A 979,755-nucleotide genomic window follows, 5' to 3' on the forward strand; every position below is an offset into this window, starting at 1 on the left:
GGTGCTATCCATAGCAATCATGGGGCCAAAGGCACATCAATAGGAGATGGAATTCTCAGACATTGTTTCTTTCTCAGCTGTCATATCCAAGCAGCTGTCAGGTCAAGCCTACCCAATGATAGGTCCTACAGCCATCCAACTTGCATTTCTACTCTCTATTTTTCAGTTAAAAAAGTATGTTGAAACTATTGGGGGCTTTGTTGACACTCTGCTAAGGGCACAAATCCTATCAAGTCTATTATTAATTGTTTGACCTTTAGCAAGTCATTTAACCTTCCTGAGTCTTGATTGTCTTATCTGTTAAAGGGGGAACTGAATGCCTAAGACATGTTATTTCCAATAAGTGTTGTAGTAAATATTGAATGAAAGCAGCATTACAAGTTTCCAGTGCTGTTGATACCTACTAAGGGCTCACAAACATCCATTGGATATTGATGAAGAAGTGAATGGAGACTTCCAGTTAAATATGGTAGAACTGACATGTATGTTTACTTTTACTCCTTCCCAAAACCACACTAAAAGGGTAATACATGGATAAAAATAAGTGTAAACTTACAAGGACTCAGAGCAAAAGCAGCAGAACCTTGACCTGTATGATCTGTAAATGCAAAGAAAACAAAAAAGAAAGTGTCATGTGACACCTTTGTATCAGTTGTCAACTTGCAAAACAGACCACCTCCATGCTTAATGGCTTAAGCCATTAAATCATTTTATTTGCTTACAGTTGTGCCGGTGAGTGGCTTGGGCTGGACTTGAGTAGGTGGGTCTTCTGCTGTTGTTAACTGAGCTCAGTCAGTCATTTGCAGTCAGCCGGTCACTGGTATGACTGAGGCTGGGCTCAGTTTGGCTTCTTGCTCCATGTGATCTTGCGCCATGCAGGAGGCTAGCCTTTGCTTCTTCACTTGGTAGTCTCAGGGTTCCTAGCAGCCAGAGAATAACACCCAGTGCACAAACCTCTGCTTGCCTCACGTTTGCTAATATCCCATTGGCAAGTCACAGATTCAGTGGTCAAGCCCAGATCCAGTGTGTCAGGGAGCTGCACATGGTGACGGATGGCTTGATTCACGGGAAGCATCACGGCAACAACCTGCCGCAACCTCTGGAGCACGTCTGCCATCTTCCCTGGTTAAAACCATCCCATCTCTGTTGCCTTGTTTTGACAGAGATGCGGTGCTGTTGGAGTCAAACATAGATCAGAAGAGATAAAAACAGGTGGGTGAGATTGACTTGGCAGGCCAGAGAAAATGGAAACAAAAGCCTGAATCCAGGGATACCGAGAAGGAAACTGCTTCAAGCTGTCAATCCCTAGAGATTCAGAAATTGAAGGCACATCTGAAATTCAGAGGGCAGGTGGGATTGCAAATCTGTGTAAGAGGCACTATCTTGACCCTTTGTGATCTTTGTCTCTGCTCCACACAATCAAGTGAATACCCTTCCAGATACCGGAGTTGAGGTGTCCTACTGAAAGGCAAATATGGATTCTTATGTTGGGATACCAGCCACTGCAGAAAGTGGGGCACCACCCTGAAAATGGGGATTATCCATTTTCAGGACAGCAAAAGAACAATGAGAAAATTAGATGATTCCACAAGTGATTGATAGGAATTCCAGAGAGAAAATAAAGAACTGAAGAAGTTATCAAAGTTTTCAATAAGTTCTAATAAAATTTCCCAGGACTTAAGGAAATGAATTTCCAGATTGAAAAGACTCACTGAGTACTTTCAAGAGTGAATCAAAAAAGAAACAAAGAATAGTTATGAAGGTCCTAAGTAATGGCAATCAGACAACACAAAGGAATAAAAGGCATCCAGATTGGCAAGGAAGAAGTTAAACTGTCACTATTTGCAGATGACATGATACTGTACATAAAAAACCCTAAAGAACCCACTCCAAAATTACTAGATCTAATATCTGAATTCAGCGAAGTTGCAGAATACAAAATTAATACAAAGAAATCTGTTGCATTCCTATACACTAACGATGAACTAGCAGAAAGAGAAAGCAGGAAAACAATTCCATTCACAATTGCATCAAGAAGAATAAAATACCTAGGAATAAACCTAACCAAGCAAGTGAAAGACCTATACCCTAAAAACTACAAGACACTCATGAAATAAATTAAAGAAGATACCAATAAACAGAAATACATTGGTGTTTATGGATAAGAAGAATTAATATTGTCAAAATGTCCATCCTGCCTAAAGCAATCTACAGATTCAAGTGAATCCCTATCAAAATACTAAAGGCATTCTTCAATGAACTAGAGAAAATAGTTGTAAACTTCATGTGGAACCACAAAAAACCCTGAATAGCCAAAGCAATCCTGAGAAGGAAGAATAAAGTGGGGGGATCTTGCTTCCCAGCTTCAAGCTCTACTACAAAGCCACAGTTATTAAGACAATTTGGTACTGGCACAAGAACAGACCCATAGACCAATGGAAGAGACTAGAGAGCCCAGATATAAACACAAGAATATATGGTCAATTAATATATGATAAAGGAGCCATGGACATACAGTGGGGAAATGACAGCCTCTTCAGCAACTGGTGTTGGCAAAATTGGACAGCTACATGTAAGAGAATGAAACTGGATTATTGTCTATCCCCATACACAAAAGTAAACTCGAAATGGATCGAAGACCTGAATGTAAGTCATGAAACATAAAACTCTTAGAAAACAACATAGGCAAAAATCTCTTGAATATAAACATGACCAATATTTTCCTGAACGTGCCTCCTTGGGCAAGGGAGACAAAAGCAAAAATGAACAAATGGGACTATATCAAGCAAGAAAGCTTCTGTACAGCAAAGGACACCATCAAGAGAATAAAAAGGCATCCTACAGTATGGGAGAATATATTTGTAAACAACATATCCAACAAGGGGTTAACATCCAAAATGTATGAAGAACTCATACGCCTCAACACCCAAAAAGCAAATAATCCTATTAAAAAATGGGTGGAGGGCAAGGATGTGGAGAAAGGGGAACCCTCCTACACTGCTGGTGGGAATGTAAATTAGTTCAACCATTGTGGAAAGCAGTATGGAGGTTCCTCAAAAAACTAAAAATAGAAATAGCATTTGACGCAGGAATTCCACTCCTAGGAATTTACCCTAAGAATGCAGGAGCTCAGTTTGAAAAAGACATATGCACCCCTATGTTTATCGCAGCACTATTTACAATAGCCAAGAAATGGAAGCAACCTAAGTGTCCATCAGTAGATGATTGGATAAAGAAGATGTGGTGCATATACACAATGGAATATTATTCAGCCATAAGAAGAAAACAAATCCTACCATTTGCAACAACATGCATGGAGCTAGAGGGTATTATGCTCAATGAAATAAGCCAGGCAGAGAAGGACACATACCAAATGATTTCCCTCATTTGTGGAGTATAACAACAAGACAAAACTGAAGGAACAAAATAGCAGCAGACTCACAGACTCTGAAAAGGGACTAATGGTTACCAAAGAGGAGGGGTGGGGGAAGGCAGGTGGGAGTGAGGGAGAGGGGGATTGAAAAGTATCATGATCGGTGCACATGGTGTTTGTGTGGGGTCACGGGGAAGATGGTGTAGCTCAGAGAAGACAAATAGGGACTCTGTGGCATCTTACTACACTAATGGACAGTGACTGTAATGAGGTATGGGGGGGACTAGATAATAAGGGTGAATGTAATAGCACATTCAGATTCTTTCAGCAAAACATGGAATCTGTTTCTGTACCCCTTGATTCTGGGCTAGGTTTGTGACTTGTTCGGCCAATAAGACATGACCAAAGTCACAGTAAGCCACCTCTCATCCTGGCTTTGAGAGATCGTGGTATGTCCTTACTATCTCTTGGATCTTTGTCTCCACCATGCCATCCAGTCTAACCTGGAGATCATGGAGCATGCTGTCCTATAGCCAGCTACCCGCCCCACCAACAAACAGAGCTGCAATTAACTGCAGACGCCTGAGGGAGTCCAGCTGAGACCAAGAGCCCCAGCCCAGATTGTCAGCCTGCAGAAGTGTGAGGTAAATAAATGATTGCTCTTTTTAACCACTGAATTTTAGAGCACTTTGTTATGCAGAAATAGCTAACTTATACACAGGCTTAGGGAGCAACAAGTCCACTCTGGAGCAGGAAGATGAAAGACTAAAGACTATTGGACGTATTCAAGGAAAAAGTGGTAAAAGTAGGCAAGCTAGAGTGTTTGAATATATTGAAAGGATATTTACATTTCTAGTGGAGAATTAAGTAATGATTTACTTATAGATTCACAGAAAACTAAGCAATCTATTATCAAAAATGTTGTACAAGGAAGAAAATGTAATCATAATGTTCTGTATCTCTCATCTATGAATAATATTCACACAGCTGTAATAAAGCAAATGCTGAATATTGTTGTAACCAAAAAATGTGATATAATGATATTGAGAGGCTCAGAGGAAGGGAATCATGGGCATGTGTGATAGAAGGTGAAGAGGTGAAAAGGGAGAAATCTAGATCCTATCTTCCATAGTTAGAAGTCAAGTAATTCTTCTGTTAAAGGCATGGAGATAAATATCACTTATCATAGATGCCTCCATGGAGTAGCAACGTTAATGGGATGGATTGGGGAAGGGTTTTGTTTTCTTATTGTAAACTTTGTGAAACTATTTGATGTGTGTGTGTGTATAACAGACAAATAAAATAGAAATTCACTCAAATCAATAACTTTATGGATTTCCTTCTTTAGTAGTTGCCAACTCATTATCATGACCTTGAATCCCAAGGCTTGGTTTCAGCATTCCTGTCTTTTCATGGTGCTGTTTTTGCTAGTGGAAATGCAGATAATATTCATCAGTAGCTCTCACCATGCTGTTCAGGCCCCTGCTCCCAAATCCAATCATTGTCTTCGCTTCTATCTGCTACATCTGGTAGATTTGATCTCCCTCAAGCTCTCCGTCACTGTGCCTCTACAAGGGCTGGGACACCATCTCTCACCTGGACTCAGCGTCTTCCCAGCCCATTCCCTGCCTCTTATCTTTGTTGTTGCCCTCAAATATTCTTCACTGAACTTCCAGCATGATCTTCCTAAACAACCCATCTGACCATGTCTTTGTCTAAAACTCTTTATTGATTCCCCTTTGTCTACAGGGCCTCAGGTTGGCAGCCTGGCCCTTCAGGCTCTGAGCTGTCACCTTGCTCGTCGTCTGTCAAGCTTGTCCCCAGCCATTCTGAGCTTCCCATATCTTTTTTTTTTTTGTCATTTTCTGGTTTTCTGCCAAGTTTTTACCCATGGGATTCCTTCTGGCAGACCCTACTAAAAACTCATTCTTTCTTTTCTTTTCTGTCTGCAGAATCCTGGAAATCCCTTGGTCTCAGGGAATGTGAGCCCTAGCTCTGGTCCAAAAGTGGGGATATAACCCACTTTGGCTAATTATTTGTAAGAGGTCACTATGTAAAATCTGGAAATATTTTTCCCTTCCTGCTAAGTGGAAGGTATACAAGCCAAACTCTCCCCTGGCTTTCTTCCCCAGAGATGGCTGGGAAACCTGAGCTTCCGTAGACCAGTAGGAGAAAGGAAAGGGTGCTGCCTGGAACCCAGACATCCTACAGCCTCTGCACCAGTACTAGAAACCACTTACCACCAGGCATTTTGTAATGTAGAAAAATAACCCCTTCTTTGTTATGCCTGAGGGAGCCCAGGATGTTGTTGGAGTTGTTGAAGCTGGAAGTGTTTATGCTGGATATACTTGGCCTTTCCAGGCTTGATCCTACTTGTTCTTCAAGACTCAATAAAGTCACTACATATGCCACGTAGACCACGTTAAAGAACTTCATCCCCCAACCCTGTACACCTAGAGCTTCTTGAATTGTAGCATAATGGCTAAATACACCAGCTCTGAAGGCAGACTCTCTAGGTTCAGAGCCCAGCTCGATTATGTACTAGTTGGTAACCTTGGACAATTTATCCTCTCTGTGCTTCAGTTTTCTCATCTATTAAGTGGAGATAAGACTATTACTCACCTTATATAATTATCATAGGGATTAAATGGGTTAATGTATGTAATACACATTGTACTTAAATCATTCAATTAATGTTTGCTGTTATTAACACAAGCTTCATCATACTCTATCATAATAGTCCTCCTATCTGATAATAGTCATTAACTGTGAAGTTAATGAAGGCAGAGATGCATCTGTCTAGTTTATTGCATTCCCAGAGATACCTGGCCTAGAGATACTGTCCAGTAAATGTTTACTGAATAAACAAACATATATCACACAATGTGAACGTTAAGCCACATCAAGCATTAAGTCAATTGGAAAGGCTTTTTTCTATTGACGTCAGTGAAGAGAGTTAAAAATTAGCAACTTTATAAGTTCTCCAAGGCTATTTCAGGAAAGATTCCCATTTTTGGCTTAAAGGACAGAATACCCACATGCTCTTAAGTCCTCCCGCTAGTGAGCTTCACTCAATCAAGAAAAAGCATAAGATCAGCTAAAACATTCAACAGTCAGTGCTGGGCCAATTGTCTAAGCATTTTGCCCTGGCCATGTCCAAATCTGTCCTTCCAAAGATGGAGTCCGTAATCAAGGATAGGATTTGGGATATAACAATGAATGAAAGTGGATGGATTCCAGGTAGCCATTCCTCCAGTAACTTCCTTGATTCATTTTGATTTATGCTTTTTCTTACCACTCACTTAGGATAACTCCCACTCTCTGGGCTTCCAACTCATCATTCTTATCCCTCACTTGGGCTGGAACCTCCTGACAAAGTTACTCTTTATAGTGTGTGTGTGTGTGTGTGTGTGTGTGTGTGTGTGTGTGTGTGTGTGCGCACGCACCCATGCATATGTGTGAAAAAGGAAGGGAAATCTAGCTCAAGAATGATTGCATACAGCTATTTTATGGTGAGTGTGCAGTTTTATTCCCTCATGTCTGTCGACAGGTAAGACAGAGAAAATATTCCCTGGGTCTTCAGAAATCTACCATCGATCTTCATGATAATTTATTTTCTTATCTCTTTCTTTTCCCTTCACCTTGAGCAATTATGGCATCTTTCTTTGCAGAAGCTTAGTAATTGAAAACTGGCTTACAAATCTGGTAACTTTTTCTTCTCTAAAGGTTTTTTCCCCATCACACATAGAGCTCAGGGAAAAAGAAAAGAAAGAAAAATGTTCTTTAGTGAGATCAAGAAGGATAAAAATGGAATTGATTTAATATTCCCACTTACTACTTTTCAGGAAGAACTTGAAAAGGAGCACAAAAATCTGATCCTTTGGATAACAGCAGGGCTGAAGCCACATGAGAGATTTTCCTTTAAAAATATATCTTAGACAGATTTGTAGCTTCTGCATGCATCAAACTTTAAATCACCTTTGCAAGAGGGTGTCAGTTCCAGAGATCACTCCATTGCAAGGAGAAATAAAAACAATAATAATAATATTAGCAACAGCCCCCATGTATGAAGGGTTGTGCTAAGTACTTCACATCACTCCCAGCATATCCGTGAGGCAGCCCTATTATTATCTCATTTCCAGAAAATAAAACTAAAACTTAGAGAAGTTAAAAATACCTTGTCTGAGGTCATAGAGTTAGTAAAAGGAGCTGAGATCCCAAACTAGATCTGACTCCAAAGCCCACACTCAACCAGTGCAAGAGCTCACATAACATGCATGACTAGCATGGGAACGTTATCTAGACCCATTGCAAAACTGCCTCTGGTTTTCTCAGAGCTTCTTCCATCCGGGTGCTTATGATTTGAGAAGCCCAATTTTGGTCAAAGAGGTAAACACAGCATGGAGGCAGGGGTAGCAAACTACATCTGACGTAGAAATATTTTTAAAGGCCATGTAATTAGGTAGTTATTTTTGATTTGCAACAAAAACAAAAATCTCTTCCTTCTTTTCATTTTTCTTCCTTTTAGAATGGGAAAGTCTGTAACTGCTTGTCCTACCATTGTATTTTTGGAAGCAGATAACTTGTTTTCTAATTTCATAGGTTCCCAGATGAAGAGGAATTTTGCTCTAGGAAAGATCACACAGAGTTTCAACCATACTTGATGTAGATTGTTTAGATGATGCTATTTGGGACTTCTGAGCTGATGATATTTAGGTAAGTGTGGACTTGAGGTACTCCTTAAATGGGTTAAAAATTTGGGGGTTTGGGGATGGGTGAATGTATTTTGTATGCAGGACAGACATGAATCTTTGGGGACCACAGAGTAGATAACAGTAGGCTGAAAGATGCTGCCCCCAAAAAGGATATCCATGTCCTAATCCCTGGAACCTATGAATGTTAAAGGCAGGAAAAAAGGAGTCTTAACAGATGTGATTAAATTAAGATTGTGAGATGGAGTGAGATTATCCTGGATTATTCAGAGGAGCCTAAATGTAATCACATGTATATACTTATGAAAGGTTAGCAGAGTGAGATTTTTCACACACAGAGAAAGTGATATGAAGACGGAAGCACAGACTGAGTGATGTGGCCCTGAGCCAAGGAATGCTGGCAGCCACTAGAAGCTGGAAGAGGCAAGGAATAGATTCTCCCCTAGAGCCTTTGGAGACAGCACAGCCCTATGAACACCTTGAATTTAGCCAAGCAATACTGATTTCAGTCTTCTGGCATTCAGAACCATGATAGAATAGATTTCTGTTGTTTTAAGCCACCAAATTTAAATTTCTATTGTCTTAAACCACCAAATGTTGCTGTAATTTGTAACAGCAGCTGTCCACTTCTACGAGCCAGAATCTGTGTTAGCTTCTGGTGGCTGCTGGAGTTATTGCAAAAATTCAATGATGTCATACATGGAAGGCCCTTACGACAGTGCTTTAAAACAATGTTTTGTTTTTGTTATTATTATCACTACTATTATGGGCATTGAAATGTTTTCAGGAAATAGAACTTTGCAGGTCTCATTTAGAGGATCCATGGATGTTCTGGGGTAAGCTATGAATTCCCAGAATTTGGTATAATTTGGTTTGTATGTTTTCTTCTAGGAGTTTTTTGATTTCATGGTCTTACATTCCAGTTTCTAATCCATCTTGAGTTTGTTTTTGTGTATGGTGTAAGATAGTGATCCAGTTTCATGCTTTTGCATGTAGCTGTCCAAGTTTCCCCATACTATTTACTAAAGAGATTGTCCTTTCCCCTATTGTATATTCTTACCTTCTTTGTTGTAAATTAATTGACTATTTATATGCATGGGTATAGTCCAGTGCTTTCTTTTCTGTTCTATTGATCTATGTATCTGTTTTTATACCAATATCATACTGTCTTGATTACTATAGCTTTGTAATACAGTTTGAAATCAGAAAGCACAGGGCCTTCAGGTTTGTTCTACTTTCTCAAGATTTGCTTTGTCTCTTTAGGATCTTCTATGATTTTATACAAGTACTAGGGTTATTCATTCTATTTCCATAAAAAACGCCATTGGAATTTTGATAGGGACCACATTGAATCTGTAGATTGCTTTGGGTAGTATGGATATTTTAATGATACTAATTCTTCTAATCCATGAGCACATGATCTCTTTCCATTTATTTGTGTCTTCTTCAATTTCTGTCACCAGTGGCTTACAGTTTTCAGTGTACGGGTTTTTGACCTCCTTGGTTAAATTTATTACTAAGTATTTGATTCTTTTTGATACCATTGTAAATGGCATTGTTTTCATAATTTCTCTTTCTGATAGTAGAAATGCAACAGATTTTGTATATTAATTTTGTATCCTTCAACTTTGTTGAATTCATTTATTAGTTCTAATAGTTTTTAGTGAAGTCTTTAAGGTTTTCTATACATATCATGTCCTTTGTATGTAGGAACAGTTTTACCTCATTTTATAGATGATAATAATAACAGCTGCCAGCTTGTTTAGCATTACTATGTGTAAATTAAGATTTTGTGAGATTAAATAAGCTTTTGTGAGATTAAGCAATCTAAACCAAAGTAACATGGCTAGTAATAAGAATTGTAATTCAAACCCTGAGACCTGTGACTCCAAAGTTGGTTCTCTTTTTAACATAGCTTCCTTTCTGATGCCTGGAATTTGACTAATAAAACTTTTTTCTTTGGGCAACAACACCACTGGAGGTTTCATCTCTTCATATTCCCAGACCCCTTGTAATCAAGGGCCATTTAGTACAAAAAAAATTTTTTAATATATTGACTGATATGTTTTATATATTTTTATAACATACATATTCATGTATAATGTGTTCGCTATATATTGAAGTGTTTATTAAATATTACTAAGTAAAAAATAAAGGTATAAAACATACGAGGTTATCCCAGTTTAGAAGGAAAAATGCATAAATAGATATAATCTGGAAGGATATTTATCAAAACATTCAGTGGTTATAACCCTGTAATAGTATTAAAGTTTGGAAGTGAATCTCTTATTCTTATTCTTATTCTTTTGTCTGTTCATCTTCCCTCCTGCACTTATTCTGATAACTGTAATTTACTACTCCACACTTTCTTTGGAAAGTTGCTTCCCCTTCTCCATATGGTTTTGAGGGGGCTTCCCTTCACAGCATTCTGCCCCACTGTGCTTAAGAGATGGACACGTGGCCAAGCCTGGATTAATCAAGGTGCTGTGTGATTGGTCTAAGGAATGGGAAACAACCTAAAGCCGAGCATAGCAGCAGCTGCTGATGCCCCAGCCTGCATTGCTGTGTCCCATCTCTTAGTCTTCTTGCATCTGGGTTGGACTGTTTCTAGCAGGCTGACAGCTTCCCACCTTGAGCATATGTCTCTCTGTTTCTTTCAGACCTTTTTCCAGAGCTATGGAAACTTGCTCAGCTCAAGGGCAGAGTACCCACAAGAGCTGGGAATTAACACCCTCGATCCTGCTAGCTTCTCTGTCCCCTAGTCGGGAAATTCTGACATGTTCCACATGGTGCCTCAGAGGAGCCCAAAGCGGGACTAACTCCAAGTGTACACAGGGGGACCTCACTCATTAACACTCTGTTAACTCTTCTTCCATTCCTGTGTCATTTTCTTTGCTCCCTTTGCTGGGACCCACTCCCAAATAATCCACCTGCACAGAAGGCCTTGCCTCAGGGTCTGGCCCAGTAGAGTCCTTTACCAAAACTTCCCAAATGTTTATTTTCCTCTTTTTTGCTTCTATTTTTCTATAATGTAATGCCCCCCCTCCAAAAAAAATCTTAATGCCAAAAACTGATAGAATTCAGTTCTAAAGGAAAAAAACCAAAACACTGGAAATGTCTTTGACAGTGTGACTGTGTTGGGGCACAGTCCACCTTTTTCTCTTAGTATCAGTGAAACCAGGCCTTCATGAAACAATGGAATCATTGAACCGTGAGTCGTCATAGGCAATCACACTCCCCAAATGCTCCCACCATGGTGAACGACAGAGGGCCTTCCCTTTGTCAGCAACACCAATCACCCAGACTCTTAAAATGGTTTGAATGTAGCTTCCCATTTGGCCCCAAAGCTGCTCCCAAGTTAATGATTTGGAAAAACATGTCACCATCCATATAATCTGCAGAAAACAGAGAGAGCCCTGAATGAGGCACTGCAGAGGAAACGTTCTCAAATCCTGCACATTTCAACAATGTTTGCATTATTTCTTGTAACTGTTTAATTAATTCCTGGGTAAACAGATGGGCTTATTTGTTTGGTCCTAATAGTTGTAAAATTTGAATATTATGCATCCTGACAATTACAAATATTTGTATTTGACAAGTAATATTCTTTCCATTTGAAAAATTCCTTTATGCTAAGGAGAAAACTGGTTTAGTGTTCATGGAAACATAATATGGCTTTTTGTTCCCATGGTTTTTCATAGCCAGAGGTATTCACAGATTGCTGGGCATCCTTGGAAAAAGGAACAGAAACAGACTGCAGGGCACAGCTACCCCCTCCTCAGAGCCTGGGTACATCTTCATGTACATACAGCTCCATGTCTGTGTCTGGAGGCAGACATCAAAAACACTGCTCCAGGTAAGTTGGATCCAATCCTCAAAAATGTACAGTTTCTTTAAATGGTAATTCCATACTTAGGAACCTACACTAAGTATCCAAATTAGAGAGGTGAGCCAAACTAAGTATAGATACATAATGCAATACTATGAATAATAAATACCAGAAACAACCCCAAAGTAAAATAATCATTTATTAAATTTTGCTGTATTCATACTATTAAAATCTGTACAGCAATTAAATGTGATTATGTAGATTTCCTGGCAATGGGGCAGAGTCATAGCAACAATGTAAGTGAAAAAAGGCAGATTACAAAAACTATGAGCAGCATGGTCTCAATTTTATAAAAACAAAAACTATGTCTTTGTACGCATGAAAGTCTAGAAGGCCTTATAGCAAAATATTAATAGGATATATTGCTAAGTGGTAGGAATATGTACTTTTACATTCTTTGGGCTTTTCCAAATTTTCTGTAATGAACATGCACTCATTCAAAAATACTGAGTGCCTACTATATGTCAGTACAAATAGAAATACAGAGGCTTTCAAATAAATCAAGCTCTTTTACCTTTGAGGGGTTCACAGTTTAGAACAGCACTGCCCAACAGTTTTCTTCAGTAATGGAAATGTTCTCTGCACTGACCAATGCTAGTAACTATGGGCACTAGGAATGTAGTTGGTATGACTGAAGAATGGAATCTTTTGTTGAATTTTAATTAATTTAAATGTAAGTTGCCACATGTACCTCATGGCATGTGTAGAAGAAAGGACATAGGAAATAATTACAATGCTCAAAGTGCTAGAGAAGCACAGAAAATGGAGATATTAAGTCTGTTCATGAAAAGCCTCTGAGAGGAGATCCATTTTGGCCAATGAATCTAAAAGGATAGTTAGGAATTCACTCTGAAGGGACAAGCATTTCAGGCAAAGGATACTGCAGCTACATGGCTGGACCTGACATTTTTAAGAAAGACAAACAAAAAGCCAAACCAAACCAATGCTCTCACAGTACATTTCTAAATGGTTAAAAAGAGAGAGAAGGTACCAGACAATACTTATGTCCCATCAAGAAAGATGAGGAAAAAACTTGGCCAACAAATGCAGTAATATAAAGGTCTAGGGAAAGGACTCATTTAGTTACATCTCTGGAGGAATAGTGTCACACTTCAGGTAGTAACTGTTAGACCCACAAAAAAGGATCTCAAGATAATAGGAGCTTGGTTTTTGTGCCAAACACTGTGGTAGAAGCTTCATACAGTTTATCTCACTTAATCACCACAGAAATCTCATTTTACTGAAAGGAAAGCAAGGCTCAGAGGATAAATAACTGTTCAAGAACACATAGCTAGTAAGTAGTTGAACTTGGATTCAAAATCTTAACTACTAACTTATTTTAGAGCCCTATTTTCATTATGCCATGTTACCCCACCCAGGAAGATGTTCACACTGAAAATAGAAATACTCTGAAGTAGAATGTAGACCCTGAGAGATTATGTTAAAAGATTTCATGGATCATTTCTCTGAGCTCTAATGGTGATATCCCAAGAGACAACTACCATCATGATTAATTAACTCTGGGTTGTCTGTCAAAGATAGTAGACTGAGCTGGCCATTGTTTGAGATGGTCTCATCTTGTATTGAATGCTTCATATTATCAGAGCCAACAGTGCCAAATTCGCACCAATGTCCGTGGCTCCCAAGGCCCAATTTACAAGGGTACCACCTAGTGACAAAATCATAAGGTCCTGAAACTTATCTATGTTATGTGACAGTCCTACTGATGTAAAGGGTCTTGAATTTTCAAGGTCCCACTTACTAGACCATTGTTCTCACCATCATTTCTCTCTGAACCTTGTTCAGATTTGACTCAATAGCCATGGCTTAACTCCATTAACTGCTTGTACAGTGAGGCTTCCCAACATCTGTTCTGCTCTACTTGTGGAATTCCTGCTAGGTTTGCATGACATTGAACTCAATTTTTTTTTTCTAACAGCATTAACTAGGACAGCAACAGAAGGCTAGGGAAAAAAGGAACATACAAGAAAAAAAAGAATTTTTTTCACTAACGTGATTGACATAAAATATCAATTTTCTTGCACTCCATATATTAGAAGTCTCTTATTTCCAATAATGAATATATTTGAGAACAGACCTCTCTTATTTTGTGGTTTGGGAAATTTGAGTAGATGAATAAATACAGAAGACTTAGACTTGGGAAGAAGATTACTAAGTAGTTAAACCAAATATATATGACTAGTAAAGCAGGAATGATAAGAAGAGGGAGCAGAGGAAAGAAGTGACTATGTTGTTTACCAGAAAACCATCAATGTAGTCATGGAAAAATTAGAAATCAGAAATTTTCAGTTTAGTATAATTTTAGTTTATTTTCTAGTTTAATATACATTACACAGGTAGAGTGATAGTATAGAGTATCATCATATTTTCCAAGACTATGTCCTCTAAAGGTCTTGTTTAGAGTCTGTTTCTACCCCAGCAGAGCTAGGAGACAGAAATGCCAGGACCTCAGGAAGGAGGGTTAGCCAAATACTGGAAGCTTTGCTCCTTAATTAATTGAATTCATTTTTCTGAGCTCTATGCCTCAGAGAAAATAAAATAGATGTAGGCTGAATACTTCCTAATGAAAGTAGCTTATTTGATGAATATCCTCATTAATTAAAGTAGCAGGTTCTGGTGCTGAATTTTTTCCTAAAAATTGTTTATTCACATTTGCATAAATTTATAAATATAACAATTGCAACCATTTTTTTAAAGTGTAGTCCTTTACCTCTCTTTTCCTTTTTGCTTCCCTCTTCCCTTCCTGCTCCTCTCTGCTTCACTCACATAGTGCCCATTTTGCCTACCAGTAATCCTAGGTGCTACGTAGTGTCCCTGCCTCCACATTTTATTCCATCTCCCTCTCAAACACATACACACAAAGTGGGATCATATTATACATATTTTGATGCATTTGGCTTTTCTCACTCAATGTCTCATGAAAATGTGTCTAAGCTAACTATGTGGCTCTTAGTCATTCTTATTAACAGCTACAAATCATCCCATTCTTTTGATACAGTATTGATCTCATGTGGATATTTTTCCCCTAGATGTCCATTTATCAACTATGCGTTAATAAACATTCCTGCACTGTGTTGTGGTTTCTTTGGGACACAGTCTTAAGAATGGGATTGCTGGATCACAGGGTAGCATAGTTCTTTTTCTTTCTCTCTTCTTTTTAAAGAACAAATGCTGCTAGACTTTGTTTCTATATGCAAGTGACCTTGAGTACTCACTTTTCCTCCCTGGATCTCTGTGTTTTCACTCATAAAGCAGGCATGTGGGACTGTAGACGACCTTGAATGTCCTCTGCAGCTTGTTTTAACATTTCTGTTTCTGCGGCCGCTCCCACTGCCCTGAGTTTTGCTGCAGTGAAATGAGAATCATCAGTACTGCTGACTCAGTAACAAGCATCCTTCCTGTCTGAGTCTTGGGATTTTGCACCTACATTTTGCACAGACTAGTTACTTAGCTGAACCATTCATTTCCAAGTATGGACTCTTCTGAAAAGCTATGGTGAGAAAGTCTGGCCTTTATTAGTTTGTGTCTCCCTGATATCTGAGGTCCAGAGGAAAACTGGACAGTGAAACTAATTACAAAGCTCTGAGCTTCTCACTTATGTTGCAACTTCACCTGAATCCAAACAAAAGGTGCCTTATGACACTCTCACAGCAGTCTTTGAGCACTTTTTCAGGATTCTCCCCATTTTCTTTTAATGAAGATAAATACTTGATTATTATGTGACTAAACCATTTTGAATGAGGAGGGAAAATGATTATCTACTTTGTAAGCCTTTGTTTTCTGTGCATGTAAACCTATATTAAATCTTCTAGGCCAGAGAGAAAGACCTGTTTTATTTGCTAAATCTGAGGGGCTTCAAACAGATGATTCTTCCAGACTGAATAATAACAATCACTTATTGAAAGTATACCAGGCAGACAGCCTCAGTTTGCACACTTCACATGCACACTCTCATTTAATCCTTAAGCTGACCATCATTATCCTCATTTTGCAGATTGAGAATTTCTCCCAAGGTCACAGAGCTAGGAGGTAGTGTAGTCCGTCTGCAGAGCAAATCTTCTTAGCACAGAACAACACTGCAGTGGAACTAGGCATTAGAAGAAAATTGGTACAAAAATACTGCATGGCTTCTTGACTCTCTTGTCAATGTCACCTGAAATGCAGCCATGACCTATAGAAGTTTTAGGTGTTTATGGCTCCCATATCAAAATCACCTGAAGACCAACACAGGTGGCTCACATTATACTCTGTGTGGTGGGGTGGGTTGGAGTCAAGCCGACCTGGACTCAAATCCTGGCTTTGCCTGCTGCCTAGAGGACATGGAACAGAGGAGGCAGGTAGCACAAGCGCCCAGTTAACACCAGAGCAGGTGCTTGTAAAAACGCCATTTCCACTCCCTCCTGTCTCCTTCCTTAGTGCTGAAGAGGCCAGCATCTTGAATGAGCAATGCCATCCCCCTGGCCCTCTCCCACCAGGGTTCCAATTTGTCCCCTTGTTTTGGCAACAAACACGGGTATCGGGGCTGCCAAGGGATGGCCTCTTCCTCATTAGACTGCTCCCCGTACTGCTGGATGGACACGGGTTTTCCGAAAGAGCTATTTATTTGCTTATCTGCAAGGGGGGCAGTGATCGAGGGCAAAATCAATTACTATTTTTCATCTTTGACAAAGTAATTAAGGCCATAGTGACTGTCTAATTCCGACCGAATGGCTGCGCCGTGATGGATACGGATTTACGGCCGCTTTGGCTGTGGCGCGCTTGGCCGATTATCACTCCAACCAGGCGGCTGCGGAGGGCGGGGGGCTGAGGCCCGTGACTGCAGGACTAGCGCCTTTTATTCTTTTTCAATGCTGCGGCTCTGTCCTCCATGCTCCCCGGGCGCGGACACATGGGCGTACGCACCGCGATCTGCCCCTGACCTCCTACCCCCGGCAGGCACGCTCTTTCCCGCCCTTGCATCCCTGCCCTGGTGCCCTCCGCTCTGCTACCGCGTTATTATCAGAACGACCCCTTTAGGCCTCCTCGCTCCAGACACCCTCCCCCATTCTCCACGCGGCCCCTCCTTTCTCGATTCTTGCGGCTGGAAGTGGGGGGATGTGGGGTGCCAAAGCAGCGCCTCCGTCAACCCCTCCACACAACCTCCCCCGCGCTTCCAGGGCCTGACGCGTGACGGGTCCCAAGCGGGAACCCAAATGCGCACTTGGCCCGGGCTGGCTCGCAAGCCAAATGTCAGGCGGGGTGGCTGAGCTGGAGGGCGGGGCGTCACTCGTACCCAGGGCCGCAGCTTGGGGCAGTGGAAAGACGCGCAGTACTCCACGTCTCTGCGCCTTCTTTTCGCCTCCCGCGGCAGCCCCGGACGTCAGTGCGCCGCGGAAGGGCAGTGCACCCATGTTCTCTCCCCTCGCACGAGGCATTTTGTAGAGGTGGCTCAAATGCAAATTGAAGAAAGGCCAGGCCTTTGAAGTCGTGACTCTCTGGTGGAAGTAGGCTCAGGGCCGGCAGACGGAGGGCCTACCCAGACCTAGAGGTGCCCCTCTGTGGCGCGGAAGTCGGGGCTGCCAGGCCTGCCCGTGCAGTGCAGTTCTCGCATTCTGGTTTAGCTCTTTGGAAGCTGGGGTCTGTTTCGGAAAAAGCGCCCGGTAAGTCTCTCGACTTCCCGGCAACTCCAAGAGTCCAGGGTGTCTCCCAGCTCCCACCAAGGCCACAGCACGCGCCCCTACGGAATTCCCAGCCCCGCCTGCTCTCCTGAGCCTCCTTCTTACAGAGCCCAGCACAGTCCCATCTCTATGTCTTTTACCCCTGCCCTTTGCCCCCGCCCGTAACTCACCTGGTTTCCCTCGGAGCGGCCCCCGGGGAGAGCGAGACTATCCCCAGCGACCCTGTGAGAGGGGTTGGGAGATTTTCCGGCTTTAGAAAGCGACTTTCTGAGCCCCAGTTCCCAGCTTTAAAACTGGGGGTTTCACAAAGGTTGTTGTCAATGCCAAATGGGATAATTCGTGGGAACACCTTGCAGATTGGTTCAGTACTGAGCTTAATAAATGTTGATTCAAAACTACAATAAAAAGCGACCTGAAACCCGCAAGGCGTCTCAAAGGTAAGGTCTCTACAGGGAAACTATTCTCCTTCCCTAACAGTGCAGACCACAAGTCCCAGCTCGCTGCCCTCCGAGGGGCCAGGCTGGCAAGCCAGTGAGCAGAGGTATCTGAGCGCTCTCGAGCAGTTCGGAAGGAGTTGCAAGGGGACTCCGCAGTGCCCCGGGCGCCCACCGCAATCTGTCGCGGCCGCGGCATTGTCCTCCCGCCGCGTGGGGACTGCCCAGCTGAGTGCGACGGCGCCGACCCCGAGGCGGTGGACCGGGCTGCGGGCAGCAGGGAAGGGACAAAGTGCTTTCCGTGACTCCCCATCCCTGAGGCAGGGGTTCCCCAACTAGGCCGGCCAGGAAGGAGAGAGGGGAAACATTTTTCTACGAATCCCTTTCTAGTATCTAAACTAAACCTTCTTTGTAAAGGTATCTCCCCTTTCTTATGATTATAGTCATTGCTTTGTACGAACAGGAAAATCCATTTATTTATCACCATGGCCATCTTAAACCCCCACCGCAGTACGGTAGAAGGTCCTCTTGTGGCTTCCTGGATGGCCAGCCCCGCCGCCTGGTGGTTGGGGATCCTTGTTTAGAGGGGGTCTAAGACCTCGCACTTTCGACTCAGGCCTGGCTGACCTTTTCATTTCTCCAAAATATTTGCATAGGATCTTTAAAAATACAGTAAAAATAGTCATAATTTTACTGAAAACATTCTCTTAATTGAGTTAATAGAGATAAAAAATAGTAAGGCAAATACTAGACCTCAATTTTTAAGCAAAACCCAGTATCTCTCTAACACTGGTGTCTGGATGGGTAGAACTGTGAGAATCTGAAGTCCGCACACACGTAACTGGGTATGCCCGTTTAAATGTAGGAGCCGTGTGCACCAGCCATAGCAGGCTGCGGCGCTATGTGCAGACCCTCGATCGCTTTCGGGATAATATTGTGGATTCCGTTGCCTGCGGATTCGGAGAAGCAGCTACGGGATTTAGTGGAAGAGAAAGACAGAAACACGAGAGTGATTTAACTCCTTACCCCACCCCCACGCCGGCAGCCCAGTGAGCTCTGTTGGCGGCTGCGCCTCGCCTTGGGTGCAGTGGGACGTGTCCCTCCCATGTTTCCTTTAATGAGGAGGAGGCAAACTTCTGTCATCCCCTCCCGCCGGCTTCGGTTTAGTAATCAGACCCACATGAGTCACGCCGAGCACGCAGTCCCCTCCCGCCCGAATGACAACTGGGCAGCGTACTCTCGGCTGTTGTCTCTTTAAAACTCGAATCCAAGGGGGTAATTATTTATCAAACTTGTATTATCAAAAAAATGTCAAACGAAGGGCACCTTGCTTTGCACTGACGCAAAACCAGCCTTTCCCAAGGAGATATAGAAAGTGCCTCTCGTGCTGGAGCCAAACCCAGTCTTGTCAGTAGCTGGTTTCATTCTCTACCCTTTCAATCTGTTACCGGTATCAGACATGGTGAGTGTTTGGCTTTTGTTCTTTTAAGAGGAGAGGAAGCTGCAGGGGTAGGAAGGGCAGATTCGTTTTGGATACCTCTTTTGGAAATGCCCCTCGCATTTTGGAAGAGGAAAGGAGGAGGCTCTCTCAGCGGTAGGTATTTGTTCTTGTGACCATCACCTGAAATCAGAAAACGGTTTTCCGAAGCTGTTGAGCCGTGTGTTTGGTACTAACAGCGCGATTCTGGGTACTGTCCTTGGTGCTGAAAGCCAGATGCCGGTACTGAGGTGGGTCGCTTCGGGTCCTAGAGGCTATTGAGATAAGCATGCTTGCTGGAGCCAAGGTACTTAGTTTTGATGGAAATTAAGTTCTGATCTGTGCATAACTCAAAGGTTAGACGAGAGGTGTGCGGTTGGGGTGCAAGTAATACGATTATTTTTTTACAGTATATTAGTAATTATTGGTGCTAATACTTAGGAAGCCCTGAAAGATAGCAGGAGGGAAGAAAGCGGACTGAAAGTCTTCCGCTGTCAGTTCTTCTCATTTCTATCTCAATTGGAGTAAGAAAATGAAGATTAGCCGTGAGTTTTGGTCCCCAAGCAAGTGTAGGTAGAGGCATGAAGGATATAGACTCCTGTGAATAGTTATTCCTGGGAGGGAGGAGAACCAAAAAACTTTGCACTTTCTTTTACATATGTGGGAATCTGGAAGTCAAGGTGGGCTGTGTAAGATAACAAACCTGGTTGCCATCTTGTTTTAAGTCTGGTTTATTGTTGTTTTGGTTGTGATCCTTACATTTTCCTTTACTACCTGGCTGGAGGGGACGGGATTTGGAGCCCTGGGGTTCCCACAACGGATTTTGCCTGAAATGCTGGCAGGTGCCAGGGAATCAGCTTTGTGGCCACAGCTTGTCTATATCTTAAATATATATAAAGGCAATGTGCATTGTTGAATGACAAAGGAAATGAGGCGGAAAATTAAAGAATCTTTCTACAGTGGTGAAGGGGACCCTACAGCCGTGCTGTGAAATCCAAAGAGGGTGGGGAGCTCATGGCTGTAGGGCTATTTCCACCTTTCTCTTCTCCCCCCTCCAAAAAACATTTCTGCCTCTTAGTTCTCCCTCTATCAGGGAGGAGAATATTAGCTTCTTTATGTCATCTGGTTATTGACGGACAAATTGAGAAATACTGATTGCAGTTTTTCTTGATGAAGGAAAAAAAATCCAGATTCCAAATTGTTTCCTAGATACTGTCTGGACCTGAGCTGTGAAGTCTTTATATGTACACACAGGTATTTTTAAAGCTACAGTTTACTTTTTTTTTCTTTCTTGCACGAACTTCACATTGTATTTGCAGGATTGCGGTACTCCCAAGGAAATGAATAAGCAACCAACCAACAGCCTGGGGGCAGCGGCTGCGCCGGGCTACCACGATGGCCCGTGCGCACCCAGGACGAGCCCGGAGCAGGAGCTTCCAGCGGCCGCTGCCGCGCCGACGCCGCGTGTGCCCAGGTCCGCCTCCACGGGCGCCCAAACATTCCATTCCCCGGACGCGCGAGCCTGTGAGGCCGAGGGGCCGGGACTGGGGGCTTGCAAACTCGGTAGCTCGCGGGCGCCGGAGGCCTCGGTGGCTCTGCGGGACTTGAGCGAGGCGCATGGCCCTCAGGCGGCCCCTCCTTCGGGGAGCTCCGGGCCCGGCAATGCGCTGCATTGTAAGATTCCGGCCCTGCGTGGCCCGGAGGGGGATGCGAACGTGAGTGTGGGGAAAAGCACCCTGGAGCGGAATAATACCCCAGCCGTGGGCTGGGTGAATATGAGCCAGAGCACCGTGGTGCTGGGCACCGATGGAATCACATCCGTGCGCCCGGGCAGCGTGGCCACCGCTGCCACCCAGGTAAGCAGATAGCGCTCGGCTCTCGCCGCCTTCTCCCCAGGCGTGCGAGGTGAGCCGGGCCTTGGCGGGTGCACGTGTGCTGATGGGGAGACCGGTTTGCAGTGCCAGGTAATGGATGCTGAAGGCAGCTTTGGGGCTTCGTAAGCTCGCGCCGCACTGGGGTTGCCAGTTCAGGGCGTGAGGGCTGTAGTGACCCTACCAGAGGGATCACCACCTTAGGAGCTGCAGCAGTCTGTCCCATCCCAGCCCCAGTGACAGGAGGAATCAGGGTGCAGACTCATTTGAACAGGTGAGACAGAAAGAGTCCGACCCCTTCATGCAGGCACTACTCCTCCTCTTGCCTATGACAGCGAATTTTCTTAAAAAATTTTCCTTTTAATTAAAAAAACACAACAAAACAGAAAACCCTGGGGAGGGGGTGGGAGGATAATAATTTAAATCCTTATAACCTTTTCATTGCCAGTACTATACTTCAGGGCTTCTCCAAACCCAGTGTACCTAATTTTGTCATCATAATTTTGTATTTTTTTTTCTTAAAGAGTATCTCTCTCAATGGTATACACTTCAGGCCCCATAAATGTGGATTCATCCCTGCATTTATACTTAATGCCCAACCAGAGGCATGCAAGCCCACAGAGCAAATCCCAATATCCTAGGATGGGGTTAAGGCTACTCTTACTGGTGGGCCCCTCTCTCGTATATGCTTTTGTCTTCTTCCATTTCCCTCCAGGCTCTCCCTCTGCTCTGATCTCTTCTTTCCTCTGTCCAGTTTCACCTACTTCAGCTCTGTCTTCCCCATTGCCTGCCTTCTGCTATCTTCACTCCTCCTTTGGGCTTAATGGCTAGGCATGTGTCCAGCGGTGGGCACCTGAACCAGAACAAACGCCTGTGTAAGATTTCAGGTTTATACAGCTCTTCCATTTTTTTTGTACACACACACACACACACACACACACACACACACACACACACACACACACACACACACACACACACACACACACACACACACACACACACACACACACTGTCACCCTTATCAGCAGGCCCACACAACAAGAGCTCAGCTATTAGAAAAATGAACACTTAGGCTTTCCATGCACCCTTGTTTTGGATGTTTACTTCTGGACTGTTTGTGCACATTAACTGCCTCTGACAGGGTGTGCCCAGCAGCGTGACCCTAGGTAGAGGCAGAAAATCTGTTTCACATGTCTTACCTAACCTCCGCACTGCGGCAAAAGCAGCTGGAACTCCCACCCTTCTGAGCCCTGGAAGAACTGGAGGGTGGGGATGAGGATGCGGAGGTATGCATGGGGGAAGATTGTAGGGGGATATTAAAGATATTCAATATAGATCAAGCCCTCTATTTGCCTATTTCCAGCTCTGCCCATCTTTCTGTTCTTGCCTTTCTGATATCTACCTTGGCCTTCCTTCTCTCTTCTCAAGACATCTCTTTCAGATAGCTGCTGCTTCATTCTTCATGGCCTTGGAACAGTATGGGACATACCAGATTGCTAGAATAGGAGGTGGAAGGTGATTGGGAAAGTGGAAGCTATGCAGTGGGTCCCTGGAAGCTTTGTGTGGTGTCCAAGTGTCCTGAACATTTTCAGAGTTCATTTGAGGTAGCTTCACACCTGCCTTTTTTGCTTAGTAGTGAGGCACTCCAGCTCCAGGTACGGCTCCAAGAGAGCATTGTAGTCTGAGCTTGGAGAGGTGAGCCCCAAAGGTCCATAGACTGTTGGAGCTGGAAGATGCCTGAGGGGACAATTATTGTAAGCCCTTCATTTTATAGAAGGGCATACAGGCTCAGAGAGAGCAAGCAGCTTGCCTGGGGTTATCCAGCTGTTCAGTGGTCAAGTGTAGACCAGAACTCCAGGTTTTAACATCCATATCACCTCTGTTCTGCCTCCTTTTTCACCCTCATTTCTCCCTCCTGTCTATCTTCCTCACCCCAATGCTGAAAGGTGGCCCCCTTATAAATTAGCCCACCAAGCAGGTTCTGCCTGCAGGCTTTGGCAGAGAAAGTGAAGCAGGGGTGCTGGCTGGCTTCGGGCACTGCAGCTGTCTTTTCTCGCCTTAGCAGACTCCAGAGGGACAAAGGGCTGAGGAAGGGGTGATTGAGGGTTTTGGGAGGGAGGGGTTGGTTAGGGGCCTGCTTGCTGGGGACTATCGGCATGATATTGGGGGCCTGCTTGCCAAATGAACTCTTGGTCAGTGGTTGGGGATGGAGGGACCTGCTTGCAATCGTCCTACAGGTTCAAAGTTTGGGGAAAGCTGCTTGCTGGTGTGTGCCCTCACTGCAGGCTTGGAGGGTCCAGAGGTCTGTTTAAGATGGATTTTCAGATCAGAATTGGGAGCCTGCTTGCTGAAAGACTCTCAGTTTGGGGTTGAGGGGTGAGAGCCCTGCTTGTAGATGCATCCTATCTTCAGAATTGGGGTTCTGCTTGCCAATGCATCCTCGGTTGAAAAGCGGGGGCCTGCTTGCTGGGAAGCACCCTCAGCGGGGGGAGGGGTGGCATGGTGCCTGCTTTCAAGGGACCCGGGCTATTATCCAACAATGTGCTTTTCCGCCCCCCAGGAGGACGAGCAAGGGGATGAGAATAAGGCCCGAGGGAACTGGTCCAGCAAACTGGACTTCATCCTGTCCATGGTGGGGTATGCAGTGGGGCTGGGCAATGTCTGGAGGTTTCCCTACCTGGCCTTCCAGAACGGGGGAGGTATGGCTTTTCCAGTCTTTTGGCCTGCGGCGCGGCGGGGTGGGCATTTGCGGGGCTGGGGTTACCCAGAGTCCAGGGCCAGAAGGGGAGGTTCAGGATAGCCTCCTCACACTCCAGCTAAATTGTAGGGAACAGTGCCAAGCCAGAGGGCAGGGGCTACTGTAACTGGTTGGCAGTAGATCCAGGGGCTTTTATCTGGAGATGTTGGTTGGGGAAGAGGCAGGCCCTCATGATCGCCCACTGGTTCAGCCTGAGAGGTCAGGTCCCAGGCCAAGTGGGCACTGACTGCAGAGGAGTTCAGACTCTAGCTGACAAGTGTTCAGTGAGTGGTTTCGCTCCTCCCCGCTAAATGACAGTAGCTATGTGGTCCTTGGCACTGATTTAAGGATGTTTTAAGATTAAAACCAAAATTGGAGCCTACATGGGACGTTTTGGGAAAGGACATTTGGGTTGTAAGGAATGCAGGCTGTGACTCAGGAGGTGTGAGTACAGAAGGGCTGGGATCTGTGCTCTGGAAAACCTCTCAGAAGTATCCACACGCATTAATCGTTTTACACACTGGCAGGGCATTTTGACGAGCAAAATCGCTTAGCAAAAACGGGTTTCCTTTCATTTGTTCTAACTGGGTGGAAGAAGCTGCTTTTGAAGGAAACCCATTTCTGAAATGGTGAGGACGCCAGTTAGGCATGCACCAGCTTCCAGAATTCTAGGATCCGTTTCACCTCTTCGGAGCCCACTGAGGAGGGAGCCCACACAGTCAAGGCCCCCTCTGCTTGCCCTCCTGACGTTGAAGCTCCTTAGAGCCTCCCCGTTGGCTAAACTGACAAATCGCCTTCTGGGAATAGAAATTTGCACGTAGGACTCCGTTCCACAGCTTTTCAACTGAGCAAAGAGACCAGAAAGGCGCCCCCGCCCGCATCAGGTTAGGCAGCTTTTTTGTTTTGTTTTGTTTTGTTTTCTCGTGGGTGGGCTTCAGGCGGAATTTGGTGCATCCCGGACGACGGTCAGGTGCTGCACCACGGGACAAGTAAAACGGAAAAAAATATGTTAATGTCCCCTCCCCCAACTCCATATTAGGACATGTTGACAAGTACTTATTAGGACCGCAGGGCTTTTGCAATCAGGGGTGCCCTGGAAGGAGAAGAACGTTTGTTGGCCACACAGAGGCATCCCAGCTGGGTTTTCTCTCGGTCTTCCGCAGGGAATCCCCAAACCAGGGAGCAGAAAGGGGGCCGGAGGTGTGTCCTGGGGCCACCAATGACAGGAAAGGGTGGGCACCCAGGATCCGGGTTGGGTGGGAGGCCCAGTCAGGGAAGTTGGGCAAGCCAGAGTTGCCGGTGCTTTGCTCGCCGGAGATCTGCAAAGTGCGAGGCTGGGCGCGTGGCCGGGTTCCCGGAGCTGCGCGCCCAACAGGCGCGCGGAGGGCGAGGGAGACTTTCCGCACTGCGGCTTCGGCGCCGCAGGGCTCAGCGCGGAGTGCAGAGCTCGCCCCGTCCTTCCAGGAGCAGAAGAGAATTACGTAAACCACGTCTCTTTCGGAAACCCTGTCTGGAGAGGATAGAGCAGGACCTTCCGTGTTACTCCCCAGCTGCCCTTGGCTTCCGCCGGGCCTTCCTCATCTGCAGAGGCCCCGGCAGGAAAGGCCCTTCCGCGGGACAGGAAGTTGACAAGGGCGAGCAGGAAGGGCAGATCAGCGTCCCCTATGTTGAGCAGTGTCTGGGCTCTGGCATCTCTGGTCTCTGAGTTGGCTTTGACCCATGCAATTGCGCTTCCGGGTCCAAATCTTTTAAAAGCCCGGGGCTGTTCCCCAAGACCCTCCCCTAAAACTTCAAAGAATCCCTGAGGGGAAAATAACCCAAAAACTGTCAGCCGGGTCTGTACAGGCTTACCAGTTACTATAGCCCTAGGCCAGGGCTTCTGGGGAGGAAAGAGAAGGGTCAACAACCTCGGGTGGGGGGGGGCCTCACGATATAGATAAGACACCCCCATCAATATTGTCAGGTGCTGCCCAGTGCCCGGGAAAGGTACTGTAGTACAGCAGAGAAGGGAGACTTCTTAGAGGACCACGCATTTGAGTTGACCTTGAAGGATGGAAGGGACTTTTTATGTGGAGAAGGAAGTTGGGGAGTGTGTTCTGGCTGCTGTGTGGGAGAGGTCTGTTCTCGCCACCTGCGTGGCAGAGCAGGCGCAGCCCTGGCTGGCAGAACGAGTGCAGATAACTCGGCTTTTTGTAGAGAAGGGCTCCTGGAGTCTTGCTGTGTAGATGGTAGGTCCTTGGAGGTGGATGTGCTTAGGAGATGTTGACTCCAATCATGAGTCAAAGGCATGGCTTTGTTGAATTCTGGGGATGGCTTAATCTGGGGACATGGAAGTACTATAGTAAGAAAAAGAAAACAATAAAACCCAGCCAGCACCACCCAGCAATCCACCTGGTGGGGAACCGAGTACAGGAGTGTGTACAGGGCTCCCATGCACTTAGCCAAGGGCTCTTAAATGTCCCTGGGTGCCTGGGATTGAGCTGGAATATCAAAAGCCTCTGTGGAAGGAAAGGGACCCAGCTCCCACCTCAGACAGTAAAGGTGGGTCTGAGCCTGGCCTTGGCCTCCTGGGTCTCTCACTTCCCACTCTCTCTTTCTAAGGTGCTTTCCTCATCCCTTACCTGATGATGCTGGCGCTGGCTGGGTTGCCCATCTTCTTTCTAGAAGTGTCACTGGGCCAGTTTGCCAGCCAGGGGCCCGTGTCTGTGTGGAAGGCCATCCCAGCCCTGCAAGGTGAGTCCACCCTGCCTTCTAGCCTCCTCAGCCCCACCTCTCTCCCTGGCACCACTTGCCCCAGGAAGGGAGACCTGTTCTGTGATTGGTGGAACTCACTCCTTCCTTCTCTATTTGATAAATTCCACCTCTGGGGCCCTCTTAAGAATGGCCCCAAATCACCTCTGGCATTGCCCCGTTCCTGGCAGAATGCCTCAGTGTCCCTGGAAGATACTGAGTCCACTCTGCTATTAGCTTATCCATCTGTCAAAAAGACCTAGGCCCTCACCTTGTGCCCAACTGTGAGAAAGTACAGGCTTTGGGATGGAATGAATCCCTGGAAATTTTGTTTCCACAGGCTGTGGCATCGCAATGCTGATCATCTCCGTCCTAATAGCCATATACTACAATGTGATTATCTGCTACACACTTTTCTACCTGTTTGCCTCCTTTGTGTCTGTGCTGCCCTGGGGCTCCTGCAACAACCCTTGGAACACACCAGAATGCAAAGATAAAACCAAACTCTTACTAGGTAAGTTTGGATATACCAACATTAGATGAACTATTCATACAATTAATAAAGACTAATTGAGCATATATTATGTTTGCCAGGACCTGTGCTAGGTGCTGGGGGCCACAGATGCTAAAACAAACAACCAAATATACTTAATTCTAACATATAAGGAGCTCATGGCTTAGAGGAGGGGTAATCAAATTTTTGTTTGCTCATGAATAACTGGTGTGTTTGCTAAAAATGCACATTTATAGGCCCACCAGGTAGTCTTATTTATTAGATTTGGGTGGGGTCAAGGAATTGGCATTGCATTTTATCAAGGTCTCCAGGTGACTCATGTGCATGTTCTAATTTGAAAAGCAGTGAGGCCCTAGAGTCTAGGAGAGTTGATGTATGTGATTCTGGGTCCACACTTCACAAAATACTGCTCAGTGCCTGAGGTAAATATGAGAAGAGACCCTTAAGCTGAAGCCTTCTGATAGAAATGTGCATAATGTAGTCCCTTGAAGTGGCGACAGATTACATCTGTCAGGGAAGTCAGGGAATGTTCCTGGAGGGCATTTCAGATCTGAAATTGATGGGCCTTGAGAACTTGAGGGAAGCTGTCTGCTTATTGGGTCACAGGCAAGGGAATGAATGTGAGGAGCAGGGCAGATCTGTCAGCAAGGCTTTCCAGTCTGTAAAACATCTCAGCTCCTGACAGTACATGTATCTGGGAAAGATAACTTCTCTCTGGATCTGAGCTTTCCTCATTGGAAAAAATAGAAATATAACAGTATTCTTCATCATACTTACATCATGGGATTGCTGTAAGGAGAAAAGAAATGAAGGATATGATAGCAACTGGAAAAAGAAAACTCTACAAATAGAAAGGACTAGTATCAGTTACCTTTGAAGGCTCTGGTCGTTTTAATGGGCACCAATAAGCAAGCAGTGTCTTCTTTCCCTGGCAGATCTGTTATTCCCCTTAAACTGGATCTGTGCTGAGGTCAGAACCCTGTGATCTCTGTAGAACTGGCCCTTAGAGTCGTCACTCCTCCACCAGATGAGCTCTTTTGCCTTTTCAACGGGCAGTTGCAGCAGTAGGATGTTATTTAACCCTTTAAGCATGTTAAGAGGGAAAGATGAATTCTTCCCTCCCACACCCCCAGAGAGAGGCACATACCTAAAGGCAGTAATTCACACTGGAGCATTTTTATGCACGTGTACATGTTCCTACACACCATGACCAACCACCCCTCCCAGTCCCGAGAGGCTTTGAATAAGAAGAGCTAAAACTAGAGATACATGCCCATTACTTTCAAATCCTGTGCCCCTGCAAGTGCTTAGGAATGGAGGGGCAGGAGTGGAGGTTCCCAGGTGCGTGGCTCAGTGGTGCTGTGACCAAGAGTGCCTCTTAGAATCCCTGGGCCTCAGTGTCCTTACTGTTCCCATCTCCATGTTGATGGATTCTTAGGTGAGGGCAGTGGTTCTACATGTTAGAATCTCCAGGGGAATTAACAAATCAAAACAGCACTTAGGGGCCACCCCAGACTAATTAAACTGACCAACTGGGGATGGAACCTAAGAACCATTATTTTTAAGGTCCCCCAGGTGCACCCAAGTAGGAACCACTAGGTTAGAGTTTGCCCCCACCCCTTACTTTGGCTGCCCTTGACCACTTGTGGAATGGAGCGCCCCATCATCTTTGCCCTGCAGACCCTGCCAGCCCAGTGGTCACCTCTGCAAAACTGAGAGAATCCTACTCAGTGGGTTCACGGATTCACAACCAGCATTCTGCTGCCAGAGTGGTGTTCTGCAAATGGCTGCTATGTCAGGCAAAGTGCGTGCTCCAGGATGTGGGGTCTGGAATGGAGAAATACCCCAAGGTCATCCCAGAGCCCTGCTTGTCCTTTCTGGATTGTGCCTGAGAGGGAAATTACTTTTCAAGGGAGTGCCTCCAGCAGAGGGCTGTTGCCTTGCTTCAGCTTCTCTGGGGGGTTTCCCTAGGGAACCATGTGGATCATGGCGCTCAGTGTCCTGTATCTGTCCTCCAAATGGGATTGTAGTTTAGAGACACAGGTCTCCTCCGCTAACAACATCCACTAATATTTGTACAGCCCCTTAACACTTAATAGCTATCATCACTCACTACACACCATGTTAAACCCTTTTAGTCATATTACCAATGTGAAGATGGACAGCAAGCCAACATATAGCTTCTATTATTATTTCCATTTTACCATGTGAAAAGACTGGAGCTCAAGGTCATATAGCTAAGCTCTGTGGTAGGCCTGGGATTTGAACTCTAGTTAGCCTGCCTCCTGTGATCAGGGTCCTAACCACCATGCTAAATGCTCCCCAACCCACAAAGGAGCTCCATAAGTGATGTCTCTGCTATTCCTCATAGGGGCCCTGTGAGTTCCAAAGGGCAGGTGACATCATCACTATTTTACAAGTGAGAAAATGGACGGGAAGGCTCAGAGAGTGGAAGTACCAGGCTGTAAGTCACACATAGAACTAGCAATGGGATTTGGGTGTCAAGACTCCTGATTCTCTGCTTCTCCAGAGTTTCTGGAGAGTTCTTAGTGCAGCAGGTTCTACTCCATTAGCTATGGCATAGTGATGCCAGGCTAGGTGTTCCCTAACTGTTTATAGCTGAAATTCTATGAGGTAAAAGGAAAGTTTGTCTGAACAGTAGTTTGATTTAGGAATCACCCTTAAGGGGGAAATGAGAGACACGGGTAAGGACCATACATGACTGCTCATTGCACCCATATTTTAGATCTTGGAAAATACTAAAAACACCAAGACAAGTGACAAAAGTTCCAATAATTGTGAATAATTCCATGTTTTAAATATGTTGTAGTGCATCTATGGGATGAAGTGTTCTATTTATTAAAAATGAACATTGTTAAAACAGGGGTGCTCCTCACTGTATGTTAAATGTAAAAGCAGGATACAGATTTATAGTATACTTTTATTTTTACTAACAACAGGTACATGAATAGAAAATACATAGGAAGGTGAAACACAAAATGTTACTGGCAGATTTGGGGCCATTCTTTCTTTTCTATATTTTCTATCATGGACATATTTATTTTGTGGTCAGAGTATATGTATGTGTGTATTTTTTCTTAAGTCAGCTGAGCACGTTGACTAGGTGAGGCATGTGGATCAGGTGTGCCTGGTTTTGTGGAGTTTCCAGTCTGGCTCACTATAACCCAGGGCACATTAAAGGCAGAATAAAGACTTTATACAGCTAAGCTTCTACTTGATTGGTACAAACCATTAAAAAAAACTGGGCAAGCTCTTAACAGAGAGAAACAATAGACATTTTCCACTCTGATTATTCCCGGGGAGCATTTGGATAGACTGGGCAGATCTTACCTTGTTCTTAGCTAGTGGTTTATTTACATTTGTTTGTTTGTTTGTTAAAGTCAGGTGTCCATCCCACTCTTTTCTGGGCAGCCGCTATCCTCTGTGTCACCTGCACATGATGGTGTTCCATGCCAGGGCCACGTTTCACCTTACAGAAGGTGGTCCTTTGGGGTCCTGGGGTGACTCACAAAAGGTGATAGTAGTCAGACTTGCAGAGGCATGGACGGTTTTATAGCCCTGCTGCTCTAATGGGCAAGTCGGGAGTCCAGACTAGATGTCCTAGGCTTTCTCCCAAATGACCATGCTGAGAGAGGCTTGATTAGGAAATGGAAAAACTCTTCCCCTAGTACTGTGTCACACAGATAACCTTCCAGGCTCACCACCTCCCTCACAACCCCATAACCCCTCTACCCTGGGATAACTGGTCCAGAAGAGAGGGGATAAATCACCTGCCATCAGGGCCTTCAGTCATAGTGGGGAGCTGTTTATTCCATGGCCCTCTTGGCATTCCTAGGGACATACTGCCCAGGAGCCCTACCTCACCGTGGAGACGTCAGGACCCTGTGCCACTGCAGCCGCAGAGAACAGCCCTGGTCTGCCTGTGGGCAGGTGCTGGGTTTGTGGCCCATTGCTAAGGTGTGGGTTTAAGAGAGACTGCCTTCCTTTGAGGGGACCAGCCCTCCAGGTATCTGTAATGGAGAACAGTTAATCTGTGCCCTGCCGAGTGAGACCAGCGACTGCTCTGTGAAATTAGGAGCCAGCTGGGTCACTTAAAACGGGAACAATGTAAATACCATTTCTATTTCTGGAAGGGTTTAATTTTCATTAGAACTTTAATTAAATGATCCCTTTTCTCTCTAGCCTTTCGTGTCCTTTCACTTATTAATAATTGCCCCAGTAAAGAGAATCCTATTTGAGCAGCTTCCAATTTAGCAGGATCATTATCGCTGTTCTTTGTTCAGGGTTGCTGGGCCGCAGCGCTCAGTTGACACGGCCCATCAGTCCTCCGCGGGCCAGCCGTCGGCGCTGTGCGCTGGGAAGCACGCCTCTGCCTCCCAGTGGTGGGAAGGGATATTGCAGGAGGCTTGGGCTGCAAGGAGCTCTGCTGCAGTGCTGCAGCAACGGGATGACTTTGTCGTGTTCCAGGGAGCAGTGAGCCGGAGACATCCAGAGATGCTCTCTAGGGAAGCTGCCCGCTTTCTTCACAGTGGTAGTTTGGGAAGCAAGCGATTTGGCAACAGCCCGCGTGTTAGCGATCTCTTGAGTCTTAGGGAATGGACGTACTTTCTGGCAGGAGGGCAAGAAATAACGTGTGCTTTCTTACAGAAAAGTGATATGGATAGTGCTTTAATTGTCTCCATTCAGGTTGCTGCTGGGAGCAACAAATGCTAGCTCAGTAAATATTTGGTACTTATTAGGTTGGAAACCCCCTGAAACATTCTGTTATTTCATCAAAGGAAAGAAGATAATAGTGGATAAGAAGATATTTTGAGGCCTCTAAAAGCAGTGGTTCTCAACCCTGGGAGGTTTTGCAGGAGACATTTGGCAATGTTAATAGACAATGTTTACAGACACAGCTGGGGAGTGGATGCTCCTGGAGTCCAGTGGGCAGAGGCCAGGGATGCTGAAAAATGCCTTGCAATGCACAGGAGCCTCCCCAAACAGAGACTTATTTGGTCCCCTAAATTAGTAGTACCACTGTTACTAGTACCACCTCATCTGAAGAACTAATCAGAGGGAATTGTTGTTTTAACTTTTATCCAGTATTATGAGGTATTCTGGGGGACATGTGGGGGCAGTAGGTAATTCATGGCTGGCAAGTGGGGTTGTGGGAGGTGATGTTGAGAAGTAGAGATGCTCAGCCCATACAAAGTGATGGCCGAGTTATGGCTAAAATGTATGGAGTCTAAATGTGTGCTAGGCATTGTATGAAAAGTTTTCATTCACAGCTGCATTTGATTTGGTTCTCACAACAACCTTCTGAACTAGATACAACTATTTTCCAAAAACGGAGGCTTGGACAGATACAGGACCAGTGGGGCTCCTAAACCCATAGTTGTGACTGCTTTGATATTCCACAGAGGGTGTGAAGTGGGAGTCCATGCATGGGATCTCGATTGCATGTGCTTTTGGGTTTTGGGAGGTCTTTTTTTATTTTTTTTGATCCACGATATTTCAAAACAATTTGACCTTATATCCAACATTTTAAAATGGAAACATTTTACATAAATATCCAGGTTTTCTGCATGTTTTACCAGAATACCTTGAAAAGCATGACATGGATTAACTGGACTGCTTTCTAGTCTGCCAGCACCCTCACCTCTCCTTATTACCCTCCATTTTGTGCCATTCTCCCTTGTATCACCACCTGCTTCTGAAGGTGTTTGAGTCTATGATCCCTGCTCTCTACTTCTCAGTAGGGTACTTCGGAGCATGGCCTCCAAAAAGAGTGCCTGTTGGCCTTTCGGTTTTCCATGTGGCCATGGTCAGCAACTGCCTTCTCCTGTGTCTGAGTTCCTTTATCTGTAATGTAGAGACAATAACAGTACTTCCTCCTTAGGAGTGATGTGAGGCTAAGTTAGTTAGTTCTTACAAAGCACTTAAAACAGTTTAAGTGCTTGTTGTTGTTATTGTCAGTTTTTGGTCCTCTATAAAATAGTACCCTTTGGGATAAAATAGTATCCTGGTGGACTCTTGATTTAAAATAGCTTTCAAGGGATCAGTATTCATAAACCTGTCTGAGAGACATTATAATCTGTTATAATAATAGAATGATTTCAGAAAAGATTCAGCTTCTTCATTTTTAAAAAATGAGTATAATATGCATCTTCCAGGTTTTATGAGGATTTCATGAGATAATAATAGTCAAAATGTCCAGCACAGTGCCTGACATACTAAGATGCACATGGTTAGTTCCCTTGCCCCATGACAGCCTAAGTCAGGCATTCTCAACTGTGGCATTAGTGACATTCTTGGACCAGATAATTCTCTTTTGTGAGGGCTGTCCTGGGCATTATAAGGTATTTGCCAGCATCCCTGACCTCTACCCACAAGGTGTCAGGAGCACCCTGTTCCCCTGATATGACAACTAAAAATGTCTCCAGACATTGTCAAGTGTCCCTTGGGGACAAGATCATCCCTAGTTGAGTACCTCTGTGGCATGTTCACTGCCTCTGCTATGTGAGTGCATGGAAAGCCCATGTTACATGTGTCTGGAGTACCTACTCTATGCCAACCATTGTACCAGGCAGTGGGTGCAAGGTAAACTTCTTAGCAAGCCTTCTGGGGCGGCTAGTCCATCAGAAGGTATGCTTAAGTCTGATTAAATTCATTTCTGCAAACCATTTGTTTTCTGAGGAGTCATAGGATCTGGGTTGGAATCCTGATTCTCTTCTTTGTGTTTTTAGTAGAGTTACTTAACTTCTTTGAGCCTTTTTCCTCATTTTAAAAATGGAGGTCATAGTACCTACAGCATGGGGTATTGTGAGCATTAGAGATAACACATGCAAAGGGCTTAGCACAGCTCCCGCCACATCGAGAGTGCTCCAGAAACGAGAGCCACGGTTATCAGTACAAGGCATGCCGTGGGAACTGGGGCATCCAGGACAAATGAAACCTAAGTCTGTGATTCATCTACATGTAGCTTCATTCAGCGAATACTTTTCCAAAGTTACTCTCTAATACTTGGCAGATAATTTTTGGGTTTCATTTTTAAATTGCTAGAGAGAGATGTGTGTATTTTCTGTAGAGATTTCACCGTGTTTCCATTCATCTTCTTCTAAACAGATTCTTGTGTCATCAGTGACCATCCCAAAATACAAATCAAGAACTCGACTTTCTGCGTGACAGCCTATCCCAACTTGACAATGGTTAACTTCACCAGCCAGGCCAATAAGACATTTGTCAGTGGGAGTGAAGAGTATTTCAAGTAAGATATATTTTTGTAACTTTCTAAGGGAAGCCCAGTGAATTAATGAATACCCAACTTGTAGACTGCGGGTGTGGGTGGCCTGAGAGCTGGGTTGCCTGCCTTGGACCCTCCTTACCTAACCGAGTGATTAGGGAGGATTGCAAAACCTTTATCCAGTGTGGTCTAAGCAGACCTTCACTTCCCTAGGTAGTGATAGTGTTTTTCCTTCTACACTTGAGAAAGGAAGAGAGACAAGAAGTCAGAAAACAAGTCATGGTCAATGATTTAGTTTAAAGGCAAATTAATTCTTAAAAAAAATTTTTTTTTAAACAATTTGCCTTCGTTTTGTACTTTCTACATTCATTTTGCCAGACATTGAGGATCATGTTTTAGGGATACTGGGAAATCCTCAGCACCATAGAAGATTTGATGAAGTTCATAGAATTACTTATTAAGGGAGGCAAATACAGTGAGAGTTCAACAGAGGGTAAATAATATTCCCTAGTTAAGCCGTGAGTAGGGGGTTATGAATTTAAATGTGCTCAGATACTTGGTAAGGAAGTTTGCCTGCCTGCCAGCCAAATGAGTGAAGTACAGACAAGTAGACAAGAGAGAATGAGGGGGACTGTGGCAAACAAAAGAGGACATCTGCCACATGGAAGGGATGCTGCTTATGCTCAGCTCCGACTCATCACTGTTCTGTGGGAATGTGGGCCAGTGCTGCTAGAGCTTCCATTTTATAAAAGAAGCTGGAAATAAAATCCACATTTTTATGTGTCTCTCCCATTTAAATGTCAGAAAACCAATTCAAATGAAACACTGGGGCAACATAAAATGCATGTATCAGTAGTCCCCTGGTTTATAGTCTTTATTTAGATGACAAGAAGTGGCCACTAATAGCCCCATTAGTTATTCCAATTGCTGTTACTTCCTGTGCCAGATCTTCTCTTGTGAACGGCCTCCGAGGGTACATGCTTATCCCTGTAGAACGGAAGGAGGAGTTAGGCTGAATGATGAAAGAATCCCTTTTGGCAGAAATATAGGAGCAGTGAAGGTGGGCCTTGGTTTACCCTGCACCCTGAGAAACTGCATGAGACCTGGAAGTTAGCTGAGCTGTCACGTTATCCATGTGGTTAGGTATATTGTAAAATGATTTGTAAGTCACTCTGGAACCAGTCTTAGTTTCCAATAGGAAATGTTACTAGGAGCTTGCTGGGACCCCCTGAGGTCCCTTATTAAAGCATGGAGCAGTTGAGGTGGCCGAGGTGCTGTGGAGTTGTTGACTAAATGGTTTGTCCATTTGGGGAGTGGAGAAACTGGGGGGAATGTTCTGTCTTTGCTTGGGGAATGTGGTCCCTTAAGTTTGGGAGCCCAAGTCATTTCCACCCTTGGTCACTCCCAATCACCTCTATCCCAGGTTGCTCCAGGGATTGAGACCGAAAGTGGCTGTGTCATCACAGAGCTTGGCCATCCCCGTTCCAAAACATGTGGCCGTGTGCTGCAAAATGGCCTCCCAAGTAGTCACTTGCTAGCTGGCTGGAGGGCAGTGTTGCTCTAGACCAGGAGCAGTGCTGCAACCTTCACACTTGCCTTACCAGGTCAGAATGTTCTGGGCTGTCATTTCTGCAGTCCTGTACAGTCCAGATTCTGGCTGGCCTTTTGTTCAGGTCACAGGAAAACACCAACCTACAAACACAGCACTTTCATCCAGGATGCGTGACTTGATCGTTGCAGAGTTGAAGGGATCGTCCGTGTCTGTTACCGTGCCTCACTGTCCCTGTGATTGCCTGCTGGCGGTGGGAGTGAGCCTGCTTGCTGCAATGAGTCAGGCTCCAAGCTACTGCCAGGGATGTGGGGGTCGCCAGGCAGGCCATGACTTCTCCTCTGTATGCACAGGTTGCCGGCAGCTGCTGCAGATGACCAGCAGCCCCCTTCTGTTTGCAGCCAGTTGTCTGTCTTTGAGCGTGCTCCTTCATAAGGCCCAGCCAGTCTGGCTTCTACATTTCAGTCAGCCTCCTGCCCGATGCAACCTGAACTAATATGCAGAGCAACATTTTTAGTCATTTAGCATACTGACTCTGTACTGAGTTTCTAAATTTAAAATTATACAAATACTACAGGAACACATCTTCATAAACAGAACAATACAAAAATCATCCTTGACCATGTAGAGCTTCCATTAGTGCTGTGTCTCTGTAGAAAGACATCAACCTCGGGAGTGCCTGTTGGGGGTTGTACCAGGACCCCCAGAGCTGTTGGGGATTAGTTGCGCTTCTCCTGGGGCGGCTCCAGGTGACAGGGGAGCTGACAGGTTGTACAGAACCTGCCCAGGGCCATGAGCGGCTTCCCAGCGCATAGGAGGAATAGGATAAATCCAGCAGGGCCCTCTACAGACAGCTGTGAGTGGAACCTGGGTAAGTGAGTCCTTCTCTGGTCCCTGATGGAGGGCGTGAGGAGGGCTGGGGCTCATTCAAGGCTCCTGGCTCTGCTGGAAGGTTAAAGTCTGCAGGCTGTCACCTCCTCCTACCCCCCGTTCTCCTCTCTCCTTTCAACTCTTAGGTACTTTGTGTTGAAGATTTCTGCAGGGATTGAATATCCTGGGGAGATCAGGTGGCCACTAGCCTTCTGCCTCTTCCTGGCTTGGGTAATTGTGTATGCGTCCCTGGCAAAAGGAATCAAGACTTCAGGAAAAGTAAGAACGTGTATTTATCTAAAGGAAAGCTCTGGGACCCCCAGGGGTGGCTGTATGAAACAGCAAAAGGGCCCTGGGAAGAGGGTTGGGAGATGTGGGTATAGTTCTGACTCTGGCCCTGAGGAGCTGTGGGGCACTGGGCAGGTGGCCTCACTCCTGTCTGTGAAACTGGACAATAGCACCTTTTTTTCAGGGCTGTTTTAAGAACTAAATGAGATAAATGTGCACGGAGCTCCTGATGGATGGTAGGGGTGCTGTAATTCGTTTCCTTCTTTCGGGTTGGGGGCTGCCCCTTCAGTCACCCCTCTGATACTGTCAGTCACTCTCCTAAATTCTAGAATCAGTGCTGCTGGCTTGTCACCTCTTGGTCTGGCTTCCAGGTCAGTTATTGCTCCAGCCAAGAAGCTGGAAAAAGGTAAAAACTATGAAGTGGGTGCCTTCCCCTCACTTCCGACCACCGTGTGCTCAGCCTTTCCTGCCCTTTTTCCAGCTCCCAGCCCAGCATTCTGCCAGCACAAAAGGGCAGCAGTCTTATCAGTGGGATCTTGGTTGACTGACTACATGGCCACTCTTGCTGAGCAGTTGGGAGGCTGGGGATGCTGGAATGCCCTGGGGGGTGAAGGAATTCCCAGCCCACACTCCCCTCCAGGATGCAGAAGGCAAGGGGTCCAGGAGGCCTCGGGACACTGGACGTTGCCAGATGTGTCACAACATTTCCCTCATCTTCCTGCTGCTTTAGAAAAACCTTCTTAAATGGTTAACCAGTCACTTTGATGACAACCAATAGTATTCAGTCATCCTAAGAGTCATTTTTATGTTTCAGGATAAAAACTAAAATGTCTTTAAGGCCCAAGGAATGAAAATGTGGTTGTGTGCTTTGAGACCACAGGTTGTGAAGTTGGACTGGGCCAGTTCCCCAGCCGGGGCTTACTGTGGCTACATATGGACAATGGACTTGGAAGGATCAGCCCTCAGGGGTGCACCGGTCTGTGCCACCTCCCACCTGCCAGGACTGTGTTATCCCCCAGCCAGGCACCTAAACCTGGCAGCCTTTAGAAACAGACCCATCTCTTTCTCCCTTGACACATGGACATGCTCATGGGTGCCTTTTGCTAAAACTCCATCTGGTGCCCTCCACATAATCTGGTGCCACAGGGACTTGAATGATAGATTCTGGCAGGTTCGTCAGGGTTACTCAAGGCAGGTGGTGCACCATGTATCGCATAAAGTTGGGGGAGAACCAGACTTGGGGTGAGAAGGCCTAGGTTCCAGTCGCCCAGGACTTCTCACAGTGTTTGTGATATAAGGTCATCTCCACTTGGGCTATGAAAACTGGCTGAGCTTCTGATTTGTTCTTAGTTTGTATTTGTTTTTCTGCCAATCAGTCGAAAGCAAATTTCCTCTATCTTAGCTATTTCAGAAATCCTGTTTCCTCATTTCTAAAATAAAGGCATTTGGACTGGGTGCTGTCAAAGCCCTTATAGCTCTAACCTTTTTCTGCCTGAGTGAATCGGGTGAGCTTAAAGAGGGCACTTTTCCTTTCTGGCCTCAGTTTCCCCTTTTGTAAAATGAGAGCAGGGATCAGGTGATCTCCTGAGGAGCCTGCTGTCTCTGAATGAACATTAGGAGGCTGGATCAATTATTTCTAAGGCATCAGGAAGATGGGGAAATGCTGACCTCCCTTACAATGCCTCCCCACGTGTCCTGAGCATCCCTGGACTCCTTGCCTTTTCTGGCTTGGGCCCCAGCCACCTGACCACTTAGCAAGAATGGCCAAGTATTTGCTTAAACAAAATCACACTGGCAGAACCGTCACTTAGAGCTAGAAATGGAGAGAGGGCAACCTCAACTGTGATGGAGTCACCAGGTAGGTCTCTAGCAGGATAGACTAGGAGGTGTGACTGGCTGTGGAACAGGTGATAAGGAAGAGGGTGAGAACAGTGGTGATGTCAGTGACACGAGGAAGGATGCCCTGAGGGCTCTAGAGTCACACCAATCTGGGTGAAGATCCTGGCTTTATCACTTCCTTGTCATGTAACTCTGGACCAGCGTTTATCTCTGGAACCTCAGTTTCCTCATCTGTTAACTGGGGATAATAGTACATACCACACAGGACTGTTACAAGAATTAAGGAAGATAATGCACATATAATAGCTGGCATATGGTCAGTTCTTAGCTAATATCAGCTTTTTCATTTTTGTGATTGTGAATGACTGTTGTATTGGGTGGGGATTGTGCCATTCCAACGTTTTGAAAGTAGTGCCTGTGGTGGGGAAATGGGAAGAAGGGACTTCGCTGTGCCAGGCCCTGTGCTTAGCACTTCACGTACATTAGTTCATTCAATCCACACAACAGTCTGCTAGGTAAGGACATCTATTCCCATTTTATCAAGAAAGTGACTCTGCAAAGTACAGTGAATTGCCTGAGATTGCACAGCTTTCAAGGGGCAGCTTGAACCCAGCTCTGTTTCCCTTTAAAGCCTAGACTCTTTATTCTATATGACATCCTTTCCCCAGGAGGGGCTATTAGCAATTGATGGAAGTGTGGAATTGTGGAGTCGTCATTTGTACTAGCGGGGATACAAGTCCTTCCTCCTCTGCCACCCTATGAATCAGGACCCTAGCAGTGCTTCCTCATCTCTGCCATCTTTTGCTGTTATTGCCAGCTGGGCAAGCTGCAGGGTGCATCTGAGCCTCATTTTCCACACCTGCAAATTCAAGGGTTAGAATAAATATTCTCTAAGATCCTTTTTAGCTTTATTAGCCTGTGTTTTTTTTTTTAGGGTGATGTTATAGCTAGTTCTTTTTATTGATTTAGAATTTAATATTTGGTGCTAGATTTTATGGGCTTTCTAGAACAGGACTTTTTGAGAAGCCCTAAGCAGATAAGCCTCTCTTTTAGATAAGCTAACTTACCATTCTGCTTCATTGAGAAAGATTGCCAACTAAAGATAAATGATCAATTTTTAAAAATAAAGAATGCCACCAGAAATAATGGATCACAATTTATTATCCTGCCCTGGGGTGTGCAGACATTAATCATAGAGCATTATTTAGAAGTTAAGGTGAATGCACTGCTGAAGTTCCTCATTAGGACAGGCTCCTTTGTGATTGAAATGCCATGAAGGCTATCATTTCTAAGTAACAGAGATGTCCCTTTTCCCCTGCAGCAAAATAAGCTCAACCTGCAGCAAAATAAGCTCAATTCTTGTTCAGGGCTCTAGGACACAAGAATGGCCTGTTGCTTCTTATGAGACCTCAGTCTCCCTTTAGGCAGCCAGAATTCCAGAGGCAGAGGCAACCAGCAGGCCACCTGAAGGTCAAATGCAGCCCATCTGACCTCGGGGGGCCACTGCCTGAGAGTTCTAGCAACAGCACAAAGCTAACCTAATTAGCTAGCACAAGCTGGTGGGACTTTACCTTACCACCTGTTCAGGACTCCTGCTGTGAGGAGGCCACCTCCAGGTTTCAGGCCCGCAGGCTCAGATCAACCAGTCATTGTCACTCCTACCAAGTATAATTCATTACTGTTCAGGTTCAGCTCCTCTGACGGTAGGTACAGGTACCTCTGAAACAGGTGCATTCTGAAATCCGCCTGACACAATGGAGCTAGCTGTTCAAGAAGCCTCCATGTACCCCGATGCACATTTGAGACATCCCCAGGACTTATAAACCCAACGTTGGGCCCCATCAGTTCACCACAGTCACCACCTACAAAGTGAGGGATCATCCCACATACCAGGGACCAGACTTGGGTGAGGCAAGCCAGGACCTAGGGTGTGAAATTTAAGGTGGCACTCACTCCTAGGTTCCTGCAAGTGCGGAGCCAGCCCCTGAGTGGGTGCCTCCTTAAATTTTGCACCCTCAGTGCCTCACTTGCTTTTCCCCAGTCCCAGCCCTGCCTCACACATTTCTGATCATGTGGTCCATAGAGTGGCATTAATGGAAAGAACCTAGGCTTTGGAGTCAGAAGTTCTGCTTCCAGTTTGGATCTTGGCTCCAGCTGACTGATCTTGAGTGAGGTGCTTAACCTGAGCCTCAGCTTCCTCCTCTGCAGAGTGGGACTAATAATAGCTGATACGTAGAGGGAATTCCAGAAATGGTCATGTCTGAATAGTCCCCCAGTAGTCAAATAGGAATAGTTGTCTCAGCCAGTTACACGGGTGCCCCCTGGGGTTTTCTTCCTGCAGGCTCTGGCTATGTAGGTCATCTCTCCCCTACCTGCTTCCATCCTCACTTCCCAGCAGCCCCACTGTGGTCAGGAGGTGAAAGGACGTTTCTTACTTGTCATCCTGCACCTACTGCCTTGGTGGGTGGGGAGCGCAAACTGGCCAGGGACATTGCCTGCCCTTGTAGCATTTCCTGTTCCCAGCCCCATCTGACAGCTGCAAGGACAGCCTGGGCCACCTTGAGATGGCAGATGCCTTTGCATTTCATAATGTCTGTGTGTAGAAAGGCTTTGCTTAACAGGAAGGAGAGAAGCAGCTTTGAAGGGTTGCCTGTCCCCACAGTCCCTTGTAATTCACCCTCCTCAGGGCAAGGAGGCAGGGCGCGGGGGGCAGGAAAGAGGCCCCTGGTTAGTGGAGGTAGCAGGGCAGAGGGAAGGAGACCACCCCATCCCCAGTCTGTTGCAAGAAAGGCTTTGGCCTTGACAAGTAACTGGGTTTAGAGGAATAAATAACTCATCATCCTTTCTTAGCCTGCAACCTGTCCCTTTTCAGCTGATGACAACACCACCCTACCATTTACTGAGGCCAAAAGCTTTGGGGTCATCCTTGACTCCTCTCTCTCTCATCCCACATTGTATCGGCCTGGAAATTCTCTTGGCTCTTCCTGCAAAATCCATCCAGTGTCTGACCATCTCTCCCCACTCCACTGAACCACCGAGGCTGGAGGCCTCACTGTGCCTTGCCTGTATTGCAGCCACGGCCTCCCAACTGCTGTCCCTGCTTCTCCTGCCCCTATGCAGTGTACTTACGACATAGCAAGCATGTCGGGTTAGAATGTCAGTTCCTGCTGTTCTTCTGCCGGGATCCCTGCGGAGCCCCCACTCTCACCAGGGTAAAGGCCTCACCAGGCTCTGGGTGACCTCTTCCTACTGTCACCCCACCTTCCTGACCTCCTCTTCTACCTGTGCTCCCCACAACCATGCTGGTCTCCTTGCTTTTCCTAGAAGTCAGGCACTCTCGCCTCTTGGGGCCTTTACTCCAGCTGGTTCCCCGGGCCTAGAACATTCTCCCAGATATCCCTTAGCTCATTCACTTCCTTCAAGTCCTGGCCAGCTTCTCAGTGTGGCCATTTTCCCAGTCACCTTCCCAGCACGGCCCACACGCCTCCACTCTGCCCTACTGTTTCTTTTTTCCAGTGCACACATCACCATCCATCTGCTACACACAATGCTGTTAGGATTACTACTGGTTGTCTATCTCCCCAGCTAGAATGTGCACTATTTGAAGGCAGGGGTCTTTGTCATGTTTACTGGTAGACTCCACAAGCTTAATGAAAGGATCCCAAAAGTTATATTTTTATTTCAGCCCTTTCCCTCAACGCATCCCCTACAAGTCCTGAATCAGTCCTCACCCTCTGAAATCCGACTGCCTGCCAATCACTGCCATTCTGAAGCCTGCTTGCCAGGCCCCGGAGTCTGTGCAGCCAATGTGTGTCAGGGCCTCTGTCTCCTTGGCAGAAGGTAGGTATTCCCAGTGCCCCAGGATGGAAGACTGCAGGGGGGAAGTGCAGCTCTGAACCAGGAGTGCTAACCTGGCTGGCTGTATATTCCACCCCACAGGTCAGAGAACATTCAGTGGGCTGCAGTTGGAGCTTAGCCTCATCCTTCAAGTGTGTTTTAATGCACTTTTGGGATGCAACCAGCTTGTCAGCTGAAGGTTGTCACTGTCACTAAATTAGGACTGGTGAGTCCTTGGCAAGACTAAAGTGGCACATGTGTTTTCAGAGCCTCCAGACCTATGCCACTTCATGTGGATTGACCCCTTCTCCTCTTCCAACAGCCCTGTGAGGAATATGCTGGTGTTATCATCACTTTGTTGGTGTGGATACTAGACTCAGAGAGGTTAAGTCACTTGCCAAGGTGGCCCCACTTCTATATGATGGCTATCAGATTTGAATTCAGGACCATGGGACTATAGAGCTCACAGTATGCTCTTCTCTCCACCTACCAAATCCCAATCCCTCATACTTCCTTTACCCCAAGGTTTGATTGTCAAGGAAGGAAAGTACCTCCTACCCATCCCTATTCAGCCATGGTCCCCAAGTTCTCCTGATGTTACTTCCCAAATATTTCTTGACTCTGGTTCCTCTCTCTTGCCCAGAATCCAGGAGCATCTTTCGGCTGGTATTCCAGGCCTCCCATGCCGTGGTGTCCTCTCTTGTCTCCAGTGCCCCCCCACCCTGCCCCCACCAATCGCTCTTAGGCTCAACTGTAGGCTGTCCTAATGGCGAGGGATTAGAGCTTTGCTCTCACACCCCTGCCCTGACAGCTTTCTTTTTTCACTTCCCACCTTGCCTCACCTCCATTAAGTTGCCCTTGGCCTCTAAGATACAGCTCATGTGTCATCTCTATGAATCTTTCAGTGACCCCAAGCTGAGCACGGCACCCCCTCACACTGTCCTGTGTGTGATTGTTCAGGCACTGCCTCTGGGTGTCCCAGGTGATGATCCCTTCATCATCATGCACAATGCCTGGCACAGTGCCCAGTTCACTGGAGCCCTGGGCAAATGCTTACTGAACTTAACTGTACTTAATAACCACCTGTTATAAATCAGGCACTATGCTAGAGCCTCAATAAACCCACACAATTATTTTTGTAAGAAAGGTGCTATGGTCCCCAGTTTACAGATGTGGAAACAGAGATTCACGGAGCTTAACTGCTTGTTCAAGGTCTCACTGCTACTCAGTGCTGGGGCTGTGATTTTATTGGAATTTAAATGTGTGTATTTCTAAGATCATGGTCTTTCCTTCTTACCGGCTGCCTCACTTAGGGTGTCTACATAAACAAGGATGGAATCCTTAAGCTAAAATAATTCATCTCTAGTGGTGGAATTATGGGCCTCAAGCAGAGGGTGCAGTGGGGGTTGGGGATGAGATGAGCACATAACCCTTCTCCCTCGGTGGCTCCTCAGAGAGGTGTCCCATCAGCCGTGGGTGGAGTGAGATCTCCCCTGGCTTTCCAAACCACAGGCTGGCTTGCCCAACAGCACTGGGAGTCCCTCAGAGGCTTTATTCCTGGCTCTCTCTGATTGATCTTTGGTCCCAGTGTCTTCCCTGTGTCCCCAGCCCTGGCAAAGTTTGGGGAAACTATGCTGATGTCATCGCCACCGGGAGCCCGGGTCCAGGCGGAAGCCCACATGGCCTCCGGGGCGCTCCTTTGGCACAGGCATGTCGTGCAGGTCTGCTCATTCCAGTCCCTCTGTCCGATACTTTTTCCAGGTGGTGTACTTCACGGCCACATTCCCCTACGTCGTGCTCGTGATCCTCCTCATCCGAGGAGTCACCCTGCCTGGAGCTGGTGCTGGGATTTGGTACTTCATCACTCCTAAGTGGGAGAAACTCACAGACGCCACGGTGGGCCTATGCTCTCATTCACACCATAACTCTGGGGGCGGTGTCCTCTGGGGATGGGTCTTGCCTTGGGACGCTGTTTGCCAGAAAGAGTGAGACCTCCTCTCACAGGGCTTCTCAGTGTTCACTTTTACAAGGTTCTAGTAATCCTGGAGTGTTACACACTCAGAAAATCTTTAATGAGAAGTGGGCAGCTGGGGGTTTTCAGATTCCCAGAATAGTTGACCTACATGTGGGGCTTCAGGAGAAGCCAAAATGAAGAATGAAATCCCCTTAATAGCTTTGGGCCACCTCATACCACTTATCTGTTACTAATTATAGTGCCTTGGAAATGGAGTTTTGCTGGTTGGAAAATAACAGTGCTTAGGCAAACCACAAGCAATTATATTTTAAAAGGCTCAGATGCAATTGAATACTTCTGGGACACCCACACAAGGCCACCATATACTTGCATTTTCTCTTTGCGTATTTGTTACAGGCACATCTTACTCTAAAATTCCCTATCAAAAGCTTCCAAATGAGGGGGCAATTGTTCAATAAGAAGTGAATTTTCTCATCTTAAAGCAATATGCACTTTTTCAAAGCAGTTAAGAACATGTGACTCAGATCGAGTATGTTTGCACATAAAGGAAAACCTCCAGATAATGGCAGCTTAAATAAAATAAAAGTTTATTCCATTCTCATGCACTAAAGCAGCCCAGTGGTAGATAGTCAAGCACTGGTTGGGTGATTCCATAGTGTCCCAGGCTCCTCTCTTTCTGTTCCACCATCCTCAGTGAATAACTCCGGATAGCTGCCAGAGCTCCAGCCATTGTATTAACCTTCCAGGTAGCACAAAGAGGTGAGGAAAGGGGTAGAGACAGGCACACTCCATCTCTTTGAAAGACGGGAAACCCCAGAAGTCCCATGTCACAATTGATTTTTCACTTCTTCGGCCAGAAACGAAATCATATGCTTTTTCTCTCCTTGCTGCACCTCCCTTTGATGCTGGGAGATGGTCCTTTAGCTGGACAAATGGCTGCTTTTACATAAAATCACAGCTTTGTCACTAAGGAGTATGGGAGAATGCATGTTGGTGTAGGCACAGACTTTGCCAGTACACACTTGAACTTTTTCTTTGTACATTTAACAACTGGATTTAATTTATAAAAATAATGGGCTAGCCATCATACAAATCATATACATTTCTAGCTCAAACTCTTGAGTGGCCTCTGGAACTTTATAAGGACAATTAAGAGAAATCACCAAGAGAACCAGGGGGCATTATCAAAGTTCAGGAAGGATTGGTACTACAAAATCCACTCTGTTGTGACTCAGAGGTTGCTTTACTAAGATGAGGGGTTATAGACTTACAGATTTTTAATAGCAGTTGTAATCTATAGGAATGTCAGTTTAAAAAGATTTTAATTTTATATCCATGAATATACTTCGCTGTTTCAAATTGTATTTTGAGAGTATATGCAGCTAAAGAGAGGGCTCTCCCTTCTGTTTAATTTTACATGGTAGGAAATGTAAGCATGAAATGTGTGTGTGGTTTAGAATTCCTCTCCTTTGATTAGAGAGGAGTTAAAAACCCCCAGGTAATTTACTGCCTTTTTGCCTTCCAGCCCAAAGGATGTATGTTTCTCACTTAGAGTTAATGCCAGAGTCACCTTGTCCTGAGTACCTTTCCCCTGGGGGATGATGTGACACTGGGCCTGGGCAGCTCTCCCCCCTCAGGGCAGCTTCCTTCAGTGACCTTCAGTCTTCTCCCCTTTGCTTCCCAGGTGTGGAAAGATGCTGCCACTCAGATTTTCTTCTCTTTATCTGCTGCATGGGGAGGCCTGATCACTCTCTCTTCTTACAACAAATTCCACAACAACTGTTACAGGTATGTGGAGGCACTTAAAGTCCCAGAGATAGCCAGTGCATTGAAATAGAGTCTGAAGACAGACAGTGGACTGAGCCCTAGACACCTGAGGTCACATCCTCACACTTCACCTGAAGTTAGAGCCAGGGAGCTGCCTCTGGCATAGGTGCAAACCCCTGCTAAGGGCTAGCTGCTGGCTTCGGTGGCCTGGGCCCCAGCTTGCACAGCTGACTCTGACAGTGGTGGGGGCTCTGTGGCTCTTTATGGCATGGAATTGAGCCTCTCTGAAGGTTGCTGTGCTGTGTCCTGGGATAGTCATTTGTGAGCCACCTAGTCCCTTGATACAGTCATATGTATGGTCACTGATGAAGGGTGGTCATTCAGTCACTCCACAGGTATTTTTCTAGAAACCTCTAAAAGAAAGGCAGCTTGGTGCAGTGGAAAGAACATCTGGGTGATATCTGTGTTAACTAATGGATGTGCTAATTAATGGATATGGTGGGAATCCTTTCACAGTGTATACATACAGCAAATCATCATGCCCTGCCCTTTAAACATATTAGTTTTATTTGTCAGTTATACCTCAATGAAACTGAAAAAAAAAACAAACCCTCCCAGATCTAATAATTGGAATGTCTGGAGGTGGGGCAGGCTCGGGAATCTAATATCCAGACAGGATCCTCAGGAGATTCTAAAGCTTGGTGACACTGAGAACATTTGGATAGTCTGGTGTTAGGTCAGGGGCTCTGAGACCCTGAAGCCCTCCACCTGGGAGAAGCTGGCAGCAACTAGAGCTGGTGACATCTGAAAGCTAAACATGCCTGGGATAAGCAGTAAGAAATACAGCCAGTTCCCTCGACGGATTAAAACAAAAAGAAGGAGGGCCTTGTGTTGAGATGGCCTTGCATTTCAATTATGACTTCACCATTTACTAGAACCCCAAGATGCTGGGAAACATACTTCACTTCTCTGAGCCTCTTTATTTTTCTTCATGTACAAATGCAGATTATGATATTTAAAAATATTTTTTTATTAAGGTATTATTGATATACACTCTTGTGAAGGTTTCACATGAAAAAACAATCTGGTTACTACATTTACCCATATTATCAAGTCTCCACCCATACCCCAATGCAGTCACTGTCCATCAGTGTAGTAAGATGCCACAGATTCACTATGTGCCTTCTCTGTGCTACACTGTTTTCCCCATGACCCCTCACCTTATGTGTACTAAACTTAATACCCCTCAATCCCCTTCTCCCTCCCTCCCCACATACCCTCTCCCACCCTTCCCCTTTGGTAACCACTAGTCCCTTCTTGGAGTCTGTGAGTCTGCTGCTGTTTTGTTCCTTCAGTTTTGCTTCGTTGTTATACTCCACAAATGAGGGAAATCATTTGGCATTTGTCTTTCTCTGCCTGGCTTATTTCACTGAGCATAGTATTCTCTAGCTCCATCCATATTGTTGCAAATGGTAGGATTTGTTTCTTTCTTATGGCTGAATAGTATTCCATTGTGTATATGTACCACATCTTCTTTATCCATTCTTCTACTGATGGACACTTAGGTTGCTTCCATATATTGGCTATTGTAAATAGTGCTGCGATAAACATCAGGGTGCATGTCTTTTTTAATCTGAGAAGTTGTATTCTTTGGGTAAATTCCAAGGAGTGGGATTCCTGGGTCAAATGGTATTTCTATTTTGAGTTTTTTGAGGAACCTCCATATTGCTTTCCACAATGGGTGAACTAGCTTGCATTCCCACCAGGGGTGTAGGAGGGTTCCCCTTTCTCCACATCCTCACCAGCATTTGTTGTTCTTAGTCTTTTCGATGCTGGCCATCCTAACTGGTGTGAGGTGATATCTCATTGTGGTTTTCATTTGCATTTCCCTGATTAGTGATGTGGAGCATCTTTTCATGTGTCTGTTGGCCATCTGAGTTTCTTCTTTGGGGAAGTGTCTGTTCATATCCTCCACCCATTTTTTTAATTGGGTTATTTGCTTTTTGGGTGTTGAGGTGTGTAAGTTCTTTATATATTTTGGATGTTAGCCCCTTGTTGTATATGTTATTTACAAATATATTCTCCCATACTGTAGGATGCCTTTTTGTTCTGTAGATGGTGTCCTTTGCTGTACAGAAGCTTTTTAGTCTGATGTAGTCCCATGTGTTCATTTTTGCTTTTGTTTCCCTTGCTCAAGGGGATGCGTTCAGGAAGAAGTTGCTTATGTTTATATTCAGGAGATTTTTGCCTATGTTGTCTTCTAAGACTTTTATGGTATCATGACTTACATTTAGGTCTTTGATCCATTTTAAGTTTACTTTTGTGTATGGGGTTAAACAATAATCCAGTTTCATTCTCTTGCATGTAGCTGTCCAGTTTTGCCAACACCAGCTGTTGAAGAGGCTGTGATTTCCCCATTGTATGTCCATGGCTCCTTTATTGTATATTAATTGACCATATATGGTTGGGTTTATATCTGGGCTCTCTAGTCTGTTCCATTGGTCTATGGGTCTGTTCTTGCCAGTACCAAACAAATTATCTTGATTACTGTGGCGTTGTAGTAGAGTTTGAAGTTGAGGAGCATAATCCCCCCCACTTTATTCTTCTTTCTTAGTATTGCTTTGGCTATTTGAAGTCTTTTTTTGGTTCCATATGAATTTTAGAATGATTTTCTCTAGTTCATTGAAGAATGCTGTTGGTATTTTGATAGGAACTGCATTGAATCTGTAGATTGCTTTAGGCAGGATGGCCATTTAACAAAACTAATTCTTCCTATCCATGAGCATGGGATGTGTTTCCATTTATTGGTATCTTCTTTAATTTGTCTCATGAGTGTCTTGTAGTTTTCAAAGTATAGGTCTTTCACTTTCTTGGTTAGGTTTATTCCTAGGTATTTTATTCTTTTTGATGGTATTATGAATGGAATTGTTTTTCTGATTTCTCCCTCTGCTAGTTCATTGCTAGTGTATAGTAATGCAACAGATTTCTGTGTATTAAGATTATGATATTTTGTTGTGAGGTAAGAGACGATGTGTGCAAAGTTCTCAGAGCAATATTTAGCACATAGTAGATGTTCAATAAGTGGCAACTGTTGTTATTATTATTTTTATTATAAATGTATGAGATTTTTGTGAACCAAGAGGAAAAGATTATAGTTCAGTTGTGGCTTCAGATGGCTGGCATGGCCTCATAGAGGAGAGATCTATATTGGGCCACATTTCAGGTGCAGGAAAGGAGGGAGCATATTTCAGGTAACAGAACAGCTAGAGGTGGGAATGAGCAGGAATGTGAAGGAGATGTGGAGCAGTTCCAGGTCAGGGGGATTGGAGTAGAAGGTGTGTGCACGTGGGGATTGAAAGGAGATGGGTCCCTAGAATCAACTGAGGCCAGATCAGAGAGAGTCTCTGTTGTGGTTGGCTGGGGCTGCCATAACAAATACTGCCCAGTAGGTGGCCTAAATAACACAAGTTAATTTTCTCATAGTTCTGGAGGCTAGAATTCCAAGATCAAGGTGTTGATGGGGTTTGATACCTTCTGAGGCTCTCTCCTTGGCTTTAGATGTCTCTGTGTGTGTGTCTTCTTGTAAAGTCACCAGGCATATTGGATTAGGGCCCTAATGACTTCCTTTTAATTTAATTACGTGTTTGAAGCTCTTATGTCCAAATACGGTCACATTCTGAAGAACTGGGGGTTAGGACTTCAACATATAAATTTTGGGGGTACACAAGTCAGCGCATGATGGCTGGGCTGCCAGGCTAAGGTGTCTGACCTTTTTTGGTCATAGCTGCTCATTGGATTAGGACCTGAGAATCAGTCTGAATAGCATGAAAGGGGTAAGCATTGCTCTGTGCTTCCTTAGAAATGAGTCTGGGTGGTATGGCAGAAAGAACACAGGGCTGAGAGGCAGGAAGTTTGGATTCAAATCCTGACCAACCGTTAATTAGCCCATTACCTTCCCCTGGGCCTCAGTTTCTTCATCAGTAGCTAAGGGGCCGGACAGGGCTGGCTGTTTACTGAGCCCTTGCCCTGACCAGGCTCTGCGCTGTGCAGGCATCAGCTGGCTCTGTCCCCACAGGGACCTGTGAGGGAAGTGGGGTCCATCCTCGCCATCAACTAAAATTAGAATGGAAAGAAAGTGATTTGTTCAAGGTCATGCCTCCAACAAATGGGAGAAGCAGAATTTGTATTTGTCCCTGAAGCTCCCTCTGGCTGTGACTTCTCCGAGTCTAGGATAGCTGGACCTGGCAGGCTGGGAACCGCAGCCGTGGAGCCAGCAGAGGGCGCTGGGGTGCAGGCAGAGCCTGGTCTCTTCCCCGCCTGCCCCCTTGCCCTTCTGGGCCTGTGCCCCAACCCCAGGCTGTCCTCACACCTTAGTGGCATGTCATGGCCCCTTCGCTTCTATCATACATGGGTCCCATCCTGCAGTCCCCAAAAGGCCCCATTCCCTCAATTTCTGCTCTGATGGACAGACTTACCGCTGCTGCTACCATGAGGGAAGATGTGGAGCCAGAGCTTTGATCCAGAGGCCTGGAACAGGCAGTTAGGGGAGATCTTTTTGGGGCTTTTCAAACCAGCCCAAGAGAGTCTGTGGTCAGGATGGGTGGTTCCCTTCCTATAGAAAACAAGGCAAGCACCTAGTGACTATGTTTAGAAATGGACATGTACAGACATGCACATGTGCACAGACACACCGATGTGTCCTACTCACAAAGCATACCTAACAGCAACCTCTCATCCCCTCCTCCCAGGGACACTCTGATTGTGACCTGCACCAACAGTGCCACGAGCATCTTTGCTGGCTTTGTCATCTTCTCAGTGATCGGCTTCATGGCCAACGAACGCAAGGTCAACATTGAGAACGTAGCAGACCAAGGTACAGTGCAGTTGTCACCCTGCTCTTGCAGGACAGGTTCCAGGCTCACCTTACGAGCTCCTAATTTACACTGTGATTGGGAAGTTGGCCTTCTGGCTGGGGCAGGATGGAAGGTGGGGCAGCCCAGGTGCCCCGTTGTGGGGGGACCAAGATAAACTCTAGTGGGAAGCTCCTGCAGGACCGGAGCTGGCCCGTCCCTAAGCAGAGGGGTTGCTATACATGTCGCTTTCGTGCTTCCCTTTCCTCTCCTTTGTTTCTTTTTTCTGTCTCATTTCAGCTCCAGCCTCAGTAAGTAAGGTGTGTATCTGTTGCACCTGTTAGGTATGGGTTATAGCCTGCTGCGAGATGGCATGCTTTGCAGAGGGCTCTGTAGAGAACGAGTTCTAATGCCTACTAAGAGCTCTGACTTCAGAGCAGTCTTTCCTGATGAAGCACCTTCCTGGTTGTGAGGTCAGATGTGCACTCAGGGCCTTCTGCTTAGTTAGCAATGCAGACCTGCGGTTTTTTTTTTTCCCCAGTGGATGGAAAGGTTGGGTGATAGTGGTGGGAGGGGTGTAGAATAAACGTTTACTCTTTACCTGAGTAATCTCTATGTTAATGTTTAGCGTTTGTATGGTACTTTCAAGTTTACAGAGCTTTCATTTTTATCTCACTTAATCCATATTTCTGGCACAGCATTTTATAGTGTTTAATATTTTTATTTAACACTTTATTTCCACCCACCCTTATTCTACAAAGAATTTGAGCATTGAAAGTTTTGATGATTAAGGAATTTCATTGGGACTATAGCCTATCAGATATCTATGGGATGCTTTGGTGCGGGGACATGTTTGGGGCTGTGGGGACAGGACTGTGACCCTGGACAATCCAGAGTATATCCCTTTGAGTAGCTTCCCTGTGCACTTACCTTCAAGGAGCTCACTGCAGTTCTCAGATAATGGCTCAGGTGCAAGCATGCGAGAGAACCAAGCCCTAGAAATGTCACCTTCTCGGTGGGCTGCCGGCTGTCTTCTGGCTCCCCGAGGATAATTAATTACTGCTCCTGCGATGCTGATGGTGCACCGTGAACCCCCAAGAGTTAAGCACCAGCATGTTCCAGGGGGTTAATTATCACTCCATGGAGAGAGCATGCTAACCCCCAGGGGTTTTGTTTCTGCAGCAGTGGGCTAATTTAGAGGGTCCCTGGAGCAGAGCAAATGCGCCTTCCTCCTTCAGAATTTTCAACTCCTTAGGGAGGAGAGGGGATGGAGAAGAGAGAGAAGGCTCTGTCCTTAGGGGTGCATATGCCACCCCTTGCTGTCTTCATTTCCTCCCAGAAGAGTGGCTGGAACAGGGAGGTCCTGCCCCACTTCCTAGCAGATTTGAGGTGTTTTGTTATTTCTGTGATGTTACAAAGCTCACTGTGAGCCCCGTTGCCAGAGAGAGCCATTCCTGAAACAGGGATCACACCCGTTAACTCTTCTGAGTGCTTGCCTGCCCCAGGAAAGGGATTTGGGAACACATGTCGCTAAAACCCAAATAGAGTTTGGTTTTTTCTTTACATAAAAGCATCAGACAATTGCCCATGTTTCCCTTCAAACTTCCCCTTCCAGGTATTTTTCACTTCCTCTGATTTTAACAGGGAGAAGAGCACTTTTAAGAGGTTCCTACATGTCCTGGTAATACTTGGTAACTTCTCACTGTCACTAGCACAAGGACTGCGGGCTTCATTTCCCATGGGTGGGGGGGCAGTGGCCCATGAGGCCTTTTCCCAGACCCCCCTTTGCCCAGCTTTCCCTGCGCACCTGAATTTGCATATTTTAATATGCAGCTTGCAGGCTTGTCTGATTTCCCCTGGTATCGTGGAGGCTCTGCAGAAGTCAGGACCAAGGTTTGGGGTCAGGCCTGCATTAAATGCCAGCCCCACCCCTTCCTAGCTGGCACCACTGGCATATAGACTTTCAGTACATTTTTGCTGACCCCAAATTAGTAACTACATTTTGGTCTTTAGTCCAAAACAGGTTTTCTTTAATGGCCTAACACTATTCTCTTTTGTTTAGTGTTTTTTTCTAAGGGAGGTATTTTTGGTTAAAGTCATTACCTCAAATCTCAACCACATCAGGGTTTTGGGGGGGCCTGTTCTTCTCAGGTATCTGCTCCAGAAAAAGTACTTCCCAGGAAGTCAGCCTTTTAGGGTTGCCTCCCGCCATCTTCATTACTGCCTGTAGAGCAGTAACTTGTGGTCAGAATCCACCCCAAAGCCCTAGCACAGTGCTCATCTGACACCGAACAGGTGGGGGCAGACCAGGGAAGACAAGCACAGACGAGTGTGGTGCCCTTAGCCTTCCCAGGCTGAGGTGGCGACTCTGGTGACCAACACTAGGAGGTGCTGCCTCGGTTCCCTCACATCCAACCATCTGTCTGTCACCAGGATGCCAACCCCTCCTTCGAAGGCAAAGGAGTTCAGGAGGTATGTCCTCTGAGAGCTTATCCATTCGTAATAAGTTTAGAGCAGAGGGGCCACTCCTGCTGTGGCAATCTAGGATAAATGAGGCTGTCACTGTAGGTCTTTGGGGGCTCTGTGCAGGTTGCTGGCATGCAGATCCCTTTGATTCCTTCTTATGGGAAATATAATAATGGCCTTTGCTTGCTGAGTTCTCACTATGCCCAGGTATTGTTCTGAGCCCTTTGTTTGTATTGACATATTTAAGCTTCTCACAGAAGCTCTATGACAGTGGGTACTATTATCTCTATTGTATGGATAAGGAAACAGATTTATGCAGAGAGAACAAGGCTCACCAAGGCTCCCTCAGCTAGTAAGAGGCAGAGCCAATTTTCTAGTTCGTTGGGGAATGGAGCCTGCACTCCAGCCACAGGGAACACTGCCTCCCCGCGGGAGATGAGAGAAGCAAGCCTCAGCCTCTGTCCTACCGGACATGTGGACCCTATCTGGGGAAAACTCCCTGTGGCTCAGACAGTCCATCTCTCCAGAAAAAGAAAAAATCTAAACTTTACAAAATAATATAAAAAGGTATTTTAAACATCTACTTCCCAGCCAGCTTGGATCAATAGTTTGTTGAAAATAATGCCTTCACCTGTGTACTTTAGGGAGGCAGCTGAAATTGAAGCAGGCTGAGTATTTTGAAATCATATCCCCCCTGGAAAAAATCAGCAAAGCCCAAAGGACCAAATCCTGTGGCAGCCATTAGCCGAGGGTTTCCCGCTGTGGCCATTTCAAGACCTTCTTGTCCACCTTACGGGCCCCACTGTTGCCAGAGCACTGAACCAGCCCCTCCGTGTTCTGCATTTGAGACCTATTTTGAACTGTAGTTTTAGTACAAACTTTTCTTTTATGGTGCACACAGAGAGCCTTCAGAGGCTGGGTCTGCTGTCTGCTCAAGAATGCATAAAACAGGGGTATCTGAGGCATTCAAGGCTTTATATTTTAAATACCCCAAGGCCCTTGGCAACATTAGGAACTAACAACCTGATAAATTCCAGCTTAAACGAGCGAGCGCTGTTATGCTTGAGTTATAAAAACTCCAGGTGCTGCAGTATCTGCTGTGGACTATGTCCCCATTCACTTGTCTCTGCCCTTCATCACTTAGTTTTCTCCTTACAAGGAAATGAACAACTTCCAGGTCTTTGGCCATCTTGGGTCACAGTAATATTTCCAGTGAGGTCATGAGGCAAGTAGGAACAGCTGGTAGGACTTCGTGGTAGCAGAGAAAACGCTAGCTCAGACATCCTTCACCAGGACCATGGGCAGTATTCATGAGAAAACCTGAATCAGAACTACTCATTTCCAAGGTCATTGTCCAGGCATAATAAAGGCTAATATTCTCTGAGTGCTATTGAGGCACTGGTTTCTCATGAACACCCTGTGAGGTACTACTGTTATCCCCATTTTACAAATGGGCAAAGTTAAGGCTTATAGAAATTAAATAACGTGTTGAGGATTGCACAGCTGGTAAGTCATAGGGTCCGGATTAGGACCCAGATCTGTCTAATCATTACAGCACAAAGTCTCTTAACCCTTACACTCTGCTTCACTGCTCCATCTCCCCCAACCAATCACCTGTGGACTGATGTTTGTAACCCCATTTTTACGAAGCCTTTGTTAGGCAAGGTCCTAAAGCATTGGATAGATTCATGTCCTGGGCAAATGGCTTCTCCTGGAGGAATGAATAGGGGGAAGGGAGGTGACGGAGGTGTTGTCATTGTGAGCACCTTCTGACCTGTCGAGCAACCTCGGCACTGCTGACATGTGGGTCAGGTGCTTTGTGTGGGGACAGTCCGTGCATGGTGGGACATTCAGCAGAATCCCTGACCTCTGCCCACTAGGCGTCAGTAATCACACCATCCACCCCTGTTGTAAGAATCAGAAATGTGTCCAGAAGTTGCCAAATGTCCCCGGGGGCCAAATCCCCCTTGGCTGAGAGGCGCTGTTCTAGAGGGTGGTTAGTACATTCGTTTCTTTGCATGGGACACCTCCTGGCCTTGGAGTCTGAGTCTCTGCTTTGAAACTATTTTTGAGCCTCTCCTCTGAGTTTCCTGAAGTGGGAACCTAATTCCCTCCCCTTCAGGACCAAGTCCTTCTCTTCAAAGAGCTTGAGGTCTAACTGGGGAAATGGAAGGAGATGAATAAACAAACAACAGCCAGTGGAAGCAGCATATAATCAGAAACATATGAGGATCTCTGGAGTAAGGGCCCTGTGGGGCTTCCAGGAAGAATGGGCCTGGGGCTGGGCCTGTCTGCGATCATCTGCCTTGTTCTTCCAGGGCCAGGCATCGCGTTTGTGGTTTATCCTGAAGCCTTAACCAGGCTGCCCCTCTCTCCGTTCTGGGCCATCATCTTCTTCCTGATGCTCCTCACTCTTGGCCTTGACACTATGGTGAGTCCCTTCCCTTTCAATCCCTGCCCCAAGCTCCTTCTGAAGACCCCCTCTCTGTGTGCGCATTCTGCCTGCAGTGGGGGGTGGGCTTAGCAGTACGTAGGCATTTCCCTGAGTGATGTGGGGACAGGGAGGTACCTGTGCAGGGCTCACAATAATAGCCTTGTATTTGTGGGTGACTCATGATAGTGCAAAGAAGCACTCCCCACCCCCACCCCCATTCTCCATAATAGACTGTGTACTTTCTGCTTTGGTGTTATTTTGCCAACATAAATTCAAGGGGGCTGGATAAGGGAGAATAATACGAAGTCAATTTTAGGGAAATTGCTGTGTGGGGCTGAGACTCCCACAAATCATGCTGACAGGTGCTCGGAGTTTAATATTGGGTGCAAACAGGGTTTTTCCTCAAGTAGAAGATCAGATTCAAGGTAAACTAGAGGAGAGGAATTTACATCTCATGAATACCCAGTGAAGCTTCAAATGTCCTGATGGCTGAGCAGGAGTGCAGTGTCTGGTGGCTGGCGATACAGTGGCTGGAAACCCTGCTTGGATTTTCCTCGCTGGCCTTGTGGGTTGGACCCCAACAAGGCCTTTTAGGACAAGAGAATGCAGTTCTGCAGACCAGACCCCATACAGACACCACCTCCCCGCCGGAGCTCCCTGGGCTGGGTGGTTTGTCTCAGATGCCCCTTTTCTGGCACCTTTGCAGTTTGCCACCATCGAGACCATAGTGACCTCCATCTCGGATGAGTTCCCCAAGTACCTGCGCACGCACAAGCCGGTCTTCACCCTGGGCTGCTGCATCTGCTTCTTCATTATGGGCTTTCCTATGATCACTCAGGTCAGCCGCCTGCTGGGCATAGGCCTGGGGTGGGGGTGGGGGAGGGGGCCTGGTCTCTGTCTGTCCCTTTACCCTGAGAGCCCTCAGATCCCATAGCCAGAGCCAGGTCACAGCCATTTCTGCACAGATGGTGTTGGTTCTTTAGGGGTTCTTAACAGAGAGGGAAATATGTCACCTTGGCTGCTACTACTCATTCTAGCATCTTTGTAATTGAGATGTAGCCCTCTTGAGCCAACAAGGCAGGTGTGTCCTACTTTGGGGAAATAGAATACGTGAGAATCCAAACATACTGACCACAGAGATTCCCCGCTGACACTTGCCAAGCAGGAGAGTTTATAGCCACTTGAGTTCCTTCTAGTCCCGAGTGTTTTGGTAAATTGGCTGTTAACTCACTCAGTATATATATTACTTTTGCCCTCTCTGTGACCTTGAGCAAGTCATCACTTTGGGCCTTAGTTTCTCCATCTGTGAAATGATGGATTGGAATAAGGTGGTCTCTGAGCCTCATCTATTGGAGAGAAGCTTAAAGAGTGAGGTAAAGATGCAGAGGGATATGTGAGAAATGACTTAAAGGTCACATGAAGGTCAGCCAAATGTAGATATATGGCAGGAATGATTATTGCTTAAAGCAAAAATGAAGCAGTGTGGCTGCTCACATATACATCTTCAGGTGCTGACCTTTGCCTTTTAAGATTAAGATGTTAGATCACTTTTCTGTGCTTATTGTATTGATAGGCCAAGTCTCTCATGGGCCTGCTTGCTGACATGGTAAGGCCCCAGCTTGCATACCAGACCAGGCCTAGGTTCCTGCTGTCTTGGGGAGGGGAGATCCTCTGACTCCTGGGTGCCCTGCTTCTCTTCAGGATGGAAGGACTGACTGTTAGAAGTAGACAAAGGGCCTAGGTCCACACCCACTGATGGCTCTTTCTCTTTCCTCCTAGGGTGGAATTTACATGTTTCAGCTTGTGGACACGTATGCTGCCTCCTACGCCCTTGTCATCATTGCCATTTTTGAGCTCGTGGGGATCTCCTATGTGTATGGTAAGGTAGAATTTAGTGTGCGTAGTGGGTTGTACCCTGGGCAAGTGGGCTTTCCATATTTAATAAGACAATATAACAGCTTAACTGCAACTATTTAGGAAACATAGGGAACTGTATCTTTATTTCTGAACTTGCCTCAGGACCACTGTGATCCAAATTTACTAGAGAAACAAAAGTGGCTGATGGTGAAACTCAGAAATCTTTGTGTCAGAAACTTCTAGGACCATGGGTTGGGTATGGCCTGGTGTGTGACCAGTTAAGGACAATGGCCACATGAAGGAGAAGGCTATTTTGCAGGTATAAAATTATTTCCTGGTCTTGGTGGCTGCAGTCCCCATGTGGCTTGAGGCGGGGTGTAGCTCCACAGCCGGTCCCCAGGTACTGCAATGAGAAGAGACCTCCACACTCACAGATCCTTAGGGAATTTTATTAACATTATGGGAGCCGGGGATGCAAGATCTCAAGCACAGCTTTTCCTGGGAATGAACTTCCAATTTTCTTATAGTTTAGCCCTTCCTACCATCACCACAGTGACCTGCATCCCATAATCAGTGCGGCCATTATCAAGAACAATAGGAATGGTCAGTCAACAGATGCCATCTTGCCCTTTGTGTGGAGGTGTTTGTGTTTGACAGTCTCAGCGGGGGATCTGGGCCTCTGTGTGCACTGCCAGTCAGCACCAGAATGCCCTTCTGGGTTCAAGACTAGTGACTTCTTTGTGCCTAGAAGCGTGCTCAGACCTGTTCATAGACTAAGACCTCCCTAATATAGATATGGCCTATGTAGCAAATTCCAGGAAGGTGAAAAGTGCTAGTTTAGACTATCTAACAGTATTTCAAAACAAAAAAGAGCAATCTGCTGCAAGCTAAAAGCAAATGCAGGCTATCACTTGGGATGCAGGATATGTGTGAAGGACAGAGGTCCAGAGGAAGAGGGGTCAGGACAGACGGCTCTGCAGTGTTTCACCTTTTAAGCTGGGGGCCCAGCAGAGCTCACCCTACCTGCCAGCTATCCTTTTATGAGCATCTTGCTTGTAGTGTAATTGTTAGCCTCCCACCCAACAGGTGCTCAACAGCTTCTTTTTCCTGAAAAACTCATTAAAGTGGAGGTGGCAGGGGTGGGATCAAGATGTAAAACAGAATTTTCTGGTGTAAATCTTGGGTCTCCCAGAAACAGGAAGATCCCAAAGTTATTTTTGAGTGTGGGTAGAAGGGGGATTTGTCTCAGACTGGCGATCACATCCCCACTGCAGGGAGAGTTCAGTCTGTGGGCAGAGAAGCGGGCAGACATGCCAGCTGTCCTGATGAGATCAGAGGCCAAGCTGCCAGCACTTGGGGCTGATGAGACCGCCTGGAGCCTGCAGCAATGCTGCACTTCAAGGCCTGCTGCCTGAGTTCGAGTGAGGCCTCAGAGAGCTTTCTACTGAGCAGAGAGTGGCAGGACCCCAGTGCCTGCCACAGTGAATCTTGATTTTCTGCCCAGATACTGTTGGGAAAGGAAAGGACTCGGCTCAGTGCCACAGGAAAGTCAGATATAGTGATACAAGAGACCAAAGTCAAGAAAGCAAAGTAAGCTTTAATACACTGTGCATAGAGTAGCAGAGCGGGCCTGCCTAAGATAAGACAGGCAGGCGTGGATGCTCATTCTGAGGCTTCTTTTTTGTGGTTTTGGCAGGGCAGAGAGGTCCTTGATTGACAGCTGTCAGCCCTTTAGGCTTATTCTGATTGGTGAAATGGGGACAGGGGCTGTGCTGTGCCTGTGCCTCTGATGTTTCTCATCTGGGGGTCCCTGGACATATCCTGAGTCAATCTTGGACCCTGTGGCTTCATCTGACTAACTCTCTGAGTCATTTCTGGCTTTCTGGTTCTGTTTGATCAACTCCCTGAGTCATCTTTGGGGGGCCCTCTCTCCTTTCCATCTCACTCATTTGTCTTCCTGCCTAACCATACCAAAGGCTTTGCTGTGGAGAGGCAAGGGGAGGCTTCCAAACCTGCCGTCTTTTGGAAACTCACCCCCTCGTGGGTCCACAGGCAAGCTGAAGTAGCCACGGTCTGTTGGCAAAGTCAGGAAAGCACGGGCCCAGTGCAGGTAGTATTTCATTGATTTCTTCCATTCTATGCTGTCACTTTAACTGCCACAAAAGGCACATTAGCACAGTCCTTTCCTATAAAATGAGGCTGTTTGGTGTAGTTTACCAGCATCATTAAAATAGAAACCTTTAACATTTTTATTTTTAGGAGTTAAAAAGCTTCCTTCCCCATCCCCAGCATAAATCTGGTAGTAGAGGTTTGGTTCTGGAAAAATAAACCCCGAGTGCTCCAGTCCTCGGACTGTTCTGATTTTCCTAGGGACCACCCAGGAAATCACCTGGTCCCTAAGGGCTGGTGCTGGGCCAGCCTCCGGAGCCAGGTTGACTCTGTGCTGAGCTCAGGTTGAACTTGACTCCTGCAGTGTTGAATGTGGGTGTGAACCTCCAACTTGCACCTGGGTGGAATTTTAAGAAATGAAACTTGAGAACGAGTATTTGACATAAGCTAACGTAATCGTCAAGAGGTGAAAGGAGAAGCCTACACAGCTTTGTAACTTATACCCCAGAGGACAGTGCACTCTTTATGGAGCTGATGAAGCCCCAGACTGCTCCATGGTTAGTTTTAGGCGGTTGAACATGAACTGTGAAGAATGAAAATGAATCTGACCGATTTGATGCATTCCTGCCCTGGCTGCAGAATTTTAAAAATGAGTGGGTGGCAGCGATTTGTGTTTTCTTCTTTGTTCTCATGGTCTGCAGACTGTAACTTCTAGAGGGTGTCATTCAAACATTTAAAATATGGTGGGTATAAGTTTCAAGTTTTCTCTTTAGCTTGAAATAGCTGATTCAGGTTCTCAAGTTAACATTCCTCAAAGGCCAATATCTGTTGCTGATGGATCCAGGTTGAGAAGTGGAATTCCTAAGTTTGGTGTAGGAACAATTTTCTTAACAGACTTGTACCTTAGAGTCACTGCGTCTTCCTGGAAGTCTATCCAACTCTAACTGTATTTCAAAACAAAAAAAGAGATAACAACCTGCTGTAAGCTAAAAGTGAATGCAAGGTGTCCCTTGGAAAGCAGGACACGTGTGCAGGACAGATAGATGCCCAGAGGAAGAGGGGTCAGGACAGAGCACTCTGCAGTGCTTCACCCTTTAAGCTGGAGCAAGCAGAGCTCACCCTACCCACCAGCTAGCCTTCTGGCTGGGGTCCCATGTAACTGCACTGCCACAAGGCCTCCTGCCTGTGATCTGCTTGGCTCTACTTTTCATATTTTCCCTAAATCACAATACGTTAACTGTCTTGCTCTGTTTTCCACTGTAGCTACTTGTTTCACATCCAACCCTGCAGTCTGTCTTTCTCTACTTCCTCAGGAGGGACATTAGATTCTTGCCAGGCCATGCCTTTACATGATGGAGTATGTCATTCTTCAGTTCGTGCTGCTCATCCTGCAGATGGAACTCTTCAAAGTTATTTTTAAATATAAAACATAAAACAGAGGAAACAGTCTCTCCAGAACTCTGCAAATTCAAGCTTAATTTTGCTTCTTGTGATCCCCTTTCCTGGACTCCATTTTCACTTATATTCTTGGTTGAAATGTCTCTGTCTGCCTCTCATTCAGGGTGTAGGGTCCCCCAGCTCCACTGCTGGGGCTCAGTGAACATTAAGAATGACAAGCTTCAGTCCAGTAATAACTCACATGGGTAAATATGTGTGAGTAAATGTATTACATGCTGACTGCAGGCCCCTCATGCTCCTAGGAAGGTGGGGAAGGTAGGGGTGGTTTCCTGGACTTGTGCACCTTGCCAACTTGCTGCCAGGGGGAGCAAACCCACCTGACGCTTAACACTGAGAAGGTCATGCTAAGCTGAGCGTTCCCCGGCTGGGAGCACCTGTGCTGCCCACAGATCAAGGAGGGCCTTGAGTAGCCAGGCAAAGTTGGAGAAGATGGCATCTCAGAGACAAAGGAATATAGAAGAAAATGAAGACTGAGATGGAGTGACTGTTAAGTTTGTTGCCAATACAAGTGGGGCAAATTTGAGTGAACACGTAGGGTTTTGACTCTGAGGGTTGGGGCTTTCACATTAACTGTAAAAGAATAATTTGAGGTATATGCAGGACTGGAGACACAATTGATAGGACTTAGTGCAAAATGAAAATGTGGAGCCCCTCATGAACGAAGCGTTAAGAATTTCAGGATGGCCACAGGAGAACATTCTCCTGGGGCAGGGGGTAGTGGGCCTGTGCCCTTCTGAGCACAGGGCTCAGCACAGGTGCACAGCTGTAGCTCACATGCTGGGAGGCCAGCCCTGGCCATGCAGGAGGGAGAGCAGACCAAGGGCAAGGTATGGTGTATAAACACAAAAGCCATACAGCTGCCTGGACAGAAGTTACTGGTTGGTTGAAGTAAGTCCTTGACTTTCAGTTCAGGCCCCAAATTTCTGAGCCCCAAATCTTGTTTGTTGAGTCTAGAGTAGTTGCCATGAGTTCACCACCTTTTTTTTTTTCCCCTTGCTCTTTTTCTGCTAATTCACTGACAGGCAGTTGCTCAGATTCCTTTTGAAGATTACCTTACTCCTCCAGGCTCAAGGTCAGGAAGCAGGCTAGTCTCCATTTGCACACGCTGCAGGCTCCCTGAGCAATTCCTTTATCAAGAATTAGGCCTTGAAGGCAAGAGGGATTTGGCTCAGTGGAAAGGACAGAGCAGGCAGAGGAAGCCTATAAACAATGGCCTGAGGGGAAGGTAGCTGTCAACTCAGGAAGGAACTCAGTTGGGACCTTGGGGATGAGGCAAGACATGACAGGGCTGTGACTGGGCGGGAGCTGGGGCTGCAGAGGATGGAGGGACTGCAGAGCCTGACTCAGGAATGAAGCAGAGGCATAAGGATGCCTGGCGAAGCCAGGTGCCCCGGGTCTGCATCTGCAGGGCCAGCCCACAAGTTGGTAGAAAATGCAGAGTAATCACAGGACCTGCAGCCTGCAGAAGGCAGAGGCCAGGTGGCCAGCGCCCCCGTGTGAGTTCCAGTGTGGGAGATGATGTCCAGGGATGGAGCGGCTCTGGAATCCATGCCTTCTCCCTCTCAGTCCCAGGACCACTCCTTTGCATCAAATTGCACCTTGCTGAAACTGAGTACCTGTCATCCCCCTTCTGCAACTCTGGGTCTAGCCTTTTATCCCCTCTGGGGAGGCTTTGAGCTCTTTTATGCTATCCCCCACCTCCTGTATGAAGCCATCTATATGTCTTCCTTGGGTCTAACCTTGAGGCCTGTCATCAGCTTCCCAGTCAAGCTGCATATACTGTCATCTCTTGAGGATGGTTAATGAGAGGAATAATCTAGTAACAGGATTAATAATGATAACAGAAACTTCTGGAATAATTTTTTAAAGAATGGAGGCCTGCTTTCAGTGTCCTATGAGTGTGTGTTTGAGGGCTTCAGCTTTGAATTCTATTCCTTTGAATCTCTTCCCTCAATTATATTTAGAGGGTTTAATGTCCAGAGGCTACTTGTTTGAAAGCATTTGATAACACTAAAGGAAGCATACACATAAATCCACAGATGTATAGGCCAACTGCCCCGAGCATGCAGTTCTTGCCGGTGGACAGAAGGAAGCAACCTGGAGGGTCCTCACGTCATCAACTGACCTTTCCAGAATGACCCCGAGAACTCGAGAAGCAAGTCCCCCGAGTAAACCAGCAAAGGCTCAGAAAGAGGAATGCCCTCCTGCGGTCACACCAGGAGTCAGGGGCACAACAAGGGCTCAGCTCTGGGTCCTAACCCCTGCTCCAGTCCCCTTCCACTGTACCACATTTGTGTTGGCCCTGCTCAGGGTTACCTTAACACAGAGCAGGAAGCTCTGATGCAAACAGACAAATTTTAGAGTGAGTTGAGAAAAGAGAGGGTTGCCTTTGGTGAATAGCTGACACTGTTCCCAGCACAGGCTGCTCTATAGCAAATGTAAGGCTTAGCTGTTTTTCATGATGGCTGTTGTCAGCAGGACCTGGAGATTCACTGTCATATGCACTGGCTGATCCTCGGGGTCTGGGCTGGGCATGAAGCAGAAGCAAATGCCAGGAGCTCAGGGCCACGAAAGGTTTCAGAATCCATTAGTTTGGTGGTGGTGGCTAGAGTGGACTTTTGGGGTGAACTTTAAATTTGAAGTATAACATTCATACAGGAAGGAGCACATACCTGAGTGTACAGCTCAATGAATTGTTATCCCAAGGTAACCAGCATCCAGATCAAGATATAGAACATTATCAGGGTCATTTATTTTTAAAGGGCTGAGATGAACTCTTCTGTTCCCTGAAGGAATACACTTTCTGCTTTCCATCCCAGCAAGAGATTGTCCTTTTGCGTTACATTCTTCTTCCCCACTACCATGTAGCATAGAGCAGGCATAGAGGAAACAAGGCCAGGAAGGGTAAGTCTGGGCTGAGGTTGGGGTGGAGGGCATGGGTCAGGTGAAGGCAGCTGGTTAGGCAGTGGACAGGGAGGTAAAAGAGGGCAAGTGGGGGCTGGAAGAGGAGCCCTAGAGAGTGAATTCCCCTGTTTCTCATGGGGCTGAAGGCAGAGGCCCCAGGTATCCAAGGGAGCTGGGCTGGGAGAGCCCAGGAATGGAGGAGTAAGTGGCCCAGGTCTCAGACAAGAAGGTGGGAGGTTGTGCAGTGGATTATTCTCAATCGGAGGAGGCACTGGGGACAGGGGAGCTTGCCCTGAAGAAGCCTGTGTCTCTTGACCTGCAGGACACTCATTTTTCACATAATGATCCAGGGAATGAAGGAATGAGGAGACGGAAACCCAGTCTGTCGGGTCACTGGTCACATTGGCTGACTGAAGGAGCTTGAACTTGGGACCTTTCCTGCCCCTTCAGCCTAGCCATCCCACAGTTCTGAGAGCGCCATGCTTCTGATAAGCTCCAGAAACAAAGCAAGAAACTGTCCCATTCTAAAACACCCCTCAGTGGCTTTTCTTTTTAAGGCATGGTTTAAAAACTTTCATACACCAGGAGCGCATGGGGGCAGTGGTTACCTGTGGCCATGGGAGTAACTCTCTCCTCTGCTCATTACTTCAGTGAAGTTGGCCAGTGACCAAGAAGACAATAATCCTTTGAGTCCCAGCAAAGCAGGCTATGGCCACTTGGGATTTACACTGGTTTTTCACTGTTGTTGTCACCTCACACAGAGCAAAAATAAATTGGCTCATGGAACAGTGTCCTTGGAAGGGTGGGGGACCAAAACCAATGTACAGTGACTCTCATTTTAAATCCCAAGGCTTTCATAATCCACTGTGCTTATTGATCACCATCTTAATTGGTTTTGCCTGAGTCGCTGCTAAGCCCATAAGGCCATCTCCAAAAAACAGCTGCACAGGTGAAGGTGCCAGGCCATGGCAGTGCTGCGACGCTGCGGCCAGGCTGGAACTGAGCTTTTTAGATGTCACCATGGGATGACACTTTTGAACTTCACTGCATAGAGTATTTAATATCTACTTAAATGTTCAATTTGCCCTAATCTTTCCAGGAGTGAGTCATTTGTCTGATGGTTTCTTGCATAATAGGGGTCACGTTGACACGAGGCTGGGGTCATCCCCTAGCCAACGGCGCTTGAGTGGAGGGTCCCCCGCCTCATCCCCTGCCACTGCACCTCACGCACTGCCTCCACTTGTCTGTTTGCAGGCTTGCAGAGATTCTGTGAAGATATAGAGATGATGATTGGATTCCAGCCAAACATTTTCTGGAAAGTCTGCTGGGCATTTGTAACCCCAACCATTTTAACTGTAAGGATTGCATGCACTATCATGTAGATAGGATCTGGCATGTGTATGTGGTACTTTATGTCTGAACAAGGCATGTGCCTGCATCTAAGCTTGGGAAGCTGATGGGATGGCCTTTATTCTTGTTTCTCAGATGAGGAAATAGGTTCAGAAGGGTGAAGTGCCTCAGATGCTTAGCTGTGACTCATGCACAGTTCGGAGCACCCTTATGGAACACCTCCCGTTATATCAGTCCATCTCACATACTGACAGCAGATAACAATCACTATTCCACATACTAACCGTGGGCCAGGCTCTCTTCAAAGTGCTTTATGTGTGTCGCCTCATCTCTCCCTCACAGCAGCTCTGTGGGGTCGGCGTTATCATCATCTGCATCTTATAGATGAGGAAACTGATGCTGTCTTGCCAATGGGTTTCAGCCCCTGGCAAGTTCACTATGGATTCAGTGTGACCAAAGAAATGACAGTAGAATGTTCTTGGGGTGAAAGGGTCATATCCAACTTTATTTCCACGGTGGCAGGTCAATCACTAGAATCCCATCCAGTCAGAGCAAGTTTGCATGCAGCAGGCTGGTCTCTGCCTCTGGGCCTCTCTGCCTGCACAGTCATCATCTGGGCCTCTGTCCTTGGCACTGCCACCACTCCAGCCTCTGCTCTGTTCTCCTGTAGCCTTGCAGCCGTGCCACCGTGTCACCCAGAGCACTGGGCGGAGCTCTTTATATACAGTCAATAGCAACGTATTGCCCACACGTGTGCAGTGAGCTAGCCAACCAGAGCCAGGCAAGAATCCGGGCCACAGGAACCTTCATCTTATCCACAGATGCCCAGAGCTTATATGACTTCCCTAACATTGTACCTCATGCTAACCTCATCATTAGCAACAGCCTGCGTTCAAACCCAGGCAGTTTAGCTCCAGAACTCTTATTTAACTTAACCACTACTCAGCACAGACGCTCTACAGCTAATATAGAGTAAAGCAGACTTTTAGTGTTCATTTTTATTGCTTTTGAGATCTTGTCATCCTCAAGTGTGATGATGACGTTTTGAGATCATCTGACATTCATCTTAAAGATCAGAGCCCTTCATGTGTCAGTAAGTCTGCGTAAGAACTTACATGCACATCCAGGCACCTCCTTTATTGTGCCATAGGCTGCAGGTTTAGCCTTGATTCACTCTCTGAGCCCAGTAATTGATGGAGACCTTGCCATTCCCTCTCCTCCCCTCGGGTTTGCAGCGGGTGTCATCGCCCCAAGGCTGCAGGAAGCCGGCTGTAGTTCCAGATGAACCCAGCAGGTGGCACTAGAAACCAGATTAAGACACTTATTTTACTACCCAGTACCAGCTTCTGTAAAGGGAAACAAGACAGGGTGGAAGTAAAATTGTAAAGAAAATCTATGTTCTCCCCCTCCCCCTCCTTTTTTTTCCTACTGTCACAGAGTGAATTTTAATCAAAGCACCTCAATGTCTTTCTGAAAACACAGAAGTTGAGAGAGAAAAAACATTCAGCATTTATCTCCCTCTATGCTGACATGGACATCAGAACAAGGCCCACATTTATACTCACATTTTAGAGGCCATAATTGGTCTGAGAAGTCACACCAGATTCAGGGTATGAGAGCTGAAAAGGATTAAGATAGACTTTTCAGTCTTTTGAATTCAGAACTGAAATGTATATGAAGAACTCAGATTTACCTAATTAGTGCCTGATGTTCTTTGTCTCTACTGAGCTGTGCCAATCTCCTGGTCACTACTACACATGATTTATTCTTGGGTGAAATCAAAGTTAGAGTCTGTTCTAGATTCTGCCTACCTTTCCCTCCTGTATGGGAAGAGATTAAACTTCAGAGAATTTTATTATATTCTACAGAAGCATACCACATCATCCTAATAATTGGCCCTACTATTGGTGGAGGTCTCTTAAGAGGCAGGCACTTTATGCACAATGTCTCCAGAGCTTCCGACCACTCTGGTTGGTGGGTGATTCTCTCCCCATTTTGCAGTGTGTGGACGGATGCTTGGAGAGGCTAAGGAGCTTGCAGGTAGTAGAGCTAAGAACTAAGTCCAGAGCTGTCTAGGCCTCAAGCCCACACTCTTAAAAAAATTTCTAAATACCCAGTGCTTTCATCTCCCAGTGGAGTTTGGCTAGCTTTGAATTCAAACAATCCCAATCATCTTTATGAGCAGAATGTCTTAAAGGGGCTTATGAATTTAAAATTCTAGGGACTCACTGTGGGTTTTAAAAAACTATGCTGTGCTCTACTTGATTTCCATTATAAAACTCACCTCAGAAACCTGTAGAGAGGTCCCAGAAAATATCCAGAACCAGATTCCTTTTCTGTGTTTGGGAGCTAGGATCAAGTACAGGTAACCAATTCCATCACCCTCATTAACTAGTCTGTTTCCAGGGCCTGCATCAGCAAAAGGTCAGGGCGACCTGACTCAGTGGCTAATTTATCAACTCTCATGACCAGGCTCATCTGAGGGCAGGGTTTTATCAAAGCTGACACAGTAAATTTATGGCAAGAAGAAGTCTGCAGAGATAACTTTGATATAATATTTGTGCAACTCAAAATGGATGTAAAGGACCAAGCCTAACACTTACTTTTTTTGCCATTTGCCCTTCTGTAAAATGGATATTTGTAGTATGCCGGAAGGAGCTAAGATTATGGGCTTAAATTACTTGGAAACCCCTGAAATAAAATTGATCATTTTTATATGTGCCTTTGTGAATTTATAGAGCTATAAATATTCTCCATGCAATTATTATATACATAGTCAGGTCACATTACTGAGTTATGTGCACACATAAGCAGATGTATTGCTATTTATATAGTAAATGAAATGGAGCAACTTACTATAATTACATTAGGCCACACTTCCAATAGACTGGTTAATAAAGCTTATCACTCTAGGGGCAAATGTTTAAAAAGGGGCCTAGAGGAAGGCATCTCTTTCCATAGGAGCAGTTTTTTACACAGTTGTCTTCAGGCTCATGTTGTGTTTAATCAATATATTGAATTATTGTTGCATTGAAATAATCACTTCCCCCAGCAGCCTGGGCTTTGCAGCAATAATATCAATATGCCTTACATCTGTGTTGGGCTTCATGCTTTTCCAAAACACTTCCATATATTGTCTTTCCTGACATAATTCCCTCCAACAATTTGTGGGCAATTATTTTACTGCTTACAGTAGAGGAAGAGAGGTGAGAGAAGGAAGGACTTAACGTTGTTATAATTAGGGATGTTATGTCAGGCTGATGCTGCACAGGCAGGAGGAATTCAGGGAAGAACACAGTGTTCTCAGGGAATGCCCCCCCAAAGGCTCGGCAAGAGCAGTTAGGGCCCCTGCTCTTCCTCAGCGCCTCTGCTCGCCCGCCTGTGTGTTCCCTCGCTCCTTTAGAGCTGCACCAGCCCGTCTGCAGAGGCTTCTCACTGCTGTTGGCAGCCAGTGATGGCAGATGATGGCAGGAAACAAATCATGTCCTCTCTTAAATTGATGGGGGGCTCTTGCATAAACACCAGGCTATTGTACCCAGAAAACCCTTATGTTTTATACACAGTGTGAAATACATCCGTCTTAGAGCAAAGCAGTCTGAGACATAAAGGTCCCTCAGCCAATTAGTGATGGATCCAAGATTAGCCTGCCTGTCTCGGGGCTCGGGCCCACTGTCTGGTGATGAGGCCGGTTCACCTCACGTCAGTTGAGAGTGGGCTGTACATCCAGCCTCTTTGTTCCACAGCTTATTATAGGACTAAGCTTCTGGCTGAGTTTCTGCTTGGGGGCTACTCCAGGTCTTGCTTAGCCCACTTGAGAGGCAGCTCTGGATGTGGGCCATTCCCTAATCAAGGAGAAGCCTACATAGATTCAATTCATTTTTTAAAAATTAAAGTATATGAAGTCAATGTATTTCTTTCTTATAACAGAAGCCAGATTATCCATTATAGAAAGTACAGACAACCTCTTAAAAGCCCTCACTGCATCTCCAAACTCCGCCCACCAGTCACCTTGGTGTAGGTCCTTTAAACTTGTCTTCTCAGCCCATGTGTGGTATATAAGTGCATATGCAATGCTGGTACCTAAGGCCTGGCAAATGCAGGGTCTGCAGCTAAGGGTGCGTCATCCTCATCTCTTTGAAATTCACTTTATACATTTGCAGAATGATCTTTTTCAGGGTCCTTATGGGTATAAGGTGAGATAATGTGCGTGAGAGCATCAGACTCATAGCAGAGGTTCAGTAGTTCAGTACATGGCTGTTGAATGAATGATATATTTCACATCACCACCCTAACATGTGTTTCTTTTCTTCCTAGTTTATCCTTTGCTTCAGCTTTTACCAGTGGGAGCCCATGACCTATGGCTCTTACCGCTACCCTAACTGGTCCATGGTACTTGGATGGCTGATGCTCGCCTGTTCTGTTATCTGGATCCCAATTATGTTTGTGATAAAAATGCATCTGGCCCCTGGCAGATTTATTGAGGTAATTCTATCAGCTCTGTTCCCCTGCCATCCTCTCCCGTGAGAGAAGCTCTGAGAACTCCGTACATTAAACAACAACAGATTTAGTAACTTATTCTAGAGGGAGACTTGGTGATTAGGTGATTACAGTTGCCACTGTTTCTATTAAACCCATTTTTATTATGTATTTTTCCTCTAATGGAGGGGCTTAGCCAAACCACAGGCCAAGCTGTTATGCTTTTCCTCAGTGTGGTGACATCTCTGGGGAAGAAGTGATCAGACTGTCTCCTATTTCCTGAAGTTTCCCCCTCCACCCCCCACATGCACAGTTTAAATTCCAGTGTTTGGTTTTTAATCACACACCAGATTCCCTTTTCCTAATGTTCCTCTCTGTCCATGCCTCCTCCCTCCAAGTCTCTATTACCATGAAATTTTAAATCACTCCCCCTTTCTATTGTATTGCTGTATTAGGGATGACTGAGGGGTCCAAGCTTATTAAAATGTCACCACCCCCATAGAATGTCACGAAAGGTCCAGAGCATGGCTGGTATGAGGTGAGACTTGTTTTTCTTGGTCAGTTAATCCCTTGCTGGACCTATTTCTGATTTCTAATGCCAAAAAAAGAAAAAAACCCACCGTCACTCTAGATGGGAAGAGACTGTCTCTTGTTGAGCCACCAGTGAAGTGTGGCAGGCTTCTGTTAATTATGAGAAGTCACTTGCTGAGATGTGCTAGAATAGATCAGCATTGCCTCTATCTTGAAGACCCAGAGGTCTGACATTTTGGACCTAACCAGTGCTACTGAGGATTTGGCCCACATACCAGCAGATCAGAACCATCTGGAGGCTTGTTGGAAAGGCAGAATATGGTCAGGTTCCAGCTTGGTGCCAGTGAACCAGAATCCTGCAGCAGTGTGGCCCTGGGGTCTATAGTTTAACAAGCACCCCAGGTGACTCTGATGCCTAGACCAAAGGGAGAGACACCTGCCCGGAGAGGGCGGTGAAGAACAGCTGAATGGGCTTTGCTCTTGGTCATTCATACTGAACAGAGGTCTCTGGAGCCTCCGGTGGAGGCTTTGGAGGGGCCAAGCAGAACAGGAGTAAAGCGTGTGAGTAGGTGCATAACACGGACATCCATGTAACGGGAAGGTAGGCTTTGTTTCCGCTGAACTAAAGATGAAGCCCGAGTAGACAAAGGGAGATGTAGGACTCTCCTTCCTCCAGCACTGTTCCGGTTTTCATCTGCAGGAGGTTCTGTCCATTTTTTCTTGAGGTAAATGACTATGGCCCCTCTGATCCCTGGGGATGGCTCTCTCGTGCCCCAAGTGAACCTGCCACCAACTGACCCTGATGCCTCATTCCCTCTGAACAGAAGCTGCTTTAGCCTCTGTTACTTTTGTCTTAGGCCTAAATTCTCTAAACTGATGCATTGGCTATATAAATTTATTATGGTTAATGTGGGACCCAAAGGTTGGAAACTGATGATTAAGGGGAGATTAAACTAACAGCTATAAGAAGCAGCTTCACTTTAATAGGTAATAAACATATAATTGTTCTCCCTTATGTAGTCAGAAATATATTTTCTTTCCTGTTTCTAGAAAATGTTGCAGTCAAATTATGTTTTCTGTAAGAAGTTCAGTTGAAAGATTAGAGACATTCCCATTATTTTTAGCTTGCCTGCAAACTCCTCACACTGCTGAAACAAGGCAGAAACATATATTTTTGTCAACAGATAATTAAAATCTTTGCTCACTCTTGGCAATGTATCTTTGGGGTTGAGTTTTTTTTTGTTCCCAGCCATTTATATACTTTTGGGAAATATGCTAAACAAAATCCAATTATTTTGATGTAACAGCTCACTGTTGAGACTACAGAACAAAAGTAAATGAGCACACGTCCTCTGCAGACTGCATTTGGCCATGGAGAGAGAAGCTGGTAGATTCTCTTCATTTGGAGGGAAGAAATGTATAATTAAAATCCGGGCCCTTTGTCCTCTGTTAATCTTGTGCAAAGCAAACCCTGAGCAATCGTGATAGTGGTTGCAGGGTAAGGTAAATAATTTTAAGTGAACCAAACTAAGTCTTCTCTTTAACGTCCCTGGCCTAGTTAGTTAATGGGGCTGCTCCTTCTAACTGCTTCCCCTGGTGGGGGACCTCGTGGCTCAAGGGGTTGCTGGCATATGTGGTTGTAGGCCATTTGGGAGTGGGTGGTGCCTCGGGGAGGAAGGTGCATTGCTTCTGTGACCCTGTGTGTCTTTGGCTTCTTTGCAGAGGCTGAAGTTGGTGTGCTCACCACAGCCGGACTGGGGCCCATTCTTAGCTCAGCACCGTGGGGAGCGTTACAAGAACATGGTTGACCCCTTGGGAACCTCCTCCCTGGGACTCAAACTGCCAGTGAAGGATTTGGAACTGGGTACCCAGTGCTAGTCTGATGGCGTGGGATTGCCCAGACTTGATCCTGTTTTTCCTGTCTCCCCCTAATGTTCTCTCCCCTGCTTTCTTCCCATTTTTCTTCTTTGTTCTCCCCACATCTTGGTTCATATCCATGCATGAGAGTGGTTATATGGAAAAGTAAGACATAGTGTTGCATGCCGTAGTGAAGAGCTAGACAGACCGCTTGAGGGGCGGTGTGCCTGTGTCCATGGTGTCAGTTCCCAGCAGGGTTGATGCCTTGAGCAAGTGCTTCACCCCGCAGGAGCACTCTGCAGGGAGTCATGGGTAAGAATGTGACTTGGTCTGTAGAGAAGTACCCACTGTGTCCTCCGTGGAGCCAGGGAGACATATACAGGATGGCAGAGTTCTGAGACTGTTAATTTGGGCTCATCAGTGTATAGAGCTGAGCCGAGCAATGTAGTGATTTCATTCAGACACAGAAAGTTCAAGACAGGGTACATTTGGAGGGGCCGCAGTGGTCAGAAAGTGTTTCAGAGTAAGACAAGGCCAGTGGATTCGGACCCTGGAGCAGTTAAGTTCATCTTTCCATTCATGACTGTGGATCTGTTTCCTTCATTTGGACCAACTGTGTCAAGTGTGCCACGGACTCAGATATTTTCCTCTGTACACTTCGATTCTCAGTGAAGAGTCAGTTCTCTCACTTCAGTTGTCTTTTTTTTTGCTTTGAACAACATCTTTGTCAGTTCTTTTTGGCATTTGCTTCACCTCTGCCCAAGGAGCCATCACAGAGTTTGTACTTAATTTTGTATGTTCACAGTAGAGCTCCCTTCTAGTTTCTAAGTGATGTTTAGCTTTGTGATTCAACGTCATCATCCGGCTTTCTTCTCTTCTCAACGTCTTTCTGTAAGTTGTAGATATCTTGTCTTTCAACCTCTGGGAAAACAAGAATTACCCTGGTTCTGTCTATATACTATATTTATAAGATACAAACTCTTTAAAGACAGATAACTTCCCAATTTTTACTCTTAATTTTTTCATTTACAGTAAATACCAATTGTGGCCATTAAAGAAATGGAGAGTTTAATAGAAAGCAACCATAATATTTACTATGCTGGTAGTACATTTTAGGTCGCTGTTTTTACAGAAATTTCCGATAAAGACAGCTTAGGTAAGTAGCAAGTGAGCCAATTAAGACTATAGCTTTTAAAAGTACATTTAGCCAATTCAATTTTAAGAGTTCCCAATTCACAATACTCATAACTGCACTCTAATGAGAGCAAATCATATGTCTGCAAAGATTGGCAAAGCCGTAACCTTTATTATCTCCTTGTATCCTGAACATACATATATGAAACTTTAAAGATGTGATACGTGTTCATGTAGTGTGTACTTGTAGTGGTGTTTTCTGTCCTTATAAATATCTTATGAATCACTGTAGAGATAGTGAGTTTAGAATAGTGTTAGTCTGTTTTTTTTCTCTTACAGTAATAGTATCTAAGCCTAAATTGTTTCCTTTAGGGGAGACCATTTCAATCATTTCCTTATTTGTCTTCACATTTCAGGGTCTCAGGCAAAGTTTTCAGTTCAAATCTTGTATATTGATGTGACATTTTTATCTTGTTCATCAGCAGTGGAACCCAACAACAGACCTTAATGTAACATTAAAAAATAATATGACTTCATTTGTTAAAAAAGTCTTAACTCATTTTCCTGAGCACTCCCTTTTCTAGGGCAAATTTCATTGTTATTTGCCAACACTGTCATGAACTTCTGGTTTTCAGGAACTGCCTTTGGAAACTTTTAGAAAAGGAAACAAAGATGGGTTTGAATTTTAGGTTTTCATCTCTATGTCTGCAGCGTATGTTTGTTCTTCCCCCTCCTTGTTCTCCTTTTCTATCTCCCAAAGCTAGAACTTACTAGAACTGTCACAGAGACTAAATCCTGCATTTCCCCTAGACTTAGCCTTAGGAAGACTGAGCTGTGGCCTCACATGTCCCAGTGTTTCCCATAGTGACCTGTGTGTCACTAACACTGGTCCTGAAAGCCGTATTGCTGAGAAGCCCCCATGACCAGCAGATTTCACATAGTGGTACCAAAACTTAGCCTCTTCAGTTGAGAACTAGTGGAATGGGAGAGGCAGAGAGGAATCATTTAGGTTTGGAATTATCTGTAGCCTTTCCAATTTGAAAGCTGAAGAAAATAGCTGAAATCAATTAGCATTCTCTCATGGGACTGGCATGTCTGTGTCATGACGAATGGATTTTGGCTTGCCTCTCTTGCCTCTTGGCTAAAACTCGAGTCTGATGCTGCATGCCAACCCAGTTTCTGCTAATTATTACTGTTGTGATTAAAAGAAGGGAGAGAATCCACGGCTGCGGCCAAGTTTGTTTTGTGCAAACCGAAAGTTAACTAGCGACATTGGGGACCTTCTCACCAGCCACGTTCTGCAGTGTGTAAAGAAGTTGGTGGGCAGCTACATTTGTGTTAATTAGGATTTGTCCAAGTTAAGGCAACTTAGTAGCTGTTCCCTGAATAGCTGTGGTGTTCTTCCCCTTCCTACAGTTTCCAAGTTTTATGTGAAATTTGCTTCCAGGTGAAAGGGTCCAAACTTAACTGGAAAAAACGGTTATCTTGTGAACTTAGTTTTGCCCATTTCTAGAGCCATGTTCAACTGTGAGGCTTCATATGCGCTCAGTGTCTAAGCTGATTCCAGTTATCATGCATCAACCTTTGCTGTACCTTCCGTAGACTTGGCTGGGATGCCAAGAGCTGAGATGCATATGACTGGAAGAATGTTTCCATGCTATTAAAATGCATGATCAATTGGAAGGAAGAAAAAAAAGAAGGAATAAAAATAAGATGAACAGCATTGTCATAAACTGCCACTTGAGAGTTCCCCATCAACTGAGGAACAAACTGTGTTGCCAGAGACTTTATTGGTTCACTATGCAGAACAGTGGGGTATTTTCCACTCATGAGGTTATTTCCTAACACCAATAAATGCCAGAAACCCATTCAGAGAAAAAAAAAGCCATATGTTAAAAACAGTAACCCTATAATATCCTTAAGGAGAAAAAAAATGTATATTTCTTAACCATTGGTGGTGTGGCTTCTTATGCAAAGTTGTCTTGCATATTAGTAACTTTTAAATCTCTTTAGGGCTGTGTGTCATGTAAAAATGTGTCTAACCTGGTCTTTTTTGGCTCATTTCTTTCCTTTATGTTTAGGTACTGCATGAAATCTGTGGTCAGTTCAAAATCTCGAGGACCTCAATGTCTTTGAAATTCCCAATGTGTTTTTAATATGTAAAAAATGCCATCAACCTGCATTTCAGTGAGCTGCACTTTAAAGAATTTAACACAATGACCTTTAAACAGATAAGACTTGGGTTGTCTTTATGCTAATATTGCACTGGAGTTGAGTTTCCCTTTAAGTTCTTCCTCTGTTATGTACGGGCGCCTCAGTGCTTCCTGACCACCTTCACCTGTCAGCAAGGCTTTCCCATGCCTCAGCTAAGATTTTTCTTTCCCCTTTGTTCCCTTGCTCGTCGGTCATCATCCTCTTCCCAGAGACTTGCACAATAACTATTGCTTGCTGTACGTGTGATGACGAGATCAGACCGATGCTTGTCCCTCCTGGGTTTGGGTTTGTGACACACTGCTTGGAGGCAGTGACTCTAGTGAAGGCGCGCTGTGTGGCAGGCTGTCTTGTGGGGACAAAGGCCAAGGCCAGCGAATGAGCATTTCCTCTGTTTTATGCTGGATATTTGGCGGAAAACTTCCCGGCGAGGAGCAAAGCTTTGGGTAATTTAATCTTGATAATAATTTCTCTGCAAGTGGCCCTAGGATTTGTAAAAGTGAAGCTTCCTATCTTTCTCTTATTTTGCTCTGACTGTACAGAAAGGCCAAGTAATTTTGAATTGTGGTCTCTGCTTGGGTCACCTCCAAGCAGCCTGCAGCCAAAGAGGAAAGTGTTTTCAGATTGGGCATTCATCACCTCTGAAAAGCAAGCAGTGGTTTGATTTGCCTGCCATGGATTAAATACATCTTCAGGTAACCATTTGCCTTAAAGGTGTATTTTATTGTTAGGGTGATACTTAGTAATTGATAGGAACTGTTTTTCATTTTTGGGGGTCATTTTTTGCACTTTATTATGGACCTATCATGGATAGGTTTATTCTCAAATTGCATACTTGGCTAATGTCCTAAATGCAGGCATCTTATGTGGTACTGTTGCCTGTGAATAAAGATATGTTCCCTAATCAGGTCCTTATATTTTTTCATTAACTGTACATGAAGAAAATATATTATGTTACAAATGATACATCATATATATATATATCTTAGAGAGTACATATTGTATACTGTGCATTACTCATTTAAAAAGTCATTATTCTTGAGGCCCTACCTCAAATTTTGTATTTATGTGTACAAATGCAATTTATTGTATTATATATTTGCCTATTATATACTGATATAAATTAGAGTCTATCCTAAGAGTGTATGAGTTCACAAAACCCTAAATAAATGTCAGTGTTTAAAACATGATGACTACAGTATTGTGTGTACTACAAACCCATTATACCACATTCTTTTTTAATAAATGGCCTTCAGGTATCCCCAGGATTGATCTATTTTATTGGGTGAAACCTGGAACAGAAGTGGAAAACTGCCCTCCTGGGAAAAACGAGATACTGCACTGCTACAGAAACAAGTATCAATTAAGCTGTTATATTCTTAATCATCAGAATATACAATTATTTGCTGAATTATTAATTATCTCTCATAGGGAAGGAGAGAGAAGGAGGGAGAGAATCTGAGTGAATCTGAACAGAGGGTCTGAGCAAGTTAAAAATCCTTGGTTGTGTTTTAGCAATCATTTTGTCAATCTTCGACTCAACTTTATTTCAATTCAGCAAACATTTATGTAGCTCCTGCATTGAGTTAGACCCCAGGCAAAACTGAATAAAATATAAAACAGTCCCAAATCTGAGGGATTGTAGAGCTTAGTAGAAAAACTACCCATATTAAATGAACACACAAACAAATCAATAAATGACATCCCTTCCCTTTTAAGCTGGTGTAGTGCCCTTGCTCCCTCCCAGAGATGGGTTCTGGGCTCCAGCATGGTGTGGAGAGACTGGGACTGTCCTTTCTAATCAGGTCATCCCAGAAGCTGGGCTCTGTCCTCCTCGAATGAACATAACACATTCATGTCCTGCCTACATCTTTAGCTTCCATGTTGGCAGGCTGTTGGGATGAGCTGGGCCAGCCTGTGGGAAAAGAAATGCCCTCACCAACTGATGCTGAAACGACATGTGAAGAGCATACATGTCCATCCTGTGGTAATTGGACTTACACATTCAGGCATGTCCATAATACTGTGCTTCACAGACAGATGGAGCAGCAAATATCAAACTCAGCATAAGACCTTATCTTGAAAAAGCAAGAAGAGCGTTCTGTGGGATCAGAGTTTGATTTCCTTCCTGAGATCCCTTTGCTCAGCTGTGTTTGCTTTTAACTTTTTATTTTGAAAATTCTCAAGCATACCTAAGAGTAGAGAGTGTAGAATAATGAAGTCCCACATCAGCATTCCTCAGTTCCAACGATTATCAACTCACATCCAAGCTTCCCTCGTGTATCCCTCTCCCCACTCGGAACTGAAACATTTTTGTTTCTTTGAAGTATTTTTGAAGTAGATCCCCCAAACCATGGAATTTTACTTGAAATGCTCTTTTGTGTTTTTATACCCTTTTTAGATGTCTTTCCCTGAGGGGGTACAATGACAAAATGTAGGAAGTTTACAGGACCAATGGACTCTGGGCCGTTAAAGACGGACACAAACATGGGTCTGGAAGGAGTTGAGGTGGCGTTTGCCCTCCAGACTCTCCGGGCTTCCTCTGTTCCATCTTTTATTTTGTTTTCATTTGGCGACTATTCCTCCTGCTGGACTTTGCAGCTCTTTTCTTAACTGAACTGACTCCTGCTGCCTTTGATTGTTCTCGGCTTCTGCTCATGTGTTCTTCCTCCTTCTACCCAGATGTCCTGGAACCAGAGATTCAGAATCTCACAGTTATATAGACGTCAAAGGTCATTTATTCCACATCTCTGACACACAAATTATTCTGTTTTGTGGAAACTGGATTTGCAAAGACATGCATGTGGGATGGGTATGTGCTGTCTAAAAGATTCACCAGAGGGCCCTTTACAACAGAAAATCCTCCAGTGCCTTGAAAATTGCTCAACTTTATAAAAACTGGCTTTACTTTTCTGATTTATTCTACTGTGTAAAGCAGAGAGACCACACGTGCAGTTTGGGCCACTCCTTTTTTGACTTTTAGTATAATTTGTAATTTATGAGAATTTTGATATTGCAAGTCATCTAATGCAGCATCATGACCATTCTTGAAAGCTTTTCCAGACCCTTGTAGGGTTAAGAGAAAATAATAACTGGAATATAGTATGGATCCACACTGACCCAGAATCACATTTTCATCATTCTTGGATTCATTCACTCATTAATTTTATACTATCCTCAGTGTCTTAATTACTTGTATGTTGCCAGTACCTAACAGTTTGTGACCCACAGTAGATACTCAAAAATGCATTTTTAATTGAATTAGCAAATATTATACATTGCTCTGTACAAGGAGCAGAACTCAGTGGTATAATGTACAATAAAAACATGAGTAAGCCTAGGTCTCTCCCTCTGTTACTCATGGTGAGTGGGGCTTTAAGATAGGTGCACACATTATCATAAAACACAGTAGCAAGTACCAAGGGCCTTAACAGGTTGTAGGACAACCTATAGAGGGGGTCAGAGGAAGACATTGTTTCTGGCTGAGCAGATTAGGCAGGACTTCATGAGGTAAGGACATGAGAAGGATTTTGACCGTGGATGAGCTTTGGATGTGGATGAGAGCAATTGATGGCATGGGGATAAGATATACAGACCACTTTAAGAAAGAGTGATGATGAAATTGGGAAGTATAGTATATGCTGAGGGAAGTGAGAATCCAGGCTGAAAATGCAGTTTCAGACTTGGCAGTCAAGTGCCCTCAATGCCAACATCAAGAGTTCAGGTGCTCTCTGATGGACCACAGTGAGGCCACGGAAGGTTGCTGAAGAGTGGAGAGATATTTCCCAGTGGAGGCAGCTAGGATGCCAGAGGGAAAGCACTGTCCTAGGGTCAAGTGCCAGCTCTTTTCCTTATAAACACAGTCTCATTTTTAGAGACTCATTTGTGAAACTGGAGCAATGATACCCATCCCACATAGTTGCTGTGAGGATTAAGTTAAAATTTGTACATGAAAATTTAACAACACAGATGAATTTTGGATATTTACTGTTAGAGTTGGATCAGGGCATTTGGAATACTGACCTGGTCACAGCAGCAAGGGTGGATTGGAGCAGGGACAGTCTTGAAGCAAGAACACTGGTTTGATTGTGCAAGAAACCAGCCTTTTCAAAATGTTAAATGTGAACTGCAGGGCACTGGGTCATCAATCTAGAAGTTTAGGGATCCTTTAACAGGTAATGTCTTTTTTGATTCATGTGACTGGGGCCACCAGGGGTTATATTTAAAATATTGAGCCATCAGCATGGAGATGACACCAGCCCATGAGAGCAGCCATGGCGGTGAGCCTGGAGCATGGTCCTGGAGAATCCTGCCCTGTCAGGTGTGGCCATGTTAGTGTCTGTATCTCGGCAAAGTTTCGGAGTCCAGGGGAAGTGCTGGGTCAGGTGGGGCCAGGCAGTGGAGCTCAGTGGTCTCAGGCCAGCCTGGACAGTGTTATCCCACTACTTGTTTCCTCCTGTCTTCTTCTCTCAGGAAAGTGGAGGCAGAGGGCTTCCGTGGTTATTTATGAATGATACTCATTTGCGTAATTTACCTCCAGACTGGTGGTGGGGCGAGATGTGCAGAGAGAGCTTTGGGCCCTACTTTCTCAGGTTGCATGAATTTGATCTTTCTTGGCTGAGGTTCAGAAAACCATATTTAAAAAAAAAAATCACTCTGTCCCATCTGCTCAAAAGTGGGGAGTATTGCTAAGCACAGGCCAGTGACTATGCAATACCTCTGTTTTCTCTCCTTCTTGTGAGTGTTTATACCTCTACACACCCTGTGTCTTGAGGTGAGGGTAAGAATTACAATGAATATTGTAGGCCAGTTATTGGTGTTTTGCTAAGTTCATATCATATGAGGAAGTGTGGTGGGGACTGAATCTCTCTGAATTTCTGTCCTTCCCTTCCTTAGTAACAACTCTGATTTTAGCTAGGCTTGTTGTTTCTCTGCCAAAATGTGACATTTCCCAGTTCCCTTGTAGCCAGGTGTTGTAGACTGACTACTGGCTATACTTCTTCGCTCCAACCTGAATCACATCTGATCTATGTCCTCATCACTGGCAGATCGTACTTCTTGCCCCTTGACTTTAATGGCATGTGAGCAGAAGTGACAGTGTATACCAGTTTTGAATCTAGACCTTAGGAGATCTGGCCTGTTTCCACCTGCTCATCTGTGCCACTTTGTGCCATGAGAACATGTCTCGGCTGGCCCACTGGTCCAGGAAAGATGAAAGATGTGGGGCAGAGTCACTAAGCTGGCACACGCATCTGCCGTGAGAAGCTGAATCAGCTCACCGCTGTAGCTGGAAGCTGAAGTGCCTGGCTGAGGCCAGCCTGGGTCAGCTGAATCCTAGTCAGCCTGCAGATATGTGAGAATACCTGCGTCGTGTTATATGCCACTGAAATGTGTGGTTGTTATGCAGTCTAGATACATAGGGAGTGGCCATGTGACTAGGTTCTGCCCACGCATAAGGGAAGTGTCCTATGATACTCCTAGACATGCTCTCCTCCTCCTCTTCATTCTCTTCCACATTTGCTCTCTGGAATGTGGGTATAATGACTGGAGTGCCAGCCGCCATGGAACCACAAGGACGAGAACTGCATTCCAGGAATGGTGGAGCAGGAATCTGGAAGGACTCTGGTTCCCTGAAGACTTCACAGAGCTACCAAATTAAACCTGGGCCCTCCAACTCTAGAATTCTTTTACCAGAGAGAATATTAAACATCACTTATTCAAGTTATTATTATTTGGGAGTTTTCCTGTTCTATGAGGCCAGAAAGATTCCTTATTGATAAAGATAATAAATTGAACAGGGATGACTATGAGACCAGGGGAACCACTGGGAAATGTGGGAGAGTTTAATGTTACTTTTCTGGCAAGGAGAATTTTTGCAGCTGTTAACTCCGGAAGGTAGTCTGGAAATACCAGAAATGACCATTTCTTTCTTATGTAGGTGGGTAGAGCCAGTCTTATGAACTGATGTGATAGGTTGTTGCCTAAGTAACTAGAGAAGGCTCTCCCTGTTCAAAAATCTCTCTCCCACTATACCAACCCATGGCCTGAAATTCTTTTCAGTAGATGTTCATTGCTTAGGCTCAACAGGCCATCTCATGGAGGAAACTTCCATCTTTCCTAACTGTGTTAAGTATAAAAAGATGCCTTCCTCCTAATTTTCCTGCAGAGTGGTAGTAACAGTGTTGAGCACATGGGACCCCTACTAAGAACAAAGAATTGTCTTATGGCCTGGAAAAGAAGACAGGCTGAGTGCTTGGTAGTCAGCCCAGGGACACTGAATGATCGGAGGAGGGAAGTGGAACGTTGATGGGGGTGATCATCTCTTCTGCACACTTTTGGTTTCCATGGTGAGTGATTATCTTAAACACCCCTGGCCTTGTATTCCACTCCTACTCTTCCGTCCCTTATGGAGGAGGGGCACAGTCATTCGCCCTTGTTTCTCATTAAGTTCTCTTTCACTTTCCTTACTTTGTCTACATCAGGGGAGCAGACAGCTGTGCCAAGGTCCAGCCTAGAAGGAAGGCAGGTGGCCTGTCCATTTTGCCTTTTACAGTAGGCTGTGTTCTTCCAACATTGTCTCCACATTCATAAAAATGATATTTGGCCTCTTGAAAACTCTTTTATTTCTCAGTTGGTCAGAACTCATACAGGAAAAGGGCTGCTATTTATTAGTCTCTCATAAGACCTCAACAAAGAGAATGAATACAGGCTTTATTCCATTGCAGAATCCACCGATTCTGCCACCATACAGCCTGGGGTTGAAGCTTGGTTCAACCACATATTTGCCAAAGAGCTCAGTTTCCATATCTTTGAAAGATGTATAATAATCCAATCTACCTAATTGGGTTGTCTTGAGGAATAAATCTGTGAAAAGTACTTGAAACAGTAGCTGACACATATATCCACATAATAAATGGAGCCATTATCATGGTCAGGGTGGAGGCAAAGCTTACCTCTAGGGCTTGTAGTGCATCTGCTCCTCATCTAATGGAAGGACAACATAGGCTTACACAACACTTAACAAAACCTGGATATATACACCCCTTGGTTCTCATCATCATAAACTCAAAACTCATCCAAGGTTACTGGTGTCATGGATTAGAAGGGTTTCATCCAAAGAATTATGGGATTTATGTATATGTCTATCTAAAGGTTTTTCTGTATGTCTTCCTACAGATATATGCCTAGCTTTGTTCTAAAAACAGTTTGAAGCTGAAGCACAATAATTAACTTAGCAAAATATTGGTCCCTCTAATATTTATGTATTGAAGTTGGAGTAATTGGAGTAGAGAGCACATTTTTTCATACAGAATTCATATAATAATATTGAATCAGGGGCACATGTATAGATAAATTCCTCCAACCCCTCTTTATGATTGCATGTATGTTTCAGGAAATGAAAATCCCCAGCAGGTCAGGACCGCATAGTTCCAGAGAGCATAGGGGCTACACTGAGTTTGTGAAGGAAACTTGGAGGGTTTTGCCTTTTCCTAGGCTCTGCCAGCAAACTGGAACTTGTATTAGTTTTCTAGGGCAGCGGAACAAAGCACCACAAACTAGAAGGCTTCAAACAACATTTAGTCTCTTGCAGTTCTGTAGGTGAGAAGCCTGAAATCCAGGCATTGGCAGGACTGTCCTCCCTCCTAAGCCCTAGGGGAGGATCCTTGCCTGCCTCTTCCAGCTTCTGGAGGCTCCGGGTAGTCCCTGGTTTGGAAGTGCGGCACTTCACTGTCTGTCTCCATGGTCACATGGCATTCTCCCTGGGTATCTCTGTCTTCTCCTGGTATTATTCTCTTCTTCTAAAGCTGTATTGAATTAGGGCCCATGCTGATGACCTCAGTCACATCTGCAAAGACCCAATTCCAAATAAGGTCACATTCATAGGTACTAGGGACATAAGCCACAAGAGCACTATCCTCTCATTTTTCCCAGCTTTACAAGGAAACTTATCATATGTCCATAATTGTGAAGGTAGCTGAAAGGCTGTTTGGACAATGGAGAGTGGCTTTGGGAGGGGGACTGGAGGGTAGGAAATGACATGAAGAGTTTCTCAGCCTTCGATCTACCTCTAGCTTATTGATTGAGTTTGGACACTAAAATGAGTCCTTCTTGCTCATCTTTTGTGAAACCTGCTGCCCCACCTAGAGTGAGAAATGGAACACCACCTCTAGGTTCAGAGGGACAAGGCAGTCTGTGGCCTTGGTGACAGCCAGTGGGAAGTGTCAGTTCTCCAAGCTGCTCGCCGAGAGAACATCCATTGATTCACTCAACGAACACTTATTAAGCCCCTGAAATGTGCCAGGCACTGTTCTAGGTGGAAATAGAGTGGAGGATAAGAAAGACAAAAATCCTACTCTTGTGTATCTTGCCTTATACTAGGGGAGACAGAATAGATAAGTCACCAACTAAGTAATCATTTAAAGTAATAATAAGCACTATAAAATATAAAGCAGAGGAAGAGTGAGGGGGTGAAGTGAGAGCTTCTTTAGGCAGGTTCTCCCCCAGAAACTGTCATTTGAGCAGAGATTTAGGTCATGTAAAAAGTGAGCCATGCAAAGATTTATGAAAAGAACATTCCAGGTCGAGGAGCAGCAAGTGCAAAGACCACAAGGAGGGTATGAACTTGGAATGTCTGAGGAATAGCAAGAAAGCCTCTCTGGAGGGAGCAAGGGGCAGAGTGGGGAGAGGGAGCTGGAAAGGTGAGCAGACACTCGGTAAGATGTTTGGATTCCTTCAAAATATGATGGGAAAGTGCAGGGGGATTTTGAGCAAGGGAAAATGATCTGATACATGTTTTAAAAAGCAACTATGACTGCTGGAGGGCGACTGAGTTGTCAGGGGCAAAAGAGGAGGCAGAGAGAACGGTTTAGACTGCATGGCAGAAGACCAGGAAGGAGACATTGATGGATTGGAGGAAGATGGGGGTAGTGAGGGGTGAAGTGGTTGATTTGGGATTTTTCTTTAAGTGGTACTGACAGGGCTTGATGGCTTGAATGTGGGGGCATGGAGAAGGCAAGTCAAGGATGGCCTCAGGTTATTTGGTTGGGGTGCCTGGGGAAGGCTGGTGTTGTCTCCTTGGAAGGCAGCAGGAAGCAGGTTTGGGAGGAGGGGAAAATCCAAAGTCCTCATTTGGCCGAATTATAATTTTTTTTTCATGATCATGAAAAGTTTTTTTGAAAAACAGCTTTATTGAGGTGCAATTCCTGTGCTATACAATTCACCCACTTAAAAGTGTATGGTTCAATGGCTTTTAGTGTATTGTAGATATCTGTGAGAGTTCTGCATCCGTCACCACAATAAACTTTATAGAAAATTTTTATTACCCCCAAAATAAACCTTGTGCTGCTTAGCTGTTACCTGCCAATCCTTCCTTTCCTTCCCCCCAGCCCTGGGCTACCACTGCTCTACTTTCTGTCCCTGTAGACTTGCCCATTTTGTATATTTTATATAAATGGACTCATATGATATGTGGTCCTTTGTGACTGGCTTCTTCCATCCAGTATAATGTTTCCAGTGTTCATCTGTGTTGTAGTATGCATGAGTACTTCATTTCTCTGTATTATTGAATAATATCCAAGTATATTTATTTATCCATTCACCATATAAATAAATTTGGGCTGTTTCTCCTTTTTTTGTCTATTATGAACATTTGTGTACAACTTCAAGTGTGGACATATGCTTTCATTTATCTTGTGTATGTACCTAGGAGTAGAATTGCTGGATCATATGATATCTTTATGTTTAACTGTTTGAAGAGCCATTTTACATTCCCACCAGCAGTGTACAAGGATTCAAATTTCTCCACTTCCCTGTCAACATTTATTAATTATCTGTCTTTTTGATTTTAGCTATCCTAGTAGGTGTGAAGTGATAGCTCATCGTAGTTTGATCTGCATTTCCTAGATGGCTAATGATGTTAAGTGTATTTCCATGCATTTACTGGTTGTTTGCCCATTTTTAATTGGGTTATTTGACTTTTACTATTGAGGTATAATAGTTTAATAGATATAAATCTCAATCAGATATATGAGTTGCCAATTATTTTCTCCATTCTGTGGGTTGTATTTTCACTTCTTATGGTGTCATTTGAAGCACAAGTGTTTCCAGTTTTGATGATGTGGTCATATTACATTTAAGATGCCTAATAGTTGGTTATGTAAGCCTGGGGTTCAAAGAAGAGACAGGCTGGGGATACATAGTTGAGAATCGTCCATGTATAGACAGCACTGAAAGCCCTGAGGCTGGTTAAGAGCACAGGTAAGCGTGGCTGGAAGAGAAGAAGGCTGAGGTCTGAGGCTCACCAACATTTAGGCATCAGGAAGGAGAGGCAGAGGGGTGATCAAAGGAAGATCTTGGTTCCTGGAGAAGCCGCGGAGGAAGGCCGTTCAGAAGGACAGGGAAGACTTGGGATATGGCACCGGCCTAGCCAAGTCTCATCACTTCCTCCACTGAGCACAGGTCCCATGGAAATACCACAGTGTCAAGCACATACACAGCCATGTGGTCCCTTCGTTGCCACTACAGAAATTTGCTGGGCCTATTCTGTGAAGGTTACCTTAGCCTAACAGGTCTGCACACTCCAAGTCCCCACTCAAGAAATGCACTTATAGGAGATTGAAGTAGTTAGTTATCTAGGAAGATTTATGACCTTGTTGAGATTAACTCTTGTTACTGTTAATGGATGTGATGTTGCAGAGCTTTGACAGAACATATGTCTTGCTTTATTTTTTAATGGAACACTAAAAGCTTCAGCCCACAGGACCAACTCATTACACAGCAACTTTAAAATAGAGAGCTCTAAAGGCCTCACCCAGGTCTCCTTTTCTTTTTTTGGGGGGTCACTGTGACTTCTAGGGATTCGGGGGTTTCTGAGAGCAAGAAAAGGGCTTTTGAAACAACAGTTCACAGCCACTCGAGGCTGCTCCAGAGAAAAGATGGGTAGGGTTCTCACAACACACTTAACTCATGGGTGTCCTTGTTCACAGGCCAAGCCAGGAATCCTGTTTTCCACAAGATTTGTGATTTTAATGTTAGCTTTAGGTGTTACATGTTATAGCCAGAAGGAAAAAGTCCCGACTCTGTAATGAAAATGCATCAGCAAGGCAGACAGATGCCCTCTGGGCTTGAGTTGAATCCCAGAAAATTTGGAAAATCAGTTTAGCCTTGACATCAGTTTACCTCTAATCTTTCTACTCAGCTTCTGGAGTGCACATCAGCCTTCCTGGTCCCCTCCTTCTACCTCAGCTGCCAGGAGCTCAAAGTTACCTGCTTGTTCACTTCCTTTTCCTATCTGCAGAGGGACCACAATGTAAAAGGCCAAGTGGGACAGTGGCTTGCATACAGAAAAATAGGGCAGAGGTCAGAAGAGCATGAAGATAAAATCTTCTCTCTTTATGAGCTGTGCTACTTTGGTGGGCTTCCGTGGGGCTAGGGGGCTGTAGTTGTGCAGGGATGAGGAATATGGGAAGTGAGAGGGGGTACAAGAAGGAAGAAGCACAGATCTTTATTAGTGAAGAGTGGGAATTGGTTCCCAGGAAACGAGGGAGGGCTGTTTGGAGAAGTTTCCTTTTCCTCCTCTAGGATCCAGGCCATATCAAAGGGGTGGGGTGGGCTCAGAGAGAAGGGCCTAGGGTAAGCAAGCTGGGGAGCTCTAAATCATGTGGGGCTCACATGGTATAAATCAGTGGTGCTGTCATCTCAGATTTCATGACTCTGCCTCCTAGTTATAAATAACATTCCTGGATAGCAGGGTGACAAACCTGGAAGATCTTTATAGGGAAGGCCTGGGTCAGGAAGGCAGTCACATGGATTGGGGAGGACTTTCCTCTGGCCCGAAAACAAAGCCCAGCTTTTCTCTTCAGGGAAAGGTGTTCTGGTGGAGGGAGGGTCCCAAAGAAACTGCTGGAGAAACCAAAATGTGACTATGAAAGGAGAGTAGGGCTTCTGAAAAAGCATCCAGAAAGTCACCAAGAAAAAAAATGATTAGAAATTTCCCCTATGTGGCAGCATTTGCCCTGCAGAACCGGAAGATTTGCAAATAGACGCCCTAAACCCCCACTGTAGCTCGCTTCAGCTTAGAGACCCTTCTTCTGTACCCCTTGCCTTAGCACCCTCTCCATGCACCCCAAAGCGTGTACCCAGTCAGAGGGGCCCACCGGAGCCAGGTGTTGAGCCAGGTGTTGAGCCAGGACTTAGCAATCATTCCCCCGAGCTCCCTACTCGCTCCTCCCCACCTAGTTGCCAGAGCAAATCCCGAGTAATTGTTTTCCGGGGAAGGGCTGGGCGCGCTCCGTGGCGCCGCCTCGGTCCCGGTTCCCCCAGGAAAAAAGCCCGCCCGTGAGAGCTCCGCGGTTCTTGCTCTCGGCCGGGATGAACTGTGGCAACTTCGGCAGCCCCCTCCACGACACCGAGGCGGCGACGGCGACAGTGGCCTGGCTAGCTCGGCGAGGCTGGAGCGCGTGAAGCCGAGCGGGCGCCTTGCGCCTCCCGCTTCTCCCTTTCGGCCGCGGGTCCCGGGACTCCAGCTCCCGTGCTCCGGTAGTAGCGGCTGCCGCCCAGGTCCTTGCAGCTCCGCGGGCGAAACAGAAGAACCAGACCCGATTGCCGAGCGCAACCTGCTGGAGTGGCCGAGCCCGGCGCTCCCGCCCCAGCTCCGAGGACGCGAGCCGGGAGCCGCAGCCGCCCGCGGTGGGGGGCGGGTTGGGGGCGGGGCGGCCGGGCCGCCTTCCCGGGCGCGATCCCCGAGCGCAGCACCCGGCGCTGCTGAGCCACCCCCTCCGCCGCCCGCCTGCAAGTTTGGCCGCTCTGAGCCCGGCGCTCCTGGACATCGAGGCGCATTTGTTTCCTCTTGGCTTTCGTGCGCCCCGTTTGGTGGGGACCCTCGGGAGCGATGCCGAAGGATGTGATTTTAGTTGTGTGGTTGTGTGTGTGCACCGCCAGGACAGGTAAGCACGGCTGGGGCGGTCGGAGGGATCCAGGGAAAACGGGGAGCCCGGTCTCTGTGCTCAGTGCCTACACCCGGCGTTGGGAGACCAAGAGCCGAGCTCCGCGCTGGTGCGGGGAAGGGCGGTGCAACGTGGATGGGTCCCTCGAATTTCTCTGCCCTGCTCCAGGTGAAAGGGTGAGGAGTGGAACTCAGGCTGGAAGATGCCCCAGATGGGGGGCCCCTTCCCCGGGGACACGGCCTCGCGGACACTGGAGTGAGGGGCACGGCCGAGGCCGGCCCACCCTCCTGCTGCTAGTAACCGGCTTCCGGGTCGAACCCACAGCAGGGCGGGCCCGCGAGCCCCACATCCCCGAACTTGGAAGGCGTGGTGGAAGCCGCTCTCCCTGCGCCCCGCCGGGCGGGGAAGGGTTAGCCGCGGGAGTCGCACCCGCAGCGAGAGCGCTTCCGGCCAGCGGGCGCGGCCGGGCCCCGGAGGGCACGGCGCGGGGTGAGGGCTGCGGGCGGTCCCCGGGATTCCGCGGGCTCTTTTCGTCCCCTCAGGACTCTCTCCGCAGGGGGAACTCCAGGAGTATTCTCCCCTCCCTCCCGCAGCCCCCTGCGGCTGGGCGAACAGTTATTCAGGGGAATGGGAACGGTGGAGACAATCCCGGGAGATTTTCCCCAGCGCCCGACCAGTTTTCCTTTGCTGTAATTGCAGTTTGGGGGCTGTGGAAAGAGGCCGAGGATAATTGGCGTGCTTTTCTGAAGTCCCCACCTCGCTCTGCTTCCAGAGATGCAGTTGTGAGGACTCAAAGCGCACCTCCGTCCCTCAGCTTCCGCTCGCCCCGAGTCCCCACGTCCCTGGGGTTTGGAGACCCGCTCTCAGCCCCCTTCTCCTAGGGGCTGGTAGGTGCGGGAAGGTGGGGATGGGTGGGGCGGAGTAGGAAATGGGCAAAAATACGGCTCTGCGAAGGGGGCTGGGGGTGGGAGTGCCGCGAGTTTTTATTCCTATGCTAGCCACCCTCGGCACGCGCCGCCAACTTCGCACCCCAGAAGTGCGGAGCAGTCATTCCCTTCCCCTTTTTTTTCGTCGTTTACCACTCTGTTTTCTTCTCTGGAGGCATAGCCTCCTTCCCAGGCTAGGCAGCAAGTTTATCCGGAGAGGGCTGGGCGGGGGGCTGGGCCTTCGCTCAAAAGTTCCCTCCGCTTGCGCCCCAGGCACCCCCTTTGGCAGTTAGTCCTCCCGAGGATACCTGAGTTGGGAGTCTCGGAGCTTGCTGTTGGCCCATCGCATTTCGCCAGGACTGAGAGGGCAGCAGCTTTCCCTTTGCTTAATGCAAGAGCGACGGGTGTGGACTACTTTAGGGACTAGGGGGATCCCCATCCGCCTCCTGTCTTCATCCGAGCTTCCCAGGCTTCGGAAGCACCAAGGCTCAGTCCAGCTTAGAACACTAGCTTCTTGAGTTCAGGCCTAGAGGGGTGGATTAGTCTTTTGAAAGCAAGAACACAGTAAAAGAAACGCGCCCCCTGAAGATAGGGACGGGCGAGGCTAGCGCAGAATATGGGCTACCAGCCCAGCGCAGAGAATCTGGTGCTGGTGGGCATCTTACCGAGGAACAGAAGACAGAGAAACTAGATGGGAGAGGCGCAGCCCATCGGTCATTACACATCCTCAAGTGCACATCACTACCGAATATACCTAAATCCTTTGTTCTCTTTGCTTCTTTGAAAAGTCGGCAAAAGTACCTCCATCCGGGAGTGGACTGAATCTACAGGGCACATTGCTTGTCATCTTTAAGAACTCGGTCTTTTCCCCTTCTCCACACCAAGACTCTTTAAATCTTGTGAGAATTCTGTTGTAGGAAGATTCTTTCATGTATGTATTGATTCAACAAGCAGTTGAGTGACTTGCTGGTTGCCAGGATTGCTTATGCAAAGAGGAAACAATTTGGTCTTTGATTTCCAAGAACTCAGAGCTTGGCTGAGGACTTAGAAACTGGAAAACCATTTTTATTCTATATTCTACATCTTGATTGGGAGTAGGTGGGGTGGGATTATTATAAGGAGTTCATGTTAAGGAAATACAGAGGAGGAGCCATAGGAATGAATCCTGGGGAGGGATGGTTGGTGGTCAGGGAAGGCTTTAATCAGGAGGTGACATTTGAGAGTTGTGTCTTGAAGGCTTTGTAGGGACTTCTCCAGGTGGACAAAGTAGGGAAAGCATTCCAGGCAGAGGGCACAGGCTGTCTTAAGGCAGCGAAGTGTGGAAGGGAGAGCTCCACGGGTTGTGGCAGTTGCTTAGGGAGCTTACCTTTACTGTGCCACTTGGCACTACTTGAACATCAGAGGCTACATAATTTCTTCTACAAAAATTATCAGAAGAATCAGAGAGACAGCAGGGAATTATATCTCAATTCTTGTATTTACAATTTCTTGTAGCTCCCAGGGGCACGGTCAGCAGCTTTCTGGGGGCAGTCTCTTTGATTTTGCCAAAGAAATCTTTCCTGAATCACACATCCATCCTCTTAGGTGGCAGGGGCTGGCACGTGATTAGTTTTATCAGGATCCAAACAGCTGCTTGGAAAGTTTATTTGTCAAGTGGGACAATTGTTGTCTGGGTTGTTAAGAGTCCAAGATGGAATGAGCATGTGGTTCATTTAGTGAGCTGCTCAGATATCACCGCCTTTTAATGGAAATGAATAGATGATATCAGGCACGTTTTAATTAAAGCAGCACTGCAGTGCAGTAGTAGTTACATATGAAAAGATCTGATGATAGGTGTCACAGGAAGCTGCTTCAGAGAACTTGTTTTAGAGGATGAAGTGGAGTCAACATAGGAGGTGCTGTTCTCCAGTTCTTGTTACTTCTGGGTGAAATACAATTCTGGGCTTTCCAGTTATATTACTAATATTGAAAATTTAGAAGGCTGCAATAATAACAGTAATAACATATTATATCCATGGGTTTTCTCCAATGACTTGGAAGTGTGAATAACAGAAAACTCAATGATTACTTCCCCATGGCTTTCCAGCTTGTTTAGGTCACCAGGGCAGGGATGGAGGGAGCCCCTGGGGTCAGGTGAATGTCTTTTGCTACCACCTGCTGGAAAGGAGAGCTTTCCTATTAGAAGCACCTCCCAGGCTGTCCATTATCTATGAATTGAATAAGAGAGCTGTGAACAGAGCCCCCAGCCTCCAGGGATCATGAGCAATATTGACTGATTTGGCACAGACATACAGCATAATCTTTAAGGCTATTGCTTTTGTAGGAGTCCAGGAGACCAAATCTTATCAAGTGGTTGTGAAATCCTTCTGTTAAATGAGGTCTTGGAGCATTTCTCCAGTGTCATATTCCTTTGCATGGACAAGGGGAAGACAGCTGCCATCATGGACAATGAGCTGGATTAGTTTTGAAGTGAGCTGGACCCAGGAGGATTTGCTGGGGAGCTAAGACCTGGGACCCTGATGGTAGACTGAGTGGGCTTTGCACCCAGGCAGGACTGAGGAGTGGCTAGCAGCAGCAGGTGTCCTGGTAGATTAGGATGGAGGTTCTGAATCCCAGAGCCAGGCCTGAAGTGCCTTTGTGACATTGACATACTGCCTTTCAGGTCTTAAAAAATATTCCTTCCCCAGAAGCTTTTTATCCTGCTTAATTCCAGCTTTAGCCATTTGTTGAGCAGTTATGGCCAAAGTAGAAAACTTTAATAGAGTTCCTTGGAAAGGGTAGGAGCTCCATGCTTGGACAAGAAGCAGAAACATCCAAATAAAAGTATTATTTTTATGGAGCCAACTCTCATACTACGTAGAGTTCAGAAGAGGCCATGGAAGTGCTCTTTTATTAATAGATTTTTTGATTCCCTAGGGAGTGTACAAAGTTCTGTCTTTTACACATCCTGTTATTAGCATGAACCACTGTCATCCAGAAGGGGACCAATTAAAGGGAGAGAAAAAAAAACTACCTGAAAGCTAATTGATTTCTCTTATTCTGCTTTTATGGGATGTTTTCATAACCGCACCAGTAGTCATCATAAAGCCCGGGAAGCCCCTTCACTGTGGGTTATAAGAGGGAGGAGTTAATATAGATTTGATATATAGATTTCACAAAGCACTGTCAAGAGTGAGAAACCCTCTGTGTTAGTTGGTCATGTGGCGGGGTTTGGAGGAAGGGGGCCACCTGTACTTTTGCAATTCTAGTTGAGTTGCAGATCAGAGAGCTGGGATGTTCTGGAGGGCTGGTCTTATGCAGAGACACAGCAAATGCCAGCTGGGTACCATTTATGGGCTAAGAGTGCTCATTGAAACCTCATGAAGCTGGGAGGCAGGTGTTCCCATCCCCGTTTTACAGATGAGGGAACTGAGGCTCAGGGAAGTGAAGTGATTTTTCCAAGGGCACAGAATTATTGGGGACAGAGAAAGGACTGGCTCTTAGTTTAGTGTTGTCACCATGATACTTCCTGGAATGAGAGTACTGTGTTCTCATTTGGGGATTGGGGGCCAAGGGCACCATTGGGGTGTTCTGCCAGTTCTACAGAATCTGTTTGGATGTCTTTTAGGCTTGTCCAGTTGCAGGGCTCCTAGGGTGGGAGGTACGGGGTCTGAACAATGGCTGCCACAGTGCGTCTCTAGGCCCTGTGTTGATCGACAACTGCCAGAATTATATTACATAAGGAACTTACCCAGTGGCTTACAACAATGTTTACTTTGGTTCACATGTTGGTATGTTGGCTTGGTGTTGGCTCCTTTAGTTTTGGCTGGGCATGGTCCAAATTCCAGCAGGGTGTCTGTTCCACATGTCTCAGTGTCCTTGAACCAGTGGACTAGCAGGGCCATGTTCTTCTCGTTGTGATGCAGATGTACAAGAGAACACGCCCCACCACACAAGCACACTTCAGCCTCTGCTTGTGTAACTTCACTAATATCCCATAATGCAAACCAATTACATGGCCAGGCTCAAAGTCCAGGGATAGGGAGGTTACTCCCAATCTAGTGGAGGGAACTGCAGAACTCCCCAGCAGAGGGCGTGGATATGTAAGGGACAACGATTTGAAGCCAACAATTCAGTCAAACACAGTTCCTTTAGAAAGTGTCCTTGGCCCAAATGCCATCCTGTCCTCCTATGGTATCCCCAGATATGCATATTGCATATTGGGGTTGTAGTACCCACAGCAGTGATCACACATTCACTCATCCGTCAATTAACTCAGCTCTAAATTCAGGGCCTGCCATACCTTAGGCTCTGGGTAAGACACTGGCACAGAGATGCTTCCTTCCTCTTGTGTCTAGCTTCCCAAATTCCTAGCCAGAGAAAGACCAGTTTGGAGGTCCTCTGAGATCACTCTTGATATAATTTCTGCCATATAGGTGTAGAACACTATAGATCAAACTGAAATATTAGTTCCTCTCTGGCCTTTTCAAGGTGATCACAGAACTGCTGGTATCTGAGCTCACTTGAAGAAAAACATCGCCCAGTCTCAACCAGAGGCTTATGATGCTGTGACTTGGGCCAATGGATGCCTATTAGCTCAGTGCTTCTTTGCACAGAGTAGGCACTCGATCCATCTTTGTGAAATGAGTCTGTGTGAAGGATGAACAATGTTGGGCAGGTAGGATAGAAACATAAGGGAGATCATGAAATAAATCAGAATGTATCCCAGTCCTCCTCTCCTTAAACACACACCTGCAAGCCCTCCAGTGACATCGTGTTGCAATTAGAATAATATCCATCTCCTTCTTGTGGTTCACAAGGTGATGCTTACTTTTAGGCCTCATTTTCCACCACTCTCCCTTTGGCCACTCTGTTCCAGCCACACTATTCCTTGAACACACCAAGTTTATTTCTGGTTTGCATTTGCTGTTTTCTAAACCTGGAAAGCTTTCCCTCCAGATTTTCCATTGTTGACTCCTAATCTTTCAAGTTTTAGCTCAGAGGAACCTTCCCTGACCATCTTTTCTAAAGCCCCCACCCACATTGCTTTCTACCCCATATTCTGTGTTCTATTTTCTGCATAGCATTTATTGCCATCTCAAATTATATTACTGATTTGTATATTTATATTTTGGTTACTCCCTTCCCCAGGAATGGGTATCCAATGAGGACATAATCTGTGCCTAGCAATGTGTCTGTTACATAGTAAGCACTCAGTAATGCCTGTTGAAAAAGTACTGAATGAATGAATGAATGCAGAATGAATGGAAGGAAGAATTGTCTTTGGGTAAACTGGTCTCATTACTGGCTGCATTTGGAAAGGGAACACTTCAGAGAACAAGAGGAAGCCTGACAAAAACTGAGAAGGCAGTTATATGCACCGTGTCTTTAATTAACCCTTTACTTTGGCCATGATGGACTTTGGCCCCCAGCGTCTTCCCTGACCCACCTTCTGTTGACAAGAGCCTAGGTCACTGCAGCAGTTCCTGTTCCTCACAGGAGGAAAGTAAGGACAGGGCAGATTTCCTTTCCCAAATCTGCAGGGCAAGAGGTGAGGTGGGAGGACAGATAAGGCTGTAATAGTTCATGATGTCCTGATGAAGGTTCACTCAGTCTCCCTGGGACAAATTGGATGCAAGCTTTCCAAATTGTGCCTCAGCAAATGCATTACCGTCAGACAGAGTTGACAGCTGTTACTGATTAAAACATTTCCAACTGTGCAATCAGAATTGCACTATTGAGATGCTAAGTGTGGATAGACATAGTCTTTATGAATGGCTTAAACACAGTCCCTTAGAGTGATCTCTAGCCTTATTAATATATATAATTGGAAGTCACTTTGCAGTCATGAGTGGATCTTTCTACAAAACACCCACCTGGGTGAGAGAGCCTTAGAAATTTGTCTTTCTCAGACAAGGCAATAGAGAGCTCAGGGCCATGTTGCTTTGTGCTAAGGTTCTGCAGCTGAGTCGTCAGGGTATCTAACTTCTCATTCAGGAATGCCCTTGGATGGCAATGTACATCTGTCCTTCTGGGGATTCTCTGTTTTGGCTATCCTCTGCCACCTTTCTCCAGCAGGGAAAGGATCCCTCTCCATTGCCTTCTTCTTGTGCCTCTTAATAAGGAGCGCTCTTCACCACTGGTAGTGGTGGTGTCAGATTTTGCTTCTGCATCACGGTGTAAACCAGGTAGACTAGGGCCACAATCCTGCATCCATAGTCCCCAAATCCGAGAAAGATCGGGTTCTTCATAACTCACCTGACAGCAAAATCTACCCTAACTGAACTTGGTGGCAAAACTTGATCTCAATTGATATGAAGTTATTTATAGTCTCTCTTTAGCCAATTAGAGGAAAATGTTATACATTTTGCTCCAGAAATACTATATTTGATTTTGGGGTACCATTTGGATGTGGTTGAAGGTGTCACATTAAATGTAGTACATAGACATATACACGATGGAATATTATTCAGCCAAAAGAAGAAAACAAATCCTACCATTTGCAGCAACATGGATGGAGCTAGAGGGTATTATGCTCAGTGAAATAAGCCAGGCGGAGAAAGACAAGTACCACATGATTTCCCTCATTTGTGGAGTATAAGAACAAAGCAAAACTGAAGGAACAAAACAGCAACAGATTCACAGACTCTAGGAAGGGACTACGGTTAACAAAGGGGAAGGGTGGGTGACAGTGTGTGGGGGAGGGAGGGAGAAGGGGATTGAGGATTATTAGGGTTAGTACACATGGTGTGTGTGGGATCACGGGGAAGACAGTGTAGCACAGAGAAGACAAGTAGTGACTCTAGCATCTTACTACACTGATGGAGACTGACTTCAGTAGGGTATTGGGGAGACCTGATAATATGGGTGAATGTAGTAACCATAATGTTTTCCATGTGAAACCATCATAAGAGTGTATATCAATGATACCTTAATAAAAAAAAAGTGTACTATATAGGCCATATTACCTTTCTAATGTATGATACATTCTGAATGTGAAATTTTTTGGCCCTGAGAGTTTTGTATAAGGGATTATCAATCTGTAATGAGTGGGGAGTTGGGGGGAAGGAACGGACAAAGAAACTACAGTATTTTTGGTGATGGAGCAAAGAGCCACCTTCTTTGAGCCCCCACGCACTCCCCACTGGCTTCCTTATATTCCCTGCCACTCTTAACCGCTGTAATTTCTGCTCCATATTGCTGCTAGCAGTCAACAGTTTAAGCCAAGCCAACTCTGTTCATTTTCAGTGCTGGGCTTTGGCATGGATCCTGACCTTCAGATGGATATTATCACTGAGCTTGACCTTGTGAATACCACCCTCGGAGTTACTCAGGTGTCTGGACTGCACAATGCCAGCAAAGCATTTTTGTTTCAAGGTAAGGTCCCCCTTCCTCTGCATGGGGGCAGGGCTTGGGGAGGAGGGTCTGTCTGGGGAGTGTTCACCTGCCATTATTTGTCAGAGGGTCATATCTGCTATTTTTCTTGTGTTACTGTCACAAGGAATGTTCAGAAATATCAAGGATGTTCAGATATTTGGAGGGTGTTCGGAGGGTGCGAGAGGGGGCACTAGAGGGCATGGTGGTGAAATATTTGGTCTGGCACTGAAATATTTCCCAGGGATTTTGGTGGAATGAAATGGCAAAGTCCTTGAAAGCCACTGGCCAGCTGTATAATTTTTACAGGATATTTCTTCAACTATTGCCTGTATCTTTACCTATACCTGCGCCTGTTCTCTTATCATCTGATGGGTAGACACCTCTTACGTCTTTCACCTGATGGGTAGACTGTGATCACAGAGGATGTTTTATGGCTGCGTTCTCTTAGAGGGGCGCAGCTTACTTGTTTGCGCCCACTCTAAACTTCACTACAATTTATTAAATCTTCAACCAGCGTTCATGAAGGCAGTATAGTGCTCCTTAAAAGCATGGGCTCCAGAACATGAGTGCTTGGGGTCAAATTCCTACCCTGCTTTGAGACTTCAGGCAGTTGCTTAGCCTGCGTCTGCCTGTGTCCTCATCTAAAATAATAGTACCTCCCTCATGGGGTCTTTACAAGGATTAGAGGAGCTCATTCACTGAAGTGGTTAGAACAGTGCCTGATACATAGTAAGTCCCCAGTAAGTACTAGTTAGTGTTATGAAACTCCTACTATGTACCAGGCAATGTTCTGAGAGTAGGGTTACCAGTAAGAGTGAATGAGATAGGTTGCAGCTTCTGCTCTAAAATACACTGAGGGAAACAGTCATGACACAAAGATTATCAAATTATATTTGCTATACTTAAAATGAAGGGGATATAGAAGCTGCCAAATAAGCATAGTATAAGGAGATCATCTGATTTAACTGGGGTGGAGAGATGATGCTGGTCAGGGAAAGGCTACCCTAAAAAAGTGATGTGTCAGCAGAGATTTGAAAAATGAATGGAAAACCTGGCGTAGGTAGGGGTACAGTTCAGAGCATTCTGGGCAGAAGAAATAGAGTGTATGAAGTTCTTAAGGCAGTAACCAGCAGAAGGATGTCTAGCATGGCTGAAGGGGGGTGGGTAAATGGGAAGAAAGGCCGGGGATACGTTATGTTGGACCCTGTAGACAGAATGGGTTTGGATGTACCGATGACTTATGGTTAATGTCTATCCTGCTGTGTGAGAGGTCATGCACTTGCTGACTACTGTAAATATTACCCCAGCCTGTAGTCACCTTAGTGGTTTTGTAATATCGTAGTCAGGCAGCCTGCATGTTCCTTTATGAAGTGCCTGGGAAGGGTTCTTTTAACCCAGCCTTTTTTTTTTTTTTTTTTAACTCAGCCTTTTATAAAGATAGCAAAAGGATTATTTTAGAATGATCCACATTATGGGATGCAATTTACATATTTACTGGGCAGATAACTTAAGCCTTGTTAATAGTATGTAACAAATCTACATATATATGTAATAATATATATCATGACTATGGACATGTTAACTTCCACTTTACCTAAGGAGTTGGTGAAGTATGTAAGCTGGGTATGGGTCAGAGAATACAGACTGGATTACTTTCTCTTTGCATTGTGCAAGTTCTGCCCAGTTACCGTTGAGAAGCCATGCCATTCTTGATCTGAGCACCATGGCTGAGATCTTGTCAACAGAGTTGCTCTGGAAGCCTGGCTCAGCAGAGAGCTTCACGAAGGCAGATGTCATGCCTATCTAGATACCCTACATCTCTAGGACAAAGTATTGTCCTTGGCACAAAGTAAGTGATAGATAAATATTTTGAATTGAATTAAAATCTCCTCAGTTGTGCTCCCTGAGAGGCTTATTGCCTGCTTTACTCACTGTTCACTCAGTTATTCCACAAATGTGGGCTTTCTGGGCTAGAACTCTGCTAACTTGGGTGTTCTTTGCTTTGGAAAGTACCTCTGGGATATCTGGTGGACTCTAGCATTGGGGAGGGGTTGTCAACTGTTTTGGTGGGAAGAATAACTTCATTATGGGAGTTTGATTGGGGAGGGCTTTGTTTTATAAGGACCCTGATGGTTACATTTGGCTTACCTGGATAATACAGGATAATCTCTCCACCTCATGATCTGTAATTTAATTATATCCCAATGTCCCTCTTGCCATGTAAGGTACCATATTCACAGGCTCTTGCAAGTAGGACATGGACATCTTTAGAGAGATATTATTCTGCTTACCACAGAGGCTGCACTTTGGCCCCTAAAGATTCATCTCTGTCCCACATGCAAAATATACTCGACATGTCTCAATATCTCCAAAAGTCTCAACCCATTAGAGCCTCAGCGTGGAGTCTAAAATCTTATCTAATATCATTAGTTGAAACATTATTTCATTATCTAAATAATCTTAATCAGTTAAGCTTGAGACTCTTATGTGTGTTATTGTACAGTTTGGGGCAACATTCCTTGCGCTCTCTGGATCTGTGATACTAGAGAACAAATAGTCTAATATATGATAGTGGGACAGGTATAGGATGCTGGTCAGAGACATTCTTGTTCATAAGGGAAGAAATGGAAAGAAGATAGGGGTTACTGGTCCCAAGAAAGTTTGAAATCCAGCAGGCAAACTCCACTGGGTTTCAAGGCCTGGGAATAATTGTCTGTGGTCTTTGATTCTGCTTTCTGGACCCGTTTCTCATTCCTTTGAGTCATTCTTCCTTTGTCACCGACAGTAGCATGTGTTTATAGTTGAGCAGTTTCATCAGTTTGTTTCCGGCCTGTGGAGTTTTTGTAGTCTGTTAGCATACTTTCTGTCCCCTTCAGTCTAAGTAGGTGGTGTTTCTGCTGATATAACTTTCTTAAGAAATTTAAGGGTTTCCTGTCCATTATGCAAGAGGTTCTCTCTCAGATAATCCCATTTCTATTCCTGACTTCTGCAGAGATGGCTGAGAGGATCTATGAGTCACACACCTGATCTCACAGAGCCCTCTGTGTGATTGAATATTCTGACCTTTTGATTCTTCATAGACACTAACAAAAGGATGTTCAGCCACACCCTTGGCTTTCTCTCCAGAGCAGATTTTCCTGACAGTGAATCTCCTAGTTTTTCCCTGGTTTTTGCTTCATAGCTCATCCCTCAGTCTCTCTCTTTCCTCTCACATTTTGTGGTAAGCAGCAAGGAGAAATCAGGCTGCACCTTCGATACTTTTCTTAGACAAATTACCTCAACTAAATGTCAAAGATCGTGTTTTACAAGTTTTGCTTTTCATGTGACTACAGGACACAATTCAGCTAAGCTTTCTGCCGCTGTGTAATGAGGATCCTGTGTTTTCTAGTTTCCAGTGAGATGTTCCTCATTTCTTTTATAGTGCTCACCAGCAGTATTTAAACAAGCATGTTGAACAGGTTAACCCCCATACTTCTACTAACAATCTGCTCACAATGATTTATGTATTCTCTAATATAGTAGAGGTTTTCTCCACAGTGATTCTTTACTTCATTCTGAGTCCTCTCTAGCAGAGTCCTTAATATCCAAATTTTTACTAACACTAGGTTCAAGGCAACCTAGGCTTTTTTTATCCAGCTCCTTAATAGTTTTTCAGCCTCTGATCATTACTCAATGCCAACATCACTCCAACATTTTAAGTTATTTGCTACAACAGCACCCCACTTCCAAATACCAAAATCTGTATTAGTTTCTATTGCTGCTGTAACAGCAATAGAAATAAAATAAAATAAAACAAACTTACTATCTTAGAGTTATGGAGGTCAGAAATCCAAAATGCACTTTAGGGAGCTAAAATCAATGTTGGCAGACATGTGTTTCTTCTGGAGCCACTGCAGGATAATCAGTTTATTGCCTTTTCCTGCTTCCAGAAGTTGCTATACTCCTTGGCTTGTGATTATGTCACTCCGTCCTCTGCTTCTGTTGTCACATTTCCTTCTGTCCCTCTGCTTCTGTCCCCCTACTGTCTTCTCATACACTGACTCTTCTTCCTCTTTTTTTCTCCCTTATAAGAACCCTTGTATTTATATTGGCTCACCCAGATGATCCAGGATAATCTCATCTCAAGATCCATGACTTAATCACATCCACAAAATCTCTTTTACCATGTAAGGTAACATATTTACAGTTTCTTGGGATTAAGATGTGGACATTTTTTTTCTGTGGGGGCAGGGACATAATTGTGTCTAGCACAGGATGGCTACTCACTATTGGGCAGAAATATGAATGTTTCCAGTATACTCCAAATATGTCCTCCTTTCTGATGCAACACTGTCCAATGGAAATATAATGTGAGCCATGTCTTTAATTTCACTTTTCATAGTAGTTGTGTTAAACATGTAAAAAGAAGCAGGTAAAATTAATTTTAATTATACATTTTATTGAACTCAATATACAAAATTATTATTTCAACATATAGTCAATACCAAACGTTATTAATAAGACATTTTACAAAGTCTTCAAAAATCTAGTTTATATTTTATACTGAAAAATGTAGTGATTTGGACACTAAGTTTTCATCTGAAATGATTCATCTGTATTTAGATTTCATGAAACTGAAAGTTGAAAAAGTAGATTTGCCAAGTTATGCCATATATATATTTATTTATTTCCACTTTATTATTATTATTTTTTATTGAGGTATTATTTATATACACTCTTATGAAGGTTTCACATGAAAAAACATTGTGGTTACTACATTCACCCATGTTATCAAGTCCCCCCCAAATCCCATTGCAGTCACTGCCCAACAGTACAGTAATATGCCATAGAGTCACTATTTGCCTTCTCTGTGCTACACTGTCTCCCCCATGATTCCCCCACACCATATGTGTCAATCATAATACCCCTCAGTCCCCTTCTCCCTCTCTCCCCACCTGCCCTCCCCCACCCCTCCCTTTTGGTAACTGCTAGTCCCTTCTTGGAGTCTGTGAGCTGCTGCTGTTTTGTTCCTTCAGTTTTGCTTCATTGTGACACTCCACAAAGGAGGGAAATCATTTGATACTTACCTTTCTCTGCCTAGCTTATTTCACTGAACATAATATCCTCCATCTCCATCTGTGTTGTTGCAAATGGTAGGATTTGTTTCTTTCTTTTGGCTGAATAATATTCCATTGTGTATATGTACCACATCTTCTTTATCCAGTCATCTACTGATGGACACCTACGTTGCTTCCATTTCTTGGCTATTATAAATAGTGCTGCAATAAACATAGGGGTGCATATGTCTTTTTGAATGTGAGAAATTATATTCTTTGGGTAAATTCCTAGAAGTGGAATTTCTGGGTCAAGTGGTATTTCTATTTTTAGTTTTTTGAGGAACCTCCATATTGCTTTCTACAATGGTGAACTAGCTTACATTCCCACCAGCAGTGTAGGAGGAGTCCCTGGTATCCCATACGTATTTAAATAAGGTTCAGATTTTAAAAATGAAACAGCTTTATTGAGGTATAATCAACATAATAAACTGTGCATATTCACAGTGTATATTTGATAACTTCTGACATATGAGTGCTCCTGTGAACCATCACCATGATGAGGATAATGAGCATACCGGTCACCCCAAAGCTTCCTCTTTCCCTGTTTTATACCCTCCTTCCTGTACCTCTCAGCAATTATCTCCAAGCAACTACTGACCTGCTTTCTGTCACTGTAGAGGAGTTTGCATTTTTTAGAATTTTGTATAGAGTCATACTCTCTCTCTTTCTCTTTTTTGGTGTGGCTTCTTTCACTGGTCATAGTTATTTTGAGATTTATACATGTTGTAGTATATAAAGTACTTTTCTTACAGGCTGTATATTGTTGGGTCTTACCTTTTCTACTTTAGTTTTTAAACCAATAAACTAATATGTATTTTTATTGAGTTATTTAGACTATTTACATTTAATGTGATAATTGGCATGGTTATATTTACATTTTTTTTGCTATTAGTTTTCTACCTGTCCCATTTATTCTTTGTTATGTTTTTTTCACTTTTTGGCTTGTCTTGGATTAATTGAAGTATTTTTTTAAATGAAATTATCACAATCTACTTTCAAGTGATAATGTACAACTTTATATATCAGAACATTTCAATAGTTTCTTTCTTTCCTTCTGACCAGTGTTGTGTGGTCACACAGTTTATTTACATTTGCTTATGTTATAATAAATCCCATGCTACATTGTTTTTATTTTACTTGGTAATTTGTCTTTTGAACAGATTTAGATTAAGAAAATAAGTCACATATTTTACCCATATAGTTACCATTTACTGTGTCTTCAGTCCCTTGTGTAGACTCACTGTTTCCATCTGGTATTATTTGCATCCTGCCTGAAGGACTTCCTTTAAAATTTCTTATAGTGCAAGTCTGCTGGTATGAATTCTTCCAGATTTTGTATGTCTTTATTTTGTTTTCATCTTCATTTTTGAAAGAAATTTTTGCTGGATACAGAATACTGAGTTGACAGGTCTTTTTTTCTTTCAGTACTTTAAAGATGTTATCCACTTATCCACTATCTTTTCATTTGCAGTGTTTCTGGTGAGAAATCTGTTGACATATTCTTTGTTTCTCTGTGAGTCATATAACTTGTTTTTTCTTTCTTTTAAGACTTTCTTTTTTGCACTGATTTTTAACAATTTCATTATGATGTACATTGCTATGGCTTTCTTCATGTTTCTTCTGTGTGGGCTTTATTTGGCTTCATAATATTTGACAAAAAAATTGCCAGTAATTGTCAAATTTTTTTTCTGTCCCTGTGTCTCTTCCTTAGGGACTCTGATTATATCTATATTAGGGTGCTTCAAGTTGTTCCACAGTTCACTAATACGCTCTTCATTTAACAAATAGTGGTTCTCTTTTCTCTTTGTATATAACTTTTGATAGTTTCTATTGCTCTTCAAGGTGACTAAAACTTTTTTCTGTATTGTTTGCTGTTGGTATCACCTCTGATATTTTAAGATCTTATATATTATACTTTCATCTCTGTAAATTCAGTTTTGACCCTTTTAAAAATCTTCCATGTTTCCATATAACTCTTTGGATAGATGGAACACAGTTGTAATAGTTGTTTTAATGTCCTTGACAGCTAATTCTAATATTTGTATCAGTGCTAGGTCAGTTCTGGTTGAATAATTTTTCTCCTCAATAATACTTCTTATGAGTGCTTGGTAATTTTTGATTGCATACTGGATATTGTAAATTTTACCTTATTTGGTGCTAGATATTTTTTTATTCTTGTTAATATTCTTGAGTTTTGGTTAGGACAGTTATTGGGAAGGAATATACTTCTAAGATTTGTTAGATGGCCCATAGAAATACAAGTGCTATTAACTAGAATAGAGCTTATTATTTCCCATCACTGAGGCAAGATCTTCTGTGTACTCCACCCAGTTCCCAAAGTATAATGAGATTTTCCAGTTTAACTGATGGGAGTATGTACTATTCTTGGTCCTGTGTGTAAGCTGTGTACTTCTACTTTCTGGGTGGTTTTCTCACATGTGTGCACTGATTAATACTCCACTGAGTACTAATCTTGAGAGAAATCTATAGTTTTCTCTGTGTGCTGTTGTCTCCTCTCGTGTATACAGGCATTCCTCAGAGATATTGTGGGTTCAGTTCCAGACCACCATAATAGAGTGATATTACAATAAAGCAAGTCAAATGAATTTTTTTTTCTCAGTGCACATAAAATTTATGCACATAAAAATGCTGTACTGTAGTGTATTAAGTATGTTGTAACTTTGTCTTAAAAAACCTTAACTAAAAAAATACTTCATTACAAAAAAATGCTAACCATCATATATACTTTCAGTGAGTCATACTCTTTTTGCTGGTGGAGGGTCTTGTCTTGATGTCTTGATGTTGATGGCTGCTGACTGATCAGGATGGCGGTTGCTGAGGGTTGGGCTGGCTGCGGCCATTTCCTAAAATAAGACAACAATGAATTTCTGTGTCGATTGATTCTACCTCCCACAAAAGATTTCTCTATAGCATGCGGTGCTGTTTCATAGCATTTTACCCACAGGAAAAGTTCAAAATTGGGGTCAGTTCTCTGAAATCCTGCTATTGCTTTATCAATTAACTTTATGTGGTATTCTAAGACCTTTGTTGTCATTTCAACAGTTTTCACAGCATCTTCACCAGAAGTGGATTCCATCTCAAGAAACCATTTTCTTTGCTTATCCGTAAGAAACAACTCCTCATCTGTTAAGAGTTTTATCATGAAATTTCAGCAGTTCAGTCACATCTTCAGGCTCCACTTCTAATTATAGTTCTCTTGCAGTGTCTATCACATCTGCAGTTACTTCCTTCACTAAAGCCTTGAACCCCTCAAAGTCATCTATGAGGTTTGGAATCAGTTTCTTCTAAATTCCTGTTAGTGTTGATATTTTGACCTCTTCCTGTGAATCATGAATGTCCTTAGTGGCATCTAGAGTGGTGAATACTTTCCAGAGGTTTTCAATTTACTTTGCCCAGATCCATCCAAGTAATCACTAACATTATAAAATGTATTTCTTCAATAATAAGACTTGAAAGTTGAAATTGCTACTTGATCCTTCAGCTGCAGAATAGATGTGTTAGGAGGCAGAAGACAACACGAATCTCAATGTCCATCTCCATCAGAGCTCTTGGGTGACCAGGTGCATTGTCAGTGAGCAGTGGTATTTTGAAAGGAGTCTTCTTTTCCAAGCAGTAGTTCTCAACAGTGGGCATAAAATATTCAGTAAACCATGTTACAAATATATGTGCTGTTAGCCAGGCTTTGCTGTTCTACTTATAGGGCACAGGCAGAGTAGATTTTGCAGAATTCTTAAGGGCTTTAGGATTTTTGGAATGGTAAATGAGCACTGGCTTTAACTTACAATCACCAGATGCATTAGCCCCTAACAAGGGAATTAGCCTGTCATTTGAAGCTTTGAAGTCAGGCATTGACTTCTCTTCTCTAGCAATGAAAGTCCTAGATCGCCTCTTCCAATAGGAGGCTGTTTCATCTATATTGAAAATTTGTTGTATATAGTAGCCACCTTCATTAATGATCTTAGCTGGATCTTCTGGATAACTTGCTGTAGCTTCTGCTCAGTATTTGCTGCTTCCCTTTGTACTTTGATATTTGGAGATAGCTTTTTTTCCTTAAACCTTATGAACCGACCTCTGCTACTTTCAGACTTTTCTTCCGCAGCTTCCTTACCTCTCTTAGTGTTCAGAGAATTGAAAAGAATTAGGGCCTTGCTCTGGGTTAGATTTTGGCTTTAGGGGATATTTTGGTTGATTTGATCTATCCAGATCACTACAACTTTCTCCATAGCAGCAATAAAGCTTTTTTGCTTTCTAATCATTCGTGTGTTCACTGGAGCAGCACTTTTAACTTCCTCGAATAACCTTTCCTCTGCATTCACAACTTGCATAACTATTTTGATGCAAGAGACCTCGCTTTTGGTCTGTCTTGTCTTTTGCCATGCCTTCCTCATTAAACTTCATCATTTCTAGCTTTTGATTTAAAATAAGAGACATGGAGCTCTTCCTTTCACTTGAACAATTGCACAAGTCCCTGTGGGGTTATTGACTGGCCTAATTTTGATACTGTTGTATCTCAGGGAATAGGGAGGCCTAAGGAGAGGGGGGAGAGATGGGGAAATGGCTGGTTAGTAGGGCGGTTAGAACACATACAACATTTAAGTTGAGCTTGCTGTCTTAGATGGGTGCATTTCATGGCACCCCAAAACAATTACAATACTAACACTAAAGATCACTGATTACAGATCACCGTAATAAATCTGATAATAATGGAAAGGTTTGAAATATTGTGAGGATTACCAAAATGTGACACAGAGACACAAGGTGAGCTGTTGGAAAAATGGCAGGATAGATTTGCTCGACACAGGGTTGCTATAAACCTCCCATTTCTAAAATACACATTATCTGTGAAGCTCAGTAAAGTGAAGTGCAAATAACAAGGTGTGTCTGTACTGTCCTGTGACATCTAGAGGTCTGTATAGACTCTCAGCTTCCTCACGTCAACTTAGGGAGACTGCTGGGCTCTGCCAGTTTCTCCTCCCGATGTCGCAGCCTGGGAACCCTCTCAGAGCGGCAAGCTTGGGTAATCATAGGGCTTATCTCTATTGTTTTCCATACCTTCAAGGATCACTATCCTTCATGGACTGATACCCAGTGTCTTGAAAACTGCTGTTCCATTGAATATCCATCTTAAATTTAAATTAAGATGAATCCAAATTACATAAAATTTTAAATTCATTTCTTCAGCCATCCTTGCTATATAGTTCAAGAGCTCAGCTGCCATCTGTGGTTAGAGGTTACCATATTGGACAGCACAGGTCTAGAGAGGCTCAGAGATTATACTCTTTTACTACAGCCCAGTTAATATGGGCAGGCTACAAAATCCTCTCTTTCAATGTTAATAACCCTAGCAACTAGCAAGCTACTTAGGTTCTCTACCTCAAACTACTTCCATTTCCTCATTGATAAGATGGCTAATAATAGTACTTACTCTATTTGCTGGTAGTGAAAATGAAATAAATTGATAAAGTTTAAAGTGCTACAACTATATTTGGTACATGGTGAGCTCTCATTAAATGTGAGTCCATACATTTTTAGGTAATAGGATACAACTTTGGCCTTCTTTTCCTGTGTGTATCACCTGTCTTGAGTGTTATTAATGTAGATTGGGATAGTGGGAAGAGCAAAGAATGGTGGAGGGTGAGCTAAAGTTAGGGCTCAGCACTCTATATAAATTTATTTCATTCTCACTACAACCACACAAGGTAAGTTGTTGGCCCATTTTATGAATGAGTAAATGAAAGTACCTTGAGGGAGGACTTACGGTGCCAGTGGATTTCTCTTGATGTCTTCCAGCATCAGTTTCCTCATCCAGAAATGGGAAGACTATACAGACTGATTGTAAAGCTTAAATGGCAGTGTCTGAGAAGGCAGGTTGGAAAGTATAAAGCATAAAAAACAAATTCATTATTCTCTCCTTCATTTATTTTTATTTCTTCTCATACTTTACCATACCATCCTGAGTCCAGCTCTGAGTTGATGTATATTAAGGGAGTGAAAACCTTCACTTCACTAGCCTATCCACTAGTATTGATAGCTAGCTATTAATAGTATTGATAAATTTAAGTAGAATGCTCACTTAACTAGAGACACTCCTATAATACCAATTCCAAAGCCTGAGGGTTTATTTTGGGGCTAGCCAGGTTTGTAAGGTTTTCTTTCTCAATGCTGTCCTTGTGTGGCACAGAGAATTGAGTAAGTAAGATTTTTATTCTCTTCTTGCATGGAACAATTATATTTTATTAGAGATTGGAGATGGGGGTAGAGAGAATGAATGGCTCTGTGTAAGACTGGCATAGATCTTCTCTAAGCTGAAAAAAATCCTAAATACCAGCATTACAGTTTAAAACATCATTTTAGAATGGCTCTGCTTTGCATTGAATGGCACTCAGAGAAGATCTGAGGGTTTGGAGCTGTATTTCTCCCTGACTAACAGTGCCTCAGTGTTAAGTAGTTGGGAGGATGTGTCTGTCCATTGGTGTTTCACTTATAAAAGTGAATTAGAATATGCATGAGTGCAAATTCTTTAATGTATTGCCTTTTCTTTTTCCTGCCAGGAAAGTGCTACCTTTCAGGAGTTCTATTTTAGAAGATTTTCTAAAGAAAAGGATAGTATCTTTCTTGTAGTTTGTTTTATGTGACAAGATAGAGCAGAGGCTAATGTGGGATACTTCCAGAAGAAGACTGAGGCTTTTAGCATCTATTTGAATTTTAGGTTTTATGCTAGATGTCATGAAGGTACTGATGAATAAAGCAAAGATCTTGACCTCAAAGAGATTACAGTCTGTGCAAACACATTGTGCCCTCAGACACTCTGATGTAGAAGAGAAGAGAACTGGCTCGCAGTGGAGTGTGGACAGAGTCCTGGGTGTGTTTATGAGAGAAATTTCTTCTCACTGGATGACCTGGGGAAGGCTCCTTGGTGAAGGTGGCACCTGAGCCAGACCTTGAACAATGGACAGGGATTAAATACGTAGTTTGTGTTTCATAGGAGCACTGACCATGTGCAATCATTTTCACAAAATGGAGCCAAAGCTCTTAATGCTTAGAAAATTTGAGTAAGATGGAGTTACCCAAAGGGTTTGTTTAATGCTGATCCTCCAGATTTCCTGCTACCCACTATTGCCCAAGTTTGAATTGTTTTTTCTGTTGATTGGATGTGCCTAGTCGCTAATTACCTCCGGGAGCATTTACCAGTCAACCTCAGTTTGAGTAGAGTGATTTAGTATAACTTTGCATTTAATCAATTAGTGGAGTGATTCAATTCACATACCAGCATCTCCCAAATAGAGGTATTTTTGCTCTTGCCAAAATAAAACTCAAGCAAGCTGTGGGAGTGGAGTGAGTTTTCAAGTCCCTCTCTGGGTCAAACTAACACCTGCACTGGCATAATCTGGAAAATCATTAAATGGCTGTGTGACTAAATGTATATCATAGAGCAAATAAACTCTGTATTTATTTCCCATACCTGCACACTTCTAACATGTGCACTAAAATCTGTTTTCTGTCATGCTCCTCCTATCAAATAGTACATTAAGGAAAGCAGAGATGGAGAGAGACATAGAGAAGAATGTAAAAATATAAGAACTCTTTTAGAAACTATTAGGTACATGAGCCAATTCCAACAAATTGAACATGGACAAATTACTTAACCTCCTGGAATTTGTTTCCTTTCCAGATAATTGAGCAATAATGATACAGATACAATATACTTTGAGGAATTAATTTAGATTATATGAATTCATTGTAAGTGATAAAAAGAAATTAAAATGTTTATTAATATTATTATTAAGAGTATTTATTCAGAAGGTATAATTTTTCCCCATTAAATAAATATTTAATGAGTACCTACTATGTACCGGGCACTCTTGCAAGCAAAAGGAATTTAGCATTGAACAAATTAGGCAAAGCCCAGTTCTTAAGGGGAAAAAGACAATAAGCAAATATGTAACTATAAAGTACATTTGGATGACTTTAAACAATTCATGTATTTAAATTCAGGAAAATATTTGTTTCTTTTTCTCTCAAGGAGTATACATTTGCAACTACCTACTATACTTCATTCCTAGTGAGGATGGATAACTGTTGTCTGAACTGGATTTTTTTAAAAAGAAGGATTATCTCAACTCCTAAAATATATTTACCTTTTAATCTTCCCACTAAGACTCCTGTAATATGTACTATTTTCATATCCATTATACAGATGAAGAAACTTGGGAATCAGAAAGTTCCAGTAACTCACATTATCTATAATGACAGACATAGTATTTGAACTCAGGAATCTGTATCTGTAGAGTCTGTGGCATAGCCCCATTCTACCTCCTGGTCATTTTCCCCTAATTTGTAGGAGTGGGAATGAATAAATAAATACAGTGTGATAAAGATATGGCTTCTCTTAAGAGAAACCAAAGGACATCTGCCAAAAGACCTTTGGCAGGTATTTTCAATCAACTCAGGCAGATGGTAGCCTTGTCAGTTGATGAATTCCATTTAATAGAATTTTATGATTCACTTCAAGGGGTCTGCGGAATAACTGCAGGTGACTCCCTGGTAATCTGTCTGACTAAAGAGAACATGCAAGAAAATAAAAACCAGAGAGCTACACATTAATATATATCCATTTAAAATGCTGTCTTTGTGGCCGTTTGTCCAGGATTTTCTTGAGAGAGCGTTGTGGGAGAATTAGATCTGCATTGACTGCAGTGCTCTTTGATGAATGCTATGATTCTTAATTGGGATTTATTTCAACCTACTGGGACTAAATTCCTTTCTGTGGGAACATATCTCCAAAATTAAAATGTAAATCAGTGGAAAAAATATGATTTTATATGCAAATATTTTATTTAAATATAACTTTTTGTGGTAGCAACCAGTGCATGGAGTGGAGATATACTGATAAACTAGGCCAGCTCAGTCCTCATGCTTAACATTTTACTAAAAAATAAGGTATACAAACTGCCTTGCAGCATGGGTTTGCAAAGTAGAGATGGGACCATGTGCCTGGGGAACCAGGCTCTAAACTGGCTCTTCTTGCTGTTGACTTCTGGCTATATTTAACTACTCTGGGTCTCATGTCTTTAAAGTCAAAGAATAGTTTGCAAAACGAAAGAAAAATACAGATAAGCGAGAAGGATGACACAGGCAACAATGCTGTAGCTGTCCTCTGGAATCAGCAAATGTTAACATTTTGTCGTATTTGCTTCAAGAGAGCCTTAAAAAACTAGGGAGTAAGTCGAAGTCCTTATGTTCCCAACCTAGTTCCTTTCTCTGCCTCCCTAAGGGCTATCACTGTGTGGTTGATGAGTATTCAGTACATGTGTACACACACACTTATATATTACCACATTTATACATTTATGGGTGTCTATTTATGAGACATATAACAGAAAAGGAATATATGGAAGTTCCTTAAAAAATGGAAAATAGAAATTCTGTACAACCCAGTAACTCCCCTTCTAGGAATTTACCTGAAGAAAACAAAATCTCTGATTTGAGAAGATATATGCTCCCCTATGTTTATTGCTGCATTGTTTATAATAGCCAACTTACAGAAGTAATCAAAGTGTCCATCAGTAGCTGAATGGATAAAGAAGATGTGATACATATACACAGTGGAATATTATTCAGCCATTAGAAGAAAGACATCCTGATGTTTGCAACATGGACGGATCTAGATGGTATTATACTAAGTGAAATAAGCCAGGTGGAGAAAGACAAATACTATATGATTTCACTTACATATAGAATCTAAAAGCAAAACAGCAGTAGACTCAGAGACACTATGACATGACTGGTGGTTACCATGGGGATGGGTTGAGGTGGGTGAGGGGATAAAAAGGCACACAAATCTCATTCATGATGCAAGTTGATCACAGGGATGGAAGTGCAGCATGGAGAATATAGTCGGTGGTTCTGTAACATCTTTCTATGTTGACAGACAGTAATACTAGTTGATGTGAGGATGTAATTATGTATATGGTTGTCGAATCACTGTGTTGTATACTTGAAACTAATATAATATTGTATATCAACTATACTTCAATAAAAAAAATACACACAAAAAAGAAAATCTACACCAACCAGAATGATATATTTTCTAAGGGAACATGTCTAAGTATGTGAAAGCATTAAAAAGAACTGGAAGGAAACTTAAATTGAAGAGGGTGGGAAGGGTTAGGATTCAAGGTAGTGGTAAAAGGGATTTTAGCTTTATCTGTAATATGCTAATTTTTAGAAAAGAGAATGTAATCACATATAACCTTTTAATTTTTTAATTTGATTAATTAATAAAGTTAAAAAAGTGAAAGAGGGCATATATGTATGATACTAAATGTACAGCCCTTGGAGCCAGACAATTTAGATTCAAATCCCAGCTCTGACTCTTACTAGCTGTGTAACCTTATATCTTTAACCTTCTTTGCCTCATTTTTCCCATGTGTGATAAGGAAATAGTAAAGCATCTATTTTATAGGATTGTTGTCTGGATTAAGTGAATTGATTCATATGATGTATTAGAACATTATTGGGCATATAGTAAACATTCAGTGAAAGCTCTTGCTTTGTGAGTTAAAAAATTACATAAATGGTATGAGACAGTATGGATCTTTCTGAAACTTACCATTTCACTCACCATTATCCTTTTGAGGACACATAGATCTAGCTTATTAGTGTGAACTGCTGCACAACACCACATTGTATTTAACCATTTGCCTATTGATGGAAATTTGGCTTGTTTCAGATTTCTGACAAGCAGTGAATACCTGAATGTACATCTTTAAGCATGCCTCCTTACCCATGGTCCTTCAATTCTTAAAATATATACCTCACCATAGAGAGGATTCTTTAGGGGATTCTTTCATGTCCAACAGTCCAGTCTTGCACTTGGTCACTTCCAATGATGGAGATAACGCTGTATCATGAGGCAGCTCATATTACTTCTGGACGTTTCTGTTAGAAAGACTTTAAAGGAAGATGGATTTTGGTTTAACACAGTGCCCTTCCACCGGCCCCACCTAAATCACTCCATTCGCACTGGCTACCTTTTGGTTCCTTGGACACCCCCAAGGATTTCCCTGACCCATGCCGCCATTCCTGCTTGCCTTTTTCTGGGAAGACCTCCTTATTCCTGCACTTTCTGTATCTGACTTCTACTCTCAAGTGTTACTTTCTCAAGGAGGCATACTTTTACCATCTTACTTTGAGGGTCCCTTGTTTTGTTATCACTCACCACTTCCTGGTGTTTAGTCCTTTGGAGTTCTTGTAAGTTGAATTTACATAATTCTTTTTGGTTCCCTTAAGTGTTTTGTCCCCTTGTAGAATGTAGTTCCCTCCAAGACTCCACCTGTCTTATTTTCCGTCATGTCTCAGTATGCAGCACAGTGCCTGGAACTTAGAGTCGGCACTCACGGAAGATTCTTTCAGGTACTTGTGAGGCACTTGGGACCATGGCATTAAGTCTGTGTCTCCTTCCCATGAGACATCCTCTCAGAATTTGCAGACAGCTTTTAAGGTATTCTACCCTTCCTTTCTGCAGGCTAAACATTTCTGGTTGCTTCAGCAGTTCCAGATGGGGCATCTTTTTGGATTCCCCCATCATTGTCTCTCATTTGAATACCTGGCCATTTGTCTAAGTCCCCAGGGACGTGTGATGCCTTGAATGAACATGGTGTTTCCAGTGTAGTCTGACCAGTACACGGCAGAGCATCCCCTTCTTTGTCGAGTTCATGTGTTTCTGTTTATATGCTTCTGGGCTGACCTGTCACAGAATTAGTTCATAATAAACTTACTATGGGCCAACACCCCACAGAGGTTTGCTTATTTTTTGTTGTTTTCACTTACTACTGCTAAGCTCTGACTTCTCCCTTTATGATCTTAAGCAGCTGGTTTTTGGGATTCATGTTTATGTCCTTATGTTCATTAATATTAGATTTCATTACTGTCTATAAAGGGAGAGGATTGGATTAAATTGCCTAGGTCACTTAAAGATGCCCTCTTAAAGATGGAATTGGTTATCCTAGGACAGCACTGTCCAGGAGAACTTTCTGTGATAATGGAAATGCTGTATATTGATACTGTTCAGTACTGGAGCTGTAAGCCACACGTGGCTGTTGAGCACTTGAATTGTGGTTAGTGTAACTGAGAAACTGAGCTTTAAATTTTACTTAATTGTAGGCCTTTAAAATTTAAGTAGCCACATGTGGCTAGTAACTACTGTATTGGACACTGTATTTCTAGAGAAAAAGCTTCAGAATTTTAAAAGATGAGATGGTATGTATAACACACAGAGAGAAACCAATATGGGGATAGAATGGTCTGTTCAGGCTCAGGATTCATTTATTTAGTGTTCTTTTATTAATTTAATAGATTTTTTTCTTTTTTCACTGTATCAGCAATATGCTAGGAAGAGTACTGGGTGCTAGAGACACAGCTGTGAGGAAGACAGTCATGGTCTCTGCTCTCAGGGACTTCCTGTCTGCAGTGGTCCTCATGGTTTCATATCAGAATCATTTGGGGAACTTTAAAAAAATCTGATGCTGAGGACTCCCTGTAAGAGATTATGATTTATCTGATCTACTGTGAGGCCCATATTAGACTTTGACAGTCTTCCATGGGTGACCCTAATTGGTAGTCAGGGTTAAGAAGAGCCTCTGGTCTTGGGGAAAGTACCTTCCTGATAAATAGCTGGAGAGAGTCATGTTCACAGTTCCACTTTGTTGGGGAGGTTTCGGGCAAATTCCAAAGTCTAACACTTGCTACCCTGATGTGACTCAATCCTCCCTTCCCAAGTAGGCATGTTTAACTGCCTGAAACATGATGATCAATGAAATCAATTCCATTGTCTTATTTGTTGTGCAATGGTGTCAAACCTGCAAACATATTCTCAAGATAAGCTATGAACTCTATTTCCTTGGAAAATGTATTCTTAGTCTTTAAGACTGATGCTTTTTTCATTTTAGTCTTGACCAATTATTCAGATTTTAGACCTTGAGACCAGAACTCAGCCTCAGTGGGATGAGAAGACTGAGGAACCAAATGTTTTTGAGGTGAAAGGATTATTGGCTTGGAGCCTTCAAGGAGGAGGAAGTTTATGAATGTGTCACTCACTACAGGCTGGATTTTACTGTGACTAGTAACCACAAGGGCTGGTTTCTCTCTACATGATCAACATCTGGGACTCCTGGAACAGGTTGACAGAACATCCTTTCAGTAGAGCCTTGCTGGGGAAAAGAGGGTATGCCAAACCATTAGTTGGTTTTTAAAGCTTCTGCCTAGAAGTGTATCACTTTGACTCAAAGCATGTTCCATGACCAAGCAAGGAAGTGGCCTTCCCCGGGGAAAGGCGGCAAATACTTGTAAATGCTCATAGAGTTCATTATAGTCTTCCCTTCTCATTGCACATGTTGGTTCAGTCCCCTTGTGGCTCACAAAACACTCTTCTCCCTTTCTCTAGAGAAACTGTACAAAAATCCTATCCAGTTATGACAACAGAATCAAAGCCTAGGATCCTCTGATGGGTTTTTAATCAGATACTCATTTGGTTCCTCTTGCTTTAGATGCCCTTGAATTCAGAAGGCACATTATCTATTTCCCATATACACACTACACAGTGTTAGAACAGGGCTAGAATAACTTCAACGAATACTTCTCTTTGGAAAGGGGAAAATGGGAGATACACAGTTATGGCCATTTTGGGATGTTATGGGAGAGATGTTATAAGGCCCCTTGCCTCAGGGACGGGCATAGTCTTTTGCTCCTTGGAAGTGGATCTCTAGTGCATCGTTTTCCATGGCTCTTGGTTTCACTCTCTTGGGAGCCCCTCCTCTTCCATCATCCTCTTTGGTGGCCAAAAAACTCTGTTAGTCCTCTTCTTCCCCATAGAAGTTGGGGGCCCAAGGGCTGTTCTGTTTCCTCAACAGTCACAGTCTCTTTTAGTCTAAGGAAGTGAGGCTCTTTGGCTATAAAACAAGAATAAAACGTAGTCATCTTTTTCATCAATTTAATTCCAGTCAGCTATATGTACCAAGAGCCAGTCACAGCTCATTTTGATCACACTGAATGCATCAGGTTTTCATGAAGAGCCAGGCCTTTAGCCATTTTGTCTAATGAAAAGGATTCACTGGCACGACCTTGATGTGTTCAGGTGTTTTAACGGTGGGTGGAGGGTCCAAACCCTTGATTTGATCCTTGTCTCAAGGCTGGGTTTTGAGTGGCCTGCTCAAAGTATTTCTCAGTTTTATCTTTTATTGTTCTTCCAACCAAGTCTTGGAATTTCTGACTCTCCTTCATTTTTATCTACTAATTCTTGGCTGATTCTTTTCTTTTCCATCTTGGGTTAGTTTGCCAGGGTCACCCTCACAAAGTGCCACACAGTCTCCCAGTTATGAGTCTGGAAATCCAAACTTAAGGTGTTGGCAGGGTTAGTTTCTTTGAGGGTGGTCAGGGAATGATTGTCCAGTCCCCTCTCATTGGCTTATAGATGACGTTTTTCTCTCTATGCTTCTTTGTATCATTTTCCTTCTATGTACTTCTGTGTCCAAATTTCTTATTGTGAGGATGCCATATTGGATTAGGGCCTACCCTAAAGACTTGTATTCACTTGTTACCTCTATAAAGACTCTACCTCCCAACATAGTCATATTTTGAGGTCCTGGGAGTTTGAGTCCTCAGAATTAGGACTTAAACATATGAATTTTGGAGGGGACACAATTCAATGCCTAAAACATCTCTTTCCTCTAGTCCTTGTCAAATGCAGCCAATAATACTCAAGACACATACTAACTTTCTGTTTATCAAGCTCATCAGGTACATTTTTCTTTTCCGGTTTATTTCAGATGGCAGTTTTACCGAATGTTTCATCACAGTATAATATGAATAAGCAAATTTCCAACCTGCAATAATACTTCCTGCCTACTGCCAGAAGCCAGTGCTGCACATTTTTAGTTCATTTGTTCTTGTATTTTTATGGTAGCACCACAATTCTTGTACCAATTTATGTGTAGACAGGAAGGCTATGTGTGGTTGCAATAAATAGCATTCAAAGCTTAGTGTTTTACTGTGTCAAGAGTTTATTTCTTGCTCATGCCGCATGTCCATCATGAGTTAGTGACCTCTCTGCTTCGCTTTCCCCTCTCTCTGAGACCTAGTATGACCTCCATCGGTGGCCTGGCCATTGCTGGGGCAAAGGAAAAACAAGAGTGGTGAACCATTCACTGGCTCTCAAAGCTACTGCTTGGACGGACGTGATATGTGTCACTCCTGCCCCAGTTTCATTGATTAAAGCAAGTCATGTACCCAAGCTCTAAATTAAAGGAGATAGAGATTATGGTTCTCCAGCCAGGACAGCAAATATTTCTGATCATGGTTACAGTTGAGCACAATAGACTGTTTTGATATTTCTATAAAAGTTCAGAGATAGTGGACAGTTTCACACCTTGGGCCTAGGCAGCTGGGAAGATTAGAGAAGGGGTGAAGATTTGGCTTTGGTGCTGAGATTTAACTGGAGTTGGCACCAGAAGAGGCCGTCTTTCATCAGAGATTCAACAGGTTAACATGTTGAAATAATCCTTGGGGTGGGTATTGTAAGCTTTGTATTCCAGAACTTCAAGTTTCAGCTCTGCCGCTCAGTAGGTATGTGACTTTTGTCAAGATACTTGACCTCTCGGAGTCTTTCTCTCAAAGGCGATAGTATCATCCATTTCACAGAAGTGTTTTGAGTATTTCATCTCTCTCATGTAGGAAGTGTGTAACTTTGGACAGGGTTCTTATATATACCTCAGTGTTCTCATCTGTAAAACAGAGAGAATAGTATGAATTTGTAGAGTTGTTAAAAGGATTTAATGTAAAACATTTAAGCCAAATCCTGGCTTGTAGAAAATGCTCAATAAATGCTAATTGTTGTTGTAGTTGCAGTTAGCTGAGGGGATACACAATGCCAGCTAACACAGTGAGTGCACAGTAGGTGTGAGATGATCACTTCCTGCACTAACATTTTACTGAACTGCGCAAGGCTAAGACACTGGAGTTGGGGAAATGGGGATTGAAGCAGAGAAGGAGGAAGAACAAATATAAGAGTTCGTTACCAAGCAGGTCACAGTTTCTGACGAGCTGACTGCTCAGTCTTTCAGGATGCGTTCATAGAGGTCGGAGAGTCACTACTTTCCTACACAGTCCATGTGCTAAGGGGAGAGGGAGAATTTACCTTTTGACTTCCAACTCCCATGGGTCCAGATGCCCTGCATGAAGCATCTATGTCCCCAGACTTCTGGACTGCCTGTGCATGAATGCCATATGAGTCCTGAGATATCACCTGCCTCAGTGGCATCAAGGAGTCCCCAGAGTATGAGACGAAGGTAGGTGGCATGATGTGAGGTGAGGGACTGTTGGAGCTTATGTGCGAGCAGCAGGACTAGCTGGGAGAGTGCCGAGGCAGGCTGTGCATCTGCAGTGTATTGGTGGCAGCAGCCATGTGGCTGTGTCACCGTGGGGATCATGTCCATGGCTTCTAGGGTACTCTCTGGCCTGAATGCAAAGCATGTGCATGAATCTAGGGCATTCTACAAACACATTCACCTCCTTAGCCCTGTTTTCTAACTTTACAAGTGAAGAAACTGATACCCAGGATGGGAATGGTTTCATTTAGGGCAATATAACTTATTAGTTGCAGAAAAACAATTAGAATTCAGGTACTAATGAAGAGTTAGCTTTGAGGGTTCCTGATCTCTAGATCTCTGGTTCAGTTCTAGCTCATCTTTATCCGCCCGCCCATCCATCCATCCATCCATCCATCCATCCATCCATCCATCCATCCATCCATCCATCCATCATCCCTGTGCTTAGCTGAAAGCTCCCTTCTATCTGGTGCCAGGCTAGGCTGAGCACTTCTCACGAGAGAATGAGGCACTAGGAGAGGAGAGGAGAACTGGGTGGCCTCTCTCCCTTGACTGTATGCCTTCCTCTACCGTGGCCATTGGGAGGACAAGCTGTCCGTGGAGCCAAGCCAACAGGGAGGAAATTGGATGTGCACAGGACACTTGATAGGTGGAGTGACTGAGGTTTTCTGGGCCAAGGGTAAAGGAAAATAGCAGTTTCATCTCTGGCTTGAGCTCCAGCGTATTGGCAGCAGCTCTGAAATGCAAGGAGAAGATAGGTTTTCAGGGAGGACACCTGGCTCCTCTGAATCCCCTAAGCCCTCGGACATAGGCTCCCCGTGGAACCAAGTTATCAAAGAGACCTGGTGGCTCTCTGACTCAAGGCACCGTGGACCCACTGTGAATTACAGGCAGGTCCACATTATGATTCCTATCATTTAGCAAATAAACTGGAGTTGGAAGATAAGCAAATACGGGAAAGATTATAATAATATACCATTAATTTTAATAGTATTCATTGGGCTTGGCTAGGAAGGACCTGTTGTGTCTCAGCAACCTTAACTTAGTGTCCATGGAGGCTGAATGAGCCCATGGACCCCCCTGAAATTGCATGCACATCTCTTCCTGGGGAACAGGCCCATGGGCTTGCATCGTATTCCCAAAGTGGTGTGCAGTCTCTCACGAATGTAAGCACTCTATTGCATTTCATCCTTAATGCAGCCCCAGTTTCCAGATGAGAAAACCAAGAGCCAAAGAGATTAAGAGGCAGAATCAGTACCTGAACCCAGACCTCTTTGACCTCAAACCCTGTGCTTGACCCTCTTTGCCACAGTGTACTCCCACAGCCTGAGTAAGGGAAAATGAGGCAAGCAGTGGCTGATCCATTCCCTCAGCTCTGTTTTGTGCCCTGAAATGGTGTGTGTCTGTTGATTTGCACAGAAGGCAGGTGCCTCAGGAGCCACACCTAAACCTGGGGCTCCTTCAGCCTGGAGAGCAGCAGTCTGAGGGCTGTGCGCCTCCTGTCTGGTGCCTAAACGTGCCTGACAAGGGGCGATGGGCAGCTGCTGCTGTCTCACACAGGCAAGGCCTGTTTGTGGCTGCACAAGGAGGTAGTGTGTATCTAGAGAGGAATTTCCTGATTTCAAAGTGAGTAACTGAAGGAGGGGTTAAATCTCCTCAGCAGTCAGAGTTGGATCTGTCTTCAATAGTTTTGTCTAAAATCAGGGGAATCAGGGAATGGCTACATAAATCCTTGAAGGCTTCCTTTGGTGAGTTTTTTGAAATGCATTTTTATTCTTCTGATGTCCAAGGGTCAATGGTGAGTTAATTGGTATGTCCAGGCCTGCCTTCTCTCATATCCTCAAGCTTCAACCCCAGCAAGGACATTGGACACCCACACCATTTAACTGTGCTGTTTACCTTGAGAAATGCAGTTCTGCAGATGCCCGAAGAGGTCTGTACCTCCATGAGGCACCTGGGGCTCTAGATATGTTGTAAGTTCCTTTACAGCTGGGCACGCTGCAAGGCTTTAACGGGTTTCAAACACTTTGGAGGTGACCCGTGGTGTTCTGTTGCATGAATTGAGACTGCGCAGGGAAATCATTCTGTTGGGTCTGCTGGGCTGATGTTTGTGGCTGAATGGAAGAGGAGGAGGGAGTTGGCCCCTAGGAAGCTCATGGTCAGAATAAGCTTTTAGCAGTAGAGAACGGTGGCTATGTCAGATTAGAAGGGGAATTGCCATCAGTGTGCACGTGGGAGGTGCCGAGTGGCTTGTGTGTGAGTGCATCCCCAGGCTTTGTACGTGTGGATGTGGGCATAGGGCTGCATGTCGGGGCGTGCCTGGGTGTAGGGCTCTGAGTGCACAGTAATTCAGACTGAGGTTTGAATTCCAGACTCAACATTGACAATTGAGGTGGGTTGCCATGCACAGGCCTTGCCTGTGTGAGATGGTGGCAGCTGCCCACCGCCCCTTGTCAGGCACGTTTAGGCACCGGACAGGAGGGGCACAGCCCTCAGACTGCTGCTCTCCAGGCTGAAGGAGCCCCAGGCTTAGGTGTAGCTCCTGAGGCACCTGCCTTCTGTCACCTTAGTTCATCTGTGACCTAGGGAAATCCAGAAATAAATGAAATAACATCAACCAGCTTGCCTGATACCCACTTGGTATCCAAGCAGTGTTAGCTCCTCCTTCCCTCTTCCTCCAGTTTTCTCATCTTTCAAATAACGATAATCTTAACCACCTCACAGAGTCACTGGAAGGAACAGAATAAAAGCCATGCATGAAAAATGCCAAGTACACGCTTGCTATTGCTACATGTCGAGTAAATGGCAGCTGCTGGTGCTCCGTGTGAAGGGAGTAGGTGTGTGCATGCATATGTGGCAACAGTGTGTACAGGCGCCTGTACACACACTGGTTTGGCCCCAGCTACTTTAGCAGACCCTCTTTGACCAGGGGCTTTTCCTCATGCAGAATCACTGGTGTGCTGTCCAGATGTCCTTTTCCAGAGAAGCATTCCTCTGAGGGTCCCCACTGGGACCCAGAGGACTTGCCCTGATTCCCTGTTGGAATTGTTCAGGTCTTTGAACTGTCTTTTTGAGGCTTTTCCTCACCAGCCAACATTTTCCAAGCTCTTTCCCTGCGTGGTTGGTGGAGGGAAGAGGTGACCTGGAAGCACGAGTGATCTGATTTACATGGGACCTCCCTGCTAGCACCTGAGACCTAGATAACTGGTTTACTCTTTCCTCCTGTTTCCCTTTGATGTATCTTATAGTGGAGTGGAGTGGCAGCCATGGAGTGGAAGGAACTGAGCCTGGCTCCTGAACAGAGTGTCATGCATCTCATGGGTGCGCTATGCAGGCAGCTTTGAGTGAGTGTATCGATAAGGCATGGCTCCCCACAGGCTGGTGGGCCTCAGTTGCCCCTTTCCTATGTCCTTATCCTTATTTGCATTAATAGTTTGGTGTTTTCCTATAGTTTTGGTGCTAAGGTCTCTACCAGAAGAATCTGGTTGGGGAGGCCATACAGGTATCTGGGAAAAGATAGGAGCCATATGGGGCATTAATGGTATTCTTGATTGACTCCCAGGGAGTGAGTGCTGTCGGAGGTGTGAGGATTCAGAGAGGATTTGGAGCTAGTGGGATCTGGGAGGACTCACAGTAGGAGTAGCAGAATGAGTCCAGTTTGTTTGAGGCTGAGATGTGGAGGATGTAAATGGTGCAGGGCGAATGGTATGAGCAATGGTGCAGAGGGAACGTGATCAAGGGACAGTGTAGAGGGTGGTTTTGCTTAGATAAAGAGTTCATGTGGGAGTGTGTGGCAGAGAAACCTAAAAAGGCAGGTTGAGGCTTTGCTGTGAAAAGCTTTGCATGCCATCCTTAGCAGCTTATTGTGGGGAAAACATGGGCTTTGGTATTCTTGTACCTGGGTTCATTCATTAATTCTTTCTGTAAGATGCTGATGTGCCAGGATCTATTCCAAGTCTGAGAATGCAGTGGGGAGCATGAAGGCCAGCCCCTACCCTTGCAGAACTTAGATTCTAGTGGATTAAAGCCCTAGCTTTCTTATTTACTACCTGGGTAAACATTAGCCAGTTACTTAAACTTCCTAGGTCTTGGTTCATCTGTAACCTAGGGATATCCATAAGTAAATGAAATAACATAAATCAGCTTGCCTGATACCCACTTGGTACCCAAGCAGCGTTAGCTCCTCCTTCCCTCATCCTCCTTGCCATTCCCCTTTCTGCACCATCTTTCATAGGTTGTGGGGGCCATTTGCTCTGTGTATGCCTGCTGCTCTTAGAATGGTGCTGTACCATCTCAACTGCCCTGGGACTGCCAGTTAGAATTTAATAATCTCTGTAGGCACTTGGCTTCATGCATGTGCCTCCCAGAGGTGACTGTAAATTGGCGTAGGTCAAGGCAGTAGAATCAGCAGTAGAATCAACTTTCCAGTGCCTTGGGAGTTTCTCCAGGAGGACTGCAAATTCAGAGCATGGTCTGAGCTTGAGCCAGACCATGCCTAGAGAGAACTAGATTAGCAGGAGTGCAGGCCAGGATGGACAGGAATAGGTGGAGACAGGAAGCAGAGCCAGAGAAGGGGAAAATGGGAGATAAGAAGAGATAAAGAGCCCCAGGTTCAGGGGGAGACTCTACTGGGTATAGGTGGACTGCATGCTGAAGTTCATTTTTAATTCCTCTAAGTAGTTGTTGAGTGCCTGCCTCATGCTTGCCATTATCCAGCTGCTGAAGCTATGGCAGTGAAGAAGAGAACAAATTCCCTGCCTGCATGGAGCTTGTATAGAATCAGAAGAGACAGATAATCAATGCACGAACAAGAAATTACAGGACAGTTTTGAATAGAGAGGAGGGCCATTCATTCATTTATTTATTCATTCAACAAAATTTTGAGTGTCTTACTATTTCTAGATATTACTTTAGGTGCTGGCAATGCAGCAAGAATGGGGGCAGTGTTTGTTCTCATAGACTTTGTATTCTAGGGGACACACAGTCAATTAACCAGTAGACATATAAATATGTAGTAAGGCTCAGCTAGTGATAAGTGAAAAAGAAGAAGAAAACAGTATAGGTGATGGGGGTACTTTTTAGATCAAGTGCTTAGAAAAGGCCTCAAGAAGGAGGTGATTTTAGAGCAGAGACCTGCCAGCATGGTTGGAAGAAGCCATGTCATCACCTGGGGGAAGAGCATTCTGGGTAGATGGAACTGGGGGTGCAAAGGCTCTAAGCTTGGTGAGTGTGAGGAGCATCTAGAAAAAAGTGTTTTACAGGGTTTTGTTTTAAAGAGGGACAGTGAGACAGGATAGCAGCTGGAAGGTGACTTGGGGTCCAGGGAGGTTTTTGTTTTTTTTTTTAAAGTAGAAAATATTATAACATATCTGAAAGTATGTGGGAATAATGCAATAGAGACAATGAAGACTGATGCAGGAGAGATGGGGCCTAAAAGCAGAAGGGAGGTCCTTGAGGAGGTGATGGGGGCTGGAATCCCATGCTTGGCAGGGGGACTGTTCGTAGGAGCAGGGTGGGAAGGCAGGGGGTAATGAATACAGGGACAGTGGATGCAGAGGATAATGAGTACAAGGCCATGAGGTTGGTAAACTTAAAGATGTAAAGATGAAGAAGTTTTCCTTATTTACTCAGTGAAATAAGAAGTGAAGTCATCAACTGAAGGCAAGGGGAGGTGATAGAGGTTTGGAGGGAGAAGAAGATGTGACACAGAAGAAAAGACAATGGGGTGATGTGATGTGGTAGAGCATGCTTCCTCACGTGCCCTCGATGCCCTCACGGTGGGCAGGGACAGGGCAGGGAGGGCTCAGAGCTCCCCTCACAGGCTGTGCTGATCCTGCCAGGAGCCCCAGGAATGCCCTGGCTGAGGAGGGCCATCTAATGAGACAGACGGATGGCACAGACAGATTCCAAGCTGCCCCAGTCAGGAGCAGAGTTGGGCACTGGGCCTGGAGGTGAAGCTGAGCCCCTCATCATGGTTTGGGATGTTCTTTAAATTCTAGAACCATCTTGATTTTCTCCTTTTCCCAGAGAGGACAGCAGTCTACTTGGTCCATGGGGTTTCTCAGGCTTTCACCCCACTGATTTTGTTCAAAATGTGGCATTAGTTTATGTACTTCATAGAACATTCTGTATTTATTTTAAAAATTGTACCTTATTTATGCTGTAACAAAGGAAATAATCCTAACATTTATGAAGCAAAAGTTAATTTCTAGACCTTTTTCTCCTTTTCCTACACCCCCATCCCCAGCCCTACCTAGTTTTCTTCCCTAGTATTATTTTTTTATTTTCTTATTCTTATTTTCATTAACACTCCCATTGCCCACCAACCACCACTGGCTCACCCAGGCTCCTGTTTGAGTCCTGGCCCTCTAGCTTACTATATTGACTCTGATATTGGTCTCTATTGAAAGAGACCAGAGCTCCCTGGATGTAGCTAATTACAAAATTTGGGGTGGGAGCATCAAGATGGCCCTGGAGCATCTGCTCAGATCTACCTGGGTTACTGCAAAAAGTGGCCAACTCAAACTGAAAGGGCTCTATTTGGCCAACTGGGCCATTTCCTTATAGAAAAGCAACAATGTTTGCCATCAGTTGAAATACATTATTTCTAGAAACCCCTGAATACATAATAATGCTCAAAGGAATATGACCCTGAGTTTTTTAACTTCTTTGTGCCTTAGTTTTCCCATCTGTAGTAAACAATAGTAGTATTCACCTCACAGGACTGTTGTAAAGATTAAGGAATACAATTCCTGAGAGGGATTAGCAAGCAGTTGGTGTACAGTATTCAGTAAGTGTCAGCCATAATCCACATTATTATGCATATTATTTCCATGGAATGCGCTACAAGATGCTATAACTATTCCAAGAAATCAGAGGGAGGAAAATAAAATATTTCCTGATTGCTACTATTACCTAGGCACTGTGCATGGCTTGGCTGGAACCACCAGGAATTATGGTTTCTATTTATATGTGAATTTCTTTGATGTTGTTCTTCCATAAAGGCTCCATGCATTTAGGTTCTTTGTGGTGCTTAACTGCTGTATCTTAGTGATTGGGATAGTATCTGTTAAATGAATAAAGTAATGAAAAGCACTCAATTGAGTAGCAGGGAGAGTTTATACAAACCATACACAGTGTGAGAAAATGTAACATAGAGGACTGTAAGACTATAGTAAATATATCTACTGGGGGTTGGAGGTGTGTGTGTGTGTGTGTGTGTGTGTGCATGCACATACATGTGCACATGTGTTTGTTTTCTGGGAAAGCATCTCAGAAGAGGATGGATACTCTGAGGCTTGGCGGATGGGGACTTTTCATCAGGTTAAGAAGCAGGCAGGAGACATTCTGGGCAGAGATGCTCGTGTGTGGCAGGGAACTGGTGCACCAAAGTGCTCAGTGCTGGCAGGCGGAATGAATGAGTGGAGAGGCACTCTGGCACTGTCAGGTTCCTGGGTTTGCTGGGGCCTGGGGAGTGCAGATCATGGGCAATCACTGATGGTTTTAAGCAGGAGCACTTCTGCTTAGACACAGGGTCCTGGGAGAGAATGGTCTCAGCTGCTGTGGAATAAAAATCTGGGTCACCCTGCTGCTTGTCATCTTAGAAATTTTGATGTTGTCAAAGAGGCTGTTTCTTTTTTCCTTCCTTCTTCTCTGGTAAATTAAATAATAGCCTGGGCTCTGAACCTAGACCTGGATTCAAATCCCAGCTAGGCCATAACTAACTCCATGACCTTGGATCATGTCTTCCCCATTCCTCTTCCTTGGGGTATGAATTACACTGAAGTCTTCTGTGGGGAAGAACTCTGTAAACCAGTTAAAAGCTGAAGCATTGCAAGGGGTGGGGCTTACTCATTTATTCCCCAGAGGTGCTGTATGCTTGGTTTTTAAACCCAGGAAGTACAGCAGATACCCTTGCTTAAAAGTGTATCCCTTGGAAGTGTGGTTTCTGTTGGAAGAGCAACTCATTGAGAGGTCAGAACCTGTGGCAGAGGTGCAGCGAGGGCTTTTTTATCACTTAGAGCTGTGCTGCCCCATACAGCAGCCACAAGCCATATGCAGCTATTTAAGTTAAATTAAATTAAATGAAAAATAAAATTAAGAATCCAGCTCCTCTGTTGCACTGGCCATATTCCAAGTGCTCAGTCATCACACTGTATTGGCTACCATATTGGAGGGTACAGATGTCATTGTAGAAAGCTCTGTTGAATGCCCTGCCAGTGAAGGGACTGGGAGGGAGGCCACGCATCGGCAGAAAGCACTGGGGTGATCGTGGTGGCTTGGCAGCACCTCCCAGGGGCCCCTGACAGTGCCTAGTGAAGCCTGCCCAGGAGAGGGCCCTCGGGTAAGAGTGAACTCATGCAACATCAATGTCACTCTGTCCTCCAGGCTGTATTTGGCGAAGGGCAGGACATAGGCCACGTTGTCAGGTTGCTTCTTGGAAGCCAAATGCTCACCATAAATGAATGCCATCTCTTGGCTTCCTGCCACGCTTTGGCTTTGTAGCTCTTTAAAAGCCCCCAGCAGACAATAACCCAGCCACTTGTCCACCTGTATTTACAGGTAGAGCGAGGGGCTGCAGCATGGTGAAAGCACTTTCCCATTTCTGTCAATCTCGTGACAGTGCCTTCCCAGAATCCTTGGAAGGTGAAATGACAGGGGGCCCCTTGCTCAGCTGCTGTGCACGGCCATTTGGGTTCGATTCAGCTGGATGATCACCAGTCATGTTAATGGACAACCCCCCCCTCCCTCACCCTGCCACTCCCTGGGCACAGAGACAGGAAGGGACCGCTCCTCACTGCCTGCACAGCTCCCAGGAGGGAGTGCCTGATACACAGCGAGGGGTGGGGTGAGAAAGGCTGTTGAGAAATGGTAGTGGTCTGGAGGGACGGTCTGTTAATGACTCACCCAGGGATAGACAGCAAGACAAAGAAACACTAAGCCTGAAATACATTACCCTCAAGCACTACCTTATACGAGCAGGGAGATTGAGGGGGAGAACTATTTATTTCCCCAACAAATATTTATTATCCAGCTACATTTGCCACATACTGTTGTAGGGGCCTAAGCTACAGCAGTCACAGACAGTGAGCCCTGTCCTTGTGGAATTTATGTTGCAGCGAGGAAAGAAGAGCCCACATGTACTGAGTCCTGACTGTATGCCAGACACTTTGCTCGTCCACTCACTCCTTGTAACAACCCTGGCGAGATGCACACTTATTGCCCCGTTTTTCAGAAGTTATGTAACTTCTCCAAGATCACTGAACTTGGGAGTGGTGGAGCTGGTCTTGGCAGCCTGGCTTCCTGTTCCACACTCTGAATTGTACTCTGAGCTTTACTGCCTCTCTGCAAAGGGAGAAGGTGTTCCTGGGTGAAGAGAGACTGAGCAGTCGCTGCCGTCTTTGGGGGCAGGAATCCCATGTGTAGGACAGGTGGCTCTGTATGTAGCCCTTTATTTCCCTGGTCCGCTTCTCAGTCATTTTCCAAACCTGCAGAATCCTGAAGCTTTCCTTGCCGTGTGATTCCATTTAGGGCACAGCAGCTTCCATGGCTGCCCAGGTCCTGGAATTCCTTAGATCTAGGACTCCTTCCTTCCCTGGCCCCGGTGATGGGGAAGCCCCTTCACAGATTCCCGCTGCTGCTGGTCCCCAGTGCACTGCTAAGCCAATGTTGCCTTTCCTCAGCATTTGATTTCTGCAGGTTTAAGTAACTTTTCTGTGTTGATATGGCAGGATTATTCTTTTTCTAGCACCTCTTTGCCTGCAGAAAGGGAATCTGCATCTACTTTTTCTAATGCTTTCTTTTCAGTTCTCTCTGGTGGTCCTGTTCCTCTTTCTGCAGGTTTAACTATATTGGAATGGCTCCAGCCTGCTTCTTGAGTTCCTTCCCCACTCCTTTTAGGACTAACACCACTGTTTACTGATACTGAGTTTTTCCCTCTCTTTCCTACTCTTCCTGTTTTGACTTTAAGGCCACAATCAATTTTTCAGCTGTTCCCATCCTTCCTGGTTTTCTGACATTCAAAGTCCAGCTAGTAGCTTTCTGTGCACCCGTTAGTCCCTGAAGTCTTCATTCCCCTGCTGGTGCTTGTCCCTCTGCCTTGACAGAAGTCTGATTTCTTAGAGTCAGGGTTCCAGATACAGACCTTTTACTTTTCTTTCATGGAAAGTGGCCTTGCACCACCATCCATAGGCTTTTTCTCTGTTTAAATTCAAGAACATGTCACATTGCATCCCCTGCCAGAGGGTTTCCATTCCTTTCTGACTGTTCATAGATGGTGCCACCATCCCATCATGACTGACTTGATCCCCAGGTCTCTGAAGTCCACAAGCATTATCGAGACTTATTTAATATCCTCAATTAGGAAAAAAAAAGGGGCGGAGACAACTTGGAATCCTTCCTGTCATTCTCTCTCACCCTTATAAGACTGCAGGTTGACTTGATCAGCTGATCTGGTCTGAGCTCAGCTGGGAGCTTCTACTTCAAGCTGAAAATACATTTGGGCTTGGCTCTTCGCAGTAGTTTGAACTGAAGTCTGCTCCGTATGTGATCGTTCTAGAGCCCAGTAGGAAGGGACAGCAACATGCTCTTTTCATGGTAAGGCAGACGCCCAAGAGAGCAAGCCTGTTGTACAGGCACATTTAAGCCTTTGCTTTGCACATCGGCTTATATGCACGGGTGGCCTATCTTCCCATCAGGGGGCCGGGAGGAGATTCTGCCTGTAGTAGGAGGACAGGGATGTGTTTGCTGAGTGACAGCCCAGGCCATGATACACTCCAACCTTGTTCCTGCCTCAGAACCTTGCTCCTCCCTCTGCATGGAGTGCAGTTCACCTACATCTTCACAAGCCTGTCTCTCATTATTCACTTCTTAACTGACATGTTATCTCCTCAGAGAGGCTTTTGAAGGCCCTTGGTCTTGCCAAGTAACCTTATCACTCTTTACCACATTATCCTGTTTTATCTTTCCTGGCTCACTTTATTGAGACCTGACGTTACCTTACTCTCTTGTTTCGTTTGTATGTGTACTGTTGTGTAATCCTCTGATGAAATGCCCATTGTTTGCAGGATAGGACCTTGCTTTGTTCACAGACTTCCAGTGCCTGGAGCAGAACATATCACATAATAGGTGCTCAATAAATATTTGTTGTTTGACCAGCCATCCTGTTTTTATATGCCTTAGAGCCTAGCTATTAAAAATTATAGGCCTCAAACACCTTGGATCCAAATATGTATTTGGATTAGGGTTAGTCACATGGCCCACTACAATCCAAGCTGATAATCATGGAGCTTAATTAACACTGATTTATAAGCAGTCATAATAGCAGTTGAGATCCAAGGCCCAATGAAGACAGCACTAATGATGTTGATACCAATGTATTCTTCCTGAAAATTATGGGCCTTCTGATCATCTGTACTTGGTTTTACACAGTAGGAGTTTTGAATGTTGACAAGTATTTGAGTCCTTAATAATGTAGAAACACATTAATTTTAGTTGACTGGTAACAAATTACAGTGACTTACTTAGTTGGTTACTGGTAAATAACCCTTAGCTATCTAAGAAAATAAGTCTTTGAAATGTCATCTACTCAAGAAGTTAATAAAAGGAACTTGATGTTGGAGTCAGGTTTGAGACCTATGAAGAGAATGCCTATAGTCTATGACTGGGCAGTGGGCCATGTTTGAAGAATTACTGATCTGGAGCAATGGCACAAGGACATTGAGATTTGAAGTAGGGAAATGATTTGTTCAAGGATACACATATACTAATGGCTAATTATGAACTTTTATCCTGGTCATCTGACTATTTCACCTCTGTGCAAAGTGAAAGTATCTTCACAAGGCAGAAGAATTTCTTATCTGTCTAAAGCCTATTCACTCTGTTTAACTTACAATGAGCTGGTGAGGTTGGCAAGGGCAGATATTATCCTATTTAAAAGGTGAGGAAACAGACACGATGGGCCATTCAGTGTCATAGTTCCACGAGAATACACATAACCCGGATTGAGGAAGTCTTCTCTGGTCATGTGGACTATGACCATAGGTAGAGGGGATCTCTTGGTAGTGTCAGTTGGCAGAGAGTGAACACAGGGTCTTTAGGATCTTTAATTTTACTCCTTACAGTGGTCTATAGACTGAAATTATTTGGGAGTCACTAGACTAAGGTCTGTATGCTTTTCAATAATTTTAAGTTATACTAATGAACAGATGTTATTTGGAGTCAGACTTAAGTTCAAATCCAGCTCTTCACTGAGTAGATCGTGGTTTTGGGCAAGTAACTTAACAACTCTGACCTCAAACTCCTCATCTGTGAAGTGGTGATATTAATACCTGCCCCTTACCTCCTCTTCAGGTATAGTAAGGAATCAAAGCCTGTGGCACATGGTGGGCACTCAATAAATAGTGATTGTTACTAGTTCAGGTACTATTGAGCACTCTCCTTTTCTGCTTCAATCATATTTGCCTAGTGGAATTTTCTGATAAAGTATATTAAAGGCGAAATTTTAACTATATGATGCATCTTAGATAATTTTCTTGACCCATTCATTGGTTGTTTATTTCTCTGTGCTGGTTTTGGTAAGTGGAAAGCCAGGATGTATAAGACATAGAGCTTCCAGGGTGGTTTGTTCCTGGTTGTACACCATTTTCGCTGCAGGCTGAAAAGAACCTGGAAAGGACTTTGGCCTATAGCTTGACTTAAGCCAACACAACACTCTCCATTTTGCCTGATTAAAGCCCTTTTCTTTGTCCTCTGAAGGAGACGTCTTCAGTGATGACTCCTGTGTTCACTGATTGTTGGTCTGCTTCCTTTTGGTTCAGAGATGTTTCTTGTTCACAATTACATGGTCAACTTCCTACTTATAAAACATTTGAAATAGAGAATAATGATTTTGTGGAACAATTGAATATTGTCTCAGAATGATGGGTAGGGCTGCTTAGGAGGGCAACTGAATGTATGTATACGGTAGGAAAATATTAAGCAGTGTATGTGGGAAATGTATCTGCTTTAAGGTGCTGTGTATAGAAAGCTATAATTATGTGGTCATGCATGTTTGGGAGTATTTTGTATAGTATGTTTTATTTATAGTAGAAGTAGAATGTGTTGAATCTTTTGAAATAAGCACATGGACATTGGTTGATTGATCCAGCAAGAATAACATGTCTTTACTAGCAAGATACTAGGAAGTCTAGGCATGACAAAAAGGAGTTGTTTACTTTAGCATCCTTTCATTTAAAAGAAACAAAAGGGCTTGAGATGGAATTTGGAAGGCATCTGCGCAGAGGCCAATGCCTGAAAATTTTCTTGGGTCTCTCCCCATTATGTACTTGTGGAAAGAATCAGACCTCATAATTCTTGAGTTTATTCTGTCATCCATCTATCTGTCTGTCCGTCCATCCATCCATCCATCCATCCATCCATCCATCCATCCATCCATCCATCCATCCATCCATCCATCCATCTTTTATTTGACATGTTTATTGAGGTCCTGTTTATGCTCAAGAAATTGTTATAAGTATTTTTCTCCCAGTCTCTGGCTTATCTACAAATACTCTTGCTGATTTTTCATGAGCAGAAATTTAAAATTTTGAGCAAGTGTTTTGTGTCTTGTCTAAGAAATCTTTGGCTACTCTAAGTCATGAAAAAGTTGTATCTTCTAGAAACTTTATGGCTATAGCATTTTATCTTTAGGTCTGTGCTACATCTTGAATTAAGTTTTGCATATGCTGTGAGATAAAAGTTGAGGTTCATTTTTTTAAATACAGATACCTAGATGTTCTGGTACTAGTAAAAAAAAAAGAGTTTCATTTTTCTATTTCATTGTCTTGGTGACTTTGTCAAAGATCATTTGACTACATATATGTGGTTTCATATGGAGAGTATCTTTACTCTCCATTATGTTCCACTCATTTATAGCTTTAGTCTTAATGCTAATACCACACTCTTGATTACTGTAGCTTTATAGTAAGTCTTGAAATAAGAGAGTGTAATAATTCCGACTTTTTCTTTTTTTCGTGATTGCTTGGTTATTCTAGATCTTTTCCATTTTATTGTACATTTTAGCATCAGCTTTTCAATTTCTTTAAGAAATGCTACTGGGATTTTGATATGCGTTGTATTAAATCTATGTATCATTCTGGGATAATACACATTTTCCAAATACTGAGTTTTCCATGAAACAATCCATGAACATTATGTATCTCAGCATCAATTTAGGTTTCTTAATATTTCTCAGCATTATTTTGCCGTTTTTAGGGTAGAAGGATTGTACATCTTTCACTGGATTTATTTTTTGATGTTTGATTTTTTTAATGCTATTTTAAATGTAATACCATTTGACTTTTAATTGTTTGTTACCATTTTATAGAATTACAATTGACTTATATATATATTGATCATTTATGTTGAGACCCTACTAGATCCACTTATTTGTTCTGGTAGTATTTTTTTTCTTTCATATTATTCTATAAGGTTTTCTTTATTTACAATGGTGTCATCTGTTAATAATGGCAGCTTTACTTATTCCTTTCCAATCTTTATCTTTGATTTCTTTTCTTGCCTTATTGCATTGATTAGGACTTTTAGTACAATGCTGAATGTAAGTGGTGCTGAACATTATTGTCTCAATTAGAGGGAAAGCTTTCAGTGTTTTACCATTAAGTATGTTGTTACTTGTAACTTTTTTCCAGTAACCTATATCAGAGTGAGGAGGTTGTCATCTATTCCTAGTTTGCTAAGATATATATTTTTTATTGAGGAATAATTGACATGTAACAGTGTATTAGTTTCAGATGTACAACATAATGATTCGATATTTGTATATACTGCTAAATGATCACCACCACAAGTCTAGTAACATTTGTCACCATACCTAGTCACAAGAAATTTTTTTCTTGTTATGTCAACTTTTACGATTTACTCACTGAGAAATTCCCCATCCCATCATCATGAATGGTTGTTGTATTTTTGTCAAGTGCTTTTTCTGTATCTATTGAGATGATCTGGTGTCAATTATAGTTTTAGACAGCTTTGGGAACAGCCATTTCAACAGCAAGAAATGTGGGAAAGCAAAAACTTAAGAGAGTCTTTTGTACAGATGGCAAATAAAAAGCGACTTTTAGAATTCTCTTTATTAAATAAAGTTATAATTGGTGAGAGCACAAAATTATTCTTTACACAAATTATTGCCCTTGAAATAGAAAATTCCAGAGATATATCTCATGGACCAGAAATTACGGTGGTTTTAAGATCTTGTCATTAACTATGTTTGGGAGAAGTAGAAGAAAAAGGTGGAAATGGGCACCATACTTGGAAAAGAAGGTATGAGATCAACAGACGACAGACACTTTCCCCCATTGGGTTTTAATCTTTCCCTCTAGAAGAATGATCTTAATATGGAGCAGTGTGGAGCAAACAGGAATAAGCGGAAATTAAGGCCCAATTTCGTTATAAAATGGAAAAAGACCCTTGAAGTGCTTTAAACCAGTTCTAACCCTTAGGCTCAGGTGAATCTTATCCAGAGAAGTAGGGTGGATCTAGTTTTGATTATCCAACCTATGTCCTGTAACCTTAGGGCATCATGGAGAATGAGGGAGGTGCTGAAGGGTTGGAAAATATCCTCATTATTGTTTTTTTTAATAGAGAAATTGTGTGGATTCCAGAAGGCATAGTCTAGTGATCTTGGTATCTCTTCATGAAAAAATTCTAGATTTCTTTTTTAATTAAACATTTGGGAACATTAAAAGAGAAATTGTTGACTCCCCTCGGGCTGGTTCAAGAATATGCTCAAATGTTGCTTTTCTCCAATGACTTCTTAAGACCCTGAAAGGCAGAATCAGTTCAGTTCAGTCTGTGCTCCTACACTATACTTAACCCTAATCCTGACCAATTTCTTGTAATTTATGTCCTTAGCTGTCTGTCTCTTTCACTAAACTACCTCTTAAAAGACCAGAGACAATTTTATTCTCTGTTGTATCCTTGAGTTTAGCACAGTACCTGGAACGGTGAAGACCCACAATAAATGTGTGATAAGTGAAATAATAGGACTTGGCAAACTCACATTTTTAAAAGAATCTTACAAACCAGCCAAAACTTATTTGCTTGCATTAGATAAACAGTTAATTCAAAATGGCTTAAATAAAAAAAGAGAGATTTAATTGGCTCATGTAACCAAAGTTAGGAATAGAAGTGGCTTGAGTCCTGTTGGATTACAGTGCTCCTATGATGTCACCATGACTCAGTCTCACTTTTCTCTCCATCTCTTAGCTCTGCTTTGGTTTGGGCTGGCTGTATTTAGGCAGGCTACCTCTGGGGGAGCAAGGTGGTCCCTAGGATCCCAGGTTTATATCATATTCTCTCCAGGACCTTAGTGGAAAGATGCCTCTATTTTTGCCAATAAGTAAAACAAACATTTTGGGATTGTGTCTTATTGGACTTTCCTGGATCATATATGCATCCCTAAGCCAACTGCTGTGGTTCGGAAGAATGGATGACGCTGACGGCCAGGCCTGGGTCACCTGTTCACCCACAGAGTTGCAGGGTGGAGTCAACACCTGAATCATATAGACAAAAAGTGGGTGAAAACCATTGTGTAGTTACTAAGAAAGGAGAAGTAGATGATAAGCAGGAAAAAAATCCAAGGACCTCTAGGTTCTTGACCTATTCATCCATTGTTACCTTGCAGAGAGGTATACTTTGATTTCAGTGGGGCCTTTAGCACAGTTTCTCAGGATGTTCTTTGGCAAGATGGTTAAATGTGAGCTTGTTGGTAATATGGTTAGGTGGATTCATAGCTGGTTGAGCAAACATATCCTAAAAGTGTTGATTTTTTAATTGATGTTGACCTGAAGGATGGTCCCCAAGGCCTTGCTGTCTGATTTTGTACATAATCTTTCTGGGCTGGCATTTTTCATCAGCAACTTGGATAGAGATATAAGTGTGCTTTAGGTCAATAGCTCCTGGAATTTTGGGTTTCACAATCTGGTAAAGTTGCCAAAAAAAATTTAGGAAATGATGCAGGGTTTTTAACTTGTTATTTTTTTGCCAAGTAAGAATGCAGATATGGTAACTATTATCTATTCATTTCACCAATATTTTACTAAGAAAAGATATTTTAATATCAAAAAAGGGAAGAAGGACATGATCTCATCAAAAAAGGCCCTTCCTAAGAAAAGATAATAGACAGCATTATACTGATATTAAAAGAAAATAATGTAATGGATATAGCACAAACAATTGCAACATAAAAATTCAATTTTCAAAATTACAATGAATCTGATTTCTGTAATTTTCCCTCTATACATTTGTCATTTTGGAGATATGTATTTGACAGCACATGGAGCTTTAATGTCAGCCTGTGGACTTGAGTGTTTTTTTAGCCTTCGTGGAAAGTTCAGAGTCATATAGCACTGTTGACAAAAATAGAAGAATGACACTTTCAATACTTTTTCCCTCAAGTCTGATATTTTGCATTACGTCAAGAGAGGTTAGGAAACAACCTCCTCATTCCCAAGCCACATATATGCTCATTGCTGGCTTGACACATCTCGGTCATTCCTGCTGTCTTATTTTTCCACCACGGCAGGCAAGAAAGTGTGGTGTCTGGTTGTGAGGTGTGTGGAAGGATGGTGGAGGACACAGGAGGGAGGGTGGGGGATGCTCTCACTTGGAGGGCAGCTCCTACCTGGGGGGTTCAGACAAAGGCCCAGATCATCTTGAGTGATGCAGGCAGGAAGGCCTCTGAGAGATATGCTGCAAACTGACAAAAATCTCCACCTCCTGTCCTCACCCCAACCCCCAGTCGAGAGCCAGTTTGAAGTCCCCTTTTTGGGAGCTGCTCTTGGAGGTGATGAACTGCTTCCCTGGATGGCAGAATCCAGCTTCTCAGGATCTCTGTAGGCTGGAATTGGGAACCCAAACTGACAAGATGGAATTTCACAGGGATTAATTTGAAGTGCTTCCCAGGAGTTCAGAGCCCCAGCTACACAAGAACAAACTTGTCTTGAATGCAGTTCATGTGAAAAAGGCCTGGAGTTTTTAACTGACTCGAGTTAAGTATGAGCCAGAGGAACCTATGCCATCAGTCTTGGGCCACCTTAATAGGCAGGTCATGTCCAGCTCTTAGGAGATAACACTTGTGCTAGAGCAGGGTTATTTTGGACCAGATAATTTTTTGGTGGCAGGGGACTTCTTGTGTTCTGTGCATTAACAGCATCTCTGGCTTCCACTCACTCTAGCCTCCCAGGATGACAACTAGATGATCTCCAGACATTGCCAAATACCCCTACAGGGGAGGGGCAAAGGCCCCCTTTATAAACCATTGCATTGGACTCCATTCTGCATATGCCATGTGTGCAGCTGTATTCAGTTCTGGGATCTCCATGGCATGAGGAAAAGTCACAAACTGGATTATGTCCAGAGTTGCAGGAAGGACCAGGGTGCGGTGTATTAGAGCCATGCCAACAGAATGTTGGGGAATGTTGAGAATGGAAAGTTTAGACTCAGACGAGCAAGGATGCAGGCGTGGTGCCGGTAGAGCTGTGTGCTGGGGAAGGGTTGCCCAGCTCTAAATCCTTCCCTCTTCTCCTTTCTCTTTTTCTGCTGTAAGCTTTTTGTCTCTGCAACTCTTCCCTGTCATCCTTTCCCCTTCTTTCTCTCTTCTCTGCTTCAATTTCCATCAACTTTTAATTTTTTTATTGTGATAAAATACCTATGACATAAAAATTGCCATTGTAACCATTGTTAAATGTACACTTAAGTGGCATTAATTATATTCACAGTGTTGTGCGGCCATTACCACGGTCTACTTCCAACATTTTTCAGAATCCACGCAGTTTTATCTACCTGCCCCATCACTGGGCATAGAGAGATCTCTCCTGGCTGCCGTGCTGTAGTTCCCAGCCTTGGATAAAGCCCACATCCATGCTCAGCAGGGACAGTGACACTCGGCTGCATATAGCTCTTCAGATTCCTGCCAGCCAGTCTCAGCTGGGCTCTGACTGTGTCCCCTCAGTGCTCGTATGTTCCAAATGCCTTTCCACCCTGCACTCGCCAGCAGCTGTTCCCAACCATTCCATTTCTCTTATTTGGCCCCATTCCTTCATCCTCCTATTCCACCATCTTTATTTCTTGCCTTTATTTCACTACAAATTGAGTTTATCTAAACTGACTTTCTTAAACTCATTTCCCTCCAGAATTTCTATCATCACGTGCCTTCTCCTCCTTTAGGCTTGGTCTCTGAAGGCCAAGTGCTCTTCTTTCCTCCTGAAGCTGGCTGTTCCACCTGAGACTGTGGCCTTATCTCTTGCTTCTAGAACCTGGTGTGAGAGCCGTGCCTCCTCTTTCTCGAAAATTTGGTGTGCTCCTTCTGTTTTCTCTTAATGTGCTGTCTTAGCTCAGGCTGTCATCACAAAATACCATAGACTGGATGACTTAAACAACAGAAATTTCTCACAGTTCTGGAGGCTGGGAAGTCCAAGACTGGATGACTTAAACAACAGAAATTTCTCACAGTTCTGGAGGCTGGGAAGTCCAAGATCAGGGTGCCAGTAGGGTTAGGTTCTTGTGAGATCCCCCTTCTTGGCTTGTCCTCACACAGCAGAGAGAGAACGAGAGAAGGACAGAAAGAGAGAGGGAGATTGAGTTTTGAAGAGTCCCTATGGCCACTAATCCCACCACGAGGACCCTCATCCTCGTGACCTCAGCTAAACCGAATCACCTCCCAAAGGTCCCATCTCCAGTCACCATCACACTGGGGGTTAGGGCTTCAACACAGGAGTTTTCAAGGCCACAATGCAGTCCATAACACATGCCCATCTCTTTCTTTCCTAAAACTCAAAACAACCCCCCCTGACTTCCCCTTATATCATTGTTAGTCTCCCTCTTCTCTGGTCCATACACCAAGCTGTGGGTGGCATTGTCCTGAGACAGGACCCGTCATGGCATCTTCCTATTCAGAATGTGGCCTGAAGAATCTAAACTCCTTAGCATGACATTTGAGATCTTCCATGAGTCTGGCTCCAACTCATTTTTCTGTTCTTAACTCCCATGCCATATCTTTCCTGATTCTAAGCTCTGGCCATCCTACTGCTGATGTCTGAGTGGGTGTTGCACTTTAATGATGCCAGTCTTTGCTCTTGGTGTCAAGTTAGCTTGAGCTGTCCTTGTCTGCATCTCAGCCTTTTTAACTTCTTACATCTGTACCACATCTGTTCTTGACCTACCTGGGTCACCTCAGATAGGATTAACTGGGTTCTTTCTCATGCATGATGTATAATATTCCTTAAATTTTACTTAATCCCCTCTTTATTCTGCCTTATTTTCCACTTTGTTCATCTCTCTGCTTCTGTGTTAGGGTGTAGACTTCCAGGGGCAGAGACGTTATTCCTGTTCTGTTCTTTCCCAGGGCTTTGCACACTTAAGAACCTACAGTGCACCAACTACTTGACAAGCTCAAGGTTTTAGATTTATTCTGTGGAGAAGGAGAGGGCAAAATTGGACCAACCAGCTGAAAGTTCTTTATTTTTTGTGATTGTGATTTAACCTCAAAGTTAAATCTAAGAAGAGACATTTTGAATTAGAGCTGATCAACAATGGAGTGAGTTTATCAGGAGGTAGTGAGTGTCTGTCCCTGAGAATGTTCAAACAAAAGCCAGGAAATAATCTCTCAGAGATATTAAGGAGAGAATTCCTGAATTAGTGGGAGGTTGGGTTAGCGGTTTCTAAGACAGGGTTTGCCTCTTGGCACTACTGATATTTCTGGATGATTCTGTGTTATGGGGGACTGTCCTGTGTATTACATGATGTTTAGCAGTGTCCTTGCCCTCTACTCTGGAGATGCCAGTAGCACCTCCTAGTTGTAACAATTGAAAATATCTCTAGGCAATACCGAAATTCACCTGGGGGCACAATCACCCCAGTGGAGGATCACGGTTTCAGGGTCTCTTGTATTGGTAAGAATCTGTGAATATAGTACTTTGTTTTTCTACAGTCTCAGTAACAAATATCTCAAAATTGGTGGAAATTGTCTAGGTCGGGAGAATGAAAGGGGTGGATAGGGAAGGAACTGATCTTTATTGAGCCTGCCATACACCATGACAATCTGTGAGGTGGGGAGTTTTATGCCCATTTTACAGATGAGGAACTTGGGGCTCAGAAAACTCATGCAACTGGTAAGTAGCATAGCTGGGTCTCAAATGTGGGCTGCTTGAAAAATTCTGTCTTCTACTCCCCCCCCCGCCCTTGCTTTCTCATTGCCTTGAGATGCAACTCTTGCTTTAACCAGCCTCCACTTATGAGTTTTACAATCAAAATTTGACAGTGTTTCACTATTTGCTTCTTTGAATTTTCCACTTCAGCTCAGCACTCTCTGTAGAGCTTCCATCTGACCTAGAGCCTTAGATATTCAGAGCATCTGTACTCCTAATAGAGGAAGCCTGCACTGTTATGCCTTGGCACCTGGACACTCCTATTTAATGTTACTACTTAATGTTAATGTGTCCTGTTTAATGGATTTCCCCATCCCCAACTTTATATATTGAGATATAATTGATATGTAACATTGTGTCAGTTTAAGGTGTACAATATTATGATTTTATATATATATATATATGTTGTGAAATGATTACCACAATAAGTTTGGTTAATACCCATCACCTCAATAAGTACCTATTTTTGTGTGTGGTTGAAAACACTTAAGATCTTTCTTAGCAACTTCCAAGTATATAATACAATATTGTTAACTATATTCATCATGCTGTGCATTCAATCCCCAGAATTTATTCATCCCATAACTGGAATTTTATGTCCTTTAACCAATGTCTATACATTTCCCCCTTCCCCCACCCCCTGGTAGCTACCATTCTGTTTTGTTTCTATGAGTTCAGTTTTTTTAGATTCTATATATGTGATGTCATACCGTATTTGTCTTTTTCTAAGTTAGCATAATGCCCTTGAGGTCTATCCATGTTGTCTGTCACAAATGCTAGGAATTCCTTCTTTTTCATGACTGAGTAATATTTTCATATATATAAAAACATATTTCATATTTCATATATATATGTGTGTGTGTATATATGTGTGTGTGTGTGTATATATATATCCCTTTGAGATCTTCACTTCATTTCCTTTAAATATATGCTCAGAAGTGGGATAACTGAATCATATGTTCTATTTTTAATTTTTTGAGGAACCTTGATAATGTTTTTCATAGTGATTCATGACAAAAGTTACAGAACACCTAGTGGCTCTATGGGGTGAGGAGGGAGCGTACTACTAGTATCTGGGCCTCCACTTAGCCAGCCACCATGTCCTCTCACACTACTGAAGAGGAGATTCAACACTTGAGAAATGCCAACATATTCTGTACCATCAGTGGAAGGTTTAGGCTGGAGTGCATGTAGTGTGATGTTCTCGGGTGGGTTTGACTCCTCCTTTTGGTTGACTTGATTAGGGTGTCCAGTTTAATTCTGTGTTGCTCAGGCTGTGCCTAGGACATCATTGATGATCTGTGCTTAGAGTTGTGATTAGAAAGTGCCAGAAACATTTGGGTCTTCCTTGAAGTGGCACTGATGTAGATTAGCCTCATGTCCCCAGTCACGAGTCCCTAGACTTTCCTCTGGGAAAAGCAGATCTAAAGAGTGTTGTACTTTTTCTGGTCCTTTAGGCCTGGACAGGAGAAGAAGGCAAGTGGATGTGGAGGGTAATGCACAGCTGATGAGGAGAGAGGGCGTGACCGATGAGAGCCCATCCTGGTACGAGTCAGCTCCCAGATCTGTCAGACAAGACCTTGAGATTTGCCACTTGAGATCCTTTGACTTGAAAACAAGATTTCTCATTTATAGTGGTATATATGTGGCTTATTTGGGAATATTTTTAGCCTTCTTTGTTTCTTTCTGCCACTAATCCTGAAGTTTGGTGTCTAATGCCCGTGACAGTGTCTTTTAAAGATTTAAATGCCGCTGCATATTCACTGGACTCATTTGGCTTCTTTGAAAATTGGGTCTGAAGGAAGGAAGGCTCAGCCCAGCACCTCCAAATGCTCAACCACTCAGAGTCCCAAATGCTATTGTGTATTATACTGTGGGAATAAAAATTAGTTCTTTTTCATGAGTGTTCAAGCCACTGCTTTATTTGTCTGCCAGAGATTCAGACTCCTCTTGCTGTGTGAACTGTGCATGCCTAGAACACAAGTGTGTGTGACAGGGGATGAAAGGGTGGTAGAAAAATTTTTTTTTTTATCTGCACCCAACCACCTTTGCGTGGCCTGGTGCCTTGAAGTATCAGTAGGTGGTGAGGTGCAGTTTAATGCAACATGACGGTAGATAAGACATGACTAAAACCCCTCAGAAACATGGCCTCTGTGGAGCAGCCATACACCTGGGCCTTGGGCTGGTTCTAATGGGTAGAAGGGTCATGGTTCAAGACTATCTGGTATCTTGGAGAATCTGGAATACCTGGGTGAAGTTAAAAAAAATGTGGACTTACAATTTCCCAAAATACACATCTGCAGAATAAACACAAGAAAACATATGCTTGAGCTTTTGCATTCTGGTTTCCTGATGCTACCAGGGTTCATTTTCTTGAGGAATGTTAGAGATGTTTTGTAGTCTCAGCTTAATCATAAATTTGTTTGTCAAGTTCCACAGGCAAACCCACACTTCAGGAAGTTCGGCAAACTGCTCCTCCAAGAGGTATCAATCTCAGTCCTTCCAGTTCTAGGCAAGCAATGACTTTAAAAAGTCTTTTTGCACTTACATATTTTGAAACAAACTCCGGATAAAAAACTTGTGTTTGGAAGGAAACTTGGAGGCTGGCTGGTTTTATATGTGTGCCAGAACAAGATGTTCATAGATTTGCTTTAGAAAAACGAAACCTCAGAACTTGAAGTCTGACATCCCTGGGGCTCTATGATAAATGCTGATGGTTTTGCAGCACCACACATTCCCTTCCCTTCCTTTTCGCATTTATTTTTTTGAAAGACATACCAGAGCCTGAACTTTGAAGGGACCTGGCAGCCTTTGTTGGGGAGAGGAAACTTCTCTAAAGATAACTTTGTGAGCGCTTTAAATACCTTGCCAGGTGGGCGTAGTCACGTGAATGATTTTTAAGATGTTGCTTACTTTGTGCAGGAGTTTGTGGTTCTGATTGGGTCTTTTTGAGTCAATTGTTTGATATGTTGTTTCAAGCCAGTTTCACAGTGAGCAGAGAGCCCTTTGGTATTTTGATTTGTTCCCCAATTGTTTAGAAATGTGCCTCATTAGAAGACAAAATCAACATGGTTTCAGGTGCTACGCAGAAGGCAGGAATTGTAGGGGACCAGGGAAATGGGAGAACGCATGTGGGCTTCCTTTGAGATAAAAGCCATCCCAGAAACAAAGGCTGCCGGAATACAAAAGCTCTTTGTACACTGAGCACGTCTGCTGTTACAGATGAACCCTCTCCAATGGCTGCTATCAAACTTGTCATATTTTATTCATGAGTTGTGGTGTGCCTGGATGAAATAAGAAAAGCAAAGCTCCAAATCATAATTATGGCTTAAAAAAGATAAAATAGTTATTATTGTGACATTTTTGAAGAACTCTCAAATCTCTCCAGTAATTCATTTGAAAAAGTTGCATGAAACGGCTGGGTGCGTGGCACCTATTTCTGCTGGTTGGGGCTCCTGGGCTCAGTTACACCCAGACCCACACTGACACACGCTGTGCATATAGTGAATAAGAGCATAATTAAGGAGAGGGCTACATGAGTAGTTACACAGAAATAGAAACGCTGACAGGCATCTTTGCATTTATTCATGTTCACATTACAACTCTGTGGTTGATCAAAATATTGCATTCTTGTTTTTTAATTTTTATCATTTTTTAAAGAACATGGGGTCTGGATTGTTTGGTACACCTGGTATGGGGAGATTTGGGGGCACAGTGGCAGGAGAAGCCTCCCTTTAAAAGTATGCCTAAATCCTATAGATTTTGGGGGACAGCAGCAAATAATTTAAGAAAGAAGCCGTTGGTTTACATCATGAATTTAAAAAAGCAGGCTGAAGCACTTTTATAAAATGATATATCAACTTTGCTGGAAATAATTAAAAAAAAAAAAGGCTAACTGCTGTTCCGCAAGCTTCCTCTGCTGACTTAGGGTTTAGTTGCTCCTCATTTATTAACGAATTTATCCAGAGATGCCTCTCAACCCACACCATCTCTATGCTCATGGCCTCCCTCATCTCTGTTCCAAACTGTTTATGAATTCAGTACAAAGTATTTACTTAGTCAGGATTTATTTTCCTCATACTTGTTCTATCTACCTGTTCATACTGCTCGCTGCTCGAGGAAGCTGGTGAGAGGAAGTCCTCCCCAGGTAGTCTTTGCTGTGCCCAACTCCCATGGCGTCATCCCACCCTTGCGCTCAGACATGGAAGAAAGTGACAGTGACACATTCTAAACTGTTCATGTAGATGATTGCATGCATTTGCCACTGAGGTTTGGTGATATAAGTACCATTGTTACATTAGTCACCATTTAATGGAGGAGAAACTGAGTTTCAGAGAGATTTAAGGACCTGTCACTCAGATACTAAGTGTCAAGACACATGGAGGATCCTGGGTCTTCTGATCCCAAATTGCACTTCAGTACAGGGCATTGTTTTCCTACCTTTTCCATATACAGAAAAATGGCTATATTTGTACATTACACTGGGGAAAAGAGCAGAGGCTGTTTTCGCCAGAAGGACCCCACTGAGCCATACCGAGAGCCGACAGTATCCAAGCCCTGTTACCAGGGCCTCAGCAGCTGCAGAGAAGCACCAGGTGAGCTGGGAAGAATGGAGAGGGTTTGTGGGGGCCTGTGTGGGCTATTAGCACAAGCTAGAGAGGTATGGGGTAGGGGGTGTCACAATCCCAGATACTCGGAGGTCCAGGTAACAGCGGAGCAAGGGAATGTAGCCATGGTGACATCGTGCAGTTGCCGCTTTCCTTAATGTCAGCAGTCGCTGCATTGTCTATGGGAATGTGGGCCCTCTGTGGCCAGGTTATCTGATTTCTTATAGATTTGGCTTTTTATATGAAATCTCCCAGTTTTTATACTGTACTCCAGTGATTCTAAGACACACACATTTATTCAGATTTTCATTATTATGTAATATATGGTCTTATAATCAATCGTGTCCCAAAGTTCAAGTTAGCAGCCTTTTTCCTGTTCTTGGACTTGATAAAATCTGTGTTGGTTTGGGAGGGTGGTGGGTAGCACCGGGGACTAAACCAACATGCTGGCGCTCCCTCGGGCCTGAGGTTGGTCAGTTTTTCATTTTTGACCTGGAGCCAGGATACCATGTAGGACCCAGTTCTCAGCCTTGGCTATTTGTCACAACGATTTGGGAGACCTAAACAAATAAATCCTGATGCCGGCTCCACCCCAGACTTTTTTCCTGAGTCTCTGTAGGTGAGACACCTTGAGGAGACCCCTACTGACTTAGACATTTGTGAGCTGCACGTGTCCTTGACAAAGACACAGGGGTGGGGGATTGGTATTCAGGGCTGGGCAGGGCTTCCCCAGGAATTTGCTTTTAGTAACATATTTCATGTATCGGCCAGCCACAGCATCTTTTTTCATTTAGACAGAAGATCTCACCATCATTAGAAAGCTGTCCAGCCCACTAGTGTGTGCTGGGGCCAGGGCAAGGTTGGGAGATCAAATTCTTGGACTCCTGCTTTGCATCTCTCTTTTTTCAGCATGTGAATTTGAGATCCTGTCTGTCTTAAATCTTTGAGAGACTTTCTGTAGAAAAACTATTTCTTCTTTTTTGAGCCTTTATCTTTAAAGGTGCCTCTAAAGCTTATTTGCATATTGATCAATCAGCAAGCATTCATTGAGAGTCTGCAGTGCTCCTGTGGGCCAACCTTTGTGCCGGGTCCTGATTGTACAAAAATTTGACAGATGCCCTACCCTTGAAGGGCCCTTGGTCTGGGTGCAGGGAAGAGACAGCCAGCAAGATATGGTATTCATTCAACAAATATTGACTGTACAGCCATGTGACAGGCACGGTACTGGCTGTTAGAGCTGTACCAAAGGTAAAGTCTCTGTCTCCATGAAGCCTGTGTTCCAGCAGAGGTGAGAAATTGCAGCATGAATTAGTAACTTTTATAGTAATATCTACTACGAAGGAAATAAAATTGCAGTATAGAGGAGAGGATTGACTTTAGGTAGGATTATTGGGGGAGGCTTCCCTGCAGAGGTGATACTTGAGCTGATGCCTGAATGCAGAAGGCGCAGCCATGCAAAGATAATATTATTAATGATTGCTTACATTATTAATGATGAACACTTTTAATGTGCTGGTGTGGGGAAAATGAAAGTTCCCACTGCCAGGAGCCTCACTTGACCTTAAACTACTTGATGATGTAATTGGCCTACTGCTAGGCTAATGCTCCCACACCCATAGGCAAAAAGCTATTATTGATTGAGTCATTATATAAAGGGTTCTAGGCAAAGTGCTCTAGGCAAAGACGGAGACAGAGGTGGATTATGGGCCTGCAGGCTGCTGGATGCAGATTTGATTCTAGTGTTCAACCTACCACTGTGAGAATAAAGCCAGGTATAAATGCTTTCACCCCAAGAAAGTTCTGTTGTCAGTTCTCAGTCTCACCTATTCCATAGTGAACTTGCCTGAGGCCTCAGGCAAGACAGCTAGGCACTGTTCTATATTCTTTATATTCATTAACTCATTTAATCCTTATAATATTCCTGCATGGGAGTTAGGTATTGTGAGCCCTGTTTTTACAGAAAGGTAAATGGAGGCATGGGAAGGTTAGATCAGTTAGCCAGGGTGTGGATAAAATGAGAGTTCCTGTGGCCAGGATTCTCACCTGGCTGTGGTTGACTAGCTCACTGCACACCTGTGGGCAATACATGGCTGTTGACTCTATAAAAAGAGCTTTGCCTAGTGCTCTGCGCACAACATGGTGGCAGGGCTGCAAGGCTGCAGGAGAGCAGAGCAGAGCAGAGGCTGGAGTGGTGGCAGCACCGAGGACAGAGGCCCAGAGGACGGCCGTGCAGGATGGCTGTGCAGAGAAGCCCAGAGGACAGCTGTGCGGACAGAGGGGCCCAGAGGCAGGGACTGGCTTGCTGCATGCAGACTCGCTCTGAGTGAATGGGGTTTTAGTGACTGACCTGCCACTGTGAGAATAAAGTTGGGTATAACCGTTTCACCCCAAGAACTGTCATTTTCTTTGGTCACACTGAATCCATAGCGAACTTGCCCAGGGCTGAAACCCATTGGCAAGACACAAGGTTATAGGTCCAGAAAGTGGCATAGCTGAGAATTGAACACAGGCTCTTTTGCTCTAGAGCCCACATTCTTGGAATGACTGTTAAAGGCTCTTGGATCAAACAAGTTAAAGGGGCCCAGGGATGGTCAGTGTGGATGGAAGTATCAGAGGAGATCAGAGAACGTGCCCAGGTAAAAGCTTGGTCTTTATTTCAGCCCATTTCAGCACCAACTCATATGGGTCTCTCAGACCACGGTAAGGAGCTAGAGTTTTATTTAAGTTTCACTGGGCAGTGTGGTAGGCTGTGTGATGACCCCCTTCTTCCCTATTTATGTCCTTATCTGCAGAGCCTGTGAATATATGAGTTTGCATCATAAAAGCAAGTTTGCAGAGGTGATTAAGTTAAGGATCTTCAGCTGGGGAGATGATCCTGGATTATCCAGGTGGGCCCAGTGTAATCCTGGGGTTTATAAGAGGGAAGCAGGAGGGCCAGAGAGAGGCGATATGAAGATGGAAGCAGAGGGGGGATGCTATGCTGCCGATTTTGATACTGTAGGAATGGGACAGGAGCCCAGGTAAACCTGGACAAGGTGAGGTAAATGGATTCTCTGCTGGAGCTTCTGGTGGGTTGACATCCTGCCTACACCCCAGGTCTGGTCCAGGGAAATCCATTTCAGACTTCTGACCTCCAGAACTGTGATATAATAAATTCATGTTGTTTTAAGCCACTAAATTTGCAGTGATTTGTTTTAGCAGTGGTAGGAAGTGAATACAGCCTATTTGAGGGTTTAAAGTTAGGGGTTGAAGTGACTGATAGGATGTCATTTAAGTTTGGAAAAGATCTCCTTTGATTGTGATTGATATGTGGGAGAAGTTCTGAAAGAGGAAAAGCTGGCGCTGAGGGGGCCAGAAGAAGAATGCGGTGCCAAAATGACAGAGTCCCTCAAAAAGGAGAGTGGAGACAGCTTGGGAGGCTGCCAAGAGGCTAGTTAGGCAGAGGATGGAGAACTAGCCATTGTGTTTGGCCAGATACAGGATGGAAGATCTGTCAGAGGCATGGTTCTAGTTAGTGCAGCTAAGATTACTGGCTGGATGTCTCTCTCCAGACTCTGTCTTATCACCATGGTACAGAGCCTGCCCTGGAGAACATGCTTCACAAATATGTGCTTTTTGGGTAAGTGAGTTTTGGAGTGGAAAGGGAAAATCACCCTTAGCTGGGGCTCTAGAGATTTGTGCAGTTGGGGGAATTGAGGTTGGGTCTTGAGAGATGGGCAGGATTTGGATAGGCCTGGAGAAGGCGGCTGGCATTCCAGGTGGGAGGGTTTGAGATTACGTGCCCAGAGAGGCCCTCTCCTGTGCCCAGCATTGCTCCAGGCACCTCCCATTCCCTGCATTCGCAGCCACCTGGGGCTCGAGAGAGCTTGCATGGGGATAAACTAATAACCACTCTTGGAGGGAGCAGTTTAGGGAGTCAAGAATACCTGCTGGCCAAGGCAGACCGTACCCAGGTGCAAGGACTCCTTGGAAACCTCCCAGACACCCTGTAAGATTAATTATTGTGAAGACACTATTTAATACACTAAACCAGTAATTTACTGAAAACTGTTGTTACTGTAGGACATGCAAGAGTCAAACTATTTGCAGCAATGATAAAAGACCAATTTTCTCTCAAATCAACATCTCCGTTTTTAAAAAAAGTCTTCATTAAATGGGCATTGTAATTATAGCTCTTGGTGGTAGATCTTGTTTGGAAGGGTGGTAGTAGAACATTGGTGGAAAAGGGTCTGATAGCCAGATAGCAACTGGCTTTGAATTCAGGAGGAAGTAGTGTTTCCAATGATTCACTTTAAGGGTAATGCTAATGTTTAATATAATCAGAATGAAATCTCTAAAGAGAGCAGCTTTCATAAAAGCCCATCAAGTCTGTAAGAAACCATACCCACATCCCCCTTTCTGGACACATGCATGCATTTCTTGGAGCTTCTGTTGAAGGCCTGGAGTTTCACATGTGCAGAAAACTTGACTGCCTCCTGCCTCCCGCTGCACCCCCAGCACTGGGTTGAAAGGCCAATAATTGCATGGTTTCCCCAGGAACTTAAAAGCACAGATACCCTGTGGTCAACACAGGCAGCTAAATAGCAAGGGAGACCTCCCCAGCAGTGACTCTGAAACTCATTAGCTAACCAGGCAGGTAATCAGATTAATGCATGTGATCCAGCAAGCTGAAGTGCTTTCTTAGGATGGTTGAAATAAAGGAGCTGAAAAGCATTACACTGAGGAGTTCCAAACTGTTCTCTCTATCAGAAAGGTTCAAGATGTTTGTAGTAATAGACCAAGCGACCCTTGTCCAGGTGCCATGGCCAGCAATTATGGGCCCTGACAAGTCGCTACCAGGCTGGGGTGGTGCTGAGCAGCAAGGGTGCCTTATTCACCACTTAGTTCCTGCTGGTGTTCCTGGGACCAGTGCTGCTTTATGATGTCTCTCCGTTGTGGAAAATACTTCATTTTCCCCCTCCTTCTTATGGCATAGAGAGATGCTTCCACCTTTCTAGGCAAACCAAGGGACTAGGCTTGCCCTAACTTAATAGTGAGGACCCCCTCTAGCTGCCCCCTTTCTCCTTCAGCTACCTGGAGAGAACGAAATTGTGCTTTTGAAGCTTGCCAAGCGCTCTGCCTCTCCCCAGGTGCGACTTCTGTAATGCAGAGCCCCCACCCACTCCTAGTATTGAGTCATGCTCATCCCCTCTGACTGCTAAAAGCAGATTTACCTTCCACCCTCCCCTCATTCCCTACTTCTCGTTCGTTCCTTCACTTCCATCTGAGGTAATGCTGCCTTGTGGGTCCCTGAGTGCCAAATTTGTACAGTTTCTGGGGTGAAATATTGTTGAGGCCACTGAAGTCATTTCTCATGGAGCATCTTGACAGTTTGCTAATTAATATGATTGTGGTCATTGTAGCCTGTGTTGAAGTTGGACCAGTTTCCCAGGGGTGGAAAGTCAGACATTAATCCACTAACCCCCAACTAAATTACTTGCTTGTGAGAGAGGAGACAATTTCATCAGGAGTATTTTCCTGTGGTTTGGCTTCTAGCTTCGTGGGCTGCACATTCTTTTTAAGAGAGCTTTCTAGCCTGATGATAGGGGAGCCCGGATTCCATAGAAAAGTTATGTGATTAAGATATCCCAGGCTAAACACTTGCTTGCAGCTGTTTGCATATCACCAAGAGGGGAAGCCAGTGCTATTTTGAAGCTGGGCAAAGAAATAGCCAGCGCTGTTCTCTACTAGACTGAATTCAAGCTTACCCAGACGAGTTTTGCTTTCTGCTTCTCTATGCCACAACTGTCTTCTTGCCCAGAGAGCCACGGGAGCTTACCTTTAAAACATTAGCTGTTCACCCTAGTAATTGCTCCATCATCTAATTTAATGAAAACCCATTAAACCGAAACAATAATTAAAATGAGACATCATCTCTGTAGGAGGTTTGCATATTAAAATCACTGTGCATTTCAATGCAGGCAGATTTTTATTCTTGAAAAACAGCGTTTGAAGCAACATGTAAGAATGATTTATAATGAATAATCATAAATTCGCTTGGCAGTTGAACGTGATGCTCTACTGTTTACTATTGAATTTGAGTAGATATAGCAAGGTCAAGGCTAGTACAGCATTTAAAATGTCTCTTTTCTGCCTGAGACTTAGGACTGTGTACAAAAGGGAACTAATTATAATTAGGTCACCCCTCTGCTCCAAACTTTTAAAGCAGGCTAGAGATTGTACTCAATATATGCAGGAGTTTAGGGTCTCAGAGGAAGGGTGCCCCTTAGGTAGGGGAGACCTGGCATTGGAATAGAGTGGGGAAGGTTAATGGTTCTCTTGTCTGGAGATTAGGGAAGTTGGGCAGAAATACGAAGAGCTGCGGAAATGGAGTTTGAGATATATCTCTACTACTTGCTGGGGGTGGGATCTTGGGTAAGTTACTTATCTTCTATGAGCTGGAGATTCCTTATCTTTCAAGTGAGGCTGTTACTGCCTTTCCAAGAGGTTATTGTGAATATGAAGTGTGATCATGTATGAACACAGTGGCAAATGTTAAAGCTCAGACTTCAGTGTGTAGATTTCTGGGCTGCTATCGCAGATCTTAGGCATGTCCTAAAGAAAGGCTGGGCGAGGGAAACAACCTGGAGCACAGGCTGTGCAGTAGGTGTGTTCCATGTATTCTTACTCCTTACTGTACCCTGCAAAGTGGATAGTATTACCACTGTGTTAGAGAAGATGCAGCTTGAGCATGAAGGAAGATGGCTAACTCAGCCAAGGTTTCACAGAGGCTACACAGTAGAACTGGCATTCAAACACCAGCTGGACAGAGACAGATGAATGGGCCTGAAAGGCAGTGGTGCATCGTGGTTGACCCTAGTTCTGAGTTTGAATTCTAGTTATACTATTTGGTAGGAAGCTTCTTAACCTTGTATCTCATCTTTAAGTTGGAGATAGCAATACTGACCTCACTAGGTAGTTGTAAGTACTGAATTAAGTAGTATATTTAAAATACTTAGCATGACATCTAGCGTATAGCAAAAATTACATGTTTGGATGTTGGCTAGCTGGGCTCAGATTGGAGTGGCTGGGACTAGGACTAGGACCAACTTTTAAGAAAAGTTAGAACTAGCTACTAACTGTGCCTCCAAACATGGCCGGCAACCTCTGCTTACCTGTTACCTTCCTTCTGGGCCACAGCCAGAATAGGCTGTAATACCAAGTCTCCCACAGAGTGGTAGTTGCTGACATGGCTTGGTACCTCCTTGCCCTCCAGGACCCAGGGCCTGCCTCAGGTGTGTGTACAAGAACAACTGTCATGTGCTTCCTATGTGGTGCATACTGTTTTGAGAGCTTAATGTGTACTATTTGACTTAATGTCCATCTATCCCCATGGGTAGATGCAGTTTTACTCCCATTTTACAGATGAAAAAATGGAGGCACACAGAGGTTAACTTGTCCAAGGTCACACATCTGATAAATGAAAAAGCTAGAATCTGAACCAAACAGTCAGGATCCAGGGCTCATGTCTTCTGTAAGTTTCTGGAGAGCATTCTGCATCAGGAACAATGTTTTTTATTTTTATTTTTATTTTTTTTGAGAGGGCATCTCTCATATTTATTGATCAAATGGTTGTTAACAACAATAAAATTCTGTATAGGGGGGTCAATGCTCAATGCACAGTCATTAATCCATCTCAAGCCTAGTTCTCTTCAGTCTCCAATCTTCTGAAGCATAATGAACAAGTTCTTACATGGTGAACGAATTCTTACATAGTGAATAAGTTCTTACATGGTGAACAGTACAAGGGCAGTCATCACAGAAACTTTTGGTTTTGATCACGCATTATGAACTATAAACAACCAGGTCAAATATGAATATTCGTTTGATTTTTATACTTGATTTATATGTGGATCCCACATTTCTCCCTTTATTATTATTTTTATTTTTAATAAACTGCTGAAGTGGTAGGTAGATGCAAGGTAAAGGTAGAAAACATAGTTTAGTGTTGTAAGAGAGCAATTGTAGATGATCAGGTGTGTGCCTGTAGACTATGTGCTAATCCGAGCTAGACAAGGGCAATAAAACATCCATGGATGCAGAAGCTTTCTCTCAACACGGGGGGGGGGGGTGAGGTTCTAAGCTTCACCACTGTTGTTCCCCAATTTCTCACCTGATGGCCCCCCTGCAACTGTGCCTGTCTTAGGTTGTTCCTCCCTTGAGGAATCTTACCCGTCTCTGGCTAACCAGTCATCTTCCAGGGCCATACAGGGAAATAGGAACAATGTTTTTGCTTGTACTTGAAAACCTTATGTGCATTCAACTTTCTACTTCAGCTTCATTTTGTTTTTTTCTTATAAAAATTCTCAGAGAAGATTTGGAAAATTTGGATATGTGGAAAGGATAAAATTTTCTCATGATAGCTCCCAATTGCTAATATTTTGATTGACAGCCAATCCTATCTTTTGCTATGCATCACTAAATCTCATATGTACTTGATATAATACTATAAATGCAGTTGTGTGTTTGACATTATTGCGTAGGCATTTCCTATGTTCTGATACCTTTCATATTATCCTACTTAATTTTCCACTGGAGGTATATAGTTCAATTAGCCATTCCCTACTTTTGGGTAGCTTTTTTGCTATACAATGTAGTCTTCATCCCACCCCTCCAATTTTATTCAGATGTAACTGACATAACATCATGTTAGTTTAAGGTATACAACATAATGACTTGATATGTGTATATATTACAAAATGTTTACTATAATAAGTCTAATACCCATCACATTGCTAAAAAATTTTTTCTTGTAAGGAGAGCTTTGAGGGTCTATTCTTAGCAACTTTCAGATATACAATACAGTATTAACTGTAGTTACCATGCTGTACATTACATCCCCAGAACATATTTATCTTGCAAATAGAAGTCTGTACCTTATGCAGTAGTCTTCATCCTGTTAACATCTTTTCATCAGTTGTCTTTTCTGTTCTGTCCTGATTCAGGTTGAGCTGGCACCCATGCTTTACCTCTTTATTCTCAGGCTCCAACTGAGAAGGGGGTGGGAGAGTGAGGATTTCGTGGGGAGAATTGATCACTGGTGGGCTGCAGTGCCAGTGTGTGGAGGTGCAGCCTAAAGAGAAGGAGTGGTCACAGTTTGCTAATTTCTTAGTGACAAGGGGATGCATTGATCTTCCTTGCTGGTATTTTTTTTTTTTTTTTTTTTTTTTTATATGCAAACTATGTTTATTGCTGCATTATATACAACAGGTGAGATATGGAAGCGACCTAAGTGTCAGATGAAGGGATAAAGAAGATGTGGTATATATACACAATGGAATATTACGCAGCCATAAAAAGAATGAAAGTTTACCATTTGCAACAACATGGATGGACCTAGAAGGTATCATGCTAAGATAGAAAGACAAATGCCATATGACTTCACTTCTATGTGGTACCTAAAAAACAAGCAAACAAACAAAAACCTCAGACACAGACTCATAAATAGAGAATGTACTGGTGGTTGCCAAAGGAGAGGGAATGGTGAGGGTGGGGGGCATTGGGTGAACTAAGTGAAGGGGAGTAAGAGGTACAAACTTCCAATTATAAAATAAATAAGTCACAGGGATGAAAGTACAGCATAGGTAATATAGTCAACAATATTGAAATAACTTTCTATGGTGACAGATGGTCACTACATTTTTTGTGGTGAGCATTTTGAAATGTATATAAAGGTTGAATCACTATGTTATACCTTGAAAGTATTATAATATTATGTAAGCTAGACTTTAATAAAATGTTTTTTTTTTTTTTTTTTTTTTTTTTTTTTTTTGAGAGGGCATCTCTCATATTTATTGATCAAATGGTTGTTAACAACAATAAAATTCAGTATAGGGGGGTCAATGCTCAATGTACAATCATTAATCCATCTCAAGCCTAATTCTCGTCAGTCTCCAATCTTCTGAAGCATAACGAACAAGTTCTTACATGGTGAACGAATTCTTACAGAGTGAATAAATTCTTACATGGTGAACAGTACAAGGGCAGTCATCACAGAAACTTTCGGTTTTGATCATGCAATATGACCTATAAACCATCAGGTCAAATATGAATATTCATTTGATTTTTGTACTTGATTTATATGTTGATCCCACATTTCTCCTATTATTATTATTATTTTTATTTTTAATAAAATGCTGAAGTGGTAGGTAGATGCAAGATAAAGGTAGAAAACATAGTTTAGTGCTGTAAGAAGGCAAATGTAGATGATCAGATGATCAGGTGTGTGCCTATGGACTAAGTATTAATCCAGGCTAGACAAGGGCAGCAAGACATCCACGGATGCAGAAGATTTCTCTCAAAGCAGGGGGGGTGAGGTTCTGAGCCTCACCTCTGTTGATCCCCAAATTCTCACCTGATGGCCCCCCTGCGACTGTGCCTGTCTTAGGTTGTTCCTCCCTTGAGGAATCTTACCCGTCTCTGGCTAACCAGTCATCTTCCGGGGCCATACAGGGAAATGTAAAGTTGGTAAGTGAGAGAGAAGCCATATTGTTTGCAAAGGTTAGCTTTTTACTTCTTTGCAGATTTATGCCCTGTGGCTTCTATGCCCAGCACTTGTCTCGAGGTATCTTTACCACCTGGAGGAATTATGATACTCGGTAAATTCGATATGAGGCACGAATTCTATTTAAAGTTTGTAATTAGGAAGGAAGAAGAAAAGCTATAGATGTAGCATATGAAGGAAACTTGGGAGGATTGATTATTTCTTTGACATATCTTCTTGTATAGTACCTTAAGTATGTATAGGTTTTAAACTACTAACTAATTTGCACACACATATTGACATAATAGGAATACGGTGACATAAACAAAGCAAATCTATAATTACCAGCCATCTCCAGTGAAGCCAAGAAAACCATTTAGGCACCCTAGGCATTTGTGAAGATTTATCTATGATATGATGGATATTTTCCAACTGTACTTGAACCATCAGACAAATTAAAGCAGCCCATTTCTGGGATCTGTTCACATCCCATATGTTCTTTTAACCATAGATAGTCTATAGTCATGAGATTTTGGGGTGCTACAACTTGCACCCCTCCCAACTCCTGGTTGAGTTCCAACAGTACAGATCCAGTCAAATTCGTTGTCTCACTGTATGCACATGCCAGCCTAGACATCTCCCTCCTCCTTCTTATGGCAAGTCCAGGAGATGGTGGGCTGGATGCAGCCACAACCGCAGCATCGTCTGGATCCCTGTGGAGGCTTTTTGATGATCATCCCCCGGCACGAGTCCTCCAGAGAGTGCTGATGCCGGAAGCTCCTCCTCATATCGTATCTTAGTTCATTTTCTGGGTATCCAAGCTAGGCCTTGATCTTCTGCGTAGAAACAAACAGACCCTTTGCCCACACTTTGACATGCCCTCTATACCACTGTGCAGAACTCATTGGAGGTCAGCACACAGTAACTGCTTTTTTTTTTTTTTTTAATTAAGAGAAAGGAATATTATCAGAAAAGAGTACCTCCATAGCTGATCATCTGACACCCTTTAAGTGATCAACATTAAGGATATTTAAAGCATGCGTTGATCTTTGATTTACCAATAGTTTTATCCTGTTAAGGAGTAATCCCCCTTTTCTTTCTTTCTTTCTTTTTTTTTTTTTTAAATTTTTAATCTACACTTACCTGAAGAATACTATGTTTACTATGCTCTCCCCTATATCAGGTCCCCCCTAACAACCACATTACGGTTACTGTCCATCAGCTTAGCAAAATGTTGTAGAGTCACTACCTGTCCTCTCTGTGTTGTGCAGCCCACCCTCCCCTTTCTCCCTCCCCCCCATGCATGCTAATCTTAATACCCCCCTTCTTCTTCCCCCCCCTTATCCCTCCCTGCCCACCCATCCTCCCCAGTTCCTTTCCCTTTGGTACCTGTTAGTCCATTTTTGGGTTCTGTAATTCTGCTGCTGTTTTGTTCCTTCAGTTTTTCCTTTGTTCCTATACTCCTCAGATGAGTGAAATCATTTGGTATTTCTCTTTCTCCGCTTGGCTTATTTCACTGAGCATAATACTCTCCAGCTCCATCCATGTTGCTGCAAATGGTTGGATTTTTCCACTTCTTATGGCTGAGTAGTATTCCATTGTGTATATGTACCACATCTTCTTTATCCATTCATCTACAGATGGACATTTAGGTTGCTTCCAATTCTTGGCTATTGTAAATAGTGCTGCGATAAACATAGGAGTGCATCTGTCTTTCTCAAACTTGATTGCTGCGTTCTTAGGGTAAATTCCTAGGAGTGGAATTCCTGGGTCAAATGGTAGGTCTGTTTTGAGCATTTTGATGCACCTCCATACTGCTTTCCACAATGGTTGAACTAATTTACATTCCCACCAGCAGTGTAGGAGGGTTCCCCTTTCTCCACAGCCTCGCCAACATTTGTTGTTCTTTGTCTTTTGGATGGCAGCTATCCTTACTGGTGTGAGGTGATACCTCATTGTAGTTTTAATTTGCATTTCTCTGATAATTAGCGATGTGGAGCATCTTTTCATGTGTCTCTTGGCCATCTGTATTTCTTCTTTGGAGAACTGTCTGTTCAGTTCCTCTGCCCATTTTTTAATTGGGTTATTTGTTTTTTGTTTGTTGAGGCGTGTGAGCTCTTTATATATTCTGGACGTCAAGCCTTTATCAGATCTGTCATTTTCAAATATATTCTCCCATACTGTAGGGTTCCTTTTTGTTCTATTGATGGTGTCTTTCGCTGTACAGAAGCTTTTCAGCTTAATGTAGTCCCACTTGCTCATTTTTGCTGTTGTTTTCCTTGCCCGGGGAGATATGTTCAAGAAGAGATCACTCATGTTTATGTCTAAGAGGTTTTTGCCTATGTTTTTTTCCAAGAGTTTAATGGTTTCATGACTTACATTCAGGTCTTTGATCCATTTTGAGTTTACCTTTGTATATGGGGTTAGACAATGGTCCAGTTTCATTCTCCTACATGTAGCTGTCCAGTTTTGCCAGCACCATCTGTTGAAGAGACTGTCATTTTGCCATTGTATGTCCATGGCTCCTTTATCAAATATTAATTGACCATATATGTTTGGGTTAATTTCTGGGGTCTCTAATCTGTTCCACTGGTCTGTGGCTCTGTTCTTGTGCCAGTACCAAATTGTCTTGATTACTATGGCTTTGTAGTAGAGCTTGAAGTTGGGGAGTGAGATCCCCCCTACTTTATTCTTCTTTTTCAGGATTGCTTTGGCTATTCGGGGTCTTTGGTGTTTCCATATGAATTTTTGAATTATTTGTTCCAATTCATTGAAGAATGTTGCTGGTAATTTGAGAGGGATTGCATCAAATTTGTATATTGCTTTCGGCAGGATGGCCATTTTGACGATATTAATTCTTCCTAGCCATGAGCATGGGATGAGTTTCCATTTATTAGTGTCCCCTTTAATTTCTCTTAAGAGTGACTTGTAGTTTTCAGAGTATAAGTCTTTCACTTCCTTGGTTAGGTTTATTCCTAGGTATTTTATTCTTTTTGATGCAATGGTGAATGGAATTGTTTTCCTGATTTCTCTTTCTATTGATTCGTTGTTAGTGTATAGGAAAGCTACAGATTTCTGTGTGTTGATTTTGTATCCTGCAACTTTGCTGTATTCCGATATCAGTTCTAGTAGTTTTGGAGTGGAGTCTTTAGGGTTTTTTATGTACAGTATCATATCATCTGCAAATAGTGACAGTTTAACTTCTTCTTTACCAATCTGGATTCCTTGTATTTCTTTGTTTTGTCTGATTGCCGTGGCTAGGACCTCCAGTACTATGTTAAATAACAGTGGGGAGAGTGGGCATCCCTGTCTGGTTCCCGATCTCAGTGGAAATGCTTTCAGCTTCTCGCTGTTCAGTATAATGCTGGCTGTGGGTTTATCATATATGGCCTTTATTATGTTGAGGTACTTGCCCTCTATTCCCATTTTGCTGAGAGTTTTTAGCATGAATGGATGTTGAATTTTGTCAAATGCTTTTTCAGCATCTATGGAGATGATCATGTGGTTTTTGTCTTTCTTTTTGTTGATGTGGTGGATGATGTTGATGGATTTTCGAATGTTGTACCATCCTTGCATCCCTGGGATGAACCCCACTTGGTCATGGTGTATGATCCTTTTGATATACTGTTGAATTCTGTTTGCTAATATTTTATTGAGTATTTTTGCATCTACGTTCATCAGGGATATTGGTCTGTAATTTTCTTTTTTGGTGGGGTCTTTGCCTGGTTTTGGTATTAGGGTGATGTTGGCTTCATAGAATGAGTTTGGGAGTATTCCCTCTTCTTCTATTTTGTGGAACACTTTAAGGAGAATGGGTATTATGTCTTCTCTGTGTGTCTGATAAAATTCCGAGGTAAATCCGTCCGGCCCCGGGGTTTTGTTCTTGGGTAGTTTTTTGATTACTGTTTCAATTTCTTTGCTTGTAATTGGTTTGTTTAACTTTTGTGTTTCTTCCTTGGTCAGTCTTGGGAGGTTGTATTTTTCTAGGAAGTTGTCCATTTCTTCTAGGTTTTCCAGCTTGTTGGCATATAGGTTTTCATAGTAGTCTTTAATAATTCTTTGTATTTCTGTGGAGTCTGTCGTGATTTTTCCATTCTCATTTCTGATTATGTTGATTTGTGTTGACTCTCTTTTTCTCTTAATAAGTTGGGCTAGAGGCTTATCTATTTTGTTTATTTTCTCAAAGAACCAGCTCTTGGTTTCGTTGATTTTTGCTATTGTTTTATTCTTCTCAATTTTGTTTATTTCTTCTCTGATCTTTATTATGTCCCTCCTTCTGCTGACTTTAGGCCTCATTTGTTCTTCTTTTTCCAGTTTTAATAATTGTGATGTTAGACTATTCATTTGGGATTGTTCTTCCTTCTTCAAGTGTGCCTGGATTGCTATATACTTTCCTCTTAAGACTGCTTTCGCTGCATCCCACAGAAGTTGGGGCTTAGTGTTGTTGTTGTCATTTGTTTCTATATATTCCTTGATCTCTATTTTGATTTGTTCATTGATCCATTGATTATTTAGTAGCATGTTGTTAAGCCTCCATGTGTTTGTGAGCCTTTTTGTTTTCTTTGTAGAATTTATTTCTACTTTCATACCTTTGTGGTCTGAAAAATTGGTTGGTAGAATTTCAATATTGTGGAATTTACTGAGGCTCTTTTTGTGAGCTAGTATGTGGTCTATTCTGGAGAATGTTCCATGTGCACTTGAGAAGAATGTATATCCTGTTGCTTTTGGATGTAGAGTTCTATAGATGTCTATTAGGTCCATCTGTTCTAGTGTGTTGTTCAGTGCCTGTGTGTCTTTACTTATTTTCTGCCCGGTGGATCTATCCTTTGGGGTGAGTGGTGTGTTGAAGTCTCCTACAATGAATGCATTGCAGTCTATTTCCCTCTTTAGTTCTGTTAGTATTTGCTTCACATATGCTGGTGCTCCTGTATTGGGTGCATATATATTTAGAATGGTTATATCCTCTTGTTGGACTGAGCCCTTTATCATTATGTAGTGGCCTTCTTTATCTCTTGTTACTTTCTTTGTTTTGAAGTCTATTTTGTCTGATATTAGTACTGCAACCCCTGCTTTCTTCTCACTGTTGTTTGCCTGAAATATGTTTTTCCATCCCTTGACTTTTAGTCTATGCTTATCTTTGGGTTTAAGGTGAGTTTCTTGTAAGCAGCATATAGATGGGTCTTGCTTTTTTATCCATTCTATTACTCTATGTCTTTTGATTGGTGCATTAAGTCCATTTACATTTAGGGTGACTATTGAGAGATATGTACTTATTGCCATTGCAGGCTTTAGATTCGTGGTTACCAAAGGTTCAAGGTTAGCTTCTTTAGTATCTTACTGCCTAACTTAGCTCGCTTATTGAGCTGTTATATACACTGTCTGGAGAGTCTTTTCTTCTCTCCCTTCTTATTCCTCCTCCTCCCTTCTTCATATGTTGTGTGTTTTGTTCTGTGCTCTTTTTAGGGGTGCTCCCATCTAGAGCAGTCCCTGTAGGATGCCCTGTAGAGGTGGTTTGTGGGAAGCAAATTCCCTCAGCTTTTGCTTGTCTGGGAATTGTTTGATCCCACCATCATATTTAAATGATAGTTGTGCTGGATACAGTATCCTTGGTTCAAGGCCCTTCTGTTTCATTGCATTAAGTATATCATGCCATTCTCTTCTGGCCTGTAGGGTTTCTGTTGAGAAGTCTGATGTTAGCCTGATTGGTTTTCCTTTATAGGTGACCTTTTTCTCTCTAGCTGCCTTTAAAACTCTTTCCTTGTCCTTGATCCTTGCCATTTTAATTATTATGTGTCTTGGTGTTGTCCTCCTTGGATCCTTTCTGTTGGGGGTTCTGTATAATTCCATGGTCTGTTCGATTATTTCCTCCCCCAGTTTGGGGAAGTTTTCAGCAATTATTTCTTCAAAGACACTTTCTATCCCTTTTCCTCTTTCTTCCTCTTCTGGTATCCCTATAATACGAATGTTTTTCCTTTTGTATTGGTCACATATTTCTCTTAGTGTTGTTTCATTCCTGGAGATCCTTTTATCTCTCTCTATGTCAGCTTCTATACGTTCCTGTTCTCTGGCTTCTATTCCTTCAATGGCCTCTTGCATCTTATCCATTCTGCTTATAAATCCTTCCAGGGATTGTTTCACTTCTGTGATCTCTTTCCTGACATCTGTGATCTCCTTCCGGACTTCATCCCACTGCTCTTGCATTTTTCTCTGCATCTCATCCCACTGCTCTTGCATTTTTCTCTGCATCTCATCCCATTGCTCTTGCATTTTTTTCTGCATCTCTGTCAGCATGTTCATGATTTTTATTTTGAATTCTTTTTCAGGAGGACTAGTTAGGTCTGTCTCCTTCTCAGGTGTTGTCTCTGTGATCTTTGTCTGCCTGTAGTTTTGCCTTTTCATGGTGATAGAGATAGTCTGCAGAGCTGGTACAAGTGACCGCTGGAAGAGCTTCCCTTCTTGTTGGTTTGTAGCCTTTTCCTGGGAGAATAGCGACCTCTAGTGGCTTGTGCTGGGCAGCTGTGCGCAGACAGGGCTTCTGCTTCCTGCCCAGTTGCTTTGGGGTTTATCTCCACTGTTGCTGTGGGCTTGGCCTGGCTGGGGCTGTTCCTCCAAAATGGTGGAGCCCCGTTAGAGGGGGAGCAGCCAGGAGACTATTTATCTCCGTAAGGGGCCTCTGTGCTCCCTGCTGCCCAGGGGATTAGAGTGCCCAGAGATCCCCAGATTCCCTGCTTCTGGTCTAAGTGACCTGTCCTGCCCCTTTAAGATTTCCAAAAAGCACTCTCCAAACCAAAACAACAACAGCAACAATGAGAGAGGGAACAGAAAGGAAAAAAAAAGAAAAAACACGCGATTTTTTTTTTTTTTCCTCAGGTGCCGGTCCCAGGCACCCGCGCACTGGTCCTGCTGCCCTGTCTCCCTAGCACCAGGGTCCCTGTCCTTTCAAGGCTTCCAAAAAGCACCCACCCACCGGTCCCGCAGGGAAGGAACGCTCAATATTCTTGGTCCTCAGGCACTGGTCCCACGCACCCGCTCACCAGTCCCGCCGCCCTGCCTCCCTAGCACCGGGGTCCCTGTCCCTTCAAGGCTTCCAAAAAGCACTTGGCAAAAAGAGAGAAAAAAAAGGGGAAAAACGCGCGATTTCTTCCGTCCTCAGGTGCTGGTCTCAGGCACCCACCCACCGGTCCCACAGGGAAAAATGCGGGATATTCTTTGTCCTCAGGTGCCGGTCCCAGGCACCCGCTCACCAGTCCCGCCGCCCTGCCTCCCTAGCACCGGGGTCCCTGTCCCTTTTAGGCTTCCAAAAAGCACTCGCAGAAAAGAGAAAAAAAAAAGGGGAAAAACGCGCGATTTCCTCTGTCCTCAAGTGCCGGTCTCAGGCACCCGCCCACCGGTCCCACAGGGAAAAACGGGGGATATTCTTTGTCCTCAGGCGCCGGTCCCAGCCACCCGCTCACCAGTCCCGCCACCGTGCCTCCCTAGCACTGGGGTCCCCGTCCCTTCAAGGCTTCCAAAAAGCGCTTGCCAAAAAGAGAAAAAAAAAAAAGGGGAAAAACGCGCGACCTCCTCCGTCCTCAGGCACCGGTCTCAGGCACCCGCCCCCAGGTCTCGCAGGGAGAAACGCGGGATATTCTTTGTCCTCCGGCGCCGTTCCCAGGCACCTCCTCACCGGTCCCGCCACCCTGCCTCCCCAGCAACGGGGGCCCGTCCCTCTAAGGCTTCCAAAAAGCGCTTGCCAAAAAAAAAAACTGCTCCGGTTTCTCTCCACCCGCCGGGAGCCGGGGGGAGGGGCGCTCGGGTCCCGCCGGGCTGGGGCTTGTATCTTACCCCCTTCACAAGGCGCTGGGTTCTTGCAGGTGTGGATGTGGTCTGGATGTTGTCCTGTGTCCTGTGGTCTCTATTTTAGGAAGATTTTTCTTTGTTATATTTTCATAGCTCTATGTGTTTTTGGGAGGAGATTTCCACTGCTCTACTCACGCCGCCATCTTGGCTCCCGCCTCCCCTTGCTGGTATTTTTAAATGTTTAGGAGATGTGCTCAGCTACCTTACTGTGCTTATCTAATTAATAAAATTATGAAGGAACTGGAATTTCTTTTGATTGAGTCACATAGTAATTACAGAAAATTGATTAATACCATGTGTCACAGGATTCCTTAAGTTTAGTCCTCTAATGAAAGAGTTGGGAATGCTTAGCTGGCTTTATTCCTTAGGCAGCTCATTATTTTAATGTATTTTTTTCCCAGCAGATTGGGGTTATAGTTGAGTGTCTGGTAAATCTCCTTTGTTGTGTTCCAGACTTTGTGGTCAAGATGTGTTACTTAATAATGCAACAAATATTTGCTGCGGCTCTATCACGTGCCTGGCACAACAGAGTGGGGTATGAATTGGAACTACACTAGATTTACAGCCTGGTGGGTGTGATAACCGTTGATGAATGATTATACAATGAAATGATTACACACACAAAACATGGTTGTGATCAGTACAAGGAAGACAAAACTCAGGGAACCTGAGCCGGCCTACGTGGCAGAGAAAGCTGGCCTGAAGGAGTAACTGAAGCTGGGACCCAGTGACGAAAGAGGAGGGGTTGCTGCAGATGGCGGTGCATGATGGTGTCAAGGAACGTGGCCCTGGGAAGAAGAAGGAGGCCTGTGTGGCTGGAGTGCAGGAGTGAGGAGGGTGGGAGAGAGGAAAGACATGAGGATGAAAATGTAAGCGGGAGTCCTCAGCAAATACCATAGGGTGTCATGATTTGACACAGCTAGGGCAAGACTCAACTTTATTTCCATTTACTTGCCGAAGGCATAAAACTGCTGTGCCTTGGTTTCTTCCCCAAGGGATATCCACATTCATAGGGGTTATGCAAATAGATCATTGGTAGTTGGTTCCTGGGCATATATGAAATGTCAAGCACTGGGTGTATGATGGTGATCTGTCCCTTTTTCACGTGGACCAAGCAGCAAGATCACACATATTGGCAACTAGCAGGTGTAGTACACTGAAGAGGGTAGCTTGTGGAACCAGCCAGCCAGGTTGGAATCTTGGCACCATGGCTTTCTAGCTCAGTGTCTTTTAGAAAATAACTTAAATTCTGTAAGCCTTAGTTTTCTCATCTATAAAATAAGAGAAGGAATAATGACTACTTGTAAAAAATTTAATTAATTTATTTTTATTAAGGTATCATTGATATACAGTCTTATGCTCAGGTTTCACATGAGCAACACTGGTTACTACATTCCCCCCTATTATCAAGTCCCCACCACATACCCCATTACAGTCACTGTCCATCAGCATAGTAAGTTGCTATAGAGTCACTACTTGGAACAATGATGACTTTTAAGGTTATTGTAAGTAGGACAGTGTGTGCAAAGCAGTGAGCCCTGACCTTGGCACCATAATAAACTGTAAACACGCTTGCTTTTTATTCTTCTGGTATCTGGAGCTGATGGAGTTTTACAACAAATTCTTATGAATTTGTTGGTACACAGAAATTGTTTACATATTAAGTGGGAGTCTCCTGGTGTTGCCACTTCTTCCTTCTTGTAATTTCTGCTTCTTTGAAAGTGGTGTGGATATGGAACATCTGACTTTCTCAAGAAGGGCTACAGGACCAATCAGTGGGACACTGTTCTCCCTCCCCATTGCAGGAATTACTCACTGGATGGTAGGCGGTTCTGAGCTGTCAAATTTTCTCTGCACTCAAAAGTGAAAAGCCTACTGCCATTCCAAATTAGCAAATGTTGCTTTACCTTTGGGGCCAATCTTAACCTACATGGGACTCAAGCTGGAAGGATGTATTACGTCTGTATCAGGACTCCACCGCATGCTGAGGTTCTTGGTGTAAACATGCTGTAATTACTGAGATGTTTCCTGAATTCTCCATCAATCAAGGCTGAGGCATTTTGCCCTGGTGTTTGTCTTGTCATGTTCTGCTGCTGTTTTTGTTCTCTCGACTCTTGGGTTGGTGGAGAGTTCCCTCCAATATTAGGTTGAATAGATGCTTTCCTGCTGGACTTTTTGATACACAGTTGCAAAGGAAGAAAAATGCCAGGGTAATGGGAAACACAGGTGTTCACATCCACACGGCAGTCCCTCAGCAAATGCCCTCCTTTCCCCTCCCCTGCCTGGTAAATTCATCTTTTGATGCTTTATTCATCTTTTTTGATCGGCCTCAGTGATACATTCTGCACTGTCATTCCCAGCCTCCGTGGGCCTTTCCTCCTTTGTGCATTGCTCCACTCTGCCTGATGTCACTACGTAGCTGTCTTCCTTGTGCATCTATCCTTGAAGGCAGAAACTGTACTTTTGTTCTTGTTTCCCTGATGCCCAGCACAGTGCCTGGCACAAATGAAACACAGGGATGTTTGTTGGCAATGAAAATCATCATCCTCCTCATCCTGTAAGTCAGGGAAGAGGGAAATAAAATTGCTCCTGAATTAGAGAAGAGTGTGAATTTCATTTAATTTCTTCTCCACTCTCTTCCCTTCAACCAACACTTTTAAACTGATGCTTAATCACCACATTAGCATTTTTAGTCTTTCTTTAAAAATGACTAGGGAGAGCCCTTTCATCCTAGGAAAGAAAAAGCACTTAACCCTTGCTGAGTCAGTACTTCTTACGTAATCTCTGAGTATTTGAATGACATTCTTTCAGTGTAAGTGGTTGTTGTGTGGCAGGTGACCGTCATACAATGGTAGCCTCCAAGTATACTCCCAGAGGTCACAGAACACCTCACAGAAAGTCCAAATTCAGATGCTTGCATCATGTGGCCTATTACATAAAACTATTCAGGAGGAAGCTGGGGAAAGAGATGGAGTAGAACAGAGTGCAGGCGTGGTAGGGATGGATGGGCCACCACACCGGATTCCTGCATGATGCATCGTTCATACACTCAGTCTCAGCCCGATCAGCTTCCTCAATGATGCTCTGCTTGCATGGACTGGAGCTGAGATTAGAAAACAGGAGTTCAGCAGATGGGTGATGCCTGGAGCCAATATGCTCCCTGTGTGGGAGAGACCAGCCAATTTAATGAGTAGTGACAGATTTTATTAGCATTTCTCAGGGAGAATGCATGTGGGGCTGGAATGGGAATGGAATGGGTGTCGACGATAGTTGTCACATTTAAGCATGACATAGCTGTCATTCTGAAGGCGGTATGATATGTATATTATGACTGGGTTGTTCTACCCCCTTCTTATAAGTAACTCTAATCCTTTTTATTTATGTTCAGCATACTATGTTCAACTTATTTGATTTATGTTTAACGTGTTTCACAGGTTTCCAACTTGCTATCTACACTTAACACTTCCTATGAGCATTATCCATCCCCCTTGCTTCTCTTCTCTCCAGCAGAATTGGATATTCTCAAATAATACAGCAAACATTATAGTAGTTGCATATGGAAGTATAATATTCACTAAAGGTTCTCATTAACTGGTTTTCATTGGTGGTTCTTTTAAGTTCCAGAAAAAGTAGGCTACTGCAAAGGGGGTGACATGTCACTGTTTTCAGTAATTGACAACTTGATGTTGCTTTGGAAAATCAGGGGAGGAAAAATTGTAGAATAGGTGCTCTGCAGATGAAAGACACCCTCAGTATCCTCTTTTGGTGGGCAGCTAGGAGCAGGGTAAAGTAAACAGAAATAAACTGTCTAGGAGAGAACTTGAAGCTCATGGAGTTCCATTCTCCCAATTTTCAAATGTGGCATGTGAGGCTCAGAGAGGTAGTGTCTTATCTAAGGCCACGTGGCTAGTTACCTGCAAAACTCAGTAGTAGTCTGTCTCTTGAAATCTCCAGTGTTCTTGCCTCTATGTTATAAGAAGAGAGATTACTTTCTTGAGTTCTTTTAGTAGCTGAATTATGGTAAACATTTCACTTGAAAGAATGTTTCTGAAAATGAGACTGCACATAATGTGTCAATGGATCAAAATAGATCTTTTTACATTTCACTCCAGTGAGTGCTGATGGGGTCTTTACTTCTATGTGCCAATCATTTACAAAGAGAAATGAGAAAGGTTGGCAAAAGAAATGTTCAGTTTTCCAATGATGCTCATGTGAAACCTTTATAACAGTGTATATCAATGATACCTTGAGAAAAAAAACAGAAATGTTCAGTTTTCTCAGAGGGTTGAGTGAGCAGAAGTGTGGTTGGATTGAATTAGACTGTTAGATGAGTTGTCCGATAAACAGGAGAGGCTTGGAATTAGCATGGAACATTATTTTGATTTGATAGCCACTGACACTTGAAGTACTCATTTATCTCCTTTTTCAAATGGTATCATTCCATTTTCTGGATGTAATACTTGCGGTTACTTGAAGTAATAATATAAATAATAAAAAATAAATGGAAAATTATAAGTTTTTATTGCATAGCTATTTGGCCTCCACTATGCCAGGCTCTGAGAACTACAACAATGAATAATAGATATCCTGCCCTCATGTAAATTAGAGTCTAGTGGAGAAAGAAAGGGAATAAAGTAAGAAATATGAAACAAGATTATGATAGGTGATACAAGGAAATAAAACTGGTTACAATAACATATTATGATAAGCGGTGTGGAGAAAGTAACCAGAGTGGTGTATGAGACATTAAGCTTTGGCGGGAGTGCCCAGGAGGTTGCTTTTGATGGGCAGGCTGAGGGTGGAGGAGCCAGTCCTTTGAAGAGCGGGAGTTGAGTGCTGTGGGCAGCAGGAAGAATACAAAGACTCTGAGGCAGGAGTGGGCTTGGGGTGCTCTGGCAACCAAATGGGTAAAAGTGGGAGAGGGCAGAAAAGTAAGAGTCAGTTTGTGGGTGACCTTGTGCGCCATAGTAAAGAGCTGGAATTTATCCTGGGAACACTGGGAAGCCATTGGAGGGCTTTAAGCAAGAGACTGAAATGATTCTAACTTAGGCTTTCAAGAAGAGAACTCTGGCTCCATGCGGAGAATGGACAACAGAAGATGTTACGGAAACAGGGAGACCTTTGGAAGCCAGTGGAGGTGCCTGAGGGAGAGAGGATAGCAGCTTAGATGAGAGTTTTAAGAGTGGAGTTGCAGGAAAGGGACAGATCCCTGACATGGAGTCCTTGTGTTTTTGCTGTTGAGTTGGATATGGGGGATAGAAGGAAGGGGAAAATAAAGGACAACTTTTTCAGTTTTTTTGGCTTGAGAAACTAGGTAGTTCCATTTATTAGGCCTGGAAACTCTAGGAGAAAATGGATAGTTGGAGGAGAAAATAAGAGCTCTGATATGGGCATATACAACTTGAAATGCCTACTAGACAGTCATACAGAGATATTAAGGATATTGAATATACATTGCTTAAGGGAGAGGTTGGGATTGTGGATATAAATTTGAGGATCATTGGCCATGGGGTTGGATGATACTTGGGGAGAATTGAGAGGTGAGGATACCCACAGTGATATTCGTATCTGATTCCCCCAGCAGGCATTGCTGATTTGATCATGGGCCTCTTTTCCTTGGGCCCAAGCTTCAGAGCCATCTATGAAGGCACTAGCAATCAGTTGATTCCTAATTGATGAGAAAAGGAAATGGCAAAAAGGAAAGAAACATAAAAATTAATCATGAAAGCCAATGAAAATGTTAGCAAACATTTCCTAATGAGCTACAGTTTGTAAAAATGATTTGTTTATCCATTCAACAGGTCTTGAATATCATCCTGAAATGTCTTCAGCTGGGGTTTTGTAGAAGGTGTAGAAACATTCCCTTAGTGACTGTCTCTTATCTCAGCTTTCGGTAACAGTTTACAGCATATCACTTCATAGTAAAGGAGTGATGGCCTTTCTTTGGCTAGAAAAGCAAACATCCTCCTGGTAGGTGTTTTGTTGGCAGGTGCTCTGCCCAAAAGGCTGCGTCCTTGGGAGGGGACCAGCCTTGTGTCCTGCCATCTGGTGGTCGAGACTCCTGCAGCTGGAAGACTGGTGTTCTTTCTGTACTGCCCACTTGAAACAGCAATTCATAGGATGCAGAAGGCTGGGGGTCCTGAGAAATCACCTAGTCTGCTCCCTCATTTTGCATATGAGAACATTGAGCCCAAGGTCAAGAAACTCAAGATTTTTTTCTTGTTAGAAGCTGTGCTTTAAGATGAGGTTCTTTGAGGTCCGTATGCAAGTCCGTGATGTTGCTTGACTAACATAGCCTTTGAAGTTCTGTGTTTTGCAAAGATTCCTAAAAAGCCTTGTACAGGATCTAATAATCAAGTGATTATTAGACAGAGAATGTGGGTGGGGCATGAAGAAGCCACCAAACGTGCCTTTGGTGTTCATTTGTTGTTGCCCGAATAGGTTTCTCTACCTCTACTTCCTTAGTGCCCACCTTGGGAGCTGAGAAGTGTAGTGTAAGATGAGAGAACACCCAGTGTATCACAGTAAGGATGAGTCTGAGTATAAAATGATGGATGTCTCCTTATGTGAATGTTGCAGAAAGATTCCTGTCTGGGAGCAGTAGTAGGTGGACTCACACACCTGTAGGTCTGCTGAATTTGCCTCAGCTTTAATAAATATTTCATGAGGGAAGTTATCCACTGTTAACAGGAAAATTCCAGGCACACTTAGAGATCATGCCTTGTATTCTTTAAGCAAAAGCAGAATTGTCTGGTATTATTAGTGCTAGTAAATCTCTGCTGGGCACAAGGCAAAGACAGGTTTCCTACATGCATTGTAGAGAGAAAGAAATCAAGTCCATGGGAAAAGTGAAATTAGAGCCTGCTGAGCAGCATTTGGATCCTACTAGACTCAGGATTCTCTGAATTTCCGATCCCATTTATGACTGCTTCTCACCTTATTTATAGCATCTTAATCTGTACTGGGCCAAATTGCTCAGTGTCCCATCAAAACTCCTGTCAGAAAAATCACTGGCTGGCCAATTGTAAACTTGTCAAAGTGACAAGTGGTCATGGTGACAGAGATAGCATTTCCGGGTTTTGCACTGAATGAATGCAGCTAGATGGCTCCTGAAAAGGAAAACTATTGGTGGGAGGGGGGAATGAAAAATGCCACCTGGAGCCTTTGGACATGGTAGTTTAAACTGCATCTCTTCTCTCCTCTTCTTCTCATGTTCCCTTTTTCCTCCTACATTTTTTCTCTTTCCTTCTCCTTGTTCTCGCCTCTTTCTCCCCTCTGGTTTCTCCTGCTCTTCCCTCCTGACTCCTAGATACAGAAAGAGAGATCTATGCAGCCCCTCATGTGAGTGAGAAATTAATTCAGCTGTTCCGGAATAAGAGTGAATTCACCTTTTTGGCTACTGTACGGCAGAAGTCATCGACTTCAGGAGTGATACTGTCCATTCGAGAACTGGAACACAGGTAAGAAAGCTCTTTGTACTTTTGAAAATCTACTTAGAATTAATCGACTGTACAAAATGCCTTGGGATTTAGAGGTTGTAGCTCCAAGAAAACATTCAGCTAGATGAGATCTTGTTGCTGTTAATCACACTAATGAATTTACTTTGCGTTAAGAATTTACTTTGTACAAAGTGGGTATGTTTATTCCCCAAGGATCACTCGTTAGTGTCTTTCTTACCTATCTTCTGGTAGTCTTAGCTCATAGAAAACCACATTCATCCATCATATTTAGGGCATCAAACAAGGTAATTAGTTTAAAAACTGAAGGTTATTTTGTGTTTATTTTATTCAGGAAATATGTTAGACACTGGGAATGTTAAGGTGAATAGCATAGTATTTTTATAAAAGGTCACATAATTTAGTGCAGCATATGGACAAATATATTATAAACGAAATATCAGAAATGTGTGTTTAGGGGAAAAAGCAATAGTGGTCACTTCTAAGGGATGTGGTAGAGGCTTCAGAAAGGATGATGATTGTATAAAGAAAAAGTAAGTATTTGACAAACTAAACGGATGGGAAGAAGAGCATTCGAGAACGAGGTTGGTGTGATTTTGGTAAGTACAGGTTAGTAGGTAAGTGGTACGCATACAAAGTGTGCAGGCAAGAGGCTAAGGAGTTCAGGAGGGCAGGGAAGGATGGTGGTAAGAGGTAGTGGAAGCCACATTATGTCAAAGTTTTGATGTCACTTAGACTGAAAGTCTCCATATGTAATGGGAGAAAGTTTGGACTAAAGTCCCCATAGATAATGGGGAGCCATACAAGGGTGATCACCCTGTTGAGGGGTAATGATTGTTAGGTAACCTAAGACAAAGGTATAAGCTCCTTTGGGGGAGGTACTGGTGAGCTGTAGTGAGGGGAGAGCTCAAAGACTTCATCCACCATCCTTCATTCCCCGACACCTCCACAGGCCCTTTGAAGTGTGCCATACTGGGAGCCTGCTCCCAGGCCAAACGCTCCTGGACAAGACTCTTTCTGAGGAGGATGGGGGTATGTTTCAGGCTGCTGTCAGTGCAGTATCTCTGGGATGTTGGCCCACCTAGAATGACCTGATTACAGTTCGTGGGACTCAGGAGCACAGACCCCACCAGGCTTTAGAGCTAGCAATCAGAAGGCATCCTCTGGGCAATGGCCACAAAAACCAGGGCACCAACACATGTTGAAAGTCCCTTATGGGGGATACTGGTGCTCAGGATCACAGTGGCAGCAGTGTGTGAAGATAGTCCTTGCCAGTCGGAGTGCAGCAAAGGGGGAGCATAAAGGTAGTGTGGGGGAGAGGAGGAGGGGCTGGTGCCTCTTGCCTGGAGCAAAGCGGAGGGAAAGCAGGAAGGTGGTGCTCACCTGTTTCCACCCTGGAGAATGTTCCAGCAGGCTCCTAAATGGGGCTGTCCTAAATTGCCCTCAGGGCAATGCTTTATTATAAGGAAATGAGCTGCTTTTACTTAATCTGGGCACCAAGGCTGCCCCTTGAACTGGGCCCTGAGGCAGTTGCATCCTCTCAAGCCCTCCAAGAACTGCTTGTCAGATCATTACAGCCTCGTGGGTCTCAGCCCTGTTGGTTTTCAAAGCTAGGAGTTTTGGGGGACGGTAGGTTTGGGCACAGGCAAGCAGCTGAGCTGGTGGCTAAGAATTAGCCCCAGGGAGCTGGGAAGTGGGGCTACACACGAACCAAGGTTCCAGGTGTCCTAAACATGCTCTGTTGTCCCACGGGACTTCACTTTACAAAACACACAGTCAGAAGTGAAACTGTGAACTGTCAAGGTGGGGCCTGCAGAGTATTAAGTCCCAAGCGTGGAGCCCTTCTGTGGGCAAGGCCTTGTGCAGCTCTATGTGTTGCACGCTCATGAAGCCAGCCCTGCCTTGACCTTGTGGCAGATATGGTGGGTGCCCCCCCTCCCCCAGATCTTTTTGGCAGGTTCCATGTGTCCTGTGCCCAGCCTCTGTGGACTTTGCTTCTGAAGGCTGGTACCTAACAACTTTCCTCAGAGCACTGCCCCTCAGCCTCTGTAGCCACTGTACCCTCCTCCTCCGCTGAGATCAGACGTGCCAGGGAGTTCACATCCTCCCCGGGCAACTGACTGACAGTGGGATGTGGGGAACTTGGTTCCCTCCCTTTGAGGCCAGACAGGCTCTGAGACTTTCCTCCTCCTTCAGAGAAGCCAGGGAGCAAGCGGAAGCTGGGACTTTCCTGTTCTGCTCCCTCCCTCTCCATCTTTCTTGGGACTACCTGCTGAGGAAATGACTTTCTCACAAATTCTCATGTCAGGGTCTGCTTCTGGGAGAACCAGAGTCCAGATAAATCTTCACTTTACTGCTTTTAGTGTGCCAGCCTAAGTAAAGAGGTAAACTGAGGCAATAAACTTAAGGTGTTGGGACATTACGTGGGTGGCTAGAGTGACCCCATATAGAGGTGACTCTTGAATGGGCAGAATTCTGGCCTGTAAGGGAAGGGAAAGGGGGTATTAAGAAGAACAGTGTGGGCAGTCAGAAGGGAGAAATGTAGGGAAATGCCAGTTTTTTGTTTGTTTTCGTTTTTTTAAATGGGAATCAGTGCAGAGACCAGACCAGTTTGGCTGGAATAGAGAGCCTTTCCATGCACCTTTTTGGTGAGGTGAGGATCAACACTTCTGTCCCTCTGGTTCGGTTTGATCTTAGCTCACAGGGGTATAATGGACCATGATCCTTCCGTGGGGATGTTGCCAGCATATTACTGGTTGTTTATGGGTCAACCCAGAGAAAACAAGGTGATATATGTGTTGGTGAGCAGGCATGGTTACCATCCAAGCATTCTGCAGGCTGGGAGAAAGCACAGGTCCTCGTTGCCAGAGGGTGGAGGTGTAAGCCAGTTTCAGCTTCACATACGTGGGATGTATGTCCTTCCCCCATAGTATGGCCCTCGCACCTTGTGAGATTGGTGTGAGGGCCAAACTAATGTCTGTGAGTAGAATGTAGAGGATCTTCAATACTTTTCATTGGAAACAGAGGATAACTTCCCAAAGCAGGTGGGAAGCCAGTGAAAAGGCATCAAGCCTGATGAAGGCAGAAGTCCTAGTTGTAGCTTTTCTAAATATCCACTATTTTTTTTTCCAGATGATTATTTTTTATTGTAGGGCAGCCAACACACAGCACCACATTAGCCTCAGGTGCACAACACAGCGACCGAACACCCACATACATGATAATTCCAGGCACCAGCCATCACCACACCAAGTTGTCACAATATCTTGACCATATTCCTTATGCTATACACCACATCCCGGTCACCTACCCACTTTACAATTGGAAGTGTGTACTTTATTTATTTATTATTTTTTTCTTTATTATTTCCCCCCCTCCCTTTTTTTCCCCTTCCTCCCCTTGCGAGGGCATCTCTCCTATTTTTTTGATCAAATGGTTGTTAACAACGATAAAATTCTGTACAGGGGACTCAATGCTCAATGTATAATCATTAATTCACCCCAAGCCTAATTTTCGTCAGTCTCCAATCTTCTGAAGCATAACAAACAAGTTCTTACATGGGGAACAAATTCTTACATAGTGAATAAGTTACCTGGTGAATAGTACAAGGGCAGTCATCACAGAAACTTTTGGTTTTGATCATGCACTATGAACTATAAACAGATCAAATATGAATATTCGTTTGATTTTTATACTTGATTTATATGTGGATACCACATTTCTCTCTTTATTATTATTATTTTTAATAAAATGCTGAAGTGGTAAGTAGATGCAAGATAAAGGTAGAAAACATAGTTTAGTGTTGTAAGAGAGCAAATGTAGATGATCAGGTGTGTGCCTGTAGACTATGTGTTAATCCAGGCTAGACAAGGGCAATAAAACATCCATGGATGCAGCAGATTTCTCTCAGAACAGGGGGTGGGGAGGTTCTAAGCTTCACCTCTGTTGATCCCCAATTCCTCACCTGATGGCCCCCCTGTGACTGTGCCTGTCTTAGGTTGTTCCTCCCTTGAGGAATCTTACCCGTCTCTGGCTAAACAGTCATCTTCTGGGGCCATACAGGGAAATGTAAAGTTGGTAAGTGAGAGAGAAGCCTTATTGTTTGAAAAGGTTAGTTTTTTACTTCTTTGCATATTTATGCCCTGTGGTTTCTATGCCCAGCATTTGTCTTGAGGTATCTTTACCACTTGGAAGAATTGTGATACACGTTAAATTCGATATGAGGCACGAATTCTATTTCAGGGTTGTAATTAGGAAGGAAGAAGAAAAGCTATAGAAGTAGCAGGCAGAAGAAAACACGGGAAGATTGATTATTTCTTTGACATATCTTCTTGTATAGTAACTTCAGCATGTATAGGTTTTAAACTACTAATTAAATTGCACACACACATTAACATAATAGGAATACCGTTACATAACCAAAGCATACCTATAATTACCAGCCATCTCCAGTGAAACCAAGAAAACCTTGATCCTTAAGGCATTTGTGAAAACTTATCTATGATATGGTGGATATTGTCCAACTGAACTTGAACAGTCTGAGAGAAATCAGACAAATTAAAACAACCCATTCCTGTGGACTGTTCAGATCCCATATGTTCTTTTAACAGTAAATAGTCTGTAGTTGTAAGATTTTGGAGTGCTACAATTTGCACTTCTCCTAATTCTTGGTTGAGTTCCAACAGTGTAGATCCAGTCAAATTTGTTGTTTTACTGTATGCACAGGCCAGCTTAGATATCTCCTTCTTCATTCCCATGGCAAGTCCGGGAACTGGTGGGATGAGTGCATCTACACTTGTAGCAGCACGTGGATCTTTGTTGGGGTTTTTTGATGATCATCTTCTGGCATGAGTCTTCCAGAGAGTGCTGATGTTGGAAGTTCTTTTTCATATCGTATCTTAGATCATTTTCGGGGTAGCCAAATTAGGCTTTGATCCTCTGTATAAGCACAAACAAACCCTTTGCCTACACTTTTATATGCCCTTTATACCATTGTGTAGATCTCATTGGAGGTCACCACACAGGAACTGCTTTTTTTTTGTGTGTGTGTGTGTGTTTTTTGTTTGTTTGTTTGTTATCATTAATCTACACTTACATGATGAATATTATGTTTACTAGGCTCTCCCCTATACCAGGTTCCCCCTATGAACCCCTTTACAGTCACTGTCCATCAGCATAGCAAAGTGTTGTAGAGTCACTACTTGTCCTCTCTGTGTTGTACAGCCCTCCCCTTTCTCCCACCCCCCCATGCATGCTAATCTTAATACCCCCCTTCTTCTAACCCCCCCCTTATCCCTCCCTACCCACCCATCCTCCCCAGTCCCTTTCCCTTTGGTATCTGTTAGTCCATTCTTGATTTCTGTGATTCTGCTGCTGTTTTGTTCCTTCAGTTTTTCCTTTGTTCTTATACTCCACAGATGAGTGAAATCATTTGGTATTTCTCTTTCTGCGCTTGGCTTATTTTGCTGAGCATAATACCCTCCAGGTCCATCCATGTTGCTGCAAATGGTAGGATTTGCCCTTTTCTTATGGCTGAGTAGTATTCCATTGTGTATATGTACCACATCTTCTTTATCCATTCATCTATCGATGGACATTTAGGTTGCTTCCAATTCTTGGCTATTGTAAATAGTGCTGAGATAAACATAGGGGTGCATCTGTCTTTCTCAAACTTGATTGCTGCATTCTTAGGGTAAATTCCTAGGAGTGGGATTACTGGGTCAAATGGTAAGTCTGTTTTGAGGATTTTGATATACCTCCATACTGCTTTCCACAATGGTTGAACTAATTTACATTCCCACCAGCAGTGTAGGAGGGTTCCCCTTTCTCCACAGCCTCGCCAACATTTGTTGTTGTTTGTCTTTTGGATGGCAGCCATCCTTACTGGTCTGAGATGATACCTCATTGTAGTTTTAATTTGCATTTATTTGATTATTAGCGATGTGGAGCGTCTTTTCATGTGTCTCCTGGCCATCTGTATTTCTTTTTTAGAGAACTGTCTGTTCAGTTCCTCTGCCCATTTTTTAATTGGGTTATTTGTTTTTTGTTTGTTGAGGCTTGTGAGCTCTTTATATATTCTAGACGTCAAGCCTTTATCGGATCTGTCATTTTCAAATATATTCTCCCATACTGTACTGTTACTTTTTGTTCTATCGATGGTGTCTTTTGCTGTACAGAAGCTTTTCAGCTTAATATAGTCCCACTTGTTCATTTTTGCTGTTGTTTTCCTTGCCCGGGGAGATATGTTCAAGAAGAGGCCACTCATGTTTATGTCTAAGAGGTTTTTGCCTGTTTTTTTCCAAGAGTTTAATGGTTTCATGACTTACATTCAGGTCTTTGATCCATTTTGAGTTTACTTTTGTATATGGGGTTAGGCAATGGTCCAGTTTCATTCTCCTACATGTAGCTGTCCAGTTTTGCCAGTACCGTCTGTGGAAGAGACTGTCATTTCGCCATTGTATGTCCATGGCTCTTTTATCAAATATTAATTGACCATATATGTTTGGGTTAATGTCTGGATTCTCTAGTCTGTTCCATTGGTCTGTGGCTCTCTTCTTGTGCCAGTACCAAATTGTCTTGATTACTATGGCTTTATAGTAGAGCTTGAAGTTGGGGAGTGAGATCCCCCTACTTTATTCTTCTTTCTCAGGATTGCTTTGGCTATTCAGGGTCTTTGATGTTTCCATATGAATTTTTGAATTATTTGTTCCAGTTCATTGAAGAATGTTGCTGGTAGTTTCATAGGGATTGCATCAAATCTGTATATTGCTTTGGGCAGGGTGGCCATTTTGACGATATTAATTCTTCCTAGCCATGAGCATGGGATGAGTTTCCATCTGTTAGTGTCCCCATTTAATTTCTCTTAAGAGTGACTTGTAGTTTTCAGAGTATAAGTCTTTCACTTATTTGGTTAGGTTTATTCCTAGCTATTTTATTCTTTTTGATGCAATTGTGAATGGAGTTGTGTTCCTGATTTCTCTTTCTGTTGGTTCATTGTTAGTGTATAGGAAAGCCACAGATTTCTGTGTGTTGATTTTGTATCCTGCAACTTTGCTGTATTCCGATATCAGTTCTAGTAGTTTTGGGGTGGAGTCTTTAGGGTTTTTTATGTATAGTATCATGTCATCTGCAAATAGTGACAGTTTAGCTTCTTCTTTACCAATCTGGATTCCTTGTATTTCTTTGTTTTGTCTAATTGCCGTGGCTAGGACCTCCAGTACTATGTTAAATAACAGTGGGGAGAGTGGGCATTCCTGTCTAGTTCCCAATCTCAGAGGAAAAGCTTTCAGCTTCTTGCTGTTCAATATAATGTTGGCTGTGGGTTTATGATATATGGCCTTTATTATGTTGAGGTACTTGCCCTCTATTCCCATTTTGCTGAGTTTTTATCATGAATGGATGTTGAATTTTGTCAAATGCTTTTTCAGTATCTATGGAGATGATCATGTGATTTTTGTCTTTCTTTTTGTTGATGTGGTGGATGATGTTGATGGACTTTCGAATGTTGTATCATCCTTGCATCCCTGGGATGAATCCCACTTGGTCATGGTGTACGATCCTTTTGATGTATTTTTGAATTTGGTTTGCTAATATTTTGTTGAGTATTTTTGCATCTACGTTCATCAGGGATATTGGTCTGTAGTTTTCTTTTTTGGTGGGGTCTTTGCCTGGTTTTGGTATTTGGGTGATGTTAGCTTCACAGAATGAGTTTGGGCGTATCCCCTCCTCTTCTATTTTTTGGAAAACTTTAAAGACAAAGGGTATTATGTCTTCCCTGTATGTCTAATAAAATTCTGAGGTGACTCCATCTGGCCCGGGGGTTTTGTCTTTGGTAGTTTTTTGATTACCGCTTCAATTTCTTTGTTGGTAATTGGTCAGTTTAGATTTTCTGTTTCTTTCTGGGTCAGTCTTGGAAGGTTGTATTTTTCTAGGAAGTTGTCCATTTCTCCTAGGTTTCACAGCTTGTTAGCATATAGGTTTTCATAGTACTCTCTAATAATTCTTTGTATTTCTGTGGGGTCTGTCGTGATTTTTCCTTTCTCGTTTCTGATACTGTTGATTTGTGTTGACTCTCTTTTCCTCTTGATAAGTCTGGCTAGAGGCTCATCTATTTCGTTTATTTTCTCGAAGACCCAGCTCTTGGTTTCATTGATTTTTGCTATTGTTTTATTCTTCTCAATTTTATTTATTTCTTCTCTGATCTTTATTATGTCCCTCCTTCTGCTGACCTTAGGCCTCATTTGTTCTTCTTTTTCCAATTTCAATAATTGTGACGTTAGACCATTTATGTGGGATTGTTCTTCCTTTTTTAAATATGCCTGGATTGCTATATACTTTCCTCTTAAGACTGCTTTTGCTGTGTCCCACAGTAGTTGGGGCTTAGTGTTGTTGCTGTCTTTTGTTTCCATATATTGCTGGATCTCCATTTTGATTTGGTCATTGATCTATTGATTATTTAGGAGCGTGTTGTTAAGCGTCCATGTTTTTGTGAGCCTTTTTGCTTTCTTTGTACTATTTATTTCTAGTTTTATGCCTTTGTGGTCTGAAAAGTTGGTTGGTAGGATTTCAATCTTTTGGTATTTACTGAGGCTCTTTTTGTGGCCTAGTATGTGGTCTACTCTGGAGAATGTTCCATGTGCACTTGAGAAGAATGTGTATCCTGTTGCTTTTGGATGTAGAGTTCTGTAGATGTCTATTAGATCCATTTGTTCTAGTGTGTTGTTCAGTGCCTCTGTGTCCTTACTTATTTTCTGCCCAGTGGATCTACCCTTTGGGGTGTGTGGTGTGTTGCAGTCTCCTAAAAGGTCTATTTTCCCCTTTAGTTCTGTTAGTATTTGTTTCACATATGCTGGTGCTCCTGTGTTGGGTGCATATATATTTAGAATGGTTAGGTTCTCTTGTTGGACTGAGCCCTTTATCATTATGTAGTGTCCTTCTTTATCTCTGGTTACTTTCTTTGTTTTGAAGTCTATCTTGTCTGATATTAGTACTGCAACCTCTGCTTTCTTCTCACTGTTGTTTGCCTGAAATATGTTTTTCCATCCCTTGACTTTTAGTCTATGCTTATCTTTGGGTTTAAGGTGAGTTTCTTGTAAGCAGCATATAGATGGGTCTTGCTTTTTTATCCATTCTATTACTCTATGTCTTTTGATTGGTGCATTAAGTCCATTTACATTTAGGGTGACTATTGACAGATATGTACTTATTGCCATTGCAGGCTTTAGATTCGTGGTTACCAAAGGTTCAAGGTTAGCTTCTTTAGTATCTTACTGCCTAACTTAGCTCACTTATTGAGCTGTTATATACACTGTCTGGAGATTCTTTTCTTCTCTCCCTTCTTATTCCTCCTCCTCCATTCTTCATATGTTGTGTGTTTTGTTCTGTTCTCTTTTTAGGGGTGCTCCCATCTAGAGCAGTCCCTGTAGGATGCCCTGTAGAGGTGGTTTGTGGGAAGCAAATTCCCTCAGCTTTTGCTTGTCTGGGAATTGTTTGATCCCACCATCATATTTAAATGATAGTCGTGCTGGATACAGTATCCTTGGTTCAAGGCCCTTCTGTTTCATTGCATTAAGTATATCATGCCATTCTCTTCTGGCCTGTAGGGTTTCTGTTGAGAAGTCTGATGATAGCCTGATTGGTTTTCCTTTATAGGTGACCTTTTTCTCTCTAGCTGCCTTTAAAACTCTTTCCTTGTCCTTGATCCTTGCCATTTTAATTATTATGTGTCTTGGTGTTGTCCTCCTTGGATCCTTTCTGTTGGGGGTTCTGTATAATTCCATGGTCTGTTCGATTATTTCCTCCCCCAGTTTGGGGAAGTTTTCAGCAATTATTTCTTCAAAGACACTTTCTATCCCTTTTCCTCTTTCTTCCTCTTCTGGTATCCCTATAATACGAATGTTTTTCCTTTTGTATTGGTCACATATTTCTCTTAGAGTTGTTTCATTCCTGAAGATCCTTTTATCTCTCTCTATGTCAGCTTCTATACGTTCCTGTTCTCTGGCTTCTATTCCTTCAATGGCCTCTTGCATCTTATCCATTCTGCTTATAAATCCTTCCAGGGATTGTTTCACTTCTGTGATCTCTTTCCTGACATCTGTGATCTCCTTCCGGACTTCATCCCACTGCTCTTGCATTTTTCTCTGCATCTCATCCCATTGCTCTTGCATTTTTTTCTGCATCTCTGTCAACATGTTCATGATTTTTATTTTGAATTCTTTTTCAGGAGGACTAGTTAGGTCTGTCTCCTTCTCAGGTGTTGTCTCTGTGATCTTTGTCTGCCTGTAGTTTTGCCTTTTCATGGTGATAGAGATAGTTTGCAGAGCTGGTACAAGTGACCGCTGGAAGAGCTTCCCTTCTTGTTGGTTTGTAGCCTTTTCCTGGGAGAATAGCGACCTGTAGTGGCTTGTGCTGGGCAGCTGTGCGCAGACAGGGCTTCTGCTTCCTGCCCAGTTGCTTTGGGGTTTATCTCCGCTGTTGCTGTGGGCTTGGCCTGGCTGGGGCTGTTCCTCCAAAATGGTGGAGCCCCGTTGGACGGGGAGCAGCCAGGAGACTATTTATCTCCGTAAGGGGCCTCTGTGCTCCCTGCTGCCCAGGGGGTTATAGTGCCCAGAGATCCCCAGATTCCCTGCCTCTGGTCTAAGTGACCTGTCCTGCCCCTTTAAGACTTCCAAAAAGCACTCTCCAAACCAAAACAACAACAGCAACAAAAAGGAAAAAACAAGTGATTTTTTTTTTTTTTTTTTTTTTTTGTCCTCACGTGCCGGTCCCAGGCACCCGCTCACTGGTCCTGCTGCCCTGTCTCCCTAGCACCAGGGTCCCTGTCCTTTCAAGGCTTCCAAAAAGCACCCACCCACCGGTCCCGCAGGGAAGGAACGCTCGATATTCTTTGTCCTCAGGCACTGGTCCCAGGCACCCGCTCACCAGTCCCGCCGCCCTGCCTCCCTAGCACCGGGGTCCCTGTCCCTTCAAGGCTTCCAAAAAGCACTCGCCAAAAAGAGAGAAAAAAAGGGGAAAAACGCGCGATTTCTTCCGTCCTCAGGTGCCGTTCTCAGGCACCCACCCACCGGTCCCACAGGGAAAAACGCGGGATATTCTTTGTCCTCAGGTGCCGGTCCCAGGCACCTGCTCACCAGTCCCGCCGCCCTGCCTCCCTAGCACCGGGGTCCCTGTCCCTTTTAGGCTTCCAAAAAGCACTCGCAGAAAAGAGAAAAAAAAAGGGGAAAGACGCGCGATTTCCTCTGTCCTCAAGTGCCGGTCTCAGGCACCCGCCCACCGGTCCCGCAGGGAAAAACGTGGGATATTCTTTGTCCTCAGGCGCCGGTCCCAGGCACCCGCTCACCAGTCCCGCCACCCTGCCTCCCTAGCACTGGGGTCCCCGTCCCTTCAAGGCTTCCAAAAAGCGCTCGCCAAAAAGAGAAAAAAAAAAAAAAAAAAAAAAAGGGAAAAAATGCGCGACCTCCTCCGTCCTCAGGCACCGGTCTCAGGCACCCGCCCGCCGGTCCCGCAGGGAGAAACGCGGGGTGTTCTTTGTCCTCCAGCGCTGTTCCCAGGCACCTGCTCACCGGTCCCGCCACCCTACCTCCCAGCAACGGGGGCCCGTCCCTCTAAGGCTTCCAAAAAGCGCTCGCCAAAAAAAAAAAAAACCGCTCCGGTTTCTCTCCACCCGCTGGGAGCCGGGGGGAGGGGCGCTCGGGTCCCGCCGGGCCGGGGCTTGTATCTTACCCCCTTCGCAAGGCGCTGGTTCCTTGCAGGTGTGGATGTGGTCTGGATGTTGTCCTGTGTCCTGTGGTCTCTATTTTAGGAAGATTTTTCTTTGTTATATTTTCATAGCTCTATGTGTTTTTGGGAGGAGATTTCCACTACTCTACTCACACCGCCATCCTGGCTCCGCCCCCCCACTAATTATTTTGTACATATTTGCCTAATTTGGACATCTCATGTAAATGGATCCTATGATGTGTGGTCCTTTGTGATTGGGTCCTTTAATTTACAGTAATGTTTCCATAGTGCTTTCATGTTGATAGTGTGTGCATAGTTAATTTCTTTTTATTAGAGAATAATATTACTTGCTTGGATATATCACATCTTATTTGTCCACCCGTTGATGGACATTTGGGTTGTTTCAACTTTTTGGCTATTATGAATACTATCAATTTTCATGTAAAAACTTTTGTGTGGACATGTATGTTTAATCTCTTAGGTATATAACCAGGACTAGAATTGCTGGATCAGGTTACAGTAACTCTAAGTGCTGGGAAAAGAGTCAGGAAATTCCATGAAGTTGCAGTCCTATTTTATGTTCCCACCAGCAGTACATGAAGGTTCCAGTTTTCCAATTTCTTCATATCCTTTTTACCAGTAGTTATCTATCTCTTTTGATTATAGCCATCCTAGTACACGTGAAGTGGTATCTCATTGCAGTTTCGAGTTGCATTTCCCTGATGGCCAGCAAAGGCAAGTATCTTTTCATGTGGTTATTGGCGGCTTATATATCTTCTTTGGAGAAATGTCTACTCAGATTGTTGGCCCATTTTTAATGTGTTACTTGTCTTTTTATGATTTTAAATAGTCTTCATAGGTTCAAGTCCTGTGTCAAATACATGATTTACAAAATTTTTTCCCACTTTTGTGGATTGTCTTCATGTCATGATGTTCTTTGAAGCACAGAAGTTTAAAAATTTGTCCAGTTTACTTTTTCTTGTACTTTTGTTGTTATAGCTAAGAAAACATTGCCTAATCTGAGGCTATGAAGATTTACTCCTGTGATGTCTTTATAAAGTTTCACAGATTTAGCTCTCATTTTAGATTTTTGTTATTTTTTTGAGGTAACTTATATGTGGTGTGAGGTAGGGGTCCAACTTCTTTTTTTTTTTTTTATTTGCCTGTGAATAGCCAGTTGTCCCAGCACCATATGTTGAAGACTTTTTTTTCCTTCAATGAATTGTCCTGGTACCCTTGTGGAAGATCAGTTGACCAGAAAAGTGAAGATTTGTTTCTTGACTAGCAATTCTATTCATTGATCTGTATATCCTTATATCATCATTGTTTTGATTATTGTGGCTTTTTATTAAGTTTTGAAATTGAGAAGTGTGGACCTTCCTATTCTGTTCTTTTTAAAGATTTTTTGACTATTGCAGTCCTCTTAAATTTCTGTATGAGTTTTAAGACCAGCTTTTAATTGCTGCAAAGCTGTGAGCTGGATGTTCAAAGAGATTGCATTGAATCTGTAGATCATTTTAAGAAGTATAGCCATTTTAACAATGTTAAATCACCTGATCCATGGACATAGAATGTCTTTCTGTTTAGGCCTTTAATTTCTTAGAACAGTCTTTTGTGGTTTCAGAGTTAAGTTTTAAAAGGCTTTTGTTAAGTTTATTCTCTCTTAAAAAAAGTGATTTTAGATGCCACTGTAAATGAAATTTCACTTGCTCATTGCTACTTTATAGAAATGAAATTGATGTTTGCATATTGATTTTGTATCCTGTAGCCTTGTTGATCTCACTCACTAATTCCAATAGTTTTTTAGTGGATTTCTTAGGATTTTTATAAGATCATGTAGTCTACAGATAGTCATGTCTGTCATCTGTCTCTTATCTGGATACCTTTTTGTTTCATTTTCTTGTCTAGCTGCCAGTAGTAGAACTTCTAGTACAATGTTGAATAGATGTAATTAAAACAGTTTTGTTCCTCATCTTGAGGAAAATTTTCAATTTTTCACCAGTGAAGTATGATGTTAGCTGTGGGTTTCTCAGATGCTCTTAACCAGGTTGAAGTTCCCTTCCATTCCTAGTTTGCTTTTGTCATAAAGGGTGTAGGGTGTTTGAATTTTTTGAAGAGCTATTTCTGTATCTATGGAGATAATCATGTAGTATGTATCCTGTCCTCTGTTGATGTGGTGGGGTTATTATACGAATTGAATTTTGGATGTTATACCAGGCTTACATTCCTGGGATAAATCCCACATAGTCATGTTATATAATCCTTTTTATACATTCCTGGATTTAATATGGTAGTATGTTGTTGAATTTTTCTGTCAGTATTCATAAGATATATTGGTCTGTAGTTTTGTTTCTCTTCATGCCCTTGTCTGATTTTGCAGACTTTTACCAGATTTTCAAACTATGTGAGTTATGTGAAAGCTTTCTTTTTCTTCTTTTAAAGCTAACATTTGCTGACTGTGTGCCATTTGCTAGGCTTTACATTTTTTTTAAGATTCCCCTGATTTAAGTGTACACTTTTATAATTTGAAATATTCTGTCAAATTCTAATATTTATACCAGCTATTCCTTTTTCTTATGATATTGGCTAGACTCTCCTAACAGTGGTGAATAATAAAAGTTCTCATTAAATCAGGTAGAAAACACAATCCTGTTCCTAATATTTCTTATGCTTAATATAATGTCTGGTAGTTTCTAGTATATATAATCATTGTGTAAAGGAAATTTAGTCTTATTCTTGATTTACTGAAAGAACAAAAAATCATGAATAGCTTTTATTTTATTAAATGCCTCCTCAGGGTACCTTTTGAGATAAATGTGCATTTTCTCTTTAATCTTTTGACACAGTTTAATATTATGGACTCTCTTTTTTTCTTTGATTTTTTTTATTAAGGTATCATTGATACACATTCCTATGAAGGTTTCACAAGAAAAACAATGTGGTTGCTCCTTCACCCATATTATCGAGTAACCCCATGCCCCCTCGCAGTCACTGTCCATCAGTGTAGTAAGATGCCACAGAGTCACTACTTATCTTCTCTCTGCTACACAGTCTTCCCCTTGACCCCTCCACTGATGCACCATGTGAACTAATCATATTACCCCTCAATTTCCCACCCCTCCCTTTTGGTAACTTCTAGTCCCTTCCTGGAGTCTGTGAGTCTGCTGCTGTTTTGTTCCTTCAGTTTTGCTTTGTTGTTATTCTCCACAAATTAGGGAAATCATGTGGTATTTGTCTTTCTCCGCCTGACTTATTTCACTGAGAATAATACCCTCTAGCTCCATCCATGTTGTTACAAATGGTAGGATTTGTTTCTTTCTTATGGCTGAATAGTATTCTATTGTGTATATGTACCACATCTTCTTTATCCATTCATCTATTGATGAATGCTTAGATTGCTTCCATATCTTGGCTACTGTAAATAATGCTGCAGTAAACATAGGGATGCATATGTCTTTTTGAATCTGAGATCTTTCTTTCTTTGGGTAAATTCCTAGGAGTGGAATTCCTGGGTCAAATGGTATTTCTATTTTTAGTTTTTTGAGGAACCTCCATATTGCTTTCCACAATGGTTGAACCAGCTTACATTCCCACCAGCAGTGTAGGAGGGTTCCCCTTTCTCCACATCCCCACTAGCATTTGTTGTTCTTAGTCTTTTCGATGCTGGCCATCCTTACTGGTGTGAGGTGATAGCTCATTGTGGTCTTAATTTGCATTTCCCTGATGATTAGTGATGTGGAGCATCTTTTCATGTGTCTGTTGGCTATCTGAAATTTTTCTTTGGAGAATTATCCCTTCATATCCTCTGCCCATTTTTAAATCAGGTTATTTGCTTTTTGGGTGTTGAGGTGTGTGAGTTCTCTATATATTTTGATTGTTAACCCTTTGTCAGACATTGTCATTTACAAATATATTCTCCCATACTGTAGGATGCCTTTTTGTTCCATTGATGGTGTCCTTTGCTGTACAGAAACTTTTTAGTTTGATGTAGTCCTATGTGTTCATTTTTGCTTTTGTTTCCCTTGCTCAAGGAGATGTGTTCAGGAAGAAGTTGCTCATGTTTATATTCAGGAGATTTTTCCCTAAATGTAAATGGACTGGATGCACCAATCAAAAGACATAGAGTTACTGAATAGATTAAAAAAAAACAAGACCCATCTATATGCTGCCTGCAAGAGTCTCACTTTAAACCCCAAGACATACACAGACTAAAAGTGAAGGGATGGAAAAAGACATTTCATGCAACTAATAGGGAGAAAAAAGCAGGAGTTGCAGTACTTGTATCAGACAAAATGGACTTCAAAACAGTCACAACAGACAAAGAAGGACATTACATAATGATTAAGGGGTCAATCCAACAAGAAGATATAACCATTATAAATATCTATGCACCTATCCTTAAAGTTTTCCAAAGAGTACAGGAAGAGGGAATACTTCCAAACTCATTCTATGAGGCCGGCATCACTGTAATACCAAAACCAGGCAAAGACACCACAAACAGAGAAAACTACAGACCAATATCCCTGATGAATGTAGATGCAAAAATACTCAACAAAATATTAGGAAACTGAATTCAAAAATACATCAAGAGGATCATCCATCATGATCAAGTAGGATTTGTGCCAGGGATGCAAGGATGGTACAACATTCGAAAATCCATCAACATCATCCACCACATCAACAAAAAGAAGGACAAAACCTATATGATCATCTCCATAGATGCTGAAAAAGCATTTGACAAAATTAAACATCCATTCATGATAAAAACTCTCAACAAAATGGATATAGAGGGCAAGTACCTCAACATAATAAAGACCATATATGACAAACCCACAGCCAACATTATACTTAACAGCAAGAAGCTGAAAGCTTTTCCTTTAAGATTGGGAACAAGACAAGGATGCCCACTCTCCTCACTTCTATTAAATATAGTACTTGAGGTCCTAGCCAAAGCAATCAGACAACGCAAAGAAATAAAAGGCATCCAGATTGGCAAGGAAGAAATTAAACTGTCCCTGTTTGCAGATGACATGATATTGTACATAAAAAACCCTAAACAATCCACTCCAAAACTACTAGATCTAATATCTGAATTCAGCAAAGTTGCAGGATACAAAATTAATACACAGAAATTTGTTGCATTCCTATACACTAACAATGAACTAGCAGAAAGAGAAATCAGGAAAGCAATTCCACTCACAGTTGCATCAAAAAGAATAAAATACCTAGGAATAAACCTAACCAAGGAAGTGAAAGACCTATACTCTGAAAAGTATAAGACACTCATGAGAGAAATTAAAGAAGATACCAATAAATGGGAACACATCTCGTGCTCATGGATAGGAAGAATTAATATTGTCAAGATGGCCATCCTGCCTAAAGCAATCCACAGGTTGAATGCAATTCCTATCAAAATACCAACAGCATTCTTCAACGAACTAGAGCAAATCATTCTAAAATTCATATGGAACCACAAAGACCTTGAATAGCCAAGGCAATCCAGAGAAGGAAGAATAAAGCTGGGGGGATTACATTCCCCAACTTCAAACTCTACTACATAGCCACAGTAATCAAGACAATTTGGTAGTGGCACAAAAACAGAACCATAGACCAATGGAACAGACTAGAGAGCCCAACCTTATATGGTCAATTAATACATGATAAAGGAGCCATGGATATGGGGAAATGACAGCTTCTTTAACAACTGGTGTTGGCAAAATTGGACAGCTACATGCAAGAGAATGAAACTGGATTATTGTCTAACCCCCATACAAAAGTAAACTCAAAATGGATTAAAGACTTGAATATAAGTCATGAAACCATAAAACTCTTAGAAAAAAACATAGGCAAAAATCTCCTGAATATAAACATGAGCAACTTCTTCCTGAACACATCTCCTTGAGCAAGGGAAACAAAAGCAAAAATGAACACATGGGACTACATCAAACTAAAAAGTTTCTGTACAGCAAAGGACACCATCAACGGAACAAAAAGGCATCCTACAGTATGGGAGAATATATTTGTAAATGACATATCCGACAAGGGGTTAACAATCAAAATATATAGAGAACTCACATGCCTCAACACCCAAAAAGCAAATAACCTGATTTAAAAATGGGCAGAGGATATGAAGAGACAGTTCTCCAAAGAAGAACTTCAGAGGGGCCAACAGACACATGAAAAGATGCTCCACATCACTAATCATCAGGGAAATGCAAATTAAGACCACAATGAGATATCACCTCACACCAGTAAGGATGGCCAGCATCGAAAAGACTAAGAACAACAAATACTGGTGAGGATGTAGAGCACCTCCATTGTGCTCTTCAACAATTGGATCTCTGACAGGAATTTGTTCCTGAGTTCTTGAATGTTTTTCCATACCTCAATGGCCATGTTAATGATATTCATTTTGAAATCCCTTTCAGGAAGATTCATGAGGTCGATTTCATTTGAACCTTTCTCAGGTGTGGTAATTATAATTTTACTTTGAACCAGGTTTCTTTGGCATTTCATATTTGTATATGGTGTCCTCTAGTGCCCAGAAGCTCTACTCTTTGGAGCTGCTCAGCCCCTGAAGCAAAGTCGGCGGTCGCAGGGGAGCAGTATTGGTGCCTTGGGGGAGGAAACAGATGTTTTCTCCTTCATAGCTGCTATGCTTGCCTCCACTGCCAGAACCAGTGGGCTGTGCACACAGGTATAAGCCTCTATGCTTTGTGTTTGTAGTTGCTGTAGATGGAGCTTCCCTCTGGCTGGCCTAACACCAGGGTAGGTTTTGCTGGTTGGTGAGCCAGGTGGGGCTGGCCGAGAGGAAGGCGCAGTAGGCTGCATATCACAGAGGGGGTCCTTCAAGCTGTGTAGCCATCCAGGAAGATGGAGTGCCTGAAGATTGTGAAAGTTCCCAACCTGCTGGGTAGAGTGCACCTGGACAATTTTGTCTACCTGTCCTTTCTCCTGAGCAGTATGCTCTATGCAATCCTTGCCCCTTTAGCAGCCCTCATGCTGTTAAGAAGTCCTTCAGACTGTCTGCCTTTCTTTTGTCCCAGAGCAGCCGGATATGGATCCCTGCTTTCCAAAGCAGCTGGAATCTCAGTCTCTCCAGGTATTCTGCCTGTCTTAGCTTTCCAACCCCCTAATCAGGAGAGTACCTTGAAATGTAGGTTTGTGCCCCCAGAGCCGACCTCCGGAGTTAGATATTCAGCAGTCTCAGGTCTCCACTCCCTCCCTGCTCTGTTTCTCTTCTTCGTGGTGAGCTGGATTGGGGGAAGGGCATGGGTCAAGCTGGGCCAGGCTTTGGTACATTACCCTGTTCTGTGAGATTTATTCTTTTCTCCAGGTGTATGCAGTTTGTTGCAGCCCTCTTTACTGTTCCTCTTTCAGGATTGCTCATATTAATTATATTTTCGTATTATATGTGGTTTTAGGAGGAAACCTCTGTCTCGCCTCTCATGCCCTCATCTTCAATCCTCTGTCCTCCACTTAAAAATTTCTGATGGAATTAGCCTGAAAATAATATGGGCTGATAATTTGGAGAGGCTGTGAAATCATTTATTACTGAATTTTCCATCATTTTCCATCTTGTATGGTATTTAACTTAGAGTTCTTTTGATCAATTTACATTTTGTCAAAATTGTATTTCATTAAGCACTCTTTTTTTGGCGCAGTTGGACATTGTATTAACAACTTTTATATTTATAGTTATGTCCTAATTTATGTGAAATATGTGTGTTTTTCTTGGCCAGCCTTAAGGGATTGTGTAATTTATTAACCTTTTTAATGAAATAGTTCTTAGTTTTTTTGATCAAATCTGTTTTTCATTTTAAAAAAGGTGAAAGATTTATGGGATCTGAAGAGAAACCAGAGCATGTTTTTCATTTTAAATTCATTGATTTCTGACTTTTGTTTTTAGTAGCTTATCGGCTATTTAGTTCCTCTTTTCAGTAATTTTACTAGTAGGCACTAAAGGCTTTATATTTTCTTATGAGTATTGCTTTGAATACAGCCCATTGATATGCTATATAGTGTTTTCATTTTCTTTACTTTTCTATAGTTCTTAATTTCAGTTTGACATCCTCTTTGACTTAAATTAGGAGTGTTTAAAAAAATTTAAGGTTATTAACAAAATCCTAAGTCAACTGTTAAGTATCTTTTAATTTGGGGCATAAAATGTGAGCTATAAGATTTGTCTATTTTGGAGAATGCTGAATTTTTCTGGTGGCCTTGTAGATATTCAAGTTTAGGGGCACACATATTAAAGGATGGGTCATTTTTGCTTATCTAACTTTATATGTAACACCTTTCAATTGTGTCATACAACTTGTACTTTCTTCTTGAACTGTCATATTCTGAGAAAGGTAGACTAATAGTTCCTACTGTGATTAGAATTTTTGTTTTATCTCTTTGGATAGATTTAAGGGCCAGGCCTGGAAATGTCAGGCATTACTTGTACCACATATCATTGACCAATACCAGGAAACTGGGTCTAGCAGTGCCATGGATGACAGAAGATGGATATTAGAATAACTAGCAGTCTGTCTTGATTTTATTTTTTGGGATTTTTCTTATTTAGTCTGTGCCTAAATATGTGAAAGTAGCATAGGTAAGAGACTGCATCACATAGGGTTTTTTTCCCTCAAGTTCTTTTGGGGTACATAGTATACACTCACTAAATAAAAACTAAATGTATAGGTGATTCATTTTTTCTACCTCTGCTTAGGGCTGCTCAGACATGTCATGGCTAGCTTCAAAGGTTCACATGGAACATACTGTCCCAGGCATAGACACTGGCCTGGATGTAGTACACATGGAGGCTGCCCAGGACAGAGGAGAGGGCAAAGGCTTTGGTATCTGGAGACTGAAATGAATGATAAGTTGTGATTTTTGTGAGGATTAAAGGGATTTGTAAAATACCCAGCGTGGTTCTTGGTACATAACAGGAACCTACTAAAAGCCATGCTGATGATGTCGAGGTATAATTTTCCGAGGGAAACTGGGATGCTGAGGAGTGGCCAGGTAAGCAAACAGTAACTTCTCTAGTTCCATGGTTAGTGGAAAAGGAAGTCTGTTACCCTGGCCTTTGGGTAGTGGTTCATTTCCAGTCAAAAGCCACCTTTGCTGATGAAGCACAATGGAGGAGCAGCATTCTGGATCTGCACACACTCTAGCCGTTGTGTATGCCATGTGAAGTAGTAATCATCCTTTGGCTTTTTCCAAAGCTGTCAGCCAGAAAATCTATATTTACTGTTTTTGGAAATCACTGTTGCCAGTTTCTAGTAGGTTTCTGGCTACTCTCAGGTGAAGCCATTATTGAATTAATGGCAGAAGAGTTCGTCCAATGGCCAAGTTCCCTTTTAGTCAAAGGCAGGCAACTCTCTCACCTGGTGGGGAACTCAGCAGCCAGAGGTGGATCACTTGGGAGGCAGTGATTCCTTAAACCAGGACAGAACTTCTTGGTACAGCAGTATCTGGAAAATCCCTAGATAACAGAGCCAGTTGAGTTCCGAGGAATATCGTAAGTGAGTAGATAAAATGAAGTGGAAAACTTAAAGAGACTATTGAAACATACCTGGGGGTAGCAATTGAAAGACTTTCTTATATAATGGAATGGACACTGTGTTATTCTAATTTATATTTCTAATCTGATTTTTTTATAGTACCAATAGAGCACATTGGAAGAGCAACAAAGATGAATCTGTCTTGCTGAACTATCTTAATAGCATTGCAGATTTAATGTTTATTTTTCTTGATTCAAGTGTGTTAATCTAGAGCTTTGTTAAAATGGAAAGCTTAATTAACGTAGATTAAATCTAATTGAACGTTCTGCCAGTATACGCAGCTCTATAAGATATAATGGTAAATCTTGTTTTTCAATTTTATTCCTAAATTATAGATAAAATTAAATCTAAGCATAATTAGGTAAGAAGCTGAAAGCTAGGAGTATAAGAAATCTTTGTGTGGAACACTTTTATGAGGAGATGAAGAAGACATTTTTGGCCTCCTAAGAGGGCATCTCTTTTTTTTCCTATATAAAGAAACCCCATAAAATCCTGTATTTCAGAAGATACCCTTCAGTTTTCTTAGTTCTTGTGGTAGACATGGCTTTCCACTTTGATGCCACATAGGCCTGGGCTCAATTCCTGGCTCTATCAATTATTGGATTTACTATGAGCTTCTGCTCTCATTTTCTCAGTGTCCTCTCTTGTAAAGTGAAGGTACAGGTTACTGTGCATGGAGTTAGTGGGAGGATTTAACAGGAGCACTTCAGTGAGTGGTTCCTTACACATCGCATATCAAGGCACTCAACAAATGTCATTTCTCTTCTTCTAATGGCCTTTTGTGTTTGCTAATTCGTCCCTAAATTCTGAAGGGAAAAAGGTAGGTATTGGGACCCTCTCACTATTCGGAGTAGAAGTTAGGTTTTCACATCAACAGATTATTGCAGATAATCCAAAATAATGGACTGTCCTAATAGAATGCATACTGTAATTTCTAAGCAGGCTTACCTTCATAATTATGGATGAGTCAAGCTACTACTTATTTTGCATTTTCAGATAATTTATTGAGGAATATCAGAATGGAGGGTAGGAGGTAGAGGCAGAATTTCCAGAAGAGTATTTTATGGTCTAGTGAAGCTAGTACATGAACACTTTCACTTAGGGCAACTAAATATATTTACAGAGACTGGACCTTTTATGTAACCTTAAGTTTAATTCTTTCCTGAAAGAGAATATAAGGCTTCTATTAAAAAAGTATATGTCTTCAGTTAGATAGCTCCCTGCCTCCCCAAATGTAAGCAGAGTTCAAATTGGAATCTTGCCTTTAGGCACATCTATCCATGCTGCTTTTGAAATGAACAAACAGGTCTCCACATGACAAACAAGTGGAAAGGCTTTAGGTTTAGAACCATGGTCTGATTAAACTGTAGGCTCCTATAGCAACATTCATGAAATATTAGCAAAAACCTACCAAATATCAGGTGGTAATAGGTGCTGGGCTACACTTGTGAGGCATATGGTGATGGAGAGAGTGGACTTCAGAGCAGCACAGTGTATGGTTAGTGCTTCGACAGGAGGAATACCAGGAGTTCAGAACAGGGTGTTTTCCCAAATGAAGTTGGAAAGTCTTCCACTGAGAATTATGTTTACCAGGGAAAAGAAGGTAAGTAGAAGTCAGCAAGGAGATGATGAATGGGAGAGGATTCTGGATACAGCTGGAGCGAAGGGGTAAGAGAATGAGAGGGATGTGGTGCATTAAACAATAAAAAATTGAGTGGGGCGAGCTTAGGGAAGAAGGGGCAAGTGTGGCAAGAAATGAACCTGGAGAGTCAGCCAAAAGGCTAGATCGTGAATGAACTTGATGAACAAGGCACAGGCGTTTGGTTTTTATTCTGGAGGGGATGGAAGTGCAGGTGTGCAATGATTAGATCAGTATTTCAGCAAGATCACCTTGGCTGCTTAGTGGAGAATGGCATGTAGGGGGCAAAACTGGGAGCAGGAGGCCGGTTAGGTGGCTGCTGCAGCTGTGCAGAGTCTAGACTTCAGCTAAGAGGATGAGTCCTGGCCTAGGGCAGATAATGGTGGTGCAGATGGAGAGAAGTTGATGAATAGATAATGAGGAAGTCTAGTGAACTGGTTATAGTTCCTTGTGGGATGTTGTGGGGCAGAGAGAGGAAGGTAGAGGTCATACCCGGCATTCTGGCTCAGGCTGCTGGGACTTCTGAGCCCTGAGCAGGCAGTGCAGGCTGGTGCATGTCTCTCTTAATTTTTGTGTTGCACATGTCACATAGCATAAGTCCTTGAGTTTACTTTGTGTTTTAGTTGAACAAATTAACAGAAATATAGAAAAGCTGGAAAAGGTGACTCATGAGAAATACTTTCTGGAAAACAGGATCACTTACTTCTGGATGGAGAAGTCTTTTTGAAGGAAAAGCTAAAAGCTGAAAATGCATCATCTAGAGATGCTTCCAAGTGTTAGGAGACACCGAGAATCGGCGTTTCCATCATTTTTATCTTCACACCTAGCAGAGTGTAGACCGAGATTCAAGTGAAAGTTTGAAGACTACAGTGTGTAATTTTCAGAAAAAATGAAAATGTTCCCATGTCAAGAAAATGAGGTTTTTCAGAAACATGCTAATTAAATGAAATTTAAATTTTCATTGGAAGAAATGAAGCTGTTCAGATGACTTTTAACCTTCACTGAAGACAGGAAGTATAGCAATAGAGTATAACGTTTCGGGCAAATTGTTCATGCTTGTATATATGCATATTAGCCTTTGGATTTGCCTAGTGTTTGAGAAATGGAAAAACAGCAAATGTACCCATTAACCTTTACTTTTTTAAGGAAAAAAGTCAGAATTTCATTAGTGTTTATGCATAAAATCTTGAGTTCAATGGAATTCTCCTAGAGAATTTAAAACACTGTCTCCTTTGACTTCCTTTGGAATTAGTTGTGAAACACTTGCATGCCTAGGTATTCAGTCATTTGATTCTGTAGAGAGAAATGTGGACAGAGGAGCCTTGCCACTGATGAAAAATAGATTTAACCCCTGGACTTGCTGAGTTTTGAGAGGAAGGCACTCCAGATTGTAAAGCTATGATGAGGGTGGTACAATGGCAGGGTTGCTGGGGTGGGAGTCAGAAGACATGGGCTCTGTTAGTGAATACCCAGGAGACTCTGGGTCGGCCCCTTCCTATACCTCAGTTTACTTATTTGTTGAACTAGAATTCTTTTATTGTTCACCAGATACTATGTTAGACACTAATCTGTGGTCAGGAGTCTTGGGGGACTCTGCAGTGTTGAAGAGGACATGCAAGGAGCCTGGGCTCAGGGAGCTTGTCCTCTAGTGCCTGGGTCAGATGGTAAATATGGCCAAAATTAAACCTAATGTGGAAGAAGAAGAAAAAAAGGGAAGAGAGAGAGGTCAGTGGAGAAGAGAGCTGGAAGGATTTTTGAAGGTGGGTCACTTAAGCTAAACACAAGAGGCAGCTGTGAGAAAATCAGATGAGTGGCCTGGCTAGAAGAGGCAGGAAGTATGGTGGTCCTGCAGCAGGATCCAGCCTGGTGCACACCTGGATGTACTGAGGGCTGGTGCATATGGAGCTTTGTAGTAAATTGAGGGTGAGGAGAGGGAGTAGCTCCAGGTGAGATGCGCTAACAGTAAGAGCTGCCCTGACAATTTTACAGTGAGAGAGAGAAAGCTTCCTAAGTGACAGTGTGATATTTACACAGGCCATATCATCTCAGGTCCAAAATGACTTACTGGGTACCAGGTGTTTGCAGAGACGGTTTACCTGTCCACGAGAATGGTTCCTCAAAAATCAGTTTCACAATTTGGGAAACTGCATCAATTGCATAGTATTTTTGTTGAACAAAAGGACTCAGTTATTGTTTAAATCCTCCCCTTTAATTGTGTTGGTTGCCAATAATCATAGCCTGGTACGAGTGAACTGACAGTTCACCCTTTGAAGCATTATCAGTTCATTTGGAGGCAGCCAGAATGAGGTTCTGGCCTCATTCTGTAATAGCATTTCCTGAGAGTCTCAGCCCCAAGAACATGATAGTGACCCAGGGGTGAAATACGTGGCGTGTGAGAGGCGGGTGCTGTGAGAAGGTCCCTGCGGCTGGAGTGCAGCCTACAGGGCAGGAACAGCTGAGACCTGGGGCCCTGGCATTGGTAAGCTCCTGGTGCAGGGTGGCCTTGCATACCTTTTTCTTATAGGATGGAGGTCATAACTGCAGGCCTATCATTGGCTTGCAGAAGTGCTTTAGTTGTCTCACATTGTGATGGCCCCTATATCATTTTATCACTAAAACTTAAAAAAATCATGGACACTTAAAAAGTTGGGTGGATTGGCCTTAAATTCCAGTTTCCCAGCTTTTCATGAAAAATGAGATATTGGTTCTTCAGATGGCCACAGTCCCTAGCTCTCCCAGTTCTCCCTGTCTCTGTGAGGCTGTGTGTTCATTGCTGATTTTTTGTAGAGTCAGGAGAAAAGATGACTAAAGAAACTCAGAAGACTACTTGTTTCAAGAAAATGACTTCATGCTCTCAGCCCACTTCAGTCATGTGAAATGCCTGCTGTCCCCTGTAGCCACTGGAGTTTGTGACTTCCCTCTATAGAAGTTGAATTGCTGGGGAAGTGTTTTAAGAAGCAGGAGGGTGAGATGCTGACAGCTGATTGAGAGTTCTTAGGTGGCTGTGACAGGATGTGTTTGCCATGCTGGCATTTTTGCTGCTAATGAAAGGAGTAGGCCAATTTGGGAGTCATGATTTGAAACAGGTGTTCTTCACATGGAAATACAAGGGTAAAGAGGCAGAACTAGCTACAACCTCAGAGGATTTCACATATCACACCTCCCAAACAAGGTTTATTTCTAAATCTGTGTGAGATTGTTTTCCACAAATCATCTCAAGGACATTTCCCTTTCCTGTGGCCTTGGTGGTCACATTTTCTAAAGTCAGAGTTTGGGAACACACAGACTGATCAGGAATTTCTGGCTGACTTCTGGGGTAAGTTTCAGTTTGGAAAATAAGGTTCCTGAAATCATGGAATGCTGGGGCCGCGGTGTTCGTGGCTAACAGGGAATGAACTATCCTGGAACACTGGAATAGATGTGTTATAAATTTGGGCTGCAGAATCATCACTGGTTTAGCAGAACTGGCTCTGAAGAAACAGTAGATATGCATGATGATAAAGAGGACAGTGAAAAGAGTCATTTGTTTACTTTCATTTCGTCCTGATTTGATTCTGTGTACTTGGCTCTCAGCTTTGGGGATATGGGATAATTGATCTCTTTCTGGGTAGTGTAGTTTTGGTGTCTTGAGTTTATCTTAATTCAAGCCTAGAAGATGTAGGAATGCTCTGTAGCTGTTTATAGCATTCAAAACATGATTATGCACAAAAAAACAAATGAATTCATTTTGTGCTTTTTGACTTTAGCATTATTCACAGACAAATCTTGGGCTGGAAACTGTTGGTCTGCTGCTCTTAAATGGTAAAGCTTTCAGACTGAATTTACACTTCTCTTGAGACATAGTGAAAAGGGAGGTAAAATTGATCACTACCTAGAATGTGCCAAATATTTGACCTTCATTGTCTCATTTTGTCCCCATCACCACCAAGATAAGTATTGTTTTTCCATCTTTGAGGTCAGAGAACTGATGTTCAGAGAGGTTGAGTAATTTCTCCAAGGTTCTGCAGATGGAAAATGGCAGAGGCAGAGCACAAAGCCAAGTCTGAGAATTTGAAGTAAGACCCAGAAGGATGCTTTAAGATTTTGACCAATGTGTTATCTTTCAACGTCATTTCTCATTTCTTACCTCTGGTCTTCCTTCATGTGAGTAATTATAGTTTGGTTGAGTTGGTCATGCTGAGATTGATGGAGTTCTGGACTGACTCAGGGCACACAGTACAGATCAGTGTGGGAGTTCCCCCAAATAGGTTTCAAGGACCGCTGGCCCTGCAAGATGGTCTTGTAAAACAAGAATTATGAGACTAAATAAACTTGAGAAACATGACACACTCTTTCTTGGAGAACCACAATAAATATTAGCATATTAAAGGCAGTTTAAAATCATGTAATAAGGTATTAGGCACTATATTAAGCACCTCAATGCATCCTTGATTTTAATCTTTACAAAATGATGAAGTAGGTTCTATTACCATCCCCACCTCATGGATAAGGAAACAAGCATAGATTGTTGGCTGCTTTGTCTAAGGTCACCCAGCTAGTAAAATGATGGAGCTGGGAGTCATACCCAGGAGTCTGACTCCTCAGCACATTTTCTTAACCAGTTGTATTGTATTGGTTCCTTAAACTTGTTGATTGTAGCAATTCCCAAATTTATTTTTATTATGTAGTGCTTTGGGGAATATTATTTAATGTCATGTTGTTGAACTAGCATTCTAGCTAACACTGGGAAACACTGCATATACAGCACTGCTTTAAGGCCACCCTGGGCTGTTGATGCAGAAGGAAGCAGTTTGGCAACCTTGGAGCATTTTGGAGCCCTGGACATAGTAGATACGTGAATGTGTTGGGGAATGGGCAGGAAGAGGCCAAGGGAGGCTTGATGGGGTTGAACCCAGTTAGTGTCTCCTCAGCCACTGGTGCTTGCACTGGTTCGCAATGGGATGCCTGCTGGAAAAAGCTGCTGTTCACATGCTCTGCAGGTGTCCATACTCAGCCAGACTTCAGCTGTGCACTGAGGCAAGGGCCTGGGGTGCTGTCCATCTGTCAAGGTTCGGAGGCAGGAAGAAGGGCTAGACAACTGCAGTGTTGGTTTATAAATTCAGAAGAGATTTTTTAGGTTGTTGAAAAGTTTCAGAGGAGGGTAGGATACATTACTCCTGAGCTGTCCAGGCAATGAAAAGTGAAGCACATGGGTTTTATTCATGTCAAGTTTCCCTCCTTTAAGCTAGTGTGGAACCCAGAAGTGAGTGGATTGGCTGGTAAAATTCACTTTAAACTAGAAGAAAGCTATGAGAATTTATAGGAGTCTTTTCCTACTTCGCTTAGCAAAGGCTCTGAAATATGGTAAGTTCAACAACTCCTAGGGTTCAAAATAACTTCATTTTTCATCTTTTGGAGTCCCTGGGGGCAGTCTGAGAGTTATTTACTATGGCCGTATGGCACCTCAGAGATGAAGAGGTAATCCACCTGATACTGAGCTCTTTCTAGGAAAACTGTTTAGAACGATCTGCAGTGGGTGTTATTGGAGGGAATGATGAAGTTCTCAATCCAGACTGTGGTAGCAATGGAACTTGAACCCTATGACAGTATTGAATGCTGTTTTGCTGGCCCAAGAATTTTGAGCAACCTCTTTCAGTAGGGACTCTTAGTGCTCTATTGTTTTTGGAAGACTAGAAAAATTGCTTATTTCTGTGCATGGAGAACAGTGATGTATCTGAATAAAGGCTGATGTAGCCACAGGTCGATCCTTTCCTGAGAAAGAGGAGTAGAATACGGCCAGTGCTGTGTGCCTGTGTCTGTGCATGGTGAGTTCAGTGGCTTCTATTCTGCTTTTCCCCTTGTCTGAAGAGTTTAAACATCTTTTATAAACCAGATGTTGTGTCAGTTGTTAGGCAGACTGAGGTATCCCTCCAGGGAGACAGATCCATCTGTAGCACGCAGGACGAGTTTCATAAGGGGTGGGCCTGTCATGTTGCTCATTTGCTCAGCGCCCTTCTGCTGCCTCCCCACTGATTCAGAATAAAATCCAAAGGGTCTGCCATGGCTACACTGTTTGTGGTCTGGGCCCTGCCTCCCCTCTGATCTCATCTTCTGCTCTTCCTGTACTATCACTCAGCTCAGCCACGATGGCCTCCCTGATGTTTCACAAATGTGGCCAGTTCCCTCTTGCCTCTGTCTCAAAGCTTCTGCAAGTCACTCCCTTGCCTAAGAACACCCTTCTCCTGCAGGATTCACTCTTCACTTCATTCAGTGTGCTTTCATGTGTTCACACCTATTAGAGAAGCCTTCCCTGACATTCCTATCTTGCCTCTGCCCATGCCTGTCACTCTTCTTTGTTTTGTAACTGTCATCTTGCACAACCTATCCGCCCCCCAACACATCAGATAGGCAAGTGCAGAAACTTCAGGTATGTTTTCTGCAATATCCTGAGCCCCTTGAATGATGCCTGGGCACCTCATATGCCCAGCCTATATACTATTGAATGAATACATGAGGAAAAAAAATCCTGTCTCAACACAGAAGGAAGCCACGAACTTTTTTAGGGAATGTCAAGAAAGTCTTTATAGAGAAGGTGGCATTTAGCTTGAAACTTGAAGCATGAGCAAGAATTTGCTGGGTGGAGCAAGTGGGGGTTGGGGAAGTAGGTGGAGGGAGGAGAGGATGATGAGTATTTTTGAGCATGACAACCAGAGCAGAGGCGTGGTGCGTTATTCCTTCCCTGCCTCCTCTGGCCGCCTCTGCCATCCAAACTGGTAGGACTATTATTTCTGGGAGTTTACCACTGAGCGTCTTGCCCTCAGGCTCCCACACTACAGTAAGACGCGTCAAGTGCCTGATTGAGCTTAAGTGTGATTATGATGAGTGTGGGGAAGGGGTGGGTATTTCCTTCTTCTGCGTTGAGTATTATTAGCTTATAACCAGCTTCTTGTGTGAAGTACACAGGGGTTTCATGTGCTGGCAGAGGGACTGTAAAACATCTTGAATTGATTGTAGGGTAATAATTTCCATCTCCAAAAGGACTTGTTATGATTGTAAATGTCCTCCTGTTTTCATACATTTAAAACTCAGGATGAAGTTAGATCTCCAGTTGGGGCTTTTCTCACTCTGACACTTAGAATTTTAATTGAGCCTTGGTAGCTAGATCTTTAAAATGAGATAATGTTCAAACAGTGTAATTAAATTTTTAAAAAGGGCAGCCATAACTTACCTACCAAGAGTCTCAGCCTGGATTCCATAGTGATTCGCACGTTACCTGATCTGAACATCAGGGCTGCTCTCTTGCTCATTTGCATGTTGCTGGGGAAGGTGTGCTTAGTAGATGGGCTAAGCCATCAGAAAGCTCTTAAATATCCTCCAAGCCAGTAACTGGGCATCTCTTTCTAGATTCCCCCTGGGTAGGCAGTAACAATAGGTCCAGTTCTTTTCTATTTTCTTCTTAAAAAAATAAATGAACCTGCTTTATTGAGGCACAATTGACATACAGAGAGCTATACATATAGAATCCATGCAACTTGAATTTGGACATAAGTATACACCCATGAAACCATCACCACAGTCTATGCCATGAACATATCCATCACCTCCACAAGTTTCCACCTGCCTTTTTATTATTATTGTGATAGCACTAAACATAAGGTCCATCCTCTTAGCAAATTTAAGTGTACTGTACGGTACTGTTAATTATAGGTGCTATGCTGACCAACTCTCTTCTAAGAGGCTTGTGCCAAGGATATCAAAGTGCTTAATTGGGCCACGGTGGTTAGTCCCTTCATAGTGGGTCTGTGGGTGACCCCGAGTCAGAGCTGAGAGAGCAGAGCCAAGTCAAGCTAGGAACAGATGGGGGCATGTGGTGAGCTGGCAGTTGAGCCAGAGTGGAGGTCTGGGAACCTGTACAATTTGGGTTATTAGGCAGAATTGGAAGCCAGGCAGGAAGACACCAGTGGGGCATGCAGAAGTTGAAGAGGCCAAGGTCAAGGGAATGGCTTGGTGAACTGGTATAGTTGGGACTTGGGGAGCACTTGGGCAGTGGACACTAAGCCTCACAGCAAAAAAAAAAAAAAGTATAGCAGACGTAAGCCATTAACAACAAGGTAGTTTCATCTCCTATCCTCAGGCCCTAGCAGCGTGTAACATGGCATGTAAATGCCTAATATATACCGCTTGAATTAATAAATTCCCCTCCTGTGATAAGAAGCCTTTTTTGCTAGGTCAAGAGTCACCCTTAGGATTTGTCTGCCTAATACCTGCATATAAGGACAGTGAAACACCTCAAGAGCTGTTAAAGGGTTCATTGTTGAAAATCTACATCTGGCAGATCTTGATGTGTCAGGAGTAGTAACCATCTTCACAGTCCTTCCTGTAGATGATACTGGAGCTGAGTCTTTAAGAGTGGGTACGAGTTGCCAAGTATCCAGGAGTGGTCATTCCAGGCAGAGGGAATAGTAGTTATAAATGCAGGGCAGGAAAGTTAAGTCTGGAGATGAAACTGGAAGGTTGGGTGGTGGTCAGATCGTTAGCATTCTTGTATGCCTGGCTTTGCTTGAAGAGCTTGGGCTGGTAAAAATACAGGCTGAATAAATGAGCTTTGCATGCAGGCCATGGGGAGAAGAGAGGCTTGAAAAAGGTTCCATTTGCATTGAGGGGACTGATCCCTGGAGGTGCATCTAAGATGTCTGACCTGGAAAGCTGGACAGAACAGCTTTGCCCCAGAGACCTGAGCCCTATGAAAACAGTAGAGGCTTGTTGTACTAGTGGGAGAAACCCATGGGCGTGTGGGGCAAGTGACAGCAGAGAATGTTGGAAGGGTCCTAAGGAAGGATTAAGGCCTTTTCTGCACTCTGCCTCTCCATCCCCAGGGACTTCAGGCCACAGAACATATGGCTGAATATTTTAATTATGTAAGGAGCTTTTAAAATACTGATTTTTAGGACTTGTTAGTAATCTTATCAATCTGAATCCCTGGTAAGTTTGTCCAGGAATCTGTTTTAAATAAGTATCCAGGTGATTCCAGTGCAAGCATTCTGTGGACAAGTGTATGGGAAGTGTGTGTGTGCTCATAAGGCATTTCTAGCTCTGCCTATGCCCTCCCTCAAAAAGACCAGAGAGAGGACCCAGGGTTGGAAGGCAAGCCAAGGCTCAGGGGGTATCTGCAGAAATCTCCCTGTACCTGCCATGAGGGACTAGGATACAGGTTTGGCTGCTGAAACAAAGACCAAAATAAAAGTGTTCTAAGTAAGATGACAGTTTAATTCTCATGCAGCAGTTTGAATGCAGGCCATCCAGGATTGTGACAGCTACACAAGGCCTGGAGACTAGGCTCTTTGGTCTTGTGGCTGTGCTATCTCTGGGGTGTCACCCCCCGCCATAGTGCAGGATGGTTTATTCCCCCACTCATGCATGAGGAGGAAGTGGGGAGTGTGTTGCTCGCATCCTAATGTCCAGAACTTGAGCACATGGCCATACCCAGTTACAAGGAAGGTGGGGCATGTGGCCTTGATTCTGGGTGGCCATGTGCACCATTAAGATTCTATTAGTAAAGAAAGGAGGGGAGAGTGGGCAAAGGAGACAGCTGGCATTCTCTGCCTCAAAGTCTTCCAGATCTTTGCTGAGAGAGCCCTTGGCTCCTCTTGGGGCATGTGAGTATGAATTCCTGGGGAATTAATTTTTATTGCACAATTCTGGGTGAGGAGCTGGTCGGTGGATTGACACCTCTCCAGGAAAATCATCCAAAATACTGGCTGTTGAAGCTGGCTTCTCTGGAAGTCTGTACAAAAAAACCCTTCCAAACAAGATAGAGCTTTGGCTGGAGCCCATCTAAGCATTTGGCGGATACAGTTTAAATTTGATTGTGCTCTGTGAACATAACCTTTGCATAGAAGAGAGGGACAGAGTGGGGTGGGGGTCTCTGGAGAGAATGTCTGTGGCTGAGTGAAGACTGAGGCAACGATCCCTTGCTGAGTGTTTTCTTTGTGCATTAAATGCTTCCCATATGGGGTACTATGTTGTCATCCAGAAGATCAGAATTTCAGAGATGGCTTTATTGCTTACTGGTGGTTGGTTTAACTATTATAACTCTGAGAGACTTAATGCTGGAATTGCCCTGTAACAGTGTGGGTTACGAGGTAGAAGCTCAGCGAGAAGGAACTATGGTTTGAATTTGAGTCTCAGTGTCCTTATCCACAAGGTGGAAATTCTAATTGTGCCTGTCAAGATGTGAACATGAATGTATAATTCCCAATTCCAAGGATCCCCTTGTATTGTTCTATGATCTGAAGAACCTAGGTGACCAGTGTCAAAGTTGTATTCATTCTTGTGATGATTTAAATTCAAATGAGACATCTATAAAACTCCACAGACAGTGACAGTACATAACCTGCGTTGTCAAATGAAGCAGTAAGAAGCTTTCTCTATAGCTTAGAGAGATTCTTGAGGCTCATCATGGGCTGTTTTCTCACTGACAGTTTTAGCTAGGGATGGACTGTGTTTATTTGTTGCTCCTACAATAGACTAATGCAGGTATTTCCCACAAGGCATCTCTCCCGTGAAGCTACTCTTCTAGTGAAGACTGAGAGACCCAAGCTCCATCTACCTGGTCATCTTCTTCAACATGTGGTTCTGAAAACCATGCCTACATCCAGAAGGATTGCACGTGAAAGGTTTAGGGCCAGTCTAGGAAGCAGCCATGTCAATTACTTCTGTTTTTATTCCACTGGCTAGAAGCATCTGGCCATATGTAACAGCAAGGAAATGAGTCTGACTCAGTGCCAAGAAGAAAGTGCATAGGTTTGGTGACAAGCTAGAAATCTGTATGCAGAGTTGACTTGTACCATGTTCCTGAGAGTAGTGAGGTTGTAAAAGAGAAACTTTGGGTAAATGTACTGTTGTGATGGGCACAGTACGTTAAGAACATGGAAGTGCCCAAGGGAGCTTTGCTAACCGCTCTTCCTTCATGCCACACAGTGCCAACAGTCTTGGCATCTCTTTGCTGGTGCCAGAAGCTTCATGTCCTCCACAATGTTCTAGATGGAGTGTCATGGAGTAGAAGAACACCATTAGTGTTAATAAACCTGGGTCCAAACCTTGGATCCACAATTTACTAGCTATATCATCTTGGTTAGGTCGTACCTTTGAACTTTAACTTCTCTATCTGTGGCAAGCTAAGTATAATAATGCTTCCTTATGGACTTATTCTGAGGATTTGAGACAATATCTGACACATAGCAGGTACTCAGTAGTTGGTGGTGGTGGTTCTATACCTAATGTGTTTTCTGTTCAGCCCAAGGACATGGGTTAAAATTATTGTCTTTGTCTTATATATTCTAGTCTTGGAATATCTATTAACATCAGTCAGGTTAGAAATCTGGTCTGTATGTCTAACTTGCAAACACTAGAGATCCATAAAGAACAGATAATGATAAAAGTTTGTCATTTTCTTAGTGACTGATGAGCCATCAGCCTAGCTCTTCTCCAGGGTTTAGAATAGAGGCTTTCCTTCTGCCTGTTCAGTTCTTGCTCAGAATGGCTGGAGACGAGGGCTGGATGGAGCTATTTTGGGGTTCCTCCTGCCCAGTAGTTGGTGATCTGCTCTCTCTGCTCTCAGGCCTTCCCTATTCTCAGATACCTACCCAATCTCATGTAGGATGGGAGAACCCTTAATATCTTTTGCTCAGTCTCTTTCTCATAATTCTTTTCCCCAGAAAGTCTTTTCCAGTCAGGTTTAGTGTCTCATTTTCTAGCTGTTCTTAAGGTTTCGCTTTTCTGCACCTCCATGACAGGTAGAAGGTGGATTTCACAGTTGGAACCAGGGTGTTGAGAGCTTCCCTTGATTTATTGTAAGGATGATCTGGTGCCTTGGGGAGACAAAGGTAAGCCCAAAGTCTTGTTGAGTAAAAGCAGATTCAGGAGAGACTGTCTGGAGGTTCTATCCTTTCCTTTGTCCCTAGTACAAAAAATGCCAGACTTTTCCATGGAGATGTCAATCACTGGTATGGTCTCCTTGGTCAGCCTCCTGGGGGAGCAAACAGTAACTTATTTCCTAACTTTTTCTTTTGAAATACTTTTAGATTAAGGGAAGTTGCAAAAATGGTACAGAAAGTTCTTGTATCTCTGCCAACTAGCTTTTTCTGTTAACACCTTACATAACCATGGAAAAATTACCAAACCAGAAAATTGACATTGCTGCAGGACTGTTAACCAAATTGCATGCCTTGTTTGAATTTTACCAGTTTTTCTGCTATTATCCTTTTTCCTATTTCAGGATCCTGTCTAACATCCCACATTGCAGTTAGTTACTTTTTCTCTTTGATCTCCAATATGGGACAATTCCTCAGACTTTCCTTTTCTTTCAAGACTTGGACACTTGAAGAATACTGGCCAGTCATTTTGTAAAAGGATCCTCAATTTTAGTTCCTGACATTTCTCAAAATCAACTTAAACATTTTTTGGCAAGAAAACTAGAGAAATGATGTTTTCTCCAAGCATTCTGTCAAGGGGTTCTTAGTGACGATATGTATGTCTTTTTCCTGGTGTTAACATTGATCACTTGGTTAAAGGGGAGCCTGATAGTTTTAAAGTTTCTATTTTTCCTTCTTTAACTGAAGGAAACACTAATTTATAAAAGCCTTTTCCATGCCTCAAATGAAGAAGTGCTTTTGAGTCACTGGAATGAGAAGGTGTTCTGTATAGGCCTGTTTGTGGAAGAAGGAATAGGGTCATGAGCCACATCTCAGTAATACCTAGTCTTGACCCCATTGTTGTCTCCAACTTTATTTACCTCACTCATTGAAGGATTCTTTGGTTTTAGTAGGCCAGCAGAATTTCTTCTTGCATTTCATTCTAAAGGCTTCTGCTAAAGGACATTCTTAGCATGAAGAAAGTTTTTCTAGACCTCCTGGTGTGCTAGGAAGGGAGGATCTCTCTTCTTAATGCATTTCCAAGGGAGGCTAAGATATATTTTATGTGATTGTAAAATTCCTTATCTGGAAAGTGATTACTCTGTCTTTTGAAGAGACTTGACTTTTGAAGCTTTCTTCATATTTGAAACAATTGCCCAGCAAACTCTGGTTCTTTTAGTTTCTGACTCCAAGAACATGAGTTAAGTAAGGATGCAAGCAAAGAGAGACTTACATCTAATGCCAGAGGAGAGTACCTCCTCAATACCTCCTGATATCCTGGAATTTTCACCTCCAGTCCAACCTGTACATCTTATCAGCCATCCCCGCCTTGTAAGACTTTGCTCCAGGTCATGAGCCTGCAGACAAGCAGCAACACCATCATCTGGGGCTTATTAGAAATGTGGTGTCAGGACCTGCATTGTAACCGGTAAGTCCTGCGGACCTTTAAGTCTGTGGAACAAACTTGAAAGACAGCCCTTTCACAGTGGCTCTGCCTCCCAGATGCCTGGGTGGTCTGAGCTGTCCAGTATTAAACAAAGGCAACTTCAGGGAGATGGTAGGCAGCAAGCTTTCTCAGCCCTTCACAGGCTTGATGGAAATGGGGACTCTAATGGGAATTCTGGCAGCATGGTAAAAATTGATTTGATTTTGAAGCCCACTAATTCTTTTGGAAGGTGGGAGGGATTCTGTTCATACTGGCTTCCTGAAATCCAGTGTTAGAGGCAGCCCTGAAGCCTGGAGCCGCCTCACCTATCTACTGAACTGCCGGATATTGGGCTTAGGTGCTCCAAGTTTGCCCAAAATGAATTATTCTAAAATAAATTTACCTAATAACGCATTTACTTAATGATAATTTCCCCTAATAGTACCACTGACATAAAATTCATGTTTGTAAAATTCCTAACAATTCATATGTGATAGGAAAGTAAATTGGTTTTAGTTAAACTTGGTTTCAGTTAAAGCTGCTTTAGGCATACTATTGCTTACCTATACTAGCCCTAGGTAAATTGTTTTTTAGATGAACTGACCTGATACAGGTGTCCTCTTTTGAGGAGGGGACAGGGCATTTGCTGTATAATGCTGACCATGGAAATGTCATTTTTTCCACTAGCAGGGAGACTAGCTAAGGAGGAGGTTTCATAATGGCAAGTGAGCTGGGTGGGAAATTGGTGCATTTGCCTTCTTTCTGGCTCCTTCAGAGGTTTACCATATAGCCCATTGCCTGTTGGGTGTCTTATATACAATATTGCCTCAGGCCCAGCTAAGCTCATCTTCTAGGCTCATTCCTAGGCATGGTTATTCTCAGTAACCTACATGTTCATGAGAGATCCATTATAATGTCCAAATTCAGCCTGTGCTTATCTGGGTGGCCTTATCCAGTGTGACTTAAACTGATCTGTCTTTATCATAGAACTATGTTCCTTTCCTTCTGATACTTATCTGTTCCTAATTTTACATCTATTAGTGAGATTATCTTGTTAACAGTTGTCTCTCCCACTAGACTGTAAGTGCGATGAACACATGGGCCTTGTCTTTTTTTGCTCATCTTTGTTTCAGAGCTCAGCATAGAGCCAAGCATATAGTAGAGATTTAATGATTATTTTTGGCATAAATGAAAGAATAAATTAATGAACTCTGGTTTTTATTAGCAATAATATATCACATATGGCTCTCCTCACAACTTAATGTGATACATCAAACTGCTCTGACATTGAAGTTGAGAATCACTGTTACTGAAAAGTTCCTTGTCAGGTGATTCAGTAAAAGCAACATTTAAATAATAATAGTAATAATAATAGTTGACATTTATTAAGTTCTTACTGAGCTCTTATTCAGCAGTCTAGTTATAAGTCCCTCACATAAAATATACCTTACTATATTTTATTGATTGTTCAAGTCTCCCAAACCAAAGTAGTCAGGGATCACTAACTAGATCATGCTTGCTAAGGCGGTCACTCTCAGCTTCCAGTCCTGGGAGCCATCAGCACCATGGACAGAGGGCGGTTCTGCTCAGAGACTGTTGAGTGTCAGTTTCCAGCCCCGAGTGGTTGGCTTCTCCCAGTTAACACTGTTCATGATGTCAGACTTTCCAGTAACTTTTATGGCAGTTGCAGTTATGGCACAGGTGAGTTTGTGTTGATTCTCATGATTCTTTTATCTGGGTTAGTCTGGCATAAGCATCATTGTCCTAGCTTTGTCTTCAGTCAAGTCACTTCTCTGTGACTCAGTTTCTTCATCTAAGTGAAACATGATGATAGTTCCTCATTCATAGGCTTGTTCCAAGAATTCACCAAAATATTATATATAAAGTATTTATCAAGCTGGCAAGTGGTACGAACTTGATAAATATTGGCAATTATGAATATTACCATTATTTGAGTGGTACTTTTACTAAATCACCTCCTTGATGAGGAACTTTTATTTTCTACAACAGATATTCTCAACTTCAATGTCAAAGCTGTTTGATATATCACAATCATCTGTGAGATATGCCATATATAATTTATTGCTGTTAATAAAAACCAGAGATTTATTAATGTATTTATTTATTCCTAAAATATTTATTGTCTCCATGCTAGACTGTCTACTAGGCTCTGTAGATGCAATGATGAACAGAAACATTGGTCTCTGCTCATTGAGCTTGTAATCCAGTGGGAAAGACAGATGTTACCAAAATAATGAGAAAAATACATAAGTAGGAAATGGACATGAGTACCGTGAAGGACAGGCACATAGTCCCATGAAAAGTCCTGTGTGGTGTTGCGGAGTGCATATCAGTGAAGCCTTCTTGGGGAAGTAACATTGAAGGTGATGTGAAGGAGGAGGAATAGGTGTTAACTAGGTAAAGAATGGGAGTAAGAGTATTCCAGATAGCAGGGGCAGGATGTGCAATTATGTTGTGGTGGGAGGCAGTGTGGTATGTTTAAAGACTTGAAAAGAAGATTGGTGTGCAGAAATGCACAAACTGATGCTGGAAAGACAGGCGGGGCCAGAGCATGTGGTTTTTTGAAGGCCATGTTTGAGGATTCTAGTCTTTAGCTCAGTAGCAATGAGAAGTCATGGATGGATTTTCAGCTTGAGGTTAGGGTTTGGTCAGAAAGGATTAATAGTATGATTGGGATCTGTTTGTAAAAGATGACTTTGGCTTTAGGGTGCAATAGAAGGGACCATAGTGGATTCAAGGACCCCAGTTGGGATGCAATGCAGTTTTTAGGAAGAGATGATGACTTAAGTAAGAATGGCCACAGGGGAGGAGGTGAGGGGTGGATGGATGCAGGTAGACACCTAGGAAGAGGAGTGGTAGGACTTCCCAGTGGGCTGCACACGAGGTTCGGGAGAGGGAAAGGTGTCAAAGATAACGCGTAGGCTTCTGGCCAGCTTTCATTGTGACATAGCCTACAATGGATGAGGACCAGGTTTTAAGGGAACATCAAGACTTAAGTCATGAGCTCACTGAATTCGAAAAATCCAGGTGGAGCTGTTGAGTAGACATTTGGCTATGCAAAAGTATTCAGCTCAGAAAACAGGTCTAGACCAGAGGCATAAATTTGTTACTCATTTATGTTAAAATGTGCTCTAATGTATTAGAGTGGAATCAGGATACGTTTGAGCCACTGATTTGTGTACTTTCTAATAGGGAGAAAGAGTGGAGGGAGTTACAGATAATGTAGGAGAAATGCTGACATCTTTGGGAGTGCTTCATGCCTGGGAACTTTACCTATTTGTCATAGCAGAAAATGATTTGAGAACCACTAGGGTATAGGACAAGGGCCGAACGTCAGAGATTGGTCCTGTGACTCACCCCAATTCACCCTTTTGGTTGTTTCCTAACTCCTCTGCTCTCCTCTTTGTGCACATCCTCAGTGTCATCCACGCCTGTCCTTTCTCTGTTGCCTGAAAGTACCAGACAACTGACTCCCTCCAGGTCCTTGAGTGTCCCTTCCCGAAGCACCTTTCTCATCCCCCTCCCTCCAATCTAAATAGTTTCTCTAAACTTACTTCCTTTTTGAAACTTCCCTGGATTACCATTCACTGACGGATTTTTTTTACCCCCATTCTTTAAAAGTCAGGTGTGTATTGTCTATTATTCGACAAATTTTTGTTTTACCTCAACAAGTGGAATGTAAATTCCTTGAAGGGAGGGGAGGTATGTGTATCAAAGGTCTTCGTATTACTCAGTACTTGATACTTAAGATCTAGGGCATCCCTTGCATGTGATTTTCAGTCTTCTTTTCACAGTATGTAAGCCTGCATTTGAGAAAAAAAATGGGCCTTTAACTAGTTGTAGTGCTATAAAGAAGTCAGTGATTTTAATTTTGAGTGAAAGGATATCAAATAAAATTGAAAACTGTAAGAATAAAGAAGAAGTGATGTGCAAAAAAAACCTCTTGCTACATTAAGTGAAAAGGGAAAAGTATGGAACAGTGAGGATAGTCTACTCCTATTTATGTTAGAAAGATGGAAAAATAAATTTACTTTTGTGTCAAAAACCTGTGTCAAAAGAAAGGATAGTCATTTATCAAATGATGCTGAAGAAATTGGATGGCCTTGTGTTAAAAAAAAGAAAAACTTTGACAAAGACCTTATATCTCTCACAAAAATAAACTAAAAATGGATCATAAATCTTAATACAAAATGCAAAGTTATAAAATTTCTAGAATTAGATAATCTACATCATTTTAGGTTTGGTGATGAATTTTTATATATAATTTTTACTATCAAAATATTAGAATTGTTTTTTATATCAAGTGTATGATCCCTGAAAAAAATTGTTAAGTTGGATTTTACTAAAACAAAATCCTTATGCTCTGCAAAAGACACTATTAAAAGAATGAGAAACAAGTTACAGACTGGGAGAAACATTTGCAAGACACACATCTGTTAAGGGATATTTGTGTCTAAAATATACAAAGGACTCTCAAAAACTCAATAATAAAGAAACAAACAACCCAATTAATAAAAGATATCAATGGACACATCACTAAAGAAGATAGATAAATGACAAGCATGTAAAAAGATGTTCAGTATTGTTTGTCATTAGAGAAATGCAAATTAAGTATGAAATGCCATTATATACTGATTATAATGGCTAAAATAAAAAATGGAAATGCTATTTGCTGGTGAGGATGTATAGCAATACGAACTCTTATTCATTGCTTGTGGAGATGTAAAGTACAGCCCTTGTAGAAGACAGTTTGATAATATCTTAAAAAGCTAAATGTCTTGATATGCAATCCAGCAATCACATTCCTAGGTATTTTACCCAGCTGATTTGAAAACTTTTTTCACACAAATATTATTAAGCTGCTTTATGCATAGTCACCTAAAACAAGAGGCAACCAAAATATCCTTCAGTAGTAGGTGAATGGATAATCTGTGGCACATCTATAAAATGGGACACTATTCAATAATAAAAACAAAAGGAATAAACTATTAAGCCATGAAAAATATGAATGACTCTTACATGCATGTTACTGGGTAAAGGAACCCATTTGAAAGGCTACATACTCTGTTTCCATTTATATGACATTCTGGAAAAGGCAGAACCATGGAGGTGTTGGGGGAGGGTCAAACGGATGGAGAAAAGAGGATTTTTTTTTTCCGGCAGAAATATTGTGTGTGATACTCTTAATGATGGATACATGACCAAAACCCATTGGTCAAAACCCATAGAAATTTATGGTAAAAAGAGTGAACCTTAATGTACACATACTTAAAAAAAATCATTCAGGAGATCGGGGAATCCCAGTATGGAATACAGTGTGGCTAAGCACTCCAACTGTATTACAAATGTGTGAAACAATCTCAATAAAAAGGTTGGAGGAAAAGTTGCCGAGCTGAGTAATTTTGGAAATAGGTGGTGTCTATAAGACTAAAGGCAAAGGGAACTTTACAGGCACTTTATTCCTGTTGGTGAAATCATTTCCATGAGGTATGGGGTTAACAATTCTAATACAACAATATGTGCATACTAAAAGTGAATATGTAAATGAATGGTGACTTGTTACAGATAAATATGGGGAAAAAGCTAGAATGATTTATGTGGTAATACATTAGAATTTAAGTCTTCAGTATGAACTAATGTTTAGCCTAATTTAGATACAGATAAATACCTACAGAAATTTTTATAAATGTGTATATATATACCTGGTTATTATACTTTGCTCTAGAAGAAGAGGGCCTAGAAGAACAATGCCCAGTAGCCCTGAGCTTTTATAGTGTTTAGATGCTGGTTTCTAATACCATTCTCCAGTAGAAACAACCAAGTCTCCTTGGAGGAATGGACAGTTAGGACTGGGTCAGGAAATATGTGAGACAAGCCTTGAGCATCTTGTAGTACCAGGAAGTGCACAGAGTCGCACCAAAAAAACTATAGATGAGAATATGTCAAAGGGACATGGTGGCCAACCGAAGAAACATCTCACAATGGCCAGAGGCAGAACGGTTTGAACAACAGAGTAAGCTAATATTGGGTGGTGACTCAAAGCATAAAATGATAACCCATGAGTTCATACCGTGTCTAAATAAATGTTTGAATAAGTGGAGAGGACAGACAAATCTCCCATGTAGAAGAATCCAAATAATTTACATAGACACTCCACTCTCTCCAAGGTGGAGCATAACTCCCCACTCCCTGAGTGTGGATTGCAGTAGGGACTTCCTTCCAAAGAGGAAGGTATGGAGAGGGAGAAGTGGCTTTACAATGGGGACACCTGACAGACACCTCCTCAGCCAGGAAGGCTGATACCAAGAGTGAGTAAGTCATGTGGATACTATGTCTCCTTGATAGGATAAGAATTATAGATTACCTCTGTAGCCTTCCTTCCAAAAATGCACAACCCAAGTCTAAGCATGAGGAAAACAGACAAATCCCACTGGGAGAAATTGTACAAAATGTCTCATCAGTACTTCCCAAAATTTCCAAGGTCATAAGAAATTAGGCAAGTGTGAACTGTCAGAGCTGAGAGAAGTCTAAAGAGATATAACCATTGAATCTAATATATTCTGGGTGGGATTGTGGAACAGAAAAAGGATATTAGGTAAAAAGTAAGGTGATCTGACTAAAAAGTGTCGACTTTAGTTAATAATACCATATTAATATTGGTACATTAATTGCAATAAATGAACCAAATGAATGTAAGATGTTAATGGGACACTGTGGAGCGTATGAGAACTCTGTACTGCCCTTGCACTTGTTTTCTGAAGATCTAAACTATTCTTAAAAAGTTGATTAAAAAAGAAAAATTTGGAAGGTTACAGAAGAAATAAAACACTAGTTGCCTATGAGAGATGTTGAGTGTGGGAAGAATGGAGTATAAGAAGAGAGGGAACTTTCCACTGACTACCTTAGAGAGAGATTTTGAACTACAGAAGTAAAATATTCAAGTTAAAAACTTTATAGACCTATAAAGTCCTATGTATTTATAAGATTTTTAAAAATCTATTTTGTGTTTGGGAACTGTAATATTCCTTCTCTTTAAATGTTCGATAAAACTTAGAAGTAGTGAAAGTGCTTTGTATCTTTGGGCTGTAACTACAACTACTACTGTTGTTATTTTGGTTCCTATGTCCTAAATCTTGATAGTTAGAACATCTTAATTTTGAATTTCTTTAGATCTGGAGTTGCACTTCAGGCTTAAGATAAGATGCAGTTGTGTGATTCCAAACTCCAAGCCTTGGGCTTGTTTGCTTAAATATTTATATTCAGCTGCATGTGAGGCCTTGGCAGAGACTAATGGTTTGTTTTCCCCTTTGTCTTAGTAAACTAGCTCATTGGTTGCTTTTATTTTACATTTCTTCTTCCAACTAAAAAAAAAACAACAACAAAACCTTTCTGTCTTAACTTTCTGAAGTTCCATGTCTTTTCTTTCCTAGCTCTCAGCATCTGGGAAAGTTAGAAGCCAACCTTCACTTCAGTAAGATCAGCATGGCTACTCCCATGCTTTTGAAGACTGTAATACAACTGTTTTGCATAGGTGCAAAGAACCTTATTTTTACATTTAATTTAACAGTGAATGTTTTATTTTCAGTAACAGAGGCAGTTTGTAATTGCTGTTACCATTGTTCTCTTGCTAGATGTTTACTGAGAGGATTAAGTACAGAAGTAATATACAAGTTTACAACTGCAAATAGAAGTACTAGGTCAAGTCTAAACAAGGGAAAGGAGAAGGCAGAGAAGCATCTTTCTGAGAAAAGGTGGGATATGTACCCTTTTCAGCAGCATCACACATCTGTGAGGCTGTTTATTTCCTACATTTATGCAGAAGAAATACGGAAATGAAATTGCTAGTGGACACTAAGCACTTTGTAAGGTGATTTACAAATGCTATGACATTTTTTTCTTTGAAAGAAGTCTGTGGTTTTACTTTCTGCTGGAAGAAAAGGAAGCTTAGGGAAATGGTGTGTCTTGTCCACATTCATGCAGGGATTAGCCAGCCAGTCAGGGCAAGGATTGAACATAATCTGGCTGAACTCTGAAGCCCCTTTTACAGTAGGCACATTTTTTTCTGGATATTTAATGCTCTTTCTGCTGCTCTGTATTGCTCTGAATAAAGGAAACATACGTTGGTAGTAATGGAAGTTTGTCCAGGAAAACTAGACTTTGCTTTAACTTAATCAAACACCCCTGTAGACTGGAAGAGAACCTGGAGCCCACAGAAGATGTTTGGTGTATAAAAGGACTACTGAGGTGGCCACTTCCATTTCAATAAATGTGAAGTTTGGAGCAAAATATTAGGACTTGATATAAGAAAAATAACAGATTAGTGAGCAAGATACCAATTTATTCTTTTGGTGTCCTTTCTTTAAATAACTACTGAAAACCATGCATTTTAAAAGATGTGATAATTTATTAATAGTGTTTAAGTTGCATTTTTAAGGCAGAGTTCCATTTTTGATGTTGGAAGAAATTCTGTTGCAAGTATAACCAGAACTTGAGATTTGATTATCTGACCAATGACCCCAGGTATCTAATTAGGGATATACCCATGTTGTACTTTCAAGTTTTAAGTGGTAAAAACCTGTGTACCTGAAGTCAGAGTGTTCCAGTTTCTACTGATGTGTAGCAAAAATTTCCTAAACTTACTATGCCTGCAGATTCCGTGGGTCAGGGATTTGGACAGAGTCCAGTGGGATGGCTTGTCTCGATCCCGCAGGGTTTGTGGCTGCGACTGGGAAGAGTGGAGAGCTGGGGAACCCATCTGGAGGTGCTTTCGCTTCTGTGTAGTGTTTATGCTGGGGGCTGGCTGGGATCCCAGCTGGAGCTGCAGACCACAGTGCCTCTATGCAGCCTCTCCAGTGTGGTCAGGGTTTGCTGACAGCATGGTGGCCTCAGGATGATCAGACTTCTTACACTTAGGGATTCAAGTTCAAGTGTTCCAACCAACAAGATAGAAACTGCACCTGTTTTGTGACCTACCCTTAGACATCACCAAGCATTAATTTTGCCCTTAAATCACTGACAAGCTCACCCAGGTCAACGGGAGGGGACATAGATCCCACCTTTCAATTGAAGGTCAAGATCACATTGTAGAACGTGTGAGATAGCAGATACTATCCTGGATGTTTTTGAAAAATAGCATTTGCCAAGCAAAATATTAGGCCATGCTTTGCAGGTTGTCTGTCAGCACAGGACAGGAGATGACTATATTCATGCCTCCTGCCATTTCTTTCTATTTATAGTCTAGCAACAGTTTTGTGTCCATGGTTACTCCTCCGTGCTTTGCCTTACCTGAGTTTCATGTTCCTGTACCTCTTTACTGAGTCAAGGTAGTCTAATAACCTCTAAGTCTCTCTAGATTTTCACCTGTGAAGGTTTATTTTTGTTTAGTCCTGATTCAGTGTTGGTCTGTGTGAGGAATGGGGTCTCTGCTCCATGTAGTCATTGAAGGACCCAGGCTTATTCCATCTAAAAACACCACCACCCGCTGAGTCCTCAGAATCCTCTGCTGGACCCTCTGTAATGGACATGGATGAGGCACTCTCTCTCTTAACTGCCTCTTCTTGTCGTACATCACTACTGCGCATGTTTTGTTGGTGGCAGCTAGTCAGATGGTCCCTCCTCGATTCAAGGGGACTGGGAAGTGTAGTTGGCATGTGAATATTAGCCATGTCTGCTACATATGCCAGCTCCTCTGTGCTTTTTTGCAGCCTTCTGAGGAACCTGGAACCAACGCATTGCTAGAAAAGCCAAAGGTAGAATGAACTAACTGACCCACCAATTACTCAGTTTTTATAAAACATTACCAGTTTGCCAAATAGTATGTGAATTATGAAAGTTTTTCAGTTGAGTGTTTTCAGACAGTTTTTGGCAGTGGTCTCTTTTACCCAAATGAAACCTTATGGGGAACTCCAGTTTATATGGCAGATGAGGGAGAAGCTTCTCTGGTATCCTATCCATACCCTCTGCCATAGACACTAAGGACCTTCTAAGGAATCATATTAGATCTGAGGGTGAGATCTAACCACCTTACTGAACAGACAGGAGAAATGGAAGTAGGGGGAGGCAGGGACATATTTGCCAGTGATTTCATGGTTTGTAGCAGCTTTAGGGTGGAAATAAGTCTCAGGATCCTTGGGCCAGTGTTCTCTGCACTACTTATTTAAAAATTGTGGCAAGGCCTTTTTTCAGTACACATAGTCTTTGAGAACCCCTGGCCTGAGGTAGGAGACCATACACCTTCTTTGCATTTTTTTTGGTGGCTTCTCTTCATTATCCCAGGAGAAGGAAAAGGGCTTTTTTAAAATACATGAACAGGTATAGCATTTCTTTTCATGGTGATAGTATTCTTAGGCATGAGGAATGGGGACTGGCACTTGAGTCTGCAGAGAGATGCCTTTGCTGCATAGGGCACCATGGGGACCAGGGCTGGGGGCCACCTGAGTTTGCCTGAACACTCTTGCCCTCTGACCCTCATATGGTCATGTCACTGTACTTGGGGAAGAGCCCAGTGTGGTGGAAAGAAGATGAGTCCTGGGATGAAGCAGATGTGAACATGAATCTTAGGAGTTATGTGACATTGGGCAAGGAACCTCATCAATTTGTGCCTCAGTTTTCACACCATTTATGATTGTTGGCAGGATCAGAGAGAAGAGATATAAAACATTTTACGTGATAGAAAACAATGGGAAGTTACCACTGGGAGCATCCACTTTGGTGTCTGCCACTCCTGGGTTCAAGTCATAGTTCTGCCACCTGGCCTCTAATGAGCTTCAAATCTTAAATTTCTTTAATCATCTCCAGAATGTATCCCTTGGTGTAAGTTTTTTTTTTTCATTGGAAAATGATGACCATTTTAATGAGAATAACTTGATCCCAATTTATGTATGTTATTTGAAATTGTTACTCTAGATTTTTATTTCTCAGTAAAATATGGAATTCAGATAAGTCTTAGGAAATTTGATTTCAGTTCATGGTAACTCTGATCATTCTTAATAGTTGAGAGTGGGCTTTGGAGAATTATGCTGATTTTTGGATAAGGACCTCCTAGCACTTAAGCAGGGGCTTAATCTTAAAAAATTTAGCCATGTCAGTACAGGGTGAGGGAGATTCACCTTCATGGCGTTCTTCATGGAAGTGCACTTGTAGTGTTGGATGGCGGGGAGGCGAGAATCTGGGTCAGCATAACTTGTAGCTGTGCACAGCCCAGAGAAAGTGTCTTTATTCCCGGATGCTGTGTTAAAGTGGGAAATTGATCCATTTTACCATATACCTAGAGCATGGAGACAGTTCTAGCAAGAGGAGTAAGGCAGAATCCTTGTCCAGGGAACTCAGTCCTGGTGGGGGTAGGAATACGACAGAAGATGCTGATGATGCTTGATCTGAAAAAGAGAAAACTTAGATGTGCAATACCATTGCAGTTTTCAAATATTTGCAGGATGAACAGACCTTTCTGGAAGCCAAGATAGTTCATTAGCACACGTGGCTGAGGTTCAAGGTTAAGGGGAAAAATGCTGCTCACAAAATCTAGCTGGTGATTTCATCACTCAGGCAGTTGCTGCCCCAAAGCCCTGGAGGCCTGAGGAGAGAGAGGACTGCTCTGGGGTTGACAGCTCACTAGATCCTTCCTCACAATCACGTCTAGTGCCCTTCCTCCCCAGGCCAGCACCGCAGGGCTCTCCCTCACTTGCTCGTAGCATCAAACTTCTGCTTCCCTCACAGTGACCAGCTGGCCAGGAAGTACAGCAACACCTGGTGTACTCTACCACAGTGCTACTTAAACTTTAATATGCACATGAATCATCTAGGGGCCTTATTAAAATGCACACTCTGATTCCTGGAGGTCTTAGTTGAAGCCTCATAATCTGAATTTCTACAGGTGGTCATGGCCTGCGGATCACATTTTGAATAATGAGGCTCTGATACAAATAATGAGTCTTCTCCCTGGGTTATAGCCAAAGGCCATCAGGCCAAAAGACTCCTCCTCCAAGTTGCTCTCAGGACCAAGCCTCACTTCTCTATTAGAAGAGGGTTGCTGGTTGCAAATGTGGCCTTATTCCTCTCCCAGCACTCAAGAAAAAATCTTCTCCAGATATAACCTAAGTCATCCAGCATCCTTGTCCTCCCCAGGGCCACTTCAGCAGTTACCCAATGTATTATTATTATTATTATTATTATTTTTTCTGAGAGGGCATCTCTCATATTTATTGATCAAATGGTTGTTAACAACAATAAAATTCTGTATAGGGGAGTCAATGCTCAATGCACAATCATTAATCCATCTCAAGCCTAATTCTTGTCAGTCTCCAATCTTCTGAAGCATAGCAAACAAGTTCTTACATAGTGAACAAATTTTTACATAGTGAATAAGTTCTTACATGGTGAACAGTACAAGGGCAGTCATCACAGAAACTTTTGGTTTTGATCATGCATTATGAACTATAAACAATCAGGTCAAATATGAATGTTGGTTCAATTTTTATACTTGATTTATATGTGGATCCCACATTTCTCCTTTTATTATTATTATTATTTTTATTTTTAATAAACTGCTGAAGTGGTAGGTAGATGCAAGATAAAGGTAGAAAACATAGTTTAGTGTTGTAAGAGAGCAATTGTAGATGATCAGGTGTGTGCCTGTAGACTATGTGTTAATCCAAGCTATACCAAGGGCATTAAAACATCCACAGATGCAGAATATTTCTCTCAAAACAGGGGGAGGGTGAGGTTCTAAACCTCACCACTGTTGATCCCCAATTTCTCACCTGATGGCCCCACTGCGACTGTGCCTGTCTTAGGTTGTTCCTCCCTTGAGGAATCTTACCCGTCTCTGGCTAACCAGTCATCTTCCGGGGCCATACAGGGAGATGTAAAGTTGGTAAGTGAGAGAGAAGCCATATTGTTTGAAAAGGTTAGCTTTTTACTTCTTTGCAGATTTATGCTCTGTGGCTTCTATGCCCAGCACATGTCTCTAGGTATCTTTACCACCTGTAGGAATTGTGATACTCGGTAAATTCGATATGAGGCATGAATTCTATTTAAGGGTTGTAATTAGGAAGGAAGAAGAAAAGCTATAGAGGTAGCAGATGGAAGAAAACATTGGAAGATTGATTATTTCTTTGACATATCTTCTTGTAGAGTAACTTAAGCATGTATAGGTTTTAAACTACTAATTAAATTGTGCACACACGTTAACATAATAGGAACACAGTTACATAACCAAAGCAGATGTATAATTACCAGCCATCTCCAGTGAAGCCAAGAAAACCAGTTAGGCACCCTAGGCATTTGTGAAAATTTGTCTATGATATGATGGATATTGTCCAACTGTACTTGAACAGTCTGAGAGAAATCAGACAAATTAAAACAACTCATTCCTGGGAACTGTTCACATCCCGTATATTCTTTTAACAGTAGATAGTCTGTAGTCGTAAGATTTTGGGGCGCTACAACTTGCACTTCTCCTAATTCTTGGTTGAGTTCCACCAGTATAGATCCAGTCAAATTTGTTGTTTTACAGGCCAGCTTAGATATCTCCTTCTTCATTCCAATGGCAACTCCAGGAACCGGTGGGATGGATGCAGTTACAACTGCAGCATCGCCTGGATCTTTGTTGAGGTTTTTTGATGATCATCTTCTGGTATGACTCTTCCAGAGAGTGCTGATGTTGGAAGTTCTTCTTCATATCGTATCTTAGTTCATTTTCTGGGTAGCCAAATTAGACTTTGATCCTCTGTATAAACACAAACAGACCCTTTGCCCACACTTTGATATGCCCTTTATACCATTGTGTAGAACTCATTGGAGGTCACCACACAGGAACTGCTTTTTTTTAAGAGAAAGGAATATTATCAGAAAAGTGTACCTCCATAGCTGATCATCTGACATCCTTTAAATGATCAAAATTAAGGATATTTAAAGCATGCATTAATCGTTGATTTACAGTTAGTTTTATCCTATCAAGGAGTAATCTCCCTTTTCTTTCTTTCTTTTTTTTTAAATCTTTAATCTACACTTACATGAAGAATATTATGTTTACTAGGCTCTCCCCTATACTAGGTCCCACTATAAACCACTTTACAGTCACTGTCCATCAGCATAGCAAAATGTTGTAGAATCACTACTTGTCCTCTCTGTGTTGTACAGCCCTCCCCTTTCTTCCTCCCCGCCCTATGCATGCTAATATTAATACCCCCAATCTTCTTCCCCCCCCTTATCCCTCCCTACCTACCCATCCTCCCAAGTCCCTTTCCCTTTGGTACCTGTTAGTCCATTTTTGGGTTCTGTAATTCCGCTGCTGTTTTGTTCCTTCAGTTTTTCCTTTGTTCTTATACTCCACAGATGAGTGAAATCATTTGGTATTTCTCTTTCTCCGCTTGGCTTATTTCACTGAGCATAATACCCTCCAGCTCCATCCATGTTGCTGCAAATGGTAGGATTTGCCCTCTTCTTATGGCTGAGCAGTATTCCACTGTGTATATGTACCACATCTTCTTTGTATCCATTCATCTACCGATGGACATTTAGGTTGCTTCCAATTCTTGGCTATTGTAAATAGTGCTGAGATAAACATAGGGGTGCATCTGTCTTTCTCAAACTTGATTGCTGCCTTCTTAGGGTAAATTCCTAGGAGTGGGATTTCTGGGTCAAATGGTAGGTCTGTTTTGAGCATTTTGATGTACCTCCATACTGCTTTCCACAATGGTTGGACTAATTTACATTCCCACCAGCAGTGTAGGAGGGTTCCCCTTTCTCCACAGCCTCGCCAACATTTGTTGTTGTTTGTCTTTTGGATGGCAGCCATCCTTACTGGTGTGAGGTGATATCTCATTGTAGTTTTAATTTGCATTTCTCTGATAATTAGCGATGTGGAGCATCTTTTCATGTGTCTGTTGGCCGTCTGTATTTCTTTTTTGGAGAACTGTTCAGTTCCTCTGCCCATTTTTTTATTGGATTATTTGTTTTTTGTTTGTTGAGGCGTGTGAGCTCTTTATATATTCTGGACGTCAAGCCTTTATCGGATCTGTCATTTTCAAATATATTCTCCCATACTGTAGGGTTCCTTTTTGTTCTATGGATGGTGTCTTTTGCTCTACAGAAGCTTTTCAGCTTAATATAGTTCCACTTGTTCATTTTTGCTGTTTTTTTCCTTGCCCGGGGATATATGTTCAAGAAGAGGTCACTCATGTTTATATCTAAAAGGTTTTTGCCTATGTTTTTTTCTAAGAATTTTATGGTTTCATGACTTACATTCAGGTCTTTGATCCATTTTGAATTTACTTTTGTGTATGGGGTTAGACAATGGTCCAGTTTCATTCTCCTACATGTAGCTGTCCAGTTTTGCCAGCACCATCTGTTGAAGAGACTGTCATTTCGCCATTGTATGTCCATGGCTCCTTTATCAAATATTAATTGACCATATATGTTTGGGTTAATGTCTGGAGTCTCTAATCTGTTCCACTTGTCTGTGGCTCTGTTCTTGTGCCAGTACCAAATTGTCTTGATTACTATGGCTTTGTAGTAGAGCTTGAAGTTGGGGAGTGAGATCCTCCCTACTTTATTCTTCTTTCTCAGGATTGCTTTGGCTATTCGGGGTCCTTGGTGTTTCCATATGAATTTTTGAATTATTTGTTCCAGTTCATTGAAGAATGTTGCTGGTAATTTGATAGGGATTGCATCAAATCTGTATATTGCTTTGGGCAGGATGGTCATTTTGATGATATTAATTCTTCCTAGCCATGAGAATGGGATGAGTTTCCATTTGTTAGTGTCCCCTTTAATTTCTCTTAAGAGTGATTTGTAGTTTTCAGGGTATAGATAGGTCTTTAACTTTTTTGGTTAGGTTTATTCCTAGGTATTTTATTCTTTTTGATGCAATTGTGAATGGAATTGTTTTCCTGATTTCTCTTTCTATTGGTTCATTGTTAGTATATAGGAAAGCCACAGATTTCTGGGTGTTAATTTTGTATCCTGCAACTTTGCTGTATTCCAGTATCAGTTCTAGTAGTTTTGGAGTGGAGTCTTTAGGGTTTTTTATGTACAATATCATATCATCTGCAAATAGTGACAGTTTAACTTCTTCTTTACCAATCTGGATTCCTTGTATTTCTTTGTTTTGTCTGATTGCTGTGGCTAGGACCTCTAGTACTATGTTAGATAACAATGGGGAAAGTGGGCATCCCTGTCTAGTTCCCAATCTCAGAGGAAATGCTTTCAGCTTCTCGCTGTTCAGTATAATGTTGGCTGTGGGTTTATCGTATATGGCCTTTATTATGTTAAGGTACTTGCCCTCTATTCCCATTTTGCTGAGAGTTTTTATCATGAATGGATGTTGAATTTTGTCAAATGCTTTTTCAGCATCTATGGAGATGATCATGTGGTTTTTGTCTTTCTTTTTGTTGATGTGGTGGATGGTGTTGATGGATTTTCAAATGTTGTACCATCCTTGCATCCCTGGGATGAATCCCACTTGGTCATGGTGTATGATCCTTTTGATATGCTGTTGAATTCTGTTTGCTAATATTTTATTGAGTATTTTTACATCTACATTCATCAGGGATATTGGTCTGTAATTTTCTTTTTCTGTGGGGTCTTTGCCTGGTTTTGGTATTAGGGTGATGTTGGCTTCATAGAATGAGTTTGGGAGTATTCCCTCGTCTTCTATTTTTTGGAACACTTTAAGGAGAATGGGTATTATGTCTTCTCTGTGTGTCTGATAAAATTCCGAGGTAAATCCATCCGGCCCCGGGGGTTTGTTTTTGGGTAGTTTTTTGATTACCGTTTCAATTTCTTTGCTCATAATTGGTTTGTTTAACTTTTGTGTTTCTTCCTTGGTCAGTCTTGGGAGGTTGTATTTTTCTAGGAAGTTGTCCATTTCTTCTAGGTTTTCCAGCTTGTTGACATATAGGTTTTCATAGTAGTCTTTAATTATTCTTTGTATTTCTGTGGAGTCTGTCATGATTTTTCCATTCTCATTTCTGATTCTGTTGATTTGTGTTGATTCTCTTTTTCTCTTAATAAGTTTGGCTAGAGGCTTATCTATTTTGTTTATTTTCTCAAAGAACCAGCTGTTGGTTTCGTTGATTTTTGCCAATGTTTTATTCTTCTCAATTTATTTATTTCTTCTTTGACCTTTATTATGTCCCTCCTTCTGCTGACTTTAGGCTTCATTTGTGCTTCTTTTTCCAGTTTCGATAATTGTGATGTTAGACTATTCATTTGGGATTGTTCTTCCTTCTTCAAGTGTGCCTGGATTGCTATATACTTTCCTCTTAAGACTGCTTTCGCTGCGTCCCACAGAAGTTGGTTTTTTGTGTTGTTGTCATCTGTTTCTATATATTCCTTGATCTCTCTTTTGATTTGTTCATTGATCCATTGATTATTTAAAAGCATGTTGTTAAGCCTCCATGTGTTTGTGAGCCTTTTTGTTTTCTTTGTAGAATTTATTTCTAGTTTTATACCTTTGTGGTCTGAAAAATTGGTTTGTAGAATTTCAATATTTTGGAATTTACTGAGGCTCTTTTTGTGAGGTAGTATGTGGTCTATTCTGGAGAATATTCCATGTGCACTTGAGAAGAATATATATCCTGTTGCTTTTGGATGTAGGGTTCTATAGATGTCTATTAGGTCCATCTGTTCTAGTGTGTTGTTCAGTGCCTCCGTGTCCTACTTATTTTCTGCCTGGTGGATCTATCCTTTGGGGTGAGTGGTGTGTTGAAGTCTCCTAAAATGAATGCATTGCAGTCTATTTCCCCCTTTAGTTCTGTTAGTATTTGTTTCAAATATGCTGGTGCTCCTGTACCCAACGTATTTTTAAAAAATATCACCTTAATTTTCACCCACATTGAAATAGAGTACTTTTTGAACATGGGCATTATGCTGTCAGAAACTTTATCCTAAAACACAGGTACCTATTTTCCTAACAATAGGGCAGACTTTTTTTCTCCGAGCTGTGTATCTGTGAATACCCAGAACTCACTTACTTCACTGCTTCATGAAGTGGTCTTTCAGAGATGTGCTTATAATACATGGAGCCCTTGCTCGATGAAGCCATAACTGGGCATGATGAAATCTGCTTAAATGTTTCTGCCTTCCTTTTAATTTTTTTAAATGATTCTATCAAGTGATCACTGTGAAAATGTCTAATTGTCATTGATTGCAGTCCCTTGAGCATCACATCTCTTTCTGCTACAGTAGCTTGTTGGTCAAAATAAAGTAATTGGGAGATTTCTCATGTATTAATTTTGGTTAGATATTATAAACTCATGCTGCTTTTCTATACAGGAGTAGTAAGGTCTTGGGCAAGATACTTAAGATCTTTGTTCATATGTGAACTAATCTGTAAAATAGGGATAAAAATACTTTCTTTGAAGAAATTAAGTCAGATTATGTTGATGACAGCCCTTGGCCCGTTCTCGGCCCATGGCAGGCAGTCCTGCATTGACGGCTTCCCTCGCCTCCCATTTGTTTCCCATAGGCCAGTTGCTAGCTTTTTTGTGGAAGGGACACACATTTTATTTCCTCTTCCACTAGTCTGAAAGCATCTTGAGAATATGATCTGTATTTTAAATCCTTTTTTAGCCTTTTGCTGTGTGCTCAGTAACAGTAAATTCAATAAAGTAATGAAGGACCAGATAATCTCTAAGGTCTTCTTGATTTTTTAAGTTCTCTGTTTGATTCTTCTAGCTTAGAAGAAATTTAGACAATTCCCTTACAATGAGTGTCTTCTCTGTTAAGGTATTTCCCCCTTTGCAGTCTTATAAAATATGTCTTATATTTATTATTGCTAATAAGAATGCATCTGGTCTCAGGAGCTGGTGTCAATAGTTTAAGTAACCTCTTTAGTTTATTACCTTGGGCCTGATTCTTTTATTGCAAATAAGGTAGGTCAGAGGCTGGTCTTGACTCTGCATCCCCTGCATTGCTCTCCTGGGAAGATCCCTGTGAAAGATGAGCAAGAAATGCATAACTGTTTTCTGACATACGATCTGGGAGTCATTAATAGAGGCTGAGTTTCATGATATATTCATATCAGTCCTCACAAAAGATGCATTTTGTGTTTTAGATTAACTATGATCTGGCTAGTAGGCTCAGGCCAACTCAGCAGATTAGAGGAGAAGCAATAGGTCTTTCCAAATCAGGGACTGAACCTGGTTACCTGTCTAGGCAAGCAGTGTGTTCTTGGTATGAATAAATTGCTTGGAGACAGTACCATTTGAGGCCATGTTTCCCCCTGTGTCATTGCCCCTCTGAGATGGGCGGCACACTGGTAGAAAGTGCATAGGTTGTCAGATTTAGACCCTGTGTTGAATCCTGGTTAGGGTATGTTACTACATCCAGAATCTGTTTCTTATATTTAAAGCCTTGATAATATCAGTCTAGTAGGTTTTTGTGCATGATAAGTTACAGAGTATATGTTAAATGCCTCATGCAATGCCTGGTGATGAGATTAGATCCAGTGTTGATGACACACTTCAGAAGAGAAGCATAGGAGACTGAAGAGGTCTGCCACCCATCCACAATAGTATCAGCTCTGGTGTGTATCTGAAGAGTGTCCCAGAGTTGCCTGCTGCCTCTTATGACTAATATGCAGACTGCAGGGGTGGTGCTGAGGTTCACATAAATATGGAAAACTTGGTAACAATCTGTAGAAAGAAAAACCTCAATTATATGTTTCATTCCATGATCATTTGAAATACTGGTCCATTTGTAAGTAGCTTCAACCTTTCCTCCCCTGCTCATTATCTGGGAATTGTCATCCACTTAAAGCTTTTGTCCAAGGGGTTATTTAAAAAAAAAAAAAAACGTCTTGCTAGTTTCTCCAGCTGACAATTTATTTCAATCCCTAATATCCAACATGACTTCCATTTTCCTTTAATTCTTGAAAAAGTTAAAATGACAATAATAAAAATCATAAGTCCATTTTATGTGAATAGCCATTTTTAGACAATAGAAGGTTCTGAACTGTGCTTGTATTTAAGAGAGACTATGCCAAGCTTTGCTAATTAGCTTGTGGTCTGTTACCTCTTGGTGGCTCCATCTCCATTTCAGAGACTCAGGGTGTCACCAGTAAGGTTCTCAAGCAACAGGTGAATTGGATTCATTATGGGTCAGTTGATTTGGGGTTATAGATCTTTGTGTCATGTTTAGCTTATTCTAGATTTTGAAAAATGTCATAGGTATTGAGGATTGATGATGGTGGTGAAATCCAGAGGTAAAATAAAGGAAATATTTGTTACCTTTACATACAGCTATTTTGAACTGGAGAGCAGTGGTCTGAGGGATGAAATCCGATATCACTACATACATAATGGAAAGCCCAGGACGGAGGCTCTCCCGTACCGGATGGCAGACGGGCAGTGGCACAAGGTCGCGCTGTCAGTTAGTGCCTCTCATCTCCTGCTCCATGTTGACTGCAACAGGTATGTCTTTTATCCTTTGTGATTCTGCCCTTGAAATCAGGCAATGGGAAGGGGAAAAATATCAAACCCCTCCAAGCCTTGCTGGGAAACAAAAATCAAGGGACCCTAACTGTAATTTAAACCTATCGAATGGGCCATTAGACATGCTGAAATGACCAACTGTAATACGCTAAGAAAACAGTTCATTAAGGTGAAACAGTATCCTGTGATTAGGAACAAATGTACAAAAGGTTGATTACAGATTGGGGAATATTAAGTGCACCTTGGTGTACTCCAGGCTCCAGATGAAATTCAATGGAGCTGTGATCACAGTTAACTGTGATATATTGTTGTTGAGTTCATTCCACTTGGAAGTGAATGAGCCAGTCTACCTTAGAATGAATCTGAGGAGCCTGTGTCACTGAAGCAACTAATTCTATTTCACTTCATCAGGCACAGCTTTGCTTAAGTATCTTTCCAAATGGAGGCCTCTTAGAGTGGCTGTTCTTTGAATCTTTTGGAGTTGATGCCACCCAATTTCTGCAAAGGAATGAGCCTTCCAACTTGTCACAGGAAATCAAGACTATTTGTGAGATATAGGGAGTTTCACAGGAGGTTGAGGGCAGGGGTAGGAAGGAGATGCTGTTGCCCATGTCTGCCTTTACTGCCAGCTGAAGAAAAAGACTGTTGGTCTCCACTGAGTCATTTGTAGCTGGATAGCTGGATAATGGTGGTTAAGGAGAATGTTGTGATCTCTCTAGAACCTGCTGAAAATCCTGATGGACAGTGATGTGAGTCCTATATAGAGAAATTTTTGTATTGCAAGCAGTCCCCATGAATTGTTGATTCTCATTAATGATACTACCAAAGTTAAGATGACCAATCCACCTCAGGACTTGCTTGCTTGAGCCCAAGACAAAGAGCAGACATGTTGGGAGCAGCTTCCCTTCTGGAACCCACCAGAAGGAGGAATAACCCAAGGTCAGTCAGCTCCAGGCTACATTTCTGATGGGTGGATACTTGAATGTGTTTGCCACTCTGGCTCAGCAGTCTCTTTTAGGAGAGATCTGGAAGGGCAGAGAATAGAAACTATGGTCAGGCTTTAGAGAAGTTCTGCTATCTTGACATGAGTCTTGGTTCATTTTGATGTCATCTATTTAAGATGCTTTCTGGACTTCAGAAGAATTGTGGCTTCAACCAGATATGTATGCATGGACAACATTTCCAGAGAAGCCACTGGCTCGTTTTTACCCTGTAGTCCTGGGCAGCCTGGATAAAGCCAGCCCTCAGCTGCTGTTGCTCTTTCCACCTTTAAGAGCTTGTTGACTCCTTCAGTCTCTAGCACGAAGTGGCCCGTCAGGTAGCGCTCCTGTTCTCCCTGCCCCCACCACGCAGATGCTGCCCAAATGGGAGAGAGGGAAAGGACCCTGCATGTCCTCCTATGCCACAGGCCAAAAAGAGGCCTCAGAGCCCTAGTTCACTAATTCCCAACTTTAAAGTCCCAGAGACACTGCTATACAATTTTTTACTTACTTCTTTTAAAAGTTTTGTCTTCTGTTTTCCAGTACTTTTCTCTCTAGAGAAGTTGAAATAGAGGAGAGGCTATGTCTCTGTTAATCTAAGGTTTCATGCCCTCAAATTCTCTAGCCCCTATAAATTATTTTCTTCTTCTAGTACTCAGTCATTTGTTAGCTGTGTGAATTTGGGCAAGTTAATTTCTTTTCATTTCAGTTTGTGAATTTGTAAGCTGGGAATAATACTAATATATATTCATAGTTGGGAATGTTGAATGCGATGGTCCACATAAAGGAGTTAGGGTGGTGCTTGGCCTTTGGCACTCAATACATATTTGTTGTTCTGCACATCTGTGGTGCCTCTTTGTCTCCACATTTTCATTCACTGTATGTTCTTCACTACTGTAATCTCTCTACCAGGAGAGTGGGGAGAGGATTGGAGGGCTGAACATCACAATATTTTTTAGGGTTAGTTCCATTGGTTAAAGAATGAACTGAATGGATTCTAAATAGTCCTTCCCTTCTCTTGAAGTTTCTCATACTTCTGTTCATGGTATACATGTCCCTTAGGATCCTGGAGGAAAAACAAAATTGTTAATGATTCATGGATCCAGACACAAATGAGTTTTGTAAGATAGGTCAGGGGAAACAAAGGCCTGGAATGACTGTGCCAAAAGAGAGGTAAATTTTGACTTAGGTGAAATAAGAAATGTCTAAAACATAGTTCCCAAACCTGATTACACATAAGAACTACTGGGGAACTTACTCTTTAAGCTATGCATTTTGTAACACTATGAAGTTCTTTTTGATTCCTTTTAACCTTAGAGTTATATTATCTTATTTTTCTCACCCTGTCATCCACTAGAGTTCAGCTGGTTGGATGACAAATGCAGATTTGATAACATTGATTAAGTAGTGATTATGCTAGGCACAGTGCTAAGTACTTTACAAAGATTAATTCATCCCGCACTCATGCTGTTGTTTTCTCATTTAAAAGTAACAGAACTGAGGTTATATTATATCTGCATTCCTGCTAAAAAGTGACAGTGCTAGGATTGGGACCCAAGTCTGACTCATGAGAGTCCACTCTGCCTACTAGGCTGCTCAGGGACAGTGGTCTTGGAACATGAGGGACATTGACAGTGGTCTTGGAACATGAGGGAAGGCAAGAACCTGATTCTGTGTGAGCAATTTGCTCTTTCTAGTATTTTCCTCCCACATGTCTTACATTGCTGATCTTTGAAGTTGTTTAATAAGATGTAGAATCTTATTAACTGAACTCATTGCATTGGCAGGGGGAAAGGGACCTACATTTATTAGCATCTACTACAAGCCATGTAAAGTGCTAGACATATTACTTAGCATAGCCATATGGGGACACTTTCATTTGATCTCTTTTACATATTTGGAATTAGAAAGGCTCAGAGAAGAAAAGTAACTCCATCTCAGTCACATTATGTGTGACTTCCTACCCCTCCATGCCACCTCTGTAAAGTGCTCATGACATGTACTTCCCAGGACAAAGTCAACTGCACCAGGCACTCCTCCCTGGGGTGAGATGCTATAGGAAATTCCATATAGTCATTTGAAACCAAGAAGAGAAGAATGTACAGGCAGTTCCATTGCTCTGAGGATCTGTGGTGTGGTGGGATTTTCCACCTTTTTGAGGTTAGAATTGAGAAATGGCCTCTTCAGACTTAATCACACAATCGCCACAAGAAAAGTGACTGCTCTTTCCGTCTGTAGTTGAACACTTCCTGCTTGCTGCAGAGACTTACACTTCCTGCTTCTGCTTTTCTAGCTGGGGCTAGGGAGAAGCTCCCAAAATGTGGGGAGCAGATTATGTTAAACTAGAAACAAAACAAATTGGGTGGCCAGCATGATTATCTCCGTTACCTTGGGTTTTTCTCAAGCTGCCTTGATATTAAGAATTGCCAACAAAGCCTAGTATGAAGCCTGAACTAAACTTCCTGAGATTCTTCCATTCCATTCTCAGCTCACCCTGCAGCCTGTCTCTATTACCCAAAGCCCAGAATCCACTGACATCTTGGATTCTGTGCGTAACTGCTCCTTCTCATTCACCACAAAAGGGATTTTCTTTTTATTTGGTAACTTTTAATTTCAGTCAGCTCATCAAATTAATGTATTAAACACTCTCTGCCGGACTATGTAGGTTACAAAGAAATAAGAGTCTTTTTGCCATCAGGAAGTTCATGGCTTATTCTGTCATTTTAAATTCTAAAGCCACTAGGGGCCCTGACAGTGAGTGGCCCTAGAACCTGGGTATGAGAGCAAGCATGGACGCAGATTGCAGACCTGCAAGCAGGCTGATTTGACAACTCATATGGAGCAGTGGAGAGAACTGAAAATAGTCACTGCCAGCATTTTGGTTTTGAAGTGACAGTGTAGTTGAGCTTCTCAACAGCTAAGGGACTGACTCAGAATTGTTAACCATTCAAATGACATATTCATCCAGCCTTTGATCAGCACATTTTGCAGTATGCAGGTGTCCCCACTCTAAGCTAACGTCCTCTTGTCTCACTGCTAGAAAAATTTATCTCTTACATAGTCACAGTGCCACAGAACTCTGAATTCTCATTTGTTCAAGCTTGTACAAGTGTGCATGCCACACACACTTCTGCAGCCTGACAGATGGGGAGTTACCTCAGTGATTATAGTCTAGAAAATAAACATATTTAGACTTTTAACACATACTGTTTATTCATTGCAGAGCATATTAAATTTTTGATATAACTGATCTTGAAGAACATGCAGAATCAGAAAAAAAATGAACTTACTATAAATCACTGAACACACTGGTAATTCAAGATTTCTGTCTAATATTTCAAAGTAACTTTGAGATATGAGCATCTGTTTATACCTCCAGAGTTTTCATAATGAAATGTGATATGGTGTCTCCCGTTCAAAGAGCTCTTAATGTATTTACAAACATCTTACTAAACTTCACATTCCTTAAGGTAGTTAAGACACATGTTTGTGATGTTCTACATTAATTTTATGCAAATATTTATGGTACAGTAAGGAGCAGAGAATTTAAGAGATGACTCTCAAAGGCCACAGCTTCTAAGAGAGTCAAGCCAAGATTCACAATCTTGTTTCCTCAATTGATTATTCACTTCACAAATAGGCGCACATGTGCACAACTCATCAAAGTTAATTCAAATAAAATTGAGAAGCCAGTATATGTCTCATGTACAACTAACCCAGCAGCTCTAGATCCTCTGTCCAGGAAGAGATGACAAGCAGTGAACATAGGACATAGCCATGTGTAAATTTAAGTAATTTAAGTAACAGCACAAGGCAACAGTGTAAGATGTTGTAAGGCAGTACATGCTGGATTGCTAGATTTTTGGTAGAGACAGTCAGGTCTGGTAGATCACAGGTGGAAGGGCCTCTCTATTGTGGAATAGTCTCTCAATTTCTTACCATCCCAGCTGAAAATGTATAACAATTTCTGCAGCTTTACAGTTTTGCCAGTGTGATTTGATTCTGTGCAAGTCACATGAGAATCAGGCTTGGAATGAAGTTCATCTTGTAAGCATTACAAAGCCAATCATAGTGCCTGTGTGAGAAGAGTGTGTAGGGGTAATTCATATCAAGTTGGCAGTGAGGGAAGGGGAGAGCCTGCAAGGAGCAACAGAGAAGGAGGTATGAGGCATGCAGGAGGAAAGGAAGAGCTGTTTTGACAAGGCTCTGTGGTTTAACCTGGGCTGAAATGAATGCTGGACCTTTGTCTTGGTTTTACATTTATAAAATGTGATTTACATGCTATGCTGCAAGAGTGAAAACAGGTAATATGCCTGCAATTCTGTGAAGTCTTAATTTCTTTAATTCTCCTTTCATTCATTCATATGCCAAGAAGTGTGCTTGCATCCGTAAGGCAGTAGTAGTAACTCTTCTACCATATGGTTGTAGGAAAGTATGCAAGAGAGTATGTGCATAGCACTTCAAAAATGTCAAGCTACTATATAAACATAAAGCATCATGAAGTATGATAGACATGTATCAAAACAGTGGCTTATATCCCAGGGTCAGAACCTCAAGTGTAATGTGGATCCATGATGCAGTGTGGGAGTTGAGGTCATTCAGGTCCCTGTAATTATTCTGACAGTCAAATTCTAGGTAAGTTTCCCCAATAGTGAGCCTTTTAATTCCATGTTTGGTAATGCAACACAATGGTACATGGTTTTTGCATGCGTCTTTAAAAGTATGTAATTGCAGAGTCTTTAAAAACATGCAGTTGAGGCTGAGTGGGGAAGGAAACAGCCCTGCCAGTGTGATAAAATCGTCTATTGATCCTGGCAGAGCCTTGAGAATGTGGCACGGCCTCTTCCCTTTTTAATCCTGTGAGAGAGGAGGTTCAGATACTTACTTTCCCCTCCCCAATTTATGAGCAAAAATGATCACAGCTTTCATGAAGGGTTGTAAAGCCAGGTGAAGTACTGAGTGAGGAAACTCATTTGTTATAATTTCCTGGATCTCCAAAATAAAATATATATACCATTTGTTTCTCTACTTTGAAAATGTGGCTTATTTTGAATAACGGTTTTCTGAACTGAAAATTTGAGTTGAGAGTGTTAAATTTGACTGTGGGAAAGTAATTTACTCTTTCTAGGCCTTAGCTCTTCTAGCCTTTTTGGCGGGGAGGAGGGGAGGGCCTTCAGGACCCTGGAGAGCAACTCTGCTCGCCACCTCCAGAGGGACACTTCTGTAGTAGACCAGCAGGGGGTTTGCGATTATCTGAATCTATGTGTGGGTTGACAGTACAGCATGCTGCTGGTAAGCAAAGACAACCCAGATGCCCAATCCTTTTTTTTCCCTCTTGTATCCCTCCTTGCTGGAGTAGATGCCGAATATGTATTTTTGGATGCTAAAGGGGTGTTGGCTATTCTCTCCACCTCATGCTCTTTCTTTCAGAGTGTTCTGCTCCACACATGACAGTGGGACAGCCTTTTTGAGGGTGCAGGCTGCCTTGGCCCAGGAGGACTTGGTAGCTTGGTGACCTACAAGAAAGATCAGTGTACTGTAGCCAGTGGGTGATGGATAGTGGTGCTGCTGAAAAACAACATGTCCTCTGAATACTGAAGGAAAAAAAGCCTTTGATGCTTCCAAGCTGTAGAGACTTACATAATGGAGAGAAGGGATCTGAAGATCTAGATGGCCAATGTAATACATTTAATGTTGTAGATTCTTTGGTAAAGTAGAGAGTAGCTGCTTAATTGTTAAGGCAGCCTAGGCTTTATTATGCTGGGTGTTGCATTCTGACTGAGCCCCTCACACTTCTACTCATGCTGTGCGCCCTGTGGCTTATTCATTCCAACCTCATTAGGTGGATTCTCACTTTGCTCTATCTTCTAATGACATCGGTAGCAGACCTATTTCTAATTTAGTCTTTTAAAGAACATTTATCTTTTCCTCTTGTTCCCTTATGTGTTTAAACATGCCTTTGGTTAAGTGTGGCCTCAATGGCAGAAGTAGGTGGTAAAAGGATTAATTGAAGTGGATGATGAGAGAGTGGCCTGTATTTCCCCACACCAGCCTGCACTTCTGGGCTTTCAAAGTTGCAAATGTAAAGGACTAAAAAAAAATACAATAGAACCTTTCCTTTATCTAGTGGTTTGTTGGCGGTGAGAAGCCATGAGTAGATTAACAAGAAGGCATTTTACTGCAGACATGGGGCCCAAGATTTATTAGAATAGAAAAATTAGACTTCATTTCCAACTCATGGTGATTTCATCTATAGCCTTTAGACACATCTTGAGTTGTTATATTGCATGGACATGGGTCTGTACCAGATAAATAGAAGAGGAAATAGGCTGCAAGAGAAATAAATGTTTTCTTGTAGGAAAAAATATCAATGCTTACATCTTTATTGTTATAATTTTACTCTGCTCTTTTGATGGATATGCATTGTTATTTTTTAGAAAGAAAAGGAAGGAGAGAAAATAAAAAGTCAAACCAGAACAACAAATAGAATGGAACCCTATTTTAAAAAAGATACAATTATATATTAGTTGTCTGTGTTCCTTTTATGCTTCACTCATTGGAAAAGAGCATTGGGGAATAAAAAATGTATGAGCTGTGAGGACTTTTTAATTGAACAAATAGTAATTCCAAATACTACATTAGTTTTCTAGTTAGACCAGGGGTTCTGATGCTGTCATTGAAAAGAACTGATTTTTTACATTACTATAAAGAAATTCATCTCTCTCTGAAAACTAATTAAAGTAATGTTATAAATAATAGCAGCCAGAGTAGTTGGACGTGCAGAAACAGATTTATAGCTGTACCTATTTGGCCGTTCTTCTTTCACGGGGTATGGTGGGTGTGGGGTGAGGATGAGGTGGCTTAGAAGGACAAGAAGGCTGTGCCTTTTCTTTCCTCTAACCCCAAATTCAGTTGCCTTTGTCCCGTAGCTCATCCTTCTTACCTTCATGTGAGCGTTCCTCCCAGCAGGCATTGCAGAGCCACTAAGCCAGCTGGTTAAGGTGCTTGGGTCCTTACCTGAGGGTTTTCCTGGGCAGTTAGAGTGGAAATAATTTCCTTTCTTACAGGGCCTGGGTGATGCTGGCTTTGACTCTTCCCCAGGAATGTCATGCTGTATCTCCCCTCATTGGGGTCAATCAGTGTGAGGGTATCACTTTCCTAACAGGAAATTTCACATATAGCAACTTAATAGGTTTGGGGTTGGGGCCATCAGCAGGCATCTTTAGGGCACCTGGATGCCTGTGTTCCCTGGAATGGAATTTATTTCCACTGGGGGTAAACAGTGCTAGCCTGTGAGTCGTTCTGCTGTGTCCTCAGTGCACATTTGACACGCTCAGTCACTCAGTGCACTTTTGCCAATACCTGCTTTCCAGGTTTGATGCTATTCTTGAAGCACAAGAAAGGAAGCAGCTGGGGAATATGGTTCACATTTCTTGACATTTTATCCTTGAAGGCCCAGCACCAGGTTGATGGAAGCTCAGACTTTCTGCTCAGTCGTTACCGAGTTGAAGATTAATGTTTTGTATTTCTTTAGAGGTGATTCATATAGTCACTCGGTCCTGACTGTGGTCCTCTGAGGTTGGGTGGACTTTTGAAGTGCTGAGAATAGAAGGGACTCATCCAGGGGTACACAGTCAGCGGCAGGTCAGAGCCAGAGTGCGGAGGTCTCCTTCCTTATTTCTTCTTTGGGAAGGTCTCTGCCAGTCTCTCCTCCTCTTGTCCTCCACCTCATCGTTTTTCTTCATCTTTTAAAAAAATTTTTTTATATTGGTATCATTAATCTACAATTACATGAAGAACATTATGTTTACTAGGCTGTCCCCTTCACCAAGTACCCCCCACATACCCCTTCGCAGTCACTGTTCATCAGCATAGTAAGATGCTGTAAAATCACTGTTTTTCTTCATCTTTTTAACACTCCATGTGACAACATAGTAACATTTCTGAGTTCTTGCAGAAGTACAAGGAATCCCATTTCCAAACTGAAGAAAACTAAGGCCAAGTTCCATGTAATACTTTCTAACCTTGGGAAGGCTGCTTACCTAATAGGGCCACTTCCCTGGTGTACCCAAATCTACCTTGTTAGAAATTCCTACCACTGCTGGTCTTGAGACTCTGGAAGGCTTCTGTGATACTGCTTTTGGATTTAAAGACCCTGCCTCCTCCCTGGAATCTGGAGTGTTGATGGGTTCATGGCTTCAGAACCACAGAGGTAATATTGGGTCAGGTCTTCGAATGGCTCCTCCTCCTCCTATGATTTGTATGCTTTGCTTGTGCCCCTGTGCTGATGTGTAATGGCCAGGGGCCTAATCTTAAATCATGACTGACTGCAAATGAGCCATTCAGCCACTTCTTAAAATGTGAAATGGATATATTGCACTAGTCTCCTGTGTTACATGGGGTGGTTTTACACTGTTCCAGTATAAATTTGGATATTTATGATTTCAAGGGGATAAACTCACTGTGTTCTTTTAAGGTGACTCTGCAATCACAAGGTCTCATTTAAAACCGGTAGTGAAATAAAGGATTGGGTGGTGGGGACCCCCATGAAGGAGGGCATTTGTCCTTACTGCTTCTTTTATTGGTATCTAATTAGATATGTACTAGAGCCTGCAGGAGCTAATAAGAGAGCAAAGCATAGGAAGTAGGTGTGCATGGTGAATTCTGCATAATTTTCACAGACTGCAATGTCTCATAGACATTAGGGTGAAACATAAGGACTTCACACTGCAAATTTGATCACCACATTCCCTTCCCACCCAACCACACATGTGAGTACATTTAATGACTTCCTATGAGTTTGAGGGTAAATGTTACCATCCTTAATATAGCTTACAAAAATTTTGCATGGTCCAGCCTACTTCAGTTTCCTACTTCAGTTTCCTCTTGCACTAGTTTTCCTGTTCCTCTGACCTCAAGTTCTTTTACTTAAGTGTATTATGTTAATTTAAGCCACAGGCTCTTTGTACATGCCATTTGTAGAATATCTAGTTCATTTCTACTTATCTTCAACTTTCAGAACAAAAAAGTCTCCTGTGTTTTATACTTCCACTGTAAAATAGTTTTTCTAGGGTAGTTCTGATCATGTGATTAATTTCTGCCTTTCCCAGGACTTATAAGCACCCTGAGAGCTCACCATCATATCACACATGCATGTCATAAAGCTGCCACATAATGGGTAGCCAACAAATACTTGTGACGAATGGAATGACAAAATGGCAGAGTTCTGATCTATAGGTCTGTATTTGTGGCTTCTGACCTGTCATCCTACCCTTCTAGATGGTTCTGTAAGTTACATCTCCTTGTTTCTTGCCTCAAACTCCTCTTCTGTGCAAAATAGGCATCATTTCTACCCAGTCCACTTGGATAGGGTTATTATGAGGATCAAATAAGAATCTGCATGGGAATGTGTGTTGTAAATTTCAATGTAATTTGTAAATATCAGGCACGTGGGAAGGTGAAGATGAAGTAATCCTTGTTTTTCTGCTTTGAACTTTGGAGGATTATTCTTTTCTTGAGGAAGACAGTTAATCTATAAAAGGCTTTGGTGATTTCCTGGTCTGATTCACACCACAAGGTGAACGGTACCCCCGCTCTCAAGTTGAATTTACATGTGTCTTGTGTCTGAGGGAGCTCGGGCAGGCGTGAAGGAGCGGAGGTAATTTACAGATAGGGTAAGAACATAAACCTCTCACAGGCATGTGCCCCCTCTGCTGGAGAGCAAACACAGTTGGGTACACATGTTTTGCCTGTGCAATAGACATATCCCCATCATACAGTTCCATGGGTCTGCTTCTTAAAACTGCATTTGAGGCCCACAGTACCTTACTCATCAAGCCCATTACAGTAAGTCCTTCAGGCAGGGTTTCATGAGTGTCCAGTGCTATTTTGGCATAGCCTTATTGTGAAGCTTAATGGATGTGTTTTTCTTTAGTTTTCTAAATAATAAAAAGTGATTGCCTGATTCACAAAAGTAAAAATGTACAAGAAACTATAAGGACGAAAATTTTGGGGAACAGTATAAAACTTGGGATGAAAACTTTTTCAGTATAGGCTTTATAGCTTCATATGATGGAGTATCTAATAAATTTATTATGCATTCCCCATGTAAATTACATAATATGTAATAAAAGTACTGAATAATATAAAAAAATTTAAAAAGTGCATGCAATTTAGAACCATATGCTACCTATCACCCTGCCCTAAGTCCATTGTGTGGAAGTTATCATTAACAGGTTTATTTCTAGTCTCTAGATGTTCTTTGCATATGCACATTTTTTAAAATAATGAAAGCACTATACATATTCCCTACTTTGCTTTTACATTTAATAGAATAAAGCCTGCCACTCCATTGGTGTACAGCAGGAACACACTCAGGTGGAATGAGGGATGCTTTATTCTTGTAGGACAGTCTGGACAGCTCTGTGCCTTTAGTGTGTGGAGCAGTATTCACCTGCAGGCCTCTAGCCACCTGCTTTGGGCTGTAATCCATGCCTCTAGCCTGTCACACCGACTATAGAAACAGGGCAGGGAGCCAAGACCCCCTGCCCTTGGATCAGCATGTCCTGTCTCCACTGTGTAGACAGGTGAGACCATGACAATGAGGGTCAGGTTCTCTGAGTGTGGGCATATGCTAGATCTTATTTTGTGTGGCTGAAGTGGAGCTGGCACTGTCCAGGGCCAGCATCAGGTGGACACAATGAGAGAAAGTGTAATGTAGTGGTTAGGAGCACAAGCATTTGGATCTGGACAGGCTGGGTTTCAATTCACACTCTGCTACTATCTGTGTGACACTTGGCAAGTTATTTAATTTTTTTTTCTTTTAGATAAGGATAATAATAATGTCTCCCTCATTGGATTACTAAAATAAATGTGATAGTGTATGTGTGTTAGACACTCCTGGTTGTAAAAACAGTGGCTTAAACTGCAAGGATATATATATAATGTTCACTTAAAAAAGTTTAGATAAGGCAGACTTGGGATGAGTTGCTGCTCAGACATGTCACCTGGGCTCAGTGCATTTTTCTGCTGCCATTCTTGGCAGTGTCTCTAGATGCTTTTCCCTGGCAAAAGGAATTGTCATAAATCAGTCCTCATTCCATGGTGCTGCACTTTGCTTCCTCAACAAACTGAGATACTTTGGGAAAGAAGGGGGAATAACTAGGGTAGGCTGTCAGTAGTGTCGCTGCAGCATATCGATAGTATGCCCTGTGCGAGCTAAGTGTTCACCGTACCTCCATCATGCTGCTGAGGCTGAACTTGATAATGATGATCTTTCTACCACATCTGAGCAGGGCAGAAGTGAACAGAAGGACAAACCCAAGGAGGCGAGGCAATCCCAGGATCTGGTTAATCAGTCATTTGGGTATGTAGCTCTTCCTGCCATTAGGGATTCTTCAAGCCATGGTCAGAGGAAAGAAGGGAGTGGGTCCGAGAGGCCAGACAGGTTCCTGCCTCTAGAGCCCAGCAGCCCTGTTGGCAGGGGCAGCTTGTTAGGCCTTCCCTTTGGGGAACTCTGCTGTCTGCCTGCTGCTGCCCACATGGGTCCTTAAAACATAGCTACCCTTCCACAGACCGTGTCACGGAAGGCCCCCGAAGCCAGGGCCCACTGCAGCTTTACCAGGCCTGCTTTCCCACTCACTCTCACCTTCTCATACGCATGCCCTTGCTGCCTTCGCTCTGGATGTCGGCCCCTTACCCGATCAGCTTGGCCCCTTTGAATTCCTTCTGTTCAGTGACCTCAGAGCTTCCCGGCTCCCCTACCAGCGGGCTCCAGAGCACCCCCACTGGGAGGACTGCCCCTTCCTGCCCTCCGGGTTTGCTCATTCCCTCATGTTGACTCCTTGCCATACCTTGATCTTTTAATTTTCCTACCCAAACTGTAAGTTGAATCCCCAGCTTGTTGGGGCTGCTGTTACCTCCCTGGAGTTACAGCCATGCAGCAATGGAATGGCATCAGCAGATGCCTTTAGGGCTTCACTTGGAGGAAGTCTGAAATCTAGATTTCAGTGGAGAAAAATGAGTACAATCTTTACAGTATTTGTGAAGCTGTTTAACATTTAAATTATGTGACTGAGCCTTGCCCTAAAGCTCATCCTTTTTAAGTGCCACGTGAAAAAGGTGACTTGATATTTGCAAGTTGAGCAATCATTGGGATTAACTAGAATGTCACCTTCAAGAGGGAGTATGCCTGGGTATTGGCTCCAGTCGTCCCTCAAGGTGGATAACAGTGGGATGATGGAAGAATCCTTGGAGTCTGGACTGGGTATCTTCCATTCCCTTCTCCAGAATATTCTCTCCCCTCTGTTCTCCATTCTGCTGTATCCTCATCCACCGACCTGCATGGACGGCATCTGGGGGCTCCTTTGTCATCTAGATTCCTTTTCAGTTTGTCAATAGGAAGAACAGGCAGGAAATAAGCCAGGCGGGGAAAGACAAGTACCAACTGACTTCACTCATTTGTGGAGTGTAACAACAAAGCAAAACTGAAGGAACAGAACAGCAGCAGACTCACAGACTCCGAAAAGGGACTAGTGGTTACCAAAGGGAAGTGGGTGGGGAGGGAGAAGGGGAATAAGGGGCACTATAATTCACAATCACAATATAGGTAGGTCACAGGGAAGGCAGTTCAGCACGGAGAAGACAACTAATGACTCTACAGCATCTTACTACACTGATGGACTGCAATGGGGCGGGGGGGTGGGGATGAGGACTTGATAATATGTGTAAATGTTGAATCCACAATGCTGTACATGTGAAACCTTCGTAAGGTTACATATCAATGATACTTAATAGGAATAAATGGCAGGAGGTCAGAGGCAGGGAGGAGTGGGCATCTATTCCCTGCCTTTCTCTGGGGGCCCACCTCTGGGGGGCTGGCTGTGCCTGTCATTGAGAAGCCACAGCCCTCTTCAGGGGCCCTTTTGGATTCCCTGCCTTTTCACGCCCAGGAAGGAAAGAGCTCCCCTACCTCCTTTTTACAAACTCTGTGGTAGGGTACCATCCCTTGCCACTTACCTGCTTCCGACTCAGATTTATGTAAATCATTCCTTTAATTTATTACTGCTTTTCAAATTACCCATTCTCAGAATACTGACTGTTTCCCACTAGGACTCTGACTCTTACAGTTTCCAAGTCAGAAGCCAAGGATCACTTTCTGCTGTTAGCACTTTCAGGCTGTGTGTCCTTGAGCAAGTTTCTTAACCTTTTGAAGTCCTGGTTTCTTATCAGTAAAAGTGGGCGGTGATAATCCCTTTGTCTGTCTAACCCACCAGGAAGAAAGAGTATGAAAATGTCGGGTTAACCATGACATGCTGTGCACAGGGGGGGGTTAGCATCACTGTGATGTGCCAGGAGCTGGAGGTGGGAACTGGGGAAAGCAGGCTTTGAGGATGGAGCACGTAGGTCTCCAGAGGGCTGTGCACCTTTACCGGTTTGTCCAGCACCGCTGAGAACCATATCAGATAAGGGGGTGGTACCTGACAGATGACCCTTCAAAGACCTGCCTGCAGGGCCTCCTCTTCCGCTTACCTCGGCCCACAGGTCCACCTCCTGTGGAATACAGATGAGATCCCCTCCAATTACAGACAAATTATTTAGTGATGACATTAGCCTCTGCTAAGGTGGACTCTCTGATAAAGCCTTTGGAAAGCATAATTATGTGGTCAGATAGGAAGAAATTGTCAAAAAAGGTGTGAGATACATTAAACGAGAAGGCTGATCCCTTGGCTTTTGTTATTTTGCTATACAGAGTGCTGTATTGGCAAGAATAGATCCATTATTTGTGTCTGTGATAATGTGACAGTGGTTGCTAAAAAGAAATGGCAGTGGTGTTTATATTGGAAACTGCTCTGGAAGGCCTTGTGCCTGAGCTTTGAGAGGCACGTGGTGCCAACTCTAGTTGATCAGTCTTTATCAGGTCAATCATTATCCTTTTATTGCCTCTAAAGGACTATCACTGTGAAATTATCTTGATCATTTGCCTGTTTACAATTAGTGGTGTGTCTCATTCTCCCTGATCTGTACCTGATTTCACCTGCTGTAAAGAGTATTAGCAACTTGAATTTGTCTCCTTTTAATGCTGTGCTCCCAGCATCTCACCAAGTGCCTGACATGCAGGGGATTCTTGTTTGACCATTTGTTGAATTATCAAGTGAATTAACAAATGAGGAGAGGGATACTTTGCTTAAATGGCTGTGTTAGGCATGAGAGAGAATTCTGCACTTTTAAAGAACTGACATCTAATATTTTTTTCACAGCATTGGAGAGATGGGCATAAACTCACAATTCTAAGACAAAGTGCTCAAGGCCCTAACAGAAGCAAAGATACAGGTCAACTGTTAGAGGATTTAAGAATCAACTTCTGGTGGAAATGAGAAGGGTAGAATGAAGTGGTTTGTGAATAAGACTTTAGATTAGAGCCAGATTGCTGTGCTCAGACCCAGATGCTCCATTTCCCAGTAGTTTCCCTTTGCCATTCTCTTCTCATTTGTTAAAAAAAGAAAAAAATTGACCCTACATCTGATGTAAGGTAATATATAAATGTATATAGACTTAAGCATAGCACATAATAATTAAGGAATATTTACTGATTATTACCAGTAGGAATAGTAGGAGAAAGAGGAGGGAAATGTTATGAAATAAAAATGAGTGAATTCTAATTAGCAGATGAGAAGACCTGGATTCCAGCTTTTGTTCTGCTGCTCAAATTTGCAACCTTTGGCAAGAACTTCCCTTTTCTGGGCATCATGCAAAGTGAGGGATTTGAACTTGGTGGTCTCTGCATGCCCTCAAGCAATGATTACATGCTTAGAACTGAGCTTGAAGGATACACAGTATTTGTGGATTAGGAAGTAGAGTGTACATATGGGGGATAACTTTCTTTCTGATTTTCATTTTCACTGCTCATAACCTTAAGGTTATTTAATAGAAAAGAATATCAAATCTCTTGTACCGCCTTTACCCAGCACGCACACAGCTTTGTGTACAGAGGAGGTCCTCAAATATCCCTTGGAAGGTGGGAATATAAATATTATTTATTCCTTTCCTACTTTTTCTTTTTTATCAGGCATCTACTGTGTGTTGGGAGTTTACATATAGCATCTTCTTTGACCTTCAGAACAACCCTGTGAAATGTGGGAGCTGGTGTTTTTAAGTCCTCTTCATTTCCATTTTGACCATGAGGAGGTAGGATCCATGGGGATTAACCTCTTTGGGTCCTAGAAATAGAATGTGGGTCAGAGGGGGAATTGAAACCTAGGCAGGGAGGACTCCAAAGCTGCGATACTCTCCTGCTTTGTGAGGTGATTATACCATATCTTCTCTTCTTTCCTCACACCCTGGACAATTAGTCTTCTCTCTTGGGCTTAGTTGATAAACTTCCTGCCTCGCCCTGAAAATAGAAACAATCAAAGGAGGCCCTGATTGGCCCGCATCACTACCTCCACTGGTCTGCCTGCTCTTGCACGGCTGACACAGCGTGTCCTCCCACTGTGTATACTCTCCAGGCTTCTGTTCAGCACCATTTCCCTCCCTGGTGCAGGACATCACTTCAGCCATCTTCCCTCTCTTCTGCAACATCAGCTTTCCCCTCAGTGGGACTGTCTGTCTCAAGCAGCATAAATATGTTCTATAAACTCATAATTCGTAAGTAAAAAGCTTTCCCAAATCCTGTATCCATCTCTGGCTGCTGCTCCCATTTCTCTGATTCTCTTTACAGTAAAAATCCCCAGAAGAGCTAGTAGACATCTGTCTTCACTTCCTCCCCTAACATTTTTCTCATTAATCTAATCTAGTCAGGTTTTGGTCCCTACTATTCTACCAAGGAAACTCTTATTAAAGTCACCAAACACCTCCTCACTGCCAATTCTGAGGGGTGATTCTCCCACTTCATCTTACTCAACCCAACAGCTGCACTCAGCCTAACTGTCTGTTCCATCCTTGAAAATTCTTCACCTGGTTATTGCACCACCAGAAACTTGGAGTAATCTTTTACTCCTTACTTTTTTTTATACTCTACAGTTTATCAACAAAATTGTGTGGATTTTCTCTTCATAGTATATCTAGAATCAGATTATTTTTCATCAACTCTACAACCACCAGTCTGCTCCAACCACTGTCATCTCTCCTCTGTATTGATGCAATAGTCTGCAACAGGTTTCCCTGATTCCACCTTTGCAATGCCCCTATTTCCAGTCTATTCTCAACTCATCTACCAGAGGAATACATTTAATTAGATCATGACAATCCTCTACTCAAAACTCTCTAAAGCTCCTCCCATCTCAAAGTAAAAGACTGAACAGTAGCATGGCCTGAAAGTCTAAGGTGACTGACCTCCCTGCTGCTTCTCCATCTTCATCCCTGACACCTCTCTGCCCTGTTTCCTTGCTGCAGCCACACGTGAGTCCTTGATGTCACTTTAGCATTCTACACACACTCAGGCCTGAGGGCCTTTTCCTTTGCTGTTTGCTCTGCCAGAAATACTTTTTCTTGATATATTGTCTTGACTTGCTGCCTCCCTTCCTTAAAGTATTCAAATGCTGTCTCATCATTCTAAAGTAGAAATTCTCCCACCACATTGTTCCCCATCCCCTTAACTCTGTTTCGTTTTCTTCTTTGCATTTACCACTTCTTAGTATTTATTGCTTATTATGTGTTTGTACCTGCTCCTCTCCCTACCTTCCCCCGTGATGGTAGGGATGTATCTTTAGGACTTGGTATGGTGCCTAGCCCACATTAGACAGTCAACAGATACCTGTGGAAGGAAACAATGACTGTACTATGTTGCTTCCTTTGTATTTTATGCCACTGATTGTTGAGACCTTGGATTATATATGTAGTTGGCACAGAAACAAAACAAAGTGAAGCAGAGGCCCTGGTTTTCTGATCCACCCAATGGTAGCCAGTGGAGTCACTTGTGCAGACAGGCTCGCAGGGCCAGAGGGATCTGTGGGAGCATGTTTGGTGATAGGTACGTAACAGATACCTGCTGGCCTGTTTTGTCTGTTCCTTGTTTGGGACCTGCCTAATGATGTGGAGTTGGGCGGATGTAGCAGTGGGAGGGAGTGGAGGGTACAGTTAAAGAATACTAAGAGCTGCTATCTTTTGAGCAGCTACTACATGCCAGGTCCCAGGATTTACAAGTATTTTATTTCAATATCGCATAAAACCTAGGAGTCATCTATCACTTCTTCATTTTAGAGATTATAGGACTGTGCCAAACTCCCAGCTCAGAAGAATTAGAGCTCGACATTCTGGAACTGAAATCTCATTGGTGGGAGGAAAAGGTGAGGCATAAGAAGGTACCCCCAGGGCTCTCTTCGGAACTTAGGGTCTAACACACAGCCACCTGTCCAGAATATTTAGATTCACATATTCACTAGGTTTTTCAAAAAAACATCTGTCAAGTCCTTTTTTTTTTGGAGCCAGCATAATGCTGCAGGGGATATAGAATTAAATATATGTTATATCATCTAAGGAGCTTAGGATCTTATTTGGAGCATACAGCTACACATGGAGTGGTACATTGTAATACATGATAATATCTGAGGTCAGTGCTGAATGGTATATCATCTGCATTTTAAATACTGTTACAATTCCTAAGATGAGAACTTCTGCTACTCATTAGTTCTGCATTTAGTGTGTTAGGTCCCATACTAACTTCTGGAGACAAAGATGATGATGGTAAGAATATTAAATATGCTAAGCACTGTTTTAATTGTTTTAAATGTGTTTTCTCTTAGTTCTCACAAGAACCATATAAAGTAAGTAGTTGTTATCTACATTGTGTTGGGTGAAAAAAGTAGAAAACAATGGTGAAATAATTTACGTGTTCAAGGTTATATCACCGAGTCATGTTAAAAATTCAGTTAAAATAATTAAGAGTAAAGACCAAACCACCTATACTGAAGAAAAGGCCCAAGTTCTTAAGGATGTAGTTGTAAGACAGGCAAGTAAGTGATTCCTATACTAGTGTGACTAGTACTCCCATAGTGTGTGGTAATGGATGCTGTAGAGAACAGAGGTGATGCTCTTAATCTAGCTTGGGTGGGGGGTGGTCATGGGGAGAATGTAGGAAAGCTCATATCTTAATTGTTCAAGAAAAATGGTAATTGCCTAAATCTAAATCTCTTCATATTCTTTTCCCAAACACTTATAAACCAAGAAGGAAAACAAAAGTGTACTCGTAATGTCAGCATAGCTGGAGGTAGAGAGTAATGTAAACTTCAATATATGTAAGAACAAAACTTTACAAAATGAACATAAAATAGCAGAGACATGTATACAAACCTATTAAAAATGAGAAAACATTTCAGCTGGTACAGATTCTTTTAAAAAACCCTGTGAAGTAAAAAAACAAACAAAAAAGCTATAGTCCTATGTTTCCAATCTGAATAAAATATCCTTTAACAAACCTTTAAGGATGTAAAAGCCTATTTTTAACCAGAAATTCAGAAACTCAGAGTAGAAGTATACAAAAACCCCCAAGATATGTAAAATATGAGTTGACTGAATTCAGGAAAGAAACAACAGAAAGTGTCATTTTAGAAATGAATAAACTACAAAAACTCCAAAGGAGAAAAGTTCAACTGAAAAAATTACAAGGGGCATAAAGGAAAGTATTAAAATAACAAAGAAAATGAATATGAAATAGAAATAACCAGAAAGAAAATGGTCAATAAAGAAGATGGTTAAAGATGATGTAACATACTATATATATGTGTGTGTGTGTGTGTGTGTGTGTGTGTGTGTGTGAACTCCCTGAAGAAGAAAAACTGAAATAATTTAATAGGACTAATATTTTAAATTAAATTACAATTCAAGATAAGCAATCTTGAAAAAGAAGTAATTTGGGAGACTCATGATTCTTGATTTCAAAAGTTATCACAAAACTATAATCAAAACAGTGTGGTATGAGCATAGGATAGACAATATGGACCAATGATGATGAATAGAGAACCCTGAAGTAAACCCCCTCATTTATGGTCAGTCGATTTTCAAAAAGGGTTATCAGTGCCATTCAATGGGGCAAGGTCAGTTTTCAACCACTGGGCAAAGGATTGAAATATATGTTTCTCCAAAAAAGATACACAAATGTCTAATCACTGTAAAAAGTGAATATCCACCTGCAAAAGAAAGAATTTGGACCCTTAATCTTTCACCACATAAAAAAATTAACTCAAAGTGGATTAAGGACCTAATGTAAGAGCTAAAACTGACACTCCCAGAAGAGAACATAAGGAAAAATCTTCTTGATACTGGATTTGATGATGATTTGTTGGATATGACACTGAAAGCACAGGCAATTAAAAAAATAGATAAATTGAAGATTTAGAACTTGTGTGTCAAGTGATGCTATCCAGGAGAGTAAAAAACAGCCCACAGAATGGTATAAAACACGTGCAAATCAGGTATCTGGTAAGGCATTAATATCCAGACAAAGAACTACAACTCCACAACAACAACCCAATTAAAAAATGGGCAAAGGGTTTAAATATATATTTCTTCAAAAAAGATACACAAATGGCTAATCACATGAAAAGATGCTCAACGTCCTTCATCATTAGGAAGGTGAAAATCGAAATCACAATGAGATGCCGCTTCCTACCCAATAGGATGATCTAAAAGGAAACAATGTTGGTGAGGATAAGAAGAAATTGGAACCCTGGTACTTTGCTTGTGGGAATGTAAAATGATGCAGCTGCTATGGAACACAGTTGGGTGGTTCCTCAAAAAGCTACACATAAATTACCATATGACCCAGCCATTTCATTTGCAGGTATATACCCAGAGGAATTGAAAGTAGAAACTTGAACATGTATTTCCACCTATGTTTTCACTGCAGCATTTTTCGCAGTAAGCAGAAACAACTCAAGTGTCCATCAGTAGATGAATGGATAAACAAAATGTGGTATATAATGCAGTGCAATATTGTTCAGCTATTGAAAGGAATGCAATTCTGATACAAAATACAACATGGAAGAGTCTTACAAGTTATGCTAAGTGAAGCCGGATACAAAGGGACAAATTTTACATGATTCTACTTATATGAAATATGTAGAATAGTCAAATTCAGAGACTGAAAATAGATTAGAGGTTAGCAGGGGCTGAGGGATGGAAGAATGAGAGTCTGTGCTTAATGGTTGCAGTGTTTGGGATGATGGAAAAGTTTTGGAAATGGTGCACAATACTGTGAATGTAATTGCCAATGAACTGGATACACTTAAAAGTAGTTAAGATGGTGATTTTAGTTTATTTTGCCACAACTTACAGAAGTTAATAATGTAGTATAGCAAAAACCATTGATGTATATACTTTAAGTGGACAAATGGTATTTGAATTATATTTCAGTAAACTGTTGAATTATAATGCAAGACAACAAAGCCCAAATCTACATATTGAGTGGGCCCATCATGCATCTTGGAAAACTGACCTGTAAAGTCAACTCTGAGACATACATAGTAAAACTATTAAATTACAAATAAATAAAAAAAATTCTGCCGACACCAAGGCATAAAAGACCATATTGCTTACAAAGGAAAGAAATTTAAGTTGGCATCAGAATTTTGACAACATACAAAACAAGATGAAAATTGCATTTTCAACAACACTCAAGAGAAGATAGTAAGAGAAAAGCTTCCCTGTTTGACAGCTGAGTTGAATACTGGTGTATGACATAGTCTGACAAGTGCTAGGATGGTGTTTTGAACCAAGTGACCAGAATGTACAAAGGATGGAAGCAAGGGACTGCATGAAACTTCAGGGACTTGCCAATATGACTGGAGTCTCTGGATAGTGAAGTGGAGATACTCCTAAGGCCTTAGATCTCATTAAATCATTTATTTGTTCACTTAATATTTCTTGAGCATAAATATTAAGTGCCTGGCAATGCCTAGTCAGTTATGTGTTACTGAGAGAGTTGTTTATGAGGTCTATCTGGAAAGATAAGGAGGTTAAGAGAGTAGGGGAATGTATATACAAATCTTCATTTATGCACGGAAATATACCATAGAGTGTACTTGGGTACCATTTCAGTTATTCCACACATGTTCTTTCAATTGAAAATTTGTCAACCTTTCTATCAACCTAGTATTGGAAGTACAGGTGGGAAATTAATCCATTTAAGAAGCAGAGGGAGCCATGCCAGTTCATTCATTGGGTAATCATTATGTAGTTGTAGGTAGCTGTGTCCAGGAACTGATCAGACTGACACAAGTACAAAAATAGTTGAAAACCACTATTTTTGAGCATAGATTCTGTGGCTGGCACTAGTCTAGGTATTGAGGATTCCATAGCAAGTAAGTGTTAGTTTCTGCTTTGTCCACAAATTCATAAATTGCTGATTACATTGCATGATGTAAGTGAGGTAGGCACCAAGGTGTGGTGAGAAGATCAGAACTTTAATCTGCCTTCACATGCACTGGTGAGTGGGCATCCCAAGACTTTATTTGAGTGTAGAATTGAGTATCAGTGTATCTTCACATTTTCATGTTGGTTAAAACACTTAGGTCGTAAGTAGCAGAAATCAACTTGAATAACCTAATCAAAAAGGCAAGATTATAAAAAGATTATAAAATGGATTATCTCATGGGCTGAACATAAGGAAAGGGATATTACTGGGTCATGAGAGCATCTGGAAAACGAACACTCATTCAGTTGGCTCCATACCACTTTACTTTTACTTATGCCGTTTCACATCGGTATTGGGCAACAATTTCCAAAGCAATTACTGTATAGTATCTCACTGAGCCTAAAAGTAGAAATTAGAGGAGGCATCATTTTCTTTATTTAAAACGTGAGGAAATAATTCCAGGAAGATGGAGTGATTTGTGCAAGGCCACATCCCAAGTTGAGAGGTTAAACCCGGAATTGAGAATACAGGCCTTCTGATCCGTGGATCTATTCTTTCCCCATTAGTCTTCCTGAAAATCTTCTCTTACTGGTAAGCAAATGTTCACCCTTGTAATTCTCTCACCTCCTTATTTTTCTTCTATCAGTCAATTTGCTTTTGGAATTAAAGGAGTCACCTGCACGTTTTTAATAATAGGCTTATTTGAGACATCTCTGAAAATTGTCTTGAATTTGTACCCTGTAATCTGAACATGAAGGGACCACCAGGAAAGGGAATAATTAAAGAGAAAAGCAGATCTCAGTTGTCCCAGTGGTTTATTATCATCCATGAAATGCCTTATCAGAAATGGGCTATTATAGTTTAAATGATCAGACAGAGTTTGAAAAGGATTTAAACTTCATCAGAGACTTACTGAGCTTGGAGTTGGGACCTCATTGTTTTCCAAACTCCAATTTTTCCTCCACAATGAACAGTAACTTTTTGATTAAGCAGCTGGCAGTTACTATTGAATGCCTCACATTTAATAACAAAAGTCTTCCTTCAGAACAGGAAATTTTATCTAAATTGCTTTGCTCTTCTTTGGTGATTGTGAACTTCTAAAGTCTGACAGAACTGATAGCATGAAAAAAATGAAAATTTTCTCGGGAAGGTGATGATTACTTTTTAAAAGAAAGAGCCCCAAACTAAATGAATAATTCAGTATACTTGCTACAAAGCAGAAGTCAAGACACACAAGTTATCCTCTCTGTAAACATTATTAAAAAACAATCAAGTTTGTATTGACACATTTATATTGGGAAGAATATAGATAGCAGCTGAGAGAAAGCATGAAAGCACCACTTGGGAGATAAGACCTTCACTAGTTTTGTTCTTAATAGGAGCAGCTACTGTCATTCAGCTAGTGCTGCGTGCCAAGCATGGGCTAAGTCCTTTGCATATCGATTAGTACCCCAACCTCAATCCTTCCTGCTCTCCTGCTGGTATTTCTCTTTGGCTGAAACCAACTGGAACCAAAAGAGGGTGAAACCTGTCAGTCTCCTTGGGCACAAAGGAGGACAGAGTGTGTATCTTGAAAGGGAAATGGGGATATCTAGCTCACCTTAGTTTGTATTTCTTCATAACACTTGTCACTACTTGAAATTATGAAGTTGTTTATTATTGTTCACCTACACCATAATGCAGGTTCTGGGAGGCCTGAGATGTATTCTCAAAATAAATTTGTAAGTGCCTACCTTTCCATGCAGCCATGATCCATCCGACTGTTAATAGGGCATGATAAAAATTAAATCTTTTTTTCAGATTCTCTTTTATTGAAGTATAGTTGATACACAGTTTATATTAGTTTCAGGTGTAAAGCATAGTGATTCCATATTTATATACATAATGCTCACCATGTTAGGTATAGTTATCATCTGTCACCTTATGAAGCTATTACAATATTATTGACTATGTTCCCTATGCTGTACTTTTCATCCTTGACCGACTTACTTCACAATTGGAATTTGTACCTCTTTATCTCCTTCACCTGTTTCACCCATCCCCTATCTCTGTCTCCTCTAGCAACTTCCAGTTTGTTCTCTGTATTCTTTATGTGCACCACAAAAATGTAGGATGTTGGAGTTGTTCTTTTCTTTGTAGCTCCTTCTAGTTTGTTTTTATTCAAGTAGAAAAACTTCTAGAAAAGGCTCTAGAGGAGGCTACTCACCCTGTGCCTCTCACTCTGCCTGGAGATTTCCTAAGAAGAATCTCATCTCCAGTCATAGGCTAGCTTGTCTGTAGTGGAGCAGCTGAGGCATGAGCTCCCAGTCAGGCCTCACTGCTGCTTGAGGGCAGAAAATGCCAAATAAGGCCTCTTCAGAGATTGCTTTCTCTGATTTTTTGAAGTCTGATTTTTTATGAAGATCCTAGGAATCTGTATTTTTGAAAAACTTACTGGACTATGTAACATCTAGACAAGTTTGGAAACTGCCAATGAACCTTATTGGTGCTTTCCAACGTCCTGAAAAAGTAAAGGGATCCATGTCTGAATCTTGGGGGTGTCAATGTTTTGGCTGGTGGTGGTCTGTGGGGGTACCAGGACTTCATGGAGAGAGAGAGAAAAATATTCCTGTTGTCCCTTACCATAGCTTCTAGATCCTGATATAGTTCACATAGATTGTTTGGAAAATGGTCAATCATCAGGCCTTTGGGGAGACATCCATTTGCTCTCTGAAGCTTTAAAATGTTACATGAGGGTGTCACATACACTGTGTATGACAGATGGCTTTTGGATGTTTATTAATATAACAAGTAACAGATGGAGGTTAGATTAGAAGACCTTTAATGTCTTTTCTGACCCTGAGAGTCCTGGTTACCAATGTGTGCTTTATTTGAGCAACAGGCTTTTGACTTATCATAACATTTAAATCTTTGTCTAGAGGCAAAATGAAACACAGTTACACTAAATTATCACCCATGCTTGGGTATCAGCAGATATTTTGGAGGCAGCTAGCCTGGGGTATAATTGAACATTTTGTCCGGTGTACTTTGTCTTAACTCCTGAAAAAAATGCGGCCAATGACTATGGCTTCAATGTACTATCAGTGGCAACAGATAGGGAATGATTTAGGAGGCTCTTACTCTCTCTTTTTTCCTATCAGATTGCTACCCTTATGCTCCTCTTTTATAGAAAATGTAAAGTTGACACTGGGTACTGTTTTCCAACCAGCTGGGCTAAGTGGCTTAGATGAGATTTCTGGTATTCTTTTCTGAAAATACTTCAAATTAAAGTATCTTTTAGATGATTCTCTGAAGGTAAGAGCATTGATCTTACCCAATAACATAATAACGTTCCACTTTAAAAAAACCCTTTTAGAATTTACAGTGTAATTTTATTTCAATTATATATTTTATGTTCATTGAAAACTGGTGCAACAGTATTGTTATTAAAATTTTGAGGAAACTGAAGGCCCACAGAGGTTCAGTACCTTGCTCCAGGTCATAAAGCATAAACAATAAAGTTAAGACACAGGCTTTCTAATTCTAGTCCAATGATCTTTCTGACTCTAGTCCAACTGTATCTCACACTGTTTATGTAACCCACTAGTTGAATATTTCTCTTTTTAAGAGAAGAATCAATAGAGGATTATAAGATAGTATGGCATGGTAGAAATTTGCATCTGATTTGAATTTAGGCCTTACTGTTTATGGAATGTTAGTAGGCGAGTCCCTTAACATCTGTGAACATCATTCAATTGAGTATAGTAACTTCTGCCTTTAAGCATTATTTCAGGGATTATAAAATATGTGAAGTTCTGACATATAGTAGGTACTCAGAGGCAGCTCTTATAACAGTGTCTTTCTGAGTTTAAGGTTTAGTGTCCTTGCCAAGTGGTCTTGCATCTTCTGCTGGGGCACCCCTCAGAGACTGGAAGTTCACTATCTCCCAAGGTTGTACCTTCACTCTATGTTTTCTGATTGGTAGAAGATTCTTCCTATTTTGAGCTGAAAATGCCTCCTTGTCGCTTACACTTGTTGGCATGCCTTTTACCCCTTTATGCTACAGAGAACAAGTCTAATCCCTCTTCCACGTGACAGTACTCCAAATTCTTGAAGCCTTTATCATGTTATCCCTTAATCTTTACTTCCTCAGACTGAACAACCTCTGTTCCTTCAACAATTCATCATTTGATGTGGCCCACAGGGCCCTCCCAATCTTGCTTGTTTTTTCCTTAAAGTGTGTCTATCATCTGAGAAGTTCCTACAACTAAAGAGGATTGTCTCTGGGTGAGAATGAGGTAGTTATCATTTCATGGTACAGTTTAAGATCACAACTTCATTTTTGACAGCCTTATCTTAGGTCACTGTTGTCCAAAACAACTCAGTATTCTCCCCCCTGCCTTCCCACTACATATTTCTGTTAAACCTTAGATCTCACATTCTGTCTTTGATAGGCAAAGTCCCTAAGCATGGGACCTTTCATTTGTCCATGTTAAATTTCATCTTACTTGATTTGGCCCTAATTCCTGCCTATTAATATCTCTCTTAATCTTAATGGTATTATCCTAAATCTGATATGATTGAAACAATCAAATTGACTTCATATTTTCCTGAAGATTCAATAAGCACATCTATTATACTGCCAGATAATGGGAAAAAAGTGCTAAATAGGACAGACTTAGATGAGCCATTTGATTCTGATCCACCATCAGCAGCATCTTCGGGGGATAACTGAATCATGAACTTCAGGGCCGAGAGTAAGGGCTGGTAAGTAGTGGGAAAGAGATGCTAGGGGCACAAAATATGGCTAAGGGAAAATACCCTTGGTATAACCCCAATGAAGAGAAAAAGGGGATAGTAAAATTTAGCTGGTAGACAACAAAAACCATAGACATGACAAGTGTTTCTAAGTGGACAAAACAAGTCACATGAAGACTTGATCTTTTCTGGGAGGACCTCCCCTTTCTCTGGTGGGTCACACCCTTCTCTGGCAAAGATCTCTCCAGCCATATTTACTAATCTCATTTGAACACTGCTGTGTTTGCATTTATCACAACAAAGGCATCTCCTTCCAGATTTCAACATTGCCTCTTTCATTTGCATCTGTATTTACTCTGCAGCCAGCTACTACAGAACAGTTTGGAAACCTGCTGAGCCCTGCTACCATCCTCCCTCCTGAGCCCTGGGTGGATTTAGCTTGAAATTCAGTTCTGACATGTTGGGGGCATACTGTATTCACCCCTATAATCCATCTTCCCATTACAGTCTGTTTTCTCCTGTACAACACCGGAGGTGCATTTTAAAAATCTTGTCATTTGTTGAGCGTCATCTGGTTTTGTTAAACAGATGGGTAGGAGGAGACTGCACAGTTCCTCTTTGGGGCATGCCTTTCATGTCCTTCTGGTACAAACCCTGTGTGATGTGTATTCCATGTTAGTAATTAACAGCCAGGCAACCTGACATAGAAATTCAACAAGTAGCTCATCAATGCACACATTTGGCAAATGTTGCTGTCACGGTGAGTAAGCTTTAAGGAAGTATTTTGTAGATTGCTGTGACCAGTGAAGTGAATGTCCAACTGTTGTCAGTGCCAAAAATAATGCCCATGCACCACAGATGTCTTTTGTTTTTCCTATTTGCCATATGAAGCTGAGGTGAGAAAGATTGAGGTGACACACCACCATGTTAGTGAGGGGAAATAGGGTGTGAGTTTCCTTGTGTCAGTATAGGGAGCATTCTCCAAGGAGCACCTTGATATTCACTAGCGCTAACGAAAAGGCAGTCAGAATGAGGCTGTTTAGCAAAGAAAGGTCATTGCAACTTTCCTCTTCAGGGAGAATGTGAATACTTTCCTTCAGTTCTAGCCGAAGTCCAAGATAAACTCTTCATTTAGCATGTCATTTGGGCTTCATATTATCTTATTGAACAGTGTATAATACATGTCAATTCACACACTTTATGCTGGAAGTTCATTCTTTATGTAATTGGGAAAGGTACCATGGAGTCTCTTCAGAGGTCTTCCTTCATCCAGGTAAATAGAAATTCAATATTCCTTCATAAGTAGTGTTGTTGAACCACTGCATTGCTGAGCGGGGAGCTCTGAGGGTTTTATCTGTTAACAGAAAATTGAGTTTTTCATAGAATATTGACTGTTCTTTTAAGCAGACAGGACACTTGCTAGGCAGGGCGTTCTGAACCAAAGTCATGAATAAAGAGGTTGTCCTTGTGAAGAAAATTCCTAATGTGAGCCCTTGATTTGGTGACTGGCTTTCACAAGGAATCTGTCAGTTACTCTTTACATTGTTCTTTCCTCTCAAGCAGTTTTTATGTTTGACTGGATGGTTAATTTTGCATGGTATTATATTAGAAATGAGATACTGACATTTTAAAATACCTATAGATACTAATGGCATGCAAAATTCCCATAATTCTCCCAATACAGCTTAACAGGCAGCACTTCCTTTGAGTATGAGTCCTAGAAACGTGATTAAGGAGGAATTGGGTTTTCTTTACCTAAAAGAAAGGGTAGATTTTAGATGCTTGTAGCGTATAAATACACTATTTGTGTCAGATAGCCAATGGGAATGTGATAAATTTGGGCTGATTACAATGCAGTCAAGTTAAGCAGTAAATCATGCACTTATCAAAAGGACTAAGGACTATGCTTGATCTAATTAATTTCAAGGTGTTGACTATTTCTCTTGCCCTTCCTGAAACACATCTCTCTGGCTTTCCTATTAGTTGTCTGCCTGACAGATTAAAACTTGCTATCCCTATCTTTTTTCTGGTTGAAAAATAGAGGGGTTCTTCTTGTTTTTTCTTCTGAGCTTCTTGTGTGAATCTCATGAGCTGGAGATGGTGTAGGAAGAGACACCAAATAGGTCATTACCTTTCATTCATTTTCATTGACTGCATTTTCTTTGGGATGATCTGCATAGAAGTGTCAAGTTTGACTGTGTGATTTCTCAGTCTGTGTTAGGCACTCTGGCAAATTGCTCATCATAAAGTCTTTGCTGAAGGACTTCAGGGCTTGTATAACACTCGGTAGCTGTCTCATGTAGAAGATAGTATCAGGGAGCATTCACTCATTTATTCAATAAATATATGAAGTGGGTACCTACTTTGATGAGGCACTGTTCTAGCTTTTAGCGATACTCACATGAAAAGGATGCAAGGTCCGTGCTTTCAAGATGCTTCTGGTAAGAAGAGGCAGTTAGCAAAAAGCCTAGGTAATTTTGGAAAGTCATTTGCTTTGATAAGGGTAAAACAAGCTAGGTGAAGCATGGTTTGGAGGCACTTTATAGAGGAATGTCAGGGAAGGTCTCTGTTCAGGAGACAACTGAGTAGGAATAGGGGTGTTATGGTGGGGGTTTTATTTCCTCCACACTCAGCAGATAATCAGTGGTTCTAGCAGTCAGGAAGTACAGGCATGCCTTGAGGATGAACGTGCTGGGCTCAGGGGCAGCAGGAAAGACCAATTCTTTCATTCTTGGCAGGGAGGCCCAGGAAAGAAGGCCATTCGGGACCAGAATTGTAAAGACTATAGTGGGTGGTCCAAGGTAGAGGGTCACATGCTGAAGCCCTGGAGAGTGTGTCCAAATGGGTCCTCCAACTGGGGAGGCTCTCAGACATCAGTAAAGAACCAACCTAGGGGACAGTCAGGATGTATAAAAAGTAATACATTAAAGGTGTGTAAGAGCAGTCTGCAGTAAGAACTTAGAGTGAGGGTCCCTGTTCACTGCTGACATTTCGATGTTCCCAGACACCTTTTCTATGGATTGACTAAATCCAGTTAAGGTCCTAGATGGATCAGGAAAGCCTAGTACTGGACTGGGTGAAGGTGTGAGGAATAGCGTCTTGTCATATCATACTTTACTCACATGAAAGCGATGTATTGTGTATTGTTGGTGATTGTGTCCAAACACATAGTCTAATAAATTATAAAATATTTCTTCTACCTCTTTTTCCGGAGCCTGTCTCCAGTCTTATGTGTTTGTGATGAACTTTCAACAAAAGTCAAACTTTTGTAAATGTCAAAGAAGTATATATTTTGGAAGGTTGTGAAAGATATTTAGATGTTCGCTTAGGATTTTGTGTAGCTTTACATAGAAAAGTTTGTGACTGATGGCTTGAAAGATTTTAAAGAAGTTAATGAATAACATTTTCAAACTGAAGTAATACTGTACTGGAATTGTAGGATGTCATAAAAATATACTTTGTTCGAAATTCTGTTGTTAATCCAAGGTTTAGTATCTTAATAGGTTGTCAATTTGCTCCATAGCTAGTCAGGTTAAACAGCAGCAGAAATTAATGCTGTTAGTTTTTTTTTTCTTTCTAGTTACATATTCTCTAGTTCCAGCTTTTAAATTTGTAGAAGGTGAAAAGAAACTTAGGGTTTAAGTCTCTGAAGTCAGTGAAAACTTATGACAAAATAGCCCCTATGTTCTTGCATTTAATATTGAAATCTCACACCCTAAAATATTTGCCTTGTGACAGTGATGTCATTCCTTTAAACTGTATCCTGCAGCACAAGCAAGCATCTAAGATACTGATAACATCATCTCATTGGGTTCATTTGGCAGGAGATGCAGCTGGTGGGCTGGGCTGGGTCTGGTGATGTGTAGCCTGCATTCTCAGGCACCTGTGAGTTTTACCGAATGGCAGCACCTACTATGTGCCAAAGGGTTTAAATCTACTTCATTGAAGCCTCACCACAGTCCATACCATCAGCATTAATATTCCAAATTTTTTTCCCTGATTTTTAAATGAACAAGCCGAGGTACAGAGAAGGTAAATAACTTGAGGCCAGACAGTATAATGCAGAACTGAAATAGGAACTCAAATCTATTTTATTCCAAACTCATGTTATCTTCGCTATACCACTTTATCTCTGGTACTTCTTGGCTTTGGGAGCATGAATATACAACAGTCATTTTTCGATTTCAGTGGGGTACATCTGTTAGGGGTACAGCTGCAGAAAACCCTGTGTATTTCAGTGGGTTAACAGAATTTTCTTATGTAGCTTCCAGTTGGGTGTGTCTGGCTGGCAGGTGGCCTTACACAGCATCATTTAGGGTCCAGGATCCTCCATCACATGGTTCTGTCTACCTCTTAGTTTGGGGGAGATTTCTGGGGGCACTGGGGCAGGCCTACAAGTTGTGCACATCCTTTACACTCAAGTTCCATAGCCACAGCTGTGAGGGAGCCTGGAAATGCACTGTAACTGCGAGCCCACGAGGAAAAGAAAGTAGGTTTCCAGACAGCTTAACAGTTTTGGCTGCATGCTTTAGCACATGAACTTGTTTCCCCTTTTCCTTTCCCATCAATAAATCAAGTTAGAAATTTTAATTTGAGTGAATAGCACAGATTCCAGGGTTGCAAATTTCTGCGCTGCCATTCACAAGCTTCTTGACCACAGATGAGTTACTTAACCTTCCTGAGCCAAGAACTACTACCTGATGGTGGTCTCATGGAAATTAAGTGGATTAATATATGAAAGTTGTGGTATAGGGCTGTGTTCCAAGCCTGGCACACACTAAGTGCTGTACAAGTGCTGGCTGTTAGATCTACCTGTTGGCTCCACTTGATTTTTCAAAACTCAAGGTAGCTCTAGTGTTGCTTTCTTTGGAAAGTGCTCTCTGACTATGACAGACAGAATTCTGTTGTCTTTCTTCTCTGCTTCCATAGATCATTTGCACTTATTGCACTGAATTATAAGGTAATTATAAGGTGTGTGCATGCAAATTATCTGCTGGCTCAGGCCTTTGACCTGAGGGCAAGGACTTGGCCATATTAATTTTCCTTGTGTGTGTGCCCACACCAGCAGAGTGTTACACACATCACAGGCAATCAGTATCTGTTGATGTGAAAGAAACCTCATTAACCTGAATATTAGGGTATCGGATCCATTTCTGGACCACACTCAAAATTAAGGAGTTCACTGTGTTAGCTTTGACTTCTCATTTCACTTGACATGGGCTTCACTAGATTTAGGTAACGGATCACTGCTACAGCTGCCTCGTTGCCTGAGCCATTTCACCCGAGCTGCATTTAAGGGGCTCCAGTCCTTTTGTGAAGGTACTAATTATATTTATTTGTCCCACACATGGGTGACATAACCCTTCCTGTCCAGGCATACAAATAGGGATGTGAAAATTCTATTTCTTAGTTTGATAAATTTGCAGCATTAGTCTGTACAGTACTCTTATTTCATTAGTGTGTTCATTCACCCACTAGGGCACTTTTTCCCCCACTTTGTCATTTCCATTACCTTAGAAAACACTATGATACTTTGTTGTCTTTACATTTGTATGTATCCTTTGGCTAATAGGTATAAAGTTGTTTTGGATGTGTGTACTTTTAGTTTACGTGTATTATAGGCCCCTTTTTTAAATTCTATTTTTAAAACTTTTTATTTAAAAATAATTTTAATCCTGCAGAAAAGTTTGAAGAATGGTACAAAAATAGTCATATACTCTTTGCCCAGATTCTGCTTTCTCTCTCTAAATAATGTGTGTGTTTTTATATATATATATGTACTTAGGTATATGCGCACATTGTTATTCTGAGCCCTTTGAGAGTAAGTTGATGACAACGTGACCCTCTACCCCAAATACTTCAGTGCATATTTCCTACGAACAAGATTTACTTAAATATACATCACCCAATTATCAAAATCAGGAAATTGAACATCAGTATACTACTATTATATGATCTATAGTTCCTATTCAAATTTCACCAATTTTCCTACTAATGTCCTGTATGGGTTTTTCTTTTTTACTGCTCCAAAATCTGATCCAGGATCCTGTCTTGAATTTAGTTTTTATGTCCCTTCGTTATCTTTTAATCAGCAACTGTTCCTCAGTCTTTATTTTTCATGACATTGACATTTGAAAGCTCATAAGGAGTTATTTGGTGGAATGTCCCTCAAACGGAGTCTGATTTTTCTCATGATTCGATTTCCTCTGTGTGGGTTTTAATTTTTACTTTTTATTGTTGTCTTTTTTTTTGTGCTCTCCATCCTGTTTTCTCTGTATCCAGTCAGTTCGTGATTCTGCCTTCTGCATGAAATTCTTTAGTGAGGGCTGCCTCCTGGAGTGAGTTGGCAGGGCTACCAGGAAGGCAGTAGGCGGCAGGCTTCCCTTGGCATCTGGAGGGGATCCTGATGGGGACTGTGTGACGCTGGAAGTGATGCCCCTTTGAGTCATTGCCCTGCTTTAGCTGACATTAGGCCTCAGATGTTTGTTTCCTCAATTATTTCTAAGGCATGAGGAACTATTATGTTTGTGGGAAGATAAGGCAGGATAGGGGTTTGTCTTTTTTATTGTTCCTTCATTCATGTACTTAAAAAACATTGAATAAGGGTCTACTCTGCTCATTGGAGCTCACCTTGTAGCGTATTGAAAACCAAAAAGAAAGCATTTGAATTGAAAGTGTTTCTCACGCTGACAGATGCAAATGCTTTCAAATGAAGGTTAAGATAGTTTGACAACATTTTGATTTATTAGTACACCAACATTATAGAAAATTATGCTTCTGCCTCCTCACCTAAATACAGTGATTTCTGTTTTTCTCTGGCCTTCTGAAATTCAGCAACATTGAACATAATTTTTGCAATGTTATCTCTGTAGTTCATAAATAATTTTGCATTCCACTTTCCTCCAGAGAGAATTATTTTGTATTTACTTTCCAATATTTCATGACTTGCATATTTATCACTCTTAATGACTGTAGTAAATTCTATCAGGCTGATCTACTATAACTTACACATTTCTCTTTTGTTGTAAATTTGGCTTGTTTCTAGTTTTTCACTAATATTAGAAAAAACTGAAAGAATATAGCAGCTTCTTGTGTTAAAGCAGTTTTGGCAGATTGTTTCATCTAAAATGGTTCATTCTAACATGTAAAAAGGTTACATTCCTGTGCAGAAGACACAGGCTGTCTATTTGGGGGGAACTTTTTTCTGTTTTGAGCCTCCATTTCTAATGGAAAATAATTAGTAGGAAGGACATGATCTATTTAGAACTTTCTCTGTTCAAAACCTTGCATGTATTGTCAGGAAAGAACATCTTTCTGGTGGGGAATAGGAGAGTCATGGACGATGCCGCTGAAATAGAAGCTGCGGCATGACAGCTCCCAGCTGCAACATCTCACACTCATTCACTTGCCTTGATGTAACTGGACGGTCTTTCAGTTTGTTCCTTCTGAGAGCTGCTGGGGGAACCACCTCACCCTCTGGCAAGAGGCAGTCAGCCGCATCCCAGCAGAGAGGACCGACTGGATGCTAGACTCTGCTGCTGACCTGGGGATGACTCCTCCTGCAGCTGCTCTGAGCAAGGACTGGGGAATGCAGGGGAAGGGCAGGGCTGTCAGGTGGTGGAATTGAACAGTGGGTCCCCATATGTCACGCCACCCAGAATCCTCTGAGCATCTAAGGGCAAGTTCAGTTGTTAGGCCAGCTCCTCCTTCCACTTCTGAGCACTAGGTGGTGGGACGTTCCTGGCAGGGGTGAGGGGGAAGTCAGAGATCAGCTGGTGGTAGCAGGGACTATTTCTAAAGGGAGCACAAAGCAACATTTGTGACTGACTGGGGGCTCAGTAGGGCAGGACAGTCAAGACAATCCAATTGTTCAGTAGGTTCTCTAGGTACCTTCAAAGATCTTGCGGTGTTTCTACTTCTGTATTAGCTATTTGTCTTCATATATCATATGAAGATTTTCTCCATGTTTAGAATTTTATCTTTACTCCACGAGGGTAGAACTTGGTTTATTGCTTAATCTCCTGTTGCCTGTGTGGGGCTTAGAGCATAAAAAGTGCTCAAAAATATTTGTTCATTGGATGATTTCATTTACTTGATATTGTAAGCCAATCATGTAGGCAGCTGTTCTTCAGTTGTTTAAAGGGCTATAGGAGGTTACCATAGAAATGACTAACAGCTAATAAGCCAAAGCTGGAGAGTGGTAGTAAGGAGGAGAGTGCATGGGCTCTGCAGCCAGGCAGATGGGATGCTCAGCTTCACTGCTTGTTGCCTGTCTTCACTTGGTCGACCATCCACATTCTCTGAACCTCAGCTTTCTCACCTGTAACATGGGTGAAGCCACTTTACTCGTAGAGTAAGTGTAAAGTGTAGAAAATTTACCCTTTTCTTCCTTCCCCTGCAAAAAGAGCAAAGAGGCAGAGCCAGGAGGAGCCCAGAAAATGTATCCAAGGGTTGTCAAGAAACGAATCTCTATTCATATCACTCACCACCTAAAACATGCCACATATTGCCTCCGTCTCTCCATACTAGGAGCTAATGCCACAACTGCTTCAAACAACATGTGTGCCTGTTGATTCTGTGCGAGCCTTTTTATTAGTAACTGTTCTTTTCTCCTACAGGATTTATGAACGTGTGATAGACCCTCCTGAGACCAACCTTCCCCTAGGAAGCAATTTGTGGCTTGGTCAGCGCAACCAAAAGCACGGCTTATTCAAAGTGAGCACTACTTCCTACTTTTGCCACATGCTTTTTTATGTGTTTGACTGGAATTAAATTGTTTAATTGTCTAAAAAATTCTATGAACTAGGTGCTTTGAAACTACTAGAGAGTTAAGTGACTTGCCCAAGGTCACATGGTACACTCCCAGGTATAGATGATGTAGAAGGTAAATGACCCTTTAAATGTTTCATATTTACCTAATTCTAGGAAAATTAAGACAATTTTCAAATTGGTTTCCATTCTGAGTCTATTAATTCAGTTAACATAAGGGTAGATGTCTACACACACAGTAGACAATGAATCTCAGCTTCTTTGAGCTTCAGTTTTCTTGACTATGAACAGGATAATAACCACATTATTACATTCCATACAAATGGGATACAGCAATAACATGAGTTGAAAAAGTTAAAAACATCATGAAATTTTAAGATAGTCTTACTCTTCAATAGAATGGCAGAATTTTGCTTCTGGCAATATGGTAGACTAGGTATTCTTTAAATCCTCCTCTTTGAAAGTGTCTAAGTGCTGGGTAAAACAGAACAAAATCTTTTAAGATTCATCATTGTACTTAAAAGAAGGGAGATCCTTAGAGGTCAAATATGTGGAGGGAAGTGAAAACCAGAGGGATATTTGCCAACACCAGGAACTTAGAGATTTAAATTTATTCCAGCTTTATTGAGATATATTTGACATATAACATTGTGTCAGTTTAAGGTGTACAATGGTTTGATATGATACATTTGTATATTGCAAATGATTACTACCATAGAGTGAGATAACACTTGCATCACCTCATATAATTTCCATTTGTTTTTTGTTAGAACATTTAAAATCTATTCTTAGCCAATATCAAGCATATAATATGGTATTATTAACTATAATCACCATGCTGTACATTAGATTCCCAGAACTTATCAGTATGATAACTGGAAGTTTGTATTCTTTGACTAACATCTCCCAATTTCCCCTTATCCCAAACTTCTGGCAACCAACATTCTATATTCTGCCTCCATGAGTTTGGCATTTTTAGATTCTACACAAAAATGATATCATGCAGTATTTGTCTCTGCCTTACTTCTCATAACGGCCTTGAGGTCCATCCATGTTGTTGCAAATGGCAGGACTACTTTTCTCATGGCCGAATAAGATTCTGTTGTTTGTACATGCCACATCTTTATTCATCTGTTGACAGACATTTAAGTTGCTTCCATATCTTGGCTATTATAAATAATGATACAATGAACTTGGGGGTAAAGGTATCTCTTTGATGTAATGATTTTGAATATACAGTTGACCCTTCAACACAGGTTTCAACTGTGTAGGTCCACTTACACGTGGATGTTTTTCAATATAACACTACTATTAGCTGTATTTTCTCTTCCTTATGATTTTCTTAATGACATTTTCTTTTCTGTAGCTTGCTTTGTTTTAAGACTACAGTGTATGATACATATAACATAAAAAGTATGTTAATTGTTATCAGTGAGTCATCCAGTCAATAGTAGGCAAATAGTGGGTAAGTTTTTGGGGAGTCAAAAGTTATAAATGGATTTTCAACTGTGCAAGTTGTCAGTGCACTTAACCCCTTGTTGTTCTAGGGCCAGATGCATACCCAGCATAACAGTGAATCCACCCACATGTGGAATTACTGGATCACATGTAGTTTTACTCTTAATTTTTTGAGGAACCTCCATACTGCTTTCCATAGTGGAATCACTAAGTTACATTCCTACCAATAACGCACAAGGGTTGGGTTTGCTCCACATCCTGGCCAATACTTGTTACCTCTGAATTTTTGATGATAGCTATTTTAATAGAGGCATGAAGTCATACCATTGTGGTTTTGATTTGTGTTTACCTTATGGCTAGGGATGTTGAGCACCCTTTTATGTACCTAATGGCCATTTGCATGTTGTCTTTGGAAAAATGTTTATTCAGTTCATCTGCCTATTTTTAAATTATATATTTTTTTCTTTTTTCTATTGCATTGTGAGTTCTTTATATATTTTGGATATTAACCCTTAACAGCCAGATTTTTGACTTGTAAATAGTTTCTTGCATTCTATAATGTGCCTTTTCATTTAGCTGATCAATTCTTTTGCTGTGAAGAAGCTTTTTAGTTTGCAGACTCACTTGCTAATTTTCCTTTTGTTGCTTGTGGTTTTGGTGTTATATCTAAAAATTGTCATCAAGACCAATGTCAAGGAGCTTTTTTCCCTCTGTTTTCTTCTAGGAATTTTATGGTTCCAGGTCTTGTGTTTAAGTTTTAATCCATTTTAAGTTAATTTTTCTGAGTGGTAAGATAGGGCTCCAACCTCATTCTTCTGAATGTGGTTATCCAGATTTCCCGCCATTTGTTGAAGAGACTGTTCTTTCCCTGTGGAATATTCCTGGATCCCTTGTCAAATACTTGTTGACTGTATATGCAAGTGTTGATTGCTAGGGTTTTGATTCTATTCCATTGGTTTGTCTGTTTTCATGTTAGTATCACACTGTTTTGAGTACTCTAGCATTGTAGGTTAGTTTGAAATAGAAGTGTGATGCTTCCCACTTCTGTCTTCTCAGGGTAGCTTTGGCTACTTGCGGTCTTCTGTGGTTCCATGCAAATTTCAGGAGCACTTTTATCTATTTCAGTGAAAAGTGCCTTTCAAATTTTGATAGGGTTGCTCCGAATATCTAAATGGTTTATAGAATGGATATTATTGTGATGTTGATTTTTCTAATCCATGAACATGAGATATCTTTGTGTTTGTCCTCTTCAACTTTTTCATCAAAGTCTTAATTCTCAGTGTACAAATGTTTCACCACCTTGGCTAAATTCATTTCTAAGTATTTTATTTTTTGTTATACTATTGTGAATTGGATTGTTTTCTTTATTTTTATTTCTTTGTCAGATAGCTTGTTTTTAGTGTATAAAAATGCAGCTGATGTTTATATATTGATTTTTTATCCTGCAGCTTTGCTGACTTTGTTGATTAATTCTAAGAGTTTTTGGGTGGACAGTTAGGATTTTCTAGATGTAAGACCATATGATCTGCAAACAAAGACAGTTTTATTTCTTCCTTTCAATTTGGATGCCTTTTATTTCTTTTTCTTGGTGGATTGCTCTGACTAGGACTTCAAGTACTGTGTTGAATAGGAGTAGTGACAGTGGGCGCTCTTGTCTTGATCTTAGAGGAAAGCTTTTAACCTTTCACTATTGAGTCTGATGTTAACTGTGAGCTTGTCATATATGCTTTTACCATGTTGAAGTATGTTCTGTTTGTGCCCAATTTGTTGAATGTTTTTGTCATGAAAAGATGTTGTATTTTGTCAGATGAATTTTTTGCATCTATTTAGATGGTCATATGATTTTTGCCTTTCATTTTATAATGTGGTATATCACATCTGTAGATTTGCATGTGTTAAACCACCCTTGCATCCAGGGATAAATCCTGGTTGATCATTCTGTATGATCCTTCAATGTGCTCTTGAATTCAGTTTGCTCATATTTTTGTTGAAATTTTTTTCATCTATATTCATCAGGGTTATTGACCTGTATTTCTCGTAGTGTTCTTATATGGCTTTGGTATCAGGATAAATACTTGCCTTATAAAATTTGGGAGTGTTCCTTTACAGTTTTGGAAGAGTTTGAGAAAAATTGGTATTAATTCTTTAAATGTTTGGTAGAATTTGCCAGTGAAACCATCTAGTTCTGAATTTTTCTTTCCTTTTCCTTTAAAAAAATTATGGTATAATTTATGTATAATAAAATTCACCCCTTCAAATGTAAAATTCTGTGAATGTTGGAAAATCTTTACAGTTATGTAATCACCATAGTCAAGATAAACGATCATTCTCTAACTTCCAAAAATTCCCCTGTGCTGCTTTTTATGTCTCTTGCATTCATCCTGAACCTCTAGCAGCTACTGAGCTCTTGTCTGGCCCTATAGTCTTGCCTTTCCCAGAACGTTATATACATGGAACCATTTATATATGTATGTATGTTGAGATTGACTGATGTTGTTGTGTGTATCAGTGATTCATTCTTTTGTATTGTTGAGTAGTATTCCAATTCTTTAGTATGAATATACCACAATTTGATTATCTATTATTCAGTTCATGGACATTTAGGTTGTTTTTAGTTTTGGGCATTTATGAATAAAGTCACTTGGAACATTGGCATATAGATTTTTGTATGAATAGAAGTTTTCATTTCATTTGGGTTAATATGTAAGAATTGGATTGTGGGCATATAATTAAGGTTATGTTTAACCTTTTAAGAAAATGCCACTGTATTTTCCAAAGTGGCTATTGTATTTTGCATTCCCACTAGCAATGTATATATGTCTCAGTTAGAGTCTTACATTTCAACAGTCTTTGTGAGATGTTGAGGAATGGCTTAGATCTCATGAAAGATTGTGAGTTGGGGCAGGAACTTCTGAAATAAGGCTTTGACACAGAAGGCTACACCTGTAGTGAAAGGGTAGGCAGAAATAGTCTACTATTTACCAAAGGTAAGTAACTGAGTAACTAGACTTTCTCTACCCCATTCTTATATAGGAAAAAAATTTACAGGCTTGAAGCTTTGATTTACTTTATCATGAACCTTAAGAAACCATCTTAAAGTGGTCCTACATTGGGCACCTTGGGATTCCTGATGAAGAAAATACAAATTTTCTTTGGGGAATGTTGCCTTCAATACAGACCTCACAGGATTTCCATAGATTAAATTCATGCAAATATGATTTTTTAAGTCATCATGAGTGAAAATTGGAAGCAACAAAGTTCTGAATTAGCCCTCACAGGGCTGCAGAAATTATAATTTTAAGATAAAGAATAAAGAAATCCCTATGTTTAGAATGTTGAAGGAAACAAAATAACAAATCAAAGAAAATGTGTGACTAGAGAGTATAAATATAGCCAGGGAGAATTGTACAAAAAAAGAACTTGTAGAAATGAAAAATAGTCACTGAAGTGAAACTCAGTGAACCCATGAAACAGTTGATTAGATGCAAGTGGGGAGAATATTCGTTAAGTGGAAAATAGTGTCAAAGTATCTATCATAATTGTAGTGTAAAGATAGAGGAGAATGGGAAAAAGAGGTTCAAATGTAGAGAAAAAACATATATGTTAAAGTTATATGTTTTATAAATGTGTTTAGCTTGTGTCTACATACACATATATTTGAAAATTCCAGAAGGCAATAGAAGAAAGAAGTTATGGGTCCTATTAGAATAGCAATGGCTTAGAGTTTTCTAAAATCAATAAATGACATCAGTTCTCATTACAGGAAACACAATGAAATCAAAGCATATGTTAGCTATTGCTGTCTAACAAGTCACTTACAAAACTTAGAAGCGTAAACCTTAGCCATTTTTATCTCAGTCACAATACTTTGGGTTAATTGGATGACTTTTCTCATCTGGCCGGGCTATGCTGTTACCTGCTGGGCTCTCCTGTGTGTCTGTGGTCCTTGGGCAGATCAGCAGGTGATAGGATGATGTAAGATGGCCTCTTCACACCTATGGTAGTAGGCTGGCTGTTGACCGTATACCTCAGTTTTCCTCCCTATAGTCCCTCACCCTTTGGAGGCCTAGTTTAGGCTTATCCACATGGCAGTCTTGAGAGTCCAAGTGTAAGAAGAGAGCAAACCCTAGTGTACTGGTGCTTTTCAAGGCTGTGTTTGTTTAATCACATTTACTAATATTTGTTACCCAGAGCAAGTCATATGATCAAATCCAGAGTCAAGGAGTGAAGGAATAGATTCCATTCCTTGAAGAACTATTCTGTACTATCACATTCAAGGATATGGATGTAATGAGGGGAATAATTTTTGACCATTTTAATAATCTTTTAAACAAATCATGATAAATGAAAGACAGCTACTCCTAGAGGTCTTAGCAGAATAGCAGAACACCAAAGACAGAGAAGATCTTAAAAGTAGCCAGTGAGAAAAGGCAAATTTTCAACAAAAGAATAACATAGATTGAACAGCTAGCTTTTAAACAGTAGAAAAACAGAAGTCAGAGGATAATAGAAAAATGTTTTCAAAGTTTTGAGAAAATAACTCCCAAATGTAATAGCATACACCCAGCTTAATTATCATTTGAGAATGAGTATGAAATAATTTATAGACAAAACTCTATTTATGACCAATAGATCTTGGTTAAAGAAACTTTCCAGAAGAAATGCATAAAATTCAAGAACTGACAAACAAGTTAACTGTTGAGAGTATGCACACACACCAAAATTATTATTGTTTGATTAAAAAACAATGCCTAATTTTGAGGGAAAAAACTCCTAAGAATGGACAGTGAAAAATGGTAATGATGGTGATCTTATTTAAAGGGTTCTAAGGCCTTGCTTTGGCCAGAAAATGAATAGGGAGAAATTATTTGTAGACTTTAAGTTTGCATGTTAAAAATTTAAACCAACCCCAAAATAATAGAAAGTGTTTAACTCCCAATTTTATGAGAGAGGGGATTTCTTACAAAGTTCTATCAACCCAAAATAAGGCAACAAAAGGAAAAAATGTTCAGTGTAAGATAGTGAATATTGTGAACTGGAATTATATCTACTATCAAAGTGATATATACTTAGTGGTTAACAGAGTTTTACATTGGATCCATAAAACTCAAAACCAAAAATGAGGACTAATAAATGCTCATAGTGAAGTGGTGACCTTAAAAGAAAAGAGAAATAGGCCAAACTAAATGTGAGAAAGCTTGTAGAAGCTCTCGCATAATCAAACTTCAAGGCCTTCAAATTTACCACAATGATAAATAATTCTAAAGATGCATACACCTAATATATAACCTGAAAATACACATTGAGGCATTACAGAATACTGGAGAAGTATGGTCTTCTCACCACAGGGTATTTGTCAACTGAACAACTTAATCTTAACCTCTATTTCATGCTGTTTGCAAGATCAGTTCTAGGGGATTATAGGTCTAAATCTGAAAGGTAAAACAGTAAAGTTTAAAAAGACAGCACAGAAAAATATCTTTATGACTTTGATGTAGGAAAAACATTTTTCAAATAAGACATAAAAGTAATAATCACAAAGAAAATGGTTGTTATACTGGAATATATTAACATTTGGAACTTGTTTTCAAAATACATGACTAAGGGTAAAAGGGGCATGCCATGAAATAGGAGCAGCTGTGCAAAGTAGTTATAGTCCACAAAGGCAGAAAAGGCAGAAATTTAATGAGTATCCAACTTAAGATGTTAGAAAATAAAATCAGAATAAATCCGAAGGAACTCAGAGGCATGAAAAAATAAGCATGTAAGAACAGCAGTTCATAAAATAATGAGTAGAATATAACAGCAAGGGAAAAGCCAAAAGTTGGTCATTGAAAAGACAAGTTTGGAACTTTGAGCAAGAAAAAACCAGAGAAAGCATAAAAAACAGTAATAAAAATACATAAAATCATTGCAAAAATTTAAATAGTAGTAATTAACAATTTTATGCCAATAAAATGGAAAATTAGAGAAAAACAGACAATTTCCAAAAATATGTAAATTATAAAAATGTATTTAAGAAATGAAAAATCCAGGAAGTCTTAAAGTCAAAGTGTCATACAGAACTCATGATTTGGTCTATTGTTTCACTTAGCTTTTGAAGCATAGCAAACCAACTCAAAGCTTAATGGCTTGAAACAGCAATCATTTATTAAGCTCAATATTTTGTGAGTTGGCAACTTGGGCTGGGCTTATCTGAACGGTTTTTCTATTCTGTGGGGGGTTAAGCAGGCTTAAAAACAATACCTCATGCATCTATGATCAGCTGCTAGGTTTTCTGGGAGTTGCCTACTAGGTTGGCCTCAGCTGGGGTGGCTCATCTCTGCTTCATGTGATCTCTCATTTTCTAGCTTTCCAGCCCAACTTCTTTATATCATAACTGATCAGGGTTTCTAGAGCCATAGCAGAAGTGTGCACAGCCTTTTGAAGACTATGCTTGACACTTGCACATTGTTATTTTTGCTGTGTTATACTGGCCAAAGCATATTATAAGGCTAGATTCAAGGGTGTGGTAAATGGACTCCACCTCTTGATGTGATAACAAATTATCATTCGTAGGTAGCAATCCAGCAAGGAGCAAAGGATTGTAATCATTGTTGCAATCTGCTATATCTCTCCACCAAATAACCACTGAGTTCAGACAGTTTTACAGGGGAGTTCTAGCACACCCACGGAAAAAACTCCCATCTTATATGAGCTGACAGAATAGAATGCAGAGGCTGGAAAGAGACTCTTCCACTATATGTGAAAACTTGGAGCTTTGATACTTAATGGAATGGGCATTCCTGATCAGTGGGGAAAGAGTGTATTCACCAATAAATGGTCAGAAAATTCGGTTACTTAAATATTTCATATATATTGATGTAATTGATTTTTGTGTATAGTGTCAGGAAAAACTTCAAATATGTATTTGGACACCATACACTAAAAATCAACTTCATTTAGAATTGAATTAAATACCTAAATGTGAAAGCAAACTTTTGAAAGTTTTAGTAGACCACATAGGAGCATATCCATGATTTCAGGGTAGAGAAGAATTCAAGATTATAAATTGTAAGAATTCGACAAAATTCAACATCCATTCATGATAAAAACTCTCAACAAAATGTGTATAGACAGCAAGTACCTCCACATAATAAAGGCCATATATGACAAACCCACAGCCAACATTATACTTAACAGTGAGAAACTGAAAGCTTTGCTTTTAAGATCAGAAACAAGACAAGGACTGCCATTCTTCCCACTTCAACTCAACATTGTACTGGAGGTCCTAGCCATGGCAATAAGACAACACAAAGAAATAAAAGGCATCCAGATTAGCAAGGAAGAAGTTAAACTGTCCCTGTTTGCAGATGACATGACATTGTACATAAAAATCTCTGAAGACTCCACTCTAAAACTACTAGATCTAATATTTGAATTCAGCAAAATTGCAGGATACAAAATTAATACACAGAAATCTGTGGCATTCCTATACACTGACAATGAACTAGCAGAGAGAGAAATCAGGAAAACAATTCCATTCACAGTTGCATCAAAAAGAATAAAATACCTAGGACCTAGGACTAAGCCTAACCAAGGAAGTGAAAGACCTATACTCTGAAAACTATAAGACACTCATGAGAGAAATTAAAGAAGATACCAATAAATGGAAACACATCCCATGGTCATGGATAGGAAGAATTAATATTGTCAAAATGGCCATCCTGCCTAAAGTAATCCACAGATTCAGTGCAATTCCTATCAAAATACCAACAGCATTCTATAACAAACTAGAGAAAATCATTCTAAAATTCATATGGAACCACAAAAGACCCCAAATAGCCAAAGTAATCCTGAGAAGGAAGAATAAAGCTGGGGGAATTATGCTCCCTGACTTCAAGCTCTACTACAAAGCCACAGTAATCAAGACAACTTGGTTCTGGCACAAGAACAGACCCATAGACCAATGGAACAGACTAGAGAGCCCTGATATAAACCTGACCATATATGGTCAATTAATATATGATAAAGGAGCCATGGACATACAATGGAGAATTGACAGCATCTTCAACAGCTGGTGTTGGCAAAACTGGACAGCTACATGCAAGAGAATGAAACTGGATTATTGTTTAACCCCATACACAAAAGTAAACTCGAAAATGGATCAGAGACCTGAATGTAAGACATGAAACCATAAAACTCTTAGAAGACAACATAGGCAAAAATCTTATGAATATAAGCATGAGCAACTTCTTCCTGAATGCATCTCCTTGAGCAAGGGAAACAAAAGCAAAAATTAACTCATGGGACCACATCAAACTAAAAAGTTTCTGTACAGCAAAGGACACCATCAACAGAACAAAAAGGCATCCTACAGTATGGGAGAATATATTTGTAAATGCCTTATCCAACAAGGGGTTAACATCCAAAATATATAAAGAACTCACACTCCTCAACACCCAAAAAGCAAATAACCCGATTAACAAATGTGTAGAGGATATGAAGAGACAGTTCTCCAAAGAAGAAATTCAGATGACCAACAGACACATGAAAGGATGTTCCACATCACTAATCATCAAGGAAATGCAAATTAAAACCACAGTGAGATACCACCTCACACCAGTAAGGAGGGCCAGCATCTCAAAGACTAAGAACAACAAATGCTGGCGAGGATGTGGAATAAGGGGAACCCTCCTACACTGCTGGTGGGAATGTAAGCTAGTTCAACCATTGTGGAAAGCAATATGGAGTTTCCTCAAAAAACTAAAAATAGAAATACCATGTCACCCAGGAATCCCAAAGAATACAACTTCTCAGATTCAAAGAGACATATGCACCCCTATGTTTATCTCAGCACTTTTAAAAATAGCCAAGATATGGAAGCAACCTAAGTGTCCATCAGTCGGTGAATAGATAAAGAAGAGGTGGTACATATACACAATGGAATTCTATTCAGCCATAAGAAAGAAATAAATCCTACCATTTGTAACAACATGGATGGAGCTGGAGGACATTATGCTCAGTGAAATAAGCTAGGCAGAGAAAGACAAGTGCCAAGTGATTTCCCTCATTTGTGGAGTCTAATAATGAAGCAAAACTGAAGGAACAAAATAGTAGCAGACTCAGAGACTCCAAGCATGAACTAGTGGTTACCAAAGGGGAGGGGTGTGTGGGTGGGGAGGGAGGGAGAAGGGGATTAAAGGGTATTATGTTTAGTACACATGGTGTGGGGGATCACGGGGAAAACAGTGTAGCACAGAGAAGACAAATAGTGAATCTGGGGCATCTTACTACACTGATGGACTGTGACTGCACTGGGGTCTGGGTGGGGACTTGATAATATGGGTAAATGTAGTAACTACATTGTTTTCTCATGTGCAAGCTTCGTAAGAGTGCATATCAATAATACCTTAATAAAAAAAAATTTAACGCCATTGAAGAAAATATTGATGAATGGATTTTATTTTATATTTTGAGTCCATCAAAAATATTGACAACTAGATCAGCAAAGAAATAGTATTCATTTAAGAAATGCTGTGGATAATAGATTCTCATAACTCAAGAAGAAATCAGGTAAAATACATGAAAGGGCAGTTCCCCAAAGTGGGGACATGAATAGCTGTTGAATGTATTGAAAGGAATTAAATTTCAATGGTTATCTTGGAGAGGCAAATTAAAATCATTATGAGAGATACCATTTATTACCCATTAGCCTGGAAAAAATGAAAAAAAAAATCTGACAATATTAAGCATAGGAGAAGCAGTTGAGCCATTGTGAAACTTGAATTAGTAGAATCACTAAAGAAAACAATTAGGAGTTTTTTAATAAAATTAAAGGTGTCTGTACCTATGACACAAGAACCCAATTTCTATGCACATTGAAGAAATTCTTGGTCATGCCTCCAAGGAGATATGCACAATCATTATCATAGGAGCATTTCCTGTTTTAATTTCAGAAACTTGGGGAAAAAGTAATTTTCTATCAATAGAAGACTGCTTAAAAAATTGTAGTGAAATTATACAAGTAAGCATTAAAAACATTGAAATTGAATACAAATTGATGAATTGCAAATGTAACGAGTGAAAAAGCAAGTGGCAGGAGAGAAAAAACAGTATTAAATATTTCTTGTTTAAAAATGCAAAACAATCCAATAAATTGCTTATTTGTATATGCACATATGTACAAAGATAACTATGGGAATGATAAGTGCTGAATTGTGATTAGTTCTGAGACAAAGGAATGGAAATTTTCTAAACGATGGGCACCCAAAAAATTTCAACTATAGTAAGAATATTTTATTTCTTAAGCTGGGTGTTGCATTCAAAACTCTTTTCTATATTTTGCTTACAACCCTTTGTAAACCATAAATATTCAAAATCATGTAATAATTTTTCAGGGTGATAATTTATATATGTGTTAGTATGTGTATATATACACTTATACTCATATAGGCATAACACATACATGATTTTTCCATGCTCTCTGATTTACCATATTTCCAAGAATCAGAAATTTGGCCAGGTGTCTCAATTCCAAACTGACTAATATAATGCTGTTTTTTGTTTTATAGCTCATTATTTCCTGGTAAAGCTGTACTTTTCTTGGGGGCTTTAGGTGTGTTGTGAAGGGCAGTAACTGGTTTCCAACTCTGGAAAGACAGCAAAATCACATGGGAAAACTTCACAGATCAAATTCCTGTGCACACCTTGACTACTTGTTGAAAATTTGAACTGTAGGGTTTAGGAATTTGTATGTTTTTAAAGAACCTTGTTGATTTTGATCAAGTAGGTTTGAAGGCTCAAATTTGAGCGTACGGACGTAGGTGATACATGTTGATGGTCTAGAATAGAGTTTTGTCTTGGCCTCTAGAAGGATCCCACAAAATATAAGGTGTGTAATAATTAGCTTCTGCTTTTGCGACTTTTTAGATTAGCGATTCTCCTACTTTTGAGTGCATCCAAATCTCCTGAAGGGCTTGTTAAAGCACAGCTAGCTGGATGTCTGCAAAGTGGTGGAATAGGCTCCTCTGAGCTTCTGTCCCTCCACAGAAACATTAAAAGCAAGCAGAAACTGTACAAACTTTTGTCAGAACTTTGGAGAACATTCTAAGGTTTGTAGCAGCCAAGTGAATTCTGAATCTAAAAAGCAACATCAAAATAGTAGGAAAGCTTTGTGGCACTTTTCCTTGACCTTGATGCTGAGCAATCACAGTTCAGTGGCAGTCTGAAGATGTCAGTACATGTTCCCAGTGTGGGACAGTAGTTCTTCGTTATGGAGGAAGCAGTGCAAACATTATCTGCAAGTTATTTTGTACTTCTGTTCCATCTGGGACTACCTGAGGGACAGATGAAAGGCATTTGTATCTATTTTGCCTAACTCAGAACTCTTCTAGGCATTCTCTGAAAATATTGCAAAGCTACCAAATGACCTGCCGCTACCTGTGGCAAAAGATTACAGTTGACACATAATAGACTACTCAAAGCTATGAGGAAAGCTGGGGAGAGAGATTCTTTGAGCAATTAGGACATTCAAAAGCATCTGTGCATAGAAAACTACGTGCATGTCCAGAGCAAGAAACATGTTCAGAAAAGACCCCAAAATACCCCAGACTTTCACTTTGGGCTGATGTCCAGGATCAGTGCAAGCATGGCTAAGTGTTGATGGAAGGCTGAAGCATATATATCTTTCTTCCTCCTCATCTCCCTCTTCTCTTGGCATTCAAGGAAATCTCTGTCTAAGCACTGTCTGAACACAAGCTCAGGAAGAGATTTCAGTGATGAGACACAACAAATGCAGTTTCTGCAAAAATAGTTGGGAAAGTCATTAAACAAATGGACTACTGGAGCATTCAACAATAAAACAAAAACCCAGGGAACCCTAGGGAAGGGAGAGAATCTGATTTCTAGAGTCATTACAATATTCAAATGGCCAGTGTTCAAATAAAATCATAAGACAAAACAAACAGGAAGATACTGCCATTCAAAGGAAACAAAATAAACAGAAGCCATCTCACACTTCAGACTTACTAGATAAGACTTGAAAGATTGTGTTAAATGTGCTCAAAGAGCCACAGGAAAATACCAACAACTAAAGGAAGCCAGGAAGATAATAAATAAATGAGAATATCAATAAAGAGATGGAAATTATAAAAAGGAACCAAACAGATATTCTGTATCCAAGAAGTACAACTGAAATGAAAAATCTAGAGTTCTGCAGCAGAGTTGAGCAGGCTGAAGAAACAATTTTTAAACTTGAAGATAAGACAACTGAAACGAACCAGTCTGAGGAGCAGAAGGAAAAGTGAATGAAGTCGCAGTTCAAGGCACATGGATACAAGAAGGGAAATTAGTTTGAAATTATTTTGCCACGTATTTTCTCACTGAAGCTTTTCTGTTTCCTCCTCAGTCTTACTACAGTTTGGAAGTACAGGTGGGGCTGGCTTCATGGGCAGCTGACCAGTGCAGGACTTCAGGGTGTTGTGCTTATGCACCTGGATTGGCTTAGTGTTCTGCTGTCATCTTCTAGTTTTCAATAATTTTTGAACAAGTGACTGCAAATTTTGCAACTGGTCCTGTGTATAATTTACATGGTGTTTACTATTTATTACTGGTTACTCTCCATAGATTTCAAGCTTTACCAGGGTCAGAACTGTGTCTGTTTTATTCCGCAAGTGCTTAGAATAGTACCAGATACATAGTTGGCAGACATTATACACTTAAAATGAATGAATGCACAAGCTATGAATCTGTCTTATAAGGGGGCAAAGATCTGTCAAAAAGGTAATGTAGATTATGTAAGAATATATATTAAAACACATAGCACACAGTAGGTTTCCAACATGTATCCTTTCCCTTTCTTAGGTATTTAATGCTACCTATGTGCTTAGCACTATACTGTGGAAACCTAGGCACTTGTCCTGCGTTTTTGGGATTTTTATTTCAGCTGGGAGTTTGTGATTAAGAGAGAGAACAGTCCTTTTCAGTCTTGCTTGATGAGTGTAAAATTCTCTGTAGATGTTAGGAGCTTATGGTTAAGAGCTCAAAAACCTGAAACAGCACCAAGGCTGTTCATAGAATTGGACAATCATCTTGCTGCAGAGGGATGTGGAGGAGAGTATCAATGATTATTGAATGCTTTCTATGTTTTAGACCTTGTGTAGCCCTACATCTGTTATCTTGGCTAATTAGGTTTCACCTACATAGAATCCCAGTGAGGTGGCTGTTAATATCCCTACTATATAGATCAGGCAGTTGGGCTCTGAGATTAAGCAATTTGCTAGTTTCATATAGTTTCTAAGTAATGGAAATGAGATTTAAGCTTAGGCCTTTTTTTACCTTGAAGCCTTCATTCATTCAATAAATATTTTTTAGGGACTTGCTTACCATGTACTAGTCTTTGTTAGCAGGTGGACACATTTCATTTAACCACTCCATGTTCCATGGAGGAGACATCTTGTTTCCATTTTCCATGGCTCCAACCCAAAGGAACAGGTGGTTCCAGTGAGAAGCGCCAGAAGCATGGTAATTCCACACAGCCTCTCCCTGGGGAGCATGTGATTTTCCTTGTTCCTCAGGAGGAGTAGCCTCATTGGATGGCTCGTATGGAGGGAACTTATCAAAATTAATCTCTCTCTTAGAATCCTGTATGTTAGCTATTACTTCTGGTATTCTTTGGTGAGGCAAGATGGCTGGGGTAGGGGAAATACGTCAGTGTCTCTACAGAAATTATCAATTCAGTGCTGCAAAAATCCCTGTAAGGAGGCAGCCACTTCTCAGGTCAGAGTCGGTACATTTTCAGGCTTTCAATATGTATCCTGTAGAAGCCGCTTCACGGGTCCAGGAACCACGCCTGCCTTATTAGTGCTCCAGATCTAAAAATGCTTATGATGTGTTTTCAGGGTAAAATAACCTCATTTTCTTTTTAAAATATTAACATATTACTTCATAGACAAAGTAAATGCAAAAGCTCCTCACTCATCAAACCTAAATTCCAGGCGCTGGTGCATCTTATGCACAATGAAATCAAGGATGGTTGAACAGAGGATGGGATCACTTGCTTGGCACCTGCCACATACGCCTCCAGCATTATGTGATTCCTATCAGAGACACACAGCACCATCTGGGGATTTCTTTACTTCAAAGTGTCATCCATTTGAGAAAATTGCTGGCCAGTAGTGATAGGCTTACCTGAATCTTCTGATTGTTAGAGATTTTCATTATCAAGTTGGTTGACTACCACTCAATTTTCCTTTGATGCATTTTGAACTGGTCATGCTGTTACTAAGAACTAAACAAGCCTACGTGGATCACAGTGAGTTACAGGATGCTTCATTGGTTGAGTTATTCTGACAGAATTTCCATCCCAAACCTTTTCACAGAGGCCAGGGTGTGTTCTCTCTGATTGTCTGGTGAATTTGGGTTTGAAACCTTTTCCTTACCTGGACATCACTGTCTTCTTAACAGCTGAACTGTCACTAGGAAGTGAAATTGATTATAATTTTTGTAATGCCACAGCTGTTGTTTTCTCCCTCAGCTGGTTCCCATAATTCAACAGATGGTAAACATATGTTTATAGGCACATAGAAAAAGAAGTTGTATCAGATTCCTCCCATTTCTAATTTTTGTTTTCTCTTTCATGCAGAAAGTCAGTCACAGAATTGGGGAATTTTATACATTTGTAGATTAATATTTCTGTGCATAAAGATTTTGGAAACAGCAGGACCGCTAATGATATGCTAATTAGCTGACAGTTTTTATTGATTGTAATGAAAGTTGACAAGTGTCTTTTCTTGGCTTTTTGCAAACTGGAATATTCTATTAACTGTCTTCAGGGCAGAAATACATAATTGGTTGCATTTTGAAAATCCTCCTTATGAGTTTCCCACGTCTTACTTTTTGTGAGCCTGTTGCCAAAGCTTGGGTCCTTGCCAGTTTATAAACAGAACACGTCTTCATCCATATATTTACATGCCTGGCATGAATCTTCCCACCCCCTCTTTCCCTTAAAAAGCGATTTGTTTCAGTGTTTTAGCATACCAAAAAAAATTTTTTTTCTCCAATGTAAACAGAGATCTGCAGGGAAATAAGAGCTTTAAAAAAGAATTAGCATTTGTCTGGTGGCAAAGTGGCTTTCATTTGTATCAGAAAGCTCTGAGTGGCAAAGGGCTTGGCTAATCTTAGATATTCCATACATAAGAGGGCCCTAATGGCATAATTTTTCTTTTTTCTTTTTCTGCATCTTCCTTTATTTCTTACTGTGAAATGAGAAATGCTCTCAGAACAGTGGAGATCATGGGCATTAGTTCCCCAAACAAAAACCCATAAAGTACAACCTCCCTGGTGTCAGTTTATTTTTCAATGCCTGCAAGCTGAGTGCAGGAGGTAGAGGATGGCAACAGGTGGACGTAATAAAGGGAAGAAAATACCCATTTTTCTCCTTCTCATTTGTACTCATAGTAAAAGTGGATTAATTTGGGCTCTTCACCTTAGGGATTTATTCAGAGCCTTAAATCAGCTGAGGTTTAGCAGTGCACTTACAGTGAGGAAGCAGATGGTTTTCCAAATGAATAGGGTAAATAAGATTGCAAGGGGGGATAATTAGGCTACCTAAAAGGACCTGTTTTCCAGCACTGAAAAACTGTGTTAGCCAACTGTTAACATCTAATGCAAATAATTTGTTATGTATGATTGATTAGTATCTGTCCATTAAAACTATTAAGATAGAACCTTGTTTTGATAACAGGGCCGTCTTACAGCAGCAACTCCTTAGCTCTTGTAACTATGAGACTTTCTCAAAGGAGATATTTTTCACTTACACCATATTGTAGCAGCCTGGCACTGGTTTTGGAGTTAGGAGACCTGTAGTTTATGACCTGGGATTAGGTGTCCTTTAGGAAAGCTATTGACAGTATTTAAAGCCTTAGGTTTTTTCATAGGTCAAATTGATGCCAGGGTTCTTGTTTGCAGAGTGGAAGAATGAACTTCATGAACAAACAAAGCAGAAGATTTACAGAGAGTTTTATTCAGGGTGAAAGAAAGTTTTATTCAGAACAGAAAAAGAGGAAGGATGGAAATCGTCACAGGCTGCCGCTTGGGGTCTCAGTGTCTAGGGTTTCGTGCTTGCTGCAGTGGGAGTTTCCTATAGATTCAGACAGAATGCTAATTATATTTTAACCTATCTCTGTGAAGGTTTCCTGGATGCCCTATTGTAAACTAATGGTCCTACATGACTATGAGCAATGAGCTGTTCTATGTCACTGGGTCCAGGTGGGGAATATGTTGTTACATTGTTTCAGTCTCAAGCACCCTGTTTTTTGTTTTTTGTTTTTTGTTTTTTTTTACATTCCTGAAGCCTCAGTAAGACTTTGTCCTTTTCCAAGGCCCACACCGTACTCTAACTGGGCAGGGGTTATGCTCTGCTGCCTTCCTATCTCAAAATGACTGGATGATCTGGCTTGAGATCAGTAGTCATCATTAGGCATATCTAAATCGCCTCAGAATCTTTTGCAAAATATACATGGCTGTCTGCTCCCAACTGCCTCTAAATTCTGATATATGCCCCTAATTAAAACACTAATACGATCTTCTGACAGCCCTGAAAATTTTGTTGTTCAACATTGTATAATTCATAGTTTTCAGGAATTTGATGCTTCTATACTAGTTATTGTGCCTAGTATGTGAAATACACTACATAGGAACTTCACGTGATTCTGAGATAGAAATGACTTTTGCCTCCATGGTGTTATAATATAGTAATTCTGTTGGTTGCCATTCAGTTCCAGTTACTGAGATTTTACTTTATTCATGTGTAGGATTTGGATGCCATTTTCAACATACTGAGCTAAGCCTTTTTTCTCCAAAAGAAACAACTTGATTGACTGTGTAGAGCAGGGTTTTTCAAAGTGGGGCCCTTCAACCTTTCATTAGAATCATTTAGGACAGCTTTTAAAAATAAAGATTCTTGGGCCCACTCCAACCCTACTGAAACAGAATCTGGGGGTTGACCCACTGATCTGAATGTTAAACAAGTACTCAAGGTGATTCTTAAGAAACTGAAAGCTTTAGAAACACTGTTATGGTTAATTATATAAAATACAGCATAGGTCTGAAAAATTAGGTCCGTTGAGGTCAGCTAATATATGCCTAGCTGGAGTTAACATTTTTCTGAGTATAGATATCTTTCAAGTTAAATGTGGAGAAACAATAGAATTCTAGTTTTTTATTCCTCGTTCATCTCCTGTGGGAGAAGTTGCAGTGCTTGAAGGCACATTTTATCTATGGAAATCCTCATAGATGATTTTTCTGAGAGAAATAAGGCTGATTGAGCTTCTTTGTAGTTTGTAGTCTTATACTTTACAAAACTCCTTCTCGTAGTTTTCATGCTTAGCAAATGCTTCTTTTATTGACAGATATCCAGGCACTAAGTAGTCCAATCAGTGGTTCAATGCAAGACTTTTTGGTTATTGTTCTGGGGAGGATGCTGGGGTATATCTATACATGTGTGTATTTACATGCACCCACACATATGCTCAGACTTCTCTGGGTTACAACTGATATTTGTAGAATATATTTCCACCCTTCTTTTAATCCAGCATGGAACTACATCTGTTCAAATAAATTAACATTCTTGATTTGTTAAGAACAAATTTTGATGCCAGTTTATCGACTGATCCCCATGATCTTTCCGCAGGAAAAAATTACCCAGTGCTTTGAGTTTTTGTGTTAAGAGGTGACAGCTTCTCAATAGCCAGTCTTTCTGTTTTGTTCAAGTCAACATCATTGACCTTCACACAATTATCTGTGTAACATGTGTGTCATATATTAAAAGTGGAAAGGCACATGTGAGGGCGAGGTTGGAGGCACATAGAAGAAAGGTATAGGAGAGGCAATTTATAATTTTTAAAGTTATGAAAATCAGCCACTTTCAAAATAGAGGGAAATGCAAAACTGATGTTAACTGTATTTTGTTATAACATGAGTGGGTGGGATATCTTTTTCAGATGGATTTCCTGTTCATTTTTGAGAAGATAATTAACACTGTGACAAGTGTATTCTAGGTTTCTCACTGCCCTTTTCAAGGTTGGTAAAAATAAGAAGGATTTAGAGTCTTCTGATGCACAGGTAATATATGGACCTGATGCTTTCCTGGTACATATGCTTCCACCACTTCCATACTTCCTAGGGAGACCAACTGTCCCTGTTTTCCTGGGAGTGTCTCTGCTATAGCACTGAAGGTCCCATGTCCTGGGAAATCCCTAAACCCTGGGCAAACCTAGATAGTCACCTTTAATTAATTCATATTCAACTTATTCTAATCAGACAGATGTTTTCTAATGTGATATTCAGTTCCATATGTATGATAGTCTGTTCTCTGATGGAAATCTATAGCTTTCTCCCTTATCTTTTGTTTTTTCAACTTGAGAGGTAGTGAAATTAGATCTAAATTTTGATCATTTCAGTTTAGAGCCTGTCTCATTGATACAGAACTTGAGTGCTGGAAGGATGGATCTTCAGCATTTGCACCCAGCACTTTTTATTTTCCAGTTGAAGCAATTGAAGCTAGAGAAGGTGATTGACTTATTGCCTAAGTTTACCCAGTAATCTAGAGATGAATCCAGAACTTAAACCCCAGAACCCTGACTTCCCATCCCATGATTTTTCAAATTTCTCAAATGTGCTTGAAAGGTGCCCTAGGATCCCAAAGGGGTAAATTTGCCTTGAGAAACTGAGCAGCTTCATTCTAGGAAGAAGCTGATTGACTTAGATTGTGCTCCAGTAATTGCTCCCTGAAATTCCTCTGAAGGAGACTATGAATTCATATTGAAGAACAGTGGCAGGGACTACCTCCCCATGGGGAGGCTGTCTCTTCTCATAATCACGAACACTACATCATTCTTGAAGAGGAAGAGGTTAGTAAAAGTATCTAGTTTTAAGGAAAAAGTCCTATGGTCTCATTTCTGTTATTTCCAATTAATATTTTATCTTGAAATAATAAGCAGGAATCAGCATTTGTTGATTACCTTCTGCTACTTAGAAGATGGGCACATAAATGTTAAAAGTTACTCCCTCTGTAAGACTTCCAGCACTGTCTTAAGCCTATATTTTATTTATAGATTAAGCTCAATATTCTGAGCCAGCTTCCACATCTTCCATCTGTCCCATAATATCTCTTCTATCACATCAGGAAAAGGAAAACCTCTAAAAACAGAATCTTGATATTCAACTTGAAAAAACAAAAAGCCGTGTTATATTTTTATTGAGAGATGGTAGTCCTGCTGACTTTTTAAAATTAGGGCTGTTTTTCCAGATTAAGTTGCAAAATTTTTACTCACAGTGAGATGTTGAACAAATCTTAAGACATACCAACAAACACTTAGCGTTACTCAATTAGCTGAGAACAAAGATTGTTAGGGACTTTTCCCCATGTCTGATTTTATTTCCTTGACTAAATCAGTAAAACATTTTAGTCTATTATATTTCTGTTTCTTTATCCCACTTAGAAAAATATCCTGTAAACCAACAATACTTAATGTTTTGAGATGACTAGGGCATTGAGAAGAATTTTTATTGTATCAGTACCTTTTAGTCCCATAGTTTAAGAACAGTTACTGATGGTTCTTTAGTTCTATGATGTCATCAGCATCAACCAATTACTATATAACTACCAATAACTAATTACAGTATTGTGTTTTCAAGATGAATGCTCATTTCAAGATTTCCAGAACAGGATGGTTTGAAGTAGTTCAGTGTGGACTAAGGCCTACTCACCTTTTGAGTAAGGATATCAGTCTTATTAAAAAATAATTGCTCTGTGAAGATGCTTCTGGATCATTTCAGCCTTTAGCTGTTGAATCACCTCCAGACACTGTATCTTTGCTGCTCAAACACCGTATCTTTGCTGCTCAAACACCATGGAATAGAGACAGCAGTGTGCTGTAGCTGGTTCATACTGGCTTGCAGGGGCCAAATGTTGATATATTTTCCCAAGTCCATATTCAGTGATGTCACATGGGTAGCTTGAAATTGGTCATGCTAGGAGTATTTACACAATGGAAATCAACAAACACTACAAATCTGGGGCACTCTTGTGCTTTGTCTGAATTCCTGACCCACAGCACCCATAAGCTTAATAATAAAATAGGTGTTTTAAGCCACTTAAAAAAAAATAAAGAATTGCCCTGCATAGAGCATGTGACTGCAGAGGGACCATTTGAATTAGTAACTGTAATCTTGATCATCACTTCTCTCTTTTGTTATTAAGGGAATCATCCAAGATGGGAAAATTATCTTTATGCCAAATGGATACATAACACAGTGTCCGAATCTGAATCGCAGTAAGTAGCAACTTACAGCATTTCTGAATTTTTAGTATTATATAACTTGTTGATAATATATACTAGAGAAACATGTCAGGAAGGATACACACAAACTAATTACAGTAACTTCTGAGGTGGTGGGGATAGTGAGAGAACTTATCTACACTACAGACTCTGAGTCTTTGAATTTTTAAAAAGCTTATGCATTATTTATAGAATTAGACTTTGAAGGTAAGAGAAAGATTACATTAGCAGTTTCAGTTCTGTACATTGATACAGAAAGATATGCTTAATATTACATATAAAAAACCCATTCTTTAAACTTGTTGACTTAGATGTGAGTTAACTTTTTCCATCTTCTGTGATAATTCACATTTTTTTCAGTCACTTCAATAAAAACAAGGGCTTAATTTTAAGTCAGAAATGTCATTCTGCCTTTCTTTTCAGTTAACAATCCTTTTTTCCTGTTCTTTTCTTTTCAAATATTTAGTAAAAGGAAAGGGTCTAGGCCTGAAATCCACTGTGATTTCACTCCAATTTCAAAGTAATACTTAACCAGAAAAGCAAAAGCCCTTCTACATAGCCAAACAACTACTGTGTTAAAAATTTCTTTTTTACATTAGCACTGTATCAACATTTATTTTATACTTTCTTTATTGAGCTTGCCCAACTTGCAGTGATTTCTTAAGCCTGGTGCAAGGAATAATGGATTTACAAGAACTTTTGGCCAAGATGACTGCAAAAGTAGGTATCTAAATTTCACTTGTGATGTTTCATTTCTTTCTCCATCCTATCTGAAATTTAGAGTGATATGCTATAATGGAAACATTTTTAGCCTTGGCATCTGCAATATGTTACTATAAAAATGGTTTATTCTTACTTGAAGTAGGACTACCTATAGTAAACATAACCATTTGCGTCTTTGATAGTATTGGGCTGTACCAAAATGTTTGTTTGAAAAATGGAAGAAAGAGACAATATGTCTCATTGTGGATTCCCTGGGAGTGAAAAAGGAATTTGCCCATTAGCTATTAAACTAGTGACATTGTGAGATGATAAATGGTCACAGCCACTGCTTCTTATAAGCTAATGCATTTTGGATGTAAGAATAATTGCCAGTAATCAGAAAGGGCAAAATAGCTATTGTTAGGGACAGATTACTGCCACAGGAAGGCATTATGCCGCATTTTCAATATACGATTCATTTCAGGACTGTCCTGAGCTACATAGTAAGGAAGGCAATGTTTGCCTTTCACCACCTTCAGTTTTATAATTCTGCCTCTTTTCCTCCTGTCATCCACTTATCAGGCATCTTTTGAGGCTGTGCCGTTTGCCAGGTACTGTCAGGCACAAAGGAGGTGACGGTGAACGGAACATGATTTCTACCTCAGAGGTATTCATGTTGAGTGGCAGAGCCAAAAATGTAAACAATTAGAGGCTTTAATATATATTCATCAAGTCTATATTCTTAATGAAAAGCCCTGAGCCTTGTGGAGAAAGGCATTGAATAAATAGAAAATGGCTAATGCTGTTATGACACCAGTCCATCGTGGACATGAGTTCCAGCCTAGGGCGAAGACAAAATTAGGTTGGACCTAAGAGACATTATACTCAGTGAAAGGAAGAATTTTAATAACAGTGAAAATGACACATTAATCCTATTCCACCTGCAGCTGACTGCTCCCTGCCATCCACTATGGCACATGGGGAAAAATTCGTGAGTAGGTGTTTGGGAGACAGGACTGTATTTTGGACCCATACCTTGTGCCGCTGAAGATAATGTTTCTATTTCAAATGTAATTTTTGGCTAAGTTCCTTTATGGAAAGGAGAGACAGAACACTTTGGTAAAACTGAGACTCTGAGAGCTGAAGCATTAGTTTTTCACTTCAGAGTACAGTGGAAATGTGAAAGGCAATTATTTGCCTTCTCAGCTTGTGGCATACAGAGGCTTTTATTTTATATCGTCTGGAGCAGCTTGATCTCCATAGTGTTAATTATATTTTAGCTTGCTACTAAATTTTTGGAACAAGAAACATGTCATTCAGTCCAGGTGACTGCAGTTCCCAGCTTTGAGGATGCCCTTTTTTTCCTCATTCTTCCTATTGCAGGGAATGTCATTTTTCTCTTTTTAGCCATACATTATCTAGGAGCCACACTGAGCTCTGCCCTCAAAACATTATTATGTAAAAAAGGCATTTGTGAGGCAGAAGATATCTAATTGTGGGCAATTGCGAGCAGAAAATGGTTTAACCCACCTTCTAAACCCCTCCTCTGGCACTTTGGAAGATTTACAAGTCTGTTTCTTCCAAACTGTGCATTGAATTATAATTAGAAAACTGACTTCTTCCATTTTCTCCACACAATTTTGGAATCTGTGGTAATCCAGAAGAGGAGAGTCACAAGTTTTTTTCTGTAAAGGGCCAGCTAGTAAATTTTTGGCCCTATAGGCCAAGAAGCAAAATTGAGACTATTATATATATAGTTATTTAAATAAAATCATTGGCAAATATAATCATCAAAAAATGTAAAAATCATTCTTAGCCCACAGGCTATACAGAAATAAGTGGTGGGCTGGGTTCAATCCATGGGCATTAATTTGTCAACCCCCTATCTAGAAGAAGCTGGAAAGTCACTCAGAGGAGACAATATTTATTGAGTGTTTACTCAATAAAATTAAAAATGCCTAATAAAAGTTAAATGCTTAATGTTAAATAAAAGTTAAAAGGCTTAAACTTTTCATGTTCCCCACTGTTTTCATCCTCACAACAATCCTGTAGCTAGTGTGATTTATGAGCCCATTTCCCAGATGAGAAGACTGAGTTCCAGGAAAGTTGTATTTTTCCCATGAGAGTGGATGGCACAGCTGGGACGCAAACTCAGATTCGGAAAGTGGAATCCTGACTGAAAAAGTTTATAGTTGAAGGAGAGGATTAGAAAGAGACACAAAAGATACGAAGAAGGAATGACTGGAGAGAGGGAGGTGGGTGCTAGCAGCACGTGACTGGAGATAGCAGTGAGAAGGAACAAATGCAAGGAGAGGAACAGAGGAAGGTATGTGCAGAGGTACCTGCTGGGAGTAAAACAGGAGCATAGAGCTTGCAGCGGCTCTTGGAGGGGGGAGGGCAGGGCAAGATAGAGGCTCTTAAGTCTCCCTTTGGTTGTAGTTGGTTGGTTTTCCTTGGGAATATGTGAGATGAAGGCCTAGGTTCACACGGTGTGCAATTCTGCCAGGACCATACAGGGCCCCCTTATATAAAGTGTTTTCAGATCATAGAGACTGCTCAGAATCAGACTGCAAACCTAGAAGAGACCAGGTGAATTCTTGGCAAAGAATTCTCTAAGAATTTTCAAGAAAGGCATTTCTCTCTAGCCAGTCCTGAGGTCTGAACAGGAAAGTCATCTTTCTGTGCCTTGTGCAAGCCTTGTGTCATTCTTGCTCACTCATAAAATGAGGGTGCAGGGCCTTGGGACCCTGTCTTCATGTAGGAGTTTCCTTTCAGACACTCCATCTCAGGCAGACCCTGTTCTCTAACTCCTGTTCCCTGCATCCTGTGTGGCCATCAAGGTGGGAGCTTGAGGATTCATTGAGCTTTTTTCCAGCTGTAGTGTCCCCATATGTAAATGTGACAATTATTCTTGTTTTTATAAAGATCCCACGAGACCCAGCAAGTGAGATCAGAAGGTCTGGTTTGGTGCATGGCACACACGGGCATTCAATAAACTGTAGCTGTTTGTTAATTATACAGTGTTAAACCTATGAGAAAATAAGCCGCTATGGGAGGAGGACCCAGTGGTGTGGTGCCACCATGCCTGGCAGAGGCTTGAGCTGCTCTCAGGGCCCTGGTCTAGAGCTAGGTGTCAGGAGATCTTGGGAAGTAGCAGAAAATCCCCACACCTGCCTCACAGTAGAAGTCGCGGAATCCTGCCAGAGAGCAAGTCCAATGCCCAAGCTGGCAAGGAGCTGGTAGCCAAAATCAGATCAAATCAAGCAGTTACAGACACCAGAGCAGCCCCAGGGTCTGCTTAAGAGGGTTTGCTGTTCCTTTTCTCCTTTCAGAGTAGGGGCTGATCCAGAGTGACTATGTATGCCCTTGCTTGATACAGAACAAATCATGGGAGCAGCTTGTGTGTACCTTCAGGTGACAGGACAGAGGTCAAGGCACATAAGAGCCCTCTTGAGAAATTCTGGCAAAACCATACTTTTTCAAGGCGGAGTAGATGTAGGGAAGTGGCCCCATCTCCTTCCTTAAGGAGCTGAACCTCTGGCTTACTCCGGAAGTTCTCGTAGGTAGTCTTGACTTGCTGAGGACCACCCACTGGTTGGAGCAGGTACACTGTTGTAGCGTCAGGCTCTGTCGCGCTCTTGCATCCCACCTGTGCTGTAATCGTGTTCTGCTTTCAAGCTCAGGAAGAAGAGATGCTGGAGACTGGGAATTTCTTGATGACTACTGTTTAAATCTTTGATAAATTTCTTTATGCAAATTAGGCAGCACTTGGCGTGGCATTTCAGCTTGTACCATATTTAATTTTGAGACTTTCATTGTTTCAAGAAGCTCCATAGTGATTTTTCAATTAAGCTTAAAGGTTTAACACAATAAAATATTTTTTTCCCCTTCCACACAGCAAATGCCAAAAAGTATTTCAAAGAGCAAGAAAGGCAATCTACCACACAACTAATGTACTCAGATCCATTCATTGACCTCTTACTGTGAAAAAGGCCGCTGCTGTCTATCTTTGAATGTGTAGTTAAGAATAAGTGATTTGGTCCATGGTTGCTTAGATAAATGCATGAAAAAGGTAAGACAGAATTGAGATGTAGATTTAACACTGCATCTATTTTGGATTTTTGGGCATTTTATTGGAGAAAATGGCAGGTAGTGTAGAATAGCTTTTGAAAATGAATTTGTATAAATTCAGCATGGTGATACCAATGACAGAAAATGTAATTCATTTTTTTGATGCAGAGTTGTTTTTCTCCTGTATTGGTGCTACAGGATTTAGCAGGGGAAAAAGTAAGGCAAAATTACTTATTAAGTGCCTTTGAAAAATTAGCTTTTTGCCTTAAAATATCTCTTTGTCTTTGTGTCTGTCTGATGCACTGTTCTTGTCACAGAGATTAGGGCTTTTCAATGTTGTCAGAAAAGGCTAAATATATTAAAAAATAGAAACAAAGTCCAGAAGGGAAACATCAGCCCTGAGAATGGCTTCCATTGTATTAAAACATAGGCTTCCCTTGGAATTGAGTTTTGTAGGTGAGCATAGCTCAGCTTTGGTGGACAGGACTGGAAATTGACAATATTGCCTGGAGGCAAGTTCTTGGGTTTCCAGGAAACTTGGACAGACATGAATTGCCTCTTGGACCATTTAGTCTTTAAGAAGTTCCTTTCTTGACTATTACAGATACTCGAGTTGCTCCAGATTTTCAGTGAGACAGGCATATTTCTTTTCACAAACAGATATCCCATTCTGAGCCATTGTTAGGAGGAATGCAGATCTAGTTCACTTCTTTCTTTTTCACTCCAAGGCCTTCCATCAGTCACTACCTGTTGAAACTATTGGGACTATAAAAATGAAATAAAAGTAGTGTGTGATAAATCACCACCTGTTTTTATTACCTTTTACCTATATATGGTTTTAGTCACATGACCTCACCAAACTCTTGGAGAAGTGTATTTTATCTGTGTTCCATAAAGAATCCCAAAGAACTTGATTACCATAAATTCTAGAAATTCTGTGGTTAGGCTAGAGATTGAAATGTAAACTGAAGTTTTGAAGATCATGCCTATTATAAAAATTATAGGAAGGTCATATTTTAGGTACAGTCAGCTCTTGTTTCTTTGGGGGCTTGTTTGGGATCCCATTTTATCTTTTCCCTGCCCATTGGTAAAAGGTAGACAAGGAACAAGTTTTGTTGAGAGATTTCAAAAGCTTGGAGGAAAAGGGTGAAAGGGATGACAGAAATCAATTCTACATGGATTGGAATTCCGTAAGGATTCCATTACCAGATAGTAGTGCTGTTATGAGCAATTGAGAGGAGCATGTGTGGAATGGAACCACAGTTAATGTAGAAGGATGGTAGGAGTTGTCATAACCCAGGTGCAACCATTATATCCAAAATGTGAGCCTGAAATAGCTTCAGTCAGATCAAAGGTTGATTTGATTTCCTCTGTGGGAACAATACCCAAAGCTTGGAGGTGTAAGTATGATTGAGGAGGAAAAGAAACTATTTGATGACTTTTTAGAAAGTGGTTCTTATTTTTCAATTAAGGCAGTCTCCATGTAAGAAAAAGGAAAGAAAGGTAATATTGCTATTTGTTTGAATTAACTTTAGTGTGGATAGGAAGAGATCATACCAGCCAGCATTCAGTGTTTTTGCTCTATGTTTTTGAAGGCAAATGAGTATGCTGTGTGGAAGGTGGTCAGAGAACCCTGTCACCAGGGGCTATTAAATGAACTTGTGGGTGCTGAATGTGGTCAAGAGTGGGTGTGAGGCCAGGATAACTGCAACTGGATGAAGAGAGATTAGATTGACTCCAGGGTGGGTTACAAGGCAAAGTTAGTAGGAAAAAGGTGAGAGATTTCACAGCTGAAACGAACAGATGTTTCAGACAGGCAGAGCTAACGGAAAAAAGTAGTTTTCCGTGGAAGATAATGAGTGTCCCATCTCTGTAGATGTGCAGAGGCTGGATAGTGACTTGATGGGATTACCTGGGAGGACATTGGAGATTCTGGGATTAATGTTATCAGTTGGATGACCTGATGACCTACAAAAGTTTTTTTTTTTTTAACAAAATCCTGGACCCACTTGAGAGTTTGGTTGCCTATCCTGACCTTTGTCTGAACACCGAAGTGGATTCCTGGGCATTCTGTTGGGGGCAGCTTGAACTGGGGAAAAATTGGATACTCCTATGACTTTCCCATTTTCTGGCCACAGTTCCCCAGAACTTTTCATAAGAGAGCAAACAGTGACTTCCCAGCTTGTAAAACATGATACCGTGCTTAGTGTGTGAAGAACAGAGTGGATGGTGGGAGATAAATGCAAGTGCATTGGCGTTCCTGATTAGGTCTCCTGTAAGCATTTTAATGAGTCCTTGAGAATATATTCATTATGAGTGTTTCCATGAGAGCTTGAGCTGAAAGCATACGTGTTTATGAACACCCGCAAGGTCCCTGAGATAGTTTAATGTCTCATTTGGCACTCATTAGACCATGGGAATCAATATGTCTTTAATTTAGAATGATTCCACCTTGTATAAAAAAATTTTTTTTTTCAAAAAACAGATGTGGCTTAGAATCAGTGAGCTTCTCTGAATTTTCTCCTCTTATTTTTCTTCTTAATGCTATTAGCTTTGTTAGGACAATGCAGTTGAATTACAGAAATTAAACCTAGTGACTCTTGTTTGCAGCTAAATTATGCCGAGACAAGACTTAGTCAATTGGAAAACTGTCATTGTGAGAAGACCTGTCAAATGAGTGGTCTGCTCTATAGGGACCAAGACTCCTGGGTAGACGGCGATCACTGCAGGAACTGCACATGCAAAGTAAGCCTTTTTGTAAAAAAAGATGTTAAAGGGGCAGTTTCACTAAGTATTGTATATTCTGTTTCTTTATTATGTAATGCTTACTCGAAGAAGTATTGGTTTTTTGCTGAATGCATACTTAACAATTGGAGCAATTGTGAAGGGAAGCTGGAAAAGTTTGATTTCACATTAAACTACTTAGAAATTAAAATTTACTTTCCCTTGACAACACACTTTAATATGATCTGATGTCATTAAGAAGCTTACTGTTTAGAGTTGGGAAGATAGTATCAGAGGGAGGAAGTATCAGAGGGAGGAAGAGACGCCTTTGATTTTCAAATAACTGAATAGTTAGTTTCATTCACAATGTTTCTCTGCTATCATAGATTTTAAAGGGCGGTTTAATTAGATACCTTATAAAATATAATGAAAATATCTAGAAACTATCATCTGTTTTAGAGATTTGCAAGACCCTCAACTTTCAAGGTTGCCATCATTTGTATATTCCATCTGTTTCAGAGAATTACAGGAGACCCCCAAATTAGTATGTTAGCCCTGTTCAGTTGAAATTATTTGATAAATATCTAAAGAATGACATTGTTTGGGAAAATACAAAATGGATCGTTAGAGCCTCAACATGATTGACAGGGTCTGTAAAAGGTGTTATTTATGTTCTTGTAAAAATAGGCTTTTTGTTTTCTGCCTAATCTACTTATCCCACATAGGCAGGTGGATTGAAGCCAGTGATGTATATCAGAAAAGTAATTGAGGTGGCATGGGTTCATTCAGGCTGGAGAAATACTTTATTTGTGGTCCTGGAGTGGACTGGGAATTCCTTACATTGCTTCCATTTCCCTGATGAGGTTTCTGGGATGAGAGGTGAGGTTCGTCCAGAAAGGAAACTTTCAAAGGGCACTTCTGTGATTCCTTTCCCTGTCCTTCCTTCCTTCTGCAGAGTGGCACTGTGCAGTGTCGAAGGATGACTTGTCCTCCCCTCAGTTGCTCCCCAGACTCCCTTCCTGTGCATATTGCTGGCCAGTGCTGTAAGGTCTGCCGACGTAAGTACCAACTAAGGGTCAGAGTGGCCCTCTGTGCTTTGAGATTTGTTTTTTCTCCTTACTTTTTAGGCTCCAACTTATTAAAATTGATGAAATGAAGCCCTAACAGTTGATATAATAATAAATGTATGTTAAGAGCTGCTGTTTAATTATCTGTGGTGTGCAAACACTTCATGTAGGCTATTTAAAAAAAATCCTTGTATCATTCCTCATGCTATTACTCTCATTCTATGTAGAAGCAATCAGGTTCACAGGGATTAAGTCACTTATCCAGGGTCAAATAACTGGTAATGGGTGGCATTGATCTGTAAAATGATAACTTCAAAGCTTTGTGTGCTTTGGTCCCTCTTATTCAGAGTGATCAAATATAAGGCCAAGTTCTGTGTTCTGGCTTTCTGAAGTCTTGGCCAGAATTCCTGTTACTAAAAGGACTTCCTTAGTAATTTTGGGATGAACTTTAGTTAAAAACTGCAATAATTTCCTTGAAAGTTGGCTTGTCCAAGTTATATAATGATTTAAAAATCCTTTCCCTATGTATTGCAAAGGACACTATTTCAAGTGAAATTGTGAAATGAACATTGAGTCAAAAGGTAAGAGTAAAAGCTGTTGTTTGGAACACCTAGTATGTGCCAGTTCCTGTGGTGAGTGCTTAATTTTATTGAATCCTCACTGCAATCTTTTAGGTGGGGATTATTATTTATTTCTGTTTTTGATTGATGTATAGTTGACCTACAATATTATATTAGTTTCAGGTGCAAAGTATAATCATTTAGTAACCACCAGTTTTTTTTTTCTGTATTTTAGTCTGCTTCTGTTTTTGTTGGCTTTTTTCTTTCTCTGACTTATTTCACTTAGCATAATACCCTCTAAGTCCATTCATGTTATCCCTAATGGCAAGATTTCTTCCTTTTTTATGGCTCAGTAATATTCTATTCTGTATATATACCACATTTTCTTCATCCATCTGTAGATGGATACTTCTGTTGCTTCCATATTTTAGCTATTGTAAATAATGCTGCAATAAACATAGGGATGCATGTATCTTTTTGAATTAATGTTTCTTCTGTTAGGGTAAATATCCCTAAATAGAATCACTGGGTCATATGTTATTTCTATTTTAAATTATTATGGACCTTTCATACTGTTTTCCATCATGGCTGCAATATTTTACCTTCCTACCAATAGTGCATGAAGATTCATTTTTCTCCACATCCTTGCCAACTTTTGCTACTTCTTGTCTTTTTGATACTAGCCATTCTGACTGGTGGTAATGGGATATCTCATCGTGGATTTGATGCACATTTCTCTGGTGATTAGAGAGAGCTGTTGTGTATCTTTTCATGTTTTTCAAAGAAAACATCTAGGTGTTTTCTTTGGAAAAAATGTCAGGTCCTTCTACTAACTTGGGGCTTTGTTCTATTTCTAGTTCCTTTAAGTGTCAGGGTAGATTGTTTGAGATTTCTTGTTTCTTGATATGGTCTTGTATCACTATAAACTTCCCTGTTAGAACTGCTTTTACTATGTCCAAAGATTTTGAACCATTATATTTCCTTTTTATTTGCCTTCAAGTTTTTTCTTTTAATTCCTCTTTGATTTCTTCATTGAACCATTGGTTTTTAATAACATGTTGTTTAGCCTCCACACATTTATGGTTTTTCCAGTTTTTTTTTCTTGTAATTGACTTCTGTTCATATCATTGTAGGTGGAAAAATGTGCTTATGAAATTTCTATCTTCTTAAATTTGTTGAGACTTCTTTTGTAGTCTAACATGTGATCTATGCTAGAGAATATTCCATGTGTACTTGTAAAGAAGGTGTTTTTGAATGGATTTTTTTGTATATATCTGTTAAGTCATCTGGTCTAATGTGTCAAAGCCACAGTTTCCTTACTTATTTTCTGTCTGGATGATCTATGCATTGATGTCAGTAGCATCCTTAAGTCCCCTACTATTATTATACTGCTGTGCTTCTCCTTTTATGTCTGTTAATGTTTGCTTTATATATTTAAATGTTCCTATGTTGGGTGCTTAAATATTACAAGTATTATCCTCTTGTTGGATGGATCCGTTTATCATTAAGCAATGTTTTCTTTGTCTCTTGTTATAGTCTTTGTTTTAAAGTCTATTTTGTCTGATACAAGTATGCTGTCACAGATTTTTTTTCACTTCCATTTGCGTGGTCTTTTTCTATCCCTTTACTTTCAGTTTTTGTGTGTCTTTATATCTGAAGTGAGTCTCAGCATAGAGATGAGTCTTGTTTGTTTTTTAATCATTCAGTCACCCTATGTCTTTTGATTGGAGCATATAGTCCATTTAAATTTAAAGTACTTATTGATAGGTATATACTTCTGTTTTGTTAATTGTTTTCTATTTGTTTTTGTAGTTAATTTATTTGTTCCTTTCTTCTCTTGCACTCTTCCTTCATGATGGCCTTCTTTAGTATTACAGTGAGATTCCTTTCTCTTTATTTTTTGTGTATCCATTATAGGTAGTTTGTGGTCACCATGAAGTTTATGTATAACGTCCTATGTATATAGCAGCCTGTGTTGCTTGTTGTGTAAGTTTGGACACATTCTAAAAGCACTCCATTTTTACTTCCCCCTCTGTTTTGTGTGTATGATGTCATATTTTACATCTTCCTATTTTGTATTTTATAGCTGTAACTAATTTTACTACTTTTCTCTTTTAACCTCCACACCAGCTTTATAAGGGATTAACTTCCTATCTTTACTAAATGTTTGCTTTACTAGTGAAATTTCCTTTCATAATTTTCTTCTCGTTATGGGCTTTGCTTGCCCATTAAAGAAGTCAGGTGGGGATCATTATCCCTGTTTTACAGGATGCTTAGGGATGTTAATTTACCAACATGGTGAGGCTGGTAAGTGAAAGAGGTGAAATATAAAACTACTTCTGTCTGACTACAAAGCCTGTAGTCTTTTCTATAGAAAAGGAGAGTCTAGAAGTGCGGCAGTCTAAGAATAATTTTCAAAATCATTTTTGTTCCCCCAAACCACCACCATTACTATGTCTTCAAAACACAGTGGTCTAGCTTTTTGCCATCATGTCACCTAATATGACAGAGAAAGTGGATTAGTTGGTCTAGTCAGACCAGCCTACACATTTCTTGCACTCTTTCAAGAAGAATTTGGGAATATTCCTTCTTTTATGGTTGGCACTATACAGCCATCATTCTGGAGGGCATACTTGAAGTTCATCTAAAAAGGGAAACTTCGTTTCTGTTCTAATTACTTTTGGAAGTCAAGTCTGGCAATACAGATAAGCTCAGGTGCCTAGATGTTAAGAATATATTTTAATCCCATGATGGAAAGGTAGTGTTCAGTAGGTACCGATAATTTTTTCTAATTTTTATATTCTTCATAACAGAAGGGGAAGAGGTTGAAAAACTATTGGCAATTTGTTTAAAAAATTAGATTTTTATTCCATTCTTTTGAGTTCCCTGGACAGCTCTGTGAATGCTCTAAGAAGTTGTTTGGACATGGAAGAGCAGATGATTCCATCAGTTGTTTGTGTTTAAACCTTTTGATTTTCTAATTATAAAATCCGTGTGTTTGTTGTATAGCATTTTAAATCACAAAGAAGAGTAAAGGTAATTGAAAAATCTCCCTAATACCACCACTTAGAAACAGCCACTTCTGCAATTTTAGTTGACTTTGTTTTTTAAAAATTTCTACTTTGTGTACGGTTGAGATCTTATTGTGCAGATGAACTTTATCCTACTTTTTTGGCTCACCATTATCACTTAAGTGTATTCTTATGTTTTAAAATCCTCTTTATAACCCCATTTTAATAAGCTTCATAGTGTTCCATTATTTGGTTATTACATAATTTATTTAACCAGTTTTCACTATTATAAATTACTCTCCAATAACATGTCTCATGTAGAAAACACGTTTTTGTATTTATATTCTCAGAATTCTGCAGAGTAAAGGAGTGGGCCAAAGACTGACATTTTCAAGGCCCTTGATATATATTATAAAATCATTCTCTCACTAGGAGTGTGTGAGGTTGTCATTTTTCTTTATTCCAATTCATTTGAGAGTTGTAAGTTTAAAAAAAATATTTTAGAAAGTTACCCAGTTTTAACAAGATGCTGACACCCAGGCTAACTAAAATGTGGGTATGCTTTTTGTCTTGTATGGAATTCATAGCAATTTAGATAGGGAGTATTTATTTTTTCAACTCTGATTGGTAGTTTGAAATGTTTGTAGCTTAAGAAAATGGTAATTCAAATAAATTAGGGTTTTTAGCAGAATATTTATTAGCAATTACCAAGTGCTGGTGCCTGGAATAGTGATAAATAAGCCCCTTCAATTTTGGGGGGCTCACTTTCAAATTAGATATGTGATTTACAGGGTCCAGAATGGTAAGTGCAATCACATTGGGCATGGGGATGGGGCATAATTAGAAGACAGATGAATGGCTTGTGGGAGGGTGTTCGGGAGAGTTGGGGATGTGGATGGCGGGCCCTGGCTGAATTGAAGCCAAGCTAAATGTTTCTAGCCCCCTCGAAGATGACTGTTGTTGGGTTGAGCAGTGGGATGGTGGGCAGGAGAATGAGGACTGATGAAGCAGAGTTCCAACACTAGTTGGTAGAATTTCTAGAAGTTTCAAGTATCTTCACATCAGAAAAAGGATAGAGAATATTTATGTAGGTTGTCTCTTTCAGGTAAGAGTACCTAAGCTACCTTCTGGGCTTGGGTAGAGCAGTGTTCTGGGGACTCTGAGAAGAGGTATGGATCTGGCTTAGGCAAAAGGAGCCAATACATCAGAGCAAATTGTTTTGTCTGCTAGGTGTTCGTGCCCCCGTCACGGCCTCAGGATCTGCAGCGCTTGCAGATGAGGGCATCCACTTGGAAATAGGAAGGACTTGGTTTAAGTGTTTGTGTATCAGTTCATGGCCTGAAAAAAGCAGTTTGTCCTTCTGTTTTGATCAAGAGGCCCAGACCCTAAGAACAAGATAGATTTCATGGCAGACGGTCAGGACCTGATACCAAGGCGTTCTTCTGTTTTGGAGGCATCAGGGAAAATTCAGGAGAGCCTTTTGCGTTCCTAGCTGTAGGCATGGCAGTTCCGGGAGGTGGTGTGGGAGTGTCATTCCTCAAGCATTTCTTGGGTGCTTGTTCTATTATAATCACCTGTTGAACTTCTTAAGCTAGAGGTTCTCAGGGCCCCACTCTGACCTGATAAATTAGAATTTCCAGAGAGTGGTGTAGTGGAATCTGTAGTTTTTTGGTAGACGAATTTGAGAAATATCAGAGATGAGAGAGAGGGAGGAGGATGGAGAGGGAATCTTCAGCTATGCAAAACAGCATTTGCAAAGAAAAAGATGTGGTAGAAGGAGAGGGAGATAGTCTGTTTGATAACCAATGGTTCCTGTAGGTGATAAGGTAAAGTAAGAAATAAAGTAAGAGAAGTAAAGTAAGAAGTTAAGGTAAGAAATAAAGCTGCAAAGGTGGTCTGGGGATGGGTGATGCTAATCATGTTCCATTGAATTCATTCAGTCATCCTTACTTAGGTTCTTCTCTCAGCATTCTCAGCAGTGTTGACAGTATAACAGCAAGCAGGCCCATATGGATCATGCAGTTCTGTGGAAGGCACTGTGTAAAGCCCTTTTATGTGTATTAATTCATTTAATTCTTTGAACAACTCAAAGTCATAGACCTACTATTCTCATTTTACAGATGAGGAAGTGGAGCATGGAGGGTAGTAGTAGTAACTTGTCCAAGGTCTTGACTTTGATGGAGCCAAAATGAAACCCAGATAGTCTGGCTATGGAACTGACACTCTTAACCTATCTCCCTAGCCTCTGCTGTCCATGGTGATGAATGCACCACCTTGTTACAACACAGAGCATTGTGTAATGTGTGCATGATGCAAGAAGTAGAACACAGAAGGGAGTGACTAACTCTGTTAGAAACTTGTGTGTGCATATATTAGAAAAACTTCATAGTGGAATAGCTAAGTAGGGTGTTGATGAATGAATAGGAGGTTACCAAGTGGACAGAGTGGGTAAGAACACACCTGCCAAAGGGAATTTCATTTGCAAAAATCACAAGTAAACACAGTATTGGTTTTGGTATTCAAAAGCAAGATTTTAAAGTAACATGAAATAATCAAGGAAGGGCTTTTACAAAGTCCATTTCATCAAGAGAAGAGACAGGGTGGCTGAGTATGGAATGCAGACATATTCCAGGTGAAGGTGATAAGGTCCATAGGCAGGCATTGCCTGGGAAGATGAAAAGGAAGGGATGGATGTGACAGCCAAAGACCTGGTATATGAGTAGGAACTCTAAGAAATTTTTTTTTTTTTTTTTTTTTTTTGCACAAGGCAGATGAATCAGAGACAGAGCTTCTGTATGGGAGAAGTTGCCAGGTTTGAACAAGAGCCGGTGGGAGACTCACAGTATGATTAACAGAAATAAGGCAGGTGGTAGAAGTAGTTCGGGGGAGTGATACATTCTGTTTGCTGTATGTGGTTTGCAGATGCCTGAGGGACAACCAGCTTGATGTGGGCGTCTTGCTCAGAGAGGTGGTATCTGAAGCCAGGTCTGTGAATCAGCTTTTCGAGGGAGGATAGATCCTTGGGGGTTCAGCCTTTCTGATCTGCCACTCTCCTTTAAAGTGTAATACAGGATGCTGATTTTGATATTCTAAGCCTCTGAGTGCCAAGAGATGGCTGGAATGTGTACACAGATACCTAAATAAAGACAGAGCAGCCTCATATCCACATCTGACAGGGGTGCCAATTCAGACCTGATGAGTGTTTATTCAGTGTGTACCCAGATGGCAAAAGTGTCCAGTCATTGCATGAGAGCAATCAAGTCCGAATTTTAAAGGGCCTGATGTCTGTGGGTGCAAGAAGATACAACTGCATAACTATTTCTCTAAATCCCCAGTCTGTTTGTTTCTGACATCATGAAGTGTATGTTGACATCCGGTTTCAATGTCATGGTCTGACACTGTGAAATATTCTAATGTGCATGTCCCCAAGTGTGATGTGAAGGGCTTCAGGTATCCATTTACATCTCTACTCATACTGAAAGCTGCTGGACTGGAGTCCCAGATGTCCTTGCCAAAGGCACCAGGGCCTGACTCACTTTATGCCTGAATTTCCTCAGACATCAAAAATAAGCCTGTTGGCTGTAGATCCAGAGGTTGGATGATGTGGACTGATCTTAGGTGTGTGGAGGGCAGTGGAAGGATGGAGGGGCACTGTTAGAGAAGTGGGGTGAGAATGAGAAAGCAGGGGGAATTCTGTTGACCTCCAATGGTGACCCCGAAAGCTGACCTAAGATAATTTAGTTGATTGTTGCTGTTGTGATCACACACGCATCCTGCATGAGTGCCAGAGCTGCCAATGGCCGAGGCACGCAGCCTCACATTGAAATCATTTGCAGCCCCGAATGCACCCTGCTGTGTAAGGGCATAAAGTTCAGTGGTCATTTAATTTTTATACCAGACGGATGGGTTTGAGGGATGGATGTGTGCCTGTCATGTGTGGTGAGAATGTAAATAGTAAGACATTCCTATCTCAGGAGGAATTCTGGGATGAGTCTCTGAGAGGGAGAGCAAGCTGGCGAATGTCTTAGGTCAGGGTAGCAAGTGTGCACTGTGTGGGCGGCAAGGGGCAAAATGAGGAAGAAAAGTCTTTGCTTCCCAGCCTGGACCAAGAAGCAGGTGCAGATGGCAGATCTGACAGGAGTGCATTTAGCAGATCTGTCACTCTGGAGCAAGCCATCTCGCCAATGTGGCAGCAGCTGCGTTTGGGAGTGAGAGAGTTTATTAGACAGGAATTCAGGCCCTTGGAGATGTGATCTCCCTGTGCAAGTAAATTGGGGAATCCATGTTTATCATTAGGACCAATGAGTCAGATCAACTAATTTATCAAGAAAATTGAGGCATAAAAGATGAGAAGGGATAATGTTTTTTTCAATGAAGGGAAGAACAGGCTGATCTAGAAAATTGTACTGATTCTTTACTTTTGTCATTGCTGTTTTTGTTTTAAAACCCTTGCTATATGTTTTTAATGTTTGGAATTATATCAAATAGCAGAACTCTTACCTGGAAATTAAGAAATTTGAGTGGGTTTTGCTATTGACTGAAGGCACATTAATCTTAAAATTACTTACTACTAACAATCAGCCCAGAGAGACACTGAGCTTGGGGCTGGAGATAAAAATGTGAATAGACGTAGTCCCTACCCTCATGGAGGGGTTCTGTAAGGGTACAGTTAGCAGGGGAGATGTGTAATGAAATGGGCAGTTGAGATAAAATGTGGTAGGTGTTGTGTTATGATTAGGTTCATAGTACAATGGGAGCCCAGAGTGAAGGCAGTTGACCAGTGGTTGATTTTAAGAAGTCAGGCCTAAGTTGAAACTGATGGGTGTATAGGACGGGCGGTTGCCAGGAGAAGGTGGAAAAGGCTCAGTGTATCTGGAGAAGAGGACAGTGTATGCGAATGACAGAAGCAGGAGAGAAACACGGCTAGTGTGTGTGGAGGCGTGGATGTTTGAGTGGGTGAGTGAAGGCATGGGAATGGATGAGCTATGAAGCTTGAGAGAGAAGGAGGAGCCACATGAGTGACCTTGTGTGCTGAATTAAGGAATTTGGACCATATTTTTGTTTGGACCTGTATGTTGAGGGCATTAGGAACCCATAATGGTTTTAAAGCAGGGCCTCATATCTGCACTTAAAATATGTCTGCCTGTTGTATGGAGAAGGACTGGATAAGACTGAAACCAGAACGTGGAGGAAATTCTGGTATACCAATGAGGAGACATGGTGATAGTCTGAACAGAGACAGTAACAGGTGGTGTGGAATGGACAAGAGCAGGGTGACTTGAGAAGCTTGTTGGAGCGCTGCTAGGATTTGGGTACTGATTGGACGTGGAGTTGGGGGAGAGGGTGTGGTTAGAAGGACCCCAAGTAGTGGGGTGTGGGTACTGGGGTGGATACTGGTGCCATTCTCTATGAGTAGATGCTAGAGCAGAACAGAGTTGAGTTAGAGCTGAGCTACTGCAGGTGAGGTTCTGAGGGAAACAGACTGAAGGGGGAATTTGCTTGTACTTTATTGGGAAGTTGGCAGATCAGGATCAGTTCTGGAGTGGGAGTGAGATAGTGAAGGAAGCAGAATTAGGCAGAAGATTGACACAATGTAGTAAAAACAAATACCTCAGAGAGTTCTGGAGCTGGAATGACCTTTCAGAGTTATCTCTAGTTGAGGCAAGAGACCAGGACTTTGTATCACTGTCATCAGCCATTCACTGAATGTGGACCATCCTGAGGGACTTGACCTTGGGTAAGGTGGTTCTCTTCAGTCAAGTTCTAGATCACTTTCAGCTGAGAGATATTAGTTGTTAATTGTCCCAGCAGCTGCAGGAATGTGTCCTTTGGCCCTCGAGGAGGATTTGAGTAGCACATCACAGCACCCACTGCGGAACCATGATATTAAGCCACTCTCTCTAGGTTTTCTTCTTCCTGTGGCTAAAGAGAGAATCGGACAGCTTGATTGCTAAGTTCCCTCATACTTGGACGTTCTGTGAGAGTTGGAAGAGTATAGTCCTGGGAAACCATCAAATTTAATTAACTTTAAATAGGTTTTTAATAGGTATAGAAATGGAGGCTCTGAGAGGTGAGGTGACTTTTATAAGGCGGTGAGTTAGTGGTAGAGATTCTTTGAGTGCATGCTTTCATTTCTCCTGAGGACTAGAGCTAGAAGGTCCTCATCTGTGCAGGAGAAGAGGTGATCAGGCCTTCACTTCTCTGTTCCTGCTGATGTGGCTGGAGAAACTGGAGAGACACATTAGGGTCATATCAATTTAATATATTCTGCACTTGCTTAAAAGTGAGTCAGCAAGCTGACTTGAAGACTGAGTCCCAGTGAAATCTAAACTAAGTGCTGTGAGCTCTGTTTATGCTTCTCTTCACTTTTCTGCAAGGCCTGTCTGTATTCCATGCCCTCCCGATGAGTCTGTTAAGCTCGCCTTTCCAAAGGCACTCTCTAGTACATTGATACAACATTTTACTGGCTTGGCCTGTATTTCTCAGCTGTCTCTGAGCTTTTCAGGAATAGATGGGCTAATGACATACACTTCCCATGATTACATGAGGGAAAAATGGCACCCTTCTGCACTGTGGTTGAGGTTCTGATAAAATGGAACGTATATGAGTCTCCTTTGACCTACTATGTTCTGTGAAATCTGTTGTAGTTGGATGGCACCTCTGAGGTCATTTTGCTGCATAACACAACTAATCCATTTTTCTGTTTTATTACAGCAAAATGTATCTATGGAGGAAAAGTCCTTGCAGAAGGCCAGCGGATTTTAACCAAGAGCTGTCGGGAATGCCGAGTAAGTTTCAATCTTGCGGTCCCTGTCACTTGTAGGGGATTAACAGATAGATAAGTGGGCTTGGATAGGATTATGAAGTGAGGCATGTTGACCTGAGTGGGTCTCTGGGAAGAAGGGTTCTGTGGTTTCCTGGAGTATAGGGTGGGGAGGTCCCAGCCACTGTCACTGTGTGGTTAGCCTGTGGTTGGCTGTGGCTCAGGGAGCCTTGGGAGAAGTTATTAAGGGAAGAATGTGAGAGGGGGAAGGGAGATAGCAGCTCCCATGAGTCAGGAGGTTGGCAGGTGGCCCTGGGGAAGGGCTTTGAGTTGTGTTGGAGAAATGACTCTGTGATACTGACTATGGACATGCCATCTCTACTCCCAGGTATCTGATGAAATGTTAGAATGTGCATCTGTCTCCTGCCTGCTGCCTTCCATGTGTTTCTTGAAATAAGATGTGTAGAACCAGAGGTCTTATTCAGTAATCATTCAGCAAACAGGCACTGAGCAACTGCTTTGTACCAACCTTACACTAGATTCTGGGTATGCAATAGTGAACAAAAGTTCTATGTCTTCATAGAACTTTCAGTTTAGTGGGGGAGACAGAAAATAAATATACAGTATATGCCAAATTCTATGTAAAAAGCACAAAGTAGGATGCAGGGATAGAGTGCTTTGAGGTGGAATGGGTGGTCTGGGAAGGGAGGGAATATTTAAAGAGTGGTGGATAAAGTGCGGGAGCTAGCCCTGTAGTTACATGGGTTTGATGCTATCCTAGAATGCAAGAGCGAGATGGAGGAAGGAGAGGCGGGGGTGGGGGTGAGGGGGCGCAGATCCACGCTGGTCCATTGCAGAGCACAGCTGGCTTTGTGGGGCATCTCCAGAGAGACTGCCTGGAGTCCCTGTGTCTCAGAATAGATCATCTTGGCATGTGCTGATACCTGTGTCATTTCATTTGCTTTTCCTCACACCTCTGGAGAAAAGAAAGGAATGTGTTTTAAAGAGTGAAGGGAGTGAGGCATTTAGAGACCTGTAGAAACTCTCAAGGAACTTGAATCCAGCTCTTTATGGGGTTTGGGGGAGAGAGAAGGCTGTTTCCTGCCTCTTGCCTCTCACTGGCCAAAATCTGCCCAGGGGTTACCTCCCTTGAACTCCTCCTATTGGATTTCCCATTCCCTCTGTCTTGGCTGCCACTGAGAATGCCAGAGACTCCATGGGTCCTGACGGTTTGGTTGGTAGGCAGGTATGATGGTCTTTCTGCACGAGTGGGTACAGTGTAGGCACTACCTAGTCTATGGCAGAGGCAGGGATGGTGTGACAGCAAGGGCTGTGTGATCTCGTGACCAAGACAGGCTCCTAGATCTGAGAGTCAGGGAGCTTGGGGGCTGGTCTCCAACCGAGAGTCAGTACGTCACTACACATGGATGTTAGGCAGATTAAATGAGATAAAGCATGTGAAGAATTTGGTAGAGCGCTTGTCACAAAGTAAGTCCTCAGTGAACATGAGCTTTTCTTATTCCACATGTCCATACATGTCCTCCCTGAATGTGAGACAGATGTCATGTTTTCTGTATATTGTTTCACTGTGGGAAGGGAGACAATTCGGATTCTAAATCCCTTCCTGTTTTCTCCTACCTCAGGGGAGGCTGGGAGGACTGAAGGCGGTTTTGTGTGTTCTGCCAGTGATCCCAGTATCTTCCATGTATCTGTCACTTACAAGTAGCAACCTCCGTTACATTTTGAAACAGTGGGTGACACTTGCAAGGGTCACAATTATGACTCGATTTCTGTTATTAGGGAGGATCAAGGCAGACACCAGTTGAGATCTCTAGAAGATAGGGGCTTAGGTTTAAATGCCAGCTTATTTGAATAGCACTTGTGATTGTTATGACGTTTTGTAGATGCTCCACACCCTTTGGTTCATCTTCTACTGTTTTTGGTTTTACAATTTAGAAAGAAGTTGGGGCAGACAGATTATTCTCTTTGCACAAGTGGTTTGTGTGTATGTGTGTGTGTGTGAATAATTTCATCCTCTTTGTAAAAGTTACTCATTTATTTTCTTTAGTTATTTATTAAATCATTACTGTGTGTACAGAAAGAAGGGTTATTGACAGTACCTAACATTTTCTGAGCATTAGTATTTACTGGACACTATTTAAAACATTTCAAAGATATTATTGCATATAAATCTCATAATAACCCTATGAGGTAGTTACTGTTGTTATCCCCATTTTACAGATGGGGAAAGAGAGGCACAGAAGATCAAAGTCACATAGCTAGTAAGTGAGCTAGCTAGGATCTGAACCTGTGTGAGCTGCCTGCAAAGGCTCCTCTCAGCCTCTCTGCTGCCACTGCTGATGGTGTTATGCTTATTTGGAAATAATTCTCATTTCTGAATTTCAGAAGGGTAGATTCAGAAGGATTAAATTACCACTTTTCAGTCTAACAATACCAGATTGGTTAGGGTATGTATGACTCATTGATTCCCCTGATTAAGGTAGTAGCATTTATAAAAGGGGATAGAATAACCTTGGGACACACGTAATGGATGCTGTCAGCAGGGGGAGAGGGTGATGGGTGTAGGATGGGGGGACCTCAGGTCCCTCTCCGGCAGCGTTTCTCACCATGTTAAGCCCTAATGCCCTATAGCACCTGTTTTATGTAATGAATTAACTGCTTGCCTAGACATCTAAAATGACTTTACATAAGTACTACTCTTGGGGGAATTGAATGAATAATTAAATAATTTTCTGTGTTCTGTGATTCAAATCCAGATCCCCAATTTACAAAAGGCTGCTTGGAGATTCATCCATTTCCATTTTCCTGAGACCCTTTTAAGGCTTCTGTAACACCAATAAGACAAGAAAAAACTTGTTTCATATATTTTCACCAAGTGTTTGTAGGAGTTAATGTATGGATTTTTAAAAATCAAGATGTATAAACTCTTCTAACAGTTCTGCTCAATTCTGTCCAGTTATTATATTGTTATCCTGCAAGATTCCTTTAGTACAATAACAGTTTTTAGACTTGAAGTTTCAAGTTTTGTTAGTAGAAATTCAGACTGAAGCACAGTGATTAGTGAAGACCTTGAAAGCATTCATATTTGACCAATGACATGGAAACAGTCTTTCTAAATGAGAAAAAATAGAAGAATTGTATTTTTCCACCAACAGGGGTCATAAAATAACATACCATGATCACAAGGATTTGAAAATGTTAATTATCAGGTACTTCTTACTAGAGATAGTTTTGAAAATAAAGTTAAAAAATATTTGTGCTTAATTATGTGGCTGGACTAAATGGATTTGGTGGCACTTATGCTACTGTAATCACAGTTCTTATTATTTTCAAATTTATGCAGAGGAGTTTGTCTATTTAAACTTTCAGAGTTATGATCTTACTCATTAAATATGTTAAAGGTTGATTAGAATTGTCTGATTGGTCCAGTAGAAGCAAGCCCTTTTTATAAAAAAAAAACCTTTCATGAGTGATTATTTATATCTCTAGCATTAAAATTTTTTTTTTACCAGAGCAAATATATACTCATGATATAGAATTTAGAGCACAGAGGGAAAAATATAAGGAGGAGAATGGGAATCCTTCCAGAATCTCACCTCCTGGAGATCCTCTCTTTTCACAGTTTGATTTTAGACAGCAAGCGTGAAATTTATCTTAGAGACTTGGTTTGGGTTCTCTTAGATGCAGGCCCTGAGCTAAGGGTTTCAGTCCAAGTGATATTATTAAGGTAGTGCTCTCAGGAGAAACCAGCAAGGGGTTGGGGGATGCAGGATGGGAAAGGGCAAGGAGCTGAGCAAGGGTGTGATTTGAGATGAAAGGCAAGATTGCATAGCCTGATTCCACCAGGGGTTCTGGAGCATAAGTTGTTTCCCAGCCATTTATTGTCTCCCTTCAGGGGAAAAACACCTCCCCTGCCTGTCATTCACAGGCTGTGGGGGTGGGTGATGGAGACTTTGTAGGTAACTTCTGGATCTCTGCATGGACAAAGTGGCTTTAGTGCCCAGGGACAACCCTGTGAGGGTGGCAGGGTGAGCCATTAGCAGCAAAGCATTCAGGACCTGGGGGATGCGCACCCAACTGAATACAAGGACTCCTATAGGGTCTGCCACACTTATTTATGCAGGGAGGCAGTAGGTAATGATTACATGTATTAATATTGAAGGGTAGAAGTAGGGCAACAATGCTAAGTAATTAAGCATTGTATTTTCCTTTGCCTTTAGCTTATGTTCCTGATAGTAAGGTCATTAACATCTTTTGGTTTGTAATAATTGGTTTGATTCCCTGTTGTAGAAATTAAGGTACAACTGATAGATAAGCACACTGACCTCAAGACTGGTGCTAACCCAGTGTGGCCTGGATTGAGGGATGAGAATGGAATGTAGCTAAAGAGAGGCCTGTGGGTGAATAGCACGATCAATTCTCCGATCTTAGGACCACTTTTAAGAGAGTCAGGAGCAAAGCAAGGGGTCTAGGTAACTGGGGACAGATGGAGAACTGAAGGACAAAGGGGGAGAGAAGAAACTATACAAGGAGTGCTAGAGGCTGGACTGTCTTGGCTGAAAATTATAAGAAAGTAGGGGAAGCTGTGGTACAGGTTTCCAAGTGATGAGTAGTTGGAAATCAAATTTGCCATTTGAAGTTATGTGTATGCTTACATTTAAGAATGGAAGTGACTGATAGAAAGGGACCTCCTGCTAAATCTGTGGACCAAGAGGCCATTGGAATGATGGCCTCTTGGAGACGGGAAACCCAGTGTCACCCTATCCAGCTCCATTCTATTCTCTCATCTCCATTGAGAATTACTTTGTAGCCTTAAATGGGACACTCTTTCTCAGGCTTGCTTCTTGGGTGACTTAAATATCCTCTTAAGAATGGGAGAGAGAAACTTAACATTTTAGATAAAATAAGGGATTCTTAAACCTTTTTTTTTGTAGTAATTAATGGACTATTTAAAAAATTCAGAATATAACTAAATACAGATGCTAGTAATGTCAACAAAGAGGACCTTTGGTGAAGTGAGATCAAAAAGATTCACCTGCTGAATACTTAAAATTTTACTGTAAGCAATTATATATGTACCTAGGGAAAATCCAGTACTGATCTAACCAACCCTCTTTCAGCTCATTTAAACCCATATACCTTGGTTCTTGTCTGTTTCCTCCGCTGGGAAATTCTTTTATTTCATTATTCAAGTTTCCTCAAATGTGGCATCTTCTTATAATCTGTCCCCATCTGGGCAGAATTAGTTATTCTCCAATGACACATTATCATACCTTAAATTAGAGCACAGTTTTTAGGGCTCACTGTACTGTACTATGGTTTCTAATTTAAGAGTGTTTTTTTTTCTCTCTCCTTCTAAAACTGTGAGCTCATCAAGGGCAAGGAAGATGTCTTATCTTTGGTTTCACAGTGCTTGCGATGCAGTGGAGTGGTGAAAGTGGCTATTTAAAGCTCATGAAAGCTCATTGTACATAATTTTCCTATTCTGATGACTGATGCTTTGGTAGTTCAAAATTGGTCATCATCAGGGTATTTACACCACAGAAATCAGCAAACCCTCCAAACCAGGCTTCCCCCATCCAATAGTCAACTTAAAAGTTTACCAGCATGCTACTGTTTGCAATCTTCTGCCACACAGAAGGGACTCAAACATCATTTGCTGAGACTGATGCTATTTTGATATAGAAAGAGAAATTTGCCTTCTCTTCCAAGAGTCTCATCAATTTAATTTGCAACTTTGTCATTATTGTGGAATTCCTGGGAGTGCTGTTAATTATTGCAGCTTGTTATCACTGCAGGCTGTTAACAATTAGCATTATATATTTGTATCACTGGCTAAAAAATATGAACATTTTTTTGTTTCCTGATTATTCGGCTTCCAGGGTGGAGTTCTAGTAAAAATCACAGAAGCATGCCCTCCTTTGAACTGCTCAGAAAAGAATCACATTCTCCCAGAGAGCCAGTGCTGCAGTGTTTGCAGAGGTAAGCGACCTTGGTGGTGGGGCTGTGCTTGGATGCGGGTGGAGGGCCATGAGGGTTTACTGAAGACTCTGATAAAAACATGGGCCCAAATCTTGGCTCTGCTGCTTAGAAACTTGCATATCCTATTTTTCTTTCTTAGTCATAGTCGTGTCAATTACAAAATGAGGATAATAATAGTATCTGCTTCAGAGGACTGCTGTGACAATTAAGTGGGATAGTGCCTAAGGACCTAGCATCATGCCTAGATTGTGATAAGTGTTCAATAAATGATAGTTCCTATAATAATGATAATGATAGTTCCTGTAATCATTCTCGTTATTATTACATTTTTTCTTATGAGTGGGATTGGGAAGGATTCTTTGCAGCTCTTTCCATGGTCCAAATTCTGTATCTGACAGAGCATGATGTATAGTGAATCCTTACTCATACATTGTATGCAGCTTTATTGTTCCTGCAACCAAAAGAGCTTCAGAGAAGGAATCTCTAACTAATGATAAATTTTAGGGCAGACATTGTTTGCTTCCTCTTCTTGGAATTCCCTTCTCTCTCACATTTGTTCTTATTTCTTCAAACCCCAGGTCAAATATCACTTCTCTTCTGAACCTTCTTTCTCACCCTGCAAAATTAAATGGATTAGGTAAACCTAAAATTTATTTGAAGTCTTACAAAACAAATCCAGCTAAACTCACAGCTATTATTTTGAAACTATATCCACCACAAATTTTTGTTCATATTCTCAAATACCCAGTGAGTTAGATCCTTTTTGGCTTACTTTTGAAGCTTCTAAAGTTAAGAAGCCAGCAGCACAGTAGTTTAGCTCAGCCTACTTGCATTTTACTTTTTTCTCTTTTCTCTAGCACAAGAGTTGGAAGGTTTTTTTTTTGGGAAGGGCCACAAAGTAAATAGGTAAAGCTTTGTAGACCAGAAGCTTTCTGTTGCAATCACTCAACTCTGCCATTGTATTGCAAAAGAAGCACAGACCATAGGTAAATGAATAAGTAGGTGTCATTGTATTTCAATAAAATTTTATTTATAAAAAACAGGTGACAGCCCATAATTTCTTGACCCCCAGCTCAAGAGCCTTCTGAAATATAAAAATGTCTACTTTATCATGGAGTGTTGTCAGCTTAGGCTGAGATTTCTCTCTGTGCATGGTCATGAGAGAGCTATATTTTGGTAAAATTCCTAGGAAAACAGTGCATTGATAGCCAAGAGTAGTTCTTTGAATCAATGACAGACTAACCATGCCACCAGAGTATCTGCCCTGATTTATTTGGTTTCATGGTTACAATGATATTTGGAGCTAGGATTCTTTAGAAAGACCTAAAGATTGACTTGACTTTTCAGAGGGTTGTGTTTATTTGTAACCTAAGGGGTCATTAGGTAGGTCCTATAATATAATGCATAGTCTGCCACTTGCTATTTGTTGAGGCACCAAGTTGGACTCAGTTTATGCAAATCCTTTCTGATTCATGGCTTCATTAGAACAGAATCATTGATTATCCAGAAATTCAAAAGGAATTTCATTGCTCTGACCCAGTTTACAATAGACTGGGTGTCTCAGCTTCTGCTAGCACGTCTCTGGAATGCAGGCACTTCTTTACCAATGAAGATGCTGAGGCATGTGACATCCCACTGAAAAGCAGACTCCCTCAGGGTCTCCAGTGCCAACAGTCTCATGGCTTTACCAACCTGGCTCAGCTTTGAGAAACGTGCAAGGTAGGGGTAGGCTTCATAGATGAGTCCACAGCTAGGGCTGATCTGGGGAATTGGTTACTGTTGTCTTCTACCTACTTCCTTCTCAGCCAGGAAACTACCAGCTCTTTTATTTGGCAGCTGATGGATTTTGGGAGGGGTTTGTGTGTGAGAGAGTGAATTATATATACTCTTGGACAACTCTACATTTTGACAGGAACTAGAGCAGGTCTTTAGAAAAGATACAGTGGGGCCTTCTCATGGGGAGTGGCTTAAGTCATTAGGGTGTATGGATTTGCTTATATCTTTCCTATTTACTCCCATCTCCAAATTCAGGCACTGAATAAAGAAAGCATTATTTCTGACTAAGGCTCTTTCTAACCACTTTCTGTTCTTACCTCCTCCTCTGTTGATCCATAGCAGGGAAGAGCCCAGAATGTCCAGCCCACTGTCCAAATGCTGGGCTTGCTGTGCACATCAGATGATCAGGAAATTAAAGTCATATTTGTCTGGGCAGTGAAGTATGTGCTTTTTCATGAAACATAAAATTTATATGACGATTAACAAAAAAATCAATCAAGAGGAGTTCAAAGGTCTATTGTCACAAAGTGCTCTCCAGGAGTTTTTGCTCTATATCTCTTAATTCCAGCTGATTTCCCAAAGCATCTTTAGAACTAGCATTAACACTATCTCACAATGTTGTGGGAAATACTTTTCCTCTTTGACTTTTATTTGTGTTTTACCTTTCTCTCTGTGCTCATGTTTGCTGAGTGGAGTCTTGTAAGAGGAGGAGGGGTTGGACAATTTCTGTTCTGACAAGACATGGAAAGCCCCATGAGCCTCTTCTAAGGCATATTATTCAGTCTGTCCCCCCTTCTCTAAAACAGAAAGTAATGAAAAGGTGAGAAACACTCAGTTTCTATGTAAAGTAATTTTTATTCTGTAGGTGGAAAACCTGAACCATTTGCTTTATGGGTTGAGATGGTCTACTGACTGGTAGGCAGCAAGTGAGCAGAGAGGTGGGACTCTGATAACCTGAAATGCATATTTCAGGGATGAGCACAGGGGTGTGACTTCAGTTCAATACCTGCATTGAAGGCCCTTCAGTTAGCATATTTTTCCTTTCTCTCTGTCTTACTGTGAATATCAAGCTATTAGTCCGAGTAAAATCGCCCCACGAGAGTATCATTTCTTGAGGTCTAAGCTAAAACCTTTCTCATGCCTGTTTGAGGAACTGAAATTTCCCAAGTTTATTTCCAAGGTTTTTCATTAGGACTTGGATGAGCTGCCCTACCTATGAGGAGGCTTAGACTTGAGAATTTGAGACAGCACTGAATGCGTTTTACTTGCTGACCCTAATTGGTTGCTTATAGAATATCCATAAAGCTCTCCAACTTCTTTTGCAAGCATTTGTGTTAGTGATCACATTTTATGGATTGATTCTTAAATGTAGGCGACAAGGTAGATGAGAATATGGGGCTACCAATAGGATATTTCTGTTATTTTCATGTCAGTGACTTTCGATGAAATTAGTACTAGCTAATAAGCTCTGTGTAGTTCATATGTGAAGTCATGTGAAAACCCATTTTGCTGAGTTACAACTTGTTTTTCCAAGTTATAATTTGTTGGCTTAATAATGAAGCTGATGTTTTTTTGAGTCATGCCCATTTTCTAATATGGTCTCTGCACCCATCCACTCCAACCCTGGCCATTGATGTGTCAAGGAGAGAAGTGTAAACTGTAGCTTTACACTGAGTTTTTCTCTCTGTGTGAATTAAACCTAAGACCTTGGAGTAAGAGTGACAGTCTCTGGCTGACTTGTGGTATCCTTTTTTCAGCAGAACTGGTATCCAGACCAGGGGCTCAGACGCCTTGCCTTTTCCTCTCTTAGGTTATGCCAAATGCTGTAATGAAGTCCCCTGCCCTGTAGGGAAAAATGAAGGTAATCTACTGAGCAGGTGGTTAAATCCACAGGGCTATTGGTGTGGCCAGGGGACGCCCTTAGGGAAAGACCTACAAAGACACCTGTGCAAATAATCAAACCAATGGATGCTCAGGCCCAAGATCTCAGGCACTAGAAGAGCCCTAGTCATAGCTGCAGCATCTTCCTGACATCCCAGGACAGTTTGTGTTGGCAGCATGGAATCTGTTTACCCTCATCATTACCTTAAGGTAATGGTTATTGCAGGAGTTGTCTACCTGAAGTGTGAGGCTGCAAGGTGGAAATGGGGGAGTGGACACCCAAGTGATAGCTACGCTCCTGCCTCGGAAGAAGTAATAAGAGTGTGGATGTAGCTCTAGCAGAAAAAGATTGCTTATGAATTGCTAGCGCTCTCAGTGAAAAGGGGGAGAAAAGCCAATGATCTTGACCATGCATTCTCCAAATTGCTGCAGGAAAACACATAGATCATTTGGCCTATCCCAGAATCCTTGACATACTCCTCAGGGTTTTATTCCCTTTGTAATTAACTCTAATTGTATCTTCAAAGTCTCCAGTGATGGTGGAGGGTTTTGCCGCATGTTTAAGACTTTCAGTGTTGGGGGAAAAAGTTCTTTCTGACATCTGTTCACAATGTGTTTATCTGTAATTTTAATTCATACTCACTTGCCTTGTCATCTGGCCTGGACTGAAATGAGTTGGGATTATTTGTACTATTTAAGATTTTATGCTCTTCAATTAAATCCTCCCAAAGAGTCCTGTTGTTATATGATTTTTTTTCTAGTCTTCCTCATTATTTTAGGTGAATTCGTAATTGAAACAGTTTTAGAGAGAAGATTTCAAGGTATTAGAGGTACAAAGAAGCCTTGGAAAGAGGCATTTGATGGGAATGTAATCTAGGGCCTAAATAAAGGAACTGGCAGTGAGCTGATGGGTCACATGCCCTGTGTTTTGATGGATGGAATCATATGGAAATCCCTGCAGCCATGAGCTAAAATGGCCTGGGAAGACTGGGCTATACATTCAGCTGTTGAGGCCTGGAAGAGAGGGCGTTTGAAGGAGAGTACAGTGTCCGGGAGTCCATGAAGTCTGTGGCCTGAGAGTGCAGCAGTGGATCAGGGCCCAGGGAGTCTCTGGAAGGAGGCACGTTGCCCCAGAGAGAAGACCTGAAACTAAGGTCAGTCTGTCTTCGGTGGGAAAACCTTAGGTGCTGACAACTGTAGAAGAAACCAGTTGCTCTTTAGGAACATGTGAGAGTCCAGAGCTTAGTCTCGAACAGGCCCGTCCTGATAACCTAACCATGGTCACTAAGAAGGCAAGAATGTCATCACTTCTCAAGAGCCCAGTCTTCTCTTTTATGTATGTTGGTGGTTAAAGTGCATAGGGGTGTCCAGTTTTCATAAATGATCTTTGGGCCATATCCCTCCTAGCCAGCCTATGGGTGGAGCTGTCTCCATGCCAGTGAGGCATATGGCATATACTGAACTTACGCCTGTGCTCCTTCAGTGGCTTTCAAGGTTGGGCAAGCCACAGGATTGGCAAGGCATTTGGCTTTCTAGAATTTGAATTAAGGTATAGGAATCTGGATGCATTTTCAGATTGTCTGGTAACATCATTCCAAAGGCAACCAGCCTTATCTGATGGGAGTGAGGTGCATTAGGGGGTAGGACTTTGAGGGCAACCAGTGGTCCTGTATGTGGAATAAAACTTAGAGGAATTAAGTCCTGCCTGAGGGTCAGGCGTACTAATTTCTTTTTGTGGAAGAAGACACAGTAGTAAATCATAAAGATGCTTGTCCGTTATTGGCTCTTGAAGCCAGTGATAAAGCAGGATGGGTGGGTGGTTTTGCTATAAAGGATAGAGAGGCATTGTGGGGGATCTCATTACAATAGGCAGAGTTTATTATATGCAGGTTAGGCCAATGGATTTAAAGATGGCAAATTGTTTACAGGCATTGTTCTTTTCACTGGCAACAGAATTCCAGAAAAAGGGTGACTAGGGGAAGTCCAAACTTTAGACTGCTTCCAACTAGAGGAGAAAAAGTATGACCTCACCATTTATATTCCTTAATTTCCTCAAACAGATCATGGATACATGCTGCTGTCTGTGCCTGGAGCTCCTGCCCTTTGTCCAGATAGCCTCATTCATCCTCCTTCAGATCTCCTCTTCAATACTTGTGTTGAGACCCTTCTCTGTGATAGGTCCCTGGAGCACCTTGCCCATTCTCTATCACAATAAGTTGTCCCTGCGAGAGTGTGACATGAATAAGAACATGTTTGTTGTTTATGGTACTTTTTAAAAATCCCTATTGCCTAAGCACAGTGCTGGAGCACCTGGCAGGTTCTTACTAAATATTTGCTAAATGAATGAGTGGTACCTCTTCCAGGAACTAAAATTGAGGAGGTGGTTCAAGTAAAACTTGGGATTTCATTTCAGCAGGTTGTGTGTCTTTTTACTGAGCATCTCCTCATCACCACTTGAGCATGAGCTCCAAGTGCATCTCACTCATCATGGTATCTTATTCATGGATGGTGTTCTGTTGGGCTATGACTTATTTTTTCTTCTGTCTTTGAGTGCCCAAGCAGCTACCTTTCCTTTGGAAAGATTGAAGGCATGTCAGGGACTAGAAAATCCACATGCTGATTGAGTACTGCTCTCCTCAGGCCAGGGTCGGCCATCCTTGAATGATCCTTGGTCAGTGAAATCATGGTTGGGCAGTCATGGAGGGACCCTGGCTATTAGAATCATATTTAGATTTTTTTAAATTCCTTTTTTATTGAATATCATTGATATACACTCTTATGAAGGTTTCACATGAGAAACATTGTGGTTACTACATTTACCCATATTATTAAGTCCCCACCACATGCCACTGCAGTCACTGTCCATCAGCATAGTAAGATGCCACAGAGTCACTATTTGCCTTCTCTGTGCTACACTGTCTTCCCTGTGACCACCCCCCACGCACCATGTGTGCCAATCATAATACTCCTCAATCCCGTTCTCCCTCGTTCCCTACCCACCCTCCCCCACCTGTCCCCTTTGGTAACCACTAGTTCCTTCTTGGAGTCTGTGAGTCTGTTGCTGTTTCATTCCTTCAGTTTTGCTTCATTGATATACTCCATAAATGAGGGAAATATTTTTATATGTATGTTGGCCATCTGTATATCTGCTTTGGAAAAATGTCTATTCAGATATTCTGCCTATATTTTAATTATACCGCTTGTTTGATATCAAGTTATATGAGTCCTTTATATATTTTAGATATTAACTTCTATTGTATGTATCACTTGCAAATAACTTCTCCTATTCAGTAGGTTGCCTTTTCATTTTGTTGATGATTTCCTACACTGTGCAAAAGCCTTTTAGTTTAACATAGTCACAGTTTGTTTTTGCTTTTGTTTCCCTTGCATGAGGAGACAAAACCAAAAAAATATTTCTTAGACTTACATTCAGGTATATACTGCCCATGGTTTCTTCTAGGAGTTCCATGATTTCAAGTCTTACATTTAGGTTTTTAACCCATTTTGAGTTGATTTTTATATGGTGTAAGTGGTCCAGTTTCATTCTTTACATGTAGCTCTCCAGTTTTCCCATCATCATTTATTAGAGAGATTGTCTTATCCCATTGTATATTCTTGCCTACTTTGTTGTAGATTAATTGGCCAAGTAAGTATGGGTTTGTCTCTGGGCTCTCTATTATGTTCCATTGATTCATGTGTCTATTTTTGTGCCAATACCATAGTGTTTTGATTACTAAAGTGTTGTAGTATTTTTTGAAATCAGGCATCATGATACCTCTAGCTTTGTTCTTTTACAAAATTGCATTGGCTATTTGGAGTCTTTTGTGGTTTCATACAATTTTAGGATTATTGTTATAGCTCTGTGAACAATTCTCTTGGTATTTTGAAAGTGATTGCTTTGAATCTGTAGATTACTTTGGGTGGTGCAGATATTTTAATAATACTAATTCTCCCAATCATGAGTATGGTATAGTTTTCCATTTATTTGTGTCATCTTCAGTTTATTTCATCAATGTCTCATAGTTTTCAATGTATAGGTCTTTCACTTCTTTGGTTAAGTTTATTTCAGCTATTTTATTATTATTGTTTTTTGATGAACTATTAAATGGATTATTTTCTTAATTTCTTTTTCTGCTGGTTCATTATTAGTGTTTAGAAATGAAACAGATTCCTATCCATTTGTATTCTATAACTTTGCTGAATTAATTTATTCTAACAGCTTTTAGTGGAGTCTTTAGGGTTTTCTCTATATAGTATCATGTCTGAAAATAGTAACTTTTACTTCTTTCTTGCCAATTTGGATACTTTTTCTTTTTCTTGTGTGATTGCTGTGGCTAGGACTTTCAGTAATATGTTGAGTGAAAGTGGTGAGAGTGAAAATTCTTGATCTTAAAGGAACAGGTTTCAGCTTTTCTCTATTGAGTATGAATTTACCTGTGAGTTTGTCCTATATGGTCTTTATTATACTGATATATGTACCTTCTATACCCACTTTTTTTGTTGAGAGTTTTTTTTATCGTAAGTGGTTGAATTTTGCCAAGTGCTTTTTGTACATTTATTAATGATCATAAGATTTTTATCCTTCCTTTTGTTAATGGGTCATATCATGTTGATTGATTTGTGGATATTGAACCATCCTTGTATCCTTGGAATAAATCCTATTTGATTGTGATGCAAGATCCTTTTAAGGTATTGTTGAGTTTGGTTTGCTAATATTTTGTTGAGAATTTTTATATTAATGTTCCTTAGGGATATTGGTCTGAAATTTTCTTTTTTTGTTGTATCTTTGCCTAGTTTTGATATCTGGGTAGTGCTGGCCTCATAGTATGCATTTAGAAGCATTCCTTCCTTTTCTGTTTTTTGTAGTAGTTTAAGAAGGATAGATACAAACTCTCCTTTAAATGTTTGGTAGAATTTAACTCTGCAGCCATCTGGTCTTGCATTTTGTTTGCTGTGAGTTTTTGATTACTGATTTGATTTCATTACCAGTAATCTGTTCAGGTTTTCTCTTTCTTCTTTAAGTCTTGGAAGGTTGTGTGCTTTTAGGAATTTATACATTTCTTTTACATTGTCCAATTTGTTGCTGTGTAATGTTTCATAGCAGTTTTTCATAAGCTTTTGTATTTATGTAGTATGTTATAGCTTTTCCTCTTTTATTTCTTTATAATAGAGGATCTTATGGTATGTAAATTATACCTCAAAAAATGTTTAAAGTATGAAAATGGCAACTAGAAAACCAGTCCTCTTTGCCTTCCAGTTGTTTGAGGTTCACCAAATACCACTGAGATGCATTCATCTAGTCATTCACTTATTTACTCTCCCATATTTCTGCCTGTCCGTTTATCCATTTATAAGCCATTCATCCATCCAACTAACTATCCTTGTCTGGGAAGGTCTAGGTTGAAAGAAATGAATCAGACATAGATCCTGACTTAAAGAAGTTGGACTAATTAAAGTAGGACTTTTTGTTAAGAATATTTGGGATTACCTAGCAGAAAATAGATATATTTTGAGAATGAGAAGAAACCTATGTTATAATTTATGTAACATATGCAAAAAGGCTATCTTCTTTATCCTTTGGACTATACAATGCTTAGGAATTTGCTCTTGGGAGGACAGTGGAATAACATAGTTATCAAGATCCCTGACCTTAGTCAGACCTGGGTTCTGGCTCTGTGTACGTTGCATAAGTGCACTAACTTCTCCAAGCTTCAGCTGTCACAACTGTAAAACAAAGGTAATTTCAGTTTTATAAGGCTGTTAATAGAATTAATGACATAATTCATGTTAAAACACTAAAACACTAAAGTGAGTGCCTGGTATAAGTATGTGTTCAATAAATGTTAATTATTTTATCATATTTGTGACAGATTGAGGTTGTCCAAATTTAACCTTTTTTCTCAAGGCATGGAGTGCTGTTCCTCTCATTAGGATTTGTGTCTTGTCTACTCTCATTTTTAGAGCTGTGATGAACCTAGGTCTATATCTGCACCATCTAGAAGTGATTTCAACTTTTTTGAAACATTATGATAGTATGTACTGCTCACATTTCAGTTAACATAGATTTGTCTTTTATTCATGCTACCTCTTTATTTGGCTTATCTCCCCTTACAGTTGACAGTTTCCTTGTGGGCAGAGAATATATATAAAACATCTTTGCTTTGACTCTAGAAGCTTATGTGGTGTTTTGGTACAAAAAATGATAGGTGCTCTATAAATAGAGTAAGTGGTTATTCACTCATGCAGAAAGGCAAGTTGACATGGGGTAAATATTACTTGAATGAAGATGTAGATTAATTAAAAGATGTGTTTTTGGCACAGTGGGTCAGGCTTAACAAAAGGGGGCTTGACATTAGGTGTATTTGTGTCTTGGGCCCTTCACTGTCCTAAAAATAAAATTTACTCAACTCACTGCATTGTGAACTGACACAGCATGCTTGATAGATACACATTGGGAAATTGGCATTGCTTTAGGGGATTTGTTACAGCATATCAAGTGTACATGGAAGGAAAGGACAGTTACAGTGTCTTGGTAAGGAGAAGAAAAGAAATATAGACAAAGAATACATGGAATTATGGATGCAGATATAATATTGAGTCAAGGTTCATAATGAAAGAAAATATGACAGCTTATTTACTGATCAATTTTGATACAGGGAAGGAAGTCCAGATACTTCCTCTGGCAAAGAGAGGTTATGATGTATAAAAATTGTACCTTTGATAGCAAACACAGAAAGTATTTATAGTTGTAATGGTTTTATAAACCTTACAAGCCCTTGTTAGAAGTGTTCTTGACTGACAGAGTTTTCAGATTTCCAACAAGTGAAGTTCATGCTCTGATTTCAATTGGAGCAATCACCCGCTAACAGGTAATGTGACTGGATGTGATATTATGCTATTATGCTTACCTAGGCTTGTGGATCCACTTGCTCTCTCAACGAGTGGCTACATCTTTCATGTTTTATCCCTAGGTTTTGCTATTTGAGTTGGGTATATGACATAGTGAAAAGCACATCAGCTTGGATTTCACCATACTTTATTTAGAACAGTGGTACTTCCATATATTAGCTAGATGTTAGTGAGTTTGAGCTTATGTTTTCTTATCTTGAAGTTGTAGATAACAGTGTAATCAAGTTAATTGAACTTTAGTCATTGTTGACAACATTATCATTATCATTGTCATCATTGTGGCTACACTTGATGAACTCTTAGTATGTACAAGAATTATTTTAAGTGCTGTGTAATTCTTTCCACACATATCAGTAAGGTGCATAATATTATTTTCCCCATTTAAAACATCTAGTAAAATGCCAGGCACATTATAGATGCATGGATTTTGTTATTACTTAATAATACCTTTTATCATATTTTTCCCTAAGTACAACTTAAATACTGATGATTTAAAATTCTCTATTTAAAAAAGTTCTAAAATATCAAAAGGAGTTAACCTTGGAGTTTATGTAGTTCAGTGATTTCTATACTTTTTAAAGACAGAAACTATTGTTCATATGACTGATACATCAAAAACATAAAAGAGCTGAACTGTTTGAATCAGGTGTGGGGGACTTTAGCCTTCCCTCACAACACATCTGGGCCAAAGACTCTGAGGAATAGTTTGAAAATGACTGATGTAGTCCATGCCCAGTATACATACCTAGATAACGTGAGTTACTGTTTTTTTACCTGTAGATCCTGAATTAGAAATTAGATATCCTGACTCCATGATCCATTGCTTTCTATGAGACACAATGTTTTCTAGCATTACAATTATTATTATTCACTAAAACATAATGACTTAAAGATGATAAAACATCTTTATATTTGAATCTCATAATTTTTGTAATGGGCATAACCTGTTCCTTCTAGTTCACTTGAAAATGCTGCATAATATGTACAGTTTGTTTATTTTGAAAATTTGGCAGAGGTAAGGGGGAAAAATCCAAGACCAGAAATAAAAAGTCTTATTCCACTGAGACAAGTAAGCACACTGGAGATGGCATTAGCTGTGGGGTCACATTCTAATCCCTGATGGTAGAAGCTGACTTCTAATGAACACTCTATAGTTAGACAGGAGACATAACCTGGGGCTGGTGCGAGAGGCATCAGTCAAGAATTTTGAAGGGTAAATCCTCAGAGGGTGACTAAGAAAAATCCCCTCTGCAAAAGGAGACTCTCCTGTCAGTCTTGACTCTAGATAAAGGGGGTATGGAGGAGAAAAGTTTGCAGAATTTATTCAACCTGTGTGGCTCAGTCCTCATCCCCAAGGCAGAATGTAGCCTAAAGTGGTCTTGGTTTGATAGTTCCCTCAGGCACTTGGCAGAAGCAAGCACAAATCCTCTCTGAAGAAATTCAATTTTAAACTCTGAATCTCAGACAATTCCCACAGATTAAATTTCAAAAACATATGAGCTCACAAATAAAATAATCACTCAAAACACAAGAAAGTCAGCACTTATGCATGATACTCAGTGAAACAACAAACTGTAAACTCAGATGCACATATAGTGAACATACTGGAATTATCAATATAACCTATGTCTGATGTGTAACATAAAAAAATAAATTAAAAGATGAAATAGGGGACTATCAAATTTTCCCAAGGTGACTGAAAATGAATCAAATTCTAGGAAATAGAAAATGAGTGAAATTAAAAATATATATGACTGAAACAGAATATGCTCAAGAGACAATAAACCAAAAGGAACATTTAGATGTTACACAGAATTCAGCATAAAGAGGAGGGAAAAGAAACATGAAAGCAAGTCAAATAATACAGAGGAGAAGGAGTGACATTTATCTAATTAGAATTCCAGAGAGAATAGAAAAAATGGTGAAAACCATCTATAATATATGAGAATTTTCCAAGTTGAAGAAAGATTTAATCATTTGATTCAAGAATTCCAAGGAATTCTAAGAATAAAAATAAACTCATACCTAGATATCTTAGAGAAAAATTAAGTAATACAAAATAAAATCCATCTATCAATCAATCAAAAAGGTTCTTAAAAGCAGCCACAAAGAAAGGGTTTGCCACATACAAATGAATGAATATTAGAGTAACACCTGACTGTCAAGAGCAAAAAATAGAAGGCAGAAAACATTGGAATATCTTTAAATTTTGAGAGAAAAAAATTATATACCCAGCACCTATCTATACAAATTAATGTTGAACATTGTCACTATCAAAATGTCTTCACTAAAAGAATTTTAAAAGGGATACTTTAGATAGAAAACAACTATCTTAGAAGGAATATGGGATTTAAGAAGGAATGTTAAGCAAAGAAATAGTAAACATGTGGTTCAAAAGATATGCCCCAGGAAACACATTCAAGAATGTTCCTTGCATTTTGTTTGTAATTTGAAGCCTGCCAATAACTCAAGTGCCCATCTTTAATATAATGGATAAAGTGAAAGTGGTGTATTTATTCTGTGGAATATTATATAACATTGATGAACGGTAGCTACAGGCATTAACATGGATGAATAGAAAAAGATATACCATAAAGGATATATACATACAGTATGATTTCATTCTTGTAAAATTCAAAATGGGTAAAACTAAATTATCTGTTATTTAAAGATAAGTACCTATATATGGAAAAACCATAAAAATATCCAAAAGAGTGATTAACACAAAATTCAGGATAGTTATCTCTGATGGCTGGGAGGGGTAGTCATTGAGGTGTAATCAAGGGGTATTATTCTGATCGTATTCAAGTTATTTTATATATTCATATATATATTCATTTTATCTATTTTTTGCATATCATAAATTTTGCAATAAAATAATTATAAAAAATCTAGTCATGTAAGGTAGGAAGGGTATTCAGGATCAGCATGGATAAAAGCCTTCAGCAAGGAACAACTGTAGCAGGTTTGAATGTTAGGGAAAAAAATCTCAAGCATGGGATGAGGAATTGTCCAAAGTTTCATTTTCCCACTCTCCAACCCCTTTTCCCAATCCACTTTTGTGTATTACCACGGTATGTTTTCATGCATGTTGACATATGAAACAAGTGTTTCATGGTTTATTATTTGCAATTCTTTTCTTCCCTGATGTAAGATTTTGTTTCTTCCAGGTCATAACTTTTGTGCAGAAGGGCCTAAATGTGGTGAAAACTCAGAGTGCAAAAACTGGAATACAAAAGCAACTTGTGAGTGCAAGAATGGTTACATCTCTGTCCAGGGAGACTCTGCCTACTGTGAAGGTAAGTAAGCTATTTAATGAAGTTACTTGTGAGAAATGTATTCCTGGTATATGTAGTTGAAGATTCAAAGCCATCATGTGGCTCTGGTCCTACAGGATTCTACAGGAAATTATATCAGATACCTAGGGTACCCTGTCCTGGTTTATTCTGGCTGCTTAGTAGCATGTAAAAGCAAGGCCTCCGAAGGCATGAACAAAACACAGCAAAGCAACAAAAACAGTAGGGCCATATCAAATCTCATGTTTCTGCTGTTACTATATTTAACAATCACCAGTAAAATCATAAATACATAATTTTTTATTGTCTTATTTGAGTAGACTGTCATCTCCAAGTTGAATTAAGTGTTATGTGGTAGATCCTCTTTTTGAATGATGCCTCAATACTGGCTTATACCCAACTGCCATTTTCTTTACCTGCCAAGGTAAGAATATTCTTTTCAATGATTTCTTAGTGACTGATTTATCAGTTGCTAAATTTCAAACTCAACTGAAAGTCACAATGACAGATGGACTCATAATTTTGGCACATGGACTGATGCCATAGGGTTGGTGGCCTCAAGCATTAGTGACCATCATGTCCACTTCAGGGAGAAGAACAACTCTTCTGTTGAATGTGAACATCTCTTAACAAGCTCAGTATTCCACCTTGCTGGTGGTGAGCTTTGCCCATTCCTGCTCCTCTAATATCTCGGAGGAGAAGGCATTAGCTCTGACCCTAGTTTATATGTACAGTGACCTAAGGACTGAGCCTGTCCATTTCTCAGGCGCTCACTGGCTCCCTCCCATCAGTTCAGAGAAGTTCTAATAGATGAAGTGAAGCTTGACTGTTTCTTTGTCCTGGTTGGATCCAATCGTTCATGGCATATTCATTAGTTATGTTTAGAACCTTGGTGATTTGCTTATCAGGAAGGCTGGTATCTTGAAGAGAATGAATGCTGCAAAATCTTGGTAACTCCTTCAATTGGTTTGGTTCCCAATTGTCTTTACTTATCCTCAAGGTAAAGACAATTGATGAGAATAATGGCAATTTGCTTTCCATTCTGCTGTCTTATGTCATCGACCACTGCTTAATGTTTTGGCTTTGACTAAAGATCTCTTCAGTTCTTAAGGAAATGTGTCCAGTCACCATCAGTGCTCAGTACCTGGCAGGTAACCTCTGCTTTTCATTTCTTCTGGAAGACTTTCTTCATACGGCTTTGGTTCACATTAGCAATACAGTCTAACTAACAGGGTTTTTTTTCCCCTTTGTTTTTAACCTTTTTCTCTTTTTCCTTAACTTTATAGATTTGAACTTGATTCTTGGTAGGATGAAGCTGCCTCTTTGGTTATATACTTTTTCATCTACACTTTAATATCATGTCACTTATTTGTCAATTTTGAGCAAGAGGACTATTAATTTCAATACCTCACATTAATATTTATTTTTTATATCTTTATGCTTTTTTAAATTTTTTGGTCAGAAAATACTGTAAATAAAAAAAAATTACACCTGTGACCATCCTCCTCTCTATTAACCATGGAAAAATCCTACAAGCCAGGTAATGGTCTTAAAAGGTTACTTTCTTACCTTCTACTACATGTGGCAGTAGACTGTGAATAATTATAAAAGTGATAGAAGGAACCTCAAAATAATTTGAATCCTGATTCTACCAGTGGCAAACCTTTTAGCTGCCCACTGGAGCCTGTACCCTCACTGTTCCTGGCTCCCTTTAGCTGTTGATACCTGGCAGAATTTGGGAGAAAATGGCTGGTGCAAATGCTTTTTGTGAATCTTTCTCTTCTCATTGATGGTATCATTTTTTATTACATAGAATCAATGCCATGAGGAGCCATTTGTGATATTAAACCTGCCCTTTGTGTTTGAGGCCTTATTTTATTGGTTATATTGAGCAATTTTAGGTCTGAATTGCCGTTTTTTTTGGACCTACTTCTCAGCTCAGTGCATGTGCCTGGCCTTGGGACAGTGCGTACTGTGGTGCCTCCTTAGATAATGTTGATGTGCTTGGGCTTCATTCATTTCTCTGGTATCATAGAGACTTTCTGCAAGTTCCAGAAGCTTATTCATGGGGAGAAGGATAGAATCTAAGAAATGATTTAACATTCTAGCCCATTTATGGGGTAAAAAGAGAACTCAGGGAGTAAAGCAGGTCAAATACTGGCCATCTGGGATGGGAGCCACTGAGAACCAAGTAGAGTGAATACCAACATTTAGAGCAAATGTTCCTCTCTCTTTCCATTTGGCCCTCTTTAGCACAGTGGATTTTGGGCTTGTTTTCCTGTGGTTGCATGATGGCTTTTGTAACCCCTGGCATCATGTCCTTATACCAACATCCTAAGCAAGCAAGAAAGGAAGAGGCAGGGGTTAAAAACCTTCTCTGTGTGAAGTCTTTATATATTTAAAGAAAATGTCCCACTCCATGCCGAAGATTTTTGCTGCCTTATTTTTTAGACCTGGGTCACATCCTTTCCACTGTTTGGGAAAGGGAAGTAAGATGACTGTCACTTGTTTGGGCTAACTGTGTTCAGCTCTTGTTGCTGGAGTAGGAATTTGCCTTCCCGGAAACCAAATGACCTTTGCCCTTTACCTGAACCAGTTAGGGAAGCAGGAAGAGGGTAGGGGTGGGTTTGTGTTGGGAAAAAGCTGTGTCTACCATTCTTTTATGGTTAATTTAGTTTTTGGCCATTTCCCCAGCTCTGTTCTCAGAATTACCCCTTGGGATGGTCTGATAGGCAAGAATAGAGGTCACCAATTACCCAGAGACTCAGAGGTAGAGTTCGTTGTCTCACCGTAGCCTAGAGAGAAGGAGATGCTTACAAACTGCTTCAGACAAGTTACTGTTTTACTTGCCTGAGTAAATTGAGTAAAAATAACCCACATTGTACAAACTGCAATGAACAAGACTGGCTTGCAAATTAAAACAAAATATTACACACATTGTCCAGGCCATCTTACACAGCCTATTCAGGCTCTCCATGGAAAAAGTACAATAGGCTTTCCATTTTCGTAATGTCCTAGGCTAGTAGCAGAGAAACGGTGTATTAAGGACCCCTGCTCTGCAGAGATTGTTGGAGAAACTGCCATAGAGAAGATATTGGTACTCCTAGCCAATCAATAGACGATAATAAGATCCTCTGTCGGTTGTGAACAATTCACAGGAGGTCATTTCATTCTGCCTCGTCCAACTTAAGCAGGAACATTTCCCCATTTTGAAAACTGCTTTAGTTGGATTTTGGCATTATATGAATCTGGTTTGCTGAGGCCTTTTACCTTTGTGATGACATTTTCAGTGGGTTGGTCTTAAATAGTTTCTGATACATTGGCTTAAATTAGAGGTAGTGCCTGAGGGAGTGTACAGCAGTTGTGATCTACTCATCTTATTTATTGGATTTGGAATCTGCATAGGATCTTAATAAACTTTTTCTTCCTATAGTAAGAAGTTATTCAGAAGAATAAAGAACAATGTGATATCATCATGCAGTTTGTCAGGCATGGAAGGTACTACAATTAGCATTAAATGGCAATGCCTTCTCCTTACAGAGTGCTCTGAATGTTTCAGACTTCTTTTATGTATATTGTACGTAAATCTGTGAGGAATGCATCAGCATGAGGTATATTCACTTCATTTTACAAGTGCAGGACCCTCAGACTCAGAGGAAGGCAGTAAAGATAATGTACTCATTTCTACTCCAGGGCTTGATGCTCTGACTTGTGCTGCTTCCCACCTGTCCATCCCCCACCCTGTTGCCATGTTGTATTGTTCAAAATATTTGCTACCTTCTTAATCCATTGAAATAATGTGTGGATGTGAATATTTCATTTCAGGATAGCAGCTCTAAGAGATATTACAGGGTTTTACTCATTCTCTTTTCTAACACAAAACTGGCAAGATTTCAGAGTAGGGCTTCTCTTTTAACTGGAGTCCCAGAATGAAGGTGTTATGGAATAGTGTGAAAACTGTCAGGAGACGGACATGTGGCATGAGTGAGGAATAATTGTGTAAATCACTGAAATTGTGGAGGGTACAAATATCTGTTACCTTTGCATAACTTAGCCTAAGCCTACTGGTATACCTGTTTGAACTATCTTGGGGTTTCAGAAGGATACCTCCAGCTCGGTGCTCATGACTGAAAGCAGTTTTTTTTAAGCATTGTTGAATTACTACAGAAAAAGTACAAATTGTGTGGATCATTAATAATCTTCTCTGGCTTTCCTGCCAGGCAATAGATTTTTTTTTTTTTTTTGTAGACCTCAAGTTGTAAATTAGGGCTTTGTTATGGCCAGTTCCAACATGGGAAACTGCATTTCCTAATTAAGATGATAATGAAAAAATACATGTCAAAATTGAGCAAATTGTCTGATGTTCACTAAACATTTAATGGATCAAAATAGTTACCATCATCATTAACTTATACCATTAATGTTTACGAGGATCTTTCTTGGAATTGGAAGAGTTTGTGCTTGTTCTTGTTCAGGCTAATACTTTGAGAAAATGGGCTTCCCACATCTACATCTTTTGTCATTATTGGCAGGTAGCAGGGGAGAGTGTTCTTAGATGAAAGGACCAGGTTTTCTCAGTTTTGCCAGGAGCATATTGTTGGCATTATATTTTATACCAACACTGAGCTGGAGGTATCCTTCATGATTATTTAAATGATGAAATCCTTCCTTCCTTGGAAAAAGGCATAAATGAAGCTGTGTTCAAAGAAGTGATGTGGCACAAAAAGACCTGTGTTGATATAAATTTAATAATTTCAGGTAACAAAACTAGTGAAATGTCAGAAACACAGCAACTGATTAGCAAGGCAATTTATACCTTCTTTCGTGACTAGAGGTTACAACAAAGGGTCTGACCCTTTGTTAAGAGGCTGGGACAGTGACAGGTCAGAGTTCAGATAGCAGATTCAGAATAACTAAGGGAGTAGATATTCACTGGATGCAGAGGCTAGCATGAGTGCATTTCCACAGAAACAAGACCCTGTAAATGTCTGATGAAGAAAATGTGTAGGAAAGTGGCTAGTATGCTTAATTACATGTCTAATTATCCAAAAACTAGCCAGTTAACTGTTTTGAATTTTTACAAGATGCATGAGCCTCATGATTATTACATGGTCCAATTTACACTCAAATCTGGGCCTTAGTCTCCGGATGTTCTGCTTTGGACAGCATGGGGATTAAAAGCCACTTCTAATTATTCATGTTAGTAAAACCTTAACTCTTAAGCTCCTGCTCCTGTTTATTTCTAGGAATTCATAATCCTTGAGATGAAGATACCCCAGGGTTTCCTTTTCTTTCCTATTTAGATGGTATGACTGCTGGAGAGATTTTCTGGTACCCGGCAGTCTGTCTGCCCGGCCCACTCCGCTCACCTTTCCGAGACACAAAGACCTCTTGCTCTTGCGTTGCTCATAGCAGCCTACATGTCACCTTCCTCCAAGCACTGGCTACAGATGAGCTTCCTTCCTGGAACTGGCTTTTCTCTGGCTTGTTCACTCCCAAGTCTTCTTTGCAAATGTATCTGCTCCTGCACTCCCACTCCATTAAACTTTTGTCTTTTCTTAGCAATATCCCCTGCCAGTAACTTTCTTCTTGGAATCACAGCAAAAATAAATAAATAAATAAATAAAGCTGAAATCCATCTTAGTTATTGTGATTGGCTCAAACCAAAGGGTTAACTGTTGAGCTCCATGCTTAGGAAAAAGCCCCAAACTGAGTGGGGCAATGGGCAGGACTGGAGGTTCATGTAGTCCTGTATTTTTTTCTTTAAAACCATTTCAAAAGATCATTTGTAAGATGTTTGGAATTTTTAGCTATTTCTCTGTGATGAAAATGTTGTGTTGATTAGTTTCAGGCTAGCATATAGAAGCCTAGCTAACGTACCACCTAGCTAAACTGATGTACTGCAAAGCTCTCCTGAGGACAGAGGGCTGTGTACTTTTCTCCTAATCTTAGCTAATGATACTTCCATCCATCACGTTGCTCAGGTCGTAAGAGGTAGAAGTCATCTTCAATGTTATGCTTCCCCCCCAAAATCTGGTACATCAGGAAGTCTTGTTGGCATTATTCCAGACTGAATCGCAAATTCACCCACGTCTTGCTACAGCTCTAATTCAAGCCTCCTTTATCTCTTGGCTGCTGATTTACATGGGCTCCACTCTTGTCCCCTGTAATCCATTCTCCAAACATTGATCGGAGTGAGGTTTCTGAAATACAAGTCATATTATGCCGCTCTTCTGTTTAAAATCATCTGATGGCTCCCATGCCTCTTGGAATAACACCCCCATGAGCTCTTGGGTAGGGCTCTGCCTTAACTGGAGCCTGCCAGCTTCTCTGTACTCTAGTACCAACCACTCTTCCCTGTGTTCACTCTTCTCCCACCACACTGTAATTTTTTTGTGTTCCTCAAATAGGTCTGGGTAGTGAAATAGTTCTTTCCTCAGCCCAGCATGCCCTTCAGCTTTCTAGACGTCGTTCAAGTTACAGTTCAATTGACTCCTCTTTAGAAAGGCCTCTCCTAAGCACCTGCAGTAAGTTAGCTCTGCTACTACCTTTAGCTACTCTCTCTAACATTTTAGTCTAATTTATTTTCTTCGAAGTACTTATCTAAAACTGTGCTGTTCAGACTTAGTGTATTCTTGCTTAAAGGTTATGGTCTGATTTTCCCCTTTAGAGTATACATTGCATGAAGGCAGCAATTTTGTCTTATTCTCTGTATCTCTAGCACCTAGAAAAGTGCAAGGTTCATTACAGACATACAAAACTGTTTTAAGAATGAGTGAATGAAAGTCCCAAGCTGATTCATGCCTTTCTATGTCTGACACTGCATTCTTGTATCAGATTTGTCTTGCTAGTTTTGCTCAAGGGCTGCTTTTGAAAGTGCAAAGGGGCTAATTCTGTTCATTGTTACTAAAGCCCAATCCCTGTCATGCTGAGATGCTGCCTGCTTGCTTTACTCCATGTAAATTGCTCTGCTCTTATTTGGTGCAGATTGACTTTCTTCACCACCCCGCAAGAGAGAAATTTTAGCTCTCCTTTGATTTTGACGAGAAGATGATCATTTAAAAAATTGTTTTGGTCACTCAATAGCAAATAATCCCAACAATCCAATTAAAAAATGGGCAGAGGATCTGAATAGACATTTTTCCAATGAAGATACACAGATGGCCAACAGACACATGAAAAGATGGTCAACATCACTAATCACCAGGGAAATGCAAATCAAAACCACAGGGCGATACCACCCCACACCTGTCAGAATGGCTAGTATCAAAATGACAAATAAGTGTTGATGAGACGTGGAGAAAAGGGAACCCTTGTATACTGTTGGTGAGATTGCAAACTGGTGCTGCCACTATGGAAAACACTTCAGAGATTCCTCAAAAAATTAAAAACAGAACTACCATATGATCCAGCAATTCTACTTCTGAATATTTATCTGAAGGAAACAAAGACATAATTCAAAAAGATATATGCACCTCCATGTTCACTGCAGCAGCATTTACAATAGCCCAGGTAGGGAAACAATGTAAGTGTTCATCACTGGATGAATGGATAAAGAAGATGTGATATATAAAATTGAATACTAAGCCATAAAAGAGAATGAAATCTTGCTATTTGTGACACCATACATGGCCCTAGAGGGTATTATGTTAAGTGAAAGAAGTCAGAGAAAGACAAATACCACGTGATTTCATTTATATGTGGAGTCTAAAACAAGTTAAATCAAACTTAAAGATGCAGAACAGATTGGTGGTTTCTGGAGGGGGGGTAGGTAGTAGATAAAAATGGGTGAGGGGGTCAAAAGGAATAATTTTCCAGCTGTAAAGTCACAGGGATGTAATATATAACATGGTGAATATAGTTAATTTTGTATTGCATGTCTGAAAGTTGCTAAGAGAATAGATCTTTAAAAATCTCATCATAGGAAAGAAAAAGAAATTTGTAGCTATGTATAGTGACAGATGTTAACTAGATTGTGTGGTGATCATTTCACAAGGTATACAAATATTGAAGGATTATGTTGTGCTCCTCAAAGTAATCCATATCAGTTATACCTCAATAAAATTTTTAATAAGTTTGGTAACCTGCTTATAGAAGAGAAAACATTCTCTGGGGCTTAGCACAATATAAGCTTTTGTTTCCATTCATGTGGACTTCGAAATGGATGTTCCTGGCTGGCAGGTGCTTTCCCAAGGACCCAGGCTCCTTCTCTCTTTGACTTTGCCATGTACAATATGTGGCTTCCAAAGCTGCCATGGAAAGCGGAATAGAGGGTGACTGATGAGTGTGAGGTTTTCATGGGCCAGGCTTGGCCAAGCACTTTGTCCTGGCCAGAAATTAGTCACTGGCCTTACCTAACTGCAAGAGAGACTGGTACATGTTGGTTACCTCTTTGTCCAAGAGGAACAAGATTTTATTTTGGTGAATAGTTTTTCAGTCTTGCCAGTTACTAAATGAAAAAAATCTCCCCGTTAATTTTATGCTTTTTACTTTTTGTTTATTTCCTGCATCTCAGCAAATGGGCCTCTGGCCTCAACTGACTCTATTAAAACTTGCTTACTTGAAAACTACATCGAATTTAAACGATCTCACTCCTCCTTTGCTGTTTGCATTATCTCCAGGCTTTACTATGGTTCCCACTGTAACACCTCATCTGGATTTGTTCTATCTCCAATAAATTCCATGCCCCCAAGGGACTCTTCTAAACAAAATTCAGTCTCTCATGTACTATAGTTCTGAGTTTTATGCTAGGAGGAAAGTAATTCATGGAACAACTTTACGTGTATTTGTAAATGATTGATAACCACATAATGTTACCAGAGGTAAATGTATTCTTAAAAGATGCTTGTTAATTAAGAAAATCCCCAAACTTAAATTTCAAGTGGCACAGCAAAAGAAAGTGAAAAATTAATAGCAATGTGAATGTAGGAGAGAGAGCTCTTAGGGAAAATAAGCAGATCCTCCTGCCTGGGAATTTGGTTTGGGTAGTCAGCTATCTTCAAATTTTTCTCCCTTCTAGCATTTTCCTTGTCACTCCTGGGGCAGTGCTGTAGTGAAAGAACCTTGAACTAAGGGTAAGGAGACTGTCATTGATCCTGGCTCCACCACTTATGAGTTGGGTGATTTTGGAAAGTCACCCATTTCTTTGTCTTGATTCTCTCATGGTTCAAATAGGACTTTTTAAAAAAAATTTTTATTAAGGTATGATTTATATACACTATTATGAAGGTTTCACATGAAAAAACAATGTGGTTACTACATTCACCCACATTATCAAGTCCCCACCCACACCCCAATGCAGTCACTGTCCATCAGTGCAGCAAGTTGCCAGAGATCCACTATGTCCCTTCTCTGTGATACACTGTAGAACATCATTTTATTTATTTATTTATTTATTTATTTATATTTTTTATTTTGAGAGGGCATCTCTCATATTTATTGATCAAATGGTTGTTAACAACAATAAAATTCTGTATAGGGGACTCAATGCACAATCATTAATCAACCCCAAGCCTAATTCTCAACAGTCTTGGGACTTTTAAATAAGGCTTAAATAATAGCAGTTGGTTGTGAAGGTTAAACAAGATAGTGAAAGTGAAAGCATTTTGTAAAAGCTAACAGTATAGCTCTGTACTGTAAGATTATTTATGATAATTGTAATTGAATAATTACACTTTATATAATCCATCATTATAATAACTAAATATTTTCATCATTGGCAATGCTTGGACTAGAAGTTAGTGTTCAGCTATTTAATAGGGATATACAACGTGCATACACACTGGATATACCCCTGTGATGGTAAATTTTATGTGTCAACTTCACTGTGCTAAGGGATGGCCAGATAGCTGGGAAAGCATTATTTCTGACTGCGTCGGCAAGAGTGTTTCTAGAAGAGATTAACATTTTATTCAGTAGACTGAATAAAGAGATCTCACCAGTGTGGGTAGGCTTCATCTAATCTGTTGAGGAATCGAATAGAATAAAAAAAAACAAGTAGAAGGGCAAATTCCTCTCCTTGAAGTGGGACACCCATCTTTTTCTGCCCTGGGGCATTGGAGCTCCTGTTTCTTGGTCCTTGGCACTCCAGGACTTACACCAGAAGCTTCTTGGTTCTTAGGTTTTTGGACTTGGACTGAGTTGTATCACCTGCTTTCCTGGTTATCTAAGTTGTGGGACTTGCCAGCCTCTGTAATGGTGTGAGCCAATAATCTTTTTATAAATATATATCTACATATATCCTATTGGTTTTGTTTCTGTGGAGAACCTTAGTACACGTACCACTTGAGCCACTGTTTTGTGTTGAGCCCTCTACCAGTCATGGGGTTTATAGACAGGGGCTATGTGCAGCTAGGTAGGCAATGGCACCCACAGGAAGTATACAATATAAAGGTTTCAAGGTTGTACCTAATAGTCCTATCAAGGACATTAAGAAGAATCGATCTAGAGTCTTGTCTCATTCTTTCTGCAAAGATTAATGGAGCACCTACTATGGCTGGGTCCCGTGTTGGCTTCTGGGAATTCAAAGATGGTTGAGCCATAGTTCTTTCCTCAAAGACAGTCTAAAGAAGAGAGCCTTGTAATCATGTAATGAAAATAATGTAGGATTTGTTCCCTCTTAGGATTAGTGTCTTAGGAGTACAGTGGGGGAGCAGTGCCTTCTGTCAATGGGAGTCTACACAGGCTGCCCAGAGGTGACATTTGAGCTGAGTCCTTAAGAATGAGACAGTCTTCAGAAGGAGGTGTGAGGGAAGGCCAGCCTCAGCAGATGGATTAACATATATGAAAGTACAAAGTGCAAAGTTTAGTGTGGCTGAAACAAAAGGAGTTTGGTAGGAGATGAGAACAGAGGTGTGGCTGATGGTTGGATGGTGAAGAGCACTGTGAGCATGCTAAGGAGTTTTGATTTTATACTCTAGGCCAATGTGCACCTATATAGAATGGAGGCACCATGGTAGGTGAAAAATTGGATCCACTGGGATAAGGAAAAATATTAGAAGATTCATTTATATCTATTTCTATGTTTTTAATTTCCATTTTAGTGTAAATTTTATAATGTACCTGATATATTAATATAAAATATATGTATAAAATTTGTTCATATAGGAGGTACATGCCTCCAGATTGTTATCAAAATGCATGCATGATCAAAAACAAATTACTTCTCCAGGCTACAGAGTATCTAATGAAGGGTCTGAGGTGGGGAGGATATTATTTAATTGGTATTTTAAGAAAGCCATGCTCATGGCCACATGGAGAGAACACTGGCTGGGGAGACTGCAGGCAGGAAGGCAGGTTAGGCAACACTGCTGAAGTAATTGGCATCTTCAGGTTTTCTCAGGCTCGGCCACAAGTGGGTGCTGAAGTGCAGACACCTTCATCTGATTCTTGACAATGGCTTCCCTCTGAGAGCTCTATGTTGGCTGGCATTTTTCCATCTGAATCTTTCTTGCTTTGCTCTTTGGTGAATTTGTCAGAGGAGCCAGATGGTACTAAAAGGCTAAGGCTTCAAGAATGGTCTTGCATTATATTACAGTGATGTATTTTCACCTTAAGAAACCACAATGAGGCATCTTTTTGCTCACTGTACAGTATTCTAGGACTTTAAAGTCCTTGAAAGACATTATGCAGATGTTACATACAATACTTAGCATTTTTATATAGCAAAAAGAAGGAAGAGAGAAAAACAGGAAAAAGTCCCTGCTCACTTGAGAGGACAGCTCCAAATTTTAGAGTTATAAATGAAAGTGGATATTTGGTATATTTAAGCTTTTTTGATTATTTAAAAAAGTACTTCTGATCTCCAAGATGACTAATATCTAAACAGGATTGAGAAGAATTAAACTCAGTAAGTTTGTTACTGTGCTTTTGTGAGTTGCTATTGTGAATTACATAGTGCCCCCTGATGCTTCTGCCTATTGGTGAAGCTTGTCTGGGAAAACAAAAATTGTATGATCCAAATAATAGGGAAAAATAGCAGAGGTAGAGTGGAAAGATTTGACTCAGATTTGCAGCACCTGGGTTAGAAATACAGGCTTCACCATTATTTTGTGAACTTAAGCAGGGAACTCCTCATCAGTCTGCATTTTCCTTTGGTAAAATTAGTGTGCTAAAATTTACCTCAATCTCAAAAGACCTCAAGTGAGCAAAAAGGTCTAAGGTAGGATCTAATCTGAAAAGAGGTTTTAATAAATGCTAGTTAAGCTTGAATATAATAAATGCTCAGTTAGACATAATTTAGTTATATGGTTCTGGGTGTGCATCAGTGAGTAGTAGGGAAGGAGAGGGCTAATTTCTAGAATTAGCAGGAAAGACATTTTAGGAGAGGGGTCTTGAAAGATGGGGATTACCGTTACCCTGAAGGGTGATGACTAATTGATGAATAAGCATTGGGTGTTTTGGGAGTTCAAGCTGAGACTGATAGGAAAGGATGAGATGGAGTTAGTGAAACAAAGGGAGGGCCAGAAGGGGATCCGTGTAAGAGTTGAGAACAACATTCCTGAAGACCTGGAGGAACAAGCCAGCAAGGGGACATTTAGTTTGTTTCAGACCCAGGGTGGGAGATAGAGAGTGGTGAGGGCAGAGGGAGGCCGAATTAGAAGGCTTGGTAGGCCTTAGGAAGTTTTGGTTCTGACTCTAATGGGAAGTTGATGAAAGGTTTAAAAGGATGTGGTAAGATCCAGTTTGTATTTCTGAATATCATTCTGGCTTCAGTGGAGGACAAAATGTAAAGCAGGGCAGGAATTCCAATAGTCAGTCTCTTGCAGTAATTGAGACACGATAATAGTGGTTGGTGGACGGGAAGGTAAAAAAAAAGGGTAGGGTTGGTTGATTGGTGGGATAGGAGGGGTAAGATTTCGTATTATATGAAAAGTGAATTTGAATCAATTCTCTGGCTGCTTCACTTACACCACATCAACTCTTGTGGCCAACTTTGTGCCTTTGTCCTCTGGGTTCTGATAGCATTTTGTTCAGATCTTTAAGGCCCATCACACAGGATCTAAAGTGCTTTTTAAAACATTTTTTTAGGTTAAAAGCTATTGAAAGGCCAGGGCTGTGTCTGATTCATCTTTGTATCCCCCAGGATCCAGCCTGGGGCCTGGAACAGAGCAGATACACGGGGAATACTTTCTGAATGAAGTGATGAATAAATGAAGGCATGATCCATGTATAAACATTAGTGCTCTATGGCTTCTTTCCTTTAAGACATTTAGCATTGCCTAGAGAGACCTTGTTAATTTCTTTTCCAGTTTTAAAGTGGAAAGTGCCACCCTGAAGTGTATTCCAATTACGGTTTGCACATCTTTACAAGAACCTTCCCCTCCTCCTCTTAGAATGGAAAGGATTTGCAGAAAGCCCAGTACTAGCTAGCAGCTTCTAAAGAGCTGCTATAGAGATTCATGGACTTCTTCTCATTCATTTCTGGATATTATTTTTCTTGCTGTTGGTGAATGCTGAATTGTGCCTTTTGATGCTGACACCTGGCTCCTCAAAACTCTCATGGGAACATTTCTGAGCCCAGCTAAAGAAATCTGGTGTATCAGATAGATTATAGCTCACCTGTTGATGCTTTCAACATTGTGCACTCCTAGGTTTTACATTTGACTGACAAAGGTAATATATTTATTTATTTAGGGCTGGGAGGAAAGAATGGAAATAATTATTCTCCTTAAAAGCACTAGAATGTACACTTAATAAGGCTGGGATTGCTGCTCATTTTGTTCTGTTCTATGCCTAACACCCTGTAGATGTCAGGATGAGAAGCAGGTCTTTATACTTACCTTATTTAATCCTGTCTCTACTGGTCAGTTAAGAAACCCAGTGTCATCCAACTAGTATATGACAGCACCAGGATTTAATCTCAGGTCTTTCTGACACAAAAATGTAATTCATCATCCTATTGAGTGATCCAGAGAAAAAAACTAGAGTTGATTCCTGTTACACCTTTTTTATTTGCTAGGATACATCTGACTAGGTGTCCATTTTCTACAGTTCTCATGTATGGCAACTTTCACACACAGAAGTGAGAATCTTTTCTCTGAATGTATATTTGTCTTTCTGACATACTAGCTCAATATTTTACGATGTGCAAGGTAAACAGAGCATCCTGTAACAATTGCAGACAAGTTGCAATGAATAGTATTTCTCAGGATCCTCAGGAATCTTTAGTTAGCAATCCCTTCCTGGGCTATTCTGGGAATTCAAAGGAGACTGGGTGATTTCTCTCACGTGGGGGCCTTAATACCTCATATTGGTCTGGGTTGTAGGCAATCAAAGGGAATCTGTTTGATGTGAGGTTTGATATGCTTAAATTTAAAATAAGTAAGTGGTTTTAGGATTTCCTACATACTTGGTATCTCAATATACTTCCAAAAAGTGGATTTTTTTCTAAATCTACTTTGATGAATTATAATTTATTTATAGTGATTATTCACTAAAGCTATTCTCATAGGTGATAAAAATCAGTGGCTTCCTTTTAGTATTCTTGGATATATCTAAGTGCATTACCATCCTTCTTTCCCATCCAATGGTAAGAGCCTGGTCACCCCTGAGGACACGATTGAAATCTGCTTATTATGTGATCAGTTCTAGTATAGCTCCAAAAATGAATGTTTCTTATTGTTGATGGATATATATATATATGTACATGTACAAATATATATATATATACATGTACAAATTATATATACAATTATATGCATACATTGTATGTATATCTGTGTATAATTATACATATGCAATATATATGTATTGTAAAATCTGTAATACATTTGGGTCTTGATGATGTCCATGAAATGTCGTGATTGGCCAAAGCTCAGTGGAATTTAACTGGCTACTGAGTGATGAACAGGCCATTCACTATCTGCATCCCAGTCCAGTTTGTGGTTATCCATTGGCCACTGAGTATTTGAACCCTTCCTGTTGAAAATCAAGAGGGATCAGTTAGATGTTTCAGTTGAATTTATTACAGCATTCTTAAAGTTTAGGAAAAATGATTCCTTGTTCAAATACATGTTTAGAACATGTTCTATACCAGATATCAAAATTATATATAATGGTTTTGAAAAGTGCTTAGAAAACTCTTTAACCCAGCATCTGTTTAATGTATTTATACATGGATTGTCTTAATTAACATGTGAAACCTACTATCATTCCATGAAACCAGTATTCTGTGGAACACATTTTAGAAAAATAATCCTTAATGTGTTTACTACCTAAGTATAGGCTCTAATAATGTTTATAAACCTGGAAATTCCTAGAAATCTCTGGGTATTTGTATTGCAAATGTCAAGATTTTTCTATCATGACTGGAGTGAATTGTAAAAGTTTAAGAAACTTTCTTTAATGCAAATTCCTGCAAGACCTGTTTCTCTTTCATAATTTGCCTGATCTATGCAATGCATATTTTTGTGAATGTCAACTCATCTCATTGTTTTTCTTTGTTTAGTAAAGTTTGGGTGTGATGTTGCTGAATATCTGACCATTGAGGATGGATATGAATAGAAAAAATATAAGGTATTTATATAGTGCATTGTAGTTCTTAAACTCCTCTAAAATATATTAGTTCCTTAATCTGTGAATTCCCATAAGGTATGAATTCTCATTCTTAGAATATTTTATAGGTGAGGAACCTAAGGTCCAGAGAGGTGAAGTGGCATGCCCACGATCCAGAGCCAGGTGTTGAGCTAGTTAAATTAGATCTTAGTGCAGGTTTAGGGCTCTTTTTCATGTTGTCCTTTTTTAATATATACTCAAGTTGTTTATTGAATACTTAATACACAAGGTACTCTTACTAACATGAGTGGGCTCCAAGAGGGCAGGGATTTTTGACTGCATCCATTATTTGTGAATTTTCTAACATCAAGCCTCACCTGGCAAGTAACAGCTGCAGGATAAATAATTGTCGAGTACGTACATTTATGAATGAGTCATAGTAATTGTTGCTGCTAATGTAAACATTGTGTATATCTATATGTTAAATACCTTACATGCTAATTCATCATTTTCCTATCATACTCTAATAAAAATATTAATATTCTCATTTTAAAGATGAGGAACTGTGGTTACAAAAGGTCTAGTGGCTTGCCTGAGGTTTCCCGGCTAGTTAAGCGGTGGAGTTAGACCTCTGATTCTGTGATCCTAGTTCTCATCTCTGCAGGAAGGAATTGAGGCTCAGAAGTTCTACTTAAACTTGTATTTTTTTATACCTCATTCATCAGTTGCTATACCAAACCATGTCATTTCTCTAGATCTGATTCAGCCTTATAGTAACAAATGGTGACAATATTGCCACTACTCAGTGATAGCTGATGTGCTTAGCATTTTAGGGCATTATTTCATTTAGTATACATGCTAGGTAGTACTGTTACTCCCATAAAATCAAGCCTGAGAGAAGATAAAGGACGCCACTAAGAAGTGGTATGCCTGCATCCCTAAGCCCAGACTATATGTGATGTGTATCTATGGAGAAACAACAGAACAAAAACAAAGAGCAGGTCTCAAAGAAACTTAATGAGTTTAATAAGTTTTTGTTGTTTGTTAGTGTTTTGTCTGTGCCTGTTTTCACTTTTTCCTCTTGTACTGGGTCCCAGACGTATAATTTTGACACCTTAGAAAAGGAATAGTTTGGGCAACTCTTATTTCACAGTCTTAGGCCTAACAGCTAAGGAATGAGTCCCCTTTCTTATATACAAGCATGTTTCCGACATCTCTTTCCCAGTTCATCCCTGGTGGGGAATTTCGCTGAAGAACCCAACTGAATACTCAGCTGGACCTCCCTTCACACTCTCATCCCCTTCCTCCTCCTCCACAACCCTCTGTCTGGCTGCTTTCCTTCCTTCCGAAGTTACCTGCAAAACCAGCTGCTCCTGCTTGGCTGTCTGCCCCATTTCCCTTCTCTTTCTAATCCTGCCAAGTCCCTCATTTTCTAATTATTATCAGCATTATTGATGCTTAGTGCTTAGTGTGATAGGACTTGCTGTTTGTAATGGCCACAGGTAGTTACACTTCTAAAAGAATGAATGCGATTCAGCAGGTCCCCCAGCATATTTACTGGAGAAAGACAAAGGATTTAAATTAAAGGATTAATTGAAAACCTCTTAGATGCACTTAGTTTCTGGTTGACTGAACCAAGTTCTTCTCTTGAAAGGTCAATGAGTTTTTCCATAATTTTTAGCTGCTCTGAGAAAGGAACTGTAAATCTTTCTGTTTATTTGCTTTATAAATCTCCCTTCAGTTCATTTAGTAGAAGGCTGAACATAATAAATCCGTAGCTTTCTTTTAGAAAAACAAACCATGTTTCCGTAAAAGGAAACCAGGTCTACCAAAATTGTAAGACTTTGTCAACCCTTCCTACTGAAGAGATATGTCTATACACATATATACATCTGCACACATATGTATATATACAGACATATATATACACACACACATATATATCTTGGAAAAAGCATACCATTAGGCCTGCTTGTGTTATCTTCTATGTAGACAGCATATTCTACCATGTTTCCCAAAAGCATGAAATGAACTTTCCTTTGAAATAATATCTGCTTTAAATCAGGCACCTAGGAGATAATAGAAAACACAGTCAAACTGATGAATGATGTGCTCAGAGAATGATTTATTCTGGAATTTTTGAATATGTGAGCAGAAAGCCTTGGGGTGTGGTCCTTGATTGTTGCAAAATCATCTTTAAATTCCTGTGTGCATTTTCTGGGCTTAGAGTGCTCATTGTTGAATTTCTGCTTGGTGATCAAGGATACTCGCGAAGCCACCAGGCATGGGTGTTGCCTCTAGTCTCTTATCCTTAATGCTGCATCTGTATGGCTAGGCTGAGGCTTTAGTGCATCTAGTTGTACTTGAGGACACAGCTTTGGAGGTTGTTTTTTTTTTTTGAGAGGGCATCTCTCATATTTGTTGATCAAATGGTTGTTAACAACAATAAAATTCTGTATAGGGGACTCAATGCTCAATGTATAATCATTAATCCACCCCAAGCCTAATTTTCAAGTCTCCAATCTTCTGAAGCATAACGAACAAGTTCTTACATGGTGAACAAATTCTTACACAGTGAATAAGTTCTTACATGGTGAAGAGTACAAGGGCAGTCATCACAGAAACTTTCAGTTTTGATCACATATTATGAACTATAAACAATCAGGTCAAATATGAATTTTCATTTGATTTTTATACTTGATTTATATGTGAATCCCACATTTCTCCCTTATTATTATTATTATTATTATTATTATTATTATTATTATTATTATTATTATTTTCAATAAAATGCTGAAGTGGTAGGTAGATGCAAGATAGGAGGTTGTTTTTATTTATTATTTTATTATCATTTGGGTTTTTTTCCCTGGAGTGGCACACAGAAAAGAATGGAATCCTCTTAAGGTCAGAGATGATGTCTCACTCATTGCAACTCCATCTCATCCTGGTTGCAGCACATTGGTTAGAATGTGTTTTTCTAAATACCTGGTGAATTAAAATACATATTTGAATCACTCAGGTTTTAAATACTTTAGAAAGTTAATCTCCCTCCTTTTCTCTGAGTTTACTGAGCACTTCTTGTTCTCAGGTGCTCTGCTGGGCAATAAAACTACCAAGAAAGGAGGAGAGTAACATTTCCTGATTCCCTGTCACCCATTAGGTATTATGTTGGGTGCTTTTACATATATAATCTACTGGTCCTACTATACCATATAGTGTATTTTCAATCTTCTTTTTTAAAAATGAGGACATAAATCCCAAAGAGATTAGGGCTAGGATTGACATTTAGGTCAGCCCATAGGTACCTATCCTTTTATTCCTGTGGTTCTTGAATGTGGCTGAGAAGTAGAATCTCCTGGGAAGTGAAGAGGCAGTTACCTAGGGTAATTCCCTGACCCAGAGTCAGAGTTAAACATTTATCAACTCTGACTGACAAGTTTGTGATGGATCCCTTCCATAGATAATTCAGTATTTTTAAAAATAAAATGATAGGCACAAAGAGGACTTAGAGAGTTTTCAGCTTTTTTCAGTTCAGCTACTTTAGAACTTAAAAAAAGAGTACATATCAATTTATCTTCAGATTTATTCCCCCTGTCCTGCCCTCCCTCCCCTTTTGCTTTTCTGGTGCCCTACCTTATAGTCCGACTGTTGGATAATTCATTAATTCCCAGATCTTGGGATTCTGAGGCACTGCTATGGAGCAGTTCACCAGATATTTCTGGCTCTATCCACTTCTAGGCACTAAATGTTTGCATGGGAGAGTAGTTCTGGCCAAGGAGTTAGACGCAGAAGTGATGTGGGTGGCTTCCAAGCCACAGTATTTAACTGCTGTGTAAGAACCTCCAAAATTCCTTCTCTCTGGCAACAGCAGCTGGTGATCCCAGATGAAGGCTGTTTTCTCAGCGCAGGTTCCCAGCTATAGAGATCTGCTCCCACCACCCTGCAGTGGGCATGTGATACGAATTAAATTAACTCCTGCTTTTTTAAGCCACTGAGATATTGGCATCGTTTGTTATTCCAGCAAGACCTGTGATAGCCATATGTGGAAAACGCCATTTTGTGTTATACGAGGTACTTGAAACTGAGTTTTAAAGGCCGAGTAATATTTTGTCAGGCAGTTAGAGCAGAAAGGATGCCAGAGAGAAGAGAGGCAAATGTATTTTGACACCTTTATTTATCAGATTGTCATTTTTTTCACTTTAAAAGTGATTTTACAGGAGTGTGTAGCAGTTGGGAAAAGAATTTTAGTGGGGATCATGAATTGCTTATCTGTTGGTAAGTCAGGGCCATCAAAGACATGGTATGACAGGAAATTGGCTGGAGAGTAGGGCATGATGTGATGGTGAGATACAGGTAAGTAGTTTATTATACTTCATACATGAATTTTATGTAAGGGAGTGGTAGGAGATGAAGCAACTTAAACTCTTAAGTATGGCTAATAACAGTGCCTAGTGGGCACCTCTCATCTTTGAGTGGAGTAGTGCCACATTAGGCCATTGTCTTAATTTTGTGAATACTTCACAAAAATCATTAGACCTTTGAGAAACTCAGTTAAGCCTAAAACACTTGCCTTGGCCCTATGCCTAGTTTTCACTTTTGGTTTTCCTTTTATCAATAAGCTAAGAGAACATAGATGTTTGGTAGATTCAGAGTTGCCAAATTTCCCTCTTAAAAAACAGTGAAATAAAGAACCAGTGCTGATGTATAAGTGTGGTGATTGTGCTGATTAGGTTTTTTTGATACACAAGTAGCAAAAGTCTAAACTCTGGCTTAAGCAGAGAAAATTTATGGACTCACCTGAATATTCAGGCAAAGCCTTCAGGTGAGGCTGGATCCAGGCCTAAAACAATGTCATGAGGACTCTATCTCTGGCTTTTATTTGTTTAAATCAGAGGCAAATTCCACTGTCCCCACCAGATTCAAGCTTTTTTTGCAACTTTAATATGCACGGACTGCTGTGCTAAAATTCTTTTGTTTTTGTTTGTTTGTTTTTGTTATCATTAATCTACAATTACATGAAGAACATTATGTTTACTAGGCTCCGCCCTTCACCAAGTCCCCCCCACCCCATTACAGTCACTGTCCATCAGCGTAGTAAGATGCTGTAAAATCACTACTTGTCTTCACTGTGTTCCACAGACCTACCCATGCCCCCCCCACATTATACATGCTAATCGTAATGCCCCCTTTCTTTTTTCCTGCCCATATCCCTCCCTTCCCACCCATCCTGCCCAGTCCCTTTCCCTTTGCTAACCGTTAGTCCATTCTTGGGTTCTGTGATTCTGCTGCTGTTTTGTTCCTTCAGTTTTTCTTTGTTCTTATACTCCACATATGAGTGAAATCTTTTGGTACTTGTCTTTCTCCGCCTGGCTTATTTCACTGAGCATAATACCCTCTAGCTCCATCCATGTTGTTGCAAATGGTAGGATTTGTTTTCTTCTTATGGCTGAATAATATTCCATTGTGTATATGTACCACATCTTCTTTATCCATTCATCTACTGATGGACACTTAGGTTGCTTCCATTTCTTGGCTATTGTAAATAATGCTGCAATAAACGTAGGGGTACATCTGTCTTTTTCAAAATGGGCTGCTGCATTCTTAGGGTAAATTTCTAGAAGTGGAATTCCTGGGTCAAATGATATTTCTATTTTGAGCTTTTTTTTTTTTTATTGCTCTGAGTTTAATTGAATTGCCTGTAATATTTTATCCTTAAATATAATATTTAAAGTAAGTTTTGAACAAATCTCTTCATTATATCCAGGAGATTTCACTCTATTTCTAGATTGCTTTTTTTTTTTGAGAGGGCATCTCTCATATTTATTGATCAAATGGTTGTTAACAACAATAAAATTCTGTATAGGGGGGTCAATGCTCAATGCACAGTCATTAATCCATCTCAAGCCTATTTCTTGTCAGTCTCCAATCTTCTGAAGCATAATGAACAAGTTCTTACATAGTGAACGAATTCTTACATAGTGAATAAGTTCTTACATGGTGAACAGTACAAGGGCATGCATCACAGAAACTTTCAGTTCTGATCACGCATTATGAACTATAAACAATCAGGTCAAGTATGAATATTCGTTTGATTTTTATACTTGATTTATATGTGGATCCCACATTTCTCCCTTTATTATTATTATTATTATTATTATTATTTTTATTTTTAATAAACTGCTGAAGTGGCAGGTAGATGCAAGATAAAGGTAGAAAACATAGTTTAGTGTTGTAAGAGAGCAATTGTAGATGATCAGGTGTGTGCCTGTAGACTATGTGTTAATCCAAGCTAGACAAGGGCATTAAAACATCCATGGATGCAGAAGATTTCTCTCAACACAGGGGGGGTGAGGTTCTAAGCTTCACCACTGTTTCCCAATTTCTCACCTGATGGCCCCCCTGCGACTGTGCCTGTCTTAGGTTGTTCCTCCCTTGAGGAATCTTACCCGTCTCTGGCTAACCAGTCATCTTCCGGGGCCATACAGGGAAATGTAAAGTTGGTAAATGAGAGAGAAGCCATATTGTTTGAAAAGGTTAGCTTTTTACTTCTTTGCAGATTTATGCCCTGTGGCTTTTATGCCCAGCACTTGTCTCGAGGTATCTTTACCACCTGGAGGAATTATGATACTCGGTAAATTCGATATGAGGCACGAATTCTATTTAAGGGTTGTAATTAGGAAGGAAGAAGAAAAGCTATAGAGGTAGCATATGGAAGAAAACATGGGAGGATTGATTATTTCTTTTACATATCTTCTTGTAGAGTACCTTAAGTATGTATAGGATTTAAACTACTAACTAACTTGCACACACATATTAACATAATAGGAATACGGTGACAAACAAAGCAGATCTATAATTACCAGCCATCTCCAGTGAAGCCAAGAAAACCAGTTAGGCACCCTAGGCATTTGTGAAAATTAGTCTATGATCTGATGGATATTGTCCAACTGTACTTGAACAGTCTGAGAGAAATCAGACAAATTAAAACAACCCATTTCTGGGATCTGTTCACATCCCATATGTTCTTTTAACTGTAGATAGTCTATAGTCGTAAGATTTTGGAGTGCTACAACTTGTACCCCTCCCAACTCCTGATTGAGTTCCAACAGTAGAGATCCGGTCAAATTCGTTGTCTCGCTGTATGGACATGCCAGCCTAGACATCTCCCTCCTCATTTCAGTGGCAAGTCCAGGAAATGGTGGGGTGGACGCAGCCACAACCGCAGCATCGCCCGGATCCCTGTGGAGGCTTTTTGATGATCATCCCCCGGCACGAGTCCTCCAGAGAGTGCTGATGCCGGAAGCTACTCCTCATATCATATCTTAGTTCATTTTCTGGGTAGCCAGGCTAGGCCTTGATCTTCTGCATAGAAACAAACAGACCCTTTGCCCACACTTTGACATGCCCTCTATACCACTGTGCAGAACTCATTGGAGGTCAGCACACCAGAACTGCTTTTTTATTTTTTTTAATTTTTATTTTTATTAAGAGAAAGGAATATTATCAGAAAAGAGTACCTCCATAGCTGATCATCTGACACCCTTTAAGTGATCAACATTAAGGATAATTAAAACATGTGTTAATCTTTGATTTACCAATTGTTTTTTATCCTATCAAGGAGTAAACACCCCTTTCTTTCTTTTTTTTTTTTTTTTAATATTTAATCTACACTTACATGAAGAATACTATGTTTACTATGCTCTCCCCTATATCAGGTCCCCCCTAAAAACCACCTTACGGACACTGTCAATCAGCATAGCAAAATGTAGAATCACTACTTGTCCTCTCTGTGTTGTAGAGCCCTCCCTCCCCTTTCTCCCTCCCCACCATGCATGCTAATCTTACTACCACCCTTCTTCTTCCCCCCCTAATGCCCCCCTGCCCACCCATCCTCCCCAGTTCCTTTCTGTTTGGTACCTGTTAGTCCATTTTTGGGTTCTGTAATTCTGCTGCTGTTTTGTTCCTTCAGTTTTTCCTTTGTTCTTATTCTCCTCAGATGAGTGAAATCATTTGGTATTTCTCTTTCTCCGCTTGGCTCATTTCACTGAGCATAATACTTTCCAGCTCCATCCATGTTGCTGCAAATGGTAGGATTTTTCCTCTTATGGCTGAGTAGTATTCCATTGTGTATATGTACCACATCTTCTTTATCCATTCATCTACCGATGGACATTTAGGTTGCTTCCAATTTTTGGCTATTGTAAATAGTGCTGCGATAAACATAGGGGTGCATCTGTCTTTCTCAAACTTGATAGCTGCGTTCATAGGGTAGATTCCTAGGAGTGGAATTCCTGGGTCAAATGGTAGGTCTGTTTTGAGCATTTTGACGCACCTCCATACTGCTTTCCACAATGGTTGAACTAATTTACATTCCCACCAGCAGTGTAGGAGGGTTCCCCTTTCTCCACAGCCTCGCCAACATTTGTTGTTGTTTGTCTTTTGGATGGCAGCTATCCTTACTGGTGTGAGGTGATACCTCATTGTAGTTTTAATTTGCATTTCTCTGATAATTAGCAATGTGGAGCGTCTTTTCATGTGTCTGTTGGCCATCTGTATTTCTTTTTAGAGAACTGTCTGTTCATTTCCTCTGCCCATTTTTTAATTGGGTCATTTGTTTTTTGTTTGTTGAGGCATGTGAGCTCTTTATATATTCCGGACGTCAAGCCTTTATCGGATCTGTCATTTTCAAATATATTCTCCCGTACTGTAGGGTTCCTTTTTGTTCTATTGATGGTGTCTTTCGCTGTACAGAAGCTTTTCAGCTTAATGTAGTCCCACTTGCTCATTTTTGCTGTTGTTTTCCTTGCCCGGGGATATATGTTCAAGAAGAGGTCACTCATGTTTATGTCTAAAAGGTTTTTGCCTATGTTTTTTTCCAAGAGTTTAATGGTTTCATGACTTACATTCAGGTCTTTGATCCATTTTGAGTTTACCTTTGTATATGGGGTTAGACAAAGGTCCAGTTTCATTCTCCTACATGTTGCTGTCCAGTTTTGCCAGCACCATCTGTTGAAGAGACTGTCATTTTGCCATTGTATGTCCATGGCTCCTTTATCAAATATTAATTGACCATATATGTTTGGGTTAATGTCTGGAGTCTCTAATCTGTTCCACTGGTCTGTGGCTCTGTTCTTGTGCCAGTACCAAATTGTCTTGATTACTATGGCTTTGTAGTAGAGCTTGAAGTTGGGGAGTGAGATCCCCCCTACTTTATTCTTCTTTCTCAGGATTGCTTTGGATATTTGGGGTCTTTGGTGTTTCCATATGAATTTTTGAATTATTTGTTCCAATTCATTGAAGAATGTTGTTGGTAATTTGATAGGGATTGCATCAAATCTGTATATTGCTTTAGGCAGGATGGCCATTTTGATGATATTAATTCTTCCTAGCCATGAGCATGGGATGAGTTTCCATTTGTTAGTGTCCCCTTTAATTTCTCTTAAGAGTGACTTGTAGTTTTCAGGGTATAGGTCTTTCACTTCTTTGGTTAGGTTAATTCCTAGGTATTTTATTCTTTTTGATGCAATGGTGAATGGAATTGTTTTCCTGATTTCTCTTTCTATTGGTTCATTGTTAGTGTGTAGGAAAGCTACAGATTTCTGTGTGTTAATTTTGTATCCTGCAACTTTGCTGTATTCCGATATCAGTTCTAGTAGTTTTGGAGTGGAGTCTTTAGGGTTTTTTATATACAGTATCATATCATCTGCAAATAGTGACAGTTTAACTTATTCTTTTCCAATCTGGATTTCTTGTATTTCTTTGTTTTGTCTGATTGCCGTGGCTAGGACCTCCAGTACTATGTTAAATAACAGTGGGGAGATTGGGCATCCCTGTCTGGTTCCCGATCTCTGAGGAAATGCTTTCAGCTTCTCGCTGTTCAGTATAATGCTGGCTGTGGGTTTATCATACATGGCCTTTATTATGTTGAGGTACTTGCCCTCTATTCCCATTTTGCTGAGAGTTTTTATCATGAATGGATGTTGAATTTTGTCAAATGCTTTTTCAGCATCTATGGAGATGATCATGTAGTTTTTGTCTTTCTTTTTGTTGATGTGGTAGATGATGTTGATGGATTTTCGAATGTTGTACCATCCTTGCATCCCTGGGATAAATCCCACTTGGTCATGGTGTATGATCCTTTTGATATACTGTTGAATTCTGTTTGCTACTATTTTATAGAGTATTTTTGCATCTACATTCATCAGGGATATTGGTCTGTGATTTTCTTTTTTGGTGGGGTCTTTGCCTGGTTTTGGTATTAGGGTGATATTGGCTTCATAGAATGAGTTTGGGAGTATTCCCTCCTCTTCTATTTTTTGGAACACTTTAAGGAGAATGGGCATTGTGTCTTCCCTGTGTGTCTGATAAAATTCCGAGGTAAATCCGTCCGGCCCCGGGGTTTGGTTCTTGGGTAGTTTTTTGATTACCATTTCAATTTCTTTGCTCGTAATTGGTTTGTTTAACTTTTGTGTTTCTTCCTTGGTCAGTCTTGGGAGGTTGTATTTTTCTAGGAAGTTGTCCATTTCTTCTAGGTTTGCCAGCTTGTTGGCATATAGGTTTTCATAGTAGTCTTTAATAATTCTTTGTATTTCCATGGAGTCTGTCGTGATTTTTCTGTTCTCATTTCTGATGCTGTTGATTTGTGTTGATTCTCTTTTTCTGTTAATAAGTTTGGCTAGAGGCTTATCTATTTTGTTTATTTTCTCAAAGAACCAGCTCTTGGTTTCATTGATTTTTGCTATTGTTTTATTCTTTTCAATTTTGTTTATTTCTTCTCTGATCTTTATTATGTCCCTCCTTCTGCTGACTTTAGGCCTCATTTGTTCTTCTTTTTCCAATTTTGATAGTTGTGATGTTAGACTATTCATTTGGGATTGTTCTTCCTTCTTCAGGTGTGCCTGGATTGCTATATACTTTCCTTTTAAGATTGCTTTTGCTGCGTCCCACAGAAGTTGGGGCTTTGTGTTGTTGTTGTTATTTGTTCTATATATTCCTTGATCTCTATTTTGATTTTTTCATTGATCCATTGATTATTTAGTAGCATGTTGTTAAGCCTCCATGTGTTTGTGAGCCTTTTTGTTTTCTTTGTAGAATTTATTTCTAGTTTTATACCTTTGTGGTCTGAAAAATTGCTTTGTAGAATTTCAAAATTTTTGAATTTACTGAGGCTCTTTTTGTGAGCTAGTTATGTGGTTTATTCTGGAGAATGTTCCATGTGCACTTGAGAAGAATGTATTTTCTGTTGCTTTTGGATGTAGAGTTCTATAGATGTCTGTTAGGTCCATCTGTTCTAGTGTGTTCTTCAATGTCTGTGTGTCCTTACTTATTTTCTGCCCGGCGGATCTATCCTTTTGGGTGAGTGGTGTGTTGACGTCTCCCAAGATGAATGCATTGCAGTCTATTTCCCCCTTTAGTTCTGTTAGTATTTGTTTCACAAATGCTGGTGCTCCTGTGTTGGGTGCATATATATTTAGAATGGTTATATCCTCTTGTTGGACTGAGCCCTTTATCATTATGTAGTGTCCTTCTTTATCTCTTGTTACTTTCTTTGTTTTGAAGTCTATTTTGTCTGATATTAGTACTGCAACCCCTGCTTTCTTCTCACTGTTGTTTGCCTGAAATATGTTTTTCCATCCCTTGACTTTTAGTCTGTGTATTTCTTTGGGTTTGAGGTGAGTTTCTTGTAAGCAGCATATAGATGGGTCTTGCTTTTTTATCCATTCTATTACTCTGTGTCTTTTGATTGGTGCATTAAGGCCATTTACATGTACGGTGACTATTGAGAGATATGTACTTATTGCCATTGCAGGCTTTAGATTCGTGGTTACCACAGGTTCAAGGTTAGCTTCTTTAGTATCTTACTGACTAACTTAGCTCGCTTATTGAGCTGTTATATACACTGTCTGGAGATTCTTTTCTTCTCTCCCTTCTTATTCCTCCTCCATTCTTCATATGTTGTATGTTTTGTTCTGTGCTCTTTTTAGGAGTGCTCCCATCTAGAGCTGTCCCTGTAAGATGCCCTGTAGAGGTGGTTTGTGGGAAGCCACAAATTCCCTCAGCTTTTGCTTGTCTGGGAATTGTTTAATCCCGCCATCATATTTAAATGATAGTCATGCTTGATACAGTGTCCTTGGTTCAAGGCCCTTCTGTTTCATTGCATTAAATTTATCATGCCATTCTCTTCTGGCCTGTAGAGTTACTGTTGAGAAGTCTCATGTTAGCCTGATGGGTTTTCCTTTATCGGTGACCTTTTCTCTCTAGCTGCCTTTAAAACTCTTTCCTTTTCCTTGATCCTTGCCATTTTAATTATTATGTGTCTTGGTGTTGTCGTCCTCGAATCCTTTCTGTTGGGGGTTCTGTGTAATTCCACGATCTGTTCGATTATTTCCTCCCCCAGTTTGGGGAAGTTTTCAGCAATTATTTCTTCAAAGAGACTTTCTATCCCTTTTCCTCTCTCTTCTTCTTCTGGTACCCCTATAATATGGATATTTTTCCTTTTGGATTGGTCACATATTTCTCTTAGTGTTGTTTCATTCCTGGAGATCCTTTTATCTCTCTCTATGTCAGCTTCTATACGTTCGTGTTCTCTGGTTTCTATTCCTTCAATGGCCTCTTGCATCTTATCCATTCTGCTTATAAATCCTTCCATGGATTGTTTCACTTCTGTGATCTCCTTCCTGACATCTGTGATCTCCCTCCGGACTTCATGCCATTGCTCTTGCAGTTTCCTCTGCATCTCATCCCATTGCTCTTGCATTTTTCTCTGCATCTCTGTCAGCATGTTCATGATTTTCATTTTGAATTATTTTTCAGGAGGACTGGTTAGGTCTGTCTCCTTCTCAGGTGTTGTCTCTGTGATCTTTGTCTGCCTGTAGTTTTGCCTTTTCATGGTGATAGAGATAGTTTGCAGAGCTGGTACGACTGACCGCTGGAAGAGCTTTCCTTCTTGTTGGTTTGTGGCCTTCCTCTCCTGGGAGAATGGCGACCTCTAGTGGCTTATGCTTGGCAGCTGTGCGCAGATAGGGCTTCTGGTACCTGCCCGGTTGCTATGGAGTTTATCTCCGCTGTAGCTGTGGGTGTGGCCTGGCTGGGGCTGCTCCTCCAAAATGGTGGAGCCCTGTTGGAGTGGGTGTGGCCAGGAGGCTATTTATCTCTGTAATGGGCCTCTGTACTCCCTGTTGCCCAGGGGGTTAGAGTGCCCAGAGATCCCCAGATTCCCTGCCTCTGGGCTAAGTGTCCTGTCCTGCCCCTTTAAGACTTCCAAAAAGCACTCTCCAAACCAAGACAACAACAGCAACAACGAAAGAGGAAAAAAAAAAAAGGAAAAAACGCGTGATTTTCTTTGTCCTCAGGCGCCGGTCTCAGGCACCTGCTCTCTGGTCTTGCTGCCTTGTTTCCCTTGTATTGGAATCCCTGTCCCTTTAAGGCTTCCAAAAAGCACTAGCCAAAAAAAAAGGGAAAAACACGCGATTTTCTTTGTCCTCAGGCGCCGGTCTCAGGCACCCGCTCACCGGTCTTGCTGCCCTGTTTCCCCAGTTTTGGGGTCCCTGTCCGTTTAAAGCTTCCAAAAAGCTCTCGCCAAAAAAGAAAAAAAGGACCGCTCCGATTTCTTTCCACCCGCCGGGAGCCGGGGGGAGGGGCGCTCGGGTCCGGCCAGGGCTTGTATCTTACCCCCTTCACAAGGCTCTGGGTTCTCGCAGGTGTGGATGTGGTCTGGATGTTGTCCTGTGTCCTCTGGTCTCAATTTTAAGAAGAGTTGTCTTTGTTATATTTTCATAATTCTATGTGGTTTTGGGAGGAGAGTTTCGCTGCTCTACTCACGCCGCCGTCCTGGTTCCCTATTTTGAGCTTTTTGAGGAACCTCAATACTGCTTTCCACAATGGTTGAACTAATTTATATTCCCACCAGCAGTGTAGGAGGGTTCCCCTTTCTGTGCAACCTTGCCAACATTTGTTGTTGTTTGTCTTTTGGATGGTGGCAATCCTTACTGGTGTGCGGTGATATCTCATTGTGGTTTTAATTTGCATTTCTCTGATGATTAGCAATGTGGAGTATCTTTTCATGTGTGTGTTGGCCATCTGAATTTCTTCTTTGTTGAACTGTCTGTTCAGCTACTCTGCCCATTTTTTAATTTGATTATTTGCTTTTTGTTTGTTGAGGTGATGATCTCTTTATATATTTTGTATGTCAACCCTTTATCGGATCTGTCATTTATGAATATATTCTCCCATACTGTAGGGTACCTTTTTTTTCTATTGATGGTGTCCTTTGCTGTACAGAAGCTTTTTAGCTTGATATAGTCCCACTTGTTCATTTTTACTTTTGTTTCCCTTGCCTGGGGAGATATATTCATGAAGAAGTCACTCTTGTTTTTGTGCAAGAGATTTTTGCCTATGTTTTTTTCTAGGAGTTTTATGGTTTCATGACTTACATTCAGGTCTTTGATCCAGTTTGAATTTTCTTTTGTGTATGGGGTTAGACAGTGATCCAGTTTCATTCTCTTACATGTAGCTGTCCAGTTTTGCCAGCACCATCTGTTGAAGAGTCTGTCATTTCCCCATTGTATGTCCATGGTTCCTTTATCAAATATTAATTGACCATATATGTTTGGGTTAACGTTTGGAATCTCTATTCTGTTCCACTGGTCTGTGACTCTGTTCTTGTGCCAGTACCAAATTGTCTTGATTACTGTGGCTTTGTAGTAGAGGTTTGAAGTTGGGGAGTGAGATTCCTTCCACTTTATTCTTCCATCTTAGGATTGCTTTGGCTATTCAGGGTCTTTGCTGTTTCCATATGAATTTTTGAACTATTTGTTCCAGTTCGTTGAAGAATGTTGTTGGTAATTTATAGGGATTGCATCAAATCTGTATATTGCTTTAGGCAGGATGGCCATTTTGACGATATTAATTCTTCCTAGCCAAGAGTATGGGATGAGTTTCCATTTGCTACTGTCCTTTTTAATTTCTCTTAAGAGTGTCTTATAGTTTTCAGTTTCAAGCTTTCAATACCAGTGATGTTAGCAAGAGTCATAGATAGAATTGAGTCTCACTGCTCTGTTTTAGGTCCAGTACTTGGCCCTGAACAATGGCTCCACATGTCCAGGAAGCTATAACATAGTGATTAGCCAGCCCTGGGCACAGTCCCATGCCTCGGAGGTGACAGGAAGGGCTGGAGGCAGGGGGTGGTCACCTTCACTCAATCCATGTGGATTTAGAGTAAAGGAGAGTGGTTCCTTAAAAGAAACTACTGTGTTTTATAAAAACTGAGGGGATAGATTCTGGGTAGGAAAAGATAATAGCTATCCTGTACTGTGATGTGTTTCAATTTTGCTTTGTGAGGGAATTGTAAAAATGATATAGTTAATAGTGATAATGTGCAGGAAGCACTGAATTGAGATTTAGGAGAACAAGATCTAAATCCCCATTTGCTCTTCTCTGACTATGTGATCCAGTCTCTAGTGTCTTAGTTGCCTTACCTGTTGGATGGGCAGGATGGTGCACACTGTGTGAGATGCTGCTATGAGGGCAATGTGAGAAAAGGATATTACCCCTGTGGTATCTTTAAAGATTAACCAGCCCCTTTGTTCTGCAGGTGAGGGGCTGTTGAATGATTTAACTAAGGTCGTATGGTCACTGAGGGAAGAACTACAAGTAGAATCTATCTCCTGGCATTAAAGACTGAATTTTAGTAGCAGTTGTGTAAGATTTTAAGCATTAGGCTGATGTTATTTGCTAGTTCCAAAAAGTTGTTCACGTGTTAAGTTTTTGTTACTTAAATAATATAAAAGGGATAGGGCTTACTACTTAAAAGATTTCTATGGTTAATCATTTAGAATCTATGTTAAATGAAAAACTCTAACCAATTTACCTTTGTGTTGGTGAGTATTTTTCAGATACCACCTTTACTTAGAGAAAAGTCAGATCTGTTTATTACGTTAAGATGAAATCCTGATGTTCATTGTTTTTAGCATTAAGCGGCAGGAGGAGAACAGGCTTGGGCATCAGGAAGACGGGCTCCAGTTCTGGTTTGGCTCCTGTTAAACTTTCTGACTGGGGGCAAGTCATCGAGCCTCTGAGAGCCTTCAGGTCTCCATCCTCTGCAGGTTTATGGCATTGCCCACCACAGCACCTAGCCCGTTCAGTTCCTGTCTGCCAGCCCCCACCCCACCCCACGTCTTCTTAAGACACGCTCTACTGTGATGTGACAGTCTGGAATTCTTGTTCCCTCTTGGCTCATGTTCCTTTCCTGAGGCCTAAACAGATGTATTTATCCTCCCCTAGACCACTGGCTCTTCTAGTATTTCCTCTGTGAGTGATGGCGCCAACCATCCTGTTACACATGCCGCAGATTTATGAGACGTCTTTAATGCTTTCCTCTCCTTCACTCCAATGCTCAATCCATCACCAAATTGGCTTGCTTGTATCTCCTAAGTATCTTTTCAATCCGTCCTCTCCTGTCTACATTCTCTGATTCGTCCCAGCTTTCCTTGTCTCTCATCTTGACTGTGTCAGTCACCTCTTAACTTCCTTCATTCTGGCTTGCTCTGATTTCCTGTGCCGTGCACACAGTAATCTTTTCAAAATGCAAAACTGATCACACCATCCGTCTAGCTTAGTACACGGATTCCTGTTGCTCTAAGGGATAAGATGCATTCTTATCACAGACCTCAAGCACCTTTATGATCTCTTTTTTGGTATCACTTTGCCCTGTGTTCCCTAATTCTCTCCCTCCATACTAGCTGTCTCTCAATAACATCTGCTAGACCCTTTTCTTGCAGTCTTTCCCCATTCCTTATAAAATCCACTTAAGTTATCTTCTACCCTTTCTTCAGGTCTCATATCAGTTACCACTTTCTCAGTTGACTTCACCACCCAGTATACAAATTTCCAATGTATAATCTCCTAGGACCACATTGGTCTCCTTTGTAATACCCTCACAATGCTGACTTTATTTGTTTACATGATTTCATGATTATTCCAGTCATTTTCCACTGAACATTGTATCTTTAGCACCTAATACAGTGTTTAACATATTGGGTGGTAACAAATATTTGGATCTCTCCTTTTAGTGAAAATACATGATCTGTAAGCCAGACAGATTGGGATTTATATCCTGACTTCGCTTATTCCTTGTCACCTGAATTGAGTGGATTACTTGAATTCTCTGGGTTCTCAGTTCCCTCATATGTAAAATGTGCAGTATTTGTACTGCATAAGCTGGAATTAAATGAGGTAATATGATAAACCACCTGGTATGGGGCCTGATTATATGGTAGAAACTACAAAAAAATGTTCATTCCTTTCCTTCTGCCCTCCAGCTCCTCTTAGATTATGATAGGCCATATTTTACAAATGTTGAGAAGTTCTGTAGATTTTTCCAGTCTTCACAGCCATCTCCATTTTAGCCAGGTTGGGCATCTGCATGACTCCTATTGGATGGTGTTCAGGTCATTAGTGATGAGTCATCACCACCCCATGTCCTCTGGGTGGTCTGTGCCGGATCACATGGCACCTTAATAGCCAGCCTTTATGATGATGGGCCATTTGCAGGGAGAAGGGAGCAATTTGCTTTGTTTTGACGGTACATTAACTCGCTTTGGTCACTGAGACTCGATGATTGAATTTCTTCTCGGAGTCCCCAGGTAGTTTCTCCACTTGAGCCCTCTTGGATTTCAAATCAGGTTTCAATGAATTAAAAAAATGCCATATTGTACTGCCCCAATTAGTGGTTTCCTCCCAGTTATGCTGATCCCTTCAAGGTTCTGGGTTGACTGGGTCAGTTCTGTTTGCTGAAACACAGTAGTAAAATTTTTTTTGACCTGTTTTACCTGGTTGCCTCACCAGAATGATTAAACTAGTAGCCTTGAGTACTTGTGAATGAGAAGAATGGATGTGTCATTAGGAGGAGGGTGAAGTCAAATAAAGTTACCTTTCTTTAGGTATGTCCTGCTTCATTCCATTAAGAAATTACATTAGCTTATAAGAATGTAAATGTATAGTAAAATAGTAGAAATGAATTTTAAACTAAAATCCCACCAGGCAGTGAATTCCTAGCTAGACTAGAGAGCTAAGATAGGAAGTTTTATACTGGAATTTTTTGGCCATAAGCCTTATATAATTAGTAAAATTGGGCAGCACATATTTTTCTGAGCAAAAGAAGGATCCTGATTTATCCTGAAATTGACGTTGTCCATGCAGAAGATTTATGGCATTTCCTCGAGAGAAGGAGCCTTCTGGATTCAGGGCCAAACTAGTGCCACCACTGTTTTGTGAGGCTTTACAAAGGGGTTCACTTTTTGACTTTTGTTTCCATCTTTGTCATGAGGAGATTGGACTCAGAAGTTGCAAGTCAGCATCCTGTGGGCCATATCTTGCCTGCAGACACTTCTCTCTGGCTTACAGGGCACTTTGGAGAGACTCTATTTGATGATCTTGGCACAGACTGCAGGCCTCCGGTTGGCCTTCCACTTCCTCTTGTTGTACACTTGCTCTCTTCTCCGGAAGCCAGGGAGCCCCCAGGAAAGCAGACAGGGTGATACCTCAAGCTAGTCTCAAAGGACGTTTGATCCGCCCTTCTCAGGGGCCCAGAGCTCTCCTTTACTGTTAGACCATTTTGTAGTCCTGCCTCTGGTCCTGTTCCCTCCCAGGACATTAACTGCCCACATCACAGATGGGGGATGAAGGGGAAATTATCAGCAAGATCTTGCCAGCTGGTCACTACCACCTTCACCCCTAATTTACTGGTGCTTATTCTATGGTCCTCCCATGTCTTCTCCCTACAAGCTCTTGGCAACTATAATCTACACCTGTCCAAAGACCCAGAAGGATCTGATTTTCCCAGGAGCTAGTGGCTTATGAACTGCAGCCTGCATTAGAATCATCTGGAGCCAGACAGATGGCTGGTTACATCCCCAGAGCTTGTAATTCATTAGGTCTTGGGTAAGGATGGATAATCTGGCATTTTAACATGTTTTCAGATGATGCAGCATCCTCCCTCATTCCTGATGGCATGCACACACTTTGAGAACTGCTGTTGAAAACATTTGGGTCCTTTTTTCCCTTTCTTAAGCCCACATGAGTAAAACAAATGATTGTAGACCTCATATGTGCCTCACACTATAATGATAGGGAAGGGTAGTACTCTCTAAAAGATAAGAAAATGGCAGGTAGAGCCAAGTAGTTCTTTTTTCTCCCCAATTTTATAACCTTCACTTACATAGCATATGTGTGCAAGCATTTTTCTATGTAAACTTTAAAAGTTACAAAAGTATAATTGTTTATCTGGATGGAAGAGTTAAGTATTTAAAAGAATCCAATAGAAAGCTGCAGAACATAGAATGCAATATTTGCCTAGTATAATATCTGGCATATGGTAGGCAATAATCAAAATGGCTTTTTCAGTGGATAGGAAAGAAACCTCATAGGGCTGAAACATCACCTAATTCTAATGAAAAAGGCCAAAGTCATTTTAAAGAGGGTAGATTTTGCTCTAGACACATCCTATTTAAATCACTAATGTCCCTTTGTAATTCTTTTAAACTAATTTGACTTCTGTTTTACTTACTCTTATTAATAAAAATCTATATGGTGCAGACCCTTGAGAGTCTGCACAGGTTTAAATCCCTCCTCTACCAGTTACTAGTTGTGGATGTTGGGCACGTTACTCCTTTGTGCTTCATTTTTCCTCATCTAAGTAATGGGGATAATAATAGTACTTACATTACACCATTGCTCTAAGGGTAAAATAAGTTAATAGATATAAAGGGTTTGAAACAATGCTTAAAACATTTTAATATTATGTGATTCTTGTCTTTTCTAGGACACAGAATATTTAATGGAAATGACTTCTCAGTGATACATTATTTCCCACTTTATAAAAAAGATAGCTAAGGCACAGAAAGGGATTGGTATTTGTCTGTGCTTATGAAGGCTCATCACCATCCCTGGCTCAGCCTTCTGGGTTGAGCTGCAGTTAAAAATTCCATTAGAGAACATAAATATGATGTGGTATCTTCACTCTGCTATTTGGTAGTTGGAATCCCCTGTTGTTTAAAGAAACAGTGTTTCCTTAATTTAATAAATTCCAGCTTTGCTTTTCTTGCTATTTTATTGCATAGGGATGGACTGCATTTTAGACAAACGATCCCTTCTTTTGAGTAGATGTTAGTCATCTGAGTTAGAATTGAACGACCTATCATGGTAAATAACAGAGGTGAATTTAATCCCACAAGCCCTGTTATCATCCGCTTGTAGATAATAATGGCAACATCTTATGTTCATACTACTTACATATTTTTTCCAAGGCCCTTTCTTACTGGATTGTCAGAACACTCCGGAGGATTATTTTCTCATCTTTCCACTACAGAAAGCTTGGAGGTGAATGGACCTCAGTTCTCCACTATTTATGCTCAGGCAATGTGCTGAACCTCTCTGAGCCTCAGTTCCTCCATCTGCACAGCGTTGGTGGAGTACATCCAAGTTGAGCCGCTTACCTATACACTCATGCAGCTAACCTGTGGCCAACCTGGGTATACATCCAGGTGCATGTGGCATGAATTCCCTTGTTTAATTCCTTTTTTAAATTATTTTTTTATTTAAATATAGTTGGCATATGTGGTCTGTGGTCTCTGGTCCTGAACCTCTGTGGGACAAATGAGGACTTGGGGTCTCTGAGTAGGAGTTTCTGCTCCAGAAGTTTGGTTGCAGCAGATAAGCTTGGGGGGCCCCATCCCTGGGGAAGGGCACCCCCTCATCTCCAGGAGACCAAGCCTGCCCACTCAGTCCTTACTGAAAGGGTGACCTATACAAACAAAGCCTGGGCATGCAAACTCTTTTTAATTGTCTTGGTTCCCCTACTTTGTTCTTAGTATCTTCTTGTTCCACTACCTTATCTCCTTGGCTTTGACCTTAGTTCTAGGCCTTGTACTCACCCAGTATCAGGGAGCAGAATTTGATGTCACTGCTTAGTCGAACTGTCTGAAATCAGTTGGGGTATAAAATAAGCAATTTTTTCTCTTATCACTGCCTTCAGTTTTCTTAACTACATCCTGGGCAGATTCTATAGTTTTCTAGTGCCTTCTGTATATACAAAGTACAGTCTGATTTGAGAATGCAATCTCATGTCCAATTTAATGCTCTCCTTTTCCCTTCCCTCTTAGTACTGCCCAGCCTTTGGCCTGGGTGCTCTCAATGGGGAGAGAGTATAGCCTGGTTTTTCAATTCTGCCTCGTCTTGGGCAGTTCCTTTCATGGGTCAGTGTGTAAGGTCTGTGGCAGGTCCTGTGGGACCTCCCACTGTGCATGTCCCTAACGTGGAGACTCACTCTCTCCTGACCTTGCATATCTGCCCACTGCTCCCTTTTAGCAGCCCCTTTTAGCAGTATTGTCCAGTAGACTCATGCTGCAGGGGTCTCCTTACCCAACTGGCAACTGTTTTGGATGTGGCCCTGGCAAATGGTTCAAGTTTGATTGCCCTCCACAGTGTTCACTGGACACATTGGAAACATGCATTCCTGCCATGCCAATACCAGGAGTGCAGGCCAGTCTGCTGCCAACCCATCTTTCTGCCCTGTCATTTCTCTCCAATGCCCTTCCCCCTCTGCTCAGACCCAGAGAAGAGGAGGAGATCCGTTACATAAGCAGATACCCAACTGAGAAGTCACATTCCAGTCTCTCCTTAATGGCACCTCCAATTACTTGCAACTATCCTTCTGTGGCCAAGGCATTCCTCCTGAGCTAATGAGTCACAATACATTATCCTGTCTCCTTGCCCCGTAATTATTTGCTTCTCCAGGAAGATGAGGGAAATGGAGTTGCAATGATGCAGTGATTTGAAGAGCAGAACCTGGAGAGAGTGTCTGGCACCCAATTGTTTTTAGCTTTTTTTAAAGAATTTGTTACTCCATTCTGTCCTTAGCTTTGAGACTGACTGACTATGAGGAGATGGCCTGGCCATCATCCTAGGGCACTGGCTTCTCTGTGCCTTCACCCCAGTGACTTCCTGGGCCATGTCTGGTGGCTATTTTTGGGTGCTTTCCACTCCTGGATTTCTCAGTTCACTTTTCTCCTGGCCTAGCCCCAGTGCCTGAAAAACAACTCTTATATTTGTGTAACAGGTTTGGCTTTTTCAGATGTGCTTCAGCTTCTTAGCGAGGGATTATGATCATTTTAAGGACCTATTCAGAGAGGGTCAGAGTGGCCACTGGGGCCTGTGAGGCAGTGTGGAACAATATGCCATCATAAGGGGTGGGGAGTTTTGCCTACTGAGGGAATACATGACCTAGAATGTCTTCCCCATCATTTCCGTCTCTGATACCAACTTTCTGGCAATGAATGGTTTTGTTGTAATACATCATCTTTATTCCTGCAGATCAGTGGGCTGGGCTGACTGTACAAATCCACTGCTTAACTGCTACTGAGATTCCTAAGGTGTATTTTCAATCGGGGAAAGGCAAAATCAATTAACCTTTACTGTGTGCCTCCTAAACTTCATACAAATGCTCTCATTAAATTTTCCCAACAACTTTGTGCAGTAGATGGCCTTGATCCCATTTTAAGGAGCTGTAATTGAGGCCCTGAGAAATGTAAATCATATGCTCAGTCTAGGTAGAATCTAGGCTAGAATTACAATCCAGATTCCTCTGATTCTAAAATCCTTAGCTCTTGCATGTACACAACAAGAAAAAAGACAGTGGAGGAGGCAGTCTGGGCCAGGCCAGAACATGGGTGCCGGCCTTGGGGTGGTTTATTTGCATAAACCAGCATGGGCTTCAGTAAACACCTCCTAGCACAGCCTCTGACCTCCTGGGAAGATGTGAATGGCTAGTTCCTGGTCCGAGGGGGGCTGCTTTTGAACTAGAACCGGCCTTGGGAGAGACTTGCTAGTCCACAGCAGCTCCCTGTTCTCCAGGTTTATCATTATGCACATTACTCGTAGCAACAGAGGAAGTTAATTTGGCAGAAGGAAATTAAACTCATCTCTTATTCTGTATTCCCCCAGAAGTGTTGTACTGGAGGAGAATCGCATTCCCAAGGTGACAGGTATTGTGCAGAAAGGGCACCACAACCCCTCTCATTCTTTTGTTCCTTTGAAGCTTGTGTAGGGGTCAGAAAAAATGCTGAAAGTATTTCTATGTAGCCCAGTAACATTTTTGTGAAGACAAAGATATTTACATGCAAGACCATCAGTTCAGAGTTACTGGCTGCTGAATATGTAAGAAAGAACAATTCAGGGGGCAGCTCTGGAAACAGAGCTTTGCAGGTGAGGAGGCTGGGACGGACACTACTTCCATGTCAGTGTGATCTCAGTTACTGCTCGCATATCTGGCAAATGATACTGGGCTTCTGGATTTCTTGCTTAGTCCCTGATTTTAATTTCTAACCTTTCCTTTAAATTGGATTCTTTACATATTTCACTGCTTTACAGGATGCTGAAGCTTAGGGTTTGCAGTCAGCTGGAGGGTTGAACACTTTCTGGAAATTCAGATCTTTGGAAATTATGTGGCTTAATCTGCACGTTTTACAGATTAGGAAAGGAGACCCAAAGAAGTTAGGAACTTGGATTCTACTTGCAGTTTTTGTCACTCACAAGTTAGTGGCGTCTTTGCCCTGGCGTAGGTCAAGAGCAGGTAGATAACAATTGGTACAGCCAGAAGCAGAACCTCTGTCTTCTGACCTATATCTGGGGCTCTTGCCACTGGATCAGAATGACTATTAGTCCTCCATTCCCAAGCATCATTTTTGATCACTTCCTAGAACCTTTGAGTTAGAGGCATGGTCTCATCGCTGCCTTGTCCTGCTTTCTGCTATTGGTGAAGCAGTTTCTGCCTGCCTAGGGTGCCCTCCTCTTGCTGTATGCCTGGTAAACTCATACATGATATTCCTGCTGAATTTGGATGCTACTTCCATGAAGCCTTCCTTAACTCCCTCAGGCACACTTCAGTATTCTCTCTACTGAGTTTCTATTTTGCATGTTCTAATTATAATCCCACTTACCACAATCATAATGTTGTGACTGATGAGTGGCATGTTATTCATCACAGTGACCTGCTTTTCCCAGCAGTGGATTGTGAGTTTTTTGAGGGCAGGTGCTCGCTTACAGTTGGTGTGCCATACCTGTTTGTTGACTGACTAAATGAATACACAGCAGTGTGGCAAGTATGTTGGTGAGACTTTTGCTGCAGCTAGCAAGGGAGTGTCTGTCCATCACTTCTTACCCAGACATGGCAGCTGTTGATTGCTTTTCACTAGTGTCCATTAACTTGACCAGCAAACAGCAAAAGTTACACACTGTATTTTCTTGTTGAAAAAAGAAAAAATGGGCCAGTATGACTTAATAAGTAATATATTTCTGTTTCCCCACCTCCCCCTACTTTCCTGGCACACTTAGCTTCCAGCTCCAAAAACCCCTGGAATCTTCTAAAGTGGTTTCTTTTTGTGTGCTAATGGGATGCCTGGTGGCTGGGGGCTCCTGGATAGCCCCTAGATGGGGGAGAGCCAGCCATGTGATTAGAGAGGTGGAATTTCCAGTCCCACCCGGTGTTGAGGCGGAGAGGAAGTAGAGGTTGAAGCCTCTGTAAAAACACTAACAGAATGAATTTGGAGAGCTTCTGGGTTGACCAAGAATGTGTCCGTGGGCCGGGAAGGTGGCGAACCCCATATGGCACGGGGAGCAGAGTTCCTGTGCTCAGGACCCTTCCCTTGCCCTATATGTTTCTCCATCTGGCTGTTCTTTTGTATCCTTTAAAATGTGCTTTGTGATAAATTGGTAATAGTATGTAAAGCATTTTCCTGAGTTGTGAGCCCTTCTAGAAAATTACTGAACTGAAGAAAAGGGGTTGTGGAAACCCCCAGTTTATAGCTCATTGGTCAGCCTGAACTTGCTATTGGCATCTAAAGTGGGGGCAGTCTTGTGGGACTGAGTCCTTAACTTGTGAGACCTGACATAACTCCAGGTAGATAGTGTCAGAATCGACTTGAGTTAATGGACACCCAGCTGGTATCTAGAGAAATGGTCAGTGTGGAGACAAAAATCCACACATTTGGTGTCAGCCTTTTGTGAGTAGAAGAAACAAGGGGCTTTCCTCTTGTTTTTCTTTCAGGCATCATCATTTTATGCATCGTCAGTAAAATTCGATAACAAAAATAAATATGATTCCTATGTCCCTCCAAATCTTCAAAGACAATAATGTAAAGATAAACTGTGGTACTCACATAATCTCTACTTAGCTTACAAATAATGCCTTGACTAATTAAAACAACTTCTAAGGAGTCTAATTTACTTTTGATTATTTTTGCAGCATATACAGTTTGAGGCCTCCGATTTCCTAGCTGTTAAGTTGTCTAGGATTTGGATACTGGTTTTAGAGACACACCCCTCTCCCCCACATACAGCACATGATCAAAAACAATCATGATACAAACTTAGCAGGCCAATTTTGAAAATAAGCACTGAGTATTGTCATGAAAAAACATGAAGAGCCCTCTGAGTAGTGCAATGCTATGATAAAAAAAAATTGATGAAACCTATGTGAGATTTAATAGTTAGAAATATTTATAGCGCATCAGTGCCTATACAGGCTCACAATAGCATGCCTGTTTTTACAATTTGACATATTGTTCACTGTGGTTGAAAGAGCAGAAAGCTGGTCAGCTAAAGGCCATGCTCTTTAAGTATTGGCAATTAAAAGTAAGTAAGGAGCAAATGTATTGCTAATGAACAAAGTATTTTTTCATCGAAAAATGTAAAACCAAGCCATCGAAATTTGTGAGGAAAATGTAAATTTTACATGCCCTTCTAGAGGTAAAATAATACTTATGCCCATGTTTGTAGTAGATGCGCTGTCCATGTTTTCCAAATCTGTCATTATACTTACAAGTGAATTAGTTTAAATTTTATAGTGCAAGTGCCAGGCCTTAGAAGAGCTAAGGTAGAATTATTTGTTGCCCCCTGGAGTTATTCTAGTTATTTTGGCATAATATCCTGCTGAGAGTATTGAAAATGAATTTTAATTTCTAATAAGATAACCATATGCTTTGGAGGGTATTGCATGAGGTGTCAGAAACAATTATTGTTTCTAGCAAATTCAACCGTGCAACAATCAGACCTTATTTTAACAATCTATGGAGTTAGACATGGGGTATAGACATTTCCGTATTTCCACCACACTGTCCTCAGAATCTGGAAATAACAACAGGGGAGATATCCTGGTGAAAACTGTAGGAGTGGGAAAACTTCCCTTTCTTTCTCTTAGATTATTTGGCTGGTGCAATAATTAAACAGTGTAAGATAGATGAATAGCAGGAAGCATTTGATTTTGTATGTACAGGAACACTAAGGACAGGAGACTCAAAGGTAACCTGGGCAGTGAGGCTTCTATGCCATCCTGAGCTAAGGAGTGGGAAGGGACCTGGGACTTCAAAGGGGAGAAGGGCAATTTACAGGATGGCATTTCATAATTATAAGTTTGCCCTGTTGTGCAGATAGGATACGAAAGTTACCTTTGATAATAGCTCTTTTTCTGGTACAACCCCACCCCTCTCCCACCCCCATCTATATTCTTTTAGGTAATTGAGGGAGAGGTGGAAGTTTTTCCTGAGTCTACTAGGCCTTGATTGCCTTCAGCTCAAAATAATCCACATGCCAACGTCATGTCATCTGCTTGCCCTAAAAAAGTACTCCTTTCTTCTTTCTCCTCGCTTACATAATGTGATTTTATTTTAGAACTGCAAGGTCCATAAAGGAGGCAGGTATCCCACAGACTTAATGTTATTTTTTTCACTCCTATTGCTGCAAAGAAAATTGATCGCATTAGGTACAATGTGTATGAATTGTCCAGGTGAATTAATTGGCTCATCCTTTTCCTGTGATTAATAGTTATTAATTTCAGTAACTGTGAATAACTAAGAGTCAGAGGTAGCAAGAAAAATCAGCTTCCATAAATAGTTCCACTTTCCACATCCCAGAAGAGCAGAGTGGCTGCATTCCTTACCTCTTTTCTCCCTTCCGTTAGGCCTCTGCCAACTTTCTGCGCCTTATTGCATGCAGGTCAGTGTCTGTCACTAAGCCAATTAACACACGTTTATGTGCAGCCCTGTTTCATGCTGGGCAGTGTGGGGCATTAGAAGAGTAAGACTTGGTCCCTGTCTTCCATTAATTGCCTCCTAAGAGCTATGGGGCTCCCTGGAATGCTACAGAATTTCAGTGGAGGAGGAATTCAGAGAAATGTTGCATCACTGGGGGCTGAACTAGATAGAGGCTTTATGAAGAAGGTGAGTTGAAGAATGAACAGGCTTTGGACAGAAGGATGGAAGAAGAGACATATTTTATGCCCATTGTACAAAGGCTTATTTTTACTTAATATATTAATCTCTAGGTATCAGGGTTGAATTTCACACCCTGCACTTCAGTGTATGGCCGACAGGGTGGGGGGGAACCATAAGTCTGCCTGCCATGGTTTCAGTTACCCGAGGTGAGAGGCAGTCTGGGAGCAGATGATCCTCCTCCTGACGTACTGTCAGGTCAGTCATAGCCTTGGTTACGTCATTCACCTCCCTTCATCTCATCATGTAGGCATTTTACCATCTCACATCATCACAAGAAGGGTGAGTACAGAAAAATATAATATTTTGAGAGAAAGAGACCCCACATTCATATAAATTTTATTACAGTGTAATTATGACTGTTCAATTTTATTGTTAATCTCTCACTGTGCCTAGGTATAAGTTAAACTTTATCGTAGATATGCATGTATAGGAAAAAAAACCAGTTTAAGTATGAGCTTAACTGGGGTTAAGTATGAGCTGCGGTTTCAAGCATCCACTGGGTGTCTTGGAACATATCCTCCATGCATGAGAGGCTCCTACTGTGTAAGAATTTTTCTTCTATCTGATCTAATTCCCATGCCTTAATCTTCATGAAAGAAGGATGCGAAGTGTCCGGTTAGAGGTCCTTGGATTTGTCTTAGTTTAAAACAATTATATGGATGAACTCAGTCTCATTTAGGTAAGCCTAAGTGTTCAGTCTATTCAAAGTTTAAAGTTCCCTTACAGCTTTTGGAAACTTAGCCTGTCCTTCATCTTCTTAAGATGATCTGTGTCCTTGTGACAGTAGGGCTGGGGTGTCTGGTCTAAGCATTGTCCTCCAAGCTGCTTTGCTCTACCTGCCTTTGGGTGGGATTCATCTTACCCAGTCTTTAACTGGTGGTCTCTTTTCTCTGTATCCTAGTGGGGGTTTCCCTGTGTGATGAGTGCTCCCAGGGAGCCTTTCCATCTTGACGACAATTGCTTCCACCTCTGATGTCACTGAGACCTAATTGCAGCCCCCATTTGCTCACTTGCCAGCCACAGTCCATTTTGGGATCATTCTGCACCTCCTGGGACCCCTTCCTGGTGACCTCACCAGCTAGCATGTTAGTGACCTTCTTATGGTGGGGAGCCAGGAAACTCTCGATTCCTTCCTTCCCATATCTGGGATCTGAGGAAACCCAGTCTTCTCTCTGCATAAATATGACACACCACCATTTCTGTTCAACTACAGCATCCTCTCACGGATGGAGGACCTCCCCCCAGACCTCCACCCTCTCACGGATGGAGGACCTCCCCCCAGACCTCCGTCCTCTCACGGATGGAGGATCTCCCCCCAGACCCCCGTCCTCTCATGGATGGAGGATCTCCCCCCAGACCTCCGTCCTCTCATGGATGAAGGATCTCCCCCCAGACCTCCACCCTCTCACGGATGGAGGATCTCCCCCAAGACCTCTGTCACATCACGGATGGAAGACCTCCTCCCAGACTTCCAAATGGCAAACTCAGCAGCAAATTCTTTGCTCTTTCATCCTTTTCTGCCTGGTCTGGGGATCTTATCTTCTTGATGCCTTTGCCCAACAAAGCTAAAGAGCTGGGGTTATTAGGTCCTTAATACCTTCATTCTTTATGTACCCTCTGTGAATCTGCCCCCATCTGTGCTGCCCCACTGGTAAGGCTTCATCTTCCTCTGTCTAGTAGGAACTTCCCCTACATCATATTCTTTTTCCCCACCTCATGGGCAAATCTTTCATTTTACTTTGGCAAAAACCTGTTATACTTTATTATGAAGCTATAAGGGAAGAAAAACCGCTGCCACCACCACAACTAGATCATCAAGAGGAGAAATACATCAAGTATTTCACAAAATTTTACTTATAAATACAATATATCACCAAATGCCCCCCGCCACCATATATTTTGATTTATGATTCAATGAAATAGTGAAAAGTGGTGACTGTTTAGGTCTAAAATTTAAAGTTTCCTGACACCGTGTCATCATATGTGTGGAACATGACAGAGAAGATGTTGGACATTACCAAAAAGCTAAAGGATGAGATGTGAGGACTCAGGGGTTCATTTTTACTTTACAAACCAGAGAACCTGGATCATATTCAGATTCTGTCTACCCAAACCAGCCTTAAAAAGAGAATAACACTAAATACAACATAATACCCTTGATGGAACCCTGATAGAGAAAAAGGTCATTAGCGGAAAGACCAGTGAAATATAAAGTATGGAATTTAGTTAACAGTTATGTGCCAACACTGGTTTCTTAGGTTTGGCAAATGACATTAGGGGTTATGAGGAACTCCTTATACTATCTCTACAACCATTTTGTGAATTTAAAATTATTCCACAATAGAAATTTTATTTAAAATAAATTACTTGACCTATGGACAAAGTCAGAAAACAAGAAGCAATTTGCAAACTGTTTTACTGATTGTTACAGTTTTGTTTGTTTACTCTTTTTAATATTTTCTGTCCTTTAATATTTTTAGAATATTTAAAAAATATATAAGAATGGTAAGCAATTAAAAACCTTATATTTATTTCTTTGCAGATATGTATGTATCGCTACAGAACATACATATCTCTATATCTAGACATATACATATATATATATATACAAGTATATCTTCATTGTTTTATTTATACACACTATTTCAATAAAAGCTGTTTAGAGATATAAAAAAGATGTTTCTCTAACACTTATCATTGATAGACTGATCCTCAATGAGAATGCAAGCCATCCTCCATTTAAATGATTTGGTTTACTTAACATAGGTTTTTCTTACATTTTCTTTTATCTACAGCTGATTTTTTTTCTTACTGTTCCTGAAGTTTCTTTTGCAAGATGTATTTTTGCACTCTTTGTTTACAATCCTTTTTTTTTCACCATGATGATGGTGACAAATTTCATTAAGCACCTCACACATTACCTTCCACCATCTATGTACCTCTAGTCCTGTTATTACCAAAATTAATCTTCTTTCGTAAGTGTCTAAGCTCCTTGACACAAAATGCATCTTGTGAGCTATTGAGCCGAACAGCAGCTAATTTAACAGTTTTGCCTTAGTCAATAATGTTGACAGTGAGAAAACTTAGACTGTCTCCCATCCTCCCACTGGTTAGCATTATTAGTTTGGCCATCGAATGAATGTACTTGAAAGCTGCCATTCATGTATGTCTTATTAGAGGAGTCTGGGTTAAATTCAATTTGTGTAATGCCAAGGATGATGAAAATTGCATGTCTTACCCTCTTGGAAAGGCTACTTTTATGGACCTTTACTTTTTTCTGTAAATTCAGCTTTTTAAAAAATGAAATACACATTTTCAATAGGAACCAAAGGATGATACTTACTATCACTTGACTAACAACAAATGTAACCTGACAGATCAAATTAAATGAGATTCCTATTATACATTAGGCTGAACTCAGGTTTGCAAAAAGACTCAGGGCCTCCACATTTTGTACATGTGGTAGTTTGAAACATTTCATATCATACACTGTGTGCCCACTCTAAGTCAATGATGGATGTCAAATGCCAGCGTTAGGGCACCATGCCTGCAAGACTGGTAGAAGCCTTGTCACAGCAGAATAATGTACATAAAACATGTATTGCAACCTGCTCGTTAGTTCTTTGTTTCTATGTCTTGCTTCCTTGCCCATCACTTTTGGCTCTTTTCTGAGTTGAGACTCCATTAAGCTTTACTATGTGCTACCATCTCATCCTGATGTTAGTCTGCCCACCGTTCTGCTCTGGTTCTTCATGCTAGTTCTTGGGATCCTGGCAGCACTACCTCTGGTGTGTTAAATTTTTTAGTGGTGACAACACATGTGACCCCAAATAGTCAACTGATTCTTCACACTTTCCATTCTAAAAATTCATGCCCCAGTTTGAATTTCCTTTGATTTCATGCTGTTTATATTTCCATGGTGAGAGTGTGAAGCCTCTAAGGGAAGCTGAGATGCGTCCGTTGAATTCACTCTCAAAAATTAGTACCCTCTTCCCTGGTGGCCAAATTTGTGCTAATAAGGCAACTCCTTCAATAATGGTGGCATTGAAATCAGGATGACTTTTTAAATCATCATGCAGTTACTAGTATTCTTCCTCTGGTCCCTTTTATTTTAAACTCATTGATAAAAACTTTGAAATTCTGGCAAATAGCCTTACTTCCCCTTACTTAAGCTTACCCTCAATTTCAAAGGATATGGGCTTTTCTTAATCTAAGAGTTTTAAGTTGTTTTAACTAAAAATGTCTCATCTTCAAATAAAGTGGCTTCTGTTCTTTTGTTCATTATGGTTATCAAAGTTTTCACTTCTAACCTGCCATCTGCTCTGTAAAGGACATCAATACTCCAGAGTGTGTTTGTTAATTATGTTTGATTACTTGAAAGGTCCTGTGAAGGTTTGGAGTATGTGTGTGTAGGGGGGGATTTGAAATTAGAGTAAAGATAGATGAGTGATGTCTGCCAGAGCCCCAAAGGGCAAATAAATGGGGTTGGACCAGAGACGTTGGCAGGGATTTTGATGTGATCAGAGTGAGAGATGTGAATCTGGCCTTGGGAAGCTTCTCTCTGCTAATGAGCTGACATTTGTAGTTGTTGTTTGGCCTTGAATAGGAACCTTAATCCAGTTTCCTGTGTCACTGAGTGGTGGTGAGATTTGAGACCATGGTAAGATGTTTGACCGTAACCTACTTAGGAACATGTTCATGAATTGTCCCACCATCCAAATCATGCTTTGTGGGGCCCAGAGTTGTTGGCTGTTGATCTTTAGCCAAAATTCTCTCAAGGTGTTGTACTTTTAATATCATTTCTCCTATCAATTATGGACATATCAACATCAATAAAAAAAAAGGAAAGACAAAGACAGCTCTTAGTAACTTTCTTTGAAGTCAAGAGACTCCAGGAGAAAACAGTGTAATACCTTCAGGTCATCCCAACAGAGTATATTTGGCTGGGGTTTATATAGATCAGATAAATGGCTTTTTTTTTTGACAAGCTATAGCAGAAGGTAAGGCTTTTGGTAACCATTACTTCTGAACTTAATGTTTGTTATGTAGCATGATGTTAAAATGGATGTCACTTGGATGGAAGCTCACAGGCATAGAACAACAGCTGCAACAGTTCCCTCATTCCAAAGTGAGAGGCTGGACCACTTAAGCAAGGCTTGCCAAGAGATGCCTGAGAACTCTTGGTTACCTACTTCATCCTGTCAAAAAGGTTGGAGAGGTAAGAGAGGAATGAAGGTTGGAGAGAGCATTTGTTTGGACAGAGTTGTTAAACTCTTCCCAACATTGGGAAGGGAAGAGGAGGGAGGATTCCCTTCTCCCTGTAAGTCCCTGGTAAGAAGAGCTTCAAGCATATCTCTGGAGAGTGTGTGTGTTTCTGGGAGCTTGGGGAAGCCAGTGGACTGCTGTCTGGTTCACATCTACAAATCTGAAGAGTGAGAGCTGGCTGAAACACAGCCCTGGGCAGCAGGGTAAGGGGCTCTGATGGAACGGATCCGCACGCCCATCGGAGTCACATTTCAAATATTGCTGGCATGTCTCTGGGAGGAAAATGCTGAAATAGAATAGCAAATGTTTATTGGGGAGGAGAGGAAATCCTGTGAAAAATAAAGTCAAAGGAGCAGCATTGGGCAGGGAAAGCCCCAGACATGCAGATCTGACAGTCTTGCCCAGTCAATGGGGAGCTCTTGATCAAATGACATTAGAAGGGTCCTGTGCTGTACACAAAGGGCCTGGCCTTAGGAATTCTGCAGTAGTTGCTGGCTGGAGTGTGCCCAGGAAGAATGTGACCTCAGTTCTAATGCAGGGTGATGCAGATGAAAGCCGTCCATTAGCTGTGCTTTTGATAACCAACAGCATGGTCTTTCTTGAAGAGGATGAGTGGCACATGTCTGTGGCTACCAGGAAGGGCAGACTGCTTCTACACATGTTTCCCAACTGACATCTCCACAACTAACATTTTTGAGGAGAATCTTGACACCCATTCAGGCCATAAAAGGTTTTAGACTACAAGAATATGGAGGCTAAGCAAGAATATTCTATAATGTAAAACTAGTTTACATTCCTACATTTTGTTAAGGAACAAAAGGGAAGACTATGAAGATATGTGGGCATTCTGGCCCTTCTGTCTTTGATAAACATTTTATCTGTAACAGGGAAATGCTGAGCATAGGGGGGAGGTTTGGATGGGACAGTTATCCTGCTTGCCTGGACAGTTTATTCTATTTTATTTTATTTTAATTTTATGAGGTAAAAACACTATAAATGAGCCCAACATTCTTAACAGATTTTTAAGTGTATAATATTCTTAACTATGGGGACAATCATTTTTTTAGTTAGTTTATTTTTATTTTGGTATCATTAATATACAATTACATGAACAACATTGTGATTACTAGATTGCCCCCATTATCAAGTCCCCACTACATACCCAATTACAGACACTGTCCATCTATGTAGTAAGATGCTATAGAATCACTACTTGTTTTCTCTGTGCTACATTTTCTTCCCTGTGCCCTATACATTATGTGTGCTAATTGTAATGCCCCTTTTCCCCTTATCCCTCCCTTCCCACCCAACTCCCACCCCAGTCTCTTTTCCTTTGGCAACTGTTAGTCCATTCTTGGGTTCCATGAGTCTGCTGCTGTTTTGTTCCTTCAGTTTTTGCTTTGTTCTTATACTCCACAGATGAGTGAAATGATTTGGTACTTGTCTTTCTCTGCCTGGCTTATTTCACTGAGAATAATACCCTCTAGCTCCATCCATGTTGTTGCAAATGGTAGGATTTGTTTTCTTCTTATGGCTGAATAATACTCCATTGTGTATATGTACCACATCTTCTTTATCCATTCATCTACTGATGGACACTTAGGTTGCTTTCGTTTCTTGGCTATTGTAAATAGTGCTGTGATAAACATAGGGGTGCATATGTCTTTTTCAAACTGGGCTCCTGCATTCTTAGGGTATATTCCTAGGAGTGAAATTCTTGGGTCAAATGGTATTTCTCTTTTTAGTTTTTTGAGGAACCTCCATACTGCTTTCCACAATGGTTGAACTAGTTTACGTTCCCACTAGCAGTGTAGGAGAGTTCCCCTTTCTCTGTATCTTCGCCAGCATTTGTTGTTCCTATTCTATTCTATGTTGGCCACCCTAGCTGGTGTGAGGTGATATCTCATTGTGGTTTTAATTTGCATTTCCCTGATAATTAGCAATGTAGAGTCTCTTTTCATATGCCTGTTGGCTGTCTGAATTTCTTCTTTGGAGAATTGTCTGTTCATATCCTCCAACCATTTTTTAATAGGGTTATTTGCTTTTTGGGTGTTGAGGCATATGAGTTCTTTATATATTTTGGATGTTAACCCCTTGTCAGATATGTTATTTACAAATATATTCTCCCATATTGTAGGATGCCTTTTTGTTCTGCTGATAGTGTCCTTCGCTGTACAGAAGCTTTTTAGCATGATGTAGTCCCATTTGTTCCTTTTTTTATTTTTTTCCCTTGTTTGAGGAGATGCATTCAGGAAAAAGTTGCTTATGTTTATATTCAAGAGAGTTTTGCCTATATTTTCTTCTAAGAGTTTTATGGTTTCATGACTTACATTCAGGTCTTTGATCCATTTTTAGTTTATTTTTGTGTATAGGTACAATAATCCAGTTTCATTCTCTGGCATGTAGCTGTCCAGTTTTGCCATTACCAGTTGTTGAAGAGGCTGTCATTTCCTCATTGTATATCCATGGCTCCTTTATCATATATTAATTGACCATATATGTTGGGTTAATATCTGGACTCTCCATTCTGTTCCACTGGTCTATGGGTCTGTTCTTGTGCCAATACCAAATTGTCTTCATTACTGTGGCTTGTAGTAGAGCTTGAAGTCAGGGAGCATAATTCCCCCTGCTTTATTCTTCCTTCTCAGGATTGCTTTGGCTATTCGGGGTCTTTTGTGGTTCCATATGAATTTTAGAATGATTTTCTCTAGTTCGTTGAAGAATGCTGTTGGTATTTTGATAGGGATTGCATTGAATCTGTAGATTGCTTTAGGCAGGATGGCCATTTTGACAATATTAATTCTTCCTGTCCATGAGCATGGGATGTGTTTCCAGTTTATTCTATTTTATTAGGAAGCTTGCATCTTAATAAATAGTAACAGGATGCTGCAGAGCAAGGGGTAGCTACACTTGTCTGAAACTTTCTTAGCTAGAAAAGGTTTTGTGGACTGGCACCAAACCTGCTGTCCACATTCCCCTCCAACATCCCTGTCTCCTGTTACATCCAAAAAGTGTGGCATTTGGTATGGCAAAATGTACTGCTGCTGAAAGGCTGCTTGACTGGAGAACTGCCCCACTATGTGGCTCTCAGCCAGTGAAAAACTTTTCTCCTCTGCTAAGCATACTGTCCTTAAATTTGCTGTTCTGCCAATCCTGTTTTCTCTTGCAGCTGCTGCGTGCTGTCTCCTGCACATCCGCTTGGAATGGATTCTTTTCTGCAACCTTTGGCTATACAAGGAATAATATTGAATGCTAAGAATTTCTCCTAATGCCCCCAAATAACTCTGCCCTTATGGTGTCGCACTGAATCTGTAAAAGTATGATTGTAATTTTTACCCACTGATCAAATGAGTATTAAATTAGTATTTCACTCACTAATGGAATTGATGATTTTTGTGTTTTTAAATGTGCCATTTATTCTCATTAATTAAATAACTGATGATTAATTGAACAAGTGTTTGAGGAGCATCTATGTTCCAAACTCTGTGCTGGAATAAATTTGGAATCCAGTAATTTAGACTTGGTCCCTGCCTTCAGGAAGCTCAGTCTTTTGTTTTCCTATAAATCATGCCTATAAGACATATAATTGGTTTTTTTTCTTTAAGCTGTATGATAGATCCCTGGTTCTTTGACAGAGTGGGGATATATTTTGGGGGCCAACTACCCCTGCATCCTGATATGCTATGCAAAGGACAAGCCCAGAGAGCCCCAACAATGCAGTGGTGACTGAAATGCCATTTTTCTGTTAAGTCACCTTAATCTTGTGGATTTGAGAAGCCTGGAAAGTTGAGGCTGCAGAAACACTAGCGATTGTTTAGCTCAGACTTTATTTGATGGCTTGGAGAGTAAAACTGGGAGGGGAAAGTGACTTGCCTGAGATTGTGTTTATCACAAATGAGAGAGCTGGGACTCTTGCTGCTTCTCCATACTCTTGCTTTCTTGTACCTTGTATTGGTGCAGAGACCCATGACCTTGGGCCAGAGGAGCTGGAAGAGAGTTTTGCTACTGTGTAAGTTGTAGGATGGTTTGGATTCAGGATCCTCAGCTCTCAGTGTCTCTGACTCTAGGAAATAAACAGAGAACTAATGCCAAATTACCTTTTCATGTTACATAAATTTTAAATCAGGTGCCTCTAAACTTTGTAGGCTCAAATTTTAAGGTAGAGGTGTTTACAGAATGCAGATGAATATTTCTCCTGGGTATTTGTGGAGTGATGGATGTGAGAAAACAGAAGGACCAATCTATGTTCTCTTGCATCTCCTTTGCTGGGAACCCCTTCCTCAGCTTCTCTACCTAGAAAACTTTGATTCATCATCTATTACTAGTGCTCTATGATTCTACCTGCAGAACTGATTGTATTTTTATCTGTTCTCCCACTGCACTTTATGGTGCCCATTATAGCGCTTGTGATACTTAAGTTGTGTCATCCATTTTTGTGTCTTTCTCCCTGGCTGTGTTGTGAGTTTGAGTGGCAGGGTTGGACCTTGTTCATCTCCTCATCTCTAAAGCCTATTACAGGTACTGGTACATACTAGGTGTTCAATATATATTACTTGAAATAATAGATAATAGACTCTAATTACAATGACTTATGCTAAGTTTACTTGATATATGTAGTAAGAAACATTAATGCAGACATGTTTTGATTACAAAGTATTTTCGTTTATTCCCGTATTGATTCTAATACTAACCTATTATCTCCATTGTTCTAGGAATGCATAGAATCAGAGGAGTCATTGTTATTTAGTGTGACTTAATGGAAAAACTGAGATTCCAATCCAGGAATCCTGGCTCCAAACCACAGTGCTCTATTCTATCCATGGAGGTTTTCAAATACCAGGCATGTACTGACCCCAATTTGATAGTTTTCACATGTCCACGATTAAATGACAAAAATAAGAATGATGGGTGAGTTTTTTTATGATGCTGAATTTCAAATAAAGGATGATCCTTTGTTTCTGTTTTAAAATGTCCTTTTTAAAATAAAATAATAATGGTGGCATATAGTACATTAAAAAATCTTTACTGTCCAAAAATTCGGCTATAATTTGTAAGAAAAACATTATTAAAAATTTTTTCTTTGAAATGTTACCAGTCTTTAAACCCCAAAGCATACAAACCACAGCTACATAGGTGGAGCACCTCAACTAATCAATTTTTTTTCACACCTGCATTTTGGAAGCAAATGATGAGAAAACAAGCTCATATCAAAAATTTAATTAAGGCAACATCCATCCAAAATCCATCTAGGGTGTGTGTTGTAATCAGAATATACCAAATCTAATTTATCAGATTTGCTGTAGCTATTTGAGGGCTCACATTCAGAGTAATAACTATGGTCATGATTTCCTTATGAGCTTGTATTCTATTATTACAGTATTTACTGATGCTTGGGGTGGTTAAAAACATCTGTGTGGCCTTCCACAGTAAGATTTAAAACAAGGTTTATTGTTACCTCTCATTTAAGCTTCCTTTTAATATTCTACTTCTAGATCATTCTAGACAATTAGCCTTTTTCTCCATATTTACGGATTGGGTGACACCACAGATTACCCCCTTTTTGAGTTAGAGGCTAATACTGGGGGCAGGAGGTGGGTATGGTTTTGTCTTAGCCTGCATTCCCATCACATGGCTGTTGAGCTGAACTCTGGCAGTTTTTGCTGGAGAAGGAACATGGATGGGTCATCTGACTGGTGGCATTTGGAGCCCCCCTCACTGTGCAGGGGTGCTGCTGCCTGATCACTGGCATTTTGCAGCCTCTTCGCCCTTGCCTTTATGAATGAGTCACATGTATTTCCAATCTCATCTTTTCTCGATGAAGACTGTGTTTATGAGTGCTGGCATTAATGGCATAGTTTTGCAGCCCTGAGGTTAAAAGCTTTCCAATGTCTCATTAACTCGCAATGGCATTTCATTTTTAATGTTATCTGTGCACACTTGCTTGAATCATCACAGTTCACATGATTTTAATTTGCTGAGGCAAACTGAGCAGTGATGAATGCTTTAGATAAACACCAAAGTGGCAGGTGCCACCTTGGAGTTCTTCTTCTTGGCTAACAGTTTTTCAGAGTGTTAGGAACACAGCACATGGCATTATTGTAACTAAGCTTTGGACTTAGACTGACCTGGGTGGTTTGAGTCTTACCTGTCTCAGCTGCCAGTGGCCTTGGGCAGCTCTCTTAACCTTGAGTTGTAGTTTCTTTATCTATAAAATAGGTGTAATTTTGCTAACTTTATGGATTTCAGAGGAAGATTAAGTAAGAAAAAAATATGTAGTCCCTAGCAAAATACTGGATGGAATCTGTCCTGTGTGTTATCTTCCTGGTAGCATTCAGAGAACTCCTTTTAATGGAAAGCTTTACCTGTGGTTGCAAAATGCAAGTGATCAGGACAACAGCAAGTTTAGACAATCAAGCCTTCCTGCTCCCCCATGATGGTCTCTCTAGGCAGAATCTCCACTCTCTCTGGGCAGTAGAGGATATGGAGGTCTTGGCTCCTCTCCAAATCCCTTCTTGCTGTTTCTCAAGAAGCAGGGGTAGTTAACATGACAGGGTCAAATTCTGCTTTAATGGTTGAGCCCCATCTTCTAGCATGTAGGGTCACTATGTATGACCTTCACTTGTGTATGAACACCCTTGTTCATCTTCCCTCCACGTGGTGAGTGAGGCAGGCCTTGCTCCCTGAACAGGTCCAGCAATTTCTGATCCTCAGTTGATTCTTTTCTCTCCTCTCAGCAGTGTTTATAGGTTATCGGTGACATGGTCACTTATGCAGCTGCTCCCTGGAGGATTAAATCCCAAGACTTCTCATGGGGTTGAAGCCGCCAGCTACATCCCATTCATCTGAAAGCTTTGCATTGGAGTTTTGGCCACTGTGGTACATTACTTCCCATTTGTCATTGTCCCTTAAATGATTCTCTCTCTGACAGCTTCTCAGGGTGCTGGGTAGGCTGAACTGAAGTAAATTGCTTGGTCTTTCAGTGAAATAAACATCTCCAGCAGCTTCTCACAATATGAATCACTGGGAAAGTAGAACACAAAATTAAGGTCAGAGTTAGCTTTTTGTGGATATCTGCCTGTCAGTGGGTAGCAGGTGATATATTTATGTATAACAGTCTAGATGAAGGTGGGCTGATCTTGCTTTACTTTTGGGACTAGAGGCCATGACCTCTTTGCTTGAAGAAGGCAGCATTCTGTTCTAGACCTAATCCTCCATGCTGCCCCATGCCTACAGAAACAAGATAAAGCACTCAACTCACCTAGCATTTTTTTCTCATTCTCTTATTGTCTGGCTAACTTTTGTTTTCCAACGTTGGGGTAAGGGCAGCCATTTGTGAAATTACTAGAAACTTTAAACTTGTTGCAGATGTCAGTTCTTTGTGACATACTCTACCCAGAAGACATCATAATGTGTGACATTGATAGGATTGGGGCATTAACAACCAGTGTGTACATCAGGCCTGGGATGAGAAACTGCAGAGATGATGGGATGAAAGTTATTGCCAGCCTGGGGCTGCTCTCTGCTGTAACTGCCGCAACTCTTGTTTGGAGCTTTTTCCATGCATATATTACACCCCTGCCAGCCTTCTTCACTGGAATTATCTTCTCTTTCTTGGATATTTCTCTGTTTTGTTAGAAACAAGGCAGTCAGATTCCATTCTCTTGATGTCTCAGTGTGAATTTGTGAGAGGCAAGTACACACATTCACATTCATTTACAATTGTAGATGCTAAGCAATTATGACTAAACAGTGAATAATTTTATCACATCCTCCAATTCTCATATTAAAGAACAAGGAAAAGAGAATCTAGATGCCTATTTAAAAACAAGCAATTTTAAAAATTCAGGTGTGGCTTACTACCTAAGATAATTTCTCTAACACTTTGCATATATGGCTGAAGATATAAATATGAATAGAAATAGCCAAGTGTTTATTTTGCAAAGGCTCAGAAGAAGTTCATGCCCCAACACAAAGTTTACAATGACTTGTACTAGAGATATACCAAGGAGTTCATAGCTGGAAGCGACTTTATAAATCATTTAAGCCAACCCTCTCATTTTGTGGCAGGGGAAATAGTTGCCAGGAGAAGTGAAGTAACTTGCCTCCAGCTCCTTAGTGGAAAGAGGTTGAACTCACCATCTCTCATTAGGCTGCTCCCACTCACCTTCTCTCAACTGCTACAGTAATTAAAGCTCTGAATCCCCAGTACAGATGGGGTCACACCTTTGGGCACCTCTTATGTTGCTTGCTTATTGCTTCATATGTACAGATTTGTCTAACCTACTTCACTGATGTAGACTAAGAGCTTCATCATAAAGCTTTTCTATTGTGAAATCTAGATTGATGCTAATCATATAGAAAGAGTCAATAAACATTGATTGAAATATCCAGGTATTTTGTCTACATGATTCTAAATAAAGGGATATGCTAGGAAATTTAAAAAATCTGAACTTGTTAGGTTCTTTCTGAGCTATGGTACCCTAAACTGGGAGTTTCTTGGGACAAAGGCTGCAGTGCAATAATTACTATATTCACAGAGCCTTCAGTACATAGTACTGAAAAAAAAAATTTGTTGAGTAAATGAATGAAGGAGCAAATGAAAGAAAAATGTGACTAAAGCACTAATAGGGAAAAACCAATGGTCAGGAAGTGGGGAGAGGAGCAAGTTTATGAGGAAAGGCCATGTTGTCAGGATCCCTGTGCTCCTGTACACACGGATCCTAGGTCAGAACGTGAGATAGGCAGGCTCCAGAGGTCTCCCGCGGGGGGCCTGGGCCTGCGGTAACATGGTTGCATTGTGGTGCCAGCTCTTCTACTAAATGACCTTGGTGCTCCCGAGAGGGAAAGAATTTAATATGCAGGGGAAGGTGAAGTTCCAGAAATATTGTTGCTCTCAATGTCCCCTCAATGGAGGCAATTCAAGATGCCAAGGAAGGTAGCCTGAAAGGCTCCAAGCAGGTTCACAGGATACAGTACAATCGTGGCAGTTGGGTTGGTGGGTGGTTTTGTGTCCTTGGGCCTGTGTTTCTTTGGTGTGCTCCCAAACCACTCTGCTTCAGTTCACTGTCGGAATCATTGCAGCCTCTTACGATGGGGCCCACTGATGATCATATCTCACTCCCAGCTGCTACCTGAAAGATTACCGGCATACCAGCTCACCAGATTCAACTTTCTCCTTGGCACTGAGCCCCACAGATGTCTCACAGCAACTTCTAAGTAGCCTCATGACATTTGTCATCATTTGTTCATTCATTCATTCAACTAACATTTATTGATGATGTTCTCTTTATTAGACCATAGCAAAGTGCTGAGGATATGAACATGAAAAATGTATTGCCCACGTTCATAGTGCTCACTGTGTGGTGAGAAGAGTAAGGAAGACCCAAGCCTTCATTTGACTTTGTGATCTCTCATATGCAAACCTATGACTCACAGTGAACTGGCCGGTATCATAAGGGAAAAATGCATAATCGGTTTCCCAGAGTGCACAGCATGGAGACCTTTCTTCAGGTGTAAGTCACTGCTGCACAGGGTCTGCATCTTGCTGCCTCAGAAATCAGATTTTGCCAGTTTGCTGAGAAAACCTCTCTCTCTTCAGGGTAGGCTTATATTTGACATGCTTGTACAACTTGATTATATATGATGTCTCAGAATGGCAATTTAATAATTTATAGTAACTGTCAGGCAGGTCAGACATTTATCTCAGACCAGGATATTCTCACCTTGAAGGGAAGGAAAAATGATCAGAGGGTTTCTTAACAAACATGTGCTTGTTTAGAGGAAAATTTAATTAGTAGCAGGCTCTGGTAGGCTATATCTGGACAGCACACGTATCCTGGCAGGAGGTGGCTGTTCTTGAGTGGTGACCAGAGCCCTCTCTCTGCAGGGTGGGCCCTGTCGTCTTCCAGGTCCTCTCCCTGTGCTCTGAGGATATGGCTGTTTGCTGTTCTGGCTTTATCCCGGAATGGAGGTATGAAGTATTCAGAGGAAGGGAGTTAGTATTCAAAGTGAAGTATTTACAGCATGTCTTTCAGACTGTGCTACACAAATATTTTTTCTTTTAGAGCCTTGTATTTCATGCTAACTTAATTTTTATCAAAACAAAATATTTGTATACTTTAATCTGACATGGCCTATGATGAAAAACAGTGGTCTACTGTTCACCGTTCTCTCTCCTGCCCTAAGGAAGTTTCTTCCACTGCTTACTTCCTTATTTAATACATGATGTGCTTATATTGCTATCTTTGCACAATTCTATTTATTATTTACTTGCCTTTCTCTTATAGTAAATGAGGATTCAGCTTGCTGACTCTTCCCACCCCACCTTGCCTGCCCTTTTTCCTCTCCCCAGCTGCCCATGGAGCTAGTAGGATTAACAGGAAGCCTCAGGTGAGGATTGAAAGGGCTGGACTGCTCTGCTCTGTGCAGGAGTAGCCCCAAAGCCCGGGCCAGGGTACAAATCCCCATACTCGGCCCTAACAGCTGAGACTGCAAACAAGTCATTTAGAATTTAAAGCCCTGGGTTTCATCCTCTTCAGAATCAAAGAGGCAATAATTGCTGTCTGGAAAATGAGGGTGAATAATATAATGTACATAAATTGCCTAGAACTTCATGCCTGAAAAATAGGACCAAGGGTAGACTGGAGGGGCTCTTTTGAATAGTGAGGCAGCACAAGCTTGATGAGAAACATTTTTTTTTTACTGGAGAATTTAAAGCTGGGAGAAGTATGTACCTTCTCTCCTGCCCCAGATCATTTTTCAGAAAGTCTCAGCAAACTGAGCTCCCCGGCTTTGAGCCAAGTCATCTCTGGAGTACTTTCCACCTTCCGCTGCCCAGCCCCCTTTCTGTTCAAGGTCTTCTCTAAACAAGGTACAATGCCATTGATTAGGCTTCCTTCTACTCAGTAAATTACAATCACACTGCAGTTCTCCTTCCTTGAAATTACTCCCAAATCACCTTGATTGGGGTTTTCAGTGCTTCTGAATTCCTCATTCACACATTTATAGACATTCTCTAAGTTTCTTTCTGCAGACTGCTAATCTCACTCATTATATGTGGATTTTACGAGTTTACTTCTCAGGTGGCGACCTTATTTCCCTTCTCTTTGCTTTCTTAAGATCTAACTATCCTGCAGAGAACAACTAAGGATGGCCTTTTTAATAAAGCCTGTTTGGACCTCCCTCTCAAGTCAAGATTTGTTTGCTGTCCATTCTGTGGACCAGTCCCCTTTCTTCTGTTACGTATTTGGTTCTCTGAAAGCAGATGCTGCTAAGATTGAGTTTGGGGTACAACATGATTAGTAGGGATCAACACCTGTGAATGGAATAAGGAAGCAGGATTGGGCGGAGGGAGAAGTTACGATGCCAGCACCACGAAGATCTGGAGCAAATACTGTATGTCAGAGTTGTGCCATTAGACCAAAATGACCAGGCGTTTATATCTTGACTGGGCTCCATCCGCAGTGCAGGCTGCCTTGGGAAGAGTGTGTCATCTTTGTGCCCATCACGTATGCGGACTGCTTATGTCAGTTTCTTAGCTAACACCCTCATGTGCGCAATTGCTTGACTACTGTCTGTCTTCCCTACAAGACTGCGAGCTCCCTAAGCTCAGGAGCTGTGTTTTTTCATCATCTCCAGCACCTTAGTATAGGACAAGCAGGTAGTAAAAAGTCATGAAAGCAGTGTTTATCATCAAGTTCAATGTCTAGAGTTCTTCCTAGCATGGCAGTCACCACTATAATATGAAGCGTAGAAAACTAGTATATCCTGAGCCCCTCTTGGTTGCCAACTGCTGTGTGAAGAGCTTTACATCTGCAAACTAACTTCATCTTTAGTACCACTTTGTGAGAGAAAAGTGATTGCTCCCACTTTATGGTTGAAGAGGTGCAGCTCAGAGAAGTTGAGCTGCTCTCTGAGTCCAGGGCCTTACACTTTTCTAGGGCTCTATGCCACCTCTACCAGTGGGGCTGGGCTTTTAGGCACCGGGATGAGAGCACCTCTCGGGTAGGATCTGCATTTTCCCTATTGAGATTAGAACCCAAAGGACATAGGCCACCCCAAGTTGAGCACCACTGTAGCCAGTGTCTTCCTCAGTCGGTGCCACACTAATAATGCTCTGTATCTAACAGCAAGCATCCTGCGGCTACAGATCTTCACATGCTCTGTTGATTGTGTCTTTTCCAACCCTGAGAGCACGTCTCCGATTGCCTGTGTGCTGTGTTCAGAGCTGTTTTCCCTGCCAGTCTTTCATTCAAGACCACATGGTTTTCCCCTGGGGCTCCCTTTCTTTCTCCTCCATCCTGGCACTGCTTTGGAGTTAGGGGCATCAGAAGCCCACTTCCCCCTCATCCTACATGGGAGTCTTGGCTGGTGTCAGTTAGGACCAACCCAGCATTCTTGGTCTCACCCCTGAGTCTCTTGGTGCCGTGTACAGACGAACCCTGGCCATCCATGAAGACTTCTGGCTTGTGCCTCTCGCTGAGGTAGGTATCACTTGACTCAGGCCCTCCCTCTGGGCTCAGGATATAGAAAGCAGTGCTGAGGATATTAGCACCGGAAATGTTAGAGAAGCCTAGAGTTGGTCAAGCAGGGACTGGGGAGCGGGCTGTTTGGTTTCTAATCTTGAGGCAAGAGGTGAAAATAGATGGCTGGAGGCTGGGCTGTGAAGTGGCATCAGAGGAGGTAACCTGTCAGGGGAAAACCCAGAGCATGTGCTGGAGCCCCTGGAGGCTGGAGGAGGAACCCTGTGCCTGGGAGGAGTGAGTGTGAACAAAGTGTGTGCAGATGAGAAAGTGCTTCAGTGTAGTGCCCGGGGTCCTTACAGTGTGGTGACTGAAAGCATGGTCTCTGCAGTGAGACTGTTTGGATCTGAATCCACACTCCACCAGGGTGTAATCTTCAGCAAGTAACTTAACTCTGTTTTCTCTGTAAAATGAGGACAGTTATGGCCGCAATGGGTCCTGCATTATCTGCCAAGGATCTTTTTTTTCTCTTTTTTTCTTTAAACACATTTTTTATTTTAGAACCGCTTTAGAGTTATGGAAAACTGCAGAGAGAGTGCATGTTCTCAGTTTCCCATGTTATCAGCATCTTAGCATGGTGTATTTGTTACAATTAATGAATCCATACTGATACATTGTCATTAAAGTCCATACCTTTATTCAGGTTTCCTTAGTTTTTACCTAAAGTCCTTTGTCTATTACTGTACCCCATCCAGGATACCACTTACATCCCACCATCATCTCCCCTTAGGCTCCCCTTGATGTGACAGTTTTGAGGCACACTGGTCAGGTATTTTGCAGAATGTCCCTCGATTGGGATATGTCTGATATTTTCCTCATTATTAGACCAGGGTTATATGTTTTGGGAAGGAAGACTCATGGATATTTATTTTATACTTCGGATTATAATCCACACTACTCTTTTCATGTTGCTCTAATTGTTCCAATTTTGTCAGATGGGAGCTCTTTCAGCTGACTTCCATGACAGGGATTTTAAGTTTTATTCAACATCATCAACTCAATGACTTAGTTGGACTTGATACAATAGGCGACTGGGGTTCTGAGCAGGTGTAGCCTGTGATCTCAATGCCTTTGACTGTGGTGAGATTCGTCCAGTTGTCAGGACTGTGTCAAGCCACGTCCCCAGAAGTCCTCTGAGCTTCTGAAATGGAAATTCTTGGAGCAGAGTCACGCTTGTTCAGTTTGTTTCCTATCTTCTCTCTCTGTTCACACTAAATTCTGCTTGAACAACTGGGAAACATCCTCCGTAGGCCAGATTAATAACAAAACGTAGTTTAATGTGCCATTTCCTCAGACCTGCAATGCTGGGCTTCTCTTGTAGTCTGAATCTTGTCTAACCAAGCACTGGACAGACTTATTTTCCAGGTTAGTTTTACATTCATGAGCTGATAAGTTCATAATTCAGTGTATGCATACCTCCTGGCTTGAGTATTAATATTTCTGTAATTATTTGGTTACTATTTGTGGATTGCCCTAATCTCAGATACTGTGAACTGAAAGGAAGAGACTGTATTTTACACATATTTGTGAATCCATTGTCTGGCATAAGTGCTATATTAGAGGCTTAACAACGTTGATTAAATAATTAAAGAAGACAGGACAATAAATAATTGAAGAAGAAAAGTAATTTGTTTACTGGATTTGGTGAATTTAAAATCTTACAATCAACATATATAATAAAGTTAATATTTAAGGAAGGTGAAAGATGTTCTCACCTCCTCCCATCTCCCTCCTTCTCCGGCTTCATTATCAGCCTCTTTAAAGAACTTTTAAAAAATCTATCCTTGATTTTAACATTTGTCTTCCTTAGCTGAATTTTTCCACTGCATTTGTCAGATAATTTTTCCTCTTGGCTTTCACTATCACTGAACATACTTGTTCCCTGACTTGAACTTCGTCCATCTTTTCCCATCCATCTTTTCAGATCTGTATGCTCTTCTCATTACGTCAACTCTCTTTTTCTTAAGGTAACCATATTTTGAACACTTCTTTCTGTTTCCCAGTTTCATTTCTTCTTCCTTTTTTCTTACTTTGAGAGTGTGCTGCTCATTTTCCTTCAAGCTTTACTGTCAGGGAGTTTGATGAATACATTACCTCTGTTTACTGTTGGATGCCTGTTTGAAGAATGAATAACCCTCTTGTGACCCAGGTGTGAATGAAGCAAGGTTGTTAATGAAGGACCCAGAAGAGTAGGAAGGAAAAGAAATTCCTTCTTGCTGTTGAAATGACTGCTTTGGTTACTTAATCTGAGCAAATTGTGGGCTCAGGACTTGTTCTGCAAATGAGCACCTGCTTCCCTGAGGTGATTCTACTTCACACTTCCTACTTGGGTGTGACCTTAGTGATAAATAAATGCCTGTCCAGATTGTGTGGGCCTGACAATATGCTAGCCTTTGAAGGTCAAGCTTCTTTCTTCCTATCAAAATTTGCTTTAACCCGTTATCCTGAGGTGACTTTATTTGCTTCACATCTTTTTTATCCTGTAGCTGAATCAATGCAGTTGTGAAAAGGTCAGCAGCTTCTGAAACACCTTTGGTTTGTAATGGAATGTAAGGCCTATTTTCAGGACCCCCAATTCCTCTTCCCCTCCCATCAAAAATCAATTCTAGAGCCTCATCTGTGCTTTTCCTCTAAACGGTTCTCCTTTACAGGTGTTAACATTGCATTTAAGTAAAACACAACGTTGTCCCCTTTTAAGCAGGCACATCCTGTCAGAAACACAGTATGTTCTCCATTCCCACCAACCTCCTGGTAATTATCCTTGCACTGTCTCCATTTCTGGGTGACTGTTTTGCTATATAAAGGGCTGTTTCAGCCTGGTTTATGTGGATCCAAGGTATAGAGCTTTTGTGTCTGAACACTGAGCTGCAGGATCCTGTAGCATTTGCCTTTTGTGTTTCCAGTATTGGCAGAAAGTAACTACACCACCCAGATCCTGCGGTGGAAAGAGGCTCTTCCATTGTGGTACTTATTGGCATTACTGGACACTAACAGATGGATACCAGATAATGAGTATATCAGAAGTCTAACCTTTCTGCTTCCATTGTGTTAGTTCAGACAGGCCCATTCAGGGCAAGGTGAGTGTAATTACATGCTTTCTTTTTAATGACAAATCAGTTTTGGCTTAATTTATCCACTCTTTCCTATCCAGTAGCTAAAAATGAACAGATTACCTCGAGAAGCCTTGGGTCAGGTAAGTAAATGTATTGCTTACTCTTTCTTAGGCATTGGAAGCACTGGCTTGGATGATCTTTGTAAACACAAACCAGTCAGACGTTGAACAGAGGGTAGTTCTCCAAGCCCCTATTCAGAAAGGCACACAGGTGCACTGTGACTTAGTCCCACCATCCTTTAGTTTCATTTCCCTCTTCTCTCCCACTTGCATTCTTGTCCTGGCCATAGGAAGGAAATCACAGTTGCTGTAACAGATCCTGCCCTTCACTTGGTGCCTTTGTACATGCTGAGCTCCACTCTGTTACCTTTGGCTTCCGTAGTTCCCAGTTGCCTTGACAGCAGGTAAACTATGCTGCACTTAAGACCCTGACTCCTGACCTATCGTTGTTAAGCCTTCCGTGACCCCTTCCCTACCTGTAGAACTGGCCACTCCTACCTTCGTGCAACACCTGTACTTGGTACATTGTTGTGCCTATTTTGATAACAGGCAATTTTTGTTCTATGTGTCCAGCTAAACTGGTGCTGTCCAACAGAAATTTCTGTAACAAAGGGGATATGTCCAGTATGCTAGCCCGCAGTTGCGTGTGGCTGGTGAGTGCGTGCAGTGTGGCTAGTGTGAGTGAGGAGCTGAGATTTATGAGGTTGGTTATTGCTACCATACTGGATCATGTAGGTCCAGACCAGTGGTCTTCACACTTAAGTGTATATCACAATCACTTAGAGGGCTTATTAAAACATAGAGGTCTAGGGCCCACCCCTAGGCTTCCTGATTCCCCGGGTGTAGGGTAGGGCCTGATAATTTTCATTTCTAACAGGTTCCCAGGTGATGCTGGTGATTTGTGATGGAGAGTTCCTACTTGGAAAACTAGTGGTTTGACCAGTGTTGGCAACTTACAGCCTCTAGGCTAGATTTAACTAGTTCACCTCTCCTTAAATTTTTTTTTTTTTGGAAACAACCTACTCTTTCACTTGCATTGCCTATGTATGCTTCACACAACAAAGATAGTTGAGTAGTGCCAACGGTGATCATATGACTTGTGAAGGCAAAACATTTGCCCTTGACCCTTGGTCTCCGTGAAGGTGAGTTCTTCACCTTTGTATCTCTGGCACCATCAGCAGTGTCTGGTGTAGAGCAGTCACCAAAGGAATGAATGGATGGAGATTTTATAGGCTCCCGGTTGATTATAAATATCAAATTTGTTTATGAGAGATTGTTGTAGTCTTTTTACAAGTTTTCAAACAACCGATTTGAGCTATTTTTACTTGAGCCTTGAGGTATTTAAAATTCATGTCCCTTAGCAATTTGATCAAGGTAAAAGCTTTGAGTAAAGGACTATAAAATGGAAAAAACCACATTATTCTGAAAGGTAGGAATATTGCCTATTCAATTTATTATTAGTAGTAATATTTTACTGTAATCTTACTGGAAAGCCATTTTATCCTGGGAACCAGGTAGGGTGACCTTCTCTCAGAGACTGGAAAGAGTAGCTCCGGGTACTTGATCCCCACACTTCTGTGGTGCCCTTCTGGGACAAAAATTAGGGGATCTTTCATATTGGTATGTCTCAGCACTCCCTCTGGGCCACTGAAGTCAGTTGTACTGGACAATTTCAAGGTCCAGAGACCATGAAGAGCTTTTTGGAGTCCCGTCAAAGTGAGGAGTGTAGCTTTTAAGCACTTTTCCCTTCTTCCCTGTTTCACATGGCTTTTTGGATGTAAGAACAGGTTAGACTAGTCTTAGTTTAGCAGCATCTAGAGTTGTTAACCAATCAGAAACCTGCAAATTATTCTTGATCTCTTCTTTTACCAATTTCTCATATCAGCATAGTGCTTGAATGTATAAAGCTTATAATCTGGCTGCCCATGTCTGAAATCCTGGCTCTAGTTGTTATGATCTGTGAGATGAGACCCTGGGTGAGTTACTTAATTTCTATGGTCTCAACTTAGAGGTGTTCTTAGGAAAGTACCTAAACGCTTTGTGCCTCAGTTTCTATGTTGGATTCTGTGTTGTAGACCTGGTACCACCACCACCACCCCCTTCTAAAGGTCACATCTTCTTCATACCACAGAAGCAGAGAAACTTTCCTCTCCTTTGTATGATTTTGAGCTAGAGGCACCAAATTACCCTTGTGTGTGTTGGGAGGCAGGAGAGGGGAAATCACTATTCTCCAGAATCAGGAGTAGCCAGATACCTGGGCAGATGTGACAGCCACAGCAGTTTCCCAGTGAGCTCCTGAGAATGACCTGTTTGCCACTGTAGCTCCAGGCACTGGAAGAAGCTTCCCAGAGATTCTTTAGACTTTTAGTGGCTTCTTAGTGAGCTCTTGAAATAAGTGACTTCATTGCTACAGTCTGAGGTCATTGGTGGTTGCTTCCCGGCTTTTACTCCCTTAGCTCCCCTGAACATCACCCACATCTCTAATTCACTCTCTGCCATACCTGGCATCCATAGAGTGGGTTATTTGCCTAATCAAACTACAACTGATGCAATAGTCTCATCAGTTAAATGCATGTGATAATAGGACTTGCTTCATTGTACTTAAGTGATAAAAAAATATACAGTTGACCCTTGGGCAGCATGGGGGTTAGGTATGCTGAACCCCTGTGCACTTGAAAATCCACGTATAACTTTTGACTCCCCCAAAACTTAACTGCTAAAAGCCTTCTATTGATTTTATGGTAGTAAATGATAAAATAGACTAGTATGTACAGATATTTGATGCACTGATGACACACCTTGTGTTTTCTTTCTTTTTCTTCTTTGACATTTCTAGGCTATGCAATTCACCTGTAAGTTTTTTAGGTTGTCACAAATCTCCAACATTTTCTCAGTATATTTATTGAAAAACATCCATGTATACGTGGATCTGAGCAGTTCAAATGTGTTGCTTCAAGGGTCAACTGTATACCTGAAGCTCTGCACATGTTACATACTGTTATTTTTGTGTGTGTGTCTACCCCATTTCCTCCTGGAATATGAACTTCACTCTATTCTAGACACTCTTGTTGAAAGCCTTCTCTGCTGTCTTTTTTGCTTAATATGTTCATTCCTTACATTTCCAGCAGATATTTCTAAGTGAGAATTTGATCATGTCTCTCTTTTCCTGACCATCAATAGCCTCCATTATCTCTGAGGTGAAGTAAAAACTAGTTCCGTGGAGTAGAAGATACAAAGTCTGCCATGATTGATCATTGAGCCCCTCTAGCCCGTGCTGTAGTCCTACTGATCTTCTCGAGGATCTCAGAACTTAGTCTAGTATTTCGTACATCTTTGTCTTTGCATATGCTCTTCCATCTGCTGGGGAGACCCTTCCTTCTTTTGTCTCCCTGGTTAACTTCTCTATCTTTAACATTTTGCTTTAACCATTATCCTTTCTGAGATTCTAGGCACAACTGGTCATTTGTTTCTCCTTACTCTTGTTCCATTTTGAGAACTTACCAGGCCTTCCTCAAAGTTTTCAAATTAAATATTTGCATGTTTGTTTTTTCTTTAATTCTGTAAGGTATCTGGCTCAAGAATTTTTTCTTACTCCTCTTAGTATTTCTATCCCAGGGACTAGGATAGAATAGTTTTTAATGATACATGTTAATGAATGACTGATTGAAAACATTCATACTAACAGAGGCCTCACAACTTCCAAAGGAGTACACTTGGCCACAAGGATTAGAGGGACATGGTGTTCTAGATGCCGTCATCTTTAGGAGTGGTGTTCGTGTATATGGAACAGCAGGAAATATTTGGCCAGTGGCACCAAGACTGATACGTTAACTGAGAGCAACTGAGAACAGTTACTGCTGTTGTGGTTCCAGTAGTATCAGATGTTTGGGTTTCATCTTCCTGATTAGGACAATATCTCCTTCTTAGGGGATAAAACAGCCAGGCTGTTTTCTTCTCTGTCAGCCTGGCTGTTGTCACTGGCTGTTGTAATGTGGCAAGCATGTTAGATCATGACTGCCTGGTACCAGAAGAGGTCCTTGGCTGTTGATGGAAAGATGAAACCAATGTATAATGTGCTTTTGTTTCCCCACAAGCTGGTGCAGGAGAAGCTGCCTATTTTCAGTGACTCTGCAGCTATACTTGGAAATTTTTAGAGAGTAAGTTTATCCCAGGAATGCTTAGATCTATTAATTACCAAGTGATAGGAGTTAGAGATGTATGTGACGTGGCAGAATCCATATTCATTTCTCATGCACACAGGCTGTTTCCCATTGAGCACTTTTATTCTACTTCATTTTAAGAATCCCTAATGTTTGGACAGCTCCCAATCTCTGCTCAAGATGATTTAGTCATCAGAATGCAATTATGAAAATTTCACTTTTCTTTTTGCTTTAATCGGTCTTTTGGAAGCTTTACTCTCCTGAGGGTGGCAGGGAGGCATAATAAAGTTTGACATAAAACTACTGGGGCTGAATCCTAGCTCTGCCACAAAGTAGCTTTGTGACCTCAGACAAATCTCTTAGCCTTTCTGAACATCAGGTTCATGTTCTTGTAAATAGAAGTGTTTACAATTGCTCTTCTTACCTCCTAGGGATTTTAGTCTGATTAAGGGCTTTCTAGTTATAGGGCAAAGCTAGAACCAGCACTTGATTTTTCACCTAAACTAGTGAGCCAGTAGACCCTGCTGAACTTTAACATGACCTCCGATCCCACCAACATCCAGTTGGGGGAAGAAAAAAACTGTGACTGTATTGAATATACATGGCCCAAGAAGGGGTTTGAGAATCCCACCATTCCAGGCAGAGTATGTTTGACTGTGATGACAGAAAGGAGAGTAGAGTTATTGTACACTCTGTGAGGCTTTTTTTGTTTATTAGGGGCTATATGTATTTTAGTGGTTCTCAAATGGGGGTGCGTTTGCCTCCCAGGGAACATTTGGCAATGTCTAGAGATGTTTTTGGTTGGTACAAGCACAGGAGAGTAAGGGGGTGCTGCCAGCATCTAGTGGGTGGGGGCCAGGGATGCTGCTAACCATACTGCTATGCAGAGGCTGGCCCCCCAACTGGGGCTGCTGTGTCCCAGATGCCAGAAGTGCTATGGCTGAGAATCACTGATGTGTCTTATTTAGTCCTGCCCCAGAGTTCCAGGACTGACTGATCAGGTTGAGCTGCATCAGGATGCAGAGAACCCTGAGGGAGATGCTGAAGATGCTGAATGGCCTGCCTGAGGGCCAGTTCTTGGTTTAGTGCTTGACCCAACTCCTGGATTCTGCTCTTGGTTTTCAGCCTAATGAGCTCAGTACTTATGACATGAACTTGCATTAGGCTCTTCTCTGCCCATTTTCACCCTGGAATAGTCTTTTGCATTTGTATAACCTAATGGTTAAGAATATGGACTTAGCAGCCATAGACAGAATGCTGACTCTGGCTCCTGGCCTGTCATTTACTAGCCTTATGACCACTGTGCCATCGCTTACTTGACTATAAAACAGAGATCTTAGTATTCATCTTAATATGGTTGTAGTCCAGTTATTATGTGGAAATAATATTATATGTCAATAAGCACCTGGAATGGTGCTTAGCACATAGTAAGTGCTCCACAGATGTTAACCATGATGTACCATTTCAGAGCCAATACATACCAATGGTATAGCATATTATGTGGTTCCCATAACATTTTTAACTCAGCTGGTCAAATAATTATGTTCATGCCTTACTTTGTGCCAGGTACAGTGGGAAGTACAAAGTGCCCTAAACAAGTCTGTAGGCACGTAAGTGAATGTATCACTCTGTAGTCCAGTGTGTGCGACAGAACCACACACGCTCGTCTGTGGTCTCTCCAGATTGGGAGTGGGTTATTCTGTCAGAGGCCATCTGGGAAGAAAGTTCATTTTTTCTTTTTGGAAGGTTAGTTTTTAAAAGATGACAAAGATGTGGAAAAGGCACTGCAGATAGAAAGCATAAGCTTCTCGTTTTTGCCTAACCCCAGGTGGTTATCTCTTGAACCTTTTCCACAGCTGAGCTGCTCGGTCTCCCTGACTGGTACCATTTTGGATTCTTCTCCCTCGTCTGCAGCAGCAGGAGGACATTGCTCCTCTCCTTATGTGTCTCTATTTTTTCCACCTTGACAAATGGACTGTTGTTAGAAAAGACATCTTTGCGTAGGAGGGCCTCTGAACATGCTCTTTTCATCTCTTTCGTGCTTGGAAGAGGTACCACTGTAGGAAGCCTAAAAATAATGATTAATTTTGGAAGCCCATGTAGTAGGTCGGCTGGACGTTGTACCAAACAGCCCTGATCTGCGGGCCTGTTTGAAACGGTTCACCCTCGTGCTGATGAGGAAAAAATCCTTCCTGGTTGGGATCGGCTGGCTGGTAGTGTAGAGAGGAACTCAGGACTTCAAAAAAAATAAAATCTCTTTCGTGGAGTTTTTAGACCTTCATAAGGGTACCCAAACCAGAAAGTGCCCTTTCTACAGAGAAATAGGGATTATGTTTTGCTTGGAACTGTATTTTAATGAGCTGCATTTGCCTTAAGAGTTGAGATAAATATGTTTACATATCCAGTCTTACAGCCACTTTTTTGCACCAAGCTACATCCATTCAATGCAACATTGAGTTTTGAAGCTTGGCTCATGCGGGAGGGGTGTGAATCTGGGGAGTTTTTAAAACTTTAAAATCTCTTTCATGTTTATCTGAGAGTGTGAAAATGTGAGTGAGTCATCAATTAATTATGGCCCATACAGTTGCAGATAATTGCTCATTCTCTTTCAAAGAATTTTGGTTCCCGAAATTGTTGCTTCATTTTAGGCATGGGTTTAAAAATTAAACTTTTTATCATCAGAGCCTTTCTAGGGAAGACAAGCCAGATGAAGGCTTTATTGCTAATCGTAATTTCATACCTTTAGAGAAGCACCTGTGTTGATTGCATGTGAACTGCTGTTCTTTGAATGTATGCAGATTGCATTATGTACACGGTCCTTGGCCTCTTGTTTTCTTGCATAACAAGCTGCCTCTGAGATATGAGATGGTACTTTTAGAATGGTGATAGGCCCATTTGCAAATCTGTTTATAGTAATTAAGCTGTCAAAAGAATGTACCATTTCGCTTGAATACTAAGGGAAATGACTTCATTAGCACCATGTTTGGGCTAACCCAGGAAAAAACTGAGAAGCAAAGTGAACTCTGTCATTGATATGAGACCTTCTCTACCTTCTCTTCCTCTGCCTTAATGAAAAGTTAGATTTTAGGGTTTCTCAACCTTGTCATGATTGCTGTTTTATTTTAGGGGCCTGTCCTTCGTATTGGGGGGTGGTTAGCCGCATACCTGACTTCACCTACTAGATGCCAAGAGCATCTTCTCCCCAAGTGTGACAACCAAAAATGTCCCCAGACATTGCCAGAGGTTTCCTGGGGGTGCAAATTTGCCCCTGGTTCAAAACCACTGTGCTATTTGATGCTTCATTTATACAGAAAAGAAAGGAATCTACTATGCTGAGCCTCAAATTTATGCTGAGCAATACACAACGTTCTTTGACATGGTTATCTTGCAAAGGACTGTACGTACTGATTTGCCCAGGCAAGTCCTGTTTTATACCGGTTCTTGCCCCATATATTAATAATATCCTCTTTTACTTTCCGAAGTGTACAGATTTAAAGGCTAAATTTTATAAACTCCCTAGTTTTTAGGAACATGTTCAAATCATCATAGTTCCAGAAAAGGAAATTAGGACCAGACATTCAGTAATTTGCCAAAGGTCAGGATGCACTAGTATAATGGGTTGCTAAACCTTGAAATCAGGGCTGTTTAAGTCCAAAGTCCTGTTGGTTGTTTCAGTTTTCTGGTTTCCCCATAGAGATCTCAGTAACTCTTAATATTAAAAGGGTTTCAGGAACAGCCATGAAGGCAAGATGCTGGAAGAGTTCATCCTTTTCCATATCTAGAAGGGAGAAGAGAGGGTTTAGAGTTCAAAGAAGACAGTCCCAGATTCAAGCCTGAGTCTCAGCATTTACTTTTCCATACCCCTTCAGTTACTGCCTCTATAAAACAGAGCTAATAAACTGAACACAAGGCTATCATAAAGAATGAAATTAGATAATATATGTATAGTATGGTGCTTGGCAGATATTAAGCAATAAATTATTGATAGTTAGATTTCAGGATGTGAAGGAAAGCAGGCAGAATCTAGGGCTGTGATAGGCAAGAAGGGCCTCTTGCTGAGGAGGGCACTGAAGGGTGCTTGTCTGGGCTCTGGGGCTCCGTGGACGGGTCTGTATCTGCAAACAATACTCACTAGAGTTTTGTGACCCAAGACTTAACCTCTTACTCTCTGCTCAGGATGTTTCAAATTTACAGGAAGCTGCTGAAAAGCAAAAGACCCAATGTCATGAATATAAAATTGTGGGATTTTTGCCTTGGACAGCTGAGTACTGAGAGTGCTGAATGTGGTGGTAGAAGCCCAGCCCTTCACAGATGAGCAGCTGTGTGATCTTAAGCAATCATTCCTCTTCTGAGCCTTAGTTCTTTCAATGTAAAAAGAATGGGGGCTAGACCCTAATATCCTTCTTCCCATTAAAAAAAAAAAAAGACAAAATGGCTCTATAGCAATGTTAAAAGAACACCGAAAAAACTATATAGACCATAACTGTCATCCTTCCCAACCACTTTTGCTATTTTTTCTTTTACTTTGATCTTAAAATTCTATAAATGTAAAGGGTTACCCCTGTGTAATGGCCATACGTGTGAGTTTTAATTTTTTATTTTCCAAATGTTCTACCATTCCCATGTGTAACTTTTGAAATCAGAAAATCTCTAATGGTGCTAATTTATTTTTTAAGTCTATGAACCTGCTAATTTAACAGGCCAATGTGGAAAAATATTCGCTTTCTGGAAAAAGAGCTTGAGTCTGAAGAATCAAATGTAGGCAGATGTTGTTACATTGGAGTCCCATGCTGGGTCTGTGGGACCATTACTTGAGAGATAATGTACTGTGGGACATGTTGAAAAAGACCGTGGGTGACAGACACTTGCCCACTCTAACCCCACCTCCCAGCTGCATATGCCCAGATGGTGAGTGTGGTATCTTTGTTCTGGCTCATCATTAAGGGGAAAAACAGATGTGTATGGCTTTTTGCTCAGTTGCTTCAATAGTTTTAGTGCACTGTGTTTGACTTTTTCAATTTGTACCTGTATTAATAATCCCTTAGCATTCTTTCAAGGAGATGCAACATTGCATGGAAATTGTTTTACCAAAACACATGCACATGTACTCCTAAAGCCTTCTTACAAATAAAGATGGCTCTTTACCTCTCAAAAGTAATAACAGTTCTTATCCTTATAGAGAAGAAAAAAGATCCAGAGGTGTTTGGATTTTCCAGTGTGGGAGCAGACACATTCAGTTCCATTCAGATACACAGAAACTTTGGAAGTGTGTTTGGGCATTTCAGTCATTTGTTCACAAATATCTGAACACTGAAACCAAGAAAAAGGGGCTTACTTATAATCAAGTAAGAGGAATGGTACTGATTAACTTTTTTATCATGAATTTGCCTAAATTCTCTGTTTTCTGGCTTTCCTTACCTAACAGCTTTGGAAATCATCAGTATTTTGAGATATGGAGTCATGGTCTCGAGAAGACACACTAATAGTGAAGGGCTCAGTTCTAGAGGAGAGGTATGAGTCCCGGCTCTACCACTCAGTGTTAGTTAAAATTGTATTGTCCCAACTTCTTCAATGATTAGGTGGACATAATAGTAGTATCTATCTTGATTGTTCTGAATAGTAACTGCATCTAGCTTGCTTACAAGAGTGACTGTACAAGTTAGATCTCAAGAGCTATTCACCTTTATTTTTATTATCATTCATGAGGGAGATTGCATTCTTAGCACGGTGAAACAATTATCCCTAAAACAAGATTTACAAGGCAATAGGATCCTCTGTTTAGGTCGAAGGCTTGTCTAGGAATCCTAAATGCCATGGTTTTATTTCCCTTTCATTTTGCCTTTTTATGTAAATTGTGATTCGTTCAGTGGGAAAAATTCACCTAAAACTTTTCTTCCCAATTTGTGAAAGTACTCTGTCCATTTCAACTCCCAGTGATCTCTCTCTGCCACAAACTCAAAGTGTTTCATCTTAGTCTGATATGTTCATTCATGAAACACACACAAGTGCCATGCTTGTTCCACTTGCTAGTGATATTGATGCTGGGGTTCTTGTTTGCAGAGTCGAAGAATGAACTTAGCAAACACCCAAGGTAGGAGAGCCAGGGGGAGGCTTTTATTGAGAGATACAGTGAGAGGACAGAGCTCCTGACTCATGACAGGAGGGGACAAGAGAGCCCATGATGGTGTTTTGTCTAGGGGATTTATAGTTGGTTGAGGATTTTCAGAAATGTGGGTAAGGGCTAAGGGTGCAGACTTGTACCTCCTACCCTGCCCCTACGGTGGGCTGGGTTGTTGTCGTTTGCTAGGGCTGTTTATAGTTGAGATACAGTGAAGTCACAGGTTATCCTGAGATACCCTTCTTTATTTGCAGAACACTCAAACATTCCAGGCCAAGTTGTTCTTGGCCTTTTGAGCTTTAACTGATCTCACTGAAGATGTCTGTATTCCTAGTCTGCTATCTTTACCCTAGAGAATTAGTGTGACCTTGACTTTGCATAATGCTTAACAGTTTCAATAGAGACTTCTTTGCACATTGTTACATTGTTCTGTCTGTAATTATCTTGCTTTGTTTTTGTTTCTGGAGGCCCTCACCCTACTCTGCCTAAACCCATGGTCCCTGTCTTAATATTCTACAAATCAGAAAAGGTCGCTGCCCTCAAAGAGCTTGCCTGTGGGACTATGGTCTGTATAGTCATGAAATTTCCATGTATGATTTTTTATTCTCTACTAGATTTTATTTTTCCAATGCCTGACATGGTGCTTTTTGTATCCACTATAGGTGCTCAAAATGTACATAATGAGTTATAGAAATTAGCCCCTCTATTTTGAGCATTTGGAGTCCTAAGCTCCATGCTTTATGTACAAAGTCTCATTGATTCCTCACAATCCTAGGAAATTGGTGGTGGTCTTCTTATTTTATAGTCAAGTAACCAGAGCCTGGGCAAGGTTAATTAACTTCCAGAGTCATAGACCTGGTTAGGGGTGGAATCTGGCTTTGAAAACAGGTTTATCTCATTCCGAAGTCCATGATGTGAACTGTTCTGCTCCACTAGATGGAGAGGTGCCTGGGTTCCTGCCTCACTAGGCCAGTTAGTGCAGTCTCAAGGGGATTTAGGTTTCATGTGTTTCCCTCTTTGTCCTCCTTGGCTGATGTTGCTCATTCTCCTTTGCTGGTGTCTCCTCACCTTTTTAAGTTCTAAACAATGAAGTGCTGCAGAGCTCTCTTTGTGGGTCTCTTTTTCTCTCTTGATGATCTCATCCAGTCTCATGATTTTAAATAGCATCTATGTACTAGTTAAGCCCTTGTTTACATCTGAGTCCAGATCTGACCCCTCTTAGATTGAAATATGTTAGTGCTTACTTTATTTTTTATTTTTTATTTTGGTATCATTAATATACAATTACAGAAAGAACATTATGTTTACTAGGTTCCCCCCTTCACCAAGTCCCCCCCACATGCCCCTTCACAGTCACTGTCCATCTGCATAGTAAGATGCTGTAAAATCACTACTTGTCTTCTCTGTGTTGCGCAGCCCTCCCCGTGCCCCCCCATGCACTATACATGCTAATCGTAATGCCCTCTTTCTTTTTCCCTGCCCCCTCCCTTCCCACCCATTGTCCCCAGTCCCTTTCCCTTTGGTAACTATTAGTCCATTCTTGGGTTCTGTGATTCTGCTGCTGTTTTGTTCCTTCAGTTTTCCTTTGTTCTTATACTCCACATATGAGTGAAATCATTTGGTACTTGTCCTTCTCCAACTGGCTTATTTCACTGAGCATAATACCCTCTAGTTCCATCCATATTGTTGCAGATGGTAGGATCTGTTTTTTTCTTATGGCTGTGTAATAGTCCATTGTGTATATGTACTGCATCTTCTTTATCCATTCATCTACTGATGGACATTTAGGTTGCTTCCATATCTTGGCTATTGTAAACAGTGCAGCGATCAACAGGGGTGCATCTGTCTTTTTCAAACTGGAGTGCTGCATTCTTAGGGTAAATTCCTTGAAGTGGAATTCCTGGGTCAAATAGTATTTCTATTTTGAACATTCTGAGGAACCTCCATAGTGCTTTCCACAATGGTTGAACTAGTTTACATTCCCACCAGCAGTGTAGGAGGGTTCGCCTTTCTCCACAACCTCGCCAACATTTATTGTTGTTTGTCTTTTCAATGATGGAGATCCTTACTGGTGTGAGGTGATATCTCATTGTGGTTTTAATTTGCATTTCTCTGATGATTAGTGATGTGGAGCATCTTTTCATGTGCCTGTTGGCCATCTGGATTTCTTCTTTAGAGAATTGTCTTTTCAGCTCCTCTGCCCATTTTTTAATTGGATTATTTGCTTTTTGTTTGTTGAGGCATGTGAGCTCTCTATGTATTTTGGATGTCAATCCTTTATCAGATCTGTCATTTATGAATATGTTCTCCCATACTGTAGGATGCCTTTTTCTTCTATTGATGGTGTCCTTTGCTTTACAGAAGCTTTTTAGCTTGATACAGTCCCACTTGTTCATTTTTGCCTTTGTTTCCCTTGCCCGGGGAGATATGTTCATGAAGAAGTCACTCATGTTTATGTCCATGAGATTTTTGCCTATGTTTTTTTCTAAGAGTTTTATGGTTTCATGACTTATATTCAGGTCTTTGATCCATTTGGAGTTTACTTTTGTGTATGGGGTTATACAGTGATCCAGTTTCATTCTTTTACATGTAGCTGTCCAGTTTTGCCAGCACCATCTGTTGAAGAGACTGTCATTTCCCCATTGTATGTCCATGGCTCCTTTATCGTATATTAATTGACCATGTATGCTTGGGTTAATGTCTGGAGTCTCTATTCTATTCCACTGGTCTGTGGCTCTCTTCTTGTGCCAGTACCAAATTGTCTTGATTACTGTGGCTCTGTAGTAGAGCTTGAAGTTGGGGAGTGAGATCCCCCCCACTTTACTCTTCCTTCTCAGGATTGCATTGGCTATTTGGGGTCTTTGACAGTTCCATATGAATTTTTGAACTATTTGCTCCAGTTCATTGAAGAATGCTGTTGGTAATTTGATAGGGATTGCATTGAATCTGTATATTGCTTTGGGCAGGATGGCCATTTTGATGATATTAATTCTTCCTAGCCAGGAGCATGGGATGAGTTTCCATTTGTTAGTGACCTCTTTAATTTCTCTTAAGAGTGTCTTGTAGTTTTCAGGGTATAGGTCTATCACTTCCTTTGTTAGGTTTATTCCTAGGTATTTTATTCTTTTTGATGCTATTGTGAATGGAATTGGTTTCCTGATTTCTCTTTCTATTAGTTCATTGTTGGTGTATAGGAAAGCTACAGATTTTTGTGTGTTACTTTTGTATCCTACAACTTTGCTGAATTCTGATATTAGTTCTAGTAGTTTTGCAGTGGAGTCTTTAGGGTTTTTTATGTACAATATCATGTCATCTGCAAATAGTGACAATTTGAATTCTTCTTTACCAATCTGGATTCCTTGTATTTCTTTGTTTTGTCTGATTGCTGTGGCTAGGACCTCCAGTAGTATGTTAAATAACAGTGGGGAGAGTGGGCATCCCTGTCTTTTTCCCGATCTCAGAGGAAAAAGTTTCAGCCTCTCACTGTTCAGTATTAGGTTAGCTGTTGGTTTATCATATATGGCCTTTATTATGTTGAGGTACTTGCCCTCTATGCCCATTTTGTTGAGAGTTTTTAATCATGAATAGATGTTGAATTTTGTCAAATGCTTTTTCAGCATCTATGGAGATGATCATGTGGTTTTTGTCCTTCTTTTTATTGATGTGGTGGATGATGTTGATCTATTTTCAAATGTTGTACTATACTTGCATCCCTGGGATGAATCCCACTTGGTCATGGTGTACGATCCTGTTGATGTATTTTTGAATCCGGTTTGCTAATATTTTGTTGAGTATTTTTGCGTCTACATTCATCATGGATATTGGTCTGTACCAATATCCATCACGGACTTGGTTGGGTCTTTGCCTGGTTTTGGTATTAGGGTGATGTTGGCTTCATAGAATGAGTTTGAGAGTATTCCCTCCTCTTCTATTTTTTGGAAAACTTTAAGGAGAATGGGTATTATGTCTTCTCTGTATGTCTGATAAAATTCTGAGGTAAATCCATCTGGCCCCGGGGGTTTTGTTCTTGGGTAGTTTTTTGATTACCGCTTCAATTTTGTTGCTGGTAATTGGTCTGTTTAGATTTTCTGTTTCTTTCTGGGTCAGTCTTGGAAGGTTGTATTTTTCTAGGAAGTTGTTCATTTCTCCTATGTTTTCCAGCTTCTTAGCATATAAGTTTTCATAGTATTCTCTAATAATTCTTTATATTTCTGTGGGGTCCGTCATGATTTTTCCTTTCTCATTTCTGATTCTGTTGATGTGTGTTGACTCTATTTGTCTCTTAATAAGTCTGGCTAGAGGCTTATCTATTTTGTTTATTTTCTCAAAAACCAGCTCTTAGTTTCACTGATTTTTTCTATTGTTTTATTCTTCTCAATTTTATTTATTTCTTCTCTGATCTTTATTATGTCCGTCCGTCTGCTGACTTTAGGCCTCATTTGTTCTTCTTTTTCCAATTTCGATAATTGTGACATTAGACTATTCATTTGGGTTTGTTCTTCCTTCTTCAGGTGTGCCTGGATGCTATATACTTTCCTTTTAAGACTGCTTTCGCTGCGTCCCGCAGAAGTTGGGGCTTTGTGTTGTTGTCATTTGTTCTATATATTCCTTGATCTCTATTTTGATTTGTTCATTGATCCATTGATTATTTAGAAGCATGTTGTTAAGCCTCCATGTGTTTGTGAGCCTTTTTGCTTTCTTTGTACAATTTATTTCTAGCTTTATGCCTTTGTGGTCTGAAAAGTTGGTTGGTAGGATTTCAATCTTTTGGAATTTACTGAGGTTCTTTTTGTGGCCTAATATGTGGTCTATTCTGGAGAATGTTCCCTGTGCACTTGAGAAGAATGTGTATTCTGTTGCTTTTGGATGTAGAGTTCTATAGATGTCTATTAGGTCCATTTGTTCTAGCGTGTTGTTCAGTGCCTCTGTGTCCTTACTTATTTTCTGTCTGGTGGATCTGTCATTTGGAGTGAGTGGTGTGTTAAAGTCTCCCAAAATGAATGCATTGCATTCTATTTCCTCCTTTAATTCTGTTAGTATTTGTTTCACATATATTGGTGCTCCTGTATTGGGTGCATATATGTTTATAATGGATATATCCTCTTGTTGGACTGAGCCATTTATCATTATGTAATGGCCTTCTTTATCTCTTGTTACTGTCTTTATTTTGAAGTCTATTTTGTCTGATGCTAGTTTTGCAACACCTGCTTTTTTCTCTCTGTTGTTTGCATGAAATATCTTTCTCTATCCCTTGACTTTTAATCTGTGCATGTCTTTGGGTTTGAGGTGAGTGTCTTGTAAGCAGCATATAGATGGGTCTTGCTTTTTTATCCATTCTATTACTCTGTGTCTTTTGATTGGTGCATTCAGTCCATTTACATTTAGGGTGATTATTGAAAGATATGTACTTATTGCCATTGCAGGCTTTAGATTTGTGGTTACCAAAGGTTCAAGGTTAGCCTGTTTACTACCTTACTGTCTGACCTCACTCGCTTATTGAGCTGTTACAAACACCGTCTGATGATTATTTCTTTCCCTTCTTTTTCATCCTCCTCCATTCTTCATATGTTGGGTGTTTTGTTCTGTGTTCTTTTTAGGAGTGCTCCCATCTAGAGCAGTCCCTCTGAGATACCATGTATAGGTGGTTTGTGGGAGGCAAATTCCCTCAACTTTTGTTTGTCTGGGAATTGTTTAATCCCTCCTTCATATTGAAATGATAATCCTGCTGGATACAGTATCCTTGGTTCAAGGCCCTTCTGTTTCATTGCATTAAATATATCATGTCATTGTCTTCTGGCCTGTAAGGTTTCTGTTAAGAAGTCTGATGATAGCCTGATGGATTTTCCTTTGTAGGTGTCCTTTTTACTCTCTCTGGCTGCCTTTAATGCTCTGTCCTTGTCCTTGACCTTTGCCATTTTAATTATTATGTGTCTTGGTATTGTCCTCTTTGGATCCCGTCTCTCAGGAATTCTGTGTGCCTCTGTAGTCTGAGCAACTATTTCCTCCCCCAGTTTGGAGCAGTTCTCAACAATTATTTTTTCAAAGACACTTTCTGTCCCTTTTTCTCTCTCTTCTTCCTCTGGTACCCCTATAATGAGGATATTGTTCCTTTTGGATTGGTCACACAGTTCTCTTAATATTGTTTCATTCCTGGAGATCCTTTTATCTCAGTCTGCATCAGCTTCTATGCATTCCTGTTCTCTGGTTTCTATTCCATCAATGGCCTCTTGCATCTTATCCATTCTGCTTATAAATCCTTCTGTTTGATTCACTTCTGTAATCTCCTTCCGGACATCTGTAATCTCCCTCTGGACGTCTGTAATCTCCCTCTGGACGTTATCCTTTAGCTCTTGCATATTTCTCTGTAACTCTGTCAGCATGTTTATGATTTTTATTTTGAAATCTTTTTCCTGGAGACTGGTTATGTCTGCCTCTGCAGATCCTTTCTCAGGTGTAACTATCTTGGATTGGACCAGATGTTTTTGCCTTTTCATGGTGATAGCAGTGGCTGTAGGCAGGTTGCGGGTGTGTGTCAGCTGGGAGAAGAAAGTCCTTTCCTGCTTTCTGGATGCCTTGCCCTTCTCTGCTGCCTGTGATGGTTGCCTGTGCTCCTGGAGCAGCCACCAGGTTAATCCCCTAAGCTGCTGTGGGCAGGGTGTCCGTCAGAGCAGTGTGGAGCCCTGCGTCGAGTGGCAGGCATGCCAGGTGAGCTCCTCCGTGCTAGCGGTGACCCTGCTGGGCAGCTGTGTGGTGGCAGCGGCCTTTGGGTCTGGCCCGGGCGGCTGTGCATTGGGCTAGGATTCCGTTCGGCTGCTGGAGCGCGCCTGCTCCCTCTGGCTCTGCTGCTGGTGTGCGTGGGGCTCTTCCATGCAGGCTTATACCAGGCTCTGGCTTCACTGCCGCTGGTGTGCATGCGCCGTTCCCGGGCTGTACGCTCGAGCCACTGTGGTCTAGCACAAGCCTCTCCTGCGGCGCACGGTTCTCCTCTCGGTTCCTTCCGGCGCTGCTGTTCCCAGCGTGCGCTGCCACTCTCCTGCTACTGGGCCTGTGTGTCGGGGTCTGCGCCAGTTGGAGGAATGACTGGCAGACTGCTTAGTGCTGTGAGGGGCTTCAGAGTTGCCCTGCCTCCGTTTAGGGCGCCTAAGTTTCCCCAGTATTCCCAGCTGCCGGGACAACTTCGTCCAGCCATGGGGTCCCTGTCTCTTTAAGACTTGCAGAAAGCACTCGCTTTTCTTTTGTCTCAGGGGTGCCGGTTGCGGGGACCTGCCCACAGGTTTTGCTTTTCCATTTCTCTAATATCCAGCACCCCATGCACCTTGTGTCTGCGTTCTGGGTACGGATTTCTAGAGCTGGTTGTTTAGCAGTCCTGGGCTTTCACTCCCTCCCTGTTCCGACTCCTTTCTTCCTGCCGGGTTCTGGGGTGGGGTAGCATTTGGGTCCCTCCTGGCCACGGCTTGTATCTTACCCCCTTCGTGTGATGCTGAGTTCTCGCAGATGTAGATGTATCCTGGCTGTTTTACTGCATCCACTGGAGTCTCTTTTAGGAATGGTTGTATTTATTGTATTTTCATAAATATATATGTTTTGGGGAGGAGATTTCCTCTGAACTACTCACACTGCCATCTTCCCGTGATCCCTTGTTAGTGCTTACTTTTTATCACTACCTAATGTGCAGAAAGCATGTAAAACTTAACATATCCCAAACTGAGCTCCTTATATTTCCCAAGACCTGTCCTCCCCAAACCTGCTTCTCCTCCAGTCTTTCCCATCAATTAAAGGTAATCATTCCAGTTGCTCAGGCTAAAACATTGGCAGTAACCCTTGATTCCCATTTCTCACATTGCACATTTAATTCTTCAGTAAATCCTGTTGATTCAACCTTCGAAACATATCCAGAATCTATCTGACCACATCTCACCAGATTTATTGTCATTATCTGGTTTAAGACACCATCAGCTTTGCCTCTGTTATTGCAACAGTCATTTAATGCCTCTGTTTCTGCTGTTGCACACACCCAGCTCAATCAGTTCTGCACACTGCTGCTGTGATCCTGTTAAAGTGTCAATCAGATCATGTCACCCTTCTTCCCAGACCTCTTCAGCAGCTTCCTAACTCACGCAGTATAGAAGCCAAGTTTCAAGCCCTACCTAGTTGGCTATGCCCTTATCTTCCAGATCTCATCTCCTCCTAATCTTCCTTGTACTTAAGGCTCTTCCTGCCCACTGACCTCTATTGCTGATCTGCAAACATACCAGGCAAGCTTCTCCTTTGGGGTCTTTGCATTGACTTTCCTTTGTGTGGCTCATTCCCTCGCCTCTTCAGTTTTTGACTCATATGTCACCAAATCAGTAAGGTCTATTTAAAACTGCACATCTTCCCCATTCCCTGTCCCACTTCTCCACTTTTCTGTTCTCCTTAGCAGTCATTACCATTTAAAACACCATACAGTTTACTTAGCAATATAGATGATAAACAATCAGAAGGCAGAGATTTTTGTCTGTTTTTTATTGTCCCAGCCCCTTGAACATTGCCCTAAACTTAACTCATTAAATATTTCTGGAATGAATGAATTGTGCATTTACTTTTTACCACTGTGAACACTTTGTATTTATTATCAAATTGTAAAATCCACTGTGATCCTTTGAATTCAATTAAATAATCTGTACATACTTTACAGTTGAGAAACTTGAGCTTTGGGAGATTAAATATCTTGCTCAAGTGTACACATGGGTTTTCTTTATCTCAAAAAACCCCTGCTACAAACATTTACATTCTGTTGGCTTTTGTGTACCAGCCCAGATCCTTGTCCCCTTAGAGACATATGCAGTTTTAGCCCTTTGGGGAAATTTCCTTCTGGTGGGCTATAACATGGTGTTTCTCAGTGTCCTGTGAGGGATTAGCAAGCATTCTTTGGGAGAAGAGAGGAGAATAAATGTTTGTGATTGTTTTTCTTTCATTGAGCATAAGGGAGTGGGTGGGGGAAGGCATAGGATCAAAATGTATTTTAAACGACATTAGTAGGGAAAATGTTAAACACATTGTTTACTTCTTCCAAGGCAATAGTGCACCACATCTGAGGGTGCCAGCCAGTCTCACAGGATCCCTCAGATTGGAGCTCAAAAGGGGGGCTTCTGTGGTTAATTTGGGGAAAGCCTGACTTGGCTGTATCATCTGTATTTCTGTTTTTTCTACCTAATTTCTAAGGTCCTGCAGGGTGGGGACCATGCCTTCTATGAGCAGCGAGGGAAGAGCTAGTGCTTGTTATCAAAAGTAAACAAAACTAGATTTTAAACTGGCAGAATAAAGGGATTATACGGCTGCCTGGAGTTTATTCCTAACATCTTCTCTTTGAGAATGTTCACACTGGGCCTAGAGTTCATACTAGTCTTGATGTCTGTTTATTCCTCCACTGTACTGTTAACTCTCAAGATATTGATGGGATTATGTGAAAATAACACTTCGGTTCTCTGAGTTGGGTCCTCTCAGGGACAACCACCTGTTAAATTCTGGGATTCTTCAACTGGGGTCGGAGAGCAGAGGGTCAGTTTTTAAGAGAAGTTTCTTATTTCTCACAGCTCCTGAAAGACCTTTATTCTGTTTTGATTTTTAACAAGATGCTGTTTAGTTTCCCTGAGACCTTAGTACTCTCTCTGGAACAGTTTATTTGTTGCTCAAAAATGAGCAGTTAAAAGTCAATACAAGGAGTTGTACTACTTGCGTGAGCCTTGCAGTGGAGAAGAGTGGGCGAATCTCATGTGCCATTTAATCAGATTTCCTGCTGCAGCTTAGTTTTTCAGTGGGCTAGGTCCTCTCGCCTCTGTTATAACATGTCAGGGGCATCCAAGTCTGCAGGGAACAGTTTTGCAGGCTTGGTTCTTGGAAACACACTTGTTGCCTGCTCAATACACTTGAACCCAGCTGAAAATCGAGAGAACACAAAATATAATTACATGAAAATCTTAGGCACCTGTGCTCCAGAAGCCATTCTAGGTTTCTGAGAGCATGTAAGAATGTTTTCACCCAGCATGTAAGATTTCCTTGTTTGGGGCTGTTCCTGGGAGATTCTGATTTAATTAGTCCAGGGTAGAGGGGTCAGCAGTGTTTTATTTTAAAACTCTCCCTGTGATTCCACCATACAGCCAGGATGGAGAATGGCTGCTTTAAGCAGTCTCTGGTCTTGGTACTCAGAGAATCATTTCCTCCTGAGGATTTAATGTAGCACTTTGGCCAGAGAAAATATGACCTAAGCAGAGCGAAACAACAACAGCAAAATGTTTAGGAAACAGAGGGGCTTTAAATTAATGACTCCATGCTGAAGGCCTACTATTCAGCATTTCCAAGGGCACTGATAACAGGTAGTACCCAGTAATGAAATGGCTTTAATTAGCATTTTTACTTGAGAACCAGTGACTCTCTTCCAGTCTGATTTTATTCTCATCTTCTTTTTACCTCTCTGTACTTCCCTTTCCTTCTCTCTCATTTGTCTCCACATTTTTCTACTTCTTCCTCTGTTCTTTTACCTTTTTTCTTTTGATTCATAGTTCCAACTTTTCCCATTTCTCCATTTGGCCAGAGTATGAGATGAGATATATTTTGTGTTCTCTACAATGTTTATTGAAGTATTGTAGGTCCCCAATGATTTATTTTAAAAGCAAATTACTTGGACAGTTTATAGTTCTCTTAATTTAAAAGCTCTCAGGTTATTATTTTAAAAATTCATATGTTGTCCTGAAACGTTTGCATCCTTAGACTCTGCACCCCCCCTCTTGTGAGTTGTTGGAACTGACTAGGAACAGATGCCCTCCCTCAGTTAGCTCAAGTTAAAGTAGAGTCACCTGTACCAGAGAACACTCCTTTCTCATCCTCTGAATTGTGTGTGGATCTGTGTTAACTTTAATGTTTTGGAAACCAAGCACAGAAGTACACAGATTATCCTGTTGTCATTAGAAATTAAGGGAGTAAATGAATCTCAGAACTGTTTGCTTCCCTGTAAACATCTTGTTTGGATGTTGGGGCTGTGCTGGTTCTGCTGTATCTTACGCTCATGGAAGGTGGAAGAGACAAGGTTTTTGTCTTTAACAAATCAAATGGCAAAGTTATGCCTAATTTAAACTTCACATCATAATTAGGTTTGTCCTGCATTCCTTTGACTTACATTTTCTTGTCAGTTTGGTATTTGTGTAACATACTTGATGGTTTACACAGGTTTAAATTTGCAGTTTCCCAGCTCATATCGCTTCTTGTCACATCTTCCTCCTCCTCCCCATAACCATCACCACTCCCATGATTACCATGCCCTCCCAAAGGCCCTAGGGAAACCTAATTGAGAACTGAGTCCCTGTGCAAAACCCTGACCTGCCAGGGTTGTCTTTGGAAACTCCATTTGAATGATTTGAACTGGACTAGTCTGATTTTTCTGAGTTCCAAACTTACTATTTTCCTGAACTGGTTGCTACCACGAGTCTTGGATTCAGGTTCACAGTCCCAAGGGGAGGCAGGCCAGGGATTGAATTAGAGGCTATGGAAGAACATTTAAAGAGAAGACTCACCTAATACATTAGCTTCCCATATTCAGTCTCCTTTCCATTCATCCATTTCTCTAGGAGAAAAGAAACGGAAAAACCATTAACTGCTTTTATTTTGATGGCAGGTACATTATACCTTGAGAACAAGATTGAAGATCTTAAAATTTCTCCATCCTCAGCAAGACCTCTAGTGACCTGCTGAATAGGTATTTGGGAGATTGCCAGTATAGGACTAAATGAAGTGATCAGAGGCTCATCACAATATATTAGATGATAGGCACGCACAAGTTTGGGGAAGTAACAGCCTGTAGTATTGGATGTTGGCTTGTGAATTGAACTTTAAAATTACATTAGATATTTCTTTAGGAGTCAGCAGAAGAGACTCGGCACAGTTATCTTTTATAAGAAAATTGTTACTGCCCTTGCATGTCTGGATGTAGGAACTGTGGTGCTTAGGAGGGGTCCCTAATTTGTCCTGGTTCAGGTTAAAGCCTTCTCACAATTAGAAGACATGACATATCTGTGGCTGGGTGGTTTGCACGTTTTGAAACACCATTTGAACTTTCAGTTGCAAAGATCATTGTTAGGCTTGAAGGCTTGAGTGCCTTCTTTGGGCAACCTGTTTGATATTCAGCTAATGCTGTTAAATCAGAAACTTGGGGGATTAGCTTCCTTCTGTGTTTGGTTTTTAGTTATATACCTGAGGCCTGTTAACTTTGATTAAGACCCATTGATAATGAGAACCAGGCTATGACCTCATATAATACAGAGATGTTTTATCTTCATTTGGATTTATTTTCTTTTGATTTTATTTTCTTCTAACTTGTTAAGTTTTACCTGGTCAACTTGGGAAGTAAGATATTTAAAGTTATTGATGCTTTGGTTAAAAAAAATTCTGAAACTCATTTGTTAATTTTATTTTGATCAGATTAGGGCACCAATATGTATTCCTTTTAGAGAAAGAAGATACAAATGACCAATGATTTGAACCCCCCCCACCCCAGATATAATTATTCATGTTTTGGCACATTTACTTCCAGGCTTTAAATTTGCATCTATAATCATTACCAGCTTTTAACATCAACAGTTGAATAAAGTGGGTAGCATACTTTTAATATTATATTTCCCTTTACTATTACATCATTAGCATCTTCCTAAGCTATGAATAATCTTTCAGAAAATGATTTATAATGACTTTGTAACATTGCATTGCACGGATATATCACTCTCTGCACTTCTCTTTGTGTTAGATATTTGGGTCATTTTCAATTTTCACTTTTGTAAATAATGCTTCAGTGAACATCCCTGTACATAAATCTCATTTAAACCCTTGACTGCTCCTTTTGACCGTATTCTTATGTTAAAACCCAGAATCTTTTTCAGGGGATATGCCATTTCCGGGGGCTTGCTAATTATGTAATTTATACTTGAAGTTTGCTGACAGATGCAAGGTAGCATTGTGTTCTGGGAGGAAACTGAATTAGAGTTTCGAAGAAATAAACTGGGGACAGTTTTTTAGTTGTCTTAGTTGTGTGACTTCAGGAAAGTGGTTATTTTTCCTTGTTTGCAAAATGGGGAATATGAAGTCCATCTTTCTTTTTCTGGTTGTTGTGAGGGTCAAATAATCAGTGAGAATAATGGCATTTTGTAAACTTTATCACACTGTAGTCTTGGGACATTTTTGTTAATATTTGTCTAGCAGGTATTTTTCAAGTGGGGCATTTAATTTTTGTTGTTTTAATAAGTATTTTAGACACATGGAAAGATAAACAAATATGAAAAATGCATGTGGCTCCCATCTCCTATAAGAAAAAAAGACATTTCTTTCTGTACCGTCACTAATCTAATTGAGGCACGTGCTCCACTCCAGTTGCATTGCCTCTCTCTCCCCCAAAGAAATTACTCTTCAGCTTTAGGTCTTTCCCTTTTCCACTGTGTCCTTCTAACTTCACTGGCTTTGAAGTTACATGCTTTATTTCTCTCTTTCTGTTTGTTACCCTTCAAGTTCAAACATACAGACTTAGCTTAACAAAATCTGAAGTTAATATTTTCATCCTCCTTCTGAATAGACTTTACTTAGAAGGCTTCAAGTTCAAATATCTCCTTGTCTTTCCTGTCATCTTTTCCCAGAATTTAGTTCTACTTTATTTTGTTACTGCACAAATTGTTCCTTGTATATTATATTGCATGGCCATTGTTGGTGTGATTTATCCACAGGCCTGTTGCCCGCCATTCCTTCCTGCCTCCCTGTCTTTTGCTCTGGCTTACTTTCCCTTTGTCAGAACCTATCTGAGAGAAGTGTCTTCAGTGAGAGCTGTTAATGGTAAACACAGTTTTTGTTTGTTTGAAAATGAAAATGACTATTTCATTCCTGTTCTTGATCATCAGTATTTAATTCTAGGTTGTCAGTTATTGTCTCTCAGCAATGGAAGGGCATCATCCCATGGTCTTTGGGTTTCACTTTGTTGATATGATGTCTGCTGCTCCTGTCATAGGTATTCCTTGTAGGTGATGTTTTTTACTCCACTTGTATTTTCTTCTCTGGCTTTGTTCACTGGAAGTTTTGTTATGATTTAGTCAGGTGTAGACTTCTGTATATTTATCCTGTTTGGTATTGATTTCCTTAATTTGAGGACTGGTGACATAAAGTCTGGAAAAATTTCAGCTGTTGTCTTCAAGTATTGTCTTTTCCCCATTCTCGTTCTCTAACCCTTAGATTTTCTCATTCTGCTTTCCATGTCTGTCTACTAATATTTACATACTTCCCATGGAAAGTGCTGAGTTTCTTTCTTGGTAATTTATTTAGCTAGAGCTGCCAGTTAATGAATTCTCTCTTTAGTTACTGAATTTATAATTTCAGTGATTACACACATATGTCACATTTATGCTTAGACATACATATTTTGAATCGACCTAATCTCTTTTGATAGTGTTTTTTTCCTTTCTTATATATTTGAGTCCATGTTCACTTAAACACTTAAAACATATGTTATGCTATGTATTGGAAAATTCTGTTATCTAAAGTTATTACTAATCTTATTCTACTGTATATATTTCTTTCTGCTTTATTTCACTCATGGTGCCTTGTTTAGTAATTGTGGTTTGTGAACTAATTTTCAGCAAGTAGCTAGCTATGGGAATCCTTCAAAGCCTGGATTAAGAGTGTATCTGCATAGACTCATACTCTTCAGTAGAAATGTCTGCAATGTTGGAAATGTTTTATATCTCTGCTGCCCACCAGAGTAGCCAGTAGCCAGGGGCCCTATGACTACTGAGTCCTTGAAATATGGCTAAGGTGAGGTAGTGAATTTTAAATTTATTTTTTTCTTTAAGTATACTTGACATGGTATTATAATAGTTTCAGGTGTACACCATAGTGATCCAACATTTATATACATTACAATGTATTACTTATCATGATAAGTGTTACTGTCACCATACAAAGCAATTATATTATTGATAATATTCCCCATGCTCTACCTTTCACCCCATGACTTACTTATTTTATAACTGAATTTATATTTAGCCCCCCTCACCTATTAATTAAAATTTTAATTTAGTCACATATGGTTAGTGGCCAGGTTATTGGACAGCACAGGGCTCTAGAGCTATTTGCTTTTGCTTCTGGGTGCACTTGGGAACTACTAATGTGGGGCCACTTTGTTACTTTTTTGGCCTGAGGTATCCCACTGCACAGATGAATAGATTTGATCCTGAAACTGTCAGTATCACCTGTGGATAGGAAAATTCAAGTGGGTATGTTTAGATATACAAGAGAGGCACTTTCCTTATTCATCCCAGATAAATTTTTAGCCCACACTTTCCCCAGTGCATGCATAGTTCTTTTAGGAGTCCCAGCTTCCTTTAAGGATTTTGTTCCCAACCTTGGAAAATCTAAACCTTTCTCCCCTTTCCTGAACATTTTAACTTGACAGTCATTTGATCAACAATCACTTGCACTTCTGGTTTTTAGGTCCTTCCTTTTTGTCCCTTGCATGTTTCCTTTATGTTCCTGCAAGCTCAGATCATCATTTGGAGGAGTGTTGGTTATAGTTTATCCAACATTACTAACTTATGAAATAGGCAGTTATTGGGACATTTATTTCAACTTATTTCTGGGAATGAAAGTATCTTCAATTATTTTTGACTAATTTCTTTATAGTGGACAGATATTGGATGCCTTTCTTGCTGTGCATGGAGAGAGGTATTTGTTGGTAGTTAAATAACTGAGCAAGAATGTAAATAGGTCTTTTTCATGGGCCATTAACTTCATGAATAAAATAGATGAAACATGATGTTTTGTATTCTCAACTGAATACTATTTACTTGTTTATAGTTAGGGTTTAATATATCTGGTTTATGAGCAAGCTGCAAGCAACCTATACTCCCAGCCTTGTCAAAGCACATGGGATCATTGTTCTGTGAGCCATAAGTCCATATTGTGAAGGTCAAGTTACCTTATTGCAACCATACAAGAAACCTGGTAGATAACAGTAAGGTTCAGTCAGCAAGGCAGTAGGTTGTGCCTGCTTTTAAAAAATTTGTTTTTGGTTGTTTTAAAAAGATAATCTTGTTTTGATGAGTCCATTGGTGGTAAGTACTGATTATATTTTCTTTTCCTCTCCATTTTATAATGCATATGTGAATTAGATGTGAACACAGAAAGGCAACCATATAGTAAAAGAAAGTGCAAGGGTAATTAATTTGTACCAGAAAGAAAAGTGTAGTACTACACCTTTCCTAATAAAAATACAGAAAGACTAACAGATTATTTGAATCTTAATTTTATTCTGTTGGTACCATTATTGTAATTGCAAATATTCACTGAACACTTATCATGTTCTGGGTACTGTTCTAAAAGCTCCTTTGTTTTTTTTAACCTTTCAACTGCTCTGTAATATGGGTTTCATTACAATTTCCATTTTTGATTGAGGAAATAAGCACAGAGATTGAAAAACTTGTTCCAGTTCATACAACTAATAAGCAATAAGCATACTGAAGGGTGGCTTTTGGGGTAGATAGAGAAGAAATAGGTAGTTTGTTAAAAGAGAAGTACCTTTGGGAAGGTGAAAATAATTACCTTTTATTCAATCATACTGAATGACTACTACACATGCCAGACACTGTGCCAGGTCCAGGGAAACTACAGAGAACAAAACCAACCAACAAAACAAATCCCTGCTCTCATGGAACCTACTTTCTAGTTGGGGAGACAGACAATAACAAGTGATACGTCAATTCTCATAAGTGATCTGAAAAATAAGGGTAGTGGTTAGGAAGAAATGATGATGGAAAATGTATGATGTGTGGGCTATTTTACATAGACTGGTCAGGAAAGGGTTGGCTATGTGGATAGAGCATGATGAAAGAGGGGGAAGGGGTAAGAAGTAAGCATGGAGAGGTGATCATGTGGGTCCTCGTAGGACATGGTAATTGAGGACTTTGGACTTCACTCCAAGTAAGATAGGAAGCCATCGGAGAGTTTTCAGGAGAATCACGTATCTTAATTTTACCTAGAAGTATCATTCTGACTGTGTGTTGAGAATAGACTGATGGGAGGCAAAGGCAGAAATCCATTATGATGAGATTGTAGCAGTATAGCACAAGACGATGGTGGCCTGTTAGAGTTTTAGTGGATAAGATGAGAAATGGTTGGCTTCTGGATAGATATATCATGAAGCTGACAGGATTTGTTGATGACATGGGATGTAGTATGTTTCAAGATGAAATTGAGGTTGATCCAATATTAGTCATTTACATGTTAGTGTGAATAAGGACATCTATTTCCTTCTTGAGAGCAAATTTGATAAAGGAGGATAGAAAATTTAGGGAGATGGAAAGGAAACAGGAAAGTCTGGAAATATTTCAGAGAAATATCATATGCTTTTAATTTGCCTTTTTAACTTTTATGAGAAAAGTAGTGAAATTATGTTTTGTTCATACTATCCACAAGACTGAAACAACATATTGCTATAAAGATTGATACAGATAAGATTGAAAAGGACCTCCAGAAAGGTATATGAAGGCATGAGATATATTGGGCTTGCTGAGTAACTTGTTCCTTAATTTTATCATTTATGCTAATAGTTCTCAAATGTTTGACAACAGATGCTGGCCTAGTTACATTGGAATCACAATTAGCACTTGTTAAAAATAGAGATTCCTGGGGCCCGTCTGTCCCAAGTTCTGATATACTACTAAATGTGTGGTGTGCAGTTTTCCAAAGCTTCTTCCTCTGTTGATTTCAAATGCAAAGGATGTTTGGGAAAGTACTACTCATATTTCTTTGATGATACTTATTAAAGTCTGGCCAAGAGAGTTCTGGACTGGCAGGAAAGCAAATAGTAAACTAGTACAGGAACTGTGTATTTAATGAGTAAGCCAGCTATGTGTAGGCTGGGAGATAAAAATCCATTAGTGTTCCTACTTTTTAAAAATCAGGGGAAAAAATTAATTTTTACAAAAGCTAGAGTTTAATTGCATTTCCTTTTGATATTAGTCAATATATGTACTGATAATATTGTCTTGGCATTTTGCTGAAGGAGAAATAACATTAGATTAAAAAATATTGGTTCTGGTACCCACTCTGGTACTAATTTGCTTTGGCAGTATGCTGAACTTAGCTTATATAGGCTCATGAGAACCAATTAGGAAATTTTCAGGAACCTTGAGAGCCAGTTTTTGAACACAGCCCATATTAAAATTTAAATGTTATGAATGTGCAATTAGATTTATATAAGGAACAAAGGGAATAAATATTAAAAACTCATTATTTCCTGATTATTATTATTATTTTTTTACATTTTGCTATTATTAACTGTGATCCTATATCTGTATGGTGGAAAACCTATATAAAGTTCTATGGACTGAATTGTATTCTCTTAAAATTCCTATGTTGAAGCCCTAACTGCTGAGTGTGAATGTAGAGATAGGTAAGGAGGTAATCCCAAGCTAAATGAGGGGATCAGGGTGTTCTTATAAGGAGACACCAGAGAGCTGGTTTGCTCTCTCTGCTGTGTGAGGTCACAGAGGAGAGGTGGCTGTCTGCAAGCCAGGAAGGTACTCTCACCAGAAAACAAATTAGCTGTCGCCTTTATCTTAGACTTCCCAGTCTGAAGAACTGTGAAAAATAAATGCTTGTTGTTTAAGCCACCCAATCTGTGGTATTTTTGTTATGGCAGCCTTAGCAGACTAAGACAAATGATGTGCTACTGTGCATTGCTTCCCAGTGCCACATTTAGTGACATTATATTAGTAGTTTCCAACTGGCCATGGTGGAAGTATTTACATTACAGAAGTTGGCAAATGCTACAGATCAGAGTTTATTTGATTTATTGTTTTGTTGATGGTCTAGACCCAGGTTTGACAAATTATGGTCTGTGAAACAAACCCAGCCCAGAACTGTATTTATATAGCTAGAGAGGTGAAGCAGGAATGTTTATTCCATTTTTAAAAGGTTGTAACCAACAAGTAAAAAAGTGCACGTGATGAAGAAAATATGATAGAGACAGGTGTGGCCTACAAAGCCTAAAATATTTACTATCTGACTCCACAGAAAAAGTTTATTGACTTCTTGACTGTACTCAACAATGTGATGGAGAAAGTGTTAATAATACATAGTAAACTTGAAAGCTTTCCATGCCTTTTGTAGCTACATTGGGAATAGTATAAAAAAAATTGAGAAAATAGTCTTCTGGCATTCAAAACTATTTTCCAATTCAGCTAAAAAGTCAGTACTGACAAAAGAATAAAGTCTTGAAATAGGTCTTTGTTTCCCTTTAATCATTTTACTCATTAGTATAAATAAAAATATCAATCATAATTCATGTTGGAACTTGTTCATCAGTAGCAATCATAGATTACAAAGATCATCAAAAGTGTTTTGTGAGAATCAAGTGGGTATATTTAATATATAATAAAAACTATTGTATTGTTGTCAGGTCAGGGGTCTCGGGTAGTGAGGACTGCAATGCCCCCCAAAAGCAGGCACTGGAGACAAGGCTCGTGGTACAGGTCTAATTTTATTGAGGTGGGGTTACAGCTCATATAGTGGGCTCCTTCCTGGTTCCTGGAACTACACTACTCAGGCAGCCTCCAGTCACAGTGGCAGTAGCTAACTGCACTATAGGGGACTGGGGTAGGAGAAGGCAGGTCTCTGTGCTCAGAGCTTGTCTTCCAGGTACACAGTGTGCTGTGACCTATTCCAGTGAGATGGGTTTTCCCAACCAGTGGGCCTTAGGGCCAGGGAGCTCAGTAGTCCTGGTCTCTACCCATGCCAGGTCTTACTGGTACCTTCACCGTTTTGGTCCAGGCATGGCTTTCTTCTCAGGCATCCCTGAGGAAGCCTATGAAGGCAGCTGCTGCTTGTTGTCTACCCACATTGTATGGTATTTTTTTGTAGTACTACACATCCGTTATAACAGTAAAACTATAATAAAATTATATATATGTATTTGTGTATTAGGTATGGATTACTACAAAATTATGTATTGGTTTAAACAGCATTTTCTGTGGGTCATGAGTTCAGTACAGATTAGCTGTCTGCTCACGGTCTCCCCAGATGGCATCAAGGGGTCAGCTGGGCTGTGTTCTTATCTGGAGGCTCAACTGAGGAAGAATCCATATCAAGCCCCCTTAGATTTTTGGCAGAATTCATTTTCTTGCAGCTGTAAGACTGAGGGCTTTGACTTCCTTCTGGATGTCAGCTAAAGGCTGCCCTCAGTTCCTACACTCAGCTTGTTGCCTTGTGGACTTCCCACATGGCCATTTCTTAAAAGCCAGTTAGGGTGAAAGAAAGTCACTAGCAAGAGTCTACTAGCAAGATGGAGTCTTATTTAACATAAGCTAATCACAGAAGTTACATTCCATCACCTTTGCAGATCAATATTCTACTTCATTCATGGGGAAAGCATACACATCACACCAAGAGATAGGGATCATGAAGGCCATATTTGAGTGTGCCTAGCTAAATATACATGCATTTTGGTAGGTGATAGGGTAAATATTTACCAGTACACCTGTATATGTGGATCAAGTCACCATACAGCTTTGAACCTTTGTACCCTTATTTGTAAAATTAAGGTGTTAAGATGACATATCTCAACTTGTGTTCCAAGGAACACTTACACTAAGATTAACTTTGCATATTCATGGCTCAATTATTTTTTAACTGTTTAATGAATTCAACTTTTCCCAAACCTGCTTGATCAGGGGAACATTTCATAAATGAAAAACCATTAAACATCCTGTGGAGCTTGTGTTTTGTAGCACCCTCTTTGAGAAGCTGTAGCCTAGGTGATTTTCAAAACCCATTTAGCATGTAATAATTCTTACATTCCACCACAAGACCTTGCATCAGCTGTTTCCTCTACCTGGAAGTTCTTTCTTCAGATCTGTGCCTGGCTAGCCTTTTCTTACCCATTGATGTGTCATCTTCCAACAGAATTCTTTTCCTGATCATCCTAGTCACTCCCTACTCTCTCTGGTCTTTTTCCCTGTTTCATTTTATCCAATGCAATTATCACTGAACACACTGAACTAATATTTTGGAGAGACTGGGAAGCGGTAGGGCAATGCAACTCAAAATGTGTATGTTGTCTAGTGCTGCTCTGCAAATGCTTGTTACTAGTCAACGACAAGTGAAGGCACTTCCTCCAGAATTAAATCAATGCAGCTACCCAGCATGCTTATGCATTCAGATGACTTTTTTGGTTCCTTTCCCCTTTTTGAGTTATGTTTTCATAGCAAGGCTTTGTCTATAAATGTAGTGGGCTGACTTACATTCTAATTAAACTCCTCTAACTTGTGGACTGTAGCAACATGTAATAGAGGATGAGGAGGTGTTGAAGGTCCAGGGGGCAATGAAGAATTGGAGCAAAAATATATGGGAGATAGGCTGTAGGGCAAAGGTAAATGGAAGGTACTATGTCTTAGGGGAAGGGGGAGCATTCTAAATGAAAGAAACCACAGGGACTTTCCTTTTTAAAGCACGTATTTGCTCTACTTTTGGAGTCTTTTTTAATTGAAGTACAGTTGATATACAATATTATACTGGTTTCAGGTGGACAACAGTGATTTGACAATTATACACATGACTAAATGTTCATCCTGGTAAGTGTAGTTACCAACTGTCATCATACAAAGATATTGCAATATTGTATAAGACCCATAAAGAAAAAATTACCACTGCTAGATGATTTTCTGGATAGGGAAAAATTCAGTATTCTGAGGAATAACAAGATCTCTGTTGAAAGTGTCCAACATCATTGCCAACTGTTCAGTCTTCATTGTCTAAAACGAAAAAGGTGTAATAATATCAAGTCTTTATCGAGATGAAAATCTTTCTTTAAAATGCATAAAATTGGAAGGTGGCAATTCCCAAAGGTATCCTAGCTAACAGAGATCTCACTGCCTATAGTCCCTTGGCACACACCTTTCTTTAGTTTTTGATGCTACAGTTTTCTGTTGAGGGAAAGCTGATCCCTATTGTAGTAGATGCAAGAAATGTTAACAGGTTTGTAGAAATGGTGTCATTTAATGTTTTTACTGATATAAAAGTAACATGTTTACTTTGGAAGATGGAAAATAGATAAAATATGAATAAAAAAGGTATTTCGTTTTACTATCACCAGTCTAAAATGATCATAAAATAGCATCATGTATTTCCTTCCAGTATTTTTTCTGTGCTCCCATACTTCTTTTTGCATACTATGAATATTTACACCTTATAAAAATACTAGGCATCATGTCAAAAGCATTTCCCTATGTCCTTAGAATTTTTTGTAAACATCAATTGAATGGCTCAACAACATCCAATCACAAGTATAGAGTAAATTATATAATCATTCTACTAATTTTGAACATTCAGGTTGCTTCAAGTTTTTCCCATTTTATGAGATAAGAAATATCTTTTGATGCATATTTGTGTACATTTTGGAGTAATTATATGAATTAAGTGGTTGTGTGCAGATGTGGTGTCCCGTGTTGCAGCCCTCTGAATCTTTACACTGCTTCTTTGTTTCTGCTGCTTCCACCTTGGTGCTGTTGAAGCCATGTGTTCCTTGGTAGTGCTGGCTTAGACCCTTTCCAACATGAGCACAAAGAAGGACCTGGTGTACTCTTAGTAGGGAATGTAGTGTCTGCTTGGACACTGGGGTTTCTCTGTTGTAGTACCAGCCAGTCTTTGACTTCTTTGGCCGTCAGAATCAATCTTGGATAAAAAGATGAGAGTGAGCAGCTCTCCTAATTTCAGTGGAAATTCAACCGTATGTATATTTTCATGGCGTAAGCTCAAACCCCTTATCCCTCATATTATCTTGGGTCATTAGAAAAAAAAAAACTTCTCTGACCTAATACAGTTTCTAAGGCCATTGCACAATGTCTTTGCAGTATGAATTGTAATAGGCTTTAAAATCTAAAAGAGTGCAGTTGTGAGTGGAATGATTAAAGGAGAGGGAAAAAAATGGGTAGTGAAGGTCAGTAACCAATATCCTTGCTTTAAAACCAATATTCTCTGTCATAGCTGTGCAGCTTTTCAACTTCTCTTTATAAATATCTTATGTACAGTATTTTTGAAATAGCCAGACACCCTTGTCAAACCTATCAGCAAACCACAATATAGTATTCCACTGAAAGAATTTAGAGGATTCTTTTGATTGTAGTCTGGATGTAGTGTAGTGAAGAGAACAGTGGAATTTGACCGGAAAGACTTGGAGGAGCTGAATCCAAACTCTACCATTGAGCAGGTATCAATGCATGACTCTCACTAAGTCTCTTAACTGCTTTAAAATTCATCTTCCCCATCAACAAGATTGGAGTAAGAAATTGCCTTAATGACTTTTGTAGTTTTATGAGCTAACACTTAAGTGTTCTAAAATATAAAGGGTTAATCCCAATATAGTGTCATGGCGTGAACAGGGTGGACACTCTGGATACCGAGTTCAATTTTCAAGCTAGTCTTACATAGCAGCAAGTCAGGGACCAAGTAAAGGGAAACTGAGCTTCCTTTATCACCAGCTAGAGGCTGGGTGGTTAGGATCATCCCCTTTCATAATGCTTGCAACCATTCTGGATAAAGCTGTGGTTCGAAGGGAATGTGCAAATTGCTGCATGAAGCCACAGAGCTAGATGCTGGCAGAGCTGCGGTTGGAGTTTAGATTGGCTGGATTCTACACTTCATGCTTTTCATACTAAATAAGTACTCATGAACTTTTAAAAGAGAATAAACAACCAGAAAAGCCCTGTAGACTTCGATTTAAATGTTTACTCTAATAGTTCTTAAATATGTACAAACATAAAACTAGGTATATATCCGTCATAATTATAGCACTTATATAACTACAAAGGCAAACCAATTTACTAGTTAAGTATAAACAAAACCACAGGCCTGTAAAACTCAAATTAATTACACTGATTCAACATGAGCAAGGATGGTGTTTTGCTGAGAATTAATTCTGCCCTGGCAACGTGTATGCATCATGGATTTTAGTGTACAGATTCCTCAGATTTGGCATGTGTATACGAGGTACTGTGGGGTGATGACTCACCTCCATTTTCTTTATTTGAACCCTTGTTAACTCTTGCTTTGAAGAGCAGGGTGTAAATACCCTTTGGCCTTCATTTGGCTTGAATGTATCTTTTATCAATCAAGTCTATCTCATTTGATAACAGTACTTAAAATATAATCACTTAGCACAGTGTATTGTAACTAAAGAAGAAAAATGGCACAAAAATTGTATGGCATACAGGTAATCTCAGGCTTACATGAAAATGTTAAGATTATTGCAAAAAATATTGTATAGAACTCATAGACCCCTTAAAACATCCATATATTGCTAATGTTTATGGACCCCTTTTAAGAGCCCTGGGCCACACTGCTCTGCTCGTGATCCCACAGGCAGGACAGGGTCCGGGAGGCAATGGGACAGGGGCTAGGAAAATAAATATTTACAGGCAGGACTGAGCTTAGAAATGCTGTGGAGCAATATCCATTGAGATAGTCGACAGTGGTGCTTGTCCAAGCAGCCTGTCACCTGTGCCAAAGGCTTAGCCCGGACACAGAAGTCAGAAGTCTCAAACCAGGTGCCTGAAGTGGAAACCTGCTCGGGAGACAGCAGCTTCCTCGCTGCAGCTGTCTTTCTTTCTTCCTCTTGTGGGTGAAAGCCAGGCCTTTGCCCTACTGGCCTGGGGACTTGCAGGTGATGATGCTTGAAAACATCTGATGAGAGGTGAATGGGGGGTCAGGAAACTGTTTCTGAAACAGATTCCAGCCTATGTATTCCAGCTCATTTGGAAACTGAATTTTACAACATTTGGCTTATCACGGTGGCAGTATCTGCATGATACAGAACATATTTTAAGAGATTTCATTTCAGTGAAATGACATTTTTTGTTTTTCACTATTAGCAAGGCAACGTGTTTTTTGGTGCATCAAGGATCCAGAATGAATAGTGATTGTGTATCAGCACATTGAGCCGCCTTTGAAGTGGCTTATGATGCTATTAATAACTCAGAATGGTGGAAAGGGGCCCTGGCTATGAAAAAAAGAGCTATTTTATATTATCTTTTCAAAACAATGCAGATGGATACAAGAAAATTTGGTATTCGTATTCAAAGGGGTGTGTGAGTGTGGATAAAGTGAAGGTTCCTATGGCCAGGATTCTCACCTGGCCCTGGTTGACTGGCTCACTATAGAAGTGTGGGCAATTTATGTTGTTATTGATTCTATATAAATTGCTCCATCCAGTACTCTGTGTGACATGGTGGCATGGCTACATGGCTGCAGGAGAGCACAGACCAAGATGGCTGCAGGGCCAGAGAGGCCCAGAGGCAGAGACCAGCTTGTTGCATGCAGACTCAATCTCAGTGGATGAAATTATAGTGATCGACCTGCCACCAGGGAAATAAAGTTGGGTAATAAACCCTTCTATCCCAAGAACATTCCCTTGTCATTCCTAGGTCTCATAGAATTCACAGTGAACTTGTCCAGGGCTGAAACCCATTGACAAGACAATTGGCAACATCGGCAGGATTCATTGTTGACCAAGGAATAGAACAGATAGTCCTCATGGGAGGGATGGCTGCACTTATGAATGGGGAGACATTTGAGTGTCCCCCAGTGGACATGTGGTGTGGGGAAGTTGGTGTCCCTATGGCCAGGATCCTCACTGAACTTAAACCACCTGATGATGATGATGTAACTGGCCTGTTGCTAGGCTACTGCTTCCACACCTGTAGGCAATAAGCTATTATTGCGCTATATAGAGAGCTCAGCCCAGTGCTCTGCGCAGAGGCAGAGATGCTAGTGCTTGACCTACTGCTGGGAGAACAGCCGGGTAATAAACCCTTTCACCCCAAGGAACTGTCTTGTCAATTTCTTTGGTCACATTGAATTGATAGTGAACTTGCCTGGGGCTAAAACCCATTGGCAAGACATGTGGTCTGATGTGGCTTGCCTCCTGGAGGACTGGGAAGGGGCGGAGGTGACACCTGAGGCAGTAGGGGTGGCTTTTGGTATAATAAGTAGATCCTTTGAGGAACAGAGTGCCTGTGAGGCAGAGGGAATGGTGGGGAGTTTCCTTCTAACAATGCGGAGAAAGGCCATAAGGGAGGAAGATGCCCTCCTGCAGGAAGCAAGAGAAGAGGCAGCACAAGAACGTGAACTGCAAGGTGCCGTTGAGGAGGTAAAAAATTTGGTGAGTGAAATGGTGTCACTATGAGGTGCTGTGGAAATGGTAAAGGATGTCATGTTAGCCTGAGAGGAAGCAGTGGCCTGAGAAGAAGCAGCCTGAGAGCGCAGGCTGCCTGGTGCTGTGGGGCAGGTGAAGGATGTAGTGGAGCCGTCAGCTTCAGAAATGGAGGAGCAGAGGTTTGATGAACAGGTGTGTGTGTGTGGGGTGGGGAAGGCCCTGCCTGTGCCAGAGGCTTCAGCCCCTCCTAGGTTGAAACTCTACCCTGTTGAAGTTGGTGGAAAATCCAAAAGAAAATAAACACCTGTCAACTGCAAGTTCCTTCAGGAGATGTGCAGCTCCCTCCCCAGGCTGTGGAGCGCTCCATGCTCTGCTTCTATTCTCAGGCTCAAGCTCAAAAGGAAATATGGTCTGCTACTTGAAGGAAGAATTTAAGGGGCCCTGTGAAGGTCACAAGGACCCAGATGTGGGTTGATTTGATAAAGGCAGGAGCAGACAAATCTGATGGAAAGTCAAACAGAATCTTACTGGAGCTGTGGAAACAATGGAAACTGGAGCAGTGGTTCCTGCTGCTGAGGATGGAGCAGAAGCCAGAGATAAAGCAACAAGATTGGCCTGTGTGTCTGCCAAGACTTTCTACTGGAAAGGTTGGAGAAGGTGGGTATTGTAAGGCCCACCCATGGTTCATTTGGTTAACTCATTTTGAGTAGAACTGGTTTGTACACAGCCAGGATGACCACTTGGTGGCAATGGATCTCCTCAGGCTTGAGTGTTATTATAATTAAGTTTTTATGGAATTTGGTTACAATGTTCCAGCTTCCTCACACAGGGACCATTTCAGAGGATTGAGGGTACACAGATTGAGAGGTGAGAGTCCTGGAGGGGTGGAGTGTCGATAAAGTGAAGGGTCCTATGGCCAGGATTCTCACCTGTTTCTGGTCGGCTAGCTCACTACACAGGTGTGGGCAGTGTGTTCTATTGACTATATAAAGAGCTCTGTCCAGTGCTCTGTGTGACATGGTGGCATGGCTGCATAGCTGCAGGAGAGCAGAGACTGGAGTGGTGGCAGGGCCGAGGACAGAGACTGAGAAGGTTGCAGGCAGAGAAACCCAGAGACAGAGACTGGCTTGTTGCATGCAGACTCGCTCTGAGTGGATGGGATTCTAGTGACTGACCTGCCACCGTGGGAATAAAGTTGGGTAATAAACCCTTTTACCCCAAGAATGTTCCATTGTCATTCCTTGGTCTCATTGATGCCATAGTGAGCTTCTCTAGGGCTGAAACCTATTGGCAAGACATTGGGCAAGAAGAATTTTCTTATTCATTCACTAACTTAAAAGCATAATTATTATGAATTATTGCCCCAGGCAGTGCCTCTGCTCATTACAGGGGATATAAAAGTAAAGACACTGACATAATCTGGCTCTGAGTTTATTAAGAGTTATATTCTGGTGTGGAGGATAGATATTAATGAGAAAACAAAAAAAAAATGGCTATAGATTTTAATTCTGGAAATCAAGGCCTTACATTTGGAAGAGCATGGTGTGGTCTTGGGGGTGCAGGCTTTTTCTTAGATAAATAGGAGAAACAAGACATGAAATTGAGGCTGGCAAAGTCCATATCTTAATGGGTCTGGAGGCTATGTTGGGGAATTTTTAATGCTTTCTAAGTGTAAGGATTTGCTACTGAAAGATTTTAAGCAGAGGCAGAACATGTCATTTAGATTTTTAGATGATCCAATGAATGCCTTATGAAGAATGAATTTGAGGAGGTCATAGGGAAGCAAGGACTCTGGAGAGCTTCTCCAGGGAGAGAAGATGGTGATGAATAGCAGCAGTGAAGATGGAGAAGAGCAGATGGATTTGAGATACATGTATTGAGATATATTTAAATAGATTATACTTGCAAATGGATTGAATATAGTGGAATGAAAGACAAGGAGTCAAGGATGACCACAGAGTTTTTGGGTAGCATCACTTAGAGCAGGGAAAATTAAAGAACCCTATTTAGGACATATTCAATTTGAGATTATCTGTGGAATATTTAAGTGGAGATTAGTAAGAGGTTGGACATGGGAATCTTGAGTTCCAAGGAGAAGTCTCTACTGAAGATACACAATTTGTAGTTATTAGGGTATAAGTGATATTTGAGACTATAAACATGGTTGAGATCATCCATGATACAGGAGAGAATGATACAGGCTTAGACCAAACCCTGAGGGCCCTTACGTTTGGGTGGAGGTGGTAGAGCCAGCAAAGGGGACTGATACATTGTGTTCAATGAGATAGAATGTGCCTTCAGTGAGAATGCAAGAAGTCTTGGAAAGGGTTTTCAAGAGGAGTTAGTTTTGTCAAATGCTGCTGAGAAACATTAGGAGGTCAGAAGGTTATCTGCTTGATTTGGCAAGTAGTTGGCTGTTGGTAACCCTGACAGAGCAGTTCCCATAGGAATAGTGGTTGCCAGGTAAGAATAGGTTGTGGAATGAATTGAAAGTAAAAATCTGGAGAGCGCACGTATAGGCAACTCTTTTGAGAAGGTTTGAGGGGTAACAGAAAAATGGGGTGGTATCAGAAGATGGATCAAGGACAAGTTGATACTTGATTGTATTGCTGTTTGTTTATATCTACATATGTTCAGTTTTTAGGATGAGAGATTTCAGAGCATGTACAAATGTGGATGGGAAAGATCCAACAGAGGAGAGATTTGTGAAGTTGGGGAGAAGGGACTATTTAGGGGACAACTGGTGTGGCATATAGAGTACAAGTGGAGAAACTTGATAGGGGAATGGACGTTTCTTTTTTCTTAACAAGAGGTAAAAGGTAGGCGTGGGTGGGAGTGTTGATTTGGTGGTTGGAAGACAAGAGTGTTTCTGTATTAGGCAGTTTATTTTCTCTCTGGAGTGTGAAGTAGGGTCATCAGATGACAGCTGGAGAGTACACATAGGTGGCGTTTGAAGGTAAGAGGATAAGGCTTGACTTATCTTAGAGATGGGAAGAGATGTTAAATGGAATGTGTTTGGGTGTCCATTTGGCACACCATAAAACTGCTTTTAAGAATTTGTTTTTCTGAAACTTTCAATTGATTGTGTGAAGGCAGAGAAAAGTGGAGAGTTTAATTCAATGTTTAGGGTTTTTCCTGGACAAGTATAGAGAGGAGCAGATGGCCAAGGGGGTTAAGATTAAGAGAATGATTAAAAAGAAAGACGTGGAATCTAAGTTACACAGGGCAGAAGGCTGATGAACAGTGAGAAAGGGAACAGTAGATTGATGGATTGGAGCCTCATGAGGTGGAAGAATTGTGGCAGAGGTGAAGCAATGTAAGGTGAAGCATAGGAGAGAGTGGTTTGAATGTAAGAGGTTTAATATGAGACTGTTGGAGGCAGTACTGTTTCTTGTGATGATGAAGTCTAGGGTGTGAATGGCTGAAGTGAATTGAGGGACTGAAGTACCAAAGACGAGGAGCTTAAGAAACTGAGTCCAGGAGACTCCTTCCTTTGCAACACTTCGAGCATTTTTCAAACTGTGTTCTGTGGTGTATTTGAGAAGTGTATCAGAGCTCATAGGGGAGTTTCCTGTTGAGATACACTGTACACCTGTCTATCACTTTTCTTCTTCAGACATGTCCATATTTGAATATAGCAGGCTCCTAGAAGTTATGTTAGACAAGTAATTGTTAAATTACTAAATTTTCTCTTCTGACCATGTCTTCATTTCTTATCTTTTGCTACACTTTCTTGACTATGCTCACCATTTTATTATTCTAGACCAAATGGTCACATTTCAATAAGAATCTTTTGTGCACTTTAATTGAAGTTGAATTAAATGTATACTTAAATTTCAGAATAATTGCTTTTTAAACATTACTTACTTTTATCACAACTGCCTTTCCAGTCATTGCAGTACCCTTGAGTCTTAGGTAAAGTTTAGTTTGTTTGTTTGTTTTTATTAAGGTATTATTGATACACAATGTGAAACCTTCACATGAAAAAACAATGTGGTTACTACATTCACCCATATTATTAAGTCCCACCCCATACCCCATTGCAGTCACTGTCCATCAGTGTAGTAAGATGCCATGGATTCACTATTTGCCTTCTCTGTGCTTCACTGTTTTCCCCGTGACCCTCCCATACCATGTGTACTAAACATAATACCCCTTAATCCCCTTTTCCCTCCCTGCCCAGCCACCTTCCCACACCCTTCCCATTTGGTAACCACTAGTCCCTTCTTGGAGTCTGTGACTCTGCTGCTGTTTTGTTCCTTCAGTTTTGCTTCACTGTTATACTCCACAAATGAGGGAAATCATTTGATAGCTGTCTTTCTCTGCCTGGCTATTTTCACTGAGCATAATATCCTCTAGCTCCATACATGTTGTTGCAAATGGTAGGATTTATTTCTTTGTTATGGCTGAAGAGTATTCCATTGTGTATATGTACCACTTCTTCTTTATCCATTCATGTACTGATGGTTCCTTCCATATCTTGGCTATTGTAAATAGTGCTGTGATAAACATAGGGGTACATATGTCTTTTTGAATCTGAGACTTGTATTCTTAGGGAAAATTCCAAGGAGTGGGATTCCCAGGTCAAATGGTATTTCTATTTATGGGTTTTGAGGAACCTCCATACTGCTTTCCACAATGGTTGAACTAACTTACATTCCCACCAGCAGTGTAGGAGGGTTCCCCTTTCTCTGCAACCTCCCCTGCATTTGTTGTTCTATTCTTTTCGATGTTGGCCATCCTAACTGGTGTGAGGTGATATCTCATTGTGGTTTTTATTTGCATTCCCCTGATAATTAGTGATGTGGAGCATCTCTTCATGTGCCTGTTGCACCATCTGAATATCTTCTTTGGAGAATTGTCTCTTAATATCCTCCACCCATTTTTTAATTGGGTTATTTGCTTTTTGGGTGTTGAGACGTGTGAGTTCTTTATATAGTTTGGATGTTAACCCCTTGTCAGATATGCCATTTACAAATATATTCTCCCATACTGCAGGGTATATTTTTGTTCTGTTGATGGTGTCCTTTTCTGTACAGAAGTTTTTTAGCTTGATGTAGTCCCATGTGTTCATTTTTGCTTTTGGTTCCCTTGTTCGAGGAGATGCATTCAGGAAAAAGTTGCTCATGTTTATATTCAAGAGATTTTTGCCTATGTTTTCTTCTAAGAGTTTTATGGTTTCATGACTTACATTGAGGTCTTTGATCCATTTTGAGTTTACTTTTGTGTATGGGGTTAAACAATAATCCAGTTTCATTCTCTTGCATATAGCTGTCCAGCTTTGCCAACACCAGTTGTTGAAGAGGCAGTCATTTCCCATTATATGTCCATGGCTCCTTTATCATATATTAATTGAACATATATGGTTGTGTTTATATCTGGGCTCTAGAGTCTGTTCCACTGGTCTATGTGTCTGTTCTTGTGCCAGTACCAAATTGTCTTGATTACAGTGGCTTTGTAGTAGATCTTGAAGTTGGGGAGCGTAATCCCACCAGCTTTATTCTTCCTTCTCAGGATTACTTTTGCTATTCGGGGTCTTTGTGGTTCCATATGAATTTTAGAAGGATTTTCTCTAGTTCATTGAAGAATGCTTTTGGTATTTTGATAGGGATTGCATTCAATCTGTAGATTGCTTTGGCAGGATGGCCATTTTGACAATATTAATTCTTCCTATCCATGAGCATGGGATGTGTTTCTATTTATTGGTATCTTCTTTAATTTCTCTCATGAGTGTCTTGTAGTTTTCAGAGTCTAGGTCTTTCACTTCCTTGGTTAGGTTTATTCCTAGGTGTTTTATACTTTTTGATGCAATTGTGAATGGAATTGTTTCCCTGATTTTTCTCTTTCTGCTAGTTCATCATTAGTGTATAGGAATGCAACAGATTTCTGTGTATTAATTTTATATACTGCAACTTTGCTGAGTTCAGATATTATATCTAGTAGTTTTGGAGTGGATTCTTTAGGGATTTTTATGTACAATATCATGTCATCTGCAAACAGTGACGGTTATCTTCTTTAGCAACCTGGATGTCTTTTATTTGTTTGTGTTGTCTGATTGCCATGGCGAGAAGGTCCAGAACTATGTTGAATAAAAGTGGAGAGAGTGGGCAATCTTGTCTTGTTACCGATCTTAAAGGAAAGGCTTTCAGCTTCTCACTTTAAAGTATGATGTTGGCTGTGTGTTTGTCATACATGGCCTTTATTATGTTGAGGTACTTGCCCTCTATACCCATTTTGTTGAGAGTTTTTATCATGAATGGATGTTGAAGTTTGTCAAATGCTTTTTCAGCATCTATGGAGATGATCGTGTGGTTTTTGTCCTTTTTGTTGATGGATTTTCTAATATTGTACCATCTTTGCATCCCTGGTATAAATCGTACTTGATCATGGTGCATGATCTTTTTGATGTATTTTTGAATTTGGTTTGCTAATATTTTGTTGAGTATTTTTGTATCTATGTTCATCAGGGATATTGGTCTGTAATTTTCTCTTTTTGTGGTGTCTTTGCCTGGTTTTGGTATTAGAGTGATGCTTGCCTCATAGAATGAGTTTGGAAGTATTCCCTCTACTACTTTTTGGAATACTTTAAGGAGGATGGGTATTAGGTTTTCACTAAATGTTTGATAAAATTGAGCAGAGAATCCATCTGGTCCAGGGATTTTGTTCTTAGGTAGTGTTTTAATTACCAATTCAATCCCATTGCTGGTAATTGTTCTGTTCAGATTTTCTGTTTCTTTCTGGATCAGCCTTGGAAGGTTGTATTGATCTAGAAAGTTGTCCATTTCTTCTTGGTTATCCAGTTTGTTAGCATAAAATATTTCATAGTATTCTCTAATAATTCTTTGTATTTCTATGGTGTCTGTAGTGATTTTTCCTTTCTCATTTCTGATTCTGTTTATGTGAGCAGACTCTCTTTTTTTCTTGATAAGTCTGGCTAGGGGTATATCTATTTTGTTTATTTTCTCGAAGAACCAGCTCTTGCTTTCATTGATTCTTTCTGTTGTTTATTCTTCTTGATTTTATGTATTTCTGCTATAATCTTAATTATGTCCCTCCTTTTACTGACTTTGGGCCTCATTCGTTCTTCTTTTTCTAGTTTCATTAATTGTGAGTTTAGACTGTTCATATGGGATTGTTCCTCTTTCTTGAGGTAGGTCTGTATTGCAATATACTTCCCTCTTAGCATGGAGTGTGCTGTGTCCCACAGATTTTGCAGTGTTGAATTATTGTTGTTATTTGTCTCCATATATTGCTTGATCTCTGTTTTTATTTGACCATTGATCCTTTGGTTATTTAGGAGCATGTTGTGAAGCTTCCATATATTTGTGGGATTTTTCATTTTCTTTGTGTAATTTATTTCTAGTTTCATATGTTTGTGGCTTGAGAAGCTGTTTGGTGCAATTTCAATCTTTTAGAATTTACTTAGGCAGTTTTTGTGTCCTAGTATATGATCTATTCTTGAAAATAGTCCATGTGCACATGAGAAGATTGTGTATTCTGTTGCTTTTGGATGGAGTGTTCTGTAGATGTCCGTTAGGTCCATCTGTTCTAATACGTTGTTCAATGTCTCTGTCTCCATACTTATTTTCTGTCTTGTTGATCTATCCTTTGGAGTGAGTCAAGTTTTGAAGTCTCCTAGAATGAATGCATTGCATTCTATTTACTCTTTTAATTCTGTTAATATTTGTTTCACATATATAGGTGATCCTGTGTTGGGTGCTTCGATATTTGTAATGGTTATATCTCGTTGGATTGACCCGTTTATCATTATGTAATGTCCTTCTTTGTCTCTTATGACTTTCTTTGTTTTGAAGTCTATTTTGTCTGATACAAGTACTGTAACTCCTGCTTTTTACTTCCTATTAGTTGCGTGAAATATCTTTTCTCATCCCTTCACTTTAAGTCTGTGTATGCCTTTGGGTTTGAAGTGAGTCTGTTGTAGGCACCATATAGTGTATCTTGTCTTTTTATCCATTCTGTAACTCTATATCTTTTGATTGGTGCATTTAGTGCATTCAGTCCATTTACATTTAGGGTGATTATCGATAAGTATGTACTTATTGCCATTGCAGGCTTTAGATTTGTGGTTACTAAAGTTTCAAAGTTAACTTCCTTACCTCAGCTTCTTTGTAGTCCTCTTTTCTAATTTCTGTTACATTTATTGTCTCCTCCACCATATCTTATCTGCTTCTATAACCCTCCATTGTATTCCTTAATGATTGTATCTTAGACCCATGTTTGTTCCTGTGTTCTTGAATGTTTTTTATGTACCTCCATGAGCATGTTTATGATTTTTATTTTGAAATCTCTTTCAGGAAGATTGATGAGATCAGTTTCATTTGACTCTTTTTCTGGTGTTTGTGTGATTTTGGTTTGAACCAGGTTCCTTTGACTTTTCATATTTGTATGTGGTGTCCTCTAGTGCCCAGAAGCTGTACTCTCTCTGGAGCTGCTCCAGCCCCTTGGAGCTTTGTTGGGGCTCACAGGGGAGTGGTGTTGGTACCTGGGGGGAGGAAAGAGCTGTTTCCTGCTTCCTGGCAGTTACCCTGTCTCCACTGCCAGAACCAGTGAGCCAAACACACAGGTGTAAGTCTCTATGCTTTGCGATTATAGTTGATGTAGGCTGGGCTTCTTCTGGGTGTCCTGACACCAGGGCAGAGCTGCCAGTGTGTGAGCCAAGGGTGGGCTGGCCAGAGGAAGGTGCAGCAGGCTGTGTATAACATTGGGGGTCCTTGGAGCTGCATAGCAAGGCAGGGTGATGGAGCACCTGAAGCTCCTGAAAGTTCCCAACCTGCTGTGCAGAGTGTGCCTGGGCAATTCTTTCTTCCTGTTCTTTCTCCTGAGCAGTAAGCCCTGTGCAATCCTTGCCCCTTTAGCAGCCCTCTCATTTTTAGGACTCTCAGGATGCCCACCTACCTTCCTTTTGTCCCAGAGCAGCTGAATGTGGATCCCTGTTTTCCAACAGTGGCTGGAATCTCAGCCTCTCCAAGTATTCCACCTGTTTTAGCTTTCCAATCCCACTAATCTCCAGAGCACTATGCAATGTAGGTTTGTGCTCCCAGAGCAGATCTCCAGGGCTGGGTGTTCAGCAGTCCTAGGTCTCCACCCTCTCCCCACTCCATTTCTCTTCCATCAGTTAGGTGGGGTGGGGGAAGGGCTTAAGTCCCATGGCTTTGGTACATTACCCTGTTCCGTGAGGTCTATTCTCTTCTCCAGGTGTATGCAGTCTGTCACAACCTTCCTTCCTGTTGCTCTTTCAGGACTAGTTATATTAATTATATTTTCATAGTATATGTGGTTTTAGGAGGAGGCCTCTGTCTCACCTCTCGCACCACCATCTTCAATCCTCCTACCCTAGGTAAATTTTTATAGTAGCTTTTCTCTTAACATATATCCTTCCTGGCCATTTTTTGTTAATGTTTTTTCTGGTTATCATTGTTGTGCTGCTAATACGGTGATCATCTTTGTCCATTATATTTTATACCTTTTTATTGCTGGTGTTTAGGGTAGGCTATTGATTTTTGTCTATTTATTTAGTATCTGTCTTTATTACTGAAGTCTCTTATTAGTGTTAATGGCATCTCAATTGATCCTCTAAAGCAATGCTTAAGTCTCAGTAAGGTGTAGACCAGATATTAAAGGAAAGGATATTTGAACACCTTGTGGTAACAAATTATTTTTGAAGATAATTAGAATAATGTTTCTGAAATATTAAAACTTACAGCAGAGACTACAGCTCTTCTTCTAGTATCTCTTAATTTTAGACCACAAAACTAATAAACATTAACTTAGCCGCATTCATTATATTTGGTTAATAACATTATTATGCTGAACTAAAACTACTTGCAATGTGTGTACTGATTGCTTTGGCCCAGGGTTGTTGAATTTAGCATCAAATATGTACTCTGGAAGGCTCAATTCTCTCCCTAGTTTTCATTTTTTCTATCACTGCAAAGCCTTTTTCATTTCATCACTTGATGAAAATGCAAAATTACATTAGATCTGACTATGTTCTCATCTGATCAGCCCTCAACAATTAAAACAGGAACACCAGGGGACAATTGTGACCAAATCATGTGGCTATTCACAATTACAGTCGTCTGTGACCTGCAGGCCAAATCCAGCTTTGCCTTACATTAATTTACTGTAAATTTTTATTTTTATTTTTTATATTTAATTCTTTGTTTTTTATTAAGGTATCATTGATATACAATCTTATAAAGGTTTCACGTGAGCAACATTATGATTACTACATTCACCCATATTATCATGTCCCCCCAAAACCCCATTGTAGTCACTGTCCATCTGTGTAGTAAGATACTATAGAGTCACTATTTGTCTTCTCCGTGCTGTACTGCCTTCCCCTTGTCCCTCATATGTATGTGTCCTCATCATAATGCCCCTCAATCCCCTTCTCCTTCCCTCCTCACTCCCTTCTCTTTGGTAACCGCTAGCCCTTCCTGAAGTCTGTGAGTCTGCTATTGTTTTTTCAGTTTTGCTTTGTTGTTATACTCCACAAATGAGTGAAGTCATTTGGTACTTGTCTTTCTCCTCCTGGCTTATTTCACTGAGCATAATGCCCTCTTGCTCCATCCATGTTGTTGCAAATGGTAGATTTACAGTAGGCTTTTAAAAAGCTTATATTTCAGATGATCAGATAAGTAAAAATAAAAACATAAATCAATGTTTAGTACTGGCAGATCCCTGTGAATGTACCCATGAATCTAGGGTTCTAATAGTCCAAGCATTGAGAAATGTTACTCTTGCAAAATCTAGGTAAAAGAAAATCCATGTATTTTTTGCAAAAAGTTACTTATTAAATCTTTTCCTTCTCTTCTGCACTCTATATTAGCTGACCTGCACAACTTCCTGATGGTAAATAATGTTTAAAAAAATAGTAGGCATCCTGTTTTTGTTTGACTTTAATGGGAGTTCTCCTAGTATTTCATTATAATCTGTGTGAAGTTTTTTCACATTCATTTTAGATATTTATTTGTTGATCCTATCAGTTAACAGATGAATTGATGTTGTCATATAGTATATTCATACTGGTTTTCTAATATTAAGTCATTCTTTCATTCCTGAAAGGACACCTATTTAGTAGTTATACATAATTTATTATCAGGTTTAAGATTTCTAGAATGTTTTAATTTCTAAAATAATCTTTCCTGCTATTTTGCAATTCTATACTTTTATAAAGCTGGCTTTTATCTTAGAACTGTCTTTCTTACTGTTTTTTGTTTGAGGTTTTGGTATCAAGGTTTGATAACAACAAAATGGATTAGGAAGAGAGTTTAGCCAGATTGCTGAGGGCGGGTTTAGGTTTAAGAAGGATCACTCACACTCAGTTCAAGGTTGCTGTTACTTGGTTTGTCTACTGACCCAGCAAATATGTAGTGTATAGGTTATACAACATCTAAGGATGCAGTGAAGGCATACAGCTCCTCAATATCTCCCTGCTTCTTCAGGGAAGCATGCCAAAACTTAGGAGATCAACACAACCCACACTGAAGGTGAATCCTCCAAGTCAGAGGAGCTCAAAGCTGAGGGATGCCCTTACACCATTAGTCTAAAGGAGGGCTCACATCCACATTGATAGGTTCTTATCATAGAAAGCTTGCTTTACCCCTCTTAGGTACTTCTGTGTTCTATGTCTTACTTTTCATAGACCTTAGAACAGGCCTGGCTATGGCTCATTAGGGAACATCCATTTTTTTTTTTTAACTTGAAACACTATATAGCTTGGGGGTTATTGGTAACTTTGAAGTTTAAAGTAATTTTTTGGTGAAAGTAGGTCTGAAAACTTGTATGAAAATAATTATTGGCTGTCTTTTCATTTCTTACATGCTTTTTGATCTAGTTAAATTGAATAGTTTCTTTGAATCAATCTATGGTCCTATGATTCTTAGTGTATTCAAATTTTTCATACTCATTAACCAAAAGTAAAAATATTCCTATAATTTTCATGCCTTCATTTTTTGGTAGATTCTCATTTGTATTCCTGAGTTTGAAGATCTGTATTTTTACCTCATTTGATTTGTTGACATCTTCTTGCCTCTTAAAATTCCCTCCTGGATATCATGACTACATTCTCCTCTCTCTTCTGGAGGAGGAGTTTTTCACCTATTTGGTTCCTTTTAATTTTCTGGCTCCTGTGACTTAGGGTTGGCCTTTTCGATGTTGTGAACAAACATGATTCTTTATCAGGAATATGTGAACTGTGGGGACACAGTCACAAGGACATTTAGCATTGTTTACCAACTGCATTTTCCCCTGGGATACTTCCCTCTCTTCCTCTTCTTACAGACAAAATGTTCATGCTTTGATGGTTTTGGTCACTGTCCTCTGTTGGCATTGTCCTGTTGTATGTTGGCTTTCTTCTGTGGTTGCTGCCATCTGACAGTGTTTCTGGAAGCATATTAGATCCAGTACCCCAGAGAGCACATAATAACTTGGAGACTAACATGCAGGAATTTTACTGGGGGAGTGTAACTCCAGGGAGAGGAAATCCTGGGACAACACACCTCTAAAACCGAAATCAGTCAAAGGGAGAAATAAATTTTAAAACCTGTTTATTGCTTACAAACTGGTCTGGGGCCATTTCTCTCTCCTGCTCTGGCAGAAGCAAGCAAGACCTCCCCCTAACCTCTCAGGTTCCAATGAGTCCTTGGTCACCCAGGTAATTACGCATTGATGTGGAGATGAACTACGCTTCTTCACCCTGAGGAACACCTGTTGATATGCAGATGCACTAAGCCAGGTGAGATATTCTGGAAATAGTACAGTTTTACCCACAGGGAGCAATGTCAGGATCAGTATCTATGAAGCAATAAAAGAAGCAACGATGGGGAAAGCAAGAAGTCTTAGTGCCCTGCAGTCCCAATAAAAGCCTCAGTCAATCCCCTGGGGAGCTTTGGAGCTGGAATGGCATGGCAGTTGTCCTGAATTGAAATAAAAGGATGGCATTAACCCAGCAGAGACCAGTCATTGGACATGACCTTGCGCAAGTCAAGGAAGGAGACATGACCTTGGGCAAGGCAAGCTCTCCGCAGCTGGGGAAAATGCCTGTAGATTCAGCTGCCAACACTCAGAATCTGAGGGAATAAAAACTTCAGTATTGAAGAGAGACCTGGACAGCGTTGTCTGTACAGCTGTTATAAATAGTCTCACTTGTCCTTGTCAACATTTGCCTTTGTTGTTGAAACTTCTCTTGACCAGCAAACTCTGCCACAGGTGTTATCAAATTTTATCTTTCCCCCAAAATTACATCACTTTCAATTAACTTAGTTGATTTGGTTTTGAGAGGATGCCAGCACCTGGAGCCACTTGAAATGCTCATGATTCAAGGAACATGGAGTGTTCTTTCTAGGTCTCAGCTAGATAGCATTTAAGATGTCTAGGATTGGATGAAAACACATTCTTGGCCAATTAGGGCCACTGTCACAGGATGTATCTTTTGAGTTTCTATTGCCTTAGGGTGTGCAACTCACTCGGTAACTTTGCTGGGTAACAAACCACCCGAAAATGTACTGTCACATAAGAAAAATATCTATAATCTCTCACATTTCTTCAGATCAACTAGAGTCTTGGAAGACCCCTCTTACATGGAAGTTGGCTTAATGTCAGGTAGAGCAATGGCATGAATTTGCTGCATATCTGCCATCTTCCAGCATGCTAGCTCAGGCATGGTCACATGGTAGTGTTTACAGAGGAGGAAGGGAGGGCCAGCCCCAACACACAAGCAATTTTTTTTTTTAGATAATTATTCTTTATTGAAGGGTAGTTGACATACAGTATTACATTAGTTTCAGGTGTACAACACAGCGATTCAACATTTATATACATGCTAATTCTAGGTACCAGCTATCACCATACCAAGTTGTTACAATATTTTGACTATATTCCTTATGCTATATATTACATCCCGGTTACTTATTTATTTTACAATTGGAAGTGTGTACTTTTTTTTTGTGAGGGCATCTCTCCTATTTATTGATCAAATGGTTGTTAACAACAATAAAATTCTGTATAGGGGGCTCAATGCTCAATGTATAATCATTAATCCACCCCAAGCCTAATTTTCATCAGTCTCCAATCTTCTGAAGCATAACAAACAAGTTCTTACATGGAGAACAAATTCTTACATAGTGAAAAAGTTACATGGTAAACAGTACAAGGGCAGTGATCACAGAAACTTTTGGTTTTGATCACGCATTATGAACTATAAACAGTTCAAATATGAATATTCGTTTGATTTTTATACTTGATTTATATGTGGATACCACATTTCTCTATTATTTTTAATAAAATGCTGAAGTGGTAGGTAGATGCAAGATAAAGGTAGAAAACATAGTTTAGTGTTATAAGAGACCAAATGTAGATGATCAGGTGTGTGCCTGTAGACTATGTATTAATCCAAGCTAGACAAGGGCAATAAAACATCCACGGATGCAGCAGATTTCTCTCAGAACAGTGGGGGAGAGGTTCTAAGCCTCACCACTGTTGATCCCCAATTTCTCACCTGATGGCCCCCCTGCGACTGTGCCTGTCTTAGGTTGTTCCTCCCTTGAGGAATCTTACCCATCTCTGGCTAACCAGTCATCTTCCGGGGCCATACAGGGAAATGTAAAGTTGGTAAGAGAGAAGCCTTATTGTTTGAAAAGGTTAGTTTTTTACTTCTTTGCAGATTTATGCCCTGTGGCTTCTATGCCCAGCATTTGTCTTGAGGTATCTTTACCACTTGGAAGAATTGTGATACACTGTAAATTTGATATGAGGCATGAATTCTATTTAGGGGTTGTAATTAGGAAGGAAGAAGAAAAGCTATAGACGTAGCAGGCGGAGGAAAAACATGGGAAGATTGATTATTTCTTTGACATATCTTCTTGTAGAGTAACTTAAGCATGTATAGGTTTTAAACTACTAATTAAATTGTGCACATACATTAACATAATAGGAATACAGTTACATAACCAAAGCATACCTATAATTACCAGCCATCTCCAGTGAAACCAAGAAAACCAGTTAGGCACCTTAGGCATTTGTGAAAACGTATCTATGATATGGTGGATATTGTCCAACTGAACTTGAACAGTTTGAGAGAAATCAGACAAATTAAAACAACCCATTCCTGGGGACTGTTCACATCCCATATGTTCTTTTAATAGTAAATAGTCTGTAGTTGTAAGATTTTGGAGCACTACAACTTGCACTTCTCCTAATTCTTGGTTGAGTTCCAACAGTACAGATCCAGTCAAATTTGTTGTTTTACTGTATGCACAGGCCAGCTTAGATATCTCTTTCTTCATTCCCATGGCAAGTCCAGGAACCGGTGGGATGAGTGCATCTACACCTGTAGCATTGTGTGGATTTTTGTTGGGGTTTTTTGATGATCATCTTCTGGCATGAATCTTCCAGAGAGTGCTGATGTTGGAAGTTCTTTTCCATTTTGTGTCTTAGCTCATTTTCGGGGTAGCAAAATTAGGCTTTGATCCTCTGTATAAACACAAACAAACCCTTTGCCTACACTTTTATATGCCCTTTATACCATTGTGTAGAACTCATTGGAGGTCACCACACAGGAACTGCTTTTTTTTTTTGTTATCATTAATCTACACTTACATGATGAATATTATGTTTACTAGGCTCTCCCCTATACCAGGTCCCCCCTATAAACCCCTTTAAAGTCACTATCCATCAGCATAGCAAAGTTTTGTAGAATCACTACTTGTCTTCTCTGTGTTGTACAGCCCTCCGCTTTCTCCCATCCCCCATGCTTGCTAATCTTAATACCCTCCTTCTTATTCCCCCCTCCCTTATCCCTCCCAACCCACCCATCCTCCCCAGTCCCTTTCCCTTTGGTACCAGTTAGTCCATTCTTGAGTTCTGTGATTCTGCTGCTATTTTGTTTGTTCAGTTTTTCCTTTGTTCTTATACTCCACAGATTAGTGAAATCATTTGGTATTTCTCTTTCTCCACTTGGCTTATTTAGCTGAGCATAATACCCTCCAGCTCCATCCATGTTTCTGCAAATGGTAGGATTTGCCCTTTTCTTATGGCTGAGCAGTATTCCACTGTGTATATGTACCACATCTTCTTTGTATCCATTCATCTACCGATGGACATTTAGGTTGCTTCCAATTCTTGGCTATTGTAAATAGTGCAGAGATAAACATAGGGGTGCATCTGTCTTTCTCAAACTTGATTGCTGCCTTCTTAGGGTAAATTCCTAGGAGTGGGATTTCTGGGTCAAATGGTAGGTCTGTTTTGAGCATTTTGATGAACCTCCATACTGCTTTCCACAATGGTTGAACTAATTTACATTCCCACCAGCAGTGTAGGAGGGTTCCCCTTTCTCCACAGCCTCACCAACATTTGTTGTTATTTGTCTTTTGGATGGCAGTCATCCTTACTGGTGTGAGGTGATACCTCATTGTAGTTTCAATTTGCATTTCTCTGATAATTAGCGATGTGGAGCATCTTTTCATGTGTCTGTTGGCCATCTGTATTTATTTTTTAGAGAACTGTCTGTTCATTTCCTCTGCCCATTTTTTAATTGAGTTATTTGTTTTTTGTTTGTTGAGGCGTGTGAGCTCTTTATATATTCTGGATGTCAAGCCTTTATCGGAGTGTCATTTTCAAATATATTCTCCCATACTGTAGGGTTCCTTTTTGTTCTATTGATGGTGTCTTTCGCTGTACAGAAGCTTTTCAGCTTAATATAGTCCCACTTGTTCATTTTTGCTGTTGTTTTCCTTGCCCGGGGAGATATGTTCAAGAAGAGGCCACTCATATTTATGTCTAAGAGGTTTTTGCCTGTTTTTTTCCAAGAGTTTAATGGTTTCATGACTTACATTCAGGTCTTTGATCCATTTTGAGGTTACTTTTATGTATAGGGTAAGGCAAAGGTCCAGTTTCATTCTCCTACATGTAGCTGTCCAGTTTTTCCAGCACCATCTGTTGAAGAGACGGTCATTTCCTCATTGTATGTCCATGGCTCCTTTATCAAATATTAATTGACCATGTATGTCTGGGTTAATGTCTGCATTCTCTAGTCTGTTCCATTGGTCTGTGGCTCTGTTCTTGTGACAGTACCAAATTGTCTTGACTGCTATGGCTTTATAGTAGAGATTGAAGTTGGGGAGTGAGATCCCCCCTACTTTATTCTTCTTTCTCAGGATTGCTTTGGCTATTCAGGGTCTTTGGTGTTTCCATATGAATTTTTGAATTATTTGTTCCAGTTCATTGAAGAATGTTGCTGGTAATTTGAGAGGGATTGCATCAAATCTGAATATTGCTTTGGGCAGGATGGCCATTTTGACGATATTAATTCTTCCTAGCCACGAGCATGGGATGAGTTTCCATCTGTTAGTGTCCCCTTTAATTTCTCTTAAGAGTGACTTGTAGTTTTCAGAGTATAAGTCTTTCACTTCTTTGGTTAGGTTTATTCCTAGGTATTTTAATTTTTTTGCTGCAGTTGTGAATGGAGTTCTTTTCCTGATTTCTCTTTCCTTTGGTTCATTGTTAGTGTGTAGGAAAACCACAGATTTCTGTGTGTTGATTTTGTATCCTGCAACTTTGCTGTATTCTGATATCAGTTCTAGTAGTTTTGGGGTGGAGTCTTTAGGGTTTTTTTTTATTTAATTTTTTTTAATTTTTAATTTTTTAATTTTTATTTATTTTATTTTATTTTTTTTTTGAGAGGGCATCTCTCATAATTATTGATCAAATGGTTAACAACAATAAAATTCAGTATAGGGGGGTCAATGCTCAATGTACAATCATTAATCCATCTCAAGCCTAATTTTCGTCAGTCTCCAATCTTCTGAAGCATAACGAACAAGATCTTACATGGTGAATGAATTCTTACATAGTGAATAAATTCTTACATGGTGAACAGTACAAGGGCATTCATCACAGAAACTTTCGGTTTTGATCACGCATTATGACCCATAAACAATCAGGTCAAATATGAATATTCATTATATTTTTGTACTTGATTTATATGTTGATCCCACATTTCTCCCTCTATTATTATTATTATTTTTATTTTTAATAAAATGCTGAAGTGGTAGGTAGATGCAAGATAAAGGTAGAAAACATAGTTTAGTGCTGTAAGAGGGCAAATGTAGATGATCAGATGATCAGGTGTGTGCCTATGGACTAAGTATTAATCCAGCCTAGACAAGGGCAGCAAGACATCCACGGATGCAGAGGATTTCTCTCAAAGCAGGGGGGGTGAGGTTCTGAGCCTCACCTCTGTTGATACCCAAGTTCTCACCTGATGGCCCCCATGCAACTGTGCCTGTCTTAGGTTGTTCCTCCCTTGAGGAATCTTACCCATCTCTGGCTAACCAGCCATCTTCCGGGGCCATACAGGGAAATGTAAAGATGGTAAGTGACAGAGAAGCCATATTGTTTGAAAATGGGATGAGTTTCCATCTGTTAGTGTCCCCTTTAATTTCTCTTAAGAGTGACTTGTAGTTTTCAGAGTGTAGTTTTAGCTTTTTACTTCTTTGCAGATTTATGCCCTGTGGCTTCTATGCCCAGCACTTGTCTCGAGGTATCTTTACCACCTGGAGGAATTATGATACTTGGTAAATTTGATATGAGGCATGAATTCTATTTAAGGGTTGTAATTAGGAAGGAAGAAGAAAAGCTATAGATGTAGCATATGGAAGGAAACATGGGAGGATTGATTATTTCTTTGACATATCTTCTTGTAGAGTACCTTAAGTATGTATAGGTTTTAAACTACTAACTAATTTGCACACACATATTAACATAATAGGAATATGGTGACATAAACAAAGCAAATCTATAATTACCATCCATCTCCAGTGAAGCCAAGAAAACCATTTAGGCACCCTAGGCATTTGCGAAAATTTGTCTATGGTATGATGGATATTGTCCAACTGTATATGAGCAATCAGACAAATTAAAGCAGCCCATTTCTGGGATCTGTTCACATCCCATATGTTCTTTTAACCGTAGATAGTCTATAGTCATGAGATTTTGGAGTGCTACAACTTGCACCCCTCCCAACTCCTGGTGGAGTTCCAACAGTACAGATCCGGTCAAATTCGTTGTCTCACTGTATGCACATGCCAGCCTAGACATCTCCCTCCTCATTCCTATGGCAGGTCCAGGAGACGGTGGGCTGGATGCAGCCACAACCGCAGCATCGTCCAGATCCCTGTGGAGGCTTTTTGATGATCATCCCCTGGCACAAGTCCTCCAGAGAGTGCTGATGCCGGAAGCTCCTCCTCATATCGTATCTTAGATCATTTTCTGGGTATCCAAGCTAGGCCTTGATCTTCTGCATAGAAACAAACAGACCCTTTGCCCACACTTTGACATGCCCTCTATACCACTGTGCAGAACTCATTGGAGGTCAGCACGCAGTAACTGCTTTTTTTTTTTTTTTATTAAGAGAAAGGAATATTATCAGAAAAGAGTACCTCCATAGCTTATCATCTGACACCCTTTAAGTGATCAACATTAAGGATATTTAAAGCATGCGTTGATCTCTGATTTACCAATAGTTTTATCCTATCAAGGAGTAATCCCCCTTTTCTTTCTTTCTTTCTTTTTTTTTTTTTTAATTTTTAATCTACACTTACATGAAGAATACTACGTTTACTATGCTCTCCCCTATATCAGCTCCCCCTAACAACCACATTACGGTTACTGTCCATCAGCTTAGCAAAATGTTGTAGAGTCACTACTTGTCCTCTCTGTGTTGTGCAGCCCACCCTCCCCTTTCTCCCTCCCCCCCATGCATGCTAATCTTAATACCCACCTTCTTCTTACCCCCCCTTATCCCTCCCTGCCCACCCATCCTCCCCAGTTCCTTTCCTTTTGGTACCTATTAGTCCATTTTTGGGTTCTGTAATTCCGCTGATGTTTTGTTACTTCAGTTTTTCCTTTGTTCCTATACTCCTCAGATGAGTGCAATCATTTGGTATTTCTCTTTCTCCGCTTGGCTTATTTCACTGAGCATAATACTCTCCAGCTCCATCCATGTTGCTGCAAATGGTTAGATTTTTCCACTTCCTTTTGCTGAGTAGTATTCCATTGTGTATATGTACCACATCTTCCTTATCCATTCATCTACCGATGGACATTTAGGTTGCTTCCAATTCTAGGCTATTGTAAATAGTGCTGCGATAAACATAGGAGTGCATCTGTCTTTCTCAAACTTGATTGCTGCGTTTGTAGGGTAGATTCCTAGGAGTGGAATTCCTGGGTCAAATGGTAGGTCTGTTTTGAGCATTTTGATGAACCTCCATACTGCTTTCCACAATGGTTGAACTAATTTACATTCCCACCAGCAGTGTAGGAGGGTTCCCCTTTCTCCACAGCCTTGCCACATTTGTTGTTGTTTGTCTTTTGGATGGCAGCTATCCTTACTGGTGTGAGGTGATACCTCATTGTAGTTTTAATTTGCATTTCTCTGATAATTAGCGATGTGGAGCATCTTTTCATGTGTCTGTTGGCCATCTGTATTTCTTTTTTAGAGAACTGTCTGTTCAGTTCCTCTGTCCATTTTTCAATTGGGTTATTTGTTTTTTGTTTGTTGAGGTGTGTGAGCTGTTTATATATTCTGGACGTTAAGCCTTTATCAGATCTGTCATTTTCAAATATATTCTCCCATACTGTAGGGTTCCTTTTTGTTCTATTGATGGTGTCTTTCGCTGTACAGAAGCTTTTCAGCTTAATGTAGTCCCACTTGCTCATTTTTGCTGTTGTTTTCCTTGCCCGGGGAGATATGTTCAAGAAGAGGTCACTCATGTTTATGTCTAAGAGGTTTTTGCCTACGTTTTTTTCCAAGAGTTTAATGGTTTCATGACTTACATTCAGGTCTTTGATCCATTTTGAGTTTACCTTTGTATATGGGGTTAGACAATGGTCCAGTTTCATTCACCTACATGTAGCTATCCAGGTTTGCCAGCACCATCTGTGGAAGAGACTGTCATTTTGCCATTGTATGTCCATGGCTCCTTTATCAAATATTAATTGACCATATATGTTTGGGTTAATTTCTGGAGACTCTAATCTGTTCCACTTGTCTGTGGCTCTGTTCTTGTGCCAGTACCAAATTGTCTTGATTACTATGGCTTTGTAGTAGAGCTTGAAGTTGGGGAGTGAGATCCCCCCTACTTTACTCTTCTTTCTCAGGATTGCTTTGGCTATTCGGGGTCTTTAGTGTTTCCATTTGAATTTTTGAATTATTTGTTCCAATTCATTGAAGAATGTTGCTGATAATTTGAGAGGGATTGCATCAAATCTGTATATTGCTTTGGGCAGGATGGCCATTTTGACGATATTAATTCTTCCTAGCCATGAGCATTAGATGAGTTTCCATTTATTAGTGTCCCCTTTAATTTCTCTTAAGAGTGACTTGTACTTTTCAGAGTATAAGTCTTTCACTTCTTTGGTTAGGTTTATTCCTAGGTATTTTATTCTTTTTGATGCAATGGTGAATGGAATTGTTTTCCTGATTTCTCTTTCTATTGAGTCATTGTTAGTGTATAGGAAAGCTACAGATTTCTGTGTGTTAATTTTGTATCCTGCAACTTTGCTTCAGTTCTAGTAGTTTTGGAGTGGAGTCTTTAGGGTTTTTTATGTACAGTATCATATCATCCTCAAATAGTGACAGTTTAACTTCTTTACCAATCTGGATTCCTTGTATTTCTCTGTTTTGTCTGATTGCCATGGCTACGACCTCCAATAGTATGTTAAATAACAGTGGGGAGAGTGGGCATCCCTGTCTGGTTCCCGATCTCAGAGGAAATGCTTTCAGCTTCTCACTGTTCAGTATAATGCTGGCTGCAGGTTTATCATATATGGCCTTTATTATGTTGAGGTACTTGCCCCCTATTCCCATTTTGCTGAGAATTTTTATCATGAATGGATGTTGAATTTTGTCAAATGCTTTTTCAGCATCTATGGAGATGATCATGTGGTTCTTGTCTTTCTTTTTGTTGATGTGGTGGATGATGTTGATGGATTTTCGAATGTTGTACCATCCTTGCTTCCCTGGGATGAACCCCACTTGGTCATTGTTTATCATCCTTTTGATATACTTTTGAATTCTGTTTGCTAATATTTTATTGAGTATTTTTGCATCTACATTCATCAGGGATATTGGTCTGTAATTTTCTTTTTTGGTGGGGTCTTTGCCTGGTTTTGGTATTAGGGTGATGTTGGCTTCATAGAATGAGTTTGGGAGTATTCCCTCTTCTTCTATTTTGTGGAACACTTTAAGGAGAATGGGTATTATGTCTTCTCTGTGTGTCTGATAAAATTCCGAGGTAAATCCGTCCGGCCCCGGGGTTTTGTTCTTGGGTAGTTTTTTGATTACTGTTTCAATTTCTTTGCTTGTAATTGGTTTGTTTAACTTTTGTGTTTCTTCCTTGGTCAATCTTGTGAGTTTGTATTTTTCTAGGAAGTTGTCCATTTCTTCTAAGTTTTCCATCTTGTTGGCATATAGGTTTTCATAGTAGTCTTTAATAATTCTTTGTATTTCTGTGGAGTCTGTCGTGATTTTTCCATTCTCATTTCTGATTATGTTGATTTGTGTTGATTCTCTATTTCTCTTAATAATTTGGGCTAGAGGCTTATCTATTTTGTTTATTTTCTCAAAGAACCAGCTCTTGGTTTCGTTGATTTTTGCTATTGTTTTATTCTTTTCAATTTTGTTTATTTCTTGTCTGATCTTTATTATATCCCTCCTTCTGCTGACTTTAGGCCTCATTTGTTCTTCTTTTTCCAGTTTTGATAATTGTGATGTTAGACTATTCATTTGGGATTGTTCTTCCTTCTTCAAGTGTGCCTGGATTGCTATATACTTTCTTCTTAAGAGTGCTTTCGCCGCGTCCCACTGAAGTTGGGGCTTAGTGTTGTTGTTGTCATTTGTTTCTATATATTCCTTGATCTCTATTTTGATTTGTTCATTGATCCATTGATTATTTAGTAGCATGTTGTTAAGCCTCCATGTGTTTTTGAGCCTTTTTGTTTTCTTTGTAGAATTTATTTCTACTTTATAACTTTGTGGTCTGAAAAATTGGTTGGTAGAATTTCAATATTTTGGAATTTACTGAGGCTCTTTTTGTGAGCTAGTATGTGGTCTATTCTGGAGAATGTTCCATGTACACTTGAGAAGAATGTATATCCTGTTGTTTTTGGATGTAGAGTTCTATTGATGTCTATTAGGTCCATCTGTTGTAGTGTGTTGTTCAGTGCCTGTGTGTCCCTACTTATTTTCTTCCCGGTGGATCTATCCTTTGGGGTGAGTGATGTGTTGAAGTCTCCTACAATGAATGCATTGCAGTCTATTTCCCTCTTTAGTTCTGTTAGTATTTGCTTCACATATGCTGGTGCTCCTGTATTGGGTGCATATATATTTAGAATGGTTATATCCTCTTGTTGGACTGAGCCTTTTATCATTATGTAGTTTCCTTCTTTATCTCTTGTTACTCTCTTTGTTTTGAAGTCTATTTTGTCTGATATTAGTGCTGCAACCCCTGCTTTCTTCTCACTGTTGTTTGCCTGAAATATGTTTTTCCATCCCTTGACTTTTAGTCTATGCTTATCTTTGGGTTTAAGGTGAGTTTCTTGTAAGCAGCATATAGATGGGTCTTGCTTTTTTATCCATTCTATTACTCTATGTCTTTTGATTTGTGCATTAAGTCCATTTACATTTAGGGTGACTATTGAGAGATATGTACTTATTGCCATTGCAGGGTGTAGATTCATGATTACCATAGGTTCAAGGTTAACTTCTTAAGTATCTTATTGCCTAACTTAGCTCGCTTATTGAGCTGTTATATACACTGTCTGGAGATTTTTTTCTTCTCTCCCTTCTTATTCCTCCTCCGCCCTTCTTCATATGTTGGGTTTTTTGTTCTGTGCTCTTTTTAGGGGTGCTCCCATCTAGAGCAGTCCCTGTATGATGCCCTGTAGAGGTGGTTTGTGGGAAGCAAATTCCCTCAGATTTTGCTTGTCTGGGAATTGTTTAATCCCGCCATCATATTTAAATGATAGTCGTGCTGGATACAGTATCCTTGGTTCAAGGCCCTTCTGTTTTATTGCATTAAGTATATCATGCCATTCTCTTCTGGCCTGTAGGGTTTCTGTTGAGAAGTCTGATGTTAGTCTGATTGGTTTTCCTTTATAGGTGACCTTTTTCTCTCTAGCTGCCTTTAAAACTCTTTCCTTGTCCTTGATCCTTGCCATTTTAATTACTATGTGTCTTGGTGTTGTCCTCCTTGTATCCTTTCTGTTGAGGGTTCTGTGTAATTCCATGGTCTGTTCAATTATTTCCTCCCCCAGTTTGGGGAAGTTTTCAGCAAATATTTCTTCAAAGAGACTTCCTATCCCTTTTCCTCTTTCTTCTTCTTCTGGTATCCCTATAATACGAATATTATTCCTTTTGGCTTGGTCACATAGTTCTCTTTGTGTTGTTTCATTCCTTGAGATCCTTTTATCTCTCTCTATGTCAGCTTCTATACGTTCCTGTTCTTTGGCTTCTATTCCTTCAATGGCCTCTTGCATCTTATCCATTCTTCTTATAAATCCTTCCAAGGATTGTTTCACTTCTGTGATCTCCTTCCTGACATCTGTGATCTCCTTCCAGACTTCATCCAACTGCTCTTGCATTTTTCTCTGCATCTCATCCCATGCACCCACCCACCGGTCCCGCAGGGAAAACGCGCAATATTCTTTGTCCTCAGGCGCCAGTCCCAGGCACCCGCTCACCAGTCACGCTGCCCTGCCTCCCTAGCACCGGGGTCCCTCTCCCTTTAAGGCTTCCAAAAAGCACTCGCCAAGAAGAGAAAAAAAAATGGGGAAAATGCACGATTTCTTCCGTCTTCAGGTGCCAGTCTCAGGCACCAGCCCACGGGTCCCGCAGGGAATGACGCGGGATATTCTTTGTCCTCAGGCGCCGTTCCCAGGCACCCGCTAACCAGTCCTGCCACCCTGCCTCCCTAGCACCAGGGTCCTTGTCCCTTTAAGGCTTCCAAAAAGCGCTCGCCAAAAAGAGAAAAAAAAGGGGAAAAACGCGCGATTTGCTCCGTCCTCAGGTGCCGATCTCAGGCACCCTCCCACCAGTCCCACAGGGAAAAACGCTGCATATTCTTTGTCCTCAGGCGCCTGTCCCAGGCACCCGCTCACCAGTCCCGGCGCCCTGCCTCCCTAGCACCTTTCCTGTCCCTTTAAGGCTTCCAAAAAGCACTTGCCAAAAAGAGAAAAAAAAGTGGAAAAACGTGCGATTTCCTCCTTCCTCAGGTGCCGGTCTCAGGCACCCGCCCACTGGTTCTGCAGGGAAAGACGCGGGATATTCTTTGTCCTCAGGCGCTGGTCCCAGGCACCCGCTCACCAGTCCCGCCACCCTGCCTCCCTAGCAACGGGGGCCCTGTCTCTTTAAGGCTTCCAAAAAGCACTCGCCAAAAAAAAACCCGCTGCGGTTTCTTTCCACCCGCCGGGAGCCAGGGGCAGGGGCGCTCGGGTCCCGCCCGGCCAGGGGTTGTATCTTACCCCCTTCGCAAGGCGCTGTGTTCTTGCAGGTGTGGATGTGGTCTGGATGTTGTCCTGTGTCCTGTGGTCTCTATTTTAGGAAGATTTTTCTTTGTGATATTTTCATAGCTCTGTGTGTTTTTGGGAGGAGATTTCCACTGCTCTACTCACGCCGCCATCCTGGCTCCCCGTGTTTAGGGTTTTTTATGTATAGTATCATGTCATCTGCAAATAGTGACAGTTTAACTTCTTCTTTACGAATCTGGATTCCTTGTATTTCTTTGTTTTGTCTAATTGCCATGGCTAGGACCTCCAGTACTATGTTAAATAACAGTGGGGAGAGTGGGCATCCCTGTCTAGTTTCTGATCTCAGCGGAAAAGCTTTCAGCTTCTCGCTGTTCAATATAATGTTGGCTGTGAGTTTATCATAGATGGCCTTTATTATATTGAGGTACTTGCCCTCTATTCCCATTTTGCTGAGAGTTTTTATCATGAATGGATGTTGAACTTTGTCGAATGCTTTTTCAGCATCTATGGAGGTGATCATGTAGTTTTTGTCTTTCTTTTTGTTGATGTGGTGGATGATGTTGATGGACTTTTGAATGTTGTACCATCCTTGCGTCACTGGGATGAATCCCACTTGGTCATGGTGTACGATCCTTTTGATGTATTTTTGAATTCTGTTTGCTAATATTTCACACAAGCCTTTTTTATTTGTCTATTTTTGTGATGGCTGCTATTGTCCTATTAGCCAAAACAAGCCACATGCTCAAGACCAGATGCAGTGTAGTAGGGGAGTACCCAAAGGTATGGATGTAGGGAGGATAATGTTGGGCATTTTTGCCAACCATCTCTATAGGTATCATCTTCACAAGATGGGACAGACTTCTTTCATGTTTATGTAAGAACCTGAAATTGCAGTTCCTGGAACCAACCTATATAGCCCTTCCCTATGTTTTCCTTATGCCAACAGGAAACCTGCTGTCCATCCTTATACGTCTTGGTATGTGAGGTGGTTCTACACATGACATATGGTTTCTTTCTCCTTATCTAGAACTCTGATTCAACTCAACTTGCTTCTCTGATTTTCCAATGACTTGCTAAATATAAGCTGTCAGTGACTGTGGCATACAAGTGTGATTGAAGAGCATTACTGATAGCTGCACTTGTTTACTTACAGTAAAACACAAAGCTCTGGGTCTTGCCCCTTAGGCACGATCCCATTGGTTTCCATGTCAATATCTTTATCATGGGCATAGATGGAAAGTAGAGAGGGAAGGTGGGAGATTGACAGGGCAGAAGGGGTGGAGGGATTATTGCAAAACCCAGGGAGCACTTCCACATACAGTGTGAATGGTGTCCTCTGAAATTGTCAAATCTGGGTGGCCCAGGACCACATTATAGATCCATCTCTGAGGTCCTCTTCTTGACCCCTAACTCCTTCCCGTTTCCTCCTTCCATGCAAACGTAAAGTATGTTTTAGCTTTCTGAGCTGCATTTTTAGGTCATATATATACATTACCTCCTAAGTACCTTCCTGCTAAGCCATGAGAGCAGAGAAAACCATTTAAAGCTGGATACCCATTTACAGACATCGCTTCAAGTCCTTGCCCCAACTTGATGTGTCTCAGAATACCCAGATCCATTCCCAACCAAGATCTCTGCTTCATGTTGCTGCAAACAAGCTAAATTTTGAAGAGCTGCAACAACAGCTCAGCAATCTATGGTAGCTCCCCATTGCAGGTCTGAATTCAGTGCTTTAAAAGTTACATTGAAAAACATATACATAAATGAAATGTTAGTTTGAGAACTGATGCCACAAGCAAACACAGATGTAGATGTCAGTCATTGGTGATGGCTATACTGCATTTTAAATACTTTCAGAACCTATGAATAAAAATAAGATATAATTGCTTTGTCGGCAGTGTTAACTCAGTTTGCCATCACCCCTCCCTTTTCATGAGATGATATATATGGCTTTATTTAGCATTGCAATATCAGGCATAGGTGGGGAAACAAAGAAAGCCTATAAGGTTTTCTTTTTTTCTTTTAAAGCTTGCTTCAATCTTCTGTAAAATAATAATTTTAATCAGATTATTGGAAATGACAATCTGAATAGAGATTACTTAAAACTCATAAATTATATAAATGTAATTTTTGAGACAGTCTTTTAAATTGATGTTTTTTTAAAAAAATAAAGTTGATTAAATAAGGTATCACATGCATAAGGCTCTGAAACGACTGGCAGAATTAAAATATGCAGTGTTATCTGACTCACACAAGAGGAATTATTTCTAAATCTATTGTGACACATAAATATGCAGACCTACATCCTAGATCAGCCTACAGGGCTTGTGGTGGGTTCAGCGAGAGCCTCGTTCTGAGATAAATTATTTTTTAAAAGTTTTTCTGCTTTAACGTTTGTCCTTGTCCCTGACTAGGATTAGAAAATACCAGGGTGCCCTCAGAGTCCCATAACCTCTCTGTGATTTCATTTTTTCATCTGTAGAGTGAGGGGGTTGGACTCTGGGGCCACAGACATTCCACCTGATTTTGACATTCTGTGATTCTAAAATCTATTCTAGATAGCCAAGTGGCTTTGCCTCTCCGATCTGGGGCTCAGGGGCTATTTCTAACAATTCCTCACCACTGTGCTTGTCTGCCAAGGTGGACACAGCTGCCTGGGTCTAAGCCCACTGAATGGAAAGGGATCCCAGTGACAGGAGCCTCACGGAGGAACACGTCTCACTTCCTGTACTCTGCACACAGTGAAATCCAGTGGTTGAATTTTATTAGCACCTCTTTAACTAGGGCATTCCTTTTATGGGACACGACACTTTGGATTTATGAATTCTGGGGGAGGAATGACAAGGGGATAAGGAAACATCTTCACCATGTTTGACGTAAGTGGTGTTCAAATAAGTACCTATTCTGTTCTCTCTCCTTGTGGCTCATTTTATTCATGCAACAGATATTCATTGAGCACCTACAATGCATCAGGCATTGTTCTAGGGGGCTGCATAGGGGCAGGTGCTGAACAAATCTAACAGATCTCTGCTGCTGTAGGGCTCACTTTCCAGCAATTGGAAATAGTAACATCAGAGTTGGGCAGATGGCTAATTATAGTTGTGAGAAGGGTGCAGTTTTCAGTGGGATGGTCAGGGTGGTCCTCACTGAGAAGATAACAATTGATTAGGTCTGAAAAGTGTGACTGAGTCATATGGATATCTGGGGAAGAGAGCTGCAGGCTGAGGAAATGGTGCAAATGCCCCAAAGAAGTAGTGTTCTTGGCACAGCCAAAGAGCTGCCAAAGGCTGATGTGTCTAGAATGCAGTGACCTGGGAAAAAGTTGGAGGTAGAGAAGCAGGAGGTAGAAGTCAGGGTGAGTGAGATCTCTAAGGCCTTTTGCATCATTGTGATAGCTTTTGTCCAGGGAGAAATTCTGGCCACAGGACCAAAGAGTCACATTATCTGACTTATATTTAAACAGAATCACTGTGGCTGCATTGTTGAGAATAGACTCTTAGAGTTGGGGTGGGGCAGGCAGATCTCCTTACAGGAGGCTGTCAGAAAACTCTGAGAGGGGTTGGTGGTAGAAGTGGGGATGCTGAGAGTGGTAACATTCTGCATGTATTTGGGGAATATAGCCAGTAATTTATTGTTTTAGTAAATCAATCCATAAATATTTGAGTAGTCTTTGATGTGCCAGCTGCCAGGCATGGAGATACAGTGAGCAAGGGGATCTCCAGTAGTGGTGTGAAGAAAACAGAAGTGGGTTCTGACTTGGACTGCAGGGAGTGAGTGGGTGAGACTGGTTTAATTTGCCACTGAGAAGTAGCTGTGATCTGGAGAAGAGGCCAGCATGTAAAACTGCTGTTGAGTAGTCCCCTGCCAAGGGCCCAGCTGATGGAAAGACCCTGAGTCAGGCACAAGCATGGCCTGTTTGAAGAAATGAGGGCAGTGTGGTGAGTGAGGAGTGGGAGGTGGAGACAGATTTGGAAAGGTGGGCAGGGCCGTCAGATACTGGACCAGCAGATTAGGGGAGGGAGTGTGAACTGCTGAGGATTGTTGGAGCAGAGACACCAAACAGCTTGAAGGGAGAAAACCGGCATTCTGTATTCACATTAGAATGACACTGCTTGAAAGGGAAGGCTAGCTGTCTGGAACCTGTATTCAGGAGAGCTCCCATCCCAACAGATCGGCGAGGTGAAGCTGGAGCTATTGATCAGTTGCAGCTGGATGGTCTATGTTGCATGACCCATTCTGAACTGCAGTGCACTGTAACCGCCAAGAGCTGCCTTTGAGAACTTTGGAGAGCCTTTGAGAGTTCAGGGCAGGCGCTCTGTTCCAGCAGCTCAGGAGTACACTCAATACTATGTGCTCCATGTCAGCTTATAAGTAGCAGAAGGCACAGGATAAACCTTGAGTCCTGCACAGTTAAGAGAAAACAATCTATCGGCCTTTCTTTCAGTCATTTCTACTATCAAGAGCTGCCAGACATAGTATCCATCAGTCAAAAACAGAAGTAGTCGGAGAAATTGTCAGGCCTGGGAAGCTGTCTCTAAAACAAAATTGTTTGGCAAAATTGCTTTTCTTTGTATATGTGTCTATGTTTACAATAGGTTTCCTTCCGGCTGCAGGGTGCCTTACTTGAATGAATATGTCTGTCTGATAAACCAGATTCTTGGTCAAAATCAATTCCTGTTTATATGAAACGTAAACAATAGGAATAACAACAGCAATGAAAAACTTGATGTGTTTTTTTCCTATTAACTATTTTTTAGGTTTTTCTTAAGTAGCTTTCAAAGTATGATTGCTTTTCCTGATTCCAAAAGTAGTCATTGTAGAAAAGTTGGAATGTAGAAAAATATCAAAAGACAAAACCATCCATAGTCCTATCACCTAAAGATAAACCACCGTTAACATTTATTGCAGATTCTTCCAATTAATTTTTGTAAGTGGTGTAAGATAACAGTCTAGTTTTAATTCTTTTGCTTGTAGTTGACCAGTTTTCCCATCACCATTTCATTGAAGACACTGTCCTTTCTCCATGTATTTTCTTGGCTCTTTTGTTTTAAATTAATTGCCCATATGTCTGTGGATCTACTTCTGGTGCTCAATACTGTTTCATTGATCTGTGTGTCTGTTTTTGTGATGGTACCATACTATTTTGATATCTGTAGCTTTGTAGTATTGTTTGAAATAAGGGAACTTGATAGCCCCAACTTTGTTTTTCTTTCTCAAGATTGCTTTGTCTATCTATTTGGGGTCTTTTGTGGTTTCACACACATTTTAGGATTATTTGATCTATTTCTGTAAAAAAATGTTATTGGTATTTTGGTGGGGATTGCATTGAATCTGTAGATTGCTTTGGTAACTATGGGCATTTGACATTACTAATTTTCCCAGTCATGGGGATAGTATATCCTTTCATTTATTTATGTTGTATTTAATTTATTTCATCAGTGCCTTATAGTTTTATGAGTAAAGGTCTTTCACATCATTTGGTTAAATTTAATCCTAGGTATTTTATTCCTTCTGATGCAGCTGTAAATGGAGTTGTTTTAATTTCTCTTTCTGCTACTTCCTTATTAGTGTATAGACATGCTAAGGATTCCTAAGTATTTATTTTTTATCTTTCAAATTTACTGAATCCATTTATTAGTCTAACAGTTTTTTGGTGGAGTCTTTATGGTTTTTCTCTATATAGTATTATACCTGCAAATAGTGATATTTTTACTTCTTCCTTTCTGATTTGGATGCTTTTTATTTCATTTTCTTCCCTAATTGCTCTAGGTAGGACTTCCAGTACTATGTTGAATAAAAGTGGTGATAGTGCACATGCTTGTCTTCTTCCTAATCTTAGAGGAAAAAATTTTAGCTTTTCCCTGTTGAATATGATATTTGTTATATACGGTCTTTATTTTGTTGTAGTATGTTCTTTCTATACCCATTTTGTGGGGAGTTGTTATCCTGAATGGACATTGAATTTTATTGAGTGCTTTTTCTGCAGCTACTGAGATGATCACGTAATTTTTTCCCTTCATTTTGTTAATGTGGTATGTTGCAATGATTGATTGGTGGATGTTGAATTATCCTTGCATCCCTGGAATAAATTCCACTTGATAGTGTTGTACAATCCTTTTACAGTATTGTAAAATTTGTTTGCTTGTATTTTGTTGATGATTTTTCATCATGTTCATCAGAGATATTGGTCTATAATTTTCTTTCTCTGTGGTGTCTTTATCTGGTTTTGGTATTAGAGCAATAGTGGCCTATAGCATGAGTTTGGAAGTATTCCCTTCTCTTCTAGTTTTTGAAATACTTTAAGAAGAATAGGTGTTAGGTTGTTTTTAAGTGTTTGGTAGAATTCACCCATGAAACCATCTGATCCTGGACTTTTGTTTGTTGGGAGCTTTTTGATTTCTAGTCCAATTCTGTTACAGTGATTGGTTTATTCAGATTTTCTGTTTCTTACTGGGTCAGACTTTAAAGATTGTAGTTTCTAGGAATTATCCAGTTCTACTAGTTGTCCAATGATTGGCATATAAATTTTCATAGAATTCTCTTATAATTCTTCTAATTTCTATGGTGTTGGTTGTAACTTCTCCTTTTTCATATCTTATCTTGTTTTGTCCTCTCTTTTTATTTATTTATTTTGGTAAGTGTGGCTAAGGGTTTGTTATTTTGTTTATTTTCTTAAAGAACCAGCTTTTGATTTCATTGATTTTTTTCTGTTGTTTTCTTAGTCTCTATTTTCACTCTGATTTTTTTTGCTCTACCTCCTTCTACTAATTTTGGGCTTTTTGTTTTTCTAGTTCCTTTATTCATAGGGTTAGATTGAGATTGTTCTTGTTTCTTGAGGTAGGCCTGTTCCCTCTTAGAACCACATTTGCTGCTTCCCACATATTTTGAACTGTTGTGTTTGTTTTCATTTGTCTCCATGTATTGTTTGATTCCCCATTTGATTGTTCCTTGATCCATTGTTTATTTAGAAGCATGTTGTGTAGCCTTGACATGTTTGTGTTTTTCCACTTTTTCTTGTAATTGATTTCTAGCTTCATACCATTGTGGTCTGAGAAGATGCTTGATACAATTTCAATCTTCTTAAATTTGTTGAGACTTATTTTGTGTCCTAATATGTTATTTGTTTTGGAGAACATTCCAAGTGCATTTAAGAAAAACGTGTATTTGGTTGCTTTTGGGTAGACTGTTCTTATGTATCTGTTAAGTCCATATGGTCTACTGTGTCATTTATTTCCTCTATTTCCTTTTTTATTTTCTGTCTTGAGGATCCAGCCATTGATGTGAATGGACTGTGAAATTCTAATATTGTGTTGCTGCTGATTTCTCCCTCTTGTTGGACTGATCCCTTTATCATTATGTAATGTCCTTCTTTGTCTCTTGTTACTTTTTTTTTGAAGCCTATTTGTCTAAGTATTGCAACTCCAGCATTTTTTTGTTTCTGATTTGCATAGTATGCCTTTTTCCATCCCTTCAGTTTCAGTCTGTGTGAGTTTCCCATAGGCAGAAAATATATGGGTCTTGTTTTTCCATTTTTTCCCCCCCATTCAGTCACCCTGTATTTTGGTTGGAACATGTTTATCATTTACATTTAAGTTATTATCTATATGTATGTACTTACTGCCATTTTGTTAAATATTTCCTGATTGTTTTTTTTGTTGTTCTTCTTTGATCCTTTCTTCCTGTCTTGCTGTCTTCTCTTGTGTTTCATGACTGTTACAGTTGGCTTCCCTTCTCTTTACTTTTTGTGTATATATTATAAGTTTTTGGTTTGTGTTTAACATGGGGTTCTTACATGATGTCCTATGAATATAACAACTTATAATAGGTTGATGGTCCCTAAAGTTCAAATGAAATGTAGGAACACTACATTTCTTACTCCCCCTCTCCACACTTATGTATATAATATCTTCTTTTATACCTTTTTATTAAGTGATTCCCTTAACTAATTTTTAGATGTAATTGCTTTTGTTACTTTACCTTTTTGACCTTTATATTAGCTTTCAAGTAGTTGATCTACTAACACTGCTATAAGTTTGTTTTACCAGTCAAAATTTTTCCTTTTCTTAAATGTCTTGCCCCTAGTTACTGTCTTTTTTTTTTCTCCTCTCAAAGAAGTCCCTTTAACATTTCTTGTCAGGCTGGATTAGTAGTGGTGAACTCTTTTAACTTATGTTTATTTGTGAAGCTCTTTATCTCTCCTTCAATTCTGAATGATAACCTTGCTGGGTAAAGTATTCTTGGTTGGATGCTTTTTTTTTCTCTTGAGCACTTTGAATATATAACACCATTACCTTTTGCCTGTAGAGTTTCTGCAGAAGAATCAGGTGATAATCTTGGTGGTTTCCCTTACATGTAATTTGTTGCTTTTCTCTTGCTGCTTTTAGGATAATATCTTTGACAATTTGATTATGATTTATCTTGGGGGTGGATCTCCTTGTCTTGTTTGGGGCTTTCTGGGCTCCTTGGACCTGGTCCTTCTCCAGTTTAGGGAAGTTTTACAGGTATTATCACTTCATATAAGTTTTCTACTCCTTTCTCTCTCTTTACTCCTTCTGTGACTCCTATGAGCAGATGTTAGGATGGTTGGTGTTGTTCCAGAGATCTGTTACACTTGTTTCTTTTAACTGTTCCTTTGCTGTTAGTTTCAGTGCTTTCCTGTACTTCATCTTCCAAGTCTCTGATATTTTCTTTTGAATCCTCTAATCTGCTGTTCATTTCCACCAGTGTATTTTTTATTTCATCTGTTACATCCTTCATCTCTGTTTATTTTTAGATTTTCTCTTTATTGAGGTCTGCCTTGAATTCCACTGTTGTTTTCTCAAGTACAGTATCTTTATAAATATTGCTTTAAACTCTTTATAAAGTAGATGGGTTAGCTGTTTCCTTCAGTTTTTTATTTTTTCCTGGTGTTGTTTTTTTTTTGTTCCGTTTGGAACACATTTCCCTTTCTCCTCATTTTGTATGACTTTCTGTGCCTGGTTCTTTCAATTATTTGAAAGGGTTTGCTTTCCTAGTATTAAAGGATTGGCCTTGTATAAGAGAGTTCTCTGTGTAGACTGTGTGTTACTCATGTTTTTGGCCAGCTGGAGGCTGAGTAAGTGTGAAACAGACTTTTCCTGGTGCTCCCAGTGCATGGTCCGGGGGGCATGGCCTTGAAGCCCATTGGAGGAGATCCTGGGTGGACACCTATTGGCTCTGTCCTGGCATGGGGTAGGTGGTGAGGCAGTGGCTATTTGGGGGTTCACTCCTGGTAACTTCCAGATCGGTGACAGCTGAGTCCCCTATGACTCCTTACCTATATACCCATGCATATTCTTGGCTTTTTGGGACTGCTCAGGAGAATTTCTGCATTGGGTGCCCACTGTGTCCCACTTGATGGCATGGAGTAAGGCTCTGGGCACATTATCCCTTGGCTCCTGCATGCCCTACACTGCTCCAGGGAATTATTGAGTCAGCATCTGCCAGGTCCCACTCATGACCAGGGGTCAGGCTTAGGAGGTATGTTCCCTGATGGTGCTCTGGGGAGTTGCCTCAGCAGCACTAGTGCTCAAATTCAAGCATCCTTCCTGTGAGTTGGGAACTTTCTGATCCTCCTGATGGGAGCTGGGTAATTAACAGCAGGCAACAAGGTGGGACTGCTGGATCTACTACAAGTATGCCTGGGATTAGGTGTAGGTCACGTCTTCCTAGACAGAGTCTGACATCGGTGTGTGTGCCCAGATCCTTCTCTTGGCCCACTAAGATGTACAGAAGGAGTGCAAACAAAGGTGCTGGCCAGCTCTTCCAATGCTGGATTGCTTCCAATGGTTTCCTTGCTACATGATGTATGTTTAGTTCTGAGTTAGGTTCTTTTACTTATGGTGTATTTGTACTTGAAAATCACAATGCTTTTTTCCTATGCCTTAGGGCAAGGAGTCCACACCTGGCTCTCTTAGTGATATCCCTCCCTTTTCCCTCGGTTGGTCGCTGTGCTGTGATTGGGGTTCTTGTGGTTACTGCGGCTCTGTCTCTCCTAAATTTTTTAAATTTGATCTTTCTGTTCTCTATTGTATAGAAGGTGTTCACTTCGGTCTCCATTCTTCTTCAGGGTAAAGCACTGTGTATGTAGGTGCGGATCCAGTGTAGAGGCGGGAGAAGTTGGATTCATGCTGTCTCTACTCTGCCATTTTCTGCTACTATTTTTTCTTTGTGGTTACTGTGAGGTTTGTATATAACATCCTATATGTATAAGAGTTTAAGATGATAGTTATTAAATTGATTAAATTTGAACACATTCCAAAGATTTGCATTTTTACTCCTCTACCACATTTTATATTTTTGATGACACATTTTATCTTTTCATTTTATGCCTCCTTTAACTAATTTTTGTAATATTAGTTAATTTTTCTGCTTTTCTCCTGTGACTTTAATATTTGTTCTGTTAATGATTAACCTACTACCTTTAATATATATTTTCCTGTGAGAATATTCCATATATTTTCTTCTTAGTGTCTTTTCTTTTTAGCTTAGAGAAATCTCTTTATTGTTTCTTGAAAGGATGGAGTAGTGATGATGAACTCCTTTAGATTTTGCTTACCAACAAAAATCTTGGTGTCTCCTTTACTTCTGAGTAATAATATGGTCAGGTATAGAATTGATAGGTGGCAATTTTTTCCTTTCTTCACTTTGAATATGTCATATCACTCCCTGTGGCCTGTAAAGTTTCTGTTGAAAAATCCGCTGATAGCCTTGTAGGGTTTTCCTTATTGGAACAACCTTTTTTCTCTAGCTGCCTTTGAGATCCTTTCTCTATCCTTAACTTTTACCATTTTAATTTTAATATGCCCTGGTTTGGTTTTTTTGGGGTTCATCTTATTTGGAAATTTCTTCAGCAGGCAACTGCTGACCCGGATGTCTGTTTCCTTCAACAGGTTAGGGAAGTTTTTAGCCATTCGTGTTTGAAATAAGTTTTCAGCCCTTCTCTCTTTCTCTTGAGACCCCTTTAATGAGAATGTTATTCTGCTCCTTGTCATCTCAAGGGTCTCTTAAGGTATATTTGCTTTCTAAAATTTATTTTTCATTTTGCTGCAACTGTCTGGGTCAGATTTATTTCTTTTTCTTCCAGCTCACTGATTTATGTTTCTACTTCATCCATTCTCTGTTGAACCCTTTTAGAGGGTTTGTCAGTGTAGTTATAACTTCTGTTTGGTACTTTGTTATGTTTTCTATCTCTTTGTTGAAGTTCTGTGTTCATCCATTTTTCTCTTTAATTCAGTGGGCATCTTTATGACCTTAAGTTAAAACTCTTTATTGAGTAGATTGCAGATCTATTTCATTAAGTTCTTTTTTGAAGGGTTTGTCTTTTTCAGTTTGGAACATATTTCTATGTCTCCTCATTTTGCCTGATTCTTTGTGTCTAAATTAATGTCTCTGGCTAACTCTAAACTACCTTTCCCAGGCTTAGGGGAGTGATCTTGTGTATAAGAGGTCCATATAGGGTCCAAAAGTATAATCTTCCCTGGTCTCCTGCTCTGGAGACCTTGTATGGACTGTTCATGCCCACCTGCTGTGACTGAAGCTGTGGTGAAAGATGGGTGGTTGGGGCTTGAATTGCTCCTCTGACCTGGTTTCATCTCTGGTTTTCTGCATGGAGGGTGGGGCATGGGGCACTGACCCAGCCTGATTGTGGAATGGCTGCTGCATGGGGAGGACATAGTGTAGTACTCTCATCTAGCCTGGTGGTCAAGGCTGCTGCATGAGTGGGTGGGGCTCAGGAGAGTGACCTTGCTGGTTGTAGTTCAGCTCCTTTGCAGGGTGGGTGGTGTGCAGAGCATACCCACTTGTTCTAGAAGGGTAGAAGGAGGGCACTAAAAATGGTGCGGCCAGCTCTTTCAGCAGCATGTGAGAATACAGTTGCAAATATGGTACCTACTAGTGTTTTATCCCCAGAGACAGTCACTGCAGGTTTCTGCTTTTCTGGTAGCTGCTATAGGATTAGTAAGTTGGTCTCCTTCATGTATGGTCTAGGCACATTTCTTATTGTTGCTTTTGTGCTGAATCTCAGGGTGAACAAGTTATGCAAGTCCTTTAATAGTGGATTCTACATTCCCTATAGTTCAGTGGTTCCCTTGAACTTTATCCCCATAGAGTTTCAAAACCAAGCTTTTTGGGGGCTCAGTTTTCTGGGTCTGGACCTAAGGGTCAGGATGCCTGATTTGAGGCACAGTCCCTTTACTCCTTGAGGGGAATTTCTGCATTTTTGGGATCCCTTCTCAATTGTGGGTCACTGCACATGGGGTGGAGACCACATGAGATCAGTCTTTGACCCATCTGGATAAGTCTTTTATCTTCTATGTCAGAGGTGCTGTTCATCCAGTTCTGATATCACTTTTAAAGGAAAATTATTCCATATGTATCTTTGAGAATTATCTGTGGGAAGAGGTGAGTTCAAGCTCTTCCTACACTACCATTTTGAGCTCCAGGACCATGATTTTGAATAGCTTGTTGCATTGTACCTTCTGTGTACTGTGATTCTCTAATACTTAGTATTCTTAAACTGTTGTGTGACTTTGTATACACATTTTTGTGACTGTCTTTTCTTTTCTTAGAACATTTAGAATGGCTAAAGAAAATGGGCTCCATTGTTTTAAAGTATGCCCTTTGCCAATATTTTAATGTTAGTGTATTTGTCTTTGTGTAATTGATTTTTATGGCTTGAGATTATGTTCAGATATTTACCAAGTGTGTCATTCATCTTTTGATTTTATGGTGTTCCTGGTTTGACAGAAGTTTTTATTTACATCAAATATTTAAAATCTTCATCATCTTTGCTTCATTCTTTACTTTTATGATTAGTAAGCTATTCCTCAAAGTGGACTACTTTAACTTCTAGGCTATTTTGCCATTGATTTTAAACAATTATTTGTGTTTTACCTTTACTTGTGCTGTGAGGTGGAAGTCTAGCATTATTTTTTTTCCTCAAATAGTTGATCAAATGTGCCAGAAATATTTATTAAATAATCCTTATTTTATTGCTGATTTAAAATATCTTTTATCATATGAAAAAAATACCTATGTTTAAGTCACTATTTCAGTGTTTATAGTTTTACACTGTTTTTACTATCAGTCTACACATATTATCAACTCAATTTTATCTGCCTTCCTTCCTCTCTCCCCTCCATCTCTTCCTTTACCTTCTTCCTCTTTTTTTCTTAAAAAAATTGCTTGATGATTCATTTTCAATTTTCCCAGGATGTGTTTCTAATAATTCTATACCATTTCATGACATGTTTTAATTAGAATTGCATTACAGTTATAAGTAAGAAATTTTTAGAGCATTGACATCTGTACAGGAATGTATTTTTCTCTTTTGCAAGTCCATTTCCACATCTCTTAATAAAGCTTTGAAGTTTATTTTCTTCTTACATGTCTTGCATATCTCTTTTTAAATTTGTTACTGTGTATTTAAATGAATGATTTATTATTATGAATAGAAACTTCTGTTACCTTTTCTGATTGTTGGTCCTTTTTAGAAAGAATATTGATCTATGACTTTATTTAGTTTAACTGAGTGGGGGAAATTCTGAGGAGGGACTGTTTAAATATGGCTCAGATGGGAGCAGTGGGTCAGGAATGCTTCCTGTAAGAGGAAAATACCTGGTTATGGAAGGTTTCTCTTCCATTTTGTATTTCTGGTACAGCTCAACATCTTCTGAACATACCATAGAAGCTCAATAAACATCTATTGTGAAAAAATATTTGTTGGTTATTCAAATAATCCATTTTGACTTCTGCTAATAGTGAGATTGGGAAAAGAGGTATAGAGTGAAATACTGATTTCAACACTGTACACTTTGCAATATTATAATATTTAAGTCAATATATCACTAACTCTTAATATGTACTGAACACGACAACCTGTCTAGGCATTAGGCCAAGCACTAAGCATGAGTAAATAACATTTAGTCTTCACAGCATGCTTATGAGATAGGAACTTTACTAGCTCCATTTTGAGGAAAGGTCCAATAATTTGCCAGGTCACAGCTGTAGTGGCAGGTAGACCCAGACTTAGAAGCTAGGTGGTACAGTTCCTGAGTCCTTGCCTCTGAATGCTGAAATGAGTCAAGTGATTCCTGGATACTCCCTGAAGAATGCCTCTACCAGTGAATCATATGACATTCATATTGGCCATGACAATAAGACATGATATTGGCAAATAATATGACTTTATTTGCTCATTTCCAAAAGTTGAACTTCTTTTAGTTGAGATCTATGGCTAAAGATTTATTGTATTGTAATTCTCCCTCAGAGGTGAGAATGTTTGGGTCCCCATTGAATTCTTCATCTGAATCCCTGTGTAATTTATTCCTCACCTTTCCTTTCTGCCTCAGTGTCATCTGAAAAAGTAGGGTGGGTTTTGTAAACTTCAGGGAACATTTCACTAACTATAGCAACCTGGAATTATAATAAAATCTTTGGGGAGACCTTTCAAATGGGAATTAATTTAAGGCCAGCTATATGTTCATGCTGAGCAGGGAGCTTATTTGAATAAATCAATTGCTTTAGTGAGGTCTTGTCTCCATTAAATTCCTTTTCATTTTTTATTAAAATTTAAAATAAATGCTCCTCTAAAACATAAACGTACACCAACTGGAAAGTGCAATATTTGCCAGTTCATGAGTCATCAAATTTTAGAACCAAGAAGGATATTAGAAATTATCTAGCACTGATAAAAAACTGAAGCCCAGAGATGCTGAATTACTTCCTAAGATCACACAGTGACTAGCTGTAAGAAATGTGATTCAAAACCATATTTGGCTTCTAACTACAACCTATATTATGTCAATTAATTCCATGTTAAAAATATTTTGTTAACAAAGGCCTGATAAATTGAAGAAATTTCTAGGAAAAGGGTAAGGGGGCTCATGGGTTTCAGAGTTTGAAAGCTTTAAATTTAAAAGACAACAAATTTGCCATATACATGATTTGAATGTACTCTTAGTATATTAAGAACTTTGCCAAATCAATTTAAAAAAATGAAAATTTTCAAAATGGGGCAAAACAAAAAGGATAGGAAGGCATTTCATAAAAAAGGAAATATAAATGGCTCATTAAGGACTGTTGAACTTGTCTGGTAGTTAAATTCACATAAATTAATGTGATTAGATGCCATTTTTCAGTCTGTGAAATAAATGAAAATTAAGGTAAAGATAGCATGAACAGGGAAAGACACACCCTCACACTTTGCTTTTGGGAAGAGGATGGGAACTATTTTTTCAGCATACAATTTGGCAGTGTTCATCAGAAGTCTTAAAAGTTTGCATTTCCTCTGAGCCAGCAATTTCTCTCCTAGGAATTTCTCTTTATGATATGATTATAGTTGTGCATAAATATGTCAATATGTGGATGTTTATCTAGTTGTTTAAAACAAGAAAGATTAAAACAATGTCCACGAACAAGAAACTGGTCACATTTCATTAGTGTGTATCCACATGATTAAAATAAGTATTCTCTGAAATAATGTAGAAAATAATGCAATAAAATAAATGAGCACTTAATATGTCCTATGTATAGAAAGCAAGCTGCAAGTGGGATGTTAAATGAAATCCCTGTTTTGAAAGATTATATTGATATTTGGAAATTTAATCCCCCAATTTAAAACTGGATATAGATTATGAATGATTTAAAATTTTTCTCTATGCTGATTTCTTGAATTTTTCTACAATGATCATAAATCATTTTCATAACCAGGAAAAATATTAAGTACTTTGAATTTTTTGAAGGACATTTAAATAGCTTAAAGAAACTTTCTTTCTGATTTAAATAGCTTAAAGAAACTATATAAAAAACCTTATACTTTTACATGCAAAGAGTTTGTTGATTAAAACCTTCTAGGTCAGTTGTTTGCCCTCTTCTGCCTGAAGGAGATTGAGTTGGAGCTCAAAATCTAGGCTATAAAAGATCCCAGAATATAAGCAGTATCATCATGTACAAGGTCAAGTTCTCTAAGGAAATCTCAATACTAGAGTGTATTGCTCCCATAAGGTGTAACTGATGGACTCATGAGTAAAGGGGCAGTCATGTGGGAATGGGTCCATGGTTGTCCTAGGAAGCAAATTTGTTCAAGATTCTCTCTGGCTTAAAGATTCATGAGCTTAGGCACAGAGATTCATAAGTTCATTAAAAAAATTTTTCCAAAAAGAATGCAAATACATTTTGATTTACTTAATCTAAAAATGTATTATCTTTATATGTTCCTATCTTCTATTATAATAAAATAGTTTGGGTATGAAAGTCATCTTCTGAAATGAAAACATGATTTAATGAAATGGCATTTTCCAAGCTTTAAGCGAAGTGAATGTTTGGATTAGGTTGCTTAAATTAAAATGTTGTTTTCTCATGCTTTTATTAGTAAGCACACTGCATGTCATTTCTTGTTTCACTGCACTGTGCTTTGAATGGTTTTTAGAAGTGGGATGGGAGACTTCTCAACATTTTATTCTGCTCTCGTGATGACTCTGAGGTTTCTAATTGCTGAAATCCTAATGGTGATATTTGTGTTTATTCTGCACTATTAAAGCAATGTCATCTTTCATATATAATACGAACTTTACTTTTTCTTTATCCACAGGGCCAAGTGCATTTTCTGTTTGTTTTGAGGGGACATATATTTAAGATGTAACAATGGTTTACTTGCATAAACAGGGTTTTAAAACTCTAGAATGTCTTATGAAAATGTGATACCTAGTTGGGTCTTGAAGCTTCAGAGGGACTATGAGCTATTGGACTTGCAGGACCTAATTGCTTTCCTTACCCCCCCTTCATTGTTGTGGCATCTCTTTAGTTTCGTAGTGAGTTCTAGAATGAGATTCATGATTCTCTGCAAGGAGAAAATTAAATTCCTTTGAATATGGGCACAGAAGCCACCTTTGGTGGCCAATGGCCAGACAGATACCGTTTTCTCTTGTCTCCTCTGATTGAGTCCTGTTGGCCTTTGCATCCCCAGCACCTAATGCTTCATTAGGCACGTGATGGATAGTGAAATCCTGCCTTTCCTTCAGGGCTCAGCACATATGTTACCCTTTTCTGTGGTTGAACAAAGGTGTTCCTTATCTATGTTGTGGTAATATTTCAGTCATACCTCTTATTACATATTTTTCATCTTGCATGGCAATTAATTTTTCATAACTCTCCAGCTCCACATGTATACTGTGAGCTTTCAAGCTTCTTAAGGGCACAAATTTTCAAATTTTTATCTGCAGTGCCTAACTTACAGTCAATATTCAATGAATATTTGCTGCATCTGTTGACTGGAAACTTGAGGATTTCTCAGTTTGCTTTTGGTATTGCATTCTGAGTCTATACAAGGGATTCTCAAATGCACCTTTCACCTTTCCTCCCCAAGCGTAATCTTGTCTATTTTCCCGTTTTTCAGTCCTGATGACACCAAAGGCATCTCAAGAAGAAATTTTTAATGACCATGATGTAGAATTTTATTTCACTAAGTTAAAGAAAAATAGGTATTTTACTAACTCAGAGAAATTCAGAGCTTCTTTTTTCTGATATACACCAGGTTCTGAAAGTGATTAATGTGGTAAGGCTGGCGTCCCATAATCTTGAGGAGAGTTGCCATTTGTTCTCTGCCCTAAGCGACCCAGGGAAAGACAGACATGAGGATAAATAAATAGGTCTGCTTTCTACTTGTGTTTCTATCATTACTGCTACTGGAATTAAGTGGAGTAGGCTGTTGCTGGATCAGAGTTTGGACCTATGTTCTTAAATTTAAAATATCAGGTCATCTTGTGACATCTTTAAAAATCCATCTGCATGGACCCAACAGGCCACCTGTAGTAAGTAATATTTTATGCAGATGAACCATGTAGGGTTGGGCAAATATTAACTAGGTGGATAGGACCTTCGTGTCACTCACTTCTTCTACTTCTCCTTTGAAAGCCATGCTGTCACCATTCATTTCCTTAAGCCATTTCCATAGCTCCAGCCTCACTTACCACAGCTGTAGCTCTGGTCTTTTGTGCAGCCCTGGATTTAAATCTTAATTCTGTTTCTTCTTAGCTTTGGGACCTTGAGAAAGTCACTTAACCTCTCTGAATCTCAGTTTTCCTTCTGTGATGGTTAATTTATGTCAGCATGATGAAGCTAAGGGATGCCCAGACAGCTGATAAAATATTACTACTGAGTGTGTCTGCGAGGGTATTTGAATGAGTAGACTGAGTAAAGAAGGTCACCCCCACTACTGTAGGTGGGCATCATCCAATGGTTGGTACAATTTCAATCCTTCTGAATTTACTGAGGCTCTTTTTGTGGCTTAGTATATGATGTATTCTTGAAAATGTTCCATGTGCACTTGAGAGGAATGTGTATCCTGCTGCTTTTGGGTGGAGTGTTCTGTAGATGTCTGTTAGGTCCATCTGTTCTAATGTGTTGTTCAGAACAAAACAAAAAAGGGGAGGAAAGGTGAATTCTGTCCCTTTTCTTATGCTGTTAGACACCAGAGCTCCTGGGTCTTGGCCCTTTGGACTCTAGGACTTACACCAGTGGCCTTCTGGGTTCTGACTTTTCAGCCTCAGAAAGAGTGTTACATCATTGGCTCCCCTGGTTCTCAGATCCTCAGGACTCAGACTGCATTATACCACTGGCTTTTCTGCTTTTCTAGCTTGCAGATGGCAGATAGGGAGGCTTTTTGACCTCCCTAATGGTGTGAGCCAATTCCTATAGTAAATCTCTTGTATGTATGGATATATGTATGTATCTATCTTATTGATGTTTTCTATGGAAAACCCTGACTAATACACCTTCTGTAAAACAGAAATGATAGTACTGTTTACATAATAGAATTTCATGAGGATTTAATTAGATGATGTAATATACATTAAAACCTTGGGAATTCTAATCCCTTAAAAATACTAGCTGTTATTCTAAACTAGTAAGTTACGTCATTTGGTGTCCTGTGAATATGTGGATTAGTTATACCATTGTTTGCTAAATGGGAGGGACTAGAATGTGTGCATGTTTTTTTTATTAAGATAACACTGATATACACTCTTACAAAGGTTTCACATGAAAAACATTGTGGTTACTACATTCACCCATATTATCAAGTCTGCCCCTCCCACCATACACCATTGAATTCATTCTCCATCAGAGTAGAAAGTTGCTGCAGAGTCACTACATGTCTTCTCTGTGCTACACTGTCTTCTCCATGACCACTGCATAACCATGTGTACCAATCATAGTACCCCTCAATCCTCTTCTCCCTCCCTCCCCACCCACCTTTGTCCCTTTCCCTTGGCAACTGCTCGTCCCTTCTTGGAGTCTGTGAGTCTGCTGCTGTTTTGCTTCCTCAGTTTTGCTTTGTTGTTATACTCCACAAATGAGGAAAATCATTTGGTACCTGTCTGTCTCTGCTTGGCTTATTTCCTTTAAGGATGGGTAGTAGGTCTTCACTAAATGTTTGATAAAATTCAGTGGTGAAGCTATCTGGTCCAGGGATTTTGTTCTTAGGTAGTGTTTTGATTTACCAATTCAATTTCATTGCATGTAATTGGTCTGTTCAGATTTTCTGTTTCTTTCTGGGTCAGCCTTGGAAGGTTGTATTTTTCTAGAAAGTTGTCCATTTCTTCTATGTTACGCAGTTTGGTAGCATATGATTTTTCACATTATTCTCCCATAATTCTTTGTATTTCTGTGGTGTCCATAGTGATTTTTTTCATTCTCATTTCTGATTCTGTTTATGTGTATATTCTCTTTTTTCTTGTAAGTCTGGCTAGGGGTTTATCTATTTAGTTTATTTTCTTGAAGAAATACCTCCTGCTTTCATTGTTTGTATTGTTTTATTCTTCTCAATTTTTAAAATTTCTGCTCTAATCTTTATTATGTCCCTCCTTCTACTATCTTTTGGCCTTATTTGTTCTTCTTTTTCTTGTTTCATTAATTTTGAGTTTAGACTTTTCTTATGGGATTGTTCTTTCCTGAAGTAAGCCTGTATTGCAATGTACTTCCCTGTTAGCATGGCCTTTGTTGTGTCCCATGGATTTTATGATGTTAAGTTACTGTTGTCATTTGTCTCCATATCTTGCTTGATCTCCATTTTTATTTGGTCAGTGATCCATTGATTATTTAGGATAATCTTGTGAAGCCTCCATGTGTTTGTTGGCTTTTTCATTTTCTTTGCATAATTTGTTTCTAGTTTCATACCTTTGTCATCTGAGAAGCTGGTTGGTACAATTTCAATCCTTCTGAATTTATTGAGGCTCTTTTTGTGGCCTAGTATATGATCTATTCTTGAAAATGTTCCATGTGCACTAGAGAAGAATGTGTATCCTGCTCCTTTTGTATGGAGTGTTCTGTAGTTGTCTGTTAGGTCCATCCATTCTAATATGTTGCTCAGTGCCTCTGTCTCCTTACTTATTTTCTGTCTGGTTCATCTGTCCTTTGGGGTGAGTGGTGTGTGGAAGTCTCCTAGAATGAATGCATTGCATTCTATTTCACCTTTTAGTTCTGTTAGTATTTGTTTCACATATGTAGGTGCTCATATGTTGGGTACAGAGATATTTATAATAGTTATCCTGTTGTTGGACTGACCCCTTAATCATTATTGTAATGTTCTTCTTTGTCTCTTGTGACTTTCTTTTGTCTGATACAGTACTGCAACTCCTACATTTTTCTCCCTATTAGTTACATGAAATAACTTTTCCCATCCCTTCACTTTTAGTCTGTGTATGTCTTTGGGTTTGAAGTGAAACTTTTGTAGGCATCACATAGACAGATCTTGCTTTTTTATCCATTCAGTGACTCATGCCTTGATTGGTGCATTCAGACCATTTATATTTAGGGTGGTTATCAATAAATATGTACTTATCCTCATTCCAGGCTTTAGATTCATGGTTACCAAAGGTTCATAGTAACTTCTTCACTATTTTACAGTCTAACTTAACTCACTTATTACACTATTACAAATGCAATCTAAAGTTTCTTTTTTTCCTCCTTTTTCTTCCTCCTCCATTCTTTATTTATTAGGTATCATATTCTTTACTCTGTGTATCCCTTGACTGACTTTGGCTGTAGCTGATTTAATTTTGCATTTCCTTTATAATTAATTGGTCTTTCTTTACTGTGGTTTTATTTTCTCTGGTGACAGCTATTTAGCCTTTGGAGCACTTCCATCATAGTAGTCCTCCAAAATATACTGTAGAGATGGTTTAGGATGGGTAAATTCTCTGAACTTTTGCTTATCGGGAAATTGTTTAATCCCTCCTTCAAATTTAAATGATATTCTTGCCGGGTAGAGCATTCTTGGTTTGATGCCCTTCTCTTTCATTGCATTAAAAATATCGTGCCACTCCCTTATGGCCTGTAATTTTTATGTTGAGAAGTCTGATGATAGCCTGATGGGTTTTCCTTTGTATGCGATCTTTTTTCTCTCTTTGGCTTCTTTAATCATCTGTCCTTATCCTTGATCTTTGGCAGTTTAATTATTATATGTCTTGGTGTTGTCCTCCTTGGGTCCCTTGTGTTGGGAGATCTGTGCACCTCCATGGCCTGAGAGACTATCTCCTCCCCCAGATTGGGGAAGTTTTCAGCAATTTCCTCTTCAAAGATGCTTTCTATCTCTTTTTCTCTCTTCTTCTTCTTCTTCTGGTACCTCTATAATGCAAATATTTTTCCATTTGGATTGCTCACACAGTTCTCTCAATATTCTTTCATTCCTAGAGATCCTTTTTTCTCTCTGTGCCTTAGCTTCTTTGTATTCCTGTTCTCTAATTTCTATTCATTTACCATCTCCTCTACTTCATGTAATCTGCTTTTAAATTCCTCCATTGTATATTTCATTTCAGATACTGTATTTTTCAAAGTTTGTATCTCATTTTTGAATTCCTCCCCGATGTCTTGACTATAATTTTATGTAATTCTGTGAGCATCTTCATTGTTTTTATTTTGAAATCTCTTTCAGGAAGATTGGTGAGTTCAGTTTTACTTGGCTCTCTGATTTTTGTGGGGTTTTGGTTTGAACCAGGTTACTTTGATGTTTCATATTCGTAGGTGGCACCCTCTAGTGCCCAGAATCTCTATTCTCTGGAGCCCCTCAGCCCCTGGAGTGATGGCAGGTGTCACAGGTTAGTTGTTCTGTTGCCTACCAGGAGGAAAGAGCTCTTTCCTGCTCCCCAACTGCAGTGCCTACCTCCACTACCAGGGCCAGTGGGCTGAGCATGCAGGGAGGAGTCTCTGTGCTATGCACTTGTTGCTGCTGTAGGTGGGGACCCCCCTCTGGCTGGCCTGGCACAATGGCAGGAGCAGCCATTTTGTGAGTCATTTCCAGCCAGGAGGAAGGAGCGGCAGGCTATGTATCATGATGGGGGTCCTGGTAGTTGCATTCCCAGCCAGAGGCATGGAGTGCCTGAAGCTCCTGAAAGTTCCCAACCTGCTGGGCTGAGTGTACCAGAACAATTTGGTCCATCTGTCATTTCTCCTGAACAGCAAGCTCTGTGCGATCTTTTCCCCTTAGTAGCCCTCTCACTGTTAGGAAATCTCTCAGAGTGCTAGCCTTTCTTTTGTCCCAGAGTGGCCGGTTGTTGGTACCTGTTCTGCACAAGCAGCTGGAATTTCAATCTCTTCAAGTGGTCTGCCAGTCTTAGCTTTCCCACCCCACTAATCTCCAGAACACCATGTAATGTAAGTTTGTGCTCCCAGAGCAGATCTCCAGGGCTGGGTGTTTAGCAGTCCTAGGCCTCCAGCCCTTCTCCACTCTGTTTCTTTTCCTCCCACCAGTGGGCTGGGGTGGGAGAAGGGCTTGGGTCCTGACAGATCAGGGCTTTGGTACTTTACCCTTTTCCTTGAGATATGCTGTTTTCCCCAGATGCAGGTAGTCTGTCATAGCCTTCTTTCCTATTATTCTTTGAGGATTAGTTGTATTTGCTCTATTTTCATATTATATGTTGTTTTGGGAGGAGGTTTCTGTCTCAGCTCATGCCACCATCTTTACGCCAAATTGTATATGTGTTTTTATGTAACATTTCAACCTAGTTGAAAGTTCTCCTTACACTTGCTGACATCTGGTAAAATGTTACATTATTAATTTTAGAATCCTTTTATGTGCCCAATAATCAAAAGTGTAGGGAGGAGTTAAATTCAAAAAAAGAAACATTTTGAATCATCTAGAACCACTTTCATTATCTCGACTGGAAGCACTTGAGTTTGTGGACCTCCTGTCTTTTTTATGCTACCAGGGACTTTGGCATCACAAAAGTCGACTAATTAGCTTAATACTGCAGGTAGGTATGTTATGGGTGAGAATCACTGATTTAAACCCTGGGGAGACAACAGTTAAATAGATACAGAAAGTCTTTGCTCTCATGGAATTTATATTCTAGTAGAGACAGACAGTGAGCAAAAAATATGTGCAATGGGTACATGTGTGTAAAAATTCTGAATCATCATAAAACACTAACAAAATCAACCCGAGTAACAAGCGAGAAATGATGGGGGTGGAGCAGGAGTAGGATCTACAAGAGCAAGGAGGTCAGGGAAGGCTTCAGGGTAGAACTGATGTTTCAGTTGAGCTTTGAAAGTTGCACAGGAATTGGCCAGATGAAAACAAGGGGGAAAGCCTTGACAATGTAGAATTGAATTGGGAAGTTTGACTTTGGAGTCATGTATTTGCTTTTCAAATCCATTTCTTATTAAACTAGCCTTGAATGAGGTAACCTCACTATACCTTCCTTAGTCTGCTTATCTGAAACAGACGTTTGCTGTTAAGATTAAATAAAATATGTTCCTTAAATTGCTTGATGTGGTACCTTGCCGAAGAAACACTACCTGTCATTCACACTTGCAAAGGCTTTACAGTGAGAGAAAAGGGCACAGCCCTCTCTACCCTTGATTTCTCGGTGGACAGTAGAGAAGCAAAGCTTCCTTTTATCTCTGCTCTGGAGAAATGGAAGTCATGGGATTTTTTCTCCTTCCTCATTTACCCCTCCAACTTTACTGGTCAGAGTCGCAGATATTCACTGGGTCGTGCTTCACTGAAAGAAGGTAAATTTGTTCTCTGTTCTATAGGGATGAGCTCTATTCTTCTGAGTTGGTCAAACCAACCCCCTCCCTCAACTCTTACTTGACCTTCAGATCTTCTTTGAAGGAAGTTAGTTAGGATTTTTCTCAGACTAGCCATTCTCCAGTTTTTCTACTTGTAACTGGGCTATTCTTTTGAAGGCAGTTTATCATATCTAGAGCTAACTGTCCAGTGCTGAAGCTATTAGCTGCATATGGTTGTTGATAGCACTTGAAATATGATTAGTCAACTTTGATGTGTGAGTATAAAATTGAAAGCAGATTTTGATGAATTATTCCGGGATGAAAAAGTAAAGCATTTTGATTACATTTGGGATGACATTTTGAACATAATAAATCAAAATACATAATTAAAATTAATTTTTCCCTTTTTATTTTTAAAAAAATGATAACTAAAAATATTAAAACCACATAGGCATCTCAGATTTGAGGCTTTCAATTATATTCCCTTTGGGTATAGCAGAATATCCAAAGGTTTATAAGTATGAGAAGACCAGGAGCCTCCCTTCACACTTAGATCTAAGCTATAGCCTTCAACCCTGTTATTAATAAATCTGCTTGTCTTTTGGCTGATGCTCCTTATATTATATGAGCTAGTTAAAAACCAAAGGTGAAAAGAGTAAACTTTAGGCTGTTTATTTGAGGGACTATATTTCTATAACTACAGGTGTACTGCAATGCAGTTATGGCACTGAACACCTGGAGTTAACAGATTCTGCAAGTTAAAGGACACAGTTCACAACAGAATGCCCTCAATGCAGACCAACTGGCTAGAAATCTCAGGGTTCTCATAACCTCCCTCAGGTTCAGTAATTCACTAGAACAAGTCACAGGGCTCAGGAAAGTTCTATAACTATGTTACAGTTTTATTTTACAGGATACAAATCAGAACACCCCAATAAAGAGACAGAGTATGTTACTCTCCTGGCACATAACTGTATTTACCAACCAGGAAGGCTCTGAGCTTTGGTGTCTAGAGTTTTTTACTGGGATTTTATTGTGTAGGCATGACTGGTCGAATCACTGGCTATGTGACTGAACTCAATCTCCAGCCTTCCCACTGTTCCATGGAGGTCAGGCTGGCTCAAAGTTGCAACCTTCTAATCACATGGTTTATCTTTCTGGGGACCAGCCTCCCCTCCCCCCCATCAACCAGCCTGAGGTTATCTAGGGGCCCACCAAGATTCCTCATTAGCATAAGCTCTGGTGCAGTTCAGGGGGCTCCTGGGTAACAAAGACATTTGTATTAAGAAAATCCAAGAGTTATAGACGTTCTGTGGCAGGAACGTAGGACAAAGACCAAATTCTTTATTATATGGCAGACTGGAAAGTCCAGTGTGGGGTGAGCAAAAAGATGGATTCATCATTCAACAAATATCTACTGAACTGCAAGGAATTGTTCGGAAACATGAAATTTATCATGAACATCAAACATCCCTGTCTTCTTGAAACTTATATTCTATATTCTAGCAGGGGGAGACAGACAATAAGAAAGCAAAAAGGAAACCAAAAAACCCTAAACCCTAATAAATCAACCCATTATAGAGGACACAGAGGTGGTGCAATGGAAGAAAGCAAATGTAGCCGAGGGCTTCCAGTGCTAAAGCAGTGATGATGGGCTATAATTTATAATATGCTGGCCAAATTATGTTTTGTAAGAGAGTGAGTGATACTGAGCACAGATGTGTGTGAGGTGAGGGAGTTAGCCCCCAAAACTGTTGAGGGAGAACGTTCCAGATCAAGGAAACAACCGGTGCAAAGGCCTGAAGGCAGAAATATTCCTGGTACAGTCAGGAAACAGCCAGAAGGCCAATATCAGCAGAGCAGAAAGAGCAAGTGAAGACATTAGGAGAAGAGGAAAGTAGAGGTTGCCAGGGGCCAGATGGTATAGGGCCTCACAGACCATTATGTGGACTTGGGATTTTGTTCCGAGTCAACTCTTCCGTTGGCGAATTTTGAGCAGAGCAGTGATATGAACTGGCTTCTTTTAAACTTGAATCACTTAGGCTGTTGTAAAAATTGATTACAGCAAGAATAGAAGGGAGAGCAGCTTTGGGGCATTTGTCATTATCCAGGCAGGATGTGATGATAGAGGAGGGGAGAATGACCAGGTTTTGGATATATTTTGAAGATAGAGTTAATACAATTTCCTTAAAAGCTGGGGAGTGAGGGATTAAGTGGCTCAAAGTGAGACTGGGCAATGGATGTCTTCTAAGTGATGTACAGACTTTGGGTTTTATCCTAAGAACAATGGGAAGCCAGTCAAGCATATAAGGAGTTCTGTGATTACATTAGTTGTTTTACAAACATCTCTGGAGGGTCTGTGGAGGAAGATGGAAAAGGACAGTGGGGGATGCTAGGAGCGGGGGTGGCATTTAAACTCCTTATAAGTGTTAGGCATTCGTACCTTAGGGGACTTAACCTCCTTCATATTAAATATGTTAAAACACACCCACATCTAATAAATAGCTATTTTTGCTGTTAAAAAATTAAAGGGGTTTAATAGTTTTGCTTTTGAAATTATTTGGCCTGGGTTATACATTTAATTCATGAACGACTTTGATTTTTCAGAAATCATTATGCATACTCAGGATAGGTTAAGAATATTTAACCTGCAAATAGTTTTTAAGTGTAAAGATGTTTTACAAATGCAGAAGTTAGCAATTTGTCAAATTGATATAATGGTGCATTTTGTAGACATATCAACACTTACTAATATTGATTGTGTAGCTTTCTTGCTGTAGTATTTTTGAGCAAAAACTTTTTTTTTATAGGTTTCAAAAATTTTTATAAGCCCCTAAAAAGCTTATAGCCTCATAAGCCTAATAGATTAAATGACCCTGGATACCCAGAGAATATTTAGGAAGCTGTTTCATTTGAGAAGGACCTTTTAAAAGGGTTTGGTTTACACTGGCTTAGTGGAAAGCAGGATTTTAGTAAGTTTAAGTGTACACAGTATCCTAGCTTCTACATTTATATATAACTTCTACATTTCTTTTTCAGAATCACCCTGTGTCTCCTGCACACACTGATTTTGTATTTGCTATCATGAGTTGATGATTTTGCTCCTTGACTCAATTTGCTAGCATATGGTCTTTTCATGTCACTGTGGAAATACTTTCTACCTTGGTTCATGGAGGATGTCTAGAGAATTATTAAAAGGCCTCAAAAAATATGAAGCATTGATTTTGTTTTTACTACCCTTGATAATAGATTCCCTTCTTATTCTCCTGGTAACCTGACATTGGATTGCATGTATTGAATTCATAGAGAAATCTAGTCCTAGCTGTATTATATGGGGCTAGATGTTAATGGTGGAGTAAATAATTTGAAGAGGATGCTGTTCGTTCAACTCTGAATTCATTTTTAGTTATTATAAAACAAAGCAAAGGTTTTGCAATGAATCTAGGAAGGAATGTCTATTCTCCATTCAGCTGAGTAAGTGCTTGTGTTATTAAATGATCTGATAGTCTTTGTACTCCATAAGAGAAAATACCAGTTAAAAAAATCAAACTAGCAATCTTTAAAGATCAAGTATTTTTCCCTTATTGTCAGAATGCTCTAGCTAGGACAGTATATAAATGCTTTATTCCTTTGGAAGGGAACTCATCCATGTCTGCCCTAGGTGTCCTTAATTCATTTACAATTTTGAATATTGCAGTTTACCTCAGTTGTAGCCTTTTCCTGGGTGAGATTCCTAGTTCCACTTTTGAATGAATATAGTTCATCAAATTTATTGTTTTCATGTGCTCATTTGCCCTGGAGTCATTGCTAGTTGTGAAACAGAAGGCTTTTCAGACTCGGGTATCTGAATGACAAATGATGACCCCTTTTCCTCCTTCCTTTAATTTGAGCTGCCAATCTCTTCATGAAGACGTGATGCCTCCCAGTTCTCTTAGAACTCCATTTCCATGGATGTGACAGAAAACCTGAACAGGCAGCTCTGGAATTGTATCAGTCATCTGTCTTGTGGTTTGCATTGACAGTTGTCCATAAGAAGCATTTTACTGATTTCTCTTACTGTGTTAGTGGAGCTGATAATGGGATGTTCTCTGCTTTACTTTTAACATACCATGAACAAGTATAACATGAAATAGTGGAAAAAATACGGGCTGTAGATTTAAAATTCTCAGTCTGCAACTTTTCCCTTCTCTGGGCATTTTGGGCAGTTAAATTACTTCTCTTTGTGTTCATCTGCTTACTGATGTATAAAATGATGGTTGTATCATTAAGTCATTCAATGTTTCTTTATCAATAACTCCTCTGGACCAGGTGGTGTTCTAGGCAGCATTGTTTGGTATTGTATATACTAAATGAATTTCTGCCTTTTGGTTTACCTCTTAAGGCTTGAATGAGGATGTCTGACACATCATAGTTCCTAAATACAATGCTACTTTCTTGACCTTCCCTCCCACAACTTTATGGGATTAACTTTATGAAAATATATTTCTTATTGCTATTTATTTATTTCAGTTAATTTCTATTAGTTTGCTTTCAAATGGGAAAGGGGATTTGTGGTGAAGTCATAGTTTTTAAACATGAGAGTTGCTGGTAAGTACAAGGAAAGCAAAGGATCAAAGGAAGTTTCTAGACAGCACATTGTCAGATGTCCTAGAATCTGACCGTTTGCAAGGGTTGAAACCTCCTAAATTTGCAGACATGATATTTTCTGGTCTTGCATTTTAAAGTAGTGTTCAATCTCCCTGGCCCAGCCTGTGAGGAAATATTTTCACTGGAGTGCTCTGTGGAGATCTTCCATATATTGGGAGAAAGATGGTTCATAGTGCTCAGAGGAACATCTTCAGGGATGTCTCTGACCAAGAGAAAGAGTGACACAGAAGTTTACAGAGAGGAGGTTCTCTCCCCATTGAGGAAATATGCATTAACAAAGGAGTCTGGAAATGAACTTTGGCAAATGCAAAATGTTTGTGGGAGCTGTAGCTGTGTATGTATCTTGAATAAGATATCTAATACTTTATAATCTAATATTCTTTGCCTCCCAGGTTTGTTACTTTCCTTGAGTTATGTCCTCCTCATGGAGGGTGATAGGTTCCTTCTGGTGTTTGGTCGACCCTGGACATACCCTAGACAGTTCACCAGGATGAATGCAAATCCTTGTGTAGGAAGGGCCCTGCGTATAGAACAGAACAGAGCAATGTTGTGAACAATGGCTAACGTTTCTGGAGTGCTTACTATCTGGTATGTTCTGTTTTATACTTTTTCCTTGAATTACGGCATTTAACCCTCCTAATAAAATATGTCCCTTTTCAGAAGTAGACACAGAGAGCTTAACTAATTTTCTCAAGGCCATTGAGTTAATAGAGTCAGGATTTAAAGCCAGATGCCCCAGAGTTCAGAGCATACTCTTTTACACCTTGTGAGATAAGGGATAATTCTTTAAGATTATAACCACTGACTGGCCTAGAATAAATGCAGAAATCGAGCAATAACTTTCTCTGGGGTTCACTCTCATTCTCTTGTCACTTCTTTTTGCCTTTCAACACACACATCATACCCACAGAAACACGCACACGTTCGCAGGCTTGTGCTTTCCAGAGCTTTGATCACTCAGCTTGAAGATAAATGGGTGTAGCCAGTAGGTGGGGCTGCTGAGAAGACAAGCAGAGTCTCAACACTGAAGAGTCAAAAGAAGGGAAAAAGAAAAGGCCAGGCAGCTGGTAACACAGACAATCTGCTACTGACCAGCAGATCCAGGAGTCTAAGCACCTGCGAGAGCTGTGCGGTTTGGCTGGAGGTGAACTGAATAACTCAGTCTTGGGTTGGATTGATTGAATACCTTAAGTTTGCCTGAAGGAAAATCCCCAAGGTCTCATAAAGTGCTTAATGTTTATTAAATAGGGCCTTTGGGGGCCCAGCAAGCCCATGAACTAAGGCAGTGGCAGAGGGAATAGATCAGTTCTAAGCATGTGTATGAACATCTATGCAAGCATTCCTTCGGAGTCAGACGACTGAAATCCTACAAACAGGGCCACATGCTGCCTTTCATTCAGAGTTTTCTTTCTTGTGAGAACACTCCATTTGGCTCTTATAGTCTGGAGTTGAAAACAGTGAATATCTTTGTCCACTTGGCAAGAACAGAAGGCCTTAGAGTGTGAAACAGATGTTTGTTTTTCAAGCTGTTTGAATGGTTCGTTGGGTGGAAAATTATTACTGTACCTTCCATTTGTGCTAAGAGCTTCTCGAAGTTGTCAACACTACTGAAAGATCTCCAGAAGTGGTGCCTTCAAAGTGTTACTGCTGGCACCCAGCTTAATGATGTTAGTCTCAGAGGATGGGGGTAGGAGAGGAAGCAACGTGGAGCGTAAAATCTGTGCATTTAGTCCAAAAAGTCCCAATCTTTTATAAAATTCTGTAACCTGATAATATTTAATGAGACCCGTGTTTCCACATAAAAGGTTGTGTGACATACACCTTTATTACTACATTTCTAAAAACTGAATTGCTTTTTGGTTTGCAATATTATTTGGAGAATTTTAGATCTTTTCTGAGACGACTGATACTGTAGCTGGGGATCACCAATAAAGAGCCACTGGAATATAATGGAAAAATACATACTTTGGAGGCAGAAAGTTGGCCTTTCATCTCAACTTCACTATTTACTGTCTCTCTGACTCTATTTGGGAAAGTTATTTAACTTCTTTGAGTTTGTTTCAGGTCATTGTAAGCTTTAAAAAAGATGAAGTGTGTGGGCAGAATGCCTAACAAACAGTAGATGCTCTATAAGTATTCACTTTTTAAATTTCTACCCTTCTTTTAAATATACAGGCACTCATAGAAAAAGATGGTGCTGTCAGGGACCACATGGTCAGTTGAAGGAACAAAATAGTTTTCTTGCCCCAAAGCTTGACTTTAAGAAGGCAGAAGATGGAAAGCTCAACTTACTGCCTGGCCACACCAATGCTTCTTATTGAAGTAGTCTGATGCCACAGCTTCACTGATGTGATTGAATTGGAAGCATTGTGCTAAACTACATGAGAAGACTCAAAGGAGGCTGTCTGTACCCTAATATCTGTACAGATCCTCTCTCCTAGAGGTCCACAATTGAGCACAGTATTATTTTGCATATCTCAGTCGCTCATGAGGAGTTGCAAAGAGCCCCATGACATCAAGATTTGTAACTGAGAACATTTGAGAATCACTGCCCAAGGTCTGAGCCTGCAGCTGCCTTAAACAGCTTCTCCAAGTAGGGGAAATTCTTAGCAAAGTCAACTATTCCACTTGCCAGATGGAAAAATATCAGGCATTCCCCCCCCATCCCTTCATTCTGACAACAGGAAGCCCTACTTATCCTGCTTACAGACTGATAGATGCGTCTCCCATTGTAAAGACGCCAAGTACTCTGAGAGCTAACCTGTTTTCTGCCCTCCCGTATTAAACAGTCTACTGTGCCTCAGACTCTAGGAACATCAGCATAGCTAAGACATTAAGAGCATGGCTTGGAATCAGGGTGACTTGGTTTTAAATCCTGCAGGATCACTTAATCATTGTGAATTCCTGAGCCAATTTTGAGCCTCAGCTTCATTATTTACAGAATAACAAATAATAGTACTTATGTAGTAAGTTTGTTGTGAAGGTTAAGTACACATATTAATAAATCAGAATGTATGCCCTCTTTGAGGAATGGATCAAGTCTGGTTTGAACATTAACTCTGATACCCATATCAGATACTCAATAAATATTACTTAAAAGGATTAATGGATAATGTGTGTTAAGCACTTAGCAGTATATCTGGCATGTATTGGTCTCTTAAATGGAATGATGGTAGTAATAAAAACAGTATTTGTTGTACTATTAACATTAAGTCATGGCAACTGTTGAAATAATAACTATGAGCAACATTTTGTTGCTGAAGGAGGACTGGATAATTTTAAAATGGCATTTCTCAGAGCAGATTCCTATCATTGAGAGCCCTTTTCATGTCCTCAGTGTGGCTTTGGACAGGTCCCCGGCCAGCTGTCCCTTCACCAGGCCACACCTGAGGGTGACCTGACTTCTCATCTCTCTCTCTAGCACTGTGTTTCCAGACTGTTGAGGGCGGCTCTTGGAAGCAGCAGGTGGCTCAAGGACTCAGACATTGGATTCAAAGCTTGACTTTAAGAAGGCAGAAGATGGAAAGCTCCTGGAGTCTAGCTGAATAGGTGACTTAATGAGATGATCACTCCAGAAAGCATTTCCATTTCCTTCCTTAAGGAATGCGTATCCTTGAATGAGAGCATTTAGCCTTTCAGGCCTGGCATCTTTGATGTCTGTGTTTAGGGCTTCTTTTATCTCTGGTGGCTCAGTTTGTCACCACAATGATCAGGTCTTTATCATGTTGCCCAGTTGGATAGCAGAAGCTTGTAAAAAGCAAAGAATATTGGAAGCCACACTCTTCTCATTATCAAGGGAACTTGCCTTGTCACCAGTGTATGCAGAAGAGAATGAATTTAAACTGGCAACTAAGGTGTCTTTGTCAAGGCTTGGTCTATTAACTTGTTTAGCTTTGTAGCGGAAGCCATTAGAGTCTCTCACGTGGCAGGTGAACTTCTGGATAGCTGATGGGGCTAATAGCCGAATGGCAGGCAATAATCAAGTCAATAAACAAACACAATTATCAAACACAAGTGCCATGGCCTGGAATAGAAACTGAGTGCTTGTAAATTAGTCCATTGTTATCTGAAGGAAAGAACAATATAAGGTGAAATATTGAAACTTCATACATCAACTTTCTTTCAATTATTGTCCTGTATTTTATTTATAATTCTTAGCTAAGTTGTTCTTTTCCCCCAGCTGTAGAACTGTGACTTGAATTCCACTTTCATTTTAAACATCAATAGTTCATTGCGTAAGAGCTTTCTTCAGCCTGAAAGTTCTTGGCATTTTCTGTGAGGAATATAACACAGTAACAATTCTTTATACGGATGGGAGATATAAAAAATGACAGACTAAAGATAGGTGGTTAAGTTGTAACAAAACCCAGCACATAAAGATTTCTTGGCAAAGATTTATACAGAGAAACAGAACTACTGTTCATGCCAGAGAAATCAGTAAAGAGGACTGAAAAAGGAATGAAGAACGTATGCCTCAAAGCTATAATGAGTCTGAGTCATGGCTGCCTCAGGCAACATCAGCAAGGAATAACATGCCCTAATTTTGTTGTCTCAGAAGCAAAACATTTCTTTTTCTGTTGATTATTCAGAATATGTGCCATTAGCCATATGTGTACATCTTTAGTCAGCAATACGGCTGTAGCCCACATTTCATTAACATTTGCTTTAGTTGCTTTTCAAATACACAACACACAGAAATATGCTCCTGACCTTATAATCTAGCTTGCTCTTTCTTCCTTCATTTCCCCATCATTTATAACAACAAATCTCTCTGAACTCCCTCTCCCTAAGCAATCTTCCTCCCTTTTTCTCTCTGCTATAGACATTGTAGGTGGCACATTGTCTGTTTGGTGGAAGATATCTTGGAACAGAGCCTCTCGACAACTGGAAGTTATGTCCATCTTGTCTTATCACCTTGGATAACAAATCTTCCTCAGCTATGGCATTTTGCAAATAATCTTTGGTAATCATCATGGGTCAGCTTTGTGTATAGCATTTAGGATTGATCTGGAGTCTCAATGGCTAGGGATTTAAAAGAATCAGAGGGTGCAAACTTCTAGGATGCTTGGGTCTATTTCCAGAATGGATGAAAGAGAAGTGCAGATATAAACCAGTTTTGGTCCATTGCAGTCTGACAATTTTCAAGATCCGTGATTGCATGTGCATTAATGTCAATATATCAATAAGTACAATTTATACAATATTATGAATGAGCTGATGATTTACAAGTTGATTCCTTTTGTTACTGTTTGGTATTGAGCCACAGGAGATGCCTCAGATCTGTGTCTTGGGTAGGGTAAGACTTTGATGCATAAAGCTAATGCATGGTGTCACAGCTATCAAGGGTTACCTGGTGGGTCTGAAGGTGGCATACCAGCTTACAGAAGCAAGGGTTATTATAAGCAAGCAAAGTCAGGGAAGGCTTCCTGGAGGAAGTAGCCTTTAAGGTGAGATTTGAAAGAAGTGACATGAAAATAATGAAGTTTTATTACTTCACATTTTGGTAATAGATTTCTAAAAACTATTTCTGTAGCTAGGTTCAACCAATTATTTCAAATGCTATAAATAGGGAATAAGCAAATGTTTTCCATTATTTGTTGAGAAATGTAAAAAGAGAGTGGAGGTAATTTTAAAGAGGCTTTGTCTGGGTAAAACACAATAATGTTTAAGCTGGTGAGAAATGGGGCACTCTCCTTCCAAGAGCTGTTGGATATAAAATAGCCCGGGATTAAATACAACAACAACAACAACAAACCTCTGGGGTCATGTACAGAATTAGAGAACTTGAGCAAGCCTGGAAAGGCCACTCTTTAAGCCTTAGTAGTTGAGGATGAATTTTGGTGGTAAATGGCATTTCCAGACCAAGGACCTTGTTACTTAAGGTGTGATCTAGGCTAATAGCATCTACATCATATAGGAATTTAGTAGAAATGCAGACTCTTTGGATCCTCCCAGACCTACAGAATGAGATTCTGCATATTAATAAGACTCCCAGGTCAGTTGTAGGTGCTTGAATATTTGAGAAGCACTGCTGTGGAAAGCAGCAGCCTTAGGTGGTCACCTGTGCTAATGCAGGTATATCTCACTGACAATCATCAGAATCACCTGGGTAGCTTTTTTTTAATTGCTTTTTTAAAGCAGCATCTGAGATCTAATGAATCAGAAGTTGGGGATTGTGGTGGAGGGGGGGATTATAGAAATTGTGTACAGCTTTCTGCATTTCAAAAAAGCTCCCTAGACATTCTGATCATCCTGGTCTGGAAGGTACTGATGTATGAGAGTAGAGCAGTGATTCTCAGCTGTTGCTGTGCACTGGAACCCCATGTAAATATAAAGATTCCCAGTGCTAAGGCCAGACCTCCAGAGATTGAATACTGATTTGGTGGGTCTGGGGTGAAGTTAATTTTTATCTTAATGAGATATCATGAGTATTTTTGTAACAGCCTTATTGAGCTGTAATTGGTATAGCATGAAAATCATCCATACATTAGTACTTTTTAAAAAGCTTTCCAGATGATTCTAATGTGTGGCCAAGCTTGAGAACCCATGGAAGACCAGTAGGAGGCTATTGTACTTCTCAGATGGAGACACGGAGGATCTGAATTTAAGCAGTGCCAGTAAGTGAATGTGTATAGGCAGCAGTGTAGGGAGGGATTCAGAGAATTCTCTGAGACTGAACTGACAAGATTTAATGATTAACTTTCCAAGGGGTAGAAAAGTAACTCAGGAGCCTAGGATTATGTCAGTTTCATTTGGTGGACTGGATGGATAGTGATACCTGTAGACTTCTTCAACTCTTTACTAGGTATGGTTCCTTTTCATACAGAAATTAGAGATGCAACACGATGTGTGAATACTTAGACCTCTAGATTATTTCTATGTTATGACCAAGTTAAGCTGGAGTAACAACAGTTATACCTTAATATTTTTTGAACACATTAGCTCTTCATGCCTGTTTTCATTAGTGTCATGAACAGGAGGAGAAAGCTTCATGCTTTAAGTGACCACCAGTGATACATGTTCAGACAAATCTTTGCCACTGTCTCAGATCTACAGGTTTTTTTTGGCTCACTTCGCTCTTACATTTAAAAGAATGTAAATTCTCCTCAATGTTCTTCTTACCTTTTTATTTTTCTATAATGGGTCATGTGGCACAGAGTTCAGATGAAACACAGTTATTAAAAGTGGTAAGGAGAAGAGCCTGATCCTAGAACAAATTGGAACCTAAGAATCTCTGATTATTTCTCTCTTGGGCTCTTATTGATTCTGGATGAACTTTCATGAACACATAAACAATTGTACTCTTAACTGATTAACTAAAGATGACTACACAGTTTTCCAGAGTCTGGAAGAAATTTTTATTGACTCTAATGCTTATGTGTCTGTCTTGCCAATGGGTTTCAGTCCCGGGCAAGTTCACTATGGATTCAGTGGGATCAAAGAAATGACAGTAGAATGTTCTTGGGTGAAAGGGTTATACCCAACTTTGTTTCCACAGTGGGAGGTCGGTCACTAGAATCCCATCCATTCAAAGCGAGTCTGCACCCAGCAAGCCAGTCTCGGCCTCTGGGCCTCTTGGCCTGCACAGCCATCCTCTGGGCCTCTGTCCTCAGCGCTAACATCTCTCCAGCCTCTGCTCTGCTCTCCTGCAGCCTTGCAGCCATGCCACTGTGTCGCCCAGTACTGGGCAGGGCTCTTTATATAGAGTCAGTAATGATGTATTGCCCACATGTGAGTAGTGAGCTAGCCATCCAGGGCCAGGTGAGAATCCTGGCCACAGGAACTATCATTTTATCCACACTCCACCCCTCCAGAATTCTCTCCTCTTAGGTGTGTGACCTCAATTCTCTGCAGTGGTCCCTGTGTGAGAAAGCTGGAGCATTGTCACCAAATTCCATCATAACAACAGAGGCTATGACAATATACAAATAACAAAAATTACAACAAATTATAATAACCCTCAAGCCTGAGGAGATCCATTGCCACCAAGTGGTCATCCTGGCTGTTTCAAACCAGTTTTACTCAAAGGAGTTAACCAAAAGGACCATGGGTGGGCCTTACAATACCCACCTTCTCCAGCCCCTCCAGCAAAATATCTTGCAGACACACAGGCTGATCTTGTTGCTCTATTTCTGCCTTCTGCTTCGTCCTTAGCAGCCAGAACCACTGCTCTGGTCTCAGTTGCCACAGCTCCAGTCCAATTTCTTTCTGTCTGCTTCTGCCTTTCAAACCAAATCACATCTGGGTTCTTGTGACCTTCACAGGGCCCTTTACATTTTTCCTTCGAGAAGCAGACCGTGTTTCATTTTGTGCTTGAGCCTGAGGATAGAAGCAGAGCATGGAGCGCTCCACAGCCTGAGCTGGGCACTGCACCTCTCCTGGAAGTACCCGCGGTTGCCGAGTCCTTCTGGCTTTCCACCAGCTTTCAACCAGGTGGGGTCTCAACCGAGGAGGGGCAGATGCCTCTGGCACCGGGAGGGCCTCCACCCCCACCTGTTTGTCAAACCTCGGCTCCTCCATTTCTGGGGCTGACAGCTCCACTACATCCTTCTCTTGCCCCACGGCACCTGGCAGCCTGCGTGCTGCTGTTTCTCGTGCCGCTCCTTCTTGGGCCTCTTCCTTCGCCTGCCCCATGGCACCTGGCCCCCTGAACTCCCACACTGCTTCTTCTCATGCCGCTCCTTTTCAGGTCTGTGTTCCTTCTCGTGCTGCTTCCTCTCAGGCCACAGCACGTTGTAGTGATGCCAGCTAAAAGGAAAAGAATCAGAAGAAGCTTCAACCATTGCCACCCTCATTGTCTAGCATGGATGTAATAATCTCTGTCAAAGGAGGCTGACCCTGCATGACATGGCTATTGTGTTCTGAGCTGGACAGAGTTAAATTATTTCCTTAGTTGCCCCTCTTTTTCTTCTCAGCTACCTTCACTGGAAATTGTAACTATAAACAAGGTGCTGCCATTGCTGGTTGTTTCACGTACACTTGTGGATAAAGTGAGAGTTCCTGTGGCTAGGATTCTCACTTGGCCATGCTTGGCTTGCTCACTGCACATGTGTGGGCAATACATTGCTATTGACTCTATATAAAGAGCTCCACCCAGTGCTCTGGGTGACATGGTGGCAGGGCTGCACGGCTGCAGGAGAGCAGCAGCTGGAGTGATGGCAGCACTGAGGACAGAGACTGAGATAGCTGTAGGGGCAGAGACATCCAGAGGCAGAGACTGGCTTGCTGTATGCAGAATTGCTCTGAGTGGACGGGATGCTAGTGATTGACCTGCCACCATGGAAATAAAGTTGGGTATAAATCCTGTCACCCCCAGAAATTTCCACTGTCATTTTTTGGTCTCATTGAATCCATAGTGAATTTGTCTAGGGCTGAAACTGGCAAGACAACACTGTGATAAGCAAGGGCTGATACAGAAAATGACCTGGAAATTGGGTATGTGTTAGAAATTATGGCTTCTCATAGGCTGAATTATGTTAAAGGAAGACTACAAACCATCTCAACTTCCTAAGCAAAAATCTTACTTAGAATCAGAGAGCCAGGCAGGGGAGGTAAGAGAAGTCATTGTCTCAGGCTAGCAAAGCTTTATTTGTGAGTGTTAGCAGAATCTGGACTGGGTTTTGTCCATGTAAATCTACCTTCCAGTTTTAGCTATGGAAGGATAAATAACAAGTACCTAAGAGAATAAAAATAGTCATGGAAGGGTCATTCAAACCTATTCTGACTTGCACTCTGTTCATTTCAAGTGGCAAGAACAGGAAAGTAAATGAACTTATTTAAAAATTCTCTAGAATAACATGAGACAGTATTATTCTAAAGCTGTAGGGGAAATGCATGCCTTTGTAAATGTTGCTCCACAGGAAACAAAAGGCAATTTTATATGCTATCTCATTAAGGTAAAAAAAAAAAAGGTGTACAATTACAAGGAGATATATCAAAATGCTATAAAAGCCAATAAGCTGAAGTGCAATCTGAGATGATAGACATATTGACTGAGATGGCACACCATTGCAAGAATGGTGAAAATTGAAGAGCAGAATTAAAATTCCCATACTGTAACATACATAGGATGATAGAAAATTTCAGCCCCTCCTGAATTATTTCTGTCAGTATACTTATTTGTTCTTATATTTCTTTCCCCATCTCTGTGGTCACTCTTTCTTAGTCATTTTTGCAGGCTCCTTTTGTTGTTTTCCAAGAGACCTGGTCTTTTATTTCTTGTTTCTTCTGTTTTTCCCTATAAATTCACATTATGTGAATTAATGTCATATCTTCAACCCTAATCTTTTGAGTCCTAAGTTTGTATTCATTCACTCAATGACTATTTTGATACATAATATAAAATGGGTCCCAAACTGAACCCCTAAGTTTCTACTCTTTTGCTATCTTATTACAATACTACACATCCATTCAATTCTAATTTGAGAAGCCTGAGAGTCATTATTGACTTCATCAAGCAAGTCTCTCTCAGCAAACTCTACTCAGTTTACAGAGAAATGAATCTCCAATCCATCTATTTCTCCCTGTGTTCAGGCTCCATGATCTCTTTTGTGGACTAGTGAAATAGTTCCCTTTCTGCTCTCTGCATTCTTCTTTCTCATCTGTAGCTCTGAGCAGAAGGGTGCGCCCAGCTCTAGGCAAGTTCACTCTGTATTCAATGAGAACAAATAGCAACAGCAGAATGTTAGGGTTATGTAAAAGGGTTCATACCAAGCTTTATTCTCAAGGTGGCAGGTTGAGTGCTAGAATCATGCTGCATCCAGCAAATCTGTAATCTGCAATTAGCCTCAGCTTCTGGGGCAGAGTACTGGGCAGAGTTCTTTATATAGCAATACAGGCAATAATGTCTCACTGCCAACAGGTGTGTAAGCATTGGCCAATGCAGTAGGCCAACCACGTCATCCAGTAGATTATGGTCCGGTAAGGATACAGGCCATGGTAACTTCCATTTTCTCTATACCACCCCATTTAATCTATACAGCAGTCAGAGGGATCTCTGTAAAAAAAAAAATTATGAGTAACAACTGTGTGTTAATTTACATGCATTATATCATTATTCTTCAACTGATATTATGAGGTAGGTACTACTATTGCTCTTAGAGAGGTTAAGTAAGTCACTCAAGTTCACCCCGATTGCAAGTGAGGGAACTGAGATTTAAACCTTGGCTGCTTGCCTCTACAGCCCACAGTCAGACCCACCAGGCAATGCTCTTTCACAGAAATGTACCATTTTCCTCCTAATAGCAACTTGAACTCTTATAGCTTAATACTTCATCTGTATCACCTCTGGGACCTTGAAAATTACAGCTGAATTCTTTACAATGGGGACAGTTTGTTTTTCTGGCACTTGGCGTCACAGGGAAACTTGTTTTAGGCAACTGAATCAGGACCAGCTTATTGGGACTTCGTCCTGAGCTAGAGGGCTCCATTCAGGGGAATGGGGTTTTCATACATACTATTTTAAAAGACTGTTGATGTGGACTCAAATGGAAAAAGAAAAAAACCTTTTTTTCTCTGAAAGTACGTATTAGTTTAGGAAAGCAACAAGGTGATTCTATAGAAATAACATGTTTATATACACTTTCTTGGCAACTGCAGAGTACCCACCAGTCTCTTATCAGTTAATTATAGTAATCAAAGATGCAGAAACAGACTGCTGTCATTATATGAGAATTTCCCCATGAAGGTCTGCTTCATAAAAACAAGCATCTTTAGTTCTTTCTCTCACATCCATCCTCCCTATGCTGCCAAATTCCTCTTTCTAATATATAGCCCAGATTCAGGAAGTTCAGTAAGAGGGAACCTCTGCAGCTTCCTCCTGCCTGCTGAACAAAGGCCAGACTGTTGTTTGGCATTCAAGATCCCCTAGGATATAGGACCAGTGATATTTTTACCCAGACTTTTTCTGCCTATTCCTTTAATATATATTATGCTCTCAACAATGAAAAAAATTGCTTTTCTCTACATGGTCATATTTTTTGCACTCAATTTCTTTGTCCTCTTAGCTTCTTCAACCTAAAATGCCCTGTACTCCCCAATGTCTGCATTTAAAAATCTGTATTTAAGGTGTGAAAGCATATGGCATAGTGCTAGGTAGATACTGGGTTATTGTTTATTTGCTACTCTTTTTCTTACAGCATGACTTTTAGTAGAAGAGGGGCTTAGAAAAGTGGAGAGCAAGGCACAGATGGAGAGTTTAGGAGTCCTTGGAACAGTTTGGGTTAGTGGGAAAGCAGAGAGCATTGGTGAGCTGTTAGGCGGCTGGAGCCTCAGTCTTGGAGTATAGATATTTAGGAGGATGCACTGAATCACCACACTGCCCAGTAAGAGTGGGCTAGGCCAGCTCCCAGGTGAAGTAGAAAGGGAACGAATGTGTAAATGAAAGGTGAGTCAGTGTGTTTTTTGTGGGACCATTGGGAAAGTAAAAAAATACCAAAGGTGAGGACCATGGGTGTGGTGGAAGAAAAAGGTTAGGTGTATAGTAGGACAATGGTAGTAGACGGCAGATTGCTTTAGGGAGTGTTACTGTGTGAGGCAAAAGTTGACCTGAGGTCAGAGGTTATAGCAGGGGTTTTGCTCAGACAAGGATCACTCTTCAATACTTTGCTACTAAACTTACTTTCATAAGAGCCTACTGGAAGAAAAAGTGGCTTGAAGAAAATAATAACTTGCTTCAGGTCACACTGCTAGTTGTATCTCTTACAGTGCCAGTGTCACCATGTCATACACTCCTCAGAACACATCTTATTGGCAGTTACATTATGAATTGTGATTCATAACGGGCCTAACACAGGCCAAGCAAAAGGCTCATTCATGCAGGGCCTCCTGTTTAGACTGCAGACATCTCCGTGTAAGGTTACACATGTAGTGACAGAGACATTCTGACAGTGTTGGAGTTATGTATCACACAGCTTTAAACTTGGGTGTTATTACCAGACCTCAGTGCTATGTAGTATTCCATAAATTAACATATGTTTTTTTAAATAATTATCATGCCAATAGAACAATAAAAATGCACTGTTATGTTACAGGTTTTATTTTGTACAAGGTAAACATTATTAGCTTTTATAATCCTATTCTGGAATTTCATTTTTAAAAGAGAAATAGCCTTAAAAACTAGAAATGGCTTGGCAGGAACACTGCTTGTGATAATAGGTTGTGCTTTGCACAACTCTCAGGGAGTTCTGTTCTCATCATAGTTACTGTAGATTTATATTGTTATCACAAAGATTTTCAGGTAGATGAAGTGTCTTGAGTAGGGTGCCTTTGTCTCCCTTTTTTATATAAGGCTATTGTTGCATCTACCAATGAGGCTATGTCCTAGCTTCTTTTGAGCTCTGGGAGAGATCCTGGGTATATGAAAGTCAAGGTTAGAGTCCAGGATGGTTATTTACCCATCATTTCAGCTTAGGAGTCCTGTGGCTCTTTCATTGGTGTAAAATAGACCAATATGCCATTCAGCCAACAATGTTTTCATTTAGTGTTGGAGTGATTAGAATAGTATCATAGTATATGATTGTTGGAGGATAAAACAAGATTTGATCATGGCATTTGGCTTAATAGATGTTAATTATTGTATTGATTGCTTGATTTATTAATTAATGAAATTGGCTCTAGGCTGAGTAGTCCAGGAATGAGTCTGGCTTTCCATATTAGAATCAAGGATGTCTCTAACGCACGGTGGAATGGTAGTTTGCTGGTCCAATTCTGCCAAGCTATTGAGTGGTGTAGACACCATGGCTTATTTCCAGATAGTTGGAGGACTTGATGGCAGTATATGCATAGATCCAGACAGGCTAACAGCATGTCATCCAGGATTTTTTTCATGTGTGTTAATGCTTCACCGCACATGCTCCAGAGTTATTGCTGGTATTGAATCCTACTTTTGCCCTTTATTAGCTTTGTGACCTTCCCAATGCAGTACTTAAGTTTCCTCATCTATACAGTGGGTATAAGAAGTACTTATCTCTTACATTAGTACACTATAGGAAGCATGGAGATTAAAGGAGATCATTCATACATGTGTCTAGCACATAAAATTAAATGCTAGCAATTATTACACATGTATATATATTTAATTGTTCATTGAAAGTATTTACTGCCTGCCATATGTTAGATATTATTCTAAGTATTGAGGGTACAATGGTGGATGAGGCAGACAAGAGCCTTACTTTCATGGAACCGACATGCTACTTTCATGGAACCGACATGCAACACACAAGAAAACTAATAAGTGAACCCTGTATTTCAAGATGGTAGAAAAGATGGCAAGTGACTGGGGGAGGTGCTTGTTTATACAGGTCTTCAGAGAGGCCATTTGAGGAGGTGACCTTTGAGTTAAGACCTGAAGGATGAGAAGGGGCCAGCCGTGGGCAGAGATTATTCTAGATAGATTATTTTATTCAGAGAGAACAAGAAATGCCCTAGTGCAGAAATGAATGATATGTTTAAAGAACGGATAGGAATTTGGTGCTATGAGAGTAGAATTGGGACAGGGAGGGTGGTAGGGAAAGACAGGTAGGAGTCAAGTCATGTAAGAATCATGGGCAACAATTGGATTTTATACCAAATATAGGGGAAAAGCAAAGGAGAATGTCACACAAGAGAGGGATATGATCTGATTCATGTTTTTAAAAAATAGCTCAGTCTGCTTTGAGAGGAGTAAACCTTTGAAGGACAAAAGTTGAAGTGGGAACACTATGAAGCTATTGTAGTTTGTTTTTACACCTGTGAGCTCCTGAAGGGCAGCTGTTTCATCCCCCTACCCTCTGGGTTTGAAACATAATATTCACTTAGTGTATGCTTGTTGAAGGGAGGAATAAATGAAATGAACTAGGAGTACCTTGTCCCTCTGGGGCTTGTAGGCAGAACTGTCATAACCTAGCACCTGAAACCAAACCCAGTCACAAGGTCACAAAAGTGGCAAAAGATTTATTAAGAAGGAAGAGTGCTCTGTATCCTTTTCTCAGCCTCTAGATTTTCAAGCAATGAACTTTGTGACTTTAAACAGTTTGCTTTCTATTTGGACATATGGCCTATTGTAGAATAAGAGGATTTTGCCTTTACAGACTACTCACAGCGCTCCTGTTTTCATTTAACTGAATATTACTTTTGGTATGGAGTATGTGGATTTGGGAGACTTTTTGAGTCCTCATTGCTGCAGCTAATAGATGAAATTTGAGCTTCAAAAGATATATAACAATAGTCTGGGCACCATAATCTTGATGGAAGTACACTAATGTTAACAGAATGCTTCTGGATCTGTGTTGTGCATTTTTCCTTCATCAATTATCACAATTACCTTGCAGGGCAGACATAGGGTTTCACATAAGGAGACAGGCTCAGAGAGGTTATTTTCTTAAAGCAACAAATCTGGTGAGTAAGCCCAGACTCTAACCTGAATTTGAGCCAAAAATCCATATATGCCCTTTCTGTTGCCTCGTTGCTTCTTCCTGGGTGAACTGTATACATAAGCCAGACAAATTCAACAGATTTGAACTGATAGCAACAAGCCATTTTTCCTTAGCTTCACACTATCTTATGCTGCATGTTCAGGTCAAGTAAATACAATTTTTTTTCCCAATTGCCAAGTGAGAGAGTATTAGTTTCTTACCATGGACTGCTATTTATAACTAATGTCTAATTTTTTAAAAGTACATCTTCAAAATGGTTATAGAGGTCAATGTTCACACTGCTTAGGAGATATGCAACATTTTTTAGGTGGAGAGAGATATCCTCCCATCAGAATTCTCACCAGCATTTAATTTTTCAAAGAGGTACAAAGTCCTTCAAAATGCCACAGCTGAAGGTTGTTAGGGGCACAGGGAATTTGAGATCAATTATATGGGTAGCCTGCTACTGTTTATCATTTGGAGATAGCATCTATGGGAATTTAAAGGGAGGCTAGTCAATATCAAGGCACAGAGATAGGACACTGCCAGTGTATGAGTGTTAGAGATAAAAAAGAGAGAAGTGAAGCCCCCCAAATGTATGGGGGATGGGAAATAGATAAAAATGCTGAGAGTGGCAGCTGTTTCAACATAATTTATGTTCAGAGTAAAGCAGGGCTAAGACAAGAATTATTCATTTTCAAGTATAATAATCTAGTGTTCTTCCTGGAGCAATAGCAGAATCAAGTCTAATGGATTACAAAAGTAAAATATGTATGAAACATATGGAAATTGGTTTAATTGTATTATATGTCTCACTTTTCATTCTCATCCTCAAGGTAGATGAAAGGCCTGTATAGAAAGAACCAAAGTGGTAATCCCTTGAAATTCATGCAAAAGTTTGAATAGTATTAAAATTATCACTTAGATAGGAATGAAGAATAATTGTGGATGAATCTCTTCCCACTTTTGGACCCTGCCGTCCCTCTTTTAATAGCTTCTCAGGGCCAGAAGAATGAGTTGTAAATAAAGCATCAAACCCCTTGTTCAGGATGCTTATAGCTAACTATATAAGTTCTTTGAGACACAAAATCAAGTCCAGGACAAAATTAACAAAGCTATTTATTCATAAACTTGGGGCATGGGAATGCATCTGCCATTACTTGCAGTTCGCAGGGTTCAAAGGTATTATAAAGTTAGTTTTGTGGAGTAAAAAGAAGGCGGAGGTAGTCTCTGATTGTCAAGCATTCTATAAAGGTAGATTTTTGGAAGTGGGGGAGGTTTTCTAATTGCTCTTCAGGAACAGTAGCAGTCCTTGACTGATGGCAAGTGAGCAGAGCAGTTTAGGGGTATTTCAAATGAGCAAGGAGTGTTCAGTGTTAGGGAAGGAAAGCATTCTGTGGTTGGCCATTTCCTGGAATACATGGGCTAAAGAGGTGTTTTTTTGGTGTTAGGTTTTCATAATGGTTCTTATTTGCGGGGTGGGGCTCCCGTGGCAGTAAGTTTCTTAGTGCTCAGTTTTCTCTGGCTGTGGTGGAGTGGAGGCTGGGCTTCTCAGGGAATGTGGTATATTTGTGAGCTGTCCTCCCCTTTTGAGTTCACTTCCATTCTGCCACTTTCTGTTGTTTGAGATGTACAGTGATACAGAAAATTAAGAGAGTCCACAAAGAAGAGAAATGGCCCAAGCATGGGTGTTAAATGGCCCAGAACCATTTGGTCTCAGCTGGGTTTATGAAGGCTACTTCCTCTTCCCAGTGATCAACTGTGCCGTTTATCCTGGAGAGTGGTGGGAGTGGCAGCCACAAAATTATGGTAGCGCCCCTCTCTAGGAGGGTAAGCAAAGTGCAGCCTTGAAGTGGGTCATAAATAATGGGAAAAGGCAGTGGGGTTCTCCCTATTGGCCTGTTTGTTTTCTCTTTCTGGGTCTAATGGAGATATTTGGGTCGGTGGGGTGGCGGCATATTTCTGATAAGCAGCAGTGAACCTTGGGTCCAGGGTATCTGAGAGTTGGGCATGGCTCTGTCACTTTTCAGCTATGTGACTGTGAGCTTCATGGAAAGGCCTAGTATTAAGTAGGGCATTAGGGATGAGAGCAATGTCCTATGTGCAGAGAGGTATGCTTAAACCTGGGCTTTCTTGGCCTGCTTACTTGCAAAACAGATTAATTTATTTTCACATGGACCATAACAAACGTCTTTATGAATGTGTCTGATGGAGGATCCTTTCTTTTAGATGGGATTTGGATCTGAGGCAAAACCTCTAGCTCCTTGGGAGATAAATGACAGAGTTGCTCTCAGGTATATAATATTCTCATTCAGTTAGGAAGAACACTGTTGCACTGTCCTTTTCCAACCAGCTGTCCTGTTATAAGGTACAGTGTGTTTATAAGCATTATGTAAGAGCTGGAGCTTCAAAATAAACTCAGATTTCAACACTTGCACTGCCCCTTGCTAATCGTGTGATCTTAGGGAACTTAATTTACATTTCCAAACTATAATTTCCCTTTTCTGTGAAAAGGAAAATTATTACCTTGTAGAATCACGTAGATTAAAACCAATGAATGCACACTTCCTGGCACATACTAGGTGTTATGGTATATTTAAAAATATCTATAGCTGTTTTTGTATGTCATCTATTTTACCTTAGCCAATGTCAGGCAGTTCATTTGTGGCTAAATATCTTCTCACTCGTAAATACCCCCTTCTCTGAAGACCTCTTCTGGAACTAGGAAATACATCAGGTTACTTAAAAGAATTTATTCCGCTATTTAAAAAGCTTAGATAAAGACCTCAGAACATTTTCTTAGCATTATAAAATATACCTAGAGGAATTTACAGCTAGTTGAAAACTGACCTTCATGTAACTCTGGTTTAAATAACCCAGTTATATGAGAAAGGGGATCTAGTGAGTAAATGAGGTTATTTTTAGAGCTGCCAGTGCATATTTTAAAGCTGCAAATGCATAGGAGTATGGGTAGGAGTGGGTGATAATATATGGAGGTTCATTTTCAGTTTTAGAGGGCAAATATTTAAAAAAAATTTTTAATGGATTTCCAACTAAGGATCTAGGCAGTAGAAAAAGTGATCATTGTAGGACCAACTCTTATCAGACCATGCTTCTATTTCTGAGTTTGACTTTAATATCTAAGATATTTGTCATAGGTCTTATCCATTGCTGTGTCTCATCCATGCAGCTATTCATCCATCCATTCGATTATTCTTCCTCGATCATTTGTTTTCAAATGTTAGTTAGCCCATGTTTGATATTAGGTGCCATGTGCAATGGGTGTTAAGGACATAGAAATGTGAGATAGCCTCTATAGTTGAAAAAAAAACAGGCCAGTGGGGGAGTAGATAAATGCACAAATGATGATAAAATTTAACTTTACAGCAGTTAACTTAAAAGAAGGTGAGGAGATGGCAGTTTTTCTATCAGAGTAGGTCTTAAGTCAGGAGTATATACAGGGTGCCATGGGACACCCAATGGAAAGATAGAAGGTGGGGAGTTAAAGCTTTCTTTTTTTCTCGTGTTGTGAGTGAAACTGAAGATGAAAGTGAAGATGATGAGCACATATGTGCTAGGAGAAGGGAGTAGAGCAGCCCAGGTTGAAGCAGCTGCATGAGAAGTGGCATTGAATATCTCAAGGGGATGCAATTTGTCTTGTTTTTGTTTAAACATAATATTTACTGAATAGCTTTATCATCTTTTTGGTTCAAGCCCATTACTAGGACTCAGTAGTTCAGGATTTTGCTCAGTAGAGGCTTGGGTTTGATGGGAAAGTTAGGCAGATGAAATATCCATGGGCAGCAGGAAGGAAGAGAGTAGGAAATGGGGCCTACTGGGAAGATAGTGCATTGGTTCAGTGAGCACTCTGAGGCCCACTGCCTGGCTAGGCTTCCTGGCTCTAGTAGCTTTAGTTGTGTAATCTTAGGTGAGTTACCTAACTATTCAGTGCCTTGATTTTTCCCCATCTATCAAATGGGATGAATAGTGGTACTACTGCATGAGGTTCTAGCAAAAATTAAATGACTTAATACACGTAAGGTGCTTAGAATAGTGTCTGGCACATGAAAGTACTGTATACTTCCAGTAGTAACAGCAGTAATAATAGTCATTTTCATCATCACCATCACCATCTGCCTCCTGAGAGAATGAGAACAATTGAGGCCCTTCTGCATTTCAGGTTCAGCTACAGGCACTTTGGTTAATTAACTTTCAAAAACAATCCAGTGTGAGTATTTCTACAAAAAAAAGCCATTTCATATAAAAGGAAATAGACAAGGAATATACCCCAGATCATATACTCACAGGTACAGAAGGAGAATCTACATCCAAATCTACTCATCTGTTAATACTTATAATGCGGAGACCTGACAGCTGGGGAGCATGGTGGGAGGGTTTGCGATCTGGGAATCCCAGGGATGGGTCTAGGGTGAGCGAAGGAAGAGCTGGGAACAGACTCAGTGCGGAAGTGTAGGCAGACAGTTCTCTTCAGGATGGGCGGGTGGGATCAAAGCAGAGAGAAGAGGCAGCTTGGAGTCTGAGGCATCCACTTTGCTTACCCTGAGTTAGGGTACAAAGGCAAGACAGGCAGTGGTGTGCTAGTCACTTTATAAGGTAGGTTCAGGGATTGGGGGAGTGAGGGCCTGATTTGCAGAGCTTGTTAATTTCCGTGGCTTAAATACTCCCACCCAGCAGCCATGTGAAGTCACTGTGGATTTGGGAAGATCAGTGCGCAGTCAGCTCTCCTGGGCCCATCCTGCCAGCTGCCACACACCACCGACAGGAGGGCCCCAGCTCTAGACGCCAGAAGACAAACTGCCGTGGTTAACCTTGTCACTCACAGACTCCATCTTTTAACACCGGGCTAGAGTCTTCTGGGGGTGTATTTAGTTATTAGGATGCAGTCTTCACTGCTCCTGCCTCTTTCTTGGCTGAAAAGAACTCTGTAGCTCTCAATTTGGTCCTGCAGCCAAGGCTGTACTAGTCAACTAACAGCTTCAGCAGACCTTTGACAGCCTAGGGTTATTCCCTGGGCCTGCTGGGGCCACAGTGCCTCCCATTTCTTTCGTCTTTACCCACTGCACATATCTCTGGGCCTTGGGATCAACTGTCTCTAGACCGGCTTGCACACCTACACTGTGGTTCCTTCGAGCTGATTGTGTTGTGTATTGTTTTTCTTCTCACTGCACTGTGTTCTCCGGAATCCCTTTTGCCTTGTAGCCAAATGCCCCACATTTTCAAACTCTTTGCAGAATGTCCCTCCATTTCTGAGCCTCCTTGACTCCCTCTGGGCATCCAGCTGTCTGGGTGGAGGCTGTGTTTTCTTCCACCCCTGAAGTGCCTTGGAGCTTAGAGACAGCCTTGGCTCCTCAAAGGCAGCTTTGCAGCATTCAGAGTGATTCCTTCCTTCCTCAGAGGAAACCTTTTACTTTTGAAGTTCCAGACATATGCTCACAACACCTGCTATCCCTTCTAGTTGCTGTGACAAATCTCCAGGCCACTCCCCCTCACTCATTGAGATCTTTGGTATCTAGCTACTCAGGCTTCATCTCCTTGCTAAGCTGTGTGAAAGTCCATTCTTGGGCAAAAGTCCATCCAGCCTAGAAGGTTTTCATCTTTGGAATTATAATCACCTTCACTCACATACCATTTCATTATGCTCTTAGCCTTGCCATCGCTTAACTGCTCTGTCCCTAAGTTGTAAACTCCATGTCAGTAGGTAGAATCTTTTGGCCTCAGATTTGTGCAGATACTCTCCATTTACCGACCCACTGCAGCCATCCTTCAACCCTCATTATAACTTGCGCTGTTCTTCGTTGGGCCGCCGAGGCTCTCTTGTCAGACCCACCCTCCACACATTCCAGAATGACCTTTTAAAAATGCCTCAGTGATCATGTCATTCTCTAGCTTAAAGCTCCTCAATAATTCTATATTCATTCACTCAAACATCTACAGCAGTGAACTAAGCAGTCAAAAATTGCTGTTCTCAACAGGAACATGCGTCTCATCAGTGTTTTCTTTACGAATGAAATAAAAATATTAAAAATTTCCCCCTCTCCCCAAATTTCTACCCCCAAACAGCTTGCATTCTCATGTGGCTCATATTTCCCTGTGGACCTCGGAAGTGAAGTGTACACTCCTTAGCATGGCGTTCAAGGCCTGCCCTGGTCAGACGTGTGCTGCCCTTCCTCATGCTTCCTGAGTTCCCTCTGGTTCCTTCACTGACCTTCAGTTCTGTGAAGTCACGTTCCCAGATGTGCCTCCCTCACGGCCTGGGTCTTTCCTATGGTAATCTTTCTCCCAAGGTTCCTTTCTTTCCCATGCCTTACCTTCTGTCTCAGCGACTTGTGAACATTTCCCTATCTTTCATGACAGCTCGTGTCATGACTTGGTTAGATAGAATAGCTCATTACTTCCTTGTGACTGTTCCATGCATATTTCTTGCAAAACCTGGAGGTCCTTCTTTGTTATTATCCCTTCATTGATGGGAACTCTGGCCAAGTTGACCTCATGTTTCCAAACACACCAGCAGCATAGGTCCTGCTGATCTCCTGAGAGCAGAGTGAGTGTCCAGGGGCTAAGCTTGGACCCAGGTGAGCCCTCTCCCCCTCAGGAATTCAGAGAATGCACACCAGGCCCTGTGATCCTTGGATAGAACAGTGGTAATTTCTAATGGGCCTTTTTAGAGAGCCCAGATGGCACCATTTGTTAAAAGAATGTTCACCTTGGATTAGGTGCTCCAGGGACTTAGGTGTGTAAGACCCAGAGTTGGAGGAGGCTGTCATTGATTGAGCTCTACCCCTTGTTGTCTTCCTCCATCTTTTTTTCCCAGTAAATCTTTTTACATAAGCATTTGATAATCAGTATCTTCCAATTCCATCTCCACCCCTCTTTTCTCTCTCTGTTCTGTGGAGGTGAGTGTATTTTAAAATTCTAAAATTTGTTTACAGTTCTTAGGCATGTCTCTGAATTAGACCCCAGTGTATGTCTAAAAGGAGAGATTTTAGCATTTTTTTTAACTTGCAGGAAATGCCATTATTATCATTAATATATCATAGGCATTTTAAATTTATTTTTCCAAGATTAAGTTCATTTACCTAAGTTAGGAAGACCAATTCATCTCTGTTTTCATCCTTTTATTTAGTCAAGAAGTTTCTTGCTTATTTTGCCCCTCCTAAAGGAGTTTTCCACTCAAAAGGCATAAATTCTGAGTTTGAATTTGGATGTTTTAACTTTTCACAACTTACTGGACAAAGACCTTACAGAATACACACCCACTCCAAACAGATCAACTGTCATGCCCTTTGTAGTCCGAGGAATTGCAGCTGGTCTCAGGCAGGCGAAAAGAGGAGCAGGTTTGCCTGAGGATGTGACGGCCTTGCTGTTGGCCAGTGGGGACTGCAAGGCGAGGAGGAAGTGAATGACCTCTTCTTACCTTGTCAAGGAACAAGTCAGCAGGCATTGGCTGGCTCAGTGGATGAATCACTGACAGACAAAGGACACTAAATTGAGGAGACATTCCCTTTTGTTTGGGTCCCCACGGTTGGTTAGAAAGGAGAGTGAGGTCTGGCAACCTGTCAAGAATGGCTGCCTTTGAACCAAAAAGGTGAGAAGCAGCAGCTCAAGGCATTTATTAAGGCTGAGGCACTGCGCAAGCAGCACATGCATATACCGTATGCTCTCTTTTTTTTCCCGTGTGCTCTCTTATTGCATCTTCACAACAGCACTGTGTTCCTCGGAGGTGGAAACCCAAGATCCAAAACATGAGGTAGCTTTCCCAGAGGAACAGTAACTGTTAGCAAAGCTGGGATTTGAACTGAGATCTGTCACATGTTTTTCTTCCTAGCTACATAATGTTCAGCTACTCAGTAGCATATCTGTTTTCTTGTCCCCTGAGAAAAGAGAAATACAGGCTTGGATTGTCCCCCGACTCTCTTTTCAAACAGCTTTATTGAGATACAATTCACGTATCATACAATTCACTGATTTGAAGTGTGCAGATCAATGGTTTTTGATCAATTGCATTATTTTATGAATTGTGGTAAAATACATATAACATAAAATTTGTCATTTTAACCATTTTAAGGGTACAATTCAGTGACATCAATTACATTCATGATGTTGTGCGACCAGCCCCACTATTTCTAGTACATTTTCAGTCCCTGTAGAAATTGTATAACCATCAAACAATAACTGTTCATTCCTCTCTCCTCCCAGTCCCTGGAAACCTCTAGTCAGTACTGCAACAACAATGGAAAGCTGTTGGGTGGTTCTTCAAAAAAAACCAAACATAGAATTATCAGATGGCCCCAGCGTTCCATTTCTAGATAGATACCTAAAGGAATTGAAAACGGGGACTTGAACAGGTGATCGTATGCTCGAGTTCCTTGCAGCATTATTCACAATAGCTGAAAAGTGGATTGTGAGCTCTCTTCTTCTTCACAACCATGTGCCTGAGCCACATTTTTTAAATTTTTTAAGCCATAGCAGCTCTGTTTAATTTTTTGTTTTCCCTCCACAACACCATACTGTCAACTGTAGTAAACATGCTGTGCACAATATCCACAGGAATTTTTTGTCTTAAAGCTGGAAGTTTGTACCTTTTGACTATCTTCACCCACTTCACCCACCTCCCACTCCCCACTTGGCAACCAGCAGTCTGTTTTCTCTATGAATTCATTTTGTTTGTTTGTTTTAGATTCCACACGTGAATGACATCCTATGTTTTATGTCTTCGTTTTAGGATAATGCCCTCTAGGTCGATCCATGTTGTCACAAATGGGCAAGATTTTCGTCTTTATTATGGCTGAATAATATTTCCCTGTGTGTGTATACATACATACACATGCACACACACACATATGACATTTTTTAATCTATTCATACACTGATGGACACTTAGGTCATTCCCATGTCTAACCTTTTGTAAATAATGTTGAGCATGGGGATGCAGATATCTTTTTGAGATAGTCATTCTGTTTCCTTTGGTTAAATATTCAGAAGTAGAATTGCTAGATCATACAGCAGTTCTATATTCAACTTTTCAAGGATCCTCTATATTGTTTTCCTTAGTGACTACATACCAGTTTACCGTCCCACCAACATTTTTTATTTCTTTTTTTTGGGATAACAGCCACTCTTACAGGTGTGAGGTGATATCTCATTATAGTTTTGATTTGCATTTTCCTGATGATTAATGATGTTGAGCACCTTCCATGCATCTTTTGGCCATTTGTATGTCTTCTTTGGAAAATTGTGTATTCAGATCCTGTGGCTATTTTTAAATTGGATTGTTTTTGTTTTTTCTCTATTGAATTAAGTGAATTCTTTATATATTTAGGGTATTAACCCCTTATCGGATATATGATTTGCAAATAATTTTTCCTATTCTGTAGGTTGCCTTTTCATTTTGTTGATTGTTTCCTTTGCTGTAGGAAGCTTTTCAGTTTGATGTAGTGTTTAATTTTATTTTATATATTGGACTTCCAAGTTAGATATTACTCTAAATGGAGACAGTTCATTATAGATGGTGTTTCTTAACCTTTTTTTTATTATCAGCCCCCTATAGGGTCTGACTTTTTACCTTATCACTATCCCATGAAATTTTAAAACCGTAGATACACTTGTGCCTCTATTCATGTGTAAGTACCTTTTAGAGAATCACAAACTTTTATGATGTCTAAAATTTTTTTGCTCTTCTAAGAGCTAGTTTTTCACCCCCTTGCAGGTGATGTCACTCTGGCTGAGAGTGAGCAAATGGACACTGAAGCATTACTTTTGGAGCTTGGTCTACCTGGACTTGATTCGAGCTCTGCCTCTTAATTGCGTGCCCTTGGCAAGTTGCTTAGTCTCTCCGTGTTTCAATTTCCTGATCTAAAAACAACCGAACAAACAAAAAACTACATCAAAGGGTTATTATGAAGATGAAATGAATTAATATGTACAGGGAAGTACCTGGCATTTAATAAGTATACAGATGTTAGTTCTTATTATTTTTAAAAGGGTTCTTCCATTTAAAAATAATTTAAGACTAATGGACTATATGGAAACCAGATTCTCTTCTGTATTCCTCCTTTTGAATGGTATTTTCCATTCTACCTTTGGATGTGTTTTCAGAGGAAAATGGATTATGAGTCATTATTTCGTGTTTATTTTTTTCTTTATTCTCCCTATCCATTCATTTTTGTATTTTTTCAACAATCACATTGCATAGTAGTCTGGACTTGGTGATTTTTATGGACCAGCTTAAACACTTCATGATTTTGGTTTTCATATTAGATTAAATAGATTCAGTTAGATGTGTAAGAATTTGGAATTGGGAATAATACTGATTTCAGTTCAAGATTATTTCATCTAAGGAATCTCTCCACATGGGGAAACATACAAAGAAGTAGCTTGCCTTTCTGAATACATTCAGGCGATCATCATTCATCATACAGGTGCTGTAAGACAGGCACTGGTTTAATCAAACCCAGGTTGTGTTTATTAGCTATTTGCTCCTAGGTCCACAGGCCTCTGTTTGTGTAATCATAGTCTGGTATTTAATCACTGTTTAATTTGATTCTGTAGTGAATTGAATCTAAACCTCTGGTACCAGATCATTTACTCTTAAAAGACCAAAGCCTGTGCACTCAATTTTGACTGCATGGGAAGAATGGTAAGTGAATAATTTGGCCAGTCATGACCAGTAGCTTGCTAGTTAATTAACCGAGGAAGGGTGGCTATTCTTATTAAGAAACAGAAAACTAAGGTGGCATTGTAAGAGAGGCAGAATACAATAGATGCCAGAGGTTCAAATTCCCTGAGGTCATCATCCAGCTGGTTAATTTCTTTTTCTTCCACAAAATAAAAATATTAATAGATACCTACTTGTATGGTACTTGTGAAGATGACATGAAAAGATACATGCAAAGCACTTAAAACTGCTTGGCACAAAGTAGTAACCAATAAGTGCCACTACTATTATAAGGTATAGTTGCAACCAGAGGTAGGATATAGCTGGCTTTGCTGGTGATATTGCCCTCTCCCATCTCACTCATCTTGGCTGACTTTCTTTTATCTTTGTAAAGCAGAAGAATAGCTGCCAACATCCCCCCATTTCCCCCTGTCCCTGGTAGCCACCATTGTAATCTCTGTTTCTTTGAGTTTGGCTTTTTCAGATTCCATGTGTAAGTGGCTTCATATAATTGCCTGTCATTGTCTGGCTTATTTAATTTTGCTTAATGCAAGCTCCATCTGTGTTGTTGCAAGTGGCAGGATTTCCTTTTTTTCTCACAGCTGAAGAGTCCATATATATGTGTACTCTTCACCTTCTTTATCCATTCATCTCTTGATGGCCAAAGAATGCAAACTTCTAGTTATTAGATGAATAACTGTTTAGGATCTAATGTACAGCATAGTGATTACAGTTAATAATGCTATATCATATATTTGAAAGTTGTTGAGAGGGTAGACCTTTAATCTACCACAATAAAATACATGGTAGTTATGTAACATGATTAGTTAAGTAATCATTTTGCAGTATCAGTTGTTTAAGTTTACATGTTATATACCTTAAATCCACACAATCTTTTATGTTAGTTATATCTCAGTAAAGCTGGGGAAAAAAAGAATCACTGCCCAATTCAATCAGTAATAAGGAAAGGCCATTTATATTTTATGAAGGCATTTTTTGCCTTCTCAAGACTTTAAATAAGATCTTCTGGGTGAATCCTTCCCTAATCCCTGTAGTTGGAATTAGCCATTTTTTCCCTTGTAGGACTCCGATGGCCCCAACAAGCTTCATGTTCCTGTGATTGCCTCTCTGCTGGATTAGGACATGTTCTGTATGGTTTGGCTTTTTTCATTTAACATAAAAGCCAGAAAACAGGAAGCACATCCTGCTGATCTTTGCAGTCTTACTGCCTATGGAATCCAGCAATCTCTTAATATCTCTTTAATTTCCTTTCTCAATTGTAGGGAAGACAGGAGACCATTGTAGTTTCTACATTTCCACTGTGACTGTGTTTTTTGATTAGTCCAGCTAACTCATGACTCATAAGGAAGCCTTGGACCTCTTTGGACACACTCACTATTTTTGTTGGTCCCATTGGCTGAAGTAGAGTATAGATGCTGACAGATTCAGATAGGCTGGGGCACAGTCCGAGGTCAAAGTGGAATTAATCACTTTCTACTCAGTCTGCTTTCCTTAAAGATACTCAGCATCAGTTTTTGGACACTGTGGATGGTAAAAAATGCTAGGCTGGGAAAAAAGTCAGAGGGTGGTGCCTTAAAATGCTTTTCTAACTGTCAGCTAGAAATTGGTAAGCTGCGATTCCCATTGGCACAAAGAGACATGTTACTTGATGACAGTATTTGATTCTGAAATAGAGCCCAAAAGGGGAAATAAACAATTTCACCTGCATTTCCAAATATCTGACACACCTATATCCAGAAAATACTTTTAAAATGGCATAAATCCAACAATCCAACTTCTACTTCATGGTATATTTAGTCCTAACACGACTTCTGTAGGCATGGGATGATCAAAAGTTTATTTGAATATTTAATTTGCAAATACTTAATCTGGCAGGCAACATGTTTGTTTGACACATATCTTAGAAGATAATCTAAAAATCCATTTCACTGTGCCATGGAGAAATTTAATGGGTTATTTTAGTCAGCTGGGGCTGCCCTAACAAAATATCTAGACTGGATGGTTTATACAGCATGAATTTATTTACTCACAGTTCTGAAAGCTGGAAGTCTGATATCAGGGTGCCTGCATTGTTGGGGTCTTGGGCTCTCTCTTCCTGGCTTAGGATTGCTGCCTTCTCCCTGCATCCTCATATGGCCGACAGAGAGCAAGACAAGCTCTCAGGAGTCCCTTACACCAGCACGGGTCTCATCATGAGACACCATTCTCATAATGTCGTCTAAATGTAATTACCCACCAAAGGCTCCATCTTCAAATAGCATCAGAAGTTAGTTAGGGTTCTGATACTATTTGGAGATGGGGCCTTTGGGGGGTAATTTGAGGGCACACATTTCACCTTGTGGAAGTATGAAATTTGAGGGCACACATTTCAGCCCATGGAAGTTATCTAGGCACCTCCCTAGGTGGTCTTAATTATTTTTCTTCTGTTTCAATTCTGTTTCCTTCCTTTCACGTCCTGTCCCTTTCCGTCTCTCCTCCCTCCCTTTCTTCCTCCCCCCTTCTTCTTGCTCCCTACTGTAATTTTCCTTCCTCTCTGCCCAGTAAGCACCTTGTGGTACATGCTTTAAGGCACAGACATTCATGGGTTGAATCTGATAGGCTGATATGTTTTGCTTGAAAATGTTTGAAAAAAAATGAAGCCAATATTAAAAAAAAATTGTTTGGATATGAAGCTTCTCTAAAAAGATCAGAGATCTAATCCACAATCCCAGAGAGGCAATACGAGGGTAGCGTGTACAGAATCTGGGGCCATGTTGTCTGAATTCATTTCTTAGCAGTCCAGGGACACTTCCTGCCTATGTGACCTTAAACATTCCTGTGTCTCTAGTTTCTCTTCTGTAAGTAAAGGTGATTATAATATGTACCTCATAGTTATTGTATTAAATGAGTTAATGCATATAAGTGTTTAAAACTGTTCCTAGTACATAGCAAGTGCTGTATAAATGATGTCTCTTACTACTCCTTCATGGCATTACTCGACTAGAGCTCTGGTTTTTTACAGCCCAAACTCTTCCAATTGTCCTTGTGCCAGTGGCGTTCATTATCACTTCCCATGTATTACTGCTCTTACACTGTGCTTTTTTCTCTTATAAGAGGAAACCAATTCTTTCTTCTCTGAAGTAGGAATGACAGAGAGAAATTGACTGGTGTTTTAAGAAAAACAGGCACCATATTTCTTTGTGGAAGGAATACATTTTGCATGTAGATCTTCTACCTGGCTTCGGTAGGCATTTGGCTTATATTCCTTGATTCTCTAAGTATTTGATTTTTCTCCCCTTGCTTGAGGAAGAAAACTTTAACTATAGAGAAGCATTGGCTGGAACACTGGATAAAGCACTAATTCCAGGGCTAGAGCACCTTGATTCTGTTATCAGCTTGGTGATTATCTGTGTACCTTTGGGCCTCCATTTCTGTTTGTCTGGGCCTCTATTTTCTCATCTGAAAAATGGCATAATAATTCACATCTTCTCTGTTTCACCAGATTTTTAAAAGTGCAAATCAGAGATCATATAGGCCTGACTTTCAAAAAAAAATGTATGATCTATTTCATAAGTATGCCACGGATTGAGGGTGTTGATAGTTGTAACATCACAGTTGATTGGCCAATGCCACCATGATTTCCACAGTGCATGATTTTTGTAAAGTAGAGGTTAAAGTCTGGTAGAATTTTCTGTAAGTTATCTTACTAGTCCATGGAGAACTTTCCCAGAGCCACGCTTTTGGTGAATATATATTTTCTAGTCCTGGATGCTTTTCACTTTCAGAGGATATGCCAATGTACGGTTGACATAGGTATCAGTGGACAGTGTGAAGACTCAGATCATCTTAATAGTATTTTCCATGACTGTGTCTTGGGAAAGGCACCTGGAACATCTGCAAACTCCTCAAAACAGGAGGAAGTGGAGTGGCTCAGAGAAACTGTGTTAGAGGTGGGCTTTTATGATGAGTGGACAGAAAGACTAGAATGTGTCAAGAGCTTCAGAGGGGCATTCTTTAGATGCTCTCTGGTCCAACTCTTTCATTTTATAGATGAAAAAACCAAGTCTAGAGAAGAAAAGTGATTTTCCCAGTGCTACATTAGCCAATAGAAAAAGCAGGAATTGAACCTGACCCTTGACTGTCTATCCAGCGCTCTTGGTCCAACAGTCAAAGAGTAATAAGTCTGCTCCTTGGCTGAAATTCTGGTACTTAACCTGTCGTTTCTGATCCAGTCCATGGGATGGTTGGGAATGGTGATGAGATGCACTGCTGGGTACAGAGCACAGTCTCAGTACACACTGGGTTTCTTTCCTCACTCTGTTTCCTTTTTAAATGTACATGGAGTGTGGGACATGACCTCCCCCTGACCACCTCCTCCCAAGCCTCTTGGGTCCAACCCTTCTTGGGTTGCCTTTCTCTAGAAACTTCTTATGAACAAATCTTGAGTAGGTGGCACCATTTTATTAAGAGAATTCTTTGCATTTGCTTCTATCTTTGCTACTCAGATCTTGCATTCTAATTTAGTGACGATGATGCCAGATTCGGGTCTGTGTTTGCTCTGAACTCTCTTATGCAGATGGAGGCTGGTGATATGTGAAGAATCATAATACCACATCAAGTTTCATTTTAAAGTCCATAAGTGTATCTTTTTAAAATGAAACAAACTACTGCACCATGGTGGGGAGGGACATAAATCATGTATTTTTATTACCTCAAAAGACACCAGAAAATGAGCTCTAATATTTCAGAGGTGACAAACAATCTATATGAGTGAATCTCAATTTGAGCCCCGTTATACTTGAACTGATATATACTGCAGTGGGGTTTATAGATGTTTCGCTAACAAAAAAAAAAAAAAAATATATATATATATATATATATATATATATTTAAAAACAGCCCTTTGTTTGTAGTTTGCATTCCTATAGGAGACACTCAATAGTTTTAATGCTGGAGAAGAGACTGTATCAAGCTGTGGGTTCCAGCTGGGAGCAGAATGCTTCTACCTGTTTTGGAGTCCTGGGTCACTGGAACCTAGAGTGTGAGAAGTATTAGAATTGATTTAAAAGAACCAAAGAACAGTGGTGCACAGTGTACTATTGCTTTTTTTTTTAAAGGAACTAAAAATATAGTGGTTTATGACCTTTTACCCTTAGTTTGTTTTATTAACAAATTTTTTTATTGAAGTGTAATTGATACACAATATATTGGTTTTGGTGTACAATGACCTGACAATTATATATGTCATGAAATGCTCACTGTAAGTGTAGTTACCAGCTGTCGTGATACAAATACATTGAAGTATTATTCATCATTCCCTGTGCTGTGCTGTTCATCCCCATGACTTTATTTTATAATTGGGATTGTATCTCTTTATCCCCTTCACCTATTTTTCCCATCCCTACCTTCTCCCCTATGGCACCCACCATCAGTTTTTCCTCCATGTTTATGAGTCTATTTATACCTTTTTTTTGTTTTTTAGATTCCATATGTAAGTGAAATCATATACTACGTGTCTTTCTCTGTCTTACTTCACTTAGCCTAATAGCTGTAGGTCTATCCATGTTTTTGAAAATAGCAAGATTTCCTTCTTTTTTTATGGCTGAGTAATGCTCCCTTGTACATATGTACCACTTCTTCCTTATCCATTCTTGTGTTGATGGACATTTAGCTTTGCTATTTTAACAGACTATAATACCAGAACAAATATCAAAACAGGATTTCATAAGAATATAGAATTGGGAGATCTACTTGTTTCCATACACTTTGTGGTAGCATCAAACATATCTAATGTAGTCATAGGGCTGAAGTATTATTGAAGGTTCCAACTCACACAGTGAAAACAACGCCAACTTTTATGTGTGACTGTGTGGATCCAAACCTCTTATATTTGCTGACTTTGTGCTTTGGGCAAGTGACTTAATCTCTGATGTCTATCTCCTATAGTAGTCAAAAGTAAATGGAGTGGTGAGATGATACCTTTAGAGTACCTAGCATGGTGTCTGATATATGCAAACAACAGATAATTATTGAGTAGTAAGCAGGTGCCAGGGACTATTCCTAGTTTACCCTGTCACCCTCTGAGGGTATTTATCTTGGCATCACCCTGTGCATGATTTTTTTTTTAACCCATCCATCCATTCAGTAGTTAGGTTAACTGTGCTTCCTCTTAGAAAACCTGGACTGATTCAGGCCTTCAGTTTGAGTCTGCACAGTGGTGTGTTTAACTTCCGCCTTTAGGCTCAGCCTCAGGTGTAGCCTCATCTTGCCTCCTGGCTTTTGGGGGAATATCACACTGGGAGAGACCATTGGTGGAGAGATCTGCTTCAAGCAGAGCATCTGGGCAAAGGTCAAATGACTTTTCAGGTGGTTAAAGTCCTCACTGCTTTGGGCTCACTTCATTTCTCTCTGTGAGCATCTGTTTATTCTCTCTTGTAAGGGAGTTCTGTTTGGGTGTGTATTTGTAATTATCCATTGCCTTTCAGAATCTTTAGTCTTTGAACAAAAAGCAGCATTTGTCAAGCTCATTTTTAAAACCTTAGTCATTCCCTATTTCTCAAGATATCCCAGCTCTTTGAAGATATTAGTTAATTCTGTTTTGAGTCTGTAATCAGATTTGCCTTTGAAGTACTCCTGAGTCCAATAGAAACTCTCTTCAGGGCTGGGCCTTTCCCTAAGAATGGAGAGGAATCTTTCTTAGGGCAAATATGTTGCCATGCCATCCCCCACTCATCCTGAAACTGGGAAAGTTTCTCATCATTTATCCAGTGGCCTAAGGGAAATGAGCCAGGAGTTTCTGGGAGGAGCTGACAAGGGTCCATGACAAGTAAACATTCATTTGAGTCAGCAGCCAGGTTGGCAGCTGTGGCCCATCTGTTGAAGATTGAATTGCCTCCAGGGTAAGTCCTGACTAGTTTCTCACCTTAAAGAATGTCTGGGCATCCTCACAGAATGAGATGGAGTTCAGTGTGGCTGTATCTCTGTGAGTAAATACTGAGGTGATTTAGCCTTCATATTGCCCTGCTCTAGTCCCTTCTCTTCACTGCAGCCAAGTGATATTTTTAAAACAGAAATTGGACTGTGTCACTACTTTGATGAAAGCCCAGACTCCTTCCCGTGGCCTACAAGGCCTAGCAGGATCTGGCCTGAGATTTTTCTCCCTGTTTTGTTTTAAATAGCCAAAGCTCCCTCCTCTAACTACTTCTTCTCAGACAGTTTTCTCTGATATGTTATTCCTCTCCTCCTCATCTATTTTACTTGTATTTCAGGTCTCAGATAAAGCATCTCTTCTATAGAGAATCCTTCTCCAGTATGCTTAGACTAGATCAAATCCCCTAAGAAAGGGTCCCACATTCTTGGTAGAATTTACAAGATTCACTCAATGTCTTGCTAGGTTATGAGGTCCACGATGACATTTTGTTCATTAATTTGTCTCAGGGTTTAGTAGAGGGCTAATTCATGTTCACAAATAAATGGTTCTCTCCCTTCCCAACTCTATAGAGACAAAAAGGCTAGCTTCTGTAGTTTCCCTACCTTCATTCTTTACCTGGTGAATTCCTGTTCATATTGCAAGATCAAGCTTAATGATCTCCTTCTTTGAGATGTCTTTCACAGTCACCCTCTGTACTAGTCATAGTAGACTTAATGGCTTACGTAAACAAAAGCATATTCTAGCTCACACAAGATTTTCATCTTGCTTGTCTGCTGGCCTGCTATTTACATGCAGACCCAGGCTGAAAGTTACTGCGTTTCTTTGATTTCCAAGACAGGAGCAAGAAAATGTGGCAAGCCAAATGCTGGCTCTTAATCTTTCCACCTAGAAATGGTATGCCTTACTCAGATTGCATGCTCAGTCACAGAGCTGTGCTTAACTTCCAGGAGTGTAGGGAGGTACAATTGTATTATGTGCCCAGAAGGAGGAAGACTGTTTTATTTCATGAACATTAATACCAACTGACCTTCTCCAATACCTGGCTTCTCTTGGTGCTCCCAAATTCTCACTTACAATGATCTATTTTTCCAACCCCCTGTAGTCACATGAAAGACCTTGTAATCAACAATAACCAAATCATCTCCAAAATCTTAATGTCAGATGCACGACTCTGTAACTCCATCTCCTAATTTTCCATCTCATGTGCTGTACCGCCCTTACTGTAATAATGCCTTGCCTCCATCAGGACTCCTGCTGCAGTTTGGTTCCCCAAGAAGCAAACTCTGAGATGGAAACTGGCATGCAGGGAGTTTATGAGGGAGTGCTCAAGGAATGAAAACCTGTGGGAGGAGGGAAGCAGGCAGGATGAGGCAGTGGGAGAAGTTAGCGCAATCCCACTGAGTGCTCGGAACCTGGGGATAGTCCTTTAGAATTACCCCTCCTTGGGGTAAAGGAGAACCATCATTATTGTGGGTTGCCCTCAGGATGGGAGTGTGACTGTGGTTGACGCATCTCTGTTCAGCCAAGGGCAGTTTTCCTAAAAGGCTAATAGCTAGGATCTTTAGCAGGCAGTACTCCCGTTAGCTGGGGGGACTAATTGTTTTAGTTCGGAAAAGAGATCTGGGTAGTGCGATAGTGTCCACCGTGGTATCCATTCTGTTTCAGCTGTCTACCTCCCTCTTCATGTTCTCAGTCCTCTCTTTAGTAGTTGAGGTTCCTTGTCACCTCATCATTATCACCTCTTATACTCTCAATTTCCTTGTATTTCTTTTTACCCATCATATTTGCCTAAAAAAATCATCTCTCGTTATACCTAACTTTCCAATTACCTTGCACTTGTCCCAAATACTGAATGAGACTGGCAGAAACCCATGGCCATGGCTGAGTACTCTCATTCAACACAAATGACCACAGATCACAAGTGGCCTGCAGCCACCCTACTGCATGCCCTAGTAAATTCTTTCTTCTTTCCAAAATGACTAATACCTTCTCCCTTCTCTTGAAACTTCCAATACCTCCTCCCTCTATTTCTCAGGTGTTGCTTTCTCTTCTCATTTCATTGGGAAAATATAAATAAACAGAGGAGAACTACTTCATCTTCCCACCACTATGTCCAACTTTCGCCACCTCCTCCCTTATTTCCTTGTTTAATTCTTGTTGTAAATATGAGCCATTCCATTTGGGCCCTGGAACGCGGCTGCTGTTGCTTCTTCAGGACTCTATTCCTGCAAGGATTGCTCTCTCTTCTACATCATCAATTTTCTTCACTCACGTTGGATCACTCCCAACAGCATACACACATGCTGTGATCTTTCCTGTCTTTAAACAAGACTCTCACTTGGTACCAAGTCTCTCTAGAGCTACTACCCTGTTGTGTGTGTGTGCATGTGTGTGTGTGTGTGTGTGTGTGTGTGTGTGTGTTTTAATGGGAAAATAACTCAAAAGGTTTGCCTTGTTTTTCTGTCTCTCCTCCCTATGTTTCACTCTTCCTTTGACTCCAGTCGGGCTTTGCTTCACTGCTTCCCTGAAACTACTACACTCAGCAGTGAACTTCTTGCCAACCCAAAGGTTGGTTCTTTCCTTATCTTATTTAGCTTCTCAGTAGCAGGTGACAAAAGTGACCATTGCTACTTTCCTGAAGCACTTTTCTTCTTGACTTTCATGATGTCTATTCTTCTGTGAAGCAAAATGCTTAAATGATGCCAGGAACCAACTTGTTACAGAATTCTAGTGCCCTGATTGCCAGAAAGATATGAATTACATCTCATGTTCCTGTGCAGTTACTATCCTATCTTAAATTGCTAAGAGGGTTCCCTCCACACTCTAGCTTGATGTAATCTTATTATATAGTTTATATATTTCTGTTGTCCTTTCGTTTTTATTATGTATTGTCTTGGATCATTTTTGGAAGCACATGTTAGTGTTCAGGTAGAACACTTTGTTGGTTGCCTGAATTATTTCATTAATTTCTGGTGTTTTGTTCTTATATGTCATAGTTATGGAAGTCTTACTAACTGTGAGTCTCCTACTAGGACCTCAATTACCCCACAATAATTTTTATTTGTAAGTTGACAGATTTATAGCACTGAAAAGAATTGGGTGTTATTTTAGTTTGTTTTATTAGGAAATAAAATAATGTACTTTACTTTTAAAATGAAGTTTCTAGTGATTCAACAGCTATTTTTATCCCATGTTTCCATACATGAAGGATATTATGACTTCAATGATTATCTTAGTAGTAAAACTCTGTATTTGACTAATTATAATTTTCAAGGTGTTTTCATGAAGTAAATCATAGTAAGAGAGAGAGATTAGTTCTGAGTTCAAATCCTGGGTATAACATGTTCTAGCAGGGTGACTTTGAGCCAGATATTTAACTTCTCTAAGCCTCAATTTTCTAGACTTTAAAATGAGTGTAGTGCTATATTTCACTCATGGAATTATATATGGACTAAATTAGATAACACCTTTAAAGATGTAAAGCAGTAAGTAGAGAACTGACCCTTAGAACAAACTGTTGGGGACTCTGAGACTCAGAGTGGTTAAATGTAAGTCACAGCCTGGAAAGTAGCAGAGGCAGAGCTAGAGCTCACATTTTCTAGCTTGAATTCCCCTACTGTGCTGATCTCTCTCCCTCTCTTTAGCTGTCACACAGAAGCAGTCTGAGCAAAATGGACATAAAACCATTTTGGAAAACAACCTCCAGAAAAGACTTAACTGTGTACTTAAAATTGTAGGTTATTTTAATTCTTACCATGAACTTCTATGAGAAAGCAGGTAATGCTCTGACTTCCATCCCAAAGACAAAAAGATCTTTTTGTTGAATCAACCCTTTGTTCTCTCGTACTGGATGGATCTCCAGGTCAAGGGATGAAAGACATTAATTTGCATTAGACAACAGCTGCTCTCTGTATGCACAGTACAACATGGGAGGAACTGTACAGCATCATTTTGTAACAGATGGATTAAAGCATGTCTTAGTAAGATACACCAGTAGAGGGGGGCTGGAGCCCCTTGATCTCTCTGATAAAAGCTACACCAGGGACAGTGGAAACCTAATAAATATTAACTGGTATCAACTCATGAGAACTCTTTGATTTTTGGACATTTAAATCAACTGTCCTCCTAGGTGAGAAATTAATAATAGTATATTCAGTCCTCATATTTCTTGGGTTCTTAAGTATTGTATCTAACCATGAATCTTTCTATACTTTTAGCTTAAGATGGGATCAAATGCACCAGCTGCATTTGCACATAAGCTATTGTGTTTAGTACATCTCACTTTTTCTCTTGGCGTCAATGGGCATTCATCTTTTCTAATTTCATTGTAAGATGGTTACACTCTGGTTTGATCATTCGACTCATGTGATATTGTTTCCTTCTTTCTCCCTCAGATATTGATGAGTGTGCAGCTAAGATGCATTACTGTCATGCCAATACAGTGTGTGTCAACCTGCCTGGGTTATATCGCTGTGACTGTGTCCCGGGATACATTCGTGTGGATGACTTCTCTTGTACAGGTGAGCATTAAGAAGCAAAGTTGGTTTTCTGACTCAACCCTTCTCTGTATCCTATCTGTGTTGTTACATTGAGCTCCAAGTGCACTAGGTACTATTTTTACCTAACTAGTTCTCCTTTTGCATATTATTTTACCCTCAGGTTTTGAGAAAAAAAGTGATGATAAAAGAAATTTATCTACATAATTTATTTTATTATTATTTTTTAGCACATTTTTATTACTTTTATTTATATTTTATTTTTATTTTTTTGAGAGGGCATCTCTCATATTTATTGATCAAATGGTTGTTAACAGTTAACAACAATAAAATTCTGTACAGGGGACTCAATGCACAATCATTAATCCACCCCAAGCCTAATTCTCATCAATCTCCGATCTTCTGAAGCACAACGAACAAGTTCTTACATGGTGAACAAATTCTTACATAGTGAATAAGTTCTTACATGGTGAACAGTACACGGGCAGTCATCACAGAAACTTTCGGTTTTGATCACGCATTATGAACTATAAACAATCAGGTCAAATATGAATATTCGTTTGATTTTTTTTTTATACTTGATTTATATGTGAATCCCACATTTCTCCATTATTATTATTTTTATTATTATTATTATTATTATTATTATTTTTTAATAATGCTGAAGTGGTAGGTAGATGTAAGATAGAGGTAGAAAACATAGTTTAGTGCTGTAAGAAAGCAAATGTAGATGATCAGGTGTGTGCCTATAGGCTAAGTATTAATCCAAGCTAGACAAGGGCAACAAAACATCTACGGATGCAGAAGATTTCTCTCAAAACAGGGGGGGGTGAGGTTCTAAGCCTCACCTCTGTTGATCCCCAATTTCTCACCTGATGGCCCCCCTGCGACTGTGCCTGTCTTAGGTTGTTCCTCCCTTGAGGAATCTTACCCGTCTCTGGCTAACCAGTCATCTTCTGGGGCCATACAGGGAAATCTACATAATTTATTTTAACTCCCAGTATTTCTGTCAGTATGTGTGTGCATGCATGCATGGGTGTATGATTTGAAATTGAAATCTCAATTCCCTATAGTAACCCTGAGGGCCTAAGAGACATCAGTTCCAAAAATAGAAAAGTATCAAACTATTTTCCTTCTGTCATGATGAAATGTTTTTGCATATGAGAAAATGCACTCTGTTCCCATTGGGAAAGACAAGGATTAAATTTAAAGAGGGGCAGGGACTGGGCATATGCAAGCCAGTCAGGACTTTTCATTGATTATATACTGACTGTCAGTTTCCCCATTGTCTCCCTGTATCACTGGCTCTAAGCATGAAACTGGAATGCCAGGGACTGTGGTTCATGCCTTTGTGTGAACAATCTTGGCTTTGTGGAGTATTTGTTTTCAGGTTTCGGTATACTTCCAATGGTGCAGATGGAGATGTGAACAGTAAACTGGTGAAGGGTGATAGATGATTCTGAGTTTTTCTTCTCTTGGTCTAGTGTCTTTAAAGAGGAATCTGAAACCCATAAGAGAAGGGCCTCTTGAACGCAAGATATCAGTCATGCCGTACTTTTTTCTGACTCCTGAATCTTTTTCTTTGTACTAAGAACATTGGCATATAAAAACTGAATTCTTCACTCAGAATGGAATGTCCCTCTTTTCTTAATGTATTTTATTCTGGGTGACCTTTTCAGAAGTGCAAAAAGTTGCAAAAGTTAGGGAAGTATGTGTCTATGTCCAAATACCTTTGCCATTGATTTTGTATATTTATAAATAACTGTTCTTCAACTAAGGGGCTGAAGATCTCAGGTTTCTGACAGCCACAGAAGGCCAAATTTCATTTATCTACCTTTTACATATTATAACTAAAATTCCTAGAGAAAAAAGAAAGAGATTGAATAAACATAGCATGCTGAGATCTAAACATTTTAAGGGGCTAAAAAACTCTTTTGGACCTATAGACAAACACAATTTAAAAATATGTGATGTTGCAGATGCCTATTTCATTATTTCTTTGTTTTTAATAGTAAATCCAGGTCTTGACCTATTTTAACCCTTAGATTAGAAGGAACCAGTGGATATCAACCCAACATAACCACACCATATCATGCAGCTCAAACCTTAATTAAGGCCCCACTCTGTGAAAAGGCCTGTTGAAATTACATCAGAATACCACCTCTGCTCTTGTTTTTCCACTGGGGGAAAAAGGAAATGCTGGTGCTTGTTGAAAACCTTTTCAAGAGAGGTGCTCTGCCTGGTGGTTTATATATGGGACAAGATGCAAAATGTGTTATTTAAGAACTAGCTCTAGAATTATTTTTCTAAAAGAAACTGTGTTGTTTGAAGTAAAAGACAAGGGTATGGGTGTCAGTGGGCACCCAGGCATTCCTCCTCTGCCCTGCCCCCCAAAAAGACGGCGTAGTTCTGCATGGAAAAATCTATACAAACACATTAGCATGCACACACACACACACACACACACACACACACACACACACACACACACACACACACCACTTCTTTGTTTTGTTTGCATATGTGTATTTTGTCTGAAAGAGAACACAAAAGTTAGAAAGAACAAAAGTGAAAAACAAGAGGGAGGAGAGAGGAACAAGTCAGAGAGCAGAAGGCTAGGTAGTGTGGAGGACAGGCCGCCAGTGGAAACCAGCCAGTGAAAGGAGAAGTGAAAGAAATTTTAAGGAAAGGAGTATTTACCATGAGATATTTCTCTTGTTTGCTATACAGTATGCAGTGTAAGTCTTCTTCATGACCTTCAGCCTTTCAGCAAAGTCTACCCACCCTGAATGCTGGGTGAAACTCTTCCCATCCCATGCCAACAGGATGAAAGTTTCCTTAGTGGACAAGAGAAAGTAACCATTCCTACCCTTTCCCTGCCCTCCATCTTACGCTTAGACACACATACATCACTATCACCACAGCCTCCTCCCAGGAATTTCAGAAATTTTGATGAGTGTTTTGGATTTCCATTGGTCGTAGAATGAGGAGTAAAAAATTTTTCCTTAGAAAATCTTTCTTTGATCCCAGATTACTTCCTACCTACTGCCCTATTTTTCAGCTCGTATTCACAGCAAAACATCTCCATTTAATTGTCTGTGGTTATTGTCCTCATTTGCATTTCCTCTTCTCACATACATGTTCACCATTCCACAGAGACTACATTATCAAGGTCACCCATCAACTCCATTCTGCTGAATCTAATGCTCTGTTCTTCTGTGATCTCTCAGCGGCATTTAGAGCTGACCAGAGCTGACCACACCTCTTTTAAACACATTCTTTTCTTGACTTCTGAGATATCATATTTCCTGGTTTTCCTTCTCTCTTGCTGGCTACTCCTGCCCAATGTCCCTAGCTGTTCTTGTTAACGTTTTAAAGATTAAAGTGCTTTAGGGCTCTACTCTGCACTCTCTTCTCCTGCTCATCCACATATTGTTTTTAGATGCCTTCATTCCATCTTATGACTTTAACTGAACACCCTATGTCAGTAACTCCTAAATTTCTGTCTGGTTTCAATCTTTTTCCTGAGCTTTTGGATTACATATTCAATTTGATATGTACACATAGATGTTTACTAGGCATCTCATATTAATGTATATAAGACAGAACTTTTGATTTCTTTCTACCTCTGCAAACTTCATCCTCTTCCAGTTTTCCCCATCTCAGCAAATGCAAGCACCATCTACACAATTTTCAAGTCAAAAAAAGGTAGGGGTTATACTTAATTGCTTGCTTTCCCTTGCCCCTCCACTTTCAGTCATATACCAGTCTTGCTCACTCTGTCCTCTACACCCTGTCCTACTTCTGAGTCCACTCCTGTCCATATCCTCTACCACCAAACTACTAGACTTCTGCAGTGGTCACCACACTGGAGTCTCTGGTCCAGTCTTGCTCCATGGTAACTCACTCTTCCAATAGCAGCTAGAACAAACTTTTTAAAACAGAAATCATATAAATCTGCTTAAAACTCTCATGTAGTGTCTGATCACACAGAAAATCAAATCCATGCTCCATATTTTGATATAAAACCTCATATAGCTTTTCTCTTTTCTACCTCTTTGACTTTATCTTGTACCGTTTCCATCCATGTCCATTATGATCTGACCACTGTGCCTTTGACATTTTTTCCATTCAACAAGCTTGTTCAGCCTTAGGACCTTTGCATGTGCTGTTGCTCTTTCTTAGAAGTTTTTTTCCTGTTGCTGTAATTGTAACTGGCTCTTTTCTGTCATTCAAATCTCAGCCTAAAGGGGTCAGCTGAGAGAGGCTTTTTCTGATTAAACATAATTAACCTCCCATTTTCCCATCATATCACTTACTTTTAATTTTCTGGATATCACTTTTCACCACCTGAGGTTTTTATTATTTATGTATGATTTTTAAAAACTTACTTCTTTCTATTTGAATTTAACTTTTGTGAGCAAGGACATTTGCCCTTTTGTTCATTACTTTATCTTGGCTACTTAGAACATAGCCTAGCACAGAGCAGTGCTAACTAAGTTTTTATTAAATGAAGGCATGCATAAAACTGGCCTTGGGCTTATTATTATTATTGGTTTATAAAATATGCTAATATCTGCTGGAGAATTATTTTAATGTCAAATTATGTATGTGAAAATATTTATCAGTTACTTAGTCAGGACAGGATGTTCTGCAGTAACAAAAAGCCCCAGACATGAGTGACTTAAAATAACAAGGTTTCATTTCTTGCTCATGTAATATGTCGATCACTGATCAACAGGTGGGGTGCTGTGCTCATTGTAATTACTTTGGGATATAAACTGATGGAATACATACTATTGTGAACATTTCCAGTCACCCAATTACAGAAAAAAGCCTGGAGAGTCTTTGCATTGGCTATGAAATGTTCTTATCTGAAGTGACACACATCCCTCCCAACCACAACTCATCAATCAGAACTAGTCACCAGTCCCCAGCCACTACAAGGGAGTGAGAAAATTAAGTCCTACTTTGTGCCTTGAAAGGTAGAGAACAGAAATTTTTCACGAATGGTGTTAATTCTTTTAATAGATTGTCAACAAATTTTGTTTCCTTTGACATGAGGAGCTGTTGATTAAAATAACCTTCTTTCAATAGCAGTTCATAATTGATGGAAAAATAGTCTTCAAAAATGATTATGGTATGGTGTGAGGGGTCATGGAGAAAACAGTGTAGCACAGAGAAGGCAAACAGTGACTCTGTGACATCTTACTACACTGATGGGCAGTGACTGCATTGGGGTATGGGGGGACTTGATAATATGGATGAATGTAGTAACCACATTGTTTTTTCATGTGAAACCTTCATAAGAGTATATGTCAATAATACCTTAATAAAAAATTTAAAAAAATGGTTGTGGTATTAAGCACATTATACTAAGTGCTATGATGGAAGTACAAGCAAAACACAACAAGAAAAAGGTGCTTGATTGCCAGGTTGGAGTGTTTGGGATGTTTTTTGTAAGCCGAAAGGAGCTATTGGAATTTACTGAGGCTTGTTAGCATGTAGTGACCGGATTACATTAGGATTTTACCTTGGGGATTAGGGATGGGGACGAGTAGAGCTAAGAGACAAGCATTCTCCATGATGGTCGTTTTTCCTTTGGGCCAGATTCAAGGGCCTCCATCAGACACTTCTGTAGTAAGCTGAAACTCTGAGATTGACCTTGGTGTTCTGAAAATAAGCCTGTTAGGCCAAATGTGCTCTTGACTCTCCAAGATACAGCAGGTCCCTACCTCTTATCTCTCATTTCTTTATTGGCAAAGATGACTTCTTTCCCTAAGAGGTATTTGCCTATACAGTAGGTGAAGTGTATAATAGATGTTGGCCACTATTAGGTGTTTTCAGATGTTTTATTTCCAAAAGACAATTTTCTGGGAGAAACTTACAGGCCTGAAGACATCCTTTGTTTGCCGAGTTCCTGACAGCACTTCTCGTTTACTGATATTCCTTACTTCCAAAGCTCATTCTAGTCTCTATCCCAAATCAATTAGCATCTGCTGCCACTGTTCCGTTGGTTATATAAGTATCTCAGGGTCACTTTTTTTCTCTCCTTTGGCATGTCATTTAGCCTGAAATTAACTTTCTTCTAGAAGTCAGTAGTCATATTGAAAAATTCCATTTGCCCAAAAATTAGTGAGTCTGGATTTAAAAAGATCTACCAGCTTTGGTGATACATTGAGCTATTGAATGATTGATTGATTCATTCACTTATTCATTCATATATCCAATATATTATTAGTGTCTGTCATGAGTGTTAGGAAATATGGCCACTGAGATTAGTGACAAATGACCTCTGGACCCAGGGAGTTCATGGTTAATGAGGCAACATCTTAAAGTGAGAAAACTGAAATGTTTGCTATTAAAAATGTTCCAGTGCTTGCCAAATTGATCTCTCTTCAAAGTCTTAGTAGAGTTTAGATAAGTGTTGGTATCTAACTCCATGTTAGTTGTTTGTTCTTGACAAATTCCAAAGAAGGAACCCCGACATCACCTCTGCCAGTTCTATGCTGCTAACAATGGTCCTTTCAGAAAAGCTGCATTTGAGACAACAGATGCTGAGCTTGATGCTAGAGGGGAAGGCAAGGCATCAAACAAAAGAAATTCTAGTTCTTTTCTACTTTTTTCCTTGTTAAAAATCAAAAAGAAATCATGTCTCATGGGATAATAAAGTTCTGAGGGTTCAACATTGAGAATAATTATCTAGAATTTTAAAATGTTTCATAACTTAATTATTACCCCTGAGGGCTGGGGATTCCCTGACACGTTCATCTATTATATATGCGGCCCTGTACCTTTTTTCTAAAAAAGTTCCCCATGGCATTTGAAAGGGTAAAATCTAAAGCATTTAACCTTTGACACTGGAGTAGTTCTTAGCCTTAGAATGTGTATGTGAGTCTTAATCACTTTCTCTCCCGTAAGTCATCCCTGAGTTGTTACTACTTTTCTATGGATTTTGAGACTGGAAGCATCCCTGAAGTTGAAGTTGGGTGGGGGCTTTTCTCTTTTCTGTACCCTTTGATTTTTGGAATGGTCAGCTTGCTTGGCTTATTGGTCTCTGACTTTGATTTATCCTCAGTTAAACTCCCTGTGTTTAGGTGGTTTGATAAGATGTTATCATTAGTACTCAGGCAGCTTTAAAGGAGGATACTTGTGATTTATGACAAAAGCATGTAGCAATAAGAAAGTGCTTGACAGTAATGGGGAAACATTCATTTTTATGCCAAAAATGTTCCATGAAGGCAAGAAGTAAAGGGAACAAGTGGGATAACAAATACCCCATGTGATTTCCATTACCTTGCTGAAAGGACTTTCATTTTCTTGATATTGTCGTGGAAGAAAGCTTAGAGGAAGTATATGTTTGAAATGCTTCAAGTAAGCTTAGTTAAATTTAGATATTAATCTATTAATGGTGAAAATGAAGTACCCTATACTGAAAAGAGGTTTGATGAGAGTTTAAAAGATTTAGAAGCAAAAGTTAAATGTTAGAAATTTTATACCTTGCTTGTAAGGTTGATGAAATACAGAATGTTTTCAAATGTGAGATACATGGTATTTTCTCACTGAGCAAAGCCATATGAAGTGAGGATAAAAACTGAACATTCTCAATTTGATAGCACACAGTAGGAAGTTATCTGCTGATTATCCTTACCTTTTAGGCACATAGCATTTGCTTTTTTTGAATGTGCTTTTTCTTGTTTACTTTTGACTCTTTGGCCGCAGTAAAAGGAAGGAGTGACTAATCACTGGGCTCTCGGTCTCAGAAGTGGTGATACAGCTTGAAGAATAAAATCACAGTCATGGGCCGCCTGCAGACTACTTTTACTTTAGTGAAAAATGCTATATATCAAATGCTTTAGAGTGCAAAACTCCTTTTCATTACAGGTACCAGAAAACATCCACCAATATATCGAATAAGAGAAGTTAAAATAAGACATAAACCTTTGGATCTTTCAAAACTCAACTAAGAGCTCTGATGATCGTTATGAGGCATTTATCTTTTGTTTCCATCTGTTTGGCTGGTCTGTCCTGTTTTTTTTTCTTCCCTTCCTTTAAATAGGTAATCAGCTCTGTTGTCCTCCTCCGCATCCAGAGCAGGGATGTGACAGTACTGAAAGCAGGATTTCAAAATCCTAATCCTTCAGGGCTGAACTTCCTAACCCTCACCTCAGGTTAGAATCACTTAAGCGCATGAAAAAATAAAAATAAAAAAAGTTGATATCTGTAATCTACTCCTAGACATTTTTGATTTTCATTTGGTCTAGTATTGCAACCTGGCTTCAGAGTTTTTGTTTAACTTTCCAGGTGATTGTAGTGTGCAGACAAGGTTAGGAGCCACTGCTCTTGTAGAACAGGGAGGGTTGGAGCATGGAGAGAATGTCAAGAGAGGAATCAGAAGGGAGAATTTCCCACTGTATTGTAGACTAGAGAAAGATTCCTTTGAACTGCTGGTGGGCAATATGGGGTCAGGAGGTAAAGAAGGCAGAGCCTGGGACAGTTCCTGTAGTAAGGACCCTGACTCCAAGGCTGCATTCTGGGTGGTGCAAGACTCTGGAGAAAGAGAGGCTGTGGGATGTCTCTGCACGTGGGTCCTCATGGGAAGATCCTGAATGTTCACCTGCAACATGAGTGCCGCGATGCCTCACAGAGTCCTAAAGATAGTGGGTCATCGTCATGGCGGCCTGTGTGTTTGATGGGACAAGGACCAGACTGCTCCCTCTTGGCCAATGTCTTGATCATTTGGAATCTTCTAGAGCCATGGTGCAGACTGATGGAAGCAGGACACCCTCAAAGTGACTGATAGTGTTACTACTACCCTACTAGCCCAGAACAATAGGCATTCAGAACCATTCATTAAGTTGAGCTGAAGAAATTATAGAAAGCTCCGTTACTTGCACATGCATGTTTGTAACTGGGCTTCTCCACCCATTGCATGTGAAAGAAATGAAGTCAAGAAAAGGAGCTAACAGGAAAAAATTTGGAGGCCTCTTAAAATAGTGATTCTGGGATGAAAATTTATGGACCATTGGTTTTCCAGGGCAAGTTCAGTTTTTCCATGTGTAGTCCTGGAAAAACCAGAGACCAAATATTTATTGCATTTAGTTAGAGTAGTCTTAAAATAATGCTATAGTCTTTAAAAGCCAGCAAATATGTCTTTAGAAAATATCAAAGGGCATTTACCTTGAGATTTCAGGATGAAAATAAATCTGAAGGACTTGCCCAGTGTTTGGCTTCTTTATTAGGTTTAAGTGGGAGTTCTTTCTATAATAGCACATATTGTGAAGGCTCTGAACCACACTGACTGCTACAGAACAAGTGGGGTAAGTGAAGCAGCTGGCCCCCAGGGTATTTGTGCACTAACCTATTAAGTTGCTCTTGACCCAAATTCGTCATAAAAGGTTTTTAATATTTCTGTATTCTCTATTGTTGGAGTCATGCATTCAGAATCACAATTAAGCCTTCACATAAAGGAGTTTGATTAAGTATGCCTTAGCCCTTACAACATTGTTACAGCTAGTTTTACAGCCTTGATTATACCACATTTGGGTTGACACAGTGAGTGGTCATTTCTCTTTCACAGGCCAGTGAACTATCTTACATTCTTTATTTCCATCTCAAAGACTTGGTTTGCATATACATAGCTATTTCCATACTTTTCTAAGGCAGAGGCTTCTGTATCTCATGTTGAAAATTTTGTGTAAATTAGTATATGAGTTCTACCAGTTGCAAGCTTTGGCTGTGCTACTTACTTCTTTTATGAATTGGAAAACAGTTTAAGTTCTCTGCTACTCTGTCATTATCCTTTCTACATCCTCACAGAGTTGTGAAGGATAAAGTGAGACAGTGCAGGTTTATCAGTTCAGGTGATTTTAGTTGAAAGAAAAGAAAAAAAGCCTTATCTCCACTGGCTAAAATGATAAATTTATACTGTCATAATAAAAAGTCAAGAGGGAGAGTGTTTCCAGAAGTAGTTAATTTGGTTGCTTATGACATCATCAGTGACACGGAGTGTTTCCAGCATTTTACTTCGTTTTCAGTGTGAGAGTTTGAAACTTGATGTAGCTCCCTTGGAGGTCTCAAAATGGCTGAAAACTCTGAGAATCAGATCCTGAATTGACTGTGTCCCAAAGTCAAAAGGGAAAAGGATTCCCTTCCTAGAGTCTTTAAAGACCAACAATGACTTTATCAGGAGTCTGTCCCTAGCAAGTTTGTTTTCATGTGTCATTGGTCAAAACTGTTTAAAATGCCTATTAACAAATTCTATCCTAGAAAGGTAAATAGAATTACCTTGAAGCATGACTTATCCCTGAGGGTAGGGTAGGTCCCAGCTTTCTTTATAGTATTTGGCTTACATCTAAAGAAAATTTGGGTTCTGTTGTCAAAGAAAGTGAACATGTGTGTGTGTGTAGATCCACAGTTAACAGGCAATTGACAGCATCGATTAGAATATACTCAAAGCTTTGAAAACATTTTAAGTTTGGGAGTAATTAAAAAATGTAGTTAGGTACTAATTATACTGAATTTAAATATGTGACTGTGTATAGATATGTAGATGGATATATATTTATGTTGATGTTAATTGTCCCTTTTCTGGTAATGGTTCAGGAAACAGGAAATACATGGCTGATAGGAACGTAAATTGGTACAAACTCTCTTGAGAGTAATTTGATAGTATGCATCAAAAGGCCTCAAAATATTTATTTATAGCAACTTATTCCAAGGAAATAATCTGTCACAATTAATTATGTGAGAAGATTTTCTTGGCAGCAATTTACTCCATTTTTTTATTTAAGAAAAGAAACTGTGGGCAGCCTAAGCATGAACTAATGAAAGTTTGATTAAATAAATTATAATTATAATTTATCCATATATTGGAATACAATGAATATTCAAATAATGTTTAGAAGACTAGTATCAATGGAAAATTCTCAGTGCATAGTATGGTGAGATTCAAACTAGTATTTATACAGTTTTCCAATTAAAATAATAAATCAATAAAAATTATTTATGGATACATATTCAAACACACACACATACACAGAAGCACAGGCTGGGAATATTTCCCCCAAATAAATAGGCAACAGAGAGTATCTGTGAGTGGATGGTTATGTATGTTTCTTTACACGATGTATTTTCCAAATTTTCTATGGAATGGAATACAATGCTATGAATTTGCATTATGTTTTAATGTCAGAAAAGTGTTACTACAATAAGAGAAAACAGAAAATGATAGACAAAGGTGACATTGAGTTTATTCCTACAAAATCTCCTAAGTGTCATCCTACTAAATTAAATTTTTAATAAATATTTGCGACTGGGTAGTACTAATGCTTTTTATCCTTAGTGACATAGATAATGGGTCTGAACAGAAGAGACTAAAAGTAGTGGCTTTGTTTTATCATGTCCCCCTGGAGAATTCAGTTGACTGACCTAACAGTTGAAGGTCACTTACAATGATGATTTTTTTCCTTCCTCTAGTATCTAGGTGATCTGGTAGCCAAGTCCTACCTACCTATTTTTTATAAGCCCTCTGGTAGGGCTTCCAGAGTTAAGGCAGTTGGTCCAGTTTTTTTCTGGACTATGCCCAAGATAAAGAGATACTGAGCGGGGACACAAAAGAACCAAGACTTCCATAGCGAAGCAACCGCTAGATGAGAATCTTGCAACAGTTTCTGGTCTTACCCCTGCCACCAGCTTACTGAGTGAATGTTGCTAACTCAGCATTTTCCATGGGACCTTTAAGGATCACCTAACTCAATGGTTTTCAGTCAGAAGAGCTGGGATTCCAAATAAGTTTCCCTTTGAAAGGAGTTCAACATCTTTAAAGAAAAAATAACTTAGCAAATGACTACTTTTCTAATTCCATGATTCTGTAAGATATGGTTCCTGACCTCTTGGCAGTTATGGTTCCTTTGGGGGATATAAAATTTACATTTAAGGAGAATAATTTTATAAGGCATATAACTGAGTGCTAACTGTGAGATATGGGCAATAAATGCTATGGGAAAGAGCATTGGTGCTGGGAGAAAGAAAGGTATTAATTACTACATGGTAGAGAAAATGTGCTTTCCATAGGAGGGTGTCTGAAGGAGTCTGATTTTGATGTTGGGTAGGAGATGGCGAAAGAATTGAGAAGTAATAGGGTTCCTAGAACTTTAGAAATAGATCCATGTCCATGTTTGTTGACCTACAGTGTGACTTGGAGGTGACCTGTGTAGAAGTGGAAAGCACTGAAGGCTCTGAGTGAAACAGACTTGGGTTGCTGCCTCAACTCTGGGCATTTATCGGCAGCATCAACTTGAATCAGCTTCCAGTAAATAGACACACTTTTCTTCCAGGATCTTGCAAGGAATAAATGAGATAATACTTATAAAGTGCTTGGAAGAGGGATCAGCATAGAGCAAATGCTCAGTGAATGTTAGCCATTATCATCTCTATTTTACAGGTGAGGAACCTGACTTGAGACACAAGGAGATGAAAGAATTGTCCATAGCCACAGACCAGAAAGTAGTAGAGCAGAAGATAGGAATGTAGTTCTTTCAACTCCAAAGGCTCAAATGCAACCTTCCTTAGAGCTCTTTTGAAGATGCTTTTAAAATGCTAATGCTACATGGTCTGTGGATGCCTTAGTAAACAACACCCATTATTAGAATTAACAGAAAAGACTGGGATTTTGGAGCCAAGGGAATCCTCTTCAAAACACAGCTTTGCCACTTAAAATCTTTGACATCCTGAAGAGATTCCTTAGATGCACCATGTTTCAGTTTATAATAACACAGAGGGTTGCAATTCAAGGTTTAAACATATGAAAGAGCCCAACCCAGTGACGGACTCTTTCTTGGTGCTCCATGTAAGCCCTAAGATCTGTTTGCCAGATTTCCTTCTATGCCTTCTTCTCACCAAGTGGCTCATGAAACACTTTAGAAAACATCAAGACACTTTGAAATACATTTGGAAAGCTGCTTGCCTTGAGAAACTCAGTCTCTGTAGACTGTGTCCAGATTCTCCAGGAACACAGGCCTGCAGTCAGGGGCTTTAGACTGATGGGTTACGAAGGGAGAGCAGTAGGAAGTGGATTTCACAATGGTTGGTAACTAGCAACAAATATATTCCTTTATTTAAAGAAAAATGTTGCCTGGGAGTCATTAGTTTGGGAGTTACTATAGACCAGAGCTTTGGAATATGTTCTGCGAGCTCCCTTTAAAAAATTAAGTTTGTACCCTGAGAAGGGAAGCCCCTTAAACTGTGAACAACTTTGATATTTATCAGCTCTGCTTGCTGGCACCTAGTTAGTCCTTAAGTGTCTACGGGACAAATTGATTTCAGGAGGAGAAGGTTGGATGGTCAGAAGCTTGGTCTAGGTTGACTCTAGGATGGGGTTTTGGCAGTTGGGAAATGTCCTTAGGGGGAATTTATGGTACACAGAGACACATGTAAAGAAAACAAATGTAGTAAAATTGTAAGAGACTCTTTTGAATTATAAACTAATATATGCATATTATAAATATTAAGAAATCCATAACTTAACCCTATTTGGAATATTTCTTCCTAGACAGTCTACCTCTTTATTCTACATTGTGGAAATCACATTGCAGTTACCAGTTAATATTTTAACTATTGTACTTATTTCATAAGCATTGCCCAAATTAGTAAAGTTACTTTTAAGATATAACCATTCATAGCTGCAAAATATCCTCTCCTAGAGATGCATTATTATAGCTTTTACCACACTGGAGAAAGCATTAACACTAACAGCCTCTCTATCTTCATTTGGCTTCATATCCTATATGTGCATTTATTCTTCCTTTATTGTGCTCATGGTCATTGTTTTGCCTCAGTTTGGTTGAAGTAAATCATAGAGCAAAACAGACCAGCCCCAAGCAGAAAATTTACATCCTTAGGACTCATGGAGTGGGAGGAATCAGAGTTTCTCAGGTATTCATTAAGGGACATTTCAGGGAAAAGTCTGTGTAGTATTAACACATATCTTGGTGATATAAGGGCTTCACATAATTATTTTACAAAAGAATACTCTGTAACTAGACAGAAGTTCTCCAGTGAGCCTCTGCCTTGTTTATGACATGTATTTCCTATATTTATATTTTCTAATTGAATTCTTTGCCCTTTAAAGTTCAAAGAATATTTCCTAGATCAGCTAGCAATTTGTTTTTCCTTTTGGCCTTAGTTTTCCCATTCTGGTTGATAAGTTGAATGTAGAGAAAGCATTAAAGTATCAGGAGTTTCAGATAGCTGAGATGCTAGAGATGTGTAACGCATTAGAAAACAACTTCAAATTATAGTCATTTGATTTTGAATTTTGATGAACTGCCAAAGAAATGTACCCAGAGAGATCTTGCTTGTGTTTTATCTAAAACCTTAGGATATTTTCTCATTAAAAAAGCTATTTTTGTCCCTTAAGCAGTTGGTCCATTTGACTTGGTTATATTAAAAATATGACATCGATCAGAGGAGGCAGACCTCAGCCCTGCCTGTCAGTGTGAAAGAAGATAAGGGAACAGCAGTTCCTGTCTTAGCCAGAGTGTATGGTACTAAATGACCAGATGTCACAGTGACCCAGGCTGAACAGCTTATAGTGCAGAGGAGGGAATCAAGTGAAGATTTACCCTGTGATGATTTTCTTGGCCTCAAGCAAACCATCTACTTTTTTAGGACAGGTTGGAGCAGCTCACAGCTTTGGACAAACCCATGAGGGAGGCTAGAGAGTTGTACCCTCAATCTGTTTTTAGGATTTAGAAAACCAACAAGCTACAAAGTAGCATTGCATGTTGTATGCTTACCTCTCAGAGCTGCTGGAGTATAGAATTTACTCCATGGCTATTAGGACATGCTTTATTTTATCTCATCTCTTCTATCTGTTTCCCTCTTGACTTTACTCATGTGTATTGTTATAGCTTTTATCCTTGAATCTTATTTTCTTTACCTTTTATATTTGCTTCATTAATGTGTATGTGTTATTATTTTTGGCTGAACCTGACAAATAATGGTTTAAATGGGAGACTGAAGGTCAAAAGTGTCATAAGACAGAAAAAGAAAGGTTGGTGAGGATATGGAGAAATTTGGGTCACATGTGCACCATCGGTGGGAATGTAAAATGATGCAGTTGCTGTGGAAAAGACCTTGGGAATTCCTCAAGAAATTAAGAGTGTTTAAGATATTTAAGATATCATATGTTCCAGCAATTCTACTTTTAGGTATATACCCAACATAACTTGAGGCAATGTCTTGAAGAAATATGTATACACCCATGTTCATAGCAGCATTATTTACAATACTGAAATGTAGAAGCAACCTAAGTGTCCTTCAACAGATAATTGGATAAGCAAAATGTGTTGCATACATACAATAGAATATTATTCAGCCTTATGACGAAAGGAAATTCTGACACATGCTACAATATGAATAAACCATAGAGGAAATTATGCTAAGTGAAATAAGACAGTCACAAAAAAAATCACAAACCATGTGCTTACAGTAATGTATGGTACCTAGAGTAGTCAAATTAACAAAATGGTAACTGGCATGGGTCAGGGGAGGGGAGGATGGACATTATTGTTTAATATATATATATAGCTTCAGTTTTATAAGATGAAAGGAGTTCTGGAGATGGATGGTGGTGCACACCAATCTGATTGTACTTAATACCACTGAACTGTACACTTAAAAATAGTTAAAATGGTAAATTTTAAGTGTATTTTATCACTTGAAAAAAGAGTGGGAAAAAAGGCCATCAGGGAAAATCTCTTCTTGCTACTAAGTCAACTCTAGAAATAACGTTTGCTATAATTTTCCTTAGTACATGTTTGGCATTAACTTCTGTTTCAGCTAAGACAGGGATTTATCCATTCCTTATTTATTCATTCATTGAACAATTATCAACTGAAGAAATCTAAGCATCAGGTGTTATTCTAGACGTCAGGAATACATCGGTAAATAAGACAGATTCAATTTTGCTGTCAGTGGAACTTATGTTCTCGTTGGGTGGAGTCAACCAATAAACAGGTAAATATGTAGTGTGCCAGGCAATAAGAACTATGGAGAGAAACACACTAAAAGAAGGGAGATGGGTGACCTGGGCAGGCAGTGGGGCAATGATGCAGTTTGTATGGGGTGGCCTGGAAAGGTCTCACTGATCAGGGGCATATAACCAAAGACAGGAGAGGAGTGTGGGAGGAAGTCATGCGGAACCTGGAATAGCAGTGTTCCAGGCTGGAGGGACAGCAAATTGGCAGAACAGTTATCTGCTCATTCACTCAGGGTTAGATAGGGAGGCTGGCTAATTCTGTAACCTCCAGTCAGCCCTTCTCCAGCTTGTGAGTGTGTCTGGTGCACTCTCTGCAGGAACCTTCATGGGTTTCATGTTTGTTGTGGGCCTCAGGGACTCCTTTCTTAGAGTCTGGGTCATGGCTGTCTTCCTAAGAGGTGACAATGATAAAAGTTGGGCCATTGGATAAATGGCGCATTACTGTATTTTTCCTTTAAAGGGGAAGCAAAGCTTTAAGGGACACAGCCATTACTATGACAATACCCTATTTAGAAGAAGAACAGAGTCCAGGAAGGGGCACTTTAAACACAGCATGTGGGAAATTCAGTGCCCATGTCCCATTACTGTTAACAAGTCCGCCACATTTAGTACTACAGGGTAAATGGTAAATGTGGCAACTCTAGAGTCAGGGCCAGAAAATATCTCTAAGCAACCAGGGAGCTGAAGGAGCCTTGCTTTTTCTTTATGCTTTCTATTTTCCCTGCTGTTGATAAATAATTCAGAAAAGAAAAGAATGTTAGAGCCCTGACTTTTTAACGCAGAGGACAAATACATTATGTGATTGGTCTCCAAACACCCACAGGCTTTTGCAAGAAGGTCAGGAGTTTGTATTTGTTGGTTGGCAATATGTTCTTTGGGGCTTTGCAATCAATTGGCTTTGTTCTTGTAGCTAGAAGAAAGGTGAAAATGTATGAGAAGGTGAATACACATATGAAATGTGCACAACTAATGCTGTCTTGTCATGGTCCCTAAATGGGCTGCTCAGCAACGGGTAATAAAGTGGTGAGCATTGGTGGGCTGTGCATCCTAGCACAAAAGGAAAGATGATGACATCAGGTAATTGTCTTGATGCTGAAGTGGACCTGGGTTGCAGTCACACTGAATATCAAGGAGCCAGTGCATATGGCAGAGGAGGAGAGACGTCTGGATGCCTCATTATGGAATATATTCCTCCTGCAGCTAAGATGTGCATGCTCAGCTAAATATGGTACCCATTTATTTACTTCTGAAAACAATTTCTAATATAATGAAATTCAGTGATTCAATATCATGTGTGTGTGTGTGTATAAATAAAGTCAGAAGCTGACATCTGTGCATATAGATGTTTGGATGATGCACGTTTACACAAGAAACCATGTTCCTATCCACATAGCAAGCAAATAATTTGAGTGAACATTCGCAATGAATGCTGATATTAGTTCTCCAAAGGGAGTAGGATAGAGAGGAAAGAATTTGGTAGTAATAGCTACAGAGACTGATCTTAATTCAGATTAACACACTACATGACTCAGTTTCATCATCTGAAACAGAATATTAAATTGTAAATTGACTTTCAGAGGTCCATTAAACTCTTAGCTTCTTAAAGCCAAGGATCATGGCCTTTCGTCTCTTTATCCACCGTGCCAGCCATAAAAGATAGACATTTTGTTCCCCTCTGCCCCCCACCTTTTTTTGGGGGGGGATTTAAATGATTCTGTAATCTTTTAGAGCATTGTAATTGCAATTTCATTTGATTTGTAGAACTTTATTTTCAAAGATGCATTTTAGCTTTATAGTTAAAAGATGTTTTAAAACAATGTGTGAACATCATACAGTCATACTCTGTCTTTGGTTGTGTTTGTTTCACTGAATATTTCATGGAACTTTTATATGTGGACTTAGGCCACAGTGAAGCTGTATCAGCCACCACTGACTTGTGCCTCAGAATCATCGTATAAGCGATCCCCTTCCCTTGCACATCAGGAGAGCTCTGGGAAGGAAAACTGGAGATAAAGTTCAGGATGGGCAGCTGGTCTCCCCTTTGAAGTCCTTTCGTGCTGAGTTTTATGGATGCCTTTGAGCACCCGGTGACAAAGGCCAGCCCTCTGGCATTCACCCTGCTTCTGCATTTAAACTGGTGCCCACAGAGCCAAAGCAGCAACTGCTTACGATGAAATGATCATGGGCACCAGCTGTGCCTTCCCTCAAGGGCTGGCCAGTACTGTGGGTTCTGGGGGAGAAGGGATTGTAGATGATCTCAAAAACAGTAGGAACTAAATATCAGAAGGCCTACATTCAAGTCTCACCTTTGACTACTGTAAGTTTTATGACTTTGAAGAAAATACTTTATATAACTCTTTCTTTCTTTGGTGAAATGAAGATTGAGGCCTCTGTTGTGGGGTTTCTGAAAATCCATGATTTTAAGTGCTATGAATGATCAAGAAGGTCAGAGGACAGGCATGACCAAGGAAAACCTCTTCGAGTTAGTAGCTCTGGAGCTATGAGATAGGGTTTTGTTGTTGGAACTAAGAGGGCAGATTTGCCCAGCGGAAGGACTGGCAAGAGTCAAAGTGTGCTTGGAGAGAGTCCAAGACCTGTGTAAACAAGGAGGAGAGTTTTCACTTCACTGGGGAGGAGAGCTCTTGAAAGGATTGGACATCCTAAACCGAAGGTGTCTGTGTTCCTTGGGCTTTGCTTTTAAATCCCGATTTTGATTAATCCTTGTAACTAATTCACCAGCAGCTGTTTGTTGAATGTCGGCTGTGTTCCAGATCCTCTTTTAGGTACTAAGGATAAAGTGGTGAAGGTGAGAGAATCCCTACTCTTGTGCAAGAAACTTTTTAGAGACCTCAACTACCTGTGTGGTTAGTGAGGGCATCTCAGTGGAATTGGCATGGGCAGAGGAAGCATTTTGGCAGTTTTAGGTGTTATTTGAGAGACATCTGTTTATAGGCTACAATAACCTATTGAAGAGTGCATGCTTTGGAATGCAAAGTCCAAATATGAGTATTAACAGTGTGACTGTATAGTACTTTGAGTTAGTAGAGCTGGGTTTACTGACTAAATGAACTTGTGCAAATTTCTTAACTTCCCTAAAGTTTGATCTCGCATTTCTACAATGTGCATAGTATTAGTATTTCTGTTACAGTGTCCTTTGAGGATTAAATAAAAAATCAATGTAAAACACTTTACCTAGTGTAAGATACATGTGCAATATATGTTAGGTGTTACTGTTATGATTACAATTTTTATTTGTTTTCCACTTAAATATTTAATACCTCTTAAAAGAGGGGAAAGCACACTGTCACCATCATGATCACTATTACCATCACCTTTATTTTCTGTTAAACTCACAATAGTCCTTGACTACTGGGAGAATATGGGTCAGATGAGCAATCTATTTGTACCTTTCTAAAAAAAGCATCTCTTTGTAGATTTCTTGAGTGGTAAGAAAGAAAGATTATTTATCTCTGAAGTGTGATGGTGATTGTACTTCTCAGGAATGTGTACATAGGTCCTATGAGTGTTAACTTGTGAAGGACCGAACCAGAGAAGTATGTCTGGTGTAGCCTAGATATTCAGAGAACAAAGATGATTCAGAAAGCATTTGTTGATAAGACCAGATTTACCAGCTGGATGGAGGGTGAGTGGTGCAGAGTTGAACCCAGGCTGTGGAACCAGAATGAGCTGAATTTGCACCTTTGCTTCACAATTCATGTGACCTGTAGCAGGTCTTTTGAACCCATCTGAGCAAGTTGCCTTATACGCAAAATAGAAATAGCAACAGCAGTTTTTTTCTTTATTAATTCTCATAATATGAGTTAAATGAGCTACTGAATGTAAAACCTTTAGTGGCAGTATAGAATTCATTGCTCTTGGGCACATGGAATAAGCACATAAATCTGTAATTATTATATGTATAATGTTCATAGTATTTAGCATAAGTATAATATATAACTAGGCATCTCCTGCAACATAGTAGTTATTCAGTGAATATTATACTTTTCTTTCCCCTCAGTTACTTTATACTTTAATTTGGTTATGTGGATTTGAAGTAAAAATATACGAAACACTGGCTTTTCCCTTTTGAGACTATTTCTCAGTTTGTGGTCCCCAAACATGGTGTTTCATTCTTGTGTCTGAATCCTCCCAAACTGTTTTCAGATTCTAAGAGCCGAGCCCCATCCCCCCATCAAGCCTAGAAGGTAGGTTGTCTTTTACCCACAGACCTTGAACAGAGACATTTAATGCTTCATTAGCTGCCAGATAAATTTAAGGAGTTGCAAAACAATTCTTAATGACCTTCATATTAATCATGTGTTCAACAAATATTTGAGTATCTGCTGTGCACTGGGCTTTGTTCTAGGTGTTCAATATACAGTATTGCACAAGACAGCCAGATTCCTTACCATCATGGAGCTTATATTTAAGACAGGAAAACAGTTGATTAACAAAAAATACTAGTTACTTCAGTTACAAGTGCTGTGAAAAAAGAAACAAAACAAAGCGAAGTAAAGGATTAGGAAATGGTTATTGTGACCAACAAGGCTATTTTATAATGGACAGTAAAATAAGGCCTATTGAAGCACTGGCCTATTTGAACCAATGACAGTGTGAATCATGCCAAATTCCATGAGAACATTCTGGGCAGAGGGAATACTGAGCACTAACTTCCTAAAAAAGAACTGAGTTTGGTGCATTTGAAGAACAGATAGAAGTCTGACCTGCCTAGCATGAGAGAGGTAGGTGATAGTTAGATCAATAAGGAGAGGTCATGTAGGGCCATGTGGACCCTGAGAAGAAGGAGTTTGGATTTAATTCTAAATGTTATAGGAAACCACTGAAAGTTTATCCAGGCAAAGCAATGGTAGGATAGTCACTGTTGACTGCAGCAGTGATTATACTCTGTCGGTCAACCATTATGCATTTATGTAGCATTTTCTGTACTTCCAGCAGTGTTGGGGGTGGGTGGGTGGAGCTCTAGGAGCTTGGCGGGTTCAGAGAGGTAGTACAGGAAATGCTCCCACCCATAAGGCATGATATAGAAGTGGGAAGACAATTATATTATACACAGAATAATTTGAAAGCAGTGCTTTAAATGTAGTAGTACCTCTAAGTACAAAAGAAGGGATAAGAAGGAAGGAGGCCCTGTGGTTTGGAGAAATTTATAAAGGATGTCTGGAAATGTGTGAGGAACCAGGTGTAGAGGGCATATAAGGCCTTTATAGTAGATTCAATATGAATAGGTAATCAGGGGCCATTATAAACTCCTAAACTGGGTATTTAGAAGATTGATCTGGAGTTCTATGCTTTGGAAGAAGAGGGACTAAAGGCTCAGAGACCAGTTTGTGGGCTGCACAATAAACTTACTCATCAAAGTCTGGCTAAAGCTGGTGGCCATGGAGGCAGGTGGCTAGAGGAGATTAAAGAAAGGGAAATATAAAAAACAAATCCCTGACTCATAGACACTGGGAAGTGACCGTTGGTTATCGTGGGGGAGTGGGTGTGGGCTGTGGGTGAGGGGGATAAAGGGGCACAAAGATATCAGTCATGTAAGTTGGTCGTGGAGATGGAGGTACAGCACGGAGAACAGAGCCAGTGGTTCTGCAGCATCTTCCTGTGTTGACAGATGGTAACTGCACTGGTGGGTGTGAGGATTTAATCATGTGGGTAGCTGTTGAATCACTGTGTCATATACTTGAAACCAGTATAATACTGTGCATCAACTATACTTCAATAAAGAAAAAATTCCAATATTTTTACTTTGTGAGACTAGAAATATGGCTTTTCCATGAAAGGAAATGGCATTATTGGAAAAATGAGCCTAATTTGGAGTAGAACAGTATGGGTCACATTTGTAATGACAATAGTTTATCGGACATTCATAGTTTATCAGGTAGTATTTATTCAGGCATTTCTAGTCACTGGGGTTTGATAAAGTGAAAAGGTGTTAGATTATATTTAACCAGAGGATTCAGGAGTACCAAACAAAAACTCAGATATGAACAGTGGTTACTACTACTTTATTATTCCATCAGTACCACCACCACCACCATCACCACTACCACCACCACCTCCTCCTCCTCCACCATCACCTCCTTCTCTTCCTCCACCATCACCTCCACCATCACCTTCACCACCACCACCACCACCACCACCACCACCACTAGCATTGCTGTCATTTGGGTTAGTGTATCTTTTCTTCAGTGTGAGGCTATTGTGCAATATGATCTGCAATGGGCAGTTTAATCACAAGGTTAAGTGGAGTTATGATCTTCATCAAGTCAAAATTGTGTCACCAAAACTCCTTTATGGACCAAAATGCCCAGTGCTCACCAGTAAAGAAGTAAAGAGAAGAAAGCATATATCTTTAGTTGTAATAATTCTACCTGCAGTTAATATGGTCTGATTGATGCCTCGGAATACGACTCAGTGTGATATCCTACCCTTAGAGAAAAGAGGAATGACACATAAAAAAAGCAATGGACGTCTCCTCTGCCCTTATAAGGTGAATTCAAACAGAAATTCCAGACTGGATTACATGTGAGCATTAGGTACTTGAGATGGAGATGAGAGTCTTCCTGACACAGGCATGTGAATAAGGATAAGAAAGTGTTCAGAGAGAAGTGCATGAGGCCAGTGTCCTGGAGGAGAACTCCTTATGGAGGCCTTGGGCAGGCATGAGAGGAGAAACAGTAAAAGTGGCACTAAAACTAAGAGATTATAAAATGGAAATCAAAGGGGGAAAGAGTTGGTGGTTGGCAGTATTGCTGGCGGATCATATAGAGGCTCAGAATTGTGAAGACATAGAAAATTCCCTTCTATTTGACCAGAAGAGAGTCTTTGGCAGTGTTCCAAAAAGAAGAATTATTGCTGTCTCCAATAACAGGATTTAAAAAGTAATTTTGATAGAAAATTGGACAGTGTTTAGAATTTGGAGGATTTTGGCAGTCAAGCAGTTGGAATTATAGAGAAACCTGAAAGGGACAGCAAGGTCAAGTGAAAGTTATTTTGTTCATCTCAAGGCAACTTACAAGATGAACATTTATAAAGTATATGGGGATGTGGATTGAAGATATTTAAGAGAAAGGCATAATTGTGGGCAGTCAGAGCACAGAGGGAGAATCTGGCTTTGTGGAAAAGCATGCAAACCTTTTATCCTAAGGCTGGAAGGAAGGGCTGGAGGGTAGAGACCAGGAGTGGGGGCTGTTGTAAAAGCCAAACATCCTTGTAGAGATCCATGCCTGGCCAGGTACTAACTCCGTCTTTTCACTTGGTGCATTTTCTCCAACAGTTTCTTTTCTCTCTCTTTCACAAACCATGAAAAACAGTTCTACTTTATATAAATATAAATGTAAGGTTTTCCCCCTGGAGGGACCTTTGAAATATAGTGTACACATTATTGCTCTGTCACATTTTAGCACTTTATGTTATAAAGGTGTTTTGCTATCTGAGGATGGGGAGAACCTGATGGCATTGCTAAGCAACTAAATCTGGGGGTGAAAGCACTGCATGAATGGTATTTAATTCTTATTCCCTCAGTGCTCTTGGCAAAATCCCATAATTGCTCTCTCAGTCTCCCCATCTGCAAAACTGGTATAAAACTGTCCTGCTCTTCCCTAGGGGATAAGGGGGCTTACTAAGTTAATGTTTTATAAATCACTGAAAAGATTGTAAATGCAAAGTGCTATCATTACCCACCTACTAGATATGATAGCACTCATAATGATATATTTATTACCTCATGTTCATTTCCATGGCAATAGCCTGCGCATTTGTAAAGAGATTATGCTTTCTCTGGCAGGGCAAAAACAGAGGCACACCATCCATCACCAGGAGACAGGTCGGCAAGAAAACAAAAAGTGAATATATGGTTTGTTTTGACCTTAATGTTGTTTTGGGTGTGTAGCCTGTTGTGAAATTTTCTCTTGAAAACAAAAATCTGCCCCCAACCTTGCTGGAAAAATATTTAAAATAAAATGAGATGTGAATGCTTCCTGGGACATGCTGGGTTTGAGATGTCATCATATGAAATTTGAGGTGTAACTGCGAATAGGCGTGATTTATCAATGAATGCCTTGCAACTTCTAAAATCTCATTCAAACAATAATAAAGTCAAGAATGCTGTGAACTGTAATTAGGTAGGTAAGATGGTTTCTTTGTAAAAGCATGGCCAGTGGAGAAGACCTTGCTGTTTGCAGTGCATCCGTGCAAGGACTTCCCTTTGTATGGTCTTGCGTGAAGGCTTTTGATGACTCAGGGTCCCAGCATGCAGCTCATCATATTCTAGGAATATTCAACTCTATTCCAGTTAAGTCAACTAATAGTGATGCAGTTTGGCATACAGTGTGCTCACTGAAGTGCTTTTGTAAAAATAACAGGAGTGGGAAATATTGAGGGCTTGTGCTTCTATCAGGTTTAGTGAATGACACCTCTAGAGAATGCAGAGATGGCATGGATAAAATCAGAATAGAACAAGTTCATGCTACCTCCACCCCCTAAAATGCTGTCTTAAAGAAGGGGATAGGGCCTTCTTCATAAAGTAACAATTTGGTCCTTTTTCTCTCAGTTGCTATTTTCTAAGTGCACTCTCATGACCAGTGAGGCCTGAATGGTACCGTCAGTTCAGTTTCCATCCTGAATCATGGCTACCATTCCCTTCCTGCACTTGCTGTTCCCTCTGCCTGGATTGTGCTCCTGACTTCCACCCCCACCTGACATCTGCCGGGCTTGCTCCCTCACTTCCATTAGGCCTCTAACAAAAGTCTCATCTCCATGAGGCTTCCCTGGCCACCTTCTACAATTTCAGTTCCTGCCAACACTTCTTTGTTCCCTTCTCTGTTGTATTTTCCCTCCTTGGGATATAGCACTATCCACCATGTTGTACATTTCACTGATTTATCTTAATTATGGCTGGTTCTTCCACTGGAATATTAGCTCCATGCAGGCTGGGATTTTGTCAGTTCTCCTCAATGCCATATCCTAGCACTTAGAATAGGGCCTGGCACATAATAGGTACTTAATAAGTATTAATTTGACCAGTAAATTTGACCAATATTCTATGTACTGGGCACTGTGGTGCTAAAGATACATTGAGTTACAAGTAACAGAAAATCCAACTCTGAGGGGGAGTTACTGGCCCATGCACACCTAAGTCCAGAGGTCAAGGAGTTTTGAGGGCTGGTTGATAGAGCCACATTAGGGATGTCATCAAGGATCTGGTTCCTTAACATTTATTTCTCTTCTCTGACTTCATGGTTTCGACTTCATGCTAAGCCTCCTTCCATCTTATTGTGACCCCAAGATGCAAGCCCATGTGTCTTTTCAAATCTGGGAGAATGCTAATTTTTTTTTTTTGAGAGGGCATCTCTCATATTTATTGATCAAATGGTTGTTAACAACAATAAAATTCTGTATAGGGGGGGTCAATGCTCAATGTACAATCGTTAATCCATCTCAAGCCTAATTCTCATCAGTCTCCAATCTTCTGAAGCATAACGAACAAGTTCTTACATGGTGAACGAATTCTTACACAGTGAATAAATTCTTACATGCTGAACAGTACAAGGGCATTCATCACAGAAACTTTCGGTTTTGATCACGCATTATGAACTATAAACAATCAGGTCAAATATGAATATTCGTTTGATTTTTTTTTTCACTGTCAAATTATTGTATGTGCAGTTTATTGTATATTACACCTCAGTAAAGGTATTACAAAAAAAAGTACAGCCAAGCTCCCCACAGCTGATTTCTGTTAGGCTAGAGTTCCTCGTTCAAATTCCACACTTCAGGATTTTGTGACATGTCTCAACACTAGACCAAGTCGATGGCGCCTTTCTGCCCCTAACCAAATGCTAAGGGGCTGGTAGCAGGTAGCATCCACTTTTTTTTTTTTTTTGAGAGGGCATCTCTCATATTTATTGATCAAATGGTTGTTAACAACAATAAAATTCAGTATAGGGGGGTCAATGTTCAATGTACAATCATTAATCCATCTCAAGCCTAATTCTCGTAAGTCTCCAATCTTCTGAAGCATAACGAACAAGTTCTTACATGGTGAACGAATTCTTACATAGTGAATAAATTCTTACATGGTGAACAGTACAAGGGTATTCATCACAGAAACTTTCAGTTTTGATCACGCATTATGAACTATAAACAATCAGGTCAAATATGAATATTCGTTTGATTTTTATACTTGATTTATATGTTGATCTCACATTTCTCCCTTTATTATTATTATTATTTTTATTTTTAATAAAATGCTGAAGTGGTAGGTAGATGCAAGATAAAGGTAGAAAACATAGTTTAGTGCTCTAAGAGGGCAAATGTAGATGATCAGGTGGGTGCCTATGGACTAAGTATTAATCCAAGCTAGACAAGGGCAGCAAGACATCCACGGCTGCAGAAGATTTCTCTAAAAACAGGGGGGATGAGGTTCTGAGCCTCACCTCTGTTGATCCCCAATTTCTCACCTGATGGCCCCCCTGCGCCTGTGCCTGTCTTAGGTTGTTCCTCCCTTGAGGAATCTTACCCGTCTCTGGCTAACCAGTCATCTTCCGGGGCCATACAGGAAAATGTAAAGTTAGTAAGTGAGAGAGAAGCCATATTGTTTGAAAAGGTTAGCTTTTTACTTCTTTGCAGATTTATGCCCTGTGGCTTCTATGCCCAGCACTTGTCTCGAGGTATCTTTACCTCCTGGAGGAATTATGATACTCGGTAAATTCAATATGAGGCACGAATTCTATTTAAGGGTCATAATTAGGAAGGAAGAAGAAAAGCTATAGAGGTAGCATATGGAAGAAAACATGGGAGGATTGATTATTTCTTTGACATATCTTCTTGTAGAATACCTTAAGCATGTATAGATTTTAAACTACCAACTAATTTGCGCTCACATATTAACATAATAGGAATACGGTGACAAAAACAAAGCAAATCTATAATTACCATCCATCTCCAGTGAAGCCAAGGAAACCATTTAGGCACCCTAGGCATTTGTGAAAATTTGTCTATGATATGATGGATATTGTCCAACTGTACTTGAACAGTCTGAGAGAAATCAGAAAATTAAAGCAGCCCATTTCTGGGATCTGTTCACATTCCATATGTTCTTTTAACCATAGATAGTCTATAGTCATAAGATTTTGGAGTGCTACAACTTGCACCCCTCCCAACTCCTGGTTGAGTTCCAACAGTAAAGATTCGGTCAAATTTGTTGTCTCACTGTATGCACATGCCAGCCTAGACATCTCCCTCCTCATTCCAATGGCAAGTTCAGGAAATGGTGGGGTGGATGCAGCCACAACTGCAGCATCACCCGGATCCCTGTGGAGGGTTTTTGATGATCATGCCCCTGGCGCAAGTCCTCCAGACAGTGCTGATGCCGGAAGCTCCTCCTCATATTGTATCTTAGTTCATTTTCTGGGTATCCAAGCTAGGCCTTGATCTTCTGCATAGAAACAAACAGACCCTTTGCCCACACTTTGACATGCCTTCTATACCACTGTGCAGAACTCATTGGAGGTCAGCACACAGGAACTGCTTTTTTTTTTTTTATTAAGAGAAAGGAATATTATCAGAAAAGAGTACCTCCATAGCTGATCATCTGACACCCTTTAAGTGATCAACATTAATGATATTTAAAGCATGCATTGATCTTTGATTTACCAATAGTTTTATCCTATCAAGGAGTAATCCCCCTTTCTTTCTTTTTTTTTTTTTTTAATCTTTAATCTACACTTACATGATGAATACTATGTTTACTATGCTCTCCCCTATATCAGGTCCCCACTAACAACCACATTACGGTTACTGTCCATCAGCTTAGCAAAATGTTGTAGAATCACTACTTGTCCTCTCTGTGTTGTACAGCCCACCCTCCCCTTTCTCCCTCCCCCCCCATGCATGCTAATCTTAATATCCCCCTTCTTCCGCCCCCCTTATCCCTCCCTGCCCACCCATCCTCCCAAGTTCCTTTCCCTTTGGTACCAGTTAGTCCATTTTTGGGCTCTGTAATTCCACTGCTGTTTTGTTCCTTCAGTTTTTCCTTTGTTCTTATACTCCTCAGATGAGTGAAATCATTTGGTATTTCTCTTTCTCCACTTGGCTTATTTCACTGAGCATAATACTCTCCAGCTCCATCCATGTTGCTGCAAATGGTTGGATTTTTCCACTTCCTATGGCTGAGTAGTATTCCATTGTGTATATGTACCACATCTTCTTTATCCATTCATCTACCGATGGACATTTAGGTTGCTTCCAATTCTAGGCTATTGTAAATAGTGCTGCAATAAACATAGGGGTGCATCTGTCTTTCTCAAACTTGATTGCTGCGTTCTTAGGGTAAATTCCTAGGAGTGGAATTCCTGGGTCAAATGGTAGGTCTGTTTTGAGCATTTTGATGAACCTCCATACTGCTTTCCACAATGGTTGGACTAATTTACATTCCTACCAGCAATGTAGGAGGGTTCCCCTTTCTCCACAGCCTCGCCAACACTTGTTGTTGTTTGTCTTTTGGATGGCAGCTATCCTTACTGGTGTGAGGTAATACCTCATTATAGTTTTAATTTGCATTTCTCTGATAATTAGCGATGTGGAGCATCTTTTCATGTGTCTGTTGGCCATCTGTATTTCTTTTTTAGAGAACTGTCTGTTCAGTTCTTCTGCCCATTTTTTAATTGGGTTATTTGTTTTTTGTTTGTTGAGGTGTGGGAGCTCTTTATATATTCTGGACGTCAAGCCTTTATCGGATCTGTCATTTTCAAATATATTCTCCCATACTGTAGGGTTCCTTTTTGTTCTATTGATGGTGTCTTTCGCTGTACAGAAGCTTTTCAGCTTAATGTAGTCCCACTTGCTCATTTTTGCTGTTGTTTTCCTTGCCCGGAGAGATATGTTCAAGAAGAGGTCACTCATGTTTATATCTAAGAGGTTTTTGCCTATGTTTTTTTCCAAGAGTTTAATGGTTTCATGACTTACATTCAGGTCTTTGATCCATTTTGAGTTTACCTTTGTATATGGGGTTAGACAATGGTCCAGTTTCATTCTCCTACATGTAGCTGTCCAGTTTTGCCAGCACCATCTGTTGAAGAGACTGTCATTTTGCCATTGTATGTCCATGGCTCCTTTATCAAATATTAATTGACCATATATGTTTGGGTTAATTTCTGGGGTCTCTAATCTGTTCCACTGGTCTGTGGCTCTGTTCTTGTGCCAGTACCAAATTGTCTTGATTACTATGGCTTTGTAGTAGAGCTTGAAGTTGGGGAGTGAGATCCCCCCTACTTTATTCTTCTTTTTCAGGATTACTTTGGCTATTCGGGGTCTTTGGTGTTTCCATATGAATTTTTGAATTATTTGTTCCAATTCATTGAAGAATGTTGCTGGTAATTTGAGAGGGATTGCATCAAATCTGAATATTGCTTTGGGCAGGATGGCCATTTTGACGATATTAATTCTTCCTAGCCATGAGCATGGGATGAGTTTCCATTTATTAGTGTCCCCTTTAATTTCTCTTAAGAGTGACTTGTAGTTTTCAGAGTATAAGTCTTTCACTTCTTTGGTTAGGTTTATTCCTAGGTATTTTATTCTTTTTGATGCAATGGTGAATGGAATTGTTTTCCTGATTTCTCTTTCTATTGATTCGTTGTTAGTGTATAGGAAAGCTACAGATTTCTGTGTGTTAATTTTGTATCCTGCAACTTTGCTGTATTCCGATATCAGTTCTAGTAGTTTTGGAGTGGAGTCTTTAGGGTTTTTTATGTACAGTATCATATCATCTGCAAATAGTGACAGTTTAACTTCTTCTTTACCAATCTGGATTCCTTGTATTTCTTTGTTTTGTCTGATTGACATGGCTAGGACCTCCAGTACTATGTTAAATAACAGTGGGGAGAGTGGGCATCCCTGTCTGGTTCCTGATCTCAGTGGAAATGCTTTCAGCTTCTCACTGTTCAGTATAATGCTGGCTGTGGGTTTATCATATATGGCCTTTATTATGTTGAGGTACTTGCCCTCTATTCCCATTTTGCTGAGAGTTTTTATCATGAATGGATGTTGAATTTTGTCAAATGCTTTTTCAGCATCTATGGAGATGATCATGTGGTTTTTGTCTTTCTTTTTGTTGATGTGGTGGATGATGTTGATGGATTTTCGAATGTTGTACCATCCTTGCATCCCTGGGATGAACCCCACTTGGTCATGGTGTTTGATCCTTTTGATAAACTGTTGAATTCTGTTTGCTAATATTTTATTGAGTATTTTTGCATCTACATTCATCAGGGATATTCGTCTGTAATTTTCTTTTTTGGTGGGGTCTTTGCCTGGTTTTGGTATTAGGGTGATGTTGGCTTCATAGAATGAGTTTGGGAGTATTCCCTCTTCTTCTATTTTGTGGAACACTTTAAGGAGAATGGGTATTATGTCTTCTCTGTGTGTCTGATAAAATTCCGAGGTAAATCCGTCCGGCCCCGCGGTTTTGTTCTTGGGTAGCTTTTTGATTACTGTTTCAATTTCTTTGCTTGTAATTGGTTTGTTTAACTTTTGTGTTTCTTCCTTGGTCAGTCTTGGGAGGTTGTATTTTTCTAGGAAGTTGTCCATTTCTTCTAGGTTTTCCAGCTTGTTGGCATATAGGTTTTCATAGTAGTCTTTAATAATTCTTTGTATTTCTGTGGAGTCTGTCATGATTTTTCCGTTCTCATTTCTGATTATGTTGATTTGTGTTGACTCTCTTTTTCTCTTAATAAGTTGGGCTAGAGGCTTATCTATTTTGTTTATTTTCTCAAAGAACCAGCTCTTGGTTTCGTTGCTTTTTGCTATTGTTTTATTCTTCTCAATTTTGTTTATTTCTTCTCTGATCTTTATTATGTCCCTCCTTCTGCTGACTTTAGGCCTCCTTTGTTCTTCTTTTTCCAGTTTTAATAATTGTGATGTTAGACTATTCATTTGGGATTGTTCTTCCTTCTTCAAGTGTGCCTGGATTGCTATATACTTTCCTCTTAAGACTGCTTTCGCTGCATCCCACAGAAGTTGGGGCTTAGTGTTGTTGTTGTCATTTGTTTCTATATATTCCTTGATCTCTATTTTGATTTGTTCATTGATCCATTGATTATTTAGTAGCATGTTGTTAAGCCGCCATGTTTTTGTGAGCCTTTTTGTTTTCTTTGTAGAATTTATTTCTACTTTCATACCTTTGTGGTCTGAAAAATTGGTTGGTAGAATTTCAATATTTTGGAATTTACTGAGGCTCTTTTTGTGAGCTAGTATTTGGTCTATTCTGGAGAATGTTCCATGTGCACTTGAGAAGAATGTATATCCTGTTGCTTTTGGATGTAGAGTTCTATAGATGTCTATTAGGTCCATCTGTTCTAGTGTGTTGTTCAGTGCCTGTGTGTCTTTACTTATTTTCTGCCCGGTGGATCTATCCTTTGGGGTGAGTGGTGTGTTGAAGTCTCCTACAATGAATGCATTGCAGTCTATTTCCCTCTTTAGTTCTGTTAGTATTTGCTTCACATATGCTGGTGCTCCTGTATTGGGTGCATATATATTTAGAATGGTTATATCCTCTTGTTGGACTGAGCCCTTTATCATTATGTAGTGGCCTTCTTTATCTCTTGTTACTTTCTTTGTTTTGAAGTCTATTTTGTCTGATGTTAGTACTGCAACCCCTGCTTTCTTCTCACTGTTGTTTGCCTGAAATATGTTTTTCCATCCCTTGACTTTTAGTCTATGCTTATCTTTGGGTTTAAGGTAAGTTTCTTGTAAGCAGCGTATAGATGGGTCTTGCTTTTTTATCGATTCTATTACTCTATGTCTTTTGATTGGTGCATTAAGTCCATTTACATTTAGGGTGACTATTGAAAGATATGTACTTATTGCCATTGCAGGCTTTAGATTCGTGGTTACCAAAGGTTCAAGGTTAGCTTCTTTAGTATATTACTGCCTAACTTAGCTCGCTTATTGAGCTGTTATATACACTGTCTGGAGATTCTTTTCTTCTCTCCCTTCTTATTCCTCCTCCTCCATTTTTCATATGTTGTGTGTTTTGTTCTATGCTCTTTTTAGGCATGCTCCCATCTAGAGCAGTCCCTGTAGGATGTCCTGTAGAGGTGGTTTGTGGGAAGCAAATTCCCTCAGGTTTTGCTTGTCTGGGAATTGTTTAATCCCACCATCATATTTAAATGATAGTCGTGCTGGATACGGTATCCTTGGTTCAAGGCCCTTCTGTTTCATTGCATTAAGTATATCATGCCATTCTCTTCTGGCCTGTAGGGTTTCTGTTGAGAAGTCTGATGTTAGCCTGATTGGTTTTCCTTTATAGGTGACCTTTTTCTCTCTAGCTGCCTTTAAAACTCTTCTTTGTCCTTCATCCTTGCCATTTTAATTACTATGTGTCTTGGTGTTGTCCTCCTTGGATCCTTTCTGTTGGGGGTTCTGTGTAATTCCATGGTCTGTTCGATTATTTCCTCCCCCAGTTTGGGGAAGTTTTCAGCAATTATTTCTTCAAAGAGACTTTCTATCCCTTTTCTTCTTTCTTCTTCTTCTGGTACCCCTGTAATACGAATATTATTCCGTTTGGGTTGGTCACATAGTTCTCTTAGTGTTGTTTCATTCCTGGATATCCTTTTGTCTCTCTCTATGTCAACTTCTATACATTCCTGTTCTCTGGCTTCTATTCCTTCAATGGCCTCTTGCATCTTATCCATTCTGCTTATAAATCCTTCCAGGTATTGTTTCACTTGTGTGATCTCCTTCCTGACATCTGTGATCTCCCTCTGGACTTCATCCCATTGCTCTTGCATTTTTCTCTGCATCTCTGTCAGCATGTTCATGATTTTTATTTTGAATTCTTTTTCAGGAGGACTGGTTAGGTCTGTCTCCTTCTCAGGTGTTGTCTCTGTGATCTTTGTCTGCCTGTAGTTTTGCCTTTTCATGGTGATAGAGATAGTTTGCAGAGCTGGTACGAGTGACCGCTGGAAGAGCTTCCCTTCTTGTTGGTTTGTGTGGCCTTCCTCTCCTGGGAGAATAGCCACCTCTAGTGGCTTATGCTTGTCAGCTGTGCGCAGGCAGGGCTTCTGCTACCTGCTCATATGCGATGGAGTTTATCTCCAGTGTTGCTGTGGGCGTGGCCTGGCTGGGGCTGCTCCTCCAAAATGGTGGAGCCCCGTTGGAGGGGGAGCGGCCGGGAGGCTGTTTATGTCCGTAAGGGGCCTCTGTGCTTCCTGTTGTCCAGGGGGTTAGAGTGCCCAGAGATCCCCAGATTCCCTGCCTCTGGTTTAAGTGTCCTGTCCTACCCCTTTAAGATTTCCAAAAAGCACTCTCCAAACCAAAACAACAACAGCAACAATAAGAGAGGAAACAGAAAAAAAAAGGAAAAAACACGTGATTTTTTTTTTCCTCAGGTGCCGGTCCCAGGCACCCGCTCACTGGTCCTGCTGCCCTGCCTCCCTAGCACCAGGTTCCCTGTCCCTTCAAGGCTTCCAAAAAGCACCCGCCAAAAATAAAAGGAAAAGGGGAAAACGCGCGATATTGTTTGTCCTAAGGCCTCGGTCCCAGGCACCTGCTCACCGGCCCTGCCGCCCTGACTCCCTGGCACTGGGGTCCCCGTCCCCCTAAAGCCCCCAAAAAGCACTTGCCAAAAAGAAAATAACAGGAGAAACGCGTGATTTTCTTTGTCCTCAGGCACTGGTCCCAGGCACCCGCCCACCCGCCTTGCTGCCCTGCCTCCCTGGTATTGGGGTCCCCGTCCCTCCAAGGCTTCCAAAAAGCACTCGCCAAAAAAAAAGGGAAAAACGTGCAATTTTCTTTGTCCTCAGGTGTCAGCCCCAGGCCCCCACCCACTGGTCCCACTGCCCTGCCTCCCTAGTATTGGGAAAAATGCACGATTTTCTTTGTCCCCAGGCGCTGGTCTCAGGCACCCGCTCACCAATCTTGCTACCCAGTTTCGGTGGTATTGGGTTCCTTGTCCCTTTAAGGCTTCCAAAAACCACTCGCCAAAAAGAGAAAAAAAAAGGGGAAAAACACGCGATTTCCTCCATCCTCAGGCGCCAGTCTCACGCACCCGCCCACCGGTCCTGCAGGGAAAAACGCTCGATATTCTTTGTCCTCAGGCGCCGGTCCCAGGCACCCGCTCACCAGTCCTGCTGCTCTGCCTCCCTAGCACTGGGGTCCCTGTCCCTTTAAGGCTTTCAAAAAGCACTCGCCAAAAAGAGAAAAAAGAAGGGGAAAAACGTGTGATTTCCTCCGACCTCAGGCGCCGGTCTCAGGCACCTGCCCACCGGTCCCGCAGGGAAAAACGCTCGATATTCTTTGTCCTCAGGCGCCGGTCCCAGGCACCCGCTCACCGGTCCTGCTGCTCTGCCTCCCTAGCACTGGGGTCCCTGTCCCTTTAAGGCTTTCAAAAAGCACTCGCCAAAAAGAGAAAAAAGAAGGGGAAAAACGTGTGATTTCCTCCGACCTCAGGCGCCGGTCCCAGGCACCCGCTCACCGGTCCCGCCACCCTGCCTCCCTAGCACCGGGGTCCCTGTCCCTTTAAGGCTTCCAAAAAGCATTCGCCAAAAGAAAAACCGCTCCGGTTTCTTTCCATCCGCCGGGAGCCGGGGGGAGGGGCGCTCGGGTCCCACCGGGCGGGGGTTTGTATCTTATCCCCTTAGCAAGGCGCTGGGTTCTTGCAGGTGTGGATGTGGTCTGTATGTTGTCCTGTGTCCTCTGGTCTCTATTTTAGGAAGAGTTTTCTTTGTTATATTTTCATAGATCTATGTGTTTTTGGGAGATTTCCACTGCTCTACTCACGCCGCCATCCTGGCTCCACCCTCCGAGAAAGCTGTTGTTGAGAAAGTACATCAGACATACTAGAAAGCTGCTTTCTCAGAAGCCACCAGATCACGTCTACTCCCAAACAAACACTGTGGCCACTAATTACAGTGATTAGCTTAGCTTCAGTCATATGCTCCATCCCCAGAGCCTGAGTTGAACTGGGTGTCTCTCAAAACAACTATGTTGTGTGCATATGGAGGGTGTGTGGAATGAAAATCAGGATACTGATTAAAAGCAGCAAATGAATAACAGAGAGAGAACCTATAAAGACCTCTAAAACAAAGACAAGATCACTTGTTTCACAATCCCTAAGGTCTTTGAAGGAATTAATATATAAATAGACTCCACATGCTGTGAGCTATGAGATGAGAAAATGGACATAAGGGCTTATGAGACCACATTTGTAATACAGGTGGAACTTTTGGACACATTGGAATTTAATAACTACTGTTCAAATTGCTTCTACTATTTCAATACATGTCCTTGGAAGGATAGTCTGATGGTCATCTCTTTTCGCTGTCACCAGCTTTGGACCAGGCTTGAGTCATAGTGCCAGAAATCTGCAGTTAATTAACCCTAAGGCATTTACTCCACTTATAAAGCTCTTACGTGATAAAATTTAGCCAGTCATTTCCTGTTTCAGTCATTGTTGTAAAGAGAAGTGTGAGAATTTAAATTGTTTAGATTCAGATTTATATGCCAGCTCTTTAGTGAAAACCTTTCCTCCACAGTTATGTAAGTATTGAATTGGAGTCTCTGAATCACCCGGGAGATTGGTGATCACAGAGCTGTCATCCTTCCTTTAGGAATGGAAAGGGGAAGTCCAAAGAAATGACTGTCCTCTAAGGTTATATAAGTAGGTAGCAACAGAGCTAATATGTGAACTCAGATCATCAGACAGATTTTTTTCTAGATTATGTATCAGAATTTTCTCTGTTACTGATATTGGAGAAAAAACGTGAGTGACTATCTTCATAGACCCCACAGAGTCTTGTACCTGTGTCCCAAGAGAGCAAGAAACTAAGTGTTTTCGAAGATTTGGTTTCCACAGATGAATAATAGTTGATTTTATGGTTTTGAGAAATTGGAGACTCTGTTTTATTCCATTTTGTGCCCACACAAACATAATGCATTTGTAGAGAAAAATCTTGCTTAAACTTATCTTGATATCAAATTTGAGATCTTAGAACTAGGATAGGATGGGATAGGATAGGATAGGGTAGGGTAGGGTAGGGTAGGATAATAGGATAGGATAGGATAGAATAGAATCTCATTAGAAACCTTTTAATCCTTAATATTCAGTTAATTTTTCCTTCAGGACACAGTCTGAAGCTAGCTGCTAGCCCTTTCAGCTTGGTTAGGTTTTCTCAAAGTGTTCAGAGCCTGGAGGGTTTCTTTGGGAAGCAAACCTTTGAGCTGGCATTTCCTGGCAGTGTTGTATCCTTCTGCCTCCTTGTGTGACCTTGCGTGAGCCAGTTAACCTCTTTGTGCCTCAGTGAAACCAGAACCTCTCTACTGCATAGAGATGTGGTAAAGATAAATTATGCTTCAGTGAATTTTGAGTTAGAAATACATGATGATAAATGGATGGTAGTGTTTGAACCTTATAAATCTAAGGAGGAAGGATAAGGGAGGTCATTAAGGAAATAGAACAGTAGCTTAGAGCAGAGGGCAAACTCCCGGCAGGCACCTAGCTGTGCGGAAGGCAGTGGTGAGAACAGCAGTCAGTGTCTCCTCCTCTCCTGTTGTTCTTTCTGTATCTCTCCCATTACTCTTGAACAGAGCCATGACTAAAAGGTCAAGTGATCTGAAACCAGATTCCAGTCCTGTGTCTCTTTTCTATTCCTAAAAAATGCTGCCAGCTGAGGATATTTATAGGCCAGCAGGAGACCTGTCAGGATGAGTCTTTCCATTTCTCCCAAGAAAAATGTAAAGTGGTAATGGAGTACAGACGGTAGACTGTGGCTTGCCTTGCTCAGCACCTGTGCCAACCCCTGCAGGCATGCCTTTCTGCTCCCTGCAGACTGGAAGGCTAGAATCCACGCTTTCCCTTGCTATCAAGGTCCCAAGTATGACCAAGTATGACTTGGTGTTGGCCAAATAAATGAAATCTTGGAAGCTTTGATCAGGAACTGAGTTATGTGGGAACAAAGGAAATGGTTGAGGTTTCATGCACTGGATTAAATCATGCAGAGGCAAGGTGTCAGCTAACTGCTTTTTCTGGTGCCTTCCTGATGCTAACAGAGTTGGGGTGGTTCTGGATTGGTGGCAGGTTCTGATGCTGCAGCCTCCTCACTGCCGAGGAATTGTCCTCCTTGGCGTTACCAATCTGTGTGGTGTGTTTTGGAAGTTCAGCCTGGGTGCTATTTCTGCAGCCTTTCCCTGTTGCCCTCCTCATGTGAGACAGGATGCAGTCCTGTGACCATGGAGCCAGCATATTTTTCCTGGACTGCCCGACTTTTGAATTGCTTTTTATGAGAAATGAATAAGCTTCAGTATTTAAGCCCTCATGGTCAAATCACTGTTTCCTTTTAGCTGAACCTAAACCTAACTGATATGCAGGTTCTATGGAAAAGGAGCAGAATGTGATCCCTGGAAGACTGTTCCCAGGCATCTCGTTGCTGGGTGTGATTCCTTCTGGGTCCTGAGTTATATAGAAGTAAAATGAGGTTGAAATATTTACCAGTGAACACATATTCTCAAAAGGCAGCCTGAGTGGGATGCAGGGAGACGAGGGAGATCTGGGAAGGGTTTATGGAATAGTTGTATGCATGTGTTTCCAGGCCCTACTCATTCCTTACGCCTTTACCAGTTAGGTGCCTTCCTGAGTTTTTTCAGTCACTAAGCACAAGAGTTAATGACTATTTTGCCCTAATTCACTGGGTCCTAAGGACAGTTTTGGATAAACCTTGTGTAGCAGGGCAAAATTTTTATTATCTTGATAGCTAGCAAGAGATTAGGGATTTTTGCTTGGGAAAATCCTATCAATTCTGTGGCTGGGATCGAGAGAATAGAAGGGGTGGTTAGAGTACTCTGCCACAGAAATAAACAGGAGCTTGAAGTTGATGGAGAATGAGAATGGAAAGGGGAAGGGAGAGAATAGCTAATAACATAGTGTGAGGCTGGAACACTATCTGGGTAAAAATGGCTAACAAAACACCCTCTGTGGTCGAGTGGCCAAAAGACTTATAAACACAAGGGTATTTCATGGTCAATGTGTTAAGTTTGCAAAGCTGGCATGCAAAGCCCTCCTCTTTAAAAAATCTGCTTGCACAAATACATATTATGAGGGCACTTTTCCTTTCTCTCACAAATTAAGGGAGGGGCTGATTTTCACATCTAAATTTATTTCATGGGAAACAGAACTAGCACACCTCAAACAGTAAAATTATCCATAGGCTTAATGAATTCATTCATATTTTATGCCTCAGCCCCAACCTGTTGGAATTTATATAAATCGAATCTAGGGCTTTGGAGTACTGCAGTTATGTAATAGGGCTGTGGACCAATCTGAAAGGTCAGGGAATCCCAAGCTGACAATTGGGTTGTGTTTCTTTACAAGGAGTTCTCTGTACACAGTTCCTCTATTATAAGATCTCAAGGAGACTGAAATATCTGCCAGTGTTTCAGCACAGAGCAGAAGATGAGACTTGCAAAGTAAAGGAGATAGTATATTAACCAGGTGAAAGAAGTCTGTGTCAAGACTTATGTAAGGACAGAGAGCAAGGCGATGGACCACTGGGCTATGAGTAACAGGACATGGTGGAAAGGAAGATAAATAAGGACTAGAGCCAGACAAGCAAAGACAAGGCCAAAGTCTGAATTGAAGGGAAGAATACATATCACATCTCAAAATGGTATGTTGAAACAAATGAGAAAGGGAAGGGCAGTGGAGCATGCTGGGGAACATGAGGGCAGACTGAGTTTATGGAGTGGCGACTTCTTTGCGGGAGACAGCATGGCATGTGCAGAGCTGTGTAACTGGTTTGCAGGAATCCTTGCATGGGCCGTGTGATGGGCTAAGGAGGTGGTGCTGGGAAGATGACCCAGCAACCTTAGGACAAGCTCCCGTGAAACGGGAATCAGAAGTCAACCACTGTCCTTCTTGTAAATTTAATCTGAGAAGAGCTGCATAATGATTGAGTCATAATTCGGGAGATGTGAAGTGTGCATTCATGCTCACGTCCCTGTATCTGTTTTGGATTGGAGACTGCACTGAGATGATAAGCTCTTAAAAAGCTACACACACGAAGCTTTAGGTATTCAAATTTGGCAACAATATAAAAGAGGAAGAGAGGAGACAGAATGAATACAGGTTTTGTCAGTTAGCAGGAGAGTCCTATCCTTCAGCTGTCGTTTTTGTTTCCTGCTCTTGTCACTGATGGTGCTGCTCTTATCTCTTAATTACACAATTACATAAGACATACAATTCAAGAGCCAAATAAATTTGGTCTTATCCAGGTGTTTTTGATGTACTGAAGTAGGACAAATCCAGTGAAAAGATCGCCATGCGGGTCCCTCCGTGACCTTTGCCCTTGACAGTGTGCTCCTTGGGAGTCCTGTCTGGATCAGGATGGTGGGCCAGATGTACCAGGAGTCTGATGTGAGTCCTTATTTTCCAACGTAGAACTTCAAGGGTAAAGGAATTTCCCTTTTATAATATCAGAAGTCTGCTTCTGTTTCTTTTCTACTACTTTTAATGTCTCTTCCCAACTCTACCTCCATGGTTTAACCCAGAGTCTAGAACAAAGTTCACCAGAAGTATTTATTGACTGAGTGCCCTCAGACTGAATCTGCTTCTGCCACTCTTGGACTGTGCAGGCTAAGGGAAGCTGTTTCATTGCCTTTCCATTTCATTCTACTCATTTGTAAAATGGGGATAATAATGCTTATCATCACAGGTTGTAAGGATTAAATTATATGCATAAAATGATCTTGTATAGTGTCTGATATACAGAAACTACTGATAAATGTCAGTTCTCTTGCCTGTCTTATCAATAGGGTGACAGAAGAAAGCAAAGTAATTCATCCCCAAATGGTGCAAGTGAAGAGACTAATAATGGGGCTGCTTAGAGAGGCAAGGTGGGCTTGGGGGTATGAAAAAGTAAGGTGATGTACTCAGTCCATCAGCAGGAAGCCTTTGCCATCCTCAGGTCTGACGGAGGAGGGGAGGGAGAGTGACGGCAAGGGCAAGAGAGGCAGGACTGTGGAGCTGGCGCTCCCAGTGGGAACTGTCACTGTGGAGACCAGAAGTGGCACCAAATCCGGGAAGGATCTGGGAAGAATCACCCTGTCCTCCTGCCCTCCAACTGGAAGCCAGCCAGCAGAGAGCATGCAGGGCAGGTCAGGGCAGGGCAGAGAAGGTTGCAACTAGATGTCGGAGTGAGGTGGGTGCATGGAAAACGGAGACTCACCAGTATCCCTACTGAATGGTAATAAGGAAAAAAGAAGACAGTGTACTCTTAATCACCTAGAAAAGTACCATTTCCTGCTTTGTGGTAGGTACTGAGACACCCCCATGCATCGAGCTTCTAAGAGTGGTACTAAAGGAATTTGCCTAAAATGCCTTTTAGTTAGGGTAATAGTAGTTCAATGGGATGTTAGTAGCTGGTATAGCTGGTATTTAAAAAATGTTTTCCATGCTTGAATGTAGGAAATATTGAGTGAACAAAATTAAATATATTTATTTTCTGAACAGTTTCTCAGAGCCTTTAACTAAGGAGCATTTTGAATCTCTTTGTGGGTGATGTAATGCACAGCATTCCCCAACTCTGTTTCTTGGAGCATTTTTTAGACTCCTTGGAATATATTGAAGTCTAGGAGTTAATAGCATAGGGGGAAATTGATGACTCTTTTTACCTCAGCTTCTCAGATGCCAACTGGGGCCTAGACTGACTGAGTCAGAACCCTCAGTTGCCATGACTGGATCAGATTTTGTGGTAAAGCCTTTGTGTTAAGATATCCTTTCCATTTATCTTACACCTGAGAAAGGTAGTCATGCGGGATGAGTTTGGCTTTTGCGGGGTATCCTAATGGAGAGGTAAGCCGTAATAAAGAGTGGTCGTCAAGCTAAGGCCTCTGCTGACAAGGATTTCTCTGTTGGGCTTCTTCAGGGCAAGGTATGTTCACATTCCTAGTATCCCTTGGTAAGTATAAGGATGTATGGCATTGGGGGACACAGAAAGGCTTGACATCACCTCTGTTAAGGAACTCAAGTATTGTTGTAAAGTAATACAAACACATATACCACTCAGAAAAAGAATTCCAGATGGCCCTTGATCAAATGCCAGAATCCACTGTGGAACTAAGGGATAGTCAGTGATTGGTCGTGGTTGTACATATGAATAACAAAAGCCTCTCAGAGGGTGTGGAGCCTGCATGGACCACATGGAAGGTGGGATTTTGAAAGATAGTTAGATAGATACATACATGCATACACAGAGGTATAGACTTAGCCTGGCATTTCAGGCTGAAGGAGCTGCACAAACGGGAATAGCAGGGTTTGGCAGGTAAATCGTGTTTTCCCTTCAGGTGATAGATTCATGGAAGAAGAGGGCCAAGCTCTGGCTGTTTTACTTCTGAAGCCAAACTCACTCTGCTCTTGGTGGATTTTACTTCAGAGGGGTTTATGGGCCTCACTTCAATCAGTTCCTTGAGTTGCTGACGAACAGTGGGGGCTCGATTCTTCCCCGTGGGCTCTTAGTGTGCTTTACACCAACTGAAACTTAATTAGGGGAAACTACCCCCTGCACACCTTTTACACTGATTCATCTGCAAGGAATCAGTAAATTGGATTGGGGACCAGGGTGAATTTCACTGGAGGTGTTTTCTTTCCATAGAGACATTGCCAAAATAGAATCCTATGAGTTGCTGAATTTAAGCAGAAAGCTTTCCTTTGTAAAATTTGTAGATATGACAGGACCTTATGATAACATAACTCATTATATAACATTGGTTTAGGAGCCACACTACAGTCCTGGAATATAAACCCAGCATATGGAGAAATAAAGACTCATAGATACTTGGTTTGTGTATTTGGTTTTGCACATTCTTTTCCATCCCCTCTTTTTCTAACACCAGCCAGAGCATACAGAAAAAGCCCCAGGGAGAATCTGAGACCCCCTGGGTTTGAGACTATAGTGGCTTTGTCATCCATGGACCTGAGTTTGACTCTGCTTTCTTGGCAGCTTGGCTGCTGAAGAATTTGAGCTCAGTTTAGTATTAGACACATCCCCTCCCACCATAGCATTTTGGTTTATATTTCCTGTCTTGGATTTCCTACAACCTAAAGGAACAGTTCTGCTCTTCATTTACTCATTTGTTTTTTCATATAGTCAAATATTTACTGAGTACCTACTATGTGCCAGGTGCTGTCATTAGGGATGTAAATGTGGACAAGATACACAGAATGATGATTCTCACAGTTTATGTTCTAGGTGATGAGAGAAGACAGGTAAACAAGTTTACTTGTTTACTACATATATGATGATTTCAGGTAGGGATAATGACAATGATTAGTTTAAAATACCAGCCAGTGATATATGTTATAAAGAAAACAAAAGGTAAAGCTAACAAGTAACTAGGGTTGGGAGGACCACATTACACTGCGTGGTCAGGGAAGGCCTGTATGAGGAGCTGGCTTTTAAGCTGAAGCATTAGAAAGACCCCGCCATGCAAAGACGTGGGAGGGGAGTAGTTCAGGCAAGGTAGAGAGCAGTTGCAAAGTTCCTGTGGCAGGGGATGTGAGTTTCTCGAGGATATAGTAAGGCCCAAAGGTGGATACTTAGTTTGGAGAGATGCTGTAGGTGCCCCTTTGAACTAAAGCAGGAAATTTCACCGTCAGTAGAGATGGGGTCTGCCTGTGGCCGGGGTTGGCTTTGCCTGGCTCTCTTCTAGCCATGGCTGCACAGTTGTCAAACATTTGCCAGTTTTTACCCAAAATGCAGCCAAGAAGGGGGATTCCGAGGCTGGCATGGGGTGAAGGAGCTTCAGACTCTGACTTGGTGACTACAATGGCTTCCTGGTTTGGTTCAGATTTATGGCGTTAGGCAAGTTCACACATCTCCTGGCCACATTTTCAGTGACGCCCTCCAATTGCTGAGGAGTGACTGGTGTGAGGGGCTGGCAGCATGGAAGTAGCAGTGGTGGGGAAGCCACACTGACTGGTGGTGGGCCCAGCTTGTGGCCTGGGCAGAAGCTCGCCGACATCCAAGAGCCGCCTTAGGTGTACATTGAAATCATTCGGAGTGGGTGCTTCTAGAATCTCTGAGGCCTAGGACCCCATTGTCTCAACTAAAAAATCTACCCCACCACCCCACTCTCTCACCAATTAAATTTCTGATTTAATTGGTCAAGAATGAGACATGGACTGAGGTATTCTTTGACAAAGCACTTAGATAGGGTGCCACGTGGCCGGGCCCTGTGGTTAGGCTGTGTACCACTGGTCTAGAGGGATGCACATCACTGCTCTGGCTGCTGTTGATTTGTTTATTTTTCCTAAGGCATTTCTCCATGTCTTTGACTTGAGAACCAGGGTCATTTGCCATTTGACAAAGATCTGCTCTGAAAGCTGAGTGGAGGTGGCGTCCCCAGGACTTCTGATGCAATCTGCAAACAGGTGTGAGTGGGGTGTGCTTCCACATGTATGTGGTGTGTGCCTGTGTAGTCCTGTGTGGAGGACATGTGTACAGTATGTGATGTGTGTATATGGTTGGGGAGTGTGTGGTGTGAAACAGCATATACATGGTATAATCATGTATACGTGTGCACGGTGTATTTATTTGTACTGCAATGCTGAGGGTGTGTGGTGTGTAGATAGTGCATGTGGTGTGTGATGTGTGTTTCTGTGTGCATGGTGTGGGTTGGTGGTGCATATGGTGTGTGAATTTCAAGTAGCTCTTGCAGACTGCAGCCATTCATCATATGTAATGACCTTCGTTAAATTACTTTACCTCTCTCAGCAGTGATCTCCACATCTGAAATTTGGAATGTCAATAGTATCTCTCCCTCATTTGCTTGCTTTAAAGATTCAATGAGATAATGCATATAAAATTCCTTAGCACAGTGCCTAAAACAGTGAGCCCTCGATAAAATTTATATGCTAGAGATGAAATCTTGAGGAATTTGCTTAACCTTTCTGAGTCCTACTTTCTTTATTGGTTATTGGGAATAACTGTTACTGGCAGTGTTTTGTCAAAAGTCAAATGGGTCAGTATCCTCAAACATCCATTCCAAGTTGAAGTGCTACACAAAGGGAGGTATGTCTGTTAGTCTCATTTTATTGAAACATCTCCCTCCACTCATTAGCCCTGATTTCTTTGTTCCACACGGAGGTCTGTTGCCTCTTCCTGATCTGGATTGTAACATTGGCTGACAACAAAGAAGTGGGTATGGAGACCAATGCTCCCTGAAGGCGAAGTGCTTGCTTTAATGTGCTTAGAATATCAAAGTGTTTAAACCACTCCTGAAAGACATGGGTAAACTGTTTCTAATGCTCTGCTGTGCCTTGTCACAGTTCTGATGTTTTCCAGCAAAGGAAAGTGGTGGGCGGGGGGTGTTGATAGCTTTTTGCTTGCACAAAGCATTTGTCGTCCAGCAATGGTACCGTCAGTGTGATGGAGAGAATTTATACTTTTAATCTGTTTCCTGATCCAAATTCTCTTCTTGCCACCCCTCATCTCTGCCTACTTTTCCCAGTGTAGCCATTTGACAGGTGGTATGTTTTTGCTTGACATTGATTAAAGTTCTAACTCCATTGCTCAAAACAGGAGTGCATGCTCAGTGTTGAACAGCTAAGATGATGGCAGTTTTGGCTGAGACACACTGTTTCAGTGTGTTTTTGCAAAATTCAGCCTGCATTTGTTTCTTGTTATAAAGGTTCTGGACATGTTGGGGGGTCAGAGGACAGAAAGGACAAACCTGGGGCTTGTAATAATATTGACCCTGATGAGCGGTTATAATACTGTGAACCATTATTTGTAAAGTTACTGGCATTTTCATCTTACCAAGTTTCAGATTCAGCTTTTGTCTGTGCAACTGGCAATTGCTAAGATGATCCTTAAAATTAGAATTCCCTCGAGTGAGTTTTTTTAATTAAACAAAAATATGCAAATAAGAAATAATAAGGATTTTTTTCCCCTTCCAAGAATGAGCATGAGAATGAAATAGTTCAGGCACAAGGTACTTTATATATTTGTGTTCTTCTTTTAAGCTGTCTATTCCCACAGGCTTTTACCTAATTATATCCTGAGTGATTTCCTGGCCAGAACAGCTTCCCTGTCTTTCTGCATTTACATAGACTTTCTCAGAAAAGTCTGATCTCAGTTTAGATTTGTTTCCTGTCGTTTCCTTTTATGTCACCTCTTAGCACCTTAGAATGACCTTTCTAAATTATTTTTCTGAAATTCATGAGACACTTCTTTCCTGTGGATGCAGATGGCATGTAGATGGTTGTGACTTTTTATGTTCCCCTTAACCTTCTTAGAGAAGATGGATTTTAGTCCAGGCATTTAAAATACAATTGTGTTTTTATCAGGTATTTTATAAATCATAAAATTGCTAGTGTGTTAAATAGACGTTTTGGATGTAACCAGATGGACCATTCATTAAGCCCATCTGAAGCTGACAGACAAGCTCTCAAAAATGAGAATCTTGGTTAGAGGTTTTGTATATGAGTTAATGGTGTGTGTGTGTGCACATGCCTGTGAAGGGGGGAATGGGAAGGAGAGGGTGAGCTCATCAGTGCGGCTGGGATGACCTAAGACTTATTTTGGTGGGGGGAGGTGGGCATAACAGGTTTGTAAGAAAATTCATTTCATTAAATAATCACTGAGCCCTTGCTGTGTGTACCAGCCACCATATTAGGGCTACCGTAGTGAACAGGACAGACACAGTCTGTTTTCAGTAGGGCTTTTGGGAGATGGAACTACATAGAAAGAAATACCACATAGTGCCTAGAATGTGCCTGATAGTTTGCTAGACAATTTAATATATTATATCACATTGCTATCATAGTTACAAATAGTATAATAAATCAATGGGGTAGAAGTTATCCTTATTCTACCAGCGAGGCAAATTGAGGCTCAGAGATTTGCCCAAGGTCATTTGCCCAGGGTTGCACCACTAACAAGCGGAGCTAGGATTGTCTGGCTCCAGAGTTTCTATCCTTTCTATCACACTGTGCTATTTTTTTTTAGAAGTTGAGAAGGCATTCTTACCGCATAGAAATTCTGCTTCCAACCCCTGAGGCAGCCATTGATTTATCAAGTCTTTTTACTAGGATTGAGAACATGCTATGGGCAGCATTAAAGAGTTCATGTGTGACAAAACTCATGACTCTTTCTACCTTCCCATTTAGTGGACAAGATGAAAAGAGCTGTGAAAATGGGATTAGATTGCCCAAGTAATAAGCCATATGGCTCTGTGGCTTATGCTGAAAGATTTGATTGAGCTGAGACCTACTGTGGGTAAAATGTTAGTCATTTTTAAAGGCTGTTTAATGAACTGCTTCCTTTCCTGCCCGGGGGAGGGAGGGATGGATTATTTTCAAGACTCCATTTCTAGATCTGCTGAAATCTTCAATGATTAAATGTAGCGTATGCATCTCAGAGAATATTTTCTCACCTCAGGGGATGGGGACATGGATTCTGTGTTGAAAGATGATTGGTCCAGGACTTGACATAGCAAGGGACATCTATCTTTGCAGCATTCTCTAAGAAGCAAAACTGAACTGTGCAATCCAGTCCAGTTCAATCCATCAAACATATATTGAGTGATTATTATCTGCTAGACTTCATAATAAATTCTGGGGATACAAAGATGGACAGATCACATTTTCTTCCTTTAAGGAGCACATGCCCAGTGGGTGGAAGCATATAAAAATACAGATTCTCCTTCAAGGTGATCAGGCAAAAATATAAAAATATACCAGTTTCTTAAATTGTCAAGATAAAGAAGAGATTAATTTAGGGAGAAAAAAAGGAACAGAAGAAAGGCTTCCCAGCAGTAGGGGAGTATGTAACCCTCATGGAGGGAGGGTTTTGTAGGAAAATAAGAAATAAACCAGGCAGTCATGAGACAGGAGAGGATATATTCCAAGCAGCAGAGACAGAATTTGAAATGGAAGCCTTTGAGAAATACACTGGAAACTGGGTGGAGTTCTATGTTGTTAGTGCATAAAATGTGGAAGAGGGAAGTGAGGAGAGTAGGTGAGATGAACTGAGACAGGCCGTGGCATTAAGAGCCTTATACTGATTGCATGGTGTAGTACTGGTAGGACTGGATTTAAGTAATTGGTCTTTGAGTGTTTTGTGGGTGAGGTTAGGGGCAGAAGCTCACATGAAAGGTGACTGCATTCTTTCAGGTAAGAATGGAGGCTCATATTAAGGCAGTTAGGAAAGAGAACACAGACTTAGCCTAAAGTAAAAGCTGCAATTCCCAGGGGTTGCTGGGATTTGGGAGTGGGTGGGTAAAAAGTCTGCAGAGAATGGCTTTCAGGTTCTGACTCGGGACTGGGTGAATGATGATGTTACTAACCCACAAAGGTGTCTAGGAGAAGGAGAGTTTAATGATGGGAGTGGTGGAGGTCATTTGTTCAGTTTGGACAGGTTGGGTGAGGGGAGGAACTTCAGAGACATATGGAGGGTGACTGAGGGTTGGGTACATGGATGCATCTGGAACACTAAGTCACAGGACATGGAGGTGTTTTTTGGGTATTGTCAAGACAAGAGTGACATTTTAAAAGTGGCCATGTACGAACTACCTTTGGAAAGACCATGGAGCAGAATGCTAGGAAAGTCAGCACCTAAGGAGTTTAAGGAGGGAGAGAATATAGCCAAGAAAACTGGGAAGTAGTTAAGAGGTAGGAAAAACACCAGAGGCGTGTTCTTGAAATGAGGAGGTGAGAGTTCCGAGGAGGGACTGGCAGGGCTAGCACCGTTGTTGTCAATCATCCCCTGAATCAGCATTTAGGAGTGCATTGTAACTTTTGCCAGGGATGTGCTGGGGGCAAAGGGCAGAAACCAGAGGGCTATATATTAAAAAGGATAAAGGGACGATCAGGAAGTGAAGACAGCAAGTGTAAACCTCCCTTGGGTGGAAGGAAATGAGACGATGGAGGGTAGCAACAGAAGCGTTACGGAACAGGGAGGAAAGGCCGATGAGATACGGAGGGAACTGAGCGTACCTTCAGATGAAGGCAGTAGTAATCCAGAGGTTGAAGGCAGGACAGACGTGAATAGCACATACCACAAATGAGTCCTCTTCGCCCTGGAAGCTGGTAGGAAAGGAGGAAATTAAGAGTATCCCTAAGAACTGGAAGCTTGTAGCTGGGACAGAGGACAATACACAGAGGGAGTTTAATGCTCTTGGCCACTTATTAGTGAGGCACCTCAAAACTGAGGCCATCAGCTGAGTTAAAAGGAAGGTGAAGATTTGAGCATAGTGAGAATGTGACTGAATATTTGAGAAAGGGAGCTTCCCAAAAGGAAGCTGACAAATAATTTGAAGTGTTGACGATCCAGATGGAGTTGGAAAGAAGCAATTTTCAGCAAACCCAGTCTGCCTGAGGACACGCTCCTCCTCCAGCAGGTCTCAGTTGCCTTTGGCACAGGAGAGGAGCTGCCAGTTGCACTGAGCCTTGGCTGTGCTTGGAGGAGTGCATCAGTGGGAGGGATGGGAGCTGAAGTGGTAGACCACGGAGCTGATCTACGCTAAGTGGTCAGAAAACAAGGAAAGAAAGGAGTGGGCCAGGGTCCACAGTTTGGAGAGCAGGTGCAGTAGGAGTAGAGAAGTGGGAAACTGGAAGGAGAGACAACTGTGCACAGGGACCAGGGCTTTGGGTTTAAGATTCCTGATGTGGATCCTGTCCAGGTGATGGCAGCACCCAAGAGGCAATTATGAGAGGAAGACCCTGAAGTGGAAAGGAGGTAAAGGTGATTAGATTCGAAGAGATCAAAAACTTTGAGAATGTGATGGTCAATGAGTCATCCACAGGGACAGTGAAATAATTTAGGCTAATGTTGGCAGTTGGGGTAAAATCGTTAGGGCAGCTTCAATACACACCAGATAAAAAAATAAAAAATCCTATGCTTGTCTTTGCTGACTCACTCAATCTAAATACTTCTACAGTGTTTAATTTTCCTTCTCACGTAAATAGAACATGTAGCATTATATATGTTTATTTGCAGTGGAAAAATATACAAGCATTGTGTGTGAATGCAAATATTTGATATTTGTTGGATGAATTAAAATGTTTATCATCAACTGTGCATTTTTGAGAATTATACACTGAAGATTGACACATATATATGCACTTAATACTTCTTGGTGTAACAGAGTTCTTGCTGAGATATGAGAAAGCAAATTGCCTCTGCCTCAAATGAAAATGGCAGTCTTAAACTGATTATATATGTAGGTTCAATTTTGAAGTCATGATTCTGATATCATTGAACGTCAGTAACATTTTTTTTCTTTGAGAAGTAATATGACATAGTAGCTTAAAACGTCAACTGTGGAGCTGGGCTGCTGGCGAACAATTCCTACTTGTAACCTCTCCCCAGCTTTACAGCCTTGGGCAGTTAGTTTAACCTCTCTGTGCTTTAGTTCCCTTATGTTTAAGAAGAGTGTAATAATAGTCCCACCAAATAGTATCGTCGTAGGAATTAAATAAGGATTAAATGAGTTATAAGGATTAAATTAGTACTTAAAATAGAACCTGACATCCTATATGTGTTATCTACGATTATTTTCCAATTACACTTTATGCATAATCACTTGAATGCTAGATGTGATCTGACACCTTGATATTCCATATTTTTGACATGGTTCTTACTCTCATCGTGTGATGTCTTAGAGTCTCCAGAGCCAGAGTAGATGAACATGTGTCCATAATAAGCCACATCCTCCTATGGCATAATTTTTGTCTGTATTTGGAAACCATTTTTTCAGTCAAATCATATGTGCATTTCATTTGAACTCCCTATAATGGAACTGAGTGGTTGAGCAGATTTTGGTTTAGATGCCTTCATTAAGTTTATATTCATTATGAAGGAGTAAGATAATCTTACCTTTCTGTCAGGATGTGTTTTTTTTTTTTTCCCTTCCAGAAAGCTTCCTATTTTCATGGATATGATCTTTGTTTTCTGAATTCAGCATTTGATAGTAACATTATTAACTAAGAAATGAAGAAATTGGGACGTTGCTTGACTTGTCCAAATTCACACAGTAATCAGTTTTTTGTTCTCAACATAACATGCAGATGCTGCTGGTTTGGCTTTGATCTCAGACGTTGTCTTGGTTCTACTGCCTTTATTGAGACCAATATCCTGGTGCTCTCACCGCTCTGTTGGGCCTGGATCCTGGTTTCTTCACCAGAGTATCCATCTTGATAACTTACCTATTACTCTGCGTCTTCTAGAACTGAGGGCCCGCTTTATTATTAGCAGTCAGTCTAAGTCCTTAGATTTTAACCTTGAGTTTAACCCCTTTGCCTGTTGAACAACTTCCCTAGGAAGCTACCTACTTAAATCGCCATGTCATGCATCCTTCTCAGTTCTCCAAAGGGGTTAACTTAGTAGACCTGATTAATTTAAGCAGAAAAGAAATGTATTGTAGGATATGGGAGTAGGTAAGTGGGAGATGTGAATTAAGGGAATGTATGCCCTTCTAAGATCTCGCTTTAGAATGATCTGATTAGGATGCTACAGACGGCTTGGCACTTGAACACTAGCCTCTGTGTATTTGCTTTTGCCAACCCTGGACACTCAGCATCATGACACTGAAGTCTTCTGCTCTGCTGTTGTGCGTAAGTCTAACTGGCCAGTGCTTTGCATCACTTCCCAAGATTCAGAGGCCCTGAGGACATCTAATTGTCTGCTGAAGCACACGTCCATGCTCTAGCTTTCTAGGCATGGGAATATTTTCCCTCCACAAAGAGAGGCCCTGCCTACAACCAATATGGAGATAATTGTCAAAATGTAAGGATGCTTAGTTGCTGGATAGTTAAACACAAAAGCTAAGCATATCATTCTCCCACTGCATGTAGTAGGGTTCATATTCCTCCTACCTGAGTCACCTACCATGTTGTTTTAGGATTCAGACCACCTTCATCTATTCTGTTTAGCTGTGGTCAACTCTCAGGACTGGATGATGTCCCAAGACCTAACAGCCAGAACCCAATTATTCCTAATGATTTTAGCAGTTGCCCCAGTTACCTATTGTCCTGCTCACTAATCTGCATATAACCCAAAGAACAGTGGCATTCTTTTTTTCCAAAGAAAACATAGTTGGATTTATTATGTATAAGCATATTTATTTCTTCAAAGAATACATATGTAAGGTCTCCCCCCACTTTAAATGGAGGAGGGGTGAAAGCTTTAGGGAATAATTTAAAATAAAACTACAGTATACTGTACTCCAAGTACTCCAAAATAAAAGTACAGTATACTATACTCCAAGATACAGTATAGTATCTTGGAGGAAACACAGGGTGTCCTCAGCTGGGGCCTATTTTCTCTTCGTGGATTTCGTAGCTAATATTTCTTTAGACCCTGTCACAAACACCTGTGTAGTGTTTGAAATGTCTCCTTATTTATAAATACCATCTGACTTGGTGTTCGCTAGGTTAATTATTCAGAATGAAAAGGAGTTTTATTTTAAATTACTTTTCAGTGTGTGGTGTGTTTTAATGTTCTCATGTGCCCTTTTGTTCCTGAAGAATAGTTAAAAGAGGACAGGATTTCCCAGCTACACTAGAATCCATTAGCTATTTGTATTTTTCTGATATTCTGCAACTGGCACTTATATCTCCATGTGTGTAATCATAACATTTGAAATCTCCTTATTCTTTTGTTTAAAGGAAACAAATGGAGCACTCAGGGAAAGTAATTTATTTATGAATATTTTAACAAGTTTGAGCAATAGATATTTTATTTCAAGGCAGAAAAACCTAGACTAATAGTGTGTTCTCATGGAAACAAAGGAAGCTTATACATTACTATTTCTGTGGTATTTGCTACTCGATTCATGTTCTGTTTTAGCTCTCATACAAATGGAAAGGTTATCTTCTTTTTCCTGCATGTAATACTGCAGTTTCTTTGGGATATAAGGTTTTTTTATCCTGAGATACTGATTTTAAATAGCTTATTCAATTAAAAATGTATAATTTTCATGGATTTTCTGTTTTAACTGTGATGTTAGCCTCTTAACCCTTTGCACACATACACATGCCTACACATTGGTATTTATTCAAAGCATTTTTAATTTAAAAATTATTTAGAAATATTTAAGATAAACTAAAAAGCATAATAAATAATATTATAAGCAGCTCACTATAGAGGCCTTTCCACTCTGCTCCCTGACCCTATGTGATGGAAGGAGCACTTCCCTCCCCTGTGGGTGGTTTATTTCTACTGATCATTTTTTTCTCTCTTCTTTACGAGTGTCAGTATCTTCTAATACTTCTCTTCCAAGTTCTGTAGGCCAGCACTGTCCATATATAATGAGAATCATACATATAATTTAAAAATGTTATCAGCCAAGTTTAAGAATTTAAAAATGGTACAATTTTAATATTATATTTTACTTAATTTACTGTATCCAAAATATTATAATTTCAACATGTAATTAATGTACAATTATTAACGAGATATTTTATGGTTTCTTGGGGGGTCTTCTTTGAATCTGGTATGTATTTTACACTTGCATATCTCAATTTGGAAGAGTGACATTTGGCTGCATATTGGACAGTCCAGCTGTAAAAGTAAGAAGTCCTGTTCCAATCTTGCCTCTGGAAAGAGGATCTTTATCTCACACTTAGGTCAGAATTGGTACTTGTTTTGTTTTGTTTTTATGCATTAGGGGGAACTGGGTAGAGCATGGATCAGGGTGGGATACCTCTCAGGGTAAGTGAGAGACACGGGCAGGGAATCTACTAGAGATGATGAGATTAATATGATTTAGGATATAACTCTTCTGGATGGATCTTACTGGGAGGCTTGTCTTAGAATCGTAATAAATGTGTTTGTACATTTATCTATTTGCAGATATAGCCCAGTTTTAAGATTCTGGAATGTTCCTATGTCATGGGAAAGAGCATGATGCTCTGCCCCCAAGAATGTACTGGGCTTGGGATTCATTTCTAAATGAAATTGGTCGACTCTGACCTTCAGTATCTTGAGCTTATTAGACATTACAGACTCATTGATGGGGCTGGGGATGGTCTTATGCAGAGACCGAACAGAGCCAAAGACTGTTTATGTTAAGTTACTACCTTTTAAGTTGTGGACAACAGCCACTAGTTTAGTTAGATATTTGTGTAATATGTACTTTTGTCTGTACAATTGTTTTAAGTAATTCAGTTCATCAATTAAAGATGTGAAGATGCAGAAAGACATAAAGCACAACTACTGTATACCCAAGATGTTTATAGTCAAGGAGGGAGACATGTCACACCGGGAAAGTCCAATAGTTAAAACGGGTATAATGCTAAAAGAGGTTGTACTGAGGATAGAGGGATTAAGCCCGTCTAGGGGACAGTGAGACTTCCAGTTAATGATACTGGTACCTAGTTTTGAAAAAAAGACCAGGTGCTTGAGATATGGGGAAAAGGAGTCCATGGAGGGGGAGTTAGGTGAGAAATGTGAGGGAATTTTCAAGTAAAGAGGAATATAAATGTCAGAAAGTAGTGGCAGGCAAGGAAGGTGGGAAGGCAGGAAGACTCAGGCCGTAAAGGGGCCTGCCCGCTGTGCCCTGAGCTCACACCCCAGCCTGTGCTGGTTAGGTCAGGATGCGTGCTTTGGCCGTCTTGCTGAGGAGAAATGGGAGGAATTCTGCCTGAAGACCGATGGTTTTAAAGTCTCTGGGGTATGATGGATGCAGGACAGGGACGGGCCAGATGTAAATCACCGGTGGTGAGGATGAGTTTGTGCGCTGCTGTTTGAAATACAGGCGTTACGACTTGGTGGCTGTTACAGAATGAACTGTGCTCCCTGAATTCATATGATGAAGCCCTAAACTCCCATGTGGCTGTGTTTGGAGATGGGGCCTCTAAGGAGGTAATTAAAGTTAAATGACATCATAAGGGTGGAGCCCTAATCTGATAAGACTGGTGTTTTTGTAAGAAAAGGTAGAGGCAAAAGAGTGTATGCTCACAGAGAAAAGGTCGTAGGAGGGTTCAGAGGGGGGTCTACATGCCAAGGAGAGAGGCCTCAGGAGAAACTAAACCTGCAGGCACCTTGATCTTGAACATCCAGCCTCCCAGAATTGTGAGAAAGTAAATTTCTGTTACGTAAGCCACTCAGTCTGTGGTACTGTGTTATGGCCACCCAAGCAGACAAACACAGTGGCTGATTTCAAGTAGAAATAAACTGTAAATAGTTTTCCTTTAGAGTCTTTTTTCATTACTTTCTCTGTACCCCGCTTCATAAGAGGCCAGAGAAACAAGATGGCTTAAATATTTTGTGGAATTTCAGAGGCTAAAATGGCTAAGTTAATTGAATAGTAGGACCACTGTGTGAATCTCAGAATCATACACACATTTCTACTCAGCCTCCCCAGCTAAGCTGAGACATTGAATATTCAGCTCACGTACCCAATAACTCTGGGAATGTTTGTTTCTTCATTGACCCAGTTAGCAGAAGTCACCTTCATTGGCCAAGTGCTGTTTTCCCCTGTTAGGCTGCATTCACTGGATACCCCACTTTTTATCTCTTCTTCAAAGTGCCCCACTGGTCCCACTTCTGAAGGAAATTGTGGAACCATAAAAATGTGTTAGTCATTTTGGCTTTTAAAAATAGAGTAAGGTCAAAGGAAGTGCAATGCCTCAGACATTCATGTGCCGTATTGCATTCTTGACAAAAGAAAGGAAGGATAACTAAAAAGGCTCTGGTTTATCCTTCATTTTAAAGAGTTTTACTCTGTTTCCATTATGAAACCACCTCTGGAGGATGTGAGTGGAATCATAGATGTGGAATCATACCTTGTCCTGTCACTTGGTGCTTCTCTAGATGATCTAATTTTCAGCAAGCATTCCTAACCAGGAGGACTTTATTTTCCTTTTATTTCCATTCAACTCAGTGCTTTCTTATTGAAGTTCCTCCTTATAGAGCCTCGATTATCTATTTCAAGTATTTACCATCAAAACTCTTTGGATTTAGAGCATCCCATAGAGAAAGCAAGTCTAACTATTTGCGTTGAATTATTACTAATTTTCAAAGGTTGACTTAGAAAGCATTACAGTGTTTGCCCACTAATGGCCTCTTGGTGCCATGCCATTAGCAGATGCAGACTCTCCCTCTGTAGTGATCTTTACTCTGGCTGCCCAGGATAGGTCCTGTAGTTTTCTGTTCTTCATTCCAAACTTCTAAGGTCTATAGTATGATCTATCTTTAGATTAATAGTAGGAACTTCCTTGCCCAGGTGATTTCGTGTAGTCCAACATCTTTAAATACTTTATATATGCTGATGACTTCAAAATTTATATATCCAGTCTTGAACTCTCCCTTAGTATCTAATCTTCTAAGTCCAAAAGCCAAATGAACAACTCTGAATATCTTATAATCACTTCAGACTTATCTTGTGCGTAAGTGAATATTGAATTCCCCCCAAACCTCTTTCTTCTCCAGTCTTCCTGTTTGTATAAGTAGCACCAAAATCCATCCAGGGACTTAAGCCAAAACTTTTGATCAAATGAATGAAAAAGAAAGGAAAAAGGATATGGTAATTTAAAACAAATAGTATATGCACAGATAATATTAAGTAAAATATATCAGTTGGCTACTGAATGTAAAAAGATGGAATTCTTTTATTGAAAGAAAATTACTTATAGAGCAGTTTAAAAACAAAAAACAAGGAGTCAGTTTGTATATGATATCCTTTCAAGTTGTTGAAAAAAAGTTATCACATCCTCTTTCCTTCCTATGGCTTGTTTTCTTTAAATTTAGAGTAATAAAGTCACTTAATCAGTTGGTTAATAAAATCATTTTCTGTCTCAAGGTTAAAAATCTTCAATAGCTTCCCTTGTTTGTAGTAAAAAGTTGAAATGCTGTACAGTGTACATTAATTAAGGATCTTTACCTACTGACTAACACAAAACAACTCAAACTGGTTTTAATAACAGAGGAAATGTATTGACCCAAGGACTGGAAACTCCAAGTTTAGGACTGATTTTGGGAGATGGTTGAATCAGTGATACTATCATGAGCAATTTTCTTTTTCTTCATTTCTTGGTTTCAGTTATGCAGTATTGCTTCGATTTTAAGCTAAACCTCCCTTTGTGATCTGAGAATGTCTGTGAGCTACCATATACCTCTTGGTTTTGAATCCTAAGAGGAAAGATAGAATCTACCCCTGAAACAATTCAAACAAAAGTACTAGGATGAGGATTAAGTGCTGTTGGGCTGTAGACAATGGGATGAAGGGTGGAGGTGGCTTGAGCCAGTCAAGGCCCACTCTTTGAGTGGATATTGGGTAAATTTTTCCCAAACCCCAAGAATACAGAAATTAGGATATTAGGAGAGAGAATGGCTTGATTATGAAGTTGGCAGTGTACAAATACCCACTACATGTGCTCTCAAAGTTACTCTGTGTCCCTTCTAGCCTCTGAGCTTCTGGGGTGCCGGTCTTCACCCTTGCTCAGTATTTCCCAGTTATGTTGGTTTTCTTTTTATTCCTTGAACTTGTTGAGCCCCTTCTTATTTCAGGTAATTTGCATGAGCTGTTTCCTATGCCTGAAAGTCTTTCCCCAGCACTTCATGTGGCTGGCTCCGTCTCACCCTTTAGATCCCAACTTACAAGTCATCCTTTTAAAATACTCTTCCTTTGACCACTACCACTTAGAATAGACCAAATGGTACCTTCTACCCACCCCCTCACCCTACCTTAGTTATTCTACATTATGCTACTTATTTCCTTTACAGTATTCCTCAAAGTCTGTAATAGTGTAGCTTACTTGCTTACTAATCATTATCTATTTCCTCATTATATTTTAAACTCTATGGAAAAAAAGATCGTATCAGTCTTATTCCATGCTACATCCTTCACATGTAGAAAAATGTCTAAGCACACTCTTGGTGTATAATAAGTATAAAGTAATGAATGAATGGGTTCCTAGAGCCATAAAAATCTCTATGTTGGAAGGAAATCAAAAGGTCATCTTTGACAAATGGCCGTCCAGATTCTGCCTTAACAATCCTGGTGACATGAAATTTACTATCTCCCCAGGCATTCCATTCCAACATTGGTTATGTCTAACCATTAGAATGTTCTTGCTTTTTATGTAGTTAATATCATCTCATCTGACCTGATAAGCAGATGCTTGTTCTAGTCCTTGGAGTCCAATTTGTACACGATATTCTTTAGAGCAGTTGAAAAAAGTAATCAGATCCTCCTTCCTTCCTATGCCTTATTTTCTTTACATTTGGATTCCCCTATATTTTTCATATATTTCTTTTTTTATGGTATCATTGATATACAATCACATGAGCAACACTGTGGTTCCTAGATTCCCCCCTCTATCAAGTCCCCAGCACATACCTGATTACAGTCACTGTCCATCAGCATAGTAAGATACTATAGAGTCACTACTTGTCTTCTCTGTGCTATACTGCCTTGCCTGTGTGCCCCCTGCTAACGTTATGTGTGTTAATCGTAATGCCCCTTAATCCCTTTATCCCTCCCTTCCCATCCACCCTCCCCTATACCTTTCCCTTTGGTAACTGTTAGTCCATTCTTGGGTTCTGTGAGTCTGTTGCTGTTTTGTTCCTTCAGTTTTTACTTTGTTCTTATGCTCCACAGATGAGTGAAATCATTTGGTACTTGTCTTTCTCCACCTGGCTTATTTCACTGAGCATAATACCCTCTAGCTCCATCCATGTTGTTACAAATGGTAGGATTTTTTTTCTTATGGCTGAATAATATGTACCACCTTTTCTTTATCTGCTCATCTACTGATGGACAGTTAGGTTGCTTCCATTTTTTGGCTATTGTAAATAGTGCTGTGATAAATATAGGGGTGCATATGTCTTTTTGAATCTGGGCCCCTGCATTCTTAGGGTAAATTCCTAGGAGTGGAATTCCTGAGTCAAATGGTATTTCTATGTTTAGTTTTTTGAGGAGCCTCCATACTGCTTTCCACAATGGTTGAACTAATTTACATTTCCACCAGCAGTGTAGGAGGATTCCCCTTTCCCCACATCCTCACCAGCATTTGTTGTTGTTTGTCTTTTGGATGTTGGCCATCCTAACTGGTGTGAGGTGATATCTCACTGTGGTTTTAATTTGCATTTCTCTGATGATTGGTAATGTGGAGCTTTTTTTCATGTGTCTTTTGGCCATCTGAATTTCTTCCTTGGAGAAGTGTCTGTTCAGATCCTCTGCCCATTTTTTAATTGGATTGTTTGCTTTTTGTTTGTTGAGGTGCGTGAGCTCTTTATATATTTTGGATTTCAACCCCTTATCAGATATGTCATTTATGAATATATTCTCCCATACTGTAGTATACCTTTTTGTTTTACTGATGGTGTCCTTTGCTGTACAGAAGCTTTTTAGCTTGATGTAGTCCCATTTGTTCATTTTTGCTTTTGTTTCCCTTGCCTGGGGAGATACACTCATGAAAAAGTTGCTCATGTTTATATTCAAGAGAGTTTTGCCTATGTTTTCTTCTGAGAGTTTTATGGTTTCATTCCTTACATTCAGGTCTTTGATTCATTTTGAGATTACGTTTGTGTATGGGGTTAGACAGTAATGCAGTTTCATTCTCTTACGTGTAGCTGTCCAGTTTTGCCAACACCAGCTGTTGAAGAGGTTGTCATTTCCCCATTGTATATCCATGGCTCCTTTATCATATATTAATTGACCATATATGTGTGGGTTAATATCTGGACTCTATTCTGTTCCACTGGTCTATGGGTCTGTTCTTGAGCCAGTACCAAATTGTCTTGATTATTGTGGCTTTGTAGTAGAGCTTGAAGTTGGGAAGGAAGATCCTCCCTGCTTTATTCTTCCTTCTCAGGATTGCTTTGGCTATTCGGGGTCTTTTGTGGTTCCATATGAATTTTAGGACTATTTGTTCCAGTTTGTTGAAGAATGCTGTCAGTATTTTGATAGAGATTCCATTGAATCTGTAGATTGCTTTAAGCAGGATAGCCATTCTGACAATATTAATTCTTCCTAGCCAAGAGCATGGGATGAATTTTCATTTACTAGTGTCCTCTTTAATTTCTCTTAAGAGTGTCTTGTAGTTTTCAGGGTATAGGTCTTTCACTTCCTTGGTTAGGTTTATTCCTAGGTATTTTATTCTTTTTGATGCAATTGTTAGTGGAATTGTTTTCCTGATTTCTCTTTCTGCTAGTTCATCGTTAGTGTATAGGAACGCAACAGATTTCTGTGTATCAATTTTGTATCCTGCAACTTTGCTGAATTCAGATATTAGTTCTAGTAGTTTTGGAGTGGATTTTTGAGGGTTTTTATTTACAATATCATGTCATCTGCAGTCTGGATGCCTTTTATTTCTTTGTGTTGTCTGATTGCCGTGGCTAGGACCTCTAGAACTATGTTAAATAAAACTGGGGAGAGTGGGCATCCTTGTCTTGTTCCTGATCTTAGAGGAAAAGCTTTCAGCTTCTCATTGTTAAGTATGATGTTCGCTTTGGGTTTGTCATATATGGCCTTTATTATGTTGAGGTACTTGCCCTCTATACCCATTTTATTGAGAGTTTTTATCATGAATGGGTGTTGAATTTTGTCAAATATTTTCTCAGTACCTGTGGAACTGATCATGTGATTTTTGTCCTTCGTACATTTCTTATTTAACAAGATCTTACTTTCCTCACTATCCTCATGTGACTCATCCATTAATGTGCTCTAGTTTGTTTTCAACTGTGCTCAGTGGTATCCACCATGTGATTCATTTTCCAATGACAGGATCTTTTCCTGTTTTAGATATGGTAGTTCTCTTAAATCTTCCTACAATCTCTGACCTGCTGATTCTGATTGAACCTATGGTCAGGTAAAGCTCCTAAGTATTTTTCCTCAAGTGCTGCTGTCAAGCATCATAGCTATCAGTTTATGAATTATGCATACTTTCCAACAACTCATCATTTTTTGTTGTTGAAGCAGGCAGAGAATTGTTTTCTGAGGAAGGTTTTGTTTGGAAGTCAGGTGGCTCTGGCATTTGCATTGGCTAAACTCCTTGAGTCCTGCCAGAGGACTTTATTGTTGCCTTCTTCCCAGTTATTTGTCAGAGCATTTGATTCAATTCTCTCTTGGTGATGCTGTGCATCCACTCTCTGAATTCTGACAGGAGATAAAACTGTGACACTACTATTATATAATTCCTATAAAAACTCAGGATTGCCTGAAGGATATTCGGTCCATCCATCATTCCAAATACTCTAAGTTATACCTTTTAATCTTGTCAGATCATTTGGGGCAGTGTTTTTTTGGGACCTTGGTGCTTATGTTTTCCCTTTATAGAACCACTTTTGTCAATTGGTGTTTGGGCTTATACGAGTACCCAGCACTGAGGGATGTAAGATGGGCAACCAAGTGAAATTTATTGTTTGTATTTTTGATGTTGTTAAAAATGCTGTGTGGGGTACCACATAGAATAGTCTCCTTTTTTATTATGAAAATCTAAGAAATTTTTCTCATGTTTCAATATCAAAATGAGGAAAAGCTGATGCTCTCTTGAAAGAATGACTTTTTCTTATTTTATGATGTGTATCTGGTAACTGTGTATGTCTCCCTTTCACTTGACTGTTAGGAAGTTGAGAGCTACATTTTGGCTCACACATAGTAACTATGCAGGACTGTATGGTATGCATTTCTGTCACTGATATTATTGTTGCCTATTCTAATAAATTAGGTTTACAGTTTTCTATTATGTTATGAGTGATGCTAATTGAAGTTTTATTCTGTGTGCACTCCTTTTCATCTCCTGTATTCTAGAATCTTTGGAGAACTACCCCCTTACTACATTTGTGCTTAATGGGATGGTCTATCACAACTCCTTGGTCACCTTTTGGCACAAAGGTTAATCATGTAACAGTCTGACCCTTGGACACTTGAGTGGGCATTTGAGCCAAGCCAGGCCAGCTAGAATAATCCTCTCTTCTCTGTTGAAGACATTGGGAAAACTTGTCCTTTTGGTTCATAATTGCAGGCAGGTGGTGTAATACCACTGGTGACCATATGTCCTTCCACATGGCTCTATCGCACATCATTTGTCTATGGTACTGTAATAAGAGAATCAGGCCAAAAGGAAAAAAAAAAAAAGCAAAGAAGAGAGAGAAAGAGACTGAGAGAGAATACCCTGGAGACATAATTTGAAATCCAACTAGAACTGTAGGCAGACTCACCCTTATGTGTCACACTTCTTTGCAACAATATGTTCCTATGTTTCCTGCAAATAAATTAGGTCTGGTTTGTCATATTTGCCTATTATATAATACTGTCTTTCTTTGTTTACTATATGCATTTTTGCTAGCTTTCTTGCTTTGTTGAAGGAGGGTCAGTGTATGTGTGTAGGTATACACACACATGCACACATATATATATAGTATATGTACAACTTTTTTTATATATAAATGTTTTATATATATTTGTATATATAGTACACATGCAATTATTTCTAAATGCAGCAATGAACAAAATTTATATTTATCTACAGATAATTTTATTTTGTGGCCCTCATCCCCATCTTCTTGGCTTGGTATGATCCTTTTGGATTTAATTTCTATTACCTAATATTTTATCTTCTTACTAATATGTTATCTGTAATCTGTTTATCTGATCACTATAACATAGATGTCCACATATATCATTGACCAAAATGATAAACACAGCAGATTCAGGTACATGTAAGCTCTTTAGAGACCACTATTTAGGTAAGTATACAGCATATTAGTCATGATTTTTGAGTAGGTTATTTTTCATAAGTGAATCCAAATATAGCCAGTCTTGACCTTATGGCTGTTCTCTGAAAAGTTTTCCTGATGTTCTGAAACATCATGTTTTCTTCATTTCCTTATATTATTAATATAATAGTCTTATTAATGAATTGTACACTTTTTAGTCCCACTGTTTTAGGTTTATTTTTGTGATTATAAAAAAAATACCTGCTTACTGAGGAATTTGTGTATAATATAAATATACATAAAGAAGACAGCAAAATTTATCTGTAATCCTACTCAGAGTAATCATTAGCTTTTTGGTACATATACTTTTATACACACAATACCTTTTAAGTATATAGTACTTACACAGAGAGTAAATTTTTGGTATATGTACTTGTATGTATACAGAGATAATTATTAGCTTTTTTTGTGTATACTTTTTTCATTTCTATGCACAAAATAAACATGCCTTTGTATTTTTTAACAGAACCATGATAGACTCTTTTGTAAATTGCTGTTTTCACTTAACAAAGTGTGAAGATTTCCATTCATTATTAGCCTTTTTAATGCCATAAGTGTTTTCCCTATTTTTAGATATTTATGTATCTAAATATATACATTATATAAATATTTAGATATTTGTATATGAGCTGCTTATAACTCACAGACAAGCAGTTTTCCTATTTTAACTTTTGCCTTACATTCTGAAGCCACTGAAGTTTGGGTTCCTTTGCATTTCTAAATCAGGACATACATATATGTTTGCTGCTGTAACTTTTTCCTCAAGAAGCCTACCTTATTACTGTAAGGTATTTCTTGGGGTCCAAAATGGAAGTTCCTTATATTAAAGTCAACACTATAGTACTCTTCTGGGGCTGTAGGGTGTGTGTTTGGATTTCTGTTGCTTCTCCCTTAGTCTCTTCTCCAATTTTTCTCTAAATTAGATCAATCTCCCTTAATGCTTTGTTATTACATTTGCACTGATTTTTTTTAGTAAGATATTTTTATTATAAAGAAAATAAGTATTTTTCTTATGACTTTGGCATTTGAAATTACATTTGCATGTTTCTGAACTTTCTTTGAACCTGGTGAAATGTTCTTTGTGATTTTCTGGTTTTCAAAGACCCAAACAATTGTATTTCAAATTTGTTTTCAACTGTCACTAGTGTGAAAGTAACTGTGAAGGTTCAAGAAGGGCATTTTAAAATTAGACCCTAAAGGCTATTTTTCAGACCTACCTATTGAACACCATAGGGTCATTAATGTCTAATCTAGACCCCATCTCCTCAGCTCTGTCCAAACCTAAAATTCTAGATCCCTTGTTAGTAGATTTTAACTAGCAGCAGCTCCTGAGGACAGTACCAGGTCAGAAGACCGAAGGCTTGTTACATTTTAGCCCAAGCTTATTAGCTGGCAGTCATTTTATTTATGGATTCTGGTTTGCTATATCATGTCATATGTGAATGGGGACAGGTGGGGACAAAGCCACAGTTCAACCAGCCAGGCAGGCCCCAGGTACAGTGACAGAAGGCTGCTTCCATAGTGTTTATTTTCAGTGGATAACTTGCCCCTTCTCTGTGATTATATGGTTGATCCTGGCTGTAAATCCACTTCTCTCTCTGCTTTTCCTGGCTTTGAGAAAGTAGCTGCTATTTTGGTATTATTCCCCAAATAGTTTTGTTCACATATATTATCCTGAGTGAGTACCATTATCTTTCTTGAAGGATTAGTCTTAGGGTCTATTAATCCTGCTTTCCTAGTATCTTTATATAAAATGACATTACTACAAAGAAGACCATTCATGGAATATTGAGTATATGCCATTCTCTGTGCCAAATACTTTATGTACATGTTTAAGGCTGAGGTTATTTCTGCACATTTTCAGAAATGTATCTCTTACATAATTCCTTTTTAAAGGCAGCTTGCAGCTTAACCTAGATATTTCTGGGTAAAGAGTGTGGGGAAAACTGGGTATTTTTTAATGTTACCATTTCATGGGGCTTGAAGACTTGATCCATTGACAGGTTGTGTGTGTGTGTGTGTGTATGTGTTGCTACTTTGCCTTCATTTTACAGAACACTTTGAAAACAAGTTCAGGTTTAGAAACAATAGATATTAAGAATGTGATTTTTCTCTGTTAATGTATTAAATTCACTTTACAGTAGAACTCACTTTGGGTCCCTAAATAGCTAGCTCCCCCATGCATTTCAAGTTTGATTAGATTTGAAACAATCGGCAACTTCTCAGAGAGGTATGTGCAGAACAGTATGTGGTATGAGACACACCATGTGCCAGACATCCTCATTTAGATGAGTTATTTGACAATAGGAGGCAAATGGGGTAAATTTCAGCCTTCACTGTAGAGGCCAGTGAGGGAACATGTAAATTACAGACTGACAGTTTTTCTGGAAGTATCAATCTAACTCCCAGTTCTGTTTTGCTTATAATTAGGTATATACAGTGCTCTCAGTTTACAAAGCACATTCACATTCTTTTTTCTAGTTTAACATCTTATGTATGTGGTTTACAGGAGAATAGCAGAGTTTTTTTTTTTAGCAATAGAAGATAATTTTCTTGGCCTCATTAAGGACACCTATGGAAAACCTACAGATAACATCATATTTGTGATGTTCAGTGAAAGACTGAAAATATTCCCCTTAAGATTAGGAAAAGGAGAGGGACATTCACTCTCACTTCCATTCATTGTGTATTAGCAGTTTCAGCCAGTGCAATCAGGAAAGAAAAGAAATTAAAGGTAGAATAGCAGTTTTTTGTCTCCTCTGCCTATCAAAACCCTCCCACCCTTTATTACCCAACATGAGTTTCACTTCATGCAATATTTTTGCATTACTCCAGGAACAGGCCATGATATCCCTCTCCTTTCTTGCTTTCAAGTCAGTTCAACAGACATTTGAGAACAAACTATGTACTAAGCAAGATGGATAGTAAGATGAATAGGGCACATTTTCTGTCTTCAGAAAGAGACAAGCCCCTAAATATTGCCTGTACAGTACCTGACCCGTGCTGGATAGCATTCAGTAGTATTTATTGATGAGATTATTGCCTTGATACCTAGAGGGAAGGAGGGATGGAGGATGAGAGTGGCTGTGTGTGTGTGTGTGTGTGTGTGTGTGTGTGTGTGTTACTGTAGGAATGCAGTGGAAAGGAACCTGACCTAGTCTGGAGGTGTGTGTCTGATCTGGGAGAAGGTTCTGAGAGTAGGTAAACATGATCTGTGTCTTAAATGATACCTGTAAGGCTGGAAGCACTGATAAGAGGAGCGAGCACGTCGGACACTGATGATGTGCCAAAGTCCCCGGCTGCTGCCCCCTTCCACGTCAGACACTGATGACCTGTCAAAGTCCCAGACTGTTGCCCCCTCCCAACCAGAAAAATGTGCCTTGAGCTAGCCAGTCCTCGCCGCTGTAAATCTAAGCTCTGCCTCCCCCTACCTTCTTTAAAAACTTGCTGCCTGTCTACTTACATGCGAATTCCCCAGCTTCCGTTTCTATAGACTGGAGAAATCTCGCCCAGGTATTTACGTTCAAATAAACTAGCTAGCCCTTTGTTGCCTCTCTTTGCCTGCTTATTTCAACTAAAATTTACCTTACAATACTGATTATGGTTAGTCCTATGTGCCAGGTACTCTAAATGCTTTACATACATTTATTTCTTTAATCCTCACAACAATTCCAATGAAGCAAGTTCTATTGTGCTCCCTGTTTTACAGACAAGGAAACTAAAGCTCTAAGTGGTTAAGAAAACTGTCCAAGGTCATCTGGCCAAAAGGGACTAGAGCCAAGATTTCTTTCTTTTTTTTTTGATAATAGCTCTATTAAGATGTAAGTGACAAAAATTTACCACAAAATATACCCTTTCAAAGTGTAAAATTCACTGTTTTTTTTTGAGAGGGCATCTCTCATATTTATTGATCAAATGGTTGTTAACAACAATAAAATTCCGTACAGGGGATTCAATGCACAATCATTAATCCACCCCAAGCCTAATTCTCATCAGTCTCCAATCTTCTGAAGCATAACGAACAAGATCTTACATGGTGAACAAATTCTTACATAGTGAATAAGTTCTTAGATGGTGAACAGTACAAGGGCAGTCATCACAGAAACTTTCAGTTTTGATCACGCATTATGAACGATAAACAATCAGGTCAAATATGAATATTCGTTTGATTTTTATACTTGATTTATATGTGGATTCCACATTTCTCCCTTTATTATTATTATTATTTTTATTTTTAATAAAATGCTAAAGTGGTAGGTAGATGGAAGATAAAGGTAGAAAACATAGTTTAGTGTTGTAAGAGAGCAAATGTAGATGATCAGGTGTGTGCCTGTAGACTATGTATTAATCCAAGCTAGACAAGGGCATTAAAACATCCATGAATGCAGATTTCTCTCAAAACAGGGGGGGTGAGGTTCTAAGACTCACCTCTGTTGATCCCAATTTCTCACCTGATGGCCCCCCTGCGACTGTGCCTGTCTTAGGTTGTTCCTCCCTTGAGGAATCTTACCCGTCTCTGGCTAATCAGTCATCTTCCGGGGCCATACAGGGAAATGTAAAGTTGGTAAGTGAGAGAGAAGCCATATTGTGTGAAAAGGTTAGCTTTTTACTTCTTTGCAGATTTATGCCCTGTGGCTTCTATGCCCGGCATTTGTCTTGAGGTATCTTTACCACTTGGAGGAGTTATGATACTCGGTGAATTCGATATGAGGCACAAATTCTATTTAAGGGTCGTAATTAGGAAGGAAGAAGAAAAGCTATAGAGGTAGCAGACGGAAGAAAACATGGGAAGATTGATTATTTCTTTGACATATCTTCTTGTAGAGTAACTTAAGCATGTATAAGTTTTCAACTACTAATTAAATTGTGCACACACATTAACATAATAGGAATACAGTTACATAACCAAAGCAGATCTATAATTACCAGGCATCTCCAGTGAAGCCAAGAAAACCAGTTAGGCACCCTAGGCATTTGTGAAAATTTGTCTATGATATGATGGATATTGTCCAACTGTACTTGAACAGTCTGAGAGAAATCAGACAAATTTAAACAACCCATTCCTGGGAACTGTTCACATCCCATATGTTCTTTTAACAGTAGATAGTGTGTAGTTGTAAGATTTTGGAGCGCTACAACTTGCACTTCTCCTAATTCTTGGTTGAGTTTCAACAGTATAGATCTAGTCAAATTTGTTGTTTGAAAGCACGGGCCAGCTTAGGTATCTCCTTCTTCCTTCCAATGGCAAGTCCAGGAATGGGTGGGATGGATGCAGCTAAAACTGCAGTATCGCCTGGATCTTTGTTGAGGTTTTTTGATGATCATCTTCTGGTATGACTCTTCCAGAGAGTGCTGATGTTGGAAGTTGTTCATATTGTATCTTAGTTCATTTTCTGGGTAGCGAAATTAGGATTTGATCCTCTGTGTAAACACAAACAGACCCTTTGCCCACACTTTGATATGCCCTTTATACCATTGGGTAGGACTCATTGGAGGTCACCACACAGGAACTGCTTTTTTTTTTCTAAGAGAAAGGAATATTATCAGAAAAGTGTACCTCCATAGCTGATCATCTGACACCCTTTAAGTGATCAAAATTAAGGATGTAAAGCATGTATTCATTGTTGATTTACAGTTAGATTTATCCTATCAGGGAGTAATCCCCCTTTTCTTTTCTTTCTTTTTTTTGTTATCTTTAATCTACACTTACATGAAGAATATTATGTTTACTAGACTCTCCCCTATACCAGGTCCCCACTATAAATTCCTTTACAGTCACTGTCCATCAGCATAGCAAAATGTTGTAGATTCACTACTTGTCTTCTCTGTGTTGTACAGCCCTCCCCTTTCTCCCACCCCCCCATGCATGCTAATCTTAATATCCCCCTTCTTCTTCCCCCCTCTTATCCCTCCCTACCCACCCATCCTCCCCAGTCCCTTTCCCTTTGGTACCTGTTAGTCCATTCTTGGGTTCTGTGATTCCGCTGCTGTGTTGTTCCTTCAGTTTTTCCTTTGTTCTTATACTCCACAGATGAGTGAAATCATTTGGTATTTCTCTTTCTCCTCTTGGCTTATTTCACTGAGCATTATACCCTCCAGCTCCATCCATGTTGCTGCAAATGGTAGGATTTGCCCTCTTCTTATGGCTGAGTAGTATTCCATTGTGTATATGTACCACATCTTCTTTATCCACTCATGTACCGATGGACATTTAGGTTGCTTCCAATTCTTGGCTATTGTAAATAGTGCTGCGATAAACATAGGGATGCATCTGTCTTTCTCAAACTTGATCGCTCTGTTCTTAGGGTAAATTTCTAGGAGTGGAATTCCTGGGTCAAATGGTAGGTCTGTTTTGAGCATTTTGATGTACCTCCATACTGCTTTCCACAATGGTTGAACTAATTTACATTCCCACCAGCAGTATAGGAGGGTTCCCCTTTCTCCACAGCCTCGCCAATATTTGTTGTTGTTTGTCTTTTGGATGGCAGCCATCCTTACTGGTGTGAGGTGATTCCTCATTGTAGTTTTAACTTGCATTTCTCTGATAATTAGTGATGTGGAGCATCTTTTCATGTGTCTGTTGGCCATCTGTATTTATTTTTTGGAGAAATGTCTGTTTAGTTCCTCTGGCCATTTTTTAATTGGATTATTTGATTTTTGTTTGTTGAGGCGAGCTCTTCATATATTTTGGACGTCAAGCCTTTATCGGATCTGTCATTTTCAAATATATTCTCCCATACTGTAGGGTTCCTTTTTGTTCTATTGATGGTGTCTTTTGCTGTATAGAAGCTTTTCAGCTTAACATAATCCCACTTGTTCATTTTTGCTGTTGTTTTCCTTGCGTGGGGAGATATGTTCAAGAAGAGGTCACTCATGTTTATGTCTAAGAGGTTCTTGCCTATTTTTTTTTTCTAAGAGTTTAATGGTTTCATGACTTACATTCAGGTCTTTGATCCATTTTGAATTTACTTTTGTATATGGGGTTAGACAATGGTCCAGTTTCATTCTCCTACATGTAGCTGTCCAGTTTTGCCAACACCATCTGTTGAAGAGACTGTCATTTTGCCATTGTATGTCCATGGCTCATTTTTCAAATATTAATTTACCATATATGTTTGGGTTAATGTCTGGAGTTTCTAGTCTGTTCCACTGGTCTGTGGCTCTGTTCTTGTGCCAGTACCAAATTGTCTTGATTGCTATGGCTTTATAGTAGAGCTTGAAGTTGGGGGGTGAGATCTCCCCTACTTTATTCTTCTTTCTCAGGATTGCTTTGGCTATTCGGGGTCTTTGGTGTTTCCATATGAATTTTTGAATTATTTGTTCCAGTTCATTGAAGAATGTTGCTGGTAATTTGATAGGGATTGCATCAAATCTGTATATTGCTTTGGGCAGGATGGCCATTTTGACGATATTAATTCTTCCTAGCCATGAGCATGGGATGAGTTTCCATTTGTTAGTGTCCCCTTTAATTTCTCTTAAGAGTGACTTGTAGTTTTCAGAGTATAGGTCATTCACTTCTTTGGTTAGATTTATTCCTAGGTATTTTATTCTTTTTGATGCAATTGTGAATGGAATTGTTTTCCTGATTTCTCTTTCTATTGATTCATTGTTAGTGTATAGGAAAGCTACAGATTTCTGTGTGTTAACTTTGTATCCTGCAACTTTGCTGTATTCTGATATCAGTTCTAGTAGTTTAGGGGTGGAGTCTTTAGGGTTTTTTATGTACAGTATCATATCATCTGCAAATAGTGACAGTTTAACTTCTTCTTTACCAATCTGGATTCCTTGTATTTCTTTGTTTTGTCTGATTGCTGTGGCTAGGACCTCCAGTAGTATGTTAAATAGCAGTGGGGAGAGTGGGCATCCTTGTCTAGTTCCCAATCTCAGTGGAAATGCTTTCAGCTTCTCGCTGTTCGGTATAATGCTGGCTGTGGTTTTATCATATATGGCCTTTATTATGTTGAGGTACTTGCCCTCTATTCCCATTATGCTGAGAGTTTTTATCATGAATGGATGTTGAATTTTGTCAAATGCTTTTTCAGCATCTATGGAGATGATCATGTGGTTTTTGTCTTTGTTTTTGTTGATGTGGTGGATGATGTTGATGGATTTTCGAATTTTGTACCATCTTTGTATCCCTGGGATGAATCCCACTTGGTCATGGTGTATGATCCTTTTGATATACTTTTGAATTTGGTTTGCTAATATTTTATTAAGTATTTTTGCATCTACATTCATCAGTGATATTAGTCTGTAATATTCTTTTTTGGTGGGGTCTTTGCCTGGTTTTGGTATTAGGGTGATGTTGGCTTCATAGAATGAGTTTGGGAGTATTCCCTCCTCTTCTATTTTTTGGAAAACTTTAAGCTGAATGTTTATTATGTCATCTCTGTGTGTCTGATAAAATTCTGAGGTAAATCCGTCCATCCGGGTGTTTTGTTCTTGGGTAGTTTTTTGATTACTGTTTCAATTTCTTTGCTCCTAATTGGTTTGTTTACCTTTTGTGTTTCTTCCTTGGTTAGTCTTGGAAGGTTGTATTTTTCTAGGAAGTTGTCCATTTCTTCTAGGTTTTCCAGCTTGTTGGCATATAGGTTTTCATAGTAGTCTTTAATAATTCTTTGCATTTCTCTTGAGTCTGTCGTGATTTTTCTGTTCTCATTTCTGATGCTGTTGATTTGTGTTGATTCTATTTTTCTGTTAATAAGTTTGGCTAGAGGCTTACTAATTTTCTTTATTTTATCAAAGAACCAGCTCTTGGTTTCATTGATTTTTGCTATTGTTTTATTCTTCTCAATTTTGTTTATTTCTTCTCTGATCTTTATTATGTCCCTCCTTCTGCTGACTTTAGGCCTCATTTGTTCTTCTTTTTCCAGTTTCGATAATTGTGATGTTAGACTATTCATTTGGGATTGTTTTTCCTTCTTCAAGTGTGCCTGGATCGCTGTATACTTTCCTCTTAAGACTGCTTTCGTTGCATCCCACAGAAGTTGGGGCTTTGTGTTGTTGTTGTCATTTGTTTCTATATATTCCTTGATCTCTATTTTGATTTGTTCGTTGATCCATTGATTATTTAGAAGCATGTTGTTAAGCCTCAATGTATTTGTGAGCCTTTTTATTTTCTTTGTAGAATTTATTTCAAGTTTTATACCTTTGTGGTCTGAAAATTGGTTGGTGGAATTTCAATATTTTGGAATTTACTGAGGCTCTTTTTGTGAGCTAGTATGTGGTCTATTCTGGAGAATGTTCCATGTGCACTTGAGAAGAATGTATATCCTGTTGCTTTTGGATGTAGAGTTCTATAGATGTCTGTTAGGTCCATCTGTTCTAGTGTGTTGTCAGTGCCTCTGTGTCCTTACTTATTTTCTGCCTGGTGGATCTATCCTTTTGGGTGAGTGGTGTGTTGAAGTCTCCTAAAATGATTGCATTGTAGTCTATTTCCCTCTTTAGTTCTGTTAGTATTTGTTTCACATATGCTGGTGCTCATGTGTTGGGTGCATATATATTTAGAATGGTTATATCCTCTTGTTGGACTGAGCCCGTTATCATTATGTAGTATCCTTCTTTATCTCTTGTTACTTTCTTTGTTTTGAAGTCTATTTTGTCTGATATTAGTACTCCAACCCCTGCTTTCTTCTCACTGTTGTTTGCCTGAAATATGTTTTTCCATCCCTTGACTTTTAGTCTGTGCATGTCTTTGGGTTTGAAGTGATTTTCTTGTAAGTAGCATATAGATGGGTCTTGCTTTTTTATTCATTCTATTACTCTGTGTCTTTTGATTGGTGCATTGTCCATTTACATTTAGGGTGACTATTGAGAGATATGTACTTATTGCCATTGCAGCCTTTAAATTCGTGGTCACCAAAGGTTCAAGGTTAGCTTCTTTAGTATCTTACTGCCTAACTTAGCTCGCTTATTGAGCTGTTATATACACTGTCTGGAGATTCTTTTCTTCTCTCCCTTCTTATTCCTCCTCCTCCATTCTTTATATGTTGTGTGTTTTGTTCTGTGCTCTTTCTAGGAGTGCTCCCATCTAGAGCAGTTCCTGTAAGATGCCCTGTAGAGGTGGTTTGTGGGAGACAAATTCCCTCAGCTTTTGCTTGTCTGGAAATTGTTTAATTCCACTATCATATTTAAATGATAGTCGTGCTGGATACAGTATCCTTGGTTCAAGGCCCTTCTGTTTCATTGTATTAGATATATCATGCCATTCTCTTCTGGCCTGTAGGGTTTGTGTCAAGAAGTCTGATGATAGCCTGATGGGTTTTCCTTTATAGGTGACCTTTTTCTCTCTAGCTGCCTTTAAAACTCTTTCCTTGTCCTTGATCTTTGCCATTTTAATTATTATGTTTCTTGGTGTTGTCGTCCTTGAATCCTTTCTGTTGGGGGTTCTGTGTAATTCCATGATCTGTTCGATTATTTCCTCCCCCAGTTTGGGGAAGTTTTCAGCAATTATTTCTTCCTGTATACTTTCCTTCCCTTTTCCTCTCTTTTCTTCTTCTGATACTCCTATAATAGAGATATTGTTCATTTTGGATTGGTCCCACAGTTCTCTTAATATTGATTCATTCGTGGAGATTGTTTTATCTCTCTCTATGTCAGCTTCTATGCGTTCTATTCTCTCGTTTCTATTCCATCAATGGCCTCTTGCTTCTTATCCATTCTGCTTATAAATTTTTCCAGAGTTTGTTTCATTTCTGTAATCTCCTTTCTGGATCTCTGATCTCCCTCTGGACTTCATCCCATTTTTCTTGCATATTTCTCTGCATCTCCATCAGCATGTTTGTGATTTTTATTTTGAATTCTTTGTCAGGAAGACTGGTTAGGTCTGTCTCCTTCTCTGTTATCTCTGTGATCTTGGTTTGCCTGTAATTTTGTCTTTTCATGGTGATAGGAGTAGTTTGCAGAACTGGGACGAGTGACGGCTGGAAGATCTTCCCTTTCTGTTGGTTTGTGGCCTTCCTCTCCTTGGAGAACAGTGACCTCTTGAGGCTTGTGCTGGGTAGCTGCATACAGACAGCACTTCTGCTTCCTGCCCTGGTGCTATGGAGTTTATCCCCACTGTTGCTGTGGGTATGGCCTGGCTCGGGCTGCTGCTCCAAAGTGGTGGAGTTGCGTTGGAAGGGAGTCGTCCAGGAGGGTATTTTTCTCCGTAAGGAGCCTCCATGTTCCCTGCAGCCCAGGGGATTAGAATGCCCAGAGATTCCCGGATTCCTTACCTCTGGACTAAGTGTCCCGCCCTGCCCCTTTACGACTTCCAAAAAGCACCCACCAAAACAAAACAACAACCAGAAAAACAAAACAATGCAAAACAAACAAATAAACAAAAATGGCTGCTCGTGTTTCTTTATTCTCCTGTGCTATCCTCAGGCACCCGCTGACCGGTCTTGCTGCCCTGTTTCCCTAGTATTTGGGTCCCTGTTCCTTTAAGACTTCCAAAAAGCACTCTCCACAACAAAACAACAACAACAACAACAAAAAATGGCCGCTCGCTTGTCTTTTGTCCTCCAGCGCCAGCCTCCGGTACCCACTCACCATTCTTCCTGCCCTGTTTCCCTAGTATCCAGGGCCCCGTGCATGCACTGTGTCTGCGCTCTGGTCCGCATAGCTGGGGCTGTGTGTTCAGCAGTCCTCGGCTCCTTCTCCCTCTCCGCTCGGACTCCTCTCCTGCCGGGAGCTGGGGGGAGGTGCGCTCGGGTCCTGCCGGGCCGGAGCTTGTATCTTACCCCCTTTGGGAGGCGCTGCGTTCTCGCAGGTGTGGATGTGGTCTGGATGTTGTCCTGTGTCCTCTGGTCTTTATTCTAGGAAGAGTTGTCTTTGTTATATTTTCATAGATATATGTGGTTTTGGGAGGAGATTTCCACTGCTCTACTCACACCGCCATCTTGCCTCCACCCCCAAGATTTTTTGTAATACCAGTAATACTGTTGTCATTACTGCATAGGGTATATTTTTTTTATCCAAACCAAGTCATTCCTAAAAGTAAAAGAAGGTGCTATTAAATAACTGTACTAGGACAACAGGCAGAAATTGACTGTACCAAGCAAACTGGAATGTGTGGCCATCCTACCAAACAGTCCTTGCTTATTAACTGGCACATTTCCCACAAAATTTTTCATGGTAGGTAACCAAAAGTCAAGCATGTCTTATGTCTGAAGCATGCAGGGTTAATCTTCCCTGTCCTTCAAAGCATCTAATAACACTGAGTGGGGAGTGGAATAGGTAACTAAAAAAAAGCTGCTGACCTTAATGCGAAATGGAGGTAATCAGACATTCTAGACCACTATTTGTCTTCTCAAATTATAAGATAGCTGGTTAAATGTATTCTCTGTCTGAACCAATAGATGTGGAGGGAAAAACAATGGGGATGCAAGGAAGGAGAAAATTTTCTACAGTTGTGGCAAAGCACGTGGCCATATGGGGGAGTTTGGAGGAAGGAATGGGAAAGGAGCAGCAATAACTCTGTCCCTTCACATGGAGAGATGGCTTTAGAAGCCTTGTTCTTTGTCTTTTGTGCTACCGTTCACATGATGAATATATTCCTGTGTGTGTTCAGATTAGCTATAACCCCACATCATTTATGATTTCTCAAATTGGGCTAAATAGATAAGAAAGGCAACAGGTTGCATGTAATTAATCCCTGTAATCTAACTCCACTTCTTTCACTTCCTCCCCAAAACTGCAAGGCAAGTGAATGAGAGGAAACTTGTATTTGAATCCATTTTCATTGACATTCAGGAAATAAATCATTCTAAATTTCTGTACTTTCATCATCAGTAGCTGCAAATCACTTGTCCTCTTATAGAAACAGGCCATGCCAGGACAAATTTGAAAATACTGCTCCGTGTAACAAATAAGAGTACCTTGTAGGAATCCAAGTTTACTGAGTTGCTGTGTCAAATGGGAAGCAATGTTTCCCTTAGCCTTCTTTCATTTCCAAACGAATGTCCTATTTAGTAAGCTCTTTCCTATCCATTCTGCACTCTGGGTGGGTTTGTGAGCGGTAGTCCCATTAGCGCATGTAGATGACATCTTCTCATTTGTTTGGTTTCCGGGTCTTTCTTCAGGGCTGGATTTTTATTACTAACCATTCTTCAATTTCATGTTTGTGCTCTCTTTCGTTTTCTTTAAGTCAAGCGTCAGTGTTAGAGCTCAGTTTTTTTCTGTTCGCACATTTATTATATCCTGATGCAAAGAGATATGAGAGGGAATTATTGGCAAAGCGTACTTAATCACTGTAAATATTTCCTGTTATTTGAATTCATGATGAATTTTAATCAGGTGGAAAATGTCCTTAATTGGTCCAATTTAGAATTCGAAAATAATCCACTGAAATAGTGTGTGACAGTGTTGGTTTTAAATTTATGCATTTCTCATCTTTAAGGTGAAAAATGGGTGGCTCAGTAGATATCATTGTTTTTTCATTTAGCATCTACACAAATAAAATGATCTGATGATTGTTGGCCACCCTGATCTACAATGTAGGAGCTTCAGATTATTATGACACTGGTGGTTGTGACTTATTTCTTCAAATGACGATGTTCTGTCTTTGAATACATTTAAATATTGGAACCTAGTTTTAAAATACCTCCTTGGGATGATTGCTTTCATAGTCAGTGGAAAAATTCAGACTTTGTGAAGTCTAACTCTGGCTTACAAGTTTGGCATTCAAGATGTTTAGTCAACTGATCCTTTCACCTTATCTAACCTGAACTCCCATATTTTCCTGCCTGGTTTCTATTCTATGCCATAATTTTTACCTACTCTTCCCTTGTTATTTCTAGGCCTTCTTATTTGCATTGAAAGGGAATAGATGGTGGTGATTAAAGCTTCTTCATCTTCTTAATGGGGTACTATGAGGATTAATTTAGCTAATGCATATAAAGCAACTTACAGTGCCTGGCACATAGTAAGTGCTACCTAAGTGGAGATGTGAGTTTTTCTGTCTCCTTAGACTTCTGCACCGTCCAGCTCAGAACTGCACTGTCTTCACTCTGTTTTGAATTCTCGCTTAGCTGTTTGAATGAAATAAGATTTGTTTCTCCTGCGAGGAGAGGTAAGATCATTCCCAAGGCTGAGGAACTGAGGAGACTAAGAAGGTGCTTATCCCAAGAGACCCTTAGTTTTCCTCATGTGGGATGTTGGAAAATGGTAAGTTACATTTGTAAATCACAGGGGGACTCTAAAAAAGCTACCTGTGAGCCAGTTTTGGCTCAGCTAAGATTCTGAGCATATAGTGTTATTGTGTGATGACATTCTGACAAGTGTCTTTCTAGTAGGCTCAAATTCATTAGTAATTGCTCTTGAGTTAGAATAGTCATTATAGCATTTGTAGGCCTTTCAATTTGATTCCACAGAAATGGCCTCATGAAATTGGGGAACAATGAAGGGTTCTTTACAAAAGAGAAAGAGGTACACCTAGCATCCTTATTCACTTTGCCTTAATTTATGTCACATCCTGAGCAAGCGTGGGTCGTCTCTGTGTTGTTTTCAGTCAAAAGTTTAGTTGGTAGCACAAATGTGAATTTTTGATCATGTAGATCCTGACTGAAACTTCTTAGAATTTTGTGTTTCTGTCTGTGTTTACAAACGCCAATAAAGATTAGTAGTAAGAACGAGGAATTCCCAGGACTGAAAAGTGTACCAATAAATGCAGGCAAACTGGGCTCCAATGTGGGAATAAATTCTAATTTGTGTCAATTTATACTACTAGCTAGTAGTGACAGTGGCACCAAGACTCTGTTTTCCTGGCCCTAATTATCTAAATGTGTTTTTCCCCTAGTGGTAGGGTTATTGACGTCAGATGCACAAACAAAAGATTCCTTGTAGGTGACAGGCTTGCCTGAGGTTGCCTTTTCCCCAAAGCCAGGAGGCATTGTGTATAGATAGCCCAGGTGCTTTGGCCAAGACTCGATTCCTGGGGAGTCATATTAATGGATCACTGTGTCAGTGGTGATACGCAGACTTCAAGTTGCACACTCAAACCTGGAGAACCTGTTGCAAATGCTGATTCTGGAGTGACCATCTCAGGGATTTAGATTTAGTGTACTGCAGGAGAGACCCAGGAATCTGCATAGTGTTTTTGCTGTGAGTTCTCTGCACTTTGAAAATAACTGCACCAAGAGCTGTGTAGCAGTTTTGGTGCTTGCTCTATGGGAAGCACAAAAGGTGTAGGCTTCTTTTATTTGATTCCCTTTAATCAACTTCCTCACTGACTCTTATAAACTTCATAACCTCTGCTGCTTCTGAGAACTTCCAACTGTGTGGCACCAGAATCTCTTCATGATTTGCTTTTTATAAGTGGGTGAAGCGGAGCTATGGATATTTGTTGAACTTGTAGTATGGGTTTAACTCTGTACTATGATTTTACATATTTTATTTGTTTAGTTCATTTAATGCTCACTGCAGCCTATGAAATGGATACTGCTATCCTTGTTTTACAGATCCAGAAACAAATCTATAGAGTCATGGGTTTGTCCACTGTCACTCAAATAATGAATCATAGAATTGGGATTCAGATTGTAAGTTCAGGGAGAGGACTTATAAATACCTCTAAAAACCGAAATCAGTCAAAGGGAGAAATAATGTTTAAAACCCATTTATTGCTTACAAACTGTAGTCCAGAGCCATCTATCTCCTCTGCTCCTGAAGAAACAAGCAAGCAGCAAGTCAACCCCTCCCTTTCAACCGTCAGGTTCAGACACGCCCTCGGTTGCCCCGGTAATTACCCACTGACATGGAGATGAACTTCTTTCCACCCCTGAGGATAAGCAAATCCACTAAAGCCAGGTGAGATACTCTGGAAATGTTACAATTTTATCCACAAGATCCAAACTCTTCCTTCTTTAAAGCCCATACCCTTTCCATTGCAAAGAATGTATAATATATCTGAATATTTAGCTTCATCTTCCTCCATCCAGACGCTATTCACCCAAAACCATGTTAATGGACTTCGGGGACATTAATGGACTCCAGGCTTAAGGAGTGATAACGTGTTATCTGGTAAAGTTGAGTTGTTTCTTAGACACTAATATGAGCATATGTTATAATATCTAGAATTGTTTAGTGAACTAGTAAAGGAAATGCTACAGGTTTATGGTCCTGCTGCTCTAATAAGGATTTCCTTCCTTTCCACAGTGTTTCTCTATTTTGTTGGCCTTGTCTGACTGAGGCCACCAATTACCAAGTATTAAAGGAGACTTAATCCTCATCCTCTGAGGACTCTGCAATCTAGTTGAACAGATAAAAATAACAACAATGGAATCACCCAGAGCACTTTCCCCTCCCCTCTCCACTTGGAAGAAGAGTGTAAATGATACACCAGATTATTTTAAAGGCACTTTGCTGGGCATTAATTAATAGTATTACCATGAATAACAAAGGAAAATTCACTTCTTTTTCAATTCTCAAGTTTCCCTATTAGCTCATTTAGTTAAGTAAATAAAGGTCAGTTTAATGGAAAAAATTAAATAAATGATAGTAGAGGCTTTTATGGTTGTAAGGCAAAACTGGAAGGTAGCCTGTGGCAGCTCTCAGAGATCGGAAAGAATAACTGTAATTTTATGAATGATGGAGATTTGTGAAAGGCTGAGGAGTTGTGGTCTCACCAGGCCAGGAATAGAAAAAGGGCATAATATCACAGGCACCTGACCAGATTGTTCAAATTATCCAGCATCCTCCAGATTGAGAGCAACTGATTTATAAAACGATTGTCATCTGACTTGTAGCCTTCAACTTCTAGCACAGGAGTTCAGGGATAGTCTTGCTTAGAATCAGATCAATAGCTGAAGGCATCTCTCTGAAAAAGCCTGGAGCTAGGTCCTGAAAAGACAAACTATTTTGAATATGAAAATGGTAAAGAGAGGTAATTTCAAGCAGGAGACTAGCAGAAATATAGACAGAGAGGAAATAATGTATTTGGAGGGTTTTAAAATGCAGTGAAGGAAAATGCCTTGATGATGTTCTAGTTAGCTGTCGCCACACTGATGATATATCACAAACCACCTCAAAACTGGAAACTCAGTGGCTTAAAAACATAACTTATTCTCAAGGACCTGTGGGCTGGCTGGGGTGGCTGTGCTTCATGATGTGAGTCTGCTCATGTGTGTCCCTGATCTCGCCTCTCTGCTGGGACAGCAGGTGAGCCAAGGCATGCTGTTTTTATGGCAAAGGGAAGTATAAGATGAGCCCAAGCAAACATGCACATGCTTACATCATATCTTCTAATATCCACTGGTGAGAGCAATTCACATGGCTGAGAACAAAATAAAAGGACAAGGAAATACACTCTTTCTTTAGCAGGAGTTACAAAAAAGCTACCTGGCAAAGAGGGTGGATGAAGAATTGGGACCAATCGGGGAATCTATGATAGACTTAAACATGTGGTAGTATTGAGGTATAAACTTAGAATGATGATGAATATTAGGCCTAATGTTTATTAAATAATAAGTGCTCTGTAACTAATAATAGATGTTTAATAAGTAAATGTTAAATGAATGTGTGTGGATGAAAGAACTGGAGGTCAGTGACCTTAGTTTTAACATGATTACCGGTGGTTTTCAATGTAGTTTCTTGACCATAAGAGTTGTGTAAAGGAAAGAGTATTTTTGAAAAGTGAATTTGATACCCAGCCATCTCATGAATTGGTCAGTTCTACTGCAATAACCCAGCCACTCCTTCTTACCTATCACACTCCCTCCTATGCAGCTAATCTGCTGTGTGTTCTACTGTTTATCTTAGGCTCCTTTAGTTCTGGTCCTCATTTATTAGTTTTTGGTGCTTCTGTATTCACATGTTTGCAATCATGCTGTTGATAAGTGCAGAACTATCTTCTGTCAGTGCACGCTTCTGTAATGTGCTACAGCTTTCTTTTTAGCATTTATGTGTTACAATTTTGCTTCCTCCCACCTCCCCATTATTGCTCCCTTCTCCAAGCTTAATCGTTGATGAAAACTTCCTGAATTCTGTCCCTCCTTGCCCAGTACCTGCTTCTTATGCCCCAAATCTAGCTGATTTTAAGACTTTTTTCAATTGATAGCTTCGTATTTTGACCTTTTGACAATTCACATTATACTCTTTAGCTTCATGAAAGTCTTGTGTATATTTTGGTGAAAGTTTAATTTTGAGCACATTTAGTAAGTATTTATATTTCTCTAATAAACTCATACTGTGTGGATATTTCATATAATAGTTTTCTTATGTTATCTGTCCCTATTTCATGGAGTCGAATACAATCTTTCTTGGAAGGATGATATTTGAATCAGTATATTACTATTTTAGAGCTTTTTGTTTGTTTTTTACAGAGGGATGGAAGAAGACAATTCGAGTAATTGTTTAAATGTCAAAATTTAAGGTAAACCTAACTACTAAAGGTCCCTCAGGTCTAAGTAACAAAGATGTTTGACTAACTAACATTCCCTAAAAAAGAACCCAAATTTCAAGACTAAGTTTTTTTCACTGTCTTCCACTTTTCTAGTTTTCCAAGAGTTTTCAATAAATAATAATAATTTCATCATGTCTTAAATACTGAGAAATTACTTAAGTAGCTAAGTTTGTGAATGAGTATTGGATATTATGAAAGTAGGAATCTTTGTAGGAGTTTCTGTAGTCTAAACCACAGGTTTCCATGAAGAATGCTACAGATTGTAGTTAGAGATGAGATACAGAAAAAACACACTCTGTGTCAACTCAGTGTTTATTTGCAGTACATTGAATGATGACAGTTATACAGAACTCCCTTTCTTTTCCATTACTAGTTTTGGATAAATAAAGATCTTTATGTCTCTATGTCTCTAGGACCAAATTGGTTATTGGGCTTCAGTAATATATATTTATCTAGTAGCCATAGTTACCATCCACCCAAATTTCTAGACACAATGTGACTACACTAGAACTTGACTTAAGGAGAAGACTCAATGAGCAGCCTTTTATTTCCTTCCAGGAGCCATGTTTTGAATGTAATTTGAGTTAGGAGGAGCTTTATACAATTCAAATGAAGTATTTGTGCAACAGTTTAGGACAGGGCTGAACAAACTTTTTCTGGACAGGGCTAGATATTAAATATTTTAGGTTTTTTAGGCCATGCAGTCTGAGTAGTGACTACTCAAGTCTAGGATCATAGCAGGAATGCATCTGTAAGGTGTATAGAAATAAATGGGTGTAGCTGTGTTCCAATAAAATTTTGTTCACAGACAGAGGTAGCTTACTGGGTGGGATGTGCTGAATTTAGCCTGAAGGCCATATTCACTCCTAGGCCATAGTTTGCAGATAAATGATTAGGAGATAGTGTGTGTGTACATAGGCACTAGGCAATATCAGTTTGCTTTCCTTATAGAATTAAACCATTGCATATTTTCTGATTAATATTCCATCATCTGAAAATATAACAAAACAAAATCTGTGGTTATTTTCAAAAACACTAATTCAAAAAGACATATACATCTCTATATTCATTAAAGCATTATATACAATAGCTAAAATGTGGAAGCAACCTAAATGCCCATCAATAGGTGACTGGATAGGGAAAATGAGGTGTGTGTATATATATATATATAATATATACACAATGGATTATTATTCATAGAAAAGAAAAGAATGAAATTTTTCATTTGTGACAACATGGATGGACCTAGAGGGTGAAGTAAGTCAGAGAAAGACAATTTCATTTGTATGTGAAATTAAAACAAACAAAACAAATTATTACCGATTCTCTCTGAGGGGTTGGGACCCCAACAAAGGTCCTCTTGCCCATTGTTGCTTGTGCCAATGGAAGGACACGAAATTCAGTTTAGCAGAGCAAAGCTTTATTCTTTAATCAAGGAATGGAGAGGGAGAGTGCATGCTGTAAAGACACCTTATTACTGAAGGGGGTGAGTGAAGACTTTTAAGGGGCCAGAAGGGTGGGACAGTGATAGGGGCATTGGGACTGGGGGAAGGGGTGGGCATTTCCAGGTATGGCTGGTCCATGCACAGTCTCTTAGTCTCCTTTGCATATGGTACCAGTTGTGCCTAGCAAGATGCATCTCTCCTGCCTGGGTTGGAACTTAGTTTGGCAATATAATATAATAAGGGTACAATGAGCTAAAAAGTAGGTTAAAGATGAAACTGGGTGGTCACCTTGAACTTTTCTGGTTGTGACTTGCTCTATAGTTTGGCCCTTGTGACAGGTATGTGTGTTCTGTAAGCAAGCACAGTTGCAGATTAGTTTTTTCTGTTTCCTCAGAGACAATCTGTCTAGTGGGGACAAGTACAAGCAGTGGAAAGGGGTGAGGAGTCCATGCCTTGGTGGTGAAACAGACTCATAGATACAGAGAGCAAACAGATGGTTGCCAGAGGGGAGGAGGAGGGGAAGATGGATGAAATAGGTGAAGGGGATGGAGAGGTACAGTCTTCCAGGTATAAAATAGATAAGTCACAGGGAATATGGTCAATAGTATTGTAACAACTTTGTATGGTGACAGATAGTAGCTGGATTTATCATGGTGGGCATTTTCATATGCATGTAAATAGCCAATCACTATGTTGTGCACAGAGCTAATACAAATTTGTATGTCAATTATTCTTCAATAAAATAGAAATGGTTGTTTCCAAAGCTGAGTAGATGTTTCCTTTTTGTCATGCAAATTAGCAAGTGTTAATTGGAAAACAAATTTTTATATGACTGAAATGTGTTCTGATCTGGAATTACTAATCTGTGCCTGATTCTGTTTGCCACACTGCTGTTCATGATTCTTATCAGCATTTACAGATAGATTCTTTTTTGGCCTCTCACATGATTTCTGAGCAGTCAGAAAATATCTGTTTAAGATCAAGAGCAGTAATTTTCCTTTCTGTAAAAGAGAAATGAATTGGCAAATAATGTAGAAATAAATTATTTCTCTTTATTACAGCTGGGTGCTGTTTAGGGTTCAATTAATAGAAGGGAGAATTTTGTTCATCTCTGGCTGGGCAGCAAACACATTGGCCTAGTCGTTTCTGTGCATGTTGTCTCAGAAGCTCTTCGGCTGTGATGTCCACACCCACTTCTGTTTGCATGTAGTGTGTTTCTTTGTCCCTTCTCTGGGCCAGGGTTTAGGCCTCATTTTCTTGGCCCATTGCAAATATTTTATCTAAGTTTCCATCTCTTTCAAAGAAACCTTCTTTCATGGATTCCCCTAATAATTGAACACTGTATTTCAAAGATGTTCTCTTAGAAAAACTACACTTTCATCGCTTCTCGGCCTTTTGGCTAAGATCAAGTGTAGTATCTGTTCTTATCAGTTTGATATCTGATACGTCCTCTGTCCAAGGACAATATATTAAATGGATTTTTGGAGCAGGGAGATGGAATAGGAGCTTGCTCCGTCCACTCCACGCATCGACCTGGTGTTGCAGTGCTTCCGGGAACGGTGCACCAAAAAAAAAAAAAAAAAAAAAGAAAAACTACACTTTCTAGGTGAGTCCTGAATCCCAGCCCCATTCTTCTCATCTCACCATTTATGTTGTAGTCAAAGTAAGCAGCATAACAAAGAAGCTTCTTTGGAGTGAGGATGTACCTAAGCGCCTGCACATCCCTACAAAGCCCACTAGTCTTTGGTAAGCTGAACAACTCATTCTCTCCAAGGTAACAGTGCAGGAGCTGGACCAATGTTAGACCTTTTAAACTTAATTTATTAAGTCATCACTAAGAATCTGCTGACTTTTGTTTGACTGATTTAGGGGGATGAGACATAATTTCATATTGTATTTATGGGGAGAAGCAGAAGAAGTAGCACAAGGTGAAACTAAGCATGTGAATTTATTTAGGGCATATTTATTGAAAGGAGAAAAGTAACTATTCCTTGAATGCCTACCAAGTGCCAGGGCTGTTGGTTCTGAAGCATCTGAGGCTGGGGAATTAGTAGCCTGTCAGGTAGGAAATGACAGAGCTAGATTTGGAACTTAATTCAGGCTCCAAAGCTCCTTCACTGTCCCTCCATCACATTGTCACATTAGCAGTACATACTGATTTAATGAAACAGGAAATTATACCTCTTCTTTTACTGCCTCTGAACTACATACGTACTCAGTAGGAAGTTTGAATTCTTTTAATATCACGAATAGATGACATCTTCAATTCTGTGTTTTTACTTGATCTTAGCAACTTAAGTGTCCTCATTTTCTTAACTGGATCAAAGGAAAATTTCAGAAACCTTTAATCTTCATTTAAATAATAGAAAAATGCAACACCTTAAATTATCGTTATTTCTTCCCTTTTTAACCACCAAAGTGCAGAGGATAGTTTCTGAGTGTCTATGATTCATCTTGTGAGAATAAGAGCTAACTTTTTAGTAGTGCTTCTGGAGGTCAGGCAGTATTTTAACACTTAGTGTATGTTGACTCATTTAATTCTCATGGCAACCTTATAAAATAGTTGCTACCACTATTCCAATGTAACAGGTGAGGACACAGAGTCACAGAGTTGAGCTGACTTCCCAACTACTTCATACAATTACTAACTGGAGGAGCTGAGATCCAAATGCTGGCACTCCACCTCCAGGTTCTGAGCTCTAAAGGAAATGGGCTCCATTGAGCTTTTCAGTGAGTCAGGGTACATGCAGGAGACAGAAACTATACCAGTTATTTTACAACAGAGACTTAATAAATGAACTGTAACTCCGTATTAATGAATAAGAAGACAAAAAGGGAACATTAAGGTATCACTGATAAGACATCTTCAGGAAGTAGTTACCACCTTGGGCTGGGAGAAGTAAAGGATGAGGTTGGAATTATTAACAGTTAGAAGCTTGGAGAAGGGGCTTCACAGAGCTGAAACTCACATATCTGAGGAGAAGGCATTACTTGGCTGGTGCCAGTGTCTCTGAGAGTGGAAAAGTGGAATCGTGGGATTGGTCTGTAGATGTCTATGGGAGGGAGTACTAGCCAACTGGTGTTGATACCTGGGGGTATCATAAGAGTGGTCTTCAAATGTTGGGAAAACTGCAAAGTGGAACTAAACTTTGCTGTAGAAAATCACTGCTCTTAGACTGAAGATCACTGCTCAGATGATGTGTTGACAGGAAGGAGGCAAAAGGAAAACCAAGAAGGATGAAGTCATTTCTTCATTCTGAAACCTTATAGTTCTCCTGCAACTTTAGAGGCAGAGCCTAACCAGGAACAGCTGGTAAAGTAACAATGTGGTTCTCAGAGTCCCAGTCCCAGTACCATAAAGCAGAGTTGGGTTTTCAAATAAAGCACAATTTTCAAGTAAAGAAATCTGTTCAAGATTCAGGGGAAAAAATGTACCATTGGAGAATTTTATTTGTTTCCTTTAGTACAGTGAAATCTTGAAACACTTTTTGTGAATGTGGTCTGACTTTCCATTAAAATATGGATTCTCTCAAACAGTGCCTGACTTAGACATTTTTCAAGGGCCAGCTCAGTGCAAAGCACATAGTAGGTACATAATAAATTACTATTGCTGGGGGGGGATGTGAGAAAGGTTTTGGTATAAATTTCCCTTGTAAAAATCATATTTATAGGCTTCAGAACATCTGTTCACATGGTAAGCTGAAAGAAGCTTGAGAATGAGTGTTTATTTAGGATAAGGGCTTGTATATGCTTGTGAATGCTCAAAAGAGTTTCCTTGTTTGCAAAAAGTTTATAAAGATTGAAACAATAACCCCCGGTGAGATGATCATTAATTAAGGAAATGAAGGCATCGATCTGTTTGATGATATTCCATGAGCAGAGCCACCGCCTGTGAAAAGTCAGGGTGAGATTCTCATTGGTATTTCAGGGACTTTTCCGGGTTGGTTGTCAGCATTCCCCCGTGTTACCTGTCAAAGGATAATGGATGTTACTGGGAACAATACTGACCCAGTAGCTATTCTTTCATTTTAATAATATGACTGGAATCAGGTTTATGGTGTCAGGTTGAACAGGATTAGGAAATCAGTCATGTCTTCGAACAATAACAACAAAAAAATGGGATGTGAGAGGAGGTAAAAAAAAGAAACCTTGTTAGTCTGAAACGAAAGAAGAAAAACAGCTACACTTATGTTTTTTATTCTGATTCTTTTCTTAGAATCACAGATGGAAAGAATATTTATCTGTGTTTTCTTACATGTTGGCCCACAGTATGTTTTCAAGTTCAATGTAGAAAAAGTGACATAAGGCAGTAGCTCCATTGTAAATCAGGAAGCTTGGTGTGAGCCCCCCATTGGCCAGGAACTGCTGTGTCAGTTTGGATAGGTCACTTGACTTCACTGGCCTCTTGCTTTCCTTTTTGTAAAATGACGAGGTTGATCATAATCAACATCCTGCATTTCCCTTCTCGTTCTTACAGTGTCTTCTGTTGTTTTCCTTGGCATGCTAACATGTATTGTTTTAAATGAGCCAGCTGAGAAGAGACCCTCACTTTTTCAAGACAGGTGTCAATGCCTCTGAGAACAAGTGTACTCCACCCCAAAAGAGGACTAGTTTTTTGACAAAATGATTTAGTTTATGATATATTTTACTAAAGTGAAGTTTGCCAGTCAGATGGATGAATGTGTTTTGATTGAAGTAAGATCATGTGCTAAGTGATGTGGATTTTTGCATTAAGTTCTCATTTTTGAGGTGGCAAGTTTGAAGCCAGTTAGTACGGGTATCAACTTGTGAATATCTTTACTCTTGTAAATACAATGTTAAAAAAATCTATATGTAATATGAAGCAAGTATGTGTTATATTTTCAAATGGAAACCCAGATGCAACATTTTGTTCATTTTTGGTTTTAGCACCAATTGTTACTTGTGCTTTAACAACTAAACACATAGGAATTGTTTTCTCTTAAGCTAGATCAATGGTCGGTCATCTTTTAATTGATCAGTCCATCTGTCCATCAAGCTATACACCCAACCATCCCAAGGGCTTATCTCTGACAGAATCACCAGAGGTATTTTAAAACAATGTTTTCTCTTTTGATGTCCATTTCCTAAGATTATAAACAAATAGTCCAAGTATTAGTTGTTTCAATTTTCATTCTTTGTAATTCGATTAGGGACGTACTTGTATTTCACTCCAGGCTCTTTTTATTTCTTACCAGTTATCTTGGGCAAGCCGCTCAAGCTTGCTGAGCCTCAGCTTCAGTCTATGAAATTGAGACCCTACTTCCTACCTTGTAGAGTTGTTCTGAGACTTAAAAGTCACAGTAGGTACAAAGGTTTTGGCACAGTGTCTGGCATGCATCAATTCCTTCCCCTACTTCTTGCTTACTCACTCACGTTCAGAAAAAAGGGGTGCTTTATAGCACTACATCGGTTTAAGTATATCTGTTCCTTAGAAGTATCTGAAACTGACTCTAACATCGCAGGGCTATCTGGAGCTCATAGACTTGGTAGAATGGAGAAGCTGGTGTAGAAAGAGATTAGAATCGAGGAGGTTCCTAAAGGCTGGGATATAGTAAGGAAGGAATGGTCCTGTAGTAGGAATGATTGAACAGTAAACCTAACCTTTCTTTTGCCATCTTCTCTCTCAACATTCAAAGTCAAGGAGGAGAGGAGCCTGATTGGCTGTGTTGAGGTCACCTGACTTCCCCATGGTTTAAGGGGCTTTGTGAAGAGGCCGCCCCATTCCCTCAGATCCAGTAGCAGGAATCTGGAATTACCCTTCCACCACAGTAGGCACACTGGTGGTGAAGGACCTGAAGCTCCCCATAAGGAGCCCCAGATATTAGTCGGAAGGGGAAATGCATGGCCAAAAAAGCACAAATGACAATGACTGAGCATATGTGTGTTCACGCTGTCCCGGCATATTTTTACAGACTGAATCCATCGGTTCTCAGTCTTTTTCTTGCTAAGCTTAAGAGTTTGATTGATTTTAGTTTGTTTTCCTAAGGCAGCCTTTTCCTTTTCCTAAGATCTTTTAATTGCTGGTCCCTGGACCTTCTCCAAGTCTTGTTAAGTCTTTATTGAGCTGCGGGAACCAGAGCTGCATGGTGTTCTGCGTGCTGATGTAGTCTGATGAAATTCAAGGAAAAGATAATGTTTTTGGCTTTATGTCTAGTATACTTGGTCAACACTAATGTTATTTATTGGAGGTTAATAAGTTTCATTTTTATATTACTTGGGCATACAGTAATGCAAGCCTTGCTGATGCTGGGAAAACTAGCATTTTTGAAACAGGAATATGAATAAACTTTCAAATAGTTATTTGACACTATTTGGGGGAAGGGGAAAGGATAAATAAGACCCACTTCTGCACACCCCTCTGTTCTTTGATTGCAGAAACTCTTTGGTTTGGAATTTAGATCCAGGTTGATTGGGTTATGACCTTAGAAAAATCACTTCAATGTTGCCAAGTTTCAGTTGTATCTTCAGTGAAGCAGAGATAATACCTAGCTTGACAAGATTATGTGTGATTGCATATATTAAGGTTTTAGCAGAATATCTGGCACGTGATAGAAACAGAATTGAATAAAAGTCCTGTTTTCTCTTCCTCTAGCATCACAGAGAAATTGGAAATAATTGAAATCACTAGCTCCTGTTGGGAGACTTTACAGGTCAGGTCAGGCTCGAGCTGAGTTTTGAAGAAGAGAAGTGGCATGACTTCATGGGAGGAGTGAGATCATGAGCAGAAAGGAGTCAACATGCCTTAAAACTGAAAGTCAGGGAGATCAACCAGTTTTCCTTCTGGTTATCAGTGTAGCTGGTTAGGAAAGGATGGAAGAGGGTAGTGAAATGTCTGCTAAGGAGATGAGATTTGATTTGGGAGGTTCTATGCTCAGGAGGCATAAAATCAAAGTAAATCAAAGCAAGAGTTACAATGATAAATTCATCCATGATGACCTGGTTTATATCAAAAAGGGGATTGAGTAGTCTATTAAGTAGTGAAAACTTCCCTTTCAAATTTTTGCCTATTTATTGTTAGATTTAGTGCAGTATCTCTGATAAAAGGCACTGACTTTTAGTTGTCATAGGCTCTAGTCCAACCTCTTCTAAGTGTTCTGTGTGACTTGTAACTCTGTGTCTGCCCCAGAGTTCCTTAATTCAGAGAGTCATAGAATGCTCAAAATAGGCTACTCCAAACTACCCAGTTTTCAGGTGAAAAAACAGGATCTGAGACAGGATGTGAAATGCTGAAGATTATGGGTTTTGGAAGCATTGCCTAATAGAAAAACCATGGATTTTAGGTAGGTTTCTTGCACCATACTACTTGCATAAACTTGGATGTATTATCTGACTTTTGGAATCCTGGCTTGCTCTATGTATAATAGGGTTGACATTACCTGTCTCAAAAGGATGGTAGTGAGGCTGAGATAAGGGATCACCTGGCGGAAAAACTCAGTAAATATTCACCCGTATCCCCTTCCTTTTAGAACTGGTTCATGTTCTAGAAGTTAAGACAAGGCCATCCCTCATGGGAGGAACACCACAGCAAAAAGTCAAATCACAGAAGGAATCCAAGGGTAAATGTCTTTCTTATGCTTATCCACAATCAGGATCATTTTGGGGAAGAAGGTGAACCTTATTTCCTCCTTAGTGACTGCATCTCGGCTGCGACACATCTTATGATTCCATTAGAAATGCAGGCTGACATTTTCAGGGTGGGACAGATGGCTGTCATTTCCATTAAGTATAACTGCACCCCAGCCCTTTAACCACAACTCTGAAAATGTGTTTGGCTCCCATAGAAGGTCTATATGGTGGCAGTTTGGGTGAAATGATTCCTTTCAGCTCGGACATATGAAGACTCACCCATGGCTGTGTGGCTTTTTCTCACACCTTTATTTATTCTTGCAGTCTTGAAATTTATAGCCATTAAGGCCACAAAGGCTGTTATCCAGAACTGAAAGAACTTTTGAACTGGGATTTTTTTCTCTAATTAAAAATTAAATTTGTTTAACTAAAAAGAACCAGAAACAAAAGTGGAGCATAATATACTGTAAGGTACAGTGGACAGAGAACAGGTAGGCAAATGAGAGAAACTAGATTTAAATTTCAGAGTTTCCAAGATGACCTTGGCCATCTGATATTGAATATTTCTGAGGTCCATTCCAGCATAATCTTTTTGTGATACCTTAAGCATGTTCTTTTAATAGTAATTTCACAGATTATTACAAACATATAGAAAAATTTAGAGCATCATCAAATAAATAATCCTTACCCACCATTGACTCTTTTAAAATCCTAACATATTGCTATCTTGCCATATATACGTACTTTAAGAAAAGTTATAATTAGCATTAAAGTATCTGTATACCCTTCTTGGATCTCATTCCTCTTTTTCTTTTTCTTGAATTTGATGCCCATCATTTCTTTGCCTGTTTCTATATTACTACTGTGTATCCATGTATCTATAAACAATATGTAGTATTGTTTGCCATGTTTTTAACATCATAAAAATGACCACATACTGTACATATACAATTACCATTTTGTCTCTTCCATAATGTTTTTGAGGTTTATCCATGTTCACATATGTATGTCTAGTTCTTTCTTTTTAATTGCTATATACTAATCCATTGTACAAATAGTCCACAATTTACTCATCCTTTTTCCTGTTGACTAATTTTTTACAATGACAAATAATGCTGAAATTAATACACTGGTTTAAGTGTCTTTCTGCAATTTGCATTTTTAGCTTGCTTTGATATTACCAAATTGCTTTTAAACATTGGAACACCATTGTTCCAATTGCTTATTCCTAGGTTTATTTATATTTATAGCTCCAGCAACTATTAAGAACCCTAAATGTAACCTTTGTTCATTTAACAAACATTGTACATTCTCTCTGGCAACATAGTACACTAAATATAAAAATCAAAAAGCATGCTGACCTAACTGCAATGAGTTATGTACTATAGATAAGCCTATATAATTATCATGTGTAATATAAAGGATGTATGATCAGTCTATCAGGCTATAGTGATTACTGGTACCACCTTTATTAAATTTAGTGGAAATAAATTACTTTAAAATAATTTGGTCTTTTATTGTATTCTCATTTTTTTTACATGGAGTGCTTCTAACTTATCAGAAATAAATATTACTTGGGATACAGATATATTTTAATTTTTAATAGCTTTTCCTTGGTTATTATAGTCAGGTCAGAGTCCTCTGGTTATATTGTTTAGCTGCACAGAATGTTGTAGCTATTCCAAGAAAAAGAAGACTTTCATTATCTGTGTTTAATACAGGTGTTTGCTTATCATATTTAGCCGTATTGAAACTGGAGTCCCAGGAATGACTCTTGTGTGCATTGTGGAAAGATCCTTAGTCACTGGTTCAACAAGACAACAAGTCTCATTTCCAGTTGTCAGTCAAATTCACAAGACATACTAGTTTTACTTAGCAAGTTTACTTAGCTTTAAGAGAAGGTATGAAACAGGGAATACTGATGCATGTATAACTAACAGCATCAGAGAGGCCTCCACCACCCAGACGCAGTTTCTGGTTGCCTATCATAGGATGTGATTTGTTTTGCTTTCAAGGTACATACAGGAATTGGCCCTCATCTGGGTCACATGAGCACATGGAGGCTGCAGCATCTGTGGTCTTTCAGCTTGAAAACCTTTAGAGTTCCTTAGAACCTGGAAGGAAGCATGCCCGATTCCCATTCTGAAGCTCAACTGCAGGCATAAATCACTACATATTCTGATAGCTAACTACAGCATGCTCACAGACAGCTTTGAATCAATCATCAGTGAAGGGTCAAACATAATGAGACCTTTGTTCATCTCTAAAATGTATATTCCTTCACTTGATATTACAAAAAGTGTAACTAGGCATCAAATAGTCCTCAAGTATCCCAGAGGCTAGAGGAGAGATTATAGCCCAGTTGTTAAATCGTATCTGTTACGTTGCTTCAGTTTACTAAGCCTCAGCAATCCAGGAAGACAATGGGGGAGAGAATACAGTGGAGATGACTCTCTCTCTGCCTCCCTGGCAATGAAGACTTTGTGTGTCATACTGGGCATATGCTAAGGTAGCAACAGAACAGAGTGGTTTGAGAGCAGGGTGGCTGTGGACTCAAACAAGTCCCAGTTCAAGTCCTGCTGTACTACTTACTATGAGTCCCTCTGGTAGGCAGAATAATGTATCCACATCTTAATCCCTGGAACACATTAATATATTAGCTTAAAAAGCAAAGCAATGGGGGAACTAATGCTTGAGATGTCTTCCATACCCTGTATTATCCAGGTGGGTCCAGTGTTATCACAGGGTTCTTACTCACGGAAGAGGAAAGCAAAAGAGGGAGAAGCAGACCCGTGGCAGCAGGAGAAGGAATTAGCATGGCACTTCTGGTTTTGAAGATGCATGAAAGTGGCCATGAGCCAAGGAATGCAGGCAGCCTCTAGCTAGAAGCTGGAAGAGGCAAGAAAGCACTCTGCTCTAGAACCCCCACCCCTCAAAAGGAAAGCAGCTCTGCCATACCTTGGCTTTTAGCCCAGTGAAGCCCGTTTTGGACATCTGACCTCCAACTGAAAGATAATAAATTTGCATCGTTACAAGCCACTAAGTTTTTGGTAATATGTAACAGCAACAATAGGAAACAGACAATGCCTTTTACTTTCCTGTGCTTCAGTTTCTCATTTTGTAAAAGTGCTTTCTCATTTTATAATACATTATAATAGTACTTTCCTCCTACAGTAGTTGTAAGATACCAGTGCTCATGCAGGGCACTCTGCATAATCTTCTTTAGATCCAGTCTTTGGACTAGAAGTCAAGACACTTGGATTAGGGTCTCATTCAAACTGAGGACAGTAATAATTTCCTGCCTTTCTTATAGAATTGATGTGAGAAGTCAATGAAGTTATAACTTAACTTTTACTTTTGATCAAAGTACTATTCATATGTAACTTCTTGTTATAATTTACTTACAATTTTTAAATGGACTTATTAGATGGTATGTCAAAGATAAATGAAAAAAGTCAAAATATTACACATGATGCATCATTTGATTACAGGAAGTAGTGTTGGAATAATAGGTAATCTTAATGCCAATGACTGGCACTGAGTAATTTGTTTTTCCTTTTAGATATTCTTAGATATTCATAGCATTTTCCATTTCTTATTTATGTGGTAATAATTATAGTTCTTTATTCCAAATCCCAGAGATGGGTGTTACCTTTTAATTGCAACCTCTGCTTTTAGTGTGTGAATTGTAAGCACAATGATATTTATTTAATTCAACTGAGGATGAAGTGGAAGAATCACATATTTAGCCAGGATATAATTATCGTACTTCCCCTAACATACATTTTGAGTGTTTAAAAGGTTGTATTGATTTTCAGTGAGTTGAACGGCAAATGTTCTTGTTTTACTGTTTGCTAGTGATTAACCATTTTGAAAATACTTATGGTGAATTTTGATAGAATATAAGGATGAACTGGTAAATTGAGGCAGATAAAATGAAGGTATGTCTTATTTGAGTTTTAAAGTATTCCTCTATTGAAGTCAGTAGTACATCAGGTGTGTGTGTATGGAGTGAAACGTGAACATAAAACTGTTATTGTAATTTGTTATCACTGTTGCCATTTTCAAAAACATATGGCAATATGTACTGTTACAGATAGTTTTCATGTTCTTACTTTTCACTTGACTCATGGGCACAGTTAAAGGGTACATCCTGTAGTGAAAAATGAACTTTTCCTATGGACATTTTATAAACTATAGGTTTGTTTAGATTCAATCCCAGAATCATATCAGAAACTTAAACAGAATGCCAAAGAAGGGGGTATGGCTACACTTTTCTGGGTAAGTTATTAGCCCAACAGCAGTTACCGCAGACCTGGGGTTGGAGCTATTTCATCTCCCTCTTAGGGCAAACTTACCACAAAATGCACCCACCCATTTTGTTCAGTCTAAAGAGAAAGAACAAGGTAGACATCTTGTAGACCTTAATGACTGAGGTTTTTGAAGGACTTTGATTGTTTTCAAACCATTTATCACTGAGGAATAATAGCCATTTGTAATATTTAAACAATTAAAATGAATATAACTTTAATGCACATCTGACAGTTTCTTTTCTTTTCTTTTTCTTGACAGTTTGTTTCTGATCATTTCTCCTGTACATATTCTTAGATATTCATAGCATTTTTCATTTCTTATTTATGTGGTAATAATTATGCGTCTTTATTCCAAATCCCAGAGATGGGTGTTACCTTTTAGTTTTTACCCATGTACTTCTAAACATGAAGTGCATGGGTAAAAGTGTTTTTGTTTGTTTGTTTTTGTTTTTTTACTACTAATATGTAAAAATTCCCAAATCCAAAAGCTAAGCCTAGATAGGTAAATGGAGTAATTTTTCATGTTGCAAATAGTTGATTTATCTTATACAAGAACAGGAGTCCTTCTCAAAGAGGTTAGAGGACAGGAAAACTTAAATTTGAAATGTTTTGCTGCTCAAAACTTAAATTGAAAAAACTTAAATTTGAAATATGAAAATCTCAAGTCAATCATAAATAAAGAATGAAAGTATTTCTTGATATTATATGGCAAATAGGTGGGAATTGGGTCCTTTTTCAAGAACTGAATAAAGAGTGGGTCTGAATGCAGAACCTGCAAGAGGGAACAACATAAATAAAAGGCATTTTATTACAAAAGTCTTGAAAATCAAATAAATAAATATTTGAAAATATTTTCATTTTAGAGCCAGGAAACATCTTTGGCAAAGCCTCAAGGCAATAAAGACACGTTTTTTAAAAAGGGGAAAATCTCTTTAAAAAGCAGAAAGAAATCATGTATATAAATGTAAAGGAAGCACTTCAGGTGCTTTGTGTCTAGGAGATGCTGGGTAATTTCGAGATGTACTTCGGCTAAGTTGTCAAACAGCAGAAAATTTCACAGATAAGAAGTCATTTTATTTGATGGGGATAAAAGGAAGGTTTTAGAGGCTGCTGCTTTCACTTTTGACACTGCAAAGGGAGAAGTCAATATCAGATATTTTAGATTTCTAGGATTTGTCCTACTTTTATAAAAAAAAATCTCATGATATTTATACTCAAAATTCATAGCTTTGTAGATTTTACAGAATAAGATGCTAGCTGCACTGGGTCTCTTCTTTGGAGACTCACAAATGTGGATCTTTTCATTCCATCTATTGCATTCCTGTTGAGCCAAATCATAGTTATAATGTCTGTGTCCTTCTCATGGGAAGGATTCTCCAGCTGTGAAGCAAAGGACAGAGACTAAACACACAGTGACCTTTAATCACTATTAAAACATCTCTGTAGGACAAACTAATGCCAGTTACTTGGTGGCATTTCTAGGGCCTCTGTCTCCTGCTGCTGGCACTTACCCTGTGGCCTCTGGACCCCCACCCCACACCTTGCTGCCCACCCACCAACCCCAGGCTGGGGAGCTCAGCCCTCACCTGCTGCCTGTCCAGTGACTCAGTTAGGGCTTGGCTCCTTGACTCATGAGGGCTTAGTTATTTTTTCCCAATTTTATGTTTTGGAACAGCTAGAAAGGAGAATTTAACAGAAGGGGCAGATAGCTCAGTGGTTCTCAACCTTCATGCCTATCCTGGGAGATTTAAAAAATGCCTACATCTCTACCTGCCATTGAGATTCTGCTTCAGCTGGTCTGATCTAGGGCTAACTATCGATTCATTTAAAAAATCTCTCAGATGATTTAATATGGAGTCAGGAAGATCTGGGAGTTGAGTGCAGACTTAGGATTTTCAAAGTGTGCTTCCTAGATGGCGAACATCAGCATCACTTCAGAATGTATTGGAAATCCAAATCCTCAGGCCTGATCCAAAATCAGTTGAATCAGAAACTTTCTAGGAGTAGGTCCCAGCAATCTGTGTTTTAAATAAGCCCTCCATATTCCCATGCACACCAAAATTTGAGAACCACCAATCTGGACTAAACTTCTAAGGTGGGAAAAGGGCTTGAAGCTGCCCTCCTGTGTTACCATTATATTATATCTAAAAGGTTGGTCATCACAGACCTAAGGTGAGGAATAAGTCAGACACCAATCTTTGGGGAACCGGCAGAATACAGAAATCCGTGCTGGCAATTCAGCATCCCAGGAAGTCTGGTGATTGTCAGGTAGTGCCTGATCCCCAGGAAGCTGTGAATAGTGTGAGCTTTGGGAATTGCTGTACAGGGTTCAAATGCTGAACTTTTTAATTTTGTTAGGAAACCTCTCTGAATTTCATTTTGCACAGGTAAACAGGGATGGCGATTATGACCTTTCAAGGTTGTTGTGAAAATACAATAAAATATGAATGGAAAATATCTAGCCAGAGTAACCGTTCACCACAAGCCTGATACAAAAATGCATTTTAAGGCAATTGATGATATTACTATTCCCATACAACAATAATCATTAAATTTTATATGGGCTGTCACAATCTTCACCTGTGACCATGGTAGACATGATAAATTAACTCTAACAGTCTTCCCAATGAGTGAGGGCCTTGAGTACTTTCTCATACAGCATTCCAGGCAACCCCAATCAGACCATCAGACGTGGCTTTCAACATGAGCCCCATTTGTCACCCCTGGTTAACCATGCAAAAATCTTCTTAGAAATATCCCTTTTTTTCCAGCCTATATTTGAGGAGCACCTGATACAGCATGTATCATTTAAAATTTTCTAGTAGCCACATTAAGAAAATAAGAAAAATAAGTGAAATGAAGCCATGTTATTTTATCAAAAATATCAATATTTCAATATGTAATCAATATAAAATTATTAATGAGATAGTTTACATTCTTATTTGTGGGACTAAGTCTTGAAATGCAGTGTGTATTTTACATTTAGAGTGCATCTCAACCTGGACTAGCCATATTTTAAGGGCTTAATGGCCTTATGTAGCTAGTGGCTACCATGTTGGATTCCAAGTGAAGCTCTGCGTCCTGTGGTCTGTGACAGAAACAAGGCCTGGCCATAGCCTCAGCAGGTTCACAATTTATTCAGTGACTCAATCACAAGCACATAATATTTTCCTGTATGAAATATTGTTACCTCCCAACTTGGGCCTTCCTGAAGAACAGAGTAATGCAGTCTGTGTGAGAGCAGAATGCCTGGCATTTCTTCAGGTTTCATTTCTACATCTGGCATGTCTGCCCAGAAATACCAGCTCCTCTTAGAGCCTGTAGGTCCTACCCTTTCTGCATGCCTCTCCTGCTCGGATGGGGGTTTAAGTGTGTGCTGCTGACAAGGAATGTGCTTTTGCTCTATGGCTTTGACATTAGTCCATAATGACCTGACGACCCAGTCATTTAGGGAGCCGATGTAAAGAAATATGTGGTATAATTGGAGGTAGTGATACATAATATGAGGAAAAAATACAGAAGAGTGAGAGGATGGGGACCCTTGTGTATCAGGAACCCTGGCTTCCTGGAGACCCGATTGCCTGCCGTCACCCCGTTTCCTCACTCCACTCCTGCCACTCGGGCCTCCCGGTTCCTCTTTTTCCCCATCTCAACCCATTTTCTTGGCTTTCTCTCTACCTTGAGTGTTGTTCCCCAGGATAATTAAGTTACACGGTTCACTCCTTCATTTGATCCAGATCTGTGTTCAAATGGCATCTGGGAAGCTTCCAGAACTCTAACTTGGCACCCTCACCACTCCCGATCCCCTCATGCTCTGCTTTATTGTCCCTCGTGTTCTGTATTGCTACCCCAAATTATATCACATATTTCTTGGCACATCTGTTTGTTGGTTATCTCCCCCACTAGCATGTGCTCTTTATCATGACAGAGGAATTACCTTATTTGTTCACCATTTTGTTTTCTGTATTTAGAGTGGTGCAGCCATATGGCAGGTGCACGGCCAATAGTTGAATAATAGACATACATATTATCTCATGTAATCCTTATCCAGCTCCCCCCGCCTTCTTTTTTTTTACTAAAAGAGAAACCATGTGAAGGATCATATATCCCAAGTCTAAGTTCATACAGTCATTAAGTAGCAGGGTTGAGCCTTTAACCTAGTATTGTATGTGTCCAGAGCTCAGTGTGCTCATCACTGCACGTTTCCACCTTTAGCGAGGACAGAATATTGACTGTGACCTTTCCCTGTACTTTTGGCCTCCTGTCAATTCCCTCAAAAAGCTTCAGCTTTGTTGGTATGATTTTTTTTTTACTTCCTCCTCTATTTATTAATGTTTACTAATAATTAGCATCAACCAGAAGAACTGATGTAGACCCTGGTGACAGGCTTTGACAGTGCTATCAACATATGCGTTGAAGGCCCCAGGGCAATCATTTAGTTGATGTTGATGAAAGTATACTTGGATTCCTGCAGAATTGCCCTCCTTTGGGTACATTTTTGGGTACACGTCTATGCCAGGTGATGACTGAAGACTTTGTAGAGTAAAGACAATGTGAAACAGCTGACAGACAGTCATCCTCTAGTACAGCTCACTTTGAAGATGGGAGCTGTCTCAGAGCAATAAACAGTCTTTCCAGGGGCTTTGATTTCATTTCAACTCAGTTCCACAAAACCCCAGTGAGCTCCTATTTCACACCATGCCCTGGGCGCAAAGCCAGGGACATTGTCCTGGTTATCTATTGCTGTGTAGTGGCCACCTCAAACTTAGTGGTGTAAAATAACCACCTTTTCACTAGGCTCATAAGTTCTGTGGTGAATAACCCAGACAGGGCCCAGCAGTAATGGCTTCTATTTTCTTGCTCTCTGTGCCTCAGATGGGAAGACTTCCAGAGCTGGGGACACTCAAACAGCTGAGAAATGAATTAATTTGAAGTTTTCTTCCCATACATGTCTGGTGCTTGGGTTGATAACTAACCCTAGCCCTAACCCTAGTTGAAGGCTGGGCCCAGCTGAGACCTTTGACTGGAACACATACACATGCTTGCTCCTGTATCTCCAGCTTCTCAGGGCATGCAGCTGGGTTCTAAGAGAGAGTGCTCTGAGATGGGGTATCCAGGGAAGGAGCATTCCAGAAGCTGACAGGCTTCTGACCTACCTTTGGAGGCCATGCAACATACTTTCTGCCACATTCCCTTAGTTTCAAATGTGTTTGTAAGACCAGCTCAGACTCAAAGAGGGAGTAATTAGCCTGGGTCTCTTGATGAGGAAGGGCGAGATTTCCTTGCAGAACAGCAGGTGGGATGGAAGGTACTGTTGTGGCCGTTTTTGGAAAATCTGCCACAGACAGAAAAGAAAATTATGTTTCTTACTATCTGTGAATGCCAGGAGTTAACCACTGGTGAAGAGACAGGCATGCCAAACTTGTCTCAGGCAGCCTTGTTTTCCTTCAGACAGCACCACTTTCCCATAGTGTGCCCACAATATGTATAAAATAAGGGGTTATTTGCTCTGCTTATGTTTTCATTTCAATGTTCATTGGGGGCAATTTTTATAGATCTGCCACCTTGCTGTGATGACTTACTGTGTGGCGGTGCTATGGAACTTGGTCTCAGTTTATTTGTTTAATTTCAAAGTGTACCCACTGCCTCATTTTACCTAACTCCCACTCAGTGCTTTCATTACATGTCACTTCCTCCAGGAAGCCCCCTGACTGGATCACGTTTCTCTGCTGCATATTATACTGTGTCTGCCTGCCTCTTGCCCAGCCCTTATCATCTGGGATTAGAAGGGCCTGCCTGTCTCTAGATTATATGCTGTGTGAAAGCAGAACCAGCATCTCTCTTTGCCCTGTACCCCCTGCGCCAAACACATTGTTCTAATAAGTGTTGAATAATTACCTGCTGTTGAAGACAGTTGCTGTTTAAATCTGTTCTTTTCATTCGTCTGGTCTGGAGGGGAAAAAGGGTATCTGAGGCGAAGGAGAGGGCCACAAATTCTCATGATGTATTTTTCTTCAACCTTCCTTCTCCCACCGCACCACCCAACCCCTCCTCTTTCTCGTTTCCCTTCTTCCTCTTCGTTCCTGGAGAAAATCAGAGGACCCTCCCAGCACACTTACTCACATCCAGTGGGCCCCCTGTCAGCTCTGCAGCAAGGGCAGCTGGGAGGTTTCTGGCATTACAAGCTCTGTGGTTTTGGCTGGCAACAAAGAAGAAAGAGGGCAATAATTTATAAGTCGTTAACTAAGAAACACCCCCAGGGCCATAAGCCTGAGAAAGCTTAGTGTTTTCTATGCTCCAGGAGTTTTCTCATTAATACAGATTCCCAGGAATACTCATCACAGAGCTGAGGAAGCAGATACAGATTCTAAGCCTCTTTCCATGTCAATCTCAGTAAATACACACTTTAATGTTTCCAGGGTGGCCTTCCGTTTGGTCATTGGCCTGGCATAACTTGACCAGTTTTCAAATTTTTATAGTTCAAGTCTAGCTAATTAAAAAAAGAAAAGCTGACAATTGTTGAGCACCTACAATAATTGTGGCACCATGCAAACCTTTCTAATTTGTCTTACTACTCACAACTCCACAGCAAGGTAAGTAGTACTCTCTCTGCTTTAAGAATGAGGAAATTGAGTCTGAGAAAGGTTAAGGGATGTATGGTTATCTTAGAGTTGTTTCTTGCAGGGGCTGTGGTTCAGATTCGGTGTGTGTGTCTCTAAAACCCTTATTCTTCCCCTTACACAGTCAGATGATGTCATTATGGACTTGAGCCTCCACTACCCTTTTCCTTGGTCCTCTAGAGTCTCTTTTCCTAGGAAACAGTGAAGGACATCAGGACTTGATTCTTCCCTGTCTTCTTAGCACCTTATGGTGTGAAAAATGATACACGAGGTTGGTGTACTTGTTTTCTGTGGTTACCATAATGGATCACCATACCCTGGGCAGCTTATGACCACAGAAGTTTTTACTCTCACAGTTTTGGAGGTCAGGATCTTAAATCCCAGAGTCTGTGGGGCCATGCTCCCTCCACGGGCTCTAGGGGAGATCCCTTCCTTCCCTCTCTGTGTGTCTGGTGGCTCCTGGTGGCTCCTTGACTTGTGGCAGCATAACTCCAGTTTCTGCCTCTGTCTCCACATTGGTGTGAACATACACCGTCTTCCCTCTGTGACTTCTCTTCTTTATGGGTACCAGTCATTGGATGTGGGGCTCAACTTAGTCTAGTATGGCCTCATCTTAACTAATTATGTCTGCAAAGATCCTGTTTCCAAATTAGTCACATTCTGAGGTTTTGGTGGAATTCATTGGGGGGATGCTGTATAACCCAGTACAGTTGGGTATAGGGAGGTTTCCATAGGAATAAAGGGATATGATGGACTAGCACATTTTCAGGGTTCTGTTTCCTTGGACTCAATCCTCTTTTTCTTTGGGACCTCAAAAGTCAGCCAAGTCCCAGGGCACCCAGACAAGGGGTCCCAATCACTGACGAAAAGGAAGGAAAAGAGCCTTTCCTCTTTGCCACTTTCTCCCAGGTTCTTCTGTTTTTCCGCACCATCACCTTGCTTCAGGAAGAGAAAGAACAACATGTGCATAACAAGAATTCCTGAAGGAGAAGGCAAACTTTGGTGATAAAGAAAAACATCATTGCAGCATTATTTTTCTCACTCTTCACAGTACAGTTACAAAGGGCCTCCCAAAAAGGGTCACTTAGGGGATGCTTATGTGAGCTTTACCTAAAACCAAAGTCAAACAACAGTTTTACTTCCTTTTATTCTCATTTTGGCTATTCTTACTAGACTAGATGTTTTAAAGAAACCCAGAAACACTGGATCACAGTATAGCTCTGCATTAATTTTGTAATGTAATGATGCATTTCTAAATTAACCCTGGGGAGCCAAACTAATATTTGCTGAACCTGTGTGTCTTGGCTGGTAGGCTGCTAGACACCTTTTCCATGCTTTCTAAGTTAATCTTTCCAACAGCTCTGTGTAGTAGATCTTATTGCTTCCACTTTTGGGTGATGGCACCAAGGCTTAGAGACATGCAGTATACTTATTTAGACTGCAGTGTGAGCAAGTGACAAAGCTGGACATGGACCGAGAGCCTGGGGACAGAGAAGAGAGTAATGAGGCTCCTCATAAAATCTTCCTGGAATGACTGAGGACTATTCATGGAACACTCAGGCCAATGCTGTACTGTAATGATGTTAGTGATGATGGTGGTGGTGGTGATGCTGTCTGCTATTTTTAGAGCACATACAATGTGCCCAAAATGATACCAGATGCTTTACAAAGCTTATGCCCATAAGTAGTCATTATATAAATGTTTCCTGAACATCTCTTCTGTGGCAAAATCTGTTCAAATCTGAGGAAATGGAGACTGAGCCAGGTTTTCTACTCTTTAGTCATGGTATCATTGTCCACATTTCATATACAGAGAAACTAGCACAGAGAATTTGTCAAATATCTCTATGATTAGCATCCAGATCTGCCAGTCTCTAAAGCTTTGTCTTTTTCATACAAGCTTGGATACATCTGGAAACCATTTTCTTTCTTCTTAAAAAACAAAATCTCTTGTTACATGATAAAAGATACATGTTGGTTGTCGAACAAAAAATGCAAAAGTGTAAAGTGAATAAAATAAATAGTATAAATGCCTCCCATTTATCATCTGTCCAACCCCCCAGTATAAATCACTGTTAATCATTTAACATGCATTTTTATAGACCTTCTATGTCTGTACAAGTATCATATATAAATGATTAATTACATTATATATAACCTGCCATATTTAATATAGTGTTAGGAAAAAATTTGAGTTACTACTTTGTGTTTTGTCTCTTGCCACTGTGGAGGAATGAGAAAGGATGGGAACCGGTTAATTCCCTCTGTCCCTCACCCCCACATCTTCTCTGTGATCCCACCGCCATATCCATTCTGCTCATAATCCTGCTCAGGGCTGGGAATCCAGGACAGCTTCCAGCCCTGGAGATCGAATGCCTCTCTGCCAATTGGCAGAGTTAGTACCCATTTTCAAAGAGCCAGTACCCTGAGGGAGCGCGGATTTTAGGATTTGTTGTTTGAGGGGGTAAAAGTGTTCCAGCTACAGTAGCAACACCCAGGAGAGGAGGAAATGGAGACCGACAGGTCATTAACATGGCATCTGCACGAGTGTGGGGGCACTTCCAGGGAGAATGGATTCGTGGGACACTGGGAAATTCTGGTCTGCAATACCAGGTACCTGCTTTTGGCTAAGCTCTCAGCACCTGAACTTAGCAGAGCATTGGCAGGGCTTCAAGCCTCCTTTTTATGTGCTAGGATAATAACCACTGTGCAAAATCATACATCCCGCTCGTGAGCTTTTGTCTAAGACCACTGGAACCATAGAGGGATCCTGCTGAGTACAAAGGGAGGTGGAGAGCTACCCAATAATTAATGAGATTTAGGTGTCCATTATGACAAATAGGCAACATAGAGTTGTATTTACTTTGAGTGAAGTGTCTTGAATCCAGGCACTGTGTTGTATTATAAATAACATGTCTTTGAGCCTGAAGCATAAATTTTCAGATTTCATGTTTAGGAAACTGGGGATCTTCTTGAAATTGATGCATATCTTTTATACATAATTACTTATCGCCCACCAAATATTACTATTAAATAAAATAATTTTAAGTAAGGAAATACAGCATATTCCTAAAACAACTAACATTACTTTCAACCATTTGCAGAAGAACATTTAATCTGAGAATGATTTGTGATGAGTCTTTACATCCTCTTCTTAATATATAAACCGAGAGATGAATTGTTAACTTACTTCAGAACTTCATCCTTCATCTTTTTTTTTTTTTTTGAGAGGGCATCTCTCATATTTATTGATCAAATGGTTGTTAACAACAATAAAATTCAGTATAGGGGGGTCAACGCTCAATGTACAATCATTAATCCATCTCAAGCCTAATTCTCGTCAGTCTCCAATCTTCTGAAGCATAACGAACAAGTTCTTACATGGTGAACGAATTCTTACATAGTGAATAAATTCTTACATGGTGAACAGTACAAGGGCAGTCATCACAGAAACTTTCGGTTTTGATCATGCAATATGACCTATAAACCATCAGGTCAAATATGAATATTCGTTTGATTTTTGTACTTGATTTATATGTTGATCCCACATTTCTCCTATTATTATTATTATTTTTATTTTTAATAAAATGCTGAAGTGGTAGGTAGATGCAAGATAAAGGTAGAAAACATAGTTTAGTGCTGTAAGAGGGCAAATGTAGATGATCAGATGATCAGGTGTGTGCCTATGGACTAAGTATTAATCCAGGCTAGACAAGGGCAGCAAGACATCCACGGATGCAGCAGATTTCTCTCAAAGCAGGGGGGGTGAGGTTCTGAGCCTCACCTCTGTTGATCCCCAAATTCTCACCTGATGGCCCCCCTGCGACTGTGCCTGTCTTAGGTTGTTCCTCCCTTGAGGAATCTTACCCGTCTCTGGCTAACCAGTCATCTTCCGGGGCCATACAGGGAAATGTAAAGTTGGTAAGTGAGAGAGAAGCCATATTGTTTGAAAAGGTTAGCTTTTTACTTCTTTGCAGATTTATGCCCTGTGGCTTCTATGCCCAGCACTTGTCTCGAGGTATCTTTACCACCTGGAGGAATTATGATACTCGGTAAATTCGATATGAGGCACGAATTCTATTTAAGGGTTGTAATTAGGAAGGAAGAAGAAAAGCTATAGATGTAGCATATGAAGGAAACTTGGGAGGATTGATTATTTCTCTGACATATCTTCTTGTATAGTACCTTAAGTATGTATAGGTTTTAAACTACTAACTAATTTGCACACACATATTAACATAATAGGAATACGGTGACATAAACAAAGCAAATCTATAATTACCAGCCATCTCCAGTGAAGCCAAGAAAACCATTTAGGCACCCTAGGCATTTGTGAAAATTTATCTATGATATGATGGATATTGTCCAACTGTACTTGAACCATCAGACAAATTAAAGCAGCCCATTTCTGGGATCTGTTCACATCCCATATGTTCTTTTAACCATAGATAGTCTATAGTCATGAGATTTTGGAGTGCTACAACTTGCACCCCTCCCAACTCCTGGTTGAGTTCCAACAGTACAGATCCAGTCAAATTCGTTGTCTCACTGTATGCACATGCCAGCCTAGACATCTCCCTCCTCATTCTTATGGCAAGTCCAGGAGACGGTGGGCTGGATGCAGCCACAACCGCAGCATCGTCCGGATCCCTGTGGAGGCTTTTTGATGATCATCCCCCGGCACAAGTCCTCCAGAGAGTGCTGATGCCGGAAGCTCCTCCTCATATCGTATCTTAGTTCATTTTCTGGGTATCCAAGCTAGGCCTTGATCTTCTGCATAGAAACAAACAGACCCTTTGCCCACACTTTGACATGCCCTCTATACCACTGTGCAGAACTCATTGGAGGTCAGCACACAGTAACTGCTTTTTTTTTTTTTTTTAATTAAGAGAAAGGAATATTATCAGAAAAGAGTACCTCCATTGCTGATCATCTGACACCCTTAAGTGATCAACATTAAGGATATTTAAAGCATGCGTTGATCTTTGATTTACCAATAGTTTTATCCTGTTAAGGAGTAATCCCCCTTTTCTTTCTTTCTTTCTTTTTTTTTTTTAATTTTTAATGTACACTTACATGAAGAATACTATGTTTCCTATGCTCTCCCCTATATCAGGTCCCCCCTAACAACCACATTACGGTTACTGTCCATCAGCTTAGCAAAATGTTGTAGAGTCACTACTTGTCCTCTCTGTGTTGTGCAGCCCACCCTCCCCTTGCTCCCTCCCCCCCATGCATGCTAATCTTAATACCCCCCTTCTTCTTCCCCCCCCTTATCCCTCCCTGCCCACCCATCCTCCCCAGTTCCTTTCCCTTTGGTACCTGTTAGTCCATTTTTGGGTTCTGTAATTCTGCTGCTGTTTTGTTCCTTCAGTTTTTCCTTTGTTCCTATACTCCTCAGATGAGTGAAATCATTTGGTATTTCTCTTTCTCCGCTTGGCTTATTTCACTGAGCATAATACTCTCCAGCTCCATCCATGTTGCTGAAAATGGTTGGATTTTTCCACTTCTTATGGCTGAGTAGTATTCCATTGTGTATATGTACCACATCTTCTTTATCCATTCATCTACCGATGGACATTTAGGTTGCTTCCAATTCTTGGCTATTGTAAATAGTGCTGAGATAAACATAGGAGTGCATCTGTCTTTCTCAAACTTGATTGCTGCGTTCTTAGGGTAAATTCCTAGGAGTGGAATTCCTGGGTCAAATGGTAGGTCTGTTTTGAGCATTTTGATGCACCTCCATACTGCTTTCCACAATGGTTGAACTAATTTACATTCCCACCAGCAGTATAGGAGGGTTCCCCTTTCTCCACAGCCTCACCAACATTTGTTGTTGTTTGTCTTTTGGATGGCAGCTATCCTTACTGGTGTGAGGTGATACCTCATTGTAGTTTTAATTTGCATTTCTCTGATAATTAGCGATGTGGAGCATCTTTTCATGTGTCTCTTGGCCATCTGTATTTCTTTTTTGGAGAACTGTCTGTTCAGTTCCTCTGCCCATTTTTTAATTGGGTTATTTGTTTTTTGTTTGTTGAGGCGTGTGAGCTCTTTATATATTCTGGACGTCAAGCCTTTATCGGATCTGTCATTTTCAAATATATTCTCCCATACTGTAGGGTTCCTTTTTGTTCTATTGATGGTGTCTTTCGCTGTACAGAAGCTTTTCAGCTTAATGTAGTCCAACTTGCTCATTTTTGCTGTTGTTTTCCTTGCCCGGGAAGATATGTTCAAGAAGAGATCACTCATGTTTATGTCTAAGAGGTTTTTGCCTATGTTTTTTTCCAAGAGTTTAATGATTTCATGACTTACATTCAGGTCTTTGATCCATTTTGAGTTTACCTTTGTATATGGGGTTAGACAATGGTCCAGTTTCATTCTCCTACATGTAGCTGTCCAGTTTTGCCAGCACCATCTGTTGAAGAGACTGTCATTTTGCCATTGTATGTCCATGGCTCCTTTATCAAATATTAATTGACCCTATATGTTTGGGTTAATTTCTGGGGTCTCTAATCTGTTCCACTGGTCTGTGGCTCTGTTCTTGTGCCAGTACCAAATTGTATTGATTCCTATGGCTTTGTAGTAGAGCTTGAAGTTGGGGAGTGAGATCCCCCTACTTTATTCTTCTTTTTCAGGATTGCTTTGGCTATTCAGGGTCTTTGGTGTTTCCATATGAATTTTTGAATTATTTGTTCCAATTCATTGAAGAATGTTGCTGGTATTTTGAGAGGGATTGCATCAAATCTGTATATTGCTTTGGGCAGGATGGCCATTTTGACGATATTAATTCTTCCTAGCCATGAGCATGGGATGAGTTTCCATTTATTAGTGTCCCCTTTAATTTCTCTTAAGAGTGACTTGTAGTTTTCAGAGTATAAGTCTTTCACTTCCTTGGTTAGGTTTATTCCTAGGTATTTTATTCTTTTTGATGCAGTGGTGAATGGAATTGTTTTCCTGATTTCCCTTTCTATTGATTCGTTGTTAGTGTATAGGAAAGCTACAGATTTCTGTGTGTTAATTTTGTATCCTGCAACTTTGCTGTATTCCGATATCAGTTCTAGTAGTTTTGGAGTGGAGTCTTTAGGGATTTTTATGTACAGTATCATATCATCTGCAAATAGTGACAGTTTAACTTCTTCTTTACCAATCTGGATTCCTTGTATTTCTTTGTTTTGTCTGATTGCCGTGGCTAGGACCTCCAGTACTATGTTAAATAACAGTGGGGAGAGTGGGCATCCCTGTCTGGTTCCCGATCTCAGTGGAAATGCTTTCAGCTTCTTGCTGTTCAGTATAATGCTGGCTGTGGGTTTATCATATATGGCCTTTATTATGTTGAGGTACTTGCCCTCTATTCCCATTTTGCTGAGAGTTTTTATCATGAATGGATGTTGAATTTTGTCAAATGCTTTTTCAGCATCTATGGAGATGATCATGTGGTTTTTGTCTTTCTTTTTGTTGATGTGGTGGATGATGTTGATGGATTTTCGAATGTTGTACCATCCTTGCATCCCTGGGATGAACCCCACTTGGTCATGGTGTATGATCCTTTTGATATACTGTTGAATTCTGTTTGCTAATATTTTATTGAGTATTTTTGCATCTACATTCATCAGGGATATTCGTCTGTAATTTTCTTTTTTGGTGGGGTTTTTGCCTGGTTTTGGTATTAGGGTGATGTTGGCCTCATAGAATGAGTTTGGGAGTATTCCCTCTTCTTCTATTTTGTGGAACACTTTAAGGAGAATGGGTATTATGTCTTCTCTGTGTGTCTGATAAAATTCCGAGGTAAATCCGGCCGGCCCCGGGGTTTTGTTCTTGGGTAGTTTTTTGATTACTGTTTCAATTTCTTTGCTTGTAATTGGTTTGTTTAACTTTTGTGTTTCTTCCTTGGTCAGTCTTGGGAGGTTGTATTTTTCTAGAAAGTTGTCCATTTCTTCTAGGTTTTCCATCTTGTTGGCATATAGGTTTTCATAGTAGTCTTTAATAATTCTTTGTATTTCTGTGGATTCTGTCGTGATTTTTCCATTCTCATTTCTGATTATGTTGATTTGTGTTGACTCTCTTTTTCTCTTAATAAGTTGGGCTAGAGGCTTATCTATTTTGTTTATTTTCTCAAAGAACCAGCTCTTGGTTTCGTTGATTTTTGCTATTGTTTTATTCTTTTCAATTTTGTTTATTTCTTCTCTGATCTTTATTATGTCCCTCCTTCTGCTGACTTTAGGCCTCCTTTGTTCTTCTTTTTCCAGTTTTAATAATTGTGATGTTAGACTATTCATTTGGGATTGTTCTTCCTTCTTCAAGTGTGCCTGGATTGCTATATACTTTCCTCTTAAGACTGCTTTCGCTGCATCGCACAGAAGTTGGTGCTTAGTGTTGTTGTTGTCATTTGTTTCTATATATTCCTTGATCTCTATTTTGATTTGTTCATCGATCCATTGATTATTTAGTAGCATGTTGTTAAGCCTCCATGTGTTTGTGAGCCTTTTTGTTTTCTTTGTAGAATTTATTTCTACTTTCATACCTTTGTGGTCTGAAAAATTGGTTGGTAGAATTTCAATATTTTGGAATTTACTGAGGCTCTTTTTGTGAGCTAGTATGTGGTCTATTCTGGAGAATGTTCCATGTGCACTTGAGAAGAATGTATATCCTGTTGCTTTTGGATGTAGAGTTCTATAGATGTCTATTAGGTCCATCTGTTCTAGTGTGTTGTTCAGTGCCTGTGTGTCTTTACTTATTTTCTGCCCGGTGGATCTATCCTTTGGGGTGAGTGGTGTGTTGAAGTCTCCTACAATGAATGCATTGCAGTCTATTTCCCTCTTTAGTTCTGTTAGTATTTGCTTCACATATGCTGGTGCTCCTGTATTGGGTGCATATATATTTAGAATGGTTATGTCCTCTTGTTGGACTAAGCCCTTTATCATTATGTAGTGTCCTTCTTTATCTCTTGTTACTTTCTTTGTTTTGAAGTCTATTTTGTCTGATATTAGTACTGCAACCCCTGCTTTCTTCTCACTGTTGTTTGCCTGAAATATGTTTTTCCAACCCTTGACTTTTAGTCTATGCTTATCTTTGGGTTTAAGGTGAGTTTCTTGTAAGCAGCATATAGATGGGTCTTGCTTTTTTATCCATTCTATTACTCTGTGTCTTTTGATTGGTGCATTAATTCCATTTACATTTAGGGTGACTATTGAGAGATATGTACTTATTGCCATTTCAGGCTTTAGATTCGTGGTTACCAAAGGTTCAAGGTTAGCTTCTTTAGTATCTTACTGCCTAACTTAGCTCGCTTATTGAGCTGTTATATACACTGTCTGGAGATTCTTTTCTTCTCTTCCTTCTTATTCCTCCTCCTCCATTCTTCATATGTTGTGTGTTTTGTTCTGTGCTCTTTTTAGGGTGCTGCCATCTAGAGCAGTCCCTGTAGGATGCCTTGTAGAGGTGGTTTGTGGGAAGCAAATTCCTTCAGCTTTTGCTTGTCTGGGAATTGTTTGATCCCACCATCATATTTAAATGATAGTCGTGCTGGATACAGTATCCTTGGTTCAAGGCCCTTCTGTTTCATTGCATTAAGTATATCATGCCATTCTCTTCTGGCCTGTAGGGTTTCTGTTGAGAAGCCTGATGTTAGCCTGATTGGTTTTCCTTTATAGGTGACCTTTTTCTCTCTAGCTGCCTTTAAAACTCTTTCCTTGTCCTTGATCCTTGCCGTTTTAATTACTATGTGTCTTGGTGTTGTCCTCCTTGGATCCTTTCTGTTGGGGGTTCTGTGTAATTCCATGGTCTGTTCGATTATTTCCTCCCCCAGTTTGGGGAAGTTTTCAGCAATTATTTCTTCAAAGACACTTTCTATCCCTTTTCCTCTTTCTTCCTCTTCTGGTATCCCTATAATACGAATGTTATTCCTTTTGTATTGGTCACATATTTCTCTTAGTGTTGTTTCATTCCTGGAGATCCTTTTATCTCTCTCTATGTCAGCTTCTATACGTTCCTGTTCTCTGGCTTCTATTCCTTCAATGGCCTCTTGCATCTTATCCATTCTGCTTATAAATCCTTCCAGGGATTGTTTCACTTCTGTGATCTCTTTCCTGACATCTGTGATCTCCTTCCGGACTTCATCCCACTGCTCTTGCATTTTTCTCTGCATCTCATCCCACTGCTCTTGCATTTTTCTCTGCATCTCATCCCATTGCTCTTGCATTTTTTTCTGCATCTCTGTCAGCATGTTCATGATTTTTATTTTGAATTCTTTTTCAGGAGGACTAGTTAGGTCTGTCTCCTTCTCAGGTGTTGTGTCTGTGATCTTTGTCTGCCTGTAGTTTTGCCTTTTCATGGTGATAGAGATAGTTTGCAGAGCTGGTACAAGTGACTGCTGGAAGAGCTTCCCTTCTTGTTGGTTTGTAGCCTTTTCCCCCTTCGCAAGGCGCTGGGTTCTTGCAGGTGTGGATGTGGTCTGGATGTTGTCCTGTGTCCTGTGGTCTCTATTTTAGGAAGATTTTTCTTTGTTATATTTTCATAGCTCTATGTGTTTCTGGGAGGAGATTTCCACTGCTCTACTCACGCCGCCATCCTGGCTCCGCCCCCCCCATCCTTCATATTTTTAACAACTTTATTGAGATATAATTTACATAGCATTAAGTTTACCTTCTTAAGATATTCAATTCAATGGTTTTAACTATATTTTCAGCAGTGTACAATCATTACTATAATTTTAGAGCATTTTTGTCATCCGTAGAGAAATCTGGTACCATTAACAATCATTCCCCATTCCCTAAGTAACCACTAATTTGCTTTGTGTCTATATAGATCTACCTATTTTGGACATTTTAAGTAAATGAGATCAAATAACATGTGGTCATTTGGGACTGACTTCCTTCACTTAGCAAAATGTTTTTGAGATTCAACCATGACATATGCTGTAGTTTGTAGCAATACTTCATTCTGTTTTATTTCTGAATAACATTCCATTGTATGGCTGCACCACATTTTCCTTATTCATTCATCAGCTTATGAATATTTGGGTTCTTTTCACCTTTTGGCTATTATGAATAATGCTTATATGATGTTTGTATGCCATTCTTTTTGGGGCATATCTTTTTATTGTTTTGTATATATATATATATATAGGAGTAGAATTGCTGGGACATGAGGTAACCCTATGTTGAATAGTCTGTAGCACTACCAAAGAATTGCCAAAATGGCTGAAATATTTCACTTTCCCACTAGCAATGTACAAGGGATCTGATTTCCCTACATTCTTATTAACACTTGCTATTTTCTGTCTTATTTGTTATAGCTTTTCTAGTGGACATGAAGTATTATCTCACCGTGGTTTTGCTTTGGATTTCTCTAATTATTAATGATGCTGAGCATCTTTTCATGTGCTCTGTTAGTCATTTGTATACCTTCTTTGGAGAAAGTCCTATTTAAATACTTTTCTTATTTTGTAATTGGAAAAAATATCTTTTTATTGAATGTTAAAGGTTCTTTATATATTCTGGATTCGAGTAACTGATCAGATATGATTTGCAAATATTTTACGATGGCCCCTATTGTTATGAAAGAAATAGTCTGCCTCAAAGAGAACTGCTGAAACAACAGCCGTTTCCCCTCTCTCATCCCACAGAGTCACCATGATAAATGCATCAATACATCTTCCTTCCACTCATCCATCTATCCATTCTCATATAAATGGCTATTTGTATTAGCCATTTGCTAAATTAAGAAACTCTTCTTGGGGTTAGGTATAAAAGAAATTTATTTGAGTTAAATCCTCAAGCAATTTGTGCTCTAGTAGAGAAAACACACTTTAGTAAAATACTAATATGTTAGTCAAATACACAAATAAATATAAAATTATAACAATGATTAGCCCTATGGAGGAGAAGGGCTGGGTGTTATATGAGTGTGTTATAGGGATATGAAATCAGGAGTAAATTTCTGCAGAGGTGAGGACTGAGTTGAGATACCACAAATAAGCAGGCATTAACTGGGCTGAGAGGGGTGAACATGTGAAAGTGCCTGTGGCCCAAGGGAAGGAGATGAAGGCAGTGCAGCTGAGCAGAGCAGGTAAGAGGGCAAATGGAACACATTGGAGCTGGGCAGTGAGATGGGGACAAGACCATGCTGAGCCTAGGAGGTCATACCAGCAGTATTTGGCTGCATTGTAAGACCAAAGGGAACTAACTGGACAATGTTAGCAGGGATGGCAAAATAATCAGATTTCAATTCCTGAAAGAGTACTCTAAATGCAGTATGAAGAATAAATTGAAGATTGGCAATAGTGCATATGAGAGATCCTTAGAGAATCTATCACTCTAACCCAAGTGACGGCAGCTTAGATGTGGGTGAGATGCTGGTAGCTTGGATGAGAGTGGTAACTGGATGAGGGTGGTGGTGGCAATGGAAATGGGGATGTAAGAATGAATCTGATACTTTTGAAGAAAAACCAGCAAGATTTGATGATAGATTGATTATTACAGATTAAGGGAGAAAGAGGTTTCAAAAATGACTAATAATTATATGGTTCTATTTCTTCCACCATGATTTGACAGTGATGGCCTTGGTTTGAATCTACCATCCTATAACTTTGGGCCATAACCTCTTTGTTCCCATTTATTTGTTTGGAAAACGGGGTTGATTATAGTACTTAACTCATATGATTACCCTAATACATTTAGAACAACATCTGGCATCATAGTATGTGCTCAATAAATGTGACTTGTGAGACATCCTAACTATGAATGCTATTTAGAAAATAAGCAGAGGAGGAAAGTGACTGATTCCTTAAAAATTAATTATGAATACTTGTGCTTCTGGCCAAGATGGACTAGTCCTATTATTTCAGGTCTTTCCTTCTATAATTAAAAACCCTTGGGCATAAAACAACAAATATCTAGGAAGACTCTGAAAAGTGAAAAAAAAAAAAAAGATGAACTACTTAGGATCTTCGGAACTAGGAACAACAAGGTGTGCATTCCCTGTTTTCTTTCTGCCTTTCATGCATTCCAGACAGGGAGGTGAAGAAGCTTGCAACCTCAAACCAACAGCAGATACAGAAAAAATCCTCCAAGAAAAGCCAAGTCTGCTTCTCGTAGGAAAAGAACTAGGGAGAGGGGTGCTAACAGAATAGAAAACCTTTTTGAAAATACCAACCCTACTCTAGCCATGTGTCAATGGAAATCTGTTTGACAGAGATAACCTGCTGATTCCCCCTCTGTGGCAATGTTAGCAAGGTCTAGCATGGAGCTGGGCCTCCACCCCTGCCTGCAGCATGGACACTGAATGAGGCAGTGCAAGGTGAGGACAACTGCCCCGCCACTGTCTCCCAGCTTCCTTTTCAGTGGGGCCCAGAAGAGAGCTAAGCTTCCACCTCCACCCAGCATTTACAAGGTGGTATGAGGTGGAGCTAACAGTATACTAAATGCTTTCTCCCTAAGATTGGTAACAAACCAATGATGTCTGCTCTCACCACTCTTGTGCAACCTAACCCTGGAAGTCTTATCTAGTACAGTAAGTCAACAAAAGGAAATACAAAGCATCTAGATTGGAAAGAAAGAAATAAAGCTATTTCTATTTGCAGATGACAGGATTGTTGAACTAATAAGTGAGTTCAACAAGGTCACAAGCTATGAGATCAACATACAAATATTAGTTGTATTCCTTTATATTAGCAACTGATATGTAGAAACCAAAATTAAAAACATATAAAATCTCTCTAAAGTAAAATGAAATGCCTAGGTGTAAGTCTACCAACATGTACAGGATTTGTATGCTGAAAAATACAAAACACTAATGAAAGAAATCACTGAGTAAAATAGGTAGACATACTGTGTTCACAGCTTGGAAAACTCAATATAGTAAAGATGTCAATTCTCCACAAATTGATTCTATAACATAATTCCAAGTATTAAAATTCTAACAAGGCTTTTGTAGAAATGGACAAGCTTGACTTAAAATTTATGTAGAAAGGCAGAGGGACTAGAATAACTAAATTTTGAAAAAGAAGAATGAAGTGAGGGAAATTATCTGATAGTAAGGCATTCTATATACTCTAGTAATCAAGGAAGTGTGTTATAAGCAAAGGAAAAGACACAAAGATCATTGAAACACAAAAGCAAACCTAGAAACAAATTAATACAAATATAACAATTGGTTTTGGATAAAGGTATAAAAGCAATTTAATGGAGGAAAAATTGCCTTTTCAGCATATGGTCCTGGAACAATTGGACAAGCATATGTGAAATATTAACCTTGACCTAAACTTCATACTCTATGTAAAAATTAGCTCAAAAATGGATCATGGCTTTTAAATACAAACTGTTAGAAAAAGTAGGAGAAAATCTTTGAGACCTAGGGTTAGACAAAGAGTTCTTAGATGTGGCATTAAAAGCACTATCCATAAAATTAAAAAAGCAAATGGAATTTCATAAAAAATAAAAGCTTTTGCCTTATGAAAGACTGATAAGTAGATGAAAATAAAAGGTATAGACTGAGAAAATATTTGCAGACCATATACCCAACAGAGGCCTTATCTAGAACATATGAAGAATTCTCAGAACTCAACATTAAAATAAAAATTAACCCAAATATAAAATGGACAGAAGACATGAATGAGTATTTCACCAGAGAGAAAACTTCAGATGACAGATAGCACATGAACAGATGTTCAACATCATTAGCTCTTAACAAAATGTAAATTAAAAGCACAATGCCATTTCACTACATACCCATCAGAATGGCTAAGTTTAAAAAGTGACAATACCAAATGCTGACAAAGATGTGAAGAAACATGATGACTCATATGTTACTGATGGGAATGCAAAATGTTATAGCCATTCTGGAAAACTGGCAGTTTCTTATAATGAAATGTGCTGGTACTTGTAATCCCACTCTTACGTTTATTGCAGAGTAATGAAAATATGTGTTCACACAAAAACCTGTGCATAGATATTCGTAGAAATTTTCTTCATAATAGCAAACACAGGAAACAATCCAGATGGTACATCCATTGTGTGAATCGTTAAACAAGCTGTGAAGCATCCATATAATGGAATACGACTCAGCAATAAAAAGGAGTAAACTATTGACACATACGACAGTCTGGCTGGAAGTCAAGGAAAGTCAATCTCAAGATTTACTTACTGTATAATTCCATTTATATAACATTCTTTAAATGAAAAATTATAGAGTTGGAGAACAGGTTAGCAATTGACTGGTGACAGGGATTGGGCATAGGTGGGTGTTGGGGTGTGTTGAGTAGATAGAGATAGCATGATTCTGATGGTGGTTACATGTACTTATACAGAGGATAATATTGCTTAGAACTATACACATACATACAGACAAATGGATGCAGGTCTTAAAAATAGCGTAAAGTGAATTAGGTCTGTGGACTAGTTCACAGTAATATACCAAGATCAGTTTCTGGTTTTTATAATTGTGCTACAGCTACGTAAGATAGCATGCTTGAGAAGCTGGATGAAGGGACTCTAGAGCTTTTACAATTTTCTGTAACTGTGATTTTTATTTTCCAGTAAAAAATTACCTACACTGTGGCCAATATTGTATAAATTCCATTGGATCAGATAAAGTGGGGTTTGGGAAAGAATGCAGAAGGATGGAGGAGATGTGAGTTTGAGTTCCAGATGTACAACGTATTACCTATGCACTTACCGGAGAAGCCTCTTAGGTGCTCCAAACCCCAATTTCTACATATGTAAAATGTGACTGTGAAGACCTGCTTCACCTATCCCAGTGAGGTCATTGTAACCATTTTGTAAAATGCCTAAGAGATTACTTTGAATGAAGTGAAGTCAGCAACCAGCCAGACCCCAAACATGGGGCATCTGTAGCCGCAGGGAAGTGACTGTTTCAGCATCTTGCTTGGGTCCTAATTAGGTCACCAAGGAAAGCAATGTGTTAGTTGATAAGGGCTATGGATTACAGTTGATTATAGTGCTAGATCACTTCGAGTCCTTCTGATGCATTCTGTGGAAGGAAAAGGAAGGGGAAGGGGAAAGGACCTATGTGATCATTGTAGTGCTTCTTGACCAGTTAATAAATAGTTAGCCAGCATAACAATAATCATCATTTTCAGTGGAGAGGCAGCCTGCTGCCACAAACGTGATCCTTGGTCCTGAGATGTGTGATACTCCAAATACACAATGAACAAACTCCGATCATACAACAGGATTCCTAAACATACATCCTTACCTAGGCCGTCTGTAGTCTTGCTTCCTGGGGCCCATAATTGAATCTAAGGAAATACTACTTTGGGTCTTCCAAGAGGCATTTTTTGCTCTTGTTGTTAGTTTGTACCTCTTTATCCCCTTCACCTATTTCACTGCTCTGCTCCCACTGCACCCCAGGGTGCCAACTGTGTATTTCTATTTCTATTTCTGTTTTGTTTTGTTTTTAGGTTTCACATATAAGTGAAACCATATGGTATTCATCTTTCTATGACTGACTTATTTCACTCACTCAGCATAATACACTTAGGTGCTTCCATGTTGTCACAAATGGCGAAAACTTTTTTTATTTTTTACTTTCATCCCCATGACTAATTTATGTTGTGATTGAGATTTTATGCATCTTTTATGTCTTTTATCTAGTTCATTAGAGGTACTCTAATTAATTGTCCAGAGCTTATCTGTTCACAGCCTTTTTGTCTGAACTACCTATAAAGGAAAGTTTTCCTAACTAGTTTTAGCCAACATCCAACAATAATTGCAGTACTAGTGGTCATAGTAGTAGAGATGCCATTGTAGTAATAGTAATAACAACAACAACAATAAAATAGCTTACCTGTATAGAGTGCTTACTAGTTACAATGCAGTATGACAAGTATTTTGCCTATATTAACTAATTTAATTCTCACAGTACCAGGAGATAGGTTCTGTTACTGTCCCCATTCTACATGTTAGGGAACTACGATACAAATTGGCTCAATAACAGACTTGCTCAGCTAGTAAGTAGCAAGCCCAGGATCACTTCAGCCAGGCTGTGTGGTTCAGGAGTCTGTGCTTTCAATCTTTATGCCATGCCAGCTTTCACACATGCTTGTCCCACACCTTTTGCAGCGCCACCAATGTGATTTTTCTGGAATTTGATTTTTCTAAGAGGAGACAGTTTCTTCTTGGCTATTTATGTAAAACATAGTTTTGAAGATACTGTTTACTTTGAAACTTGGGCATGGCTAAGGTAATATATGAAAGTGTTGTACCTTTCCTTTTTGAGGATAGGCTAGATCATCAGTAGTAGTTTGCAGTGTAGTGAAAGAGTCTCCATTTTGGACTTTCCTATGTCTTGGTTTAGCTTTAGCCACTTCCAGATTGTTTCCGGCTGCTCAGTGATGTGGCGGTCAACCCCGGTATGTAGTCACAAATCTGAGCTTCCCTGCCTTCTACTTTTGGGATCTTAGGCAGATTATTTAATGTCTTTTTGTCTCAATTCCTTCATTGTAGAATGAGAAAACTTAGTTCATATTCATATAATTTTAGGGAGAATTAAATGACATATGTACCACATTTAGCTCCATGATTGGCACTGTCTACGATCAATACTGTTATGGGAAGTAGTGATAAGCAAAGCAAGGTTTGGAGAAAATATGCTACAGTTCCTCTCTTTAAAGTTAATTAGTTAAGACATTAATGAAAGCATTTACAAGTATCACCATATATTGTGCTTTGATTGCCTCCAAAGAGGTAAAGTTATTAATTTAACAAAATATCTAAGGTAGGTGAAATTCACGTGGTACAGAGAGCCTGTGCAGAAGGCTTACGGCAAGTGCATGGGTATGAAGAAGTGTTTGAAGACAGACAGGGGCTCAGATATTCCAACCTCATTGGGAGAGAGTATTTGAGTCATGGAAACTGCATGACAAATTCATTCCTACCTTCCATTAGGCAGATTATTTAATTCTAGAGAGGTAGGAATGAATTCCCACATTTGTAGGGCAGTGATGGGGCCACCTCATCAACAAAGAGGGTTTGTTTCAAGGATATTGGGAGATAAGTTAGAAAGCATGGATGTGTTAATTAACTCAAAGGGGGAAGTCCTTTCCCAAAGTATGCATATATCAAATTATCACACTGTACCCCTTAAATATCTTACCAGTTTTTGTCATTTATACTGGGTCAGTAAAGCTGGAGAAAAAACCCTTGCTTTTAGAATATTGCATAAAACCATACTTTCTCCATACTCTTCTTTCATGGGCAAATCTCTCTGAGAAAACCCTAACCAACCTCAAAAGATCAGTTCAAATACTACCTTTTAGATGAAGACTTTTCTCCCTATTAGCAGAATTTTTTTCCCTCTCATGAGCTCTTACCCTAGTTTATCTTTCTTCCTCTTATCTAGAATGATCACACATGCAGGTTTGAGTTGCGCCTGCTACCCCAGTGTAATTATTAGCAGAACCCCCTTCATTCTAAAGTAGGTTCTGTTTGTACGATAAAACATAAGGTCACCTACTTATAACTCTTTCTCAGTTGTCCCTGTGTTCTACTTAGTTACACAGTAACCCCCATTAAAATGTTCTATGAGCAGAGAACATATCTAGTCATGTTTGTATTCCCAGTAGAAACCCTAGTAATTATTTATTGAATGAATTTAAATGAGATTGAAAACTCTTGGAGTCGAAGTCTATATTCTTAGACTTTTTGTGTCCCTACCATCATCTGTCTTCACACCTGCACATGCCAGGTGTTTGATGGTCTTCAGATTTGATCAGACATCCACAGGGTTATACTATTTCTGGAGGAAGCTGGAGATGACGTTAGCACACGCTAGAGGTGTGTCCTTATAAATCTTCTCTTCTCACTGCTAGGTAGTCCATGCATGTTTCTCACTGACGGTTTGGGTTGATCTTAAGGTCTAAAGAAAAAATTTTCATCTGAAAATCCGAAGTGCTAAACCAAGTGTCATATGCATGTGTGTGTTTTACCTAATTGCATGTGGGTGACTAAAAACAGCTCCATTTTGTAGATTTTTATCTTATTATTGGATCTCTGTTAGGAAATTTAAAATAAAAATTAATGAAGATAGATGATATTTCAGTTGTTTGCTATATTGACCTAATAGTACACTTAACAAACTCTATTAAATTTTTAGTTTTGTCCAATTAATGTTATTTCGTTGGGGTTTCTAGTTGATTTTTCAACTCCTGTTTTGTAACCTTTTATGACTTAAATAACCCTACCTGATTCTGCTTAAAATTTCTAAGAAATTATGCTAGCAGATGTTAAAGGTGCTCAATGACATAAACTTTCCCATATTGTTTATTTCCGAGTAGTTGTTTAGATGACTCTTGAAAATGTCCTGATTATGAGAGGAAATTGTACTTATCTGTGAAATCTTGATTTCTAACTTAGAATCTTCTAGTCCATTTTGTAGTGTTAGATCCATTTCCCCCATATCTTGTAGCTGAAGGATGATGCAGCTATTTGAATACGTATATTGCTGCACATCAGGCATCCACCTGAGGGTATGTTCCGAACTCTGAAAATTAAACTGCCGGGAGCCCCTGAAGAGAGCTCTGAGAGTAAATCCCATTTGTACTCAGAGCACAGCCCCGTGCTCATCAGCATTCCCTATAACCAGTGCTATTCTTTTGAAAATACTTGTTGGTAAATGCTCCTTTGCCAGGCTGTTTTAGCTGGTCTTCCTCTTCAGGTTTACCCTTTCTGTTCTAAGAAACAGTGGACTCTCTCACATGGGCTTGTTTCTCTTCCTTTTTCATCACCTTCGGGGAGCATTTCCCAGCCTCAGCACTAGTGGCATTTTGCACGGGTTTGTTCTTTCTCGTGGTCACCCTTCCTGTGCTTTTAAGATGCTTAGCAGTTCCCTGGCCTCTCCACACTGGAGTCCAGTAATGAGTCTATCCAAAACCATGGTAACCAAAAATATCATTACACATTGTCAAATGTTCCCATGGGAGAAGGGATGCAAAACTTCTCCCAGTTAAGAACCACTGCCTTGGAGCTTCCATGGAAACCTTTGCAGAACATGGAAGAAGCAAGGACCTTAGACCAACACTTAGCAGTTGTGTGACTTGCATAAATTGCATGACTTCTTTGACACTCAGTTTCTTTACCTGCAAAGTGGGGATGATAATGCCCATCTTTTAGCGTCATTGAGGTTTCAACCACATAAGGCATTGAAACTGCCAGACATGTAGTAAGGTCCCAGTGCACGGTAGTCACTGTCGTTCTTTCTTGGTGAGTCTCAGCTGACTTTTCCAGCACCAGTGATTCCAACTTAAGGTGTCTCTATTTCTCACCCTGCAAACAGAGCACGATGAGTGTGGCAGTGGGCAGCACAGCTGTGATGAGAATGCCATCTGCACCAACACTGTCCAGGGACACAGCTGCACGTGCAAACCGGGCTACGTGGGCAACGGGACCGTCTGCAGAGGTAGGCCTGCTGCCTTGGGCCAGCTGTGAGCTGCCTCTCTGCCAGGGCTCTTGGTTCTTGTGCGGCAGATCCTTTTCGCCATTCTGGTGGCTGAGCGTGGCCAGGTTCCTGTTTCTTGTCTGTCAGTTGGCAAGGGCACTGTGCATCAGAGAAGAAGAAAAATGCTTTGTGTCTACCTTTTGGGTTGAATGAAAAAGACGTGAGCATGGGTCAGGGGCGCAGGTCCACAACTTGATGGCCCTCTTCCACTTTCCCTCTTGGCCTGAGTTTGCGAGTGATGCTCTGATGGCTAATGTTGGCTTTTATTCCTTGTGACCTTCCTTCAGAGAGCAAGTGGGGCACTGCTTATGGTCACACTGGAGGTATCTACTTGGATAGGAAGCTTCAAGAATGGTGTCAGGCACATTGTACACACTCATTTAATATATCTTAATTAACTGAATCAACCAAAGAGGAAAGAGACACAATCACATTGAAAAAGAGGCAAAATGTACAAAAAAAAAAAAAACCAAACAGGAAATAACCCTTTGAATTAGGTATTATCATCATCCACTTTGTAGTGGTAACAAAACTGAGACACAGAAAGGTTAAGTGACTTGCCCAAGGACACACAGCACATTATCAGTTCTCTGCAGAGAGCACATGCTGAGGATGAGAGGGAAATAATGTACCATGACTAAGATTAGATTTGACTTAACTATACGTTTGTGAGGCTGTGGCAGAGAGCCTCTTACATGACTGAGAGTGTAAACTGGTTAAACTTTTTTATGACGATTGCAATTGGACAAAATCTATCAACATTTTTCAAATAACTATGAAGAATAACATAGATATTTTCTTGGTTCCTTCAATCAACTTTACTTCTTGATGTGTGCTCTAGCAAAGCACCTGCTCATGAGGGAAATGCACATACAGTGTTCTTGCTGCCCATTTGTGTTCATCAAAAACAAGAAATAATCAAAATATCCATCAGTAATGGGTTGATTTAATTTATTTGGCATATCATTTCATGGAATAGAATACAGTGGTTTGAAACTAAATGTATGTACACATACACACATACATATACGTACAAAGATCTCTAAGACATGAGCTCCAATGCATTTTTCCAAGGGAAAGAGGAGAATAAAAAGAAAACCAAGCTACAGGATAATACATTTGGTATCATCTCATGTTCTCTCATATTATTTACAAATACCTCTATTTGTATTTATGTAAATGCATAGAGACTGGAAACACACAAACTGTATCTTATTACCCATGGGTGTGTGTGTGTGTGTGGAAAAGAGCATTCATTCCCTTATTGCTATGTATACAATATTGTTTGCATCTCTTCAAGTGGGAATTTATACATGTAATATTTGTGTGTGTGTGTGTGTGTTTAAGTTCCATGGGCAAATAAAGGAACTACTGCTCAGCTTTTAAAAGAAGGCTGAAGATATTTGCAAAGCTAACAATAAAACATACACATTAATATAGTTTCTTGGATTATCAAACCCATTGTCAGGACCTACATGTTCATGCTGTAAATCTGAGTAACAACATAAGGATTTTATTTTAAAGCATTTTTTTTTCAGAGTTATGTTACCTCGTAAAATAATATTAATAGTACCGGTTCAGTGAGTTTGCGTTTGCCAAGGCTTATCATGCCATTGAGATAAGTAGTGGCTGCACCTTTGTGGAATTTGAAAGTCTGACTGTGAAAAATATGAGTTCAAATAATATTTCTTGTGCCTACAGACTCTGAAAGTTATGAATTAGGGAAAATAATTTTCTTGAAGTGATTCTTATGGTCAGTAGTGTTAACCTCAGTCAGGGAGAACCTGTGTGTTGTGAATGTTGCATGGGGAGGTGGTACAGGGTAGTTGGGGAACTGGACAAAGAGGTTGGAGAGCTGGGGTGCAGACCTGATTTCATTACTGGTCAGTTGTGACTTCTGTATTTTTACATATGAAAATTGGGTCCTTATTACCTCCCATGTTTATCCAACAGTGCATTGCAAAGAATTATTAAAGGAATAGATATCAATGTGTTTCTAACTATCAGATGCTGTATAAAGTAAAGACAGTATTATTTATCAGTGGTACAATGATGAAGGAGAAGGCAGCAGTTCATGAACTGACTTAAACCTCTGCCTTCTGACTGAAACACCCGAATGTTTCTCAGTTTCAAGGCATACATTTTATAGTTGACATTTCTACCGAAAGCATTTCTAAGTGAAACATTTACGGAGGGAACTGGACAAGGATACCCAGATAATCTTAATTCTTTTATTTTTTAATGTATAAAAGCTTTTCTAGACATGGTGTTGTTCATGGAATTGACTACATCTGGGTAGAAATAAGCACTGTTAACATTTCTATTAATAAGCAAAACACAAGGCAGCATTTTTTCAAACAATACTAATTGGTGTGAATTCTCTCAGATGAGCTTTCCTGGTGGCTGGTATGTAAGGAGGTCTTTTTGTTTGTTCCTGTTTTTTTTTTTCCCTCACATGGATGGAAAATACCAGTTCAGCTTCAACAGTAGTCACCACGTGTGTGCAGAACACCTTGGGTGTGTCTGTATATGTCATCTCATTTAGTTCCCACCATTACCCTGGGAGGCTGATACCATTATTCCATTTTACAGTAAATCTTGAATAAGACACCGCTGAGTCTGATCTAACCCATTGGTGCCACTGCTTTTGGATTTTTCCCTCCCTTCTAATCCCTTTTTCTTTTCTGTTTTTCTTCCTTTCTTTCTCTTTACCCTTCCTCTTCCTTCCTGGGTGTTCATCATTTAATATTGCATGCTCTCTCTCTGTCTCTCTCTGTCTCTCTCTCTGTCTCTGTCTGTCTCTGTTTTAGATAGTCTGAGACTACAAAGAAAACAGGAAGGGAAGAGACAGTGCAATGACAATCTGTAATTTTTAAAAATTTGCTCACATTTTTGATAAATGTACTTTTGAAACGATGCAACATCTGTTGCTAAATATTTTGGATTAAGTGAACAAAGTACTTGCAAACTGTCTGAAATCAGATTTACACAACCTGACCTATGAGGGTTGAGGTTGTCTGTGGGAGAGTGTTTATTTGCTTTTCCAGGCCTGCATTAACCTGGAACCTAAGGTGGCTTTAACTCAGCAGTTGTCAATACGTGACTGACCAGCTAAGCCTCCTCTCTTGTCTGTCATTAGGGCTGGACAAAATGTGATGATACTTGAGAGCCTGCTTGTCTTAATGAGTGATAATATTGACCTTTATTTCACAAACATACAGTGAGTGTGGTTTCTGTGTCTGGCACTTAGCTCTGGGCACCAGAACAGCAAAAGACAAATAAAACAAGGGCATTGGAGATTTCACTGTTTAGCATGGGAAAAGGGTTTGAGCAAATGCTTCGAACCCAACAGAACAGGTTACCAAATGGGTTACTATGATGCGAAAGAGGCTTATAAGAATTGCTCAAAATATAGAGCCATGTGAAAGGCCTATGATGTGTTTGTTAGGACTTCTTTGGTTACAAGTAAGAGAACTCTACTGGTAGGATTGGTCATGTAATTTGCAGAGCGCAAAGTAAAAGGAAAGTGTGGGGTCCTTTTTCAAAATAGGGAAAATCTGCTGTGCAAAGGTACAAAAATATAAAGCTTTTACCTTTCTTTTGTGCTTTCTATCTCAACCTGTCATGGTGTTTTTATTTGCTATTTAATGTTACTCCCTTGGCCATGGGAATACTCTTGGGGTGAGTGCAGACCCTCAGAGGAGATTCTGGCCTGTTCCCCAACCTGGCTCATGCACTTGGCCCACTGACTGCAGAGCTTCCCTCTGCCCTGAGAAATGCACTGTGACCTGGCTGGTACAGTGTCAGAGCCACCTGTCTCCCCTTCCTCTGAGCCCTCCACTGCAGTCCACAGCCAATGGACTATCAAGGGGACTACAGTTTCCCCACCAGTTCCCTGGATCACCAGCTTGGAGTGGGGATGACACAGCCATGTTCCACCTAGAAACACCAGAGCATGCATGCCTAACGCTGACCCTACTTTTGTGTGTGCCCAGGACTCTGCTGGGGGTGGAGAGCAGCAGTTGTTGCTGGGAAGAGAGGGACAGGCTGTAAGGGACCCTAGAGCACCAGGGACAGGGGAGTGAAGAGCCAAGGACCCGTCCTGGAGCAGCGAGGAAGTGGAAGGAGGGGAGACCATACATGAGCTAAGGCCCCAAACCTGCGGAGCACGCTCCATTGTCCCAGTAGACTGCACTTGCAAAATACAAAATCAAAGATGGAAATACTCAGGACTTCAGGATGGTGCCCACAGAGCTGTAGTCTTTAAGTATGAAGTCTTCTGAGGGAGGGGCCAGCTGAGTGCATGCTGGTGAAGTTGGATGTGCCTGCAGTATCAGAGGGCTCCCCAGCTGTGTCGTGGCTCCTCAGGGCGGCAGATGGCCGGGGGAAGAAGCACGTTGCTCCAGGAGCTGGGGTGCTGATAGTGCTCTTACCTCCTGTCTGCTTTGCACTTCTCTCTGGACCAGTTCCATAGTTCTCTCTCATTACGGGCTGGCTTTCTGATTGTTTGTCCATGTGTTTGAGGATCAGATCCTCTGCTCACAAACTTGGCCTTATCACCAGACCTGAGATGATCAATCTCTTGGGAATGAATATATTAATTTATTATGATCCCTGTCATATTTGATCACAGGGATAGCCTAAAAATGATACCCTTGTTTTCCCCGGCCTGCATTCAGAACCGATTGAGAGACAGATAAAGAAATGAAGCACGCGAAGACCAAAATGTCAATGTGAGTACTGGTACAGGTCGCCCCGGAGAACATTGCTTGTGTGTGTGTGACAGTGGTGTTCATTATACCGAGTCCCCACATTAGGCTTATGCAGCCAGTCACAGGTGGAGCAGGGCCACTCGTGGAGCAGCTGTATGTAGGGCCTCCTCTGCACCCTTTAGGGCAGGAGGTATGGCCCAGAGCGGGTGTTTCCTGTGGGCTGTGGATCTCCTGATTCCTAGTGCATGAGTGAGGAAAGAGATGGGCTACACATATCCAGTTCCTCTCTCCCCACACCATCAATCACAGAGGAATGAGAGGGGTGGCCAAGGGCCAAGGGGAAATACCTTAGGGAAATCAGATAAATGGAAAAGAAGCACTTCCCACTTCTTACCAGCCCCTCCAACAGTTTCCATTAAGAAGGGATAAAATATTTGTGCCTGTAAGTTCTACCTTCCTTGAGTGAATTTTTTTTAAATTCAGAGTTTATTTACGTGAGAAATCAGAAGGACTTAGCCAGGGGTTTACTGGCTCATCATCCCAGTCTGTTCACCGGCTATAGGATCTCCACTGTAGGGAGAGTCTCTCCAGGGACATTCTAAAGCTAGTTGATGCCCTTGCTCAAAATCCTCTGGCATGGCAGGGGACAGTGAGTGATGCCCTCCTAGTGTCCCCCCAGAGCCCCTCTATTGTCTAGAGAAATTGATGAATTATCTTCCCTTGCCCAGTGTTTCTTTTCAGACCTCTGAGGGGGCTCTTTAATGACTCTACAGTTTATGGCAGTGTATTTCATCTTTCCTTGTATTTTAAGTCCAGGAAGCCTTTTCTGACTTCAGGCTGGATGAGCACGCCTTCTCTGTGCTCTATAGACACTCCCCAGACACCATGCCAGTCTCTATAATCCCATACTGCAGCTGACTGTTTACTGGGCTGTCTTCTGCAGGCCATGCCTCTCTATCTCTATTTAACTATCTATTTTACTATCATTAGATCTAAGCCTAGTACAGTGCCCAAATGTTTCCTGATGAACAAACACATGGAGATCCCTTTCTAATAGTACATGTTCTTGTATACCTAGAAGGTCTTACAAGAAAGCAAAAGTCTGCCTGGGACACGGAGCTACTTAAGCCACTTAAGCCTTACCAAAGCCTGAGGAAAGCATTACTCCCAAAGGTAGATTGCAAACCGGCTTTAATGTCGAGTCTGCATTGCTAATAGATGACTGACTTTCCAAGACAATCAATCCAATAAAATTCAATTCACTGTAGAAGTTCCTGGAACACAGGTGAATCCTTATTAGAAGGCACTTCAGAATCCTGTAATGCTCTAAAGTCGTTCATTATAATCATGTTTGCGCTGAGGTGCATATGCAGAAGTGCTGCTCCTAGAAATTGTTCTTTGATGGGATGCTGGATAATTGTACATAGACATAGAAAGTCAGGAACTGAAGGCCAGAGGAGGTTTGCTATAGAAAGAAAGACTAATGTGACATCTCATGCTAATGATATAAATGAAATTCTGAATTAAATAAGTAATAGAGGCATATCACATAAACAAAAGATGCTTTCAGAGAATCAGGCAATATGGGAGAAGGGACAGGGAGAATAGAAAGGTAAGTTGTTTTAGTAAGATATCCCTGAAGATAATAAAATTGATAAATTATTGGGCTGTGAATCAGAGATGATGCTTGGGGATTTTGAAGCAAACAGCAAGGGGAATAGGAAAGCCTTTGGCAAACTACTTAAAGCACTCTAAACATAGTTTTGAAATGTGGTTCATGTAATGAGGAAGAATTCAGGAAGGTCCCAATCTAAAATTCTGCCTTTAGGCATACAGACAAAATATCGGAGAGAATGGTGAGAGGAGACTGGTATTTTAGGATGGTTTGACCCATTTGGAGCCAGGCTCATTTATAAAAACACATACATATTAATAAAGAGATAAGGATTATGACTGTGTTTCTCAAAGTGTGCCTCTGGTTATAGAGCAATTTCATAACATTTTAAGGAAGGACTTGAAACTATACTGTGCACCTGATTGATTTTTAAGTTCAGAAAGCAGGTAGAGGAAGCTGAGGATCAGACTTGGTTAATGAGAAGGATCTTTGCAGCAAATGTGGACTAATAGTAATCAGAGCCACTTAAAGATTCCACATTTAGAACATGGTGGGGGTGGGTGGGTATCCCTTTGGTAGTGTTTAAGATTTTTTTGAGGATCATATTGAAATAAATTGATGATCACTTATAAGAAATGTGACTTTAGATGGTTTTAGGACTATTAGATGATTTGACCATAAATCATAATGACAAAACTTATATGGTTGTGGATGACAAGATCCCTTTCAGTTAGGTTCAGCCAGTTATCAGAAAGTGATCTTAACACAGAGATACCAATTTTGACTTAAAATGGTAAGAAGTAGTTTGCCAGGAAGACTCAGCACCCCAACGCCATGCCTACATACATACGGACCTGAGGAGCTCACTACAGAATGATACAGTTTTCTACTAAAAAAGTTATTTGCTATTGAAAAAAGTCTAAACTCTTTAGCAAGGCATTTGTGACAGTTTGGCCCCATCTGGTTATTTTGAACCTCATCTCTTAAATATCTCTCCCCATTACCTTCCAGTCACACTTGAGAGTTAACTACCTAGTCTCCTAACAGGCCAGGCCTGATGGTATCATGCCTCCCTCCCTCCCCCTGGGATCATTTTACTGGAGTGACTTTTTCCATCCTGTTCTTCCAGTTGAAATCCTGTTCGTCTTTCTTAGTCCTGCTCAAACCCCATTTTTCCTTGATCTCCTCAGTCAGAATAAATTGCTTCTCCTCTCAGTTCTGTTTGTAGTAGTTAAAGTATTATACCTCATTAAACTTAACTGTTTGCATATCAGCCTTTCACACTAATATAAGATCTTGTGCTTCTTGGTTGCTTGGTAAATATATATATTGATGCAAAATGAGAATTGGCCGGTTCATCTGAAACCAAACTTAACTCTGCTTTTATAGCTTGTAGTACTAATTACTACTGAATCTAGACCACCATTCAGAAAACCAAAAAGAAAATTAAAATTGTAAAGTAAATGCTGCTGTAATATCTATTTTAATGTTTTAGAAAATCATAACTGAGTGTGCTATTTAAGTTCAAAGACATTATCTGTTACACATAGAAAATTCATTTGTTCTATTTTATGTTTCATTCCTATAGTGAATGCCCCATAGATACTGAATATACTTATGCCAGAAATGATCAAATATTTTAGCCTAATTTGAGAGGCAGTAAGCAGCCCAAGTATGGCTACTGTTTTGCATCTATTTGCATCTATTTTTTGTGTCTGCTTCAGAAATTTTTATTTGGCCCCCTTTTAGACTCATTCACTTACTCAGTACCCTAATATGGGCTAGATTGATCTGGAAGGCACTTCATATGCCAGGCAGTCAAGGCAATGAAGAAAATATGACAAGTTACTAAACACACAACTGTGCCCTTTGTGTTCTGAGAGACTTCCAGAGACATGCACCCATCACAGTGTGGCATGTGCTGTTGGGTGAGATATTGGAGATATTGCCTTTTTTTTTTGATATCATTAATATACAATCACATGAGCAACATTGTGGTTACTAGACTCCCCCCATTATCAAGTCCCCACCACATACCCCATTACAGCCACTGTCCATCAGCACAGTAAGATGTTATGGAGTCACTACTTGTCTTCTCTGTGCTATACTGCCTTCCCTGTGCTCCTTCACAGTATGTTGTGTGTGCTAATTATAATGCCCCTTATTCCCCTTCTCTCTCCCTTCTCACCCATCCTCCCCAGTCCCTTTCCCTTTGGCAACTGTTAGTCCATTCTTGGGTTCTGTGATTCTGCTGCTGTTTAGTTCCTTCAGTTTTTTCTTTGTTCTTATACTCCACAGATGAGTGAAATCATTTGGTTCTTGTCTTTCTCCACCTGGCTTATTTCACTGAACATAATACCCTCTAGCTCTGTCCTCGTTGTTGCAAATGGTAGGATTTGTTTTCTTCTTATGGCTGAATAATATTCCATGGTGTATATGTACCATATCTTCTTTATCCATTCATCTACTGATGGACACTTAGCTTCCATTTCTTGGCTATTGTAAGTAGTGCTGCAATAAACATAAGGGTGCATATGTCTTTCTGAAACTGGGCTCCTGCATTCTTAGGGTAAATTCCTAGGAGTGGAATGCCTGGGTCAAATGGTATTCCTATTTTGAGTTTTTTGAGGAACCTCCATACTGCTTTCCACAGTGGTTGAGACATTGCCTTTTAATACTGTTTCCTCACTTCCTGGTGACCAAAAGGAAAATATTCAGACTTAGATCAGCATTCCATTCTGTGGTCCAAGGCAGCATGAAATCAGTTTCTCTCTGTCATTTAATTTTCAGCCATAGATAAACTTAGGATCACTTTGTTCCTAAAAATGGAATCTTACTCCACCACTGTCTGCTGGAGGTTTGGGGTGTTCCCATTTTCCTCTCCATCCCTATATGTTCAAGTCAGTAGAAAACAGATGAGGAACAGTGTGGGAACTGCAATTTTCTTTGCTTTTGGCGCTCTAGGACAATCAGGCCACACTTCAGCCTTGCCTCTTATGTACTCTCGGATCTAGGAGGAGAAGCTGGAAGAGAGGATGCAGAGATGAAGGCAGATGTTTGCTCTACTGAGGCACAGAAATGGCAGGCTCTGGGGATCGCAGAACAGGTCTGAGAGGAGGGATGGCTTGTATCATGCTGAGGCCGTGGGCTGTGGTGCACAGGAACCCATCTTCATGAGACTTGCCAGGTAGACACCCCTCTTCATAAAAGGAAGAGATACTACTTGGGTACAGAAACAAATAAACTTAATCATTCCACTACTGTTCCCTCCTGAGGACTGGAGAAGACAGCATGGCAAAGATGCATCCACCCCCAGAAGTGCTCACTCATTTTGAATGCACTGTTAGTAGTAGTAGTAAAAGAATGGTAGTAATGTTAACACGAATATTTGAGTATCAACTACAATGTTAGCAGTATGTACTACACAAATGCTTACCAACTTACACCGGTACTAAATTTAGACGTGGGTGTGTTTGTTACAGTCCTGAAGTGGGGGAGGATACTTTATAATACTGATTTAGTTCTGAGAAAAGGGAGAGTCTCTAAACTCATGGGACATGGTTATGCATAAGGTTTCTATAATGCTTCCTTTGAAAAATGTGACTGATATTAGAAAATGAAGCGGGTCGTCTAAGTTATCGAGAGACATTATGTTCATCAGCTTGATCAAGAACTGCAGGCAGACAGAGAGCTGTAGTGCAGACTGGAAACCAGCAACAGCACATTAACAAGACTGTGACAAGGGAAGGGGACTCAAGGGGGCACATGATCCAATATACTGGTTGTTTATTTTGGCTTAACAAGGCAGGCCTTGATATGGTCTTGTCCTGGCCTTTAATATTCTTTTCCTTCAAGTGCATTTCTGCTGGCCCCAAAAAGAGTCTTTTGGATGCACTTAAAGCACTTACCATCACATAGCAAAGTCAATGCTTACCTTTTAAAGTTTGCAGCCCAGTAGACAGTAACTACATCCTTAGGCGCCTAATGGAAACATGTTAAGGCAGCTTGCCTCGCGGAGGTAGTGGAAATCTGACACTTAGACAAGTGATGATTCTTCTGAGTGCATTTTGAGGCTGCATTTTGGTGAGTAATACTGATGTTTGTTGTCTGTAATTGTCACATCTGAAATGACTCATGAGATTAGCAGAGCCATCTAAATATATGTCAGTCAATTTTATTTTAAAACAGGCTACTGAACATTGACTTTCTGTTGAGAAATCAAGATAAGACTGTCTATCTTTTCTGAGGAACAATTCTCAATGGACCCAGAGACTTTATTTAGGCAACATTATTGAAAGATGCCATCGTCCATCTCTAGGCTATCTGCTGAGTTATGCTCTGTTTTGGAGAACAATTATTCATAAAATATTCAAAGTACTTAAAAATTGGTGCTATCATAGAATGGCACCAGCTATATTTGACATGCCCATATCAGCTCAGAATATGTGCAGAGTATTTACCTTACACAGACCCAAAAGCTAGTCCCTGGCTGGGTGCCATATTTTAAGGCAAGGTTAGCTTACATAGATCTAGTCCTTCTTAATGACTGCTGTACTGTGAGAGCTCACTGGTTGGGAGCCTTGGCCAGGTACTGTCTGTGAGGTGGCCTGGCCCAGATACTTCTGATATTAACTTAGAGGATTTTCTTAATTTAGGCTGTTATTAAGGAGAGAAAAGATGATTTGACAAACACAGTGCAAATGTCAACATGATTTGTGGGCAATGATAACTGCAACCTGACCGTAACGGGGTACTGTTGGGATCCTTTACTGGTACTGTTGTGGTGTGCACATCCCCTGCTTTCATGTTTCTGCCTCATTCTGTTCCCAACATGGTGATATGTTCCTAAATTTCAGCCTCAGGCATGTACTCAGGCATTTATTTTCTAGAATAAAGTTAGATATGCTCATGGCAGAATATCATATCTCTGTTTGCAGTAGCTCAACTCATAGTCTTTAAAATGCAGCCATCTTCCAACTCAACCACAGTGAGTTCAGTGTGTGTTTCTACTGCTTTTTGCCTAATCTTCACATTTACACATAGGTGTTTATTTGCCAGAGCATCTGGGTTACACGTTGTCCTGTGGCAATGAGTCAGTCAAGCGACCTCTTGTTCCTCATTTATTTATTTGTAACATGTAATGATATTTTCAAATGTCTTCTTACCCTCAGCTCTTATCTGGGAAATCTGTATGGCAAATAGCTGACACATGTGAAATGCTTGCATAAGGTAAGGAAGCAGTGGTAGCTTTTGTAAGCCCCAAGATTTCAGTAGGTCAAAACAACAAATCCTTATTTGTTACTCATATGATTATTCACTAGGAGTCAGTGGTAAGTGGGGGTGGTGCCCCAGTAACTCAGAAACCTGCTCAACTTTCTCTCTTGGGGCTGTAACCTCCTCTTGGCTCTCAGAGTCATCACCCCTCCATCAGCAGATGGGGGAAGAAGGTGGGTCATGGATGGGAGGTGTTTAGGGGCTAGATTTAAACGTGGCACATGCCACTTTAGTTCATGTGGCATTGGGCAGAACTAAGTCCATGGCCACATGAAGCAACAGAGCAACATATCTGTGTGCTTGGGGTGAAGGGACGGAGGGGCATAGCTACGGGCAGCACCAGCAGTCTCTGCTATATTGCTGTTGTAAATACAATTCTAAATGAATAAATGTGGCTGTATTTTTATTTGTAGAAAATAAACCTCTGTATGCAATTCTGAAATTATTTCTGATAGATGCACTGTGAAGATCATTTGTAGGCCTTCAAAGAAGAAAGACAGGGAGTATCTGGGATTTAAAACATTTCTCCAAGTGAATAAATTCATTCCTTTCAACCACGTCATCACCACTTCTATCTGGCTTCAATCAAATTAAAGACAGTTCACTTTTTATCTAATCTTTTGATCCTGCAAGTTTTAAGAAAAATTGAGAAACTGCTTCATGGGTCACTTGAAAGTAGTGCAAAAAAATCCCTCAGCATCATCAAATATCTCTTGAGTAGACTTGTCAATGACACTGTAAAATAACTCTCCACTTGAGCCCTGGACCTCTCATAATTCTGTTACTTAAGTAACTGATTCCCACTTGTTAATAGGATCCTTCTCTTCTTGTGGTTAGTGATCCTTTCTTCCAAACTTAGTGAACTTCCCATTTTTAAACTTACAACAGAAAAATTAAGTGCTTATCCTCCTTCACTGTCTTCTTGTGTGACCTTACTCACTTGGGGATAATACCATTTTTTTAATGTGGCATATTCTGAAAGATAGTAGGCAGGAAAATGACAAAAATTCAAGTATCTGTTTGAATCTAGTTTACACTTTTGTGTTAGGAATAATGAACTAATTTAAGATACATTTTCTTAAAGCAGACTATTAAAATTTCACAAAATGAATATTTTGCTTGTATAAGGGTCTGTATAGATGAGAGAAGAATTCTAGATATCCCTCTAAAACCACCAATTTTGGGAGATATTGAAGAGATGAGATTAGAAAATGGTTCAGATTCAGCCTTCGAGGCTGTTTAAAGCTTAGAAATGATTTCGGGGTTGAGATAGTAAAGTCTTTGTTTTGCAGAGTTCAACACAGATAAGAATACTGAGTGTTGGTATCTCTTTGAGACTATATTAAGTAGAAAAAGCAAGGTATAATACATTTCTTGGAAAAGGGCTTTATTTTAATAAAGCAAAACATACATGCACAAGTGTATACTCTGAAATTGGGAGACTCTGGAATAACATTGTCCTGTTGAAATAAAAGGCATACATGTTATTTAAATTTTTCTAAAAGAAAAAATAGGTTTAACATACCTTAATTCAGACGTTTCAAGTGCTCAACTATTACCTGTGACCAGTAGCTACCCCAGCAGTTCTAAAACTTTCAGGGTAGGTTTCACTTAATAAGAACTAAATATAGCACACAAGGGATCTCTGGAGAGACAGCATAGTTCCCTTAAAGTAGGAAATGTTGCTTTCCATGATGTTCCTTGTTATATTGAGCAACCCAAGTCTGCATTTCAGTTGAATGCAAAACTGTAGTCTTTATTAAGTATACAGATGGTTGGAAGCCATATACCAGGGGTTACGAATATCTAATTCCTCCTACAGTATAACATTTCCTGTCTCAGGGTGAAATTTCACCATGAAGTCAGATATTGAATAGAAATGAGTAGCATTCATCAAAGCTCAAATTATGCTAAGATACGAGATTAGAAGGAAAAAGAAAACAAATATATAGCATTTACCTTTGTTGCATTTCAAGATCAATTTCATATTAAAAACAGTTCATAAGAGAGCAGACATAATGCTTTTCATAATGACCTGCTTGCAGCGATGATGCTTATCAACTTTAAATAGTGACATGCTCTGCAGAGTCTCATTACACCCATTAGCCAGAGGAGAGCCGTGCATTCTCAAGGATAAGGAAATATATGGCAATTTGTAGATCATTTTCTGACACACTTAAATATGCCATTGAGTGGGATCGTACTTGAATGCTGAATTTACAGAGAATAAAATTTAATTATTTTAGACTCAGATAATTGGAATTTGTAATGAATTTATTGAAACTATATTAGCAAGAAGCAGCCCCAAACATTGTTAAATACAAGGGCTTTGGAATCTGACACTTTTGAAATAAAATCTCAACTCCAACACATACTGTGTGAACTAGGGCAACATCTCTTCTCGGAGTTTGCTTGCTTGCCTAAGGAATATGGAGGATATGGCATGAACTTCACAGTGTGTATTACCCACCCTTTCTGGTCTGGCTGTTTCCCTGTCCATCCCACACACATCCAGAACCAGTGATTCTCCTTGGCCTATCTGCAGGCAGGATAACAGAGTGGTGAAGAGCATGGCTTTTAGAACTAGACTGCTTAGTTAGAAGCTAGCTCTTCTACTTAGCTTGCTGTGCCATCTCAGGCTAGTCATTTAACCAGTCTGTGGCTTATTCTTACAACTGGAGATAATAATTGTATCTACCTCCATGGGTGGTTTTCAGGGTTAAATGGGGTGTAAATGTCCGGGGCACTGCCTGGCATATAGCAGGTACTGTTGAGTATCTCTCTGACTACCAGTGACTCTCTGCTGAAGGCCCTCCCGTGCATCCCCATGCCCTTTAGGGTGGAATTATCCCTTTTTAGCAAGGTAACTGGGCCTTTCTGGATATTCCACCTACTTCTAGCCTCATTTTTCTACCACTCTCCCCTCAACAAAACCTGTACGTCAGTCAAACTACTTGCAGTGCTCCAGGTCTTCCTTGCTGTGAAATAGCTCAAAGGCCAAATGCATGGATTTTTGGACTTGGGTCTGCTGGGTTCAAAACTGGTCTCAAGTGCTTAGCTGTCTCATGATCTTGGAAGTTACTGAAACTTCTCTTACTTGAGGATTAAATTGCTTGCATATGGTATGTTATTGGTTGTTATGCCCTCATCTTGAGTGAAGTATATTTCCCCTTTTTTTTTGGCTTTTGCTTGTCCTTCAAAATGCAGTTAAGTTTTACCTCTTTCCAGACATCTGCTCTCCCGCTTCCCACCCCACTCTGCCTTCCTACACATCATTCTGTCTTGGCATTCATCACAGCACCCTGTCATCGCTCATTTGCTTAACCTATTTCTCTTACTATCCTGAAAAGGCAGATAGCACACCCTTGTCACCTTAATGTCCTTAAAGCTTAGCACATAAAGTTTATTTAATGTTTGTTGAGGGAAATTAGCAATAAACAAGTTATGAGGGTTAAGTGGAATAACCTATGTTGCCTACCTGGCCATAGTAGGAACCCGGTAAATACTAATTTCCCTTCCCTTAAAATTCACTCTTTAGTATCTAAGTCATGTGGGAAAAGGGTTTTTACATTTGTTGAGAAAATTAAGAAAGTTGATAGATAGACTGTGCTCAAAGCATAAGTATTATGTATTTCATCTCTGTTTGGATGTGTCTTTGGTCACCAGATTAATGACTGACATAGTTTGGTCCCCCAGACTGAAGTTATTCCATTTAATGTAAATTGTGTTTTGTTTCACTCAAAGAATGTTGAAGAAATGTAAATCTAATACTCTAAAGTATGGCCATTGAACCACAACCCCACTCCTGTGACAAAAATAACAGCTAGCATTTATTGAACACCTGTGAGCCACACACTATACTAAGGGCTTTACAACAAATATGTCACTTAAGTTGTATCAGTTCTCTATGAAAAAGACAGGATTACTGTCCCCATTACATACATGAGGCAATTGAGGCTTAGAAGGGATGATTGAGGTAATTAGCTATGTAGTCTAGCTGAGGATGAGGTTAGGTAAGTACAGAGGGTCTTATATAATACTGGAGATGTCATCTGTATGGAAACCAAGTTGTCATGTGGATACAAGCTTGGAGAATGCCAGGACTCTCCACATAACATAGGTCATGTTGGAATAATGAACTTCTCTTGAGAAAGTTGTAAGGGAAGCAGACTTTTTGGACATGAGCAAGGACCTAGTTGTTATGGTGGTGAAAGAAGCATTCTCTGAAAAGGATGAGGATTTATGGGAATTTGTTTCCTATCAGCTGAAGTTCAAGAAATGAGAAGCAAAATCTTCCAGATAAAAAGGTGCAGCAAGAGAGAGAGAGGAAGTGGCAGATCTGACCTTGAGTTTGAACTGAGATGAATTCAGGGAAGGACAGCATTTTAGGGGATAGCCAGAGAGCAGAGGATTGTGGAGCCTGGTTAGATTAATCCTAGTACAGTGGTGGTTGCAGGGGATATTGGTGGTCACAGGTAGATACAGGGAGATGACAGCTGCAGAAACTGGATTCCAGACAGAGAAGAGAAATGAGGATCGCTAGAGTAGAGACTAGACATTCGTTGTTCTTGCCACCCAACATAACCCCTTGGTAAGTACTCCATGATTTTCTTCTGGGAGCCATCCCACCTCACTATCAGTCTTTACAGCCTGGTGTCGGACCCATTGTCTCTAAGACAATGAGAGCAGTGCACTTTTCTGGCCACGAGAACTGGTTCAGGGTCTGACATATCACCTAAGCCGATCCAGTTAGGTTTTTTTCCCCCAGTTATATTAGAAAGTATCACAATTCTATGATGGAAGGGAATCTGGAAAGATGACTAGCAGCTGTGACTACAACGGAGAAGCTGAGAATGAAGCCAAAACAGAATTGCATGGAGAAATGAAGTTAAACCAGATCTTGATAATAACCTTTGAGCTTCTATATGCAGCCATGCCTGAAGCAGGACAAGCCCTAGTTTTGCTTCAGCCTGTCTAGTTGGGTTTTCTGTCATTTTCTAAGAAAGTTCTAACTGCTAGTATAGTAACTCAGCTTCTTTGCGAAGGAAAGCAGTAAGAATTCTTAGCATTCCAGTGGGAAAATCTTTGTATTTCTATGAGAATAAGGTATATTTGGAGTAAAATTATATGAATCAGGGTGATTAATGTTATTATTAGGTCAAAGGGAAGGCAGTGTTTTAGATGGAAGAATAATTAGCAGATTTGGCTACGTACTTGTATATTTTTTTTTCCTCAGGTATGGCCCAATTACTATCTCAGTATTCTTGAATGAGAGTTTTTTCTTATTCACTAAAAACTGTTACTTATTGTATGAATCCATGTGTGTGGTTTTGTAGATGCTTTTCTCCTCTCCACTATATTCTGCAGCCTTTCAGTTCAAGTCAATTAAAACAACCACCACTTTGCATCATTCATACCATCCTCAAAACATGCAGATTTCTTCCTTGCTCTTGCTCCTGGATGTTGAAATCAAAATGGTTTGTTAAGAGGTGGGGACTTTGGGGGTGGTGGTGCTTAGGTCATGAAGGTAGAACCTTCATGAATAGGCTTAGTGCCTTAGAGGGTCCAGAGAGATCCCTGGCCCCTTCCACTATGTGAGGACACAGTGAGGGGATGCTAGCTATGAACTGGGGAGAATATGACAGTCCTGGTGCATTGGCCTCGTACTGCTTGCCAGCCTAGAGGCAATAAGCAATTGCTCCAAACTATGAGCAATAACTGTCTATCGTTTATAAGCTATCCGGTTTGTAGTGTTCTGTTGTAGCAGCCTGAATGGACTAAGACAGGAAGGTTAAAGGTGATGTAATAGATCACAGTGAGGAAGACTTCGGATTGGGAAATAGTGAACCAAGTAGATCATTGGTGTTAAGATGGTCAATCTGTGAGTAGCTGGATTCCAGACACCAGAATGCAGTCCAGGAATAAGTTCAAGGATTAAGTTGCCAGCCTGTAAGAGAAACAAGGGCAAGAATAGGATTTGTGAGCAGGGATGTGCTTACTGAGTACATGTAGACACCTGCAGAAATTTATGAACGTGTATAGCATATTTTAGTGTAAGGCTCTGTCCAGATGTTTACACACACTGGTCCATTTAATTCTTACCACATCTCCAAAACACATGCAAATTTCTTTTTACAAGTGAAACAACAGAGGCTTAGTTAACCACCTGTAATTATACTGTTAGCCAATGGCGATCTAGAATTTGAACCCAGGTTTATCTGATTTCAAAATCCCTTCTCTTTTCCCTTGTGCGTAAGACAGGTTAGGTAATTAGAACCATGGGAATGGGGACTAAGGAAGAAACATTGAATAAGATTATTTGTGGAGTCCAGTCAGTTTTGCTACCCTAATACTGATCTGAGAGACATGTATGCCTTCTGCCTTAGGTCAGGATTATCCATGGAATAAAAGGTGAAGGTAAATTTAGGATCCAGGGCCTTCCCTCAGAAGCTTGCAACCATGTTGGCCCTGATGCATCTTGTAACTGTGCACCAAATTTCCTGAAAATTTGATGCAACTGAAGCATGCTTCTATCTGAAAACTTAACGGCATGTTGTATTTTTTAGGGCAGCAGATTGAACCTCAAAATGAGCCCAGGCATGCATTGAAATTCCTTACTAAAGTTGGTCAAAAGCAGTCCACTCCTCCTCCTGTAATTAGCAAAGAGTTGGGAATTAATCAAAAAGGGAACTAAAGAACAGAAGCTTGTACTTTGAGCAAACAGATACAGTTTGAGATTTTGCTTTCTTTTGTCAAAAAAAGGGAAACGTTTCAAATAAGTCAAATAAGTCAGAAGGTAGGAAGAATGATATAAAAGGCTTGAATATTAGATTCTAATCTCTTTGAAGGCAGCTGTTGATCACTGAAACATGTTTTTGCATTCTACAGCCTTTCAGAAAGCATCCAGCTTTTGATCAATAATTCTGCCAACTGGGTAATTCCTAAACTTAGAATGTATAATTGATAATAGGTGAAGTATCTGAGTCTGTACTTAAAAGTATTTGTATTTGAGTAGATATGCAAAAATGACATTATTTTAAGTAAATGTCTCTGTGGTTAAGGATTAATCTAGAAATGATATGAGATGCCTGACTGATGGGCAACCAAGGCAATTTAGAGATAGAAACTTCTTTAGGGATCACTTCTATTTATTGGTCAGGTTGCCTTGGGAGAAGGACATTCTTTTGTAACATCTGTGTGACAAAATGAGACTAAAAACTCAAGTTTCTAATTCTTGGACATCCTTTCCTTATTCCATGATATCTTCCCAGACTTCTTTGTTTTGTTTCACGACTCTTTCTATATACTACTATATATACTACTGCTATAGTGATAGAGTGGTAATTATGATTTCCATAGCAATTTGCCTGTTATCAAAGTAATTTTCACTTGTTATTTCCCAAATAACCCTTAAGGGAGATATTGTTTTCAATTCTGTTTTACAGATGATGAAACTCAATTAAGGAGGGGAAGTAACTTACTCAAGGCCCTGCACCAAAGACATATTAGAGTTCAGAGTCAAATGAAGACTCTTTGAATACAGAACATACTCTTCTTCCAGTATATTGATTATAAAGGCAAACATGTACTATAATATCCAACTTGTAATGTGTTTCAGAGTAGCAAAAAAGTTATTGATCTCACTGGTGAAACAGACATAGCACGGCACGGTGTTAGACAAACTGGGTTGCAACATGTCTTCATCTTATAATTCACCCTGTATTTCTTGGTCAGCCAAGAATATGTCAGGTGTTTAAAGTCAGGAATGTGATGGTCAAAACAAAACCTTTGTCTTTGTTTGGGAGTAGAGATCTGGAAAGGTTTGAAAAAGTTATTTTCAAGTTGACAGTATGAGGGTGAATAGACATTATCGAGATCAATAAGGTTAGAGGTCTGTAGAGGGAAGTGGCGTGGAGCAAAAGAGAAAGATGTCCATATAAAGGGAGCAATGTGGACCAGCTGCAAGAAAGAGCATAGCATGTATATGGAAGTACTCCCTCTCCATATGCCTGGTTATTCAACTACCAAAATTGCTTAAGAATTGTAGGCTACTGATTTTTGCTGAGAATTTCTTCTTACAGCATTAGGCAATGAAAATAATAAACGCATCTCTGCAAAGTCAGCATATGTAAAATGTAAGACTAATTGCAAGACTAAATGGAACACTAATAATGCTACCTGAAAAAAATGTAATGATGGAAAAAAGCCATTTCCCTCCTACCCAAGAAATTACATTATGGAAATTGTGCCATCAGATTAGATTAATAGATGGCTTTAAAAAATTCAGTACCCAGCAAACAAATGCATAAATAAGTATCCTGAGTAAGGTTAATGTTAAAGCAACATTTGTTCCATTTATAGAAAAAGGACTTTGCATGGAAGGAAGGGGGTGGGTGAAAAGGGAGCTTGAAATTGGACAGCAGGAGAGCATGCACATGCCCCAGGGAGCTGAAGTCTTTTGTAGAGCCTGGATATTCATCTTCGCCCACCAGCCATTTTTAACAATCCTGGGTCAGACTTGGCTTTGTTACTAACCTATTGGCTGTAAAGGTGGCAGACACGGTAGTGATCTTTGATGAAAAGACCAACAAGCTGAACTGCACTGTCTGGTTGGTGAGCATCCTCTTTGCCATTAAGTGGAGTTTCACCAGCCCTTCTTTTCACAGTACATTTCACAGCTGTTTCTGAAGGAGTCCAGCTGTGCAAAATGGCCACTGGGGGGGAATGCAATGCGATTGCGTACAGCTCAGGGACATCTGGGAGCAGCTGAGCAAGCCCCACAGTCTTCATGCACTGGCTGAATGGCTTTCCAGAGACGCATTCCTTCATTTCTCTCTGACATGGATGGGAGCAGAGGGGAATGGTCATGATCTGAAATGACTGACACGCTGGACGGGGATGAGCTACTTCACAAGGGAAAATACAGTCTACAAATTAAGAACAAAGAGAAAAGAGCCCCACAGACTGTCCTGAGGCCTTTAATGGAGACTCGTGAGAGTATTCTTAGCAGTGGGTAGTGTAGACTGGTCTTGGAAGAATGATTTGGGGTCACCAACATTTTCTCCCACTTTGGTTAGCGGGGTTTACATATATCTTGCCTGTTCGCAGAAGCTGAACTTCAAAATCTGACACCTCAGCTGTCTTAGGTTTGTTGAGAACCTGTGCTCTTCAGACTTTGTTTCCCAGGGAAGTAATTGCCTATTTCTTTTTGTGGCTGAAAAACAGAGAAGCTCTCCTTAAGAAACCCCCAGGATATATTCTAAGGCAAATAGGCTTTCTGCTTGGATCATCTACTGCAGAACTAACAACTAAACTTTTAAAGTTTCTTAGCAAAATACCCTTTCTGAACTAGACTTGGAGGGAAAATTGGAATGCAATTTGACAAGATTACCACCAAGAAAACAGCTGGGGTAGGGGGTGGGGGAGGAAACAACTTCAGTCTAGCTGGGAAAGTAGAAATGAGGATGTGCTATTAAAGAAGTTGCTTCTCATATGTTCGTGTAGTAATCATTCTGTGTTCCCTCTTCCCTCCCATTTCCTGAAACAATCTGATTATTGTGTTTCCTGATTGCAGATTATTTTCTAATTTTAAATTTCTTCACAAAAATATGTTAGCAAAATAAAATTTAAAACATGCCCGATACCATCTAAAAAGGTCTTATTTGCTTGTGCCAACGTGTCCAGATTCATTATTGACTTATCTCTACTTCTACTGGGGATCACCCCGGGCACTCTTTCATGCTTTTATACTTGCTGGTATATCTGCTTTAATGTTTTCTCTAGGTTTTAACTGTTGAGGAAATTTCCCTCCTCTTTAAATAATCAACGCAAGCTTTACCTTCTCACTGAGGACTTCTCCAACCCCCTTAGCATTTCAAGCACACGCCTTCTTCTCTGTTCCCATTGCAAGCAGTTTTACCTCTATACCAACACTTAGCATACTTTGCACATCTTCTCTCTGTGTAGCTGCCTCCTCCACCACTTTGTGATTCCCTTAAAGGCAGAACTGTCACAGCCTAGCACAGCATCTGGTATATAAAGAACATTCAGTGAATGCACGTCCAGTGCTACCCGTTCATGTTTATGGCATTTATTTTTCCAAGATTCTGTGAAGTCATATCCATGTAATATGCAATTTTTGCCTCTGTTGAACAATCTCAATATTTGTATATAATCCCTGTAATTGTATATTAGCTCTTGCAGAGAACCAAAGATAGCTAGCTATACAGATTGGTATGACTTGGACCCACAAATGCTACATGGAGTGGATTTACTTCTGCACTATGTAGTTAGCAGAAGTGAAGAACTGCTGATCTAAGGCTGAAATTAGGTAGAAAACAAATCCTCCTTGTTTGTCTTTAGTGGTCACTATTAAGATCTGGAAGGCAAATTTGCTGCTGGATCTATAAACACTGGCATTTTTCTTTCAAAGGCAATGTAGCTTTTCACTTTGGCCTCAGGAGGTCACAAGTTGCTGAAAGCCTCCACCGCCAGCACTGCAGGTCTCAGCCTGACTCCCTGGGCTCAGGTATATTCATGCCAGAAAACCGATCATCCTAAAAGTACCTATTTTGTTAGATTGTGGAGCCTGGAACCATCACAGTGGGTATTTGAAGGATCTCATCAGTGATTACCTTTCCTACAGGCTCTTACTCTAGACTGGGGGAGCAAATTTGAAAGGAGGGACCTAGTGTGTCAAAACAATGACAGTTTAGCAGGATGATTAAGAGTGTAAGAGTATCCGATTTTGGGTTCCCTCAGAAGCAGACTATAAGAAAATGCTCTGAGTTCATAGATCTTATGTAGGAGGCAAGCACAGAAACACTAGTAGGGGAACGTGGAAGTCAAACAGAAAAGGAGAGATGGCTGGTGTTGGATGCTTAAGAAAAGTGAGTTACAACTGAAGGCAATGAGCTCAATCTTGATGGGAAACTTTAGAAAACTGTGCCCCAGGGGTTAGCTCACTCAAGGTTGAATGTCAGTGGTAGATGGCTGCTCCCAAGAATTAATTTCTCAGCACCTGTCTGCTGCTAGCTTCCCATCAGACTTAGAGATACAGATACTGTAAGTGGGAAGTCAGGCCAAGTGTATGACAGAATGGAAGGCCCAAGGAGATGTGGGACATGGACCGACGGTGTCCATTACAAGTCTTTAGAATAGGACCCTTCAGGTTCCAGTGTGGCCTCAATTTCAAACTGAGATGTCAGACCATTCAGTGGATACCTTTCAGTAAATACTTTCGAGCTAATTTCATGACTCTTGAACTCTTCACCCACTTAGAGAAGATGGAATGTTCAAAAATGGGGAGTTAGGATTTTTTGAGGAGAATTTTTCTGGAGCAATCTGTTCTGAGAGTCTCTTCACCTCCAAATGTGCCTGAACCTTCTTTCTCACCAAGCCTGGGAGCCCTTTAATCAGATCACTTGGAGAGCTTGAGGAGTGTGTTCTGAAGTTTGTGACATGATGAGCTAGAATCTGAGTTCCACCCTAGGAAACCTAGAGTGTTGAGAAGTCCAGCTGGGGAACTGCTTTGGACTTGGAGTAAACATGAGCTGGTGCTGTGGTGGGAAGTCCTGGCACTCTCTGAGAAGCCCTCGAGGAGGCGTGAGTGTTCCCGTATGGCCAATTTGTTTGACTGGAGCTATTTCAAGTTTTGTCAAGAGTGTTGCAGGGAAGTGACAGGGGAACAGTGAGAGTGTAAGTGGATTGAAAGAGAAACAGTAGGTGCAGCTATAGTGGCTGCCTGGAAGGGAATCCGTGCCTGAGTCAATGTAGTAACAGAAAGGCTGTAGCCATGAACTGTGCATCTGCCACTGGAGATCCCTGCCCTAAGTCACAAATGCACCAACTATTCAGACGTGCCCTTGTCTCCTGGTGTCTTCTGTCCAATCTGAGCCTGGAAGAAGGGAAAAGAGCCACCTGGGAGAAGAGGGGGAAACACAGGTGGACCAAAAGAAAGGAGCATGCCCCCTTCTCCCACTGTAAATAGCCAGCCACAGCCGACCCCAGCAGTGATTAGATGTCAAAGCAAGTTTGGGGTTTGGACTAGAATCCAGAGTGAGACAATTGTTCAGAGGACTTTCTGCTTCCAAGAGTGAGAAGAAGAGTTATAGAACTTGTCCAGGACTGTGATTTCATCCAGGGGTACGGGAAAAGTCTTTGTGCAGAGTCAGAGCCAAAATGAAAGTTGTGCCTTTATTGTATTCCATGGGTGGTGGTTGGTGACGCATGGACATTGGAAACGGACGTTGGTTGGATTTCTTTTTCTGTGGTTTATTGGTGATGTTGTCTTGGTAAAGTTCCCTACTCACTTGTTAGAGTTCTCCAAATAAATAGAACCAATAGGGTGCACACACATACACACACATATTTAAAAAGAGATTAATTATAAGAAATATGCTCACATGATTACAGAGGTTGGCCGTGTCCCAAGTGTGCAGTGCCAGTGTCCCAGGTCAAGTCCAGAAACTAAAAGCTGCTGTAGAACCAGAAATAGCTGATGTTCCAGTTTGAAAGCCGTCAGAGCTGATATTCCAATGAAAACTGATAGGCAGGAGAAAGCTCTCTTATCTAGAGGAGGGCCAATCTTTTGTTCTGTTTAGGCCTTCCTCTGATTGAATGAGGTCCACTCACATTATGAACAGCAATCTGGTTGACTCAGTCTACTGATTTAAATATTAATCTGACCCAAACACACACAGAAACAGAATGATGTTTGACCAAATATCTGGACACGCCAGTCCAGATAAGTTGACATATAAAATTAGCCATCCCACCTACACTCTGTGAATCCATGTTGTCATCTCATGTTTTGTATAGAAATTAAATGAGAGTTTGTACTACTAGGTACATTCAGAGAAGCAAGAATTTGATAGGTTAGGAAATAGAGAACTCAGAGGAGTAGAGTCACAGGATCAAATGACACCAGCAGTCAGTGGAATAAGAAAAGAATATCCCTGAGATAAGAGAAATGCAAACCCAAAGTAAACCTGATCTTAGACAAAGAATGTCTTATATTGTGCCCATTGGTGGAGACAGAGAGCAAAATGACTGATTTAGCACCCTCAAACATTTATTGAGCATCTATTATATACTAAATACTGCACTAGAGCTTGTTGATCTAGGAATGAATAAGATGTCTTCCCTGCTGTTGATAATGTCATAAGTTATGATGTGTAAACTTTTGATAACTTTACAATCCTATTGTATTTAAAAGGAGGTATCATTATAAAACATAGTGAGAGTGACCCTAGGGGTCACAGAAGGCTTTACGGAAGTGGTCCCATTTTATCTGAATTTCAAGGGACAAATAAGGGTTTGACAAATGGGTATGAGGAGCAGGCATTTCAGGCAGTGGAATAGCATGACTAAAGTTACAGAGGTACAGTCATTCATGATATTTTTGGGAGACCAAGTGCAATGTGATGGTGCTGGGGCATAAAGTTAGTGGAAAACAGACATGTAAAGAGTTCCAGGAAAGGTCCAGTAGATAGGTTAGGCCAGCACCCAGGAAATCTTGAATGCTCTACTAAGGTGCTTGGCTTCAGTCCCTACAGAGGAGAAGGGTAGTATAGTCACACTGGTGTTTTAGAGAGAAAAGAAGATGATGCAAAATACCATGTAGGAGATTCTCTGTAACACTGTAGTTAAAAGACCATTATTTTTCTGTTTTCTCAAGTTGTTCTCTTCCAGGTCTAGCTTGCCCAACTCTTGGGAACCCAGTCTTTATCAATGAAGAAATTCACTCTGCTTAGTGAATTTGTATTTAAGTTAAATTTGAATAGAGTTGTCATATGCTTTAGAGTGGAGTTGTAGGTGGGTAGTAAATTATGAGATGAAGTTTATGTACAGTCAAAATTACTATTAAATCCTTTAAATTTCCTATAAAGTACAGCTCCACATAGTTTCTCAGTTCATTTAGTCAACAGATATTTACTGAGTGCCAAGATTTTTTCTAGACACAAGGGCTATACCAGGTAACCAGAAAGATTGCATCCATGCAAGTGAGGAATTAAGTAACACAGATAAGTAAGTAAGTGTATAATGTTTTCAATCAGTGGTATGTACCAAGAAGAAAAAGGAAGCAGGATAAAAAACTACAAAGTGGAGGATAGAAGGAGGCTGTTCTTTGAAATAACAGCCTTTCCGATAGGGTGATATCTCTCAGATAGGCCGTGTACGTATCTGGAAAGATTGTTCAGGAAGAGGGAGCAGCTTGCGTGAAATCCTTGAGGGCTTAGAGAGGAACTGCAGCTGGGTGGCTGGACCAAGTGATCCACAAGAATTGTAGCTGGTACATTCAGAGGCTCTAGGGCCAGGTCTCCAGGGATTTCCAAGCCCTGGTAAAATATGTGCTTTGGATTTTATTCTGTATATAATGGGAAGTCATTAGAGTTTTTCTGAGAAGGGTAGTGGCATGATTAGATTTATCTTTTTAAAAGGATTGCTCTGGCTGCTCCGAAGATTTTAGACTATAAGGAGGCAAAAGTGGAAGCAGGGAGACAAGATAGGGGGACATTGCAATAATTCATGTGAGAGATGGTGATGGACTTCAGCTGTAGCCCTGGAGGTCTTGCAAGTGGTTAGGTTTGGGCAATACTTTGAATTTAGAACCTAGCGGATTTTTTGATGGATTGGATATGAGTATGAGACATAACAGGTATCAAGAGTGATGATTCCCATGCTTTTGGTGTGAGCCAAAAGGAAGAGCGATTTATTGAGATGAATAAGATGACAGGAAGAGCAGCTGTGGAACTCAGTGAGTCCAACACAATCAGTTTTTCCTGCCGAGCTGGAAGATATTGAAGTTTCTTTAGTCAAGCACCAGATGAAGATTATGAGTTTTAGAGCCACAATAAAGACCACCCAAAAATAAATACTTTATCTTTAAACATTTAAACTACATTCAGTAAAATACCAATGCTACTAGAGGCATGAAGGAATAATGGAGACCGATTTAGGTAATAACAGATTGCCATCTTCCATCTCAAACTCTCATTTTATGGCAAACACTCTTCCAGGTGAAATGGAATGACAGAAGGAATCACCCACAGTCTGCAATATCTCTCCCAGTGTTTCCTTCCCTTCCTGCCCTATTCCCTTTCTTTATGCCTCCCTCCTAATTTTGTGTCCACCCTGCTATGCCTAGACACTGCTAACTGCCATGTTTGAGTTTAATGCTGTAAATGAGGAACTTGTATTTCCCAAGATGAGGTGAATGAAAGTAAAATGCCCTTCTTAATTTTCAGATGCACAGACACTGCACTTAACCTCCACACTCCTTATGCACATTGAGAGCTGATGTATAACCTTCCAAAATATTTTCATCCAGCAGTACCCAGGGAGTCCACGGGTATTAGAAGCCACTAACACCATTACCTGCGCCTGAATTTAATTTCAGCAAATCTGGCACATTATATATTCACCTGAAAATAGTTACATGATTTTATTACATAACATTCTTTCTGATGCCCAGACATTGATAAACACCATAGAAAATATCTCCTAGGTTTTTTTCTGGTGGACTATACTATTACTGCATTCCTTTCATATTGGCTTATTGGGGGCATGTTAACAAGGTAGTGGGCAAGTGATAGATTTCTGTCCTTCTGCTGGTAATTAGATTTGACAAGCAGTATTGCAGGCTGCCTCAGGAAACAAAAAGATTATTGTTTATGAGGCTGCTTTAGCATCATGAAGATGTCTTCATTTGTTGTCCCTTTGTACAGATGGAGGAACCCAGGATGATGTGGCTGGCACTGTGGATATTCAAACATGGCTCATTAGTAGCTTAGAGCATCCTGGTATATTTCACCTTTTTAGCACAGTCTCAGGCAGTTTGGAATAAAAACCATATAGGACATTCATCTTCAGTTGGCCACTTATATATGCACATTTTCCTCCTTAGATATCCCATGCTAAACTGTAGCTCAGTGAAGTGCTTTAAGTCATTGGAGAATTGTCTGTCTCTAAGCTGGTAACTCAGGAGACTAACAAACATGCAGCCGATAGAGTTGTATTCTATGTGAGGGAAAATGATATTCCATCTTGAGGGTTATTGAGGTATGCACTTTTTCTTGGCATGCTTTAGATGAATGAATTTTAGGTCATTCTCATCTTGATCCTGTAATACTAAAAAATTAGTCATTGCTTACAAAATATGAGGACAGATTTTAAAATAATTTCTTTTTGGTAAGGAGAAAATTATAAGTTAATTCATTATCCCTTAGAAGGCATATTAATACTTTCATCAATTTCTCAAATTGTTATGTGGAGAAAGGTTAGAATATTAAGGGCTATAAATGTTCTTTAACTGGATGTAATGTTAAAGAACTTTCTATATCTTATTGAGTAAGACATTCAATAAGTGACCATACTAAGCAACTGAATTCAGTAATCAACGGTTTGCTAAACAAATCATTACTATTTGGAATGTCAGTATTTAGGTTCTCATAATTTTTTAAATTATATTTTTGGACCAATCAATACCTGTGACTTGGAGTTGAAATAAAATGAAATGACACAGTTTTATTTCTTTTATTATTTAAATTGATATCCCTTCAAATATTGCATTTACATTTATTATCATCATAAACATGCATTGAGCTAGGCACTGTTCAAATTGCATATATTTAATCCTCACAAAACTCTTTTAAGAAGGTATTATTACCTTCATTTACATAGGACGAAATGGAGGCAGAGAGAGTTTCCTCCTCACCCCCACCCCCACCAAGCATTTTTCCCAGTGTCAAATATTTATAAATGAAAGAGTCATGATTAGAACCCAAGCAATCTGCTTTTAACGCTTATGCTTCATTTGCCTCAAAGAAAAAATCTACTTAGGAAAAGCTAAATAGTTCTAGAGGACTTTATAAAGAAAATTAATCCCTGGAGAATTTTCTCTATTTCCTATCCTCAAAGGCAGCCATTTCCAATGCTTTTAACCAATTCTTTTGCTGCTTTTCTCCATATATCTAAAGAGCATGTTTTTTGCTACTTTTTTATATTTTCAACTTTAGCATTAAAAAAATTGATTTCTCACCACATGAGATGGGGATTGGGCTACCTCTCACTCAGTATCCCAAGTGTATGTTATCACGACTATGTTTATGCTCTTGATAATGGATTACCAAGAATATTTGGTTTCCTTTCTCACACAACTCTCTGTTCCCCTGTCATTAATTCTCATCTAGTTTATTCATCTCTTGCTTAGTTTACTGTATATATATATAATTCATTCCCAAATTCTCACCATTGTACTAGTTATAGAAATACCCTCAAAGACATTAACCCTTTCCTGTTTTTGAGTAAATCTCCCCCAAAGGTTGCTTGATTTCTAGGCTTGCTGCATAGCCCATGCCCTTGGATTCTCTCTTCGCTGTAATTCTGGGGACCCCATTGCTTCTTCCTGGGGTTGTAGCTCCTTTTCCTGTATACCATTCGTATTCTCTTTGGTTTACTGCTCTGGCTCAATGGAGCACATTCTCCATTAATTATATAAGCAAGGGTACATGGGAGAAAAAATTCTGAGACCTTGCTTTCCTGGAAACTGTCTTTAGGTAAGTTAATAATTTAAAAATTGCTTAGAAAACTATCGGCACACAGTAAGTAAAAGATGCATGTCTAGTAAATAATTTGAAAAGGCATTGTATTTTAGCTTTAAATAATTCTTTCCTCAGAATTTTGGAGGAATTGTCCCATTGCGTTCTTGATTCCAGTATGGGATTTGGGAAGTCCAGTGCCTTTCTGCTTTTTTTTATAGTTTATTTTGCTATCCACGGTTTTAATTTTCATGATGATACGGGATAGTTTTCCTTCATTCTGCTGGACACTCAGTGAACCTTTTCAGTCTATTCATAACTTTTCAGTCTGTAAATGTTCTTGAATTATGTTTATAGTAACTTGTCCCATACTCTCTCCCACTTTTGTCTCCTTTATTTCTTTCTGGCTCTCCTGTTATTTTTATGCTGGATTTCTTGGTTCTCCAGGTTTCTTACTGCCTTTCTACTAACATGTATTTATCATTTTCATCTAATATCTGGGGAATTCTTTCACTTCATCCTCCAGTCCTTTCACTGAGCTTCTCACTTCTGCTGCCCTTTTTGTACTTCAAGACCACTTTTTCTCTTTCTGTGTGTTTTCAGAGTACATCGTTCTTGCTCCATGAATGCACTGTCATTTTTCTCTTAGGACATAAATGATGGTTTACTTGAAGTGTTCTCTTCTTAATGGAGGTAGTGTATCCTCCTCACTGCTTCTGTCTACTAATTAGCTTTGGCTTCTGTATTTTATACCAGAAGCTTCCACTACATGTTTGAATCTGGCTCATCACTCATATTTAAGAGCTGTATAATAAAATAGGAATTGAAGGTTTTGTGACAATGGGGATGTGATGGTTGACAGTGAAATTCAATATAGGGTGATCTAGGCCATTTCCTTAGGAAATACTTGAATGTCAATATTTTTAAATGTTCTATTTTTAGTTTGCTGGTTTCCTTAGAAAATACTATTCAGAATTCCTGGCTATGGAATCTAAGCCCATCTTTCAGCATTCTGTTCACTAGATATAAACTTTCACTTCTTTCCCCCGAATTCAGTATGGAACTTGAACTCAGTTGTGTGTGGTGATCCTGAGCGCAGATGATAAATGTCCCATTTCCTCCCAGGTTGGTGAAAGAGCCATCATGTAACTGAACAGAATAAGGGAGAAGATCTGGGTTTCTACCTACTTCTTAAGGAAACTTTTCAACCCACCTTTACCTGCCACTCTCAGAAATATCTGGGGTTGCCAATTCCTGAGTCTTTTGGGTTCTGTGATGCAAAATCGACTGTTTATTGGCATGTCTCAGTGAGTATCTGAGATTCAGCTTTTCAGATCTGAAAAGTCAGTCATCACTCCTTCACCTGGGTTTCCAGTTTCCAAAAGTTTGCTGCCTCCCTGTCATTGTCATTTCCCCTGTAGGGAGACAATTTAAAACACAAAAACAAAAACTTGAATGTAACTGTAATCATATTTCAAGAAGGAGCAGATGCCAGTGCATGCATTCAACAAACCATCTTTACTTGGAAATTTGTTTGTGGATGTGTTTAGTTTTGTGTAATTTTCCGTTTATTTCTTAGATGCCTGAAAGTTGACCATGGTGATGGATTTTGTGTGAGACTTGTCCATCCTGTGTCAGGGTGGGAGGGCTGGGAAGGGAGCACATGGAAGCATGTAAAAGCGCTGGAGGAGAAAGCAGCATGATGAGGGGAAAGAGCACAAGCTCCGGGGGAAGAGGCTTGAGTTTGAATCCTTTGCTTACTAATCCTCTTGGCACATCACTTTCCTTACTTATCACATGCTGAGAATAACACCTAACTCATAATTGGCATTTTTCAGATTGAGATAAATTGTTACTTAACATATAACCTTGACTATAGTGACCAGTAGAGGCCATTTTCCAACATGAAGGGAGAGCATTTGCAGGCTGGGGTTGGGGAGACTGGAGGGACTCCATTTGAGAAGATTTTTAGATTTGTGTAATTATGTGTACTTTGTAATAATGACCAGGGATAAATGAGCTTCAGAAAGCCCTCGTTAATTTCCAGATTCTGTAGTTGTTGTAATAACCTTATTGTAAAATTTGGGTTGCACTGATTTAACAAGTATCGATGTGCTTTACAGGGACTATGATTGTGGTGTATTTTGTGCTTTACAGGTGCTAATTGAAATTGGGATTTTTTTTTTTTTTTTTTTTTTTTTTAGAAAATCCACCGTGTATGGTTGCCTGAGCTGGTTTTTCAACAGTTGTGGAGAAAGACACATGTGTGTGTGTGTGTGTGTGTGTGTGTGTGTGTGTGTGTCGAACTAACAAGACTTCATTGACTCATGCATTCAATCATTATTACCACAAAGAGATTCTCCTACCATATCCTGGCTAAAAGGAAAGCTTCTAAAATGGAGAGCAGGTGAAGAAAAATATAATAATCACACTGTGAATTGTTCTTGGAAAACCACAATCCTAGATAGATAGGGAGAGAGAATTTAGAGTGGAGTAGTCCAGGCCCTAGATAATAGAAAAGTATTTAATAGAGTTGTTCATGTGGTTGTAAAGTTTAGTTAGAAGGGGAGATAAAAGATAAGCTGTTTCCAATTTACCTGTAATCTTGAGTCTTCACCTGTCTACTTTTCAAGTAAGGTTAATAATGTTGCTGCTTAGGCATCAAATTCATGACTAGTCTATAAACTTCACTGTTTCAGGCAAAAAACAAAACAAAAACCATGAATAATGTGAACTCCTCATTCCCACATCAATACACTTTTTACAAGAAGGTTTTTTTTTCCTTTACCAAATGAAAACTGTATCCAAAAAGCTCTTCTTTGTGTAAAAATAAATGTAACTCTCAAACAAGGGCTTCTACAATGGATTTAGTATTGTACAGTGTGTATTTTCTTTTGGAAAACAAGCAGGACATTTCGGGGTTACCTTAAATCTGGCTCTCCACAGTTCTCTGTGAAATCTGTGTGTCTACTTCTGCGGTAATTAAATAGTGATGGAATGACAGGTGAGAAATTGTGTTAATCATGCAAGAGAGAAAATGGAACAAATGAAATCTCTGTGCATTGATCATTTTCGAAAACTGTTGATGAAACAATGTTCATAATCATTTGGTTCTGTAGGACAAAATGAAGTGGATTTCAAGTGTAATCCACTTCACGAGTCCACAAAATGAAGTGGATTTCTTAGAGAGAGAGTGTGTGTTGTGTGTGTGTGCATGTTTTAAAAGTTCTGCTTTCATTAAGGCAAAGCTTTGGCATAAAGTAGTCTTGAGCATGGAAAATATACTGTTTCTCTTTTAAGTGCATGTTTTTCTTTTCAAAGTGCTATCTTTCAAAACCATGTATTTTTATTTCAAAAGCTTTAAATGTTTCTCTACTGCCTTCAGGGTATCATAAATTTCCTTAGTTTGCCATTCAAGTTTCTCTACCCTCTGACCCCAATTTCCTTTCCCCACTTGTCAGCCACTATCTTCCTATATAAACCCTCCCTTTCAGCCAAATAGGAATGTTTACTGTACCCTACAGGCCTTTCAATGTGCCTCCATCTCAGCAATCCTCTCCTTTCCCTTGTACTTACCTGATGTGAGTGTTCCTTTAAGGTATGACTGACCATCTTAGCCCAGGTACACGGTCAGTCCATCCTCTACACATCTGCATCCTAGCTGGGTCACTCAGGAACCATAGAGCATCAGCTGCCAGTTCACATCTACCTCGATACATTTTGTTTAACCCTGCATAGAATGTAGGCTCCTAGAAGGTAGCAGGTTTCATATTTGTTTGTATAATGTCTTTCTGACATTAAAAGACCCTTTTATGTGTTTGTTTCTTGCTTGTTTATTGACCTATCATGTATTTTCTGTTGTCTTCTCCCACTAGAATATAAGTTTCAAAAGAGGACATCAAAATTGCCAAGCTTACAGAGGTCATATATGGTAGACAGCTTGACTCTGGAGTCCATGCTCTCAATCACTAATCTACACAGCCTCATGGTGATAGTCAGTGACCCCATCATTGCCTCTTCTAATTTTACTGTCAACAGGATATTGACACTGTCGACCACTCATTCATTGAGCATTTCCACTTGGCTTCTAGAACATCCTTTTTTCTCCATTCCCATCTACTTCCCAGATTACGTATTGTCTAGGTCTCTGACAGTTCGGATAGTTATGGTCTTTAGTTTTGTCCTCATAATTTTTCTGTGCCTTCTCTACAATCATCTTTCTTGCCTAGTACTTCTTGACCTCAGTGGCATGGCACATACCAGTGTCACAATCAGTGATGAAATATGGCACTTATTCATAAACAAGCCCTGGTAATGGTTTACTTTTTCAAATAATTAGATTCACCTCGGAGTTGCCATTATAAGGATGTCACACTCACCATTTGCATATCAATTGCGTGCTTGCCTGTGTGGGGAAAGGTGGAATTACTGGTAGTTGGAAGCGAATTGCTCATGATTCATAGCATATTTTATATTTGCTGAAAATTTCCATGAGACTATGGTTATTGATACATCAATAGTTACAGTAATTTTGAAATATTTTAATTCATAAACTGTGGATTTATAGTTGTTTTTTTGACTTACTCATGGATACATTTGTAATAAGGAAATGAAGAAAGGAAGTGTATGCATCTACACCTGCATAACAGAAATGAGAATGAGCTTCCAGGTACAACTTCCTAATCAAAGACAAAGTAATCATCCAAATGACATTTGTGATACTGTTTATATTAACTTTATGAGTAACTATAAGTAATGTGTGCTACACTTTTTAACCACAAAGTATGAATTACTTTTCTTTATCTTCACTAGTACATATTTATTTTTCTTATATTACCTATAGAGGTCTGAATTTGATTTTTAAAATACAGTTTTGGATAGTTTTCTATTAGGTTAGCCATTTGTACTTTTCCTTCAAAAATGACATATTTTGAAATCATTAAATAGATGACTTTACTAATCATTTGCCAGTAAGATGCTTTTGAAAATATGACCTATAAAGACAGTTTGGAAACTCTTTGCTTTATTTGGTCAACTAATTTTGTTTGCATGTGTGTGTGTTTGGTTCCCATTACAAGCTGAGTGTGCTCCTGGGAGGGTGTCTCACGTGAATGCCATTCATCATCTGTCACAGCAGAAGAAAAGCTGAAAACCCCTGCTGGAGGCCATTTCTCATACTTCTGTGTAGTTATCTCTCCCCCATATGTTCATGACTCCTGATTTTCTATTAAGGCCTACAAGCCTTTCTCTAGAGCTGCAGACTTGTTTATTAGGCCACTCACTGGGCATCTTTATGTGGATGTCCTATAGGCTCCAAACACATCATGTCTGAAACTGAATTCATTCTCTAGCCATATTCCCCTAACCTAACTGCTCTTTTTTCAGTGTTGTACATTTTCATCAATGGTATCATCATTCACCCAGTCCATTAAAAACATTAAAAACAATATTCAGTGTCTTATAGGTCAATAGCCTGGTCCTATTTATCTCCTAAATGTCTCTGAAAGTATCTCTCTCCTTCCTCACTGTCTTTACCTTGGTACAACCGATCATCATTTCCTATTGGGACCATTTCATAGCCCAGTGGTCCTCAAATTTCATCATGCATCAGAATCATTAAAACACAGATTGCTGTTTCCATATCCAGACATGCTGATCCCCTAAGTCTAGGGATAATTCCAAGAAGTTACATTTCTCACCAGTTTGGTAATCCTGATGCTACTGGTCTGGAGATCACTTTTTGAGAACTACAGTGACACCATATTAATTGGCCTCCCTGCCACCAGGTTAACCATCTTTCTGTTTATCCTCCAAAGGATTATTTTTAAAATGCAAATTGCATTATAGCTTTCTCTTACTTAAACAGTTTTACTGTCTTGACATCACACTTACAATAGACTTGGTGAAACTCTTACCAATCAAGTATGTGAAACTATGGCACTCTTCTGTTTCTCATGCCTGCACAGCACATATTTTTGCTTGCTTATGAATTTAAGAATGTTTTCCATTGTCCAAGGACTTTTCCAGGCCATTCTGACTATTAAAATCTCAACCAACACCCAGTTAATAATCCCAGTCTTGGGGCTTCCCTCCTTCTCCCATCCATACCTTTAAAAGATTTACCACTGTGCCAGTGTTAAGAAGAAGATTGGGGTGCATGCTTATGTAAGGATGGCCCTGGGTCAAAATGTGTGTAGCTGGGTCTGGATCGTTTTTATGTCAGCATTCTCTCCTGGAGTTATCATGTGCTCTGGCTTCTGGCACTGGTGGTAGACAAGTATTATCTGTCTTATGTGGCCTATTAAGTAACAAACAGGTACCCAGCTGGCTCCTACTCTACAGATGTTTTATATCAGTTTTTAGAAGGAGAGAGCAGTACTGCTTCCTTCCTTTACTCCCAGCAGACTGTATCCAAGCACACCAAATGCTGGCCCTGACCTCAGTGGACCTTGTGAGGAGGTAAAGACAGTCTCTTGCAACTCAAAGTGTGGTAAGGGGGCCAGTAGAATCTATATCACTAGGACGCTCCTTAGAAATACAGAACCTGCACCCCTTTCTCAACAGAACTGTTGAATTAGAATCTGCATTTCATCGAGATCCTAGGGTGATAAAGTTTTTAAAATACCAGCCAAGGCCTCTAGGACCCTTAGAAATACTCACCTCACCTGTTTAACCATTCTATGTTCATTCACAATAATATGAATTTGTGGGATCTGTGATAACTAGTTTTTTCTTCTATAAAATAGGGGCTGTAATTCCTACCTCGGTGGATTGTGATGATATATGCAAAATATCCAGCACAATATGTTAGATGTGGTGAGTGTTCTATTATGGTTCCCGTTATTGAGTCTGCATCTTCATCTTCTCAACTTTTGACAGCCTTTTAGGAATCTTCATAAATAAATCATTTACTTCCCCCAACAATCACTAACCTGCAGCAGTGGCGTAGTGCCTGAAAGTTAAATGATTAACTTTGCTTAATTACATTAAATTAAATTTGCTTAATTTTCAATTAAATGGCATAGCTGGGATGGCTTTGAGAAGCATAAAGGGTGCCTGCTTTCCAGGGTTGACTGGCTGATTTCTAGAAATACCAGATTTTAATGCTTATAGCTTTGGCTCAGAGAATACATTAAAAGATACTCCACAGCATAGTGAGAAAGGACATGCAAATCAAAAAAGCAGTGAGATAGCACCATAGCCCATTAGAACGGCTGAAATTAGAAACAATACCAAGGGTTGGTGAGGATGTGAAGGAGCCGTAATCATCTTATGTTTCTGGTGGGGATGTAAAATGGTATAGCCATCTTGTACAAGTGTTTAACAGTTTCTTAAGTTAACAATAAAAAGGAGCAAACTCCAGTGGGCAGAAAATCAGTAGGGACGTGATTGAATTCAACACCACCATCAGCAACTGAATATGACTGCGATCTATAGACTACTTCACCCAACAACAGATTCTTCTCAAGCTCACAAGGAACATCCACTAACACAGACCACATTCTGGGTCATAATACATCTTAACAAATGCAAAAGAATTGAAATAACAAAGTGTCTGCTGTTAGACTCAATGGAATTAAACCAGAAATCAGTAACAGAAAGATAGCTGGAAAATCCTAAAATAAATGTGGAGATTAAACAACACACTTCTAAATAATACATGGGCAGAGAGGAAATATCAAGAAAAAATAAAAAAAATATTTTGAACAGAAAACACAACTTCTCAAAATTTATGGGATGCATTGAAAGCAGTGCTTAGAGGAAAATATGTAGTAATGAATGCATATAATAGAAAGGAGGAAATCTAAAATCAGTTATCTAAGCCTCTACCTTAGGAAACCTAAAAAAGAAGAGCAAATTAAACCCAAAGTAAGCAGAAAAAATAAATGTTAAGAATTTGAGCAGAAATCAATGAAATAGAAAACAAAACCAAAAGCTGATTCTTTGAAAAGATCGATAAAATTGATAAGCCTCTTCTCACTCTAAGAAAAAAAGAGAAGTGACATAGATTACTAATATAATAAATGAAAGAGGGGACATCACTACAGAACCTATGGACATTAAAAGGATAATAAAGCAATACTATGAAAAACTATACCACAAATTTGTTAATCTAGATGAAATGAACTGATTTCTTAAAAGACACAATTTGCCAAAACTCACAAAAGAAGAAACAATCTGAATAAACCTAAACATATTTAAAACAGAAATCACTAGGGCTAGATGGGTTCACTGGCAAATTCTACCAAATATTTAAGTAAGAAATTATACTAATTCTCTACAATATCTTTCAGATGATAGAAGCAGAGGGAATATGTTCTTATTCTATGAGCAGCATTACTCTAGTAACAAAATCAGACAAAGACATTACAAGAAAAGAAAACTAAAGACCAGTATCTCCAACACCCATTCATAGTAAAAGCCCTAGTAAACTCAGAATAGACTAGTAAACTTTATCATCAACTTGATAAATTTGATAAAGAATACTTACAACTAACCTACAGCTAGCATCATTCTTCATAAAAAGAAACAAAGAGCTTTCCAACTAAGATCAGGTACAAAGCAAGACTGTCCCCTTGTCCTACTCCTTTTCAATACTATACTGGAATTTTAGATAATTCAGTAGGACGGGAAAAGGGAATAAAAGGTGTACAGATTGAGAAGGAAGAAATGAAACTCTTTGTTTGCAGATCATCTATGTAGAAAATCTGAAAGAATTGACAAAACTCCTGAGATTGCAGGATACAAGGTTGATACAGAAGTCCATTTCTATCCTATATACCAGCAATGAATAAGTTGAATTTGACATTAAAAACATATTATTTACATTGACATGTCTCAAAATGAAATACTTAGGTATAATTCTAACAAATACGTCTAAAATCTATGTGAGGAAAACTATACAATTCTGATGAACAAAATCAAAGAACTAAATAAATTGAGAGGTATTCTATAGTCATAGATAGTAAGATTAATATTGCCAAGATATCAATCCTTCCCAACTTTATATATTCAGTGCATCCCCAATCAAAATCACAGCAGATTATTTTGTGGATATCAACAAACTGATTCCAAAGTTTATATGGAGAAACAAAGAGCCAGAACAATCAACACAGTACTGAGGGAGAAAAGCAAAGCTGGAGGACTGGCAGTGGTCAGCTACAAGACTTACTATAAAGCTACACTTAACAAGATAGGATGGTATTGGCAGGACAGATGAATAAATCAATGGAAGAGAAAAACAAGCCCAGAAATAGCCCCACATAAATTATCAACTGATCTTTGGTAGAAGAGCAAAGGAAACACAATGAAACACATATTTTTTTTCAACAAATGGTGCTGGAACAATTGGACAGACACCTGTGAAAATAATCTAGGTACAGATCTTAAACTCCTCAGAAAAATTAACTCAAAATGGATCATAGACTTATATTTAAGATTCAAAACAGAGGATAACATAGAAAATCTAGGTGACCTTGGATATGGAGGTAACTTTTTAGGTACAATAGCAAAGCAAGGATCCATGTAAGAAGTTAATAGATAAGCTAGAGTGTATTAAAATGTCAAGAGAAAAAGACAATGTCAAGAGAATGAGAAGATAAGCCACAGATTGGGAGAAATTATTTGTAAAAGGCATATCAGATAAAAGACTAGGGTCCCCACAGTACATAGTACTCTAAAACTCAACAGTAAGAAAACAAACAATCCAGTTTGACAATGGATCAGAAACCTTAGCATATGCTTGAACCATAAGCATATGAAAAGATGCTCTACATCACATATCATCAGGGAAATGGAAAATTAAAACAACAATGATATACCACTGCATGCGTACTACAATGGCCCAAATCTGGATCACCGACAATACCAAGTACTGTCAGGGATGTTGAGAAACAGGAATTTTCATTAATTGCTGGTGGGAATATAAAATGGTACAACCATTTTGGAAGACAGTTTAGCAGTTTCTGAAAAAAATAATCATGCTTTCACTGTACGATTCAGCAGCAGCTGTGCTCCTTGTTATTAATCCAAATGAGTTGAAAACTTAAGTCCACACAAAACCTGCACATGGATGTTTATGATGACTTTATTCACAATCGTCCAAACTTAGAAACAACCAAGATATCCTTCAGTAGGTGGATATATAAACAAATGTGGTACACTCAGACAATGGACTATTATCCAGTGCTAAAAAGAAATGAGCTTTCGAACCATGAAAAGACGTGGAGGAAACTTAAGTACGTGTTACTAAATCAAAGAAGCCAATGTGATAAGGCTACAGTACTGTGTATGATTCCATTATGTGACATCCTGGGAAATGCAAAACTATGGACTCAGTGATTACCAGGGACTTACAGGGAGGGAGGGAGGGATGAATAGGCAAAGTAGAGAGGAATTTTAGGGCTGTGAAAGTACTCTCTGTATGACACTATAATGGTAAACGTGTTGGTATATGTTTCCAAAGTCAAAATGTGTGGAGCTTCTCTTTAAAATGCAACACCTCCAAGACTGAGCCCTAATTTAAACTGTGGACTTTGGGTGATAGTGATGTGTCAATGTGGGTTAATTGATTATAAAAAATGTACCACATGAGGCTGAAACTTTGTAGGGTCAGAGGCTGTATGGGAAATCTCTGTACCTGCCATTCAATTTTTCTATGAACTTAAAACTGCTCTAAAATATAAAGTTTATTTTTTTTAAAGTGTATCATATAGAGATTAGCACATTGAATGTGCCTAATTATAATCCAATTCCAAATTGTATTTTCTACTACACAACACACATCCCTTCTTGGCCAGCTCTCTCACTGCAATAGAATGTTATGCCCAAGGTAGAATCAAAGGAAGGAGAGACCATTGTGACCTAGGCAAGAAATCTGTTTCTAGAATTCCACCAAAAGCAGCTAGTTAAAAGCAAGAAGATGAGCAAATATTTTTCACGTAAATTAATTTCCATTTAATACTCTGAAGATGCTGGCAGTTATCAGCTACTCTAGGAAGGCCATGTGCTAACCTACAATTCTTGGCTATTCTTGGGATATTTTACTTGGCCATAAAATCTCACAGAGGAGCTTCTCTTTAAAATGCAATATTCCTCAATCAGTCAGGTATGGTGGGAAGTACACTGTGACTGTGATTCCTGGTGAACTTCTGCTGCATGTCAAGACTGTGTTCAGACACACGTGTGTGCCAGTGGGCTTTGAGGAGATGTGGATTAACTCCACATTTTGTGAGGAGGTCATTCACCATGCCATCACGACAGTCCACCAAAACCGTGTCACCTTGAAGGGTAACACTGAAACTGAACACGACCTGCCACCATCTCACAAATCCCACAACAGCAATGTGTCACACCGCTCTAGATCTCCTTGCCAGTGTCATCATTTTAAGAGTCTGCCAGGTATGGAGATCCAGTACAGGAGCATAGACATCTTGGTGGTTTAGGAGAACACAGAGGGTGAATACAGCAACCTGGAGCACAGGAGTATGAAAGGAGTGTAGCCTGAAGGTCCATTAAGGACAAGTTTTTACACATTGCTGAATATGCCTTCTAGCTAACCCAGGGGTGGAGTGCCAGAAAGTGATGGCTGTGCACAGGGCCATCATGAAACTGAGAGATGGTGTCTTCCTCCAGTGCTGTAGAGAGGTGGCTTCCCCCTGTCCTCAGCTCACCTTTGAAAGCATGATTGTGGGTAACACCACCATGCAGTGGTATCTCAGGTGATGGTGATGCCCAACTTCACGGCACCATTGTCAACAATGTCTGCACAGGGTTGGTTCAGCGAGAAGGCCTTGTGCCCAGTTCTAGCTATGACCCCTGTATATGCAGTGTTTGAAAGAGCTTCAAGGCAAGCAAGAAGATAGCCAATGAGTGTGTGGCCAGTGCTACTAGTAGCCATGCTGCTGGCAAATTATGCTGGATTATTTCAAGCTCTACTCCTATGTTCCCTCCATTCACGCTGCAGTCTTGGCATCATGGAGGATAAAAATGTCCATACTCTAGACATTGGAGGCCAAGGTACCACTTCGGACATCATTCACAATATCATAAACCATGTCAGTACTGTCAACTAAACGGTCAGTGCCTTGGAGGCTGAGTCCTTTCTGTCCCACCCATTACTTCACTATACCCACTCAGATTCCAGCCAGCTTGACTAGTAAGGATCACAGAATAAACCAGCTTGTTCTCAGAAGAGGCAGGGATAGTGAATCGGTCTGATTTTTTTTCTATTAAAATGCCATAAGTGGCATAAACATTTAAATTAGCCAAAACTATTCTGTTGTTTATGTATTGAGGGATTCTTCTCCATTTTGATCCACAATTCACACTTCTCTATGGCATAATACTGAATAAATCAGAGCTGTTTGTAGATTCTGGGGCTTTCCCCAGAACCAGGCACACGGATTTTCTCTTTGTTTGGCTCATTAAAATTCAACAAATCAGCCTGCAGAAAAGTCTGGTTTCTCTCCAGAGGTGGTTAATGAGTTAATTAGTACAGTAAAATTCACCTAGAAAATATACATTGTAAACTTAATAATAAATAAGGTAGCATAAAGCTGAATGTAGAATCCTTCCACTATGTTCTAGATATCCCATCTTTTCCCATGGTCTTCTTTATGTCAGGAAGGAATTTTCACTGCTGTCATTTTTCACACATGGATATCTCTTGATACTGTGCCTCTGCTGGAAAGGGGATACTTGATTTCCTTCCAGTTGGGCTCAAGAGTCTAGAAGTCAAATTCCCTGGTTAATAGGCACTGGGCCTACAGTCCTTTGTTATACAAGTAGGACCAGGAAATATAAACTCTATGTTTACCACTTCACAATCTTTCATGGTTTACTTCCTTTTATTCTCTCAAAGAGTGTACATGAGAAAACAAAAAGGTCTGAGCTGATTTAAATGTTTGCTATAATTTTATTAAAATATATTTTGCTTACAGTATTTTTAAGGTCATAGTTGGGAGATACACAAACAAAAATGATAATTTTATTAGTGTTTGGAAATTGTTATTACCCAAGTGGGAAGTAAAAACAATGATGACAAAACTTACAGTAGTCTTATCATCAGGAATTGCCTGCAGATAGAAGTGAGATTGAGAAAGACAGTGAATATTTTGAAAACCTTAATAATATTTTGGAAAGCTCTGTGTCTCACAATAGCCTTTGAATCCTGCCATAGTTTATGGACCAGAAGTTAAAGACATTGGACTTACACATGTAAATTTCCTCATAGTTTCCAAAAGACTCTCACATCATATTGCCTTGCTTTCACTTATCCTTGCTATGTATAAAATAAGGGTCAGAGTTTGGAAAAACAAAAGTATGAGGGGATTCAGTCTGAGGAGAAAGTGAGTACCTTCAACCCTATCTAGAAGTCTTTGTTGAAGAACAAGAGAAGCAGGGATAAATCAGTTATAAAATAATCATGGTATATCCTTTATTGGACATTAGATATGTCACTGGCCATGGCTGCTACTGGCCCATGTGGTATCTTCCTCTGTGCAGGTCTAGATGGCTAGAGAAAGGAGTAGATGTTGGCTTGAAGTGCCCCCACCTCTAATGTCACATGAACCCAGGCTACCTTCACCCATACTACCCCTTCTGTACCCCTTTTTCTCATGGGCAGGGGAATTTATTTTTGGCATGAGCAGTTCAAATGCAGACAGTAACCCTCTATTGGCTTCTGTTTGAAAATGGGAGTTGGTGCTGATATCATAGATGCATTTGAGCTTGTGTCCCTTTCTGTTAAAAATGGTTGTCTCCAGCATCTTCCTGCACTTCTTGAACCAGACCCTGTGGTGGCAGTTAGGACACCCTAGTAGAATTTTCCATTTATCAGTATTAGGTTTTCCCACTTAGCAGTTAGCATCTCTAGGGCAAATATCATATATTTTTCCTTCTCTCTTGTAGCCCTTAACATAATGACAGGTGCATACAAAATAAGTAATATGTTTTTGAGTCAACCAATAAATGAATGATATGGCTGATACTGCCTCATATTTATTAGATTTAAAGTGAGATGATACCTATACCTACTGCCTAAGGTCATTGGAAGACTAAGAAAATGCACATAAATCTGAAAGCACTGTGCCTGTCACCTGGTAAGTGCTTATTGTGTTTTAGAAATTATTATATTCATTATTATCCATTATATACCATTCTAAAAGCTAATTCTGAGAACTGGGTAAATTATATTCATTACTCACATTGGAACTTATGATAAGTTGCTTAACTCACAGATTTGTAACTGACTTTCAGGTAGGGGAGCAAATCCTATCTGCTTATCCATCAAGTCCCCTTATGTCTCTTTTGTATTTCTCTCCAGCCACCTCTCTAATTTCTCATTGACACCTTATTTTAGCCTTTCTTATCATTGATAACTTTCCATTTTCTGTGTCCTGTCTATAGTTTAGCCCCATAAATCTGTTCTCTACAATGCACTCAGGATGATATTTCTGAAAGGAAAATAAGATCATGTAACTTCCCTACTTAAAACTGCTTACTCAGAGGCTTCCCTTTGGCAATTAGGAGAATGTCAACTGAGCACACCATGTAAAACCTCCTGTGTTCTGATCTCTGTTTCCTTCCCCAGTCTCACTATATCTACCCCTTTCCCCTACTCTGGTACCAACACAGTATGACACTCCAGAGAGTGCATAGAGTTCATTGTTTAAGAGTCACATACACTTTCTTAAGCCTTTGCACGTGGTCTTGGTTCCTCTTAAGGGAATTATCTTCTCATCTTTAAGGACTTAATCATCACCACCTCTGGGATGCTTTCCTTGACTAACTCTTCCCATTTCCTGCTGAGATTGAGGGGAGAAACTCTCCCGGTTCTCCCAGAGCTCTCTGTTTATTTTCCCTGGTGTTTCTCTCTCTGGTTGTTACTTCACACTTCCGTTCTCAGTAGTCTTACTATATAATGCATTCCTTGGCAACAGGACTGATGGGGTCATCATCACTGTAGCATCAGAACCCAGGATGGGGACAAATCTTAGTTTGTGTTCACTCTCAATACTTAAGGAAGAAAGAAGAGAATGATCTGAATTCACAGGTAGGAGTGGAGGACTAGAAGAACTAATGTATTGCTAAATACTGCTTGGCTTCAGTCTGTGAAGGTTTATTTACAACATTATTGCTCTCTAAAGAACACTGAAGCTCTCAAGGCTGTAAAAGAGGTGGTTGACAGACTGCCTCTGTTTCCTGACCAGATTTCTGCTCTATATTTTTTGGATAATTTTATCTTAGGCTTTATCAGTTTACTCTGCTTTGTTTAAAGCTCTGATGTTATAGAGAGTAGCAATTACAAATGGTCTGTTTTTTCTCTAAATTAACTCTTCCTCATTATGGCTCTATTTTAATTAGTGGCCTTACAAAGCACTGAGTCACTCAGGTTGCATAGTGACATTCATCTAGCTCTTCCATAGGAGCTGTGTGGCATTGGATAAGTTGCTTAACTTCTCTGATCTCCAGTTTGATATCTGTAAAATAAAGGTACATCCTTACCTTCATAGGATTCTTGTGAAAATTAGGATTACTTTGGTTGACTATACTTGCATCAGAAACCACTTGAAAACTTAGTGACTTAAAACAAATGATTATTTGCTGTAGAGTGACCAGGTGGTACTTCTCATCAGTATATTTTCTCAAGGACTATTCAAAAGGTTGTCAAACTAATCTTAATTTCTGATTTCAAAAAAGACCAATGCAAAGTTGGACAACTGGACAGTATCACTCTGTAAGTCTCTCTCCTTTCCACCACTCAAATAGACTTGCTTTTACAGAAGGATGCTTTGATGTTTTCCTTGTTATTTTGCTTTATTCTATTTTCTGATGTTTTGTTTTACTGTGAGCCACTTGAATCACAAGTTTAGCAATATAAAAGGAAAAATCGTGGGTTATTCACGGTTTTTTCCTTCATTCCAGTCCATTTTCAACATTGACATGAAATAAATCTCCTTAAAGCAATGTTTACATTGCCTTAATATGCTCAATCACCCACAAAAGTTTTCTCAATTTGGAATATATTCAAGGCCCTCCAGAATTTTAACCCTTATGGTCTTTCCCCTTGAAGGGAGTTTAATTTTCCCAGAAATGCCACATGTTCCAGCCAGGGTAGACACCCTCATTTACCTAAACATTACCTTTCTTTTCCTCCCATGTGATACAATCCCTCTAATTAAGGCCATTCCCCAGTTTAGTCTCTGTCTATTACAGGTCTACCCATTATTCAAGGTGTAGTTCAAATAGCATCTCCTTTATGAAAAAAGCCTCTGATAATACACATCCATATGTACTCTCTTTATCCCCTCTGAACCCACATAAACATTTTATTGGACTTTTGAACTCCTTCATTTCACATTTTGTCTTGAATTGTTCATCCACTTGACCTTAATAAATTATATGTACCTTGAGGGCAGGGAACATATTTTAGCCAGTGTTCTGGATCTTGTATTACTCAGCATCATGCTTTGCATATAGTAGGCACTAAGTAAACACATACCAAATTTTTGGATTGAAGATAATTGTTATAGTTATTAAAATTTTTGTGTTATGTGCCATGCATTGTTCTACATGCTCTTCATTTATTAATTTATTTCTCATATCAATCCTGTTAGATGATGGTTACTGTAATCCTTATTTTATGATAGGGAAACTGAGGGACCCGGAGGTTAAGAAATTTGCATGAGGTCACACACCTAACAGGAAGTAAGGCCTGACTTCCAGTGCTAGCAGTGTGGCTCGAGAACCCAGGTGCTTAAATGGTCCTGAGGCTTTGTGCATTGTAAATTTCTCATACTTTTATGCAAAAGACTAAATTTCAGCCATAGATAAACGTTTCTTCATGAAATAAGCCCATAGATTCATAGAATTAAAGGAAGTTTCAGAATGCTCACTCATTTTGCATTAGTCTAAGAAGGCAAAGACCCTTGCATAATTTCACAGTTCTTACATAGCCGAGCCAGGATGAGGAGTCAAATCATCTGATTTCAGATAAAGTTCTATTTTCATTGTACCATGGCTGTCTCCTGATAGAACCTTTTGGAAAAGTAATTGCTAATTTTTTTTAAAACCCTTACTATGTGTCAGGTAAATGGTTCTAAATGGTCTAAATGGTTTATATATGTTAACTTAAATCTTCACATGGGCCAGTCATATTGACAAAGAAACCGAAGCACAGAAAAGTTAACTCATTTGCTCAAAGTCAATCAGGTTGTAAGTAGGGGAGCCAAGATTAAAATAATATCAATGGCACTGGTGTCTAATCAGTGCTATTATAGCTGCTTTTCAAAATTTTGGGTGAGTGATATAGCCCAAGATAAAAAGGAAGAAAATCCAGGCAAATGAGACTATTTGGTATCTGAACTAAGCATCAGAAATTGAAGAGACGGGACTCTTCAAAGAGTGATAAACCAAATGGTCAAATTAAGACAATAAGAGACAAAATTTAGAAGAGAAATTATGTACTGTCAAATAGTTAAAACAGTGGTATGAAGTGGAAACCAAAAAAAAAAAACAATGCTGAATTTGCTAATAGGAGAATTATGAAGAAGTTTATCCAGTTCTGAATCATTACTGAGATAGCAAAAAATATGATGGTATTACCAAAAACACAGGTGGCAATATGAAAATATCTGCAGGAAGCTGATTACAGAGCTAGACATTTTTTGAAGGGAGGCACTTGGTCCTTGGAGCCTTCCTGACAACTTGCATAAAGTGAGAACTCAGCGGGGTGACGTGGTCTTCACATCGAAATGAATTTGCTTGTGCTGAAATGGAAAGCTACATATGTTGCATTCGTGATTGCTCCAAGAAACACAAGGAAAAGAGAAAGAAGACGTAGTTAAAACAGGAAAAAAATGGCTAAATTTCATAAAAGCAATTTTAAAAACCAAAATGTCTTGTTACCATTTCGCAAATCCTTAAAAACCAAAACAGCCTGAGTAAAAACACTGTCTGTTGAGGAAGACTATAGTCTGGGCTCTAATCTGCTTAAACTTCAGGTTTGCTACACTTACTGCAAATTTATTTGTGCAAAATAGATGTAAATGAATGAGCATTACCACAAAAGAAAGAGAACATACCGCATATGTCCAAATACATGGTGAATATTTTTTTTCCTTTATTATCTCTTAGAAAAAAGAAATGACCTTAAATTCAAATCCTTATAAATATTCTTATATTATCAGTTATTCTCTCAGGTCTTTTATTTTGAACAAGAAATTACTTAGAGGAAGAGAAATATATTAACTCTGCCAGTTTGGGATTTTTATAGAATTTTTCTGGAAAATAAATATTAAAAAGAAACCAAAAAATGCCCTTAATGAAGAATTTGTCATTATTTGTGGGAGTGTGTTCTTACCATTTCAAGTATTGATGTCATTACATGTAATCCTTTAAAAAGTCACTTAATAATGAAGTTCAATGTTTGGTCACATTATAGTGCTAACAAATATTTACCTAATGGACAAATGGGAAAACAAAAAGTCCTAATATTATGCAACTGGATTCTTGAGGCTTCCCTGGAAATTTCCAATGAAGTCATCAAACACAGATTCAGAAAATGCTTTCTGTCAAACAACTTAGACAGATGGGATGAAGACAGTTCTGGAAATTTTAGAGAACTTAAAAAATGTATTTGGGCTGGTAAAGACCTTGAGGTCAAGATTCATGTGAAAAATTAAGTGAAATTATTTCATAATATCATGGTAAAGGAAATTTCTAAATTATTTTTTAATAATTTCCTTTAGAACCTTAATTGTTTCTAATTAATACTTCTAAATTAATCTATTATTTAATATAGCCTATTAAATAATATATTTAATACAATTATGCATAACTGAATCTATAAATCAAACATTATGCATAGTTATCTATTTAATACTTCCCTCAAAGTTATTTAACTTTGCCCAGATTATTTTCTTGCTTTCCTTTTTTGGATCTTATAACTGACAAAAATGGAATCATTCCTATATTTTTGGTTGCTTCCTACTTAGGCATTTACATTCTTTGCTAAATGGAGCATTCTGTGGGAAAAGGAAAGGAAATTTTGGAGAAATACTGTGTAGAAACTTAAAATAACAAAGAAAGAAGGAAAGATTTTTGGATTTATAAGCAGTATTGTGGAAAGAACACCAGGGAATTTCAAACGAAATTATATTTAAGGCTGTGGCTCATGCATCGGACTGTACTTTGTCTAGTTTTGATCTTTCATACTGATAAACGATATAATTTCTGTGAAAAGGTATGGTGTCAAAAATCAATTTTAAGCCAAGCGTCAGAAAAAGATGTGGGAAGACCCGCTTCATAAACAACTTGTTTTCTGCAGGGTAAGAAAAGAGTCTGAAATTGATCCTTTTCAAGGTATTCATACTGTGATGGAATTAGGTTGTTTTTATCCCAATTTTATTCTTGCCGGCAGCAAAGTACTCGTTTGTGCAGTAACTTCATCCTCCCATTCTTTCTCTTACTCACTTGTTCTGCAATGTTGTTTATCTTCTGTTGAGTGAGTGCTTGGAGCCAAGTGCAGTGCAAACTGCGAAGGAGAACAAATGTCCTTTCTCTGGAGGGCAGAGGATCAACAATCATAGGGCAATTATCATGGAGGGTGATAAGTATTGTAATAGAGGAATAAGCAGGATGCTATGGGAGCACACAAGAGGCAATATCAGAAAGCTCCCCAGAATAAGTTGTGCCTCCAGGAGTGTGTGATGGAGAAAAGGTGAAGGAGGTGGCAAGCGGGATCCGGGGAGGGCATTCTGGGTGAGTCCAAAGACACTGACAGCTGAGAGAGCTGCCATCCCAAGCCAGCAGCTGCCCATGCCCTGATATTCAAAGCTTTTACTTTTCCCCCATCATTTCTCATTTTGCATATAATTATTGTTGCATTCATTTTACCTACAAACGTCCTGATTATGTTTATCTATAAGGTGAGGTTTTCAAGATTTAAGATGAGCGTCTGATTTTTCTATGAGGTGATTTTGGTTTGGAATGATGAAGTCTTTACATTGATTAATTAACCTGATTAGATTCCTCATCATAGTTGGCTCTAATTCTTGTGATTAGGAAAATTTATTATTTTTCTTAAGCTACTTCTCAGCCCAGTTGCTGCCCCTTCAAAGCCTTTTTCTTCTTTTTCATGTTTCGCCCTGTTAATCTCTGAGCACATGTTATCATTTTATCCTTTCCATCACACTTCTTGTTTCCTTCATCTCTTCTCAAATGCCTCCTTGAGAGTAAAATGCATGTCTAGAAGCAAAGCTCTTCCCTTCCTTGGTGCGGAGCTCCAGAGTGAACTCCCTGCTCAGTTACCATTTCGATCTCTCCCTCCTTCTGGGAATGGCCTTGGAGTTCATTTGAAATCTTATTTATTGCCCTCTTTGGTCATCCCTCAGTGCGCTGCCAGGGGCTGACCTGCTCTCCCGGTTGCCCTGAGAGGCTGCCCGTAGGCCGGTCTCTGCCGGGGGCCTAGCACAGACCTGGTGCATTTCTTTTGTGGTATAGCAGGCCATGTGCCATCCAGACTCCACCATAGCCAGAACATTCACCTCACTCCTCAGATTCAGATATGTAAACAAAGCACATTTCTAATGAGAAATGACAACTCTCGAACTGGTATTTTTACCTTCTTTTTCTGAGAAGCCACCCTTCTACAAAAAGGAATGTCAAACTCTCGGTCTTTGCTATGAGGCTATTTGGTATCTGTTTAGAGCCCTCCAGAAACGGAGCTGAGGGTGTTAGCACTACTTGACCATGGCTATTGTTTTTAACCAGATTGACAGATGCTTTTTATAGTCTCTGTCTGAATTTCATCAGAAAAGAGCTTAAAATGCACAGGAGGAGGAAAGCACTTCTCTCTCAGGATCCCTGCTGAGCTGATACCAGTCTATGGGAAGTCATCTATTTAAACAGAAATAAACATGCCTTGGGATGCCAGGAACCTATTTTCAGCTTTATTAAGCTATTTTCAGCTTTATTAAGAAATCTGTGTTTAATTTTTCCAAGCATCTCCAGTCCTGTTCATTTAGCTTTCCTCTGTTTGTGTATCAATTAGAACACTTGATGAGAAAGCAGACGTTGCATTCTGCTCCTTATATAAACAGTGCGTTTGGAGAAGAGTAAAGAATCTGGAATACCTCCAAGGGCCTAGTCAGAAACCTGTGCTTAACTGGCTTTTCATGGGGAAAGTATTCCTGGTCAGGGGTGGCCTGGGCTGGGTCCTGGGAAATTGCACTCTTGGGTATTTTCTCCTTTTAAAATATTTCTTGGACTCACATAGACTGGTCACCTCTAGTAAGTCAAACACAGTTCTAGGCCAAGGTCAGCTGTGTGTGTGTGGGGTTGTACATGTAACGGGACAGAGAGTAAATATTTTAGGTTTTATAGACCATATGGTCCCTGCTGCAGCTATTCAATTCTGCATTTTAAACCAATGGGAGTCATACACAATAAATGTGGCTGTGTTCTAATAAGACTTTATAGACACTGTAATTTAAATATCACATTATTTTCATGTCACTTAATATTTTTCTTCTTTTGGTTTTTTTTATTATTAAAAAATGTAAAAAGCATTCTTTGCTCTCATGCTGTACAAAAGCCAGCCTGTGGACCATAATTTATGACTCCTGCTCTAGGCAAAGTAGCTAAAACAATGGACAATACAGAAGCCCTCATCTCATGTGACTTTCATTTTCTAGGAGAAAAAATAGACAATAGCATGCAAACACACAGGTAATATTCATTCAAGTTCTAAGTCTAGGGTGAAAAAAACTAAAACAAAACATAGATATTGTGACAGAGAGCTGTTGGTGGTAGGACTGAGGACAGGAATTGCCTTCAGTGCTCAAGGAAGGCTTCTCTGAGGCAGCGTCTGAGTTGATCTCCGAGTGATGCTAGGGAAATGTAAACATCTGGTCCAAGATGAAGGAACAGTGAAGGCAAAGCCCTGAGACAGGAGGTACTTGAAGTGTTTGAAAAGCAAGACAACTGGTCTGGCTGGGGAGAATATTGCAGAGGAGAAAGCAGAGGGCCATGTGAATGAGAAAAGAATGCAGCGACATGCCTTATAGGACCCTGGGTGGGATGAAGGGCTTTGGGATTTATTCAGCTTTCAGTGCTGGACCGTGGGTAGGCTTAAAACTGGAGAGTGATGGGAAATGGTTTAGGACCTTGGACAGTTGCTTTGGTAGCTGTGTGGATGAGAGATTGTGGTAGGGGAACAAGAGTGGAGGTCAGAAGAACAATTAGGAAGCAAGTCCAAAATAGAGGCTTTTCCATTTACTCTTCTAATGCTTTTCTTAAAACTCATACAGAGTAAGGAGAAGGTGAGAAATTGTGATGTATATTACATCATGATTGTTCGATGTGATCATGCCTGCTCAGGTCAGACTACCAAGTGAATTTTGCATCAGTAACTTTGCATCAAAATTAAGGCATCAATAACTATCAAAAATAAAGTCCATATCATTTATATTACCTCAGTAATGCTCACCATGACAGCTAACTATTCGGGGGATACTTGCAAAGTGTGGCATTACTTCATTTAATCCTCACTAGAATCCTATGAGGTAGGTGCCTTTATCCACTCTATAGCTGAAGAAAGAAGATACCAATAGCCTCTGCCGTGGGCCAAATGGTCTCAACGCTGGTAGATGGCAGAGGGAATCTGGGACCCACTCTTGTCTGGTTCTTAAGCATGTGATCTTTTTACTTATGTTTCAGTTATCTATTAGTGCACATCAGTCCATCCCAGTGTCATGGTTTAAAGCAACAAGGATTTATTATTTCTCATTATTTGGACTTAGCTGGGCTCAGTGAGTGGTTCTTTTGCTCCATGTATTGTTGGATGTGATCATGCCTGAGACAATCAGATAGGAGCTCATGAGGGCCTAGAACTCCAGGGTAACCTCACTTCCACAGCTAGCAGTTAGAACCAGTTGGCAGAGGTATCTCTGCTCTCCTACACGTGACATCTCAGCCATCATTAGGCTAGACAGGCTTTCATACTGTAGAGTGGATGAGCTCCAAGAGGGGGCATTCCAGAAGGACAAGCCCCAGTGTGCAATTGCTAATCAAGCTCTGCTTGTATTATACTTGTTGGTGACATTACATCAGAGCAAGTCATAGACCCAAAAGTAAAGTGAAAAGGGACTCTCCTTGGGAGGTGAGTTCATTAGAATCAACCCTGTTATCTTAGGTTCTGCCCTTACACAGAAATGTATAGAAACTAGTTCCTCTTTCATGGTATATCAGGACTCTTCTCTGCAACTAAGAATAAGCTAAGGCACCAGATACATGAAAATATTATCACATCAGTTGAGTATCTAAAAAACTACACATGTGTGTTTGTGGATAGAATATATGTCTTAAGATATATTTCAAATTGCTCTTATTGGAGGCCTAGATAAATTTCAGAAAAATGCTCTTATAAAATATATACCTTTCTCCTGGTTGCTGTGATTTTCTGTATCATGGAAGAAATTGAAGCATTTATTCTTCTAGGAAATTAGAGGGAATTGTGAAAAGCTATTTTTCTAAAAAATGAACTAATGTCCAGGTCAATTCAGTGTTTGAAGGAGGAGAATTTCATCTGCTACCATGACTTGTAGCTTTGTTTGATTTCTGACTGGTTTAGGTCACTAAACAATATTGATTTTTTTCTTCTAGGAGTCCACTTTCTATTAAAAAAATAAATAAAGCCACTGGCATGACAAGTTCCAATCTACTCATTATGATAGATCTCTGAGCAATATAAATTTTGCATATAGTAGATGCTTACTTAATGTTAGTATCCAAGCTAGGACCTGTTGTTCATTGTTAAGAGTATAGGTGTTTGGTAGTCTAATGAGATTTAAAAACAAACAGCTATAATACCTTTTAACATCTGCTTAAAATAATTCAAGTACTGTCTAAATGCCTTCTATGTATCATTTCCTTTTATCTTGGTACATGTCTGTGATGTAGGTACTGTAATCATCTTCATTTCCTAGATAAGAATGTTTTAGTTGAAAGCATTAGGTAACGTGCCCTAGAGAGCCAGGGCTGGAACCCTGGTCCTTTTGATCCCTGAGCCCATTCCTTTTACCTCTGTTTGATCCAGGAGTGACAATGGGAAGAAGATTGGCATTTACCTGTAGGAGACTTGAGTTGTAGTCCTTAGGGATGAATAAACTAGCTATATAATCTTGGACAAACCAACTTCTCTTGCCTGGACAAAAATGTAACTCTTTTCACTAAAGCACAGATATTAGTAGCCCATATTTCTAGGCTAATCTAGAACCTACATTTTCTTCCCAATTTACATTGTATCGTGTGCACTTCTTATCTCCGTTACCCTGCTCTGCTTTGTCTTTTTGTTTCTAACTCAGCGTTTATCACCTTCTAATATTCTTTATCATCTACTTAGTTATTCTTTATTACTTATTGTCTGTCTCCTTTGTTCTAGGATGCAAACCCTACTGATGGCGGGGATCTTTATTTTACTTAAAGATGTATCTCAAGAGTCTCCAAACTTCTCAGCACATAGTCCCCCAATGCATATATGCTATACTTTTTTTTAAAGGAATATGGGAATGATACAGGAAGAGGCATTGCATGAGGAAGAATATGGTATAAGAAGAAACAATAAGACATTGGGTATCTTGGTCTTTTAAGGATTTTCACTGATAGGGAAAAGCCATGAGGAAAGAAGACAGGACTATGGATAGGATGCACAATGGAAAAGCCTCCAGTGTCACACCAAAGAGGCCAGATTTCCTTTGTTAGGTGAAAAGAAGACAGTTGGAACACCAAGACTTGTTAGAACACCAAAATGGTGCAATGGTTGGTTCTAAGAAACAACCCCTGAAGTATAATTATATTTGGAAGTAACATTAAACTCTCTGCTTAAATGTATGGTCAGTCTTTCCTGGGAAATGACAAGTACCATCAGGAAAATAAGAAACGATGTTATTATACTCTGAGCTCATGAGAAAAATGTGCAGATGCAGATGTGTTATTCCTTATTTATGGTAATTGAATTTTAAATTTAATTTAGCAGTGAAAATCTGCTATTTAATGGATTGTTGCACTGTGAAAGACTTGAGAAGCACATAGATTCTAGGGGCACTTGGAGCATCATTTGATCCTGATGGGTGACAAGCGTAAATGCATCCAAATTAATCATAATGGCCAATCTAGCAAGTAGAATGCAGTAATGTGTTTATCAAAAGAACCCTTCCACAGATATGAAAAGAATATGATAAATAGGGCAAAAGACTCATGCTACAAAGTCATGTGGTAAACAGGCCACCAAACTGTGTACACTGCCTGGTCTACAAACTATGGATTTCACATTCATTATAAACATGTCATAAGCATCATTTAAAAAAATAGCTGCATGCTATTCTATTCTGAGCATTTACAATAGTCTTAGCCATTTACCCACTTCTGCAAATTTCAGTTTACAACTTTTCATAATCATAATGAGCACTGCAATGAATATCTTAGTGTACTTTTCCCACCTTTTAAGGATTGTTTTCCAAAGAGACCATACTCACAGTGGAAATACTGGGTCAAAAGATATGAATTATTTTTGCATTGGTTCTGTCTGTTAATTTGGCTAGTGAGAATTGGTACTTGTTCATGTAATTTTTTAATAATGAGCAGTTTCATTATTCAGCATTTATTTTATTTCAATAAATTGAGATTCCGTTTATTGTTTCCTCTTCTGTGAAATGCCTGCTTATGCCCTTGGACTTCTTTATCTATGGAAGCTTAATGTTTTTTGTTTGGATATGACACTCAGAATTCTGCATATTCAAAGGCCAAGTCTTTCAATCAAGCCAAATTGTCAATATACTAAACGATTCATCAATTCATTGGGACAGTTGGTCAGTTCTCTGACATGATGGGTCATTTTATCTATACAAGTGGATCAACTTAGTTAAGCATCTGGTAGAATAAAGGTGCACACAATAAATCATGGTAGGAAGTAGAGCTGAAAATCAAAGCATAAACTGTATAAACCAATTTATGAGTTGTTCATGAGTTCACAAGCACCTTCTTATTCTTTCCAAAGCTTAATAATAATGATGATAGAAAACTGGAACATCTGTTTCTCCACATAAGTGAGGAGCCTCTGCACTAACTGCAGGATGTCAGTGTTTTTATCTGCTTTGTACTGGGATGTTCTGAGAGCAATCTTCCCCTTGAAATTAACAGCCTGGATTCTCTCCTTTCAGTGACCCTTCGCTAGATGAAACCCTCATCAACTTCATTTAATAAATGAGGAAGCTCGTTCCCTCATTTATCATAGGTTGTCCTCTGCAATTGGATTCATGCCAGGTGCAGATAAAGAAGATTATAGGAAACTATCTGAAATTATGAGTGCAAGGTTATTTATGACACTTGAGGTGGAGGAGAATTTTTTTTTCCACCTGACTCTGTGGAAGTCTTTTATTAGAAGCGACATCTTCCAGCTTTACCGTCATGACTCTGAGACCTAATAACGTCTAGGGGCAGCAGGAGCCAGGGTCAGCAGGTGTAAAGGGGTCTGAGTTCTTTTAATCTTATCCCACACCATGAAGAGGCGTTAGGTTCTTCAACTAGAGGTTTGTTCTATAAAGAATTAGGGTGTTAACAATGTACCTTTCTCCATGATTTCCTATTCAATTATGCAATTTATTTATGTGTTTCTTTGGATATTGGATCTAAAACTGGATACTCTGACTTGTATTCTTGCCCTGCTGGATGGGCCTCGGTGACCCTGCCTCAGGGGAAACCATTTTTCTCCTGGCAGGTGTCACAGCTATCAGCATCAGCAGCTCTTTCGCTAATTAAACTTTAAAAAGATGCTAGTATCCATGTAGCTTTAATAGGATTATACCTGATCTGTGATGGATGAAAATATTCCAGTCACTTAACCATTTGTAGTCAGCATCACATGTGTGTGTGTGTGTGTTTACATAAGATTAAAATAAATTCAGACACAGGAAGAAAGGGCCAATTCCTTTCTCCTTTAAAAAAAAAACTATTTAACTCCCATTTGCAAACATGCACATACATATTTACAGATACACAGAAGAAAACAGTTACTCTCCCCCACAGGAAGAGCAGTGGTTCATGGTTAAGGTATAATTATTTTGAACTAGGCCAGGGCTAGTTCCTTCCTAGTCTCTGTTTAGAACATCCAGCAACAGTAACGGGGCAGAGATCCAAGCACATCCCTCCAAAAGCAGTCCAGCACTGCTGGTTCTATAACCTGTACCATGATAAAGTGTAGTGTCATATCTCCTGAGCTTTAATATTAAATGGAAATGCCAAAAGCCTTTTATATTCTTTCGAAAGAGGGGTCATGTGAACCTCTGCTTTTAAACAAGCAGAGAGTGAACCACAGTTCAACAGCCTGGCAGACTCATATGGTCAAATTGAAGCTAAGATCCAGTTTTATTTGGTGAGCTTTGTATACACGTAAGCCTTGTATTCAGAATTTAAAAAAAAAATTTTGAGCATGGTTCTCTATTCTTTTTCACCTCAGATGGATTCAGGGCTATTTGTCATGGATAGGAACCAAACTAGCAAAAGTTTGTGTGATACTCAAATCCTGAGCTTTATTAGATGCCTGTAAGGAAGTACCATGGGCTGTGCAGAATCACAAAGCTCTTCTTGGGAACCTTGGCTTTGTCACTTAACCACTAGAGAACTTTGAGCAAGTTAACCGCTCAGAGTTTCAGTGTCTTCCTCCATAAAAGAGGGATACAACAGTAAGCACCTTATGAGGTTGTTGTAAAGCTTGAAGGAGATAATGTATGTAAAGAAGGTTACAGTGTATCACAGTAGAGAGTTATTAAAGATAACAGTGTTAATGAATATAGCATTTGTGTTAAAGGAAGCCAACCAGATTTGCATTTCCTGCTTCTGAGCTAAGACACCAAGAAAGCAAACAGCTGAGAATGAGTGCAGTTAAGCCTCTCTGCCCTCTCTCTCTGAGACAGCTGTTAGTAGGTTATCAGGGGGACTGTGGCCTGTAAGACTCTGCATTTCTTTGTTCTACTTCAAAGAAATATGTCTAAGGAGTATATAGATGTGATGGGAGCAGCAAAAACTACCTCTATAAAGCATATTCAGTGTCATTCTCTTATCATAGAGCTTACAGTTCCATTTCCAAGATTACCATGTCTTCTAGGACGAAAGCTGTTTTCCACAGGAAGATTAGAACTTGTTTTTCCTTTCATTCCCCTTAAATTCCATTTTCATTTTCTCTCCCTCCACCTCAACTCACTACCAGTTCTTCAACTTTACTTTGAAGTTTATCTAGCAGTGAGAAACCATTTTCTTGTAACATTATCTTGTAATAGCATCATAAGCTGCTGACATTATTTCTAATTATACACAGAGTAAATGGTTTAATTTCCTCCTTGAACTGCTATGCATTGTATGTCCAACATGTTCCTTTTATCATCCCATGGGGTTGATATCACATTATAGGAACTTCATCAAAAGGAAAAGAGTTTTAGAGCAAGTAGGCTCTAAAATGCCTTGAAGAAAGCAAATTCCTAGGTAGTTAACTTTCAGGTAGACCCAAGTAGCTACCATTTTCTAGAATATTCACTATGTGCCATGCACTATGTTAGACACATAGCATGTATCAGTTTTACCCCAATTCTGTGGAAAAGGTATATTATCCTTATTTTGCTGAAGAATCAACTGAACCCAGAAACTTAAGATAACAGACACAAGGCCACATAACAAACAACTGGTATAACGTCTTTGATTCCAGGCCAAACTCCAAAGTTCTCTGCTCTCCGAAGCTCTCCTCATACTGAACCTGAAAGCCTAAAGAATACTTCGAATATATATATATCCTGGAATGACACTTTATCACTTCCTACAATTACTTGAAAAATATTTGACCTTCCTGCTCTTCATTACTCAAATTCTACCTTGGTGACAAGAATTGATTTGAAAACAAATATTTTGTCAAGGAGAGTTCATCTACAGCCCTTCTTAATTGGACTTTTAGAAAATTTAAGTTATTTTTAATCTTTCATGATAAAGAACCAATCTCTTCTTAATTCTAATCATTATTCTAATGTTTATGATCTTAATGACATTTTATATTCACATAGGGATAGGAACTACCGTTTCTTACCCATAATATAAAGGCATTTCTACTTAATGTTTGTAATATGTAGAGGGATGTGGTGAGTGCATTATATGCATTTTTTAAAAATTCCACAAAAACTATTTGAAAAAAACTGGTATTTAATGAGAACAGTGAAGTTCAGAGGTACTCTTGTTCCAGGTAAGTAAAACTGATAAGTAGCAGAGAAGATACTTGAAACGACATCTACCTGGCCCTTTAGCATGTGTACTTGCTTTTACACTTATCAGTAAATAATATTAGCTTTTCACTTGCACCATGAATTAGCATCCAGACAGGCTGATAATTACAATATTGCCTTGACATTTGGTGTTGTGGAAGAACTAATATAAACTTTCCTCAGCAAATATTCATTGGGTGGCTCCAATAGTCAGGTGTTACGATAGGCAGCGGATGGATCCAAAGCAAAGCAAAAACAAACATGGTCCCTCTCGCTCTGATCTTTATAACGTAGCTGGAAGACAAAGATCAATCCAAATAATTAATGACAGTTGTGATATATGTTGTGAAGTAATAATACCAGGGTGTCATGAGAGTATGTGGTTAAACTTGACCTAGTTCTTCAGACAGCAATGGCTATCATGGAGAAATAATCTTAGGTTGAACTAAGAAGAAGGTGTAAGAATTGGTTGATGTTCCTTTTGATCATCTATTGGGTTGCTGTCATATGACAGAAATTTAATATAGTATGATGGTAGCCAACCAGAGAATGGTACTGCAGTCTCTGGGCAGGTTCAGAGCAGGAAGGACTTAGCATGTTGGAGTGGCAAGGGACAAAATTGATGAGGTGAGGGGGCTAGGTCTTGCGGAGCACTGAGTACTTGTCAGACATTTTCCTCTGTGTCTCATAGGTGTTGAGAAGCCATTGAAAGGTTTAATTTGTGTACGATCTGTCATTCAAGTTGACTGAGCTTTCCATTTCAACTTTCGTGTATGGGCTGCAGACATCAGGCAAGTAGCCCATGCAGTGGCTTTATGAGCTGATAATCTGTGTGTTTCAGTAACAAAATCTGCAGCTTTACTCCTTTCTCGCATAGTGTTTAATGACTCTGAAGCAGCTTACTGATGCTATGAGGAACTGATACATTTGTAAGAAGAAATGCATTATGCATGTTATAAAATGAAATGTTGCATTGCAGAGCAATATACTAAATATCTCTTTAGTCAATTTTTGTAAACTAAATGTTATAAAATTATATTGAAGGAAAAACACAGCATAAATCCATGGGGAATGTATTTCTTTAAGAAGTTTATTTTGTTAGCCTGTATTGATAGGTAGATTTTATTTACCTTTTTATGAAGTTGTCTATTTTCCATGCCTGGGAAAAAAGTACATTGTTTTGCCCATGGTGTCCTTCAGATTTATTTGTTTTATTTGGGACTTTGAGGATATATGCATTTTAGGAACTGCTTTTTTTTATGTGTGTATATTAACATAAAATTAAATACACATTCTTTATCTTTTTTTACATAAATATTATCATGTCCCTGTATAGCCAGGATTCTAAGAACCTTTAAAATAGATCATCGCTATAAATGCATAGATGAACTTTCAGAGCAAAAATTGGAGTTACATCCAAAGCATTCTGAACATATCCTCTGTACTGTATACTCCTAAAATTTTACATGAAAAGAGGTTGAATAAATCCCCCAAAATAGAGAGAACCTACATGTGCTAGGACATTTATATTATCTCATTTAATTCTCACAAACTAAGATGTACCATTATTACCCTCTTTTATAGATGAATAAGTTAAGGGGCAGAAAGGTTAAGTAACTTGTTCTGCCTACACCAGCTAGTAAAGAGTTAGAGCTCGGATATGAACCCAGGCTGTCTGAGTGGAGAGTGCATATTCTTAGCTTCTACTTGGCAATGCTCTATTCCACTGTAGGATGCCTGTTATAGAAGGGATGTTTTCTTTTATATGATAGTTGTTGGGGTTTTTTTTCTGTGTCTCTCTTTCTGGAATAACTACTTTGTGAAGCTGGATGTTAATACATATCCCCTCATGTAAACTGACTCCTACAGAAGAGTAATTGAATGGAATGACTGATTATAATGAAAATAATAGCAGCTACCATTAATCAAACCTTGATTATATGCCAGACATTCAGTACTTTATGTCATCTCATTTCTTTCTCAGTTCTATGAGGAAAATGTAAGGATTTCCTTTTCACACATTAGGACACAGAATCTTAGAGGATTGAAGGAAACTGTCTTTGGAGTGACAAAGGTCAGAATGTACATTTTGTCCGAGCAATGTTCGAATCCATGGTCTTAACCCAGTCCACAAAATTGTCTCAGCTGTATGCACTTTTGCATGCAGTGCAAATATGGTAGGTGTAAAGCCAGGAATGAATAAAAGAAATATTTTATAGTTTACCAAAATATGAAATTGGGCACTATAGATTTTAAAAATCCATATTTCACTGCATATAATTAAGCCATCTCCTCTTACTCACCTCAGTGGAGATGGAGATCAGAGTTCCTCCTTATAAGCAGCCTCTGTATTAGGGGTCTCCCCTCACAGCCTCCCCTCCTCCATGACGAATGAACCTGAAACCATTCGTGCCCCTGAATTCCTTTTTTTTTTTTCAGTTAGTTTGTCAGCCAATTCTTAAGACCTTGCTAGTTTCTTCAGTTTCGTTTTTAAAATTCAGATTCTTTAATTCTTCCTCATTAATGGAGCTGAACAATCTGACTCCTGACCTTGAGCACTTAACCATGGGACAGGCCTAATGTCAGCTGTCATTACGGATTCACAGAAGGGAATGAGGCATGCTCCCTTCTCTAAGATGCATTAAATTCAATCAAAGAGATAGAAAACACAGAGTAAAGGTGATCTGTTGAATTTTCTATCAGGAAGATGACTTTAGATCACCATAATAAAAGCATTGTTTTCATAGCTTTAACCTTTGGAGTTGGACTATTTTCAAGCAACTCCAAAGGTGATTAACATGTGATAATTCTGGAAACAATTATTCAAATAATTATTTGCCAGATGTTTATAGAGCATGTATCGTACTGAGAGCACACACCCGAGTCCTCTTTCCAGGTTCAGATCTCCACTTAGTAACTCTACTATGTTGAGGAAGTTCCTTGGCTTAGTCAACCTTAGTTCCCCATCTGTGAAATGTGGATCACAATAGAGCTGATGCCACCTCGTTGTGGTGAGATAAATAAATAAAGCTCTTCAAGACAATATCTGAGGCACAGTAAGGGCTCAGGAAATGTTGGTTGTTAACAATAGCAGCATTTTCCAAGTACTCCATACTGTGATAAAATGATGACCAAACTCAGATGTGGTCCCTGCTCTCATAAAGCCAGTATTTGAGGAGCAGACAGAAGACTCAGTGTGGCTAGAGCACTGAAAGCAAGGGAAGTGATGGTAGATGAAACTGGAGAAGGGACAGGAAACTTTTAAAGGTAATTCAGCCTTAATTGTTAAAGCAGCAGAAAGCTATTAAACTGGGTGAGAAAGGCAGATGACATTTTATATTTGGGAAGATTGCTGGTAGGTGGCTTGGAATGACTGTGTGGTGGATACAGCAAGAGAGCTCTTAACCAGTACGTGAAATTGCTTCAGCTGTAAACACTTGTTACAAAAATGCACAGATATAAAAAGTCAAAAATGAATGAGAAACATTTTATAATTTATTAAAATATGAGTTGCTCAATGTTACACAACTGGTAAGTGGTGAACCAGAGTAGAACCAGAATCCATGCTCTTAGCCTCATGATCTTGCTTAGTTCAGTGATCCAGGCAAGACACAATGGCAGCTTGGACTAGAACACAGGCAGTGGTGATAAAGGGCAGGCACAGACTCAAGAAGTGTTAAGGTTGAAGAATGGACAGAACTTGGTGAAGGGTAAAAGATAACAGACAAGATGGGTTTTGTTTCTGTATGCCACTCTGCTTAATACTTATAAACAATCTAATGGAGGTCACTGAAATTTCCCAGATGTCACTGTATCAGGTGAGCTCAATTATGTTGTTAAAAATATTTTTAAATCTTGGAGCTTTGAAAAAGTCTTAGGAGAGCCTCTCTAAATGGTTGCCACAGTTTTGGAGAATATGTAGAACCTTTTAATTGTTTCTCCAGAGAGTTAAGAAATTCTCAAAGTTGGATACAATGAACAATATTTTCCCTCAGTGTATGTGGTGGTATAATTTTTTTTCCCCTCTAAGCGTATTGCAGAACTCTCAAACTTTTGGCCAGTGAGCCAATATTTATCTTATTCATTTTCTGTTGTTTTTATTTTTTTGTTTGCTTTATTATCTGTAGAGAGGTTTAAAAAGCAATGTTAAGTCACTAACAATAACTTTTGAACTATTATCTTATGCTTTTACCATAAGCATCTATTAAGTATGTTTCTGATTTCATTCTAAAGGGTCTAGTGATACTCAGTACATATTTGGGATATTTTTTTGAACCCGAGTTTTCAAAAATATGTTAACTTTTAGTAATACCTCAATATGGCAGCTTTCTCTTCCCTTGTGTCATTCACAGATAATCCTCTCTATTTCCACAGCTAAATCCCTGACTTTTAAATCTGCTGATACTGTGAGGACTTCTTTTGGAAATTTTCTAACATGAAAAAAATGTCAAGTTATAACTTTTATTGACATCAATCCATCTCACCTTCTTTCAAATACCTGAGGAAGATTTTTTTTTTTCCCCCATGCACTTATGAAGTTTATCTGATCACATTTTAATCTTCCTAATGGGGAAAGATAAACAGTCTTTGAAAGCACTGAAGAATAAATGGAAGGGGAAAAATATACCCATAGTATCACTGCTTAGAGATTGCCCCTGCATGCATGTTAATATGTTTTTTTCCAATCTTTTTTCTATGTTTAGTGTCCCTGCCATGGCAGAGGTCCGGTCCCAGGAATGGCATGCCTTCTCCTCCCCTGCCTTGGTGAGAAATCTCAAGCTGATTTCATTGGTCTCACCATGCTCAGGTGTCCCCATCCCTGTTGTATTCCATCCCTCAGGTGTCCCGAGTTTTCCTCTCTGATCCTGGGGACTAAAGAGTATCGTAGGTCACTGGAGAATGGGGAAATCACTGAATGGGTTAGATATAAGCTAGGGAAAGTCTCAGGATACTGGTGAGTGGCATTCCTGCTTGATCCTTTTCAGGAAAAGGGCTGGCAGTTGGTGCTCACCAAACAGGCAAAAGAGAGATGCCCCATGTCCACTTCTGCTCAGAGTCTCTGGTTATGGATACAGCTTCCTCCTGCAGGTAGAGCTGGAGGGGAGGGGCAAGGAAAGTGATGGACCCTCAAGTGATACTGTAATCATTTTAGAAGCAAAAAGGTTGGGTTGGTGATGCATAAATTATTATCTTGTTACAATGGTTCCTTACTTTATGCAGTTATGATTGTGATCATAATATAAATATCATTATTTGTCTATGCAGTGCTTTATTCCTGTTAATATCTTCCATCTAGTATAAACATTTTATTTGCCTAGGTTAGCATAATGATATTGATAATAATTGTAATTCATACTCATACAGTGTTTATGGAAACTTGCCCAATATCTCACAGTAGTGAAGCTGAGGTTGAAACCACTATTCATGCAATTTAGCCACTAAATGCTACTGCCAAAATTCCTTGTAAGCATAATTATAACTGCTATATAATATTCCATTGATTGTATAAATTAAAGTTCACTTAAGCATTCTCTTAGTCAAGAACTGTTATTAGGGTTTATTTTCTCTTCCAATTATACGTAGTGCTGTTGTGAACATCTTGATATATAAAGCTTCATTGTTGTTTCATTACTTTAGATTGTTTCCTTAGGATATATTCATTAAATTGGATTATTAACTCAAAGTTTATAAACAAGCCTCTGGCTTTTGATATATGCACCAAAAGGCTTTTTCTTGTCAGGGTGGTTTAATTCACACACCATCAATGATTTGTGGGAGTTTCTGCTTAGATATTTTGTCTCACTTTCTCTAGCAACCTTGCTAAGTCTTCTAAGAGGAAGGCACTCTGCTGCTGTCAAGGAAGATATTTCATATGTCTCTCAAGGAATTAGACATTTCCTTGGGGCATTTGGCAACATATAGGTAAATTTGGCCAAGGGAGATGAAATCATGGGGGAGGGAATGTATTTCAGGCAGAGGAAACATTAGCAAAAACAGGTGCTGGAAAGGAAAGCTCTTGAGTTTTTGAACATAGGCCTTAGTTTGACTAAATGTTTGTGACTGGAGTGACATAAATTAAGGAATCTGATCTGTGGGTATCCGCTTAATAGGCACTAAAGCCAATAAATTTGATTATTTGTTTATGACCTTCCTTAGAAACCTAATATTAGTTATTTTTATTGTTTTCTAACCTTACTGCTTAAATAAAATAAAAATTCCCCATGTCTTAGACCAGAAATTCTGTGTTGCTTGAATTGTAAAAATGCGTATTTCTATGAGATAGGAGGTAGAGGCTCTACATGATTTCAAATGAAAACTGTTATTTCTAGAAGATAACTAATAATCCTGGAAGATTCATGGGAATATATGTCAACTGTGAACAATTTAAAACTCCAAAGTTCCTGTTCCTCTCTACAGCCTATAAGGTATTTGTTTCCATGCCCTTTACTCAATTCTGTATAGCACAGCATGTTCCTTCTCTTGTTCTGTAGAGAGAGTTTCTTATAAAATTAGGGGAGACATAAATCATGTCAAGTCTGACATTGGCACACAGAGATAGTTCTTAATCTGTGTTCTTAATCCAGTCAACATCATCTGCTCTTTGAGGCCATGGAGGCAGTGCTTGAGGATGGTGGCCACAGTCAGCTCTCCTCAGAAGTTGTGTATTTGAAAGGCATGGAATAGCTCCCTTCTTCTTAGAAAATTATTTCCAGGGGCATATTCCTCTGACTGAAATTACTACCTTTGTAATGGATGTGAAACAGGGTAATTATGGCCCTATCACACCATAAATGTCTTACTCATCCTTCAAGGCAGCACTGAAGTGACCCCTCTTTCAGGAAGGAAGTTATCCCCATGGTACCTTTCTTTTTAAGTAGTATCATCAGCGTGTTATTTGTTTATTCATTTCCCTCACTAGTGTGTAAACCCTAAAGCAGAATTCATCCAATTCATCTTTGCATTCCCAATATGCAACACATAGTAGGTATTCAATAAATGTTTGCCAAATGGATACAGGAGTAAATGATGGGTTAATTTTCCTACTTATTACTCTTCCTTTTGTGTCCCTACTATACTGTTTCTGCTAGAAGTGAAACAAGAATCAGACTGTGCAGGTTTGAAACCTGGCCAAGATTCTTATGAGCAATGTGACTGACCATGGTAAATGGTTAACTTTGTGCCTCAGTTTAATCATCTGTAAATTGAGGTTACTTTATATGACTATCTTTGGATTAAATGACATAATACTTGTACTGAGTTTTGAAAATTACTAGTTTTTTTTTCATTTGTATGCATATTATGATTTATTTTATTAGAAACATCTTTAAAGTAGAATCTCATTCAACTTTGAATCTTCTCTACTCATAGTGAGGTTTCAGCAATATGTACTAAACATAATCGACATTTGGAATGTTTAGCTTGTCAAAACACTATTAACCATTGTAGTTGTCAATTCTGTGAACTTCTTTAGACTGCAAGCCCCAGGAGAGCTGGAATTGTGTCTTTATTTCTTTTCCTCCCAATACCCAGCAGCTAATCATGCTTGACGTATACTAGTCATTTGTTGAGTGATAGCCATATACCAAACACTATACTGAGGACCTGCAGATGTACAAAACTCAAGGCCCTTTAGTTCTTATTTGAGCTAGTTTATGAGATTCAGCAGAAAACAGAGAAAAGAACTCAGGATTATGGAGTCTGATGAGAGGGAGGGTCTTAAAGGGATTAGGATATACTTTAAAATCTCCCAAATGATGCTGTCCAGCAAATCACTGGGCTTCACGTCTGCTAACTTGCTGCAGATATTTCTATGCCTTCTGAGCCCATGCCAAGCCTCAGTGGCATCCCTTTCTTCTCTTCTGACAAGAGTCATCCTTTTACTCAGCACCCTGGCTCAAGGTCCTGTTTAAAGTAAATATATTTTAATATGAGCCTATGCCATTGGCATATTTAAAATAATTATTTGTGTTTATCTTTTGGAAATCTAATGCTAAACTATTCAACGAACTGCTTGAGAGAGTGTGGGAGGAGTTAGAAGCCCTCATCCTTCATTAAAACCTAAGATTGTCACTTACATCACCCTGATAGTCTAAGAGGCACTAACAGCTTCACTGAGATAATGATGAAGTATAAGGGTAAATACTGAAGATCCTCAGTGTGCATACGACACTATGCTGGCAGGGAACTCCGTGTACTTTCTCATACATTATCGAACTTCTCACACTATCCCCGAAAAGAGAAGGTATGGTCACCAGTTGACAGAGAGAGAAGCTATCCTTCAGCAATTGGTCCAAGCTGCACAGTTTATCGGAGCAAAGTTGAGCCCTTTGGGAGCTCTCCTGGCCTCTCTTACTCTCACTAGCAGAGCAGGAAGTGCTCCTTTTGGCACCACTGTCCAAATCTGCTTCCTTTTGGCACCACTGTCAGCTAGAAAGCAGCATGAAAAAGCCTTCTTTTACCTGGCAGAGAAGTCTGACTTTCCTTTCTACTTACTGTTCTCCAGGACAAGCCCCCTGAAATATGCTTTCCATGCACACATAAATATTTTATGTTAATAGTGATTGAAGTCAGATTTCAAGTAATACTTCCTGTGGTTTATTGGCCCAGTTAATTTAACATTAAGAAAGAAATGAGAATGAATAAAAAGTATTGCACATTTCCATATGCAAATGTGTGCCCGGAGGAAGCTGTTAGATGTGGGGCAATCAATAAATTCCAGAAATTTAGTAGAATTGCACATGACTCTGACATTTGTTTCTATGGGTTTTAGGATTTGTTTTAGAGGTTTTCCTTCATCTGTTGTCTTCCTTTACAGGGTGTCATGTTTTTTTTTGTCACTGAAATTCCCTGACACTGAGAATGCACCATAGGGGCTGTAATGGAATGCTGTCTCCACGGAGATTTATAATTGCCTGGCTCTGACAGGTGCTCATTGCAGGGCTTCATTTCCTACGTGGCCTCAGCAATCCACACAGCCTCAGCAGTAACCCTGCCAATGAGAGGGAAAGGTCATGGCCTGGGAGTGATTTTCATGAAGAATGCTAAGCAACACTGGGATTCCTCAGAGGTGATTCAGGGGCCACTCCAAATGAGTTTTGCTTTTATCTGTTACAAATATATTTGTTATCTTAAGAAAGGGGTTCACTAGTTAAAAGTCAAAACCACTCGTCAAGAATGGGAGAAAGATAGCAATATCAGCAGACACTTATGATATGTGCTATATACTGGGAACTGTGCTAAGTTCTGGACCTGTATTTTTCCATTTGATCCTGTCAATAACCCTATGGGTATTTCCATTATATAGATGACAAAGCTGAGGCTCAGTGATGTGAAGTCTCTTGTCCAGGTCACTTTGCTAATAAGTGGCAGGCCTAGGACTTCTTTTCTCTCCTTGATTTCTTTCCACAAATCTGCGGGGGTCACCGGCAGCCCCACACGTGGTATAAGGTATTGAGGATGAGGGAGGCTATGACCCCCACCCACCATGTGGCTTATCATCCAGCAGGATTTGAACCTAGGTTTATGTGACTGTGGTACCAGAGCTCTTAGTTCTATACCATGTTGTTTCCAAGCACCAAACCCTGGAGCCTCATTCTCCAGAGTAGTCTCCAGGGGACATGAGAAGCTGAAAGAAACAGGTATGTGCCAAATGAGTCACTGTCCTCACTTTCTGGTGCATGTGTGGGCAGGGAAGATCCCATGGAATAGTATATTCTGTGCTCCAGAGTCTCAGACAACTGCCCCCTTTTGCAGTGACAGGAAAATGCATGGACACCTCTGATCCTCGGCATAATTCCTTTCCTATGTTAAGCTAAGAGTTCAGTTATAGTGTAGTGTAAAGATCATTATAGTGTGAGTTTCATAACACACTATCTGTGCCTGGTTTCATGAAACTAGACTGCCAAGGAGTGTTTCTCAAGGTCAATCCACGATCACCTTCTTGCTTTGGAAGATTTAAGAAGTCTATATATTTATTCCTTGGACTGCTGAGCAAATGTACCATTGCCCTCTGGGATGGTTGTCCCTCCCTCTTTGACAAGGCCCACAATCTCTCCCAATTTCCTGCTCTGCCTCCATGATGCATTAGACCCTCTGCTGTCCTTCAAGTGAATCACAAGTGTCCCCGCAGGATAGAAGCACAAGCCATTGTTGTATGAAGAAATGATCTTCCAGTTCAGCTTGGAATAAAATTGCATCACTCTGTCATCAAAGAACTCTTTAAAATTCTCTAATGCATGTAGATTAACTGGAGGGAAAAAATAATCACCCACATTTTGTCAGTACACAACAATGCAATAACACATTTATTGCTTGTGAAATGGCTTTGTAACTATCAGGTTGGTTTCCCTTTTGCTTGATGGAGAAACTATTGTGGTTGATTAACAGATGTATAAGCCAAGGCTGAGAGCCCTAAAGACTGGGAGACCTCTTATTTTGTTGCTTGCTAATAACAAGGTCAGGGGAGAAGTGGTCACTTAGCCAAATATTGGACTACCTAATTTCTGGTCTCTCCGCTACTCTGTTCATGACAGGTGCCATTTTGTTTTCCCTAATTCTGAGTGACCAAGGAGACCCCTTTAGATTTAGTGAGACATAGAGCTTTATTGGGTTTTCTGCTCTAGCCAGGGTTTTTGCCTCTGACATTACCTCTCATTGTACCTCTGACATGGTTCCAAGATGATTTTCCTCCTCATTCTGGTCTCACCTCATTGGACTAGCTTCCAGTCTCTCTGCCATATTACCTTCTTTTATTTGACAGCATTTTTTTAAAGCACCTGAAATTTTATTTATGTGAATATATACTTATTATCTAACATCTTCCAGTAGCACATAGGTTCCCCTGAAGATAAGGATTCAACTTGTTCTCCGCTGTGTCCTAGATCCAGAACATTGCCTGATAGAATCAGGGCTCTGTAAAAAGAGGTGAAATCATCTTAGGTATTTACTGTCTACCCTCTAACTCCAAACTAAAAATATCTCTCTTTTTTCCAATTCTGAAAGAATTTGATCTTGTACTACTTTCTGCCTTGGATCGTCATTTCTTGTGCAAATGTTTACATCTTCTGCTAGACTACAATCTCCTAAAAGGAACGATTAGCATTTTATTTAGGAAATTAACACTATGTTGCCAGTCATAGTGTGGAAGCTGCTAGTATTATGTTACTTAATCCTCACCAAAACCCTATGAGACAGTCATTATTACCCCATTTTGCAGATGAGGATCTTAGACTCAAAAGCTTAAAAGATTTGTCCAGTTCACTTAGCCAGTAAATGGCAGAATTGGGATTCAAACAAAAGAGCATTTGGTTCAACTTTATTTTTTCTCATTCTTGTATCCCTTTGGGTCCTTCAGGGAGAATTGTCATCAGTGTTTCAAATATTAATGAATGGAATTTTAAAATAATTTTATTCTTGAGTCTCAAGAGTATTACTATATTGCTTTCCTGCAAAGGGTCTGACATTTTCTTCTACATTTTTCTACATATTCTTCAGATACTTGGTGCTGGTAAAAGTACCTGCTTTCCAGAGAAATCATAGTGGCAACTTCCTTGAAACAGTTTTTCAGTCAACACTGATGTTTTAGTAAGTGCCTATACATTCCAGATAGTGTCAAGAGAATCTGATTTTAAGAAAATATTAAGCAAATAGAATTTCTTCTCAAGCAATTTACAGTCCAGTGGAGACATTTGTTTAATTAGATGTAATGAGAAATCCAGGTGATCTGTTATTTGGTACCTCCTTGCCAAGGAGAAAGATTATTCAAAGTACAGTGGTTATTTTATCTAAGTTCTTCAAGTAACAAAAGGGGCAACATTAGTAGGCAAGCAAGAGAGAAAATAAAATGGGTGAGACCGAGAAGGAAGAAGAGGAAGAAAGATAAAATACAGGTAGGTCTTGGAAATGCTTAATCTGTACTGAGAAATGCATTTTCTTTCTCCTTTCCATTGGACAGAGTAATACGTCATATTTCCCTATTCCGCCCTCTCTGCTAAGAATTTTCAAGTCTTATTTGCCTTTTTTTGTTTTAGTGTATTATATTCTATTTTTCTAAATTGACTCTCACTTTCTCTTTAATAGTGTTTCTGTGTATCTTTTTAAACAGGAATCTCTTTTCTTTCTTGGAAAAATAAATATAGTTTAGAAAACTTAAAATATTTCAGAATATGAAATATCTATAATTTCATCATTCAGAGAAAATAACATTGTTAATTCCTTTCCAGTCTATGTTTTTCTTTCTGGTTTATATAACCTGATTTGTCATAATGAATATATAATTCTGTTTTCTGATTTGTTCCCTGTAGAATTTATTAAGCATTTAGATTATTTTCAATGTCACCCAATTATAAATACTGCTTCAGAAAGTATCTTTTTACATTAATCTTTGCCTACAACTCTGATTTCTTTTGAATAGATACTCAGAAGTAGATAATTAGATAAAGGTTTTTCACAAAGGCTAACTCAAATTAGTTTCTCACCAGTATTGCATGAGAGTATTTGTCTTGCCACCCCTTGCCAGCAATGAATAATCTCCTAAATTTGTTCCTGGTTTGGGGGTTATAAAAACTAATATTCTGTTGTTTTGAAGTCAGCCTTTTGATCACTAATAAGGTTAATATTTTCCCTTTTGTATATTGGTCTTTTGCATATTTTCTTATGTTGAACCTTTTTGTTTACTTTAAGAACATTTTTACACTGAGGTAATATATTTGCAAATAGTTAAATGTGCATATCATGATACTTTTCAAAGACCTGTGAAAATTGCCTACATTTGTTTAATCTCATCAGTATCAAGTCATAAATCATTCCCATCATCCTGGGATATTCCCTTATGTGCCATTCTGTCACAGACCCCACACACAGACAGCCACTTTCTGATTTCGTTCATAATAGTTTTTGCTGTTCTAAAATTTCATGTCAATGGAACCATACAGTACATAACTTTTCTGTAATAACAAGTTTCTTTAGCTTAGGCTAATATTTTTGAGGTTCATCCACATGGTTTGGCATATCAATAGTTTATCCCATTTTATTGGCGAATAGTTTTTAAGCACATGTATATACCAAAATGTATTTATCCATTTTCTTATTGATGGGCATTTGGGGTGTTTCCAGGTTTCCTGGCTACTTTGAGTAAAGCTGAAATGAATACTCACACTGTCTCTTTTTGGGTTGAAACCTACCATATTGCTATTTGTGTTCTATTTGTTCTACTTGTTCTATCCTCTGTTTTTATTCACTTCCTGCTGCCTTTTTAGATGAATACATTGTTTTATTATTCCATTTTATCTTTAATATTAGTTTATTAGGTATATTTTTTCCCCAAAGGTTATGCTATGGTTTACAGTATTTAACTTATCATGAACTTGTTATTACTCTAGTTTGTATTTAAATTAAAATCTTCAAAAGAATATACTTCGGTTTTCTCTGAACATCTGTGTTCTTATTGTTTTGCATTTTACCTCTACACATTATAAACCCTGAAATAAATTATTGAAATTGTCAATTGATTTTTAAAAACTAAAATTAGTAAAAATATCTTCTATGTTTTCTGATGTATTTACCATCCTTGGCAATCTTTATTCCTTTTTTGAATAAGTTTTCCATCTGGTATTATTTTCCTTCTACATGAAGAACTTCCTTTAATAGTACAAATTTACTGGTAAAGTATCTCAGCTTTTGTCTACTTGGAAAAAGTATTTTGCCTACATTTTTGAAGGATGTTTTTACTTGATACAGAATTATAGGCTTTTTTTTTTCTCCCTTAGTACTTAAAAGCTGTAATTTATCTATCATCTGGCTTGTTCCTGTTTGTTTGCATTTTTAATCCACTCTTAATTTTCTGATACAGCATACAGCAGTGTTAACTATAGTCTTCATGTTATACATTATACTCGTAGTACTTATTTATTTCATAACTGGAACTTTTTATCTTTTGACCAGCTTCCTCCAATTCCCATTTCTCCCATCTCCCACCTCTGGCAACCACAAATATGATTTATTTTTCTGTGAGTCTGTTCATTTAAAGATTCTATATATAAGTGAGATCATGCTGTGTATGTTTTTCTTTGAGTTATTTCACTTAGCATAATGGCTTCAAGGGTTGCAAATTGTAGAATTTCTCCTTCTGCTGGTTAAATAATATTCCTGTGTGTGTGTGTGTGTGTGTGTGTAACACAAAATACACAAATATATAATCATTTATATCACAACTTCTTTATCCATTCATCCACTGATGGACCCGTATGATATTTCCATATCTTCAGTATTGTAATTGATGCTGCTGTGAACACGTGGATGCAGATATCTATTTAAGTCAGTATTTTTGTTTCCTTTGGATATATTCTTAAAAATGGAATTTCTGGATCACATGTTAGTTCTATTTTTAATTTTTTGAGCCTCCTCCACACTGGCTTCCATAGTAGATGTACCAGTTTACAATCCCACCAACAATACACAAGAGTTCCCTTTTCTCCACATCCTCACCAGTATCTGTTATCTCTTTTTTTGATACTAGCCATCTGATTGGTGTGAGGTCTTATCGCCTTGTTCTTTTGTCTTGCATCTCCCTGATGGTTAGTGATGTAGAACATCTTTATGCATGTCTCTTGACCATCTGTATACCTTTCTTGGAAAAATGTCTATTCAGGAGGTATTTTTGCTGGATGTAAGATTTTTGTTTGGCAGCTTTATTCTTTCAGCACTCTGAATACATAATCTCCCCACCTTCTAACCCCCGTCATTTCTGATGAGATGTCAGCTGCCAGTATCACTAAAATTCTCTTAGAAATGATGACTCATTTTCTCTTCCAGATTCTCTCTTTTTCTACCATATTCAACATTTTTATAAGATTTCTCTGGGTGTGAATTTCTTTTGTTTATCCTATTTGCAATTTGCTGAACTTTTTGGATGTGCAGATTAATGTTTTTCATCAAATTTGGGGTTTTAACCATTATTTCTTTGAATGTCTTACCATTGCTTTTTCCCTCTCCTGGTACTCTAATTATGCGTATGTTATACACTTAATGGTTTCCCTCAATGAAGAGATTGTTCATTTTTCCATTTTTTAGCCTCTGTTCTTCAGATTGCCTAACCTCTTGATCTAGCTTCATGTCTGTTGATTCTTCTGCCAGCTCAAATCCACCTTGGAAAAGGCCTAGTAAATCTTTCGATGCAGTTATTGTAGTTTTCCACTCCAGAATCTTCATTTAATTCTTTTAAAATAATTTTTTTAAATCTATTAATGATTCTGTGTTTGATGAGACATTGTCATCATACTTTCCTCTATTTCTTCAAGCACAACTTCTTTTAGTTCTTTGCACATATTTATTGTTGCTGCTTTGGAGACTTTGTTAAATTCAGTACCTGAACCTTTTACAGGCAGTTTTTGTCACCTGCTTTTTAAATATTTTCTGTGCATGGGTCACATTTCCTTGAGGGTATTGTAATTTTGTGTATGTGAAAAAAATGGCATTTTAGAGAATATGTTATAGCAACCCTGGATATTGATCCCTATGTCCAAAGCTTCCAATGTTCTCAGCTTCTCAACTTCCTCTGAAGTGTGAAGTCACTGATGTTGCTTCTCAGAGTTGCAGGTTTGAGCATGTTCATAGCTGCCCCAGGCTCTCTTTGACCGTCTTTTTCTGATCTCCCTTGTAAACTGCCTGCCTCTGTTAGTAACAAACACAGTTATCAGGCTTTACTAATTTCTGGTTGATAGCTGTGATGTTTTAGACAATGCTATGGAACATAACTTACTCCACAATCTGATTCAATTACATTCAGACCCCTTTGCAGGGGAATATTTTGAGGCCAGTCTTTGAAATATATTCTGACCACAGCAGTCTCTTCACTGTCTCTTCCCTTGGTTCTTTCTGGTAAATTTCTCTACCTGTGGTTTTGCTGATATGATGATGATATCAACCTCCTCTTAATTGCTTACCATCAATAGCTCCACTTTTTTTTCTCTTTCTTCTTTTTTTTTTTTTTTGAGAGTGTCCTCAAATGTGAGCAATTCCATACTCTTGCCTAAATAAAATCAGTTCCTTTGGGTAGCATTTTGGTGTTCTTTCTATGGCCTGCCGAGCCTTGCTTATAAGTTCAGTTTGAGTGAATCTAATATAGCCTTTATCCCAGGGATCAATAAACCCTTTCTCCTAAATTGGTCTTTCTGGGCTCTCTTCTTAATGACCTGGCTATTCAATTAGATCTCTCAACTTTACTGGTCAGAACCTGAGTGTGGGCAGCCCTGTTAAGCCCCAGTAAGTGCTTCAGGTCACAGGGTGCATTAGCTCCTCCTTAGTTGGCCACTTGGAATATTACTTCAGGGATGCCCCTGGCTTTGTGTTCAGATTCAAGGGACCCCTATGCAGATTTCCAGAACTTTCTCTGTTCCATTTCCTCCTCTAGGCACCCCACTCTCAGATTGCAGTTACCTTTGCTTCCTCAAACTCTAATCTTTGTCCCCTAACCTCAGCAAGTATGCTCTGCTTGAGTTTCTTCATCCTATGCTTTTGTCTAGAAAGTGCCTCTGGGCAGAAAGTTGAGGCAGTCTTAGGGATTACCTTGCTTGTTTTCCTTCTCTGAGGCCTCATCTCTTGTGCTTCCTATTGTTTGATGTCAGCAAACAGTTGTTTCATATACTTTATTCAGGTATAGTTGCTTATGGTAGAATGAATGGTGAACTGTTTCTGAAAGAAGCACAAACCTTGCTTTTTTTTAACCTAGTGTTTTTGTTATTTATCTGAGCAAGCACCTCAAAAATCCAAAAATTTGACCTTTGTTATATTATCTGATATTTTCTTTTCATGTCATTTATCTTTATTTTGTGCTGTTGTAGTATCTTCCTATTTTAATTTTTATGACTGATTCTATTGGTGTTTTCTTAACCTCTTTTTCCAACTAGAGGACAAACATTTGCCTAGTGTTTCTTTCATGGATTTTTTGGGGGGGGACTTTATTTATTTCTATTTAAGGATCATGTACTGAGATTAGTTTTGGTATAATTAGAAGATGTCTTTTATTCTAATTTTCTTCAAATCATTTGTAGAAAAAGGTGTTATATGTAAATAAATATGTATCACTGGAAAATGGTTAAATATTATTACCAATTATTTGGGAGTACATGCATATATATCCTGTGTCATGGATTTAAGGTCGCTCTTGGATAATATGAGATTAAGACATATCATACTGCATCCTGCTCTTTAAAAGATAAAATACGTGTAAAATCAATAACAACAGAAATGAGGACACAAAGACCAGGGCAAGTACTAAGGGGAAAAGGCATCCAAAGTGGGTAGTTCTGATTAAAGTCGATGGTTACAATATCCAGAATTGCTGTCAGAAAGACCTACATTTAAAGTGTAGTTCTATTCCTTAATATCTTTGTAAACTTTAACTCCATTCTTTTTATATTATGTTTCAGATAAAATCTGACAGTGTAGGTAAACCAGTTCTTGATACCTCATATATATATATATATATATATATATATATATATATATATATATATCTATCTATATATATATATACTCACGTATTTGGCAATTCTGGGTGATTCCCCTGGATATCCATCTCTTTCTATATACTGTTTCTGTGAGTTGCCATGTGATTCAGTTCTATATCTTTGTGCAAAGGTTCACTAGGCATTGAAGCATTGGTTGGTTGAGGGGAAAAGGTGGAGGGTGGAGAGAAAATGGACAGTCGGCAGTGTTTGCATGACTTTGCCTATCCCAGTCAGTACATGCTGTATCTGTTTATCTGCTCTCCATAGACACATGGTTAACCAGATCAAACAAAACACTTCCCTCCTTTGCTCTAAGGAATCTGGTAGTGAAAGTGCACTGGAATAGGAGTAAGGATGCTAAATTGAAATTCCTTTTCCTTCACTGTTGAGTTGTGTGACTTTAGGCAGGTTCTTTCTCCTCTTTGGTTTCCACTGTGCTGTTAGGACATATAGTCACTAGGGCCAGAGAAAGGCTTGCATGTGCATCAGAGTTCATTCATTTATTAACTTTTTAATCAGATCTTTATTTGAATGGTTTCTATGTATTAGGTGCTGTATTTGGTGCTGAGGACACAGCTCTGTGAAAATCACAGAGCTTGTCCTTGTCCTTACCCTCAAAGAACTTGTCTAGATAGACAGACATTAAATAAGTGAGCATATATATAGTGAATGCTACAAAGGAGAAGTGCAAAATTTCACAAGTGACAAATGGTGTAGGTCAGTGGTTGGCTAACTTTTTCTGCAAAGGGACAGATAGTAAATATTTTAGGCTTTGTGGGCCAATAAACAAAATGGAATAACTCTTCTTTCCAAAAAGCCAATAGTCTTTTTTGTATTTTATATTTAAACATGAAAAGACATTCCTAGCTCATAGGTCTTATACAAACAGGTGACAGGATATGGTATGCTGAACCCTGATTAGGCCAACAATATAACACATAATAATCTTCTAGGTATCACATCTATCCAAAAGATGTTAATGGTCATTATTCTCTTAAATAATTTGTGTGAGAGCTATCTCTCTCTCTGTTTCTATCTAACTTTGTTTATCTCTTTTTTTATACCATATCCTTATAGAGTTAAAAAATTTGAATGAAATTGTGCAGTCATATAATACCTTTTTGGTATTTTAATTTGGCTGCCTGTTTATCCCTTCTGAGAGGATTTAACCATCTAATTAGTTTGCATATGGTGTTCTGACTGTAGTGGTGAGTTGCTGCAGTTGTGTAGATTCAGTGACAGTAGCTGGGCTAATCTCAGTATGTTCTGTGTCTGCTAAATTGAGAGCTGATACTTAGGGAGCAGAGTGAGTAAAAAAAAAGAGCAACTAAAACCTGGCCATCTTAAAACAGAATTAACAAACATGTTAGTTTTAAGTAACCATTGTTTTACAGGACAAAAAAAACCCATTTATTTGTACTTAATAGAATCAGAGGCATCATATCCTCTATGAACACACTAAGCTGTTTGGAAAGGCCCCTAAAGAGGAATCAAGTTCCATTAGATAAAAAGAGAAACTTTATTGCTTTTCAAAACTTACAGTATTAACGATACTGTAGAATACAAAAGTCAAGATTTTTTAAATGCCTGAAACACTTAAAAATATTCTGAGTTCTGTTCATTCTATTAATAAGCATATCCTATGGTTTCAAATCAAAGATTCCTATGGGATACCTCTAAGTATTTTTTTGCAGTTACACCAAGAACTAGAAAGGGACAAATTCAAATGCATCGAACTTGACTTTATCAATTATTTCCTTTAGACTTCCTCTGTCTCCCTTGCTCTCTTTCTCTTTTTTTTTTTCCCTCACTTGTCTCTTAATTGTCTCTATGTCAGACTTTTTCTGATCACATTTTATTTCAACTAAGATGAAAGTTATGACTGGGGAAAATGCCAAAGATATAATCAGAGAACTGTCAATACCAACCATGTGACTCAAACCATAAATCACTTTGGATTAAGCATCACCCTTCATCTGGGTGTGGAATTTCCAATGCCATTTATTTGTTATCTGCCAATGAAGATTAAAATGTCCCCTTTCCAGGAAGTCTTTCAGAAATGAATGGATCCTCACTGTCAGGGCAGCTGGGAAGCTGCCTGCCTGAAAACAGTCAAATGTCTGATAACACTCTCGGGTCCTTTTCTTCTCTAAAAACTTGAATCCATTTATACACAATATCCATGTAGAAAGTGAAAATTTGTCTTGTACATGATGCCAAATGCATCTTAACAGATTTAAAAAGCAATTGATTGATGATCTTAATATTATGGATGTATCATACATGTGTGTGTTTATTTGCCATCTGGATGTATTATTTAACAAAGTGAACAAACAGGCTTTCATTGAAACTCTTACAGTTAAAAATAATAACTAATATTTACTGAGCACTTCCTATGTTCTAAATACTAATTCCTGCACTCACATGTGTTATCTCATTTGATTTTCTCAGTCACTCTATGAAATTAAATAATTCATTATCTCTGTGTGCAAAAGAATTTCTAAGGAATAGAGAAGTTAATTTGTTAGCACAAAGTCATACCATCTGTATGTGGGAGGGTCGGGATTTGAACTCAGTATCCAAGGCTTATGCTCCTAAATATTGTACCAGCCCTACTTCCTTCCTTCCTAGAGGTTTTCATAATTTGCAGCTCCATATTTCTTTGTGTGAGTATCTTTCTATAATATCCATCTCCTCCCTAGACAGTAAGTTCCAAGAGTGCAAGATTGCAATATTTTGTTTGCTGCTGCATTCCCTAGGAGAATGTCTGGGTTACAGTGGGAAAGCAATAAGTATCTGTTGGAAGATGAATGAGTAATATCCTACAGGCACAGTGTTGTATAGCAATAATACCAAAGATAATATTTGTATTCTGCTTTGTACATGGCAAAGCATTTTTATCAGTTACTAAGAATTGCTCCCTTTAGCTCTGGCATTGGCCAACAGAACGTTGGAATATTTTACTGACCTAATTATTCCAGCTACCACCATGAATACCAGCCTTACCTGCTCCTATGGCCTAACTCCAGTTCCTTCCTGTTTCCACTGAAGTCTTCATTCCCCAATGAGAAGCAGAAGCAAGAGAATTTACTTTTTTTCTTTTGAGGGTTATCGTCGAAAGCTCTTCCTTTTTTCTTCAAGTAATTTTTAGCCTGTCCTAGTGATAATAATAGTCCACACATTTCTTACCATAAATCAGATACTGTTCTCAACATTTTACATGTATTAGCTAATTAAATTTTTACATGAACCCTCTGAAGCAGATGCTATTATTACCTCCCTTGTTTAGACGAAGACCCAGATACAGAGAATGTTTAAGGAATATTTCAGGATTGAGCACCCAATAAGTCTGATTCCACAACATGCAATCTTTAACTATACACTACTACAATGATAACTTCGGTGCTACAGTGATACAGCGACTCCAGCCAGTATTTTCTGTGTTGAGTCTACCCTCTGCTAAGTGCTTTACACTTTTAAAGATATTCCCTAATGTCAGCAAAGTAGATGCTATTAATTTCCACATTTTGCATGGGAGAAAACTAAGTCTCATAGATGAAAACAATATGTCCAAGTTCACATGACTAATCAGATCAGGTCATATGGCTTATTAGAGTCAAGACCAAAGGCAGAGGTGATAGACTCATAAGTCTTCCACTCTTGAGCAAAGTTTGCTTATGTTCTATTTGAATATTAGGTCTTACCCCAGTTTATCCCAAGTCTGTTTTAGGGTTAGACCCAGGCAAAATCAACAGCTGACTTTTCTGCAACAATAGTTAATATACATTATTCAATGCATTACAAATTTTTTTCAACATTCTTTAGATATGTACCTAATCTGTTATCAAAACTATAAATATGATTCAAATCTTCAGTTTCTTATAAACTTCTTTGTTATGACATAAACTTGCATGTGAATATTAACCAAAACCTTTGTATGTATGTATGAGTAATAACACTCCACATCTGTGTCTAGCATTTACAGAAACTTAGAATTTAGTACTAGCAAACTCTGTGCTGAGCCCTTTTTGTCATCCACATTATTTTTTTAAAGTATAGTTGACATACAATACTTAATTAGTTTCATATGTACAACAGAGTGATTCAACAATTATGTACATTATGAAATGCTCAGCACAATAACTGTAGTTACCATCTGTCACCATACAAAGTTATTACAATATTACCATATTCTCCATGCTGCACCTTTCATCCCTGTGGCTTACTTATTTCATATTTGAAAGTTTGTACCTCTTAATCTGTTTCACCTATTTCACCCATCCTCCTACATGCTCCCCTGTGGCAATCACCAGTTTGGTCTGTGTATTTATGAGTCTATTTCTGTTTTGTTTGATCTTTTGTTTTGTTTTTTAGATTATACATCTAAGTTAAATCATATAGTATTTGTCTTTCTCTGATTATTTCATTTAGCACAGTATACTCTAGGTCCATTCATGCTATTGCAAATGGCAAGATTTCTTTTTTTTTTAATGACTGAGTGATCGTCTATTGAATATATGTACCACATCTTATTTATCCACTCATCTACTAATGAACAGTTATGTTGTTTCCATATCTTGGCTATTGTAAATAATGCTGCAATAAACATAGGAATGCATATATATTTTCAAATTAGTGTTTCTGTTTTCTTTGGGTAAATACCCAGAAATGGAATTGCTGAGTTGTATGGTGTTTAATTTTTTAAGGAACTTCCATACTGTTTTCCACAGTGGCTACACCATTTTATATTCCCACCACAATGCACAAGGGTTCCATTTTCTCCATATCTTCACTGACATTTATTTCCTGTCTTTTTGTTACTCGCCATTATGCCTGATGTGAGATGTTATCTCCTTGTGGTTTTGATTTGCATTTCCCTGATGATTAGTGATGTTGGACATCTTTTCATGTATCTTTTGGCCATGTGTATGTCTTCTTTGAAGAAATGTCTACTCAGGCCCTCTGTGCATTGTTTAATCAAGATTATTTGGTTTTCAGTGTTGAGTTGTATGAATTCTTCATAGATTTTTGGTACTAACGTCTTATGGGAAATGATATTTACAAATATATTCTTCCATTCAGTAGGTTGCCTTTTGTTTTGTTGATGATTTCCTGTGCTGTGCATAAGTTTTTTATTTTAATATAGTCCCACTTGTGTTTTTTTTGCTTTTGTTTCCCTTGTATGGGGAAACAAAGCCAGAAAAAACTTGCTGATGCGAATGTCCAAGAGTTTACTGCTTATATTCTCTCTCAGGAATTTTATGGTTTTTTATTTTACATTTAAGTCTTTGATCCATTTCAAGTTTATTTTTTATGTATGATATAAGATAGTGGTCCAGTTTTATTCTTTGCATTTCCTAGCTCCATTTATCAAAGAGACTGTCTTATCCCATTGTATATTCTGGCCATCTTTGTTGTAGATTAATTGACCATGTAAGCTTGGGTTTATTTCTGGGTTCTCTATTATGTTTCATTGATTTATGTGTCTATTTTCATGTTAGTAGCATACTGTTTCAATTACTATAGCTTTGCAACATAGTTTGAAATCAGAGCTGGTTATACCTCCAGTTTTATTTTCTCAAGATTGCTTTGGCTATCTGGGGTTCTTTGATTCCATACAACTTTTAGGATTATTTGCTGTAATTTTGTGAAAAATGCTATTGATATTTTGACAAGGAGGTCTCTGAATATATAGATTGCTTTGGGTAGTATGGCCATTTTAATAAAATTCTTTTAATCCATGAGTATGGAATATTTTTCCATTTACTTGTATCATCTTAACTTCTTTAATCAATGTGTTACAGTTTTCAGAGTACAGGTCTTTCACCTCCTTTGTTAGATTTATTCCTAGGTATTTTATTCTTTTTGGTACAGCTGTTAGTGGTATGTTTTATTAATTTCTCTTTCTGCTAGTTTTTTATTAGCATATAGAAACACAATATATTTCTGTATATTTTATATCTTGCAAACTTACTGAATTTATTTTTTAGTTCTAATAGTTCTTTTATGGAGTCTTTAGGGTTTTCTATATATAGTGTCACATCATCTGCAAATAGTGACAGTTTCATTTCTCCATTTACAATTTGGGTGCTTTTTATTTCTTTTTCTTGTCTGATTGGTATGGCTAGAACTTCCAGTACTATGTTGAATAAAAGTGGTAAGAATGGACACCCCTGTCTTGATCCTGATCTTAGAGGAAAAAAATTTATTGAGTATAGTATATATTAATAAATGTCAGTTATGAATTTGTCATATATCACCTTTGCTATGTTAAAGTATATTCTCTAGATGCCTACCACATTAAGAGTTTTTGTGCCAAGCCCTTGTATATATATTGTTTTATTAATCTCATAGTAACTATAGCATGGATTTATCCCCCATTTGTACAGTTGAGCCACTTGAGGTTTGTAGAACCCAGTGACATGCCCAAGCCAGTCAATAAATGGGGAAGCTAGTTTTCATTTCCAGGGCTGTTCACTTCAGAATTTAGGACCTTTCTTCCCTGTTTTTCAGTCTTGCTTGGTTCTGTCAAAGTTCTTCAAAAAAAAGAACCAAATTGTTTAAATGATTTGCTCAAGATCACAGAGTTTACAACAGGAAGAAACTGCACTAGAATTGAGATCTTTTTTTCTTCTAATCTTATTGCTTTTGGCACTATGCTTACCTGTCTCTGTTTGTTCACATAGTATACACATATATTAAACTGATATGAAAGTAAAATACTTTGCATTTAAACTATTTTTTAGTTGTCTGTTTTTCATTGCTGTACTCAGATGGCCCTTTAAGACTTCTAATTGCTGAATTATTACATTTAAGGATTATAGCAAGAACAAATTAAATTCCAAAAATCACAGAAAGTAAAAGATACTCCCTTTGAAGATATTATTGAGATGCTGATAGGGTAAGGCTTAAATAAAGAGGTAACTGGGTTGAAATATGAAAACAGTTTTGCATGTGAAAACTGAGCAAGTTTTATGCTCAGTTAAATAACATGTGATCACTAGAACAGTTGATGATATGAGAAGGAACTCTCTTGTAATTTGTTTAATGCAAAGAATTCTTCATCAAGCTGAGCATAAGTGGAGGGTTAGGGTCTTCTCAACAAAATGGCAGTTTTCAAGGTGCTTGGCCTGGGAGCACGGAGCACAATATTTCCTAAAAGTGGACCTGAAATGGCAGGGGTAAGGGAGTCCTAGTCAGCCTATATAATTTATATCATAATAAAGGAAAGGTTATTCTCTGGATCCTTTTGTTTTCTTCTTATGATCGAAGATAATGTAAAAATCCATATAACCCAGCCATCACATTTGATGTGCCATTGTATTAATTAGGGTAGAAACAACATGTCATTCTAATAGTAAATCACATAATCTCTGTAGCTTATACTATGAGAGTTATTTCTTACCTAAAGTCTGATGTGTACTGAGTCACCCTCGTCCATCTTATATTTGCACCAGAGGCTTCCAAGATCACTGTAGGAGGTAGGCAGAAAGGAGGGGTGGGTGGAGAAGACGCACCAGCTCTTACATGGCATATCATGCCACTTCTGCTCACAGTCTATGGGCCAGAATTAGTCCCATGGCCCCAGCTGACTGCAGTGGTGGCTGAGAAATGTAGAAGAACAAATGGTTATTTCCTGAACAATGTCTCTGACTTAATAACTATGTTTTCTTACTTTCCTCCTTTCTGCCACTCTCTTCCCCCTCCCATACTTTTCATTCTTCTCATTCTTTTTTCCAGTGCTGGTTTCCCTTCATTTCTTGTTTCCATTCATTTGCCCACTATTTAACAAATTACCTATCTTTTTCAGGGCACACACACAACTCTAAGAATGAGTGTGCCTCCTAAGTTATGTCCCTAGATGCTTCTCTTGTCTTACCCTTGTCCTGGCCCAGCTACTTGGTGGCAGGTGGTTCTGTGTGGAGGAATATACAAGAATCAAGCATAATTCCTAACCTCCAGTTGCTTACAGTCTTGGGAGAGAGGTGTGATATGCAGACAATTCAGTATTTTTAAAAAGTGTCCTTGTCAGACAGTTTCTGCAGGTAATGTTCTATGGTAGTTGACTCAATATTGTTCTGCATTCATAGCATTTGCTAAATGCTAATCCGAGCACTTTGCTAGAATATGTGTTAAGGAAATGAAGTAAATGTTTTTTTGCACCTGCTTTAGAAGGTGCAATTGCAATTGAAGGACATTGGAGAAAACATAAAATATATGTGGTCACACATCATGCTAAATAGGTATATGCATTGTTTCAGAGGTTCTCAGACTTTGCTGGATGGATATGGGTTTCTGAGAGTAGCCTAAAATGTGTGAGATTATCTGATCCAGGAGAAGGCCCAAGGTGCGGATCTATGAAAGCTCCTAAAAAAGTTACTTAGCCTAGAGCTTCTGTGCTGGGTGAAGTTGCCGACTGTTCTTCTGTCTTATGAAACTTTACCCTAGGATTTGTTCCTTATAGGAACAAAGGTACTCTGACTCTAAAGAATATGTCCAACATCATTAATCGCTTGAAACTCCTGGCATAAATAATCTAGTTAATGAAGTTAATAAAGCATAATAAAATAAATAATAAAACTGTAAACTGGCAAAGTTTGAGAGATCTTCATCAACTGGGACAGTGATTGGTTTCACAGGTCCAGGGATGGGTTTCGGAAGGTCTGTTAACCCTCTGAAACATTTGTATGCATTTTATGGAGAAGGATCCATCTATCCAAGATTATGGGCCACTAACCTCATTTCAGAAAGGTGGAATTCCCAGTCTGAAGATACTTAAAGACATACTAAGACCAAGCAAGTAATCAGGAATAAATCTGTCTCTAGAACCCTATTCCCCTTACCATTACTGTTAGGGATTGAACTGAATCCTCTAAAACATATTGTTGAAGTCCTGACCCCCAGTACCTGTGAGTGAGACCTTGTTTGGGAATTGAGCCATTGCTGATGTGATCAAGTCAAGATGAGGTCATTAGGGTAGCCCTAATTTAATATGATTGGTGTCTGTAGAAGAAGAGGAAAAATCCATGTGATGACAAGGACACACAGCAAGATGGATGAGTCATGTGAGGACAGGGCAGAGATTGGAGTTATGAAACTGCTGCTAGCCACAGAATGTCAAAGATTGCAGGCCACCACCAAAAGCAAGGAATCGGCAAGGGAGAATTTTTCCCTGGAACCGTTGGAGAGAGTATGACCCTGCCAACCCCTTGATTTCAGACTTCTAGCCTATAAAACTGAGAGAATACTTTTCTGTTATTTTAAGCTACCAAGTTTATGGTAACTTGTTATAGCAGCCATGGGAAACTAATACACTCACTCATCTCTAACTTTGCCTATTGGTACATTTGTTTTCATCATATTGGTGCCAATGCTGATACTTACGTTCTGCTGTGTTTTTAAGTACATGTTTACCAGACCTGGTTTATGTATTGCCCCAGGCACTCTGGGCCCACCTATCCTCTAGGCTGTGGCTGCTTGTTCTTTTTGCTTCCTGGCTGAAAGAGCTGAGCAATGGCTCTTGTAATTCTTGCAGTCATAAAATTCCAGCCACCAGCCAGGATTTACTGTCTTCTCACCTGTCTCGGAGTCCATTGCCAGGCATTGGGGGTCCATTGCCAGGTCCTCTGGAAGGACCTGCAGCAGCTTCTGTGTCCAAGTCCAGCCTGACCCATCCTGTGGAAGCTCTAGCCTCCCCTGCACCTCCACAGGAGCAGGGTAGCACCAGCTAGAATTTCAGGACACTTAATGTCCGTGGAGCAAAATTTAATGAAGAGAACACAGAAGTCACTAGGAGACAACCCATGGTTTGTTTTCTCTTCTCCCCATCCTACAGACTGTTCCCAGATGTAGAGGTTCTATAATGGCTTTTTTGAGATACCTACATTGCCAAGAAACCATTGGTGTTTTCTTGAGACAATATAGTGAGATCCTGATGCACCGTGTTATTTTTGCTTTATGTACTCTAAAGGAAGAACATTCTTTCGTTTGTCCTTTACTCTCACACTTCACTGCTCAAACTTCTGGTCACCAAATATGTGTGTGTGTGGTCGGATGAGGAGCGGTTCCCCACACCAGGCAATTTTGCAACACCTGCTGGGTGTCTGACAATTCAGTTCTGGCACTGTCTACCTGGAGATAGTACCAGATCCCACAAGTTAAGGGTTCAGTCCCACAAGACTGCCTCCCTCCCCAGTCAGAAGCCAACTGCAAGTCCAGCCTGTCACCTGTGCTTCTGACCAACTGCCTATAAATTAGAGGTTCCCATGACCTCATCCTCAGTTCTGATTAATTTGCTAGAGTGGCTCATAGAACTCACAGAGGAAAATGGTTTACTTAGTAGATTCACTATAAGAGAGATACAACTCAAGAATGGCCAGGTGCAAGAAATGCATGGGTCAAGGTATGTGGAAAGAGGCAAGGCATTTTCTTGACCTCTCTGGTGCTCCCCTGTCCCAGAACTTAAACATATTCATGAACTTGAAAACTCTCCAAACCTAGTCCTTTTGGGTTTTTATTGAAACTTCACTATGAAGGCACAGTTGACTAAATAACTGGCTATTGGTGATTGAACTTGATCCCCAGCTCCTGTCCCCTGCCTGGAGATGGGTTCCGGGTGGTACTGAAAATTCCAACCAGCTAACCATGTGGTTGGTTCCCCTGGCAACCAGCCACTTCCACAGGGCTTTACAAGAGTCACCTCATGAGCATAGGATTGGCTGTGGCTGAAAGGGATTTGTTATGATGAGCAAAAGATACTGATTTCACCTTTATGCTGTGGAGCTGGGAACAAAACTGAGCTTTATGTTTTTGAAAGATTCACCTGTTGCTCTTACATAGAAAGTTACAAGGGTTTTAGGAACTATGTGCCAGGAGCTATGAATGAAGACCAAAATACATTTTTTTTAGTATATCCCAATATCACACCTACTCTTATGGGTTGAATTATGTTCTCCCACAGTTCATATGATGAAGTCCCAATCCCCAGTACCTCAGAAGGTGACCTCATTTGGAAATAAGGTCATTGCATATGTCATTAGTTAAGACAGTCATAGTGAAATAGGCAGTATGACTGGTGTCTTTATAAAAAGGGGAAATTTGAACACACACACACAGAATACCATATGAAGAAGAAGGCAGAGTTTGTGGTGATATTTCTGTAAGTGCCAAAGATTGCCAGAAAATCACCAGAAGCTAAGAGGAAGGATATGGAACAGATTCTCCTGCACAGCCCTTAGAACCAACCCTACCAAACACCTTGATCTTGTACTTCTAGCCTTTAGGACTGTGGGACAAATTTTTGTTTAAGCCATTTTTTGTGGTAAACCAGAATTTGTGGTACTTTGTTGTGGCAGTGCTGGCAAACAAACATGCCTTCTCCTCTACCTGTCTTCTCATTTTCTCTTGCTTTCCCTGATGCACCAACCCTCTACCCCATAAGCATCAAAGTTGTTACAGGCTCTGTTCTACATAAGCTTAAGCTAATACAACTTTTACTTCTGTTTTAATTTTAGTATGTGTGTACTTAACCCTGGGTTGGGCACTAACTGAGAGAGAAGAGATAAGTCATTTTCCTGGAAAAGCTCATGAGTTTTAGCAAGATCAGTCTACTTTGTACAACACTAGAAATCAGTAAGGCAGAATGTTGCATGTTGTACACCTGCATTGTGACAGAGTTCATGAATGGAATAGTTGCACCATAAGCTTCTAGAACTGCAAAATAAACTATTAATTATGGGGAATCCTATTTTATCTATGTTGTTTCCTAGCATTGCCCCCAAAACACAAATTCATATTGTTTTCTGTACATATTTTTGAATTCTTACAAATGGGTTTGTGGCAGGCAAAGGGGAAGTCTTATTCCAAACGGGAAACTTAGGCATTTGTAAACAAGGCCCCATGTTGGTAATTCAGATGAAGTAATTAGAGTTTATGGCTGTGGGAGTCTGGAGTATATGTGATGAATGGTATTAATTGGGACTGAATTGATACTGGAGGGTAAGAAAAGATAATTTTTCCAGCTAAGTATACATGGCCAGTAGCTGAAACTATTCCCCAGACCAAGCCATTATCCTCATCAAAAGGCATTTATTATGTGCTTATTTGCATACCACACTATGCTAAATGCAGAACCAACTAGCTCTTAGAACCTACTCCCTTGTATTAATGGATAAACTGAGGCACATTAAAATTTACAGGAGTGTATCTGAGCAAATACCAGTTGGAATGGAGTAGGACGGCACCGGCAGGAGCTAAGGGAAAGGCCCTTACAGGGCAGATGTGGAAGCAAAGCAAGGGGATCCTCTGACCGGCTGTAACTTTAGTGCTCGCCTTATGTGGGAAAGCTGAGTTGGCTGTTTGTGATTGGTTGTTCTTAAGTCAATCTCTTGACTTTGGCACATTTCCAGGAATTGACTCTGGTTTAGGTTACCCTTTGCTGCTGATGCATTAGATTTGTTCAGCAGAAAGACAGAAATGAGCAGGATGAAAAGGAGAGAGGGCCTCCCAAAGATGACTCAGGGAGTGGGTCAGATAGAGCCAGGGAGCCAGAAATGACTCAGAGAGCTAATCAGATGAAGCCACAGGGGTCCAAGAGTGACTCGGGACATGTCCAAGTCCCCCCAGATGAGAAACATCAGAGGCACAAGCACAGCACACCCCCTGTCCTTATTTCACAAACAGAACAAGCCTAGAGAGCTGAGAGCTGTCAATCAAGGACCTCTCTGCCCTGCCAAAACCACATAAAAGAAGCCTCAGAATGAGCATCTGGGCCTGTCTCACCTTAGGCAAGCTCGCTCTGTGGCTCTGTGCAGAGTGCAGTAAAATTTACTTTGCTTGCTTCACTATGGTCTCTTGTCTCACTGTATCTGACTTCCCTGTGACACCCAGCCGAGTTCCTTCCTTCCTAACAGGTTCATGTCAGTCTCGTGGCTTCCTTGTCTAAGTACCTTTGCACTTGACACATAATCTGGACCGGTTTGGAGGAAAGAGAAAGCACACTTTACATGGAGTTTAGGGCTTCAAATGAAGTACTTTGCAGACTTAATAATCTTTTTTGTTTTAAGAAGAATTCAGTTGAGATCTTATTTCCCTTGTTCATAGTATCCTTATATATCCCTAAGAGGGGGCCATGTGAGCTTGTTCATGTATATACATGATCAAAGTATGGACTTGACTTAAATTTTCTGATTTTTACTTCCAAACTCTCCATACCCTAAGGGAGATGAGTACAGCAGTCTTATGCACTTCTGGCGTTGCCTCTCTGATGCCAAGGCTGAGTCTGAGTTGCCTCCACTGGATCCTGAGTGCCTGCAGAAAGCCAGGGTGAGAGGAGGAATACAAACGCATCTGTGGAATGAGAAAGCCCTCCCTCCGACTGGATTCGGTAGGGTAATTTCTCAGGGCATCCCAGTAAGGAAGGCACCGACACTTTGTTGAGCACTTGTCCTATCCTAGGCTCTTTACCAAGGACTTCACATAATCCCAAGGGAGACCATTTCCTTCATTAAACAATGGCAATGATAACATTTAGTATTTATTTTAGGCAATAAAATCAAATAATAGTCTGTGTGTGACAAAGTTGGTGCCGTGTCTGGCACAGAGCACATTTTTAGTTTCTTCTCCTCTTAATCAGCGATTGTTACTTTTCTCTTCTTTCCTTTATTGTTTTCAGTATCTGGCAAATGTGACTCAAGGTGATTTTCTGTGTGCCCATTTAGATTAGGCACATTAAAAAGCTTGTTAGACATGTTGGCTATGTTTTGGTTAGCATTATTATTATTATTTTTTTTGCCATATTATAAAAGAATAATAATTTTAGTGATTAGGATTTCTATAAAATGATGGAAAAGGTTTTGAAGACAGATGTATAATAAGATACAGATTATCATCTTTTCATAATTATGTTTAATCTCTACTCTTTGCAGGCTGGAATTGTGCAGGTAAAATCAAATTTTACCTGTAACACCATACATAACATTCTGCACTCATCTAGTTTTCCAAATTCCTGTTGGTATTTCTTCCATCATCTGATGCTCAGCTATGAGGTATAGGGTTGTGAAGATATTATTTTAGGTAAACTGATCATTTTTTTTTGAGAGGGCATCTCTCATATTTATTGATCAAATGGTTGTTAACGACAATAAAATTCTGTATAGGGGACTCAATGCACAATCATTAATCAACCTCAAGCCTAGTTCTCAACAGTCTCCAATCTTCTGAAGCATAATGAACAAGTTCTTACATGGTGAACAAATTCTTACATAGTGAATAAGTTCTTACATGGTGAACAGTACAAGGGCCTTTATCACAGAAACTTTTGATTTTGATCACGCGTTATGAACTACAAACAAACAGGTCAAACGTGAATATTCGTTTGATTTTTATACTTGATTTATATGTGAATCCCACATTTTCTCCCTTATTATTATTATTATTATTATTATTATTATTACTTTTAATAAAATGCTGAAGTGGTAGGTAGATGCAAGATAAAGGTAGAAAACATAGTTTAGTGCTGTAAGAAAGCAAATGTAGATAATCAAGTGTGTGCCTATAGGCTAAGTATTAATCCAAGCTAGACAAGGGCAGCAAGACATCCACTGCTGCAGAAGATTTCTCTAAAAACAGGGTGCATGGGATTCTAAGCATCACCTCTGTTGATCCCCAATTTCTCACCTGATGGCCCCCCTGTGATTGTGCCTGTCTTAGGTTGTTCCTCCCTTGAGGAATCTTACCCGTCTCTGGCTAACCAGTCATCTTCCGGGGCCATGCAGGGAAACGTAAAGTTGGTAAGTTAGAGAGAAGCCATATTGTTTGAAAAGGTTAGCTTTTTACTTCTTTGCAGATTTATGCCCTGTGGCTTCTATGCCCAGCATTTGTCTTGAGGTATCTTTACCACTTGGAGGAATTATGATACTCAGTGAATTCGATATGAGGCACAAATTCTATTTAAGGGTTGTAATTAGGAAGGAAGAAGAAAAGCTATAGAGGTAGCATATGGAAGAAAACATGGGAAGATTGATTATTTCTTTGACATACTTTCTTGTAGAGTAACTTAAGCATGTATAGGTTTAAAACTACTAACTAAATTGCACACACACATTAACATAATAGGAATAGTTACATAACCAAAGCAGATCTATAATTACCAGCCATCTCCAGTGAAGCCAAGAAAACCAGTTAGGCACCCTAGGCATTTGTGAAAAATTGTCTATGATATAATGGATATTGTCCAACTGTACTTGAACAGTCTGAGAGAAATCAGACAAATTAAAACAACCCATTTCTGGGAACTGTTCACATCCCATATGTTCGTTTAACAGTAGATAGTCTGTAGTCGCAAGATTTTGGAGCGCTGCAACTTGCACGTCTCCTAATTCTTGGTTGAGCTCCAACAGTATAGATCCAGTCAAATTTGTTCTTTTACTGTATGCACAGGCCAGCTTAGATATCTCCTTCTTCATTCCAATGGCAAGTCCAGGAACCGGTGGGATGAATGCAGCTACAACTGCAGCATCGCCTGGATCTTTGTTGAGGATTTTTGATGATCATCTCCTGGTATGTCTCTTCCAGAGAGTGCTGATGTTGGAAGTTCTTCTTCATATCATATCTTAGTTCATTTTCTGGGTAGCCAAATTAGGCTTTGATCCTCTGTACAAACACAAACAGACCCTTTGCCCACACTTTGATATGCCCTTTATACCATTGTGTAGAACTCATTGGAGGTCACCACACAGGAACTGCTTTTTTTTTTTTAAGAGAAAGGAATATTATCAGAAAAATGTACCTCCATAGCCGATCATCTGATACCCTTTAAGTGATCAAAATTAAGGATATTTAAAGCATGCATTAATCATTGATTTATAGTTAGTTTTATCCTATCAGGGAGTAATCCCCCTTCTCTTTCTTTCTTTTTTAATCTTTAATCTACACTTACATGAAGAATATTATGTTTACTAGGCTCTCCCCTATACCAGGTCCCCCCTATAAACGCCTATACAGTCACTGTCCATCAGCATAGCAAAATGTTGTGGAATCACTACTTGTCCTCTCTGTGTTGTACAGCCCTCCCCTTTCTCCCTCCCCCCCATGCATGCTAATCTTAATACCCCTCTTCTTCTTCCCCCCCTTATCCCTCCCTACCCACCCATCCTCCCCAGTCTCTTTCCCTTTCATACCTGCTAGTCCATTCTTGGGTTCTGTGATTCTGCTGCCGTTTTGTTCCTTCAGTTTTTCCTTTGTTCTTATACTCACAGATGAGGAAAATCATTTGGTATTTCTCTTTGTCTGCTTAGCTTATTTCGCTGAGCATAATACCCTCCAGCTCCATCCATGTTGCTGCAAATGGTAGGATTTGCCCTCTTCTTATGGCTGAGTAGTATTCCATTGTGTATATGTACCACCTCTTCTTTATCCATTCATCTACTGATGGACACTTAGGTTGCTTCCAATTCTTGGCTATTGTAAATAGTGCTGCGATAAACATAGGGGTGCATCTATCTTTATCAAACTTGATTGCTGCCTTTTTAGGGTAAATTCTTAGGAGTGGAATTCCTGGATCAAATGGTAAGTCTTTTTTGAGCATTTGATGAACCTCCATACTGCTTTCCACAATGGTTGAACTAATTTACATTCCCACCAGCAGTGTAGGAGGGCTCCCCTTTCTCCACAGCCTCACCAACATTTGTTGTTGTTTGTCTTTTGGATGGCAGTCATCCTTACTGGTGTGAGGTGATACCTCATTGTAGTTTTAATTTGCATTTCTCTGATAATTAGTGATGTGGAGCATCTTTTCATGTGTCTGTTGGCCATCTGTATTTATTTTTTGGAGAACTGTCTGTTCAGTTCCTCTGCCCATTTTTTAATTGGGTTCTTTGTTTTTTCTTTGTTGAGGCGTGTGAGCTCTTTATATATTCTGGACGTCAAGCCTTTATCGGATCTGTCATTTTCAAATATATTCTCCCATACTGTAGGGTTCCTTTTTGTTCTATTGATGGTGTCTTTCGCTGTACAGAAGCTTTTCAGCTTAATGTAGTCCCACTTGCTCATTTTTGCTGTTGTTTTCCTTGCCCGGGGAGATATGTTCAAGAAGAGGTCACTCATGTTTATGTCTAAGAGGTTTTTGCCTATGTTTTTTTCCAAGAGTTTAATGGTTTCATGACTTACATTCAGGTCTTTGATCCATTTTGAATTTACTTTTGTATATGGGGTTAGACAGTGGTTCAGTTTCATTCTCCTACATGTAGCTGTCCAGTTTTGCCAGCACCATCTGTTGAAGAGACTGTCATTTCCCCATTGTATGTTCATGGCTCCTTTATCAAATATTAATTGACCATGTATGTTTGGGTTAATGTCTGGAGTCTCTAGTCTGTTCCACTGGTCTGTGGCTCTGTTCTTGTGCCAGTACCAAATTGTCTTGAATACTCTGGCTTTATAGTAGAGCTTGAAGTTGGGGAGTGAGATCCCCCCTACTTTATTCTTCTTTCTCAGGATTGCTTTGGCTATTCGGGGTATTTGGTGTTTCCATATGAATTTTTGAATAATTTGTTCCAGTTCATTGAAGAATTTTGCTGGTAATTTGATAGGGATTGCATCATATCTGTATATTGCTTTGGGCAAGGTGGCCATTTTGATGATATTGAGTCTTCCTAGCCACGAGCATAGGATGAGTTTCCATTTGTTAGTGTTCCCTTGAATTTCTCTTGAGAGTGACTTGCAGTTTTCAGAGTATAGGTCATTCACTTCTTTGGTTAGATTTATTCCTAGGTATTTTATTCTTTTTGATGCAATTGTGAATGGAATTGTTTTCCTGATTTCTCTTTCTATTGGTTCATTGTTAGTGTATAGGAAAGCTGCAGATTTCTGTGTGTTAATTTTGTATCCTGCAACTTTGCTGTATTCTGATATCAGTTCTAGTAGTTTTGGAGTGGAGTCTTTAGGGTTTTTTATGTACAATATCATGTCATCTGCAAATAGTGACAGTTCAACTTCTTTATTACCAATCTGGATTCCTTGTATTTCTTTGTTTTGTCTGATTGTCGTGGCTAGGACCTCCAGTACTATGTTAAATAGCAGTGGGGAGAGTGGGCATCCCTGTCTAGTTCCCAATCTCAGAGAAAAACTTTCAGCTTCTCGCTGTTCAGTATAATGTTGACTGTGGGTTTATGATATATGGCCTTTATTATGTTGAGGTACTTGCCCTTTATTTCCATTTTGCTGAGAGTTTTTATCATGAATGGATGTTGAATTTTGTCGAATGGTTTTTCAGCATCTATGGACATGATCATGTGGTTTTTGTCTTTGTTTTTGTTGATGTGGTAGATGATATTGATGGATTTTTGAATGTTGTACCATCCTTGCATCCCTGGGATGAATCCCACTTGGTCATGGTGTATGATCCTTTTGATATACTTTAGAATTCGGTTTGCTAATAGTTTATTAAGTATTTTTTTACATCTACGTTCATCAGGGATATTGGTCTGTAATTTTCTTTTTTGGTGGGGTCTTTGCCTGGTTTTGGTATTAGGGTGATGTTGGTTGGCTTCATGGAATGAGTTTGGGAGTATTCCCTCCTCTTCTATTTTTTGGAAAACTTTAAGGAGAATGGGTATTATGTCTTCTCTTGTGTGTCTGATAAAATTCTGAGGTAAATCTGTCCGGCCCGGGTGTTTTGTTCTTGGGTAGTTTTTTGATTACTGTTTCAATTTCTTTGCTCGTAATTGGTTTGTTTAACTTTTGTGTTTCTTCCTTCATCAGTCTTGGAAGGTTGTATTTTTCTAGGAAGTTGTCCATTTCTTCTAGGTTTTCCAGCTTGTTGGCTTGGTTTTCATGGTAGTCTTTAATAATTCTTTTTATTTCTGTGGAGTCTGTCGTGATTTTTCCGTTCTCATTGCTGATGCTGTTGATTTGTGTTGTTTCTCTTTTTCTCTTAATAAGTTTGGCTAGAGGCTTATCTATTTTGTTTATTTTCTCAAAGAACCAGCTCTTGGTTTCGTTGATTTTTGCTCTTGTTTTATTCTTCTCAATTTTCTTTATTTCTTCTCTAATCTTTATTATGTCCCTCCTTCTGCTGACTTTAGGCCTCATTCGTTCTTCTTTTTCCAGTTTCGATAATTGTGATGATAGACTATTCATTTGGGATTGTTCTTCCTTCTTCAAGTGTGCCTGGTATATACTTTCCTCTTAAGACTGCTTTTGCTGCATCCCACAGAAGTTGGGGCTTTGTGTTGTTGTTGTCATTTGTTTCCATATATTCCTTGATCTCTATTTTAATTTGTTCATTGATCCATTGATTATTTAGGAGCATGTTGTTAAGCGTCCATGTGTTTGTGAGCCCATTTTTGTTTTCTTTGTAGAATTTATTTCTAGTGTTATACCTTTGTGGTCTGAAAAATTGGTTGGTAGAATTTCACTATTTTGGATTTTGCTGAGGCTCTTTTTGTGGGCTAGTATGTGGTCTATTCTGGAGAATGTTCCATGTGCACTTGAGAAGAATGTATATCCTGTTGATTTTGGATGTAGAGTCCTGTAGATGTCTATTAGTCTATTAGGTTAATCTGTTCTACTGTGTTGTTCAGTGCCTCCATGTCCTTACTTATTTTCTGCCCTGTGGATCTATCCTTTTGGGTGAGTGGTGCGTTGAAGTCTCCTAAAATGAATACATTGGAGTCTATTTACCCCTTTAGTTCTGTTAGTATTTGTTTCACATATGCTGGTTCTCCTGTGTTGGGTGCATATATATTTAGAATGGTTATATCCTCTTGTTGGACTGAATCCTTTATCATTATGTAGTGTTCTTCTTTGTCTCTTGTTACTTTCTTTGTTTTGAAGTCTATTTTGTCTGATATTAGTACTGCAACCCCTGCTTTCTTCTCGCTGTTGTTTGCCTGAAATATGTTTTTCCATCCCTTGATTTTTAGTCTGTCCATGTCTTTGGGTTTGCGGTGAATTTCTTGTAAGCAGTATATAGATGGGTCTTGCTTTTTTATCCATTCTATTACTCTGTGTCTTTTGATTGGTGCAATAAGTCCATTTACATTTAGGGTGACTATTGAAAGATGTGTACTTATTGTCATTGCAGGCTTTAATTTCGTGGTTACCATAGGTTCAAGGTTAGCCTCTTTAGTATCTTACTGCCTAACTTAGCTCACTTATTGAGCTGTTATATACACTGTCTGGAGATTCTTTTCTTCTCTCCCTTCTTATTCCTCCTCGTCCATTCTTCATATGTTGGGTGTTTTGTTCTGTGCTCTGTTTAGGAGTGCTCCCATCTAGAGCAGTCCCTGTAAGATGCCCTGTAGAGGTGGTTTGTGGAAGGCAAATTCCCTCAGCTTTTGCTTGTCTATAGCCTAATGGGTTTTCCTTTATAGGTGACCTTTTTCTCTCTAGCTGCCTTTAAAACTCTTTCCTTGTCCTTGATCTTTGCCATTTTAATAATTATGTGTCTTGGTGTTGTCCTCCTTGGATCCTTTCTGTTGGAGGTTCTGTGTATTTCTGTGGTCTGTTTGATTATTTCCTCCCCCAGTTTGGGGAAGTTTTCAGCAATTATTTCTTCAAAGACACTTTCTATCCCTTTTTCTCTCTCTTCTTCTGGTACCACTATAATATGGATATTGTTCCTTTTCGATTGGTCACACAGTTCTCTAAATATTGTTTCATTCCTGGAGATCCTTTTATCTCTTTCTATGTTAGCTTCTATGCAGTCCTGTTCTCTGGTTTCTATTCCATCAATGGCCTCTTGCATCTTATTCATTCTGCTTATAAATCCTTCCAGAGTTTGTTTCACTTCTGTAATCTCCTTCCTGGCATCTGTGATCTCCCTCCGGACTTCATCCCATTGCTCTTGCATATTTCTCTGCATCTCTGTCAGCATGTTTATGATTTTTATTTTGAATTCTTTTTCTGAAAGACTGGTTAAGTCTGTCTTCTTCTCTGGTGTTGTCTCTGTGATCTTGGTTTGCCTGTAATTTAGCCTTTTCATGGTGATAGAAATAGTTTGCAGAGCTGGGACGAGTGATGGCTGGAAGAACTTCCCTTCTTGTTGGTTTGTGGCCTTCCTCTCCTGAGAGAACAGTGACCTCTAGTGGTTGTGCTTGGCAGCTGCGTGCAGACCGGGCTTCTGATTCCTGCTGTGCGGCAATGGAGTTCATCCCCGCTGTTGCTGTGGTTGTGGCCTGGCTCGGGCTGCTGCTCCAAAGTGGTGGAGCTGCGTTGGAGGGGGAGTGGCCGGGAGGCTATTTATCTCCGTGAGGGGCCTCCTTGCTCCCTGCAGCCCAGGGGGTTAGAGTGCCCAGAGATCCCCAGATTCCCTGCCCCTGGACTAAGTGTTCTGCCCTGTTCCTTTAAGACTTCCAAAAAGCACTCACCAAAACTAAACAACAACAACAACAAAATAAAATAAAGTAAAATAAAATAAAATAAAATAATTAAGTTAAAAAAAAAAAAAGCCACTCGCTTTTCTTTGTTCTCCGGTCTCAGCCTCAGGGACCTGCTCACTGGTCTTGCTGCCCTGTTTCCCTAGTATCCAGAACCCCACACATGCACTGTGTCTGTGCTCTGGTCCAGATGGCTGGGGCTGGTTGTTTAGCAGTCCTGGGCTCCCTTTCCCTCCTGCTCTGACTCCTCTCCTCCTGCTGGAAGCTGGGGGGAGACTGGGCCGGGGCTTGTATCTTACCCCGTTCACGAGGCGCTGGGTTCTTGCAGGTGTGGATGTGGTCTGGATGTTGTCCTGTGTCCTCTGGTCTCTATTCTAGGAAGAGTTGTCTTTGTTATATTTTCATAAATATATGTGGTTTTGGGAGGAAATTTCTGCTGCTCTACTCACCCCACCATCTTGGCTCCCCAGTTGGTTAGCATTATTTTTAAGGGAATTCCCCAGAGGGCCTATCTTCCTTTTGTTTGTCTCCATGTAATATTTTTTAAAGAAAATTTCACCACAACCGTAGCCTAGACCTCCAATATCTGTCATGTGGACTATTGAATTGCTTCCTTAGTTTAACAGTTTTAATTTTGTCTTTCACAATTGAAACTCCTCTTTCCTCTAATAAAGATCTATCCAAAATACAAATTTGGCTACTTACTCCCTTGTTTAATCCCTTTACTAGCCTGGGATTTCCTACAGATAAACCTACCTTCTTCTTGAGACCCCAGTAGTCCACCTGTTCCTGGTAGGTTGCATTTCCATGCACGTGCTTGATCTTGTTTTACTTCTTTGCCCCTTGGCTTGTGCACATGCTTCTGCTGTGCACACCCTGCCCCCTGCCAACACACACACACTTCCCTTATCTTTCTTCACCTAGCTCATTCTTTCAGAATCAGCTTATGCATCTCTTCCTCTTGGTGGCCTAAGGAAAGCTGAGGTACCCTTCCTTAAAGTTCTCTTGCCACCTTGTGTCCTGACAGTCAGGAATTTAGGCTATTACATACAAATCATCCATTATTACCTGGAATCCCACAACAGTCCAGCCCACGGTCAGCAAAATTTTTCTGTGCAAGCCAGGTAGTAAATATTTTAAGTTTGTGAAGTATACTTTCATAAGATTGACTCTGTTACAACTACTCATCTTTGCCATTATACCCCAAAAGCAGAGAAAGGCAATACATAAGTTAATGACCTTGACTATGTTCCACAAGCTTATTTACAAAAACAACGGGCCACATTTGGCCTGTGGGTTATAGTTCATCAACTCTTGATCCTGGGATCATGTTTTATTTTCTTAGTATCTCCAGCATCTCGCTTGGTCCCTGGTATATAGTATAGGACTTGCTCAATAAAAGTTAATTGAACTGGATGTGTGTTAGCCTCTCCAAGCCATCACATGCCAAGTGTTTATTCTTGTTTTCTGTGATCAGGTTGCCGTTAAATATTTTCAATTTTGTACCCAGCGGGTATTCTTCATTTGAGGACCAGATGCGAGTTAGTATTAACTAAATTACCAGGTCACACTCCCAGAAGGAGATCCATACATTCTGCCTGAGTGGCTCAGGCTTCTTGCTAATTTTCTCAGGTATCCCATCGCTCTCAGGTCTTTCAGCTCTCCTTGAAACCAGTCACGGTGCTGTCTGTGACCTGTTTATTGAAAGCTGTGTAACTAAGTACAGTAATAGAATTTTTCAATCAATACCCAATTGTAGCAGGAGCCAGTGGAGAGATTTCAAGGCAGCTGTAACATGCTGAGATAACTTGGTGTCACTAAGAAATCAGGCAGGAGAGAGCAGTATTAATTGACTTTTATCAACACACATGTGGGCACTAGGCCTGAAATTTAGTATAGGAGCAGTAGTGTTGCATGATGTGTATTTGGTTGTGTAAACCCATTCAGCAAACTCATCTAAATTCTGCTGAATGACACTCAGCTGATCTAGACATCTCATAATAGCTTTCTCTTTATTCCCCATTCAAAAATTCAACAGTCTCCACTATGCATGACATAAAAGGAAGAGCAGTGGCACCTAATGTAACCCACGCTTAGTTGGTATCAAGAGGGAAGATAGCCTCTCTATTAAGAACTCAAAGGACCCTAAATTCAAAGTCCACCTTTTCCTACTAAATGTATGTTTTGGGTATGAGGTTACATGCAGAGCATCAGTTTTCCTATCTTTACAATGGGAATAATGCCTGACTGCCCTATCACAGTGTTTCGGTGAATTTCAAAGTGATTTTTGGTTGTGAAAGTGCTATGCAATGATAGTCATAATACTATGAACACCTCATATCCTGCTGCCCCAGGGAATGTTGTGTCAATCCTAAGTGAAATTTCCTTGTAATTTAATCTGTTAAGTGCCAGAAGTTTAATTTTAACAATCCTTATGGAAGTATTTCTCAAAGAATGCACAATAACTGTTTTATGAAACCACATACCTCCTGTGAATTTACCCCATTTGTTACTCAGTTTTAACATTGGAATTCTTCTCTATTATCAGTGTTTAAGTTGTACACACATCTGGCTATGGGACTTACCTGTGATTGGGTTCTGGCTTTAGAAGTAGCTTGGCTTTTGCCTTCTTCAGAATATGAATTAGCTAAGCTATTTTGTTAATTTGGGTGATTTGCCTCTTTTTCACAAAGAGAAAATGCAGACTTTGGAAATTATTAAAATAATGTTATAGTTGGAAGGAACTTTCAACACCACTGAGTTCAGTCTCAGAAAGAAGTGAAATGCAACTTAAGTGTTTAATGACTTGCTCACACTCACTCAAAGCTTACACCCAATCCCTGACCTCCTGACATTAGTAGTAATGGACATTGGCAAAGAGCTTTGTATTTTCCAAAGCATATGCATGTCCATATCTTATTTGGATCTTTCTGAACCCCTGTGAAGTTGACAGAGTAGGAGTCATTTCCTCCACTTCAAAAGTGTTAAGTGACTTTTCTAGGGTTATGGTCAGGGGACGTGAATGCCTGTCTTCTGACCAGAGGTCCCAGTTTTGTTCAAAGCTGCCATGTTTCATGCTGTTGGACTGTGTGCCTGTCAGTTGTACCAATGCTGCATGGCGTTGGGGCAGTGTAGCTTTTCTGTCCTCTCTAAATTGTCTCCCTAAAAAAGATGCCTTCTCCCAGTGAATTGTTCATGTTTCAGAGCAGTTTCTTCAATGCAGCTGTTGGCATGCTTTGAGTTGTTCACAGCACTTTTAAAATCTTGAGTGTGAGGCCCATACAACCAGCACGAGTGGCCCCAGGCACCTTCATATCATGCCACTTGTACTCACTGTCGGCTTCTGCTCCAGCCTCAGCTCCTGCCGCTTTTTCTGAATACTTCAGATTCCAGCAATACTGAAATAGTTGAAGTCCCAGTACATGGACCTGCTTTTTTATTTTTTTGCCAGATTAGTAAAAAATAACTCAGATAGAAGTAATGTTGATCCAACTCCAACTGACTTAAGCACACCAGGGAATTTAATGGTCCCCAGAACTGATACTACAGGGATAGATCAGGCATTGCTGGACTCAATTGCACTGACTTTCAGGCTTATATGAGTTAAGCAGTTCCACTGGAATGAATTCCACCCTGAACCCCATAGTAGCATTAAGAAAATGTCCTCTTTGAATTGTTTTAGATATATTTGTCCTTTTTTTAGAACTGGGACATGCGGTAAACTCACCCCAAGCCACATGAACTGAGAGTAGAGATAGAATGGATCACTGCGATAAAAAATACATGATGTGTTAATGGAGAATGGATGCTGAACATGCAAAAACAAAAGATATTCACTGCACTAAAAAGCAGATATCCATACTTGCTCTGCTAAAATGCCTTCTCCATCTTAGTCACCTGAGAAACTCCTCTTTATCCTCCTAAATTCTACTCACAAGCCATTTATTCTGTGGATGATTTGGAGGTAAATTACTTCACCTCTACATGTTTCAGTTTCCTTGTCTGTAACATGGTGTATGATAGAAATAATCATTAGGCTAGTTATGGAGATTATACACCCAGTTCATGCAAAGCACGTGACACAGCCTTTGGCAAATACTGTCTATGAATGTCACTCATGCTGCTGCTGACAGTACACTATCCCGGAGAGAGAAATTCTGTGAAGAAACATAGTGCAGGGTGACGGCATAGAGAGTTGCAGTGGTTGCATTTAAAAGGTTAAGAGTTGTAGGGGTTTTCTGAGGAGACAGCACTACTTGAGTGGAAATGAGCATTAGGAAGACTGTGGGCCATCTCACTGACTTGAGACTCAGTACTGATAAACAGCGCGCAAAGAGTGAAGACTTTGGACATAAAATACCAAAGTAGAGTAGAACATGCTAGAGCAAAGAATGTTCTTCGTGGTTGTCATCCTTTCATTCAGTCATTAAACACATGCTGTCCACTTAAGTAATGTGTACCAGGGCTGTGCTGGGCACTGGAAGACATACAGGAATGAGGATTTCAGTCTTGCTCTTTTGTAAACTTGAATAGTAATAAATTACATGTAAATCAATAATTCTAAAAAATGTGATGGGTGCACTATCACTCAAGAGCTGTGTAAATCTGAGGTCTTTGTCCTCTTTAAGCCTCTATTTCCTTATTTATAAAGTTGAAATAATAATAGCACCCACCTTAGAGCATTTTGGGATGGGAGTAAATGGTACTAAATGCTTAATGCACTGTTAGATGTATTAAACAGGCAGTACTTTTTCTAAGTGTTATGATAAAAGGAGAGATTAGGGGTGGCAAGGAAGCAGTATTCTCTCTGGGCCTGAGAAAATCCCTAAATAAGGGATGCCAGATATGGGTCTTGAAGGATGAGTTGATAGGTGCAGGAGTGCATTTCAGGGTGGAGAATCACATAAAATGCTGTTGAAGTGTTCTGGGGAGAGTTTTTTCCATTGTAGAAGTAGGTAAAACATAATGAGAAATAGTAAAAGAAACTTTAAAAAAGTTGGAGTGAGGTCGGATTATGACTGGCTTCATGCAACATGCCGAGGAAGACTTCTGGGTGCTGTTGTAGAGCCTTAGCAGTGAGACGAAGAGGAGAGGGTGGAAAGACGTTTGGTGGCTATGTGTGAGTGCAGAGTGACTGAGGAGGGTTCATTAAAACTACAACTCTTCAATGAATGTTAAGAAAACACAGTGAGAAAAACAAATTCTTTTTGCTTTGAAAGCAGGAGGTATATGTATGGTGCCTTAGATGGCTCTAATTGATGAAATGTACCTCCCATCAGTGGTGTTAGCTTACAGAAGGTGCAGCTTTCACATGTCTGAGAGAGCCACTTATCCATGGTCTGTACAGTTGCAGGGAAATGTCACTCACCAGCACCTGCCAAATAGACAAGTATTGGCAGCATCGACCTTAGTCTCAGCAGTGTGAAAACCTGTTCAGGAAATGCAGTACATTCAGAAAAGAGTTTGCTGAGAACCCCAGAAAACAGTTTTAAAATTTCATGGTTTCTGGTTATTGTTGTTTTTATCTACAGTGCTTTGTTTCCCTCTGAAATGCATTTCTTTTAAAGACACACACACACAACTTAGTCTATTTTATTTGGTTAGTAAAATATTGCCCTTTTTATTTAACAGTGAACCAAAGGTATAGACTAATTTTGATCATTTGAGTTTTGGAATGTATATGTTAGATTGTCTTGATGATAGAGGTAACCTTTGTGTGTGATGTGCTGTAGTGTCGGGGTGAGTATATTACTATTATTACAGCTTAGCTTGATGCTCTGCAGTAGTGAGCCTCAGTCTGAGGCCCTAGATTGGTCGGTCAATGTGTTCTCAGTTTGACTCTCATCTCACTAATATATATATGTAGTATATTCTATATATCTCAGTTTTGTATATATATTATAATAATGCCCTATGAAACTAATAAAATGGACATAAATTGATTTGACCTTTCATTAAATGTTTCACAATAGGCCAGATTGTAATCGTCACATTTACTGTGCAGCTTTTGAACCAAGTTAAGATTTAGTCCTTGCACTTGCTGCCCCCACATAGCCAGCATATTCCATAGATCTAATAGACGGTGGAACATCTCTGCAGTCAAGCCCAGGCAGTTGTTACTATGAGCTCACCTCACTGTTTTAGCACTGTTTCTCCACTTTAGTGATTTTCTGTGTATAACTATTGGGTATGGTATCATTCTGGAGGTTGGAGGTTCCTGATTCCACTCTTGAAAAGCAGCAAATGGAAAATGGCAGTGCCTTGAAAGGGTGACGAAAGGAGACGATGATTTAGCTATTGAGGTGTATTTTATTTTAAAGTTTGAAAACAACTAATATGGAATAAATGCCTTTGTTCTTATGGTTAGGAATTCTTCATTGCCAAGTGCATAGGTGTATAATTTCATTTATGCTATCTATTCTGTTCTGTTGAAGAATAAACTGGAAGCCAAAGCATTTGTAAAAGGCCAACGTTAGATGCTAACACCTGTGTGTCTTTTCCAATGATAAGGAAGTTTAAACTGCCTGGTGAGACTCAGCTATATCTTTTGCTGGTTTTAGAAATCTGTTTTGTGATTTGTAATTAATTTATACAATAAGGAGTGATTGATTATATATTATGTGCCAGAAAGTGTGCTTGGAACTAGAGACAGAGAGATAACATGGTCTGTATGCTTGAGAAGCTCAAATATATTAGGTCAAATAGATGAGTAAGAATACAACTAGTGAGCGGTATGAGAAGTGTTATGGTGAAGTGTGCCAAAGGTTCTCTGGAAGAATAGAAAAGGGACTTAACAGTGGGTTGAATAGCCTGCCACAAAAGATAGTCTAAGCCCTAATTCCCTGTGACTGTGACTTTATTTGGAAATAGTTAAGTATCTTGAGGTGATATTATCCTGGATTTAGCATGGGCCCTAACTCCAATGACTGGTGTGACTATAAGAGACTTGACATAGAGATAAATGGGAAAGGCCATATAAATGTGAAGGCAGGACTGGGTTGAGGAGAGTACAAGCCAAGGAACGCCAAGAATTTCTGGCAGCCTCAGGAAGGCAGGAGAGAGACATGGACAGATTCTCCCTCAGAGCCTCTGGAAGAAACCAGCCCTGCCATCACTGATTTCAGACTGTGAGAGAATAATTCTTTGTTAGTGTTAGGCCTTTGGCCTAGACTGGGGGCCTAGGAAGGCAGAGGGTCATCCATCAGAAGGTGCTTCCCCGTGCAGGAGATATTTCTGCTGAGCTGTGGAGGCCAAGTAGGAGTTATGCAATTTGGCAAAGGAGGAAAGAATTCCAGCCAGAGAAAACCCACATAAATGTAGTCTATATTATTGCCCAATTATGTATCTATATAATATATAATTTTATATATCAAATACTGCCCTAAGTCCCGATTCCGTGGGAGAAGGTGAAGAGACATGCTGCTCACCCAGTTTTGTCTCCTCTGGACAGAGATCTCGCCTTTACTCTGCAGGGTCTGCCTGGTCTGTGGATTACTGGAGGAGGCGTCAGCTTCCCTCGCACCTTTACATCATCCGTGTTGGCCCAGGGCACCATCAGTTTCTCATCTGAATCATTGTACTATCTTTCTAACCGGTCTGTCTGCTTTTGCTTTGCCTGTGCCACCCCATGGCCTGTTTTCATCAACACAGCAACCAGAAAGTTCGTGTTAAAACCTAAGTGACATTATGGCACTCTTCACAAAAATCCCAATGGCTCTTTGTTTCATTTGGAGTGAAAAACAAAGTTCTTAAATGTCCCAAAGACCCTAGGAGAAGTGACGTTTATGAGCTTTCCGTTCCCATTTCCTGTGACTCGGCACCTGACTCGCCTGGTGCCTTGCATTTCCTAGACAGGCTAGGTATGGTCCTGTCAGAGCCTTTGCACCAAGCTGTTGCTTTTGTCCTGGACACTCAACCCAACATCTGCCTGCTCTGTCTCCCTTTATGTGTCTGTCTGAATATCAATTTATTAGGCCTTCATGGCTACCCTATGTAAATAGCAAGCCCTCTTCCAACACTTTATCTCCCTTACTTACTGGGCTTTAGACTTCTCCCATAGCGCTTACTCTTATCTGAATTTGTGTTATGTTTGCTTATTGTTTGCTTTCCCTCCACTCAGAGATAAGCTTCATAAGATCAGGGACATTCTCCACTCTGATCATTTTGATATGTTAACTGCCTAGCAGAGTACTTAGCACATAGAAAAATTTCAGTTGATAGTTTTCAAATGAATGGATGAACAATTCTTAGATTTTTTTTAAACTGAGAACTTCATAAGAGAAATGAAAATGTTTGAGGAACCCACTTTATTAAAATACTAAGTGACTTTAAGTGCAATATTATTTTAGAAAAACAGACTATTAAAGTCTAATATAGAAGGTTCTGGTATTAATCCCACTTCCTTCTCAACAAAAAAACAAATAAGGAAACAAAAAATTGGGGATGGCCCTTAATCAGTGTGGCTTTAATAACAGATTGAATCCATTCTGGATCCTGTTCAGTGGTGTTCTGATCTCTCATCGGCTAGTTTCTATTGCCAAGTACTTTTTTAACTTGTGCTTCCTTCTTCTTATGCTTACTTAAGGAAAGAATATAGTCCTTGATGTCTGAGTGTTATCAAATCATTTCTGTGGGGAGCTTTGCTTCTCTCCCATGTACTCTGCAAATGCTGGCTGGGCTGGGAGGTGCACTGTTCTTCTAACCTGGGTACTCTCTACTTGTCATTTCTCTGCTGGGATCATAGCATGTTAATCAGATGCAGTATTTGCTGCACTCTGTGGATATGGGATATGGGGGAGATATTATAAAGTTCTCTCCATGAGAGGATTTCTTTCCAGCGGAGAGTCTGAGCTGGGAGCAGCTTCCCAACTGGGTAGAGAGATGGACAATATGAAATAGCCATGGTATCTTGCTTAATCCCTTCGTGGCCGGTATCATGTAGGCTAACCAAGTGGATATAAAAGCAAGCTCAGCATATCTGGGGAATTGCACCTGGTAGAATAAGGCTGCTGGTGAAAAGTGGCAAGGGAGTGACCTGGAGAGGCAGACAATGTATCAGGCTCTGTGCCAGTTGCTTTCATATTTATCCCATCATTTAACTTTTACCTCATCTGGAAGAAGAGATATTCATCTCTTCGTTGCACAGATATGCAAAGTGAAGCTCAGAGAAGCTAAATAACTTGCTGAAGGTCACACAGCTGGTGATTTAATTCAGGTTTTTCTGATTACAAGGACTCTGCTGTTTTACCTCCACCATGCTGACTATAAATTAGAAATACATTTTGAAGGACATGAGCCTAGATATTTCGAAAATAACATTAGCTCAGGAATGAGGGTAGCTCATGTTGTAGATGAGATATAGCTAAACATCTAGAAAGACAGATAACTAGGCAGTGGTGAAGGCTCTAGGCCTGTGGGTATGTGCAGCATGAAAGCAGCCATTAATCAAACATGTTCACTTAAGAGGACCCTGGGTTTTGACTTTGAAGGCAGCCAAAGAAAGGTCAAATATATGTTTTTCAGTCCTCCAGCAAGCAGAATTCTTTGCATTCTATGACATGATAATTAATAATTCTAACTCTGAATTCCTTGGTTGGGACCTCCAAGCATGGAATTGCAAACTAGTACACCTCAACAAAATGTAAATGACAGCCTGATAAGTTAAGTTTTCATTACCTTAATGTTCCCATGTTTGTGCACTTTTCCCCAGATGGGTTTCTCCACTGTGTATATAAATATATAACTAGTACTACTACTACTAATATTAATGTCAAAAATAATTAATATCTTTTGAGCACCTGGAACTAAGCCCTTGACATGCAGTAAACTTTATTCCTTAAAACAGCCACATAATGAAGGTGCTGGTTTTACTTCCCACTTTGTCATGAGGAAAATAAGGTTTATAGATGTTTCTAGAGTAGCTCCAGGTTACAAAGGTGGAATAAAGCAGACCTAAGATTTGCCCCCAGGCTGCCCATGTTCCCAGAGCCTGTCAGCTGACAGTCTAGGTGACTGTATTAGGTATTTGAAAGGGTTGGGGTGGCTGGGAAGGTGGGGGGCAGTCTTCCCTGCAGTGTCTGATTGCTAAGGTATTTTTTTTCTTTCCTTTATTCTTTTCCTCCTTTCTTCTCCCCTTTTTGCCTCCCTACTTTCTAAAAATGCCAAACCAGTTTTCTCACATTGGATGAAGTTGGCGGTCACTTCCCAGGCACTTCATGTCAGAGCCCCAGAGCCAGGAATTCTTAGCCTCTGCTTCACAATGCACTTTCTCTTGCTCCTGTCATCTAACTTCTCTCCTCTCAGGCTCCCCGTTTGTTACAGAATGAGGATACCATTACAAATTACCTTGTAAGAGTCTTGCAAAGCACTCCTTAAATAAAAGCACAAAATGCTTTACAAATCTTAGACATTGCTCAGGTTTCGAGATGGAGCTGGGAAATGGAAAAGGCCTCTTGAGGACTTTGGTTCGCTCAAATTACCCACCTCCTATCACTTTCATTTGGATTCATATCTTACTCAAGAAATGACATCCAATTCCATGTGGCTATATCAAGGAGCAAAATGGTTTTCCTAGGAGAGCTTACTGGAATTTATTTCTTAAGTGTCTCTAGACTCTGACCTTAAGGGGTAATGTATTTGTTGGTTCCAATATGGCAGTACAGCAGGAAACCTGAGGCTGCCTCACCCTGCGCTTTCCTTCTACTGTTTTTCACAGATAGCACTTCCAGGCTTCTGTGTCTTAGTGCTTCTGTAAATGCTGAACACCAAATTTGGAATTGCTTTCAGAGTTTGATGCGAAGATACAATTGAATTATTTCCTTAGTTTTCACATGGTATGGGGCCCTGAACTTCTTGAATTTTGATTTTTTAAATTTGAAACCCCTCTCTTATTCTGTTCCTCTTCTTAGGTTTTTGTCTAAATCCCTCATTATTTTCTGTGCTGTTGATTCCAGTGTTTAACAAGCTCTCAAACTATGGCATCGATTTTGCACATCAGATAGGGGAGGCAGGCTGCAAAGAGTTTTGATATTTATGAAGAAAATGCTGCACTATTATCAGTTAACCTAGAAAGAAAGAGACTGACAGATTCAAGAACTAACCTAAATGAGTGCTTACTATCAGTGGGCACTGTGCCAAGTACTTTATATGCCCTATTTTATTAATCCCAGTAATACCAGTATGGCATAGGTTCTCTTATAGACCGAATTATACAGATAAGGAATTTGATGCTCAATGAGATTAAGCAGTTTCCCCAAAATTGGTTATGGTGGTAATAATTTTGCAGTACAGGGTAAATGTGTTAAACCAACACGTCATACACCTTAAATCTATACAATGTTTCATATTAATTATATCTCAGTAAAGCTGGAAAAGATCAGCTAATAAGGGCTAGAACTATTACTGGAGTCTAGATCTCTTTTCTAGATCTGAAATCTAGATCTCTGTCTACTCATGCTCTTAATGACTCACTAAGCTGTAAACTGTCCAGAAGAATTTCCCAAGTGCCCGTGTTGTTTGGATGATGTATCAATGATTGACCCAGGGGCACAAGATCAGGGCTACATATTCCTTAGTAATTTCTTGTTGAATTACTCTTCCTTTTATATGATTCTAACATGGCTGTATCTCAGAGATTTTTAGCTCATAAAAACTTATTCCTATTCAGTATTTTGACTCTGCCATTGAGGAGAAAAGTCACCACACTTACTCTGAGTGAAACTGGAATCGTCAATAAACAAGACAATATTGGCAGTCCTAAGTCCTTCAGAGGATCAGTGGGTACCTGCTGAGAAAGGCAGAGCAGCAGTGACTGTTTGCAGAATACCAGTTCCCGCCACTGCCCCTCCTCCCACACAGGTCTCTCAGCAGGCTGAATCCTCCTTTGGTTCTGCCCAGTAGGCTCCATGCCTCTACACCTTTGCACACACTATTCCTTCCCCTGACTTGAACATCCTTTCCCCAATCTGCCCGGTTATTTGTTGTTTATTTTCCTGATTCAGCTCAAGCATCAGATTTTCTGTGGAGTTGTTCTTGACCTTCCAAACAAAAACAGTCCTTTCCTTCTCTCTGCCTCCTTGGGACTATGTGTAGGTGGTATTGCTAGGATCTGTAAAGCACTGTATGATCTTCACACTGTACTCCTCAGGGCTTTTGCATTTGCTCTAATCTCTGCCTGGAACACTCTTCTGCTTGATAACAGCAGTGCTCACTCTTCCTTCTCTTTGTGTCTTAGCTCAGATGCTACCTTCTCAGTGAGGTTTTCTCTGATCACCCTGTTTAACTGCAGCCTTCCCTACTGGCACGTTCCCCATCTTCCTTGCTGTGCTATGTTTCTCTCCATGTCACTTACACATTTATTTTATATTCTGTATCATCTCCCATCAGAATATAGACACGTAAGTTAAAATGAATTTATCTGTTGTGTGTGATGCTTGGTTCTCAGAATGATCTTACAGAGGGTGTCCAATAAGTATTTGTTAAATGACTAAATAAATGACTGTCTTTTCTCAACTTTGGCACTGTTGACATTTGGGTCTAGATAATTTGTTGTGGGGCTGTCCTGTGCATGTAGGATGTTTAGAAATATACCCGATCTCTACCCATCAGTGTAGCCACTAGCAACATTCTCCTGGTTGTGACAACTGAAAATGTCCCCAGACATCGCCAAACGCCCCTCGGGGTGGGGGTAGGGCAGGATTACCCTCAGGGAAAGGTACTGTGATAGAAGCTCAGATCATGGAGAACAGGGATTATATTTTACTAGAGTATCTCATGTCTAGCACATACTGGGTGCTTGATAAATGCTTAAAACTGGATTAATCTGATTTGGTCAAATGTTTATCTCAAATTTCATGATACAGTAAATTTATACACAAGCTGTCTTCTCAAGCTTATTTTCTCTATACAGTTAATTTACCAGTAATACAGGCTTAGTATTGCTGGAGTTCAGGATGATATAGAGGAAGGCAGAGTTGCCAAAAACATGGCCCTGATCCTTAAGAATCTCACAGTCCAGTTAGAGAAGCATGTATACAGTCACTCCCCACCCCTTAAAAAAATTCAGAGGGAGATATAGTCCTCCTTTCAACCTGGGCCCCTCCCATCTAGCTCATCTTCTGTAACATTTTCTATAAAGGCCTAGGTAAATATTTTGACTTTCAGGCCATATGGTCTCTGTTCCAACTACATTCTTAGAAAATAGCAGTTGTGTACATTTTCTAATCATACATTTTTTCTGGAGATAAAACCAAAATCTTAAATTGAAGATCTCAAGATAAATCTACAAGTGACTCTCTGCCCCCATCCTATCATGAAATGCTGTGGACTAGAAGAACATGGTGATTACCAAGGCTGTAAGGCATAAGGGTCCAGTTTAAACTGCAGGTTTAGTGAATTGTGAAAGCAAGTCATTGAATCATAGCTGTATTTTATAAATGATATAGAATCAAATACCATACAAGGCAATGTGGTGGAAGGGAATACAAATGAAAATATCGGAATGCATTACCCATCCTAAGAGGAAATTTTATATTTGATTGTTTGTGTATAAAACTTCTTTCTATTCAGTGTAGTAAGAAAGATAAGCAACTAACTAGAATAACGGAAGAACAAAAGAAAAGTCAATATACAGATATCCAGGCAGTACACTATTGTGCCTTGAGATAACTAACCAACCCTGGAAGTGGATGGAAGATGGGAAGGTGGCGAGGATGGCTCACAGGTACTAAAATGCTCCTGCAGAATTCCCTGCATGGCATCCTGCATCCTATTCTCATGTGCGTTCTGTAACCTTGATGTGAATTATAAACACCAGTTCATTTCCTCTTCTATTCAGTACTTTTCTGCGCTTCTCTACTTGGCAAGAATCCCTTTCATTCTTCAATGCTAGCTCCATTGAAAAGCTTTGCCCTAGTCCACCAGGCACAATTAATCATATTCTCCTCTGTGTTCTCTCAGCACTTTATTTGTACCACTGTAGGAGCATTCATTACATTTTACTGTGCTTAGTTGTGTATGTGCCACTCTCTGCTATTCATCTGTGAACTTCTTGGGGATGGGCACAACTCTCATGCCTATGTGTAGACTTCTCTGCGCATGATAGGTGACAAAACCCTAAATGGAGACAGCGTAGTGATGTGATTAAGACTCCGGACTCAACACCCAGGATACCACTTAGTACTGTGACCTTCCATAACTTCTCTAAGCCAGCTTTCTCATCTGATGTTGAGGATAACATGACCGAGGCTCAGTGTTGCTGTAAGGATGAAATGGAATAGTCTATCTATGAGGCACCTAACAGGTCTTCAGTAAATGGAATTAATCATTACTATAGAAAAGGAAAGCTTCAGATAAGAACACATAGAGTAAGTAACAGGGTTGAAGGTGATTTGGGGAGAGTAATGAAATATTATGCAGTATTGTTGTGCTTATGAGCCCAGAATGATGATGGGAAAATTGAGAATTGTACCCTGGCTATTGTAGGATGTTTAGCAGCATCCCTGTCATCTACCCACTGTATGCCACTAGTACACTGACTCCACCTGCCACTTTGGCAAGTAGAAATCTTTCAAGGGGTCTTTGATAATTATTGTAGTCTGAACAAGGTGGAGAATAAACCAAAAAACAAACACACAGGTAATGACAGCATCTTTATTTATTATTGACAGAGCTGAACTGGAGAACATCAGTTTAAGTCTGTAAACCAAGCTTTTTTGGCTTTGCTAAGAATGAGCACAGAATAAGACTGACTTACCCACCAAGTCCCAGGGAGAAGGTGTCATAAGGTAGGCAAGGAAAACAGATGCCAACTGAAGGCAGGTCACTCCTAAGAAAGACATGGAGTTTTGCTGATCATGACATATTTAAAATATTCCCTACCCTCTTTGGATTTTAGGTGCACATGAATTAATCATAACCTTTGGTTCATGACACTCTGTAACCATCGGTCTTTGGCCAGCTTATATATACATAGATACCTTGATAGTTTTTTTAATGATATAATTCACATCTATAAATCACTATCCTGAATAAAGCTAGAAATGTAACAGCAATATAACTTCTGATCATACAGTGCTTTCCAGCCCATTCTCCTGCTTCTCCTTCTTGTGAAGCACCATCATCCTGATAATATCTTCTTCCCAAGTTTAGTAATAGAAACCATCCCTCTACCTCCCCAGGGGCAGAATGAGAAAAAAAAAGCTGTCAAGAGAAGTCAGAAATGAGCTTAAGGAAAATGTTTCCTTAGGGAAACCAAGAGACAGGAAAAGGATTTTCTTGTAGCACGTGGAACTTAAACTTGTATGTTTCCTTATTTTGTCAGGATACAGGGTATCTCTAGGATCTAAGTATATGCCCATAAAACATTAAGAAGAGCATGCAGTGTTTAGAAGCTGAAGGGCTATTACTTTTTTTAATGTAAAGCTTTTTTTTTTTTTTTTTTTGTCAAATTGAACAGTTGATTATGTTTCAGGGCATCCAAGTTGGCATCTGCAAACGTGGAGGTGATAACATCACTTTTAGTATTGACAGAGCTGGATTGGAGAATGTCAGTTGAAGTCTGTAAACCAAGCTCGTTTGCTGCGAATGAACATAGAACGAGGCTGACTTACCCACCAGGCCCCAGGGAGAAGGTGTCATTTTGTTCCCCTTAGTGCCCAAGTTTTATTCCATGTGCTGAGAATTTTTTAATATAAAAGTCTTTCTGTGGATTAACTTTCCCTCAGTTTTGCATTTTGTGATTTTCTTGCACAATGGAAAGAATCCTTTCAAAAATGGAATCATACTGTTTTAGAGTTGTTCCAATCCAACATCTCCCCCAGAATAGTATGTTAATGACCAATCTATAACAAAAGATTCAGGTTTGTAATATCATTGGAAAACTACCATCTATTTGAGCCATTGTTTGGAAACTGGAAATAGGCTGACAAAGGAGCAGCATGCCTGTCATACCTGAGGTTTTCTGAGTTTACAAAAGAGCTATGATCCCCAGTTCCATTGCAAATGACATGATACCAGAAAGTCATCAACTCAAGGAAGGAGTGACAGTGAGGCCTCACTAAAGAATAAGCCTCATTCACAGGGATCTTCTCTGTCTAATTCACTGCTCCATCTCCAGAATATGGAGCAAAAACTGGCACATAATAATATTTCAATTTGGAAAAGAAGAGTCCTGGTGATAAATAACAGCCGTCACATGCAGTTACTGAGCACATTGTGTTCACAAGGTCCTGTGCTGGGTGGTTTACATTGGTCATTTAATTTAACCTACATGGCATGGGTGTTACTATCATTATTGCTTTTCTCTTGAGAAAACTGAGGTCCAGAGGAGTGAAGTAATTTGCTATGGGTCACACAGCTAATAAATGTAGAACAAGGATTCGGTCCATTTAGTTATACCATCGCATCTTATAAGGTAAAAAGAAATGTAGCAGTGACTTGGCTTCATGTTGATGATGCCATCAAATAAGTGACACTATACAAAGTACAGGTTCTCTGAGTATCAGTGTCCTTTTCTTTGAAAAGCTGGTTCATAGTTGATCATGAAGAGCCTACCCCGATATAAATCTACCCACAATTTTTAGACTAGGATACAACAGTATTTTTTTATGTTTTATGAGGTATTCAAAGACAACTTACATTGATCTTGATTTCCCCAAAGTGGTTTTAAGTTTTAGAATACATGGCTCCTTCTATATTTGCTTTTGTGTCTTTTGAATGTACTTTGTCATATTACGTAAGGTACAAGTAGGCAGTGAAAGTCATCTTTATTCCAGATAAATTCCATTAAACAATATTATGTTCCTAGGTTGGGTAAAATGTGTAAAATGTGACTAAGCTCAGAACAAAATGGAGATTATATAATAAGAACATGAACTTCAGCAGCTCCCTACCCCATGCTTTATGTGTAATTTGGATGTATTTTTTTTCTTTCAGTGTATAGTTAGTTCCCCTATCCCTTATGGAACTTTTCCAAAAAGGCATAAACCTGCCTATGTGAATACCAGATTTCAGATAAACCTTCACTGTAAAATATAAATAGGTGGTAAAACTTTGAAGACAAAGGAGTCTTCCATGAATCTTGGCTCTGCTGCTTAATACCTGTAGAGCCTTAGGGCACTTAATTTCTGAGCCCCTGTTTCACCATTTTTCATAACAGAAATAATAACACCTCTCAGATATTTCATGATAAGGGCTACTACTACTGTTAGAAGTTCAATCAGCATACATAACAAGGGATGCCTTAAGCCAATCTGGTGAAGCTGAACACTTTGTAGGATGGGTTTATATTGTCTGGGTATTAGATGATTTGTTCCTGGTCCACGGTTCATAGTCATAACGATATTGCTATCAATCACAAAATATTTATTTGACACTATGTGCCAAGATTATCTGAAGCCCCTTATAAATATTACCTCATTTCATCCTCAGGGCACTCTATTTTTGATGACATCTGTACATTCTTAAAACATTAAAAGCATCTCATGCATTCTTGACAAAATCTCCTAGTATCATTTCTGTTTAAGAGTTGAGTAAATCAAGAGCACATGTGTATTATGAAAAATACCTTTTAACTGGCAAAAATATTTTATTCTTCCATTACTAACTTTGATGCAGAACAATACTTTAAGTATTTACTTGATAATATCAGTCATGAGAGACCACAATGTGTAGTTTTGGGGACAAGAGAGTTTATATACATTTGTATACATATATTTACATATATTTTAGTTTGTGATGAACAAACCAAGGCAGATATTGGCTTAATCTTATTTTTTTAATTTTTAAAATTTTTTGAATAGTCTCCTGATACTAAGATGCTGAGAACAGGAAGTGGTATTTCAGTACCAAGATATACACTGTGCTCTGGCAGAAGCAGAGGAACTCACAATCAATTGCTAAGCTACAGAATGTTAAGTCATCTAGAGGATATTAAATGATGCGGAAAATGACAATATTGTGAAAAGTACTATGTATCTTGACTAGCGTTCAACTATCTGAGGATAGTTAACTATTACACACATATTGCTGATGTGATGTGGCAAAATATAACCATGACGTTTTCCCAGAGTGAAATTTTCTAATTGCAGTTAAAAATGGAAAGACTTGCTCACCTAGTTCTCATGCGAATAAAAGAAACTGTGTTAACAAGTTGCAATCATCGTCATTAGTGAGAAATTTTACATTTTTAGAACACTAAATTATTGGTTGTCCAGCAGGGTTTAATAGCAAATTATTCTGGATGGAAGTGTGGAATTGTTAGAATAAGAGGATTCCTATCAGAACAAACTTTAGAATATAGGTTGATTCATTAACCAAATACTTTTTGAGCATCTATTAGGGTACTTAAATTCTGAGACCAATGGACAGTAGGGCACAAATGAAATCATAGTACCTGTCTTAAATAGGTCTTACAGTCTAATGGGTGAAACAAGAGATGGTAATCAATTGTATGCAAATGGACAATTACATTTGATACTGCAAAGGAGAAGTGCATGGACGTATGCTATGCTAATATGTAATAAGGCAAACTAACCTGGAACGTACCTGGGAAAGCTAGTGGGTTAGCACTGAGGCGGGGTTGGGATAACTTTGCAATGCTTAGGAAAAGACTTTTAACAAAACCCACACTCTTTAAAATAGCATTTTCACATTGAGACGTTTTCCTTAAAGGAATAATTTGAAGTGTGTTAAGTACTTTAGCTATAAGGATAAGGCATTGTTTTTATCATAGAAATGTTGGAAACATTTTAAATATACAGAGAAAGTGCTTAGTTAAAATTGTTATTTTGTTAAAAATTATAGCGGCCACCCAAAATCTTTAAAAAAAATGTAAAAATATTTATTGTAATCTGTTTAGTAGCAAGGAGTAGTTACAAAAATGTAACTTAAAATGCCTTTAGTTATTATTCCAATCTCATCCTTTTTAGTTAGTAAATTTTTATTTAATTTCAAATACATCAATAATCACAATAATAGCAACAGTAATAGCTGCTCATAGTGACTCCCATTTCACACGTGCCAGCCCTGTCCTACGTACTTGACATAGGTTATTTCAATTGTTCTCATGTAAACCAGTGAAATAGGTAGTATTACATTTCTTTCTTTTTGTATACCAAAATACGGCAACAAAGATCTATATTCCTTTTGTACCAAGGGAAGAACTGTTTCAGTGCTCGTGCTGTTTGCCATGAATTTCCATATTGCCGTTTTATCTAAGAGAAACCCTTCTGTTTGTGTGACAGCATTCTGCCAAGAGGGCTGCAGATACGGTGGAACGTGCGTGGCTCCTAACAAATGTGTCTGTCCTCCTGGGTTCACAGGAAGCCACTGCGAGAAAGGTAAATCAGCCTATTTGTTTTGGGGTGGGGGATGATCGGGGGTAGGGGGAAGTTTCAGACAGAATGGAAGCTCTCCGGGAGGACAGCCCCGTGGGCCAGCTTGATACATTATGTTCTGACGGTGGATATGGCTCTCGCAAAGTGGGTACCTTTTGATTACTGCGTAATAGGCATCCTCCTCCTGAAAATAGAGCTTCACTTGCCTTCCCTCTTACGTGTCTAACTTAGCAAGGTCGAGTCTTTTATCTGCTATAGTTTGCAGTGTTCATGCTTAGTGCTTTGCTAATTAGAGATAAAGCCTGACAAACTGACCTACCCTACTTATCTACTGGGGGAGCACCACACACAACTATTGGAGTCATAACAATCTGCTTCATCAACAGGATCTAAATTAGAGCCACATGCTCCTTGCGTAAAAGCACATTAAATAACTTCAGCAGCAGGTTTATTGGTGTGTTTGGGATTTTATTCTACTATTGGTTTATTAGGAACATTATCATTCATGGACCTGATAATAGAGGCTAATTAGTATTGGTAAGATTCCATTCTGTGCACCTTTCTATTTGCAATAAATGTAGTGCTTATACTTGGTGAAATGCTATTTGGTGAAATCTAGCTCTCTTATTAATTGGATAATTATTTTGAGCATCTATTAGGGTACTTATATTCTGAGACCATGGGACAGTGGGGAGCAAACAAAATCACAGTACCTGTCCTGATAGGTCTTACAGTCCAATGGGTGAAACAAGAGATGGGAATCATTTGATTACGTGTGTGCAAATGAGATTTGACATTCAGTGCCAATGTGCCACTGTGTTTATCCATGCAAGTGAGGGGTTTATGTGTAAAACTGAGTATTCCAGGGTATTTGCTTTTGAGTTTTATTAGGCTAAATAACTGTATTGTGTTTTTCTGAGTCTGGAATATCACACTCAGTGCTTCTCATAGTATAGCATAGAAAAAAGGAAATATCATGCTATAGTCATTATCTCTGTAGCTGAGGGGGAGGATGTCTTCATCTTGTACCACAGATCTAAGCAAAGATGTTGTTTTCTTTCCTTCATGTTTAAAGGTTTGTGAATTTAGATAAAACATTTTTTAAATGAACCTATTTATTATACCCCAACTTGTCCAACGTACTATATTTTACTGCTTGTATATTTATAAGGTAGCTGGATCCTTTTAAAAACATGTCAAAATTTAACTACATAAATTATTCAACAAGGAAATCAACAAACAATATGTGCACCATTGTTTCCATATTTTGTGATATTATCAACAAATCAATCACATTTATTAACTAATAATCACCTGGTTTGTACTTAAAAAAAGACATATAAATAGGGCTAAGTTCTGTCTCTAAGCAGCACAAGAGATTTACCACATGGCGCTGAAAATTCTTGCCAAAAGCAGAGAAAGTCAGTGGTAACTTACCACATATGCCCTTATTGCAGTACATTTGATTTTAATTAGGTTTCCTAAATGAAAAACAAATATCTAAAGGTTTCTCATTATTTCCCCTAGAACTGCTATACCTCCCCAAAATTAGTATACAAGAATTAATGGGGGCAGATTGGTGATGACAAAAGTGTTGATGATGATGGATACAACCACCACTAATGATACACCATTTATAATGTACCAGTTATGTATCAGCCCTTTGAAGTGAATATTTTAATATTAATAACAAACAAAAGAGATGAATGTTACTAGTCCCATTTTATAGATGGCAAACTAAAGCTTAGCTAGGTTAAATAACTTCTGGTATGCTACTGAGCCAGTATTAGCCAGTAATTAGAATTAAACTCAAGTTGCACTCCCCAAAGCCTGTGTTCTATACTCTCGTGTATGTTTCCCAAGGGTAATACACGGACTTCCTAGTAAATCCAGATTCCTGGGCAGCAGCCTCAGAACTGATGAATCAGAAAAACTGGGGGAAGCTCCCTGAATCTGCACTTTGACCAAGCAGGTTGCTTGTTGTAAACCAGTTATTATGTAATTACTTGATATTCAACCAAAGCATCTACTATAAAGTTCTTATTCTTGTTACATTACAAAGAATTGGGGGAGATCATTGAGATTTTAGACTAGGGCCTGAGACAGTGGCAGCCAACGAATAATTACTTAAGATTTCTGATGGCTTTTTGATTTGGTTTCTGTCCTTTGCTCGAAGTGTTTACATTCTGGTCCATAACATGGAACAGGAAAAATAGAAATAAAAGAGAAAAGACCAGAGGCAAAAGGAAAACAGAGATCAGCAGGACATGGGTTTCTATATAAATGTTAAGAGTTGAGATTGAGGAGTGCAGATTCTTGAACTCTTACATAGTTGTTAATGGAAAAAAAAATTGTAAAATGTGGTTTCTCCACATATGATGGTATCTCCCATTGGTATAGCAAAGCCATTCCATTTAGTATTGGCCAATATTCTAATTCTGAGGAGCTTTTTTTCCTGTGGAAAGGATAAAGTACATATTTTCCAATTGTGTACAAAGAATATAGATGAATTATAGGACACTGAGAACCTATGCCATATATTATTTTTTCATGTTCACTAGCAATGAACATTAGGTAATTCTATTTTCCATTGGATACTGATGCTAGATGCCTGGAGAGTCAGGGTAAAAAGGAAAAATGCAAGTGCGTTGTGAATATCTCATGGCATTACACTAAATCTTTTATTTGGTTTGTTTTAATTTCAAAGCTAACTGGTCCCATTTGAGCTGTAAGGAATCTGCTTATATTTAATATTAAAAATGGTTCCCTTGGCCTCCCTAGTTATAGGTTTTATTCATTGCTTGTGATATTAGGCCTTTCAGAATTAAAGTATACTTAGTTAAAGCAGTGAAATCATTTGTTAAAGAAAATGTCTATTTGGAATTTAATGAAGTTAAAAACCCTACTCATATTTGGTATGTAACACAAAATGAACAACCCTGCATTTAGTTTATGCTGATGGACTCTTAGTAAACTTAAACTTTTCCTAACCCCACACAAGATAGGCAAACATTTTACCTGGAGAACACATGTTGCTTCTTCTCTTACCCTTTGTTCCTGCTCTGTGCTGTTACCTTTGATTTGATTTCACATTGAACATCAAGATGTATAGAGAGATGAGTGAAGAATCAAGATGGAGAGTATTTTTCTGACTCTTATGATAGAAAAGAGCTGGTGGTGAAAGCTATCTTCTTAACCTAAGAGAGCTAAAAGGCTATCACGACACACTGACCTAATGTAGCCAGCGACAAAACAGACAACACGAATTCCTCCTAGAGACTTTTCAAACATAAAATCAAAGAGCTACACTAAGTCCAGGAATGTTACCTACCAGAAAACAGCAGAACATTATTCTCTGTGAAGTTAATGAGACTGTTTTCTACTTGGTGTTGAACCAATTTGCAAGCAACAAGTACAGATTAAATATAAGGTATCCGACTGTGTCTAGTAAGGGGTTTCTTAACACTATTAATACTTTGGACTACATAATAATTATTTGTTACGGAGGGCTGTCCTGTGTGCTGTAAGATGTTCAGCAGCATTGTTGAACTCTACCCATTAAATACTTATTAGCATTCCCCCCTCCCCCCCAGTCATGACAATCAAAAATGTCTCCTGACATTGCCAAATATCCCCTAGGAGGCCTCTACTGACAATACCAGGTCTATATGTAGCATTTCTAAAAAGTCTTTAAAAATATGTGTGTATTTATTTAAAAATGAATACACCCAGATATATAAACAACAATTGACCTTTAAACAACTTGAGTTGAACTGTGTGGGTCTACTTTACACACAGATCTTTTCAATAAATACATTGGAAAAATTTTGGGGGATTTGCAACAATTTGGAAAAACATTTCTGTTTTTTTTTTTTTTTTTTTTTTGAGAGGGCATCTCTCATATTTATTGATCAAATGGTTGTTAACAACAATAAAATTCAGTATAGGGGGGTCAACGCTCAATGTACAATCATTAATCCATCTCAAGCCTAATTCTTGTCAGTCTCCAATCTTCTGAAGCATAACGAACAAGTTCTTACATGGTAAACGAATTCTTACATAGTGAATAAATTCTTACATGGTGAACAGTACAAGGGCAGTCATCACAGAAACTTTCGGTTTTGATCATACATTATGACCTATAAACAATCAGGTCAAATATGAATATTCGTTTGATTTTTGTACTTGATTTATATGTTGATCCCACATTTCTCCTATTATTATTATTATTTTTATTTTTAATAAAATGCTGAAGTGGTAGGTAGATGCAAGATAAAGGTAGAAAACATAGTTTAGTGCTGTAAGAGGGCAAATGTAGATGATCAGATGATCAGGTGTGTGCCTATGGACTAAGTATTAATCCAGGCTAGACAAGGGCAGCAAGACATACACGGATGCAGAAGATTTCTCTCAAAGCAGGGGGGGTGAGGTTCTGAGCCTCACCTCTGTTGATCCCCAAATTCTCACCTGATGGCCCCCCTGCGACTGTGCCTGTCTTAGGTTGTTCCTCCCTTGAGGAATCTTACCCGTCTCTGGCTAACCAGTCATCTTCCGGGGCCATACAGGGAAATGTAAAGTTGGTAAGTGAGAGAGAAGCCATATTGTTTGCAAAGGTTAGCTTTTTACTTCTTTGCAGATTTATGCCCTGTGGCTTCTATGCCCAGCACTTGTCTCGAGGTATCTTTACCACCTGGAGGAATTATGATACTCGGTAAATTCGATATGAGGCATGAATTCTATTTAAGGGTTGTAATTAGGAAGGAAGAAGAAAAGCTATAGATGTAGCATATGAAGGAAACATGGGAGGATTGATTATTTCTTTGACATATCTTCTTGTATAGTACCTTAAGTATGTATAGGTTTTAAACTACTAACTAATTTACACACACATATTAACATAATAGGAATACGGTGACATAAACAAAGCAAATCTATAATTACCATCCATCTCCAGTGAAGCCAAGAAAACCAGTTAGGCACCCTAGGCATTTGTGAAAATTTATCTATGATATGATGGATATTGTCCAATTGTACTTGAACAGTCTGAGAAAAATCAGACAAAGCAGCCCATTTCTGGGATCTGTTCACATCCCATATGTTCTTTTAACCGTAGATAGTCTATAGTCATAAGATTTTGGATTGCTACAACTTGCACCCCTCCCAACTCCTGGTTGAGTTCCAACAGTACAGATCCGGTCAAATTCGTTATCTCACTGTATGCACATGCCAGCCTAGACATCTCCCTCCTCATTCCTATGGCAAGTCCAGGAGACGGTGGGCTGGATGCAGCCACAACCGCAGCATCGTCCGGATCCCTGTGGAGGCTTTTTGATGATCATCCCCCGGCACAAGTCCTCCAGAGAGTGCGGATGCCGGAAGCTCCTCCTCATATCGTATCTTAGTTCATTTTCTGGGTATCCAAGCTAGGCCTTGATCTTCTGCATAGAAACAAACAGACCCTTTGCCCACACTTTGACATGCCCTCTATACCACTGTGCAGAACTCATTGGAGGTCAGCACACAGTAACTGCTTTTTTTTTTTTTTTTAATTAAGAGAAAGGAATATTATCAGAAATGAGTACCTCCATAGCTGATCATCTGACACCCTTTAAGTGATCAACATTAAGGATATTTAAAGCATGCGTTGATCTTTGATTTACCAATAGTTTTATCCTGTCAAGGAGTAATCCCCCTTTTCTTACTTTCTTTCTTTTTTTTTTTTTTTTTTTTAAATTTTTAATCTACACTTACATGAAGAATACTATGTTTACTATGCTCTCCCCTATATCAGGTCCCCCATAACAACCACATTACGGTTACTGTCCATCAGCTTAGCAAAATGTTGTAGAGTCACTACTTGTCCTCTCTGTGTTGTGCAGCCCACCCTCCCCTTTCTCCCTCCCCCCCATGCATGCTAATCTTAATACCCCCCTTCTTCTTCCCCCCCGTATCCCTCCCTGCCCACCCATCCTCCCCAGTTCCTTTCCCTTTGGTACCTGTTAGTCCATTTTTGGGTTCTGTAATTCCACTGCTGTTTTGTTCCTTAAGTTTTTCCTTTGTTCCTATACTCCTCAGATGAGTGAAATCATGTGGTATTTCTCTTTCTCCACTTAGCTTATTTAACTGAGCATAATACTCTCCAGCTCCATCCATGTTGCTTCAAATGGTTGGATTTTTCCACTTCTTATGGCTGAGTAGTATTCCATTATGTATATGTACCACATCTTCTTTATCCATTCATCTACCGATGGACATTTAGGTTGCTTCCAATTCTTGACTATTGTAAATAGTGCTGCGATAAACATAGGGGTGCATCTGTCTTTCTCAAACTTGATTGCTGCGTTCTTAGGGTAAATTCCTAGAAGTGGAATTCCTGGGTCAAATGGTAGGTCTGTTTTGAGCATTTTGATGAACCTCCATACTGCTTTCCACAATGGTTGAACTAATTTACATTCCCACCAGCAGTGTAGGAGGGTTCCCCTTTCTCCACAGCCTCACCAACATTTGTTGTTGTTTGTCTTTTGGATGGTAGCTATCCTTACTGGTGTGAGGTGATACCTCATTGTAGTTTTAATTTGCATTTCTCTGATAATTAGCGATGTGGAGCATCTTTTCATGTGTCTCTTGGCCATCTGTATTTCTTTTTTGGAGAACTGTCTGTTCAGTTCCTCTGCCCATTTTTTAATTGGGTTATTTGTTTTTTGTTTGTTGAGGCGTGTGAGCTCTTTATATATTCTGGACGTCAAGCCTTTATCGGATCTGTCATTTTCAAATATATTCTCCCATACTGTAGGGTTCCTTTTTGTTCTATTGATGGTGTCTTTCACTGTACAGAAGCTTTTCAGCTTAATGTAGTCCCACTTGCTCATTTTTGCTGTTGTTTTCCTTGCCCGGGTAGATATGTTCAAGAAGATGTCACTCATGTTTATGTCTAAGAGGTTTTTGCCTATGTTTTTTTCCAAGAGTTTAATGGTTAGATGACTTACATTCAGGTCTTTGATCCATTTTGAGTTTACCTTTGTATATGGGGTTAGACAATGGTCCAGTTTCATTCTCCTACATGTAGCTGTCCAGTTTTGCCAGCACCATCTGTTGAAGAGACTGTCATTTTGCCATTGTATGTCCATGGCTCCTTTATCAAATATTAATTGACCATATATGTTTGGGTTAATTTCTGGGGTCTCTAATCTGTTCCACTGGTCTGTGGCTCTGTTCTTGTGCCAGTACCAAATTTTCTTGATTACTATGGCTTTGTAGTAGAGCTTGAAGTTGGGGAGTGAGATCCCCCCTACTTTATTCTTCTTTTTCAGGATTGCTTTGGCTATTCGGGGTCTTTGGTGTTTCCATATGAATTTTTGAATTATTTGTTCCAATTCATTGAAGAATGTTGCTGGTAATTTGATAGGGTTTGCATCAAATCTGTATATTGCTTTGGGCAGGATGGCCATTTTGACGATATTAATTCTTCCTAGCCATGAGCATGGGATGAGTTTCCATTTATTAGTGTCCCCTTTAATTTCTCTTAAGAGTGACTTGTAGTTTTCAGAGTATAAGTCTTTTACTTCTTTGGTTAGGTTTATTCCTAGGTATTTTATTCTTTTTGATGCAGTGGTGAATGGAATTGTTTTCCTGATTTCCCTTTCTATTGATTCGTTGTTAGTGTATAGGAAAGCTACAGATTTCTGTGTGTTAATTTTGTATCCTGCAACTTTGCTGTATTCCGATATCAGTTCTAGTAGTGTTGGAGTGGAGTTTTTAGGGTTTTTTATGTACAGTATCATATCATCTGCAAATAGTGACAGTTTAACTTCTTCTTTACCAATCTGGATTCCTTGTATTTCTTTGTTTTGTCTGATTGCCGTGGCTAGGACCTCCAGTACTATGTTAAATAACAGTGGGAGAGTGGGCATCCCTGTCTGGTTCCCGATCTCAGAGAAAATGCTTTCAGCTTCTCGCTGTTCAGTATAATGCTGGCTGTGGGTTTATCATATATGGCCTTTATTATGTTGAGGTACTTGCCCTCTATTCCCATTTTGCTGAGAGTTTTTATCATGAATGGATGTTGAATTTTGTCAAATGCTTTTTCAGTATCTATGGAGATGATCAGGTGGTTTTTGTCTTTCTTTTTGTTGATGTGGTGAATGATGTTGATGGATTTTCGAATGTTGTACCATCCTTGCATCCCTGGGATGAACCCCACTTGGTCATGGTGTATGATCCTTTTGATATACTGTTGAATTCTGTTTGCTAATATTTTATTGAGTATTTTTGCATCTACATTCATCAGGGATATTGGTCTGTAATTTTCTTTTTTGGTGGGGTCTTTGCCTGGTTTTGGTATTAGGGTGATGTTGGCCTCATAGAATGAGTTTGGGAGTATTCCCTCTTCTTCTATTTTGTGGAACACTTTAAGGAGAATGGGTATTATGTCTTCTCTGTGTGTCTGATAAAATTCCGAGGTAAATCAGTCTGGCCCCGGGGTTTTGTTCTTGGGTAGTTTTTTGATTACTGTTACAATTTCTTTGCTTGTAATTGGTTTGTTTAACTTTTGTGTTTCTTCCTTGGTCAGTCTTGGGAGGTTGTATTTTTCTAGGAAGTTGTCCATTTCTTCTAGGTTTTCCAGCTTGTTGGCATATAGGTTTTCATAGTAGTCTTTAATAATTCTTTGTATTTCTGTGGAGTCTGTCGTGATTTTTCCATTCTCATTTCTGATTATGTTGATTTGTGTTGACTCTCTTTTTCTCTTAATAAGTTGGGCTAGAGGCTTATCTATTTTGTTTATTTTCTTGAAGAACCAGCTCTTGGTTTTGTTGATTTTTGCTATTGTTTTATTCTTCTCAATTTTGTTTATTTCTTCTCTGATCTTTATTATGTCCCTCCTTCTGCTGACTTTAGGCCTCCTTTGTTCTTCTTTTTCCAGTTTTAATAATTGTGATGTTAGAGTATTCATTTGGGATTGTTCTTCCTTCTTCAAGTGTGCCTGGATTGCTATATACTTTCCTCTTAAGACTGCTTTCGCTGCATCCCACAGAAGTTGGGACTTAGTGTTGTTGTTGTCATTTGTTTCTATATATTTCTTGATCTCTATTTTGATTTGTTCATTGATCCATTGATTATTTAGTAGCATGTTATTAAGCGTCCATGTGTTTGTGAGCCTTTTTGTTTTCTTTGTAGAATTTATTTCTACTTTCATACCTTTGTGGTCTGAAAAATTGGTTGGTAGTATTTCAATATTTTGGAATTTACTGAGGCTCTTTTTGTGGGTTAGTATGTGGTCTATTCTGAAGAATGTTCCATGTGCACTTGAGAAGATTGTATATCCTGTTGATTTTGGATGTAGAGTTCTGTAGATGTCTATTAGTCTATTAGGTTCATCTGTTCTACTGTGTTGTTCAGTGCCTCCATGTCCTTACTTATTTTCTGCCCTGTGGATCTATCCTTTGGGGTGAGTGGTGTGTTGAAGTCTCCTAAAATGAATACATTGCAGTCTATTTCCCCCTTTAGTTCTGTTAGTATTTGTTTCACATATGCTGGTGCTCCTGTGTTGGGTGCATATATATTTAGAATGGTTATATCCTCTTGTTGGACTGAGTCCTTTATCATTATGTAGTGTCCTTCTTTGTCTCTTGTTACTTTCTTTGTTTTGAAGTCTATTTTGTCTGATATTAGTACTGCAACCCCTGCTTTCTTCTCACTGTTGTTTGCCTGAAATATGTTTTTCCATCCCTTGACTTTTAGTCTATGCTTATCTTTGGGTTTAAGGTGAGTTTCTTGTAAGCAGCATATAGATGGGTCTTGCTTTTTTATCTGTTCTATTACTCTATGTCTTTTGATTGGTGCATTAAGTCCATTTACATTTAGGGTGACTATTGAGAGATATGTACTTATTGCCATTGCAGGCTTTAGATTCGTGGTTACCAAAGGTTCAAGGTTAGCTTCTTTAGTATCTTACTGCCTAACTTAGCTCGCTTGTTGAGCTGTTATATACACTGTCTGGAGATTCTTTTCTTCTCTCCCTTCTTATTCCTCCTCCTCCATTCTTCATATGTTATGTGTTTTGTTCTGTGCTCTTTTTAGGGGTGCTCCCATCTAGAGCAGTCCCTGTAGGATGCCCTGTAGAGGTGGTTTGTGGGAAGCAAATTCCCTCAGCTTTTGCTTGTCTGGGAATTGTTTAATCCCGCCATCATATTTAAATGATAGTCGTGCTGGATACAGTATCCTTGGGTCAAGGCCCTTCTGTTTCATTGCATTAAGTATATCATGCCATTCTCTTCTGGCCTGTAGGGTTTCTGTCGAGAAGTCTGATGTTAGCCTGATGGGTTTTACTTTATAGGTGACCTTTTTCTCTCTAGCTGCCTTTAAAACTCTTTCCTTGTCCTTGATCCTAGCCGTTTTAATTACTATGTGTCTTGGTGTTGTCCTCCTTGGATCCTTTCTCTTGGGAGTTCTGTGTAATTCCATGGTCTGTTCGATTATTTCCTCCCCCAGTTTGGGGAAGTTTTCAGCAATTATTTCTTCAAAGAGACTTTCTATCCCTTTTCCTCTTTCTTCTTCTTCTGGTATCCCTATAATACGAATATTATTTCTTTTGGCTTGGTCACATATTTCTCTTAGTGTTGTTTCATTCCTGGAGATCCTTTTATCTCTCTCTATGTCAGCTTCTATACTTTCCTGTTCTCTGGCTTCTATTCCTTCAATGGTCTCTTGCATCTTATCCATTCTGCTTATAAATCCTTCCAGGGATTGTTTCACTTCTGTGATCTCCTTCCTGACATCTGTGATCTCCTTCCGGACTTCATCCCACTGCTCTTGCATTTTTCTCTGCATCTCATCCCACTGCTCTTGCATTTTTCTCTGCATCTCATCCCATTGCTCTTGCATTTTTCTCTGCATCTCTGTCAGCATGTTCATGATTTTTATTTTGAATTCTTTTTCAGGAGGACTAGTTAGGTCTGTCTCCCTCTCAAGTGTTGTCTCTGTGATCTTTGTCTGCCTGTAGTTTTGCCTTTTCATGGTGATAGAGATAGTTTGCAGAGCTGGTACAAGTGACCGCTGGAAGAGCTTCCCTTCTTGTTGGTTTGTGGCCTTCTCCTGGGAGAATAGCGACCTCTAGTGGCTTGTGCTGGGCAGCTGTGCCCAGACAGGGCTTCTGCTTCCTGCCCAGTTGCTATGGTGTTTATCTCCGCTGTTGCTGTGGGCTTGGCCTGGCTGGGGCTGTTCCTCCAAAATGGTGGAGCCCCGTTGGAGGGGGAGCGGCCTGGAGGCTATTTATCTCTGTAAGAGGCCTCTGTGCTCCCTGCCGCCCAGGGGGTTAGAGTGCCCAGAGATCCCCAGATTCCCTGCCTCTGGTCTAAGTGACCTGTCCTGCCCCTTTAAGACTTCCAAAAAGCACTCTCCAAACCAAAACAACAACAGCAACAATGAGAGAGGGAACAGAAAGAAAAAAAAAGGAAAAAACACGCGATTTTTTTTTTGTCCTCATGTGCCGGTCCCAGGCACCCGCTCACTGGTCCTGCTGCCCTGTCTCCCTAGCACCAGGGTCCCTGTCCTTTCAAGGCTTCCAAAAAGCACCCACCCACCGGTCCCGCAGGGAAAGAACCCTCGATATTCTTTGTCCTCAGGCGCTGGTCCCAGGCACCCGCTCACCAGTCCCGCCGCCCTGCCCCCCTAGCACCGGGGTCCCTGTCCCTTTAAGGCTTCCAAAAAGCGCTCGCCAAAAAGAGAGAAAAAAAAAAAGGGGAAAAACGCACGATTTCCTCTGTCCTCAGGCGCCGGTGTCAGGCACCTGCCTGCCGGTCCCGCAGGGAGAAACGCGGGATATTCTTTGTCCTCAGGCTCCGGTCCCAGGCACCTGCTCACCGGTCCCGCCACCCTGCCTCCCTAGCAACGGGGGCCCGTCCCTTTAAGGCTTCCAAAAAGCACCTGCCAAAAAAAAACCGCTCCGGTTTCTTTCCACCCGCTGGGAGCCGGGGGGAGGGGCGCTCGGGTCCCGCCGGGCCGGGGCTTGTATCTTACCCCCTTCGCAAGGCGCTGGGTTCTTGCAGGTGTGGATGTGGTCTGGATGTTGTCCTGTGTCCTGTGGTCTCTATTTTAGGAAGATTTTTGTTTGTTATATTTTCATAGCTCTATGTGTTTTTGGGAGGAGATTTCCACTGCTGTACTCACGCCGCCATCCTGGCTCTGCACCCCCAAAACATTTCTGTTTTATAGTATATTTTTATAAGCTTACGATTTATAAAAAGAGTATATTAATACATATAATACACAAAGTATGTGTTAATGCACTGTTTATGTTATTGGTAAGGCTCCCAGTCACTGTAGCCTATTACTAGTTATGTGTTTAGGGAATCAACAGTTTATGTGGATTTTTAACTGTGGGTGGTGGTGGGCCAGCGCCCCAACCTTTATGTTGTTCAAGGACCAATTGTGTGTGTGTGTGTGTGTGTGTGTGTGTGTGTATATATTAGGTAAATGTATCTCAGTGTTATTTGATGAAACATAAAAATTATCATTTTTTGATAAAACATTTTTAAGCATCTGTTGAAAATTTTTAGAAGTGCTTAGGATTACTTTAATTAGAAAATTATTTACCATTCAAGAGCCAGAGACTGGCCAAGACCATCCTGTGCCCTTCGTGTGGGCACACCTTCTTAGGAAGCAGATGGTATGGAAGCTGGGACTATTTGTGTACACTCTCTCCTGTTGAAGGTGCTCCAACCACACCCAAGGAACATGTGACGCTAGCCCTTGAGTTCTGAAGGAAGAGAAAATTCTTTATTCTTTCTTTTTTTAGAAGAGAGTTTTCAATATATGTAATAGGGTAATGTCTCTTATAGTGCAAAACTTAGATGAGTGTCCTGGAACACACACACACACACATCTTAAAGATAATTTACTCAAATGCTTTCTCTATGAACAGGACTACTCAGTCAGTTACTCTTAGTAGGATTTTCAACTGGGTTGTAAATCAAGATGATTATTTATGTTGGTACAGACAAGACAACCTATTTTACTGCATTTCCTTACTTGAATATTACATGAATTATAAATTGCATAAATACAATTCTATAGATATCAGATACCCACACTCAGTATCCTTTGAGTCAGGCAGTGAGAGTTGGACAAGACTAGTCAAGCTATAGGCTAGACCACAGTCTAGTGTAAAAGCTTTGGAAAAAACATGCTGACATTATAGAAATAGCAGACCTTGACTTTTTCTCACAGTTGCTTCAGAATGGGTTCATTTATTATAAATATTTTTGAATCAACTCACATAGCTGTTGAACCTTTCACAGTCTTGAAGCTTTTCCAAGGCATATTAAGTGCCTGAACAAGAATATTCTGGGAGATCAATAAATAGCAAAAAGTTAATAGCATTATCCATTTGCAATATAGCTTCCAGAAGTTATTATTTTCCTATTTTATTATTTGATAGATTACTATAAATGGTTTGCAATAAGCTGATTTTTTAAAGCTTGAAAGAGAACATAAAAGTCATGAAAAGGACTTCATTTTTCTCAGTTACAGGGGGTCTTTTAACCTTTCCTAAAGGGAAATGACTTTTTGCAGGGTTATTTATCCTCTTATTTTCCCTGTGCTTCAGGGACTTGCAGATACGTAGACAGAGGGTAATCGTTTTTTCTGAGTGTATTATCCATCTACCAGATAAAAAGAATGATCAGAAATAAAGACTTATGTATCCTTACAACTTTTAAACATTGCTTTAATTTTGAGAGTGCTTTACTGATGTTAATCTGTTTGTGATTTTTCTGCCCACCCCTATTTCAGGGGAAAAAAATGAAAGAGCTCTTAAGGTGTTTAACAGCTCTACTTTGTTAAAGGAGAAGGGAACATTTCTTCTGTTTCCTCCCCAGGTGTCAGGACTTCTGGGGTGAAGATGAGTACAAATGAGCCTCTTCAAATTCACAGCAGTTAGCAGACTTACTTAACTTTTCCCATTATGAGCTTGCTTCCGTTGTTTGGCACAGGATTGTGCTCAATAAATGGCAGCTTCTATTGTTAATGTTGCTGCTGGGTTTTGCAGCTAATAGGTGCCCAGAAAAGAGTAATCAGTGCTTTTGTGGCTTTTATAAAAAGGAAATAAATTTGAAGATTTGAGGTTTCTCTGAGTGGCCCATCCAGTTGGAGCCTCCAAAAGCGAATAGACACAGATGCTCTTTTAAAATTGTGCGAATTTTTTTTTAAAAGTACGAATTTGTTTGAGGAGCTAATCCTTAAACTAGATGTTTCTAGAAATAAAGAATGGCAGAGGGAGAGGCATTGCCCTGGAGGATGAGAGAAGTCCACACCCACCAATACTGAGTGTAAGATAAATATTAGCCGGAATAAGCAGGCAAAGAGAGGCAACAAAGGGCCAGGTAATTTATTTAAATACCCCCGGGTGAGGTTCAGTGGCCTTATTGCCAGAGGCCAGAGAAGTCACACCCGGTTAGGGAGGTGGGGCGCTTATAAGGGATTAGGAGGGGGAGGAGTGGGCAAGCTATCCTAAGGGGTGTTGAGAGGTATGATTGGCTAAAGGTGACATAATAGTCAACTAGAAACTTTTTTCTTTCCAAGAGGGAGGAAGCTGACATCCGGGTCTTAGTTGGCACATAAGGATGGAATTCAGGGAGAGCTGTCCCCTTTCCATATATGGCATGGACTTTGGGGTCTGGTCTGTTCTCCCCCTATGGCATCTATCTGTTCTGTTTGCATGTCCTTGTTTTTCCTTTCTCCAGTCCTTGTTTTTCCTTTCTCCAGCCTAACATTGAGCTCACTCAAGATTCAACTGTTGTTCAATCAGTGCCTTGTTCTGTACCCCTTTCCTCTGCTCCGTTCCGCCCACTCATCTGTGATTGAGCTCGAGATCCAACGCCCTTGCCTGTGGCTCCAAAATGGAGTTGCCATTTAACTCTCAGTGTTGCTTGGGGCTATTTCAAAACCCTGTCCTTGACCCAGAGAGGATTACCATTTTGCCAGGTTTCAGACATATAGAAAAATGCCTGAAGCCATTTCCATTTTCATCTCCTTAATACAGAACAGATTTTCAGTTCATCATTACAACTCTAGAGAGTGATAGTTTTTTTTTTTTTTTTTTTTTTGCCAACAGGGATTTAGATTTTAAAGATGCAGCCTGGGATGTGAAAATAATACATTTGACCCTTGAGCAACATGGGTTTGAACTGTGTAGGTCCACTTTATATGGATATTTTCAATAAATACATTGGAAATTTTTTGGAGAGTTGTGCTTTGAAAAACATTCTCTTTCCTCTAGCTTTATTGTTGATAGATTATATAATACATATAATATACAAACTATGTGTGAATGGACTGTTTAAGTGATCATCAAGGCTTCTGATGAACAACAAGCTGTTAGTTAAGTTTTTGGGGAGTCAACAGTTACATACGGAGTTTAGACTGTGCAGGGAGCTGGTACCCCTAACCCCCATGTTGTTTAAGGGTCAGCTGTACTAGCCTAAAGGACAGAGACCTGAGTTCTGATACTACATCTGCCACCAGAAATTATTAAGCCTCTCTAAAGTCACGCTTGCATTAGCCTACCACCCATCTGTTACGAGTCCCTTAATTTTGTATTTGTTATTTTTGTGAGGCAACTATTTTCACCCTAGTGAACACCTCTGAGGACATGTATAATTCAGCCAGTCAGTGGAGTTGGGGGTTCTAACCCATCTACTCCTGAATGCAAATGTCATATGCTTTCCAATAATCTATTGCCTCTTGATCACATTACCTGTGGCCAAGAGCAACTAAACCTAACAGATTATATGAAAGGCCAGATAAGTTAGGTTCAGTGAGTAATGAGCCATTATTTTCTACTTGAGTATGTACATTGTTTTAAATATTACCTTCAACATCTTTGTTGTGCCTAAGTTAAGAAGAGAATAAACAAAATAGGGTTTAAGAGCACAGTCTCTGAAGCTATACTAGCTCAGTTCAGGTTGGGTTCCCACTATTTACCCAAATCCATAATACTGAATCATATATACATAATTTTGCTAAGCTTCAGTTTTCCACTAAGTAGGCATAGCAATATTGCTTATCTCATGGTATAATTTATTGTGAGATTAAAAGAGATAGTCTGTTTAAATAGCTTATTAGAGTGCCTGGCACATAGTAGCTGTCTAGAAATGATATCTATTGTTAATTCTATCCTCAATTTACCATGTTATAAAATTGATACTCAGAAATAATGGGCTACTTTTCCAAGGACACACAGCAGGTAAATGATGGAGCCATGCTTATATCCATTTTCTACTACTAAAGTATCTCTATTCCTTCTAGCAGCTCTTAAGGCCTCTCACTATTCAAATATAAAGAGTTTTTATTCAAGTCATCTTTGCCAATTCATATTCTCTCTGTGCCCATATACATTTTATATAATGTCATATCAAGCTAATACATATCAATTTGTGCACCAGAGTTTCGCTTTGGGGAGAGTGAGTTAATTTAGCACCTGCAATAGTGGTATGTGTAACTTAGGTATGATCCTTGGGAGGATATTTTTGTGCTTGTTTATTTACCAATTCTTGGAGATGCAACTGAATGTTGACTAGTATATTTTCACTTCATCATTGATAGCGTATGTGGCTTTGTATATAGGTAGATCTGAGACCTCATTGAAAAGATTACCCCACTTGTCCTTCAACAAATATTTCCTTACCCTCTGTTGATTCCCCAAATTTACTTAAGAAATGCAAACATTCTAATTCTCAATTTGGTATTAGGAAACCTGGATTCTGATCCTGGATTACACTATTTACTGGCTATGTGATGTGGGAAAAACATCAAGTTTTCTCTGTAAAATGAGAGAAATCAGCCAAGAAAGATCTTAAAGTTGTCCATATTCTTTCCTGAAGCATTCCTAGGAATTTACACTGAAAGAATAATCAGAGATGGACACATAAATGAGATTTGAGGATACAATTAAAACCTTAAAAGGATGGCATTTAAAATAATAATTGTGATGTGTTCTTTCATATACAACAATAATAATAGGATTATACACAGCAGTAATAATAGTAAACTCCATTCTGGTTCCCAGACCCAATTCCAACATGTGTAAGTGTATGGGAGGGAGTCTTTCCACATATAACACCAAGCAATTCTCGGACACCAGCAGGGTGTCTGAGAACTCAACTCAATGCTGATGCTCTATGCCTGGAGACAGCACCAGATTCCCCAGGTTAAGCGCTCCTGCAAGACTGCCCTTCACCACCACCACCACCACCACCATCCCCACCCCCCTGACCCCAGACACGGGTCACAAGCCCCAGCTGCTACCTGTACTTCTGACCCAGCGGCTACAGATTGGAGGTTCCAATAACCTTCCCCTTAAGTTCTATTAATTTGCTAGAGTGGCTCAGGAAACTCAGGAAAACATTTAGGTTTACCAGTTTAATGAAGGATACTGTAAAGGATACAAGTTAACAGCCAGATGAAGAGATACCGAGGGCAGGGTCCCAAATAAAGGAGCTTCTGTCTTCATAGAGCTTCGGGCCTGGCTCTGTGGCACATGGAGGCCTGCTGGTTTCCCAAGCATGGAAGCTCTCTCAGACTGAGAAGCAGGATCCGAGAGGTTGGTGAGCTCTTCTCATGGGTTTTTGTGATGGCTTCACTACATAGTCTAATTTACTAAATCATTGGCCATTGGCTGAGTCAACCTCCAGCCCTGCCCTTGGATTGGTCCAAAAGTCTCTCATTAATGTGAAAAAAACACCCATTTCACCTGTAAGACTCTACAGTGTTTTCAGGAACTGTGGCTGAAGACCAGATATACCTGGGAAATATATATCTGGTCATATGAATGACCAGATATGTATTTCTTATGACTCATTATATCACAATAATATATTAGAAACAACCTAGATTTATAACAGCAGAGAATCAGTAAAATAAATTATGGGAAACCATTCTATGGAACCCTTAAACTATGAAGGAAGACGAATAACATGGGAGATACAGTGTATGGTTAGGAATGTGAACTTTAGAAGCAGACTGTCCAATTTTGAGGTCCAGGTCTGTGAACCTGGGAAGTTTCTAAAATCTTTGGTGCCTCTGTTTTTTATGAAAAAAAAAAAAAAGAGAACAAAGGCAGTACCACCCCACTGAAAAATATTCTTAAATTCCCTGAAATTCCCTGATATGTAGTGAGCATTCTATAAGCACTGGACATTATTAAGTAGAAAACGGTATGTTCAGTAGTTTCCAATTTTTATGCATAGACACACAGCCTGCACAGAAAAGTGTACTGGTAGGATATTGATCTCACTGTGGCTTATCAGGTCCTTGTGTGGTTGGGGACCTTTCAAGACCAAAAAAAAAAAGGCTCATTTAAACAATTAATTCAATATTGTATTAAAGCTAAATAAAACTGTTTTATCTTTCCACTCACCAGCCTACTGTAATCTGAGCAGTATGCACTGAGACAGAGAGAGGGGAGGTTTGTTTTTTCATTCACTATGGTATTTTAAAATGCACAGGTGTCACAAATCTTAGCCAGAGGGTGTGTCATGGGAACAGGAATAAGTTAGGTGCCTGGTACAGAACTCTTTAGCACTGGGGCCCTGTGGATGGGAGATGAGCAGGGGCTGTGGTATTCCTTGGTGAGGGCCTTTGGTCACTGCTTCCAAGGAGAGTTCCCTTGACGTAGGCACACCTTCCATCCTTTTGTAGCTCTGAGCCTGTGAAGGTCCACTTCTCTGTTGTGGCTCCTTTGCCCAACAGACTTACATTTCATGAAGGTGAGCCCCTGAAGCTCTTTTGCAGGATCCCTATAAAACAGACCCTTTCCCCCTCCATCAGTCCTGTCTGCTCCAGAAGCCCTCTCTTAATGTGGTCTTTATTTGCTCTGCTTTGTGACCAAAGCATCCTCAGACCCAGGGTCACTGACCTTTAGACTTTTGAAGCATGGATCAAATACCAGTTGCTATGCCCCCTGCCATCCAGAGGACATTTCTATGAGTGCTTGAAGTTTGACCCCTTTTGGGGAGGAAGAAGTTTCTTTTACCCCTGAGGTTCTTTTAGCTGGTAGGTATAGGAATCAAATTGACATAAAACAGATTAACAGGAGAGAAAAAAAGTTTAATTATTCCCTACAGGGAAGCCATACACAATGGGTGTATATGTCATCCTGAGCCAAGGAGAAGGGGGTAGGGGCCTGAGACTTTGAGGGAAAAGGGAAGCAATTCACAGGAATATGAAAAGAATAAATATTTGGTAACCAAAGTACTTGATGGTCCATGCAGAAACAATGGGGCACAGAGAGAATTTTACTAGGCTTTGTAATTTTCCTTCCTGTCTGTCCCTTAGTTTACACTATAATGTAGCCAATACAGCTCTCTCCTGGAGCAGCAATTCCTCCACTTAAATTCTTTTTATGCGGTTGGGGGGCAGTGGGGAGAACTAAAAGTATCTTCCTAAGTCTTTTGGGTCTTGATGGTTTTCAGCTCAAAATAAACAGCGTGTCACAGTGACACATCCTGGGGTGGCCTGCTTGGTCCCTACGCACCCTTGGATGTGCCAGAGGAAGTTCTTTCCTTTCTTTTCAAGGAAAAGGTGACCTAGAACTGGCAGCATGCTGGACAGCTTTCTCTAACAAAGACTGTATTTTTGGCCCGTTAGAATCCCTCGTTGAATGTCCAGGCCTTTGTTTATAGAGCTAGAAGGTGGTGAATCATTAATGTAGGCGCAATTGATTTTTGTGAGTGCTGTAAAGGTAGTCTAGCACCTCGCTTTGCAATGTGTGAGTCCTTAACATATTATCTACTAAACCTTGACATGGGAAAAATCCAGTTTTAATATCCTATTACATTTGAGTTCAATAAATATTTGATAAATGAATATATAATGAGTACCGACAAGGACCTTAAATTTCACATGATCCAGTCTTTTCATTTTATATATCACAAGTTGTAATAACTCCAATTCAAATCTCATTTAAAAGACACCTAAGTTAAGGTATATCATATTGAGGATGGAGGAGATAAATGCCATTAATAAGAACAGCATAGAAATTTTGTGTATTTCCGGTTGCTTTCCAGGAAGCAAAATGTAGGGAGCTGATCTTTTAAATAGATTGGCATATCCCATCAAATACATGAAAGCTATAGGTATTACCTTGTTTAGTTTGTGAGGCAGAAAATAATTCCTAACTACTTAGATGACAAGCAGTTCTTGCTCCCCATCAGGTGAATTCATACTGTTGAACTGTAAAAGTCAGGAGTATGGTTCATACACTCATTTTTAATCCTATGCCCTGTGGAATATAAAACACCACTGTAACTTGAAGCACAGTAAACAGAAAGGAAACCCAGGTTTCTGTGAAAACAAAACCAACTGGAGCCCAGAAACTACAAACTTTCCCTAGTAACTAGTATCCAAGAATTATCTGTATGCAAGAATATGTACTGCACTGTAGATCATGTGGAAAAAGGTTAATTCAAGGCAATAGACTGACTGAAGGGGAATATAAGTCTTGGGATTTGCATCACTCTCTCCTAATAGGATCCACTGATTAGAAAAGGTAGTTCCCTGAAAATGTTCTCTTGGGTCCAAAATATGATGAATCAAACTCTAAGATCTATACATTCATGTTGTTAGTGGTTAAAAAGATAAGCAGGTTCTGGCTTGGTGGGCTAGGGTGGTTTCAAGCATTCTCCAGTTCAACAGAGACACTGAAGTTATCAATGGGCGGCAGCCATTTCTGCTAAGTAGATTGAGTCCACAAGGGGAGATTCTGGAAGATTATTTTATTAAGGAATATGTTGCTAAGAAACCTTTTAGTTTCCTCAGTGCTTAGAAAATAGAATCCAGATTCCATGGTGATTAGTCTCTGCCTCCTCTTTAGCTTTCTTTTGTACTATTTCATAATGTACATCTTAAATTCCAGCCCATTCTAAACTACTTCTGGTCACTGAAATGCACCTTATTTTTCAAGTCTATGGGCTTTTGTTTATAATGTTCTCTTTACCTGAGACATGCATACATGGAGTTATGTAATGATCATAGATTAATTTAAAATAATAGAAAAAAATTGGTTATTGAGGGTTTCCAATAATCTAGAATATTCCTGATTTTTCCCTCTCAAACTGCTCATCTGTTGATGGCAAAATCTATCCTTTCACATTCTTTGGATTGAGATCTTAAATCATCCTTGACTTCTTTCTTTTGCACTCTACATTCAAATCCGTGCTTCACCTTCAAAATGTACCTAGAATCCATGCTTCATCTCGACCACTATCACTTTGCCATACGGTATCATCATTTGTATTCCAGATTAATGTAAAAACCTCCTAACTCATCTCCTTTACACTGCTGTACAACTACATTCTCTTTTCAAAATGGTAGTCAAGGGGACATGGTTAAAAAAAAAAAGTTATGTGCAGTCACTTCTCTGATTCAAATCCTCCAAGGCTCCATTTTCATTCAATAAAAGTCAAAGTCATTGTAACAGACTATGATACTCAGTATCCTCTGGGCCCCCCTTCCCTGTTACTTCTCTGCCATCACCATTCAATGTGCTCCCCTTGCTTATATACCTTTTTGCAGGTTATAATGGTCTCCTTGATATAGAATTTGCTAGTCCTGTTTCCCTTACACTTTGGCTTGCCTGGAATCATCTTCGTAAAGATATTTTTACCATCAGCTCCCTCATGTTATCAAATGTTAGCTCCTCAGAGAGACCTTCACCCTTAACTAAAATAATGAATCTCCCCCTTGTCACTGTTTTATTTGTCTTCATAGCCTTTATCATTCTTTGCCATGATTATGCTTTTTCTCGGATGGCCTGACTGCCTAGCCAGAATATGAACTCCAAGAGGAAAAGGTTTTTGGTTTACTGCCACTGTGTCTTCAGGATCCAAGACAATAGCAGTTGCCCAAAACATTACTGAGTAAGTAGATAATTCAAGAAGAATCTCTTGAATCTCCTGTGTTAGTCTGCAAAGCCACAGTACCATCATCATGATGTGTCTTGGGAAGAATGAGAAAATTATTGTTGTCAGCCACATACCTCCATTCCTGTTATTTGCAGATCATATATATATGTAGTCAGTTATCTTTGAGTTTCCCTTCTCCCTCACTTTCCTATTCAATCTCCACAATATGTCCATTTTTGTCTGGAATTGATAACAGAAGGCAAGTCTGCAGACCCCAAGCCCTTTTTCTCCCTCACAAAAAATAGAAGTTCTTCCTGCATTGCAGCCAATATATCCCTGTAAAATACAAATGCAATCAAATTATTTTCCTGATGAATAAATTTAAATGGTTTCCAGTGCCTTTGGCACAAACCCCAATTTCCTTTCAGTACTATTAGTGACTCTCTCTGAGACTCTTCCCATTCCAAGTTATAGTCAATGCTCTTCCCACACTGAACTTTATCATATTTTCTCAAAGCAACAATCTTCTTACCTTGGGCCTCTGTCCATTGTATTTGCTCTATCTGGAACTCTTTGGCTTCTCTTTTCTACTCTCCCTTCTTCCCCCTACCCATATCTCCTTGTTGTCTCAAGTAGACCCTAACTTAAGCTGCACTCCAGAAATATTTTTCAGACACCCTAGTCAGGGTTAAGTGCCCTCCAGTGTGCTTCATATAAACCTGGTTTTCCTATTCATAAAGTGAATGTGTCACATGTAATTGCCTGTTTACTTGTTTTCTTTCCCCTTTCTTTCTATCACCTATCCATGAAGCATAGCCAACATATATGATTAAGTTCTCTTCCCCCTCAAAAAAATACTCAACAAAATATTAACTTGATATAGCAATTATTATCCCACAGTGTCTCCAAACTAAAATGGTATATGTCCTAATCATTTTTCTTCTATCCCTTTCCTGTTGGACCTATTCTTTCCTCTTCAAGGTGTTAATGAAGAGAAATACCAATGAGATCGCATGGGATTTGCAGAACACGTTTCTGAATGACAGAAGCATTACCATCTATGAAGGAAACTTTGATACCCATGAACTAGATAGTTAATTTCAGGAGGATAAGGAAGTCCTCCCTTCTTCCCATGGACAAGCTCTGGCCTGTTACAGCACATCCATGACCCTAATAAGCCTGGTCAAATATGGTACTTCCCTAGTTCTTAAACTGCCAAGCAGTTCCCTTTTGGATGGAACCACTTGACTGGAACAGTTAGAGAACTGTGAACTGCATTTTTAAGTACTTTTGATTCACTGTCAGCCAATTATTATGGCACTCTCTTTCTGTAAACATGATGATGTCAAGCACTCAGTAGCAAGCTTTAATTTTTCCAGATGCCCAGTCTTCAGATATGTGACAATATCACAGTGACTTGTGTGTTCCCTATAGGCTCCATTCATTAGCATTTTTGAGATGTTGACATTTCTTTTTCTACATGTTTTCACCAATGTGTTTTAAAGTGGCAACATTTCTGTAATCTCTGAAGATTTTAGTCAGAATGGTGAAGGATCTATGTAAACTACATAAGTACTACTTAATGCTTAGGCTAGACCTTCCTTAACTTAATTGTAGCTAGACTTTGTGCTAAGACTCTGACATATGCTATTTAAGTCTTATAATTCAGAAGCCAGTTATTGATCAGCATCCTCCAGCCCCATATTGCTTATCTAATTTCATCATATAACCCTATATTATTCCCACTTGCCATTTTTCAAGCATATAAGCATACCTCGGGCCTTTGCTCATGGCATTCTCTCTTTCTGGAATGTTTTCTCCATTTATCTTTCTTTCTCCATTTAAGTTGAACATAAATGCTTATTGTCCATTTGATTATACAGTTTTGTGAAGTACCTAGTCAAGTCCTTTGCCCTTTTATCAATTGTGCTGTCCTTCTTTAATCCACATAGATTAAAAAAATCAAATAGTTAAACATGGCTAGTTTTGAAAAGAAATGCAGTTCCTTACTCCTATTCTCCTCCATTCCTTTTTTCCTTAGTCATTTTCTTCCTCATATCTCTAACAGTAACACATTTATATTATTATTAAATGATTTTGTAGTTTTGGGCATTGTGTATTGACCATCATGGAAGACAAGATTTTCTTTTTTTCAACCTCTCACTCACAGTTCATGTAAGCGTGCATGCACCCTCACACACACATAATCATTTATACACACAAATACTTCCCATTTCCCTGTTTTTCAATTTTGGTTATATCAGTGTTTGGTGTTTACATTATTATTTCTATGTAAATATTTATACATGAGCTACAGAATTAGCTATCATTAGTTCTCCTGTATTACACAAATGCTTCCATTACCTGGGTCTGATTATTCTCACTTTGTTATCGTTGTTTATTTGCTCAGTTTTTCATTCACTTAACATCGATTCAATTCCACATTTTCCTTAAGTGATAATATGCTCCCAATACATTCAAATGCATTTTATATGTCATAGCTTTAACTCAATGAAGAAAGTTTTTCCAAAGCCCTCTGACCTCATCATTGTATCCTGGAAACTCATTAGGTCTACAACTAGTTTGTGGTCTCTGGATCTCTGCTCAGCATTATCTTTTTATGTTGGTCTCCTGTTTTCTAAATCCTGTCTGTTTCTCTCCCTCTCTTTTTTTTTTGCTGGGGGAAAGTTACATCTTCATTTTTATGGAGCATATTTAATTAGCTTCCTGAGAAAGAGTAAGGAAGATAAACTGTTCAAATATTGCATGGCTGAAAGCATTTTTACTCTGCCTCTGTGCTTGGTTGATAGTTTGGATAGGCATAGAATCCTAGGTTAAAGGTTTTTTTCTTTAAAACTTGTAGAGATAACTGTGTTGTCATGTTTTCCATTGTAAGATTTGAAAAGTACAGTGCCATTCTTGATCATTTGTATGATGTCAGCTTTTCTTTTTCTGGAAAACTCTGGGATTTTTTTTTAACTTTCCATGTTACAAAATTTGATGATGATGTACCTTTGTAAGAAGCTGTTAAACCAGTATACTGGTAACTTTGAAGAGCATTTCAATTTGGAAACTCCTTGTTTTATTCCTGGGATTTAAAAATTGCTTTGCTCCCTGAATTATCTGTGTTCTTTTTTTTTTTCTGGAACTCCTATTATTTGTGGGTCAGATCATTAGAGTGGCAAATTTGTTTGACTACTTCTGCTTCATTTTCATCTTTCCCTTTTTTTTTTTCTTCACTTTTTGTTCTCTTCAGGGCAGGTAGAGATATTTCATCAACTTTGTCTTCTAAATTTATTGTTATTCATTTCTGCTACCTTCTTATATTACTCTTTTATGAATGCCTTTTTTATATTGTTTCCAGTTCCTGTTGATAGTATCATCTTGATAATTTTGAGGATAAAAGCAATAACTTTTTAAAGTTTTTTATTCCTTAACATTGCCTGTTTTCTCTAAGTTGTTTTTTTCTGCTAGTTTGCTCTTGTCTTTGCCTTTTCTCAAACATCTAGTAGACTGGCTATCTGTTCACTTTTATGAATGGTACATTAGAAGGCTAGCTGAAAACTCAGTTTACCTATGTGGAATATTGATGTAAAAGATGCTAGGTTCACTCACTGAGCTATTCAAATCTTACAGAGAAGATTCTTCCAATGTAATAGAAGGGATTAATTAAATTTCTGAAAGAATTATACTTGGTCCAGCTGGGGAGGAGAGGGCAAAGAGTTTCAAAATTCAGTATGTAAGTTTTCACATAGTCCCCTTGTTTTTAGTATCGTGTTTCTTCTCTTAACTGTCTCCAGTTTTTGTGATACTACCTGCTGAGAATAATACTAGAGTGTTTGCTGGGGCAGAAGGAAGGCAGAATTCTGGCTGGGGTGAAGGAACAGCTCTGAGGTATCTAACTGCCACTTTATCTAACTTCCAATTAATTTTCCTCCATGTTCCTCCCTGTTCCCCACAGTTTCAGAGATAGCTGATGCCAATTCCTGTGTTCTGTGGTGTAAATCAAGTTGCTTCTTGACTTTCTCAACTACAGCCAATGAGTCATTTTTGTCATGTTTTGGAGGAGTTAACATTGATCCATCTCTTCTCTACCTTCCAAAATAATGTTTCCTTCCCTCTTCTCTAATGTGCTTTGCCTTTGGGGGTTTATGACCATCATAATTTGTCTTTAATATTACTTTATTTGTATTTAGTGGAGAAAGAGGCAAATGTGAATAGTCAATCTAGCATCTTTATTTGGAAGCTAACCCCTCAGTTCTAAAATTGTTTCTCACCCATACATGAGAAGTCACCAAAAACTGTGGCCAAAGTGAAAAGGTCAATACAATAAAAAGTGTATAACTGTGAAATTAGTCAGATGATATAAAATACATTTCTCTTTCAGAAGAAAGAAAATGGGAGAAGTGATACAATTTAATTTCTAAGTACTCCACGACAATTACTTTCTACTGAAAAAATATTAGAAGAGACTTCCTGACAAAATAGACATATTCCCATTGGAAGTAGAATATCCAATTTTAAAGACCAATAGAGCATTATTTAAGATGTTAAATGTTTGAATTATTCCTTTAAATTTGCAGGATGTTATGGGAAATTGGGGCTATAAATTGCTGTTCCACTAAGGATAGTTAAGTCAGGTTAAAAAAAAATAAAGAGCTATTTCACATGAAATTTCACTTGAAATATAATTTGAAATGATTTGGAAGTGTGCCTTTCAATGGCCTGGGAAATGACCAAGGGAATGTAAATAAGAGGAAATGGGTAAAGGGAAATGTACTACATAATTGGGGTTGAAGGACCATCAAGATACTGCAGAGCTGAGCACTGGGCTCAGACTTATTTAACAACTTCATTAATGATCTGGAAGAAGGAGGATTCAACAAGTTAATTAAATCTACAGATGGTCCTTAGCGGAAGTTACAAATACCAGGGAGAACTGAGAAATAATATAGAAAGGACTAGGGGTCAAAAGCTTGGAAGCTTTAGGCACAGAGGAGCAAAATTAAATTTGAGAAGGATAATTACAATTGAATACACTTTGTTCAATGAAAAAATGGGAGTTAAACTGCATACAATTAATGCTGAATAGAAATGAGTCAAGCTAAAAGAAACTGTGGCTGATGAGCAAGTTATTTACACAAGAGCAGAGCTTTGTGATTCTAGAAACATATTTCACTTTGAAAAGAAAATGCCCTTTTTAATATGTTTGTTGTATGCCTAACAGTCACAAAACATTTAGTCACCAGGTGATGGCTGGTGTTAGAAACACAAATACAAAGTGCTCTAACCCACAGTTGTACTTTCATTCTAGTAAGGTAGATTTAGAATCTCACAAAAGTACTGTAATGTATTAAGGTTAAGATGGAGAAGGGATGGGAAGAATGGTATGAAACAGAAGGAACTGTTGACAGCAGACTGACTGTAAAGTGGTTGACCTCAGCTTTTCAATGTGGCCTGTTTGTATCAATGTGATGGAAAGTTGGAAAGACTGGCCGTCATAGTGCCTGTCCTAATAGTGCCCTTCAGAGTAGGCCTCTCAGGTCTGGGTGTCAGAAAACCTTATGCAATTTCAGTGGAATGGTCCAGAGAATAAAATCCAACCAAGGCCTGGGAAAAGTAGAGCAGCCTGAATCAAGTCACAGTCATAACCATTAGAATGGAAATCATCTGTATGTAGAGACACATGTGGGCAAGATGCCAGTCATGTACTTGGGTACTTTGCCTATGTTAGGGTAGTTCAAGCACTTCACGTAAGTCAACTCCTTTCAGTCTCACACTTGTCCTACAGAATTAGACCTTATTCTCATCCCCAATTTGCAATAAAAAAACTGAAACCTAGATAATGAAGAAAATTATCTAAGATTAAGTGCTAATAGTGCAGGAAAACTGGTATTCAAACTAAGGGATGTATGCTTCTATGATCTATATGTGGTTTTTTTTTCAACTGTGTTACATATTCCTCATAGAATATTAACATAATTAATATATGCAGAACTCAGGTGTATATATGTTTTGTTGTTCTTTAGAGTTTTAGGTGCTTGTTCTAGGCAGAAAACCATTTTTCTTCTGGGACTCTGACTGACAGAGCTGTTCTTATATATAAAGCATGTGAGCAGAATTCACTCTGTGCTATTTCCAACACAAAATCATTTTAAAGAAGAAATGTTTTGTACCTGGGTTAATTGATTATGTGCCTTCAGAGGGAAGACTCATTAATTAACATGTAGCAAAAGTTGCATAGTCTGATAATGCCATTCCTTACTATTGTCACCCAGAGTAAAGTCCTTAGAGTTGCTGTTTTAAAATTTGAATATTAATATCTTTAGAAGGTAATACTTGTATATGTTAGAATGTTTAGATATTCTACAAGCTTAAGGAGATACATTGAAAGTTCTTACTATTTGTACTCCAGCTACAAGTTCCCGTCTTCAGAGAAGAAATTTGCTTGTAAGCTACTTGTCCACCAGTTACAGTAAGATCCAGATGGTGTGGGTTTGTTTAGAGCTGATGAGGATACTTTGCAGAGATATATACAAGGGGAAGTAAGTAGGTTGGAGAGAATTCAGTTAGTTTTGTTTGGAAGCAGCTAGGATGGGATTTCATGAAAACCACTAAGAAATAGAGAAGTGGGAGTGTAAATGTGAGCAGCTTTACCAGAAAGTGAGCAAAATATGAGGAGGGAAATCCAGAAGATTAATAATGAGAAGAGATGTCTATGGTGACTGCTTTAGCCTCCCTACGTCCCCTCTCTTTGAAGCTAATCAACATTCCTCAAGCTTCTGAAGAATGAGATCTCGAAATGAGAAGAATTCGGTGTTTGTAATAACAGTGACGTGGTTTGAATTGAAGCTTAATCACATTTAGGAAAGTCAAGTATCCCTTCTGGGTGAGATCAAGCAGATTATAAAATGATTTTAGCAAGCTGATAATAAGACCATTCTTTCTAACTTTCGAATCTATATTTGGGCAAATAAAACACATGGAAAGAAAATCCTGTTTTGGTTCCTGGGGCAAGAGATCCAAGAAATATATCTTTCTAACTTCTATCTAAATGACTCATTCAGGTTCCAGGTGTCACTTCATCCACTAACATGGCATCGGTGATTGTGGAAAAATTCCTTCATGATAGAGTAGAATCCCTCCTATTATTCTAGTAATAGTAATTCCTCTATTATTTAACACTATCTATACTATCTGGGAAATATCACAGGTCATGTTACAATGTAGAACCTTGAAGAGCATGAAATATTAAGAGCATAATTCTACTTTTTGACATCGGTAGAAATTACACTGGCCTCTCTGAAAATAACACCTGAATCGAAGTCTCAAAGATGAAGGAGCCTGAAAAAAATAAAAAAGAAACATCAATCCTCAAAACCAACCAAGTATGAGAATTTATTGATTAGGAAGAAAAAAAAACAAAACAACCATTGACTGAGATGACATGTAATCCAGACACCAGGTCAATTCATGCAGACTTTAAATGTCTTTCCAGTACTGTCTTTAATTCCAGGCACATGCAGTTACAAGTCTTGGCAGAAGTAGTTTTCATTTGCATATACCCCATGAAACATCTTTCATTGTATAAATGAATTTTTGCCCCAGGGCTTGTCATCAAAACGTCAGTAATTGAGTAAGCCATACCCTGTGAACTTGCTCATCACCTGCAGTGTTAGATTTTGCCTAAGGAAAAAAGATCCATAGGGAACCAAGCCTGTAGGAGGGGAGCAGTAGATGAAAATGTTTTCTCAAGCAATTTTCCGATACCAGTCACTGAAATCTCTGCATTTTTGGAATTACTTAACCCATTTACATTAAAAAAAAATCTGTGATTCATTTAGTAAATAAAAATTGATTTCAGAAAGCTAGATACAAGAGCAGAAAATGATTTCATTCCAGTAAAACCAAGGGTTTCTAAAGAAAGGACTAAAGTAATTCAAAGATCTGGCATGTAGGTCTGCTTGAGAATTGCAGAAGTCATATATATTCATTTAGCCCATAAATGCTTACCAACTACTTGCTGTATACAAGAATGATCTAAAATAAATCCAAATCATGAGCTACCATGGGAGTTAAGAGAGGCACATAAATAATTATTAATACATGATTTAAAAGTGATAAGTTCTGTATGAAAGCCATAGGAACTTTGGTAGGCTTTCAGAGGAGGGATGTTATCTTCCTTTGGGGAGAATGGAAGAAAAATCAAGAAAATTGTCACAAGTGATAGGCATTTGGATAGACCATTAAGGAATAATGATTCAGAAACATCTAACGCAGAGAAGTGGCATTCCAGACAGAATGGCATGAACAAAATTTTGCAGTGTGAAATTACAGGGACATTTTAGGAAAGTTGAGCGATCTAGTTTGTAAGGTAGGTTGGGATTGTATTTATATTAAGCTCAGATGCAGAGGGATGAGTTAATTATTTCTTGGTGGCTGTACACCATTATGCTATTATTGTAAGCTCTCTCTTGTTTACTTTTCTCTGCCATCTCTCACTGCTCTCTACTCTCATTCCTCATACCACCACACGGAAAGGTGTTTAATGTATCTGATATGTCTCTTTACTCATGTGTTTCTATTAATACAAATTTATTTTCACATTCTGATCTTCAATCAACTTAAATGGCCTAATGCTATATATTTTACCATGATGCTTCACATTTAAAAATTAAGCACTGTTAGGGTGCAGGCTTCCGAGGCTTCCCCAGAGAACAAAATACACAGGCATAGAGATGTAAATTCAAGCAAAGTCTTTATTCAGCCAACTAGTTGGGGTCCAAGTCAGCCCGATGCAGTGGGTCTCAACAAGGACCCCGAGCACTCAGAGCCAAGGGTTTATATAGCAATTTCAAAGCACTTAACTCATAGCAATTTTCTATAACTATACATTATTCTTGCAAGACATATATCCTGGGGTTAAGCAAGGGCAGGATAAGACTACTCCTCAATGGTTAGGGAGGTTCTGCACGATAAGCTTGGTATGTAAGATTTACTGACCAAGGTTAGCTGACCAAGGGTCACAGCTGCCCACCACCCGGTGCTCATGATTAACTTGTTTTTCAAGGCCTTACCCAGTTCCAGTTTTTCTTTCTAAGTCACATACTCAGAAAATGGCTTCTAGGCCTTTAAGATGGCTATGCTTATGCTAACCTATTTCTATTCTTACATTCCCCTCTTCTTCTTGTATCTATTTCAATCATGAAATTAGGGGTCATCTGTTTGGTTAACACTCTGATAGTTCTGTCTCAACACTATGATTTGCACGGTGCTAATGCGTTCTTTGATAAAGGTAACACATGGAGTGACTCCGGTTTGGCGGGCCTACTACTTGTTAGAATAAGCTGGGGTGGTGCTGATTACTTCTGTCTTGTTGTAGAGGGAGGTGTAAGTTTTAGGAACTCTCTCAATGCAGGTTCTTTGCCTACTTGCAGAGGATAAAGTGAGTCTCGGTCTTTGTCTTCTACAGATAGGGACTCTAGCTGCTGCTAGGGAAAAGGGGCGATGACCGCTCTGGCTGCTTCGTGCTGAGAAGGGGGTGCAGTAAAGGGTGCAGCTAGGTCTCTATTACTGGTCAGTTGAGAGGGCTTCAGAAGGCTGGCGCTTCTATTACTATTTGCAGTTTTGTGGCTTCTAGGCAAGATAAAACAAATTGTGTTATTAGGTTATGTAGCAACATCTGGAGTTGGATTTTCTATTCTGGAGGCTGCAGTTATTGAAACAATACTTTTCTCTAAAATCACCCTCATTTTTATTAGAAGTAACCAGGTTAAGAAAATAATTAACAGCTGGCTTGATCATTTGCACAAGTGCAGCAAGAAGAGCAATTGATTACACAGGCTCTTTTAAATATGCTTTGCTGGAACTTTTTATAAGGAATTTCAGATTGAACTTTTAAAGGCCTCTTGAGGCCAGACAGCCAAGCTAGACTCGCCATCAGGCTTTGCCTGCAGTACCTGTAGATTTGGATGAATTCTTCTCTTCTCGAGGTCTCTGAACCTGCCAGGAAGTGACCTTCTTTACTCACCTGGTAAGGCTGCTGGGAACTCTGTAAGCAAGGTACCAGGCCAGTTCTTCCAAGGGGCTTTGTTGGCTTTATAAAGTCAATCTTAGTTCCTTAAAGTTGTTCACATCTGAGTCCATGCACATGTCTCTCAGGTATGACATTCCAGTCAAAACCCTGGCAGTATAACCAGTGTTCTTAAGTAGTCTTCTCACAAGGAAAGCAGATTCTTATTGAACTCATGCAAATAAACATACTGCCATGGAATACAAAAACAGTCACTGAAAGTTTTTAAACTCTGGAGGGATCAGGTAGAGAGAAGGAAGTTTCAATTCTGCTCATAAAGATAGTCATTTACTAAACTGTTGTCAGTTTAAGAGAACAAGGTTAAAACACTTTATCAGCAACATTTGAAACAAAAAGACACAAAATCATTTTCTTTAGTTTATGTAATCTTATGTAACTAATACCTGTTCTGCTGAAATCTAGTTCTTTACCAGTTTAGGGATAATACTATAAATGACAAAAGACTTACAAATGACAATGGTTAAAGATCTGATGAGAGCTTACTGTAAGACAGTTGACATAAGGAAATTCTGTTATTTCTGTAATACAAAACATTTAGTAACAAAGTTTAGCATCATTCTCTTTGACAGTGCTTTCCTGGTAAATAAATAAATATATATCAGATAAATAAGCCAAATTAGTCAAATACTTTCTCTAATGAGAAAAAAATTCTTCTGACATGTTCCAGGGGCCCTCTGGAAAATATCAGAGTTAACTAGAGGTAAAAGCACTTTTTTTTGAACTTAGCATAAGTGTCCAAGACCAGATACAAAAAAAGCAGAGAAAGTGCTTAAGTCTACAGGTCTTCTCTGAAAGCTTCAAGAATGTTTTACTCTTTAATAGTAGATATAAGCTGCTATGCAAATTCTATTAAAAGCTCTAAGATCATTTGCATTAAAAAAATATGAAGAGTCCTCTGAAGGACTACTACTAGTAAGATGGCAAACTTCCGGCTTCTCTTCGGGGGTCCTTGGTTTCCGCCGGCGCCACCTGAAGCCCAATCACCTCTCGCTCCCCTCCCAATCCCAGCACCTAGCCAACAGCCACCAGCTCCGTAGAAGTGACACCTCAATCAATTCATGCCCCTTCCTATATAACCTAGCACTTTTCCCTAATAAAGCGGAACTCTCCGGTTAATTGCTGCTATGTGTCGCTCCTTTCCTTTCATCCCCCATGTTTTTTTTTTTTTTTTAAACATACAGCATATAAATTAAACAAGACCTGGTGGTTGTCAAAAAAATCTGTTACAACCTTTCTCAAAAGTGGTCACACGTTTGTCCATTTAAACTTTTACAGTGAAACTTGTTTTTCTGGGAGAAACATAATCTTGTCTAGATTCTAGTTTAATTTTTAAGAATAAATTTTGGTTTGTTAACTAAGTGCATTTAATCAGCTGAAAAAAGCTTTGTTACCATTCTGCTTAGGTGGATAAATTAAGAAAACAAATAATCAGTAACAACTTTAATCATTTGTTGGTTAGAGATTTTTCCACTTATAAAAATATATGGAATAAATAATTCAATTTCTCAGGCCATGCAATCGTTTTCAATAACAAAATATTTCAAAGGCAAATAAAGCTTATACAGTTGTTAACAAACTTTAGCTTTTCGTCTTTTTAATTTTTTTTTTTTTTTAATATTCTGGCAACTCACTGAGACTTTAAGCATGAGAAACTGCTTTGATCTTTCAACATTAAGAGCAGACTAACAGTTAAAGAAAACTGTTTAACTAGAAACAAGATTCTAATTTTGCTGTGCACTTGATATCAAGACTCACTTGCTTTAATTTCACTAGGCACGACTATATCTGTAAGAATATAGTAATTTATTCTTCATTTGCCCTATGGTCCCAAGCACATAAGCCGGTGAGAATTAGCCTGGGCTTGCCTGCGGCTTGACTGGGTTTATCTCACTTAATCTCTAAACATCCTGACCCTCCCCCTCAAAGCAACAGGCTGAGCGGGTCTTCTACAACAAAAGGCACCACGCTGTTTTCTCTCTTTAAACAAATAGCTGTACTTTAGAACAAAGTTACTTTCTTTATCACAAAACACATTCTTTAGCATGCAGAAGACTTTTCATTCTTTATACTTTTTCTTATTAAAACATACATTTTTTAGCATAGAGAAATGTTTTATTACTTTAAATAGTTTTAATTAAAACTTAAAACCATTAGAAACTTTAATTTCCAGTGAACACCGAGAAGCAGGCCATTGTAAACTGTTAAACTAACATTCTTTAGATTGACAAATTTATGAACACATTTTATAATTTCTGTAACCATGAGCTTTACAGCACAATCTCTCATAGAGTATATCTTCTTAACTTAGCAAAACTTTAAGGTTTTAGGTTTCTACAAAGATTCTCAGGCAGTAGGTAGGTATACACACTGTAACACACAACTAAAAAGAGGTTCACTTGCTTCAGTCATTTAGTTCACTCATTCGTAACAACTATTCTAGATTACTTACAAGACCTTTACTGAATATTAGACAAAGCCAAGCCTTTAAGCATTTTATTTTTAAAAGATTTAGCAGATAACATGACTTAAATGACCTCAGGTAAATTTAGGCAGCTGATAACTACAAGGACATGCCCGCCTCAGGCAAACTCAAATTAGCGTTAATGCTTAACACTTTTTATCAGGTTTTCTGGAAGTTTTAGAATACCCAATTTTCACAAGCGCTTGTCTTTAAATCAATTTCATTAATACCATCCGGAGGTAGAAAGATATATTCATTTACACACTTAGGGGGTCGTCTGAGTCTGTCTCATGGTGAGAAAGAAGGAAAAAGAATATGAGGGAGACAAAGGCGAAGGATGAAGATGCCACTTCAAACAAAATGACTGTTGTATGTGCTTGTGAACGAGTGCCTGTCGTTGCACAGTTTTTCTTCCACGGGGGACGCGAATTTATCTGGGATTCGCGGCTGTGACCCCCTTATCCTGTCACAGGAGTCTTCTAGCGGCGGGCGCCCTAATGGCTCTTAATTGCCCGACCCGTGCCCGCGGGGAATGATGTAGTGGCAGAAAGGAGGAACGGAGAGAGCAGGAGAACCTTAGAACAAGGAAACTTAAAATGAGAAGCGCAAAAAAATATAAACTGAAACCAAAACACAGTAAAACAGTCAATGATAACACCAAGCACACACACACCACATCTGATCGCACTCGTTCGGACCGGTCCTTCTCTCACTCTGGTGCGCACCACACTCACCACTTTCAGGGTCTTCAAAAACTCTCGTAATTCTCCTGAAGGGCGTCCACTCGGACTGCCGCAGGGTGACGAGCTCGATCTTTTCCTCCTCGGGCGCCAGTTTTCTGCCGATCGGATTTGCCTTCCTAAGGCCGAGTCACTCGGACCCTAGGGCCAGGATTGGTTACCTGGGCTTCACCCAGGGTCGCTAACCTGGGGGCCGGGACTACCAGCCCGGACTTCCTCACTCGGGACCACTAACCCGAGACCATACACGGGATGGCGACTCCCGCTTTATAATGGATTTATGCAGACACGAGGGGGCGACCCTCGAATTACACTGCCCCGTCCGGACAATTAGACCTTGCCTCCAGCTGTCCTTTGTTCTCAGGGAAGCTGCTCGTATCCCGGACGAGCCCCCAAATGTTAGGGTGCAGGCTTCCGAGGCTTCCCCAGAGAACAAAATACACAGGCATAGAGATGTAAATTCAAGCAAAGTCTTTATTCAGCCAACTAGTTGGGGTCCAAGTCAGCCCGATGCAGTGGGTCTCAACAAGGACCCCGAGCACTCAGAGCCAAGGGTTTATATAGCAATTTCAAAGCACTTAACTCATAGCAATTTTCTATAACTATACATTATTCTTGCAAGACATATATCCTGGGGTTAAGCAAGGGCAGGATAAGACTACTCCTCAATGGTTAGGGAGGTTCTGCACGATAAGCTTGGTATGTAAGATTTACTGACCAAGGTTAGCTGACCAAGGGTCACAGCTGCCCACCACCCGGTGCTCATGATTAACTTGTTTTTCAAGGCCTTACCCAGTTCCAGTTTTTCTTTCTAAGTCACATACTCAGAAAATGGCTTCTAGGCCTTTAAGATGGCTATGCTTATGCTAACCTATTTCTATTCTTACAAGCACCTTGGTTTAGTGTAAGTTTTAGATTGATTGCCCTGTTCACTTAAAGTCTCCTTACTCTGACAGGTAAGATTTCATGGTGCAGTACTCAAAGTGGGCTTTCGTCCTGCTTTTCTCATTTTTCCCCTCCAATATAAAACCCAGACAGCTTCAGTTCCCCTCTACTGCAACCAGTGTTACTGTTACTGTTTCCAGATGGACCTGTGTGAGGATCTCCCTGGAACATAGACCGTAAGAGGGACTGGTGGGTTTAAATGCATACATAAACTTTAGGGAACTGAGCAGCTGCAACAGTCCACACTTCTGACAGTACACAGTTCTGCAAATATATATACCATTGCCCAGATTTCTAAGTTTACCAGTCTGATATGAAAAATGATAGACCATTGTTTAAATTTAATTCCTCAAATTACTAATGAGTTTGAGTATCTCTTCCTACCCTTCTTAGTCTTTTAGGTTTCCTTTTTAGTAAATGGCCTATTGACTTGTTTGCCCATTTTTCTGCTCTGGTTCCTATCTTTCCCTTGTTGATCTTAAGGTGTATATACAGAATGATGTTAAATAGTAGCAGTGATGGGGCATTCTCATCTTGTTTCCTACCCTTAAATAATGTGTCAAAAGTTTCTTCATTAACTATAATGTTTGCAATCAGTTTTTGATATATTACTGCCAGTACAAAAAGTTCTTTTCTGTTTCAGGGCCATAGGAAAAAATGTACTATATATATTATTCATATATATAAAATATGAGGGATATATATATATATATATATAATTATAAAGACAACACTAAATAAATATCAGACATTTTTATGCAATGTACATAAATGCTTACAATTAGTTTAAAATTGGTGTAAAACAATTGACAACTAGGTCTTGACAACAGGCATGAATGAATTCACCTGTTTTTCATATGTCATAAAAGGTTCCATTGATTTTTGTCTTTTATAAACATTGGATTAATACATTTTTTGGGAAAAATGGAAAAGCATAAAAGAAAAAAATTAAATTATCTATAATCTTTGTACCAAGAGGGGAAATACTCATATTACTCTACTTTTCAACTAGCATACTTATGTATGTGCATTTTTTTAATTTCAATTTTAAAAGTATGCATATTGTATAATTTTAAGTCATATCAAATATAATTACATAATTAAATATACATCTACACTAAATCTTAATAATTATATTAGTTTCATAGCCACATGTGTTCTAGAACCACATTATAAGTTTTCTAAAATTATGTGTATTAAACATTAATATGTCTCTGAACACGGCTACAGACTGTGTCCCCTGAGCCTCTCTGTTTCTTTACATGTTCATTACAAGCATGCCATGTACTTTCCCTCCTGTTCTACAATCTGAACGTCTCCTGTGGTTCATTCCTATCTTTCCTCTTGTGTTGGGTGATTCATAAACATGCAAGAGTTCAGCTTTACAGAGACTTGCTGGAGTCAGTGGAGTAAACACACTTGTCTTCGGGAGACAGAAGTTCAAAGAGGATCCAGCAATTGTTAGCTAAAATTGAGATCAGTAGGAAGTCAAGGGAGATGGGCCTCAGGCAAGGCAAAGATCTCTGTTGGGCTCAGAGAGATCTGCTGTGAGGAGGGCATGTGGAAGGAGCACTAGGCTTTATTACAATAAGGAGACTATATCTGTTTTACCAGTGATCACCTGACCCTTATAGTGTCTGGTATACACAATAGCTGCTCAATAAATGGCCTTTGGACTGGATTCTAAGTTCCTTTATGTGGTGTTTAAAAACTTACATTTTTTTTCTACTTTATATTAGTATATGCTTGCTTAGAAAGCTTATTTCTATTGCATCCTACCTGATATGCTCATTTTTCCATTTCTCCCTTCTTCCAATTTCTTACACTTTAAGTGGAGAACTTAGAGTTAGTTGTTTCATAGCATTAATTGGAACCAACAACTCCCAAGTGATCCAATTACTTAAGAAACACTACTCAGGATGGTCATTACAATATTCTGATTTGTCTGTTGCTGGGGAAAACAGTAATCTCTCTTTTGAAGAAAGAAAAAACTTAAATGATCTCAGCAGGTATAACCAGCTGTATTTTCAAAGGCCTCTCTTGAAATTAGCTGCAAAGGCACGGTAAATAATAAAGCACTAGAGAGATGGCTGTGGAATATGAAACTTATCAATTTCAGGTCAATTGTATGTCCGTAAGTGGCCAAACACTTCATGTTTGGTGAATAGCTAAAAATCGATGAATTGGGTTTTCAGTTTTATTATCAGTAACTAGATATTTTCTCAAGTTGGGCCAACGATCTCATTTTGATGGTATTCAGTTATTATCATTTGATAGAATTTAAGGTGAGTCGCTAAGAAAAGCATTGGGTTTTAGGATGAAACAGCACATGCCTTTGAATTCTGGTTTCAACATTTACCATTGTGCATCTTTGGACAAGTCTCCTAACTTCCTTGTGTTTTAGTTTACTTACCTGTCAAGTTACAACAATATGGCTAAGTGAATTTTTTAAAGATAAGTAAAAATGATAATAGATGAAATTTATTTAGCACTAACTCTGTGACAGATACAGATTTAAGGGTTTTTACTTGTATTTGCTGAGTTAAAACATCAAAATGCATACAACCAACTTCTCTGTTTTGCAGATTGGGGAATGGAGGCAGAGAGATATTAAGGAATTTAACCTAAGGTTATATAAGTGGAATATGGCAGAACCAGGGTTTGAAATTAAGCAATCTAGCTACAGAGACTGCACTCTAAACACTGCACTCTACTGCTAGTTCCTGTGTAATAATGTCTCTCACCTGTGAAAGCCATGCTGCTGCTGATGGGAACTGATGGTGATGCTACATTTAATGGAACTTAACAGAGATGGTAGTGTTAACTCAAGGAAAGAATGTGACTAGCACCCTATCCTGGGCAACTCAATTTCTTTCTCATTGCTACTTCAATGTAGCATTGCCGGCTGGTTTATGTTTCCACAGATGGAATGGCTCTGCAAATATAAAATATTGTTTCTGTACATATTAGTGGTGGACTACTCTGTGACTGGATATTACTTTAAAATAACTTCTAGTTCTGAGTTTCTTCCCTTCATTTTCACACTTAAGAATTTATTAATTTATGAAAGTTTATTAATCAATGTTAATAAAACTCTAGTTTGGGTCATTGACTCCTTCCTAGAAACTCATGATTGGAGATGCACATCATATCTTCTCTTACTCAATACTTACACCATCCCTTTTTTTTTTAGGAATTCATTCTAGTCTTTTTGTTGTGATTGCTGTTTGTTTCCTGTGGAAGGTATTTCTTTCCATTGAAACAGCCCGATTTATCAAATTTTTATAGCCATTCCTGTTTTCAGATGAAAGCTGCCTCCTTGTGATTCAGTTATTGGTCCTGTCCATCCTGGAACCTATTAGTGACCTGGCCCCTTCCACGTAACAGCTTCCCAGTGGCTAAGTAGCCAATCTTAAACTTACTCCCATTTAACTTCCTCTTTGGGATTTGACCCTCAACTCTGGGCTGCCAAATTCATTTTGGGTCATAATGTATATTCACATCCTGTATATTCACAATCCTCCTGCCAGTTTCCTGTTACCTCCAAAGTTCATAAACATGCAATGTCTTCTGTGTGTCTCTCTGTTTTTTGAATTGAGGGAGACTTTCATTTCTGCTCTACCAAAATCAGATCACGTCAGAAAGCTAAATCAGCATGTACTTACACTGGTCTATGCCACAAATGAAAGAAAAAATTAGACTTTCAGTCTCATTAATACATCACCATTTAGCATCTATCTTCCTGTAGGATTGTACTGATTTCAGCTGTTTTTTCACTGTCCACCTGCTTCATAGTTAATGATCCCTGTCCATATGACGCTGACAGGGTCAAGCACACTGGAATAGAATTCATGGGAAGGCAATGTAAGAGGAGAGGAGAGCAAGCCCACAAGATTGACTGACTGACTGACTGATTGACTGACTGACTGACTTTGAAAGAGCTTGTGTCAGTCAAACAGAAAATAACACATTTCAGATATGAGCGATGGCAGCAATGATAAATTTCACAGTCTATCTTTAAATGTCACATAGTTATGGAAAGAATACGGCAAAGAAAATCACATATTTAGTCTCTATTCCTTTCTTTCTACTTCAAATTATGCAGCCCTTTTTGTAACATTGGCTGTTAAAGCTGAAATACCACTTGGTATAAAGCAATCTTAGCAAAACAAAGTGTCTTTTCAGTGAAAATGTAAAAGATTTTTATCTGATTGATGATATAAGATCTTCAGCCAGAGCCCCTTGGAAGAAAAATATACATTTTTAGCAATGTAAGTCACCTGCACACCATAAAGCTGCTCAGGGTATACAGTGTAAGAAACAGATAATTAAAATGGTCAATTGGGAAGATTCTGTTCTTTTCTTTGAGAAATATTAAATGGTGTGTTTTTTTTCCCTAAATTCCTAAATGCAATATGTTTACTTGACAAACTAGAGACCATGTGAGGACTGTGAAGGGGTGTCAATGAGGCATTAGGTATTTGTCCTGAAAGGTTCCAACATCAGCAATTTAGGTAAGTTATACTATGGGTCCCAGTGGCGGCACTATCCTGAAAGTGAAAATTCACCTAATGGTTTTATTCTGAGTACTTGTTAGAGTCAGGCTTAGTTTACAACCTCAGATTGTATCAAGAATCTGTTAGACTGTAGCTGGCAGGTGGAAGAGCATGGCTGGAACTTAAGGAAAGGGCTTGTAGCATGTCTGAAAGGTGAGAAGAAGCAAGGCAGACTCTTTAGCATTTCTGATTTAAACCATTCATAGGACATGAAGCGCGTTTAACCTTCTAGCCCTCAATATGCTGGAACAAAAAGAGTGTGAATTTCAAGTGAGACATCCTGAGTGTGTATCCCCTCTGTACTATCAATAACTCTATGATGTTCGCAAACTCCATCTCTCTCATCTTAAAGTATAAAAGGGAATAATAACTTCTACTTCACAAATTTGGATTGAGAATATATGCAATAGTGAGGTATAGAACTGTGCCATAAATAACATACTTCTCAGTACAGTTGCCATCCCTCTCCTTTGAATTAATTTTTATTAATTCATGAAAAGAGGTTGTCACTTAAATGTTAGAAAAGATATTCAAATCTGATATCTGATTATGTTTAAATACTTGTTCCCAGAGTCTTTTTTTTCTTTTTTTTTTTAGATAATTTTATTGAAGGGTAGTTGACACACAGTATTACATTAGTTTTAGGTGTACAACACAGTGATTCAACATTTATATACATGATAATTCTAGGTACCAGCTATCACCTTACCAAGTTGTTACAATATTTTGACTATATTCCTTATGCTATACATTACATCCCGGTTACGTATTTATTTTACAATTGGAAGTGTGTACTTTTTTTTTTTTTGTGAGGGCATCTCTCCTATTTATTGATCAAATGGTTGTTAACAACAATAAAATTCTGTATAGGGGAGTCAGTGCTCAATGCACAATCATTAATCCACCCCAAGCCTAATTTTCATCAGTCTCCAATCTTCTGAAGCATAACGTTGTTCCCAGAGTCTTAAGGAACAGAGGCAGGTTTATAGAGTTCATCTTGTCTTCTAGTCAGCCCCAGTTGTCAAGAAGGGGCCATTGTAATACATGGTTTCTTGTCTGATATTCTTGGTATCAGCCATACCAATACTTCTATACAGCTGAGTTTGATAACTACATTCTAGAACAATTCTTGTTTGGTCTCTTTCCAAACTTTTAGCATCTTCCTTTTCTCATCCTCTTCCTCCTTGGGGAAGTAAGCCACCTTATCACCTTATGTTATCATCTGCAGGAAAGTATTGAAGACTAGGCAAATGATCCACCCACAATATTTTCCCTGGAAATGCTGATTTGGGTTCAGCTCCTTCTAATCTTTCATCTCTCAGGAAAATTAAGGACCATAAAAGATGTGACTCATTCAGGAAGCACAGTGACCCATAACTGCCCTTTCCTGAGGGCTTGCTGAGATGTGAGGTACTGGAGGAGACTTTTTGCTACTGAATCATCACAATACTTCATGTAAAATAGAAATAATTTGATGAGGATTAGAAATACTAGGCACTCAACATATGCAATTAATATGTCCCAGAGCGGGGATTAAAACTTGATTTTTTAAAAAAAATCCAAAGTTCATTATCGGAAATCCATCATTACTGCAGAGATCATAACTGGGTCTCCCAAATTTCCATCTGAGGAACTGTTTTGGGAGCCCGGTGGGGGGATGTAGGTCTCTAACAATCTTTTTTCAAATTCTGTTTCTCGGAGGAGCTTTAAGGTTTCAGTAGTGTCAAATTACTACTTATTTGGGATGGGATGGGAGCCAAACAGCCTGTTCTAGGCCCTCCACTTGCACTTCACCTCAAGGTGCTCTGCTTTTCCATCTTTTAGAGGAGGACATGGCAAGCCAGCTTGCAGTTGAAGGAAGGTTGTGCAGTGGAAATCCGTGAAGTCTCATGATTCTAAGGGCATTTTCAGTATGGCTCCTGATGGCTGTGCGGTTCAACTCATGGAGCCCTGGGCCCACCACTCTCTCCCTTAGTCACGAGGATCACATTGCTGCAGCAGGCCTTGTTGCTGCTTGGCTTCCTCTGACCACGCTCTTCATATGTTTTAATGATGGCTTGTTTAGCATCCTGACAGTGATGAAAATGGATGTCCCCACTAAATTTTATAAACAATATAGGGATATTTTGGCTTTGGCCAGTCTATTTTGTAGTTTCGTTTTTACTGTTGTAAAGAGAACAGGATTGCAATGTTTGTTTGTGTTGTATTTATTATTTCAGACATGACATTGTGTTCTGTACTAACAGAACACAAAGGTCTGTGACCTGAGATAATTGAGGTCAATGGAAATGTGCCAGTGAAGTTAACATAAGAAATCAGATTCTGGGCCATAAGAAAGTTGGCCAAAACACACTGTGCTCTTTTACTGTTTCTTTCCTTAGGATTTTCATTAACTCCTTGGCAGCATCAATAATCACCTCCTAAACAGATGATTCACCAATCTATATCCTTGGACCTAATCCTTTCCAAACTTAGATCCACATGCTGCTTTGAAATTGATTTCTCAATGTGTTGAAAGACCCTTGACAGGTCAAAAATGGACATTCCATCTTTCCTTGTCATGAATTAATTCCTTTTGTAAAAAATTCCTATTATTTCCTTCCTGTCAGCTCACCCTTTTTGCAAGTCTCCTCCTAGCCACAGCCAGGAATGATGACCCTATAGCCAAATTTAAGTCCTGACACCCACAAAGATGCTTAATGGGCCAGAATGGACACTGAACACAGGTTGAACCAACTGGATTCTGTCTTCCAGTTGTTTCAAAACTGGATGCAGAAACTGAGTCAGTAAGCTTTACTGGCAACTAAAATGTTAAGGTGATACACAGTGAAGAGCAGAGTTGATAGCAGGAGAACTAAATTCATAGAGAGGCAGAAATAAAAGCTTTACAGGAAGTCAATTTTTAGCCAGAGAAGAGAAAAGACAATGAGAAAGATATGGAAAGAGTAAATTTTTTGATGATTGCATAGTTCCTCGGGAGATCAGCTATAGTTGATATCATTGGGTTCACTGAACGTTCTCTACATGTTTTTAGTTAATCATACCTTCCTTTGAATTTATTTAAGTCGGGTTTTGTCCCTTGCAACCAAATTATTTCCAATTGAGACATTCCTTTTACGGAATATTCTAATAATAATCACAAGCAGATTATTGAGTAATCTCTTCCAGTTATGATACCACTTAGTGTGCTTCCTTAATTAACATCTCAATCTCAAAACACTCTTATGTGAGAAGGATTATGTTCTTTGTACAGATGAGGAAATGTAGCTTAGAGAAGTCAACCATCCTGTCCAAGGTCATTTAAAAACTATGTTTGACACAAGAATTAAACAAGTAGCTATCTCACTAAAATATATCCTTATTTCTGTTAATGCTTTTTATCATTCAGGCTCAAAAGTTGGACCTTTTAAAATACTGCTTATTTTGCATCATTGACATCCAGTGAATTCTCTGAATTCTCTCTTGAGATGCTTTTCTATCTTCAGTTCAGGCTCCCAGTCCAGCCAGTTCACAGTGTTGTTGCAGTGGCAGGCCTATTTTCTATAAGGATCACCATCAAATCTCTTCTGTGAATTGTTTGCCAGAACAATTGTTTCAAAGCCCAACCCTAATTATAGGATTCAACCCGTAAGAAGTCTTCAGTAGATCCCCTTTACATGCCAAGACTGATAATATACTTTTACATGGAAAGTCAATGCCTTACTATCTCCCCAAATGAACATTCCTACTCATCTCTTATCCCCCTCAGGCATTTACTTGGCCCTCCTACTAAACAAAGCTGTACATCCTTTCTCCAAATAGTCCTGGAACATTGTTGCTTCTATGTTTTTGTTTCTATAGTTACGTTTACCCAAAACACCTTTCTTTCCTTTTAATTAGTTGAGATCCTTGTAATTTTCTATGGTCTATTTCAAATGCCCTCTCCTGTATACAATATTTCATGACTCTTTCAGTTGGATGTGATTTCTCTCTCTTCTTGAACCTTTAGAATGTATTTCTTATGTGCTTCTAAGGTAATTCCTCTACCTTTGATGCAGAGAGTTTCACTTTGTATCCCTGTGATAGAGTTGTTAACTGCATATATAAGGGTGACATGTATAAGTGCCAGAGGAGAGCAGCATGAGTGTGCTATGGCTGCCTTTACTGGGATCTCAGGTACTACCTCAGAATCCTTCCTAATACAGCACTCAAGGAAGCCACTACTAACTGATTGGAGTCGCCATGCAAAATCAAATTTGATTGGCATCCAGATACTCCCATACCACTTGGCATTGGACTCAGCACAGCTGTAGAGAGAGTTCCAGAGTCTTTGCTAAGGGCTTCCTAGCTCCTGATTCACCATTTCCTTAGGTCAGGGTACTGTTTTAGGCTGGAAAGGAAAGAAGGCCAAATGCTACAAGGTTTTGATTGCTTTGAGGACTACAGTTTTCCCAATAGCTCTACTTATTGATGCTGGATTATTTTTTTTGAAAAGGCAATTAACCTAAAAATCACTTCCAATCTGCAGATTTTAAGGCTGTCAATCTGCATGACATTTATTTCCAATACAACTGGTCAGATTTTATCTTCAGTGAGCAGACATTGGCCTAGATGCAATCTGTCACTTTCCTGCAGGTTGTGACTTGACATTTGAAGAAACATGTATGTCATTCTCTCATATATACACACATAACCATGAGCGTACAAAGAATCATCGAATGCAGGAAAGAATGAATGAAAGGAAAAGACACACCTGTTCAAATGGTTTATTTTTTTAAATTTAGGACATAAAATCATTCCATTAAGATTACACTTATGTTGAAATTTTATATTTTATATTTCAGATGAATATTAAAATGACAAAATGAGCTTGCTTTATCACTGGTTTTGACTACTTTCTGCATTGCGAAACTTTCCGCCTTTTCATGCAGGCCTTTTTTTCCTTCAGATACAACGGAAATGCCAGTTGCTTTCCCTTCTTCTCATTCCATCTTACAGATACAAGAAAACAAACCTGCTTGAGAGAGCCAGATGATTAATGTCTACAGTATGCCTAGTATTCACTACTTCTATCATTCATTTCATTTCCATTCTACAGTAAACTAAGAAACCTTTAGTTATTCCCGAAAGTACATTGCCAACTGAGGAAATACATTCTGAGTAAATTCCAGGTTCCATCAGGTTTTGCTTTAAAACTCAGAGAGGCGGGAATGAGGTAGGGAGAGGAGAGGAGAGAAAAGGAGAGGTTTCTTTCTCCTTTTTTTTTTTAAATTCTTATTTATATTCCCTGGTCTGGGCTCCATTCCAGCACCATATTCATATGATTCAATAATTTATGATCTAGCATAAATCAGATACTAGTCACAGTTAAGTATGATTTGTTATATGTGTGGATTTCTGTTTATGGTATCTTTATTGAGATTTTCAGCAATGAGATGTAATACATAATCTCTACGTATTTAAAGGCTTCATGCTGTTTGATCACAAAGGTGATTTGTACCTTCCTTATCTCAGTGGAGAGAAGATTTGATACAAGTCTGCCCACCATGAAGTCCCTGTGGTGTAGTGTGCTTGGTGAGCTCACCACACTTCACCGGAGCATACGGGGCACGCCGTTTCTGTGAGATTAGAGATGCTATGGCTGGTAGCTGATAAATAGCAATTTAGTTATGGAGAGAATTAGCTTAATATAAACCCAGAATTCCTTTTCCCTCTCCCCGCTTGCCCCTCCTACCCCAACAGATGGCATAGAGGTTGATATGTTCCCAAGAGAATACAGCCTGGCTGGTTTGTTTCTGTTAATATACCAGATGTGATAGAGGTAGCACCAATTTGGGAGTCAGATTACCCAAATTCAAATGCTGGATCCCTGCACAGATTAGTGTCTAACCCCAAGGGAGGTATAGAACTTTTTGTTCCTCATTTTCCTCATCTGTAAGTGAAGAAAAAATACAGAATTTACAAGGTTGAGAGAATTAAGTGGGATACTTGTAAAGTGGCCTGGAGTAACATTTGTCATATAGTAGGCTTTCAGGAAAAAGAAAGTGCTGGCATCCTGTCACATATGGAGAGAGAAAGACAAAGACCTCAAGTGAACAAAGGACTCTGATTTCATTGGGGTTTGTAAAGCTGTTTGGCCTGTGCTTTGCTGTACAGGTCTCAGGAATTCCTTTGTTGGGACCACAACCTTGAGGAGCATTGTTTCCATGCCATGGCGTTAGTGTTTACACATCTACCTCAGTATGTGCCCCCAATGACAATAACAATAAATAACAGTAAACTCTAGTTGTGGAGGGGGCTGGAGAGCAAAAATACGTAGTGGATGTTTGTATTAAAAAACTTACTTGAGGAGTTGATAGCAATAGTAAAACTAGGGTGAGGTGAGGAAGGTACTTGCTTCAGATGCAACATTTAAGAGGTTGCTACAAAACTCAGTAATCAAGATAAATAATACTCTAAAGCAATATATTTTAAAAATCAAAATTAATGCAAAAAAATTTTTTCCTGAATGAATTGTCAAGTTTTTAACAAAGACAGGATCTAACTGAGGTGGGATTCAGGTGGAATGGATGAGTTGGGTTGGATTATGACGTAGGTATGGGGCACATTAGTGAGTGGCTTGTCAAGCTTTTAAGTGTTGGTTAGGAGTTTTTAGAAAAGCAGGGTAACATACCTTACTCAATGGCTCGGGCTACTGATAAAATGTGAGGTTTTTATCAATGACCTTTTTCATCCTATTGGGAATGAGACCCCCCCCTAGATTTTCTTATTTAGGGTCTCCCTTAACTAGAGGCCATGATGGGAAACTTTATAATGAGTAATTTTCTGGTATGATCTTGGCATGTTTGCAATGAAGTTTCAAATGGTTAAGTGTTCTCACATTCAAGGAAAATATTGCTTTTTTTTTGAAACAGCTTGATTGATGGGAAAATAGTAGAATCACATCTTCTCCATATAGTATTTTCTGTGAATTTATAGTCATAAAAAAATTTGTTCAAAGGAAATGATTTTTCCTCTTCTGATCCCAGTCTAGGTATTAGAAACTTGATAATTTTGTTTGGATTGTATTCAGTAAATTTATAGATAAATAGAAATTAATATTTTTGATTATTAAATAATAGCTATAATTTCTGGGTGCCTAGTATGTCCCAGGCATGAACCAAGTGTTTTTCATCTGTATATGCTTTAACTTCGATGAGTTCCACAGGTGGATCATATGCAGGAAAGAAACTGAGGTCTAGAGAAGTTGAGTGAGTTCAAGATCACCTAGTCAGCAAGTCACAGGGCCAGGATTTGAGCCCATCTTTCGCATTCTGATGTCCATGCTTGGAGCATTAAGTCAAGGGTCGACACTTGAACATCTTTACTTTTTAGTAGTAGAGAAATGAGTTCACGGTAAATGAAGTATCAGGAAGGAATATTGATTCAACCTAAGACATCCTTACTTCCTTTGAAAATATTCCAGAGATACAGAAACAAATGTAACCTTCTAAAAACACAGTGGATGACTGCCACCTCCCCACCACAATGAGTATGACTCCTGACAGGGTGGTAGAGGGTGTGACATGATGGGAGTAAGGTGAGATAGGGCTGTACCAGAGGCCTGAGAGAAAGCTGTCCACACCTCGTTCACCAAAACTTCTGGCTCTCCCTTGCCTTACCTGCATGAGCCTGGCTATTGCTCCTTTTTCAATCCTTCATTAACCAGGAGGCATCACAGGCTGTTGGAAGTAAACCAGCAGTTTCACAAAAATTCCCAGCAGTGCTCCTGACCCCTGATTATGGTACATTTTTGTCACCCATACTCCTGAATGTAGGATTCTGCATAGTCCTGTACGAATAAAGAAAGCATGCCACAAAACACATGGGGAACTTTACTGAATCTGATAACACTCTTTACTGCTAGTTGGGAGGGCACCTCGGTCTATTACAGTGGGTCGGTGTCATTGTTCTAAGTTGCAGTGTCACTGTGTGACAGCTGTTCAGGACTGCTGAGTTATCCGGAATTCTCTGGGATGGGATATCACATAAATGATAACCCAGGATGTCAAATCTGGATGAACCGCCTATTAGAGTGGTTTTGAAACTATATTACAGAAAAATGCCATGGATTGCTGGTGGTGGGTGTGGGACATCGTAAACAGACTTGCTGTGCCTGTCCCAAAGCACATCTTAGAACCTCTGCTTTTATGGTTCTACATATACAAGGTTACATTTGAAGAAAAAGTTTGACTGCTTAGAAAGATGAGTTTAAATCAACTCTTTAATCAAATCGTATTTCCTCATCTTACTCTCATGCACCTGAGTCCCTGAGAGGTTGGGTGTCTTGCCAGAGCCTCGCACTGGGTCAACCATGAGACTCGCATAGGAGCCCGGGTCTTCTCACATCTGCCCTCAGTCTCCTTTTGGCCTGTATTTGTCTGCATTCCTGTTCCCGGCATCTCAGCTGCCTTGTCACCTATCTGCCTCAAATCTTAGTTGGTTGTCATCTGTGTGGAATGGCAAAGCAATTCCTCTGATGTAGAAAAACATTTTTTGAGGCTGTGACATGACATCAATATTTACTTCCTCCCATGACCCATCACAGTTTGAATCAGTCCTTCCAGAGATAAAAATGCAGGACATACTTCATCAGCTGTCAGGAGGTAGGGGGCCTCATGAGGATATGTAAATGGCATTTTGGTTTATATTCTTCCATTAGAGGCAATAAGAATATGTTCAAGGCTCTTGTTGCACACAATGGTAGTAAAATCTTTACAGCCCTCCATTTAATGACAGACTGGTCTTTTTGAAGCCTTATAATACAGACCTACCTGGAATTAGAGATTAGGGAGAAAGAAGTTCATGAACTTGAGCAACTGTGATTATTGTTCAGAGAGACTAATTATGGGTTTAATTTACTTGAAGCAGGTGAAAGATGCATGAGAGTTCTATGCCACTGGGTCTGGTAAGGTTCTCTGGAAATCAAGTTAATTTGAATGTATTTATGAAGGAGGGGTGGGGAGAGGGTGGGTCAAGGAAGACAGAATTGTAGGGAGCAGGGTATGCAGGTTATTTGGGTTTTTGCCCTTTTTAAATTCACACACATACACACACTCCACTTTGGGAAGTTGACAGAAGCTATGAATAATCTTCCCATACATTTTTACATATATACCCTGAATATGATTGAGAATGAGTAAAGGATTTTAGTGACCTGTTAAAGTCTATCCATTGACCTGTAGGCATCCATGATACACAATGTGAGAACCACTCATATAGCAAAAGACAAACCCAGGTGCAGTTTGGTTTATATTATGCCCAGTAAACCTTTCTCTTCTCCGAAACTCTTTTTGATGTAGTAAGAAATCTCCAGACTTTTCAATAATATTCTATGCTCTTCTATATATTATGATTTTTCAGGGCATCCTTTAGATTTTAATGGGCACTTTATGGAGTGGAAATGGGGCTATTTGAAAGTGGGTATTTGGTTATCAATTCCCTTAATATGGGTTAATTTAGGTAAAGGGACTCCACAAAGATCATTCTGAAAGAGTTTCAATGTTTCTCAAAGCAGAGGTTCTCCCACCTCTCAAAATGTGGCATTAAAGAATAAAGAAGTGCCCAAAAGAAAGGCATCATCAGGAAACAAAAACCAGAGAGCCAAGACAGTCCCCAAGGGTATATCCTGAGTTGTTCAGTTAACAATGCCAAGTAAATGCCATTCGCTCCTTCAGAGCTGTTACCACTGTCTAAAACTGGCATGAATTGGAGCTTTGACTGAGGAAGCTGAACTTGTCTGAGAAACTGTTATCCCTGGAAGCACAAAGGGAGTATCATTTCCTCTATCTTCCCTTGCCCTTGCTCTCAGCAACTTTATGGAAGGGAAGGCGAGAGCCATTGGAGAAAGATGGGTAATGGCCAGAGCCACTAGAGAAAAATGGGTAAACCGTTGCGTGCCAGCTATATTCAGACATACACCGTCTGTCTGTGCTGCCTTGAAGCCAGTTATCCTGGAGAGAAACAAGTGATTTAGGCAAGGTAGGGGAGGTAAGTGCCTTTCCCAGACTTACAGAGGATTGAATTTCTCAGTATGAGGTTGGTAACTCCAGCCCACCTTGTCTTTTTTAACAGTTTGATTGACAGATTTCTCTTCTTGTTGACTCCTTTCATGTCCTAATTAAAAATGCAGTGATGATGCTGGGTTTATTGATCTCTGTTTCTTGTGTATGATTCTTTGGCTCTCATTCCTTTCCTTTCATTTTCTCCCCATCTTTTCTACTTTTAGAAGGATGGTTTAGGTTAGCAACTATGTCACTATGATATCCCTTCTTTTGATGATAACTAAGCACCCAGGCTGGAGCTTTTAATCCCTTACTTTGCAAAAAGGGTTGCCTAACTTTTGCCTTCTATTTGCCTTAGGGAAGAAAAGGTTAAGCAGGAGAGGGTTGGTAATTTTTCCATTCTTTGACACTAACCCTTGAAAACAGAAGTAGGAGCCATGTGCTTGGGCTTCAAAGGCCCATACCAAATGCCATTTTAGTTGTCACTAATTAGGTTCTAGTCACTAGGGACTGGTATTTCCACAGTCCTTAAAATTCAGTATGTTCTCCATCCTCAGGAGAGGGTGGGAGAGGGTGGAGGGAAGCTTCTTGGTAAACTGACTTCTGGGAGAGGGTGGAGGGAAGCTTCTTGGTAAACTGACTTCTGATGCTGTGTGCCTACAAATAAATTATGCCTCTTGCCAAGATAGGTATTGGATATGAGCTGTTTGAGCTTGGCCATGTTTTGGTCTCCTGGACTCCCTGCTTCTAAAAACACTCCAGGAAACAAATGTCTTTCTTCAGAGATAAAATAAAACCCCACGTCAGGTTTCTCCAACTGCATGCTGATTCTCCATTGACAACAAAGATTATTGTTTGTTTTTCTGCCTGCTCCTTGACTGTAGTTGATCTACCTTGTTCAGGCTTGAGAAAAAGTAAAGATAGAGCTTAAAAAATTGGTTTACAGAAAGTGATGTGCTGAAATTAATAGTACCTTGAATGGGACAATTTAGTGCGTCTAATGTTGGGGTGAGGCTGCCTCCCTAGTAATTAGTGAGGTGGCTGACTTCATAAACGGTGGCCTGTGTGGGCATCTGTTTCCCCTTCAAAAGTCATTCAGCCTCTGTGCCTATACTCCCTGAGTTAATTAGTCACTTTCAAAGGAAAATGAGAAAAAAAAGCCCTTGCTTACAAATGATTTTTTTTTCACATTTCATGTAGTAAGTCCAGAATTCTTTGAAGACAGTTGAGGTGACAGAAAGATAAATGGATTTTCTGTCTTCCTCACTTTCCCTTCACTCTTCAATTGGAAGGTGTTAATGTGGTGATTTTTAATATAGGATCTCCTGCCACTGCTCAAACAAAAACTGTTTACCTGTAACGGGAATTGGACCTCCTGAATCATACATCTAAACTAGGGGGCCAGGGACAGACAGGTGATCTGAATCAGGAATGCACTAAAGGCAACTTGTGGGCCTGCTAGACTCTTCTTTACTCTCCAGTACACGTGTGGAATAATTTCTAGATCCTTTATTTTCCTTAACTATTTAGTTGATTCAGGATAACCAGTTATGTAAAGTGCATTTTAGTTCATTTGTTATCTGTCTTACATTTCATGGTGATGATTTATTTAAGTCCATCTAATCCTCACAAAAATTATGAGTTTCTTTGCATGGATGAAGGAAATTAGACAGTAAGAAATGATGTAATTTTCCCAAGGTCCAGAGCTGATAAGCAGCAGAGTGGGGACACAAACCCTGACAGTTTGGCTCTAAGTTGAAGCACCTGGACAGTCTGATATGCTGCCTCTTACTATTAAGTGAGTTCATATGTATAAAGGACTTCAGAACCTGGGATGTAGTAGTGTTTATATGAGTATTTGCTTTTCTGCTACTGCTTGTTTGTTTTTGCTTTTCTTGTTCTTCCCCTTCCGCTACTTCTTCCCCATCCTCCTTCAACTGGTCCTTTACTTTATAATAATACTAATTACTGTGTTTACTTTAACAGTGTGGTACACTAGATGCTAGTTTCCATTCAAAAGCTGCTGCGTTTACCTTTTGGGTGACACTCAGAAATTACTAAGAGGTGTTCCCATTTGTTATTTCATGTTTCATATATTTCTCATGTATTTGGTGATGTTTATGTTAGAGATGTTCATGATTTTTTTTGACTTCAGAATTCTTATTTAAGGAGCTTCCAAAACCAAAGAAGCATAATCTGTCTCCCAAACATGATTCTACAGGTTATTTTCCTTTTCACTCGTAAATCATTTATCATGTGCCTATTAGAATCGTTAGGAATCAGACTGATTTTACCACATGAAGTTCATAATGGTCAGCATTTACAGTGGAACAAGTGGGTGGATGGATTGGGAAAGCCTGATTGGTTATCTACAGGGCTGGGTGATAGCCAAAGGCACTCCTTTCTCCTCACCTCCATCATCTAAGCCAATGCTATGTCTCCTATTTGATTTCTTAACAGAATCAGGCCCAGTTGATAAAGGACCCCTCCACTCCCTGTTTGTCCTACCTCATATCCAATACCCATGTGTTTTCTCTGAAACAACAAAAGAAAATAAATCTATCCTCTCCAAATCCCACCCAATTCTACTACACCTGCTTCTAGGAAGTTTTCTTCATTTTAGTCACTGTTAATTTAGTGGAATTACTGTCTCTCTAGCACTATGCTAATTCTTTACATACATTAGCTTAGTTAATCTTCACAATAGTCCCATGAGCTAGGCAATATTATCTTTATCTTCATGCCAATGAGGAGTTGATGTCCTTTGTAGCTCTAACCATTTGGTGGTCTTTTCATTTAGTCAACAGTCATTCACTGAGCACCTATTTCTGTTAGATTCTATTGGCGTGGGGGTTGGGGAGTACAATAAATACAATAGAGGAAAAAAGTTTCTTGTCCTGGGGAAGCTGGTGAAGGACTTGAAGCTATCATACAAATGAATTTTATTAACAGTTTGTAAGTGAATTGAATGGAGACTACAGGGAGCTATGGGAGGATGGCCTCTGGAGTCAAGTAGCTAGTTTCAGATTAGTGGCTATGTGATTTTGGCCCAGTTATCTACTACTTTGAGCTACTGTTACACTATGGTCTCTTCAGCAATTATAGAGGAACTGATAGAAATGAATAAATCAGAATAGAAAGTCTAGGAGTGAACCAAATTTAGCAGGCAGAGTTTCACTCATTCAGCATCATACATGTATTAAACACATATTAACACACTGCTAATTACTGGTGACACAAAGATGAAGAAAATCAAGTCCCTACCCTTCATCAGCTTATAGTTTAGTAAGAGAAAATAAATACTCAACCAACTAGCTGTCCTTTATTACTTTATGAAAAAGAGGCACTTTGATATATGTTTTTATACTTAATTCAGACTTAATGATTGAAATTTACCTTCCAGCCCTCATCTTTTTTCATTGTAGCATTCTTATTTTATTGAGATATAATTGACATGTAACATTATATCTCAGGTGTACAACACAATGATTTGACATTTGTATATACTGCAAAGTGATCACCACAATTAGTCTAGTTACTATTGGTCACCAAACAAAATTACAGTTTTTTTCCTTGTGATAAGAAATTTTAAGATTCGCTCTCTTGGCAACTTTCAAATATGTACTACAATATTATTGACTATAGTTACCATGTTGTACATAACATCTCCATGACTTATGTATTTTATAACTGAAAGTTAGTATTTCTTGAGCCCCTTCACCCATTTTGCTCACCATCCAATCCCCTCTCCCCTCTGGCAACCACCATTCAGTTCTCTGTATCTATGCATTTTGCTTTTGTTTTGTTTGTTCATTGTTTTGATTTTCAGATTTTACATGTAAGTGAAATCAAATGTTATTTTTCTTTTTCTGTTGGACTTACTTTAGTTAGTATAAAATCCACAAAGTCCATCAAATGTTGCAAGTGACAAGATTTCATTCTTTTTTTATGACTGAGTAGTATTCTGTTATATGTGTATGTACCACACATTCTTTGTCCATCCATTGATGGACACTTAGGTGTTTCCTATCTTGGCTATTGTAAATAATGCCAATGAACATAGGGGTGCATGTGTCTTTTTGAACTACTGTTTTCATTTTGTTTGGATAAATAACCAAAGTGAAATTGCTAGATCATATGGTAGTTCTATTTTTCAATTTTTTTAAGGAACCTCCCTACTGTTTTCTAGAGTTGCTACAGCAATTTACATTACCCTCAACAGTTCCTGAGGGTTACCGTTACTCCATATCCTCTCCAGCACTTATTATTTCTTGTCTTTTTGATACTAGCCATTCTAACAGATGGGGGCGGTAATATCTCAATTTGGCTTTGAATTAGTAGTATTTTTTTGGTGGAGTCTTTTAAGTCTTCTATATATAGTATGTCATCTTCAAATAATCACAATCTTACCTCTTTATGTCCAATTCGGATGCCTTTTATTTCTTTTTCTTGCCTAATTGCTGTGGTTAGGACTTCTAATACTAAGTTGAATGAAAGTGGCAGTGTTGGGCATTATTGTTTTATTCCTAATCTAGAGGAAAAACTTAGAGCTTTTCACCATTGAGCATGATGTTAGCTATGTGTTTGTCATGTATGGCCTTTATAATGTTGAAATACATTCCCTCCATACACACTTTGTTGAGAGTTTTTATCTTAAATGGATGTTGAATTTTAACAAATACTTTTTCTCCATCTGTTGAGAGGATCATATGATTTTTATCCTTCATTTTGTTCATATAGTGTGTCACATTGATGGACTTGTGAGTGTTAAGTCATCTTTGTCTTCCTGGAATAAATCCCGCTTTATCATGTTGTATGATCATTTTAATATGTTGTTGAATCCAGTTTGCTAATATTTTGTTGATGATTTTTATATCTAAGTGCATCAAGGATATTGGTCTATAATTTTCTCTTTATTGTGTATGTCCTTGTCTGGTTTTCACATCAAGTTTATGTTGGTCTTGTAAAACAAGTTAAGAAGCATTATACTTCTTCAATTTTTTGGAAGACTTTGAGAAAATAGGTATTAAATCTTTGAATAGAATTGTTAGAATTCACTTTGGAGTCTTTTGATTACAGTTTCAATCTCCTTACTAGTAACTGATGTATTCAGATTATTTCTTCAGTTTAGTCTTGGAAGACAGTATGTTTCTAGGAATTTATCCATTTCTTTTAGGTTTTCTGATTCATTGGTGTATAATTGTTCATAGTAGTCTTGTAAGATCCTTTATATTTCTGTAGTAACAGTTGTAACAGCTCTTTCATTTCTGATTTAGTTGTGTAATCTCCCTTTTTTGGCAAATCTAAATTAAGTGTGTCATTTTTTTTTCTTATGTTTTTAAAGAACCACCTCTTGGTTACATTGATATTTACTGTTGTCTTTTTATTCTCCATTTCATTTATTTCTGTGCTGAGAATTCATCTTAAGACCACCCTTCCATGATAAATATGAACAGTATATCTGCTCACAAGAGCTATAACATTCTTTTTGAGACATTTTAGAGTAGATAAAGTAATTTTGATTCTCCTAGCCTATGTGTTCTATAAAGATAGATGCTGTGTCTTTTATTTATGCATAGTAGGTATTTGGTGGCTTTTAAATAAAGAGGTTTACAGGAAGAAAGGAAGGAACGAAGGAAGGAAGGAAGGGAGGGAGGGAGGGAGGGAGCTAGGGAGGAAATTTACTAGAATTTATGTCTTGTCTGGGAGTGTCATTCAATTCAGTTTGATTCAATTCAGTCCAATAAATGTTTATTTGCAGCAGGTACCGAGTTTGATACCTTGGATATAGGACAAGTAAGAAAACATCAGTTTCTTTCCAGGAGTTTAGTGTGGGACAGAAGTACCAACTGTAATTCAACAGCTTTGAGCTCTGTGTTAGGTAAGTCCTGTAGTTGAGATTGGAGATCTGAGTCTCTGTGCTTTTTAAAGAATGGCAGAATGTTTGCATCAGAATAAGGGCTCTTTTAAGCCAGAAAATAAGTGAGGACCAAGGGCTGCTAGATAAAAAAGAATATCTTCTTCCCATATTTCTTGTGCAAAAAATTTGCTTTCCTTTTCTCTGGGCCCTTTCCTTCCAGGTTTCTAAACCATTCCTTATTTTGTTTCCTCCCCATTCTACTTTGATGACATCAAGAATTGCCATATCACTTGTTTTGGCCAATTGAATATAAGTGAAAGCAACCTGTGTCATCTCTGATCAGAAGCTTTAAAAGCCAAAGAATGGTTCAGCTATCTCTTTTTTTTTCTCTCTGCCATGAGGATGACATGTCTAAAATACAGGTTTTTTATTCCTTCTGGATTCCAGAATGAGGAGAGCTTCAGCCAACTTGCAAAATTGTATTATTAAATATATTTAGAATGAATGAAAATTAAATTATTTTTGTAAAAACAGACATTAGAGTTATTTATTACTGCAGCATGCCTAGCCTAAGATAACTGATATATTTCCCAATAGCAAAAAAGGAATAATCCTAACTCATTCTTCCCCTTAATGGCTTTTGCTCACATTTTCCTGTTCCAGAAAGTCTGCATGAGTGAAAAGAGGATTGGGATACACGTGAACACTACATTCCTTTGGTTATACAGCAGTGTAATATATCTTTAACCAAGTTTCTTATATAAAGGCAGCAAATCCTGGTAAATGTACAAGCTAGTGAGAGAAAGTGGTCTCTATGATGAGAAAGCCCAAAATTATCTTTTATAATTCTGCTAAGGCAATTTTGAGAATTCTGAAGTTGCCACATAAAAATTTTTTTAAAAATCCTACCAGCTAAGTTTCCCTATCAGTTATCGTGGAGACCATCACATTTTGTATAATACTGAGATAATTAAATTTTAACCCGGGTATTAGTAGAGAGAAAATGCTGTGTTGCAGAACCTTTGATGGGTCACAGAAATAGAGTCCCAGTCAGTCAGGAACTCAGCTTTTCTCATAAGTCTGTGCAGCTGCCACTATCATTAGAGGCAGGTACTGAAATTCTCTGAGGAACCTGACACTCCTCTCTGGATATTCCTATTGCTTTCTTAAGGGAGAGCAGTTTTCATGGAAGCTATTAGCTTGATGCACACATTTATAATATTATTCCAGAGTATAGTCTTACCCAACCTATTGGGGAAAAACCCTTAGGCTGTCATTTTGATAAAAAAAAAAGAGGTGAAATATGTAAGAGTACATACAGGGGATAGCAAATATATAATTTTGGAAGATGATAAAGGAGATTAATTCAGTCTGAGAAATTCAACATCCATAATATATAGATTACATCACAATTAAAAAAGTCTGTCTTTTCTTCCTGATGCTTATAAACAGTTCTTTCTCATTGCCATGACTTTGTACATGCTATTCTTATTAATTGCAGTTTCTGGCCCCTTTTTGACAATTTGTTATAATTCTACTTTGCTCTCTATCACTTGTTGAGTTAATCATATCTGCCTTGATGTTCCCATGTTAGAGTGGCTGTATTATTACAGTGCTTGAGGCAGAAATTCAGTGAATAATATTTCCCAGAATACAAGGACATGAATTCCCAAACATGAAGAATTCACTAATAAATACCTACATATGATTTTTTTAAATCATATCATTGTAAAATTTCTAAACAGTGGAAAAAAAGATTCTAAATGACTCCAGAAGAGAAGGAAAAACAAGTCATATATCAAAGATATAGCATCTGAATGGCATTGACTTCTGACCACTAGTATTGAAAGCTAGAAGACAATTAGAAGATGGTGTTAAAAATCTTGAGAGAATGTACAGTCTATAATGCTATACCTGTTAAATATCAATTAGTAATGAAAATTGTTATAAATTGACTCATGTTCCCTCAAAGATGTCCTTAGTCCTCAAACCTGTGACTATGTTACCTCCCATAGCAAAAAGGATTTTTCATGTTATTCAGTTAAAGCCTTTGAGATGGGCAGTTTATTCTGGGTTATCAGGGTGGGCCTAACGTGATCTGAAGGTCCGTATGAGAGGAAGAGGAGTATCAGAGTCAAATAAGGGCATTTGAACAAAGAAGCAAAGGTTTGAGTGATGTCGTTGCTGGAAAGGGATAGTGAGCCAAGGAATGCAGGAAGCCTTTAGAAGCTGGAAAAGGCACGACAAAGGATTCTCCCCCAGACCTTGGAGAAGGAACTTAATCCCTCACCTACTTTAGATGTCTGATCTCCTGAACTGCAAGATGGTAAGTTCATCTTACATTTGTGATAATTTGCTACAGAAGCAGTAGGAAACTAATACAAACTATAAAGGCATTTTTGAGGAAAGTTATTTAGTCTACAGTTCTGCAGCTACCTAACTATTAATTAGTTAAGATAAAGGCAATGCTATTCCCAAAAGTGCTTCCATGCTTTCATTCTTAGGAAGCTACTAGGAAGGTGCTCCTCCCAAATCAGGATGTAAATCATGGAAACATGGAATTTGGAATGGTGAGCATCCACACAGACAAAATTTACAATAAACTATGTTGGAACATTCAAGTAGCAGAGAACAAAAAGATGTCCTCATCTTCCAAACACGGAAGTCCGTTAAAAATATGAAACATTTGAAAAGTCAAGTAATGAGAATTAAAAGAAAGCTGGCTATATACGTGGAAGTAAATACCAGAAAACATGGCTAAAACAGAAGAATATACTTGGCTTTGGGGTTTGGAGTTAGAAATAGGAAGGATTTGACACTTTTAAACTATGTTCATATAGTATATAGGACTAGAAATGCATAAATACAGTGAGACTGGAAAGGAGAAAATCTTTTATTCACTGTGGAGTCCATCCCTCCTTTTTCAATAATTCTTCTCTCCCTTGAAATTAAGTTTTCTATTAGACTTCTCACATCATAATGTTAAATGTCTGTTTATGGAACTGTTGCCTGCACTAGTTTCTGAGCAATGCATTCACAGTACCAGTACAGTGGCATGCCATTGGCATATAATCTACTTGGGCTGAGTTCTGTGTCTCATTCATCATTTTACCAGGAATCTAGTGAAATCCCTGACATACAATATACAGTGGTCGAACAAATGAAATTTTGGCTGAAAAATGAATGAATGCACAATCATTATTATGATTTTATGAGCATCATAAATCACAGATTACTATGAGAAAGAAGATACTTCTAAAGATTTTCATGAAAAGTGGGCGTTTGAAATGTTCTTGAGCTATGCTAGGAGAAATCACGTATCTCTGTAAAGGCACACACTTTGTTTCACCTTCAAAGCTTCAGTGTTCATTATATAATTATACATACTTTTAAGAAGGACTTTTTATACTGTGTTGAGTAGGGTGATTCCATAGCTGAAGCCCTGTGGTGCTCTTGGATATACAACACACTAGCAGCTGTTTGGAATGGACTCCCCAGTGCCCAACTGGGATGCACTCCTCATAACCATTGCTAAGTGTTGGGAATGATATGAAACTGTCTATGACGATTTCAGTTATTTCAGTCAACTAGAGCAATTATATGATAGTTTTTAACATACTTCATATTTCTCCCATACCCCAATGATTAGGCTTCCCAAATCATTGGATGCCAAGACAGTGAAAGGTGTCCTGAGACACGAATTTGAAGACCTGGATACAAATCCCATCCTTAAAAAACTTAGTTAACCTCTGTGAGTGCATTTGTCAATTATTGTTACAATAATTCTGTGTAATAAAGGATTCTGAAACACAATGGCTTCCAGTAGCAAACATCTGTTTATCTGACACAGGTCTGTAGGTTGGCTAGGGCTCTGATGGGTTCAACAAAACATTGGCTGGACTGAACTTAAGGTAGTGGTTAGGTTTAGATGTATCTTAGCTATCTATTCATTCTCTATGGACTTTCTGCCCCTGGGCCTGCTTTCCCATGGTGATGGCTGACACTCAAGAGCAAATCCAACTCATGCAGGAACATTTAAATACTCTTCTTATGTTTCATCTCTAATCTTTCATTAATCAAAGCACATGGTCAAGTCTAGGATCAGTGGTATATGTCAGTCAGGGTTCAGTTAGAAAAAATGAGCTATTGTATAACCATTATGACAATGAGGGTTTTACTGTTGTAAATTGACCTTGCAACAGTGTAGAAAGAGTCAATTAAGGTTTGGTAAAGGGATGAAGGGGTATCGGGGCAGGGTGGGGGGAGGTTACGCTGATGAATCTGAACTTGTCTGTGCTCTCAAGCAGCTAGTGCAGAAGCAAGGCAGAAAAGCCTGGTATACACGTTCCTTATACCTTTGATTATAGTCAGAGGTAGATAACTGTTGTCTTGAAGATAAAATGATACAGATTTTCAGTGAATAAACAGGATATTTCAAGCAGCTGACTTGGGAAAACTTTCTAGTTAAAACTTGAGGGGGCAGGAAGGGAGAGTTAGTAGAGAGCTAGCAGTATATTCTGAGGTAGACAGGGAACAGGCAGAACTCACATCTGTTGCCCTCCATTTTCCTAACATCTTTAGTAAAGCAAGGTTATGGTCTTTTATGGAGAACAATGTTATTAACAAAAAGTTAATAACAAAGAAACAAATTAGCAAAGGAGTGAGACCCAAGGGTTTTCTGGTGGTATTTTTAGCCAGTTTAAGTACTTCAAACCCATAAATTCATTTTTGTGAATTTCTGATGGAGTTATAGCTATTTTTTTTCATCTGGGAAAAGGATTTGGATTCAGTCACTGATTGATCAACAGTCCAGGAATACTCATTTATTTCATTTCCCTCCAGCTTCTCCTTTGATTTTTTTTCCTGATGAATATTTCAGATTGAAAAGCAATAACTTCCTTGATTTCCTTAAAAAAGAACCTCAGCAAGTCATTTAATTTTATGGGATTTATGAATTAGGAACCTTTTTCTTTCTTAAAGGACCCATATGACTGCCTTTTGCAGATGACCTGCCACTGTTTAGGAGACACTTTGTGGTGTCTGTGGGAAAGCACTGAGGAAGGAGGGAAGGAAGAGAAGAGAAGTGTATCTAATTCACAGATGATAAAATATGGCCCCAAAGTGATTAAAGCTGCATGCATTGTGGTCTAGAAGTTCTGGAAGATGTGAAAAGCAGCAACATCACATGGCTTTCTTGGCTGTGATGTCTATGAAAACCCATGGATGATGACAATGGGTGTCTAGACCTCCTTGTCACTGTTCCTGGCATTTTGTATTTGGGTAGGAGCAACTTCGTCATCACTTCCATATAAGCCTCCATGTTGCTGTATTTGATTCATGGCCAACCCCTGAGGCTTTCAATCCCAGATCAGTTCATTTTGATTCTCTGGTCCTATAATTCATAGTGGCATAGAATTTTTAAAGCATAAATATAGTTTCACTTGTACATTCACAGGAAGTGTTTCTGATGTTCTCATGCAAAAAGAAATTGGTTTAATAATTTGATCGCTTTGTTCACTGGAAAGTGATTTTAAAACACTTCATATTAAAATGGAAAAGTCAAAAATATTTTAAAACATCTTTAAGATAATTATATAAAGCTCATGGGCTTAAATATTAAAATAGCATTGACAAGTTGGGAGGAATGAAAGATGACTCAAATGTCTGAACTGATTTTCAAACAAGGACTTGAATCCGACTTTCCTGTTTTAGCTTTGACACTGATAAAGGGGAATTTCTTTTTTTACTCTATTAAAACGAGCATGTGAATGTGGAAGCTAGTCACGTGGAATGTGGAAACCGCATCAGGCAGAGAGGCTTCAATCCTATCTTGGTTGCAAACACCCTGACTTCAATGCAGGACACAGCAGAAATATGAATTGGTATTCCAAGCAACTTCACTGTTCCAAACCTGCACATTCCGAGCTGCATCAGCTTTGAAATTTAAATGCCAGATAATTTGGAAATCTCTTTTGAGGAGGAAAATATATTATGATGCATTTTCCCTTGTCAGACTGGATTGATGACAAAGCCTTTGCGTATTTACCAGTTAGAATAGGCAGTGAGCAGGATAATCCCTTATCTGTCTGTAAAACAAATTGACCAGTTTGGTTGGTGTGGGATGCCAGGAACCCTAAAACTACAGAGGGGTACCATCTCACCAGATGCAGGAGAGGATCCTATTGCTTTCCTACCTTAATCCCTTGATTTGTTGATCTGTAAAATGATAACAGTAACATCTGTCTATCTTAAAGTGTGGTAAAGATGAAATAAAACAGGCAAAATTTCAGTATGGTACTTGGAGCATCTTAGACATTTGTTACAGGCTTACTTTTTTCATCATTTCCACACATACAAAGCTTCGTGGTTATTAGCAGATACATGAAGCAACTATATGAGAAAAAATATATTAAGGTATTGATATCACAATTAACATAACACCTGCCTAGTTAAAATAGTCCATTGACTATTCTGTTGACTCTTCAACAATATGGGGATTAGAGGTGTCAACCACCCCCCCACCCCGCAGTCAAAAACCCATGTATAACTTTGACTCTCCCAAAACTTATCTACTATCTACTAGTTGCCAACTGTTGACCAGAAGCCTCACTGAAGCATAGTTGATTAACACGTATTTTGCATGTTATATGTATTATATATTGTATTCTTACAATAAAGTAAGCTAGAGAGAATAAAATGTTTTTTCAAATCTCCAAAAATGTTTCTAATATATTTATTGAAAAAAATATGCATGTAAATGGATCCACACTGTTCAAACTGTGTTATTGAAGGTTCAACTGTACTTGACCTACTTTTCCATTTAAAATCTTACTTGAAATCCAACCTTCTTTATTATTCTTACATCCTTTTGATTGCTCCACTGTATTTCAACAGTTTGGGTGCATTTTAAGGTTGTATTTAGTTTGATTAAAGACACTCCCTATGTGAATTTATAATATATATACAATTTGTAGCATTTTATGAATGAGAATGTTTTGAATTCTTACCAACCTCTTTTTCTAGTTTATGCAAATTAGAAAACTGAGGACTTTTAGCCACTTTTTCTAAAAATGTCTACAACTAATGTTTAATTTTTAATTTAATTTTTAGAAGGCAATTTGAGCATTAAACAAAACTGATTTTATAGGAACTTTTTTCAGTGAAGTTCTCTGTTACCTCAGATATGCCTTCAGTCCACTCAAAAAGAACCTGAATCTCCTATAATATAGTGCAGTGCTCTTTAGATAATATAACTTAATTTGTACAGTGAGACAGAGTCACCCTTCAGGCTTCATGAACTTCAGATAACTAGAAGGGGCAAAAACGAAAATATGTCACCCTGCAGCTTAAGCCAACAGGATTCTGCCTAACTTCAGGAGGGTGTGTTTGCCTCACCATTCCCCAGCCCTCTGAAGAATGTCGATATTTGAATTTGCTTGCTTGGCCTCTATGCTTTTATGAATATGAATATCTCTCCCCACCAGACTGAGCAACTTGAAGCAATTATAGAGTCCTGTTCATCTCTATATCCTTTACAACCATGGTCTGAAGTATATTAGGTCCACACTAAATTTTGAAACAAGCAAATGATTAGGGGGGAAACTGTATATACTTCTAAAAATCTTGGGTGACTTCCCAATTTAAAATACATCCAATCTAATTCTTTCAATTTATAGAGCACACTACATTATAATTTAATGACACTATTGATTCAGAAGAATGCTTGAGATACCTGCTTTCTCCTGTCAATATCTGCTTGGCTGACTTCCTTTACTTCCTTTAAATTTATCCTCAGATCCTACCTTCTTAAAGAGGCCTGTCCTGACTACCTACTTAATAGCACAGTGTGTTCCCCTGCCTCACTTCTCCCATTGCCCTTTCTCTTCATTTTCTAAAATCCTACATCATCTAATTATTTATTATCATCATCATTATCATTTACTGTCCCTCTCCTGCTTGGAGTATGTAAGTTCCACTAGTAAAGATCTGTAGATTTATTTACTGATAATCACAAGTGCTTTGAATAATATCTAGCCCATAGTAGAAATCCAGTAAATATTTGTTGATGATTTGAATACAAAATGCTTAAACAACAGAGTCAGCTCTGATCCCTATATTTCTATGGCCAGAGTTAGGATTTACACATTTTATATAGATTTGCCCTAAAGTTGAAAAATTAAGGTGTCTAATTATCAGAAAATAAATTCATCCTTTATTCCAATTTTGATTCTCCTTACGTGAGAGGGATTTACTTCTGTGACAGCACCAGGGGGGCATCCTGGACTTTGAGCGGCTATCACCATTGTCCTGTCCCTTCTCCCTTTGTCATTTAGCTCAGCCTACTACTTCTACAGTTTTTCATGCTTAACCATGTTATGTCTCATGCTGTTAGCTGTCTCTTAATGGGAATGAAGTTAAGGTTTATGAGTGTGAGCTCTGAATTCAAACAATTGGGTTTTTACCTTGAACCTGTCTATACTTGTTGGATGTGCAACTCTTGGCTATTTCTGTTACTGCTCTGTACCTCACTGTTCTCTTCTATAAAATTGGAATAATTTTTGCATCTTCTTTGTAAGGCTGTTGTATAGATGAATGAGATCTTATGTAAAGCCCTGATAATGGTGTCTAGCATATAATAACCTCTCAAGACTGAAACTCTCAAGAATAAAATGAAAGCTGTTTTTTAGCTTTGACTTTAAGTGTACTATCAGTTTGTTGAGTCTAAGAGCCATCCAGGTTTCATACTTTTTTTCTGTGCCCAATAGAATATACGAGCAAACATTGCGTCTGTTTACTGAATGACTCTTAGGCCTTTCAGTGCCCTGTTTGGATGTGAAAGAAAACACACTCATGCTGTCCCTAAAGATACCTGCAGAGTTATAAAACAAAATGAATTTCATACACTGATGATATTAGTTCTTATTCTACAAACATTTCTTTGAGGAACTTGGCATGAAAAATGCTTACCACTGTGGGTTTTTAGACCTATTCGCTTCCTGATTCTCTGCCCAAAACCCTGCAACATTCAGCTGGAAAACCTAGGAACTGTCAGTGACCACCAGCAAAGAACACCAGGGTCCACCTGTGGTCAAGTAAAGTTGGATTTGTTATTTGCTGCAATAATGGACATTGGACATCAAAGGAAATGGTAGTTATCTCAACAAGAAAGTGTTGGGCTATGGCTTTCATGTGACTTGGTTTTGTGTTAGGTGATTGGGGTAGGTTGTAAGGAAGTAGGGGTCTATTCTGGATTAAACAATGAGGAAGAGGTAAGTGCATGATGGGGTAGCTTCATATTTTTTATTAAGAATCAGAGGAATTAGTGGAAGTTGAGCAGAGATAAAGCTGTGCTTGGTAAGGAAGCAGCAGTTACTGTCACCTGAGAGTGGGGAATGCTTGGTTTTGTCTATTTCCACTGTCTTCTTACTTGTATCTGTTCTCATATGTGATTTAAAAGGGATATTACTTTGACCACATCCATCATGACCACTGGACAAATTCATGTGAAATTGTTTATGGTCAGGAGAAGAATACCGAGGCCTAAATATATTAGAGCCAGGCCAGATATCAGGTGAAAGTTATCAGTAGCTTTTTTCTTTCTACAGCTTTCTGTGACTCCTGACAACTTTTCTACTTCATTGTTCAAACTTCCAGGAATTATTCTGAGTTTTGTTCTGATAATCCAGTCACCCTCAGCCATAGGCAAGTCATGTTGCCTAGACCATCTCTAGACTCCCTCAGGCTTCCCATGCCTCAGCGCCAAACACCCTCCTTCTCCTAGTATTAGACTAACCTCAAATCAAAGTTCTCCATCTCCTTGCTCTCTGCACCAGATCAGTGGCTTTCCCAGTGAGAGAGAGTTGAGGGTCATCAGACTTCCACACCGTGACCACTATCAGCTCCCATTTCCCTCCAGATACTACTGCCAACACTTCAGTAAGCCCACAGGAGGACCCACTTAAGCCACGAATTCATATGTGCTCTTGTGTATTCTTTGGTTACTTTAGACATACCTATTTCATCACCCAAAGCAGATGATTCTCCCAGGCAGGAACCAAGTCTGTTTTTATCCCTACAACATGTAGTAGTAATGGGCATGCCAGGAGAATCAGAAAATGTTTTATAGAATATTGACTAGAATGCCAGAAAACAGGAAAATTTATTGTCCCCATGAGAATGAGCCATGTTCTACATTGTGCTTTTTCCTCAATAATAAGTAGTATATTCTGGTCAATGTGGAAAGAAAAAAAAAGTGGCTTAACTGAGTCTGCTTGTATTACTTTTCTTTTTATAATTGGCAAGACTTGTCTTAATTCTTATTTTAAAATTTCTATTCTTACTTTCCATTTCATGTAGCCCTGTATTTTCTGTGAGCCTCTCTCTTCCCCATTAGTTTGTCATAAAGCACCGCAGAGAATCTATGTATTTGTGGGCACTCTGTACTCTTCTGGGACCAGGAGGCTCTAAAAGGCATTCCCAAAGGTTTGTTTAAAAACTTACATGGACACAACCCAATCCTACCCTCTCCTCACACCTTTGTTAAGCAGAATCTTCAGTTCTTCCTCTTTTAAATGATTCAAGTAATAGTGCTGAGTAAAGAGAGTGTTTAGTTTTATTTGAGAAATTTGCACTTGTAGTCAGCAGTAAGCCTTAAGGGTACATATCTGCATTCACTGTCCAATTAGCTAATTTTGCCCTATTCTTGGTATGTTATATTTATTTACAAAGCAAAGAAAGGAAAGGAAAATAATAAAATGAAAGCCTTCCGAAAGGAGAAAAGACCTTATTCTGCTTATTGTTTGTACATAAAAGACCATTTATTTCTTGCCCACTCTTAGGAAAAAAAAAACACTTTTTATTTGAGCTCAAAGTGTCTAAGTCCTCATAATTCACTGGGTTCACTAAATGCATGGCATTAACAACACAGACTAGTTCAGTAACATATAATTTTTGTTATTTGGTTAAAAACATAATTTCTTTTTCTTATTCCTTTTACCTGCCTTTCACCTAATTAAACGTAATGAGGAATATTTCTCTTATAATGCATCAATGTATCCCATTAAAACTAAACAGCACAAACCCCCCTTCTCTGCCTCAGTAAAGTTACATGAGGTAATTATGAATCGTTAATGCTCTTTTTTACTTTTTCCACTCAATTTTATGTTGATAATGTCAGTCATTACCAAAAAAATCAAACAAGCTTTTCCTGTCCTCCCATTTCATAGACTTATGAGGTTGGTTCAAGGGAGTCAGGCCACCCCAGGAGGTACTAAAATCTGGAGGGGATCCTATCAGCCTAAGGCTTAGGGTTGAGGTGTGACAGGGACTGAACTGGAAATAGTGGAAGGCCATATGGCTCAAATGGCAAAGGTGCGTGTGTGAGGGCATGTAAGCAATTCATCAGTGAGAATCCAGGTGATAGACAAGCCTACCGATAAGCAATTAGACCTAAGAGGCAGTAGAACACCATGACAGGCGAGAAGAAAGTCAGTGAATATTCAGACAGGCAGGAAGATACTAATTGAACCTCTAGTCTTCAGTTTTTGAGATAGAATCCCAACCATGGATATTAGAAAGTATATAGGAATAAATAGGCACAAGAACAAGACAGGTTTTAATTTAGGCTACACCTGGAGGACAAGGGAACGGTGAGCCAAGAGCTGGGAGAGTTGGTTTTATGCATTAAAAAGTGTTTAATATCCCCTGATTGTGGGGAGGCAGATTGGCCTCTGATCCCTGATTTGTAACGGTGTCTTCTGGTGGGAGTCAGATGGCGCCAGCAGAGGCAGGTAGAGCGTGTTTGGTGGGGACAGAATAAGGGGTCAAACTGTTACTGTGGCCACTTGATCAGTGTTAATTGAGGTAAAGTATAATAACTGAATTGAGGGTCCTGGGATCTAAGCTCCTGCTTCAGGGAGCATTTCTTGCCTATGTAGTACCTTCCTGGATGTAGCCAAGGAAAGGAGCATTCCACCTTCATCCCATGTCTCAACTTCAGTGTTTTACGTGGTGAGTGTGACTTCCATATAGTTTTCATGCAGTCCGTTCTCCAAGGAAGTAAGCTCTTTACTAGGTCTTCCTCCTTTCCTCCCCCTGGCATTTCCTAAAGCCACTCATTCACAACCTTCCCTAGTAACAGACACTGCCTATTTTGTCAAAGTCTTATTATATCACATTGTTCAGCTGCCTTGCAATCTGATGATTAATATAATAATTTAGAGCACAAAACTGGGCATTCTTGGGGAAGAAAAAAAATGAGATAAATTATTTGCCTTAGAGGAGCTTTCATTTTTTCCAAGGGGAAACATGACTAGAATCAAGGACAGTAGAGAGCATGGAAAGAACATCATTAGTGCCTGGAACATAGTGGGTGTGAAGATGTTTATTAGTTCACGATGAAAGGGTCTTAGCTGTTCAAGAATTTGTCAAGGAGGCCGTGACCAGCAGTGTCCAGTGCTGTACAGTCACAGAGATTGAAGAGGAGAAGGGTGCTGAACAAAGAGGTTAACACCCTTTGAGAGAGTAGCTGCTGCAATGTTGGGGCCCCATGAGTGTGTGCTGGAGAGGAGCCTGTAACTTCCAGTCATTGCTTATAGACCAGAATTACATTAAAAAGCTTTATCTCTAACTACCACATTTACCTGAGCAAATTGTTGAAGATCTGTAAAATTTATGGAAGCAGAAATTACAGGTGTTACCTCTACTTAACTCACTGTTCTACAGAGCTTTCAATGTCTTTGCCAATGTTTGAAACTCTGTTAAATCTCTTTAATCCTACCTTCTACATTCTGCCTATATTTAAGGTCATTTCAAACACTGAACCAGTTCTTTTCTCCAGGATACTTTCACTTTACCGAGCCAAATTTGGGCTTCCCTTCTTCTGTCTTAAATTTCCTCCCTGTTCTACCTTTCAGTCAAATGCCTCTCTTTGAAATCCTTTCTATTTATCATGTTTTTCAGAACAACACTGAACTGCCATATCTTTTTTCATCCTGGGCCATGTGTGCATTTACCATTCATGTGTTACTTGACAGACTTTGTTATGCACTGGATTGCCCTTCGATATGTTTTCTTCTAGCAGCTGTATTACATAGTTCTCTGAAGTTAGGATTATGCTTTCTACTTCTTTGTATTTTCACAATAGTCTGTGTTATAAACACAAACATTAAAGGCTGTGTGATGTTGTAGCTTTTGTGTTAGATCTGAATTTAAATCATCTCAGACTACGTTTTTCTAGCTCTAAAATGGGGATAAAGATACCCACTTCTCAAGGCAGCTATCGAAATTGAAATAATATGTGTTCAGTAGTGAGCACTTTAGTTTCTTTATAAACGTTCTCTTGTCAGTTGTTTAATTGATAAGATCTGGCATCAGTATGCAGTACATCTTCAACAAGATGTTTCATTAATGCCTGGGCTAAATAGATAGTCCTGCAGTAAATTTATTTTGACCTTGTTTCTTTGCTGGTGACATGGTGAAAACTTGATGACCAAAAGTCTCACCTCCTGGAATATGTATCTAACCAGAAATTATGCGATGTTACTTTTATCATCCCCTGGATAGATATTTTCTAAATGAATAGAATGATTAAATTAAAATAATAAACAAAACTAAGAATATCTATAGATCCCTATAATAAGGCTCATCTTCAAGTTCTTTACTTTGATCCTAAGTCATCATAGAGACTTGCTTTTGTTTCACTTACTAAAACAGAGAAGTAGCCTGATTTTTTTTTAATGATTTACAGCATTCACCCAGTCACCCTCTTCACTTGGTTAATGCTTATTTATTCTTCAGGTGCCAGTTTGGATAAATCTACTATAAAAAGCCATTACCAATTGCCTAGGGTAGTGATTTGGAGCCCTGTTTCTGGAATCCTATGAATCAACCCTGTATTAACATCCTGGTTTGTCTGTATCCAAGATACAGAGAATAAGCATCATGATTACATGCTCCTGTTCATCTCAATCACTGATGATTCTCACTGCTTAGCACTATAAACCCCTCAGTGGAGGCATTCAGTAAGTATTTATTGAAGGCAGCAAATGATGGGGCAACAGGAAGAAAATCAGACTAAATTAGTTTAAATTAAATGAGAAATTCAGTTATCCAGGATAGTTCCTTTGTATCAAGCACTGCAATTACATTTTGGGGGTATTTAGATATGGTCCCTCAAATAGTAAGCATATTGAGTTAGTTCACGTATATTAATTGAGCACCTGTTATGTGCATGGACTTCTGATGTGTTCAGTAGAGGCATCTGTTATCCTCAGAGATATATTACACAAGTCTATGCCTGGCACAAGATTGAAAAATCCTGGTCTGTAAGTCAGCATTGGAGCTGAGGCACCGCTTAACAGTACACCTCACTCAGCACCACGTTGGAGAGTTTACCAAAGTGACAGGAGAAGCCAATAGTATAAACCCAGTGAACATAGATGAAAGCACTAATAAGTTAAGATCCTGAAGTGGAAATTGGACATAAGTAGCTTTATTATTCCCTGAAAGAAATGTTTGTTGTCTTTTGTTTTTGTGATTTTCATTCTACATTTCCTTTTTGTGCGTTGATTATGAACTATTAGGATGGCTAATGCTTAACAAATGATTTTCAGTATATTACTGAATGAGAGCAGCTGTTCAGATAAAAGCTCTTGGTGAGAAGCAAAACAATATTCATGAAATTGCAGGTTCTTTTGTCTTTGTTTTTATTTGTTCAAGTGGAAGTTGAAGATATTTTTTGTTTTCATTTCACTTAAAGTGGGAATCAGGTTATTTTTCTCTGAGTTGTAAAGTGTGCTATAGGTTCATTGTGGAACACTCAGATAATATCAAATCATAAAAGGGAAAACAGTGATCACTTTTTCCTCCAATTAACATTTTGTATGTATGATTACAGACCATTTTGCTCCCTATGTGCACATATACCCTCCTCCCAAGAGCACCCTCGCCATGCCTATAAATTGACATCACCTTGTAAAATTTAAAAATGAGATCATGCTATAAAGAGTTTTAAACTTTTTTGCCCTTAACAGAATATAATGAACATCTTTTTAGACAATAGACCTACATTTTGTCATGACCCTAAGCATTTTCATACTGGGAAACAGCGAAGGAAAATCTGATGGTTTACTAGCTGAAGAAGAACTGTCATGATCATCTGTGTGCTTCATTTTTGCATATTTGTTGACTCAATCCCCAGATATAATTTCTGGAATCAAAATTGTTCCCTGGTATGCACAAATTTAATGGCCTTATTATACACAGCCAAATTGTTCTCTTTAGGATTTATCTACTTAATACTCGTACCAGCTGGGTAAGTGAACACCCACTCTGACACCTTACAACGTTGGATATTATCATTATATTGCATCTTTGCTAATATTATTGTAATTTAGATTAAACAATTTTCCTGAGCATAAAGGAATTCATCTTATTGATCTCAGAAAATCTGATTTTACTGTAGATTACATTTGCCTGTCTTCTTTCCATTTTGTTCACATTTTATTCTACCCAGTGAGTCTGTATATTTTCTATTTTTAACCTACTAATCTTTCTGAAAATCATATCTGAATATTCCCATGTCATCATGGTTATTTTTATAATAATCAAGTTGTGAAATATTGACTAAGTACATGTACAAAGTTCACCTAAATAAATAAATATACACATGTGTATATATTGTTTCTAACACTTAATTGAGATCCGGTTGATATAGGAAAAAACAGCTATTTTTAGTTGTACAGCTTGATAAGTTTTTATAAAAGTAAAACCATCACTACAATCAGGATTGTGAACATATAAATCCCAAAGTTTCTGTATGTCTTTGTAATTTTCTCTCCCACTCTTCTCTGCTTCTCCTCCAACCAAAAACCACTGACGTGCTCTCTCTCTCTCTCTCTCTAGATAATAGTTTGCATTTTCTAGAGTTTTATTTCAATAGCATCATACAGTGTTCTTCTTTTATCTGATATTTTTCACCCAGAATGATTATTTGAGGTTCTTGTGATTCCTCATTTTTGTGTGTGTGGTTGTGATCTGCATTCCCCTAATGACTAATAATGCTTAGCATCCTTCCATGTGCTTATATTCCATCTGTATGTCTCCTATTATGAAGTTTCTGTTCAACTCTTCTGTTTAGTTTTAAAATTGGGTTGTTTTCTATCTGTTTTTGATAGGTCCTTTATATTCAGATGAAATTCCTTTATTTGATCTATGCTTTGCAAATATTTTCTCCCTATGTGTGATTGTCTTTTCACTCTCAACAGTTTCTTTGAGGAGAATTTTTAATTTTGATGAAGTCCAGTTTTTTCTTTTATGGGTTGTGCTTTTGGTATTGCATCTAAGAAATGCTTGGCTTAATCCACTGTACAAAGATTTTCTCCAGTGTTTTCCCTTAGATATTTTAATGTTTCAGATTTTATATTTAGGTCTATAATACACTTTGAGTTAATTTTTGTAAATGAGGAAAAGTATGGTCAAAGGTTGTTTTTTTTTGTGTGTGTATGGTTATCCATCATTCCCTCATCATTTGTTGAAAAGACTAACCTTTCTCTACTTAATTGCCTTTGTACCTTTGTCAAAAATCGATTATCTATGTATGAATGCGTCTATTTATGGACTCTCTGTTCTTTTCCATTGATCTATTTGTCTGTCTTTAAAGCAGCACCACATGAATTTATCATTGTAGATTAATAATGAGTCTTGGAATAAGGTAGAGTTAACCCTCCATCTTTTTTTCTTTTTCAAAATTATTTCATCCCTTTTAAAAGCTATCAAAACACATTTCTAATTTGCTTTGTTAGTGACCTGTTAACACTAATGAAATGGATAGTTAAGATGTATCTGTAGGTTACTTCTGGGAGGTCAGAAAAAGTAGAAATATATTGTCATTTTGTTATTTATTTAGTTTTTAAAAAATACAGTCTTTCTTTTGATTTGATAGTATAGCTCATAAAGAAGTAAGGCATTTGCATCCTTCTCTTTTTCATTATAATTTCACTGTAGTCACCACAAGAGATAAATTTGGGAGATGTCCAATGAATTTTCTTCAAAGCCTTAAAGAAGAAAACAAGCAACAGAAATCATTGTTAATTTATAAAAGTAAATGACTTCCAGGCTCAGTCTGCTGCAGTGTATTTTGAAAATGCACCACAGCTTGAACATTGATATTTATAGCTTTAGATAGAATATGATTTATGCTATTGAAGGATAAGCTGGTATAACTGGTATGTCATCTAATGATTCTAATTGCAATCTGGATGAAAATTAGAAAGGATAGAGTCATGTTTTAACAAACCTAACCACTTTGAAAGTACAATTGGAAAATAGAAAAAAATTACTATTGTACAAAGTCAATGGACACACAGATTCCATCCTGAAACACCAGCATGTTCATTTCAAGTCTATATGATGAGTTTGGAAGAAAAGCTATATATTGATTCACTTATCTGGAAGAAAGCAAGATTTGTACATACAGGTATATTGTCACCCTGTACACAGTGTGAGCCAGTTCTGCATCTGTGGTTGCTGATAAACTATTTTGTCCCTTTTGTGGCATTAATGGTACAATGATGTTCCCTGAAAGTTTCTGGTCAACAGAAGGTTTCTGTTAGCAGTTAAGTTATGGGTGAGTCAAAAGTTATACAGAGATTCTGGACTGTGCAGGGGCTCAGCACAGTTGTTGCTCAAGGGTTAACTGTAAATGGTTGGAGATGAATAGAAGAGAGGTATTGTGTCATGCATTATGCCAAACTCTTCATTTGTATCTTCTGATTTAATTTTTGAGCAACATAACAAGGCTGATATGACATTTTACTGATTATAAAATCAAGGATGAAATTGGTCAGGAGCTCAGAAAACTAGTAAGTGTTAAAAATGGGATTTAGTCTCAGGATAATATGATTCTAGAACCTCTGTTTTTTCCTTAAGACGAATATCTGAGTATAGTGATTAAGACAACTGTGAGCCAGGCTATTCTTCAGAGGCAGCATTCTGACTTGGGAATGCCATTTATGTTCAGTCCCCAAAAAGAAATTTGAAAGATTATGGGGAAACAGGATCAGGAATTCACATTAAATGATATTTAGTGGACTAAAAGAATGACATAAATTTTAACTCAACCTGACAGGTGCTAAAATGTTTGGAGCCAACAAAGATTTTAGGGAGACAGCTTTTTCTCCTTTAAGCTATAAAATCCTTTTCAAGATACTCCTTAATTATGCCCTTTGTGGTGTGTATGTGTATGCACACATGTGTGTCTGTGTGTTTGTGGTAAAGATATAGGGTGACATTGTCTAAAAATGGTATTTAATGTCCTTCAGAACTGGTTTCAGACCTGCAGTATGTTAGGGAAAGCTTTCATCATAACACACATAATATCCTGTAAATTGCTTAGCATGTTGAAGTTAATTATTGCCAGGAAGGAAAAAGGGGAGAGGAGAGGGAGACAAATATTTATTGACATTTCAGTAATGGTAGAGATTTTCACATAAAATCTCATTTGCTTCTCATAATTTATCTAGGAAAAAGTTCCTTTATTTGAAAGATGAACAAAATCAAAGCACAGGGTTTTCATTTCATCCGCTGATGTCTAATGTCTTATAAGCAGTTATTTCATGTATTTTGCCTGGACATTTTAGTTGTATCTAGATGATAAAACTAGTCTCTATTACTGTCAGTTGGGCAGAAGTGGAAGTCACCACTTTTTGTGCATATGTGAATGACCTTGGCAGTTGGTGTCTTTCAAAGAATTTCTTCATTTGATCTAAGTTTTAAAATTTATGCTTGTTTATACTATTCCCTGATTATCAATTTGACATCTCTAAAATTTGTAGTTGTAATTTTTATGTTCTTTCTTTTCTTTTGATAATTCCACTTAGAGGCTTATTGATTTTATTGACCTTTCCAAAGAACCAGATTTTGAATTTATGGATTTTTTTCCTGGTTATTCATTTCCAATGTAATCAGGATTTCTCTTCCAAATTCATTTCCAATATACCTGTATTATTGATTGCTGCTCTTTATTGTTTCCTTCCTTCTGTCTATTCTCAGTATAATTTGTTCTTTTTTTAAATCTTCTTAAGGTGGAAGCTTATATCATTGATTTAAAATCTTTTCATATATCAGGCGTTCAGTTCTATAAATTTCGCTTCAATTATTGCTTTAACAGCATCCCACAAATTTTCATAGTTTGTGGTTTCTTTTTCATTTAATTTAAGCTGTGTTATAATTTTACTTGTGATTTTTCTCTTTGACCCAAGATGTGTGTGTATGTATCTATTTTTGGTATCTAAATATTTGGGAATATTTGGGAATATCCAAATATATTTCTATTTACTTCCATTTTAATTCTGATTTTGTAATAGAGTATTTCTATATGATTTAAATCTTTCTAAATTTATTGGGAATTTTTTCATAGTCTGGAATATAGTCTAACTTAGTAACTATTCCATGTGTGCTTTAAAGGAATTTGGGGTGAAGGATCTTATGTATGTCAGTTAGGGTAGGTTGGCTGATAGTTCTACATCTTCTACATCATAATTTATTGTCTACTCATTATATGAATTATTAGTAGAGTCATCTTGAAATACCCAACTATAATTTTAGATTCATCTATTTCTCCTTTAAGTTCTATCAGTTATTGATTCATGTATTTTGATACTCTCTTGACATGTGCATAACACATTTTAGATCATTTATGTCTTATTCAGTAGTTGACCTTTTTGATCATTATCTAATATCCCTTCTTTATTACTTGTTTTGAAGTCTACTTTGTCTGATATTACTATAGTTAATCTAGCTTTATTTTAATTATATCTATGGTATATCTTTTCAGATCTATGTATATTTCATTGACTTTGATCACATATAATTGAGCTTTTTTACTCCATCTCACAATCTCTGCCATTTAATTGGACTAGTTAGGCTATTTGAATTTAATGCAATTGTTTTTGTGATTGGGTTTGCATCTACCATATTGCTGTTTGTATATGTATTTATATCATCTGTTCTTTGTTTTCCTTTTCTCCCTCCTTTCTCTCCCTCTTTAGAACTATGCATTATGATTCCATTTTAGCTTCATTCTTAGCTTGTTTACTATAATTCTTTGTTCTGTTTATTTTAGTTATTGCTCCAGGTCTTATAATACACATCTTTAACCTATCATACTTTACCTTCAAATAACCTTGAACTGCTTCACATATAGTGTCAGAACTTTATCACAGGTTTTTATACTTCATACAACAATAAGCTTCTATTCTCCCCTTTCTAGCCTCTGTGCTATTTTTGTCATATGTTTTATTTATATGTTATAAACTCCAAGGTTTTAAGGCCAACTTATCTTTTCAAAGTTAAAAATGAGAAGCAGTATCTTTTATATGTACTTAAATGTTTACTATTTTCAGAATTCTTTAATCTTTATTTTTTAGATCTAAATTCCTTCTGTGTCAAGAATGGCCTTAAACATTCAGTGTACTGTAAGTTGGCTGGTGATTGAGTCTCTGAGCCTTTGTCTGCCTTTTTATACCTTTGTTATTGAAAGATATTTTCACTGAATGTGTAGAAGTATAGGTTGACAGTTTTTCCATTCAGTACTTAAAAGATTCTCTTGTTTTTCTGTGCTATGTCTTTACTTTTACCGATTTATCATCTGCAGTGTCTCATCTTCTGCATGGGGTTCTTTTCCTCTCTCTGCAGTATGGCCTGGACTGGCAGTATGCTAAGGGAACTTACAAGGCTTCCTTTTTTCTCTTTTCTTGGGATTCACTGCCCTGTATGGCTTATTTTCTAAAGTCTGAATGAAAGAGTTTGGAGTTTGTTTCTTTTTGGCTGGGAATGTTGTTTGTTTTCTGGTAGTTTAGCACAGGAGTGCATTTATTTCTGGATGGAGTGGAAGTATCCCCTCTGATTTTGGTAATATTTTCTTCATATTGATCTTGTGTTGTCATTTTTTTACATTCATCTTCATAAAAAATATTTATTTAAAATCTGTTAAACAAGTCTTTATAGAAACAAAATGATTAATAAGAGCCTGGATCAGTTTTCAAGGGACAAGATAACTATGTAAGCAAAAAATGCTATAAAATAAGACAGGGTTTGTGGGAGAAATGTTTAAAGGGTACAGTCAAGGACACAAAAACATAGTGGAAATTTTATCAGAAATATGTATATGGTGCAGAGGAAAATAAAAACCTGTTTCCCATGAAACTATGAGACCAGAAAAATGTTTTAAAGAAGGTGATTTTTTTTTAAAGATGCAATTTCTTTTAACTTGACATACTGACATGAGCAGGCCAAGATAAATTCTGTAATCCCTTGATAAATTTCCTAACTTAGAGTTACGAAGACAAACATACATTGTACTTCTCTTCAAGGTCTGGTAGTTTACCAGAAGAAAAACTCTTAAATAAATGTAGGCAAATGTTCTAGAACTGAATAGCAGAGGTGTGGAAGTGCTAGATTTCAAGCACAGGGGGAAAAAATGGCCGATTCTAACTGAGCAAGCAGGAAATCTTGATGAAGAAATTTTTCTTCAGGAAATGTTTCGGTGGTGCTGATTTCATAAATTGAATAGTTCTTTGCTGGGTAGGCTGTTGTGTGTTGTGTGGGTGGATCATCATAGTGGAAGAAAATGGAAAAGTCAGAGAGACATGAGTCAGATTGCTATGTTCTATAGTCCAGAAGAAATCTGAAATAGAAGCCAGAGTGTGGTAAAGGTTTAAGTGAAGCTACAGATAAGATTGAAGGGTAGGTGAGAGTCAGTTGTGTAGAGCTGAACATTATTCTGTAAGAGTTTACTGACTATTGGTTAAGAATAGTGAGGTAAATTCATTACTTCCAAACCTGTTTCTTTACCATAGGCATGGATGGTGGGGCCCCTCACCAAAATAGTCAGTGTAGGAATAGGAGACTTTAAGGGGAAAGAATGATTTTAACTTCAGAGTTTTAGGCTTTGGGTATTCCCAATGCCATCCACTTAGATAAATCCAGTAAACATTTGAACATAGTGTTCTTGCTATGGTTTATGGAAGAAGTTGGACTAAAGGTACATTTGGGGGATCAGCTCTAGGTTGCTGCCAAAGCCATTACATGTAGATTAAATAATCCAGATGAACTGTGAGGAAGAATATATCACCTACAAGGTAGTCCTGGGAATAAATGATTAGGGAGAAATGTGGAAAACAGAGGAAAAATATGCCTCAAAAATGAAGGAAAATGAGAATTTCTAGAAAAAGGTTAAGTGTTACATGTTTAAATTTAATATATGATAAATGACAGAAGAATCTGCTGGACTGGATATTTAGCAAATGTACCACTGACCTTCTAAGTGGAGAGGTGAGGACCTAGTGAAGATGAGAGTGGGAAGATCAGGTGATAGACACCAAGGCTAAAGATTAGTCACTCTCCAGGAAACCTGGCTGTGAAGGGAAGATGAATAAGATGGTATCCAAAGAGAGACACTGGGAAGAAAATTATTATTTTTAGGAGGCAAAATACTTAATACATTTTTAGCCTTGGTTGTGAGAACGAGCAGAGAGAGTGAGGTTGAAAATTCAGCAGGAAATATTCTTAATGACAGTGGGAGTATAGTGAGACCATCTCTTTCATACACAGCTGGTGGGTATAAATTGCTATAATCTTCCTGAAAAGCAATTTGATAATGCATGTAAAGAGCCTTCAAAATATAGTTTTTGACCCTATAAGTCTGCTTATAGAATTCTACCCTGTAGATTGAATTGGAAATGCAGATAAAGATTTATGTATAAGGATAATAATCACAGCATCATTTATAATAATGAAAAATGGAAACAATCTTTTTTCAACAAAGAAGGCATAGTTATATAAATTATAGTGTATTCATAGGGTATTAGGCAACCATTGAAAATCTGATTTTTAAAGCCTTTCAAGTTATTGGAGGCATGTTCTTACAATATACTGTTGAGTGAAAAATGAGCTGTAAAAAAAGCTGTATACAAGGTAATCCAAATGTTGAAAATAGAATCATAAAACTTAGAAAACATAGAAAATTAAGCAATGTTGCAGCATTGATTTAAGGAGACTAAATTATACCACTACCTCTACCTAATACACCAGATACCTCTACACCTAATACACCACTACCTCTAACACACCAGATACCTCTACCTAAACAGGAGAAAGAGATGGATATTTGTGGAGGTGGGGAAGGAAATGAAAATGCTTTTTCCATTAAATGGCAAATTCTTCTTCAACATCATCATCATAATCCCTCCACTAACATTAATAATATATATTGAGGGCTAATTTTGTGTCATGTTTTATGTTACATCTTTTTAATACTCACAGTATTAATACCTACTATTAAAGATAAGCTAGCCAAAGTACAGAGAAGGTAAGAAGTCACATACACTAGGAAATGATGGAGCTGAGATTCATACCCAGTTCTATTTGTCTTCATAGTCCACTGCAGGGCTTTCTGCTGACAAAGGAGTTGGGATAAGGAGATATTATCTCTTGATAAGGAGAGAGAGAGACTTAAAACTTACTAACAGTCACTGTGGGTAATCGAAGGGAGCTGGCCAGAGACAAGAAAAAGAAATGGATGAATGGTACCAAGGGTCTTCTTAAAATAACTTATTTAGGGTGTCACCAGTTCACAAAACTATGTTATTTTCTCCAAATGCAATTGTGTACCTTGGTAGATGAGCAGAAAGGAGAGAATTTTGAAATAATTAAAAGCTAGGGTCTGGTAGGGAGAGTCTATAAAAGAGTAGTATTTTGAAAATTGAGAATGGAACAAAATGAAGCTGAATGTGATCTAAGTTTAACATGAAATTCGGGGTTTTTACAAGGGGGTAAAGAAATAGGATAAAAGAGAAGGGTGACGGGAGAGCCTGCAGGACTTGAAGGGGGTCAGGGTTATAGTAAGTAGGGCTGAAGTGGAAAGTTGATACAATTTGTTGATATCAAGAGGATCTTGAAGTTGTATGATTAGATAAATAGATGAGCTATCTAAAATTCCATGAAAAAAATGGATGATTAAAATATCTCTATGATGGTAGGACTCAGGAGTGGCAACAAAGATTGTGAGTCATTTTTGAAACTGATTAGTAGATGACATGGAGTGACCAGAGATGTCTAGATAATAGAAATGTGAGGCAGAACAGAGCTGGGAAAGTGGGGTGAAATGAACCTCAAAGGGTGAAAAGATGTGTATGAGGACCAATGAAATTAAGACAGAGGATCAGCAAGGACCCTGGGAGAATGAGCATGGACTGCAGCATTGTGACTTAGGGATGGGGATTTTCTTGGAGAAGAAGCAGGTTATACTCCCATGCTTTGACTATCACTCGATGCACAATTAATGCTGAATGCAAACTCATTTTTATGCCATAGATGAATGAGTATAAAATTAATGAGTCCACATCAGGAGGTAGAGGAATTCTAGGAAATCTAGAATATGGTGGGACTGGGGCTGTTTACCTTAGAACAGGAGTTCCAGAGAGCAGAATGGAATGTATTTGTAAGGAAGACCAGAAATGGATGAAAGAAGATGAGGGAGAATGTGCAGAATAATAGATGAATGTAGTCATACAGAGGTTTGTTAAGTAGAAAGACAAGTGTTCTGGCCAGTGACTAAGGATGGCGGGCATGAAGGATGTGGCTCACACTGACTATCCTGAGGTCCCCAAGACTGGAATAGCTGAAGCTAAGTATTTGGAAGAGTCAGTGATGTCAGAATCCTGCAGTCTTTGCTCAGTACTCAAGTGGTAAAATGCGGAGATGCTTCTTAAAGTTAATTCTGCCTTGGTTATTGGAAATGATTAGCTGGCCTTTAAACTGCTTCATTCCCAGAGGAATTATTGGCTTGAGGTAACTATGAAAAAGTGTTTTTTTTCTGACAAGAATTAGGTGTAACAGAGCAGGCTGGATGAAACTACTTTTAAGTCCAGCTCTTTTTTACATGGCTGGGGATGAATTTGACTGTTTTTTCCATTGCCTTAGCCCCCAGTGGTATTGAGGAATCCTTCTGGGTGCTAAAAGCCTCAAGTTCTGTCACTAGCATGATTCTGTTTTTCTGTTCCAATGATTTGGTGAGAGCCTCTGAGGTGGTATAACCTCTCTTCTGTAGCTTACATGTCAGTGGTGTGCATATACAGATATGATAATAGATATTAGTCCTGAGGCAAATAAGTGAACTAGATGAATCACTTGGGGAGGGAAACACCCACAGCCACCTCACATTGTCATTAAGGTCATGCAGTTTTCTAAAGGAAGACATATCGACATGTAGTGAAATGTAAAATCAATATCTGTATTATTTACTGAACACATGCTGGGCATTTTTACCAGAATCATTGGTTAACAGCTTCAGTCATAAATTTCCCAAATTCTTGGATGGATTTGTGTTTTAATTAACATTCTTAGCTGGAAACTACAGGCAGATGGGAAGCGTTGTTAATAATTCCATAACTGATAACAATCACTTCTGAAACACAGAAACAACTCATAGCTCGCTAATTATTTTAGAGAACAAACACTCCAAATTGTTAGAAGCACTCAGTGGTATGGGGAGTTGAGCAGTTCAGTGAATGAAGACCAGGTCAGAGGCAGAAGACCCGGGTTTAAATTTGGACTCCCTGTTAATCAGCATGGAGATAATATCTCTCTTCTCTCAGCCTTGATTTCCTCATCTATAAAGTGAGGATAATTCTTATCTTCACAGGCTTGATACGAAAAATAAATGAGAAACTGTGTTTGAGTGACCAATGCATAATGTCTGGCACCAACCAAGAGAATCCTCAGTGATTCAGTTGAAGTTAACACATGAAACACAAATAGGAAACCTCCCGAGAGGTTATTCGAGTCCATTGTCACTTCTGTGCTCACCCCTTGAGACAACTCTTTTTTTAATTCTTAAATTTCTGTCTTGAGAATCAAGGATACCCTATTTTTTAATAAAGTTTCCAGGTAGTCCTGAATTTAAGACATCAGTTTAACTTTACTTAACCTAGCATTTCTCAATATGTTTAAGGCATCAGAGTTCCTCAGAACACTTTGGGCAATGCTGAACCCAGGTTTCAGTCCCCCTCCTATTGCAGGGGACTTGGAGTTGCAGCAGCAGATTTACATGTACTGGGTGATCACCATGAGCTAGTCTCTGTCTTAAGGATGTCTAACTATAAAGTCTGTCTTAATTCTTCCAACATCCTTCAGAGGTCAGTTCTATTATCAGCCCCATTGTGAAGCCAAGGAGACAGAGACATGGAGACTTTAAGCATGCTGCTTAAGGTAACAAAGAAGGGGTGGAAGATGATTTGAAGACAACCAGCTTCTATAATCACAATGACTATTTGGGATTTAATCAGCTCATGTGATTCAGTGGATGCCAAGTGGAAAGCAAAGACCAAGAGACTAACAGTGGAACCCCTGGGGAGTGTCAGATTTCCAACGGCCAGAGAAAGTGTGGAAGCCAGGGGAAAGACTTAGGAAACCAGAGAAGCAGAGCCATAAGCAAGAGCAGTGAGCTGAGAGTAAAGAGAGAGAAGTGGGGGGCACTTTTGTAGGCTGCTGGATACTATCTGTGGCTTGCTTTTGTCTGTCAGTAATGGTCTCGTGTGTGGGTAAGCCTGCTGAGTTAAAAACACCATTAATAGTACGGACATCTTGGTTCAAGTGGGAGAATTTCATTAAATCAGGCCTGGAACTCTATTCAGTGTATAGATTCATACAATTACAATTAAAAGAGAAGCATACTGGGTCAAATAAATATAACTAGGAAGGCAGCCAAGACTGTTAGATTCCATTTGGAATTTTAAAATTCTTTCATATAAAGGAACTGCTTAGTGTGTCATGAGGTATACCAAAAACAATGCTTTCTCCTTGGCTTAGTCCAAACACCGGTAGAGTGCCATGTCTTATTGTGACAAGGTTTGTAGATTGTGAATTTGAGGAGAATGATTAAAATCAATCATTTTTTTACCCTAATCCCTGACATTCTCTCTGGTGTTAAGAAGGTTCCTTCATTAATGGTAAAATAACCTGGCTTATATTTGATCCGTGGGAGTTGTTTGCTTTGAAGAAAGGTCTACTAATACAAAATACCAGCAGCTAATAATAGAAAATATTGCCGATAATAATGTTTATTTATAAGGAATGAGATTCCAAATAATTATGTAATTTGCCCAAAGTCACCCAATTAGTAAAAGACCTGTTCCTAATATGTAACATGCATATGGTTCACTGGAAATAAAGCCCCTAACTTGCTGTGAAGTTCTCCCATCCATCTCCTAACAATAGCATCTGGCATCTGTCCAGAACTTATTAAAACATTTTTATTTTCTTTCTGAAAAGGAACACTTGACATTTCAATCATCACCTTGTGAAAGGCCCTCCTGCCCCAGGTTTTCCCTTTTCCTCCCTGAGCCTCAATTATTTATTTATTTTTTTAATTCCCTGGACAGATTCACAGAAAAGTTATTTTCTGGCAAAAAGAGGAAAGGAGCAAGGGGGATACACTGGACAAGCAGACAATAAGATCCAAGCAAAAGCTCATTCTAAAACACATCTCCCTTAAAGCATTATTACCACTGCTCCTGTTCATACCATTCTGCCTGTTCCCTTGAGCTGCCATTTCCTGCTAATGCTTTAAGGAAGTCAGTACAACTCTGATGGCTTACTTGAAATAAAAAAAATGCAATCCATAGCCCCAGAAAAATAATTCCTGTACACGCTACCTTCCTACTTCAAGTTGACACTGAGGATCAGAGAATCGGAGAGGGACAGAGATGAGAAAGGCACTGGGGAATCTTGAAATCCAATCTCATTTTATACACGAAGAGACTAAAACACAGATAGGGGAAGTAATTTTCTCAAGGCCACAGAGCTAATTTCTGGCAGACAAGTGTCTCCTCATCCCTAGTCCAGGACTCTATTGGCAATAGCAGGCTTATATGTGCTTCCAGCCCAGCATGGTGCCCTCTAGCTGAAACTCTGATGGAAGAACACGCTTCCAGCATCATAGAGGACCACTGAGGTCTAATGGACCAGACATGGTACCCAACTAGCTGAAGTCATGAGGGACACACAGGCCTGGAGGGGGCCACAGCCCCAGGGGACATGAGTCAGGACAGAGATACAGCTAGCAGTTTCAGGGCCTAAGTTCTCTAACTACCTGCAGTCTGCCACTGCAGCTCTTTGTTGTGGCAAGTGATTGGGACATTAGCAGTGTGTTTATTGCCCAGAGAGAAAGAAGACAATGGCAGGGAATAGACGACAGGGACTTCAAACAGGTGTCTCTATGATGCCCAGTGAAAAATGTTGAGCAGTGGTTTTGAAACTTTAATTTTCTTAAAAAGCAAAAAGATTTTATTTTTCCAGACAGAATCTTACCTGGAATTTCAGTTTATAAAATGGATATAAGCAGAGCTGCTCTGGTTGAATTTGGGGAGAGAATAAGTAAAATGTCCCCTCAGGCTCCAGGCAGCAAAGTTTGATACAATGATCAGCAGGAGGAGAACATCACTGGGAAGAGGTTGGTAACTCTATGGTGGCAGTTTTGGTTTTCACAGAGATGAGAGAGAGTGCTATTGCTGTTTAATGGGTAGAAGTCAGGGTGTGAAAAGTCCTGCAATACGGAGTATCATTCCAGTTATTGAAGACCTGTTCCATATCCTATTTGGTGGATATGAATATCTCTCCAGATGTTCATGCAGATGAAAAAGCAATTTGTAAGTATCTTGGCCTAGAACCCAAATGTATTTTACATATGACAAGTAGCATTTGTTTCTCAGTTTTAATGTGTACTGTATTTTCCAGAAATACACCATTGGGGTGAATTGGTGGAAGAGTACTTTTTGGATATTTTTTGGGGTCTTTGCCAGGAGTGGCTCGCAAAGAGACATTAGTAGAAGGGTTAAAATCAGGGATTCTGGAGCTACCCTACCTGGCCTTGAATTCCAGATCCTATACTCACTAGCTGAGTGTGACTTGCCAAGATCCTAAACAATTCTGGTCTGTTTCCCTAGTTGTAGATTAGAGGTATAATAGTACTTATCTCAGAATGCTGTGAGAGTTAATGATGTGACTCAGTGATGTAATGTGTTTAGAGTAGTAACAGGCACAAAGTGTTTTAACCTAATCTTGGAAAATGCTGGGAAAATTGTCCTTGATGACACTGCTGCTTATGTTCTTTGTGGCGCTGACACAATTATTCCTGCTTTATTCTGCAGTTGGAATTGTTGCATTGCTGGTGATTATGACAGGTACATGGATATGCATATTTATGTCTTCCTTTAAAATATCAATTGTAAAAAGAGGTGTTAAAAATAAATCAATTTAATATTGTCCTATTTCACTTAAATATGAACTTATCAGTGGTAAGTATCTCACTGCTTTATTATGCCTTTGGTGCAACCATAACTGGCCTTGAACATACTGAGAATATATTATTTTATTATAAATTACTATCTTTTGGTACTTTAGAGTTTGTTGGTTTCTTTCAAGATTATGTATAGAGTTTTTATTTCTTTAAAATATCATTTTAAGATAGTAAACAATTACAAAATGTTAGTAACAGTACAGTGGGCACGATTAGGTGGAAAACCATTGTCGCAGATGAATGAGAAACATGTGCAATTCTTGAGTTTATATCTAATGAAAGCAGAGTTGTGGGTACAGCCTAAAAACTCAAGGGGTTTCTCCAGCCCACTCTGGCTTCCTAAACTCCCACATTGTCTTTAAGATTCCAGCAAACACAGCTTAAAAATAGCTCAGGGTGGAGATTCCCAAACCATATGTGGAAATACATCTTAAGTCCCACTGACAAGCTTCCTCATAGACTAAAATGAAATCACCAACAATGCATAGATTAGAGGCTTTAAACAACTAACACACTAAAAGATTTATTAATTATTTCTAATATCTGCCATCTATCTGTGTTATACAATTAGAACTTTCAAGTTTTTCAAGTCAATTTATTATTCTATTGAATTATCTGGCTACTATGTAGCCATGTGGAAAAACTCCTCAACTTGCACAGACAATTCTTAGAATTTAAGGGAATAATGCTTTGTTTACTGAACAAGTTTTAAGTTAGTTATGGCTTTTAATTACTATTATCCTTGATTCTTAATTATAATGTATCATTAACTTATATTAATATCAGTTTGTTTCTTGTGGGCTATTTGTTTTGTTTTGTTTTTGCCTAACCTTAGGTAGTGATGCTCAGTTTTAATTAGTAGTATTAAGGCCAACAATTTTTCAATAACAACACTTTTTATATAATTACATTTCAATTAAAATATGAATTGTCTGTATCCAATCCCCAATTTGCTTCTAGGGTGTTGAATTTCTATTTGTCAATTTGTTTCTGTTTGTTAAATAAGTTACTAACCTGGCTGGAAAGTGAAAACTGGGTCAAGTGGGTTGTGTAGAATTTACAGCCGTACCTAAAGCAGACTGAGGTTGATGACATTCTAGAGCCCTCTCTGGACCAGAAGGGTTTACCTGGGCATGAAGATGACTCAGGAGCGATGATGCCCTACAAAAAACCTTGCGAAATTGGATGCCCACCGTAGACGGGTTCTGTTAATGGAGTTGATCATCTGAAGCATGTTTGCAGAGCACAGCAGGCAGGCTGACCTTACAGATGAACCAAAGTTCCCCTGAGTAATCCTGCCTGGAAAGACACTGAACAGACAGGTCAGGTCTGAAATAGCACTTCTCTGCTTTCAGACAGCAGAGATATTTTTCTGTTGGGAAATCTGAGCTTGTAAGCCAGATTCCATTCATCCATGAGCAAGAAGAACAGACATTTCCAGGACTTGCCAGAAATGCCAGAGATTACTGTCCTCATGGCAATGGGAATACAGGCCAATCAAGTTATAGAAAAAACTATCCATGGAATTTCCAGAGGCCTACTTTCCAACAAAATATGTCTACTTTTTTTCTGGACTGTTTTAACATGTGAATAAAATGATGAGAAGACCAAATCCAGGTCAATTACAGGACCATTTTGTTTTCCAGTAGATATCTGCATGAGTCTTAGAAGTGAAATGACTAGGTTGAAATCCCATTTGCAAGAAAATGTTTTGCCGAAGAACCTAGAACCCTCCCTCCACCGAAATGAAGTCTTATGGCTTCAGTTGGAAAGTAGCCCTTGGATTTCCTTCCATCTCTAGAATTCAGTAAGTTCAGAAAAAAATTGATGAGATTCCTATTACCGCATTCTGCTTCCTGTAATCCTCTTTGCCATCACCCTTTGTAGTTTGGGGCAGAACCTAGAAGAATAGACTTCCTTTCTCATTTTCCTTCATTTACATTTCAATGAAAATGTGAATTATCTATACAAATTAAAATAAGAGGAATTGAAGGCTGTCTATATGCCACACACTTTTCTAGGCTTAGGATGCAGAGATAGGGAACCTGGTAACAAGTTGCTCAACATCCCAGGCTTTCCTGGTACAGACAAATGATGCTAACACAGTAGAGCAAGCACTGAGTTTGAGGTAAATAAGGTGTGCTGTGGGTGCGGAGGGTGTTGGACTGCAGAATCCTCAATTCAAAGACATTGCAAAAACATAGGTACCACTATTGCTGTTTAGAAAGAGATTGGATAGATCTTGGTGCATTTCCAGAATGCCAGGTTTCTCCTCTTTTTAAATTAGATGGGGATGCCCAAGGGCTTCTCTGAATTCTATTGTTACCACTGATTGTGCTTTTTCTTTGGTGCTTTTTTTATCTGAGGGATTTAATGAAGAGTACAATTGGATAATGCTTTCCAACCTTCATCCATAAAAGGCAAGTAGTATCTAACACTTGCTGAGGACTTACTCTATACCAGGTACTTGCATATGTGATTTTCCACAGGAACTCTCACCACTACTTAATGAGGCAGAGACTCTTTATTATCACTTTACAGATGGAGACATTGGGTAAATAAATGTGCAGCCACATGAACAAGTTCGCAAAGCTGATACAAAGTAATTTCACTTAGATTACTGCCTCCAGAATAAGGAATCTAAAATTCAAATATTATCACATCACTCTCTTGATTAATAGCCTCAGTGGCTCCCTTTGCCAGACTCAAGAGGTTAAGTCTAGTGTCCTTAGTGTGATAGCTTAGGTTCTCTGAGCTGGCCACTTCACCAGTTTCATATCTTACCTCTCTGCCTTTAACTCTTTCTTTCAACCATACATCTAGGTCTCCCAATACACCTCTTCTCATACTTTTATCATCATCATTTTAAGTTGATATGTCCTTCTTACTCCCCTGCTCTTTGCAGACCTGACTCCAATGCTACCCCTTCTAGGACATTTCCCTGACAGCTCCAGGTCAGTGGTGGTACCTGTCCTGTATATGTACCTGGAAGTCTGTACGTCTTCATGACCAGAGCTAACCACATGGCACTGACATTCATTTAAGTGTTTCTCTCCTGTTTTAGTCTGTGAACTCCCCAAGGACAGAAGCCATGCCTTCCTAATCCAGTTGTTGCTAGCATCTGGCACAGTAGAGCAGAGTGGATGCTCAGACCACATTGGCTAAGAGGACCTGATCCAGCATTCTTCTGTGTGGCTTTTAGGAGATCTAACTTTAAGTCTCAGATCCTGAGCTCCCACTTACTGCCCTCACCTAGGTGAAGAATTTGAACTGTGAACCTCAATACTCTCATCTGCAAAATGATACAAATAGTACTATCTTCATCGTGGTTGTTGTGGAAACAAAACACAACCAGGAATATAAAATACAGCAAGGTTTTTTGTACATAACAGTCACTTACTAATTCTCATAGATCTCTTCTTATATTTAGAAGGGATCAGAAGACACAAGCCTTCTAAGACAAGATCACATCTATTTAAGGCTCCAAAAGCCTTTAAAAGAAATTCTTCCCAGATTTGCTTCCTTGCCATTTGCTGGGATTGTCAACCCTTGCAGTCAGAAAACTACAAGGAAAAATGACTCTATACCTGGATCGTATTTTGTATTGCTCATTTTTTTTTGCTCTCTTTTCAATGGTCTCTTTCTCCATATTTGAGAAAAGATTATAGACTTGGAAATGAATTCAGAAGGTTAAGGGGAAGTAGCTTGGGAATATGAATGAAATTGAATCCAAGGTAAAATTATCAGTCTTGCCACTTTTTCAATCTTGACCACTAGAATACACTTAAATAAAACTATTTAGATCTTTGTTCCTCTCAGATTTATTCTTGGCCTCACTGATCAAAAAGGCCATGTTTCTAGCTGGTGAGATAGAAATGTTGGTAAACAAATGGCAGGAGCATGGTATTTCCCTTCAGTGATATAGACTGTAAAGATCTGAAAATAATATCAAAGATGAAGTGAACATGATCTAATAATATAATCATGATAGCTACCATTTATTGTTTACTTATTGTGACAAGCCCTTTGCATTTCTTATGACATTCAGTAATCACAACATCAATGAGGAGAAGGTAATGTAATTTTTCTTACTATAGAAGTAAAGAAACTGAGGCTTGGAAAACTTAGAACTTGTCCAAGGTCAATAGCTATACAGAGAGGAAGCTGAGACACTAAACCAGTTCTGTGTGACTCCCAAGTTTTGCTATTTGTCACTTCACTGAACACACACGTTTCATTCACATGCATGCATATGTGGAAAGCCAGGAGATTTGGGGACCTCAGTGAGTATTTAAAGCTGTACGTGGATTATAAAAAATTAAAATTTCCTTCAAATTGGAAATCCATTTTTGACTGTGGGCAACAAATAGGAAAATAGCAAGGACATTTAGTTTATTTAGTTTAGCATGTTCCTTGAGACCATGGAATTCAACTGAGCTCAGTTTTAGGAGTGACTTCAGCATTAGGGTCAGTGGGGAAGCAAGACTGATTTTCTTTCTCCCTGTTGGACTTTGAACTTTCTAAGCTCCCAAAAACAAGACACAAGATTCCTCTGTCTTTTTTCTTTTTTCTGACACTTCTCTGCCCAGCAATGGCTCACTGTTCAACTTAATACCTCCAGTCTCCAGAAAGATTCAATTTACTCTTTTCCCTGATTAGCAAACTCCCTTCTGCTTCCAGATCATCATTGGTTTGGTTGTCCTTCCAGATACCTGAGACACTGTCTGCTTATCAAGTACAACTTGTTTTTCCTTAACCTATATTGTTGAACTTTAAAGATTTGGAGCATTACATTATTTTAACTCATGCCACTAAGCACATTACTCTTTCAATAGTTATTAAATCATAAATCACTCCCTGGCCTTTACTCACTGTCAAGTTTGCAGCTCACTATTGAGAGCATGCTCTAAAGATGCCTCTTGGAAAATAAAACCTTCCTCTAAATGTTACGTGTTTTATTATTTCATATACTGAGAGAAGGAAAATGATCTGTGTAATATTTAAATAAAGCCAGGTGGGTGGGTGTGAAAAATTAGTGAGTAGTTCTTTAAAAACATGACAAAGCTTTGCTTTTCTTGGACAATCTGGGGAAGCTGTGTTGTTGGTGCCTGCTGAGGGGACAAGAGTGTTCAAGAAGAAACAATCACATAGAAATGTTGCTAACAATTCCCCTCTCCCTCCCTCTTTTGGTTCCTCCTTCCTTCCATTTAAGCCATCCATGTTAAAACCAGAGATTGTATGCCTACTGTGGATAAAGCACTTTGCAAAGCTCTCAGATTTAGAGAATGGAGACACAAAGATTAATCAAATTTAGTCTTAGCATCAGGTCAGTTTTATAACACTAGGGAGGCAAACCATAGAGCAAAAAGGTAGCTAAAATCCAAGGTGGGAAGTGCTCAGACACAGGTAAGCCAATGGAAGTTCACATGAGAGATTCTTCCTGTTGGGGCAACAGGGAATCTTCATGACTATGGCAGTATTTGAACTGGACTCTCTGAAAAGATAAAAGAGTTTTGGGAATGGGACAGCATTCCAGGTGGAGGAATGTAGAGGCCTAGAGATGAGAAATCTCATGTTCTCATCATTCCCATTCATGCCTCTGGACCTCTAGGCCAGTAGTCCCTGAACTCTAACCTCTTCAGACCCTCTTCCATTCATTTTCCCAAACCAAACTTATTCATTGTATGTTGGATGAATATTCAGGGCCTTCTAAGTGACCAGTTGGCTAATCTATTGACTTGTCCACATGAAAATATGGTGTATTATTCATTTAAGGTTACATGTGGAGATTTTAACAATAATTTCTGAGATGTAACCTCAATTCTACCCATATAGTATTAGATTATCAGAGTACCTGTTGTTATTTTAGGGAAAGAAGGAATCCTTTCAACATTCCCTGAGATTTGAGAGATAACTGTCCTCATAGCTCACCTGGCATTCCCCCTGTCAAATATTATTGGGTCTAAGAACCGCTGAGCAGGATGTAGTTTTTGTCAGTGAGATAATTTTCATATAACAAATACAATTTTCTGGCAGACAGGTGATTTGGGAGAAAATTATGAGTTTTGCATAGGGCAGCTGTAGTTTATTAGAGTTAAACCAAGATTAGAAATCAAATAACTCTATTAACTCTGTATTAAAGGGAATAAATTGTCCCTGAAAAGTTGTACAAATCTCTGTGTTCCAAGAGCCTCATGGTTCAAAGTGTTCAGGTATTCTAAAAGGATGCTTTATTTCACTATGACAGGGATAAGGGAAGGAAAATAGATATATCTTAAATTATTAAGCATTTCTTAAATGTCTTAAATAAAATTATTAGTACCATATACTAAAATTAATAGTACCACATACTTTTTCTAAGATACTTCTTCACAAAACTGCCGCCTGTCTTATCATCCCACACACATTAAAATGTAATCTCCACCTGGACCTAAGAGATCCTGCACAATCTGGCCTGTTAACCTCTTTGTTCTCACCTCCTGTCACTGTTAACTGTTGCTTAAATTGCTTTAGGCACAATGACTTTCTTCATTGACTATAATGATTTCATTCCTTCCTTAGGTTTTTGCTCTTCCTGTGTCCTCTGCCTACATGGTCATCCTCCTGAGAGCTGGGGGTTGTCATCTTCCGTAGCATAATTGTGGAGAGTTGACTCCAAACACTAACAATTAATGCACAGAAGATATTAACTTTAGCTGATACAGATAATACTAATGATGATTCTCCCTGTCCCTCTCTCAAAATGCTTTTTTTAACATCTCTTATCTCCGTTCAGTACCTATCACGGCTGGAAGGCATTCTTAGAGAGAGACCCAGCATGGAAAAGGCATTCATTCAGTGTCATGTGTATCCTTGTCATGGCTCGCCACATTCTTTCTGATATGATGAGGTGCCTTACAGCTCGCATGTGAGAAACACAAAGGGAAAAAAGGAACCTAAAAGCAGAATCTATCTTAATGCCCTAAATTTTTCCTTTGCCTCATGTTAACATTTGTCATTACACAACTTCCTTGAAAGCTCTTCTATTTATTTAATCTGTGCTTTTTTTAAATTATGTAGATACATGACAAAGCCATATCTCAGTGTCATTTTAATTGAAAGTATTGACGTCTGAAGTTGAACCCTGCTGGGAAAAATTTGATTATGATCCACATGGCCCCAGCCTGAATGGTTCTGGGGTAAATCAAATGCTTTTCATAGCTATCCATTTCCTGCCCACCCCTGTAAGAGGAATATATTTCTGCATCCTTTGTCACATCGCTTGCAGTGCCTTCTGTGGGCCCCATTGACAATATTGGCCATGTGCTTGCTTTGGTCATGAGCATGTGAGTGGAAAGGGTAGAGGTTGCATCCAAGCAGAAGCTCCCTGCTACAATCAGGAGCATGTTGCACAGAGGGGCTGATGTTGAGAATGGCAAGACCTGTGAAACAGTTTCATAGCAGGCCTGGAACAGAGCTTGAACTGACTTGCAGGTTCATCTAAAATGTACAAGAAACAAATGTTTTATTGTTGTTGTTTTATCCATTGAGAAATGTTGGGTCTGTTTGTTAGCATAGAAAAGAGTAGCAGAGGCTTAAGGAAGGTGAAGCAAAGAATTATAAAATCTCAAGGTTAATGATACATCAGAAGTCATTGAGTCCTGACCTATATCCAGTAGAGGAATTACTCCAGAATACCAAGCAGCTATCAAGCCATCCCCCCCTTGAAAATCTACAATAACAAGCTATTTGTCAACTACTCAAACATTTTTGAATTGTAACTTATACAACTGATGCCTTAAAAATGTTGCTACATCCATGACATCTTCCAAGTTGCACCTATACAATTAATTACTTCTATAATTCCTATTTAATTAAATTCTTTTTGATTAAATAAGTTTACTTAACAAGGATACTTATCACTATTAGATAACAAAGGAACTCATTATCACTTGCCTTAAACAGAAGGTCATTTAGTAAAAATACATACAATACAAATGAACACTATTAATTCTAGGGATTCTCAATTGATTCCCATGACTATGGGCCTTTCTCTCTCTTTATCAATAAGAATTATTAGGAAGTGTTAGAAATTGAGTCTTACTCTTTGCTACTAAAGAGATGGAGGGAGAAATCAATGAAGGGTAACTCGCTCACTGAGTGATTCAGGGCTGTTCAGTCTGGGCCTGTGCTCTTGTAGACCATCAGGAAGATAACACCAGAGAAAAGACTGGATGGAGCCGAGGGGGATCACTTCTCTCAAGGACAGTAATCAGGAGTAAAGCCTTTTCATCAACTACTCTTATGATAATATATTGATATCATGTATATGGACTTCAATGTAAAGATACAACTCTAATTCTCCTTCTGCTTTTATATCACCTCTCCCCACAATCCTAAATCTTCTTTTCTCCAGGAAGAAAATCTCCAAGTCATTCAACTTTTCCTTTTTTATGATGCTTTCTGTGAGTCTCCCTGTCTCCCTCTCCTGGATAGTCTTCTCCTTGTCAAGTTCCTTATTTGTGTGCAGAAGTGAGCAGACCTGATGTTGCAACAGTTGAATTGGTCTAGAAACTTCTTGTGAAAAATTCACTAGTTTTTTTCTGTCTACCAAATTTAATTAAGACGTAATGGGGAACTTTGGAAAACAACAAATGACTAATGATTGACTCTGTCTAGTACAGCTGCAAAAATCTTCCCCTTTCTGAAATATGAGACGTACTCCTGAAGCTTTTTTGGTTAGCGTTGGAATCAGTAAAACTTTATCTGTCCTCAGCCCAGGGCTAGTTTTGTCTTAACCATTCCATTTCCAGGAAGAGATCAAGGCTGCTTTCCCTACAGATTGCCTTCCTGTTCCCATTTAAGAAGAATGCAAATCAGTCAAGTGAGAAATTATAGTAGCAGGACCTAATCCAACAGTGTAAAGAAGGAGACAATTTCGCTGTCTGGGAGGAACCTGACTGTCACACAACCTGGCAGATTCTTTTGTAAGTGAAGCTATCAGACTCTCCATTTGGCTTGACAGTGTCAGCCATGGATGTGCTAAATTGTCACACTTCTCTGACAAAAAAGTCCTGGACAGTTAAATCGTTCTTTGAGTTAAAATAGCTCTCAGACCTCGATGGCTAGCAGAAAACTAAGTGGACTTCTCTGCAGTGAATGCCTGATTAAAACTCACATGTGTGCAGTGGGAGGGAGACAGTTGTTCACCTCCATGAGTTGCTCATTAGTAGAAACCAGTAGCAGTGGGAGGAGGAAAGCAGCAGTTTGACTCATGAATGTTCTGGCCTTCTGTCCCGCAGTTGGCTTTGTGTTGGTGTTGCCTTAATATTTCCCTCCTAAACCAAGTAAGGTGGTCTGAATAGTTGGGGAAATATCCCTTTAACTGATTTTCACTTAAACTCATAAACACTGTTGTGGCTTGCTGCCTTTTACCTCTCTTTCACTGTTCCTTTCTGGCTCCTGCCTCTGTGGTCTTAGACAAATCACTATTCACTTAACCTCTCTTAGCCTCAGTTTTTTCTTCAATAAAATGGGAATTTTCAGTAATTTCCTCCAAAGCCCATTGGAAATATTCAGAGGACATGTGAATGTCCCCTAAAATACTGCACATAGTCAGTGATTACTAAGTGGTGTTTAAATCCGAATTAGACTGTATGAACTATTAAATCATGTTCCTCTAATATGAATAGCCCACTCAGATTCAAAGAGTCTATAGGGCAAGCCACAAAGACACCTTCACAAATGACTTACATTATTCATCATTTCTATTCATACAGTATTTAATGACTATTGAAGAGAGCTCAGAAAAGAGCAGTGAAAATGGTGAAAGTTCCATGAGGTCATTGCTCTGAGGAAACTGTTAGAGGAGATGGACTCTTTAATCTGGGCAGGTGAACACTGCAGCATGACTTAATAACAGTGTTCAGGCATGATTGATGTCAGTAACTGACAGAGTAATGGAAGGGTTGCATTAAACTAGAAACACATCCTCATCATTCTCCCAGGACCTGCTAGATCTTTCCCTGAGAGCCCAAGCAGATGAAATGATTCCTATTGCTAACAACAGCAGATATTGAAGCCGGAGTCAAGGAGAAACCTCCCACCGCCTCCCCTCCTGCCCACCACCACCACCTGTGTACTTGTCAGAGGCAGGATTGGGATGGCTGGCGGTTGGACATTTTTCAAAATGTTCTGCCTCATGGACTTTCGGCCCTTTGACAATATCTACCTACAGACTTGCCTCTTAATCTGAGCTGAGCCCCCTTTTGCCCAAAACAGTGCCTGATTCACAGTGAATGTGTGACAAGTATCTGCTATAGAGGTTTTATTCATCTCTTGAAAAATGGTGGTACTATTATACACTTATGGTTGATGCATATGACAAACACTAACATGGCATGAGAGAAAATTCAAGCTGGTTCTCTAATTTTTCTGTACTTTAATACTTTAACTCATCTCTCACTTAAAATATAAAAACTGCTTCTTTGAAATATGTACAAAGAAGAAACATGTTTTGATATCCGTCTGTTCAGAATTTATTTGCTGCTTGACTTTTATGCCAACCATCCCCAACAAAAAATTTTTGAACATCTCATATATTCTAGAACCAGGACTAGCATCTCATGTGGAAGTTTTCACATTATCAAAAATTACATTATCTAAATTGACAAGGCAGAGAGGTATCTCAGCTTCTACTATGGCCACAAAAGTCTGCAGGCCATGATTATATGGGTGATCAATATCTAGAGGATCTTAAAGGGAGAATGAGCATTTAATAAGTGGATAAAATGTCCACATTGAATATTTCTTCATTAGCTAGAATAATATAAAAGGATAAAAGAAGTCTACATGCAATTGCGGCATTCAAATCATCCTGCCTTAAAGTAACTATCAGATCCTAGCAGTGAGGAGAAATGGAAATGTATCTATTCTATTCCCTATTGCTCTTATGATTTCCTTAGAATATTATCAGACGCCCTACCAATGATCTGAAGTTACTGGTTTGAGGAATACTCACTTAAGATTCTAATACTTCCTCCATGGAAAATACTGCTCAGTTGCAATTTACCAGTGCAAGACCATGTGGCATCTTTTTACCTGATGAATGCCTTATATTTGAAGGCTTGTCATTAAATGGAAACAAAACAAAATTGCCATAAAGTTTTTTGTGTGTTTTTTTTGTAGATAATTATTTTTTATTGAAGTAGTTGACACACAGTATTACATTAGTTTCAGGTGTACAACACAGTGATTCAACATTTATATAAATGATAATTCTAGGTGCCAGCTATCACCATACCAAGTTGTTACAATATTTTGACTATATTTCTTATGCTATACATTATGTCCCGGTTACTTATTTATTTTACAATTGGAAGTGTGTACTTTTCTTTTGTGAGGGCATCTCTCCTATTTATTGATCAAATGGTTGTTAACAACAATAAAATTCTGTATAGGGAAGTCAATGCTCAATGCACAATCATTAATCCACCGCAAGCCTAATTTTCATCAGTCTGAATCTTCTGAAGCATAACGAACAGGTTCTTACATGGAGAACAAATTCATACATACTGAATAAGTTACATGGTGAACAGTACAAGGGCAGTCATCACAGAAACTTTCGGTTTTGATCATGCATTATGAACTATAAACAATCAGTCCAAATATGAATATTCATTTGATTTTTATACTTGATTTATATGTGGATACCACATTTCTCTCTTTATTATTATTATTTTTAATAAAATGCTGAAGTGGTAGGTAGATGCAAGATAAAGGTAGAAAACATAGTTTAGTGTTGTAAGACAGCAAATGTAGATGATCAGGTATGTGCCTGTAGACTATGTGTTAATCCAAGCTAGACAAGGGCAATAAAACATCCACGGATGCAGAAGATTTCTCTCAGAACAGGTGGGAGACAGGTTCTAAGCCTAACCTCTATTGATCCCCAATTTCTCACCTGATGGCCCCCCTGTGACTGTGCCTGTCTTAGGTTGTTCCTCCCTTGAGGAATCTTACCCGTCTCTGGCTAACCAGTCATCTTCCGGGGCCATACAGGGAGATGTAAAGTTGGTAAGTGAGAGAGAAGCCTTATTGTTTGAAAAGGTTAGTTTTTTACTTCTTTGCAGATTTATGCCCTGTGGCTTCTATGCCCAGCATTTGTCTTGAGGTATCTTTACCACTTGGAGGAATTATGATACTCGGTAAATTCGATATGAGGCACGAATTCTATTTAAGGGTTGTAATTAGAAAGGAAGAAGAAAAGCTATAGAGGTAGCAGATGGAAGAAAACATGGGAGGATTGATTATTTCTTTGACATATCTTCTTGTAGAGTAACTTAAGCATGTATAGGTTTTAACTACTAATTCAATTGTGCACACACATAACATAATAGGAGTACAGTTACAGAACCAAAGCAGACCTACAATTACCAGCCATATCCAGTGAAACCAAGAAAACCAGTTAGGCACCTTAGGCATTTGTGAAAACTTATCTATAATATGGTGGATATTGTCCAACTGAACTTGAACAGTCTGAGAGAAATCAGACAAATTAAAACAACCCATTCCTGGGGACTGGTCACATCCCATATGTTCTTTTAATAGTAAATAGTCTGTATTTGTAAGATTTTGGAGCGCTACAATTTGCACTTCTCCTAATTTTTGGTTGAGTTCCAACAGTGTAGATCCAGTCAAATTTGTTGTTTTACTGTATGTACAGGCCAGCTTAGATATCTCCTTCTTCATTCCCATGGCAAGTCCAGGAACTGGTGGGATGAGTGCATCTACACCTGTAGCAGTGCGTGGATCTTTGTTGGGGTTTTTTGATGATCATTTTCTGGCATGAGTTTTCCAGAGAGTGCTGATGTTGGTAGTTCTTTTTCATATCGTATCTTAGTTCATTTTTGGGGTAGCCAACTTAGGCTTTGATCCTCTGTATAACCAGGTCCCCCCTATAAACCCCTTTACAGTCACTGTCCATCAGCATAGCAAAATGTTGTACAATCACTACTTGTCTTCTCTGTGTTGTACAGCCCTCCCCTTCTCCTACCCCCCCATGCATGCTAATCTTAATACCCCCCTTCTTCTTCCCCCCCACCCCCTTATCCCTCCCTACCCACCCATCCTCCCCAGTCCCTTTCCCATTGGTACCTGTTAGTCCATTCTTGAGTTCTGTGATTCTGCTGCTGTTTTGTTCCTTCAGTTTTTCCTTTGTTCTTATACTCCACAGATGAGTGAAATCATTTGGTATTTCTCTTTCTCCGCTTGGCTTATTTCACTGAGCATAATACCCTCCAGCTCCATCCATGTTGTTGCAAATGGTAGGATTTGCCCTTTTCTTATGGCTGAGTAGTATTCCATTGTGTATATGTACCACAACTTCTTTATCCATTCATATACCAATGGACATTTAGGTTGCCTCCAATTCTTGGCTATTGTAAATAGTGCTACGATAAACATAGGGGTGCATCTGTCTTTTGCAAACTTGATTGCTGCATTCTTAGGGTAAATTCCTAGGAGTGGAATTCCTGGGTCAAATGGTAAGTCTGTTTTGAGCATTTTGATGAACCTCCATACTGCTTTCCACAATGGTTGTACTAATTTACATTCCCACCAGCAGTGTAGGGGGGTTCCCCTTCTCCACAGCCTCACCAACATTTGTTGTTGTTTGTCCTTTGGATGGCAGCCATCCTTACTGGTGTGAGGTGATACCTCATTGTAGTTTTAATTTTCATTTCTCTGATAATTAGCGATGTGGAGCATCTTTTCATGTGTCTGTTGGCCATCTGTATTTCTTTTTTTGAGAGCTGTCTGTTCAGTTCCTTGGCCCATTTTTTAATTGGGTTATTTGTTTTTTGTTTGTTGAGGTGTGTGAGCTCTTTATATATTCTGGATGTCAAGCCTTTATCAGATGTGTCATTTTCAAATATATTCTCCCATACTGTAGGGTTCCTTTTTGTTCTATTGATGGTGTCTTTCGCTGTACAGAAGCTTTTCAGCTTAATGTAGTCCCACTTGCTCATTTTTGCTGTTGTTTTCCTTGCCCGGGGAGATATGTTCAAGAAGAGGTCACTCATGTTTATGTCTAAGAGGTTTTTGCCTATGTTTTTTTCCAAGAGTTTAATGGTTTCATGACTTACATTCAGGTCTTTGATCCATTTTGAGTTTACTTTTGTATATGGGGCTAGACAATGGTCCAGTTTCATTCTCCTACATGTAGCTGTCCAGTTTTGCCAGTACCATCTGTTGAAGAGACTGTCACTTCCCCATTGTATGTTCATGGCTCCTTTATCAAATATTAATTGACCATTTATGTTTTGGTTAATGTCTGGAGTCTCTAATCTGTTCCACTGGTCTGTGGCTCTGTTCTTGTGCCAGTACCAAATTGTCTTGAATACTATGGCTTTATAGTAGAGCTTGAAGTTGGGGAGTAAGATTCCCCCTACTTTATTCTTCTTTCTCAGGATTGCTTTGGCTATTCGGTGTCTTTGGTGTTTCCATATGAATTTTTGAATTATTTGTTCCAGTTCATTGAAGAAAGTTGCTGGTAATTTGATGGGGATTGCATGAAATCTGTATATTGCTTTGGGCAGGATGGCCATTTTGACGATATTAGTTCTTCCTAGCCACGAGCATGGGATGAGTTTCCATCTGTTAGTGTCCCCTTTAATTTCTCTTAAGAGTGACTTGTAGTTTTCAGAGTATAAGTCTTTCACTTCTTTGGTTAGGTTTATTCCTAGGTATTTTATTCTTTTTGATGCAATTGTGAATGGAGTTGTGTTCCTGATTTCTCTTTCTGTTGGTTCATTGTTAGTATATAGGAAAGCCACAGATTTCTGTGTGTTGATTTTGTATCCTGCAACTTTGCTGTATTCCGATATCAGTTCTAGTAGTTTTGGAGTGGAGTCTTTAGGGTGTTTAATGTATAGTATCATGTCATCTGCAAATAGTGACAGTTTAACTTCTTTACCAATCTGGATTCCTTGTATTTCTTTGTTTTGTCTAATTGCTGTGGCTAGGACCTCCAGTACTATGTTAAATAGCAGTGGGGAGAATGGGCATCCCTGTCTAGTTCCTGATCTCAGAGGAAAAGCTTTCAGCTTCTCGCTGTTCAATATAATGTTGGATGTGGCTTTATCATAGATGGCCTTTATTATGTTGAGGTGCTTGCCCTCTATTCCTATTTTGCTGAGAGTTTTTATCATGAATGGATGTTGAACTTTGTCAAAGCTTTTTCAGCATATATGGAGATGATCATGTGGTTTTTGTCTTTCTTTTTGTTGATGTGGTGGATGATGTTCATGGACTTTCTAATGTTGTACCATCCTTGCATCCCTGGGATGAATCCCACTTGGTTATGGTGTACGATCCTTTTGATGTATTTTTGAATTCAGTTTGCTAATATTTTGTTGAGTATTTTTGCATCTACGCTCATCAGGGATATTGGTCTGTAGTTTTCCTTTTTGGTGGGGTCTTTGCCTGATTTTGGTATTAGGGGGTGATATTAGCTTCATAGAATGAGTTTGGGAGTATCTCCTCCTCTTCTATTTTTGGAAAACTTTAAGGAGAATGGGTATTATGTCTTGCCTGTATGTCTGATAAAATTCCGAGGTGAATCCATCTGGCCCGGGGGTTTTGTTCTTTGGTAGTTTTTTATTACCGCTTCAATTTCATTGCTGGTAATTGGTCTGTTTAGATTTTTTTTTTTCTTCCTGGGTCAGTCTTGGAAGGTTGTATTTTTCTAGGAAGTTGTCCATTTCTCCTAGGTTTCCCAGCTTGTTAGCATATAGGTTTTCATAGTACTCACTAATAATTCTTTGTGTTTCTGTGTGGTCCGTCATGATTTTACCTTTCTCATTTCTGATACTGTTGATTTGTGTTGACTCTCTTTTCCTCTTGATAAGTCTGGCTAGATGCTTTTCTATTTTGTTTATTTTCTCAAAGAACCAGCTTTTGGTTTCATTGATTTTTGCTATTGTTTTATTCTTCTCAATTTTATTTATTTCTTCTCTGATCTTTATTATGTCCCTCCTTCTGCTGACCTTAGGCCTCATTTGTTCTTCTTTTTCCAATTTCAATAATTGTGACATTAGGCATGGGATTGTTTTTCGTTTTTTAAATATGCCTGGATTGCTATATACTTTCCTCTTAAGACTGCTTTTGCTGTGTCCCACAGTAGTTGGGGCTTTGTGTTGTTGTTGTCGTTTGTTTCCATATATTGCTGGGTCTCCATTTTGATTTGGTCATTGATCCATTGATTATTTAGGAGCATGTTGTTAAGCCTCCATGTGTTTGTGAGCCTTTTTGCTTTCTTTGTACAGTTTATTTCTAGTTTTATGCGTTTGTGGTCTGAAAAGTTGGTTGGTAGGATTTCAATCTTTTGGAATTTACTGAGGCTCTTTTTGTGACCTAGTATGTGGTCTATTCTGGAGAACGTTCCATGTGCACTTGAGAGGAATGTATATCCTGTTGCTTTTGGATGTAGAGTTCTGTAGATGTCTATTAGGTCCATGTGTTCTAGTGTGTTGTTCAGTGCCTCTGTGTCCTTACTTATTTTCTGTCTGGTGGATCTGTCCTTTGGAGTGAGTGGTGTGTTGAAGTCTCCCAGAATGAATGCATTGCATTCTATTTCCTCCTTTAGTTCTGTTAGTATTTGTTTCAGGTATGTTGGTGCTCCTGTATTTGGTGCATATATATTTATAATGGTTATATCCTCTTGTTGGACTGAGCCCTTTATCATTATGTAATGTCCTTCTTTATCTTTTGTTACTTTCTTTATTTTGAAGTCTGTTTTGTCTGATATCAGAATTGCAACACCTGCTTTCTTCTCTCTGTTGTTTGCATGAAATATCTTTTTCCATCCCTTGACTTTAAGTCTGTCCATGTCTTTGGGTTTGAGGTGAGTCTCTTGTAAGCAGCATATGGATGGATCTTGCTTTTTTATCCATTCTATTACTCTGTGTCTTTTGATTGGTGCATTCAGTCCATTTACATTTAGGGTGATTATTGAGAGGTATGAACTTATTGCCATTGCAGGCTTTAAGTTTGTAGTTACCAAAGGTTCAGGGTTAGCTTCTTTACTATCTTACTGTCTAACTTAACTCATTTGTTGAGCTATTATAAACATTGTCTCATGATTATTTTTTCTCTCCCTTCGTATTCCTACTCCTCCCTTCTTCATATGTTGGGTGTTTTGTTCTGTGCTCTTTTTAGGAGTGCTCCCATCTATAGCAGTCCCTGTAGGATGCCTTGTAGAGGTGGTTTGTGGGAGGCAAATTCCCTCAACTTTTGCTTGTCTGGGAATTGTTTAATCCCTCCTTCATATTTAAATGATATTCATGCTGGATATAGTAGTCTTGGTTCAAGGCCCTTCTGTTTCATTACATTAAGTATATCACGCCATTCTTTTTTGGCCTGTAGGGTTTCTGTTGAGAAGTCTGATGATAGCCTGATGGGTTTTCCTTTATAGGTAACCTTTTTTTCTCTCTGGCTGCCTTTAATACTTTGTCCTTGTCTTTGCTCTTTGCCATTTTAATTATTATGTGTCTTGGTGTTGCCCTCCTTGGATCCCTTGTCATGGGAGTTCTGTGTACCTCTGTCATCTGAGAGGCCATTTCTTCCCCTAGTTTGGGGAAGTTTTCAGCAATAATTTCTTCAAAGATACTTTCTATCCCTTTTTCTCGCTCTTCTTCTTCTTCTTCTGGTACCCCTATAATGCAAATATTGTTCCATTTCGTTTGTCACTCAGCTCTCTTAGAATTCTTTCATTCCTGGAGATCCTTTTATCTCTCTCTGCATCAGCTTCTCTGCGTTTCTGTTCTCTGTTTTCTAGTCCATTAATGGTCTCTTGCATCTGCTCCATTCTGTTTTGAAGTCCTTCCAGAGCTTGTTTTATTTCTATATTCTCCTTCCTTAGTTCTTGCATATTTCTCTGCAAGTCCATCAGCATGGTTATGACTTTTGTTTTGAATTCTTTTTCAGGAAGACTGGTTAAATCTATCTCCCCAGGTTCCTTCTCAGAGGAAGATGTGGCAGATCCTGAAGCTGTCTGGGTTAGTCTTGTCTGGATCATATTTTTTTGCCTTTTCATGTTGACAGGTGGTTTGACTGTCAGCTGGGAGGTCCAAACTTTTCACTTGCTACTGGCCTTTCTCTACTGGGTCAACTGCACCCCCTAGTGGCTTGTGTTGGGTAATTGCGTGCAGACTGGGTCTTTGTGTCTTGCCTGGCCGATATGGAGGAATTTCCCTTTCTGTGGGCGGGGTCTGCCTTAGGCTGCTTCTCTGCTTTCGCAGTGCCCGGAGGGGTAATGGACCCGGGGGGCTGTTTGGCTGTTTACCTCCATGAGGGGTCTCAGAGCTGTTGCCCAGGGGGTTAGTGCACCCAGTTTTCCCTGTAATTTCCAGCCACTGTGTTGTGACCTGTGTTGTATCCATCCAGCTGTTATGTCCCTGTCCCTTTAAGACTTTCAAAGAGCACTCACTTTTCTTTGTCACAGGGGCATCAGCTTCGGAACCCGCTCAGAGGTCTTGCTGCCCTATTTCCCTAGTTTCCAGCCCTCCACGTATGCAGTGTATCTGCGCTCTGGTATGGGTGGCTGGGGCTGGGTGTTTAGCTGTCCTGGGCTCCCTCTCCCTCCTGCCAAGAGCTGGGGGGAGGTGTGCTCGGGTCCCACCGGGCCGAGGGTTGTATCTTACCCCTTTCACCAGGCGCTGGGCTCTCACACGTGTGGATGTAGTCTGGCTGTTGTCCTGTGTCTTCTGTTATCTCTTTTAGGATTAGTTGTATTTGTTGTATTTTCAAAAATATATATGTTTTTGGAGGAGATTCCCACTGTCCTACTCACGCCAACATGTTGTCTCCCACTCTTGCCATAGCGTTTTTAAACACCAGAAAATTCACTTCAGGATCCCCCTGGATTTGTAGACTCTTGTCTGATAAATGTCTGAGAATGACTGCATTGTGATTACCATTAGGCTTCTACAGTCTTTATTATTATTATTATTATTATTATTATTATTATTATTATTATTATTAAGGTATCATTGATATACACTCTTATGAAGGTCTCACATGAAAAACAATGTGATCTTACTACATTCACCCATATTATCGAGGCCCTCCACACACTCTTGCAGTCACTTTCCATCAGTGAATTAAGATGCCACAGTCACTACTTCTCTTCTCTGTGCTACACTGTCCTCCTTATGGTACCCCCCACACCATGTGCACTAATCATGACACCCCTCAATCCCCTTCTCTCTCCCTCCGTACCTGCCCTCCCCCACCCCTCCTCATTGTTAACTGCTATTTCCTTCTTGGAGTTTGTGAGTTTGCTGCTGTTTTCTTCCTTCAGTATTGCTTTGTTGTTACACTCCACAAATGAGGGAAATCATTTGGTATTTGTCTTTTTCTGTCTGAATTATTTCACTGAGCATAATGCCCTCTAGTTTCCCATGATGTTGCAAATGGTAGGATTTGTTTTCTTATGCCTGAATAGTATTCCATTGTGTATATGTACTACATCTTCTTTATCCATTCATCTACTGATGGACACTTAGGTTGCTTCCATATCTTGGCTACTGTAAATAGTGCTGCAAGAAACATAGGGGTGCATATGTTTTCTTGAATCTCAGAACTTGTTTTCTTTGGGTAAATTCCTAGGAGTGGAATTCCTGGGTCAAATGGTATTTCTATTTTAGTTTTTTGAGGAACCTTCATATTGTTTTCCATAATGGTTGAACGAGTTTACATTCCCACCAGCAGCATTGGAGGGTTCCCATTTCTCTGCATTCTCACTAGTATTTGTTGTTCCTAATCTTTTCCATGTTGGCCATTCTAACTGGTGTGAAGTGATAGCTCATTGTGGTTTTAATTTGCATTTCTCTGATAATTAGTGATGTGTAGCATCTTTTCATGTGCCTGTTGGCCATCTGAATTTCTTCTTTGGAGAATTGTCTGTTCATATCCTCTGCCCATTTTTAGTAGGGTTATTTGATTTTTGGGTGTTGAGGCATGTGAGTTCCTTATATATTTTGGATGTTAACCCCTTGCTGGATATCTAATTTACAAATATATTCTCCCATACTGTAGGATGCCTTTTTGTTCTGCTCATGGTGTCCTTTGCTGTACAAAAGCTTCTTAGCTTGATGTATTCCCATTTGTTCATTTTTTATTTTGTTTCCCTTGCTTGAGGAGATGCGTTCAAGAAAAAGTTCCTCGTGTTCATATTCTAGAGATTTTTGCCTATGTTTTCTTCAATGAATTTTATGATTTCATGACTGACAATCAGATCTTTGATCCATTTTGAGTTTACTTTTGTGTATGGGGTTAGACAATGATCCAGTTTCATGCTCTTACATGTAGCTGTCCAGTTTTGCCAACAGCAGCTGTTGAAGAGGCTGTGATTTCCCCATTGTATGTCCATGGCTCCTTTATCGTATATTAATTGACTATATATTTTTGGGTTTATATCTGGGCTCTCTAGTCTATTTCTTTGGTCTATGGTTCGGTTCTTGTGCCAGTACCAAATTGTCTTGATTACTGTGGCTTTGTAGTAGAGTTTGAAGTTGGGGTTCATAATCTCCACAGTTTTATTCTTCCTTCTCAGGATTCCTTTGTCTATTTGGGGCCTTTTGTGGTTCCATACGAATTTCACAACTATTTGTTCCAGTTTGTTGAAGAATGCTGTTGTTATTTTGATAGGGATTGTATTGAATCTGTAAATTGCTTTAGGCAGGATGCCCATTTTGACAATATTGATTTTTCTTAGCCAAGAGCATGGGATGAGTTTCCATTTGTTAGTGTCCTCTTTAATTTCTCTCAAGAGTGTCTTGTAGTTTTCAGGGTATAGGTCTTTCACTTCTTTGGTTAGGTTTATTCCTAGGTAGTTTATTCTTTTTGATGCAATTGTGAATGGAATTGTTTTCCTGATTTCTCTTTCTGCTAGTTCATTGTTAGTGTAAAGGAATGCAACAGATTTCTATGTGTTAATTTTGTATCCTGCAGCTTTGCTGAATTCAGATATTAGATGTAGTAGTTTTGGAGTGGATATTTAGGGTTTTTTATGTACAATATCATGTCTTCTGCAAACAGTGAGAATTGACTTCTTCCTTGCCAATCTGGATGCCTTTTATTTCTTTGTGTTGTCTGATTGCCATGGCTAGGACTTCCAGAACTTTGATGAATAAAAATGGGGAGAGTGGGCATCCCTGTCTTGTTCTCAATCTTAAAGGAAAAGCTTTCAGCTTCTCACTGTTCAGTATAATGTTGGCTGTGGGTTTGTCATATATGGCTTTTATTATGTTGAGGTACTTAACTTCTATACCCATTTTGTTGAGAGTTTTTATCATGAATGGATGTTGAATTTTGTCAAATGCTTTTTCAGCATCTATGGAGATGGTCATGTGGTTTTTGTCCTTCTTTTTGTTGATGTGGTAGATGATGTTGATGGATTTTCTAATGTACCATCCTTGCATCCCTGGAATAAATCCTACTTGATCATGATGGATGATCCTTTTGATGTATTTTTGAATTCAATTTGCTAATATTTTGTTGAGTGTTTTTGCATCTATGTTCATCAGGGATATTGGTCTGTAGTTCTTTTTTTGTGGTGTCTTTGCCTGGTTTTGGTATTAGAGTGATGCTGGCCTCATAGAATGAGTTTGGAAGTATTACCTCCTCTCCTCTTCTACTTTTTGGAAAACTTAAAGGAGGATGGGTATTAGGTCTTCACTAAATGTTTTATAAAATTCAGCGGTATAGCCATCTGGTCCAGGGGTTTTTTTCTTAGGTTGTTTTTTGATTACCAGTTCACTTTCATTGCTAATAATTGGTCTGTTCAGATTTTCTATTTCTTCCTGGGTCACACTTAGAACATTGTATTTTTCTACAATGTTGTCCATTTATTCTAGGTTATCCAGTTTGTTAGCATATAATTTTTCATAGTATTCTTTAATAATTCGTTGTATTTCTGTGGTGTCCATAGTGATTTTTCCTTTCTCATTTCTATTTCTGTTTATGTGTGTAGAATCTCTTTTTTTCTTGATAAGTCTGGCTAGAGGTTTATCTATTTCATTAATTTTTTTGAAGAACCAGTTCCTACCTTCATTAATTCTTTCTACTGTTTTATTCTTCTCAATTTTATTTATTTATGCTCTAATTTTATTATGTCTCTCCTTATACTGACTTTGGGCCTCACTTGTTCTTCTTTTCTAGTTTCATTAATTGTGAGTTTAGACTGTTTATATGGGATTGTTGTTCTTTCCTGAGGTAGGCCTGTATTGCAATATACTTCCCTCTTAGTATGGCCTTCACTGCATCCCACAGATTTTGCAGTGTTGAATTATTGTTGTCATTTGTCTCCATATATTGCTTGATCTTTGTTTTGACTTGGTCATTGATCCATTGGTTATTTAGGAGCATGTTGTGAAGCCTCCATGTGTTTGTGGGCTTTTTCATTTTCTTTGCCTAATTTATTTATAGTTTCATACATTTGTGTTCTGAGAAGCTGATTGGTGGAATTTCAATCTTTTTGAATTTACTGAAGCTGTTTTGGTGGTGTAGTATATGATCTATTCTTGAAAATGTTCCATGTGCACCTGAAAAGAATATGTATACTGCTGCTTTTGGGTGGAATGTTCTAAAGATGTCTGTTAGGTCCACCTGTTCTAATGTGTTTTCAGTGACTCTGTCTCTTTACTTATTTTCTGTCTGGTTGATCTGTCCTTTGGAGTGAGTGGTGTGCTGAAGTTTCCTAAATTGAGTGCATTGCATTCTACTTCCCCCTTGAATTCTGTTAGTATTCGTTTCACATATTTGGGTGCTCCTATGTTGGGTGCATAGATATTTATCATGGTTATATCTTCTTTTTGGGCTGACTCCTTTGTCATTATGTAATGTCCTTCTTTGTCTCTTGTTACTTTCTTTGTTTTGAAGTCTGTTTTGTCTGATACAAGTACTGCAACTCCTGATTTTTTCTCTCAATTAGTTTCATGAAATATCTTTTCCATCCCTTCATTTTTAGTCTGTGTATGTCTCTGGGTTTGAAGTGAGTCTCTTATAGGTATATAGCATATAGATGGGTCTTGTTTTTTTATCCATTCAGTGTCTCTGTATTTTGACTGGTGCATTCAGACCATTTACACTTAGTGTGATTATTGATAGGTATGTACTTACTGCTATTGGAGGTTTTAGATTCATGGTTACCAAAGATTCAAGGGTAACTTCCTTGCTATCTACCAGTCTAATTCAACTCACTTAGTATGTTATTACAAACACAATCTAAAGGTTCTTTTTTTCCTCCTTTTTCTTCCTCTTCCATTCTTTATATATTAGGTATCATATTCTGTACTGTCTATCCCTTGACTGACTTTGTGGGTATTTGATTTGATTTTGCATGTGCTTAGTAATTAATTGTTCTACTTTCTTTACTGTGGTTTTATTACCTCTGGTGACAGCTATTTAGCCTTAGGAACACTTCCATCTATAGCAGTCCCTCTAAAATACACTGTAGAGATGTTTTGTGGGAGGTAAATTCTCTCAACTTTTGCTTAAGTGGAAATTGCTTAATCCCCCCTTCAGTGGGTACAGTATTGTTGGTTTGAGGTCCTTCTGCTTCATTGCATTAAGTATATCATGCCACTTCCTTCTGGCCTGTAAGATTTCTGTTGGGCAGTCTGTTGATAGCCTGATGGGTTTTCCTTTGTATGTCATCTTTTTTCTCCCTCTGGCTGCTTTTAATAGTCTATTCTTATCCTTGATCTTGCTATTTTAATTATTCTATGTTTTGATGTTGTCTTCCTTGGGTCTCTTGTGTTGGGAGATCTGTGGATCTCCATGGCCTGAGAGACTCTCTCCTTCCCTAGATTAGGGAAGTTTTCAGCAATTACCTCCTCAAACACACTTTCTATCCGTTTTTATCTCTTCTTCTTCTGGTACACCTATAATGTGAATATTGTTCTGTTTGGATTGGTCACACTGTTCTCTCAATATTCTTTCATTCCTAGAGATCCTTTTTTTCTCTCTGTGCCTCAGCTTCTTTGTATTCCTCTTCTCTAATTCTGTTCCATTTTTCTTCTCTTCTACTACTTCCAGTCTGCTTTTAAATCCCTCCATTGTATGTTTCATTTCAGATATTGCATTCCTTCATGATTTAATCTCAGTCCTGAATTTGTCCCTGAGGTCTTTAATATTTTTCTGTACCTCCATGAGTATGTTTATGAATTTGTCCCTGAGTCACTGAATATTTTTCTGTACCTCCATGAACATGTTTATGATTTTTATATTGAACTCTCAGAAAGATTAATGTACTCACTTTCACTTAGCCCTTTTTCTGGTGTTTGTGGGATTTTGGTTTGAACGAGGTTCCTTTGACGTTTCATATTTGTATGTGGCACTCTCTAGTGCCCAGGAGCTCTACTCTTTGGAGTTGCTCAGCCCCTGGAGTGATGTCAGGGGTCACAGAGGAGCGGTGCTGGTACCTCAGGGGAGGAAAGAGCTGTTTCCTGCTTTCCGGCTGCTGTGCCTGTCTCCACTGCCAGAATCAGTGGGCTGAGTTCACAGGCGTAAGCCTCTATGCTTTGCATTTGCATTTGTAGCTTCCTTAGTTGGGGCCTCCCTCTGGCTGGCATGACATGAGAGCAGGGGCTACCAGTTTTCAAGCTGGTGCCAGCTGGGAGAAAGTCACAGCAGGCTCTATGTCATGGTGGGGGGCCTTGGAGCTGCTTAGCCAGCCAAGGGGATGGAGTGCCTGAAGCTCCTGAAGGTTCCCAACCTGCTGTGTGTATGCCTGGACAATTTTGTCCACCTACTGTTCCTCCTGTGCTGCATGCACTATGAAATCCTTGCCTCTTTAGCAGCCCTCTCACCATTAGGAAGTCTCTTAGACTTCCCACCTTTCTTTTGTCCCAGAGCAGCCAGATGTGGATCCCTGCTTTCCACAAGCAGCTGGAATCTTAGTCTCTCCAAGTATTCCACCTTTCTTAGCTTTTCAACCCCACTAATCTCCAGAGCACCATGCAATGTAGGTTTGTGCTCCCAGAGCAGATCTCCATGGCTGGTGTTCAGCAGTCTTAGGCCTCCACCCTCTCCTTGCTCCCTTTCTCTTCTTCCTGCCTGTGAGCTGGGGTGAGAGAAGGGGTTGGGTCCTGCTGGATCTGAATTTGCCACATTACACTGTTCCATGAGTTCTGTTCTTTTCTCCAGGGGTATGCAGTCTGGCACAGCCTTCTTTCCTGTTGCTCTTTCAAGATAAGTTGTATTCACTATATTTTCATATTATATGTGATTTTGGGAGGAGACCTGTGCCTCACCTCTCATGCCACCATCTTTAATCTCCAACCTCTAGGCTTCTACAATCTATATAGTAAAGGAGCTCCTGACACTCTCCTTGCAACATCATGTTGGGGAGTTCTAACAGGTCTGTGTGTTACATCTCTACTGTGTTGTTGGCTTGAGTACAATCCAGATTCAAGGGTGTGAAAATAAGACCAAATTATCCTTCCATTGATATTAAGAACTCCACTTGCTTAATGACCTTGAGGCCAAATCACTTTAGCATGTGGTCAGAAAGGCTGCTTCCCAGTGAAGCCAGTGTTTTCTGTACACACCCTGTACTCCCCAAATAGGAAGCAAAAATTTCTTGTTTGAAGTACATGCCAGTATGTGCTTCCAACACATCTCCACCAAGCTGAATGAAGGATTAGTGTCACTTATGTTCACTCACTTAAATGTAAATTTGGATTTCCCAAGTACACTGGTTTAAATGTTGTCACATCTGAGGCAGAGGTACTGGTTTGGCCAGTAATTAGCCTACTGGTTTAGCTACTCAGTAAGACTGCTAGGAAAGCAGTTCTGAAGTAAGTAATGAGGCTTTTAAAAATCTTCACACTTTTTGGAGTCAGTATTCCACTTTAAAGAGGAATTACTTGGGAAAGTATAAAAAGTAAACTAACATTTGTAGGTAAAACATGCCTTTGCTGCTAGTCATTAATCAAAAGAATATAGAATGGAAGTAACCAAGTGTTTAGCAGAGGGTACATAATTAAGCAAATTAGGATGCCCAGATAATGGAATATTGTATGGTTATCATATTTTGATTATAATGTTAAGTAACAAAAGGAAAATATGAAATGGTGTTTAGAGCATATATTTGCATTATAAAAAATGCATACAAAAGTTAATAGTGGTTATCTTGTGTAATGTGAAACTTAAGGGTGATTTTCCATGCGCTTTTTTGTTTGAATATAAATTTGGGAGCTTTCTATAATTTTTCTCATTTTTTGTGCTGAAAATAGCCCTATTGCTTTTTTCCTAAAACAACAAAATACCACTTGCTGATACAACAGATTCAGACATAAGCACCCTAGGAGGAAAATAAAATTCATCTCCCCACCCCACTGAGAAACAACCTTCTCTTCTTATTTTTCATACAGACTTGTGCTGTTTATTTTTAAAGAGGGTGTTTACAATGCTGCTTTACTATGGGCAACTTTTTCCAATTAGGTTTTTTTTTCTTAATCTGTCTTCTGTTCTTCCACTTCTTCCTGTGGCTGGCCTTCTTCCCATGTAGGTTTTGAGCTTTATAAAATGGCCATCACACTATATAGGTGAAGAAATAAATATGTGCACATCCTAATGTACAAACTTACACACAGTTCAGTAACATGTATGTGTAGGTTTGTGTATATGTATGTTTATGTTATGTATATACATATGTATATATGTGTAGCACTTGATATATATATATCTCCAAAGTCTGTATATGCAGAAGTATATACTACCCATACCCATATATACATAATTATATCCAATATATACTTACATATATTACTATATACATGTTTGTATGAATATATTTAGTCAAAATGGCAATATGAAAATGCCAATATTCAACTGTTTTTGATTTACAAAAATGTCAGTTTCATATGATATAGTCTCTTAAGTTAACAGACTCATTCATTTTAATGGTGTTTAATGGCATTCCATGGTGTGGCTAAGCCACAGTTTACTCAACCTTTCCCTCCTCAATAGCATTTAGTGTATTTTCTCAGTAATCATTGTGCATGTATTCTTTATAACCAGTGCTTTTATATCTAGGAGATAGGCTTTTGTGTGTGTGTGTGATAAAGATTTTAACCATTTACATGTATTATTAACAAAGATATATTTTTAGTAATATTCTCTGGATAAAATGTGAAAAAAATTCCTGCAGAATGATGATAATGGTTGTGTGCCCTTTTCTTCATTTTTCAAGAAGTAATTTTGTTTATCCATTGAGATTGGTGCTGCTGTTTTTTAGTAGATGGACTTTAGCTCAGTTAAGTAGTTTTCTGATATTCCTCTTTTACATACCTGGAAAAGTTACTAAATTTTATCAGTATGATAAAAATTATAGTCTTTAATAGTCTTTAAATATCTATTTTTTAATAGTCTTCAAACATCTATTGTTTTAGAATATTACTCTTACAAAACAGCATTTGTAATGCATAAACATGTTAGAAAGCATAGAAAGTAGACACTCATGAATTAACCATCCAACTTAAAAACTAAAAATAAATACATTACTTATAATTTGAAGTTATCTTTCTATTGCTCACTATTTTTTCTTTTTTGTCCCTTACACTGCCGTGTAAATCTTCCCAGAATTGCATATTTATTATTCCCTTGTATTTAAAATATATAATTTCAACACACTCACACATGTATTTTCTATATTTTTACTGGTTTTTGAGCTTTATAAAAATGGCCATCACACTATATAGTTTGTGTGAAGAAATAAATATGTGTACATCCTACCACTTAGTAATCCTACTCCTAAACACATACTAAGGAGATATTCAGGAATATATGTGTAGGGATATGTGTATGATATATACCATCAGTATTATTTGTAGTGGTAATAATCTGGAACCAATCTAAATGTTCATTAAAAGAAGGGTAAATAAACTATGATACATTCACACAATGTAATATTATACATTATTAGAAATAAGTGGACAGCACATATTTCCAACAACATGCATGAGTCTTATAAACATAATTTTCATTGGAAAAGAGTAAGTCATTAAAAACCTGCATCTATTCATTTTTCTTCTATAATGTATTGATTTCAGGGATCATATTTTCTTTATTAGTGATGTTGAACCATCTTTCTCATTCTTTGAATAAATCCTACTTCTTCATGGTATTCTCTTGATAGTCTTTAAAAACTTTTTAAAACATCTTTATGGAGATATAATTCAAATATCATAAATTCCTTTATGTAAAGTGTATAAGTCAGTGGGTTCTCCATGTAGTCATTACTAATAGCTAATTTTAGAGCATTTTAGTCACCACAAAAAGTAACCGCACACCCATTAAGCAGTCACTCCCCATTGTGCCTTCCCCTTAATCTGTGTCAAACACTAAGCTACTTTCTGTCTATGGATATGCCCATGTGGATAGTTTTTCACTGTATACACCACATTTATTTGAGATTTTTCAAACCTCTGGTTAAAATCAGAGGAATGGCAGGGCTCTCCTTCATGATGCCTTGGGCTCCAACCCCCATCAAGCATGCAAGACCGAGCTGGTAGAGGAGTCAAGATATCTTCAGGATCAGGGAAGCAGGCCCGCACTTCCCCATCCCCACCCTCACTAGCTTGGCCTGGACTATAATCAGGAAGGTGGCACCAGCCTGATCCCTAGATCCCTTCCCTGAAGTGACCTCCTCTTGGTGGCTGCCTTCCTCTCCTGCTCCCCTGCCCCCAGTTTCTCTGAACCCCTCTCTGGAGCTGGGAGCCTGAGTCGTATGCTTTGCTCCTTCACACTGTAGCCCAAACTGCTGCTGTCAGGCAATTTTGGTGGGGATTGCTTCTCCAGTCAGGTAGCCAGTAGAACAGAGCAGGCATGGCTCTTCTGTCACTATACTGTTTACCCAGCTCAGGGCTGGGTTCTTGGCAGGGGACTGGGATGTAAAAGGCTTGGCCAGAGTACCACTGTAGAGTAGAAGGGCAAGGCACCCAACAGCCTCTCCAGCCTCTGGTGTCTCCTAGCCTTCATTCATTTTGTCTTGGCTGGGCCTGAAACTTCCTTTGCTTCAGTAATCCAAGACACAGTCCAGTGCCACCTCCTCCAAGGTCAAGGTGTTTCATATCAGTGTAATCTCAGTGTGTGACCTCTTGAATCTGGCTTCTTTAAGCAAGCATAATGTTTTCAAGGTTCACCCATGTTTTTTTAAAATTTTATTTTGGTATTATTAATGTACAATTACATGATGGTTAATTACAGTTAATATACTCCCCCTATTATCAAGTCCCTACCACATACCCCATTACAGTCACTATCCATCAGCATAGTAAGATTCTATAGAATCATTACTTGTCTTTTCTGTGTTATACTGCCTTCCCCGTGTCCCACCCTGCTACATTATGTGTGCTAATCATAATACCCGTTTTTCCCCCTTATCCCTCCCTTCCCACCCATTTTCCCCTGTCCCTTTCCCTTTGGTAACTGTTAGTCCATTCTTGGGTTCTGTGGGTCTGCTGCTGTTTTGTTCCTTCAGTTTTTGCTTTGTTCTTATACTCCACAGATGAGTGAAATCATTTGATACTTGTCTTTCTGCCTGGCTTATATCACTGAGTGTAATACCCTCTAGCTCCATCCATATTGTTGCAAATGGTAGGATTTGTTTTCTTCTTATGGCTGAATAATATTCCATTGTGTATATGTACCACATCTTCTTTATCCATTCATCTATTGATGCACACTTAAGTTGCTTCCATTTCTTGGCTATTGTAAATAGTGCTATGATAAACATAGGAGTGCATTTGTCTTTTTCAAACTGGGCTCCTGCATTCTTAGGGTAAATTCCTAGGAGTGGAATTTCTATTTCTATTTTTTATAATATATTATAATATAATATATTTTATAATATATCATTGGTCTATAAATATGGAAAAATGGAAATTGTATTTCTATTTTTAGTTTTTTGACGAACCTCTGTACTCCTTTCCACAATGGTTGAACTAATATACATTCCCACCAACAGTGTAGGAGGGTTCCCTGTTCTCCACATCCTTGCCAACATTTGTTGTTTGTCTTTTGGATGGTGGCCATCCTAACTGGTGTGAGGTGATATCTCCTTGTGGTTTTAATTTGCATTTCTCTGATGATTAGCAATGTGGAGCATCTTTTCATGTGTCTGTTGATCATCTGAATTTCTTCTTTGGAGAAGTGTCTCTTCAGATCCTCTGCCCATTTTATAATTGGCTTATTTGCTTTTTGTTTGTTGAGGTGCATGAGCTCTTTATATCACCCAGGTTTTTGTATGTATTAGTGCTTCATTCCTTCCTATGGCCAGATAATACTCCAGCGTGCATGTGTGTGTATACACACTACATCTGTTTATCAATTCCAGTTCATAAGTTAATGGGTTTAGGGTTGTTTCCACTTTGAGACTATTATGAATAATGCCACCATGACTATTTCTGTACAAGTTTTTGTTTGAGTATATATTTTTAGTTCTCTTGGGTGTACACCAACAAGTAGAATCGATGAAACATATGATAACTCTGTGATGAATTGTTTGGGTAACTACCAAACTGTTTTACACAATGGGCTGTACCATTGTACATTCCCATCCTCATTATATGGGTCTTTCAGTTTGCATGGTGATCAGCACTTGTTGCTTTCTGACTTTTTGATTCCAGTTGTCCTAGTGGGTATGAAGTGGTATTGCACTGGGGTTTTGGTTTGCAGTTCCTTGATGACAAATGATGTTGAGCATCTTTTAGTGTATTTCTTGGCCATTTGCATATGGTCTTTGGAGAAATGTCTATTCAGGTCCTCTACCCATTTTTAACATTGGTTGTGTTATTTTTTTATTGATAAGTTTCTGTATACTATATTAATATTTTATTTAGAATTTTCATTGATTATGCTATATGAGCTGGTGTATAGTTTTATTTCTATTTGGTGATGCTACTTTATAAAATACATTTGAGAACTGTCATTTTTTATGCTTAATATGGAAACGTGTTATATTAAGTTTAATAGCATTTTTAATTTTTATTTGACTTGATCTATAAGATTATGTGATCTTGAAGCCTTAGAAAATGATAAACTATTTTCAGCACGATAGATATGATTTTGTTTCCATACTTTAAGTGGTCAATATTTAGGTTGTTTCCATTTTTAATATCATAAATATTTTGTTACAACTCATGTCTTTATAGAAGGATATTCTTCTAGTATCCTCTTCTAAGTATGGTTCAGTTCAATGTTTTTATTTCTTTCATGCACAATTATGGTAATTAATATTTTTGGAAGAATTATCCATTTCCTAAGGGCTTATAAGGCAGTTACCTGTACTTTCCCATATAATTATTTTAATCTTTTAATATCTGTGATTATGTCTCCTTTTCTTTTCCAAGTTGTGTTGATTTTGCTCCTTCTTTGTGCCCCTTAATTAGGCTTCTGGGAGTTTTCTTTTAAAGATCCAGCTTTGATTTATGTTCTTTTAATTTCAATTTCACAAGTTTTAGCTTTGTAATCTCTCTGTTTCATTTAAAAATTTTTCATTTCATAAGAATATCAAATTTCTTCATTTAAATTCAAAGCTTTCCCTCTAGTCATACCCCAAAATATTTGTAATAAAGTTTTCAACTTTTATTGTTTTCTGGATGGTTCATAACTTCAGGTTTGATTTTCTTTTGATCCAAAGCTTGTTGAGAAAATATTTCTTAATTTCAGATAATCAATTTTAAAGTTTTAAAATCAGTTATTTCTCATATAATTGTATTATATTAGAAAATGTGGGCCATAAAATAATGTTTTAAATATATTGTAATATTTTATTAAATACCAAGGACACAATCAACTTTGTGTCACAGATAAAATATATTCTTTATTTGTAAGCTACAAGTGTATATATAGTGTGTGGGGGGGTATATATATAAAGTATATATAAGTGACATATATAGTATATATATATAAACTTAGTTTTTTATAATTATTTCTCTCCTCATATATTTAGATCTATCCAGTTCTTGAGGGAGTATTGTCATATTTTCAACAATAATTTATTATGTTAAATTCACTTGAGTTCATAGTATTTCCTCTTTACAGTTAGTTACTTTGTTGTATGCTGTACTCAGATTTACACTTGTAATGTATTATTAGGAGGTTTTGCCTTAATTTTTTCATTTTATTATATTCTGTAATTTATTCTTAAATTACAACTTACTTGGTGTGAATATTACCACTCCTACTCTGTGTGTGCTCTTGGTAAGTTGACCCATTATGTGTTTTCAGGCTTTCTTATTTGACATTTAAAAGGAATAATACAACTACACACAGACAGAAAAAAACAGAGAAATAGATAATGAATGCCCATGTACCAGGATTCTTTTTGTAGATATTAACATTTTGCTACATTAGCACCAAATTTCTTTTTACTAAGAATTAAAATATTACAAATTTGGTTAAAATTGAAGTTCTCTTCATATTTCCTCTTGATTCCATTCCTTCCACCCTTTTCTCCCTAGAGATAATTACTATCTAAAAGTCAGCATGCAGTCTTCTTGTCATGTTTTTATTAATTTACTACACATACATATATATTAATGTAAAACTATATATGTAATTTTGTTTCTATTTAAATTTTATATGTAAGAAGTCATATTCATGTTACCTACAATTGACTTTTCATTCATGTTATGTTTTTAAAATATATACATAGTGACTCATATATTTTTAATAATATACTTTACTTGATGTATAATAGTCTCTTGTAAGAAGAAAAACATGATTATTTCCATTCTAGTGATTAGGTTGTTTTCATTTTTAATATTATAAAGAGTGTTGCAATTACTAGCCTTATAGAAGTCTCCTTGTAAATATTTGTAGGAATTTCTTTAGGGTACGTATCTAGAGATGGACCTATTCCATCACAGGAAAGTCCTTTTTCCTGTGTGACAAAATTTTATTATGTATTGGCAAATTATTGTTCAAAAAGTTTTAACAAATTATACCATGTTTGAGAATTGGTTTTTATATACATTTTCACTAATATTTTGTATGGACAGACTTTTTTTTCCTAATCTGACATATATGAATTGATATTTTATTGTGTATATTTGCATTTCCTTGATTAACAGAGAGGTTGAACATGTTTTCATCAGTTTACTGGCCATTCTGTTTATTTCCAGTGCATATTTTCTGCCCTTATTTCTATTTTATCATTAACATTTTTCCTGTAGACTTATAGGACTTTTAATTACACAGTGGATATTCTTTATTTTGTCATTCTTACAAATGTCTGCTTTTAGTCAATGATGTCTTATATTTTATTTTTTCTTCTGTTATATTTTGTGTTTACATTGTATCAGAAGTCCTCTCTTACATGGCATCATGAAGACATTTTCTCACTTTTTTTTCTGAGTGTTCATGATTTTGCATTTGTTATTAAGGTCTTTAATACATTAGAATTAATTTTTGTGTATGGTGTGAAGTGGGGATTTATTTTTTGTTCTGTAATAAAAGCCAGCTGTCCCATCTATTTTACTGGTCCACCTGTACTCCACTGGTGCTACTTTGTTTTAATCACATTAACATATATGACTAAGCCTATTATTTTTCATATTGCCTCATTGGTCTGTTTGTTATTCTTATACCAATAACATATAGTCTTATTTACTGCATTAAAAAAAAAACTTCAGGTCATCTGGGGGCATACGTTTCTGTGTTGTGAGCTATGGCAAGTTATAAGTTTCCTGGTGAGATATGGCAGGGAGACTGCATTGGTCAGCTCTATAAAGCTGAGCATTCCCCCCTTGGGGTGAGAGGAGTCAGTCCCCCAACTCAGCTTCTCATGATTTTCAAGGACAGGAGATAGCAGATGCTTCAAAGCTGTTTGCATAAATCTAGCAAAGTCCTTTTTCCTGTGTGACAAAAGATCCTCAAGTCCCAAGATTTCCAGGAACCACTGAGTTTTCATCCTTATTCCAGGGCTATACAACACCAGTCTGACTCCATTTCAAACTCAGGATAAGAGAGCATATGCCAGGAATATACATTGGGATTCTAGATCTTGGCATAACTTGTGACATCTTCCAGGACCTGTCTGGTTGCCATAACAGCCCTGTGTGCCTCAGAAGACACAGAAGTTGCATTGGAGTTGAGAGAGGAAGGCTGAGAAAGGAAGGCCACAGACTATGCTTAGACATCTATTTTTCTAGAGCCTTCTATTCCAAATTTTATATAATGATTTATTTTACCATCTGAAAAAACTAAAGTGAATTAATAATAAATGTGATATCACCATGGCATAAAAGGATTATCTTCCTTTTTATTGCATCCACTTCACCAAATAATTACACTAACTTAATTAGCTATGACGAGTAAAAACATAGTACTTTCCATACCTTACAGAATTTGGGATTTCATCTGTCATGAGGGTTCTTACTTATGCTACTATATAGATTATACTGTTTTGCCCCAGAGTACTTCATGTAATGAGTTTTATAAATACCCTTAGATTATTTCTCAATTCTCTCCAACTGCTAAACCAGCACATGGTACCTAATGATTATGAACCTTCAACCTGTTGGCTCTTCAGGCAAGACATTAGCCTGTATTTTATATTTAGAAACACATAACTGCATTATGATTTGTCCTTTATGGCTTTAGAAGTTTATTTCACCCACAATATTTATAATCAAATTCAATTTGCCTTGTCTTTGAAATGTGTATATATTTGCAATTATTTACATATTTTTATTTACAGTACCCAGAACCACTGCTCTGTTCCTAACATGAATTTATCCAGGTTATCTCTATTATAATTATCCTAATTATTAACAGTGACCTATACTAAGCTTCTTATAGTATGTTTGGAAGGTTTAGTTGAGATCATTATGTTTACAGACTTTTTGTGAAGTTTGTTTACACTGTGTTTTCAGATAAATTATCTCATGTGAATCTTATTCCTACTCTGCAAGGGAGGCCTTATTTTCTCCATTATAAAAAAAGAGAAACTGAAGTCCAACATCATACTTTCAATGATTAAATATGACATAGGACTCAGACTCATATATTTTCTGACTTTAATTTCAGTATTGTTTTTCTCCCCTGTATCATAATCCAATAACAAGAGTGTTTAAATATTTCACTCATTGTAGGAAGTTAATTTTTGCCAGCGACTGTCCTGTTGATGTTAGAAGATGTGTCATATACTGTTTACTGTCTATAAATATTGTCATGGAATAATATTTTAATGTAAATAGTCCCTGAAAGTAAGTATGACTTAGCCAACATGCATAATCTATAGGTCTTCAAGTATGTGTTTGTGTGTGTGTCTGTGCATTAATAAGGTTTTTACTGCTGATGATATTTCAAAAACTTTTCACAGGGATGGAAATTTTTTGCCTTTTCTGAGTTTGGCAATTTAATAGAGACTTTTTTGTTTCACATCATTTTAATTCTTATTCAATCTGAAAAGCAATTGAAAATGTATGATTTTGTGCTGTATTTCTGTATAGAAGATTGCTGTGGGAGTTGTCTCACATGAGACCAGGTGTTATCTGGAGCTTGGCTGACATTCTTGGATACTGTGTTTAAAATCTCATATGGCATGTTACACTGTAGAGTTTGCTTTTTCTTGGTATTTATTAACATGGACAATATTGTGACAACTGTTATTTCATGTCATCTGTGTACCTTATTTGATTATGCTGTGAGACAAAACAGGAAACCCCATTATTTGAGTCAGTAACAATGAACAGGACATAGGAATATGTAATCAACTGTGGGCAATAGTATGTTCATTATTGGGATTTAAACTGCTTTATCCCATCTGCTCTAATTACTACAAATCTGTGATAAATAACCAAAAAGACGCCATATAGCTCATTACTTTCCATCTGATGATGTTATGGAATAAGTAAGGCTTCTCCTCTGTGTGTTCACCATTCACATGAATGATGTACTGTTTGTGATGGGTTAAGTGGAGTTATTAGAGTAAGCCTTATATATAAAGAGTGTCTGGAAGCCAATGTGTTTATATTTTATAACTCCGCCAATTCTCTGATATTTTGTACTTTTCTCCCAAGACCCAACTAATCTGCTCCAATTACCAGCACTGGACAAAGCTTATCATTTTTTATTTCTTTAGCAAACAATGACCATAGCTTTGAAATCCTCTCTCCTTTCTTATGTGTGTTGCCAAGTCTTTTCCTAGAATTGAACCTGCTGAAGGTTTAGAAGGCAGCTTCTGCTGGTCCTTGATGGTTTACAGTTCACTCATTTCCTACAGGTGTCACTCCATTGATTTATTATTGATAATGTTACCAATTTGTAGGTAGGAATTGGCATGACCAAATTGACAAAAGAATGCTATTCTAGACAACCTAACTAACTAGTCTTGATTGAGGGATTTCTACTAATTGTCTGGCATGGGTTAGATGAGAAAACTGAGGACTAGAGAGGCTACATAACTAGGAGTTGGCGCAAGTCAAGTAAGATCTTCTAGCTCCAAATCCCAGTGCAAAGTACTGCAGAAAGTGCAAATTTGTTTTAAAAACTGGTTATCGCATTTTTTTTTCTCACCCTGATTGCTTGGGACTTTCTGTCTGACTCAGGCAACTCTATTATCATCAACATTTACCATATAGCCATGGGGAAGTTAAGCACTCCTGGTGTTTCTATAGCCTGATTCATCAGAATCTTTTTCAATTTGATTTTGAAGGAAGTTATGCCAAAAATTTATCTGTTGCCGTTTAGCATCGTGTTCTTCACGGTTTCCTGCCTCTCAGGTGGTTGTGCACTCGGGGATTCTTTTGGTGAGCAGCTCTGTCACGGTGACCCTTGCTGGTTACACACCCACACTGTGACTGTGCATGGAAGGGACAAAACTGATAGAGCAAATGTGAATGGTTCTCCTCCTCAAGCAGGTCCTTGGAAAGCTGGCTGCTTCTTATAGTGTTTAGAGAAGAATTCATTTTCTGTGCTTGATTCCCAAAGAAGGAACAAATGCAGCATACATACCTTAAATGCTAAGTAGGAAATTAAAGAAACCAGGAATGAGTATGAAGAGGGGCTCAGGTTTATGCTGTCTTCTCAAAAAAGTAAGTTAAGACTCCCCATGTCAACCACATATCAGTCCAGCTGTGGGAATAAGACATGGATAAACCAATGTTATAATCAGGTAAGGAAGTGTGTTTCCCAGGAACAGTAATCATTGGGAATTCTGAGTTTGAGTCATATTCTGTCCTACTTTCTCTGTGTGTCTTGGGCAAGCTCTCCCATCTGTATGAGCTTCAGTTCCTTATCTGTGAAATAGAAATAATAATCCTCCTTAGGGTTATTTTAAAGTACAATGATATAATGTGCCAATACAGAATACAAAACTTGGTGCAGTTTCCATGAAGTTCTAATACTCCTCAACTCTAGACCTTTGTACAAAATTGTAGCCACTAGTTACATGTGGCTATTGGGCATTTGAAATAAAGGTAGTACAACTGAGCAACTTAACTTTTAATTTAAGTAGTTTTCATTTGATATTTTAAAACTGATGCAGTGTGAAATATTTTTCTTTGAATGAAACTTTATCCTGGTAGGACTGCATTTCACTTTAATCTGGCCATCATGTTAAGATATGATTGTCATTGTTGTAGTGTGACTGTTGGCTTCTTATGATGTTTCTAGTATATCACTAATAAATTGATTCCATGTTGAAATAATAATATTTTAGATATATTACATTAAATGAAATACATTATTGCAATGAATTTAACTCCTTTCTTCTTATTTAACATGGCTTCTAGAAAACTGTTTCACCTGTGGCTCATATTCTGTTTCTATTGGACAGCACTGCTCTAGACAGCATAGGAAGATGGCTTAACACCACGGTTGACAGTGCAGCCCAGAGCTGTACATCTGTCCATAGAGTTAGGGGAAAGGCCAGGCAAACTCTTATATGTTGATTACAAGGCTGGGGTTGCCCCTTACTGTGCCCAGTTTCTTTCTGAGGTGCTTTCAAGTGACAGATAACAGGTGGCATTTACTTTGCTTCTCAATTTGGATAGTTGGGTATAGATCCAGTTATTGAAAAACTGTTCATGGTCAGACCCTGCAAATGTCTAATTCAGACTGTGCCTCAGTTCCTCCAAGTCTCCACATATTGCCCCATCCAGTTCTTAATTTTGGATTCTGTGTCATGGCTGTGTCACCCGACTTTTTAATCTATTTTTTGACATCTAGTAATTGATCCTTGAAGCCACTTCGCCTCCGAACTTTTCCATGATTCCAGCTTTAATATAATGAACACTGTGACATCGCCAGGAGACATGGATTGTGTCCCATGTATAGTGCTGGGTCCAGGCACTGCAGAGCTGAATTCTCAATAGGGAATTTTCTTTTTCCCAAGCCACACTGAATTAGTGAATAACTTGTGACTTTTCCTCTCATTGTGAGAATGCTGGTTTTGTGAGAGCTGTGTGAGAGCAGGGACTTTGTCCTCCAGGGCTTAGAGCAGATGACTGGCACATAAGTGTCCAATAAATATTTTTACAGAATAATTGGAGCCTAGGGTGCTTTTTCCCAAGTGCATTTAACTTTTACTGTGATAATGCCATCATAATAATACCTCATCTCTGTCAAGGGCTTTGTGGTTTATACATGCCTTCTCATCCATTATCTCATCTGATCCTCTCATCAGCACCATGTGGGGATTATTATTTTATGTTCTTGGTTGTAGAGACAGAAGCTCAGAGAGGTGAGTAAACAATGGGGCAGGAGTTGGAACTCATGTCTTTTTATCACAAGGCCTGTTTACTTTCCTCTTCTTACACGGATCCCTCTGCCATCTGACTCCAATGTTTGTGCATAATTGAGTAAACTTACAGGGTGCCTTTGTAATTCTGTCTTAATTAACTCGATGCTTATTGCACTGTACCTGTAATAGGTTTCGGGAAACTTGGTTTCAAAATTGCTGATTCTTTCTCTTTGTATCTTTTCTCCTGGTTGTATGGGTTTGGTAATATTTCTGCTTTTCCTCTAGCTTGCAGAGAGGATGTATACTGCTCTAATTTTTATTTCCATAAGGTTTTATTTATTTTAAACATCCACTCTAAGGCAAAGCAGAGATACCAAAGTCATGCTCAGCCTCTAATTTTTGTCTTATCCCCAGACTATTGTCACCAGTTCCTATTGATTCTACTCTTCAATCTCTCCTTTCTGTAGACTTAATGGCTGTCATCCTTGGTATCACTTGCTTTGATTATTTCAATATGATGGGATTGAGAGTTAAGAAAATTTTTTCTAATAGTTTTTTTTTAAAACATCAATCAGTGTCTTGATACATGATATAAAACCTCCTTGTCATTACTGGCCTTGGGATGTCCCCTTGTAAGACTACCTCCATTCTAAGGCCTTCTAAGTGATTTTCCTCTTTCCAACATATCTTCTTCCATTATTTGCTAACTCATGTCTCCAAAGTGATCTTTTCAAAATAGAAATCTAATTATGGCCTGCTCCTGCTGAGAAGCCTTTGGTCAATTTCCCACCATCTACGTGGTAGTGACTAAACTCAGGAAGAACTTAAATCATGGTATTTCACAGAGGAATCACATCTTTCCTTAAAGACTCATCTTTTCCTCACTTCATTCTTCCATAAGCCATGTGCTCTAGCCACAGTGTTTCTTGCAGCATTTTATCCTTCATCCAAAGATTTACATACGGTATTTCCTGCACTTTCATTTAAATACCTGCACTAGTGTTTAATGCACTTTAATTTCTATCAGTTGAAATTCTGCTTGCCTTTCAGGGTTCAACTTAAATATCTCCCCTATGCAATTTCTCTAATGCTCTTCCGTATTCAACTGTAGCTCCCTCTTCTCTTCTGAACACCTTGAATCATCCCCTCTACTTAATTGTTGTAATTGTTTGTTTATTTCCCTTCCACTGGACTAGGAAATCTCAGATATGGGGACCATGTCTTTTCTCTCTGTGCCCTCTGTGCCTTGCTCTTACTCACAGTACCCTTTCAGTAAATGATCACTGCCTGAATAGAGGTTAGGATTTGAAGCTTTCCCCAGGTACATACACCCAAATCCCCAAACCATCTAGTTAGCACAGGGCTACCAGCATGTCGAATCTCATAATGTGAATATCCTAATAAGACTGGTTGAAAATTAGTAAAAAAGTCATGCTGCTGTAGGTGTCAAAAGTACATTTTTGTGAATTAGGTGTGCTATCTTATGGTAATGATTTTTAAGAAAGGTTAGCACCCAAAGTGGATTGGATTATTATCCTTTAAAGAATTGTCATTTGAATGCCAGTTGCCAATTTATGAGCTTATTCTGACATTCTCAGAACTCTTAAAGCAGCCTGATAATTGTGATCCAGAACTGTAGTCACAGCACAGCTGCTGCTCAGCACAGTATTGTTCCTGATTCACCCACTAGGTCACAGTACAGCCTTCTCCCCAAGTCATGGTTGGGGATCATCTTTATGACCTTTGGCCTATGCTGGCAACTGAGATGCAGAATCTGTACTAAAAACCTACAGTGAGCATCATATTTAATGGTGGGCAGTAGAAACAATCCCTTGAAAAAACATAAGAAATGACAAGACTGAAAGTCATTCTACATTAGCATAAATTACCTTGGTTCATCAAAGAAACCATCCCCTCAAAAATATAAGCTACATGATCGAAGAGAAGGTATCTGCAAATGATGAAATCCAACAAAGGTAATATGTAGAATAGATAAATGACTTTAAAAATTTATATGAAAGAGGAAAACAAATAAAATGGACAAAAATTATAAACATAACTTACAGAAATAAAAATTAATATAGAAATATGTTAAATTTCACTAATAATAAGGGAACTCTGAGTAAAACTACAATGAAGTATATTTCATGCCTGCTGTATGACAAAGGTTCTGACAATACCAAATGTTGACAAAGACAGAAGCAATAGAAGAAATTGCACACTTTTAGCTGGAGCATCTATTTCTATAAACTTAGAAGCATTTTGGAAAGTTATTTTGCACTTTAGTAAAGATGATGGTGCATATGCTCTCTGACTCAGCAATTCCACTTTTAGAAATATACTTAAGAAACTCTTGCGTATGTACACAAGAACACATCAACAGGAATTTTCCTAACTTTGGTGATTTTGATTGCAAAATCAACGAAATTTCTATCAAGGAGAGAATAAAATAGCATAGAAATTGAACAAATTAGGCTTCCCCCTCTCAACATGAGTAAATATCAAAGGAAGATTGAGTTATGATAAAAGGAAATTACAAAAATAAGTGTGCAACTGAATGGCACTTATATCATTTACAAAACACAGAACAATTATGTACATTGTTTAGGGAGTCATACACAAAGAAGTACATGGGATCAATAAAACTACAACTTTAATGCTCGGTAATTCTAGGAAGATACGATAAGGTAGGCATACCATGAGGTCTCCAATTGTATTAGTAGTTTGTCTTTTTAACTGTGGGGTGAATATTAGTGTCTTTATTGTGTTACCTTTGAAACTTTTGGGGGATGCTGTAGCATTTCATAACAATGATGTATTTGTATAGGTGAGCAATAAAGATGATTAGTATTTTCTTTGCTTGGGGTTATTAAAATTAATTCCAAAACTTTTTAAGGATTGCTACTACAGATTATATTGTTAATCCTATATTTTATGTATTAGGAGAGGCAGTGAATGCATGTACATAGTGATAACCCATGAATTGAAAGTCTCATTGAAAAGTCCAGACACTGAGGCCTAATTAACATCTTGGGCACTTGTGTTGAATGACAAGCCCTCTGAAGCCCTTTAGGAGTGAGCCAGAATGACTTTACATGTTTCTGTAATGTCAGTGAATGCACGAGTGGTCACATCTTGTTTCCAATTATAGATCATAAGCCATTAATGGATGCCTTTTAGAAATTGTATTTATAAATGTGCAGAGAGGCAGAGAATAGTGCTGTATTCAATAAACACCATAAATAACCATGCTGGAGTGAAGCACAGAATCCAAATGCAATTTAGATGTGCTATATGGAATTTGTAAAGGATTTTCTTAAAGCAGAACTAGGCAAATCCCCAATTCTGTGCTTTGCTTAAATTGTATGGAAGCATGTAAGAAAGCTCAATCTAGTGTTTTTTCTTGGTGTCAATCTTACCCTTCTCACACTTTCTCTGTTTCGGCTAAAATATAAGCATTTCTTGAGAGCTAAATCTATACACAGTTTGAGGGAACATATTGCAACACATTGTTCTTGCCCAAATCTGCCAGAATTTCACAATCCAGCCTGGCAGAACATGTTTAAAGTATAGTATCAATACCTGGAGCATGAAAAGATATACAATTTTTCCCCAAACTGAGCTTTTCATTCATCCCCAGTCCCTCTTGCTTTATATTTATTGTCTCTTTTGGCCACCATGCGATGCGATCTTCCTTTTTATTAATGTGATCTGCCCTCTCCTTGACAAGCCACACCCATCTCTCCTAGCTATGACCTCCTTTGCTAATCTTTCTCTCTTTTAAGGGTACTTTTATGTGTGTATGTTATTTTCATGATTTGATTCAAAGTAGTAGTTTTAGTTAAGAGAGTGGAAACAGACTATCATGATTTAGAGCTTACTGCCTTTTTTTTAGCTGTGTGCTCTTAGGCAAGCTACATAACTTCTCTGAGCCTCTGTCTCTTCATCTGTGAAATATAAATAATAATAGTATATATACCATTAGGTTATTGAGAGGATTAAGTAAGCTAAGACCTGTAATGTGCTCAGAAGAGTGTTTGACAGAGTAAGCACTCAGTGTGTGCTAGTTGTTGTCTTGTTATCACTACTGTTATTAAGATGTCATCTCCATTATATTCCAGCAAATGTATTCACCAGAATAATCTTTTACTTGTATTCTCTCACCCACCCTAGTTTTCTACAACTTTCTTGCTTGTACTTTTCCTTTAGAGTTACTGCTTAGCTTCCTCTACTTGCCCCATCGGGGTCCAGACAATGACCCAAAAAAGCCTTCCATTGAGCTTTCCATCCTCACCAACAACTATCTAGAATGCTGTGGGGACACGGTGGTGAACAAGACAGAAAGTCCCTGTCCTTGTGAGCTTATATTCTACATCAGGGAGACAATACAAAATATATACAAGATCATGTCAACTACTGACTAATGCTTTGAAGAAAAGAAAGCATGGAAATGAAGTAGAGAGGGACTAGAGAGAAAATTGGGTTTCTTTGAAATGGTGCCATTTGAACTGAGACCTAAATAATAGAAAGAGCTGGTTGTGTCCATTAAGAACCTTCTAGGAGGAGGAAACAGCCAGTGCTAAGTCTCCAATACAGATACAGATTTGAGAAGACCAGGGTGTTTGGAGTGTTCGGTGTGCTAAGGAGAGAGTGGTATGGGGATGAGAAAAGAGTAAGGAGGGTCCAGATCTTACGGGGAGTTGAAATACAGTTCAAAGCCTTCTACTAAAATATAAATACAGTAAAACCCATGTGTGGGAGAAACTGGGCTTAAAATACTAAAATTTGTGAAATGTGAGGTTATTTTATAACGAGGTTGAGGAAATGACTGAATGAGCTTGCCCAGGCAAGCCCGCTACAGGACTTGAATCCCTCCAGGCCTCGCTGCTATTTGGTGCCACCTCGTGGTCACTGCCATCAAGCCTCAACATCACACTGTGGATGCTTCTAGTTTTTCATTTTGGATAGAAATGTCCTAGCGCGTTAGCTCGTGGTCATTGATGGCTGATGATCCCAGAAGATGGAGCTAAGAGAATACTGGGCACATGCGCCCCATTCTCACTCCTGAAGCAGGGCTGGCTCTTGTTTATTGCTGGCCTTGCCTTTTTCTTTTCCCTTTCCACCTCCCCAAAAGAAAAGCATTTTATTCCACTTCTGTTTGAGAAATAAAGGCTAGACAGAGAATGAGAGCCAATGGCCACTCAGGAATCACATTACCATCTCATCTCAGAATCCAGGTTATGAGGGAGTGCGTCGTCTCAGGATTTCATTGTTAGAGAGGTGACATTGTTGCTCTGGTTGTGCACCTAGTGCATTTAATTTATAATTACAATATTGTCTAATGTTTTAATTATATATGTACTTGTCACCTCAAAGAATATGAACTAAAATGCAGAAACAGGTCTTTCAATTTTGTGCCCTTGGCACCAAAGAGGTAAAAGAAAACCAACAGGTTTATTCACCTTACTGCAAATAATGTTCAAGTCTCATATCATAGTCACAGAATGTCTGCAAGGCAAAAATTATTATCTCTGTTTTAAAGATGGGGAAGATGAGTATGAGGAATCCAAAACCACACAGTAAGCAAAGGCCAGATCGCTGAATTAAAGCTCAAACCATCTAAAATATAAGCCACACGACCATGAGAATAGCATTTACAACAAATGTGGAATGTACATATCACCAGAGCCACTGCCTGGAACTCCAGAGCAGGTTGCTGGGACACTTAGTGGATGGTTGGTGGGTTGTACATGAAAAACATTCAGTCATTTTGGAGTGAGAAAGTGGGGTGGCACCTATTTGCCTAATAAGGCAAGCGTTCAAGGTGATGGGACACCAAATCCATTTCAAGCATTAAGGCCACAGTCAGCTAAGGTCTGTGACCCCAGGACGTCCTGCTGAAGGTGCCACCGAAGAGGTACTTGCTGATGCCAGTCAGTCTATCCTTGCTGTTTCCTTAGGCTCTGGCCTGTAATTCTCTTCCTCTCATCACCCTTTTATGCAGTGAATTGTAGTCAGCACCACAGGAGAAATTAATGTCTGTGAAATAATACTTGAGTAAGAGGAAGAGAAGCCAAATGCAGACTGTCCACAGCTGTTGATTAATAAAGGTATTATCATTTTTCCAAAAATAATATGAAGTTGGTCATTTGCTTTTGCAGAGTCATTTCTCAGCATGTGTATATGGGGAGCAGGAAAGGGCTAGGGGGCACTAGTCCTAGATACCTGAGAAGAAAAAGTTTTGCCAGATTATAATGACTCAATTCTTTGCTATTTCATTGATAGGCATCTTGTTCAATTTTTAAAAAGTATGTATTATGAGCAGATTGTGGAGGCTGTGAAAAGAAGTAAAAAAAGAAAAAAAATGCAAGCTTTCTCAAAGAAACACCCAAGATTCAGTCCCGCTGTGATAATCATGTTATTAAATAAACTAAAATAGAGTGGAAATAATAAGATTTAGGAATATAAAATTTGCCTGCTATTGAGAATGTGCTCTGAAATATGAGACCAACAGTCAATTTGCAACAATCAGTTCCAATTATCTCACTGAAGGATCACAGTAATATAGCCATCATTTTCCCCATTTCAATTCCATGGGCTGAAACAGAAATACCTGGTTCCATAACTGTTGAGAGGTAGAGCCAGAGTTCGAGCTTGGTTCCGGTTGACTCTAGAACATGTGCTTTAGAGTCTGAGCTGCTCTGATTTCGTTATTCCTGGTGAACATGTAAGAGTGGTGATAGACACCCATTCCTTCCTGTGGCACAGGTATGTGCCCCAGGAAAGGCGATGTTGACCCACTGGCAATGAAACATTAGAATTTCTGGTTATATTAGTTAATATCTTACAAAAATAAAGACATAAAACTTTACTATTCTCTGTGATTTCATTGCAAACAGCTCACCTGACTACATCATTTTGTTAGTAATAAGTGGTACAAGATTAAAAGCAAGATTTTTAGAATTAATTAGGCATATTTCATCATTTTGCAAACATTAAAAATAATGCATTAGAGAGAACAAACATTTTTGTGAAATAAATAACAAGTAAGTGACATTGCTAATTTAAATTAATTAAAACATTTGCCTTGTGATGTTTACTTTTACCTTCAGTATATGTTTGGTATATAAAACACTTACATAGGTGTTGGCATGCTAAAATATTTATAATATCAGAGGTGCACCATCCAAAAGGTTTAGAGATTTTATTGGCCTTGTAAGCATGAGGCAGCGTCTTCTGGCAGTTGTCACAAATTCAGGTGTCTGAGTGCCTAACATGAGTAAAGCGAGCCAGGTATGGACTTCTGTGCAGTGGAGAATCCATGCACCATTTAAAGGCAGCAGCTTCTGCTCATCTCTTGCCAATCATTACCATGTAGCAATTTGGGTCCAGGGTTGCCAGATTAATTTTTTTAGAGATGCCAGGAATCCAAAATTTGTATGTGAAATCCCCAGATTCTTAATACTGGCGCCTGGTTCAGTTGTTAAATATAACTGTGTGAGCCAAGCAAAACCATCTAATGTGTGTGGGCTGTATGTGATCCCAGGGTTGACTGTTTTGGTCGTGTATTCCAAGGCCGTGGAAATAGACCTGACATGGAGGCTAGTGCAGTTTTCTTTGTGACAGGAAAGCCCTGCATTAGGAATTGGGAAATTATTCCTTTTACAGTGTTCATGCCTGTTCCATTTTGTTGAGTACTCATTTCAATTTATTTCATTATTGAGAAGCAAGGAATGAGGAGATGAATGTGATACTAATGTTCTTGATGGCAGTGGATGATAGAGTTTTTTGAAGAAAGGTTTCCTGTAGCTTGAAGGTGGGGCAGGATATTGTGAAGGATGACTTCACTTCTCCTTGGCAACCTTGTGAAGACACTTAAATTATTTAATAAACCCTCTTTTCTATGTATTTTTTAATTATACTTTAGACATCTACATCATATTTACAGTACTGACCTTCACGTGGCCTTCGATATCAACAGTCTGTGAACATCTGTGGTTTCTCTGTTTCTACTTCTTTCTGAAAATCTCAGTCTTTGGTGCAAGCCAGAATGGGAAAGGAGCAAATGGGAGCAGCTTATTGAAAATTGCTGAAACAGAAAAGGTATAAGAAAAAATTGAAGAGGGGAGTCTATGGAAATATCTCCCACAGAATTCAAATCCCACCACAACATGTTAACTAATTTTCTCTGAGGGAACCTTCCTTGATTCCTGTCTTGCCAATGGGTTTCAGGCAAGTTCCCTATGGATTCAATGTGACCAAAGAAAATTGACAGCAGAACGCTCTTTGGGGTGAAAGCGTTATACCCAACTTTTCTCACAGTGGCAGGTCAGTCACTAGAATCCCATTCACTCAGAGCAAGTCTGTATGCAGCAAGCAGTCTCTGCCTCTGGGCCCCTCCATCTGCACAGCTGTCCTCTGGGCCTCTCTGCACAGTCATCTCGCACAGCCATCCTCTGGGCCTCCGTCCTTGGTGCTGCCACCACTCCAGCCCCTGCTCTGCTCTCCTGCAGCCTTGCAGCCCTGCCACCATGTCGCGCCCAGAGCACTGGGCGGAGCTCTTTATATAGAGTCAACAGCCATGTATTGCCCACAGGTGTACAGTGAGCTAGTCAACCAGGGCCAGGTGAGAATTCTGACCACAGGAACTCTCATTTTATCCACAATTTCTGACATTAACCTCCTTTCATCTCTATCCCCAAATTCCTGAATAGTTAACATAAAAGGCTACAAAGAACATAGATCTAGGAGGCAGGACTTCCTCCACCTTGATCAGGTTTTCTCTCTGAGCCTCAGTTTCATCACATTTGAAGAAAGAATCTGAACCCCAAAGTACCCAATTCATCATGGGGTGTGAGGTTTAAACAAGGCTGTGTGACAGCACATAGGGTGCGGTGCCCTGCTGCACCGCAAAGGATCACTATTGCCAAGCCCAGGAGATGTAGCACTTCACATCTAAAAGGCTTTCTTAGAAAATCCGTGGTCTGAGCTTGATGCTTGAAGCTGGAACATTCTCTAGAGATTGGAGCGTGTGGGTCGGTATCTCTGCTTGGCTCACCGAAGGTTAGGGAGGGAAAGCAAGTGAGGCCCTGCTGAGCTGAGTGAATAGCTCCTTGCAGACCTGGCTTTGAACGTGTCCCCAGAAACGCTGTAGTTTCTCCATGTAGTTGGTGCTGAGTTTCCTCCAGAGACATTTTTTCTATGTCTGTCTTCCACAACAGACTGGGTGGTCCTCAAGGGAAGAGGCCATGCATGGTTACTTATGATTTCACAGAAGAAGGTGAAAGAAAGAGGCAGCAGTGCACTAGTAGAAGGAGCAGAGTATTTGGCATCAGATAGACCTGCATTGGCCTTGGGAAAGTGACATACATTCTTGGTTTTCCTTTCTGCGAAATGGGGAGAGTAAGTTGTGTTTCTCAGGGCTGCCATGGAGACTACAACATCATGTCTAGGCACTTAGCACCTAATAGACATTAAAGAAATGTGCATTCTCTTCCTTGTTTATATTTCAGCATCTAGAAAGTCTCTGGGCACTTTGTATTAGGTTATAAACGTCTGTGTGTATGTGTACGCATATGTCTAGCAAGTTGGCATAGCTGCTCTTCACACTAATGTTGAATGGATTATTGTTGTTAGGTATTTGTCCAACCAGCTAGGAAGTGTCAAATAAATGACATCTCTCAGGAGGACTCAATCTTCCTACATGCAAAAAGATGGTCATTGGACTCAGACTTTACAAACTGAGAGCCCAAGTTCAGTGAAAACATGTTTCATAGGTCCTGCGTACTGTTGGCCTAACTGGTATTTTAGAAAATAATAATAATAAAACCAACCTTACAGCCAGACTTAACCTTCAGCTGGGTGAACAAGTAGTCTTTGCTGGGACTTGAGTATGGTACGACATGGTACCATTTACTGGAAGCTCGGCAGCAGTGGCTCCTCCTGGGCCAGGCACGTACTCCCTCCAGTTCATGAATGCCTGGGCTACATCATTCACTTAGATTGCCTGCTTGGATCCTCTCATCTTTGCAGTGTATGACCTTGAAGGTGATCACATATAAAAATTCCATTCATTTGTTCCTGTGTGATTCCATGATCTCTAAGCTCCTGGAATTCAGACATTTTTTGTCATCACCAGTATCACAATGGCTACCCCACACAATTGCAAGGAGCTGTTGTTTCTCCACAGATGCTGAAAAAACGGACAAATGACAAATAGCCGCAGGCAAGGTACTATCCTCTAATTTATTTCTGAGTGGTCCTCGCGCCACATAATATCCTCTCAGTAGTTTGTCTTCTCTAGATACATAAGTGGGCTTTTGGGTTGAGTGGTTGTTTAGTCAAAGAGCAAAGATCCATTCTCTTAGTTTCCACTTAGTGATACTCGGTCCTGGCTCTGTGCTTTCCAAGTCTTAACTGACCCTGGGAGCCAGCTCTGGTTCCGGATCCCATGTCACCGGCACCCATTGAGCAAAGATATTTTCAGAGCAGATGCATCCAGGATGCCATGGAGCTATAACCAGACAAAGCGTAAATGCTCTTGGGGATCCCAGGTCCTTTTATCTGTTAAAGAGTGTGCTTTAATTTTCTTTTCTAAATATCTTCTACAACTCTCAGAAAAGAAAAAAAATAACTTTTCTCCTGTTTGAAACACAAGTTATAAGACTTTGTAAATGTGACAAATAAAGGCTTTTCATTTTTCCAAAATAACTTTTTCATTGTGACGGTTTCTTGTCTGCCATTATAGAACATAAAAGAATTTCTCCCTTGACGTAATCAGATGGTGGCAGAAATATGGTGGTTTTCTGAAGGACTGACTAACTTAAATTCCTTATGTTTCATTTGGGGGCTGAAGCCTCACTGTTTCATTTAGAAGTAACATGAATACTTCCACTATGAATGATGCAGGTTGTTGGAATACTCAAAGTAAAAAGCTTGGACTTATCCTTACAGGAATAGGGTCAACATCTTGCAAGAATGAATTAAAAACTAACTTGTGTTCCTCCTCAGGGAAATAAGAGATGGCTTCACTATTGTATAACTTAACCAAGGATTCCTAAATCCACAAAGATACTCAGGATTAGATATAATGGCATAAGAGGAAAAGTAAAACATAGCCATTTCAGTTCCCCCATCACATCAAGCCTTCAGTTTGATAAGAGTGACAGTGTGACCTTTTGAAAGGTAAAGTACCCCAGTGAAGTTTTGGAATCAGAGAATAAGAAGTTTGAATCTCACTACACCATGTACTGGATATATTGCCTTATGAAAATAATTTTCTTTCTTTTGGGCTTAGTTTTCTTATTTGCAAAATAGAGATAAAAATATTCTATTGGTTGGAATTATGTTTGGCTACAAGGAACAGGAAACTCAAGTAATTGTGACTTAATAATAAATTGTTATATCTCATGATAAGAAATCTGGCAACATGTAGCTCCAGGGTTGGTTCAGCAGCTCAGTGAGGTCAGAAGGCATGTTTGGTGTGTCTGTGATATTAATGGATTTTTTTCCCATGGTACCAAGATGGTTGTACCTCCCATTATCAAGTCCTCCATCCAGCCTGCTAAGTAGAAGGAGTATGTCAAGAATTGTCATTTCACTATGAAAGGCAACCCCACTGTCACTTGCATCCCCAGAAGACTTCCCCTTACTCCTCCTTGGCCAGACTTGGTCATATGCCCATATGCAGACAAGTCACTGGGAAAGGAAAAGGAAAAAGGATAATGTTATTATTTTAGACCTGTGGTTCTCAAAGTATGGTCCTTAGGATGATTCTGGCAGGCTTGTTTAAATACACATTGCTGGGCTCTGCCCCCAAAATTTCTGATTCAGTATGCAGGGGTAGGGCCTGATAATTTTCATTTCTCATGTGTTCCCTAATGTTACTAATTTTGATAGTGTGAGGATCACTCCTGGATCATGAGTGATTCAGCCTTGGGGCTAGGATGTGGGCCTACTTATTTCTGTGATTAAGGAATCACTAGTCTTTAGGTAAACAAGTCAAAGCTCTTCTACCAGAAGGCAGTGGAGGGTGGTGTATCAGTCACAATCTGCCAGGGAAACAGAAACCTCAGCAAGTAATTCAGTGGAGATAATATAACAAAATGAATTATTTACAAAAGTGTTAGGCGAGCTTAATGGGTGGGGGGGGGAAGTAGGCGTGTCCTGGGGGATTAGCCCTGCAGGGAGCCGATGCCACTGCTTCGACTGGAGAGCCATAGCCATTGTCAGAGATGCCACCAAAGGTGCAGAGTATGGGAAGAAATATCATGCTTCTGTCTTCCTCCCTCCCTCCTAAGTCTCATCGATGCCTCCAGTCATGCCTCCCTAAGCACCACTTGGCAAAAGAGTCTTTGAAATACAACTCTCAGGAGTCAACAAAGGAAAAGCAGGTACTGGATCGAAAGAAAAGAGATGAATGACTAGCACAGGGCGCTGGGACAATGGCTGACAAAGAGTCAGCCACAAATACATACTGTATATAAGGTTGACAGAAGAATTTTAAAACTAGAGCAGTTAACCCCATGCTTATCACAAAATAAGGCCTAACGGTGATGACGATGACAGCAATGATAGGGTTGATAATGATGGTCCCAAAGAATTGCTGGAACATATTGTGACCCTTTAGGGCATGCAGTGTACTCTGTCGCCTTCCCAGAGGCCTCAAAGAGCTGCCTTTCATACTGAGTTTATAGAGTGACATCAATGTGTTTATTTACCTTCTTGAGAGCAATAGATGCATAAATCAAGAATTTTGACTGGATACCAAAAGGAGAATAGAGGATTGAAGGTACCCTTTACATGAAAAGCATCCCAAACGGAGAGTTGCAGACTGTCCAAAGTAGCCTGCTTTCATAAGCCACAGTAGTGGAAGAAAAACCCAATTGAAGTCATCTCAGTTCAAGATACCTGAAGTGGAACTGATTTCCCATCTTGCTCCAGGGGTGGGCTGGCAATCCACACGCGGCCACAGTAATTACTTCAGGACTCAGCAATGACCAAAGTGAGACCAGTGAAGCTCAATTCTGGATTTTTGACAATATTGTTGTTAAGATACTCTTCTTTTGATATATTTGAACGATATTAGCCTTGAACAGCTTGGGCCACTACATGGAGAGGCTCCGGTTTAGAGTGAAGCTATGTATATATATATATTAGAGTAAGAAAAGAGGAGATTAATCCTGATGATACTGTTTGATTATACCTGGATCCCATAGAGTGTAGAGCCCTTGGATTTTTCAATTATGTGAGACAATATGTTTATTTGTGGAGGCACAGAGGGGGGTTAAGCAGAATTAAAGTATAACTTGTAATCAGTAGTCCAAAGTCCAAGGTGTTTCAGCCCCTACTTAGCCATTCAAGTTCTCATTCCTGGGCCTTTTGCTGTGTACCTCCTTACAACCCATGCTTACTTCTCTTTGATCTATATTTCATAATTCCTTTAACTTTTCTCCTTGACTCTTTTTTTTTTTTCTGGTTTTGATGTGCAGAATCATATTTTTGTCTTCCCTCAGGTTCTTTGTATAAGAAGTCTACATTTGACTATTCTGCCTCAGCTTGTGTTAAGAAATATTCCTTGTACTTTAGTGGAGTCTTTGAGACCCTGTTATGTGGTCACTAGCCCTACCTCGCATACTTCAGCCCTGTTGGCAGGACCAGACAGATAGTGTAAAAATCTATTTGCCTCTCATTTACTAGTTCTTAGATTGGAAAGTTAGATCACTTGTTTTAAACTTTCCTTTTTTCTGATATAAGCATTATGCCATACATTGGTCTCTAGGCATTGTTTTAGCTGATTCCTACCAATTTTATGATGTTGAATTTTTATCATCCTTCTGTTCACAATATTTCATTTTTTCTTGTGCTTTTTTCCTTAACTCATGGGCTTTTGATATTGTGTAATTTCCAAATATATTTCACTTTTTGTAGTTATCATATTGTTATTTGATTTCTAATTTAATTCTGAGTAGTCAGAAAACACAATCTGTAAGGGTTCAGCCTTTTAAATTTTTTTGAGATTGTTTTATGGACCAGCATTTGTTATATGAAAAAAAGAGAATGCAGGCTGCACTGGTTAGGTGCAATGTTCAGTAAAGGTCAATGAGTATTCAGGTCTTCTATGCTCTTATTGGCATTTTTCTGTCCAGTTATTCTACCAATTACTAAAATAGGGATGTGAAAGTCTCTGCAGTTGTGTATTTTCCCCTTTAGTTCTTTCATTTTGTTTCATGTATTTTGAAGCTTTGCTATTAAGAACTCTCAATATTTAAGATTGTTACATATTCTTGATGAATTGACTCTTATGAGATGTCTTTTTGACCTTTGCTACTTTTCCTTATCTTGAAGCCCTTGTTTTCTATTACATTCATCTGTTTTATTTTTTGTTGTTCGTTTTTACTTTTTTAGTATTTTCCCTTTTAACTTTTTTTATATCTATTTTGCAATGAGTAATTTTTAGGATCCCATTTTATCTCCACTGGTTCCTTATTATAAATCTTTGCTTTGTTATTTTACTGGTTATTGTGGCTTTTATAACTACATCTTCAACTTGTTATAATCTGCCTTCAAGTGATACTATACTACCTCATGTATAATATGAAAAACTTACAGTAGTGTACTCATTTCTTCTGTTGGCCTTCATGCTATTGCTGAATACATTTTATTTCAGATACTTTAAACCCAAGCATACATTGTGTTTATATAAACAGACAAAATTTATTAAAGAGAAACAATAAGAAAACAACTAAAAAAATAAAAACGTAAGTAAAAATAATTTTTAAAAAATTTTTAAGCAATAATAAGGAAGTATTTTCTGCTTTTACCATGCAGATAACATTTCCAGGGTTCCTCATTTTTTTTGTGGATGTTCATATTTTCATCTGTTATCATTTTCCTTCTGCCTGAAGGACTCCCTTTAACATTTCATGTTGTGCAGAAACACAAGTGATGATTCCTTTCAGCTCTTATATATCTGAAATGTTTTACTTTCACTCATTGTTGAAATTTATTTTGGCTAGGCATGAATCCTAAGTTGACAGGTTTTCTTTTTCTTTAAAAGCTTTAAAGCTATTACTAGGCTGTCTTTTCCCTTGCTTTTTTCACAGAAGAAATCTGCTGACATTCTTTTCTTTGTTCCTCTCCACGTAACATGTTTTTTTTTCTGACTACTTTTAAGATATTTTACTTTATCACCCTTTTGTGGAAGCTTGATTATGATGTACTTTCATGTTCTTTCCTTCATGTCTTTTGCACTTGGGGTTCATTGAGCTTCTTGGGGTTGTTCATATAGTTTTCAACACAGAGTATTTTTGGCCAGTATTTCTCCACGCTTTTTCTGTCTTCCTACTCCTTATTCAGGGACTCCATTTATACATATCTTAGGTCACTTGATTTTCTCCTATACTTCACTAACGCTTCCTTAATTTTAAGTGTTTTTCTTTCATATTTCATTTTGGATAGTTTCTATATTTGTGGCTTGAAGTTCACTAAACTTTTCTTCTTTAATATCTACTCAGCCAATAACCCCATCCATTATATTTCTCATCATATACATTGTACCCTTTATCTCTATTAGCTTGATTTGGAGATATATACAAATGTGTGTGTGTATGTGTGTGTGTGTCTATGTGTATGTATATATATATATAAACTCATAAGATATATATACTCTTTTCATATCCCTAGTTAACTTTTTAACATATGAATATAGTTACAGTAGCTGTTTTAATGTCCTGCCTTCTAATTCTGATACCTGTGTCAGGTGCATTGGTGTCAAATGATTTTTTTTCCCTCTTCACTTTGAGTTACATTTTCCTATTTCCATTCATCTTAATAATCTTTGATTGGATGCTAGTCAGTGTTGATTTTTACCTTGTTGGAGGCTGCATATTTTTGTGTTCCTATAAATACTCCTGAGCTTTTCACTGGGGAACACTTAATATATTTATATACATTTAAATCCTTTTGGGCCTTTTAATATTTTTACTTGGGGCCAGAGCAATGTTTAATATAAGGCTAATTATTGTGCACTACTGATGCAAGACCCTTTAGTGTACTCTATCCAGTATTAACTAGTGATTATGAGAATTTCCAGTCTAGCTGGTGGAAGCAGGCACTCTTCCCCTCCTATGTGAGCCTCAGGCACTATTACCTCTAGTCCATTCTGCTGGTTTTTCTCCAGCTTTGTGTAGTTTCATCACACTCATTCTGATCAATACTCTGCTGAATCCTTGAAGGTAACACCCTGCAGACTCCAGAGTTCTCTCTCTGTGCATCTTCCCCTCCCCAATACTCTGTCCTATAAATTCTAGCTGCCTGTTTCTCCGTACCATCAGCTCCATATCCTTAAACCAGGCAGTCCACTGGGCCCCCCTGAGTTCCTCCCCTCTGCACCATGGCCTGGACCTCTCTCACGGTAGCAAACTGGGGCAGTTGTCGGACTCCTCTCATGTGCTTCGTGTCTCTCAGGGATGACTCTTCTTAGTTGCCTAATTTCCAATATTGTTAAAACCATTTTTTTTCATGTATATGGTTGGGTCTGTTCTTGTGTATTTGGAGTAGAAAGGTAAGTCCAGTCTCTTTTACTCAATATTGGTTAAAAGTAGAAGCCTGTTCATTTTTCAACTCAGTGTGTTTTTATTTCAGTCCTTGAATATAATGGTTTATTTAACCATTGAAGTTTTGTGTACTAAATGCAACATTTAAGTTAACAATGGCATTGGTTTCTTTTACCTGCTTTTTCTTTTTAGCATGGGTCATATTATTTTTTTAGATGTCTAAATGTCTAATAATTTTTATTGCATATGGAAGTTTATGGTCCTACTTAATAAGGGCAGGATTTTTCCTCAGAAGAGTGTTTTTTCATTACAGCAGGTAGTTAAATTGTCTAGGTTAAGTTCTGCCACCTCTGTGGTAGTGTTAACTGAAATCTCCCCTCAACTTTTTCACGTGGAACTCAATAGCTAACAACTAGTTAAGTCAGCTTTAGGCCTTAAATGATGTTTAACTATAGGTGTTGATAAAAGAGAAGCTAATTCTTACTCCAAAATATACAGAGGCTGTCCCACTGTATGATGTAATGGTTGATAGTATGTATTTTGAACTCAAATACAGACATTGGTTTAAATCCCCAGTTTACCACTTCCCAGATGCTGTACCATGGACATGTTTAAACATCTAAGCCTCCATTTTCTGTAAAATTAAGGAACTTCAAATTATGTCAGCAGCATCCTGAGGATCACACGAAATAAGGCATATAAAGCACTTGTCAGAGGGAACAGTTCAAATAGGTAGAAATTCAAAAATTATATTTGGCAGAGAAACTATCAAGAAACAGAATATTGTTAAACAGAATGGATGTAAGAGATAAATGGGGTAGTAGAACGGTTAAACATTTATTGGGATTCAGAGAAAAGAAAGAGGACTTTTTGTGGAATTAATATGTGTGCTTGGATTTTAATTAAAAAAAAACAGTCACTTACAGGCTAGGAAGCATGAAATGATATTGTGTATAGAATATGTGGATACTAAGACAGCCAGGCCAGAGTGTGCAAAAGCTTTGTGCTGAAGAATTTTAAGAAATAAAAGTGAATTAGTAAGCAAAGTAAGGCCAGATTTTTTATGTCTGAATGCCTGGTGGGAGGTGTTTCCAATGATAATCATTTGTGAGTGCTAGAGGAGCATGACATAATAAAGTCACAGAATCAGCAATTTCAGGTGAGAGTGAGCGTGATCTAGTTCACACCAGTGTTCATAGCAGTGAAACCTGAATAGCTCCACACTACAGAAACGTGTAGCTGCTGAGTGGCCACTCCAGGGAGGTCCATTTGGAGATTCACCTGGTCTGCCTAAGACAAACACTGATCCAGTTTAAACTTTGCTTGCTATAAAAACAAAAGAATGAGTGTATTGAGTTGGAAAGTGACTTACTTAAGCAGAAGTAGCTATTGAATGCCAAAATAGCTAGTGTTATTTTAATTACATTTTCCTGAGTGAGTCGTTTTAGGAACGTTACCCTAATAAATATTCTAATATTTTGTATGGGTTGGAGAGATCGGTGACTAAAAGATCAACCAGGAGATACTGTACTATCTCACATCTGAGGAAATAAGGAAATGGAGCATGGTTTTTGGCAACAGATCTAGAGAATGGATGCAAAGCAGACTTTTAAACCATGTCAAAGGAAAGCTTTCCACTGTACCTTTCTTCCCTTCCTCTGCCTTTCCTGCATTCAGTGAATATTCATTTTGTGCCCACTGAGTTCCAGGTCCTGTTCTGTCCTCATATATCCTCATGGGGACTAACACTGTAGTATGGGGAAGAAAATAAAAAGTAAATAAGATATGTAAAATACAAAGTTTGTTAGATGGTGGTAAGTACAAGATTAAACTATAGCAAGAGAGAGGATAGGGAGTATTTGGGCTTGAGAAGATGATTAAAGACTTGGACGTGGCGAGATTAACTCATGGGAGTATCTGAGAGAGTACTCTAGGCAGAAGGAACAGCATATGCAAACAACATATGCAAAGGCTGGCTTGTAGGGTGTGCCTGGGGAAGAGCTAGAAGGCAGTGTGGCTGTCCTGGGTAACAAAGGAACAGTGTTTAATGACTTCGAGGAGATAAGAAGATCATGGAAGGCTTTGTAAGTCATTATGAGAACTTTGACCTTTTCTTCATTGATTGTGAGGAATGAGAGCTGGGAAGGTATGGTGGGTCCTGGAAAATGAGTTTGATGCATAGAAAGATATGTGTTATGTAGCATTTAGGGCAGAATGGGTTTGAAATGAGATCTCTGAGATTAGCTAATCCATAGGCAATAATAAATATGTATATGAACTTGTGTTAGAGGTCAGTTTAGACAAAAAGGTCAGAGAGCCCCCAGAAACTAGACAGGAGAGTTGAAGTGTGAATGAACTGATTCTTTATGGAAGATCATTTGGGAATGATTTGTTTAGGGAATAGACAGGAAAAAAAAAACCTTCAGAGACATAATTAGAAGGGTGTAATCAGGAAGAGACTGATTTTCTTGTGCCAAGTAGTAAAGAGATGTACAAAAGGCACAGAGCCATATCACCCATGCCATTGATGCCTTATTAATAGCAAGACTCTTTCAGTGTAATGGACCAAAGCTAGTTGCTAATCAGGATTTACCAAGAAGAAACAGTAAGAATGATGTAAGAAACAGTAAGAATGATGTCACAGTACATTTCTGTAGCAGTTGACTGACTTCCAGAGCTTAGTCATACCTTACTGGAGCTTCGTTTGTGAGACCAACATGTATTTTTTAAATTGCAGTTTGGCTAATGAAGAAACTGAGGTGCAAAGAGTTCAATTAAGCCTTATGGCAACCCCTCAGCTGGTTAGTAGCAGATGAAAGCCTAAGTCCAAAACCCCGAGCTCCCACAGTCTAGAGTATTAAAGCTGCAAGAGGACTAAAGTGTGCTGGAGCACTGTCCTCTCACTTTACGCATCAGGAATAGAAGCCTGGAGACTTGAACTGTATTGGCGTGGGCACACTCTATTGGCAGGGTCGGCTCCTCTCTGACCAAGTGGGGATTAGAAATTAGAGAACGTTAATCACTGCAGGCCTAATGAATGCCTGTCTAGCTTTGCAGAGTAGCTTTACAAGGATCTCATTCAATCCTTAAAGCAACATTATGGGCTAGGTAATATCCTCATTGAAGAGCCAAGGAAATTGAAGCTGAAAAAAGGTAACTTGTTCAGAGGCCCCCAGCTAGGAAATAAATAGAGCCAGGACTCAAACTCAAGCGCATCAGACTACAAAGCTTTGTCTCATTGGTGCATTATCTTGACTCACATCCAACACAAAACTTCTCCCAGTTCTTTAGCTGCCTCCACAATGTGGTTGGTGCTGAGGGCTTTTCTTGTTTGTTTGGTTTTGTTGTAGACATTGTGCCATATGGTTTTGACCTGAGCACAGTCTTTCCTCTTAATATGGAAAGTGGTCTATCAAAACAGTTAGGAAATGCTAGCTGCAGCAATAAAGCACCCCAAACTGCAGAATGGCTCAATAAGATAGGAAGGTATTTATTTCTGCTCCTATTAATAGGCCCTGAAGTTTGAGGTCTGTGGAAGGGCTCTGCTCTGCATAGTCATGCAGGGAACCAGGCAGACAAAGGCTCTGCCACTTTTGAAAAGTAGCTTCCAAGGTTTCCTGTACATTACCCTACAGTGAGCAGGGAGAAATAGCATGGAGGCTCACGTGAGACATTCTTGTGGGCTTTTTTGGAATTAGGTTACATATCCCTAGAGCTAAAAGTCAGTCACATAGCCTCACCTGCATACAAAGGAGGCATGCTTAAGACACATTCTTAGGAGCCCAAGAAGCATAGGAGATGGAAGAGCTAGCCTGTTTCTACCACAGAGTCTCTCTGTCTCAGATATTTCCCTTTTTAGTTTCACTTAAACATTCAGATGCATGCTATATTCAGTACAGTCCAGGCAGTCAGCAAATATTTAGTAATAATAAGGCTGTTATTTACTATAATGGTGGCACTTTATGTTACTGATCCCACTTCCTTAAATTCATGAGACTTTTTGGTGGGGAGACAATCTATTTTTTTGTGGGGTATGTATTACAGATTCAAAGATTCTGTTCCTGAGTGTTTTACTATGTTACAGCTGTCTCAAAATCAAATGAATATTTTAACGACACAAAAATCACCTCTGAGTCCTAACCAGTTTCTTTAGTTGATATTAATTTTTTTGTCTTTTGTTTTTTTAGTAGTATAAACTCTAATGTGAATGCCCTATGCAACAGGAGAAATAATAAATTTTGCTTAAGTGTCTTTTTTATCTGTCCATCCTATGAAATTTGACTTTATTTTCTCCAGTCTACAAATGAGAATATTTGGGAAAATATGAACAGTGTACAGTGTATTAGTGTGTTGGTGAGCAGGGATTTGAAGTCATGTCTGTCTCCAATGCCCATGTTCTTAACCATGGTATGTTTTGAATATTCCAGTTTGCCCTGATAGGTTATGTGTGTCTGGAGTGCAGGAACCTTATTTTTCATCTCTGTATCACAGGGTATAATGCTTCATACATGTGTGTGCAATAAACTTTGTTGAATGAATGAAAATATAAAAATTTTTCCCTGTGACTCAACCTACGTACCCTACAAATCCTTAGAAAAGAGGTAACCCAACTGCAACTTGAGTGACAGCTACACTATGAATATTAACCAATTAATGTGAAATACAAAAGTATCTCCTTGAAAATAAGTGTTGAGAAAAACTTTAATAATTTCATAAATTATCAGATAGCATATCTGAGACAGAGAGGAGATCAGATGAAGAGGTTCATCTGATGCAACAGACTAGACTTTTGCAAAAATCCAAGGATTTGTTCTTGCAAATGGCTTTGGAAAGCAAATACACTGCACATCCCAAGTAAGGTTAAATGTTGGTACACATCCTATGAAAAAAATCTTTGGTAGCCATCTGTTTTTCATGGTGAATAAAAAGTCAAGGTATAGGTAGAACTCTTCATTGAAGGCAATTATAACTGTCTTTTGCTATCTATTGTTCCTCCTTAAAAACCTCTGAACAATAGATATAGAAGCAAAGTATTGAATAGAAGCTACATGGTGTCTTTTAGAGATAAATAACATGTAAAGGTTAAACTAACTCCATTATATTTAGTTTCGTGAATTGACATTGTATCTTCATGATTTGCAAACAGCAGGAAATCTGTGGTGCTTTGAATCTCTTACAGTGCATTTCCATGGTTCCTTTCATTTAGTTCATGCACATTTATTTCTCATTCATTCGTTCCCACAAACTTTTGTTGGACACCTTCATATTGCTTGACACACACACTTACTATCACTAGAAATATAAACCAAAGATGTTGTTCCTGTTCTTGGGAAATTTGCATTCGAGTGTGGGACACAAAAGGGAAATAACTGTGATTGAACAAATTATGTGTGTGATGAGATGTGTGTGTCTGTATTGAGGCACCAGTATAAGGGGGGGAGGACCTGTGTGTCTGGAGGAGTTGGAAAAGGTGCTATTGTTTGAGTTTAAAGGATAAGTATGTTTACTTTCTGCATTTCAGGAATTGTGTCTTCTTCACTTTTACATCTCCTGTAATGCAAATATCCTTGATGGACATATCCTGTAAGGGAAATATCCTTCAGGTCAACCTACATTTAGGTAACTGAATAAATCCATTATCTTTGTGTAAATCTTCCTTTCTTCATCAACAAGATGATATGATAGAGAAGTGACAGATACAGGCTCTAGCTAGTTTTGACCTGGTTTCACCATGTGTTCACTGTGTGACCTGGGCTGTAATGTGCGTTATTATGAAGCAGACACTTGGTGCTGAGGATACAGAAATGAACGCGATAGCTTCTCTCTGGAGAATCCCCAGCATCTCATGTCCTCTGCCACATTACCAGGTTTGTGCTAGATTAAACTGAGACTTAAACAAAATCCTAGGATTTGTGATAGGAAGGAAAAATGATGTGCTTTTGTTTGTCCTTCTCCTTGGGGTGGCTGACATACTGTGTGATGCAGCTTGGCTGTTGGTCCGTAAACTGGTCCCTGGACATGTAAGGCAAGGAGAGAAAGAGGCAGACTACCCCAGATTGGTAGGTGGCAGGTTTAATAAGCAAGGGAACTCATGTACCAGGCACCTGTTGGATAGTGGTAAGACAATTAGGTTTCCGTGCTGACCTGCTAGAATCTGAAAAGTTTGCATAGAGGCCTTAACTGGGTTCAGTCATGTACACTGTCCAGATGGTCTCAACAGCACATTGCTCTCTCAAGGCTGCATCCTTGAAAATGGCTCCCACTGTGGGAACAGTGAGCAGAACATACATTCCAAGGACAGGGGAGGGGATGAGGAGCCTCCCATCACACAGGCCCAGCTCACAGGTCAGCTGGCACGCACATCCTCTCAGTGACCTCCGCCAGCACAGGCTTTCTGCGATTCATCAGAATTCCTCAGGAGACAGAGTTGGATTCCATAGCGAAGTCACCAAGACCCCATTCCCAGAGCATCTGTCTTGTTTGTTTGCCTGTAGCAAGTGCTGACTGAAAGAAACATATCTCTGAGGACACAGGCAGCCACAGCCCATGCATAGTTTTTCAAGTCCCCAAAATGTCACTGAAAAGCCTCCAAGTGTTTTCTGTATTTTGGGTTTGTGGCAGTTGCTTTTAATAGTACTGTGACTATGCAGAAGAAACAGCCAATTTTATGAACATGATGAAAATATGAGCACCTCTCGAGAGCAGTCTGGTTGCATATAAAATTGAATTTTTGGCGTCAGTTACAGACCTTGGGCATTGAACAGAAATGTGCAGCCCTGTCACCAGGTGCCAGGTGTGATGAGCCCTGGTTTTTCCCATTGATTCCCCAGAATTTGCTGTGGGCAGTGCAGCTCCCAGACAAGGGGCATCTCCACTGCTTTTCTCATTTTTGATGTAAGCCAAGGATTTCCCAGGGTCTCCAGGGAAGCTGTCGGCATGTAAGTGCCTGCCTATCTTCACTCCCTATGAGAGTCCCCAGTGCCACACACAAATACCTCCTGTCCTGCTGGATTATAGAAGCTTTTACTGATCTCTCTCATCATTTTATTTTGGGAATAAAAATATAACTGAAAAAATATTTGTACATAATTCACCACTCCTCCTCCTCTTAGAAATTACCTATTGAATTGAGGGCTAGAAGAAATATTTGTAAGATGTTCAGATAATTTATCCTCTAAACTGGATGGTTTTGAGAGTAAAATGGGGCAGGAGGTGTAAGCTAGACGTATCTCAGGCCAGCCGGGGCATGATTGCTTCACTTATTTGAGAAGCTTTTGCTTTTGCTTTGCTGGTTTTCCAAAACACTAGCTGTGGCTCGATGATTGTTAGCTAAATACTGTCGGTAGCCTAGAAGTGACAAGGTCTGTGATCATGACTGCCTTGCTGGGAGCTTTGGGAATAAATGTTAAGGTAGAATTTGTTGCTGCTCTGTTACAGAGAGCTCTTTCAGCCTAACAGAAAAATTATCTCTGACAAGCAGTCTTCTAGTTAAGCTTGTGTCTCTTGGTGACTTGTATTCAAAATACTGACCTGACTCATGACCTGGGCTGGCCCTTCCTCTCTGTCAGACATCTTCTCAAGTCACCTCTCTATTTCAGTTTTTGAAAGTTTTGGTGATCCAAGGTGTGTCCCATAGAACCACACACCTGTAGAGTAACAGAAATGACAGTGTGGTTTTGAGAATTCATTCTCTGAGGATTTATACTAGATGCACACACGACTTGACTGCAGTAGCAAAGTGCCTTCAAAATACTGGATCCTAAGGGCCAATGGCACTTGGAAACTGAAGAGCTTCTGTACATCAAGGAACTGGATGGGCTGAATGATACAAGCCCTAAAGAAAGAACATGGCAGTTGGCAGAAAAAGGAGTCGTGCGGTGTAAAGAGCTACACCTTTTCTCTCTTTACTTGGCTGGAGTGCCATGAGATAAGAATGGCAGGTTTCCAATGACACTGACAGCCCTAGTGTGACTCAGGACCCGTGAAGGGACTGGAACTTCTGGGAACTCAGGTAGCTGATTGCCCCTGAGCTGCTGCCTGCTGCAGGGCACGGTGAAAAAGACTCCAAAGTGCGTCTTTTTCATGATGTGTTGTATCCCAGGATTAATTAGATTTCTGTGCATATAAGATGCTGTAGTTCAGGTATTTCCAGGAGAACTAGGGGGAGATTCCCAGCTAGCAAGCCTTCGGACTAGAGGATCTGTGCGGGATCTAGCACTTGGCTTAGCCTGAAAAGCCAGGTCCTAGAGCAAGAAAAGCTCAGAATACTTCTTTTCTTCAGGAGTGACTGAAGACTGAGGATCTCTGGTAGACTACCATAAATTAAGCCCTCAAGTGAATCAACAGTTTTAAAAGAATTAGAATAGTAATTTCCCAGCTTGCTCCCCAGAATATTAGTTACACAAGACATTAAAAGTGCCTTGAGAAAAAGCCTTCCTTAGCCAAATACATTCGAGAAACAGTGTACATGGTTATCCTAAGTTTTATAGGGCATATAAATAATAAGTCTCTGAAACTGCAGTGTAAAAAAATCAGTTTAACACTATTTAGCCCAGAGTTCCTGTACTTATTTGTTAATAGATATTTTTTTTTGAGAGGGCATATCTCATATTTATTGATCAAATGGTTGTTAAAAACAATAAAATTCTGTATAGGGGAGTCAATGCACAATGCACACTCATTAATCCACCCCAAACCTAATTTTCATCAGTCTCCAATCTTCTGAAGCATAACGAACAAGTTCTTACATGGACAACAAATTCTTACATAGTGAATAAGTTCCTACATGGTGAACAGTACAAGGGCAGTCATCACAGAAACTTTCAGATTTGATCACGCATTATGAACTACAAACAATCAGTTCAAATATGAGTATTCGTTTGATTTTTATACTTGATTTATATGTAGATACCACATTTCTCTCTTTATTATTATTATTTTTAATAAAATGCTGAAGTGGTAGGTAGATGCAAGATAAAGGTAGAAAACATAGTTTAGTGTTGTAAGAGAGCAAATGTAGATGATCAGGTGTGTGCCTGTAGACTATGTGTTAACCCAAGCTAGACAAGGGCAATAAAACATCCACGGATGCAGAAGATTTCTCTCAGAACAGGGGGGGTGAGGTTCTAAGCCTCACCTCTGTTGATCCCCAATTTCTCACCTGATGGTGAGAGTCGCCCCCTGCGACTGTGCCTGTCTTAGGTTGTTCCTCCCTTGAGGAATCTTACCCGTCTCTGGCTAACCAGTCATCTTCCGGGGCCATACAGGGAGATGTAAAGTTGGTAAGTGAGAGAGAAGCCATATTGTGTGAAAAGGTTAGCTTTTTACTTCTTTGCAGATTTATGCCCTGTGGCTTCTATGCCCAGCATTTGTCTTGAAGTATCTTTACCACTTGGAAGAATTATGATACTTAGTGAATTCGATATGAGGCACAAACTCTATTTAAGGGTTGTAATTAGGAAGGAAGAAGAAAAGCTATAGTGGTAACAGACGGAAGAAAACATGGGAAGATTGATTATTTCTTTGACATATCTTCTTGTAGAGTAGCTTCAGCATGTATAGGTTTTAAACTACTAATTAAATTTGCACACATATGAACATAATAGGAGTACAGTTACATAACCAAAGCAGACCTATAATTACCAGCCATCTCCAGGGAAACCAAGAAAACCAGTTAGGCACCTTAGGCATTTGTGAAAACTTATCTATGATATGGTGGATATTGTCCAACTGAACTTGAACAGTCTGAGAGAAATCAGACAAATTAAAACAACCCATTCCTGGGGACTGTTCACATCCCATATGTTCTTTTAACAGCAGATAGTCTGTAGTTGTAAGATTTTGGAGCGCTACAATTTGCACTTCTCCTAATTCCTGGTTGAGTTCCAATAGTATAGATCCAGTCAAATTTGTTGTTTTACTGTATGCACAGGCCAGCTTAGATATCTCCTTCTTCATTCCCATGGCAAGTCCAGGAACCGGTGGGATGAGTGTATCTACAGCTGTAGCAGCGTGTGGATCTTTGTTGGGGTTTTTTGATGATCATCTTCTGGCATGAGTCTTCCAGAGAGTGCTGATGTTGGAAGTTCTTTTTCATATCGTATCTTAGTTTATTTTCTGGGTAGCCAAATTAGGCTTTGATCCTCTGTATAAACACAAACAGACCCTTTGCCCACACTTTGATATGCCCTTTATACCATTGTGTAGAACTCATTGGAAGTCACCACACAGGAATTGCTTTTTTTTTTTTTTAAGAGAAAGGAATATTATCAGAAAAATGTACCTCCATAGCCAATCATCTGACACCCTTTAAGTGGCCAAAATTAAGGATATGTAAAGCATACATTAATCGTTGATTGACAGTTAGTTTTATCCTATCAGGGAGTAATCCCCCTTTTCTTTCTTTCTTTCTTTTTTTTGTTATCATTAATCTACACTTACATGACAAATATTATGTTTACTAGGCTCTCCCCTATACCAGGTCCCCCCTATAAACACCTTTACAGTCACTGTCCATCAGCATAGCAAAATGTTGTAGAATCACTACTTGTCTTTTCTGTGTTGTACAGCCCTACCCTTTCTCCCACTCTCCCCATTGTGCTTCCTAATCTTAATACCCCCCCTTGTACTTCCCCCTCCTTATCCCTCTCTACCCACCCATCTTCCCCAGTCCCTTTCCCTTTGCAACCTGTTAGTCCATTCTTGAGTTCTGTGATTCCGCTGCTGTTTTGTTCCTTCAGTTTTTCCTTTGTTCTTATACTCCACAGATGAGTGAAATCATTTGGATTTCTCTTTCTCCACTTGGCTTATTTCGCTGAGCATAATACCCTCCAGCTCCATCAATGTTGCTGCAAATGGTAGGATTTGCCCTTTTCTTATGGCTGAGTAGTATTCCGTTGTCTATATATACCACATCTTCTTTATCCATTCATCTACCGATGGACATTTAGGTTGCTTCCAATTCTTGGCTATTGTAAATAGTGCAGCGATAAACATAGGGGTGCATCTGTCTTTCTTAAACTTGATTGCTGTGTTCTTAGGGTAAATTCCTAGGAGTGGAATTCCTGGGTCAAATGGTAAGTCTGTTTTGAGCATTTTGATGTACCTCCATACTGCTTTCCTCAATGGTTGAACTAACTTACATTCCCACCAGCAGTGTAGGAGGGCTCCCCTTTCTCCACAGCCTCACCAACATTTCTTGTTGTTTGTCTTTTGGATGGCAGCCATCCTTACTGGTGTGAGGTGATACCTCATTGTAGTTTTAATTTTCATTTCTCTGATAATTAGCGATGTGGAGCATCTTTTCATGTGTCTGTTGGCCATCTGTATTTCTTTTTTTGAGAGCTGTCTGTTCAGTTCCTTGGCCCATTTTTTAATTGGGTTATTTGTTTTTTGTTTGTTGAGGCGTGTGAGCTCTTTATATATTCTGGATGTCAAGCCTTTATCAGATGTGTCATTTTCAAATATATTCTCCCATACTGTAGGGTTCCTTTTTGTTCTATTGATGGTGTCTTTTGCTGTACAGAAGCTTTTCAGCTTAATATAGTCCCACTTGTTCATTTTTGCTGTTGTTTTCCTTGCCTGGGGAGATATGTTCAAGAAGAGGTCACTCATGTTTATGTCTAAGAGGTTTTTGCCTATGTTTTTTTCCAAGAATTTAATGGTTTCATGACTTACATTCAGGTCTTTGATCCATTTTGAGTTTACTTTTGTATATGGGGTTAGACAATGGTCCAGTTTCATTCTCCTACATGTAGCTGTCCAGTTTTTCCAGCATCATCTGTTGAAGAGACTGTCATTTCACCATTGTATGTCCATGGCTCCTTTATCAAATATTAATTGACCATGTATGTCTGGGTTAATGTCTGGAGTCTCTAGTCTGTTCCATTGGTCTGTGGCTCTGTTCTTGTGCCAGTACCAAATTGTCTTGATTACTATGGCTTTATAGTAGAGCTTGAAGTTGGGGAGTGAGATCCCCCATGCTTTATTCTTCTTTCTCAGGATTGCTTTGGCTATTCGGGGTCTTTGGTGTTTCCATATGAATTTTTGAATTATTTGTTCCAGTTCATTGAAGAATGTTGCTGGTAGTTTCATAGGGATTGCATCAATCTGTATATTGCTTTGGGCAGGATGGCCATTTTGATGATATTAATTCTTCCTAGCCACGAGCATGGGATGAGTTTCCATCTGTTAGTGTCCCCTTTAATTTCTCTTAAGAGTGACTTGTAGTTTTCAGAGTATAAGTCTTTCACTTCTTTGGTTAGGTTTATTCCTAGGCATTTTATTTTTTTTTGATGCAATTGTGAATGGAGTTATTTTCCTGATTTCTCTTTCTATTGGTTCATTGTTAGTGTATAGGAAAGCCACAGATTTCTGTGTGTCAATTTTGTATCCTGCTACTTTGCTGTATTCTGGTATAAGTTCTAGTAGTTTTGGGGTGAGTCTTTAGGGTTTTTTATGTCCAATATCACGTCATCTGCAAATAGTTACAGTTTAACTTCTTCTTTACCAATCTGGATTCCTTGTATTTCTTTCTTTTGTCTAATTGCCATGGCTAGGACCTCCAGCACTATGTTAAAACCAGTGGGGAGAGTGGGCATCCCTGTCTAGTTCCCGATCTCAGCGGAAAAGCTTTCAGCTTCCCGCTGTTCAATATAATGTTGGCTGTGGGTTTATCATAGATGGCCTTTATTATGTTGAGGTACTTGCCCTCTATTCCCATTTTGCTGAGAGTTTTTATCATGAATGGATGTTGAACTTTGTCAGATGCTTTTTCAGCATCTATGGAGATGATCATGTGATTTTTGTCTTTCTTTTTGTTGATGTGGTGGATGATGTTGATGGACTTTTGAATGTTGTACCATCCTTGAATCCCTGGGATGAATCCCACTTGGTCATGGTGTACGATCCTTTTGATTTATTTTTGAGTTCGGTTTGCTAATATTTTGTTGAGAATTTTGCATCTACGTTCATTAGGGATATTGGTCTGTAGTTTTCTTTTTTGGTGGGGTCTTTGCCTGGTTTTGGTATTAGGGTGATGTTAGCTTCATAGAATGAGTTTGGGAGTATCCCTTCCTCTTCTATTTTTTGGAAAACTTTAAGGAGAATTGGTATTGTGTCTTCCCTGTATGTCTGATAAAATTCCGAGGTGAATCCATCTGGCCCGGGGGTTTTGTTCTTTGGTAGTTTTTTGATTACCACTTCAATTTTGTTGCTGGTAATTGGTCTGTTTAGATTTTCTGTTTCTTTCTGGGTCAGTCTTGGAAGGTTGTATTTTTCTGGGAAGTTGTCCATTTCTCCTAGGTTTCCCAGCTTGTTAGTATATAGGTTTTCATAGTACTCTCTAATAATTCTTTGTATTTCTGTGGGGTCCGTTGTGATTTTTCCTTTCTCATTTCTGAGACTGTTGATTAGTGTTGACTCTCTTTTCCTCTTGATAAATCTGGCTAGAGGCTTATCTATTTTGTTTATTTTCTCAAAGAACCAGCTCTTGGTTTCATTGATTTTTGCTATTGTTTTATTCTTCTCAATTTTATTTATTTCTTCTCTGATCTTTATTATGTTCCTCCTTCTGCTGACCTTAGGCCTCATTTGTTCTTCTTTTTCCAATTTCGATAATTGTGACATTAGACATGGGATTGTTTTTCGTTTCATAAATATGCCTGGATTGCTATATACTTTCCTCTTAAGACTGCTTTTGCTGTGTCCCACAGTAGTTGGGGCTTTGTGTTGTTGTTGTCGTTTGTTTCCATATATTGCTGGGTCTCCATTTTGATTTGGTCATTGATCCATTGATTATTTATGAGTATGTTGTTAAGCCTCCATGTGTTTGTGACCCTTTTTGGTTTCTTTGTACAGTTTATTTCTGGTTTTATGAGTTTGTGGTCTGAAAAGTTGTTTGGTAGGATTTCAATCTTTTGGAATTTACTGAGACTCTTTTTGTGGCCTAGTATGTAGTCTATTCTGGAGAATGTTCCATGTACACTTGAGAAGAATGTGTATCCTGTTGCTTTTGGATGTAGAGTTCTGTAGATATCTATTAGGTCCATGTGTTCTAGTGTGTTGTTCAGTGCCTCTGTGTCCTTACTTATTTTCTGTCTGGTGGATCTGTCCTTTGGAGTGAGTGGTATGTTGAAGTCTCCCAGAATGAATGCATTGCATTCTATTTCCTCCTTTAGTTCTGTTAGTATTTGTTTCAGGTATGTTGGTGCTCCTGTATTTGGTGCATATATATTTATAATGGTTATATCCTCTTGTTGGACTGAGCCCTTTATCATTATGTAATGTCCTTCTTTATCTTTTGTTACTTTCTTTATTTTGAAGTCTGTTTTGTCTGATACCAGAATTGCAACACCTGCTTTCTTCTCTCTGTTGTTTGCATGAAATATCTTTTTCCATCCCTTGACTTTAAGTCTGTCCATGTCTTTGGGTTTGAGGTGAGTCTCTTGTAAGCAGCATATGGATGGATCTTGCTTTTTTATCCATTCTATTACTCTGTGTCTTTTGATTGGTGCATTCAGTCCATTTACATTTAGGGTGATTATTGAAAGGTATGTACTTATTGCCATTGCAGGCTTTAAGATAGTGGTTACCAAAGGTTCAGGGTTAGCTTCTTTACTATCTTACTGTCTAACTTAACTCGCTTGTTGAGCTATTATAAACATTGTCTGATGATTCTTTATTTCTCTCCCTTCTTATTCCTCCTCCTCCATTCTTCATATGTTGGGTGTTTTGTTCTGTGCTCTTTTTAGGAGTGCTCCCATCTAGAGCAGATGCCTTGTAGAGGTGGTTTGTGGGAGGCAAATTCCCTCAACTTTTGCTTGTCTGGGAATTGTTTAATCCCTCCTTCATATTTAAATGATATTAGTGCTGGATACAGTATTTTTGGTTCGAGGCCCTTCTGTTTCATTGCATTAGGTATATCATGCCATTCTCTTCTGGCCTGTAGGGTTTCTGTTGAGAAGTCTGATGATAGCCTGATGGGTTTTCCTTTGTAGGTAACCTTTTTTTCTCTCTGGCTGCCTTTAATACTTTGTCCTTGTCTTTGATCTTTGCCATTTTAATTATTATGTGTCTTGGTGTTGCCCTCCTTGGATCCCTTGTCATGGGAGTTCTGTGTACCTCTGTGGTGTGAGAGGCCATTTCTTCCCCTAGTTTGGGGAAGTTTTCGGCAATTATTTCTTCAAAGACACTTTCTATCCCTTTTTCTCTCTCTTCTTCTTCTGGTACCCCTATAATGCGGATATTGTTCCATTTCGATTGGTCACTCAGCTCTCTTAGAATTCTTTCATTCCTGGAGATCCTTTTATCTCTCTCTTCATCAGCTTCTCTGCATTCCTGTTCTCTGTTTTCTAGTCCATTAATGGTCTCTTGCATCTCCTCCATTCTGTTTTGAAGTCCTTCCAAAGCTTGTTTTGTTTTGAATTCTTTTTCAGGAAGACTGGTTAAATCTATCTCCCCAGGTTCCTTCTCAGGGGAAGATGTAGCAGATGCCGAAGCTGTCTGGGTTACTCTTGTCTGGATCATATTTTTTTGCCTTTTCATGTTGACAGGTGCTATTGACTGTCAGCTGGGAGGGTCAAACTTTTCACTTGCTACTGGCCTTTCTTTACTGGGACAACTGCGACCCCTAGTGTCTTGTGTTGGGTAATTGCGTGTAGACTGGGTCTGTGTTTTGCCTGGCTGATATGAAGGAATCTCCCTTTGTGAGTGCATGGTCTGCTTTAGGCTGCTTCTGGGCTTTCGCAGCTCCCGGAGGGGTAATGGATGGTGGGGCTGTTTGGCTGTTTACCTCCATGAGGGGTCTCAGAGCTGTTGCCCAGGGGGTAGTGTGCCTGGTTTTCCCTGTAATTTCCAGCCACTGGGCTGTGACCTGTGTTGTTTCCATCCAGCTGTTACGTCTCTGTCCGTTTAAGAGTTTCATAAAGCACTCGCTTTTCTTTGTCACAGGGGCATCAGCTTCAGAACCCACTCAGAGGCCTTGTTGTCCTGTTTCCCTAGTTTCCACCCCTCCACACATGCACTGTGTCTGTGCTCTCGTGTGGGTGGCTGGGGCTGGGTGTTTAGCAGTCCTGGGCTCCCTCTCCCTCCCGCCAGGTGCTGGGGTGAGGGGCGCTCGGGTCCCACCGGGCCAGGGCTTCTATCTTACCCCTTTCACCAGGCGCTGGGCTCTCACACGTGTGGATGTAGTCTGGCTGTTGTCCTGTGTCTTCTGGTCTCTCTTTTAGGGTTAGTTGTATTTGTTGTATTTTCAAAAATATATATGTTTTTGGGAGGAGATTCCCACTGTCCTACTCACACCGCCATGTTGGCTCCGCCTCGTTTATAGATATTTTTGAAGAACACCAAACAATATCTGGAAATCCAATTTTGGAACCATTGAATCAGAAAAGCATATGCACTTAATTTCCAAACTGTGCAAAACATCCTAAATTTTGTTTGTGATGATTCAGAGGCCGCACAGCATTTGCAATTAGGAATGTCCTTATGACCATCCGGTTTCACTTATTTTTCAATATATGAGAAAGCATCCCAAGAGGAAGCTTTCAATTTGTTTAGATTCTGGGGAAAAAGTGGTATTTATTTTTTCCTGTAACTCTCCTTTTAGGTGACTAACCAGTTTTAATTGATACGTTGACATGAGCATGTTTTAGGTGTTTACTGAAAGGTTAGTGTCAAAAGAAATTAATGTCCTGGTGGGCTTGTGTTTTTCTCTGAGGCAGATATTGATGAATGTACAGAGGGAATCATTGAGTGCCACAACCATTCCCGCTGCGTTAACCTGCCAGGGTGGTACCACTGTGAGTGCAGAAGCGGTTTCCATGACGATGGGACCTATTCACTGTCCGGGGAGTCCTGCATTGGTAAGCAGCTTTCAGCCATGCCCTCCATCCATCTGGACCTTAGCAGGAGGGCCAGCCTGCTTTGGTACCCTATTCAGCTCCCAGTGTTAAAATATGACTCCTTGCTGGTTAAATTAATCAGTTTTCAAATTTCTTCCCTCAACAATTCAAGGATGAGACCAGGATTTTTCAGTATAGGGTTTTAGAATGTATACAAAACTGGGGCAGTCAGTGTATCAAAACCTGGATCTGTATACTGTAGCATTTAGTTCTTTATAAGGAAAACGGTGATGGCTTGCTGAAAATATTAACTATTTGAAGGCCTCTGTGGGAGAAGGTGAAATAGTGCTAGACTTAGAAAGTTTAGTTTAAATCTCAGGTTTGTACCATGAAAGTCACTATACCCCTCTGAGTTTTCATCTGTGAAAATGTAAAAATGGGGTAATAACATACGTATATTGTTAGGATTAAATGGCATACCATATATTTAAGGATTGTAAGCTTTGAGATGATGCACAAACATGATATAATTACATTGACATTATTATTGTTGCCATCCCCACCATCATCTTGGCAAAGGCCTCCTTAGTCACTGTTCTGTTTATGGTTCTGTTAAATGCAAAACACAGGAAATTAACAGATGAAATTCTTTACCTTCAAGACCTTACAAACTTCATGATATCCAGACAGCTAATCAAAAATATAACTGTTTCCATGAGAGCCTTGGCCCGTCCAGTTATTTCATGTCAGATGGATTCAGCTGAATTCTTACTGCTGATTTGGATGGACCAGGAGGGCAAGCATTCTGACCATGGGTTCCCGAAGTTCTGAGGGCCAATGCTACTGAATCAGACAATGGGAATTTGACTTTAAAAACATTATCTGTGCTTATTGCTTACCTTTTTTTTTTTTTTAAAGGTTGCTGCTGAGATCCCTTAGTGTTTTTCTGGCTTCTCCCCTGAAGTTACCCTAAAGCAAAGATGAATTAGGAAACGGTGGGCACACAGCATGAATTGTACACCACAGTTTTGACATGACTGTTGAGAGGCATGCAGTGTAGCTATAAAAACCGTGGACCCTTGAGGCAGCCTTCCTGCAGTCATATTCTAGCTCTGCTGCTTCTAAGTAGGTTACCTTGGGCATGGTCTTACCTAGTGTATACCTCAGTTATCTCAGCTGTAAAATGGAAATGTTCTTATCTAGTTAGTTTGACTGTTACGAGAATTCATTGTATTAATATCTGCTAAACATCCAGTAAGTATTGTTAGTTGTTATTGTAAAGGGTCCTGCATAGTTAGCACTCCACCCCATACTCTTCCTGTTTCTTTTATGGTTTAATGATGATTTGTGATCTTAGGAAGAGGTTTACATTTATTCTGGGTCTTCACATACTTTTATGGCCAGGAACTTCTGTATGTGTGCAACTCGGTGTACATAGATGTTATGTGACTAAGAATAGATCCAATGGCTGTTGTTATGGAGGAATGGAGCTAGACTGATGACATATGTGATGTCCATTTGGGGGCTAAAAATAAGGATTTCATTTTTAAAAACAGTATTTGACCTCATTAATTAAAGAGACTCTTAGCTTTTTAGTGCATAAAGGACTTGAGACATCACCTGGTTGAACCAAGTTTTATAACCGGCTTGACCTGCTGTGGTGTTGCACGCATCTGTATGCCATCTACTCTGGCTGGAACAGAACAGAACTCTGAATCCAAGACAACCCTGCCTTTTCCTTGATCATGTTGATTCACATAGGAGCGTTTTCCTAAATTCAGCTCATTTCACTAGGGGCCCATGAAGTATTCTTCAATGTCTCCCTAGAAGTTATCACTCCTCTCCCCTGCCAACTCTAGACCTTTTACCCTGGTGTGTGTTGCGGTAGCTTTACTTGTTACACCACCATACAGTTTATTTGCTCTCTGACTAGACTTTATGAAATGGACTTCATTCTTCTGTTTCTCTAGTGAAACCCTTTGGTAGCTGGTATTCAAAAAATGAGAAAATGCAACCACTTCTTGTGCGTATCAAAGAAACTCAGTCTCAGAAAAGGTGACATTTTGCTCCCAGCCACATAGTGGTTTGATATGAGTTCAGACTCAGCCCCAGGTCACAGGTGACTCTCCACCCAAGAACCCAGATGCATTTCCAGTCTGCGTTGTCGCTCTGATGTAGTCATGAGTAGTTTCTTGTCACGTCCACATGTGCCGTTAGGGCTCAGATGTCACGGTCGCCTCCCCTGCTGATTTCTCTCGACCATGCTAGGCAGCATGCCTTGAGCATGACAGTGAACTCACCCAGTTCGGGCTTCTGCCTTTGCCAATCTTTCTATCTGGAACACTCAGCATCCCTAACTGCATGGCTGTCATCTTTCTCCATTTAATTCTCAGCTCAAATGCCACTCTTCCAAGGATACACTCTCTGACCATTTTATCTAAAGTTTCATTCCCCAGTCACTCCATTATGTCATTCTTTTTTATATCATATAGAATTTTTTTAATTCTCACATTTACTGGTCATACACATGTGTGTAATTGTCTCCTGCCACAAGGGCACAGATTCTCTGAGGACTGAGACCTTGTCTGTGTTTCACCATTGCACCTTTAGCCCCTAGAAAAATGTAGATGCAAAGTAGCCATTCAGTGCATATATGTCAAGCGACTGAAGGACTAGACAATCAAAAACCTTACCAGTTCAGATTTATCTTCTATTTGGTTTGACATAACTAGTTATGTAGACTGTGGTGCATGAGATGTTAAATACACGAAACCATGCAAGTTTTTTATTTCATAAACAAAATGTTTTGAGAACCACCATCACCCCCACCACTGCGTTAAGCCTTCTGGGAATATGGATATAAACCACTAATATCTCTGTTCTTGAGGGATTTTATGAGCTGGAATATTCTGAATCATAATAACATATCCTAATGGCACTGAAAATTATCACATCAGAATAGGCCATAAATAACATCAGCTACTAATGCTTACATTTAAAAGAAATAGCATCTAAAGCAATCTTTAAAGTTTATAAAAAGGTGTTTTAGCATATACTCAGTTAGGCACTTTTCCCCAGACAATAGCAGGAATGAAATATGTTAGAATCTAAACTATGGCAGTTGTAAGATTTTAGAACAGTCGTGTGTCACCCCATGCCATTTTTTGTTAGATGAGGATAACAACAACACCTGTTCTGTTGACTTCATCTGTTATGTAAGCATCAAATGTTATTAATGTCATAAAGAACAGTACCCATGCAAGATTTATTGCTTCATAAGCAAAAGTGTTTTAAGATTTGCCTCTTTCTCCTAAAGTAGATGGTATGATTAAAGAAATGACTAATTCTAAGTGTTATAGAGGCAGACAGAATCACCACTCTTGAGGAGTTATCAGAGTCTCTGCCTCTCCCCCCTCCTTTCCCTCACCTTCATTTGCTTATGATCTTTCTAGTTTCAGAATAGAGGGACGGGGCACACAAAATTTTTCCAACTGGCATTTGCAGAAGATGATGACAGTGATCTATCTTCTATGTTTAGACACAGTGGTAAGAGTCAGTGATTCTCAGTTTTAACATAAAAGTTGTGAGCAGTTCTTTAATTAGGCCTGGTTATGTGGGTCATTTAGAAATGAGAACTAATATATAGTCAGCAATGGAATGGGTAAAGAACAGGATTATACGTATTTTGAACATAAAATTCAAACTCCCTCAGATGCCAGTCTGTCTCTGTGATCTTGCTCCTGGATATGAAACTTTATTTTCCTCTGCTCCCTATCATACTTTGCATGAATCCTCAAACCAACTCAAATCCTTCCATGCTTCCCAAGCCCTGTGGTCTCTTTCCCCAACTCCTTTGCTTGTGGGCTTTTCCCTGACTATCCCTCTGTCCCTGTTTTCCACTGTCAAAATCCTGATGAAATCCTACTCCCTAAACCAGTGATTGTCAAATCTGTTTCACAGAAGACTCACCTGAATAGACTTTAAAACATTTTAAGACATCCCACTCTAGAGATTCTGATTCAGTTGATCCATTGTGGTACTTAGATAGAGGACTTTTTGTTTTTTTAAGTCTCTAAATTATTAGAAAGAATGTTCAGTTAACATAGAAGAAACATTGTCATCGATTCGCTCTTATTTTTTTTTAAAGAATGCTTCCTCTCATGTATGCCCCAGCCATTTATGTGTACCTCTATTATGAAACTAGCACATCTGGCTTGTCTTCTTCATCAGATTTTTTATAGCCTACAATATAGTTGAGGTCTTTTGATATCTTTTATAGATGTGTATTGAATTAAATTGCATTGGTCATTCCTTTTTGTTGTGATCAAACATAATTTTCAAATCCCAGTAAAAGCTGTTTCCTTGATGAAGCACACTCCAGGACGGCACAGGCCTTCTCATGGACCAGGGCACCACTCAGCCTCCCGTGGTTGCCTCTTCCACGGGCCTGGCTTGTGCTTGTGTGAGGCAGGCTCTCAGAGTCTGGAGTCTGCTGTCTGGTCACTGTACACAGCCCAGTGAGAATCTCCTTGTCAGAGCAGCTGCCTCCACTGTCATCTATATGCAAAGCAGCATAAAACAATCGGGAAAAGCTCTGCTGGACTCTCTCGGGAAGGGGATTCCACTTTTCACTGGGTGTTGTATCAGGGCTGTTGGAAATGGCCTAGGAACAATTTGGGTTCCACTGTTACTGCCCAGCGTTAAGTTCTCATAGGAATAGAGATAAAAAAGGGCTAGAACCTGGTGATGCTCCCTGGGACAAACCTCACTGATAGGGTGGAGAGCTATAAATGAAGCCTTAGCAGGTGACAATGTGATACAGAGGAGAGGCAGGTTTCAAGTACGTATAGGCCTGGATTCAAATCCTAACACAGCTACTTTCTAGCTGAGTGACACTGGGCAAGATTAACCTCTCTAAGGCTTAGTTTCCTTAGCATGCAATGACTAAACTCATACTTGCTAGTGGAATTTTTTTGTAATATAAGTGTTCCTATATGCAAATATCCAAGCAAGTCATAGTTAATAATTGTCAACACTTCACCTCTCCTCACCTCAAATTCATCACCTGTTAAAGACAACAAAGTCATACTAATAACAGCTAACATTTATTGAGAACTTACTGGGCGCCAAACGCTGCTCTAAGCAATTTACAAAAGTGCCAACTTCATAACTTGCTGTGAAGGAATGGGAGGATTAAATGCAATACTAAAGGGAAAATGCTTTCAGCATTTGCATTTAAGTGCTTAATAAGTATTAGCCATTATCATGAACTGAGCACCTATGCAATGTGCCAGACACTGAGCCTAGGAATGTCATGCATTATCTAATTTAGTTCCCGCAACTACTATAAGAGGGGAGCCCTCCTACTATCACCATTTTAAAGATGGGGGAAATAAGGTCCCAAGGAGTAGGTCCAAATTCCACAACTGATAAATGGCACAAAGGCCATCATCTGGGTGCATTTGATCCCAAAGCTTCAGCTGTTATGTTAACACTGTAATACTTCCTGGAAGGGAGGAGACTAGTGATGAGCCCAAGGGTAAGAGAGATGTCAAGCAGAGCAGCTGATGTTCAGTGCGACAAGGCAAAGATAGAAAGAGAGGAAATGAGTGAGTTTCAGATAGAGTTGCTATACTCTGTCTGAATCAAGGGCACTGAATCAAAGATCGTGTTGGATCCATCCTGCCAGACCAGGGGCAGGTTTTGGACAGTCCATCTGAAAGCACATTAACCTTGACAGTGGCATCACTTGGTTACCCACTGCTGTAGTTACTTTCTCTACATTTTTGGTGATAGGAATCCAGAGTAGAAAAAGGAAAGGAAGGAGTGGGGAATAAAGAGTGTGAGAAATGGTGGTAGGTCAATTTTTAACTAATTATATTTATTTCTTCATTTATTTATCCTCTGCCCCTTACAAGAAATCTATTTAGTATAAACAAAAACTCACATTCACCAGAATTTTTTAAATTAAAGTATTTGAAAAATAACCAGGGTTCTTTCTTTATTCCAAAGAAGAAACATATCAGGCTAGTGAAAGCATCTTTGTGGACCAGGCTATTTCAGACTAAAACTTTAAGAGACAGAGACATATACACCAATCTTGGAATACTTACTGCATTTATTCTCTTTCCCAAAGAATAAGACCCACCCATGTTTAAAGTATTTTCAGCTAAGCAGCGTCCTCCCAGCCTTGCTTGATAATATTTAGTGAGGTCTCTTTAAAACTGGTATTTGTTGCTAAAAAACTTTAAACGTTAGAATTGGTTTTTAGCCGAGTAATAGATTCTCTGTTATTGAAGAGCCCTTACAAAGGCAGATGCCACGTGGCCATGGAGCTGTTTCAGTGGCTTTATGCATCTAACTGGAGTCAGTGTGAAGTTTATGGGAGTTTAGTTTGGGGACTCAGAGCACCTCAGTTGCATGGCACAAAATTGCCACATGTCATTAATACATTCAAATGGACAGAGAGACCAGGTACGACAATGCCTGGGTGTGGAATAGATATAGAAAAGGATCAATATAATCAGGACACAGAACAGAGATGTTTAGAACAGTTTCCAACATTGAATAGAGGTGATATTCTGTGTCCCCTTGAAAGGGCCTTACAGTGGACATTAGCACACAGTTGTAGATGTTAAATCAGGTGAGAAATGGTCCCATAAGACCCTGTGGAAGCTTCCTGCTCTCCTTCAAGTCCAGACATCCATACATAAGTCTGAAGCTGATCAGCATGTAGAATAACTGAATAAACCCTAGGGACTTCTCAGGGAAGGCAAAAACATCACCTCAGTTTTGGTGATAACACTGCTCAAAATGACGTCCAAACAGAGCGCACTGCATTAAACCCAGGCATGAACCCAGGGTTCATTGGTCACCCTCAGCCTGTTTGGGCTGACACAGGGGCCTGTGTGCTGCTCTCCACCTCAACTTTGGAAGTAACACTTGGCACGTCAGGGAATTACTCTAATAGGACCTCAAATTACAAGGTCTATTCTATTAGCCACTCCTAGCCCTGATTAGTATCTTTTCAGGGACAATTTCTCTATTGTTTAAACGTCTTCCTAATGGCAGCTGTGATCAGCCATGGAGCAGATAAAAATCTCTGGACCCTGAGCTTAGAAGCAGTGCTTAGTATGTGGAGAAAGAGGGGGCCTCAATTCTAGTCTGGGTGAAGATCTCATGGGCAAAAATGAAAAGGAGGAAAATGAGAGAGCTATTTTAAAAAGCTTTCATAAATAAGCATGGCACAACTGTTATAACTATTGCATCCATAAAAATAGGCCTGCTGTGGTCTTAGCACTAATACAGATGGTATTGAAGGATGCAGGGAATTCATTCCTTAAGAACTTTATTCCCTGAGAAACTTTAAAACACCAAGTTAGAGACAAAAATCAATATACATGGAACAACCAATAGTATCTGAAACAGGTTATAATTAACTGTAAAATTATGTTGTCAACAGTATAAAAAATGTAGGTAATTAGGGAAGAGAGTGATCAGAAAGAATCAAAGACTAGTCATACCAGACTGCATGGGGATGATTAGACTTGGAAGATGGGAGGGTTTAGGCATATTAGAGGGTAAGAATAAGAACAACTATTAATAATAGCTAAGATTACTTGAATGGTGCATGTTCTAGGCACTCTTCTAAGAGCTTTACATTTCCTAACTCATTTTATTCTCAAAACCTCCAGCAGGTAAGAATTGTTATAATCTCTGTTTAAGGGAAAAGTACAGTGAGGCACACAAAGATGTTCAATAAATTATTCATGGTTATAGAGCTATTAACTGATAGATTTCTTTTTCTAGACACTGTTAATCCACAGCTTGTCTGAACGCTATGTGCATGTTTAGTATTTCTGAAATACTAGGCAACAAAATATTGCTTCTTTACTGCCTGAAAATGTCTTTCTGTGCAAATGGTTATAAAAACTATATTTATCAAATGCCAACTCTGCCATATAACATTCTCACACCCCTTGTGAGATATTTAGTAAATGAGGAAAGTGCATCCACTAGAGGGGTCATGTGTGAAAGAGCTGTGTTCTTTCTCCTCTTCCAGTTGCCTGAGTCAACTGTCTATTAATTGGAGGTAACTTATGAAAGGATTAAATTAAGGTATAAATAGTAATGATGATTCAGATAATTGCCTCATTTTCTATTTCACTGTATGCTTATAATTACACCCCTGGCATTTTAAATTTAGTTTATTTCACATGTGTGTATAGAACAAATTAAGGTTTAAATCCGTGCCAGTGTATTCTGGGGGTCATCACATACCTGAACAAAAGAGAGATGTCTAGGGTAGTGGCCTTCTGCGAGGTCACCTGACACATCAGTATGGTCCCCTCTGAGAGGTGGTCTCAAGGCTACAGCAACTTCTAATAGTGCTGGGTGATATCCAGTTACAGTCGGGGACCAGAAGCTCATGAGTCACAAAGACAGGCATACCTGAGGAGCTATAGCTGTGTAGGCAGACAGGCTGGCTTATGGTCTGCTCAGCAGCTGAGGTCTGAGCAGTTTGCTCCATTCTGTTCTGTGCTGCATTGAACCAAGAAGTACAGCTTTGCAACCCAACTGGAGTGAAGCCACCAGCAGAGCATTTATCAAAGTCTGGTCTAAGGACACTGATCCTAAGGAGTATATAAATGCCTGGGGTATTTGTCATCAAAGGGTTCTTTTAGCAATTACAATGAGGAAATTCTCAATTAAATATAATTAAGGTGGCTTATTAACTGCAGGGCTTTTCAGAGCCTTTACTATAAATTGTTAGTGTCCTGAATTTATTTGGGTTTAAATCCTAGACAGCTTGTGGATATGGCACTCTGAATGATATACTAATTGGAAATTCAAGAATGAATATAGCCTGCTCTAGGAATTTCTAGAAGACCCTGTTTACATCAGTATCACTAAATAATGAGCTGCTCAAAAGAGGGGGCTTTTCAAGTTCTGCAACAAAAATTTATTGAACACACTGCTTTTAAGTACAAGCAATTTTTTACATTATTATGCAATTTTGTAAGGAATATGACTTGTTGTCCATTACTTTTTTTATGGGGATCATTAAACACATAATCACTCTATTCTACTACAGTCTTTCACTGAGTGTTTTAAAGGCTATTGGGTATAGCCAGTTTGTCACTAAACTAAATGGTCCCAATCCTTGTGTTTTTGACAAACATATTTCTCCATTGAATTCTGTCTCCTTTTCACACTGCCAGCCTAACCTGTAATTTTAAAATAATATCTAGACGATTGCTCTCCTTTCCACTGTGTAAATAAAGACTTGGTAATGTGATATCTTAGGTCACAGCAACTCAAAAGCAGTAATTAGCAGCGGGTTGTTTATTTAGACTATGGAGATATAAAGAGGAATGGTGCAGGACTGCAGAGGCACAATTTTGTGTCGTGTGTACTGGCCTAGTGGGAGAGCTGAGAAGAGGAAGCAAGTAGCATGGGAGGTGTGAGGGGGGCTTTGCTGGTGGGTGGAACACGCACTGGCTGGCACAGGAGTAAGTTTGGTGACACACAAGGCGACCACTCATATTTTTGCCTAAAAGATGCTTTGCAGTGTGCTTACAGTTCCCTTCAAGTCCTCCTTCTCACTGTGAACTTGGCATTTTGGAATGACAACGAGCAATAGAGGCACTTTGATTTTTCTCCTGCATAGGATGTGGAAGCTTATCCTCAAAACATGCCAAATCTTCTTTATATGTTTTTTTTTTTTGGAAATGATCATAGGTTTATTTTTTATTTATTCATTTTTTTTGAGAGGGCATCTCTCATATTTATTGATCAAATGGTTGTTAACAACAATAAAATTCTGTATAGACTCTATATGTTTTAAGTGACATTTTCCTCCCACTTTCTTCGTAATAGTTGGCAGTCCCAACTGGGTGTCTACACAATGAGTGGGGTATTCCTGAAAAACGGTTTCCTCACATTACATCCTGTGAGCTCAGGGCAGTGGTTCCCGAAGTGTGATTTTCAGACCAGGGTGTCAGCATCCCCTGGAAAGCTGTAAGAAATGAAAACTTGTGACGCCACCCCAGATTGACTAGGTTGGCAAATGTGGAGCCTGGGGATGTCAGTGAGCCCCCTGCAGTTGATTATGATGCCCATTCGCATTTGAGAACTGATACCTTGGGGGTTTCACTGAAAGTTTTCAGGGGGCCCATGAATGCCTCAAAACTGTATGCAAGATCTATACATGTGTACATGCATCTTTCGGAGGAAGTGGAACCAGTTTTCACCAGGGTCTCAGAGCTGAACCTGCAATGTAAAATCCACTGTTGAAATACCAGGAAACACGCTTAGTGTTTCCAGTCAATGTTCTGATTTAAATTCTTGGTGCTTTCCAACTGAGGATCTAAGTTCTGTCTCAGGGGAGGTTCACCTGCCTTCCTTTCTCAGTTTCTGAGCCCTCCTTGGTATTGAATTTCATGTAGTTGTCAGTTTCCTGCCTGCTGAAGCACAGTGTGAGCAATTGTTTCATTCCAAAAACTTGTGGTTCGAATGCCTTACAGCCAAAGATCATGTCTATGCAGCAACTCAGAGATTGCCATCTACAACTTCTTTGAAATAAACATGAAATTGTTTGTTTTAGTCTGTTATTCAGGGTGCTGTGAAATATTTACCTCAGGGTTTCTGAGCAGGGAATTTTGAACCATTGTGCTCAGACCAAATAAATCACTGTGAGCATAAAATCACCATTCGCTTGTTCAACAACTGTTTATTGAGAGGGTCTGCTCTATGCTCGTCCAGGTGCCAAGTCCCAGACACACGGAGAAGAATGTCCTTCCAGTCTGGAATGGGAAGAAAGGCCATGGACTGGGGAAGGCTGAGCGGAAGTTAGATACATAAATAATAAAATGAGACTCTAAGGAAAAAGTGACATATTCCTTTTGGGGCTGGGGCATGTGGGGATCACAATGTATATGGGAATCTTTCACAGAAAATAAGATATTTTCACTGGGACTTATAGGATGAGAAGGAAATTTTTGAGGCATAAATAGATATCAAGGTCAGTGTTCCAGGCAGGAATAGCAGTCTGAGTAGGGCAGAGTCATAAATGAGATCTAAATGTATCCAAGGGATTGTGAGATTCCTGGTGTGGACCAAGTACCTAATATATAGATAGGAGTGCTGGGGGTGAGACCAGGTGACAAGAAAAGAGCCCTGCAAAGTGACCAGGTAAGAGGCTTTCTGTGCTGAGCTAAGGAGTTGAAAATTGTGTGTCCTACTTCATAACAGCAGCGTCTTTCAAAGTTGTGGACATATTTATTTTGTGAAAATACTGATACTTTTTAAGTAGCTGTTTTAATATAGAATATAGCTCTATAAATATAGTAACATTTCAAACCCTCTAGCTTACATGTGTCATTAGATTTCCCACATGGGTGCAGTTTTGCTCCCCCTCTTTCTTTAGCTTGGAATGTCTCTTGAAATGAGCAAGGCCATAAGGATCAGCCGGCTGTTAACTGTGTCCATTATAGAGCAAGTAGTGTGTGCCAACATTTGTCCTACAGTTTCACAGCAACCCTTTGGGTTTGGTATGATTCCCTATTTTATGGAAGGAGAAAATGAAGAACAGAGATCTGTTCTCTGCCGCACAGTGTGTAATGATTTCTCAGATGAAAAGTTACAGAATAACTTAACTAAAGCAGTTGTTTGGGGATTTCCTGTTAAGTGAAATGTGTGTAGCACTGGGGGTAAGGGGTTCCCCTCCCTGAACAAATTCCTTTATGAATCTGGTGAAACCGAAGTAGGGCAACGGTAAGGGCAGGTTGGGAGCAACAGTTTTTATTTCTTACAGCTTGCTCAGGATCGCTAGCCAGGCTGGGCTCGGGCTGTTCCCTCCTGCCGGCAGGGGCTCATGCCCACCCCTTCCGGGAGGAACTTTATGGGTGGGGTCATGGTGACTGACTGTCACCAGACCCTTTAGGTACCAGGAACGAAGGGGAGGAGAGAATGGCCATTTTCTCTCCACCCCTTGCCCCCATCAACCAGAGACTTTGAAACATCCATTTGTATGTAAATAGACTAAGATGAGGGGGAAGATTCTGGAAATTCTGTCATTTACTCCACATATGAAATCAAGTTTAATTTTCTGCCAATTCCTAGATATATGACCTTGTAGCAACTTAAACTGGGTCATTTGCCTGCTAAAAAATCTTTAAGATAATGAGAGAGTAATATAATCAGACTATTAATCGAGCTTCTCTTTGAACAGACCTAAGCAGAGAAAAAAGTCACATGCTATTGTAATGGCCCAAGCAATGGAAATGGAGACGGGTGTGTATGTTGCATTATGGCACAGATGGTGAGGATCCATATGCTCCAATTAATTGTAATGTTTTTTAGAGAGGGACCTTTCCTTCATTGTTTTTTTATTACCTTTTACATATTGTGAATATCAATTAGTACACGAAGAGTTCGTGTACCGGTTGGCATGCTGGAGATTTACCACTCGGTCTTTGCAGACTGTCACTGTATTTGTTTCCCTGCGTTGGGAGCCCGCCATTGTGTGGTGAGGTGGGACAAGACTGACCTGAAGTCAAGGTGCCTGTGTTTGTGTCCTGACTCAGAAACTTACTAGCATTGCCCACAGCAGGCTGCTACAGGCAGGGGTACATAAAGCTAGACCAGGAATCCTCCTCTACTCAGTGGTTTGAGGAAAAAATGGTCTTCCTCTCAAAACAATCCTGACCAAATTATAGACTAGCTGGCAAAAATGATTCTTAAGATAGAAAACATAATACCTCAAAGATATTTCAGACTCATTGTTTCCCCTCTGTGTGTGCCCAGGATTCCAAGAAATGCATGTTCACTCTTTTTTTTTGCCATTGAGACAAACTTGTGAGCAATATTTGAGAAGCAATGATCACTTGACCCTCTGTTTGGTTCTCTTTTAAATGAAGATGATGGTGATGCTAACATTCTAAGTTTTTTGGAAGGGCAAATTAGATCATAAATTTTAAAGGGTTTTTTAAATCCTTCAGAAAAGTCCAAACAATATAAGAATATTGCAAATTATTATTGTACATAATAAAAGGATAGAAATACCTGTTTCGTAAGGACATGTTAATCATGACTCAAGTACCTGGGGGTGGCCAGGATACCAAATCATTCACCGGTTCCTGAGGAAGATAAATGGAAGGAAATTATGTTGTTCGCTTCACCCTGTTAAAATTTAACCTTCCCAGGAGGAGGAATTTTGCCTGTTTTATTCGTTATCATAGTCCCAATGCCTAGAACAGTGGCTGGCATATCAATGTGCTCAATAAATGTTTGTTGAATAAATGAATCAGTAAAGGGACCCAGCAATCACTTCCGTTATTAGTGAGAACATTGGCCCCTAATTGCTACTGACGCTGAGGAGCTGAGCTGGACCACAGATGAACTGCAAAAATTCCTTTTCTTATACTCCAGCAGCCTGAGGGACATCAAATACAAACAAGGCTGGACACTAAAGTAGTAAGGAAAGATTTTAATCAGTAATAAACCATTGCAATAGGGAAAAGGATCCAGCATGAATGGAACCCTGATTTGTACAGACGTAGAGGGTCTTTTTAAGGAGAATGAGGGAGCCGGGAGGAGGAACTGAGGGGCTTGAGTAGAGTTAGGGAAGCAGAAACTTACAAAAGGAAGAAGGCGGCATTGGTCCACGTGACTCCCGTCTGGGTTGGTGAACTGGTTCTTACTGAATTTAGGCTTCTGTTCTCCCAGAGACTAGAAGACAGTCTTCAGGTGTTGCCTGGAACAAACATTGTTTGTTAGTCTTGAGCTTTCCCAGGCAGGAACTCTAAGGAACCTGGAGTCATTATTTTAGGAATCTGACCTTGAGCCGTTAGAAACTATTCTAGTATTGTTTTGAATTTTTTGGTGTGGAGGGGTGGAGTGGACAAAATCATTAGTGCTGAGAGTCTGCAGTGATTATGGGCCAAAGTTGAGACCTAGTTGAGAAGAAGGTTCACAGGAGTCTGACTATAGTTTGCTCAAGGAGAGAATCTTAGTGGTCTCCTTTGCTTTTCCTTGGAAACAACTTAGTTTGGGCCCTTAAGGTTTTATCTCCCTTAGGGTAAAATATACAGAAAGACAAGTTCAAAATAAACAGAACTTGTCTCTTAAAACTCTAGATTAGGGTGGGCTCAAGTCTCCTTGCTTCATTTCCCCTTGATTCTACCAGAAGCTTTCTAGATCTTTCCAGAGAATATCTCTTCAAAAGAGGAGGCAGCCCCAAATATTTTTACCAGATCAGTTGATTAGGAGAAGCAATGCAAATAAATATGAAGAAGAGATCCAAGAGAAGGAATTATTCAAGAAAAGACACAATACAATTTCTTTATAGCTTGTCAGTTCTCTCTGTAGATACTGCCCTGCCTGGTGTGGCGGTTCAGAGCGTCGTCCTTGATCAATGTCCTAACTCTCCTATCATGGGGACAGTTTTTGGAAGAGCTATGACTACTTTCTAGAAGTTAGGGACTAAAATTAAAGGGGATAAAACAAGGCAAACAATAGGCATGGAAGGGCTTTGAGTTCTTAGGGGCTGATGCTCTTGTTGAGACTTGGTTTAGAGTTGTACCACTGACATTGGTTTTTGACCTTTGATTTCTATGTAAGTTGGAGGATGTTTCTGCTAATAAGCAAAATTACTTTGTAACGTCTCTGTGCCTAAGACCTTTCCTTGGCATGGAAGAAACAAGAAATTACAAGAAATTATTTATCATCTGACAACTTGCTTGAGAAAATGATTTGTCAAAACACTGAGTTTTGGTTTTTGCCCCAGCTGGACTCCCCATGTGTATTTGTCACCAAGGTTGACACTGCCAAGGCTTCAATGCCCACAAGAAAGCCAAACTTCTCCCATCATTACTTTCTCTCTTTGGCACCTGCTTGCAAAACTCATTAAGTGAAAATAGAGATGTTTTAATAAATGCTGAAGGTCCAAGAAAACTGTTTAATTCTAAGAAATCTCTTTGTTATCCTAAAGCTGGGTTCTTCCATTAACCTCTATCTGTTCTTCATCTGTCACCACTTAGGTTCTAACACTAGAATTACAAAGGTGAAAAGTAGTCATATAAAGTTAGAAATAGACCAGATATTAAAAAACATATTGTACAACTCTTAAATTTTTACCAAAGAGAAAACTGAGCCCCCAACGGACAAGGGTCCTTTTTAAAAGCATAGCTCAACCAGATTCAAATTTAACATGTTTATGCATTTCTTACTATGTGAAAGACATTGTAAAAGGTGCTGTGGGAGACTCAAAAATAAATAAGACCAGAATATCACTACTGATTGAATAAGGAAGATAGACGAGTATGTTCACAGCTAAGCATACAAAGTAACACAGGTACATAAAATTCAAGTACAGGAGGGTAATTCTTTTTAGTTGAGGGTGAAATTTTGTTAAAGATGTTGAACAGTAAAATGGATATAATAATGTGTATGACCTAGTGTTAGACATTTACTAATTTGTACAAACATATCTGTTCTACTTCCCTTTGATAGATGCAGCTATAGTACACCCCATCCTTCCACCTATGAGCAGATAAATAAAAACATATAAATCCAGGGTCACTGGCATCAATACTGTAGCCTCTCTGTGCAGTAAAATAGTCTTTGGATAGCAGGTATTTCAATATTTGTAGATGTTTTATTCTCTCCACTGGTCAGAACTGTGTTGATTTTAAACAGATTTCATGACTTAAGAAGCATACCTCATTCACGGCAGAAAGTAAAGTAACTTGGTGAATTTAGAAGGCTACTCTATTTTTCTACTTCTATTTTCCTCCAAGAAGGAGCTGTGTTCTTCATCTATAGTAAAACACCTCAATTTGTACAGCATATAAATAAAATGTAGTCAGTGACCAACACAAGTTCATGGAATGTTAGAAAACTATCTTTCAATATTAGTCACTTAGTATTAACACCGGATTTATTGATTAGAGCTCAGAAAGACCTTGAGTGTTATCATTTCTGGGTTTGGCTGGCCAATGTACTGATTAGATCCATGAGAACTGGTTTGAGAATTCAGAATTCAAGTGGAAATGTTCAGTGAACAGGAGAAGGTATAGTTGGCTGTGTAACAAGGGCTCAGGACTGATGGTATAGATCTGAGAATATCCTGAAGAGGTGTGTGGGTAGAATTCATGAGATGAACTCTATGTGGGGGAAAAAATGTAGAAATAATATAAACAATAATAGCAGCCAATGATTTTTGAGTAGTTACTACATGGTAAGCATTGTATTATGTACTTACTTAAATTATGAGATTATCCCAGGGGTACTTTCTACCCACATTTTTCAAATGGTAGTCCAAGGTTTAGAGATGTTTGGTAAGTTTCCCAGAGTCAAAGAAGCAATAAATTACAGGGATGGGACTGGAATGCAGTTGACCCACTTGTCCCTGTTTGCTTGGAACTTTCCCAATTCTATCACTAAAAGTCACCTATTTCAGGGATTGCCCTGTCACATTAACTGACACCCACAGCTGCTGGATTCTAAAACTTAAGCTTTTAATTGGTGTGTTACACTGTTTCCACTGAGGAGAAAGGGAACCAAAGGCCAGAGATGGACCCTTAGGAAATGTTAATAACTTTAAAAATCAAACAAGACTGTAAGGTCCATACTTACAGGACCATGTCTATATTCTTGTCCATTTTATCCCCATTCCCTAGTACTGTAAGACAGAGTAGATGTTCAATAAATATGTATAATTAGTTAATTGATGATTAGTGATTGGATAAATGAAGAAGTAAGAGGATGAATAGGGCAGTATTATATCCCACAAGGGTCAAGAAGAGTGCTCTTAGACTGAAATAATAAGAATATTTGTTAAGTGATGGTTTGGCAAATTAATTAATGGTCATGAGAAACTTCAGGATTTAGGCTTTGAAGGAAGGGTCATGTGGAAGTATACAAACATTTAGGAGAGGATGGAAATGCATAAATGGGGTAGCTGCTAGTTGTAGACACTAAGGAACAAGACCTGGATCTAGGGAATAGATAGGAAAGAGTGAGCCCAAAAGGTGTTTTTGTTGCCCTTGTAAGTAAGAGAATCTGCTCAGCTAAAGGAAAAGGGGACAAGTCATTGGAAATTAACATTACACACTGATCAAGAAGTGAATCACCAGAGGAAAGGGTTTCTTCCTGACTCAAGAAAGGTTACAGGCTGGACCAAAGACTGAAGAATTAACACTGGAGGGACAATAGAACTTATTCCTAGGAGACACACTGTAGCATCTCAAATAGAGGAAGCCAAGCTCACTTATCACTTCTTTTTAGACTTTATTTTTTCAGGCTGAACACCTCCTGTTTCCTTAAATTGACCTAAATTTGAACCTCCCAGGATGCTGGTGAATCCCTTCTGATGTATCCTAAGTGTGTCATCCCCACGTTTAGTAGTCTGAGCTTGAAAAGGAAGATAATATCCAAATGTGGAGTGATGGGCACACAATAGAGCATAGCCATTGCCTCTCTTGTTCTAGAGTTGAAAATTTCTAGAGTTTAAAATCTCATTAGCCCTGTGTTTTGCAAGGCAAACCAGACCTCAGATTTCTTTCCTTGTTTCTTTCACTTATTTTGCTGATGTGCAGTGCATATGTTTTCTCTGCAATTTTCTCTCTGCTACTGTAAATGAAGCAATTCTGCTTTAGCTATGGGGAGGCATCTGTGCTCTATCTTGTCCATCATTAATAAACCCCCAAGCTCTGTTCTCATTCCCAAGCTACTTAATGTCTGGTAATGATTTCCAATTCAGAACACACACAGCTGGATATTCAAACCCCAGGTTAAAGTGTATTTTCTGAGACATCACCTGTTTTGAGTTTGAAAGTAAGACTAGATGTGCTATGAAAGTCTTCAAAAAAGAGGAATATGGGGGAAATGGAAAAGTTCACTCCTTTGACCTAACTGCTATCAAACCATGGGGTGAAAAAAAAAAAAGATTTCTCTTGATCTCTGAAATTCAACTTGTAGACATTTCTGCACCCGAGGCAGGTACCATAATAGTTGTTATGCTATTAAAACTTCTGCACAGCCATTTTTTTTGAAGGGTAGGAAAATTGTTTAGGATTGATTGGATTGCTGCTGATGTAAACATCTCTGAATTGTAATATTTTTTTACATGCCCAAGTAACCTAAGAACCTCAAATTAAAGAACAAAGCAGATTGACTAGGCACAACCAGATTTTTTTCAAAGCAAAATTGAGTACAATAATAACCACTTTCAGAAATTGTGAAAATGTCACTGCAAGAAAATTAGTTCTAATGTAAGCCTAGCTGTGGAATTTTATTGAAAAGAATCTCATCTGAGCATGGAGCATTTAAATAATGAATTTATGAGGAGAAACACAGGGAAATCACAGAGAGCCATCGCTTATAATAAGAAAAAACAAGTACACTTTAATGATTATAGATTTGAGTCTAGAATGTTTTTCTTTCATTGTCTCTTTGTCACTGGAAGCCTGTCTGATGATTTAAGTAAGTATCATGGGTGAACGTCTTTGTTTGCTCAGCAGAGAACAACAGTTGCAATATGTAAATAGGGTGCCTCTTCCCTTTGGATGCCTTGGGATATGTATAATAGATTAAGTTGGCTTTGTGCAGAGCAAACAGGTCTGTATTACCAAGAATATGAATGATACTGGTTTCCAAAATTGCTAACATCTGGCTTTCCATAAATCTGTTAAATTGCATGGAAGCAGAATTAGATATCTGTGTCATAAGTAAAGCAATTACATGGAACTCTGTGGGCAATATGGTCCTATGCTCAACTGTGAAATCCTTTCATTCTAGAGCAGCAAAAGTAAATCCAGGTTTTGCACCCTAATTTTTGTTGGGTACACTAGGCTTGTTCATCTTTATTTTCAGGTTTCTTAGTTTGTGAGAGAAAAACACTGCCGATATGTTGACAACTTTGTAAATGCAAAGTAAGCAAATGTTAGAAAAGCATACTATAGTTGGGCATTAATTGCCACTTTAGAGATTATTTTAGAGGAGATCATAAACTAATAAACTTATAGCCACTGGTTATGGATCTGTTGAAATTACTTTTCCAGACAATTTTTGATGTGATATGTTAATGGGTCTTCGTTTGCCCTTGTCCACAAGCATTTGACAGGAAACTAGGGTAGGGAGGGCGGAGGGAAGGTGGCCTTAGGATTTCAGTATGATTACTATTCTGCTGTATTTATTGTACATTGATCCAGACCCCTGGGCTTTCCCAGATGAAACTCAACAATAAGATTTGTTCCCAGAAGGGGGAAGGTCATGGTTATGCCTTATGCCTTATTGGACACATTAGAGACCAAATTTTGGCAAAGCAGGCTTTTACTAATATTTGTCTATAAACGTCCTGTACTTAGTAAGTTAAATAACTGCAATGCACATCCACAGTGTATTCTGTGGTACTTGGCCCTGAGAAGAGAAAAAGGAAAAAGATTTCATCCCTGCCCTCAGTGAGCTCACTGTCTATCTGTGGAGATGGGTATGTTGAATACGTACCTCCTGAGAGGTGAGTGCAAGGGCAGCATTGTGTGTAAAGTACAGAAAAAGTGAAAACTCAATAGTGACTGTCCTGCAGAATGCAGATGATGATGCTTAAGCTGGATTTTGTGGACTGCATTCTGTGAATAACACAGAAAAGAGGAGGGCTTAGCTCATCGATAATTTATACCACAGCCCATTCTGTACAGACTAAGAAAATCCAAGGCACAGACCAAGTAAACGACATGGACTGTCTGTGGACCACCTATTGTTTTGAACAGAAAGGGGAAGAGACAGAGGGTATCAATGTAAGTGTTATGCTGGGGCTGGTGGTATGCCAGGCATGTGAACCTTCTGAGAGATGGGAAGCTGAGGAGTGACTTGGACAGATTTGCCTTTGAGGATACCACTCTGTTGTAGAAGGTATTTAGAGTAATGATTCTCATCTAGCTGTACAGAGCCCAGATGTCTGGATCCTACTTTATACTAATTAAATCACTGTCTGGTGGTGGTGAGCCTGAGCACCAGCACTTTTTAAAGGTGCCGCTAATGTTTCTATTGGGCCCACAATTGGATATCACTGGATTAGAGTAAGAAGTGGCTGGATTCAGGGAGACCAGAGAGGGGGCTAATTCAATAGTCCCAGAGATTAAGTATGAAGAATTCAAAGAAATCTGAATTTTATTTTTTATGACTACATATGTGATGAGTCATCTGTCAGTTTACTCTTTATGTGTATCTTCTAGACATACAAACTAAATTATAAATGTGATGAGAGAAGTATAAGACCAAATATTTTCATTGTTCCTTTCAGCAATAACTGGGGAGTGAGAATAATACAAAAATACCATTTTAGTATTATTCTAAACAGTAAGCCATATCCCATCAAGTACTGATATTTGGTAGTTGGTATCATGCCTTTGAGCATTTCATTGCTTGGGCCAGTTTAGGGGGGAAATGCCACTTAGTTTTTCTTCAAAGTAGTTTGTAATCCTTAACCCAATGCCTACTACCCTACACATATTTAACATGAAATTTAGGATGAAGAATAATTTACTCTTATTTTAACTGACAATAGGAGTAAAGCCTATCAATCATTGGCTTACCAGTAATTATCTGTATGTACTTCTGTGTTCCTCCTTATCACCTGCATGGGGACAGGGTCATAATGTCATTGTCAGCATTTATAGTACCTGGTATGCAAAGAACCTTGTGCATAACATTCTTTTGGTAAAATTTATTAGAATCAGTCTTGTCATCTGAAAAATATTTGAAAGGCATGGTAGTAGATGAATCAGTGGAGTAGGAGACTCTGATAGACAAATCACCAGTGTCTTTAAATCACATAAAGAGTGTCATAAATGAGAAAAATCAAGTAGAATTTTCTTGAGTGGTCTCAGAACTAGTACTAGGAAAGAGAAGTTCCTGAATAATGTATTTCATTTCAATGTAAGGGAGACATTTCTAAAAGAGTTATTCAATGATGAAATTGGCTGCCTTGTGAAGTAATAAATTGCCTGCTGTGAAAGGGCTCCAACCAGGGCTGGACAGCTGTGTTTGAGATGTTAAAGTCACTCAAGCTTTGAGTGTCAGGGAGGGCCGACTGGATTTTTATTTCCCTTCCACACTTGGCTGTCAATCAAAAACAGCAAAATATATGTGTGTTTTACATTAGCATCCATGCCATACCCCACTACAGCCCTGAGATGTTTTCTGATAGGTTCAAAAATACTGCCGGTCATTAGGATGGTGAGACTTTGATGAGTCAAGGCACCTATCAGGAATTATTCCCTCTTCTTTCACCCTTGGCCCAGGATCCAGGTGAAGTATATTGGCTCAGGGTTGCCTAACTGCCCACTTGTTCCTACTCAGTGGCTAATCTAGTCACACCTGTTTTAAAAGACCCAGCTATCTATAGGGTATTATCCACACTGTTAATGAATTATGGTGGTTATGGTCTGTGCATGATGTAGTTCTTGAGAATATCCTAAAACTAGTTCAGAGCTGCTACTGAACAGCTTAGTAATTGGAGTCCGATACTTGTGGGTTTAAGTCTCAGACCTGTCATTTATTAGCTAAATAGCAGTGGGGTTGTTATTTAACTAGTATGAGCCTTGCTCCATTGTTTGCAAAATAGAAATAAGAACAAATCCTCCTACACAGAGCTGCTTTGTGGAGTAAATAAGATAATGCCTGTGAACAGCTTGGCACAGTATATGGCACAAGGTAAATGCTCAGCAACATAACTAATGCTTTGTAAATGATTATTATTTTCTAATAACAATCTTGGCTGGAGTCTAAAGTTCTCTTTGTTTCAGACATTGATGAATGTGCCTTAAGAACTCATACCTGTTGGAATGATTCTGCCTGCATCAACCTGGCAGGGGGCTTTGACTGCCTCTGTCCCGCTGGGCCCTCCTGCTCTGGTGACTGCCCCCATGAAGGAGGACTGAAGCATAATGGGCAGGTGTGGACCCTGAAAGAAGACAGGTGTTCGGTCTGTTCCTGCAAGGTGAGGCTGATGTAGCACAGCAGCGATTCTGTCATTTCCCTTCCAACCCTACTCTCTCTCCCTCCCACCTCTTTGCCCCAGGTTGTTGATTTATGGGCTCCTATAGTTCCTAAAAAGGCTCCTCCTGTTCTAATCCATGCCACAGCTAATGATGAAGCTGAATGGCAGGCAAACCTGTTTTGAATTGATGGTGCACTTAATGAAAAGTGAGGTGTGGGGTGGAGCATACAGAGCACAGGGAAGCAGGGCAGAGAAGCTGGTGTTGGTCCCCTTGCAGTGAGCCTGCAGTGCTTTCAAGGGTGGCTGGCTGAGAGCTTTAATGAGCCCTCAGCCCACACTTAGACAAACTTGCTGATCGAAACTACCTTTTGCCTCCTGGAACAGTCACCTGCATGAACTTGCTCTTTTCTGTGGTGACCTCATCCAAAAAGCAAGGCTCACAGACTTGCTTCCCATGGCCAGGGACAGGTGGACTTCATTCAGAACAAGTGATAATGATGGTAGGAGACCTTCTGCTAAATGATGTCTTTGGTGTTTTCAGTGCTGGGCTCTTCCTTACATGAAGTTGTTTGAAAGTGGGTTCAATGCTTATGAAAATAAAATGTCACTGGCTGGTTTTGCTTTCTGTTTTGCAAAATGAGCCCCTTAAAATGTTTGATTTCCTTGTGCTTATTTCTTCTTTTGTTGATCTTGCCTATTCCTTTTCCCTTGATGTTGCTCTAGTATAGCTCTTGTATTATATTTTTATGTCTGTTGGGATGGGACTTTTTATTCTTGGCCTTTATGATCATGGGAACCAGAGGAAATGTCTTACTTTGTGGTATCTTAGAAAGCTAGTCTCCTGATAGCTTCAGACCATTCCCTAGAAACAGGGTTGAAATGGACCTTGAAAATTCATCCAGTTCATTCACCAGCCTTCAAGTCGGCCACACCTCCAACAGACCTGGGGGCATCCATTTAGGAGAGCTATATTATCAAATGTTTAGATTATTATCTTCTCATGCCTATTTTTTTCCTTGCTACATAAACCTAGTTCCACACATTCAAATGTAAGCCCACTGCCCTCATTTCTTAAGCATGTCCTGTGGTCTGAGTAATTGATAAATGGCATCACGTTTAACTTTTGTAAGACAACTTTGAAAGATGAAGAAACTGAGTCTCTAAATTTTAGGGCAAGTAATATGGCCTAAATATCACAAGATATAAATATCTAAGCTGAGACTTGAATTCTACCTGCTTGTTCCAAATCTGGCCACATGTCCTGGAACATTCTGATGATATCTGTTGGTATATTTAAAACCAATTAAACAATCAGTTAATCCAATTTGAACTCAAACTCCCAACCCAGTACTGTGTCAATGACTGGGACATTTCCTCAAGAAGTTTTTAAATTCTTAAGACAATATTTAACCATGTGGCACTGATTCAAAGGGCAAATTTATAAAAGAAGGAAAAGTTCACTGTGGGTTAGAATAGTTGAGAAAGGCCTGTGGAAGAGGTTGGCAGTTGGGTCTCCATTCACCCAGCAAAAGAAGAATTAATTCCTTTATTAATTCTTTTCTAGAAAATAATGTTTTTCCAAATTTTTGAGGATGATCTCAGTCTGACCCCAAATCCTTTTTTAGACTTTATAGAGCCCCTGTCCCTAGAATAGGCCAGGAACTTTAATTGTGTCTTGACTAGCATGAAACTAAATTTTTTTTTTCCGGTTTTATTTTATTTAAGCCCATGATAAAGTAGGGAATTTACCAATCATTAAAAATTTCCCAAAGCTTCATTAATTAACTCTGCTAATAATCCAAATAACCTAAATTGATTTATTCTGCTTTGACTCCTCAATTATCTCCAGAGTCTTATGAGAATTAGACTAAAATTGCTACAGGAGATAAATGATTCTTGTAATCTTATTTTGTTAACAAAATGTACCTTCACCACCACCCATCCCTTTATAAATAAAGTAGGAAGATTTCTTTACTTAAATCTTTTTTTATAATTGCATTCATTACTTGTTTATAATATGGCCTCTAAGAGGTTTTTGTAGCAGGAGGAGGACCTGGTTTTAGGAGCCAAATTAAAAACCCTCAATCAGATTCTGTAGGTCATCCTGAAAAACTGAGCTTACTGTGACCCTCCTTGTTTATTTCCATTATTTGCAGTTCAAAGTGTTATATTCCGATTTGATAAGCAATAGCTCCAGTATTTAAACATCCAAATGGACTATTATAATAGCATTATGTTAGAGGCCAAGAAGTAAATCACAGTTGGAATATAAAGTACTGGCTTTTTAATGATATCCTTTATGTCCCAAATTCAAATAAAACCAAAGCACATAATAGCAGAATCACACAAGCCAAGAAAGGGTCAATACTTACTGTTGAAAGAAGCAGAGACAAAGTTCTTTTGAAAGGCAGCTATCTCCTTGGAGAGTCAGTAGTACACCAGGTTAGCGACTAGCATTTCACGCCCACTGAAAAAGAGGTCTTTAACCCTGTCTGCAGCTGAATGGGGTTCATTGAAAAGGCTAGGCCAGCACTAATGGATTTGGGCTGTTGTTGAGATGCCATGTGCTCCCTTGATAATGACAATGATTTTATGTACCTTTAGGCCACTTAGTTGATTAGGTACAGAATGCTTGCTGAACTGCTTGGGACCCATGTTTCTCCAACGCTGACCAGACCCCAGAAACCTGAGTAAAAAATGGTTATCTCTCTGTGCTTGATCTCTAAATCTTAGGTAAAAGCCCAGCTTCCTTTCATAGATTCCCATCTGTGATTCTTCTGTTCATAAATTTGTTCAGGGCCTTGGAAGACACCTTTATTTTCTACCTGGGCTAAGTGTTTGAGACTTAGCTGCCCATTTTCCTGGGTAAGGAGACTTTAGGTGCCACCAAGAAAAAGCCTGGGTTTGCAAATTAGGCTTGTAGGCACTCAGTAGACGTTAGGCATTTTGACAATTACATTTGCTCCTACGCTGTACCTCTCCCTGCTACTAGTAATATTATTAGTTAACTGGAAAATCCAGTGGGAAAAGGAAAGGTAGGAAGGCTAGACTTCATTTCTGTGCTTCCTGCAGTGTTTTTGCTTGTTTTTATTAAAAAGAAAAATACATAGCATTTCTCTTGAAGTTACGTATAATACTAAAGACTTGAGCAATACTAGGTCTTGAGTTTTTCTGGGAATTACAGAGATGGGTAGGGAAATGGATATTCCAAATAACCACTCACCCATGATGTCATAATTAAGTCAGGGCCAAATTACTGTGGCAACAGAGAAAGGGGTTAAAGTGGGAAAAAATTTTGCCACGAGATTGTCTAGAATGCTGGCCATTTGACTTGGCCTCACATAAGTCTTTGCCAAGAAACTGAAGAAGGTAGGGAAACCTAATGAGTTCATGCATTTCCTTCAGGCAAGGAGAGTGTAACCCTATCTGGAGGGAGCTGACAGTAAAATAGCATGGCATTCACTCATAGGATGAAGCGGATGAGTCAGCTTCTGCCTAGGGCCAGGGGCAAGGTTAGCTTTCTGGAATTCTGGAATCCACTAATAAAGATGCTGTGCTTTGCTTTCTGAACCTATCCAGCAGCATTATCAGTACCTTCCTGTCAAAGATGTTCTTGATGGCAGGGATTAGCTGTGCAAGCCCTAAGATCATATTTCCTTTTCTGTGAAAGATGAACTTATTGGCAGGTTTACTTCTGCCCTTAAAACTCTTAAGTGTTCCATCAAGGAACAGAGTCTCCATTTGCAACCCCCTGACTTCATACTCCTACTGGGCAGTTCTAAATCCTGCCATTCTAATGCAGGACCTTCAGGCTTATGCCATGCTAACTTCCCAATGGAGCAAACCTTTGTTTCTCCTTCAGTGGTTCTCAAACTTTCCCTTGCACCAGAATCCCCTGGAGTTCTTCTGAAACTTTGATCAACTTCTGGTTCAGTAGGTCTGGTTTGGGGCACAACAATTTGCATTTCTAACTAGTTTCAGGAAATTTTAATGCTGCTGGTAAGAGGACTACAGTTTGAGATCCATTGCCCCAAGAATACTGATCTGAGCTTGTCTAAAATCTGTTTATCTAACCTTCTAACTTCCTCATGATAAAAGGAAGCAACATATTGGAAAATCATTGTTAGGGAAGTACAGATTGAGGTCTAGTTCCTGTTATTAATTTGCTGCATAGAAAGATCATTTCCCCTCTCTGGACCTCATTTCCTCTTCATTAAAATTAGATTGTTGGATTAAATGACTGCTAAAGATTTTCTATACCAGGTGCTAATGAGAGTGGACTAATCGACTAGTTGTGGGTACAACCTGAAATCAAAATTAGTATTTTGTGAAAGAATTGTATATCACAGCCAATAAATGTGTGTGTGAGAAGGTAGAATATATGGTTGTAGAATATCACTCCTAATTTTATGCTTTATATCAGAAATGAAAAAACTTTTTCTGTGAAGGACCAGGTAGGCATTGCATATTGCAAAGTCTCTATTTTACATACTCAATTCTGCCATTATCCATTTTATGTGAAATAATGGCAGGCAATATGTAAATGAACAAGGGAAGCTATGTTTCCATAAAACTTTATTTACAGAAACAAATAACTGGCTAAATTTGTTCAGTGGTTGTCAGTTTGCCAAACTCCACTTTATTTTCAATTTACACAAATAATCTTACCTAAGTCCTTACCTAAATTATGACAGAAAAAAGTGATTTAGGCCATCTGGAATAAATGTATCAATGTGTTGACTATTAAATAATGTGTAATGTATAGCATAACCTATAATTTTCTATTGCATATTAAGAATAAATTCATTATTTTGGCTGAGAAAAATGTGTGTTCCTGCTTTTTAAAATTCATAAGCAATTTAAATATTACAATGCTTAGTAACTGTTTATAGCTGAACTTTCATTATGAAACTGCATAAAAGCATTTATCTTTTATGTCAGTAGGGTGAGCAAATACACCATAGTCATTTAAGTGGAGATTATTCTGACCACCCCAGCTGGGATAAAGGTCAAACTATGGAAATGACCCTAAAGATACGGTGAGAAAGATGACTCACTATCAGTGGGCTCCATTCTCTTGCCGAATTTGGATTCTAGTGTGTTTGTGCCCTGTGAGCTGAGGTTTTGTAATGGCATTCTCATTGGATTAATGGAGTCACCTGTGACATTTTCATTATTAAAAATAATTTTGACAGTTATCCTGCAATTTAAAAGCCAACGTGAACATAGGTATCATTCTGGAACAGGACATAAACTAAGAGGGGGCTATTTGGCATGTTTGTATAATTGATGAGACATGAAATTGTGTTATTTTGCATTAACCCTGGAGGCTATCCACTTATACTTATTCATTCTTCTCATCAGCACAAGGGAAGAAATCTGATATTCTGATTGGGGATCATTGCCTATTATACAGTAGCCTCTTCTAAAAGTGTCTATCTCTGTATTTGATATTGTTCATGGACAAATTGAGGGTTCCTGGGGGGCAGAGCCAACATGGCGGCATGAGTAGGACAGTGGGAATCTCCTCCCAAAAACATATATATTTTTGAAAATACAACAAATACAACTAATCCTAAAATAGAGACCAGAAGACACAGGACAATAGCCAGACTACATCCACTCGTGCGAGAGCCCAGCAATTGGTGAAAGGGGTAAGATACAACCCCAAGCCTGGCGGGACCCGAGCACACCTCCGCCCAGCTCCCGGTGGGAGGGAGAGGGAGCACAGGACTGCTAAACACCCAGCCCTAGCCACCCACACCAGAGCGCAGACACAATGCATGCGTGGAGGGCTGGAAACTAGGGAAATAGGGCAGCAAGACCTCTGAGCGGGTTCCAAAGCTGATGCCCCTGTGAAAAAGAAAAGTGAGTGCTTTTTGAAAGTCTTAAAGGGACAGGGACATAACAGCTGGACGGAAACAACAAAGGTCACAGCCCAGTGGCTGGAAATTACAGGGAAAACCGGGCACACTAACCCCCTGGGCAACAGCTCTGAGACCCCTCATGGAGGTAAACAGCCAAACAGCCCCACAGGTCCATTACCCTCCCGGCAGCCTAAGGCAAGCCCCAACCTCAGAAAGGGAGTTTTCTCCATATCGGCCGGGCAAGACACAAAGACCCAGTCTACATGCAATTACCCAATACAAGCCAGTAGGGGTCGCAGTTGTCCCAGTAAAGAAAGGCCAGTAGCAAGTGAAAAGTTTGGACCTCCCAGCTGACGGTCAATAGCACCTGTCAACATGAAAAGGCAAAAAAATATGATCAAGACAAGACTAACCCAGACAGCTTCAGCATCTGCTACACCTTCCCCTGAGAAGGAACCTGGGAGATAGATTTAACCAGTCTTCCTGAAAAAGAATTCAAAACAAAAGTCATAACCATGCTGATGGACTTGCAGAGAAATATGCAAGAACTAAGGAAGGAGAATACAGAAATAAAACAAGCTCTGGAAGGACTTCAAAACAGAATGGAGGAGATGCAACAGACCATTAATGGACTAGAAAACAGAGAACAAGAATGCAGAGAAGCTGATGCAGAGAGAGATAAAAGGATCTCCAGGAATGAAAGAATTCTAAGAGAGCTGAGTGACCAATCGAAAAGGAACAATATTTGCATTATATGGGTACCAGAAGAAGAAGAGAGAGAAACAGAGATAGAAAGTGTCTTTGAAGAAATAATTGCCAAAAACTTCCCTAAATTAGGGGAAGAAATGGCCTCTCAGACCACAGAGGTACACAGAACTCCCATGATAAGGGATCCAAGGAAGGCAACACCAAGACACATAATAATTAAAATGGCAAAGATCAAAGACAAGGACAAAGTATTAAAGGCAGCCACAGAGAAGAAAAGGTTACCTACAAAGGAAAACCCATCAGGCTATCATCAGACTTCTCAACAGAAACCCTACAGGCCAGAAGAGAGTGGCATGATATACTTAATGCAATGAAACAGAAGGGCCTCCAACCAAGACTACTGTATCCAGCACGAATATCATTTAAATATGAAGGAGTTAATTAAGCAATTCCCAGACAAGGAAAAGTTGAGGGAATTTGCCTCCCAGAAACCACCTCTACAGGGCATCCTACAGGGACTGCTCTTGATGGGAGCACTCCTAAAAAGAGCACAGAACAAAACACCAAACATATGAAGAAGGGAGGAGGAGGAATAAGAAGGGAGAGAAATAAAGAATCATCAGACAATGTTTATAATAGCTCAACAAGCGAGTTAAGTTAGACAGTAAGATAGTAAAGAAGCTAACCCTGAACCTTTGGTAACTACAAACTTAAAGCCTGCAATGACAATAAGTACATACCTTTCAATAATCACCCTAAATGTAAATGGACTGAATGCACCAATCACAAGACACAGAGTAACAGAATGGATAAAAAAGCAAGATCCATCCATATGCTGCTTACAAGAGACTCACCTCAAACCCAAAGACATGCACAGACTTAAAGTCAAGGGATGGAAAAAGATATTTCATGCAAACAACAGAGAGAAGAAAGCAGGTGTTGCAATTCTGGTATCAGACAAAACAGACTTCAAAATAAAGAAAGTAACAAAAGATAAAGAAGGACATTACATAATGATAAAGGGCTCAGTCCAACAAGAGGATATAACCATTATAAATATATATGCACCAAATACAGGAGCACCAACATACCTGAAACAAATACTAACAGAACTAAAGGAGGAAATAGAATGCAATGCATTCATTCTGGGAGACTTCAACACACCACTCACTCCAAAGGACAGATCCACCAGACAGAAAATAAGTAAGGACACAGAGGCACTGAACAACACACTAGAACACATGGACCTAATAGATATCTACAGAACTCTACATCCAAAAGCAACAGGATACACATTCTTCTCAAGTGTACATGGAACATTCTCCAGAATAGACTACAAACTAGGCCACAAAAAGAGTCTCAGTAAATTCCAAAAGATTGAAATCCTACCAAACAACTTTTCAGACCACAAACTCATAAAACCAGAAATAAACTGTACAAAGAAAGCAAAAAGGGTCACAAACACATGGAGGCTTAACAACATACTCATAAATAATCAATGGATCAATGACCAAATCAAAATGGAGACCCAGCAATATATGGAAACAAACGACAACAACAACACAAAGCCCCAACTACTGTGGGACACAGCAAAAGCAGTCTTAAGAGGAAAGTATATAGCAATCCAGGCATATTTATGAAACGAAAAACAATCCCATGTCTAATGTCACAATTATCGAAATTGGAAAAAGAAGAACAAATGAGGCCTAAGGTCAGCAGAAGGAGGGACATAATAAAGATCAGAGAAGAAATAAATAAAATTGAGAAGAATAAAACAAGAGCAAAAATCAATGAAACCAAGACATGGTTTTTCGAGAAAATAAACAAAATAGATAAGCCTCTAGCCAGACTTACCAAGAGGAAAAGAGAGTCTACACAAATCAACACTATCAGAAACGAGAAAGGAAAAATCACAACGGACCCCACAGAAATACAAAGAATTATTAGTGAGTACTATGAAAACCTAAATGCTAATAAGCTGGGAAACCTAGGAGAAATGGACAACTTCCTAGAAAAATACAACCTTCCAAGACTGACCCAGAAAGAAACAGAAAATCAAAACAGACCAATTACCAGCAACGAAATTGAAGTGGTAATCAAAAAACTATCTAAGAACAAAACCCCTGGGCCAGATGGATTCACCTCAGAATTTTATCAGACATACAGGGAAGACATAATACCCATTCTCCTTAAAGAGTTCCAAAAAATAGAAGAGAAGGGGATACTCCCAAACTCATTCTATGAAGCTAACATCACCCTAATACCAAAACCAGGCAAAGACCCCACCAAAAAAGAAAACTACAGACCAATATCCCTGATGAACGTAGATGCAAAAATACTCAACAAAATATTAGCAAAACGAATTCAAAAATACATCAAAAGGATCGTACACCATGACCAAGTGGGATTCATCCCAGGGATGCAAGGATGGTACAACATTCAAAAATCCGTCAACATCATCCACCACATCAACAAAAATAAAGACAAAAACCTCATGATCATCTCCATAGATGCTGAAAATGCATTTGACAAAGTTCAACATCCATTCATGATAAAAACTCTCAGCAAAATGGGAATAGAGGGCAAGTACCTCAACATAATAAAGGCCATCTATGATAAACCCACAGCCAACATTATATTGAACAGCAAGAAGCTGAAAGCTTTTCCTCTGAGATCAGGAACTAGACAGGGGTGCCTACTCTCCCCACTGCTATTTAACATAGTACTGGAGATCCTAGCCATGGCAATTAGACAAAAGAAAGAAATACAAGGAATCCAGATTGGTAAAGAAGAAGTTAAACTGTCATTATTTGCAGATGACATGATACTATACATAAAAAACCCTAAAGACTCCACCCCAAAACTACTAGAACTGATATCGGAATACAGCAAAGTTGCAGGATACAAAATCAACACACAGAAATCTGTGGCTTTCCTATATACTAACAATGAACCAACAGAAAAGAGAAATCAGGAAAACAACTCCATTCACAATTGCATCAAAAAGAATAAAATACCTAGGAATAAACCTAACCAAAGAAGTGAAAGACTTATACTCTGAAAACTACAAGTCACTCTTAAGAGAAATTAAAGGGACACTAACAGATGGAAACTTATCCCATGCTCGTGGCTAGAAAGAATTAATATCGTCAAAATGGCCATCCTGCCTAAAGCAATATACAGATTTGATGCAATCCCTATCGAATTACCAGCAACATTCTTCAATGAACTGGAACAAATAATTCAAAAATTCATATGGAAACACCAAAGACCCTGAATAGCCAAAGCAATCCTGAGAAAGAAGAATAAAGTAGGGGGGATCTCACTCCTCAACTTCAGGCTCAACTACAAAGCCATAGTAATCAAGACAATTTGGTACTGGCACAAGAACAGAGCCACAGACCAGTGGAACAAATTAGAGACCCCAGAAATTAACCCAAACATATATGGTCAATTAATATTTGATAAAGGAGCCATGGACATACAATGGCAAAATGACAGTCTCTTCAACAGATGGTGCTGGCAAAACTGGACAGCTACATGTAGGAGAATGAAACTGGACCATTGTCTAACCCCATATACAAAGGTAAACTCAAAATGGATCAAAGACCTGAATGTTAGTCATGAAACCATTAAACTCTTGGAAAAAAACATACGCAAAAACCTCTTAGACATAAACATGAGTGACCTCTTCTTGAACATATCTCCCCGGGCAAGGAAAACAACAGCAAAAATGAGCAAGTGGGACTACATTAAGCTGAAAAGCTTCTGTACAGCGAAAGACACCATCAATAGAACAAAAAGGAACCCTACAGTATGGGAGAATATATTTGAAAATGACACATCTGATAAAGGCTTGACATCCAGAATATATAAAGAGCTCACACGCCTCAACAAACAAAAAACAAATAACCCAATTAAAAACAGGGCAGAGGAACTGAACAGACAGTTCTCTAAAAAAGAAATACAGATGGCCAACAAACACATGAAAAGATACTCCACATTGCTAACTATCAGAGACATGCAAATTAAAAGTACAATGAGGTATCACCTCACACCAGTAAGGATGGCTGCCATCCAAAAGACAAACAACAACAAATGTCGGTGAGGCTGTGGAGAAAGGGGAGCCCTCCTACACTGCTGGTGGGAATGTAAATTAGTTCAACCATTGAGGAAAGCAGTATGGAGGTACATCAAAATGCTCAAAACAGACTTACCATTTGACCCAGGAATTCCACTCCTAGGAATTTACCCTAAGAATGCAGCAATCAAGTTTGAGAAAGACAGATGCACCCCTATGTTTATCGCAGCACTATTTACAATAGCCAAGAATTGGAAGCAACCTAAATGTCCATCGGTAGATGAATGGATAAAGAAGATGTGGTACATATACACAATGGAATACTACTCAGCCATAAGAAGAGGGCAAATCCTACCATTTGCAGCAACATGGATGGAGCTGGAGGGTATTATGCTCAGTGAAATAAGCCAAGCGGAGAAAGAGAAATACCAAATGATTTCACTCATCTGAGGAGTATAAGAACAAAGGAAAAACTGAAGGAACAAAACAGCAGCAGAATCACAGAACTCAAGAATGGACTAACAGGTACCAAAGGGAAAGGGACTGGGGAGGATGGATGGGTAGGGAGGGATAAGGGTGGGGGAAGAAGAAGGGGGGTATTAAGATTAGCATGCATGGGAGTGTGGGAGAAAGCGGAGGGCTGTACAACACAGAGAAGACAAGTACTGATGCTACAACACTTTGCTATGCTGATGGACAGTGACTGTAAAGGGGTTTATAGGGGGGACCTGGTATAGGGGAGAGCCTAGTAAAGATAATATTCATCATGTAAGTGTAGATTAATGATAACAAAAAAACAAACAAACAAACAAAAAAAGCAGTTCCTTTGTGGTGACCTCCAATGAGCTCTACACAATGTTATTAAGGGCATAGAAAAGTTTAGGCAATCCTTCTTAATTACAACCCTTAAATAGAATTCGTGCGTCATATCGAATTTACCGAGCATCATAATTCCTCCAGGTGGTAAAGATACCTCGACACAAGTGCTAGGCATAGAAGCCACAGGGCATAAATCTGCAAAGAAGTAAAAAGCTAACCTTTTCAAACAATATGGCTTCTCTCTCACTTACCAACTTTACATTTCCTTGTATGGCCCCGGAAGATGACTGGTTAGCCAGAGACGGGTAAGATTCCTCAAGGGAGGAACAACTTAAGACAGGCACAGTCGCAGGGGGGCCATCAGGTGAGAAAACGGGGAACAACAGTGGTGAAGCTTAGAACCTCACCCCCCCACCCTGTGTTGAGAGAAAGCTTCTGCATCCGTGGATGTTTTATTGCCCTTGTCTAGCTCAGATTAGCACATAGTCTACAGGCACACACATGATCATCTACAATTGCTCTCTTACAACACTAAACTATGTTTTCTACCTTTATCTTGCATCTACCTACCACTTCACCATTTTATTAAAAATAGAAATCATAATAATAATAAAGGGAGAAATGTGGGATCCACATATAAATCAAGTATAAAAGTCAAACGAATATTCATATTTGACCTGATTTTTTGTGGGTCATAATGCGTGATCAAATCTGAAAGTTTCTGTGATGAATGCCCTTGTACTGTTCACCATGTAAGAACTTATTCACTATGTAAGAATTCGTTCACCATGTATAAACTTGTTTGTTATGCTTCAAAAGATTGGAGACTGACGAGAATTAGGCTTGAGATGGATTAATGATTGTGCATTGAGCATTGACCCCCCTATACAGAATTTTATTGTTGTTAACAACCATTTGATGAATAAATATGAGAGATGCCCTCTCAAAAAAAAAAAAAAGTGTAGGCAAAGGGTTTGTTTGTGTTTATACAGAGGATGAAAGCCTAATTTGGCTACCCAGAAAATGAACTAAGATACCATATGAAAAAGAACTTCCAATATCAGCACTCTCTGGAAGACTCATGCCAGAAGATGATCATCAAAAAACCCCAACAAAGATCCACATGCTGCTACAGGTATAAATGCACTCATCCCACTGGTTCCTGGACTTGCCATGGGAATGAAGGAGATATCTAAGCTGGCCTGTGCATACAGTAAAACAATAAATTTGACTGGATCTACACTGTTGGAACTCAACCAAGAATTAGGAGAAGTGCAAACTGTAGAGCTCCAAAATCTTACAACTACAGACTATTTACTGTTAAAAGAACATATGGGATGTGAACAGTCCCCAGGAATGGGTTGTTTTAATTTGTCTGATTTCTCTCAGACTGTTCAAGTTCAGTTGGACAATATCCACCATATCATAGATAAGTTTTCACAAATGCCTAAGGTGCCTAACTGGTTTTCTTGGTTTCCCTGGAGATGGCTGGTAATTATAGGTATGTTTTGGTTATGTAACTGTACTCCTATTATGTTAATGTGTGTGTGCAATTTAATTAGTAGTTTAAAACCTATAAATGCTGAAGTTACTCTACAAGAAGATATGTCAAAGAAATAATCAATCTTCCCATGTTTTCTTCTGCCTGCTTCTTCTATAGCTTTTCTTCTTCCTTCCTAATTACAACCCCTAAATAGAATTCGTGCCTCATATCGAATTTACCATGTATCACAATTCTTCCCAGTGGTAAAGATACCTCAAGACACATGCTGGGCATAGAAGCCACAGGGCATAAATATGCAAAGAAGTAAAAAACTAACCTTTTCAAACAATAAGGCTTCTCTCTCACTTACCACCTTTACATTTCCCTGTATGGCCCCGGAAGATGACTGGTTAGCCAGAGACGGGTAAGATTCTTCAAGGGAGGAATGACCTAAGACAGGCACAGTCGCAGGGGGGCCATCAGGTGAGAAATTGGGGATCAACAGAGGTGAGGCTTAGAACCTCCCCCCACCTGTTCTGAGAGAAATCTGCTGCATCCGTGGATGTTTTATTGCCCTTGTCTAGCTTGGATTAACACTTAGTCTACAGGCACACACCTGATCATCTACATTTGCTCTCTTACAACACTAAACTATGTTTTCTACCTTTATCTTGCATCTACCTACCACTTCAGCATTTTATTAAAAATAATAATAATAAAGAGAGAAATGTGGTTCCACATATAAATCAAGTATAAAAATCAAACAAATATTCATATTTGAACTGTTTATAGTTCATAATGCATGATCAAAACCGAAAGTTTCTGTGAGGACTGCCCTTGTACTATTCACCATGTAACTTATTCACTATGTAAGAATTTGTTCACCATGTAAGAACTTGTTTGTTATGCTTCAGAAGATTGGAGACTGATGAAAATTAGACTTGGGGTGGATTAATGATTATACATTGAGCATTGAGTCCCCTATACAGAATTTTATTGTTGTTAACAACCATTTTATCAATAAATAGGAGAGATGCCCTCACAAAAAAAAAAAAAAAAAAAAAGAAGTACACACTTCCAATTGTAAAATAAATAAGTAACCGGGATGTAATGTATAGCATAAGGAATATAGTCAAAATATTGTAACAACTTGGTATGGTGATATCTGGTACCTAGAATTATCATGTATATAAATCTTCAATCACTGTGTTGTACACCTGAAGCTAATGTAATACTGTGTGTCAGCTACCCTTCAATAAAAAATAATTATCTAAGAAAAATTGAGGGCTCCTGAGGCCTAGTCCCTCTGTATATACTTGGGGAGAGTAATATTGTGACCTCAGTAGCTGAGATGACAAACTGGCTTTGTATTGTAGCTATCACTACTTTTCATAGCTTCTGTTGGTTAAAATAAATCCCTAAGGAGTCATTTTGGGTAATGACAACACAAGCAAAATAATGGTGTATGCGCTTTAGGCCAAAGTTTTATTATTGGAAGGTTCGTAGGATAGGAACAAATCTTTGTCCAGATAGCTAAATTCTCTGAGGCATATCACCTGTTTAGCTCATCTGTGTGTGTGTGTAATATTTCATCCCTTGATATTTTGGAACATTATGATTTCTTGTCATTTCTTATAGCAAAAACACCAGTGCACATGATTTGAAGAAAAGCATTTTTCAACCTGTTGTTATGTGTATAGCCAGCATGTCTCCTTGCCATTCCCCATAAAGAATGTAAAGCATGTGAAGATTTCCACTGCAGTTGACAGCAAACTTATCTGAGCCCTGTCCTATTCCACACTACTGTCGATGAAGCAGGTAGAGACCCTGAGGGCAGGTCCATCAAGTTTACAGATGTCATCAACTGTGAAGGAGGACAAACGATGGTGGATGACAGACACAGCATTTAGAAAACATGTTGACAGTCAAGAAAGATGAAATGGATCAAAGGTGAAATACAGTAGGGTTAAATATCAAGTATTATACTTGCTGCTCCAAGACAACTAACTTCCTAAGATGGGACAGGGCTTAATGAGGTTTTAGTCTTCATTAAGCTCAATATAAGCCAACACATGACATAACCAAAGTAAGTAAGGAAGTGTCAAAATCAGTACTTGAAGCAAGCTGACCATGAATCCCAATGCATTCTGTGTTAGTCAGACATTGGTGAAGAATTCTATTTAGTTCTCTAACTCAGCTACCTCCTTTGAGAAATGGAGATGTAAATTTCTACTCAACGGAATTGTCAGGATTAAATGTGTTAAGGCTTATGTATAAAAGGGTTAGCACAATGAATGGCACAAAGTAAGTATTGTAACTGTAGTAGGTTACTGTATGCCAGGTTACTATTGTAATAGGTAACTATTGAAGAAAAAGGCAATGATAACAGTGAAAGGATTCAAAACTATGGGGACTGGTTGAAAAAGAAGAGATATTAAATCTAGAGATGAGATGATTCAGTAGACACACATAGCTATCTTCTGAAAACAAAAGAGTTGAAAATGTGACAGAGGGATTGGGAGTTCTATGATTGCCAAGGGTGTGAACAAGGATCAGTGGATAGAAACAAGAAGTCCGGTGTTTAACATTCAGACATGTATATAATTTGAATGCCTTTCATAGTGGGGAGTTCCTCGAGACTCAAGAGCATCAAGTATGAGCTTGATGACTTTTGAATATGGTTTCTTTAGAGAATATTAAAGTGTAGGTCAGTAGGTTTGGTGATATGTCCCCTTAGGTACCTCTGGCCCTGAGAGTCTTTGATTTTGTAAATATTCAACAATGCAGTTATAATTATAAATGGTTTCCACAAGTCTTGTCTTACATGTTCAGCTTCTTCATTGTCTGAGGTGAGAAGTTCCTGTGAGCAACAGATATATAAATGAGACATGCTTCAGAATGTTCATCTTAATATTTGAGTGCTATTGACCTTGGAGTCTTTATCAAAGTGTTCAGGGCCATTACTCCAGAAATTGAACTCTACCTGTAATTTGTGAAACTGCCTCAAAGTGGCAGGTGGCACCTGATTATAACCCCTTATAATAAACAACCTAAAGGCTTATAGAAGAAAAGTTATATAAGAAGGCTTAATAGAAGAAAAAGTGTTTTGAAACCAAAAGACCTGGTAGTGCTGTTAAAAGAATTCCTAACTCCATGATACTAGGTAAATCGTTTGGCCTCTCAGGTCTTGGTTAATTCTTCTATAAAAAGGATATAGTCATACATCCTCTGAGAGTTGAGACACATAAAATGAGATGAATACATTTGAAGGTGTTAGGTGGAATCATGAACTGGGAAAAGTACACTAGTGTGATTTTCTACTGAGTTTTTTTTATCATACATGCATTTTTAGTTGCTTAATTATATAATTTTCTTAGAAATGTGATTTTTAGGAAACATTTAGAAAAAAGGAGTTTCAGAGAACACATTGACTTCTTGTTTAAACTTAGAAATGTCTCCTTGTTGACATGGTCTACTCTGCAGGCAAGGTCATAGAAAGACACGGTGTATGCATATTAGGGACACACGTGCATCTGTTTTGAACAAAATGGGAGGCAGCCAGAGGAGTAGTTTGACTCTCTTTCCTCTGTGGTCTGTAAAGTGTTTATCTGATTTGCTTTTCACAGTGCAGCTACCTTTTCCCCCTAGTTATGAAACCTCCTTCGCCTCATTTCTAAAACAGGATGGGAAGATACTCTGCCGACGGACAGCTTGCGATTGCCAGAATCCAAGTGTTGACCTTTTCTGTTGCCCAGAGTGTGACACCAGGGTTACAAGTCAATGTTTAGATCAAAATGGACAGAAGCTCTATCGAAGTGGAGACAACTGGACTCACAGCTGCCAGCAGTGCCGGTGTCTGGTATGTGAGCTTTCTTTAGATGGTGTTACCCCTTTACGCTGGAGGGTTGCAAACTCATTTGTCTGTGGGCTTTAGTTCCCCACTGTTTGTGATCCTGTGCAGGGAGTATTGGATTCAGTGGCTAAAAGGTATATGGTCTGCCTGAAGACATTCAGATACTACTTTGAAAAACACTGTGTGAGACACAAAGAACATATTTATGGGACTGATTTGGCCCATATTATGTTTACAATTGCTACTTTTAGCAAATCCAGATCAAGACAAGTCCAAGCTTTCAAAGCCTTGACCAGGATTTGTAGTTCTCATAGAGCCGGATCTTACGTCTTGCGGGGACACAACCATTAAGGTTTCAATATGAGAGATAATGGAACTTCTAATAGTAGAAATGTCAAGAATTGACTCCGAGACCTAGAATTCAATCCTGGTTCTCCCATGTGCTATTGCTTGTGTAGCCCTGCTATTACACTGATCATTCTCTCAGTCAGTGTACACAGGTGGGGGAGTACCTGTTTTGTAGGGCGCCCTTATAAATCTTTTGTAGGGTCATCTTGTAAAGATTAGAGAACACATGAGGAGGACAAATGTAGTAGCTGGTACATGGGAGGTACTTGGTGCACAATAGTTACTGTTGATATTATTTCCTAGATTGAACAGTCTGTTTCAGATACTCAACCTGCATGTAGAAGAAATGAAGGATATTTTGGATCTTAATAATGGTATAATCTAATTTGGTATAACTAATGGTATAATCAGATTTGAGAAAGTCCAGAGAAAAAGCTTAGTCCCTGGACCTGGTTTTTTCTGTTTCAAAGCGTACCACAAACAAAAATTTCTAAGGGTGCAAAGCCAATTAAGACACATTATCATAGTGAATATGATGTTTCATCTGTGAGGAAGTCATAACTATTAGAACTGAGTCAACTAAATTATAACTCAGTTAACTTGCAATAAAAACTATTAGCTGCATTCCATAGTTTAACATTTGCTAAAATTAATGATTCAGTCTGTGGATACTGTCTGAAAACAAGCATTCAGAGAAATTGTGCTGTAAATTTCTATCGGGTTTTCTAAAATCCCCTGGTGAATATGCAAATAATCTTAATAGAATCTATCCTTCTTAATCACACCTAATACTGAGGATTATGATGTACACATTCAAATCACAGCCGGTTTTTTTCAGACTTCCATCCAAGGGCAAACAAGCCCTACAGAACTATAGAATTAGCTTCCATATCAGTCTGAAAAATTTCTTCTTCAAGATGCCAATCATCAGGCACTCAGAAGAATTAGTTTTAATGTTAGACATGAAATTTTCATAAAATTACAAAAGTGTATCCTCTCCCGTACCCAGCCCCTATGGTTAATATTCCTGAGAAAATTGAAGCTGTTGAACCACACAGCTCAATAATTATTTGAGAATAATGTGGGTCATATTTAATAAATATCAAGTGTTTATATGTGCCAGGCTCTGGATGATATATCAGTGGGTATGATAGACACGGCCTATTATCAGGAAGCTAACCAAAGGCTGTATAGTCTTGTGAAGCTGATGGAATAGTTAGACATAAGTTCACATAAATTATAATGCGTATCAGAATAACAGAAGAAGAGGCTGCCCAGGGAAGTAGTCCTACTATAGGCAGCTCGGTGGGGCCACAGTTGCCAAATCCTGAGATACATGGATTCTCCATGTGAACTATAACAACTACACATTAGTGATGTGTCACAAGCTACATATCACATCCAAAACGTTTCTGAAATGGTTTTCCTCATATTGCCTGACTTCAATTTTATATCGAATACTGACAGCTCAGTTTATGAATTGTTGAAATATTATGGTGGCTTCAAGTTCTCCCTTTGACTTAAGAGACATGAATTTCTCTTTATACACTAGACAGTACCTTCCTTACTCCTTACCATCTATTCATTTTATTTGTTTGTTTGACTGGCATTTATTGACTAAAGCTGTGTGAAACATCCAGAAGATAAAGAAACAAGCTCAAAGCCTAATGCTCAAAACTTAATCAGGAATTGTACTGAAGATTATGATAAGGATCCCAAATATCAGGATAGAAGTTATTATGGGCTGCCATGGGCACACAGGACGTTACTCTTTCTGGGGCTGCAGTACAGAGGGTCAGCAGAGCACCCTGAATGAGGTGATGTCTGTAGTTGCTCTTGAGGAGGAAGCACATTCTACCTGTAATTGTGCTAAAGTAGGAATGTTCGGTGAGGGTGGTGAATAGAATTACTGTGTCCTTTTTGCCCTTCTGGGGCTTTGGGGACAGAATTGTGCATAAGAACAATGAGGAGGATTTTTGGCTTTTTCTCCACAGGAAGGAGAGGTAGATTGCTGGCCACTCGTGTGCCCCAATTTGCACTGTGAGTTCAAAGCCATCTTGGAAGGGGAGTGTTGCCCCCGCTGTGTCAGTGACCCCTGCCTGGCCGATAACATTGCCCATGACATCAGAAAAACCTGCCTGGACACCTATGGCATTTCGAGACTTAGTGGCTCAGTGTGGACAATGGCTGGATCTCCCTGCACAACCTGCAAATGCAAGGTAATTGGATGTCCTGAGGATAATCGGGCCTTGAGCAACTGCCAGAGAACACTTGCAGAAGGTCCCTTCCTGACGCTTCTGGATGAGCATGTTCCAAGGGGCCTGCTGGAGGCACAGGCAGGGGTTACTTCTTGCAGGAGGTTAATATGTCTGTCGGGATCATAGCTGCATGGTGAATAAAGGCAAATTACAAATGAACATGGAATAAAAAAGTCCTTTCCCTTTCTCTTGGCTTTAAACTACAGAATTCTAACAATTAACACTAGGCCCAATTATGTCTGATTTAAGCTATTTTGACCTGAATATTGAAAAGAAAATAAAAAAGATCTCTTTTCATGCTGGAAAATTTTATGAGCTCTTTCATGTCAATGTTAGAAAAAAAAGTGCTCTGTGAAGTTGTTTGCTTTGTTTAATTTTCATGGTGCCTAACACAGGGACCTGAAGCTCTTGCTGCAGGATTTAATTAATTGTGATTATTCTCCTGGCTTTTAAGAGGAGTTCCCAGGAGGCATCTTCATATGCCTTTAAAATTAAAAACTGATCCTTTCTTCCCTTCAAAGCTAAGGAAGAGCTATGACTATAGCTGACATGAAGCAAATGTTAGGTGGTGTCAAAGCTCTGCCAAAACATCTGTTTAAGATTCCCATAATTCAGTACATTAAAAAAATTATCTATTTGGTTTTACTATATCTTGGCTTCAGACAGCAGTGGAAGGTTCCTTTTTATGGTTCTTATAAGTGTGGATTCTTTCTTTTCTGGAAAGTTTTAGTCATATTTGAGATTCATTTAGGGGGATTATAAAGGCATATTTATGTTAATACATATAATTGAATTTTAATGAATTTCTGGTACTTTATACATCTAAGTATGTACTGTTCCCTTCATAGTCACCATGAGAGGTTCCATGTATATCCCTAATATGCACACCTTTCTGGAATCTATTTTGGAGTTGCCTTTGGATTCTTGTGGTCCTTTTAATTAACTTTATTAATGGCAAATTATCTTTCAGGGATTTATTTTTGAAAAGAATCTCATTTGGAAGAATTCGAGTGAATAAATCGTGTAAAAAATTTGGAAGTATAGGGGAGGCCTCCCAAACATGGTTTGAACTCTGACAAGGGCATGAAGTTGCACTGCCTGCAGAACTGAGCAAGAGGTTCCTCTGCAGGGTCTCATGATTCCTTCCTTCCTTTCTGCTCCTCTAGCATTTTCCTGGTAATTTCTGCCTAGCATTCATGGAGTTTGCCTCAGAATATAGAAGGTATTTTGAATACAAGAGTGCATACCTGCCAGTTAATTTATATTCTCTGTCTCAGTGAGCTAATGCTTATGTCTTGGTGCACAGAATGGAAGTGTCTGCTGTTCTGTGGATTTGGAGTGTCTTCATAATAATTGAAGTATTGAAAATGGATCCATCATCATGGAGAAAAGTGGACAAAATGACCATCCAACATGATAAAGAGCAGGCGTTGGTATATTTCACCACAGACAGTTCCCAAAGTCTCCGTCTAAGGAAGGTGTTTGGGGGGTGCCTTTTGGACCCACCACTTTGCTCATTCTTGCTGACCTAGTCTAGGTGACCTACAGTGCAGTGCATTTAAGTCTATGATTGTTAACAGAAGTTTCCCGTGTTGTAAACCACATGTTTCCCTTATCAGATCACCTGCAAATACATTTAAATGATCTCATGGTAAAAATTGATGTATTTTTTGGTTTATTTTGTGTACAAATATAATAGACACTTGGCTCCTTTTATTTTATTTTTTCTGATTTTTGGATCAAATTCTACAAATAAAGTTGCCTGTTGTGACTTTGTCCCATCCACTGTATACTTCATATTGAGATCCCTGTGAAATGTTTTGATAAATGTATGTATGTAGTGTCTAATTGTATCATACTTGTATTTCAAACTGATGCCCACCTACTCAGCTTAACCAAGGGGAAAACAATTATGACATGTTAAAGAGTGGAAAGACCATAAACACAACTAAGTAATTATTTTAAAAGAACTTTCTCTTCCCTTTTGCAAAGTGAAAATCTTGAGCCACAATTTAGCAGTGGCAATGCTTGGCGTCTTTCCTGGCTTTAAAAGACAAAATGTATTTGCGTCCATTTTATATAGTAATTAATAACTTATAAGGGACTTCCATGCCTATTAATACAAGTTATCATCTAGCACAAGTGAATGGTATTATTCCTGCATTACAGATAGTAAATGTATGTGTCTCAGTCAACCAATTTATTCAGATCTCATTAATTTATAACATTTTGGAACTGGTAACCAGGACTAATGCCTATTCAGTGTTTTTCTCCACTAAACCACACAACCTCTCAGAAGACAGAGGTTACACTTTTAAGAAAAACCATTTGTATGCTCAGTAGTTATTTTAGAGCAGTGAATGTTTTCATTTGAGCTGCTACCATATTTTTAAGAGTTGGCAGTTACAGAGTTATTCAAAATGAATAAAATGCGCAAATGACATTTTATCTGAGCTGAGATAAATTAATTAATAAATAATATATTATAAATTGTAGTTATAGGTAATTATAGGTTGTAGTTGCAGGTAAATCACATCTTAATGGTTTGTAATACCTAAGGCTTCTGAATTCAGCATTATTCTGAAGCAAGCCAGTTCCTGAGTTTTTGTTCATTCACCTAAAATTCACCTAACTTTTAAGTCAGTCATGCTAAAAATATTTTAAATCCCTAATATTTATAGAATTATTAGTTAAAAATTACAAATTCAGGTTACCATTTTTCATTGATGTTTGTCCTATGGAGATGATAATACTTTTTTGTGAAGATGGAGCTCACTAAATGAAATCCATTTCATGTGCTAAATTATGATCATCTCAGTTTAAATATTACATTTGACAACTACTGCTAACGTGTGGTAAAGGAGAAAACATCTCCATTTTAATTCTCTTAAGATAATCTTGGAGAATTTAAAAATTAGTCTTTTGAAAATATGACACCATTAATAAAATATCTTTCAAATTTCATTGGAAAGACAAAGATCTTGCAAGAATCATTTGTATAGGGTCAGGGGTTCGCAAACTGTGGTTCCTTGTGTCAAGTTTGGCCCTCTGCCTGCTTCATTGGAAACAACTGTGTCCATTCCTTTACATATTCTTTACTGCTGAAAAGGTAGAATGGCAGAATTGAGTAATTCTAACAGATACCAGGTGGCTCACAAAACCAAAAATACCATCTTGCCTTCTACAGAAAAAGTTTGCCAACCTCTGGTGTAGAGATGACTGAACACTGGTGTGTATTTTGAAATGTGTTATCCATTTTTTTCTAAGGAATTTTTGAAGTTTAACAGTTTTTTTAAAATTTGTATTCATTCATACTTTATTGCAGAGCCATTAGCATGAATGGTTCCTCCTCAAATACTGGTGTTTTACAACTGCAGTTGTAAGACTTTGTATTTTCTTTTCATTTTAGACCTGGTGGGGTATATTTAATCTGTGCTACCTCGATGGCAAAATGTTACTGTTGTTTAGTAGCACGATTTAAAGTACTGACAGCTCCTATCAATACAGGGCTTACTTCCTATAAAATAATGGATGATATTTTCTTATGAAAAAATTGAGGACATTATACTCTCCTAAGCTTTCCTGGGGAAATTTTTAAAAATGGACAAAATAGTCTTTAAAGAACACCATTATGTGAGCCTTAAGAAGGTATTGACCATCTTTGACTCCATTAGGGGATACCATTAAAATAAATTACTGCCTGAAATGCCTTCTTGATCAGGAAATTGAAAAAAGTTCCTTTTTTCAAAAAGGTGGTAAATCTCCTGATGGAATCTGCTTAAGTCTCATGCTATGATTTGCAGTGTAAAAAGATGTCCATTTGATGAATCAAAACAGTATTTGACAAATTTATCTCCTTACAGACCATAATCATTGTCTGTACTGTCACAAATATAAAGATGCTAATATACACATTGTAACCAGTGATGAATAGATATGCAATTATGTAGTGACTCTTCATTTATCGGTAGTGTGAAAGTCCTGTGATTTAGGAGAATAGAATATGTGGGGAGATGAAAGTTCTATATGTTAACTAGACACAGCTATTTAATTTTGGCTCATTCTTTCCATATGTAGTTCATTATGTTATTTATATAGTATATCACTATATATATGCAACCTATAATACATATATATATTAACATATATGTTCATATGCTGTGTGTGTATGTGTGCATATATATTCTTTCCTAGAGTATCCCCGCCTGACTGAGCTTTATAGTTCTGTGCTTATGTCACTGTTACAGACTTTTGATATACAGTTTCCTTGTATTATGATTACAAGAGACCATAGGCTATGCTGTGTACAATTTTCATCTTCTAGCATCCAACATAGTGCCTTGTATAGAATAAGTTTTCAATTCTTGTAAAAATTGAATTCAAAATTTTTTGTAGTGTCAAAAAGTCTCAGATAGTAGAAACAATCCACTCTAGTGGCTTTCAAATGATCTTAAGCAATAAGACTTGTTTAAAAAATCAAAATGTATTCAGTGCGACAATATAAAATCACATAAAAGCAGAGTTTCTCTGTGTGGAGCAGGGATTGGAGAACTGAGACCCCTACACACATCCCACCACAACTCACTGACTTCAACAGAGCACAGCTTGAAAGTTATTGACCTGACTCCTCACCTTCACTTCTACAAATGAAATCAGCACTCAGGGAGGCTGTGATTTTCCCAGTGTTCATAACTAGTCATATACGTAGAACTACCACCCAATCCATACTGGTTTTCCCTGTGCTGTCTTGCTAATGATTCCAAACGTTTTTCCACATTTCAATTTCAAGTGAGCTTTTCTACTCCTCCTAATGGATGACACTAAAAGACAATCATGGATGAGCTGCAATATCTGTTACTGTCTTTACGTTCCATATCCCTTCTGATTGTGATTTGCCTTATAAAATTCTGATAGCAGGAACTGAGATAATCAGATTAAAGGTCCAGACAGCATGGCTAAACCCACAATAGCAGCAAGCCATTTACCAATCACTCACACACACACACACACACACACACACACACACACACCCTCAGAATAAAATGAATTCTGGCATTGAAAGGCTGTCCTGCATAGTCTGTTTTCTGATACCACTATTCATTTACCCATTTATTCTTTCATTAATTCAGTGGCAGTGTGGCAGACTTTGCAAATATGGAAGTGAATAGACAAAATTGGTCCCTGTCTTTATGGCATTTGTGGCCTTATGTGGAAAAGACTTAACAGTAAGCTAGAAAATAGTTAAATGAGCAGTAAAACTACAGATGTATTAGTACCAGGAAGAAAAAATGTGAAGCGATAAATTGGAGGGGAACTGGGGAAGCCCACTTCTCAAGGAAGACCTCTCTAAGGGGGTGATAGGCAAGCAGAAGCCATATGTGTGAAGTGTTGTGGGTATCTTTCTAGAAATAAGTACAAAGGACTGCAATATGGAAAGAGGCTTGGGGTGTTGAAGGTCATGAGTGGCGCAAGAAGACAGTAAGTGAAGGGGAAAATGAGGTTGCACAGGTTGGCTGGAGCCAGACGTGGCATGCCAGTCATGTGAAAGCTATTGGCACATTTTCATTCTGAATTCAGTGGGAAGTTATTACAGGTTTAAGTACTTGTTTACTCACCTCTTCATCCACTCACATATTGATACTGTTATTTGTTAGCTATCAATTAATCCATATTTAATTACTGTTCAACAACCGTGAAGTTGTATACTCAGGCAAGATGATAGAGATGATGTTATTTTTTCCATTTGTAGTTTAAGATCTAAATTGGGTTATCACAAAGCAATAAAAAGGAGATGCATGGCAGGTTCAGAAATAAATTCAAGGAACATTTATCACAAATTGGATCTTTAAGTCAGTTTACTGCCCCTGCTCTACTCTCGTTTGATTTCTTGGCTCTTGCACTTCAGAATCATATTCAGTCCTGTGGTTCATAACTGTGATGTCATCTTGTATTATAACTTCAAATAGGGGTGATGGAACACTGAGGAAGAAGAGAATCTGAGTAATCAGACATGATCACGAACACCATTACAACAACACTAGAATGTATTAGGCAACTCTCCAAGGTGGCGCCCATCAAGTAAAGCAAAAAATTTATCTGTTGTTTGGGAGAAATTATTTAGGTTACCAGAAAATAACGTTTATCTAATTTACAGCGATTTTTCAACACTTGAAGTTATTAAAATGGAAAGAATTTATTATTGAGAGGAATCAATATTTTAGGAACTGAGAAGCCAAATAGAAATATTAAAAAATGCAAATTTATAGTTACTGGCAGTTGGTATGCCAATCTCACGGGGTAAAAAAAATCAACTTTAAAAGGAACATTTACACACTTTTGTAGTATTTTAGCACTATTTTAAGAAAGAACCAAATGAATATAAGAATGGGATGTGGGCAAGCTTTTAAATCCAAAATAAAATACATTCTTTTGATCAAACACTAATTTTAGCACCTTGGGAAACTTGAAGACATTTTAAAGGAAATAGAACAAAGATCTGGGGTACTGTATGCCATGATGTTTACAAATGGCTAAGTATTAAAATGCCAAATATATAAGGGAAAGCATATCTTAAGTACCCAGAGTAAGCTGGAGGGAGTCATGAGAACTGCAATGACATTAACAGTATGAATCTCAGGTCTCAGTAGATTGTTAACCAATTGTTGCCAGTTGAGAATGTGGACTAAAGTATTCCCAGACTTGCCCATTTTTCAAGAGAAGCCATAAGTTTGAATTTTTATGTGTGATTTTATGAATCTTAAATTCTACATCCAAGTGGAAAAGAAATCAGGCCATACAAAGCATGTCTGTAGGCTGAGGTGACCCATGGAATCAATTTGCCACAGACTTGTGGTTTACAGCTACAGAAAGCCCAAGAAGTTAATAGACCTTCAAAGTTTATAGGTCAGTAAATCAATTCCTTTACCCCTTACCCTAACCTCACCTCCAATTTATCATCCACTTTAATCATATGTCATTCATTGGTTTCTAAATCCCGGAGTTTCCTCAGTATATTCTGTATGTGCTTCTGCAAAGTGTGTATGTTAATACTTCTACTGATTAGTTCAATTCCCCCAGACTTTGAACACTCACTTCTTAAATGAATGGAACATCAGCACCCTACTTAACTTGTAGAAGGTATCATCAGTAACCATAAATATTCCATTTCTGAAATAGATGGTGTGCTTAAAGAAAGTACTCATTCCGAAGGCTTAAAATTGAAATGTCTTATTTTTATCAAAACTGTTCACTGCCCAGGCAACAAACATGGATTCATTCACACAGGATACAGATGGTGTTTAAATGATTAAACGTGGAAGGTTGGTAGAATAACAAGACAGCTGGACCCATGGTCTTTCCTGTTCCAACGTCACTCTGATTCACACCCGACGGCAGAAATCATGCGACTTGTCGGCAGGAGTGTCTGCTGTAGAAACGAAGAGAGGGAAACACAGAATACCTTCTCAGCAACGGCATCTTGGCAGCTGTGGTACATTTGAGAAAGGAAATTTTGCCATTCCTTTTTGTTACTCAGCAGATAAGAAAAATGCAAAGAGTAAATATAAAGCACACTTGAAATTTTTTGTAACTGAAGAGAGCGAAAAGAGCCCCATATCATACTGGACAGTACCAGAATTGAAACTAGCCTTGTGTGTCCGTCTCCCGTGGCTGCTGTGACAAATGACCACATACTGGTATCTTAGAACAACAGAAATGTATTTTCTCACAGTCCTGAAGGCCAAAAGTCTGGAAGTGTCAGCAGGACCGTTCTCTCTCCACAGGCTCTCGGGGAGAATCCTGTGCCTCTTCCAGCCTCAAGCGGCTCTGCTTGCTTCCTGGTGTGTGACTCCAGTCTTTGCCCCCATACTCACGTTGCCTCCTCCTCTTTTCCTACATGCCTCTTACAGGGTCACTTGTATTGGATGTAGGGTCTACCTAGAAACACAGGTTGATCTTCTCATCTTGAGACCATTAGCTTAATTACATTCAGAAAGACCCTTTTTCCGAATAAGGTAACATTCACAGGTTCTGAGGATTAGGGTGTAGATAAACTTTTTTGGGGGGCCACCAGTTTATTTTACACGTTGATTAATCAGGAAAGCTAAAAAAATCTTGATTGAATCCCTTTATATGTTGAAGAGTTGTGATTCCTCCTTTTTCACACACGAGGGTAGATACATGCCTGTGTAATTCTTACTCCTGTATGGAGAAGATACCCTTTCATCCAAAGCATAAAAAAGATCCATAGACTAGAACTTGTACATTCCAGGAATTATTTTCTAGAGAAACTTAAACTTAAGGTCTTTAAGAGTTAAAGCCTTGGATAGAGTCAAGGAGGCAATTACAAAAATTAAGAAGGTAGTGATGAGGTCATTGGAGCTTTAATTTTATAGAAGGCACTTTAGTCAACAGTGTACCTGGGGTCCATTCATAGTTCATCACTGACATTGAAAAAATTCAGAAACAGAAAGTTGTGCTAAATGCTCCTTTCTCTTTTAAAAAAGACCTCTGACTGTACAACAAAAAATACTACATCATATATTTACCTGGAATTTCAAACAGACCCTAAAAGCTTTATGAATTGTCCTGTGGAAATCAATTTCAGGTTTCCCTCATACTTGGCATACTTCCCCACCTACTTGACAGTGTTCCAGATAAGGCTTGAGACTAATGCTCTTTGAGCTTTGTATATGTGTATGTGTTCCAAATATCTCCCTTTGCCCACCAAGACACAGACAGATCTCCCTAGTATACCTGATGGCGCTATGTCATATCAAATTCATCTCTTGATTGTGCAATAGAGTTCATTAACTTATAATCACTATAGTTTATCATAAATCCTTCCCTTCATTTCATTCAAAGCTAGTTAGAAGAATTCTCTGGGCATTTTGAAGAAATGGTGTTTTGTGCCCAGGAAGTAGACCATGGCATAACAAATCATCTTCAATTAATCAAATCAATGTTTAATGGGAAATCAGGCAGGCTTTATATTTTTGGAGCTGAGTGGACTAATATAGAATTAATGTACTATATGACAAAGATTGTATTAAGCATTACACAATGTTGTGTTATTTCATAATTAAACCACTCAAAAGCTGGGGATAATGATCCGTATTTTACTGATGAGGAAATGAAGACATGAACTTGCCTTATAATACACAGCTATGATTAGAAGTTCTGTGATTCTAAAGTGAAAGCTTTATGGAATAGCTGGGAAATATTTGGACAGGAAGACTTGCAGCTGTCATGAAGGATTAGGAACAGGAAGGCTGTCTTGCCTGAGGGTTTCAGCCCTGAGCAAGCTCACTACGGATTCAGTGAGACCGAGGAATGCCAATGGAAGATTCTTTGGGTGAAGGGGTTTATACCCACCTTTATTCTCATGGTGGCAGGTCAATCACTAGAATCCTGTCCATTCAGAGTGAGTCTTCATGCAGCAAGCCGGTCTCTGCCTCTGGGCCTCTCTACCCACACAACCGTCTCAGTCTCTATCCTTGGTGCTGCCACCACTCAAGTCTCTGCTCTCTTGCAGCTGTGCAGCCCTGAAGCAGTACAGCAGCCATGCCACTGTATCTTCTGGAGCGCTGGGCAGAGCTGTTTATATAGAGTCAATAGCAATGTATTGCACACACGTGTGTAGTAAGCTAACCGGCCAGGGCCAGGTGAGAATCATGGCCCTAGGAACCTTCACTTTATCCACAAAGGCTTTTCCAGAATAGGGATAGAGAAATGAAAGAAGTAGGCAAGAGGAAAGTGGGCACTGAGAGTAAGTAGCATAAATGAAGATAGAGCAATCTTCATGTCATGCTGAGTGGTTTGAACTGAGTTGCTCAGGACCTGAGATCCATTCTAGTTCTAACAGGACCTCCATTTTTACTGTAATTGTTAATAGGGCTTTGCTATGCTGCATTTGATGAAATAGTAGGTGCCTGGCACATGCATGGCCCCATGATTCAACAACTGTTAATTATCACTTTCATATTCTGGGTGAGATGAGTAATTACATTCAGCTGTCTGCAGCCCTCCCACTGCTGCCTTCCTGAGGCCCGTGACTCTTTTCGTCCTCATGAGTAGGGTTGCACTGTGAGCCGTGAAATGCATCCAGCTGTCCTGTCTCCGGTAGAAGCCGTTCATCATTTGCCTCACTACCCTGGGTCTAGATGGTTCAATCACGTTGCTTTTCAGTGGGGAGATTTATCTTTCTAGTCGCTTTACATAGCAATCTAAGAAAATAAGAGAAATCACTCTAACTCCACAATGGGCAAAACTACAAATGTCCACTATTTGGAGCTTGAAAAAAAATGATATATTGCGATAAGACAAAATTCAAGAGTGAAGCTGAGGAACTCAGACTAGGAAAAAGGACTTGACTGGCCTTTCAGAACTGTTCTTGCAATGCACACTTGCAAAAGTGAGAAAAATAATGTGAAGTCACCTGGATACCAATATAACAAGTCAGTGTATGTGGCTCAAGCTGTGGAGGCTCAAAGCAACAAACAGTAGGAATTGTGACTGTCTTGAGAAGTGCCCCCTAGGCACATGCACACATCTTGATTCAAAGAGCTTTTCTTCACTGTAAAGAAACTAGTTGCCTATGGTTCATGCTTATTCTTTCAATCATTTATGAACTTATGTTTTTGGTAGGTTTTGAATAGTTATTTTATAGAACACTTACTTTGGACTATGTTACTTGATAAAACAGAGATGAATACAGCAAGTTACAGAAAAAAAATGTCACAGGCATTCGGAGGAAAGAGAAGTCACTTGCAGATGAAAGGGTGCACTGCACAGCATTACACTAATAAAGACAACATCTCTGGAGAAAATAGCTCCTCAGGCTGGGCATTTATTTTGCTAATGTTTAGGACAAAGTTTGTGTGGGTTATTTTGAAGGAGTTAAGAAGCAGGGTATGAGCTGTGACTAGTTGTGGGATCAGAGTGCAGTTGGAACCGGACAGGTCTAGAATTCTTGAAGATACAGTGGCATCAGGTGGCAGTCAGCAGGTTTATGGGAAGGTGGGAGTCAGCGATGACAGAAAATGTAGAAAGAAAAGGCATCTGTTGAGGTTTGACTATTTGCTGACACTTCGCCCTATGTCTTGCACAGTTTTGATGTAAGAGGTGTCCAATGGGAGAATGTGAAGCATGAAGATGAGGTCACATGATTTTGATGCCATAATAAGGAATTTGAATGAAGCCACCTGCACAGTAGGGACTAGAAAACAAACTGTACCTGGAGGACACAATGAAGGGGAAAGGGCAAATGTCTTAGAGCCAAAGAGACCTGGGTTTGAGCCCCATCTCATTGCTGTTTAGTTCAGTTGGCTGTGAACAAATTACTAACCTGCCCAAAAGGCAGAATCCTTGATTATTTAAAAAAGGGGGTTAATACCACATACCTTAAGGGACTTTTATGAAATTAAGGGATGTTTTGTGAAGGTCATAAAACTTGCAGATGTGCAATGAATGGTAGTTATTAGGAGAATCTTCTTTGACGCATGTTCTCATATTGACCCCCTCTGATGCCCTGCCCCCTCCTGCCTCATCTCTTTGACAACTACATAAATAACTGGCTAGGAATGGGGTTTTGCTTTCCTTCAGAGTTCAAAACTTCTTAGCCATATTGATGAGCCATCAAGAAAATGCACAGCTTATCCAGTTTGTTTTTTCCCCTCCAAGGATATGAGAGTAATTTCAACATCTGCAGGTACTTTGTGGGGGAAAATATTCTAAAAGAATGATGAACTGCTAATAAGCCAGGTAAATCCTACAAGTGCTCAGCACTTGGATTCTGCTGTCAGGTAGTGTGGAGAAGTGGAAATGATGATAAAGGGGTATGTTATAGATATGCGGTTGCAAGCAAGTAGGTAATGATTGGAAATGACTACTGACTGGCCGAAGGACCAAAAATCCATTGGTACAGAGCAGTCAGGTCATTTGAAATCATTTGATCTGATAAATTCTGTGCTGCTGAAAAGGCTGTGTATTGTTTCTCTTGGCAAACCTGTGAGGGAAGAAATATTTCACCCTTAACAAAGCACCTTATTCCTCTGCAGAGTTAAGAAATGGAGATTTCTGAAGAAACAATACCCTTGGTGGCACTTTTCAAATAATAAAGGACAAAAAGAGCTTTTCGAACTACAAGGAAGACTGAGTAAATTGATTCAAATTTCCCCTACTTACATGCTTTCAACAAATCTATACTCAGTTCCTACCATGGGTTCATGTTCACGAAGGCTGTTTTTTGCAGTTATCCAATCAAGCCAGATTAGCCAGCATTTCCTGAGTGCCTAAAACTAACCTATATTCCAGGGAATATTTAAAAACAAAACCCAGGTGCTCAGAATGAAGCTTTCCTAAAAGAGGTTGCAATGAGTGACTGAAACAGTTGAGTCATTTCTTATCCCACCTAGATTCTAATACTCATTGTCATAAGGCAAAGAATCAACAAATGACTATTCTTTCCCAGGGATAGAATTAGATAAAGTGTAGACACTATCGTTTTTAGGGAAAGGAAGCAACTCATAATATTATAAAAGCAGGCATGATATGCTGCAATTATCCTTTCCAGATATAATTATTAAGGTAATTTAAAGAAAAGACAACAGAAACAATTGCTTAAATCGTTTTGATTATAGGGGGTAAATGTAGTTTGAATTTAGGCTAAATTTTTGGAACACATGTTTTGACCTGGTTTATCAGTCAGAAGTATTTATTATGCACAAACTGTGTGTGAATCAGGGAAGGAAAAGAACAAAAATAACACTGGCCCCTGTCCTGAATTGCTTAAAATTTATAAGATGTTATAGACTATGAGTTTAAAAGCAATATGCTAAGGGTTGTAATTGGGATTGCCATAAGATGCTAAGGAAGTACAAAGGAGAAGTGCCTAACCCAGCCTTTTGGAGGGAGAAACTCCCCTTTTGGGGGACTGAATTGAAAGGGAAATAGGGGAAGACTGCAGTAGATAGTGTTCCAGGAGATAAGAACAACATGTGAAGATTCATGGAGGAGCCGCAAGGTGGCATCTCTGGGCAGCTCCATGTGGCTGGGATATAATTGTGAAATGGGAGGTAGAGGAAATGGTAAGAAAGACATTTGAAGAGGGGAGCAGCAGCCACGTTTCGGAGGTGCTTATATATCAAGTTATGAAACACAATGAGCAGGGAAGGTGATTTGATAATCCGATTTTAAAGTTAAAAATGAGGGAAGTATTTCATTGTTGACTTTTCAAGTAAGGTCCTGGTGGCCATGACAACTTCCTGTACCATTAGCGTCAGCCACATAGGTGTTATGTACTCTAGAATGTTGTTTTAATTCTTTTGAAATAAAGGAGCTAAGAAGACTGAAGAATGGTAAGTTAAGTACACTTGGAGAAACATTACTGGGGAGCAGAGAACAGGTGATCCCAGAAAAAATAGACTGATGAAGAACCTTTCTGCTTCCAGCCCTTTATAATACATTCTCCTTACCTTGGCCTCTCTCCTTATGTCCTTGCTCCATTGGGTTTCTAAGGCTATAAAAGCTCCAATAGAATGCTGACATGGAAGTTCTAAAGTGTGTCTTTGAGTAACTGGGAGGACTAGAGAAAAAGTGGAATACAAGTTAAAATAACAAAGGAAGATGTGGGTAAACTGGGCACAGATCATTCTCTCTCCTGTCTTCAGTTCCAGGATAAAGAAAAGAGAGTGAACTTCAAGAATCAACTGTAGTCCTAAATTTATCTTGAGGCTAGGGAATGCAATAATTTATTGTCTTTAATATATCAGTTTTAAGCATTCATTTGGTCCTTTATCCTTTTATGTAATTTTCATGTAGTATTCTACTTCCTTACTTAAGAACATAAATTTAATATCTATTTATAGCTTAAATAAACCAGAGACAAGCAAGAAACACCCAAGTATCACCAAGACACTAAAAGTGGATAGAGTTTATTACAACTAACGTTTATGAATGACTTGCCATGAACTAGACATTGCTGGGAATTTCCTTAATGTTTACAATAAGCCTATGGCAATGGTACTATTTTTAACACCATTTGACTATGAGGAAACAGAAGAAGAGAGAGGTTAAATGATTTGCCTTAGGTTGAATAGTTCCTAAGAGGAAGACCTGGGATTTGAATCCACCAGAGGAGTTTTACTTCAACTGACCAACTGTCTTGCCAATGGGTTTCAGCCCCAGGCAAGTTTGCTATGGATTCAATGTGACCAAAGAAACTGACAGCAAAATGTTCTTTGGGGTGAAATGGTTTATTACCCAGCTTCTTTTCCTGGTAGCAGGTTGAACACTAGCATCTCTGCCTCTGCCCAGAGCACTGGGCCGAGCTCTCTATATAGTGCAATAACAGCTTATTGCCTACAGGTGTGGAAATAGTAGTCTAGCAACAGGCCAGTTACATCATCAGGTGGTTTAAGTTCAGTGAGGGTCCTAGCCATAGGAACCCCAACTTCCCCACACTCCACCCCTCCAGGATTCTTGCCTTACAATCTACACGCTTTCAATCTTCCACAATGGTCCTTGTGCGAGAAAGCTGGAGGAACCAGATTCCACAATAGCAACACAGGATAACAACAACTTAGAGATAATAAAAATTAAGATACAACAAGATTTTGATACAGGAACAAAAATTATAATAATCCTCAAGCCAGAGGAAGTTCCCAGTTCACAAAGACTTTAAGGGTGATAAAACACATATTTTAATGACACCAACATAGGCAAATCTTGTCCATCAGGTAGGATGCATACAAGGGAGTGATTCTGTGATAGGACTGTAGCAGGAAGGGGGTCCCTTCCAGGTCTAGTATACCATACATTTACCCCTTTCCTCATGGGGGTTACTGAAGGGTCTATCTATAGTGCTACTGGAGGTACATGCTCTGGCCATAATGATAAAACAAAACTCCCCAGTAAGATGTTCCTACCTTCTGGACGTTCAGGATATACTACTGTGACCTTTGGCGGCCACTCTGCTGTTATTCCAGGAATACACAGGAGGCCAACTTCCAGGCCTTGTCCGCAAGGTGCCAGGAGAACCAGCCATCGTTGGTCCATGTGTCGAAAGGTCCAAGGCCACATCCACTCAATGGAGTCTCAGGGGTTCAGTGCAGTTGGTGTTGGCAGCAAGATGTTATTCTGGTGGCCGAACCTCAGCTTCAGTGATTCTTCCTTGGTTTGTACTTGCAGTTGTATAGGGGAGGCAATCATATGTGTTAACATGTCTACGGGGCTCAGGTCTCCCTTTCAGGGTCTCTTGTTCAAACGCCATAGCACAGTCCATAAGCAGACTGAACATCTCTGCAGACTATTGGTATCTGACTTTAGTCCAACTTTTAACAAGCCATTGTGCCTCTCTATCATGCCTGCTGCAGTGGGATTGTATGGCACTTGAAACTTCCATTTGATTCCCAGCTGTGGCACCCATTCTTGCAATAGTGCATGTCCAGTAAAATGAATGCCCTGATCACTTTCAATTACCTGTGGTTGGCCATAGGCAGCAAAGAGGCATTCTAGGACACTTTTGGTTGTCTGCTGGTCTGCACAGCGGGTAGGAAAAACAACCAGAAATTCAGTAGCTGTGTCCATACAAGTCATAGCATACCAATATCCTTCTGACACAGGCAGAGGACCAATATAGTCTATCTGCCACCTGACAAGGGGTATAGGCCCTTTAGCTATTGTGCCATGTTGCTGTGGAACTCAGTGTAAGTCCCTTTTGGAGCACACAACACTCCTGTTGGGCTCTACTAACTTCTTCAAAGGTCAAAGGCACATTGTCTGGCTTTTGCCCAGCATGCAACAAACGCTGATGTAACCATTGGGCTACATCAGAGGCAGGCTTTCCTTCTAACCAACATATCTGGGCCAATTTATCTACATCATTTCCTAGGGATGCCAGTGGCAAATGACCTCTCACATGGTATACTGTAATTATTTTAGTCTGACCACAGGCCCATAAGTCTTGCCACAGTTATTGCTCCCAAAGGGGTAGGTGACCAACCAGCCAGTTGGCATGGTACCAGGTTGGTAGCCACAGGGTTAAGCCCCAATGGACAGCACAGCTGTCAGTGCAGACAACTATAGGGGAGGGTCCTGGCTGATCACAAGCCACACAGCCCACAACTCTGCCCATTGGCTGCTCTTCCCCTCACCATCTTGCATCCATATTGTCTCAGTCTTAGGATGGAAAGCTATGGCCCTGATTTTGCAGGCTGCCCATGGCTGGAGCCATCTGTGTACCGTGTATCTTTGGGTATAGAGGCTCTTTCCTCCTGATAGGGACTCTCTGCGACTAATGGTTCAAAAGCAAATTCTTCCTGCTTTTCACTAGTATATGTCACTGGCCCCAACAAGCATTGGAGTTCTTCACTCAAGGGGCTACTAGAGAGGGCACTATGCTGCTGTAGGTAAGCACCCCACTTGGCTAGTGTGGGTGTTTGTGCCACACCATTCCTTGGCTTTTGGGTCCAGTCCTGTACTCACCTCAAGATGGGATAGGTGGTTATTACCTTTATTGGGGCCATTCCAGTGATGGGTTCTATAGCCAATAAGGCGTGATACACAGCAGCCAGTCATTTTTCTATCAAAGTGTATTGTACCTCTTTCCCTTTCCAGAGTTGTGACCAGAATCCAACAAGTTGGTGAGTTCGTTCAAGCTGCTGTTAGAGATCCCAGCCATAACCATCTTCAGTCACATGAACATCCAGCTCACAGGGCCTTGATGGGTCCATCACACTCAAGGCCTGCACGGCCTTGACTTCCCATTTTGCTGTAGTAAAGGCAGATCCACGTGTCTCATCCCAGTTCCACCTGACACCCTTTCATACCAACTGGTATAAGGGCTTCAGAATTTGTGCCAAGTGCCGGATAAACACTCTCCAGTAGCATAGAAGACCCAGAAACTAGACCCACCTAGACTGCACCTTCTAGATCTGAAAGAGAATTGGATGTGAGCATAAGATCATCAATATAATGGTATATCTGCACCACTGGTGGTTTCTCCCATGTAGCCAAGTCCTGGGCTACAAGTCCATGACAGATGGTGGGGCTGTGGAGGTATCCCTGTGGAAGGATGGTAAAAGTCCATTGCCATCCTTTCCACATGAAGGCAAACTGTTCCTGTCTTTCCTGCTGAATGTCAATGGAAAAGAAGGCATTAGCAAGATCTACCAAATAGTGGTATGTTCCTATGGGGCTGAGGGTATCCATCATGCCTGGCAACAGAGGGGATGGCAGCATGCATAGGGGGTATGACTTCATTCAGTTCTCTGTAATCCACAGTCATACCCCAGGAGCCATCTGGCTTTTTTACTGGCCACACTGGGGAATTGAAAGGACTATGGGTGGGCTTTATAATACCCACCTTTTCTAGCTCCTGGAGAGTTTCTCCATTCTCTTTATGTCCTCCAGGCAGTTTGTATTGTTTGGTATTAGTCACCTGCCAAGGCACAGGCAAAGCTATGGGTGGGTGTCTAGCATATCCCCTCAGAATTGCCTTCACCACACATACTCTCAGTCTGAACTCACCTGCAGTGGTCTGCAACCAAGGACCCTGCAGGATATCAATCCCCAAAATATACTCAGGGATAGGAGTTATATATACAGTATACTCTTTTGGGGGTAGATGCCCTATTCCCAAAGGAATTTGGGCTTTTTCACTCTGATAGCCTTACCCCCATATCCATCTATAATAGTGGGGGTCCCAGGGAACCACTCAGAGTTACCATGAATCAGTGAACATTCAGCCCCTGTGTCCACCAGAGCCAGGACACATTGTATGTTCACTGGAGACAATGGATAGCTATTTCAACATGTGGCCTCTGGTCCCCCCCTGGTCCCTTAGGGAAGATACCTTGACCTTCCCCTCAGTCAAACCTTGTTCCCCAATCACCTTCCTGTGTGGGCTCAAGTGAGGTTGGCTCGCTTTCCAGCAGGAAGTCTTGCAAACACACAGGCCAGACATGTGGCTCTGTCTCTGACCTCTGCTTCTTTGGTCTTAATGGCTGGAACTTCTGCTCTGGTTTCAGTTGTTGCCATAGCTCTAGTAAGATCCTATTTGACTTCCCATCTAATTTCTTTCCATCTGCTCCTGCCTGTATTAAATCAACCCACATTTGGTTCCTTGTAACCTTCATGGGACCCTTTAAATTCTTCTTGTGAGTAGCAGATCTTATTTCTTTCTGGGTTCTCATTGCTTCAGCATCTCCTAAGACTGCTACTGTATGTATCACCTCACTTTGGGTATGCCCTGAGGAGAAAGAATGGCCACTAGAGACCCAAAGAAGGATCTGGGAGCTTTTGAGGCACAATATTTCTCATCCCAGTAGTGAAAATCTTTTCATCTGGGCCATAATTCCCTGGACTATAGATGGCATTTCTTATGCCTAGCTCTTGTAACACCTGTTGGAGTCAGCATACATCTGCCATCTAACAGGAGAGGAGGGTAGATCACCCGAATTGGGCCACACAGCATGAAGTGCAGCCATATGCCAATCAAGGAGGCAGTGACTCTCTGGGGTCTGATGTGCACTTTGTAATCACAGCCTCAAGGCAGGCTGCACTGTCAGGAAAGTCAGCTTTCCCATCTCTGATCCCAACAGAACAATTCCATCCACCCCTAAGTCCCACAGATGGAGGAGCCAAGCTGATGTTGTCTTGGAAGGCTTCTGCCTAAACCAGAGCCCAAATCCACCAGCTCACCCTGAGTATAGGGGCAGAGCATAGAATGTTCCATGACCTGGGGAGAGGGCTGCTCCTTTCCTGGGGAACTTTCAGCTGCTGGGTCTTTATTTTCTTTACAACCACTGGGCATGCTTTCAATACAGGAGGGGCCAGTGCCTCTGGCACCACCCCTTCATCCTTCCCCAGCTCCTCCATTTCTGGGGTTGATGGCACCTTTCTCTTCCCTCCCCCAAATGCCTGCTCTGCTACAACTTTTACCTTTTCTACTATGCTTTTCAGCAATGCTAGCTCAGTCTTCAGAAGCTCTCTTACCTTCACCTCAATGCTTCACAGCTGGCGTTCTCGTGCCACCTCCACTTCCCTCATGAGTTCATCTTTTTCCTTGATGGCCTTTTCCTCCTTCAGAGCACCTGTCAGCACTCCTGTCAGGTTTTGTAAAGAATCTTTTACTTCTTCAACTGCATCTCATTGCTGGTGTTCTCGTGCTGCCTTCTCTCATATCAATGCCATTTCCTTCTTCAGTGAATCCACAGAGGTTTGCAGCTCACATTCTCATGCCACCATTTCTTGGTTCTTTTTCAGGAGCATGTCCTTCTTCTCTGTAGGCTTTTTTAGTACTGTGAGAAGCAGCCAACACACAGTCCCCACTGCCTCAAGGGCACTCTCTCAAAAGACTTACTTTTTATACCAAGGGCCACCCCTTCAGCCTCAGGTGTCACTGCCACTTACCTGCAGTCCTGGGGTGGAGCCCAGTCCTCTAGGAGGCAAGCCACCTCAGACCACATACTCACTGGGGGGCAACCCACTGTCTCCCCATTCACAGGGGCTGCCCACTGAAGCACCCCTCCCATAAGGGCAGCCTGTCTTTTTCCTTGATCAACAATGAGCCCTACTGACTTTTGCCAATTGTCTTGCCAACAATGGGTTTCAACCCCAGGCAAGTTCACTTTGGATTCAATGTGACCAAAGAAACTGACAGCAAAACATTCTTTGGGGTGAAAGGGTTTATTACCTGGCTTGTTCTAACAGCGGTGGGTCAAGCAGTAGCGTCTCTGTCTCCGCCCAAATCACTGGACAGAGCTCTCTATATAGAGCAATAATAGCTTATTGCCTAAAGGTGTGGAAGCGGTAGCCTAGCAACAGACCAGTTACATCATCAGGTGGTAGTTTAAGTTCAGTGAGGATCCTGGCCATAGGAACCCCAACTTCCCCACACCAACCAAGTTGGTTATGCTTTTCCTTTTCCTGCACTAGAAAATTAATTTTCAATTATGTTTCTTATGCTCACCTAGATTATTTTTCCACTGTGTTACCCAACCTCACTTTGTCCATTTTCCTCTAATTATAAATATTTCAACTGGTGTCCAGAGAGAAAAAAAACAGAAACAACTTTAGATATTTCAAGCAGAGGGAATTTTATGCAAGGAGTTAGTCACATGTGTTGGAAGTTGGAAGAGTTCTGAAGCTAAACAGAGGAAGCCAACTCAGAGATTAGCAGCAGCTGATAGCTTTGGAGGGTTAACAAAAGGAAGTGGTGTTACCAAATCACAGAAGCCAGAACTAGGGCCCACCAGCAAAAACCAGAAGTGCGGTGGGCTGCCATATTAGAATAACTAAGAGCACAAAAAGGAAACTTGTCTGGTGAGAGGTGAGTAACAGAGAACACAGGCACTATGGAGGGCACTGCTCAAGGTAGAGAGACAAGAGATATACCCTGGCTTCTCCCCTCATACCTTCTAGTTGTCTAATTGTCTATTGATTCTTCCCTTTAATCCAACCTGTTTATAAATCAAAGTGAAAGAGAAATTTGGAGTATTATTAGAAGAAAGGAACGACTGAATGTGGAAACAAATCAGCAAATGTCTGGTTCTCCCAATGGTCTACAGAAGGGTTTGTCCCAAGAGCCCATTTTCTCAATCAAACCACAGATGTCTGCCCATAAAAAGCCCCCTCAAAAATCAAGCATCTATTTTCAAATACACAGATTTGTATACTCTTGAAATCAGCAGGTGACCTTTCCCTTGGATGACAGCCAGCAACATTTGGCACTGATACAAATTAGAAAGAGATAAGGAAATGGTATCTGTGTTGGAATTTCATGACTTAAGGAAGTTAAGCCTCACTTTCACTGCCAGTTTGACATATTGTACATTAACTTTTTTATGTATCCCCCCAATAACTTCTAAAGTAGGCTCCCAAAGGGCATCACTATTCATTGTAGAATTGTAGAATTGTCACATTGAAACAAAATGGCAACTCATGCAACTTTTCATATGGACATATATTTGAAAAAAATACAGTGTGTGAGTGAGAGAAGCACATGCTATGGGAGGATTGATTGTGTACTGAAGTGTTTAGACAAGAAGGTATACAAGAGTTAGCTACCTTCTTAAACCCTTCGGTTCTTAAGAGACCCCAGGAAAGGACCCCCTCTTCTCTCCAAAAAATGTTGGTATTTGGCTACCTTTACAGTTTTGTCACTGGTGGTTTTTCTGTCACTAAGAGTACTGATTCAAAACTTCTTCATGGAGTAGCTCTCCTACCAAACTTCCTCATTAGGATTGTGTTACCGTGGACTATGACATGATGCTATCCTTTCTCATTTTACTCTCAGTTGTGTTTCTGGTTGTGTTTAGCCAAACTGTTATAGATTAGCATGTCTGGAATGGCTCTGAGGTCACATCCAGTTGGTCAGAGGTCTCTATGAAGGATACCACACTTAAGAATATAGACTATTTATTAAGATTATTTAGAACTCAAGCCTGAACAGTAATTTCTTCCAGTAAATCCCTTTGATATCCTTAGGTGGTATCTTTTCTCCTTTACAAAAAAATAATTTGCATCTCTGCATTTTATTTTTCCTGTGTATACAGCTTGAGGACATCTGACATAGGTAAATAATGGAATAAGAAAAAAATGTATGTAGCAAATTGGCTGAATTTCTGAAACAGAAACCCATTTTCCTTTCCTGATTCAGCTTTCTCAGTCTGGTATTGGTGTTATGGAAATCCACAGATTCTGTCCTTGTTTTGTTTGAAAAAGATACCTTAGTACTGATAATGCCTATCAGTGAAAATATACTATAGGTAATCCTAATAAAAGGATTCAGCTCTTCTCTCCCTAAGTTTAGAAGGATTTGAGCAATAGCAAAGAAGGAAAAAGAGATAAAAAAATGTTAGATCATTACAGATAGAGCTGTTCAGAGAATGTGATTTGGGTGCATAGCAAAAGTGGACCTCGTACAGTTGATTCCTAGAGTTAAACAGATTTACCTCCTAGCCTTGAACAATAGCAGATTTCCTGCACATGCAGAGTGCACCGCTGTGAAATTTAATGGAGAGAGGAGCAGAGTAGAATGTACATTGTCTGCAGGGAGGCCAGTGCCAAATGCAACGAGGAAGGAAAGGGCTGAGCTTTCCCTGCACTCAGCTTCTTTCCTTAACTGACTGATCATACTGGTGGTAATTCCTTCTCTCTTGGGAGGTAGCAGGTTAATGGGCAGGAAAAGTCAGGTGTTTCCACAAAAAAGGGACATGGAGAGTAGAGATACATATTGTCTGTCGGTGCCATCTTTTGTTCCATTTAAAGCTTGCTCTCCTTTCTCCTTCCCTTCTTTCCTCTCTCCTCATTTCTCATTCTTAATTTTATTTAATTCATACAACAAATATTTATTGAGCATCCATTTTGGGCAAGTTTTATTATAGGGATGTTCTTATTCTCCATTTCTTCTTTCACATTTACCTCTGCTTTAAGCCTACCTGTTGCCTATGTGGGCCCATGGGCACTGCCAAATCTATTGAAAGAAAATAGTCAAGCAAAGGTTTTATATAGCTTTAAAACAAGAGCTACTTCATGCACAAGTTTTGAATCAGTACTCTTAGTGACAGCAAAACCACCAGTGCCAATCAAAAGTGTAAAGGTAGCCAAATACCAATATTTATAAATATTTATAAATTTATATATATATATTGAGTTCTTTGGTGAGTTTTATTTTAATTTATCCACTTAATCATCCAAAATTTATTTATTGAGCACTTAGCATGTGATATTTTTCAAGGACTGAGGATAGCATAGTAAACAAGACAGGAAAAGTTAGAGTGATTGATATAAAGCAATCAAAGAAATGTATAATGTAATGTCTGGCAGAGATAAGTGCTTTAAGGAAATAAGACAGGATAAAGAGGATGAGAGAGGCTCCTCACTCCATCCCTGTCCTTGCAATGTGCATTCCACCCACCATTCCCATGCTAGAAGCTATTTCAAGGACACAGACTTGAGAGACCAATGTGCTGTTGAGACCCCCTGGACAGTATATGTAACTGAAGCCAGGTAAGGCCACTATGCAAACTTACAATGCTGGCAGGTCAGTGCAGAGTTCCATGTATCTTGCAGCCACCAAGACAAGCCCATATGTAAGTTCGCTTGCTTATTAAACCCGCCACTTAACCAATCTGGAATGCCTGCCTCTTTCTTCCATCTCCCCTTGCCTTCCATGGACCGGGCTAGTTTTAGATTTCATCTGGAGGGCTCCCAACTTTGTGAGCCAACAGTGACAGGGGACTCCTCAAACACTTGTTAGTCCCTAAGTGATAAGAGTGCTCCAAGCACCTTTTCTTCTAAGGAGGCAATTCTGGGTGGGCTCCTGGATGGGGGCTGGTCATCAGAAAGACCAAACCATGGTCAGACACTTGGCATTTTCTTCCCATTCAATCCCCACTCTCCAGAAATGGGAGAGGGGCTGGAAATGGTGCAAATAATTGATCATGCCTCTGTGAGGAAGACTCCATAAAATCCCAACAGGATGGGTTCAGGGAGCTCCCAGGCCAGTGAACACATCCACTTTGGGAGGGTGATATACCACAACTCCATGGGGACAGATGCTCCTGTGCTCAGGCCTCGCCCTTTGTTTCTCTTCATTTGGCTGTTCATCTGCACCCTTTATCCTATCCTTTAAACAACTGGCAAATGTGATTATTTCCCTGACCATTAGGGCAGCATTCTAATCTTGGCTGGTAGTAGTTTTATAGATGTGAATTCTATCATCATTCAACTGTTTGGGTCTTTTTAGCATACAAGTTCTGTTTGAAATACAGAGTGTATCACATAATTCAAAAAAATAAATAAAGGAAAGAAATGCAGCCTTTCCCTTGAGATAGTTACAGTCTGAAGAGGGACAAAGTTAAAAAATAATTATTTGGTTCCGACTGAATGTAATAAAGGCTATAAGACGGGACTAGCCCTTGTTCTGAGATGCCACAACAATGTGACAAATTAAAACATAACTCTGTCTGAGGCAGGAGTCTAAGTATTTAAAAGCATGTTCTTTCTCACACACTCCCTATTTACCAGGGGCTTCTGCTATTCTTTCATGCATCTAGGGCATCTATTGGGTAAGGATCATTAATGTAAGAAACAGAATAAATATCCCAAATTATTGAATTCCACTATAAGAGCTCTGAGCAGTTGTAAATCAAGAAATAGTAGAAATTATACATGGTCATAATGACTTTGTTTTGCCCCTTTTCTGCTCCATACAACCTAACCAGAGAGAGATTCCATGACCTAGGAGGAGAGAAGCAATTGGATAAGAAATGAGTGTTAGCTAGTTGTTGGTCTGTCTCTATATTTCAAAAACAGCTTGTGAATCTCAGTGAAAAGAGGACCTGCACTTCCCTGCTCTTGTCTGGAACTCTGACAGGCAAAAGCTATAACAGTGTCACACTAACGTAAAACGGGAAAGCAGAGATGGCTGCAGTGGGTGGTAGGCACCCCATCTTGCTCTGCTCTCCATCCACTTGCAGTACCAACACAAAATAGCAGGTGATTCTCCCTCTGCCTACGTGGAGGGGTCCAGAAAGTAGCTGAGAGAACGAACCTGCAGACCAGAGGAGAACCTGACACAGAACTTGAAACTTGAAATCACAAAGCCTGGCCCACTCCCTGTCTGTATTTCTCCATCTTTGGGCATTGCCCATCAGATGGGAACACATCTGAGACGCGGTGGGCCAAGCAGCTTCTCAAAAGATGCTAGTATAACAAAATACGATCAGAATGGATGCCCTCCTCCAACATTTGTGATTTGCAACATTTTGTATTTAGTAATGAACTCTGGCAAAAGGGGAAAGGGAAGAAGGCTGGACTTAGGGAGAGGGACTGATAGAATTTAAAATGTGAATTACCTAAGATAATTAGTGAATATATGTGGAAATTACTAGTTGACATTTTCTGAGGCAGGCAGAATGGAGGTTTGCAATAACCAATTAAGCTGAGTTATATAAAACGTCAATTATTTCATATATGTGAACTTGGGACCATTAATTTTTTTACCTGCAGTGTATCCAGTAATTTCTATCTCAGTTTTCAGCACTGTGTGTACCTGATCTCAATGGCTGCTCCAGAAGCAGTGTCCTACAGACCATGATGAAATGTCTAATTGAGGTTTCCCACGTGGAGTCACTGTGTACTTGAGCAATCTTAATTCAGAGAAGCTCTGCAAGATGGACTCTGTAATTTGACAGTTTAGACAATGCCCTCTTTGCTGGTACATTTGCAATGTCTTGTAGTTTTAGTTTCTCCTATTGCAAAGAAATTCCCTAGCACTTAGCCATTTAGGTTTTGGAGAAAATTAATTAAGGAATAATTTTCCCATGGTGATGTTTGTGGTCTTATCAAATGAATCAGCTTCTAGCATAGCAGTCAAGGATGCCTCCCAACTGAGGCTGGTTTACAATAATGGAAGCAGATGGTTTACCGAGTTAGGGAATGAGAACTGATTATTGATTTGCTATCCTTGTAACGACATCAGTGGAGAGTGATAATGGACTGTACCACTTCTAACAGAGTAAATAGCCATTTTTATATTACTTGCTTTCTTACAAATTGGCTGCTAGCAGCGAGAGTAAAATATATGGCCGTCTCATATTTCGACGCACTAAACAAATTGCACTGGAGGCAAGCCTCAAAGCCCAGTAGAGCATTTGCTGATATTTATAAGTGGAGCTCAGGCTGAAAACTTCACATTAAAAAGTTCATGATTCTCCCCATTTATTTTCCACAATCATTTAGGTATTGCTTCCTCAATTCTTAGCAGCCAAAGTTATTTGGGAATAATGCATAATTGTTTTTTACTTCAAAACACTGAAGTATTCTGGGGCTCATCAATTTGTCATTTCCATGACAAAATATAAGCTATTTCCTGTTTCTTGAAAAAGGAGAAATTTCCATAGCAAAATAATAAAAATGAGTGTTAAGATACAGGAATTCAGCTTAAAATGGTTATTGAGTGAAGTCTTTGTATTGATTTGGAGCAAAACTGGGTTTCATTTTGTCTCTCTTCTTTAATCATGGCTGTCTTCCTACCCCCTCCTCTCATGCAGCTGGCATTCTGTCAGGGGGAGCTACCTAGATGTATTCACCTCTCAGTCACTCGTCCAGCAATATTTTCTCTCTTCCTGTTGGAGGTGCTCTGAGTCTACCTTGATTAAAAATAGCTGTTGATTCTATTTGTAAACTAGATGATTTCATGTGATACCAGACTACACAATCTACTCATGCCAAGACAAACAGGGATTTCCATGGTTGGCATCCACAACTCACACAGCTAGGAGGGTTATTTTTGACTTGGGAGAATATTTTAGCCTCTCACCAGCAAGGTGGATTTGTATTCAGAAACCAGTTTGTCCACCAGCTTCAGTAGCTGTATCCCTGTTCAGAACAGGGTCCCCAAGCCCTGTTATGCTAACCTGGTGGGCTGTGTTATATCCTCATGCTGGGAATCCATGTTGTTTTAAAGAACAAACACATATGTTTTCTCCATTATTTCTCTTGAAGATCATTGAATAAATGAGTGAACGTAGAATCTAAGGAGAAGAATCCAAAGGCCACAGACATAGAGGCAGAGATGACGGTTTTCTTACTCTGACCTAATGGTGGCAGCTTTCTGGGTTCTGCTATTGAAAGGGATCCTTGAAGACACATCAAGACTAGGCAGGAAAGCAGTATCATGTTGATTATGATATCTGCCAAGACATAGAATATAGAATAGTGTGTATCACATGGTTCCCACCAGCGACAAGTAAGAATCCCTTGCATTTGTAAGTTTCACAGCTGCTGGAGCATTTTCAAATGTTGCATATCATGTAATCAACATATTTTTAATGCTTATTTATTTACTATTTTTAATCTACACATTATTTCAGCCAACAATCATATGCTTTCTTTTCTAATGTAGGACCTCAAGAAGGAGGTTTAGGACCTATTTCCCAGTAGATTCAGATTGCTATGTTCATGGTAACTAAATATTTGTTAGTATAATCAAGCTTTTAATTTGTTCATAGATTCACTGTAAATGGTTCATTTAGAGAGGACCAAATGCTCCGACATACGTGAGTAGAGAAATGCACAGCATGTTTAGCTTTATTCTAATATTTGGTTTCCATGAAGTCCACTTTCACTTTCTCTGGGGACTTATTTTATAGCATTTATTCTCATTTGGAGATCAATGGCTATTCCCCTTAAGTGTTTACTTTTTTTGAATTCTAGAGGTTGTCTGCAGCAGAAAAAAATGGTTTTATTTAAGATTCACTTTAACTTGTTTATTACA

The 979,755-nt window shown here is 39.9% G+C and overlaps 2 protein-coding genes, 2 long non-coding RNA genes and 1 other non-coding gene across 6 annotated transcripts; 3 read left to right on the forward strand and 2 right to left on the reverse strand.

The window, feature by feature from the left end:
- The first annotated feature begins 19,358 nt into the window (after nucleotides 1-19,358).
- Nucleotides 19,359-77,583, forward strand: SLC6A5 (solute carrier family 6 member 5). The gene is made up of 16 exons (XM_017667230.3): nucleotides 19,359-19,548; nucleotides 20,883-21,419; nucleotides 23,998-24,136; nucleotides 26,776-26,907; nucleotides 27,245-27,418; nucleotides 34,547-34,688; nucleotides 37,230-37,362; nucleotides 44,809-44,943; nucleotides 46,707-46,810; nucleotides 51,538-51,662; nucleotides 56,424-56,536; nucleotides 57,246-57,377; nucleotides 58,319-58,418; nucleotides 66,122-66,222; nucleotides 70,532-70,699; nucleotides 72,947-77,583. Exons 1-16 carry the CDS (start codon nucleotides 19,546-19,548, stop codon nucleotides 73,100-73,102), a joined length of 2,394 nt encoding a protein of 797 aa, XP_017522719.3. The 5' UTR covers nucleotides 19,359-19,545; the 3' UTR covers nucleotides 73,103-77,583.
- Nucleotides 77,584-89,173: 11,590 nt separating this feature from the next.
- NELL1 (neural EGFL like 1) lies at nucleotides 89,174-954,243 on the forward strand. Of its 2 annotated transcripts, XM_073216324.1 has the most exons (20): nucleotides 89,176-89,370; nucleotides 97,524-97,652; nucleotides 170,632-170,782; nucleotides 227,272-227,442; nucleotides 263,148-263,244; nucleotides 284,999-285,071; nucleotides 285,715-285,797; nucleotides 292,461-292,595; nucleotides 293,530-293,632; nucleotides 303,927-304,000; nucleotides 309,879-309,978; nucleotides 323,715-323,843; nucleotides 515,661-515,786; nucleotides 636,169-636,291; nucleotides 752,897-752,992; nucleotides 910,933-911,073; nucleotides 932,862-933,055; nucleotides 949,696-949,872; nucleotides 952,209-952,433; nucleotides 953,779-954,243. In XM_073216324.1, the coding sequence occupies exons 1-20, from the start codon at nucleotides 89,316-89,318 to the stop codon at nucleotides 953,827-953,829; spliced, it is 2,433 nt and encodes an 810-aa protein (XP_073072425.1). In that variant the 5' UTR covers nucleotides 89,176-89,315; the 3' UTR covers nucleotides 953,830-954,243. The 2 variants fall into 2 exon arrangements, with proteins under 2 accessions (XP_036883036.2, XP_073072425.1); XM_037027141.2 differs by lacking the exon at nucleotides 910,933-911,073 and having other exon boundaries at nucleotides 89,174-89,370.
- Nucleotides 598,739-598,929, forward strand: LOC118974073 (U2 spliceosomal RNA). Its single transcript, XR_005063654.1, has one exon. It is a non-coding gene; the product is annotated as a U2 spliceosomal RNA (small nuclear RNA).
- On the reverse strand, nucleotides 783,627-789,061 carry LOC140844398 (uncharacterized). The gene is made up of 2 exons (XR_012122642.1): nucleotides 788,174-789,061; nucleotides 783,627-785,147 (listed from the first exon to the last, which is right to left on the reverse strand). It is a non-coding gene; the product is annotated as an uncharacterized lncRNA (long non-coding RNA).
- On the reverse strand, nucleotides 884,229-887,680 carry LOC140844250 (uncharacterized). The gene is made up of 3 exons (XR_012122397.1): nucleotides 887,489-887,680; nucleotides 885,611-885,744; nucleotides 884,229-884,455 (listed from the first exon to the last, which is right to left on the reverse strand). It is a non-coding gene; the product is annotated as an uncharacterized lncRNA (long non-coding RNA).
- Nucleotides 954,244-979,755: the final 25,512 nt, after the last annotated feature.

This window comes from Manis javanica, chromosome 11, assembly GCF_040802235.1.
Source record: "Manis javanica isolate MJ-LG chromosome 11, MJ_LKY, whole genome shotgun sequence".
Taxonomy (NCBI): domain Eukaryota; kingdom Metazoa; phylum Chordata; class Mammalia; order Pholidota; family Manidae; genus Manis; species Manis javanica.

What these genes read in the sequence shown, in the direction of transcription:
- SLC6A5 (XM_017667230.3), top strand. An exon ending in TAAAACCAAACTCTTACTAG is followed by an intron (nt 27,419 to 34,546) that starts GTAAGTTTGGAT and finishes TCTTCTAAACAG; the next exon opens with ATTCTTGTGTCATCAGTGAC. An exon ending in CTCTTGGCCTTGACACTATG is followed by an intron (nt 56,537 to 57,245) that starts GTGAGTCCCTTC and finishes GCACCTTTGCAG; the next exon opens with TTTGCCACCATCGAGACCAT.
- NELL1 (XM_073216324.1), top strand. Translation starts at nt 89,316, where the DNA reads ATGCCGAAGGATGTGATTTTAGTTGTGTGGTTGTGTGTGTGCACCGCC. An exon ending in TGGCCAAGATGACTGCAAAA is followed by an intron (nt 285,798 to 292,460) that starts GTAGGTATCTAA and finishes TCTTGTTTGCAG; the next exon opens with CTAAATTATGCCGAGACAAG. An exon ending in AGAGCTGTCGGGAATGCCGA is followed by an intron (nt 304,001 to 309,878) that starts GTAAGTTTCAAT and finishes TTCGGCTTCCAG; the next exon opens with GGTGGAGTTCTAGTAAAAAT.